Source organism: Typopeltis vanoorti, chromosome 17 (genome assembly GCF_054136105.1).
Source record: "Typopeltis vanoorti isolate ZY-2024b chromosome 17, IOZ_Tvanoo_1.0, whole genome shotgun sequence".
NCBI lineage: Eukaryota > Metazoa > Arthropoda > Arachnida > Uropygi > Thelyphonidae > Typopeltis > Typopeltis vanoorti.
This window is the reverse complement of record NC_143565.1, coordinates 52,157,134-53,296,174: the sequence shown is the minus strand read 5'-3', so window position 1 is coordinate 53,296,174 and position 1,139,041 is coordinate 52,157,134. Positions and strand designations below refer to the sequence as shown.

The following is a 1,139,041-nucleotide window of genomic DNA, read 5'->3' as shown; positions in this document are numbered from 1 at the left end:
ATATCTGGAACTGAATTCTTTAGACTGTATTTTAGAATAAACTGCAAAAGTTCAAAAAGGTTCAGTGTCACCTGGGGCAGACCGTTCCCCTCCGCCCTCCCCTGGATATGCCACTGGGTGTAATGTTCACAAAAGGATGACAGTTGTTTGTTATACTCTCTTTCATGCATACTTATGAAATCGCTAAGGCTAGAAACTATCTGCTGTTAAATCTTGCAAAAGTTGCTCAGGACAAAGAGTCATTGCCTACTCCTTTGTGGAATCATTATCATAATGCTAATTGCGGATATAGATCATATTGGTCTGCTCTGTTCTCATTATCCATCTAATACATATAATCAAAATCCTGTAACCTCCTCTATTAAGAGGGTTGCAACTGATGAACAGCCTGCTTCCATGTCTTTCTATCTATTGATTCTGTAAGACTCTTGCCAAAAAAAAACGTGCCATAAAAATGTTTCAAATTTCGGCTTATCTTTTTATATATAGAGAGTAGATATGTATATATATATATATATATTTTTTTTTTTTTCTGGAAGATTTAAGTAACATAGTTGCTAAGAGAAATTTATAGATATATTTTTTATTAAACTTCATTTGATGAATGATTTTAAATAATGAACTATTTGGGGATTAAATTTGTGAAATGGGTGATAATTACAAATCTTTTATATTTTGTTAGAATCGTTGCTACTCGACTATATTACTTGGTATGCAGCCATGAAACACATTAACTTAAAAATTACTTTGTTGTCCTTCCATTGCAGTTGGGGATCTTCTCTCCACTATTCCCTGTAATACGATTCTGAGGAGGTCTCTAGAAGAACCCTCATCAAATGCCCTTCAAACGCTATTTTTCTTCTTTGGATACTAGCCATATACATATGGGGGTGTCAGGTTAATGCAGCAAAATGTAAGGTCTTGAGGCTTGGGACACATCGATGGGATGCTGCATACTCTATGGGAGAAGTTAAACTGGAGGAAGTAGGAGAGACAAGAGATCTGGGTTTGATGATGATAGAAACATGAAATTTAGGGGACATATTGCAAAGGTAGTGAAGGTAACGCAGAGAATTGCTGCAATAATGAGGACACTGACCTGCAGAGATAAAATGGTTATCATTCCGTTGTATAAGACTATGATCAGACCACACTTAGACTATTGTTCTCAGATCTGGTCCCCAGGATTTGAAGGGGATAAATTAATTGTGGAAAGGGTACAATGGTGGATAACAAAGATGGTGTCGGGGCTGTACAATGTTAGTTATGAGGATCGGTTGAGGGATTGTGGACTGCAGAGTTTGGTTGATAGTAGGGGTGATATGATTGAGATTTTTAAACTATTGAGAGATGGTTACACGGTTGACACTGAAGACTCAACCATGTAACCGTCTTTCGCTTGGTTGAACAGCGGGAAGCAGTCATGGCAAGGGGCCATCCCTGAAAGTTATGAAAGGAAACTGTGAGAAAGAGGGTGAGGAGTGGTTTCTTTGCATGGGGGGTGGTTGAACCATGGAACACATTGCCTGATGGAGTGGTGAGAGAGAGAACGGTCAATGCATTTAAGGAGTGGTATGATAGACTTTGTGTTTCCTAGGAGGGACCTCCCTCGATGAGTCTTCATAGACTCGTGTTTCTTAGAAAGGACCTCCCACGATGAGTCTTTTGACTCCATGGAGTCCTGAATAATAATAATAAAAAAAAAATACACACAAGGGTGGTCTGAAAAGTTCTCGGCCTAACAATGAAAAAACGAATTTATAATTTTAATTTTCGACATAATCTCCCTCATTTATTCCAGCGATGCTCCAGTGCCATTATCCCACCCCTGTAGTCGTTCTCAGTAAGATCTGCGGAATAACCCTCTACAGCTGCAATCACCTCTTGATTCGAAGAAAAACGCTCACCAGCAAGGAAGAGTTTTAGTTTTGGAAAGAGACAGAAGTCAGAGGGAGCCAAATCTGTGGAATACGGTGGATGTTCCAACAATTCATAGTGCACATCCCTTAATTTTCTCATTGCCAAAACACCTTCGTGGGCAGGTGAATTGTCCTGATGAATGATGATTTTTTTTATTCTGCAAACTGGGTCTTTTCTCATGAATTTTTTCATCTAGTCTAGAGGAAATTTATATCTTTTTTATATTAAACTTCATTTGATGAATGATTTTAAATAATGAACTATTTGGGGATTAAATTTGTCTGGTTAAAAGACTGGAATAATAATCACCAGTTATTGTTTAACCTTTTCAAGATAATAAACAAAATGCCTTTATCATCCCAAAACACCGATGCCATGACTTTTCCTGCTGATGAAACTGACTTTGTCTTCTTTGGCACTAAAATACCAGCTTCTGTCCATTGTTTTGACTGCTGTTTGGATTCTGGTATGTAATGTTGAATCCAAGTCTCATCTATAGTGATGAGACTTGGATAAATTGACACACAAAATCAGTTTTATTCTTGTTAAAATGCTCCAAGCACTGTTCAGAGATTTTCATGTGAGTGCATTTTTGATCTTCTGTGAGCAAGTGCAGCACCCATCTTGTGCAAAAGCGTTTTCATTTGCAATTCTTCATGCAAAATATATCCACGTTCTTTTGAAATGCCATTTCAAGGGATACAGACAACACTTTGGCTTCAGACATCTGTATAAAATAAACTACTTGATAGAATGACTTGCAATTTCACATGGATGCTCATGACAGATGTACCAACTTAGAGAGAAAAAAATGTTGCGATAGTGTTGTCATCTATGGTCGAGACCAAGAACATTTCAGACCACCCTCATATATATATATATACACATGTATACACACTTGGGGGGAGCTCTTCCCCCCCTGGCGCCTATGGCACCCAACCCACGAGTTCCGGACTGGTAAGCCAGTAAGACAAAAAACGTGACATAAAAATGTTTCAAATTTCGGCTTATCTTTTCATATATATAGAGTATATATATATATATATACACACACATATATATTCATATTCATTTTTAATATTAACTGACTTAAAACCCGAGAATTATAATTTACCAACATTCCGACACAGGACGTTCTCCATATTTTAAAGAACAAGATTTCAAATAAAATGTTCTTTCTGCTATCTCACTGTGTAAACTCTGGCTATTTTGAATTCGAAGGTAAACTATATAAACAGGTCAAAGGATGACCTGTCTATGGGAAGCCCCCTCTCTCCTGTATTAGCCAACATTTTTTTCGAGGATTCTGAACAAAAGGCAATCTCCTCTTTTAGTTTAAAACCAAGAATTTGGCTTAGATATGTGGACGATATTTTCCTCATATGGGAGCATGGTATTGAGAATCTTCACAGGTTTCTCAACCACTTAAACAACCTCCATCAGGATATAAAATTGACCATGGAGATTGACGAAAATAATTCCATCTGTTTCCTAGATGTTAAACTCACCAAGACGCCTGAATCAATAAAAGTCTCTATATTTAGAAAGCCAACACACACAGACAGATATCTGCATGCGTCCTCACATCACCATCCAGCGCAAAAGTTGGGTATTATATCAACTCTTGCGAATACACAGTGAAGAGAGACGGCTCAAATGTGCCGCCATCTCGTGGTTCCTAACCCTAACACAATATATTTAATGTTTGAAATAATGTGGATTCTACGGTCGATTTTCTTGAGTTTACAGGACGAAAACCCACTGTACTGTCAGATGAAGAACTAAAAAAAGAACTACAACATCTTAAATGGACCTTTAAAAACAATGGCTACTCTTTAAAAAGTATTAACAACCAGTTATCGCACCGTCAACGTAGAGACACAGAACGACTCCAAATGTTATATATCCTTGCCATATATCAGCACACTATCCAAAAAGCTGAGTAGAATCCTAAAGAAGTTTAACATACAAACGTGCTTCTCGACTCTGCCAAAAATAAGATCACGTTTCAACAACTATAAACAATCTCACAACCTTCTACAATTCCCAGGTGTATACAAAGTCACATGTGAGTGCTGAATGCCTTACTATGGGCAAACGGAGAAATCTATCCTACTGCGTCTCGAGGAGCACCAGAGAGACAATGCTTATAATAGAACCAGAGCAACTGCTCTGTCAAATGAACACGAACAACGAAAGCCGCCAACATGAGATATAATTGGACATCAACTTCAAACCTACACATTTGCCATGATGAGGTGGAACGCCGCATTGTGGAGTCAAAAGAAATCACCTTGGATCCGCTTCATATGAACAATAATCTCAGCTATAATTTGCCTGACTCTTTCAGCTCTACTATCAGATACTGGAGATCGCGTGGTTCCACACACGCACAAGTGTACAACAATAGAACTTTAACACGGACTATAGCTCAAATTCAAAAAAAAAAAAAAAAAAAAATCAGCTAACGCCTTTTTTTCTCAAATTCATAATAACTGTAATTCAGAGTCGAATATTATAACTTTATAATTGTATAGCTTTAGAGTGTCTCAATGTTATTTTCAGTGTCTTTTAATATCTTTCTATGTTCTTAACGCCTGATGAAGTCAATCTCGACGAAACATGTTGCGTTTTCAAATAAATCTCATTTTGTTATAATTCTTGGGTTTTAAGTCAGTTAATATTAAAATTGAACATATCCCAACCCGGAGTTAATAGTAGTAGTCAAAAAAAAAAAAAAAACCAGCTAACGCCTTTATATTCCCGTATGCGGGGAGTAGGCGAGGCCATTTATCCCTATCTAACTTTGGAGACTGAGTGGGCAGTTCAATCTCCACTGGTACCAATCAGAGATAGATGGCCCAAGGCTATCACTAATTAAGCGGTACACAGTGAAGAGAGACGGCTCAAATGAGCCGCCATCTCGTGGTTCCTAACCCTAACACAATATATTTAATGTTTGAAATAATGTGGGTTCTACGGTCGATTTTCTTGAGTTTACAGGACGAAAAATCCGAGTTTCCGGGAGGAAAAACCTGCTTTCCCTTGCCAGAGATCGACTAACTCGGGAACCGGTCGAAAAAAGGCTTAGAAAAATTTCCTCTAGGCGCCGACTAGACTCGAATCCAAGTCTTCCTTCGTGCGGCCAAGCGCCGTGGTATGCAAACGCCACATCCACTTGGCTACACAGGTCTGCCCACTCAGTCTCCAAAAGTTAGATAGGGCTAAATGGCCTCGCCTACTCCCGTATACGGGAATTAAAAGGCGTTAGCTGATTCTGATTTTTTATTTTATTTATTTATTTTTTATTTATTTATTTATTTTTTTTTTTCCTGGAAGATTTAAGTAACACAGTTGCTAAGAGAAATTTATATATATTTTTTTATTAAACTTCATTTGATGAATGATTTTAAATAATGAGCTATTTGGGGATTAAATTTGTGAAATGGATGATAATTACAACAAATCTTTTCTATTTTGTTTGAATCGTTGCTACTGGACGATATTACTTGGTATGTAGTCATGAAACATATTAACTTAAAAATTACTTTAGGTAACTGAATAAGTTTTATTTCCCCAAATTACTAGCAATACTTGGAAAATAGAGACTGCTGTTAACTTTCTCTGTTAAGGCAATGAATAATCATACGAATATATACAACATACTTCGAATATTTGAGTATGGGGTATAATAATTAAAGTTACAATAACTTTACAAGAACATAAGAAGAAAATGAACCAAATGTCAATCCAGCCCCCTGAAATGCTGCTAATATGGTTCCAGCAGCTTGCTGGTATTCCACTGGAACAGATCTGAAATAAGACAGTTAAAATATCAATCTGATAATTCACTAGATATATTCTATCACTATAAAATCCAAAACTTCAGGATAAAAAGCTTTGGTATAAATTTTAAACCTGTATGAAAAACAGTCACATTTAAAGAGGTATCCCATAAGTTTATTATTATCATAAAATTTATTTATTATACTAATATATAATAAATATTTTTTTTTTAAATTTTTTAAAAATTTCTTATAAATGTACTGTACAGCAATCCCACTCAAGTTTTCAATTATTCCATAGGAAATATTTTTAAAAGAAATGGTAAAAAGCATTTATGTAATTTAAAAAAAAAAAAAATCTTTTGAATTTTTCAGAGAGCAACTTTATTCAACAACTTTAAGTAATATAAATTAAAGATGCCAAGAAATTATATTCTTAGTTTAATTCTTCCTCCAAGTGTAAGCAAACAACATTTACACATGAAGTATCTTCACGACTGAACTAACTTGTATCTAGAAGCTAATGACTTCACATCAATTGCCTTAGTATCCCATAATGCAAAACACACCTACCTTTTGGACATATATAATACTATGCATTATAGAAAGGGCCACTACCCAGAGTGGTTTGACTTTTATAGAGGTCAAAACCACCACAACTTAGTGGTGGTGGTTCTGCCAAGTAACAGCAAAAACCTGCCACTGAGTAGAGCCTCTCTACTCCCCAGGAAGTAAGCAATCCCAATGATGAGCATTGATAAAAATTATCAGTGGGAGCCAGACCCCATATAGATACCAAGGCTGGAGTAAAACAGAAGTCATGTATTATCCATATACAAGTAGTCAAAAGGTATTACAACTTATCATCAAAATACTCTGGATTAGAGATAGATGCTGAAAGCTTTTTCACTTGGTTATAATATAAATTAAAGATGCCAAGAAGTTATATTTCTTGGTTTATTCCTTTCTTCAAGTGTACGCAAATAATGTTTGCATGTGAGGTATTTTCACAACTAGGGTAGTTGTATATAGAAGCTAACAACTTCACATCAATTGCCTTATTATCCCATGATGCAAAACACAAAATCAGTTTGGATAGTGGCCCTTCCCATAATACTTAGCATTATACACATCTAAAAAGGGTGTGTGAAATTTAATCCTTTCTCTAAGTGTAAGCAAATAATGTATGGCCTACAGGGGGAGATAAAATTCTGTCTATTTTTATTATGAGAGAATTTTAAATGGTTCAATCCTCTTAGTTCAGTTGGTCTTATGTTCAATTGCAGTTAAGGCTAACCACCTGGGTATCAGTCATCTCTGTGCTTTAGTTTCAATTGATCTTTTGGTTGTTCAGCTACATGAAATTGGTGAAAAGAAAAATCAATATCCTTTGGCTATATGATGATATAAAAGAGCTGAGGCCTTTATCTCTATCTCTCATACTATCAGGCTCTCTTGCGCCTACTAACTACTCTAGGCCTATGATGAACATCCCTTTACTTTTCACCTAAATAAAGGTCAAAATTAGTCTGGGCAGTGGCCTTTCCCATAATGCTTAGCATTATACACATCTGAAAATGGTGTGTGCTTTGTATTATGGGATACTAAAGCAGTTCATGTGAAGTCATTAGCCTGTATATAGAAGTAGCCCAGTCATGAAGACTGGGCTACTTTGCATGCAAACATTGTTTGCTTACTCTTGGAAAAAGGATTAAACCAAGAATATAATTTCTTGGCATCTTTAATTTATAGTATAAACAAGTGAAAAACTTTCAACAACTTTAAATAATATTATAATATTATTACACCACACCTCCAGGGAGTCCAAAGACTCATCGAGGGAGGGCATCTACTCTACAACTGTTCGTCTCACTACTCCCCCAACCTTCATCATCTAACACCACCGCCATCTACCACCACTAGTACTTTCACAGACAATCACAAACATACATTCCCAGGGCGGGATTCGAACCGCAGCCTTTTGCCTGGAGAGTGGATACGCCAACCACTCGACCAACCAGGCCGTTGTATGTAATAAATTCATAATTTAGACTGGCTTTATTAATCATTAGCTTAGAGAGTCTGAATCCATCACTCTAAGCTGTACAGTGAGTTTCAAAATTTCAGAAGGATGGATATGTGATACAAAAATGGTAAATACTTAGGAAATCTTATGAATCCATTAAATTTTTATCCTATGTTCCATTTAGATCAGATACTCTGTACTACATTGTGCCCCACCAGTCAAAAAGGACAGCACATGCCTAGTAACTGAGAACACAGAATTTTTCCTTTCAGAATTTTTAATTAACAGTCAATAAGTTTTGAATATATGTCCAAAAAATTATTCGCTGTAAATTAGAAATAAAGAAATTATAAATTATAAAAAAGAATTATATGATAAATCATACTTGTCACTTATTTTGTTTAGTAATTTCTCCAATGTCTCCACTCCAATATTACTTTAACCCATGCCAACTAAGTATACTCTAATTTACTTTTAGCTGGTGCTGTGTGGGCAAACTGACATTGATGTCAGCAAGTTGAAGAACCATATTTGTTTAGTGTCTACTGTCTAGATAGTATAGCCAGTTGAATTTGTGTAAACAGTAATGAATTTTTGTAGTAGCTATGTAGATTTAAGCAAATTAATTTAGTGTTTGCAATTTTACAGGTTACAGCTATACAAAAAAAAAGGGGCGGGGCAATATTAATATGAGAAATATTCCATTAGTGTGCATATTGAGTCTGAGATTGGTAACATGCACACAAAATGTTTTTCATGTGCACATGGGCTGGCAAAAATTAGAAGGAACATTGGTCTGGATTAATATTAATAAACAGCTTTTAAGAAATTAAATATTCACATGTGTGCCACAATAGAAAATTATATTTACTTTACTAATATGTCTTATATATCATAAGATATCATCTCTGAGAGAGCGAAGCACATTGGCAATGAATTTGAACAATACAACAGTAAAGTGCATGTGCCAAATTTGAATACCTCTATACAAGTAGTTTCACCTTTGTTAAGTTAATGTTGAAAATTTAGATGGCCAATCCCTTTAATGCATAACAGTATACATATCCACATAGGAAATGTGTTTTGCATTATGGGAGATACTGGGTTAGAAGTGCCTGGTAGCTTGCTCCACCTTTGCCACGAGTTGCCTTGGTGTTGCACTACTTACTGGATAAGATAGTACAACACTATATATTTAGTCCTGAAGATATTTTCAGGCGCAAACTTTGTTTGCTCTCACTGGGATAAAGGATTAAACTAAATCTATTATAGTCTAACCTAGTGATAAATAAATTTTCAACATCTTTTTCTAAATCCAGAGTAATTTTTAAAAAAGGTGATAAACCTTTTGGCAACTCCCATAGGCACAGATGACTTGCTACTGCTTCTGCCTGGTATCTCCAGCTCTGGGCCTGGCTCCCACTGAAGAGACCTCAATAAAGGTCGAAACTAGTCTGGGTAGATGGCCAATCCCTTTAATGCATAACAGTATACATATCCACATAGGAAATGTGTTTTGCATTATGGGAGATACTGGGTTAGAAGTGCCTGGTAGCTTGCTCCACCTTTGCCACGAGTTGCCTTGGTGTTGCACTACTTACTGGATAAGATAGTACAACACTATATATTTAGTCCTGAAGATATTTTCAGGCGCAAACTTTGTTTGCTCTCACTGGGATAAAGGATTAAACTAAATCTATTATTTGTTAAGTTAAAACTATTGGACAGAAATAATAATTAATTAAATTAATTATTATATAATACAAATTTAACACAACTGAGTATAACAATTTCTCACACTTTTGGGATAGTAAGGCAGTAATTGCAATTAAGGTATGATCTATGAAAATAAGCTTCAGTACTTTCTTTAAAGTTTCAAGCGATGGCCTCTTGTACTATCCACCTTCTCTCATTGTAGAAATCACTGTACAACCCCTGAATAGCTTATATGTCTCAATCATATCCTTCCCCCACCTCTTCTACTATTCACGAGGCTTTGCAACTTACATTCTCTCAATCTGTCGTCGTACTCCACATTCCAAAGACGAATGACCACCTTTGTGAATCTTCTCTGGACCCTTTCCAACATATCCTCATCACCATGAAAAATCCAGCAACCAAATCTGTGCACAATAATCCATATAAGACCTGATCAAGGCCTTATATGATAGCATCATAACCTCTCTATTTCTGAAAATCAAAGTCCTCCACATCATTGCCATTATCCGATGTGACAACTTCACAACCTGTGCAATGTCATAACCTCTCTATTTCTGCACCTAAAGTCCTCCACATCATTGCCATTATCCTATGTGACAACTTCACAACCTGTGCAATGTGGCCCCTGAATCTCAGATCCTTGTCCACCACCACCACTTCCAGATCTCTCATCTCCTCTACATCCTTTAAAGTTTCCCAACCAATACTTTGATTCCCATCATTGCTTACCAAATTAAAGTCTATTAAAACCTTACACTTTGCAACATTAAACTGACCGTTCCACTTACCTGCCCATTCATGCAATCCATTCAAGTCTTCCTATAAGGTCATAATATCTGCTTTACTCTGCATTGCTCTCCCCAATTTTGCATCATCTGCAAACAGCTGCATATCATCAGTCAAACCCATCCCAATATCATTAACATACAAATTGAACAACAATGGTCCAAAACCTGATCTCTGAGGCAAACCACTAGTGACTTTCCTCTTTCGGGATACTGCACTCCTATATACAACTTTCTGATACCTATCTGATAGCCTGTCACTGATCCAACTCGCAAGTCTGTTATCCAATTCCATCTGGTTCAGTTTATTTAACAGCTTGTCGTATGGCAGTCTATCAAAAGCTTTTGCAAAATCTAAGTATATGACTGTATATGCATCTCCCTTGTCCAAGAAATTTGTCATCTTGTTATAATACATAAGTAAGGTTAGTAAAACATGATCTCCCTTTAACAAACCCATGCTGACAACCACAGAGAATAGTACTGCTATTATTAATCCACACCTGTACCCTAGTTCTCACCAATCCCACTGGTACCTTAATCACAACTCCAGATATACAGATTGGGCTATAAATTTGTAGCCACAAATTATAGGCCAATCTGTCAAGTTCTTTCCTTTTAAAAAATAAAAAATAATAAAATTAAGAAAAATTAAAATTATAAACAATTATTTTTTTATCTTGCCAACAAGTTAGCAAATGTAATCCTAATGTAAAATTAAAATGAAAAATAACTTTACCACACATTACAACATGAAAGTCAGTTGGCTACTAGTGATCCTTTGTTTTCATTTAACTAACAAACCCTGGTAAGAGAGTAGCTATGATTGAGCTATTTGGAGTTGCTAAGTGTGTGATAAAATGTTATTATTTGTGGCTATTTTATTGCATTTCATCTATAGTCTAATTAGTCATCTAATGATATCACATCTAATAATTGTCTATACAATACTCTTACTAATATTAAAAAATTATAATAAATTCCAGTCCTGAGAGTCCCGAGAAAGATTAGTAAATTAGAAATATAGATGGCATCAATGGCAATATCATATTAAAAATGAGGATATTAGGATATGAGGATATTATACATTATTAGCATCCAGGAATGTCTTAGCAGAGCTAATCTCAGGTGGTATGGTCACTTAAACAGAACGGGAGAGGAAAGGTTAGCAAAATAAGTGTTCTCTGCCAGAGTGGCAGGAAAAAGACCCAGAGGAAGACTGAGATATAGGTGGATTCAGTGGCTGACTGGCCAGGGTGTCAGCTAGCCTGATGGCAAGTGGGTCCCTTAAACATTAGACGATATGTTAAAAATATTAATGACCTTTTAGTAGCTTGAAAATATAATAGAAGTTCCAATATTATTACTGTATGCAACTAAAATTCATGTTGTATTACTATTTTAATAAAAAATTTTAATGAAATCATTTTTTGAGGATACTTTATACAGGGTGGCCATAAAATAACTTTTCCTCTTTGGAGACATCTGTAGCTAAAACCAATAAACAGAATGAGACCAAATTTTATATTGAGACTTTTGAAGGTATGGAGAGATGATTTCCCCCCAAAAAAAGATTTAGTATCAAAAGTCGCCGATAGGGGAAATTTTGGTGCTTGCAGAGCCAAAAGCAGTCAAATATTTGCAGTAAATGCAGGTAAAAAGGATTATGGAAATTTTACTATGCGTACATGAGAGCAGCGCCACCAATTCCACTTAAAAAGGGATTGGGAATGTTCAAGCAGTTATTCGAATGACTGACGAATTGTGCTCAATATGCATCCTACCTTGCCTCAGCATGCTGTAGCGGCCCTTCGGGAATTTAGAAGGCTTCATAACCTGCATACAGGTTCTATGTCAGCTGTAGCAGTGAGAGCTAAGATTAAGAAGTTTGAAGAAACTGGATCACTAGGAGAGTTAGACCTGGCAGTGGATGGAAAGCATTGCAAGAAGAGATAATAACAGACGTTACACAAGAAAGGTCAGCACATTGAGAATCGTGTATGTGGTCCAGCGGACCCTGATTCTGATGAATAAAACATTATTTCCTGTGAGTTCAATCACTACATTAATTTCTGTGTCTCTTGCGAGGTGTTGTTTTAATTTAATTATTATTATTCTTATTATCATTGTAACGAGCCACATATCCAGCTGGAATGAGTGACGTGGCTGTCGCTCACACCGTCGAAATGTTATTATTCCATTTTATCTGCCTTTAATGTAATTATCCGCTTGTTTCTGGCTCTGCCAGCGCCAAAATTTCCTCTATTGGCAATTTTGGTACTAAATCTTTTTTTCGCGGAAATCATCTCCTCCTGCTTTCAAAAGTCTCAATATAAAATTTGGTCTCATTCTGTTTATTGGTTTTAGCTACAGATGCCTCCAAAGAGGGAAAGTTATTTTATGGCTACTCTGTATTTAAGAATATAATAAATAACTCTGAAAAATAATTCTGATTCGAGTTATGTGAAGCCGATGCAAACATTTTATAAGCATGGATCCTTAATATTGCGACTGCATAACAAAGCTTAGTTGAGAATCCCAGCCTGGGATTGTGATGTGCAGCCAGAGTCAAATTTGTATTGAGCTATTGCATACATTGAAAAGACAGCAAATATTTTTCATTGCGTCGGCCTCAGTTTGAGTTTGCTTTGCCAGCTCTTCACCTTGTGCTTACTGTGTTTTATCTGTTTTATAAAAGGTATGTATTTAATTAATATTTTTATATACTGTAACCTGCCCTTTAATTTAATATAATATATTTTCTTTCACTGTATAAAATTAGTATAAAAATACTAGGCAGTAAATATATTTAAGCTGCAGTCTCGAATAATAATATATACGCATAATGCAAGTTCAATAAATAATGACAGCTTTTATTTACCCTACAATTAAAATTACTGTGACTGTAAATTGTTGTTAATAATAGATGCATCTACATATAAAGCATATTTCCATTGTCTTGTGGCATAATTGTAGGTGTTCATTTTTTCCAAACGTGATTATTTTTAATTAAGTTTTAATTTCAGGAATATTACCCCTACCAGCATGGAAAAAAAAAGCATAAATTATTATTATTATTATTATATCACACCTCCATGGAGTCCAAAGACTCATCGAGGGAGGGCTTCAACTCTACAACTAATCTGGGTCACCAAAACACAAAGAGCGACAAGAAGCAGAAAGGCAGGAATCAGCCAAGTGATGCAGGTTTATTACAGATTTTATGATACCACAACCACCATCCACATCGATGTACAGTCCCGCAACAAATAATCAAGAAGCAAGAAACAATACTCATGGTGATGATGCAATGACTTGTGAGTTACAAGAACAGGAAAGAGCTACTTTGAATGTAGAGACAAATACAATAGCATCCTTTACTCACCAACCCTGGCCCAGTACTACTTCTTCTAGTTCATTGTTCCGGTATCTTTACTTGGAGTCTTTTGAGTCTCCCAACACTTGTAATCCATCACCCTTTGTACATAGCTGTAGTGACTACAGGCGTATTAGCCAGAGCTTGGCTTTACATGAATCGACAACAACATATGTCAGAAATGTTCAGCAATTTATCAGTTTGGTTAATGATGGCATCTTAGATCATTTTTTTGAATCTTCACTAATTAAAAAGAAAGAAGAAGTGTGAAGCAGAGGAGTATTGTCATGAGGATTATAGACATCATAAAGATGTTAGGCAAGCAAGCAATTCCTTTTTGATGTCACAGAAATGAAATCAGCCTACATTCTGGATAATGTGGTTCTGAATCATGGCAATTTTTTAGCTACAGTACAGTTGATGGCAAAATATGATGCCATTATAGTAGCTAACGTTTCTGTTTCTGCAGTACAAAACAAGTCTAGACAAAGAATCAAATGATTAGAACAACAAAGAAAGGCTCAAAGTAAAGGCTGTGGTGGACTTGTTACATACCTGAGTAAAACAACTATTAACATGTTAATCCAAATTATGGAGCATATGATAAAAGAAATAATTAGTCATGACATTTCTCAAGCAAAATATTATTCTATTCAAGTTGATTCAACACAAGATAATTCATCCATCAATTAGTTTAGCATTATTATTTGGAATGTGCTTAGAGGTGTTATCTGTGAGCGACTACTTTCAGTTGTGCCAAGTAATGTTAGTACAGGACAGGAACTTTTTGATCTATTGACTGAAACATTACAGCATCCTAAAATTGATCCCAAAAAATGTTTATCTGATAGTACAGATGGAGCTGCAAACTACCATGGCCAGTATAATGGTTTACAAAGTAAAATTACTGATGTGGCTAATCAACATGTTGATATATGGTGCTATGCCCACGTTTTGAGTTCGGTGATAATTGAAACAACAAAATGTTGCGTGCCTGCAGTTTCTTTTTTCAATTTGCTCCAGAATTTAGCAACTTTTATGAAAACGTGATACACGAGAATGACTATATGGAATAGAAGTTGTTGGAAAACATCTAGGACAAAACGAAATATTAAAGCTAATTGGTGAGACAAGATGGTCAGGAAAATCCAATGCAGCAACAACCATATTTGGACGTTTTGATGATGATGCTGTCAGTACTTTTGTAAATCTATTGGCATGCTTATTATTATTATTATTATTATTATTATTTAGGCCTCCAAGGAGTCAAAAGACTCATCGTGGGAGGTCCTTCCTAGGAAACACAAGTCTATCAAGACTCAACGTGGGAGGTCCCTCCCAAGAAACAGAAGTCTATCATACCCCTCCTTAAACTCATTGACCGTTCTCGCTCTCACCACTCTATCAGGCAATACATTCCACGGTTCAACCACCCTCCATGCAAAGAAACCACTCCTCACCCTCTTGCTCACGGTTTCCTTCTGTAACTTCCAGGGATGGTCCCTTGTCATCACTTCTTCCTGCTGTTCAACCAAGTAAAAGAACACCCCAGTGTCAATCCTGTAACCGCCTCTCAACAGTTTAAAAGTCTCAATCATATCACCTCTCCTCAGTGACGCACTCAGTACTCATCCAGAATACTCAGTATTTGGAACACGTTCTCCTCCTGCACCTCTAAACCTTGACCCTGCCCTATCCCTCTAGTATTAAAATTTACTCCTCCAGGATGAAATACACCAATAAAGTGTTCATTGAACAATTCCACTATGTCCTCTGCATCAGTCACTCTATTCCCATTTTTATCCCACAATGTCATTCTTCCACAATCATTTCTCCTCCTACTGGCCACATAGCTAAAAAATTGAACTGAAAAAATTATCAATGATAAAAGATTCAGACAAATTTTATGCAAAAACAAAACAAGAAGCAAATGCTTTACTTCAAAGTCTTCTAAAATTTGAAACAGTATTGACAGCGTTTACTTGTATATATTTGAAACTACAGCCCCATTATCAAGTTATTTACAGGCAAGTGGTTTAGATGTTTACTGCATGGAGTTTAATAGATTCAGCTACAACAAAGTTGAAGGAACACACAAAAACATTTGATGATGTTCACAGCAAGGCATTGGAATTTGTAAATAAATGTAACGACAAGATTTCACAGTTGAATACGGATGAAAATCAAATATTGACTCTTTGGAAACAGCATTGCCAGTTACGAGGTAGAGGAAGAATAAAAGAATGGTAGATGAGCTTGTACTTGTAGATGATGAAGGAAATTCCTAAGATTTCTCTAGCTGATTTTCAAGTAAATGTGTTTAACCTAATAATGGACCACATTGTCCAGTCACTAGATTAATGCTTTGTACAACACAAAAGGTTGTATAAAGATTTATCCTGCTTGAATCTAGCAAAGTTTAAAACTATTACAGAGAAGCCTTGAAGGTGAAGCATTGGAAGGTATTATTAAGCTGTCTCTACAAATCAGCAAAGATCAAGTAATATTGGAATTGTTTTCTTTTGCTTCGAACTTTGATGTATTAAAGCTATTGCTTAATAACAGTGAGAATATGGATTCCAGTGATTCAAATTTTACAAGTGTCAAATTTGTAGCACTTGCCCATCGTGTATACTAAAAATTCTGGCATCCAACAGACTTCATGACAAGGCATATGCTAACCTTTATGAACTTTATAAAGTCATCTGCACACTATCAATTACTCAAGTCCAATGTGAGAGGACATTTTCAAAGCTAATGATCATAAAGACAAGGTTAAGAAATTCATTCTCTGAGGAGAACTTGGAATCGTACATGTTGCTATCCATTGAAAAGGAATTGTTAGATGAACTGGATGCAGAAGCAATTATTGACAGATTCACACAATCATCTAGTGATTTCAAACGATTGCTCTTAATATAGTGGACTGCATGAGAAATGCTTTTGAACTACCTGATAATGTGTAAAATGTTCAGTACAAGCAAACTATTTAAAAATATCCACCATTTATTTAAAATTAAAAAAAAATTAAATTAAATTATAACAATCTGTATTTACATTTAGTATCTATCGTATACTGCCAGTAATATGTACAATATATGTACACTGTAATTATTAAAAAATATACATTTATTATACAAAAAATTTTAATTGTACCTTTTTTCCACTTATGTATTTTTTTTAAATTTTATTTATATTTTATAAAAATGAAACGATAGCCTTATAGTTGTGGGTGGACCCCCTTTGTCTCCTAGCAACCAATATTTTCAGACCCAGTCCACCTCTGGATGGATTGAACAGTAAAAAGTGCCTTAGAAGATAGAAACATAAGATCTGATAATGTTGGAGTCTTGACAGGTAACAGATTGATTTGGAGGAAAATTGTAGATAGGAAGTCAGTAATGATGTAAATTTTTCATGTAGTACTACATATCCTGTACACTCCTTGAGGGTACATGTCAGGAATTTGATGATGATAAATTCCAGTTTTCTCTTTCAAGTTTGCAAATTTAAATTTATGAAAAGTGTCGAATCTTGAGCTGTCTTTTCAAGGACTCAAGACAAGAAATATTTGAAAATTTCCTAGGAATTTTGTCCTGAGACAGAAACCCTAGCTGCATCATTAGAACAAATAGCTCTGGTTCTATGTGTAATGTTCTGAGAATTTCATGCTGTTGGGCTAGATGATGATGTGATTGTTTATGTTGGAAAGAAAAGACAAAGAGTTATTTGATTCTTTTTCTAATATGAAGTGAATTTTGGAGCACCAGCTATTATGTTGTGTCTTGCCCATGGGGCCAAATGGCAAACACATCATCAATAAAGCATAAACACATTAAGGGTTTGAAAGTAGCTGCAGTAAGTGCTTTGTTCTTAAAGTGCACCATGTAAGTTTCCTAAAGAGGAGAAGTAATACATCGCAATAATTTCTCTTTCTAGATTTTTCCTTGTCAAGTAAGGTAACTTGCATATATATATATATATATATATGCAAGTTACATCATCATCATCAATATACAATATACCCAAGTTAAAAATTTATTCCCATATATATATATATATATATATATATATATATATAGTAAATTTTAATAATTCAAAGATATCAGTGAGTGTGTGTGTATGCAGGGGAGGGGAGTTAGACATTTTTAAATCAAGAGTGTTGTTAGTGATACATTAGTAAATAAGGAAGTAATATCAGAACTAACTATTATGTCTGAATTTTTAGGGATGTGATTTTTTACTAGTGATTTGAAATGGACAGATTTTTTTTTATAAAAGTAGAGGAGGAGGACAAGTGGTGTAGCTAACTCTTCAGCAATTTTATTAGTTGAAAGTCTGGCTTTGGCAAAGGTGCCCAGGGAATGGAAGGAAGGTAAGATAGTGCCATTGCATAAGGGTGGTAACAGACTGGAAGTGTCTAATTATAGGCCAGTCTGTGTGTCATCAGTAGTTGTTAAGATCTTGGAGAAAGTAGTGAGGGACCGTGTACAGCATTGGGCAGATGAGGGTAATGTTATCTGTGAGAATCAACATGGATTTGTGAAAGGACGCTCTTGTTTTAGCAATATGCTAGCCTTTTATAATAAAGTTACAAGAGCATTAGATGAGGGAAAGGCATATACTGCAATTTTCTTAGACTTGGCGAAGGCATTTGACAGGGTGCCACATGATAAGCTGATATTTAAGTTGCAGCACATGGGTCTGGATGTCAGATTGGTCAACTGGATTCAGGATTGGCTGTCTGATAGGTATCAGAGAGTTGTGTATGGTGGAGCAGTTTCCAGGAGGCAGAGGGTTACAAGTGGGGTCGCACAGGGCTCAGTACTAGGACCTATATTGTTTAACCTTTATATCAATGACATAGCCAGTGGATTGCAGGGGGATATTCAGTTGTTTGCAGATGATGCGAAGCTTGGAAGGATTATTAGTAATAGTGCAGATGTGGTAGCCCTGCAAGAGGATTTAAATAAGCTAGATAGATGGGCAAATGAATGGGGATGTCAGTTTAATGCAGCAAAATGTAAGGTCTTGAGGTTTGGGAAACATCGATGGGATGCTGCATACTCTATGGGAGGAGTTATACTGGAGGAAGTAGGGGAGACAATAGATCTGGGGTTGATGATTGATAGAAACCTGAAGTTTAGGGGACATATTGCAAAGGTGGTGAAGGTAACACAGAGGATTGCTGCTATTATGAGAAGGACACTGACCTGCAGAGATAAGAGGGTTATCATTCCGTTGTATAAGTCTCTGATCAGACCACACTTGGACTATTGTTCTCAGATTTGGTCCCCAGGATTTGAAGGGGATAAATTAACTGTGGAAAGGATACAAAGACGGATGACAAAGATGGTTTCAGGAATGTACAAGGATAGTTATGAGGATCGGCTGAGAGAATGTGGACTGCAGAGTTTGGTGGATAGAAGAAGGAGAGGTGATATGATTGAGACTTTTAAACTGTTGAGAGGTGGTTACAGGGTTGACACAGGGGAGTTCTTTCGCTTGGTTGATCAGCGGGAAGGAGTGATGACAAGAGGCCATCCCTGGAAGTTACGAAAGGAAACTGTGAGCAAGAGGGTAAGGAGTGGTTTCTTTGTGTGGAGGGTGGTTGAGCCGTGGAATGCATTGCCTGATGGAGTGGTGGGAGCGAGAACGGTCAGTGGGTTTAAGGAGTGGTATGATAAACTTTGTGTTTCTCAGGGGGGGACCTCCCCTCGATGAGTCTTGACAGACTTTATGTCTTAGAAAGGACCTCCCTCGATGAGTCTTTTGACTCCTTGGAGGCCTGAATAATAATTATAATAATAAAACTTTCTATACTATCAACAATAGGGCATTTGGGGGGGGGTATTAGATTTATGGATTTTAAGTATCCCCATAAATACATCATCATCATCAAATTCCTGCCATATACCCTCAAGGGGTGTACAGGATATGATAGTACTACATGAAAAGTTTACATCATCACTAACTTCCTATCTACAATTTTCCTCCAGATCAGTCTGTTACTTGTCAAGACTCCAATATTAGTAGATCTAATATTTCTGTTGCCTAAGGCACTTTGTACTGTATCAATCCACCTATATTTTGGTCTTCCTCTGGGTGGTTTTCCTGCCAACCTGGCAAAGAACACTTGTTTTGCCAATCTTTCCTCGCCCATTCTGTTTAAATTACCATACCACCTGAAATTAGCTCTGATAATGCATTCCTGGATGCTGACAATGTCAAGTTCTTTCCTAATATCCTCATTTTTAATATGATATTGCCATTGATGCCATCTGTTCACGCCTCTAATCTTTCTCAGAATTCTCATATCTGTGGTCTCTAGTCTTTGGTCAAGTGTTTTACTTCTGACCCAGCTCTCAGATCCATAAGTTAAAACTGGCTTGAACACTGTCTTGTATACAGCTAATTTAGTGTTCCGATTAATTTCTCTCATATTCCATATGAATTTATTCAATTGACTTCTTACTATACCAGCTTTATTGATTCTGTTGTATATTTCCATATTTAATTTAACATCTTCACTAAAGATCATGCCTAAGTAGGTGAAATGTTTTACTTGTTCCAGAGGTTCCCCATTCAAAACACAGTTGACATTTTCAACGATTCTGCCTATTTTCATTGTCTTTGTCTTTTTATTGCTGACCTTCATACCATATCTATTACAACAGTTATTCAATTTAGTCAAGGAATCTTGCAGACATGTAGCAGATTTATTGAAAAGTATAACACCATCTGCATAAAGCAAAGAGCTGACATTAACATCTCCAATTCTGATATCATGTTTAATACCACTTTCCTTCATAATGTAATCCATATAGGTAATGAATAACAGAAGTGATAATGTACATCCTTGTCTGACACCAGATTTAACATTAGACCACCTTCCTGTACTTCCTTCAATTCTAACTGCTGACTTACAACTCAAATAAAGACTAAATATTGCTTGATATAATGCCCCATTGACACCATATAACTGAAGCATATTGAATAGCTTCTCTCTTGACACCTTATCACATCCCTTTTGATCTATAAAACTCAAATAGAGATCTTTGTTATATTCCCATGATTTCTCCACTATTTTGTCATAAAGTGAAGATCTGATCCTGACAGCTGCTATTTGGCCAGAATCCAGCTTGTTTTTCACCTTTTCTTTTACAATTCTTCTCAACCGTTTTTCAAGTATACTTGAATATATCTTACCAGGAACACTCATTAGCAAAATACCTCAGTAATTCTCACATTCAGTTTTATTTCCCTCTTTTATATATGGGTACTATGAGAGCTCTACTCCAATCATCAGGAATTCGTCTCTCTCTCCAGGCCTTCTGAATTATGCAGTGCAGCAACTGCAAGACTTTTATACCATCATACTTCAGCATTTCTGGTCGGATATTATCTACTCCTGCTGCCTTTCCACATTTTATGCTTTTGATGGCTTTTTCTACTTGAAGTATGGATATGTATTCCTGACTGTATGCCTGTTGAGTGTGTTTTACCACTGTGCTATCAATGCTTGTTTCATTTAGCAATTTCTCGAAGTATTTACTCTATACTTCAAGGATATCTTTTTCTCCCATTTGCATGCCACCTTTATCATCTCTAATCCTTTTACAGAACTCTTTCCTCCATTTCTAAGCGTCTTGAACAATCACCAAAATATTTTGTCATCTTCTTGATATTTATTTTCTATGTTCTTGCCAAAGTCCTCCCATGACTTTTGTTTAGCTAGTTTTACACAGTGTTTAGCTTTCTTACATTTTTCTCTGTATTCTCTAAGAGCACAAGCTGACTTATTTGCCAGGAACTTTTGATATGCTTTCTTCTTTTCCTTTACTGCCTCTTTAACTTCCTGTGTCCACCATGGAGTTCTGATTTTTCTATACTTGCAGACAACCTCACCACATGCCTCTCTGGCTGAATCAATCACGGTTTTCTTCAAGGCTTGCCACTGAATCTCTAAAGTTTGGTTCTTGTTCTCAAACTCTTTCATTTTTTCTTCAATAATCTTTGTATTATTGATGCTATTTTAGTCTGCAGTTCACATCTGAGAGTTGCTCAACTTTTATTCACTTTAAAATTTTCTTACATGTTATTCTTTTCAATATGAAATTCAATTTTATCCTGCTCAAGACTAAATAGTGATCACTTCCAATTTCAAATCCTCTGTACACTGCGGTGTCCTGCACAAGGGAGAAAACATCACTATCAACAATAACATAGTCAATGAGACTTTTCTTATTTCTTGCCTCTTCTCTCCATGTGAATTTGTGCACATTTTTATGTTGGAACATGGTATTAGTAATAACCAATCTAACAAATATTTGCCATTATTATCAGCTTTGCTCTTTTTTCCAAATTTTCCCAATATATTTTTGTATGTCTGACAATCATTTCCTACTCTGCTATTTAGATCCCCAACAAAGACCAACTTTTCCTTTTTCATTGTGTCAGATGCTTTTTCTAAATCCTCAAAAAATTCTTCCACTCCTCCACTAAATAAGTCTAATTGTCCAGTTCCCCATTCTGATATTTGCCCACATCACTCTATCACTCTACTTAAGACTGCCTGCCATTCAAGAAGATTAGCCTCGTATTTAGTGTTGAATACAATGGCTACTCCTTCTTTTTCTTGATTGTCATTGCCTGAATATAACATTTTGTATTTATTGCTCAGAAAGATCTCACCAGTTTTGTCTTTTTTGTTTTAGTTATCCCTATTATGTCGATCTGGTACTTATCTAATTCCCCAGCTAGCTCCATTTCTTTGCCATTCAGGCTTTTTATGTTGATAGTACCGATCTTTAACTCTGGTGATGTTGAGTTGGGGTGTTTTTTCAGATTTGTTCCAGTAGCTGACTTTTCGCTATTCACCCTGGTTCCCTGTTGAAAAACATCGGGGGCCTTGTTTAACCGGGCGACGCCCCAGCCAGCATGAAATTTTGTCATGTTGTACCATCATTTTGTAATTTGGTTTAAGCCAATAAAAATTGCAATTTGGTCCGCTAAATCTAAAATTGCCAGCCCATCCTCATTCGTTCATTATCCAGTTAGATACCCAACAGGGTACACCACTAGAAGGTGAGGATTGGACATTAGGTCAGAAGCCCTAGTCAGTTCTCTGCATTCCTTTAAAGGCTATGTGGAGGTCTCCTCTCAGTTATAAAGTTTTGACCCTTAAGTACCCCCCCCTATAAATACAGGGTGGTTTAATACAAACAGGTGTTTTAATTTGTTAATGATTTTTTTAACTTTTTTCAATAATTTAGGAACTTTTTATTTTTAGACATAATGGGGGTCTTGATCTATGATTTGGTAAGTTGAATTGTTATCTAGGAGATCGGTTGGTCGATTGGTAGAGCCTCTGCTACTAATGGCTCAGTTAAGTAAGTTTGAGCACGGTTAGTAGTTGGAATGGAACCAATCGTTCGATGCTGTTGGCACACTCTCCCTCGATGAGTCTTTGGACTCCCTGGAGGTGTCAAATAATAATAATAATAATAATAATAATAATAACAATAATATTTAAGATATTAGATATTGGAAGATTTTTCTAAGGCCTTTTTCATATCAGTGTAAAATGGAAGAGTCCCCCCCCATTCTCCATCTCTCTTGAAACTTGAATTAGTCTTCCGAGAAACAGGCACACTAGTCTATAATACAAATGCAGCACCCATTCAACAGACATAATAACAGACTTGGGTATGACTTTTAACATGATCCAATTAAGAGTTACTTTAATATTAATGAATTTTAAATGTCTTAATGCACATTATAACAGATTTGAAGTTGATAATGATTAACAATGTGAAAAAGTGGAAGAACTGAAATGTAATACTTACTTACTTAGGCCCATTAACAAAGGCACAGGCAAACTAGTCTATGCAGCACTCATTCAACAAACATAATAGAATTGGGTACATGACTTTTAACATGATCCAATTAACATAAATTCAATGCTAACGAACTTTAAATACCTTAAATACAGATTTGAAGTTAATAATGATTAATAATGTGAAAAAGTGAAATAACTGAAATGTAATACTTACTTAGGTCCATTAACAAAGGCTAATGCACAGAGATGGCCATTGGAGAAAGCAAAGAATGCCATAAATATAATGAAGAAGATGTCGCTCTGAAACACAACAGGTAGATGGGAGCGTGGATGTACATTACACAGCATAAACAATGGAATAAATCCAATACGTAAAAAACAAACAGGTAACATATATTTCTTCTGGGCAGGCTGAAAGAAGGGAAAAAATGCAAGTTTTAGAGCCACTTTTTTTCCCTTTCATCACAGTATAACAAGTAATTTTCAAACTATTAGATACTCCATAATATGTTTTCCAGGATTACAGGTTAAAGAATAGGTTCTAAAACAACTAAAGAACTGCTTAAGGGTAAAAGGTATGACTGGAAGTTGAGAGTTAGTTGAAATGCTGACTTGCCCCATTAGATGGTAGCCAACTTCATTGCCCAGTGAAATACCAACTACCTCACTTACTGGAGGTATAGAATAGTGAATGCTATATTTTTGTCTTTCAAGTATGAGTCCTGATTTCTCTTCCTCTCTCTCTCCTCTTACATTCTAAATATATGAAGTACCTCTTCCATTTTGAGCATACAGCAGTAAATCACAGCCACTAAACAGAACATGGGACCAAATTTGTCAGTAACAAGTCAGGAGATTTCCCAGTCAGCTGGCACATGACTCTCTGCCACTTGTTCCACCTAGTCAAACTGGATGAGTGCAAGTAGTGGTACATGGGAAGCACTGCTAAGGCCATGTTATGGAAAGGAGGCTAATCACTCTCTCTCTCTCTCTCTCTCTCTCTCTCTCTCTCTCTCTCTCTCTCTCTCCTCTTACTGGATTGTCTCCTCTTATAATGAAAGGGACATTCTCTTACTGGATGTCACTTTCATTGCATTTCTTTTCAATTACTTCTAAATTAAAAATGAAACATGTGGCATATGATAATAGTCTCATTGTGTAAGGAGCCTCTATCGAGAGCTAATCAAAAATAGCATTGAGAAAATTCTGCGAATAGAACAAGCAGGTCTTAGAAATGGAAGAAACACAATGAATCAAATTTTTATTCTTAGAAACATAATTGAACAGAGTGTTGAACTAAATTCAACTATGTATCTCAGTTTTAATTGATTTTGCCAAAGCTTTCAACAGCATAGACAGAGAATGTCTATGGAAAATCCTGAAAATTTATGGATTTCCTGACAAAATAATAAATATTATAAAAGATTTGTATGATGGAAGTAAAGGACAAATTCTGTTAAATGGAACAGCTTCTGAAAGTTTTTACATCAAAACTGGTGTTAAGCAAGGTTGTGTCATGTCTGGAACACTTTTCATCATTGTCATAGATTGGATAAGGCGGCATACCCCGAAAAACCTGAAAACTGGAATAAGATGGAACATTGACACCACATTAGAAGATTTTGACTATGCTGATGACATTGTACTACTATCATCTAGATTTGAAGACATGAAAATTAAGACAGCAAAGTTAGAGGAAACTGCTAAACAAATAGGCTTACACATCAATGAGAAGAAAACCAAAATATTAAAAATCAACATGGAAGGTGGTACCAATGAAGACATTGCAATAAGAATAAAAAAATCTTGCTATGCATTTAAAACCTTACAGAAAATTTGGAAATCATCCAATATAAAAACAAACTTAAAGGTGCAAATTTTTAACTCAACTGTTAAATCTGTATTACTTTATGGAAGTGAATCATGGAAATTAACTAAACAACAAGAAAATAACATAAATGCCTTCCAAACAAAATGTCTTCATAGAATTCTCAAAATTTACTGGCCAAATAAAATCTCAAATATTGAAATTTACAACAAAACCAAAACCATTACAATAGAGTTAAATTGTAATGGTTTTGGTAAATAAAAAATAGAGGCCATGTATTGAGAATGCCAACATCAGAACATACAAGAATAGCATTGACATGGATGCCTGATGGTAAAAGGAAGAGGGGAAGACCCAAAATGACATGGCGCCAGATGGTAATCCAAAAACAAAACAAACTAGGATGGTCGAGCTGGGGCAAAGCAAGAGAAGCAGCACTGGACCGAAGAGGATGGCATGCTAAGCTCGTGGCCTTACGCACCTTGTAGGTGTAAAGAGCAAAAAGTCAAGTAAGTCAAGTCATCAAGAGCTAGCTTCAACAAAGATGGGAAATCAAACAAATGATGCCATCATCATCATCATCATCAAATTCCTGATATGTAACCTCAAAAGGTATACAGGACACTATGATAATAATACATGAAAAGTTTACATTATTACTAACTTCTATTGACAATTTTCCTCCAAATTAGTCTGCCAGAACTCCAATGTGAGATCTTATATTGCAGTCTTCTAAGGCACTTCTTACTGCATGAACCCACCTAGATCTTGGTCTTCCTCTGTGTCTTTTTTTTTTTTTTTTTTGTAAACATGGTATCAAACACCTGTTTTGCTAACCTTTCCTTTCCCATTCTGTTTAAGTGACTTCTTCTTCTCCTGTAGTTCTAACTGAACCATTGGGTCATTCATAGCTGGTAGGTGATACTCTTTGCTAGCCTCCTCCAGTCGTCTCGGTCTCTTGTTCTTGATGTCAGTTGAGAAAGGGAGGAATTTGCCCATTTTTTGATGTTATCAGTCCATTTTAATCAAGGTCAGCCCCTAACCCTTAATCCCAGAATGATTCCTTTTAGTGCTTACTTTGGAATGCCATTAGCCCTCTTCACATGTCTGAACCATTTCATCTGTCTTCTTCTGATGACTGTCAGAATATTTTCCCTTTTTCTCCCATCTATTGAATCAATCAGTTTTCAGACATTTTCATTGGTTTCGTGAGAATTCTCAAAAGTCTTCTGTAAGTTTTCATTTCGAAAGACCTCTCATCTTTCTTCAATAAAGTCCAGGCCTCACAACCATACAAGAGGACAGAATTCACCAAGGTGTCAATTAGTCTTAGTCTGGTAGTGATTGCTATTCTGTTATCTCCCCCACAATGGTTTTAACTTCTGTAGGGCTACGGTTGCCTTAGCAATTCGGTATTTAATGTCAGTTTTTGAACGACCATCTTGACTCAACGTGCTTCCTAGATAAGTGAACTTCTTTACATTCTCAATTTGCTTATTGCCAATTTGTATCTTTAAGAATTCAATATCTGATTTTGAGGTTATCATTGTTTTTGTTTTTTGTAGGTTTATGTATAATCCATATTTTTTTAATGTTCCAAAAACACGGCTGGTTATCACTTGTAATTCTTCTTTACTTTCTGCCAGAAGATCGATATCGTCAGCAAAACATAAGTTATTTATTTTTAGTCCGCAAACTACTATTCCAGTGTCATATTCATAAAGAGCTTCATCTATGACATATTCCAGAAAACAATTAAAAAGAAAAGGGGGACAAGATGCATCCCTGTCTTACCCCCTGTTCTGCCCGGAATGGTTCACATTCACTGCTGTAATTTTTAATTTCAATTCTCATATCAGATGAGGAATAAAGAGATTTAATAATCCTAATGATTTTATTGTCAATACCATAATGTTCTAAAATTTTCCATAATGTCTCGTGCCATATTGAGTCAAAAGTTTTTTGAAGGTCTAAAAAGTTGTGACAGATAATTTTGTTATGTTCTATGTATTTTTCCCCTAGTATGTGTATTGTAAAAATATGGTCAATTGGACTTCCAGAAACCTACTTGTTCATCTGATAGTCTGCTTTCTATTTCCTTTTTGATTCTTGACAATAGTATTTTTAACAGGATTTTGCTTGGATGACTAATAAGGCTTATTGTTCTATAGTTACTACATTTATTGCAGTCTCCCTATTTAGGAATAGGTACAAGGACAGAAGTCCGCCAATCAGAAGGCCAAGTCTCTGTGTTCCATATGTCCTGGAATAAATTTAGCAAGGTGTCTATGACGATGTCACCTCATTTGCGTATCAGTTCCACTGTGACACCATCACTTCCCGGTGATTTTCCTATTTTTGAGGAGCTAACTGCTGCAATAACTTCTTCTTTTAATATCGGGTAATCTCCTTCCTCTGAATCTCCTGGCAAAATTCCATCCAAAATATCATCAGTCAGTTGAGGGTCTTTTTGAAAAAGTTTCATTGCATAATATTTCCATCTATCAACTATTTTCTGGTTATCCGTGATAGGAATTCCATCTTCATCTTCTATGCTCCACTTAAGTGTGGTAAAAGGTTTGGTTAACTTATTGATAATTTGAAAAGCACTTTTAGAATTATTTTTATTTAAGTTGTCCTCTTCTGTATTTTTGCATTCATCCAATATCCATAAGTTTCTAGCATGTTTGATTTCTTTTTTAATAGTCTTAGTAATATTTTTATGCTGTTCTCTATTATCATCACTATTAATGTGAGATTTCAAATATCTTCTTTCATCGCATAGGTCCAAAATATTTCTGGTTATCCATGGTTTATTTATTTTCCTTTTGTATCCAAGGATTTCTTCAGCTGTCTCAGTTATCTTTTGTGAGAAGTATTTGGTTTTAGATTCAATACTATTATATTTCTTGAAGCTTGTGTCAAAAATTTGTTTTAATTTGTATTTATATAGTGTATTTATTTGGGGATCTTTTAATTTTTCTATATTATATATTTTACGAGTTGATTTTGTAGGTAATCTTTCCCTCATTTTCATATTCATAGTTGCGATGATCATGTTGTGGTCACTGCCAATGTCGGCTCCAGGAAATGATCTGGTTCTCATGAGGTTGATGGAGTTTTTAAATCTTGTGCTTACAAGGATAAAGTCAATTTGGTTGTGTGTTTTATCATCAGGGGAAGTCCATGTCCATCTTCTGGAAGGTTTATGGGGAAATAGAGTGTTAGTGTTGGATCGTGCATCCTGGCTGTGAATCCGCCATCTTGTTAGAACGTAGTTCTTATTTAAATTATCTGGGTTTTATTATCTTAATTAATTGTTGGTTCATTACTAACCCAAATATAGAGAAATTTATATTATCCGGCACCACCCTATATTCAGATTAGTCTATGTAATATAGTGGAATCAATCATTAACTAACTTCAGCAATCTCACTTTTCTACCGGCTGAGTTTAAAATTAATATTTAAGGCTTCTGCAAGGTCTAATAAACTTTATGAGCGGTGCAATGAAAGAGAATCAGGCAAACACCAAATTGAAATCAATAAAACAAAACATTTAATGCAGGGTTATATAACATGTACATTAAGTATAACTTTGAAAACAAAATGTCTTAAGGCAACATGTAACAGAGGGAACAAGAGGTTCAAGAGTTTTGGATTTGGTTATAGCATCAGAAGAGTTGATAATAACTGAGTTGACATCTCTCCCACCAGTTGGAGAGAGTAAATATATGGTTTTGACATGGAAAATGAATAGACATGCAGGAGTATCAAAGAGACGGGAACTTATGTGGAATTATAAGGCAGGTAATTATAATAGTCTTAGATGTCAACTTCGGGAAGTTTCATGGAGGGAGGAATTGGAAGGCTGGGATATCATTAGTGCATGGGAAATTGTGAAAGAATATTTGTTAGCAGCAATGGTAAGTTGTATACCACGAATGAAGAAGAGGACACAATTTGGAGTAAAGTGGATGACAAACAATATTAAACAAGAATTACATGCGAAAAAGAGGCTATGGAAGAGATATAAGGAGACAGGTGAAGAGAAGATGCATGAAGAATATAAGACACAGGCCAGAAGAGTGACTAGTGTGGTAAGGAAAGCGAAACTGGAATATGAGAGGAGATTGGCCCTAAGATCCAAAGAAAATCCTAGGGAATTTTTTAGCTATGTGGCCAGTAGGAGGAGAAATCACTGTGGAAGAATGATATTGTGGGATAAAAATGGGAATAGAGTGACTGATGCAGAGGACATAGTGGAATTGTTCAATGAACACTTTATTGGAGTATTTCATCCTAGAGGAGTCAGTTTTAATGCTAGAGGGATAGGGCTGGTACGAGGTTTAGAGGTACATGAGGAGTGTGTTTCAGATACTGAGTACTCTGGATGTCAGTAAAGCTTTGGGACCAGATGGTATTTCACCACGAGTTTTGAGAGAATGTGCTAGGGAACTGACAGTGCCTTTAACCTGGCTTTTCAATGAAATCTGGCTTCGACAAAGGTGCCCAGGGAATGGAAGGAAGGTAAGATAGTGCCATTGCATAAGGGTGGTAACAGACTGGAAGAATCTAATTATCGGCCAGTCTGTGTGTCATCAGTAGTTGTTAAGATCTTGAAAAAAGTAGTGAGTGACCGTATACAGCATTGGGCAGATGAGGGTAATGTTATCTGTGAGAGTCAACATGGATTTGTGAAAGGGCGCTCTTGTTTTAGCAATATGCTAGCCTTTTATAATAAAGTTACAAGAACATTAGATGAGGGAAAGGCATATACTGAAATTTTCTTAGACTTAGCGAAGGCGTTTGACAGGGTGCCACATGATAAGCTGATATTTAAGTTGCAGCATATGATGGGTCTGGATGTCAGATTGGTCAACTGGATTCAGGATTGGCTGTCCGATAGATATCAGAGAGTTGTGTATGGTGGAGCAGTTTCAAGGAGGCAGAGGGTTACAAATGGGGTCCCACAGGGCTCAGTACTAGGACCTATATTGTTTAACCTTTATATCAATGACATTGCCAGTGGATTGCAAGAGAATATTCAGTTGTTTGCAGATGGAGTGAAGCTGGAAAGGATTATTAGTAATAGTGCAGATGTGGTAGCCCTGCAAGAGGATTTAAATAAACTAGACAGATGGGCAAATGAATGGGGATGTCAGTTTAATGCAGCAAAATGTTAGGTCTTGAGGTTTGGGAAACATCGATGGGATGCTGCATACTCTATGGGAGGAGTTATACTGGAGGAAGTAGGGGAGACAAGAGATCTGGGGTTGATGATTGATAGAAACCTGAAGTTTAGGGGACATATTGCAAAGGTGGTGAAGGTAACACAGAGGATTGCTGCTATTATGAGAAGGACACTGACCTGCAGAGATAAGAGGGTTATCATTCCGTTGTATAAGTCTCTGATCAGACCACACTTGGACTATTGTTCTCAGATTTGGTCCCCAGGATTTGAAGGGGATAAATTAACTGTGGAAAGGATACAAAGACGGATAACAAAGATGGTGTCAGGACTGTACAATGTTAGTTATGAGGATCGGCTGAGGGAATGTGAACTGCAGAGTTTGGTGGATAGAAGAAGGAGAGGTGATATGATTGAGACTTTTAAACTGTTGAGAGGTGGTTACAGAGTTGACATTGGGGAGTTCTTTTGCTTGGTTGAACAGCGGGAAGGAGTGATGACAAGAGGCCATCCCTGGAAGTTACGAAAGGAAACTGTGAGCAAGAGGGTAAGGAGTGGTTTCTTTGCATGGAGGGTGATTGAATCGTGAAATGCATTGCCTGATGGAGTGATGGGAGCGAGAACGGCCAATGAGTTTAAAGAGTGGTAGGATAGACTTTGTGTTTCTTAGGGGGGGGGGCCTCCCCTCGATGAGTCTTGACAGACTTTATGTTCTTAGGAAGGACTTCCCACGATGAGTCTTTTGACTCCATGGAGGCCTGAATAATAATAATAATAATAATAATAATAATAATAATAATAATGCAAATCAACTTAGTTAAAATATTAATAACAAACATAAAACATTAGGCATCAGGCATCCAGCTGTCAATTCTACATTCTTCCGAATAATTAAAAATGGTTCACACAGTTCAATGTTACAAAATCTTACAGTAAATATTCTTAAAGTAGAATTCTCTAATTCTCTCTTTGTCAACCAACACTTAATTCAATTATGAGCCAGTTATCACTTCAAGGGGGAAACACTTTAAAGCTCCATACTTCGGCTAATTTTAGTGGAACACCACAGTTAATGTTAAGATATATCGGGCGGAGCTAGCTCTTATTTCTTCACGCTGAAATATAAAAAATTGAACTGCTCTTACCGGGTTACATCCTTTGCATATTGGATTCACTATAGGCACACTTAAAACTTAAATTAACTATCACTTTTAAATAACACTATTCAAAAGGAATCTTCACTATATAACTGAAATATTAAACATAGAGCTTCACAAGTCAGGACGCACTCGTTTCAGGTAATCTACTTATTCCTTATTTTCTTCTACGCATTAATTTCAGCTTTGCACTATTCTTCCTTAAAATAATTGGAATTCGACGTAATTTTAGAATTCCGTAGAAATATTCCTAATTGCCTATTAATTTCCCGGTCCCTTCTTAATTTATTTATGGCATTTCCAAATTCCCTTTACTGCCACCCATTACTTCACTCCATGCTGTCCTGAATGCTTCTCCCCCTGTTTACTTTCATTTTCCAATAAAATACCTTCATTTTTCCCACCAAAATCTGGTTCTAGCTAGTTTCTCCCTTCGAGTACTGTAGCTCATGCTCCATGCACGCGCTATCTAAAATTAACTCTGTTTCCCTGACAACAGCCAATCAAATCCAATCAGAAGAATTACATAAAATTACATGCTCTTTCAGTAATGATAAATAAAAAAAAAAAAAAATCATAGTTCACATAGGGTACATTAAACTTACATATATACATTCTCTTTCAGAAATACAAATAAAGAAATAATCCATAGTTGATATAAATCACATTCAATCATAATAAACACAAATTCTATAACATACATGCACAGCTTCTTATAATATTATTATATAATAAAGTAAATTAAAAGAATAATATTTTTATACAGAGTCTTTTTATTACTATTACATTACGTAAGATTATATTATTAAATAATAATAAACAAAATTCAAGGCAATTATATGAATAACACACTATAAGCAAGAGACAAACAATAAATAATATTTCCAAGTCTTGCCTTTGACATGGAGGATTATGTTGGATTCTGAAAGGAGTATTAACAATTTTCATTTCTTTTCATTTAGAATCCAACATTAGTAATGGTAAGTTCATTTTGTGAGGCAAAATTGATCAATTCAAAACCTCCTTCGTTTGTCTCCCCATAGCCATACTGTCCGACAAATGGGAGATAATCCTTGCCGATGTCTGTTCCAATTTTGGCATTCCAATCGCCCTGTACAATCAAAAGGTCTTTTCTATTTGCTCTGGTGATTGTTGCATTAAGTTGACCATAAAACTCCTCCTTCGGAGTCCTCGTGATCTGTGGTTGGGGTATAGACCTGTATATGATGGTGATATTGAGTAGTTTTCCTCTCAGGTGGACTAGAGCAATTCTGCTATTGATAGGGTTGAATTCCATGACAGAATTTCATGATGATTTGCGTATCAAAAACCCGACACCTTCTTTTCCACTGCAGTCACATCCAGAGTAAAAAAGCAAATGTCCTTTATCTGTTGTTAGCTCTTATGTTTTGGGCCATCGAATTTCACAAAGTCCCATAATAGTCCAGTCATATCTTTTTAGTTCGTGGTGTAGTAATTTGAGTTGACCTAATTGTAGTAGAGTCCTAATATTCCAAGTTCTGGTCATTAAATGGTTGCGGAGTCTGAATCTGGATCCAGTTTTTCCATTATTTTTGTCAGTGATAGTGGTAGCACCAGTCGCTAACTTCTCATTGCCATCCCTGGAGCTGCTACCAAATGGCAACGCAGACTTTGTTGAACTGGGCAACATCCGAGCCGGCATGGTGTGCTGTGTTAAATCCTTCGCCACGAATGTCTAATGTGCAGTAAATTAAGAAAGATGGTGCCAATCTCCTCTTCTGTCTTCGCCTGCTAGCATTTAGCTGGGCATAGTGGGTTTAAGTGACTACACAGTTATATGGTTTAAGTGACTACACAGTTATAATACCTAAGATTAGCTCTACTCATGCATTTATAAATGCTACCATTCCTAAATATAAAGTTCCTTTATAATATCTTCATTTTTAATTTCCACCTGTTGGAATCAATTCTGCCATTGATGCCATCTATTTATAAAGTTCCTTCTTAATATCTTTATTTTTAATTTGATTCTGCCACTGATGCCATCTATTCACTCTTTCAAGTTTTTTCAGAGCTCTGATATGTGTGGTTCTGTAGTCTTTATCAATTTATTTCTAACCTAGCTCTCAGATCCATAAATTCAATCCATATATTGTATATTGTCTTCTATATAAGCTGTTTAGTGTTTTGACTGATTTCTGGCATATTTCCTACAAATTTATTCAGTACATCCCTCCACAATACCAGATTTACAAATTCTGTTGTCTATTTCCATATGAAATTTGAAATCTTTGAACAATGAGTGATGTGGACAAGAGAGCAGAGGAAGTAAGAGGAGAAACAAAAGATCTGGAGAGAAAAGCAGTTAGACTGAAGTGATTGCAAATGAGAATAGTAGTAGTGTAAAATCTTCTGTGCCATTTGTAAAGTCTTACTTATTCTTCTTCTTTGTTCTCTAAAATTTCCGTCTAGATACGCTTGTACTTAATGAATTTATCTCTAACACCTTAATTACCCTTTTAATTTAAATATTCTCTCTGGGCTGTTATTCACTCTTAAGAATGATGCTAGTGGATATAAAACAAAGGAATTGGTAATGGTCAACACCAATTCCTTTGTTTCAATACTGGATCTGATTCCTTTTTCGGATTCAGGGAAAATTTCTATTATCCTGCGCAACCCTGAATCCTAGATTAACAAAGAGTGCAGACCCAAGGAACCAGAACACAGTTTAGCATACTATCTTATTTCACTATAACTTATTTATGCAGTCGTAGCCTCCCTATTTAACTTATCTCCTGCTGTGGTCCGAATTTTATGAGAAAGTGCAATAGAGAAGAAAATCAGGCAAGTCACCAGTTAAACTTAAAAAGCAAAACATTTAATTACAATTGAAGCATCTTACGCTTTATGAATATACACTAATAAAGCAGTCTACAATTTCTAAGGAATGAGCATTAATTATTTAACCTCTCTATCTTTATCATAACATGCAAAACAAAGAACTTCATAAACAGTTTACAACTTCTACTTGACAGATCAAACATACTCTTCTATACTCTTCAATACTAAAGAACATTTGCTAATTGAATTTCTACTTTAGGCTCCATGTGCTCTTACAATAATTCTTTCACTACAATTTCATAATCACTCTACTATAAAAAGAATATTATCTCTAGAGTCCTTTCTATAATTACAAACTTTCTTCTTATACACAATTGCTTATAAAAACATAGACTGTACATTACCAACTGCTGGGGAACTGTTTGGCCACTTCACATAGCACGACTGGACAATCATTTTCGATTCCTGGTTCATTCTGCTTTTTCTGAGGCATTCTTCACGGGTCCGAGCTGTAGTTATCTCTGCCACCGAAAGTAGGCATACGTTGTTCTCTGTTTAACTGGCACAACATCGTAATGATATCTCCGGAAATATTGGAGATTTCCTTCTGCTGGGCTGATCGCTGACCAGTAAACTTTCAGGAATTTCAGGGCATAGTTCTTCAGTCTTTATCTCAAATCCACGTCGAAAAACGGGGGACGAGAAGGAGCCACGAGGAGGTTCCAACACACCAGAGCACGAGTCCAAGAGCATAAGAGTAAGAGCGCGTTTTAGGCACTGCAACGACTTTTTAAATTGCGTGCTACCGATTACTTCTATGTCATCTTTTTCCTCCTCCCCTTTTTCCATGTCATCCTACGTCACCCAGTACTTGGCGCCACATACAGAATTCTAACGTACTCTTCCGAGTTTGTGTGGGTGGGTGGTGGTGGTGGTGGTGGGGAAACTGCATGCTTATCTAAAGGGGGAACATGTACTTGTAGCATGTGTTTAGATTCCGGCCACTTTTACTTAATCGGATTGTCTTTTCTCCCAGCAATTTGTAGGTACTTACACAAAAGCAAAGCAATTTACAATATTTTACATTATACAAAAAATAATGAAAATATCCTCAATTTAGTAATATTTGGGTAAATTACAAGAATTTAGTAAGCCCAATATATCAATATGTGATTCAAAATGTAAACCCACGTTAATTCTGTAGGAAACGTTAATTAATTCAATTTTAGTTTCATTCAGAATTTAACAGTAGTATTGTGAGTGATAATGATAGAATGTAATTCTCATTCTATCATTATCACTCACTAAAGATGGATGGGGGAATGGGGGGGAGTGTCAGGGTGGACAGGGAGGCACATTATAAGGAGAGTGGATGTTGGAAGTTATAGTGAGTGTGTGTATGAGGATGGTCAGCATGGGAATGGGATGACTTGGTATGTTTTTTTTTTATGTTGAGCCAATACACAAGAGGTTGGTTAGTCAACCTATAGTACCATGTATGGGTATGAAGAGATAGATGAGATAAGTAGTGATAAAAGCAATTGGGAATGGTTAGGTGTAGGGCAATCACAGCCTACAAGTGACATAGGCAGAACTGGTTATAGATCTAAAAGTTAATTGCTGTATTTATTTGCCCAAACATTGTTGAAATAAGTGAAACATGGTTGACAAGGATGATATCCTGACTGGAATAAAAATGGAAAGATATGACATTTTCCATGAGGATAAAAAGGACAAGAAGGTCGGGGGGGGGGGGGGTCTGTTGATGATAGCAGGCAAATTATGTCCACACAAAGTGGAGATGTGAGATGTAAATAGTGGCAATAGTTTTTGAGTTAGTATGGTGTGAAGTAGAGGTTGACAGAAAGAGATATTTAGGCAGATGTTTCTATAGGTCAGGGAATGTGAAAGATGGTGATGAAGAAATGTATAAGCAACTTTGGTTACTGAAGAAGGGAAGGGTTATTTGATTTTAATTTTGGCAGTATAGACTGCAATGAACATATAGCATTTGGGAATAAGGAAAATGAATTTTCCGAGTTCTTGAGAGATAACTATCTTAGGCAGTATTAAAGAAGGACACACACAAGGATTGAAAGTTTTAGATCTAATAATTTCATCAGAGGATGTGATCGTGAGTGAGGTTTTGCACTTCCCTCCTGTTGATGAGAGTGTCATGAAGTGATCACCTGTTGTAGCTAGCCATATGAAGATTTCTGTGAGGAAAGGATATATGTGGAATTGCAAGGCTAGTGATTATGAAAAGCTTAGCAGACAGCTTGGAGCTATAGCATGGAATGAGGTGTTACGCGGGACATGAGACCTAATCAAAAGCTATTTATTATTATTATTATTCAGGCCTCCATCGAGTCAAAAGACTCATCATGGGAGGTACTTTCTAAGAAACACAAGTCTATCAAGACTCATCGAGGGAGGTCCCTAATAGGAAACACAACGTCTATCATACCACTCCTTAAATGCATTGACTGTTCTCGATCTCACCACTCAATCAGGCAATGCAGTCCATGGTTCAACCATCCTCCATGCAAAGAAACCACTCCTCACCCTCTTTCTCACAGTTTCCTTTCATAACTTCCAGGGATGGCCCTTGTCATGACTGCTTTCCGCTGTTCAACCAAGCAAAAGAACTCCTCAGTGTTAACCCTGTAACCACCTCTCAACAGTTTAAAAGTCTCAATCATATCACTTCTCCTATCCACCAAACTCTGCAGTCCACACTCCCTCAGCCGATCGTCATAACTAACATTGTACAGTCCTGACACCATCTTTGTTATCCACCTTTGTATCCTTTCCACAGTTAATTTATCCCCTTCAAATCCTGAGGACCAGATCTGAGAACAATAGTCTAAGTGTGGTCTGATCAGAGTCTTATACGACGGAATGATAACCATTTAATCTCTGCAGATCAGTGTCCTTCTCATTATTGCAGCAATCCTCTGTGTTATCTTCACTACCTTTGCAATATGTCCCCTAAATTTAAGGTTTCTATCAATCATCAACCCCAGATCTCTTGTCTCCCCTACTTCCTCCAATTTAACTTCTCCCATAGAGTATGCAGCATCCCATCGATGTGTCCCAAGCCTCAAGACCTTACATTTTGCTGCATTAAACTGAAACTCCCATTCATTTGCCCATCTATCTTCTTCTTCTTCCTAACATGGAATTTAGGCCAAGTGGCCTGTTCCGGTCTCATGCCATCTCTTTCTTGGTCTTCCGATTCTTCTTTTTCCACTTATTTTGTATCTGTATAATATTTTTGGTAGTCTGCTGTTGTCCATTTTATTTAAATGTTCTAGCCATTTTTGTTTATACTGTCTTATGTAGTAATTAATTGGTTTTATTTTCAGGGATTGTAAGATTTCTTCATTTGTTCTGTGGTCCCACTTGGTATATCTAGCTGTTTTTCTGATTAACTTCATTTCTGCTGTTTGAATTCGTTTTTCATGTTTCACTTCCGTATAGTAGAGTTGTTTTTGATAAGACATTATATAGTCTGATTCTAGTGTGTTTTTGTACTAGGGATGGCTTAAATATATTATTTATTATGCCATTTACTTTGACAAAGTTTGACATTTTAGTGTCTAGGTCTTTTTCTTCTTCATATGATAGATCACATCCCAAGTATCTGAAAGTATTTACTTGTTCTAATATTTTATCATCTATCACTATTTTACTTCTTATTGGGTTTTCTCCTTTGAATGCCATTATTTTTGTTTTTTCTTTAGATATTGTCGTATTATATTGCTTTGTGATATCATTTAATGCTTTTAATGATCTTTGTAAGTCATCTTCTGATGTAGCTAATACTATTTGATCATCTGCAAATAGTAGTGTATCTATCTTCATTTGCGGGGTCATTTATATACCAAATTGGTTATGCTGTTTCCAGATTGTTATAATTTTATATATATATATATTGAAAAGCAGAGGTGAGAGGATACATCCTTGTCATACTCCTCTTGATATATCTTTCCATTCTGAGATGTGTTCTAATTGAACTGCTATTTTATTTCCTGTATATATTTCTTGAATAGATTGTAAAAGTTGGTTTGGTATGTTTAAATCGGTTAAGATTTTAAACAATTTTTGTCTACTAATTTTGTCAAAGGCTTTTTCATAATCAATAAAAGCCACGTGTGTTTCTTTTTGAAATACTCTTCTCTTTTCTATTAATAATTTTAAAGTAAAAATTGGATCTATGCAGGATCGGCCTTTTCGGAAACCATTTTGTTATTCTAGTAATTTGTTTTCTACAATGCTGCTTAGTTTCTCTTTTAATATTCCTGCATAGATTTTATATCCTGTAATTCAGCAGGCTAATTCCCCTATAATTATTGCTTGTCTTTATTTCCTTTTTATAGATTGGGACAACCAGTGCCTTTTTCCAAGAGTTAGGGGGTTTTTCCGGACATCCAAACCATATTAAAAAATTTCAGAAGTCTTTCATTAAATCTTTCACCTACATTTTTGTATAGTTCTATATTTATATTGTCTTCACCTAGTGTTTTCCTATTTTTCATCTTCTTTATTATATTTTTCAGTTCTAACATTGTGATATTTTCTATTAGGCCATTCTTTGTCTTATAAAATTTTATTTCATTGTTCTCATCTGTCCAGAGATTTTGGAAATAGGTCACCCATTTTTCCAAATCTATTGTTTGTATTTTTATCTTTTCTTTTATTTCTTTATTCATGTATTTTATTACTTTATAAGTTTTGGGTTGTGGCTTAAATAAATCCTTTTCTAGTTCTGTTACGAAATTGTTTCATCTTTCTCTATGTTTTTTCCTTACTTCTTGTTTAGCAATTGCACTATTTCTTTTATACTCTATTTCAGCTTTTATTGTTTTGGAATTTAGCCATTTCTGGTAACTGTCCTTTTTGGTTTTTATTATATTTTCTATTTCTTTGTTCCAGTCTCATAGTCCTCTTTTTCTAATCCATTTGTGCTTTATTCCTAAGGTTTCTGTTGCTGCTTTTGTGAGAATTTGTTTCAAATTTTCCCATTCATCTTCTATGTCACTTGATTCGTGTGTGGTTTCTGTTTTTAAGTTTGTGCATTTTTGATATTGTTGTCTAACTTGACGATCCTGTAATGAAGAAATTTTGTAGCTTGGCTGGTAAGAATTTTCAATTCTATGTGTTTTTAGCTACTTTGGTTTAAAACGAATTTTTGCTGATACCATATAATGATCAGAGTTTAAATCAAAGCCTCGACATGCTCTTACGTCTAAAATTAACTCCGCTAATTAAAAATTTAAACTGACACTCCCATTCATTTCCCCATCTATCTAGCTTATTCAAATCTTCTTGCAGGGCTACCACATCTGCACTATTACTAATAACCCTTCCCAGCTTCGCGTCATCCGCAAACAACTGAATATCCCCTTGCAATCCACACACAATGTCATTGATATAAAGGTTAAACAATATAGGTCTCAGTACTGAGCCTTGTGGAACCTCACTTGTAACCTTCTGCCTCTTTAATATTGCTCCACTATACACAACTCTCTGACACCTATTGGACAGTCAATCCTGAATCCAGTTGACCAATCTGACATACAGACCCATTTGCTGTAACTTGAATATCAGCTTATCATGTGGCACCCTGTCAAATGCCTTTGCTAAGTCTAGGAAAATGGCAGTATATACCTTTTCCTCATCTAATGCTCTTGTAACTTTATTATAAAAGGCTAGCATATTGCTAAAACAAGAGCGTCCCTTCACAAATCCATGTTGACTCTCACAAATAATATTACATTCATCTGCCCAATGCTGTATATGGTCCCTCACTACTTTCTCCAATTAGACACTTCCAGTCTGCTACCGCCCTTATGCAATGGCACTATCTTACCTTCCTTCCATTCCATGAGCACCATTCCCACAGCCAGACTTTCATTGAAAAGCCAGGTCAAAGGAGTTGTCAGTTCCTTAGCACATTCTCTCAAAACTCGTGGTGAAATAACATCCAGTCCCACAGCTTTACTGACATCCAGAGTACTCAGTATGTGGAACACACTCTCCTCCTGCACCTCTAAACATCAAACCTGTCCTATCCCTCTAGTAATAAAATTGACTCCTCCAGGATGAAATACTCCAATAAAGTGTTCATTGAACAATTCCACTATGTCCTCTGCATCAGTCGCTCTATTCCCATTTATATCCCACAAGTCATTCTTCCGCAGTCATTTCTCCTCCTACTGGTCACGTAGCTAAAAAATTCCCTAGGATTTTCTTTGGATCTAAGGGCCAATCTTTTCTCATGTTCCAGTTTCGCCTTCCTTACCATACTAGTCACTCTCCTGGCCTGTGTCTTATCTTCTTCACCTTTCTCCTTATATCTCTTACATAGCTTTTTTGTATGCAGTTCCTGTTTAATATTGTTTGTCATCCACTTTACTCCAAATTGTGTCCTCTTCTTCATTCGTGGAATACAGCTTACCATTGCTGCTAACAAATATTCCTTCACAATTTCCCAAGCACTAATGATATTCCAGCCTTCCAATTCCTCCCTCCACGAAATTTCCCCAAGTTGACGTCTAAGACTGTTATAATCAACTGTTTATAATTCCACATACGTTCCTGTCTCTTTGATACTCCTGCATGTCTATTCTGTTCATTTTCCAAGTCAAAACCATATGGTCACTATCTCCAACTGGTGGGAGAGATGCCATCTCAGTTATTATCAACTCTTCTGATGCTATAACCAAATCCAAAACTCTTAAACCTCTTGTTCCCTCTGTTACATGTTGCCTAAGACATTTGTCCCTCAAGAATTCTAGAAATTCCATTCCGTTACTGCTACATGCATCTTCCTCTCCCCAATTTATACTGCTGTAGTTAAAATCTCCCAGAACAATCGTTCTTCTTGCACTTGCCACTCTCAACTGTCTCAACATCTCCTGGTCCCCACGCTCTGTAGCAACACCCCACTAAATGTGAAGGTGAGTTGGCCGATCTCATACGGAGGTAGCAGGGTTTTTTCTCCCGGAAACTCAGGTTTTTCATCCCACATACAGATAAATCGGCCCTTCAGAACACACACAATTTACAGACAAAAAATACTAGTTGTGGTAGTGGTGGAGGTAGATGGCTTCGATGGAGAAGATTCGTAGTAGAGGTTCGGTGTAGTGGTTGAGACAGTTGTAGGTGTCCTCCCGCGATGAGTCTTCAGACTCCTTGGAGGTGTCACGAATAATAATAATAATAATAATAATAATAAAATAAATATCCTGTCTTGCTCACCTCCACCTCACACCATAGGCTTTCAAAATCATTAGTGTGACAGCCTTCCAAAGCCTCCACTCTTAGAGGACATAGATCCTCACTTATCATAAGCAGTACTCCACCACCACGCTTTCCCTTCCTATCCTGCCGAAAAATGCTGTACCCAGCAACTTCTATTCCTGTTATTATATCCTCTTCTGCCAACCACGTCTTGGTGATCCCAACATCGGTGATTTAACAACATTGATGTGTAAATGTATTCTGAAAGTCAAAAGACTGAATAAAATAAGTGCCAAATGGATGAACAAAGAGCTCAAGCATGAAAATTGGGAAAAAGAGGATATTGTGGAGGTAGCACAAGATGAATAATGGTAGCAATCAATTGCATGAGGAGTATAACGAGCAGGCCAGGAAAGTGACTCAGTTGGTAAGAACAGCAAACTAAAGTATGAGCAGAAATCAGCAAATCAGGGCAAGAAAAACATTAGATAGAGAGTTTCTCAGATATGTGGCAAGTAGAAGGAAGAATGATTATGGTAAGATGATAGATGAAAATGGGAGAATGATAAATGCTGCAGAAGACATCATTGAAGTATTCAGTAAACAGACAAAAAATAAGGGTGTTTCATCCTCATCAGGGTGAAATCATGACAAACTCAAGTGTCGAGGAAATAGGAAAGGATGGCTTTATTGTGAATGAGCAGGAAGTATATGAGGATATAAATAAGCTTGATATCAATAAGGTGATAGAATTTGATGACATATCACTATTTGTCTTAAGGGAATTTCTAAGAGTTGTAGGACGTCTACAACAGCACAGGTTCCAAGAGAGTGGAAAGAAGGTGTAATTGTTCCACTGCATAAAGGAGATGATAAGGCTATGGCTACAGATTATAGGCCAATCTGTATATCCAGAGTTTTGCATATGAAGTATTCATGCAATTGATTACTACCATTGGTCAGATCTAGCATACAGAAATGGGTTGATAACAGCAGTATTCTTTGTAGTTGTCAGCATAGGTTTGTTAAATAGAGATCATGGTTTACTAATGTACTATAAACAAGATGACAAATGTCTTGGACAAGAGAGATGCATATACAATACTATACTTAAATTTTGTAAAAGCTTTTGATAGACTGCCATATGACAAGCTGTTAAATAAACTGAAACAGATGAAACTGGATAAGAGATTAGTGAGTTGGATCTGTGATTGGCTATCAGGTAAGTATTAGAAAGTTGTATATAGGAGTGCAGTGGAGTGAAGAATCTTGGTTTGATTCTTCCTATCGCACCAGTTTTGTCTGATTATTTTACAGAGCTCTGGAAAGTCAACTCTTCAGTACTATTTTATCTCAATCTGATATCTGGCCTTTCTTTGCAGATAATACCTTTGCAGTTTGGTTCCACTCGGAGGCAGGATTATTACAATTTGTGAATAAAATTAACGCCATGAATTCCCATATCAAGTTCACCATTGATCATGAATCCAACAACAGACTTACCTTTCTGGATACTTTAGTATTCCATACTTTTACAGTCAGTATTCAATTTTCTGTTTATAGAAACCCTCCTCCACTGGCATATAAATCTATCCTCCTTCGCACCATAATCCATCACAGAAGATGAGTATTATAAAAACAGATATTATACACAGAGCTCATGCAATCTGTTCTTCTGATTCCTTTCTGTCGGAAGAATTAAATAAAATAAAAATCATCTTGACTACTAATGGATGGAATCAAGACACAGTTCAGAAAAATTATTGACAGATATCTTTCCTCAAGCAGGCTACAATCTAATGTAAAAAGAGATCCCATATTCTACCATAAAGGAACATTCAAACAAATAACACAGGTTCTTCACAATTATGACCTTCGAATCAGTTCAAAAACTATCTTCTTTCTACTTCCATCAAAGATGAATTACTACCTACCTCTTGCTCCTTGCCTAGTATCTGTCAAGTACCTGTTCATGTTGATGGTGTTATTGTTGACAGATGGGTGTTCTGCTGAAAGAATCCATAAATATCAGGGGCTTGCATCAAATTCTTTAAATTTGATAAGTGTAGCATTGCTTTTCATGCCATTAATACTAGACTGATTTGTGTTCAATTTAAGTTCATGTTCAATAGTGAACTTGATATAGGAATACATGGAGTTCATTTTATTTACAAATTGTAATAATTCTACTTCTGAGTGGAACCAATGGTTGTTCCACTGCATATAGGTGGTGATAAGGCTGTGGCTACAAATTATAGGCTGATCTGTATATCTGGAGTTGTGGTGAATGTATTAGAGAGATTGGTGAGAAATAGGATAAGGAAATGGGCTGATAACAGCAGTATTCTCTGTAGTTGCCAACATAGGTTTGTTAAAAGGAGATCATATTTTACTAACTTACTTATGTACTCTAACAAGGTGACAAATGTCTTGGACAAGGGAGATGCATATACAGTGGCATACTTAGATTTTGCAAAAGCTTTTGATAGGCTTCCAGAAGCTGTTAAATAAATTGAAATGGATGGGTTGGATAACAGACTTCTGAGTTGGATCAGTGACTGAGGTCAGATAGGTCAGAAAGTTATATATGTTTGTGCACTATCCTGAAAGAAGAAGATCACTAGTGGTGTGCTGCAGGGGTCAGTTTTGGGACCACTGTTGTTTAATTTGTATATTAATGATATTGGGATGGGTTTAACTGATGATATGAAGCTGTTTGAAGATGAAAAATTGGGAAGAGCAATGCAGAGCAAAGCAGATGTTATGGCCTTACAGGAGGACTTGAATTGCTTGCATAAATGGGCAGGTAAGTGGAACTATCAGTTCAATATTACAAAGTGTAAGGTTTTTAAATTTGGTAAGCAATGATGGGAATCAAAGTATTGGTTGGAAAACTTTAAAGGAGGTAGAAGAGATGAGAGATCTAGGAGTGGTGGTGGACAAGGATCTGAAATTCAGGGGCCACATTGCACAAGTTGTAAAGATGTCACATCAGATGATGGCAATGATGCAGAGGTTCATGACATGAAGAAATAAAGTTATGATGACATTGTATAAGGCCTTGAGTAGGCCTCATATAGGTTATTGTACACAGATTTGGCCACTGGGTTGCATTAACCATCCAATCAGTGGATGGTTGATGCACAGCAGTGTCAATAACCACTGAGGTCAACAAGCCAAGCATGAAGAATTTCTTCCATAAATGATAACCATTCAAATATTAATTTCAAAAAATAAATAACAAGTTTTGTGAAAGTGAACAGTCAGCAAATTTGCATGATTTGCAGTTCTATCAGAATGTTAGAATGCATTTGGCCAGTCTGTGGCTAGTATGGAAGACCATCATCACATTAATAGAACATGATGCTGCAGTCAAAAACCATCATAAGAGAATATCTTTAATAAAATTGCATGAAACAGCATGGACAATGCAGACAGATCGAACCAGCAAATTAAGCAGAGGTATAGATGGCAGCCTTGAGTTAAAGTTGTAGGACACCTCACAGTTTCCAAAATAATTAAATTACTCTAGTGACAGATATGCCTGTACTATGCTAATACCAATTAATCAATTCCACATCTAGCATGGAGTAAATGCTCTAACTTAAAGTTAGAGCCCATTTTCATGGGCTCTAACTTTCATGGGGTAAGTTTTAGCCCATTTTCATGGGCTAAAATTTACCCCATGAAAATTTTAGCTAACAGTGTTCCTAGAACATCTCATAAAAAAAAGTTGGTAATCACAAATATAAGAAAGCATGTACAAAATAATTCTAATTACCATGTTTCTGTCAAGTTCCAAACTTAACAAAAAAAAGGTACAAAATTATTTTGTAAGGTGATGCAGTTAACATAGAGTATAGGATAATGTGTTAACTGATCAGCAACCAAAACAACAGTAAGAGTATAAATTACTAGTTGATGACAGATTAATGGATTATCATTTATAGAAATGATTAAATATGAAAACAGATGATATCATAGAAATATGCAGGCTATTAAGAGGATCTTATGACTGATATAAAAAAAAATTTTCAGAGAAGAGCAAAGAGGTAAGCAGAACAGAAAAAAAAATGAGGATATCTTAGAAAGCTAGTACACATGCAATACAAGAAGATGTATTGCTGAATGAACTTCGTAGTGTTATATAAGCCAAACAATACTAATAACTAATGACGAGTGTCAAGGGCTTTTTACATGGGCTTTTTCAATTGAAGGTGAGTTAGCAATTTCATAAGGGGGGGTAAGCAGGGTTTTTCTCCCAGAAGCTCAGGTTTTTCATCCCAGTACAGACAAATCAGCCTTCAGAACACAAGCAATTTACAGACAAAAAAATACTGCTGTTAGTGATGATGGGTGGTAGATGGTAGTAGTGTCATAGTAGGAGAATTAAGTAGTAGTGGAGAGCATGAGATGTATTCAGTGAAGTAGAGCAGTGTGTCCTCCAGCAATGAGTCCTTGGACTCCTTGGAGGTGTCACATAATAATAACTAATTCATACTATGAATACTAATAACTTCAAAGGTTGTTATAACAGACATGTTGCAAGTTGAGCGGGCCTCCTACAATGAGTCTATTGACTCCATGGAGGTTACTGTAATAATAATAATAAAATAATAATAATAAATTAGTTAAATGGAACTTACTAATGCTAACCAACCTGTTGCCACTCGCCCAGCTAAATCACCAAGGTTGAACAGGAGAAAACAGCTTACAGGAAGAAATAAACGACCTTTAAAAATATAAAGAAAATATATTTCATCACATAAAGTGAATCACCTACGTAGTAAACAAAACAATACAAATTAAATATTTCTTTTTGCTATTATTACTATTTTATAAAATAATCAGAGATCTTACAATAATAATATTCTTACTGCTATTATTGTTATTTTATATTACTACTATTACTATTATTATTACTGCTATTACCCATCCATAAACAGTAACAATAACATAAATAGTGAAGGCTAATCCCACTCTCTTCATAAAAGCTGACACAGGCTTCAAAGTAGGTGGGATTAAATTACCTCACTCATCTACACGTAATCCTTATAACCAAAGAATGCAGATTATGTAATAAAACAGTCAGTAAAGTATATAACAATAAAGAAGATACTGATTATTATGTGATAATATCATTAATATAATATTACTATGTAACATGAAAAAATAATGTAATAAATTATTCTTATTATTAAAAAAATGATGTAAATAAAAAAATTAAGATATTATGTTTTTTATGTTTATTATTATTATTAAAAGAATATTATTATGTAAGTTAGTATTAGCATTAATGGTTGATGTGAAGTTAGTGGTTGGTGTGTATAAGTTAGTATTAGCAATGATGGTTGGTGTGAATGACCTAAGAAGTGCTGTGAATCATGTAGCAAGAGATTTGAGATTGATATTAAGGACAGTACAGAGGAAAGGTGTCAAAGGGAAGATAGTGAGTATGTTGCCTTGGTATGATAATACCATAGTATGAATGCAGAAGTATGATAATGCAATGATAGTATGAATGCAGAAGAGCAGCAATAATGAATGGAACTATCGAATCAGCATACATCAATGAAACAGCACGAATTCAATTCAATGGAAATAACTCCACTGTGAATATGCAGATACATAAGACAAAGTGACACAACATCAAAACTATTCATAGCATGCCTAGAAGAAATATTCAAACTTTTTAATTGGGAAGAAAAAGGTCTGAAGAAAAATGGAAAATATTTAAGCCATTTATGCTTTGTAGATGACAGTTATTTTAATTTAAGTCCACATCTATAAATTCCAAATTGCTAGCAAACAACAGTTGGCTTAGAGATAAACCTAAAGAAGAACCCAAGTTATATTCAACAGCTATGCACAACTAGAACTAATAAAAATCAATGATGATGAAATTAAACAAGTGGATCACATATAGGTAAGACAACAGATTTCGATAGATCAAAATACCACAAAAGAAGTCAAAAGACAAATGATGCTTGGTTGGAATTCATTTGGAAAATTACAGTCAACATTCAAAAGCTATTTACCACTGTCAAAAACTAAGAACAACACAATTTAGTATGGAAAGATGTATGCTTGGTATCACAAAAGGAATACTTGGATAAGAACTCGAACCAAAGTCTTAAATTATAGAAAGAGTCAACTATCTGAAGTGGCAATGGACTGGGCATAGTGCTCGAAGACAAGACCAACAATAATCAAAAGGAGTATTGTCTTGGATTTCATGGAAGGAAAAATTACCAGAACACCAGGCAAACTTGGCCTAATTATAGGCCAGTCTGTGTGTCATCAGTAGTTGTTAAGATCTTGGAGAAAGTAGTGAGGGACCGTATACAGCATTGGGCAGATGAGGGTAATGTTATCTGTGAGAGTCAACATGGATTTGTGAAAGGGCGCTCTTGTTTTAGCAATATGCTAGCCTTTTTATAATAAAGTTACAAGAACATTAGATGAAGGAAAGGCATATACTGCAATTTTCTTAGACTTAGCAAAGGCATTTGACAGGGTGCCACATGATAAGCTGATATTTAAGTTGCAGCACATGGGTCTGGATGTCAGATTGGTCAACTGGATTCAGGATTGGCTGTCTGATAGGTATCAGAGAGTTGTGTATGGTGGAGCAGTTTTAAGGAAGCAGAGGGTTACAAGTGGGGTCCCACAGGGCTCAGTACTAGGACCTATATTGTTTAACCTTTATATCAATGACATTGCAAGGGGATATTCAGTTGTTTGCGGATGATGCATAGCTGGGAAGTATTATTAGTAATAGTGCAGATGTGGTAGCCCTGCAAGAGGATTTGAATAAGCTAGATAGATGAACAAATGAATGGGGGGGTGTCAGTTTAATGCAGCAAAATGTAAGGTCTTGAGGTTTGGGAAACATCGATGGGATGCTGCATACTCTATAGGAGGAGTTATACTGGAGGAAGTAGGGGAGACAAGAGATCTGGGGTTGATAGAAACCTGAAATTTAGGGGACATATTGCAAAGGTGGTGAAGGTAACACAGAGGATTGCTGCAATTATGTGAAGGACACTGACCTGCAGAGATAAAAGAGTTATCATTCCGTTGTATAAGTCTCTGATCAGACCACACTTAGACTATTGTTCTCAGATTTGGTCCCCAGGATTTGAAGGGGATAAATTAACTGTGGAAAGGATACAAAGACGGATGACAAAGTGTGGTCTCAGGACTGTACAAGGATAGTTATGAGGATCGGCTGAGGGAATGTGGACTGCAGAGTTTGGTGGATAGAAGGAGAGTTGATATGATTGAGACTTTTAAACTGTTGCGAGGTGGTTACAGGGTTAACACTGGGGAGTTCTTTCGCTTGGTTGAACAGCAGGAAGGAGTGATGACAAGAGGCCATCCCTGGAAGTTACAAAAGGAAACTGTGAGAAAGAGGGTGAGGAGTGGTTTCTTTGCATGGAGGGTGGTTGAACTGTGGAATGCATTGCCTGATGGAGTGGTGAGAGCGAGAACGGTCAATGAGTTTAAGGAGTGGTATGATAGACTTTGTGTTTCTTGGGGGGGGGGAACCTCACCTCGATGAATCTTGACAGACTTTATGTTCTTAGGAAGGACCCCCACGATGAGTCTTTTGACTCCATGGAGGCCTGAATAATAATAATAATATTATAATAATAATAACATAAAAATTGTGATGGATTGATGAAATCATCATATTTGCAGGAGTGACATGAGTAAGAAAAGCCACTGACAGGTAAACAAGTTGACTGTATTGGCTGGCACAAATGATTTGAAGGTGAGAAATGTGCAATGAGAGAAGATATGAAAGAGTTGTTAGTGGAAGTGAAAATGAAGAGCAAGAAAGTAAAGATTGCGAGTCTGCTGTTTCGGTATGAGAGGATAGAACTGAGAAGGAGGACCATGATTGCCAATGAGTCAATGAAAAGATTGTGCAGAAGGAATGGTGTGCTGTTTATTGATGTATGGAATGAGTTTGATGAATGAAAACACTTTTATATGCCTGACAGACTGCATTTGATGCTTTTGGAGTTAAATATTTGGAGAAAGTGTTTAGTGAGAGTGTGGTAGGTATTATTACCACCCTCTCAAAACCAGATAATTATTATTATTACATAACACTACAATAGCCTGAAAAGAGCTCTAAGGACATACTATGAACAAGAAACAGGCAGCCAAAATACCATACAAACTTAATGAAACACAATGTATTCGTTCATGTTTCCAGTTCAGCGATGCATCAAGACATTCCAAGTTATCGTATGCGAGCGTGTGTGCGTGGCATGCACGAATTTCACAATCAACAACTGCAGTGGAAATCAAACCTATTAAACATAAGTTTGATTTTGTAACTTTCCAACACAGCAAACAAACTAATAAATAATAACTAACTGGTGTCGTTCTCAGATAAGCTTACAAATAAGCTTCGAAGATGAAAACTGAGAAATTACATCTCATCCAAGATCTCTCTCTCACCTCCAGGGAGTCCAAAGACTCATTGAGGGAGGGCACCTACTTTACAACTCTCTCTCTCCACCATTCCACCATCCATAACTATCTTCATCAACGCCATCTACTGCCGACCACCACCACTAGTATTTTCACAGACAATCATAAACATCCAATCCCACAGTGGGATTCGAATCTGCAGCCTTTTGGCTGAAGAGCAGATGAGCCAACAACTCGCCCAACCAGGCTGGGCAAAGGTATATTAGGGAGGATGAAATCTAGTATGTGTCTGGTCCCCCTGATGATAAATGAGCATGGGTACAGTAATGATCAAGCAATGCCGAATGTCATTTCACAGATTTCCAATTTAAATGGGTTGGTAATGACATTACACAAGGGTAACTATGGATATAAAGGGATGTTATATTTGTGTACCTTCCTTACCTAGTAGGTAAGGAAGGTACATATATGCAAGAAGTATCTGGAATAAGGGTGAGGAGTTTTGGAATTGGTAAGCTCAGCTTGGCTGAAAATTATAGGCATCACTGAGACCTGGTTGACTGAAAATGATATAGTTATAGGGAGAGAATGTAAAGGGTATTGTATTTTCAGGGAGGATAGAAGGAACAGGACAGAAGGTGGGGTACTGTTGATGATAGCTGCAAAATTACAAACAACAAAATTAGAAGTCAAAGAGGATATTAGGTCTAAGGGAGATGGTTCATTTGAGTTTGTCTGGTGTGAGATAGAGGCAAATAAGACAAATTACAGATGTATAAATTCCAAACATTGTTAAGATAGCTCATACGTTTATTAAGATAACAATTGTGAATGAATTAAAGTAGAAAGTTATGTAATATTAACAAATAAATATGTATAAGCTAAGTACAAGTTTAAGACGTGAAGACAGTTCGTAGCCACGGCGTCCAATCGGCTGCTGCCGTATGCGTGACGACACCGCCGAATGAGGGAGCTGTTTCGGAGTATAAAAGTTTCGGCGGGAATTCGAATCACTCTCTTTTCTCTTATCTCTTATCGTCGATCTCTTGTGTCTCATCTCCGAGGTTCGTCGGTGCCTAGTTTCCCGTAGGAGAGCTATGTAGAGCTTGCCGCCACGTGTAGCAAGGATCTCCCCTTGCTATGCATGTCACATTGGTCAAAGCTGCAAATACAATGTGTTCAAACACATTAGGAGAAAGAGCCGCTGATGAAATCCATGTCAGCATACAGATCTGTGCATGAGTGTTTTCAGTTCATGTAGAACAAAGGAACAAAGTCCGCCATCAGAGGAGGTACAGTGAATAGACCAGAATACCTAGTCAAAGCAAGAACGGTAAGCGAAGATTTTCTTATATTAATGTAGGATTAAAGCATCCGTGGAGTAAAGAAACAGAAGTTAAGAACACACGCTATTTACGTGTTGTGCCATAGGAACAGTCTGCAATTTGGACACTTTTGTCTACTGTTAAGAAGAAAACATATTAGGCTCCAGCCGAACAGGAGGCTGAGCTCCGGACTGTTTAAGTGATTTAAGAAAAGTAATGTCATATGATCAGAAAGTAGTTAAGTGTTAACAGATATTTTGGGGGAGAGAATTAAGTAGAAATAAGTACTATTGTCCTAGAGAATTACATGTCAGATTTATTGAATTGTCTAGTGTTTATATGTAATGTTTCATGTATGATATTATCAGCTAACTTAATTGTGAGTCTGAGGATAGATATATGTACAGAAGTGAGGAATTTATGCCCAGTAAGAGATCATAGTGCAGAAGTTTAAATGTGTTTAATTTAAGTAAGGGGAACCCAGACTCTCTTAAGGTTAAGAATTTAAATAACATGTATACTTGTCTTTGTGAAAAAATAAATGTTTCTTTTTACATAATCAATTGAGTTTGTCATATCTTCTGCGGATTTGAATTACCATTTGGAAAATTTCGTACCATGCATTTAAAGGGGAAACCAATAGTGATGTGAGAACAGGGACCACGACTGCATGTATCTTGATCCCTACAATTTTCTTTAAGTATTTTAGATAGTGCATCAGAATTTAGTTGCTGGCTGGCGCAGTCTTTAATCTATACAAATTTGTCGGCAACTGAATATCTGATAGTAAGAGAAACAAAGTTTAATGATAACTAGTAATAGAAAGTAAAAGACAATTAAAGATTAAAGATAAAACAATCAGAAAACGGGAATATAACAGTAGCAAGTAAGAGGAAAAATTACTATGGTAGATTTAGAATGTCTTTAAGCGATGCTCATAGTTGGAAGGTGACTGAACCCAAAAAAATAGTTGAGTTGCTGAGTGATCATTTTGCAAAGGTGTATCATTGAACAAGCAGTTGGACTGGATAACATATTAGCCTGCGTACTACATGAATGTGCAATAGAATTAGCATTACCTTTGATGAAGTTGTTCAATCTAAGTCTCATCTCTGACAGGGTTCCAAGGAAGTGGAAAGAGGGTAATATAGTACCATTGCATAAAGGTGGCTCCAAGACAGAGGTAGCAAGCCACAGACCAATTAATATATCAGAAGTGGTTGTTAAAGTATTGAAAAAGTTGGAAAAAGGTAAAATACAACAGTGGGTGGATAGGGATGCGACACCAGAGAGGAGTATATGGTGGAGTGTAGTTCAGGAGAATGATGATGATGACTAGTGGAGTACCTCAGGATTTGGTGCTAGGGCCACCACTACTCTTTAATTTGTATATCAATGACATAGGGAAAGATTTAAGAGAAGATATTCAGTTGTTTGCTGATGATGCAAATCTGGGGAGAGCAATAGCTGATAAAGGTGATGTAGATATCCTGCAGGATGATTTAAATAAATTGGCATTGTGGGCAAAGGATAATGATTGCCAATTTAATGTTGTAAAATGTAAGGTTACGCACTTCAGGTTAAAAAGGTTGAATATGATGTATCACATTGATGGTATGGTTTGCAGGAAATTGATGAAGCTAGGGACTTGGGGATAATGGTGGACAAAGAGTTAAAGCTCAGAAGGAATATTGCAAAAGTTGGTAAAATAGCTCAATGAATTACTTGGATGTTGAAAAACAAGCTAACAAGTAAAGATAGGGAAATCATTATTCCTCTTTATAAGGCTATGATTCAGTCATATCTTCACTACTGTGCACAGATTTGGTCACCTGAGTTTCTTGGGAACCAGGAAGTGGTCGAAAAGATTCAAAGATCAAGATGGTGATAAGTCTGTGGAATATATCCTATGAGGACAGGTTGAAAGTTTGTGGGTTACAAAGTTTAATTGATAAGCAGAAAAGAGGGGACATAATAGAATCTTTTAAGATATTAAAGTGGTTTTATAAAATTGATGCAAGTGAAAATTTTCATGACAAATAGTCAGAGAACTAGGGGGCCATCCATGGAAGTTGTGTAAGAGTGTGGTTAGCATAGGGTGTGCAACCAGATTTTCTGCATGGAGAATGGAAATGCCAGAATTAGTTGTGAGTTCCCTGATGGTGAATGGATTCAAGGAGAGGTATGATAGGATTTGTATGTATGATGGTTGATTTAGGTCTCTCGCAATTAGTCTCTGGACTCCATGGAGATGCCACAAATAATAATAATAATAGTCTATTTTGATCACCAATATTGTACAGTCCTGATATAATTTTTGTTATCCATCCTTTACACCGGGGCCAGATTTAAAGTTGCAGTGGCCCCCTAATCTATAATGTTTAAGAAGGCCCCACTGAGTAAACTTTAGATTTAACAGTTTTTTGGAGATTCTTATATTGATCTGAAGCCCTAAGCTGTAGCTTGTCTAGCTTATGAATGCTCTGCACCCTCTCCAAGGTGCAGAACATGGTAGAGAATCTAATCATTCACTTCAAATCCTGGTGAACAGATCAAAGGACAATAATCCAGATGTGGTCTCATCAGAGCTTTCATAACCCTTTATGTCAGTGTCATCCCCATTATTGCAGCAATCTTTCGAGTTGTTCAGATATTTGCAATATGTTCTATGTACTTCAAAGATTTTACATTTTGCAATGTCTACAAATCACCCAAAATCCCTTGTTTTCTCTGCGAAGTGGATAAGTATGAAACATCCCATCTGTGGATCCCAAATTTAAAAACTTTAGATTAAACGTACTAAGGTGTGTACTGACTTTTCAACGTTAATCCTACAACAAACCCTTACCAGTTTGTATATCTCTATCATATCACCCCCCCCCTCTTCCTCCTATATACTAGACTATGCAAATTGCATCTTCTCAACCATTCTTCATACTTAACATTTCAGAGACCAGAAACTACCTTAGTCAATTACCTCTGGACCCTTTCCAATATCTCTTCATCCTTTTGAAAACCAGGTGCTAAATCTCTGCACAATAGTCCATATAATGACCTAATCAAGGCCTTATACAATGGAACTAGAATCTCCTTGCTTCTACAAGTCAATGTCCTTCGCATCATTGCCAGAATTCATTGTATTGTCCTCTAAATTTTAGATCCTTTCCCAACATCACCCCAAAATCTCTTATTTCTTCCACCTCTAACAATATATCCCCACCAAGTGTAAACTCTACATCCTAGTTTGTTTTCCAAATTTTAAAACTTTACATTTTGCAACATTAAACTGGAATCCCCCACTCCTGTGTCTGTTCGTTCAATCTATTCGAGTCTTCCTGTAAGGCCACAACATCTGCTCTACTCCTCATGGTTCTTCCTAAACTTTGCATTATCTGCAAAAAACTGAATCTCCATTCAAATCTTCTCTAATATCATTAACATACAGGTTAAACAGCAATGGTTTAACCTAAAACAGACCCTTGATGCATATCACTAGTGACGTTCTTCATCTTCTGGGATATTGATTCTGCATACACAACTTTCTGATATCTGATACCTATCAGATAGCTAATCTTCAATCTAATGCACTAGTCTAATACCCAATCCTATCTGCTCTAGTTTGACTAGAGCAGATAGGATTGGGTATCATCTGGTAATCTTATCATCTGGTAATCTACCAAAAGCCTTTGCAAAATCTAAGTATATCATTGTGTATCCATCTCCCTCGTCCAAGCATCTATCACCCTATTACTAAAACATGACCTCTCTTTAGCAAATCTGTGCTGTCCATCAAAAATAATACCAATGTTGTCAACCAAATTGTGGATACTGGTTCTCACTAGTCTCTCCAACACTTTAACCACAACACCTGACATACAGATTGGTATAATTTGATGCATGAGTTCTGTCGACTCTCTTATGAAATGGTACAATCTTCATCTTCCTTTCATTCCACTCCTTTGGAACTTGTAAGACTAAAAAAAAAATATGCCAGGGCACATTTTATCCCTGTATCATTTTCTGTCAACCAGGTCTCCCTGATGCCAATACTTTTTGGCTAAGTCAAGTTGACCAATGACAAAAAATTCCTCTCTTTTATTTCTAATAGTTCTATTTGTGTACATGTATTTCAACATACCCTTGGGCCCTTAGTTTTCCTTGCATGATGTCATTACCAACCCATTCAAATTTGAAACTTATGAAACTGCATGCAGAATTCCATAATCATTTCTGTACACGCACACACTCATTTGTCCCAGGGGGTAGTCGAACCCATAGCTGCATCCTCCCCACTGCAGTAGTTCTAGTTTCCCTGATTTTGCACTTCTAATCTCTCAATAAATAACACTCTCTACAGACATCTAACTCCAAAACTATCAAATGCAATTCATCAGGCATATTATACAAGTGTTCCTTCATCCAACAAATTCACTCCATACAAAGTACCCACCATAGCTGCACGTTAGTTATCATGTGTGCTACCATTTTCACCAATCGATCATTTTTGGCATAACATTTTTATGTTTTTAAATGCATGAGGAAAGAGAATGAGGTGTTAGGAATGAATAAATGGCATTACTGGATAAATTATTTATTCATTACTAATACTTTATTCCCAAGTGCCAGAGAAGGTAACCTCAGGCATATGGTCATGTTATTCAGCAGTTAAATCTATGAATATGGAATGTGCCCTGGGGGGGGGGGTGATCAGAGCGTACTAATGTTATTATTATTACATCACACCTGCAGGGAATCCAAAGACTAATCGAGGGAGGGCATCCACTCTACAACTTCTCGTCTCACCACTCTACCAACCTTCATCATCTAACACCAACGCCATCTACTGCCGCCTATCACCACTAGTACTTCACAGACAATCACAAACATCCATGCCCACGGCGGGATTCGAACCTGCAGCCTTTTGGCTGGAGAGCGGATATGCTAGCCACTCGGCCAACCAGGATGTTACCAAAATGATTTACAGAAAAGCTTATTTAACATAAAATTAAACATTCACAATACTTATTTTGAGTCATCAAACTAGAAAGCATTACTGGATTACATGCACTACAATTTTTTAATTTTTTAATTTCATTTACAAGTAATAGTTTTTCTTTCTTTCATTTTTTGATTCATTTTTATGTGTATTATAAGTGAACATTCTTTATTCATTTATAATACATGACTCTCACTATGGTAAACATTACTATAACAAAACTACATAAGATACTGTTAAAAAAATTCACTTTGGCAAATCATTTCTGCAATCTCTATTAGTTTTCTATACTGAAAGTCAATTGTAAAATAAATATAAGCAATATTATATAAAAATGTTTTTTAAAATTTCTTTACTTACCAGTCCATAAAGTTTTTGTCTTTGATGTGGATTTTGTAAGCACCTGAACTGCAGGAAAGACTGAAAGTGTTATCCAAAATGTAAAAAATACTGTAAAAGCACATACCCACATCTGAAAAGTAAATATATATTTATAAATAAACAAATCACATTGTTTGATAGATTCAGTTTACAATTATAGCTAAATTCCATATTTTATGCTGAATTAACTCACTATAGCAAATAGGGGTCAGTCCTGGAAGTTGTGTAAGAGTGTGCAGATTAAATTTTTTGCTTGAAGAATGATGAATGAGCAGAATGGACTGCTAGAAGTAGTTTTGAGTGTCCTGACAGTGAATTAATTTAAGAAGAGGTACGACAGGTATTGTGTGTATCAAGGATAGTGCGGGTCTCTCATGACAAGTCTTCTGATTAAGGAGATTCCCATATAACAATAAAAAATACTCCTGTAACAAACTGCTTAAAAGTCTCAACACAGTCCATAGGTAAAATACATGCTAAAAAAATTCACTATAATAAGCTGTCCACTAAAGCAAGAGTGTTTCTGTGATCCCTACAAGTTTGCTATAGATAGTTGGATGTAGAACATATTACCTTTTTTTTTTTTAAACTTTTTTTTTTTTTAAACTGGCTTTATATGGACTTGCTTTCATGCTGTAGAGTGAATTCCAGCTGAGTAGACTGATGCCAGGAGACCATTTTTAGGTGATTTGCAATACTAGCATTTGGATGATAAAGAGATAGAAGCACAAACAGACAAAAGTTGTGCCCAACAGTATTTGTAAAAGACCAGCAGACATGACTACCATGAGCATAGGCATTAAGTTTTCTACATTTAGCCCTTTCAAAAAATCAGATCCCTTGTTAATGATGAATTTGCAAGTGTTGGGGAACTTCGGTATAAGCTGTAAATGATGACTGAGTTTTTGTTTCAAACCACTTAAGTTACATAAGCTGTAACTTTTCTTTGCTTGAGATGGTCTAGATGCACTTTTTTGAAAACCCATAGCTTGGTTATAGGATGGGAATTTTGAACAGAGTGGGCAATGAAAGCCTTCATTCCCAACTCTTTTCAAACAAAAGTTATCCAACATGGATAAATTCTGTATGAAGATCACAAGTGTCTAGATCTGAAGAACAGAAACAGTAGTCTGAGCATGGAAAGGAGGAGTAAAAAATCTTGGAGAATGACTGAGAAGAGGGCATTCCACTAGAGATGAAACCTGGATGAGATTATGATCTGAATAACCAAGTATTAAGAATGAATTTAAAACACTTGTATGACAAGCATAATGGTGGTTGGTGTGTATACTCTCACAATGCACCTTATAACTCAAGCATACCTATAATAATAATAATATAATCTGTTAATATACAGATTGCTATAGTGGAAGGTTTTTTAGTGAACTTTCTTCAACATAGCATCACTCCTATGAAGCTTCGGATGGAAATTTTAAGCAAACTGTTATAATGATGTGACTGACTCTAGTGCTATTTGCATGAGAGTTACCAGCATTTGTATTAGCCAATCATGTTTAGGGTGAAAACTGTCAGCATTTAAACACTGACTGACAGTTACAAGAAGTACATATATACTTACTTGTTTCAATATAGTTCTTAATGGCAGAGATGGAGCTGATGCTAACTTCACAGAATGCTTTCCACCAACTAGGGGAAAAAAAAAATAAGCCATTTTATATACATTTATTTTTCAAGGGCTATTGATATGAGGAAATTTCAAAAGTTCTCTGCATACTGTTCATGCATACAAGAACAGCAGGATGGTATATGTGGATGCTTGGAGTGCGTTTGAGGAAAGAGAGGAATTGTATGCGAGAGATCATTTTACATTTGAATGCGGAAGGACGTAGGCATCTGGAGAGATTGCTGTTCTGAACGAGTCAGTGTGTTCCAGGGAGGATGGTAGCAGGGGTGGCCTCTTGTGGGAATGGATACTTGGTAGAAGGGAGACAATGTCAGGTAACACTGAGCCCAGTAGAGTCTAGAAGGGATAATGCTGGGTATAGAAACAATGGCATTTATATGCGTTATACTAATGCCAGGAGTATCCGGAATAAGGGAGAGGAATTGATGGCACAGATAGCATCAGCCTGGCCAAAAATTATTGCGATCACTGAGAAATGGTTGACAGAGGGGGATATAACAACAGGAATAGAAGTCGCTGGGTATAGCATTTTTCATCAGGATAGGAGGGGAAAAGCGTGGTGGTGGATATTGCTTATGATAAGTGATGACTTATGTCCTCTAAGAGTGGAGGCTTTGGAAGGAATTGAGACAAATGATTTTGAGAGCGTATGGTGTGAGGTAGAGGTAGGCAAGACAGGATATTTAGTGGATGTTGCTACAGACCCAGGAGCACAGAGGATGGGGACCAGGAGATGTTTAGACAGCTAAGTTTGGCAAGTGCAAGAAGAATGATTGTTATGGGAGATATTAACTACAGTAGTATAAATTGGAGAGAGGAAGATGCATGTAGCAACAGGGGAATGGAATTTCTAGAATTCTTGAGGGACAAATGTCTTAGGCAACATGTAACAGAGGGAACAAGAGGTTCAAGAGTTTTGGATTTGGTTATAGCATCAGAAGAGTTGATAATAACTGAGTTGACATCTCTCCCACCAGTTGGAGAGAGTAAATATATGGTTTTGACTTGGAAAATGAATAGACATGCAGGAGTATCAAAGAGATGGGAACTTATGTGGAATTATAATGCAGGTAATTATAATAGTCTTAGACGTCAACTTTGGGAAGTTTCATGGAGGGAGGAATTGGAAGGCCGGGATATCATTAATGCGTGGGAAATTGTGAAAGAATATTTGTTAGCAGCAATGGTAAGTTCTATACCACGAGTGAAAGAGGACACAATTTGGAGTAAAGTGGATGACAAACAATATTAAACAGGAATTGCATGCGAAAAAGAGGCTATGGAAGAGATATAAAGAGACAGGTGAAGAGAAGATGCATGAAGAATATAAGACACAGGCCAGAAGAGTGACTAGTGTGGTAAGGAAAGCGAAACTGGAATATGAGAGGAGATTAGCCCTAAGAACCAAAGAAAATCCTAGGGAATTTTTTAGCTATGTGGCCAGTAGGAGTAGAAATGACTGTGGAAGAATGATATTGTGGGATAAAAATGGGAATAGAGTGGCTGATGCAGAGGACATAGTGGAATTGTTCAATGAACACTTTATTGGAGTATTTCATCCTTGAGGAGTCAGTTTTAATGCTAGAGGGATAGGACTGGTTCGAGGTTTACAAGTACAAGAGGAGAGTATGTTTCAGATACTGAGTACTCTGGATGTCAGAAAAGCTGTGGGACTGGATGGTATTTCACCTCGAGTTTTGAGAGAATGAGCTAGGGAACTGACAGTGCCTTTAACCTGGCTTTTCAATGAAAGTCTGGCTTTGGCAAAGGTGCCCAGGGAATGGAAGGAAGGTAAGATAGTGCCATTGCATAAGGGTGGTAACAGACTGGAAGTGTCTAATTATAGGCCAATCTGTGTATCATCAGTAGTTGTTAAGATCTTGGAGAAAGTAGTGAGGTACCGTATACAGCATTGGGCAGATGAGGGTAATGTTATCTGTGAGAATCAACATGAATTTGTGAAAGGGTGCTCTTGTTTTAGCAATATGCTAGCCTTTTATAATAAAGTTACAAGAACATTAGATGAAGGAAAGGCATATACTACAATTTTCTTAGATTTAGCGAAGGCATTTGGCAGGGTGCCACATGATAAGCTGATATTTAAGTTGCAGCACATGGGTCTAGATGTTAGATTGGTCAACTGGATTCAGGATTGGCTTTCTGATAAGTATCAGAGAGTTGTGTATGGTGGAGCAGTTTCAAGGAGGCAGAGGGTTACAAGTGGGGTCCCACAATGCTCAGTACTAGGACCTATATTGTTTAACCTTTATATCAATGACATTGTCAGTGGATTGCAAGGGGATATTCAGTTGTTTGCGGATGATGCGAAGCTGGGAAGGATTATTAGTAATAGTGCAGATGTGGTAGCCCTGCAAGAGGATTTAAATAAGCTAGATAGATGGGCAAATGAATGGGGGTTTCAGTTTAATGCAGCAAAATGTAAGGTCTTGAGGTTTGGGAAACATCGATGGGATGCTGCATACTCTATGGGAGGAGTTATACTGGAGGAAGTAGGGGAGACAAGAGATCTGGGGTTGATGATTGATAGAAATGTGAAGTTTAGGGGACATATTGCAAAGGTGGTAAAGGTAACACAGAAGATCGCTGCAATTATGAGAAGGACACTGACCTGCAGAGATAAGAGGGTTATTGTTGGATTCTGAATATATAGAGATGGAGTAATTATTATTTGCTTCAGAATCCAACATGATCTTCAATCACAAAGGCTAGACTTGTAAATATTATTTAATGTAAACAACTTATTTCACAATTTAATATTCATATAACTACTTTAATTTTGTCTAATATTTAATTATTCAATCAAGATATATGTATTAATAATGAAAAGACTATTAAATATTATTAAGCTATTTTAGTTATTACTATGTTAATATAATAAGAACTTGTATTTGATAATTTAACTGCGCATTAATTAAAATATAAATATTCTTTATTTATTCCTGTTTGTGAAAGTTTAACGTTATGCAATAGCTCAATTTTATTATATTTTGTTTTGTTGTCGTGGAGATGCATGTAAGTAAGCGAGCGCGAGAATTGGAATACAACGTGAGGAGAAGGTTTATTAAAAAGAGTTTTAGATCACGAGAACAATTTAGGCGGGAAAAACAGATATATAAGTGACAAACGCTGGAATTATTAATATATTGGGAGCATTAGAGATTTATAAGAGAGAGATTGGCATTAGGTTGGAATCGGAGCATTCGGGAATCACAGTGCGATAATAGCGAGTCGGCAAGTCACTCAAGCAGCTAAATAAAGTCTACTAGTCGAGAGGCGGTTAGCTAATAAGTTGTAGAATAACAATTATAGCTACGGAAAACAGCTGAGTGACTACTAAATAGACTAGCAATACTTGAGTTGAGATTTAATTTCAGGGCCACCTTTCAAGGACACACGGAAACTTGAAGTATAGCATGAAGTAACTAGAGAATAATTAGAGGCAACAAAGCTAAGTTTAATGATAGCGGTGTTAAGAATTATGGTACCTAAAGGATTAAATTGACGTCGGAGGAATGAACAACTGTGCTTATAAAACCTAAAGTTAAGGAATTATTGTATTGCTTTATTTCATGAGTGATCGGTAGTACTTTATGCAACAACGTTTGTTTATGTATGTTGTGACTGATGATTAATTCAGTTATTGCTTAGAAGAATTATTTTAATGAGCGCCGTTTACTGTTCAAAGTGTTTACAGTTATAAAAAGTGTTTACGTATAAGTAAATGAAGAAGAAAAGATTATCGGTAAGATTATTCCAACCTTAATATTTTTGTACAGAGAAGTGTGTGAGTTTCATCTTAGAATTCCCTGATACTAACAGTAACTATTGTGGAGAATTAGCGAAGTGTAAAATTAAAAGTGTTTGTTTGTGAGGAAGTGTTACTGCAATTTTTATCGTATTTGGAACTTAAAGAACTGTGAGAAAGCTGTATTAGAGATAACAGATTTACCATTGTCTGAATTTGTATGACAGTATTATCAGAAAGGCCGAAGTGTTTATAATAACTTATTTAGTATTTTGATCTTAAGTGTATAATTTGTGATTATAGAATTAAATGTTTGTTTTTGTTAATCAAAAGTTGTATTTTGCCTGAATCTCTTTTACTGCACCATTCATAAAATATTTGAACCAAAGCGGGTAAATTAAGTAAGTCAAATATACTCGGCCAGTATATATTTTAAGGAGAAATAGTTGAAGGTTGATTTTTCTTCAATTCTTGAACTAATCCAGATATAGAGTGGCGCAGTCTTTAAATATAAATTTTCTATATATTTGAATTAGAAATCAACTCACAACTTATCAATTAGTTAAGAACATCGTAATTGTAATCATGTCGGATCCAAAGTATAGATTAAGAAGAAGTAGGATCCAACATTATCATTCTGTTGTATAAGTCTCTGATCAGACCACACTTGGACTATTGTTCTCAGATTTGGTTCCCAGGATTTGAAGGGGATAAATTAACTGTGGAAAGGATACAAAGACGGATGACAAAGATGGTTTCAGGACTGTACAAGGATAGTTATGAGGATCGGCTAAGGGAATGTGGACTGCAGAGTTTGGTGGATAGAAGAAGGAGAGGTGATATGATTGAGACTTTTAAACTGTTGAGAGGTGGTTACAGGGTTGACACTGGGGAGTTCTTTTTCTTGGTTGAACAGCAGGATGACAAGAGGCCATCCCTGGAATTTACGAAAGGAAACTGTGAGCAAGAGGGTGAGGAGTGGTTTCTTTGTGTGGAGGGTGGTTGAACCATGGAATGCATTCCCTGATGGAGCGGTGAGAGCGAGAACAGTCAATGTGTTTAAGGAGTGGTATGATAGACTTTGTGTTTCTTAGGGGGACCTCCCCCTCAATGAATTTTGACAGACTATGTTCTTAGGAAGGACCTCCCATGATGAGTCTTTTGACTCCATGGAGGCCTGAATAAAAAAAAATAATAATAATAATATATCTTCATCACCACGAAAACCAAATCTGTGTACAATAATCTATACGAAGGCTGATCGAGGCCATATATAATATACAATGGAACCAGATCTTTATTTCTGCAGATTATTTCTGCAGAATCCTCTGCATCATTGTTGTAATCTGATGTGATGACTTTACAACTTGTGCAGTGTGACTGCTGAACTTCAGATCCTTATTCACCACCATTTCAAGGTCTCTTGTCTCCTCAATTTTCTCCAAACTTTCCCCACCAAGTGTATACTTTTCATCCCACTGTGGTCCAAATTTCAAGACATTTCACTTTGCAATAACCCAGCCATGCTTAGTGAAAACTTGACTTGGTGGTCCCAAGCCTGGAAAAATGGGGAGGGTTTGAGTGCAGGGCTAGCAACCCAGGCTCAGAAAAAAATCTTTGCAATGCAAACTGAAACCTTCCAAAATGTGATACTGGATGAGGAAAATAGAACACAAACTGCCACGAACACGAGGCACCTCTGTGAAAGATTTGGGAATGTGGACCAGAAAGCCCTTCTGGGGAAGTAGAGGTGCAGAAGAAAGTGACAGACACTTTACCAAAAGACAAGCTTAGATTGTTTTAACATTCCAACTGGGATGTTGGAATGTTAGAACCATGTTCGAAACTGGGAAGACATACCAAGTCTCAAGAGTTCTAGAAATATACAGACTAGAAATAATGGGATTAAGCGAAACGATATGGATAGGAACTGGAAAAATCAAATTAAACTCTGGTCACTATTTAATCTACTCTGGGAACCAAAATACAAATGACCACACAAAGAGAGTTGCACTAATGATGACAAAGAACGCTCATGGTGCACTAATGGAGTGGAACCCAATATCCGAAAGAATACTAAATGCTAGATTTAAAGCGGGCAAGCAGAACACACAATAACTGTTATATATGCACTAATAAATGATGTGATCCAGGAAGAAAAGGATAATTTTTATAACATGCTACAGAGAAACAACAAATAAAAAAGATATGCAACTTATAATTGGAGACTTTAATGCTAAGGTTGGAAATGATAATACTAATAAAGAAACTGTTATGGGAAAGTATGCAGAAGGAGAAATAAATGAAAATGGAGAGTTACTTATAGACTTTTGTATGCTCAATCAGCTTGCAATAGGAGGGAGTCTCTTCCAACATAAAAAAATACACAAATGGACATGGATAGCACCAGATAGAAAGACAAAGAACCAAATAGACCATGTACTTATATCAAGGAATTGGAAGAAATCACTCCTGGATGTCAGAGTTAAAAGAGGAGCCAAGATATATTCAAATCACTTTCTCCTAACAGCTACCATGAAAGTAAAAATATTCAAAAATAAACAAACAGTGCACAACAGGAAGAGGTTTAGAATCGAAAACTCAAACACAAAGAGATTAGAAATACATTTATAACAACTCTACAGGATAAATAGGATAAACTCGAAAAAAGAGAAGGAGATAACATTGAGGGAAAATGGACTAAGATTGAAGACATACTAATAAGCACATCAGAAAAGATATTGGGATTTTGAACTAATACAGACAAGGAATGGATATCAGAAAACACCAAATCAAAAATAGAGGAGAGAGATAGAATAAAAGAGAAACTGTTACAGATTGATGAAAATGTTGAACAAGAACAAGCAGAAAGATATAGCGAATTAATAAAGAAATAAAAAGAAGTGCAAGAAATGATAAAAGAAAATACATACAAAATCTAGCACAAGAGGCAGAGGATGCTGCATATATAAATGATACTTGAAAGTTGTATGATATTACAAGGAAATTAAGTGGAAAAAGAAACAAATGGATAGTTCCTATATACAATAAAGAAGGAAAAACTATTATTATTATTATTGTTATTATTCAGGCCTCCAAGGAGTCAAAAGACTCAACGCGGGAGGTCCTTCCTAAGAACATAGTCTGTCAAGATTCATCGAGGGGGAGGTCCCCCCCTGAGAAACACAAAGTCTATCATACCACTCTTTAAACTCACTGACCGTTCTCACTCCCACCACTCCATCAGGCAATGCATTCCACGGCTCAACCACCCTCCACACAAAGAAACCACTCCTTACCCTCTTGCTCACAGTTTCCTTTCGTAACTTTCAGGGATGGCCTCTTGTCATCACTCCTTCCTGCTGTTCAACCAAGCTAAAGAACTCCCCAGTGTCAACCCTGTAACCACCTCTCAACAGTTTAAAAGTCTCAATCATATCACCTCTCCTTCTTCTATCCACCAAACTCTGCAGTCCACATTCTCTCAGCCGATCCTCATAACTATCCTTGTACAGTCTTGAAACCATCTTTGTCATCCGTCTTTGTATCCTTTCCACAGTTAATTTATCCCCTTCAAATCCTGGGGACCAAATCTGAGAACAATAGTCCAAGTGTGGTCTGATCAGAGACTTATACAATGGAATGATAACCCTCTTATCTCTGCAGGTCAGTGTCCTTCTCATAATAGCAGCAATCCTCTGTGTTACCTTCACCACCTTTGCAATATGTCCCCTAAACTTCAGGTTTCTATCAATCATCAACCCCAGATCTCTTGTCTCCCCTACTTCCTCCAGTATAACTCCTCCCATAGAGTATGCAGCATCCCATCGATGTTTCCCAAACCTCAAGACCTTACATTTTGCTGCATTAAACTGACATCCCCATTCATTTGCCCATCTGTCTAGCTTATTTAAATCCTCTTGCAGGGCTACCACATCTGCACTATTACTAATAATCCTTCCCAGCTTCGCATCATCCGCAAACAACTGAATATCCCCCTGCAATCCACTGGCTATGTCATTGATATAAAGGTTAAACAATATAGGTCCTAGTACTGAGCTGTGTGGGACCCCACTTGTAACCCTCTGCCTCCTTGAAACTGCTCCACCATACACAACTCTCTGATACTTATCAGACAGCCAATCCTGAATCCAGTTGACCAATCTGACATCTAGACCCATGTGCTGCAACTTAAATATCAGCTTATCATGTGGCACCCTGCCAAATGCCTTTGCTAAGTCTAAGAAAATTATAGTATATGCCTTTCCCTCATCTAATGTTCTTGTAACTTTATTATAAAAGGCTAGCATATTGCTAAAACAAGAGCGCCCTTTCACAAATCCATGTTGATTCTCACAGATAACATTACCCTCATCTGCCCAATGCTGTATACGGTCCCCTCACTACTTTCTCCAAGATATTAACAACTACTGATGACACACAGACTGGCCTATAATTAGACACTTCCAGTCTGTTACCACCCTTATGCAATGGCACTATCTTACCTTCCTTCCATTCCCTGGGCACCTTTGCCAAAGCCAGACTTTCACTGAAAAGCCACGTTAAAGGCACTGTCAATTCCCTAGCACATTCTTTCAAAACTCGTGGTGAAATACCATCCAGTCCCACAGCTTTACTGACATCCAGAATACTCAGTATCTGAAACACACTCTCCTCCTGTACCTCCTGACCTCGAACCAGTCCTATCCCTCTAACATTAAAACCGACTCCTCTAGGATGAAATACTCCAATAAAGTGTTAATTGAACAATTCCACTATATCCTCTGCATCCGTCACTCTATTCCCATTTTTATCCCACAATATCATTCTTCCACAGTCATTTCTCCTCCTACTGGCCACATAGCTAAAAAATTCCCTAGGATTTTCTTTGGATCATAATGTCAATCTCCTCTCATATTCCAGTTTCGCTTTCCTTACCACACTAGTCACTCTTCTGGTCTGTGTCCTATATTCCTCATGCATCTATTCACCTGTCTCCTTATATCTCTTCCATAGCCTCTTTTTCGCATGCAATTCCTGTTTAATATTGTTTGTCATCCACTTTACTATAAATTGCGTCCTCTTCTTCACTCATGGTATACAACTTACCATTGCTGATAACAAATATTCTTTCACAATTTCCCACGCACTAGTGATATCCCGGCCTTCCAATTCCTCCCTCCATGAAACTTCCCGAAGTTGACGTGTAAGACTATTATAATCACCTGCCTTATAATTCCACATAAGTTCCCATCTCTTTGATACTCCTGCATGTCTATTCATTTTCGAAGTCAACACCATATGGTCACTCTCTCCAACTGGTGGGAGAGACGTCAACTCAGTTATTATCAACTCTTCTGATGCTATAACCAAATCCAAAACTTTTGAACCTCTTGTTCCCTCTGTTACATGTTGCCTAAGACATTTGTCCCTCAAGAATTCTAGAAATTCCATTTCCCTATTGCTACATGCATCTTCCTCTCTCTCCAATTTATACTACTGAAGTTAAAATCTCCCATAACAATCATTCTTCTTGCTCTTGCCAAACTTAGCTGTCTAAACATCTCCTGGTCCCCATCCTCTGTGCTCCTGGGTCTGTAGTAACACCCCACTAAATATCCTGTCTTGCCTACCTCTACCTCACACCGTACGCTCTCAAAATCATTTGTCTCACTTCCTTCCAAAGCCTCCACTCTTAGATTACATAGGTCATCACTTATCATAAGCAGTACCCCACCACCATGCTTTCCCCTCCTATTCTGATGAAAAATGCTATACCCAGCGACTTCTATTCCTGTTGTTATATCCCCTTCTGTCAACCACTTCTCAGTGATCGCAATAATTTTTGGCCAGGCTGATGCTATCTGCGCCACCAATTCCTCTCCCTTATTCCGGATACTCCTGGCATTAGTATAAAGCATATAAATGCCATTGTTTCTATACCCAGCATTATCCCTTCTAGACTCCACTGGGCTCAGTGTTACCTGACATTGTCTCCCTTCTCCCAAGTATCCATTCCCACAAGAGGCCACCCCTGCTATTATCCTCCCCGGGACACTGACTCGTTCAGAACAGCAATCTTTCCAGATGCCTACGTCCTTTCTCATTCAAATGTAAACGGTCTCTCGCATAAAATTCCTCTCTTTCCTCAAACGCACTCCAAGCATCCACATATACCAGTCCTCTCTTGTCACACAATGAAAAAGAACAGATAAATAGATGGGTGGAATTTTTCTCAGAGAAATTTCAAGAAATGACTGATGGCAACCAGAGCCTAGAATTAAATGAACAAAATGCATTATTAGATATAAATTTGAACAAAATAACAAAAATAGAAATTACAAAAGCAATAACTCAGATCAAAACAGGTAAAGCACTGGGAGCAGACAACATACCAGGCGATATACTAAAAGCAAATCCAAAACTTATAGCAGAGATATTATATCCCTTAATAAATGAGATATTATTATTATTATTATTATTATTACATAGCACCTCCAGGGAGTCCAAAGACTCATCAAGGGAGGGTATACCTAATCCACAACTCTCCGTCTCCACCAACTACAACTATGTTCATCATTTACACCAACGGCATGTACTGCCGACCACCACTCGTATTTTGACAATCACAAACATCCATGCCCATGGCGGGATTCAAACCCGCGACCTTTTGGCTGGAGAGCAGATATGCTAACCACTCAGCCAACCAGGTGGCTGTTAGGACCATGGCATGGCATGGCATGTTAGGATATGGCAGAAAGAAGAGTAGCCTAAGGAATGGAATACTGGATTGCTGGTTAAATTACCCAAAAAAGGGAACCTATCTGAATGCAAAAATTGGAGAGGCATAACTTATGTTATAAGTAAAATACTTAAAAGGATACTACTAGAAAGAATCAAAATAGAAATAGAAAAACAACTAAGACCAGAACAGGCAGGATTTAGAGCCAATAGATCATGCACCGACCACATTACTACTTTATGAATTATCATAGAACAATCATTGGAATGGCAGGCAAGCTTATATTTAAATTTTATAGATTTTGAACAAGCTTTTGACAGTATAAACAGATCTTCCCTATGGAAATTACTTAGAAATTATGAACTCCCAGAAAAAATAATAAGAATAATTAAAAAAATGTATGAAGAGTTTGAAATTAAAATAACACATGGAAATACCTTCTCAGAACCATTTAAAACAAAGGCAGGAGTAAGGCAAGGTTGCATCCCCTACTATGTTTTTAATTGTCATAGACTGGGTGATGAGAAAAGTATCTCATGGAAATACAGGATTACAATGGTTACTTCAAAACCAACTCCATGATCTAGATTTTGCAGACGATATCTGCTTACTTTCACAGAAGCACCAACATATAGAACAAAAAACAACAACACTTGTAGAAGCAGCCAAAAAATTTGGTCTTAGGCTAAATGAATGGGGGTATCAGTTTAATGCAGCAAAATGTAAGGTCTTGAGGTTTGGGACACATCAATGGGACGCTGCATACTCTATGAGAGGAGTTAAACTGGAGGAAGTAGGGGAGACAAGAGATATGGGTTTGATGATTGATAGAAACCTGAAATTTAGGGAACATATTGCAAAGTTAGTGAAGGTAACACAGAGGATTGCTGCAATAATGAGAAGGACACTGATCTGCAGAGATAAAATGGTTATCATTCCATTGTATAAGACTCTGATCAGACCACACTTAGACTATTGTTCTCAGATCTGGTCCTCAGGATTTGAAGGGGATAAATTAACTGTGGAAAGGGTACAAAGGCAGATAACAAAGATGGTGTCAGGACTGTACAATGTTAGTTATGACGATCGGCTGAGGGAGTGTGGACTGCAGAGTTTGGTGGATAGGAGAAGTGATATGATTGAGACTTTTAAACTGTTGAGAGGTGGTTACAGGGTTAACACTGAGGAGTTCTTTTGCTTGGTTGAACAACGGGAAGCAGTCATGACAAGGGCCATCCCTGGAAGTTACGAAAGGAAACTGTGAGAAAGAGGGTGAGGAGTGGTTTCTTTGCATGGAGGGTGGTTGAACCATGGACTGCATTGCCTGATTGAGTGGTGAGAGCAAGAACAGTCAATGCATTTAAGGAGTGGTATGATAGACGTTGCGTTTCCAGGGGGGGGGGACCTCCCTCGATGAGGCTTGATAGACGTGTTTCTTAGAAAGGACCTCCCACGATGAGTCTTTTGACTCCATGGAGACCTGAATAATAATAATAATAATAATAAATAAAAATAAAACAATGTTGATGAAAATAAATGCAAAGCAAAATAAACAAATAACAATAGAAGAAATACTGCTTAAAGAAATAGAACAATTTATATACCTTTGTTCAATAGTATCAATAAAAGGAGGAACTACTGAAGATATAAATAGAAGGAAACAGCTGGCTTATTCAACTTTCAACCAACTTAGAAATATTTGGAAAAACAAGAATTTGTCTATAAAAACTAAAATGAGAATATTTAACTCAAATGTAAAGGCAGTACTAATGTATGGATTAGAAACATGGATGTTAAACAAAAAAGGTAGTTAACAATGTCCAGGTCTTCCTAAGCAAGTGTTTAAGAATGATACTGGGAATATATTGGCCAAAACAAATATCAAACGAAGAACTATGGAAGAGAACAAACCAGAAACCCATGTTGCAACAGATACATGAAAGGAAATGGAGATGGTTGGGGCATGTATTGAGGAAAGAAGATAAAATAATAGTAAAACAGGCTCTAGATTGGATCCCACAGGGTAAAAGAAGACGAGGAAGGCCAAGTGAAACATGGAAAGAACAATGCTGAAAGAAATAACAAATATCAATAAAAACTGGAATAAAATAAAAGCAGAAGCAAAAAACAGAGTCTGGTGGAAAATGGTGGTGGAAGACCTATGTTCCCAGGTGATTAAGATGAAGGGGATTAAGTAAGTTAAGTAACACTTTGCAATACTGAACTGACAGTTCCATACTGTTTCCCACTCACTCAGTCTATTCAAGTCCCCATGTAAGGCCACAACATCTGCTTGATTCTTCATCACTCTCTCCAGTTTTGCATCATCTGCAAACAGTTGTATATCACCAGTTAAACTGTCACAATATAATTAACATGCAAATTAAATAATAACGGTCTCAAGAAAGATCCCTGTAACTCTTTTATCTGTCATTAACGTTTGGAAATTGGTGGACAGCCATTTTTCACCTTAGCTATCACCAATAAGTTACCTCATGGCTATTTGATGATCTTGAAGACAGTGGGGAGAAAGTACAGCAGACAACTGCTGCAATTTCTCCCCACAATCAAGTTATTTTTGAATAGTGCAAATTCTATTTTTTTTTTATGTGACTCCCACCAATGAAAGGTTGTAAACCTATAGTACTATATGTTTACAACTCTACTTCCTGCACCAAAGATTGACTAATGATTTTCAGAAACCAGCTGAAAAAAGCATGTAAAAAAGTTCTTGTCAGCAACTAGAATCTAACCTATAACAGATTTTCTTCTGGCAGTCTAGCATTTTTGTACCAGAAATGCTGCTACAACACTACATAGCCACCTCTGGATTAAATTTTCCTTTCTCCTCTCCCCAGTCAGTTATATTTAGCTATTGATTTTACTGTTCTCCAAATTCTGAAAATTCTGACCTCTTCAATTTCTTATTTCTGAAGCTTGATTATCTACAGTTTAACCACCAAAACACTCAAGTCTCTTTTCTAGTTGGCTTTAACACCCACGACTACAACTGGCTTTGCTTTTCTAATTCCACCGACCAAGCTGAACGAGATGCAATACATGCTATAAGCTAATGCAAATCATCTACCAACCATAATACCATATCGATCAATCTCTCTCCTTTATAAATTCTCCTTGATCTTTAGAGATAACTTCTCTCCACAGTAACCCAGACCATAGTCTTGTGCATGTTTCCTCTACCATAGAACACCCTTCTCTCCATTCTCAACCTTTTATCTTTTTTCATTACAATGACAACAACTATGATGACCACTGAGACTTCCTGTCTTCCTTTCCATGGTCAGACTATACTGCTTCTGCTCTGCTAATGTAAACACCTGCACCAACTGAGTTACAGAAATTATCTTGTTGGAATGAAGGCCTTCATAACTACTTCATTCAAACTTTCCACTCACTATCTAAGTCATGATTTCAAAAATAGGTTTGCCAAGGCAGACCAACAAAATTCAACATACCAAAAAGTTTCTTGAGACAATAACTCCAGTCTATTCTCTGCCTATATTAATGCATACAACAGATACAAAACAACAATTTACTAATCCGAATCTGACCATTGAAAAGTCAAATGCAGAAAACGCCTCCTGCACAATGGCAATCTGGCCTTCTGTTCAAAAGTGGTGGGGCAGAAATAATAACCATATTACACCTTTTCTACACTTCCATACTCAGCTGGTGTCTACTCGAATACATAGAAGCAAATCCTCCCTATTCAGAGAATTCCAAAAAAGGGTGAGTCTGCCATGAAACTACTGACACTTTAAAATAATAGAGATCATCAACAGACAGCTTCTTCACTACCCATAGGTTTTAATTGATGAATCTGATTAAGCAAACTACATCATAAATTGAACAAAATATGAGGGTGGTCTGAAAAGTTCTCTGCCTAACAATGAAAAAACGAATTTATAATTTCAAAATTATTTTTATTTTTCAACATAATCTCCCTTAAGACTAATAAATTTATTCCAGCGATGCTCCAGTGTCATTATCCCTTCCCTGTAATGGGTCTCAGTAAGATCTGCAAAATACTCCTCTACAGTCTAGTCTGGTTAATCACCTCTTGATTCGAAGAAAAACGCTGACCAGCAAGGAAGAGTTTTAGTTTTGGAAAAAAAAAGATAGAAGTAAGAGAGAGCCAAATCTGGGAATAGGGTGGATGTTCCAACAATTCATAGTTCAGATCCCTTAATTTTCCCATTGCCAAAACAATTCTGTGGGCAGGTGCATTGTCCTGATGAAAGATGATTTTTTTCTTCTGCAAACCAGGTCTTTTCTCACAAATTTTTTCGTCTAGTCTGGTTAAGAGATTGGAATAATATTCCCCAGTTATTGTTTTAACCTTTTCAGGATAATTAATAAACAAAATGTCTTTAGCATACCAAAACACCAATGCCTTGACCTTTCCTTCTGATGGAACCGACTTTGTCCTCTTTGGTGCTGAACAACCAGCGTCTGTCCACTGTTTTGACTGCTGTTTGGATTCTGGCATGTAATGGTGAATCCAAGTCTCATCCATAGTAATAAATCAATGGACAAAATCAGTTTTATTCTTGTTAAAATGATCCAAGCAATGTTCAGAGATTTTCATGCAAGCACGTTTTTGATCTGCTGTAAGCAAGCTCAGCACCTATTTTGTGCAAAGCTTTTTCATATGCAATTCTTCATGCAAAATACATCCTACACATTCTTCTGAAATGCCTATAGTCTCAGCAATTTCACGCACTTTGACTTGCCGGTCATCCGATAGCATATCATTCACTTGATCAATGATTTCTGGTGTTTTACACTCTTTGGACGTCCTTCACATGGATCATCTTCAAAGCTGATATGGCGATGTTTAAACTTGGCAGTTCATTTCTTAATGGTCGAAAATGAAGGAGAAGAGTGTCCATAAACTTTTATGAACTTCGAATGAATTTCTTTTTGCGTTAAACCTTTTACAAAGAATTTTATAACCACACAATACTCAATTTTATCCATTTCAAGGGATATAGACAACATTTTTGCTTCAGACAGCTGTATAAAACAAACTACTTGACAGAATGACTTGCAATTTCACATGGATGCTTATGACAGATGTACCAACTTAGAAAAAAAAATTGTGCCGATAGTGTTGCCATCTATAGTTGAGGCCAAGAACTTTTCAGATCACCCTCGTATTTATAATAAATTTAGTTTAATCCTTTACCCAAGTGTGAGCAAACAAAGTTTGCGCCTGAAAATATCTTCAGGACTGGGTTAAGGTAGTACAACACCGGGCAACTCAGAGCAAAGGTGGACCAGGCTAACATCACTCCTATCTCAGTATCTCCCATAATGCAAAACACATCTCCTTGCAGATATGTATAATGTTATGCATTAAGGGAAGGGCCACTACCCAGACCGGTTTCGACCTTTATTGAGGTCTCGTCAGTGGGAGCCAGACCCAAGTGATGTTAGCTTGGTCCATCTTTGCTCTGAGTTGCCCAGTGTTGTACTACCTTACCCCAGTCCTGAAGATATTTTCAGGCGCAAACTTTGTTTGCTCACACTTGGGTAAAGGATTAAACTAAATTTATTATAGTCTAACCAAGCGAAAAATAAACTTTCTACACCCTCGTATTTATCTAAAACTTACAGAAATTTTAAACAGTTAAACAACTTCTAAAACTACAGTAGGTATTTTATGATCACTCTCGGTACACAAACTTAATGCTGAATGACCAGAGATTCATAATAAACATAACTTAACATCATGGAACAATTCTTACCTACTTGAGTGGACATGCGAGATTGGTAAAATTTCTGAAAAGAAAAAAAAAAGTTTATTAGCAATAATAAAATAACTTTGTTACTTTAGTTTTGATAATTGGAAGAAAAATTATTTTAACACCTCCTTAATTAACTGAGTACAGAATTTATGCATTTAAAAGTGAATACTACACTGGTTGAAAAAGAAATCAACAGACCCCCTACCCACATGGCATGGTACATTATGACATGTAATAAGGTACGTGTTTGTAGCTGGTAAAAATTAGAGAAATATGATACTCCCAAGAGAGTGCAACTATTTCCCAGTGAAATGGCTCTGAGAGGGGAAATGACAGAGTTTGAAAGAGGTGTTGTGATAGGATGTCATTCCAAGTCAACAATCAGTGATACCATACCGAGATGAAACGCAGGGAATCAACTGCAAGTGCTACTTACAGTAGACAACCCACCACATTCACTGGATGTGACTATAGGGTGCTACAAAGGATAATATGTAAAAATGACATTATTTGGCTGACATGTTGAATGCACAGTTCTGGTCATCGATTGGAACACGAATCTGCACAAAAATAATTTCAAACAGAGGAACCCAAAACGGGTTTCCATGGTAGCACTACAATATGCAAGTCCCACATTACCCAAACCAACATACAGCTTTCATATCCCACTGTACGTGTTCTTCGCACCACCATTTCAGTGGTGCAAAGAACATTTACAGTGGGACATGGAAGCTTGGAAACTGTGTTATGGAATGACAAATCACATTACACCCCTCTAGCAAGCAGATGAACAGATTGTGGTTGTGGCAGATGTTTGTTGAATGTCTCTTACCAGAGCACATAGCCCAACTATGAAATTCGGAGGTGGTGGTGGTAGTGTGATGATATGATCCTGTTTTTCCAGGTTTGGCCTTAGACCTCTGTTTTCAGTGCCATGAACACTGAACTCTTAGAGGTATCTGAACATTCTGGACAATGCAATGCTTCCTACATTGTGGTGCTTCTATGGAATTGACCATTGTCTCTTTCAGCACTGTGTCATAAGGCTGCTGCTTAACTACTTGGTTTGTGGACATCAATATCACCACACTTGACTGGCTTCACAGAGCCCTGATCTCAACCACTATTGAACTGGAGCATCAGGTGAGGTCAAGGAACATCTATCCCACAACAATCAAAGACCTCATCACATGCCGAGAAGAATGAACCAAAATTCCCATTGATCACTACTGTATGCTTGTAGAAAGTATGCCCCGTAGGATTTCTGCAGTCATCGCAGTGAAAGGAGGTCCTACATCTTATTAAAGTGGATGCCATGGTTGTTTGTTCCTCATACTATGGTGTCCATTGACTACTTTTCAAGCAGTGTATATTATTGAAAAAGAGAGCCTAAGAGGCTTCATTTCGGTGAAGTAAATTAATAGGAATAGGGGATCTCATAAATCCACCCTTTTTAGGAATGTATAGAAATGTAAAAGGCAATATCCTGGGGCAGAGCTTGAGTCTTTTAAATAGTACAAGTTCAAGGGAACTCCACTGTTGGGGATTGTATCCTCATAAGCTCTCTGTTCTATCTTTCAAACTTTCTGTACATGTGGCTATGAAATAAGGATGGATTTATAATATTTCTTATTTCTATTAATTTACTTTGCTGAAATGAAGCCTTTCAGGCTCTCTTTTTCAATAAGTAAAATTACACACTATTCAAAAAATCGTCGTCGTCGTCTGGTAGCATCCTCTAGCAAGAGGGTTGCAGCAGATGAGCAGCTCTTCTCTATTTCTCTCTGTCTGTCGCCTCTGTCATTCTTAAACCAGTCCATTCCACGATATCATTGAACCATTGAAATTGAGTTGGTCTTCCACGTCTTCTCTTCCCCTCAACTGTCCCTTGTAATATAGTTCTTGTCAGGTGTCCTGAAGAACCTCTCAGAAGATGTCCTGCAAATCTGGTCTTTCTTTGCATAATATTCTTGAGCAGTGTTCTTTCCATCCCAACTTTTCTTAAAACTTCTTGATTTGATATTCTCTCTATATAGTTAATCATTTCCATCTTTCTTTAACACCACATTTCCAATGCATTAATTCTTTCTATATCTCTCTTTCTGAATGTTCATGGCTCACTTCCATAACTTGCAATACTCCAAACTGTTGCTTTAACTATTCCAACTCTAACATCTATTTTAATATTCTTGTTTATTAAAATTCTCTTCATAACCATCTCTGGCACAGGACTGTTATGGTTTAAACAGAGAAATTTTTGTCCTCTTAAGGTTTCTGCATAGTCTCTGATGAGAACAGTTTTCAGAACAGCTGTCAGGCCAGTGAAACTTAAAAAGTACTAATAAAAGGCAATATAGCTTCCAGGCAGTGCTTGTGTCTCTTATATTGCATAAGCCCAAGACAACTCCAATGCCAAAAGCCAAATTTGCACAAACTCTTGGGGTCTAGGTTTAAAACTTTCTATGCATCTATAGATTTGACTGCAAAATTCTGACTTGACTGGATTGGATTTGACTGGATTTATCATATCCCCCATTTCTGTGAAATATTACATACCTTTTCTTTGTAATTAATATAAAGCATAGAAAATAATAAAAATGAAATTAAAAATCAAGATTTTTTACCTTTTTGCTTCATCATAAATAAATGAAATGTGCAAAAGTTTCAAAAAAGAAGGGCTGAAGACTCATACAAATATTATTGGCAAAAAAAAAAAAGAGTCTGAAAACAGGAACCAGACTTTAGCAAACTTGACAAAATGAGATCAAACATTAGCTGACTCAACTAGGGAAACATGTTTTAAAGGCTGTCTGCAAGAATAGAAGAATCAGAACTTTTGTGACAGACATAAGAAATTAAAAAGACAATTCTGGAAATGAAAAAATCATATCATAAATTCCTGGTAAGTAGGACAGCATATACCCTAGACCAGGGGTGTTCAACCCATCGATCACGGAGCCATTTTTGGTCGACCTCTTGTGTATTCTTCCTTACTTACAAATTTAATTAAAACTGAAAACATAATATTTTATTTATCATTATTTTGTATTATTTTTAATTCGCTTTAAGTGTATTGCTATTTTTATTTATTTTTCATTAAAATTGTCAAATCAGTTATTTTCTTATAAGTCCGGGTAAATGAATTCATTTGGATCAGTGGAAGTCAAACAGCGAGCCGAGTGAATACGATTATAAGCAAAGTGTAAAAACTCGATTGCAGCTTAAATATTAAATATTCCAAAACACATTACATTGATTTTTTACTTAGGTTAAGTCCCATGTGAATATTGTAAAAAAATAAACTTTGTTTGTCTCTGTATAGTCTTTATTATATGTTTTATTAGATGTATTATTTTTAAAATTCGCTTTAAGTGTATTGCTATTTTTATTTATTTTTCGTTAAAATTGTCAAATCAGTTATTTTCTTATAAGTCCGGGTAAATGAATTCATTTGGATCAGTGGAAGTCAAACAGTGAGCCGAGTGAATTCGATTATAAGCAAAGTGTAAAAACTCGATTGCAGCTTAAGTATTAAATATTCCAAAGCACATTACATCGATTTTTTACTTAGGTTAAGTCCCATGTGAATATTGTAAAAAAATAAACTTTGTCTCCGTATAGTCTTTATTAGATGTCTTTGTAAATAACTCTTTTGAAGCTAACTGTATATACTGCTTTAATAAGAATATGCTAGTGTTAAAAACAGAGGCAATGTTTTTGCGCTGAAGCTGTACATGGCGGCATTAGAAAGATTGTTATTGAAACTTGTATGTATGAAAAAGGCTTGCAGGCTCTAAGTGTAAACATCTCCAAAGTCAGTCATAAAGAGTTCAAACAACTTTCCGATGGCCAGCAACTTACAATCAAAAGAAAGCGGAGGAGAACCAAAGGCATGCCGAACTTGAAACTTAAGATGAAAGACTCATACAGATTCTTTGAGGATTGCCAAACTTCATGGGAGGTCTCAGAGGAAGCCTAATAAAAAGGGACTGAAGCAAGTAGAAGGGGTCCCGGTTCCAGAATTGCTGTCAGAGAGGAGGCTGTCTGGTCCAGAGTCGCCGTCAGAGAGATAGAGAGGCTGCCCGGATCCACGTTGCTTGAAAGAGGAGTTTCCCGCTTCCAGAAAGGAGCTTCTCGGTTCAAGACGTCGCTAGACAGAGACTACTTCTAGGCCACAGACAAGATTTCAAATTGCTGAAAGGAAGAGTTTCAATTGCCAGAGAAAGGTTTTCAGGCCAGAGAGGGATCCAGTTAACAGTTGGTGGCAGTTCTTGCTGTTGAAACGGCAAAAAAAGAAGGCAGTCATCCAGGCATTTTAAGCAAGCCCAAGCAGAGGAGAAAAGGCAAGGCAAATTTCCCAAAGCACCTTCGCTCATAAGTTTTTCTTTTCGCTGAGGGAGAGTAACCTTTTGCCGGAGCTGAATGAGCCCACAGCCTGCTACATTCCCGATGAGATGCAGCAGAGCCAAAATTTCTTGAAGAAGATCTGAAACAAAAGAATTGCCATAGAACTTTTAGTGAAAGACTTTTGACTGAATGTGAGATACAGAGCCTTTATAAGTTCAAAGCTTTTATACAATTCCTGTTATAGTTGATACAAGAAAGACTTTTAAGATATATATGTTTAATAGTGTTAAGAAATGTCCATAAGAGAATTTAACAAGAAGTATTTAATGTTGAAGAAAGAAGGTTCTAATTTTTGCTAAAGAGTTTTTATAGATGGATAGAAAAAGCAATCTCCCTAACATTAAAATTGGTATATCTCATAGTAATGTAATGTAAATAATTGTCATTTGACTTTCTTGTTAAAAGAGTGCGGCCTGTTTGTTTATTTACAACGGCACTGTTTCTAAAATAAATCGGATTTGTTGAGCTGGAATCTAAGTGAGTTGGCCAAAGTGTGAAATTAAGAAAAAGAATAAACCACGACTGTGTAAGTTTTAATGTAGGAATTTGTGTTAGAGAAAGAGAGAGAAATCTACGAGCCATATATTTCAGTTCTTTATTGCTAATCAAAGATATTAGTGGTGCAGCCTCATTTTAAATAAATTTTCTAATATCTTAGGCATAAGACTCGTAATGCAAAAGGTAGATATAGCATGTAATAAGATAAACAAGAGAGATTCTAGGAGAGAGAAAGCGCACACATCAAATTAGAATAACTTGGACCCACTAGAGGGCTATATGGTATGGCGTGTTTGTGGATAGCTCCTGAACAGATAAGTGATATTTTGAGTAAAAATTGATGAATTTGCACAGTATTTACATAGTATTGTTTACTTCTAGTATTTCAGCGAGTCTGGGTGATTTTTGAATTTGAAATAATAGTAAATTGATACATACACTGTGCACATGGCTCCCATAAAGAGGAATACAAAGATGGCATCCAGGTCACCATATTTGTCTAAAAATCTTAACTTAAAGGATTTGATTCAGTGTACCGTTTGCGAAATGTATGCATTGAGGAGAGCGGTTGGAATCTGGTTAAACAATAATAGTGGAGTGAATGTGTGCAAAAAGTGTAAAGAATGTGAGGATTTAAAGAGTGCTTCGGGTCGTGTGAGCGATATCGTTGATGAAAGTGAGAATCTAGATAACAGTGATATGCGAGGTATGAATGGTGATATTTGCGAGGTAGTACCTGATAGCTGTGAGAGTGGCATTGAAAGTGAGAATGAAGGTAAACATACAGAACAATTGAATGAATCATCGGAGAATAAAAATAATGACACTGATGCAATGAGTGAGATCGCTTAAATACGCAGAGCAATACATAGGGCAAATCGGCAGCTGGAGCGTTGGCAAAAATGTTTACCAAGCGTACCAACTAATAATCGGCAAAAGTATGATAGGAAAAATAAGGGTATGATAGTGAGCATAAACAAAATGAAAGAGTGTGTTGTATGGAGATTCCTTAGTTGAGAGTTTAACAAAATCGTACCAACCCAGTGCGAACTTTAAGAATGTAAGCAAGTCAATTAGAATACAAAGCAGCAGGTGAAAGAATTGATAGTGGTGGCAGGTACAAATGATTTGAAAGGAAACAAAAAGGCTATGAGTGAGGATGTGAAAGAATTGCTTGAGGTAGCAAAAGAGAAGAGTGAGAGAGTTAAGACGGTGAGTCTGTTGCCACGGTATGACAGTGAAGAGTATAGAAGGAGGGCCATAATTGCTAATGACTTTATGCTTGAATTATGTTTGATGAGTAGTGTGGAATTTGTGGATGTGTGGAATGAGTTCGATAGGCGAAAGGATTTATATAAAATGTATGGTTTACATTTGAATGGATTTGGTGTACAAGACTTGAAAAGGTGTTGTCGAATTTAGTGGAAGTGAATGTGCAGAATCAGGGAAACTAGAGTTATTAAGGGGGGGGGGAGTAGATATGCAGATTTTAGAGAGACAGTTGAGTATGTGAATGTGTGTAATATGCCCAAGTGAGTAGGAAAGACCACGAATCAGAATGGGGATAGTTAGTATAAGGCATCAAAATAGGGATGGGACAAATCGGTTTCTGCAATTCATGTATACAAATGCCAGAAGTATTAGGAACAAGAAGGAAGAATTTTTGGCCTTGGTTGGCACTTCCACACCACAGGTTGTTGGCATTAGTGAAACATGGCTGATAGAAGATGACACAGCTAGTGGGATTGAATGCGAGGGGTATGGTGTGTTCAGGAGTGACAAGGAGAATAAAACGGGGGGGGGGGGGTGTTATTGATGATAGCTGATGAGCTACAGCCAAGAAGAATAGAAGTGGAACTGCAGGATAGAGAAAAGAGCACATTTGAGGCTATTTGGGGTGAGATTGAAACTAGCAGAACAAAATATACAGTTGAGTGCTGCTATAGACCAGGTGATGGAATAGATGGTGGAGATAGTATGCATAAGCAAATAGAAGAAATGAGTGGAAGGAGGGTAATTATTATGGGAGATTTCAACTATGGTAACATTGATTGGAAGGAGGAGAGGACACATGGGAGGAAGGAATTGGATTTTATGCAGTTATTAATGGATAACAATCTGCGACAGCATGTAATGGCAAATACTAGAGGTCAGAGAGTGCTTGACCTGGTAATTGCATCTGAGAATTTGGCTGTAACGAATATGACCACGTTGCCACCAGTTGGTGAGGGTGATCATAGGGACTTGACTTGGGAGGTGGCTAAAGGTGTGGAATTTGCAATTAAGACAGGGTACATGTGGAATTATCGGGCTGGTAAGTATGATAAGCTTAGGAGATTGATTGGTTCAGTGCCATGGCATGTACAACTGCAAGGACCAGAAGTTGATAGTGCATGCGAGGCGGTTAAGAAGTGTTTGTATGAATCAATGGCTGACTGTATACCTAGAGTCCAAATAATAAATCAAGTAGGAGTTAAATGGATGAATAACACCATTAAGCTTGAGCTGCAAAAAAGGAAACAACTATGGAGGGAATTTAAGGAGAAAGGTGACCGGCAGGCACATGAACAGTATAAAGCCTAGGCCAGAAGGGTAAAGAGTGTGGTAAGAAAAGCAAAAAAGGATTACGAAAGAACATTGGCTATGCAGGCTAAAGAGAATCCTAAACAGTTTTTTTCGATATGTTGCAAGTAAAAGAAAAAATGTATATGGCAGAATGATTTTAAAGAATGCCGATGGTAGGTAGGTAACCGAATCAGTTGATATAGTTGAATTACTGAGCGAGCACTTTGCAAGAATATATCTTCCAGGTGGTGACATTGCAGAAATGAATGAACCAATAGATTATACTGGAATTGTGGTGAATGAAGTGGAGGTGAGTAGTCTATTGCAAAACCTCAATATCAATACATCTGTGGGATTGGATGGTATACCAGCTTGTGTTGTATGTGAAGCGGCTAAAGAATTGTCGGTACCCTTGACCATTTTGTTTAATTTGAGTCTCGGGTCTGGGTTAATCCTGAGGGGGTGGAAAGAGGGGAAACTAGTCCCACTGCATAAAGAAGATTCCAAGACTGCTGTTGTAAATTACCGACCAATTAGCATATCAGGAATCATTGTCAAGGTCTTGAAGAAATTAGTCAAGAGAAGAATACAGGATTGGATAGATGAAAATGGGATAATGTATGGGGGACAACATGGTTTTGTGAAGGGTAGATCAGTAACTTGCTCACGTTTTATAACACAGTGAGTGCTAAACTGGATAAGGGTAATGGGTTTACAGTGATTCTACAGGACCTTGCCAAGGCCTTTGACAGGATACCGCATAGAACTCTAATCAGTAAACTGGAGCAGATGGGGATGGATATAGGGTTGGTGAGATGGATAGTAGGGTGGTTGATGGAGAGATACCAGAGAGTGGTTTATTCAGGAGTGGAGTCCAAAAGATGGCTTGTGACTAGTGGTGTGTTGCAGGGTTCTGTTCTTGGACCACTGCTGTTCAATTTGTTCATTAACGATATAGGAAAGGATATGAGAGGAAGTGTTCACTTGTTTGCTGATGATGCAAAGTTGGGTAGAGCAATTGTGAGTGCACAGGATGTCAAAATTTTGCAGGATGAATTGGATAGTTTGGAGGACTGGGCTAAGGAAAATGGATGTCAATTTAATGTGGCAAAGTGTAAGGTTATGCATTTTGGAGTGAAAAGATTAGCAGCAGTATATCACATTGGTGGAACCGTACTCTAGGAGATTAATGAGGACAGGGATTTGGGAGTGTTGGTGGATAGGGAGTTGAAGTTTAGAGGGCACATTGCAAAAGTGGCTAAATCAGCTCATTTGGTTGCTGAAAAATACTTTAACAAGCAGAGACAAACAAGTTATTGTTCCACTATATCGAGCCTTGATAAGACCCCATCTAGACTAATGTGCCCAAATATGGGTGCCAGGGTTTCTTCTTGATGGGGAGGAGGTGGAGAGGATCCAGAGACGAGTGACCAAGATGATAGCAGGTCTGTGGAATGAACCTTATAAGAATAGGTTGAAGATTTGTGGGTTGCAAAAATTGGTTGATAGGCGGAAAAGGGGGTGATATGATCGAGACATTCTAATTACTGAAGGGTTTCTATAAGATTAATCCAGAAGATATTTTTGAGAATAGGACTGGTGGCGGGAGGACTGGGGGGGGGGGCCATACATGGAAGTTGGGCAAGAATGTGATTAGCAGGGGTGTTAGAGCTAGGTTTTTTACTTGGAGAGTGGTGAATGAGTGGAATAAGCTTCCAGAGTCTGTTGTGGGTGCTATGACCATGACCGTGAATGAGTTCAAGGCGAGCTATGATAGATACTGTGTGAATGTTGAAGAGTTGTTCTTGACATGATGTTAGGGCCTCCCCCGATGAGTCTGTCAACTCCTTGGAGTTGCCTGAAATAATAATAATAATAATAATAATAATAATAACAACAGAGAATAAAGTATATGGTAAAAGACATCACAAGTAATTAATAGAAATTACAAGTATACAAAGTTAAATAATAATAAAAGTTTACAATGTCGCAGTAATGACTGGATAGCAAAAGTAGATGTATAACAAAAGCACACCGTATGCGTTTTGTTTAATTTGAGGATAATCATGAGTGTATCAAAGAAATCAAAGACGTATCATTTTCACAAGGCACGGGAAACAGATTTTTTCTTTACAATGGTAAATGGAAAGTGTTGTTGTTTGATTTGTAATTCATCTGTAGTAATTTCAAAAAAAGGTAATATTGAGAGACATTTTCGATCGCTACATGCAAAATGTGATGCAGATTTTCCCAAAAATTCCGAAATACGTAAATCAAAAATTATAAATTTAAAGGCAGGACTTTCTGGACAACAAAATATGATTTCAAAAGTAATAAATAAACCAATATCAGTCACTATTGCATCTTTAAAAGTGTGTCATTTATTAGCAAAAGCAAAAAAGCCTTTTACTGATGGAGAGTTAATAAAAGAATCATTTATTGCAGCAGCAGAATCTTTATTTTCTGATTTTAAAAATAAAAATAAAATCGTTTTGAATATTAAAGATTTACAACTTTCCAGAACAATGGTTATGAGAAGAGTTGAAATTTTAAGTGCCGATCTGAATACTCAGTTAATGTCAGACATTCACCAGTGTGTTGTGTTTCCATTACAATTTGATGAATCAAACAACTTCACTGATATTGCTCAGTTAATGGTATTTATTTGCATGGTGTATTTCAAAATTATTCAAGTAAAGAACTTTTCAAAATTGTACCATTATTGGGAAGGACTAGGGGAGAAGACTTTTTTTGGCATTCGATGAATTTATGAAACAACACAAACTTCTGCTTTTTAAACTTGTGTCTATTACTACTGTTGTGTCGGAAATAACCAGCCCACTATCAGTCAGCCATTTATTTCAGACCCAACATGAGAAGAAATTGACATGATAAAAACATGCTTATACTCTCGAGAGCAGGGGTAAAGAAATAATAAATGAATTGTAATCGAAGAGGGTATATCAATTTTAATTAGTAAGATTGTTATAAAATAGTCCAAATTGTATTCTAAAAGCATACCCAGTATGGGAAAATTATGTTAAAGAAATAAGAATCATGTCATCCAATCAACGGAAGGTCAAATCACTACGTAAGAGTCCACAGTGATACAGCAGAAAAACCGTATAGCCATCCGGTAACCTCAACCGTAACAGTTTCGCTGAGAGAGGCGTGGAGAAAAGAATGTCACATCATCAATACCTGATGAATCAGCAATAGTTAAGTAGGTGACAAAAGTAATGAGAGAGGGCGCTCGCAGATGAAATATAAGGAGCTGTGCGCACTTTAAACGCTCTCTCGTGTTTCTGCATTTTTCTGTGCTCCAGTTCGAAGGCGCGAAATTTTTTCTTCTCCGTGTGCACGACAGTTTATTGCATTTATATTATAACTAATATTTGTTCCATTTACTAACCTTTTGTTTATTGTTACTAACCGTAACCTGCTGGTAGTGCATTTTAAATGCACTATGGGAATAGGGTTGCAAGATTCTTAATTCTTTTTTTTCTTTTCTTATGCAAAGATCAGAAACGAGCAGAGTGATTCCCCCCCCCCCCCTCAGGACCTGGACCTTAGGAGTGGAGATTCCAGGGTTAGAGGACCCCAGAGTGCTAACCAAAGTCCTTAAGGAGCTAGTAGGAGTTCAGAATATCTTTTCCTTTACCACCTATGGAGGAGGTAGATTTCTGTTTGTAGTAAAAAATGTGACGACGAGAGATAAACTCATGGAGGGCTTCCAAGTCCAAGGGAAGCAGGTGACCACTACCATGGTGGGGTCGCAAGAGCACCAAATTAAGATCAGCCACTTCCCCGTGGAATATCCCCGTGGAGACGACGTGCTCATGCAAGTTTTCAGCAAGTGGGGAAAAGTAAGTAACATCAAAAAGAGTGTCTCCCAGGAAGACCCCATCTGGTTCTCCAGTGAAGTCACCTTCACCATGGACATGCGACAGCCTGTGCCAAACCTTGTTACCATCGGCACGTTGCGTGTAATGGTGAACTATCCCGGAGTGCAAAGACAGTGTCTGTCATGTGGCTTGGTGGAACATCTGGGTAGTGACTGCCCCCGAGCCAAGTGTTTTAACTGTGTTGGCTTCAGGCACATCTCCAACCAGTGCCCGCACCCCTACCAAAAGTGCTCCAGCACAGAGCACAAAATAATATCGTGCTCTCTGCGCACATTTGCAGAGAGGGCAGGGGCGCCGATCGAGCCATTGAATCCGCAGCCTGCAAAAGATGCCGATGAATTTCCAGTACTCCCCAACACCAGCGGGGAGAAGAAATTTTCCCAAACCATTCTGGGAAAAATTAAGAAGTGTCCAACTGCAACAACACCAGCAGAAGAGACTGTTTCCCCCCCCAGCAACAACATCTGCTGAGGAATCAGTCCCCCCCCCCCCTCGGCCACTTCCACCGTTCCACCACCACCACGGAACAAGAACATATAGCCGAGGGTAATACAGAGGAAGCTATGGATAGCAAACCAGCTATTCTCCCCCTCAACAACATCTGAGGAAGCTTCTTCTGTGGACGCTGCACTGACCTCCCCTGCAGAAGAGTTGAACACCAGAGAGGGGGAAGAACATCCTCCACCCCCAAAGACCTCCCTAAGAAAAGAAAAGAGGTGGCTTCCCCAAAGCTGGAGAAAAAACATCAACGAAGTCACCCCAAGGGAGGTCTGGACTCAACAACATCAGAGTCCGAGATGGAAGTGGAAACCTCCTCTCACCACAGACACAGTGTCAACTCGAAAATACAAAAACTCACCAGCTCCCAGTTCAACTTGTATGACTATGAAGTGAAAGACAATAAGATCGTCAGCTTCAAAATCATAAACACACAGCACGAGTTCGAGGTTCTCTCGAGCTCATGTACAAGGTTGGAAGCCAGTCTGCAGGATGCAGTATATTCTACCTCCCCCTATAGATCGAAGATCTCACTAAGTACGTAAGGAAATTACGTATTGAAGACTTAGGCCAGATCTAACTACACCATAATGCTGCCACCCCCCTTTCTGTGTTGCCTCCCTCAACACCAGAGGGCTCCGCTCACCATCTAAGCAAGAAGAGGTGTGGAAGCTCATGCTAGCATTTAACATCCGGCTTTTGTTCCTGCAGGAAACCCACTTTTTCCATTATAGGGACATGCAGGAACTAAGCCATAAGTACCCCGTAACATCATTTTGGAGCTTCGGCAACAGAAACAGCGCCAGGGTCGGGGTACTTATGCTAGCCCCCCCTCCTTGGAGCCTTCCATAACATCCAGAGGGACACAGAAGGGAGAGTCCTTGCCATCGACTGGAAGTACCGGGACTGTACCACCAGGTACATTAACATCTACGCCCCGGCAGACCGACCATCTAGGCCAAGATTCTTCCAGTCGTTACACAACTACCTATATGGCGCCCATCATGTCATCCTGATGGGAGACTTTAACTGTGTGGCGAACCCGGCCTATGATAAAGTAGGGGGTAATCCAAACACAGGGATTTGGAAATTCACCTGAGGAATCTCCAGTTGACAGATATCTGGAGGGCTCACAACCCCTACCATCGGGATTACACTTGGACAGGCCAAGGTATCGGCACACGGCTCGGCCGCTTCTACTTGTCACCATCCCTTGTCTCCAGGGCCGAAGCAATAAGGCACGTTCTAATTTATTCTACCATCTCGGACCACAAATTAGTTGTGCTCAGGTATCATCCCTTAGAAAGCTGTAGATGTTGGTCCGGGCCCCTGGAAGTTACCACCAGACTTCCCGTCCCTGTTCTCGGCCAAGCTTAATCAACTGTGCTCCACCTGGAGCACCGCTGGCTGGGACTGGGATGCCTGGGCACGACTGAAAATTAACATCAAAAACAGCATGAAAACATGGGGCCAGGAACATGCCTTCCTCAGAAGAGCTCAGCTCCAGGATCTTTACAAGGAGAGGAGCTGGTTCATGGCCAGCCAACACCAAGGCTTTCCATGTCACAACGCCATCCGTGACATTAATCTCGACATTGAATTGGAGAAACAAAAGCAGGTGGAAGAAAAGAACATTAAGATCCATCTCCACCTCCACTCGGAAGACAGGCAATCGGCCGTGTTTTACAACAGGCGATACGTCAACTTCCGGCAGGAGCAAACCATTACTACCATCAATGAAGGTGGGTGTGACCACACCACAACACCTAACATCATGAACGTCTTCTGGGGGTACTACAGTCAACTCTATCAAGACAACAGTGCCCCCCCCCCAGGATTACTCCTGCTGGAATGTTGACCCCTTCCCTGCACACATCCAGGCAGGGTTGGATGCACCTTTTACAGTGGTCGAAATAACATCAGCCTTTGAGCAATGCCATACAAAGAAAGTGCCTGGGCCAGATGGATTAAGCACGGAACTCTACCAAGAGGCCTGGGACCACATCCTCCCCATTCTCATGGCAATCTACAACATTCTCCTTACCACCACCACCGGAAACATGCCATGGGAATTTCTGGAATGCCATACCATCTTCATCCCGAAGACCAACAGGTTCCCTTTCCAACATCAAGAACTGGTGCCCCCTCAGTCTGTCGAACATGAACTATAAGATCCTCGCCCATGTTCTCAACAACAGACTGAAAATCGGGATGAGGTACGTTATCAAAAGAACACAAGTGTATGGTGTTCCTGGTCGATCGATGGAGTTCAATCTCATCCTCATCAGAGAAGTCCTACATCTGGTTAACATTAAGAACTACTTTATGGCATTGTTGACTACTGATCTCAACTGAGTGTTCAACAGCATCCGGCATTCCTTTCTCTTCAACATCTTGGAGAAAGTCAGGGTCAGCAGTGGACTCCTCAATATCATCAGAGGAGACTACAATAACAGCTCCACTCGCCTCCTCATTAACAGACACCTATCTGACCCGATTACCATCCAGAAAGGGGTCAAACAAGGGTGTCCCTTTAATCCGCTGCTCTTTTCACTAGCCCTTGAACCGTTCCTGCGGGCTGTCAACAACTCTCATGCAGTTAGAGGAATTCCACTTCCTCTCACCACAGATGATTCCAAGGTAATTGCCTACGTGGATGACGTGGTGGGCACTCTTAGGGACAATGACTCCATACTAAACTTCTTTAACATCTTAGAGAAGTTTAAAGTGTCGGGGCTAACATCCAACCCCGACAAAACCAAGATCAAGATGTATGGAGTCTGGGACTTAAACAACATCCCTGCAGGTCTCGTCCCTACTGCCCACCCCTCACCATCTTGGGGGGTCCCATTTGAAGAACAGCCCCATGCTCAACATAGAACATCTCGACAACAACACCGTTGAGAAACTCAAGGACTGGAAAAATGGACAGCTGTCACTCTCCTCCAGGGCCTCTGTCATCAAAACCATCATATGCCCTGCGCTTCAGCAAGTTCTGAACATTATCAACATCAGCAAGGATCAGGAAATCTGGCTTTACAGGAAGCCCCAGAACATTAAGATCCTTCAACTTCCAGAGAAGCTGGGGGTGGGTGGCTTCGGCCTCCCCTCCCTTAACATCAGATACCTAAGCAATACTGCTTTTCATCTAACAGGGTACTGCAGACCACACATCCCTGCAGCTATCCTGTGCGGTATTTCTTAGGTTTCAAGCTTCTCCTTTTTTGGGATTCCAGTCCACTAAGGCCCCAAGGCGGACATTGTTCCAGAAGATTACAACAGACTGTGCTAGCTTATGCAACAACTCCGCTCATCGGGTGTGAACATCACCAGGATCCGGAACAGCTACACATGGTACGAACATTTCTTCAACATCCTTTGTACCGATGTTCCAGATCTGGGGATCAACAACAACGAGATCCTCTTCGGCCACCTCTCCAAACATCGAGGCTACCTGTCGAGAAAGGACCTGGCATGGAGGATTGCGTATGGACATCTTCCAGTCAACATCAACATCTGGCAGTTCCACAACACCCGGAACCCCTTTTGTGACTTCTGCAGGAGCCTGGACACCGTAGAGCATGCCTTCTACCGGTGTTCCATTTCCATCTTCGTCTGGAGGAGGCTAAGCGACGTGCTCCGCATCCCCCTCCTGCTGCAGAAGCAAGCCATCTTCCTGCAGTTTGCTCCCCCAGCTAACAACAAGCAAAAGTTAGTGGTATTTATAATTAATGAGCTCAAATACCACATCTGGAAGGTAAGAAAGAAATTTTCTAATCCTACTAATCCTCTGAATCTGTTGGATCTCTCTCGGATCGTTTTCTACAAGTTCTATGGTTCCTTAAGGAGGTTTCTACATCTTGAAAAAGAGGCTCTGGGTGACACCACATTTAAGAGCAGGGGTTGTTCACCCCCAATCCTGTGTAATGTCAGAAATAACACCATCAAGTTCTGTCTGCTGCTGCTGCTTTAAGATCTCCATCTGCAGCAGCAGCTCCACTTCTAGTCATTTCCTTGGTCTCTGCCCCCCCCCCCCCCGAGGTCTGTTTTGTTCCCTGGTCTCCCACGGAGGTAGTTCGGAGGAAAAACCCAGGTAGCGCAGGCCTACACGAGGCAGGCTGCCCTGAAAGGGCGGGTCACCTGGGCACTGGCTACCTCAGTGGTCCTTTCGATCTTGTAAGCCAGGAGGCCTGGGGTGAAAAGTTATCTGATAGCGTGGAACTAGCAAGATATGAGATATGAGCTGAGGCCTACACTTCCTTTTCCTACTCCCCACTTGCCCTTCCCATCCTATTTCCTCTTTCCCATTCCCCCCCACTTCCCCACCTCAACCTCTCTGTCACTTTCCTTCCGTCCTTTCTCTTTTCTACTTGGGCGCTCTGACCCCGCCATTTTTCATAGGCCAATGATGAGTTCCCCCTTTACTTTCACCCCAAGGCCGTGAAGGCTGAGGAAGCTTGCTGTGGGATCCGATATGCACAAGATATCCAACAGAACATCGGGAGACCAGCAGACAGAGCCATTGGTAAATCTGCTACCAATGTGAGGACGGCGAAGGAGATCCTTCGAGGAGAGAAGAAAGCAACAGACAGCGGAGTGACAAGAGACCCTTGCCGCGTCCAAAGAAAACCCGCGACTAAAGTTAAGGAACCAACTTCACTAAGGAAATAGCCGGTAAGGTGCAGAACTTTTATTTTATATATAACAAGTCATATAGAAAGAGAGGAAACAAAAGGAGAGAGAACTTTGAGCATAGCCCTGCTCAAGCCATCTAAGTGATCCGTTTGGACTAATCGTCTGTGATAAGACCTTCCTATGTTAGTTTAATCTCTTGTGTAAGAGAGACATTATAGCAGAACAGTTATTAAATGATTCGGTATATGTGATAGCGTGTGAAGGCTCTGTTCCTTACAGAGAGCCTACAACTTATATAAGTTTTACAGGGAAGAGTTTAGTCCTCTAACTAAAACAGTGACTGTTAATGGAGTAAATATATCATGTACATTTTGCTAAGGTGATAATATTTAAGAATTGCATAACCATGAGAGCATCACTTAATCCTAAAGTGAGATACAAGAATAAGGATGATTAATTAATGCTCGACATGAAATTAGATAAGCCTGTGTGATAAGAGATATATAAGGGAGATTTTAACATTTAGGATATTTGAGTGATTTATTACAGTAGTATGAAGATCCATGCATGAGTTTATCCTTATATTATTGAGATATGATTTTCGTGTAAATATCTTTTGTTCAAATAAATGTATTCTTTTAAACTAAAACTTGTGAGTTCTTGTGTCTGAGACTGAACTACTGCTTAGAAAAGTTTGGACCTGTATAAGTAGGGGACATTGTATAAAGAGGAAAAAGGGAAAAAGGGAGCCACGACTGCATACCAAGTGATCTCTAACCTCAATTAAATTGTTGATATAATTAATAGCTTAAGTCTTAGTATCAGAAACTGGTTTCTGGCTGGCACATTCGATCCGAAAATAATTTGTCAGGAACTAGGGGCCATGCATGGAAGCTGGGCAAGAGCGTGGTTGACAAGGGTGTTAGAGCTAGGTTCTTTACTTGGAGAGTGGTAAATGAGTGGAATAAGCTTCCAGAGTCTGTTGTGGGTGCTACGACCGTGAATGAGTTCAAGGCAAGGTATGATAGATACTGTGTGAATGTTGAATAGTTGTTCTTGACATGATGTTAGGGCCTCCCTCGATGAGTCTGTCGACTCCTTGGAGTTTCCCGGAACAATAATAATAATAATAATAACTAATTTCAGGTACACATAACTTTTTGAGATAAGAAACTGAATTAGGGGATTATAAGAAAACAAAATAACGAAAAAGAAAAAAAAGGAAAACCAGAAGAGCCAAGGGACGTAACACCACTGATGGTGCTCCTTCAATGATAGGTAATAAATCAGGCTTCATGTCATTATGTAAAAACGATGACAAATATCCAGATTTTTTAAAGTACCACTGTATTATTCACCAACAAGTACTGTGTAGTAAATGATTAAACACAAAAGATGTTTTGGATATTACATTTAAAATTGTAAATTCTGTTCGAGGAAAAGCCCTGCAATGGTGGTTATTTAAATTACAGGCAGATGATGATAGGGAACTTCTGTTGTACAAGCAGAAGTCAATTTTTAGAAAGATTTCTTGTATTAATTAACGATATAAAAATTTTTCTTGATGAAAAAGGAGTATTTATCCACAGTTGAGTGATAAAAGATGGTTATTACACTTATCATTTTTAGTAGATTTCTGTACGAAATTAAGCAATTTAAATTTAGAGTTACAAGGTAGAGATAAAAATTTAATTGAGATGTTAAGTTCAATAAAAACTTTCCAACAATACTTACTTTTATTAAAGAAAAATATAAATGACCACAAATTTAGACATCTCCCATATTTATTAAAATTTTTTGAACAAAATCAAGAAATGCTTCACTATGATTTAAAAGAATTTATTCGTGAAATAGAATTAGTTGAGGAAGAAATAAATTCAAGATTTAAAGATTTTAATAAAACTGAAATGATTGTATCTTTTATCAATAATCCATTTCAAAAAAACTTGAACATCACAGAAATTTCAATTAAAATTAGTGAGCTGTTTGATATAAACCAAGTTGAAGTAGAACTTGAGATAATAAACATTCAGAATAGTTTATATTTAAAATCCATAAACAATGAAGTCATTTGGAAGTATGCACATGAAAAATTTCCAATATTAACTGATATTGCGTGAAAAATTCTGTCGTGGTTTGGATCGACATACTTGTCAGAATCCACTTTTTCAAATATGAACGTCATAAAAAATCAATTAAGAAACCAAATTACAAATGATCATTGGGATGATTGTCTGCGATTGGCCACTTCTTCATATCAACTTGACTATGAAAATATTGCGAGGTCCAAACAATGCCAAAAATTTCACATTAACTTTTTTTTTTTTTAATCAACCAGCATTTCCTGTAACTTGTGAGTTTGTAATCTTCTTCATATCAACTTGACTATGAAAATATTGTGAGGTCCAAACAATGCCAAAAATTTCACATTAACTTTTTTTTTTTAATCAACCAGCATTTCCTGTAACTTGTGAGTTTGTAATCAATCTGTTGTTTTTTCTAACATTGGTTTTCTAAAATAGAGAAATAAATATTTTATTCCAATATATTTTTTTGTTGTATTAAAATAATTAAAAGTGATAAATAAATTTTTAAATACGCAAATAAAATTTTTAGTTGTGTATTTTTTTTAGTTGTTTATTTGTGGTAATCAGATATCAGGTTGGGGGAACGTGATCTATATAAGAGAGTAGATCGCCGAATAACGTTTTATAGAAAAGTAGCGTAGTAAAAAAGGTTGAACACCACTACCCTAGACCATAGAGGAAAAGGTAGGAAAGTTAATTTATCTACAAAAGTAGCCTAAAAATTCCTATGATGACTTTAGGTTAGGAAAGATACAGAAGATAAATATCACGAAAGTGACCAAATGTTCTAAAGGCTATCGAAGAAGCTTTACACAAGTGGAAAGATTACTACAAAAGGAATCAGAGATAACAAAGATGAAAATAAAGATGGCATAAAAACTGAAGGAAAGATATTCTTTATCTTCAGTTTTGAATGAAGTAATTCATTCAAAACTGAATGAAGTAATTAATTACTTTGAAAGATTGTTAAATGAGATAGGCAGTGACAGACTGGTGGCAGAAAATATTCAAGAGGATGCAATCAAGTATACTGACTTAAGCTTGAAGTAAAAAATGTCATTACAAAAAGCCAAATTACAAACAGCACTTCCACAGTGCAATTGGAAGAACAACCAGCGTACATTGCACCCTTCGATTGGAAAACGCCTAAGTTCTGTTCCTGTCATGATGGAAGGAATCCTTATATGGATTTTTTCAATTGAAGGTGAGTTAGCCAATCTCATATGGAGGTAGCAGGGATTTTTCTCCTGGAAACTTGGGTTTTTCGTCCTACATACAGACAAATTGGCCCCTCAGAACACATGCAATTGACAGACAAAAAAAATAGTAGTGTTGGTGGTGGTGGCCAATAGATGGCATTGACGTAGATGATGATGGTGGTAGAGCTTCAGTATAGTTGGTGAATGGAGTGGCGGAGACAGAGGGCTGTAGAGTAGGTGTCTCCCTCAATGAGTCTCCAGACTCCTTGGAGGTATCACGAAATAATAAAATAAATCTGAAATGAGAAAAGGTTGCTGAGACAGATAATATTCACCCAGAAATGCTCATATACTAAAGTTTTACAATGGCTACACTGCATAATTCAGTAGGTCTGTTCAGATTATTGAAGTGGTTTTGTTGAATGTTTTTTTTTAAATTTTGTTTTGTTGATGAATGAATTGTTAATTGTTTTTAGTGCTTTTTCATGGTTAATCTTTTTTTTTTCTTTTTTATCATAACTGAAATGCTAACATAGATGATGATTTGAAAAACTAAAAAGAAGTGCAAATCAACCTTATCTCTAGAATACTCTGAATAAGTAAGCATGAGTGAAGGTGTAAGATTTTTTTTTAATACAAAAAAATGTTAATCTTGTGAAATGTACCTCCAGATATAACAAGATTTCACATGTTTATCATGGCCTAAATACAACAAAATGTGAATCACTAACAACTACAAAAAATATAGTATTTTCTTTTATAGAACTATAATTATGAGTAGGGTCTGAAAAGTTCTGATAAACACGTAGAACAAAAATGATATTAAACCATCTAATATAACCACAAGAAAGAACATTCACAGATACCTTCATAACTCTGCTATGAAGAACACAAGAAAGAACATAATAGGTGGTTATATCAGTTGCTTGAATATCATTTTTGTTCTAGGTGTTGTTTATCAGAACTTTCCACCCCCTTATATACTATAAAAAACTGATTATATATTTCTCTCTTTCATCACCATAGCAACAGAAGAAAAGAAGGTTTTCAATCGATTTATTTTCATTATGATTACTGTTTGTTATTTGTCGACTGTTAAGTAGAGGACCCAAGCACCTAAATCTTTGCTGGAAAGAATGACGAGTGCAGTATATGCACTCATCATTCTCACTCATATAGTTGCAATTATTGATCTTTGATTAACAAGTCTTTTAATTCTCTAAGGATCAGGAAATTAAGATAAAAACAGTATTTGTGATAAACTAATCTCAAAAGTGATTATGAAGTAATTATCTAAATAATTACCTAATAATTAATTATTATTTATTAATTATTATATAATTATCTAATAATTATTTAGATAATTATCTTTAAAAAGGCAATAATTATCTAAACATTTTATATCTTGATAGCTTTTTTAATAACCCCTATAAAATATTAAAATATTTTACTATAATTATTTTAATTCTTTTTGATTCTTCCTTTTGGAAATGTCTGAAACATCATGAATTCCAAGAAAAAAAAATTACCATATGAACTGTGATATAAAAGGCCAGCAAACTAAGCAATAAAGTAACATCAGCACATAAGAAATAAGCAAGAGCACTATCTATATGGGTAATGTCCCACATTAGACACATTATCTGTACAACTGCAGCAAAAACACCACCAATTGCCTGAAAAGACCAAAACAAAGAAAGCATCATTAATTCAGAGAAATTATTCTTTAGAAATCTCAATTTAATTTATATGCAATGTTTTAAAACTTTGTTGCTACTAAGAATGGACAATACTGATAACAGCTGAAAATTTTTCCACTTCATTATACTATAAATTAAAGATGCTAAGAAATTATATTCTTGATTTAATCCTTTATCCAAGTGTAAGCAAACAAAGTTTGCATGTGAAGTCACTTCACGAGTGGGAAACTCGTATATAGTAAGGCAAGTGATGTGAAGTCATTAGCCTCTATATACGAGTTTAATCATAATGCAAAGCACATATCAATAAAGGTTGAAATTCACACTGGTTTTGACCTTTACTGAGATCTCATCATTGGGAACCAGACCCAGAAGTGATATCAAGGTTGAAGTAATGCAGAAGTCATATATTCATATACAAGTAGCCAAAAGGTGTCACACCTTATTTACGAGACAGATGTCAAAGGTGTGATAACTTCTGACTACTTGAATAGGAAATATATGACTTCTGCATTACTTCAACCTTGGTATCTCTTCTGAGTCTGGCTTCCACTGTTGAGACCTATAAAGGTTGAAACTAGTCTGGGTAGTGACTCTTCCCATAATGCACAACATTATACATGTCTGTAAGGATATGTGCCTTGCATTATGGGATACTAAAGTAAGTGATGTTAAGTCATTAGCCTCTATATACGAGTTGCCTAGTCGTGAAGTAACTTCACATGAAAACTTTGTTTGCTTACACTTGGATAAAGGATTAAACCAAGAATATAATTTATTGGCAACTTTAATTTATATTGATAACAGTATTTTACAATATTGTTCAGTACTTTGTAATATAAAGAAAAGAAAGAACACTGATTAAAAAGTTTTCAAAAAACTGCTCTCTTCCAAATGGTTTGCATATTCACGTATATTAATATTCAAATTTTGAATATTGAGATTTAATGCTATCAGACTGCAGTATTAATATGCATGTTGAGGATAAATTTCATATAATGTAATGCACTTATCTTACATCAATATACCCAATGACACCCTCAGATCATTACCAACAACATTGTGTTCCAGTGTATACCTTCAAAGGGGATGTACTAAATATCATGACATTCCAACACGATATTTTATTAGTACTTTCTTAAAGTAGTGATTTACAACTAACAGTCTGCAACATCCTCCCACCCGCTCAGGGTTCCTGAGGCATTTCTGGACGGTTTGCATTATCATCATTATTCCATCACTCCATGGAGTTATAAGCCTCACCATGGATGGTCCACCTCAGACAACATAAAAGTCTATCAAATCATTCTTTAAAATCATTTACTGTCTGCACTCATGCCATCTTTACAGGCAATGCATTCCATGCTCCTATCCACTTTCTATGAAAAAAACTTTCTTCTTATACTCTTACTCATTACTTTGTTTTGTAATTTCCAGGAATGGCCTCCTGTCTTTGTTCCTTTCCCTCACTCTACTTCAATCTGCTGAATACCTCTCAACAGCTTAAATGTATTAATCATAACATCACTTCATCTCTTTTCATCTACCATCATTTCATACAGATTTTACAGATGATAGTTGACAGAGGTCTGAAGTTTAGGAAACACATTTCTAGACTATCTGTAGACTGGTCCTTATGTGCTCTCAGTCTATCCTCACTATGAATGTTCTACAATTCCAATATCATTTTTTATCCATCTCAGATATACCCTCTCCACAGTTAAATCTCCTTCAAATCCCACTAACCAGATCTAAGCACCTCAACCAAACAAGATGTCAACCAGATATGGTCCAATCAGGACTTTAAACTTTGAACTATTACCCTCTTATCTCTGCTAGTCAGTATCTTTCTCAGTAATGCAACAATTTTCTGAGTTGTCTTCACAACCTTTATAATATGTCCACTGCTATTTCTATCTTTTCAAATTTCTTATCACATTTTTATCTACCATCATTTCAAGATCCCTTGTCTCCACGTCTTCCAGTATAGCTCTGCAAGTAAATATACAGTCTTACATCAGTGATCCCAAATTTTAAGTCCTCACATTTAACTGCATTAAATTGATATCACCTTTCATTTACCTACCTTTCCAGCTTATCCAAATTCTTCTAAAGGGCCACAAAATTAGGAGTATTATTATTATTAACCCTCCCAAGCTTCATATAAATTTTTAAGCAACTGAATATCTCCATGCAATCCAGTGACAGTATCACTGACATAAAAGTTAAACACAAAGCACCAGTACTCAGCCCTGTGGAACCCCACTTCTAGCCTTTCTTCTTTCTGATACTGCTCTCATACACAACACCTGTTATCTATTGGACAGCCATCTAACTGACAGACTGATCATCTTATATCTATGAGTGAACTGGATAAGTTGCAACTTAGATATCAATTATGTGTATTTTCCTCATCAACTGCTGGTGATATTGAAGGGGGGGGGAGAAAGAACAAAACCTGCAGCCATAATTTTAATATTCTCATTCAATAGTTTATAAATAAAATGTTCAATGTTGCAAAAACCAGGCAGGATTTTTTTTTTTTTTTTTTTTGCAACATTCAAGAGGAGGAAAAAACTGCTGGTTTTCTCTTGTTGCATTTGAAAGTCATGTGATATGTTACAGCCATAAAAATCATAGCCTCGTTGCACATGTATATGCAAAAACCAGAAATGATTCCAAGTGACGATGAAATATTTAAAAAGAGTGTTTTAATTATTTGAAACCTCATTTTAATATAACATTCCTTTTGTGATAGTTTTCTATGAAAGTAATATTTAAAAAGAAATATTTAAAAAGAGTGTTTTAATTACTTGAAACCTCATTTTAATATAACATTCCTTTTGTGATAGTTTTCTATGAAAGTAATCAGTAGCTCAAATACACTTGCTTTACATGAAAATTCTATCAAAAAAAATGAAAACAAGCTTCTCGTTAGGGACAAATTTGCAAAAATGGCTGATGCAGAAAATATTATATGCAATCAAATAGGCCTACTTGATCTTCAGTATATGCAATATGCAGCTCATCTTATAAATGTTAATAACATGATTTGACAGAGGATATTTAGTTCTTTATTGATGATTGAAAGTTGGGAAAAGTCACAGTGATGCTAATGTAACACTTTAGGAAGATTTAAACAGACATCTAGCTTAGACAGATGAGGGGTAGATTATTATTTTAATGTTTATGAGTGCGAGATTACACACTTTGAAGTGTAAATGTGTACCAGGTTGGTAGTGATATGCTTTAAAAGATAAATGAGGTTTGGGATTTGATTGATAGTTGACAGAGATCTGAAGTTTAGGAAACACATTTCTAGACTATCTAGACTGGTTCCTCCACTTTTTTTCCTTTCTTCTCTTCTTGCTCCTTCCCCCAATGCTATTATAGTATTCCATGTCTAGGGGTGAATTTTTCCTATTTTGCTGTTTCATTTCGTCTTATGCAGCCACCGAAGGGACCGCATAAGATGAAATGAAAAGCTAGCCCCAATAGGTGCTGGTCCCAAGCCCAGATAAATGGTGAGGGTTGACATCAGGAAGGGCATCCAGTCATAAAACCTCACTGCCATCTCTAACTAGTGAGTCAAATGAGTCAAGAAAGTGATACAAGGGCTAGGGCATACCCCTTATACAATGTGCAGCTACATCGCCCTACAGCTGTCAGAAGCAGATGAGGGCTGCTGCATCGGGGGCAGATGCGTTAAGGAGGCAAGCCCAGCAGGTGGAGAGAATGTTGCGAGTGGGAACGTTGAATGTTGGAAGCATGACTGGAAGGGAGGTGGCAGATATGATGAGGAAGATGAACATTCTCTGTGAGCAGGAGACAAGGTGGAAAGTGGAAAAGGCAAAGGAACTGGGAGATGAGTATAAAGTGTTCTACTCTGGAGTGAATAAAAAGGGAAGAAATGGTGTTGGAATTGTGGTGTGTGGGAATGAAGGGCGAAGTACTGGAAGTGGGTAGGAGGAACAAAACAACAGGATCGTGTTAATGAAACTGGGTATTGGAGAAGAGCAAGTGGTCATCTTATGTGCATATGCCCCACAAGTTGACTGTACGCAGAGGAGAAAGATGAGTTCTGGAATGTGTTAGATGAAGAAATAAGGGAATTGGAAAAAAACGAGACATGATTGTCAGAGAAGACTTGAATGGACACATAGGAAGACAGAATAGGGACTGTGAAAGGGTGCATGGTGAACACGGAGAGGGAACAATGAACCAAGAAGGAGAGAATGAGAGAGAGAGAATTGTGGACTTCGTATCATCGTTTGATCTGTGCACTTGTTTTGTTGCAAGAGGGAAGAACATTTGATAACATTTAGAAGTGGTAACAACAGTTCACAGATTGACTACATCTTGACTAGAAGAAAAGATCTTCCTTAAGAAGAAAACATCTTAAGGAAGTAACAAATTGTAAGGTAATCCCAACAGATCAAGTGGCGCAGCAACACCAGCTGCTGTGCACGGACTTTAAAATAAGGTTGAAGATAAGAACCTTTGGAAGTCATGGGATAAAGACAATTAAGTGATTTCACTTAAAAGAAGAGAGTGTGAGGAATGTTTTTAAGGAGAGGGTGTCAGAGAGGATTTCAGATGGACTAGAAAGTGTACAAGACTAGTGGAGACACAATTCAAAAGCAATTCTGAGCTGTGCAACCGAGGTGCTGGGTGAAACATTGGGAAAGATTAGAGTGCAGAAGGAGGGTTGGTGGTGGAATAATAATGTGCAAGAAGCAGTGAAGAAGGAGGCAAAGAAGAAGTGGGTTGAGTCAAGAGCAGAGGAGGGCAGAGAGAGAAAAGGAGAAGCCAAGAAAATTGTTGCACAGCCAAAGGCAATGGTGTATCAAGGTCTTTATGATCGATTACCAAAGGTACTGGAGGAACTTAGAGACAAAGGAAGGACAGAGAAAAATTTATCGACTGGCAAACATCAAACACTCCAAAGGAAGAGTGTTGAGGAGGGATGTGGATGTAAGAAACAGATAGAGAATATATTTTGAAGGGCTTTTGAACGAGGAAAATGTGAGGACTCACAGAGAAGATGGGCAGCCTTATAAGCGCATGATACAGAACATCAGTAGAGTGGAAGGTGAGGAGGCTGTAAAGCAGATGAAGAATAGAAAATGAAAGGCACTGGGAAGAAGAACTTTGACCTGCTGTGGTATCTGTTCATAAAAGTTTGCCAGCAGGAAAAAATGCCTGAGGAGTGGAGGGATGATTTCCACACAATGAAAATCCTAGAAAGGGTTCTTTATGGAAGACTGAGGGAGAGGTGGAGATTGCAGAAGAGTTTGGCTTCATGCCTGGTCGATTGATGACAGTTGCTATCTTTGGGTTACAGCAGATGATGGAAAAGTTTTGAGAGAAACAACGGGAGCTACATCTAGTGTTTATTGATCTGGAGAAAGCATACAATAGAGTGCCAAGGCAAGAAGTCTGGAGGTATCTGAGGGAGAAGGAGGTACTGGAGAAACATGTTAGGTTGGTAGAGGAGATGTACAGAAATGTGAAGACAAGAGTTCAGACTGCTTGGGAGAGACAGAAAGCTTTCAAGTGACAGTTGGCTTGCATCAAGGGTCATTAAGTCCATTCATGTTTAATATTGTGAAGGAGGTGGTGACGTAGGAGGTGAGAGAAGACATGCCGTGGACAATGTTGTATGTGGATGACATCGTGCTGTGTGCAGTCAAGAGAAGAAGTTGCAAAGTGCATGGCAGCCAGGAGACAGATCTGGAGCTGGAAGGAAATGTCATCAGGAAGGTTAGGGACTTTAAATGCTTAGGTTCAACAGTGAAATAGGATGGGGGAGGCTGAGTAGGAAGTGGAATGCAGGATACAAGCTGGATGGAGGAACTTGAGAGAGATGGCTGGAGTGCTATGTGATAAGAAGATGCCAGTCAATCTAAAGGGAAAAATCTACAGGACAATGGTGAGACCAGATATGATGTATGCTATGGAAACCATGGCCCTGAGGAAAAATAACATCAGCAGGATAGAGGTAACAGAGATGAGAATGCTTAGGCAAATGTGTGGTGTTACCAGAAAGGATTGCCTGAGAAATGACTATGTAAGGAGAACGGTGAAAGTCACAAACTTAGGAGCAAAGATACAGGAGGCAAGGTTGAGATGGTTTGGTCATGTGACGAGGAGGGAGGATGAGTATGTGGGAAAAAAGGTCATGCAGAGGGATGTGCAGGGGAGGAGGAGGAAGCAGGGGGGGGGGGTGGCCAAAGAAGAGATGGGATGAGCTGGTGAAGGAGAACCTGAGGATGAAGAACTTGGATGTGGATACAGTCCAAGACAGAAGGATGTGGAGGAGACTCATTAAAAACAGCAACCCCTACGTAAGAGGGATAAGCTGATGGAAGTTTTTTCCCACTTGGTTAGATTGGTGACGTAGGAGGTGCCACTTCCCTTAATGTAATTTAATAATTACATTAGAGTAATTTAATAATAAGGTGAGACCCCTTTTGGCAACTTGTATATGTAACTTTGACTTCTCCATTACTTCCACCTTAGTATCACAACCTCTGGGTCTGGCTCCCTCTAACGAGACCTCAATAAAGGTCAAAACCGGTCTGGATAGTGGCCCTTCCATTAATGCATAGCATTATACATGTCTGCAAGGAGATGTGCTTTGCATTATGGGAGATACTAAGACAAGTGGTGAGAGCTTAGTCCACCTTTACCATGAGTTGCCTCAGTCCTGAAGATACTTCAGGCACAAACTTTGTTTGTTTACACTCAGATAAAGGATTAAACTAAATTTATTATAGGGATAAGCTGCAGAAGAGGAAGACAGTTAGTTGCCAAGAAATTTAAGAGCTTAGTGGATATGCAGAGAAGAAGAAGCAACAAGAATGAGAACTTAACGTCTTGAGAAGAGGATTACAAAATCGTAAGAGGCTATCTTTGGAAAATGTATACAGAAAAAGGAATACTAGTTTTTACAAAGAAAGTCACTGCTGAGTGGAATGCACATTAATTATAGGCTGTTTGCGAAAGGTGACAAGCTATAAGTCTACCGACTTTGTGTAGATCTGTTAATAATTATAATAATGCACTCAAATTATCCTTAACCATGTGAATTTCAACCAAAAGAGTGGAAAGTTATGATACATTTAGCATTGTATTATATTGTGGGCATTAAATGCATGTAAGTACTGCAGGTAAGTACTGCAATACTGCTTATTATTATTTCTAACATTAGACCTATACATGATGTCATGCCTCGTCTCCACTGTCACACTATCATTGTGCTCTGCCTTAAACTCATTCACTGTCTTTGTACTCACCACACTACCAGGCAATGTATTTCACTCTTAATGCAAAGAAATCTGCTACTCATATATATGGGGGGGGGGGGGTATGGAAAGTTCTGATAAACACCTAGAACAAAATGATATTAAAGCGACTGATATAACCACAAGAAAGAATATACTAGTAGCAGAGTTATGAAGGTAACTTATGTTCTTATATCCTTTGTTCCATCATCGTTTTTCTTATTTTTATATCTTCCCTTTCTATCTTTCAATCGCTGTTTTACTTCTTCAGATATCGGGCCTAACATACTTACAGTTAGCATTGTTTCCTCTTCTGATACTGGCAAATTTATATTATGCTGCAGCAGCCAGTATCCTATAGCAGAAAAAGATCCTTACTCAGGGAGACAATACTAGATTCTGAGGCATTTTTACACTATATTTTACTTTAATATGGCTGTATAGATTCAGACTGCAGTCGTGACCTAAATCTATGATTATATACACTTTCTAATTCCTTCCCCCCAAAAGAGGTTCTATTTTTATAAGTGGTAATTTGGAATTGTAATTAGGCATGACTCAGGTATGGGCAAATAAATCATGTTTATTGGAATATCAAAGCAAAATACACTAAGGAAATTCAGGCATTCAATTTTATCTCAATACTAAATAAGGAAACTCGAGTTAAAAGGTCAACACACTTTAAATTTAAATCAAAGGTTATAAAGCATGTAAGACACAGTGACTGATAATTGGGATAGATAGCAAATGATATGGTGTTAAGCTAAAATTCCCTTCAGCAAGCTATTCATAAGATAACATAACTAACATTCTAATGTTATTTAGTTACTATAAGTTTACAGTCCTAATCTCGTTATGTCAAATCAATCACATACAACACAAAAGACCTCTTCCAAACAATTCTTCTTATTCTCAAAAGGAGGCTAACTTTCTAATTAGAGTCTGTCCACAAAGTTCTTTAGAATAATGTTCATAATTTACATTCACAAGTAATCTTCTCTCTTCTAAGGAATTCTAAACACAAAATAGAGTAATTCTACTTTACCAAACCTTTTCCAACATCCTTCTGCACCATGCGTACGTCTGGTTACCTCTTGTCTTGTCTATTGGCTGTCCTCATGCTAGCATAGGGGCTATGCTATCTTCATAATTACTGCTGATCATGGACTCGATTTTTTGCGTCTCAGGAAACATCTCTATTCCTCTCGAGGACTCTTCAGCGAGGGCTCAATTCTGCAAGGGCTGAAAAATTTCACCTTCAGCTCTACGTGGAATCCTACAACATTCTCAGGAAAGCTCGCCGTCCAACATCGTAGCACTGATGCTTCATCCCCCTTACTCGAACCACCGGCTAACTTCCGAACCAGGAAAAATGATAAGACAGGAGAGAGCCGATACGGCGCTCATTCCCTTATATTCTTCGTTCGAGTGCCCCTTTTTCAGAGTCCCCCTTTGCACATGACATATATCTTTTCTCCCCTTGGGTTCATCCCTCGCTCTCCCCTTTGCTGTTATACTCTTGTATTCACGGAATTCGCATCGACATACTTTCCGTGTAAGCTACTGCCTCCGGCAGTAGTGTGTCCAACGTAATCGTTGGACACATGTAGTTGTATATCTTCTATGAATTGTTACTTAATATCTATCTGGTGACTTGCAATCATTCTATACAGCTAAAGTGAGGTTTAAATAACATTAAAAAAATTCCTCTTTTAAGACAATCTCTAATTCGATCTTGGTATGATCACAATAGATTAAAATACATGGTACATAAAATAAAATGCAATTTTATGCATATGTGAAGAAGTTTCACTTTAATTTCAGCTGATGTGCAGGTATTTCTCTTTGTTTGTGTCGTTTAGTATGTTAGACCCTAAATGAATGATTTCTTTGCAAGATTCCTTCATTCAGGATCTAACACCTTGTATGTTCTTTCTTGTGGTTATATAAGTTGCTTTAATATCATTTTTGTTCTACATGTTTATCAGAACTTTCCAGACCCCCCCCCCCCCCATCATAGCTCACACCTTGATTATACAGCTTCGAAGGATGGCCTCTGCCTCCATTCTATGAAAAATCTTTTCCACATTTATCTAATAACAGCATGTCTCAATCATATAAGTCGTTAGGAGACTGTTAAAGTGCCCACCATTCACTAAGCTTGAAAAATGATATTTCCTCAATATATCTTCATATTCCACCTTAGTCAACTGTCTCTATACCTTCTCCAATATACCCTCATGAAATCCAAGTGAACAAGTTTATATACATTAATCCATACATGGCATGATCGATGCTTTACACAATCAAGCCATAACCTCTTTGCTTCTGCATCCAAGTCCTCCTGGGCCATTACAAGGGATTATGGCACAAATTTTAATAATATGATCTCTAAACTTCAGTTTGCTGTTCACTATCGCTCTCAGATCCTTCCATCTCCTTCAAAATTTCCTTATAAATTATATACTTTGCATCTCATCCTTACCTTACAAAAATATTAAAAACTCATATTTTGCAATATTGAACCAACAGCTTCTCTTCTCACTTGTCCATTTATAGTCTATTCACATCCTCTGTGAGGAAACTCCTCGCTCTCCCTAACCTTGCACTGGCTGCACACAGCTTCATATCCCCGTTTAAACTTGTCCCAGGACCATTAATTTGCATACCTCTAGTTAAACTTGTCCCAGTACCATTAATGCAAGTTAAACATTAATGGCCTCAAAATAGATCTCTCAAATAGCACACACTAATAATTCTCATTATTACAAATGAATATTTTCATGCTTGCCCTGGATTCTATAAATATGGAAGACAATATAATTATATGCTAATTATGTATATATCATATAAAAAAAATACCTGCCCATTAATAAAGGCTTTCATATAACTTTCTGGAAGACAACCAGAAATTCCTGCACCACCTCCTTGAAGAAAAGCAGCAGTACCTGTCAATCAAAAAATGACAGCTGGTAAAGAATTGGCTGTTTTTTTATTATTTGTTCTTAGTGTTATTTTTAGAGATATTTGAGGTTTAATATTTGAAAGGCATTACATTTTAATTTATTTAAGAAACTGAATCATAGGATAACGATAATATAGGATATTAAGATAATATAAGATAATTATTAGGAAAGACATATTAGTATAAAATAATATAGGATATAGGATAATAATACAGGACTATGCACAGAGGTTGACAACATAAGTTTTCATTATAATTCATTAGTTTTTGCTTTAAATTTACAGAGAATCCAATCTAGACAGAACATATAGTCTGTCGATAGTTTTTGTACTTGTTGAATTTGTACTTTAATGTAATATTTGAGTATATTTTGTCAGTGTTCTTTGTGCAGCATTTGAATAATGGCAGCTGCCGCATTTCAGTTTGCCAATACGTTATCACCAAGCTTGCCACCATTTAAGGACTACATTTTACACAGCATTCTAAGGGGTTTTGTAGTATATGATGCTTATTTACATCCTGGTAGTTAGAAATGTGGCTGATGAGAAACCAGGGAGTGCATGTCTGCTTAAAATGGAGAAAATGGGAAGAGCTTGACAATACTGATCTTAGCATAACAGACTTTGGGAGTGGTGTCAGAAACGAGGAAGTGCCAAATGAGAGAGACTAGTGGTGTGATCGAGAGTGAGGAAAGCGAGGAGCATGTGAATAAGGATATAAAATTAGGAAGTGTAAGAGGTTTGGAAGATGGTGTCGTTGGGATTGACAACAACAGAGAGAGAGAGAGAGAGAGAGGCATTGAGAGAAGAAGTGGAACACGAGGAATGAGTTAAGAAGCATGAAAGAAGAGATTGGGAGGATGGAAAGAGCAAATGAGAGAAGTGATAGAAAGGTATAGGAATGATAGAGAGGAAGAAAATAGGAAAACCTGGGGAAGAGATGGAATGAGAGAAAGGCAAGACAGTGTAGGGATCAGAGATGGGAAAATGATAGGAAAGTAGGTAAGCAAGGAGACAAAGTGTCAGAGGAGAGAGAGAGTGAAGGATGCAGGTAAGTGGTTAAGAGGCATGATGTATGGAGATGCAGAATCCATTGGAGTCTGGAAGGAATAATGACACTGACAATGCACTGATGTTTTTATGCTAATGCCAGGAGTATTTGGGATAAAGGAAATGAATTGGTAGTTGATGGAAGAGGATATACTAACAGGAATAGAAGTAGCAGGGTATAGCATTTTTTAGCAGGATAGGAAAGGCAAATGCAGTGGTGGAGTTTTGCTTATGATAACTGATGAGAAGCATTTTGGAGGTAGGCAGAACAGGATATTTAGTGGGTTATTGCTATAAGTCAGAGAGCATAGAAGGTAAAAAGCAAGAGATGTTTAGGCAGTTGAGCTTGGCAAGTGCAAAGAGAATGATTATGGGAGATTACAATAGTATAACTTGGGAAGAGGACACTGAATTTATTAGAAAGGGATTGGAATTTCTGGAATCCTTGAGAATGGTTCAAGAGTTTTGGATTTGGTCATAGCATCAGAAGATCTGATTGTGACTGAGATGACATCTGTCCCAGTCGAAGAGAGTCATCATGTGGTTTTGACTTGGAAGATGAATCGACATGCAGGAGTATCAAATAGAAAGGAATGCATGCAGAATTATATAGGCAGGTGATTATAATAATCTTAGAAATCAGCTTGGGACAGTTCCATGGACAGAGGATGGAAGAGTGAGATATTATCAGTACATGGAAACTGATGAAAAAAATATTTATCAGCAACAATGGCAAATTGTATACCTTAAGTGAAAAACAGAACAATTTGGTATACAGTGGATGATAAACAATATTAAACAAGAACTGCAGCTAAAAAAAAAAAAAAAAAAAGATTATAAAAGATATATACAGAAAGGGACAGAGAGAGCAAATGCATGAAGAATATGACTCAGACCAGGAAAGTGACTAGTATGGTAAGGAATGCAAAACTGGAATATGAGAAAAGATTGGCCCTAAGATCCAAAGAAAATCCTAAGGAAAAATTCTTTCATGTGATCAGTAGCAGGAGGAAGAATGATTGTGGTAGAATAACATTGTTAGACAAAGATCGGAATAGAGTGACTGATGCAGAGGACATAGTGGAGTTAATGATCACTGTATTGAGATATTTCATCCTGGAGAAGTAGATTTTAATACTAGAGGGATGGGGAGGGTTTGAAGATTAGAAGTGCAAGAGGAGAGTGTGTTTCAAATACCGAGTACTCTGAATATCAATAAAGCAATGGGACTGGATGGTATTTTGTCATGGGTTTTGAGGGAATGCACTAAAGAAATGAAAACAGCTCCAATGACTTCGCCTTTCCATGAGAGCCTGGCTATGGGAAAGGAGTGCAAGGAGTGAAAGTAGGGTAAGATAGTACCAGTGCATAAGGATAGTAGTAGAAGGGAAGTGTCCAACTATAGACCAGTTTATATTTCATCAGTAGTTGTTGAGATTTTGGAGAAATTAGTGAGAGAATACAGACAGCATTGGGCAGATGAGGGTAATGTTATCTGCAGAGCAGCCAGCATGGATTTGTTAAAGGACATTCATGTTTTAATAATCTGATTGCCTTTTATAATAAAGTAAGAAGAGTGGTTGATGAGTGAAAGGTATATGCTGGCATTTTTATTATTTTTTATTTTACAAAGGCATTTGACAGGGTGCTACATGATAAGCTGATATTTAAATTATAGCACATGGGTTTAGATGTCACATTAGTGAATTGAATTGGGGATTATCTGATAGATACCAGAGAGTTGTGTATGAGGGAGTGATATCAAGCAAGTAGAAGATGGAGTGCTGCAGGACTCTGTACTGGGTCCTATTTTGTTTAACTTTTATAATGACATTGTCAATGGATTGCAAAGAATATTCAGTTGTTTGCAGATGATGTGAAGTTGGGAAGGGTTATTAATAACAAAGCAGATGTGGTATCCCTTCAGGAAGATTTGAATAACCTGGACAGATGGGCAAATGATGGGGATATGATTCAATTCAACTAAATGTAAGGTCTTGAAGTTTGGGATCCATCGATAGGAGGCTGCATACTCTGTTGGAAGTACTGTACTAGAAGAAGTGGAGGAGGCAAAGAACCTTGGAGGAATGGGGACTACTGCAATACTGAGAAGGACACTGACCACCAGAGAAAGAAGCATCATTCCAATGTATAAAGCCCTGATCAGACCACACCTGGACTATTGTGCTAAGATTTAGTTACCAGGATTTGAATGGGATAAATTAACTTTGGAAAGAGTACAGAGGCAAATAACAAAAATGATATCAGGACTCAACATTGTTAGTTATGAAGACAGACTGAAGGAATGTGGATTGAAAAGTTTGGTAGATAGAATGAGAAGTGATGTGATTGAAACATTTAAACTTTGAGAGGTAGTTACAGGAAAGTTGACACTGGGAAGTTCTTTTATATGATAGAATAAGGGAAAGGAGCAAGGACAAGGAGCCATCCCTGGTAGTTGCAAGAGGAAGTCTTTAGCAAGTGAACCACAGAATGCATTGCCTGATAAGGACACAAACAGTTAATGACTTGGAGTGTGATAGAATTTGCATTATCTAGGATGGGTCTTCCATAACGAGTTCTATGACTCCACGGAGATCCTGAATACTAATAATATTAAGGTCCATATATCTTCAGCCTATTTCTTTGTTATTATCATAAGAAAAAGTCTTATTCACTCATCCCTTTACAGTTCTTTATTTTGACACTCATTTTTTTCTAAATTCCTCTTCACAAGTACCTTAATTTATCACACTTATTTCTTTCATATAATATCTAGGTTTGCTTAAGGATCAAAGCTAGATAACTGTGAAGAGACCTCGCAGTCTGTAAGGAATGTTGGAGAACCAATCAAAGCCTCTGATGCAATATCCAATATCTTCTCATGATGTGTGTTTTACCTTTTCACAATGTGTCCGTGATTAGATGTCCATCCCAATACTGAACAAACGGTAATCTGGGATCTAGATGCACTGGTTTAAATAATAAGACAAAATGCAGAAGCTCAGTATTTAACACTTAAAACATGAAGATAAACTTCTTTAATGGCAGGCAATTTCAAGTAGAGTAATGTGGACAAATTTCAAAATGAGAAACTGGATAATGAGATTTATTTGTGAGTATTATCCTATAGATGACTTTAGCAAGGAAAAATTAAAATTTTGGGGTCATCAGAGTGGCCAGCTGTTGTAAAGAAAAAGGTCAAACTGTTTTTGTTGAAGATTTAAACAACAGAGTAGGAAGTTAATATTTGAACATAATGAATACAGTAAGCTTGCTGGTCTGGATGGCTAGCTGATGCATCAACTTTCTACCCAACAAGCCACAGGTTCAAATCCCACCATGGACAATCGTAAGATTGTCTTTAGGTGAAAGATAAATTTCATCACCCAGTGTGAGACTTCTGCCCTGATCAGTGGAGGCTTTTCAAGTGACTTGAAAAAGTTTCATGTTTGCTCTCTAGAGCAGGAGTTTCATACTATGTAATAAATAAATAAAAAATAATAAATAAAATAGATAAAAAAATTTAACCTTCCTGCAGTACTGATGTACTATAGATTTACAACTTTTCATGAGTGGAGACACATAAAAAAGAATAGTCACTGGGTTTTCCTCTCAAGGATAGTTATTAATAATACCATATCATAAAATAAAGATGTGCACAAATTCATACTGAGAGGAGGGGAGAGAAGACACAAGACACACACAAAAAAAGTCTTACTGACTATATTATTATTGATAATGACATTCTCATGATAGTTAATAATACAAGTATACAAAGAACTTCAAAGAGGAAGTGATTACCATTTAGTTTTGAGCACTATAAAAATGAATGTCATACTGAAAGGAAAAAAAACAATGTATATAATAAATTTTTAAAAGAATCAAAGTTGAACAGCTTTTGGGGTGAACTGTAAACTCAAATATACAAATATTATTCAAGAAAAAACAATTATATTGAAAGATTGTTAAATGAAAGTGAAAAAGTCATAGTAGAAATTTTACAAAAGAAATGCAGTATCAAATTTAAAATGGCAGTTAGCAAGAATTTAAGGACCAGATTTTTTTTTTTTATTTTTTTAAGCTTGAAGTGTATTGAATGAACTGAATGAGTTACCAGTGGTGGTGTAAATACTTTGTCAGTGAATGAATTTAAGGTGGGGGAAGGGAGTATGATAAGCATTCTGTGAATGATGGTTAGTGTTAGCTTCTTGCAATAACTCCATAGAGATGCACAGAAAATAGTAATAATAATAATAATAACATAAACATTTGTTGAGATTTGATTTCAGTATCAGCAGGTATATGAAAGGCTCAATCTGTATAGATGAAGCCCTTTGGTCAGAAAGATCTGGGTTCGATTCCCATCAGCGACGTGAGGAATCTTCATCTGGTCTCTTTTCACGAAAGGTGAGTTAGTCAGTCTCATATGGAGGTAGGGTTTTTTTTCCACAAAGTAACTCGGGTTTTTTCATCTCCCAGAACAGGCAAACTGACCCGGTGAACACACACACACACACACACACAGATTACAGTCATGAAGATTGCCCTTAGGGGATGCAGAAAGGATGACAAACCAGCCACATTAAATTCGTTGTGAACCCCCTCATTAGGGAACTCTACCTGACTCATCTTCTGTAGTGGGAATGCTTACTTGGTTTGTCAGATTCCCTTTTGTAGAAAGAGACCACACCATGAGAAGGTATGGTTGACAAGTGAGGAAGAGGCAATATATTGCACATTGGCTGTCCTTTAGGATCACTCCTAATATAACAGTAGTATTTATAAAAACAGTATTTCATCAGTCTATCAGAATGAAATATAGAATCTATCAGAATTTTTTATTCCCCTATTTGCAATTTACAACAAACAAGTGTTCCAAAAAAATCTCTAAAGACCAGATTTATTTACTTTCAGAGATTTACATTTGAATGCATTCAGAATTAACAAGAGTTTTTATCTAGTGGTTTCAAATTAGCAATATTAGCATTAAATCTCACCTTATGGTGAAGAAAATATTGGTGAATATCAAGCAGGATTCTCAAGAAATAGATCAACAGTTGACCAAATGAAAATAATCTGCAAGTCAATATTTTATTTGTAGACTTTAGAAATGCATGTGATAACATTCATAGAGAAGGCCTTTGGGAAATATTAGATGAACTAAGAATACCTCATAAGATACATTTAATCAAAATTTGCACCTGACAGCAGAAGCATGGCATTAGCTAATGGAATTAGATCTGAACCTTTTGATATTAAGGCAGGAGTGAAGCAAGGAGATGCCCTTTCATTCATCCTTTTTAATTTAGCATTAGAAAAATGTATTTGAGAAATTGTATAAGATAACACAAACAGAACAGTAATATTAGGATATGCAGATAATATATATGCCTCATTGGAGAAATTGCTGAAGACATTAGAACATTTAGAAAACTCAAAACTGCTGCTGAAAAACTAGAATTACAAATCAACCAAGATAAAACTGAATATCTGAATGTATGCAGAAATCACAATCACGATGAAAATGACCATTTTACCACTGATAACCTGAAATTTAAAAGTGCCACCTCCTTCAAATATCTTGGAACATTGATTACTCAAGATAATAAAATTAGTACAGAAATAAAAGAATACGTGTCTCCACTAAATCTTATCATTTACTACATCATTTATTATCTTCCAAAATTCTATCAAGCAGAATTAAAATAGAAATATACAAGACAATCATTAGACCTGTTGTTTTATATGGAGACCTGGAGCATAGCAGACCAAGATCCCTGAAAATAAAATCCTCAGAAAAGTCTATGGACCTGTAAGAGATAACACAACAGGTGAAGACATAATCAAGAACTATATGAACTCTATAGATCCCCAACTTCTAGTTGATGAGATTCAAGCAAGCAGATTCAGCTGGCTTGGACATGTGGAAAGAATCAGTAAGGAGAGAATGGCTAAACAAGCATTCAAGATGAAGCCAATGGAAAGCGACCCAGAGGTAGACTGCAGATACATTGGAAGAATAATATCCAAAAAGACTTAGCTGAGATGAGAATCCAGAACTGGAATGAAAGAGCTCAAGACAGAAAGGAATGGAAGAAGTTGGTTCATGCAGCAAAGAACCTTAGAGGTTCAGCGAGCTGAAGAAGAATATTAACACTGGTGTTTGTTATGTGAATTTTCTTTCTTTCTAATGTTTCTCCTTGCTACCTTTCTGAGAGACAACCTGTAACCAGAATTCTGCTTTCCAGGAACATAACCTCTAAAACCCAGCACACGATTCAATGATTTTAACCATGATATTATTAAGAAATGAAAAGGACTTCTGATCAGATTTCATTTGGTTGTCTCGACCACACAAAAGATATACCAGCTTTCTCAGGAAGAATATAATAACCAACATTTTCTACTTGATGGCTGACTAAGTAGTTCAAATCACAGCCTTTAAGCTTGCTATTAAAAAAAAAAGCAATCAGTTATGGCTCGTCATCTTCCATTTGTTTCACTACTGCTGCAATATAATCATGGGATGCGTCTGTAGTTATATATATATATAAAAAAAAGGACAACAATGTCTAGAATAAATTAAAATGGGATACTACATGAGTGTGAATTGCAGAAAATCAAATGAATTTAGATTCTTTACTCACCTCACCAGAATCTCACTCCTTTTTAGTAAGATCAGTCAAACGATTCAGATAGGCTGAATGGTTTTGAAATGAAATGTCTATAAAATTTTATAAGTTCCAACAGAGTTCTGAATACTTTTAGTGTTCTTAAAAGTATTCAGAACCATCCTTTCTTTTAAGCTTACACAGTGATCCGAATGCATTTTTGAAAATTATGGAGACAACTACCATGCTTGAATAAAAACTTTAATTTAATATAACTAAAATTGACATTCAACGTTTCAACCTTTATGTCAAGGTCATCTTCTGGAGCATACAACTATACACAGAAAACAAGCTACACTACAATCAAACTGGTTTGTTAAAGATACTGACCAACCGCTACAACAATTGTTGGCCTGACCTCTGGTGAAAAAAAAAAAAAAAAAAAATTATACATCAACGCTAGAGTCCTATTATTAGTGTTATCTGTACATTGGGCGCAACAACAAGTATCTATCTATATACATATATTAACATCATGATTATACCTGTACATTCCAGCCAATTGGTATGGAATGGTTTCTAATACTAGCTGAAGATTGGCTAGAGTCCTGACTTATGCTGGATCTTATATATTAGGTAGACTGAATGTGTGCCATCCAGATCCTTGGAATTTTCATGCCATCTTTGTTGTTGATATTTGGGTGATTTATCAGGATTTCACAGGCTTCCTTAAATTTCCTTTCATGAAAGGAAATTTAAGGAAGCCTGCTTTCATGAAAGGAAATTTAAGAAAGCCTGCGAAATCCTGATAAATCACCCAAATATCAACAACAAAGATGGCATGAAAATTCCAAGGATCTGGATGGCACACATTCAGCCTACCTAATATATAAGATCCAGCATAAGTCAGGACTCTAGCCAATCTTCAACTAGTATTAGAAACCATTCCATACCAATTGACTGGAATGTACAGATATAGTCATGATGTTAATATATGTATATAGATAGATACTTGTTGTTGCGCCCAATGTATTTCTACAACCAACACATACACTAATAATAGGACTCTAGCGTTGATGTATAATTTTTTTTTTTTTTTTCACAGAGGTCAGGGCCAACAATTGTTGTAGTGGTTGATCAGTATCTTTAACAAACCAGTTTGATTGTAGTGTAGCTTGTTTTCTGTGTATAGTTGTATGCTCCAGAAGATGACCTTGACATAAAGGTTGAAATGCCGAATGTAGATTTTAGTTATATTAAACTAAAGTTTTTATTCAAACACAGTAGTTGTCTCCATAATTTTCAAAAATGTATTCAGAACCATGTTTGAACCACTGGATCTTATTCTCTCCTCACTTATATATCTAATATATAAGAATTCTTCCAAGAAAACTTCACGCTGAGATGTTTTCAGTCTCAAGTTAGCTTAAAAGAAAGGATATATTACACTTGCTTTACATGCTTGTCATGTCATCTTACAGTAACATCCACACTCTTTCGTCAGTATCTAGTAGTACTCAGAAATTAGATCTAATTTTGAAAATCCCCCCCCCCCCTTGAACAGTTGCTAAAAGTTCTTCAGTATTGTTTAAAGAGAACTTGATAACCTAATAGGCTCACTTAACCCTATTTACAGCTCTTAAATCCAGCAAATGCATTTTAGCAGTTAACTTGTCTAACAAAAGGGAGGAAAGAAACATTCGAAAAAGACTAAGATGGTTGCAGATAGTTCAATGATTCCTACTAGGTATTTATATAGCTATAATTATACCCATTTCTTCAGGTATTTTCAATGACAGCACTCTCAGAATTAGCACCATCACTGTGATTTCTCCATTTTCTTCTATGACTGTAATAGAATAAACAGCTGCTGGTCAACATCCATCTACTGTTCATCTCAAAACCTACCAAATTGCATTCTCATCTTCCACTTTCATTCCATCTACTCTGTTCTTTTGAACAGCCTTTCTACACCTGTCTTACCTAGAAACTATACGTCAGCTGTTCAAGAACCACCAGATTTCTTCTTTCTCTTAATATACAGATTTTATATATATATAAAATATTTTTGATAACACAAGAAAGTTTTTTTTCTGAGGTTCTCCAGAATTAGGGAATGGTGATGAATTTTTTATGATCATGTTTTGGGAGGATGAGGTTTGGGAGAAAAAATGCAGAGTTTTTTTGATTAAGTAGAGGGTAAAGGCTTAAGAAAAAGTCTGACAGATGTGACTAATTTCAGTGGGGAGGATACTATGGTCCAAGCAGATGGTTCTAACCATATTAGCTAACATTTTAATAACACCCTACTGCTGAAAGGGGTGATGACATGAAAAATGATAGTATACCTACTGATTAACAATAACTTGAATGGAATATGCTGCCAGAGTGATTAGCATATGAAAGATTTTGTGGCATTTAGAGCTAACTAAGGTAATGGGTCTTTCGACGTAGAATTTCAGTGGTGGTAATGATGATGATACAATACAATAATACAGGGTAATCAAAATTAAAGTATCCCTGTTTAAGGTCTTGTGGAGTGCCATCCATTGATACAAATGCTGTGAAACGTTGCAGGAATACATTGTGCCATGCAAAAGCGATATCTGACAGAGGGGGGGAAAAAGTTCCAAAATTTGTCGCCAAGGCATTCTAAACACCACATGCATGGAATTTGCATATCACGCAACTTGGCAGGTACCAGGTGGGTTTAAAATGATGGGAATGGGATTTTTTTCTTCATTCTGGTTGTCCACAGTGATGGGACTAACTTGTCCCAACATGCTTTGCTCATGAAGGTGTATACCTAAACAACTGTTATGATGTTGCTGCACTCTGAGAATTTCATCACCTGAATGAATGTTGATGAGATTTACTATCTCCATGTGCTCTGAGACGAATGATTAGCTGCAATTGCCATTGTGGAGCAGGCCATGAAAAACATGGTGTGACCGTCGATGATTTTGTGGAGAGATGAGGCTCACTTTCACCTGAACAGAACTGTGAATACCCACAAATGTTGGGAATGAGCTATGCAAAACCTGCAAGCATCCAACAAATTCCTTTGAATTCACCCAAAGTTACTGTCTGGCAATTATCTTTGGATCATTCTTCTTTGAGGACATTCACCAGTTGGGTGCTGTGACCTGTTCAGTTACTGCCGAGAGGTATCACGATATGATGAACAATTTTGCTGTGCCGTAGTTACGGCAATGCCTGTGCACGGAATCAGTCATTTTCATGCAGGTGGGTATGAAAATGACTCTTCAGACATCAGTCAATCCACACAGGAGGTTCTTCGAGAACATTTCATGGAAGCCAGAGTGATCAGTTGTGCATTTCCCACTGCATGGCCACCTTGTTCACCTGATCTGACCCCCCCCCCTCTGTGACTTCTGGCTCTGGGGATTTCTCAAAAACAAGGTTTATTGGGATCATCCTGATGACTTGCCAACACTGAAAGTTAGCATAACGCAGTATATACGCAACATCAGTCCTGACAAGTGGTATTCTACCATATAACACACTGTGCAAAGGATGCAGTTTGTGGGATACTAGAAAGGGCAGCACATTGAACAGTACAGACTGAATGCATAATAGAAGTGAATAAAAATGTGTTATTTACTTATGTTACTTTTCTCCTGCCTATACACACAGAAAAATTACTACAGCTACATTCAGTACATCATACAGCACCCCTGGTAGTGATTTTGGAACTACCTTTTTTTCCCTCAGATATCACTTCCATATAACGCACAATGCATTCCTGCAAAGTTCTGCAGCATTTGTATCAGTGGGTAGTGCTCCACCAGGCCTTAAAACAGGGATATTTTAATTTTGATCACCATGTACATTCTGAATTTTTGTTTTTCAAATTTATATGATTACTCACTGTTCATGATTACGACTGATATTAATGTGATGATAAAGAATACCTGTTGATCTGGAAAAGAAAAAGAAAAATTATTTAAACATGTAGTCAATAGAAGTATGTTTACTTTGTTCATCATATACAACCTAGCAATTACTAGGTTTTTTTAATAGTCCATTTCATTAATATATATATATATATATATATATATATATAATTATATTTCTAAATGCATAATTAAAGTAACGATGGTTAGCTTGCAGTCAGTGGTAGAGACCAGCCTTTGTTTACACTTCATATAACAATTTTCTTAATTAAGTTAAGGGATATTGCATCCCATATTGTTTCTTAGCCGAATATAGAAACTATATAAAGTTCGGCAATTCCAAGCGTAAGCAAATACCTGGATAGTGGCCTGACTCATTTGGTAGTGCAAACTGAGGCAACTCATAGAAAGGGTGGATCAAGTTCCAATCACTATTCTTGGTATTTACCCATAATGTGAATTAGCGCCTAGGTAACTTGGTATTAACTAGGGTATACCTGCTCACTGATGAGACCTCAATAAGCGTTGAAACTGGTCTGGGTAGTGACCTTCTCTCATAATGTAGAACAGTAATACAACTCCTAGGAGCTAAGTTCACATTATGGGTAAATACCAAGAATAGTGATTGGAGCTTGCTCCACCCTTTCTATGAGTTGCCTCAGTTTGCACTACGAAATGGGTCAGGTGCCACTATCCAGGTATTTGCTTACGCTTGGAATCGCCGAACTTTATATAGTTTCTATATTCGGCATGAAACTCTTTGAGTTTCTTATTTGGCTAAGAAACAATATGGGATGCAATATCCCTTAACTTAAATGAGTTCATGTCGCCGAATTGAAGCCTTTGGCTCTTCATATAATTAGTAATTTTCTTAATTTTTTTATTCACAGAATAATGCTGGTTATTAATTACAAGTGATTTAATGTGAGTTATTGAAAAAACAATTATGCAGTAAATAATTATCCTTATAAAAAAATAGATGTGTTGTGTTTTAAAACATCTTAATTCACTTCATCCTCCATCTTATCAACTTATTATTATTTATATGGGTACTCCATGAAGTCAAAAGACTCATCACGGGAGACCCAATCTATCCATTAACACAATACCTATCATACCTTTTATCATACACAATACTATTAAACCTATTCACTGTTGGGATGCTCAAAACCATCTCTGGCAATCCATTCCACTCATTCACCACTTTCCAAGTAAAGAACCTAGTCTGCATATCCTAACTAACCACACTCTTAGACAACTTCCAAGTGTGATCCTTTTTGATCTCGAAAATTTCTTTTGTGTCAATTTTCTACACTCTCCTTCTACCCCCTCCCCTTTTTCTGCTTGTCAGCTAAACTCTGCAACCCACACACACCCTCAATTTATTCTTATAGGGAACATGACACAGATCTGTCACTGGTCTCTAAATCTTCCCCACAACCTCCCAGTCCCCAAGAAACACAGGCGACCAAATCTGTGCACAGTACTCAACATGTGACCAAATTATTATTATTATTATTATTCAAGCCTCCATGAAGTCAAAAGACTCATCGTGGGAGATCCTTTCTTAGAAACACAAGTCTATCAAGACTCATCAAGGGATGTCCTCTTAGGAAACACAAAGTCTATCATACCACTCCTTAAATGCATTAAGGAATTCTCGCTCTCACCACTCTATCAGGCAATAGGGATAATAACCTCCCAATCTTTACTTGTCAATATGTTCTTCAGCATCCAAGTAATCTTCTGAGTTATTCTGCCAACTCTTGCAATATGTCCTCAGAATTTCAAATCTCTATCTGTCATCATCCCTACCCTCATCAATTTCCTGTAAAGTAGTAACATCAATGATATGAAGTGTGTAATCTGTTTCAATAAGGAAATACCGTGAGTTGGCAGATTTAAATAAATTATAATACTGGAATAAACTCACATAAAATATTATTTTACTAGTATAATTTTCGTCTAAATATCAAAGGTATCTTCCATACATGTAAAAAAAGCTAATCAAGCAATAACTGACAATTCCAAAAGGTGCCACCTAAGTAACTAATGTAAGACAACTATAAAAGGTCATTAAATAGTTGATAAAGGTAAAAGTCACCTTTATCAACTGTTGCCTTCTCTAGTTATTCCATCACTGGATATCCCCCCCCTTCAAATCTTCCAGTATATCATTAATGTACAAATTAAAGAGTAGTGGTCCTAGTACAGAGCACTGGGGCATTTCACTAGTCATCCTCATTTGCCTTGATTCCACTCCACCATACACCACCCTCTCATGTCTGTCTATTATCCCCCCCCCCCCCATCAGCCTCATATCCATTTCCATTTGCTCCAACTTAGTTTTCCATGCTGTATTCTGTCAAATGCCTTTGCAAAATCCAGCAGTATCAGGGTGTAGCTATTTCCTTTATCCAATTTTGCTGTCACCTTACCAATAGTTTAACCACTACTCCAGAGATACAAATGGTCTGTAATTTGCTACTTTTATCTTGGAGTAACCTTTATGTAATGGAACTATCTTACCTCCTTGGAACCTTGCCAGAGCTGAGACTTAGATTAAACAACTTCGTCAGCGGCACTGCCAGTTCACATGCACATTCTTGTAGCATACAAGCTGACATGCCATCCAGGCCCACTGCTGTATTCACATTGATATATTTCAATATACCTCGTACCTCGAGTTCATCTACCTCAATGCTTACATCAGTCTCTGTCACCTCAATAATTGAACTATTCCTCCTGCTTCTGTCATTTTCCCACTATCAGCAGTGAGTAAAGTAATCTTTCCATAATCATTCTTTCTCTTACTTGCAACATAGCGAGAAAACTCTTTTGGATTTACTTTGGTCTGCTTAGCTAATTTTTTTCTCAAAATCTGATTAGCCTTTTTTAACATACTAGTTACCCTTCTTGCTTGAGTTTATATTGCTCATGAGCATGCTGATCACCTTGTTGTTTATATTCTTTCCACAATGCTTTATTGGTGAGAGTGACCATGAGGTGATTACCTGAATGGTTGCCAGCAGTGTGAGGACTTCTGTGAGAAAAGGGTATATGTGGAACTACAATGGGAGTGATTATGAAGAGCTCAGGAGACAGCTTGTGGGTGTAGCAGGGAATGAGGAGTTAGCTGGAAAAGCGATCAATGCAGCTTGGGGGATTTTCAAAAACTATCTAGTAGATGCAATGTCTAAGTGTATTTCAAGGGTGAGAAGGTTAAATAAAGTGGGTGTGAGATGGATGAATAAAGAGATTAAGCATGCGATACAGAGAAAAAAGGCATTGTGGAGGCAGCATAAGAGAAGTGGAAATAACCAATTCCATGAGGTCTACAAAGACCAGGCAAGGAGGGTGACTTGGTTAGTGAGGGTAGCTAAAGAGAGGTATGAACAGCAGTTAGCAAATGATGCCAAAAAGAATCCTAAGGAGTTGTTTCGATATGTAGCAAGCAAAAGAAATAATGATTATGGAAGGATGACATTGATTGCAGAAAATGGTATAAAGACAGCTGTTGCGAAATGTGTAGTGGAGATACTTAATGAGCAGTTCATAAAGGTCTTTCAATTTTGTGAATGTGACTTCATGGAGAGACTGAGAGCAGTTGATGATGGGGAGGAGAAACTGACTGTAAGTGAGCAAGAAGTGTATGGGGAATTGAGTAAACTAGATGTTAATAAGGCTTGATAATATATCACCACGTAATTCTGAAGGAATGTGCCAGGGGAGTTGAAACCGGCCTTGACATATTTTTTTAATACGAGTCTTGTACTCGATCAAGTTCCTAAGGAGTGAAAGGAGTGAACTCAATCACTTCATAAAGGAGGTGATTGAACTCAAGCATCAAACTATAGGCCTATCTGTGTGTCAGGTGTTGTAGTTAAGTTGTTGGAGAAGCTTGTGAGAACTAGGATCCAGAATTGGGTTGACAACAATGATATTATCTTTGATGGACAGCATGGATTTGCTAAAGGGAGGTCATGTTTTAATAATCTACTTACTTATCACAATAAAGTGACTGCTTCCTTGGACAGAGGAAAAGGATGCACAGTAATATACTTGGATTTCACAAATTCTTTTGATAGAGTACCTCATGATAGGCTGACAGTCAAACTAGAGCAAATGGAGTTGGATAATAGACTAGTGCATTGGATTGGAAACTAGCTATCTGATAAGTATCAACAAGTTGTGTATGGGGGAGCGATATCCAGGAAAAGGAAAGTCACTAGTGGCATACCTCAGGGATCTGTTTTAGGGCCATTACTGTTTAACTTGTATATTAACCACCTTACCGGCCATTATGGATCAAATATACATCCTCATATGCTTCGTATCCATCATATATTTCAATGTAATATCAATGGTATTACAATTTCAATATGCACTTCGCATCCATGAAAACCTTGACATCTATAGACGTCTTGCTCGGTAGCGTGGTTAATGATATTAGTGAAAATTTGGATGGAGATATTCAGTTGTTTGCAGATGATGCAAAGTTGGGACGAACCATGAAGAGCAGTGAAGATGTTGTGGCCTTAATAGAAGACTTGAATAAATTGAGTGATTGGGCACGGAAATGGGGATTTGAGTTCAATGTTTCAAAATGTAAGGTTTTAAAATTTGGAAAACAAAGATGGGATGCAGAATTTATGCTTGGTGAGGATATATTGTTAGAGGTGGAGAAATAAGAGATCTGGGGGTGATAGTGGATAAAGATCTGAAATTTAGGGGACACATAGCCAAAATTGTGAAGACAACACAAAGGCTTCTGGGAATGATGTGTAGAAGTAGAGATTCTTGTTCTGTTGTATAAGGCTTTGATTAGGCCACACATGGACTATTGTGCCCAGATTTGGTCACCTGGTTTTCAGAAGGTTGAAGAGATGTTGGAGGGGGTCCAGGGACGACTGACTGGGGTGGTTTCTGGCCTCTAGAGTGTCGAGTATGGGGAAAGATTGAGAAGATGTAATTTGCAGAGTCTGGTGGACAGGAGGAAGACGGGAGATATGATAGAGACCTATAAGTTGGTAAGTGGTTGTTATAGGATCAATGGTGGAGAAGTTCTACAGCAAATAGTGGGAAATCAGGGGAGAACCAGAGGTCATCCCTGGAAACTGTATAAAGAGGGTGTGAGTAGGGGAGTGAGAGGCAGGTTTTCTTCATGCAGAGTTGTGAATGATTGGAATGTCTTTCCTTCAGATTGTTGCGTCTGCAAGGAGTTTGAGTGTGTTTAAGACACGGTATGATGAGCTGTGTGTGTGTGATAAAAGGACATCCCAGATGAGTCTTTGATTCCAATGAAGTCTTGGAGTAATAATAATAATAATATTGCTAGTCATCCACCCAATCCCTACTTGGTTTATCCTCCTGACCTTGGGTATGCACTCTGATATAGCCTCAATCAAACAATCCTTGATTGCTTCCCATGTACTAATGACATTCATTTCATGTAGTTTCTTATGCATGACTGAATGACCTTGTATGACTGAAATTTCCCTATGTTGAACAGCCTCCTATACAAGAATGCATGGTTACTTTTCCTGATCAGAGGTAGAGCTGCTACTGTAGTTATTATTATTATTACCACCCCAAGACCTCATGGAGTCAAAGACTCATCTGGGAGATCCTTTTATCACACACACAGCTCATCATACCGTGTTTTAAACACATTCAAACTCTTTGCAGACACTGCATTCTCAGGCAAGGCATTCCAATCATTAACAACGCTGCACGAAAAAAAATCTCCCTACTCACACCCTCTTTATACAGTTTCCAGGGATGATCTCTGGTTCTCCCCGATCTCCCACTATTCTCTGTAAAACTTCTCCAGCATTGATCCTATAACAATCCCTTACCAACTTGTAGGTCTCTATCATATCTCCCCCTCTTCCTCCTGTCCACCAGACTCTGCAATTTAAATCTTCTCAATCTTTCCTCATACTCAATATTGCAGAGGTCAGAAACTACCTTAGTCGGTCTCCTTTAGACCCTTTCCAACATCTCTTCATCCTTCTGAAAAACCCAGTGACCAAATCTGGGCACAATAGTCCAGGTGTGGCCTAATCAAAGCCTTATACAATGGAACAAGAATCTCCCCACTTATACACGTCAGTGTCCTCCGCATCATTCCCAGAAGCCTTTGTGTTGTCTTCACAATTTTGGCGATGTGTCCCCTAAATTTTAGATCCTTATCCACTGTCACCCTCAGATCTCTTATTTCCTTTGACTGTCATTGACTGTCAACCTATCATGAGGTACTCTATCAATAGAATTTGTGAAATCCAAGTATATTACTGTGCATCCTTTTCCTCTGTCCAAGGAAGCAGTCACTTTATTGTGATAAGTAGATTATTAAAACATGACCTCCCTTTAGCAAATCCATGCTGTCCATCAAAGATAATATCATTGTTGTCAACCCAATTCTGGATCCTAGTTCTCACAAGCTTCTCCAACAACTTAACTACAACACCTGACACACAGATAGGCCTATAGTTTGATGCTTGAGTTCGATCACCTCCTTTGTGAAGTGGCACAATCTTGCCCTCCTTCCACTCCTTAGGAACTTGACCAAGTGCAAGACTCATATTAAAAAAATATGTCCAGGCAGGTGTCAACTGTTATAGATAGATCTTCACATACTATTACCCGATCCATCACTCTCAAACCCCTGAATCCTTCAATCACATGCGGTTTCAAGTAATTATTCCTTAGAAACTGTATAAATTCCATTTTGCCATGTGCTTTTTCCTCCCAATCAATATCACCATAGTTGAAGTTTCTTATGATAATTGCTAGGAAAATGTCATGCATATCTTCTTCTTCTTCTGGACCCCCAGGTATTGGTTTCTATCTCACACCAGACAGTCTCAAATGAACCATTGCTATCAGATCTACAATCTTCCTTAACCTCTATTTTTGTTGGTTGAAATTCTTCAGCTTTATTTAATAATACTCCTCCAGCTATCATTAATAATACTGCTCTACTTCCTCTGAAAATATAATATCTACTACATTCTATCCCTATAACTACAACTTTCTCTGACAACCAGGTGTTGCTGATGCCAAAAATGTTTGGCTAAGTCAACCTGATCAATACCAAAAATTCCTCTCCTTTATTTCTGATACTTCAGGCATTTGCATACCTGCATTTCAACATCCCCTAAGGTTCACAGTTACCTTTCACTCAGTTCACATAATGTCATTACCTGCCCATTCAGATTTGAACAAGGAAAACTCACACAGCTCTTCACAAACATTCCTGCACTCATACTCATTTGTCCCAGGGGTGGTTAGACATGCTTGATAGCTTCCCCCTAATATGTCTAGTTCCCTGGTTTTGCACTTCCAAACTCTCACTGAACACTTTCTCCAAGCACCTAACTCCAAAACCATTTAAATGCAGTCCATCAGGCATATACAAGTCCATCAAATTCACCCCACACATCTATAAACTACACACTATTCCTCCTGAACAATCTTATCAATGACTCATTGGCAATCACGACCCTTCTTCTCAGTTCTCTCCTATCATACCAAGGCAGCAGACTCACAATTACTTTCTTGCTCTTCATTTTTGCCTTCACTAATACCTCTTTCACATCTTCTGTCATTGCATATTCCTCACCTTTCAAATCATTTTGCCTACCAAAACAATTAATTTGTTCACTTCTTTCTTCTGCAAACTTACAGCTTCACTAACATCTTCTATCTTCGAACCTGGTAAACATGCTTTTGTCACTTTCTCATTAAGTATACGTCTCATCATCGCATCTTCATACAATGCTATCTTTTTCTCCCAGTTTCTTGCACTTTTATACTTTTCCCATTCACTCTTTCTTTCATTCTCCATCCTTCCGTACCACACACCAATTGTTTCTCCAGTCGGCTCAAGCTCACGTTTTGTCCTCTGAAGGAGTCTACATAAGTGTGCAATTTCTTTCCACACTGGTATCTCATCATCCACATTATTACTTTCAACGACTTCCTTCACACTCTCATTAGTATTTAATGCACTATCATTCACTGCTTCTGCTACACTCTCCACAACACTTCCACAATCCAGCCTTATACCCATAATATCAATGACTTCATCCTTTCGCTCCCGACACAACTTGCATTTCTTACACTTGCTTACAAAACATTTCTGACAAATATTCTCTCTATTTATAGCCTTATATCACAAACCATTCTCTCTCAGCAAGAAATACATTAAACTCACACTACATCAGACTAAATTCTGCGCATTAATATCGGTCACCTTCGATGCCATTTTTTTCATATGTATTGGTGCCATAACATAGAACATTTTGAAAGAATATTGCATAATAATAGTCAAAGAGTTAGTGAAAAAAATTATGCAGTAAATAGTTAATTATTCTTATAAAAAAATGGATGTGTTGTATTTTAAAACATATTAATTCACTGTATCCTCCCCCTTACCAACTTAAATATCTCACTTTTACACTCTGAAATGTTAGCTCTGGCAAATTGAAATGCAATGAAAGAAAAATAGCCTACATGTATACATAACTTGGCCATCACTACTACAAAGGAATACAAAAACCTGATTAAAACTTTTTGACTTTTTTGACAAGCCCTTCAGAAAGTCTTTCTTATCACATTCTTTAGCAAAACGGTGATGCCAAATAAGATGACCTCAGTGATTTCTATTTCTAATTATTGTCTCTGATCTTCTAATCTACAAATTCAGTTGAATTCTAGCAGTAATTCAGTCAAACTGCTAGAATGAGGGCTTTCATTCATTCCTCGATTCTTCAACTAGTGTTCCAAGGTAGTCTTAACAAATTCAACACATCATAAAGGGTCAAGACAAAAAACTACAACTTCACACGTGCCCACATTGCTGCTTGCAAAAGCTTCAAAAATAAATAAAATAAACATCAATAAATCCAAATCAAACTCTGATAAGGTCAAATGTAAGAAACTCACCTGTGGTCAAATGGCTGTGGTGTAAGAAACTCACCTGTGGTCAATGGAGGATACAGTGAATTAACCTGTGGTTAATTCACTGTATCCTCCCCCTTACCAACTTAAATATCTCACTTTTACACTCTGAAATGTTAGCTCTGGCAAATTGAAATGCAATGAAAGAAAAATAGCCTACATGTATACATAACTTGGCCATCACTACTACAAAGGAATACAAAAACCTGATTAAAACTTTTTGACTTTTTTGACAAGCCCTTCAGAAAGTCTTTCTTATCACATTCTTTGGCAAAACGGTGATGCCAAATAAGATGACCTCAGTGATTTCTATTTCTAATTATTGTCTCTGATCTTCTAATCTACAAATTCAGTTGAATTCTAGCAGTAATTCAGTCAAACTGCTAGAATGAGGGCTTTCATTCATTCCTCGATTCTTCAACTAGTGTTCCAAGGTAGTCTTAACAAATTCAACACATCATAAAGGGTCAAGACAAAAAACTACAACTTCACACGTGCCCACATTGCTGCTTGCAAAAGCTTCAAAAATAAATAAAATAAACATCAATAAATCCAAATCAAACTCTGATAAGGTCAAATGTAAGAAACTCACCTGTGGTCAAATGGCAATCAAGCCTTAATTCTTGACCAAGGTTACTGAGTGCAATTTCTGCCCTTCTGTGTGTTTTCACTCTACCCCCCTACATCCAAAAATGCTCATTATGGCATCACCTTAAGATAAGGCTGACTTAACGGCATATTTCTTCACCCTCCAGCCCCTGCAAAGATGAATAAAACAAATTACTTCACACTATACTAAGAACATTTGCTGCATATCCACTTTGATATTTTTCCAAAAAACGTTATGAATAGAATCCTGACTAGCTTGGACACTAAATCTTCTTCACTCCATAATTAACACCCATCAGATCATGCCTTTATAATCTTTCATACCTCAATATGGAATCAAGCATATATTCAGTCCATTCCAAAAAAAAAAAAAAAAATCTGATAAAAATCAGCCATCAAACTATGATCCCATTGTCCTATTTATTCTGAAAATAATGGAGAAGGACACAGCACCCAACATTTTCACTGCCTGGAACTCCACCAGTTAATCAATGACCACCATTATGGATTCTACCACTCTTTATTCCACCAACATGGCCTGCTTTTCAACACAAATCATGGAAAATGTTTGGAGACACTTGTGATTACTCATGACACTGCAGGCACCTAATTAGGTCTAATACAGTAGTTGTGAGTTGTATACCCTTTATAATTGGGTATGCAACACACACAGCAAATGATTTCCTCACTTCAGATTTTTTCACCATTACTGGAGTACCACAGCAGTCTATACCACATGCTCTCTTCCTTCTATAGATAAATGGCCTCTCATTAACTTTGCAGAGGACAGCTTACACTTCATCTGACAAACCTCATAGTATTCAAACATTCCAAGTTTCATGATCTTCCATAATCAATAAATAGTGATCTCCTGTCATTTCCTCAAAAGACTAAAAGTTGGTGAGAGGAGCTTATTAAATAGATGTGGGGCAAATATTTCATGGGGCAATAGACATAGAAAAAAAAGTTCATTCCTAGAAACAATTAAAGGTGTTGAGAGCAAGAGAGCAAGTAGATTTTTGTGGAGTGTGGTGGATGCTTTGAATAAGTTGACAGTGGGTATAAATACACTAGCAGTGAAGGAGGTTCCAGGTAATGTATGATAAGTATTATATTTAAATTTTAGCCTTATGTTTTGTCATAATATTATCATAATAAATGTTATACATTTAAACACAGATTCACTGTAAAACATTAGTTTATTAAAGCTAATATTCTCTAATGCAACACTAACATCTTCAGATCTAAGAATGATTGTCGAAATCATTCAGGTACAATCAACAAATCAAGTATATTATTATACTGGAAATGCAAAAAGACCTCAATAAATTTTACAGACGACTTGAGGATATCATATACTGAAAGGTGGACAAGTGGAAAGGTGCTAGAAAGGATCAGCAGAACTTTAAGGCTTTTTAAGGATAGTGAGAGAAGAAAGTCGAAATACTTTGGACACATTGAAAGGATGGAAGGGCTTCTCAAAACAGGAATAGAAGGTTAAGTTCCTGGAAAAAGAGGAAGGAGTAGACTGTCAATAACATGGATAGATGGTGTGTCTGGAGTGACTGATCTTCAGAGAGAGTTGAAGTCTCCATAAAAGCATACAACAGGACCATTTGGCGAGGGCTGGTCACCAAAGCATCTGAGTGACCATAAGGCATCTGTTGTTGCCCAATGAATAGAAGGATGGAATAAAATATAATTTTCTTAAAATAAATATGTATGGTTATTTCACACTTCCTGCATAGTTATAAATCTCATTTGATTGTTTTTAATGGTTTCAATGGTTGCTCTGTCAGCTGTAACAACGATAAGGTTACAGCAAGAAAATATCATGTTCATCATCAAATTCCCGATATGTACCCTCAAGGGGCGTACAGAATAATTATGATAGTACTACATGAAATAGGTACACCATTACTAACTTCCAATTGATAATTTTCCTCCAAATTAATCTATTATCTGTGAAGACTCCAATATTATCAGATCTTATAGTTTTGTTTTTTAAGGTGCTTTTTAACTGTATCAATCCATCTACATCTTGGTCTTCCTCTGGGCCTTTTTCCTGCCAACCTGGCAAAGAACACTTGTTTTACTAATCTGTCCTCTCCTATTCTGTTTAAGTGACAATACCATCTGAGATTAGCTCTACTAACACATTCCTAAATGCTAACAATGGCAAGTTCTTTCCTAATATCCTCATTTTTGATGTGATACTGCCATTGATGCCATCTGTTCACTCCACTAATCTTTCTCAGAAATCTCATATCTGTGGTCTCCGGTCTTCAATCAAAAGTTTTATTTCTAACCCAGCATTCAGTCCATAAGTTAAAATTGGATCTGAATGCTAGGTTAGAGCTAATTTAGTGTTTTGACTAATTTCTTTCTTATTTGATATAAATTTATTATTACTATTATTACCCTAGGACCCCCATGAAGTCAAAGACTCATCTAGCAGGTCCTTTTGCCATACATAATCTCATCATACCATGCCTTAAACACGTTCAAATTCTCTGCAGCCACACTCTTGGACAAGGCATTCCAATCATTCACAACTCTCCATGCAAAAAAAAAAACTGCTTCTCACTCCCTTGTTCACACTTTCCTTACACAGCTTCCAATGATGATCTCTTGTTCTCCCCTGATCTGCCACCGTTTTCTGTAAACCCCCCTCCCTTCAATATTGATCCAATAACAATTCCTTACTAACTTATAGCTCCCACTAGACTCTGTGAACTGCATCATCTCAACCTTTCCTCATATTTGACATTCCAGAGATTAGAAACTATCTTAGTCGGTCACCTCTGGACCCTTTCCAACATGTGTGGCCTAATCAGAGCCTTATACAATGGAACAAGAATCTCCTTACTTGTATAAGTCAGTGTCCTCCACATATTCCCAGAATAGTTGTGTTTTCCTCACAATTTTGGCAATCTGTCCTGTAAATTTTAGAGCCTTATCCACCATCACCCCAAGATCTCTTATTTCCTCCACCTCTAACAATATATCCCGGCGAAGCATAAATTCTACATCCCATCGTTGTTTCCCAAATTTTAAAACCTTACATTCCATGATTATCACTTTGTTAAGAGGAGATCATGTTTTTATATACCTTGAACGGGGGGAGATGTATACAGTGGTGTACTTAGATTTTGCAAAAGCTTTTGATAGACTTCCACACAACAAGCTCTTAAATAAATTGAAACAGATGGGATTGGATAACATACTTTTGAGTTGGATCAGTAACTGGCTGTCGGAAAGGTATGAAAACGTTGTATATGGGGTGCAGTATCTGAAAGAGAAAAGTCACTTGTGGTGTGCCACATGCGCCAATTTTGGAGTCATTGTTGTTTAATTTGTATGTTAATGATAGTGGAATGGGTTTAACTAGTGATATGATATGCAGCTGTTTGCAGATGATACAAAACTGGGGAGAGCAATGCAGAATCAAGTGGATGTTATGGCCTTATAAGAGGACTTGAATAGGTTGCATGAATGGGCAGGTAAGTGGAACTATAGTTCAATGTTGTAAAGTGTAAGGTTTTGAGATTTGGTAAGCAACGATGGGATGCAAAGTATACACTTGATGGGAAAACTTGAAAGGAAGTAGAGGAGAGGAGCGATGGTGGACAAAGACCTGAAATTCAGGGCCACATTGTACAAGTTGTGAAGACATCACATTGGATAATGTCAATGATTCAGAGGACCCTGACATGCAGAAACAGAGAGGTTCTGATGCCATTGTATAAGGCCTTGATTAGGCCTCATATGGATTACTGTGCACAGATTTGGTTGCCGGGTTTTCATGGTGATGTATTGGAAAGGGTCCAGAGAAGATTCACAAAGGTGATCAGTGGTCTTTGGAATGTGGACTACGAGAACAGATTGTAAGTTGCAGAGCCTCATGAACAGGAGAAAGAGGGGGGGGGGGAGATATGATTGAGACATAAGCTAGTCAGGGATTGTTATTGGGTCGACAGTCCACACGGCTATCTGAATGGCTATGTGCTTCACAACCATATGCCTGTGAAAGAAGTTTCCTGGGTTCAATTCCCGTTGTGAGGAGCTTAATGATCTTTCTCAGACATACCCAAGTCAGCTGGTCTTGGGCATGGACAGCAGGGTTTTTTCTCCCCCAGTTTATCCAGTTTTTTTTTCCTGCAAGCAGGCAAAACATCCCCGTGAACACACACAGATTACAGTCAGGAATACTTAAGACCCAGCCATAAATCTGATTTGTCAGCGGCTATGCCAGTCCTGAGCCCGGATAAAATTTGGCGGGATAGAGATAGTGCTGTACTTTCCCATAAAAGGGACTTCACAGTCGTTATATCATCATACACTATACATAAATAAAATTGGATCAACATGGAAGAGATTTTTCATAGAATGGGAGAGGGAGGTAGAACAAGAGGCCATAGCTGGAAACTGTATAAGGAGAGTGTGAGCAGAGGAGTAAGAAGTAGGTTCTTTGCATGGAGAGTGGTTGGTGACTGGAATGCATTGCATGAGCGTGTTGTGGTGGGTGTAGACACACTAGATCAGTTAAATTCACAGTTGGATGAGCACTGTGTGCAATAGTGTGTACCTCCCACAATGAGTCTCTCACTCCATGGAGGTCAGATGTTAATAATAATAACAATAACAATAATAATAATGACATTCTGCAAGACTGAACTGGCATCCCCACTCCCATGCCCATTCACTCAATATATTCAAGTCTACTTGTAAAGCCACAACATCTACTGTACTCTTCACAGTTTGTCCCAACTTTGAATCATCTTCAAACAACTGAATATCCCCATCCAAATCCTTGCCAATATCATTAACATACAGGTTAAAGAGCAATCGTCCTAAAACAGACTGCTGAGGCACAGCACTAGTGACTTTCCTCTTCTAGGATATTGCTCCTTCATACAGAACTTGCTGATACCTATCAGATAGCCAATCTCTGATCTAATGTACTAATTTAATATCAAACCCATCCACTCTAGTTTGACTAACAACTTATCATGCAATAATCTATCGAAAAGAAGCTCCATAGCTCAGTCGATAGAGATGAAGCTCATTGGTCAGAAAGACCTGTGTTCGATTCCCATCAGTGATGTGAGGAACTTTCTCTTTTTGCGAAAGGTGAGTTAGCTAGTTTCATATGGAGGTGGGGGTTTTTTCACCTGGAAACTTGGGTTTTTTGTCCCCCAGAACAGGCAAACCAGCCCTCTCTCTCCAATATTTTAACCACAACATCTGACACACACAGATAGGCCTATAATTTATGCTTGAGTTCCTTATGAAGTGGCACACCACTAGTGGTGTGTGCCAATCTTGCCCTCCTTCCACTCTTTTGGAACTCGAACAAGTGCAAGACTTATATTAAACAAATGTAAAAGCAGATGCCAACTCTCTGGCACATTCCTTCAAAATACATGGTGATATATTATCAAGTCACACAGCCTTATTAACATCTGGTTTGCTCAATTCCCCACATACCTCTTGCTCACTCACAATCAGTCTCTTCTTCTACTCATCCACTGCTTTAAAATCCTCCATGATGCCACATTTACAAGGATGAAAGACCTATATGAACTGCTCACTAAATATCTCAACTATATCCTCTGCAGCAGTTGTTCTTATACCACTTTCTCCAATCAATGTCATCCTTCCATTATAATTTTTTTTTTTTTGCTGGCTACATATCGAAAGAACTCCTTAGGATACTTTTTTGGCTTCATTAGCAATGGCTGCTGATACTTCACTTTTGGTACCCTTACCAACCAAAACACCCTTCTTGTCTATTCTTTGTAATCATCATGAAATTGATTATTACCACTCTTCTTATGCTGCCTCCATAATGGCTTTTTTCCCCTCTGTATTGCATGCTTAATCGCTTCATTCATCCATTTCACCTAACTTACTTAACCTTCTGACCCTTGGAATACATTTAGACATTGTTTCTACTAGACATTTCTTGAATATCCCTGTAGCTGCACTGATCTCCTTTCCAGCTAGCTCCTCATTCCATGCTACACCTGCAAGCTGTCTTCTGAAATCATCATAATCACCAGCCTTGTAGTTCCACATATACCCTTTCCTCACAGAGGTCCTCACATTGCTGGCAACCACATAAATTTATTCAACTGACTTCCTACCATACAAGCTTTACTCATTCTGTTGTCTATTTCCATATTTAATTTACCATCTTCACTAAATATTGTGCCTTAATAGCCGAAATGTTTCACTTGTTCTTTAGGTTTGCCATTCAGGATATGGTTGATATTTTCAATGTTTCTGCCTATTTTCATTGTCTATGTCTTTTTATTACTGATTTTCCTACCAAACCTATTACCAACAGGTATTCAATTTAGTCAGGGAATCTTGCAGACTTGTACTGGATTTATTCAGAATTATAACATCTGCATAATGTAAAAAGTTAAGATTAACATCACCAATTTTGATATGATATTTAATACCACTTTCTTTCACAGTGTGATCCATAGAGATAATGGAGATATGTGCACCCTAGTCGCACGCTTGCTTATAGCTTAAGTAGAGTTTAAGCTGACTTATAGCTTAAATAGAGACTATATATTGCTTGATATAATGTCCCATTTACTTCATATAACTGCAGTGTCTTGTCATATGCCTTTTCCAGGTCAACAAAACTTAAATACAAATCCTTGTTATATTCTCAAATTTTTCAACTATTTGTCTTAATGTGAAAATCTGATCCTGACAACCTCTATTTGGCCTGAATCCAGCCAAGTGGTTAACATATCCACTCTCCATCCAAAAGGCTGCAGGTTCGAATCCCAACGTAAGCATGGATGTCTGTGAAAATACTAGTGGTGGTGGCCAAAGATGCCATTTGTGTATATGATGCAGTTTGCTGTAGTTGGTGGATTGAGTTGTGAAGACTGAGAGTTCTAGAGTAGGTATCCTCCCTCGATGAGTCTTTGGACTCCTTGGAGGTGTCACATAAAAATATACTATATACATTCCTGTGAGAATTTTCCATCATCATGCTGACACTGTTTGTTTCATTTAACAGTCTTTCAAAATAATTACTTCAGACATCTAGAATATTATTATCTTCAGTTTTACCATCTCTGATTCCTTTTACAGTACTTTTCCCTCCATTTTAAGCTTTATCAATAGTTTCCAGAATATTTTGCCACCTTCCTGATATTTATTTTCTAAATTTACTTGTAGGGAAATATTAACTTTATAAAAAATTATTAAATATATTACGGAATTTACATGCAAATCCATAAAATTGATTAGAGTAATGTATGATAAGTATTGTGGAGTAGGGCATGGAAATTCCTCCCATGATGTGTCAAGCAACTGCACACAGGCTAAAAAAATACAGCCACTAGGTATGAAAGCAATTAATTTTCTTCTATTGGAAAAACCCTTTATAAACAATTCCATGTATCTTAGACAGAATTTAAACAGGTATTTCAAAAAAGAAAAGTGTCTTTATCAGCTGTGATATTGAGCTGCAATGAAAGCCATTTCTAGTAATCATTAAAGTATCTAAGCTGCTAATGGAAAGTTAGAGAGCTACTTTAATGCATCTATAAGATTTTATAGCATCTTACAGTTGTATGACAGGAAGAAGAGGAAAACAGCATTAACTTCCAAAAATTCCATTAACCTCCCACGATGAGTCTTTTGACTCCATGGAGGCCTGAATAATAATAATAATAATAATAACAACAAAATGTCATTAACTTAAATAAGTTCCACTCATATTCTTAAAAAGAACAAAGGACAATTTAATATGATTTAAAAAAAAAATTGCAAACTACTCACATTGATCTGTGTCTACTTCTACTAATGCAGTGGTTAAAATGAAAAACACTAAATTAATAGCCAAAGGAATTCCAATCCTTATTGCAGCAGATATCCTATTAAAAGATATACATATTTTTGCATAAAAAAAAGCAAAGCTTTTATATCACAGTTTACTACAAATTTGTCACAAAGCATTAAATTCGAAGAGGGAAAAAATAAGCAGTATTATCTGCCTATTTTCATTATTATCTTTTTATACCAATCATAACATTATATTGCTAAAATATTACTAGAGACCAAAGTTGAATGTCAAGACCATGAGATATACAATATCATAGTTATAAGAGTACAAAACCATATCACAGTCTCACACGAGACTGTAGTACAGTTACATATGCCGCGACTTACTATATTATCATTATTATATGGGCATCTCCATGGAATCAGTAGATTCACTGCAGGAGACCCAAACTATCTGCACAATATCTATCACGCCTCTTCTTTAACTCTTTGACAGATGAAGCACTCACAACCAAGTCTGGCACAGTCCTCACACCCTTGTTAACAACACTCTTAATCTCCAAAGTTATTGTTCTCTTGTTCTTACACCACAATCCCACTGCTGAAATATATACTCCTACATCAATCTTATAAAAACCTTTTAGTAACTTAAATGTTTCTCTATCATATCTCCTTTTCTCCATCTATCAACCAACTTCAGTAACCCATAAACTCTTAATCTATCGATGTAAGGAATATTCCTTACACCACTCATCTCTGAATCTTCCTCATCTCCAAGAAATTCAGGCAACCAGACCTGAGCACAGTAATCCAGATGCGGATGTATCAATACCTTATAAAGAGGAATAACAACCTCTTTATCTCTGCATGTTAGTTTGTTCTTCAATAACCAAATAATCCTATGAGCTATCTTGGACACCTTAGCAATATGCCTTCCAGTAGCACACTCAGGATTTAATCTTGGAGGGGGCTGAGCACAAAAGATATTTAATCTTGGGGGGACAAGTTGAGTAGACGATTTAGAGAATGCACACTACATTGCATATGACCTATGACTGAGCATCTGCAGTGATCGCCAATACATGATACCCATGATCTCCTCTGGCCCGTCTCGGGCAAATGAAGTAGTGCTCGGTCCTCAAGAGCACTACTTCGTTCGCCTCGCGTTCACAATGGCCATGATTCCCGAGAGCTATACAGTATTCCCACCTTATGTGGCCGCTAATTCATAAGTAGTATAGAAATAGAAGATGCAACATAAATAAAAAAAAAGAATTTTAATTAGGAAAAGATTTTTGGAAAATTTTCTAGTGTTTTTTCCTTTTTTCTTTTTGGGAGGCCAGGGCCCCTTGCCGCCCTCCCTGGGTGCACCACTGATGCCTTCTGAACTTCAACTTTTTATCCCCACCTCCAAGTCCTAACTTCATCAATCACAGTTTTTAATCCCAAATTTTTTAATATTTTAATCCCAAAATGCATAACTTTACACTTTTTCCACATTGAAATGGCATCCATTATCTTTTGCCCAAACTGCCAGATTTAAATCATTCTGCAAGCTCTCTACATCAGCTTGATTAATTATTGCGCTACCGAATTTTTCATCATCAGCAAACAACTGAATATCTCCCTTTGAGTCATTTTCAATATCATTTATGTACAAATTAAACAATAATGGTCCATGCACAGTCTTGCAGCATACCACTCATCACTTGCTTTGTCCTGGAATCTGCTCCTTCATACACTACTTTTTGGTATTTTTTCATGAACCATTCTCATATACAACCCCATTTGTTCTTATTTATGTAAGAGTATTCCATGGAGTACCTTAGCAAAATTCAGCAGTATCACTTAAAGTCAGTTGTCACAGTATTATAAAAAGTTAATAAATTACTAAGCCATACTTAATCAGTGAATTGAGTGAACAACAGAAAGGCTTCAGAAGAGGAATGGGAACCATTAATGCTATCCTGGAACTAAAAATACCAGGGGTGAATTCTCCATACTTGCTATGCTTGCTGCGCAAACTCATTAACTGAGAAAGAAGTAATATTTATTTGTTAATAAATGCATGCATTTATAAGCATTCCATTCAGGCTTTTATTTTTGTAGACAGAATACGTCTTAAGCTTGCACGGCGATAACTGAGCTTTGCGTTGTGTATAAAAGGCTGATGCTTGCTCATCTAGTCAAAGCTACCTTGGCTTGTTTGGTTGTAGGAGCTTCCAGGTCCTTGCAGCAGCACTGTGATTTCATGCGAGCGCATAACCATTTCACGTAGTCTTACTCTGTTGCTTAAACACAGGGCCATACGCAGTCAACGTAGCTCTAGCCAGTGAGCTTCAGCCAGCCTTTACAAGTGTGAGTGTTGCTTGGGAAAATTAAGTTACAACCAACTTTTTATGACGATGTTATTGACCAGTTCATAAAGAAAAACCGTAGGGTAGAATTCATATTCAAGTAGCTAAATTGAAAAAGATAGAATATCATTTGTAAAATAAATGTTGTATTTGTATGATTAAATGTACATAAATTTCTAAATATATAGTTTTAAATGGTCAGTAATTCATTATTCTGCTAATCAGACTTCAATCACACCTCTCACTCCATGAATGATAACAAGAGCAAGCATGAATTTCAAGACCAGCATTCGCCACTGAAAAATACTAATAGAAAGATCACTTGAAAGAAATAAGAACATTTACATATGCTTCATAGACTTTCAGAAGGCCTCTGACCAGGTAAAACATAATAAAATGTTCAATATATTAGATATTGAATAAATTAGACATATAAATTAGACATAGAAGATCATGTACTTAAGATTATAAAAATGATTTACATCACACAGAAAATGCAGCTACTTAACTCCGAGGCTTCTGTAGTGAAAATAAAAAGAGGAGTTAGACAAGGTTGTATCCTTTCACCAAATCTATTTAATATCTATAGTGAGACAGTGATGAAAAAGATTGAAAAACAAAAAACAGGAATTAATATCAGTGGTATAAAATACAACAATCATAGATATGCTGATGATACCATTCTAATAGCATAAAACAGAAACAAATCAATCAAATAACTGTAGCTATTAATTGAAGAACGTAAAAAGTTTGTTGGAAGTTTATTTTGCACTTGGTTAGACTATAATAAATTTAGTTTAATCCTTTATCCAAGTGAGCAAACAAAGTTTGCACCTGAAAATATCTTCAGGACAGGTAAGGCGGTGCAACACTTTGCTCAGAGATGCCTGGTGTTGCACCACCTTACCTCAGTCCTGGAGATATTTTCAGGTGCAAACTTTGTTTGCTTACACTTGGATAAAGGATTAAAGTAAATTTATTATAGTCTAACCAAGTGCAAAATAAACTTCCAACATCTTTCTCTAAATCCAGAGTAATTCAATAATAAGGTGGTACACCTGTTGGCAGCTTGTATAAGTAAATATGACCTCTCCTATTGCTTCTGCCTTAGTATTGCAAAATGGCGGCTCGTGTATCAGTCTCGTGTTTTGATTAGTGTGATATTTTTGGATTTCCGAATGATATATAGAGGTAGGCGTTCTTCATTTTGAGAAATATAATTAATTGCTATTGCTTCGTGCATTTAGCTATTCGATCGATATTGCTGGCAGTCCTTTGCAGCTGAGATATCCTCTACAGAATTTCTGTTGGCAGGTCTTTAGACCTGCGGGATTTCTACTTGCTCTCATATGCAATTCGCTAATTATTATTATTATTATTATTATTTCACACCTCCAGGAAGTCCAAAGACTCATCGAGGGAGAGTGTGCCAACAGCATCAAACAATTGTGACCCTTCCAACTACTAACTGCACTCAAACTTACTTAACTGAGCCATTAGTAGCAGAGGCTCTACCAATCGACCAACCTAATTGCCACCTACTAGACTTATCAATGAACAGAACAGACATGGATAACTTTAATGATCTTCTACAGCATCTAAATAAAGATCAAGCACCAAACCTATTTAAATTATTACTTAAAAAATTCGATACGGAATGGCCAAGTTTCCTAAACCTGTACACACAACCTGACAAACCCGAAGATATTGAGGACGAAGTTGAAGAGATCAACAATACGACTGTCTCCCTACCTGAGAACCAGTCAGACAGACCTCACAGAAGAACACAAGAGTAAAAGACGTAGAACCGAGGATGATCATATGGGAAACAAAACACCCTCACAAACAGTGCTGGAAAAAAAGGAAAATGTCCCCCCAGTAATTCTCAGTGAAAAAGAAAAATGGACCATAGTTGCTCGAAACCTGAGAAAACATAACATTGACTACTCCTGGGCCAGAAACACCGATGAAGGAGTAAAAATTCAACCAACTACAGAGGGATAACAAAAATTATGGACAACAACAAACTACCATACTACACCTTCGCACTAAGCAGCGAAAGAAATCTCAAGGTTGTACTCCAAGGTGTCACTGAAGGCATTACCTCTGAGGAGATCGTGGCAGACCTTACCCAGCAGGGCCTAACACCAATCAAAGTCAGCCATATGTTCAGATCCGATAAATGACCGATGCCATTAGTATTAGTCGAGATTCAGAACATGTAAAGACGAATTTACGATATAACCACGGTCTGTGGACTAAAGATAACAACAGAACCACTCAGGAAAAGGGCATCAGCAGCGTAATGCCATCGTTGCCAAAAGTTTGGCCATGCCCAAAACTATGCAAAGCTGAGTTCAGATACCTGAAGTGTGGTGAGAAATATCAAACTATTACATGCACAAAACCAAGAACCACACCAGCCAAATGTGCCAACTGTGGAGGTCCCCACCCAGCAAACTACAAAGGATGCAACCACCACCCCAGAAATCAAGGAACTACATGACCTGTCCAACCTCCCCCAATCTGGATCGCTCAAAGCATCTCAGCTGACCAGTTCTTCAAACAAACAAAACCCTATCCACAAAAGTCAGGGAAGGGCTCAACCTCCCACCAAGACCTATGCAGAAGCAACCTGCCAAAAGGACACAATACAGAGCAATCAAATAGGCTCCAACATTACAGCAATACTGACTGCCTTGCTAGTCACTGTGCTGCAGGAATTCAGCAGAACAAACCCATGGCCATCTTCCACAAAGAGATTCCTGCAAGGAACCCATTCCATACTGACAGCACTCAACAATGAATAAAACAAAAGTAAAACCTAACTCGCTTCTAATTGCAGCCTGGAATGCCAACGGCTTCTCCAACAAAACACTAGAACTACAGGAATTTGCACTCAGATAAAACCCTGATATAATACTAATCAATGAGACCCACCTGAGACCCTCTAACAACCCAAAAGTGAGAGGTACACAATGTACCAAACTGATAGACTCAGCACCAGAGGGGGGGGGGGCACTGCCATCTATATCAAACCATACCTCCACCACAATGCCATATCCAACCTGGAAGTCCACACAAGCAATGCAGGAAGCCTCAAGATATATGCTGCCTACAACTCACCAAGCAACCCTTTACTGACAGCAGACCTGGATGCTGTCCTTGGCACCATAGATCCCACCATCATAGCAAGAGATTTAAACGCCAAGCACACAGCCTGGTTCAGCACCACCAACAACAGAAGTGAACGCATCTACACAACTATTCAACACTTAACTCAGTTGTGATAGTAGGACCCACTGAGCACACTCATTACAGCCCTCATGGCAGATCAGATGTACTTGACATAGCTATCCTTAGAAACATCAGTTATCAATACCAACTAGAGACGATCAATGAACTATCATCTGACCACAACCCAATCTTGATCAAACTTGTCGCACAAGACCAACTGGCCCCCCCAGCACACCTTCAGATTATGGGATAAGCTAGCCAAAATCCTACCAAAATACATTGGCCCTGTACCCATCATCCATAAAAAAGAAGAAATAGATGAAGCAGTAAGCAATCTAATAAACCAAATGAAAAAAGCACTAGAAGCAGTCACCAAAACCACAACCAACCACCCAACCAGACAGCTCCCAGAAAACATCATGGACCTCATCAGAACAAAAAACAAAGCAAGGAAAAGATACCACAACACAAGAGCCCCACAGGACAAGAAAACACTGAACAACTTGAACAACCAAGTCAGAAAACACTTCAAATCCACAGGAATCAGGATTGGGACAATAAACTGTCATCACTCAACCCAGAAGATCACACAGTATGGAAATTTCTGAAGATCCTGCGCACCAAACACAATCCTCTTCCCCCCCCCCATGCAAACTGCACATGGAACTGCACATACTGATACAGAAAAAGCAGACGCAATAGCAGAAAACCTAGAAAAACAATGCAGCCCATCATATGACAACATAAACATCACCCACATATATAAAGTTCACCAGCAGGTCAAGCGTACCTTAAGACAGACCACAGACAAACCTGACAGCATCACTCCCACTACTCCAATGGAAATAACCAACATCATAAAACAGCTAAACAACAAAAAAGCTCCAAGTCCAGATGGAATTACAAACAGAATCATCAAACTACTTCCTCGAAAGGCTATCGTGCACCTGGTTAACATAACCAATGCAATACTGAGGATACAACACTTCCCCACTGCATAAAAAACAGCCGACATCATACCAATAAAAAAAAGCCAGAAAACAATCCACAACTCTTGCAAAGCTACTGTCCGATAAGCCTAGGAAAGATTGCTGAAAAAAATCATCCTCTCAAGACTACAAGAAAAATCAGACCAATTAGGAATAATTCCAAATGAACAATTTGGCTTCCGCTGTGTACACAGCACAGTGCAACAAATACACCGACTAGTGGAGCACATCACTCGAGGAAACAACTGGAATCTTCACACAGCTGCAGTCTTTCTGGATATTGCCAAGGCCTTTGACAAGGTATGGCATCAAGGATTACTCTACAAACTCATACAGGCCAACATTCCAACAAACCTTACACATCTAATAAAATCATACCTCACTGACAGATCCATGTAGATAAAAATAAATAGCACCATCTCAAATAGGTGCCAAATCAGGGCAGGAGTACCACAGGGAATCCCTGTTGGCTCCTTTAATTTTCACAATCTACCTGGCCAACATTCCACAAAACCTGAGGACTACCATCACAGCCCTTTATGCAGACGACACAGCCATAATGACAAGATCTCTCTGCCCACACCTGGCGATCAGTCATCTCCAGGACACCATCGCAAAGCTAGAGAAATGGTTCTCGGACTGGAGGATACAAGTAAACCCCGTCAAAAGCTCAGCTATACTATTCACCAGACGCAAAGCCTTCATCCAAGATGACATCCAACTCCTCGGTAAAAAGATACCATGGCAGACAGAAACCAAATACCTTGGAGTACAGCTGGACAAGAAGCTGAATTTCAACAGCCACATCAAGCTCATAGGCACAAAGACATCCAGAACCATAGCCCAACTCTATCCCTTGATCAACCGCAACAGCAAATTGGATACACGCAACAAGCTGTTACTATATCTGATGGTAATACAACCAGTAATCACATATGCATCCCCAGCGTGGTGTCACACATCCAAATCTAACATCCTGAAACTACAGATGATACAAAACAAGTGCCTGAGGATGATACTGGACGCCCCATGGTTCATCAGAAACACGCAGATCCACAGAGAAACCAAATCCCCAGACATCCATTCTCTCCTTCATGACTATGCAGAAAAGTTTTTCAGCAAGGCACACTCTCATCCCAACCAATTAATTAATCAGACAAGCTTCCAGTTATAGTGAACATTATTACAAACATAAAAGACCTAAGGCAATCCGGCTCTCAGCAGAACAGAGCTAACTCCATAGTTCACAAAGTGCAAGCATAAGGCTCACCCCCCCCCATCAAGCTTCTTGACACAGACAAAAGGGAAAACAAAAAGTAGTTTATGCTTCACCCAGCAAGCCAGTAACGTTGTTGTTGCCTTAGTATCTCCACATTTGGGTTTGCCTCCCACTGACGAGGGGTATATATGAGAGGCTCTGCTTGGGGTAGGTTTTTGCCTGTCTCTGAGTAGGGCAAATGCTGAGATTATGGCTCTGTCTGGTGGTGAGGTGAGCCTGCCACTGGGTAGAGCCAACACTGAGAAGTTCTTCTTGGTGACGGGGTGAGCCTGTCACCGAGTGGAAAGATCACTCAACAAAGATCACCCAACTCACACAGTGAGTTGGGTGATCTTTCGGGATCGTCTAATTTTTAGAGAGGTCTTTACTTAAATACACCTCAATAAAGGTCGAAACCGGTCTGAGTAGTGGCCCTTCCCTTAATGCATAGCAGTATACATGTGTGCAAGGAGATGTGCTTTGCATTATGGGAGATACTGAGACAAGGAGTGATGAGAGCTTGGTCCACCTTTGCTCGTAGTTGCTTGGCGTTGCACCACCTTACCTCAGTCCTGAAGATATTTTCAGGTGCAAACTTTGTTTGCTTACACTTGGATAAAGGATTAAACTAAATTTATTTAGTAAAGAGTTTGGATTATATATAAATGTAAAAAAGACCAAATTTATGAAAATCTCAAAAGAAAACAGATCCGAGCCAGAAATATTAATAAACAATATGAAAATTGAACATACAACAGAATACAAATATTTAGCCACCTACTTTACTGAAGATGGAAAGCAAGATAAAGAAATAAAAATAAGAACAGACATAGCTAAAGATGCCTTCTGGAAAAATAAAGATGTTCTGACGTTCTGTGGGTATCGAGACAAAGAAAAGGAATGTAAAAACATTAGTGTGGCCAGTTTTCACTTATGAAAGTGAGACCTGTTTATTCAAGAAAAGAGTAAGACAGCATATAATGCCTTTGAAATGTGGTGCTTTCCGACTTTCAATATCACCAAAATACAAAATATTCTTCTATAAATTACATATGCCTGTCTCCCCAGAAAAATGTGATGTGTAGCAAAAAAAAATCCCATTACAAGGCCCAGCGAAGTGTCATTTCTGTCCCAACTCAGAAACAATATATCATATTATGATGTTCTGTAGCAAAAAGTCCACAGTATTGAACACCATACAGAAACTCCTACATAAGACACAACCATTCTCTGAAAACACATTATTTTGGTTGGAAGACCAAAAAATGAAAAAAAAAAAAAAAAACAGAACTAATAATCATAATAATAACAATGTATGCAATATGGTCCCACAGATGTGACAAAATACACGGAAGAGACACCAGACCAGACATACTAGCAAAAATTAACAATTATTTAAAGGAAATTATCATAAACACTACACAAACCAAAAGCATAACAACACAGCAATGGAGGAAACTCGGCCTAATTGGAGAAGAAGAAGGAAAAATAAAACTTATACCGATAATGGAACCCCCGTAGTTAGTGGTAAACAATAATGATAACCTACTATCTGAACAAAAAGCATAATCCTTGACAAAGGTGCTGTTAACGTAGGCCACAATGAGAGGAATAATGGCAACAAGATATCAAATCTAATAAAAAATAAAAATAAAAAAATTAAAAATAAATAATAATAATTAAAAATAAATAAATAAATAAAAGTTTTAAAAAAGTAATAAAAATATTAATAAAAATATATAGGTACGCCTATATATAAGGGATAAGAATGTTATATATATGTATATCTAATTGTGTAAGGGGGAAAAAAAATGGAAATGTAAATAGCAAATTACTCCTTAAGATAAGTCATTACTATTCTAGTAATAAATATGTAGATTAAGATATATTATCACAAATATGTATATGTTCTTGTATATACAGACACAAGGACAGTAGAAATGTCAATTGTAAGAAATGCAGATAACATAAGTTCATAACATGATAATAACCCAAAATGTTAATGGGATATGTTATCCATTTATAGACCTGTGACTAATTCTGCAATTCAGAAAACATTTATATATAAGAATGTATATAAGAAATTAATGTATATATATATATATATATATATATATATATATATAAAAGAATGTATATATAAGTATGTATATAAGAAATTACAGATTTACCTGTTAAGTTAAGCAAACAATATAATGTTAAAGCAATATGGAATTCATTTTTGTAAAAATAAGAGTGCCCACACAAAAAAATCTGCATGATATATAGAGATACTACCAAAATATATGCATATATAAATGTAAATAAAAACATAAGCAATGTATGTATTTTAAGAATAAGATGTGCATTTAAATTAAATTAATAAAATAATCATCCAAAATATGTGAACAAAGATATAGAATGAAGATATATGTATAACGAATTGTACATATGGAAAATGTCAATGCTAACATATATATGTATGTGGATGTAGAGATTTTTATTTAATAAGGTTAAAACACCTTATGGCAACTTGTTCTGGTAAAATACTTATGAGCTCTGTATTACTAAATCTTGGTATTTCTTGCCTAGCTCCCACTGATGAGACCTCAATAAAGGTCGAAACCGGTCTGGGTAGTGGCCTCTTGCCTTTAATACAAAACATCATGCATCTCCTTCTTGGAGATGTGTTTTGGCATTAAGGGTAAATATAAAGATTAGTGATCAGAGCTCATGCCACCTTTACCACGAGTTGCCTTGGTCTTGCACTACCTGTAGGATCAGCTAGACTTGCATCACTTGCAGGCGCAAACTTGACTTATTTGTCTGTTTGCTTACTTGGGAAATGGAGTAAAACCAGGTTTAAAAAATTGCTTGGTATTCTTAACATATATATATATATATGTATATATATATGTGTATATGTATATATATGTATATATATATATATATATATATATATGGGAATAAATTTTTAACTTGGGTATATTGTATATTAGGATAACCAAGCAATTTTATATGCTTGGTCATTTTAGCTCCTAATCCCAAGTATGCAAACAATTAAGTTTGCGCCTGAAACAAAGTTCAAGTCTAAAGATGGTACAACACCAGGGCAACTCATTGTAAAGGTGGTTAAAGCTTTGATCACTATTCTTAGTATTTTCCCATAATGTAAAGCACATTATGGGAAAATACTAAGAATAGTGATCAAAGCTTTAACCACCTTTACAATGAGTTGCCCTGGTGTTGTACCATCTTTAGACTTGAACTTTGTTTCAGGCGCAAACTTAATTGTTTGCATACTTGGGATTAGGAGCTAAAATGACCAAGCATATAAAATTGCTTGGTTATCCTAATATATATATATATATATATATAAACGTGAATAGACTGATCTGATAATGGAACTTATAAATAGACTGAAATCACTATGTAACATATACATATATAAAAATAACAGCTCAAACAATTCAATAGGACAATAAGGAAAATAGAAATTGAGCATGTGACATGTTGTATCTTATTTAAACAGTGATTGTAAAACAGGTGTCATAAGTATATTGTAACGACTAAATGAAAATGCCTAATAGAATTAGCAGCCTATGTACAAATTGTAAATAGCTGTATATATATTTATTTTTAAATGTACACAGCTGCTGTTGTTGATACAAATAAACTCAGTAGAAGTGGCGTTTGCACTCTACGGTGCTTGGCCGCACGAAGAAAAGATTTGGTAGTTCAAATCTAGTCGCTGACTAGAGGAAATTTTTCTAAGCCTTTTTTCGACCGGTTCCCGCGTTAGTCGATGTCTGGCACAGGCTAGCAGGTTTTTTCTCCCGGAAACTCGGGTTTTCGTCCTGTAAACTCAAGAAAATCGACCGTCGAACCCACACTATTTTCAGACATTAAAAATATTGTGTTAGGGTTAGGGACCACGAGATGGTGGCACTAACTTGCCACCTTCTTCACTGCGTACGATGAATCAGTGATAGCCTTGGGCCAGCTATCTCTCTGATTGGCTACCAGTGGAGATTGAACTGCCCACCCAGTCTCCAAACGTTAGATAGGGTAAACGGCCCCGCCTACTCCCTATACGGGAACAAATAGGCGTTAGCTGATTTTTTTTTTTTTTGAAATCCGATATTGGTAATAACTTTACTGATATTTGTTTAGTTTGTGAAATATGTTAAGTATACAGTAATACAGTTATTTGTCATAAATGGCCTTCTCGTCTACTAACGATAGTTGGGCAGCCATCACCAGTGGCGCATTCAGGATTTAATCTTGGACGGGGCCGAGCACTAATGATTAAATCTTGGAAGGGGGGTGACGAGTTGAGTGGACGATTTGAGAATGCACACTACGCATTGCGTACGAGCTATGAGTGAGCATCTGCAGTGATTGCCAATACATGATACCCGTGATCTCCTCTGGCCTGGCTCGAGCAAACGAAGCAGCGCTCGAGCACTACTTCATTCGCTTTGCGTTCACAGCGGCCAGGATTCCCGAGTGCTATAGGGTATTCCCACATTATGTGATCGCTAATTCATAAGTAGCATAGAAACAGAAGACACAACATAAATAAAATAAAAATAAAAAAATTTAATTAAGAAAATACTTTTGGAAATTTTTCGAGTGTTTTTTCCTTTCTCTTTGGAGGAGGCCTTGTCCCCCCTCCCTGGATGAGCCAATGGCCATCACGGACTTGAACAGTTGCAGTTAAACGATTGCAAGTGGGTAGCCAGGAGTTGACAGCTGGAGCTGTCAACTCCTGGCTACTACTTCAACGCATGGGCAGGGAGAAGGAAACGCAACCTGCTGATTTGCTTATGAAGTTACGAATTTTCTATTGGATTTGTAAGAGGTGTCTCCAAAAAATGAATCCCATGGCTGACAGATGGACAGCACCCATAAGGAGTATTCTATATTCTATTTCAATGTTCAAAAATAATGCTAAATGCAGAGGTGTAGTCCTATAAGAAATAGTGTAAAAGAAAAAGAAATAGTCTACCTTGGAAACAAAAATCCAGAGCACGAAGGCATTATTATTATTATCATCATTATTATTATTATTGCGACGGCCATGTGGCAAAGAGATTGCCTTGTTTTCTGAAACGAAAATGACAAGAGCGGCAAGCTGCTATTTTTTATGTTAGCCTGCCCCCCATGCTCAGGTTTAATCAACCTCTTAGGTTCGTTATTTACTTAAAGCCTATGGTACTATACTCTTAAATAATGCCACCAGAGCATATGTTAACCAGGCTAACAAGCACACCAATATCTCTATCACTTTTAGAGAAGTGTTTTCCCCAAGCCTCTGACATACACCTAATAAGCAATTGTTGAAAATTGGTGGTTATGTTGAAAATTGGTTAAAAAAAGGTGATAAACCTTTTGGCAACTCCCATAGGCACAGATGACTTGCTACTGCTTCTGCCCGGTATCTCCAGCTCTGGGCCTGGCTCCCACTGAAGAGACCTCAATAAAGGTCGAAACTAGTCTGGGTAGATGGCCAATCCCTTTAATGCATAACAGTATACATATCCACATAGGAAATGTGTTTTGCATTATGGGAGATACTGGGTTAGAAGTGCCTGGTAGCTTGCTCCACCTTTGCCACGAGTTGCCTTGGTGTTGCACTACTTACTGGATAAGATAGTACAACACCATATTTAGTCCTGAAGATATTTTCAGGCGCAAACTTTGTTTGCTCTCACTGGGATAAAGGATTAAACTAAATCTATTATACTAATAAGCAATGTTAATGCAGAGGTATGGGAATGAAAACAATCATTCAAAATTCCCAAATAACCAACTTCTGAGCAACTCTCTGAATGCAAAGAAGAAAAGCGAGTTATCATTACCCTATACCAAAATTAAGGATTAAATAATCATTAAATAAATAATTAATTAAATAATTAAAAAATTAATAAAAAATCAAAATAAAAACTAAAAATATAAAATTAAATTAAAATAACTTAAAATAAAATTATATAACATAGGCAAAAACATTAACAGTAAGGGAAAACACCAAACAAATTAAAAGATAAAACTGTCTAGTCCATTGAGTTGCCAGAATCTACTTTTGGGAAACTGTCCCCCAAAACTGGAGAGAGTCCCTTAAAAGTAAAATTAAATAGAAAAATCTTATATGATCTATAATTATTCAACCCCCCCCCCCAATCTCCTTCAGGACAGACCACTCACTTCATCTTTCCTGTCTTCTTCTCTCTTAAGGCCATAGCTTCATAAGAGACTGTCAACCCTGCCACAGGAGCAACAGACCTGTTCCTGTAAGAGTTGATTACAACCTGAAAAACATGCAGACAATGTCAGTACTCAAGAAACAAGATGGCAAGCAATTAAGGTACAAGTGATAGCCAGAGTGGTGGAAAGATACTGAAACCGCTCTAATTATTACTGTAATGAATACAACCTCTGGTTTTGGTGGATGAAAGTCCAATACCACTAACAAGAAGGCACTAATTACATAATTAGTAAAACAAAGATCTGGTATTCAAACAAGCTGCTATTTTTTGACCGAAAGCTGGAAATGCATTATAAGTCTCGTTATTATAATTCTTATAATTTATTATAATGAATTTAAAAATGTTGATAGTTTTAAAAAAGTACCTTTTAAAAAACGCTCTAGAACGCCCTGGCTCGACTATACCCCTGGCTAAATGGGGATTTTTTTCCCGTTTAGTGACGCAAAATATTATTATCTCTACAATAAGTTAACAGAATTCAAAATTATATAAGAATTAAAAAAAATGGAAAGCGAATATTAAAAGAACAGTTGGAAGACTGAGAAAACAGTGGAAAGACAGATTGTAATGAACATTGTGAAAACAGATCTAATGCTGGGAAGTCGTGACCTCTTAAGCAACTAAGGCAATGCCTAGGAGTGGCAAGTTTAGAGGATTGCAAAAATCAGCAAAATGATACCTCAATAATAAAAACACCATTTTTTAAAAAATTTCATCACATATTTTAGGGATGCAAAATAATACTTGCCGTGGAGAGGATATACCCTAAAAACGGTACCGGGTGTAATGACTAATGCGAAAGAGAAGAAAAAAGAAAAAACATACAGTAGCGAAATTAGGTTTCATACAAAAAGCGTGCTCACTTAATGTTATGAAATGAATGCAATTCCTGTGGGGTTTGATAGTAGTGGATTTGTGAATGACTTTAAATATTTATATCGTTATATTATGCTGTATTATTATTGCTTATGAATTATGAGCATACGTAGCATTTAAATTTAAACAACAAAATACATTATAATGTGTTTTGTTGTTTAAATTTCTGTGACAGTTTCCCACGAATAGGCCGAGATTTATTGGTGTTGTGGTCCCTAGACTTTTAAGAGGCCCGGCAATGAGTAAATTTTAGGTATCTATGAGATAGAGGCCTTTGTAATGAGAGGCTGTAGTGTCTAGCTTTGGTGTAAAACCAAATAAAAAAAAGTAAGTACCATTGCTAGCCTTCAAATTAGTGGTATTTTTTTTTTATTTTTTTTTATTTACGATACGCTGTAGTTGGGGACGTGACCTCCAGGGAGTCCAAACACTCATTGAGGGAAGGCTCCCACTCTCCATCTCGCCACCAATTACAGTGAACAGTATCATCTACACCAACGCCATCTACTGCCCACCTAGGCTACGCTAGCATTTTATTTTTATTTTATTTTATATTTTTAAAATTTATTTTATATTATCAATAAATAATTATGGCAATATTTAATAAGATATATTCTTTTACTGAGCTGAACTCAGTGTCAATGAACCTTTTCTTTTTTTGTTACTTGATAAAGAAGTTTCACACAACTTAGTAGTACAGAGAGAGAGAGAGCTGTAACACAGCGGCATATGCATGTTTGACCTAGAAACCTTTATTAGAAGTTTTCTGTACGATGCTACACTCTAGCATCGTACAGCAAACTAACCTATCATACAAATGGACAATATTACTGAAGATAATGACTGGAAAGGGCGCTCGCTCGATAAAGGGAATGCAACTGTAATTTTAGACAAATCTGACTATCGTTCAAAAATTAACAACTTATTAAGTTCTGATACCTATTCTATTCTACAAAGTGATCCCACAAGAGAATTTCATAACCGTACAAACAATCTTCTGAAATCAACTTCTGAACTTCCTAGACACACAAGACCATCTCTCCATCTCCTCATTCCTCGTTTGTACAGCCTACCTAAGATCCACAAGGCTGACACTCCTTTAAGACCTATTGTGGAAGGTATTGACTCACCTACGCACAATCTGTCTAAATATCTTGCAGCTTCTTTAAAACATCTAGTTAGCAATTCCTCCTTCTTCATAAAAAACTCTGAAGATTTCATCTCAAAAATAAAAAAATTTAATCTCATAGACTGACAGAATGGTGAGTTTTGACATCGTGTCTCTTTTTACGAATGTACCTACAGATGAAGTTCTGACTCTTCTTAATGACAAGGTTTCTAAAAAACTATTTGCTCTTCTAACTCACTACATCAATTCCGGCTATTTCTGCTAATGAGATAAAATATATAAACAAACTAGCGGGTTAGCTATGGGCAGCCCTCTATCCCCAGTCATAGCTAACATTTTTTTTAGAAGATTTTGAAGAGAGAGAGCTATATCTATAGCTACTTTAAAGCCTAAACTGTGGTTATGCTACATTGATGACGTCTTCCTTATCTGGGAACATGGTTTAGAGGAACTTCAAAACTTCCTAAACCATTTAAATAATCAACACCAGAACATTAAATTCACATCAGAACTAGAGATTAACGGCGTTCTCCCCTTCTTGGATCTAAAGATCAGTAGATTACCTGACTATCTTAAATTTTCAATTTTTCGAAAAACCACCCACACTGATAGATATTTGCATGGCTCTTTTCATCACTTCCCTCCTCAGAAACTGGGCATCATCTCCACCCTTGCCTATCGAGCAAGATGTCTCACTTCCACAGAAAAAGACCTTCAAACAGAGCTTAACTTCCTGAAAAACACCTTCTTAAATAATGGATATTCATCTCGTAACATCACTAAACGTTTGAGACCATGCGAACAATCTCGACAAGAAGATGATTCCAACCCTATCACTCATATACAGTTACCATTTATCAGCTCTCTTACCCCAAAACTATCCAGGATTTTGAAGAAATTCAACATAAAGACTGACTATACTACTCTGCCAAAACTTTGTTCTTTTCTGAGTCAACCAAAACACAACCAACTGCCTTTTCCTGGTGTTTATAAAGTTTTGTGCGACTGTGGTCGACCTTATTTTGGCCAGATAGATAAATCTGTTTTATTTCGTCTTGAGGAACATAGACGTGACATCTCCTACAGTAGAACACGAGCGAGCGCCCTTTCGAGTCACGTTCTCTTCTCCACAAACTCTAACCTCGAAGAACTCCCACACTAAGTTGATTGGGACCGCACTACCAATTTATATATATGCAAGGATGAATTTGAAAGACGAATTATCGAATCAAAAGAAATAATTCTGGACTCTTCACACTTGAACAACAATCTAAGCTACAATTTGCCTGATTCCCACAGCGCAGTAATCCAATACTGGCGCTCTAAAATTAGCTGTCACACACATTCACCTCATGCCAACAGTAGCACGCGGTCACCTATTCAAATATGACTGTTACTATTCTGCTTCTTTTTATTAAGCTGGAAAGTCCGTGTTTTTTACCTTGTTATTTTTATAAGTCTTATGTTATTTCTTTCTCACCTGAAGAATTCGGAACACCGATGAAACTAGTCGTCAGTTATTAAAGGTTTTTGTTATACTTTCTCGGGTCTAGTCAGTTAAATTTTAATTTTATAAATTATATATATATATATATATATATATATATATATATATATATATATATATATATATATATATATATATATATATATATATATATATATATATATATATCAAACTACTTGATAGAATGACTTGCAATTTCACATGGATGCTTATGATAGATGTATCAACTTAGAAAAAAAAATCTTCCCGATAGTGTTGCTATATGGTCGAGGCCGAGATATCTTTCAGACCACCCTCGTATATAACATTGGTAATTCACCTTTATTTGAAAAATTTCTTACCAATATTTTTCCTGTCGTGACGAGAATGGAACCCTGTGATTTTTGCAACCAAATAGCGTATCGTGTCAATTTTACTGCGCCATGGAAGCAAAATACTGTACTTTATATTTAAGAAAATTTGTCGGCTATAATATTTTATTTAGGGTTTAAGCCCTAAAAGTTTCATGATTTTTTTTACTGTGAATTTCACTTCTAAAACTTGTAAAAGTGAAATTCACTGTGAATTTCACTTGTTCATTGAATTACATTCAATGAACAAGTGAAACATTCAAAATTGTAGGTGGGGTATGGGTTAGATAATTCCGTTTCCCTGCTGTAGAGACCAAACGTGGTAATTGTTTTTCATGCCACTTCAAACTTCCAATAGGAAATGCATGGTGACGGTCACATATTCTTGAAGCTCAGAGATAATGTTCACTGACGCAACCAGGCCTTTAACAAAAAATAAAATTAGCCATGCTACACATTGAAAAAGTTTTAATGCAACCTAAAATCAATGAAAAAAAATTCCGTATTGTTATTTAAAGGTTTTTGGATTATTAATATGTTATAGGTTTGTAACGTTTCGTAGCTGGAATTTGCATATACACTATCTACCAATAATTGTCTGGACACCCCTGTCATTTGAAGCTATGGAACATTCCAGGTTAGGTAATAACATTAAAACCGGTGTACATATAATAGGACGTAGTATTTCCTCGTAGTAGTTACGAATGTCATTATTCTCAGAGCTGTATTTGTAATTTTTCCTATATGGCCCTTGAACTTCAACTTCCTGTCAACCAAAACTCCAAGATCCATAGCCTCATCAGTTTCTTCAAGCATAATCCCACTAATATAATACGAAATTGGATATCTAATCACATCAAAGTGTATGACCTCACATTTATTTACATTGAAATAACATCCATTTTCCCATGCCCATAATTCCAGCCTATTCAAATCATTCTGCAAGTATTGTATATCAGTAGTACTTCTGATTACCCTACCTATCTTTGTATCATTAGCAAATAGCTGTACGTCGCATCCTGCTGTTCGTTGTAAAGTGGAGATTCTGTCAACCCATTTCTGCGAGCCCTAACGAAGTTTTCCAAAATCTTCGCCACCACTCCTGAGATACTGATCGATAGTTCTGGCTTTTGTTTTAACAAATTCATTAATCACATCATCATAATTAATATCTTTAGCAATATTATATTCTATTGAAAGATTGGATAATCTCTCTCTCTTGATAGTTTTTTGATTAATTTTAACGAAGCAGTGGAAACGGGAAGAGTGAGAAATATTCGGAAAGCAATACCGATATTTGGATATGTCTCAATAAATCCAAAAATCATGAAGAGCCGGTATGATATCAATCACGAAGCTTCAAACTTAAAGCTTTGAATTTCACAGCTGAGCTCATACGTACTAAAATCTTTATTGTGCTTAATAGCCAAATCTGCAGCCGATTTTTGTAAATCAGCAACGCTCATCGATTCTAAAAACGAGCCAAAGAGAAAACAAAAATCGTTACATATAGTTCTTAGTTGTTCATAACACCAATCTGTTTCAGACAGTAGAATATCCAAAACGCCATTCATTTGCAACCAAAAACGTTACGGAAACGTCCCCGCGTAGGTCAAATTTAAAATTTGAAAATGAAAATATAATACTGATTATTTTTATACCTCATTGCAGGGGCCCTTTCGTTCTGGCACTGTGCCTGTGCACCCATTGCATCTGCCTAGTTACGACACTGCTCCCAGTAACAGCAATGGAAGTGAAATGACCAATCAGTGAAATGAAATGGTCATACAGAAGGAAATATTTGTGAGCAGAACAACAGAGTACTGCAAAACATTTTGTCGTGATGCATGAGCAATAATTGTAGCAAACAATTATTGATTACACATGCAGGTGAATGAAGGCATTTTATAACATATATTAAAGATTGTGAAAAAAATCTCTCATACACTGATGACAGGAGAAGCATAAGGAGACATTAAGCAGCGGTGATATTTGGAAACCGACAAATGGTCAGAAATAGCAGGGTATGGTTATATGGAAGTAGATCGAGAAAATGTCAGAAAATTTGAAGCGCTAGACATAAGCAAAAGTAATTTAAGGTTCCAAAAGGATTCATTTTGAGCTTAAAATACGAAGATTCTGGTCTCTAATAGTGTTGGTCAGTTCATTGGTTATCATAGTTATTATACAGTCTTGTGTTTTTTTTTTTTTTTTTAAATATGATAAATCATTATCTAAAGCAGTGGTTCTCAACCTTTTATGCTTCTCGTACTCCCGGAAATGTGTATGTAACTGGCGTACCCCTTGTACATAGATAAAACTATAGTTATATTATAATAATAGGGATAAAATATAAAATTATAAACAATTTACTGGGTAATCAGTGAGATGGTTGCGCTTGCTTACGATTGCACAGTTCATCAATGATTGGGATTATCTTGCTAAGGTAGAGTCACAAATCATCATCAACATCCAGACTGTTCCTGTATTTATTTTTTAAAGCAGTTAAAGATGAAAAACCAGTTTTACTTAAACAAGTTGTTGTGAAAGGTAACAAATACTTCACTGCAATTTTTGACAAAGTCGGATATTCTTTCTCCATTCCAATCCAAAAATTAATCAATGGCTTTTTGGAATGAATACTTTTTAAACTATTGTCACAAGATATCTCAATCAACTCTTCTTTATTGGACAATGGACGTTTACATTTTTCCAAATTAAATGTGAAGGGATCACGAGTCCATGCATGCGTTTCATCAGGGGATAGAAAATACTGCCTTAAAAGTGCTTTAAGGGCGCTTAAGTGAAACGATTTCTTCTGATGTCTTCAAAGTCTGTAATCGTTGGCTCATCTTCTTTAAGAAATGAATTCAGTCGCTGAAATTGGACACAGCTGTTCTTTTTAATCCAGTTTTCCCAGCGATAATTTTTTTTTTACCATGCCGTCTGTTTTCTTCTCAACCTAGAACACATCAGCGTTGTTTCCTTGCAATGATAAGTTCCAAATATTCATTTTTTTTTTCAAAAATATCAGCTAAATATACTAACTGTAGAAGTCATTCTAAGTCGAAACTCGTGGTCCATCGAAAAAAAAAGCTTACTTATTATTATTATTTGTGACACCTCCAAGGAGTCCGAAGACTCATCGTGGGAGGACACCTATTATACAACTGTCTCCACCACTACACTAAACCTCTACTACCAATTCTATAGTTCAAATAAACAGCAAAGAACATTTACTCGTGACAATCAACGCACTTATGCGTGAAGCAGCAAACTCTTGTGCAGCTACCCATTTCTTCACAGATAATTGAAAAAAGTTGAGACTTCAATGGTCGGGTTTTGATGAAAATAACCATTTGTACATTTTCATTCAGAACTCGTGTTAAATCAACAGGGAGAAATTTAGCTATCAGGGCTCTGGTGAAGACAACAGTGAGTGAAATTACATTCTGGTACAACTTGTTTTTTACGACCTGCTAGTCCGACGATATAACCACACATTTCTTTTGCTTCGTCAGTACATACAGAAATACATTTTTTGCATTCAAGGTTGTTTTGGCAAAAATGAACCAATCATATTAAAAATATTCTCACCTGTAGTAGAAATTTTGAGAGGCTTAAAAAATAAAATATCTTCAAATATTGCATCCTGGAATTTTCCACGAACAAAAACAAGTAATTGAGTTAGCCAGCTATGTCTATCGACTCATCCATTTGTATGACAAACCACGGGCTACACTGAACAACTTGAATGAGTTGATCCTTAATGTTACAGGTTGTATCTTTAATTCTCCTGGAAACTGTTTCGTTTGACAAAGGAATAGTTCCGACAAGGTCTGCCTCTTTTTGACCAAACATACAAAAAGCTATTTCTTCCCCTGCTGGAAGAATGAGTGACTCACCTATTGTGTGAGCCTTTCCGGCTTTGGCAAGTTGAAGGCAAGTAAGACGTTTTTAGTGCACTTTCATTTTCTTCTACACCATAAAAATATTTAATTACGGTTTTTCTAGTACTCAAGTCTTCCAAAAGACATTCAAAATAGCTTAATGGCTTATTTTTTAAATAAGCCCTTGCTTATCGAATGCCGTTTTTAAATTTAATTTCAAAGTGTCGCTGTAAAAGAGATGGTTTCATAGAATTTTGTGACAGTACATCAAAGCAAGCAACGCACTGTGGATTTCATTCTACTAAATTTCCTATTCCATGTAAAACCAAATTGTAAATATGATTCATGATATTTACGTCATTTAATTTTTTTTATCACTTGATTATTTAATGTTTAATGTTCTTTTAGTTACTGCTGCATCCACCTGTTTGCTCACATGGGATGATGACCTAGTCATAGATATGTAGAAGCAATCGGCTATGGCTCCACATTACTTTTCTTTTTAATTATCCATGTTTCAAGGCACTTTAGAAACATGTTCATTTAACTTCACAGTAAACTGAAGACTAAAAATAAGCACATCAAGTGAAATAAATCACACCAAATAAATAGAGCAACAAGATGGCATATTCACTCACTTAGAATGAATGTTTTGACTGGGCGATCAGCTGTTAGGGTAGGTTCAGCTTTCAGGTAGAGAAGAGGAGGGAGGATTGATAAACGTATATAGACTTGAACTACAGCAAAGCACTTCGTCACTCAGCTCTCAAAAATTAATTAGCATTAGTGTTGCCAACTTAGCGACTTTGTTCGTAGATCTAGAGAATTTGAGGTCTCACGGCGTACCCCGAAAACGATTACCACGTATCACTCAAGGGGTACACGTACACCACGTTGAGAACCCCTAATCTAAAGGTTGGGAACCTACACTATCTACAATAATTGTCTGGACGCTTTAGCAATTTACAGTGATACCAGCAGGCAACCCCTAATATCGGGTATGTAAACCTTTGGTTTTGATCACCTCCTGCACCCTTTGAGGGAGACTTTCCACCAATGTGCGGCAGGCATTAGGTGGAATTTGTTTCCATTCCTCCATCAAAGCAGCACTGAGTTTAGCGACAGATCGAGGATGTGCTACTCTGGATCCCAATTGCCTCTCCAATTGATCCCACAGGTGTTCCATGGGATTGAGGTTATGACTCTGTACAGGCCAGGGCAGTCATTTAACACCTATCTCTTCGTACCATTTCATAACAGCTGCAGCTTTGTAGCATGGGGCATTGTCGTCTTGATAGTAACACGGGTCCATTCCATAAAATCTCCACCGTGTAGGCAGCACCTGATTATCGAGAATATCAAGGTACTGAGCTGCCTTCATGGAACCACAGACAACGACCAGTGTTCCCACTCCAAATCAGCTGAATGCACCGCTCAGCATTACTCCTCCACCACCAAACTTTACTGTGGGTAAAATACACTGTGGTAACAAACGTTCACCAGGCTGCCTCCACACCCAAACCCTGCCATCAGACTGGAAACAGGTGAACCTTGCTTTGTCGTTCCAGAGTACTGCTTTCCAATGGTCAGTTGTCCAGTTCACATGCTCTATGCATCGGGTCAGACAAGGACCCTAGTTCCTTGTTGTGATGTTTGGCTTATGTGCTGTACTTTTCCATGGAAATCCAGTAAAATTGAGTTCTTTTTGTATAGTATTAGTGCTCACCATTCTGTTACTGGCACTGGAACTCATCACGGATGGTCTCTGCTGATTGTAGCCAGTTTTTGCTGCATCCAGTTTCAACACTCTCCTGTCCCTGTCAGTCATTTTCAGCGGGCACCGGTGTTTTCCTGCACTAATGATTGCAGAACATCATTTGTTGATCACATAGCCAATCACTGATTTTGGATACTCTAGTTGAGCAGCAATGGCACATATGGACATGCCACCAATGTGACAACCCATGATGACACCACTCTCGAAGTCATTGAGTTCACATCGTGTTGCTATACCACCTGTATTCAACTGCCACGAAGAAATACTGCTGCTTACAATCTGTACACCTGTTTTTTATGTTATTAACAAACCTGGAAAAAATAAAAAAACGCGTTTTTTAATTTTTTCCTCCAAAGTTATCAGTAACAGATGGAGGTGACATCACTAAAAGATATCTGCAAAAGTTGAGCTCGCTCACCTCCACTAGGCTGAGCAGACATCTTCTGGAGGAGAGGGGGGGAATAGGGGATGATGGGGTTAGGGGTGGGTGGGGGAGCATTGCAGGGAAGACCTCTGTCACCCTCTTGATGACCTTTTCACTTCCACCACTTAATGCTATTTTTTTTTCTCATCCCAACAATTTCGGACATATGAGTGAGAGAAATATTCACATGGTCTAACATCAAAAACACTTTTTGAGGATAAAATACTTAATAAAATAATAAGGACAAAAAATATAGAATACCCTTCGAGCCACAGAGATAAGGTTTGCCTTATGATGTCTCAAAGTAAGATAATCTCACATCAACATCATATCCAACAGCATGTAGAAACATGTCCATGAATCATATGCACGAATGATCACCCTGACCATTCCTTTCATTTTGGAAGGAATGGTCAGGATTAAGAGTCAGGTAAACAGTACTATAAGGAAAAACAAACGAGTCAAGTGTCTTTGCAATTATGGTAATTCGTTCATCCAGTGCAGGTATTGTATTGTGTTGTGGTGTTTGGTATCCAGGAAAGTAAAGTAAAATAATGGGTGAACCACAAAAGTCATTGAAATTTTCTTTCTTCAGGAAAATAGCATGAGACAAAACTCTTCACATAGCTCTAAAAGGATGGGAACCAATTATTATTTTAGATGACATGACACGTACATTGTGATGTATTCATCCAGGACCACTTGGGAAAAGTTATGCAGGAAGTGTCTGAAATCCTCGGATACATGCAAAGAAGAGTTGACTACGAAATGGACCTCGATGAGTGTTATATTCTGAAATGCCAAGACAGGGAACTAATACTTGATGATACAGGAGCTGATGGAAGTAAAGTTTTTTCTATTAGTTGTGAAGAAGCTGAGAGATTTTCACCAAAAATGTATGACATTGATAATCATTTACTATTTTTGGAAACTGAATTACCAGCTATTCATATCATGGGGGAAAATTATCGCTAATCATTTAAATTCGTCAATGGTAAAATTAGACTTTCAACATTTTATGCAATTCCATAAAGATTCTTTATTGTGGGACATTTACGGACATTTTATAAAAACTGTTTGTGTATATTTGCTGACAAAAGATACACAGAATGTTTAGGGAGGCATGGTATCATTTCCAGACTGACACAATATCAAATGTGTGGAGGTGTGATTAGCATGCTATCTGATTTAAAAACTCTTTTGTGTGACCAGCTATTTTGATGTAATGTAACCAAGAAACAGTGAGTTACATAAATTTTATTTATTGAACTCTTTGGAAAATGTTAAGAGTCTAAACTAAATATTGTGAAATATTTTTAGGTAATTGCATGGTTCGAATTTTTCTTAGTAAATATACTTGTGAATTATATTTCAGCAAAATAAAATATGCATTTGTAAACTTAAATGAACAAAGATGTGTGGTTTTGTTGTTGTGTTTTTCCACAGTGAATTGTTTACTTAGTTGATATTTAAATCCACAACTTTATATCTTAATGCAATTCTGTTTAACTATTTTTAAAAAAACACAACTCTGAAATTAATGCCAGGAACGGGGGGAAAAGTGTTGAAAACTGATATCCATGTATTGATTATTTTAGAAATTGTCTAATACTACCTATTGACATTGTTTGAGTTATCTGAAAACAATTTGTTCACATAATCGAAAATCCGATCTGTTAGAATTTGGTTGTTTTACACAGAGATAGCAGCTAATTAACCCAAAACATGACTTTAACTCTTAAAGTTTGGTATAGAAAAAATATTTATACTCTCCAGATAACACATATACAAATTTTACCTTTCCCTGCATGAAGTAAGATAAAAACACACCAAGAGTATATCCAACAGTATGCATAAACATGTTGTTGAGTCATCTGCACAAAAGGTTCATTTTTGAAGGAATGGTCAGGTTAGGGCATATAGTAAGGGTAAACAGTACTATAAGAAAAAACCATAGAGTTGAGTGACTTTCGACTTAAGGTAATCGTTCATCCACTGCAGCTGCTGTTTTGCATTGTGGTGTTTTGTGTTTGGTAATGTAAAAATAATGGGTGAGCCACAAAATTCTTTGAAAGTTTCTTTGTGAAAAGTTCTAATTGTTTAGAATTTGTAACAGAAAGCTAACATAAACTATACGATCAGAGTTAATAATAATAATAATAATAATAATAATAATAATAATAATAATAATAATAATAATAATAATAATAATAATAAACTATTTATTTGTGGTGCCATATGATGTAATCTAAGAAGAAGAAGAAGAATGAAGGAAACCGATTATGAAAAATCGACAGTGGGTGAAAAATACGAATTTTCAGTTATCATCAATTTCTTTTGAATAAGACTTCAAATTTATTTCCTAAAGAAATTTGTATTTCTGGTGGAATTATTGTAGGATAAGCATTGACAAAATCACCTTGTAGTTGGAAAGAATTACCTGAAAGAGTTAAAAAACAGAATTCTTGGTTAATAAAATATGACCATCAGCTGAAGTGGGAAATTGGTTCAATATCTCTGGACAATCTAAGAAATTGGATGATAGAATCAACATTCAAATATCAAATATTACTTGCCAAAGGAGGAGAAAAATCAAAAACTTTAACGAGGTTAATAGGGAGGCCTGTTCTTGATTTAAATGAAATTGGATGCCCAAAACATGAAAACATAACATGTACATTTAAATGCTTTTGGAAACAATGAAAGATTCTGTGCTTTTAATAATTCTGAGAAGTACATGTATTGGTTTCAAAAAATAAATATGCAACCCTTAATGTTACTACAGTAATAAATTCCAATGATCACCAGATGAAAATTAACTTTCAGATGAGAGTCACATTGTCAAAAACCACATGATGGCAATTCCACAAGCATGGGAAGAACCTTTGAACAACAGTGCAAATTTAACAATAAGAAGATTAAGGAACAAAAAAATAGATTGCATTTTTACCTTATTTATTTCTGTATGTTAGATTTAGTAAATACAATTTGTAAATAATATTTCTTCAAATAAAATGTGTAAATTTAAATGAACAAATTGGGTGTCATTGATGTGTTATACAAATTTAAGTAAGACCATAACATTTTTTTCCTTGTGAAATTTCATGCCAAAAATTAACAAGAGACTTTTTTTGACTCAGTGAATTAAAAGTCTTATTTGTTCATGCAAGCCCTCAAATATTTCCAGAAACTGTCAACTCTTGGAAGCAAAAGGAATAATCAGGTATTAAATTAATAGCCAGAATTTTAGTGGAGAAGATTTCACCTGAAAAGTTACACTACTGTTAGAATTTGGCTATTTTACAGAGCCATTAAATATTTTAAACCGACACATTTCTAAAACTCTTAAAAAGATTGCTGTAGAAAAAGGTATTGCAGTGTGGAGATAAAATCAAGTGAATCAACATGCATATATCAAATAATACTCGTCATTGGAAGAGAAAATAAAACAAACATTAACCAACTTAATAGCCATATATCAGGAGTAAGCAAGGCCGTTTTTAGCCCTATCTAACTTTTAGAGACTGAGTGGGCAGTTCAATCTCCACTGGTACCCAATTAGAGGTAGCTGGCCCAAGGCTATCACTAATTAAAAGGCACCAAGTGAAGAGTGACGGCTCAACAAGTGATGCCATCTCATGGTCCCTAACCCTCACACTCGTATTCAATGTCTGAAATAATGTGGGTTCTATGGTTGAAAAACCCACATTTACAGGACGAAAAACCTGCTTGCCCATGCCAGAGATCGACTAACTCGGGAACTGGTTGAAAAACGGCTTAGAAAAATTTCCTCTAGTCACCAACTAGACTCAAAATGAAGTCTTCCTTTGTGCGGCCAAGTGCTGTGGTGTGCAAATGCCACATCCACTGAGCTACACAGGCTTCACATATATAGTAAATGGCGTCGCTTTTTCCTATATATACGGGAATAAAAAGGCGTTAGCATATTTTTTTTTATAGCCATATATTTCAACTTGTTTTGAAATGTCACATGGAGAAAAATCACATGAATTACACATAAGCACCAGTGGCAAGTCATACACTATGAACATCAGCGCAAATGTTAAAGCAAAAGAATACGAAAAAAAAAGGGAAAAAAATACTGTCTTTTTCACTTTATTTAATTTCTGTATGTTAGATTCAGTAAATATAATTTGTTAATAATATTACAGTCAAATAAAAGGTAACATAGAAATTAACAAAGTATATATTACACAGCTAATATTCATTTGAAATAATAAGAAATAACTATTTATTTGTTGTGCTGGCAAAAGAAATTTCTAAAAGAAAACGCTACGGCGAGTTCAAAACCTTCTTTGTCACATATCCGTTAATTAAAATTACTAATGCTAAAGAAAAAATAAATAAAATAAATAAATTTCAGTTACAGAAATAGGTTAAGAGCACAAGCAATCATAGGTAAAATTAATAGTCAATATTGGTTTTAAAAAAAATAAATGTAAGCATTAATTTACTACAGCAATAATTTCCCACGAGAACGAAGAGTTCCAACCTAAACACACGATTTCTCACCTACGTACAACAAACTTGGCAACCGGATAAGAGAGATGACAGAGCTAATATTCGTTTGAAATAAATTACAGTTTCCTAGCTACACAAAATGTAAACAAACAAACAAGCCATCTACTTGAAAACAATAACTGCATAAAATCCTTAATCAGAAATGAATAATTTTAGGATATGTGTCATAAGCATTTTACACTAGAGAAACAGTCGTACTTCCCCAAACTGATAAAACCGCGCAAAACATCAAAGGGAGAATATGAGTCAGGAAAAAGGTGAATACTGCAATGTGAAGTTACCGCTCGCTGCCAGATATTACTCATGAAAAACACACGACTTAGGATAAGTGTGTCACAATGAACGAATCATGTGAATGCTTAAAACATATAGTCACATCAGAACATCGTATGGCCCAATGGTAAGGAATTAACAGTGTACCAAACGGACAGAAAATCTAAGGAACAAAAGTCAAATAGCTTTTCAGATTATTACAGAAATTTTGTACATTCAAGATTGTGTTTTTGTGTGTTGTGTTGTGGATAAAAAATTCAACTATTTTGGGATATCTATTTACATTAAGAAGAATCATTCTGGAAAACTGTAAGTAAATTTAAATTATCATTAGAATTTCTAGACCTACATACAAAAAAGTTATTGTAACCTTTTAAGTCTCCGTTTATTTTTTAAATACCGTTTAGTTTTTTCTCTTCATGAAAACTAAAAAAACACCATTACCCAAACATTTGTAAACAAGATAACGTTAATTTGCAAAAGAGGTTGTCATTTACCAATACTCTTTTAGTAATGTCGCCTCCAACTGATAATGAAAACTTCGGAGCAAAAAAAAAGTGTATGTTTGAGAGAGACACCGGCATATAATTAAATTATTCAGAAAAGCCTAAACACAGCCGCCATCACGAATCTACTCTAAGAATTCCCATGAAATTTAACAGGAAAGAAATACCCTAAAATGTATTTATTAGAAAATTAGTACAGCCATCTATAGAAGAAGAAAAAAAAGTGTATGTTTGCATGACATCAGCATATAATTAAATTATTCAGAAAAGCTCAAAACATGCCCGCCACTAGACTCTACTCCACTCTAAGGATTCCACCCTTTAACAGGAAAGAAATACCCCAAAATGTATTGGAAAATTAGTACAGCCATCTATAGAAGAAAAAAAAACTGTATGTTTGAGTGACGTTAGCATATAATTAAATTATTCAGAAAACCCTAAACATGGCCGCTACCATGACTCTACTCTAAGAATTCCTACCCTTTAACAGGAAAGAAATACCCCAAAATGTATTGGAAAATTAGTACACCCATCTATAGACAACCAAACACAAAACATGATGACAATGACGGATGTGTGTCACCTTGGGAAAATTCCAAGATATCTTATCTCAAAAATATCGCCCACAATTCCATTGCCAAACCAAAACACCATGTGATATCACAGAGAAACATATGTTCCCCAGAAATTTCCAAACACATAACGTCACAATTCTTATCTCTAAATATCACCCACAATCCTATAAGTGAACCAAACACACCACGTGATGTCCCTGACAGATGAGGGCCCCAGCGAAATTCCAAACTCTATAACAACACACATCCACACCACGATTCCTTATCTAATCTTGCTCTTCATCTGGTTAAAAGTGTCCCACCAATCACGACATAATTCCTTATCCACTAATATATCTTCCTTTCCATTCAAAACAACAACGTCACTTATTTACAACCAACAAATGATGTCACTTATCTTCATCTGATAACAAAAAATATTCACATCACGATTTCTTATCTTATCTTGATCTTCATTTGGTCAGAAGTATCCCACCAATCACAACACGATTCCTTATCCACTAATATATCTCCCTTTTCCATTCAAAACAATAACGTCACTTATTTACAAATAATTAAATTACATCACTTATTGACAACTAACAAATGACGTCACTTATCTTCATCTGATAACAACACACACCCATGATACGATTCCTTATCTTATCTTGATTTTGATCTGGTCACTAGTGCCCCACCAATCACAACACAAATCCTTATCTCTAACATCACCCATAATTCCATACGCGAACCAAAACACAAGAACTGACGTCACTGACACATGTATACTCCCAGGGAAATTCCAAACATCACAAACCCATGACGTCACGCCCATGATGACGTCATCAAATAAACAACCAATCACGTCATGATTCCTTATCTTATCTTGATCTTGATCTGGTCAGTAGCACCTACCATTCTACTGGGTGGGAATTTTTTGGTCTCTCTACAATTGCTTTGTAGAGAGACCAAAAAGCTTGGCTGCCGTTTGAACAAGCAGCTAGTCTCCTGCTTTTTGCTCTTTCGAACTCTGTTTTGGAAGCATTGATTGTTTTTTTTTTCATGAGAAATATATACAATACAATATATATATTTCATCTAATTTTTTCATCTAATTCGAGCTTCCGTATAAGTTCTAAAAGAGAATGGAGTTCTTGATTTGAGCAAGTTATGGTGTTTGGTTTTTCGTTTGTACAGCCTGGGCACATGTTTTGAAGAAACAGGGTTTGGTCAGGGCAGTTTTCTCAAACTTCAGATATCTGTACCATTTCTTAAATTTTCATTATTACCAAGTACCCTCTTATCAAAATAATAAATAAAATATACTTCATTGTAAATGTCTATTTCATTTGAATTTATATGTTAATGTAAACAAAAAATATGATTTATTTCAAATAGAACAAAATTTGGAATAGGTTCCTCTTCATTGTCCGTCTATGAAATCCACATTTCAAGTAATTCATAAAATACTTATGAAGATTTTTCATCTTTTTACTAGTTGGTTCTCTAGAGATGTCAGATGACACACCCTTATCAATTTTATTTGATCCAGATACAATATGAACGTTTTCTTGTTGCTTACAGCTACTTGTATCTGCTAAATTGCTCTCTTTTGTGCGTTTTATAAATCCAGTCTTTAACCAATGATCCATACTTAAGAATTTCAAAGCCAAAAAAAAATTGCCGTATTTTCTCGAATATAACTCGCACTTTTTTCCCAAAATTAAAGCTAAAAATTCCTGTTGCGATATGTATGCGGGGATTTTCGGAAACTAAAGTTTTCAGAAAAAAATTGAAAATGGTGTGACTTACCAAGAAGCTCTTATTCGCTATCACTGCTTTTGGCGTCAAGAACAGTTTCTTTGTGTGCATCGTCAAAGTCATCTGCCCAAATAGCTACATCTTTCCCATTATTTCAAACAAAAATTACCAGTAATTTACAAGACTTGAGATACCTAATGAACAATCCTTCACAAATTACTCCTGAGAAATAAAAACAGAGAGCAATGGTAGGCGCCAGTAGAGATGGAGCAGCCATAAAGTGCCTATGATTGGCCCAGTATTAACAAAAGATCACGCTAACCAAAGACAAAGGCAAGCCAACAGTTGAGTTGAAATGCTAATTCTCTTCACCCGAATTCCATAATATCTGAAACCCATTCACTATATATTTCTTAGTTTTTAACACGTTCACAATGGAGTAGTGTCAAGCAAAACCATGTGTTGCTGGTGCAACATATGGTTTTGCTTGAGTCTACAGCAGTTTCTTTTGGAGGGGAGATCTGATTCATTAGTTAGTGCCATTTTTATCCCAAGTGTCTCTAATTGCACTATTTGTTGAGAAATATATTACACAGACTGCAAATGTCTCTGTACCTTATTCAGTGATATAATAAAACTACTTATTTTTCTTGCTTCTAGTATAGTGACGCTGTTAGGGAGGACGTGTTGTATACTGCAGGGAGCGAGTTACTATCGCCAGGAAGTGAACGTCGTGTCGATAGTAACTCGCAATTTGAGTAGGAGAATTCATACATAAAATATAATTTGTTGAGAAATATAGACGTTTAAAATAATTCTTGTTTCCTTAATAATGATTCCATGCGTTAATGATGCATAGTTGAAAATTGTCACCTGAAGACCTTTCCGTACCCCGGTATGCGTACCGCACTTTGAGAAACACTGGGTTAGGGAATGGCAGTTCAGAGTAGTGTGGGAGAATGTATGTTTCCTTCACAAGTGCTGATGCTAAAAATACTCTTATTACCTTAGTAAGATATTTGTATACAATACAATATATATTGAAGAAAAGCACCAGACTTCTACATTATAGAGGGTGTCTCATAATTCAATGGAACATTCAGTAGAAAGGGCCCATCTTTGTGAAGCCAAAAATGGAAGGCGTTCACGTGATGTGGTTTTTCATATTTAATAAAAAAAAATCTGGTGATGTTAAAAAACTTATGCAGCGACCTCACAAAGCCCTTTCTATGGCATGTGCCATAGGGCCACTCTATACATGGATTATTTTTAAAAAAATGGCTAAATAATTTAACTAGGGATTACCTGTGACTGAGTACAGCATTTATCACTAGAGAAGCAACAAATGGAAGCATACTAGCAATGACAAGATAATTAGTAAAGTATGTCTGAAGTTCTGTTTTTTTATCATCATCATCATCATCATCATCATCACATTCGCTAGAATTTGCATTTCTGAATTTGTACATCCAGTACTGTGAAAATATAAAAAATATAAAAATATAAACTTAAAAGGATAATTTGAAAATATAAAATTAATTAACTTCCTCAAATAAGAAAGAAAAGATAATAAATATCCAACATTATTATTAAACAGTCTAATAACAAAACAGTGTTTGTTTTTTTAAACAAAACAAAAAAAATTGAAAGTGACAAAAAGGGATGTTGAATTACATAAAAGATCACAAATTTTCTGCACTTTTAATAGTGCTTTTGATTTAGTTTCGCTAACCTGACAGCTATTTCAGACTGTTAATTTTTGATGAGAACATTCTGCTCAGTAACATGGAATCTTACATCTAATAGTGGCATCTTTGATATCGCTTTAGTATTTAGTATGATATTTATTTAGCATTTTATTAACGAACTGTATTTATTATTATTATTATTATTAGTAGTAGTAGTAGTAGTAGTAGTAGTAGTAGTAGTAGTATTAAGACCACCAGGGAGTCAGAGACTCATCGAGGGAGGCCACATACTACACACACCAGCTATCATACTTATTCTTGAATTTATTCACACTGTTTGCACTCACAACGTCCAATGGCAATCCATTCTAATCACGCACCACCCTCTGAGAAAAATCTAGCCCTTACTTGGCAGCCTTCATTCTCAGCTTCCAAATATGCCCTCTCGTCCTTTCCTCATCCTCATTTAAATGAAAAATTCCATCAATGGAAATCCTGTATGACACTTTCAGAAGTTTGTAAGTCTCAATCATATCACATTTCTTTCTCCTGTTTGCTAGTGTCGGCAGTCTACAAATTTTCAATCTATCTTCATAATCAGTATTCCACAATCCTGATATCTTTTTTAACACTCTCCTTTGTACTCTCTCCAATATATCAAAGGTCAGCAAAGGTTGGTCGATTGGTAGAGCCTCTGTTACTAATGGCTCACGAAAAAAGTTAAGCAAGTTTGAGCGCGGTTAGTAGTTTGGAAGGAGTCAATCGTTCGATGCTGTTGGACACTTTCCCTCGATGAGTCATTGGACTCCCTGGAGGTGTCACATAATAATAATAATAATAATAACATCAGAATTCAATGGAAACCAGGAGACCTGACCTGCGCACAATAGTCCAAGTGAGGTCTTATCAAGGCCTTGTAAATAGGCAAAATGACCTTGAAAGTTCGTTTTCAGCATTGCTATTATCTTTTGAGTTGTATTTGCAATCTCTGCCACATGGCCTCTGAACTTCAACTTCTTACCTACTAACACTTCAAGATCCATAGCCTCATCAGTTTTTCTAGACTAATCCCACCAATATAATAGGACATTGGATATCTAATCATGCCGAAGTAAATGGGTTTACATTTACTGACATTGAACTGACACCCATTTTCAAATGCCCATAGCTCCAGCCTATTCAAATCATTCTGCAACTACTGCATATCAGCAGCATTCCTGATTATCCTACCTATCTTTTGCATCATCAGCAAATAGCTGAATGTAGCTTGTCAAATCCTTCCGAATATCATTAACGTACAGATTGAATAACAGTGGACCAAGCACTGATCCTTGTGGTACACCACTTGTTTCCTTAAATCTTTCAGACTCACATCCCCCGTATACCACTTTTTGATATCTGTCAGTCAGCCATCCTCTTATCCATGCTAATGCCTACCCAAACCCATTTTCTCCAATTTATGCAAGAGTCAATCAGGCTGTATTCTGTCAAAAGCCTTAGCAAAATCCAAGTTTTGATTTCAATGAGAGAGTTCAATGTCAACATTGTCATAGAATATGAGAACGTTGCTAAAACATGACCTTCCCTTAGTAAACCCATGTTGTTCATTGCAAAGTAGAGATTCACTGTCAACACAATTCTGAATGCGAGCCCTAACCAATTTTTCAAAAATCTTCACCACCGCTCCTGAGATACCAATTGGCCAATAGTTGGATACATCGGTATTTACATCAACCTTGTGCATCGGAATTACCACACATTCCTTCCATTCCTGCGGAATATTCCCTGTTCTGAGACTCATATTAAACGGCCTGGTCAAAGAAATAACCAGTTCAGCTGAACTCTCTTTTAGCACACGTGCTGACATCCCATCAGGCCCTATTGCTGAATTCTTATTCAATCTGTGCAACAGCTCAGATTGAATTTACTAGATGAATTCGTTTATTCATCTAGTAAAGATGTAACAGTCAGCTGAATGTTGTGTACAAACGTACACTCATTAGCTGAACAACCCTTCTGCACTTGTAACCCTCACGCCATCTGGATTTAGAAGAGTTATCCTTTCATATTCATTCTTTCTTTTCCTTTCAGCATATAGATAGAATTCTTGTAGGTTGTCTTTAGCACGCAGAGCCAGTTATATATAAAACAGAGATCAGTAAAATAAATCATTAAATGAAATTTCAGAAAAATATAACATGAGAATATCAAAAGTAAAGACAAAAATTTCAAAGGGCTTTCAAAGGAAAAAAACACAATAAGAAGTAAAATAGTGCTAAAAAATAAAATAGTAGAGCAAGTAAATACTTTCAAATACCTGGAATGACTTGTCATATGAAGATGAAAAATATATAGATATTAAAATATCAAATTTTGGTAAAGTAAATGGCATAATGAACAATATATTTAAGCCATTTAAGATTTGCAGGACATCTTCTGAGAGGTTCTTCGGGACACCTGACAAGAACTATATTACAAGGGAAAGTTGAGGGGGAAGAGAAGACGTGGAAGACCAACTAGAGAGTGGTTTAATGACATTGTGAAATGGACTGGTTTAAGAATGATGGAAGCGACAGACAGAGAGAAATGGAGAAGAGCTGCTCATCTGCTGCAACCCTCTTGCTAAGATACTACCGGACGACGACGACGAGGTATAGGTGCAAAAATACGTGAGAATCAAACTATATAACGTCCTGTATAAATCAGTTTTATTATATGGAAGTAGACCATAAAACAGAAAGAAAAACTGATTCAAACAGCAGAAATGAAATTTATCAAAAAAAAAAAAAAAAACAGGATATGCCATGTGGAACCATAAAATAAATGAAGAAATTTTATAATCCCTGAATATGAAACCAATTAACTACAATATAAATAAATATAAACAAAAAGTATTAGAACATCTAAATCGAATGGACAATAGCATACTGCCAAAAATACTATAAGGATATAAAATAAATGGAAAATGAAGAATTGGAAGACCAAGAAAATGATAGCATGAGAACACGTGGCCTCAAATCCTTGATAGAAGAAGAAGAAGAAGAAGAAGAAAATTATATTCGTAGTGTATTTAATTCTCTTCTCCATTTGCACAAATAAATACTAGGTTTCTCATAAAAGTAGATAAAGGTTTGACATTAGTTAATTTAACGCATGGATAAAGATAATTATATTATTGACTATACTGCATTTCGGGAAAATATTCATTATCATTGGATTCTGACCAAGAGGATAATAATACAGGTTTACCTAATTTATTACATCTAATTCGAATACTGTAACATAGTTGATTTCAGTTTTTTAATGATGTGAACATTTGGAAAGAAATTAATTCACTGAAACTCTTCTTCATTGCATTAAGTATGACCACACCCTTTAATTTATTGGCTGTGATCCTCAAACATAATCTGACATATTCTACTTATTCAAATCGTTCAATAAAATAAATCCTTAAATTTAAAATTTTGTATACAAATTCATGTATGATGGTTGTGGTTTTTGATTTATGGCCGAAGCAAACTACGGTTATGAGGATAGCGTACCATGTTTGTACACATTTTCAGAATATAAGAAGACATGTCAGAGGTCTTGAAGGAATTCGAAACACAGAGGTGGGGGTCGTCATCAAGTTTTTCGTGTTGCAAGAAAAGTCCGCAACTGAGATTCACCAAATTTTGTTTTTCTGGCCAGGTTGTCTGTTTCGCGGGATGAAAAACCTTTTCGCCTTCATATAAGACCTGCTAACTCACTATCAGTTGAAAAAGAAAGGAAAAACACTACTGATATCTTACATACATGGCGATCCGTGTATGGAAGATATCATTAGATATGATATTTAGACATCCATCCAAACGTGTGCCACAGTAAAAAATCATATTTATTTTACAAATATTTCACACGTGATCGTTTAATTATGGAAACTCCACAGGTCTCGCTATACGGGGGGGGGAGGCTAAAAAGTTCTGATAAACACCTAGAACAAAAATGATATTAAAGCAACTGATATAACCACAAAAAAAGAACATATATTAAAACCTTTTAACCTCCATGTTTAATTAAATTGTAATAATTTGTTCTTTTCCTTTTAGGATATATAAGAAGACATGGCAGAGGTCTTGAAGAAATTCGAGGACAGAGTGTGGGCAGTCATCAAGTTTTTCGTGCTGCAAGAAAAGTCTGTAACTGAGATTCGCCAAAATTTGTGTGACGCTTTAGGAGACTGTGCCCAGCATATTCAACACTTGCCAGATCGGTGGCCAAGTTTACAACTGGGCATAATGCCTCCAGGTCAGGAAGACCTTCCACTGCGATCGCACCTGAAAACGTCGATGCAGTGCATACCATGATTCTTGAAAATAGACGAATACAAGCCAAAAACATTGCAAAGAATCTGGGGATATCCAGGAAACAAGTTGGGGGTCATTATCCACCAACATCTGGCATGCAGAAGCTCTCAGTGAAGTGGTTCCACAAATGTTTGAATGCCGACCAAAAGAGAGAATATCGGGGTCATTTTGAGAAAATTTTTTTGAGAAAAAAAATGCAAATTGTTTGGCTCGTATTGTGACTGTTGATGAAACATGGCTTCATCACTATGACTCAGAGGCCAAACAACAGTCAATGGAGTGGAGACGGAAAGGTTCTCCGCGGCCAAAGAAGTTCCGAACCCCAAAAGACAGCTGGAAAGGTTCTTGCCATTGTCCGTTTGAGATATGGATGATGTAATCCTTGCCAAGTACCTAAAAAAAAAAAAAAAGGGTTAAACTGTTACAGCAGCAGTTTATTCAACAGCTCTGAAGGAATTGTAGGAGTACTGCAGGAAACTGAGCAGAGGCGTGTTGCTTTCGCAGGATAACGCACCTGCTCACACTACTTATGAAACCCAACAGACAACACACACTACTTGGGCTTTCATTGTCTGCATCAACCACCTTATTCGCTAGACCCGGCCCCATGTGACTATTTTCTATTCCCAAATTTAAATAAACACTTGAATGGAAGAAAATTTACCACATATGATGTCATATCTGCCGCTGTGGACTGGTTTGTGCATCGTCTTTCCCTTGTAGGAAAGACGATGCACAAACATAAGGGAAAGACTTTTCTCAGAGAATTGCAAATGATGCAGCAGCAGTTTGTAGCAAGTGTATAACACTCTTATGTAGAATATGTAGAATATTGTGTAAGTTACATGGTTTTACCGCAATTGCTTCATGGTGATTTTCACAACTTTTCAGCACACCCTCATAGTAGAAAATATGTTTGCCAGCGCCTTTACGGTAGTCACGAAAAAGATGCGACATAATCCTTAGATTGAAAAGCGAACGAATCTTATCTACGATGCGAGGAACGTTTATAAAACCTCATCTATTTATTTATTTTATAAAGGACTGGCTTGAGAATACCCATATGCGATTAACAAATATCAGAAACTTATCTCATAGTTTTGGTTGCTCCGGTTGTAATTCCAACCAGTACGAATGTTAACTGTTAAAATGAGATCAGGAAAAAGAAATTAAAACGCACTTATCGAATACTTACATCATTAGCGGTAATAAAAAAGTTCCATGGCAGTAATGATGTTACACCAAACAGGAAGGTAGTTGTGTAAACGAAATAAAATCTGGAAAAAAAATGCATTTTATTAAACTTAAATTATTAAATATGAAATTATTAAAATAATAAAATATTATAAAATATTCAACATTAAAAAAGAAAGAAAATAAAAAAGGAGGAGAGAAAAAAAGAAATAATGAATGAATGAAAAAAAAAACATTATAAAATAAAAAGAGCATCTAGAAATGTTTATCATTTATTTATTGCTTATTCTTTTCAATGCATTATTTGAAAACCTATGCGGAGGAACACATTCTGGGGATAGTATTTTCAGTAATATTTTTTAGAAAAATAATCTTATAAATTGTAATAAAAATTAAAACGGCACATAATATGCAGTGCTTCAAAACTTTTGAATATCTTCTTTAAGAATCCTGAAATTCAGATCTCCAAGCCATTCTTCAGTGAAGCTGGTCATTTCTCTCTCTCTCTCTCTCTCTCTCTCTCTCTCTCTCTCTCTCTCTCTCTCACTCACTCACATACACACACACACAAAATCAATAAACAAATAAAAGAAAACTAAAAACAGTTTTACTTTTGACTATACCAAATTATCAAGACAAAATGAGAATTCTTTCTTGGTAAAACTCTAACCACCATTCTTTTTTTGGTATAAACATATCATGTCCTGCCTCTTTAGCATTGATAATTAGGTACTATCCTTTCTTTCAAGATTTATTTACAAATCTCTACAAATCATCCATCCATGCAACAACTGAATAGGGTCCACGTGGAGCTGCTAAAAATCCTTGACTTAGTCCAGAAGAGAGCGTTTAGGTTGTTAATAACCCATCCTTCGCTGATTCAGTCTCCATATATATAGATGATGTTTGTGTTGCGCTATTATTGAAAAATATTTCCATGTTTCTCCATATTATGATAAAAATGCAAAGAATAAAATTTTAATGATTTTCTTTCTTTTTTTCAACTTTCTGTCTCCAGTCATGGTATTAGTTTTGGAAGCGAGTCAATCTCTAGTTTGAAACCATTAAGAAATGTATAATTGATTGATATTTGTATCCAACACAAATTGCATTTTTGTGTTATGCTCAAAACTTCGTGGTAAGTACTGACCTGTTTTTTTTTTTTTTTTAATCTTAAGCAGCTAAGCACTAACCAGGCTTTCCTCAAAAGGACTGAATCCATTTAAAAAACAATGGATACAAAAAATATTCGAAAACTTTCTCTCAAGCATCATGTTGGAGGCTTAATGGATTTTTTACTACACTCAAAAAGAATTAAAATAGAATTTAATACTTCCTATATTTCGTCCTAGTCACTAGGACATCTACGGGGATTACAAAAACAATTAATGTAACATATGCACAAATAACAAACAATACTAAGCCCAACCACGTGGGTGACACTAAAGTCCTATCTAGGTAGAGCGCCCTCTAAGGGCAGTAGTAGGTGGCCTGGAATGTAAGGTGGGAACTCTGGTGATGAGTGTTTCCCAAATCTTCGGAAGCTTAATGCAACCATATTTATTGAGATTTGGTTGGTTTTTGAGAGCTGCTGCTGCTTCTAAGAAAAGTCTTTCTTTCTTGAATTTGCTGTGGTGGAGCACGGTGGTTTTCTTCCATGATACTCTGTGGGTGGTGTCCAAAACATGGTCAGCCAAGCCTGAATGGCCATAGTTGTGTTTGAAGATGTAAGACTTGTGTTCCTCTAGACGGATGGATGCTGATCTGCCTGTCTGTCCAAAGTACGCCAGCTTACAGGAACAGGGTACTTTGTAAACTCCAGGCAGAGAGAGAGGAGGGAGCTGATCTTTCGTAGAACGGATAAGGGTAGCCAGTTTGCGGTGGGGCTTATATGCTGTGTGTAGATTGTACTGTTTTAGTATCTTGGCTATTTTTCCAGATGTGCCACGGATGTAGGGTATGGTGATGGCATTTTTAAAATCTTGTTGACGAGAAGGAAGGGGAATGGGGGAGGAGTTGATTATTTTGTTGATACTGTGATCGCTGTAGCCATTGGAGAGGAAAGTGCTGTGTATGTGGTTAAGCTCATTAGTGAGGGCGGTTCCACTGGAATAAAGATTGTGGGCTCTCTTGGTAAGAGTTTTAATAATGCCATATTGTTGAGAGGGGTGGTGGTGGGAGAGTTTGTGAATGTATCTGCCTGTGTGTGTGTGGGTTTTCTGTATACGGTGAAGGTAAGTGTATCATTAGGCAGGCGTGTGACTAAGGTGTCTAGGAAGGGTAAACAATTGTTCTTTTCCTTTTCCATAGTGAACTGGATTCTTGGATGTAGACTATTGAGATGACTGAGGAAGGAGTCTAACGTGTCTGGGCCATGAGGCCAAATAGAGAACACATCATCTACATATCTTAGCCAGATAGAAGGTTTGAGTGGGGCTGAGTCTATGGCTCGTTTTTCGAAATCTTCCATATAGAAATTGGCAAGGGGGGGGTGAGAGGGGGAACCCATAGCAGTTCCCTCTATCTGCTTGTAGATTTTGTTGTTCCAAGAGAAATATCCAGAGTTAATGGCAAAGGAAAAGAGATCTAAGATGTCAGATGGAAAAACGTTTTCTAAGAGAGATAAGGTGTCAATTAAGGGAATATTGGTAAACAAAGAGGAGATATCAAAGCTTACCAATATGTCTGTCTTCTTCAAGGTTAAATTTTCTGCGAGGGCTTTAAAGTGGGTCGAGTTTTTTATATAGGAAGGGGACCTTCCGGTGAGGGGGATCAGAGAGTTGGCCAGCTGTTTAGATAGTCTATAGCAAGGTGCATTGGTAGCATCTACTATAGGCCTGAGTGGGGAATTGGGTTTGTGGATTTTTGGTAAACCGTATATTCGGGGGGGGACGGGAGCGGAAAGGTTTAAGTTTTTTCGTGACATCTGGGGGCCAGGAAGATACTTTTTTGAGTAAAATTTTGAGTTTCTTAACTTGTGTTTTTGTGGGGTCGTGTTCTAGCGGGATGTAGGTAGCGCGATCGCGGAGGATAATGTTCATTTTACGCTTATATTCATTGGTATTAAGAACGATGTAGCATTACCCTTATCCGCTCTGGTGATGACGATACTTTTTTCTTTACGTAGTTTCAGGAGAGCCGTGCGTTGGGCATATGATAAATTACTTTTTGGCGGAAAAGAATGCGCGAGGATGTTGGCTACGTCAAGTCTGATGTTGTTAGCTATCTCCGACGGTAAGCGACCGATTCCACGTTCGATGTTCACCATTACGTCAAGCACCGCCACTTCCTTCGGAGCGACGGCAAAATTATGGCCGAGGCAAAGAGCTCTGACGGCATCATCGTTGAGCCTTTTGGAAGAGAGGTTTATTACTGTCTGGAGCGGTTGAATTTGAGGTTGTGATTTATTTTTCACAAGGTTGCTAAATTTCTTGATGTGTTTATTTTTTATTTTTTGGAATTCTCTCTGTGCGGAAGTTTCCGAAATGCCTTATCTCTCTTAGAAAACGTTTTTCCCTCTGACATCTTAGATCTCTTTTCCTTTGCCATTAACTCTGGATATTTCTCTTGGAACAACAAAATCTACAAGCAGATAGAGGGAACTGCCATGGGTTCCCCCCTCTCACCCCCCCCTTGCCAATTTCTATATGGAAGATTTCGAAAAACGAGCCATAGACTCAGCCCCACTCAAACCTTCTATCTGGCTAAGATATGTAGATGATGTGTTCTCTATTTGGCCTCATGGCCCAGACACGTTAGACTCCTTCCTCAGTCATCTCAATAGTCTACATCCAAGAATCCAAATAATCAACTCCTCCCCCATTCCCCTTCCTTCTCGTCAACAAGATTTTAAAAATGCCATCACCATACCCTACATCCGTGGCACATCTGGAAAAATAGCCAAGATACTAAAACAGTACAATCTACACACAGCATATAAGCCCCACCGCAAACTGGCTACCTTTATCCGTTCTACGAAAGATCAGCTCCCTCCTCTCTCTCTGCCTGGAGTTTACAAAGTACCCTGTTCCTGTAAGCCGGCGTACTTTGGACAGACAGGCAGATCAGCATCCATCCGTCTAGAGGAACACAAGTCTTACATCTTAAAACACAACTATGGCCATTCAGGCTTGGCTGACCATGTTTTGGACACCACCCACAGAGTATCATGGAAGAAAACCACCATGCTCCACCACAGCAAATTCAAGAAAGAGAGACTTTTCTTAGAAGCAGCAGCAGCTCTCAAAAACCAACCAAATCTCAATAAATATGGTTGCATTAAGCTTCCGAAGATTTGGGAAACACTCATCACCAGAGTTCCCACCTTACATTCCAGGCCACCTACTACTGCCCTTAGAGGGCGCTCTACCTAGATAGGACTTTAGTGTCACCCACGTGGTTGGGTTTAGTATTGTTTGTTATTTGTGCATATGTTACATTAATTGTTTTTGTAATCCCCGTAGATGTCCTAGTGACTAGGACGAAATATAGGAAGTATTAAATTCTATTTTAATTCTTTTTGAGTGTTGTAAAAAATCCATTAAGCCTTCAACATGATGTCCTCACAGCACTTAAGCCTCTACACACGTATTTCTCTCAAGCATAAAGAATGTCTCTGTCCTTTTTCATAGCTCATGATTGGACGCAAGACTAGCATTTCTCGTCATTCGTTCCTTTTGAATTTTTATGCTGTTTTTAATAAAAGGAAATAACGCCATCATCATCACACTTAAATTTTGTCAAAATGGTACTTTTCTTTGGATTAAAAAATATTGATGAGCGAGAAACAGCTTGTGTTATTTTTCACTAAAATCAAGCCTGTGAAAAGGACAGATTACATTTTATGAATACTTTGTTTTTCTCACTATTTTTTTTTAATGGATGGAATCATTTTGAGAAAGCTTGGTTAGTTATTAGCAATATTACGCTGGACTTCCCAAGACGAATGAACAAAATTCGTTGGAATTATTATTATTATTACGTGACATCTACAGGGAATCCAAAGACTCATCGAGGGAGGACATCTACTCTACAACTCTGTCTCCACCAGTCATTCCACCAACTACAACTACCCGCAACTATGCAACGCCATCTACCACCAGCCAGCCAGCACCATACTACCTCTAATGTGAATGGAGAAATAAGAAAAAATCATTCCCAAGGACTGATGCAGCAAACTATTGAAAATCCACATCTGCTACTATACTACTACTTCTAAAAAAACTGAAACGTTGCATAATTGTTAATTATTTTCCACGCAGTTTCTTGGAAGTTTTCTTAACAGTGCCGAATCTTACAAATCATCATTTCCTAATATGTACCCTCAGAAGATATACAGGATGGTATGACAGTATTACATTATTAAATTGTATTATTACTGCCCTTCATGATAATAGTTTTTCTTCCAAATTATCTTGCTATTTTTCAGCTCTCCAATACTCTGAGATCTTACATATCAGATGTCTAAGACGCTACTACATATGTCGGTCAACCTAGAAACTTTCCTTGGACTTTTATATACCCTCGTTGCATCAAATATCTCCTTTGCTAACTTTCCATCCCTATTTCGTTGCGATGACCATACTCTTGGATTATTTCTCTGAATACATTATTGAATGATAATGATGCCATGTTTCTTTCTAATGTTGTCATTTCTAACATTATTCTACCAATGATGCAGTCTGTTCACTCCACCAAGTTCTCTGAAAACTCTCATTCTGGTCCAGTCATCTCTAGTCAACTTACATATACAAATTACCAACTTAAGCATATGAAGAATCTTACAATTCTGGGTATTTAAATTACAAGAAAAGAACGTAAAGCTCTATATGGTAAACGAGGAGAATAGTGTAATATTTCTTGATAATATTTCGTCATACAGGACTGATTATAGGAGTTTCTCTTAGGAAAAATATGTGTGAATTTGCGAACTGGAGATAAAAATGAACATGGTGAGGTTGAAACTGAGACCACGTATATTTATGACGTGAATATGGAAAGGTCTGGGGAGGTATGCAATCTGTTCAAAGGTAATCGAACTTTCTATGCTTGACTTTTGATTCTGAAATCCATCTGTTGATTACTGAAATCCTTAAACATACATGCTAATAAGAAAAACTTTGTAAAAAAATCGCACTTACACTTTTTTCCCGAACCTGGCGGGGTCCGAGGTGCTAAAGTGCTCTGGGGCCCTCTTCTCAATGTTTAGGGCTCTTAAATTGACTATAATTTTCGCCTGTGCATTAGTATGGGAAACATCACCTAATTAGTATGATAAATGCAACAGCAATCATTTACTAGTTCATTATTCATTAAAGACTATAAAATTAAAATTGAGATAACTTCGCCTAGAAGAGCTAAAATCATTCTAAACATTTTACGAGCAATTCAGAAAAGATTGAGGCAAATAGACCCGAAATTAATGTAACGAACTCTGCTAGCTTAGTGTTTATATTGATGAAGGTAAGAGCTAATAAGAAAAGATAACACTGATAGAGTATGTGTCATGTGACTAAATACGTCATACAGAAGAAGAGAGTTGTCGAATTTTTTTAAAACAACATCTGGCAGTTGATGCTATATTCCTCATAGGCGCATAAATGCATCTTTCTTGTGTCTTTCCCTTTTCAGTCTATCTGGGGTCGGCCTTTTACATGATGCGACCTTACGCGCGTAAATACCAACCGAATTGCCGCAGAGCCTGACGATGGAGGATGGGGGCAGATATTTTTGTCTGTAGAAGTGTGTGTTCACGGGCCAGTTTGCCTGTTCTGAAGGACGAAAAACCCCAGTTTACGGAAGAAAACTCTAAATCCCCGGCTAACCCACCTTTAGTCGAAAACGACCAGATAAAGGTTCCTCATGGTACAGACGGGAATCGAACCTAGGTCTTTCCGACCAAAGGGGTTCGTCTATACTGGCTGAGTTACTGGCGCATAAATGCATGTTAGGGTTAAATAAATAGCTCAGGATTATTTTCAATAAGCCGTTAAGATCAGAAATCATTCCTTTCCATTGGAAATTTACGTCAGGTTTATACCAAGACTTAAATTCTTAGCCAGTTAGTCCTATAAGTGTCACTGAGATCATCATCTGTTCATTGGGCATCCACAGATGACGTATGGTTATTCCGCTGCTCAGTTGTGCTACACCAGTCCTCGCCATGCAGTCCTGGTGTATGCCTTTCTGGAGGCTTTAGCTCTCTGAAGATCAGTCATTCCACACACACTTTTTTCCCCCTTCCTCTTTTCCAGGAACTTTATTGTTATTGAATGTTATTGAGAGAGTAATGAAAAACTAAATTAGTATTATATTGTAAAGCATCCTTCTTAGAGATTAGATATCGAGAAAGCAAAGCATCGCATGTTTTAGTTAAGTGATTATTACTATTCAGAAATCTGTTGGATTTTTGTGAAGAATTAGATCATAGCAATGAATATGAGATGAATTATTTAGATTTCTGCAAAGCTTCAACAGTTTTCCCATAAAACAAAAATCAGCTTCGAACACATTATTGTTCGAAGGAATTATGTGAGCCTGGATGTATTCCAGATGGGCGTGGATCTTCTTGTGGATGGGTGAAATAATAACAAAGAAAATGCTCATATTAAATTTTTCTAAACAGCAAAATGCTTCGTAGAATTTATGAAGAATGTTAGATATATATAAATGAATCGCTTCACAAACGTTTAATGATTACTCTTTCTAATCTCTCTGATAAAAGAAGAATTTGATATAAAAATAAATAAACCGATCCTATTATGCCTTTTATTTTAGCACTAACTTCTGGAAGTCCGTCGCCGAAAGCTGATCCCATGGCTACCGCTGATATTAGACGCATCGGTGTACCAATAACTGCCTCCATACGTATGCCACGTATTAAAACAGTATAGCTTTATCCTCGATTTTTCTAAGGCTCGAAGTTATGAACCCGAATTTGGGGGGGAGGACTTGCTTGCGTCAGAGTTAAATGGGGAAAAATGTATAGAAAAGAACAGGGCCGACTCTACCGACGGTGCAAGACATGCATTTGCACGGGGGAGCAAGTTCTTTTGGGGCAGCAAAAATAAGGGAGAAGGGGCGGCAAATTATGCTACTGCACTGGGCGGCAAAATTCCTAGGGGCAGCCCTGGAAAAGAACCTGTAATAGGCAACTGGAATTGAACGCATAAACGATCTTTATTTTCTGGTGATCTCGTCTCATTACAGTACAAGAAACCTTCCCACCACCTATTCAGGTAGCAGATGAGTTTTCTAACACGGCAATATCTTACCTATGCTGTGTTAGATCTGGTGACGTTTAAAGACCTATACTAATGGAAACTAATATGATATAATTCTTTTGACATTTCAATACAATTACCTACAGTACCTAGATATATAATGTTACAAGAAAAAATGAACACTGTAATCTCCTTCAAAATCAAGAAAATAACCTTTTAAATACCTTTCAAAAATATTAAAATTTTTGTAATTAAAAATAAACGATGTGAGACAACAATGAAGTCTATACCACTTAAACTGCTTCATTTAAAATAACATCACATCACTTACTTATCTTTATATTTAGGATCATGTTTTAGTCCATTTCTAGTTGTCTCCGATGAGGACTTCGGCAATATACCATTTTTCTCTGTAGCATCATCTTCTATGGAAGACATCTATAAAGATGCGAATATTTGTAAATACTGGTAATTGTTTCAATATATATATATATATATATATATATATATATATATATATATATATATATTCAGGTATCATGGGCAAAGAATAAAATAAAAAATAACAGACACACGAAAAAATACATTAACAGATCTAGTATAAAACAAGTACATTTAAAAAAAGAATGCGTGCTAGAGTTCCAACTGAAGTTGACTACATGCGTGAGCTGGTATAAGTGCTCCAGTATTGGACAGTGACAATGTGCGCATCAGAAATATTATAGCTAAGGCTGTTATTAATATGAGACGAATCAAGCGATGTTTCTTTAGATTCAATTATTCTTCTCTCCAGTTCATCATACACGCATGCTGAAGACAGGGACGTTCAAATTACCAAAATCGGATAAGTAAGATTCAAATTTTCAGTGTTGGAAATTCATAGAGTGTACTGTAGTCACCAGCCAACGAAGAACAAAAGACGTCGCCATTTTAAAAGTCGCACTATAGTCGCTAACGGGAAGAAAGGCTAAAGGTCGCCGAGACAGCAAGTTCAAGCAAAATGAGCTGTAACAAATGCAATAAGCCATTAAGCGATGAAGGGAATGGGCCGCATTGTTCCGGATGTAACAAAAACAACACGTTCAATGTTCAGGGATCTCAGAAAGCACGTGGAAAGCAAAAGGAGCCGCGAAACGGACCGAATGGCGATGTCAACAGTATCGTGAGAAAACGAAGAACAAAGACCAGACACCAAAGAAAAGTAACGACGCACATCAAGGTAAACTGCTCCCGGATCCTAAAATTACAGATAACTTTGATTCATTTAAACTCATGGTGAAAGACTTATTAAATGCACACATGGAACAAATTAACAAAAAATTTGAGGAGTATGAACATTACATGCAGTTCAATAACGAGACCTCTGAAAAAATGTTAGGACCCGTGCGAGAAATAAAGACGAAATTAACAGTTGCGATAGAAACGCAAGAAACACTCCTACGCGAAAAATCAAGAATTGCGGAAAGAAGTAAACGCACTCAAGTATCAAATGGAACACATGCTACAAAAAGAAAGAAAAAAAGAACTTCAAATTGAGGCGATAACGAAAGAAAATACAGAAGATTTAAGCAACATAATGCAACTGATCGGCAGAAAAATTGGATTTCAAATTGCAACCACAGATATCACCTATATCAACCGATGCCCACAAAAAAATAAAGAGAGACCGCCACCAATCATCGCTCGTTTTACCAACAGAAATCTGAGAGACTCCATTCTTACAGCAAGCAAGAAAACAAGGCCGACAACAACGATCCTAACTGATAAGAAACTTCCAACACCAATCTATATAACGGAACACTGGACTCCATACTTCAAAAATCTTCTATACCAAGCAAGGAAGACAAAAACAGAGAAAAACTACAAGTTCCTGTGGACAAAGAATTCCCAGATATTTTTGAGAAAGAATGAAAACACTCGAGTATACATAATTACAAGTGAATCCGACTTACACAGCCTACCAATATAAAACCCTAACTTTTCACATCCTTAAGAATAAGATTAGAACACATTTAAAAACTATATAATGGAGATCATAAACATAGGCGAACATATCCAGTCAGACAACATAAACTTCAAGGTCTTTGACTCTTTGAAGAAATGGCCAGACAACATTTCCACCAACACCAACTTCACTATCATACACACACACAAACATAAGAAAGTATAAAAAAACACTGACTTACATTGATAACACAGCACAATTATACCATAATAAACATAGATGCCTCAATACTGACCGAAGTTGCAATAAACGACACAGAAATTTACGTATACAACATAAATAATTATCAAACCTACAACTTATGTAGACCAAACAAAAGAGGAGTGTGGCATTGCGGCATTTATCAAAGAAAAATACAATGTGACTGAAAAACAAACTCACTTCGAACATGCGGAAACACTAATTTTGGAAATCACAAATAGCCACAATAGTATCAAATAAATACACAATAAACACAATATACAGACCCGCAGATAATAATCCGCTCAATTTTCTTCACTAGTTAGAAACATGGCTAAGCGGCATCGAACCCGTACAACACACAGGCTCATCCTAATAGGAGATATTAACATAAATACGCTTGACCACGCTTCTTCAACCACTAACACATATCTAGATATACTAAGTCAGTACAACATAAACCCTACCATTAACTCCTCAGCAAGAGAAGAAATACTCAATAACTCACTAACACAATCATGCATTGATCATATCGACATGCGGGGTCCCATCCATACATATACAGGGTGTTCGGGATAAATTTGACAGTTTCGTAAGGAAAAAGAAAATCTTCTTTGTATCTATTAAATTTAATGAATTGACAAAAAATATTACAGGCAGAGTTAATTACAATACTATCAACAAGATTTACTCAAAATAACCACCATTAGCATCGATCACAGCTTCAATTCTGCTTCGGAACCTCGAACAAGCTGATGCTACAGTCTCCCTGGGAAGGGCCGCAAAAACTGTTTTAATTTTATCCATTAACTGGGCTTTTGTATTACTGGAAGTGCGATTGGTGTCTTTTTCAACTGCGCCCCATACAAAATAATCCATAGGGTTAAGGTCTGGGGAGTTTGGAGGCCAAACATTTGGACTGGTGAAGTCGTAGAAATTTTCAGACAACCATTTTTGACTTTTCCCAGAGGTGTGGCAAGGGGCCGAATCCTGCTGCCATATATACGGCCTACCATTGGCTACCCCTTGTTATCCAGGGCTTGACTACAGTTAGCAACTCCACGAACAAAGCCCGAATTCCAATGCCAGGGTTATTCAACACCTGTTCCTGCAGATTTGCGAGGAATTCTGCTGTACGAACGCAATCAGATCGTCTGCTAGGGATCTTTCTTCTTGCTACATCCTCGTAGTCACCATTGCAAGTCTCTAGTTCATGCCTGATTGTTTTTACTGTATTCAGGGAGCATTGGGCAGCAGTCGTAATATCCTTATTTTGATGGCGGGCACGAATCATCATGATACAAGTTATTCTCTTCCATGATTCAGGTGGGTTCCAGCTATCCATCCTTTCTGACATCTTGTATATGAATGAAGAAGGGTCCAAACTTTTAAATGAAGAGAAGTGTGTGTTAATACATGTAACTTACGGAAAAATATAATTAATTATAAATATGTCAAATTTATCCCGAACACCCTGTACATCATCAGTAATTAAAGTCAAAATTGCTGATCACTACTTTGTCTCAACTTCGTTTTATTAAGTTCCCCTCCCCCCTCCCACACACACACACAACCACAAAAGTCGACAAAACTCGATCATACTAAACAGCATTGTCGATAACCAAGTAAAAAATACAGACTGGAATTCCCTACTTAAAATAAACGATCTTGTAACATTATACGAGAATTTTCAACTAAAGTTCACAGAAATATACAAAAAAGCAATAAAACCTACACAAACGAGACGACAAACAGACAACAATCCATGGATAAATGACGACATACTAAATCCTATTACTGTAAAAGAAAATCTATGGAAAAAACTTAAAAGGTCACTCAGTAACACACATTTACAAACCTTATACAAAAACACAAGAAATCAACTAACAACAAAAATTCGTAGGGCAAAAAGACAACATTAAGCAAACATGGGCTACACTCAACGAATTAGTAGCCCGAAAAAAGAAAACTTCAGCACAAGATTTTATTGCAAAAATCTTCGGTCAGGATACAAACCAAAGGAATTAGCAGACTCATTCAACCATGCTTTCACAAACAACATCACACAACTCAAAAAAGACAAACTACCAACGATCAACAAAAAACTACCGACACAAAGTCAACAACAAACGATGTATTTTCCACCCATAACAAAACAGGAACTCAAAGAAGCAATCCTACAACTAAAACAAAAGACCACTCCAGGAATAGACAAAATAAACTCACAGACCTTATAAAACACTTTGAACCAATAAATCCAATACTTCTGAAACTCGTGAACATAATATTCGACACAGGCATTATTCCAAAACAACTAAAAACTACAGTAATTACGCCAATATACAAACACGGCAAAAGAAACGATACTCAGAACTACAGACCGATAGCTACACTACTAGTCATCTCAAAAATTCTAGAAAAAATAACACACACCAGACTACGGAACTATTTACAGAAGTACAACATCATCTCACAAAACCAATACTGCTTTCAGAAAACAAAAAGCATCATTACTTTATTAGAAGACATCGCCGCCACAATAAACGAAGCTCTCGACAAAAACAAGTACTGCTGGACCTAACCAAAGCATTTGATACACTTGAACATGACATACTAGTCCCCAAACTATACTCAATAGGTATAAAAGGAACACTGCATACATGGTTCAAGAACTACCTCTCAAACAGAACACAAGTAACAAAAATAGGTACATGTCACAGTCGGAGTATACAAATAAAAACACGGTGTACCTCAAGGTACCATATTATCACCCACTCTATTCAACATATACATTAACGATGTTCATAACATATTCATAAGAAGTCAAATATTTCAATACACAGATGACACTGCACTACTAGCAATCCACACAGACATTAACACAGCTCTCTGCAAAACACAACAAGACCTGAACGAAATCACGACATACTTCCACCAAAACGCAATTCTAATCAACGACACCAAAACACAGATGTTGATAATACACAACCCAAGAATCATACGCCCCGCATCACTATCGATACATTGTCACACATACCGCTGCATTAACAACAAAAATACCTGCCAATGTTCCCAAATCAAACCTGTAACACACGCAAAATACCTCGCTGTCTATATAGATTCCCACCTTAAATGGACAAAACACATAGAATACCTACACCAAACTCCGGATCATCGCAGCTAAACTCTTCCAAGTTAAAGACATTATTCCACCCAACATAAAAAAAAACTCCTATATCACGGTATCTGCGAATCTCTACTCAGATACGAAATAACAGTCTATGCAAATACATCAAACAGCCAAGTAACAAAATTAGAAACACTACACAGGAAAATCGTCTCAACGGTGGTCTGGACACCTTACACGCAACAATATCCGACAAGCACATGGTAATACACAGAATTCTGAGCATTAAAAATCTGAAACACTATATGACATTAACAAGGAATTACTTCAACATCACCTATCGAAACAACAGAGACACATATCGTATAACACGACCTAAAATAACTCTCTACATCCCCACACCCTTCAACAACTCATGCGGTTCTTTCGTGAGATCACATCAGATACCCACGCAACTCAACAACCTACCAAGAAATTTAAAACGCGTAGATAACTACAGAACATTAAAAAACTCTGGAAAATATACCAACAAAGTTAAGAAACCATTAACACTAATATACACATCATAAATCACTAGCACCCAATGCCTACATCCCATACATAAACAGTAGCAACAACACAAATAGCGAAGGCTAAAATCCCACTCTCTTCATAAAAGCTAACCCAAGCTTCGAAGTAGGTGGGATTAACTTGCCTCACTCATCTACAAGTAATTCCTATAAGCAAATGCAGAAATTTGTATGTATAATCACTCTTTCTCAAACTTTAAAAATAAAAATAAAAATAAAATAAAAAATAAAAAATTATACCAAAAATTCTGTATAATCTTCATTGTTAATATTAGAAGAACATGTGTTGTAAATACATAATATAAAAGCAAAAAAAGTATTATTTAAAAAATGTTGTATAATATTGCAAACTATTATATTGTTAGTTTCCATGATGCCTTTGGCTGAAATGACGTTAATTGAATCCCGTGTCGGTGTAGAACGCAAAGAACTTTTATTGGCGCTTTCAACTGACGGTGTCAGTTAACACGTCTCATAAGTTAATGAGACTTCCCTGAAACTCGGGTTTTTCATCCTGCAAACAGGCAAATCCGCACGATGAAAACACACCATTGACAGCTATAGTACACTATAATTAATTAATGCGCCTTATTAGCGCATTAACCGGGATTTCATGTGTCAAAGACGCCAAGTTACTTGCCATGGTAGGCCATTAAGCCTAGCACGTAATGGGATATGGGAAATATTTGCCTTGCTTATATGGTATATCAGGAATATGGTATATCACTGTCTATAATATGTATTATGAAAAAACTAATAACGAATAAAATTTTATTTTATTTTATTTTATTTTATAGGCAAATTCACGAAGGGAAATGATAAAAGCACTACAGTGATATCATTTATGTATTTATTCAGATATGATCAAATTTTCATGTTGCCGACCTTAACCTTTACTCTCTGATAGGCTCTTAGGAGCTCCTCATGGACAAACCTGTTAAAAAAATGAACGTTAACTTCGCTTATCTTCTAACAACTTATCGAAAAAAAAAATTAGGTCAGTTTATACACTTTCTGTGACCTTCATTCACTTCAAAAGCACGCACCCACACAAGTAGAGTTTCTTCTTATATCTGTATATTTATATGAAGGCATTATGTTCATATTATTGCAAGTAAGAAGAACAACTGTCTCACCGTAGTCACCACTTCTTTATTATATAAAAGAACATCATAAATATCTATTATATATAGATATTTATGATATTACCACCAGACATAAGTAGGAAAGCTGCCTCTAACAGATAGTGGATAAAATGTATGGGAAATAATAACTTTCCCATCCATGGGGACCTTCAAAATCTACCACCTGTTAGCTTAAAGATATGGATATGGAAAAAATCAGCAACCAGATTCTCCTGAAACTGAATGGAAGAATCGCTGGTTTACTTCAACGATAAAAAATGTACATCTCATTACAGACCCCACGATCAGATCCCTGGCGGCTTTGACCTGCCCAGACGGCAATGGAGCACACTCAACCGCTTAAGGACACGCCAGATGTGCTACCATGATATATAAGTGGAACCTGAGTGTATCCCCCCAGCATGTGTCTGTAGTGCTGATCAACAGACTGTTAATCATATTATTCAGAGCATACTGACGGACATGTTTCAGGTTACCGCGGACGCAATCCAGTGGATTAGAACAGGGCTGTCTAAAACACTACCCTTTGGCTGGAAGCGGCTCGCCTGTGTGTTTTGATTTTCACGAGCGAAAAAATAAAATACCAATTTGAATCGAATGCGTATTAGATATTTAAATTCTATCACTAAACAATAATCTCGATGTTGGTAATTTTATCTTTTATGTTTACATCACTATATACCAACATGATTTTAAAACATTAGATGTGTCAAACAAGCCGTTTTACACTGTTTTCTTCCAACGCGCAGGCTCCAGGCGCTCACGAGAAACCTGAGCGCCCAATTATTAGATACGCATTGTGATGCGGCCCTCGGATTACCAAAAGCTGGACAGCACTGAATTGGAGACGATTTGAACTTAAATTTGTGATTTTTAGCATATAGTTTGCCGGCCTGGTTGACCGAATGGCTTGCGAATCCACGCCGAAAAGGCTGTGGGTTCGAATCCCGCCGTGAGCAAAGATGTTTGTGATTGTCTGTAAAAATAGTGGTGGTGGCCAGCAGTAGATGGAGAGTTGTAGAGCAGGTATCCTCCCTCGATGAGACTTTCGACTCCCTGGAGATGTTATGTAATAATAATAATAAATAATAGTTTTAGTATATATATATATATATATATATACCAGGGTGGTCTGAAAAGGTTCTCGGCTTCGACCATAGATGGTAACACTATCGGCAAGATTTTTTTTTCTAAGTTGGTACATCTGTCATAAGCATCCATGTGAAATTGCAAGTCATTCTATCAAGTAGTAGTTTGTTTTATACAGCTGTCTGAAGCAAAAGTGTTCTCTGTATCCCTTGAAATGTCATTTCAAAAGAACGTGTAGGATATATTTTGCATGAAGAATTGCAAATGAAAACGCTTTGTGCAAGATGGACGCTGCGCTTGCTCACAGCATATCAAAAACGCACTCGCATGAAAATCTCTGAAAAGTTCTTGGAGCGTTTTAACAAGAATAAAACTGATTTTGTGCGTCAATTTATTACTATGGTTGAGATTTGAATTCACCATTAAACACCAGAATCCAAACAGCAGTCAAAACAGTGGACAATAGCCAGCTGTTCAGCGCCAAAGAAGACGAAGTCGGTTCCATCAGCAGGAAAGGTCATGGCATGGATGTTTTGCAGTACCGTCGACAGGGTGTAGCATAGAGGCAGCCTGCCTCACGGTTCGGCTTAATAATGGCGCTCGTTCAGCCATATTGCGGTATGGGCCGTCGTTGTTAGCGTAACAAGTGCGGAAAGAAGTTTTTCCAAGCTTTGTGTGATATCCCCATAGAGCAAACATTTAATTAATATTATTATTACGTAATCTTTTTGCATTAATGTTTCTCTTGTAATAAGAACAAAATAGCAATTGGAGATTTTCTTATATTTTTGTCTTATAATGCATCATTGGCGATATTTAATTGTTTGCCGCAGGGCGCAGTCTAATCTGGCGACGGCCCTGATGTTTTGGGATGCTTGTTTATTAATTATCTTGATAAGAGTAAAATAATAACTGGGAAATATTATTCCTATCTTTTAACCAGACGTGACGAAAAAATTCGTGAGAAAAGACCCGGTTTGCAGAAGAAAAAATCATCTTTCATCAGGACAATGCACCTGCCCACAAAGGTGTCTTGGCAATGTGAAAATTATGGATTCTGCATTATGAATTGTTGGAACATCCACCCTGTTCCCCAGATTTGGCTCCCTCTGACTTCTGTCTCTTCCCTAAACTAAAACGTTTCCTCGCTGGTCAGCGTTTTTCTTTAAATCAAGAGGTGATTGCAGCTGTAGAGGGGTATTTTGCAGATCTTACTGAGAACCACTACAGGGACGGGACAATGGCGCTGGAGAGTCGCTGGAATAAATGTATTAGTCTTAAGAGAGATTATGTTGAAGAAAAAATAATAATTTTGAGATTAAAAATTCGTTTTTTTTCATTGTTAAGCCGAGAACTTTTCAGACCACCCTCGTATGAACTGTCAAGCCTGATTTGTGTCTTCTCTCGTTGCCAACGTCCTTGAAGTGTTTTGATCAGTGTACTTCTCCAGATTTGTCTGTCCTATGTAGTGTAAACCACAACTGCAAAAACTGACCTTGTAGGCAACTGCTTTTTTAAGTGGAAGATGTGGAGGTTTAGAAGATTTCAGGTGATTAAAGAATTAAAGATTTTATTGACTGGGTAGAATGCGACCCTATTTGACTACTTGTATATATGGGAGAATTACAGATCCTCTGATGGTTTTCTTCTTCTTCTTCTTCTTCTTCTTCTTCTTATTATTATTATTATTATTATTATTATTATTATTATTATCATTATCATCATCATCATTATTAATGTTCTGTTGTAGACATTTTTTGGTAGGGTTGAACTCAGATATTGTAGCTGTTGGTTCGTTTTTTCTATGTTAGTGGAACGTGTGTAATCCCTATCGAGTAAGGAAAGGACGATGCTTATTTTTTGCGCTGGGTGGTGATGGGATGTGGCATGTAGGTAATGTCCTGTGTTTGTTGGCTTCTTATGGACTGAGAAGGTGAGTGCATTTTATTTGGATACCTCAACCGAAAACGATGAAGACCTATTTGTCTCTAATTCAACAGTGAATTTAATTCTAGGATGAAAGTTGTTGAGATGGGTGACATAATCTTCTAATTGAGTAATAGAACCCGGCCAGATAATGAGAATATTGTCGACATATCTTCGCCAAATTTTAGGTTTGGTACTGAAAGGCTTTTTTTTTTTCAAAGCATTTCATGAATAAGTTTATTAACAAGCAATAGAGACAGAGAGGGGGGGGGGACGCCCATGGCTAATTCTTTCTTTCAAAATATTCATCTTGGAATTTGAAAAATGTGCTACTGATGCAGTATTTAAAGAGATCTTGTAAGAGTTGTATACTTTTTGTTCTTAGTACGTTGGTGAACAGATTTACTACATTCAGGCTTGAAAGTAGCAACCACTGTGATGTTTTTGATGTTCTTTATGAAGTGCATGTTTTTTTTTTTTTTTTTTTTTAATAAGAGAATGTTTTCCCAGCTGTAAAGGCTTAGTACGTTTACTATATATTTCGATAGCGAAGAAATTGGCAAAGTATCTTGTATCAACAATAGTCTCAGTGACAAGGCCTTTTTATGCAACTTAGAGACTCCATATATTCTTTGAACCAGATGGCGACTAGACTCAAGACGCTTTTTTTGTTTCCTCAGACCAGTTCAGCATCTTTTTTTTTATTATTAAATTGTTCGTCTTATTATGGAAATATCCCGTGGGATCGTGATCCAACTTTTCATTGGTGTCAGTGTTGTCTAGAAGTGATTTCATTTTTTCCCTATGTATTCTACTAAGTTCAATTCTAGTGTTGAGTTGGCTTTGTCGGCTTTCGGTACTACGATGTTTTTGTCTTTCTTAATGATTTATTATCATTATTATTATTAACAGAGACCTGCAGGGAGCCAGAGACAAATCGAGGGAGGCCACATACTACACACACAAGCTATCATACTTATTCTTGAATTTATTCACACTGCTTGCACTCATAACATCCAATGGCAATCCATTCCAATCACGCACCACTCTCTGAGAGAAAAATCTAGCCCTCACACCCTTCTTGGCAGCCTTCATTCTCAGCTTCCAAGGATGCCGTTTCGTCCTTTTCCCACGCTCCATAAATTGAAAAATTCCATCAATTGAAATCCTGTATGACCCGTTCAGCAGTTTGTAAGTCTCAATCATATCACCTCTCTTTCTCCTGTTTGCTAGTGTCCGCAATCTACAAATTGTCAACCTGTCTTCATAATCAGTATTCCACAATCCCGATATCATTTTTAACACTCGTCTTTTTACTCTCCAATATATCAGAATCACATCGGAAACCACGAGACAAGACCTGCGCACAATAGTCCAAGCGAGGTCTTATCAAGGCCTTGTAAAGAGGCAAAATAACGTCCTTATCTTTACATGTGAACGTTCGTTTGAGCATTACAATTATCTTTTGAGTTGTATTTGCAATCTTTGCCACATGGTCCCTGAACTTCAACTTCCTATCTATTAACACTCCAAGATCCCTAGCCTCATCAGTTTCTTCTAGTCTAATCCCACCAATATAATAGGACATTGGATAGGTAATCATGCCGAAGTGAATGACTTTACATTTACTGACATTGAACAGACACCCATTTTCCCATGCCCACAATTCCAGCTTATTCAAATCATTCTGCAAGGACTGCATATCAGCAGCATTCATGATTACCTTGCCTATCTTTGAATCATCAGCAAATAAGTGTATGTCGCTTGACAAATCCTTCCCAATATCATTAATGTACAGATTGAATAACAGTGGACCAAGCACTGATCCTTGTGGTACACCACTTGTTACCTTAAACCTTTCAGACTCACATCCCCTGTATACCACTTTTTGATATCTGTCAGTCAGCCATCCTCTTATCCATGCTAATGCTCACCCAAACCCATTTTCTCCAATTTATGCAGCAGTCTGTCATGTTGTATTCTGTCAAAAGCCTTAGCAAAATACAAAAGTATCATGGTGTATCCATTCCCCTTGTTTAGTTCAATGGTAACATTTTCACAGAATGTAAGCAAGTTGCTAAAACATGACCTTCCCTTAGTGAACCCATGTTGTTCATTGCAAAGTAGAGATTCACTGTCAACCCATTTCTGAATGCGGGCCCTAACGAATTTTTCTAAAATCTTTACCACCACTCCTCAGATACTAATTGATCGATAGTTTGATACATCGGTCTTGGCATCACCCTTATGCAATGGAATTACCATACATTCCTTCCATTCCTGCGGAATCTTCCCTGTTCTGAGACTCATATAAAACATCCTGGTCAAAGGAATGATCAGCTGAACACTCTTTTAGCACACATGCTGATATTCCACCAGTCCCTATTGCTGAATTCTTATTCAGTTTATGCAGCAGCTCTAATACCTCGGCCTCACACACCTGCGTTTCTTCATCTAGTGAAGAGGTAACAGTGAGCTCAATGTTGCGTTCACTAGGTTGATAGCTTTTAACGAAATGGGCACTCATTAACTGAACAACCTGTTCTGCATCAGTAACCCTTACTCCATCTGGATTTAGAAGAGTTATTCTTTCATATTCATTCTTTCGTTTACTTTCAACATATCGATAGAATCCTTGTAGGTTGTCTTTAGCACGCAATGCCAGTTTCTTTTCATAATCAAATTTTGCTTTCCGAACAACAGTTGTGACTATTCTGGCCTGCTGCTTATAACTTTCATAATGGACGTTATCCTTATGCAAACGGTATTCCTTCTACATCGTCCTTTTCTTACGAATCTCTTGCTTAATAAGATTACACATCCATTCGACTCCTATTCTATTTATTCTTCGAACTCTCGGGACACATTCTGATATCGCATCATTTAAATATTATTTAAATGCTTTCCATACACTGTCGATATCCTTTCCATCCAGCAACCGATCCCATTCCAGTGAACTCAGCATACTCCTCAGGTGGTCATAATTTCCTGCTTTGTAGTTCAACATGTAACCTTTTCTGAATGGAACATTCATAAACTTAGTCACTTCCCAAGTGAGTACCGCATGATCATTGTCATGCGGTACTCACTTGGGAAGTGACTAATCATATTGATCCAACTGGAGGCAGAATAGTTACGTTGTTAACTGAAATGCCCTCTGACACTATAATCAAATCTAGCACTCTTTGACCTCGAGTTCCTTCTGTCACATGCTGCGTGCGGAACTTGTCTCGCAACAGCTCAATAAATGCATTTTCATTCTTCTCATGAGACTCTACTGCTACCCAATCAATATTTGTATAATTAAAGTCTTCCATTATGATTACTCTTTTCGCTTTCACCTTTTCTATTTGGTGATGCATTTCTTCATCACCAACAACCGATCCACCAGGTCTGTAACAACACCCCACTGTATAATTTGTCTTATTAGATTCCACCTCACACCAGATGGCTTCAAACTCACTGCCACGTGAAATATCGTTAGTAGTATTACTACATTCATAGGTCTCAACTCTAACTGGATTTAAGTCATCCAATATCATTAGCAGCAGGCCCCCTCCTCTCCTATCCACTCTATCCTTCCTAAAAATACTGTACCCATGACACTCGATACCAGTTAATAGGTCTGATTCTGTTAGACAGGTCTCACTAATTCCTACAATCTGAGGTCGCAACATATTGACTAAGGCAACAAACTCTACCCCTTTGTTTCTGATACTCCTAGCATTTGTGTGCAGACATAATAATCTACCTTCACGTTCTTTAGTATACCCTTGTTTGCACTCTGCCTGACCCAATTGGACAATTTGCAGATCTCTATTCTTCTCTAATGCTTGACACATGTAGACATCTTTGCACACATGTGATTGGTCCAAACCGGACGAACACAAACCCGAAATCGTTCTCACCTCGTCAACATTCCCATGATAAATCCCATTCCCATCATTAACACAGTTATATGCCATTTTCGCTCTTACACTCACATTCACATCATTCCCTCCTTTATGATTTAGTTTCCCAGACTCTCTGTGTTAGGTCTCATACCAGTTATTAGTTTTTCCAGACTCCTGATACCAAACGAATTCAGGTGTAGGCCATCCCTCTTATACAAATCCAATCTTCCCTCAAACTCACTCCACACATCCAAAAACTCGCATCCATTCCTTCTACATAGCCTACGCATTGAATCGTTTGCCATCATAGCCCTTCTTTTTTATTCATTTTTGTCATAGCGAGTCCTTCATTTTAAAGTCCTTCGTTTTATTTTTCTAATAGTAGGAGGTTTTCCTTGTAAAAGTACAGAGGCTGTTCGGATTCGAAGAAAATCTGCAGTATCTACAGCTTCTTTCTACACTTGCCATAATATTCAATCTGTTCCAGATATTCGCAGGAAAAGAAGATAATTATGTGTGAAGAGTATATGACTGGCTGTGTGTTGTATGCATTCTTTAAATAATGCCACTTTTATACGTTGGAAAATTCTTAAGTACGCTTCATGGTGAACTGCCAGCATAACCTTAAAAAACGAGGAATAACTCCATTGTCTCTACACTTGTATCAACAACAGTCTCAGTGACAAGTCCTGTTTATGCATACCCCAAGGTGCATACCTTAGGGACACCATATATTCTTTGAACCAGATGGCAACTAGACTCAAGACGCTTTTTTGTTTCCTGAGACCAGTTCAGCATCTTTTTTTTTATTATTAAATTATTAAAATACACACCGCGAATATATCGTTGCGTAGGCTTCTAGTGGAGAGAGAATACATGCTATGAATATGCTTTCCGATTTTTCTACAAAAATAAAGTATCACATAGAATAAGAAGCTATTTTTAATATTTTCTCGACTAGTTTGATTATTTTGTTCATCATTATTGTTCATTATTATGTCATCAAGATAATTACATGAATAAACTAAAAAAAGCTAGAAAACAATACAGCAATAAATAAAACTAGCAGCTAGCGTATGAGTATAACAGGGAATGCACGCTTTCCATTGTTATTCAAATTCAAATGCACTGGAGTTGTTATTAATATTCACTATTATTACTTGTGTACTAGTATTTTTTTTTTTTTACTTTATTTGGGTAATTATCCTGATGAAGTGAAACAAAATATTTTTTTTCGAAACTAATAAACGTAGTTTCTTATTCTATGTGATGCTTTATTAAAATACCGGAAAACATATTTCTAGCATTTTCTGAAGATATTGTTAGCATCTGCATAGTCAAGTTTTCAGTACCTTTTGTTCATAAGGTCATAGTGTATTTAGTTTCGTTTCAGAGATGATATATTTGCAACAATTCTATCACATTCAGAGATAGAATTGTTGCAATTACTGGATAAAAGATACTCCATGTACTCCCGTATCAAATTCACTGGTGAATGTGAATCTAATAAGAGACTTCGCTTTTTGGACACTTCAATAATCCTCATCTGTACAGGCAATACTCATTTTTCGGTTTATCGAAAATATCTTCTTGGCAGATAAATCCATCTGGTCTTATACCATTAATCGCTCATGGAAGACAAGTAGTATCAAAACCCCTATACGCTAAACTCACTCTATATGTTTTATTGATTTCGTTCTGTTGGTAGAGTCGCTAGATTAGACCGTGGTCGAATCAAAATCACCGCAATCGGATATAAAAGTCATAAAGAAACATTAGAAGAAATAATACGGGTTCTTCGCATATTTGATTTATGCAACACCTTCAAACAGTTTCATAAACACCTCTTTCCTGCCATCCGCCATAAATAAAATACCACCGCACTCCTTGCCTGGTGTTTATTGAGTACCGTGTTCCTGTTGGACCGTTCTGCTGATATTCCGTTCAGGAGTATCAAATTTCTGGAATCTGATAAGTATGACCTTACATAGCATACTTATTGATCCTAAAAAAATTCTTTGGAATGAAACCAAGATTCTGCACTCAAATAGATTTAAATATGATCTAAATATACATGATTTAAATATATGATATAACTGTTTCTTGAAAAATGTGAAACTTTATGATACAATTCAAATCTAAACCGTTCTTTTCTTATTTTATTTTTATTATTTTTTTGGTGAATGACTTATGTAAACCTGTAGTGAATTATAATAATAATTGTTACATTGGATCTCAGTGTCTAGAGTCCAAAGGCAACTGAAAGACACATCAGTGTGTGTGTGTGTGTGTGTGTGTGTGTGTGTGTGTGTAGAAATAGTTTGTATGTATGCTGAATATATATTCAAAGTCATTTTTGTTCGTAATATAAATTACTATTCTTCATTACTCGTTTCCCAAGCTGATCGCAGGTATTATTTTTAATACCTGCGATCATGTAGCTGACTTGAAAAAAAAAAACGGAACACAGCTCGGAAATTCTTGTATTAGTATTAATGCTGAATAGTCATTATGTATATAAGCAGTAATAATTATATAACTTTGCTCGTAATTCCTAGTGTCACTTAACAAATTCAACACTATACGAAATCCAAATAAAAAAATATACGTATTTTTAATCAATGGTTTAGTTTTAAAAAACAGAAGTTTAAAAAATTAATAAAATGAAGCAATTTTTGTTAAAGATATCTACCTTTACCTTTACGGACAGGAATTTCTAACAATACGTAGCCATGATACCTCCTCTCAACGCTGTTAATAAACACCAGATAATGACTTATCAGTTTATCTGGTAGTTGACGTAACTGATATAGGTACTTCTAAAACACTGAACGAAAAATCTCACTGAAGGTTTCAAAGGTAAGAGTTTTTCTTACATGCACAGCACAAGGTAATTTGGAAGTGCACAAACAAATTACACCAAATTTGGTACAAAGGTAATTTGGTAGTGCACCACCAAATTACATGCTTAATAAATGCGTAAAAGGTGAAGAATGTTCCTTAATGTAAAATGGCATGGATAACGATAATTAATAATGATTTGGATCACCCGCAACTTTTAAAACTGCTCCTAATCTATACAGGAATTGAAAACTTGTCGCAGTTCGTTCGGACAGATTCTAACTTATTCAATACTCACACTCAGTTATGTTTTCCAGCCATTCTTTCTTGAACCTTTCTTGGCTTGAGACAGCGATGTTATCTTGTAAAACTTCCATTATCCTGCGGGATAGTGTTGTCATCGCAAGTTGTATATGGAAGGTAAGGAGTGTTACGGTTAGATAGGCTCCAAGAGCTCCCTAAAAATACTCGACGCAATACAGAAGACAGCAATCAGACTGGTTAATGACTCGTCTCTTACCAACTCCCTCCAACCACTCTTACACTGGAGTGGTCGGAGCTCTCTCTCTCTCTCTCTCTCTCTCCTTCCCGCCCAAATCCACCGAAACACGTACAACTGCCACCCAACACCCGCTCACAATCCAACTCCAAGTCCCCAAATCCCGTTCACAGTCCCCCTAAGAAATGTTAATAATCGTAATTTATAGGTAGAATCTTCTAAATGTGTCAAATTCTATTTGAAATTGTTAACTATGTATGTATAACAGAGACAGCATCCATTCTCCTTCTAACGATGTCACACAGGATCCTTTAAGCTTCTTTGCTGCAAGTACCATCTTCTTTCATTCATTTCTACTTTGAGCTCTTTCAGTCCAGGATTCCCACATCCGCTAAGTCTTTTTTGGATGGCATCCTCCCTGCTCTGCTACAGTCTTCTTCTAGGTCATTTTCCGTCAGATCTCATCTTGAATGTTTGTTTAGTCATTCTCTTCTCACCCATTCTTTCCACATATCCAGGGCATATCAATGATGCATGCTCTGATATCATCAGCTAGACGTGGGGATCTATAGACGTCCTATAGTTCTTGATTATGTCTTCTTTTCCATTCACCTGTCGTATTATATCTTACAGGTTCGTAAACTATTCTGAAGTTTTTAATTTCAAAGGTCTGCAAAGCTTTTGCATCTGGGTCTGTTATGCTCCAGGTTTCTGCCCCATAAAAAACAATGGATCTAATGATTGTCTTGTATATTTCTGTTTTAACTCTGTTTGACAGAATTTTGGCAGATAAAAATTGATGTAGTTGAATGATATGATCTATTGAAGCCATGTAATGTACATAAATACAAGCTAGTCTGCGCATTAGTACAAAAATCTATCTATCTCTCCCTTCCATCTGATTCAGACGGGTTGGGTCTCCTTCTAATGAGGAGCCAATAATGCAGCCGGCACGCCACTCCTCTGCTGCATCCCTATTGGAGGTATTCATGACTGTAGTCCGTGTATGCTCACGGGACTTTGCCTGCTTGCGGTATGAAAAAACCCCAGTTCAACTGGGGGAACCCTACTGCCCGTGCCCAAGACCGGCTAACTAGGCTACGGCAGATCCTTGAGCTCCCACGACACCGACGGGAATCGAACCTAGGACACTCCTTCCCGAGGCATATGGTTGCGAAGCGAACAGCCAGTAGGCTAACCGCGCAGACAGTACAAAAATACTAATTTGTATTTCTGTACTAATTTTATTATCTCGAGTAATCAATGTTCCGAGATGTTTGAAGAAAGCTTTTAAATTTGTGGTTATCGATGATAAACTGGTTATTTCTCCCTTGAATGTGATTTCTATATACATACATTTAAATATTCAGCGTTATCCCGGTTAATTTGTAATCCTAGTTTTTCAAGGAATCCTAGTTTCTTAGTTACACAAGAAATGCTCCATACTGCTCGATTAAAAAAAAAATTATACAGCATTCCTCATAGTGAATTGCACGAAAGAAAAACGGAGAAAAAAGGAGAGACACACACAGAGAGAGAGAGAGAGAGAGAGAGAGAGAGAGAGAGAGAGAGAGAGAGAGAGAGAGAGAGAGAGAGAGCTTAGCTTGATACCATCGCAAACTTTCTTTCCATCTCTCATCTCATATCGCAGTGTTATAAACTCGAATTGTTCAGGGCTGCTTTAATTATTTATTTATTTTTAATTTTTTTGAATGTATATTAAACTGTATCTTTAAGCATAGGAACTGCAGCTCTATGCTGAAATGCAATTTTCGAAGCAATAACTTGACTGTAAGTTGAAAACAGGAAAAATCAACATTATTTTTAAAATTTTAAAGGAAATAATAGACTATTTTTTAATTCAGGAACATGAAGTTATTTCTTTATTCATATAAGTGAATACTGTGAAAATTTAGTTTTCAATGATGATTCATTTTATTGTTTTATAATCATATAACTAAATGAACGCTTTTTTTTTTTTTGTAGTTTATCCAAAATGAAAATTGGAAAGAATGCTAAAATTGCTTTTCTTAGATAACGGCAGTTTGTTTATCCAGATATGGTAGAGCATTTCAGTAATAAACATGTGCAAGACTTTTAAGTTGCGCAGCTTAAATCAATCTATTTTAATTAACATTACAAATACCCAGTTTATTAAAGTCCACACAATCAGAGTGGCTCTCTTATACTGTATATATTACTGATCGAAAAGCGTCCCTTGGTGCAATTTTTTAGATGCTGCTCCAGGAAGCCAACATTCAACAATATATATCAATATTATTTGAATGATCTCTGTGATTTTTTTTAAAATATCGTTATCTCGTTATCTGAGACAATATTTGTAGGTATGGCAAGTTTTAGTCTACACTGAATGTAATATACAACTGAAGGACTTTTTTTGTATTTCTGATAGATCGATACTTATATTTATTATAGATCGGTATTTAATCCATTTTTATTCAAGCTTTACATTAATGACATTGGAAACAATTTTACTGGAGACACAGATATTTGCTGATGACGCAAAGATAGGTAGGACAATCGAGAATCCGAATGACATGCAATACTTGCACAATAATTTGAACAAGCTGGAAATGGAGCTGTGCAATGGCTATCAGTTCAATGTTAGTTGGTGTGATAAGACCAATTTTATTCGCAGGATTATGCTAGAAGAAACTGACCAAGCTAGGGATCTCGGAGTTTTAGTAGAAATGAAGTTCAGGGACCATATATATAGCAAAGATGGTGAATTTTACTCAGAGGATAATTTCAATACTGAAACAAACATTCAGGAGAAAGGATAAAAAAGTCATTTTGCCTTTTTACAAGGTTTTCAGTACTACCCCCCTCATTTGGACTATTATGCACAGATCTGGTTTGCTGATTTTTCAAGTTAATGCAGATCCAGTGATAATTTGATATTATCAAAAATTCATTTGATAATAATTTAAATAATATGAGAGCCTGTGTAGCTCAGTGGAAGTGGTGTTTGCACTCCTCAGTGCTAAGCCCTCCCCCCCCCCCAAAAAAAAGAAAGAGCGTCATCAGTTTGATTCTGATCGCCAACTAGAGGAACTTTTTCTAAACCTTTTTTCTCCCGGCTGACGATTTAGTCGATCTCTGGCACGGGCAAGCGGATTTTTCTCTCGTAAACTCAAGAAAATTGACCGTAGAACCCACACTATTTTTTCATATATTAAAAAAATTGTGTTAGGGTTAGGGACCACGAGATGGCAGCACTTATTAGGCCGTATTTTCATTGCGGGACGTTAAATTGATGATAGCCTTGGGCCAACTATCTCTGGTTGGCTACCATGAGATTGAACTGTCCACTCAGTCTCCAAAAAGTTATATTATTATTATTAATTACATAACACTTCCAGGGAGTCTAAAGACTCATCGAGGGAGGGCACCTGTTCTACAGCTCTCTGTCACTCAATCCACCAACTACAACGAACCGAAACTACACCAACGCCATCTACCGCCCACCACCACTAGTATTTTCACAGATAATCACAAACATCCATGCCCACGGCGGGATTCGAACCCACAGCTTTTTGACTGGCGAGCGGATGCGCTAACCACTCGGCCAACCAGGCCAGCAAAAGACTCATCGAGGGAGTTCACCTAATATACAACTCTCTGTCTCCACCAACTACAACGATCCACAACTACCATCATCATGAACACCAACGCCATCTACGTCCACCACTAGCATTTTCACAGACAATCACAAACATCCATGCCTACGGCGGGTTTCGAACTCGCAGCCTTTTGGCTGGAGAGCGGATACGATAACGACTCGGCCATCCAGGCCGGTAAGTCATATAGTTAGATGGTAATCAATGGAAGGGAATAAAAAGCGTTAGCTGATTTTTTTTTTTTTTGATAATGTTAGGACTGCAGACAATAGTTAGCAAACGTGGGAAAGAAGGATATAACAAACATTCAAACTTCTGAAAGAGTCATGTAGGATACCAATAGATGCAATTTTTAATTTTATGAAGAGTGGGGGGGGACGAGAGGGGATCCATGGAAATTGAGAATGAATGCAATCAAGAAAGGAGTGAGAAATAGATTTTTTTTTCTCACCAAGAGCGGTGCATAATTAGAATGGATTTGGAGGTTGAGTAAAGGTAGTGTGAATGAATTCAAGAAAAAGTATAACAGCTAGTACGGGTAATATGTGGTCTTCTTCAATGAGTCCCCGACTCTCTGGAGGTCTCTGGGAATAATAATAATAATGCTTTAATGTTTTAATATTTTGCTGTGTACCGTCCGTTTCACTGTCATAATAGGTTTTCTTTTTTTGAACATGTACAGTGGAAACTGGGATGCGAAACTTAATATACATTTAAAAGACAAAATATAAAGTTTTATAATATCAGTTTCAACTGGAAATCCTTAAAAAGAATAACACGTACAACATTTTCTGTTCCCTTTTTCAATATTTATGATATAAAGGAGTGAGATGGGCAAAATTCAAAAGTATACATGCAAAATTCCAAAATCCCAAAAAATTATCGAACAGCATAGTAATCAGGTTAAAATTATGGTAATCATGAAATGTCGAAAGAAATAAAATAAATACAAAAAAAAAAAAATAAATAATAATAATAATAATAATAAAAGTAAAAAGGATGAAAACAACTTTAGCCTGCCCACGAAACTGATGTACTATTCGATTTTACAACCTTTCGTTGGTGGATAACACATGAAAAAAATCAGAAAGTTCTATTGTCCTTATGGAAAGTAGGTTAAAACACATAATATGAAATATTTTACTTTGCAATTACTCTGAATATCAGATCAACGAAATGTGAAATATATCGAGATGGTACTTTTCACTTCCTGTTTTGGAAGTGAAACAGAGAATGTTGTAAGTACGAGACAGCTTCCAGGTTCTCCCCTCCCACTTCCACACCAAATCGCAGTTACCATCCTTCTTCCTTCCGTCCCCCCCCCCCTTCCCCACGCACACACGTACGTTGTCAGCACAGTTCTCCCATTATATAGCGTCTCCGCTAGGCGCCTCTACTAAATGTGAGTCCTCATCTTTCTGTAGTATGGATGTGTGTGTGTGTATGTGTGTGTGTATGTGTGTGTGTGTGTGTGTGTGTGAATGTCTTCAAGTGGTGAATTAGCTTTGTTGCCAGTAGGAAACTACCACCCGCCTTATCGGAGGCTTGAAATGAGTTTTTTTTTTTTTTAAAAAAAAGAAAGAAAAAAGAAAGGTTCCTGTTTGCTTTCTAGAATAGTTTCCGGATTATCTAAACTAACTAGGGCGTACTGTCTGTAATAGGTTTACAATCTCTTGTGATGGGACTGTCATCATAATAAAATGGATAAAATTGCTCAATAGTGACCTGTATTGGCAAATCGCAGACGCCACAGGTCAGCATGTTTTCATCTGTTTTTCTTTAATGATCTTAAAATAAGTGAATCTGGCTGGTTAAACTGTACACATATAAATTTACCGAACAAATACAAATATTGGAGTATATTGGCCCCAAAAAAATAATAAATAAATAAAATAAAATAAAATAATAATAATAATAATAATAATAATAATATATATATATATATATATATATATATATATATATAATTAGTAGTAGTAGTAGTAGTTAGTAGTAGTAGTAGTAGCGAAGCTGCTTTCTCTTTCTAATATATTAATAATAATAATTATTACTATTATTACGGGCAACTCCAGGGAGTCATTAGACTCATCGAGGGAGGCCCCAAATCATATTCATCACAACTATTTGACATTCATACAGTATCTATCATACCTCGCCTTAAACTCATTCACTGTCACAGCATCCACCACAGACTCAGGGAGCGCATTCCACTCATTCACTACTCTAAAAGTAAAGAACCCAGCTCTAACACCTTTACTAACCACACTTTTGCCCAGTTTCCATGGATGTCCCCTAGTCCTCCCACAACCAGCCCTGTTCTCAAAAATATCTTCTGAATTAATTTTATAGAAACCCTTCAGTAATTTGAATGTCTCAATCATATCTCCCCTCCTCCGCCTATCAACCAATTTTTGCAACCCACAAATCCCCAACCTGTTCTCATACGGTTCATTCCACAGACCTGCTATCATCTTGGTCACTCGCCTCTGGATCCTCTCCACCTCCTCCCCATCAAGAAGAAACCTAGGTGACCAGATCTGAGCACAGCAGTCTAGATAGGGTCTTATCAAGGCTCGATACAGAGGAACAATAACCTGCTTGTCTCTGCTTGTCAACGTATTCTTCAGCAACCAAGTGATTTGATGAGCTGATTTGGCCACTTTTGCAATGTGTCCCCTAAATTTCAATTCCTTATCTACCAACACTCCTAAATCTCGTGCCTCATCAATTTCCTGGAGCACGGTTCCACCAATGCAGTAAACTGCTGCCAATCTTTTCACCCCAAAATGCATAACCTTACATTTTGCCACATTAAACTGACATCCATTCTCCTTAGCCCAGACCTCCAATCTATCCAAATCATCCTGCAAAATTTTGACGTCATCTGCATTCACTATTGCCCTACCCAACTTCGCATCATCCGCAAACAAATGAACTGTTCCTCTCAGATCCTTTCCTATATCATTTATGAACAAATTAAACAGCAGTGGTCCAAAAACAGATCCTTGTGGCACACCACTAGTCACAGGCCGTCTTGTGGACTCTACTCCTGAATAAACCACTCTCTGATATCTCTCCGTCAACCACCCTCCTATCCATCTCACCAACCCTATGTCCATCCCCATATGCCCCAATTTACTGATTAGAATTCCATGTGGTATCCTGTCAAAGGCCTTGGCAAAGTCCAGTAGAATCACCGTAAACCCATTACCCTTATCCAGTTCAGCCGTCACTGTGTTATAATACGTGAGCAAGTTACTGAGGCATGACCTACCCTTCACAAAACCATGCTGTCCCCGATACAGTATCCCATTTTCTTCTATCCAATCTTGTATTTTCCTCTTGACTATTTTCTCTAAGACCTTGATAATGATTCCTGTTATGCTGATTGGCCGGTAATTTTCAACAGCAGCTTTGGAACCACCTTTGTGCAGTGGAACTATTTTCCCCTCTTTCCACCCCCTTGGGACTGACCCAGTCCTGAGGCTCAAATTAAACAAAATGGTCAAGGGCACTGACAATTCTTTGGCCGCTTCACGTACGACACGAGCTGGTATACCATCCAATCCCACAGATGTATTGACATTGAGGTTCTGTAATAGACTAGTTACCTCTACTTCATTCATCACAATTCCAGTATAAGCTGTTGGTTCTTCCATTCCTGCAAAGTCACCACCTGGATGATATACTCTTGCAAAGTGCTCGCTCAGTAATTCCACAATATCGACTGATTCGGTTACCTCCCTACCCTCAGCATTTTTTAAGATCATTCTACCATGAGCATTTTCCCTTTTACTTGCAACATATTGAAAAAACTGTTTGGGATTCTCTTTAGCCTGGGTTTCCTGCGTCTGATGGTCACCCTTCTCCTTAAATTTCCTCCACAATTGTTTCTTTTTTTGCAGCTCAAGCTTAATAGTGTTATTCATCCATTTAACCCCTAATTGATTTATTATTCGGACTCTTGGTATACAGTAAACCATTGCCTCCTGCAAACAGTTCTTAACCACCTCCCATGCACTATCAACATCCAGCCCTTGCAGTTTTACATGCCATGGCAATAATAATAATAATAATATATATATATATATATATATATATATATATATATATATATATATATATATATATATATATATATATATATATATATATATATATATATATATATATATATATATATATATATACATATATATATATATATTATTATTATTATTAATAATAATAATAATATATATATATATTTATATATATATACATATATATATATATATTATTATTATTATTATTAATAATAATAATATATATATTATTATTATTATTATTATTATTATTATTATTATTATTATTATTATTATTATCATTATTATATTATTAATAATATATTAGAAAGAGAAAGCAGCTTCGCTACTTTTTACCGCAGATGCGAGTTTACTTCGCATAGAAGCAATTCTTGCAATCAACACCGCAAAACCTCCTTCTGATAATATATCCCCTGGTGAGAGACTTGCAATTAAAAATCTATGGATTAACAAGGACATCGTCATCTTAAAAGCTGATAAGGGGAATGCAACTGTAGTTCTAGATAAAACAGATTACCGAGAAAAAATCTTAACATTGTTAGAGTCAGCTAGTTATTCGGAAATTGAGAGGGATCCAACATGAGAAATACACAATAGAACCAATAATCTCCTACAAAAGACCACAGAAATTCCACGAAATACACGGCTTTCCATCCGTTCTTTACACCCACTGATTCCAAGGCTTTATGGTCTCCCTAAGGTTCATAAAGAAAACTATCCACTGAGACCTATAGTAGACAGCATTGACTCACCCACCTACAGATTATCTAAATATCTCGCGTCATCGTTAAAAGCTTATGCGGGAAAATCTTCTTCTTATATTAAAAACTCAACAGATTTTATCTCTAAAATCAAGGACTTTAAACTCAAATCTTCTGACATCTTGTTGAGCTTTGACGTGGTAGCACTCTTTACCAACATTCCGACACAAGAAGTTCTCCATATTTTAAAGAACAAGATTTCAAATAAAATGTTCTCTCTACTATCTCACTGTGTAAACTCTGGCTATTTTGAATTCGAAGGTAAACTATATAAACAGGTCAAAGGATCAGCTATGGGAAGCCCCCTCTCTCCTATATTAGTCAACATTTTTTTCGAGGATTTTGAACAAAAGGCAATCTCCTCTTTTAGTTTAAAACCAAGAATTTGGCTTAGATATATGGACGATATATTCCTCATATGGGAGCATGGTATTGAGATTCTTCACAGGTTTCTCAACCATTTAAACGACCTCCATCAGGATATAAATTGACCATGGAGATTGAAGAAAATAGTTCCCTCTGTTTCCTTGATATTAAACTCATCAAGACGCCTGAATCAATAAAAGTCTCTATATTTAGAAAGCCAACACATATGGACAGATATTTGCATGCGTCCTCACATCACCAGCCAGCGCAAAATCTATCTATCCCAATGGCTTTAACAGGCCTTTAAGGCCCACAACCCTCCAAGCATGCTTGAATTTCGTAACCGAAATACGAGGATAGAATGGTCACTCCTATGCCTCAAGGTATTCTTGGCTGTATCCATGTGTGTTCACGGGGCCGGTTTGCCTGCTTGCGGGATGAAAAACACCAGATAAACTGGCGGAAAAAACCCTACTGCCCGCGCCCAAGACCGGCTAACTTGGCTATGGCTGAGGAAGATCCTTCAGCTCCTCACGTCTCCGACGGGAATCGAACCTAGGACACTCCTTCCCCAGGCATATGGTTGCGAAGCGCAAAGCCACTAGGCTAACCGCGCGGACAGCCAGCGCAAAAGTTGGGTATTATATCAACTCTTGCGAATCGTGCAAGATCTGTACTATCAGATGAAGAAGCTAAAAAAAGAATTACAACATCTTAAATGGACCTTTAAAAACAATGGCTACTCTTTAAAAAGTATTAACAACCAATTATCGCACCGTCAACGTAGCAACGTAGAGACACAGAACGACTCCAAAGGTTATATATCCTTGCCATATATCAGCACACTATCCAAAAAGCTGAGTAGAATCCTAAAGAAGTTTAACATACAAACGTGCTTCTCGACTCTGCCAAAAATAAGATCACGTTTCAACAACTATAAACAATCTCACAACCTTCTACAATTCCCAGGTGTATACAAGGTCACATGTGAGTGCGGAATGCCTTACTATGGGCAAACGGAGAAATCTATCCTACTGCGTCTCGAGGAGCACCAGAGAGACAATGCTTATAAGAGAACCAGAGCAACTGCTCTGTCAAATAAACACGAACAACGAAAGCCGCCAACATGAGATAAATTGGACATCAACTTCAAACCTACACATTTGCCATGATGAGGTGGAACGCCGCATTGTGGAGTCAAAAGAAATCACCTTAGACCCGCTTCATATGAACAATAATCTCAGCTATAATTTGCCTGACTCTTTCAGCTCTACTATCAGATACTGGAGATCGCGTGGTACCACACACGCACAAGTGTACAACAATAGAACTTTAACACGGACTATAGCTCAAGTTCATAATAACTGTAATTCACAGTCGAATATCATAACTTTATAATTGTATAGCTTTAAAGTGTCTCAATGTTTATTTCAGTGTCTTTTAATATCTTTCTATGTTCTTAACGCCTGATGAAGTCAATCTCGACGAAACATGTTGCGTTTTCAAATAAATCTCAATTTGTTATAATTCTCGGGTTTTTAGTCAGTTTATATTAAAAATGAATATATATATACATATATATATATATATTACGATATAGTAATGTAACCATGATTTCTTTTTTTTTTTTACAAGAAGTACAAGTGGAGCGACTCTATTTTCGATCGTTGTCCGAAATGCATTATTAAAATAATTGAAGAGTAGCGCATTGTATTGTGCTGATGTATATAAGGATATTTTCAACTGAGAATGAGTATTAGATCTTATATAGGGCAGCACAGTTTTTTTTTGTTGTTGTTGTTCCGCAGTCTGGTTTTTTAATCCCGCAAAACAGCAAGCCAGCCAGAAGAGAATACACAATTTAAAAACATAACACACTGAGCAGAAACTCTTCTATGGTAACCGAAAGTATGTGGTGTGGTGGTGGTGGTTTTTCCCTTTCAGCCGTTTCCGACCCTAGGTGACTCTGTAGGCATTGCCCATAAAGTGTCCCTGGTGAGATTTTTACAAGGTAGATCACCATTCTTTCCCCCCCCCCCCTTCAAATTTTATCCGGGTTCCGGACAGGCATATGGCTGGGAAGCATTCATGACTGTAACCATATGTGTTCATGGGGACGGTTTGCATGTTCTGGGAGACGAAAAACCCGAGTTTTCCGGGTGAAACCCCCCCTACCTCCGTATGAGACCGGCTAACTCACTTTCGTCGAAAGAGACCAGATAAAGATTCCTTACGTCACTGACGGGAATCGAACCCAGGTCTTTCCGACCAAAGGGCCTCGCCTGTACTGACTGAGCTACGGAGGCCCAAATGAAAGTATACATGCCGGTAGATAACATTCTCGTAGAGATTTCTTCCTTTGTAGACGCTCTGAACTCCTAGTCGAGAGAAATCTGATGATGAAAAGAAATACAAGATAAAGTCTGGAATTTCTTTTCATCATCATATTTCCACCTTTTAATGATATCAGACACAGTTGTTTTCAGATGCTCTAATTATATAACTGATTCATGATTAAATATGGTGGTTAATGATAACATCTCGCTAGAAATCCATTAACTCTAAAGAACTTGACATTTCAAATACTTCACACAACTTTAGTCATTTGGAGTGAATTCCGTATGCTAGACTGCTAATCCACTAGTGTGTGCAGCAGTATTCACGAAAACTGGGAAGTATCGCATAGTTTTTGCTACACAGTGTATCTGTAGATTGAGTAGCCATTTCATTAGGAACACCTCCCTATTTAGGAAAATGAGAAGGTATTCCTAATAAAATGACCACTCAGTATACATTCAAAGCGTACTAACTAATGTACTATTCTGCGAAACTTACCTTAAAAGGACAAGCAGGTCAGAACAATTAGTTAGATAAGAGAAATGTTATCGGATTTAATGTTTCTCGCAATCAGTCCTTGAAGTACACGAAAGTACTCGATATAATAAGAATAACGGACTCCACAAAATAAATTCCGAGATTCTCTCCATCGTTTGTTTCACAAATATTATAATTTTATGATTTCAACTATTTAATCTGAGTTCAAAATATTTTAAACTATCTCGTTTAGCTACCCACGACGATGACTGTACGATAGGTTTACAGGTTTAATCATCTCTTTGCATACTTCGTCATCCCTACAAAATCGAGCAAAGAGTTTACCAGCCTAGCTGATATGTAATGTCTGTGCTCTCATCAACACAAATAGAAAAGAACTTACATGAAGCCAAATCTTTTGTTAATTGCTCTGCTGTATTCCTTTCCAACTTAAGTATTCTATTCATAATTGTTTTTCTACTCAGGCAATTCTTTAATGCGCCGAATAATTTTTACCTTTTCTGAAAGATTGTCAAAAAGGAACGGAGCACGTTCTAGCTATGCTTCCCTAATATACTTCCCATCACTGAGTGGTTTTCCACGTTGGGTAATAACTTTTAAAACCTCAAAACTAGCAGCAACTAAGTTGGAACTAGGCCTACCTGAAATAAATTTCATCCAAGTATTGGACTATTTTTTTGTCTTGCTCAGTTCACGAGAAATTAATTCTCTTTGTTCTTGCTCACTTTTATTACTTAATTTCTTCTGAACAGTTTCAAAATGTCTCTTTACAGAAGAAGTCTTACAAACAACTGATTCGGAACATAAAATGCATAATGCTTTATTATCTTTCTTAATCATGCCAAATTTTTCAGTCCAGTATTCTTTAAATTGTCTAATATCCTTTTCATTTGAATGTCTATGTTTCTTTGTTGGTGGTGGTGACATTCTGCTCAATCTGTAAAGAGCAGGAAGCAAATAAATATATATATATATATAAGAAAGCAATTAAATAATTGCTTTATTCATACAGCTCTTAACTTTAATGAAAATCGGATTATGGGGTGCAAAAATGTGACAGAGACATATAGACACTGAAAAAATTATAATTTGGACTCGATCTCATCGTAATCACTCTCTGCATTTACCAACCAGATAACACTTCATAATCCTGAATATTGATAATACATTTCACATAGCTTTAAAAATAACTTACCGTATTTAATGGAATATAACTCGCCTTCGCGTATAACTCGTACCCCTAATTTTACTTTGTGAAAAAAGAAATTGAAAAATTTTGCGTATACCTAGCACAGGAAAAAAAAAAGTTTCATCACGTTCATGTCAGGCAATAGTGACTCGCTTCCCATGGCAAACCACGCTCCCTTAGCTAATAATGACTGCAGACTCAAGTAAAAGCAGGTCGTTTTATTGTATCACTGAATAAGGTACAGACATTTGCAGTCTGTGTATTATATTTCTCAACAAATAGTGCAATTAGAGACACTTAGGATAAAAATGGCACTAACTAATGAATCAGATCTCCCCTCCAAAAGAAACTGCTGTATAGACTCAAGCAAAACCATATGCTGCACCAGCAAACACTAAAAATTAGATGTGCGGGAGTCTTTACCCCCCAGCTCAAATGCAAAGCAACAATAAAAATCAACACAAAGTGTTAAAATTCGTAAACGTGTTAAAGCTAAAAAATATATAGTGAATATTGTTATGGCACTTTCAGATATTGAATTTGGCTGAATTAGAATTAGCATTTCAATTCAAAAATTGTCTGCTGGCTTTTATCTTTGACTCGTTCGATCTTTTGTTAATACCGCACCAGTCATATGCAGATCTTCATAGCCGCTATATCTTTACTGGCCTAGTACCACAGCTGTCTGTTCATTAGTCATTCGTGAAAGATTGTTCATTAAGTATCTCAAACCTTGTAAATTACTGGTAATTTTTGCTTGAAATAATAGGAAAGAAGATGGTGCTATTTGGGTAGGATGCACACAATGAAACTGCTCTCTAGGTAGGAAATAGCAATTGCAATCGTGGTGCGAGATATATGCGCGGATTTTACGAAAAAAATTGAAAACTTTAGTTTCCGAAAATCGCTACATATATATCGCACCACAATTTTTAGCTTTAATTTTGGGGGGAAAAAAAGTTCCAATTATATTCGAGTAAATACGGTCTGTTTATGGCAATGTAAAGGAAATTTGCTTTTATATCTAATAAGTTATTAGATATAAAATATTAACATATTAATTGACAATAAATACTTCTAATCCATATTTTAATGACATACGATTTAATAAAATCCAAATCCACATATATACAGACTTTAGAAAACGGATACGTTCTTTATGAAACATGAAAAGGTATATCAAATGATGGTAAAGAGTCACGCCACGTTTGGATGCCTGACGAATGATGCAACAACTAAATTGGACGAAACTTGTACATTAGTATATTGCGGAGATATAGATGGCTTGGAAATAGGATGTTTGTTTCTAATTTTCTTATTATGTATTATTACTCAAACAGTTGGTAGCATTTGCTTATTTATTGCATTTTTATTTGGTATCGCTGTACTTAGCAAAATTGTATTATATTAATTTAAAATATACAAGACAGATAATAAATAAATTAATTAAAAAATAATGAAATAATTTATTTAATTATTTTTTAAGGTGAGCCCTGAGTTACGTGCCGGGAAAAGTCGTTGGTGTGCCACGTTTGGCAGGCATGCCAAGGGTTGTCCACCCCTGCTCTAGACTAACCATACATAAAGAATATAATAAATATTTTTTCAACGGTTTCGATAACGAGCCAAATAACATAAATGTGTAACAGATTAAAAAAACTAATCATGAATCAGGCATTTTAGCATTTTTAGGGTAAAAACGGAATCATGTTTGTTAATTTTTAAACACTGCATAAACGTATCAAAAGGGTTAAGCAAAAACCTTAATATAATAGGGAACCACAGAGATATTATATTACCGGGACCTAAAATCCTGTCGAAGGCCTTAGTTATAAGCAAAATTAGAAGAAGAAATTAAAAAAAAAAAAAAAAAACAATACGTTTTCGCAAATGTGTGCTGACTGTGTGATGCCAGCTGCTGAGAAGCAGCCCCCCCCCCCCCCCAGTATAAGCAACAAACCAATCGCCTTTCCATGCGTTTTATTCTATTTTTAAGAATTTGGATTATAGTATGATAGGGATATGTAATGGTTTTGTTATATTTATATTTTATCTATTTTAGTTGTAAGTATAGTTGTTAAAAACTAATTATTAATTAAGTAATAAAACTTACTAACTTAACATAAATAAAAGAATCGCCAACAAATAAAATTGTGTCTCATATGATACCCCCAAAAAAGTGCCACCCGGTGCGGACTGCCCCCCCCCCCCTCTTGCTACGCCACTGTTCGTATTCACTGCTTTTATTTATGAATCTCATTCCGTGAAAGATTAAAGTTGCAGTATAGTATTATCTTAACCTTTGCCATCTCACAGTTGCACTGTGAGATGGCAAAGGTTAAGATAATCTAACAACACTGCTTAAGAGACCAAACATGGACCTTTTTCGATCCACTTCGGGCCTTCAATAAGTACGATGCTAGTTTACGCTGAATTACCAGAACATTAAACGCCAATGGACAATCAGGTGATGAATCAGCTGATTCATCACCACAAGCACATAGTTATCAGCAGTGTCCAGCAGTCCACGAACCAGCAACAACGTCATAGCAAATACGCGCTCTCCATTGCTATTCATGTTGAAAGGTTTTCATTATGTATATTAACTGTATTACTATTTTTTAGATTGTTAATGGAATTCTTCTCGTAATGTGAAACAAAAGATTTTCACGAAACTAGTCGAATAATCAATAAAATTAGTTCACTATCCCATCTGATTCTTTAATTATGGAGTAACCGTTAAAACATTCCCAGAATTGTCAATGCTTTTATGTAGCACTACATACAAATTTAATCCATGTAAAACAGTAGATCAATTATCCAATCTGGATCAAATCTGAATTTTGGATTTATAGCTTAGTAAAGATGTCCTGTGAAAAAAAATCATTACAGTTCATCGAATGGTTTAAGAATGGAAAGTGACAGACAGACACACATGGTGAAACTCTAAGTCCGTCGGCCTCACTGGCAAAGAACGTCTTAAAAAATAGATTGATAATTTCTCTGATAATTTCTTTCTCGTTGCTCACTTGAAATCTTTCGATGTGATAAAGCCATTTTGCTGTCCTTCGAACAGTGTCGTGACCTATAAGTTCCATATCACTAGAATTAAATACTCTAATACACGTTTCAAAGTATATTTAAAGTGTAACAGAAAAATGTTTATTATTATTATTGTTATTGTTGTTGTTGTTGTCGTTGTTGTTGCAGGCTTGGTTAGCCGAGTGGTTAGCATATTCATTTCAAATCCCGCAGCCTTTTGGCTTGCAGGATTCGAACCCGCAGGCCAAAAGGCAGGGGGGGTTCGAATCCCGCCTAGGGCATGGATGTTTTTGATAGTGGGTCTGCATGAGAGAAGTAGATCCAATCCTCCTGCAATGGGAGAGGCCTTGACCCAACAGTGGGAAGGAAACAGGCTGAATACTATTGTTATTCTCGTATCTGCTAATTCAAAAACTGTCAGCCAGCAGATACAAGAATTACAATAATAATAATAATAATAGAAAAAAAAAACTGTTATGTGGGTGAAAGTAAAACTGACAATCACACCTCTCTGACTGTCCGTGAACCTCTAATACGAACTATTCTAGCCTGCGGGTTTTTTTATACTACCATATCTGCTTTGCTTTCAGCCGTTCTGGATAACTTCATTGTAGTCAAGACCAAATAACTGCCCAGCCCATTCCAGTAGTAGTGCTTTATTTCTTAGATAAAACTGTTTAAAATATTTTTCCATTTGCTGGGAACTTTACGGCCTTGCTAATTGTCCTCGCTATCATAGTGATAGCGATGATGATAGAAATCATAAAAAAAAATTCATAAATGTTTACTTCATAAACTCTCAACACTGTCTTCATTCAGTGCTTAAATATTAACGTGTTAATGTACAAGGTACAGTTTAAGCTAAGATCATACACGAAACTGAGGTCGTATAGTCTTATTTATGGACATTGGCTGGATAAGGACATGAGTATGTGTAATAAAAAATAGAAGAAAAACGTAATTAGTCATACTGATATTCAAATTCCGTTAAGGAAGTTTCTTTTCGATACAGCTTGTCTTGCAACTTTTTATAAACCATGAAACGAATAATTAATTCAGAAGTTGACACAGAGCTCGTTAATATTGGATTAGTGCACAGAAGGTTTCAATAATAGGAAGCTCACAGAAACCCAAATTGTGTACAGAAAACCAAAGTGTAAACAAATAAATAAATCCTGTATTTTATATATAACACTTTTTAACGAAAATATGAAGCGTTACATTGTTTATTGTCCGAATCTAAAGGTATCCGATGAACTGCGTTTATCCTTTAGTAGGAAGTAGTGCTTATTACCTGACGCTACTCGTGTGTTTTTTTTTTTTTCTTCCTTCACTTTGCTAGGACTTCAGTTGTAATTAGACCATGCTATTCTACTCCAACTCATGACTGATTTGAATATCTGCTTAAAGTAATCTGTCCCATTAAGAGATTTCCAAAGTTCTGCACACCATGCATGCATGGTGTGGAATCTTTTAATCTCTTAACTCCCCGGAACATTCCCTCAAAACACGTGGTGAAATATCATCAATCCTACAGCGTTATTCATCAAGTTTATTCAATTCCTCACATACCTCCTGCTCACTTACTAAAAATCGCTTCTCTTCCTCCCTGACCACTGCATTCAAGTTCTGCATGATGTCACATTCACAAAAATGAGATACCTTTATAAATTGCTCATTGAATACCTGAACTATATCATCTGCAGCGGTTATCACTCTACCATTTTCACCAATCACTGTCATCCTTCCATAATCATTCTTCCTTCTATTTGCCACATATCGAAAAAAACTCCCTAGGATTTTTTAGTCTCATTAGCTAACTGCTGCTCGTACAGTACCTTTGCTACCCTTATCAAGCGAGTCACCTTCCTTGCCTGCTATTTGTACGCCTCATGCATCTGGTTGTTACCATTCATCTTGTGCTTCTCCCATAACGCTATCTTTCTTCCCGATTGCTACTATACCTCTTGTTTCATCCATTTCACACCTACCCTTTGGAATACATTCTGATATTGCTTCCACCAGACAGTTCTGAGTAGGGCCCAAGCAGCATTGATATCCTTTCCTTCCAGTTCCTCATTCCAAGTTATTGCTGCAAGTTGTCTCCTGAACTTTTCATAATTACCAGCTTATATAATTCCACATTTCCACATATATATCCATTTCTAAGAGAAACCTCATATGGCTTCCCATCCTGCAAGTGAACACCTCGTGGTACTCTCACCAACTGGTGGAAGATTTGACACCCCATTTATAATAATATAATCAGATGATCAAATCCAATACTCATGATCCTCGAGTACTCCTCTGTTGCATACTGCCTAAGGTCTCTCAAAAACTCCAGAAATTCATTTTCTTCCCCCAGATGGGGGAAGAAAATGAATATATATATATATATATATATATATATATATATATATATATATATATATATATAAATGAATATATATATATATATATATATACATTTATATATATCTATATATATATATAAATGAATATATATATATATATATATTATATATATATATATATATATATATATATATATATATATATATATATATGTGTGTGTGGCGATTAGTTTTTACTCGGTTGTTATAAATTTCAAAAAATAGATTTAATGACTCCAAGACCGAGATAACATATAAAGATTTTAATGATAAATACTACTAGTTTCGGCATATAGCAGCCTTCTTCAGGTATTTATAAAGGAAAGGAATACTAATAAACATTGAATTATTTAAACAAACTGGAAATTACAGGTACAAATTGCCTCACATAATCGATACATAAAAACGTTGTATTTTTCAAGTTGTTCCAACTGGCGTGCCATTGTTTGTTGCAATTGTGCGTGCAAGTTCACGTGAACGCCAATATTGAATAACTGCAGCATGGCTATCTGGGATGTTATAACTTAAATTATTATTTAAGTGGACCGGGTTCAGTAGGATTTCCCTTGATTCTACGATTTTTCTTTCAAACTCATCTTCACAGCGAAAAATATTTTCTGATCTATTCCAGCATACAGAGTGGCTTTGTTGGTCATCATTAGGATTATTTGAAAAAAGAACATGACTGGATAACGCAGTTTCATGAGATCTTTTGTATGAGATGTCTCTCTTATGCTCTTCTATGCGTTGTTCAATAGATTTGTTGGTTTGACCAAAGTATGGGATATTGCAATCACACCACAATTTATATACTTCAGGGTACTTAAGGTTGTGATGAGTAGGTTTTGGATGGCTGATTAGAGAGCGGATTTTTGGAAGTGAGGTGAAGAAGGTCCTGATATTATATTTTTTAAGGACTTTAGCTATTTTCTTAGAGACTGTGCTAATGTATGGAATAGAGATGCTACCTTTAAAATTAATAGTCTCTGTTGTGCACTGCTTTGGAGGGTTCAGAAGAAGTTTCTTAATTGTTTTTTCAGAGTATCCATTTTGTTTAAAAATAAGAGTGAGGTGATTCATTTCTTTTTATAGTTCATCTTGTTCATTTAAGAGAGAACGTGCTCTGTGTCCTAAGGTAGATATAATTCCAAGTTTTTGTGGTGGAAAATGATGAGAAAGATTATGCAGATATCTATTGGTATGCGTAGGTTTTCTGTACATAGAGATTTTTAATCTTTCAGAGTATCGTGTAAGCATAACATCCAAAAAAGGTAAAGAGTTATTATTTTCTATATCAGCAGTAAATTTTATATTAGGATGTTGGATGTTTAGATGACGAAGAAAATCTGTGAGAGCTGTGTGCCCGTGATTCCAAATAATGAATATATCATCAACATATCTTTTCCAAACTTTTGGTTTAAATGAAAAGAAAAGAAAAGGAAGCCATATCTTCCTTCTCATTTAAACCAAAAGTTTGGAAAAGATTTGTGAGCTATTTTAGCTCACCCTGAGTGGGCAGAAGTGGTTATTCGTCGTTGAGTGTTAGGATGGCTTTCGGTCTTTTATGTTTCCAGTGGTCATTACCGTCATTGTTTCCGGCTTGCTGTATTAGTTGGTTTGGATGCGTAGATGTCTTCATAAATAATTTTTCTGCTAGGAAGCGTAGTAGTGGAGAGATGTAGGGGATATTTATGTCCCGGTGGATCTGGGCGTTCCTGATGAACCACGGGACGTCCAGTATCATTCGCAGGCACTTGTTCTGTAGTCTTTGTATCTTGAGGATGTTTGTCTTGGAGGTATGGCTCCAGGCTGGGGAGGCATATATAACTGTGGGATGGATCACTGTCTTCTACAGTAGAATTTTGTTTCTTGAGCTTAGTTTGATGTGTCTGTTGATCAAGGGGTATAGCTGGGGAATAACTTTTGAAGCTTTGGTACATGTGCTCTTGTTGTGGCTGTTGAAGCATAATCGCTTTTCGAGAATTATTCTGAGGTATTTTGCTTCTGTTTTCCAGGTAATCTTGTGAAGAGTATCGTTTTGCTTTTCTGGGGGGTTAAATTGTAGTCGCCAGTCTTTAAAATATTTTTCTAGATTCAGGATGGTGTCTTGTAGTTTTTTGGTAACGAGATGTGATTGGTGAGATCTGGCTAGAATAGCCGTGTCATCTGCATAAAGAGCGATGGTGGATGTGAGAGGATTTTGAGGAATGTCTGCCATATAGATGTTGAACAGGATCGGGACTAGCAGTGATCCTTGAGGAACTCCAGCGAGGATTTTCCGTTGGGTTGAGACTGTTTCATTGATTTTGACTTGCATCCTCCTGTTAGAGAGGTATGATTTGATCAGGTGTATCATGTTTAGTGGTCCTTATAAGGACTGGCTTAAAGGGGCGAAGCAATATTGCTTTTCATATTCCCCGTTGTCTGTAGAGGACAGTGTAAGGAGAAGGTGTTATTGAGCTATGAATAAAGCTCTGATCATGGCAAGAGGGTAACAGCAGTAGCAGAGCCTCAGTTAGAACTTCATTGGCTACAGCATTGCCATCCATTACCCTCCAAGGGTACCAATTTTAGTCGCCTCGTACGACATGCATTAGCTACATTGGTGCTATTCTTATCCCGGCAACCACACGGGGAGACCATGTTTAGTGGTTTAAGTGAAAAGAACTTACATACCTTTACTATACGAATGCCATAAAGGTGTGTTTGTATATTATAACATAAATTGAAAGCCAAACGGCTATTTTTCTGGCATTCTTAATAATAATTAAGGTTATTAATTATTATTAAGGATTATTAATAAATAACCTTAATTATTATTAAGTATGCAAGAAAATAGCCGTTTGGCTTTCAATTTATGTTATAATATTTATAATATACAAACACACCTTTATGGCATTCGTATAGTAAAGGTATGTAAGTTCTTTTCACTTAAACCTTGTTATCTTCCAGGTCTACCTATTCACTGATGAGATCTCAAAAAAGGTTGAAACCGGTCTGGGTAGTGACCTCTCCTCATAATGTAATTACAGTATTACATCCCCTAGAGGGCTGTGTTTTTACGTTATGAGAAAATATCAAGGATAGTGAGGGATCTTGCTCCACCTTTGCTTCGAGTTGCCTTGGTGTTGTACTACCAAGTGGTCATTTACACTTGGATTCGCCGATAATTTTTTGATATAAATGAAACTCATAGTTCGTAGTTCTCGATCGTAGAGTTTTGCTTACTGGCAGTTGAACAACAAGGGATTTGTATCCCCTTAATTATTATTAAGGATGCCTGAAAAATAGCCGTTTGGCTTTCAATTTAGGTTTAAAACAATTTTAATATTCAAATAGATTACAATGTCCAATAAAAGAAAAAAAAAACTATCAGGTGCAGAATATCGCTAACGGCAACTGGAAAAAGAACGTGATATTCAAAAACATAGCGGGACTTTACTTAAATATCTAAAAACTGAATCAGCTGATGTAGGGCAGGAGGAAATAAGTAAATATACCGAAACCAATGATTCTGAGCTCATAGCAAGCACTTCTAACTCGGATCCCAGGAACATAGACATTGCAAGGAATCTCGAAAATGAGACTGATATGACAATTTCCGAATCTAGAGATTTAAATGATGAACTTGATAGGTACACTGATCCAGCTAGATGGAATCCTTCTTTAAGCGATGCCGAAAGACTGGAAATCGTAAAAAAGTGCTCGCTAGAGAAACCAAACAGTGATTTCATTTTTCCGCGCAGCTCTAATGGTAGGAAATTTTCATTCAATTTTTACACCAGGGAACTAAGCAATGGAGAACATATTAATCGATCATGGTTAGTGTATTCAAAAGAAAAAGATTCTGTATTTTGTTTCTGCTGTAAGTTGTTTTCCTGTAATATAATGTCATTCACTACTTATGGGTATAATGATTTGGGTCATTTGTATGTGTATCTTAATGAACACGAGAAATCTAAAAACCATTTGGAGTCCGATAAAAAGTGGATTGAATTATCGTCTAGGCTTAAATTAGAACAGACAATTGATTCAATGCAGCAAAAGTTATTAAATTCAGAAATTTGGCACTGGAGGAGCATAATAGAACGCCTAATTGCTGTTGTCCAGTTCTTGGGGCAACAATGCTTACCATTTCGTGGAACATCTGATAATTCATATGACCTTAATAATGGAATTTTTTTACAGCTTATTGAACTGATTGCCAGATTTCACAGTGCTATGTCTGAACATTTAATGAGAGTAGCTTGTGGTTCGGCCCAACATTATCTTGGGAAAAATATTCGAAATGAATTGATTGCTCTCCTCTCTGGAACCAATAAAAAACAAATAACTTCTATGGTTGAGAAAGCTAAATATTACAGCATAGTTGCAGACTGTACTCCTGATGTAAGCCACATTGAACAATTAACACTAATTGTAAGATTTGTTAATACGGATCCAACTGATATCAACATTCATGAGCATTTTCTTCGTTTCATTCCTGTAGAAGCCACTACAGGCTCAGCTTTAACCGAATGTATCGTAAGAAAATTATCAGATATGAATATTCCAATCGCAAACATGCGTGGCCAGGGTTATGACAATGGATCGAACATGAAAGGAAAGCATTCAGGAGTTCAACAACGCATTAGGGACTTGAACCCAAGAGCTTTTTATATCTCTTGCTGTTCTCATCCTCTCAATTTGGTTGTCAATGATGCCGCAATGTCATCCAGAGAAGGGATTTCATTTTTAGAAACGGTTCAGAAATTGTATGTGTTTTTCTCAGCGTCAACGCTACGTTGGAGAATCCTTAAGACACATATTACAACCCTAACGCCCAAGCCATTAAGTACAACTCGCTGGGAATCTAGAATCGACGCTATTCGTCCTTTAACATACTATATTGAGGAGTTTTATTATGCACTGATAGAAATTACTGATGATGAGTCAGTAGACAAAATGGCGAGACACGAAGCTGAAACCCTTGCTCTAAAACTTAGAGAGTTTAAATTTTTATGTTGTCTGGTTATATGGCACTATGTTTTAAATGAAATTAATGTTGCAAGTAAACTGTTGCAAAGCATAAAGATGGAATTGCCTAGTGCCATAACAACATTGGGTAATATTCTCAAAAGTCTTAAGAATCTCAGAAATGATAAATCATTTCAAAATTTTCTTGTCGATGCTACAACATTAGCTGAGAAAGTCGAAGCTGATGCTGATTTGAAACCAACATTCGAAATTACCAGATTGCGTCAGCAGAAAAAGCAACATGATTATGAAGCAAGAGATGAACCTATCGTCAAGTTCTCGTTTTATTGTTGAAAATAACTTGGCTCCGAATGTCGCTGTCGCCCTAAGAATATTACTGACATTGCCTGTGACGGTTGCAAGTGGAGAGCATAGTTTCTCAAAACTGAATCTTATTAAAATTGACTTACGCTCAACAATAGCCGAAACTAGATTGGAAGGACTTGCCATGATTTCAATTGAACATGAAATCGGTCAGAAATTAGACTATGCAGACCTAATTTCTGATTTTGCAAATATGAAAGCAAGAAAAGTGTAGTTTTAATCAGTAGATACCAAAAACAATATAAATTCTAATTAAAATAATGTGAAAATAGTGCTAAAACTATGACGTACATTCTATAGTTAAGTGTAACTCAACAGTTCACCGTTGTACAAGTGAAGATCATTCCATATATGTAAGTAATAAATTATAACTACATTTCATTTAATTGTCAATTGATGAAGTCGATGGTTTATTTTATGAATATGCAGTATTTTAATCACTTTATCAGTACATTATTATTAATGGTACTATATTTAAAATCAATGGTCATGAAACTAATGTTGAACATAATGGTTTTCAAAATTCCAAAAGTTAATTTGTGGTTGGTGCTGGAGAGGAAAGTAATGGATTGCATGGAGTGACAAAAATTCTAGAGTCGGCCCTGGTTATAACCGGCCTCGCCTACTCCCTATACGTAAATAAAAAGGCGTTAGCGTTTTTTTTTTTTTTTTTTTTTTTTTAAATAATGCTGAAAGTGAAGGACTAATAAAACACACCCAGAAATTAAAAACCAGACTCTGGATTAAAAACGGCTAAGTACCACAAATGTAGAATATAACTGTAGTATGACAAGCAACATGGTTGTGATCAGTTTCTGATCACATAAAGCACTGCATCTGCAGCAACCTTCTTTTCATTTTCAGGATATCAATTCTGCCATCATTCTGGCTTGAAGGAAATGCAGCCTACCACCCCCTTTCCTTGACACGAAACACTAAACATTGTGGGAGGGAAGAGATCTTACTAATAACTAACATCTATAAGATCTTGCACCATCTGAAGTTTTGGTACAAGATCTTCTCATGTCGACGTCTGACACAGTGAATTCTGTCTAAGTTAAACTTCGATTCATCGGTGGAAAAAATGTGTTTCATTGATATTTTACTGAAAATGTTTCTTTGCCGTTTAAAAGTGTAATAAAAATGGTGAAAAGAATTTTTCCCCTTTTTCTGGACCTCGAGTTCCAACTGGAGCATTAAACCAGAATTGACTTCAATAAATACACGAGTAAGATCTTGCTTATTTTCATCTTTCTTAATTATTTTCATCCACAGCTTCAAGGCACCTTTGCCGATAACTCCTTCGCTTTCAGACTAGTTTACTTTATCCTTGTCTCACAATAAGTGTTGGCATGTTACTTTTCGGGATGTTTTCTCGAAATTTTCTAGCATTGTTTACAAAAATAATTGAAGATATCATTCATTTTTTTGAACGGTACTTCAATTATTCGTTCGACATCGTTTCCTATATTCGTAAGTAGACTACACAGGTACTTCACTTGAAAAGAGCCGGGCTTGAATCTTCCTAGGATAAGAACATTTTTTAAATAATTTTTAACTGAATTAAATCAACCATTCTTAATGCGGTGGCGATAAAGTTTTTATTTAAGTTAAGGGATATTGCATCCGATATTGTTTCTTAGCCGAATAAGAAACTATATAAAGTTAGGCGATTCCAAGCGTAAGCAAATACCTGGATAGCACCTGACCCATTAGGTAGTGCAAACTTTGGCAACTCATAGAAAGGGTGGAGCAAGCTCCGTTCACTATTCTTGGTATTTACCCATAATGTGAACTTAGCTCCTAGGAGCTGTATTACTGTTCAACATTATGAGAGAAGGTCACTACCCAGACCGGTTTCAACCTTATGTATAGGTGAAGCGGGCTCTAAAAATAAGACGATCCCGAAAGATCGCCCAACTCAGCGTTGTTCCACTCAATGACAGGCTCACCCCGTCACCGAGAAGAACTTCTCAGCAATGGCTCTACCCAGTGGCAGGCTCACCCCCACCACCAAGCAGAGCCATAATCTCAGCGGTGGCCCCACTCAGAGACAGGCAAAAAACCTACCTAAAAGTGGAGCCTCTCAAAGCCAGATCCGCCCTGCACCGGTTTCCTCAGTGAGTAGGTAGGCCTAGTTAATAATACCAATTGACAATTGACAATTGACATTTATGTCTTTAGGGGTGAAGCAAGATGCTTTTCATATTCCCCGCTATCTGTCGTGGTTACAGTGAGGGTAAAATTTACGAGCAGTTTGCTCGCCCTGAATGGGCATGGAGATTATGTATCGCTATAGGAGGCTAATATAGTTTTTGGTCTTCTATATTTAAATATGTCCGTTGGCTCGTATGCTGCAGCTTGTTGAACCAAATCGTTGGGATGTGTGGACGTCTTTAGAAAAAATTTGGAAGCTAAGGATTGTAGATAAGAGAGAATATAGGGAATATTTGTGTCTCTGTGGAGTTGGCTGTTTCTAACATACCACGGGGCGTTCAAAATCATTCTCAAGCACTTGTTCTGCACTCGCTGTATCTTAATAATGTTAGTATTAGAGGTGTGGCTCCAGGCTGGAGAGGCATAGGTGATTATAGGACGAATCGTCATCTGGTATAGCTGCAATTTGATTCTGTTGCTGAGTTTGCTATTTCTATTAATTAGCGGGTAGATCTGAGCTATGGCTTTAGATGCTTTTGCACATGCAGACTTGATATGTTGGTTGAAAGATAGCTTTTTGTCGAGAATCACACCCAGGTAATTTGTTTCTTTCTGCCAGGGAATTTTAGTATTGAATAGTAACACATCTCCAGCAGGAGACATTGGCCTTTTTGAGAAGAGAACCGCTGAGCTTTTCAGGGGATTGACTTCCAATCTCCACTTGGAGAACCAACCCTCCAGCTTTAGAAGATTTTCTTGAAGCTTTCTGGTAACGAAGTGGGGTCTGAAAGATCTGGTTAGTGTTGCCGTATCGTCCGCATACAGTGCTAAAATGGAAGTCATCGGATTGTGTGGGATGTCTGACATGTATACAGAAAACAGCAATGGAGCCAGTAGAGATCCCTACAGCACTCCAGCAAAGATATGGCGCTGGGACGATGTAGAACCGTTAATTTTAACTTGCATTGATCTATTCTGAAGATATGAACGGATTAGATGAACCATTTTTAGTGAGATACCGGCTGAGATAAGTTTGTGCAGGAGTCCAAAATGCCAGATTTTGTCAAATGCTTTAGATAGGTCTAGGAATACCGCACCTGTGCACTGGCGCCAGTTGTAGCTGGTGGTGATATATTCCACAATTCTGTGGATTTGCTGGGTAGTACTATGGTGTTGTCGAAATCCAAACTGTTCTTTAGGGAGGATGTCTAGGTCATTTACTGAGGTTTGGAGTCGTGAGAGGATGACCTTCTCTGCAACCTTACCCAGATTGGAGATGAGACTGATTGGACGATAATTCTGCGGTAAGTGTGGGTCTTTGCCTGGCTTATGTATAGGAATCACATCAGCCATTTTCCAGGTGGAAGGATTAATAATACCAAGTTTGTAGCGAACAGAACTTACATCCCTTCTATGAGAATTGCCAAGTGGTGTCCTAATAAATTACTAATTATATGAAGAGCCAGAGGCTTCAATTCGGCGACATGAACTTATTTAAGTTAAGGGATATTGCATCCCATATTGTTTCTTAGCCGAATAAGAAACTCAAAGAGTTTCATGCCGAATATAGAAACTATATAAAGTTCGGCGATTCCAAGCGTAAGCTAAGTTCACATTATGGCTAAATACCAAGAATAGTGATCGGAGCTTTGTCCACCCTTTCTATGAGTTGCCTCAGTTTGCACTACCTAATGGGTCAGATGCTGCTATCCAGGTATTTGCTTACGCTTGGAATCGCCGAACTTTATATAGTTTCTATATTCGGCATGAAACTCTTTGAGTTTCTTATTCGGCTAAGAAACAATATGGGATGCAATATCTTTTAACTTAAACAAGTTCATGTCGCCGAATTGAAGCATTTGGCTCTTCATATAATTAATAAAGTTTTTATTTTTTCCTTCATGAAATTTTGATTTTTTTTCAGCCAGAGAATATAAGTAACTGACGATGATTTACCGCTTCGTATACTAAAACAGCAATCATGTTTGTTTCCGAGCTAATTTTCTTCTCAGCTGAGTTACTTTCTTTCCTTACTTACTTTCTATTTGTTACTTATTAGTAAGTTATTTGATAGAAAAACATTATTTGCAGTTATTTCTGCAATGACTAAAATTCAAAAATGGCAAAAAAAGTCATTTTTTTCAGTGTATTGTTTTAATTTATTGATTACGAAATGTGTATGTGCACCCAAAATTACCGTAATTACAATGATTTAATTCTTATTAAAATTATTAAATCACATAATAAAAGGTTTGTAGGTTATTACAAAGTTTAGTTTATAAACATAAGAACGGAGGTATAATGGAAACGTAAGTTACTACAGAGAGAGAGAGAGAGAGAGAGAGAGAGAGAGAGAAAGAAAGAGAGATGTACGGAAATTTTTTCAGTACATAGCCACAGGGAAAATAACAAGAAATTTTCCTTGGAGTGTTGAGCAGAGGTAAGAGTGTTTTTTCAGTGAATGAGTTTGTGGAAAGGCATCATGGGCATTGTGTAATATGTGAATAATGGCTAGTGTAGTGTGGCTTCCTACGATGAATTTTGATTCATTGAGGATGGCTAGTTTAATAATAATAATAATAATAATAATAATAATAATAATAATAATAATAATAATAATAATAATAAACAGCTCCTAATCAGAGTAGTGCAAAATAGTGCGAGTTCGCATGATGACGTTCATTCTGTTCTGAATAGCCTTTCCAGTAGAGCAAGATGTGTGCAGATGAGGATCTCACACTACGAACAGACAACAGCAACAATTTTATAATTTTTATTTCTTAAATATTTCTTTCTATTCTGTATTACTGTCAAGAGAAAAATATTTAGTAAATAAGCATGCGAATTGGTTCTAACATTAAACCGACCGATACATTTAGTGGTAGACATCTAAAAACTTCTTTCTTTTTTTCTTTTTTTTTATATGAATCTTATTCACCAGTGGGTCACGTATAGCACCATAAATATACGGTGGGTAGGCTATGGGTTAAAACATACTTCTACAAATAACAATACAGACGTTACTTTTTTATAATACAGGCAAGTGACTTATAAATTCAGTTGATATAATAATATGGTAGTAAAATCGTACAATTTAGGGAGGGAGGGAAGAAACAGATTTGTGAATTGATATTTTAATAAAGATCATCGCGAACAATCAAAAACTCTTAAATGTTTAAAATTGGAATCCCATGCACAGGCACAGTATTAGGCCATGTTATTCTCATTTCAAGTACGTTCAAAGCTCGAATGGAGTATATGCCAAAGCAATGTTTAGTTTTAAATGTTGCGATATTTCTTTAATGGATAAAATGTAAAAAAAATCATACACTGCACTGTTTTTTTTCTCCCATACCGATGACAAACTACGTGATGTAATAAAATATCAAGGCAAGAAATAACACTCTTAATGACTAATTATGTGCAATACTGGAAAGAGAACATGCTATAGTTAAAAAATAACCGACTCTCAGCAAGGTATCATCATAAACTGATATTTAGATATTTTAGTATAAAAAATTCAAGGCCTCTATAGAAATATTTGCATAATTTCAGCCGCCAGAAATAACACTTGCATGAGATTCTAGTTGCCTTTTTCTGGGCTCTCTTCGACCGGATCCGGAATCGGTTAATCTCTGGCAATGAGAAATTGAGATTTTTCCTCCCTTAACTTCGGTTTTAGAATTCCGGAACCCAAGAAAATCGACTGTAAAACTCAAGCTATTTCCCACATAATACATAGTGTTAAGATGATGGCAGTGATTGTGTGCGTCCTCTCCTCTCCTCTCTGGATTCCTATTGATTGAAATCACTAATGGTATTGGGCAAGTTATCTGTGAGAGCTATGGGGGAGAGGGATTGGATATCTCTCAATCTTTAAAAGTTATTTAGGGATAAACGACTTAGCCTTTTATTCCCCAAAGGGGAATAAAAAGCTAAGTCGTTTATCCCTCAATAACGTTTATTCCCCAAAGGCGAATAAAAAGTGTTAGCCGATTATTATTATTATTATTACTATTAAATTCACAATTATTTGACATACTTATTTGTACGATTTCAGATTATATTTTTACATAACGGGAAGTATAATGCAATGGCATATTCAAATACATTTTTTTTTAAAAAAATCAAGTTCGCTATTGAATTAGTTAATAAAATAAAATAAATCATCTATCATCCTCAATCATATGTCGACGCCTGAAGAGACCATTACATATTGTTCGTGCAGACATGCAGACCAGGGGCGAATTCACTATGCTTATACTTGCTGCGTAAGCTCATTACTTGAGAAATAAAGTAATATTTATTTGTTAATAAATGCATGCATTTATAAGCATTCCATTTAGGCTTTTATTTTTGTAGACAGAAGACGTCTTACGCTTGCGCGGCAATAATTGAGCTTTGCGTTGTATATCGAAGGCCAATGCTTGCTCGTCTAGTCAAAGCTACCTTGGCTTGCTCGGTTATGGGAGCTTCCAGGTCCTCGCAGTGGCACTGTGATTTTATGCGCGCGCATAGCCACTTCACGTCGTCTCGCTCTGTTGCTTAAACACAGGCTATACGCAGTCAACGTGGTTCTAGCCAGTGACCTTCAGCCAGCCTTTACAAATGTGCGTGTTGCTTGGGAAAATTAAGTTACAACCAACTTTTTATGACGATGTTATTGACCAATTCATAAAGAAGAACTGTGGGGTAGAATTCGTATTCAAGTGGGTCAGCTAAATTGAAAAAGATAGAATATCATTTGTAAAATAAATGTTGTATTCGTATGATTAGATGTACATAAATTTCTAAATATATAGTTTTAAATGGTCAATAATTCATTATTCCTCTAATTAGACTTCATTCACACCTCTCACTCCCTGAATGATAACAAGAGCAAGCGTGAATTTGGAGACCAGCATTCATCCCTTATGCGGATATACTCTTTCTTCAGTATTCTTTGCTGATATACTCTCTCTCTCTCTCTCTCTCTCTCTCTCTCTCTCTCTCCCTTTCTGTATTGAAAAGAGAAAGAGAGAGAGAGAGAGAGAGAGCAGGGGGGGGAGCTGAGACAAAATACCTGTGTCCATTTATCAATATATTTATTGGAACATCCATCCAAAAGATGCATCTATTATTCCTGTAGAAAGTAGGAAGTTTGTTTGTGAAACAAATGACAGAATAAATTTTGCATGCAATAAGAGATACAGGGCGCTTTAGCAGCAAGTGGTTGCAAGCATGCTATTTCAATGCTCCCATATTTAAAGTTGCAAAGCAGATCTTTTCTTGTGAATTAAAATTTAAAGTACATCACTGAATTCCATTCTTCAAGACGAACATATTGATGTAAAAACTGTAAGTGCCTGTTAAGTAATAAGTAAAATATAAGTATTCAAAGTTCAAAGTATATGTTGGTCAACTACGCGAGAAGAGAACAAAGGAAGTCGCCACATTAGAAATTACAGTAAGATTGTCAAACAAGAAATATGAAGTGCTACAAATGCCAAGAAGACTTAACGGAGGAAGAAAACCACGTAACATGTAGGAACCGCCAGAGAAACATGCATTTTCTATGTACAGGATTGTCTGAGGCTACTTGGCAGCGAAAAGAATCATGACGAGTGGAAGTGTCCCCATTGCAGAGACAACAAAGGAATGTCGCCTTCGACCGCAGGCGGAAAACAGCACATGCACAAAACAACCGCAGACAGTAAACAGCACATGCACAAAACAACTGCAGGCAGTAAACAGCTATCAACAGCAGAGGGAATTAAAAACAAAGAAAACAACAACGGAAACCCAAGAGCCAACTTTAAATGCATTACTTGAAAATAAATTACAAAACCTAAAAGACTGTTTAATCGATTTTGTTGGAGAACTATTTCCAAAAACATACCGCACAAATTACAGAAAAATTCAACCAATATGAGGAATTTATTAAATTTAATAATAACTCGGTAGAAGGTGTATTACAGACCGTTAGAGAAATTAAAAACTGCGTTAAAGAGCTAACGGAAAGACAGCATAATTTAATTAAAGAGACAACGGAACAACGGCAAGAACTAAACTCTTTAAAGCAACAGTACGAATTCTCAAACCAACAGCAGCACAAAAATGATTTCCTCATAGATGGTCTCCCAGAAATAGCTACGGAACATCTAAGAGACACCGTAACAACTAAGCCAAAAAATTGGCTCGCCCATTGAATCTAGAGACATCCATTCAGTGCATCGGTTACCACAAAAAAGGAAAAGAGAAAATAATATCCGTCCTTCTCCCGTCGTAGTGCGACTCGCCAACAGCCCAACAAAAACTACACTTATAAAAGCTAGCAGGATTAAAAAACCAGTAGTCTAGGATCTGAAAGGAGACCACGACAATACCCCAATATATTTGTCCGAATACCTAACGCCATATTATCAGAAAATATTCTACCAAGCAAGGAAAGTAAAAACAGAAAAACAATTACCAGTTTATATGGATAAGAGACAGCAAAATATTCCTTAGAAAGACACAAGGCGCAAAACCAATCGAAATAAACTCCGTAGACGACCTCAACAGGCTGCCACATTGAAAGGAATATTGACAACTCGTAAAGAAGGAACAGCACACCAACCAACATGAACGCAGACCATCAAGCAGACGTAATCACCCCGGAATATGATAAACGCCACATTCTGAAATCAATAATAGAAGTGACAATCCTCAAAAAGGACTATCTATTCTCCACATCAACATAAGAAGCATTCAAAAATACTGGCTGACCCTGCAAGCTTAATCTGAAGGAACATATAGACGACATAGACATTTTAATACTGACTGGAGTATCTACGACAAACGAAGAGGCATCCACCTACCAAATGCCACACTTCCAACAACACAAACACTGCAGACAAACAAAACGAGGCGGTGGTATAATAATATTTACCAAACAAAAACTAGAAGTAACAGAAATAAACCATAAATTAGAATATGCAGAAAACATATGCATCGAAATTAAAAACATCAAGAAAACTCCCTGATATTAAACGCAATATACAGACCACCCAACTTAAGCACCACAAAATTCCTAGAAGAACTAAACAGATGGCTTTCAGCCACGGAAGTAGGCACCTCCTCAGAATACTTGATAATAGCAGGAGACATTAATATAAACATTAGGAACATAAATAACAACACAGAACAACCTAGACCTATTATTGGCATATAACATAACCCCATCCATACAGTCGTATACTCGAGAAGAGATAGTCGGAAACACAACAACCTCATCCTGCATTGATCATATAAATATAAGGGCCCCCTCCAAACAGCCACACAGCAGCCGTCATAACATGCAAACTGGCAGACCATTATTTCACAGCATTACAGTTACACACTGAACCAGAACCCATAAAAATCACTGAGACTACAAAACAGTATCATAGCATTCTAAAGGAAACAATAGTAAACGATGAAATCAGAAATACAGACTGAATGTAGATAGTATCTTTAGACTCTGCTGAAACTGTATATAATAATCTTAAACTTGCATTTAACCAAACATATAACAAAGCATTAACAAAAATAAAAAAAATACGCCCCCAAACGAAACAAAATCCATGGATAACAGACAACATACTAACAGACAAACATAACTAACAGAAAAACATACAGAGAAAAGATGCCCTATGGAAACAACTTAAGAAGTCGCCTAACAATATCGCTTTAAAAGCTGAATACAAAAGAAAACGGAATCTTCTAACAACACAGATTAGAACGGCAAAAAGAAACTATTACAGCAACAAATTAACAACAGCTTAGAATGACATAAAGGAAACCTAGCACCTGATTAATGAAATGCTGGACAATATACACAGAACCACAGCCTCAGAAACAATAAAACACAGCTTTGCCTGCGACCCCAAATCCCTCAAACAGTTGGCAAACAACTTTAATCAGCACTTCATGAACTCTGTCCAAAAACTACTAGAAACAACCTTTCCTCACACAAACGAATATTCTCCACTAGGTCCACAAGCAACCCAGTCGATGTGGTTCCCCACAGTAACAAAAGAAGAACTATCACTGGCAATTCAACAAATTAACCCTAACAAAGGACCAGGGATAGACGGAATCAGACCAAAAGACATCAAGAAACACTCGACCAACCTACTTCCAGTTATACAAAAACGGTTAAATAAAATTTTCGAAACGGGACACATACCTGAAACACTAAAGACTGCATTAATCACACCCATACACAAACAGGGAAAAAGAAACATTATAAGTAATTGCAGACCCATCGCCACGTTCTCTGTAATCAACCAAATCATGGAGCACATCGTGCATCAGAAACTCTCCACATACGTTGAAAAATTTCAAATCATACCCAAAACGCAATATGGCTTTCAAAAAAATAAAGGAACAGCAACACTCGTGGAAGATTTCACAGATCTAATAAACGCTGCATTGGATAAAAACAGAATAACATTAGTGGTATTCATTGACCTTACAAAAGCATTTGACACGCTGACACACAAAACCTTGTTAACGAAACTAACCCATATCAGAATTGGAGGTCGTCTACTCCAGTGGTTTAAAGCATACACGAAAAACAGAAAGCACACCACACGTATAGGATCAGCATACAGCAAAGAGGTACATGCAACCTGTGGAGTACTGCAAGGAGCTGTCCTATCTCCCATTCTATTTAACATATATATATATATATATATTATGTTAAATATGTTATGTATGTTATTATAACATACATATATATATATATATATATATATATATATACCTGGAAAAGCTAATAGTATTCAAAAAACCCCAAACCCTGCCCATAGAAACTAAATATTTCACTATCCAACATTCATCCTCCTATACACAAAGCACAGAACCTAAAATCACAACCATCACACAGGTGAAAACAACACACTATCTCGGACTTCACTTCGATGCTGATCAAAGTTGGAACAGCCATACAAACTACCTACGTACCAAGCTTAGGATAATAGTAAGCAAACTATACAGATTAAAAGACATTGTCCCAACCCGCATAAAAATACTAATCTATAAAGCATTATGTGAAAACATTTTAAGATATGCAATCACATCATACGCATTCTGCGCAGATGACTACAGACTTAACAGGCTACATTGGTTGCAAGATAAAATAGTAAAACTGATATTCTGGGAACAACCCATTCTTATGCAGGAAGCATGGACAAAACACAAAATATTTAAGGTGAAACACTTATGCCACTACACAGTCATGTTAAAACATTACTACAGCCCAACATATAGAGCAACCAGAACAACATATCAAATAACAAGACCACAGTCAATAAACTACATAACATATAAGAACAACAATCACCACGGCAAAGCCACCCGAAACTTCTACGTACCTGACATGATAAACAAAGTGCTGTTCGACAACAGAAACCTATGAACATACAGAGAGCTGAAACAGGCGCTATATAAATATTATAGCGAGAATGAAAATTAGAGCAATTCCTGTTTCTCCCCCCACACACAAACCTATGACAAACCCCCTCTCTAATCTAAAACCATCACTACAAAAACAAAGAAACAAACACACCATGTCTAAAACCAACCTTATTTAAATAGCACACAAAAAAAGTTAAACTGTAATAATAGTTGAAGTCTTCCAAGCATGTACCAACAAACAGTAAAATCAACACCTGCTTGTGACCAGTATAGGAACATAACCATGAAACCATCACCATCGATCATTTATTATCTTTCTCAGATAAGCTCTGCTAAGCTTCGAGGAAGAAAATTATTAACTTGCAAGTATCTCTTATTCACAATTGTAATGTGTTATAAATATTATATATTACATAATTATTCATCTATGTATGCAATTTATCTGAGACAAAAAAAATAATAAATAAAATAAATAAATAAATTATTTTATTATTATTATTATTATTATTATTATTATTATTATTATTATTATTATTATTATTATTATTATTATTATTATCTGTATAATCTTTATTGTTAATATTAGAAGAACATGTGTTCTAAATACTTAATATAGAGGCAAAAAAAGTATTTCTAAAAATTTTAATTCAAATCCAATGTAGAAAATGTACCACTTTATGCTCAATTCTGTAAAATTATAAGTTGCCATGTCACTCAAGATGTTTAATGTATGTGTAAATATTTTAGCACATCAATAAAAATATTATCATATAAAAGAAAAAAAAATTATTATTAAGTGACCGAAGTTGCAATAAACGATACAGAAATTTACGCATACAACATAAATAATTATCAAACCTACAACTTATGTAGACCAAACAAAAGAGGAGTGTGGCATTGAGGCATTTATTAAAGAAAAATACAATGTGACTGAAAAACAAACTCACTTCGAACATGCGGAAACACTAATTTTGGAAATCACAAATAGCCACAATAGTATCAAATAAATACACAATAAACACAATATACAGACCCTCAGATAATAATCCACTCGATTTTCTTCACGAGTTAGAAACATGGCTAAGCGGCATCGAACCCCGTACAACACACACAGGCTCATCCTAATAGGAGATATTAACATAAATACGCTTGACCACGCTTCTTCAACCACTAACACATATCTAGATATACTAAGTCAGTACAACATAAACCCTACCATTAACTCCTCAGTAAGAGAAAAAATACTCGATAACTCACTAACACAATCATGCATTGATCATATCGACATACGGGGTCCCATCCATACATATACATCATCAGTAATTAACGTCAAAATTGCTGATCACTACTTTGTCTCAACTTCGTTTTATTACGTCCTCCCCCCCCCCCACACACACACAACCACAAAAGTAGACAAAACTCGATCATACTAAAGAGCATTGTCGATAACCAAGTAAAAAATACAGACTGGAATTCCCTACTTAAAATAAACGATCTTGTAACATTATACGAGAATTTTCAACTAAAGTTCACAGAAATATACAAAAAAGCAATAAAACCTACACAAACGAGACGACAAACAGACAACAATCCATGGATAAATGACGACATACTAAATCCTATTACTATAAAAGAAAATCTATGGAAAAAACTTAAAAGGTCACCCAGTAACACACATTTACAAACCTTATACAAAAACACAAGAAATCAACTAACAACAAAAATTCGTAGGGCAAAAAGACGCTATTACTTCCAAAAATTCATAGAATATAACGACAACATTAAGCAAACATGGGCTACACTCAGCGAATTAATAGCCCGAAAAAAGAAAACTTCAGCACAAGATTTTATTGCAAAAATCTTCGGTCAGGACACAAACCAAGAGGAACTAGCAGACTCATTCAACCACGCTTTCACAAACAACATCATGCAACTCAAAAAAGACAAACTACCAACGATCAACAAAAAACTACCGACACAAAGGTCAACAACAAACGAAAAAAAAAAAAAAAAACGATGTATTTTTCGCCCATAACAAAACAGATACTCAAAGAAGCAATCCTACAACTAAAACCAAAGACCACCCCAGGAATAGACAAAATAAACTCACAGGCCTTATAAAACACTTTTAACCAATAAATCCAATACTTATGAAACTCGTAAACATAATATCCGACACAGGCATTATTCCACAACTACTAAAAACTGCAGTAATTATGCCAATTGACAAACACGGCAAAAAAAAAAAAAAAAAAAAAAAAAAAACGATGCTCAGAACTACAGACCGATAGCTACACTACGAGCCATCTCAAAATGGCTCGTAGTGTAGAAAAAATAACACACCAGACTACAGAACTATTTACAGAAGTACAACATCATCTCACAAAACCAATACGGCTTTTAAAAAACAAAAAGCACCATTACTTTATTAGAAGACATAGCCGACACAATAAACGAAGCTCGCGATAAAAACAAGTAAGTCGTCCTTATACTGCTGGACCTAACCAAAGCATTTGATACACTTGAACATGACATACTACTCACCAAACTATACTCAATAGGTGTAAGAGGAACACCGCATACATGGTTCAAGAACTACCTCTCAAACAGAACACAAGTAACAAAAATATACATGTCACAGTCGAAGTATACAAATAAAACACGGTGTACCTCAAGGTGCAATATTATCACCCACTCTATTCAACATATGCATTAACGATGTTCATAACATATCCACAAGAAGTCAAATATTTCAATACGCAGATGACACTGCACTACTAGCAATATACACAGACATTAACACAGCTCTCTGCAAAGCACAACAAGACCTAAACGAAATCACAACATACTTCCACCAAAACGCAATTCTAATCAACGGCACCAAAACACAGATGTTGATAATACACAGCCCAAGAATCATACGCCCCGCATCACTATCGATACATTGTCACACATACCGCTGCATTAACAACAAACATACCTGCCAATGTTCCGAAATTAAAACCTGTAAAACACGCAAAATACCTTAGTGTCTATATAGATTCCCACCTTAAATGGAGCCAAACCTACACACCAAACTCCGGATCATCGCAGCAAAACTCTTCCAAGTTAAAGACATTATTTCACCCAACATAAAAAAACTCCTATAACACGGTATCTGCGAATCCCTACTCAGATACGGAATAACAGTCTATGCAAATACAGCAAAGCCACCTAACAAAATTAGAAACACTATACAAGAAAATCAACAGTGATCTGGACACCTTACACGCAACAACCAATATCCGACAAGCACATGGCGATACACAGAATTCTGAGCATTAAAAACCTGAAACACTACATGATATTAACAAGGAATTACTTCAACATCACCTATCGAAACAACAGAGACACATATCGTATAACACGACCTACAACAACTCTCTACATCCCCACACCCTTCAACAACTCATGCGGTTCTTTCGTGAGATCACATCAGATACCCACGCAACTCAACACCCTACCAAGAAATTTAAAACACGTAGATAACTACAGAACATTAAAAAACTCTGGAAAATATACCAACAAAGTTAAGATACCATTAACACTAATAAACACATCACAAATCACTAGCATCCAATGCCTACATCCCATACATAAACAGTAGCAACAACACAAATAATGAAGGCTAAATCCCACTCTCTTCATAAAAGCTAACTCAAGCTTCGAAGTAGGTGGGATTAACTTGCTTCAGTCATCTACAAGTAATCCTTATAAACAAATGCAGAAATTTGTTTGTATAATCACTCTTTCTCAAACTTTGAAAAAAAAAAAAAAATTATACAGAAAATTCTGTATAATATTCATTGCTAATATTAGAAGAACATGTGTTGTAAATACATAATATAAAGACAAAAAGGTATTATTAAAAATTTTAATTCACATCTAATGTAGAAAATGCAGCACTTAGTGCTGAACTCTATAAAATTATAAGGTGCAATGTCACACAAGATGTTTATTGTATGTATAAATATTTTAGCAATCAATAAATTATAATTTATAATTATTATATATGTAGCACTTGGTGCTGAACCTTGTAAAATAATATGCTGAACGTTACTCAAGATGATAATTGTATATATATGTAAATATTTTGGAGATCGATAATAAAATAAAAAGTAGTAGTAGAGTAAAGTGGTAGTAGTAAAGTAGGTTTTTGCTTGTGGATTAAAATTCAAAAGTGTATTAATTAATTCCGTTCATCAAGCCGAACATACTGATGTAAAAAGTGTAAGTATCTCTTAAGAATTAAGTAAGTTCTTAATTTTTAACAGATACTTTGAAAGTATCTGTTAAGAATTTCCTCAAGCTTTCAAAGCTGGAGACATACAGTGGTCAATAACGCGAGAGGAGGATTATTATTATGATTACGTGACACCTCCAAGGAGTTCAAAGTATACCGTAATAGAGTGCATAGAAATACTTAATTTTTTTCTGTGGTTTTCAAGTATAAATAAATAACTAAAACTACAAGCAATACTAACATCACACCGTTAGTTAGTAACATAAAATAATAAGTAAGTTAGCTATTTATTTATTTTTTTATTTTCAATTAGGAAATTTTACTTACTCTTTTTAGTGGAATGTCAACTTCCGCTGTTTTTTCAGACATGCTGTCACTTGATCTGCCAGGCTTACCTCGTCTAGCTTGTGGCATCTATTGCTCAAGTGGTTTAATAAAACTGAAAATAAATTCAAATAATGAACAGTTTTTATGCAATCCAATAAATTCCTCCATTACTGTAAGTGATTCACTCTTCATAAAATGTTTGTATAATTTCAATTTTAAAACTGTTATTTCTAACAACAGTTTTTTTTTTCCCTTTTCTCCCTTTTACCTTATTTTCCTTCTCAAATGTGTCATTTAAATCACGAAGAACCGCGTTATATTCTCTCTAAGCTGCTGTGTTATCGCGTCAATATTTATTTATCAGTTCTGATAAGTTTGTATATACAAAATGCTATTCATAAACATACGTTAATCCTCAGGCTTGTGTTTCTCCTAGAGCAGGGGTTAGCAACCTTCCGAGATGATTTTTTTTTTCTTGCTAAAATATTTCTAGATCAGCAGGGCTCTGGATATATGCAATTTCCCTTACATATATTGTGATGCACATACATTTACCATTACATATATATTTATAATTTTTAATTTAAAAAAATAGGTGGCGATACTCATATTGCTAGCAGAAAGACTTGGAAAATTAAAACGATATGAAAAGAAAACTAAAAAATTATTTACTGATAAAAAAACTAAAAATAATATTTACTGATATTGTTACTTCATAGTGAATGTTTTTGGAAAGAACAACAAATTACGAGGGTGGTCTGAAAAGTTCTCTGCCTAATAACGAAAAAACGAATTTTAATTTCAAAATTATTTTTCTTTTTCGACATAACCCTTAAGACTAATAGATTTATTCCAGCGATGCTCCAGTGCCATTATCCCATCCCTGCAGTGGTTTTCAGTAAGATCTGCAAAATACCCCTCAGCTGTAATCATCTCTTGATTCGAAGAAAAACGCTGACCAGCGCGGAAGAGTTTTTGTTTTGGGAAGATATAGAAGTCAGAGGGAGCCAAATTCTGGGGAATAGGGTGGATCATCCAACAATTCATAGTACAGATCCCTTAATTTTCCCATTGCCAAAACACCTTTGTGGGCAGGTGCATTGTCTGATAAAAGATGATTTTTTTTCTACTGCAAACCGGATCTTTTCTCATGAATTTTTTCGTCTAGTCTTCGGAATAATATTCCCCGGTTATTGTTTTATCCTTTTCAAGATAATTAATAAAAAAAATGCCATTAGCATCCCAAAACACCGATGTCATGACCTTTCCTGCTGATGGAACCGACTTTGTATCCTTTGGCGCTGAACAACCGGCTTCTGTCCATTGTTTTGACTGCTGTTTGGATTCTGGTGTGTAATGGTGAATCCAAGTTTCATCCATAGTAATAAATCGATGCACAAAATCAGTTTTATTCTTGTTAAAACGCTCCAAGCACTGTTCAGAGATTTTCATGTGAGTGCGTTTTTGATCTGCTGTGAGCAAGCACTGCACCCATCTTGCGCAAGGCTTTTTCATTTGCAATTCTTCATGCAAGATATATCCTACATGTTCTTTCGAAATGCCTATAGTCTCAGCAATAGTACGCACTTTGACTCGGTGGTCGTCCAATACCATATTGTTCACTTGATCAATGATTGCTGGTGTTGTTACACTTATTGGACGTCGTTCACTTGGATAATTTTCAAGGCTGTTACGGCCACGTTTAAACTCGGCAACCCATTTCTTTATTGTCGAAAACGAAGGAGAAGAATGCCCATAAAATTTTATGAACTTCTAATGAATTTCGTTTTGCGTTAAACCTTCTTTTACAAAAAATTTTATAACCGCATGATACTCAATTTTATCAATTTCAAGGGATACAGACAGCACTTTTGCTTCAGACAGTTGTATAAAACAAACTAGTTCATAGAATGAATGACTCGCAATTTCACATTGGTTGCTTATAACAGATGTACCAACTTAGAAAAAAAAAAAATCTTGCCGATAGTGTTCCCATCTGTGGTCGATGGCCAGAACTTTTCAGACAACCTTCGTATATTAATTATAACTATATTTCTCAAGTATGTAAAAAAAATAATAACAAGCAAAATGTGTATGATAATTTGTTTTTGTTTTTTAAATTGCAAACTTTTATGAAGTTCTCATCAGGCACAATATGTCGACTTCTTTCTTTATTGTTTGTGTGCGGGATAACGTTCCCTAACAAACACGAATCGACATATTTTGCCAGATCGAAGATTCATTTATGAAAATACTGCTTTATAGCTGTACCCTCGAAGATGTAGGACATTCTGGATTTCCACAGCATGTTTGGCATGCCTGTGAAGAATATCACTGACATTGCATATTTGAAGAACGCGGGGAGGGGGGGGGGTACAGAAACTGGAACCCCCAGCTCTCAAGATCAATTATTGCAGCAGCCAATTCAGGCGACGAATAAGCAAAATAATGGTCGATACAGAAACCTAGTAGATCTAGTTCGCACTTTTTTCCAACTAGGAAGATATATTTTTACAGTGAGAATCCTAATGCACACTGGTAGCTCCAGAGTCTCCCTTTGTGAAAGCGAGCCACACCTCGAGAAGGCAGTGTTGAATCGACTGGGAGAAGATGTATATTGCACATTACTGGCCCATGGGGACCTAACTACTTTGAATGATTGTTAAATGAGATAAGCAGTGAGAGAGCTTTCGTGGGAAATATTCAAGAGGAATGAATTGAGGAGTTCACATCATTTCTTGAGGAGAAAACGCAATCAGAATCTTCAAGTGTGGAAAGCCATCTGGATTAAATGATATTCGACAAAAAAAAAATGCTAAAATCATGGAGATAGAAAAGTTTTACGGTTGCTATGCTGTTTAATTCAGAAGACTTAATCAGAAGGTTAAATTCCAGATGAACTCCTATAATTCCCATCTAAAAAAGAAAAATAAAACAATGTGAAAATTACAGAGAAACCGAAATGAATATTCGGGTAAGATTTCTGCATATTTGAGAAGGGCCTAAGAAAAATTGTGAAACAAAAAGTAGAAGTAAACACAGACTTTGAACAATTAAAATAAAATAAACATAAAAACTGGGGAAAAAAAGCCTCTAGCGCATGACTTTGATTCCCAATGAAAATAAGTGGAGCTTTGGTTTTAATCGTAATGGGCATTTTGGATGATCAGTAAGCAGTTTCTGCGTTTAGCAGTCACTGAACGTTCAGCTTTCAGTGACTATGAGTTATTTCATAAAAATCACGGACATACAGAGAGAGAATACTGCAGGCATCCACTACCATCTCATGTTTGTAAGTTCTAATATATATATATATATATATATATATATATATATTTCAAAAAATAGATTTAATGACTCCAAGACCGAGATAACATATAAAGATTTTAATGATAAATACTACTAGTTTCGGCATATAGCAGCCTTCTTCAGGTATTTATAAAGGAAAGGAATACTAATAAACATTGAATTATTTAAATAAACAAACTGGAAATTACAGGTACAACTTGCCTCACATAATCGATACATAAAAACGTTGTATTTTTCAAGTTGTTCCAACTGGCGTGCCATTGTTTGTTGCAATTGTGCGTGCAAGTTCACGTGAACGCCAATATTGAATAACTGCAGCATGGCTATCTGGGATGTTATAACTTAAATTATTATTTAAGTGGACCGGGTTCAGTAGGATTTCCCGTGATTCTACGATTTTTCTTTCAAACTCATCTTCACAGCGAAAAATATTTTCTGATCTATTCCAGCATACAGAGTGGCTTTGTTGGTCATCATTAGGATTATTTGAAAAAAGAACATGACTGGATAAAGCAGTTGCATGAGATCTTTTGTATGAGATGTCTCTCTTATGCTCTTCTATGCGTTGTTCAATAGATTTGTTAGTTTGACCAAAGTATGGGATATTGCAATCACACCACAATTTATATACTCCAGGGTACTTAAGGTTGTGATGAGTAGGTTTTGGATGGCTGATTAGAGAGCGGATTTTTGGAAGTGTGGTGAAGAAGGTCCTGATATTATATTTTTTAAGGACTTTAGCTATTTTCTTAGAGACTGTGCTAATGTATGGAATAGAGATGCTACCTTTAAAATTAATAGTCTCTGTTGTGCACTGCTTAGGAGGGTTCAGAAGAAGTTTCTTAATTGTTTTTTCAGAGTATCCATTTTGTTTAAAAATAAGAGTGAGGTGATTCATTTCTTTTTGTAGTTCATCTTGTTCATTTAAGAGAGAACGTGCTCTGTGTCCTAAGGTAGATATAATTCCAAGTTTTTGTGGTGGAAAATGATGAGAAAGATTATGCAGATATCTATTGGTATGCGTAGGTTTTCTGTACATAGAGATTTTTAATCTTTCAGAGTATCGTGTAAGCATAACATCCAAAAAAGGTAAAGAGTTATTATTTTCTATATCAGCAGTAAATTTTATATTAGGATGTTGGATGTTTAGATGACGAAGAAAATCTGTGAGAGCTGTGTGCCCGTGATTCCAAATAATGAATATATCATCAACATATCTTTTCCAAACTTTTGGTTTAAATGAGAAGGAAGATATGGCTTTCTTTTCAAAGTCTTCAAGGAAGATGTTAGCTAGCACAGGGGACAAAGGGTTGCCCATTGCCAGGCCTTGTTTTTGTTGGTAAATGGAGTCCTTATATCTGAAGTAACCAGAATGAATGCAATGTTTTAATAAAGTGAACATTTTTTTGGATAATTTATCCTGTAGTAATGTAAGTACTACAGGATAAATTATCCAAAAAAATGTTCACTTTATTAAAACATTGCATTCATTCTGGTTAATTTTTCTTTTAACTAGCTAAATTTTCATTATAAATAATGCCAAACCTCCAACAGATAATATTTCAGTGGCTGAAAGAAAAGCCCTAAAAAATCTAAAACAGAACAGTAACATTATTATTTTACCTGCAGATAAAGGCAACTCTACGGTCATCCTCAACTCTGAAGATTACCACAACAAAATGCTTCAATTACTTGAAGATAGTTCAATATATTCAATTCTTCAGGAAGATCCTACAAGAGAATTACAAAACCGTACAAACAACTTGTTAAAGACTGCGAGTGAACTTCCTCATAATATTCGGCTCTCATTACGCTCTCTACATCCTCTTATCCCACGCATCTATGGAGTTCCAAAAATTCATAAAGAAAACATCCCTCTTCGCCCAATTGTGGAAGGAATTGATTCACCTACATATAAACTTTCAAAATATTTAGCAAAGTACCTCAAGTGTTTCTCCAATAAATCTTCATCTTTCATCAAAAACACCACAGATTTTGTTTCTCATATTAAAGATATTCCCATCGATGATAATGATATTCTAGCTAGTTTGGACATTATATCTTTATTTACTAACGTTCCTACGGACGAGGTACTTACATTACTACAGGATAAATTATCCAAAAAAATGTTCACTTTATTAAAACATTGCATTCATTCTGGTTACTTCAGATATAAGGACTCCATTTACCAACAAAAACAAGGCCTGGCAATGGGCAACCCTTTGTCCCCTGTGCTAGCTAACATCTTCCTTGAAGACTTTGAAAAGAAAGCCATATCTTCCTTCTCATTTAAACCAAAAGTTTGGAAAAGATATGTTGATGATATATTCATTATTTGGAATCACGGGCACACAGCTCTCACAGATTTTCTTCGTCATCTAAACATCCAACATCCTAATATAAAATTTACTGCTGATATAGAAAATAATAACTCTTTACCTTTTTTGGATGTTATGCTTACACGATACTCTGAAAGATTAAAAATCTCTATGTACAGAAAACCTACGCATACCAATAGATATCTGCATAATCTTTCTCATCATTTTCCACCACAAAAACTTGGAATTATATCTACCTTAGGACACAGAGCACGTTCTCTCTTAAATGAACAAGATGAACTACAAAAAGAAATGAATCACCTCACTCTTATTTTTAAACAAAATGGATACTCTGAAAAAACAATTAAGAAACTTCTTCTGAACCCTCCTAAGCAGTGCACAACAGAGACTATTAATTTTAAAGGTAGCATCTCTATTCCATACATTAGCACAGTCTCTAAGAAAATAGCTAAAGTCCTTAAAAAATATAATATCAGGACCTTCTTCACCACACTTCCAAAAATCCGCTCTCTAATCAGCCATCCAAAACCTACTCATCACAACCTTAAGTACCCTGAAGTATATAAATTGTGGTGTGATTGCAATATCCCATACTTTGGTCAAACTAACAAATCTATTGAACAACGCATAGAAGAGCATAAGAGAGACATCTCATACAAAAGATCTCATGCAACTGCTTTATCCAGTCATGTTCTTTTTTCAAATAATCCTAATGATGACCAACAAAGCCACTCTGTATGCTGGAATAGATCAGAAAATATTTTTCGCTGTGAAGATGAGTTTGAAAGAAAAATCGTAGAATCACGGGAAATCCTACTGAACCCGGTCCACTTAAATAATAATTTAAGTTATAACATCCCAGATAGCCATGCTGCAGTTATTCAATATTGGCGTTCACGTGAACTTGCACGCACAATTGCAACAAACAATGGCACGCCAGTTGGAACAACTTGAAAAATACAACGTTTTTATGTATCGATTATGTGAGGCAATTTGTACCTGTAATTTCCAGTTTGTTTATTTAAATAATTCAATGTTTATTAGTATTCCTTTCCTTTATAAATACCTGAAGAAGGCTGCTATATGCCGAAACTAGTAGTATTTATCATTAAAATCTTTATATGTTATCTCGGTCTTGGAGTCATTAAATCTATTTTTTGAAATGTATAACAACCGAGTAAAAACTAATCGCCACATATATATATATATATATATATATATATATATATATATATATATATATATATATATATATATATATATATATATATATATATATATATATATATATATATATATATATATATATATATATATTATTGTCTGAACTAGCGTGAACTCTTATGTCGATTTTTTTGGGGGGGCGACGGGTTTAAAAACTAATTTTCCAGGAGAGAAAACTTTTGTCAGTGTCAAAGATTGATGAACTATCATTGAAACACTACTTTCTCAATTTTTCCAACTTTCTCATCTAGTGAGATCTTTCTTTGGCATTATGGTTATCATTACTTCTTTCCACTGATGGGTATCTTTTTCTGTCACCAGCACATTGTTAAAGGTCATCTGCAATTTATCAGCAGCAATTTTTTGTTGTCTTGAGCATATCTATCTTTATATTATCATCGCTATATATCTATCCAATTTTTATTTTTTCTGTTATGCTATTGTTTCATTTTTTTATATATTGGTTCTAATGTATTTAAATTTATGCTTGTAAGAGGATTTCCATTACTGAATTTCTTATAATATCGTCATATTGTTTTCTACATTTAAAATCTCATTTATTTTAGTTGTCTCTTTCCTAAAGAGGATATCTTCCTTGGTTTTCTAGCATGCCGCATGCATTCCCTATGTAATTCAGATCCAAGCTTTGTAGTGGCCAGGGAAGATGTTGGAAGTTGCTGTCATGCTCGCTGATCCCCTGCTGAACATTCTTGCGCGATGGAACGTAACATTTTTGTCCATGAAGCAACCGTCAACTGCTGGATAAAAATTCAACATTTCAGGATGGACTTAATCAGCAGTAATGTTCAGATATCTTTGGAATAAACCCGACCTTCAAGGGGACCCTTTCCGTACCAACAAAACATGTTACACCACTACTTGGCCTCCAGAAACTGGAACTGTGTTTACAATGCAAGCTGGAATTATTGCTTCATGGGACTCCCACCAATCTCTCTGCCAACCGTCGGTATAGAACAAGGTGTCTCGTGATTCGTCGGTCTACATGACTTTTTTTTTTTTTTAGTCGTTCAGCCACAGTGTTCTTGACATCACTGCATACAAACTTTCCAGTTTTTTTCAGAAATCAGTGGTTTCTATATCAATTCCCTGCCTATAGTTCGGTGAGTATAAGTCGGAAACAGCCTTCATTAAATATTTCAGTCAACTGCTTCACACAGGAAGTCCTGTAAGTTCCTAATATACAGGACATAACATTCAAAACTTCTTATCCTTTTTCGTTCAAATAAAAGTTGCTTTCTGCTAAACTCCTAATACTTTAGAATTCCGAAATCTGACCAGACTAAGAATGTTGTTCTCATATTTCGGATGGTGTACCTAACCCATCCCAAAGAATTCTTGATGGGATATAGAACATAATCCACCTAAATGGTCATCCCACATACTCCTTCCAGTTACTTTGTCCGAATCCCTTTTTCAGTACTTTCATGAGCGTTTCTAAACAGACCTTCTTGACACCACTTTCCTCTAATCATGTAAGAACACGAGCAGCCACTAGTCAGCATCCTAACACTGTGAATTGCACACATTCTGACACAGTCCTACACGAAATATTCGAACTAATCTCTTATTTTCTTTCTTCTTTCATTTCATCTACCTCTGTTCTTTAGAACAGCTTTCCTCATAATGCTTTTTCTAATGAATAACACTTGAAGCTTTTAAAGGAACTTGTTAATTCATGCTTTCGTTGTTCTTAACCATTTGTCCACGCACACACGGCGCTGTTGTATTATAAGGTTTTGTGATATAGAAACACCACAATATAAAAACAGTGCATATCTTTGTTAATATATATATATATATGCGAGCTCTGTTTATCAACTTAGAGAAAAAAGTGCTCATTACCATGGTAAGACACAGAGTAATTCATATTATGTACGATGACGAAGATTAAAAAAATTACTTTCCGTGCAACCAGTTCATTTTTAACAGTTGTCAAAGAGCTATCTATAAATGATTATACAGTGCCACGTACCATCACATAATAGGTCTTTGTTCAAGATAGCTGTAGAAGTTCTTTGGACTTGGGCAGTTTAGGCATGGGTTTTCAAATAAGTAGTAGTAGGAATGAAGTGAGCTGTTATCAGCAAAACCAGGGATAGGGTTACTGGTCATTCATGTATACTAGAAAGGGATTGTTATAGGACAAAACAGTAGGACTCCTGCATTTATGGATAAGTCTGAAGAAAGGAAGCCATCAGTCATTAAGCACATCAGGTGAAAAAAAAATCTGTCCAATTAAAAAAATGGAACGTAGAACAAACGATGATAATATATATGCCCAAGATATCCAAGAGCAATACCACAGGTTTCACTAAACATTTTCAAAGCATGTATTTGGAGGTAGTGGATGTGCCGTGGATCTAGAATTGTGGAATCAATGCTGGAGGTCAGTGATTAATTTGTGGACCTCCAGATAGTGATGATGTTGACTGCCGATTTTATTTTATTGAGCACTCATGTGAGGACAATGGGTTGGTAATCAGGAAGCAGATTTTATCCCCCCCTCACACAGTTGTTTTTAGCAGGCTGACTTATTTCCATTTATTGGAATATATGCCTACTGAGTTGAGAAAATATATAAAGTAGAGTAGCGTATATGGGTAATATAGAGCAGGTGCTGCTCGGAGCACATTTGGGTACAAGTGGTGAAACTATGAGGAGTAGAATTTTTCTATCCAGATTATTTTACATTTTTTCTTATGACTTTCTGGAGAAAGACCACAAGAGACACATGGTGCACTGTTTTTGTTATGGGAGGAGGTGATTTTCCTTGAGTCGTAAATGTAGAATTTTTAAAAGAAGAATATTTGACAGATCTGATTTGTGTTGTTGCAGCAGTGTAATCTGGGTGAGACCGTGGTCGGAGTACAGATTAGCAGAACTTGCACGCATGCAGACCAGAAGGGCATGGCTGCTTTTTATATTGTGAGTTTCTGCGTTTGGCCATCAGATTTGGTTTCTTGACGACGGTCGTTTTAAATTGTTGCATGCTTCACCATAGCTAGAATTCTTATCTCAAACCACTTAGGGTATGTTATTTTATTTATTGATTGATTTCATTTGGACTGCGTCAGCACATTTGTTGTTAAACCATGGCTTCGATAGTGGACGAAAATTCTGAATCGAGAGGAGAATGAAGGACATCGTGCTTAACTCAAGTGTTTAGATTAGGAGAGTGAAAACAATAGCCTGACCATGGAAAGAAAGAGTATAAATTTCGGAGAGGTTTTTCTTCCGTGGCATAGTCTTAGTGCCAAAGAATACAAGGTCGAGAATGAATGAGAAAAGGAAGTTCTGTGAGAGTGGAAACTTTTATGCGAGTATGGTATAAATTTTCGAAAAAGTTGATATCTACTCTATATATCTGAAGAGAAAGAGCTAGTTTTAAAAAAATTCAGGGGTATTTGTGAACTTTTTTAGCCAGGTTTAACCTCAAAAAACCACGTGATCAAAGAGATTTTTTTTTTTGACCCGTTCTCAAAAATCAGTTGATCAAAGATATATAAAAATCGTTACTGTAAGCATATATTTCTATATCTTTCTTTTGGATTGATTGGTGGAACTGGAAAAGGGAAGCAATGTAGAATTGTTATGTACCTTAAAGTCATTTTTCAAGGTCACCTCTTGAAAAAGTTGGAATACAGATAACCAAATTTCAGAGATAAAAATTCAAAAAGTTCATTGTAATTTTCAACGCTGTGAAGACAGTAGATGAATATGACTGAATGGGCAAGGAAACCTTAAGCCAGGGAAGGTTAAAAAAGGAAGATTCTTGATTTAGCATTTTCCTTCATGACATCGAATTGTACAAAGCAAGTGCTGCTGCCCTTGTGGAAAGAATCGTGTAGAAAGAAAGGGAGTGTAATTTGGGCAGAGTAGTATGGGATTACTCTGAACCAGATCAAGATAAGATAAGGAATCGTGACGTCATAAGTATGGAATGTTTGGAATTTCCCTTGGGAACACATCTGTGTGTGACGTCACAATTCTGGGAGTATGGAATCCTTGGAATTTCCCAGGGTGACACTTCCGTCGTTGACGTTACGTTGTGTCTTTGATTCAAGTGTGGAATTGTGGGTAAAGGTTCGCGTGTGGCATTATGGGTAATGATTAGAGATTGGAATTCGGGGAGGATATTTGATCAATTGCTGGGGTCTTTGGCTCGATTGTGGAACTATGGAAGAATATTTGTCAATATACCAGTAGACATTTTCTAAAATAATTAGCTACTGGCTATCACTGGTGTCCTCCTCACCCCCCCCCCCAAACACACAAACACATTTTTTTCTTTCATGTTCACATTTCTAAAATAATTAACTACTGGAATCTCAGTTTTACTGCATGTTTTTCTTTCACATTATTCTTGTCAAGAGGTTGTCGTTAGACATTTTCTAAAATAATTAGTTACTGTATATCAACGGTGTCCTCCTCAAACCCCTCAAACATTTTTTTCTTTCATGTTTATATTTTATAAAATAATTAATTATTGGATATCAGTGGTGTTCCCCTCACCCCCCATCAAATACACACACACACACACACACACACACACACACACACACACACACACACACACACACACACACACACACACACACACACACACACACACACACACACACACACACACACACACACACACACACAACACACACACACACACACACACATTTTTTCCCTTTCATGTTCACGTTTTCTAAAATAATTAACTATGGGAATCTCAGTTTTACTGCCTTTTTTTCTTTCACGTTTTTCTTGTCAATAGGTTGTAGTTAGACATTTTCTAAGATAATTAATTAGCTATCAGTGGTGTTCCCTGCACCCTGCCTTCTCAAACCCACACACACATTTTTTTTCTTTCATGTTCACATTTTCTAAAACTAATTAAATGTTACCTTTATTACAAATTCTAAGCAGAATAAATATTCCTAGATATGGAGAACACATCAATGATACCTTAATTGTTCCTTTAAGTTTACAAATACACATTTATTGGACTGAAATATTATTAACAAGTATATTCACAATGAAAAATTAAAACATGTAATTATCTAGAAATATTTCACAAGATTTGTCTCTCTTGCAATTTTCCTGAAGAAAGAAAAATTCCAAAGGGTTTTGTGTTTGCACATTTTTTTCTTACTTTACAGGTTACACAAAATAGTACAGTACACACAACACACACACAAGATGAACTGCAGACTGAAAGAATGCATTGCAGTAAATAAACTGAAAAGACACTCGATTATTGTTTCCTTATATAAGTTTCTGTCGAATGTGAGTCATTGAGCTGAAGTGAAAAAGGTATGTTATTGTTGTGGGTATGTGTGGCTTCTTGTGTGTGGAATTCTGGGTGGAATTTTGGTATTCTGGTATGGAATTCTGACAAGTCAGATGAGTTTTTTTTTTTTTTTTTTTTTTGTTCGCGTGTGTGGCATTATGGGTTTTTTCCATTCTCGGCATTAATTCATTGTAGTGATATATTTTTTTTAAACTTTTATTATGTAACGTATTTTTTCCAACACAAATAAATAATTATTTATTCTTATTTCAACTGAATATTAGGTCTGGTACTATAACTTCAAATTAATTCCTCTGTTACAACTTCCAAAGATGATACTTTAGAATCCCATATTTTTCTTTTGCTTTAGTAAGTGTTGACTGAAAGGAAATGAGACATACAAGCATTGGAAGTAAAGTAACGTCACCACTATCCTCTTCTGTTAATTTTCACACTGTAGTGTGACAGATTGCACTAAGACTTGGCAATTCACTCGTATTTTTTTTCTCATTCATAACTAAACAGAAATTAAGACTTTAAACTTAACAAGTGTCTGAAAGTAGGGTTACATTATTTCATGAAAACAATATGCCACATAAATGTCGACCATAAAAAAAATAATTGTAAAGAAAAATAAAATGCTTACCTTTAAATAAATATTTATGATCATGGCAAGCAAGAAATTCATCAACTTTTCAAAGTATTGACATTCACACCCATATTGTTTTCATGATTTGGAATACCCCAACCCAAAACTTCGCATAACACGATGCGTGCTTTTGATATGCTTTTATATATATATATATATATATATATATATATATATATATATATATATATATATATATATATATATATATATATATATATATATATATATATATATATATATATATATATATATTTTTTTTTTGTTTCCAATTTGATTGGTTGTTTTTCTCTATTTTACTTTAAATCTTGCAGTAGTATTTTTATAAATGAATCCTGAGCAAAGAGATTGTGTACTTCAACGACTGATTTTTCGGAAGTCGAGATATGGAATTAACAAATTCTGAGGATGCATCAATATCTGGCCACTGAAGCTGAAATTTCCGACTTCATTATATTCATGAAACTGCTCTGTAATTTTTGAGCATGCTTTCCCACATTTCTTAATAAGAGATACATTTCTCATAAAAATTCAACATATGCTTTTAAAAATTTACTTTTTATGTTTCTTCATTGACCTAGCAATTTTTCCTTCATTGACACTAGCAATTTTGCCAGCAAAAAACAGTTTTTTGCGGCAAAATTGTGGGGATGAACTTGTTGTCCCTTCTGGTTATTAATTTTACCTTTGATTCCTTGTGCTTCAAAGTTACTTCTGTGGCTGAAATTTTATGTAATTTTTTTTTTTTTTCAAAATGTCTTTTTTTTCTTAGCATTAGTAAGTTTAACTAAAGAATATGAGATAATCTGCTAATTTCTTATTAGAAACTTCTTTTGTCAGCACAAATAAATAGTTATTTCTTATTAATAACCACGACATTATCAGTTTGAGTTAAGTGACATCACTAACATATATCCCAAACAGGGAGGTCTCATATATCCCTTGACCGAGCGGACATTTAAAGGAGAGGGACCATTGTATGGAAGACTGCCATCACCCTGTCGACCACCCCATCACCGTTCACCACCTAATGCTATATTTTTTCCCTCCTAACAATTTCGGACATATGAGTGACAGAACTATCACTTGCTCTTACATCAAAAATGCAGTTTGATGTAATTTCAAAAATAAAGAGAAGGTATATTTTCTTTTCTTTTCACACAGTTGTACATGATAAAAGTTTAAAATCATGTGACTGACAGTTGGAACTTATTTCAAAACTTTATGATCCTACTATTTTACAAGTAGAACAAAAAAGACAAAAGTAGCAAATAATGTAATTGTGGGTTTTTTAATGTATAAAGTACAAAATGAATAAAATAGTGACAATTTTGTTACTATATTAGATGTATCCCACAGATTAGAATAGAAAAACCAAAAGAAATTTGCGAGTTTGCAGACAAATCTTGTGAAAATTCTTGCCACAAACTAATCAGAGACTTTTTTGAAAATCCAGTCAGTGAATTATTAGACTTATTTGTTCATGCCAACCTTCAAATATTTAAAGAAACTGTTTCAAGTTTTTGGGAAAAAAATTCAGCTACAGAAGTAGTTTGGAAGCACAAGGAATCAGATGCTAAATTAATAGCCAGAATTTTTAGTGCAGAAGATTTAACATGAAAAGTATATTATCAGACCTAATGTTCAGTTGAAACAATAATAACAATAATAAATAATACTTTATTTGTGTTGGAAGAAATACTTAACATAATAAGGATAAATAATATATAAACCCATTTGAGGCACAGAGATAAGTTTTGCCCCATGATGTCATATCCACCAGCATAGGAAAACATGCCCATGAATCATCTTGCCGAATGTGACACTGTTTACCAGACAAGAAACAGTCAGGTAAACAGTGCTATAAGGAATAACATTCTAGTGCGTTTTCAGTTTACTGTTGTGTTGTGCTGTTTTGTGTCCAGTAAAGTAAAATAATGGGTGAACCCCCAAAAGCCTTTGAAATTTTCTTTCTTCAGGAAAATAGCATGAGACAAAACAATCCAAAAAGCTTTAAAAGGATGGGAACCGATTATTATTTTAGAAGATACATATGTTGCGTTGTGGTTATCGAGAAGCACATGGGAGAGGTTGCTCCACTGGTGGAGTGATATCCTAGGATACTTATAAAAAAAGAGTAGCATATGAATTAGACATTTGAGACTATTATATTCTCAAATGCTAAGTGGTGAACTAATGATAGAGGAAACAGGAAATAGTATAAGTAAACTTTTCTCTATTACCTGTGAAGAAGCTGAACTATTTTCACCAAAAAATATACAACATTAATAATCATTTACTATTTTTGGAAATTGAATTACCATGTATTCGTATCACAGGGAAAATTATCGCTAACCATCTAAATTCATCAATGGTACAATTAGACTTTCAAGACTTTATTCAATTTGATAAAGATTCTTTATTCTGGGACATTTACAAACACTACACGAAGACTGCTTGTGTATATCTCGTGACAAAAGAATACATGGAAAGTTCAATGAGGCATGGTGTCATGTCCAGGCTAACACCTTATCAGCTGTATGGAGCTGTGCTTCCTATGGTAGGTCAGATCTTAAGACTCTTTCAAGTGGTCAGTTATTTTTGTGTAATGTAATCAAAAAACAGTGAGTAACCAACATTTTCTTTGTTGAACTCACTGGAAAATGTTAAGAGTGTAAACTAAATCTTGTGAAATATTTCTAGGTAATTACATGTTTGAATTTTTCTCTGTGAATATATACCAAAATAAAATATGCATTTGTAAACTTAAATGAACAAATGTTTTGTGTTGTTAATGGGTTTTCCACAGTGCAATTTTTACTCAGTTATTCTGTTTAGAAGTTCATATATAAAACCATAACTTTATAACTTAATGTGCAATTCTGTTTAATTATTGTTAAAAAAGTTAACGGAAAAAGTAATGAGCTTTTAAGATCTAGAAATTTACATCTATATGAAGAACTTATATGCAAAAATCGGTGAAAAAGAAATCTTTAAGTAGAATCATTAACACAGATTATAATACATCATAATACAAGAAAGCGTAAATGTAAATAAAAAATATCACTCCTGTGAAATTAATGCCAGGAAGGGGAAAAAAACGGGGAAAACTTATATATTCTGTAATTATTTTAGAAAATTGTCTAATGCTACCTATTGACATTGTTTGAGTTATCTATAAACATTTCGTCCATATACTCAAAAACCAGAACTGATAATCTCAATTAAAATGTTGGTGTCATTGGCATCACAGAACTGCGCATATCAAAAGGGAGGATATGAGTCATGATTAGCCACTGTTGACTTTTACACTCATTCAAAAGCTTTAAATGTTTGGAACTTTGTAACATAGAAATTAACAAGGTATACTACAGAACTAATATTCATTTGAAATAATAAGAAATAACTATTTATTTGTGCTGACAAAAGAAGTTTCTAATAAGAAAATGCTAACACAGAATCCAAATCTTGTTGGTCTCATAGTCTTTAGTTAAACTTACTAATGCTAAAGAAAAATAAGACATTTTGAAAAAAAATAAAATAAATAAAATTTCAGCTACAGAAGTAGCTTTGAAGCACAAGGAATCGAAGGTAAAATTAATAGCCAGAAGAAACAACAAGTTCATCTCCACAATTTTGCAAGTAAAAGCAGTTTCTGTATGTCAATGAAGGAGACATAAAAAGTAGATTTTGTAAAGCATATTTTGAATTTTTAAAGTAAAATAGAGAAAAACAACCAAGCAGATTGAAAAAAATATATATAGAAGCATATCAAAAGAAAGTATCAAGTGATGCAATTTTGGGGTTGCAGTATTCCAAATAATGAAAACAATATGGGTGTGAATGTTGATGAATTTCTTGCTTGCAGTGATCATAAATATTTATTTGAAGGTAAACATTTTATTTTTCTTTACAATTATTTTTTTTATGGTCAACATTGATGCTGCATATTGTTTTCAAGAAATAAGATAACCCTACTTTCAGACACATGTTAAGTTTACAGTCTTAATTTCTGTTTAGTTATGAATGCGAAAAAAATACGAGTGAAATTACCAAGTCTTAGTGCAATCTGTCACACTACAGTGTGAAAATTAACAGAAGAGGATAAGGGTGACTCTACTTCCAATGCTTGTTTGTCTCATTTCCTTTCAGTCAACACTTACTAAAGCAAAAGAAAAATATGGGATTCTAAAGTATCATCTTTGGAAGTTGTAACAGAGGAATTAATTTGAAGTTATAGTACCATACCTAATATTCAGTTGAAATAAGAATAAATAAGTATTTATTTGGGTTAGAAAAAATATGTAACATAATAAATGAATTAAAAAAAATATCACTACTGTGAATTAATGCCGAGAATGGAAAAAAACCCATAATGCCACACGTGAACAAAAAAAAAAAAGAAACTCATCTCACTTCTCAGAATTCCATACCAGAATGCCAAAATCCCACTCTGAATTCCACACACACAAGAAGTCACACATACCCACGACAATAACGTACCTTTTTCACTTCAGCTGAAATTGGACAGAAACCTATAAGGAACAATAATCGAGTGTCTTTTCAGTTTATTTACTGCAATGCATTCTTTCAGTCTGCAGATCGTCTTCGTGTGTGTGTGTGTGTGTGTGTGTGTGTGTGTGTGTGTGTGTGTGTGTGTGTGTGTGTGTGTGTGTGTGTGTGTGTGTGTGTGTGTGTGTGTGTGTGTGTGTGTTAGAAAAAATATTGTGTGTGTACTATTTTGTGTATCCTATAAAGTAAGAAAAAAAATGTGCAAACCCAATACCCTTTGGAATTTTTCTTTCTTCAGGAAAATTGCAAGAGGAGAGACAAATCTTGTGAAATACTTCTAGATAATTACATGTTTTAATTTTTCATTGTGAATATACTTGTAAATAATATATCAGTCCAATAAATGTGTATTTGTAAACTTAAAGGAACAATTAAGGTATCATTGATGTGTTCTCCATATCTAGGAATATTTATTCTGCTTAGAATTTGTAATAAAGGTAACATTTAATTAGTTTTAGAAAATGTGAACATGAAAAAAAAAAAAAATGTGTGTGTGGGTTTGAGAAGGCAGGGTGCAGGGAACACCGCTGATAGCCTGTAATTAATAATTTTAGAAAATGTCTAACTACAACCTATTGACAAGAAAAACGTGAAAGAAAAAAAAGCAGTAAAGTTGAGATTCAAGTAGGTAATTATTTTAGAAATGTGAACATGAAAAAAAAATTCGTTTGTGTGTTGTGGGGGGGGGGGGAATGAGGAATGCACCAGTGATATCAGTAACTAATTATTTCAGAAAATATCTACTGGTATATTGACAATATTCTCCCATAGTTCCATAATCGATCCGAAGACCCCAACACTTGACCAAATATCCTTCCTGAATTCCAATCTTTAATCATTGCCCATAATGCCACATGGTAACCTTTGCCCACAATTCCACTTGAACCAAAGACACAACATAACATCAATGATGGATGTGTCACCCTGGAAAATTCCAAGGATTGCATACTCTATTTATCTCTAACCATCATCCACAATTCCATACGCAAATCATTACCCAGAATGCCATACGCGAACAATTACCCAGAATTCCATATGCAAACCAAAACACACAATGAGATGTCACAGACAGATATGCCCCAGGAAAATTCCAACGATTCCATAACACGAACGAAAACACATAACACAACGTCATGCACAGATATATCCGCAAGGGAAATTCTGAACATTCCATAGTTATGACGTCACGATTCCTTATCTTATCTTGATCTTTGATCTGGTTCAGAGTGACCTCCATACTACTGGCCAGTCAAGAATTACTACTGTGGTTTTAGCTAACATCTCTAATATGAGAGAGTGTTGATGAGTGAACAGATTTAGATGGTCTATAGATACAAATCTTCACTATCTCATTAAAATCAAGAAATTTTGTGATTTGCGGAATTTCTTGTTGTTGGCAAAGTTTAAGGTCTCTGTTTAAGAGCTTAAAAGGCAATCTGTTTAGCCCAGTGATCAAAAGATAGTTCCATTGCAAAAGACCACTTTTCTTTTAGTGTAGTTATTGGTTGTTTACATTTCTAGTAAGTTTCTGGTTTCTTGTAATAAACTTGGTTATGTAAAGAATTTAGAAATACGGCTAGACAGATAGAAATATGAGTGGCATGGATTGGATTGTTTTTTTAAGCGTTTGCCTTAGTAATATGTTCATTATTTATAACAAAATAACAATAAAGTGGATCAACATAAGTGAATATGCTGTGATATTTCCTGCTTGGAATTTTCGTATTTTTAGTTTGTTATAGTTTTTAGACTGTTTTAAATGACAAAAAACAGTCAAGAAATATGGTATGTGGTGCACACAACAAATATCCTACCACTTCCTAACCTTAAATATCAGGAATTTTAAGGCCGGAAAGAAAAACTTCATGGAGAAAAAGCTGGAGAGGGGATCAAGTGAGATATAAATAATATTGCTGAAGCTCACTGTCCAGGAAAAGATATAGTAAATTGAAGAATAGAAGACACTTTTACTTAGGAACACATGATAATAGAAATAAGAGAAGAGGGCAGTCGCAATATGAATAAATAATCACTTGCAGAACTCCATGTTAGCCATAGAACTACATGGTCCAAAAATGATAACAATTACACTTAAAGGGAAAGAAAGAGGGACTTAAAAAAAATATTCAAATTTGTATTCCATGTCAATGACATAAAGACGAAGAATTAGATACCTCCTGCCAGCAATCAGAGGACCTTATCGAAAAAACAAAGAAAAAGGAAATGAGAAAGAAAGATATGAGGTAAATTTAAACTGGATGAGAGAAACGAAAGAGGCAAAAGACTCCGGGAATACTATAAGCATAACAATCTGTTGATCTCAAACACCATATTTTTCCACAGACTATCATGTAAATACACATGGACATCACCACATCGAATAATTAAAAATTCTGATGATTACATTCTGATAAAAAAAACAACTCAAAATTCTCAATCCAAAGTGTAAGAACATTAAAGAAAGTAGATTTTGACCTGATCATGATCTGTTACGAGGGTGGTCTGAAAAGTTCACAGCCTAACAATGAAAAAAAGAATTTATAATTTCAAAATCATTTTTATTTTTCAACGTAATCTCCCTTAAGACATTTATTCCAGCGGTGCTCTAGCGCCATTATCCAGTCCCTGTAGTGGTTCTCAGTAAGATCTGCAAAATACCCCTCTACAGCTGAAATCACCTCTTGATTCGAATTAAAAAGCTGACCAGCGAGGAAGAGTTTTAGTTTTGGGAAGAGATAGAAGTCAGAGGGAGCCAAATCTGGGGGATAGGGTAGATGTTCCAATAATTCATAGTGCTGATCCTTTAATTTTCCCATTGTCAAAACACTTTTGTAGGGGTGAATTGTCATGATGAAAGATGATTTTTTTCTTCTGTAAACTGGGTCATTTCTCACAAAATTTTTCGTCGTCTGATTAAAAGATCGGAATGATATTTCCCGGTTATTGTTTTACCCTTTTCAAGATAATTAAAAAACAAAATGCCATTAGCATCCCAAAACACTGATGCCATGACCTTTCCTGCTGATGGAACCGACTTTGGCTTTCTTTTTTGGCGCTGAACAACCGGCTTCTGTCCCCTGTTTGACTGCTGTTTGGATTCTGGTGTGTAATGGTAAATCTAAGTCTCATCTATAGTAACAAATCGACGCACAAAATCAGTTTTATTCTTGTTAAAACGCTCCAAGCACCTGTTCAGAGATTTTCATGCGAGTGCGTTTTTGATTTCCTATGAGCAAGCACTGCACCCATCTTGCGCAAGGCTTTTGGATTTGCAATTCTTCATGCAAAATATATTCTACACGTACTTTTGAAATGCCTAGTCTCAGCAATTTCACGCACTTTGACTAGCCGGTCATCCAATACCATATCGTGCACTTGATCAATGATTGCTGGTGTTGTTACACTTTTCGGACGTCCTTCACGTGGATCATTTTCAAGGCTGTACGACCATGTTTAACCTCGGCAGCCCATTTTTTTAATTGTCGAAAATGAAGCAGAAGAGTGCCCATAAACTTTTATGAACTTCGAATGAATTTCGTTTGGCATTAAACCTTCTTTTACAAAGAATTTTTTAAGCGCATGATATTTAATTTTATCCATTTCAAGAGATATAGACAACACTTTTGCTTCAGAAAGCTGTATAAAACAAACTACTCGATAGAATGACCTGCAGTTTCATATGAATGCTTACAACAGATGTACGAACTTAGAAAAAAAAAAAAAAATCTGGCCGATAGTGTTGCCATCTATGTTCGAAGCCGAGAACGTTTCAGATCCAATGTGCTCTCATTCTTACAGAATGAGAGCACATTGGAAAAGACAATAAATAATTTAAACGATGAACGCAAAACTCGTGGAATGGAAATCACTTCACATGCATACACACAAAAAAAAAATTAATTAATTAAAGTTTAATGTAATAATAATAATAATAGTAATAAAACTAAAAATAAAAAAAAATAATAATAATGAAAATGGGTATAGAGGAGGAAAAAATTTCAATAAACATAACATAGAAAATCACTTAAGTGAAAAGGTCAAGAAATTTACATATCATGGCGGTGTCATGTCTCATGATCTGGACAACACAGCAACAGTTAAATACTTAACGGAGTACGGTCTAACATGAATAAAATAAACAAAATAAGGAAACAATAATAGCATTTCAAATAGCCTCAAACTAAAACTGTATAAAACCATTGTTATACCTATAGCAACATATGGGGTTGAGACATGAAGACTCAATCAGAAAGAAATACAGAAAATCAGAGCATTCGAAATGAAATTCTTATGAAAAATAAATAAGATTCACTAATCAGGACACAAATGAAATGAGCAAATCAAAAACTAAATAAATCACAGAGAAGATATTACAGATATAATTCTTAATAATTAAGATAATTTGGACATCTCCAGATAATGTCTTCTCATAGATTAACGAACGTAATCATTTGACATTTGAACGGAATCATTTGAACGGAATCATTTGACATTGGAACCAGTGTCAAAGAGAGAGAGAGAGAGAGAGAGAAGGCAGAAATTACAGTAGTTTTTCAGATGGTGTGAATTTCTTCATAAGGTGCACAATCCATCATCTGATGGATGAGAAAGAAAAAATTTTCTAGATTTTGCAAAGTCATTTGACAGAACATTGGGCCGATTATATTGTAATTATGATAATAATTATAATAAATTCGCTTCTGTAGCTCGTGTAACTTCCATGACGTTAGACCTGCAGAGGAAGCAGTGAGCAGCTGGTGGACCTAGCTGCCATTTAATTTCCAAAAAGTTAAAGAGTGCCACCTTCTCCTACTGGGGAATAAAACAGTCTAGAATATGTTCTTATTATGCATTTCTTAAAGTTTTATTTTTTATTTCTAAAAAAGAAAATCATTTAGTAATTTTATTTTTTAACTGAAATTTCGCAATGTTATGTTTGCTTGGATCTTATGAAGGACTGGGTGATTTATTGTTACCTCGCTGATGCTAAAATTCCATCTGTGTATGTAAAAACCGTTACCATAACATCTAAAAATATGCGCAACACAACCCTAACTTTTTATATGATTCTCATTCACAAAAAAGATGAAACCTATATTACATAAAATTACTCTCAATGCCTTTTTTTTACTTTTTACTTTCTTTACTTTTTTATAGATTTTTTTTAGAAAATCCGTAAACCCTGTTCTAGAGATTAAACTGGCACTTTCTTCAAGCCAATTCAGGCTTCAGTTAAATAAGGCAATCGTCTCCTACCGTTTGAGGATGTTTAATTTTCCTTCATGCACAAATAACCATGATTAAAGCATCTCAGTAGGAGAGCAAATACCCCAATCACTCAGACACTCAGACCAGAAATATTTCTAATTGGAGTTCAAACATCTGCATGGGTAAATTCTCTTAGAAAGTTTCGTACTCTTTAGTAATGCAATAAACTTGTCTTCGTAGAGATATACCTAGAGAAAGTGACGTGGCAAAGAATCATAAGGAGGGAGAGGAGGGGGGTGAGGGAGGAGAAATCAAAGTATGAAAGAGCGAAAGTAGAACGGTAAGGAGAGAGTTTTTTTTATGAGAATTCCGATTAGAGTAACTGTGGACGGTGTGACAAAATCGTGTTACTCTGGAGCAAAGATTATGGATGTTGGTGATTCTGTCAGGATACAGAGAAAGGAAATCATCTGACTGGAACGAATATGGTATGGCAGAAGATATGAAAATGTTGCTAGCAAGAGCAAATAAGAAGATTGAGAGTATAAATTTTGAGTCTTCCTGCATGGTACGATAGAGGAGAGTTCAGAAGAAGGGCAGTAGTTGCAAATGAATTATTTCATAGGTTTCTCAGGTGAAAGGGTGTGGAGTTTGTGGATATGTGGAATGAGTATGATGGATGAAAGGATGTATGAATGAATGATGGTTCCCATTTAAATTATTCAGATTTGGAGTTATGATCCTTGAGAATATAAATCAAAAGAATGAATGTAGCTCATCAGGTTCAAAAATTAACCTGAGTAAAAATACTCAGGGGAGAGAAAGTACAAGGTGTAAATGAAATTGGGGATCCTGCACTTTGTGCATACTAATGTCAGAAGCATCCAGAATAAAGGATAGAGGAGTTTTTGGTTAACTTGTCAGTACAAGTTAACCATAGGTCATAGGCATTAATGGGACTTAGTTGCTGGAGAGTGATATAGTCATAGGGATAGGACCCAATGAGTATAGTATTTTCAGAGGAAAGCGGGAACAGAATGGAGGGAGGTGGCACCTAATGATTGTGAGAATTAAAGTAAAAAAAGTAGGAGTTCAATAATGATGATACAGAAGGCAATGCATTTGAGACTAGCTAGTGTGAAATAAAGGCTAACAGGATGAAATATATAATGGATTAACTACAATATCGTCGACATGCATAGAGGCAGCCTACCTTAGGCACGGCTTAATAAGGCGCTCGTTCAGCCATATTGCGCTAATCGCCGTCGCTACGCTAACAGGAATTGTTAGCGTGGCACGTTAATGTATCTCCTGTATTAAAAACAAAATAGCAATTGGAGATTTCTTTTATTTTTGTCTTATTGTTTGCCTCAGGGCGCGATCTAATCTGGCGACGGCCCTGATTACCTATATAGGAGATGCAAATTATCACAGTAATTGTAGAGCGAGTAGTTTATTATGAAGGGTTTCAACAATACAGATACACTGTCCTTGGATGGTGAAACGTTCATAGAGGGAAGGAAATGTAATTTATACTGTTGCTAACAGATGATTACTTGATACAGCATGTGAAGAACGGGGGAGAGGGCTCATGTTGCGAGAGTTCTGAATTCAGTGATAGTATTAGAGTATTTGGCCTTAAAAAGGAGGCGGCATTACCTCGAAGTATGAAGTGCGGTCTTCAGCTATGAGATTATCAGATATTTAGAATTTGCATTTGAAAAGGATCTCTGTGGAATTACAAAACATTTGATTATGACAAATTGCTTTGCAATTTGTCATGGAAAGGAAAAGATGCTAGCAGTGCACAGAGATAGTCGGGGGAGGGAGTTGAGTAATTAATGTTGCATATACCGAGAGTATGGAAGATAAGTCAATCAGGAGTTGATGAATGAGTGGCATCATTAAACTCGTGAACTTAATGATGAGCTTAATTATACTGTTCATGAGCTTGCTGATCGTATTTCTTTTTATATTCTCTCCACAATGTTTTTTTTCCATGATGCTCAGGCTGCAGGAAAGAAAACATTGTGGAGAGCATATTAAAAGAAATACGATCACAAGTTCATGAGCAATATAAGGCACAAGATGAAGGGTGACCAATATAATAAGGAAGACAAAAAACAGATTATGAGAGGCGGTTAGCTGTACAGGCTAAAAAAAATTCCAGATCATGTGGTGAGTAAAAGGAAAAACAATTATGAACAGGATAACTTAAGCGAGTGCTGAAGGTAAGAAAGTAATAGAGGCAGACAAAATAGTTGACATACTGAGTGATGACTTTTTGCAAAGGTGTGGAATCCTACTGGAGCTTTTACAACTTCACATGCAACAATAATTGATGCAAGAATAAAAGTAGATGAATGTGAGCTGCTTATGATATTGGAGAATCTTAAATGAAATATGGAATTAGATGGTATATCAGTCTATTTATTATAATAAGGAAATGTACAAGGATATTGACAGCTCTTCTGACCATGATGTTCACTATGAAAGTTTCAAGGTAGTGAAAATGAGCAAAGCATTGCATAAAGGATGTTCCAAGCAAATGCCATTCCAACTGGTATCTTGAAAGTGGTAAGGTTTGGTATGAGTTTGTAAAAGTTAGAATTCAAGAATAGGTGAATAGGAAAATGACACTCAATAGGGGGAAGCATAGTTTTGTGAAAGGTAGGTCTTACCTAAATAATATGTTCCCATTTTTATAATACATCCAGTTTTATAATACGAGACAGCCGAGTTGAATAAGAGAAATGGCTACTCAGAGATACTGTTGGACTTTGCAATGGCATTCGACAGGATACCACATGTCACTCTGTTACATAAATTGAAGCTGTTAGATTTTTTATGAATCTGATAATATATATTGCTTTTTTTGTTGTTTTTCCGCATGGGGAGTAGGCGAGGCCATTTTGGCCCTAACTTTTGGAGACTAAGTGGGTAGTTTAATCTCCATTGGTAGCCAATCAGAGATAGCCGGCCCAATGCTATCACTAATTAATTGGTAAACAGTGAAGAAGACGTCTAACAAGCGCCGCCATCTCGTGGTTCCTAATGTTTTTACTGTCTGAAAATAGTGTGGGTTCGACGGCCGATTTTCTTGAGTTTACGAAAAATCTGCTTGCCCGTGCCAGAGATCGACTAACGCGGGATCCGGTCGAGAAAAGGTTCTCGACTTTAGAAAATGTTCCTCTAGTGCGCGACTAGATTCGAACCCAGGTCTTTCGTTGTGCAGTCAAGCTTTATAGAGTGCAAAGCCACGTCTACTGAGCTACATAGGCTCGTTTAATAATGCCTTTTATTCCCTTATAGGGAGTGGGCGAGGCCTTTAAACTCTATCTAAATTTTGGAGACTGAGTGGACAGTTCAATCCTCACCGGTAGCCAATCAGAGATAGCTGGTCCATGTCTATCACTAATTATAGACACACCAGTGAACAAACAAGTGGTGCCATCTCTTGGTACATTAACCCTAACAGGATATGTTACTATCTGAAATAATGTGGGTTCTACGATCGATTTTCTTGAGTTTATGGAATGAAAAACCCAAGTTTCCAAGAGGAAAAACCCGCTTGCCCTTGCCAGAGATTGACTAACTCGGGAACCGGTCGAAGGAAGACTCTTAGAAAAAGTTCTTCCAGTCGGCGACTAGGCTCGAACTTATGTTTTTTGCTTGGAGAGTGGTAAATTGGGTAGAATAAGTTTGCCAGAGATGGTTGCGAGATGGTAAGTATTGTACGAATAATGGTTAGTACGAGCATTTCATTCATCATTATAATAATCGTTTATAATAAGATTAATATTAATAAATTGCCCATGAGTGTAAGAAGGACAATTAAGTACTGGAACTTTCATTTCGCTTATTTTACTTCATTGTCTCATTATATAGATATTAATATGCCTATATAATTTTAATCAATCTGGCAAATGATATTGGGAAATGCTGCTTACATACTCTTGATCTGTATATGAGGTAGAAGATTTTTTACCTAGTCAATTCGTAATTTGAAATTACAGAATTGTTTTATTGCTGTCTTTTATGCATCCTATAAAGATCTGAACCAATTTAAGCATCGTATGCTTAAAGAGAATTAGAAGAACTATGGGAAAAAACGAAATGTTCATTCATAGAATCAGCAAAGAAGACTCTACATAAAGTAACAAGAAAGAAAGAATGTAAATAGTTGTCAGAAAAAGTTATTCAAATAGTAGAGGAAAGAAGAAAATGAAACTTCAGAAAAACAAGAGAAAGGGTTAGACAGCTGGGTGCAGGTTTTTCAAATACAGGCCAGGAAAGATAACGAAAAACATTTAAACAAAAGGTGCAGAGAAATTGAAGAAAGCAATAGTATAGGTAGAATAAGAGATCTGTTTAGAAAAATAAATTAGGTTACAGGGGAGTTTATCCGTAGATTATGAGTTCTAAAAAAAAAAAAAAATCAGCTAACGCCTTTTTATTCCCGTATACGGGAGTAGGCGGGGCCATTTAGCCCTATCTAACTTTTGGAGACTGAGTGGGCAGTTCAATCTCCACTGGTACCCAATCAGAGACAGATGGCCCAAGGCTATCACTAATTAAGCGGTACGCAGTGAAGAGAGACGGCTCAAATGTGCCGCCATCTCGTGGTCCCTAATCCTACCACAATATATTTAATGTCTGAAATAATGTGGGTTCTACGGTCGATTTTCTTGAGTTTACAGGACGAAAAACCCGAGTTTCCGGGAGGAAAAACCTGCTTGCCCGTGCCAGAGATCGACTAACTCGGGAACCGGTCGAAAAAAGGCTTAGAAAAATTTCCTCTAGTCGCCGACTAGACTCGAAACCAAGCCTTCCTTCGTGCGGCCAAGCGCGATGGTGTGCAAACGCCACATCCACTGAGCTACACAGACTTCAGATTATGAGTTGTAAAAAATAATTCGGATAAATGTCTGATGGAAGAAAAAGAAGCAGTGAAAAAAAGATGGAAAGAGTTTTTACAGAATTTGCAAGAAAGATAATAATATTGAAGAAGAATTTGAAAGGAGAGAATTTATTGAGGAACCCATGATACCGAAAAGTGAAGTGATATCAGCAGCCGAAACAGCAAAGAAGCCTCTAAATAAAGTAACAAAAAGAAAGAATGTAAATGGTTGTCAGAAAAAGTTATTCAAATAGCAGAGGAAAGAAGAAAATGAAACTTCAGAAAAACAAGAGAAAGGGTTAGACAACTGGGTGCAGGTTTTTCAAAGACAGGCCAGGAAAGATAACGAAAAACATCTAAACAAAAGGTGCAGAGAAATTGAAGAAAGCAATATTATAGGTAGAATAAGAGATCTGTTTAGAAAAATAAATTATGTTACAGGGGAGTTTATCCGTAGATTAGGAGTTGTAAAAAATAATTCGGATAAATGTCTGATGGAAGAAAAAGAAGGCAGTGAAAAAAAGATGGAAAGAGTTTGTACAGAATTTGCAAGAAAGATAATAATATTGAAGAAGAATTTGAAAGGAGAGAATTTATTGAGGAACCCATGATACTGAAAAGTGAAGTGATATCAGCAGCCGAAACAGCTGCCAAAAAGAAAAGTTCCTGGAGCTAATGGACTGGCAGTGGAATTGTTGAGAGCAGCAGGGGATGGAGTAGTGAATGTATTGACTGAAATTTGTCAACAGATTTAGAGGAAAATATACTGACCTAGATGTTGGGAGTTTTTTCACTTGGTTAGACTATAATAAATTTAGTTTAATCCTTTATCCAAGTGTAAGCAAACAAAGTTTGCACCTGAAGTATTTCCAGGACTGCGGCAACTCGTGGTAAAGGTGGACCAAGCTATCATCACTACTTGTCCTAGTATCTCCCATAATATAAAGCACATCTCCTTGCAGACATGGGTAATGCTATGCATTAAGGGAAGGGCCACTACCTAGACCTGTTTCGACCTTTATTGAGGTCTCCTCAGTGAGAGCCAGACCCAGAGGTGGTGATACTAAGGTGGAGGTAATGGAGAGTCATATTTAACTATATGAGTTGCCAAAAGGTGTCTCACCTTATTATTAAATTACTCCGGATTTAGAGAAAGATGTTGGAAGTTTTTTCCACTTGGTTAGACTATAATAAATTTAGTTTAATCCTTTATCCAAGTGTAAGCAAACAAAGTTTGCACCTGAAGTATCTGAGATATCTTTTGGCAGCTCGTATAGGTAAATATGACTCTCCATCTTTTCCACCTTAGTATCACCACCTCTGGGTCTGGGTCTCACTGAGGAGACCTCAATAACGGTTGAAATCGGTCTGGGTAGTGGCCCTTTCCTCAATGTATAGCATTATACATGTCTGCAAGGGGATGTGCTTCACATTATGGGAGCTACAAAGACAAAGACAAGTAGTGATGAAAGCTTGGTCCACCTTTACCACGAGTTGCCTCAGATCTGGAGATACTTCAGGTGCAAACTTTGTTTGCTTACACTTGGTTAAAGGATTAAACTAAGTTGATTATATTCTAACCAAGCGGGAAAAAACTTCCAACATCTTTCTGTAAATCCAGAGTAATTTAAGAATAAGGCGAGGCACCTTTTGGCAACTTGTATAGGTAAATATGACTTCTCTATGACTTCCACCTTAGTATCACCATCTCTGGGTCTAGTTCCCACTGAGGAGACCTCAATAAAGGTTGAAACAGGTGTGGGTAGTGGCCCTTCCCTTAATGTATAGCATTATACATGTCTGCAGGGAGATGTGCTTTACATTATGGGAGATACTAAAATAAGGTGTGATGAGAACTTGGTCCACCTTTACCACGAGTTGCGTTCGTCCTGAAGATACTTCAGGTGCAAACTTTGTTTGCTTACACTTGGATAAAGGATTAATCTAAATTTATTATACTGACCTAGAGATTGGAAAACATCGATATTCATCCGAATTAAAAAAAAAAAATCAAATCCCGGAGATTTTGAGAATTATAGAACCATAGCTTTAATTTCACATGCAAGTAAAATCGTGCTAAAAATGATCCAACTAAGGTTGGAGCCATATATGAATGGAGAAATATCATAAGAACAGGCAGGCATTAGTAAAGGTAAAGGAGACCAAACATGAGATGGATTGTGGAAGGAACAAGAGAATTTCAGAAGGAAATATTTATCCGTTTTATTGATTATAAGAAAGCTTTTAATTGCATTGATGATAACAGACTGTGGATTGTAATGAGATCAATGAGAATACCTGAACATCTAATTCTCTTGATAAGAGAGCTGTATGACGACCAAGAAGCTTCATTAAAAATAGTGTTTGGAGGAACAGTGTTCCACTGGATAAAGGGGTGCTGTGGGGTTGTATACTCTCACCCTACCGTTTTAATATTTATAGTGAATGTTATGAGAATGGCTGATTTAGACAAAGATCCAGCTGGAATTAAGATTGGTTTCAGAAAAATAAATCCTTTAAGAAATGCAGATGATACAACCCTCATAGCAGAAACTAAGGAAAATCTGGAGTGGTTGATTCTTTTGGGAAAGAAAGCAACAAAGCCAAGATTGATTTAAACATCAGCAAAACAAAAGTGATGGCCTCTGACAATTTAAATCAATTTATAATAGAGGGATATACAATAGAAATCGTTGAAAGTTATGATTTACTGGGGTACAGAATCAGAATGATGGTCAATGTGAAGATGAAATGAAAAGGATAGTCACGAGAAAAAAGCGATGTTAAACCTAACAAAAATCATGAAGGATAGAGGTGTAAGGTGTTCACACCCATAATTCAAATGAATCAATTCACTTTCTGCCTTTCTTCTTAATAATTTAGCTTTCACAGCCAAGCATCACTACTGGAAATACCATTGCTTTGACAAAAGTTAGAATTGTCAGAGCAATGGTATTTCCAGTAGTGATGTATGGCTGTGAAAGCTGAATTATTAAGAAGAAAGACAGAATGTGAATTGATTCATTTGAATTATGGATGTGGAGGAGACTATTAAGAATCACATGGACTACAAGAATGACCAATAAGAAGGTTTTAGAGGATATAAATACCTCTGGACTACAAGAATGACCAATAAGAAGGTTTTAGAGGATATAAATACCTCGGAGGCGATGATAGCTAAACAGAAGGTGATGTACTTTAGACATATTATGCAAGCTGATGAATCATTGGAGAAGGCAGTTATGTTGGGGAAGATTGAGGAAATGAGAAGAAGAAGAGGAAAACCACAAAAAGAGTTGGATGGACAACATAAAAAAAACTTTCCAACTTGAATTTACAATTACTGAAAGAAAGGACAAGAGGCCGAGCGGGGTGGAGAGCCTTTGTTCGCAGGATTACGAAGAGTCGAAAACGACTGGATAGTACATAACAACAACAATGCTTAAATTGGTATTCCAGCATAAGATTATTTGGAAAAGTTATTTATTATTTTGTAAGTTATGATAAGCATTTACTTAATGCTTATCACAACTTTGCTTATCAGAAAAAAAAAAAAATTATTTGCTTAATTTTTTTTATAAACATCTCTATGACTTTTCTGAAATGTATGTACCTACTGTACCCATGTTATTATAAAATAAAAAAAAAACTACAAATGATTTGGTTAGGATATTTAGTAATTAACAATAGAGGATAACTTATGTTAACTAAGGAATTAAGGAAACTAACTTTAATTTTAGATTAGGAATATCGCCTGTTCCATTGCTATAGCTCTTTAGTAATTAGGATTATCTCGAGAAACCATGGACGATAGTCGTAGTATCATTGTTAATTATGCTAAAGCTTTTGAAAAACCGTGCCTCTGACAACGATTTCATAGTTCAATCGACGGCATCATATGATAGAGTATGTTTGTTGCTATAGCTTGAGAAACAGCGTTAGAAGAATGGTCTCATGTGTTGGTATGGAAACTAGACTAGTTTATTTATTTTAACTAAAAGAAGGTCATTTTAAATTGAATCAACGGACGGCTCTGCCCTTCTTGTAAATGCATCAAAATTTAAATATCTCCGTTTCGAATAGTTAATAAATACGCTTGTGAATCCGTTTCAAGCTCCCCGTTCTACATTAATTTTGAATGTAAACTTGTGTGGTTATGATTTAAAAAAAGACAATTTACGGTTCACGGCAAGGAAGCCGTGAATATTTGGCCTCGTTCCATTTATCGATTTATATTAAGAAATCGAACGAACCAAGAGATGTTGGCCAACCGTTTATCAGTCTTACTGTGAGGAACCAAATGAGGTTGGAATTCTGTCTCCTTCATTTCTAAACACAATTTCTTTTGTTTTTTAACCCATATTCGTAATTACTATAAATTTTCTGCTTGCCAATATATTTTAAAGTTCTTGTAACTTTAAAATATGTTGGCAAGCAGAAAATTCATCACCAGTGTAGAACACCTTCATCACGAAAATCACCAGTTCTACACTGGTGATGTTCGTAAACAATTATTTTTTGTTCTTGATTCGTGCAATTAGTTATTTTAGATCCTGCATATTAGTTGAGAAATAAAGCCAATATTTTTTTTTTCTTTCGCCTTACAATACTCGTTATTAAACAGAATATTTATACCTTGCTATGAAAAGATATTTTCCCTATTGTACAAGAGAATTCAGACAGCTGGCAAGGGCATTCAAATATGAATAGGCAGGAATGCAATTTTGTTGTTGTTGTTGTTCTGTTTTCCGGCCAAAGGGCGGAAAAGACTCGACCTTGGTCATAAAGTTAAGTGTTTTTTTCTCTCTCTCTATGCAAAACAGATTGCAGAGAATACACATATTTCGCCCAATTCCAGCTTGATTCACAAAAAAAAAAAAAAAATCGTACAGAAGTTTGACGAATTGTGAAGTTGGCCATTGCAGGACTTTGTTGAAATACCAGGTAACACTAATCTACCAGTTTTTTCACTGATAACATTTATTTCATACTTTGCTTTGTTTTTTGTAGTTTAACTAAACACACACTCTCTCTCTCTCTCTCTCTCTCTGATTTTTCTTGATTTCCCCTAGATGAAATCAGCTACTAATCCCATGTAGGATATCAAAATTGCAAGTAGGTTGGGAAATGAAAGTACACCATTTCTTGGTATAAGAATAAGGACATATTATCATCATCATCATTAGAGACCTCTATATAGATATGAAATGTATTAGTCAAAAGGGGGGAGATGAAACAAAAGGTTCTTACTAGGGCTCATGAGTTCATTTTTGGCCCTTAATAAAAACTTACATGGTAATAGGTTTTCTCCTCAGTAGCTTAATAGACTTTAGGTCTAATGCATCCATTACCAGATTTATTCATCTTTCTCTATCATAAGCTGCATCTGGTCTAAAGTATTCATCCATTTTTCATAGTTGTTTCATTACCATATGCATCCATTGTGTTCTTGTTCTTCTTTTAGGTCTCTTGTCAGTTTTATTTGTAAGTACTTGTTTGATTAACTGAAGATAAAAATATTCTAGATGTCTGGAGTAATCACTTTGTAATTTAATTACACGAACTAATTACTGGTAGAAAATAGTAAAAAGGAATGCAATGTACACATCAATACTTGAAATAAAAAGGCATCAAAAATCAGAAACGTGGAAAGCCAGCTAGGGAAGATATTTGACCAGAAATGCTCAAATATGGACATATAAGAGTTTTTACATTAGCTACACTGTCCCATTGAGATGGCCTGATCACAGAGTCAAATTCCATCTCAATGGGAAATGGGAAAATAACTGATGCTACTTCATCTATATGGATCATATTATGAAGGAAAGTGGCTTTAGTCATGATGTCACACACTTCCTAAGTCTTTATACTTGCTTGATATCGAAATTCGAGATGATAATCTCAGCTTTTTACTTTGTTGGTAATGATTTGCAGTGAAAGCAGAGGAATGCTATGGCATTGGGGCAGTTGCTCAAAAATGCCATTTTCAGAAAGACAGCATTGACAGAATATTTTAGCAGTTATTGAAATTGTCACACCTAAAAAAAATTAAAAAAAAAAGTGCTTAGCTTTGAATTTCCCAAGGATGCCAAAAACCTAACTACACTAATAATTTATACTCTTAAATAAATTATCATTAACCTCTAACCTCCATGGAGTCAAAGGACTCATCATGGAAAGAACAGGATAGCATATATAGTACTTATTTATTATAAATCCTGCAAGAGAAGTAACCACTAGATCAGGCCTGCTCCAGGAAATCTAGTACAAGTCTGAAGAATTTCTTAATTAAATTGAATAACTGCTGTAACAAATTTAGTATGAAATAAAAGACAGACTATGAAAATAAGCAGGAATATTGAATACTTCAGCTGTCCTGAATTTTCAGCTGTTTAGTGAAGATGGTAAATTAAATATGGAAATAGACAACCGAATTAACAAAGCTGGCAGGGTAGGAGGATGACTGAATAAATGTGTATGGAATAAGAGAAACATTACTTAAAACACTAAACTAACTATACACTAGCTGACATTTAGCTGTACACAAGATGGTAATGTAACCAATTTTAACTTATTGGAGAGCTGCATTAGAAATAAAATGCTGCATCCAAGTCTGGAGATCAAAGTCATGAGAAGGATTAAAGCAGTAAACAGATGACATCAGTGGCACAATCATATTAAAAATGAGGTATTAGGAAGGAACTTGACATTGTTAGCATTCAGGAAGGTGCAAACAGAGCTAATATAAGATGGTATATCATTTAAATGTGTAGGCAGGAAAGAAATAGGATGATCAGGGATCAAGAGGAAACAGATGAAATTGAAAAGGGATCTAAAATGAAAAACAGAAAGGGAAATGGCCCCACTCCAGCATGGAGAGATACATCGATTGAGTGGTATCAGTGGAACTAGCTGTAGATCCAGAAATGAGCTGTCGTGTTTGTATACCAATGCTAGAAGTATAAGAAACAAGGTGGATGAAATGGTTGCACTAATTGCGTCTGTTCACCCAAAGATTGTCGGAATAAGTGAGACATGGTTAGATGAGGACAACATCCTGACAGGAATAGAGATGGAAGGGTATGATATGTTTCGTGAGGATAGAAGGGATAAAAAGGGAGGGGAAGTGCTATTGATGATAGAGAAAGAGTTATGTCCATACAAGGTAGAGATGCAAGAGGGAAATAGGGCCTGTGGTTTTGAGGCAGTATGGTGTGAGATAGAGGTGAATAGAATCAAATGCTTGGTGGGATGTTGTTATAGACCTGGTAATGTGGATAGTGGTGATAGTGAAATGTATAGTCAAATAAGCCATGCAAATAAGAAAAGGGTGATGATTATGGGTGATTTTAATTATTATGGCAATATAGACTGGAATGAAGAGATAGCAACTGGAAGTAAAGAAAATGAGTTTCTTGAGTTTTTTAGGGATAACTACCTCAGACAGTATGTAACAGAGGGCACAGGAGGATTAAGGGTCTTGGATTTGGTCATCTCATCAGAGGATGTAATTATAAATGAGGTGATTACCTGGGTGGTTGCCAGCAGTGCAAGGACCCCTGTGAAAAAAGGGTATATGTGGAACTGCAAGGGGGGGGTGATTATGAAGAGCTCAGGAGAGCTTGCGGGTGTAGCATGGAATGAGAAGTTAGCTGGAAAAGAGATCAATGCAGCTTGGGGGATTTTCAAAAACTGTTTAGTAGATGCAATGTCTAAATGTATTCCAAGGGTGAGAAGGTTAAATAAGGTAGGTGTGAGATGGATGAATAAAGAGATTAAGCATGCAATACAGAGAAAAAGGGCATTGTGGAGGCAGCATAAGAGAAGTGGAAGTGACCAATTTCAAGAAGTCTACAAAGACCAGGCAAGGAGGGTGACTTAGTTGGTGAGGTAGCTAAAGAGAGGTATGAACAGCAGTTAGCGAATGAAGCCAAAAAGAATCCTAGGGAGTTCTTTCGATATGTAGCCAGCAAAAGAAAGAATGATTATGGAAGGATGACATTGATTGGAGGAAATGGTTTAAAGACAGCTGTTACAGAAAGTGTGGTGGATACTTAATGAGCAGTTCATAAAGATCTTTCAATCTTGTGAATGTGACTTTATGGAGAGATTGAGAGCAGTTGATGATGGGGAGGAGAGACCGACTGTAAGTGAGCAAAGGTGTTTGGGGAGGTGAGTAAACTAGATGTAAATAAGGCTGTGGGACTCGACAATATTTAACTGCGCATTCTGAAGGAATGTGCTAGAGAGTTGACAGCTGCCTTGACATATTTTTTTAATACGGTCTTGCACTTGGTGAAGTTCCTAAAGAGTGGAAGGAGGGCAAGATTGTGCCACTTCATAAAGGAGGTGATCGAACTCAAGCATCAAACTATAGGCCTATCTCTGTGTCAGGTGTTGTGGTTAAGCTGTTGGAGAAGTTTGTAAGAACTAGGATCCAGAGTTGGGCTGACAACAATGGTATAATCTTTGATGGACAGCATAGATTTGCTAAAGGAAGGTCATGTTTTAGTAATCTACTTACTTATTACAATAGAGTGACTGCTTCCTTGGACAGAGGAGAAGGATACACAGTAATATACTTGGATTTCGCAAAGGCTTTTGATAGAGTACCTCATGATAAGTTGACAGTCAAACTAGAGCAGATGGGGTTGGATATTAGATTAGTGCATTGGATTGGAGACTGGCTATCTGATAGGTATCAACAAGTTGTGTATGGAGGTGCAATATCCAGGAAAAGGAAAGTCACTAGTGGAGTGCCTCAGGGGTCTGTTTTAGGGATATTACTATTTAACTTGTATATTAATGATATTGGCAAAGATTTGGATGGAGATATTCAGTTGTTTGCAGATGATGCAAAGTTGGGACAAACCATAAAGAGTAGTGAAGATGTTGTGGCCTTGCAAGAAGACTTGAATAAATTGAGTGATTCGGCACAGGAATGGGGATGCGAGTTCAATGTTGCAAAATGTAAGGTTTTAAAATTTGGAAAACAAAGATGGGATGCAGAATTTATGCTTGGTGAGACTATATTGTTGGAGGTAGAGGAAATAAGAGATCTGGGGGTGATAGTGGATAAGGATCTAAAATTTAGGGGGCACATCGCCAAAATTGTGAAGACAACACAAAGACTTCTGGGAATGGGAACTTCTTAGGCTAGAAGGGTAACGAGTGTGGTAAAAACAGCAAAAGCCGATTATGAAAGAAAACTAGCTATGCAAGCAAAAGAGAATCCCAAACAGTTCTTTCAATATGCTGCAAGCAAGAAAAAACTGTACATGGCAAAATGATTTTAAGGAATGACGATGGTAAAGAGTTCACTGAACCAGTCGATATAGTGGAGTTACTGAGCGTGCACTTTGCAAAAGTATATCATCCAGGTGGTGACGTTGAAAAAATGAAGGAACCATTAGTTTATATGGGAATTGTGATGAATGAAGTGGAGGTGAATAGTCTATTACAGAACCTTAATGTGAATACATCTGTGGGATTGGATGGTATACCGGCACGGGTCTTGCATGAAGCGGCTAATGAATTATCAGTGCCCTTGACCATGTTGTTTAATCTGAGTCTCAGGTCTGGCTTAGTCCCGAAGGCGTGGAAAGAGGGGAAAATAGTTCCACTGCATAAAGGAGGATCCAAGACTATGGTTGCAAATTACCGACCGATCAGGAGTCGTTGTCAAGGGCTTTGAGAAAGTAGTCAAGGGAAAAATACAGGAATGGATTGATGAAAATGAGATACTGTACAGAGGACAGCATGGCTTTGTGAAGGGTAGATCATGCCTCAGTAACTTGCTCAAGTTTTATAACAAGGTGACGGCGGAACTGGATAAGGGAAATGGGTTTACAGTGATACTGCTGGACCTGGCAAAGGCGTTTGACAGGATACCACATGGAATTCTAATCCGTAAACTACAACATATGGGAATGGATATAGGGTTGGTGAGATGGATAGCTGGGTGGTTGATGGAGAGATATCAAAGAGTAGTTTATTCAGGAGTAGAGTCCAAAAAACGGCCTGTGACTAGTGGTGTGCTACAGGGTTCTGTTCTTGGACCACTGCTGTATAATCTGTTCATTAACGATATAGGGAATGGTCTAAGTGGGACAGTTCATTTGTTCGCTGATGATGCAAAGTTGGGTAGGGCGATAGTGAATGCAGAAGATGTCAAAGTCTTGCAAGATGACTTAGATAGATTGGAGTTCTGGACTAAGGAGAATGGATGTCAATTTAATGTGACAAAATGTAAGGTTATGCATTTCGGAGTGAAAAGATTAGCAGCAGTATACCACATTGGTGGAACTGTACTCCAAGAGATTGATGAGGCCAGGGACTTGGGAGTGTTGGTGGATAGGGAGATGAAGTTTAGGGGGCACATTGCGAAAGTAGCTAAATCAGCTCATCAACTCACTTGGTTGTTGAAAAATACCTTGACGAGCAGAGAAAAACAAGTTATTGTACCTCTGTACCGAACCCTGATAAGACCTCATCTCGACTACTGTGCCCAGATTTGGTCACCTCGGTTCCTTCTTGATGGGGAGGAGGTTGAGAGGATCCAGAGGCGAGTGACTAAGATGATAGCAGGTCTATGGAATGAACCATATGAGAACAGGTTGAAGATTTGTGGGTTGCAGAAACTAGTTGATAGGCGAAAAAGGGGAGATATGATTGAGACATTCAAATTGCTAAAAGGATTCTATAGGATTAATTCAGATGATATTTTTGAGATCAGGACTGGTGGTGGGAGAACTAGGGGACACCCATGGAAGCTGGGCAAGAGCGTGGTTAGCAGGGGTGTTAGAGCTGGGTTCTTTACTTTTAGAGTGGTAAATGAGTGGAATAAGCTGCCAGAGTCTGTTGTGGGTGCTATGACAGTGAGCGAGTTCAAGGCAAGGTATGATAGATACTGTGAGAATGTTGAACAGCTGTGTGAACATGATGTTTAGGGCCTCCCTCGATGAGTCTAAGGACTCCTGGAGTAGCCCGTGGTAATAATAATAATAATAATGATGCGGAGGACACTGACATGTAGAAGTAGGGAGATTCTTGTTCCATTGTATAAGGCTTTGATTAGGCCACACATGGACTATTGTGCCCAGATTTGGTCACCAGGTTTTCAGAAGGATGAAGAGATGTTGGAAAGGGTCTAAAGGCGACTGACTAAGGTAGTTTTTGACCTCTGGAATGTTGAGTATGAGGAAAGATTGAGAAGATGTAATTTGCAGGGTCTGGTGGAGAGAAGGAAGAGGGGAGATATGATAGAGACCTACAAGTTGGTAAGGGGTTGTTATAAGATCAATGGTGGAGAAGTTCTACAGAGAATAGTGGGAGATCAGAGGAGAACCAGAGGTCATCCTGGAAACTGTTTAAAGAGGGTGTGAGTAGGGGAGTGAGAGGCAGGTTTTTTTCGTGCAGAGTTGTGAATGATTGGAATGCCTTGCCTGAGAGTGTGGTGTCTGCAAAGAGTTTGAGTGTGTTTAAGACACGGTATGATGAGATGTGTATGTGATAAAAGGACCTCGCAAATCTTTGACTCCATGAGGTCTTGGGAAATAATAATAATAATAATAATAAATGGGAGAGGAATGGTTAGCAAGGTCATTAATGCTGATATTGCAAAAGAAACATAGAGGAAGAAGATCTTGATGGACTGATGCAATTAAGAGATGCCATAAAAGGTCAAAATATTTGGCCATATTAAGGGTGATCATAATGGGTGATTTTAATTACAGATTATAGACTGGGATGTTGAGATAGCAACTGGAAGTAAAGAAAAATTAGTTTTTGAGGTCCAGTTACCTGAAGCAATATGTAATAGAGGGGTACATGAGGATTAAGGGTTTTGGATTTGATCATCTTATCAATGGATGTTATAACTAAGGCATCAAATTACCCAGTTGCTGAGAGAGACCACGAAGTGAGTGGTTGCCAACAGTATGAGGAAAAGCATATGTGGAACTACAAGGCTGGTGATTATGAGAAGCTCAGACAGCAGCTTGCAGATGTAGCATGGAATGAGGAGTTTGGAAAGGACATCAGTGCTGCTTGGGTTATTCAACTATTTAGTAGAAGCAATGTCTAAGTGCATTAAAAAAGGTCAGAAGGTTAAATTAGGTAGGTGTGAAATGGATGAATGAAGAGATTAAGCATATAATATAGAGGAAAAAGGCATTATGGAGACAACATAAAATGAGTGATAATAATCAGTTCCATGAGGATTACAAAGAACAGGCAATTATGGTGACTGGGTTAGTAAGGGCATCAAAAGTGCAGTATGAGCAACAGTTAGGTAATGAAGCCAAAAATGAAAAACATCTTAAGGAGTTCTTTTGATATGTAGCCAGCAAAAAAAAAAAAAATAGAATGATTACTGAAGGATGACAATGAATAGAAAAAATGGTATAAGAACAACTGCTGCAGAGGATATAGTTGAGATATTTAATGAGCATTTCATAAAGGTTTTTCATCCTTGTGAATGTAACATCATGGAGAGTTTGAAAGCAGTGGATGAGTGATGAAGAAACTTGATATTAATAAAGCTCTGGGACTTGATGAAATATGTGGTTAATATGATATTACCACATATTTTGAAGCAATGTGCCAGGGAGTTGACATCTTGCTTGGCATATTTGTTTAATATGAGTCTTACACTGAGTCAACTTCTAAAGAAATTGAAGGAATTTAAGATTGTGCCACTTCATGAGGGAAGTGACAGCACTCTTGCATTGGTATTATCTTTGATGGATAGCCTGATTTGCTAAAGGGAGGTTATGTTTTGGTAATCTACTTACTTATTACAATAAGGTTACAGCCTCATTGGACAAACGAGATGGACGCACAGTAGCATACTTAGATTTTGCGAAGGCTTTGGATAAATTACCACATGATAAGTTGATAGCCAAACTAGAGTGGATGGAGTTGAATATTAGACTAGTGCATTGGATTAGAGATTGACTATTGATTGATAGGTATCAGCAAGTTGTGTATGGGGGGAGCAGTATCCTGGAAGAGGAAAGTAAAGTCACTGGTGGTGTTCCCCTGGGGTCTGTTTTGGAGCAATTGCTGTGCCAGGCAGTTGTCCTAAAATGTTTTTCATAATAGACGAGAGATCGGGGGAGAACAAAAGAGGTTATCACTGAAAGCTGTGTATGGAGGATGTGAGCAAACAAATGAGAAGCAAGTTTTTTTGCATGGAGAGTTGTGAATGATTGTGTTAGATCTGAAACGGGCGACCTCACTCTAAATGAGGTCACCTTTCCAGAATCTAATGGAAGATATCCATTAAATGAGCATACTTATCATTTGGCACAATTTAACTATTATTTTAAAAGAAATAACAACTGGCAAATTAGATTAAGAACTATTTGTATTGTAGTTAGTGTGTTTATACTTTAATGTAACTGTAAGTCAACAAAAAGGGCTCACATGAGAGTAATTATCAGTGAATTTCTACATGTGAAAGAATGCCAACAATTCGATAAGATGGAGCAAAGGTTGCCTAATACTACAATAGCAGCATAAGCATCCGTGGGTGCTACCTCTAAGAAAACATGAAGATGCATACATTCCCAGAATTGCAAAGCCCTGTATGAAGAACGGTGAAGTCACCCAGTCAGGGACGAATCAGAAGGGCGAAAGGAGAGGTCAAACTCGGAAAGGTGGCGCTCTTGGGGAGCGTATAAAACCTGCAACACAGAATGAAATCCCCCCCTCCCCATTTTGTAGCAAATCTTGAATGCAGGCCATCAGTAAGGAATAGCATCGACGTAAATCCTTAGTAAAGAAACTGAGCATGTGATTCCCACGTCGCAACAGAACCAAGGCGGCCAGAACTTCGTAAGAAGAAAGGACGGAGAAAATCCCGAAAGAACCTGAGATAGTGTAGATCAGTACCTTTACATATTCTAACCCTTTAGAGAATTTGACTAACAGAAACGCAAGAAAGTGTATCTCGAATTTATGATAAGGATAAGCATGAAGAATTAATATATGTGTGAATGACTCTATACCATTAGACTGAATTCTGAGAACTGTTAATTTACTGGAGATTCTGTCATGACCTACTTGAGGGAGATTAATAATGTGCCAAATACCTAGCTGGCTCCTATTTAGTTGTAAACCAAATATTTGATGATAAGTTGAAGGAATAGTGTTGTAAAGATTAAGAAATCCATGTCTATCTGAGAGTGAGAGAAACGTAAGAGTTTTAATCTAGCATTAATATCAACTTTGTCTTTGTATTGTAATTAATTATGAATTCATTAAATTTGTATGTTACCATTCATGCTTGTTTTTCTGACCATGTTGACTGACCTAGACCGTTCATAAAAATATGAACCTGGTGATCATATACGTGCGCAGGGATATCCTAAATAAGAAAGGAAAGGGGGCACGATTGCAAACGGACTAGAAAACCTACGGCTTCTGATTTCAAGAGAATTATATTAGTAGCATCTGATACTCTATAAGATACTCTTTAAGGACAGAGTCAAACTCTAGGCTGAGTTTGACTCTGTCCTTAAAGCCCAGGCTGGCACAGGAAATAAATTTGTCTGAGCAAAAATGTGGATGACTTATAGAGATCAGGGAATAGGTATTTTCTGGGGGCCCAAAATTTAGAGATTGTCAGATTAGCAGTAAGATCATATACTCAAATGTTAGGCAGACAATTTAGGGATATATAAGGGTTAAAGATAGCAGACAGAGGCCAACTTATATATTAAGGTAAAGGAAAGAGTAGTGACCACTAAATCAAATAGAATTATACAAAGGAGAGATAAAAACAGACATAACAATTGGAATACATTGTCTGAGAGTGTGGTGTCTACTGAGAATTTGAATGTGTTTAAGGCACTGTATGATGAGCTGTGTGTGTGATGAAAGGGTCCTCCTAGATATAAGTCTGTGACTTCATGGTATCTTAGGATAATTATAATATTGATAATTGATATTAAAAAAAATAGCCATAAAAATAATAATTGATAATTATAATAATTTTTTATAGACAACAAACTAATTTGGATGAAAATTGTTGATAGGGAGTTAGTCATAATGTAAATATTTCATGTAGCGCTATGACAGTATCCTGTACACCTCTTAAGGATACATATCAGCACTATGATGATGTATACTATGATGTTTAGCGAACAGTGTTGATGATTAACTATATTGGTATAATTTAATTTATTAAATTTTAAAAACTTTCGTAAAAATTATTATGTACTCATTCTCATTTTTATTCATATTACAAATTTTAAATTATTTTAAAATTATCATTCATTATCATAGTAGATAAGAAGTAATCTTAATTAAATAATTTATTTCCAACAGATGATCCTTACCATGTTGCTTGAAACAATAATAAATATTTTGATTGAAGTAGCAGAACATCCTTCATTGGTATTTCTATTTGCTATTAGTAGTGCTACACTTATTGGTCATATTTATGTACGGAAAACATCAGGAATATGTTGTAGTACCAAAGACATGTCAGGCAAGACTGTTATTATTACTGGTGGGAATACTGGTAAGTTAACATTTTTCTTGATTGAAGTATTAGTATTATTAATTTTTATGGAAATTCCATTTATGAAAGGTTGGAACTCTATATCACTTTAGAACCATTGAAAGGAAACAACCAGCTCTGGAGCTGGTTGTTTCCCTTGATTTATCCAAATAAACATCTGAATAAACTTCTAAAAAAAAGTTTATTTGGATGTGATATGTCAGTATACTTCAGGCTTACAGCCAGTTACTAACAAAACAGAAGCTTTATTCATTCGATTACCAATGCTAACATTATAAATGTGTCTTATTATGTAGTTGTTATATAGCACATCTCATATGTTTGATAGTGCGATGCTCTCTATTCAAGAAAATTGCCCAAATTACTATAATAATTAATAATTTTTACAGCTTTATTTACATCTAGCAAACTACATGTAAATAGGGCTGTGGGACTTGATAATTATTCTTGTTGAGAGGCTTATACGCTGGTTAGACATAATAACTAATATTTAAGGAATTGACAGCGTATACTGGAAATATAGATTAAATAAACTTTAATATACACTTTCCGATATTTCGGCGAACGTTACGTTGCCATCTTCTTGGGAACTTACTAAAAAGACACGTGCACACAAGTACTAATACAACAAATGAGACTGAGGCTAGGACGCTAGCGTTTTCCTAAAGTCCTGATGGTGCCCCCTGGCGGGCTATATTGGTAGTTCTTGGCCTTTGGGCTGAAGTTCTTTTGATAAAAGTTTCCCAAATTTGGGGCAGTTTCATGCATCCAAATTTGTTGAGGTTTGGCATGTTCCTAAGGGCCGAGGCTGATTCCATGAATAGTCTTTCATACTTGAACTTGCTGCGGTGTATTACTGTGGCTTTCTTCCATCTTATTCTGTGGCGAGTATCCAGAGCGTGGTCTGCAAGCCCAGAGTGGCTGTACTGGTGAAATCGGATGTAATCCTTGTGTTCTGAGATTCTGATATTTGCTGTCCTGCCTGTTTGGCCAAAGTAGGACAGTTTACAGCTGCAAGGGACCTGGTATACACCAGGTAGGTCTAGGGGAAGTGGTTGGTCTTTGGTGGAGCGGATAAGGGATGCCAGTTTTTTATGTGGTCTGTAACAAGTGGTCAAGTCATGTTTTTTTAAGATTTTATTGATTTTTTCTGAGGTGCCTCTGATGTAGGGAATAGTGATGGATTTAGAGTAATCTTTTTTGTGAAGGGAAGGGGGTGGTGGGTTGTGGATAACTGGGTTAAGTATTTTTTGGATTTTTTGGAGGGGGTAGCCGTTGGCTGAGAAAGTGTCACGGATGTGATTTAGTTCAGTGGTTAGGGCTTGATTATTAGAACAGATTATTTTTGCCCTGTTGAATAATGTTTTAATAACTCCATATTGTTGTGAGGGGGGGGGGTGAGATTGTTGGTGAATGTATCTGCCTGTATGGGTGGGTTTTCTATAAACTGAGAAAACCAAGGTTCCATCAGGTTGGCGGGTGACTAGTGTGTCTAGGAAGGGGAGGTTATTGTTTTCCTCTTTTTCCAGGGTGAATTTGATTCTAGGGTGTTGGTTGTTCAAGTGTGTTAGGAAGGAGAGGAGTGAATCCGGGCCATGTAGCCAAATAGCGAAAACATCATCAACATTTATTGATGTTATACAATGTTGATGATGTTTTCGCTATTTGGCCACATGGCCCAGATTCACTCCTCTCCTTCCTAACACACTTGAACAACCAACACCCTAGAATCAAATTCACCCTGGAAAAAGAGGAAAACAATAACCTCCCCTTCCTAGACACACTAGTCACCCGCCAACCTGATGGAACCTTGGTTTTCTCAGTTTATAGAAAACCCACCCATACAGGCAGATACATTCACCAACAATCCCACCACCCCCCCTCACAACAATATGGAGTTATTAAAACATTATTCAACAGGGCAAAAATAATCTGTTCTAATAATCAAGCCCTAACCACTGAACTAAATCACATCCGTGACACTTTCTTAGCCAACGGCTACCCCCTCCAAAAAATCCAAAAAATACTTAACCCAGTTATCCACAACCCACCACCCCCTTCCCTTCACAAAAAAGATTACTCTAAATCCATCACTATTCCCTACATCAGAGGCACCTCAGAAAAAATCAATAAAATCTTAAAAAAACATGACTTGACCACTTGTTACAGACCACATAAAAAACTGGCATCCCTTATCCGCTCCAACCAAAGACCAACCACTTCCCCTAGACCTACCTGGTGTATACCAGGTCCCTTGCAGCTGTAAACTGTCCTACTTTGGCCAAACAGGCAGGACAGCAAATATCAGAATCTCAGAACACAAGGATTACATCCGATTTCACCAGTACAGCCACTCTGGGCTTGCAGACCACGCTCTGGATACTCGCCACAGAATAAGATGGAAGAAAGCCACAGTAATACACTGCAGCAAGTTCAAGTATGAAAGACTATTCATGGAATCAGCCTCGGCCCTTAGGAACATGCCAAACCTCAACAAATTTGGATGCATGAAACTGCCCCAAATTTGGGAAACTTTTATCAAAAGAACTTCAGCCCAAAGGCCAAGAACTACCAATATAGCCCGCCAGGGGGCACCATCAGGACTTTAGGAAAACGCTAGCGTCCTAGCCTCAGTCTCATTTGTTGTATTAGTACTTGTGTGCACGTGTCTTTTTAGTAAGTTCCCAAGAAGATGGCAACGTAACGTTCGCCGAAATATCGGAAAGTGTATATTAAAGTTTATTTAATCTATATTTCCAGTATACGCTGTCAATTCCTTAAATATTAGTTATTAGGACTTGATAATATATCACCACGTATTCTGAAGGAATGTGCCAGAGAGTTGACGCCAGCTTTGAAATATTTTTTTAATATGAGTCTTGCACTCGGTTAAGTTCCTAAGGAGTGGAAAGAGGAAAAGATTGTGCCACTTCATAAAGAAGGTGATAGAACTCAAGCATCAAACTATAGGCCTATCTGAGTGTCAGGTGTTGTAGTTAAGTTGTTGGAGAAGTTTGTGAGAATTGGGATCCAGAATTGGGTTTAACAACAATGGTATTATCTTTGATGGACAGCATGGATTTGCTAAAGGGAGGTCATGTTTTACTAATCTACTTACTTATTACTATAAGATGACTGCTTGCATGGACAGAGGAGAAGGATACACAGTAATATACTTAGATTTTTCAAAGGCTTTTGATAGATTACCACATGATAAGTTGATAGTCAAACTGGAGTTTGAAGACTGGCTATCTGCAGGGCCATCACCAAATTAGATTGTGCCCTGAGACAAACAATTAAATATTGCCAATAATGGATTATAAGACATAAATATAAGAAAATCTCCGATTGCTATTTTGTTCTTATTACAAGAGAAACGTTAATGCAAAACAATTATGCAATAATAATATTAATTAAATGTTTGCTCTACAGGGATAGCGCACAATAAAACTGTTTATAAGCTCTTCTAAATTTAAATTATAAGCTATAGTTGCCTCTATCGATATAGTTGCTAGACCAGCTAATCGGTGGCGTAGCTAGGGTGTAAGGGGCAGGTCTGCCCCAGGCGGCACTTTTTGGCATTTAAGAAATCTTACTATGCTGTCTGTAAAACAGCAACTGAGTTATGAAATCGACAATTTTGTTAACAGAAAAGCAAGAAAAATAGCATTTTAGAATTTTTGGATTAAAGCTTTACTTCAAAAATAAACATAGTGTTTTTAATTTATTTCCCTATACATCCCCATACATCCTTTTGACTTTTTGTAGTATTTTTGGTGTGTATTGAGAGGGGCAGCAAAACCACCCCGGGTAACAAAAGTTCTAGCTACAACACTGCAGCTAATCTTTCTTGGGTCATCGCTGTTCACAAATAATTTTTAATTAGTTTAAGCTTGGAAAAACTTCTTTCCGCTTGCTATGCTAAGAGCAACGGCACATACCGCAATATGGCTGAACGAGCACCCTTATTAAGCTATGCCGTGAGGCAGGCTGCCTCTATGCCACACCCTGTCGACAGTACTGACTATTCTGATAGGTATCAACAAGTTGTGTATGGGGGAGCGATGTCCAGGAAAAGGAAAGTCATTAGTGGTGTGCCTCAGAGGTCTGTTTTAGGGCCATTACTGTTTAACTTATATATTAACGATATTGCTGAAGATTTGAATGGAGATATTCAGTTGTTTGCAGATGATGCAAAGTTGGGATGAACCATGAAGAGTAGAGAAGATGTTGTGGCCTTACAAGAAGACTTGAATAAATTGAGTGATTCGACACAGGAATGGGGATGTGAATTCAATGTTTCAAAATGTAAGGTTTTAAAATTTGGAAAACAAAAATGGGATGCAGAATTTATGCTTGGTGAGGATATATTGTCGAAGGTGGAGGAAATAAGAGATCTGGGGGTGATAGTGTATAAGGATCTGAAATTTAGGGGACACATCGCCAAAATTGTGAAGACAACACAAAAGCTTCTGGGAATGATGCAGAGGACACTGACTTGTAGAAGTATGGAGATTCTTGTTCGCATTTTTGAAAATTATGGAGACACCTACCGTGTTTGATGATGCAAAGATACCCACCAGGACAACTCATTGTAAAGGTGGGTAAAGCTCTGCTCACTATTCTTAGTATTTTCCATAATGTAAAGCACATCTCACTAAAAGATGTATACTGCAATACATTATGGATGGGGTCACTACTGAGGAGACCTCAAAAAAAAGGTTGAAACAGGTATGGGTACTGACCCCACCCATAATGTATTGCAGCATACATCTCTTAGTGAGATTATTAATAATAATAATTATTATTAGGTAGATGGCATTGATGGAGATGATTCATAGTAGAGGTTTGGTGTAGTGGTTGAGACAGTTGTAGGTGTCCTCCTGCGATGAGTCTTCGGACTCCTTGGAGGTATCACTAATAATAATAATCGAGATGTGCTTTACATTATGGAAAATACTAAGAATAGTGATCAGAGCTTTACCCACCTTTACAATGAGTTGCCCTCGTGTTGCACCGCCTTTAGACTTGAACTACACTCAGGCGCAAACTTAACTGTTTGCTTACTTGGGATTAGGAGTAAAATAACCAAGTTTATAAAATTACTTGGTAGCCCTATTACATTATTCCCAAGGTGAAAAAACTTATTTACAGGTATTTATATATATACCCAAGGTAAAATACTTTCTACATATATATATATATATATATATATATATATATATATATATATATATATATTTTATATATATTTTTTTTATAAAGAATTCAATGACTGGAACTGAGATTTAAGTAAAAAGGTTTTAATATTAAAAACACAACTAGTTTCGGCTTGTAACAGCCTTCTTACAGAAATAAACCATCTCAAAATTTCTTTCGAAGTTAATGGATATTCCTAGAGAATCATTGAAAGATTCCTTCTTAATCCTCCTAGACATCACTCAGAAGTAACAAATAGATTCAAAGGCAATATATCTATTCCTTACATAAGTACAGTTTCACATAAATTAGCAGAAGTTCTAAGAAAATAAAATAATAACAATAATAATAATAATATCAGAACCTTGTTCACTCCACTTCCAAAGGTCTGTTTCTTAATAAGCCACCCAAAACCTTGTCATCATCAACTCAAATACCCTGGTGTATATAAAATATTGTGTGATTGTGATATTCCTTATTTTGGGCAGACAGACAAATCTGTCGAATTGTGTATGGAAGAGCACATGAGGGAGATTACTTACAAGAGACAGTGAGCCAGTGCAATATGAAGTCATATCCTTTTCTCGGCTAATCCTAATGATGATAACCAAAGTCACAAAATCTGCTGGGAAAAATCTACTACCATCTTCCTTTGCAATGATGATCTAGAGAGAAAAATCATGGAATCTAGAGAAATCATCTTCAATCCTGTTCATCTAAATAATAACTTGAGCTACAACCTCCCAGATTGTCATTCAGCTGTAATCACGTACTGGCGTTCACGAGATGCTACTAACATGAACTTTCCCAACAATACAACTAACGAAAGAACAGCTTTAAATACAATACAATGATTTAATGTCAATTATGTATAGAGAGACTCTATGATGTTCATAGTTTATTTAAGCTTCAGGGTTTTAGTGTTTTTTCTTTCTTTTATAATGTCACCTGATGAAGGCTGGTACAAACCGAAACTGGTCGTGTTTTTATATTAAAACCTTTTTACTTAAATCTCGGTTTATATATATATATATATATGTATAATATATATATATATATAATATATATATATATATTATATATTTATATATATATATATATATAGGCATTTATATATATCATCATCAAATTCCTGCCATGTACCCTCAAGGGGTGTACAGGATATGATAGTACTACATGAAAAAAATTACATCATTAATTTCCTATCTACAATTTTCCTCCAAATCAGTCTGTTACTTGTCAATACTCCAACATTATCAGATCTTATATTTCTATCTTCTAAAGCACTTTGTACCGTATCAATCTACCTATATCTTGGTCTTCCTCTGGGTCGTTTTGCTGCCAACCTGGAAGAGAACACTTGTTTTGCTAATCTTTCCTCGCCCATTCTGTTTAAGTGACCATACCACCTAAGATTAGCTCTGCTAACGCATTCCTGGATGCTGACAATGTCAAGTTCTTTCCTAATATCCTCTTTTTTAATATGATACTGCCATTGATGCCATCTGTTCACGCCTATAATCTTTCTCAGGACTCTCATATCTGTGGTCTCTAGTCTTTGGTCAAGTGTTTTACTTCTGACCAAGCTCTCAGATCCATAAGTTAAAACTGGTTTGAACACTGTCTTGTATACAGCTAATTTAGTGTTCCGAGTAATTTCTCTCTTATTCCATATCAATTTATTAAATTCACTTCCGACCATACCAGCTTTGTTGATTCTGTTGTCTATTTCTATATTTAATTTACCATCTTCAGTAAAAATCATGCCTAAATAGCTGAAATGTTTTACTTGTTCCACAGGTTCTCCATTCACAACACAATTGACATTTTCAACGATTCTGCCTATTTTCATTGTCTTTGTCTTTTTATTGCTGACCTTCATACCATATCTATTACAACAGCTATTCAATTTAGTCAGAGAATCTTGCAGACTTGTAGCGGATTTATTTAGAAGTATAACATCATCCGCATAAAGCAAAGAGCTGACATTAACATCTCCAATTTTGATATCATGTTTAATACCACTTTCCTTCATAATGTGATCCATATAGATAATGAATAACAGAGGGGATAATGTACATCCTTGTCTCACACCAGATTTAACATTAAACCATCTTCCTGTACTTCCTTCATTTCTAACTGCTGACTTACAACTCAAATAAAGACTAAGTATTGCTCGATATAATGCCCCATTGACACCATATAACTGCAGCATATTGAATAGCTTCTCTCTTGGCACCTTGTCATATGCCTTTTCCAGATCGACAAAACTTAAATACAGATCTTTGTTATATTCCCATGCTTTCTCGACTATTTGTCGTAAAGTGAAGCTCTGATCCTGACAGCCTCTATTTGGCCTGAATCCAGCTTGTTCTTCACCAAGCTTTTCTTCCACAATTCTTCTCAACCGTTTCTCAAGTATACTTGCATAGATCTTGCCAAAAACACTCAGTAGGGAAATACCTCTGTAATTCTCACATGCAGTTTTATTTCCCTTTTTATATATGGGTACTATGAGAGCTCTACTCCAATCATCAGGAATTCGTCCCTCTGTCCAGGCTTTCTGAACTATGCAGTGCAGCCACTGTAAGACTCTTATACCACCATACTTCAGCATTTCTGTCGAATATCATCTACTCCTGCTGCCTTTCCACATTTCAAGCCTTTGATGGCTTTTTCTACTTCAAGTATGGATATGTATTCCTGACTGCATGCCTGGTCAGTGTTTTTTTACCACTGTGCTGTCATCACTGCGTGTTTCATTTAGCAGTTTTTCAAAGTAATTACTCCATACTTCAAGGATATCTTTTTCTCCCATTTTCAGGTCACCTTTATCATCTCTAATTCCTTTTATAGCACTCTTTCCTCCATTCTTAAGCTTCTTCAACAACCTCCAGAATATTTTTGCCACCTTCTTGATATTTATTTTCTATATTCTTACCAAAGTCCTCCCATGACATTTGTTTAGCTAATTTTACACAGTGCTTAGCATTATTGCATTTGTCTCTATATTCTCTAAGAGCACAAGCTGACTTATTTGACAGGAACTTTTGGTATGCTTTCTTCTTTTCCTTCACTGTCTCTTTAACTTCCTGTGTCCACCAGGGAGTTCTGATTTTTTTTATCCTTACAGACAACCTCACCACATGCCTCTCTGGCAGAATCAATCAATGTTTTCTTCAGAGTTTGCCACTGAATCTCCAAGGTTTGCTTCATGTTCTCAAACACTTTCATTTTTTCTTCAATAATCTTTGTGTAGTTTAGTCTACAGCTCACATCTGAGAGCTGCTCAACTTTTATTTGCTTTAAAACTTTCTTACATGTTATTCTTTTCAATATGAAATTCAATTTTATCCTGCTCAAGACTAAATAGTGATCACTTCCAATTTCAAAGCCTCTGTACACTCTGGTGTCCTGCACCAGGGAGAAAACATCACTATCAACAATAACATAGTCAATGAGACTTTTCTTATTCCTAGCCTCTTCTCTCCATGTGAATTTGTGCACATTTTTATGTTGGAACATGGTGTTAGTAATAACCAGTCCATGTCCTGAGTAGAAATCCAACAGATATTTGCCATTATTATTAGCTTTGCTCTTTTCTCCAAATTTTCCCAAAATATTTTTGTATGTCTCACAATCATTTCCTACTCTTCTATTTAGATCCCCAACAAGGACCAACTTTTCATTTTTCATTGTCAGTTGCTTTTTTTCTAAAGTCTCAAAAAATTCCTCCACTTCTACCTTAGTAGAACCTTCTGTGGGACCATAGGCACAAATGAGTCTCATTGTCCCATTCTCATATTTGCCCACATTACTCTACTTGAGACTGACTGCCATTCAAGAAGATTAGCCTCGTATTTTGTGTTGAATACTATGGCTACTCCTTCTTTTCCTTGATTGTCATTGCCTGAATATAACATTTTGTATTTATTGCTCAAAAAGATCTCACCAGTTTTGGGCTTTTTTGTTTCAGTCACCCCTATTATGTCGATCTGGAATTTATCTTATTCCTCAGCTAGCTCCATTTCTTTGCCATTCAGGCTTCTTACGTTGATAGTACCGATCTTTAACTCTGGTGATGTTGAGTTGGGATTTATTTTCAGATTTGTTCCAGTAGCTGACTTTTCACTGTTCACCCTGGTTCCCTGGAAAAAACAACGGGGGGCCTTGTTTAACCGGGCGATGCCACAGCCGGCATGAAATTTTGTCATGTTGTACCATCATTCTATATTTTGGTTTAACCAATAAGAATACAATTTGGTCGGCTAAATCTCAAATTGCCAGCCATCCTCATCCATTCAGTATCCAAGTAGATACCCAACAGGGTGCACCACGAGAAGGTGAGGATTGGACATTAGGTCAGAAGCCCTGGTCTGTTCTCCACATTCCTTTAAAGGCTATGTGGAGGTCTCCTCTCAGTTATACAGCTTTGACCCTTAAGCACCCTCTTTACTTAATATAGTTTTTATTTAATATATTTAATAACTATATTTAATATAGTTTTTATATTAAAACCTTTTTACTTAAATCTTTATATATATATATATATATATATATATATATATATATTAAGGTTTATATATATATATGTATAATATATATATGTATAATATATATATATATATATGTATATATAATATATTATATATTTATATATATTTAGTATTTATACTAAATTTTTAAATATTTATATATATATAGGCATTTATATATATATATATAGGTATTGGAAAAGCAACTGCAGTGGATATGGCTCGTAGGAATGCAAGAGTAATTATGGGATGTCGGAATATAGATCGAGGAAATCAGGCTGCTCAAGATATCATTAATAATACAAGTAATAAAAATGTCATTGTAAAGTACATAGATCTTGCCTCACTGAAGTCTGTTGTTTCATTTGCCAATGACATACTCTCAACAGAGCCTAGTCTTAATGTTTTGATAAATAATGCAGGAATTTCAGGTAAGCCTGCTGAGAATTAATGAATTAAACTACTTGTATACTATCTGTAACTGGTGGTATATAATCTGAAGTTAGTTTTGTGCTCTTTGATTATTCCTAATTTTATTGTCTTTGTTTAGCTCCTCCTGAAAGAGAAATTACAGAAGATGGTTATGAGTTAGTCTTTCAAACTAATCATCTGGGACACTTTTTACTCACGACACAACTACTGTGTATGTACATTAGTATTATATTATCACACTTTCTAAATTTGTAGTTACTTATTAAAATGAAGGAAAGAATTCTTTCAATTTCTTGCATTCTCTAAAGGAAGACTGAATTGTATTTTTTCTTTGTGTTATTTTAATTCTTATTATTATTTTAATTTAGTCATTATTTTGTAATGAATTCTGAAATATATTTATTGATTTCATTTTATCTATGCTTTTATGAATTTATTAAATCATTGTTATTATTATTAACACCAGACCTCCATGGAGTCAAAAGACTCATTATGGGTGTCACACAACTTTATAAATCAATGTATCTGCATTCACCACAATGCCAGAGAAAGCATTCCACTGACCAACCATTTTCCAATCAAAGAAGTTGCTCCTTATGCACTTGCTCACACTCTCCTTATACAGCTTCCAATCATCATCATCAAATTACTGACATGTATCATAAAGGGGTGTACAGGATATGAGAGTACTACATGAAAAAAATTACATCATTATTTATTTCCTATCTACAATTTTCCTCCAAATCAATCTGTTACTTGTTAAGACTCCAACATTATCAGATCTTATATTTTTATCATCTAAGGCACTTTGTACCGTATCAATCCACCTATATCTCGATCTTCCTCTGAGTCATTTTCCTGCCAACCTTTCTCAAGTATACTTGCATAGATCTTGCCAGGAACACTCAGTAGGGAAATACCTCTGTAATTCTCACATTCAGTTTTATTTCCCTTTTTATATATGGGTACTATGAGAGCTCTACTCCAATCATCGGGAATTCGTCCCTCTGTCCAGGCTTTCTGAACTATGCAGTGCAGCCACTGTAAGACTTTTATACCACCATACTTCAGCATTTCTGGTCGAATATCATCTACTCCTGCTGCCTTTCCACATTTCAAGCCTTTGAGTGCTTTTTCTACTTCAAGTATGGATATGTATTCCTGACTATATGCCTGTTGAGTGTTTTTTTACCACTGTGCTAGCACTGCTTGTTTCATTTAGCAATTTTTCGAAGTAATTACTCCATACTTCAAGGATATCTTTTTTCCTCCTGTTTTAATGTCACCTTTCTCATCTCTAACTCCTTTTACAGCACTCTTTCCTCCATTTCTAAGTTTCTTCAACAACTTCCAGAATATCTTACCACCTTCTTGATATTTATTTTCTATGTTCTTGCCAAAGTCCTCCCATGACTTTTGTTTAGCTAGTTTTACCCAGTGATTAGCTTCCTTACATTTGTCTCTGTATTTTTTAAGAGCACAAGCTGAGTTATTTGCCAGGAACTTTTGATATGCTTTCTTCTTTTTGCCTGTTTAACTTCCTGTGTCCACCATGGAGATTTTTATATCCTTGCAGACAACCTCACCACATGCCTCTGGCTGAATCAATCAGGGTTTTCTTCAAGGCTTGCCACTGAATCTCCAAGGTTTGGTTTCTGTTCTCACTCTCTTTCATTTTTTTTTTCCAATAATCTTTGTGTATTTTAGTCTATAGTTCACATCTGAGAGTTGCTCAATTTTTATTCACTTTAAAACTTTCTTACATGTTATTCTTTTCAATATGAAATTCAATTTTATCCTGCTCAAGACTAAACAGTGATCACTTCCTATTTCAAATCCTCTGTACTCCCTGGTGTCCTGCACCAGGGAGAAAACATCACTATCAACAATAACATAGTCAATGAGACTTTTCTTATTCTTTGCCTCTTCTCTCTATGTGAGTTTGTGCACATTTTTATGTTGGAACATGGTGTTAATAATAACTAGTCCATGTCCTGAGCAGAAATCCAACAGATATTTGCCATTATTATTAGCTCTGCTCTTTTCTCCAAATTTTCCCAAAATATTTTTGTATGTCTGACAATCATTTCCTACTCTGCTATTTAGATCCCCATCAAGGACCAACTTTTCCTTTTTCATTGTGTCAGTTGCTTTCTCTAAATCATCAAAAAATTCCTCCACTTCTATCTTATAGAACCACTTCTATCTTATTTGTGTCTATGTGGGACCATAGACACAAATAAGTCTCATTGTCCAATTCCCCATTCTGATATTTGCCCACATCGCTCTACTTGAGACTGCCTGCCATTCAAGATTTGCCTCATATTTAGTGTTAAATACTATTCTTTTCCTTGATTGTCATTGTCTGAATATAACATTTTGTATTTATTGCTCAGAAAGATCTCGCCAGTTTGTCTTTTTTTGTTTCAGTCACCACCTCTATTATGTCGATCTGGTACTTATCTAATTCCTCAGCTACCTCCATTTATTTGCCATTCAGGCTTCTTATGTTGATAGTACTGATCTTTAACTCTGGTGATATTGAGTTTGGGTGTGCACTCAGATTTTCAGTTTCCAATCATTATTTATTTAAATCATTAATTTTTACATAATTTATTTGATGATTTATATGTTTATTATTATTGCATCCTTCAATGCGTTTGCAAATTATTGAATCATTACCTGTCGTATTTTTTATATTTAATGTTATATATTTTATCTATGGCCTTTGAACTAAGCTCTAAAATTTTTATTTCATACTTTTCTTTATCTTTAAGTAGATACTTTTGGGCACAGTATGTGTGTACATGTTTATGCTAGTGCAATTAATAATGATGGGAAGACATCCATAATACATACAGAAATACAGTCCCATCCCCTAGCCTATCTTAAAGCATTTATTGCTTACCTTTGTTATTGTTAACCCTCTCATGAATTTTTATATTCATTTATAAAAAATTATAATGGCATGATACAGTACCATTTAATCTTACAGTATTACCATGAATTCATTAATTTTGCTAAATTTGTGTCCTGTATATGTAAAAAAAAAAAAAAAAAAAAAAAAAAGCTGAGCCAACTGACTACAGGCATATTTCTATGGAAATGACTTAGACTAAGGAATTTATTTTCATTGAAAGACATTACAAGTATGACAAAACAGATTATAAACAATTTATATTTTGCTGAAACACTGCATGAATGATTAAAATTTGGATTACTTAGAATTACAATTTGCAATATAGCTATGTATATCAAGAACAGTCTTATTCTTTTTGCCTCATTTTCTATGGAAAGACTGAAAACATTCTGAACAGATTGGAACCTCACATCCTCTTGTTTTGCTCTTGCAGTGTACATCTCTGCAACGATTGGCATTAGCACCTGTTGTCTTCTTTGGGAAGTGTCTACCGCCATCAAAATGTTTCTCATGTGGCACAGAGTGAGTTTTGTGTTTCTTTAGTGCTGGTGGTGTCTGACTTGAAGGGTGTCCTCATTTCTTTGTACCTAGCTGAGTTAAACCTTGATATATCAAAGTAGTTACCACTCTTGATTTGAATCCCAACAAATCCAATTTTTTCTTCCCATTTCCAAATGATCCGTGCATTACAAACAAGTACGTTCAACATATTGTAAAAAAATTCTCATATACCATCATTTGTTCCTGGGTATCTGGGTATCGTTTTGATACAAAGCTACAAGAAAGTCCATAAGGTCCACTCCACCCATATATTTGCTATAAACAGCTATGCTGCAAGCTAGTGAAATTTCAACATACTTTTTTTCTTTCTGGCTGAACCCCTGACATGCACTGACAGGCTCCTTTCCTAAATAACTAGATACTACATGTACTATTGAGTTATCAACCCATCTAGTGACAGTATGCCATCAGAGGATGTGGTAACTGACATATTTTGTCCCATCTTCTGCAAATCATTTTCATTTTTCAGTTTCTTGTCAGCACCTTGAAGTCAATTTCTTCTGCATGTACCCACATAATGAATATCATCTTCCTTTAATTTCTTAATGAGGATAATGCTCATGAAAAAGTTGTCTGCATATACCTTGAAGTTCTTACCAGCAAGATCATTACAAAGCCTAAGTACTACATTTTCACTTGCACTGAATGAGTCTGAATTTTGTCTTCCAGTATCTGCACCTACATAAAGATCAAATCAATATACATAGCCTGTAATGCCTGCCCTCACCCACATTTTGAAACCCCATTTTTTTGATTGCTTAGATAAGTATTGTTTGAGTTGGGCATGTCCCTTGAATGGAATCATCATCTCATCTACATTCTGAAATTCTTCTGGGCTGACACAGCATGGGATGTTTCATGAAACTTTTGCAGCACTGGTCTTATGCATATTTCTTTGTCTTTATTGTTGGTAGGTATTGTGTCTGAATCAACAAAATGCAAATATTGCCTTATGTCCTCCCATCTGTTCACTGACTTAGCATCATCTATAACATCCATGAACAGTCATGTTCAGAAGACCAATACTGCCTTACACGTGGTTATTTTATGTATGTCATGACAAGTACAATTCCAAGGTAAATTTTGAGTTCAGTCACAGTAAGTGCTAAATTATCTTTGCCTTTACAGCATGCATACAGATTAGTTTGTTTTACAATTTCATCCATCAATTCATCTGGAAACAGCTTTGAAAAATAATCTACAGGATTCTCTCCGTGAATATTTACTTGATGTTTTCCTCTAAACTGTGTTTCAGTACCAGCCAGAGGATTATATTTCTCACTAAACCACACTGGTTGTCTCTGCAATGGCATATCACCAGCAACAGCTGTATTTTGCACACTAGAGGTCAGACTCACAACTTTGAATGTTGTGAGTCTGACCAACAGGGGAAGGATGCTGAACATTACTGTCTTCACTTGAACTGTCATCACTCTCTGTAGGATCATTTTGTGGCTGTTGGTATGTAGGATCATCATCAGAATCACTCAGTTCCAAACCATTTTCAGATTCCTCCAACAGTTTTTCAATCTCCTCTTCAGTAAGTTACTTGTGGTAATAGGTCTTTTTTTTATGCCAGATGGACCTGACTTTTGGCTATCCATCTGTGAACGAGATGATAATGCCAATTAACACACTTACTATTCATTTATGTTTGCAAAAATAAAATGAATAAAATTATAAAAATATTGTACAAGAACTTTCTAATCTCAAACTATTTGCTGCATAGATTACCTTACAAACATATTGTCCTCATGTGAGGATAGGTTGTTTTCAAGTTCATTTTATGAATATGGTAATAAACATATTAACATATTAAATATACACACTTCATCTGCAAAGTATAACAGTATATAAAACTATACTAACCTTTCCAAAAGACTCATAAAATCACCAAATTCAAATAAACAAAACAGCAGCTTTTCACTTCCTCCTTGATACCACCATGCACTTCAGAGAGATTGGTATTCCTGTACCTCTGTTGAAACTCCTGCCATCTGGTGTGGTTTCTAAGAACACTTCGGTTGGGGGGGTGGGGGGGGGGGGGGGTGGGGGGGGGGGGGGGTGGGGGGGGGGGGGGGTGGGGGGGGGGGGGGGTGGGGGGGGGGGGGGGTGGGGGGGGGGGGGGGTGGGGGGGGGGGGGGGTGGGGGGGGGGGGGGGTGGGGGGGGGGGGGGGTGGGGGGGGGGGGGGGTGGGGGGGGGGGGGGGTGGGGGGGGGGGGGGGTGGGGGGGGGGGGGGGTGGGGGGGGGGGGGGGTGGGGGGGGGGGGGGGTGGGGGGGGGGGGGGGTGGGGGGGGGGGGGGGTGGGGGGGGGGGGGGGTGGGGGGGGGGGGGGGTGGGGGGGGGGGGGGGTGGGGGGGGGGGGGGGTGGGGGGGGGGGGGGGTGGGGGGGGGGGGGGGTGGGGGGGGGGGGGGGTGGGGGGGGGGGGGGGTGGGGGGGGGGGGGGGTGGGGGGGGGGGGGGGTGGGGGGGGGGGGGGGTGGGGGGGGGGGGGGGTGGGGGGGGGGGGGGGTGGGGGGGGGGGGCAATTAAATACCATTCGTGAAACACCAGATTTTTCATTTAAAGATATTTACGATGAAGCGTGTATAAAAGCCAACAATTTTAATATTGACATTAAAAAGCCAAGGACTACATCAAAATAAACATTAAGGTCCAGTGTTCCAGCCGATTTTGTAGAAGAGTATTTCAGGAGAACTATTTTCATTCCATTTGTTGATCAAATATTGACTCAACTTTAGGAACATTTCACTAGGCACCGCAACATTTCGAAAAATTTTTTTTCTCTTCTACGAAATGGAAAAGATGCTCCAACAGCAAGTGCAATGGAAGATTTTGAACAGTTGTGTGAATTTTATGCTGGTGATTTGCCTTATACAAATCCAGCAATTTTGAACGGCGAATTCAAGTTGTGGTATAAGAAATTTGAAAAAACGTTTGCAATAGCTCCATGGAAAAATGCTGTTGATGCAGTTTCAAAGTGTGACAAAATGATATATCCTAACATCTATAACTTATTAAAAAATATTTGCAACATTCCGGTAACAACATGCATCAGTGAAAGGTCATTTTCTAACTTATGCCTTTTAAAAACCTATTTACAAACCTGTTTACCTATTTAGTCAAAATTTTCTTCCTTGTTCACCTGATCAACATCTTCTTCTTAGTCTTCTTCTTCTACAGCTTCTCCCACTTAAGTGGGGTCACTATTTGTTATGAGTCTCCTCCACACCTTCCTGTCTTGGGCTGTCACCACATCCAAGTTCTTCATCTTCAAGTCCTCTTCTACCAGCTCCCTCCATCTCTTCTTTGGCCGCCCACACTTCTGCCTTCCTTGCACATCCATCTGCATGACCCTTCTTACCACATATTCATCCTCCCTCCTCATTGCATGACCAAACCATCTCAACCTTGCCTCCTGTATTTTCGCTCCTAAGTTCGTAACTTTCACTGTTCCCCTGACATAGTCATTTCTCAGATGATCCTTTCTGGTCACACCGCACATCCACCTAAGCATTCTCATCTCTGCTACTTCCATCCTGCTGATGTTATTTTTCCTCAGGGCCACAGTTTCTATAGCATATGTCATAGCTGGCCTCACTACTGTCCTATAAATTTTGCCTTTCAGATTGATCGGCACCCTCTTATCGCATAACACTCCAGCCATCTCCATCCAGTTCCTCCAACCCGCTTCTATCCTGCATCCCACTTCCTTCTCAGCTCCTCCATCTTCTTCCACTGTTGAACCTAAGTATCTAAAGTCTCTCACCTTCCTGATGATATTTCCTTCCAGCTCCAGATCTGTCTCCTGGCCACAGCCCACTGCGTAACACATATACTCTGTCTTACTTCTGCTCAGTCTCATACCTCTCTCTTCCAGTACTTTTCTCCATCTTTCCAGTTTAGTTTCCGCTTCTTCTCTTGAATCTACACACAGCAAGATGTCATCTGCATATAACATTGTCCAAGGTGCATCTTCTCTCACCTCCTCTGTTACCACCTCCATCACAATATTAAACAGAAACGGACTTAATGCTGACCCTTGATGTAAGCCAACTGTTACTTGAAAACTTTCTGTCTGTCCCAAACAGGTCCGAACACTTGTCTTCACATTTCTGTACATTTCCCACACCAACCTGACATATTTCTCCGGCACTTTCTTCTCCCTCAGACACCTCCAGACTTCTTGCCTTGGCACTCTATCGTATGCTTTCTCCAGATCAATAAATACCAGATGTAGCTTCCTTTGTTTCTCTCGATATTTTTCCATCATCTGTCATAACCCAAAGATAGCATCTGTTGTTGATCTACCAGGCATGAAGCCAAATTGTTCCTTTGCAATCTCCACCTCCTCCCTCAATCTACCATCAAGAACCCTTTCTAGGATCTTCATTGTGTGGGACATCAACTTTATTCCTCTGTAATTTTTACAGTCTTGTGCATCCCCTTTACCCTTGTAGATGGGAACAAGAGTACTCTCCCTCCATTCCTCGGGTATATTTTCCTGTTGGCAAACTTTCATGAACAGGTCCCACAGCAGGTCAATTCCCTCTTCCCCCAGTGCCTTCCATGCCTCCACTGGAATTCTGTCGGGGCCCACTGCTTTTGCATTCTTCATCCTCTTCATGGCCTCCGTCACTTCCATTCTACTGATGTTCTGCACCATCCCCTCAGAAGGCTGCCCATCTCCTCTGTGAGTCCTTGCATTTTCCTCATTCAAAAGTCCCTCAAAGTATATTTTCCATCTGTTTCTTATGTCCACATCCCTCCATAATACTCTTCCTTCAGCATCTTTGATCTGCCTCACATGTAAGATGTCCTTAGCTGCTTTATTTCTACATTTCGCTAGTTGGTAAATTTTTCTCTGTCCTTCCTTTGTTTCTAATTGATCATACAGATCTTGATATGCCATGGCCTTCGCCTGTGCCACAACTCTCTTGGCTTCTTGCTTTCTCTCTTTGTACACCTCTCTGTCCTCTTCCACTCTTGACTCATCCCACTTCTGCTTTGCCTTCCTCTTAGCTGTCACTGCCACTTGTACATCATTATTCCACCACCAACCCTCCTTCTGCTCTCTAATCTTTCCAGATGTCTCACCAAGCACCTCGATTGCACAGCTCAGGATTACTTTTGAATTATGTTTCCACCAATCTTGTACACTTTCCAGTCCATCCGAAATCCTCTCTAACACTCTCTCCCTAAAATGATTCCTCACACTCTCCTCTTTTAAGCGAAACCACTTAATTGTCTTCATCCCATGGCAACCAGAAGTTCTTATCTTCGATCTTATTTTAAAGCATGCGCACAGCAGTCGGTGTTGTTGTGCTACTTGATCTGTTGGAATTACTTTACAATTTGTCACAACCTTAAGATGTTTTCTTCTAGTCAAAATGTAGTCAATTTGTGAGCTGTTGTTACCACTTCTAAATGTTATCAAATGTTCTTCCCTCTTGAAGAAAAACGAGTTCACAATGTCCTGATCAACATATGTGGTATAAATCTACCATATCAGTGATGTGCAGCACTGCCTGCAGACATCTAGACCTGACCTCCTGTTTTTGGCCTAATCCAAAATTACAGTGACAACCTAACTGTCCAAATTACACTCTGTGTGATTCCTTTTACCACAAAGTGGTGCATGTATTTTGTCCAGTCTGATATTTCTTGCAAGAGAATGACAAATCATAAACCTCCTCTTTTTAAACTTCTCTAAACTTAAGGTTTCCTTTCTCCATTATGTATCATTTATCTGCTGTCTACTGCTCCACTAATTCTGAGAATCATTTTGACCTTCTTTGTATCTCGAATCATACCACTTCCTTTATCTTTCCCTCTTTTATCTTTACAGTATCAAGAGTTTCTATTCCTTATAACCGCATCCATTATACGAGGATAAGTGGTTGGCCCTATGCTTCCCAGTGTATCCTGTGTCTGTAGAAGCGTTATGTTCTCAAGGTGGGTTTGCCTGCTTGCAGTAGGAAAAACCCCAGATAAACTGGGGAGAAAAACCCTGCAGTCCACGCACAAGACCGGCTAGCTTGTCTATGTCTCTGAGAAAGATCCTAAGCTCCTCACGTCAGCAACAGGAATCAAACCTTGGACACTCCTTTCCCAAGCATATGGTTGCAAAGCGCATAGGCACTTGGCTAACTGTGCAGACTCACTTCCTTTATCAGAATTTCTATTTCTCTCTCTCCAGTCATCTTACCTTTTACTCAACATTCATCCACATAATCAAGGCTATCTGGGATTAAATCCATTGATGCCTTTCATGTGTTTTTTTTTTTCACCTATGTCTAATACACTACTTCTGCTTTTGCTGAAACTATGTACGTACACTAACTCAAGTTGCCCAGAACTTCCTTCTGTTTATATTTAATGTATATATGCATGCCTCTCATTTCTTACCTGCTTTTTTAATTAATAGGAACTATTAATTAAAATAGCAGGTAAGATTAAAATTACAAGAAGCATAGCACACTAAAGAATCCTGTATTATGCTATGTAAAATGCAGTCATTAAATAGAGATAATAGTATCTTAATCATAATAGCATTATGATTAAGACTTTAGGTACCACTTCACAGATTAGATAGGGGGAAAGGGGGGGGGGGCTATATAGAAGTTAGAAAGAGAGAGAGACTGTTTTTGAACTGAGGCAGCAAAATTCCCCAAACTTTAATAAGTATCTATATTAGGTGACTAGAAATCTGGGAGATATTTTAAGACCAACTTGACATGCAAAACTTCTTTTTATCCAACAGTAGAAGATTCCAAATTAGGACTGTTACAGTTTTAAATTATTTCCACTCATATCTGATTGCCAGTGCTTGTGTACTTTGACAAACTATTTGTACTGTGAAGATGATGGTTATAAAACAGAGAAATATTAGCAGCTAAATAAATATCTACTTTACTTTATTCCTTTGGTGTTGTGAAAATCATTACAGACCCCCATTAGATTGAAATGAAAATTATCTATAAGATGTTATTTCCTGCCAGCCTGATGACTTATCTAACATCCTGAAAACTGTTATGCAAACTTCCCACTCAAGATATGTATAAGCATGGCTTAAAAAATGAGCTCATCTGTGACAAGTGAGAATTTTTAGTTGATGTTGGTTTAATCATTTAGTTTTATTTATGTCGATTCTGTTTAATGTTGTAAATAGTGTTTTGTATGTTTACTGTACTTATCGCATATATTGCTGAGTGCCAATCATTACATATGTTTTGTTGATATCACTGATATTGTCATAATAGAATATGACAGTGAAAGAATAGGATATGCATACGTCATTTAATATTATAGTATCCAGTCATACCCCAAGATAACCAAGATAATCATGACACAGCAACCTAAAATAGATACATATTGGACAGCAGCAATTTATCTTATATCTTACCCAGTGATGGAATATGCAGAATTTGGCCATTAATACTGGATATTAAAACTTGGAAAGCTGAGCATAAAGTGTTTATTTTCCAAAATATTTCACTATATTTATTCTAACCTAAATGTTTTTCAATTGTTTTCTGATTCACCACCATACTATAGTATAGTAGTACTACATGAAATGTTTACATTATGACTAACTTCTATTGACAATTTTTCTCCAAATTAGTCTGTTTGGAGAGATTAACGAGCATGATTTTTTATCTTGTATAATTTAACTTACTAACCAAGTGAAACAACTACAAGATAAATCATATTCTTAATCCCTCCAAACAGACTAATTTGGAGAAAAATTGTCAGTAGGAAGTTAGTCATAATGTAAACATTTCATGTAGTACTACTATAGTATTCTGTACATCCTTTGAGGGTACATATCAGGAATTTGATGATGACAGCCACACTTAACTTAACCTTTCAACAGAATTAATAAAATCCTTAATATTCCCCCACAACAATTCACAGCTTACTCAACATACAGATAAATATTATTACTATTCTTTACATCTAGTGAATGTTATTAAAAATAGGGGCAGAGCTTTAAAGAAATAAGATACCTATATGGATTTTAAACCAAATATGAAACTTGCTGTCCATATCTACTCACTCCAAAATCACAATCTTCTCTACTCATTTCCATTTGGTCACCCATGGTAATAATCCATGATGGCGATTCTATATTATTTTTGGCCATCTAATGAATGCAAGAAATTAACATAAACTGGGTCGTATATTGGTCAAAGGATTTTAATAATTGATACTAAGTAAAAAACACTAACAAGTTTCGGCAACTTAGCTATCTGGCTTCATCAGGGTGTATAAAAGAGATACAAAACAACTTTAGCTGTTCGTGAAGGAATGAACCGAATACAATTGTATTTTTTACAAATACAGAAGAATGTGTACATCAAACGTATGATATCAACTGTTGTTATGCAGAAACATTCTGTAATTAGCAGTGAAATTTAACTGTGTCATGCTTAATGATCTTATGAGGGTCTTCCAAATATCAGCTAGAATTAATCCTTGATTTCTATTGAGGTTGCATTTAGAACGGATGACTGCTATAGCTTCTTTTGTGAGCAGAAATCTTCCTCTAAATAGAGCATGGAGCTTTTGTCCTCGAGAAATGAAGGGCTAACCCAGAGTTGTCTTCTCTGTTATTGTTTACATCTCTGATGTGTTCTCTTTTCCTTATTTCCAAACTTCTTGAAGTCTGAGCAATGTAGTTTAATCCACATGAACAGGGGATGTTATAGGCACCTGCGTATTTGAAGAAGGCAGATAGTCCTTAAAGGTTTAAAAGTTACTCGTATTTCATGTGGCTTCTCACCTTGGAACAAGGACAAACAATTGTCATTCCTGGATACCTTAATTAAAAAACAAATGGATGGACACATCAGCCTTGCAGTCTATCAAAAATAAGAGTGACTTTTAAACCTTTAAAAACTATCCACCACTTTTTAAGATCTCTAAAAGATAGTTATGCCTTCTTTAAATATGCCGGTGGTGTCTATAATATTCCCCCCCCCCCCCGTTCATGTGGATTAAATTACATTGCTCAGATCTCAAGAAGTTTGGAAATAAGGAAAAGAGAACACGTCGGAGATGTAAACAACAACAGAGAAGACAACTCTGGGTTAGCCGTTCATTTCTCGAGGAAAAACCATACCATCAAATGGGACAAAAGCTCCATGCCCTATTTAAAAGAAGATTTCTGCTCCCAAAACATAAAAAAAGCTATAGCAGTCATCCGTTCTAAACACAACCTCAATAGAAATCAAGAATTAATTCTAACTGATGTTTGGAAAACCCTCATAAGATCATTAAGCACGCCACAGTTAAATTTCACTGCTAATTACAGAACGTTCCTGCATAACAACAGTTGATATCATACACGCTCCATGTGTTTGATGTACATATTCCTTCTGTATTTGTAAAAAATACAATTGTATTCGGTTCATTCTTTCACGAACAGTTTAAGTTGTTTTGTATCTCTTTTATACACCGTGACGAAGCCAGACAGCTAAGTTGGTGAAACTTGTTGGTGTTTTTTTTTTTTTACTTAGTATCAATTATTAAAATCCTTCGGCCAATATACAACCCAGTTTATGTTAATTTCTTGAATCCATGATAGGTTTGCAACCTTTCATGTGTTTGATTTACATAACAAAAATACTAATTGTATATGGTGCTCATTTTACTTCTTGTATATGGAAAATATATTCTTTCTGTGTTAATATAACCTCAGTATTTTCTGTCTTACTCCCACCGATGAGACCTCAATAAAGGTTGAAACTAGTCTGGGTAACAACTCTTTTCCTAGCGCATAGCAATATGCACATGGGTAAGACCAGTTCAAATATGAAAGACTATTCATGGAATCAGCCTCAGCCCTTAGGAACATGGTAAACCTCAACAAATTTAGATGCATGAGACTGCCCTAAATTTGGGAAACATATATCAAAAGAACTTCAGCCCAAAGGCCAAGAACACCTAATATAGCCCTCCATAGGAAAACGATAGCTTCCTCACTTCGTTTCTCATTTGCTGTTATTTAGTACTTACGTGCACATGTCTTTATCTTAAGTTCCCATGAAGATGGCAAGTTGATTTAATTTATATTTCTAGTGTACGCTGTCAATTCCTTAAGTATTTAGTTAAACCACACTGATTGAAATTATTGATTATTAGAGATTGTTAATTCAGCTTATGTTGTGTATTTTAGAAATTACAATTGGAAATTTTTTATATATTGCAGCCCACCTTCTGAAAAGTGCTCCAAGTCGCATTATTAGTGTATCTTCATATGTTCATCACTGGAATAAATTTGATATTTTTGACCTGAATTCTGAAGTGAAATATTCAGAGTTTTATGCATACAGCAACTCAAAAGTGGCTAATATTTTATTTATTGAAGAACTTGCAAGGAAATTGGAAGGAACAGGTGAAAAAGAAATTAAGATGTTGAATAAATTCATTTTCAGTTAATTTTAAAATGGCATGTTTTTTAAATAAAATGGATGTATTTCTAGTGAAATTCCAAATGAGTATTCATAGGTATCACATGGATGGAAGATGCAATAAAAAAAATCATTATCAGCATATTCTTAACATACTACACAATTCAGTTTACTTTATTACTAATCTTCAGCAATTTTCCTCCAAATCAGTCTGGTTCTTCCATTAATGCCATCTTGACTACCTTAATTTTTCTCAGAATTTGGATGGTCTTCATTCTTTGCTCAAGTATTTCGTTTCTAACTCAACTCTCAGATTCATAAGTTAATATTAGTTTAAACACTTGTAGGAAAGTGTTTTCTACAAGTGTTTAAACAGTTTAATGTTTTAGTTGTTTAATAGAGACATGCATGTTGGACTGGACATACTGTATTTTTTGGATAATGGCTTCAGACATGTAAGAGAAAACCAAACATAATTTATTACTTCTAATATATTTCACTCAATATGACATGAGCTTCTTTCAGGAAGTAAACAGAAAAACTGGTAGCAGCATTTAAATTCTGAATACAAGAATGAATCGTACAGCATATGTATAATATCATGTGTCTCGGTCACAGCTGTCCATTAGCTGTCCAAAAAAAAAAAGTATTTATTATTTAAAAATAATAAATAAATAAAAATATAAAAAATTAGAAACAATTAAGCAATTACTTCTTAAAACTTAGACATAGGCTTACATTCTGTCCAATTAAGATTAGGACAGTGAAGTAGGGCTACACACAATTCCAAAAAGAGAGAATCAAATTTGAGTCTACTCTAGTGTAGTATCTTGGTACGGTTCCAGTGAACTCTGATGATGGCATGAGAAACAAGGCCTGAACCTTCAGAATCCAAAAATCGTATATAATCTTGATGTTCTTTGATTCTAATAGTAGCAGAATGGCCAGTCTATCCAAAGTAACAAAGATGACAAGAACGAGGTATTTGATAAACACTAGGCAAAGATAAAGGTGAAATGTATCTTTGTATCTGCAAAGGTTCCTCGCTATTTGTTCAGATGTTCCTTTAACCACACAACCAGCCATATGGATAAAATACACACTCCTCATACACTTCGTATCCATCATATATTTCAATGTAATATCAACGGTATTACAATTTTAATATGTACTTCGCATCCATAGAAATCCTGACGTCTATAGACATCATGGCCAGTTGGGTTGTTGAAGTAGGGTATGGTGAACCTTTTTTCATCAGATTGCAATCTGGAAGAGGGATGATAATTTATATTTTCTGTATCAAGGTTTCGCTGTATCCATTAATGAATAGAGTAAGTTTTATTTTACTTAATTCTTCTAATAGAGGAGACTGAGAAAGACAAATTGTGCATGCCTGGTGTACAAAACTTTTGATAATACCTATTTTTTGTGAAGGATGAGGGTGTGAAGATGTGGGGATATATCTGTGTGTAAAGGATGGCTACCTGTAATCAGGAAATTCAGTATTGCCAGAGTTACGATGTATCAAAATAACCAAAAAGGAAAGATTGTTGTTAGATTCACGTTCAATAGTGAACTTGATGTGAATATATAAGGAGTTAATTTTTTTCCAGAAACTGAAGTAGTTCTGTTTCAGAGTGTGACCAGATTACAACGATGTTATCCACAAAACATAGCCAAATGCAAGGTCAAGGAGAAATGATGTTAGAAATCCAATCCTCTAAATGCTCCATAAAATAATCAGCCGCAGCAGGTGATATAGGACTACCTGTCATCATAGTACCTTCAATCTGTTGAAATAATTTATTATGCAAAGTTTTTCCAGCATTGATAGTAAACTTAAATAAATTGGTGATGTCAACAGAGAAATGTCATCTTCACTACTGTTGTGTCGAAAAAAGTGATGAGTCATCCCTTTTCCGACCCAACATAAGGTAACCTCAGAAGGGATGGATAAGGACATACTTATGCCTCCAGATAGAAAATGTACCTATTAATGATCTAGGAAATGTATATATTCAGTTTTGTAGGTATTGAGGAATGTTAAAGAAGTCCATAAACTGAATAGGGAATGTTTGTAAATTAATTTAAGATAGAAAATCATGTATAATTGCTAAAAAGGATGTGTATAAGTTAATACAAGTTTTAGGCCATGTCAAAGACAGTTCGCAGCCACGGTGACCAATCGGCGGCCGCCATATGCATGACGACACTACCAAGTGAAGGCGCTGTTTTGTAGTATATAAGTTTCGGCAGGGACTTGAATCGCAATCTTCTCTTTTTCGTCGTTTCCTGGTTTCCTGAGCAGAGCTGAGTAGCTGTGGAAACTTGCCGCCATGCGTAGCAAGAATTTCCCCTTGCTACACGTTGGATCAAAGCTGCAGCTATAATGCATCCAGAGTTCTAGAAGAAAGGGCCGCTGGTGAATTTATGCCAGTGTATAAGTCAGCGAAATAGTGCTCCTTTTCGAGTAGAATAAAAGAATAGCAGAGACGCCTATAAAGAAAATACGGTAAGGAGATCTGAGAATCCAGATAAGAGGGTCCTAAATCTACCAGATAAAACAAGAATGGTAAGCTGAAACCCTTTTGTATTAAGTTAAAGTAACCGTGGAGGAAAGAGAAACTGAACGTTGAGAAAACAGCCAATTTCCGTGTTGTGTTCAAGGAACTGTCTGCATTTGGACGTTTTGTCTACACCTGAGGAATAAGGGACATCTTAGACTTAAGCCGAATAGGGAACTGAGGCTTCGGACTGTTTGTATCGAAAGAAGGAAATTAATGTTATTATGTTAAAACTTAATTTGAATGCTAGCTAAAATTTGGGGGGGGGGGGACAAAGATTGAAATATAAGAAGGAATATTATCTCATGAAATTTATGCCAGAATTGTAGAGTAAGCCTGTATATATATATGTATTTTATATGTGTGATAGTAATGGGTAATTTAGTATAAATTAACAGAGTCTGAAGATAGATATATAAGGAAGTGTAAGATTTTGTCAGTATAAAAAATTATAGTGTGGAACCCTTTTTTTGATGTGTTAGTTTAAAAAAAGGGAGGGAACTCAGATTCTTTTAGAATTGAAGGTTTGACTAAAATGTATTTCTTATGTGTAAACCAAATGAGTTTGTCATGTTTCTGTGGATTGAATTACCGCTTGGAAAAGCACGAACCGTGTATTAGAGGGAAATCCATTAGTAACATTAGAAACGGGACCACGACTGCAAACTTCATGATCCCTGCGCTTTCTTTCTAAGTAATCTAGGATAGTATATCAGAATTCAGTTGCCGGCTGGTGCAGTCATAAAATAACTATAAATTTGTCGGCTAACGAAATATCTGATAATAAGTAGCATAAAATAACAACTGATAAAGATAAGTTAAATAACAAACAACTAAGAGAAAGCCAAGACATAACACTACCCTTCAAATCCTCCTCATCACCATGGAAACCAGGGAACTAAATCTGTGCACAAGGCCTGATGAAGGCCTTATACAATGGAACCAGAACTTCTTTATTTCTACAAGTTAGTCCTCCACATCATTGCCATAATCTAATGTGGTGTCTTCACAACTTGTGCAATGTGACCTCTGAACTTCAGATCCTTGTCCGTCACCACTCCAAGGTCTCTTATCTCCTCAACTTCCTCCAAACTTTTCATGCCAAGTGTATACTTTGCATCCCATTATTGCCTACCAAATTTCAGAACCTCACTTTGCAACATTAAATTGAGAGTTCCATACTATTGCCCACTCATACAATCTATTCAAGTTGTCCTCTTATAAGGCCACAACATCTGCTTGATTCTTCATCACTTTCCCCAGTTTTGCATCATCTGAAAACAGTTGTATATCATCAGTTAAATCGATCCCAATATCATTAATATACAAATTAAATAACAATGGCCCCCCCCAAAAAAAGTTCCAGGATACTGCACACCCCATACACAGCTTACCTCTGATACCTATCTGAGAGGCAGATGCCTATCCAACTTGTGGTATGGCAATTTCTCATAAGTATACCACTTTGTGTGCTTCTCCCTGGTCCAATACATTTGTCACCTTGTTATAGTACATAAGCAAGTTGGAAAAACATGCTCCCACTTTAACAAACCCATGCTGACAAGCACAAAGAATATCACTGTTATCAGTTCTGTCTTTCACCAACCACTTCAATACCTTTACTACAACTTCATATATACAGATCAGCCTATACTTTTTAGCCTTAGCTTTATTACCACACCTTTCTGAAGTGGAATTTTATCTTCCTTCCACTCCTTTGGAACTCTTGCTGTTGCAAGACTCTTGTTGAACAGGTTGGCCAAGGCTGATGCTATCTCCTTGGAACATTCCCTTAATACATGTAGTGATAAAAATAATTATAAAAACAGAGGAAAACTCAAATAAAAAAACTTGATCAATGTAGAATTTTTGCCTAAGTATCATAGGCATGGTCAGTACAAGATCACAGAATGGCAATTAAACAATAACAGACAATTCTAAAAAGTGCCACCTGAGTAGCCAAAGTATGATAACTGAAAAAGGTCAATAATTTCCTAACTTATTATTTTTTTTTAAATGTCTATGTGTATATAAATATATACATAGACAAAATAAAGTTAGTACTTTTTAAATCAGCTAATCTTTCTTATCTCCCACAAAGGGGATAGATCTACGCTATTCTATTGGATCTGTTTGTTAGGAGAGTGAAGTAAAGTTTCACATGTTTCTTTATAAAGATGTTCTGTAAGGAAATGACTTTTATGAAGGATTCTTGTCTTGTTCCAATGAACTCTATGTTTAGTATCAATAGCATGCTCTGCAAGTCCAGACTGTTCAGGCTCATGGTATTTAATATAAGACTTTTGTTCTTCTAGACAAATAAAAGCAGATCTTCCTGTTTGTCCAAAATAACATAATCCACAAACGTAAGGAATCTATTGCTTGCTCTTAGGAGAAGTCAGAAAGATGGAGATTTTTCTGATGGGACAAAAGGCAACAAAAATATTCAGTCCTTTTATTCCTTGCCTTTATGGGTTATCTTATTTTGGACAAACAGGAAGATCTGCTTTTATTCGTCTAGAAGAACACAAGTTTTATATTAAATATTCTGAGCCTGAACATCTGGACTTTCAGATCATGCTACTGACACTAAACATTGAGTTCATTGGAACAAGACCAGAATCCTTCTTAAAAGTTGTTTCCTCATGAAAATAAATGAAGAAAAACTTTATTTCATTTTCCTAACTTAAAAAGATCCGATGGTCTATATATGCCCCCTTCATGGGAGATGAGACTTTTTGAATCAGCTAATATTTCCTCACTTTATTTTTTTAATTTTTTTTAAATAAGTTAGGAAATTATTGACCTTTTTAGTTATCTTACATTAGCTACTCAGATGGAGCTTTTTTTCAAATTGTCTGTTATGGTTTAATTACCATTCTGTGATCTTGTACTGACAATGCCTATGGTACTTAGGCTAAAATTCTACTTTAATCAAGTTTTTTACATAAGTTTTTCCCCTTTTTATAATTCTTTTCATTATGCCCACTCACTATATTTCATTACTAAAACATGTGGTGATATGTCATCAAGTTATATTGCTTTATTGTCATCTAGCTTAACTCTTCATATACCTCTTGCTCTCACCATTAAGTCTTCTCTCATTTCATTCTCTATACTTTGGTTTCTGATTTCCCACTGAGGATGAAACATCCTGATGAACTGTTCACTGAACACCTTGCTTATATCCTCTGCAGCAGTCAGCAATCTCCCACTTTCATCCATTAACATCATCTTACCATAATCATTCTTACTTCTACTTGACACATATTGAAAAAAAACTCTCGAGGATTTTTCTCGGCCTGATTTGCTAATTTCAGCTTGTACTGCACTTTTGATGTCCTTAACAACTGAGTAACTCTCCTGGCCTGCTCTTTATACTCTTTTTGCAACTGATTATTACCATTATTAATCGTGTACTTCCTGCAAAGCACCTTCTTCTTCCAGATTTCATACTTAAATCCTTCATCAATTTTACACCTAACTTATTCAGCCTTTTGACCTTTGGAATACATTCAACATTGATGCTGTTAAGCATCTTTGTCAGTTCCCAAGTAGCATTTATTTCCTTACTGCTCAACTTCTCATAGCATGCCCCAAGCTATCTCCTAAGCCTGTCATAATTACCAGCTTTATATTTCCACATACTGTATATCAGTGGTTCCCAAACTGTGTGTGCTGGAGCGCTGCGGAATATTCCAATATTTTCACTTATTGAGCTGTCTTGCAACAATACACTGAAGACAAAATTTGACAGCATGGAACTAACTTTTGGATGTCAGTAAAAGATGAGTATCCACTGCTAAGTGGTAAAGCTCAGCGAATTTTAATTTCATTTGCAAAGTCATTTTTCTTCAATGCTGGGTTTTCGTCGCTCACTATGATGAAAAGCAAGTATCGTGCGAAAATCAACGTGGAACAGGATATGAGGATGGCTGTGTCCAGTATGATTCCAAGATTTGAGATGTGCAGTGAACAACAGCTCATCCGTCCCACTAATTAAGATTTATTTATTCAATGATTTGATTGTTCAAAATATGTATTTATTTAATACTTTTTACATAAATTGTTTGTGAATTTGAAATACGTGTTTTATTTATTTTTTTAACTTAACCAATCTAACGCACCAACTGCACACTGCAACTGTTAGGTAGGCCTATATTCTGATTTGGGGTGCTGTGAACTGAAAAAGTTTGGGAACCAAATGTATATCATATCCTCACAGAGGTCTTCATACAGCTAGACACAACTCAGATGATCACTTATCATCTGAGTTGTCTAGCCATGATCACTCTCACCAACTGGAGGGAAATATTAAATCCCACTCACAATTACATCCTCTAATGAAATGATCAGATCTAAAACTCTCAATCCTTACATGTCCTCCTTTACATACCGCCTCTCAAGAACTCGCATTCATTTTCCTTATTCCCAAATGCTATCTCTTCATTGTAATCTATATTTCCATATAATTAAAATTGCCCATAATAATCACCCTTCCCTTGTTGACTAACCCAAGTTGCTTATACATTTCTTCATCACCTTCCCTCCCTCCATTTTCCTTGACCTATCACAACATCCAACTATAAATATCTCTTTCTGTCAACCTCCACCTCATACCACACTGCCTCAGAACTATTGCCACTATTTCTCTCTTTCATATCTACCTTATGTGGACATGATTTCTCTGCTGTCATTAGCACAACATCCCCTCCCTTCTTGTCCTTTCCCTTGTGAAAAACACTGTATCCTTCCATTTGTATTCCTTTCAGGATATTATTTTATTCAACCATGTTTACTGATTCCAACAATTTTTGGACAAATAAACTCAATCAATGAAAGAATTTCATCTCCCTTATTTCTGATATTCCTGGCATTTATAAATAAACACAGCAGTTCACTTTTAAGTCTATAACCTGTCCTGCCCAAGCCACTTGTTGGTTGTGATTTCCCCCACCACACCTTCCCTTACCCAATCACTTTTATCATCGCTTACCCCATATATCCACTCACTTTCAACTACCCCACTCGTGTCTTAATACTTTCCATTCCTATGCTGATCATCATCATCATTGTACATGCATTCACCACTAGTTCCAACATCCACTTTCCTTATTCCATTGGCTCCTGCTATTTTACTGTTCTTCTTGCATTCCCATTCTGTCTTCGTCTCTCATCCTACTACTATCCCTATTGCTAAGCACTTCCATCGCTTCCATTCCACTCTCCTCATCTTTCACTTCAACTCTTACTTCTGATTTCTTACTTGCATCACGCACACTGCACTTCCATCTAGCAGCACTTTCTCCAGTTCACTCACTTGAGAGCCATTCAAACATAACCCGTCTCTCCTGTGCAATTCCATTCTTTCCTCAAATGCATGCCACACATCTACAAACTGCTCTCCCTTCTTCTCACACTGGCCAGCATACCATTCATGATTCTTCCTCTCTGTCTTAACTCATAACTGTTATACCTCGGCCACACACTGACCACCTTTCCCACTATACTATTATCTTTCATTCTCCTCAATAACCTCCTGATATCTGTCCTTGCATTTTCCTTACGTAAACCTAAATCATTTGTTTCCACAACCACTACTAATTCTCTTGCTCGTTTCTTCCTCACGTCCAAAGCATGAATTATCTTGCTCATTCCCCCTTCTGGATAGTAAATGTTATGGACTCTGCCAATTCTCTAACAATGGAATCTCCATACTTTACTATTCTCGAGTCATTAATGACTCTTTTTTTTAATTTTCATTCTATTGTTTTGCACTCTTTCATTTGTTTCCACAAAACATCTAATATCACAATACATTATATTCCTTGTTTCTTTTTTTTTATTTTTAAACAGCCCTTTCTTCAAATCTTTCACTTTGGCAATTTCATTCTCTGTTGCTCACGTAGTCTTGCCGTCTTTCATTCTCCTGCACCTGTCTTCCATTTCCTCAAACCTACTTCCTTTCACTTTCATATCCCATACTTTCTACTTCCATTTCTTCATTCTTATGTTCTTTCACTTCCTCAATCTCACTAGTTTTTGTTCCATTTACGTTTCTTTCATTTACACAAAATTTCATTCCTTCAGTCTATTTTGTATTTGCTCATAACTTGTAGTCTAACAAAATATCACACTTTCTACAAATCCATACTTTCTCCTCTTCATTCTCTCCACAACCACTTGCCGTCTCTCCCCTACTCACACCCTCTACAAACACATCTTTCGTTATGCATACATGTTACACTCATGACATCAAACCATTTTTGAAAATGTTAACAGCATTTGATCATTGTGCTGCACAATGAGTAGACCTTGTGTGTACCGCCATTGTGTTCCAGTGAAAGTATGATTCAAAAATTCAGGAAAAAAAAAAATTCAAGTAGCAAATCCACAAGGCTTAAAATTAAAATTAAATTAAATTAAATTAAAAATTAAAAATAAACAATGTTATACTAAAATACAAGCAACCCTGCTGAGATCCACTAACATTTGCCTAGAAGAACATAGGAAATACATCTGCCACCATAAGTTTGGTTAGTCAGATCTAGCTCCATGCCTTGGCTACCTTTGCAGAGAAGCAAATGGAAGAAAACTAATGCTTTACTATTATTATTATTAAAGAAGACCTCATGAGATGTGTGTATTAAATTGAATAAGGACCTCATGAGATGTGTGTGTGATAAAAGGACCTCCCAGATGAGTCAAAGACTCATCTAGGAGGTCCTTTTATCACACACACATCTCATCATACCGTGTCTTAAACACACTCAAACTCCTTGCAGACACCACACTCTCAGGCAAGGCATTCCAATCATTCACAACTCTGCACAAAAAAAACCTTCCTCTCACTCCCCTACTCACACCCTCTTTATACAGTTTCCAGGGATGACCTCTGGTTCTCCCCTGATCTCCCACTATTCTCTGTAGAACTTCTCCACCATTGATCTTATAACAACCCCTTACCAACTTGTAGGTCTCTATCACATCTCCCCTCTTCCTTCTCCACTAGACTCTGCAAATTACATCTTCTCAATCTTTCCTCGTACTCAACATTCCAGAGGTCAGAAACTCAACTATAACAAATACAAACTGGAAAGATTTTTTTGTTAGAATTAGCAGCAGATTAAAAAAAAAAAAAAAAAAAACTAATCTTAATAAGTATGTGTGTATTAAACTTCCCAAGATTTGTGAAACTTTAGTTCTTAGGCTACCTGCCCAACAGCTAAGGCTATCAGTCTAATTTTTCCACTTATTGTTTTGTGCATTTTTGTGTGTGTTTTTGTAAATTTAATTTTGTTTCCCTGAATATGTCTTTGCATCTTTGTGACTGAGCCAAAATCTAGGATTAATTAAACTCGTGTTTAATTATTTATATGTGTTGTATTCATTTCCATTAAACCTTATAATGAGATCAAACCAGCAAAGATACCTCAACAGTCAATTGTTAAAAATGAGACAGTTTGGAAACAATAACCAAACCTTATAATTGCAGTGGCAAATTCTGAAGAAAATTTTGATTGATTCAGCTAGGGAGGCATGTGATGAAATAGTCTGCAAGGATAGAAAAATAAGAATGCCATGATGGACACAAAAAATTAATTATTGAAACAGTTCTAGAAAAAATGCAAGAAAACTAAGGTATGTGTAAACATAGCTAAACAGAAGTTATGTGAAGATGTCAATAACAATATAGAAGATAAATATCAGAAAGTTGGCAAAAATGATAAAAAATGATTTTAAAATTGAAGATAAGTGTATTCTGGATGTCTGGAGCAATTACTTTAAAAGTCTATTAAATGAAACAAGCAATGAAAGAACAGTAGTAGAAAATATTTAAACAGAATACAAACAGGAGTGCATATCAATACTTGAGACAGAAAAAAGCTATCATAAGAAAGCCTTAAATGTGGAAAAGCAGTGCATGTAGAAGATAGATATTCAACCAAAAGGCTCAAATATGAAGGTATAAAAGTTTTTGCAGGTGGTAACACTATAAAATTCTGTATAATTCAGAGGGCCTTGTCAGAAGGTGAAATTCCAGATGATTAGAGTAGAGCTGTTATAGTTCCAATCTATAAAAAGGGGAATACAGCTGGATGTGAAAATTATAGAGGAATTTCTCTACTAATTGTTCAGTGTTAGATTTATGTAAGCATACTTGAAAAGAGGCTGAAAAAAAAATTGTGGAAGAGAAACTTGGAGAAGAATAAGATGAATTCAGGTCAAATAGAGGTTGTTAAGATCAGATTTTCACTTTACAACAAATAAATAGTTGAGAAATAATGGGAATATAACAAGGATCTATACTTTAGTAGATCTAGAAAAGGTATGACAAGGTGCCCACAATAAATTTCTTCTTTTCCCTGGCCGCTTCTTTAACTTCCTGAGTCTACCATAGAGTTCTGATTTTTCTATCCATGCAGACAATTTCGCCACATGCTTCCTTAGATGAATCAATCAATCAATGTTTTCTTCAGAGTTTGCTAGTGAGTCTTCAGGGTTTGAATAATATTTGTATAATAACTATGTAAAAGAGAGTTTTTTTCAGGATACTCTTATACCTGAATCAGCGCATGATATATCACTATCAACAATAACATAGTCAATGAGACTTTTCTTATTTCTTGTGTCTTCTCTCCATATGAGTTGCGTATATTTATGCTGGAACATGGTATTAGTAATGACCAGTCTAGTAGTGACTAGTAATGTTATGGACAGAAATCCAACAGGTACTCACTATGATTATAACTTTTGATCTTTTCTCCAAATTCCCCCCCCCCCAAAAAAAATTCTGTATTTCCTGTTATACTATTCCAACTTTTCCTTTTTCTTTGTTTCAGCTGCCTTCTGATTCAAAAAATTCTTCCAATTACTAGAATCTTCTCATAGGCACAAGTAAGTCATCTCATGTCTATCTTTCCAGTTGGAGGCAGATTCAATGCTTCATTCACAGTAATACTGAAATAACAAATCCAATATTCTTTATGTATCCACAGAAATCCAAAATTCATTTCCTTTTGCTGTCAGACATTATTTTTCTTTCATATTTTTATTGCCATAATTAAAATCACCATAATAAGCATGTGTCTCTTTCTTACTAGGCCATTTTTCTTGTACATTTCTTTGTTACCACATTCACATTCTCAGGTCTGTTAGAATCATCCACATAAATATCTGATTCTATCCACTCTCCTCACACTATTTCACTCTTATATCCCCATCTTTTGCAGGCTCATTTTCATTGCTCTTATTTCTGACACTCCTAGCAAGAATAAATAACAATGGTAACTAATTTTTGGTCTATAACCAATCATCTCCAAGACCTGTCAGTTGTGACTCCTCTGCACCTGACCTTGGCCCTTCCTCTTTAGCATCACCTATCTATATTTTTCTCCAGATCCACTTCTCTTACATCCCAGGTTATTCCATCCTTATATTGACCACCCTCATACACACATTCACTACTGCTTCCAGCATGCCTCCCTATGCTTTATCCATTCCAACTTTCTTCCATTTCCCTGTGCTTCTTGCCAGTGCTGGATAAAGAGGCAGGCTGACCAGGCACCCGCCCGTGGTGCCTGGTCAGTAGGGTAGGGTGCGCCAAAACTAAGGCCAGCACTACGGCCTTAGAGCATGCGCTCCTTCCAAAAATAATTACCTGGCAATGGAAGCATCGCTATACTTTCTTCTGCTCAGAGAAGATGCAAATTTTAAAAGAACATAAAATAATTCATTATCTTCTATTGATGGAAATGTCTACTTAGCAAGTACGAAACAGGATTTGAAAATGCTTTGATTCAAGCTGAAGAATTTAACTAAAATAGGTGATTTAAATGAATTAAGAAAACATTGTATGGATTTGCATTCAATTGTTAATGATGAAAATAGTAGTGACATTGATGGGAACAAACTCTTTGAAGAAATTAAATCTCTAAACAGTTTTCTTCCGGAAAACATCCATTCACCCTTAGAAACTTTTACAATTTTTAAAAGCAAGCTATTTGCAGAATATAGTTCCAAATACATGGGTTGCATTGAGAATTTTGCTGACAATTCCTATAACAGTAGCAACAGCTGAAAGAAGTTTTAGCAAATTAAAACTTATCAAAACATATTTGTGATCGACAGGGAGTGAGAGATTAAATTCTTTAGCCTTGTTATCTATTGAAAATGCTGTTGCTCAGAAAATAGACATTAGTGAAGGAATAAAAGCTTTCAAATTTAAAATCAAGAAAACATATATATCTACATTATAATTGATCAAATTAAAATTACAGTGTAAAATCAATAATTTTTGTTTGTAATAATTTTTATTTGTTTCTTTTTTATGTAGTATATCTGAGTGAATAAAAATGATAAGTAGAAATATTGAGTTATGAAATCATCAATAATTTGAAAAAATACTTATACTTACAATTATCGAGCACGTAAGTATAAAAAAAACTTAGGGATGTGACACACATCTACCTGGGCCAAGAAATTATCTTGGTCTGGTACTGCCTCTTGCACACACAAATCATTCATTCCTGAAACCACCACCAGTAACTCTTATGCTCATTTACTCCTTAGATCCTCTTAGCCTCACTTACTCTGAACTTCCTCCATCCTTAAAAGTAAATTTGGGTATTCACTTTCAGTTAACAAAGAAAATAAAACTGAGTTCACTGCAGTATTTTAGTATCCATGTATATTGCTGCAGCAGCAAAGAAATAGCAAGTTCCGGTGAATGACATAATCATAAATTTACTCAGAAGTTTTGATTTGAATTTTTTGTGGAGGTCGTGTTTTTGACTTCTCATTTGTGTTTCTATTTGCCTAGTCTTCTTACCATGTAAGTGATATCATGTCTCAAGTTGGAACTTAGGCTTAGCTTTTACCATTAATGTCAGTAACATTGCATACTTGTGGAGTCTCATGAAAATATCACTCAGCCTTCAAACGGAATATTAATACACTATTTACAAATGTCAAAGTAATTTCATCTTTTTATTTACACTTTCCTGTTAATTTTTTTTTGTTTATTCTACATGAATTAAGAGGCATAACTTGAAGACTTTTTGATTTGGACAGCGATAATTCTGAAGGATTATCTTAGAAATTGATATATTTTGTTATCTGTCATTTTTAGCAGTGTGAAAAATGTGTATTCTGTATATTTCAAAATATAAGCAGAAAAAAAACTATACATGTTTATTATTAACATCTGACCTCCATGGAGCCAGAGACTCATCGTGAGGAGGTACACAATATTGCATGCAATGCTCATCCAATCGTACCTTAAACTGATTCAATGTGTCTACATTCACAGCACACTCAGGCAATGCATTCCACTCACCAACCACTCTCCAAACAAAGAACCATCTCCTCACGCCTCTACTCACACCCTCCTTAAACAGTTTCCAGCAATGGTCGCTTGTTCTACCCCCCCCCCTCTCCCATTCTATGAAAAATCTCTTCTATGTCAACCTGATAACAACTCCCTGACTAGTGTGTATGTCTCAATCATATCCCCTTCTTCCTCCTCCTATTTACAAGGCTTTGCAATTTACATTCTCTCAATCTGTCCTCATACTCCACATTCCAAAGACCACTGACCTCCTTTGTGAATCTTCTCTGGACCCTTTCTAACTTATCCTCATCACCATGAAAACCCAGCAACCAAATCTGTGTAAATCCATATGAGGCCTGATCAAGGCCTTATACAATGGCATAAAAAAAAAAAAAAAAACATTCGATGTTCGTAGATGCCATAATGGTTACTCCCATACCTCACTGGGTTTTGGGAGTAAAGTCTCCTGCTAGAATAAATGGAGACTTATTCTAGCAGGAGTTTTGCAAAGGGTTGCAGATTCTCTTTCCACACAAGTTTGTAGGACAATTACAAATATCTGTGCCCATGACAGGATTCGAACCTGTAGCCTCTTGGCTGGAGAGTGGAAACACTAACCACTCAGCCAGCCAGTCTGGGCACAATGGCATCATAACCTCTTTATTTCTGCATGTCAAGATCCTCCGCATCATTGCCATTATCCGATATGAAATCTTCACAACTTGTGCAATGTGGCCCCTGGATTTCAGGTCCTTGTCCACCACCACTCCCAGATCTCTCATCTCTTCTACCTCCTTTAAAGTTTTCCCCCACCAAGTGTATACTTTGCATCCCATCATTGCTTACCAAATTTCAAAACCTTATACTTTTCAACATTGAACTAATAGTTCCACTTACCTGTCACATTTATGCAATCTATTCAAGTCCTCTTGTAAAGCTTTAACATCTGCTTGACTCTGCTCTTGCTCTCCCCAATTTTGTATAATCTGCAAACAGCTTCATATCGCCAGTTAAACCCATCCCAATATCATTAACATACAAATTGAATAACAGTGGTTCCAAAACTGACCCCTGCAGCACACTACAATGTATCAGATCCTTAAAAAGGATTTTTCTTAGTTTCATGCATCTGAAGAGTATGCTAACAAAAGGAACTCTTCAGATGCATTTTTATAGATATATTAATGTAAAATAACTTTTTTTTTTTTTTTTTTTCATATTTAGGGGTAACAGCAAATGCAGTTCATCCTGGATTAGTACAAACGGAAATTCTTCGAAATAAACATAGCCTAGTTTCTCAGTTATTCAGATTGTTTTTCATTCTTTTTGGCAAGGTAAATATCAATTCAATATTTTTTTTTTCTTATTTCTTTCTTTTAGATGTGATTAGTTAAAATGCCAGCTGTTTGCTTTCGCATTTTCATTATAAGGCTATTATTAATTACATTTCTTTTGAATATATGAAAAATATCTTATTGTGAACAAGATAATGACATGTGAAAGTAGCTTGCTGCTTATATTCCACTTCATATTAATCATGGGGATCTCAGGTTTGGACAGTACCCTTTCTTTGAAAGATAGATTACAGTATTGAGACCACATGTTTATTAAATATGAACAGGATACGTGAAACCTGACAAGTTTCGTAAGTTGTATGACTTGCATCATCAGGAGCATTGGTGTATAAAAAAAAAAGTTAAACACAACTAACAAAGATTAAATTCATAGTCCATTAGATGTTTTTGACTGTAACATTGAAAAAATTGAAACATTCATTACTGAATGTTTGTTGGAATATTGTTATTTGTTGTCACATTCTGTTTTTCATGTGTGTGTTTTATGTCCAAGATCTGAGGAAGTTAGATTTTTTATGAATGTCGACCACTCTTGGTGTAATATCAAACCTTGGTTTTTTTTTTCCCGCTGTGTAGGAATTCTAAGCATTTTTGCTGCTTCCTTGAATTTCCTTGTGAAACAGTTTTTATCAATATACGACATGATCGTTTTTTCCCAAAGTACTTTATGGCCAGTGGAAGTTGTGTGGAAAGCTAGGCCTGATTTGTGTTCTCTTCTTTTTTTCTACGTCTTTTTTTTTTATGTTCTGCCATACGGATTTCTCCTGACCTTCTGTCTGGCCTACGTAACAAAGTACTTTATGGCCTTTCCACTGGCCCTAAAGTACTTTAGGGAAAAACTCGTTTTTTTTCCCATCATTTGATCACCATGTCCATTTTCTATGGTCCGTTTGTTGGAATCTTGTGTTACAGATCATCATCTCGTGGTCCACTGCAAATTCTAACATTTTTTTCACCTCATTCATTTCTTTCTCCAAAACCATATTTTCCCATGATGCTTTCCCAACCATCATTATCTATTCTGACTATTCCAATCTCCTTCAATAATTAGTACATCTTGCTTTGGTATTATTTCTCTTGTCTCTGTCAGATCTTTGTAAAATAAGTCAATATCCTCATCTGTGCTGTCAGATGTGGGTGCATATATCTGGACTATTGATATATTAAATAGTTTTGCTTGAAATCTTGCTACTATGATTCGTTCATTGTTCATTGACTGGTTTGTAGCCTAACCACGCCTCTCTAGCTCTTTTGTTAAGAAGGAAGCCAACTCCTGCTTCGTATTTGGTGTCATGCCCTGACCATATAACTTCATATCCATTTATATCTCCTAATGACGTCCATCGCATCTCTGCCAGTCCTAATATATCACACCAATATCTCTTCATTTCCTCATGAAGTAGTTCTAGCTTTCCTGACATCCAAAGTGTCCATACATTCCATGTTCCTACTGATAGTAGTTCTGTTAGTTTCAGTTTCTGTTCATCCCAGAGATGTTCAGTAAAGTTGAGATCAGGGCTTTTTGGAGGCCAGTCAAGTGTGGTAACATTCGTGTCAAACCACTCAGTTACAGTAGCAGCTTTATGACATGGTGCATTGTATTGCTGAAAGAGACAATGGACAGTTCCATAAAAATGCCACAAAGTAGGAAGCATTACATTGTCCAGAATATTTAGACACCTCTCGAAATTCAAGTTTGTGGCACCACAAACAGAGATCTGAGGCCAAACCAGAAAAAACAGGAGCATACCATCACACCACCACCTTCGAATTTCATAGTTGGGGTTACACACTCTGGTAAGAGATGTTAACCTGACATCCATCGCATCCACACCACGTACTTAGTAGAGGATGTGGTAGGATTCGTTGCTAAATAACACCGCTTTCCATGTTCCACTGTATACATGCTTTTTTTGCACCATTGAAGATGATGCTGCATGTTGGTTTGGGTAATGTGGGGCTTGCATATTGCAGTCCTACCGTGTAAACCCATTTTATGCTTTTATGCAGATTCATGTTCCAGTTGATGCCTGGAACTTTGCATTCCACTTGTTCATTGACAAATGGTGTATTTTACATATTATCCTTCGTAGCACCCTGCAGTCACATTCATTGAGTGTGGTGGGCCATTCACTGTGGGTAGCAGTTGCAGTTGATTCCCTGCACTTTGATCTCAGCATGGTATCACTGATTGTTGACCTGGGATGACCCAGTTTATCATTAATTAACAAACAAATAGGCCTGCAACATGACATCCTATCAAAACGCCTCTTTAAATCCATTGGTTCCCTTCTTGCAGCCATTTCGTCTGGTCACAGTTGCTGACTTGAGAGTATCATATTCCTCCAATTTATATTGGCTACAAACTTCTGGCTCATTACATGGCATGATGCACGTTGACCATGGGGATGTCCATTAACTTCTTTTCCATCAGTGGAAAAGAAGCCAATGTATCTCTATCAATCTGCTAACTGTAGAGTGCAGTTAGCAGATTGATTAGAGACAGATCACAGAGTAACTATTAAAAAAAAAAAGAAATAGAGTATCATGCAACAACATATTGCCATGTTGATATACTGCATGTCTACTTTAAAATTGAATTCATTTGTACCAACTGAATGAAACCAATCAGCTGTCTAATGAATGTTATGTTTCAGTGACCCAGAATTATGTCATGAATATCTACTGTTGTCATCATTAAAAAAAAGTGACAGAAGAGCAAAAGAGTCTGCTTGTGCAACTTGAAATGTAAAATTATATTTTTCTTGCACGTCACTGTTTTCCCCTGCTAGAAAAAATGGGGTAAAAATAGTTAGACATTGATGATTAGTCTCATGGGAAACTGCCACTTATGAGCCTGTCATATGGTAGAATGTTTAATACATTCATGTGTTTTGTATACATGTCAAGGATATGGAGAATTCCTGAATGCAAAATATGTTGTTTATTATTTTAACGGTATAATAGAACACAGAAACTAAGTAGATAATTAATTTATTAACTTGATGCTGATATTTCGCTGGTATTATAACCAGCATCTTCAGAGCACAAAAACACTGTTTGTCACGATACGTGAGACTAAAACAACATGGTGTACTTAAACAAAATTGTAGCAGCAACACAAAGACTAAAGTCCTGATTTTGGCGCCCTCTATCTGAAAAAAAAAAAAAAAAAACTATCATATATTACTAGAGTCCTAGAAAAGTGCTAGTTTTTTCTTAATATGACTGTCTCCCAGATCTTCGGCAAGTTAATACAGCCGAAGATCTTAATTTGTTGAGATTTGGAGCGTGTTTTAGGGCTTCTGTCGCCTCTAAGAACAATCTCTCTATTTATACAGGTTTCTGTGTAGTACTTTTGTGTTTTTCCAGTTGATCCTGTGCACAGGGGTATCCAGAGCATGGTCTGCTAGGCCCGACTTCCCATAATGATGATTCCAGACGTATCGTTTATGTTCGCTGATGCGGATATTCACAGTTCTTCCTGTTTGACCGTAGTAGGCTTAATTGCATGAGCAGGGTACTTGGTAGACTCCTGGATGTGATAAAGGAGGAATGCTGTCCTTGGGTGTGCAGATGAGGGTGGCTAATTTGCTGCATGGTCTGAATGTAGTGCGTAGTTTATGTTTATTGAGAATTCTTGAGATCTTTTCGGATGTGCCTTTAATGTAAGGGATGGTGACTGTTTTGTTGTAGTTCTCTGTGGTGGATGGTGGGAGGGGCTTCTTAGAAGTGTTTAGTATTTTGTTTATTTTATGTGGATTGTAGCCGTTGGCCAAGAAGGTGTGGCGTAAGTGAGTCAGTTCAGCAGTAAGAGCCTTGTCATTGGAACAGATTGCTCTCGCTCTATGGGTTAGCGTTTTTAATATGCCATATTGTTGAGAAGGATGATGGTGTGATTGTTTGTGTAAGTATCTGCCTGTATGTGTGGGTTTTCTAAAAACTGAAAATGATAAGGAACCATCTGGGAGACGTGTGATGAGTGTATCCAGGAAGGGCAGACAGTTGTTGGCTTCCAGTTCCATAGTAAAGTGGATTTTTGGATGCTGGTTATTTAAATGTGCTAAGAATGTTTTCAATGTCTCAGGGCCATGTGGCCAAATAGCAAGCACATCATCAACATAGCGTAGCCAAAGTGTTGGTTTGAGAGTGGCTGTATTGATTGCTTGTTTTTCCAGGTGTTCTATGTAAAAGTTGGCTAGGGGGGAAAGGGGGGAGCCCATGGCTGTCCCATCAATTTGTTTGTATATTTTCCCTTTCCATGTGAAATATCCTGCATGTATTGTGAATTTGAATAGTTCAAATATATCAGGGGGGAAGTGTGACTTCAGTAGATTGAGGGTTTCTATTAGTGGTACGTTTGTGAATAGTGAAGTGATGTCAAAGTTTACTATTAAGTCTGAGCTTTTTAGGGTAAGGTGTTGTAAGATGCTTTTTAGGTGTGCTGAATTTTTGACAAAGGAGGGAGAATTGTTAGTGAGAGTGGCTAGTAGCTTCGCTAAATGTCTAGCCAGTTTGTATGTGGGACGATTTATACTGTCCACAATTGGGCGTAGAGGTGTGCCTGGTTTGTGAATTTTTGGTGATCCATAGATCCTCGGTGTTTTAACATGGAAGGGTTTGAGTTTGTTAACTGTGTCATTGGGCCAGGAAGTGACTTTTTTTAATAATTTTTGTGCCTTATTCTTTTGTGTGTTGGTGGGATTGCGATCTATAATTTTGTATGTTGACTGATCTTGTAATGGTGTGTGCATTTTGTTTTCATATTCAGTTGTGTCCATCACCACGGTTGCATTTCCTTTGTCTGCTTTTGTTATGGTAATCTGGCTGTTGTTGTGTAGCTCTTTTATAGCAATGAATTCCTTATGTGGGATATTATTTTTGGGAGGCTTGGACTTGATTAGGATGTTGGCCACATCTAAACGTATGTTGTTAGCTATTGTTGGAGGCAGGTCATATATTCCTCGTTCGATGGATGCCATTATTTCGGCTTTTGGAACTTGCTTGGGAGTTATGGCAAAGTTGTGCCCTCGACTTAAAGCAGTCGTGGCCTCTTTGCTTAAGGTGAGTGACGATAGATTCACAACGACGAGGTCTTGTTGTAATTGCGGTCGTTGTATGGTGTTCCGTTGTTGTAGATTTTCAAACTTATTTTGGTGCCGGTTTTTGATTCTGTCGAATTCTTTTTTTGTTGCGTCGGTGATGTTCTCTAAGATCTGCCAAAGTTCCATTTATTAAAGGCACATCCGAAAAGATCTCAAGAATTCTCAATAAACATAAACTACGCACTACATTCAGACCATGTAGCAAATTAGCATTCCTCCTTTATCACATCCAGGAGGCTACCAAGTACCCTGCTCATGCATTCAAGCCTACTACGGTCAAACAGGAAGAACTGTGAATATCTGCATCAGCGAACATAAACGATACGTCCGGAATTATCATTATGGAAAGTCGGGCCTAGCAAACCATGCTCTGGATACCCCTGCACACAGGATCAACTGGAAAAACACAAAAGTACTACACAGAAACCTGTATAAATAGAGAGATTGTTCTTAGAGGCGACAGAAGCCCTAAAACACACTTCAAATCTCAACAAATATGGCTGTATTAACTTGCCGAAGATCTGGGAGACAGTCATATTAAGAAAAAACTAGCACTTTTCTAGGACTCTGGTAATATATGATAGTTTTTTTTTTTTTTTTTTCAGATAGAGGGCGCCAAAATCAGGACTTTAGTCTTTGTGTTGCTGCTACAATTTTGTTTAAGTACACCATGTTGTTTTAGTCTCGCGTATTGTGACAAACAGTGTTTTTGTGCTCTGAAGATGCTGGTTATAATACCAGCGAAATATCAGCATCAAGTTAATAAATTAATTATCTACTTAGTTTCTGTGTTCTATTATACCGTTAAAATAATAAACAACATGTTCGACGAGCACATAAGTCTGTCCACATGAATGCAAAATAGTATGACATTGTTGATGCAGTTGCAAACATCAAAGAAACATTGGATGAGATAAAGCCTTAATAAGATGGATGGATGGGCAAATGAATGGGAGGATGTCACTTTAATTCAGCTAAACTTAGTCTTAAAGTTTTGGATATATTTATGGGGGAGGCTGCATACTTGGTTGGAGGAAGTAGAGGAGCCAAGGGAACTTGGGGTGATGATTGATAGAAACCTGAAATTCAAGGAACACATTGCAAAAGTGGTGAAGGTAACCCAGAGGATTGCTGTAATAGTGAGAAGGATGCTGACCTGCAGAGACAAAAGAGTTGCCATTCCATTATATGAAGTCCTGATCATATTGCACCTGGACTGTTGTGCTCAAATTTGGTCACCAGGGTTCAAAGTGGATAAATTAACTTTGGAAAAAGTGCAGAGGCAGATACAAAGTTAGTTATGAGGGTAGACTGAGAGTATGTGGACTGCAAAGTTTTTTAGATAGAAGGAGAGGTGTATGATTGAAACATTTGAACTGTTGAGAGGTAGGTACAGGGTTAACACTGAGGAGCTCTTTTGTTTGGTGGGAGAGGAGACCATCCCTGTAAGTTATGAAAGGAAGTTGTGAGCAAGAGAGTGAGAAGTGGTTTCTTTTTAATGGAGAGTGGTTGAGCTGTGGAATGCATAGGTCAAGGAGTGGTATGATAGACTTTGTGTTCTAGAGTAGGCCGCCTACAATGATTCTTGTGACTCCATGGTGGTAATGAATCATAATATCAAGTTTTGTAGATTTGGAAAAGGCATATGACAATGTTCTGGTAGAAATTATTTTAAAATGCTACAATTGTATGGTTTAAATGGGACATTGTGGATAGAAGTGAAGGAGGTTCTTTTACCTCTTGTATTATGTTCTTGTATCATTTGATATAAAATCGGGTGTGAGACAAGGGTACATAATCTCTTCATTTGTTGTTGGTAATTGTAGTAAGGAAAGATGGCTTGGCTATGAACAATGAGAATATAAGACTGGATATCAGGAAGTTTTCAAGAAGGATAACACACAATAGTGTGATAAGAAAAGTAGTCAGTATGTTGCTCAGGTATGCCAGTGGTGAGGTGGAGAGCAAGAATTATATGTTAGCAGAAATGTGTGAAGAAGGAATGCAGTTCGTTAAAGTGTGGAATAAGTTCTAAGGATGATTCAAACTGTAGAAGAGTGATGGTCTGTCTGAATAATTTTGGTGAGAGTCATTTTTAGAGACTGCTGCTGCTGCTGCTGGAAGGGAGAGTAATGAGTGCAGAGAGCAATGTGAAAGAGAAGGATAGTAAGGAAGAAGGCATTGAAGTGGTGTTTACAAATGGAAAAGTGAGTGGAATGACTGTACAGAATGAGAGAACAAGTGTGTGAGACAGAGAAACTGGGAGACTCGGGACAGACAGGAGAACAGAGCATGAGAAGAGTTGATGCTGAAAGAGGAAGTGACAGTATGTGCAGACAAGAAGTGAATAGAAACTGGTGTCAGCTCTTTGCTTTATGCAGACGATGTTATACTTTTAAATAAATCTGCTACAAGTCTGCAAGATTCCCTGACTAAATTGAATAACTGTTGTAATAGATATGGTATGAAGGTCAGCAATAAAAAGACAATGAAATAGGTAGAATCGTTGAAAATGTCAACTGCATTGTGAACTTGTGGAACAAGTAAAACATTTCAGCTACTTAGGCATGATTTTTAGTGAAAATGGTAAATTAAATATGGAAATAGACAACAGAATCAACAAAACTGGTATGGTAGGAAGTCAGTCAAATAAATTTGTATGGAATAAGAGAGAAATTAGTCGGAACACTAAATTAGCTGTATACAAGACAGTGTTCAAACCAGTTTTAACTTATGGATCTGACAGCTGGGTCAGAAGTAAAACACTTGACCAAAGACTAGAGACTGCAGATATAAGAGTCCTGAGAAAGATTATAGGCGTGAACAGGTGGCATCAATGGCAATATCATATTAAAAATGAGGATATTAGGAAAGAACTTAACATTGTCATCATCCAGGAATACGTTAGCAGAGCTAATCTCAGGTAGTATGTCACTTAAACAGAATGGGCAAGGAAAGATTAGCAAAATTAGTGTTCTCTGCCAGGTTGGCAGGAAAATGACCCAGAGGAAGACCAAGATATAGGTGGATTGATACTGTACAAAGTGCCTTAGACGATAGAAATATAAGATCTGATAATGTTGGAGTCTTGACAAGTAACAGACTGATTTGGAGGAAAATTGTAGATAGGAAGTTAGTGATGATGTAAATTTTTCATGTAGTACTATCATATCCTGTACCCTCCCCCTTGAGGATGTTAGATCCTGAAAGATCTTTACAAGCAAATTCTTTATTCAGAATTTAACATGCTAAACATTACTAATTAAGGAGATACCTGCACATCAGCATATAATTATGAAAATTTCCTTGTGTCATGTGATAATATGGATTCTATATGTGCTATATACTGAAGTTCATTCCTGTATAACTGAATTCAGAAGCAGAGAATTTTGTGTTAGATTGTAAGAATAGTGTAAGGGAATTGTTAAATTATTTGTAAATCCCATTAAGCTGTCTAGTACATTGTGAATTTTCCAATCAGATAATAAGTAGTAATCCAAAATAATCGTATGTAATCTGTATTAGTCGAGCGTAGCACCGGTATCTACGCGGAGGGTGACGTCAGAACGACTATCTGGAATATGGTAACCTAACAGATTAGGGAGAGTGTGGGATCACCCAAGGGGCATGAACTGTGAGGTTCGTGCAGTAAAAGACACATCGAATAGAGGGCGCACAAAAGGGTGAATAAAAGACGATGCATGCCATGTTCGTTTCCTGGATTCCACTTTTGGAGGTTTGTTGGGTGATTCATGAGAAAACAGTGGGTTGATTACAATGATGTCGGACGACGAGGCCTATTCCTGAGAAGGCTTGAAGATTTCCAAGCGAAGCTGACCGTGATATGATGGCCTATACAGAATCGAGCCTTCACAAAAAAGTTCCATCGTGGAGAACGGAGGAAGTTTTCTGAGAAGCAGTAGAAAACACGCTGAAGTCCAGAAGTGATTCAAGGACAGCATAGTGCATCGCTAGGTGCAGAGACAGCCCAAAAAATATACCGGAAGGTAACCCAGATCTACATGTTATAGCGTCAAGACAGTCAGAAAGGATCGGGTAATGTAAAGAATTTCATTCTGTGTTAAGATCGCTTTGAAGAAAGAGAACTTTGTGTAGATTGTAAGCTAAGGACATTTTACTAGAGAACTTTTAAGTGAGAATTTGATTGAATTAGTTAAACCCTGTGGAACAAAGAAAAATTGTTTATAGGCAGTATTTGGATTGAGAATGACTAGAATTGACTAATAAAATTTAGAATTAGGATAGCTATTGATAGAGTATTAATGAAAGTGTTTAATGTGCATTTAGTGAATAATTTGTGAAAGGAATTACAATCTAGTAGTGTTGTGATTACACTTAATCATATATTTTCGTAGTTGAAAGATTTATGAACCCTAACTTAGTGTGAGTCTTGTTCTACTGAATATTTGAATTTCTTAACTGTAAATGTTCTGTGTTTTTTCCAATAAATTATGTTTTGTACCTTATACCTGAGTTTATGCCTGATTATGAATTAAAACCACCACTTATGAAACAGAACCTTTTTGGCGGGAAGGAACTTAGGTATTATTGCTGAAGTGAGATTCAGGTCACGACTGCTAACTGAATCTGCACGCCGCTAGCGTAAGATTAATTATTGTGTGAATCCCTTTTGAATTTAGAATTGTTTCCCTGAACAAGAATCTCTTCTGTTATAGGATATTGGCTGGCGCAACATAATATAAATTTTGCCAGTATCCAAAAAGAAAATAGTACTGAATTAATATTGAAGAGGCACAACAGTAGATTAGATAGCGGGCTAATTAGAGATAGAATAAAGTAAAATATAGAGAAAGCAACGACATAACAAGGGTACATGGCAGGAATTTGATGATGATGATGATTTTATGGGGATGCTGAAATGAAACTTTGAATAAAATCGCATCTTACCCATGGGATGACCCTGCAATTCTCCCTCCAATTCATGAGAGTGACCTTGAAGTGATTAACTGGGTGGCTGCCAGCCATATGAGGACTTCTGTGAATAAAGGATATATATATATATATATCACATTCTCTGATATGATTAACTGGGTGGCTGCCAGCCATATGAGGACTTCTGTGAATAAAGGATATATATATATATATATATATATATATATATATATATCACATTCTCTGATATGAGGTAATCAAATCCAAGACTCTCAATCCTTGTGTGCCCTCTGTTGCATATATATATATATATATATATATATATATATATGGAACTACAAGGCTGGCGATCATGAGAAGCTCAGGAGATCATGAAGGCTTGCAGTTGTAGCATGGAATAAGAAGTTTGGTTGAAAGGAGATCAATGATGCTTGTCATATTTAAGAACTACTAATAGAAGCAGTGTTTAAAATTTATTCCAAAGGTCAGAAGGTTGAATAAGGTAAATGTGAAATTGATGAATGAAGAGATTAAGGAAGCAATACAGAGAAAGAAGGCATTATCAAGGAACATAAGATGATTGGTAATAATCAATTCCATGATAAGTACAGAGAACAAGCAAGGAGGGTGACTTGGTTGGTAAGAGTAGCAGTTAGCCACTGAAGCCAAGAAAAACTCCTAGGGTGTTCTTTCAATATGTAGCAAGCAAAAAAAAAAAAAAAAAGAGTGCTTATGGTAGATTGACATTGATCGGAGAAAATGGTGTAAGAAGAACTGCTGCAGAGGATATATGAGAGAGATTTATTGAGTAGTTCATAAAAATCTTTCATCCTTGTGACTGTGACATCATGGAGAGTTTCAAAGCAGTAGACGAGGAAGAGACTGCGTCTGAGTGAGCAAGAGGTATATGGAGAATTGATCAAACGTGATGTTAATAAGACTGGGTAATAATAAATATGTGATGATATATCAAAATATGTGATGATATATCATCACATATTTTGTTGAAGGGACATGCAAGGAAGTTGGCATCTGCCTTGGCATATTTATTTAATGAGTTCCCAAGAGTGGAAAGAATGCAAAGCAAGATTGTATCACTTCATAAGGGAGGTGATAGAACTCTAGCATCAAATTATAGGCCAATCTGTATGTCAGGTGTTGTGAGTAAAGTGTTGGAGAGACCATAATGTAGAATTAATTTAACAATGATAGTATTATCTTTCCTGGACAGCACAGATTTGCTAAAGGTAGGTCATGTTTTATTAATCTACTTACTTTTTACAATAAAGCGACAGCTGCATTGTAAAAAGTAATTTACAATGCAGGATATGGATACACAGTACAGTAGTCCCAGCGGCGTTCCTATAGCTTTTGCCACCTGGGGCAGTCCCTGAGTTTGCTGCCCCTCTCAATACACACCAAAAATACTACAAAAAGTCAAAATGACATATAGAGTAAGGTTCAAAGTTCCACCCAGGGCGGACTGCCCCTTCTCCCCCCCCAGCTATGCCACTGAGTAATCCTCCCCCTTATCCTCGTACATTCCAAGACACTTGCAGATACCTGAAACCTGGAATAGTCCTGAACCCTATATATACAATGTTTCTTCCTATACATAGGAAGGCCTATAATAAAGTTTAATTTATAAATTAGGCACAGTAAGAGATTAACAACAATAACTAATAATAAAATAGAACAATTATAACAACATACTGTAATAAAAGTTATCTGAATGTGAATTAACCTCAGCATATATTATTATTATTTATTTATTTATATTTTATGAAGTCGAGAACGTTCACCTTTTTTTACTTAAAAGGAAGCACTTTACGGCTTCTCTTTGGCATATCCGATTTGCCAGCATCACTATTTCTGCACTTTGGGGCCATTTATTAAGTAAAATAAGGGTTACTTGAACAGAAGCACACTGCACTACTGATTACCAAGAACTACTCAGAATAGTGTGCAATTTAAAACTTATGAATTGTCTATTACTAAAAGAAAGAGCCATATGGCTTCATTTCAGTGATGTAAAATTATATAGGCAAAGTGGATATTAGATTCAACATTGTTTCTAAGCCAAATGTTTGTAGAAACTATGAAAGTTTCGTAAGTTGACCTGAGAGCTTACAAGAGTACAATTCTCAGCATCCCTTAGTTGTCTTAGTTACCTAAGTCAAGTAGTGCAACCTAAAGCAACTTGGGGATGTCGAGAATTGTATTCTGGTAAGCTCTCAGGTCAACTTACAGCACTTTCATAGTTTCTACAAACGTTCGGCTTTGAAATTATGTTGGATCTAATATGCGCTTCGCTAATGTAATTATAAATTGTTTATTTCTGGAAGTTGCCATTTAATATTCTCAGACTGGGGTTGACTGCAGATAACTGAAACTGTGGATAAGAGGGTACTACAGTAGTATACAGGGTGCTTCAAAAAGAATGACCCGATTTCATATAATCAAATTTGAGAACACAAAACGCCTTCTGTTAACTAAATGCCATCTTCTCATTAACTAAGCGTATCGGCTATTTGGACGCTATAGTGGCATCTAGTGGTCATCATATCAAACTCTGGGCCAAGTCTGTTCACATGGTACAAGTCGCATTCATTTGTGGTTCATGGTTGCAGAGATATACAATTTTCAAATCAGGACATTCTTTTTGAAACACCCTGTACTTTGATTTTGCAAAGGCTTTTGATAGATTATGATAGCTCCTGATTGGTAGAAGTAAAGAAATGCTGATCTCATTAGGCCACATATGGACTACTGCCCACAGATTTGGTCACCAGATTTTCAAAAGGATGAAAAGATGTTGGAAAGGGTCCAAAGGTAAGGTAGTTTCTGGTCGTTGGAATTTTGAATATGAAGAAAGGTAGAGAAGATACAATTTACAGAAAATCAAGTAGATGGGGTTGGATGTCAGGCCAGTGGATTGGATTGGGGATTGGCTGATAGATGATAGCAAGTTGTGTATTTGGCTGGGGAAACAATATCCAAGAAGTGGAAAGTCACTAGTAGTGTGCTTCAGAGCAGCATGTTTTAGCACCATTGCTATTTAACTTGTATATTAATAATATTGGGGGAGAATTTGAATGTGGATATTTAGTTGTTTGCAGATGATACAAAGTTGGAAAGAACTATGAGGAGTAGAGTAGATGTTGTAGCCTTACAAGAAGACATGAATGGGCACAGGAGTGGGGATTCCAGTATAATGTTGCAAAATGTGAGGTGCTAGATCGTGAAAGAGACCTGCCTCTGCTAGACAGACCCTCGTTCAGGATCTAAATAAAGAAAATACTGCTGGTGAAAATTGTACTAGAAAGAAATAAGGAAAGGGGTGAAGTGTATCATATAATTGTCTATTAAGTGTATATCTATTCACCCAATGGAGAGGAAACATTGTAAAATATTAATATGTGTGAATTAAAAGGGAAATATATGTGTGTAAATTGGAAGTGGAAAATAATATATGTAAACAGAAGAATAATATGTGTAAGTTACAACAAACAAAAAAAAAAAAGGGAAATGTTGACAATGAACCCAAGGACAGATTCTATGAAGTTCTGCATGCCACAGTGATGACCTTGATAAACCCATTGTTGAACCTTACAAGCAAGATTTTGCAAATTCTCTTGGAAGAGCTCTCTCACAGGTTCGAGATGAAAGTCTTCGATGCGACCGTGATTGTAAGCTGCAGGAGAAAAAGGGAGGTTGATGGTCGGAAAATCTAGAGAGTGGGAAAGAAGGTGAAAGAGGTATGATGTAAGAAGGAGGTCTGACAAAAAAAAAACCTCCAAGTGCAGACCGATGAAACAAAAAAAGGCTCGGATCCAAAATGAAACCCGAACCGTGATGTCCCTCCTGTAGGGTATAGAAGTTCCAGACAAGCACCTTAGATGTTTCCCAATGACGACAAAAATCCAGTGCACATCAATCCATGAGATGGGAAAGCAATCTGCAGAGTGAACAAAGGTCCAACCAGGATATGCACATGGTGATGGAGTGAGGCTGTATGCTGCAAGAAATGGTAAGGTAATTTTGACCTTTCTAAAGTTCAAGAGGGAGCATTGAATGAAAAATTCGGTTTAAGAACATTTGCAGAAAGGAAGACTGAGATATTTTGTTAGTTAGTGGAACTTTTAGGGACATTGGACTGTAGTCCGAAGAGCCATGTTATGTGATCCTTGCAAAAGAATTTGTATGTGTATGTTACCTTAGCTGTCTCCCTAAAGATACATGTCTAGACAATTCTTAGTATATACCTATGTGCATGCCCTCTCTTAGAAGATAATAGATATGTCATATTCTGAAATTGTCATGTAATGCTACTTAAAGTGTTTAATCTAACTTAAGGGAATTAAAAAATTGATTGATTTATGTGTATTGTTGAATCCTGGTCATCGAATGGTGTTTGAGAACGACGTTGCCACTCACCAAAATATGGACCATGACAAAAAGGGAAAAAAGTGATTAAGTAATACTAAGGCTAGAAAAGGGCACGACTGCAATCTCCTAAAAAAAAAAAAATCCGGACACCATCCTGCCTGATTAGAGTCAAGCAGGATAGTTTCTAGATCAGGGTAAGAGCCACAGTTTATTAAGATAGACAACTCTAACTGGCGCAGAACAAATAAATTTGTTAGAGTCCGTGACCCAGGGAGAATTTTAGGATCCCTGGCCACAAGGAAGCAATTGATAAGTCATATTCAAAATTGAGAACCAATGCTTACAAAGCACCAAGTATAACAATGTCGCAGCAGTCGACATGATGTGACTACATCCAAAAAAAAAATACATAATTTTGATATATCACAGTGAGTAGGTCTCGATCTCAAACACAATAACCAGGCAGTGCAAAAATAATAGATAGAATAAACCAAGAGTACAGGCATGGCTACATCATCGAGTTCAGAACTGAGTGATACCAATTTCTTAAAAAACATTAACCCCCCAACAAATCATTCCCCAATTCTCCGGAGATGATACCGATGATGTCAGAGCATTTTTTGACTATGTAGAGGAACTCAGAAAAATAGGACGTTGGAGTGACTTTCAGCTACTCATCCTCCTTCGCAGCAAACTAGTTGGTAGGGCAAAATCCTTTTTCTACTCATCATCCATACTAAAGCAAACACTAGAATACCAAAGATTTAAAGAAGCCCTAATCTCCCAGTTTTCAAAAACAAAAAATGTTGGCCCCAACCTTTGGAAACTCCAAAAGGTAGTCCAGAAAGAAAAAGAAGGAGTTTCTGAATTTTACAACAGGCTAATCACTCTGGCGAACATCTTAAGTGTACCCAAAGAGGAAAAAATGTTGGCCCCAACCTTTGGAAACTCCAAAAGGTAGTCCAGAAAGAAAAAGAAGGAGTTTCTGAATTTTACAACAGGCTAATCACTCTGGCGAACACCTTAAGTGTACCCAAAGAGGAAAGACGTCACCTCGATTGGGCCGTTTTTCAGCACTTCTGAATCGCGCTAAAGCAAGATCTGAAAGAAATAGCATTTGGAAAAGGAATAAGTAATCTGAAAAGCTGCTATGATGCATTATTAGAGAGAGAGAACAGTTGCTTGGGGATATTTGCCCCACAACAGCCATAGGCTCCGTCAACATGATCAGAGACAACAGGGATACTAATAAGGACCACACACCAAACAAAACAGAGATAGATAGGAAGGAGAGACAAAGGTGCCAAAGAAATGAAGAGAAGCTCGAGACAGAATCAATCTGTAGCATCAACCTTAAGCCCTGTGATGTCAACGAGGTTTGTTCTATCATCAAGCAGGAGATGGAGAAAATGCAACAACCTCTTATTGAGCAACTTGACACTGAGCTCAATAAGTTAATGATGATCCCTACTGAGAATCAGGAGAACATCCCAGGCCAAGAGGAGAAGATCATAAGTATAGTGAAAAGGGAAGTTGAAAGGCCAAACACCTTTGTTTGTAAAAATGGACACCATCATGAAAAGATTCGACCAACTACTCCCCCCTCCGATTTAGCCTCAGGCAGTGAGAAGAGAAGAGAATATCGTAAGGAACCCCCCCCCCTGCAACAAATTGGGTCACATAGCACATGACTGCTGTGCTTCATCTAGTAGAATTCAAGCAAGATATCAGGCAGAGGCAACATCGTATGTATGCACAAGATCTCAAAAGAAAAGGAAAGGAAAAAGGGGTAAGCAGACACCAGACATGACCATTGATGTGATGACATATGGGAGGAACCTTAAGGGAATTCTCGACATCGGATCACAATACTCTATGATTCCCGAGAAGGTTATCAGAGAAATGGAACCAGGAGTGAGTACAAGAGTAAGATACATAAAAAAAAAACCATCAAGGTCTCAGGCATATTCTCCCCTCGCAATGCAAATTACCAGAAGTGTCAGGCTGAGAGTGAGTTTGCGAAGTTCGGCCTCTGTGCATGGCATACCTTCCTCGTCATATCCCACAGGTTCATTACCCCATGTAGGACTAATTCTGGGGGATTATTTTCTCGAAATAAAAAAGGCTTTGCTTGTAGCTATCCAGGGAAGGTGATTCAATTCCTCAGAAAAGGAAGACATGTTATGATGAGACCGACACTGGGAAACCCGAACAGATAGGGTACTTCTCTGGGCCATGTGGCTGACAAATAGAGGGAATCTATCCCATCCAAGGAAAGGCAACATTCTATTGGTAAGACTCAACCAGAATTGGAAGGCCTTGTTCCACCTCGGAAGGTGAAAGAAATCAGAATGCTGAACTCCGAAGTGAGCCCTCAGGCAGATGGAAGCCTTGTCGTGGACCAAAGGCATGATGATAACTGCATGTAGACAGAAGGTAGTATTTACACTGGACTGGCTAGGAGGCCACAATGCTCTGATAAAGAAAAGGAAGAAAGGAAGAGAAAAGGAAAAGGGGGCAACAACTCACTGATTAAAGAAAAAAATTTTAAGAAAAATGGGGGAGGCCTTTGTTAGATCATGAATGAGGCCTGCCTCTGCTAGACAGACCCTCATTCAGGATCTAACAAGAACGGAGCCTAAATAAAGAAAATACTTCTGGTGAAAATTGTACTAGAAAGAAATAAGGAAAGGGGTGAAGTGTATCATATAATTCTATTAAGTGTATATCTATTCACCCAATGGAGAGGAAACATTGTAAAATATTAATATGTGTGAATTAAAAGGGAAATATATGTGTGTAAATTGGAAGTGGAAAATAATATATGTAAACAGAAGAATAATATGTGTAAGTTACAACAAACAAAAAAAAAAGGGAAATGTTGACAATGAACCCAAGGACAGATTCTATGAAGCTGTGCATGCCACAGTGATGACTAAGAGCCTTAAGGTCATCACCTTGATAAACCCATTGTTGAACCTTACAAACAAGATTTCGCAAATTCTCTTGGAGGAGCTCTCTCACAGGTTTGAGATGAAAGTCTTCGATGCGACCATGATTGTAAGCTGCAGGAGAAAAAGGGAGGTTGATGGTCGGAAAATCTAGAGAGTGGGAAAGAAGGTGAAAGAGGTATGATGTAAGAAGGAGGTCCGACAAAAAAAAAAAACCTCCAAGTGCAGACTGATGAAACAAAAAGACTTGGATCCAAAATGAAACCTGAACCGTGATGTCCCTCCTGTAGGGTATAGAAGTTCCAGACAAGCACCTCAGATGTTTCCGAATGACGGCGAAAATCCAGTGCGCATCAATCCATGAGATGGGAAAGCAATCTGCAGAGTGAACAAAGGTCCAACCAGGATATGCATGTGACTCTCACATGGTGATGGAGTGAGGCTATATGCTGCAAGAAATGGCAAGGTAATTTTGACCTTTCTAAAGTTCAAGAGGGAGTGTTGAATGAAAAATTCGGTTTAAGAACATTTGCAGAAAGGAAGACTGAGACTATTTTGTTAGTTAGTGGAACTTTTAGGGACATTGGACTGTAGTCCGAAGAGCCATGTTATGTGATCCTTGCAAAAGAATTTGTATGTGTATGTTACCTTAGCTGTCTCCCTAAAGATACATGTCTAGACAATTCTTAGTATATACCTATATGCATGCCCTCTCTTAGAAGATAATAGATATGTCATATTCTGAAATTGTCATGTAATGCTACTTAAAGTGTTTAATCTAACTTAAGGGAATTAACGAATTGATTGATTTATGTTTCATGTATACTGATAGTGCAAAATAAAACTTTATGTTTATTATTGAATCCTGGTCATCGAATTGTGTTGAGAATGACATTGCCACTCACCAAAATATGGACCGTGACAAAAAGGGGAAAGATTGATTAAGTAATACTAAGGCTAGAAAAGGGCATGACTGCAATCTCCTAAAAAAAAATCCAGACACCATCCTGATTAGAGTCAAGCAGGATAGTTTTCTAGATCAGGGTAAGGGCCTACAGTTTATTAAGATAGACAACTCTAACTGGCACAGAACAAATTAATTCGTTAGAGTCCGTGACCCAGGGAGAATTTTAGGATCCCTGGCCACAAGGAAGCAATTGATAAGTCATATTCAAAATTGAGAACCAATGCTCACGAAGCACCAAGTATAACAGGGATTTTATAATTTTAAAGACAAAGATGGGATATAGAATATACTCTTGGTGAGGATATATTGTTGGAGGTGAAGGAACTAAGAAATCTTGGATGATGGTAGATAAGGATCTAAAATTTAAAGGATACACTGCCAAAATTGTGAGGACAACATAGCAAATTCTGACAATGATGCTAAGGATAGTGACTTGTAGAAGCAAGGAGAATCTGGTTCCATTGTATAAGATCTTCATTAGACCACATATGGACTACTGGGCACAGATATCATCACCTGGTTTTCAAAAGGATGAAGAGATGTTGGAAAGGTCAGAGGTGATTAACTAAGGCAGTTTCTGGTCTCTGGAATTTTGAGTATGAAGAAAGGTCGAGAAGATGCAGTTTACAGAGTTAGGGACAGGAGGAAGAGGGGTGATATGATAGAGATGTGCAAGTTGGTTAGGAATTGTTATAAGATTAACATTAAAGAGATTTGTCATAAAATGGTGGAAGATGGGGTGAGAGGCCATCCCTGGAAACTGTATAAAGAGTGTGTGAGCAACAGAGAGAGAGAGAGAGAAGCAGGTTTTTTGTATAGAAAGTTGCAAAAGATTGGAATGCTTTGCCTGAGGGCATGTGTTTGCAGAGAATTTGATTGTATTTAAGGCACAGAATGACAGAGCGACCCCAGAGATGAGTGTTCAACTTCATGTTGTCTTGAGATAATATGTATCGCATTATGAAGGAGAGTGGTATTTGGCTTGTTATTGAAATTAAAGATATTCGACTGGGCTCTTTATATTATTATTATTAAGAGAGAGATAAACCTCCAGTGAATCAGGGATTCATGATGTACTCTTAAATCCAATACAAGTTTTCAGGTTTCCTTAACCTGAAATTTGAATAACTGCTATAACAAATTTGACATGAAAATCAGCAAAAAGAGGACTATGAATATGACAGATCATAGGAAACTTTAACTGCACTCTCAATAGAGAATGTATAGAAAGTAAAACTTTTGAACTATTCAGGTATGATCTTTAGTGAAGATGGAAATTAAATATGCAAATAGATTAGCAAAACTGGTATGTGGTAAGTTAACTGAATTAATTTATATGGAATAAGAGAAATAAGCCAGGTCACTAAACTAGCAGAATACAAGACAGTGTTCAAGCCAGTTTTAACTTATAGATCAGAGAACTGAGTTAAGTAAAACGCTTATAAAAAATTGAAGACAATAGATATGAGAGATCTGAGAAAAATCAGGGATGAACAGATTTCATTCAATGGCACAATCATATTAAAATCAAGAAAAAAGGAAGGAAGAATCTTGATATTGTTAGCATTCAGGAATGTGGGAAGAGAGCTAATCTTTTTTTCATGAAAAAAAGATTTTAACTGTTATGGTATCTCTTCTAGTATAGAAAAGCAAACTCACATCCTTTATGTGCAAGGGATTTTTGAACACATGGCAAAATTTTTAACCTAGTGAATATTTTTGTTGCTTTTCATCTCATCAGAAAAAATCTCCACTTTTCTTGCTTCTCCTAAGTTTAAGCTTCTGCCTCTAGGTTTTCCAGGCATCTACCAGATTCCTTGTTCTTACAGATTATCTTATTTTGGAAAACTGGAAGATCTGCTTTTGTACGTCTAGAAGAACACAAGTCTTATATTTAATATCATGAGCCTGAACAGTCTGGACTTGCTGAGCATGCTATCTGCACAAACATAGTATTTATTGGAATAAAACAAGAGCTCTACATAAAAGTTGTTTCCTCATAGAACATCTTTATAAACACATGTGAAATCACTTCATTCTCCTAACTCAAGCAGACCTGGTGGTCTACGTCTGTCCCCTTTGTACTTTTTAAATCTGCTTTTTAAAACATAAATTTTATTTATGTGTATATATTTTAAGTTAGGAAATTATATTTACTGTTTTTAGTTGTCTTACATTAGTTACTTAGTGATGCTTTTTATAATTGTCTGTTATTATTTATTTGTTTCTATGATCCTGTACTGAACATGCCTATGACACTTAGGCAAAAATTTTATATTAAATAAGTTTTTTTACACAAATTTTCCTCCATTTTTATATTTATTTTGATTATGCCAACTTACAATATTCTATTATTGAAACAAATTGATAGCCATAATAAACCATGCAGGTAGAATTAACCCTCCCTATTAGAGTATCATGTTTCAAAGAAGCCACGTTTTGACATGACAGGCCACTGAGCCTAGCTGGAAAAACAGATAATAGGCCATTATGCCTAAAACAAATGGGAAAGTAGGAATAGGGGTGGAAAGTATTTAAGAAGTAACTATAGTTTTAAAATTAAAAATGTTTTACTAATAGTTCTTAGAAAAGTGCTATCTTTTTTATAGAATACATATCTTGGTGCTCAAACATCAATATATCTGGCAGTTTCTGAAGAAGTTGATGGAATAAGTGGCAAATATTTCTCTGATTGCAAACAGACTCCAGTTGGATACCCTTGTGGTGATAAGCAGCTTGCCAGGAGATTTTGGAGAGAAAGTGATAAAATGATTGATGCAGTTCTACCAACAACAACATAAGGAATCCTGAGAAATGAAAAAATAAAAAATAAAAATAAAAAAAAAAATATATATATATATATATATATATATTTATTTATTTATTTATTTATTTTTCTCAGGTTAAAGCAGTACCTTTCATAGAATTACCTCAGCAATAATTTCATACTGTATATAATTTTTATTTCTGAATATGCATGAAGCAAAAATTAGCTTCCATAAAGCTTGAATTTAATTCAGTCTAGTCACCAGACATTTTAATATAATTTTCTATAAGAGAAGAATTGTTTATATGGTATCATGATTAAATCAAGGTAATATGTTTCATTACTTGAAATTGAGATGATTATCTAGTCTGTAAGCTTAAACTGGCTATCTAAATAAAGTTATTTTGTTCACTCATTTTGGATTTATATATAAGTATTCATCTTCTGTTAAAGTTGATTATTAATTTTGCACAACTTCTATTCAAGAACATATCCGTTGATATCAATTTGAAGTTCTTCAGTGTAATAAAGTTAATTATCAAACAAATGTCAATAAATATAAAAAATAATAATGAAATTAATAAATTAATTTTACCCTGTTGTTGTCCCATTAATAAAATTAACAGAAGTGCAATGACAGGGTGAAAAAACACTAATTAAAGCTAATTAAGTATCTTCCCAATGCAATTGGGAAAGTGTCAGGGCATTGCACCCCTTCTTTTAGAAAAAAGCTGAGTTCAGTTATCATCATCATCAGATTGATTTTGTGATGATGATGATGATCAGTTCTTATCATCACAAAATCAATTTTTATATGGACTTTTTTGATTGGTGAGTTAGTGGATCTCATTCAGAGGTAACAGGGTTTTTCTCCAAGGGAAAAATGGCCCTAGTGCATGTGCAATTTACAAACAAAAATAAAATATTAGTAGCAGTTGATAGTGCTGTGTTGCAGTTAATGGATTATGGTGTGTAGATTGTAAGTTGCTTACAGTGGAGTGCCCTTCTCTACAATGAGGTCCTTGGAGCTGTCATGTAATAATAATAATAAATTTTGATTATTTAAGGAGTTCACTTTTCTATAAAAGATAATAAGCATTAACTCATTTTTGAATAATAAATAAATCTCCAAATTTATGAAATATCACTCAGTTATATTAGCAATTTTTTATTGCAATCAGTGGTGAATGGAAGAGAGAGAGAGAGAGAGAGAGAGATTTGGCACAAATAAATGGTATCTACATGCTACAAGGGATCCATATTTTCTATGTGTTGCATTTTCGATTTTCACATTCTTTGGGGAATCATATCTAAGATAGCAGTACATAAAGCTTTCCATCTTTCAGAGTGTGATAAGTAAATTTACACAATATACTATGTGCTGCCTTGGTGATTGTGATGGAAAATTATATTCCTATATTGGAAATTGTCGTTGATTTAACCAAAAATGAAATGACTACTCTTAGAAGCAATATATTTTTTACCTGCAAACCTCCAAATCTAAGCATTTTTTTTATGATAAGTTTAATTCCACAGTAAATATGTTGATCATCTTTAAATTGCTCAATAGTGTAAACTTTAAGTATCAATTCTTGAGTGCCCTATCTTTCAGGATGGGTGAGGGTGACCCATCCTGAAAGACAGAGTCTGACCAAAGGGTGAGGTCAGAGTCTGTCTCATTAAGAGGTAGCAGCAGAAAAGGAAGAAAAAATATTTTTTTTGTTATTTTTATTAGTTTTTTTTTTTACTTCAATTTACAGGGAATCTAGGCTAGATACAACGTATCGTCTGTGGGTAATTTGCAGTTTCAGAATTTGTACTTAAAAACAATATTTTAGTACAGTTTGTAGTAGCACTTTGTGCAGTATTTGAATAATAATGACAGCTACAGCTTAGTTTACTAATGGCTTATCACCAAGTCTCTTCCCTATTTAAAGACTACATTTTGCACAGCATACTACATTTATCCCAACAATTATGTATTTGGCACTTGAGAGATCAGGGAGTGCATATATGCAGGAAATGTAGAAAATGGGAAGAACTTTGTGAATTAGACATTAGTATAATGGACCTCGGCAGTGTTACATCAGAAATGGGAGAATACCAACTGAGAGGAATGAGTAGTGTGATCGAAGGGGGGGTGAGGATAACAAGCAGAATCTGGATGAAAAAAAATAAAAGTAGGGAGTATGGGCAGTTTGAAACATTGTGAAGTTTTCAAAGATGGTTTTACATTGGAGGATGAATGGTGAGCAAAAGTAGGTAGTTTGCAGAGAGATATGCGCTGAAAGAGGAAATGGAATGTCTCGGGAATGAGTTGAGAAGCATGAAAGATTAGGCAACTGGAGCCAATGAATTCAAAGTGAATCAGAGCAGGAGTGAGAGAGAGAGAGAGAGAGAGAGTTATGGGAATGATAGAAGATGGGAGAATAGGAGAACCAGTAAAAGAGAGGGAATAAGAAAAATGCAAGAGAGTGCTGGAACTAGGGATGGAGAGATGACAGCACAACAGGTAAGTAGGGGAACAAAGAAAGAAAGTGTTAGATGAGAGAGAGCTGCAGGTGAGCAAGAAAGAAACAGTGGTAAGAGGTGTGATGTATGGAGACTCCATGATCCATGTTGTGCAAGATAGAATGCCTGAGGAGAGTTTGCCTAGAGGAACAATAGAGAGGTGACTATAGCAATTAAACAAAGTAAAAGGTGGATGAGATGATTGTAATGGTGGGCATGAATGACTTGAGAGGAAGTGTAAATCAAGTAGCAAGAGATCTGAGGTTCATGCTTTAAGTTGTATGGAAGAAGACTGAAAGGGAAGATAATGTGTGTGTTTCCCAGGTATGATAATACACAGCTACATAGAAGAGCATCAATAATGAATAGTATAATAGCCAGAATGTTGTTGAAGAGAGGCTTAGAATACGTGGATGCTTGGAGGGTGTTTGAGGACAGAGAGGAACTGTATGCAAGGGACAACTTGCATTTAAAATGAGGAAGGATGTAGACATCTGGAGAGAATGCTGTTTTCTGAACAAGTCACTGCAGGAAACTACAATTATAAGGGTGGATAGTACTAGGGGTGGCCTCTTGTGGGAATAGGTGCTTGAGAGAAGGGGGAATACATTTGGCAATGCTGAATCCAGTGGAGTCTGGAGTGGATAATGATAGGTATTGAAACAATGACAATGCCCTGATTCTTTATACTAATAGCAGGAGTAACCAGAATAATAATAATAATTATTATTATTATTCAGTCCTCCATGGAGTCAAAAGACTCATCGTGGGGGGGGGGGGTCTCTCAGGAAACACAGTCTATCATACCACTCCTTAAACTCACTGACCATTCTCGCTCTCACCACTGTATCAGACAATGCATTCCATGGTTCAAGCACTCTCCATGCAAAGAAACCACTCCTCACCTTCTTGCTCACAGTTTCCATTTGTAACTTCCAGGGATGGCCTCTTGTCATCACTTCTTCCTACTGTTCAACCAAGCGAAAGACTCCCCAGTGTCAACCCTGTAACCACCTCTCAACAGTTTAACAGTCTCAATCATATCACCTCTCCTTCTTCTATTCACCAAACTCTGCAGTCCACATTCCCTCAGCCAATCCTCATAACTAGCATTGTACAGTCCTGAAACCATCTTTGTTATCTGCCTTTGTACCCTTTCCATGGTTAATTTATCCCCTTCAAATCCTGGGACCAAATCTGAGAACAATAGCCTAAGTGTGGTCTGATCAGGGTCTTATACAACAGAATGATAACTCTTTTATCTCTGCAGGTCAGAGATAAAAGAGTTTTCATTCTGTTGTATAAGACCTAAATTTCAGGTTTCTATCAATGAACCCCAGATCTCTTGTCCCCCCCCCTATTTCCTCCAATAGAGTATGCAGCATCCCATCGATGTGTCCCAAACCTCAAGACCTTACATTTTGCTGCATTAAACTGATACCTTCATTCATTTTGCCCATCTGTCTAGCTTATTCAAATCTTCTTGCAGGGCTACCACATCTGCACTATTACTAATAACTAATGAAGTTATTAATAATTATTACTAATAAAGGAGATTAATTGGTAGCACTGATTGCATCAGCCTTTCCAAAGATTATTGGGATCTCTGAGACATGGTTGACTGAACATGATATACTGACAGGAATAGAAGTAGCAGGGTATAGTATTTTTTGACAGGATATTATTGTTATTATTATTTGACACCTCCAGGGAGTCCAAGGACTCATCAAGGGAGGACACCTGCTCTATAATTCCATCTTATCTGGTGGTCTACTGCCGACCACCACTGGTATTTCCACAGACAATCACAAACATCCTGCCGTGGGTGGGATTCAAACCCGCAGCCTTTTGGCTGGAAAGCGAATACGCTATCCACTCGGCCAACCATGCTGGCTAGAATACTGCTTATGATAAGTGATGACTTATGTCCTCTCAGAGTGGAGCATTTGGAGGGCAAATGGCACTAATAGTTTTGAAAGCATATAGTGTGAGATAGAGGTGGGCAGGACAGGATATTTAATGATGTGTTGCTACAAGCCAGAAAGCATAGTGTGAAAAGCAGTTGATATTCAGGCAATTCAACTGCAGTATAAATTGGGAAGAGTAAACTGCATGTAGTAAAGCAATGGAATTTCTGGAATTCTTGAGGGACAAATGTTTTACACAACATGTAGTAGAAGGAACACGGGGTCCAAGAGTTTTAAATTTGGTCATAGCATCATAAGAACTGGTTATAACTGAGATGGCATATCTGACCCCCAGATGGAGAGAGAGAGCGACCATAGGGTTTTGACTTGGAAGATGAAGACTATCAAAGAGGAAGGAATGTATGTGGAATTATAAGGCAGGTGATTATAATACTCTTAAATATCAACTTGGGGTAGTTCCAGGGTTTGAAGAACTGGAAGGGTGAGATATCAGTTGGGAACTTGTGAAGGAATATTTATTAGCAGCAATAGTATACTACTGTATACCACGAGGGAAGAAAAAAATCACAATTTGGTGTAAACTGAATGACAATATCAAACAGGAACTGCAGGTAAAAAAGAGGTTATAGGAGAGGGGGTGGAGACCAGGTGCATGAAGAATTAAGACTGAGACCAGGAGAATGACTAGTATGGTAAGGAAAGCAAAACTGGAATATGAGAAGAGATTGGCCCTTAGATGCAAAGAAAATCCTGAAGAATTTTTTTTTGCTATTTAGTGCCAGTAGGAGGACAAATGATTGTGGAAGAATGACACTGTTGGATAAAAATGGAAATAGTGACTGATGCAAAGGACATAGTGGAGTTGTTCGATGAACACTTTTTGGGGTATTTCATCCTGGAGAAGTAGGTTTTAATTCTAGAGAGATAGAGCAGGTTTAAGGTTTGGAAGTGAATGGAAGATATGTTGGAGAAGGCTAGAGGCGACCAATATAGTTTCTGATCTCTGAAATGTTGAATATGAAGAAAGGTTGAGATGATGCAGTTTGCACAGTCTAGTGGATAGGAGAAAGAGGGGCGATATGATAGAGGCACACAGGTTGGTAAGGAGTTGTTATAGGATTAACATTTAAGAGGGTTTTTTCATAAAATGGTGGTAGATTGGGGAGAACATGAGGTCATCCCTGTAAGCTGTATAAGGAGGGTGTGAGCAAGGGAGTGAGAAGCAGATTTTTTTTGCATGGAGAGTTGTGAATGATTGAAATGCATTGCCTGGGAGTGTGGTATCTACAGAGTTGAATGTGTTTAACACACTGTATAATGTGCTGTGTATCTATAAAAGGGACCTCCTAGATGTCTGTGACTTCATGAGTCTTATGATAATTGTTTTAGCTTCTAAATGCCAATTCAAGCCAACTCTTTTTATTTAATTACAAAGGCTATATTAACCACCCTTTCTACACTCTCCTTTTCAGCAAACTGCATTATTTCATCTACAGCAGATCAACTCACAGGCCTGTAAATCTTCATATCATGTTGACTCTCTTTGATAGAATGGGGTAAACACCATGTTGGAGGCTTAATGGATTTGGGGTAAACACCAGTACTTATTTTGTTGGAAAACAATAGGTGCTCATTCTTTGCTAACTGGAAAAGTTGAAAATTTAATTACAAAGACTATATTAACCACCCTTTCTACACTCTCCTTTTCAGCAAACTGCATTATTTCATCTACAGCAGATCAACTCACAGGCCTGTAAATCTTCATATCATGTTGACTCTCTTTCATGGAATGGGGTAAACACCATGTTGGAGGCTTAATGGATTTGGGGTAAACACCAGTACTTATTTTGTTGGAAAACAATAGGTGCTCATTCTTTGCTAACTGGAAAAGTTGAAAAACGGTACTGCATCCATTTGCCACATGTCACTGTTAATGCAAGTACCATACCATTGCATACTGTAAAAATGTCCTGTACATGTTTCAAGCCATGGTTCAAGAATGGTTCAACAACAGAAGTTTCCAACTATAGACCGTTCTGTACATCTTCAATTGTGATCAAAGTGTTGGGAAAATTGGTTAAAAATAGAATAGAGGATTGGGTTGATGAACATAATTTATTTCATATGATGATATAATGGCTGTGAGCCCCTTTTACGGGGAGGTGAGGCACCATCTCAGCTCCCATTTTATCCAGGCTAGGAACCGGCATAGCTGATGAATCAGGCCTATGGATGAGAGAGACTGTTTCTTAAGTATTCCTGAATGTAATCCATGCATGTTCAAGATTCTCTATGATGATTAGCATAGGTTTGTGAAGGGTAGGTTGTGTTTTAGCAATCTGCTTATACGAATGTGTTGAATAAGAATTCTTGGACTTTGCAAAAGCATTCAATAGATTACCACATAAGTTGGTGTACAAGCTGCAGAGGATAGGAATACATAGTATATTGGTTAGATTGAAGATTGGCTCTCTGAATGATAGCAAATTGTGTATGATGGAGCTGTCTCTCAGAAAAGGAAGGTGACTAGTGGCGTGCTTCATGGTTCTATTCTTGGACCTCTACTGTTTAATGATATTTCATGTGGATTGACTGGGTATCTTCAAATGTTTGCTGATGATTCAAAGTTAGGTAGAATTATCAGGAGTAGTGTTGATATTAATTCTCTACAAGAAGATTTGAATAGACTTTTAGCTTGGACATATGAGTTGGGGTTGCAGTTTTAATGTTAATAAATGCAAAGTGGTACACTTTGGGATACAGTGATATAAGGCTACATAATTATATTGGTGAAGCTGTACTTCAGGAAATGGATGAGATTTGGGATCTTGGAGTGACAGTGGACTGAAGTTCCAAGGGCACATCGAATTGCTGCTATGAAAAAAAGTACATTGACATGTAGGGATAAGGAGGTGGTGGTGGTGGTGCATCTATATAAGGCATTGGTCGGACACATGGACTATTGTGCTCAAATTTGGTCAACTAGTTTTCATCATAATGTGGATGGAAACACGAGAGGGTCCAAAGGCGAATAACCAAAGTGAAATCAGGACTCTGGAGTGTTGGTTATGAAGAGCATTTGAGAGAATGTGGATTACAGAGGTTGATGGATAGGAGGAAAAGAGAAGATATGATAGAGATCTTCAAATTAGTTAAAGGGATTCTATCAGATGAATACAGAAGAAAGTACAAAAAGAATGAATGTCAAGCGGTCATTCCTGGAAGTTGCATAAAGATGTGAAGAGGGGTGTGAGAAGTAGATTTTTTATGTGGAGAGTTGTTAGTGAGTGAATGCATTGCCTGAGTGCTTTGTGAGTGCAGCTAGTGTAAATAACTTCCAAGCTCATTATGATAGCCATGTTGTTGGTTGAGTGAGCCTCTCACAATGAGTCTGTTGACTCTGTGGAGGTTACCAAATAATAATAATTCCATGTTTCATTTATTTCATCCCCTCCCACTACTTCATTTATCCTTTATAACCTTAGGAATACAATCTGATATTATCTTAAGTAAATGATTTTGGATTAAGTACCAGCTACTGCTGATTTCTCTCCCTTTCAACTGATCCAACTACAGCACATCACCAATTTTTTGTTATTAATTTATTGTGGTCTGCTCTGTAATTCCATGCATATATTTTTTTTTCCCATGAAACTTGTACCTGCCTAGCCATTTCCTACATCAAAATCATGATTACCTTCCCCAGCTAGTGGTCTAGTGCCAACATCTATTACTACTGTAGGAGATGATGTTAAATCCAATACTTGTGTCCCACTTATTGTTTCAAGTATATGATGCATAAGGCAGTTGACCCTAAGTAGCTCAAGGAAATTAATCTCTTTATGTACACATTCTTTGTTTCCAGTCAATACTTCCAAGATAAAAGTCACCCATTATTATTATAACCCATATTGTTTCTTAGCCGAGTAAGAAACTCAAAGAGTTTCATGCTGAATATAGAAACTATATAAAGTTCAGCGATTCCAAGCGTAAGCGAATACCGTGATAGTGCAACACCTGACCCATTTGGTAGTGCAAACTGAGGCAACTCATAGTAAGGGTGGGGCAAGCTCCGATCACTAGTCTTGGTATTTACCCATAATGTGAACTTAGCTGCTAGGAGCTGTATTACTGTGTAAAGTCTCTACCCAGACTGGTTTCAACCTTTATTGAGGTCTCATCAGTGAGTAGGTAAACCTAGTTAATACCAAGTTTGTAGCAAACAGAACTTACATCCCTTCTATGAGAATTGCCAAGAAAGTGTCCTAATAAATTACTAATTATATGAAGAGCCAAAGGCTTCAATTTGGCGATATAAACTTAAATAAGTTCATGTTGCTGAATTGAAGCCTTTGGCTCTTCATATAATTAGTAATTTCAGAATCATTTCTCTCTCTCTCTACATTTACCAGCTTGTAGCAACACCTCACTAAATATCCCCTCAATGCTTGCCTCAAAGCCATTATATCGTTGCTTTCTTTCAAGTTCCACATGGAGAGGACAGCTCTTCTGAGATATCAGTAATACCCCACTCTTCTTTTATCTTTTCTGTGTTTTTGAAAAATGCTATAACTATCATATTCTACTCTAGTGAGCATATCATAATTGCTAAACCACATCTCACTGACACCAGTGATTTGCAGACTGACCAACCATATCAAAGCCCCAAATTCTGCACTCTTATTCATAATACTCCTTGCATTTCTATATAAGCACATTTGCTTGTTCCTGGTCTCCCACCCTTCCCACAATTTTTCATCACACTGTTCAAGATTTTTAACTTTGTTGCTCCCATTGAGGCCATCTCTTTTGTTTTCCTTCTTCATTTAACTCGCATTCTTGGTATCTATCTACCATCTAGTTTGCATTTTCCTAACCAACCACATATTGTCCTCCTTTCACCAGCAATCTATTTAGCTTCACACTGCCATTCTCACTAAATTAAATTTTAAAGATGCCAAGAAATTATATTCTTGTTTAATCCTTTAAAGCATAAGCAAACAAAGTTTGCATGTGAAAAAAACTTTGCTTAAACTTGGATAAAGGATTAAACAAGAATATAATTTCTTGGCATTTTTAATTTAATTTATAACCAAGTAAAAAAAAAACTTTCAACAATTTGTCTAATCCAGAGCATTTTAAAAATAAGGCATCACACTCCTTTTCACTACTTTTATATGTTAATGTATGGTTTCAGCATTCAACTTCGATATCTCTTCTGGGTCTGGCTCCTACTGATGTTGGGTCTGCTAAAATGGTCTTGATCGCTGCATTCCATTGGATGCTTACCTGTGACACAGCCTCTACAGATACTGCTTTTATTGGGGACCTCCCTCCTTGGTGGATGCTCTTCATTGGGAGATGAGCATTTCTGCTCAGTGGTAGTGTGCCTGTCACTAGATAGAACCACTGCTGAGCATCTTTGAGTGATCTGAGAGATCACCTAATTTTTGGAAGAGACCCTTTACATATACAAAGGTCGGGATAAATTAAAGGAAAGTAGCCTTTCCTTTAATTTAATTTAATTCCTTTAATAAATCATTAAAGGAAAGTAGCCTTTCCTTTAATTTAATATACATTATACATACCCAGAAGGACGTGTGCTTTGCATCATAGAATTCTCATGGCAATTAATGTGAAGTCATAATTCACCAATACAAGCAGCCTAGTTATATACTTTGCTTACACTTGGATAAAGGATTAACAAAGAGTATAATTTCTTGGCATCTATATTTTAATTTATGATCAAGAGAAAAAACTTTCCGTTCTCACTAAAATGCAGACTAACTGCAGCAAACAGCTCTCTAATTCCTTCAAATTTATCCTATGCATATCTAGTCTTGTGTTCCTGCACATTCTAGTTATGTCATTCACAATCACAATTCTCTTACACTGTCTTTCCCATCTCTAGCAAAACTAGCAAATTGTGTGATTTTGGGTTGATCTTCAAAATCAGAAAATAGATATTAACATCTCGCCTCCAGAGTCAAAAGACTCATCATGGGTCCACACTCTCATCCAAAAAGATCAAAATCATGTCTTAAATCCTCTCATAATTCCTGCGCTCACCACCCTTTCAGGCAATGCATTCCACTTATCAACCACTCTCCATGCAAAGAATCTGCTCTTGACTCCCTTGCTCATACCCCCCCCCCTTTACAGTTACCAGGGATGACCTCTTGTTTTATCCTTGTCTCCCGCTACTCTATGAAAAATCTCTGCGTTAATCTGATAACAACCCCCTTACCAACTTATATGTCTGAATCATATCCCCTCTCCTTCTGTTCACATGTCTCTGCAAGTTGCATTCTTTCAATCTGTCCTCATATCCCACATTCCATAGACCTGAAAACCAACTTTGTGAACATTCTCTGGAGCCTCTTTAATATATCCTCATCCAGGTGAACAAATCTCACTCAGTAGTCCATGTGTGGCCCAATCAAAACCTTATACAAGGTAACCATAACCTCTTTGCTTCTGCATGTCAAGGTCCTCCTCGTTGCCATAATCCATTATGTTTCTTAGAATTTTAGCAACACGACTCCTGAACTTGAAATCTCTGTCCATCATCACTATCAGATCTCTCATCTCTTCCACCTTCTTCAAAATTTCTCCATTGATTGTATACTCTGCATCCCAGTACTATCAAAGTTTATCAGGATCAGCAGTGATTCTACTCAGTGACAGGCAAAAGCATACCAAACATGTAGAACTATCATCTCCTTGGCAAGTATCAACCAAAAGACCCTGATCAAGGATGCATCTGTAAAAACAATGCTATAGACAAACACTTGGTGGAATGCAATGGAATTATCTGTACCACTTCAGCAAGATCAATGGGAGTAGGACCAAGGAAAATACTAAGGTTAAATCAATACAGTCCTCATATATTTTCCAAGTAGAAAAATGAAACATCACCGTATTATTAAAATATTCTGGATCAGAGAAACTTAGGAAGTTTTTCACTTAGTTACAAAGTATATTATATTATATTTGACAAATAATTAAATTCTTATAAAAATGAAGTGGATATTAGATCCAGCATTATTTCGAAACTGAATGTAGAAACTATGAAAGTTTCGTAAAAATAAGTTGACCAGAGAGCTTATGGGAATACACCTGCCGGCATTTACGAGTTGCCCTAGCGTGGACCATTTAAAAAATATGAATGCTTCCCAGGCATCCATATATATTCACTTACTAATTAGTCCATTTTTGATAAGGTTTCACTTGCCTGACAGCTGTTTCCAACTGGTTGATTCTCTTCAGAGACCAGTGTTTAAGTAAAGGGCCTCTAAAAATTACGCGATCCCCAGACCACTCCCTACGAGTGACCGAAAGATCGTCCAATAAAGTGTTGGTTCCACCCCGTGACCGGCTCACCCTAGTGGTAGGGCGAGCCGCTCACAAAGTTTTTTTACCTTTTTGAAAAAAAATTTTTCACATCTTTATCTCATCCAGAGTTTCTTATTCAAAGTAAAAGCACCTTGTATAGGTAAAGTTGATAAGGCTCTGTATTACTAAAAACCTTGGTATTTCAGGGTCTAACTACTCACTGAGGAGACCTCAAAAAAGGTTGAAACCGGTCCGGGTAGTGACCCCCCTCCCTACACACCCATAATGTAAAACAGTATACATCTCTTAGTGAGATGTGTTTTACATTATGGGAAATACTAAGAATAGTGATCGGATCTTTACCCACCTTTACAACAAGTTGTCCTGGTGTTGCACTACCTTTAGACTTGAACTACGTTTAGGCAAACTTAACTGTTTTGCTTACTTGGGAGAAGGAGTAAAAAAACCAAGTTTATAATACTTGGTATCCTATATATGTGTGTGTTTGTGTGTGTACATATGTGTATATTACTTGGTATCCTATATATGTGTGTGTGTGTGTATATACATATGTGTATATATATATATATGTGTGTGTGTGTATATACATATGTGTATATATATATATATATATGTGTGTGTGTGTGTGTGTGTGTGTATGTATATATATATGTGTGTGTGTGTGTATATGTGTATATATAAAAAAGGAAATTAAATGACTCTATACCGAGAATGACAAATTTATTGTTAAGATACAACTAGTTTTGTTGAAATACAACTTCTTCGGGTATCATTGGCAAAGAGTAAAATAAAAATAACAGACACATGAAAAAATACATTAACAGATCTAGTATAAAACAAGTACATTTAAAAGGAATGCGTGCTAGAGTTCCAACTGAAGTTGACTACGTGCGTGAGCTGGTATTAGTGTGCCAGTATTGGACAGTGGCAATGTGCGCATCAGAAATATTATAGCTAAGGCTGTTATTAATATGAGATGAATCAAGTGGTATTTCTTTAGATTCAATTATTATTCTTTCCAGTTCGTCATAGCACACATGGATATTACAGGTTTTTTGCCAATCAACAATGTGTTGGCAGCCATCATCTTCGTTGATGGAGAAGAGAATGTGAGCCGTAATATGGCTTGCCACAATCACAAAATTTTATAGACTCCTGGATACTGAGTAGGAAGATGTTTCATTTTAGGTCTACTTAGTATGGAGCGAAGTTTAGGGAACATAGTGAAGCAAGTTCTAATGTTGAATTTCTGAAGCATTTTTGCCAGTTTTGGGGAGAGAGAGCTGATGTATGGTAATGAAATAAAACCTCTTGGTGGAGAAGAATCTTCAAGAGTAGTTGAGTGGTGGATAGAGAGAAATTTATTAATCTTTCTAAGAGAGAATCCACTGTTAATGAAAGACTTTAAGAAAATTGAGTTCATATTCAATTTCTGTTTCATCTGTTAATAAAGATCTGGCATGATGTGCCAGGGTTGAAATAATACCAAACTTTTGTGGAGGGTAGTGATGGGAAGAAGCATGAAGGTATCTGTCTGTGTGAGTGGGTTTTCTAAAAATGGAGATTTTGATGTTCTCAGCGCATCTCGTAAGTTTTAAGTCCAGAAAGGGAAGACATTCGTCGGATTCTAGTTCACAGGTGAAGTTGATTTTCTGATGAAACTTGTTGAGGTGGTCCAGAAAAAGGTTGAGGTTGTTGATACCGTGTTCCCAGATGAGAAATACATCGTCGATGTAACGATACCAAACTTTAGGTTTAAGAGGTGAGGAATTAATAGCTTTTTTCTTCAAAATCTTTAAGAAATATGTCAGCAAGAATCGGAGAGTGGGCTGCCCATAGCTAAACCTGAGTTTTGTTTATAAATCTTGTTATCATATTTGAAGTATCCTGAGTTTACACAGAAAGTAAGGAGAAAAATTTCTTGGATAGTTTCCTCTGGAGAGGGTATAGAACTTCTTGAGTAGGGACATTCGTGAAGAGGGAAAATATCGAAACTTGCCATTAAATCTGATGTGTTGAGATTGATGTCTTTAATTTTTGAGACAAAAGCAGCAGAATTTTTTACATGAGAAAAGGAAGTACCACAAATGTTTTTTAAAAAGGATGCGAGGTATTTTGAGAGGTTATAAGTAGGGGAGTTTATGCCTTCAACGATAGGTCTAAGAGGAGAGTTTAATTTATGGATCTTAAGGAGGCCATATAACCTAGGGATTAGAGGATGAAATGACCTAAGGGAAAGACAGAATTTTCTAGGTAACTCTAAGGTGGCTTTCAGTAAATTGTTGGTCCTATTGTGCAGTTCTTTAGTAGGCTCACTATTTAGTTCAGAGTAAGTGTCAGTGTTTAGTAGTTCTAAAATTTTGTTATGATAATCTGATCTATTTAAGATCACAGTAGCGTTCCCTTTGTCTGCAGGGAAAACAATGATGTCGTTATTGTATCTCAAACTTTTAATAGCTGATCTCTCAGAATGAGAAATGTTATCAGGTGGTCGTGCATGATTTATGGTGAAAACAGCTTCCATATGAAGAAGGTTTGCTTCTTGGATTGGTAATAGGGATGCAGCTTTTTCTATCTTTGTTAAGTTTGGTATCGTTACATTGACGATGTATTTCTCATCGGGGAACACGGTATCAACAACCTCAACCTTTTTCTGGACCACCTCAACAAGTTTCATCAGAAAATCAACTTTACCTGTGAACTAGAATCCAACGAATGTCTTCCCTTTCTGGACTTAAAACTTACAAGATGTGCTGAGAACATCAAAATCTCCATTTTTAGAAAGCCCACTCACACAGACAGATACCCTCATGCTTCCCATCACTACCCTCCACAAAAGTCTGGTATTATTTCAACCCTGGCACATCATGCCAGATCTTTATTAACAGATGAAACAGAAATTGGATGTGAACTCAATTTTCTTAAAAAGTCTTTCATTAACAATGGATTCTCTCTTAAAAAGATTAATAAAATTCTCTCTCTATCCACCACTCAACTGCTCTTGAAGATTCTTCTCCACCAAGAGGTTTTATTTCGTTACCATACATCAGCTCTCTCTCCCAGAAACTGGCAAAAATGCATCAGAAATTCAATATTTAAAAATGCTTGGTATCTTTAACATATATTATACCCAAGGTAAAAAACTTTACATCTATCTCTCATCCTGAGATTTTTTTTTAATAAGGTCAAAGTATCTTACGGTAACTTGTTTTGGTAAAATATTTATAAGCTCTGTATTACTTAAAAACTTAGTATTTCTTAGCCTGGCTCACACTGACAAGACCTCAATAAAGGTCGAAACCGGTCTGGATAGTGGCCCCTTGCCTTTAATACATAGCATCATACATCTCCTACAGGAGATGTGCTTTGCACTAAGGGTAAATATTAAGAATAGTGATCGCAGCTTATTCTACCTTTACCACGAGTAAGCAAACTTGACTGACTTGTTTGTTTGCTTACTTGGGAAATTGAGTTAAAAACCAGGTTTATATATATATACTGTATATGTCAGCTTGTGCTCTTAGAGAATACAGAGACAAATTGTAAGAATGCTAAACACTGTGTAAAACTAGCTAAACAAAAGTCATGCGAGGACTTTGGCAAGAACATAGAAAATAAAGATCAAGAAGGTGTCAAAATATTCTGGAGGTTGCTGAAGAAGTTTAGAAATGGAGGAAATAGTGCTGTAAAAGGAGTTAGAGATGATAAAGGTGACATGAAAACGGGAGAAAAAGATATCCTTGAAGTATGAAGTAATTACTTTTAAAAATTGTTAAATGAAACAAGCACTGATAGCACACTGGTAAAAAACACTCAACAGGCATACAGTCACGGATACATATCCATACTTGAAGTTGAAAAAGCCATCAAAGGCCTGAAATGCGGAAAGCCAGCAGGAGTAGATGATATTCGACCAAAAATGCTGAAGTATGGTGGTATAAAAGGCTTACAGCAGTGGCTGCACTGCATAGTTCAAAAGGTCTGGATAGAGGGACAAATTCCCAATGATTGGAGTACAGCTCTCATAGTACCCATATATAAAAAGGAGAAAAAAACTGAATGTGAGAATTACAGAAATATTTCTGTACTGAGTGTTCCTGGCAAGATTTATGCAAGTATACTTGAGAAACGATTGAGAAGAATTGTGGAAGAAAAGTGTGGTGAAGGACAAGATGGATTCAGACCAAATAGAGGCTGTTAGGATCAGATCTTCACTTTAAGACAAATAGTTGAGAAAGCATGGGAATATAACAAAGATCTGTATTTAAGTTTTGTCGATCTGGAAAAGGCATATGACAAGGTGCAAAGAAAGAAGCTGTACAATACACTACAGTTATATGGTGTCAATGGGGCATTATATCAAGCAATACTTAGTCTTTATTTGAGTTGAAAGTCAGCAGTTAGAATTGAAGGAAGTACACGAAGATGGTTTAATGTTAAATCTGGTGTGAGACAAGGATGTACATTATTCCCTCTGTTATTCATTATCTATATGGACAAATTATGAAGGAAAGCGGTATTAAATATGATATCAAAATTGGAGAAGTTAATGTCAGCTCTTTGCTTTATGCAGACGATGGTATACTTCTAAATAAATCCGCTACAAGTTTGCAAGGTTCCCTGACTAAATTGGATAACTGTTGTAATAGATATAGTATGAAGGTCAACAATAAAAAGACAAAGACAATGAAAATAGGTAGATTCGTTGAAAATGTCAACTGCGTTTTGAACGGAGAATTTGTGGAACAAGTAAAACATTTCAGCTGCTTAGGCACGATTTTTAGTGAAGATGGTAAATTAAATATGGAAATAGACAGCAGAATCAACAAAGCTGGTATAGTAGGAAGTCAATTGAATAAATTCATTTGAAATAAGAAAGAAATTAGTCGGAACACTAAATTAGCTGTATACAAGACAGTGTTCAAACCAATTTTAACTTATGGATCTAAGAACTGGGTCAGAAGTAAAACACTTGACCAAAGACTAGAGACTGCAGATATGAGAGTCCTGAGAAAAGATTAGAGGTGTGAACATCAATGGCAATATCATATTAAAAATGAGGATATTAGAAAGAACTTGACATTATCAGCATCCAGGAATGCGTTAGCAGAACTAATCTCAGGTGGTATGGTCACTTAAACAGAATGAGCGAGGAAAGATTAGCAAAATAAGTGTTCTCTGCCAGGTTGGCAGGAAAACGACCCAGAGGAAGATCTAGATATAGGTGCATTGATATGGTACAAAGTGCCTTAGCTGATAGAAATATAAGATCTGATAACGTTGGAGCCTTGATAAGTAACAGACTGATTTGGAGGAAAATTGTAGATAGGAAGTTAGTAATGATGTAAATTTTTCATGTAGTACTATCATATCCTGTACACCCCTTGTGGGTACATGTCAGGAATTTGTTGATGATGATATATATATATATATATAGACTTACCATAATTTTTTTTTTATCAAACCGGGACATTTTTGAAAGTTTGCTCAAAACAGAAAGTAATGCCTTCTACACTAAGTATTTATGATTCAAGAGACTAAATAATGGAGTGGTTAACAAAACACATTTCGTAGTAATAATTTTTAATTACTCTTAACTGAACATAACTTATTATTAAAAAGTTATTAATATTTATCACTAGCGTGAACTTTCTTTAAAAATTCTTTGTTTTTTTTAATCGCGTCGAGAAATTCACTACAATTTGGTTCACTATTAAGTTTGCAGCGCACTACAGCTTTTACTGTTGATTTAGCCATTCTGCTTCTTTCTCCAGAACATATGTTATTCATTATTGGGAATATCCTTTCAATAGGTGAAGATGTGCCTCGCAGGCTGAAAATGTATTCTATAATTTGGACAAAAATGGGCAATGAAATGTTCTTTTCTTTGAAATGACTGAAGTTGTATCCATTTTTCTTCGCAACTTGTATTTTTCAAAATGTCATAGTTTGCCGACCAAAAAGCTTTTGAAATCACCGCGTCATCAAACAGTTTCCATGTTTATTGCATTATTTGCAAGAGTTTCATTAATTTTTTTTCACCTGAAGCTTCAATTTCCGACCAAGTTAATTCATTGTTGTTTATCCAAGTAAAAGATTCTGCTCCACCAAAACTGTTTTCCCAAAACTCAATGTAAGAAAGACGTCGGTCATAAAATTTTGTAAACTCTTGTAGTATTGTATTAATATTAATACTTTCATTATTTTCCAGTATTCTAAAAAGCTGTTTTGCTTCTTGAGGTATAAATTTATTATCACGCCTTTCCTCGAGATTTGTTTTTAATTTTCTAAGTTCAATGACAATATCTGTTGCACTCGCTTTTGTACTTTCCAAAATCAAGATAGATTCGTTAAAAATTTGAGTTGCCAGTGCACAAACCACAAATACATTTCACCACAATCATTATAAAAACTGTTTTATCATCACCGGACAGTGTTCTTGTGAAATAAAATATGATTTCAGTCCCTCATAGATTTCAAGTATTCTGTCAATAGCTGGAAGTAGCGAAAGAAAACGGGTGTTACCATGTTGAAGAACCTTTTTATACTCTACATCTAAAAATTCACAGAACGCTTTCAGTTGAGTGACTCGAACCGTTTAATGTGGAAATATAAATTTTGACTACTAAAGCTTCTATTTCAATAGGTAGAACATCAACTGCAGTTTGAAGACAGTTGTGAACGATATGAGCACCGCAACCAATGCCCATAATATTTCTTCCTAGTTCCTTCTTCAATCGAGTGTAAATATTGTTTTCTCCTCTACGTTTTACACCCCTAAAATTGGTATTGCAGTTATCTCCACAAAATCCAAATTTGTTTTGTTATATATATATATATATAATGAGTTTTCATAATTGTCAGTATTTCTGCAGTTTCACCGGGAACTGATTGAAAGTCTAAAAGTTTAACTTTACTCCACAATCTGGTGCAAAATACCGCACAACACATGGCACAGTTTTAATTTCTTTCTTTCCTGTTGGAAGAATCAATTGATATCGTCACAAAATTTGTTTTGTTTAAATCTTCACAAAGTTGCTGAAACAACAGTGGCTCAATCACATTAACTATGACAACTTCACATTTGGTTCTACCCAGTCTAAACTTTGTTTCAAAAAGCTTTGATATCAATTTAGATGATCAGCAGACTTAAAGCTTCGATTGTGAATAGCAACATGAAATGCAAAAGTCGCTTCGTTAGCAGCTATTAAAAATTCTTTGTCACTTGGATCGGCAACTTTAATATATGACAATATCTTTGAGGAAGTTCCTGTCGTTGTTAGACTAGCCTTATGTTTCGCCGCATGCCAAGTGGTTTTTTTTTGTCCGAACGCCCCCCATGAGCCACAGAAAAATCTGAAGAGCACTGTTCACATTTTACTTTGTCAATATGACCACAAACGTTTTTCAAAAACCGATAATCCTTTTTTAATTCATCCGTAAACACACATTTTCTTTTTGGCATTTTGGGGTTAAATTAATTTAATGAAGTAAAAAAAAATCACAAATAACACGCCGAAAAGAAACACCGACTCGCAATCTAAACTCAACTAAGATTGGGCATGCTCAACAATGACTTGCGACGCAGCGTACAGGTTAGAGTCAAAGTGGGGCATTTGTGTTTGCCAAATGGCCATTTTCCGAGGCTGTACTTTTTGTACTGCGTGTATATTCTTCACTTTTAAATATATATATATATATATATATATATTAAATTTCTCTGAATAAATCACTGCAGATATCGACATTTAGTATATAACAATGCGACTCCATGGTTATACAAATTACTGATATCCATGATATTGATATATATACGATTATAGGTTATGAATAATAATTTATGATTGACTATATTAAAGTATATTTATTTATGGTTTTTATTAAAATGGGACAAATTTGATATTTTTATTTAAACGATGGACTGCAAGAAATATGAAAAAAAAAAAAAAACGGTACTGTTTCGTTTAAAACGGTACGTATGGTTAGCCTAGTTAGAGGCCATTCTTGTACTTATACAGTGAAACAGGTCTGAGCAGGAGCAGCTCGTGCATAAGCACTACGGAACTGTAGCACCCCAATTTTTCTCGATATATAAATATATTTATTAATTTATTTATATTTGCTTGTAATATTTAATTTTATCATCAACAATCCTATATATAATTCTCTTATTTTGTATAAAAAATAATAAAAATCCATCTTGTAGCACTTAGGAGGGCGAAGGACGCTAGCAGCACTTTGTTTACCAAGTGTCATATTGCTACGCTAGCAAGCATATGCACGTCATAGTGAGATGCGAGCTATTAGCGTAATGTGACACTGTCCGTCGCGCAGTTCCACTGTTGTTTATATGCAGTTTGCGCAAGTAGTAAAGTGTTCGTAGTGCTTATAGTGTTTACTCCGTCTCTTTAAATATTTGGACATTACAATGAAAGGATTTAATTGTAATGTCCAAAAATTGTAAATCCATTCCTTTAATTACAATTAAATGAATTTTTTTTATTTTTAAGTAATTTTGAATTATACCAAATTGTATAATTTTATCGATAATAAACAATATTTTTTCATACTTAATTTTTTTTTTTTAATTTTTACCATAATTTTGATATTTTATCCAAACACATGTATACTGTACTTACAGTCTGTGTGTGTATATTTCGAAAGTTGCAGTACCCCCACGATTTCAAGCCACGAGCCGCCAATGGGTCTGAGTAGTGATTCTTCCCATAATTGATAGCAATAAGTACTGCTTTGCATTATGGGATACTAAAGCAACTGATGTGAAGTCAACAGCCTCTACTTATAGATATATATATATATATATAGACTTGTTATGAAGATACTTCAGGTGCAAACTTCGTTTTGGTGACACTTGTTTTAATCATTACCAATTAAGTATAACCATAGAAGTTTGGCTACCACTACGATGTTCCTGACACTTAAGTGTATTTCCTGTTATAACTTATTCTTTAGGTTGAAATGCAGCATTTATTGCAGTCATAAGCACTGAATTTGGCATGTCTCCCGGTATACCATCTAATATTGCACACAGACTTACCATAAATACTGTTACAACTTCCGTATGATCCTGTACTTCCCACAGACGCGAGCCCGGTTCTGTTAGTGGCGCTGTATGCAGCCAATATCCATGTGTTGATCAGTTTATCAGAGAGAGAGTTGTTTAGCCGTACTGGTTAACATGCAGTGGGGAGATTATGAGAACCATGTAACTGTAATAGCACTTCACAAAATTGGAATGCAACCACCTGTTATTTTTCAACACGCTAAAAACATTTGGGATCAGTAGGATGCTTGCATATCGTGCTATTAACCATTATAATGATACAGAAGACGTATATGACTGCCAAAAATCAGGTTGACCACGCTGCTTTAAGAGGCAACAGCTTGTCAGGGCTATGAAGGCGTGACTCTACCATAATCCTGTGAAAACACAGAAATTGATTTCAGGAGATATGAACGTTTTGCAGAGAACGATGTCACGTGTACTAACTGATAACCTTGGAGTGAGAGCCCATCGTCGTTCCACTGGACACTTCCTAACACCAACTAACTTAGGCAGCAGAAGTGATAAAATCAAAGGCATTTCTCTGGTGGTATTCGAAAAACAGACAAATATCCTCTTCACACATAAGATTTTCACCATTGAAGAGTCGTTTAACCACCAGAACGATCGAGTATATGCCTATGGTTGCACAGTACATGCCATAGCACTAGGCTGACCATACGTACCGTTTTTTCCATATTTCCCGGCCGTCTCGTCGTTTTAACAAAAATGTCAATTTTGTCTGGTTTTAATAAAAACTATAAATATATACTTTAATATATTTATTGGTCAATCATAAATTATTATTCATAACCTATAATCGTATATATATCAATATCATGGATACCAGTAATTTGTATAACCATGGAGTCGCATCGTTCGATACTAAATATCGATATCTGGTGATTATTCAGGGAAAAAAAAAAAAAAAAGTTGGCAACACTTGCGCTTCTCGGACGCGGCGTCTGTTCTGCTATAGCGTTAGTTTTTGTTTTGCCTGTATGCTAACCGGCGACTTTGTTATTCAATGACGGTGATTGAATAACAAAGTCGCCGGTTAGCATACAGGCAAAACAAAAACTAACGCTATAGCAGAACAGACGCCGCGTCCGAGAAGCGCAAGTGTTGCCAACTTTTTTTTTTTTTTTCCCTGAATAATCACCAGATATCGATATTTAGTATCGAACAATGAGACAATTTCGTGTTACAACTGACATAGCCCTCATTGTCTCAACACTTAATCTAGATTTCTCCTTTGACCACATACTGTTCATAACAGAAGTATTCTCTCAACAGGTGTGTACCTCCTGGAAGACCAAGAATAAAGTCTACAATATTACAAAAGTCTTAAAAGTCTATACTTACTTTTTTTTTTAATTTCATTAAAAAAAAAAGTAAGTCTTATTTTTTAAACCTTTAAGTCTATGCTTGCAATGTCAAAGACCAAAACTGCGGTTTTAATGACGATCTCCGGAAATAATTCAAATTTATTTAACTGGACAAGCTGTGTACAAGTGATGGAACACAAGTACAGATTTTTTTCTGAAATGAGCGAATAACGCATAGACTTTTAAGACTTTTGTAATATTGTAGACTTTATTCTTGGTCTTCCAGGAGGTACACACCTGTTGAGAGAATACTTCTGTTATGAACAGTATGTGGTCAAAGGAGAAATCTAGATTAAGTGTTGAGACAATGAGGGCTATGTCAGTTGTAACACGAAATTGTCTCATGGAGTGTGAGAAGTTTTATGATAAGATGTTGAAAGACCGAAATTTGCTGCATAAGATCACTTCATCGGAGAAATATTCGTGGTATGATCGTGGTGAAATACAGTCTCCTCTACGTCTACCTAAATTTTTGTTTGGGTTCTGTTACTGAAGTATAACAGTAAGCTCAATATTTTTATGTAATAAAACTTTTTTTTATCGTCTTACATTTTCGTGAATACAGAATATTACTTAACCCCCGTCCCGTTTTTGTCTCAATGAAATATGGTCAGCCTACATAGCACTCAAGATTCAAAAAGGTTATTACCCACATCAGTAATGACTTTGTGGAGTATCCAAATTGCATTTCTGTGAGAAAGAATTCAAACCTCCACCAAAGTGTATCAAGACACTGTTCTTGAACCTGTGGTACATCACTGAACAATTTGTTTCACAACATTTTGTAGGCGTTGAACGTTTTTACAGGACTCAGCTCATGAACACAAGGCAAAGATCATACTTTAGTGGATGGAGGCTAATGTGCCCTACCATATATCTCATGATCTAATTAGCCGTCTGGAAGTCCTGATCTGAACTCATTGGACTTGAAATTGCTGGAGAGAGAGTAGCCTGTAAGAAACAACACTCTAGCATCACCGGTCCGAAAGTGGATTTGGAGTGAGCAGTTGCAGCGTTTCTATTGAATGTTGCGTGTGCCACATCGATGTGTAGCCTTACAGACAACGGGATTGCATGAAGGCAAAAGAGGGACATTTCGAACATTGTGTGCTGAAAGTTGTAAATGATTTACTGATAGATTTTTTTATGCGCTATTAAAGTTGTAACAGTATTTATGGCTAGATTAGGTATATTCATGGGAACTTAGCAGTATTGAAGAATTCCAGATAGTTGCCTCTTATCCAGAATGACATTTAATATGTACACTTAACCATATCATTTCAATAATTAGAGAAACATTCTGAAATGCATTAGGTGGGTTCATGGTATATTTTTTTAAAATAAATAAATGTTATAAAATAGATTATTAATTGTCAAATTCATTATCAAAGAGGATTATGCCTAACACTATTAATAGAATATTGATACTTATTTCATTTGAATTAAGCCATGGCAATTGACAATATCCATCCATGCAAAACTGATAACTGCATCCTTATTTTTGTTGTTGCCATGAGAATATGAATTCTCACTGGAGTGAAAATAAAAATTTCAGTTATATTATTTAAAATTGGATTTTTGCTCCTGCAATACAGATAATGTCTGTTATTATAAATTCATTTATAATACATGAAATGAATATGAGTGGATTATGGAGTGATTTCACACAATTAGTCATGTGGACCCATAGAGATGCCAAGAAATAATTCCATATTATAAGTATTAAAGGGAGTGGGAGGAAAGAATTAAAGATGAACATTTTTTGTGTTCGCGCCTATTTTCTAGATGTTCACTTAAGATTTAATGAACATTCTGATGTGCAATTTTTACATTTGCCTGTTATTTGTCCATTCTCTCAGATTTAATTATTCCTTACTAACCGCATCCATTAACCTATATGTTGGTCTTCTCTCGAGTCCTTTATTTTTTTTTTGCTTACTTTTCATGTTCCATCCTGTCGAAGAGACATTTTAGCTATGATTATACACTTAACTCCAGTTCTTTTTGATATCTTCATTTTAAGTAGGTTTTACGAAAGCAGTAATCAGTCCCATGTCATTGATCAACAATAATTAAGGACTGGGAATCTGACACAGATCCCTGATTAAGTTGGTACCTATCGATTCGATTGTTCCGTGCTGCTGTAGGCGAAGAATTCATGTTTAGATGACAATACCATACCACATCGTACACGAGTGAAGATACTTCTGGAAACCGTGGATATTAATTAAATCGAGTGGCCAGCGCGGTCCCCCATATCTCAACTAAGTGGAATACGTTTGGGACGCAATAGGAAGATGCATTACTGCTCAAAATTCCCCTCCAGAAGACGAAGACTTTCCTTCAGAGCTATCCTTGCTCTGAAGTAGTGGATTAGTTTAACCTCAAGAACTCCTGAATCACTTGGCGCTAAGCATGGTCGACGTTGTGAGAGCTGCATCGCAGTTTAGGGGACATATTCCGTACTGAATTGTCTTTCCTCACAGTTTTCCGTAAGAACTGTACATTAATCCCTTAACTTCGTTCTTAGGAAATTTGTAACTTTTACCAAAAACGTATTACAATCTAATTTGTATTAAATTTCTAATACATTTTTGCGTAATATAATTTGTTAGTATGCTGGCAATAAATTTATATTCACATTTGGCAGTAGTCATGAAACTTTTTTCACATACAGGTAAAAATGTAGTTCGTTCTTAGGTTTTGTGCACCAGTACATTAGTATAAGATATAATCTTTCATTCAACCTTCTGAATTATGCTGCCTGCTTATTGCAAAATATATCTGCTTTTATACATCAGGTATTGATGTACATCCTACATAACATCCAGGAGGAAGCAATTCATCTAATGATCCGTCGTTTGGTCCTTTGAAATTATTTCAGCTGTTAGTCCCTTGATGCATTTTTTGTTTCTCGAAATCTTCCTCGACTTGTTTTTATACATACATAAACAGAACAGTTGTGTAGCAGCTTTTCTTGACATTCTTTATGGGCACACATTAGGTATTAAGTTGTTTCTTTTCATGAATTGTTTACTTAACTTCAACCTAACAATGAGTTAGTCTTTGCAGATAACTTCACCACATACTGCACTGTTTAAATGGAATGTCAAACATTCCTCCCGAAAAAATGCGCGAATTCAATGTATCAACAGTAATTTAGAAACAGACTTCCAAGTTTATGGAAGAGTAACTAAAGATGGAATTAGGTATTCATTTTTGCCAGAGATTATCGACTTACAAGCTCTTTCAATGGATGTAGCTTTAAAATGAAAATAATTCAATACATCTGTTCGACAACATGAAAAAATGCGCAGTGTATTTAACAGCAACTCATTTATACCGAGGTGATCCCCCACTAGCATTTCATTTACACAATGTTTCGTTGATTTGTTGACAAAAAGTTTTTGCCAAAAAACATATCAACGTAGTGTAGTATCGTTATCAGAAATGTGCTGAACATCTTAAGTGAAACATGGGCATCAAGGGGTACTATCATAGTTTGCGCTATTCAAACAATCCGGACATGTTACATCAAATTCTGTGCAAATATTTTCTCCAAGAGAAAACTGATTAGAACAGTTGTCCCACTTAAAACCGCTGATCTGGAACTTCTTATGGAGTTATGCCATAGAACAGATTTAATAATAAATTTGAAGTAAATTCGAAGTTAAATAAATCGAATCAGAACCATTCAGCTAATTTTCTTCACTGCAAACAAAAATATCTTGAGGATTTTTTTTTCCAAAGTTCATTCTTATGTAACACCAAGAAGCTAGTCGTGTGTTTAGAGTCTGCATGCAAGTTGTGTAGTTTCTCTAGATTAATAAAATATCTAATAAGATTTTAAACAGATTTTAATATTACAAATTCTGTACAAACGTCTGTATAAAACTATGTCCTTTGGTATTTGCCAAGTTTGGTCCCTAGCAAATTGCATTTCTTCCCTGACAATTGACTAGACAAAATATCACATTTTAACAGCATAATTTAGAACCAAACGTTTATCCCATCAAGGTGGATGGGCCTTCAGTCTTCGCTAAAATGCATATAAATGCACACCCTAAGGTTTTTTTTTTTTTTGGGGGGGGGGGGGAGTTGTTTATATATTAAAATAAGTTACGAAATTCGATTTTTTTCTTTTTTTTTTTTTCTCAATAGAAGTATTCCTTCCGACAGTAATTTTTACCGTAAACTTAAAAAAAAAGTTGCCATATGAAGTTTTGGGATTTGTTTGCTAAATAAATTTAAATTTAATAAAGCTATTATTAAAGCTTTAGTTCAAAACCATTACTTTAAATGTCTTTTTAAAACAAAATTGACCGTCATTTGAAAATAAGCCAACAATGGTCAAAAGAACAGTGTTTAGCACACATACATTAAAATATATATATAAGTTCGGTGTGCTTAATTGTCAATTACAATATCGTCCATTCTCAGCTTTTCTGTCGTGAAAACAATAACTGCGTTGTAGTCTTCATCGGTACTTTGGTCGTGGTACGAGTGGGCGCAAATGACAAACAGGTAATCTGTCCAACTTGGCGTGCGTCAGTTCCTGTTGTAAAATATAGGAACTATGAACACATTTCGCTGCCGTACGAGTCGATAAATGACGTCATCGACAAGCTCTATCCAAGCTTTGGGGTCGGAGTCGGTGACAGATTTGTTCACAGGATGAAGGAAGTTTTCTTCTATCCCAAATTAGCTTATGTTGCATAAATTACCGTTGGATGAGTCATGATTTGTGTCCCCGGATTTCATTGTTTGTTCTAGTTCCAGCAGCTGACCCATGAAGTGCAAATTTGGCGATATTATTGGTCTTTTACTCTTCACAAGTTTGTAGGCTTCGAACGACGTTTTCTTCGTGTGATACATGATGTAAGCGATGGTAATGGTGGCTGAACGAGATATACCAGCTTGACAATGAACGAGGACATTGCAAGAACGGGCTCTGGCATTATCTGCAAAAATATAAAAGAAAATTAGTTCCAAAGAAAAAAATTGGAATCAAATTTAATAAAGTTCATAAGTTAAGTGCTTGACATGTGGAATTATATTTTATAATTCCACATGTCAAGCACTAATTCCACATAAAATATAAAATATTTTGTTTTATAAAATATAGGAGTATCAAAGTGTCGTAATCCACCAGAATTACGACACTTTGATACTCCTATATTTTATAAAACAAAATGCTATTTCAATCAGTGTTCTAAGAATTACGGAGTAAACTAAACAGATTGGTGCTTAATTTACTAACGGAATCATGACAATTTAGGAGCATAAAAATGTGCAAGAAAATCTGTAGCATCAATATTAATCTTTCACAAAAACATTTTAAAAAAGGCACATTAACAGCAGGAATTCTTATTACGAAGAACAGATTCTATATCACAATGCATCTGAACCGCACATTAAGACCTCCGTCAAGGCTCATGAGAGGTCAAAGTTTAAAAAGATATAGTTCCATGTTTTCCTATAAAAACTTAGTTTCAACGTTTGCCACAGTCAGACAAGTTATTCCACACGCCACCATGCTAAGAACCTGCTTTTTACACCATCCATATACAACTTTCCAGAAATGGTCACCTGTTCTACCTGTGTCCCTCTACATTAATCGGGTAATTCCTCACCAACTTATGTCTCAAATCATAAGGCTCTGCAAATTGAATTTCCTCAAGTCTGTCTTCCTGTTCCACATTCTAGAGACCCAACACTTATCTAAATTCTGCAAATTTTTCTCCTATTCTCACTAATCTGTGGGATCGTCCCGTTAATTTATGGGCATACTATTATGTCAGATCTTTCCTGTAATATGCTGATATCTCCGGAAACAGGAGTCCATAGTAAGGAAGACGAGGCAGGGCGAAGCAGGAGGAACGCTAGTGAAAAATCCCAGCGATATCTTAGAATATAACGGGAAGAGCGGTTTGAAAAAGGCAAAAAGTTATGCCGAGAACAAAGTACCTTAAAAAAAGGATGTCTGTTCTTCCCAAAAGAGCTATCTGGTATTCAGTATTCACTGGGTGTGTTTGCGGAAAACAGAACGTTTCCGTGGGTTTGTTAATATTTTGTGAAATCCTTTCTATTAAACAATAGCCGAAAGGTATGCAACGGTTGATCTAAATGCAAAAGAACGTTTGCAGAACAGAGCCGAATTTGTAATTAGTTTCGTAAATTTAGATTAAAAAAAATACCATAAGTAAAAATTATACAAAATCGCTTGCATATATGCAGTTCACTTGCATTGCGAAGACTATCTACTCTTATTCTAGGTTTAAGGTTCTGTGTTGCTACTTACCAATAAATTCAAACGCTTCCCTGAAGTATTGTTTGAGATTCTGTTGACTAGTATCGACGGCTGGTAGTCGGTGGAATATGATGCCATCTTCTGGATGATAACCGGGTACCTGAGTAGTCACATTTAGCACATGGCTAACACCAAGCTCGCGTAGAGTTTTTATATCTCCAGCATCTTGTTCGTTTCCTAAATACAGGAACGGTAGTATTTGAGTGGCTTTCACATCTTCAAAGGCAGATTTTGGTTCTGGACACGGGGAAGAGGATATGGATGACTCGGAATCGGAAGGAGAGCATGAAGAACATAAGTCACTATAAAAATGCTTAAACTCTTTCCAGCCACCTAAAAAAATGAAAGATGGAGAAACTTAAGTTATACCATTTTATGCACTTATATAATACTAGCAGAATTACTATATTACTAGAAAAGCATGTTTATATGCAAAAAACAGTACGATTTTTTTTTCTTTTGTATCAACTTTTCTTATCAGCGTCCTTTTAAGTATCTACATACAATCCTTGCCTGTGCACCTTAAAGTACGATAGGAACTGCCACCGAGAAATTGAAGCAAAAGTGAAATTTTCCAGTTAATTATAAAAATTAAGTGGTGTGTGGCGAATTTATTATGTCACTACCAATGCTAAAAACCTAATATGGATTGGTTATTAATAGGGTCTAGTACCTCTGGAGACATGGCTCGCATATTCTATCGGAAGCTGAGATTGTTATTTGTTCTGAATACATGTGAAAGTTCGGCGATCTTAATTATGTCGCCAGGCTACTACTAATTTGTTTTTGAACTTTAATAAAGTTTGATGACGCTTGTACAAATATGTATAAATATATGATTAACTATGCTGCTTAAAAAAAAAATAAATAAAATAAAAATAAAATATATATATGTATACACATACACACACACACACACAACCTAATATATATGAAATATATACAGTGTATCATTCAATGTTAAATGAGTAGGCTTTGTTAGCCAATGCATAAACCCATTTCCTGTTGACATAATGATACGTCGCAATAAGTGATCGAAAGATTCTGTTGAGGTTTCCGGTAAGATTTTTGACTGAATATAATCATTTCAGATGTTCTGCACACACCGCGCATGCGTGGCCAACAAGATGAGGTAAGTATTTTTACGCGAGTTGCAAAGTAGGGTGTAAAATCGTTTCGTTTCCTGTATTCTGCGAAATAAGACTCCAAATTGGTGAAAACTCTGACTCTGGTCGGATATCGCGCCATTGTATTCACACGCAGTAGCTAATCTTATGGAAGAGGGGGATGGCAAGTGCTTCCTCGCAACTCGTACACAATCTGGATATTAAGCCCTTCAAACTTCAATCCGCTCCCCAACTTGGAAAAATTATTTCGCAGGTATACGTGAAGCAATGGTTGCTTTAACAAGGGTACAGTTTTCAGAACTTTTGAACGAGCCGTTTACAATAACTAGCATAGAAGTTCGGCGATTTCTTAGAACATCAGTTTGTCTAGATTAGTCAGTGTAAACAGAGAAGGAACCAGTTTTCAATCAATGTGTGTGTGTTGGGGGGAGGGGTACAACAGTAGCAGATAACTGGCTGAGGGAACAGTGGGTCGTAGACAAAGACTGATCTAAGGTATATGCTGACCAGGCCCTTCAGCGATGCATACCACAACTGAGTATTTAATATTAACATTTATTTATTCAATGATAAGCGACATGCACTAATCAATATTAGTTGCTCAAATGCAATTCAACAAATTCATGGTAGGCCACACAATTCAGCATGATTTTCTGAAATATAAATCTCTTTCTCGATGAGAGTCTGACTCCGGGAGAACTGATTTTCACTAGCTACTAATTCAAAAACTAAATTAATACATTCCAAAGGAATTTTTTTTAAAATGTCAGAAAACAAATTACAATGAACAATGAGTGTTCTACAAAGCGACTGTCATAATAATCTACAGAATGCTTCGAATGAGCTACAAAATTCCAACTAACCTTTCATTATCGACGGCTGTAATCTGCTTTTCCATAAAGCTTTCACCACTAACGTGATGGGAAGATCTTCGCACAGTTCGGTGGTTTCTGAAGTGTTTTCGTCGTACACTATCACATTCGTGGCGTCTTTTAATTTGTCTTTTCCCTCAGCGACTAAATCAAACAAGTCCACTTTCCCTTGAGATAATCTTCGTTTGGTTATGCGGTCTGTGCATCGCACGTTCAACGCCCCAGGAACGTGTCCCTGATTATACGCGAAAAACGGTCTGCAATCTAAAAACACAATCGACGAGGACTCCATCAGTATTTGGTCGGACATTTCTTGAGTACCTACAAAACACACCCTTGCTGAAGACATGCTGTCGAAGGAGCTTTCTATTTCATTGGCCCTGCATTTTTTTCGAGGTGGAGAAGCTGTCCGTTCCATACACGAATCACTTGCACACTCCTTTAGCGGTAGGTTCAGCTTAGTCCTACGGATAAGCGAATAGGGAATGGAAAGATTACGACAATCGAAAGGAATGCCGGGTAACTGCACTTCAACACTACCAGACATAACGTTTAGGACCTGCAAAAGAGAAAATGGCAATAAGTTTGGTTTGAAGAAAACAAATTTATAATGTCACATAACATTGGAGTAAATAGAACAAATCATTCCTTGCACCATTATAAGGGTTAACACAGTTGAGAGGGGAAAAAAAAAAAAAAAAACCGCCTAAGAAACTAAGCATATGAATGTTTTTATCCCTTCAAGTCAGTTCAGTTGATGGTGGTTCTCATTGTTCACAGACAAAAACTCAGCAAGACCTGAATTATCTGAAACTCACCAATTATATTCCGACGAAGGCGAGTATTACCAATAGACAGTTTTCCTCCATGCATAACTCGGCTTCCGAAGTTTACAAGAAAGCTGCAAGAGCAGTTCTGAACTGAGGGTTTGTTTAGAACGGGAATAAAAGCACTAGTCACCTACTGTTGCTCAGGCGCCTTCAATTTCCTGTGGGGAGTGTTTTGAATTCTTTAGAATCGGAAACCCACGGGCAACACCTAGTATGTCATCACCTCGGCGAGGTTCCAGGAGCCATATGCTGATAATGGAACACCTGTAAAATTGGGTAAGACGAAAGAAGTAACCAAATTCTGAGGGATGGGGAGGATAAGGCACATGTTTCATCCTTACAAATATTTCTATCCCTTTTCTCATTTTTAATGAGAACAAGAATAAAAGTTGCTTTTGGCTGCTGCAACGAACTTAGTAGGGGTGTATCTCAACGTCATTTGGTGTATAAACATTTCTATTTACTGAGGAAGTGCTTTGCGAGCTGATAAGCAGTCCACCGTGTGAAGGAAGTCTTATGTCGCTGATAATTAATGTTAACTTATGCAATATCTCAAAAGGCTATTTATACAACCCGTAAGAATTTTTTTTTTTGCGGATCAGTAAACGTCACCCACCAGATAATCGCTTCTAGAGCGATTTATCTGGTGGGTGACACCAGGAAGCTTCGGGAATGAGCTTTTTTTTTTATTTAATTATTATTATTATTATAAAAGAACACTATTTCCAATGAAAACAACAGAAGAAATATTTCTCCTGAACTACAAGGGTAGCACGCAATTACGTCATTGGTCAACCGAAAGTCTTTAATATGAAAGGCGAAATTGCAATTAGAAAATAGTTAAGTACTAAATATTTGTACTGTTAGCAGTTCGTCCCGAGATATTGCCAGGTCTGAAAATAATTCTCACATCCGGTTAATTAAGGAATATAAGTGTTGCCTCATCAGCAATATTTATATTGTGAGGAATGCTGAATTTCAGGAAAAGCCTTTACCCGGCAAGAAATAGTTATTTTCTTTACTTTGACATTCTTGCATTTTTTGTCCCGTGTTGTTAATTCAATCTTCTACAGCATTTTTGTATCTGGCTTTATAATTCTTTTTTTTTTTTTTTTTATCCATTTGTTGAAGATCATCACTCCCATTAGCGCGAACATCTTTAATATTGTTCGTCATTGGAAGAAGCACTGCAGTACACGTCTAGCACCTATCTCAAGGACTATACATGGAAAATTGAATAGTTTTCGTCACAATTAGAGGCTTAAAATGTAGATCCCTTATATTTTAATTAACAGTACGACAATTTCTTTATTCCCTTCCATATTATCCATAAAACCTGCAAAACAGAAGCACGAAATTGCCAATTAAACAATGATGATTTACTCCTTTATTTTAGCTTCGATTTTGTTAGTCCCACACGTGTTTCACAGACTACAGAAAAATTGATGTGGATAATGGCTCTGCTTACGAAGATCTCGAATGCGTTACCACGTAAATCTCGTGAGTTTCGCTCGTTAATACTCATCGGATCACGTTATGAAGAGGTGAGGAAGAGAAAAACCGGAGGCTTCAATGCAATACTGGGGTCATATAACCTTATTCCTAAAATTATCAGCGTGTATTACATAATACAGTCGACATTACTTACACTTTTAGTTAATTGTTCGACGACGATGTTTCACTTGCAGTGAAACATCGTCGCAAACAGGCTGTGCTTACAACATACTGGCATCATTTCTCAAAAACTTCCGCAAACATGGATGCCAGGAAAACTGCTTCAAAACCTTAAACGATTAATTTAAAGTAGCTCGAAATCCGTCCCATCATCCCGAAAAGATTTAACTCCCCATTGAAATCTTAGAAACAAAAGAAATTTCACTTGAAACTGTAGTACATCACATTTCCATTGTTTATTTCTGAGGTAGTACGCATGACCTACTTCAACGTTCAAGTATCTGTTTGTAAACAATTTCATTAATAAAGCTGTAAAATGCGAAGTAGTTAAAAAAATTCACAAACCTCTTTTCTATGAATATAAGATACTGGAATTAGAGGAGGAGGGAAATACAATGAAAGATGACAAATGGATCCTTTCGAAACTTCATGGATAAGGAAATTCAATATTTTTTGAAAGTTGATAAATATTACAATGAACGTCATTACTGAATGTGGAAAATAATGGTAGGGGATATTAACTAGCAACTTCTATAACCGGAATTTCTAGTTGATCTGGTTATGCTGCAATACTGATTTTTTTTTTTTTTTTAATACACATACATGCCCGTTAAAAGAAGTACATGTATAATATATTTGTTCAATGGGTGAGTGTACAGATTTCTACTCCGCAATTTCCTTTTATAAGCGAATGTAATAAATCGTGCGACTGATGACGTACATTATCTTGGTTTGAGATTATTGCGAATGGATTGACGTCATTGAAAAACGCAATGTTGTCGACAAACCTAACGTGGTTTTATTAGCTTTCGAGCACGAAGCGGTGCGACGTATACAACTTTCTCAGCAATATCCTCTTCCTCGTTCGTTATGTAGTAACTTAACCCAGCAGTTAATTTTTACTTAACTGACGCCTAATTTCTTTTGCTAGTCGCCTATAGTTAAATCACATTTCTAAGATGTAGCAAGGATCTTCCGCCAATGACTCCCCCCCCCCACCTATTAGAAATGTTTCAACATTGCTGACAGCTCAACTACTAACACTTTTACGAAATCATTGAGTCATGAGTTCTGAGGAGGCATCATCCATTTTTTTTTTTTTTTTTTTTTTTTTTTTTTTTTTTTTTTTTTACATTCGTTAGAACAAGAACCACAAGTTAAACAAAAGTTAATTCAAGAGTTACACAATTCAAATGATCACTGACGACCGGAAAGTAAAAAAAAAAAAAAAAAAAAAAAAAAAATGCATCTGCTCTTTCGTATATCTCTTTTGTTCTTCATCATGTAGCTTCCTCAGTGAGAGAGTATAACTTTCTATTAAGATTAAAAAAAAAAAAAATCTGAAGTAATTGGCCATCAAACATTTTAAGAAAAACTTATGAACAGACGGATATCAGCCTTATATTGTAAAAATGATTACAATAACAGTTTCGTGGAATCCAAGATTCATCGTGGAAGGTTCACTTAACACATAATATTAATGTACAACATATTTAATCTAAAACAGCAAGCAACTATCAAAGATAATTAACCGCACTCAACTCTTGTACAGAAATCAAAATAATGAATTGCGACACGCGTATTGTATCACGCACAGTGATAACTTTATATAATTTTTAGAATTGTCGGTTAGTTTCCTAGTTTTTGTTACTTTCCATTGCTTACCAGTGTATCCCTGAAAATGCTGACAGATATTAGTCAGTGAAACATGTCGGATATTAAACAATTATTTACTTGACTAACATACCGAATTAAGTCTTTAATGTATTAATACTAGTGGTCAAGAAAAAAGGTCATAACACAAAATAACGAATGTTCAAATCCTTACGACTTTGTGGATAAATTATAAATACGATAATCGACTTAAATGCAAGTAGGCATTTGTACCTATATTTCTTGAGATGAGTCCAGGAGGCATTCGTTGATAATTTCGATTAAGTTTCAGAAATAAAGTGATTTCTTAACAAATAGTAGTGTACTAAAAATATTTCTGTACTGCTAATAAACAGATAACGTCAACTTTGTTATTAGCCCGCGTACACAAAATAAATAAAAGTATTGAATATTTGCCCAGCTACATGTAGGATATACTGTTACTTACACAGTATTATTAAGTTTCCTATTTTATATATTATACATTTTTCAGTATAATCATGTTGCCTTCATTCCCCCTTCCGCCAAATATACAAATTATTGCTGACATTTATAAATTCACTTTATTATTGCTTTCTTCTTATAATTATTGTACATTGCATTGAAATCGATTATCGCAACGCTTAAAAACTAAATATATAACATAATTAAAAATATTATCTCTGTTTAATCTTCAAAAATTTAGTTAAAAACTGTACTAGTACTCACTTGGCAAATTATATGAATTCCTGTTAAGTACTGAACACAAACACAGGTATACAAGTCGAACTTTTCACACACGTGTTATACAAGCTTGCCGCTGGTTGAATATGCGAAGCGCCTGCAGCTGGTTGTTTTATTAATTCTGCTTCTTGACGTCAAACTCGTGAGTCACTCCCTGACGTCATTCGGTACCGCTACGTCTCGTCTAATCAAAGTACTATTATCTGATGTCAGGGTCTAACTAAAGAAGCCCGTTATGGTTGCAAAACTTCCATCACGTTCTTTTATGGGGCGAGAACGAGAGATAGTAATGTAAACAATTCGCCAGGTTTGTGAATGTACATAGTGGTTATGCTCAGAATATCAGTTTATTTAAATTACCGAATCCACTATGTCAGCCTCCCTTAGTTTATTTTCGTATTTTGAGTTTTATTAACTGAACACCAGGGCAAAATTCATCTAAGTTATATGTTCTTGTAAATACTGTATGTTATTGAGTTAGTACAAATAGAAGCGTTTTATTCTTGTTATTTTCGAGCCCATGATTTCGTATTTTTTAAAATTTCTGTTATTAAAGACCAGTCAGTAATTACACATTGATAAAAGTACAGAAACAAGATTGTGACTTTCACTTTTTCTTCTTGATTCATAAATATGATAGTGTTTTGTTTTTGTTATATGTTTTCAGCTCCTCAACTAAAAATGTTGAGGAGCTGAGAAATACTAAATGGATAAATAAATGTTTTAATGTATTCGTTTGCTATTGGTCTACGATAATCTGTGTTACGCGAAAAAACATTTTTCATAACATTATTGGCAAATACTTTGCATGAGTAGAGGTAATAAAGGACTTCATTATGTCCGACAGCGTGTATTCCTCTCCTGGTTTGTCGACTTATCGGAGAAAAATAATTTTTGTTCTCTATCTTACAGATTAACTCAGCCAAAGAGGCTCAGAAAAGTTTGTCGTGTCTTCATATAAATCGGATTCAAGTTCTTTCTCCAGAAGTCTAAAAAATAACATTAATATTTATTTGCTCATACCAGAAAAGTAATCAACAAATTCCAGCAATGCCAAAAATAAATAAATAATGATAAAAATATTTACAGTATTTTTCGGTGTACGTGCATGGTTCCATTCCTACTCTTAAAATGGAATTTGTTCTGTTTTGAAGTGTTTCAAGCCTATTACCAAATCAATGTTACGTAACGATTATGAGGTTTTCCTTAGAAGAAACAGCCACTTCTCATAACACAATCGCAATTCTAAACTACAATAGCATTGGAAGTAAAGGGTAACCGTAAAGTCACGCAATTTTGAATTTACTGGCTACAGCTGCCGCACTATTATTATCTCGCTATCTGACTTTCCTTTTTGCTTAAAGAAAATAAAATAGCTATAGAAAAAAAAATTAAAAAAAAAACTTAACTCATTACAAGAACCTCAATAAAATAGTTAGATATTTAAACAGTTGGCCGAGTGGGTAGCATATCCGCTGTTCAACCATCTTCATGCAGGTTGGAATCCCTTTGTGGGCATGAATGTTTGTGATTTGTCTTTAGGCGGGAGATGAATTTCGTCGCACAGTGCGAGACCACTTCCCCACTTGTTCAAGACACTTCAGGACGCCTGAAGTGGCTTCAACAAGGTCCATGTTTGTCTCTAGATCAGGGTTTCCACACTCTGTAAAAAATAAATAAAAATGCAAAAAATATATACATATATAATTAATAGGAAAAAAAAATAGGATCAAAAAGAGATCCTTAGCCTGCTACGGTAAGAATGTACAATAGCCTTTCGTGGGTGGGAACCACATAAAAAATTAAAAAAAAAAAACACTCTTCACCTCCATACAATAAAATGCTACAGCTTGAACCTAGGAAAGGGAAGAAGCCAGGGGACTCATCAAAAGCATACAACAAAAATGATACTTTGCCTGCTATTCCTATGCATAGAGAGTAAAGCAATTTTTAGCCAAACAGTTTACTCTCCATTCACCTGATACAGTGTCATGTTACTTTTTCTTTTTAATTCTCAACTTTAAAAAACCATGAAAGTGAACCCTCATCCAATCCAATTATATATTAAGCCTAATAACTTGTTACAGACACGTAATTCTCTGCTTATAAACTTGATTTTGATAATAATGGGATGGTTATTCCATTAACCATGTATATGGATAATGGATCTTTATGTCATGACGAAATTTGAATATGAATCTTTCCAACCAAAGGGCGTCATCGCTTCTGAAGTATTTGTGGAAAGAAAATACGATTCAACAGTTTGGAGTGTTTCACTAAATATTTATCATATTACTAACGATGGTAAGACTTTGTGAGAAAGTAAATAGCAGAAGTAACAATAATTTGTAAGAGATTAAAATTAAATGTCGAATGCACAAACACAGAATCAGATTAAGCTACAAACAACTCATGCTGCACTTCAGTGATGTAATTGGTGTGTATCGAATTTTCAACTCATCTGATGATGTGACGATATAAAAATTTCTCTATACTACTAACAATAATAATAATAATAAAGTTTCGTTTTGATTATGAGGATGTGTTGTGGTTGATATGCGTCAATATTTCTAATAATAAAGTAATAATTTGTTTTAATTCTGCTTAAAGATCACAGGATAATCAATGCATATTTTTAAAGCAATCAACGAAAAGAAGTTGCCAATGAAATATGTTATTTTTTATTTTCTTGTAAAGTATATGTCATGTAATTCATGATATATAGTTTGGCGATGTAGATGAACTTTATATTATCCTGAAAACAAAACGAAACAGGAAAAAAATAATTCATGGAGTTTTGGATTCTATAACCTTGCTATTCATTAGTACAGGAATATCAGATATTCTGAGGTTGTGATCCGACAGCTGTCGTCACCATTAATTTAGAATTATTGACAAAGGCAACGATTAATCTTTGACATCTGTTGATTGGCCTTCTTATCTGTGGCTTTCTGGTTTTAATATACGATCTGCTTGACCATTTCTTATTCCTTCCATCGGCTAAAAAAATAAAAAATAAAAAAACGAAACCAACTTTGAAATTTTTTGGTATTAGCTGGAATAAGAAATATTAGAGTTTACTGTTTTGTAAATATTTTCAATATTTTTTTATTATTATTATTATTTAAGTCAGTTTTAAGCCTCTCCTGTTAGGTGGGTTCTACTTTCAATGCTTCGATTTTTTTCGAATAAAAATAAAAATATTCTTCTGATTTTGTAGTTTCCGTACGACTACATAGTCGTTGCATGGCAAAAGAGTACATTTATAATATTCTCTGTTTACTGTAGCTTGTTTCTGGTTAGCGTCAGAAAGGACGTCGGATCACAACTGCTCCTATCATCGACAAGCTTAAAGATCTGCTGTCCATGAACAGCATTGTTTCAATTGACCATTTGCGATCTACCTAAAATCAAACTGAAAAACAATTTATAATTTCATTATTCTTTCATTTTCCTGTAATAATAATAATAATAATAATAATAATAATAATATGCTATCGGCAATTACTGAATGTTCTGTTGGCATGAAAAATAATTTGCTGTCGGCATTTTTTTTTTTTTTAACATTCAGAGTTTTCATGCCATACTTCACAAATCTTCTAAAATATAACATAGACGATTAGGTTCATTATACATTTTTACAAAAAAGAAACATAGCATACCAATAAACAAGTGTCATTTCTTCTTTAGAATGAATTAATATTTGGTAATACCAAGTTATTAAAGCTGGTGTTATCATAAAACTGAAATTTGGTAAAGCTGATGATGACGACATGGGGGGGGGGGTGAAGACTTTTCTAAGATAAACTGCTTATTCATTACTTAAATTTTCAAAAAATAGCAGTTTGTATCCAATTTTTAAAATAAGTTACCCCTTCCGTCGCCTCATCCCTTTTATAATGACTAAAACGTGCCTCTGGAGATTACTATTTGAATGCAGCCTACAGTTATGCTTTATAAAACCACACGGATCAGAACAGTGGCACATCAAAGTGTACCGGGAAAGTTGGTGCTTGAGGCAAAAATCTGAATGTCAAACTCGTATTTAGTGCGCTAATTCTGGCAATTTTTTTTTCTTGGAATTTTGCTTCCAAAAACACGATGACTTATGAAAGGTAGGGAGGTCTAGTGTCTTACATTAAAAAGCATTTGACATAAGATACCAATTCCCTCGTAACGAAGGGTGAAAGTTGTTAAAAGAAATAGAATAAAACAATTAACAATAAATGAATAAATACCGTATGCTTTTTTTATTTACTTTTCGTACAACACACACATACATTTCGTACATACATATATGTATGCAATTACCGATTTATAATACTAAGTTACATGGTTATAATATTCAATTAGAAAAAACCACTCGATTTTTTATGATTCAAAAGAGTTTCGGAATGGGCACCCACTTTCCCCCCTGTTAGGTATCATATTTACTGTCGTACAATTCTGATAAAAGATTAGAAATTTAAGTGTCATCATATAAACATTTTGCCAATTAATCTTTTTTAGATATATATGCCAATTGTTATTTTGACTTGCACACTCATTTCTCATTACGATTGTCAACATTCTCTTTGCACCCCCACCTCATTTTCTTTGTATTTAAATGAGGTCAGTATATTAAACTGCGACTTACGTTTTGTCTCCTACATGAGTTGTAGATCTATTGCACCACAGTGAATCAGGCATAATAATGAGTAAGCCACTATCATAAGTTGCAATCTCTCTCTCTCTCTCTCTCTCTCTCTCTCTGAATCTGCCATTGTCCCATTTAATTAAATAATAAAAAAAAGGTACTTAGCGTAAACTAAATAGGAGAACTATGGATCACTAACCTTGCACTGAACATGTTATTTTTATCTATAATAGACCGATAAACAGAATAAGAAAAAAAGCATTCTCATTGAATTTAAAATAACGAATAATAATAAAATCGGAACAGTAAGTTACATTAATATGAAATATTAAGCTTGTGTATACTAATTAAAACAGTAATCCTGTTAATAACATGAATAATGTTTGTAAACAAATAACATTTTCAAAGGTAAAAAAAAAAAAGTCCATTAAAATATCACGGAAGTTATTGAAAATTCAAAATACCTCAATAGATTAAGCTTGAGATTACTTCTGATTTTTATTTCATTAATTTATTATTATTATCTTGTTTTATTTATTTAGTTATTATTATTATATCTCATGTACTAATTTCAGACAAGTGCTATACAGTTATTATTTGCGGCATTGCAAAATTTAATGAAAATATGAGCAACTAGACGACTTATAACCTTTGTGGCTGGATGGATCTCAATCCCTTGGATTAAAACACAACTAACTGTCCTACAGTAGGGAAAAGGAGTGTCACGAAATCACTTGACCACAGATTGAAATCCTACCTCCCTAAATAAATAAAACCATAAATCCACCACTGGTCCTCATTGCGGGTGGGGCTTGCCGGCCATTAGACCTCTTGCATGTTTCATGCAGAGGGGAGACAGTAGGAAACAAACTGTGTCTGCGCCAGTGCAATGCACGTTTTGTGAAAAACCTTATAAACAAATTAATTAGGCTCAGTCTAAAATAATACGTCCGTTCACATCCCGTCTATCAACCTGTCGCAACTAGATGACTGATATAATCTGTTGTTATATATATTCAAAATACACTTGGTGTTAAAAGGTATATACTTAGCTAACGCCGGAAACAAAGAAAATAATATTTTTCAAGCTTTTTTTTTCGGCATGAAGTCGAATTTATATTTATTTTAAATACTTTTACTTATTGAAATTCTATTAAATTAAATTTTAATTTTCATGGATTTGAACGAAGTAGTCTATATTAAAATAATTATATTGTCCAGTTATATGCAAATTATAATTACAATTCTTTATAATGTCTGGAGAATAAGCTAATGATTACTAAGTAGATGATAAGATACCCATGTGATCAATAGTAAGTGCTAGTTCTTCAAACAATAAAAAATAAATAAATATTAATAACTCTCGATTTTTACTAAAGGAATTAATGACATATTGTGCCATCTTGGTCATAGTGAATAACTGTTCGTAATTTTTCACATTACTTCAATGACAGCAGCAGTCGTTTTTCGTGTGATTCGGTATCAAGCATTAATCGAAGCGACCTCGCATTGAGTTCCATTTGTCCCTTTGAGATTCATAAAACGAACTTAGAGGATTAGTTTTTGAACACACTGGCCAGTTTCAGTATATCTTTATTTACTTACTATATCTCTTTATTATCCAGTCTTATTGCTCCATGAAGTTATCCTCTGGGTTATAGTCTTTCTGAAAGAAACTCTAACTGTTAGTTCAATGTTAGTCTTTTGGATACTGACAGTCTACCAAATCCTGGTGGCATCCAGTCAGTTGTCCAAGTTATCATTCGAAGAGCAGTGACTTTTTGTAACCTGTGGAAATGACGCTTGCACCCCACGCTAGGCCGCCCAAAGAAAGACTTATCGGTGCGATTCTAATTGTCGACTAGAGGAATTTTTTCTAAGCTTCTCTTCTGCAGATCTTGGTTAGTCGATATATGATAGATAATTAGCCAATCTTTGACAAGGACAATTAGTTCTTCTGCAGGAAACTTCGGTTCTTAAAGCTAAACTTAAAAACATGGTCGATTTGTGTGTGTGTGTCATCTCTACATAAAATATTCAATACTGTATATTTATTACGATTTTTGTAGTGTAAATCTGGCATGGAGATTTTCAAGTTTCTTTGTCATTTAACAAAGTAAATACTTTTTTAGATTTCGTGGAATTCACGATTAATTCGTTGGATTTAAATGATATTTTAATATTGTCAGTATACTAAGAATTGGTTGAAATGTATTCCCAACCTCGTGATTTGTTTAATACAACAAGTTCATTCTTATTAAGGTAATAAATGCTGCTGTTAAAGTGTGTGTGCGGCTTTCCTGTTTCGAACATGCGTTCAGTTGCTGTGAGTATACACCATGATGTCATATTGATGTATTGTTAGCGTCTGGTTGGTTAGTGTAACACCTGTGACATACGGGGACTGATTGACTCATCATGTTGTAATCGGGCTGTAATTGATCACTCCCACAAAGCACACATCATCTATTTCCTGACAACTATCTTGTGGTTTAAATGAAAATAAACAGGAAGTAATAAGAAGAAAAAGTTAGACAGTTTAATTTTGTAAGTTACTTTTTCTTGTTATGTCATGCTCATGTGAGGAGCAGTTTACTCGATGTTTATTTTATATTACTTCATAATACTTCCTAAAAAAATCTAACAATATGAAACTGTGTCCTCCATATGAATCGTATTACTTTATTGTGTTTCATAACACATGAGCAACATCAGGTTACAAAATAATTTATTCATTTTCACAATTTGACCATTCTTTGCTTTTGTTATTATCACGCCTAATAAAATTCGCTGAATTTTATTGTATTAATTTTTTTTTAATTTTTATTATTTATTTTGATTTTATTCATATTTATTCTTTATTTTTATTATTTATTTCATTTATTCGTTAATTTTTTTTTTTTTTTTTATCCGAAACGAGAAACAGTTTTGGTGCCATTCCCAAGCAGTCGTAACAGTTACAAATAAATACAATGATTTATTTGTAGCTGTTGTCATCAATATACAAAATTTATTTTGTATATGAACCAAATTTATTTAGACTAAACATTTGAAATTCTCTTTTTTATAACGTAATAACTGCATTTCTATATAAAACTCGCTCTTGTATTTTTTTAGTTGATCGGCAATGATGTTTTTTCGAAAGAGACAAGTAATTGAAACGCTTTCGCTTTGTTGTTTGTTCATTTAATTACGTATCCTTTTCCGGTTACGTTCAAACTAGACAAAAATAGTGTCTCGTTCTAATTCTGAAAATCATTTCATGAAACTTCTGCAAGCACTATTCTTCTTCGAAGATGTGGACATTACATAAACATGTTTTGAAAGCAGACGACCAGCTGATCTATATGAGTGAGTGTCGCTTTCGCAAATTTCGTGATTCATTCCCTACTTCTTTTTAGTTTTAACTATTTGTTTCCACATTTTCATTGCAGTCATTTGCAATGCTACTTTATCAAAATATAGTTAGAAAGAAGCAATAGAAAATGCTAATAACATATTTCATCAATTCTTGTTGAAAAGAGTAAATTTTGAAGTTATTTAGTTTGTCGATAATAAATATTTCCACGCATTAAAAATAAAAAAGAAATTTGATTAAACTTATCGTCACGCATCACTTATTAGTAAACAGATATTGATTCTAATCCTGCCTGGTTCTTATATTTGAGGAGAAACCCTCCATAAAAATCCTTCTTGCTGTAATTCGGACGAAATTTGGCCATCTGATTCTTTCTCTCTCTTTCTTGATTTTAAGGCCTACTCCTTGTAAACCACCTGTTTACAAGGAGTAGGCCTTAATTGCGCCTAATAGAATTTTCTGGATAGAATAATTGAGAAAACAGCGCCTAGCAGAATTTTATGGAAGCCCCTCTACACTCAAAAATGCTCGGAATAAGAGTCAGTCCGAGAAGAAAGATTTAGTCTTGACTTTAAGTTAGCATTATCAAAGATAAGAATAGGAGAATTCAGGTAACTTTCGCAAGGAAAAAAAAAAAGACGAAATTGTGTTGAGGAAGCATTGAAGGCTGTCATCATCCGATTGGAGGATAGCATGTAGATCCGAGTTTAGGATACTTATTGGAGATGATCTTCAAGCTTGAGATGTTTGAACCCTGAAGGTTCGTCATATGAGGAATGAGTGGAGAGTGCAATCATCAGCAAACTGTGGATTGGTTTGAGGTGAGTGAGAGAAGGTCGTTTATGTATAAAAGGAAGAGGATGGGTGAACTATCGTAGCCTGAAGAAAACACCTGCATTCGTAGCTGACCATAAGATGGCGATCTGCTAAGAATCTCTTGATGCCAAATCCTATTAAATGCTTTGGAAGCGTTGAGAGGCAACATCGTAGGTTTCTACAAACGCTTTCGTGGCATATGTCCGGAGGTGGGTTTCTAAGATGTAGGCAAAGAGATCTGCTGAGGATCTTGATGGGTAGAATCTGTACTAGTGGTCACTGATTAGGCCATCTTCTTCATTACTTAAAGCAGCGCTGATGTGAGAGTAATAGATCGACAGCTTGATGGCAGACACACATTACTTTTTTTTTCTTCTAAAAAACCACTGCTTGTATATGGATCTCTTTCATGCTATGGGTTGAATGTCAGCTCAGTATAATATAGCGTAGAGATGACACAGAACAGGTATTAATTCATGAGCACAATTAGTCAGATACCACCAGGACCAGAAGACAATTAGGTGACTAGATTATTCAAGATCCTTCCAATGTCTTCTGACAAAAGGTCAAGGGACAAATGCGATGCAGTGTTCCAGTTAAAATTGATTGGTCATCTGCGCTGGAGTTGGATGAGAAGAATAATGCCAGATAGTCTGCTTTACAGGGGCGCCAGTAGTGTCCGGCGCCTGTGTGCAAAACCTTAGTTGGCGCTCCTATCCCCCTTCCAATAAAAAAATCACTTTAAAGAAACGTTTTTTTTTAAGTATTTCCTCCTCTTTGGCGCCTTTATTATCCTGGCGCCTGTGTGCGTCGCACACATTGCACATATGGTCGGCGCGCCCCTGCTGCTTTATCATGAGGGGTTGTTGCAATATTGTCATCGAGGGGAGCAGAGGTGGGAGTACAGATGGACAGAAATTACTCCCAACAGCTTGTGCATGGCAAAACAAGGTACGACCGTCATTGATGCAGGAGGTAAGTTTTTTTTACATTAGCCCCTTCAAAGTTAGACTTAGTCCTGTTAAGGATCTTGTAAGTGTTTCCATGTAAGCTCTAAATGAACCTGAAGGTTTTATAAGCTACTCAATATGTTTTATTTTATTTTTACTCTTATTGCACACTTTTTGGATGACCATGGCTTGGATACGGGGTGAGAATTCTTAACAGCGTGGCGAATGATGAAGGTCATAGGATTAATTTCTGTTGCGCAATCACAACAAGTATCTGGATAACTGATATAATAATCTGACCATGGAAAGGAAGAGTGAAATCTCGGAGATATTTCATACTTAGCGTTGTTGTGCAAATGGAACAAGATCGTGGATGGTTGAGGAGAGGGGGAATCGACATCCATCATTCCTCCAAACTTATAAAAACGCTGGTCGATAGTCAACCACATAGGCAATCCTACTATAAAACCTATTGAGCTTTACTTCCTCTTCTTTCATCTCCCCTTCTCATATATTCTCTGTAATAGTATTCTTTTTGATCCTCATTATCTGTTCCAACATATTGTATCATATAATATAAGGTTCTGCAACTTTTCGTGTGTGTAATTAATATATAAAAATAGTAATCTAAATGAACCAGTTTTAGATTAACATAGCACGTTTTCTCATATATATATATAATATATATATATATATATATATATATATATATATATATATAGAAACACACACAGAGACCTTGATATGATTATATATTATATTTTAATTAGGAATTCTATGTACATGGCATCAACTTATAAAATAATATTTTAAAAAAGGATAGTCATTCCAGCATCAGAGTTGAAAGAAGTATGCCGCGAACACAACGATCTTTTCTTTTTCTTTTTTTTTTATTTATTATTATTTTTTAGTGGGAATTTGTTGCTGTTAGGAAGATAAATCAGTGGTTTAAAAAACAACTCTGCTGGCCTACAAAGCTATATCGGTTTTACTTTCTAACACAAGTTCAACTCGTTGCAAATCCTGAAGTAATGGGCAATCTTACAAAAGCGGATATTTCTCCAAGAACTGCAAGAGAAAGTCTCTTAGAAATTCGAGGTTTCCTCTTCCACTTTAGTTCACAAGAGACAGTTACATCGGACATAGCAGCAGCATGTATCATTGATCACAGAACAATGAGTAAAGTGAGGTTGTGGTCATAGGAAGGAATTTTGCATTACTAAGAGCAAATCTAGCCTTATAATAGGTTGCATTAATACACTGTATTGCACACCCACTCACCCACATTATTATGGCATCATATTATGGTCCGAGGTTATATTATGTGCATATTGTTTATGAAATTGTGGGATTTTTACTTGCAACCAAATCGTGTGATGCTACGTCATTATACGCTTTTTTTTTTAAGTGTAAACAAGTTTCATTCAGGAAACATGGTTACGGAAACCTTTTATTCTGCGAAACCATTTCAAATAAAAGTGATACACACTTTCAACGAATGAGTGGTGCAGAGATGTCGTCATGTTCAAACAGTATGTTAGTGTCATTTTTATGGTTTCCTACTTCCTGTGAGAAATGTGAAAGAGAACAGGAAGACTTTTTTATTCGGTGGTTAGATGGGTATTTTTGGACTAGGAATAATTCTTACTAGTTCAAAATATGGTTAAAGTATTGGCTTAAAATTATTTTAGCGTTGATGCTCAATATTACAACTGTGCACGATAGCAGACGTATAGCGGGTTATAACTGGTTATAGCGGAAGTACTCGTACAGTGGTCAGACATCTATTGCATGGCATCGCCTTTGAAATGAAAAATAAATATATAAATAAAAGTTACATTGTCATTCTAAACAAAATATATTTGGTTATCCCCTGTCCATTACTCACAGTACTAATACTATAGATTTACAAATTTTTGGGTTCAGGATTCGCATAAAAAATAATAATAATAAAATATTATTTCATCGAATTAAACATGTAATGAAAACTTATAGACCATTAATAAACTTTCAAATAGCTAATTAAGAACAATAAGTTATTAAATGATACCAAACTCTGAGATTATTATTATTATTATTTTATTATTCGTCATACCTCCAAGGAGTCCGAAGACCTATTGTACAAATCTCCATCTCGACCACTACACCGAACCTTTACTACCAATCATCTACATCAGTGCCATCTACTGCCCACCACCACCACAGCTGGTATTTTTTGTCTGTAAATTGAGTGTGTTCTGATATGCAATATTATTCCGTTCAAACTATTACTGCCATGGAAACAAGATATCATTAACTTCACGTTTCGCCTTAGCTGACCACAAACAAATGAAACTATTTTATTACATATAGAGACATATAAGCATATAAAAAGTTATTCTGTAATGGTGCGACGCTTAGGTAGGAGAGGTGCATGGAAATGTGACGAGAGAAGTGATGTCAAAAATAATAATAATAATAATAATAAATAAAATAAATTAGTTAATAATCCAAAATTGAAGCATTCTCTTAGAAAAAAAATAAAATTCTTCAGATTCTAAGTCTGAAAGCATCGTAACAGATTTTTAAGAATTTATTTTGAATTCATTAGGCACTGGGTAACTGCTTACTGGAGGCCTGAAGTGGCTTGAAAAGTTCTGTTTGTTTCCAGTTATGGGAAAAATAAATAAAAATATTTAAAATGTTTAGAATAATAAAAATAACCGTCTATTCACGGCATTAATATACTCTAGATTTACAAATATTCGTGGGAGGAAGTCACATTGAGTTACAAAGAGTAATTATTGAATTATTTTACAATAATAATAATAATAATTCGTATTACTCGCAGTCTTTTAAGACACCACGACCTGCCCAGATTGACTTTCGTCACCATAATTTTAGGATAATGTCGTTAGTCCTATGTCTAAATATATATAATCGTGTATAAATTGCGTGTGTTCTCACGGCTGGTTTGCGGAATGAAAAACCAGAGTTTCCAGAAGAGAAATCTTCCTTCCCGTATGAGACTGGCTAACACACCCTCATCTTCGCGTTCATTGAATTATTTTATTATTTTAAAACCCGGCAGAGAGAGTATTGTATTTCCGAAAAAAATAGATGACCCCGATAAATAACGTGAAGTAGCAAAATCAATTCATGAATTTTATATCGATTCGAAAAGATCTTATTGCGTCAATTTGGCCGCTACTGGTTCATAGCGAGAGTTTACTAGGTGGTCTATATTAATTGTAATTTTTGTGTTAAAATTCATACTAAGGATGATTGCCTCAAAAGTATGCTCAGTACCATTTGCTTACAGTATATCAGAATAGAATTCCTCCGCTATGAAGGGGACTCGAGAGTATAAATGGACCCTACAAAAATTCTCAAGGAGAAGGCGACCTTACAAAATTCTCAAGGAGAGAGCATATTAGTTACACTTCTCTAAATCAACAGTATTTTACTGCAACTTATAAATAGACCTTCAATCGGGAATCTGATGATGGTCAGTATCCAGTTTGGGCCAGATTACTATCGCAACTTTAGACGGCTATTCTGTAAATAAAACTTATTTCAATAAGCAACCGTTTGAATGTTCGGTGATAATTTATCACCTAAAGCTAACAAATTTGCAACCGAGAAAAGTTTATCTCATACGTTGACGATATAGGAAAACGCAACGTTCACAAGTATTGAGATAAAAGTGAGGTTACGTTCTACCTTGATAAACAGAGCTTATCAGTGTACACAAAGACGCGGTTTCAACATATTTTGGAAACACATACTTGGCTCGATGAAATCATGTTTAAATTATAAAGATTGCACACGCACACACACACACACACACACACACACACACACACACACACACACACACACACACACACACACACACACACACACACACAGTTCACTGTGTTCTGTTTGGAACCTTCCTGATTTAATTCAAAACGCAAATCACACAGGACAAATATTAGCTTGCAAGAAATGAATACAAAATTGGACTAATTATTTGTAACTCCTTATCTTACGTGTGGTCTTTTGGCCGATTTGCCTGTTTTGCGAAATCAAAAACCTCTGCTAGTTTCGTATGAGACCGAAACCGGATAGTAAAACTTTTCTTTTTAAATATCTTCTACCAACTATTTTTGATGATATATGAAAGTAGATTTAGTCTGGCTTATCCTAGCACTCGTTGAGAGTAGTAAATACTGTCTGTGATTGCGTTGTGCATATTCATTTTTGAAGGAGAAAATTAAAATCCGAGTTACCGGGAGTGAAAAACCATACTCTATCAGAATCCCTTTTCCAGGCAATTGGTATAAATAAAACTATTTGATCACGGAAATGTCCATTATAAAATCAATAGAGAAAATGCAGAGATTTACTGTCTTAAACACTTTAAATGGTATAACAGTTCTATAAATAATTAATTATATTTTCTTTTTATTATTATTATTATTATTATTATTATTATTTGTTTATTTATTTATTTATTTATTTATTTATTGACATTTAATGAATACACCTCTATTATCCGATCCATAATGGAATATGCTTCGCCTATTTGGGTGTAATCGCAAACTAGTTTAGACAACCTTATAAAAATTCAGAAAAATGCAGCTAGGATCATTTATGGACTAAGGAATACAACTCCTGGAAAAATAGCAGAGTTCAAATCCAACCTTGTTCCTTTAAAAGTTAGGTGACAAGAAAATCTTACTAAATTTGTAGAAAAAAGAGCCAACCTTGCACATCACAGAACAAGTGAACTTTTTAAAAAGTAGCAACCAGCAAACAGAATAAAGAAAAAATCGACAATGCATAAAAGCATGGAAAATAAAATTTACTTGGAATGTCCAAATAAAATAGCCAACTACCCAGCATTTCCTCCAAATCGAGACAGGAAAAATATAGTTGTTAATTTTTAAATAGGGAAACATGAGAAAAAAAGCCTAGAAAACCCTGAAATCTTGAGATCATTAGCTCTTTCAAATATAATGAAATATGGGCCTGACTCAATGAAGATCTACACAGATGGTTCCAAAAATCCAAATGGTAAATCTGTGAGTGGCGTATTCATCTATGACTCTCAAAATATAGAGCTAAAAACAACCAAAAGCATAGGATGCAACTCATGCCATGCAGAATCAATAGCCATTAACAGAGAACTGCATCATTTGGATAAACAAAACCTAAAGGAATTTATATTTATGGAAGTTTTTTAACTTGGCTATGCTACTAATTATATACTGGGCTTTATCCTTTATCCAGGTGTTAGCAAATACAGTTTGCGCCTGAAGTACTTTCAGGACTGGAGCAACTCGTGGTAAACATGGTATAAGTTCTCATCACTTGCCTTAGTATCTCTTGTAATGCAAAACACATCTCTTTGCGGACATGTATAATGCTATGCATTAAGGAAAGGGTCACTACCCAGATCGGTTTCCCTGTATTAAGTGCGGGGTTACCTCTCCAAAAACTAGTGAGATCCCCCAACAATGAGCGACCCGAAGGATGAAAACTCAGCGTTGTTCCCCTCAGTAACAGGCTCACCCTGTCACTGAGAAGAACTCTCAGCGTTTGGCTCTACCCAGTGGCAGGCTCACCCCACCACCGAACAGAACCGCTCATATTTCATCTGAGGGGTAACAGCAACAACCGAGCCTCAGTTAGAACTTCATTGGCTATAGCATTGCCATCCATTACCCAAGCTTCCAACCGGTTTCGACCCTTAAGGGTCTCGTTAGTGGGAGCCAGTCCCAGAGGATGGTGATACTAAGATGGAAGTAATGGAGAAGTCATATTTACCTATACGAATTGCCAAAGGGTGTCACACCCTATTATTAAACTTCTCTGGATTAGAGATAAGTTTATGGAAGTTTTTTCACTTGGCTATGCTACTAATTATATATTGGGTTTTATCCTTTATCGAAGTGTTAGCAAACAAAGTTTGCGCCTGAAGTACTTTCAGGACTGGGGGAAACTCGCCCTTCCCTTAATGCATAGCATTATACATGTCAGCAAGGAGATGTGCTTTGCATTATGGGAGATACTAAGGCAAGTGATGAGAACTTATACCACCTTTATCACGAGTTGCTCCAGTCCTAAAAGTACTTCAGGCGCAAACTTTGTTTGCTAACACTTGGATAAAGGATAAAACCCAATATATAATTAGTTAAATTTATATTTTTCACAGATTCCTTAGTAGCCCTTCAATATATTAAGAACTGCTACACTACCCATCAAGAAATACTAAGAGACATGGCAAAAAAAAAACATAAACAAATTACATAAGGATTACGAAATAATTTTCCAATGGATTCCATCCCATATGAAATTAAAGGGAAATGAAACTGTGGGTGAAGCAGCAAAAATGACTGCAACATCAAGTGATACCACAGATTTTGATCTTTTTAAAACTACTCAAAGAAAAGAAAACGTAAAAAGAATGATTCTCCAGGACATGACTCACCACTAATATTAAGCAGAAAAATCAGGAGCTACCATCAACTCCAAGTTTAATCGCTGTGATACTACCACGATTTCTCGCCTCAAGACCGGCCACACAAAACCAATCAAGTTTAGCAATGGCGAAAAAGTCTTCTCCATCTGCAAAATTTGTAACATCGAGGATGCATCACTAATGCATTTACTAATTTGTATGAATATTTCTAAATGTGAACTTTATAACAACCCAGAAAAGGTGCTGTATAAAATACATGAATTTGACCTATATGATCTAGTGTAATAATACCATGGGATAATTAAAAAAAAATTTTTTTTGAAATTCAATATAGAATTTCACATTCAAAACTCAGATCGAGGCAGTATTGGGAAACGTAGTACGAAGACAAAATGTATAATGCCACACACACACACACACACACATACAGAGAGAGAGAGAGAGAGAGAGCTGAATTGAAACCGAAAAATAACTGTGGGAATGAAAGAAAAAAACGATCCTACTAGCAACCGTATTTGGTCTCTAGAGCAGGGTTTACCAGATTATTTAACCCGTCAGCCCACCCACGGTACTAATGTACTCAGGGTTGATTACCTTTCGTGGGTGGATTGTAACTAATAATAATAAGTACTCTTATTATTATAATCAATCTCCCGAAATCCACAAATATTTCTAATCTGTTTCAAAAAGACCTTTTCAATGTGGTTTATTTATTTATTTCATTGAATTACCTGTCTGTCCACAGTATTTATGAACGATAGATTTAAACCTTAAGTAGGTGAGATTCACATAAAATTATTACTTTTTTTTTTGTGATTTTTGTGCTCTGAGAAAGATGCACATAAACTGAATCAAAGGTATGACCGTAGGAGTAGTATTGACATGTTCCCACACGCGTTAATACCTACCCACAATATTTTCATGAATTAATTATGCCTATTAGTGTTGGTGTAGTCCATAAAAGTCAATCATATCGTCTACCTACTGAATGTTACTACAGTCAGGCAACTCGGAAAAATAGAACGAACGCCAGTGATAAGAATAAAAGAGATTCTTCAATTGACTGAAAATCAGGATAATAATTTAAGCTTAGTGAAATCTAGTATGAAGTAATTTAAAGATGTAACTTTGACATTGACATATGCTGTGGCATAATATATATTTTATTATTTTCAATAGCAAGTTATCAAAAATATAATAATAATAATAATAATAATAATAATAATAATAATAGTAATAAATAAAATAAAATAAATTTATTTTCATTACTTCATTTACTGTCAATAATTCTTAAATTATAAGTTTTGTTTGATTTTTTTTAACGCCGATTTAATCCCATTTCTCGTAGATATACAGATCCATTTCTTGTCGGAAAGATATTGAGTTTTGTAAGAATTAAAAAAAAAAAAAAGGAAAAAAGGAAAAAGGTTGTGTAAATATGAAGTTATAACTTTAACCATGTCAATTTCTCAATAACGTTAAAACTTCAATAATTATTGACTACAAATATCCATACTACTACTATTATTTTAATCTCCCCCCCCCAAAAAAATTCAAAATTAATTTCAAAATTTCTAAATCAATAATTTGACTGAGTTTGTCTTGAAGTGTGAACATTTTTAACATTTTTAATAGAATTTTGCAGTGTTAAACTTTTGCATTTATTCATAAAAATACAAACTTATACTAAGAATACGCTACGACTTCTTTTTTTTTTTTTTTTTTTACGTTACATCATTCTAGATATATCATTTATCACCTTTTCCAAAGATTTCTCGCTGCTTAAAATTATTACAATCCCATAAGGATGGCTGGTATTTTATCATTTGCATTCCATTCGTGGAATAAGTAATGATGATTATAAGTAAATTTAATTGAAAACTATTTATTTTAAATTTACATATGATTTAAAAAACTTTCCCAAATTTGAAAAAAAAGGACTGTTTTAAAGTTTTTTTTTTCGTTTTCTTCGCTAGGAGAAGAGAAGTATAAGAAACTGTGAATGAACGTAACTAAAACCATAATTGGATAGTATGACTATCATCCTGACTAACTGTGAGAACCCAGGGAGCGTGATTCAAGCCAGCATTTTATTCTTGTTAGTGGTGTTTCTATGACCGTCTCTCTCTTTTCTCTCTCTCTCTCTCTCTCTCTCTCTCCATCTCCTTCGTACTACTGAGAGGGGGATGGGGAGTTTATTTAGACCTGTTTCAGTTCCAAATTAGGTCACCAGTGTTTACATCCTTGTAGGCGACTGAGCTCTCACCATGTCTAATTTCAGATTTCATAGTCAGTATCCCATTCCCTTTAAATCTCTCTCTCTCTCTCTCTCTCTCTCTCTCCAGGAGAAGGATAAACAAACCACAGGGGAGTCACCGATCTGTGTCGTACTAACCACTGTTCTATGTTAAAAATCATATACGTCAGCATTTCTGGCCTACTTTGCCTTTTAACCTCGCTAGAGGTCACTGGCCGAGGTAAAGAATAGTGTCACTGCATTCTTGACGTAGTGTGTCGGTCTAACAAACCCAGACAAGTGCCTAAGGAGAGAGAGAGAGAGAGAGAGAGAGAGAGAGAGAGAGAGAGAGAGAGAGAGATACCTGAGCTGTAGAATGCCTTAAATATTAATTCGGACAAGGACAATGGACTGCAATCGGTAGCAACTGAAAGTGAAATTAACTCGACTACGTTTGTAAATGAAACCGTGTATAAGGAAGTGTGTGTGCGTGTCATTCATTTTTATTGATCCAACTGAAAAATAGCAAACCAGTTATTTTAATAACATTCTTCTTCTTTTCAACTTGGTGATAGAAATATTAAACTTATAAAAGTTATATAAAATAATTTTTATCAACCCAATTTCATTTACTTATGATTTTCTTATGATTTACTCTTGGGGGGGGACCCTGTAACCCCTAGAGAGCGCGTCCCCTGGGTGGCGGATAGAGGAGCCCACAGTGTGTGTGTGTGTGTGTGTGTGTGTGTGTGTGTGTGTGGTGGGGTGGGGTGGGGGTGGGGTGGTCCGAATATACTGAATAAGGACTCGTGAACCAACAGGGCCATAAGACGCAATCATCTTGATTGTAAGGGACGTGGCACGCCCATGGATCCAGCTAGGGGATCTGTCCTCGTCTTCCTCTACTTTGAGGAAGATCCACTTACTTTAATCTTTCTTATAAGGCCTTATCAGCCAACCTCTTCTTATTTTATGACCCTTATGCTATTAGAGTACTCGAGGGTCATGGGGTCTTTTCATTTCTGACCTTACAACTATGCCCTCTCTATAAACCTTACTGTAATTCTTCTATAGTCTACTCTTTCCCCCTTCAATATATCCTATTCCTCCTATGGGTTTAAATTTGGAAGAAGGCTAGTTCAGAAGCCTTAAGGTAGCAGCCCTACCACTGAACTATTCCATCGTCAGGCTAGTCTCCTGACATGAAGAACATAATTTTACTTGTAAGCTGACAGAAAAAGATAATCGGATTGAATCTATGGAAAAGGTAAAACAAAATTGGAAACGACAAAATATAATACACATAGCAAACTGGAATGTAAGAGGAATAGCATATAAAGAAATAGAATTAGACCAACTATTAAATGAAAGAAATTTTAAAATAGCAGTAATCACTGAAACAAAAAAGTAATTAAAAGGAACTATGAGAGCCGAAAATTTTAATGTGATATACAGTGGAGTAGACAGAGACCAAAGTGCACAAGCAGGAGTCATGATTTGGATTCATAACTCCCTTTCAAAACAGTTAAAACATTATAAATTATGAAATGAAAGAATAATAGAAGCTAGAATAAAAATAGATAGAGGCTATTTAACAATAATTGGTTTATATGCCCCAGAAGAAGGAAGAGAACGGGATAATATTGATTTTTATAATCAGCTACAAAACATATGTAATAAAATAAATAAAAATGATTACGTAATTGTAGCAGGAGACTTAAATGCAAGAATTGGAAACACGAAAATAAATAATAATATAGGAATACATGGAGAACATACTCTAAACAGGAATGGTAAAAATTTGATTGACTTTGTAGTTTATAATAACCTAAAAATAATGAATTCCTTCTATAAACATACATAAATATACTTGGGCAGCAAGAGGATGGAAATCAATATTAGATTACTTCATATTAAATGAAAAGACATCAAAATTTTCACTAGATGTTAGAGTTCACAGAGGATATGAAATAAGCAGTGACCACTTCCTTGTTAAAATAAAATTAAGATTACCACATAAATGGCTACAAATAACAAAAACAGAAAGAAAATTTGAAACATTTGTTTATAAAACTAGACTATTGAATGACACAAATATACAATGGCTATATGAACAAAGAATTAACCAATATCTAGACAAAATAAAACAAAATGAAGAAATAGAAATAGAATGGCTTAATATAAAGACAAATCTAAATGCAGCAGCAAATGAAAGCTTAGGAAAGACCAAAAAATTCAATAAAAAGAAAAAACTGAAGATCTGGGATGATACAATCAAAGAAATAATCAAAAAGAAAAAAGAAGCCTATCACAAACGGTTAAGCAGTAAAAGATTAGAAGATGAAATAGAATATAAAAGAATAACAGCCATAGCTAAAAGAGAAGTCAGAAAAAGACATGGAGAATCATGGAACAAATTTGTCTCTAATTTAGAACATTTATATAAAATAAGACCGAATGTATATAAGATTTTGAAACACTTAAATGCAGATACCAAAGAAAACACAAAAAATTAAACACCGAATTGAAATTAGAAGAATTTCTAAATTACTACACAGAACTGTGGACAGAGGTGTAATATACGTTAAAGATATATACGTCAAAACCAAGTATAAAATTTCTTGGTATCTTTAACGTATATTACACCCAAGGTAAAAAACTTTCCACATCTCTCTCTCTCATCCGGAGATTTTTATTAAGAAGGTCAAGCACCTTTTGTCTACTTATGGCTTCAACCTTGGTATCTCTCCCGGTCTGGCTCCCATTGAAGAGATCTCAATAAAGGTCGAAACCGGTTGGAAGCTTGGATGGCAATGCTTTAGCCTATAAAATTTTAACCGAGGCTCGGCTGTTGCTGTCACCCAGGTCCTGGGGGAAGGGATAGTGAATGGCAATGCTGTAGCGTATGAAGTTAACTGAGACACCTGTTGCTGTTACCCCCAGATGAAATATGAGCAGCTCTGCTGGTTGGTGGTGGGGTGAGCCTGCCACGGGATAGCCAACGCTGAGAGTTCCTCTCACTGGCAGGGTGAGCCAGTTACTGAGGGGAACAACGCCGAGTTTTTGATCCTGCGGATTGCTCATTGTTGGGTGATCTGGGGGGGGGGGATCTCACGAGTTTTTGGAGAGGTAACCCCGCACTTAAACAGGGAAAGCGGTCTGGGTAGTGGCCTCTCCCATTATGCATTGTATTATACACGCCTGCAAAGGGGGGGGGGTGATTTCATTATGGGATACATACTAAGACAAGTGATATGAAGTCATCAACCTCTATATTCAAGTAGCTCTGACGTGAATATATTTCACGCGCAAAATTTTTTTGCTTACTTGGGAAAAGGATTGAAACCAAATATAAAATTTCTTGGTATCTTTAATCTTAATATATATATAGTATATATATATATATATATATTGGATATAAATGGGATTAAAAAAAAAACTTCTAAACAATATTACTGCGTGTATGGGATCAAACTAATATGTATCCATGCTCTTTGTAAAAATGGAGAACTTAGGTTTGAGTAACTTTTCGAGTTCTGTTTTAAGAGTGGAGCATACAGTATCATATGATACTGTATTCATAAAAATTCTCAAGCTGTTTATTGCGCATTCCAGATTAGTTATTGTGCATAAGACTCGAGAAGTATTTTAGCATACTCTGATGAAGTATACGAAATTATACTGGTGACTTGGGAAATGTGTTTAAATTCTGATATCATTTATCAAGTTTTATATATTATCTAAGTGCTATATGAACGTTATGGTTAGAATTTTCCTTTTGCAAACAAAAAAATATTTGCAAAGATCAAGAGGTTCCTTCTTTAAATGGAATTTACATTTTAAAGCTTAAAAATTTTTAAAGATTCACTTTGAATTCATATATTTTAATAAAGGAATTTAAAAATAAGATTAACCAGCTATAAGTCCAATGTATAAACTTAGCCGTTGAATTAAGTTTGGCTTACTGTAATATATAACACAGATTCGTATTTACCCCCTCTTACTAAGGATGACTAAAACTCAATGTTCGAGCTATAATAAAGGTTATATGATGTCCGGTCACGATGCCATCCCACCTGTAGTTTTTTCAGGCATCCAGAAGACAGATATGTTATCATCTCGGGTCCCATTTCCTGAACATTAACTCTGTTCAAACGTTCTGACAAATCCTTTCGTACTGTTTCTATTTTGGGACACTATTAGCTACTAAAAAAATCTTTAAAAATATCTTTGATTCTTCGATTTTAGTGTACAAACTTTTGGTGGTTTTTACATACTTAGAAAAATAAAAGTATTCCTTTATTTAAAAAAATACTTAACGAAAGTAAAATTGGAGCATTTTCAAAGTCACAGTGTTAGCCCTCATTTAATGGTTCAAATACTACTAGTCTTTATAATAAACAGCATTTCAGTTATTCGAGTTTCTATCTACTTCTGATGAAAATTCAATATGCTTCAAAACGTTCTTAGAATCAGAGAAACTTTTAATGCACTATAAGGGAAATAATAAAAAAAAAACTGTGCTATAACCAGCTACAAAGTCCAAGGTACAAGCTTAGCCGTTGAATTAAGTTTGGCTTATTGTAATATACAACACAGACAGTATATTACTTATTGTAATATACAACCTATTCCCTCAGCCATACGGCTGGTGGGGGGATAGCTATATGCTACCATACTAGGGAGATAATTATAAGCAAGGTGGTTTCCCGTTACCTTCCTTGTCGTGATATATTCTATGACTGTATTTGAGGGATGAAAAACCCATGTTACCGGGAGAAAAACCCTCCATCTCCGTATGAGACTGGTTAACTCACCTTTAGTTGAAAGAGACCAGATAAAGGTTCCTTACGTCACTGACCGGAATCGAACCCAGGTCTTTCCAACTAAATCCCTCCCTCTATACTGACTGAGCTACGGAGGCTACCGAAGAAGCCAGTAGTTACAAATGATGTGATGACGTAATATCTGTTCACGCCATCAAATCCAATTTAATCTAATAACAATTTAATGTCATTAAGTTTTTTTTTTTTTTTTTTTTTTTTTTTTTAACCTCAAGGGCTCACTTTAGTGAGTACGGGCATGGCAAACCCGAGGTACCAGATGCTGGACCATGCCTTACTTCATGTAATATATATCTGTTATATTATTCTGTAGACTGGTCCCTCCTCTTCTTTCTTTGCTTCTTTCTCCTCTCCTGGCTCCTTCCCCCTGATGCTATTAGAGTATTCGAGGGCTAGGGGTGAGTCTTTCCTATCTTGCTAAGTCATTTCGTCTTATGCAGCCACTCAAGGAGGCAAGCTAGCCTCAATAGGTGCCGGTCCCAAGCCCGGATAAATGCGAGGGTTGATGTCAGGAAGGACATCTGGTTGGAAAACTTCAATGCCAGCTCAAACTATGATATGAGTCAAAGAGAAAAGGATATAAGGGCTAGGGCGTACCCCTTAAGCGACGCGCAGACACATCGCCCTACAGCTGCGAGAGGTGGACGAGGGCTACCGCATCAAGGGCGGGTGCGGTTAAAGAAGCGAGCCCAGCAGGTGGAGAGGATGTTGCGAGTGGGAACACTGAATGTTGGAAGCATGACTGGAAGGGGAAGAGAGGTGGCAGATATGATGAGGAAGAGGAAGCTGGACATTTTATGTGTGCAGGAGACAAGGTGGAAGGGGGGAAAGGCAAAGGAACTGGGAGATGGATATAAATTGTTCTACTCTGGAGCGAATAACGAGGGAAGAAATGGTGTAGGAATTGTGGTGTGTGGCAGAATGAAGGGTGAAGTAATGGAAGTGGGTAGAAGGAACGACAGGATCATGCGAATGAAATTGGGTCTTGGAGAAGAGCGGGTGGTCGTATTATGTGTATATGCGCCGCAAGTTGGTTGTACAGCAGAGGAGAAAGATGCGTTCTGGAACGTGTTAAATGAAGAAATGAGGGAATTGGAAGAAAATGAGATGGTGATTGTCGGAGGAGACTTGAACGGACACATAGGAAGACAGAATAGAGACTGTGAAAGGGTGCATGGTGGCCACAGAGTGGGAATGATGAACCAGGAAGGAGAGAGGGTTGTGGACTTTGTAGTAGCGTTTGATCTGGCAATTGTGAACTCGTTTTTCTACAAGAGGGAAGAACATTTGATAACATTTAGGAGTAGTAACAACAGTTCACAAATTGACTACATTTTGACTAGAGGAAAACATCTTAAGGTTGTGACAAATTGTAAAGTAATTCCAACAGATAACAGATCAAGTAGCACAGCAACACCGACTGCTGTGCGCCGACTTTAAAATAAGATCGAAGATAAGAACCTCTGGATGACATGGGATGAAGACAATTAAGTGGTTTCGCTTAAAAGAGGAGAGTGTGAGGAATCGTTTTAGGGAGAGGGTGTTAGAGAGGATTTCGGATGGACTGGAAAGTGTACAAGATTGGTGGAAACATAATTCAAAAGTAATCCTGAGCTGTGCAATCGAGGTGCTTGGTGAGACATCTGGAAAGATTAGAGAGCAGAAGGAGGGTTGGTGGTGGAATAATAATGTACAAGTGGCAGTGACAGCTAAGAGGAAGGCAAAGCAGAAGTGGGATGAGTCAAGAGTGGAAGAGGACAGAGAGGTGTACAGAGAGAGAAAGCAAGAAGCCAAGAGAGTTGTGGCACAGGCGAAGGCCATGGCATATCAAGATCTGTATGATCAATTAGAAACAAAGGAAGGACAGAGAAAAATTTACCAACTAGCGAAATGTAGAAATAAAGCAGCAAAGGATATCTTACATGTGAGGCAGATCAAAGACGCTGAAGGAAGAGTATTATGGAGGGATGTGGACATAAGAAACAGATGGAAAATATACTTTGAGGGACTTTTGAATGAGGAAAATGCAATGACTCACAGAGTAGATGGGCAGCCTTCTGAGGGGATGGTGCAGAACATCAGTAATAGTGGAAGTGACGGAGGCCATTAAGAGGATGAGGAATGGAAAATCGGTGGACCCCGACAGAATTCCAGTGGAGGCATGGAAGGCACTGGGGGAAGAGGGAATTGACCTGCTGTGGGACCTGCTCATGAAAGTTTGCCAACAGGAAAATATACCCGAGGAATGGAGGGAGAGTACTCTTGTTCCCATCTACAAGGGTAAAGGAGATGCACAAGACTGTAAAAATTACAGAGGAATAAAGTTTATGTCCCACACAATGAAAATCCTAGAAAGGGTTCTTGATGGTAGATTGAGGAAGGAGGTGGAAATTGCAAAGGAACAATTTGGCTTCGTGCCTGGTAATCAACAACAGATGCTATCTTTGGGTTATGGCAGATGATGGAAAAGTATCGAGAGAAACAAAGGGAGCTACATCTGGCATTTATTGATCTGGAGAAAGCATACGATAGAGTGCCAAGGCAAGAAGTCTGGAGGTGTTTGAGGGAAAAGAAGGTGCAGGAGAAATATGTCAGGTTGTTGCGGGAAATGTACAGAAATGTGAAGACAAGTATTCGGACCTGTCTGGGACAGACAGAAAGTTTTCAAGTAATAGTTGGCTTGCATCAAGGGTCAGCATTAAGTCCGTTTCTGTTTAATATTGTGATGGAGGTGGTAACAGAGGAGGTGAGAGAAGATGCGCCTTGGACAATGTTGTATGCAGATGACATCTTGTTGTGTGCAGATTCAAGAGAAGAAGCGGAAACTAAACTGGAAAGATGGAGAAAAGTACTGGAAGAGAGAGGTATGAGACTGAGCAGAAGTAAGACAGAGTATATGTGTTGCACAGTGGGCGGCGGACAGGAGACAGATCTGGAGCTGGAAGGAAATGTCATCAGGAAGGTGAGAGACTTTAGATACTTAGGTTCAACAGTGTAAGAAGATGGAGGAGCTGAGAAGGAAGTGGGATGCAGGATACAAGCGGGTTGGAGGAACTGGAGGGAGATGGCTGGAGTGTTATGCGATAAGATGGTGCCGGTCAATCTGAAAGGCAAAATCTATAGGACAGTAGTGAGATCAGCTATGACATATGCTATAGAAACTGTGGCCCTGAGGAAAAATAACATTAGCAGGATGGAAGTAGCAGAGATGAGAATGCTTAGGTGGATGTGCAGTGTGACCAGAAAGGATCATCTGAGAAATGACTATGTCAGGGGAACAGTGAAAGTTACGAACTTAGGAGCGAAAATACAGGAGGCAAGGTTGAGACGGTTTCGTCATGTGATGAGGAGGGAGGACGAATATGTGGGAAGAAGGGTCACGCAGATGGATGTGCAAGGAAGGCGGAAGCGTGGGCAGCCAAAGAAGAGATGGAGGGAGCTGGTAGAAGAGGACTTGAGGATGAAGAACTTGGATGTGGTGACAGCCCAAGACAGGAAGGTGTGGAGGAGACTCATTATAAACAGTGACCCCACTTAAGTGGGAGAAGCTGCAGAAGAAGAAGAAGAAGAAGAAGAATGTCATTAAGTATTTGATTAACTTTATATGATTCAAAAATGTCCCCTTCCAGCTAGACTGCATTATAAAAATTTTAAGTCAGAAGTTATTGCTTTAAAACATTATATAAAATTTAACAATCACCCTTCACAAAAAACCATTAGATATTTTTTTAAATGCTTCAGAAGAGAATTTCCGAACAAGAGACATCTTAATAAAAAATTAATAATTAAATATTCAGCGATTTGCTTGCTTCTTTTTCTAAAATAAGTATAATAATACGTGTACTTTTCTCTTCGTGCGTTAAAACGAATGACGCATTTCGCATATTTTTCCAGTATGATACAGTATATTAGTTGATAGTGCTACTTGTGGATAACAGAGATAAAATGCACTGACACAATAATTGGATTTGTTTAATAATATTATCAGTAATGAAGTATTCTCTTATCCAAAAAACCTGTCAAGTACGGAAGAACTAATAGGATTTGTCTGTTTTCGCTATTTGATATCTGTTTGATAAACGCTATCAGAACGTCAAAAAATATTTTAAGGTGTGTTTGTGCGCGCGCGAAACACGAGCGCGAAAAAAAAAAGGTATGAAAGGAATAAATTCTCTAACGCCTTTTATTGCTAAAGGGAGTAAACGAGCTCCTTTATTCCTAATATTTTTCAGATCGATTAAGATCATCAGCTGTCACCGATAGCTTCAAGCTATCAAAGAATCAGGACTTTTAGGGGAGCGATCGGCAGACAAGTGCCGTCATTTCGTGGTCCTAAACCCTAACAGATATATATTATGTCTAAAATGGTGTGAACTCTACGGTCAATTTTCTGTGGGGTTAAAAACCCGAATGTAGGGATGGGAGGAAAACGATAATTGCCTGTGCCAAAGATCGACCAACTTGTGTAATGGTTTATTCAAGAAACGATAATTTTAATAATAATATTAAAATTAATCGTGTTCTCAATTCTTGTTAAAATCTGATCATTTTTAGTAGCAAAACGATCGGCAGACAAGTGCCGTCATTTCGTGGTCCTAAACCCTAACAGATATATATTATGTCTAAAATGGTGTGAACTCTACGGTCAATTTTCTGTGGGGTTAAAAACCCGAATGTAGGGATGGGAGGAAAACGATAATTGCCTGTGCCAAAGATCGACCAACTTGTGTAATGGTTTATTCAAGAAACAATAATTTTAATAATAATATTAAAATTAATCGTGTTCTCAATTCTTGTTAAAATCTGATCATTTTTAGTAGCAAAACGATTCAGAATTATATGTTATGAGTGACAATAATTAAAACTGTGCCAATAAGTATAAAAAGGATTGGAGAAAATTGTAACTGTAAACATATACATCTTTATACATTATTAATTTTGATTATGTTACTTATATACTCTATAAATGCCGTGTTGGTCTGAGTCCGTTCTAAAGCCTATATGCCATGGGTTTGAAACCATACTTTAACATGGATATTTGCGGATGTATTTAAGTGGTACATAAATTTCGTAGTCCAATGTGAGACCACAACTAAGCAGAACACACGTAGCCTTAGTTGCTCCTGTCATAATTTTAAACACAACAACAATAACAGATTTTTCCAGAATTGGAATCTTTATAAAAAATTTCTCAAATTTGTCATAAAACAAAAAAAAAAAAAAAAAAGAGGGGACGATTTCTAAATTAAATGGTAAAAAAATGAACACTCTACTTTCAGTGAATGGAATTTAATGATATTGAGGATCTTTATTCAACATTTATGGAGTTATCTGAGTTTGGCTCGAGTGCTGTGATAACAAATCACTATCTACAAATGTCATTAGGAAATGCAATTTTTTTTTATGTTTATTTACAGTCATTTCCTTGCTTGTTAATGGGGAGTGGCATAGAATGCATACGCAATATATGGTTACTTTCGGTTTATTAAGGAAAGATATATTAATCTTCCTGATTAGATTTGCCGTTTATGCAGATTTCACCAGATAACTCTTAAAACGTTGATTTTAACTGATGACAAAACCATCATCAATCGCTTTATAAACATATTACTAATTATTTTTTTATTTGGCGTTTTATTCTTTCTTGAATAAATACTTTTAAATAGGGATCTTTCTGTGTATTGATTTTAAAATATGCCGGTTTTAATTCCTTTAATTCCGTTAATATTAAGATCGCTTCAGAAGTCTGAGATTAATGATTGAAATAGTCAACTGATAGGCCGAATTACGTTTCTATTAACAGAGAGAGAGTCGGGGGGGGGGGGGGAACTGAACGATATTGTTGTGCGATTCGTTAATCTTAGAGCTAAACAAGCCGATAAAACTACTACAGGAAACATCTTTGAAAGCGCCGTGCGCTCCATATTTTAATGTCAGTCCCACCTAAGAAAGGTTAGAAACCTATAACACCATCATTACTCTCGGTAGGCTAAGGAAGTCCTGATCTAGAGACAAAGTATGGTACTTTTCTAACCATTTCAGTCTTTCAATAAGCAGAATGATGATCTCACATTGGACCGTGAAATTCATGCACCATTTAAAGATATTCACAAACATCCATTGTCAGCGTGGGATTTCGAACCCATTGCCTATAGGCTGGAGAACAGGCTCAGCCAAACAAGACATTTATAGGATATGTTTCGCCATCTTATTATTAAAAGTCACAGACAGACTGCCTACTCTGAAAAAAAAAAAAAAAAAAAAAGAGCATTCCTACTATAATTATCAATTGTGTCGAAGTAAATTAACTCTGCAAGGACCTATTTCAACAACCCAAACTTAAAAATATCCACTACCAACTAATTCGACTCCTGTAGTAATCTCCAGAGGAACACAGATGGCTTGATTAACTTGGACAGCAACGAAACTCAATCTACTCTTACCTTTAGTAATGACTCGATCTCCCTAGAAACAATCTTTGATTAGGCTTCGTTTAGGAAAATTCCATGTTCGAATCCCGTCAGGGACGCAAATCATTTTAATGGCGTCAGGGACGCAAATCATTTTAATGGCTTTGCAGTTGACAGTCAGTTACTCGTTGCCATACAGAGGTGGCAACTTTTTCTCTTAGAAGTTCAGAGTTTTTCATATCTTTGATCATCTTCAGAAGAGATTATTTAATAAACTAACGAATCTTATTTCACCCAACTCACCTTATTATTTATCGCATTGATGCGGCTGTACGCCTTTTGCTTATTTCATAAGATATTATTTATTGGAATTTGATTACTTAACTTTATTCCTTTTGCTTTCTTTCTGTTTCTATTATTTGGAACAACCTTCCTTCATCAGTATTCCTTAAAAATTGCCATTTATGATTCATCAATCCATCCATCCATCCATCCATTTTCAAGGCCCACCTTTCCTAATTGGGTTGTTGGGGCAGCAGCTGCAAGAGGGACTTCCAATGGTCACGATCCTCCGTCACCAAGCTTAGGTGTTCTGGTGGGACTCCCAGACCTGTCCACTCAAGGTTTTGGACACAGTCTATCCAGTGAATCCTTGGCCTTCCATCCTCTGGCTTGACAAAGAGGGACTGCTGGGGGGAGCCTCTCTCGTGGCATTCTGACCAGGTGCCCGTACCATCTTAATTGTGATCTCTCAACACGGAGAAGCAGCGGTTAAGTATTGAGGATTTCCCGAATTGCGGACCTTCTGACCCTATCGAGTCTTGTCAGCCCCGCAACCCCTCGAAGGAACCTCATTTCAGCCACTTGAATTCGTGTTCGCATTCTTTCGGTCATTACCCAGCTCTCATGACCATAGGTGAGGATGGGGACATAGACTGTATTGAAGACAGCCAGCTTTGCTTTCTGGCTTAACTCCCACTTCACTACTACCTAATGGCCAAGCTCCCAAGACTGCGCTTGCTGATCCAATTCGAGTATCCAGCTCTTCGTCCCACTTTCCATCACTCGTGAATATGGACCCAAGGTATTTAAACTTCTCCACCTGCTTCAGTTGGACTCCACTCACATGTAGAGTGCACTGGGATGGTTGTCTTGAGATCACAAATGTTTCCATTTTGGCCACACTAATCTTCATCTCGATTTCTGCATAAACAGCTACAAACCTATCCAGGGTCTGCTGGAGGTCATCTGTAGAAGAGCTAAACAGAACTAGGTCATCTTGCAAAAAGCAGATATCCAATGCTACACTTCCAATTCTGACACACTCACTGCCTCGCCTGTGCCTATCAATTCAGTCCATAAATATTATAAAAAGGAGGGGTGACAGAATGCACCCTTGGCAGAGACCAACGGAGACTGTGAAAGGTTCAGACTTTGTGCTGCTTACCCTGACACAAAACTCCTGGCATTCACACAAGGACTTGATATCAATTAATAGTTGGCCATCTACTCCATACTCTTGTACTACTTGCCAAAACTTATCCCAAGCAACCCGGTCATATGCCTTCTCCAAGTCCATAAAACATGTGTAGACATTCTTGGCATATTCCCAAGATTTCTCAATGACTTGCCTTAAAGTGAAGATTTGGTCAGTTGTGCTTCTACCAGGACGAAAGCCACATTGTTCTTCTTGGAACTTTGACTCAACTATGCTCCTGCACCTTCTTTCCAAGCACCTAGCATATACTTTCCCAGGAAGGGTGAACAGAGAGATGCCATGATAGTTGCTGCAATCTCTATGGTAAAGAAGGCTCTCAAAGTATTCCCTCCATCTGTGAAGAATATCCTTCTCTGTTGTTAAAAGTACACCATCAGATGGCTTAATTTCCCTTGCTGTGTACGACTTCCTCCCTCGAAGGCGGCGGATGGTCTGCCAAAATACCTTGTTTGCATTTGCATAGGATGAGTCTAATCTTTCTCCAAAGGATTCCCAACCCCTCTGCTTTGCTCTTTACGGCCTCAGCAGCAACTTTTCTTGCCTCAGTGTACCGGAAACGCATCTCAGGTGACCTGACCCTAAGCCATGTTAGGTAGGCTTCCCTTTTTTGCCCGATCAGCTTTTTGGACCTGTTGGTTCCACCAGAGTGTCCTTTTCTCACTGCCCGTCGCCACACTGAGCCGCTTTTTTCCACAGCATGAGAGTGCAGAGTCAGTGACAGCTGTTTTGAACAGCTCCCACTCCTCCTCAACATCTGCAGTATGTCTGGTAATCTCTTTGAACCTGGAGGAGACGTTATCTGCAAATTTCTTCCTCACAGCCTCATTTCCAATGCCTTCCAGTTCACTCCGTATAACTGCTTAGGTCTACCAGCGTTGAGGATAGCATTTGGTTTCTGTAGCCATAGAGTGCAGACAACAAGGTGGTGGTCAGTTGACAGTTCTGTCCCTCTCCTCACACGAACGTCTAGTACTGAGGAAAATAGGTCTGCTGAGACTATAAAAAAGTCAATCAGAGACCTTTGTCCAAGTGTATCCCTGTACCAAGTACACTTATGGACTTCTCGGTGCTGGAAGAAGGTATTCATTACGGACAAGCTGTTAGTACAGCAGAAGTTCAATAATTTCAACCCATTCGCGTTAAGGTCAGGGTCTCCGTTCCTTCCAACCACACCCCTCCATATTTGGTCATATGTTCCAACATGTGCATTGAAGTCACTCATTAGTAGGACTGGTTCCATGTCTGCCACCCTGTCCAAAGCAGCATCCACTTCCTCTAAGAAGGCAGAGTATTCTGACTCTAGTTAGGTGCATGGGCTTGCACCACAGCCAAGTTGTGGTTTTTCATCTGGAGCCTTAACACACATACCCGACCCCCACTCAGCAATACAGTCTGACAGCCGGGGGCTTGTGAGTATCCCCACACCCGCCTGAGTTGTCGGGCTCACACCAGAGTAGTAGAGCTTCCGCCCCTCATCCAGGTTGACAGTTCCAGAGCCTCTCCTCTTGGTGGAAGAGAGCCCGACTAAATTTAGTTGGTAGCGCTTGGCTTCCTCGACTAGTTCCTTTTCCTTCCCTGTCAGAGAAAAGAGTTCCAGTTGCCTAAAGCCATAGTCTGGTTCAGTTTTCGTTGCCATTTCCATCCTTTTGCAGAACCATTTTTTTGCGCTGCCCCTAAACACCTCCCAAACAGGTAGCGGGCCCATTGATGGAGTTTCCTCTAGCAGAGTGCTAAGGAATGGTGTCTAAGGGAGACTGGAACATATTTTTCGAACGGATCTCTCTAACTAAAGCCCGAACGCGTCCCTTGGTAACCCGCACGACGGACGATGCGGTATGACCGTTATATGATGACCTGACCATGTTACAGTGTTTGGTAGTGCACTATTAGCACTACCGCCTCGGTTTGGGGCTGCTCAGGTTTCCCCTTATTGCAGCTAGCTTACATATCTGCAAGCCGTTCTGCTGTCCACCACCTGGGGACCCTCCCAGTGTTATTACTGATCATTTTAATTGACCCTTGGGCAATTTATGATTAATTAAACAAAATATTAATATGTTTCTTAATAAAGAAACGAAAAAATTCCGTTAATGGGTATTTTTTTCTTTTTCAACCTGGCTGGAAGAAAAGACAGCTAATACGCTCTCCGACCGACAAGCAGTAATTCGAATCCACTGTGGATGTTGTTGAAAGCTTTTAAAGGCAGTAGGATTATTTTCGTCGGCCAATGCAAGACCACCATCACCCTACTAAATGAAGGCTGGAAGTTAATTGGAAAAAAAAAAGTTACATGTTTAGTCTCAAGCTCATGTTTCTGGATTATGTAACGATTAGACCACCCACAGTACTTAATATTCTATAGGTTATATATAAAAAAACTTTTTTATCACATGCATATTTAAAAGTGTTTGACTACAGTTTTATTTCTTACTAATATAAGTACTACCTGTTATTAAAAATACATAAACAAACAATACTGTATGATCAGCTTCGATTTTATCCAAGCTGGCCTTGGTGATTTAAGTGGACAAGTCCTCGATTTTTTAACTAGCAAGTCGTGGGTTCGCGACTCACTGAAGCATTGATATTCGTGAAAGTCTTTAATCATCCAGTACAAGATTCCGCAATTCTTTCTCCATTAAAGTACACCTGTTTCTCAAGAGCTTCCCTGTTTGTATTTCCTTTGAGAACTATAATCTTTGACTTACTAGGATTGAGTTGAAGCCCTCTGTTATTAGTGATCATTTTAACTTTATCAAGAATTTGTCCTAGTTCTTCCTTGTCATTACATAGGAGTACGGTATCATCAGCATACCTCAGATTACTGATCAATCTACCATCTATCCTTTCTTTCTCGATTCTTTCTTTGAGGAAGTCAGCAAGTTTGAGTACTGGGATCATTATTAATGTGAAGAATGACTGTTCAGAAAACGTCAGAAGAAGATTAGAAATAGCTAAAACAACAGTCAGAGACTTGTCTAAAATATGGAAGGACAGATCTATCTCCATGGGAAAAAAGTTGAGAATTCTGGATGCAGTTGTTTTTCCAACAGCGGCTTATGGATGTGAGACTTGGAATCTTAAGAAGTCAGATAAGAAAAGGATAACTGCTTTTGAGATGTGGTGTTACATAAGGCTGTTGAACATATATACTGAAAGATGTACAAATGAATCGGTTTTAGAAAAGATCAGTAGAACATTAAGGCTCCTTGAGGATATTGACAGAAGTTAAAATATTTTGGACACATTGAAAGGATGGAAGGAGGACTTCTCAGAACAGTAATAAAAGGTAAAGTTCCTGAAAAAAGAGGAAGGAGTACACCGTCAATGAGATGGATGGATGGATGGATGGATGGTGTGTGTGTGTGTGTGTGTGTGTGTGTGTGTGTGTGTGTGTGTGTGTGTGTGTGTGTGTGTGTGTGTGTGTGTGTGTGTGTGTGTGTGTGTGTGATCTTCATTGAGTTGAAGCCTCCAGAAAAGCATACAACAGGACTATATGGCGTGGCATATCACCGAGCATTGGAGCGATCATACGACATCTGTGGATGCCCAGTGAACATATGATGACAGTACAAGATTAGAATCCTGCTTTCTGAAGAACCTGAAGTGGCTTAAAAAAAGCATGTCACCTCTAGAGCAGAATTTCGGTATGATTTAATTCATTGTCTGACTACGATACTAATGTGCTGTGGTGTCCAACCTTCTGTAGGAGGAAGTGCTATAAAAACATACCGTCCCTAGCTCAGTCGCGAATATTTCACTTCTTTTAAAAATAATTTGGTTTGAATCCTGTCTGGAGTGCGAGTGAAGAAACTTTATAAAGGTTTTTCAACTAAACGTAATCTAGATACAAATCAGGAAGTTGAGGATAACCCGACATTCTTCGCTTTGAAAGATCTGAGTTCGAATCTCGTAATTTCGTCTAAGATGCAATGAATATCTTTATAATCTTTTCCAATAAAGGTGAATTAGCCTTTCTCATATGGAGGTGGCAAGATTTTTTCTTCAGAAAACTCAGGTTTTTCATCTCACAAAGTAGCAAATCGGCCGGATAACACACGCAATTAATACATTTAATACAGTGGTCTCCTAGCTGTAGTGATTTCGACAGTAATTCAAAACAACCTAATCAAAAAAAAAGATATTGATCTCCTTTCCAATAATCGCATTTAAATCATTTTTCATTTACAAAATAATTTTTGCTGAGAGCGAAGCTTATCCAGCACGTGGAGTTAGTACGTTTGCACTAATATAAAACTGAAGAGATAGAAAGAGGGATGCAATAACGTTATCAAAACATAAACTCATCATTTACATCTATAGAATGAAGACCTTGCACCTAAAAGTGTTGAATGAAAAATTAAAATTTTCAAACCTCATATCTGACAGTTTTGTATTTCAAAATTATCTTCCAGGCCTCTAATCTGCCAGCCACTTATCTACTTTTCAACACTCTCTTCATCTTCATGCAAACAGCTCTCTCTCTCTCTCTCTCTCTCTCTCTCTCTCTCTCTCTCTCTCTCTCTCTCTCTCTCTCGTGTGTGTGTGTGTGTGTGTGTGTGTTGTAAACTCATGACTCTAAACAGGGTTCTATTCTTGTTGTTAGATGTGGTTAAACACGAGAAGTATCTTGCTGAAAAATTAATAGAAAAAACATAGAGATAAGATGACTGACAAACTTTAAATGCACATAACTGTTTTCGAAAATAGACAGGGAAAGACAGAAAGAGGGGAATAAAATGTGACATACTGATGGGGGAAAAAAGAATGTGATCAAACTCTACAGTGAAATGAAGCAATTGCTTTTAAAAGTGAATTCCAGACCGCAAATATCGAATGTTCCGATATTATCTCCATATTAAAAAAATTAAACAGACTGAGTATGATACATATTTTCAAGGAGCTCTTGAATCACAATAGTTCTATCTGTAAAAGTAATTTTTCTTCTAATCATAATCCAAATAAATCGAAAACAGACAAATTTCCAAAGTTAATGCCACCACAACCACCAAGAAATGAAAATAAACATTTAAGTTTATTTTATTTTGTATTAGTTAACTCTTATCTTTTGCCATTAATATTCTCACATAATATTTCTGAAATATCCAACGGTTTTTATTTCCATTTTTTGTTTTCTTTTTGCGCATGAGTAGAATGAAATGCATATTTCATTCTACTCATGCGCATTTCTATCTCACTCAAATCATTTTACCCTAAACTGCTTGAATCTACTGTTAGTGATGAAGCATAAAAATTTGAAAATTTATAAAAATAACAACCACTACGCCACCGATAAACAAGAATAGTTAGTCATCATCCGTTATTACTAGCTGATGTCACGACTAACATGGGACAGCATCTTTATGTGCAGCAGACTAATACGCTTCTATACAAGAAAGAATGAGCTAATAGAAATACTATTCGAAAAGCAGCAATATCACTTCTGCTAAGATACAAAGGTCGGTGAGAGCAACGGCCTATCCTCTAAATTAGGGATGCTCTGACTTTTTCATGTCAAGGCCTAGTCTTGAAATTGTTTGTGGGCTGCTATTATTTTTGGAACATGAACAAACATTATTGCAAGAATGACGTGTTAAGTAAAACATGCACATGGAAAAAAAAATGGATAATAAATTTATGGATAATTTATGGATAATAAAAGACATTTATTACCCATAAATTTATGCAATTAAAATCGATAAAAGAATCGATTTTTATAAAATGATCTCAATTTCATTTCCAATTTTTTAAAATGAAGATGTAGAGCCCTTATTTAAAAAAAAAAAAATGACTGCAGCTTTCCGAAAACATAACTGAATTTTAGGCTCATTCATCGATATTGGTTTTAATGCATAGAATATTATAAATAAATTTAAGCAGTACACAAACAGAAAGCTAGAGGTCGTTATTTAATTTATAATTCCCTTTCCTTTTCCTCTTGGATGTTATTAAAGTTTTCAAACGGCCAAGTCCTAGTAATTTTTGCAACAAATTCGTATTCCTCGTTGTAGCAAAGAAAATTTAATGAGGTAGTTATGATTTTTCAGACACTTTAAAAACTAATTTAAACGTATTCAAGAAATAATTTCACTGCTAGCAAAAAGGTTTAATATGGAAAAAAGTTTAACTTAACCGATACAGTTATTAATGATAAGTAGCGGGATGGGTTCTTGCATGAATCCTCATAATTTTGAATCTCAGATGATACAGATCTCGCTGTCTGTGCACCTAAACGTTTAATAAGTCAGTGTACTCAACAGACGACATTACAAAAAAAAACAACAACAACTCTAAATAGGCTGAATGGGAGAGCGAAAAATGAACAGTGTATATTTTCAATAGCAACGTGACTAGAATTGATTGCTTTTAGTTACAGTGTTCAAAATTGTTTCCTATTATTCAGTTTAATAATTAAGTAGGAAGGACGAGTTAATATTCAACAGGTTTTAATTTTCGACCTTGAACTACTAAGGTCGAATTTAACTGGAAGTGCAATCTCATTGACCTTCAGGAATGCATTAGGATTCACACCGCGATTTCATGTCAAGTGATTTCTTCACTAAAAGTAAAGACTTTTGTTTCCTTAACACACCTTCGTAGCGATGAATGGAGGAGACTCTTTTTTTTCTTCATATGCAATGCGAAACAGAAAAGGTATATGGTCTTTTCAATTTAATATGGTCTTTTCAAAAAAGTACCTAAAAAGGATCCCCCCCCCCCCACTCGTTTAGATCCTTGTATTTCACTTCACAGCTCGAAGCGGTAGGACACCGTACTTCCTTTGTGCCAATTTTCACGGCTAATTAACGCTGTTCTCCATGTGAATACTAATCTGTTTTAAAACGGGAAATGCTGTGAGTTAATTCTATTTGATTTAATCGTACTCTTTAATCTTAATTGTACTCTTATGCATCAGAAACATAGACAACAACAACAACAAAAAAATAGCATAATTTGAAAAATAAATGTTTAAGAAGAATTCTACACATAAAATGGCCGGGGGGGGGGAATATCTAATAAAGAGTTATGGCAGAAAACTAAACAAAACCAATAATGTATGATAGTCAGAGAAAATGAAGATGGATATGACGTCTTAAGAAAACCTGAAAAGCATTAAGCCAAACAAGCATCAGAGTGGAATCCACAAGGAAAGAGGAACAGAGATAGACCAAAGATGAGCTGGTGGAGAGGAACAGAATAAGAACTTGGAAAGATCTGGACGCAGGTGAAGAGAGAGAGGCACAAAATAAAATTAGATGGAGACCCGTGGTTGAGGCTGCATGCTCTATTCGGAGCATGCAGCCTCGACCACGGATCAAGTTTGCTTTGATTATATAGGGTTTGCTGATTACGAAGAGGAATAAGTAAGTCCGCATACATACTTTCGTAATCAGCAAACCCTATATAACCAAAGAAAACTTCAGCAAACCCTATATAACCTCTGAACCATCTCCATCTTCACAGTCTTATCACTGTGAAGACCGGGTGACCAAATCTGACCGCGATAACCGAGACGTAATCTCATCAAAGTGTTATAAAAGAAGATAACATCATTGGCCTAGGTAGGGGGAGAGGAGGAGGCTGTTCACCCCAGGCGGCACTTTGCGTTTTAAGAAATCTTGTCATCTGTCTATAGAACAGCAACTGAGTGATGAAATAGACTTCGACATTGTCATCGACGATTTTGCTAACGGAAAAGCAAAAAAAAATAACATTTTAGAATGTTGGAATTAAAGTTTTACTTCAAAAATAAACATAGGGTTTTAATTATTTCCCTATACGTCGTTTTGACTTTTTGTAGTATTTCTGGGATGGACGGCATTATGCATTGAGATGGGCGGAAAAGCAAAAAAAAAAAAATAAATAAATAAAAAAAATAACATTTTAGAGTAATAACGAGCCAAAAGGCTATTTTACCGGCGACATAAATTAAGCATATTAAGGACAGTGACAGAGCTTGCTCCACCTTTGCTGCGAGTTGCCCTGTGTTGTACTTCCCAAGTGATTACTTACACTTGGGCTCGCCGATAGTTTTTTCAGCATGAAACTCTAGGATTCGATGGATTTCGATCCGAGTTTCGTACCCGGCTGTACAATAATACGGGATTTACCATCTCCCTTAACACGTTCATTGTCAATCACGCGATGTGAGTTCTCACTAAACTGCCGATCACGCGTTATCGCGTGGACGTCGCTAACTAAATAAAAAAATTAAAAAAATTTGGCCACCACACGAAATTCCAAATTTCAGCTTGGCAATGAACGATATCGCGCGATCACGCAATGCGAGTTCTCACCAAACGGCCAATCACGCGTTATCGCGTGGGCGTCGCTAACTAAATAAAAAAATATAAAAAATTTGGCCACCCCACGAAATTCCAATTTTCTGCTATGCAATGAAAGTGTTAAACTTAACATTTTAGAATGTTTGAATTAAAGTTTTACTTCAAAAATAAACATAGTGCTTTAATTATTTTCCTATACGTCGTTTTGACTTTTTGTAGTATTTCTGGGAGGGACGACATTATGTATTGAGATGGGCGGCAAACTCAGGGACCGTCCACGGCAATAGAAGCTCTAGCTACGCCACTCGATAACATGCAGTACATCCTTATAAGTAATTATTCTTTTCAACTTCGCAGTTATTTGTGCTGTCTTTTGCAACATATATGGCCTCATATACTTCTTGCAATTTATTTATTCGTATGGAGTTTCCTCCCTTTTCTCCCCGGTCCCTGTTGGGGCGAGTTGAGTCCCTCACGGGGGGGTTAAGTATTTATGCCTGTAGATCCGTGTGTATTGAATGGGCCGGTTTGCTTGCTTGTGGAATGAAACCCCCCCCCTATAAACTGGAGGAAAAAACCCTGCTGTCCACGCCTAAGACCGGCTAACTTGGCTATGGCAGATCCTTAAGCTCCTCACGTCGGCGACGGGAATCGAACCCAGGACACTCCTTCCCCATGCATATGGTTACGAAGCGCAAAGCCACTAGGCTAACCGCGCGGACACTTCTTGCGATGAATGTTCATCAATAAAATAGTCAGTCCACTTGGCAACATTAAACTGGAACTCATTGTCATTTTCGGTTTATGTTAACAGTCATGGCTCTAGCAAAAATTTGTGATTTTAGATAAATATTTAAGAGTCGATTGTTACTCATATAAATTCATAATTTCTTTTAGCTTTAGCGCGAACTGGGACAAAAAAAAAAAACGTGCCTTATTTGTCTGTGTCACATATCTATTCAAATCATTCAGCAGAGATTCGCATAATAAGAATCATTCCCTATTATCTCCCTAACTTAAACCAAAGTACAGCGGTGTCTCTAATTCTAAAACAATGAATTTGAATTTAAAAAAATGACACTAGGGGGTAAACTATGTCAGTAAACAAAAAAAAAAAAGAAAAACAAGAAAGAAAATGAAATGAAATGAATATCGATAGAGATCGGCGAGGGAATACTGCTGTAGCCAAAAGATTTTAGGATATTATTCTGATATCTAAGCATTAAAACCACCTTAAATTTAAACTAACTTTATCGTAATTTCGCTCATTTCCTAAGAACATAACCTATACAAGATGTCCTATTAATAATGCGAAAAGCCAGCAAAGGTTGGTCGATTGGTAGGGCCTCTGCTACTAATGGCTCACGCAAAAACTCAAGCAAGTTTGAGCGCGGTTAGTAGTTGGAAGGGATACAATCGTTCGATGCTGTTGGCACGCTCTCCCTCGATGAGTCTTTGGACTCCCTGGAGGTGTCACATATAATAATATGTGACACCTCCAGGGAGTCCAAAGACTCGTATGTATAATAATACATTTGCACTTTTATTTTTTACCTATGAATCACTCAATATTTTAATTATTATTTTAGGAATTAAGTTTAAAATGTTCAAAAATGGATATAAGTTATCGATCGTAAAAAAATAGTTGTAAGACTTTTCTTTAAATGCATATACGATTGTACCGTCTCCAATACAATGATTTTATGGATGTTTTGCAGACATGGTGGGTGGGCTGAGTTAATGGTTTAGTCACCTAAGATATGCCGTATTTCCGAAAGCAGGATATGCCATTGCTGAATACGCTACAGTTGTTAGAGGAAGTTGTAGGCAGGTATTTTTCTTGGAAGTGACATTTGAAGATTTTTTTATGATTAATTAAATATGGGCTTAGGTTTACGGATTATCTTAATTAGCGATAAGAGCTCATGTAAGTTATGAGTAAATATGACATCATCCCTTGCTATATGAATAACTATATACGTGTACTTATTTATCAGCAACTGCGGTTGCATAAAGGGAAGACCTAACGACCACATATATATAAATATATATATATATATATATATGTCGTCAGGGGGGGGGAGACAGACGATAAATGACATTCGACACAGAAATGCTCAAATATAAAAGTTTTACAGTGGCTGCACTGCATAATTCAGAAGGCCAAATTCTAGATGGTTGATGGGAAATAAAAGTAAATATAAGAATAAGAATTATAAGAAGCCTCCGTAGCTCAGTCAGTATAGACAAAGCCCTTCGAGAGGGGGGGGGGTTCACCCGGAAACTCGGGTTTTTCGTCCCCCAGAACAGGCAAACCAGCCCAGTGAACACCCACATCTATAGACAGGACAATCCTGGAATAGGATTGACCGAAATTCTCCGTAGGGTACTCATTTCCGAATGCCTACACGCTAAAAGTGTAGGCATTCCTAATTTACGCTCACGCCTATGTCTAGGCTTGAGCGTAAATTAGGATAGGATAGGATAAGAATTACAGAGGAATATATCTATTGAATGTCCCAGGAAAGATTTATGTAAGCATACTTGAGAAGAGGTTCAGAAAAAATGTGAAAGGGAAACTTGGAGAAGAACAAGTAAAGTTCGTTATAAATAGAAGTGGTCAGGATCAAATTTTCACTTTAAGACAAATAGTTGAGAAATCACTGGAATATAATAAGTATCTGTATTTCAGATTTCTAGATCTAAAGACATAGTTGTATGCAGTAGCGCACTCAGGGTATAATCTTGTGGAGGAGGCCGAGTTGAGTAGACGATTTGAGAATACACACTACGCATCGCATACGACCTATGACTGAGCATCTGCAATGATCGCTAATTCATAGCGATCATTCATAGAAGACACGACACAACATAAATTAAAAAAAAGTAAATTTATTAATTAGGAAAAGATTTTTGGAAAATTTTCTAGTGTTTTTTCCTTTTTCTTTAGGGGGAAGAGCCCCTCGACCCCCCCCCTGGGTGCGCCACTGGTCGTATGACAAGGTGACAAGAGAAAAGCTGTTCAGAACGCTGCAATGGCGTAAGTGGTACATTATAGCGAGCAATATATATATTCTATATTTCAGCTGTACGTCAGCAATTAAAATTGAGGGCTGCAAAAGAAGATGGTTTGTGTTAAAGCAGGTGTGTAACAAGAGTGCACATTATCACCAATATTATTCATCATCTATGTGGATCATATTATGAAGGAAAATGGTATTAAATCTGATACCAAAACTGGAGATATTAATCTCGGTTCTTTACTTTATACAGATGATGTTATCTCCTAAATAAATCCAGTAAGTCTATAGGATTTCCTGACTAAATTGAATAACTGTCGTAACATGCCAAAACTAAAGTAGCTGGATGCTAGACAGCATTCAAGTTAATAAGTTGAAATCGCTAGGAGTAAAACAGTTGATCAAAAACAGGAAACTGTAGTAAAATCGGTCATGTTCTGAGAAAAATTAAGGAATTGAACAGATGAGATCAGTGGCAGAATCACATAAAAAAGATTAGGAAAACTTGACATTGTTAGTACGTAGAATTGTGTGAGCAGAGCTAATCCCAGGTGGTATGGCCACTTAAACAGAACGGGAGAGGGAAAACTGGTGTTTCATGCTAAGATGGTAGGAAAAAAGTCCAGAGGAAGACCTAGATGTGTGTGTGGATTGGTGCAGTTAGAAGTGCCTTAGTAAACCGAAATATTGATCTGCCACATGGTATATATATATATATATATATTTATATTTTCAGTTTTGTATGAATATTCATATTTACATTTATATTTTTACATCTATATATGTACATATTCCAACTTTTACATCCATATTTATATATACATATATTTATACTATATAATTCATACAATATCAGAACTAATGAAATTTGATCTTAATGATCAAATTTCATTAGTTCTGAGTAATGTTTTTTGATAAGCCTGTTTTGACACTTGCCACTTGTCTCCGGAAGTGACGACGTGTTGTATTAGGGGCATCCAGATGGAGTCCAGTAGCTGACAGTCGTAAAGTATCAACAGTCTGTTGAAGGAGTGGACTAGAAATGCATGATAGTGATTCCAGGATATGGAATCTGTGTAAGTAGTGTCTTAGTTTTTCATGTCCATGTTAGTAGCGTGGTTAAACCTGGAGAAATAGTGTGTCTTTTTCAGCTGGAGTCTGCTTCTGACGCTAGGCAAGAACTCTTTCGTTGTTGATCCGTTTTTTGATGTTTTCCATTCTTCTTCCCACAAGTCTTCTTTCTTTAGCAAGTGTTTTTATAGCAGATTTCGAATACTTTTGGTAACTTGTTTCTAGCCGTTCATTTTTAGCCACTACTTTAGACAGCTAATCTACTCTCTCATTTCCTTCTACGCCAGTATGCGCGTTCACCAACAGCACTTGATTTCCCATCCCAATAGAGTGAGATTCCAAACCAGCTTTCTTGTCTGTTCTATTAATGCTATATGGTTGTTCTGGTTTTTTTTTATGCCGTCTATAGTGCCTCTACTCTCACTGTAAATTGTTGCTGTCTTTTGATGAGAGATGTTGTGTTCTAATTCCAGGAGATATGCAAGTGAATCTGCGAATGAACTGTAGCAAGTTGTTCTGCTTGGTTCTAGTTGTTGCGTTCTTGTATAATGGACTGCCTGTTATATGCAATGAAAGAACAACCGACTTTGTGTGTGTGTGTGTGTGTGTGTGTGTGTGTGTGTGTGTGTGTGTGTGTGTGTGTGTGTGTGTGTGTGTGTGTGTGTGTGTGTGTGTGTGTGTGTGTGTGTGTGTGTGTGTGTGTGTGTGTGTGTGTGTGTTGGTAAAATGCTGCCATGGTGAGAGAATGGAATATTATTTCCGTTTTAAGTAGACTCTTGCATGATTCTCGACCGAATAGGATACTATTCTTGAAATCAACAAATGACCTTTAATAATCCCTAGAATTTTGAAACTTCACATGCTCTTCCCATTACTTCATATTGTTCTCCCAGTTTGTATTGCCCTGCAGCATCTTTTTTCCTTAACCGGACATAGTTTTCGATGAGTCTTCATTCCTTCCTGTGTTTCTTTCCCACAGGCATTCGTGACGATGTCTAATATACCGTAATCACAAGAACTATGACTATTGGTAAGTGTAACAGTATTTGAACCACTGATGATGTGACATTTTTAAAAAAGAAAAAATAGTTTCGTATATGTGACGTTTGGCGATGACAAACCGAAAAAGAAAAATTCTGTTTTAATTTTGTTGTCACTCAGTGTTAATGTTTCTCTTCTTAAAACTTTCTATATTAAGAAATTATCTGAAGGAATGACAAAATCGCATGTGAAAACTTCTACTTCGTAACACGGATCTGCCGCTGTAATCCTCGTGAGTGTGCGTGTGGTGTGTGAAATCTGTCCGTACCTCTTAACTTACATACCGGATTCTATCATGATCTGTTTTTTGTATTGTAAAATATTATCACTGACGATGTCCTGTTATACGAGGGGGTAATATAATTTCCCAATATTTTTATGGCAAGTAATTGAAGCTTTAGAGTGAGCTGTATTATTATTTTTATAAAGCAGATTAGAACTAATGAAAATATATCATTCGAATTTTTACACACACACACACACACACACACACACACACACACACACACACACACACACACACACACACACTAGGGAGCTCACCACCCGTCCCATTTTCACAAAAAAAAAAAAAAAAGTTCCTGCGTTCCCGAATATAGGATAATCGGGACGCCAATATGTTCCATATTTTAATATCCGATTTCAAAGATGAAATATTTTTATGTAACATTCAAAAATCAAACAAGTATTGCAGAAATGCAGACTATTGTTATATTCTGACAACTTGCATATCATGTATGGAAAATGTTTGGCTTATTTCTTTTCTTTAAGGATATGAGCCAACCAGTCAAGACGGAAGGAGTAATACACTGTTCTAAAAAGGACTTAAATCAAATCCGCTTTCATTGCTTGCCATTGTGGATAAGTCATTGCATAATTTCATATAATTTCTACAATATACCGATAGAATATAAGAATGCGGGCTCATCCTTTTGAATCATCTTACTTCTATGTCTTGAACAGCACTAAAGCTGTTCAAGACATAGTAGAATGGAAACACGTCATTACTGGCTCGATAATTATAAATTCAATGTCCATACAGCATTCTTTTGAATAGTGTATAAGAGACAAGAGATGCCAGTTGCATCAACTGTAATAAAATTCCGTAAAAAAAAAAAAGAAACTGCTGGGACATTAGGTGAGACAAGCGGGTAAATTTTGAGATAAAATTACGTATTTTTAACGGAAACTTCACTTTATTATTATTAAAATATCAATTTAATTTTTCGTTTTTATTTATTATTTACCAATTTAATCCTTACTTATTACTGCTTAATCTACTGCTACAAACACAACTACTTTACATTAAAATGCCGTAACAGGTGAAAAAGTGCATGTACCTTTTTAAATACCTCATTTTGTTCCAATTTGAATTCTTTCTATACGTAAAAACCATTCTATAATTATTTTAATGTGACAGTTATATTATTCTTTCTCCATAGTCAACCTTCATCTCCTTCCCCTCTTCGTTTCCCCCCTCTATCTGATGAAGTTTCAATTACCTGACATCTGCCTGACGTTACTAAGACTGCCGGTTTGCGCAACCAAGGAAATGACAGAAATATTAGCTTCAGAAAGGAACTAGTTTTAGATATAGCATAAAGGCAGCAAGGTACGTCAGTACAGAACAATTCTTCTGAAGCGTTAAATAAATTATATTTTAATGAGGAATCTTGCAATGCAAATGAAATAGCAAGAGCTGTTACAATATTTTAGTTTCTAAATACTTAAATAAAAAGCAGCCCAATGGAAAAGTAGACTGGGGAAAAAATTCATATGATGGAACATTGATTCATCTTAATACAGTTTTAATTACATGCAATTAGGGATAACTACAGCTGCAGAATCAAAATGTTTTCTATCCCCCCCCATCGCTTAATTTTTGAAAATAAGAATTTGACAAAAAAAGAAGAAAAAAAGATGAAACTGGAATGTTTATACAAAAATCACTGATATTGTAATCAATTTTTTTTTTTTTTTTTTGTCTCATGAGATATAAATTGTTATCCGAAACGATGAATAGAGCATATTCCTTTAAGATTTTTTTTTAATTTTTAATTTTTATTTTATTTTTAAAATTTTCAGCGTTGTCCAAGGTCTCAATTTAGTAACAAAGTATAGGGTATTATTATAATGGTTTTCTTATTTCTTATTATAGATGGACGCGTTCTTTAAATAAATGACTACTTGAACTACAAAAGTGGATCAAAAACAAAGTTTAAGCTTTTATATTACTTTGATCATTTTTATAAGTTTGTAATATTTTAAAATATAAATTATTATTATTATTATTATTATTATTATTGATTTTAAACAGTTATTTTCTTATCACTTTAGCATTTCAGTTATTACAATAACAATATTCATTATGTTTTATAATTAATATTTTAAATATATTTTTCGTTAAACGAATTTCGTAACAATCGGTCTTAGTCTAACTATTACAGTAAAAATGAAGACTCTAGAACAGCGATTTTCAACCGGTATGCCGCGAGAGGTCTTCAGGTGTACCGCGAGATTTATGAAAACAAATAAATTGAAAGAAATAATGTCGTAATTTGGCATTTATTTATTGGTTTCTGGTCTTCCCTCTTCTTGTATGCATAAATCAATCAAAAGTATGCCTATTTTTTTGCCAAATCATCAAAAAAATTAAAACAATATATTTTTTGTGTGCCGCAGAATTTTAATAATTAGTCTAGGTGTGTCGTATTATGGAAAAGGTTGAAAATCACTACTCTAGAATAATAAAGAAAACAAATAAATGCTCTACTAAATTTATTGCCAAATGAAGTAGTAGGAAATATATAATAATTATACAAAGAATACAAAACTATTCTTTGTGTATATTGGTAGTGTTCCAAGTAGAGGAGACGACAGAAAATAGGTAATAGGAAACCGCACTCTGTTTTATTCCATTTCCTTAATAGATGTGGTAATCTTAATACCATATTAACTTCAGTCACTTGTTGACAAGCTCAGTTAGTGGCAGAAAAATGTATTTTGAAAGTTATGTGGGTGACTACGTTTTGTGGAAGAAAAATAAACTAAAATAAAAGAACCTCTCTCACTTGAAAAAATGGCAAAAAATTTCTATTGAAAAGGACGATATTTAAATCCTGGTTTAAACGATGAATGAGGAAACCACTCATCCACAGTCGCACTGCTATGCTTAAGGGTTATTGTTAACTGTCATGTTTCTTGTAGTGGTATATGAATTCATAGTCTGTTGATATTTGAGTTTCTGCTGTTCCATGTGCAGTGTTTGGCATTAAAGTCACCAGCTACGATTACTGCTTTACCTGCATTTAGTATTTCATCCAGATCTGAATCTAGGAGTTTTTTTTTTTTTATTTGGGGGGTTGTGGTCTGAGAATATCCTAATACTGCTTGTGCTTTCCATATGTATTTCTATTCCTGTGGTTTCCATATGTATTTCTATTCCTGTGGTTTCCATATGTTCTGTTTGGAGTTCAGCTATTGTATTGGCTGAACTCCAAACTTAGGCTTTATGTTTCTTTTGACAAAGATGGCAGTGCCTCCTCCTCCTCTTTTTAGTAGGATCTGTCCGTACAGTAAGTGTTGTAATTGTTGATTCTGACCTTGTCACTTGAACGAAGGTGTGATTCATTTATAAGGATGATATCTGTTTGGGTTTCTGTGGGTTTCTGTTGCAAACTTCTGTAGTTCCTGCATTTTTTTGGATAGTCTATTTGCGTTCCAGCTGACAATATGTAACGATTTAGGTTTTCTATTAGTCTTATTCATTAAGGATTTCAACAAGAAGTGATTGAATGTGTCTTAAGATGATATCCTTAGCTTCTTGAGTTGGGTTGGTTTGCCGGAATTCAGCAAGCATTTTTCCTATGTGGCTTGTTATGTTCTGTAGGATAGGTTTCTTGGTTTGCTGTGACTGTTTTGGTTTTGGGTCTTTTAGTAGGTTGGTCTTGTAACTTCAGCATACGTCCTTCCGTTCGTTGTAGAGATTGTGGTTTGATGGGAGGATGTGCGTTCTTGTATAGGTTTGTTGGTTTGGAGTTGAATCTTTTGGTTTTGAGGAAATGCTATGCAGCCCCTATAGTTTGCGGGGTGTGGGCCTCCGCAATTTGCACACTTTGCTGATTGTGTGCGGGGTTTTTGGCATTCATTGGTTGCATGTTTGCCACCACATTTAACACATCGGTAATCTGCTTTGCAGCAGCAGCGTTGTGAGTGACCAAACTTTTGACAGCGATGACATTGCGTCGTTGTTTGTTTATGTTTTAGCGATTCAGTCTTTATGAATAAATCACAAATAGTCTGAAGATCGTAGATGTGTTTCTGGTCTTTACTGATCTCTACCAATATTAGAGGATATGGAGTTTTATCAGCTCTACGCATTCGGCTGACTTTTGTAGGACTGAAGCCTTTGCTTTGGAGATCTTCTTGTACTTCATCTGTTGTAATGGACTCTGTTACCACTCTGAGTACATATTTAAGGTTCTTTTCACTATTGAGTGCAAATGTGTGGTAGGGAAGGTTGTTAATATCTAGAAATTTAGTTACTTGTCTTTAATCGGTGGAAGTTTTTGGCTGGATGCGAATTCCTTCTTCTGTATTAGTGACTTTTGAAAATGATATTTCTAGAGTTCGGAGTGAAGTAACAGCTGATGTCCAATGATTTTTATCCCTTAGGATGACTAAGCGGTATTCTTTCTTTAGTATTTGTATTACTATCAGTCTCCATTTCTACTGTTTTGGGTGATTCTCTAGTAACGGAAATTTTCCTTTTTTCAGTTTTGACGGTTTGGAATTCTTCCTCTGCGTCAGCTGTATCCAATATATAGTGGGCATAGTTTTTGGGTATTTGCGCATCCTCAGGATCTAGTGACTGATCCGAGCTTTGCTGTCCGATGTCTATTGCCGTCACGTTATCCAGACTGTCATCTGTGACAATTGTGGGGGGGGAAACGTGTCATAGAGTTTTACTTTTCCCGGCCACCTACTACTAAGCACCCAAGCGGATAAATTCCCGATAAATGTCGTCCAATTTTGTCTCGTCTATCAGTTTTTCCATGTCTATGTCTATCAATTATCAAAACTTAAAGTTTAAAACCTAAATGTGAAATCCCGTAGATCAAATCGATGATCTACCAGCAAAAATAGATCCCGTAGTCAAAAAACGAAGAAAGCTTCCTTTAAATATCTTGATTTTCTCCTTTACCCTTACTTGACTTCGCCATACTTCACAATTCATAACAAATAAGTCACACCCATGATTAAAAATCAAACTCACACCAGCTTATAGAAAGAAATTATTCCTCCTCCTATCTAAAGGACAAGAAAACCTAAAAGCAACGATCTTGTGCGATAAATATTTTTAAAATATTTTAGGTTGTTCTTTCTATTTGTATTATAATTTTGATTTTTTTATATACATTTTAATTATAAACCTATAAAAATGAAGAATATTATAGATCCATTTATATTTTATAGCCAAAATATTAAACAAAAAGAACAAATAAAAGAGCTTAAAAATATTCGTGCATCTATTTTAATATCTTACCTACACAAATCTGAAGCCATTCGTCTCTGTACTTTAGTAATTGTGACTTTAATTTCAACTTTATTTCTTGCTCTGTGTTTTATGTCTTTTGATAGTCAATTGAAGTCAGAAAATAAACGTGAAGATTATAATTTCCTCTTCTCTTCCGACCTCAAATGATAGGTCATCAATATTTAAACCACGAAGATTCCCTCGACCTTCTTAATGCACACCTTCACAGAAAACGCCAACAGGAAAATATAAACACTGGTTCAAAATAATGGTGGTGTCATTATGTGGATATGTACACGGGGAAAAAAAGCTTAACCCTGGGCCATGCCTTATTGCTAAATTTGTAGTTTGTGACAACTACAGCCTCGTTCTCTTAAAGGATAATTTGGGATGGAGAGGGCGACGTGATTCTCATATTTTTTTCTTTTTGCTTATGTTTCACCAATTACAGCCTCATCAGAAGAAGAATAGAAAGAGACAATTGGGTACAAGAAATTATGCGCTTACGATTAATATTCTAACTGCTTATTTTCTTCTTTTTTACCCTTCTTTTTTCTTTCTTTTATTTATTTATTTTTTATTTTGAAAGGGTCAAATAAGTCCGGAAGTTCAAGATGGCAGTAAGACTGCAAGGTCTTATTGCCATCTTCGCAACTTCTCGACTTATTTCATTTGCTGTATACGGAGACGTCAAAAAAAAAAAAAAAAAAAAAAAAAAAAGGAAATTATTTTAACAATTAACAATTTAACTGATAATTTAACAATTTCAATTTTTATAGAAGAAACAGGTATGATGTTAAATGTTAATTATGATGTTAATTTCCTTATTATTTATGGAAATTTACGTTAAGGCTGTATTTAATTACCAAACGTTATTCTTTTTTTTTTTTCTTTTTTTTTTTTAACACATATCGTTTCAGTCAACGAGAATTCTCAGAATTTGTAGTTGATCGATATGGGGGAAGAATAGAAAAAAAAAAAATCTGTGACGACTGATATTCGAATCCTAATCAACTGCTTGGAAGGCAACTCTAAGGAAAAGGGGTCTCCAAATACGAGATAATAATGTAGCACAAACCCAATATGGAAGAGGTAGTATACCACCAAAACACACCTGAATGTAACTATATATAGAATCAAATATGATTTTTGAAAGAGCAATTTAAATGTTAACATAAGTTCAGAATATAGAACTAAATCAGTATGTAAGTTCTGTATGGGCTAAGTAAATGGCTGTCAGTTTAACGCGGCTAAGTGTAAAGTGATGCACTTCGAGAGGATGAGATCATATGATGTTTACTATATTAATGGAACTGAACTGCAAGAAGTTGACGAGGCAAGGAACTTAGGAGTTACTGTGTACAGAAAACTTAAGTTTAAAGTGCATATTGCAAAGGTTGCCAAAACATCACATCAAACTATATGGTTGTTGAAGAACACACTGACAAGCAGGGATAAGGAAGTTATTGTGCCACTTTATAAGGCATTAATAGGACCGCATTTGGACTCTTGCACATAGATCTGGTCACCTGGATTTCTTGGTGATAAATGGTGGAGAGGATTCAGAGGCGAGTTACAAAGATTGTTGCAGGTCTGTGGGATGTTCCATACGAGGATAGATTGAAGATCTGTGGGCTCCAAAAACTAGCTGATAGACGTAGGAGAGGAGATATGATAGAGGCATATAAATTATTAAAGGGATTTTATAGGATTGATACTGATGACTTTTTTAAGACCACTGCAGGAAGGGAGAGAACCAGGGGCCATCCCTGGAGATTGTGTAAGAGTGAGGTTAACAAGGATGTTAGGACTAGATTTTTTGCTTGGAGGGTTGTGAAGGGGTGTAATGCGTTGCCAGAAGTGGTTGTGAATGCTTCATCTGTGAATGAATTTAAGGAGAAGTATGATAGGTATTGTGTGAATAATGGTTAGTGTGTCAAAGTCTTTTGACTCCATGGAGACACTGTTTAATAATAATAATAATAATAATAATAATAATAATAATAATAATAATAATAATAATAATAATTTATAACAGTTACTAATAAAGAATAAGAACAGTTATTCAATTACGTGAATAAAATAATAATAATCCCCCCCCCCCGAAGGAACACGACCTTGTCGTGGCGGAGGGGCTTGCGTGCTTCAGTGATGTTGAGAGCAATTCTGGCAGTTACATAGCTGCCAATAGGACCACCCTTGTCAGGCAGGTCTCAACTGATGAGCCAGACTAACAGTGTTCCATCCCGCATCTTAATGGTGAAAAGGAAGAAGAGATCCATACCGGATCAGTCGACGCCCGGATCATCAAAGACTGCATCAGATGTTGGGGATCATGGGCATCAGGCGACAAGCGGGCTACAGGACCTAGCTCTCCTTGCTGGGCAATCAGGGCAGGAAGCTGAAAAGCGACTGGAAGAAACCAAACGTAAAAAATGGACTGTAGAAGAAAACAGAGAAATTATGAAATGTTTTTACAGATCAACACCAGAAAAGCGAGGTTTCAGAAAGCGCATGCATTTAATTTGGATACAAAAATTCCCAGAATCTGCAATAACAGAACAAAGACTTATGGACCAAAAGAATTTCATTTTCCGTAACAAAATATTTACTGAACTTGAGCTGCAAGAGTTACGTAATAAGCCAACAACTCCAGTAACAGAAAACCATCAGGAGGTAGTTATATCAAACTTTGGAATTCAACTCAGTAAACATCAAGCTGACGACATACCTCAGAATGTTTTGACAGAAGGGCAGTGTAAAATGAAGTCAGGGATATTGGAACATATGAACTCCATAAACGACCGTATAAGACTGCCACCATTAAAAGCTTTACAACAATCTAAGCTGAAACAGCTCCTCTTAGACTCAAATGCTGTAATTGAAACCATCAAAACCACCAGTATAAAGGAATCAAATCAGCTCCTATACAGCACAGCCTATATCATTTCAGTGAAGCTTGGTTGCAAACCGAAAGAGCAAAAGGTCAACAGGCTTCGAGTTGATCTAAGCAACTTAAAGAGTTTTAAAGAAGGACGGTTGAAAAATAATAACATCAAAAACAAAACGATTAACACATAATTTGGCCAACAAAACAATTGCTGAAGTTACCGAAGAGCTAAAACAAAGAATTACAGCGACTGCACAGAAAATTAAAAGATATGAAGCGAGAATAAACCAATATGTACAAAATATGCAATTTCGACAGAACCAACGTCAGTTCTTCCAGTCTCTCCAGAGAAATACAAATGCAAACCATCATTCACCCGGAAAAGAAGAAACACTCAAATTTTGGAAGTCAATCTAGGATAATCCTATTGAACACAATAAAGATGCTTCATGGAATAATGAAATAGAATCAGAAATGAAACAAAAACAAATGCAAATTGTCATTATCACTAAAGAAATGGTCAGTTCTCAAGCTAGAAAATTAAAAAACTGGAGTGCACCTGGCAAAGACGAAATACATGGATTTTGGTTAAAACATCTAACCAGTCTACATGATCGAATGGCAGAACAATTTAATTATTTGTTACAGTCTGGCTCAGTAGAAGACTGGATGATATCTGGGCGCACTTTTCTCTTCATGAAAGATAAGGATAAGGATGCAGACCCAAGTAACTATCGTCCAATAACATGCCTACCAACTATGCTTAAGCTGTTCACTGCAATCATAGCAAATTCCATATACCACTACTTAACAGATAATCAGATTTATCCGATTGAACAAAAAGGCGATTTTCAAAAATCTAGAGGAACAAAAGACCAGATCCTTATTAATAAAATGATTCTCAGAAACTCAAAAAGACGAAAAACTAATTTAAACATGGCATGGATAGATTACAAGAAAGCATTCGATTCCCTCCCACACTCCTGGATCCTAAAATCACTAAAAATATTTGGAATTAGCAAAAACATATGTTCGTTTCTGGCTACTGCTATGAAATCATGGAAAACAACATTAATAGTGAATAATAAAGGATTTGGAGATATCAGCATTAAACGTGGAATTTTCCAAGGTGATTCTTGTCACCATTGCTCTTCAACATTTCTTACCTTTGTCTATGATTCTGAAGAAAACAAAACTTGGATATGAAATTCCTGAATGTAATATTAAAATTTCCCATCTGTTGTATATGGATGACTTGAAGCTATATGGAAAATCGGCCCAGCAAACAGATTCTTTATTGAACATAGTCGTATTTTCAGTCAGGACATCAAAATGGAATTTGGTTTAGATAAATGCGCAATTTTATCTATTAAACGAGGAAAAATTAATGACACTAGCAATTTTAATTTTGATCAAGAGAAATATGTAAATGCAATTTCAGCTGACGAACACTATAAATACCTAGGAATATTAGAAGCCAATGATATTCTCCATTCGAAAGTTAAATAACAGGCAGCATTAGAATACAAGAAAAAAGTTAGAAATATTCTGAAAACAAAACTAAATGGATTAAACACAATTACAGCAATGAATTCTTGGGCTATACCAGTGATCCGATACACAGCTGGCATAATAAATTGGACAAAAGACGACCTGGACAAACTAGACCGCAAAACTAGAAAACTAATGACTATGCATCATGCATTACATCCACGAAGTGATGTTGACCGGTTGTACCTACCGATGAGAATAGGTGGACGGGGCTTGCTGCAAGTGAGACAGACTGTGGAAGAAGAAGAAATTGGTTTAAGATTTTACATCGACAATAGCTCTGAGCCAATGCTTCAAGCAATTACACAAAAGGGCCTTCTAAAAGCAACAGGAAACAAATCCGAATACAAAAAGGAACAACAAAATATCCGATATGTGCGCTGGAAAAATAAACCCTTGCATGGCCAATTTCTTCGAGATACTGAGGAAAAAATTGACGTGAACAAGACATGGCAATGGCTACAACACGGATACAATAAAAAAAGAAACAGAAAGATTTATTCTACCAGCTCAAGAACAGGCATTACAAACTAATGCGATCAAAGCAAAAATTTTCAACATCAATAATAACAGCAGATGCAGATTATGCGATCAGAAAGATGAGACTGTAGAACATCTAATCAGTGCCTGCAGCAAAATAGCTCAAATGACTATAAATACCGCCATGATCAAGTGGCCAAAATAGTTCATTGGCATGTATGCAAAAAATATGGCTTTCCTACTTCTGATAACTGGTGGCAGCATAAAATAGAGACTGTATTGGAAAACGAAACAGCAAAAATTCTCTGGGACTTTAGAATACAAACTGATCAGCATTTGGAACACAATAGACCTGACATTACAATTATCGAACATCGACAGGTTTGGATTATCGATATTGCAGTACCCAGTGATCACAACATCAACAAGAAAGAACTGGAAAAAATAACTAAATATCGAGATCTGGCAATCGAAGTTGGCCGACTGTGGCTTAAACACACCCAAGTCATTCCAATAGTTATCGGTGCACTTAGTGCAACTTCAAAGAAGCTGTCCAACTATTTACAGCAATTAAAAATCAACGAATTGACTCCATATGACCTACAAAAAACGGCATTACTTGGAACAGTCCATATTTTACGACGCTACTTGACGGACTATTCTTAGATTTTTGGGTAGGACTGAATTGTTCTGAATCACCAGTCATTTTTTTATTTATATGATATCTTGTTTTGACTGTGTATCAATTATGTGAATAAAATAATAATAATAATTTATAACAGTTACTGATAAAGAATAAGAACAGGAAAAAATCATATAAAAAGCCAAAGAAATGAGTATACAGTGTGTAAAATAAAGGCTATAGCCGTTCTTAGTCTATTAAAATGTATAGAAGTATATTAATGTAGGCGTTACAATACACAGCTTTCATTCTAATAACTTCGTTAAAACATCAACCAAGTTATTTTTAATCTAATGAGGTAGCGTCTCGGTTATTTTTCTCGGTTGTTTTGACTTTTTGTAGCATTTTTGGTGTATTGAGAAGGGTGGCAAATTCAGAGACCGCCCCGGGCGGCAAAAGTTCTAGCTACACCACACACACACACACACACACACACACACACACACACACACACACACACACACACACACACGCATCCAGAAGTTGGTGGATATAATTTTCCACTTATTCCTATTCTACGTCTCTAAAGATGTGGACAGTATGTTTGCTTGTCCAACACAAAAACAGAAGGCAGTGCCGATGATTAGGCACATGATAAAGGAGAAAAAGGAATCGGTTGCTCTTCAACAGTTGGAGGTCGTAGTCCAGGTGAAATCATACGGACAGATGTTCCAAAAAACTCAGGTAGGTCGAATGAAAGAGAAAGGTGAGAAGTGTGAGGTTCAACTGCGTGCGTGTAAATGTTCACTGACAGCTATTCGTATTTCATTTTTTTATTTTTTGTTTTGTTTAGAAGACAGTTAAGGAATAGTGATGCCCAGCACGGGGGGAGGGAACAGTGCCCATAGAAATATCTGTAGGAAAAAAAAACATAATGAGAGGAGATCATCTATTAAGTGGATTACCCTCTTCTGTATAGTATCATTGTTTAACCGAGGATTCTCAATGTGCTACCCAAATATGACAGTATTATAAATGATATAAGTACTATATTAGGGAGCTTTTATTAATCGTTGCACAATAAGAGGGTGGTCTGAAAAGTTTTCGGCTTAACAATGAAAAAACGAATTTATAATTTCAATATTATTTTTATTTTTCAACATAATCTTCCTTAAGACTAACACATTTATTCCATTTATTCCAGCGATGCTCCAGCGCCATTATCCCGTCCCTGTAGTGGTTCTCAGTAAGATCTGCAAAATACCCCTCTACAGCTACAATCACCTCTTGATTCGAAGAAACACGCTGACCAGCGAGGAAGAATTTTAGTTTTGGGAAGAGGTAGAAGTCAGAGGGAGATAATTTGGGGAATTGTAGATGGTTGTGAGCTTGTTTGTATTTGCTTAAAATCGATCTTAGTTTAGGAAGTGTAGAGAAACAGGTTTTTATGTTGAACTTTCTTAAGTTCAAATACAAACAAGCTCACAACCATCTACAATTCCCAGGAGTGTACAAAATCACGTGCGACTGCGAGAAGCAATACTATGGCCAAACTGAAAAATCCATCCTCCTACGTCTAGAAGAACATCAGAGAGGCATTGCCTACAAAAGAACTAGAGCAAGTGCCCTGTCAAGCCATGTACTGTTTTCAGTAAACACAAATGATGAAGGCCATCAACATGAGATAAACTGGACAACCTCAAACCTTAATATATGCCGTGACGAGGTGGAGCGACGCATAGTCGAGTCTAAGGAAATTGTTATGGACCCTCATCACATAAATAATAACCTCAGTTATAATCTACCGGACTATATATATATATATATATATATATATTTTTTTTTTTTTTCAATATATATACTGTATATATATATATAAGCGCCTGTGTAGCTCAGTGGATGTGGCGTTTGCCAACCACGGCGCTTGGCCGCACGAAGGAAGACTTGGTTTCGAGTCTAGTCGGCGACTAGAGGAAATTTTTCTAAGCCTTTTTTCGACCGGTTCCCGAGTTAGTCGATCTCTGGCACGGGCAAGCAGATTTTTCCTCCCGGAAACTCGGGTTTTTCGTCCTGTAAACTCAAGAAAATCGACCGTAGAACCCACATTATTTCAGACATTAAATATATTGTGTTAGGGTTAGGGACCACGAGATGGCGGCACATTTGAGTCGTCTCTCTTCACTGAGTACCGCTTAATTTAGTGATAGCCTTGGGCCATCTATCTCTGATTGGTACCAGTAGAGATTGAACTGCCCACTCAGTCTCCAAAAAAGTTAGATAGGGCTAAATGGCCTCGCCTACTCCCCGTATACGGGAATAAAAAGGCGTTAGCTGATTTTATATATATATATATATTGAAAAAAAAGGACTTTTAAGTTCTTTTAAAAGTGTTTTAGAATTGTCCGATTTGGGATGTAGTGTTAGCAGGTTTGCAGATGAGGAGTATTCTTGAATGGAAGAGGGCGAGTTCAGTTGGTTAGAATTAGAGTGAAAGCAATTAATTCAACGAAACCAGTCAAATGCGTCAGTTTTCAAGCTGTTTGTAAGATGAAAAAAACAGCAGTTTCTAAAATAGAAACATATAATCTCCATTATGAGACTCGCTAACTCATTTTTTACTTGAAAAACCTTTGTAAGGTTCTATGCGTCTTAGGCAGGATTCCATCCTAGCTTTATCCTACCGAAGGGAAAATGTCGGGAGGTCCTCGTGACTGCGCTCGAAGATTCTCATACTGTACTCTTTCTTAGTGGACAGTCTTTCACTACATAAATCAACAAGACTTCTAGAGCATATACTCCTAATCATAATTTCGATCTCCAGATCAGGGCTAAGTGCGATCTCTAATTTTTCTCGATACATGTAAAAAAGTATTGCCTCTTCAGCATCTAAGAATTATTATTTTTTTTTTCATTTTGTTCCAGACGTTTATCTTTGGATAATTGCTAACATGTAAATTCATAAATCGGCCAACCCGCTGAATACTGTTCTCACATTCGGGGATCATATTTCTAAAGGTTCTTAAAGATTATTTAGTACTAAAGAAAACAGTTCGGTTGATAAATAACCTGCTTCTCACCAACTCACTGTATTTTCTTTAACACAGATGCTTTCATTTCTGTTTTTGCATATTAAATGATCACTATTATCCAAAATTAGCATTAGTGGTCATCTCATTCTCTCCTCTCAATCTAAAAATGTTTATCCTCAATATATTATATAGAAATAATGGATATCTGATTGGCTACCGGTGGAGATTGAACTGCCCACTCAGTCTCCAAAAAATATAGATAGGGTATAAAGGCCTCCCCTACTCCCTATAAGGGAATAAAAGGTGTTAGCAGATTTTTTTTTCATATTAAATATCCAACAGAAGTTTCGAAAATTTGACCAGAGAGCTTGCTGAGGATTGTATTCTCATAATCATTACTTCCATATAATTTATGTCGCCGAAATGAAGCCGTATGGCTTTTCTTTGATAATTACTAAATCCTCAGTATTTTCTTTCTCGAACAGTTAGTGTTTATTATTATTATTATCATCATAATAAATAATAAGCTAATGCCTTTTATTCCCTTAAGGGAATAAAACCTCACCTCAAGACCTCACCTACCCCCTATGAGTAGGTGAGGTCTTGAAACCATATCTATCTTTTAGAGACTGAGTGGGCAGTTCATTTTCCACCGGTAGCCAATCAGAGATAACTGGCCCATTTCTATCACAAATTATAGGCGGCCACCGACGAAGAGACAGGCAAACAAGTACTGCCATCTCTTGGTACCTAACCCTAACAGGATATGTCACTGTCTGAAATAATGTGGGTCATATGGTAGATTTTCTTGAGTTTAAGGATGAAAACCCCAAGTTGCAGGAAGGAAAAAACTCACTTGCCTGTGCCAGAGATCGACTAACTCGGGAAACGGTTGAAGAAAGGCTTAGAAAAAGTTCCTCCAGTTGGCGACTACTTGAAATATAAGTCTATCTTTGGATGGCATAGTGCAGAGGATGCAAACGTCACTTCCACTGAGCTACACAGGCTTTTATTATTATTGTACACAGACTTCCAAGGAACCTGAAGATTCATCGCAGGAGACCCATACTATCCACACAATGTCATACCTCTCCTTGAACCCATTAATAGACAAAGCACCAACTCACTCTGGCAGCCCATTCTATTCATTCCCGACCTCAAATTGAAAAATTTAGTCCTAACCCACCCCTCCCCCACTAACTACTTTTTTTACTCAACTTCCAAGGATGACCTCTTGTTCTTCCCCTCTAGCCAAGTGCTGAGACATTTTCACTGAATCACTCATATAATTATCTTAAAACTATCAGTAACTTAAGCAACCCTTTAAGTAACTTAAATATTTCTAACATATCCCCTCTTTTTCGCCTATCAACTAACTTCTACAGCGTACACACCCTCAATGTATCCTTATAGGGAATGTTTCAGGCCACTCAGCATCTTGATTGCTTGCATATGAATCCTCTCAACCACTTCCTCACTCCCAAGAAACCATGGAGACCAGACCTCAGAGTAATATCCAGATGTGGACATATCACGGCCTTATAAAACAAGAATAACAACTTCCTTACCTCTACTTGTTAGTGTGTTCTTCAATAGCCAAGTAATCTTATGGGCAACTTTAGCAATATTTCCTCTAAACTTTAACTCTCTGTTTACCCCCTCCCCTAAATCTCTAGCTTCATCTATTTCCTGAAGTACAGTTCCATCAGTGTGGTACACAGCTTGTAATCTATTCACCCAAAACGTATACCTTTTACATTTCTCGACATTAAACTGACACCCATTAGCTTTTGCCCATACTGACTATTTACATCCATCATCCTACATACTCTCCACATCGCCCTGACACAATTGAATATTTCCTTTGAAGTTATTTCCTATATCATTTATGTACAAATTAAATGCAATGAACCTTGTGGCACACCACTAGTCACCGGTTTTCGCTTCGATTCTGTCCCCCCACATATCAATTTTTGATATCTGTCCAGTAGCCATCCTCTTATCCACTTAAACTGTGTCAAATCCATTCCCATTTGTTCTAATTTGCATAACAGAGTTCCCCGTGGCATTTGGTCAGATGACATTGCATTTTTTACAGAATACTATTCTACTGTGTTATTATTCTCTTATAACCGTGACCATTATTCTATCATAAGCACACATATATAAAACCAACCAACCAACCAACCAACCAACCAACCAACCAACCAACCAACCAACCAACCAACCAACCAACCAACCAATCTGAAATCTTTCAGAAGTCTGAGGCACAGACTACTCGATTAAAAGAGCAACATTACCATACCGATATTTCTTTCCATTTAACAGACATAGGCTGAAATTTAAAGGTGCTTATGATCTTAATTCAAGGCTCAAAACCGATCATACAAACCATAATACTGCAAATGTGTTTCACTTCAGTATTATGTTTCATTCTCATGTTTCAGGAAACTCATGGAAATTTCAAGCATGCAGTTTTTACTAATGTAATTTTCTAAATTTCTTGAAATTTTAAAAACTACAGAAACACCAGATGGCGTCATTCGCCAGACCAAATAAGAAGGTTTTAGTACATGTGTACTGATAATATCTGATTCACAATACAGAATCAGTTTTTTTTTTACTTTATTTTATTTTTTTAGTGTCACGCGATTGATGTCTTAAGTAACAAATGTTGAAATGACTACGTAAAGGAAGAGTGATTTCACAATGTTATTATGAAATTCAGGAACATTTTGGTAAAAAGCTGTCATTATAGAACTGAAGTTTTTTAATTACAAAGAATAAATTAATTGAATGCGAAATACTGTTAAACATCAAAATGAGTAAATGTGAAAAAAATATTCCAACTAAATACCATTTCTGAATTTACAGTAAATATTTAAACCCAGTAATTTAAACATTTATTTACATTTAAATAAATATGAATTTGAGTAATCCGTATAGTTTACGACTTGGCCAACATAGGAATTTACTCATTTCCCTGGTAAAATGTTATTATTTCTCAGATAAATTACATACATTATATGAAGACAATTATGCATAACAAATACTTTCTCGTACATAATGTTTTTTTTTTAAATAATAATGATAACTGTTTACAACATATATTATTATAATATTCATAATGATGATTATTATAGATGTTTCTTTGCAATTTTACACTCTATATATACAATATCAATGGATATAATCACTCTATATTGCATACTTTTGTTACAGTTATTACATACATTACATACATTTGATACATTACTTATATTTGTTTACATATGATACTTACATTACATACATTTGTTTACATATAATACATACATTACTTACTTTGATTTACATGTGATACGTATATTACATGCACTTGGTTACATATGATACATCTTGGATGAGAACTAATTTCTCTGCTTTCATCCTCGAAGCTTATATGTAAGCTTATCTGAGGATGACACCAGTTGGTTATTATTTATTTTATTTATTTTTTTTTTTTTTGCTGTGTTGGGAAGCTACGAAATCTTTGATTGAGAAATTCGCACGCACGCACGCACACACACACACAATAACTTGGAATGTATTGATGCGTCGCTGAACTGGAAGCCTGAACGAATATATTGTGTTTCATTAAGTTTGTATGGTATTTTGGGTGCGTGTTTCTTGTTCATAGTATGTCCTTACAGCTCTTTTCAGGCTATTGTAATTTTAAGGTTTCTGTATTCAAAAGGTAATTTGTTTATCATGTCTGGGATGTAGAAGTTTCGGGTGGCCTTTCCGTAGTGATTATTGTATTTATATGTGATATATATGTGATATAATTAGTAGTCTGAGGTCTTGTTATGCGGTATGTATTTCTGACTGTCCTGTAGTTGGCATCGAAATAATGTTTTAGCAAAGCTGCATAGTGACATAAATGTTTTGCTGTTAATAATAATAATAATAATAATAATAATAATTTCATTTTCATGGAGATCCCAGGACTTTGAGGACATCAGTTCACAGCTCATACATTCATTCAATTTATTCTGTTTGGCAATAAATTTCATTATTAAGTAAATAATCTTTCACTAAAAGTGAAAGCCATTTTTTAAAATGATTTTTTAAGAGTGATTTTCATCTAAACGTAGATAATTCAATGATTTCGATAAAGCATTTCGATGTAAATATTTAACTGATTGTATGTACTACAATGAAAGTTTTACTTGTCATGATTTTAAAAAGTAAACATATCTTCTGCAAAATTTTGTAAAAAATATCTGTATCTTTTTAGAAGTTTTCTAAGATAAATTTTTTAAATTTAATATGTCCCATTTCATTTTTCTTCCGTTATCAAAAAACGGAAGAAACTAAGTGAGCAACTTAGTGAAAAGAAAACGCAGCACAGAACCGGCTGATAAGACTTGAAACTATACTAATATGAGCAATTGAAACACGTACATCATTAAAGGAGGTAATAGTTCGCCGACCGTTTGTAGGTCCCTGCTTCGCGTCTTTCCAAGAATAGTCGATTCATGCTGAAGGAGAGAAAGAAATGAAGGATGTCCGAATTGGTCGCCAACACGCGAAATTACGTGCTTTATAGGTTAAAATTTTCCAACTGTTATACAAGCAACATAGTTAACTACAATAATCATAAAAGAGAAGTTAATTTTCCGACCGATAATAATAAACAACTCATCCCACAATACTGACTGATTACCCTATTATCGGAATGGGTTCTCCTTTTTCTGAGATGCGCCGAAGTGTCGAGGGACCTCTAATCGGTGGGCGAACTATACAGGTAATATCAACATTGCGTAATTTCCGTATTCTCACAAAATACATAAAACAATCCATATATATTAGCTTGTTCTAATGGACAAACTGGGTATTACGATTTTATTCTCTGATGCCTATAAAAACAATAATATTAATAATACCTTATAGCATTGAAATGCACAACTACTGCAAAGCAAAGAAGAAAAAAAAGGAAGCTATATCATTATGATTATTATAAAAACTCCATGGAGTCAAACGTAGATAATTCAATGATTTCGATAAAGCATTTCGATGTAAATATTTAACTGATTAAATCCATAAAAAGATATTAGCATTCACATTACGTAAGTCACTTTTTCACTCCTTGCAAATGAGTGAAATCGACTTTATATATATATATATATATATATATATATATATATATATATATATATATTCACACATACACACATTTTAAAAAATTTAGTTTTATATCTTACGTAATGCATACCAGTAAAGAAAGTAACAGCTAAATATTACTGGGCTGTTTTGTATTCATGCACCCTTTAATTTCTTAAGCCACACAATGAATTTTAATTAAAATTTCAACAATAGTTTCTTACTAAAAATATACATCCAGCATTTGACCTTTTGTTTAAATTGAACAATTTTATGAAAGCTTGGTTTTAAAAAATCGTTTCCAAAACGTTGCACTTGCTCAGAGCTGTGTAGCAGAAAAATCGAGGAAATCCCTCTTTTCCCATATATATATATATTCCCATACACACACACACATACTAGGAGGCTCCCCCAGTGTTATGGAGTGATGCATCACGCTACACCCTCTACTAAGCAGATGGACAAGTGTGGAAGATACCCAGTCTTTTACCAGAGTGCATAACTCAAACTATGAAATTTTGAGGTGGTGGTGGTGTGATGGTATGGTCCTTGTTTTTCTGGTTTGATCCTGGACCTCTGTTTGTGGTGCCACGAACATCAAACTCCTAGGTATATCTGAATTTTCTAGCCAATGCAATGCTTCTTACTTCATGGAGTTTCTATAGAACTGATCATTGTCTTTCAAGTAAGGCAATGCACCCTGTCATAAGCTGCTGCTGTAACTGCGTGGTTTGTGGACATGATCAATTCACTGACCCCAGTGAGCCTTGATCTCAATCCTATTGAGCATCTGTGGGATGAACAGGGGTGTCAAGTGAGGTCAAGGGACATCTACCCCACAACAGTCTAGGACCTCATTACATGCCTACAGGAAGAATGGTCTAAAATTCCCATTGATCACTATTGTATGCTTGTGGAAAGTATGTTCCATAGGGTTGCTGCAGTAATCGCAACAAAAGAAGGTCCTACATCTTTAAGTGGGCAGCATATCTGTCTGTTCCTCATGCCATGGTGTCCATTAGCTTCTTTCCAGGCTGTGTGTATATATACGCCCTCTGTCCAAAAAGAAAAAACCGAACTTTTTGAAAATACAACAGGTCGCACCACTAGTTTCTATCTTTTTGTTGTCAATATAGCAACCTTCATTAGTGTTGCGTCAACTGTTTATGACATTTGTTTCATTAGAAGCCGAGTTATAGTGCCAAGAGTGACAGTGTGTTTTGACGAACGGTCGGTAGTCACGATATTCATGCCGTCCGCGACGAATTCTCGCAATCAATCGCTTCAAAACTTCGAGATAAAACTCACCATTGACCGCTTGGCCAGGCGGAACGAATTCTTTGTGGATATCGTAGAAACAAATAGCATTGACTTCTCCAAGTGACTTTTTTTTCGGACGCCCCTCTTCTGGTGGTCTTCACTCAGCACTCTGATGCTTTGTTTTGGGCTCATACTCAAAGCATCACGTTTCGTAACCAGCAATGATCGTTTCAAGGAAGTTTGAGTCCTTACGAGCGGTTTTAATGAGGTCCTTGCAGTGTTCAATTCGATACATGTTTTGGTCGTCGGTCAACTTGTGGGGAACAAATCGCGAAATCAATTTACGAAGGCCCAAACTCTCGGTCAAAATGTTGTGCACAGGTGATTTTGGAATCCCCAATTCATCTTCAATCAATCTCACGGACGATTTCGGTTTTTCTTTGATGAACTCATGCACTTTTTGGACGGCCCGGCTTTTCGTCGTCTTCAGACGTCTCACGACCACTTTGAAATCGCTTAAACCACTCGTAAACTTGGGTACGGGATAAAACATTCATCACCGTATGCTTTTTGAAGCATTTGATGCGTTTCGGTAAAACTTTTACCAGGTTTCACAAAAGTCAATCACAGCCCTCTATTTGAAACTCATTTTCCGACCGTTCGTCAGAACACACTCTTTTGGCATTATAACTCGGCTTCTAATGAAACAAATGTCATAAACAGTTGACACACTAATGGAGATTGCCGCTTTCGACAACAAAAATATACAACATGTGGCATCACTAATTTCTTCTATTTTCGAAAAGTTCGGTTTCTTTTTGGACAGAGTGTGTGTATATATATATATATATATATATATATATCTTTATAATGTACCATTTATACAATTGTTTTGATGAGCTTTCTCTTGGCACCTTGTCTATTTATCATTAAGAATATGGTCCTTACAATTATTTGGCTTGAACCCAGCTTATTCAAGTTTTCTTTCAACATTTTTTCGTAGTCTCTTCTCAAGCACGTTTACAGTAATCTTACCTGGATTACTCAGTGAGGAAATTACTTTATTCATTTTATAGATGATACTAATGGCCACTTTACTCCCGATCTCTTGCAACTAAGCTGCCTTAATTATGAAATGGCTACTGTAAAATGTATACCTCCATAACTGAGCATTTGTGATTGAATATTATCTGTTCTAATTGCTGTTCAATATTTCTGACAGCTTTTTTATACCTGTGATAAAAATGTAATCATGACTACATTTCATCTGGCTATTTTCTACCAATGTTTGTTTCTTTTAATTTTTCAAAGCATTTATTCCAGCCATCCAGAATATCCACATCTTCACTTTTTATGGCACTTTAATCTCAGATTCCTTTTGCAGTACTAATTCATCCACTAAGCTTTTTTTTTTCCTCCATCAATCTCCATAACATTTTGCCACCTTCACGATATTTATCTGCTATATTCTGAAAGTTTTCCCTTGATTTTATCCAGTTACTTTTACATACAGATTTAGATTTAAAAAAAAAAAAATTCTTTTTCTGTATTCTCTCAGAGGACTTTATTTTTTTGTCTTCCACCACAAAATGCTGTAGCCTATAGTACATCAGTAGCATAATGAGTTAAGAAATTAAAAAATAAAATAAATAAAAGATCTCCTTAATTTATTTTTTAGTCTGGAAACCATGCTTTTGATACTAAAACATAGAACTTTTCAAGTACTTCAGGCCTCCAATAAGCTGGGAAGTGATTTCACAATGAGCAATGAAATTCATTTCCTACCTAAAGAAAATCAAATACCCATGCCCATGGCAAGATTTGAACCTGCAGCCTGTTTGTTACAGAGCAGATAAGTTAACCACTAGGTCACTGGCTGGCAATTGCCAGGAATCCACTAATATTTATTTTCCAGGACAGGGATATAACTCAAATTCACCATGATGTTCTAATTTTTTTTTTTTTAGTCTGTGAAGAAGTTTTCTGTTGGGATATCTTGCTATTGGGTCTTCAAGGTTTGTTTCTTTTGTTTTTAACTCACTTTTTCTTCAATATTTGTACCCGCAGTTCACATCTGAAAGCTGCTTACTGATTCTTTAAAACCTATATACATACAGGTATCCCTTGATTAACTAGGAAAGGTTGCCCATGCCTGATATAGATGATGAATAACAGCGGAGATAATGTCCACGATTGTCGCACACCTGACTTAACATCAAACCATCCTCCTGTATCGCCTTCAATTCGAACTGCTGATTTACAATTTAAATAGAGACTGTGTACTTGATGTGATGTCTCATTAACGCCATATATATAACTAGAGAGTTTTGATCAGCTTTCCTCTTGCCACCTTGTTTTCCAGATCTACGAAACTTAAATACAGATCCTCGTTATTTTCCTATGATTTCACAACTATTTGTCTTAAAGTGAAAATCTGATCCTGACAACCTCTGTTTGGGCTGAACCCAGCTTGTTCTTCTTCAAGAAACAATTTTTCTTAGCCATTTCTCAAGAATACTTGTATAAATCTTACCAAGAACACTCAGTAGAGAAATTCCTCTAATTCTCACATTCAGTTTTATTTCCCTCTTTATAGATGGGTACTATACTTGAGCATTTCTGGTGGAATATTTACAGTACTCTTTCCTCCATTTCTGAGCTTTTTTATTTTACCACATTCCTGATATTTATTTTCAATGTTCTTACCAAAGTCTTCCCATAACTTTTGTTTAGGTAATTTTACACAATGCTTTGCTTTCTTACATTTTTCTCTGTATTCCCCAAGAACACAAGCTGACTTACTTGCCAGGAACTTTTGATATCCTCTCTTCTTTTCCATGATTGTCTCTTCAACTTCCTGAGTCCACCCAGGAGTTGATTTTTTTTTATTTTTGCAGATATCTCATAACACTGCCACTGAATCTGAATCTCCAAGGTTCTTGTTTTCAAACTCTGCTTTTCTTGAATAATGTTTATGTACGGGTCTATAGTTCACATCTGATAGTTGTTCAACTTTGATTCATTTCATAACTCTTATAAACAAAATTCAATTTTATCCTTCTTAACACTAAATGATGATCACTTCCTATTTCAAATCTTCAGTATACTATTCTTGTGTTCTGAACCAGTGGTAAACATCACTGTCAACAATAACATAGTCAATGAGACTTTTATTCTTTGCATCTTCTCTCCATGTGTATTTGTGCACATTATATATTGGAATATGGTGTAAGTAATAATTAGTCAGTCCATGTTCTGAGCAGAACTCTAGCAGGTAATTACCATTATTATAAGCTTTGCTTTATTTCTCCAAATTTTCACAAAACATTATTATGTGTAGTAATCATGTCCTACTCTGCTATTTAGATCTCCAACAAGGACCAACTTTTCCTTTTTCATTGAGCCAGCTGCCTTCTCTAATGCCTTGGAAAATTCCTCCACTTCTTAGTAAAATCTTCTGTGGAACCATAAGCACAAATAAATCTCATTATCCATTTCCTCATTCTGATATTAGCCCACATCACTCTACTTGATATTGCCTGCCATTCACGAAGATTAACCTCATATTTAGAGTTTAATATTATAACTACTTCTTTTCCCCGATTATTATTTCCTGAATATAACATCTTGTATTTGTTGCTCAGAAAGATCTCACTTATTTTTTTCTTTGTTTCAGTAACACCTATTTTGTCTGTCTGGTACTTATCAAATTCTTCTGCTAGTTCCATTTCTTTTCTTTTGATGCTTCTTGTGCCAATCTTGATCCCTACTGATGTTGAGTTGGGGTTTTCTTCCTGTAGAGAACTTTTTGCTGTTTGTACTGGTTCCTCGAAGAAAACAATAGGGGGCCTTTTTTTAACTGGGCCATGCCCCAGCTGGCATGATATTCTATCATGTTGTACCATCATTGAGTTATGGTTTAAGCCAATTAGAATACAATTTGGTCCCAAATTGCAAGCCCATCCTTGTTCATTCAGTATCGAGTTAGATACCCAACAAGGTGCACACAAAAAGGTAAGGATTGGACATTGGGTCAGAAGCTCTAATTGATTCTCTGCATTCCTCAAAAGGCCAAGTGTGTGTGTGTGTGGGGGGGGAGTTCATTTCCAGCCTTGATCCTTAAGAATCCCTATTCAGGATCATTACAAGTAAAATAACAGAATGTTAGATGCAGGGGGAAATCCTAATTTTTTTTTAATTAATTTATTTTTTTTTAAACTCGTTTGGATATGCAAATACATTATTCTATCTATCTCAATGGCTTTAACAGGCCTTTAAGGCCCACAACCCTCCAAGCATGCTTGGATTTCGTAACCAAAAAACGAGAATAGAATGGTCACCCCATGCCACGAGGTATTCCTGGCTGTATCCTGTGTGTGTTCACGGGATACATTATTACTTGTGGGAAATGAAGATGGCCTTCAAAGGCAATTATTAAAAGTACAATAGATATGCAGTAATTTAACAGGAAAATAGAGAAAAAGCAATAGTCATGTGCTAAGGCTTAAGTACTGTGAGGTCATTATATTGAAGGTTTAATGGAGTATTAACTGCACTAGGAAAGGATTAAAAACTAATTTTAATGCTTTCAATATTTCATCTCAGTCACTAAGACATCTTCAAGGAACAAATAACACTTGTAACACACAAAAAGACAACATAATGCTTAACAAAATGTGAAGGTGATTCTTAAGTCCTATCTAGGTGGTGTACCCTCTGTGGGCATTTGTAGGCAGCCTAGAATGTAAACTGGGACCTCTGACAATTATTGTTTCCAAAATTTTGGGGAAAGTTTTATGCATCTGAATTTGTTTAGATTAGGGTAGTTTCTGAGTGCTGCTGAAGATTCTAAGAAAGTCTTTCCTTTTTAAATTTATTATGGTGGAGCATGGTAGTTTTTTCCCAGAAGTTCCTGTGAGTTGTGTCCAATACACAATCCAAGGCCAGATTGATCATAGTCATGATTACAGAAGATTAGTGTTCATCTAAACAGACAGTGGCTGATCTACCTGTCTGTCTGAAGTAAGCCAGCTTGCAAGAACAGAGTACTTTACGCGCATGCACACACACTCTCTCTCTCTCTCTCCCTCTCCAGGCACTGAGAAAGGAGGGAGCTGCTCTTTAGTAGAATGGATAAGGAGATAGCAAGTTTCCGGTGGGGCTAAAAGCTGTGTAGATCTAGGGTGTATTTTTTTTTTTATAACAACCTGGCTATTTTTTTCTGATGCGCCATGGATGTAAGGAATGGTGATGGCATTTCTGAAATCCTTCTGAAAAGATGGCCAAGGAATGAGGGAGGAACTGATTATTTTTTTTTTAAATTCAGTTGTTTGCTGATGATGCAAAATTAGATAGAATAATAATTAATCAAGGCAATGTGGAGAGAGCTTGCAGTGTGATTTAAATAGGCTATCTTTCAGAGGTATCAGTATGGCAAAAGTTAATGGGTGTCAGTTTAATGTAGAGAAATATAATAAAGTTAGGCATTTTGGGATAAATAGATTACAAGCTGTGTATCACATTGATGGCACTGTACCCCAGGAAATAGGTGAAGCTAGAAATTTAGGGATGGTGGCAAACAGAGAGTTAAAATTTAGAGGGCATACTGCTAAGGTTGTTAAGTAGCCCATAAGATTACTTGGCTACTGAAGAACACATTAATAATATAAGGCCTTGATATGCCCACACCTGGATTACTGTACTGAGGTCCGGTTCCCTGGGGATGAGAAAGCGGTGGAGACAATTCAGAGGTGAGTGACAGAGATGGCGAGTGGCCTGTTCCCTATGAGGATAGATTGAAAAAGTTGGTTGATAGGAGAAAAAGAGGGGATATGATAGAAATATTTAAACTGTTTAAAGGGTTTTATAGGACAGATGAAGGGGAAATGTTTCAGCACTTGGCTAGAGGTACCAGAGCAAAGGGTCATCCTTGAAAGTTGATGGTCAGTAGGGGTGTGAGGACCAGAATTTTTGCTTGGAGAGTGGTGAATGAATGTAATGGGTTGCCAGAGTTCAGTTATGAATGCTTTGTCTGTTAATGGGTTCAAGGAGGTATGATAGATTGTGTGGATAAATTGGGTCTCCTGCGATGAGTCTTCAGACTCCACGGAGGTGCCCGTATAATAATAATTCTGTAATCACTGTACCCATTGGATAGGAAGGTGTTATGTATATGGTCGAGTTCAGTTGAAAAAGGTTCCACTGGAACAAAAAGATTACAGACTTTATTGGTTGGAGTTTTAATGATGCCATATTGTTGAGAGGGGTGGTGGTGGTGGTGGGAAAGTTTGTAAATGTATCTGCCTGTGTGCTGGGCCATGAGGCCAAACACACATCTCTATTTGGCTTCATAATCTTCATAACATTAGACTCCTTCCTCAGTCACCTCAATAGTCTACATCCAAGAATCCAGTTCACGATGAAGACAAATGTCTTCACTTTGCTTCACTGTATATAGAAAACCCACCTGTACTGTGTGATGGGCCATAAGGCCAAACACATCTCTATTTGGCCCAGACACATTAGATTCCTTTCTCAGTCACTTCAACAGTCTACATCAAAGAATTCAGTTTATGATGGAAAAGGAAAATAACAATAGTAGGTTACCCTTCCTAGACACCTTGGTAACATGCCTTCCAAATGGTAACCTTGGCTTCACTGTATTTAGAAAACCCACACACACACACACAGGCAGATACATTCACAAACTTTCCCACCACCACCCCTCAACAATATGGCATCATTAAAACTAACCAAGAGCATGTAAGCTTTGTTCCAGTCGAACCTCTCTTTCAACTGAATTCAACCATATACACACCACCTTCCTATCACTGTAACACTTTGTATCACTTCCTATCCAATGAGTACAGTGATTACAGAATTAAAAAAAAACAATCCCTTCCTCTCCCATCTTTTCAGAAGGATTTCAGAAATGCCATCACCATCATCTTCTATGTCCATGACACATCAGAAAAAAATAGCCTGGTTATTAAAAAAGTACAACCTCTACACAGCTTTTAAGTCCCACCGGAAACTTGATGCCCTTATCCATTCTACCAAAGATTAGCTCCCTCCTCTCTCAGTGCCTGGAGTATATAAAGTACCCTGTTCCTGCAAGTTTGCTTAGTTCAGACAGATAGGTAGATAAGCCACTGTCCGTTTAGATGGACACAAATCTTACATCTGCAATCTGGCCTTGCAGACCAAGTATTGAACACAACTCACAGGAACTTCTGGGAAAAAACTACCATGCTCCACCATAGTAAATTTAAAAAGGAAAGACTTTCTTGGAATTTGCAGTTGCAATCCAAAATCAACTTAATCTAAACAAATACGGATGCATTAAAGTTCCCAAAATTTTGGAAACAATAATCGTCAGAGGTCTCAGTTTACTTTCTAGGCTGCCTACAAATGCCCATAGAGGGTGCACCACCTAGATAGGACTCTAGAGTAATCCACGTTTCATTAAGTATTGTCTTCGTGTGCATGTGTTACAAGTGTTATTTGTACTCCCTGAAGATGTCTCAGTGACTGAAACGAATTACTAGAAGCATTAAAATTAGTTTTTTAAAAAAACAATAGTAAAACAAAACTGCAGAAGACCCAATATGATGTAAATTGCAACTAAATGGAAATAAATATTAGAACAGGTATTAGAATTTAATTCCTTGGAATAACAGCAATGAATATAACAAAAGGTAAAGACAAAAGTAAAAGAGCAATTCCTGGAAACTAATAAAATACTCATCACACTGTTGATATATATCCTCAAAGGGTGTATGGGATACTGTGACAATATCAATGTAAACTTACTCATGTGATACTAACTTCCTATCAACAATTTTCCTCCAAATGAATGTTATTTGTCAGGACTCCAGTACTATCAAATGTGATATTTCAGTCCTCTAGGTGAATTCTAACTGTATCAGTCTGCTTGGATCTTGGTTATCTTACTGCCATCACATTTTTTTAAAATCCATTAATTTACTGGTTTAATGGACATTCTTCATAAATCTATTCATTTTTATTCTATTAAATCAAATTTTGTTAACTATTTTTCTTTCTTCTTTCTTAATCCTCCTCTTCTACCTTTTACGGCATCGAGGTAAGTATTGTTGCAACCGCAACTGTACTCGAGGATAAGGTGGTTAGCGCTATACTTCCCTGTATGGTTGCTATATCTGTAGATTCATGTGTTCATGGGGATGAAAAAACCCAAGTTTCCGGGTGAAAAAACCTCCTACCTCTATATGAGACCAGCTAACTCACCTTTCATTGAAAGAGACCAGATAAAGTTTCATGTCACTGACAAGAATCGAACCCAGGTCTTTCCGACCAAAGGGCTTCATCTATACTGACGGAGCTACGGAGACTACTTTCATTTCACATGTATTTATTCACTGTATCTGGTGATTCTATTCTTCTTTCACATGACCATGCTAATACTGTCAGACTACTGATTTACAGATTATTATTTTTATTATCTATTTTTCCATACTGCTAAATTTTAACATCCTCTAAAATTTTATTCTTCCAATACATGGATTTTCAAATTCAACAATATGGAAAAATAAAGATCTAACAAAAGAAAATCTATAAATCAGTAGTCTGACCAATATTAATGTATGTATGTGGGAAATGTAAACATTAAAAACACAACTAGCACACAGAAAATAACAGCATTAAGAACAAAATGAATTTTGAAAAATTACTGAACAATTATAATGTTCTTAAAATTGTTTAAAGATGGATTAAAAAAAAAAGAGGTAAGCTAAGCTATTTCGGCATTCCTCCTAATACATGTTTCACAAAACACCATGTGGTTAGCTCAGTTTTCTGCTATCTACATCTGATGATGTTTTAGCGAAGTGGCCATCACATATGTTGCTGGCTTACCGTGTATATAACAGATTTTTATTCCTTTATTTTCAGTTGTTTTAAATTCAGAATTTGTGTAATCCATCATTTTGGTGTTGATTTTTTTTTGCTTTATTCATGTTTTTCATTTATCTGAATGCATTTCTGTAAAATTTTGTTTAATAAAGTCTGAAAGACTTGGGGTGCTTAAGGGGTCAAAGCTGTATAGCTGAGAGGAGATCTACACATAGTCTTTAAAGGAATGCAGAGAACAGACCAGGACTTCTGACCTAATGCCCAACCCTCACCTTCTTGTGGTGCACTCTGTTAGGTCTACCTGGATTCCGAACGAACAAGGATGGAATGACAATTTGGGATTCAGCTGACCAAATTGTATTTTTATTGGCTTAAACCACAAATAAAATGATGGTACAACATGAAAGAATTTCATGCCAGCTGGGGCATCGCGCGGTTAGACAAGGGCCCCCTCCACTGTTGTTTTTGCCAGGGAACTAGGGGAACAGTGAAAAGTCAGCTACTGGAAAAAAATCCTGAAACACACTCCAACTCAATATCACCAGAGTTCAAGATTGATATTATCAACATAAGAAGCCTGAAGGGTAAAGAAATAGAGCTGGCTGAGGAAGTGGATAAGTACCAGATTGATATAATAGGGGTGACTGAAATAAAAAAGAAAAACTGGTGAGATCTTTCTAAGCAATAAATGTAAAATTTTATATTCAGGAAATAACAATCAAGGAAAAGGAGTAGCTATAGTATTCAACACTAAATATGAGGCTAATCTTCTTGAATGGCAGGCAATATCAAGTAGAGTGATGTGGGTCAATATTAGAATGAGGAACCGGACAATGAGACTTATTTGTGCCTATGGTCCCACAGAAGGCTTAACTAAAGTTGTTTTCTCAATTAAAGAAGTGAAGGAATTTTTTCAGGCTTTAGAGAAAGCAGCTGACACAATGAAAAAGGAAAAGTTAATCCTTGTTGGGAATCTAAATAGCAGAGTAGGAAATGATTGTCAGACATACAAAAATATTTTGGAAAACTTTGAAGAAAAAAGCAAAGCTAATAATAATGGCAAATACCTGTTGGATTTCTACTCAGGATATGGACCGGTTATTACTAACACAATGTTCCAACATAAAAGCATGTACAAATTCACATGGAGAGAAGAGGCAAGGAATAAGAAAAGTCTCATTGACTATGTTAATGTTGATGGTGATGTTTTCCCATTGGTGCAGGACACAGAGTGTACACTCTGTACACAGAGTGTACAGAGGATTTGAAATTGGAACTGATCATCATTTAGTTTTGAGCAGGATAAAATGAATTTCATATTGAAAAGAACATGAAAGAAAGTTTTAAGGCAAATAAAAGTTGAGCAGCTCTCAGATATGAACTGTAGACTAAAATAAACAAACATTCTTCAAGAAAAAAAATGAAAGAATTTGAGAACCGGAACCAAACCTTGGAGATTCAGTGGCAAATCCTGAATGATTGATTCAACCAGAGAGGCCTTCATGGTGGACACAGGAAGTTAAAGAGGCAGTGAAGGAAAAGAAAAAAGCGTGGACACAGGAAGTTAAAGAGGCAGTAAAGGAAAAGAAAAAAGCATATCAAAAGTTCCTGGCAAATAAGACAGCTTGCACTCTTAGAGAATACAGAGCTAAATGTAAGAAAGCTAAACACTGTGTAAAACTAACTAAACAAAAGTGATGGGAAGACTTGGGTAAGAAATCTTCTTTGGCACTACATCCACATGTAGGGCCTTGGCCTACCATTTTTGGGTTTCATAACTCACTACGAGGTGGGGATTGTTACCCCTATGCCCAACCGTGTGTGATTGTCTGTGAAGCGTTGTGTTCTTAAGACCGGTTTGCCTGCTTTGTGGGAGAATAAACCCCAAATAAATTAGCTGTATTAGAAAAAAGCAGAAATATAAGATCTGATAATGTTTGAGTCTTGAGAGAGTTAACAGACTGATTTGGAGCAAAATTGCAGATAGGAAGTAAGTGGTGATGTAAGTTTTTATGTAGTACTATCATATCCTGTACACCCCCCTTGAGGGTACATGTCAGGAATTCAAGTCTCAAAGATGGGTACTATGAACTTTGCTTCAATTATTTGGAATTCGATCCTCTGTCCAGGCCTCCTGAATTATACCTACATATTTGAGCATTTCATGTGGTATTTCAAAGAAGGAAAGATTCTAGAGAAATGGAAGACTTCAAAAATCATATTTCTATTCAAAAAAGGGAACAAGAAAGACCAAAAAAAATTATCATCCAATCATGAACAGAATCCAAAATACTCTCAAAGACTCCAGTCGAGAGCAGGCAGGATTCAGAAGAGGCTTCTTCACAATAGATCATATCCAGGTCATTTTGCAATTAACAGAAAAAATGCAGAGAATACTGAATTCCTCTTTATTGATTTTAAAAAAGCATTTGATACCATAGAACCCCATGTGGTGACCAGGGTTAAAGAAGAGTCCCAATGTAGCCCATGCATGTCGTAAAAGGCAACTAAAATGGGTACCCAGTACCCAGGGGTATTGACGGGTTCCTTCTTGTAAGGTTGGGTGCAGGGCTAACAACCCTGTCCTGTAAAAACTCAACTTGTTAAGAAAGTCAAAAGGAAAATTAGCCGGACAGACTTCACGGAACAACCTGGACAACAGAAAAAGGATTATGAATATTGGTTTGGAAGCTGGAATGTCTTGAGCCTGAACAGACCAGGAACATTGAAGAGAGTGTGTGAGGAACTACAGAGATATAGAGTGCAGATAACAGCATTGCAGGAGGTGAGATGGAAAGGAAGTGGCATATTTGATACCAGAACACATACTATTTTTTACAGTGGAGGAGATTGAAGCCTTTGGTACCGCATTTTTGGTTAATAAAAAATGGAATCAACTTGGTTTTTGATTTTAGACCAGTTAATGAACGACTTTGTGTACTGAGAATAAAGTTTAAGATATTCAATATTTCACTTATATGTGCACACGCACCAACTGAGGACTCTTGTGAAGAAGACAAGATGAATTTCTATGAATTATTGGAGAAGATATATGATCAGGCACCAAAACATGATGTAAAAATGGTTCTAGGAGACACGAATGCCAAAATAGGAAAGGAAGAGACCTTCTGACCAACAATTAGAAGAGATAATGCACATGAAGAAAGTAATGAAAATGGCATGTGACTAATTGATTTTGCAAGTAGAAAAAATATGATCATATGTACAACATGTTTACCACATAAAAAAGTACATAAAGTTACCTGGAGATCGGCAGATGGAATAACAGAAAATCAGATAGCTCATGTGATGATTGATACCATTGTAAGAAGTTTTAGAGGAGCGGATTGTGATACGTATCATTACTTGTTAACAATTAAATATAAACAAAGGATAAAAATTAATAAAATAGAGGAAAGAGAACACCAAGATATGACATCCAAAAATTAAAAGATGGAAAAATCAGACAAAAATATATTGAAAGATTGAGAGAAGAAATAAATGAAGAAAATGAGGATGAACATACAAATAATATGACTATAGATAAAAAATGGGAAGGGATCAAGAATAAAATTACTAAAGAAGTGGCTGAAGAAGTCCTGGGATGGCAGAGCCCCCCCCAGTATAGATATAAAGAGATGGGTCCACCAAGGTGACGTGCACTTTAGAATATATTCTGAGAAAAATAGACCTAAACGGAGGAATAGGCATAGATGGAGAAAAATTACAAATCCTTATGTTTGCCAATGATCTAGTACTAATATCTCAAAACCCAAAAGACCTAGAAGAAATGGATGAAAAAATAAAAATATATATACAGAAACAGCAGTGAGATAGGCTTAGAAACGAATCTAGAAAAAAAACAAAATGGATTAAAAACATAGTCACCTATATATTAATAACATCCCTATAGAACAGGTTGACTCTTACAATTACTTGGGACAAACAATAAAAATGAATAACAATTTATCTGAACAACTAGTAAAAAGAAAGAAGGAAAAACTATTTAATAGTGACATTCTTCCATCACTCATATACAGATCAGAAACAGAACACAAGACAAGAAGAGACTCTCAGATAACTCAGCGTGCAATAGAATGTATCATTTGTAACATCAGCAAAATGGAACATGTTAGAAATACGGAACTAAGAGAGAGATCAGGTGTAAAAGATGCAACTGCAATATACGAAAGCAAGATGAGATGGGCAGGTCACATAGACAGACTCAGGGATAATAAATGGACATATAGAATACAGTCATACCCCGACTTACGTGAATCCGGAGTTACGAGGTTTCTTATATGTACGTATTCCCATCCCGCTTCATGCCTCACCACTAGTCGTTATCTTTCCGGAGCTGGCCGCATTCACCAATGTCGTACATGTTGTAAACAAGCACTGACGTGTTCCGTGCGGTCTCCATTCATACACGATTTTTATAGTCCACAAACCTTGCAATTGTTTAATGTTATGTTCTTGATAAAAATTTTATCACATAAAAAATAATAATGTCTTCCAAAAGAAGCAAGTCCGATTCTTCTACAGCTAGCAAGAAAAGAAAAAACATTGACTTTGGAAACAAAACTCAACATTATTAAGGATTTTGAAGGTGGAATGAAAATTTGTGAGCTAGCAAAGTTCGATCTACAGGAATCCACAGTAAGAACAATCATAAAAGAAAGGCTTGCAGATTTTGGAGGACATAGATTCTAACGAGGAACGAATTGTGGCCACAAGGCAAAGAATAAAAAAATCATCAGCTTCCTATGAAAAAATTTTGCACGACAAAAAAAAGACATTATGCCATCAGACGAATCTAGTAGATTTTATGAAACCATCGACATCGAAAATAACTTTGATTATATTTCTTAAAAATATAGGTGTTTTTGTAAACTCTTGGTCCCAATTAACTAATATTTTGTATGTTTGTATATATAAATTACATGCAAAATTATACCTGAGTTACGCAAATTCAACTTACGCACTTTTTGGTCCCACCTACCACGTAACTTTGGGGTATGACTGTACTTAATTGGCAACCAAGAATGAAGAAAACTAGGAAGACCACCTACAAGATGGGAAGACCTATTAGTGAAATCTATACATATAACATGGAACAGAGAGGCTCAAGATTGTTGGAGGCATGTTTATGACCTGCACGCATAGAGAAATCCTGAATAAACACAGCTCCATCAAGGTAATTTGAGCATTTCTAATTTCATCTATTCCAGCTGCCTTTCCACATTTCAGGTGTTTGATGGTTTCTCCATGTCAAGTATTGACATATGTACTTGACTGCATTCCTATTGAGTACCACTTAGCTGGCATTACTTGTTTAATTCAGCAATGATTACTGGAGTTAAATTACTCCAGTAATATTTGTGCTCATTTTATGTTGGAACATAATGTTAATAATAACCAGTCCATGTCCTAAACAGCAGAGGAAATGATTACTAAACATATAGAAATGTTTTGAGAAAATTTGGAGAAAAGAACAAAGCTAATAATAGTATTAAGTACCTGCTGGATTTCTGTTTAGAAAATGGATTGGTTATTACTAACACCATGTTCCAACCTAAAATGTACACAAATTCACATGGAGAGAAGAGGCAAGGAATAAGAAAAGTCTCATTGACTATGTTATTGTTGATAGTGATGTTTTCTCCCTGGTGCAGGACACCAGAGTGTACAGAGGATTTGAAATTGGAAGTGATCACTATTTAGTCTTGAGCAGGATAAAATTGAATTTCATATTGAAAAGAATAGCATGTAAAGAAATTTATTTTAAACGAATCAATTTAAGCAGCTTTCATAGGTGAACTGTAGACTAAATACTCTAGCTGATTCAGCCAGAGGCATGTGGTGAGGCCATCTGCAACAATAGAAAAATCAGAACCCTGTGGTTGTACCCAGAAAGTTAGAGGGTGGAGGAAAAGAAGAAAGTTTTTGGAAAGTTCTTGGCAAGTTAGCTTGCACTCTTAGAGAATACAGAGACAAACGTAAGAAAGCAAAGTACTGTATAAAACTAGATAAACAAAAGTCATCGAAAGACTGGTAAGAGCGTAGAAAATATCAGGAAGGTGGCAAAATATTCTGGAGGCCATTGAAAAAGCCTAGAAATGGAGAAAAGAGTACTGTAAAAGGAATCAGAGATGATATAGATGACATGAATACTGAAGATAAAGATATTCTAGGTGTCTGGACTTGTCATTAGCCTCTATATACAAGAAGTCCATTTGTGAAGTTACTTCATGCACAAACTTTGTTTGCTTACACTTGGATAAAGGATAAAACCAATAAAATAAAAGGATAAAATATAATTTCTTGGTATCTTTAATTACAGTATAACCAAGTGAAAAAACTTTCAACACAAATATGCAAGTAAACGGTGAAGATGAACATTTGTTATCTTATTACTACTTTGATTTGTTAAATTTCAAGAATTTTGCTCACAAGTTTATGATGACATGCAAAAATTAAAACTGAAATAAATGTAGATGTTGAAAGAATATAATTTCTTGGCATCTTTAATATAATGAAATAAATGTAATATACAATTCTGCAGCAGACTGATGTTAGTATGAAAAATTACAATTTGTAGCTGAAATAACAATGTTTTCAAGTAGTTTAATATATTCCCATAGCTTGGATCAAAATTATCAGTGAACCACATACGACAAACTGGCATACTTGTTCTGTGCAGAAAATAATAAGTGCATATTATTCAGGATATTATAAGTAATTCAACAGGAATGCGAACAGAAGACAGGAAATTCTTTTATTTCAGCAGCAGCTTGATTCAATTATTTTAATAATAAAAAAAATTAATGTGTAAACATGAATGTGTTTTTGTCTATAAAGGACAGTCAAACAATGTTAAAACCTTATCTTTAATACACCATTTTAAAGCCAGTGGTCTACACTATACAAAAAACAAACAAAAAAAGACTTCAAAAAAGTACAGACCAACTCACCCCCACAAATTTCATTACAAGATTTACTGTACACATTAACTGTTGGAGATCACAGGTCTGTTAAGATGTGAGAGAGGAAAAGCAGCAGCACCACCACAGCTGTGTCTTTGTCCAGCAGTCAAAACACATGCACTGGGTGCCAGGCCTTTAAGGCAATCCTGAAGGAAAGCAAAACAATCAACCGGCAGGCCATTGCCACTCAGATTGTCTTACCAGGTGCAAGTATATTAGATGTTTATGAAAATCTCATTTCTTCCTTGCTACCACTCAGAATCTCCCAAAGCTTTCTGGAAAACATAGTCTTTTCCTTGAAGGTTCATAATGCCATCTTTCAAATGAAACTTCCACCTATTCTTGCTCCTTGTAATCTGTTAAGATTTAAAAAAAAAATTAATAACTATATACAGTATTCAATATGAAAAGAAATGTAATATAGGGTATAAAGTAACTTTTTCTTTCAAAACACAGTAGAATAGTTTATGGTATTTTCCTGTTTAAGAAGAATTATACAGGAGAGTACCATATAACCTTTTATATTTGGTAAATCCCAAACACAAAACACTGTTGAAGTATGCTAGTAATGTGAATTTGTAAAAAGAAAGGAATCATGCTAATACTTTTAACTGAATATTCACAAGGTATAATTTTAAGGAAATATATATAAAGGAAGGTTACTTAAAACAATAGTATGATTCCTTTCTTTTTACAAATTTGCATTATTAGCATACTACAGGTTCAACAATTTAATTATTTTAATTTAAATCCATCAATTTTGAGTTTGACTAGATAGTAATGCATATGTTCTAATCAAGAAAATCAAGTTTGTGTGTGTGAAAGGAATTATAAATGTGTCGTGCCATGTTACAGCCTTCATGTTGTTGAATCAGAATCATATGGATCCAAAACAAGCTGGAAACAAGGCATTGAAGAAGGGAAGTTTTAATTACATCTGCTCTGCTTTCATCCTGGCTTTAGCCAAAAAAGTAAGAGACCAGAAAGTGCAACTGCTAATCTTATGTGAAGTCCAGCCATGAAAGGCTACAAATTATAATATATTAGTAGCATAGGTAGGCTAAGTATTAGATAATCCAGAAACCCTGCCTTAGAGACCAAAACACAAAGTTGATGCAAATCATCTGCCACTTAAAGACACTAAAAAATCCATGCCAGAGTAGGATGTGAACCCATGTTGTTAAGAGAGTGCACTTAACAAACCAGTCTAGCATTCTGCCAACCTGATAACAATTTGGGCATGAAGCAAATTTTCTACTTTTCACTATTTTTAAAATAGTGAAAAGTTTCAATACTTAAGAAACACTCAATACAGAAGCTGAGTGATAATTCTGCAATCACTCAGCTTCTGTATAGGTTAAAAATAAATAAATTAAATTAAAAAAAAATAATAAAAGCCAGTTGTAGTAGCTAGAAAATCGAGGCTCAGATAAGGCATGGGAGTTCTGTGTGTGATGTGGAATAAAAATTTTCATTAATATGAGAGAACTGTCAATGATGTGATCACTGCAGATAATTCTGCTGACCTGAATGAAAACCTCAACCAAGAAAATAAATAAGAGAAATTATGCTTGGAATTTCTATACCTAGAGTTTGCTAGATTTGAAAGTCTGCTTAGTCTTCTTTTTTTCATAGTACATAATAGTCAGATCATATGATTATTACTTATTATTGTAGGTAATTACACTTAAAAGATTTGTAAAAACGAAAATAGGAATAGTATATGTACAAAATATTCAAGCAAAAGAGTTGACTTATTTTAATATTAGTTGCTTCGATCTGCCTAATAGAGAGAGAGAGAGAGATTGCAACTAAATGGATATTGCATCAAGTATTTTTTATGTGAGTTTCAGTACTTTGAAAGTTAAAGCCTCTCATCATAACACAATGGCTCTGCTCTTTCCTCTGAGCAAGCAATTAGAACTATTAGTCTAATTATTCCTGAAATTCAAGAGCCTGACAGATAATGTAAGAAGTGATGGTGGTGGTGCAATAAAGTGTCATTCCAGTATGATATAAAGTCAGTTATCCAGCAATACCTAAGGCACCACAATTGTAGTAACCAGCAAAACATGTTTTGTTGGTTACTACTATTTTCATTTAATTTTGACTTTTAGTATGTTTAACAGATTTATGTCTTAATATCACTCAATACTTAAGAAACAATCAGAAATAAAGCGGAAGGGAATACTTTGTGTAAGAGAAATAAACTGTCTACAATGCAACTTACTTTATCATATTGACAGACAACCACATTATCTGTGTCAAATAGATCTGCAGACTCATCATCAGTAACATCATCATCAGAGTTCAGAGGTTCCTATATGAATTGAATTAGATTTAAAGTTGGCAAATTTTTGAATTAACACCTAAAATTCACTTAGAATGTAATATTCAACAGTCAGTCCAATTGTAAATGAAAGGCGTTAATATTTTTAAAAAAAGGATGTTAATATAACTCGTACAATTTACATCTTTACTTTCTCTTTCTTTTTTTTTTTTATTTAATAAAATTATTATGTGAACAATATTTTAAAGACCTTCATGAGAACACATTTTCCTCCCTATTAAAGCCTCTCATCATAACACAATGGCTCTGCTCTTTCCTCTGAGCAAGCAATTAGAACTATTAGTCTAATTATTCCTGAAATTCAAGAGCCTGACAGATAATGTAAGTGGTGGTGGTGCAATACCCTAAAAGAAGAAATGAATGAAATGCAACCTAAATTAGGGTTTTTCAGGGATCAAAATATGAGCACCTTTTATCATGTAGTTACCCCATTCTGCCATTAATACTTTAATGTGATTGCAGAGCTTTTAACAGATTAAACTAACCTCCAATGGAGCAACCTTTGAGCCCATTTGACTTCAAGTATACTGCATCATCATCATGAAATTCCTGATATATATATATATATATATATATATATATACAGGGTGTTCGGGATAAATTTGACATATTTATAATTAATTATATTTTTCCGTAAGTTACATGTATTAACACACACTTCTCTTCATTTAAAAGTTTGGACCCTTCTTCATTCATATACAAGATGTCAGAAAGGATGGATAGCTGGAACCCACCTGAATCATGGAAGAGAATAACTTGTATCATGATGATTCGTGCCCGCCATGAAAATAAGGATATTACGACTGCTGCCCAATTCTCCCTGAATACAGTAAAAACAATCAGGCATGAACTAGAGACTTGCAATGGTGACTACGAGGATGTAGCAAGAAGAAAGATCCCTAGCAGACGATCTGATTGCGTTCGTACAGCAGAATTCCTCGCAAATCTGCAGGAACAGGTGTTGAAGAACCCTGGCATTGGAATTCGAGCTTTGTTCGTGGAGTTGCTAACTGTAGTCAAGCCCTGGATAACAAGGGTAGCCAATGGTAGGCCGTATGTATGGCAGCAGGATTCGGCCCCTTGCCACACCTCTGGGAAAAGTCAAAAATGGTTGTCTGAAAATTTCTACGACTTCACCAGTCCAAATGTTTGGCCTCCAAACTCCCCAGACCTTAACCCCATGGATTATTTTGTATGGGGCGCAGTTGAAAAAGACACCAATCGCACTTCCAGTAATACAAAAGCCCAGTTAATGGATAAAATTAAAACAGTTTTTGCGGCCCTTCCCAGGGAGACTGTAGCATCAGCTTGTTCGAGGTTCCGAAGCAGAATTGAAGCTGTGATCGATGCTAATGGTGGTTATTTTGAGTAAATCTTGTTGATAGTATTGCAATTAACTCTGCCTGTAATGTTTTTTTGTCAATTCATTAAATTTAATAGATACAAAGAAGATTTTCTTTTTCCTTACGAAACTGTCAAATTTATCCCGAACACCCTGTATATATATATACAGGGTGTTCGGGATAAATTTGACATATTTATAATTAATTATATTTTTCCGTAAGTTACATGTATTAACACACACTTCTCTTCATTTAAAAGTTTGGACCCTTCTTCATTCATATACAAGATGTCAGAAAGGATGGATAGCTGGAACCCACCTGAATCATGGAAGAGAATAACTTGTATCATGATGATTCGTGCCCGCCATCAAAATAAGGATATTACGACTGCTGCCCAATGCTCCCTGAATACAGTAAAAACAATCAGGCATGAACTAGAGACTTGCAATGGTGACTACGAGGATGTAGCAAGAAGAAAGATCCCTAGCAGACGATCTGATTGCGTTCGTACAGCAGAATTCCTCGCAAATCTGCAGGAACAGGTGTTGAAGAACCCTGGCATTGGAATTCGGGCTTTGTTCGTGGAGTTGCTAACTGTAGTCAAGCCCTGGATAACAAGGGTAGCCAATGGTAGGCCGTATGTATGGCAGCAGGATTCGGCCCCTTGCCACACCTCTGGGAAAAGTCAAAAATGGTTGTCTGAAAATTTCTACGACTTCACCAGTCCAAATGTTTGGCCTCCAAACTCCCCAGACCTTAACCCCATGGATTATTTTGTATGGGGCGCAGTTGAAAAAGACACCAATCGCACTTCCAGTAATACAAAAGCCCAGTTAATGGATAAAATTAAAACAGTTTTTGCGGCCCTTCCCAGGGAGACTGTAGCATCAGCTTGTTCGAGGTTCCGAAGCAGAATTGAAGCTGTGATCGATGCTAATGGTGGTTATTTTGAGTAAATCTTGTTGATAGTATTGTAATTAACTCTGCCTGTAATGTTTTTTTGTCAATTCATTAAATTTAATAGATACAAAGAAGATTTTCTTTTTCCTTACGAAACTGTCAAATTTATCCCGAACACCCTGTATATATATATATATATATATATATATATATATCAGGAATTTGATGATGGATTTTTCAGGGATCAAAGGATTCTACAGGATATGATAGTACTACATGAAAAATTACATCATTACTTACTTCCTATCTACAATTTTCCTCCAAATCAGTCTGTTACCTGTCAAGACTCCAACATTATCAGATCTTATATTTCTATCTTCTAAAACACTTTTTACTATATCAATCCACGTATATCTTGTTCTTCTGAGTCGTTTTTCCTGCCAACCTGGTAGAGAACACTTGTTTTGCTAATCTTTCCTCTCCCATTCTGTTTAAGTGACCATACCACCTGAGATTAGCTCTGCTAAGGCATTCCTGGATGATAACAATGTCAAGTTCTTTCCTAATATCCTCGTTTTTAATATGATATTGCCATTGACGCCATCTGTTCATGCCCCTAATCTTTCTAAGAACTCTCATATCTGTGGTCTCTAGTCTTCGGTCAAGTGTTTTACTTCTGACACAGCTCTCAGATCCATAAGTTAAAATTGGCTTGAATACCATCTTATATGCAGCTAATTTAGTGTTTTGGCTAAATTTCTCTCTCATTCCATAAAAATTTATTCAGTTGGCTTCCTACCATACCAGCTTTTTTTATTCTATTGTCTATTTCCATATTTAATTTACCATCTTCACTAAAAATGCTTTACTTGTTCTATAGGTTCTCCATTCACAATGCTTCTGCCTATTTTCATTATCTTTGTCTTGTTATTGCTGACCTTATCTATCACAACAGTTATTCAATTTAGTCAGGGAATCTTGCAGACTTGTAGCGGATTTTTTAGAAGTATAACATCATCTGCATAAAGCAAGAAGCTGACATTAACATCTCCAATTTTGATATCAGGTTTAATACCACTTTCCTTCATAATGTAATCCATATAGATAATGAATAACAGAGGTGATAATGTACATCCTTCTCTGACACCAGATTTAACATTAAACCATCTACCTGTACTTCCTTCAATTCTAACTGCTGACTTACAACTCCAATAAAGACTAAGTATTGCTTGATATAATGCCCCATTGACACCATAAAACTGCAGCGTTTTGAATAGCTTCTCTCTTGGCACCTTGTCATATGCCCTTTCCAGATCAGCAAAATCTTACCAGGAATATTTAGTAGGAGAAATACCTCTGTAATTCTCACATTCAGTTTTATTTCCCTTTTTATATATGGGTACTATGAGAGCTCTACTCCAATCATCTGGAATTCGTCCCTCTGTCCAGGCCTTCTGAATTATGCAGTACAGCCACTGTAAGACTTTTATACCTCCATACTTGAGCATTTCTGGTCGCTCCTGCTGCCTTTCCACATTTCAAGCCTTTGATGGCTTTTTCTACTTCAAGTATGGATATGTATTCCTGACTGCATGCCTGGTCAGTGTTTTTTACCACTGTGATGGCATCACTGCTCGTTTCATTTAGCTATTTTTTGAAGTAGTTACTCCATACTTCAAGGATATCTTTTTCTCCTGTTTTAATGTCACCTTTCTCATCTCTAATTCCTTTTACACCACTCTTTCCTCCATTTCTGAGCTTCTTCAACAACCTCCAGAATATCTTGCCACCTTCTTGATATTTATTTTCATGTTCTTACCAAAGTCCTCCTATGACTTTTGTTTAGCTAGTTTTATACAGTGTTTAGCTTTCTTACATTTGTCTCTGTATTCTCTAAGAGCACAAGCTGACTTATTTGACAGGAACTTTTGATATGCTTTCTTTTTTTCTTTCACTGTCTCTTTAACTTGTTGCTTTATAATTTATTTAGTTTGTTCACAAAGGTAAAAATAAATTTTGCATGTGTGAAAATAAAATAAACAAATCATATATTTTGAAACATGAAAGATTAGTCTTGGCAACCAATTTCTTCACTAATGGCAAATTTACCAATATTTATTTTTCATATCTGTGCAATGAAATAATTTTTTTTTCATTTCAGTGACAATATTATCTTCATGACTAAGCTATTTGTATATAGAAGCTGATGACTACACATCAATTGCCATTTCCATAATGTAAAGCACATGTCCTTTTGGGCATGTATAATGCTATACATTATGAGAAGGTTACTATCCAGATCGGTTTCAACCTTTATTGAGTTCTTATCAGCAGGAGCTAGACGACCTAGAAGGGATACCAAGCTAAAATTAATGTAGAAATCATATACAGTAATTCTTGTTATATGTGAATTTGTTATCCATGTTTTTATATATACACAGTATCGTTTTGGTACATAAGCACTATCACTGTTTTCTATCCAAGGTGTAAAAACTTCCACGCATGTGCCTTGTTTCCTGCTCCATCTGCTCTGTTTAGTGTCCATTTTTATCTTACTGCCTTATTGGTCCATGCAGTATTGTCTTTATCTGTAAATAATTTCTGTACCCTTTGAGCAAGATACCTGGCAAGAGAAACACAAAGAAAACTAATAATGAATAAAGACCAGTTTGATGGAGGTGAACGTAGCATTGACATTCAAAGGGGTACAGGACTGAGTGATTGTACAGTGATAATAGCTGATACAATTTGTAAGAGTACTCATCTATGAATCTCAGCATGACCAGAATGACCAAATCTCAATGTCATGAAATGAGAAAATTGGAAGGATGCTGGCTATGTGGATCAAGCATCAGAACCAGCATCAGGACATTTCACCGCCTGGGGGAGTCATATGAGAGAAGGTGAAAGATTTGCATGGAGATCTGATGAAAGATGAAAAGCAATCAACACCTTTTACTGCAAGTTGTGGCTGGTTTGGCCGCTTTAAGAGTTGCTATACGTTCCAATCACAACATAACTGGTGAGGCTGCAGCTGCAGATCACATTGCTACTGAAGAATTTCATGAATCTCCCTTCAAAGAAAATTATAGGAGATTACACACTGATAGACTATAATCAGAAGTTGAAAACTGCAAGTTAGGTTTCCATTGAGAAGTTGCCTTCTCAATTGAAAAAGTAGCCTTCCATCTGCTATGAGTTTCAACTTTAGCATGCTAGCTAAAAATGTGATTAAGATGTAGTTATAATATATTAATCATGAAAATAAAGAACTACTTTAATAGTTATTTGTTTTATACATACTGAATATTTCATTTACTATTATTATTATCCTTAATATGTATGAAAAATAAGTGCATTTTTGATTAAATAAATTTTGAAAGATCAGAATTCTGCTCGTTTGGGAAAGCAACTTCTATCATCCCACATTATAAGCCTCCCGTTACGTGTTTGACACAAGTGGCGATTCTCAAGAATGCAACTCCTGCATATAATAAGTCACCTGTACTTCCAAGCAGTGTACATGAAATTGATGTAAATAGAATGGTGTGAACCTTGTGTTCTAACAGACTATTTCTCTAGTCCCTAGGTTAGTTATAGCAAGTTTCTATTGTAAAATGGATAAAGGAGTACAAGTTTTTTTGCAGTGCACCACTGTCAAAGGCTAAGCAAAAGTGATTTTTTACTGCTTCCGAAAGAGGAAATTTGCAAAGTCATGTAAACAACGAGAATGGACCCCCCCCCCACCTTTGGTTTTAACCAAACAATATAGATATAATACAATTAAAAAAAAATGCAAAGAGGATTGTTTCACTAAATGTTATATGGGCATTTCTGAAAAGAGACACTAGTTTTAACTGGGAGAAAATACATGATACATCAGTGTTTAAGATTATTAATTTTCAGCAAGCTTGAAAGAATATGAAATCTCTAATGAAAGCTTTGAAATCACTATTGAACAAAGTTTTAAGCACATGTCTGCAATAAGTAGACTACTTCACAGATCTGAAGAAACTGGGACACTGTTTGATAACAAGCATAATTAATGTAAGGATGCAATCTGCACTGATAGATACAAATGTCTTAAAAATGTATGACATCTTCAAATCAGCAATAAAAAGACAATATGAAAGGCAGCAGGAACATGGAAAACATGTGCATCATCTTGAATGAACCTATATAAGTAAAACATTCCAACTATTAATTTTTAGCAAAGAAAATATAGAAATAGATAACAAAATGCACAAAAATGGGATGGTTGGAGAGGTACTGAATAAATTTTTATGCAAGAGAGCAATTAGTTAAAACGCTCAATTACTTATATACAAGTTAGTGTTCAATCTGGTTTGCATCTCCTACTGTTCTGAGAAAAAGGAAGGTAATTTAGATGGAATCAATGAGAGAAAATGAAGATTATTAGGAAGGAACTTGATGTTAGCATTCAGGAATGCGAGTAGAGCAAATCTAAGGTGGTGTTGGTTACTTAGATAATGGGAGAGATTAGCAAAATTGGTATCGGATGCTAGTTCCTAGCATCAAATACCGAAGAAACTAAGAAAAAAAAAATTCAGAATAATATGGAGTAAAATTGTCAATAGGAAGTTAGCAAAGTAATAATACGTAGTACTATCATAGTATCTCATACACACTTGAGGAATACATATCAGGAATTTGATGATGGCAACAACTGTGCACACAGTGGAATAATTTTTCTTGACTTTCGATTCTCCTAAGTTTGCCATGTTAACCATATGATGGTTTCATAAAGAGGTGCTTAAACGTCAAAGCTGTATAACTGAGAGGAGACCTCCACATAGCCTTTAAAGGAATGCGGAAAACCGACCAGGGCTTCTGACCAAATGTCGAATCCTCACCTTCTCGTGGTGTACCCTGTTGGGTATCCACCTGACCAAATTGTATTCTTATTGGCTTAAACCAATATAGAATATGATGGTACAACATGACAAAATTTCATGCTGCTGGGGTGTCGCCTGGTTAAACAGGGCCCCTGTTGTTTTTGCCAGGGAACCAGGGCGAACAGCGAAAAGTCAGCTACTGGAACAAATCTGAAAGCACACCCCAACTCAACATCACGAGTTAAAGATCAGTACTATCAACATAAGAAGCCTGAATGGCAAAGAAATGGAGCTAGCTGAGGAATTGGATAAGTACCAGATCGACATAATAGGGGTGACCGAAACAAAAAAGACAAAAACTGGTGAGATCTTTCTGAGCAATAAATACAAAATGTTATTTAAATTAAGGGGATATTAAATCCCACATTGTTTTAAAACCGAATAAGAAACTCAAAGATCGGAATCAAGAGTTTCATGCCGAATATAGTAATTATAAAAGTATCGGTGACTAGAAGCGTAAGCTAAAGCACGTAGTTCAAGTACGTAGTACAAACTAGGGCAACTCATAGCAAAGGTGGGTAAAGCTCTGATCGCTATTCTTAGTATTTCCCATAATGTAAAACACATCTCCTAGGAGATACATGATGTTATACATTATGGTGGGAGGTCATTACCCAGACCGCTTTCGATCTTTATTGAGATCTCATCAGTGAGTAGCTAGACCAAGTATAATACTAAGGGTATAGCGAAAAGAATTTATATACTCTGCTATACAAGTTGTCAAAAAGGTGCACCCATAAATTATTTAAAATAAAGAGCCAATAGGCTTCATTTTGGTGATGTAAACATTATTTAAATTAAGGGGATATTAAATCCCACATTGTTTTAAAACCGAATAAAAAACTCAAAGATCGGAATCAAAGGCAAATATAGTAACTATAAAAGTATCGGCAACTACTAGCGTAAGCTAAAGCAGGTAATACAAACTAGGGTAACTCGTAGCAAAGGTGGGTAAAACTCTGATCGCTATTCTTAGTATTTCACATAATGTAAATCACATCTCATAGGAGATATATGATGTTATACATTATGGTGAGAGGTCACTACCCAGACCGGTTTCGATCTTTTTGCTACGAGTTGCCCTAGTTTGAACTACGTGCTTTAGCTTACGCTAGTAGTTGCCGATACTTTTATAGTTACTATATTCGCCATGAAACTCTTTGATTCCGATCTTTGAGTTTCTTATTCGGTTTTAAAACAATGTGGGATTTAATGTTTACATCGCCGAAATGAAGCCTATTAGCTCTTTATTTTAAATAATTTATGGGTGCACCTTTTTGACAACTTATATAGCAGAGTATATAAATTCTTTTCACTATACCCTTAGTATCATACTTGGTCTAGCTACTCCCTGATGAGATCTCAATAAAGATTGAAACCGGTCTGGGTAATGACCTCCCGCCATAATGTATAACATCATATATATCCTAGGAGATGTGTTTTACATTATGGGAAATACTAAGAATAGGGATCAGAGCTTTACCCATCTTTGCTAGGAGTTGCCCTAGTTTGTACTACATACTTGAACGAAGTGCTTTAGCTTACGCTACTAGTCACCAATACTTTTATAGTTACTATATTTGGCATGAAACTCTTTGATTCCGATCTTTGAGTTTCTTATTCGGTTTTAAAACAATGTGGGATTTAATATCTCCTTAATTTAAATAATGTTTACATTGCCGAAATGAAGCCTATTGGCTCTTTCTTTTAAACAAATGTTATATTCAGGTGATGACAATCAAGGAAAAGAAGGAGTAGCCATAGTATTCAACACAAAATACGAGGCTCATCTTATTTTGTGTTGAATACTATGGCTACTCCTTCTTTTCCTTGATTGTCATAGTAGCCATAGTATTCAACACAAAATACGAGGCTCATCTTCTTGAATGGCAAGCAGTGTCAAGTAGAGTGATGTGGGCAAATATCAGAATGGGGAACTGGACAATGAGACTTATTTGTGCTTATGGTCCCACAGAAGGTTCTCCTAAGGTAAAAGTGGAGGAATTTTTTGAGGCTCTAGAGAACGCTACTGACACAATGAAAAAGGAAAAGTTGGTCCTTGTTGGGGATCTAAATAGCAGAGTAGGAAGTGATTGTCAGACATACAAAAATATTCTGGGAAAATTTGGAGAAAAGAGCAAAGCTAATAATAATGGCAAATATCTGTTGGATTTCTGCTCAGGACATGGACTGGTTATTACTAACACCATGTTCCAACATAAAAATGTGCACAAATTCACATGGAGAGAAGAGGCAAGGAATAAGAAAAGTCTCATTGACTATGTTATTGTTGATAGTGATGTTTTCTCCCTGGTGCATGATACAAGAGTATACAGAGGATTTGAAATTGGAAGCGATCACTATTTAGTCTTGAGTAGGATAAAATTGAATTTCATATTGAAAAGAATGACATGTAAGAAAGTTTTAAAGCGAATAAAAGTTGAGCAGCTCTCAGAGGTGAACTGTAGACTAACATACACAAAGATTTTTGAAGAAAAAATGAAAGAGTTTGAGAACAGGAACCAAACCTTGGAGATTCAATGGCAAACCTTGAAGAAAACCCTGATTGATTCAGCCAAAGAGGCATGTGGTGAGGTTGTCTGCAAGGATAGAAAAATCAGAACTCCATGGTGGACACATGAAGTTAAAGAGGCAGTGAAGGAAAAGAAGAAAGCATATCAAATGTTCCTGGCAAACAAGTCAGCTTGTGCTCTTAGAGATACAGAGACAAATGTAAGAAAGCTAAACACTGTGTAAAACTAGCTAAACAAAAGTCATGGGAGGACTTTGGCAAGAACATAGAAAATAAATATCAAAAGGTGGTAAGATATTCTGGAGGTTGTTGAAGAAGCTTAGAAATGGAGGAAAGAATGTTGTAAAAGGAGTTAGAGATGATAAAGGTGACATGAAAACAGGAGAAAAAGATATCCTTAAAGTATGGAGTAATTACTTCATTTTCACTATATAATTTAAGGAAATTACAACGTACTAGGACATACATTAAAATAAATTTTAATATATTTCAATATTTCGGCAACGTCACGTTGCCATTTTCAAGAACTTAAGAACAAGACACGTGCACGCAGGCACAACAAAACAGTAAATGAGGAAGAAGTCTGAGGCTATTATTTCTCCTTTGCCATAGAATACGGTGGAAGAAAGCCAGGATAATACACCGTACAAATACAGATATGAAAGGCTTTTCATGGAATCAACTTCAGCCCTAAGAAACGATCCAAACCTCAACAAATTTGGCTGCATGAGACTTCCTCAAATTTGGGAAACCTACATCAGAAGACCTTCAGCCCAATTGCCTAAGAATACCAACATTGCCCGCTCGAGGGCACCACCAGGACTTTAGGAGAAATAATAGTTTCAGACTTCTTCCTCATTTACTGTTTCGTTGTGCCTGTGTGCACGTGTCTTGCTGTTAAGTTCTTGAAAATGGCATCCTGACGTTGCCGAAATATTGAAATATATTAAAATTTATTTTAATGTATATCTTAGTACGTTGTAATTTCCTTAAATTATATAGTGAAAATGCATAACCAACGTCTAAGCCTTTCCACGAGAAGTAATTACTTAAAAAAATTGCTAAATGAAACAAGCAGTGACAGCACAGTGGTAAAAACCACTCAATAAGCATGCAGTCAGGAATACATATCCATACTTGAAGTAGAAAAAGCCATCAAAGGCTTGAAATGTGAAAAGGCAGCAGGAGTAGATAATATTCGACCAGAAATGCTGAAGTATGGTAGTATAAAAGTCTTACAGTGGCTGCACTGCATAGTTCAGAAGGCCTGGACAGAGGGACAAATTCCTGATGATTGGAGTAGAGCTCTAACAGTACCCATTTATAAAAAAGGGAAATAAAACTGAATGTGAGAATTACAGAGGTATTTCCCTACTGAGTGTTCTGGGCAAGATTTATGCCAGTATACTTGAGAAACGGTTGAGAAGAATTGTGGAAGAAAAGCTTGGTGAAGAACAAGCTGGATTCAGGCCAAATAGAGGCTGTCAAGATCAGATATTCACTTTACGACAATTAGTTGAGAAAGAATGGGAATATAACAAAGATCTGTATTTAAGTTTTGTCGATCTGGAAAAGGCATACGAGAAGGTTCCAAGAGAGAAGCTATTCAATATGCTACATTTATATGGTGTCAATAGGGCATTATATCAAGCAATACTTAATCTTTATTTGAGTTGTAAGTCAGCAGTTAGAATTGAAGGAAGTACAGGAAGATGGTTTAATGTTAAATCTGGTGTGAAACAAGGATGTACATTATCCCCTCTGTTATTCATTATCTATATGGATCACATTATGAAGGAAAGTGGTATTAAACATGATATCAGAATTGGAGTTGTTAATGTCAGCTCTTTGCTTTATGCGGACGATGTTATACTTCTAAATAAATCTGCTATAAGTTTGCAAGATTCCCTGACTAAATTGAATAATTGTTGTGATAGATATGGTATGAAGATCAGTAATAAAAAGACAAAGACAATGAAAATAGGTAGAATCATTGAAAATGTCAACTGTGTTTTGAATGGGAACCTGTGGAACAAGTAAAACATTTCAGCTACTTAGGCACAATTTTTAGTGAAGATGGTAAATTAAATATGGAAAAAGACAACAGAATCAACAAAGCTGGTATTGTAGGAAGTCAACTGAATAAATTCATATGGAATAAGAAAGAAATTAGTCGGAAAACACTAAATTAGCTGTATACAAGTGTTCAAACCAGTTTTAACTTATGGATCTGAGAGCTGGGTCAGAAGTAAAACACTTGACCAAAGGCTAGAGACCACAGATATGAGTATCCTGAGAAAGATTAGAGGCATGAACAGATGGCATCAATGGCAATATCATATTAAAAACGAGGATATTAGGAAAGAACTTGACATTGTCAGCATCCAGGAACGTGTCAGCAGAACTAATCTCAGGTGGTATGGTCACTTGAACAGAATGGGCAAGGAAAGATCAGCAAAACAAGTGTTCTCTGCCAGGTTGGCAGGAAAACGACCTAGAGGAAGACCAAGATATAGGTGGATTGATAAGGTACAAAATGCCTTAAATGATAGAAATATAAGATCTGATAATGATGTTGGTCTTGACAAGTAACAGACTGATTTGGAGGAAAATTGTAGATAGGAAGTTAGTAATGAGGTAAATTTTTCATGAAGTACTATCATATCCTGTACACCCCTTGAGGGTACATGTCAGGAATTTGATGATGATGATGATGGTTTCATAAATATGATGATGTAGAAAAATCACATGACTGAACAATTTGCACTTCTGTCAGTTTATTACTATAACTCCTTGTACTGTCAAATAGCATCCAGTAAATATGTGCAACAATTGTTTTCTTTCTTATTATCTTACTATAATGATGCTAAGATCTTAAAAACTATAATCATCCAATTCATGAATTTTACTATCATGGTTATTTTCTACTTTTTCATGTTGCATCAGAACTATCAACTTTTAGTGTTTCAGTGCTTAGACATTTTCACAAACTGGTTAAATGCATTGAAATATTGATGCTGAATGAAAAAGACACACATCTGGATGTTATAATTAATTAAATTTATTTAGCTATTAAATTATTAAGCAAATATTTAGCCAACAGGCATCTTCACTGACAAAGAAATACAATAAGCACATACATGCAAGCACACTTGCTATACTGACATGCAAGTATTGCAGGAAGGCCAGACTGATTGTACAAAGCAGACTCCTGAAGTCCTAACTGGCATCCTCTATGGGTGTGGTGATGGAATCTTGCTGAAGTTCTCAAAAATGATGGCATCTCAGAATTTAGAAATTTGAAGCACCTGAATTATCAAAAATTGGGGGAGACCATTTTGAAATCTTCAGCAACATTTCATCACCGAACCCACATAGGGTGCCAGTTAGGATGGTAAGAGTCCACTTTTTACAATCAGTTAGTGTGCCAGCATGCACTTGCTAAGCGTATTTGTGCCAACAAAGATGCCTTGTTAAAAAAAAGGCAAAATATTGCCTTAATTTAATAGATAAATAAATTTAGTTAATTATTATCTTCAGATATATGTTTTCTCCACTAAACATCAACATGAATAATAATTGAAGTCTAAGCATCAATGACAGGCTAAATAATTTATTATTCCTTCCAGATGACTGGGCCAAAACCAGTATGGTGACCTGGAAGGCTCATAGCAGGGTAATATCACAATCCTGTGTCAGAAGAATATAGGGTCAATTTATGTGCCAAAAATCAATCAACAGTGAACAACTTAGATTTATAAACAAGCACCTGAATGAAAATAAACACAGTAAATAATCTCATAATTTCAAAAAACTGTATGATAAAACTTTTCATTAGTAATCCTGTTTTTCTCTCTTTAATGTGTCCTGTGTATACTACTTACCCATTCAGGTAATTTCAGAAATTTCATCAGGATAACATCTTTAGTTGTTAACTTACCCTCTAAAATGAAAATTCAAAATTTGAAAAAATTGTAGGAATTTTTAATATAATTATTCAGTAGTAACTTTGTGAGACTTCATAGCTCAGTTGGCATAGATGAAGCCCTTTGGTCAGAAAGACATCGTTCATTCCTGTCCATGATGTGAGGAACCTTTATTTAGTCTCTTTTGACTAAAGGTGAGTTAACTGGTCTCATACAGAGGTGGGAGTTTTTTCTCCCGGTAACTCGGATTTTTCATCCCTCAAAACAGGCAAACCAGTCCCGTGAACACACACGGCTACAGTCAAATACTTATGCCAAGGATGGCAATGGGAAACCACCTTGCTTTATAACCATCTCCCTAGTAATTAGCTGCTATCCTCTCAAAGAGAGGAGGCCACAGGATTAGGATTACGATTAGTAACTTTGTATATACATAACAATTGGTAAGAACTCAAAATTATAACATTCAAGGGTTAATAGACAAATACAGTGATATATGTTATTTAATTTGGTAAATAAATGCAACTATTCAGAAACACGTGTATTTCACTGCATAATTAACTTAAAACAAGGTTCACATCCTGCAATGTATCTTTGAATGGCATAAAGATCAGGATATGATAATTATAAGAAAATATGACTAATTCAGTGAACATAGTTCTCTACAAGTTATATTACTACAAATGGTCAACTCTTACTATAGCAAAGACTATTATAAGGATTTTATTTTTTTTTTTTTTACCACATGAAAAGTAGCCAGTCTCATACAGAGCTGACAGGGTATTTTCCTGCCGTAAACTTGGGTTTTTCATCCTGCAAACAGAAAAGCTAGAAAAACATAGTTAAGAGGTATAATATACTGGCCTCACAGTCATAGCTCTTTGGGCTATTTGATTCAGGTTGACTCTTGAGCATGTTTAATGGTAACATTAAAATAATAGAAAAAAAAACATTTTTTTTACCTCTTCTTCTCCAACATAGTTTTCTTCATCATTCTGCTCCTCTTCATTGTCATCTCTTTCTTCTTCATCTTGATATTCATCTTCATCCTCTTCATCACTTGTGTCATTTGTGCCATCTAGCTGATGAATTCCAGTTGTCTTTTGAAATACCAATAGAAGCTAAATTAGATACTACTCTTCATAATAACAACGTTATGAAAACAATTTTACTTACTACTGAGTAAGTAAAATTGTTTGTTCAGTAAAAAAGTAAACTTATTTGTTGTTCAGTATATATACATTTACTAATTACAATGTGTGTGTGCCATACCAGAATAAGATGCATCAAATTCCTTTCACTTTTATTCTTGTAAACTAAGCAAAAAACATTATTTCAAGATTTAAAACTTAACACACATTATTTATTCATTTTTCAATATATTATATTTTTTTTTAAAAAAAATTATTCACTGATTCCCTAACTAAGTAAATATTGTTAATAAACACTTCTGAAGTCTACCAATAGTGATATCCTTTGATCAGAAAAACCTGGATTTAATTTGCACCAAAGTTCCTTTTATAATAAAGGTTTCATCTATAAAACACTTTTCAACATGTTAAATTATCCAGATTCACATGGCAGAATCTGATTTTAAATTCCAAAACATCAGGTTTTCCAGCTCCCACTGCCTAACAGATAAAGAAATAAAAGAATACTCACAATGATAGACAGGTTACTGAGAGAGGATTAACTGTCCTGTTAATACCATAATTAGGTTTATAAATCAAGTTATTAGCTTTATCAGGTCACTAGCTTAATACAAAAAGACAAATGGGATATAAATGTGCTTGTTACATTATAATAAGGTTAGTACCTATAAAAACTGGCCAATATTTTTTTTGTAATGGACAAGATTACTATCATATATACTTGACTTCCCCATGTGGTGGCTGGGGAATAAGAATAGTCCCACTGGATCTCACGGATGTCATACAAGACAACTAAAATGGGTACCCAGTGCCTGGGGTATAGCTGGGTCACCCTGTCTCTGGGGGGGGGGGGGGGTCATAAATATGGAGGCCTGGTCCTCCAGGTTGGGAGTTGGGCTGACGAACCCACCCTGAAAAACAAAAACAACTTGTCACGAAATCTAAAGAAATAACTACTGGATGGACTAAATGGCAACAAAATGGCAAATGTCTTAAGGATTTGAAAATTGGATCATGGAACATACTTTCTCTTTACCGATCTGGAGTTTTAAAAATGCTGCTGGAGCAACTGGATAAATACAGGATATTTGTTATGGCTATACAAGAAATGAGATGGACAGGAGAGGGGATTATGGAAAAGAAAAATCATGTTCTTTTTTTTATAGCTGCCAAAAGAAAGATCGCATGTTTGGAACAGGTTTCATTGTAAACAAGAGGATAAAACATCTTATCATGAACGTCAAAGTAAACTCACCTCGAATGTGTAGGTTATGAATTAAAGGACAGTTTTTTTAACTAGTTTTATCTGTATATATGCTCCAACTGAAGAAAATAATGATGCAGAAAAAGAGTTGTCTTATAATGAATTAGATAAGATCTATGGGAAATGTCCAAAGAGGTATGTAAAAATTATTATAGGTGATTTAAATACCAAGATAGGCAAAGGGGGATACATACAGGCCAACCATTGAGAAATATAGTTTATATAATGAGACTAGACTGATCAACTTTGCTTCTTCAAAAAATATGGTTATCGGTAGTACAATGTTTAATCATAAAGATATTCATAAAATGACTGGAAATCTCCTGATGGAGACACCTTTAATCAAATTGATCATCTTTTAATAGATGCAAGACACTATCCAATTTGATGGATGTTAGAACCTACAGAGGAGCAAATATTGATTCTGATCACTGTTTGATTATATCAAAGATTTGAAGCAAAATCTCTAATGTAAGAAAGACATATAGGCCCCATGTTAGAAAGTTTAATAAGGAAAGATTGGAGGAATTAGAAGTTAAAGGCAAATATGGTGAGAGAATCAGTGAAAACCTGTCTGGTCTAATCATTAGTGAGAGTGTTAATGAAGCTTGGGATGTTCTTAGGGATGTCATAGTGAACAACAGCAGACACAGTATTAGGAAATGTCAGTAGAGTTAAGTATAACCAATGGTTTGATGCAGAATGTGAACGTGTGACTGTATTAAAAAATGAGGCACATAAACAAATGCAGCAGAGGAACCACACTAATAAAGCTGTGAAGGAATATCGTTTGACTAGAAAAGAAGAAAAAAGAAATACTATGAGGATGAACTTAAGGAATTGGCACATCTCAGAAGTATGAATGAAAACAGATCTTTCTATCAAAAGTTAAATAGTAGTCAGAAAGATTTCCAGCCTAGAACAACATTATGTAGGGATAAGGAGGGTATAATTTTGAGTGAAATTCTTTTAGTCTCCTACTAACAGAATAAAGAAAAAAAAACTGAGAAATTACTTAAGTCCGTCACTTCTTGGCCATCAGATACTGTTAAAAAAACTTATACCCCATTATGCCCATTCTCCCAGAATATGTGGTGTTCCTAAAGTACACAAACAAAACGTTCCGCTTTGGCCGATAGTTGAAGGAATAGACAGCCCTAATTACCACCTAGCCAAGAAATTAGCGTCAACACTCAAGGAGTTGGTAGGTCATTCTCCTATATATATAAGGAACATACAACACTTTATAAACAAAATTAAAAACATAACACTTGGCAAAGATGATTTATTAGTTAGTTTTGACGTTTCTGCCCTTTTCACAAATGTCCCAATCAGTGACACAATTCTTCTCCTACGGAACAATTTCCGCCCAACATTACGGACCTCTTTGTCCACATACTACATTCCGGTTACTTCGTGTGGCAAAATAAACTTTACCTACAAAAAGAAGGTAGGCCATGGGCTCACCACTATCCCCGCAAATTGCTAACTTTTATATGGAAGCTTTTTTGCAAAGTGCTCTTGATTCCTTTACTCTAAAACCTACAGTGTGGCTTAGATACGTTGACGATGTTTTCGTTATCTTGCCACACCGTCGACAAACATTAAGCACATTCCTTAGCCACCTGAACAAACAACACAACACGAACGCATACAATTTACCATCGAAATTGAAAATCAGAACTCGCTCCTGTTCCTGGATACACTGGTCACATGTCTTCCCTCATGCAGTCTATTCTTCATGGTTTACTGCAAACTGACACATACTGGTCAATATATGCATGCTAACTCATATCACCATCCATCGCAAAAATCTGGTCATTAACATCCTTAAAAACAGAGCTATAACAATTTGCTCTAATCAACAAGCTCTTAAACAAGAATTAAAAATTATTAGCAACACATTTATAAATAATGGATATAACAAAAACACTATTAATAAAGTTTTTCATAAAACTTCATCAAAAAAAGAATATAAACTATAGTAAAACCATAGCCATCCCATACATTAAAGGGTTATCAGAAAAAAATCAATAGAATCCTACATCATTATAATCTCAATGCCACTTTTAAACTAACTATAAAATTAAAAAACATATTCAACTCCTCTAAGAATCCTCTCCTCCCATTGGCACATCCTGGAGTTTATTGCATCTACTGCACCTGTAACTTAATCTTATATTGGTGAAACTGGACGTACAATCCTTATACGTAAAAAAAGAACACAAAAGACACATTAAATATAACAATTTTGGTGAAGCAGGCCTCTCAGATCATGCTCTCAACACCCTACACCAAACTGATTGGAAAGTACGTGCTCTTTACATCATACAAAAACCTGGTATGAAAGAAAATTTAAAGAAGCCTGTGAAATTCTGATTAACCACTCTAATCTCAACAATAATGGTGGCATAAAAATTCCAAGAATTTGGATGGCACATATTCAGCCCACTTAGTTATCTAGCATACTTTAGGACTTGAGGAAACTGTTCCATACCAATTGGTTGAAATTTATATGTATAATCACAGTGTTTTTTTTTTCTTTCTTTTAAATATATATAAAAACATGTTGCTCTCCAGCCCAACTCTTAGTTTTGTAACCTAATAGATAATAATAATAATAGGACTCTAGCTTTGATGTAGTAAAGGTTTTTTTTTTTTCACCAGAGGTCAGGCCAATAATTGTAATAATGGTTGGTCAGTAACTTTAGCAAACCACGTAGATTGTAGTGCAGCTTGTTTCTCTGTATATATTGTGTATGCTCCAGATGACGACCTTGATACGAAAGTCGAAACACAGAGTGTTGATTTTGGTTTATATTAAACTAAAGTTTTACTCCATAACACGGCAGTTGTCTCCATAATTTTTCAAAATGTACTCTTAAAATAAAATACTGTAGATGAAGGGAATAAATTTTATGATTAAAAATTTCGCTGAATATTTTGTCACTCATAAGAAATGTTTTAGCCCTCTCCTTTAAAAAAATACAGGTAACCCTCAATAATGTGGATGTAAGGTTCTGTAGAAATGCCATGTTATATAAATCACGTTATGTGAGACTCAGATCACATAGAAAAAGTAGGGTTATGTTCCGAAATCGTTTTTTTTTTAAATTATATAAACAATGACAAATCCAACAAAAATATATTTTTATTTAATTGAAATAATTCATATAAGTTAAGAAAACATATAAACTATGAAACAAATACATAGTATAAAAGTATAAAAATTACAAATTGTAGATAAACTTCATTGCAAATAATGCATAAATATTTTAGGCAAAATAAAATAGTGCATATTATAATCTTTCATAGCACGAGGATTTGAGGATCAGTTAATAAACATTGGTTTTGTCGTGTAATCACCTGATGCATTACTACAAAACAGCAGAGTAATTCTATCTTTGGAAACTTTGAATCCAGGAGCTGATCTTCCATTTTTCGAAATATAGGTGTGTTTTTGCATTTTTTTTCCAATATAACCCGGATTCATCTGCATTGAACACCTGGTCTACACTATAAATGTTTATAAACTTTGAGAGCTTTTTGTTTAATAAGATTATGATTCAAAGGAATTTTCTTTTGAGGTGCAATCTTCTATCCAAATCATTAGAGGTTTCTCCATTTTTTCCATTAGAATATCGCATACACATGCAACACGCTTTGAACTTATCATTGACCCAGCAATAAACACTTTCTCAGATTTTCTGTTCGTTGTATTTGATTGTTCGAATTGTTGATTCATTTAAATTCAAAATCCTTGCAACAACTCCTGAATTTTCTCCAATTTTCAACCTATCCAAGATTTTAATTTTTTTCTTTGAGAGAAATAAATTTTCTTTTCAACGTTGGTTTTTCTCTTTCGTTGCAGTTTGTGGCCATTACTATAAAAATAATTTTTTTTTATAAAAAAAGCATTACATATTGTATGTAACTCACCAGAAAATAAAGTGCTCAGCTTGAGATTAACACATTTATGATTTTTAATGCGTTTTCCTGGCAGAAACGAAGACAATTTTCAACAATAACCGCTTTATACGGTAAATAATTGATGTACATGCATGCTAAAAGTTTTTCCCCTAATATAAATTTGCTACTTATAACTACATGTGGGATATGGGCAAATTTAATGAAGATAAAATTTGATTTTTAAGTCGAGCGGTGAAAGACATATGAAAAGATAAAGGGTTACTACAATTGTAACCCTTATTGAAACCACATTGTATAAGTACCACGTTATACGAGGGTTACCGGTACTACTAAAATTGTCCTTTCTAATAATTGTCAGAAAGGAGATATTATAGTAGTAGTAGTGGAAACAATGAACCTATGAAGGTGAAATTACAAACTCTTGTAAAGCAAGATAAAGGAAAATTTGAAAAGGAACAGGCAACTTAAATGACTAAATCCTCCCCCCCCCCCTATTAGGTGAGAGTGTTAATTTTTTTCAAAAAGTTTTCAAACAGATTCCTAGCAACATTTTTATTCCTTCACTAATGAAGGAATTTATTCTTCCTCTATCACAGCAAGTGAAGTCTTTTACCCTGGAAGGGAAAGCCACAATGAAAGTGACATTCAAACAGGATGGTAATATACGACCATCACCAATGCTTATCAGAACCTTGAAGTGATCTGAAAAGTACTATATAGCAAGTTATAGTGTTAGGGCTCTTTGAAAGAAACTAACTACAGATTAAGATAAGTATTTCCTTGTAAGATTTTGATCTCAATCCTACATGGGACATGAGAAATATTTAGAAGTAAAGGTGCCCACTGCCATAACAAGGTTTTTGCTCTCAAACTCTGGAGTTTCCAATTGTTTACATTTGGTCCACATGAATGAATCAAAATCATCTACCAATTTATTTTGTCATGTGCTTGAAAAGTACATTAAGCACATACTTGTTTGTTATATCTGCAGATATGCATGCATAAGCCATTTCTGTAGGCAGAAAAATCAGTTTGAGAGGAAAAAAAAAAAGAAAAAAAAGAAAAATTTCGGTAAATCCAGCTAACTCATGGCTCTACCTGATAAAGGTTAGCAAAATTTCCCATTATATGCAGATTCTGTTTTCCAGGCAAGTGGCACCTGAAGCAATCAGTCAGATTACAATATCATACTTGTTACTGTAAACATGTACGGTGGCCTAGTTTATTAGATACCTCTCTAATAGTAAGTAGCATTTTCCCAAGGCCTCTGAATAACCTCCACTAACTGGACATACTAAAAGTGTTCCAACCAGGATGCCAGCCCATCCTGACTGTGCATCCCACTGGGCCCACAAAGACATCTGTTGTGAACAGTTCATTTCATCTCAACTTACAGATGCTCAGTTGGACTGAGATCTGAAAGAACAAAGTATGATAATCATCCACGTGCTTCTGACGCAGTATAATCTTTGCTGTGAGTAGCAGTTACCAGATGCACAGACTGAGAATGAAAGGATGTACTTAGTTTAAGAATATTCAAATGTGCTATAACATTTAAATCTTGCTCTACTATTATCAGAGGATCAGAAAACATTTCCCATACCACTACCAGCTTGCCCTTTGGTACAATGGATCCACTGATTCATGCTGATATCATTATATCTCTTGCAAATCCATCCAAACACATGCAGCAGCTACTCAACATCCCCTCATAGTTCAACTCCAAAACCCACAAAATAAATTTCTCCGCTTCTTCATTTATCCCTTCCACTGTTGCCCTCTGGAACAGTTTTCCACCATGTGTTTCCCATGGAATATAAGTCAATACTTTTCAGATCAAATATAAGTGGAAAAAAGGTTTGACTAGTACAACAAATATGTTCTGGTTGTTCCGCACAGTGGATCTCCTGATATACTAGTACATCTAGAAAGAGGAGACAACTGTTACTTTATTTTTCTATAGTGAAGTTTATTTTAGGATGTTGGTTGTTAAGATGTGATAAATACATATTCAATGAGTCTGAGACATGAGGCCAAATAGCAAACACATCATCAAGATATTGCAGCCAAATTACTAGTTTAAGTGTGGTTGAGTGCTTGGTTTTCAAAATGTTGCACCAGTTGGCTGGTGGGGGAACTAGAATACATGATAAATATGAATAATTCAATTATGTGTGTGTGTGGGGGGGGGAACGTAACTTAATGTGGTCAAAGGTCTCTGTGGTGAACAGTGAAGTAATGTCAAAGCTGACCACAATATCAGAAGCTGCAATGATTAATATGATAGAAAAGCTCTGTTGAAAGTCCTATAGTTATATGGTGTAAATATAACTTTATAAATATAAATATTAGCCATGTATATATAACTTATATTTAACTATTATAATTGACAGATACATGAAGATGGTTTGTAAAATCTGGTGTAAGACAAGAAAGCTTGCTAGCTTCCCTGTTATATTGGATCATATTATTAAGGAAAGTGGCATTAAACTTGATCAGAAATTTTAGTTTGAGATTTTAATATCAGATCTATAGGATAATATACTCCTAAAATAAAGTAAACGTCTTCAGGACTCCTTAACTAAATTAAATAACTGCTGTAACAAAAAGCCACAGTATGAAAATAAGCGAGAACCTGTACAAATAAAATGCTTTGGCACTAAGGCACAGTTTTCAGTGGAGATGAAAAATTTTAATTTAGAAACAGAATAAGGCTGGTATAGTGGAGAGCCAGTTGAATAAATTTATATAGAATAAAAGAAATTAACTAAAACACTAAACTAGCAGGTATTCAAACTTTTTATATCTCCTAATTAACACATGAGATGCCCTAAGACTTATGCTGTAATTCCATGTGTGGACAAGTAGTTAGAAAGAAATTTGATTGATGTCTGTGTTTCTTGTAAGTTGTAATCAATGGGGAAAACAGCATGATGAAGACTTCCAGAGAGCAGAAGCATAAGGAATAAAGCTAGAGAAGGAGTTGATTCAATGAGTTTGGAGTTGAACTATATAAGATGCTGATGAGAAGAGCAGAGGAAAGAGCAGAGATGATAGCAGCCAGTTTAGTGGAGATAATGCAGAAACAGAGCAGCTATAGGAGGGTAACTAGGGAGAGTCACTTAGTTCTTTTAGCAGCATTATATGGGGCCGTGGTCAGGCTTTTTCAGTGGTTTGTTATAGTAGTATATGCTACAGTGAGAGCTGAATGTAACATAACATCTTAGTTATTTATTAACACCGTACCTGTCTTAGTCTTCATTACAGAAGCATTAGTTATGTTGACAAGTACTTCTCCAATTCTTCTGCAAGTTCCACTTCTTTTTCATTGATATGATAGTAACAATCTTCAATTGTGGCGAGGTTCCAGGAGCTGACTTTTCAGTGTTTGCTCTGGTTCCTTGATGAAAACACTTGGGGGGGGGGGCACTCCTATTGAGATGATATTCATGACATTTGTACCATCATTTTGATTTTGTTTGTGATTTAACCCAATGCAAAATAAAATTTAGTCAGCTAATTTACAAACTGCCAGCCCATCCTCATTTGTTCAGCATCCAGATGGACCTACCAACAGGGATCACCATGTGAAAGTTATAACTGGAAGATTAAGTCAGAAGCCCTGATCATTTGTCATTCATCTGATTTTGACCCCAGGTGTGTATATAACAAATTCAAAAATGATATCATACATAACACACTCAAATATGACTTAACACTTAGTTTTGCATTAAATTATGCTTCACTCATAAAAACTATTCAATGAATTTACTTCACTGGTCACATTCATCAGGATATCTACTGCATGCTAATCTGCATTGCTAATAACAGAGTGGATAATGGTAATGTGAACAAAGCTTCTAATAATGTGAACTATGTAAGAGTTGAACTATATTAGAAGTAGCACTAATTGTTTGAGATATGAAAAAAAAAACATTCAAACACACAAATGGCAGTAATTAAAATCAGAGTAAAAATATCTACCCATTACAAATGGAAAAAAAATAAAAAAGGTAGTATTACTAAATGACTATGCTACATACTGCATTACAGATATAGACCCAACTAATACAAAAATATGATGCAGGTAATGTTTTCTTTGCAAAGCAATACTAAATACAGTGCAATACTAAAGGATTGATCTGTGTGTGTGAGAGAGAGAGAGAAAATAAATAAAAATTTAAGAGCTCAATGAAACAACTTACCTGTGCTTGAATAGTAGCAGCAGGCTGGCTTACAGCAACTGCAAACTGTGGAGTTTTCTGTAGTTGTTCAGTTGTTAAAGTATGATAAAGTTGACCTGAGGAAAAAAATGTAAGTTATGAAAAGATTAAACAAAATTTATTCTTTTATATATAAGTAATATAAAATAAATGTAAAATAAACATTTAAAAAAAAAAAAAGATATAAGAAAAGATATGACAGTAATTAAATGAGCATATAAGACAAAAAAAAAGAAGAAGAAGAATGGGGTCATTCATTATGTCCCAGGTTTGAGAAGCATACATTTTAAGACTGTCAGCCCAACGGCCAAGACAACCCAATTTAGACCGGGGGGGGGGTTACTGTTTAGGACTCTAGTCCCGACTTCTGTTGCCTTTATTCAGCTTCATTTGCTCAGTGTTAGTGACTGCATGCACATATCATTGTTTTTTGTGATTCATGATGATGGCAATGTAGCATTGCAAAATATAGGAAGGTATTAATTAAAGTTTTTTTTTTATAATGAATATTCTAGTATGTATGTGTATGTATATATATATATATATATATATATATGTATGTGTATGTATATATATATATATATATATGTATGTGTATGTATATATATATATATATATGTATGTGTATGTATATATATATATATATATGTATGTGTATGTATATATATATATATATATGTATGTGTATGTATATATATATATATGTATGTGTATGTACAGGGTGTTCGGGATAAATTTGACAGTTTCGTAAGGAAAAAGAAAATCTTCTTTGTATCTATTAAATTTAATGAATTGACAAAAAAACATTACAGGCAGAGTTAATTACAATACTATCAACAAGATTTACTCAAAATAACCACCATTAGCATCGATCACAGCTTCAATTCTGCTTCGGAACCTCGAACAAGCTGATGCTACAGTCTCCCTGGGAAGGGCCGCAAAAACTGTTTTAATTTTATCCATTAACTGGGCTTTTGTATTACTGGAAGTGCGATTGGTGTCTTTTTCAACTGCGCCCCATACAAAATAATCCATGGGGTTAAGGTCTGGGGAGTTTGGAGGCCAAACATTTGGACTGGTGAAGTCGTAGAAATTTTCAGACAACCATTTTTGACTTTTCCCAGAGGTGTGGCAAGGGGCCGAATCCTGCTGCCATACATACGGCCTACCATTGGCTACCCTTGTTATCCAGGGCTTGACTACAGTTAGCAACTCCACGAACAAAGCCCAAATTCCAATGCCAGGGTTCTTCAACACCTGTTCCTGCAGATTTGCGAGGAATTCTGCTGTACGAACGCAATCAGATCGTCTGCTAGGGATCTTTCTTCTTGCTACATCCTCGTAGTCACCATTGCAAGTCTCTAGTTCATGCCTGATTGTTTTTACTGTATTCAGGGAGCATTGGGCAGCAGTCGTAATATCCTTATTTTGATGGCGGGCACGAATCATCATGATACAAGTTATTCTCTTCCATGATTCAGGTGGGTTCCAGCTACCCATCCTTTCTGACATCTTGTATATGAATGAAGAAGGGTCCAAACTTTTAAATGAAGAGAAGTGTGTGTTAATACATGTAACTTACGGAAAAATATAATTAATTATAAATATGTCAAATTTATCCCGAACACCCTGTATATATATATATATATATATATATGTATGTGTATGTATATATATATATATGTATGTGTATGTATATATATATATATATATATATATATGTATGTGTATGTATATATATATATATATATATATGTATGTGTATGTATATATATATATGTATATATATATATATATATGTATGTGTATGTATACTTAGTAATTGTACTATTTCACCTGATTCAATTACCTCCCTACCATCAGCATTCATTAAAATCATTCTGCCATGAACATTCTTCCTTTTACTTGCAACATGCCAAAAAACTCTTTCAGATTATATTTGACCTGCACTACAATGAGTCTTCAGACTCCATGAAGATGGCATGTAATATTACACTGGAAAAATTGACACCTCATTCATTTATAATTGCATCCTCTGATGAGGATGCAATTATAAATGAGGTGTCAAATCACCCTCTAGTTGGTGAGTGACCATGAAGTGATTATCTGGGTGGTTGGCAGCAGTATGAGGACCTCTGTGAGGAAAGGGTATGTGGAACTACAAGGCTGGTGATTATGAGATCAGGAGACAGCTTACAGGTGCAGCATGGAATGAGGAGTTAGCTGGAAAGGAGATCAGTGCAGCTTGGGGGATATTCAAGAACTGTCTAGTAGAAGCAATGTCTAAATGTATTCCAAGGGGGGTCAGAAGGTTAAATAAGGTAGGTGTGATATGGGTGAATGAAGAGATTAAGCATGGACACAGGGGAAAAAGGCATTATGGTGTCAGCATAAGAAAAGTGGTGATAGTCAATTCCATGAGGATTACAAAGAACAGACCCCACCACCACCACGCTTTCCCCTCCTATCCTGACGAAAAATGCTATACCCAGCGACTTCTATTCCTGTTATTATATCCCCTTCTGTCAACCATGTCTCAGTGATCCCAATAATTTTTGGCCAGGCTGATGCTATCTGCGCCACCAATTTCTCTCCCTTATTCCGGATACTCCTTTTCACTGTTTGCATTGGCTCCTTGGAGAAAACAATGGGGTGGAGGGTGGTAGTGGTGGGGGGTTTGTTTAACTAGGCGACGTCCCAGCCAGCCCTTCAATCTCATCTGTTCAGGATATCTTCTGGTCCAATACTTTTTGGGTGTTGATTCTGTGAAAGACTTGACTATTCTTTCACAGAAATATTTCACGAAAATCCATCTGGACTACTCTGCACAGATTTGAGTTCCTGGGTTTGAGAGGGTAAGAAGCTGTGGAAAGAGTGAAGAAGTGGATTATGGAATGTAGATTATGGAGATAGATTGAGAGTATGTGGATTGCAGACTCTGGTTGGAGGAGAAAGACTGGTGATATGATTGAGGTCTATAAACTTCTGAATGGATCTTTTAGGGTATTTTCAAATACAAGTTTATTAGATCCTGTACTTTGTCTCTGTCACAGAGACATCATTAGGAATGTAATCTCAAAATTGTAAATGCATACACACAAAAGCAATCAAACCAATAAGTGTTTTTTACCACTGCGTTGTCATCACTGCTTCTTCATTTAGCAGTTTTTTTCAAAGTAATTACTTCATACTTCAAGGTTATCTTTTTCTCCTGTTTTCATGTCACCTTTATCATCTCTAACTCCTTTTACAGCACTCTTTCCTACCTTAACCAACTAGTTTCACCAAACTTTAACTGTTGGCGTCTTCGGGGCACTTACATATAGGTGAACTGGACAATGAGACTTATTTGTGCCTATGGTCCCACAGAAGGTTCTACTAAGGTAGAAGTGGAGAAATTTTTTGAGGCTTTAGAAAAAGCAACTGACACAATGAAAAATGAAAAGTTGGTCCTTGTTGGGGATCTAAATAGCAGAGTAGGAAACGATTGTGAGACATACAAAAATATTTTGGGAAAATTTGGAGAAAAGAGCAGAGCTAATAATAATGGCAAATATCTGTTGGATTTCTGCTCAGGACATGGACTGGTTATTACTAACACCATGTTCCAACATAAAAATGTGCACAAATTCACATGGAGAGAAGAGGCTAGGAATAAGAAAAGTCTCATTGACTATGTTATTGTTGATAGTGATGTTTTCTCCCTGGTGCAGGACACCAGAGTGTACAGAGGATTTGAAATTGGAAGTGATCACTATTTAGTCTTGAGCAGGATAAAATTGAATTTCATATTGAAAAGAATAACATGTAAGAAAGTTTTAAAGCGAATAAAAGTTGAGCAGCTCTCAGATGTGAGCTGTACACTAAAATACACAAAGATTATTGAAGAGAAAGAGTTTGAGAACAGGAATCAAACCTTGGAGATTCAGTGGCAAACTCTGAAGAAAACATTGATTGATTCTGCCAGAGAGGCATGTGGTGAGGTTGTCTGTAAGGATAAAAAAATCAGAACTCCCTGGTGGACACAGGAAGTTAAAGAGGCAGTGCAGGAAAAGAAGAAAGCATACCAAAAGTTCCTATCAAATAAGTCAGCTTGTGCTCTTAGAGAATATAGAGACAAATGCAAGAATGCTAAACACCGTGTAAATCTAGCTAAACAAAAGTCATGGGAGGACTTTGGCAAGAATATAGAAAATAAATATCAAGAAGGTGGCAAAATATTCTGGAGGTTGTTGAAGAAGCTTAAGAATGGAGGAAAGAGTGATATAAAAGGAATTAGAGATGATAAAGGTGACATGAAAACGGGAGAAAAAGATATCCTTGAAGTATGGAGTAATTACTTTGAAAAACTGCTAAATGAAACAAGCAGTGATGACAGCACAGTGGTAAAAATCACTGACCAGGCATGCAGTCAGGAATACATATCCATACTTGAAGTAGAAAAAGCCATCAAAGGCTTGAAATGTGGAAAGGCAGCAGGAGTAGATGATATTCGACCAGAAATGCTGAAGTATGGTGGTATAAGAGTCTCACAGTGGCTGCACTGCATAGTTCAGAAAGCCTGGACAGAGGGACGAATTCCCGATGATTGGAGTAGAGCTCTCATAGTACCCATGTATAAAAAGGGAAATAAAATTGCATGTGAGAATTACAGAGGTATTTCCCTACTGAGTGTTCCTGGCAAGATCTATGCAAGTATACTTGAGAAACGGTTGAGAAGAATTGTGGAAGAAAAGCTTGGTGAAGAACAAGCTGGATTCAGGCCAAATAGAGGCTATCAGGATCAGATCTTCACTTTACGACAAATAGTCGAGAAAGCATGGGAATATAACAAAGATCTGTATTTAAGTTTTGTCGATCTGGAAAAGGCATATGACAAGGTGCCAAGAGAGAAGCTATTCAATACGCTTCAGTTATATGGTGTCAATGGGGTATTATATCAAGCAATACTTAGTCTTTATTCGAGTTGTAAGTCAGCAGTTAGAATTGAAGGAAGTACAGGAAGATGGTTTAATGTTAAATCTGGTGTGAGACAAGGATATACATTATGCCCTCTGTTATTCATTATCTATATGGATCACATTATGAAGGAAAGTGGTATTAAACATGATATCAAAATTGGAGATGTTAATGTCAGCTCTTTGCTTTATGCGGATGATGTTAATGTTATACTTCTAAATAAATCCGCTACAAGTCTGCAAGATTCTCTGACTAAATTGAATAGCTGTTGTAATAGATATGGTATGAAGGTCAGCAATAAAAAGACAAAGACAATGAAAATAGGCAGAATCATTGAAAATGTCAACTGTGTTGTGAATGGAGAACCTGTGGAACAAGTAAAACATTTCAGCTATTTAGGCACGATTTTTACTGAAGATGGTAAATTAAATATAGAAATAGACAACAGAATCAGCAAAGCTGGTATGGTGGGAAGTCAATTGAATAAATTCATATGGAATAAGAAAGAAATTAGTCGGAACACTAAATTAGCTGTATACAAGACAGTGTTCAAACCAGTTTTAACTTATGGATCTGAGAGCTGGGTCAGAAGTAAAACACTTGACCAAAGACTAGAGACCGCAGATATGAGAGTCCTGAGAAAGATTATAGGTGTGAACAGATGGCATCAATGGCAGTATCATATTAAAAACGAGGATATTAGGAAAGAACTTGACATTGTCAGCATCCAGGAATGCGTTAGCAGAGCTAATCTCAGGTGGTATGGTCACTTAAACAGAATGGGCGAAGAAAGATTAGCAAAACAAGTGTTCTCTGCCAGGTTGGCAGCAAAACGACCCAGAGGAAGACCCAGATATAGGTGGATTGATACGGTTCAAAGTGCTTTAGACGATAGAAATATAAGATGTGATAATGTTGGAGTGTTGACAAGTAACAGACTGATTTGGAGGAAAATTGTAGATAGGAAATTAATAATGATGTAGTTTTTTCATGTAGTACTATCATATCCTGTACACCCCTTGAGGGTACATGGCAGGAATTTGATGATGATGATGATGATGACATTGTCATTTCCTGAAAAATTAAAAGAGATTGCACTATAATCCATTCAGTATGATTTGGATGGCTTTCACACAGTTTCTACAGGAGATCTACTTTTATGTGTAGCATGACTGACACCACATGTGTGAATGAATTTAGTACTTTTGTGTTTTTCAAAGTACTGATGTGTTGGTGGTGGGGTAAACTAACATTATTTGAAAGGTTTAGTAATTAATTATAAATTCAGTTTGTTGAAAATAGATTGTGAAATGTCCAAGCAAAAGCAGTTTCATGAACACAGTGAAAGAAGAATTCCCTTTCCTAACTGAAAGTCTTAACAATAATGGTAAAGTTTTGTGCATTATTTGGAAATGCTGAATTTTCTAATGAACATGGTGATTGTTCAGATATTACGCAGCACATTGCCAAAAAAGAAGCACAAAGAAGCAGTTGCAGCATGTAAACTAACCTCCTTCATGACAAAACAAAATGTAATGGTAAATGGACATGTCTTGCTCCACAAGGAGTGCTAATTTTCCATAGCATCACAGATAACCATTTGTTTAGATCAGCGAATTGTACATCTACCATCATATGAAACTCATTCTCAAAAAGATTAACATGTGCAAAAACAGAATGTGAAAGTAGAGTTGTGAATGTACTGGTTCATTTTGCATTTTGTGAAGTGATAAATGACTTATGTGAGGCAAAATATGTACCTGTTATGGTAGAGTCCAAAATCACTCAAACATGAACTTGGTCCCAGTTTTGGTGAGTTCCTTTATACCTATGAAAAGAATACAAATGCAACTACTGGAATTCCAAAATCTTGTAGGAAATTAAAGTCAGATGTCAGTGGATCAAATCGTGTCCATATTAGAGAAATACAAATTAATCCATAAGATTAATAGCATTTTGTGGTCTCAACTGCAACACTAACTTTGGCAGCATTGAAAGAAAGCCAACAATAATGTATTCAATAAGTTAAGCAAAAACACGAAAATGAACATCTTGGGAGTACACTGTGCTACACACATCATGCAGAATGTTTGGCAAACAAATGCAGATATGTTGCCAATTGATGTGAAATCAATTATTAACAAATTTGCATGTTTTCACTATTAGAGTTGAGACACCTAAATTCTTCTGCAATTTCAGTGAAGTGGAATACAAGCAGGTTTTAGGAAGTGTGAAGATGGGATGGTTTTCCGAGCTACCTGCTGTGGAAAGAATGATCGAAGGTCTCAAGTCATGTTTTCTATCACAAGATAAAAGCCCCGGACTCTTGAGGGATTTTTTTCCCTTTTTTTTATTTTTACTAATCCACAGTTCCTTCATTGGTTCAAGTTCATTCAGAGCCAACTTAAAATGTGTTGTAATACCAAAAAAGATTGAATGAGATGATATTTGTGACAGTGAAGTGGCACAAGAACTGATTGCTCTGACAGAACAAATGCTGAACAGAAAGAAACAAGCACTTTTTTTTTTTTTTTTACATCTGCTATCCTGTACCTCAAAAACAACTGATAGAGGATTACAGAAACTGTCAACAATTTCTATGATAGATATTTTCCCAGAAGACACGAAAAACTGGATCAAGCCTTTTCTGCAGACCTATATGACTTTAAATGGGTTTCGTTAATAATCCATCTTGGCGTGTTGTTCAACAGTGTGTCCAAAACATCCAATATTGGCATCAACACACTAAAAAGTAACAGATGGAGTTGAACTATTCAATGAAGTGAATCATGGGAAGAATATGTGAATCTAAGATCGATCAATGGAAGAAATGTGGTGTGATGATTAGCGAGAGGTGGACAAACAATTCACACAATGAAAAAATGAAGACACTAATAATTTTAATGGAGCATGCGTAGTAGACATTTAAAAACTTTCACAGCTCACAAACGTAGAATCATCTGATTGTTAATTGCTCAAACTGTGCACCAATCTCTAAGTTTTATGAAGTGATTGGCACACAGTTTGAGTGCCAATTACTTCATAATGTATTTGTTTTTAATATATAATATTTTTTTTTTTTATCTTTGCAACTTTTACAATTGTTTCTTTGAACTCTAATAGTGTAATCATACTTCAGCTGCAACTGAGACATGAGCTAGCACACACATGCTTTCTGACTCATTTTTACGATTCATGTTTTGAATGTAGTTACTGGTCTGTCTCCTTAATGATATCAATGTAATGTTGGATGAAATATATTGGGGCTTTTGAATAAAATTCTCTCTCTCTCTCTATATATATATATATATTTTTTTTTTTAAACATAAAGCCATCAAAATTTTTAAAAAATGAAGATGTTAATTTTGAGAACATAATCCACATTATGAGTTTGGTGTTAGGAATACCATGCACAAATGCATCATTAGAGAGCGTGTTTTTTTAAATGGACACATTTTGGAATGATGAATAGAACCAGTTGCTCAGTGAAACTGCACATGCAATATTAATAACCAAAATACATTTTAAAGACATTTCTTGTATGGACAACCGAAGCTTTTGGAAGAAAATTCATCTAAAACATGACATTAAATATGACAGTGTAATGTCTTGGTCCATCTGTTGAATAAAGATTTGTGTAATTTGATAATGTTAATGTGAGACTAAGATGGCGATAAACATGTAACTTACTTATGCTAATTTTAATCAAGTTAAAAAGTGATAGCTTTTTAACTTGATTAAAACATGGGGTACAAGCACAAGAGGGACGGTTTTAGCTAATATAACAGTCAGTTCATGTCAATTTGAAACAAGTGTCCCGGTTTTTGTTTTAAATCTTTTTTGTTATATGGTCACCCTATACTAAGGGGGAACCCTGTTCTAAGCATTAAAGATTCTAAATGGAAAACAAGATACTAGGATTTAAGTAAGTATGCATACAAATATCATATGTCCTAAAATTATAATTACTTCAAAGATATGCAAAATATGAAGAGTGAAAATCGGCATTTTGTTTTAGCAAGTGTAATCCTGCAACTAATATACAAACAGCTTTTTAACCTCCACAGGATAAAAATTTGTTATAATAATGGCAGGATCTGACAGTCCAAACAATATTCTTTTTAAAACATTTGTAACCTAAAAGCAAGATGCATTTTTTATATACTTTATTATGATCTCAACTATAAAATGCATTTAGTCCAACAAAAATTTGACTTTAATCATAATTCAATATTATTTCTAATAACACTTCCATCTCTGATACTCATGATTTCCCTAATATTTAATCTTTTAGTCTACAGTTTGTAGCTCATTTTCACATTACTGAAAATAAATTAAAGCAATCTTTTCTAATGTGAATCCCACTCACGAAAGGCTGCCAAGCCTCTAATATATTAATATTAGTACTGTAAATAGGTTAAGGATTAAGTAATCTAGAAAACACTGCTATGGAGACTAAACATGGAATTTTTATTAGCCACTCCAATAAGCAGGGTAAGTGCATTTAGTCCAACAAAATCCAGGCAATAAGTCAGGGCAATGATATTCATCTACTATCGAAAAAATTATTCTTCGTTTCTGCTATGGACTTGGTGGTTGAGAAAAAGATGTGGATGACATGCATCTAACAGATTAGCACAATCAGTGCAGACCGAGCAATTATCATGGGAGCCTTCAACTATAGTGATATGAGGGTGGTCTGAAAGTTCTCAGCCTTGACCATAGATGGCAACACTATCAGCAAGATTTTTTTTTCTAAGTTGGTACATATGTCCTAAGCATCCACGTGAAATTGCAAGTCATTCTATGAAGTAGTTTGTTTTATACAGCTGTCTGAAGCAAAAGTGTTGTCTGTATTCCTTGAAATGGATAAAATTGAGTATCGTGTGGTTATAAAATTCTTTGCAAAAGAAGGTTTAACGCCAAAAGAAATTCATTCGAAGTTCATAAAGGTTTATGGGTCAACAATGAAGAAATGGGCTGATGAGTTTAAATGTGGCTGTACCAGCGTTGAAGATGATCCACATGAAGAATGTCCAAAAAGTGTAACAACATCAGAAATCAGTGATCAAATGGTTGGATGACGGGCGAGTCAAAGTGAGTGAAATTGCTGCGGCTATAGACATTTCAAAAGAACATGTAGGATATATTTTTCACGAAGAATTGCATATGAAAAATATTTTGTGCAAGATGGGTGGCAAGCTTGCTCACAGCAGATCAAAAACGCACTCACATGAAAATCTCTGAACAGTGGAACACTTGGAGCATTTTAATAAAAATAAAACTGATTTTATGCATCGATTTATTACTATGGATGAGACTTGGATTCATCATTACACACCAGAATCAAAACAGTGGACAGAAGCTGGTTGTTCAGAGCCAAAGAAGAAAGCCAAAGTCAGTTCCATCAGCAGGAAAGGTTATGGCATCGGTGTTTTGGGATACTAAAGGCATTTAGTTTATTAATTATCTTGAAAAGGGTAAAACAACAACTGGGGAATATTATTCCGATCTTTTAACCAGACTAGACGAAACAATTTGTGAGAAAAGACCCGGTTTGCAGAAGAAAAAAAACATCTTTTTTTGGCAAAAAACCAAGTGTTTTGCCAATGGGAAAATTAAGGGATCTGCACAATGAATTGTTGGAACATCCACCCTATTCCCCAGATTTGGCTCCCTCTGACTTTATCTCTTCTCAAAACTAGAACTCATCCTCTCTGGTCAGTGTTTTTCTTCGAATCATGAGGTGGTTGCAGCTGCAGAGGGTATTATTTTGCAGATCTTACTGAGAACCACTACAGGGACATTATAATGGCACTGGAGCATCGCTAGAATAAATGTATTAGTCTTAAGGAAGATTATGCTGAAAACTAAAAATAATTTTGAAATTATAAATTGGTTTTTTCATTGTCAGGCCAAGAACTTTTCAGACCACCCTCGTAGATGGAGGAGGATAGGACACATGGTAAAATGGGAATGGAATGGAATGTATATAGTTACTAAGAGATAATTACCTGAAATAACATGCAATGGAAAGGACCTGGGGTTTGAGAGTGTTGGATTTTGTAATAGCATCAGAAAATGCTATCTATAACTGCAGTAGCAACTCTACCTCCAATAAGTGACAGTCTTGTCCTGGGAGGTTGCTCAACATATGGAAATTTCAGTCAAGAAAGGATTTATGCAGAACTACAAAGCTGGTGATTATGACAAACTTAGGAGCAACTAAGAGCATTGCCATAACATAAGAAACTAAATGGAATAAATGTTATTAGTGCATGGGAAGCAGTCAAGAATTGTTTGAGTGAGGCAGTATCAGAGTGCATAGCCAGGGTCAGGAGGATAAATCGATTAGGGATTAAGTGAATGACTAGCAATATAAAGCAGGAACTGCAAAAAAGCATTGTGGAAGGAATATAAAGAACAAAGTGATCAGCATGTCCATGAGCAATATCAAGCACAAGCAAGAAGAGTAATTAGTATGGTAAGGAAGGCTAAATCAGTTTTTGAGAGAAAATTAACTAAGCAGGCCAAAGTAAATCCAAAAGAGTTTCTTCACTATGTAGCAAGTAGGAGAGTCGCTTTCTTACCATCAGCACTGATTATGGAAAGATAACTTTACTCAGTGCTGATGGTGACAGAAGCAGAAGAAATAGTTCAGTTATTAAGTGATCTTTGCAAGACTATATCATCCAGGTAACTTTGCAGTTACTGAGGTGATAGAGACTGATGTAAGCATTGAGGCGAATGAACTGGAAGCACTCACAGTATATTGAAAAATATCAATATGAATACAGCAGTGGGCCTGGATGGCATATCAGCTTGTGTGCTACGAGAATGTGCAAGTGAACTGGCATTGTCTCTGATGAAGTGGTTTAATCTCAGATCTGGCAAGGTTACAAGGGAGTGGAAAAAGTGTAAAGATAGTTCCATTACATAAAGGTGGCTCGAAGACAGAGGTAGCAAATTATAAAACAATTAGTATCTCTGGAGTGGTGGTTAAAATATTGGAAAAGTTAGTTAAAAGTAAAATTCAGGAATAGGTGGATAGGAATATGATACTCTACAGGGGGCAGCATGGCTTTGTAAAAGGTAGGTCCTGCTTTCATAGTTTATCCACACTTCATAAGGTGATAGCAGAACTGGATAAAGGAAATGGCTACACAATGATACTGCTGGACTTTGCAAAGGCATTTGATGGAACACTGCATGGAAAACTATTACACAAGTTGGAGCAAATGGCAATGGATATGAGGCTGGTGTATGGAGTGGAATCAAGGCAAATGAAGGTGACTAGTGGAGTGCCTCAGGGCTCTGTACTAAGAACACTACTCTTTAATTTGTACATTAATGATATAGCAGAGATTTGAAGGGTTCAGTTGTTCGCCAATAATGCAAAACTAGGAGGGAAATAGTTTATTAAGGTGATGTAGACATCTTACAAGATGATTTAAACAAACTGGCAGTGTGGGCAAAGGACAATGGTTATCAATTCAATGTTGTAAAATGTAAGATAATGCACTTTGGAATGAAAAGATTACACACTTCGTATCATGTTGATGGCACTAGTTTACAGGAAATTGATAAGGCTAGAGATCTAGAGGTGATGGTGGATAGAGATTTGAAATTCAGAAGACATATTGTAAGAGTTGGCAAATGGATGCTGAAGAACACATTGACAAGTGAAGATAGGGAAGTTATCATTCCTCTTTATAAGGATATGATTTGGCCACATGTTCGCTACTGTGCAGGGATTTGATCACCTGTATTTCTTGGGGATCAGGAGGTGGTGGAGAGGATTCAGAGACCAGTGACCAAGCTGGTCTCTGAATCCTCTCCATCACCACACGAATGTTCCCTATGAGGAGAGATTGAGAATGTGTGGGTTGCAGAGTTTAGCTAACAGGTAGAGGAGAGGGGGATATGATAGAAACTTATAAGTTACTAAAGGGATTCTATAAAATTTTGAATACATGAGGAGAAAGGGGAATCACTTGGGAGTTGTCTAAGAGTGTGGTTATTAAGGGTATGCAGACTAGGAGAGTAGCAAATAGAATGGAATAAATTGCCAGAGGTGGTTGTGAGCACTCCAACAGTGAATAGGTTTAAGATGATGTATGATAGGTATTGTGTTAATGGATAAAGTGGGTTTCCTACAATGAGTCTTGACTCCATGAGGTACCCATATAAATAATAATGAATAAGCTAGCTACTCAGACAACAAGAAGATGGATGTATCTTCCCAGAATTACAAAAAAAAAAAAAAAAAAAAAAAAAAAATCAAGTACATAACCATTGTATTCTGAAAAAACGAATGCAAGATAACCAACTCATTTGGCATATTGTAGAAAGGTTGTGGTAAGATACCAGATTTCTTGCTTTAACAATAAAAGAATGATATACTACAATGTTCTGAGTTATGGGTATCAAACAGTGTAGATTGACATCACAAGTTTTTTATGCTCCGTTTAAACCCACTCCTTTTGATATTCTCATGAAAATAGGGACTATGAAACAACACTTGGATGCTAACAGTTTCTAAAAAAACTAAGAAAGCTGGTTTGAAATATAACACTGATGAAGTGAGTGAAAACAGGATCATGCTAAGAATCTTTCATCATGATTCTTACATTTTCTTGGCAGATAGTTCTGAATAAATTTCAATTTCCTTATTCTTTGTTGTGATTCCTTACATCACAATGATTCAAATTTATTTATTAGTACAGTCATCCCTCAACTTACGTCCAGGTTCCATTCCATCCGGCAGGACATAAGTCGATATATTAATCAGAGTTATAGGGGTTTGGGACTTAACCGTAATAGGAATACTGTCATTTTAACTTTTAAACCTTATTATAAAACTGTACTGTGTGTTACTGCCACTATAAAACAGGAGAATAATCATCCAAATCTTCCTCCACAATCACATCTTCATTACTTTCCCTGTGTGAACAATCAGGCTGTCGCTCTTCTGGTGTAACCTTTGTTTTTATGATGAAAATGATCAATAAGCTTTGCTTATTCCTCTTCTTCTTTTCATCATAAATTTGTTCATAGCAAGCAAACCCATCATGTACTTTCGTTTCTACTAATAAGTAGCGTTCAACAGTGGAATCCATGTCTTCAGCCATTTTGAGACCATCGCTAACTGCAAAGTACATTTCTGCAAGATTCTTCACTGTGAATTGTTTAACTACCTCTTCCTGTTTCTCTTTGCCCTGTTACTTTTCTCGTTTTTCCTCTTCTGCAACAATTCTAGTTTGACCAATTTTTCGTTGGTCAACTCTTCAGGGAAACTTTCATCATCATCATCAAATTCTTGCCATGTACCCTCAAGGGGTGTACAGCATATGATAGTACTACATGAAAAAAATTACATCATTATTTATTTCCTATCTACAATTTTCCTCCAAATCAGTCTGTTACTTGTCAAGACTCCAACATTATCAGATCTTATATTTCTATCATCTAAGGCACTTTGTACCGTATCAATCCACCTATATCTTGGTCTTCCTCTGGGTTGTTTTGCCACCAACCTGGCAGAGAACACTTGTTTTGCTAATCTTTCCTCGCCCATTCTGTTTAAGTGACCGTACCACCTGAGATTAGCTCTGCTAACGCATTCCTGGATGCTGACAATGTCAAGTTCTTTCCTAATATCCTCGTTTTTAATATGATATTGCCATTGATGCCATCTGTTCACACCTATAACCTTTCTCAGGACTCTCATATCTGTGGTCTCTAGTCTTTGGTCAAGTGTTTTACTTCTGACCCAGCTCTCAGATCCATAAGTTAAAACTGGTTTGAACACTGTCTTGTATACAGCTAATTTAGTGTTCCAACTAATTTCTCTCTTATTCCATATGAATTTATTCAATTGACTTCCCACCATATCAGCATTGCTGATTCTGTTGTCTATTTCTATATTTAATTTACCATCTTCAGTAAAAATCGTGCCTAAATAGCTGAAATGTTTTACTTTTTCCACAAGTTCTCCATTCACAACACAGTTGACATTTTCAATGATTCTGCCTATTTTCATTGTCTTTGTCTTTTTATTGCAGACCTTCATACCATATCTATTACAACAGCTATTCAATTTAGTCAGAGAATCTTGCAGACTTGTAGCAGATTTATTTAGAAGTATAACATTAACATCATCCGCATAAAGCAAAGAGCTGACATTAACATCTCCAATTTTAATCACATTTAATACCACTTTCCTTCATAATGTGATACATATAGATAACGAATAACAGAGGGGATAATGTACATCCTTGTCTCACTCCAGATTTAACATTAAACCATCTTCCTGTAGTTCCTTCAATTCTAACTGCTGACTTACAACTCAAATAAAGACTAAGTATTGCTTGATATAATGCCCCATTGACACCATATAACTGCAGCGTATTGAATAGCTTCTCTCTTGGCACCTTGTCATATGCCTTTTCCAGATCGACAAAACTTAAATACAGATCTTTGTTATATTCCCATGCTTTCTCGACTATTTGTCGTAAAGTGAAGATCTGATCCTGACAGCCTCTATTTGGCCTGAATCCAGCTTGTTCTTCACCAAGCTTTTCTCCCACAATTCTTCTCAACCATTTCTCAAGTATACTTGCATAGATCTTGCCAGGAACACTCAGTAGGGAAATACCTCTGTAATTCTCACATTCAGTTTTATTTCCCTTTTTATATATGGGTACTATGAGAGCTCTACTCCAATCATCGGGAATTCGTCCCTCTGTCCAGGCTTTCTGAACTATGCAGTGCAGCCACTGTAAGACTCTTATACCACCATACTTCAGCATTTCTGGTCGAATATCATCTACTCCTGCTGCCTTTCCATATTTCAAGCCTTTGATGGCTTTTTCTACTTCAAGTATGGATATGTATTCCTGACTGCACGCCTGGTCAGTGTTTTTTACCACTGTGCTGTCATCACTGCTTGTTTCATTTAGCAGTTTTTCATAGTAATTACTCCATACTTCAAGGATATCTTTTTCTCCCGTTTTCATGTCACCTTTATCATCTTGGAAACTTTCAACGAGTTGAATTATGTCGTCATAATTCACTTCGAGATTCAGATTGTTTGCTAGGCTCACTATTACAAACTTCCAAAATCATGCACAAACGTTTTTAATGTATTTTTCCATATGCCACTCATGCATTGAGAGGTCACGTCGTCCCAAGCCACAGCAATATTTTAAATAGTATGATCAATATTGAATGTTTTCCAGAATTGCATGAGAGTCTGGTCATTTCCTTCAGTAGCAGAAATGGCTGGTGAAAAAGTTCTCTGTAAATAATAAGCCTTAAACACTGCAAGAACTTCCTGATCCATCAGGTGGATCAATGAAGTAGTGTTTGGAGGGAGAAAAATGACCTAAGACGGATGACCTGGAGCATTATCTAGAATTAATAAAATTTTAAATTCTACATTTTCTTTCACACAATAGCTATTTATTTTGCTCGCATAAAGTTGATTAAGGCATCCTCAAACAATTTTTGAGTCATCTAGGGCTTGTTATTGCTCCGATAATGAATTAGAAGTATGCTTCCTAATGTTTTTGAAGATACGTGGATTCTCAGTGCCATACTACAAATGGTTTCAGTTTATATCCAGCCACATTATCCATAACAGAATCGTAATATGGGCATAAAGAGCTTTAAAATTAGGTATAGATTTTGGCTTTTTGTGGATGAATGTCTACTTGGGCATTTTTTTTCCGAAACAAGGATCTCATCCATATTAAATATTTGCTGGGGCAAATAATTTTCCTCCGTAATAATTTTATCCAATTTTTCCACAAGCTCCTTGGCAGCCTTCCAAGCACTTGCAGATTCCAATATATTTTCACATTATGCAGCACAAAATGCTGCTTGAATCTCATGAACCAACCGGAAGAGGTGTTGAATTTGTAGTCATGATTGGGTTCTTCTTCTTTCTCCTTCAACATACTGAAGAGACTTAGTGCCCTAACGGTTATGATCACAGTGCTAAGGAGCATGCACTTTTGGTTCAGGTCCTCTATGTATGATGCAAGTAGCTTTTCCATATCACCGATAGGACCTTGTCTTTGCTTCGTCACTCTTGTCGATTTAATGGAAGCAGATCCTTTCACAGCCTCTACGATTTTATCCCTATTTTTCAAAATGGTCGTCACTGCAGAATAAGACCATCTGAAGTCATGTGAGATCACATTGACAAGCTTACCAGCTTCATGTTGCTTTATAACTTGAAACTTCGTTTCAAGATCAATTGCTCACCTTTTTTTCTTTGATTCTTCACAAGGTTTTTTGATTGGGCGTGTAGGGGCTATGTTGCACAAAACATCGCAAAATATTTAACGATAAATATAAATAACCCATTTCTCAAACACAAAATCAACAGAGGAACTGTTGAAGACATGTGCCGACTGTCGACGGAGGTTGCTGCTGAAAACGCTGTTGCCACTGTGCATGCTTTACCTTATGCTAGCTTGCATCTTGTTCGAAAGTATTGCCGAGAATATTATTTATTCCCTTATGGGATCACGGACGTAACTCAAACGGATGCAAGTCGAGGGATAACTGTATTATGACAATAATGGTACAACATTCTTATCTATGAAGATCACTGAGCAGCTGAAGATAGCATGAGATATGTTCTCTTCAGCTTTTTTTTTTTTTTTTTTTTTTTTTTTTTTTTAAAGATTCTTAGCATATCATGCATCTGCAAAAAAAAAAGAAACAAAGGCATTATTATTAACAATACATTTTGAAGAATAAAATTATTATTATTACAACTATTAACAATGCATTTTGAAGTATATGTTAAGCTAACAATATTACAGCAATCTCCTAAAGCAGGTGTCATAAATATTTAATTTCTCTGCATCTCCCCACACCTTATAAATAACCAGCAAATGGTTAACTGTCCGTCCTCCACCCATCTATAGTTAAGGATGTGATCTTGAATCCAGTAAGAGGATACTGAACATGCATACATTCTGAGCATCATAATGTAGAATACTATTAAATACAAACTGATCTGTTGAACAAAAAAGTATTTAAATATATAAATACCTTGGTGACCAGTTGATGGCTGGGCTTGAGTTGCATGTAATACTCCTCCTTGACTAAGTGCAGCCTGCTGCAGTATGGTGGCAAAATCAGGAGTTAGAGCAAATGTAGTGCCACCAGGACCAGACTAAATAAAGAAATTTGCATGTGTTTGTCAAAAGAATAGGAATTCATTTCTTATAATAGTATTAGACCAAAATTTTCTGAACCAAATCAAAAGACACGAACAAGCATACGTTTAATTGCAGATCATGCAATGAAAATATTACAGCATTTTCTTGACTTTAAAAAAATAATGTTATTTCAACTTTAAAGAAGGGATATGGTGTATTTATTTGTTATAAATGTTATTTAAAAACAAGCTTTTACAGTATGTCCATTTGAAAATTCTCATAAAAGAAATGCTCGATTTAGAAAGTTTTTTTCACTTGATTAGATTATAAATTAAAGATGCCAAGAGATTATATTATGTTCTTGGTTTAACCTTTATCTATATGCAAACAAAGTTTGCACATGAATTATCTTCATGAGTAGGCTAATGACTTCACATTATACACTTTTTTTAGCAACTTCAATTTATCAAAATACTTGATTAAAAGTGCTCAAGAACTATTTTGCAAAATTCATACAATTGTATTACTAATCAGGTTTGTTATATATGTTATATAGAAATAATTTGTTGGATGATGGTACAGACCTGGTAATATTGAGGATAATGACCAGGAAATGTATAAGCAATTGGGAAAAGAGCAATCATTATCACCATCAATTTCCTGATATGTACCCCCCAACGAGTGTTCAGGTTACTATGACAGCACTACATAGTTGACATTATTATTAATCTCCTATTTTATCCATGCCATCCTCACTAACAATTTTCCTCTAAATCAATCTATTACTTGTAAGCACTCCAATATTGTCATATTTAACATTTCGTGCTTCTAAGGCATGAAGTGCCTTAGTGCTTCTGGTGCCTTAGAAGGTCTGGGTTCTCTGGATCTCTTAGTGCTTCTAAGAAACCAGAGAAAGACCACTTGGTCTTTCTCTGGATCTCTTTCCTGTTATCTTGGCATCAAACACCAGTTTTGTTGACCTTTCTTCACCCATTCTATTCAAATGGTCATACAACCTTAAATTAGCTCTGCTGACACATTCTTGAATGCTAATAATGTCAAGGTCCTTTCTAATATTTTCATTCTTAACATAATTCTGCTTTAATTTTTCTCAGAACCCTCATATTTGTGGTCTCCAGTCTTTGATCAAGTGCTTTATTTCTAATCCAAATCTAAGATCCATAACTTAAAATTGGTTTAAACACTGACTTGTATATTGCTAGTTTTGTGTTTTGGCTAATTGTTCTCTTATTCCATATAAATTTATTCAGCTGGCTACTCACCATACCAGTTATTCTTATTCTGTTGTCTATTACCTGCCATCGTCACCAGTGATGGCTCGTAGCTTGAAATCGTGGGGGTGCTGCAACTTTCGAAATACACATACACACTGTAAGTACAGTGTATATGTGTTTGGATAAAATATCAAAATTATGGTAAAAATTTTTTACAAAATTAAACATGAAAAATATTGTTTATTATCAATAAAATTATACAATTTGGTATAATTCAAAATTACTTAAAAATAAAATCCATTCCTTTAAATGTAATTAAAGCAATGGATTAACAATTTTTGGACATTACAATTAAATCCTTTAATTGTAATGTCCAAATATTCAGAGACGGAGTAAACATGATACACACTACGAACACACAACTACTGGCGCAAACTGCATATAAACAACAGTGGAACTGAGCGACGGATAGTCCTGCATTAAGCTAATAGCTCACGTCTCACTATGACGTCCATATGCTTGTGCACGTAGCAATATGACACTGTGGTATTAAAAACTGGTTTAAACACTGACTTGTATATTGCTAGTTTTGTGTTTTGGCTAATTGTTCTCTTATTCCATATAAATTTATTCAGCTGGCTACTCACCATACCAGTTATTCTTTTTATGCTATTTATTTATTATTATTATTTATGCTAGCAGGATTGCTGCTAGCATCCTTCGCCCTCCTAAGTGCTAAAAGATGGATTTTCATTATTTTTTATACAAAATAAGAGAATTGTATAGGATTGTTGATGATAAAATTAAATATTACAAGCAAATATAAATAAATTAATAAATATATTTATATATCGAGAAAAATTGGGCGTATTGCAGTTCCGCAGTGCATGTGCACGAGACGTCTCTGATCGTCACTAAAAACTGTGCCTAAATAGCTGAACTATTTTACTTGTTCTATAGGATCTCTCTCTATTCAGAATACAGCTGAAGTTTTCTATCCACCTACCTATTTTCATAATTTTGGTCTTTTTATGACTGATTTTCATGCCAAATTTGTTAGTTGTTATTCAATTTAGTTAGTGAATCTTGGAGACTTGCACCAGACGTGTTTAGGAGTACAAAATCATCTGCATAAAGTAAAGAACTAAGTTTGACATCTCCAATTTTAACATCAGGCTTGATGCCACCTTCTGTCATAATGTAATCCATCAGATGATGAATAAGAGTGGAGATAATGTGCATCCTTGTCTTACCCTTGATTTTACATCAAACCATCTTCCTGTATTTCCTTCAATTCTAACTACTGACTTGGCAACTTAAATATAGATTATGTATTGCTCTGTATAATGTTCCATTTACCCCATACAATTAGTGTTTTTAAAAGTTTTTTTTCTAAGCATCTTGTCGTATATGCCTTTTCCAGATCTACTAAACTTAAGTACAGATCCTTGTCACATTTCCATGCTTTCTCAACTGTTTGTCTTAAAGGGAAAATCTGATCTTGACAACCTCTACTTGGCCCTGATCTTCTCCAAGTTTCTCTTCTACAATCTTTCTCAACCTCTTTTCAAATATGCTTGCATAAATCTTACCTGAACACTTAGTAAAGAAATTACTCTGTAATTCTCACATTCAGTTTTATTCCCCTTTTTATAGATAGGTACTATGAGAGCTCTACTCCTATCATTGGGAATTAGACCTGACCAGGCTCTCTGAATTATGCAGTGTAGCCACTGCAAAGCTTTTATACCTCCATAGTTAAGTATTTCAGTTGAATATCATCTACTCCAGCTACCATTTCACATTCAAGTTTTTGACAACTTTTTCTACCTCAAGTATTGATATGTACTCCTCTTTGCATTCCTCTTGAAAATTTTCTATTATGGTTCTGTCACTGCTTCGTTCATTTAACAATCTTTCAAAGTAATTACTCCAGACATTTACACTAGTGGCCAAAATTGTGGAAACCTTTTGGAAAAAGTGTATTTTTGAGGTTTGATGGCTCATAACACCACTTTTTTTGGTGTAATGCCATAAAATTATATATCAATGGAAAGATAATTTAATCAAGAATGTAATGCAACAAAGTTTTGTTCAATTATCTGTATCCTATGAAAAGTTATAGCCAAATAACCAGAAAAAAGCAGCACAACTTGCTTAGATTGATATGAAGTAGCTTTCCTTCATTTGAATGTAGCCAATGAGCATGAGTGTTTAGAGAGCCAATCAGGTATCTTGTTTTGGCAATGAGCCAATAAAGTCGCAGTAAGATTCAGCTATTGGTCATGTATTGGAGCTGAGAGGAGGACATTTGTCAATGTATTAATTATGTGATTGCTGTCAAGTTGGTTGATTTTTTTTGTGTTCATTCATTTAGTGAGCTTGTAAAATGTAATAAAATTAAAGAAATGGTGCAAAGAGTTGACTGGTCACCCAGAAAATGATGTAAAATAGTACCATTAAGTGAACAAGGCTACAGTTATGAAGAAATTAGAAGAAAAATTGGTGGAAACTTGACCAAAGGTGGCATTTCTTAATTTTTGAAGAGGTATAAGGAGACTCAGTCACTACAAAACAAGACTGGTAAAGGCAGGAAAAGGTGCACAACAGCAAGTGATGATAGAAGAATTGAGAGATTGTGCCTACGTGACAGAAGAAAATCATCTGGGTGTATACAAGATGAAATGGCGCAATACAATGTGAAGTTGAGTGCAAGGACTGTTCGACGCAGACTGCAGGAATTTGGTCTAAATGTTAGAATTCCACGAAAAAGCCATTTTTATCTCTCAAACAAAGGTTGAAAATATTAAACTGGGATAAAACCCATGTTAACTGGATAGTGGAACAATGTTATTTGGAGTGATGAGACCAAAATCTCCCTGTTTGGTAGTGATGGCATAAAATAAGTAAGGAGAAGAATCGGAGATTTGCATCCTGATTGCATTACACCTACCGTGAAACACCCACTTAGTGTTATAATCTGGGGTTATATGACATCAAATGGTGTGGGCAGAATTTGCATGTTTAATGGGAATATAAATGTCCAAAAATACATAAATGAAATACTTGAGCCCCAAACTGAAGCCTTCTGCAAGTGATCTTTTTTTCCCCAAGATAATGAAGCATTTATATTTCAACAAGATTCAGCTCCATGTCATTTTGCTGCTATGTGGAAAAAAGTGGTTTCAAGATAATCATATTCCACTGCTGGAATGCTTAACCCAATCGAAAATCTATGGAACCGACTAAAGAAACTTGTTAGTTAGAAGCAAACCCAGCAATAAAACCCAATTAATAGAAGCAATAATTCAATCTTGGTTTCACATTATAACAGCTGCAGAACTAAAAAACTTGGTTCACTCCATGGGAAGGCGTTGTAATTAACACTAAAGGTTACCCAACTAAGTATTAACTCACATTGTGAGAATTTTTGTATATCTCATTTTTTCTATGTGTTTCACTTTTCTTCTTTAATAATGCAATACCTTTTATGAAGGATTTTTTATTAGAACAGCAGTTATAAAAAGGAAAAGTGAAACACATAGAAAAAATGAGATATACATTTTTGATTAAATTATCTTTCCATTGATATATAATTTTATGGTATTACTCCAAAAAAAAGTGGTGTTATGAGCCATCAAACCTCAGAAATCCACTTTTTCCAAAAGGATTCCACAATTTTGGCCACTAGTGTAGGATATCTTCAGTTTTCATGTCAGCGTTAACATCTTTGATTCTTTTTAGAGTGCTCTTTCCTCCATTTCAAAGCCCTTCACAATAGCCTCCAGAACATTTTGCTACCTTCTGCCCACTTATTTGCTAGGAACTTTTGGTATGCTTTCTTCTTTTTCAGGACTGCTTCTTTAACTTCTTGTGTCCACCATATTCTTATTTTTCTATCCTTCAGATAATTTCGCCACATACCTCCTTAGCTGAATCAATCAGTCTTCTTCAGAATTTGCCACTGAGACTTCAGGCTTTGATTCTTTTTTACAATGTGTTTAATTTTTTCTTCAATAATGTTTGTATAGTTGAGTCTACAATTTACTTGTAAAAGCAACTCAACTTTAATTCTTTTTAAAACTTTCTTACATACTGTTCTTTTCAATGTAATATCCATCAATTTTTATCTTGCTTAGTACAAAGTAATGGTCACTTTCAATTTCAGATCTTCTGTACACTTTATCCTGAACAAGCATGAAGATATCACTATCAACAATGACACAGTCAATGAGGCTTTTTTTATTTCATTGTGTCACTACTAACACCATGTTGAAACATAGTGTTAGTATTAACTACTGCATATCCTGAGCAGAAGTCCAGTAAATACTTACCATTATTATTAACTTTACCCTTTTTTTCCAAGTTTTCCCAAATGTTCCTATATGTCTAGTGGCATTCATTTCCTACACTGCTGTTCAGATCTCCTCCCATTTTCTTTATGTACCATAGGCACAAATAAGTTTCATTGTCCATGTCCCCAATTTTTAAGTTTGTCCACATAACTACTTGAAACTGCCTTCCAATCAAGAAGTTTATCTTCATGTTTGGTATTGAATACTATCGCTATTCCTTCCTTTCCTTGATCATTATCGCCTGAAAATAACATCCTGTACTTATTATTTAGTAAACTCTCACCTGTTTTTGTCTTCTTTGTCTCAGCAATGCCAATTATGTCCATGTGGTACTTTTCCAATTCTTCTGCAAGTTCAATTTCCTTCCCATTGTGAAAAAAAAAAATGAACAGCCTATATTTCTACCCACTGCAGGGTGAAGGCCTCTCCCATTGTAGGAGGTTTTGGGTCTACTACTCCCATGGTGACCCAGTCCATATTGGAAGAGTGTCACAAACACCCATGCCTACGCGGGATTTGAACCCGCAGCCTCTTGGCTGGAGAGCGGATATGCTAACCACTCGGCCAACCAGGCCAGGTTAATTTCAATTAATGCTCCTTATATTGATGGTTCCCATTTCAGTTATTCTGATGTTGGGTTGTTATTCTTCTTCTATATATTGATTTGGAGCTTGTTCCAGTAGCTGACTTTTCAGTATTCACCCTTGTTTAACTGGGCAACACCCCAGTTGGCATGAAATCTCAATGTTGTACGTGTTATACCATCATATACATTTGTGATTTAAGCCAATTTGGTCAGTTAAGTCCCAAAGCCCATCCTCATTTGTTCAGTACCCAATAGATACCTACTAACATGGCACACCACGTGAAGGTGACGATTGGACATTACGTCAGAAGCCCCAGTAGGTTCTCTGCATTCCTGAAAAGTGATGTGGAGGTCTCCATTTATTTGGCTTTGACCTTTAATCGATTCCGGTGATCATTATATGTGATTTTAATTATAAACTGGGATGATGAGATAGCTACTAGAAGTAAAGAAAATGAAATTCAAGTTTTTGAGGGATAACTACCTCAGACAGTATATGTAACAGAGGGCACACAAGCATTAAGGGTTTTGGATTTGATCATCTCATCAAAGGATGTTATTATAAATAAGGTGTCAAATCTCTCTCCAGTTGGTGAGAGTGACCATGAAGTGATTATCTGGGTGGTTGGAAAAAATGTGAGAACTGCCATGAACTACAAGGTTGATGATTATGAGAAGTTCAGTAGAGAGCTTGCAGGTGTACCATGGAATGAGGAGTTGGGTGGAAAGAAGATCAATGCTACTGGGGTGATATTCCAGAACTATCTAGCAGAAGCAATGTCTAAATGTATTCCAAAGGTTAGAATGCTAAATAAGGTAGGTGTGAAATGGATGAATGAAGAGATTAAGCAACAGAAAAAAAAAAGGCATTATGGAAGCAACATAAGAATGACAAGAGTTAATTCCATGAGAAATACAAATAACAGGCAAGGAGGGGTGACTTGGTAAGAATAGCAAAAGTGAAGAATGAGCAGAAGTTAGCTATTGAAGCCAAAAAAAAAAAAAAGAAAAAGAATGATTATTGAAGGATGACAGTGATTGGAGAAAATGGTATAAGATGAACAATTGCTGCAGAGGATATACAGTAGTTGATGTAGTTAATGATCAGTTCATAAAGGTCGTTCATTCTTGTGAATGTGATATCATGGAAAGCTTGAGAGCAGTTGATGATAATGATGAGGAGAGAATGACTAAGTAAGCAAGAAGGTATATGGGGAATTGAGCAAATCTGATATTAAGACTGTGGGACTTGATATAACACTGCATATTTTGAAGGAATGTACCAGAAGGAAGATGCCAGAGTTCACATCAACTTTGACATACTTGTTTAATATGAGTTCTACATTGGATCAAGTGCAAAAGGAGTGGAAGGAAGGCAAGATTGCACTGCACTTTATAAAGGAGGTGACAGAATTCAAGCATCAAATTATGGGCCAATCTGTGTGTCAGCTGTGGTTAAAGTGTTGGAAAGGCTGGTGAGAATCAGGATCCAAAATTGGATGGCACGGATTTATTAAAGGAAGGCCATGTTTTAGTAATCGACTTACTTATTACAGTACACTAATAGCAGCACTGGATGTGGGAGATGGGGACACAGTAGTAAACTTAGACTTTGCAAATGCATTTGACAGATTACCACATAAGTTGATAGTCAAACTAGAGTGGATGAGGTTGGATATTAGACTCACTAGTATAATATCCAACACTGGATTGGAGAGTGGCTGTCTGATAATCAACAAGTTGTGAATGGAGGAGCAACATCCCAGAAGACAAAAGTCATTAGTAGGGGTCTTCAGGGCCATTTCTGTTTAACCTGTATGTTAATGATATTGGGGAAGATTTGAATGGTGATATATATGGTGTTTGCAGATGATGCAAAGTTGAGATGAACTATGAGGAGTAGAGCAGATGTTGTGGCCTTACAAGAAGATTTGAATGGCCTGAGTGAATGGACACTTGAATGGGGATGCCAGTTGCAAAATTTAAGGTTTTAAAATTTGGAAAACAAAGATTGAATGTAGAATTTACTCTCGGTGGAGATATATTGTTGGAGATGGAGGAAATACGAGGGTGGTCTAAAAAGTTCTCGGTCTAACAATGAAAAAACGGATTTATAATTTCAAAATTATTTTTCAACATAATCCCCCATAAGACTAATATTCAATCAAGCGATGCTCCAGCGCCATTATCCCATCCCTGTAGTGGTTCTCAGTAAGACCTGCAAAATACCCCTCTATAGCTGCAATCACCACTTGATTCGAAGAAAAATGCTGATCAGCGAGGAATAGTTATAGTTTTGGGAAGAGACAAGTCAGAGGGAGCCAAATCTAGGGAATAGGGTGGATGTTCCAACAATTTATAGTGCAGATCCTTTAATTTTCCCATTGCCAAAACACCTTGGTGGGCAAGGTGCATTGTCCTGATGAAATATGATTTTTTTTCTTCTGCAAACTGGGTCTTTTCTCATGAATTTTTTCATCTAGTCTGGTTAAAAGATCGGAATAATATTCCTCGGTTATCGTTTTACCCTGTTCAAGATAATTAATAAACAATATGCCTTTAACATCCCAAAACACCGATGCAATGACCTTTCCTGCTAATGGAACTTTGTCTTCTTTGGTGCTGAACAACCGGCTTGTGTCCACTGTTTTAACTGCTATTTGGATTCTGGTGTGTAATGGTGAATCCAAGTCTCATCCAATTGGAATAAATCGACATACAAAATCAGTTTTATCCTTGTTGAAAATCTCTGAATAGTGCTTGGAGCATTTTAACAAGGATAAAACTGATTTTGTATGTCGATTTATTCCAATTGGATGAGACTTGGATTCACCATTACACACCAGAATCCAAATAGCAGTTAAAAGCAAGTGCGCCACCCATCTTGCGCAAAGCTTTTTCATTTTCAATTCTTCATGCAAAATATATCCAACACATTCTTTTGAAATGCCTATAGTCTCAGCAATTTCACACACTTTGACTCGCCAGTCATCCAATACCATCTTGTGCACTTGATCACTTGATTTCTGGTGTTGTTACACTTTTTGGATGTCTTTCACATGGATCATCTTCAAGGCTGGTATGGTCATGTTTAAACTCAGCAGCCCATTTCTTAATTGTTGAACATGAAGGATAAGAGTGCCCATAAACTTTTATGAACTTTGAAGGCATTTCTTTTGGCGTTAAATCTTCTTTTACAAAGAATTTAATAACTGCATGATACTCAATTTTATCCATTTCAATGGATACAGACAACTGCATAAAACAAACTACTTGATAGAATGACTTGCAATTTCACATGGATGCTTATGACAGATGAACCAGCTTAGAAAAAAAAAAATCTTGCTGATAGTGTTGCCATCTATGGTCGAGACAGAGAACCTTTCAGACCACCCTCGTAAGATGATGGTGGATAAGGATCTAAAATTTAGAGGACAAATTGTGAGAACACAACAAATTCTGGCAATGATGCAGAGGATGTAGAAGTAAAGAGATTCCAGTTCATTTGTATAAGGCTCTAATTAGTCCACATATCGACTAACGTGCACAGATTTGGTCACCTGGTTTTTCAAAAGGATGAAGAGGTGTTCGAGAAGGTCCAGAGGCGACTGACTAAAATAGTCTCTGGACTGTTGAAAACGAAGAATGGTTGAGAACTATGCAATTTGCAGAGTCTAGTGGAGAGGAGGAGGAGGAGAGATGATATGATAGAGATGTACAAGTTGGTAATGGTGAGAGATTATGGAAGAATATAAGGAGGGTGGAAAGCTCATCTTTCTACAACAGATAAATAGCCTTCAGCCTCGTATCCAATTCACCATGGAAAAGGAAAATTCTGGTGCTTTATCACTTTTGGACATCCTGCTTACTCGAACTTCTTCTGGTACCTTATCTACAAGCGTCTTTAGAAAATCATTCTAAGCAGACTAGTTTGTCTGTTTAGAATGATGAAAAACCAGAGTTTCTGGGAGAGAGAAAAAAAAAACACTCCATATGAGACTAATTCACCTTTAATTGAAAGGTCCTAATAAAGGTTCTTCACAGGAAAGATACATGTGAACTATAATTTAATTATTAAAGTGTTAAATTCAAGTGAAATTTAACTTTTTTTTTTTTTTTCAAGAAAGTTTTCACTAAGTTGTTCATATAATGTATTAATAACTATCAGATGTGATTCAGGTCATTGAGAGTTGAACAAAACTGATATGTATCTTGGTTTTTTTTAAAAAATGTTCCACTACTTTTATTAACCACTGTGCATAATGACTGGACACTGTATTACATCTACACAGATGAGAAGTAAAAGAATAGTTTTCTCTGAAGCCCATATTTATATAGCTAGCTATAAAAATATGGGTTTCAAAAAAAAAAAAACTATTCTTTTATTTGATATGTGCATTTATAAAGTGCTTATAGCATAAATATGTGCATAAATATTTAATTTTACAAAATATTAATTGTCATGCATAATGATAAGTTAAAAAAAAATAACTATTTATATTTATATACAACAAAAAAATTATAGAAATGCTTCGCATCTTTAATTCTTATTTACCACCAAAGTCTGCAATCCAGCCTGAGCAAGATGAGTGGGAAGAGCCAATGTAAGTTTCTGTGGTACTCCAATCACGGTTTTTTGGCCATCATTCTAGGATAATAAAACAGAATTAATAATTTTCCTAGTGCAACTTTTATAGCAACATGACATTCCAGGTTGAGCCCTTGTACATCTGAGGTCTTAAGAAATGAAGATCAACTTTAATTCTCAAGTTGTCATAAAAAGTATGTTATTTTACTTGATACAGTGGAGCTTAAAGCAATTCACTTCTTACTACTGGCATACTAATTTTTAATCAGGACTTTACCTTATTTTAAATTAAGATTAAATGAAACAGGTTTTTTTTTATATGAATCTCACCCATGAAAACCTATACATTAGTACTGTCAGCAGGCTAAGGATTAAATAATTGAGAAACTTGCTCTAGAGACCAAACAAGTGATCTTTACAAGCCATTTAAGACTGCCAATAAGTAAAATACTACGCTCACATTGAGAATTTCTCCAAACCTGTCCATGGCACATATCTAGAGATGGACAATGTACGAAAAGAGATTTTGCTACTACAAATGATGGAACCTGTCCTGGCAGCCTGCAAGTGGTGAAACCATTGACAGTTAATGACTGCCTCTATCAGACAGGACTGAGGGGTTTTTTTTAAAATAAAAATGGGCTTTCTTCCATGCTATAGAGTGGTATTAACTGAGTATAAATAGTGCAGAAACTGGAGGTAGGATACTGTTGGGATTAAAACTCTGATATCTAGCTTATTTAAGATTATTATTTATTTATTTTTTTATGGCAAAAGGCCATGGTTGGAAGTGATCTGCCTTGGTCATCTATCCAGAAGTTTCAGGAAAAGAATGATGTCATGAACTGTCTTCAGTTGTTATAATAGTGTCATCTGAGAGAGAGAGAGAGAGAGAAAGAAGTAGAAATGCAAATAGATGGACAGATTTCTGGAGAAGAACAAACAGATGAATAGCTTTTTCAAACAACCAGAAAGAAGCACAACTGCAATTTTATTAAGTTTTTAGCAGTTATGCTGACGGATGATTTGTAATTTTTTACAGGCTTCAGTGAAGAATGAGAATGAAGCTAGTGTAGATACTTGCAATATGTTCTCCCTTCCCCCAGACATTATTAAAAAAAAAAAAAAAATACAACTTAGACATGGTTATTCTGAATGGGATAGGGAACAAGGCCTTGATTCCAATATACAAAGTATATGTAATTTGATTGGAAAGGGTTGCTTAAGAGTCAAAGCCAAATAACTGGGAGGAGACTTTCACATCACCATTAAGGAATGTTCAATCCTCAACTTCACATGATGCACTCTGTTACTAGGTATCTCCATAGATACTGAATGAATGAGGATAGGCTGGCAATTTGGAATTTAGCCAACTAAATTGTACTGTATTGCCTTAAACCAGAAATGATGGTACAACATGATGAAATTTCATGCTGTCTGCAGCATCAACCACTTAAACAAGATCCCCACTGTTTTCGTCAGGGAAACAAGGCAAACAGTGAAAAGTCAGCTACTGGAACAATCTCCAACTCAACATCTAGAAGAAGAATAAACTCATCCGAAGAACTGAAGATAGGAACCATCAATATAAGGAGTGTTAATGGAAAGGAAATCGAACTTGCCGAAGAATTGGAAAAGAACCACGTGGACACAACTGGCATTTACCGAGACAAAGAAGACAAAAATGAGATTTTACTAAATAATAAGTAAAGGATGTTATATTCAGGCAAATAATGATCAAGGAAAGGAAGGAATATTGATAGCACATTCAACACTGAACATAAAGATAAACTTCTTTTTTGGAAGGCAGTTTCAAGTAGAGTGATTTGGGGATACTTCAAAATGAGGAAATGGACAATGAAACCTATGGTCTCATTCTTCCTTAGAAGCTCCCTCAGAAGAATTAGAAAAAGTTTTTGGTTCATTAGAACAGTCAGCAGACAAAAGAAAATGGAGAAAGTGGTCCTTGTTGGATATCTGAACAGCAAAGTAGGAAATAAATCCCACCAAGCATATAGGAACATTTTGGGAAAATTTTGAGAAAATGGCAAAGCTAATATTATTATTAACTGAGTATTTATTGGTAAGTATTTATTTCTGCTCAGGATATGGAGTAGTCATTATAAACACTATGTTTCAACATAAACATGTGCACAATTTCACGGAGAGAGAAAACAAAGAAAAGCTGCATTGACTACATCATAGTTGATGCTGGTTGAGGATACAAGAGTGTACCAGAGGATTTGAAATTGGAAGTGACTATTACTTAGTACTAAGCAGGATAAAAATGGGTATCACATTGAAAAGAATAGTGTGGTGAAGTATATCAGAAAGTTTTATGGAGAACTAAAGTTGAACAGCTTTTACAGGTAAACTGTCGACTTTACTATACAAATGTTACTGAAGAAAAAAATGAAACAAACTGAAAACAAGAACCAAACTATGGATTCTCAATGGCAAACTCTCAAGCCTCACATTTCTTAAACAATACATATTCAGCAATAGTATATGAAGTATTTGTGGCTTGTTTTTTCTTCTTATGTGAATTGTACCCATAAAATGTTGTGGATGGAATTTACATTCAGACAATGTCTCTGAAAAAGATATTGATTCAACTAAGGAAGTATGTGGTGAAGTTGCCTGCAAGGATGGAACAATAAGAACACAATGGTGGACATAAGAAGTTAAAGAAGCAGTCCTGGAAAAGAAGAAACATTCTAAAAGTTCCTAGCAAATAAGTAGCCAAACAAAAGACTGGTAAAAGTAGGGAAAAGAAATATCATGAAGGCTGCAAAATGTTCTGGATGCTATTGAAGAAGCTTAGAATGGATGAAAAAGTACTGTAAAAGGAATCTGATGATAATGGTGACATGAAAACTGAAGATAAGAATATCCTACATATCTGGAGTACAGGCAGCTCTGGGTTTACGCTGGTTCAATTTATGCTGATTCACAATAACGGCAGTTGCCTGTGCATGCGTTCTTACTATAGTGTGGTTGACTGAGAAATGATGCTAGCAGGCACTAGTGTTTGAGTGTGTACCGAGCTACTACGACGTATATGTATCAAACCTAGTTTTAATGTTGAATCTACCTAATTGTTCTATTTAATTTTTTTATGTACATACATATTTAAATTGATAAAGTATGTAATTACATATGTAATTTGATAAAGTACGTAATTACAATGATAAAAGAAGTGCAGAAAAGTTAGCAGAACTTGGTGTTAAGAAGGTGCAGAAATCAATCACACTTGAAAAGAAGATGGAGGTGATTCGAAGAATGGAAGATGGGTAAACACGTGCTAATGTCTGTAGAAGTATGAACTTACCTCCATCGACTGTTACTACAATTATAAAAAATGCAGATAGAATAAAACAGTCTGCACAACAATCTACGGCAGCACTAAATGCAAAACATGTGCGTTACAGCAGGGGTAAACTTCAGGAAAAAATGGAAAAATTATTATCATTATGGGTGGATGACTTGAATCAGAAAAACATTCCTCTGACACAGGCTGTTATAACTGAGAAAGCAAAAATAATTTTTGAGGATCTTAAAAAGACAGATGGAGGTGAAGAAACATTTTTAGGAAGCAAAGGTTAGTTCATGAGATTTAAGTCTCGAAGTAAATGCCACAGTATCAAATTATGTGGTGAGGTGGCAAGTGCAGATGTTGTGGCATCGGCTGCTTTTCCTAAAGAATTTCAAGACTGTGTAGAACAAGGAAGTTATCCTCCTGATCTCATTTTTAATGTTGATGAGACTGGGCTCTACTGGAAAAAGTTGCCATCATGCACCTTCATTTCCTGTGAAGAACATTCCACTCCAGGTTTTAAAGCTGCAAAAGATAGACTTACGCTTTTGTTGGGTGCAAATGTCTCCGGAACTTTGAAGCTTAAACCAATGTTGGTGTACCATTCACAAACACCACGTGCCTTCAAGGGTCTAAAAGCCATGGTCTATTGGAAATGGGACAAGAAAGCTTGGGTTACACAAGACATTTTGTTTTTATAGATTGGTATACAAATTATTTTTGTCCTACCATGCTTCGCTTCTGTAAAGAAAATGATTTGCCAGCCAAGGCATTGCTTCTCTTGTATAATGCCCCTGGACATCCTCAAAACCTTGCTGAAGTAAGAACACCATTGGATGTCAAGGTTGTTTACATGCCCCCAAACACGACATCGCTTTTGCAACCAATGGATCAGGGGATTGGGATTATATCAATCTTCAACGCCTATGACCTCTGTCTAATATTTATGGAAATGTCTTGTAAGAGTCTTGGACACTTCAGGAAAAACTATTAAAGACTATTGGCGATCAGTCGATATTTTGAAGGGCATTAACAACATCGAGGCAGCTTGGAACGACGTGTCAGCAAAGTGTTTAAAAGGAGCATGGCAAAAACTTCTTTCAGCATTTATACACAACTTCGAGGAATTAGAGCAAGGGGAGAATGTTATTGAAGATGTTACCAAGCTTGACCGAGAGGTGGAATTGTATGATATTACAGCTGAAGATGTGGCAGAAGTCTTAGAGAGCCATGATCAACAGCTTTCCAATGAAGACTTAAAAAAGAATTAGCCGAACAATTAAGTCAACATCCAAAGGAGAAGAAAGAAAACGAAGAAGGTCGTCTGAGAGATATGAAAACGGCCGATTCACAGTGTATCCTTGCAAGCATAGAGACATTGATTGATGAACTCTGCAAAATGAACCACAATTGGGAAGGGAGTACGAATGTAAAAAGGAGTGTAATTGCACCTATTCGACCTTACTGAACTCCTTAAAGAAAGAAAAAGTAAATCTAAACACTGGATAATTTTTTTTAAAAAAATGCAGGTGATCCGAAACCAGGAACTTCAACATAGAAATACGTAATATCTTTTTGAAGTTTCATATTTTTTGTATATAAATTTTGTTTTGTTTTTGTTATTAATAATTTTATTTTAACAAATATATATATGTATGTATTATCAAAGGTTTAAATATAATAATGTTACAAATATTTCATGTGCATATTTTTTGACTGCGCAGAACATAACTTCATATCTCCCCCTCATTAAAATTGGGTTCGGTTTATGCATGTTTTTTCAGGAACGGAATTGAGGCATAAACTGAGAGCTGCCTGTACTAACTTTGAAAGACTGTTAAATGAACGAAGCAGTGACAGAACCATAATAGAAAATTTTCAAGAGGAATGCAAAGAGGAGTACACATCAATACATGAGGTAGAAAAAGTTGTCAAAAACTTGAATGTGAAATGGTAGCTGGAGTAAATGATATTCAACTGAAATACTTAAGTACGGAGGTATAAAAGCTTTGCAGTGGCTACACTGCATAATTCAGAGAGCCTGGTCAGGTCTAATTCCCAATGATAGGAGTAGAGCTCTCATAGTACCTATCTATAAAAAGGGGAATAAAACTGAATGTGAGAATTACAGAGTAATTTCTTTACTAAGTGTTCAGGTAAGATTTATGCAAGCATATTTGAAAAGAGGTTGAGAAAGATTGTAGAAGAGAAACTTGGAGAAGATCAGGGCCAAGTAGAGGTTGTCAAGATCAGATTTTCCCTTTAAGACAAACAGTTGAGAAAGCATGGAAATGTGACAAGGATCTGTACTTAAGTTTAGTAGATCTGGAAAAGGCATATACGACAAGATGCTTAGAAAAAAAACTTTTAAAAACACTAATTGTATGGGGTAAATGGAACATTATACAGAGCAATACATAATCTATATTTAAGTTGCCAAGTCAGTAGTTAGAATTGAAGGAAATACAGGAAGATGGTTTGATGTAAAATCAAGGGTAGGACAAGGATGCACATTATCTCCACTCTTATTCATTATCTAATGCAGTGCTTCCCAAACTTATGGATGCCAAGGCCCCCTTTGGAAAAATTAAAATAGTTCATGTCTCCCATCGAAAAAAAAATCTTAATATAGATATTCAATACAATTTATATTCAAGATTTTGCATTTGTAATCTTTTTTGTGTTTCTTATCAATATCTTTTAAAATGAAACTTATAAATAAGAATATATTTACTAATATTCATTAATCGCTGAAATGCACAAGAAGAAAAATTTGTGAACCAACTCCAATGTGCGATTATTTTATTAAAATATAAAAAAGAACACTTAGGCACGATTTTTAGTGAAGATGGCAAATTAAATTGGGTGCTTAAGGGTCAAAGCTGTATAACTGAGAGGAGACCTCCACATAGCCTTTAAAGGAATGTGGAGAACCGACCAGGGCTTCTGACCCAATGTCCAATCCTCACCTTCTCGTGGTGCACCCTGTTGGGTATCTACTTGGATACTGAACGAACGAGGATGGGCTAGCAATTTGGGATTTAGCCGACCAAACTGTATTCTTATTGGTTAAACCAAAATAAACAATGGTACAACATGACAAAATTTCATGCCGGCTGGGGCATCGCCCGGTTAAAAAACCCCCGTTGTTTTCGCCAGGGAACCAGGGCAAACAGCGAAATGTCAGCTACTGGAACAAATCTGAAAACAAACCCCAACTCAACATCACCAGAGTTAAAGATAGGTACTATCAATGTAAGATGCCTGAATGGCAAAGAAAGGGAGCTAGCTGAGGAATTAGATAAGTACCAGATCGACATAATAGGGATGACTGAAACAAAAAAGACCAAAATTGGTGAGATCTTTCTGAGCAATAAATACAAAATGTTATTCAGGCAATGACAATCAAGGAAAAGAAGGAGTAGCCATAGTATTCAACACAAAATACGAGGCTAATCATCTTGAATGGCAGTCAGTCTCGAGTAGAGTAATGTGGGCAAATATGAGAATGGGACAATGAGACTTATTTGTGCCTATGGTCCCACAGAAGGTTCTACTAAGGTAGAAGTGGAGGAATTTTTTGAGGCTTTAGAAAAAGCAACTGAAAAAATGAAAAAGGAAAAGTTGGTCCTTGTTGGGGATCTAAATAGCAGAGTAGGAAATGATTGTGAGACATACAAAAACATTCTGGGAAAATTTGGAGAAAAGAGCAAAGCTAATAATAATAATGGCAAATTTCTGTTGGTTTCTGCTCAGGACATGGACTGCTTATTACTAACACCATTTTTCTAACATAAAAATGTGCACAAATTCACATGGAGAGAAGAGGCTAGGAATAAGAAAAGTCTCATTGACTATGTTATTGTTGATAGTGATATTTTCTCCCTGGTGCAGGACACCAGAATGTACAGAGGATTTGAAATTGGAAGTGATCACTATTTAGTCTTGAGCAGGACAAAATTGAATTTCATATTGAAAAGAATAACATGTAAGAAAGTTTTAAAGCGAATAAAAGCTGAGCAGCTCTCAGATGTGAACTGTAGACTAAAATACACAAAGATTATTGAAGAAAAATGATAGAATTTGAGAACAGGAATCAAACATTGGAGATTCAGTGGCAAACTCTGAAGAATACATTGATTGATTCAGCCAGAGAGGCATGTGGTGAGGTTGTCTGCAAGGATAAAAAAATGAGAACTCCTTGGTGGACACAGGAAGTTAAAGAGGCAGTGAAAGTAAAGAAGAAAGCATATCAAACATTTCTGTCAAATAAGTCAGCTTGTGCTCTTAGAGAATATAGAGACAAATGCAAGAATGCTAAACATTGTGTAAAACTAGCTAAACAAAAGTCATGGGAGGACTTTGGCAAGAATATAGAAAATAAATATCAAGAAGGTGGCAAAATATTCTGGAGGTTGTTGAAGAAGCTTAGGACTGGGGGAAAGAGTGCTGTAAAAGGAGTTAGAGATGATAAAGGTGACATGAAAACGGGAGAAAAAGATATCCTTGAAGTATGGAGTAATTACTTTGAAAAACTGCTAAATGAAACAAGCAGTGATGACAGCACAGTGGTAAAAAACACTGACCAGGCATGCAGTCAGAAATACATATCCATACTTGAAGTAGAAAAAGCCATCAAAGGCTTGAAATGTGGAAAGGCAGCAGGAGTAGATGATATTCGACCAGAAATGCTGAAGTATGGTGATATAAGAGTCTTACAGTGGCTGCACTGCATAGTTCAGAAAGCCTGGACAGAGGGACGAATTCCCGATGATTGGAGTAGAGCTCTCATAGTACCCATATATAAAAAGGGAAATAAAACTGAATGTGAGAATTACAGAGGTATTTCACTACTGAGTGTTCCTGGCAGGATCTAGGCAAGTATACTTGAGAAACGGTTGAGAAGAATTGTGGAAGAAAAGCTTGGTGAAGAACAAGCTGGATTCAGGCCAAATAGAGGCTGTCAGGATCAGATCTTCACTTTACGACAAATAGTTGAGAAAGCATGGGAATATAACAAAGATCTGTATTTAAGTTTTGTCGATTTGGAAAAGGCATATGACAAGGTGCCAAGAGAGAAGCTATTCAATATGCTGCAGTTATATGGTGTCAATGGGGCATTATATCGAGCAATACTTAGTCTTTATTTGAGTTGTAAGTCAGCAGTTAGAATTGAAGGAAGTACAGGAAGATGGTTTAATGTTAAATCTGGAGTGAGACAAGGATGTACATTATTCCCTCTGTTATTCGTTATCTATATGGATCACATTATGAAGGAAAGTGGTATTAAACGTGATATCAAAATTGGAGATGTTAATGTCAGCTCTTTGCTTTATGCGGATGATGTTATACTTCTAAATAAATCTGCCACATGTTTGCAATATTCTCTGACTAAATTGAATAGCTGTTGTAATAGATATGGTATGAAGGTCAGCAATAAAAAGACAAAGACAATGAAAATAGGCAGAATCATTGAAAATGTCAACTGTGTTGTGAATGGAGAACCTGTGGAACAAGCAAAACATTTCAGCTACTTAGGCACGATTTTCACTGAAGATGGTAAATCAAATATAGAAATAGACAACAGAATCAGCAAAGCTGGTATAGTGGGAAGTCAACTGAATAAATTCATATGGAATAAGAGAGAAATTAGTTGGAACACTAAATTAGCTGTATACAAGACAGCGTTCAAACCAGTTTTAACTTATGGATCTGAGAGCTGGGTCAGAAATAAAACACTTGACCAAAGACTAGTGACCGCAGATATGAGTCCTGAGAAAGATTAGAGGCATGGACAGATGGCATCAATGGCAATATCATATTAAAAACGAGGATATTAGATAAGAACTTGACATTATTAGCATCGAGGAATGCGTTACACAATAATAGGGGTGATTGAAACAAAAAAATACAAAAACTGGTGAGATCTTTCTGTACAATAAATACAAAATGTTATATTCAGGCAATGACAATCAAGGAAAAGAAGGAGTAGCCATAGTATTCAACACAAAATACGAGGCTAATCTTCTTGAATGGCAGGCAGTCTGAAGTAGAGTGATGTGGACAAATATCAGAATGGGGAACTGGACAAGGAGACTTATTTGTGCCTATGGTCCCATAGAAGATTCTACTAAAGTAGAAGTGGAGGAATTCTTTGATGCTTTAGAAAAAGCAACTGACACAATGAAAAAGGAAAAGTTGGTCCTTGTTGGGGACCAAGGAAAAGAAGGAGTAGCCATAGTATTCAACACAAAATACGAGGCTAATCTTCTTGAATGGCAGGCAGTCTGAAGTAGAGTGATGTGGACAAATATCAGAATGGGGAACTGGACAAGGAGACTTATTTGTGCCTATGGTCCCACAGAAGATTCTACTAAAGTAGAAGTGGAGGAATTCTTTGATGCTTTAGAAAAAGCAACTGACACAATGAAAAAGGAAAAGTTGGTCCTTGTTGGGGATCTAAATAGCAGAGTAGGAAATGATTGTGAGACATACAAAAACATTCTGGGAAAATTTGGAGAAAAGAGCAAAGCTAATAATAATGGCAAATACCTGTTGGATTTCTGCTCAGGACATGGACTGGTTATTACTAACACCATGTTTCAACATAAAAATGTGCACAAATTCACATGGAGAGAAGAGGCAAGGAATAAGAAAAGTCTCATCGACTATGTTATTGTTGATAGTGATGTTTTCTCCCTAGTGCAGGACACCAGAGTGTACACAGGATTTGAAATTGGAAGTGATCACTATTTAGTCTTGAGCAGGATAAAATTGAATTTCATATTGAAAAGAATAACATGTAAGAAAGTTTTAAAGCGAATAAAAGTTGAGCAGTTCTCAGATGTGAACTGTAGACTAACATACACAAAGATTATTGAAGAAAAAATTGAAAGAGTTTCAGGACAGGAACCAAACCTTGGAGATTCAGTGGCAAGCCTTGAAGAAAACTCTGATTGATTCAGCCACAGAGGTATGTGGTGAGGATTGTCTGCAAAGGATAGAAAAATCAGAACTCCATGGTGAACACAGGAAGTTAAAGAGGCAGTGAAGGAAAAGAAGAAATCATATCAAAAGTTCCTGTCAAACAAGTCAGCTTGTGCTCTTAGAGAATACAGAGACAAATGTAAGAAAGCGAAACATTGTGTAAAACTAGCTAAACAAAAGTCATGGGAGGACTTTGGCAAGAAAATAGAAAATAAATATCAAGAAGGTGGTAATGTTACATCCTAAATGAAGCACATTATTAAAGAAACAATTCATTCAGGATTTAACAAGTCAGAAAAATCAGCTGAGAGAATAAACTTGTACTCTAGCAGAAGAAATAAAGTACTAACTGTAAATAGAAATAGAATTACCTCCTTTTAGTAGAATTGTAATGTCATGTAAAGAACTTTGTGTATAAATTAGTGTTATATGAAATGCATCATGTATACAATGAATGGGTAAATTAATTTAAACATTAGTCCAAAGGTCACGGGCATGCCTGAGGCACTGGCAATCTCGGAAAGCTATGCACATTCATTTCCTGGAAGAAAGTGGTAGCGATCCCGCAATATGTCAAAGTTCCTGCGGACAAAGTGAGTAGCGGGCAGGAAAAAGATCGTGGAAAGTAAGAGGGCGCTATCACAGCTAGTAATAGGGTGCTAAAAAGGGGGGAAGTGAAGAGAGAATAAAAAGGGTTTGCGCCCCTTTATCAAGGCTTTTTTCGCCTGTTTTGCTGGATGATGATTTACTTCTCCCATGGACCGGTAGTTCCTGATGGTGTTTCTTGGTGAAAGTTTGATATCGGATGGTGCGCCTTTCCCTTCGATGCCTGAATTTCTGCTGGTACTAAAGCATGAGATATTGGCATATGCTGCCTCCGCTGAAAGTTCCGACGGAATAATATCTCGGACATATATTATGAACCGGCAGCTAGAAACGAGGATGGCCCAAAACAAATCAAGAAAAGATGAGGGAAAAACGCCAGGTGTAGAGCATAGTTTAATCTGATGACCATAGTGGCCCACCACATGGACGCAGGCTAATGGAAGTATCGAAAGGTAATTCAAACAAAGAAGGACAGTTCAGACAGACCTGGAGATCCTGCCTCAAGAAATGGTAAAGTACAGATTTTGTTGTATAATTACCCAGTCGGTAAAAGGGAAAGATCATTGTAATGTAATAATTGAGTATGGACAGTATTTAAGAACTTTAAGTGATTATTTAGCAGTGGCTAATGTCCATAAGACAAATTGTTTGGAATGATTATAGATGATTCTCCATTCAAGGAGATTAGCCTCGTATTTAGTGTTGAATACTATGGCTACCCCTTCTTTTCCTTGATTGTCATTTCCTGAATATAACATTTTGTATTTACTGCTCAGAAAGATCTTGCCAGTTTTTGTCTTTTTTGTTTCAGTCACTCCTATTATGTCGATCTGGTACTTATCTAATTCTTCAGCTAGCTCCATTTCTTTGCCATTCAGGCTTTTTTAATGTTGATAGTATCAATCTTTAACTCTGGTGATGTTGAGTTGGGGTGTGATTATAGCTATTACTTATAAAACTACATTGTCAGCTATGATATTGCAAAAGAGATGGAAAGAGGATAACATAGTTCCATTACAAAAATGTGGGGCTCCTAGATAGAAGTAGCAAATTACAAAACAATCATTATGCCAGTTTTGATAAAAGTATTGGAAAAGTTAGTTAAGGGCAGAATTGAGGAATGTTACACTATGGGAGACAAAAATAGCTTTGAAGCCAGTGACCAAGATAAGATGGCTGATGGACAGATAAAGGACTCTGTACTTTGGCCACTTATTTATTTATTTTTATACATTAATGATATAGGGAATAATCTGAAGGTGAAAACTCAGTTGTATGCTTATGCTGAAAAACCTGGGTGAGTGCAATAGTTAAAATACAAAGATCTTGCAAGATTTAAATAGATGAAATGTGGGCAATAGATAATGATTATCAGTTTCATGAGGCAAAATGCACACGTATGCACTTTTGGATAAAAGGCTACAAAATGTGCAATATATTGATGGAACTGAATGGCAAGAAATTGATGAGGGTAGTGATGGCAAACAGAACTGAAGTTGTGAAGACATACTGCAAAAGTGGACAAAACAGCTCAAAGGACCGCTTGAATGATGCACTGCTGCATATAGATTTGGTCATATGGGTTTCTGGGAGTGGTTAGGAAGTGCTGGAGAAGAGTCAGAAGCAAGTGACCAAACTGGAAACTGGTCTGTGGAGTGTCTCTATGAGGATATGCTAAGGGATTGAGAGTTACAAAGTTTAGTTAAGATTTTCCAATACACGAAAGGATAAGAGAAAAAGAAGTTGCTCCTGGAAGTTGTGTAAGCATGGTTAATAAGCTTAGGGAAGAAACCCAATAGATATTTTGTGAAAAATGGTTAGTTTTTCACAAAATATCTTCCCATAATGTAATAAAATTCTTCCCATGATGGGTCTTTGGACTCTGTGGAGGTTCTCAAGTAATAATAATCTGTGTAATAATTGCTGAAAATCAATTAAATTTAAGAATGCTAGCATTGTGTTATTTCATTTTCTAACATCTGAATTTTAAGTCAATATCTAACAAAATGGAACATATGAATGGAGTGATGAAAAGATTAATATGAATGGGACAATGGGCCAGGCAACTTAATGAGGAAACAATAATATATCAACATTAAATTCAAGATGTTATTGGTTATAGTGACAGGTAAGTTCTCAATTTCCATTAAAAGATTTTGATACAGTATACCAGTATATAGAAATTGGAGTATTTTATCATATACTGAAAAGCCCAAGAGAAATTCTATAAAACTGCATTCTATAAAAATTCTATAACCAATCCCCCCCCCCAAAACTGACAAGATCTTCATTCTATTTTAGCTTTAAGCCAAGTTATATTATACAGCATGCCATTCATTACTGTATTTTAATTAATCAAAGCATAAAATCTTTCAAGTATGGCAGAAGTTGAGGAGAAAAAAATACTTCCATACATTTTTAAATGGTCAACATCACTCAAATTTATTACAATATGAAAATATATTACATTATGATCATGGCCTGATTGGTCAGACAGCATCTCTACTCCAACTGACAGGTTGTGGGTTTGGATCTCAATAAGGCATATATACAGGGTGTTCGGGATAAATTTGACATATTTATAATTAATTATATTTTTCTGTAAGTTACATGTATTAACACACACTTCTCTTCATTTAAAAGTTTGGACCCTTCTTCATTCATATACAAGATGTCAGAAAGGATGGATAGCTGGAACCCACCTGAATCATGGAAGAGAATAACTTGTATCATGATGATTCGTGCCCGCCATCAAAATAAGGATATTACGACTGCTGCCCAATGCTCCCTGAATACAGTAAAAACAATCAGGCATGAACTAGAGACTTGCAATGGTGACTACGAGGATGTAGCAAGAAGAAAGATCCCTAGCAGACGATCTGATTGCGTTCGTACAGCAGAATTCCTCGCAAATCTGCAGGAACAGGTGTTGAAGAACCCTGGCATTGGAATTCGGGCTTTGTTCGTGGAGTTGCTAACTGTAGTCAAGCCCTGGATAACAAGGGTAGCCAATGGTAGGCCGTATGTATGGCAGCAGGATTCGGCCCCTTGCCACACCTCTGGGAAAAGTCAAAAATGGTTGTCTGAAAATTTCTACGACTTCACCAGTCCAAATGTTTGGCCTCCAAACTCCCCAGACCTTAACCCCATGGATTATTTTGTATGGGGCGCAGTTGAAAAAGACACCAATCGCACTTCCAGTAATACAAAAGCCCAGTTAATGGATAAAATTAAAACAGTTTTTGCGGCCCTTCCCAGGGAGACCGTAGCATCAGCTTGTTCGAGGTTCCGAAGCAGAATTGAAGCTGTGATCGATGCTAATGGTGGTTATTTTGAGTAAATCTTGTTGATAGTATTGTAATTAACTCTGCCTGTAATGTTTTTTTGTCAATTCATTAAATTTAATAGATACAAAGAAGATTTTCTTTTTCCTTACGAAACTGTCAAATTTATCCCGAACACCCTGTATATATATATATATATATATATATATATATATATATATATCTGTTAAAGTCTTTGGGTGTGGTAGACAATTATTGCTGTCAGTGAGAGACACTATCACTTATTAGAAGCTTGAAGTTTGCTTAAACAATTACATGATTTGATCTTTGAAGAATTCTTAGAACGAACATGTCGCATGTAATTCTCTAGCCTTCAAAGTACTAAATGTGTTATAGTTATCAAAATTTTGTGAGTGGGACTAATAAAAAGTCTTTCATTAACATGAAAATACAGAAATAAACTTACCCCAGTAGTAGTAGTAGCATACTGCAGTACCCCTGGTTGGACCAGATTTCCTGCTGGCATAGTTAATTGATGAGTTATTGCTGTGGGAAAGTAATTAAATTAAACGAATTTCTTCATAATTACCTTGCTAAATTAAATTTCTTTTAATAACTGAATATAAAGACAACTGAAAGCATCTTAAGTAATATTTTTATTTATTCTGGATCTGGTTAATTTTTGTAAAATAATTATGAAAAATACTTTGGAAAAAATAGTCACATATTAGTTGTATAAACAATTATTAAATAAGATACACAAATATATTTCTTCTGTGTGTGACCTCAACAAATTCTCCTGCATACCACCATATCTGGACTCCTGCCAGGCAGTGTAAGTGACAGCAGGATTTATCACTAGCTGATTGAGAAGCCTCCAGATTCATTACCATCACGTTCAGTCTCATGTATTATCTATGAGGCAAGTTCCAAAAGTTTCCAGCCTGACACAAAATTCGCACCAATTTTAAAACACCATGCATGACGGATAGCAACACCTATGGGAAGCTTAGTGTACCAGTTTCAACTCTCTACCTGTGTCGTTCAGTTGGAGGTACTCATTTGACTAACATGTGGCATGCTAAGTCACTGTAATGTTAAAAATTGAGTACTGCTCTGTGATAAAGTTTTTCACCAAGAAGGGCTTTCTCCATGTGCTATCAAATAGCAATTGGATGGTATTTATGGGGAAGCTTCTCCATCATATTCCACTGTGAAGGAATGGGGTAAACAGTTTCGCCTAGGAAGAGAGAGCATCGAAAATGATCCTCAGGATGGTCGTGCCTGTGGAAATGATGACCGAGGGAAATGTCTTTCTTGATGAGGAGGAACTGCTCAATGACAGATACCTGAAGATCAAAGAAATCTCAGCAAGGTTGAGGCTTTAATAACAACCACTTTTGCATCATTCACAAGAAGCTTCACATGACGAAGGTCAGTGCAAGGCGGGTGCCCTGATTTCTCTCTTCAATTCAGGAGAATTGTGTGACCTGTTCCTGCAAGTTTCTTTGCCAAGGAAATCAGCAAGAAGTGCTGGAATCCATTGTCACTGGGGATGAAACCATGGTCTTTTATTATGATCCTTTTTCCAAAAGGGAATCCATGGAATGGTGCAAACTAGGCAAAGCACCACTGAGAAAAGCCAAGATCACTCAGTCTACCAAGAAGATCATGACAACAATCTTTTGGAATTGTGAGGGAATTCTCTTGTTGACTTCAAGGAAAGGAATACCACCATGAATACAGAATTTATGCTTCACCCCTGCACAAACTGCGTGATGCCATAAAGGAGAAGAGACAAGGAATAGTGAGTCGTGGTGTTTGCCTGCTTCATAATTGCTCCAATCCATACTTTTGCGAAGGCTGCAGTGAATGACTGTGGCTTCCAGAAGATTGAGCACCCACACTACAGCCCAGATCTAGAACTCAGTGACTACTACTACTACTTCTGGAAACTAAAGAAAGACTTGAGGGAAAAAATTTGCACATGACAATGAGGTGAAAGTGCAATTTTAGGCTATTTTGCATGCAAAGTACAGATTATTTTTTCAAGGGCATAGAAATGTTAATTCAAAGATGTAAAAAGTGTGTTTAAGTAAAGAGAGATTATGTTGAAAAGTGACACAATTGTTTCCTTTCTATCACCTCGAAAAGTTAGTCAGGCCAGAAACTTATGGAACCATTCTTGTAGAAGCCAGTCTTATCTGAACCAGGAACATATCAGTATCAAGACTACTGAACATTTTTCTGCTTTCTTAAAAATGTATTCGAGGAGATATACTGTGAGCAGTTCATGGCATAATGAGAGGAGATCTGCCTTGGTCATTTATATAAGAGCCAGAGGAAAAAAATTGATGTCAAGAAGTTCACACCTTGGCTGATGGCACCCATCAGGATGTTTGAGAGAGGAGTAGAAACATGGAAAGGCAGAAGTTACATTTAACAGTCTCAGCAAAGAAATTATCTGCTGTTTCTGCAGGAGCAGCTTTTTTGCATTTAGTCCTTATGAAGTCTGTTTGAATTTGTTGATTATTTTTTTACATTTGATTTTACCTGCAGACTGGCACACTTCTTGGAGAACCAAGGCTTGGCAATGCAAATCCTCATTCTATTAAAGATTATTTGTTACTAGGTTTAAACCACAGAAAACATGGCACAGAAATCCCATTAGCACTACTGTTGTAGTGTCATATGTCAATGAGGGCCAAGATTGGACAGAAGGTTCATATGCAGAAAATGACATGTGAGAAGGTTACAATTAAACTTGCCAAGAGAAGAACATGTATCTAGGAAGTAGGGCAGTTTAAAAAAAAATATCAATGGGAGAATAGAGGATTATCTGGTATTCTAGTAGGTAGGTGATCTGTGAAGTTAAAGAGGAGCCAGTGTTAATTATGAATACTGATGTGTCCAAGAAAAGTCAGACTGTTTGATTAGCTGGACTGTATGAAATCAATTTTCGAGGATAAATCAAAAGGAGGCACCACAGTGAGGAAAAGGAAATCTTCAGCCAGAGCGTACGATGATACAAATACAATGAAATGATGTAATACAGTGCAGTTAATAGGTGCCAGCACAAAATTTCTGTGCTATGCAAAACCACACTGTTTAAACCATTATTATAATGTAATGCATTCCCAGCAATCACAGTACTGGTGTGGGAAAAAAATAATTATGCATCATTTGTTTACCAATTATATATTTGGTTTAATCCTTTATCCAAATGTAAGCAAACAAAGTTTGTGCCTGAAGTATTTTCAGGACTGGGGCAACTCGTGGCAGAGGTGGTATAACTTCTAATCACTTGCCTTAGTATCCCATAATGCAAAGCACACCTCCTTGCAGACATGTATAATGCTATGCATTAAGGGAAGGGTCACTACCCAGACCGGCCTTTATTGAGGTCTCATCAGTGGGAGCCAGACCCAGAGGTGGTGATACTAAGGTGGAAGTAATGGAGAAGTCATATTTCCATATATCAGTTGCCAAAATGTGTCACACCTTATTATTAAAATTCTCTGGATTAGAGATAAGTTGATGGAAGTTTTTTCACTTGGCTATGCTACCAATTATATATTTGATTTAATCCTTTATCCAAGTGTAAGCAAACAAAAGTTTGCACCTGAAGTATTTTCAGGATGGGTCTGACTACCACTGATGAGACTTCAATAAAGGTCAAATGAAGTGGCCCTTCCCTTAATGCACAGTATTACACATGTCTGCAAGAAGATGTGCTTTGCATTACAGGATACTAAGGCAAGTGACGAGAAGTTATACCACCTTTGCCATGAGTTGTCCCAGTCCTGAAAATACTTCAGGCACGAACTTTGTTTGTTTACACTTGGATAAAGGATTAAACCAAATATATAATTGGTAGCATAGCCAAGTGAAAAAGCTTCCATCAGCATCATTTTTTACTGCAAGCTCACCAGAAATACTAATTAATGCATACATAAAAGTTAAAAAAGGATTAAAATAAAAAATAAAAGTAAAGATTTTTATTGTTGATAATTGAACAAAAGTTTTATTTGAAAAAACTAAACAAAGTACTTTGCACAGGTTTTTCTCCGTTTCTCTTTGCATGCATATCTTTGTAACATTGAATAGCATTTTGTAATGCTTTCCAAACTTTAACACTTCTTTGGCCATCCATAAGAAAATCATGAGGTAGTCGAGAACTCATATTTGCAGATGCTTCAGTGACAGTTTCATCTACTTTATCTTCCTCTTCATATTTTGTTCAGTTTTTGTTTCAGCGTTAAGCATTTATGCTTGTTGCATAAGCTTTGTTGCATTTCCTCATCATTCAATAGCTGCATATAAAACGCTACTCATATGTAATAAAAAATAAAAATTTTGTAGTGACTATGACTTTGTTGCACCAAAGTTTGGGTGCATCGATTCACCCGTTACAGGAATATGCTAAATCACTATAGTTTTGTTTTAGTAGTCAGAATGTGAATATAGTAATGTACTATTCTTAAAATTTTTTTTCAAATTGTTAAATTATAAATCATGCTATAACAAAACCTGCAATGGTCAAAAAACTGCACTATGCATGGTATTGCCGTATTTGTTTCTGCTATGTTCAGTGTTTAATATACGTGCCATAGTGAATTACTGGTAATAAACTAATTTATTCCAGTTCTGTGCCGAATTTAATACAGCAAGCATTAGGATCATCCTGTTTCTCTTTCCCAGGAAATGACAATGCAAACCAATTAGTCGTGAGGCAACTTGTGATATTAAGTAAAATAAAAAAAGTCAACTTAACTACAGTACTTATATGCAACAGTTATTAAATCTAATTAATGCTCTGATAGGCAGCTAATTCTATTGACATAATGGTATTGTCTTCAACTGCACATATTCTGTGGTTGATATGTCTGTTTGCAGGACAAAACACTCAAGTTTCCAGGAGGAAAACTCTGCCAAAAGTATGAGGACAGAGTTTTCTTCCTGAGCCAGTGTATCATGGTTCTTGCCTTCAGCTGAAAAATCCTTAAAATTTCTTCGCATCCTAGATGAAATTCGAACCCAGGTCTTTCCAACCAATTTGTACATCACAGTCATTGAATGAACTACAGAGACTATAGTTTAGCAGCAATGAAATATTCATCTTATGAAAAATAACGAAGACAGTCTTCTAGAATAAGACTGTTAGTTTGCTTGGAATTAAGGCCAAAGCAACTATGGATATGAGGCCAGTGTATTATGACTGTTAATTGCATGTGTTGTTATAGCCAGTTTGCTCTTCTGAGGGATGAGCAACAGGAATTCCAGGGGAGGAAACCCTGCCAACTCCATTTGAGACTCCAGGAAAGGTTCTATTGTGTCGCGACTATGATCTAAACTGCCTAGGGGATAATATACTTAACTTAAAGCAACTACGTTACACGGGATTAGAAAAAGAAATTTTGTTCAGTAAATCAGTGTTTAGAAATTTAAGCACTATCTGGAAAAGAGAATCTAGACCTTTGCTATTATTAAAGTTCAAAATGATTAGTGATTAGATAAATAGAAAGCTAGAAATTAATTTGACAGAATGAGTTTAAAATATTTTGAGTCAAAGAAAATCAAAAAGAGAAGTTACAATGGGCTTATTCTAACGATGTATATCAGGACAAACATATGCATAAATGATATCTAAGACAGAGTGAGCAACTCAGAAAAGTGAGATGTGGTGCTAGAAGACTAGTATTTAAGAATTTAAAAAAAAAAAAAAAACGATGATGATGAAAAAAAAACCCATCAAGGCTGGAATTGAAACTATATGATGTATATTTGTGCCTCAAATAACTCAATGTTTTGAGATATTTCTACTCCCACTGTTGTTTCAAGCAAAGATGAAATTAAGAGACATTTGGAATATCATCATCATACATATCAAGGATTTAGGCCTAGTGTGGCCTGTTCCGGCCATCGTTGAATCTTTTAAGAGGACGTCCTGGTTTTCTTTGTCCTAATGGCCTGTACTTTAAGGCTTGTTTTGGTAATCTTTCTGTTTTCATTCTTTGAACATGTTCCATCCATTTATATTTTTTATTTTTTTCTATTACTGATTCTTGGTTTAATTCTTTCATAATTTCTTCGTTTCTATTGTGATCAAATAGAGTATACTTTGCAGTTTTTTTCATAAACTTCATTTCTGCTGTTATTAATCTTTGTTTGTCTTTTTGTTTTATTGTCTAGATTTCATTTCCATACAATAAGACTGGCAGGGCTAATGTATTGTATACTTTTAGTCTGGTTTGTTTTTGAACTAGGTTTGGTTTAAATATAGAGTTAATTACACCTGTTATTTTTAAATATTTTGCAATTTTTATGTTTATATCTTTTTCATTTTCATATGTGATCATACATCCTAGGTAGTTAAATGAATTCACCTGTTCTACGATCTTGTTATCTATTACTATTTTAGTTCTTACTGGATCTTGTCCTTTAAAGGCCATAGTTTTTGATTTTTCTGTTGATATTATCATACCACAGTCTTTGGCTCTCTCATTTAGATCTAAAATTATATTTGGAATATGACAATGAATTAAGTATGCATAAGGAAAATTCCATCAGAATCAAATTATGTCAGCAGCAGCAGCTTCTCACAATCACTATTCAAGCAAATGGCAGCAAGATTATGCATTAGCTGACCTAAGTGTTCTAATAGCATCGAGTTTAGTCCAGAATTGTGTAGCATTCATATAGCTACACAATACTGGGTGCCTTTTAAAGGGTGCAGACTCAGCATGGAAAGAATGCAAAGGATATCTGATAACCTGAAACACCACTCAATTATATGATAGAAACAATAGGGGTGGAGTGTTTGGAATTATGGCTGAAACAACTAAGGTGACAGCAGTGTATTATGTTTGTTAAGTATACATGTTCTTCTGATTGTTTTACCTGTTTTGCAAGATGAAAAAACCCAATACCTCCATATGAAAGGAATGGTGAGTGAATGGGGGGGGGGGGAGATTGGGTGGTGATCTGGATGCAAGCATGTTACATCAGGTGATGAAATTCATCTACCATCTGTGACCCACTAGCATAGAAGTCTGGCTTTATCTGAGGGTGAGTGACTTCTGCTGCTTCATTCCTAAGGAGTATCCTTTATTATAAGTTTAACTTAGAGCATGAAGATTTTGTTGAGCAATCAGATAGTCCATGAATGGGAAACTGCAGGAAGAGGATTCATTAATCACCAATAAAAATTTCCTTCAGAATTTTAGACTTGACCATTAGACTCAACAAGTTTTCTATTATTTAATCAATAACTCATACAGAATAACTATAGCCTGTTTCAATGAATGAGGTCATAAGTTATACACACTGAAGTTTTAAATAATTGTGTAACTCATTAAGTTGAAATTTTTAACTTTATTTGATATTATTATTAATATATTTATTATTATTTTGCGTTCATCAGTTTTTAATTTACTTTAAAATCCAAAAGATTAAACAAAATGGTAGACCTGGAGTTCCTATCTGTGTTGTTGCTTGTGTTTGTACTTGAATCTGTTGGCTAGGTGCTGTTGTTGACTGAACAACTCTACTCACAACTGGTTCTGGTTCATGATCTATAGCTTTGGATTCAACAAGTTTTTTCTCCCAGGTCTGAAATGATTATTTTTTCTTTCTTCAAAATACAGATTTTATACATTTATACAGATACATACAACTTAAACAGAACCATCTCTATAGGAACATTTTTAACAATTTAACTTGCAATCTACATTTCTAAAATATTCATTGAAAGGAAAAAAATTACTACTCATACATATATACATGCACATTTTATATAATAATCTTGTAGCATTAATATGTTTGAAAAAATAAACTAAATGAAATTGCTGACTTTCTGAAACATTTATAAGCATATAAATTATATGCATCCTTTTTTGCTCAAGACATTACTGTTTATTATACAGTTGCTTACTCTGTACAAATCCTTTAAGAAAGTCTTGATGCTGTTCAGAGAAGAGTGGTTTAGTTGAATGATGACCCCATCTCTCACAGAACTAGCCTTTATTATGTCTCCATTTCTGCTAAGCCTACAGTAACATGAGCAACAATAAAAGGATGTCCAACATCTTTTTACTGCTGAACTGCTAACTCACCAAACCTGCTACTCCTAGCTTTCATTCCATCTACCTCAGTTCAGTGGAACAGTGTTCCCCATAAAGTACTCCTTATGGATTACAGCCTCCAGCTATTAACAGAATATCAACAGATTACTTTGGTCTTGACCCCAGCCCACAAAACACATTTATTTGCTATAGACCCTGTGGTCTTCTCATGTATGGGAGTGATATAAAAAATAAATTATATAATGTTAATTTTTCATTGGGGAAAGTGAGGACTGAACATGAGGCAATTCCCAAAATTTGTGTAAAGGTGTGGGAAGATGATTTCATAGGGGAAAAAAGTATTAGTATATTGAAACAGATAGCACAGGAAACTAAAGTTGGTGTATGTGTGTGTGTGAAAGGGGGGGGGAGGGTTCTGATAAAAAAAAAAAGCCTTGAAAAGCAATTTTATATCTGTTTCCATAATGAGAAAAAATGGTGCAATCTGTCCAGTAGACTTAAGATGTCATAAGTAAATGAAAAAATACATTTCATGTAAGCAATCCAAATATAATTTATTACACCTAGCTGGTGATCGCTCAGTTTCCATTATGATGCAGAATGCTCTGGAGAAGTGTAGACAAAATTAGGTGCTAATAGGCATTCATCTGAAGTTTTGCACTATAACTCAAAACATCAAAGTAGCAAAATAAGATTTATTTATTAAGCTATTAATATGTCACCGGAACGCAAACTAACATCTTATTACAAAAACAGTGTCAAAATATACAGGAGCACTAACAATGAGTTGAATGGAAATAATTCATACTTGTAGCAGACATAATAAAGAATTAATGTCCTATTTTGGTGCCCGCTAATGTTCAAAAAGAAGTTTATGGGTGTAGAAGTTGGTCTTAACTGCCTTCCAGATTTTTGGATAATGAATGCAACACACTACTTGAGTTTTGGGGATTGTTTCATTGTTGCTACTGTCCCCAAAAACAGCTTCTTGTTGGCCTGAGTAGTTTAGGGTATCTGCTCTCCAGTCAAAAGGCTGTGGGTTTGAATCCTGCCATGGGCACGGATGTTTGTGATTGTCTGTGAAAGCATTGGTGTAGATGGTAGTTGTGGTTCGTTGTAGCTGGTGGATTGAGTGGTGGAGAAAGTAGCAGAGTAGGTGCCCTCCCTCAATGAGTCCCTTGGACTCCATGGAGGTGTCATGTAATAATAATAATAATGATGATTTCTTGGTAGCACTCTGGTTTTCTTTCATCTAATCCAGTGTGATAGGGTATCTGAAGTGTGGTTTTCAAGTCTTGACTTGCCATAGAGAAGTCAGTGCATGTATTTCATTATGTTCCTTAAGAGAAAAGAAGTTGAAAAATCTTCATGTCTTGGTTACAGTAACCAAGTCATGGGCTATTCATATATTTTTGTATATGATGGATGGAGGGTTGGGTTGCTTATAGCAGATGAGGGTTGGGTTGCTTATATGATATGTAGGTTGGACTTATATTACACAAGTAATTAAATCTCATCTAGGCTCAACAATATAGTATCCTTAAAAATTAACTAGGGCTCTTGCTACTTGGCTTACCCACCTTCACCCCACATTTTTAGCCAATGATATAATCCCTATAAAATACTAGATGTTTCCCTTAAATGCACAAGACTACAGAAAAACTATTCTCACCCCCTATATTCAGGGCACTTCTAAAAAGGAGAGCTAAAAACATAAATAGAAGACTCCACACCACATTCAAAAACACATACTGAACTAGCAACCCCCTCATTTGCAAAAATTTTTATAGAGGATAGGACATTAGTTCTTTTATAATTATGAACTATTCCTGTTAATAACTGATTATCAGTGCTTATGTACTGTACATCTGTACTCTGAAAAATGCTAGATTAAAATTCAGTGAAATAATAGCAACTTAATAAATTTTAGCTACTTTGATGCTGTGACTTATACCACAAAATCGCAAATGAAACCTAAAAATGATGGATGGTCCAGAAACAATAAGGCAATATTAGGACACTGGACTGTTGGTTATGGGGAAAGGTTGCGAGAATGTAAAGTGAGAAGGACATTATTGAAGATTAACCTCTCTACTGGCCGAAGTAGATGCAGCACATCTAATGGACAAGTCACATTCAATTGAAATACTCCCATATCATTACTGGGCCTACAGCAAATTCAAGAATTGGAATGATGTAGCTCTGCCAGAACTGTTCTCCAAGTAATCTCCAGATCCAAACATGACCATCAGAGTGAAACATTTGGAAGTGTGATTCAATGCTCCACAGAAACCTTTTCCAATCATCTACAGTCCAGGAACAGTGTGAAAGACACCAGTCCAAATGTTATTTGGTATGTTGGGGGGGGATTGAGTGTGGCTTGTTTGCAGAAGCTCTGCTGTGGTAACTTAAAGCATGTGGTAACTCTGCAGACAGTTCTAGTGCTAACTGATGTCTCTGCAGAGTTACCACATGCTTTAAGTGGTAACTCTGCAGGGACATCATAACTGATGTCCCTGCAGAGTTACTGTGTGATCAGTTAATCACACAGTAACTCTAAGTAACGCTATAACTTTAAATAAAGTTTTAGGTACAGCATTTGCTGTAACTAACAATGCCTTCTGTGTGCTGCTTAGAAGTGCAGGTTCTGAGATAGCTGTGAACACAGTTTAAGATTTCATAGTGAAGAGTTTATGGAAACAAAACCACGTGTTGGAGTCATTACTTATAACTATGAAAATAACACTTGAAGTTTCAACTTCTGTATCAAGGTCATCATCAGAAAAACATACATATGCACAGGACACAAGCTACGTGGCACTACACAAATGTAAGATAAATCTAGATGTTTTAATTGTTTATCTTAGCATGACATCTGGTTAGAAAGTAAAATTAAATTTAAAAAAAAATATATATATATATATATTTTAAAATTAATATTAAATAATAGTCATTATTATTTAATGACTGAAAACCGAGGTTTTGAGTTAAAACTTTATTAATACAAACAAGTGGTTTCATCTGAGAACAGACTTCGTCAGGTGCAAGTGAAAAGGACATAAAAAAATATCAGAGAGAACCGTACAAGTACTGGATTTTTATACATCGCAGAATGTATAAAACAACAGAGGTTAACATTTAAATGGATGAAAGAACTCTGGCTGTAGCATCATGGGCTTGTGCGCATGTAAGGTCTCGTGATCTCCAATATTGAATGGCAGAGCTGTGAGAGTCTGACAAACTATAGCTTAGGTTGCTATTAATGTGAACGGGGGTCAAGAATGATTTCCTTAGATTCTAGAATCCGTCTCTCTCTAATTCATCATAGCATCTATGAACATTGTTAGTTATATCCCAGCATATTTGATGTGGGAGGCTTTCTTCATTAGAGTTTGCCTAAAATAATATATGGCTGGACAAGGTGCTGGCTCAAGTTCTGTTGTAGGAGATGTCTCTTTGATGCTCTTCTAGGTGGAGTTCGATGGATTTTTCTGTTTGACCGTAGTACAGTTTACCGCAATCACAGAGAACTCTGTAGATACCAGGATATTGAAGATTATTATGTCTATCCTTTGGATGGCTTAAGATTGAGGAAAGTTTGGGTAAAGTAGTGAAAAAAGTCTTGATATTGTATTTCCTTAAAATTTTTGCTAAAATTGGTGATAGAGAGCTAATATAAGGTAAGGAAATGCAGCCTTTGGAATTAGTTGTATCTTCATTGTGTTGTTGATGGTGATGATTAAACAATATTCTATTTATAGTTCTCCTAGAGTATCCCTTCTTCAATGGATACTCTAGTTCTCCTAGAATATCCATTGAAGAAGGTATTCTTGAAGGTATTTTGAAGGCATTTGAGTTCAATGTGAAGTTCTTGTTCATCTGACAATAAAGATCTTGCTCAGCCGAACTTCTGTGGTGAATAGTGGTGCGAATCTGCATGAAGGCACCTGTCAGTGTGCGTCGGCTTTCTAAAAGGTGAATTTGATATCTTCATCTGACTTGGTTAGTAGAATATCCAAGAAAGAAAGGATGCCATCCACTTCTAGCTCATATGTGAATTTAATATTTGGATGTATGTATATCGTTCAGGTGATTTTGAAATATTTTGAGGTTTACCATGTGGCCAAATCAGGAATACATCATCTATGTAACAAAGACATATCTTCGGTTTTAACAGAGAGAAAGAAATTGCCTTGGATATTCTACTAACCAAGTCAGATGAACATATCAAATTCTAAATTTTTAGAAAGTCAATGCACAGCGACAGGTACCTTCATGTGGACTCACACCACCATCCACCACAAAAGTTAGGCATCATCTCAACTCTGGGTCATTTTTGTTGTCAGACGAACAAGATCTTTGTTGTCAGACAAACAAGAACTTCACAATGAACTCAAATGCCTTCAAGAACAACGGACACTCTAGAACTCTAAATAGAATATTGTTTAACCATCACCATCAACAACACAATGAAGATACAACTAATTCCAAAGGCTGTATTTCCTTACCTTATATTAGCTCTCTATCACCAATTTTAGCATTTTAAGGAAATACAATATCAAGACTTTTTTCACTACTTTACCCAAACTTTGCTCAATCTTAAGCCGTCCAAAGGATAGACAATAATAATCTTCAATATCCTGGTGTCTACAGAGCTCTCTGCAATTGCGGTAAGCCATACTATGGTCAAACAGAAAATCCATCGAACTCTGCCTAGAAGAGGATCAGAGAGATATCTCCTACAACAGAACTCAAACCAGCACCTTGTCCAGCCATGTATTATTTTCCGCAAACTCTAATGAAGAAAGCCTCCTAAATCAAATAAGCTGGGATTTAACTAACAACGTTCACAGATGCTATGATGAATTAGAGAGAGACGGATTCTAGAATCTAAGGAAATTGTTTTTAACCCCGTTCACATTAATAGCAACCTAAGCTATAGTTTACCAGACTCTCGCAGCTCTGCCATTCAATATTGGAGATCGCAAGACCTTACATGCTGCTACAGCCAGAGTTCTTCCTTCCATTTAAATGTTAACCTCTATTGTTTTATACATTCTGCCAGTGGCGGCTCGTGGCTTGAAATCATGGGGATGCTGCAACTTTCGAAATATACATACACACTGTAAGTACAGTGTATGTGTGTTTGGATGCAATTGTAATAGATGTTGGCTAGTGCCAACATCTATTACTACTGTAGGAGATGATATTAAATCCAATACTTGTGTCCCACTTATTGTTTCAAGTATATGATGCATAAGGCAGTTGACCCTAAGTAGCTCAAGGAAATTAATCTCTTTATGTACACATTCTTTGTTTCCAGTCAATACTTCCAAGATAAAAGTCACCCATTATTATTATAACCCATATTGTTTCTTAGCCGAGTAAGAAACTCAAAGAGTTTCATGCTGAATATAGAAACTATATAAAGTTCAGCAATTCCAAGCGTAAGCGAATACCGTGATAGTGAAACACCTGACCCATTTGGTAGTGCAAACTGAGGCAACTCATAGTAAGGGTGGGGCAAGCTACGATCACTAGTCTTGGTATTTACCCATAATGTGAACTTAGCTGCTAGGAGCTGTATTACTGTGTAAAGTCTCTACCCAGACTGGTTTCAACCTTTATTGAGGTCTCATCAGTGAGTAGGTAAACCTAGTTAATACCAAGTTTGTAGCAAACAGAACTTACATCCCTTCTATGAGAATTGCCAAGAAAGTGTCCTAATAAATTACTAATTATATGAAGAGCCAAAGGCTTCAATTTGGCGATATAAACTTAAATAAGTTCATGTTGCTGAATTGAAGCCTTTGGCTCTTCATATAATTAGTAATTTCAGAATCATTTCTCTCTCTACATTTACCAGCTTGTAGCAACACCTCACTAAATATCCCCTCAATGCTTGCCTCAAAGCCATTATATAGTTGCTTTCTTTCAAGTTCCACATGGAGAGGACAGCTCTTCTGAGATATCAGTAATACCCCACTCTTCTTTTATCTTTTCTGTGTTTTTGAAAAATGCTATAACTATCATATTCTACTCTAGTGAGCATATCATAATTGCTAAACCACATCTCACTGACACCAGTGATTTGCAGACTGACCAACCATATCAAAGCCCCAAATTCTGCACTCTTATTCATAATACTCCTTGCATTTCTATATAAGCACATTTGCTTGTTCCTGGTCTCCCACCCTTCCCACAATTTTTCATCACACTGTTCAAGATTTTTAACTTTGTTGCTCCCATTGAGGCCATCTCTTTTGTTTTCCTTCTTCATTTAACTCACATTCTTGGTATCTATCTACCATCTAGTTTGCATTTTCCTAACTAACCACATATTGTCCTCCTTTCACCAGCAATCTATTTAGCTTCACACTGCCATTCTCACTAAATTAAATTTTAAAGATGCCAAGAAATTATATTCTTGTTTAATCCTTGTGGGTTGCAAAAATTGGTTGATAGGCTGAGGAGGGGAGATATGATTGAGACATTCAAATTACTGAAGGGTTTCTATAAAATTAATTCAGAAGATATTTTTGAGAACAGGGCTGGTTGTGGGAGGACTAGGGGACATCCATGGAAACTGGGCAAAAGTGTGGTTAGTAAAGGTGTTAGAGCTGGGTTCTTTACTTTTAGAGTAGTGAATGAGTGGAATGCGCTCCCTGAGTCTGTAGTGGATGCTGTGACAGTGAATGAGTTTAAGGCGAGGTATGATAGATACTGTATGAATGTTAGATAGTTGTGATGAATATGATTTGGGGCCTCCCTCGATGAGTCTAATGACTCCCTGGAGTTGCCCGTAATAATAGTAATAATAGTAATAATTCCATCAATCCCTGGGGACTTTCCTGCTTTGGTTTGATCTATTGCTATTTTTAATTCCTTTTCAGTGAAGTCTTCACAATTTATTGGTAGTGGTGGTTAGATGAAGGTCTGCCAGCTAACTTGAATGTTGGGGATTATCAACATTCAGTAATTCTTGAAAGTAGTTTCTCCTTTCTCTCATCGTTCGAATTTACTGATGGCAGTCTACCGTTTTTGTCATGTGTGACAATATTTCCACTTTTTTGTTTTATTATTATTATTATTTGTGACACCTCCAAGGAGTCCATTTTATGATGACAGATATAATTTATCATCTGAAAAGTACCCCCATTGAAAAGTTTCTAGTATCCCCAGTTTTATTATAATTTTCAAGTTCCTCGCAGTACTTATTTGATTTTCTTTGTCTCTGGTCATTAGTTTATTGACTTATTTAAAATGCCTAGTTTATCTTTATTTATTTCATTCCTGTTTAAGCGGTAGAGGTTCCTTGCTTTATTTCTTTCATCTATATATTTTTCAGTTTCAGGGATAATCCATTTTTCCCAGAGTCTTTTTTTGTTACTGTTTCCAAGAATTTTGATGGATGTTATGTTTATTGCTTCAATGATACCCTTATACTTTTCATTAGCTGGATCTTTAAGAATGTTTTCCATATTGTCTTCTAATGTGTTGTGGAAAGATGCTGCAATTTGTGGGTTATTTAGTTTGTCCCAGTTGTATTGTTTCAACAAATATACAGATTAAAAAAAAATCTAAATATATAAAAATAAAGTTTTATAGCAGAACTACATTAAACACATCTCTACAGTTCTAATATTAAGGTTTTCTTATGTTTGGGTTCTGTCATATTCTGGATGCTATATAGGTTGCAGATGGATCCTCAAGATTCTTGGAATTGCTAATCCATTATTCTTGTTTAGATTCAGATGGATGTTAGATGTTACAGCATCTCACCAGGCTTCCTTGAGCTTTCTTTCAAATCAAGTTTTGGTCCAGTGAGGAGTTGGTGGCTTTCCAGTGGATTCTGTTGGTAGGCAAGGTAGGGAAGGGGATCTTTGGATGAGCTGAGTATACTTTTTAATTTTGCATGCTTGAAGTATATGGTCTGACAGGCCTGTTTTACCATAGAAAAGGAATTTAATGCAATGTTTATCTTCCTCTTTTCTTATTGGGATGGTGCACCATGTTTCCCCCTCCCTATGTAGGGTAGGTTTCAGGTGCACTGAATTTTGTAAACCATGGGTGGGCAAGGTAGGAAAGGGGATCTCTGGATGATGTGAGTATATTTTTTAATTTTGCAGGTTTGAAGGTTGTATTAATATCATATTTATGTAGTGTTCTATATTTTCTGATATTTCAAGTGATGTGAAGTCACTAGCCTCTATATACAAGAAGCTCAAATGTGAATATATTTAACATGCAAAACATTATTTTGCTTCCTTGGAAGGATTAAAACCAATTATATAATTTCTTGGTATCTCCTCTGTTATAAACTAAAGCCTACCATGCATCTGCAATTATTTTGAAATAAATAGTCAAGTATTATCTAGCAACACTATTTTGCATGGGGTGCTTAAGGGTCAAAGCTGTATAACTGACAGGAGACTCCACATAGCCTTTAAAGGAATGCGGAGAACCTACCAGGGCTTCTGACCCAATGTCCAATCTTCACTTTCTCGTAATGCACCCTGTTGGGTATCTACTTGGATACTGAACAAATGAGGGTGGGCTGGCAATTTGGGATTTAGCCGACCAAATTGTATTTCTTATTGGTTCAACCAAAATAAAAAACGATGGCACAACATGACAAAATTTCATGCCGGCTGGGGCGTCGCCCGGTTAAACAAGGCCCCGTTGTTTTCGTCAGGGAACCAGGGCGAACAGCGAAAAGTCAGCTACTGGAACAAATCTGAAAACAAACCCCAACTCAACATCACCAGAGTTAAAGATTGATACTATCAACATTAAAAAAGCCTGAATGGCAAAGAAATGGAGCTAGCTGAGGAATTAGATAAGTACCAGATCGACATAATAGGGGTGACTGAAACAAAAAAGACCAAAACTGGTGAGATCTTTCTGAGCAATAAACACAAATTGTTATATTCAGGCAATGACAATCAAGGAAAAGAAGGAGTAGCCATAGTATTCAACACAAAATACGAGGCTAATCTTCTTGAATGGCAGGCAGTCTCAAGTAGAGTAATGTGGGCAAATATGAGAATGGGGAACTGGACAATGAGACTTATTTGTGTCTATGGTCCCACAGAAGATTCTACTAAGGTAGAACTGGAGGAATTCTTTGAGGCTTTAGAAAAAGCAATTGACACAATGAAAAAGAAAAAGTTGGTCCTTGTTGGGGATCTAAATAGCAGAGTAGGAAATGATTGTGAGACATACAAAAATATTTTGGGAAAATTTGAAGAAAAGAGCAAAGCTAATAATAATGGCAAATATCTGTTGGATTTCTGCTCAGGACATGGACTGGTTATTACTAACACCATGTTCCAACATAAAAATGTGCACAAATTCACATGGAGAGAAGAGGCAAGGAATAAGAAAAGTCTCATTGACTATGTTATTGTTGATAGTGATGTTTTCTCCCTGGTGCAGGACACCAGAGTGTACAGAGGATTTGAAATTGGAAGTGATCACTATTTAGTCTTGAGCAGGATAAAATTGAATTTCATATTGAAAAGAATGACATGTAAGAAAGTTTTAAAGCGAATAAAAGTTGAGCAGCTCTCAGATGTGAACTGTACACTAAAATACACAAAGATTATTGAAGAAAAAATGAAAGAGTTTGAGAACAGGAATCAAACCTTGGAGATTCAGTGGCAAACTCTGAAGAAAACATTGATTGATTCAGCCAGAGAGGCATGTGGTGAGGTTGTCTGCAAGGATAAAAAAAATCAGAACTCCCTGGTAGACACAGGAAGTTAAAGAGGCAGTGAAGGAAAAGAAGAAAGCATATCAAAAGTTTCTGTCAAATAAGTCAGCTTGTGCTCTTAAAGAATATAGAGACAAATGCAAGAATGCTAAACACTGTGTAAAACTAGCTAAACAAAAGTCATGGGAGGACTTTGGCAAGAATATAGAAAATAAATATCAAGAAGGTGGTAAAATATTCTGGAGGTTGTTGAAGAAGCTTAGGAATCTAGGAAAGAGTGCTGTAAAAGGAGTTAGAGATGATAAAGGTGACATGAAAACGGGAGAAAAAGATATTCTTGAAGTATGGAGTAATTACTTTGAAAAACTGCTAAATGAAACAAGCAGTGATGACGGCACAGTGGTAAAAAACACTGACCAGACATGCAGTCAGGAATATATATCCATACTTGAAGTAGAAAAAGCCATCAAAGGCTTGAAATGTGGAAAGGCAGCAGGAGTAGATGATATTCGACCAGAAATGCTGAAGTATGGTGGTATAAGAGTCTTACAGTGGCTGCACTGCATAGTTCAGAAAGCCTGGACAGAGGGATGAATTCCCGATGATTCGAGTAGAGCTCTCATAATATCAATATATAAAAAGGGAAATAAAACTGAATGTGAGAATTACAGAGGTATTTCTCTACTTAGTGTTCCTGGCAAGATCTATGCAAGTATACTTGAGAAATGGTTGAGAAGAATTGTGGAAAAAAAGCTTGGTGAAGAACAAGCTGGATTCAGGCCAAATAGAGGCTGTCAGGATCAGATCTTCACTTTACGACATATAGTCGAGAAAGCATGGGAATATAACAAAGATCTGTATTTAAGTTTTGTCGATTTGGAAAAGGCATATGACAAGGTGCCAAGAGAGAAGCTATTCAATGCGCTGCAATTATATGGTGTCAATGGGGCATTATATCAAGCAATACTTAGTCTTTATTTGAGTTGTAAGTCAGCAGTTAGAATTGTAGGAAGTGTACAGGAAGATGGTTTAATGTTAAATCTGGTGTGAGACAAGGATGTACATTATCCCCTCTGTTATTCATTATCTATATGTATCACATTATGAAGGAAAGGGGTATTAAACATGATATCAAAATTGGAGATGTTAATGTCAGCTCTTTGCTTTATGTGGATGATGTTATACTTCTAAATAAATCCGCTACAAGTCTGCAAGATTCTCCGACTAAATCGAATAGCTGTTGTAATAGATATGGTATGAAGGTCAGCAATAAAAAGATAAAGACAATGAAAATAGGCAGAATCACTGAAAATGTCAACTGTGTTGTGAATGGAGAACCTGTGGAACAAGTAAAACATTTCAGCTACTTAGGCACGATTTTTACTGAAGATGGTAAATTAAATATAGAAATAGACAACAGAATCAGCAAAGCTGGTATGGTGGGAAGTCAATTGAATAAATTCATATGGAATAAGAGAGAAATTAGTCGGAACACTAAATTAGCTGTATACAAGACAGTGTTTAAACAAGTTTTAACTTATGGATCTGAGAGCTGGGTCAGAAGTAAAACACTTGACCAAAGCCTAGAGACCGCAGATATGAGAGTCCTGAGAAAGATTATAAGCGTGAACAGATGGCATCAATGGCAATATCATATTAAAAACAAGGATATTAGGAAAGAACTTGACATTGTCAGCATCCAGGAATGCATTAGCAGAGCTAATCTCAGGTGGTATGGTCACTTAAACAGAATGGGCGAGGAAAGATTAGCAAAACAAGTGTTCTCTGCCAGGTTGGCAGCAAAACGACCCAGAGGAAGACCAAGATATATGTGGATTGATGTGGTACAAAGTGCCTCCGACGATAGAAATATAAGATCTGATAATGTTGGAGTCTTGACAAGTAACAGACTGATTTGGAGGAAAATTGTAGATAGGAAGTTAGTAATGATGTAATTTTTGTCATGTACTATCATATCCTGTATACCCCTTGAGGGTACATGGCAGGAATTTGATTATGATGACTATTTTGCATAACTTGCAAGTCATTGCCATTATAAAAATCAGAGATACCCTTAAAAATTAATTTAACAAGACTAATTTTTATTTATTTCTCTGCTGTAATTCTCTCAACACTTCCTTCAACCCTAAAGTATGCTATTGTAATGTATTGCTGTAAGCTTATTTTCACAATTCACAACATGGATTAGCTGAGAGTAATTATATACTGAAACATACATGACGAAGAATGTTTTTTAATATTGTTATTTAAAAAACAGAATTATCTTGCAAAACTGAATCATGCGATTATATTACGAAAAGTCAGTCTAGCTCCATTATTAGTGTTGACCATTTTCTGTTATTTTTGTACACTTTATTATTTGTCTTTCCAGTTGAATTATTTTTATGGATAATAAAAAAAATTCAACTGAAAATTTGTATGAATTCGCCCTTCAATATTAACAATACATGAAAGGAAATGCCAACTACACATTTTAGTTTTGTAAAATGCAAAACTCAAGGTGAAGGTATGGAACCAGAAAATATTCAAAACACTTCGGAAAAGAGTTCTGTTGTATCATCAACTGAACACAATCACGACATGCTTTCTAAACAAATGGCAATTCAAGTGGTTGTGCTACGAAGATAAAGTTGCATTCTATGATGTGTAAAAAATATCCTGAGACTGCTAACTGAAACTGTAGATTACAAGGTTTTCAAAGCCTTTTTAAAGTGGAGACATTCAATTTTCATAAACATGCTGTGACAGACTTGGCCAGAATCACCCAGAAAAACACATCTCTAGCTTCTTTTCAAAGAAATGTGGAATCTAAAATGTTTGAATATCTAATACAGTAGATTATAAACTATTCACTGATAATTTACTAATCGAATAAACTATTCACTGACTTCCAAAAATGTCATAGGTCCAGTAGCAGAATAGTGTAAAAATGAAATGTAAAGATTTTATGTCAGTTACCAATATCATTAAACAAAAATTAAGGAAATCATAGACTCTAGTAGATAGCCTTCTAGATACTTCTATAGATATTTCAAATGAGGAAAAACTCCTCCACTATATGGATGCATTTTTAAAACTCAGGTGAAGGTATGGGACCAGAAAATATTCAAAACACTTTGGAAAAGATTTCTGTTTGTATCATCAACTCTGGATAGAGTGAAACAAGTTCTTTTTGTCAGGATAAAATGGCAATTGGTTAGCAGGAGGTTGAACAAAAGTAGCATATAACATGCCAGGATAAAAACAATGAACTAGTGGCAAAATTAAAGAGGCATGTCAAATCTTCTAAATTATAGCACCTAATTTGGATTTGGCTGTTTTAAATGCGATTTAATATGTACTCTTAGGTGTTGAAATTGAAAAAGCGACATACACCTTTTACCATAATTCATACAATGGGCGAGTCAATTTTTTTGTGTGTGTGTGTGTGTGTGTGTGATAAGGAGATTTAAGTGGTATTTCTAAAGCCCTGGTTGGGAGTGAATGCCTTGATAGTGAATAGTTTAAGGAAAGGTTACTGTGTGTATAAAAGTTAGTCTGGATCTTGAGCATTTTGGTTGGTTAGTGTTTAAGAGTGGTTTAAGTTAGGGCAGTGAAATAAAGTTTTGCATGTTTCTTTATAAAGCCATTCTATGAGGAAATGACTTATGAAGAACTTGTCTTGTTCCAATGAACTCTGTGTTTGGGGTCAATAGCAGGCTCCACAAGTCCAAACTTTTCAGACTCCTGGTATTTAATATAAGACGTGTGTTCTTCTAGTCGAATAAAAGCAGATCTTCCTGTTTGTCTGAAATAAGATAAACCACAAGAGCAAGGAATCTGGTAGATGCCCGGATAATTGAGAGGTAGAACTTGTCCTTGGGAGAAAAAAGGTGAAAATTTTTCTGATGGGACAAAAGGCAACAAAAATATTCAATATTCAGTGGTTTTAAAACTTCTGCTATGCATTCACAAATACCAAGCACATAAGGGATAGCAATGCAAGTTATTTCTTCTATATTTGAAGAGGTAGAAATACCATAATTGTTAAAAACTCTTTTGATGAAAGAATTCTTAAAACCGTTAAATGTTTTAGCAACTTGCTCATATTCTATAATAATATTACCATTGAACTAGACAAGGGGAATGGATACACCATGATACTTTTGGATTTTGCTAAGGCTTTTGACAGAATACAGAATGGAAGACTTTTGCATAAATTAGAGAATATGAGATTGGATTATAAAATATTAGCATGGATAAGAGGATGGCTGAAAGACAGATATCACAAAGTGGTATAAGGGGGATCTGAGTCTGAAAAATTTAAGGTGACCAGTGGTGTACCACAAGGATCAGTAGTTGGTCCACTGTTATTCAATTTGTATGTTAATGACGCTGGGAAAGATTTGACAGGCAGAATACAGCTATTTGATAATGCAAAGATAGGTAGAGTAATCAGCTACTGATATGCAGTACTTGCAAAATGATTTGAATAGGCTGGAATTGTGGGAATGTGAAAATGGCTCTTAGTTCAATGTAAACATATGTAAGGTCAAGCACTTTGGCATGATTAGATATCCAGTGTCATATTATATTGGTGGGATTATGCTAGAAGAAACAGATCAGGCTAGGGATCTTGGAGTGTTAGTATATAGCAAGTTAAAGTTAAGGGCCATGTAGCAAAGACTGAAAATACAACTCAAAAGGTAATTGGAATGCTGAAATGAACTTTCACATGCAAAGATAAGGACGTAATTTTGTCTCTATACAAGGCATTGATAAGACCTCGTTTGGAATATTATGTGTGCATGTCTAGTCTCCTGGTTTCTGTTGCAATTCTGACAGAGGAGAGGGTACAAAGGAGAGTCTTAAAAATGATATCAGGATTGTGGAATACTGATTATGAAGATTGAGAATTTGTAGACTGCAGACACTAGCAAACAGGAGAAAGAGGGATGGATATGATTGAGATTACAAACGTCTGATATATTCTTTCATAAAATGTATAAAATTTTTCATTTTATAGAGGCTGGGAAAAGGACAAGAGGGCCTTAGAAGTGAAGAATGAATGCTAAGAAGAGGCGAGGGCTCATTTTTCTCTCATAGAGTGGTTGGTGCGTGATTGGAATGGATTGCCATTAAATTTTGTGTGTGTGCAAACAGTGTGAATGAATTCAAGAACAAGCATGATAGTTGGTGTGTGTAGTATGTGGCCTTGCTTGATGAGTCCCTGACTCCCTAGAGGTGTCTCTTAATAATAATAATAAAACCATTAGAACTGCAACTTATATAAAAAATACTTTGGATTTTAAAAATAAAATTTATGATCTTCAATTTATATGCTTCAGATATTATGATTAGTTTAGAGATGTTGTATCCTTGTTTACTAATTTTCCTTTATCTGACACTATTCAATTACTTCAAGAATTTCTTTCAGATATTGTTAAACTAATTGATTTTGTAATATATTCTGGTTATCTCTCCTTTAAAAACAAATTAAATGAACAAATTGAAGGAACAGACATGGACGATCTTATTTTTCCTACCTATGGCCAACCTCTTCATTGAACAATTTAAGCAATGTATTTTTGATAACATTTCATCCAGATATACTCACTGGTTCAGCTATGTGGATAATATTTTTGCAATATGGAATGGTTCTTCCTCTGAGTCACAGCAGTTTCTTTCTAAATTAAATGTACTTCATCCCAGGATCCAATTCACCTTAGAAGTAAATAAGCAATCAACATTTTTAATATTTTAATTCTTCATCAACCAGATAGTAGTCTGAATAATGTTTCACACATTTCTTGTTCTTGTCTTGTTCCAATTTACTATTAGTATCAATAGCATGCTCTGCAAATCCAGACTGTTCAGGCTCATGGTGTTTAATATAAGATTTGTGTTCTTCTAGATGAATAAAAGCAGATCTTCCTGTTTGTCCAAAATAACATAACCCACAAGAGTAAGGAATCTGGTAGATGCCTGGATAACTGAGAGGTGGATACATGTCATTAGAAGTGAGAAAGGTAATTTTTCTGATGGGGCAAAAGGCAACAACAATATTCAGTGCTTTTATTCCTTGCCTTTAGGGGTTATCTTAAAGTCCTTATGTTTTCAGACAAACAGAAAGATCTGCATTTATTCAGCTAAATGAACACAAGTTTTATATTAAATACCATGACTCTGGGAAGTCTGGACTTGCAGAGCATGCTACTGACGCTAAACAGAGTTCATTGGAACAAGACAAGAGTTCTTCATAAAAGTCGTTTCCTCATATAACTTCATAAGCTTTATAAAGAAGCTTGAAACTTTACTTCACTGTCCTAACTTAAACAGATCTGAGGGTCTATGTTTATCCCTTTTGTGAGAGATAGGAAAGATTAGCTGATTTGAAAAGTACTAACTTTATTTTGTTTGAATATATATATATATATATATATATATATATATATATATATATATATATATATATATATATATATATATATATATATATTTAGAAATTGACCTTTTATAATTATCTTACATTAGCTACTTCGGTGCCATTTTTTAGAATTGCCTGTTGATGTTTAATTGCCATTCTGTGATCTTATACTGACGATGCCTATGATATAGCAAAAATTCTATGTTAATAAAGTTATTTATGTGAGTTTTTCTCCCGTTTAATAATTCTTTCAATATGCCAATTTATGGTATTTCATTCTTAAAACAAAGATCAGGGAATATAGATAACGATGAGCAAGAAATATTTAGGCAAATTAGTTTGGCAAGTGATTGTTATCAGAAGTATCAACTATAGCAATATAAACTAACATGAACATGCAGTAATAAGGGAACTGAATTTTTGGATTTCTTGAGGGAGAACTATCTTAGTCAGCATGCAGTAGAGGAAACACTAGAATCAAGTTTTGGATTGGTCAAAACATCAGAGGATATGACTGATGTCACTTTCCCCCAATAACTATGGAGTCCTGAAAAGGACTATGAATAAACATATAGAGTTATAAGGCAGAAGGAATTTTTGCTGAATTATAAGGTGGGTGACAATCAGACTTAGAAATCACCTTGCAGCAGTACAACGGATGAAAGAACTTGGAGGAAGAGAGGCCAGTAGTGTATCAGATAGTAGAGATACTTATGGAAAAAACTATTGACAGCAATGGCAGATTGTATACCTTGGGTGAAAAAGATAAAGCAATTTGGAGTTAAATGGATGATGAGAAATTAAAGAAGAAATGCATATGAAAGAGATTGCAAATGACAAAGAAAGCCAGAGAATAGCTTCTTGAGAAATATAAGCTCAGGCTAAGAAAGTGATTTCCTAGCCTGAGAAGGATAATGATCTGAAGATTATTATCCTGAAGAGCTAATGATTAGAAGGATCTGAGAAGGATAATGAGTGAAGTGTTAGAAGTGAATAAAGAGGATGTATTCCAAATATATTTGGAATACATCCTCTTTTCTTCCTGTAACTATGTAACCGTAACCTCCCCACATTTAGGACACTCAGTGTCCTAAATGTGGGGAGGCTAGGTGGAATTTAACGTGTTTTAAGGGAATGTGCTGTGGAACTGACTGTGCCATTAACTTGGCTGTTTAATGAGTCTTGCAATGGGACAGGTTCCTGGAGTATGAAAGGAGAGTAAGGCAATACTATTGCATACGGATGGTGGTAGAATGGAGGTACCAGACTACAGGCCTGTAGTTTGATACCTCCTGTAGTAAAGATTTTGGAGAAATAAGTAAGAACTTGTATACAGAACTGGGAAGATGAGGGCAATATCATTCATGCAGACCAGCATGGATTTATTAAAGAGCGCTCTTGTTTTAGTAATCTTGGTCATCTTTTGCAATAGAATAACAAGGGCACTGTCTTTCTTTTGAATTTTTCAAAAGGCATTTGACAGAGTGCTATATGAACATAATAATTTTTTTTTTTAAGTTAGCATAAGGGTTTGGATATCAGGTTAGTGGATTGGTGATAGGCTTTCTGATGGATATCAGAGAGTTGTATATGGGGGAGGAGTATCAGGGAGTAGGAAGGTTACAAATGGAGTTCGGTAATGGGACCATTACTGATCAATATTTATGTCGGTGAAATTGTCACAGGATTACAAGGAGATGTTCAGTCATTTGCAGAGATGAAGCTTGGGAGGGTTATTAGTAACAGTACTGATGTTTTAGCTCTTCAAGAGGATTTGAATAAGCTAGAATGGTGGGAAATGAATGGGGATAGCAGTTTAATGCAACTAAATGCAAGGTTTCGAAATTTGGAATCCACAGATGGAATGCATCATACTGGAAGATATCAAGGAAGTAAGGGATCTTGAGGTGGTTGTTGATGGAAATTTGAAGTTTAGAGAGAATATCGCAAAGGTTATGAACATATCTTAAAGAACTGCTTCAATACCGAGGACACTGACCACAAGAGAAAAAAAGTGGTAGTCCCATTGTATAAAGCTTTGATCAGACCACATCTAGATTTCTGTGCTCAGATCTGGACACCAGAATTGGAGGGTGATGAAGTAACCTTAGAGAGGATGCAGAGATGGATAACCAAAATGATATCAGAACTGTACAATCTTGATTATGAGAATAGACTGAGAGAATGCAAACTGCAGTTGGGTGGGCAGAAGACAAAGGGGGAGGGGTATTATTGAGACATTTAAGCTGTTGTAGGTTTAATACAGCAATCCCATGATTAATGCACCTAATGCATTCTTTAAAACAGGCACATTAATTGAAAACACACTAATCGAATATAATAACCTATGGGAAAAGTATAATTCGTTCCTCAAATTTCTTTTTTTTACCCTTATTTTTTTTTCATATAAAAAAAGTAGGGTATATCTCATGGCCTAGTTAAAGGGAAACCATGAAGCTGAAAGACAATAAAACATATTCAGAATATAAATTTATTATTCCACTTAACAAAGAATTGAACTAACGTAGTTTGGCGAGCATTCTGTTTCTTTTTTTCCATACAACTGATGTTATGGCCCTATTACCTGTTCTACTACTTCTGCAAATTTTACTGCTTCTCTCTTCATCAGGGTCAGCCACTAAGAATTGCTGCTTAAAAACTTCGATTGTATTTTTCTCTTTGGGCTTGTCAGTGATTAAATTTTCTTCATATTCTTCAGAATCTTCCTGCTGTGCATCTAAATTTAGTAGATCAGAATCACTCAATTTCTCAGAATGAGATTTAATTAACTTAGATTAATTTGAAAAGCCTCTAAAATCATTTGCACAATGTGGAAGAATGTGCTTCCAAATGGCTCGCATACTGCTAGCAGTAATTTAATTCAAAGAACATTCGTAGCTCAGTCGGTATAGATGAAGCCCTTTGGCCAGAAGGATTCGAAAAACCTGGATTCGACGCCCATCGATGACGTTAAGAACCTTTATCTGGTCTCTTTCAACTAAAGCTGAGTTAGCCGGTCTCATATAGAGGTAGAGGGTTTTTTCACCAGGAAACTCTGGTTTTTTGTCCCTAGGAACAGGCAAACTGGCCCCATGAACACACACACACACGGCTAGTCATGAATACTTAAAGCAATATGTGGAAGAGATAGGGTCCTCACCACATGTTGTTACGCCTGTTGAACCATGAGTAACATCATGGTAGTCAACCTCCTAGATAGGAGATGGCACACGAATGGAATGGAATTTCATTCAACTTTGTGACTTTTATAACTAGGCTGAGATTTCTCTGATTTGGCCAGAAAAGTCTTGGAAGGCATTCGCTTCCAAAAAAAGGCCGGTTTCATCAACATTAAATATTTGTTGGTCATAACAGCCCCCCTTCCACAATTTTCTTCAAAATCTCTGGATAATTTGTGGCCACCTCCTTATCTGCACTTGCAGCTTCGCCTGTGATTAGAACATTATGTAGGCTATTTCTCTTTTTGAAACATTCACACTACCCAGCACTAGCATGGAATTCTTCTTTTCCATCATTGATAGCCCTTTCTTTCAAGGTTACAAAGAGACTTAATGCATTTGATTTAATAAGGTCAGTACTTAGTGGGATCTGTTTTTGGTTACAATCTTCGATTCATGTAGAAAGAAGTCTCTCTAATTCAATCATTATAATAATTTGATTTCGAGCGCATGCATGATGAACTTGAAGTAGCCTTACCTTTCTCTTCGTATTCAGCAGCTGCGCTTAAAATTGCTCTTATAGTTGATTCACTCATTGTGTTCTTGCCCTATCTTTGCTCTATGACTCGCCTTGTTCATTTTTCTTTATTATTTCAAAGTTTTTTTCCAATGAGATTACTTTTCGAATCATTTTCACACTTCCACTTTTTTGCTCACTAATTCTTTTCCTCATGATGAAAGGTTGGGAAAATACTTTAAAATAAAAAAAAGCAAGGAAAACAATTGCAAATGAGGCACAAGATATGATCACCAAAATGCTACGTAATTAGCAGATGACAAATTTTGGCCTGTGTAGCTCAGTGGACGTGGCGTTTGCACACCACGGCGCTTGGCCGCACGAAGGAAGACTTGGTTTCGAGTCTAGTTGGCGACTAGAGGAAATTTTTCTAAGCCTTTTTTCGACCGGTTCCCGAGTTAGTCGATCTCTGGCACGGGCAAGCAGGTTTTTCCTCCCGGAAACTCGGGTTTTTCGTCCTGTAAACTCAAGAAAATCGACTGTAGAACCCACATTATTTTCAGACATTAAATATATTGTGTTAGGGTTAGGGACCACGAGATGGCGGCACATTTGAGCCGTCTCTCTTCACTGAGTACCGCTTAATTAGTGATAGCCTTGGGCCATCTATCTCTGATTGTACCAGTGGGGATTGAACTGCCCACTCAGTCTCCAAAAGTTAGATAGGGCTAAATGGCCTCGCCTACTCCCCGTATACGGGAATAAAAAGGCGTTAGCTGATTTTTTTTTTTTTTTTTTAAATTTTGGCGGTAAATTTGGAACATAGTGTACATGCAAATAGTGTAATATGCCATTAAAAATAACTTTGTAAAATGTTTTAAATCGGTAACTAAATTATTTTATCCTAGTGAGTGATTTTTTAAACTAGTTACTCATAAAAAATGAATAGATAGAAAATTTTTAAAATCTATAACATTTATAATTTGGGCATAGAAAAAAAATGATGCACTAATTGAGGGATTGTTGTATATTAACAATGAGGAAATTTCCATATGGAAGAACAAGGAGAAGGGACCATCACTGGAAGATACAAAAGGAAGTAATGAATAAAAGAGTAAGAAGTTATTTTTATGCATGGAGAGTGGTTGAAGTATGGAATACATTGCCTGAGAGGGTAGTAAAAGTGCAAAAAAGTGAATGAGTTTAAGAAGTGGTATTACTTTTATTTTATTTATTTATTCAACACACAAGGAGGTGCAAGAACCTCTAACACATCAGTGCTGCCTGTGAGGTGTGCAGAAGAGGGTTGAGAAAGAAGAAACCTATTGACATTCTTCTTCAAGAGCAGTAGGTTGAAATTTTGTTGGTAAACACATCATGAGAAAGGCTGTTCCAGAGGACAGAGGTAGATGGAATAAATGAAGAGGAAAAACTAGTTCGGTGGGTCTGCAGTTGTACTGTAAAGGGATATTATTAGACAGCAGCTGCTGTTGTTTTAACAGGCCTAACAGTAAATGGAGGATTGACGTTTGCTAATTTACTGGAACACATCATCATAACACTAATTACGGGTATAGACCACATTGGTCTGTTCTGGTCTTATTATCCATCCAATATCCTTTTTTTGAGGGCTACCCTCCTCTTTCCAATTGGCTTATATTTTAGTATTTGTTTAGGACAGTGTTTCTCAAACGTCAGATATCCGCGTACCCCTTCTTAAATTTTCATTATTACCAAGTACCCCTAATTAATTAATTAAAATTAATTAATTTAAAATATTAATTAAAATTAATTATGTATTTTATTTTAATTTATATGTTCATGTAAACATAAAATATGATTTATTTTTAAATTTTGGTTCTCTAGAGATGTCAGACAACACACTCAATTTCATTTGATCCAGAAGCAATATCAAAGTTTTCTTGTTGCTTACAGCTACTTGTATTTGCTACATTACTCTCTTTTGGGGGTTTTATAAATCCAATCTTTAACTAATGATCCATACATAAGAATTTGAAAGCTAAAAAAATACTGTATTTACTCGAATATAACTTTTTCCCCAAAATTAAAGCTAAAAAATTGTGTTGCGAGATACATGCGGGAATTTTCAGAAACTAAAGTTTTCAGAAAAAAACTGAAAATGGTGCGACTTACCAAGAAGCTCCTACTCGCTATCACTACTTTTAGCATCGAGATCAGTTTCTTTGTGTGCATCGTCAAAGTCATCTACCCAAATAGTGTCATCTTCATTCCCATTATTTCAAGCAAAAATTACCAGTAATTTACAAGACTTGAGATATGTAGAGCAGTGAAGAACTGCATATGATTGGTGCGGTATTAACAAAAGATCGCGCAAAAAAGACAAATTAGCATTTCAACAGTTGAGTTGAAATACTAATTCCTTCAACCGAATTCCATAATATATGAAACACATTCACTATATATTTCTTAGTTTTAACACGTTAATGAGTGGGATGGGGTGGTGTCAAGCAAAACCATATGTTCCACCGGCAACATACGGTTTTTACTTGCTTGGTCTATACAGCAGTTTCTGTTGGAGAGGGGATGTGATTCATTAGTTAGTGCCGTTTTATCCCGGTTGTCTCTAATTGCACTGTTTGTTGAAAAATATAATGACTCCTTTAATTATGCATGGCCGAAAATTGCCGCGGACCCCCGGGGGTACGCGCACCATTTTAAGAAACACTGGTTTAGGATATCGAGTGTTGGCCATTTGGTTTACATGTTCAATCCATTTTTGTTTATAATTGTTTAGTTTTAGTTCTTTTAAAATGTCTTCGTTCCTTTTTTGATCTAATAATGTGTACTTTGCAGTTCTTCTCATAAATCTCATTTCACTTGTTTTTATTCTTTGTTTATTGCCCAAATTTCACTGCCATATAATAATGTGGGCACTGCTAAAGTATTGTATTTTTCAAGCATGTTTCTTTTTGTACTATATATTTGGGTTGAGTGTTCTATTTATCAGGCTTATAATATGTAAAAATTTTGAAGTTTTTAATTTTGTCTTTTTCTCCTTCACATGATATTTCACATCCAAGATAACTGAAAATATTTATCTGTTCTATTATTTTATTATTAATAACTATTTTCTTCTAACTGGAGTTTGTCCACAAAATGCCATTGTTTTAGTTTTATCTATGGAAATTTTCATTCCAAACTGTTCTACTATAATGTTTAAATTATATATATTGCTCTTTATAAATTGTCTTCCTTATCTGATATTATTACCTGATCATCTGTAAATAATAGCGTATTTATTTTGTTATTCCTGGAAATTTCTATACCTTGATTGTTTAAGGTGTTCCACTGTATTAATATTTCATTAATGTAAATATTGAAAAGTGTTTGGAGACAGAGGACATTCCTGTCTTACTTCTTGGTTTATAGATTGTTTTTCAGACAACTTTTCATTTATTTTTATTTCATTATATATATATATTCAATATTGCATGTAGTAAAATATTAGGTATATTTATTCTTTGTAATATATCAAACAGTATATATCTTTTTACTTTGTCAAATGCTTTTTCGTAATCTATAAACAAAAGATGAGTTTCCAAATTAAATTCTCTTCTTTTTTCTATAAGTAGTTTTAAACAGAAAGCTGCATCCATTGTAGAGCACCCTTTTCTAAATCCATTTTGACATTCTGATAATATTTTTTCACTGTATATTATTAGTTTTTCATTAAGTATTCTGCTATATATTTTGTAGCATATATTCAATAAATTAATACCTCTGTAGTTGGCAAGTTTTGTTTTATCCCTTTTTTAAATAAAGGTATTACTATGCTTGTATTCCATTCTATTGGTATTTGTCCATTTGTATATATTTTATTTAACAATTTGAGTAATCTTTGATGAAATTTTTTTCCAGCAAATTTATACAGTTCGGAGTTTATCCCATCTTCTCCTGCTGATTTGCTATTTTTTATTTGATTGTTATCATATCATTTAAGGTATTTTGTAAGTTTTGGTGTAATTATTTTTGATGCCAGTATTATCCGTCCAAAGATCTGTAAAGCAATCCAAGAATTCTTTTACATCTATTTCACAATTTATATTTGCAGTTTCTTTTATATCTGCATTCATGTGTTTTAGTATTTTGTATGCACTGGGTCTTATTTTGTATACGTCATTTTCTAGATATGATACAAATTTTTCCCAGCTTTCTCTGTCTCTCTTTCTGGTTTCTCATTTGGCTATTGCTTGTCTTTTTTTATATTCAATTTCATCTTGTTTTTAGCTACTTAACCTTCTTTTAAAAGCCAGCTTTTTATTTTCAATTGTTTTTATTTCATTGTCCCATATATGAAGTTTTTTATTTTTATGATTTTTTTTTGTGTTCCTAGACTTTCATATACTGCTGATGCAATAATTTCTTTTATATTATTCCATTCGTTCTCAATGTCTTCATTTTCTTGTATTTTTTCTAAGTAGTTATTAATCCTCTGTTGGTATAAATTTCTTATACTTGAATCATTTAGTAGTCTTACTTTGTAATTAGATTTTGTTTCTCTAGTTTGTTTATTTATTTATTTTTTTTTGTAGCCATTTTGGTGGAAATCTTAGTTTTGCCTGTACTAAATACTGATCTATGTCAATTTCTAGCCCCTATTCTAACTTTAACATCTAGGAAGAGGTTTGCTGCTTTATCATTTGTTATAAAGTAGTCTATTATTGATTTTTGTCCTCTTGCACACCACATACATTTATGTATATTTTTATGTTTGTAAAATATATTCATTATTTTTAAATTATTATATATTGTATAATCAATGAGTCACTTTCCATTTTTGTTTACTATTGGTTCTCCAAATTTTTGTATATTATTGTTAATTTTTTTTTATTCCTATTCTGGCTATAATTATATGGTCTGTTTTATTTAATTTTTCATATATTCCTTGTACCTCTTTGTAAAAGTAATTATTTTTTTCTTCTTTTCCTTCTTCAGGGGCATACACTTCAACGACTGTTAAATTTTCTTTATTTAATCACACTTCTAATATTCTTTCATTCCAGTATGTATAATGAGTTATTTTTGCTTTAATTGATTTATGGATCCAAATCATTACACCAGCTTTTGCATATATTTGTTTGTCCACTCCACTATATATGATATTGTAGTTAGCTGTTTCTTTTGTTCATTTAAGTTTCTTTTCTGTTTCTGTAAGAACTGCAATTTCTATATTTTCGTCATTTAAAATTTTATCTAATTCTTCTTCTTTATGTGCTATGCTTCTAATGTTCCATGTAGAATATTTCACCGTGCTTTTCTTTTTCCAAAGTTTCTTAACCTTTTCCAGTTTGCGGTCGTTTCCCATGTTTTCTGTCTGGTTTTTTAGTAGATAGTGGAAACTACAGTTTGAGAGGAAAGAGTTACCCATTGCCCTCGAATTACTCTAATAGCATGGGGGGGGGGAGTAAGAAGTAAGAGAGAGAGAGAGAGAGTAGAGGGAAAGAAGAGTAGAAGACCAGTCTCCAGATATGATATACCAAGTGTATATTGTACGAAGCAAGATCAGGTCTAGCTTGGGTATCTCAGGTTTGCCATGCTCGTGCTCACCAATGTGAGCCCCTCAGTATGAACACATCATCATAACACTAATTATAGGTATAGATCATATTGGTCTGTTCCGGTCTCATTATCCATCCAATATCCTTTTTTGAGGTCTACCCTGCCTTCTCTTTCCAAATGGCTTATATTTTAGTATTTGTTTAGGATATCAGGTGTTAGAACACTGACAATGGAAGTACCTGTAGAAGAGACAGAGAGCTGAAACATTGCATTTGTGAGATAGAGGTTGAAGTGAGCATGTGAGAGAAGGCTCATTTATGAGCCAAATTGCTCTCCTCTGGACAGCATCGAGAATTTTTAAGGAGGTTTTAGGTGCACCATCCCAAATGTGTGTACAGCATTCTAAGGATGGGTGGATTTGGAATTTATATATGATTAGTACCTGGGTGGGTGTAAAATAGCTTCTTGAGTGGAAAATAATGCCTAGTTTTTTTAGGAATTGAGGAAGCTATTGGTGTAATGTGTTTGTGCCAAGAGAAGTTGGAGGTAAATGTCAGTCCAAGGAGAGATAGTTCATCCTGTATGATGGTGTGTGTACTGCTGAGGATGAGGGAAGGTGAGCTGAGATCCCTTTTGTGGAGAGAAAAGGCAGGACTGCATTTTGGGGGGTAACTGAGGGTCACTAGGTTATCCTTTCTCCACTGAAGGATGGTATGGAGATCAGTGTTTGAGGCACTGGTTGCAGATGATATTAATGAAAGGGATGTCTGGGAACTATACTGTTTGTCAAAGGAGTACAATGAGTGAAGAATGCTATCATCGGCAAAGCTATAGATAGAACTTGCAGTGATTGAGAGTAAATCATTTATGTATAAAGAGAAAGAGGGTACGTGAGAGAATGGAGCCCTGAGATACTCTTGTATTGGTGCAAAGCTCTAAGAGAGGGTGCCAACTACCATGACACACAGTGAACAAACACACACACATCTGGCTATCCGGTTACAAATGGTGACAGGCAAACCTAAAGGTAGGTCACAAAGCAGGCCTTCATGCCAAAGACAACTGAAAGCCTTGGAAATGTCAAGAGCAAGAGCACACATTTCTCTGAAACTTAGCATGGCACATGTCCAGTGGTGAGCAATGTAGGCTAAAATATTAGCCATAGATCTAGATTGGCAGAATCCATACTGGTGGTTGCTGATTAACTGGTGAGGTTCTAGGTAGTGAAGTTGCTGATGACTTTCTCCATTATTTTGGAGAGGATTGAGGTGATGGCAATTGGTCAGTAGTGAGACAGTACGCTTTTGAATACTACTTTTTTGGAATGTGTTGGATATATGTTAGTTTCCATGATATGGGATAGGTGCCAGCTGAGTATAGAAGATTGAAGAGATGATAAAGAACAGGTGTTAGCTCTGGAGTACAACGTCTGAGTACAATAGGAGAGATGTCATTGGGACCAGACGACTTTGTGTAGTGTTCAGGTTGTTTAGTATTCTTGTCTTTCCGCCAAAAAGCCACAGGAGACGTATTGTGCTCTCGATTTGCCTTCATGCAGGAATTCCTGCACGATGCAGGAATTAGAGGAAAAGAATGATGCTAGGAGGTCAACTTTTTCTTTGGGTGTTGTAACAGTAAAGTCATCTGGATGGGAGAGAGGTGGGAGCGCAGGTGAGCAGAAGTTCAGTCAGATAGCTTTTGCAAGGGACCAGAAGGTGACTACTGTTTGGACAAGAGATGAGTTTTCTGCTAGTGGCTTTTATGAAGTTAGATTTGGATTTGCTGATAGCTGATTTACATTTATTGCATGCTTCCGCATAGGCTGAGTATGAAGCTTGGATTCTTGATACAAGCCATGAGTGGTAAGCTGAGTTTTTTCTTTGAATGCTTTCATACATCTTAAGTTGAATCAGGGTTTGGAAAGTGGACATGAATTTTGAATGGGATGAGGGATGAATGCCTTCATGCCACTGAGGATGATTTCTGTGAGCAGTATTCTATGAGATTGGAGACTTGCTGTTTGGAAAGGGGAACTAGTTAAAAAAAAAAAAAAAAAAGATCAAGGGTATTGGGAAAGCAGAAGGGATTATCTGGAATTCAGGTAGCTGCAAGATTTATGTTAGATCATTGCTTATAGCAAAAACTTCTGCATCACATCCTGGCTTGATCCATAGTGTTGGAGAAGGGGGGAGCCAGTTGGAGTTGTGGACTTTCAGATCACCTAGGACAATGACTTCACTATTTAGGTTGCTGGATTGTAGATGGTCAAGTTTCATGGAGAGGAAGCTGTAGCAGTCTTTGTGGTTTTCAGAGTTTGGAGATGGGTAAATGCGACAGATGAATGTTACCCAGTGAGGCAACTTCAGCCAGAGGAGGTCAAATGCAAGGGATTCTAAATTTGGCATTCTCTAAGAGGCAATGTTAGAATGTACAAAGGCACAGGTATTACCTTTGTGGTGAGATGTATCACAAAGAGTATAATTTGGTCACTGAAAGTGAACTGTGGTTGATGTAGCTGTAATTTTGGTTTCTGTTAAGAGAAGGAGGTCTGGTTATCTGTAAGTGGCAATAGACATCATTTATGTTAGAATTTATACTGTGCATGTGGAAATGATTCTTTTTTTTTTTTGGTAGGGATCCTCATAAGTTTGGAATATTGTTTTTGATTTGAATTGTTTTGAACTGGTTGTTAAGGAAGATTTATGTTCACAGTGTTCCTGTCATTGTTTATCTGTTTCATTTTTGGTTTATTATTAGATGAAAAGAAATAAGAGGAACATGCAGTTGAGACAGACTCACAAACACGATACCCACACAGAGTGACCAGTACAGTCTCCTTGCCATTTCGTGGCTTCGACAATGTCCCCACAATACCACTACTCTGAATCCCTCACCTGGTACATGGTAGCAGAATTATGCGCCAGTTGACCAGGAGGTCTCTTCACTCGTTACTGACTGTTCAGGCCCATGTACTATCTGTTGGCCAGCCAGTGTTACCATTGTACTGAACTCTCGAAATGGAGGCCAGAACCTGCTTTGGAGTACAAACATAGCATTTGCCACTTCAGGTCCCCCAATAAGCAGGGTGGTGGTGGTGGTGGTGGTGTTTCACTGGAGAGTGAAGGTCATCTATCACCTAGGAGTTTATTGACCTCCCACGATGATTCTTGTGACTACATGGAGGTCAAGATTAATAAATATCATAAATGAGTTACAGTCATGCCTGTACATATTTTTTTGGCCATAAGCAAGAGATTCCAGTTATGAAATTTTATTTTCAGCAAAAGTTTCAAACCCAGTCTCAAGGCAATCCATCTGTGTAGTTAAAGGATTACATACATGCAATGGAATAGTAAGTTAAATTCATGCAACAATGAAGTAATAAGTATGAAATTGTAGTAGGTTCTGATGTATTAAAGTCAAAAGCTAGAAAAAGATAATTAAATCTGAAGTTTTAAAAAATAAGTGATGTATTAGATTAAAAAACTGCTACTCAAACTGAAAAAAGCTTTTCTCACTTGCTTATTTGGATTATGAAGAAGTGTTTTGCGGCTTTGTACAGTGTTTCTAATATGAAACAGCTTTTATGAAGAATTTTTTTGTTGTTCCAATGGACTGAATAGATAAATTACATGCAGTGGAAGGATTTGATTGATTCTTGGTAATGATGAATATAGTTTGTCAGGCAGACACCTGCCAATCTTCCATTTCTGGCCAAGGCCAAAAGGGACCATATTTATAACAATAAAGTTTTTTTTTTTTTTGTCAGCTAGACTTGATTGATCACAGTTGTGGCGAAAGATGTAGTTCTTATGATCAAAAATTATGTTGACAGATCTTTCAAGTTAGGCCATAATAGAAGTTACAAGAACAAGGAGTCTTGTACACACTTGAAACAGAGAAGGAGGGAGTAGATCCTTAGGGGGGGGGGGGGGGGGTATCCGCTCCTCAGCCAAAAGATTGCGGGTTCGAATCCCGCTGTGGGCATGGATGTTTGATTGTCTGTGGAAATACCAGTGGTGGTTGGCAATAAATGGCGTTGGTGTAGTTGCAGTTAGTTGGTGGATTGTGAGTGATGGAGACAGAGTTGGTAGATGCCCTCCCTCGATGAGTCTTTGGACTCCCTGGAGGTGACAAATAATAATAATATATTATTATTATTTAATAATATATTAAATAATAATAATAATATATTATTATATTACTTGACACCTTCAGGGAGTTCAAGGGCTCATCAAGGGAGGGCACCTATTCTACAACTGTTTCCACTACTCAACATCCACCAACTATGAATAACAGCGACTACCCCAATGCAATCTACCGCCCACCATATTTATTTATATAAGCTTTTTGTAACATGCCAGAAGACCTTCTTTCAACAATATTTTAAGTATTTTGTTTTTTAATGCTAATAAGACAAACAAGATAAAAATGCTCAATGATAAACACAAATAGAACTCCATTATTGCATTTGACATTCAGATATCAAAATAGTAAAAAAAAAATCCCTATGAATGAGATAGTACTCACTTGTTTTAACTCTAAAAGGATTTGTTCATCTACTCCTTCATCCATGAATGCCTCCCTTACACTATTGATGACATCATCTATCACACTCTGATATAACTTTGGCTATAAAATTCAGTGAAACAGAAAACATCTAATAATTTTGCATAAAAAAAAGGACATTTTTTTTATTCAAGTTCTTCTCAAACAAAACTAATTTCATTAATTGATTATCCAGCAAATTCAACCTTTTAATGCCAACACTGGTAAACACTTAAAATCAAAGGTAAATGTGAAAATTGAAACAGCTACTTTCAAAATATGATAAATGAATTTTTTTTTCCTTGACATTTTTAAAGAGATGTAAATTATGGTTCTCATATGATCATAAGCACTTTAATTTTTGCAATTTATAATAATAATAAACATCATTTTTTTAATTTGTCCTATACAAAAAATACATAATTTATGGTACAAACCGGATATCTGTATGAGCTGCATGATGAAAACAAGATATGCTACTTATGAATTTGAATATCTATGTTCCAAATTTTAGAAAATGCAGATAAATTAAGGTTGACCTAAAGAACATGTATCTCAAAGAATTAAGTCTTTTATTACAGATGAAAATAATATTTTCCACAAATTTTCTGAAACTACAGTACTGTTCCTGTAATAATAGTCATGGTGGAAATAGCAAAACTTATTGGGTGATGAAGCTAACACTCTTACCAATCAAAGGCAAATTTACATTTAATATAAAATTCAATTTTATATATTTATATTAATTATTATTATTATTATTCAGGCCTCCATGGAGTCAAAAGACTCATCGCGGGAGGCCCTTTCTAGGAAACAAAGTCTATCAGGACTCATCATGGGAGGTCCCTCCTAGGAAACACAAACTCTATCATACCACTCCTTCAACTCATTGACCGTTCTCGCTCTCACCACTCTATCAGGCAATGCATTCCAAGGTTCAACCACCCTCCATGCAAAGAAACCACTCCTCACCCTCTTGCTCACAGTTTCCTTTCATAACTTTCAGGGATGGCCCCTTGTCATCACTCCTTCCTGCTGTTCAACCAAGCGAAAGAACTCCCCAGTGTCAATCCTGTAACCACCTCTCAACAGTTTAAAAGTCTCAATCATATCATCTCTCCTATCCACCAAACTCTGCAGTCCACGTTCCCTCAGCCGATCCTCATAACTAACATTGTACAGTCCTTAAACTATCTTTGTTATCTGCCTTTGTACCCATTCCACAGTTAATTTATCCCCTTCAAATCCTAGGGACCAAATCTGAGAGTAAATAGCCTAAGTGTGGTCTGATCAGGGTCTTATACAACAGAATGATAGCTCTTATCTTTGCAGGTCAGCGTCCTTCTCATTATTGCAGCAATCATCTGTTTTACATATATTTCAGCACACAATATTTCATCCCATGCTGAGGCACACAATAAATGAAGCTGAGATTCTTAATGCAAACTACTTGCACTAAGTAATCAAAGTTTTTTCCCTTCGACTGCTTTGGTACACTTTCCGTTGAACGAGGGCTTGGAAAATAGATGAGAACTTTAGGTAGAATAGGGAATGAAGACCTTTAGTGGCAGTGAAAATGATTTCTGTGACTTGCTTGGAGCAGATTTGATTGGAAGAGTGGAGCAATAGTTAGACCATAGAAAGGAAGAGTAAAAATCCCAAACTGTCCCACTTCATACCTTTTGCAATCCAAAGGACATGAGGTTGGGAGTGGGTGGAGGAAGGACATTCTGTGAGAGAGAAGACTTGCCCAATGATCGAATTACCAAGAGGATGTGATCTCTATAGTACATCTGGAAGGAGAATTAGCTAAAAATATCAAGAGTATTGGGAGAGTCGAGAGGATTATCAGGAATTAGGTCACCGCTTATAGCAAACAATTCTGCATCTCATCCAACTTGGTCAGTAATGTAGTAAACAGGGAGCCCATTGTAGTTGTGGGGGATTGAGATTAACTAGGAAGATGACCTCACTATTTGGATAGCTGGGCTGCAGATGTTCGAGAGAAATGTGAAGGGGTCAGGATGCTTTTCAGGGTTTGAGAACTGACAAATGTAGCAGATGAATGTTACTAAATGGAGAAACCATAAGCCAGAGGAGGCCAAAAGTAGAGGATTCTAAATTAGCTGTTCTCTGGCAAGCAATATTAGATCTTTCAAAGGCCCAGTGAAGTAGTGGATGTAATTTGGAAGGTGGATAGTAGTGGATGTAGCTAAAATTGTGTTTCTGTCATGAGCAAAAGGTCTGAATGACAAAGTGATATGAATTTATGACTACCTACATATATACAAGGAGGAGAGGGGGAGGTCTAGAAAGTTCTGATAAACACCTAGAACAAAAATTAATTTTACACCTTCTTATATATCCCAAAAGAAAAAGAACAAAGTACTACAATTTGATGAAACATGGGGATTAAAGGATTTTAAGATATGTTTTTTCTGGTGATTATATCATTTGCTTTAATATCATTTTTGTTCTAGGTGTTTATCAGAACTTTCCAGACACCCCTTGTATTTAATTTTTAAATTTAAGCTTCATGGTATAGAACAGTTAACCATCATGTTCCTGTTCCTCATACTGCTTTCAGATAGGCATAATGGCAATACCAACATAAATAAGCAATAACTTTGGGATGAAAATGCAATTTATAAGATGATCTGAAATACTGTTACAATCATGGTATTAGTCACTCCTTCAGTGATATTAATATTAATAGTTCAGTTCAATGCTTTTCAGCATTTTTCACATTATTCCATTCCCTCCCCCCATTCCAGTTTGTCATATGGCCTGGTTGGCCGAGTGGTTAGCATATCCACTCTCCAATTAACAGGTCATGGGTTTGAATCAGGTCATAAACATGGACGCTTGTGATTATCTTTAGGTGGATAAATGAATTCCATTACCTAGTCTTGAAAAGACCATGTTTGGTCTCTAGAGCAGAATTTCCAGACTATGTAAAAAATAAATAAAAATAAATTATAAAAAAAAAATCCATAGCCCATTACTACTCATTGTATTAATATACTATAGGCAAACAACCTTTTGTGAGTGGAAATCACATAAAAAAGAAACAGGCTCGTTGCATGAGGTCTCTTCTAGGTACTAGACAAACCCCATCACACCATCTCTTAGGTTCAACTGGTAATTAGTTTATGGAATTAACAACACAAATGAAGTATATTAATTAAAGGTAACTTTAATGAATCACTTCTATATTTCGGCAACGTCACATTGCCATCTTCAGGAACATAAAGATATGGTATGTGCACTCAGGAACTAACACAAAGCAAATGAGGAAGAAAGCAAGAAACTAATATTGTTCCTAAAGTCCTAATGGTGCCCTCTTGCGGGCTAATGGTAGTCTTGGCAGTTGGGCTGAAGTTCTCATAATGAAAGTCTCCCAAATTTGGGGCAGTTTCATGCACCCAAATTTGTTGAGGTTAGGAACGTTTTTTAGAGCTGCTGAAGATTCTTTGAATAATCTTTCGTATTTAAACTTGCTGCAATGAATTATTTTTGTTTTCTTCCAACGAATTTTATGGTGGGTATCTAAGGCATGGTCTGCCAGTCCAGAGCGGCTGCACTGGTGAAACCGGATGTAGTCTTGGTGTTCTGAAATCCTGATATTTGTTGTTCTGCCTGTTTAGAACAATATTAGTTTCTTGCTTTCTTCCTCATTTGCTTTGTGTTAGTTCCTGAGTGCACATACCATATCTTTATGTTCCTGAAGATGGCAATGTGACGTTGCCGAAATATAGAAGTGATTCATTAAAGTTACCTTTAATTAATATACTTCATTTGCGTTGTTAATTCCGTAAACTAATTACCAGTTATGTCTAACCAACGTATAAGCCTTGCTACTAGAATCTCTTAGGTTCATTTTGCAGAACATGTCTGTTTTGCATCACTTCTGCCATCTTCTCAAGCAGTACATTCTAAACACCCATTAAATTCCATACAATTAGCATACAAAAACTTGCTTTTCATTCCCTTATGCAATTTTTCACCCAGGGTAGAGCTGTATGCTACCAAGTATGCTCCTGATCCACAACCTTAGGGACATACAGCTCTGCTCACAGTATCTAATGGATACTGTGGACAACTATTAATAAGGCTGAGTCATAAGCGAAATAAGCAGCTGCAGACAAGCAGCAATGCTATCAGATTGTGGGGTGGGGTGGGTGTTTGCATGGCAGCAACGTTCCTATAAAATACCTTTAATACCTTATAATAGCACTATGACATGGTGAGTTGCGGCCAGCATTAAAACACCCATCAAAATGGCTTCCAGAATGGGCACATCAACTTTGTTGGCTATGCTATTACAGTTGAGAAGGCAAAGAGAAACCACTATTTTTCCATGAGAATTCAAATGTATGATGCATGAAACAAACCAAATAGTTGAATTACTGAACAACGTTTTGCAGGGGTGTACCATCTAGGTGGTGATGTTGCAATGCCAGATGTAATATTGACTAATGGAAGAATAGAGGTTGAAGAAATGAAGGTGATTAAAATATTGCAGAACCTAAATGCAAACACAGCCATGGGATTAGATGGCACATCAGCCCATATATCACGAGAACATGCAAGAGAATTATCAGCTCCTCCCAAGCTGTTTAATTTAAGCCTCAGTACTGAGAAGGTGTCAAAGTAGCAAAATAGTCCCACTGCATAAAGGGGACTCCAAGACAGAAGTAGAAAATTGTAGGACATTAAAGATACCAAGAAATTATATACTTGGTTTAATCCTTCATCCAAGTGTAATCTGAAGTATTTTCAGGATTGGGCCAATGCGTATATAGAAGTTAATAACTTCACATCACTTACCTTAGTATCTCATAATGCAAAGCACATATCCGTATGGCAATGTATAATGCTATGTATTATAGGAAGGGTCACTACCAAGACCGGTTTCAACCTTTATTGAGGTCTCTTCAGTGGAAGCCAGACCCAGAGGTGATATATATTTGGTTTAATCCTTTATCCAAGTGTGAGCAAACAAAGTTTGAATCTGAAGTATTTTCAGGATTGGGGCAATGCGTATATAGAAGTTAATAACTTCCCATCACTTACTTTAGTATCTCATAATGCAAAGCACATATCATTATAGCAATGTATAATGCTATGTATTATAGGAAGGGTCACTACCCAGACCGGTTTCAACCTTTATTGGGGTCTCTTCAGTGGAAGCCAGACCCAGAGGTGATACTAAGGTTGAAGTAATGCAAAAGTCATATTTTCATATATAAGTTGCCAAATGGTGCCACACCTTATTATTATAAAATGCTCTGGATTAGAGAGAGTTGTTTGAAGTTTTTTCACTTGGTTATACTATAAAATAAAGATACCAAGAAATTATATACTTGGTTTAATCTTTTATCCAAGTGAAAGCAAACAAAGTTTGCCTGAAGTATTTTCAGGACTGGGGCAAGTAATATAGAACTTAACATCGCTTGCTTTAGTATTCCATAATGCAAAGCATATATCCTTACGAGTATGCAAGTGATGTGAAGTTATTAACTTCTATATACAAGTTGCCCCAGTTCTGAAAATACTTCAGGTGCAAACTTTGTTTGCTTACACTTGGATGAAGGATTAAACCAAGTATATAACTTCTTGGTATCTTTAATTTATAATATAATTAAGTGAAAATACTTCCAACAAAATTGTAGGACAATTAGTATCTCAGGAGTGGCAATAAAAAAGGTATTGGAGAAATTGGAGGAGACAGAGTTCAGGACTGGTGGATAGGAATATGATGTTCTATAAAGGACAACAACGTTTTGTGAAGGGTAAGTCTTGCCTCAGTAATTTGTTTACTTTATATATATTATATGATAAAGTGACAATGGAGTTGAATAAGGGAAATGGCTACTCAGTGAAACTGCTGGACTTTGCAGACATTTGACAGGATTTCTAATAGAACATAAATTGGAGCAAATGGGGATGTGTATGAATCTGGTATTTTGGATTAGAGGGTGGCTGATGGACAGATAGAGTGGTTTATAGGAGTTGAGTCCAGGAGAAGGCAGGTGACTAGTGATATACCACAAGGATCAGTACTTGTCCTCTGTTGTTTAATTTGTACATCAGTGATGCAGAAAATGATCTGATGGGGAATATTCAGGTGTTTGCTGATGATGCAAAACTGGGAAGAGTGATTGTAAATGAAGATGATGTAGAGATATCAGGATGATAGACTAGCAGTATGGACAAGATAAATGGCTGCCAGTTTAATGTTGTTAAGTGTAATTACACTTTTGGAATAATGCAATAAACTGCAGGAAACTGATGAGGCCAGGGACTTAAGGTTTAGAGGGGCACATTGTGAAGGTAGCCAAAACAGCACATCAGATTACATGGTTGTTAAAGAATACACTAACAAGCAGGGATAGAAGTTATCATTTCCCTATCTTCTTCAACCTTTTGGTTCTGTCCACTGCTGGACGAAGGTCCCCACCATGATTTTCCAGATCACTCGGTTTTCTGCCTTTCCCATCCATCTCACCCCTGTAATTTGTTCCAGTTCATCTCTCCACCTTCTTCTCGGTCTTCCTCCATCCATTGATGTCTACTCTGTTGTTTTTCTAGTCCATCTCCTGTCACTGCATCTGGCAATATGGCCAGCCCATCTCCACTTAGCCTGTTTAATGTATTTTACAATATCCATGACACCTGTTTGAGATCTTATCCAGGTATTTGTCTTCCTATCTCTTAATGTTTATTTTTAGCATACTTCTTTCCATGCGATGTTGTGTTATTCTCAGCTTTTTGTTTAGGGCTTCTGTTAAAGTCCATGTTTCTCCTCCATATGTTAGGACAGGAAGTATGCACTGGTCAAAAGCTTTCCTTTTTAGATTCATAGGGATTTAAATTGTACATATTTGGTCTGATGTATTAAAATAAGGAATTTTATTATTAAAAGACCAGAAGATAAATGATAAAATATGCAAAGAGTCAACAAGTTTCACTAGCCACTGTCTAGCATTTTCAAGGCTGAACTGGTGTGAAAACAAATGCATTAAGTTACATTTAAAAAACATACATTTTATGTTTTTTAAATGTAACTGTATGTTTTTTAGTAACTGTTAGGCCGTTACATTTGATCATTCGTGTTTGACGGAGTGCATGTGTTTGAATGCTTCAGTTAGAATCCGGTACATGACCACGGGTTATTTTTTGCATATTGTAGTTCTGTTGAACTGAGAGAGATTATGAGGTTTTTCCATATGCCTTTAAGAATAATACCTTGATTTCTATTTAAATTATTGCCTGTGCGTAGTACCACAGCTGCTTCTTTTAAAGTTCTGTGTCTGTAGTCATTCTCGATGTAAGGTATAGAACTGTTTTTCCAATCTATAACGTGATTTGATGTTGAGAAATGATGAGCTAAACAAGATGTGATGATTCTATTATGACTGACATCCCCCACATGTTCCTTTTGTCTTATTTCAAAACTTCTAGAAGTCTGACCAATGTAAGAAAGGCCACACGTGCATGGAATTTCATATACTCCAGGACATTTGAAGAAAGGTACCTCATCTTTGGGTGATCTTAAGATTTGTCTGATCATGGTAGTTGGTTTAGAAACCACTCTGATGTTAAGAACACCCAAAGATGACGTACCTTTCTTCAAATGTCCTGGAGTATATGAAATTCTATGCACGTGTGGCCTTTCTTACATTGGTCAGACTTCTAGAAGTTTTGAAATAAGACAGAAGGAACATGTAGGGGATGTCAATCATAATAGAATCATCACATCTGGTTTAGCTCATCATTTCTCAACATCAAATCACGTTATAGATTGGAAAAACAGTTCTATACCTTACATCGAGAATGACTACAGACACAGAACTTTAAAAGAAGCAGCTGTGGTACTACGCACAGGCAATAATTTAAATAGAAATCAAGGTATTATTCTTAAAGGCATATGGAAAAATCTCATCATCTCTCTCAGTTCAACAGAACTACAATATGCAAAAAACTACACAACACGTGGTCATGTACCAGATTCTGACTGAAGCATCCGAACATATGCACGCCATCAAACACGAATGATCAAATGTAATGGCCTAACAGTTACTAAAGTATATGTTTTTTAAATGTAACTTAATGCATTTGTTTTCACACCAGTTCAGCCTTGAAAATGCTAGACAGTGGCTAGTGAAACTTGTTGGCTCTTTGTATATTTTATCATTTATCTTCTGGTCTTTTAATAATAAAAGTTCTTTATTTTAATACTCATAGGGATGTCGCTTCTGAATATGTCTCTCATTTTCCCATAAGCCATTCATCCAAAGTGAATTCTTCGTTCAATCTCTTTTCTGTGGCACTCCTCAAAGGATAACAATAGGCCAAAATACACATATGAAGTGCTTTTTCTAATTCATGGTTTTCAGTTCTATGGTTAATATATTTATTCATCATTATTTTTGTATTTTCTCTATTTATTTTTAATCCAATTACTCTGGAGGCTTCATTTAGCCTTTCTTCCAGATCTTCAAGATTATCTGCTATTAGGACAATATCATCTGCAAATTTCAGATGATGAAGCCTTTCTCCATTTATGTTTATTCCTTTTGTTTTCCAATCAAGGCTACTAAAGACTTACTCTAGTGCAGCTGTAAATAATTTGGGAGATATGGTGTCGCCTTGCCGGATGCCTTTTTGTATTGGGAACTTTTCACTGTTTTTATATAATTTAATTACAGAAGTTGCATTATTGTAAATATGTTTTAGTGTTTCAATATATGGTTTCTCAGTTCCCTGGGTTTCAAGAGCTTTTAGTGTTGCAGATGTTTTAACTGAATCAAATGCTTTTTCGTAGTCTATATAAGCCAGACATAAGGGTTTATTGTATTCAATTGATTTTTCAATGAGCTGTCTTAATGTGTGAATATGGTCCAAAGTATTGTAATTCTTTCTAAATCCAGCTTGTTCGCAGAATTGCATTCCCTCTAGTTTAGATTTTATTCTATTATTTATAATTTTTGTGAAAACTTTATATATGGTGGGGCTTATAGGTATGTAGTTTTTAATTTCTTCCTTATTGCCCTTTTTAAAAATTAATATTAGAAGTGAATTGTTCCAATTTTTTGGAATTTTTCACTGTTTTAGGCATTTATTAAAGAGTTTAGTCAGCTGTTTGATAACAGGGCTTCCTACCAATTTGAAGAAGTCTACCATAATTCCACCTTCTCCTGAAGCCTTTCCATTCTTCATTTCTCGCAGTGCCATTTCCACAGGCATCATGTTCTTCCTCACTTGAGTTATCCATAGATGAATGTCACGATCTTTGTATTCATAGAGTTCAGTATAAAATTCCTGAATTCTTTTGACTATTGCATCTCTATTTTTTATAAGTTCACCATTTTTTCCTCTTACAACAGCTTTGTTCCAACTGATAATGTTCATCTTAGGACCTTCATATTACTATTTTGTTCATTCTGTGGGGATGAAGAAGGGTGGAAAGAATCCAGAGATGACAGAATGTGGCAGATCTATGGAATACTCTCTATGATTGACAGTTTGTGGGTTTCAAAAAACTAGATGACAGGCAAAAAAAAGAAGAGACATGATAAAAGCATATAAGTTATTAAAAGAGTTTTATAGGATTAATACTGAAGACCAAGTACATAGCAGAAAGAGAGAGAACAAGGGTAACCCATGGAAATTATATAAGAGTGGGGTTAACGAGGGTGTTAGGACTAGATTTTTTGCTTAGAGGGCGGTATAGGTTGCCAGAGGTCGTTGCGAGTGTTTTGTCAGTGAATGAGTTTAAGGAGAGGTATGACAGATATTGTGTGAATAATGGATATCATTCGATGAGTATTCTCCATGAAGATACCTGTGTAATAATAATGATTAGAAACAGATGGAAAAACTATAGACTTGTCCTGGAGTAGACCGTGGATCAAATCACCAACTGTTAGTTGAGGATACATTTAAAAACCATGAAGAAAAACCTGTAAACAGATATGATTTCACCAGAATCTCAAAAGCATATAAGAATGAAAGTGAAGAAAGATTTCATGAAGTCTTACAACATGCAGAAAATGCCACATCACATGAATTATGGAACGAGGCCAAGTTGACCTTAAATGAAACAGCAAATCATTATATCCCAAAAGTCAGTGGAAAGAAAATTAAGACTATCAAGAGACTTGATCTGATCAACACAGATTTATTTGGTTTATTTTGGATTTACAGCTGAAGGAACTTGGGCTATGAGGACATCAACAAAGGAAAGAAATTAAATCCATGGAAATGGCAAATCAATCTAACAGAAATTATTACAAAAGAAATCAGTAAAGCAATAAAGAAATATTTTTCTACAAGAAAAAGATTTCTTTAGCATTTGTTTCTAATCATTATTACAAAGGTATCTCCATGGAGAATACTCAAATGATATCAAAAGATAAAGAAACATACATTAATAAAATGTGAGGAGATTGAGTCCCATGTTGACAGTAATGAAACAGTTTGTGTTGAAAAATTAAAGCAATCTCTAATAGTTTCAAGACAAAAAAAAACCGCAGCATAGAAGATAAAGATGAGCACGTCCTAACCAAAAAAGAGGAATTTTATACAGATGGAAAGAATACTGCAAAGATCTACACAAAATTTCAGATATACTAGACAATGTCTGACACAAACATGGTAAAATTAATCTCCTCCTCAGAGAAGAGGTGAATTAGCTATCAAATATATGAAAATGGAAAAGCAGCAGGTAATGATGGAATTTATATTGAGATGATAAACTGCATGGGCAGAGCAGGGCTTGAAGTAATGCTGAGATTATGCAATTGAATTTGGACTACTGGTTGGCCACTGGACTGGGTGAAGACAGTCATACCAATCCATAAAAAAAGGAAGGACTAAGAAATGTGAAACTATAAAACAACAACAATAATATCAAACAAGTAAAATCATGCTCTACATTATCAAAGAAAGAATTAATAATCACTTGAGGCCTCCTTTTTAGAACAGGCTGGATTCGTGAAGTGAAGCGGTACCATAACCAATTACAGATATCTTACTGAGAAATCAATATGTGGGAAATAATGTTAAGTCTGACTTTTCCCAACATCTTATTCAGTTAATAAGTTAACTTTACAACAATAACCAAACTGTAGTAAGAGTTCATAATATGTTATCAGACTGGTTCCATTTACAAAAAGGAGAAAAGGCAAGGCTGTATACTATCTCCTGGACTCTACAATCTCTATTGTGAGGAAATCAAGAGATCTCTGAATAACTGGAGCAGAGGCATATCAATAGGCAGCTTAAGAATCAATAACTTAAGATATGGCAAAGAAATAGTATGAATAAGAGAAAACAAAGGATATGAATGAACTCTCTGGAAGAATAGAATACCATAGTTTGACATATATATACTCAAGATCAATGTCAGTAAAACAAAGCTGATGATCCTAGATAGGAATCATAATGGAAATACTGCAGAACTTACAAACAATGTCAATCAGTAACTATCTGGGCTTGTTGAATTCTAGATGAATTGGAATTATATGAAGTAAGAAGACTGATTACAACAGGGAGATGTGTAATGAATCAGCTCACCAAGATTTGAAGGAAGAGAAAAATATCGATCAACACAAATATCACACTGGTCAGATCCTCAGTCTTCTCTCTAGTTCTTTATGGCTCAATCTTGGACACTGAACAAGGCAATTAAATATTGTTATTTGCCTTGTTTAAACGTTTCAATAACATATATCCTCTTGTTTTGCCTATCAGCCAACTTGCACAACCCACAATCTCAACCTATTGTCAGAGAGAGCATTTTTCTGAAGATCACTCACTATGCTGGTCACTAGCCTTCCTCCTCCTCTTTACCTCCAAGAAACCCAGTCAACCAGACCTGTGCATAGTAATCCAGACATTGCTGTATCAAAGGCTTATAGAGAGAGAGAGAATGATAAGTTTCTTATCTGTTTGTTAGTACACAATGACCAAGTAATTCTATGAGATATCTGGGCTAGTTCTGCAACACCTGATCCCACCAGCCCTCTTTTGAAGAACTCCCTATCCTCCACTAGCACAACCAGATTCCTTCAATTTCTTACAGTACAGTTCCATCAAAGCAGTGCAAAGACTATAATCTCTTCATCCCAATTGCATTAAGCAAATAACAACAATAGCAAATAGTATAAAGCAATGCATTTTGCATTGCTTTATGCTATTCAGCATTAAACTGGCAATGGTTATCTTTTGCTCATACCATAAGACTATTAAAATAATTCTGCAAGCTCTTTACATCACCTTAATTAACTATTTCACTATATAAATTTATGTGGCAGCAGTGATAGCAAAGTAGAGGAGGAGGGGGGAAGATTTAGTGGAAAGAAGACAAAATAGTACCACTCCACAAGCATGGTTCTAGGACAGAAGTTTCCGATTATAGACCAGTCTATAACTGCAGTTGTAGTCAAGGTGTTGGAGAGATTGGTTAGGAATAGAATACAGGATTGGTTGGTTGATAGACATAGTATTCTTTATGATGGTCAGCATGGATTTGTAAAGAGTAGGTTTTGTTTTAGCAATTTACTTGCATTTTATGATAAGGCAACAAGTGTGTTGAGGGAGAATCATATACAGTGATATTCTTGAACTTTGCAAAACCATTTGATAGATTACCACATGATAAATTGCTGTACAACTGCAGAGGATTGGAACAGACAGTATACTGGTTAGAGGGTAACCTGTGTGTGCCCCAGGGTTCTGTTCTTGGTTCCTTGCTATTTAATTTGTTTGCAAATGATACATCATGTGGACTGACTGAGGATCTTCAGTTGTTTGCTGATGTAAAATTAGGGAGAATTATAAGTAGCACTGCTGATGTTATTGGAAGTTTTTCCACTTAGTTATTATACTAAATATTAAAGATACCAAGCAATTATATACTTGGTTTAATCCTTTATCCAAGTGTAAGCAAACAAGTTTGCACCTGAACTATTTTCAGGACTGGAGCAACTCATAAAAAAGCTAATGACTTTACATCGCTTGCCTTAGTATCCCATAATGCAAAGCACATCTTTTGCAGACATGTATAATGTCTATGTATTATGGGAAGGGTCACTACCCAGACTGGTTTCAACCTTTATTGAGGTCTAATCAGTGGGAGCCAGACCCAGAGGTGAACTAAGGTTGAAGTAATGCAAAAGTCATATTTTCATATACGAGTAGACAAAAGGTGTCACACCTTATTATTAAAATACTCCAGATTAGAGAAAGTTGGAAGTTTTTTCACTTGGTTATACTAGCAATTAAGGTACCAAGCAATTATATACTTGGTATTACATATTCTGGGTAGTGACCCTTCCCATACTGCATAGCATTATACATGTCCACAAGGATATGTGCTTTGCATTATGGGATACTAAGGCAAGTGATGTGAAGTCGTTAGCTTTTTTATCCGAGTTGCCCCAGTCCTGAAAATAGTTCAGGTGCTCTTTCTGTTTGCTTATACTTGGTTCTTTCTGTTTATCTTTCTGTTTGCTTATTAAACATGTTTGCTTATACTTGGATAAAGAATTAAACCAAGTATATAATTGCTTGGTATCCAATAAAGATACCAAGCAATTCCCTTCGGGAAGATTTGAATAGACTATTGATTTGGACAAAGTAGGGTTCTAGTTTTTAGTGCAAGGCATAGCATTTTGGAGTGCAGAAATATAAGGCTGTGTGCTATATTGGTGGTGCAGTACTGCAGTAAGTGGATGAGATTAGAGATATGGGAGGGATGGTTTGAGAGCAGACTGAAGTTTAGAGGACATATTGCAAGTATTGCAAAGACTGCACACTGTAGTGCTGCTAAGATAAGTACTCTAACAAGTGGTTGTGCCACTGTATAAGGCACTACAAAGCATCAGAAATGACTCAGTGCCAACAGAGAGAGATATGAGCAGTATGATCAGTGGTAAGGAAGGCAAGCATGATGGAGAGACAGATATAACATTAGGAAGATATAGCAGACTTAGAGGATGGTGTTGATTGAGTAGATAAATGTCCAGTGAGGATAGGATGCTTCAAGAGAGACAGATGTATTGAGAGAAGTGGAATGTATAAAAAATGAGTCGAGAGGCTTAAAAGGAGAGATCGGAAGATTTGGAAGGCTAATTGACATGAAACAAACAAGAGAGAAAGAGAGTTATGGGAATGATAGAGATAATGGAAGAACCAGAGAAAGAGATAATGAGAGGAAGTCATGACAGTGCAGGAGTAAGGAATGGAGGGAGGGGGGAGGATGACAGGAAGGGAAAGAGAGAATAAGGAAACAGCACTGGAGAGGGAATAAAAGAGAGATGGAGATTTGCTGAGTCATGGAAAAACAGAATGGGAGAGGAGTGTTTTCTCTGAGGAACAATACAAAATGACTGTCAATTAAGTGAGGTGAGCATGTGTACGAGATGATAGGTACAAAAACCATTGTTAGAGATTGTGCAGCAGAAGAGTGAGAAAGAGAGAAGACTGTATTATCACTGGACAATAAAGTGAGTTAGGAAGAATGGAAGTCATGACAGTGTAGGAGCAAGGGATGAGGGAAATGACACGAAGGAAGGTAAGCGAGAGAATAAGAAAACAGTACTAGGGAAAGAAGAAAAGAGAAAAATGGAGATTTGCTGAGTCATGGAAAAACAGAATGGGAGAGGAGTGTTTGCTTGGAGGAACAATACAGAATGACTGTCAATTAAGCAAGGTGAACATGTGGATAAGATGATAGCTACCATCATTAGAGGATGTGCATCAAGAGAGAGGACTACATTATCACTGGATAATAAGCTGAGAAGAGTGGAAGTAATGAATAACATAACAAAAATATGTTGAAGAGAAGCTTACATCATGTGAATGTCTGGAGTGCAACTGATGATAGAAGAGAACTGTATGTGAGAGATGGGTTGCATTTGAACACAAAATAATGCAGGTAGCTGGAGAAGTGCTGTTCTCTGTGCAAGTGAGCATGTTAAGGCAGGGAAACCAGAATTGCCAGGGAGGATGGTGGCAGGGATGGCATCTGGTAGGGACAGTCACTTGAAATGAGAGAATGTGCAGTATATTGTAAGTCAAATAGAGTATGGGCAGGTGGGAAGGAATAATAGTATGCATAAAAATGATACAAGCATCTGGAGAGAGTGCTGTTTTCTGGGCAAGTGAGTGTGTGTTGAGACAGAGTAAATAATTGCCAGGGAGGATGGTGATGGTTGGTGACTTTATTTATTCAATTCTTTATTGTTGTTTGCAGTTTATACTGATGTCTTACGATACATAAGACGAAATATTTAGATAATAAATTTATTTTTACTGTGGTATACATGTTATTCTATAGTTATGGATACTCCACAGGTGTCATTATACAAGAATAATCTATAATTTGCAGCATCAGTCACAAATATCTTGACTATGTCCTCTTGAGCAGTTACTAATTTTCATCATTAACATCTTGTCAATCTATGTTTGAGTTCCGCCTACTGAAAAGACTCCCTAAGATAGCAGAATTTGTCTCCTTCCCATTCAGCTAATCATTTCATGTTACAGTTCTAAGCAGTCGGTCCAAGTGATTGCTTCATGACCAAATGGAGGAAATGTGGTACCCCACTAGAAGTTGCAAACTTGGATGTCTTGTAATGTCTCAAGGACATCATCTAGATGATTTCAAGTGGGAAAGAATCATTGAAAAGCTTGAAGGACACAGAATTTGGAATTTTATCTTGAAATGCTATCCAGGCTCTGAATAGCATTTCAAACCAATGGAACGTGTTCCAGATATTGTTAAGAGGTCACCCTCGCTCTGTCATGAAGAATGGCGATACATTTTTGGTTATAACAGCAAAACATAAATCGATGCACCATGGCAGATGAGCTTGTGAGTCAGCTCTATACAAGAATAAGTATGCAAATATCTCTACAAACTGTGGCAAGACATCTGTGACAAGTAGGCCTATATGCCCGAAGGCCTGTAGTTTGCATCTCTTTATCCACAGCTCATTGTAGAGCACGTTTTCAGTGATGTTATATCCATAAAAACTGCACAAGCCACCAATGGGCTAATGTACTCTTTACAGATGAGTCATTTTAGTCTTTCCTTCGATTATAGATGACTCGCGATTCTAGACGACTCATGAAATTGGTAACTGTTTACCATTGCAAAATTTTTCTTGAAATGGATACATACAGCATTGCTGGGGTCATGGTGTGGGGGAGGCATTATGCTTAATGAACAAAGTGAGCTACAGGTGTTGGAAAAAGGGACTATGGCTGGCGAACAATATTGCAAAGAAGTTCTTCAACGTCATGTTCAATTGTTCTGTGGTGGTGTAGGTGACATTGTACACGAGCAGTGGAGTTACTTCTGGAGACCGAGGATATTTACTGAATCGAGTGACCAGCACGCTCTCCAGATCTAAACCCCATATAACACATTTAGGACACAATAGGGAGATGCATTATTGCTCAAAATCCCCCTCCAGAAAATAAACAAGGCTTTGTTCTTGCTCGGAAGGAGGAGTGGGCAAGTTTGCCTCAAGAACTCCTGAATCTCTTGGTGCTAAGCATGGTAAAACATTGTGAGAACTGCACTGCAGTTTGGGGGTGGACATGTTACATACTGAAATATCTCCAATGAAATGTAGGTCCTACCTTAGTAATTTACTCACATTTTATAAGAGAGTGAGAGCAGAATTAGATAAGGGAAATGGCTATACCATGAACTGGACTCTCAAAGGTATGTTCCAAAATATCACATAGAAAACTATAATAAAGTTGGTAGGCAAATGGGAACGGATGGGGGAGGTGCCTGACAGACAGAAGAGAGCAGTGTGTATGGCAGAGTGAAATCTATGAGAATGAGGATAACTCATTCTCATAGATTAGTGGAGTACCTCAGGGTTCTGTACTAGAGCCACTGCTCTTCAATTTGTATATCTATGATACAGGGAAAGATTTAAAGGGGGATATTCAGTTATTTGGTGATGCAAAACTAGATTTCCTGAATGGAATGAATTGCCTGAATTAGTCTTGAGTGCCATGAAAGTGAATGAGTTTAAGAGGAAGTATGATAGGTATTGTTTGTATAAAACTTAGTGTGAGTGTCGTACAATGAGTTTCCATTCTCCATGGAGATAGATAATAATAATAATGAGATTTTCTCTTCTATCCAATCAATGTTTGGATAATTTAAGTCACTCATAATGCTCACTTGTTTAGTTCCCATCAGGGTAATTTGGCAATGCATTTTATCACCCCAGCAACTGAAATGTCAGGTCTGTAGCAATGCCCCACTATATATTTCATTTTGTTGGTCTCCTTTACACTGATAGTTTCAAACTTCCCACATGGGACATTACCATTATTGCTTTCACACATTTCTACCCTAATTGGACTGAAGTCATCTGATATCATTAGTAGTATTCCTTCCACTCCTGCTGTCATTCTTAAAAACATGCCTTGTACACTCAATCCCAGTTACAACATCTGATTCTGATAGCCAGATTTCACTCATGCCAAAATGTATTCAAATAAAATAAACTCAACCTCTTTGTTCTTGATGATACTCCTGGCATTTAAATTATACATATTTTTGGTCGTAAAATGTTAAAAAATATAAGACTTATAAACTGACCATAGATTTTTAATTCGTACATATGTTTGTACAATATTGCCTACCGGTTTTGCTAGTAACTGACTAAGCTTTTTCAAGGCTTGCACAGTACAAAAAATTAATAAATGCAAGAAAGGTTTAAGAATACAAAAAAGTTAGTACCTGTTAGGTAGCTAAGGTAACACGTTCGCGTGACATGTCTGTATGAATTGCGACTTTCTACTAAGTATTATGAACACGCATAATATGATTATTCGCATATACTACAGTTCTGTTGAACTGAGGGAATTAATTAGATTTTTCCAAGTATCGTTCGGTATGGTCCCTTGATTTCTGTTTAGGTTGTTGCTTGTACGTAGCACTACTGCCACTTCTTTGAATAATCTGTCTGTAATCATCAACTACATAGGGCATAGAGCTGTTATCCCAGTCTATAGTGTGGTTCGAAGTTGAAAAGTGATGTGCTAAACCAGAGGCGATCGTTCTGTTGTGATTTACATCGCCAACACGTTCTGTCTTATTTCCAGGCTTCTTGAAGTTTGTCCAATGTAGGAAAAACCGCACGTGCAGTCACAAGTCAATTTTTTGTACTGTGCAAGCCTTGAAAAAGCTAGTCAGTTACTAGCTAAACCGGTAGGCAATATTACGAACATACGTACGAATTAAAAATCTATGATTAGTTTATCTATAAGTCTTATATTTTTTAACTCCTGGTATTTATGTATAGACATAACAAATTACCACCTGGCTTTTTCTTATACTTACATCTGCAGTCCGTTTGGCCCTGTTGGACAAATTTCTCTTTTCCCTCTCACTAAAATGATCTGTCAGTCGTAGCTAACTCAATGATGGTCACAAATATATTTTTGTTCTAAGGCCGATATCAACAGTAAGTTAGTTCACAAGTATAAGGCACCTTGTACCTTTCCAGATGTGAAGGACAAACTTTGTCCTTAGATAGAAGGATATAATGGCTAGTTTCATATGGTTTCAATGTGGTGTGAAGCTTATATTTATTAAGCACTTTCGACTATCTTTATAGATGTGCTCTGGATACATGGAATAGTGATAGTTTTGCTATGATCTTATGTATTAGGCTCACTTAGTGGTGGAAAATTCTGGATGTTTCTTCTGTCCAATGACAGACAAAAGTTGAAATACTTTGGACACATTGAAAGGATGGAAGGACTTCTCAAAACAGCAATGCAAGGTATAGTTCTGTCCCCAGAAAAAAAGAGAAAGGTGTAGACCATCAATGAGATGCATAAATGAGGTGTCTGGAGTGACTGATCCTCAGGGAGTTGAAGACCCTAGAAAAGCATGCAAAAGGACTGCTTAATGTGGCAGATCACCAAGCAACTGAGTGACCATATGGTATCTGATGTCCAATGAATAGAAGGATAGCTACTGGCTAAAAACATGTGGCCAAGATAGACAAGTTCAGCTTCAAGAACTGCATCACTAGAACAGACAACCCCAATTGTGTATGTCAGCATTTTTATGATACTGTATTGTTAAATGTTTCTGTAAATATCTTCTGGTGTATGTGTGTGTTGGCAGTCTAAAAACAGAAAAGATAAACCATATGAAAGGCATATGACTAATGTATGTATCTAGAAAGATGGATTCAGCTTTAAGGAAATACCCACACCTCACTAAATTTGGTTGCATAAAACTGCCTTAAATTTTGAAAGCCCTCAACTTCAGCCCAACAGCTAAGAACACACATTCTAGCCTACTAAGGATGCATTATTCAGGACTTCTGACTTGCCTTTGATTGCCATGCTTCAGCTACACTTACTCAGTCTGCATGCACATCAATTTCATCCTGAAGCATAATCAGATCTGAGAATAAATGGAAGAGGTTGGATCCCTCTCATTATCAAAATTACATTCTGATAGTAAAATAAAGGAGACACTTGGATAAATTACTAGAGAGACTGGGTGGACAGTTTGTGTTGTTTTAAAGACAGGTTAGAACACTGTCATGATCTAAATCAGGGGCATCCACTTAAAACCTAGAAATAATGGGAATGCATGATGTAGTTCTTTCTATATTAAGAATGTGGGTTTATTGGTTATTATTGCAGCTGTCAATTTTTGGTGTGTGCTTAGTTTTAATTACATGAGCAGATGACTGTGTTTCAGTGTGGATTATAAACTGAAATCATGATCCATCTAATACAGGTTTTATTTGTATCCGGTTACATAGTATCCACAGCATTTACTCTAAAACTCCATCTTATCTACCACATATATACATACAGAATATCATAAAATAACTTATAGCAGGTAAGTTTTAAATCCATCCTGATGAAATGTCACAAGCACTAACTGCATTTTACAAAATAAGTTGCCAAGAAAGTTGCAATACTAAATTACTGACTTCACATACAATGGCCATATACCAGGCTCAAATTGGCTCTTCTGTGAGAAAAGGATATGTGTGGAACTACAAGGACAGTGATTATGGAAAGCTCAGGAGACAGTTTGAAACAAGGAGTTAGGTGAAAAAATAAATCAATGCTGCTTTGAAGCTTGCTGAGAATTAACAGATAAATGTTACTGTATTCTAAAGGTTAAATAAGGTAAATGAAAAACATAAATGGAGAAAATAAGTATGCAATTTGGAAGAAGCATTATAGAGAGCATAACAACAAATAACTGACTAAATGGATATAAAAAAGGAGACCAGAAGGCATCTCCTAGCTAGGAAGGAGAGCAATAGTATGGGCAGCACTTAGCCAAATCAGGCTGAGCAAAAATCCAAGTTCTCTGTGGCCAAAGGGATCAGCCAGAGTGGTTAATTAAGTGGTTAGCACAGCCCTTCTCTACCAAAATGCTGAATGTTTGAATCCTGCAAAGGGCATGGATATTTGTGATAGTCATTATGTGGGAGATGAACTTCGTCTAGTGTGAGACTACAACCTGCTTATTGGAGGATTGAAGTGGCTTGAAAAAGTTATGTTTGGTCCGTAGTGCAAGTTTTCCAGACTATCTAAAAAATAAATTAATTTAAAAAAAAATAAAAATTAATAAAATAGGAAAAACATTGGCTAACCCATGGTACTAATACATTATAGGTTTACAACTTTTCATGGGTGGTAGTTACATATACATTTTACACAAATTATAGACACTACAAACGTGTTATAAATAATTATTTGAATTTCCTGACGCTTCACCCTTCATATTAAGGTCATCATCTGGAGTATACGCACATATACAGAGATAAGCTAAATTACATTTCACACAGTATGCTGAAGAGAATGATCAATGGTTATTCTACTGGCCTGACTTCTAATAAAAATAAAATTACAAATTATGGACTCTACGAATGTGTTATAAATAATTATTTTAATTTCCTGACGCTTCAACCTTCATATTAAGGTCATCATCTGGAGTTGTGTTTATTAAAATTACAATAAATAAATGAAAAAATAAATTAACCATATCAAAGCTATATTCTATTTAAGACAACATCAGAGAAACAATCTTTCATATAGATAGTTTTGTTACAGTAAAAACGATTTCCTAATTTAACATGACAAGTGTTATAAGATTTAGGATCCTGGATTACCTATGGTCATTATTATTCAAGCCTCCATGGAGTCAAGAGACTCATCACAGGAGGTCCTTCCCAGGAAACACAAAGTCTATCATACCACTCCTTGAACTCATTGATTATTCTTACTCTCACCACTCCATCAGGCAATGCATTCCACGGTTCCACCACCCTCCATGCAACGAAACCACTCCTCACCCTCTTGCTCACAGCTTCCTTTTGTACTTTCCAGGGATGGTCCCTTGTCATCACTCCTTCCTGCTACTCCACCAAGTGAAAGAATATTTATAATCAACTCTAGGGAGAAAGGTTAAGTGGGTAGTATATGTGCCATCCATATTGTTGGGATTTTTAGACTATCGTTATTGTTAAGATTAAGGTGATTGATAAGAATCTCACAGGCCTCCTTAAATTTACATTCATACCATGTTTTGGTGTGATATAAACAACAGGTGCTTTTCCAGTCAATTCTATGTAAAGTGTTCAGGACATGATCAGAAAGAGCAGATTGACCATAGTTATATTTAATGTGTCGTTTATGTTCCTTTTTTCGAATTGTGCATCCTGTTTCTCCCATATAGGGCAAATTACAGGTGCAATGAATATGGTATACTGCAGGGTGTGCCAGCAGAGGGAGTGGATCCTTGGATGAGTTAAGTAAGTTCTTTAATTTTGCAGGAAGTTTAAAGGTAGTTTTAAGGTTGTATTTTTGTAGTATTGTTTATTTTGTCTGATCTCTCTTTAATGTACTGAATGGTTACAGTTTTATTGTAGTCTAGTTTATTTTTGTTTTTAAGTGAGATCTTATACAGAATTTTGTAATTTTGTTGATAATATTCTGGTTGTAACCATTTTTAGGAGGGTATTGCTGATAACTTAATTCATCTTTAAGTGCTTGTTCATTAGAGCAAATCTTCAAAGCCCAGTTTTTTTACTATATTAATGACACCTAGTTTTTGTGTTATGGTAGGAGTTTATGTGTATACTGTATATTGGCCAGTATGTGTCGGTTTCTGGTAAACATGAAGGAAAGACTGTCAGAAGGAAGACATGTGACAAGTGTATCTAGAAACGGAAGTGTGTTCTGCTTTTCAATCTCAATTGTGAATTCTCTGGGTTACCTTCACCACCTTTGCAATATGCTCCTGAATTTCACTTTTCTATCGATCATCACCCCCAGATCTCGTCTCCCCTACATCCTCCAGTACAGCTCCTCCAATAGGGTATGCAGCCTCCCATCGATGTATTCAAAACTTCAAGACTTTACATTTTGCTGACACTCCCATTCATTTGCCCATCTGTCTAGTTTATTCAAATCCTCTTACACGGCTGAATCATCTGTACTATTACTAATAACCCTTCCCAGCTTCGCATCTTCTGCAAACAATGAATATCCCCTTGCAATCCATTAACTATGCCATATAAAGGTTAGATAATACAGGTCCCAGTACTGAGACCCTGTGGAACTCCACTTGTAACCTTCTGCCTCATTAATAATGCCTCACCATACACAACTCTCTGATACCTATCAGACAGCCAATGCTGAATCCAGTTGACTAACCCAACATCTAAACCCATGTGCTGTAATTTAAATATCAGCTTTTCATGTGGCACCCTGTCAAATGCCTTTGCAAAATCCAAAAAAATGGCAGTGTATGCATTTCCCTCAACTGCTCTTGTCAGTTTATTATAAAAGGCAATCATATTACTTAAGCAAGAGCACCCTTAACTAATCCATTTTAATTCTCACAGATAACATTACCCTCATCTGCCAAATGCTGTACATAGTCCCTCACTAATTTCTCCAACACCTTAACAACTACTGATGACACACAAACTGGCCTATAATTAAACATTTCCAGTCTGCTACCACCCTTATGCAATGGTACTATCTTACCTTCCTTCCATTCCTTGGGTACCTTTCCCGTAGCCAGATTTTCATTGAAAACCCAGGTCAAAGGCACTGTCAGTTCCCTAGCACATTATCTCAAATCTCGTGGAGAAATATCATCCATTCCCACAGCTTTACTGACATCCAGAGTACTCAGTATTTGAAACACACTCTCCTCCTGTACCTCTAAACCTCTAACCTGCCCAATCCCTCTAGCATTAAAACTGACTCCTCCAGGGTGAAATACTCCAATAAAGTGTTCATTGAACAACTCTACTATGTCCTCTGCATCAGTCACTCTATTCCCATTTTTATTCCACAATGTCATTCTTCCACAATCATTTCTCCTCCTACTACTAGCCACATAGCTAAAAAATTCCCTAGGATTTTCTTTGGATCTTAGTGCCAATCTCTTCTCATATTCCAGTTTTACCTAATTCACCATACTAGTCACTCTCTTGGCCTGAGTCTTATACTCTTCATGCATCTGCTCTCCACCCCTCACCTTATATCTCTTTCATAATCTCTTTTTCACCTGCAGTTCCTGTTTGATATTGCTTGTCATCCACTTTACACCAAATTGTGTCCGCTTCTTCACTCGTGGAATACAGCTTACTATTGCTGCTGAAAAATATTCCTTCACCATTTCCCAAGCACTCATGATATCCTGGCCTTCCAATTCTGCGCTCCATGGAACTTCCCCAAGTTGATATCTAAGACTATTATAATCACCCGCCTTATAATTCCACATATGTTCCCTTTTCTTTGATACTCCTGCATGTCTATTCATCTTCCAAGTCATAACCACATGGTCACTCTCTCTCCAACTGGGAAGGGGGGAGAGAGATGTCATCTCAGTTATTATCAGCTCTTCTGATGCTATGACCAAATCCAAAACTCTTGAACCTCTTGTGCCCTCTATTACATGTTGCCTAAGACATTTGTCCCTCAAGAATTCTAGAAATTCCATTCCTTATTACTACATGCATTTTCCTCTTCCCAGCTTATACTGCTGTAGTTAAAATCTCCCATAACAAACATTCTTCTTGCACTTGCAAAGCTCAACTGTCTAAACATCTCCTGGTCCCCACCCTCTGTGCTGCCTGGTTTATAGCAACACCCCAATAAATGTCCTGTCTTGGCTACTTGTACCTCACACCATATGCTTTCAAAACAATTAGTGTCACTGCCTTCCAAAGCCTCCACTTTTAGAGGACATAAGTCATCACTTATCATAAGCAATACTCCACCACCACGTTTTGTTTTTCCCTCCTATCCTGCTGAAAAATGTTGAACCTGCTACTACATCATCTTCTGTCCACCACGTCTCAGTGATCCCAATAATCTTTGGCTAGGCTGACGCTATCAGCGCCACCAATTCATCTCCTTTATTCCGGATACTCCTAGCATTAGTATAAAGAATAAAAATATCACTGCTTCTATACTTATCTCCTCCAGACCGCACTGGACTCAGTGTTACTCAATTCGTCCCCGCTTCCTCCAAGCACCCATTCCCACAAGAGGCCAACTCCTGCTACCATCCACCCTGGGAACTCTAGTTTCTCTGCATTGACACACTGACTCATTCAGAAAACGGCAATCTCTCCAGATGTCTACGTCCTTCCTCATTCAAGTGCAAGTGGTCTCTCGCATACAGTTCCTTTCTGTCCTCAAATGCCCTCCAAGCATCCACATATTCCAATCCTCTTCTGACACATTCTGGCTATTATGCTATTCATTATTACTGCTCTTCTGCTAAGCTCCTCATTATCATACCTGGGTAACACCATCTTTCCTCTGAGTTTTCTTTTGTACAACCTCAAGCATGAACCTCAGATGTCTCGCCACTTGATTTACACTGCCTCTCAAGTCATTCGTGCCCACAATCATTTCATCCACCCTTTCACCCAACTTAATTGCCATAGCCTCACTTTCTATTGTTCCTACATGCAAATACTCCTCTGGAATCCTATCTTGCAACACATGGATCATTGAGTCTCCATACATCACACATAAGTTACATGAAGGATTTTTAGTACAAAACTTGAGGTTTAAAATAATGCAGAAAATAAAGAACCAAGAAATATATAAATGAAAAAAATAAAGTTTACACAGACTAGAAACATGGAATAGCAAGAACAAGAATTTGATCCAGTAAAATAGTGTAATTAGGTTAAATGCGAGTAGAATATGGTTTTGTAACTGACACAGCAGTGGAAGATTGTGAGAATGTTTGGAAGTGATAGTCAGGAAAAGAATTCAATGATGATGATGACAGAGTGAAATGAAGAGAATTGTAGATACGTATGGAAGAGTAAAGAAGATGAAACAAATGATGTCAGTATCAAAAGACTCAACAGTGGTGTTGTATGGCAATTTGATTATTAGAGGTGTGGTAAATGAGAAGACGCATAAGGTTGGTTTTCTGCCAGGCAAAATGAATGGTGATTGAGGCGTTTGGATATGAGGAGTAAGCAAGACAAGCAGTTAGTAGTGGTAGTACAGACAAATGACTACTTGACTAAGAACAAGAACATAAGAATGGATATTAGGAGGCCGTTGAAAAGGATAAATAATAGTGTGGTAGGAAAGGTAGTCAGCGTGTTGCCTAGGCATGACAGTGATGAGATGAGGCAGAAATAAAGGATTATGAATGATGTGTTAGCAGAAATGTGTGAAGAGAAGGAGTGCAGTTTGTTAATGTGTGGAATAAGTTTGAAGAAAGAAGTAAACTGTATAAGAGTTATGGACCACATTTGAATGGTTTTGGTGTGAGTCATTTAAAGAGACTGCTGCTGCTGGAAGGCAGAGTAATGATTGCAGAGAATGAATCTCAGCAAATAAGAAACAATATGAAAGAGTAAGGAAGGAGAGATTGAAGTTGTGCTTATGAATGAAGAAGTTGGTAGTATGAGAGTAGAGAATGAGAGAACAAGTATGCAAGACAAACAGAGAAATGGAGAGACTCAGGGTGGACAGGGAAACAATGTGAGAAAAGTTGATGCTCCAAGAGGATGGGAATGCATGTATAGACAAAAAGGGAAGGGACTGACCTGGGATATCAGGTAAACTTGTTATAGATACAGGAATGAACTGTTATGTTTGTATATGAATTCTAGAAGTATCAGAAACAAGAAAAAAAAATGGTTGCTTTGAGTTTTTTTTTTTTTTTTTCACCCAAAAATTGCTGGGATAAGTGAGACATGACTGAATCAGAATGACATTCTGAAAGGAATAGAGATGGAAAGGTAAGATGTATTTTGTGAAGATAAAGGGTAAAAAGGGAGGTGAAATGCTATTGATGATAGAAAAAGTTAACACCATACAAGGTAGAGATGCAAGGAGGAAATAGTGATAGTGGTTTTGAGACAGTATGGTGTGAAATAGAGATGAATAAAAGGAAATACTTCATTGGATGTTACTATAGACCTGGTAATGTGGAGGATAACGGCCAGGAAATGTATAAGCATATTAGCAAAGCAAATGGGAAAAGAGTGATCATTAAGAGGGAATTTTAATTTGTACCTAATACAGACTGAGATGATGAGATAGTAAAGAAAATGAGTGAATTTTTGAGAGATAACTCCCTTAGGCAGTATGGAACAGAAGGAACACAAGGATCAAGGGACTTTGATTTCATCAGTGGATGTATTACAAATGAGGTGTCAAATCTCTCTCCACTTGGTGAGAGTGACCATGAAGTGATTACTAGGGTGGTTGCCAAAGATGTGAGGACTTCTGTGAGGAAAGTGTATATGTGGAACGACAAGGCTGGTGATTATGAGAAGCTGATAAACAGACTGAACTGTAGCATGGGATGAGGAGTTGGGTGGAAAGGAGATCAATGATGCTTGGGTGATATTCAACAACTAACTAGTGGAAGCAATGTCTAAACGTATTCCAAAGGTTGGAAGGTTAAATAAGATAGGTGTAAAATGGATGAATGAAGAGCTTAAGTATGCAATACAGAAAAAAGGAATTGTGGAGACAACATAAGAGAAATGGCAATAATCAATTCCATGAGAAAAGAACAAGAGGGTGAATCAGTTGGTAAAGTTGGCAAATGGTATTACTTAGCAGCAGTTTGCTAATGAAGCAAAAAAAAAAAAAAAAAAAAAAAAAAAAAAAAGATTATAGTAGTATGGCAATAATGGGAGAAAATGATATACAGAAAACTGCAGAGGATACAGTTGAGATATTTAATGAACAGTTCATAAAGGTCTTTCATCTTTGTGAATGTGACATCACGGAGAGTTTGAGAGCAATGGATAATGAGGAGAGACCAAGTGAGGAAGAGGTATATGGGGGTATTAAGCAAACTTTATGTTAATAAAGATGTGGGACTTGATATATTGCTGTGTATTTTGAAGCTCTGGCATATTTGTTTAATATGAGTCTTACATTGGATCAAGTTCCAAAGGAGGAAGAAAGGTAAGACTGTACCACTTCATAAACGAGATGACAGAATTTAAGCATCAAATTACAGGCCAATCTGTGTGTCAGGTGTTTAAAGTGTTGGAAATCAGTATCAGGAATTGGGTTGACAACAATGGTATTTTCTTAGATTGATAGCAAAGATTTTCTAAAAGGAGGTCATGTTTAAGTATCTACTTATTATATTAAGGCGACAGCAGCATTGGATGTGGGAGACAGATACACAGTATACTTACACTTTGTAAAGGTTTTTGATCGATTACTGCATGATAAGTTGATAGTCAAACTAGAGCAGATAGGGTTGAATAGCAAACTAGTGTACTGGATTGGAGATTGACTGTGATAGGTATTAACAAGTTGTATATAGAGGAGTAATATCCCAGATGAGGAATGTCACTAATTGTGTGCCTCGGGGATGTTTTAGGGTCATTGCTGTTTAACTTGTATGTTTAATGATGTTGGGGAATATTTGAATGGGGATATTCAGCTGTTTGCAGATGATGCAAAGTTGGGATGAACTATGAGAAGTAGAGAGATGTTGTGGCCTTACAAGACGACTTGAATAAAAGAGTGAATGAGCACAGGAGTGGGGATGCCAGTTCAATGAGGATAATATTGTTGGATGTGGAGGAAATAAGAGATCTTTGGGTGATGGTGGATAAGGATCAAAAATTTAAAGGACACATTGCCAAAATTGCAAGGAGAATACAATGAATTCTGGCAATGATGCAGAGGACACTCACTTGTAGAAGTAAGGAGATTCTGGTTACACTGTTTAACAGTCTGATTAAGCCACATATGGACTACTGTGCACAGATTTGGTCACCTGGTTTTCAAAAGGATGAAGAGATGTTGGAGAAGGTTCAGAGGAGATTGACTGAAATAGTTTCTGATCTTTGGAATGTTGAACATGAACGGTTAAGACAATGCAATTTGCAGAGTCTAGTGGATAGGAGGAAGAAGGGGTGATATGATAGAGACGTACAAGTTGGAAAAGGATTGTTATAGGATTAATGTTGAAGATGTCTTTCATGAAATGGTGGGAGATTGGGTGAGAACAAGGGGTCATCCCTGGAAGTTTTATGAGGAGGATGTGAGCAATGAGCGACATGTAAGTTTATTGCATTTCGTTCAACATCTTGAACGAAAGAGAAATCCTAGTTTTTTTTGAGGCTGAAGATGCAATGTTGGAGATATGTTTATGCCAGGAGAGGTTTGATGCGAGGGTGATTCCAAGGAGTGAGATCTCAAACTGTCTGGAAATTCGGGTATCGTCAAAAAGGATGGGAAATTTTTTTTTTTTTTTTTTAAACGGGAAATAGTACAGAACTGGGTTTTATTGGCATTCAAATTTATGAGGTTATCCGACCCCATTGTAGGATGGCTTGGAGATCAGAGTTGAGGGTGGTAGTGGTGAGGTGAGTTGTGTAGGGCAAGGCTTATCAAATGCAAGCGAGGAGAGTAGTGTGCTGTTGTCTGCAAAACTGTGTATTGGGTTGGAGGTCAATTGCAGTAGATCATTAATATATAGCAAGAAGAGGGTTGGTGAGAGGACAGAACCTTATGGAACCCCAGCATTAATTGAGTGGTGAGCTGTTGTTGGATTCTGAATGAGGAGAATTAGAAATTATTAATACTTCATTCAGAGTCCAACATAATCTGCCATTCCCCTAAGCCAAATTTGCTCATCAGACTAATAATCTTATTAATAGTATGCTATTTATATGATTTCTTTCAAGTTATGTTTATTAATATTTATTTGTTCATTTATTATTTTTATATGAAGTACAGTTGTAAAAACTATGTATTAAATGTTGCTTATTATTATGAGATTAATATTACTAAAACAGACATAAAAACTATAAAATATGCAATCTTATTATGGGATTAGTAAAATGTAACGTATCCAAGTAATTCTTCAAATAAGACTTGATTGGTTGTTGTGAGAAACTGTGTTAATTTTAGCCAGCGCGTGCCTTAACGTGAGTTACTGTACAGTATGCAAGAAGTCAGTTCAGTATCAACAAAACCAGTTAGAACCAGATTTTGGCAGGAAAGGAGAGTAGGATGTCATGGGCAACACATGAAAAAAGAAGAACAGAGTGGAAATAAAAAAGGGAGAGAAATAACCTGGGGTTGAACGGAGTAGGAAGGACTGGGAACCACTCTGTATTTTGACTTATCTTTCTTCGAGCTCTAATTCGTTTATGAATTCCCATTGCCTCGCAGAAGGATAGCATTGGATGAAAGGATAATAAGAATGAGTAAGAAATATTGAAAGTTAAGCAATTACGAGAAAGAAGATAAATTCTCGAGTTAACTAATCACTTACTGAAACCCAGGATTCTATAATATTTGTGTGCTCTCAAAGTGAATGTATTTCAGAACCAAGGAGTGTTTCTAGGATTCTCGATAATGAGGAAGCTATACTGTTTATAGCAGTAAGGATCTCTCTTCTATGCCTCGTGTGAAGTAGCAAAGCTTGTTTCTGGAGAACATGATTAGTTCATATTGCTGAAATTAACAGTCAAGATTGAATGTGTGATATAGTGAAACATTTCCTCGTAAATTCTTAATTGTATTATTCTTACTAGAAATCCTTGTTTTAATGTAAATTTATGTGTTAAAGCATTAAATATTTTTATTTGAGTTGAATCTTGCGTTTGCCTGATTTCTTTCATTGCATCGCTCATTAAAATAGTTCGCATCTTAGCGGGAACCCTATATATTTAATAAAGAGAATTTCGGCCTGAATTAAGTTGATAACTATATGGTGCTAACTGATGGTTGATTTCACAATGTTGCTTATGCAAATTAGAACAGAGTGGCACAGTTAAAAATAAATTTTCTCTGTGTTTAAATGTGAAGTTAATCAACAGCTAGAACATAAAACGGAATAAAAAGTAGGATCCAACACCATCCACCATCACACATACAGTGTGTAATCTGACAGAAAACTGGCAATCCACCTACAGAAGTCCTGGGTCAGACCTGGTCAAAAGCTTTGGAGATATCTAATGCAACCACTTGAGATTCACCAAACCTCTCCATAGCATTTGTCTAGAGATGGGTGACGTATGCGAGTAGATCTCCTGTTGATCGGCAGTGGCAGAATCCATACTGGCAGTCATTTATTTGGTGAGTGTCTTCAAGATAGTGTAGGAGTTGGGAATTGATGATTTTTTCCATTACTTTGACAGGACTGAGGTAAGCAAGATAGAGCAGTAATTGGCTGGCAGTGACTTGTCACCCTTCTTGGAATGGGCTGAATATAGGCCAAATTCCAGTTTGGGGTAGATTCCAGTGGAGTAGGAGAGTATATATATAGGTGACATAGGATAGGGGTCAGTTCTGGAGCACAAACTTTCAGAACAATTGGGGGAATGCCATCAGAGCCAGGAGACTTTTTTGTGTCTAATTTGAACATTATTTTTCTGATCTCATCCTGGCAAAAGGATATAGGGGGCATTGTATGTTGGGTGTCTGGAATGGTTGGGGGACATTTACCACCGTCAGTTATGGATGCATTTGAAGCAAAGTATGAAGCCAGAAGATTGGCTTTTTCTGTGGGTGATAATGCAGTAGAGCCATCGGGATGCGATAGGGGGGGTGGGAATAGTGTTGGACAGAAGTTACAGCCAATTGCTTTGGCGAGAGACCAAAAGGCTCGGCTGCTGTTTGGACAGGCTGCTAGTTTCTGCTTTTTGCTCTTTCAAATTCTGTTTTGAATGCATTGATTGTTTTTTTGCATCCTAATACGGGCTTCAGTATAAGCCTCGTAGGAGAATGAGGTTCTTGATTTCAGCCAGTTGTGGTATGTCTGGTGTTTCATCTCTACAGCCTTGGCATATCTTTTGCAGAACCAGGGTTTCATTAGGGAGTGGCAGTTCAGAGTGTTGTGTGGAATGTATGTATTCATGCCGGTGAGGATTACTTTGGTAATAAGCTTGGTGCATGTGTTTGGGTTGGAAGGCTGGAAGCAACAGTCCAACCATGGGAATGCAGCATAGAAGTTGTGGAGGCTGTCCCACTTGGCACTGTTATAGTGCCAAACCTACTCTTGTATGGGAGTGTCTGTGTAAACATTGTTGCATGAGAGAGGAGATGAGCACTAGGTTGTGGTCAGAATTGCCCAGGGGAATCACTACTTTCACTGTGTATTTGGCGGGGTCATTGGTGAGGAAGAGATCTAGGGTGTTTGGGGAGCGGTTTGGATTATCTGGTATTCTGGTTGGCATCTGAACAAGTTGTGTAAGATCGTTAGTGATGGCAAATGGCATCTCAGGCTGCAAGATCTGTACAACTGGAGGAGGAAAGCCAGCTAGTGTTGTGGATATTAAAATCTCCTAGGAGGATGATTTTGCTGTTGGAAAAGTGGGATTGGAGAAGGTCGACTTTTAGGGAGAGGAAATTAAAGAGCTCAGGGTGGTTGGTTGCAATGGGGGAGCGATAGAGACAGCAGATGAATTGGACGGAGTGGGGAAGGGATATTTTCAACCAAAGAAGGTCAAAGTTGGGCGATTCTAGGTTGGATGCTCTTTGGCAAGGTATGTCAGAGCAAATGTATGCACAGACACCCTTGGGGCGAAAGTTTTTGAAGAGTGAGTTTCTGCCAGGAAGAGTAGATAGGGTTTGGTAGCAGTGGTGGCTGGTGGCAACAGAAACAGGTGGAGCCAGGGGCCAAAAACAACTTAATTTTTTTTATATTTATATAGTGGGTTCTATTATTAATTTACAGTTATTTCTATTACAATAATGTTTAGTCAGAATCCACTGATACATTGAGCAATTAATTTTTTAAAAGTATTTAGTACGTAACATATACGGGCTCAACGTATTAATAACACGAAAACTCTAAAGATTTGCAGTTGTGGGCATAACTCAACGGACTAACAGTGGACAGGAAATCCCAAGATGCTGGTTCGACTCCAGCTGGCCGCCCTGCAAAATATTTTCAAGGTTTCATTTTTCAAGTGTTAAAAAAGTTATTATTTATTTTATAAATCAATGTGGAAACTTCAGAGAAAATAAATTTTTAAAAAGTTAAGGTTTAATTAACATTGACTAATAGAACCCATAAATATAAACACATAAAAGTCAAAGAAAAATCATAAATTTTATTTTTCACAAAGTAAACATAATATGAACTACCGACCGATTTTGTTCATAGTTAAAATGTGTTGTTTATGAACGTAATAAAAATTTAAATTTTAAAATAAATTATAACAAAAACGACAACAATAATTAAACATACTAAAAACAATAAAACAGATCAGCAACGAGAATAAATAATAAGACAACGAAAGAATCGCACGCTATTTATGTACAAACACAGTGACTGGGCCAGACTAAACTGGTCCCAAGATAAGCGTTGCGCCCGGTAAACAAACACGATCGCTAGTGCATGTGCTTCACAATCAAAGAATCACGCACTATGTACGGTCTCTGGGGCCAACCATGGTTCGCCCCAGAGACCGTACTAAGTCGCATTATACAATATTGCCACAAAATACTACAGTAATTTTTTTATTAAACAATAAAATAAGTTGGAAATAGATCAGAAAATAATAATTACAAGAAACATATTTTTTTAAAACTACAATTATTGGACTAGTTATACAAATATAGGTGGGGACCGGCCCCTACAGATGATCTGCCATTGTTTGGTAGACTGTAGGTGGTAGTGGACACTATTCAGGTTGGAGTTGAGGCCATGGATGTTGGTGAAGTGGATGTGTAGGGTTTTGTGAGTCACATGTTGGACCGCATGGATCTTGCACATTTCCTATGCGGTGCCTGCCTGCTGGTCTCCATGGCATCACTTGGTTTTTCCATTTTGACGTTTTTCTTCCAGTTGTCTTCAAAGCTGGCGTCTTTGTTCTCTTTGTGCAAATGATAGGTCTGGTTGTGCACGTATGCGTGATTGGGGACAAGTGTCCCTGAACTTGTTGATCGCTGTTATTATTTTGATGTGCTTGTTGGCGTGTCGCAAGTCACTTTTACTAGGCGTGGAAAGTTCGTACTGTCCTTTTATTTATAGGCCCAAAACGATGGCAACTAACGATATTCTTAGGATTGATGTAACTGAATGGTGGTTTGTGGATATGAATGTTACCACACTTCACTAGCTTCCACAGAACCTGATCTTGACCCTACTGAACATCTGTGGGATGAACTGGAGCATCACGTGAGGTCAAGGGGCATCTGCTCCACAACAGTCGAGGATCTCATTACATCTACAGTAAGAATTGTTCACAATTCCCACTGATCATTATCACACACTTGTGGAAAGCATGTCCCATAGGATTGGTGCAGTCAACAGCAAAAGGAGGCCCTGCATCTTATTAAGGTGGGTGCAATGACTGTTTGTTTCTCACAATATGTGTCCATTGACTTCTTTCTAAGCAATGTATTTAATTTCACAAGCTTTGTCAGGTCACCAAGTTATCTTTCTTGCTTACTGCTAAGCCTATCTCAGTGTTCAACACACTATCACTAATTTTTATCATTTTAATCTTAATAGCTAAAGTAACAGGTTTATGGATCCTTTTCACTGTAAGCAAAAGTTCCCTTACTTTAAATTTTATCTCCCATTATTAACAACAATAAAATCAAATCAAACAGTGCATGAAATCACAAGAACAGTTTTGTAACTTATGCATGGTTGAATTGCTGAAGCATTACGTCACTAAAACTGTTGCACAAGCAGATATGCATATAAGCATATGCAGAGCTATATGAGTAGATCTCATAAAGTAAAGTGTCATAAGAAGGGATATTATTGTATTTCATAACAATGTTACAGCAGAGTTTAACAAAGGAATGAATACATTATACTACTGGTATTTGCTAAGGCATTTGATAAAATACCACATGAAAAGCTGATGCATAATTTGGAGAATATGGGATTAGAATAAACTCTTGACTTGGATAAGTGGATAGTTGAAGGCATCAGAAAGTGGCACATGGTAGGTATGAATCTGCCAGACCAATCGTGTACTCTAAGGATTAGTCCTTTGACTGCTGTTGCTCAATTTATACATTAATGATATTGGGAAGGATCTGATGAGAGATGTTCAACTGTTTACTGATGACGTAAAGACAGGTAGGGAAATCAGAGATGCTACCGATATCCAGAATGATTCGAATAAGCTGGAACAGTTGGCAAATGATAATGGCTGCCTGTTTAATGTCAGTAAGTGTAGAGTTATATATGATTGTGTAATAAGGTTTCCAACAGCATTTGTGGAATTATGCTACAAGAAACAGATGAGCCCTGATCTTGGAATTATGGTGAATAGGAATTTCAAGTTCAAAATACATATGAAAAAATTGCAAATGCAACTCAGAGGATAACTGCAATGTTGAAACTAACATCAGCATGCAAGAATAAGGAAGTCATTTCCCCTCTTTACAAGACCTTAATACAACTGCACATAGCCTAGTGTGTGTGTGCACATACACACACAGATTTGGTCTCTGAGGTTCAGAGGAAATAAACTGTGGAAAGGGTGCAGAGAGTTAAAGATTTCTCACAAAGTAGTGAGTGAGTGGAATATACTTGGTCACCTGAGTCTAGAGAAATTATTGAGTCAGGTCTCAAACACCAGTATGACCGACTAAGGAAATGGCATTTTCGGAGCCTTTGGTACACTAACAATATCAGGATTATAGAATGTAGATTATGAGAACAGATTGAGAAAGGAGTGATACAACAGAGGTCTATAAACTTCTGAATACAAAAAAACTTCATGAGATGCTATAGGATATAGTCTCCTGAATTTTTTTTTTGTCATATGGAAGGTGGGGAGAGAACACAGGGCATCCATGGAAGTTAAGTTTGTGCATGGTTAAGAAAGGGGTAAGAACTAGATTTCACACATAGTGACGGAGTGGAACAATTTGTCTGTTGAAGTGGTGAGTGCATCTAGCATGAACAAGTTAGTTTAAGAGAAGGTATGACAGCTGGTATAGGTGATGTATGGCATCCCTCAGTGAGTTCTTGACTCCCAAGAGGTCTCAGGTAATTGGCATAATACTGATGCTATTCAATGTTAATATCTAAGAAGAGCAGTTATAAAAATTTTTTTTCAGAAATCCTAATGTATTTAGATCTTACAAAGGCCTTTAATAAACTGTCATATGACAAGTCAGTTAACTAAGATGAATAGGGTTAGATAATAGATTAGCAAGTAGGATAGGAGATGTGCCATCCAATTGATATCAGTAAGCTGTGAATGAAGAAATGTTGTCACAAAAGGTGTCAACTGTGGTGTGCAACAAGGGATCTTTTATAGGGCTGCTGTAATTTATGCTAATGAAAACAGAAGAGAAATGCAGTTGTTTGCAGATAATGCAAGGTTGTTGAGAGAACTATGAAGAACAGAGAGCTTCAGAAAGATCTGAACAGGCTAAGCAAGCACATGGAGCTGCCTAATTCAGTGTTGCAATTTTTCCTGGAAAGCAAGGATTAGAGGCAAAGATATAACCAGAGGTATCATGAAAGAGGTGGAAAAAACAAGATTTGGAAAGTGAGGGTATAATATGAGAAGGACACGAAACTTAGAGAGCACATAGCTAGAATTATGAGGACACATAACAGATTATGGAAATTAGGATACTGGTATACAGAAGAGATTATGGTTCCACTGTACAAGGCTTTGATCAGACTACAAATGGATTATTATGAACATATTTGGTAACCTGTTTTTCAAAAAAATAAAGATACTTCGGAAAGTCTAGATAAATTGAGTCAGTTCTCAAACACCAGTATGACTGACTAAGGAAATGCCATTTTTGGAGCCTTTGGTACACTTACAATATCAGTTTATCATTAAAAAACCATCCACATTCAATCTAAGAATTTCTCTTCTCACCCCAAGTTTCTCTCTCAATCAGATAACAAATTACAGACAACATAACTCAATTTATCCCAAGGCGATGCTGCTGTAGAACAAAAGAATGTAGTACTTACTAATCTATTACTGCTCCATCATTCTAGTCTAACCTCTTAACATATATCTATCTTTGTTTATTCCTTCTATCCTTCCATTTTTTTTTTTTTTCTGTTGACATATAACCAGCTTCTTATCAGGTCTCTGTCAGCCAGCATCATGAACTACGCAATCCAAACCAAACAATTCCTTTGGTCTTTCTATCCTCTACAAATTAACACAGCCCATGCCAACCTTGAACAAGTTACTGGAAGTTAGATTTTTACAGATCAGAAAGACACTAATATTATGGGTATACTAGAGAGGTGGCTCTAAATTTACAAAAAATTTGTCATTAAGCTGTATTTGCAAGAAATACAGCTTAATGACAGGATAGCCATCTTTGGGAAATGTTTCAAAATCCTAAGTGCATGATTATCTCTGCCTGAAGTTGGTTACTCTGAGTAGTGATCACTTCAGCCAGTCCCAAGCATAGATAAAGGAGGAGGTTGTGCATTGGTCTATCAACCCAATCACATAAAAAAAAATTATGTACGAAACATAGAATAATTTTTTTTTTTATGTATAAAAATTTCGTTTATATACAAACCAAACCTCAGAATAGTACTCAATGACAACAGACCTAGAATGGAAAAAAGGATATGATTGGATTATGAAATAGGCATAAAAATAAGAATAAAATAAGAGATATCAGAATTGCAACATGAAATGTAAGGACAATGAAACAAACAGGAAAGATTCATTTGAGAAATTATGGACTTTACAACCGTGTTATAAAAAACTCTTAATTTCCTGACGTTTCGATCTTCATATTAAGATCAACATCTGGAGCATATACAAATATACAGGCATGACCTCTAATGAAAAAAAAAAATTAATTATTTAGAAACTACATCAAGCTAAATTCTATTTATGATAACATGAATATCTATAAGAAATAATGTTTATTCATGTTATCATAAATAGAATTTAGCTTGATGTAGTTTCTAAATAATTAATTTTTTTTTTTTTCACTAGAGGTCATGCCAATAGAATACCCTATGATCAAATCATTGTTTCTCTAGCTCATTGTATGTAATGTAACTCAGCTTGTCCTGTATATTTGTATACACTCTAGATGATGATCTTAATATGAAGATCGTAACGTCGGGAAATTAAGTTTTTTATAACACGGTTGTAAAGTCCATAATTTTTAAAATGAATGCTGATCACTGTGCAACACTAAAAGAAAAGAAATAATGAATGAAGTTGCAAATAAAATGCAAAAATATAAAATAGACCTCATTGCACTACAAGAAATGCGATGGCAGGGGAGAATTGATAAACAACACTATAGTATTATTTATAGTGGTATCAATGAATGAACTGGTCAATTGTGTACTGGCTTCATATTAAGCAAGGAAATACAGAAAAGTATGCTAGAATACAAAGCTATTAGAGACCAAATATGTAAAATAAGATTAAAAGGAAAATTTAGAAACATTACTGTCATTTCAGCTCATGCACCAACAGAGGAGAAAGAAGAAATTGATAAAGATAGATTTTATGAGCAACTTGATGAAGTCTGCTATAAGATACAAAAGGTACGATATTCTATTAGTCATGAGAGACTTTAACGCTAAGATTGGGAAAGATGAAAATCAAAAACAAGTGGTGAGAATATTTACACTACATGATAAAAACAATAAAAATGGAGATTTACTGATGCAATTTGCAATCAGAAACAAATTGTTTATAAGAAGCACATCGTTCACACATAAAGCAATTCAACTGGGAACTTGGAAAATACCAGGTACGAACAACGTAAACCAAATTGATCATGTTTTACTCTCGAGACGTCACTTCTCCTCTGTCATTGATGTCAAGAGATGAATAGGACCTAATTGTGACAGCGATCATTATTTAGTGAAAATGATTATAAGAGAAAGATTATCGAATGTGATAAATATAACCAAAAAGAGAGCTGGGTTATGAGATATAGATAAACTAAGAAATACCAAGATAACTTGAAAACCAAATATAACTAAAACTGAAAATAACATAGCTGATAGATTCAATAGTATTGATGGAAAATGAAATGAATAGAAAATATGATTAAAGAAGTGGCTGCTGAAATGATAAGTGAAAAGAAAAGAACTTTTAATGAAGAATGGTTTTATGAACAATGTGATGTAGTTATAAAATAGAAGAATAGAACTAGAGCACAAACAATGCAGTTAAATACTAGAAGTAATCAGGAGAAATATAATGAACTTAGAAGAAAAGCAAATAATATACTAAAAAAAAAGAAAATTATTGTGAAACAAATAAAAGAAATATGTGTTAATACTCGAGATGAAAGTAGAAAATTTTATGCCATTTTACAAAAAATGAAAAAAGGATTTCAACCGAGAATTAGTGGGTGTAAAGATAAGAAAGGAAATTTATTAGGAGAGGAAAAGAAAATAGTAGAGGGGTGGGCAGAATATGTTAAGGATTTATTAAATAGAGAAGAAAACGGGGAAAATATTCAATTGGAAATAAGAAAAGACACTGATGTAGAAGAGAATACCCCTATAAAACCACCACAAACTAGTGAAATTGAAGCTAAAACACAAAAAATGAGAAATAATAAAGCACCAGGAGAAGATAATATGGTTGCAGAATTATTGAAACATGGAGGGGGATTTAATATGTTTGGTGCTACAGGATATTATTATTATTCAGGCCTCCATGGAGTCAAAAGACTCATCATAGGAGGTCCTGTCTAAGAAACAAGCCTATCAAGACTCATCGAGGGAGGTCCCTCCTAGGAAACACAGTCTATCATACAATTCCTTAAACTGATTGACTGTTCTTGCTCCCACCACTCCATCAGGCAATGCATTCCATGGTTCAACTACCCTCCATGCAAAGAAACCACTCCTCACCCTCTTTCTCACAGTTTAATTTCGTAACTTTCAGGGATGGCCCCTTGTCATGACTCCTTCCCGCTGTTCGACCAAGAGAAAGAACTACCCAGTGTCAACTCTGTAACCACCTCTCAACAGTTTAAAAGTCTCAATCATATCAATTCTCCTTCTATCCACCAAACTCTACAGTCCACACACACTCCCTCAGCCGATCCTCATAACTAACATTGTACAGTCCTGAACCATCTTTGTTATCTGTCTCTATATCCTTTCCACAGTTAATTTATCCCTTTCAAATCCTGGGGACCAGATCTGAGAACAATATATATTTTGAGAACAACATATTTTCAACAGTCTGGTCCAAGGAAGAAATGACAGACCACTGGAATGTTGGTGTAATTTGTCCTATTTATAAAAAAAGGAGATAAATTTGAATAGTAACTATAGGAGTATTACATTACTTAATGTAGTTTATAAAATTTCAAATATATAATAAATGACAGGCTTCAAGAAATTATCAAAAAAAAAATAGGAGAATATCAATGTGGAGAATTCCTATCAAACCACTGATCAACTTTTCATTATCAGACAGATGATGGAAAAATGTTATGAGCATGCAACAGAGTTGCATATTATTTTAAACAAGCATTTGACAGTCTAAACAGAGATAGTCTACAAAAGGCTATGAAAGAATTAGAGATACCAAAATTAATCAGATCAGTAATGACGACGATGAAAAAAACAAAAGCAAAAGTTAAAATAAATAATAAATTCAGTGACCCCTTCGAATTTAATAAAGGTGTAAAACTAGGAGATGCACTATCAACAACATTATTTATCATAGCTTTATATCATGCAATTAAAGATTTAAATCAAAGAGAGACAATTTTTAATAAATCAAGTCAATTATGTGCTTATGTTGATGATATAGTCATCATGTCAAGAATTAAGAAACGGTTAATTGAGGTATATAATGAACTGGAAAGGAAAACTAATGATATGGGATTAGAGATCAATGTAAATAAAACTAAATATATGGTGATGTCAACTTCAGAAATTATTATTTTTTTTTTTAATAATAATAATTTCTGAAGTTGATAAAGAGAAAACCACAGGATCTACAAGTTGGACAGAAAATTTTGGAAGGGGTGACCAGATTTAAGTATCTAGGAGATACTGTTCACAATGAGGCACAATCAATCACAGCAATTAAAGAATGTATTAAATCTGGTAATAAAGCATATTATGCAAATGAGTATAATTAAAAGTAAGCTAATAAGCAGAAATACTAAAATACTTATAAAATGCTCATTATCTGTGGTTACATACAGAAGTGAAGTGTGGACTCTTAGTGAAAAAGACCAAGACAGTTTGAGGAAATTTGAAAGAAAGATTATAAGAAGAATTTATGGACCATTAAAGAAAACAATGTATAGAGAATACGATACAACAAAGAAATCAGACAGATATTAAATGAAGATATTGTTAGGTTCATAAAAGCACAGAGATTGCAATGGTTAGGTCCTGTAGAGAGAATGGAAAACTACTGTATGCCAAGAAGAATGCTAAGAGAGAAGATATATGTGACAAGGGAAAAAAAAAAAAAGAGGACTGAGATTAAGATAGATCGATAATGTAATCCAAGCCTTTCACTTTCATAGTAGTTAAGTCTTGGATTACATTATCGATCTATCTTAATCTCAGTCCTCTTTTTTTTTCTTTTTTTTTTCTTGTCGCATATATCTTCTCTCTTAGCATTCTTCTTGGCATACAGTAGTTTTATGAAAAGTTTTATGGGAAAGATTAGTCAAGGATAGAAGATTATGGAGACAAGTTGTACAGGAGGCTAAGGCTTGCAAAAGGCTGTAACACCAGATGGTAGGTTGCTAAGTGCATCCTTGGCTTAAAATGTGTAATGAATTACTTTGTCACAAGATCCATTTGAATTTTTCAAGAGGTGTGCTTGCAGAAGGCTTTGAACAGGTTTTCTCACATGGCTCTGATTACATTCAAGAATTCAATCTTGGTAATAGTTTCCTTACACTGAGAACCAGTAATAACAGTAAATTAGTATAAGAAGTCATTTTCCCCTCCACAGACAAGTACACACTCAATTTTAATTTGTATTCAATACAAATTAAATATCTGTATTAAATACAAAATATTTAATTTGTATATGTATTTGCATGTTGTAGAAATGGATGTGGTAAAAGTTTAATAATGTAAGCTGCTCTTACTCTGTGAAGTTACTGTTTGACAGATGATTAATTTCAAAATAATGGGCATCTATCTAGAACATATAAATATTTTCATGGTTTGACCATGATGCATAAGTGGTTACTTTTTGTTCTATTTTTTTTAACAGAATTCCCAGTCACAAAAGAGTGAAAATCACTCACCTAAACTCTTTGACAAACATCTATACCAGAGGCCACTGATGGGCAGGGTGCACAATATACAGCCTCTCCCTGTTGAGTGAACCCAACCTTTCAGTGGTGTGGTCTATTTCCACAAAAGGGGCTCTGGTGCTTTCAGTGAGCATTCTTGCTGCAAAAGGATATCTTCCAAGTTGGAGGAAATGCTAACTAGACCACTAGGTGGTAGATGACCTCATCACTTGGTGAAACACCACTATCCTGCTAATTGGGGACCTGAAGTGTAAATGTTATGTTTAGCCTCCAGAATAAATGTTCTAGCTTCCATCGCTCCTCTCTTCTCCATGCAATGCGAGTGATCCCCTTCAAGGGGCCTAACATGAGATCCAGATCCTCCCCCATTTTGAGGGTACAGCAGTAATAACAAGTCAAGAGGCTTCCTGATCAACTGGCAAATAACTCCATTGTCACATATTCTGGCTGGTCAAGCCTGGTTAAGGAGTCCAAATAGTGGTATGGGAAGGCACTGTCAAGGCCACAGAATGACAAGACTGGTCACTCTCTGCATGAGTGGCATGTTCATGAGTATCCCCCCCCCCCACTGCATGTCTCCACTCTTTCATCTAAACCAAAAATGAAGACAGACAATGACGGCGACACTGAGAACAAAATACATCTCCCTCAACAACCACTTCATCCAAACCAAACAATATTCCATACTTAAGGGAATCCCTATTAAAAAAAAAAATCAATTCCATCTTCACTTTACAAACATCCACAGCATAAATTCCAACATAAATGTGTTCATCACCACTTAGACATCAAACCACGTTCTGGTTGGTCTAAATGTCCACAACTCCAAATGGCTTAAGCCTCATCAAGCTGGATGGGATGAAGTTTTCGCTATGATCTAACAAATTGTGCAACTACCTACTCAAATTCCAGAATCCCCTCTACGTCCCCAATACCCATGAATTTTTTTTTTTTTTTAAGTAGTTCTCCTTCCAAACACATTGCAGATTTACTGTAGTTTTTTATTTATTTTATTTATTTTTTTAAAATTTAATTATCACTAGAAACAGATTAATTAACAGCGTATATTTAATTTACCCTTATAGAGTGCAAGAGCATGCAGCTTCGTTCCCTATACAGATGTATCCTTCTGATGATGAAGACCTCAATACAGGGGTCGAAACGTCAAGTGTTATTTTATTAATAATTAGTAAAATAATAATTTCAACATGTTGTGTCCCTAAATTCGTAAATATGGACACTGCAGAGGTTACCCCATCTTCTTGGCAACTCAGACCACAATCTTTGCACAATCTTGTGCAAATTTTCAATCTCACAGAACATCCCATCTTCTGACCACACCAACATCGTGTCCTCTGGTACTACAAAGTGGGATGATCTTCAGAACTACTCTTCTTTCCATGGCATGATTCCTGCTTCTGCTCTTCTGACTCAGACACCTGAACTGAGCAAGTCATAGAAATCATACCCAGTGGAATAAAGATATTCATCATTCTTTCCATCCAAAATTACTGTCCACTTTCCAAGAGCTGGTTCAACAGATGATGCATGAAAGCAGTTGAAGAAAAAAAACTCAGCTTACCATACGTGGCTTGCATCAAGAATCCAAGCTTCATACTCAGCCTATGCAGAAGCAGGCAATAAATGTAAATCAGCTATCATCAAATCTAAATCCAACTTTATAAAGGCCAATAGCAAAAAAATGTGTTTCTTGTGCAAATGGAAGCTGCGCCTTCTGGTCCCTTGAAAAAGACATCAGATGCAACTTCTGCTGACTTGGGCTCCCATATCTCTCTCTCATCCAGATGGTACCACTACAAAGTCATCTGGTCCCAATGGCATCTCTCCTATCATACTCAAACATTGTGTTCCAGAGCTAACACCTATCATCTCTTCAATCTTCTATGCTCAGTTGGAACCTATCCCATCTCATGGAAACTAACATATATCCAATCCATTCCAAAAAAGAGAGACATACTCAGCCTATGCAGAAGCAGGCAATAAATGTAAATCAGCTATCACCAAATCTAAATTCAACTTTATAAAGGCCAATAGCAAAAAAATTTGTTTCTTGTGCAAATGGAAGCCGTGCCTTCTGGTCCCTTGAAAAAGACATCAGATGCATCTTCTGCTGATTTGGGCTCCCATCTCTCTCTCTCATCCAGATGGTACCACTGTTATAGCATCCAAAGAAAAAGACTTCATAGCATCACTTTTCCTCTAACTTCTGCATAACGAAGGCAAATCATTTTCTTCTATACTTGCAAATGAGCACCATAGGCCTCTGATTTACTTTTGGAAGAAAGATATAATATTAGACAACCTGAATACTACAAAGTCATCTGGTCCCAATGGCATCTCTCCTATCGTATTCAAACATTGTTCCAGTTGGAACCTATCCCATCTCATGAAAACTAACATATCCAATCCATTCCAAAAAAGAGAGACAAAAGCCTACAGTCCAACTGTTATCATGTTGATCTTTTCCAAAACAACAGAGAAAGTTATCAATGGTCAACATCTTCAACACCCAAAAGCTCAGTGAATCAGCAACCACTAGTATGGATTCTGCCAATTCAGATCCATGGCTGATAATTAAGCATACGAGGCGGTATCAAAAAGTTTCGAGACTAGCTCTGTTTACGAGAAATTACTTTATTTATCTACGTTTACACACTATCACCTTCAAAATAGTCCCCTGGCATATCAATACAGCGCTCCTGCCACTTCCGGAATGTGTCCTGGAAGTCTTCTTTTCGAAGACTTCCAGTCAAGCACCTTCTACGATTCGCGCTGGATCTCCGCAATAGTGTCAAAACGGTGACCTTTGAGCTGGATCTTCATCTTCGAGAAGAGGGCGAAGTCTGCAGGAGCCAAATCTGGCAAGTAGGGTGGGTGTGGAAGTGAGATCACGTTGTTTCTGATGAGAAACTCATGTGAGGAGAGCTCAGTGACAGGGTGCATTGTCATCGTGGAGCATCCAGTTTTTCACGCGCCACAGATCTGGTCGCTTTCGCTGAATGTCCTCCCTCAGATACCTTAAAACCTGGCAGAAGAACTCGCTATTGATGGTCTGGCCCAAGGACGAATTCTCGATGCACAATGCCGCGAATGTCGAAAAAGATGATGAGCATGCACTTAGTCGAGGTTGCAGACCGGCCTCTCCTTTTTCAGTCGTGGAGATGATGGGCTCTTCCACTGTAAAGACTGTTGCTTCGTCTCAGGGTCGTAGCATACACCCAAGTTTCGTCACCGGTAATAATCCTTGACATGAAGGATGGGTCATCCACGGCACGCTGATGGAGTTCTTGGCAGACTTCGACGCGGTATTCCTTCTGCTACTGGGTCAGCAGCCTGGGGATGAACTTGGCAGCAACATGGCGCATGTTCAAATCACACGTGAGGATTGCCTGGACTGTTCCGTATGACACACCGACAATTGCAGCAATGTTGTCGAGTGTTCTCCGACGATCCTCATGCACAAGTTGCCAAATGGTTTCAACATTTTTGGGGGTTGAGCTCGTTGAAGGTCTTCCTGATCTCTCATCATCTTCCAGTGATGTTCTTCCACTCTTGAAGCACACAAGCCACTCAAAACACCTCATTGCAGCATCACCGTAAACTTGCCGAATCATGTCAAACGTCTCTGTGGCAGATTTGCCCAGTTTAATGCAGAATTTCACGTTTGCTCTTTGTTCTAACTTACTGTCCATGATGAAATTGCAGATGTGGTAACGCAGGTGGTCAGAATAGCATCAGTTGCACAGCTCCCGATGTACACAGGATGATGTCTTATGAAGGTAGGTGCTCCATGTGACTGTGCATGCAGCCTTATGCTGCCATCTGTTGGTGTGTTACAAACCTAGTCTTGAAACTTTCTGATACCACCTCGTACCTCACTCACCACTGGACAGGTGTCATTGAAAGGTTCAGAGAAATGTGTGGTGTTGCTCTTGAAATTTCCAAGGCTTTTTTCCAACTTTGGTATAAAGGCCTGCTTTGCAAACTGCCTTCCTTTGGTCCACCTGCCATCCTCTGTAACTGGATAGACAGAGCTTTCACTCTCTCTCTTTCTCTCTGGGCATTCACTGCATAAATGACCCACTCTCAATCACTACAAATCCTATCTACAGCTTTTCTGACAATATTCTTCATTTATCCTACTCCTTTGACAAACAATGATCTCCATACCACCCTTCAAAGGGCAAGGATAACCTAGTCATTATCAATGTTGCCAAAATGCAGTCTGCCTTTTCTCTTGCAAATAGCATCCCAGCTCACCTTCCTTCATTCTCAGTAATACACATCACTAGACAGGATGAACTATTTCCTTGGACTGACATTTACCTCCAACCTCTTTTGGCAGAAACAACATATCAATAGCTTCCTCAGCTTCTAAAAAACTAGCATTCTTTTCCACTCAAGAATGCTATTTTACACCCACCCAGCAACTGACCCTACATAAACCCCAAATCCACCCATCCTTAGAATACTGTTCACATATTTTGAATGGTGCAACTAAAATGTTAAAAATTCTTGATGCTGTCCATAGGAAAGCAATTTAGCTCATAGATGACCCTTCCTTCACAGGCTCACTTCAACATTATTTCACAGATGCAATGTGTCAGCTCTGTGTCTCTTCTACAGGTACTGCCATGCTCATTGCTCCAATGAATTTGCAAACATTATTCTTCCACTTGCTGTTAGGCCTGTTAAAACAAGAGCAGCAGATGTCCAGCATCCCTTTACAGTACAATTGCAAATTCAAAGCTGTTTCTTCTCTTATTCTGTCCTCTGGAACAACCTTCACCATGATGTGCTTCCCAACAATTTCAACCTGCAGTTCTATAAGAACATAAATAGGTCATTTTTTTTTCTCAACCCTTATCTGCACCTCACACGTGGCACTGATGTGCTATAGGTTCTTGTACTAATCGTGTGTGGGATAAATACACACATCACAATGGGATTTGAAACCTAAACCTACTGGTCTCAAAGAGATACTATCCATTAGCCAACCAGAATATTCCTCATGTAGTTACAATCAGTAACTGATCATTTAAGTAATAACTTTTGAATGCTGTACATATGTGTAAAAGACAAATGATATTGTTAGCGGTACTATAGTTCCAAAATTCTGATAAGGAAGAATATTTATATTAATTCAAGAACAGCAGGCTATACACCATGTATATTATATCCAAAGGAAGGATTATCTTATATGTAATGAAAAATTACAAGCAGCTGCAGCAGGATCTATCCTTTCACAAAATTATATTCGTACGTTTTGATGAATTTGATCAATAGTGATGTACAACCAAAGACTGCACATAAAGTAAAGCATTTTGGTTAAGATGATTTGATAGACAACTACTCAGACTTCTTTGAAATGCCTTATGCATTTTCACTACATGGGAAAAAAAATAGTTACCAGATGGTGTGTTCTTTGTTTATAGCATGGCACGTAAGCTCAATTCATTCTGGTCAGAGAAAAGGAATTTTTTTCCCCACAGAAAACTGAAAATTTATAATACATTTAATATCATGGATAGACTAAAGTTAGATAATCCAGTTCTCTTGTTCTAGAGAGGGGGGAAAAAAAAAGCTACTTCAGACTATCAATGAACAGGATTGTTTCGCACCTCTCAACACCAAAAGAGTAACATATTTGTGAATAACAGTATATGCTTCAATCCTGAGAGCTGCAGAAGTGTGTGTATATGCTCTGACAAAATGGCAGACAGCTTTTATATATGCTCTGACAAAATGTCAGGCATTTTCTGTTAAAAAAACTCATTTTTTAACAAAAGGACATAATGTTATAGTCCTTTAGGACATTCAGCTTATTGAAATTTCTTCCCTTCCTTCTTTGAAATATTCTAAATATCTATTATATATACAAGAAATTCACAATACTAGAATAAGAGTACCTTATATTCCAAATTAAGAATTATTAAAGGTCTCTCTTATTTAGATACATTTCCCAGAACAAACAACTATTGCTTAGAATCATTCTGTCGCATCATGCAAACTCATACAGATGTTCTATATGAAACCTTCAATATTCAGCAAAACATAGTATCATTATTGTATAGGCACCTCCATGGAGTCAGAAGACTCATCGTAGGAGACCCACACAATCTACCATACCTCTTCTTGAATCCATTAACAGACAAGTGTTCACAACTGAGTATCAACCCATTCCATTACAACTCTTCAAGCAAAAAAAAAAAAAATCTAGTCCTCACACCCCAACTTACACCTTTATTCAACTTCCAGGGATGACCTCTGGTTCTGTCCACCCCATCCCCCTAGCAAAGTGCTGAAACATTTCTCCTATTACTGTACGGGCACCTTCATGGAGTCTGAAAAAATCCCTGGTTCCTGGCAAGGAAATCACTCTCCAAAATAAAATAAAATAATTATTCATGCAATACTGAAATATTGCATGTTTCAGCTATTAACTGACAATTATTATTACATACACCTTGAGTCAAAGATTCATAAACTACCCAGAGAAAGAAGTAATCTAAAAGGCATATTATCATACCTTGGTGTAAAATAATTTGCTGTCTGCATCTGTCTGAAAGAGGCTGTGTGCAAGAGGGCAATTTCTTTGCATGGAGGGTGGTTGAAACTTGGAATGCATTGCCCGAGTGTGGTTGGAATGGGAACAGTCAATAGGTTCAAGGAGTGGTATAATAAACTTTGTGTTTCCTAAAAACGACCTCCCACGATGAGTCTTTTGACTCCATGGAGGCCTGGATAATAATAATCTGACAATTCATTTATTCCTATGCAAGAAATTAATGTCTTCCTCTTATGACTTCATACAATTTCAGAGGATTGTTTATTCTTCATATCACCCCCCCCTCACTTTTACAATTTAAAAATATCCAAGGTAAATATGGCAAGGTTGACGGCCCACAATTAGATGGATAGACAAAATAAAAGGGGACCCGAAAACCAAATCACAACAAGCGGCACCAAACTGGACAGAATTGTTTGAACTCTCCCAGGACAGACAGAAGTGGAAAGAGTTCATTCGGCCTCATCATCATCCACATAGATGATGGAAGAGAGAAGAAGGTAAATATCTGATAAACATCAATTTTCTGTCATATCATCCTTCTCATTTATCCAACTCTGCAAATTACATTCTTTCAAAAAATTCTCTTTCCTAGGCCATACAGTATCCTTATTAACCATAGGAACCCTTTGCAAGACTTGCTCTCAAAATTAGCAGAACAGTTCATATGTAGACTTCAAGAATGGTTTTAGAATAATGAATAAAAGTTCAGATAAGAAAGTGGTTATTCCCCCTTATCCAAACTGTTATTTGTAGAATAAGAGTTCAATTTTATTTGAAAATTGAACAGCAAGCAGAGACAACACTCCTAGGAAAGGGGAAAAAAATTCTGGAAAATTATATTGCCAAAAAGAAAGTATTATTTCTTTTTGGCAGAGATCAAAGCAGGAATTAATATTATAATAATAAAAACGATTCATGCTGGCATGATAATTAAAATAGATAAATATATCAGATTACAAAAGAGTGAACATTATCTGAAAAAGAAAATCGCCTATTAAATTAAAACATTTAGCCAAACAGAAAGAAGCTCTACTAAACTGAGCTGTGGTGTACTGTATTACTTTTCAAAAAGTAATACAGTACACATTTCAAAATGTGAACTTCGATTTCAAAAACTGCATACTGACACATTTCATATAGGTTTTTGTGGGACAATGCAATAGGTTATTTAACACATAACATTTATTATCTGTATTCAAAATATATCAACAGTTTTCGAATTGCAACATAGTTAATTGGCTGCAATAATAATAAAGTTTCTGATGCAACATGGTCTGTATGTCTCACTGGGGGGAAGGATTATTTTAGTCGACCGTAATGATTCACTTTGTTTTCTCTGTGCCACTTCTAAATGAATGACAAAGTTACATCTTTAACAGCTGCTTTTCCACAGCTGAAACTAACATAAACCACACGGAATGCTGTCATTTATGTTACTATACTTTAGTATTCTGAAAAGAGCAAGTTCTACGTTTGCTTTATATCTACTCATTTTATTTTAATTATGGATAGCAATGTGCAGAATGAATAATGCAACAGATAAGTTCAAACTTCAAGTAAATTTCCAACAGCGTCTTTTATAGTGAACTAGTTGAAAACGAATAAACTGCAAACCTTAAACAAAAGTTAAAGTTAAACGAATTTATTTCCATTAAGTAAGAAGAAATGCAAAACCAAATGCTTATCTAGACTAGTCACAAAATACGACAGTTTCTATGTTGAGTAAACTGATAACCGGTAACCTATGTGAACCCACTACTACACTCGGGTAAACTGCAGCGTCGCCAATGACGTATTGCATCCCGGTTAGAGGTTATATATTCGACATTACTAACCAACTCCTGTACCTCACTACTGCGGCTTAAATTTCATTAAATCTTTAGATTCTAAATTCATTTCAACTAATTATGTGACCCAACTAGCCCATACAGACTTACCACGCTAGTTGCTGCCATTTAACTTAGTTTTTCATAGATGTACGCAACCTAATGGGCTTCGATGAAGCCGAAGCCAGCTGCACAACACTCCTTTATATAGATGACGGCGAACCTCCACTGCTGCTGTAGGGGATAGTCCCGTGACATCAGAGGATACCATAGCGCCAACTGCCGCCATCTGAAAGAAACAATGTTTAATAATACACACAAGACAAGACTTTTATATGAATTTTTTATTATTTTTATCCAACTGAGTACACAAAAACTGCATAACAACACATTTTTGTGTAGAATAACCAAACGAAGCCAGCCTTTTAATCAGTTAGTAATAATTTCTTTAAATGATAGTATATTCATTCCAGATATCCACTCTTTTAAAAATGTGAAAATTAAAACAGATTATAATAATAATAATAATAACTCCTATATTTGAATTTTTTCTTATTTAAAAAAGAAAACTTATTAAAAATTCTATTGTGCTGGTTACTTTTCTAAAAAATAGCGAGCGAGAGCACACACACACACACACATATTTACCGTCTGCGTTCGGTTTGGATACGTTTCATTCTTCGCGGAAGATGCTAGTGTTAACTTCCCATCATCCCTATCTGTAATATTTTGCTCACTGAGTGTATACATATGACGCGATGAGTCTCTTGATTCCATGAAGGTCTGATGATGATAAAATAAAAATAAATATTTTTTTTATTTTATCATCATCATCATGAGCAATGAGTCTCTTGATTCCATGGAGGTCTGATGATGATGATGATGATATATTAGGGATAAGAGACGTGTAGCTCAGTGGAAGTGGCCTCTGCACTCCTTGGCTCTTGACAGGAAGAATGAAGACATGGCTACAGAAACATTTTCTAAGCCTTTTTTTGGAAGGTTCGTGAGTTAGTCGATCTTTGGCACGGCTAAGCGGTTTTTTCGCCGGAAACTCTGGTTTTCCGTCCCGTTCACTCAAGAAAATCGACCGTCGAGCCCACACTATTTATAGACATTAAAATATTGGGTTAGGAACCAGAACCACGGGATGGCGCACTTGTTAGCCGTCTCTTCACTGCGTGGCGATTAACTTTGGGCCAGCTATCTGTGATAGTTGCCAGTGGAGATTGAACTGTCCACTCAGTCTCAAAAATTCGTTGATCGCCAGAACGGCAAGCATTTTCTTTTGTTTTTTGAAAACTCGAGTATAAATCAATACAAATGAAAAAAAAAAGTCCGTATAACTATTTCAGATGATATACTAAGCCTGGCAGAAAAGTAATGAGATTTTCTTTTTCATCGCTACAGTTGGCACCACTGATGACTAGTGTATTAGTGATTCTGCCTCTTTCAGTCATTATTAGTTTCTCTTCGGTAGGGTAAACATGTTGAGTGTAATTGTGTTTTTAGTAAGGGTATGTCAGGTGTGTTTGTTAAGAAAATCGAGAAATGAAATCCTGAACAACGTTGTGCAATTAAATTTTGTGTTAAACTGAATGGTAGTGCTATCGAAACGTTCGATAAAATGAAGCGGATGTGTGGTAGTAATGCTTTATCACTTACTCAAGTATTTAAATGTCACAAGATATTTGTGGAGGGGAGAGAAAGCATGGAAGGTGAGCAATGTGCAGGTATGCCGGAAGCCATGGTGTGGTCAACCGAAAATTTGAGCCTACTGGAGCGACTATTAAACAAATTGATTACAAATAAATAATAATAATTATTATTATTATTATCATCATCCGACCAGAAAGCGTGTCGTGAGGTCAAGGACAGTGAATAAATTTAAGTCGAGTTACCATGAGCTCTGCATATGAGAGTGGGACTTCCCATGATGAGTCACTTGACTCCATGTAGGTCTGCTGAAAATGATGATTATAATAATTTCTTTGAAGCCAATTTGTTTGACAGTCGCTCCAGTAGGTTCAAATTTTTAGTTGACCACGCCATGACTCTCGGCAGATCCTGCACGTTGCTCATCTTTCACGTTTACTCTCTCCCTCTACAAACATCTTGTGACATTTCAAGACACTTGAGTACGTGATGTCACAAAATGTTTGTGGAGGGGGTGTGAAAGATGAGCAACGAGTAGGGTCCGGCGAAAGCCATGGCGTGGTCAACCGAAAATTTGAACCTACTGGAGAGGCTGTAAAACAAATCGACTACAAAGAAATTATAATAATAACTATTATTATTATCATTATAATAATCAACAACAGACCTCCATGTAGTCAAGAGACTCATTGTGGGAGGTCCCGCTCTCATATACAGAGCTCATGGTACCTCGATTTAAATGCAGTCACTGTCCTTGCACTCACAATATGTTCAGGCAATGCATTCCAATCACCCACCACTCTCCATCCAAAAGCCGCTCCTCACACCACCTTATATAGCTTCCGGGAATGGCCTCTCGTTTTCCCTCTGTCTCGGGATGTTACATGAAAAATCCCATCCACGCTAATCTGGTAATTACCACTTACCAACTTATACGTCTCAATCATGTCTTCCCTCATTCTTCTACCCACTAGGCTCTGTAATTCAATTTTTCCGCATTCCAGAGACCTGAAACTTAGTTGGTTCTGGACTCTCTCTCTCTCTCTCTCTCTCTCTAACATCTCATCCATTTGAAAACTGGCAACCAAATCTGTGCACAGTAATACACAAGCAGCCTGATCAAACTCTTGTACAATGGAATCAAGGCATCCTTACTTTTACATGTCAGTGTTTTCCACATCATTCCCATTATCCGCTGCATCTATCTCACAATTTTAGCAAAATATCCATGAAAGTACGTCTCTATCCCCCACAACCCCTAAATGCTTCATCTCCTCCACTTCCTTCAAAATATCCCACAATCTTATACTTTGCAGCCTATCTTTGCTTCCCAAATTTTAAAACACGATCCAGCAGATGTCTGTCCAGCTTGGAGGATTGATGTTGTTGGTATGTTTTTTCCTCAGCTTCCATATGTGATACTTGATCTCATTAATCACAAATATTAGTAACCTCTGCCTGTTATTTGTTGGTGGTGTGAATTGCAGGAAGGTGAGTTGGTCCTGTGTTAACATTGGAATGTGAAGCACGTCGCTCAGCCTCCTCCAGATTTTATGGGAGATTAGGCACTGATAGAAGGCATGCTCGACATTGTCAAAAGTCAGGCAGAAGTCAAAAAAGGGGTTCCTGTTGTTGTGGAAACGCTAGATGTTACAATTAACCGGAAGGCTGAGGTATGCTATCCTCCATGCCAAGTCCTTTCTCGTAGGGTAGCCACGGTGTCATGTTAGGTGACCGAAGGTCACGGTGTTTTGCTAGGATGATGTTTCGATCCCTAGATCCGGAACGTCAGTACAAAGATGCTGAACCATTTTTTACTGCTTGGGATGTTGGCAATGTTTATATCGAGGAGCAGAGTTGCTGTAAAGTCTGGCAAAGCTGGTTGTAATATTCTGGGACAATTTCTGCCTTGGATCCTTGGTGGGATGGAATACCAAACAGACGAAGCCTGAAACCTAATTAATACCTAACAAGATAACTGCTAAGATGGTTAGATTATATTATCCTGTTCAGATGGAATGTGGTATTACTCAGGAATCGTACTTTGAGTACTGGGAGGCCAATGCCCCTCGCTTCCCTGGAAGTTGAAGGATCTTGGTTTCAACCTCTGCGCATAAGTTGCCCCTGAAGAACTTTAAGGGTTTCCTGAAGAGTCGGCTCTCTTGTTGTTCTGATATGTCTGTAATGTTGACGACATAGTGGTACGCTGGGCACACAATTGTTATTATTACTGTGGCCTGGGAGGAAAGTGACGTCCGTTTTCCAGTCCTTGAGATGGTCGACGATCTTGGCGATAATATCATCTTCGTCGACTTCAGGATGCATTGTATAGGGTACCCCTAAGATGGATGTTAGACTCTTCCTTAGGAACTAGACCCAGGGGGATGTTAACTTGGTCCAAGACTCCATACGCGTTTAGCTGAGTTTTACCGGGATTGGGTTTTAATCTCAATACTTTGAACCTATCAAGGATGTTAAAGAGGTTCCTGATTGAGTCATCGTCCCAAAGGGTGCCCACCACGTCATCCACATAGGCGATTATTTTGGATTCTTTCGTGGTGAAGGGACTAGTATTCCTCTAATGGCACGAGAATTGCTAACTGACTGAAAAAGAGGAAAAAGGACCATATCCAAAAGGAGGCTGAGTGGGCATCCTTGTTTCACACCTTTCTTGATGGTAATGGGGGTTAGATGAGCATCCATTAATTTGGAGGTGTGTAGAGCTGTTATTATAGTCTCCCTGGAGAATGGAAAGGAGGCCACTGCTGATGCTGACTTCTTTAAGGATGTAAAACAGATACGAGTCTCAGACGCTGTAAAACGCTCGGTTGAGGGCTATCGTTTGATTGCTTTCAATGCCATTGAAAGCTGTGCCATCAGATGTTTCTTGATAGACGCCAGACGGAACAGATTTGTAATGAGATACAGATTAAATTCTATCGAATGGCCTGGGATGCCATACACTTGAGTTCTGTTGATGACGTATTTCATCCCCACTTTGAGTTTGTTGTTAATGACCCAGGCCAGGATTTTGTAGTGGATGTTAGTACGACTAATTGGTCGCCAGTTGTTAATCAGGGAAAGGTCCCTGTTGGCCTTGGGAATGAACACCGCATGGCACTCCAAGAACTCGCCTAGCACGTTTCCGTTGGTAAGGAAGGTATTATAGTGCCAGTAGAGCCGGGAGGATGAAGTCCCATGCCGCACGATAGAATTCTGTCCCCAGTCCGTCTGGAACAGGCACTTTCTGGGCTCGGAATTGCTTAAAGGCTGTTGTTATTTCGGCTGCCGTGAAAGGAGGAAGCCAACCCTGCTTGAATGTGCACAGGGAGGGTAGGGATGTTCCAAGAGGAGAAGTCTGGAGAGGCACTGTTTTCTGAATAGAGTTTACTGTAGTGCCTCAGGAAGGCTTGCAGGATGTCAGAAGTGGTGTTCACAATGTTGTTTCCTTCTGTGATGGACAGGAAGGTTCCCTCCTCTCTGAACTTGTTGAAGCGCCTGTTGTTAAAGGCGGCCGACGGCCTGTCTTCCGAGCGCAAATGTGTTCTGTCTTAAGGTTTCATTCCTTCACTTGCCTTGGCTTTTCTGCTTCTATGTCGATGCTAATTTCTCGGATGATGTTATAACACGGTATTCCTTGGCGTTGGCTGGCTATGGACTGCTCCTTTCTTTGTAGAGGTCGCGGAGCCGAGATCTATGCAGGTAGGCACGTTCTTGGCTCCATTTTATCATTTTGTTCTTGATGCGTCCAGTTGGAACAGAGATGGTGAAGTTGGACTGAGAAAAAGGAGACGGGAAGTTTTACATAACTTCCAGGGGCCTGGACCAATTTCCACTTTTTCAACAAGTTTTTGGTCCGAGTTGTGGTTGCTGATATTGTCGTCCCTTACCGTCTCGACTCTAGAAAGGAGCGATGGCGATAGATAAAAACGGTCTAGCCGAATACCAAACACCCTGGCCAAACTGTGTATATTCACGGGTTTAGTGATTAAGATGTCACCAAACATCGGTGAGCTGTGCATTTTTAAGGTGGACTTCGAAGTGTCGATAGCCGAAAGGTCCTGATGTTGGGCCTACTTTGTCTAAGACAGTGTTTGCCACACAGTCACCCATCATGATGACGTGATATGCACCATACAGATAGTTGTTGAGTCCAGAAGAACGCTGGTCTTAAAGGTGCGTATGCCTGGGCATAGATATTAAGGAAACAGGTGGTACAGCCCTGGGTACTTCCAGTCTATGACAAGTTTTCTTCCTTCTGCATCCCTTTGGATATTGTGAAAGTCTCCTAGGAGGGGGACTAGCATACGTACCCTCACTCTGGCACTGAATGGTGTTGGACCGAAGTTCCATCAAGATGTTACAGGGTACTTTTGACTAAGTTCCTGATGTCTCTGTAATGATAGAAATGGATTTCTTGCAGGAATAATAGTTTAAAGTTGTAGGCTAGCATCAATTTCCACACCTCCTCCTGTTTGAGTGGTGATCGGAGGCCTCTGATGTTGAGCGATGCGATGCAAAAGGCTGTGGCGTTATTGGTTGTTTATACCCGTCTCTTTTGAGATCTTTAACAAGTGGAAGCAGTGATTCGATACGTAGGCGAGAAGTGGAATATCCGAACCCCTGCAGGCTTGCTTTAAGTTTAGAACACGAGTTCGCTAGGACTTCGAACTCGTGTCTGCTGTTCTTTATTTTGAAGCTTACTAACTTATCTTCCGAGGTCTAATGCTTGTAAGTATTGAAGTGCGACTCCGTATATCTTCTTATTCTCTCCATAATGTTGTCTTTTCTTGAAGGCCAGGGGGGATGGGAATTGAGCTCAATTTCGGATTCTGATGTGTCTGTTGGTTTTTTCTTGTCTTAAATATCCGTTTCTTTTCCTTATTAGGAGCCAATTCTTCCTAATGTTTCGCCGTCTTTGATGTTTCTGGTGGTGGGGCAGCATGTCAGTTATTTCCCCTCTTCAAGATGCATGTCTTCTGCAAGGGAGGAGTCGTTTGCTTCAGGTAGAGCAGCCTTTGTCCTCGGCTTTACCGGCTGATGTTGCCAGTAAGATGACGGCTTTGGTGGAAGTTTCCGATTCAGTCTCGGTTGTTTTTTAACCTGGTCTTCTATTATAGGTGCCGTCGTTGCCGCTGATGTGGTCGCGGTTGAAGTAGCCACAGGGGTGGCAGTTGTCGCTACTTTCTTGATTTTTCCGATGACTGTCTGAGTGAAAATTTTCTCCATGGTGGTCTTGGGGAGTTACAGGAAGTCACCTTGATCTTGAGTCATGGTAGGGTGTTGTGTCAGTGGCTCTATTGGAACCCCTGCTCTTTTTGCGAAGATACGTAGCGGACAGCTGGTGATCCGTTGTTCTGGATGGTTGCATTTCAGCAGGTGTTAGGGCACTGGCTAGACATGTGCCCAACACTGACACAATTGAAGCATTTGGGTCGGGGTCATTCTTTGCCCATATGTTCGACCGAGCCAGAATGCAAGCATTGTCTCTGAACTCCGGGGTAGTTAACCATAATCCGTTCCTTTCCGATGTTCACTAAGTTGGGAACGGGTAACGTTTTGTCCATGATGAAGGATACCTCCCTGGAGAACCAAGTGGGCTCTTCCTTTAGAATGCTTCGCTTGATATTGCTCACCCATCCCCACTTAGCAAAGGCAGGTACCAGAATGTCATCTCTGGCTTGGATGTGCTCCATAGGGAACCTGTCGATTTTAAGTGTTGACTCACTTGGCTCCCTTGTACAGAGAAACACTCTAAACGTTTATCTTTCGAATCAATGTCTTTCACTACTACGAGGTACTTTCCACCCCCCGTACAGGTGAAGGAGTAGATGTTTTGCTTCCCAGTGCTTTCTTTCAGGGTCTTGGTTAAAACTATAGGTTCCTCTAATCCTGGCACTTCGATTCCAAGTGTTCTCGTTCTGGGTAGGAAACAAATTTGCTCATATTTGTCACTGCATTTAAAAAAAAGGGAAAAATAATAGACACTATTATTTTATTAATTTTATTAATAATAAAAGTCGATCGACTTAGAGTGTTAGTTAATGAGCCTGAAAGGCTTTTTCCACTGGCTCTAGTGGGAAAAAAAAGTATCTCCAATAGAGCCAGCAAGTTAGTAACTATTATTAGGAAAGGACACCAAATAAATACTAACAAACAGAAAATATAACACTTGCGAAAGCAAAAAGCAAACCTGTTGCTCACGACAGACCACGTTCGGGCCGATTAACGCCATCGCTGTTGACGGTATCAACCAGAATGAAGGAAAAAAATCCCCTGTCCATGTTTTTAAACAACCGTGGCATTTGCCGATTTTTGATATTCAAATTCCATGCATTTGATGTTTACAACGTCCCCTGGTGATGGACTATGTACCACATTTTTTCTCAGATATCGGAGCCGCATGACGCAATAATGTATTCCTGCAAAGATTTGCAGCATTTGTATCACTTGACGCTCGACAAGGCGTTAAACAGGGATAACTTAATTTTGATCGCTCTGTATATCAGTGATATATGATGCTGAATTACAAAAAGCAATATCAGGCAGTTTGCATATGTTTTTGTTACTATCCACATGGCATTCAATGCTCTATGGTTCATGAGGAAAATAGCTTCATTGGGAAGCCCATATTCCAGATATAGCAACCTTCTTACGAAAAACGGCGGCAAAAAGTTTGGCGAATAAAATTATGTACTCTAACCCATGAATCTCTGTCTGGCATCGAACTGCAGCACATAGGTCTAAAGACACAAACGCCATAAAACCGCACTGTGCAGGGAAGTATGAAATACACTGTCAATCACCCCACAATGAGCGAGCTAAGCACTCGCTAAACAAACCTAATTTGAATTTTTATTTGAGAAACCGATAAAAAGATAAAGAATCAAAGGCAGAGTCCATCTTACCAGAGAGATAAACGTTATCGTTTTGTTAGAAGAGGATTCGAATCGGTTGGTGCTCTGAGCTGAAAAATGGAGTTATCCATTCAATGTTGCTAGGTTATGTTCTTCGGCCAGAGAAGATAAAAGGAAGTTTACAATATAGGGAAAACTTTGGTTCCGAAGGTGGAGGAGGCAAAGCGACCTCAGATATATTGGTGAATAAAGAAATGAAGTTCAGCGGACAAATCACAAAACTTGTGTAACCAAGAAAATCGCTCCCATAATATGAAGAACCCTGACAAGTTCGGATAAAGAGGTGATTTCCCCTTTATATATATGTACTAATTAGGTCTTATTTAGGTGCAGAGATCTGGACTGTTTCAGGTCTATAGAACATTGAGTATGACGACAGATTAATGGATTATGGTTTTCAAAGATTGGTATAGAGTAGAATGAGTGGTGATAAGATTGAGGCATATAAGTTGATTAAAGGAACATATCAATTAGATGCAGGGAAATTATTGGATAAATGACTCATGCGAGAACGAGCGTAACTTCCTTGAACTGTACACAGCGAATATAACAGAAAAGGAGATTTTTTTTTACTTGGTGGGGAGAAATAAGTCGACAGTGAATGAGTGACATTGCCCGAGTGGACAATGTCACTCATTCACTGTCGCTGCAGCATTGAATGTCTTATCTCCAGTGATTATTCTTCGGACTTCAATGAGGCTTGGAAGTAATGCTAATACTAATACTGATACAATTATTTAGTGAATTTCTACATGAGTGAAATCCCTCGATTTTTTTAGCGGAAGTTTTGTTATTGATGGTAATTCTTCTAGACACAATGGTATAATTCTCTACATAGGTGAGAATTTTCGGGAAATGCAAGCAAGGAAAAATATTGTATCATATTGGGTGATGAATCTAGGAAGAACAGATTTTTTTGCGGATGGGCAAAGTTTGTATCATGGAATTTATTAAACAATTACAGAAATCTTCTCTTTACAAATCAATGCTATTCGCCTTTTCACATGGAGCTTCATGTAATATTCGATTCCTCCTTAATTCTAATTGTATCGACTTAACTATGCTACACCTCTCCATGTATACAAACTAGATCATAATTTTCTGCCTAAGATTTGGCGACATTCGGACACGAAGGTTAATCTATTCGATACCCTGAGATTCTTTTCAGTGTAAAGATGCAACAACACAAAACACATATGTTCCCTTTAGCATATATGCTGATATCTTATTTATAATTATACAATAATAATCCAGGTATTTACAGGCCCTGAACGCAAAAAACTTGCAAAAACTGGATCATGTTATGAGAATGTTCGCATGTAAATTGCATGCAATTTACAATAAAAAATTTACGTCAATGTATTCTACTGTCAGGTTTGCCTGGTTACAAGTTTTTAGAAAGAAAACTCATCCACAATAGTATGAGACCGTTTAACTTACCTTCTGTTGAAATGCATGAGAAAATTTCTTCTCAGGGATTTTCGCTTCCTATACGGGATTTGATCCCAGATCTTTACAACCAAAGGGTTCATAGAACCTTTAATATTAGAACTTTAATGTTTTGTACTTCTGCCTCATCCAAATGTTTTCTCATGTGTTGATTCCTCTGAATGAGAAAGCAACCTTTTCAGTTATATAATGTATTTCGACGAAATGATCCCACATTAAAACAATATATTCTGCTTCATTCATCTTCTCAGCATCCGTGATTCGTCACAGTTGGTTCCTAATCACTCTCCCTTTTACTGGTTGAGCGAGAGAGAGAGAGAGAGAGAGAGAGAGAGAGAATATGCACTCCAAGTACCACTGAAAATCAATGCTTGGAATTTGAATTTTAGTAATTTTCCACAGTTCTATTCTTAAAAAATACGAGAGGGTGTTCTGAAAAAGTACTGATAAACATCTAAAGCATAAATGATATTAAGCAAGTGATGCAACCGCAAATAAAAAGGCGTTAGCAGAGCCTGTGTAGCTCAATGGATGTGGCGTTTGCACACCACCGCGCTAGGCCGCACGAAGGAAGTCTTGGTTTCGAGTCTAGTTGGCGACTAGAGGAAATTTTTCTAAGCCTTTTTTCGACCGGTTCCCGAGTTAGTCGATCTCTGGCACGGGCAAGCAGGTTTTTCCTCCCGGAAACTCGGGTTTTTCGTCCTGTAAACTCAAGAAAATCGACCGTAGAACCCACATTATTTCAGACATTAAATATATTGTGTTAGGGTTAGAGACCACGAGATGGCGGCACATTTGAGCCGTCTCTCTTCACTGCGTACCGCTTAATTAGTGATAGCCTTGGGCCATCTGTCTCTGATTGGGTACCAGTGGAGATTGAACTGCCCACTCAGTCTCCAAAAGTTAGATAGGGCTAAATGGCCTCGCCTACTCCCGTATATACGGGAATAAAAAGGCGTTAGCTGATTTTTTTTTTTTTTTTTTTGCAACCGCAGGAAACATATCTTAAAATCCTTAACCCCCATGTTTTTCTATTAAATTGTAATGATTTGTTCTTTTTCTTTTAGGATATATATAAGAAGACATATCAGAGGTCATGAAAAAATTCGAAGACACAGAGATGCGGGCCGTCATCAAGTTTTTCATGCTATAAGAAAAGTCCGCAACTGAGATTCACCAAACTTTGTGCAATATTTTAGGGGAATGTACCATAGCATTTCTAACAGTTGTCACATGGGTGGACAAGTTTAAAGACGGGAATCATGAGACACCAAATGGCCTCATGTCAGGAAGACCCTTCCACAGCGATCATTCCTCAAAATATCAATGCAGTGCATGGCATGAAGAATGCCAGCTGGAAACATTGCAAAAACTCTTGGAATATCCAGAGAACAACTTGGCGTCATTATCCACCATTTGGCCATGCAAAAGCTCTCAGAGAAATGGGTCATCAAATGTTTGAATACCGACCAAAAGAGAGATGTGTGTTGCCATCCCAAGGGATGAATGGAATGAGACAGAAATATACTCTGCGGCCATATAAGTTTTGAACCCAAAAGTCAGCAGGGAAGGTTCTTGCCATTGTTTTTTGGGATATGGATGGTGTAATCCTTGCCAAGTACCTCAAAATAAGTGAAACTGTTACTGCAGCAGTTTGTTCAACAGCTCCAATGGAAATGAAGGAGGTAGTGAAAACGCGGCAAAAACTGACAATGGTCACCTGCTCACGAAATCCAGCAGAATACACAACTTGTGCTTTCAGTGTCTGCCTTTCCCCCCTCTTATTCGCCAGACCTGGCCGCCATCTGATTGTTTCCTATTTCTAAATTTAAAGGAACACTTGAAAGGAATAAAATTCACCATAGATGGTGATGTCACATTTCTGCAGCTTAGGACTGGTTTGTGCAACAAGGGAAAGACTTTTTTCTCAGAGTGTAAACGGTGTGGCAGCATTCTAACAAGTGTATAACACTTCGTGGGAAATATGTAATATAATATTCTATGTAGAATAATCTATTACATAATATATAATATACGAGCCTGTGTAGCTTAGTGGAAGTAGCTTTTGCACTCCATGGCACTTGACCGCAGGAAGAAAGACTTGGGTTCAAATCTAGTCGCCGATTAGAGGAACGTTTTGCAAGCCTTTTTTTCGACCAGTTCCTGAGTTGATCTCTGGCACAGGTTTCTTCTCCCGGATACTCGGGTTTTTCGTCCCGTAAATTGAAGAAAATCAACCGTCAAACCACACTCTTTTCAGACATTTAAAAAATTTAGCGGTCTCTTCACTGCATGCCGCTTAATTAGCGATAGCTTTGGGTGAGCTATATATGATTGACTACCAGTGTGATATTGAACTGCCCACTCAGTCTCCAAAAAGTCAGATATGGCTAAAACGGCCTCGCCTACTCCTTAAATGGGAATAAATGGCGTGAGCTGATTTTTTTTAAAATTCTTCTGATGTCCTCATGTTTCTACCTGTGTTCGTATTTGCAGCATCTTTTTTATGTAGCCTTTTGTTAATGATGATACTATTCACTCGCCAGACCTGGCTCCATCTTACTGTTTCCTGTTCCCAAAGTTGAAGAAACACTTGAAAGGAGTAAAATTTACCACAGATAATGAAGTCATATCTGCAGCTGAGGACTAGTTTTTGCAACAAGGGAAAGAATTTTTTTCTCAGAAAAGCACAGAAGCGTTGTAACAGTGTATAACACTTCGTGGGTATATTATTATTATTACATCACACCTCCAGGGAGTCCAAAGACTCATCGATGGAGGGCATCTTCTCTACAACTTTTCGTCTCACTACTCCCAACTTTCATCAACTAATAATATTATTATTATAATTTAACACCTCCAGGGAGTCCAAAGACTCACCGAGGGAGAGTGTGCCAACAGCATCGAACGATTGTAACCCTTCCAACTACTACCGCGCTCAAACTTACTTAACTGAGCCATTAGTAGCAGAGGCTCTACCAATCGACCAACCTTTGCCGGCATATGTAGAATAATATTCTAGGTAGAAAAATATATTATATAATATATTTTGTGCAGCTAGTTTCCTCTTGTCATGCGATTTTGCCTTCATATCATACTTAAAGCTTCAGGTATGTGTTTTATTCTTCTGATGTGGACATTAGAAGAATGCCTACCTGTGTTCGTATTCTAAGCATCTTTTTTATGTAGCTATTTTGTTAATAATGATACTATATATCACTCATTCAACTCTCTCGATTTATCCACTGCCATTTCAAACTGTCGTCTGTAACATGGTTATTTAGCCCCAATTTTTAAAGTCGTGGCAAATTGCCATCTTCTTCTGAGGAAGCCGGTCGATTTCAGTATTCGAGGTATTTGTTTTAGCTATCAGCTGATCGTAAACCGGTAGTGTTGGTATCGAGAATACGGAGGTGTTTCCGGTTGGTGGTTCGCGTACTTGGATTGAAATGAATGTTTTGATGTATAGTAAAGGATGGATAGAAACCGATAAAAATTTAAAAATAATGCATGGTAGTCAACTGCAAATCCTTAAGTGGGCCTTATAATGTCTCAAGAAGAAAGAGATTTGTTTAGTAAGTAACTAGCAGTGTGTTGGTGCTGCATTATCTGACTAATGCGCTTTAAACAGTGGGCAAAATGCAACTCTTTAAAAGTAAAACTATTATTAATTAACACGTGTACCAATTTCACGTAATCAAATCTTGTCTGCTTATCCGAATGTATTTTGCAACGGTATGTAAGTTAATTATTCTTAGATGTAACTTATGGACAAATAAACGTATCAGTTGTTGGGCAGCTCAGAAGCGTCGTGGTGCACACGGATCTGTTACAATCAAGAATATCGTTTAACTGTATAGTGAGAACTTATTGTTTTGTATGTTTTCATATGTATTACAGAAGCTATATCGAAACACAATGTCTGTCTGTTAATTCTGTTGTAAGGTTTGTTTTCTCATGCAGGAAGATTCTGTTCAAGCAGAATTATACTTATTTTAATTATTGTTGTAAACCGTGTAGAACGGCTCTAAAGAAAGAGAATTTGAAAATATGCAATTATCTGCTGTGTAAAGTTTTTAATATTGTTACATGATAAAAAGGTATATAACACCGCTCAGTATTCACAACAGTGCTCACCTGTTTTGATTGAATTGTAATTTGTCTTTGCCTTTGGACGTAGTTTTTTATTTCTTTTTTCTGAGTTCAGGCTTTTTGTTCTGAAAAGTCTAGTTTTTTATCTGTCAAAATACTGTCCAGAAGAACGTATGCTTTAGCTGTGTCAGCCAGTAGTTTGAAAATCAGCAACTGAGGTAGAAGGGGTTTCTTCCTGTAGAATACTCATGGCAGGCATGTGTGTTTTCCATTATAATGTCTTAATGGTTAGGTCATATTATGCTGGCCTTTAATCATAATTTCAAGTAGCCCCCCCATCACTTAACATAAGACCTTTTATACACATTTTCTTCTGATGTACTGGAGCCAATTAACAAGAACGAGTAGTTTGAATTTGTGAGGGCTTACTGAACAGGCACTTCATTCACAGTGGTTTAATAATAAAAATAAAGAAATAAATAAAAAAATTACACATGACTGGCATCACTTGTATTATGTACTCATAACTACACACTTGTTAACCAGTTGACCAATCTGAAGTTAGATTTGCTATCCTAATGTTCGCACTTATGCTAAGTTTTATGTGTCTTGATTCTAGGTTTATACATGCACATCAGTGATGCCACAATTATTATTATGAAGAGACACCTCCAGGGAGTCAGACTCATCGAGGGAGGCCACATAGTATACACACCAGCTAACATGCTTATTCTTGAATTCATTCACACTGCTTGCACTCATTCAATGGCATCAATCAACATCCAATGGCAATTCATTCCAATTATGCACCACCTTCTGAGAGAAAAATCTAGCCCTCACCCCTTTCTTGGCAGCATTCATTCTTAGCTTCCAAGGATGTCCTCTAGTCCTTTCCTCACCCTCCATAAATTGAAAAATTCTAACAATTGAAATCCTGTATGATCCTTTCAGAAGTTTGTAAGTCTCAATCATATCACCTCTCTTTCTCCTGTTTGCTAGTGTCTGCAATCTACCAATTCTCAATCTATCTTCATAATCAGTATTCCACAATCCTGATATTATTTTTAAAACTCTCCTTTGCACTCTCTCCGATATATCGGAATCACAACGGAAACCAGGAGACCAGACCTGCACACAGTAGTCCAAGTTGGGTCTTATCAAGGCCTTGTAAAGAGCAAAATAACATCCTTATCTTTAAATGTGAACATTCGTTTCAGCATTGCAATTATTTTTTTGAGTTGTATTTGGAATCTTTGCCACATGACCCTGAATTTCACCTTCCTATCTATTAACACCCCAAGATCCCTAGCCTTATCAGTTTCTTCTAGCCTAATCCCACCAATATATTACCACATTGGATATCTAATCTATTATATCATGCATATGTCATTAAAATTTGAAATACCAGTTCAAATTTTACTGGCCTTTCTTGGGATTTTCACTTTACAGGTGACAGCTGGGCTCATATGGAAATGGAAGAATTTTTTTCCGGGATATTTTTTTTTTAGTTTATGTAAAACAAGCAAACAATCCAGAAGTACACACAGTTAACAAATATATATGCTAGCCTAATAGCCTTAGTTACTTTAGCTGTAATTCCAAAACACCATCTGAGCAGAGTGGTAAATCTGCTCAGATGGTGCATGGGAATGAACACGATGGTAATGCATCTCTTGAAGATTTCTGATCAGCTGGCAAATGATCCTGCTGCTGCCTCTGCTAGGTTGTGCTTGGAGAAAGACTAAGTCAGTGTTATTATTATTCGTAACTCCTCCAAGGAGTCCGAAGACTCATCGTGGGAGGACACCTACTGTATGACTTTCCATCTCCACCTCTACTACCAATCATCTACATCAATGCTATTAACTACCCACCACCACCACCACTACAACTAGTATTTTTGCCTGTAAATTGTGTGTGTTCTGAAGGTCCAATTTGTCTATGCGAGTTGAAAAACCCTAGTTTCTGGGAGGAAAAAACCCTGCTACCTCTGTATGAGATCGGCTAAACTTACCTTCGATTGATAATGTCCATATAACGATTCCTCCTGTCATGACTTCCGATTGTGCTATGGAGGTTATGCAGGGATAACTGTCTGAGGCCACACTTGGACTGGAGTTTGGGCACTCCTGTGTGTGTGTGTGTGAAAGTGAGAGAGTTATGCACATGAGCATAGTACTAAGCAAACTCCCATCATTTGGTCTGTCTCAGGACTTCTGCAATTGGATTTCCAGCATTCTGTCTGGATACACACACACTGTAATAGTGGATGGTTCTTTATCTTCTCACCATTCAACTAATGCCGGGTTCCACAAGGTTCTGTCCTCTCACCAATCCTCTTCCTTCTCTATATCAGTGACTGACTTCAGTTTTGCAGATGACAGCATGTTGCACTCCTCCCCTTCATTTGATAAACCTTACTGTACACAACTTGCCTCAAACTACAGAACACCAACCACCACTGCCCTAAATTCTCATCTCCAACCCATCCCCCAATGGAGTTCAGATAACTTCGTTAGTTTCAATGCTAGTAAAACCCAGTTCTGTCTTATATCTCACAAAAAAAAAAAAAAAAAAAAGAACCATTTTCTCCCAGTATTATTTTTGACAACACTGAAATTTCCAGACGAGATATTTCTTCTTGGAATCACCCTGACATCCAGCCTCTCCTGGTATAAACACATCACAACCATTGCATCCTCAGCTTCTAAAAAATTACGATTTCTTTCACTCAAGACATTACTTCACCTTTATCTTGAAGACACTCACCAAATAAATGACCACCAGTATGGCTTCTGCCACTGCCGATCAACAGGAGATCTACTCGCATACGTCACCCATCTCTGGACAAATGCTATTGAGAGGTTTGGCGAATCTCAAGTGGTTGCACTAGATATCTCCAAAGCCTTTGACCGGGTCTGGCACAAAGGCCTACTAGGCAAACTACTATCATTCGGTCTGACCAGGACTTCTGTAGTTGGATTGCCAGCTTTCTGTCCGGACGCACACTCTGTGTGTGTGATGGTGGATGGCTCCCTATCCTCTCACCACTCAATTAATGCTGGGGTCCCACAAGGTTCTGTCCTCTCACCAACCCTCTTCCTGCTATATATCAATGACCTACTGCAATTGACCTCCAACCCAATACACAGTTTTGCAGACGACAGCACACTACACTCCTCGCTTGCATTTGATAAGCCTTACCCTACACAACTCACCTCAACCTACAGAACATCAACCACCGCCACCATCAACTCTGATCTCCAAGCCATCCTACAATGGGGTTCGGATAACCACATAAATTTCATTGCCAGTAAAATCCAGTTCTTTACTATTTCCCATAAAAAAAGAACCATTTTTTCCCCAGTATTCTTTTTGACGACACCAGGAAGTTCTTTCGCTTAGTGGAACAGTAGGAAGGATCGATGACAAGGGCCATCAGTGGAAGCTATGAAAGGAAGCTGTGAACAAGAGGGCAAGGAGTGGTTTCTTTGCATGGAGGGTGGTTGAACAATGGAATGCATTGCCTGATAGAGTGGTGAGAGCAAGAACGGTCAATGAGTTCAAGGAGTGGTATGATGGACTGTGTTTTCTTGGAAGGACCTCCCATGATGTGTCTTTTGACTCATCATGGAGGGCCTGAATAATAATAATAAACTGTGCCTTTGTATAAATAAATAAAGATATATCTTCAGAATAAATGTAAGTTTCATGCATTTCATGAAAATTTTATTGCTGTATAATAAATCCATAAACATGAAACCTGCAAATTCATGTTGAGAAACTTCCAAAAACCTTTTCAACTGTCTTTCTACTATTTAATTCATTTAGTTTTTTAAACTATTTTAATTTTTATTGGGTTTTCACATAAAGTACAGTATTAATAGGCAAAAGTAAGAGATCCATAAAAAAAAGATATGGAAGGAAAATTGTGAGAATAAGGATGAGAGGAGTTATGAAACATATAAAGTGTTAGCCCAAAAAGTTTATTATAAACTTTTGTGTACTTCTTATGTGAATATGGAAAGCAAAGTCAATGTGAAAAGAAATTGCCTGTGCAAGTTAAAGGCAATCAAAAAATTTTATCATTGTACTGCAAGTAAAAGAATGAATGAATGCTGAAGAATAAATTTGATTAATGCAGGTAGCATGCTAGTGTCAGAAACAGATGTGATTATTCAGATAATGAACTCTCACTTCACTAAAATTTGTCAACCTGATCTATCTTCAGAATAAATGTAAGTTTCATGCATTTCATGAAAATTTTATTGCTGTATAGTAAATCCATAAACACAAAATCTACAAATTCATGTTGAGAAACTTCCAAAAACCTTTTCAACTGTCTTTCTATTATTTAATTCATTTAATTTTTATTGGGTTTTCACATAAAGAAATCTTTATATCAATGACATTGCAAGGGGATATTCAGTTGTTTTGCGGTTGATGCGAAGCTGGGAAGGATTATTAGTAATAGTGCAGATGTGGTAGCCCTGCAAGAGGATTTGAATAAGCTAGATAGATGGGCAAATGAATGGGGGGTGTCAGTTTAATGCAGCAAAATGTAAGGGCTTGAGGTTTGGGAAACATCGATGGGATGCTGCCTACTCTATGGGAGGAGTTATACTGGAGGAAGTAGGGGGAGATGAGATCTGGGGTTGATGATTGATAGAAACCTGAAGTTTAGGGGACATATTGTAAAGGTGGTGAAGGTAACACAGAGGATTGCTGCAATTATGAGAAGGACACTGACCTGCAGAGATAAGAGGGTTATCATTCCATTGTATAAGTCTCTGATCAGACCACACTTGGACTATTGTTCTCAGATTTGGTACCCAGGATTTGAAGGTGATAAATTAACTGTGGAAAGGATACAAAGACGGATGACAAAGATGGTTTCAGGACTGTACAAGGATAGTTATGAGGATCGGCTGAGGGAATGTGGACTGCAGAGTTTGGTGGATAGAAGAAGGAGAGGTGATATGATTGAGACTTTTAAACTGTTGAGAGGTGGTTACAGGGTTGACACTGGGGAGTTCTTTCGCTTGGTTGAACAGCGGGAAGGAGTGATGACAAGAGGCCATCCCTGGAAGTTACGAAAGGAAACTGTGAGCAAGATGGTGAGGAGTGGTTTCTTTGCGTGGAGGGTGGTTGAACCATGGAATGCATTGTCTGATGGAGTGGTGAGAGCGAGAACGGTCAATGAGTTTAAGGAGTGGTATGATAGACTTTGCTTCTTGGGGGGGGGGAACCTCCCCTCAATGAGTCTTGACAGTCTTTATGTTCTTAGGAAGGACCTCCCACGATGAGTCTTTTGATTCCATGGAGGCCTGAATAATAATAATAATAAAGTACAGTATTAATGGGCATGCACTATGATGCATGCAACATAGAACACAGTACTACCACTAAATTGGAAGAAGTAGAGTTGCATGTCAGAAGATTATAGAGTTATTGCATAACCTGTATATTAGCATATATGCTAAGTCATCTGTCTAGTTTATTCAAATCCATTAATGTGATGTGTTTGTGCCAGGAGAGGCTGGACATAAATGTCACTCTTAGGAGAGATATCTGATCTGGCCTGGTGATGTGTATGTGTGGATAAAGAAAGGTGAGCTGAGATCGCTTTTGCAAGAAAAAAGGCAGGACTGTGGTTTGATAGCATTGAAGGTGACCAGTTCTGCTTTGGTGGCAAAGCTTGAAGGGAGGGTACCGTCCACCACAACACACACAGCGAATGACCAAAGAGAAAGCTGGCCATCCAGTTAAAGAGGGTAGCAGTTAGATCAAAGAAAAGTCATTTGCAAAGCAGTCCTCGATGCCAAATACAGTCGAAAGCTCTGGAAATATCAAGGATGGCTGCACGTTTCTCCGAACTTTTCCATATCATGTCCACATTGGTGGTTGACGTTGGCTAAGATGTCATGGATCTGGATTGGCAGAATCCATACTGGTGGTTGCATTTACCTGGTGAGTTTCTAGGTAGTGAAATTGACTAGTGATAACTTTCTTCATTATTTTGGAAAGGATTGAGGTGATGGCAGTTGGTTGGTAGTTGAACAATAGGCTTTTGTTTCCCTTTTATGGAATGGATTGAATATATGCCTGCTTCCATGTGATGGGATAGGTGCAGTGGTGTGTTGGTAAATTTTTAACAACCGGCTCGATTTATGTTTAACAACTGGCTCGCTTTATGAAAAATTTGATTCTTCACAAAGTTCTATTGTATCTGCAGATGTCTTTGTTTCTGCTTCTTTAAATTTTGTCCTTTTAATGTTTAAGAAGTTTCGTTCTATTTCATTTTTTCAACTAACGACTATCCGCTTTTTCGACCGCAAAACTCTAACCCTGATTAAAATTATTTTAATTATTAAAAAAAAAAAAAGAAAAAACCAAAATAAAAACATATATTAAAGAACATTTTCCTATATTACCCACAACTTGCATATTATCAAATGAAATCCTGAACCAAAAAAATGTAACACTGATATTACCACTCGTAGTCGATCAAATGACCAGAGACTGTAGCATCGCGACGAATTTTTGTATTTATCGATATTGCAACAATGATTGCATTTCCAAGAACTTAATGTTGCAAGTTCTTTGAAATTTGCCGAAAAATAAGGCATTGTTTATTCAAATACCCAGTTCGGGAGTTTTAATAATGTGTTTGTGTTTTAATGAATACAGACATTGTTTAGTAAATAAAATCGTTTCCAAATTCCTGTTCGTAAATTGAGTTTGTGTTTTGTGAACTCTCCTTTATGCATTTATTTTTGATAATAATATATGTGTTTATTTATACAATTTCAAAATATTTACGAGAAAAAGTATATACCACCATTCATCATCTTTCATAAAGAATTTTAATAAACGGCTCGCCCGACTTAAAAACATTAACAACCGGCTTGCTAAATTTGAAAAATGTTAACAACCAGCTCGCACGAGCCGGTGCGAGCTGTTCCCAAAACACCACTGGATAGGTGTGAGCTGATGATAGAGGACAGGTGTTAGCGTTGACAGTTGTTAGATGGAGCAGAACATTTGAGTACACTAGTAGAGATGCCATCAGGACCAGAAGACTTTGCAGTGTTCAGGTTATCTAATATTTTAATGTCTTTTTGTCGAAAGACTACAGGAGACGTACAGTGCTCAGTTGCTGGCATGGAAGGAAGTAATTTACCTTAATTTGTGCAGGGGAAAAAGAGTGATGCCAGAAGGTCAATTTTATCTTTGGGTGCTGTGTAACAGTGGTGCCATCTGGATGAGAGAGAGAGGTAGAAGTGTACAGGCTAGCAGAAGTTATATCCAGTGGCTTTTGCAAGGAACCAGAAGGCATGGTTTCCATTTAGACAAGAGCCGTGGTTTCTGCTCGGTTTCCTCCTCTAAGATATCCATCTTTGCTTTCCAAAATTTAAAACCTTACACTTTGCAACATTGAACTGACAAGCAACTGTATATCAATTTAAGACCCTTCCAATGTCATTTGCATACAAAATTAAACAGTAATGGCCCCAAAACAGATCCCTGGGGCACATCACTAGTGACTTTCCTCTTCTGGGATACCATTTCTCCCATACACAACCCACTGATACCTATCAGACAGCTAATCTCCAATCCAGTGCACTAAATTTACTATCCAACCCCATCTGTTACAATTTAACTCTTTCTTGTCATGTGCCAATTTATCGAAAGCCTTTGCGCAAAATCTAAATACATTACTGTATGTGTGTGTATATTGTGACTAGTATTGACTTGGCTTGTAGACATTTTAAAAATTAATAATTATACTGACTAAGAACACCGAGTAACGCCAACTTCTTCAGGTGTGTAAATAATAACAAAAAAACTGGAAAAATAACAAGGTAAAAAACATGGACTTCTCAAATTATCAAAATAGGAATAGCAACAGTCATATTTGAACTGGTGTCTGCGTGGCAGGACTAGCGTGAGTTGAGTGGCAACTGATTTGAGAGCTCCAGAACTCAATCACTGCACTGTGGGCATCAGGCAAACTGTAGCTTAAATTGTTGTTTATGTGTGATGGGTCCAGAACTATATATATATATATATATATATAGTGTTCTCGTCACCTTGTTATAATCAGTAAGCAGACGATCTTCCTTTATCAATTAAGATCGTGCTTTAGAAATCTGTCTATTAAAGAGTTCTGCTGCTGTCAACCCAGTTTTGAATCCTTGTCCTCACTAGCATCTCCAATACCTTGATCCCAACTCCAGACAAGCAGATTGGCCTATAATGCAAAGCATTAGTCTTTGAATTATCACCCCTTTATGAAGCTGAACAATTTTGCCATCTTTCCTCTCCTTTGGAACCTGATCTAATCTAAGAGTCTTGTTAAAAATGTAAGTTAAAGCTGTTAACTCTCTAGATCATTTCTTCAAGACATGCAGTGATATACAATCAAGTCCCATGGCCTTGTTAATATTAAGTTTACTCAATTCCTCATATATCTCCTGCTCACTCACCATCATCAGTTCCTCCCCATTCCCATTGCTCTCAAATTCTGCATTTTGTTTCAGTCATAAGAATGGAATACTGCTTTAATGAACTTCTCATTAAACAACTGCTTGCCAGCTTGGTTGGCTGAGTGGTTAGGTGTATCTGCTTTCCAGCCTAAAGGCTGTGGGTTTGAATCCTGCCATGGGCATGGATGCTTGTGATTGTCTGTGAAAATACCAGTGGTGGTGGTAGATGGTGTAGATCAGGCCTGCACAACATGTGGGCCACATGCGGCCCACAATGCTATTTATTTTGGCCCTGTCTGCCTGATTGAATTATTTAATCATATGGGGGATATGAAATTAGACGATATTTTCCTAGCGTTCAATTACATTTTTACTAAGACTCTGCATGTTTGCGTTCATGTGATTAATGTCACAATCATGTTTCTTTTGACTCGGCAATAAATTGCATTTGGAGTTATTCCCACTGTCGTATTTAATAACAAATTATTACAATCACTTCGAGATTTTGTTAGCGCTAGTGTCGCTGCGGAGAAATTCAAAGTTACATCTCCGTGATAGCGACTTGATGTCTAAGAATGAGAACAAATCATATTACACAAAGTTGGCTATGCCTTGACTGGCTTTCGCAGCTAGTGTCGCTGCGGAGAAATTCAAAGTTACATCTCCGTGATAGCGACTTGATGTCTAAGAATGAGAACAAATCATATTACACAAAGTTGGCTATGCCTTGACTGGCTTTCGCAGCGTAGTGATTGGTTGTAGCTGGAGCAAAACATTACATAGCTGTTATCATAACCTGCATTATTGTGAGTTTTTCATCATTAGTTTTTGTAATTAACATTGTCAATCTCGACACAATGAACTTAACTAAAAAGCGTAAAATAGATTCAGAATATCGAGCATTTAACCCTGAGTCTACAAACAAATATTTTTTTACGTTGTTTAAGGACAAAATAGTGTGCATTGTTTGCTGGGAATCTATTGCTGTGCCGAAAGAGTACAATCTGAGACGTCATTTTGAATCGAAAACATCCTAACCTTGGCAAATTGGATTCAAGTGAAAAGCAAATAAAAGCAGCAAATTCTTGAAAGTCCTTAGCAGTGAGCAACAAGCCTTTAAAAAAATGATCTGCAAATGAAGTTGTCACAAAGGTAAGCTTAAAAATATCACAAGAAATAGTTTGTGCTGGCAAATCATTTACTGAGGGAGAGTTGATAAAAAAAAAAGTGTCTGATGATTGCCGTTTCCGAATTGTGTCCTGATTGAAAAATAATTTTGAAAATATCAGTTTGTCCTGTATGACTGTTCAGCGCAGGGTGACTAATATTGTCGAGGATCTTAAAGATAACCTGCAAAAATCGGCTAGTGAATTTATCTATTATTCACTTACTATGGATGAAAGTACTGACATGAAATATACTACACAGCTTTTAATATATGTAAGAGGTGTTAATTAGAATTTTGAGTTGATAGAGGAGCTTGCTGGTTTGTGTTCAGTGAAAGGAAGTACAACAGGAGAGGAGATTGTAGAAAATGTAAAGATGTGTGTAACCAAAAAACTATCCTTAAATTTCAAAATTTAGTAGCAGTTTGCACTGATGGTACCCCATCTATGTGTGGAAAAAATGTTGGTGCTGTAGCATTTATTGAACAGTATGCAGGTAAACTATTGACAAAATTTCACTGCCTAATTCATCAGCAGGTGTTATGCTCAAAGGTTTTGCAGTTTGATCATGTGATTAAAATAGTATTTGCTCTGGTCAACTATATTCGAGCTTGGGGTTTGAAACACAATGTTTCAGGCTTTTCCAGAAGAAAATGATGCCAAGTATGGGGATCTACCATACCACACTGATGTACGTTGGTTGAGCCGCGGTAAAGTTTTGTCACGCTTCGTCGCTCTTAAAAATTAACTAGTTGAAAATTTGGAATCTCAAGAAGATATGGAAAAATTCCCAGAAATAATGAATGAAAAATGGAATCAAGATTTATTTTTCTTGTGTGACATTTTGGGTCACTTGAACGACCTTAACTTACAGCTTCAAGGAAAAAATAAAAGTTTGTTTTTCAGTCAGTGTCTCTTATAAAGGCATTCAAAATGAAATTAAGTTTGTTTGAAAATAAACTTGCTAAGGGGGATATGTCACATTTCTTAACTTGTTGACAGAATATCATTCAGTGGCAGGTGGAAAATATAAGAAGCACATATCACTTCTAAGTGAGGAGTTTCAGAAAAGAATGCCATTGAGTAATGATTGTTTTTCAGTCAGTGTCTCTTATAAAGGCATTCAAAATGAAATTAAGTTTGTTTGAAAATAAACTTGCTAAGGGGGATATGTCACATTTCTTAACTTGTTGACAGAATATCATTCAGTGGCAGGTGGAAAATATAAGAAGCACATATCACTTCTAAGTGAGGAGTTTCAGAAAAGAATGCCATTGAGTAATGAAGATGAAGTCCACATAAAAGTGATTGAGGATCCATTCTCTGTCAAAGCAGGAAATCTACCTGTCGAACTCCAGATGGAAGTTATTGTCCTCCAGTGTTCTGAAAACTATTGGGTAGTTTTCAGAACACTGGAAGACAATACTGTTGTGAAGTACTGAGAGTACTTTACAACAGTTCGCCATACAAGATTTGCTCCTTGATTTTTTTTCTTCTCTCCAACTCAAGCATTCATTTCTCTTTCTTGCACTTCTTTCTTTCTGATATGAACTGACCCACTCATCAGACACAAGAAAAGATATGATATCTAGTGTTGTTGATATGTGGCCTCCTTTGAGTTGATGACTCTTTGGAGTCATCGACTCATCAAACGAGGCTACATATTTATTACACTATAAATTAAATATGCTAAGAAATCATTATTATATCATTATTATTTGTCACCTCCAGGGAGTCCAAAGACTCATCGAGGGAGAGCATCTGCTCTACAGCTTTGCTTCCACCACTCACAATTTACCAACTGACCACAACTACACCAACGCCACCTACTACCGACCACCACCACTAGTATTTCTACAGACAATTGCAAACATCGATGCCCACGGCGGGATTTGAGCCCGCAGCCTCGTGACTGGAGAACAGCTGCGCTAACCACTCGGCCAGCTTGGTTGGCCAAGTGGTTAGCGTGTCCACTCTCTGAATCACATTCTTGGTTTAATCCTTTATCCAAGTGCAAGCAAACAAAATTTGCACCTGAAATATTTTCAGGACTTGGCAACTTGCATATAGAAGCTCATGACTTCATATCACTTACCTTAGTATTCCATAATGCAAAGCACATCTCCTTACAAACATGTATAACACTATGCATTATGAGAAGAGTCACTACCCAGACTAGTTTTGACCTTCATTTCAGGTCTCATCAGTGGGAGCCAGACCCAGAGGTGATACCAAGTTTGAAGTAATGCAAAAGTCATATTTCCATATAACGGTATCCAAAAGGTGTCACACCTTATTATTACATTAAGGCAAGTGATGTGAAGTCATGAACTTCTATATAGAAGTTGCCCAGTCCTGAAAATACTTAAGGTGCTTACACTTGGATAAAGCATTAAACCAAGAATATAATTTCTTGGCATCTTTAATTTATAGTATAACCAAGTGGGAAAACTTCCAACAACTATCTCTAATCCAGAGTATTTTAATAATAAGGTGTGGCACATTTTGGCTACCTGTATATGGAAATATGACTTCTGCATTACTTCAACCTTGGTATTACCTCTGGGTCTGGTTCCCACTGATGAGACCTCAATAAAGGTCGAAACCAGTCTGGGTAGTGACCCTTCCCATAATATATAGCATTGTGGACATCCGTAAGGATATGTGCTTTGCATTATGGGATACCAAGGCAAGTGATGTGAAATCATGAGCCTCTATATGCGAGTTGTCCACTCTTGAAAATACTTCAGGCACAAAGTTTGTTTGCCTACACTTGGATAAAGGATTAAACCAAGAATATAATTTCTTGGTATCTTTAATTTATTTTCTGGTAGTAAATAATAATGGTACACGATACCATGAGGTTGGAAATTGCATTGTTCAGTATACCAACTGCTATTTTGCTTGTGCTGATGCCTGAAATGCAAAAATTATGTTTCAATTCCTGGTTTCTTTTTTTCCACCACTTCTTCTGGATGTAATCAGAGTCTGAGTCATCTTGATATTATTATTATGTGACACCTCCAGGGAGTCCAAAGACTCATCAAGGGAGAGTGTGCTGACAGCATCGAACGATTGATTCCCTTCCAACTACTAACCACGCTCAAACTTGCTTAACTTTTTGCGTGAGCCATTTGTGTGAGGAAGTTCCAAATAGCATAATGTGAGAGTACAGGTATCCCTTGCTTAACGCTGGATTTGATTAACACAGCAAAATTAATCGCGGGAATCCCTTGATATATGCGGCAAGAGTTTTGATTAACGTGCCTTTAACCCTGTGGAGCTCACAGCTGATCTGACAGATACATGAAAAATGTTTAATATAAATATTCTTACATAATTCAGTGTATAGCTTGGAGGTCTTGAGTAGCTGTGCATTCATATGTTACGAGTGATATTCCGCACTGTTTTTTGCTAGTTTGGTTTAACACGTTATGTAAAGGTTTGTGATATTTGACAGTAAATTGTATCTGAGAGATACCGCGACCTCCGTTGTCAGTAGTATGGTTTAATTGCTTTTTTTTTATTCTTTGTTCAATAATTTCTAGATTGTAACTGAAAATAAATAAACCATCTATTCCTGAAATAGAGAGCCAAAGGCTTATTTTTATCATACATGTCCTCTACGAGATGTGCTTTACATTATGGAAAATACTAAGGAAAGTGATCTTGAGCTTACTCCACCTGTACTACGAGTTGCTCATAAGGCACTACTTATGCTTGCATCTGCCGAAACATTTAGTTTCTGTATATTCAGTACGAAACTCTTGTAGTTTCTATATTCGACTATGAAATAATGTTGGATTCAATATCCACTTAATTTGTATTATCATGTATTATATTTGCAGTGCTTTTTCTTTGTTTTATTGCTTGTTTGCCGAGGTCTGAGAATCATTTTGCTTGTTATCGTAGAATTTATGCCGATAAGAAAAAAACTAAAACTGTTCAAACGACTCTTGATAGATTCTTTTGATAAAAAAATTGCAATAACTAATGTAGGTACAAGCATTTATTAAACATTTACTTTGCATTCATTTTTTATCTTTCCTAAAAGAGTACATTATAAAATGAATTATTAATATGGTAATCGATCATGGACGAATTGTAATTTTTACCATTGATTATTAGATTTGATATATGCGGTAACATCGAGGGATACCTGTATTGAGAAAGCCATGCTTTATGAAGGAGCCCTAAAATTCTCCTTGTTGATTATTTTTAACAGTAGTATAGATGAAAACATAGACTGATAAGAAAATAACTATTTATTAACTTATTGCTGATATTTTGCTGGTATTCTATCCAGCATCTTCAGACTGCAAAAACAGTTTCTTACAGTACGCAAAACAACAGCAATCCAATATAACAATGGGACTAGTTTGAAAAATTGTAATGTGCAACACAAAGACTAAAGTCCTCATTAGGTCTCATCTGTGTTGAAACACACAGAGAGAGAGAGAGAGTAGGTATTAATTAGATCTTAAGATGACTGTATCCCAAATCTTTGGCAAATTTACACAGCCATACTTATTGAGGTTTGGAATATGTTTCAGGGCTTCTATTGATTCGAAGAACAATTTCTGTGCAGTACTTTTGTTTTTTTCCAATTGACCCTGTGTGCAGGGGGTATTCAAGGCATGGTCTGCTAGACCCGACTTTCCATAGCGATAGTGCCAGATGTATTTTTTATATTCACAGTGGCAGATGTCCACAGCTCTTCCTGTGTGTCCATAGTAGGCTCGATCATGCAAACAGGGCACTTCATAGACTTCTGGATGTGATAAAGAAGAGATTCTGTCTTTGGGTGAATGGATGAGATTTGCCAATTTGACATATGGTTTAAATATGGTGCATAGCTGATGTTTCTTTAACACTCTAGATATCTTTTCAGATGTGCCTTGTATATGTATGGAATGGTGACAGTTTTATTGTAGTTTTCTGTGGTAGACAGTGGTGGTGGGGGGGAAGAGGATTTCTGGGGAGCATTTAGTATTTTGTCTATGTTATGGGGATTATAGCCTTTGGCTAAGAGGGTGTGACATGAGTGAGTTCAGCACTGAGAGCATTATCATTGAAACGAATTACTCTAGCTCTGTGGGTTAGTGTTTTTAGGATACCATACTATTCAGATAGGTGATGGTGTAATTATTTGTGCAAATATCTCTCTGTATGTGTGGATTTTCTATAAACTGAAAATGACAAGGAACCATCTGGAACCATTGTTAGCTTTCAGTTCCATTGTAAAGTGAATTTTTGCATGTTGGAGATTTAAATGTGTTAAGAATGTATCCAATTTGTCTGGGCCATGTGGCCAAATAGCCAGCACATCATCAACATAGTGTAGCCCAGGCACTGGTTTGAGAATGGCTGTGTTGATAGCTTGTTTTTCCAAGTGTTCTGTGTAGAAGTTGGCTAAAGGGAGGGTGGGGGAGCCCATTGCATTGGGGGGGGGGGGGGTGGGGGGGGGGGGGGGTGGGGGGGGGGGGGGGTGGGGGGGGGGGGGGGTGGGGGGGGGGGGGGGTGGGGGGGGGGGGGGGTGGGGGGGGGGGGGGGTGGGGGGGGGGGGGGGTGGGGGGGGGGGGGGGTGGGGGGGGGGGGGGGTGGGGGGGGGGGGGGGTGGGGGGGGGGGGGGGTGGGGGGGGGGGGGGGTGGGGGGGGGGGGGGGTGGGGGGGGGGGGGGGTGGGGGGGGGGGGGGGTGGGGGGGGGGGGGGGTGGGGGGGGGGGGGGGTGGGGGGGGGGGGGGGTGGGGGGGGGGGGGGGTGGGGGGGGGGGGGGGTGGGGGGGGGGGGGGGTGGGGGGGGGGGGGGGTGGGGGGGGGGGGGGGTGGGGGGGGGGGGGGGTGGGGGGGGGGGGGGGTGGGGGGGGGGGGGGGTGGGGGGGGGGGGGGGTGGGGGGGGGGGGGGGTGGGGGGGGGGGGGGGTGGGGGGGGGGGGGGGTGGGGGCTGATCAGCCAATACATATGATAGTCTGTTCTTGAAAATTTTTGTACTCTATCTTTGCTCAGTGAAGATAAGCATTATTGTCTTGTAGGATGAATGTTTTCCCTTGCATCTGCATATGGATGAATATTGGAGTACAGGACCTGATTTCTGTAAGTTGCAGCATTCATGGTTATGCAAGGAAGCATATACTGGTTGGTGTATCTGCCCAATGAGATACCTTCCCAGATATTAGAGGGATAACAATGTGTGTGTGTGTGGTCTGTAGAGCAAATTCGGACTTGTCTATAAACAATACTATCCCCCATTGGCCTTGATTCCAGTTGACATAAAGCCTGGCCCATTTCAAATGTTCTCTCCTGTAGTGTGGGGATAGGGCACACAGACTGCCTAGGATGCAGACCACCTTCGTGAATCCTTCTGCACACAGTGAAGGCAGATACTAGTGTTCCTCTGGTTGGTGCAAAGTCAGCTCATGGCTGATTGGGGCTGTTGTAGGGAGTAGATAATTGGAGATATTGGTCATTCACTGCAGTTATAGTCCATGGCCATCTTTCACTGTATCTCCAGGATGCTGTTTGTGACTGTGGGAATTGATCAAAACCATGGAATAACTTGCATGCAATCATCTGGCTACTTCCACCTAACTTTGGCCTAGTCTAATCTTATAATGGCTCACCACCTGAAATCATCAGTTAAATATCTTGCAGCCATATTCAAGAATTTTTGCAAGCATGATATGTCTTGTTCTCACTCCAAACATGAAATGGAAACCACTATAAAAAAAAATGCCTTCTTTTATACTGTGCCTCATTTGCATATACCATTGCCAAATGAATGACAGTGTCATTCATTTGTATACGATACCAGACTTAGCATCACTTTACATATGTATCCTACTTTCGTATGTTTTTTTTTGTTTTCCCTAAGTTATTGCAATTTTCCTCTTTCATTAATTTTCTTCCTTAATTTTTTTTTCTTGTTCCTTAATTTATGAAAACCGTGTACTTAGCCCCTTTCCAGGTAAGTACAGCATGAACACTGTTACCAATCATAGGCAAAGTAGTCATGTCCTTAAGTGAAACTCCCACTGACACCATAATCAGGTGAAACACTTTTTTTATCTTGCGTTCATGCTGTTTGAGGAAACTGTCTCACAACTCCTTAGCTATTAGCAAAGAAAAGGAGTTGTGGTTGAGTTCATCAGATGGAAGTTTGATCAGAAGCAAATGTTTTTCTCGTCCTGTTTGCTAAAGCTTTGATAATGTACTGTTTATTAATTGATACCTGTCTGTGTAAATAGGTTTCTTGTAAGCTGAAAGGGTTAATGATGCATTGGGATTGCATGTCATCAAAGTGTTGAAGTAGGACTATTATTATTCTCTAATTTAGTTATGAACTGGATCTTGGAGTGTTGGCTATTTAGATGCACTGCAGAACATTTTGAATGCATCTCTATGAAGTTAAATGTGGCTTTATGTTGTATGTCCAAAACATTTTTTTCCAAGTGCTTTATGTAACAGTTTAGCAAGATACAAAATGGAGACCTGGTTGTTTCATAACCAGAGTGTGCAGTTAATTTAAAGTTTGCAGTTGGGAAGATAAGTGTCCAGGCTTTAAATACATATTCAATCATATTTGCACAGATTTGATCTCCTGGTCTTCATGGTGATGAGGATATGTTGGAATGGGTCCAGAGAAGACTGAGATGGAATGTGGGATATGAGGACAGATTGAGGAAATGCAGTTTGCAAAGTCTTGTTCTTGTGAATAGGAGAAAAGAGGGGATATGATTGAGAACTTTAAGCTGGTAAAGGGTTATTACCAGGTTAATGCAGAAGAAATTTTTCATAGAATCGAGGAAGGGCAAGGGGACATTGCAAGGAAGGTGTGAGCAGGGGCATAAGGAGTAGGTTCTTTGCATGGAAAATGGTTGGTCAGTGGATTTCATTGCCTGACATTGTAGTGAATGCAGATACATTGAATGAGTTTAAAGTGGTTTTGATGGCTTTGTGTGTAACAGTGTTTTCCTCCTGTGATGAGTCTTTTGACTCCATGGATGCCTGGTGTTAATAATAAATTAAATATCATGAAAAATTCTTTTGCTCATAATAGATACAGAAGAAACTTGGTTAAAAGGTAATTACAAAGTTTCTTGCTAACAACAAAATATGCTATAAATGTAAATTTTCTCTCTGCTATATATATATAGCAGAGAATATATATATATATATATATATTGGGTATAATATATATATATAGCATACCAGATAAATGAAATTATTTAGAATGGCTTTAAAATACATTTAAAAAAATTAAATTTTGTATTGCCATCTGTTTAGAGCACGGCTTGACAAACGTTAGCTCACTTACCCATGGAGAGTGGATCTTGCCAGCTGGTGAGTAGCTGCAGATTGGACAAAATATAATGGTTTTTTTTTTCTTTAATAAAAAGAAAACCCTTTCAACCATGGTATTGCTCCCTATTACTTTATGGACTTCTAGAGATTTATTGGGACATATTTAAAAAGATGTGGAGGTTTTGGGCAAGTAAGGTTTTGCAATTATCAAGCTCTGATTTAGAGTATATTTTTGAAAATGCTGTAGCTTTTTTTTTCTTTTTTCTTTTTCATATGGTTGGTCATTTGATTCCTTTTATGTGCTAAGTTTTCTTTTAACAGTTTATCAGTGCAGATTTATATTACAGAACTATATTTATTTAAAGGGGATTAAGAAGGCTTAACTTCGTATTCTATCATGGACGAACCTGCTCCATCAGATTTGAGTTCCAAGTATCAAAAACTTGCTGCAGAATATTCTAAAGTAAGTTAGTTCTTATTAAATTGGATATTTTTTATATGCAGGTCTTGAAATATTTGTGTTGGCTCATCAGTCAGACAAATTACTCACTAATCATATCTTATCTTAATTCAGGATCAGTGTTGAAGCAAATATGTTTACTGCTTATATTAGTGTGCTTATAATTTTTCTTTTTTTTTATTTATTAACAATACTATTTTTTGTTACATTTTCACTTCTAACACTTGTCTTGAATAGGGTTCCCATAGAGTTTTACTAAAATCGGGGACATTCTGAAATTTTTACTTAAAAAACCTGGGACATTTTGTAAAAAAATGGGACATTTTAAAAATTAACACCAAAAATAAAACTATTATATATGTTGCACTTTAAATTAAATACTGTACTGCTATAAACATATATTAACATTAAATCCACTTTAAAAAAGGATTATTAATCACAAACATATCTAATTACAAAAATATTTATCAGATTTATGGACCTGTTCAAGAATTTTTTTTTCTTTGATATTTGATCGTAGAACTCAGCACAAGATAAATTCTTACAATATGTCTTTACAATGATTTAAGCTTTTACTGTCTCAATTTTAAGTCTGTTTTTTTTTTTTTCAATTTTAAGTCTGTCCAGAGTGCATTTATGAATGAAAAAACACGTTCAACAGCTGCATTAGTTCCTGGCAGTGCTAAACAAAAACTAACTAGACATTTAATACTCCCAGAATTTATACCCTGCTTTGTAAAATGAGCAAACATTTCATACCATTTATCTCTGACACTTTGATCCTTCTGTTCACTCTACACTTCAAATTTGCTTTCACAAAATTTTTTCACACATACAAACTCATTAAATAAGTCTTCTTCATTCACAGTAAAACTTGGTGACACACACTGTATGCATGAATATGTAGCTTTTCTTGTATGTTCTTCCAAGTTACGGGATCCTTTCCCTTCAAATTAAACCAATCCTTAGACTGACGAGGTGTGAGAAATGGTGTACACCATTTCTCAATACTTCACCACAATATATTCGATACAGGTGCAGTAGAAATCTAGTCCATAGCTTTCAAACTTTTCAACTCTTGTGTCCTTTTTCTAATTCTTGCAACTGTTTTCTCACAGTAGTTGTAAGAAACTTTTCTGCCTTCCTATAATTTAATCTTTCCACCAGTTTGTTTGTTTCATCCTTCACTTCAATTACTGTTATAGCTTGCTTTTCAATACGTTTAATGGTATCATAAAAGGTTTTTAACTGGCTGGCAAGGAAATGCAGGTGTGTAATTGAAAGTGGATTTTCAAAGAAATTTTTGAGACTGATAGGACATTAGTCAATAGAAAGAAAATATGATTTCAATGAAGGGAACATGTCAATAACCCTCTGGATTGCAGGCAAAAGAGAGAGCCATCTTGTCTTGCTGCTACCCAAAACAGTTTTATACTCTGTGTTTGTGAATTCACAAAATGATTTAAGTTCCTCAACTCGTACAAAATATATGTGAAAATGTTGGTAAAGCTTGTTAATTATTAACTGAAGATCGATATGTAAGCAATCTGAAGCAGTCTGCACAGCATTATGTATCACATGTCAACCAATTCCAATTAAATTGTTCACAGTGTTTTCTTGCATTTTGAAATACAGATTATTCTTTCCCTTTCTCTTCTTTCCACCAAAGTTTGTATTATCTGCTAATATAGCAATACTCTTTTTCAGATCTAACTTCTGTAACACTTCCAACACATAAGAAAATAAAGTTCTGAAGTTTCACCATCTAAATTAATGAACTCCAACACCTTCACACCTTTTTCTGGATGATAGTATCTAATGACCAGAGGCACTAATTTCATGTCAAAGTGGTTTGATGAATCGATTAGTACTGATATAAAACAAACTACTTTTAGCTCTTCCTCAATCTGCTTTGTCGCTAATGGTGCAGTAACATTGGTTATTATTGCCTTGCACTTTGTTTGCGCACACCTGAATTTATCGTTGAAAAATTTTTTACGATGGTTGTTGTGCAGTCCATGGAGTTAAAGCTGTGCTTATGCACCGCTGTGTGATACCTCAGCCTCTGTAGCTCAGTCAATATAAACGAAGCCCTTTGGTTGGAAAGACCTGGGTTTGATTCCCGTCAGTGACGCGAGGAACCTTTATCTGGTCTTGTTCAAAGGTGAGTTAGCCAGTCTCATAGGGAGGTATTGGGTTTTTTTCCCCCCAGAACAGGCAAACTGGCCCTGTGAACACACATGAATTACAGTCATGAATATATCCCAGCCATATGCCGGTCCTGAGCCCAGATGCTATTGGGGGGGGGGGGGAAGCAATGGTGAACCACCCTGTAAAAATCTCAACTTTGAGGGCAATGCCTACAAAGTCACCTACGGTCGGAAATGACTGAAATGGAAAATCAGACCAGATGTGACATGCAGAGGTTGCTTCGTGCACTGCCAGTGATAACTCTTTTTCCCTTTCACTCTTGGTTTTCACAATTAAAAAATTACTTATACTGCAGCTAGAAGCCTTACTTCGAACAGCAGCTTTATGTTTTTCCGTTTTCATGTGGTTGACTACGTCTGACCGACCACCATGCGAAATGCAAAATTTACAGTTACATAAAGTACATTCCACATTTTCATCTACACTTTTACTGAAAGGAAATTCTCTTCTAATATTATCATTAATACTGCCCTTACGTTTCGGCATTATAGGGGTAGAAAACGATAAAAATTATAACATGTAAAGTATTGATCATCAGGACTGGTTATTACTAACACCATGTTCCAACATAAAAATGCGCACAAATTCACATGGAGAGAAGAGGCTAGGAATAAGAAAAGTCTCATTGACTATGTTATTGTTGATAGTGATGTTTTCTCCCTGGTGCATGATACAAGAGTATACAGAGGATTTGAAACAAGTGAAACATTTCAGCTATTTAGGCACTATTTTTACTAAAGATGGTAAATTAAATATGGAAATAGACAACAGAATCAGCAAAGGTGGTATGGTGGGAAGTCAATTGAACAATTGACTTCCCACCATACTCTGACAGAACACTAAATTAGCTGTATACAAGACAGTGTTCAAACCAGTTTTAACTTATGGATCTGAGAGCTGGGTCAGAAGTAAAACACTTGACCAAAGACTAGAGACCGCAGATATGAGAGTCCTGAGAAAGATTAGAGGCGTGAACAGATGGGATCAATGGCAATATCATATTAAAAATGAGGATATTAGGAAAAAACTTGACATTGTTAGCATCCAGGAATGTGTTAGCAGAGCTAATCTCAGGTGGTATGGTCACTTAAATAGAATGGGAGAGGAAAGATTAGCAAAACAAGTGTTCTCTGCCAGGTTTGCAGGAAAACGACCCAGAGGAAGACCAAGATATAGGTGGATTGATACGATACAAAGTGCCTTAGATGATAGAAATATAAGATCTGATAATGTTGGAGTCTTGACAAGTAACAGACTGATTTGGAGGAAAATTATAGATAGGAAGTTAGTAATGATATAATTTTTTCATGTAGTACTATCATATCCTGTACACCCGTTGAGAGTACATGGCAGGAATTTGATGATGATGATGAAGTATTGATCAAGTAAGATGCTGTTATAACAGAAGCATGAGTAAAAGAACATTGCCATTAGTTACTATTAGTTATTATTAGTTAGTTATATTATTTATAATAATAATGATAATTATTATAAATAATAAATAAAATTTATTATCAACATTCTAATAGAAATTGGTACTAAAAATGAGATAAAATCCGTTTATCCATTTTTTCCTGAAGGATACTTGAAAAAAGTGGGACTTTTGGAATTAACTCGGGACATTTTTATAAAAAACGGGACTGTCCTGGGAAAAACGGGACGAATGAGAACCCTAGTCTTGAATCACTTTTATGGAAAAAATTTTAACAGGAGTTCCCTGAAACCCTACATAAAAATCTTTATTTTTCAGGGAACTCCTGTTAAAATTTTTCTAAAAAATTATGAGAAGGGAATTATGATGCCTGCAAAATATTTTAATCAAGAAAACATATGATCATAATATTACAAATAATAAAGTAACATAACCATTCAAAAAATAAGTAAATTTTATAAAAAATTAGTATTTTCCCTATTCATTAAAAGTTTTCTTTTTTTTTTTTTTTTTTTTCAAAAACTACATCTAATACAAGGTATAAATGTTGCAGAACCTTAGGGTTCTGTGGAACATAATTTAAGAAATACTGCTCTAAAGATTAAATGATATGATGTATCCTATCTGCTAATTGGTCATACCCATCATGAAAAAATCAGCAATAATCAACAAAGAAGACATTTTTAATGACCAGCATTCCCCATTAGATACAGCATGTAAGGTAAACATAAAAAAAAAAAAAAACCTATTTATGACATAAAACATGAATCAGAATCTTCATTATGTAAATGAAACTGATGATTAAAGTGAAACTTTTATTCTGATTTTTTTTTACTCAGCTAAAAATCCTCACTCATCATGGACAAGCAGATGAGTTCATTTTTCAAGCCATGTATATATGGTTATATTTACTGTGTATGTTCAAAAATATTTGAATCTTTTTTGGACATCCAAATCATTTTCATCAGTAACATCTTCCTTCAGAAAAGCATTTACCTATTTAGGTGTGAACATTACATTTCCATATATATATATGGTTTAGCATTTTAGCAATTTTTGAGTTTCACAAAAAAATTGTTTTATTCTAGATTGGCAATGCTATTTCCAACAGTAAATGCTCTCAAAGCCAATACAGTAATCCTCAATTATCTGACCTTTAAATAACCAAGCTTCAGTTACCAATTTTTGAATAGGTTAGCACCTAATAAATTAGCTGACTCCTGAACATCATTGTATAACCTTGCATTCATTTAACTGTACACCTAACAATTGAGAATAATTGAGAGAAATTACTGTATGCAGTGATGTTGATATCGTGGTAGATCTTGCGGTGGTTTTTTTTTTTTGTTTGCAGCCGTACACAAGAGTACATCATACTAGCTTTTTTTATTAACAGTGATGTGTAGCATAACTATGCAGCATATTTAGAAATTTATAATATTCAGGAATTTTGTGCACTACCTAGTACAGTAGTATCTCGCTAATCCGAACCCTCCAGTAATCCGAACTGCAGTTTGAAAGGAAAAATTCTGTTTAAGTGACCATACCAACTGAGATTAGGTCTACTAACACCATTCCGAATTTTTGCAATCTTAACTGATTTTCTAATATCTTCATTTTTAATATGATACAGCCATTCATGCCATCTGTTGACTACCTAATTTTCCTCAGAACTCATATCTGTGATCACCAGTCTTTGATCAAGTGTTTTATTTCTAACTCAACTCTTGGATCCATAAGTTAAAATTGGTGCGAACACCGCCTTGTAGAGCTAGTTTTGACTAATTTCTCTCTTATTCCATATAAACTTATTTGGTTGGCTTCCTACCATTCCAGCTTTGCTAATTCTGTTGTCTGTTTCCATATGTAATTTGACATATAAAAATGATGCCTAAATAGTTGAAATGTTTAACTTACTCTGTAGGTTGTACATCCAGGATGCAGTTCATGTTTTGAATGTTTCTGGCTATTTTAATTGTCTTTGTCTTTTTATTGCCAATTTTCACACAAGATTTATTACAACAGTTCAGTTTAGTCAGGGTATCAAGCAGACGTATACTGGATTTATTTAGAAGTATAACATCTGCACAATGAGTTGAGATTCACAACTTCAATTTTGATATCAGGTTTAATACCATTTTTCTTCATAATGTGATCCATATAGATGATGAATAACAGTGGAGATAATGTGCACCCTTGTCTCACATCTGATTTAACATCTTCCTGTATATCCTTCCATTCTCATTGCTAACTTCAATTCAAATATAGACCAAGTATTTCTTCATATAATATCCCATTTACATATATAACCAAACCATTTGAACAGCTTTTCTCTTAGCAGTTGAAAGTTTATTTTTCACTTGATTAGTTCAAAATATACATTAGTGAAATCAAAGTTTGCACCTGAAAATATCTTCAGGACTTGAAAGTTTATTTTTCACTTGGTTAGAGTATAATAAATTTAGTCTAATCCTTTATCCAAGTGTGAGCAAACAAAGTTGGCGCCTGAAAGTATCTTCAGGACTGGGGTAAGGTGGTGCAACACCAGGACAACTCGTTGCAAAGGTGGAGAAAGCTACCAACACTCCTATCACAGTAAAAAAGGGTGGCACACCATTTGGCAACTCCTATAGGTAGAGATGACCTGCTAATGCTTCTGCCTGGTATCTCCACTTGGGCCTGGCTCCTACTGAAGAGACCTCAATAAAGGTCGAAACTAGTCTGGGTTGTGGCCCTTCCCTTAATGCATAACATTAGACATATCCACAAGGAGATGTGTTTTGCATTATAGGAGATACTGTGATAGGAGTGTTGATAGATTGCTCTACCTTTGCAACGAGTTTCCCTGGTGTTGTACCACCTTACCCGAGTCCTGAAGATACTTTCAGGCGCAAACTTTGTTTGCTCACACTTGGATAAAGGATTAAACTAAATTTATTATTTTCTCTTAGCACTTTATCATATGCCCTTTCCAGATCAATAAAACTTAAATACAAATCCTTGTTATATGCCATGATTTCTCAGCTCTTTGTCTTAAAGTGAAAATCTGATCCTGACAACCTGTATTTGACCTGAATCCACCTTGTCCATGCTTTTCCCTTCCACAATTTTTCTTAGCTGTTTCCCAAGTCTATCTGCATAAATTATACCAGGAGTACTCAGTAGGAAAATTCCTTTGTAAAACTTACATTTGGTTTCATTTCCATTTTTTATAGATGGGTACTGTGTGAGCTCTACTCCAATCATCTGGCATTCAGCCTTCTCACCAGACCTGAATCATGCAGTGTAGCCACTGTAGAATTTTTATTCATAATTGAGTATTTCTGGTCTAATATTATCTACTCCAGCTGCCTTTCCACATTTCAGGTTTTTGATGGCTTTTTCTACTACATGTATTCATGTTTTCTGTCACCTGCTGTCACTGCTTGTTTCATTTAGCAGTCTTCCAAAATGATTACACCAGATATCTAGAATACGTTTATCTTCAGTTTTCATGTCAACTTATCATCTATGATCTCTTTTACATTAATCTTTCCTCCATTTCTAATTTTTCAATAGTTTCCAGATTATTTTGTCAACTTTCTTATATTTATTTTCTATGTTCTTATCAAAGTCTTCCCATGACTTTTGTTTAGCTAGCTTTTTTGCAGTTTTTCACTCTTTTACACTTTTGTATGCATTCTCTAAGAGTACAAGGTGACTTCATTAATATTAATGGCCAAGAATTTTCAGTATACTTTTTTTTTCCCCCATGACTACATCTTTAATTTCCTGAATCTACCATGGAGTTCTGGTTTTTCTATCCTTCAGACAGCCTCAACACATGTTTTCTATGGCTGAATCACACACTTTATCTTTAGGCTTTGCCATTGATCTCCAAGATTTGTTTCCGATAGTGTGAATGATTTAAGCAATATGGGTGTAGTGAAAGTTGGGAATAGTGAATATGGTACAATGTGGTGAATAATATGGGAGGGAGTAGTAAGACAGAAGAAGGTGCAGTAGACAGTGGAATGATAGGAGAATGATAAAGAAGCTGGTATGAAAGATATGAACATAGGAAGGATAGGAGAAAAAACATTGGTGAGGTTGAGGCATGTGTAGAGTGAGATAGAACATTTAGAGTATAGAGTGGTGGTTTGAGGTTCTAGCGAAAGGGGAGTAAAAGCTGAATGATTGAATGTGAAAAGTAGTGTATGCTGTATGTAACCATAGTGAAAGATGTGAAAATGGAGCAGGTATTGAAGGTGTGTTTGAGAAGAGCAATGATTGAAGGAGTGAACTAGGGTTTGGGGAGGAGAAGAGAGGAAGTACAGTCAAGTTTACTGTGCTGGTAGGAACAAATGATTTGCAAGGAAGTGTGATGAGATAGTACATGATTTGCTAGTTTTGCTAGAGATGGGGAAGAAGAGTGTGAGAGGGAGAATTGTGATTGCGAATGACATAACTAGAATGTGCAGGAAGACAAGACTTGATATACATAGGATAAATTTAAAGGAATTAGAGAGCTGTTTGCTGCAGTTGGTCTGCATTTTAGTGAGAACTGAAAGTTTTTCTTATTTAATTATAATATAATTTAATTATATTATAATTAAATTATAGATGCCGAGAAATTATATTTTTTAATTCTTTATCCAAGTGTAAGCAAACAAAGTTTGCACGCAAAGTATCTTTACGACTAGGCTGCTTGTATATGGTGACTTCACATTAATTGCCTTTAGTATTTCATGATGCAAAGCACACATCCTTTTGGGTGTGTATAATGCATATTACAGGAAGGGCCACTCCCAGATCTTTGTATAAGTAAAGGATCTTTTCCAAAAACTAGGTGATCTCTCAGATCACTGTAACCTCAGTGAGTGACATGAAGGATCATTTTAACTCATTAACTCTCGATCACTCAGAGATACCCAGCAGTGGTTCCACTCAGTGACAGGTGCACTACCACTGAGCAGAAATGCTAATCTCCCAAGGAAGAGCATCCACCAAGGGAGAGGGGATCCCCCCCTGATAAAAGCAGTGTCTGTAGAGGCTATATACAGGCAAGCATCCAATGGAATGCAGTGATCATGACCATTTCAGCAGGCCTGACATCAGTAGGAGCCAGAACATAAATTGCCTGTTACTCCCAGGCAAGTTCCAAAAGCCAAAATAATGGCTTCCATTGAAGGAGGAATATATGACCTGCCTCCAGAACAGCCAATAACATTCTTTTGGATGTGGCCAACATCCTAATCCATTCAAAGCCCCCAAAAACAATATTCCACAAAAGGAAATCAGTGCTTTAAAAGAATACTCTACAGTAATAACCATATTGTTATAACTAAAGCAGGCAAAGTTAATGCAACTGTGGTGATAAATTTAGCTAAATATGAAAGCAAAATGCACATACTCTAAAAAGTAACTCTAAAAAGAATAAAGTTGCAATTTATTGAAAAAAAGTCACTTCCTGTGCAAAAGAAACGGTTAACAAACTCAAGTCTTTCATGTTAAAACACCCAGAATATATAGAACACCAAAAATCACAAGGTAAACCCCTATGCCCTATTGTGGATAGTATAGACAGTCCCACATCCAAACTTGCTAAACATTTAGCTAAATTACTAGCCAATCTCACAAATAATTTGCCCTCCTTTGTTAAAAATTCTGTTCACATAAAAAGTATTTTAAAAAACCTTATCTTAAAAAGTTCAGACATAATGATTAGTTTTGATCGATAATAATTATTATTATTACTTGACACCTCCATGGAGTCCAAAGGCTCATTGAGGGAGAGCACCTATTCTACAGCTTTCTCTCTCTCCCCACCATTCAATCCACCAACGGCATCTACTTCCCACCATCACCACTAGTATTTTCACAGACAATCGCAACCATCCATGCCCATGGCAGGTTTCCAACCCACAGCCGAAAGGCTGCAGGTTCGAATCCTAACCACTCAGCCAGCCAGGCTGGCAACTGTATATCACTTCACTATTTACAAATATACCATTAATTGAAACCCTTGATTTACTAAAGTCACATTTTCCACCTGGTATATTTGAACTATTTAAATTTACATACATGCAGGTTATTTTACATGGAAACGGAAGATATTCAGACGACTAGATGGGACAGCAAACGGCTCCTCCCTTTCTCCCCCTTTAGCCAATTTCTACATAGAGCACTTGGAAAAGCTAGCTATAAATACAACCACTCTCAAACCAGTTGTTTGACTACACTATATTGATGATGCATTTGCTATTTGTCCACATGGTCCAGATACGTTAGATACATTTTTAGTGCATTTAAATAGCCAGCACAATACATTGACTTCACAATGGAATTCGAAGCTAATGACTGTCTGCCCTTCCTGGATACACAAATCACATGGCTTCCAGATGTTTTTTTTTTTTTTAATAGAAAACCTACACCTACAGGGAAATATTTGCACAAACAGTCACACCATCATCCAGCTCAACAGTATAGTATCCTAAAAACACTAACTCACAGAGCTAAAGGTATTTGTTCCAGTAACAATACTCTTACTGTTGAACTCGCTCACTCACGAGGGTGGTCTGAAAATTTCTTGGCCTAACAATAAAAAAACGAATTTATAATTTCAAAATTATTTTTTTCAACATAATGTCCCTTAAGACTAATACATTTATTCCAGCAATGCTCCAGCACCATTATCCCATCCCTGTAGTGGTTCTCAGTAACAGCTGCAAAATACCCTCTACAGCTGCAGTCACCTCTTGATTCAAAGAAAAATGCTGACCAGCGAGGAAGAAGTTTAGATTTGGGAAGAGATGGAAGTCAGAAAGTGCCAAATCTGAGGAATAGGGTGGATATTCCAACAATTTATAGTGCAGATCCCTTAATTTTTCCATTGCCAAAATACGTTTGTGGGCAGGTGCATTGTCCTGATGAAAGATGATTTTTTCTTCTGCAAACCAGGTCTTTTCTCATGACTTTTCTAGTCTGGTTAAAAGATCGGAATAATATTCCTCAGTTATTGTTTTACCCTTTTCAAGATAATAAACAAAATACCTTTAGCATCCCAAAACACTGATGCCATTACCTTTCCTGCTGACGGAACTGACTTTGTCTTCTTTGGCACTGAACAACTGGCTTCTGTCCACTGTTTTAATTGCTATTTGGATTCTGGTGTGTAACGGTGAATCCCATTCTTATCCATAGTAATAAATCAACACACAAAATCAGTTTTATTCTTGTTAAAACTCTTCAAGCACTGTTCAGAGATTTTCATGTGAGTACATTTTTGATCTACTGTGAGCAAGCACTGCAGCCATCTTGTGCAAAGTTTTTTCATTTGCAATTCTTCATGCAAAATATATCCTACACATTCTTTTGAAATGCCTATAGTCTCAGCAATTTCATGTGCTTTGACTCGCCGGTCATCCAATACCATATCGTGCACTTGATCAACGATTTCTGGTGTTGTTACACTTTTTGGATGTCCTTCACATGGATCATCTTCAAGGCTGGTACGGCCACGTTTAAACTCGGCAGCTCATTTCTTAATTGTCAAAAATGAAGGAGAAGAGTACCCATAAATTTTTATGAACTTCGAATGAATTTCTTTCGGCATTACACCTTCTTTTACAAAGAATTTTATAACCACACAATACTCAATTTTATCCATTTCAAGGGATACAGACAACACTTTTGTTTCAGACAGTATAAAACAAAATACTTGATAGAATGACTTGCAATTTCGCATGGATGCTTATGACAGATGTACCAACTTAGAAAAATAAATCTTGCTAATAGTATTGGCATCTATGGTTGAGGCCGAGAACTTTTCAGACCACCCTTGTATGTCACACCTTCTTAACCAATTACTATAATCTCCCTCCGTTGCCTATGACACAAGACCGCAGCAAAACTATTACCACCCCATATGTTCAAGACGCATCTGAAAAGATATCTGATATCTAGAGTGCTCAATAAATATGAGCTATGCATTTATTTAAACCTAATGTCAAATTGGAAACTCTCATCGATTCACCTAAGGACAAACTCTTCTTTATCACATCCAGAAGTTTATGAAGGGGTGCTTAAGGCTCAAAGCTGTATAACTGAGAGGAGACCTCCACATAGCCTTTAAAGGAATGCAGAGAACTGATCTAATGTCCAATCCTCACCTTCTCGTGGTGCACCCTGTTTGGTATCTATCTGCATATTGAATAAGGATGGGCTGTCAATTTGCGATTTAGCCGGCCAAATTGTATTCTTATTGGCTTAAACCAATATACAAAATAATGGTTCAACATGACAAAATTTCATGCTGGTTGAGGCATCGCCCAGTTAAACAAGGCCCCTGTTGTTTTCGCCAGGGGGAACAGGGCGAACAGCGAAAAGTCGGCTACTGTGACAAATCTGAAAGCACACCCACAACTCAACATCACCAGAGTTAAAGATCGGTACTATCAACATAAGAAGCCTGAATGGCAAAGAAATGGAGCTAGCTGAAGAATTAGATAAGTACCAGATCAACATAATAGGAGTGACTGAAACAAAAAAGAAAAAACTGGTGAGATCTTTCTGAGCAATAAATACAAAATGTTATATTCAGGAAATGACAATTAAGAAAAAGGAGTAGATATAGTATTCAACACAAAATACGAGGCTAATCTTGAACGGCAGGCAGTCTCAAGTAGAGTGATGTGGGCTAATATCAGAAAAGGGAATTGGACAATGAGACTTATTTGTGCCTATTGTCCCACAGAAGTTTCTACTAAGGTTGAAGTGGAGGAATTTTTGATGCTTTAGAAAAAGCAACTGACACAATGAAAAGGAAAAGTTGGTCCTTGTTGGAGATGTAAATAGCAGAGTAGGAAATGATTGTCAGACATACAAAAATATTTTGGGAACATTTGGAGAAAAGAGCAAAGCTAATAATAATGGCAAATACCTGTTGGATTTCTGCTCAGGACATGGACTGGTTATTACTAACACCATGTTCCAACATAAAAATGTGCACAAATGCAATTCTTAAGCAAGGATTAAGAAAAGTCTCATTGACTATGTTATTGTTGATAGTGATGTTTTCTCCCTGGTGCAGGACACCAGAGTGTACAGAGGATTTGAAATTGGAGACGATCACTATTTAGTCTTGAGCAAGATAAAATTGAATTTCATATTGAAAATAATAACATGCAAGAAAGCTTTAAAGCGAATAAAAGTTGAGCAGCTCTCAGATGTGAACTATAGACTAAAATACACAAAGATTATTGGAAAAAAAATAAAAAAGTTTGAGAACAGGAACCAAACCTTGGAAATTCAACGGCAAGCCTTGAAAAAAACCCTGATTGATTCAGCCAGAGAGGCATGTGGTGAGGTTGTCTGCAAGGATAGAGAAATCAGAACTTCATGGTGGACACAAGAAGTAAAAGAGACAGTGAAGGAAAAGAAGAAAGCATATCAAAAGTTCCTGGCAAATAAGTCAGTGTGTGCTCTTAGAGAATACAGAAACAAATGTAAGAAAGCTAAACATTGTGTAAAACTAGCTAAACAAAAGTCATGGGAGGACTTTGGCAAGAACATAGAAAATAAATATCAAGAAAGTGGTAAGATATTCTGGAGATTGTTGAAGAAGCTTACAATTGGAGGAAAGAGTTCTGGAAAAGGAGTTAGAGATGATAAAGGTGACATGAAAATGGGAGAAAAAGTTACCCTTGAAGTATGGAGTAATTACTTCGAAAAATTGCTAAATGAAACAAGCAGTGATAGCACAATGGTAAAAAACACTCAACAGGCATACAGTCAGGAATACATATTCATACTTGAAGTAGAAAAACCCATCAAAGGCTTGAAATGTGAAAAGGCAGCAGGAGTAGATGATATTCGACCAGAAATGCTGAAGTATGGTAGTATAAAAGTTTTACAGTGACTGCACTGCATAGTTCAGAAAGCCTGGACAGAGGGATGAATTCTCGATGATTGGAGTAGAGCTCTCATAGTACCCATATATAAAAAGGAAAATAAAACCGAATGTGAGAATTACAGAAGTATTTCCCGACTGAGTGTTCCTGGCAAGATCTGTGTAAGTCTATTTGAGAAACAGTTGAGAAGAATTGTGGAAGAAAAGCTTGGTGAAGAACAAGCTGGATTCAGGCCAAATAGAGGCTGTCAGGATCAGATCTTCACTTTACGACAAATAATTGAGAAAGCATGGGAATATAACAAATCTGTATTTAAGTTTTGTCGATCTGGGAAAGGCATATGACAAGGTGCCAAGAGAGAAGCTATTCAATTCACTACAGTTATATGGTGTCAATGGGGCATTATATCAAGCAGTACTTAAGATTCATAGAATAATGTTCAATAATGTTCATAGAATAGATTGAAGAGGTGATACAGGATAGGTGTTAGTTCTAAGGCACAATTTTTTACCAGATGGGATACCATCAGGACCAGATGCCTTGTTTGTGTTCAGGTTATTAAGATTTCTTTTTGCATGAGATTATGGGAGACATGAAGGTAGCTGTTCTTAGTAGTCTGGAAGGAACTTTGCTCAGGTCATTACTTCAGGAATTTGAAGAGAAGAGTGATGCCAATAAGTTGGCCTTGACTTTAGCTGAGGTAACTACAGTACCATCTGGATGTTAGAGTGGTGGAAACCTGGGTGGGCAGTAGTTGCACCCAATGGCCTTGGAAATGGGCCAGTAGGAGCGACTCCCATTTGGGCAGGATGCGAGTTTGCAGCATTTGGCCCTTTCAAAGGCTGACTTGACTTGGTGATTCTTTTACAATCATTGCGAACTGAAGTGTGGGCAGCTGGAGTTTTGGTCCAGAGCCATTTGTGGTAAGCACAGGTTTTTTTCTTTTACAGCATTGGCACACTTTTTTGAGAACCAAGGCTTGGATGGTGGCTGAGCATTTGGTGTAGAATGGGGGATGAAAGCCTTCATTCCTGTGAGATTGATTTCTGTTATTCAGTCTGAGCAGGTATTAAAATCAGAAGAACTGAAGCAGTAGTCAGACTATGGGAAGGAGGAATAAAAGTCATGGAGATCCTACCAGTTGGCACCCTTGTAGTGCTTAAGGACACAAGACTGTGAACTGGTGGGTGGAGGTTCTTCTATGGCAAAAGAGATGTATGAGATTGTGGTCCAAGTTACCAAGAGGAAAACCGACAGCCGCAGTATACCTGGAAGGGGAGCTTGTTAGGAAGATGTCAAGTATGTTGGCAAATTGGAGGGACAGTGCAGCTGTTTTCTTTGTGCATATGTGTATATTCCAGTTGATGACCATAATGTGAAAGCCAAAATGTTGAGTGTCTGTCTATTTTGGTTTATATTAAACTAAAGTTTTACTTTAACACAGTAGTTGTTTTCCTTGCAGTGTTTTATTCTATGGCACAGATTCAAGCTTCCTCATAAGCTAGTCATAATCACCTGTCTTTGGGTTGAGCATATATCCCTTCTTGACAGAATATTCCTCATGTTTTACAATCTCCCAAGTTAAGGCCACATGGTCAATTTTGCTAATTGGAGGCAATGTGGACCACCTTGGTTATGGATATTTATTCTGATCCTGTGACTAGGTCCAATATTTTCACACCTGTAGTCCCTCCATCACATCCCCTCCCTCCAGATAGTGACGATACAATGGGGGGGGGCAAAAACAGTTGATGATAGCAGATGAATTGCAGCCAAAAGGAATAGGAGATAGGCTGGCAGGTGGCTGTTCATTTCAAGCAGTATGGAGTGAGATCATGGCCAGTAAGACAAAAAAATACAGGTGATTGTTGCTATTGGCCAAGAGGATCCACAGATGATCTGGAAGACATCCATTGGCAAATTAGTACAATGAGTACAGGTTGAGTGATTATTATGGGGAGACTTCAACTATGGAGATGGACTGGGAGGAAGAAAGCTCATACGGCAGATAGGAAATGGAATTTATATACTTACTGAGAGATAATTGCTTAAGGCTGCATGTGATGGAAGGGACTAAGGGATGTGAAAGTATTTGAGCTGGTCATAGGATCAGAAGAGCTATCCACAACCAAGATGGTCACATTGACTCCGATTGGTGAAAGTGCCCATGTGGTCTTGACTTAGGGTATTGTCAGATATGAGGAATATTCTGTCAAGAAGGAATATATGCTCATCTACAAGACAGGTGATTATGACAAGCTTAGGAGGAAGATCTGTGTCATGGAATAAAACACTGCAAGGTAAGGATGTTAGTAGTGTATGGGAGATAGCTAAGAGGCATCTAGAGGAACAAATATTAAATTGTATACCTAAGGTAAAGAGTGTTAATGCTCTAGGAGTTAGATGGATGAATAATATCATTAAGCATGAGCTGCAGAAGAAGAAAATGCTATGAAGGGTATGTAAGGAGAAATGTGATCAGCATACTCATGAAGAGTACAATGCTCAGGCAAGAAAGGCAAAATCAAGTTACGAGAAGAATCTAGCTGAGCAGGCCGAAGGAAATTCCAAAAGTTCTTTTGTTACGTTGCAAGTAATAGGTAGAATGACTATGGAAGATTAATGAGTGATGATAGTCATGAGGTGATAAAAGCAGATAAAATAGTCGAGTTACTCACTGACCACTTTGCAATATCATCCAAGTGAGGTTACTGCTTTAACATATGTAACAAACAGTGATGTGGGAACAGAGGTGGATGAATTGGAGGTTCTTATGATATTGCATAATCTCAATGTAAATACAGCTGTGAGATTAGATGGGATATCAGCTAGGGTTTTGCAAGAATGTGCAAAGGAACTGGCAATGCATCTGACTAGGCTTTTTAATTTAAGTCTCGGCTCTGGGAGAGTTCCAAGGGAGTGAAAAGAGGACAAAATAATTCCCTTGCATCAGAGAAGTTCTAAGACTGCAGTAGCAATTATAGACTAATCAATATTTTAGGTGTGGTGGTAAAAGTTCTGGAAAAATTAGAGAATTCAAGAATGGATGGATAAAAATATGATACTGTATGAGGGGCAACATGACTATGTGAAGGGTCATCATGCCTTAGTAATTTACTAACTTTTTATAATAGAGTAACAGCTGAGTTGGATAAAGGAAATACCTACACAATAATTCTGCTGGATTTTGCAAAGGCATTTGACTGGATACCACATGGAACTCTGTTACTCAGATTACAAAAAATGGGGATGGATATGACACTGGTTATGTGGATAGTAGGGTTGCTGCTGGACAGATATCAAAAAGTGGTATATGGAGGAGCCAAATCCAGGTGAAAGCTGGTGACTAGTGGCATGTAACAAGGCTCAATGCTAGGACCACTACTGTTTAATTTATATATAAGTGATATAGGAAATAACCTGAAAAGAAATATTCAGTTGTTTGCTGATGATGCAAAATTAGATACAGTAATTCTGAATCAAAGCAATGGGGAGAGCTCTATGGAGGATTTAAATAGTCTGTCAGTATGGGAAAAAGATAATGGGTGCAGTTTAATGTGGCAAAATATAAAGTTATGCATTTTGGGAAAAAAGATTACAATCTGTGATGAGTACAGTTTCATCAGTGTGAAAATGATGGATCTGTACTCCAGATAATAGATGAAGCTAGGGATTTAGAGGTGATGAAAGAACACACAAGTAGAGATAAGGAAGTTGTTATTCCTCTTTATAAGGTCTTGATATGTCCACATCTGGATTATTGTGCTCAGGTCTTGTCTCCTAGCTTTCTTGTAAAGCCCTGTGAATATGATCGAGGCATTTAAGTTGGTAAAGGGTTGTTATCAGGTTAATGTGGAAGAAATTGTTTGTGGAATCGGGGAGGGGGTAGAACAATGAGACATACCTGGAAGTTGTATAACGAGGTTGTGAGCAATGACATAAGGAGTAGGCTCTTTGCAAGGAGCATGGTTGGTCAGTGAATGCTTTGCCTGACGAATGCAGTTACATTGAATTATTTTAAGGCATGGTTTGATGGGCTTTGTTTGTAACATTGTTTGTCCCCATGGAGGTTTGTTGTTAATAATAATAAATTTTACAAATGCCAAGTGTTATACAGCTTGTCCAAGCTAGAGGTATCCAAAAATAACGACTAATAATGCAAGAACCAGTCATTATATTTTTTCAAAATAAAGCTCAGTCAGATAAAATTGAAATAAAACTCAGCAATTAATTTATGCACCTGATAAAATTTTTAATCTCGCTCTCTCTCTCTCACACACACACAAGCTTTAATGGTACCTATGATATAATAATGGAGCACATTAGACATTAATGAAATTAGTAACAAATTAACAGTACATTATCAGTGTGGAACAAACAAGCATTTCAAAGAGACCAAATTCAAGGTAAATGCAACAGTTGGTTAATTTATATTGGCAAGTTCTCTGTATGATCATATCAAATAGACAATAATTTTCAGTATTTACATATGATGAAAATCTCCTAGACTTGCATTCCAACTTAAATTTGGATCGTGTAACAGGACCTCTGGATTTTCTTTAAAGAGATGGTCATATTTAAAACTTCTTTGAAAAAGGTATGCATTGTTTCCGAGGATACTGTGTTTGATCTCAATATTGTGTCATGTTAGACCTAACTTTTGAGGTTTAAGATACTCACTATTAGTGCTGATGTTACTAGTCTGTGGGAAAAAAATAAAGAAAAAGATTAATGAACATTAGTACTACATTGAGTATCTTTAACTTCAAAAATTGCATCTCACAAAACACAGTATTCTCTGGAATGATGCTAATCTTCTCCTTAGAAGCAATTTTAAATATGAAGGCCTTTACAGAGAATGGTCAGCTATCCTGGTACATTGTCAGAATTTGTAAGTTGGAACGATTGCCTTGCTATCCTGAAAGTCCAGATATTTCATCCTATGTAAATATCAAAAATGATTCGTTATCTGTTTGATATAATTGTTGCATTTACTTTTCTGTTCTGTCCTGTCTCATTAAATTGCTAGTCTGTTCCACATTAATAATGTACTGTTAATTTCAGTAAAGCTTACTACTATCTTAACATTTTTCTCTCAAGAAGAAGAATATTGTTATCAGACATGCATTTTTAGTATATTGATTATCTCAATATTTGTTTATATTGAGATCATTGATATTATCTGGTTTTTGCAGATAAGAGCCCAAACTATTGTTCTGAAGAAAGCAGTTGCTGAGGAACAAGCAAAAACCAATGAATTGAAGGTAAGTAAATGTTTTATTAATAATAATAGTAATAAAAGGTTATTAGTAAACCTATAGTATATTCTGTACTGTGGATAGGACAAGTTTTTTTTTTTTAATCAGTTTTATATACATATTTTTCTAATTTAAATTTATTTTTAGATAGTCCGGAAACCCTGCTCTAGAGATTAAACATGGATTTTTTTTAAACCACTTCAGGCCTCCAATAAGTGGGGCAGTGGTCTCATACTAGGCAATGAAATTCATCTCCCACCTAAAGACAATCGCAAACATCTGTGTCCATGGCAGGATTCGAACCCGTGACCTGTTGGTTGGAGAGTAGGTACACTTACCACTCAGCAAACCAGGCTGCCATTTAGTTCATTTCTTCTAGTTCAATTTTGTTATTTGCTGATTATTGTAATGTCATCATATCACAAATGATTTAATTTTTTACTGTTGATATTAATCTTTTTATCACTCATCTAGTTCACTTAAGTCATATTTTATCCCCACATTGAATAATTTGATGAAATAGTGTTGTCCTTGGTGCACTCCTTTATTTTAAATGGTCTGCTTTGTTCATATATTAGAATATTAGTAACTGTTTTTTTCTTATATTTCTTAGTAATGTATTACATGAGCTGGAAGAGTTCATGGAAAAGAATTAAACTTCTGCATAACAGAATGCATTATGTTTATACTTGTTATAGGATAGTATGCCTGAACATCAGTTGGCTCTCCTAATGGATACACACACACACATTTTTGGATCATATTATTTCGAATCATGAGGTTTTGTGCAAACTCTTGCTCTCATATTAGTATTGCTAAATTGTTGCATTTATTTGCACTTGTATTCCAATTCAGTTCCTGATTATGCCCTTGATGCTTGGGCAAATTTTTATAATATATAATTTTTCTCTCTTATCTAAAGTTATTTGTTTATCTCATTAGGGAGTTAGTACTCTGTTACATTAAGAGAATTATTCTGTTATACTACTTTAGATATTTTAATTCTGTTTGACACAGAATTAAAATATCTAAGAAGGCAAGTTGATTTTTTCCCCCTTCTTCTAAGGTGAATTGAATTCTTGAGTAGAAGTATATGTTTTTGAAATGAATAGTTTCATTTCTTTGCCAACCAAATGGTAGTTTACAATTTTCAGTTTTTAGAAAAGCAACTCATACTGATTGTTATATCCATGCTACTTCTCATCATCATCCCAGTCAAAAAGTTGGAGCCATTGAGACCTTATTACATCATGCTCATAATATATGTTCCACTGAAGATCTTTTAGAGCAAGAATTCAATTATATCAGATCTGCTTTTGTGAAAAATAGCTTTAATGGAGCTTTTATCAAGATAGCCCTTAACAGCTTTAGACAACCAGTCGAGATCTCCTGAAGATATCACTTAGGTTCCACTCCTATATATTAAAGGAATTTCTGAATATGTTGCTAACGTTTTAAGACTTCTCAATATTGCAGCATCCTTTCATCCTGTCAGGAAGATTTCTACCTTCCTTTCTTCACCTAAAAACAAGCTTTCTCCATTCAGCCTTCCAGGTATCTACCAGATCCCCTGCTCCTGTGGTTTGTCTTTCTTTGGCCAGTCTGGACTAGCAGATCATGCCATCTCAAGTAAACATAGTTTTCTTATTAAGAAAACTAAACTTTTACATAAAAGTAGAATCTTTATAAAATGGTTATACAATTTTACAGCTACTAGGGGAATTGAGGCCACCAACTGAACTTAAACAAATTTGATGATCTCTAGTTATCCTATATGAGAAATATTATTGCATAAATTTTATGCAAATTCCTGATTATAATCTTTTTCAAAAGATATATTTTGGTGATTACACCACATTTTTTATTATTCAGTTATACAAAATACTGAAATAATAGTTCCCGACAAGCTTTGTAAATCGTAGGATTTACATCTTCAGGGGTTAATAGTATAACTTAAAGTTTAAACAAGAGAATTAATAAATACAAATCATAACCGTCTGGCTATTCATAAACTCAAACAACAGAATGCAGATATAAAACGTTATTGATGTTGAACAATACTGGACGATGTCACATGTTCTTGTTCTCGTTCATACAGTCTGAGCTCAGATTGAGGTAGATTTTTTATTAGAGCTGACCACACTTGATGGAGAATTAAACCTTGATTTTTATTGCATTGGGTTGGGTTTTTCAGCATATTAGCAGCTTCTTTAAATTTTCTTATATAACTGTTGTTTTCTATGTATGACATTGTCGTTTTTTGCCAGAGTACATCGTGTCCGGTGGAAGTGGTATGGAAAGCAAGACCCGTTTTTTGTTATTTCAATTATTTCAGTATTTTATATAACTGAATAATAAAAAATGTGGTGTAATCACCAAAATATATCTTTTGAACCAATTAGCCACAGAAGTCTATGCCTGCAATTATAATCTTTTTATTATTATTATTTAAATTGGGAATTTACTGCCCATCTGTTGTTTCACTGATGCTGTAGTGTCACTTTTTAAAGTTGAAATTACAAAATTTGTTTTGTGTTCCATTGTTGTTGTTATACTGAATATATCTTTGATACTTATTTGATGTTTTAAGGATACTTGTGACATAAAGACTGAATAATATAAGCACGTAAACACAAGAAAGATATTTAATTAACCAAATATTTCAGTCTGGAAATAGACATTTTTGATATAGATATACAGTCATTTCGATTCAGGTTAGGACGATGGAGTAAGGTCTCTACACTTTCTTTGAATAAACATTCAAATTTATAACGGGATCTATGTAAGAGGCAAGTTTTTGACCAAAGGATGCTGAGCCAATCCAGACTTTTCAGGTTTGTTGTGATGAATGGAGGATTGATGTTCTTGGATTCTTTTTTCAAGAGAACGTCCAGTTTGTCCAAAATAGGAGAGATCACAGTTGATACTTAAGTGAAAATTTTACAGCTAATAAATTTATTTCATGTAAGTTTAAATTTCCATCTTTAATTTTTCAAAGTATGACAGCTTATTACCTATATTGAAGCAATCAACTTCATTCACAGTAGTAAATCTATAGAACATGTTATACATAGGCACAATTTTGAGTGAAGATGGAAGATCAAATAAGAAAATAGATAATGGAATCAGTAAAGCTGGTATAGTGGGAAGCTAGTTGAATAAATTCATATGAGACAAAGAGAATCCAAGCAAAAGACTAAACCAGCAGTATGTAAGTCCGTTCAAACCAGTTTTAACATATGGATTGGAGAGTTGGGTTAGAAATAAAACAGCGGATCAAAAACTAATACCATGGATATTGAGAGATCAAATACTAAATGCCATGGATATTGAGAGTTCTAATAAAAATAGAGAGTGGAATTATTGTCAGAACCATGCTCAAAATAAAGATATCAAAAAGAATTTGACATAATTTTTCAAGACTGTACAAATATAGCCAATCTAAGATTATAGGATCATTTAAACAGAATCAGAGATGAACAAAGCAGAAATTGCAAAGGGGGGGGGGGAGCATAGAGAAAGTTTCAGATAGAGACTGGCTGATGCATTTAGGTGAAAGAATAATTTATCTCTCTGTAGACCACTACCACCTCATTTATTGGAGTGCTGAAACTGGCTTGAAAAAGTTTCATATTTGTTTTTCAGAGCAGGTTTCTGGATTATCTAACCCTTTGCATCCATGTACTGTAGACTACAAGCCTCTTATGGTTTGGGATTCACATTAAAAATAAAGTTTGAAGTACTTTAGAAGACTGACAAATAATAGACCAATTTGGAAGAAAGTTGTTTATCAGAAACTATTCGTGAAATTTTAATTGTATTAAACTGTTATAATAACTATTACTCCTTGAGGATGCACACTGGCTTGGTACATTTTCTTTGCTCTTAAGCCTTTTCATAGTGTTTGTAGGGATTATTTTGTAGATTTTGTGTGATTTATTTATCAATCTGATTCTATTATGCCATATTCCACCAACACATTAGCATTATAATAATAGTGATGTTTAATGAGTAGAAATCTTAACAGCCAAATCTACTTTATTTCTTTAGCCAGAAATAACACTTTTGGGAATATATTGGAATTTGATTTAATTTGTTAAAAATAATCATGTTTGTTTCAGAATAAAAAATGAAGTATTCAATATTCATTTTAGACAAATTATAGACTCTACAACCATGCTAGAAATAATTATTTTAATTTCCCAATGTTTCGACCTTCATATTAAGGTCATCATCTGGAGTATACACACACACATATATATATATATATATATATTCACTACACTCAATAAAGTCCGTTCTCTTATAAGCCATCCGAAACCTATTCATCCTAACCTGAAATATCCAGGTGTTTACAAGTTATGGTGCGACTGTAATATTCCTTATTTTGGACAGACTAACAAATCTGTTGAACTGCGTATTGAGGAGCATAAGAGAGACATCTCCTATAAAAGATCACATGCATCTGCGCTATCCAGTCATGTTCTTTTTTCTAATAACCCTTATGACAATCTACAGAGTCACTCAGTTTGCTGGGATTTATCCGAAAACATTTTTCGCTGTAGTGATGAGTTTGAAAGGAAAATCTTCCTTAATCCTGAACATTTGAACAGCAATTTGAGTTATAACATCCCTGATAGCCATACTGCAGTAGTTCAATACTAGTGCTCATGAGATCTTGCAAGCATGCATGCAACAAACAATAGCACGTTAGATAGAACGACTTGAAAAATACAACATTTTTGTGTCAATTATGTATTGCATTTTTTGCCTGTAATTCTCAGTTTTTTGTAACTTCAATTTTTTATTACTGTGTTCTACCTTTAGTGGATACCTGAAGAAGGCTGTAAAAGGCTGAAACTAGTTGTATCATTAAAATTTCGTATTTTATCTCAGTTTAAAGTCGTTTAAAATTTATTCTTTAATATATATATATATATATATATATATATATATATATATATATAAATACAGAGACAAGCTATATTACATTTCACACAGTATGCTAAAGAGACAATGATTTGATCAACGGTTATTCTACTGGCCTAACCTCTAGTGAAAATAAAATTAAAATAAATAAAATAACTACATTAAGACACTATATTCTATTTAAGACAACATCAGAGAGACATTCTTGCATATAGATAGTTTTATTGCAGCAAAAACGATGTCCTAATTTAACATGACAATTATTATATTAGATTTAAGATCCTGGATTATCTATGGTCCTATTTATAATTAACTCTTAGAGAGAAAGGTTATGTGGGTCAAATATGTGCCTTCCATATTCTTGGAATTTTTAGACCATCTTTATTGTTAAGATTAGGGTGGTTGATAAGAATTTTGCTTAAATTACATTCATGCGATGTTTTGGTGTTGATGTAAACAACAGGTGCTTTTCCAATCAATTCTATGTAAAGTGTTCAGGGAATGATCAGAAAGGCCAGCTTTACCATAGTTATTATATTTAATGTGTCGTTTATGTTTCTTTTTTCTGATAGGAATTGTGCGTCCTGTTTCCCCTATATAGGGCAAATTACAGATGCAATGAATACAGTATACATGGAATATTTTGAGCAATGTGCTCTAAGATTCCTCTCCTTTAAAACTGAAAGTCTGGCTTAGATTCATTGACAATATTTTTGCTATCTGGCTCCATGGCCACCAGACATTAGACACTTTCCTCCAACAAGCAACACAAAAGCATACAATTCACAATTGAGATTGTGAATTGTATGTTCTATATACAATTGTCATGTTAAATATACACTTGTCACATGACTTCCTTTTAGTGTCTTTCTACAAATACTCACCGATATATACACATAAACTCCCACCACCACCACCCAACACAAAAATTAGGTGTCATTAACGCAATAAAAAACAGGGCTTTGAAGATTTGCTCCAATGAACAAGCACTTAAAGATGAATTAAAAGCTATCAGCAATACCTTCCTAAAAATGGCTACAGCCAAAATATGATCAACAAAGTTCTTCACAAGACCTCACTTAAAAACAAAAATAAACTTGATTACAATAAAACTGTAACGATTCCATACATTAAAGGGTTATCAGACAAAATAAACAGAATACTACAGAAATACAACCTTAAAGCCACCTTTAAACCTCCTGCAAAATTAAAGAACTTACTCAACTCAACCAAGGATCCACTCTCTCTCTGCTGGCTCACCCTGGAGTATACCGTATTCACTGCACCTGCAATTTGCCCTATATAGGAGAAACAGGACGAACAATTCCTATCAGACAAAAGGAACATAAATGACACATTAAATATAATAAAAGCTGGCCTTTCTGATCATGCCCTGAACACTTTACATAGAATTGACTGGAAAACACCTGTTGTTTACATCATACCAAAACATGGTATGAACATAAATTTAAGAAGGCCTGTCAACCACCCTAATCTTAACAATAATGATGGTCTAAAAATCCCAAGAATATGCAAGGCGCATATTCTACTCACATAACCTTTCTTCCTAAGAGTTAATTATAAATAGGACCATAGTAATCCAGGATCTTAAATCTAATATAACAATTGTCATGTTAAATTAGGACATCATTTTTGCTGTAATAAAACTATTTATATGCAAGAATGTCTCTCTGATGTTGTCTTAAATAGAATATAGCCTTAATGTAGGTATTTAATTTAATTTTATTCATTTATTTATGTATTTTAATTTTATTTTCACTAGAGGTCAGGTCAGTGGAATAACTGTTGATCAAATCATTGTTTCTTTAGTATACTGTGTGAAATGTAATATAGCTTGTCTTTGTATATATATGTGTATACTCGAGAGCAGAATTGCTCTAGTCCACCTGAGAGGAAAACCACTCAATATCACCATCATACATGTTATGCCCCAACCACAGATCACGAGGACTCCGAATTAGTAGAGGAGTTTTATGGTCAACTTAATGCAACAATCACCAGAGTGAATAGAAAAGACCTTTTGATTGTATGGGGCGATTGGAATGCCAAAATTGGAACAGACATCGGCAAGGATTTTCTCCCATTTGTCGGACAGTATAGCTATGGGGAGACAAACGAAAGAGGTTTTGAATTGATCAATTTTGCCTCACAAAATGAACTTACCATTACTAACACTCTATTTCCCCATAAACCTTCCAGAAGATGGACATGGTAAAACACACAACCAAATTGACTTTATCCTTGTAAGCACAAGATTTAAAATCTCCATCAACCTCACGAGAACCAGATCATTTCCTGGAGCCGACATTGGCAGTGACCACAACATGGTCATCGCAACTATGAATATGAAAATGAGGGAAAGATTACCTACAAAATCTCTTCGTAAAAGAATATAGAAAAATTAAAGGATCCTCAAATAAATGCACTATATAAATACAAATTAAAACAAATTTTTGACACAAGCTTCAAGAAATATAATAGTATCGAATCTAAAACCAAATAGTTCTCACAAAAGATAACTGAGACGGGTGAAGAAAACATTGGATACAAAAGGAAAATAAATAAACCATGGATAACCAAAAATATTTTGGACCTGTGCAATGAAAGAAGATATTTGAATTCTCATATTAATAGCGGTGATAATAGAGAACAGTATAAAAATATTACTAAGATTATTAAAAAAGAAATCAAACATGCTAGAAACTTATGAATATTGGATGAATGCAAAAATATAGAAGAGGACTTAAATAAAAATAATTCTAAAAGTGCATTTCAAATTATCAATAAGTTAACCAAACCTTTTACTGCAATTAATTGGAGCAAAGAAGATGAAGATGGAACTCCTATCACGGATAACCAGAAAATAGTTGATAGATGGAAATGTTACGCAACCAAACTTTTTCAAAAAGACCCTCAACTGACTGATGATATTTTGGACGGAATTTTGCCAGGAGGTTCGGAGGAAGGAGATTACCCGATATTAAAAGAAGTTATTGCAGCAGAAGTGATGGTGTCACAGTGGAACTGATATGCGAAGGAGGTGACATCATCATAGACACCTTGCTAAATTTATTCCAGGACGTATGGAACACAGAGACTTGGCCTTCTGATTGGCGGACTTCTGTCCTTGTATCTATTCCTAAAAAGGGAGACAGCAATAAATGTAGTAACTATAGAACAATAAGCCTTATTAGTCATCCAAGCAAAATCCTGTTAAAAATACTATTGTCAAGAATCGAAAATAAAATAGAAAGCAGACTATCAGATGAACAAGCAGGTTTCCGGAAGTCCAGAAGTACAATTGACCATATTTTTACAATACACATACTAGACGAAAAATACATGGAACATAACAAAATAATCTGTTGCAACTTTTTAGACCTTCAAAAAGCTTTTGACTCAATATGGCATGAGGCATTATGGAAAATTTTAGAACATTATGGTATTGACAACAAAATCATTAGGATTATTAAATCTCTTTATTCCTCATCTGATATGAGAATTGAAATTAAAAATTACAGCAGTGAACCATTCCAGGCAGAACGGGGGGGGGAGAAGACAGGGATGCATCTTGTCCCCTCTTCTTTTTAATTGTTTTCTGGAATATGTCATAGATGAAGCTCTTTATGAATATGACACTGGAATAGTAGTTGACGCACTAAGAATAAATAACTTATGTTTTGCTGACGATATCGATCTTCTGGCAGAAAGTGAAGAAGGATTACAAGAGATAACCAGCCGTGTTTTCGGAACATTAAAAAAATATGGATTATACATAAACCTACAAAAAACAAAAACAATGATAACCTCAAAATCAGACATTGAATTCTTAAAGATACAAATTGGCAATAAGCAAATTGAGAATGTAAAGAAGTTCACTTATCTAGGAAGCATGGAGTCAAGATGGTTGTTCAAAAACTGACATTAAATACCAAATTGCTAAGGCAACCGTGGCCCTACAGAAGTTAAAACATTGTGGGGAGATAAGAGAATAGCAATCACAACTAGACTAAGACTAATTGACACCTTGGTGAATTCTGTCCTCTTGTATGGTTGTGAGGCCTGTACTTTATTGAAGGAAGAGAGGAGACTCCTGTCTTTCGAAATGAAAACTTACAGAAGACTTTTGAGAATTCCCTATACCTCACGAAACCAATGAAAATGTCCGAAAAACTGATTGATTCACTAGATGGGAGTAAAAGGGAAAATATTCTGACAGTCATCAGAAGAAAACAGATGAAATGGTTCGGACATGTGGAGAGGGCTAATGGCATTCCAAAGCAAGCACTAGAAGGAATCATTCCGGGATCAAGGGTTAGGGGGCGACCTCGATTAAAATTGACTGATAACATCAAAAAATGGACTAATTCCTCCCTTTCTCAACTGACATCAAGAACAAGAGACCGAAACGACTGGAGGAGGCTAACAAAGAGTATCACCTACCAGCCATGAATGACCCAACGGTTCATTTAGGACTACGGGAGAAGAAGACTCCAGATGATGACCTTAATATGAAGGTCGAAACTTCGGGATATTAAAATAATTATTTCTAGCATGGTTGTAGAGTCCATAATTTGTCTAAAATGAATGCTGAATGCTAAAATGAATCACCATGTAACACAAAGGAAGTATTCAATAAATCTTAAACAGATAATCCAAAATATATCTTTTGTAATTGCATTCCTAGTTTTGCATAATTTATTCTTGAAAGACATTGGCATTATTATAGTTGTTACTAATACATCAGTGCTACTAACAGTTAGGAAAATCTACGGGAGAAGAAGACTCCAGATGATGACCTTAATATGAAGGTCGAAACTTCGGGATATTAAAATAATTATTTCTAGCATGGTTGTAGAGTCCATAATTTGTCTAAAATGAATGCTGAATGCTAAAATGAATCACCATGTAACACAAAGGAAGTATTCAATAAATCTTAAACAGATAATCCAAAATATATCTTTTGTAATTGCATTCCTAGTTTTGCATAATTTATTCTTGAAAGACATTGGCATTATTATAGTTGTTACTAATACATCAGTGCTACTAACAATTAGGAAAATCTACGGGAGAAGAAGACTCCAGATGATGACCTTAATATGAAGGTCGAAACTTCGGGATATTAAAATAATTATTTCTAGCATGGTTGTAGAGTCCATAATTTGTCTAAAATGAATGCTGAATGCTAAAATGAATCACCATGTAACACAAAGGAAGTATTCAATAAATCTTAAACAGATAATCCAAAATATATCTTTTGTAATTGCATTCCTAGTTTTGCATAATTTATTCTTGAAAGACATTGGCATTATTATAGTTGTTACTAATACATCAGTGCTACTAACAGTTAGGAAAATTTGAATACAGAAGTTATTAACAAAGCTTATGGACAATCATCCTGTCTATTAGTTTAACATGTAAAATACGAAACCAATTAAGGAGAGATATAAAAGCTTTGGTAGCTTATGTGATTCAATGAGGTTCAGTAGTCTTAGTGAATAATGCAAGAATTTGGTATTTCTAAAAATTTAATGAAACTAAATTTTATTATTAATGTTTATGTTTTAGAGTATATTTTGCTATTTATTACAGAATACATCATCATCATCATCATCAAATTCCTGCCATGTACCCTCAAGGGGTGTACAGGATATGACAGTACTACATGAAAAAATTACATCATTACTAACTTCCTATCTACAATTTTCCTCCAAATCAGTCTGTTACTTGTCAAGACTCCAACATTATCAGATCTTATATTTCTATCGTCTAAGGCACTTTGTACCGTATCAATCCACCTATATCTTGGTCTTCCTCTGGGTCGTTTTCCTGCCAACCTGGCAGAGAACACTTGTTTTGCTAATATTTCCTCTCCCATTCTATTTAAGTGACCATACCATCTGAGATTAGCTCTGCTAACGCATTCCTGGATGCTGACAATGTCAAGTTCTTTCCTAATATCCTCATTTTTAATATGATATTGCCATTGATGCCATCTGTTCACGCCTCTAATCTTTCTCAGGACTCTCATATCTGCGGTCTCTAGTCTTTGGTCAAGTGTTTTACTTCTGACCCAGCTCTCAGCTCCATAAGTTAAAATTGGTTTGAACACAGTCTTGTATACAGCTAATTTAGTGTTCCGACTAATTTCTTTCTTATTCCATATGAATTTATTCAGTTGACTTCCCACGATACCAGCTTTGCTGATTCTGTTGTCTATTTCTATATTTAGTTTACCATCTTCAGTAAAAATTGTGCCTAAGTAGCTGAAATGTTTTACTTGTTCCACAGGTTCTCCATTCACAACACAGTTGACACTCAATGATTCTGCCTATTTTCATTGTCTTTGTCTTTTTATTGCTGACCTTCATACCATATCTATTACAACAGCTATTCAATTTAGTCAGAGAATCTTGCAGACTTGTAGCGGATTTATTTAGAAGTATAACATCATCCGCATAAAGCAAAGAGCTGACATTAACATCTCAGGTTTAATACCACATTCCTTCATAATGTGATCCATATAGATAATGAATAACAGAGGGGATAATGTACATCCTTGTCTCACACCAGATTTAACATTAAACCATCTTCCTGTACTTCCTTCAATTCTAATTGCTGACTCACAACTCAAATAAAGACTAAGTATTGCTTGATATAATGCCCCATTGACACCATATAACTGCAGCGTATTGAATAGCTTCTCTCTTGGAACCTTGTCATATGCCTTTTCCAAATCGACAAAACTTAAATACAGATCTTTGTTATATTCCCATGCTTTCTCGACTATTTGTCGTAAAGTGAAGATCTGATCCTGACAGCCACTATTTGGCCTGAATCCAGCTTGTTCTTCACCAAGCTTTTCTTCCACAATTCTTCTCAACCGTTTCTCAAGTATACTTGCATAGATCTTGCCAGGAACACTCAGTAGGGAAATACCTCTGTAATTCTCACATTCAGTTTTATTTCCCTTTTTATATATGGGTACTATGAGAGCTCTACTCCAATCATCGGGAATTCGTCCCTCTGTCCAGGCTTTCTGAACTATGCAGTGCAGCCACTGTAAGACTCTTATACCACCATACTTCAGCATTTCTGGTCGAATATCATCTACTCCTGCTGCCTTTCCACATTTCAAGCCTTTGATGGCTTTTTCTACTTCAAGTATGGATATGTATTCCTGACTGCATGCCTGGTCAGTGTTTTTTATCACTGTGCTGTCCTCACTGCTTGTTTCATTTAGCAGTTTTTCAAAGTAATTACTCCATACTTCAAGGATATCTTTTTCTCCTGTTTTCATTTCACCTTTATCATCTCTAATTCCTTTTACAGCACACTTTCCTCCATTCCTAAGCTTCTTCAACAACCTCCAGAATATTTTGCCACCTTCTTGATATTTATTTTCTATATTCTTGCCAAAGTCCTCCCATGACTTTTGTTTAGCTAGTTTTACACACTGTTTAGCTTTCTTACATTTGTCTCTGTATTCTGTAAGAGTAAAAGCTGACTTATTTGCCAGGAACTTTTGATATGCTTTCTTCTTTTCCTTCACTGCCTCTTTAACTTCCTGTGTCCACCAGGGAGTTCTGATTTTTTTATCTTTGCACACAACCTCACCACATGCCTCTCTGGCAGAATCAATCAATGTTTCCTTCAGAGTTTGCCACTGAATCTCCAAGGTTTGATTCCTGTTCTCAAACTCTTTCATTTTCTTTTCAATAATATTTCTGTATTTTAGTCTACAGTTTACATCTGAGAGCTGCTCAACTTTTATTCGCTTTAAAACTTTCTTACATGTTATTCTTTTCAATATGAAATTCAATTTTATCCTGCTCAAGACTAAATAGTGATCACTTCCAATTTCAAATCCTCTGTACACTCTGGTGTCCTGCACCAGGGAGAAAACATCACTATCAACAATAACATAGTCAATGAGACTTTTCTTATTCCTAGCCTCTTCTCTCCATGTGAATTTGTGCACATTTTTATGTTGGAACATGGTGTTAGTAATAACCAGTCCATGTCCTGAGCAGAAATCCAACAGATATTTGCCATTATTATTAGCTTTGCTCTTTTCTCCAAATTTTCCCAAAATATTTTTGTATGTCTCACAATCATTTCCTACTCTACTATTTAGATCCCCAACAAGGACCAACTTTTCCTTTTTCATTGTGTCAGTTGCTTTTTCTAAAGCCTCAAAAAATTCCTCCACTTCTACCTTAGTAGAACCTTCTGTGGGACCATAGGCACAAATAAGTCTCATTGTCCAGTTCCCCATTCTCATATTTGCCCACATTACTCTACTTGAGACTGACTGCCATTCAAGAAGATTAGCCTCGTATTTTGTGTTGAATACTATGGCTACTCCTTCTTTTCCTTGATTGTTATTGCCTGAATATAACATTTTGTATTTATTGCTCAGAAAGATCTCACCAGTTTTGGTCTTTTTTGTTTCAGTCACCCCTATTATGTCGATCTGGTACTTATCTAATTCCTCAGCTAGCTCCATTTCTTTGCCATTCAGGCTTCTTACGTTGATAGTACCGATCTTTAACTCTGGTGATGTTGAGTTGGGGTTTGTTTTCAGATTTGTTCCAGTAGCTGACTTTTCGCTGTTCGCCCTGGTTCCCTGGCGAAAACAACGGGGGCCTTGTTTAACCGGGCGACGCCCCAGCCGGCATGAAATTTTGTCATGTTGTACCATCATTTTTTATTTTGGTTTAACCAATAACAATACAATTTGGTCGGCTAAATCCCAAATTGCCAGCCCATCCTCGTTCGTTCAGTATCAAAGTAGATACCCAACAGGGTGCACCACGAGAAGGTGAGGATTGGACATTAGGTCAGAAGCCCTGGTCGGTTCTCCACATTCCTTTAAAGGCTATGTGGAGGTCTCCTCTCAGTTATACAGCTTTGACCCTTAAGCACCCCTACAGAATACATTAGTAACCTTATTAATATTTTGATAATCACTGATTAATCAATTTTTCATTTCTTTGCTATAAATTGTTTCATGTTTTCTTAGGAGGTCCTAAAGGATAAAGATCAGTCTGTTCGAAAACTTGAGCAAGAAGTAGAATGCCTAAATTTTAGAAATACACAACTCTCTAAGCGAGTAGCTATTCTTCAAGAAGATCTGGAAGCATGTGATGAGAAATTAAAGAAGCCAAAGGTTTTATTAATTTTTGTGTATTTATACATAATATATATGCATCTAATAATGTAAAAATTTAAGACTATAAAAACTAATAATGTTTCTCTAATACTTTACAATTGCTTGCTGTTCACAGTGAATTACATGACATTCTGCTATCTCAGACTAGAGCTTGGCTACGAGTATGAAATAATCAAATATCACAAGTGGGGGAACCCTAATTAAAGATGGAACTAAAGCTTGGCAGAAATTAATGACAGATCTGCCAGAGATTAAAGGGGAACTCTTCTACAATTTATCTTTTACAGGGTAACAAATGCAGCATGGTGTAGAAATTTATTACAGTTCACACAGTTTCACCTAAACAAAACTATATAATTACTACATTATTTGGTAGCTGATAAAATTGTAATCAGAAACTACATACGCTGTTCTGTAAGCAGTCTAGGTTTGCAGAAAAATGGATACAATGCAATATGGATTTTGTAGCCAATAAAGGGGATCATTGATCTATTTAGAAGTTATTTTGAACTTGTTTTCTGATGATGATGAGTGCATAGAAAATCATTTCAGAGGGGATGATAGTAGGGAATGGGTTTGGGTAAAAATATCTACATGCTGTTGTACAGCAGTTAAACATTTCTCTTCACTAGAATAGCTGTAAAGCACTGATGTTGCGTGCCCATTTTGGTTGACTTATCCAAACCACGCTACAAAATTCATGTCAATTTGAATGTATGATTGCATTTTTATTGATGTATGCAAGTTTCAAGAGTGCATAGTGCATCAGTGCTCATCTTAATTGGTCCAATGCAATTAATTATAGGATAACTTTGAATACTTTAATTTATCAATTAATTGTAACCAAATCTGCATAGAGTGGGAGACAACATGTTTGTTTTAAGATATATTAGAAAACAATAAAGAAGGAGAATGCTATATTTGGTTGGTATATTTAAATTACTCAAAGGTGTAAATCTACCCTATATATATAAGATGATAAACCTTTTTATGTCACGTTTTTTGAAACGTTTTAAAACTCAGGGGCTACCCTGAGTGTTGAGTCTTCAAAATTCAAGTCATCAGAATTCAAGGAGAACCGGCCTACTAGTCCGGAACTCGGGGGGAGATTGGGTGCCGTAGATGCTGGGGGGGGGCATAGCACCCCTAGTATGACAATAAATTTGGAAGAGGAAGATGAGGGTTACCTCCTTCGACTACAATTTGCAAAGGCTCTGGCAGAAAATGGGACATTCAGTAAATTGTCAGCACTGTTTCCCATTGTAACTATGGGAAAAACAGTTATAAATTACAATGGTACCTTGGTTTGTGAGCATAATTCATTCCGGAAATGTGCTTATAATCCAAAGCACTCATATATCAAAGCGAATTTCCCCATAAGAAATAATGGAAACTCAGATGATTCATTCCAAAACTCAAAAATATCATCATCATCATCATCATCAAATTCCTGCCATGTACCCTCAAGGGGTGTACAGGATATGACAGTACTACATGAAAAAATTACATCATTACTAACTTCCTATCTACAATTTTCCTCCAAATCAGTCTGTTACTTGTCAAGACTCCAACATTATCAGATCTTATATTTCTATCGTCTAAGGCACTTTGTACTGTATCAATCCACCTATATCTTGGTCTTCCTCTGGGTCGTTTTCCTGCCAACCTGGCAGAGAACACTTGTTTTGCTAATCTTTCTTTGCTCATTCTGTTTAAGTGACCATACCATCTGAGATTAGCTCTGCTAACGTATTCCTGGATGCTGACAATGTCAAGTTCTTTCCTAATATCCTCATTTTTAATATGATATTGCCATTGATGCCATCTGTTCACGCCTCTAATCTTTCTCAGGACTCTCATATCTGTGGTCTCTAGTCTTTGGTCAAGTGTTTTACTTCTGACCCAGCTCTCAGATCCATAAGTTAAAATTGGTTTGAACACAGTCCTGTATACAGCTAATTTAGTGTTCCGACTAATTTCTTTCTTATTCCATATGAATTTATTCAATTGACTTCCCACGATACCAGCTTTGCTGATTCTGTTGTCTATTTCTATATTTAGTTTACCATCTTCAGTAAAAATTGTGCCTAAGTAGCTGAAATGTTTTACTTGTTCCACAGGTTCTCCATTCACAACACAGTTGACATTTTCAATGATTCTGCCTATTTTCATTGTCTTTGTCTTTTTATTGCTGACCTTCATACCATATCTATTACAACAGCTATTCAATTTAGTCAGAGAATCTTGCAGACTTGTAGCGGATTTATTTAGAAGTATAACATCATCCGCATAAAGCAAAGAGCTGACATTAACATATCCAATTTTGATATCAGGTTTAATACCACTTTCCTTCATAATGTGATCCATATAGATAATGAATAACAGAGGGGATAATGTACATCCTTGTCTCACACCAGATTTAACATTAAACCATCTTCCTGTACTTCCTTCAATTCTAACTGCTGACTCACAACTCAAATAAAGACTAAGTATTGCTTGATATAATGCCCCATTGACACCATATAACTGCAGCGTATTGAATAGCTTCTCTCTTGGCACCTTGTCATATGCCTTTTCCAAATCGACAAAACTTAAATACAGATCTTTGTTATATTCCCATGCTTTGTCGACTATTTGTCGTAAAGTGAAGATCTGATCCTGACAGCCTCTATTTGGCCTGAATCCAGCTTGTTCTTCACCAAGCTTTTCTTCCACAATTCTTCTCAACCGTTTCTCAAGTATACTTGCATAGATCTTGCCAGGAACACTCAGTAGGGAAATACCTCTGTAATTCTCACATTCAGTTTTATTTCCCTTTTTATATATGGGTACTATGAGAGCTCTACTCCAATCATCGGGAATTCGTCCCTCTGTCCAGGCTTTCTGAACTATGCAGTGCAGCCACTGTAAGACTCTTATACCACCATACTTCAGCATTTCTGGTCGAATATCATCTACTCCTGCTGCCTTTCCACATTTCAAGCCTTTGATGGCTTTTTCTACTTCAAGTATGGATATGTATTCCTGACTGCATGCCTGGTCAGTGTTTTTTATCACTATGCTGTCATCACTGCTTGTTTCATTTAGCAGTTTTTCAAAGTAATTACTCCATACTTCAAGGATATCTTTTTCTCCTGTTTTCATTTCACCTTTATCATCTCTAATTCCTTTTACAGCACACTTTCCTCCATTCCTAAGCTTCTTCAACAACCTCCAGAATATTTTGCCACCTTCTTGATATTTATTTTCTATATTCTTGCCAAAGTCCTCCCATGACTTTTGTTTAGCTAGTTTTACACACTGTTTAGCTTTCTTACATTTGTCTCTGTATTCTGTAAGAGTAAAAGCTGACTTATTTGCCAGGAACTTTTGATATGCTTTCTTCTTTTCCTTCACTGCCTCTTTAACTTCCTGTGTCCACCAGGGAGTTCTGATTTTTTTATCTTTGCACACAACCTCACCACATGCCTCTCTGGCAGAATCAATCAATGTTTCCTTCAGAGTTTGCCACTGAATCTCCAAGGTTTGATTCCTGTTCTCAAACTCTTTCATTTTCTTTTCAATAATATTTCTGTATTTTAGTCTACAGTTTACATCTGAGAGCTGCTCAACTTTTATTCGCTTTAAAACTTTCTTACATGTTATTCTTTTCAATATGAAATTCAATTTTATCCTGCTCAAGACTAAATAGTGATCACTTCCAATTTCAAATCCTCTGTACACTCTGGTGTCCTGCACCAGGGAGAAAACATCACTATCAACAATAACATAGTCAATGAGACTTTTCTTATTCCTAGCCTCTTCTCTCCATGTGAATTTGTGCACATTTTTATGTTGGAACATGGTGTTAGTAATAACCAGTCCATGTCCTGAGCAGAAATCCAACAGATATTTGCCATTATTATTAGCTTTGCTCTTTTCTCCAAATTTTCCCAAAATATTTTTGTATGTCTCACAATCATTTCCTACTCTACTATTTAGATCCCCAACAAGGACCAACTTTTCCTTTTTCATTGTGTCAGTTGCTTTTTCTAAAGCCTCAAAAAATTCCTCCACTTCTACCTTAGTAGAACCTTCTGTGGGACCATAGGCACAAATAAGTCTCATTGTCCAGTTCCCCATTCTCATATTTGCCCACATTACTCTACTTGAGACTGACTGCCATTCAAGAAGATTAGCCTCGTATTTTGTGTTGAATACTATGGCTACTCCTTCTTTTCCTTGATTATTATTGCCTGAATATAACATTTTGTATTTATTGCTCAGAAAGATCTCACCAGTTTTGGTCTTTTTTGTTTCAGTCACCCCTATTATGTCGATCTGGTACTTATCTAATTCCTCAGCTAGCTCCATTTCTTTGCCATTCAGGCTTCTTACGTTGATAGTACCGATCTTTAACTCTGGTGATGTTGAGTTGGGGTTTGTTTTCAGATTTGTTCCAGTAGCTGACTTTTCGCTGTTCGCCCTGGTTCCCTGGCGAAAACAACGGGGGCCTTGTTTAACCGGGCGACGCCCCAGCCGGCATGAAATTTTGTCATGTTGTACCATCATTTTTTATTTTGGTTTAACCAATAAGAATACAATTTGGTCGGCTAAATCCCAAATTGCCAGCCCATCCTCGTTCGTTCAGTATCAAAGTAGATACCCAACAGGGTGCACCACGAGAAGGTGAGGATTGGACATTAGGTCAGAAGCCCTGGTCGGTTCTCCACATTCCTTTAAAGGCTATGTGGAGGTCTCCTCTCAGTTATATAGCTTTGACCCTTAAGCACCCCACTCAAAAATATTCATATAAAAATTATTAATACAAAATATATATACCTTCATATACCTTATATGTATACCTTTTTATATTTTTATTATTTAAATGTAATATACATAAAGTAATCAAATTTATTAATTACATTACAATTACATATTACAGTAATTGTATTGGGTAGGATGACTTTCATTGTCACTAATGGAATCACTGCTATCTGTTGACTCTTTTTCTTTTTGTGTGACGTTAACAAGGAACCTATCCAATGACACTTGCTTTTGCCTCCTTTTGAGGATTTCATGGAAATATGACATTGCATTGTCGTTAATCAGATTCATCGCTCGCACTGCCACAGCCTTATTCGGGTTTTGCTTTTCTACAAAATTTTGCACTGTTTCCCACATTTTACACACCTCCCTAATCTATTTTGAAGAGAGGGATGTCTCAGTCTTTTTCTCCTCCTCCTCAGACAAGATCTCCTCCATAACCTCTTGCTGTTGCTCGCGATACAGATCAATCAGTTCATCGGTGGTAAACTCCTGGTCATGTTCCTCCACCAGCTCTTAAATGTCACCCTCATTCACCTCCAGTCCCATGGTATTCCCCAAGGACACAATTTCATCGACAACTGGCAGCTCCTGTTCATGAGCAAACCCCTCGACGCAATCAGACCACAGTTTTCTCCAAGCAGAATTAAGGGTTCTCTTGGTGACCCCATCCCAGGCTTTATCGATGATCTTGATGCAGTTTACGATTGGAAATGATTTTTCCACAACTCTCAGAGGGTAAAGTTAGTTCCTTCGGTCACCTCGAAGCATTGCTGAAATAGTGCCTTGGTGTAAAGCTTTTTAAAATTCGAAATGACCTGCTGATCCATGAGCTGGAGTAATGGAGTAGTGTTGGGAGGAAGGAACTTGATCTTAATGAACTCAAATTCTTCCGGTAAGTTCCTCAAGGCCTGGAGGATGAGCAGGAGCATTATCCATAACCAGCAAGACTTTGAGTGGCAATTTTTTTTCCAAAAGGTATTTCTTCACTGCAGGACCGAAGACTTCATTAATCCACTCAATGAACAAGATACGAGTAACCCAAGCCTTGCTGTTGGACCTCCACATAACGTTTAACTGGCTCTTCTGCACCTTGCATTTCTTGAAGGCTCGTGGATTCCCAGAATGATACATGAGCAAGGGCTTGACTTTGAAATCACCGCTTGCATTAGCACACAGAAAGAGGGTGAGACGGTCTTTCATGGGCTTGTGACCGAGCATTGCATTCTCTTCTACTGTAATGTAGGTCCTCTTTGGCATCTTTTTCCAAAAAAGCCCCATCTCATCGCAATTAAAAACTTGCTGCGGCAGGTAACACTCAGAAACCACGAGCTTCTGGAAATTGGCAACGAACGCCTCAGCTGCCTTTGCGTCCGAACTCGCAGCCTCTCCGTGCCTCACAACACTGTGGATGCCACTTCTCCTCTTAAAGTTATCAAACCATCGCCTGCTCGCCTTGAAGCCTTCTTCGTTTTCTGTAGACGTACCTGGCAGTTTACTTACAAGGTCGGCGTACAAGGCCTTTGCCTTCTCACAGATCAAGTTCTCGGTCACAGTATCACCTGCTAGTTGCTTCTCATTTATCCACACCAAAAGCAACTTTTCTGCATCTTCCAGAATACGTGGCCGTTGCTTTGATACTCTCGTGACTCCTTTTGCTACATCTATCCTCCTCCTTAGTTCTTCTTTGCTTTGATACTCTCGTGACTCCTTTTGCTACATCTATTCCCCTCCTTTCTTCTTCAATACTGTGCAAATTGTTGACATAGACTTCTTATAAAATCTTGCGATGGCGGCCACTTGCATGCCTTTTTCGTGCTTCCCGATGATTTCCTTCTTAACTTCCACCGTAATCAACTCCTTTTTACCGCCTTCCTTTTCAACCCTTTTCTTCATTGGGGCCATTGTCGTAGTACAGTTAATAAATTACAGTCACTACATTTTGACACAAAATAAAAAAATGCTTTGTGCACACACACATGGTCACAACGCTAGCATGAATGTTGACTATACGAATGAGGTATGCCGACTGAGACCGAGCATGCGAGACGATTACCCACAATCCCGAGCGGCTTGTGATCATGTGACACTCAGCAGACAAAGTGTATAGGTAATACTCGTATTGCAAGACCTCGTTCGTTTATCAAGTTAAAATTTATTAAAAATTTTTGCTCGTCTTGCAAAACACTCGCAGACCAAGTTACTCGCAATCCATGGTACCACTGTATTTATAAAAAAAAAGTATGTATTAAAAACTTATCTATATCGGTGTCCTAAGCAGTCAGTTCACACTTCACAAATGCAAAATAGATGAAACTCTTCTTCTTAAGTTGCTTCTCCAATTTGGAGGCTAGCAATCATGGTACGCCAGAGTACCCACTCTGCCATTCTTTTGATCTCGTAATATCTCTTGCAACTCGGAAAATAAAAAAAAAAAACAGCAACTCATGACAAATGACAATGTTTAGTTGGATTGGTTGACACAATAACCAATGCCAGCCACTGATTTCTGGGTGGTTTAAAACCACTGGAACACTATGAATTTGATCCTCTGTGCCATCTGTATGTCTTCGATGGGCTCAAAGGTATCTGTATTTGTGACCACACACCCAGACTATTAATGCAAATGTGAGGCAATGTTTGCATGAGGAAAAGTGTCCTCCTCATGAAGCATTAGTATATTGTATTTAATTTTAGGAATCATGCAAAGCCAGGAAACAATTAGTTGAGTCTTTAACAGGAACAAATACAAAAATGTGATATTGGTGATATTGCTATTCCGTGAGTGTGCACCGCACATCCTGAATATATTCCCCTGCTGTAAAGCATTTTCCAAGTTTGAAGGTGGCAACATGATAGTCCATAGGTGACACTGAACTCAAGACCAAGGAGGTCTGACTGGAGTCTCTTGAGAAGGCCAGTTACATCATCTCACTGTCAAACACAAGAGAATCTCTGCTTAGAGATGCAAGCAATCCCATAAATGCTGTCATGATATTTAGAGAAGTTATATGTCTTGAATTTTCATGGAAGAGTGCAGTTCACACATTTTTGACAACAACAACAACAACAAATACACAATGTTGATTGGCATTAGTCATGGCATACGGGATCTGGATTGAGGAGTGAAAATAAACTATCATATCATAATAAAATCAGTCCTGAGGGGGGTGACAAGTTGCACTACTTGCTTTCTTACTTTGATGGATATGGTTGGTTATTATTATTACTACCAGAGACCTCCAAAGAGTTAGGGACTCATCAAAAGAGACCATGTATTACCCACACCAGATGTCATATCTTTTATTGAATTCATTCACATTACTTGCACTCACTACCTCCAAAGGCAAGCCATTTCAATTTGACACTGCTGTGGAAGAAAAAATTAGCTCTCATCCCTTTTTGTCTGCATTCATTCTCACTTTTCATGGATGCCTTCTCTCTCCACCCTCTATAAAATGAAAAATTCTGTCTACTGGTATCCTATATGATTTTTCAAAAGTTTGTAGAGTTTTATCATATCAACCTCTTTTTACTGTTTGCTAGTGTCTGCAGTCTGCAAATTCTCAGTGTGTCCTTATAATCTACATTTCACAATCATGATATTATTTTTAATGCTCTCTTGCCCTCACTGTATGTGTTTCATTTGAACGTTGCAATTGCATTTGCATTCATTGCTATATGGCTCTGAATTTCAATTTCTTATCTACTAAAACTCCAAGATCCCTAATGTGATCAGTTTCTTCTAGTATAATTTCACCAATATAATTGCCATTCTGCTGCAAGTGATGCATGTCAGTTGCATTCTGATTACCTCTTCTATCTTTGCATCATCAGCAAAGAGTTGTTTCTTTTCAAATCCTTTCCATGTCATCAATGTAAAAATTGAATAATAATGAACCAACGACTGATCCCAAGGGTATACCTATAGTTAACTTAAATCTTACAAACTTATCCCCCCCCCCAACACAACACTTTTTGATATCTGTCAGTCAGCCATATCCTTATCTAAACTGATAGTTTTTAATCCAATCCCATATTCTCCAACTTATGCAACAGCTTTCCATTCTTTCTCTCAAATTATCTGTGTCCAAGATTATCATGGTGTATCCATTCTCCTTTTCTAACTTAGTCATAACATTATAAAATATGAGCATGGTACTCATTTATGACCTTCCCTTAGTAAATCCATGCTGTTCATTGCAAAGTATAGATTCTCTGTCAACCCATTTCTATGTGTGAGTTCCTACCTACTTTTCCAGAATTTTCACCACCACTTCCACAAATGTGCAATGGGATTATCATACATTCTTTTCACTTCTGTAGAATCTTTGCTGTTCTGATACTCAAATTATACAGCCAGGTCAAAGGCACAGCCATTTCAGCTGGACACTCTTTTTTTAGTATCTATGCTGGTATCCCATCAGCCACTATTGACGAATTCGTATTCAGTTTGTGCAACAGCTCTGGTTCCTCCTTGTACACTTGAGTTTTTTTATCATTCAGGTAGAGGTAGCATTAAGCTCTAGGTTAATAGCTCTTGGAAAAATGGACATTCATTAGTTGAGCAGTCTATTCTGCATCTGCCACCTGCATATCATATGCATTCAGTAGTTATTCTTTTACATTCATTCTTTTTTTGACTTGCAACATAATGATAATTATTTTGGGTTGTATTTAGCTTGCGGAGCTAGTTTCTTTCATCCTCAGACTCAACTTTCTATACAATACTTGTATATCTTCTGGCCTGCACTATATAATTTTATAACTGAAGTCCATATGTACATAGTATTCCTTCCATATAATTATTTTTCTTAAGAATTTCTTGGTTAAAATAAAATTGCATATCCTTTTCACTTCTATCTATTCTTGGAGACACATTTCGATATTGCATCTTTTAAGTATTTTTTAATGCTTCTCATGCTCTGCCAATATCCTTCTCATCAAGCAACTAATACCATGGGATCCAACCTAATATTCTCCTCAGTTGATTATAATTTCCAGCTTTGTTGTTGAGCATGTGCTATTTTCTGAATGGAACATTCACATACCCAGCCACTTTACAGTTCAGTTGGTTACAGTACGATCACTGTAACCAACTGAAAGCACAGTGGGTGAAGTCTTTAACTGAAAACTGTCTGACACTACAGTGATGTCTAATGCTCTTTGGCCTCAAGTTTCTTCTGTCACATGCTGCTTGAAGAAGTTGTCTTGTAATACCTCAATAAGTTTAGCATCATTCTTCTCATGCTACCCATTGTGTTCAGATAATTAGTCACCCATGATGATTACTTGTTTGGTTCCCATCGGGTTGATTTAGCATTGCATTTTATTGTCACCAGCATCTTATCCTCTAGGTCTGTTTATCTGTAACAACACTAATCTACTATGTATTTGATCTTGTTGGATTCCATCTCATATCAGGTAGCTTCAAACTTGCTGCTACATTGATAATTGTATTAGCATTGCACTGATAACGTTCTATAACTGGACTCAAATCATCCATTATCATCAACAGTATAACCCCCATCTCCTCTCTCCTATGTTGTCTATCTATCTGTCTTAAAAATACTGTACTCTTGATATTCAATACCAGTTAGTATATCTGCCTCTGAGAGCCAGGTCTCTCTAATGCCTACAATCTGATGCCACAGCATATTCACCAAGGCAACTAACTGAAGCTTTTGTTCCTGATATGACTATCATTTGTGTATAGACATTTACCTACAGGCTTTTTTGTATACTTATCTCTGCAGTTTGTACGAACCAGCTGGACAACATGCAGATCTGTGATGACATCTATCTGATGCCTCACTTATGAAGACAGCTTTGCATAAGTCCAATTATGGATGATGCACAGAGATATTTTTATTTTCTATTTTTTTATCTGAATGTGTTAACTCAATTATGAAGTGTGGGGATGACATTGTAATGATGTGGGGTTGCTTCAGCTTGTCACAGTGCATGGTATCATGATTTTCTGGATCCTACACTGATGTTCTAGACATTTGTACATATACATTGTTGTGTCAATTTTATGGTATACCATATGCAGTCATACCTCGGTTAACATTACCTCTGGTAACGAAGCCTCGATATAACGAAATCCACAATTTCAAGCCCCATTTTATGTAAAAATATTAAAATTTTAAGGTCAACGCCCAGCAGTCATCCGATTGGCGAACAACGGCGACTCATCACATACTCCCAAGCTGTGGGTGTGTCTGTTTTAACAGTTTTGCACATCATCCGCTTAATTTAGTCATTGCTTACACTTTGTAGGGTGTGTGTTTCAGTGTGGTGCATTGTAATAAATGATGTATGTTCTCTGATAGCATTATTGTAGAAATGTTTCAAAAATGTTGACAAAGAGAATGTGAGAAATTTATTAAATGAAGGAGATGATGGTTTTCAGTGGAAGATTTAGAAAAACTTGTTAGCAATGAAGATGAAATTAAAGAAGTTATTACCAAAAAAGTGTTAACAATCAAAGATTTAAAAAGGTGCTTGAATGACATTGAAAATGTTTTAAATTTTTTCAATGAAAATGATCCTGATTTAGGAAGAAGTGTTTATTGTTAAGTGATCAGTGTTAAATGCAGTAAATCTGAATAGGCAATTTCAATTGTTAAATGAAAGAGAAAAAAAGCATAAAGAATCAACTTCAGATTCATATTTTAAAATGTTGTGATTTTCTCTTTGTTAGGTATGTAATATTGACTTTTTATTTAATAAAGCTTTTCTTTTTTCAAAAAAAAAGTCTTTCATTTTCTTAATGACGAACATATCCCTATTATGGCCATAATATTTTTACCTCTGAGAACGAAGTTTCTCTTAACAAAGTATTTCATGGAATGCATCCTCTTTGTTAATCAAGGTATGACTGTACTTTCTAACAAGAACATATCCTATGTTACAGATCAGTGATTGTAAATGTGGTTGGAAGAACACTGCATTGCAGTGGACAGTGCAGAGCCCTCTGAACTTGGTCTGCACGAGAAACTGGAATGCAGAATAAGAGCAAAACTAGTGGAGCTCTTTATTAACGGTACTAATGCTTTCAAGGAGGAGTGAATGTGGTAGTACCAGCTTTCTGATAAAAATTACAGTAATCTGCCATTTATCTGGCCTTCCAAACAACAATCCTTCAGTTAACTGATCTTTGTATATCAACTGACTTCTGGTACAGCACCGTGCAACTGCACTTCAATTATCTTTTCCAATTATCAGATGGTAAATTGCCTTCCCAGTGTTGTCAGATAAATGGTAGATTACCGTAATAAGAAAAATCTTCCATGATGCATTGAAGTAATTATCACAGCCCAAAGGCAGTGCATGTTATTAATTTCTGTCAGTTGTTTTTTTTTTTTTTTCATGTGTCCTGTGACTTTTGGTAGGATATTGTATCTCTCATAGTAGTGAGCAGAAGCTCTTATTTCAAGATTACTGTCCACTTTTGATCATTTTCACTGAGACTGGTGACAGTCCCTTCTAACTGGATGTGTTTGCAGTGGTTAAACCATTAAACCTGGAAGAAACCAAATTCATTGAATTAAGCGGAGAATTATATATATTTTTTAATTCTTGTTTACGACATAATGGGGGGCGGGGAAACATACAAGGAATTTTATCCATGTTTTGGAGAATGATTTCATCAAATGGGAGAATCAGTTATAACAAATATTATCTTTTATGCCAACGAGTGAAATAGATCATAGTATAATGGTGAAATAGATCATAGTATAATGGCTGTAATGTGATTTATTTGCATTTCAGCATGATTTGATCAAGTACCATATAAAACCTGCTGAATAATATGTACTAATGGATATTGAATGATTGATTGCTTAGTGATATAGGCAGGAAATTGTTTGACAGATAGATGACAAGAAGTAGTGTTTAAAGAGAAATCTTCCAAGATCTAGATGTTAACTAGCAAAGCCCCCTGAGACTCAGTTTTAGGACTATTGTTGTTTTACAGTATTCTTTAATATATTTAGATTCACTGTTAAGAGTAAACTTTATTTGCTAACATGATCATCAAAGATTGAAAGAATGGGCCAGGAAGTTGGGATTAAAATTAAATATGAACAAATGAAAGTTTATGCAATTTGGTTGCCTGAGTGGATAGTGAGTGGGTGTGCTGACATTTAGAGAATTCATGATAAGTTATGATAGATATTGACATTTGTAGAATGGAAGGACCTCCTGCTGTGAGTCTAGTGACCCCCATGGAGGACTTGAAATAATAATAGGATTTGGTTGGGTTCTAAATAACTCTTGCAGATTTTACCTAAGAGGTAAGAGCTGTAACTACCAAATTTGGTATGCAGTTTTCTCTTATCATGATTTAAAAGTTTTATTACCTGTGTATTGATTGTTTTTATTATTGAGAAATAATGCATTTTGATAATTGACATATCCTTATAAGTAATAGTAGATTTAGTTTTCTCATAATATATATTTTCTCATATTGCTTTATTGTTTTCTTTTAATATTTCTATACATTTTCTTATATATACACAAATATGCATATATTATGTATAATCATCCTCTAATAGTTATCTTGGCATTACATGTTATTTAAGACATGTAAGTGTCTTAAGCAATTTAGCAATCTTCATTAATAGTATTAATATTTCTATTTATAGTTTTTATCTTTCATGTCTTAACTCATAGCATTTATAGATATATATATATAAACTGGAACATTGGTGGCATTACCTTCCTTTTCTCCTGAGTGTTATTTTGCTTACCTTTAATTCTCAAGGCTCTTTTCTTTCTCAGATTATTGCTGGTCTTGCGATCAGGTATTATATGAGAAATAAAATAGCTTCTGCAGTTGCAGATTGTTTTTGAATCTTGCAGTACTATAAGGTACAGTACTTTTAATGTTTAGTGCTGTTTACTGTACAGCAGAAAAATATTTAGTTAATTAACACAAATTTAGAATATATGTGGTAATTGACTGTTCCATGAACTGGAATGTATGGCTCAGTTTTAAAAAAAAAAGAGAGAGAGAAGACTATTTCAATAAGAACTTGAAGATACCCTGATCTTCAAGGGTATCTTCAAGTATTGGTATTGTAAACTCTAACTCATTTATTTCACTTTTCTATTGTGAACACCTTCCTGTTTCTTTCTCCAGAGCTGGATTAATGTTTTTGCTCCCTGATCCAAACACCTGCTCCATTGAATCACTGAAATAATTCTTGCTGAAACAAAAATTTAGAGAAAGCAGATGATATAAATGGCACATATTAAAAATGAAGATATTAGAAAGGAACTTGACACTATTAGCATTCAAGAATGCTTTCAACCCAGTAAACAAGGTTTTTTTCAATCCTGGCTTCTACTAAAGGCAAACTTCTTCACTTGGCTCACCCAAGCTCAGCCTATTACATTCCTTGTTCCTGCAGTGTTTCCTATTTTGGCTAGACTGGTACTGTGGATATCAGATGATCAGGATATGTATTGCATCCATTTTCTGCAAGTTGAGAAATCTGGTTTTGCAGAACAAGGAAGATCCTAGTTCTACTAGCCATAGGAATGGCTAGTAGAACTAGGATCTATGGCTAGTAGAAACTCCATGTTCTGCAAAACTGAATTTCTTCAAATTCTTCACCAAAGTCCTTTCAAATTTGATTGACTTTTCAAAGAATGCTATAAAGCTCTTCACAACCAATCCAATCTTAATCGAAATGATAGCCTAAAGATTTCAAAATTCTGGGACATGGTGACTTTGAATTCTCCCTAACAATGCAACATTTATTTGTAATATGTATCTGCAATGCTTACATACAGTTTTTCCTTCTTTTTTGTGTTATATATATTATATTATTAATATTAATAATATTAATTAATATACATATATATATTGTGATACAAGGGAGCCTGTGTAGCTCAGTAGAAGTGGCATTTGCACTCTACAGTGTTTGACAGCATGACGAACGGCGTTCGAATCTAGTTGCCGACTAGAGGAACTTTTTCTAAGCCTTTTCTTGACTGGTTCCAGAGTTAGTCGATCTCTGGCACAGGCTAGTAGGTTTTTCCTCCCCAAAACTCTGGTTTTTCATCCCGGAAACTCAAGAAAATCAGCCGTCAAACCCACACTATTTTCAAACATTAAATATATTGTGTTAGGGACACCAGATGGCGGCATTTACTAGCTGCCTTCTTCACTGTATGCCGATTAATTAGTGATAGCCTTGGGCCAGCTATTTCTGATTGGCTACCAGTGGAGATTGAACTGCCCACTCAGTCTCCAAAAGTTAGATAGGGCTTAAAAATGGCCTCGCCTACTCCCTATACGGGAACAAAAAGACATTAGCTGATTTTTATATATATATCAGAAAAAAAAAAAAAAAAATCAGCTAACGCCTTTTTATTCCCGTATATACGGGAGTAGGCGAGGCCATTTAGCCCTATCTAACTTCAGAGAGATGATTTCCTCTAGTCGCCGACTAGACTCGAAACCAAGACTTCCTTCGTGTGGCCTAGCGCGGTGGTGTGCAAGCGCCACATCCACTGAGCTACACAGGCTCTTATATATATATATATATATATATATATATATATATATTGTGATACATACTTTGCTATATAAATATGATTAGATTTATATATGTAGTTATATATTTTATATATTTATACTTATGCACAAATCATGCATTCTTAGGTTGATTTATTTGTCGTCTTACATACACTTTCTATTCCCTATATGCAAATAATCTACTGTATGTCTATGTGCAAATGTCATAATTTAATTTTATTAGTAACTTTTCATTTTAAACCTTTTTCTGAAAATTACACTTCTACATCTTTGTAATGAACTTTGCTCTCCTTCACTCTTTAGCTTTTTTTTTTTATAATAACTACACTAATGACTATGTTTTCAGTTTCCCACAGGCTCCTTATAGTATCAAGTGACCTGCTGGAGAACAGCAGAATGGAAACATCTTGTCATTCCATTCTAGCCTCATATAACTATCCATTCTTTTTTTGCATATTCACTCTGATGATGTGATGAGATACTCATCACATCAAAATATAAGTGTTTTATATTAAATTATTTATTGTCCTTAATGCGTATAGTAAGTTAATCATGCCTATGAATTGTATTAGTATTAACAATCAACGACCAACATGTTAAGAAAATTAAATGGGTGGAAAATATTGTTATGTAGGCATCTCCATGGAGCACAATGACTCATTGCAGGAGGCCCACACTGTTATTCGCACAATACCTATCATTCCTTTTTTTAAACTCATTCACTACCAGAGCACTCGCATCCAACTTTAGTAACTCATTCCATTTGTGTAAGAGTGTAGTTGGTAAGAGTATGAAGACTAGATTCTTTGGGAAATGGTAAATGACTGGAATGGCTTGCTAGAGTTGGATGTGAGTAAGTGAATAAGTTTACACACATACACAGAGAAAACAAGTAGTCATTCCCCCCCCCCCCTCCCAGAGAGATGATGTCTCTCTCTCTCTCCCTGCTGCTTGTCATGCATTGAAAAACTTCTTCTGCATCAATCTTATAAAACTTCTTTGCTACCTTATATTTCAAACATATCTCCTCTTTTTGCACTTATCAACAAAACTTGTCACCATCTTGGTTGTTGCTTGCTTCTAGAATCTCTCTTCTGTTTTCTTATCCCCAAGAAATCAAGGCAGCCAAACCTGTATACAGCAAAGAAGATGTGGCTGCATTAAAGCCATAAAGAGGTATAATAATTCATATATTTCTACTTGGCAATGTGTTTTTCAGCATCCAAGTGATCCTTTGGTTTGCAGTATGCTATCTGCTTGTCCACTGCCCCCCCCCCGCCCCCCCAGAACCGTTTTCTCATCAGTTTTCTGAAATGTAATCCCATCAATTAATACAGGAAAACCTCGCTTAATGCGAATTCGATATGCGTGATAATCATTTAGTGTGATTGAGTGAAATGATACTATTTCTCACTTTAAGCAAGTGATTAATCAGTTAACTCGTTTTTTTAACGCAATTTTAACTCGTTTTTTGTCACCAATCTGCAGCGAGTGGAAAATCTGGAAGTCATTAAGAGATATGAAAGTGGCGCCAGTAATACAATGACTGTGCAAGACCTGGGATGCAGCGAGTCTGTAGATTCGCTGTATCCCAGGCTTAAATAAGAGCAAAGAACAAAGAAAGTTGCTACTGGTTCTTTAGGCATATAGATCGCCCAAAATAGAAGGCATTTAATGATTGAGGTGAAATGTCTTCTATCACTCTGGATTGAGGATTATAACCAAAAAGGAATGCCTCTTAGTACAGGGAATATTCAGACAAAAGCTTGCAATATTTTTACGTCATTGAAAGAGACCAAATTTCAAGATGAATGTGAAAGCTTTACTGTGAGTTTTGGTTTGACTATTTTAAAAATTGAGCTGGACTGCATAACATAAGAATAACTGGGGGAATCTGCTAGTCCTGATAAAAATTCTGCAGCCAAGTTTCCTGAAGAATTGCAATGGATAATTCAGGAGGGTGATTATGACGATCGGCAAATATTCAGCGTCGATGAAACTGGTGTCTTTTGGAATTGTATTCCAACAAAAATTTTCCTAGCTAAAACTGAAGCATCTCAACCAGGATACAAAGTAACTGGATAATGAAGATGTGAGAAACTTGCTTGATTCCCGTTCAGAAGAGTTAAGCAAGAATGATCTTCAACTAGAAGAACATCATGCATATGAAGAAGAATATGATGAGGAGTGCGAACAAGAAGATGTTACAACTAAAAAATTAACTGCAAAAGAACTTAGTATAATCAATCTGACTTATCAGTCAGATTGATTATACTAAGGAGATTTTGTTTGATGCTGATAATAAATTACATGATAACCACAGTAATTAACTTTAATGAAATGAAAGTATAGATATTTCATACTGAAATTAATAGTACATCATCAGTGTGTAGAAACAAGCAACTTAAAGGAACCAGATTACAAAGTACATACAGCAGTCAGCGGTTTACCAATTAAAAACTGTTGTCATGTGCTAGAAATTAGTATTAATAAATAAAATAAATAAAATGTCTAGTCTGGCACAACATAGTATTGACCACAATATCCAGTGGGATAAAGCTCGTCTTCTCCATAGATGTAGGTTTAAATATGAACGCCTTTTCAAAGAAAGTTGTGATGCCCTTTTACATCGGCCAAATCTGAATCAGAACGATTCTCTCTCTTTCCCAAAAGTTTGGGAGATTCTTATCTTATGTAACCATCAAAAATAGTTGTTTAATAATATTTTTAATATTATTATTAATACTAATTCCATAACCATCTCTCTCTCAAATCATAGTCTCCCAAATTTGCTGTTTCAGGTTATTATCCCTTAGCGGCTTCATAACTTATTTTTAATGGTATTATAGCACCATACCATCTAAAGTATTTAAAAAAAAAATATGTTAACTGGCTTTTATTTTGCTGGATTAAGCACCAGCATCCTCAGAGCACATATGTTACAATTAACATGTAACAATGAGCAAGTGAAACAATTCAAATTGTAATGGACAGAAGATCTAAAGTACTAATTTGGCACCTGCTAATGTTGTAAAAAAGAAGTATTACATCTATTTAGGAGTTAATCTTAAGATAAGTTTCCCAAATTTTTGACAAATAAATGCAACCATACTTGTTCAGGTTAGGAGAAAGCTGTATAGCCATGATTGACTAAAAATAATCTTGCTAACCTGTAACAATGTCTATAAAGCACATTTGTTTTCTTCTATCTAATTCTGTGTGAAAGGGTGTCCAAAGCCGGGTATACAGTCCAGACTTGCCATAATAATGGTAACAAATGTATTTTTTATATTCTCCAATGTGGATGTTAACAGATTTTCCTGTTTGTTCATAGTAGTCCAAGTCACAGTTACATAGAACCTCATGCACTCCAGGATATGCTAGGGGATGGAGTTTATCCTTAGGAGAGTGATCAGATTGGATAATTTAACATGTGGTTTGAATGTTGTATGAAAATTATAATTTATTAGTACTTGAGCTATCATTTCAGATGTACCTTGGCCATCTCCTTCTTTCTTAGCTACTTTTGATTCACTTCTGAATGAAAATCTCTCCCATGATTTTCCACTTTTCCTGGTCTTCTGCCATCCATCTCTTTCCAGCTGGTTTTCTATTTCATCTACTCTGTCTTCTCTTTCAGGTTGGTAGCCATTCTGTTGCTTTTCTAGTTCATCTATTGTCTGTTCCTCGGAGCCAGATGTCCTGTCCATCTCCATTTGGATGCTTTTACAATTTCTATTGCATCCAAGACTTTTGTCTGTAATCTGGTCCGTTTCTTCCTCTTTTTATCCATTAGTATTGTTCCTGGGATTTTTCTCTCCATTCTTCTTTCTGTCACCAGTATTTGTTTGTTTTTCCATTTGTTTAGTTAATACCCAAGTTTCTGATCCATAGGGAATAGGAATAGTGGTGTTTTATTCTTCTATGATTTTTTGATATGATAGAGATGTACAAGTTGGTAAGGGGTTGTTATAGGATTATTGTTGAAGAGGTTTTTCATAAAATGATGTGAGATCGGGGGGGGGGGGGAACAGGAGGTCATCCCTGGAAGCTGTTATAAAGGAGGGTGTGAGCAAAGGAATGAGAAGTAGGTTTTTGCATGGAGAGTTGTGAATGATTCGAATGCCTTGCCTGTGAGTGTGGTGTCTGTATTTGAACGTTTTTAAGGCAAGGGCAATGAGCTGTGTGTATGACAAAGGGACTTCCTTGATGAATTTTTGACTCCATGGGGTCTTGGGATGATGATAATAATAATGTTCATTACTTATGTCTCATCTCTCCTTGTAATGGGAAGTGATCATTTATCAAGTTGATTGGCTACTGGAATTTCAGGTTATTTTTATATTCAATTTTATTGGTACAGACTGCATATTTAGTTTATTATGAAGATTTCAGGTGAGTGATGTTAATGTAAGCCAGAGTAACATTTTGAATTTAAATGATAATACTGGATTTTCTTTTTTATAATTTGATACTCTTCCAATTCTCTTCTTTCCTATGTCCCATTGTTTTCATTTGTACTTTTTTAATGTTTTTGTTTTGTGTGCTTTATAATTTTGCAGTCCTTCATGTTCTATCATCAGTATGTGTGAGCTCCTGCCATTTCCTTTGTTTTATGGGAATCATGTGAGAAGGATCAGTCTTTTTTCCCTAAATTTACTGAATTGAACCTTATACTATAACAAACTATTTCTTTGGTCTCTATTGGTTTGCTGTAGTGAAAGTCTACTTTCAAATGTTTTGTTTTTATTATTATTATTACTTGACACCTCCAGCGAATCCAAAGACTCATCAAGGGAAGGCACCTGCTCCACAGCTCTGTCTCCACTAACTATGACTAACCGCAACTACACCAATGCCATCTATCGCCCACTACCGCCACTGGTATTTTCATAGACAGTCACAAACATCCATGCCCATGCTTGGATTCGAACTCGTAGTCTTTTGGCTGGAAAGCAGATATGCTGATCATTCGGTCAACCAGACTAGCAACCAGGTTTTGTGACAGTTTTTACAAGCACAGCATTATTCTTCCTTTAAGATGTATTTTCTCCTTATGAGTACGTTTCTAATGTTCTGTCATTGCAAGAATATTGGCTAATAATATTGGATTTGCTGCATGTTACTGCATGTAATTATCTAATGATATTCAATAAAGACTTATTAAAATTTAATATTGTCTGCCTGCTAATGTCATGCTGACACAACACTGTCTTCACAACTTCCACACAAGTCTTAATTTGGAATGTTATAGAAATACATCAACACCTTAGTAAGTAAAATAGATACATTTGAAGATTCTTTTTGCTATCATAGGTAGAAATCCTATAGGAAGAATGTAGATATATTTCTACACAACTAAAATGAGTCGAAGTACTGTTCTCAACATTTCAAAACATTTTTGTTCAAAAATAAAAAGTAAATCAGAAACACATGTTTGAAATTATATGTAACAGAAAAGCTATGAATTCTAGTGAAAACATTAAACTGTAAACCTTAAAATAAAAATGAAGAACAGGATTTTGGTATCTTCTGTAGAAAGCTGATATACACTTGAAGGTTTCAAAATGTCTTTGGGTTTAACTGCCTTGCTTATCTTTTACCACTTAGTATCTTCCTGTAGTAGTTTAAAGTATAGTTCTCTTGACTGCACACCTTTCTTCACTGTCTATTCTAAGTTGGGATCATTTTCTGATAGAACTTCAGTGCATGAGACACCTTACTTCGATAATCAGTTTTTTTGTTTTTTTTTACCAGTCTCACTGGAGGGGGTGCTTAAGGGTCAAAGCTATATAACTGAGAGGAGACCTCCACATAGCCTGTAAAGGAATGCAGAGAACCGACCAGGGCTTCTGACCTAATGTCCAATCCTCACCTTCTCGTGGTGCACCCTGTTGGGTATCTACTTGGATACTGAACAAATGAGGGTGGGCTGGCAATTTGGGATTTCGCCGACCAAATTGTATTTCTTATTGGTTCAACCAAAATAAAAAATGATGCCACAACATGACAAAATTTCATGCCGGCTGGGGCGTTGCCCGGTTAAACAAGGCCCCCGTTGTTTTTGCCAGGGAACCAGGGCGAACAGCGAAAAGTCAGCTACTGGAACAAATCTGAAAACAAACCCCAACTCAACATCACCAGAGTTAAAGATCGGTACTATCGATGTAAGAAGCCTGAATGGCAAAGAAATGGAGCTAGCTGAGGAATTAGATAAGTACCAGATCGACATAATAGGGGTGACTGAAACAAAAAAGACCAAAACTGGTGAGATCTTTCTGAGTAATAAATACAAAATGTTATATTCAGGCAATGACAATCAAGGAAAAGAAGGAGAGTGATGTAGGCAAATATGAGAATGGCGAACTGGACAATGAGACTTATTTGTGCCTATGGTCCCACAGAAGGTTCTACTAAGGTAGAAGTGAAGGAATTTTTTGAGGCTTTAGAAAAAGCAACTGATACAATGAAAAAGGAAAAGTTAGTCCTTGTTGAGGATCTAAATAACAGAGTAGGAAATGATTGTGAGACATACAAAAATATTTTGGGAAAATTTGGAGAAAAGAGCAAAGCTAATAATAATGGCAAATATCTTTTGGATTTCTGCTCAGGACATGGACTGGTTATTACTAACACCATGTTCCAACATAAAAATGTGCACAAATTCAATTCTTAAGCAAGGATTAAGAAAAGTCTCATTGACTATGTTATTGTTGATAGTGATGTTTTCTCCCTGGTGCAGGACACCAGAGTGTACAGAGGATTTGAAATTGGAAGTGATCACTATTTAGTCTTGAGCAGGATAAAATTGAATTTCATATCGAAAAGAATAACATATTATAAAGTTTTAAAGCGAATAAAAGTTGAGCAGCTCTCAGATGTGAACTGTAGACTGAAATACACAAAGATTATTGAAGAAAAAATGAAAGAGTTTGAGAACAGGAATCACACCTTGGAGATTCAGTGGCAAACTCTGAAGAAAACATTGATTGATTCTGCCAGAGAGTCATGTGGTGAGGTTGTCTGCAAGGAGAAAAAAAAAAATCAGAACTCCCTGGTGGACACAGGAAGTTAAAGAGGCAGTGAAGGAAAAGATGAAAGTATATCAAAAGTTCCTGTCAAATAAGTCAGCTTGTGCTCTTAGAGAATATAGAGACAAATGCAAGAATGCTAAACACTGTGTAAAACTGGCTAAACAAAAGTCATGGGAGGACTTTGGCAAGAATATAGAAAATAAATATCAAGAAGGTGGCAAAATATTCTGGAGGTTGTTGAAGAAGCTTAGGAATGGAGGAAAGAGTGCTGTAGTTAGAGATGATAAAGGTGAAATGAAAACGGGAGAAAAAGATATCCTTGAGGTATGGAGTAATTACTTTGAAAAACTGCTAAATGAAACAAGCAGTGTTGACAGCACAGTGGTAAAAAAACACTGACCAGGCATGCAGTCAGGAATACATATCCATACTTGAAGTAGAAAAAGCCATCAAAGGCTTGAAATGTGGAAAGGCAGGAGGAGTAGATGATATTCGACCAGAAATGCTGAAGTATGGTGGTATAAGAGTCTTACAGTGGCTGCACTGCATAGTTCAGAAAGCCTGGACAGAGGGACGAATTCACTTTATGACAAATAATCGAGAAAGCATGGGAATATAACAAAGATCTGTATTTAAGTTTTGTTGATTTGGAAAAGGCATATGACAAGGTGCCAATAGAGAAGTTGTTCAATACGCTGCAGTTATATGGTGTCAATGGGGCATTATATCAAGCGATACTTAGTCTTTATTTGAGTTGTAAGTCAGCAGTTAGAATTGAAAGAAGTACAGGAAGATGGTTTAATGTTAAATCTGGTGTAAGACAAGGATGTAAATTATCCCCTCTGTTATTCATTATCTATATGGATCACATTATGAAGGAAAGTGGTATTAAATATGATATCAAAATTGGAGATGTTAATGTCGCTCTTTGCTTTATGCAGATGATGTTATACTTCTAAATAAATCCGCTACAAGTCTGCAAGATTCTCTGATTAAATTGAATAGCTGTTGTAATAGATATTTTATGAAGGTCAGCAATAAAAAGACAAAGACAATGAAAATAGGCAGAATCATTGAAAATGTCAACTGTGTTGTGAATGGAGAACCTGTGGAACAAGTAAAACATTTCAGCTACTTAGGCACGATTTTTACTGAAGATGGTAAATTAAATATAGAAATAGACAACAGAATCAGCAAAGCTGGTATGGTGGGAAGTCAATTGAATAAATTCATATGGAATAAGAGAGAAATTAGTTGGAACACTAAATTAGCTGTATGCAAGACAGTGTTCAAACCAGTTTTAACTTATGGAGCTGAGAGCTGGGTCAGAAGTAAAACACTTGACCAAAGACTAGAGACCGCTGATATGAGAGTCCTGAGAAAGATTATAGGCGTGAACAGATGGCATCAATGGCAATATCATATTAAAAACGAGGATATTAGGAAAGAACTTGACATTGTCAGTATCCAGGAATGCATTAGCAGAGCTAATCTCAGGTGGTATGGTCACTTAAACAGAATGGCCAAGGAAAGATTAGCAAAACAAGTGTTCTCTACCAGGTTGGCAGCAAAACGACCTAGAAGAAGACCAAGGTATAGTTGGTATGGTACAAAGTGCCTTAGACGATAGAAATATAAGATCTTATAATGTTGGAGTCTTGACAAGTAACAGACTGATTTGGAGGAAAATTGTAGATAGGAAGTTAGTAATGATGTAATTTTTTTCATGTAGTACTATCATATCCTGTACACCCGTTGAGGGTACATGGCAGGAATTTGATGATGATGTCTTACTAGTGAGGGGAGGACGCCTATGTTCTTTTGCACCACTTTTTTTCGATTAACACTTTCATTTATTGCCAGCCTGGCCTGCCGAGTTGTTACCGCATCCGCTCTCCCGCCAAAAGGCTATGGGTTTGAATCCTGCCGTGGGCATGGATGTTTGTGATTGTCTGTGAAAATAGCGTTGGTGTAGTTGCGGTCAGTTTGTGGAGACCAAGTTGTAGAGCAGGTGCCCTCACTCAATGAGACTATGGATTCCCTGGAGGTGGTCAAATAATAATTTCTCTGTTTGGTAATATTTCGTCATGGCTATTCAGCAAATCCTGAACATTGTCTACATTAACTTCTTTGAAGCCCATTACCTGTGTCATTTATGACTTCAGTGCTAATTTCAAGGATCTTGAGTTCTGTCCATAATGTTTTTTTACTCGGAGCCATACCTTCTGCCAGACATTAAGTCATTGATCTGTTACTTCTACTCAGGTCCCTCTAATATTGCTGATGGCTTTCATTATAATTTTTCCTTGATTGGCTCATGCTGATCATCATCATTAACTTCAGTTATTGACTAAAAGTGTATCTCAACTAGTAGGTTTTAAATGCTACTGTTATGTTCTGGTTCATTGGCTCTACAAAAAAAAGTGTTTAGGGAAGCAACGTCCATGAGGTTGAAGGTCCATGATGAGCCTTCTGTCCCCGCTCTTGGACAATTATTATATCATCCAGAAGATACTTTGGAAGAGCCTCCATACTCAGTCATAATACACTGTGCAGATAGGATTGACCACCCTATAAGAGGAAGTGCTAAGTTTCTAAGAAGTTAAGTCACTTGGCTTCTTAGGAACTTGTGACTTGACTTCATGTTTATCATATTGAACCTTGTGTGTCAGGCTATTGAGCCTGACACACAAGGGGAAATGGGAATGAGAAGATACTTTGTTTTCAACTATTCATCCTCAACCTCTCTGAGTTCATTAAATATATGATGATTTTGAAAGACTGTTTTTAAAATGGTTCTGATATTAAAATTTTTTTAAAATGAGCTATATGTCTGGAGGCCTTTCCAGTGTATAGTAAGGAGATGGAACTTTTATATACCTGACATCAGTGGCCATACGTACAGGTTTCTCAGAAAACTAATTTTTTTTTTAAGATTAGTGAGTAACTATTTTGAAGAGGAGATTAAATTAATTTTTCTTTTTAGTTGCATCAATTTGTAGCATACATATGACCTAATTTATTAAGGTAATGATGATTCCAGACTTGTTAGACTTCTTACATGTAATATAATGGATTATGAAGATTCTTTATTATTATTATTATTATTACGTGACATCTCCAGGGAGTCCAAAGACTCATCGAGGGAGGGCACCTCTGCCTCCACCAACTACAATGAACTGCAACAACACCAATGCCATCTACCGCCAACTGCCATCACTAGTATTTTCACAGACAATCGCAAACATCCATGCCCATGGCAGGATTCGAACCCACAGCCTTTTGGCTGAAGAGCGGATATGCTAACCACTCGGCCAAGCAGGCCGGCAAAAAAAATTCCTTTTCCCCTGTGTGGGCTTGAATCACCAACCTTTCAGTTAACAACTGAACGTGCTAACTGATTGCGCCACGGAGGTGTTGTACAAAAATGTGCATAAATCTCTTTCGACACTGGGAATCGAACCTGGTCCTCCTGGGTGAGAGCATCCTAACCACTGGACAACACCGGATGATGTTGTTTTCCTGTCATTATTATTGTCAGATTATTGTCATCATTATCATGACATCAACCTCCATTGAGTCAGCAGACTGAAGAAGGAGGTTCACTAAATGAACAACATATTCATCATATTGAACCTTAAAATCCTTAGCACTCCTGTTATTCTCAACACATCCTGATGTCTTCCACTCACTCGCAACTCTCCATGTGAAAAATCAATTTTCTACTCTTTTTTTTATAATCTATGTGGAATGTGTAACTTATCTCCGAAGTAGCAACAACATCAGACTTGAAATTGTCAATATTCTTTCCCAGTCTTCGCCTCCAAAAAGAAATCTGTCTTCTTACCAACTTGCCACTCTCAGAAAACTGTGAAAAGATAATAGTATAGTTATCACCAGAGCAGATAAAGGTAGTGCCATAGTTGTCCTTAACATTATGGAATACAATTATAAAATGGATGTTTTTCTCAGAGACCACTCTAATTACATCCCACTAGATTACAATCCCACCAAAACCTAGGTTAAAAAAAATTAAAAAGCATACTTAAAAAGGCCTAGTCTCCCAACATCACAGAAACCACAGAAAATTCAAACCTTCAGTTCTTCCCCCCCTCCCCTTTCCTCCACTGTACTGTTTTACCTAAAATTCATAAACCCAATTTCACCCCTAACCTATTGTATGTTTCTGATTCCTCCATGCTACAAATCAAAACAGCTAGCATATTCGCTTACTTGCAAACCGAATCCATTCTACTCATTCTCCATGAAAAAAAATTAGTTCTGACACCCTTGCTAAACCACACTATTAATCACTTTCTAGGAATGACCCCTTGTTTTGTCTTGGTAGGAAGGGCTTTTATTCTAGACCGACTAGATCTATATACTCCCATCCAGGTAACATTCTTGTTCCTTCACAGACCCAAAGATGTTGAGACGGAACCCTCTCCGAGCCACTGAAAAGTTTCCATCGACTGTGAGATATAGAAGTCTTTCCCATCTCTCCTTTTAAGAGAGTTAGAAACAATATGCATTCCATTATTTAAAGATCCAATGTAGTGTTTTAGTTAATGCTTGTTTAATCTAAGGAGTTTTAAAGGCAGCTATGATAAAAGGTAAAGATGAATGTTGAAGTTTATTTAATGTTTAGATGAGGAACTCGATTAAACTAGATTAAATTATTAGATGAGGAACCATCCATCTCATTGCAGGAATTCCTAATCCACCAGATTTAACAGTTGCATGAAGATAAGCAACTGAAACATCATGTGGTAGTCTCAGCCAAGATATAACTGCTTTGATGTACTTGTTTATCTAGCTAGTTATTCAGGATAGTCAAAGTTGGTTTTCCTAATGCTTCAGTGGAGCTTTACAAAGCTTATCCAAAAATGTTGAAAGTTGAATCACCCAAAGTCTTCATCCAGCAGCAGCTGAAAACATTAATTCCATGTACCGCCATTTGTCCAAAATACCGATAGGTTTTAGAGGGCAGTTGGAAACATTAAAGTTGTAATCCTGAACTTTCATTTTTACTGTCATAACCTGATGATATTAAGGTGATGGTAAAAGACTTGTCTTCATTAATAGCAAGACTTCTGGGTGTAAAATACTGACCAGCATTGTCTAACGACTTAGTTTCAGCAAGACAGATCATCTGCAAATGCCATCACATTTATTTGGCATCCATTCAAATTATAACCAATATATGGCAGCTTAGATGAAAGAAAGCCATCAATAAAAAGACAGGACAACCAATCCTTGAAAATGCTTAAAGAATAACAGTATGTGAGACACTGTCAAAAGCTTTCTGTAAATCCAGCAAAGCAAAGCAATCATAAGTGGAATTTGCAATCAATGAACTTCAGAAATTAAATTAATATGATGATATTTTCAGCACATCCATCAGCAGGAATGAAGGTTCTTTGTTTAAACATCATGAGGAAATATCTTTTATAAACTCTTGACCAATATTTTGTAGAATAATCTAAGAAATATAGGAGCTATAGTAATAGGTCTGTAATAAGACATATCAGTAGCATTTGATTTTTAGGTATGAAAATAGTCCTTGACTTTTTAAGCAATGGAGGAATATGATTAATAAATAAGAGAAGATTCAACATGACCTGTGATCTTGAGAGGAATATTCATAAAACTATCAGTACCATGAGTAGAGAATTTTCTGGAAAGGCAGATTTAATTTCTGATTATTCAATCATATCATAAAAACAATCAATGTAATGAAGAATGATCAAAGTGATTAGGCTGAAATGCAGGTGGTGAAGCAGAGAATACTTGCTTTGAAAATGCTGGAAAATTGGAAGATGGTTTATTAACTTCTCCTTCCACTATTCATCTTGCTGATGCACCTCTATTTTGCTTATACGTATCCTGCATATGAGCATATTCACTTTTCCTTCTTTTATGAGAGGACATCTTGATGCTCTCCATAGGATCAACCCACCAAGTTCCTGCTGGAAAATGCAGTTTTTGATAAAAGACTTGTTTAATATAATTATTTACAAGGGGAACAATGAAATTCCAGTTAAAGTTTTATAAATAACATTCTTAAGCAATTAATGGTAATAGAAGTCCAATGGAAGTTTTTGTAGACACTGAAGCAAATGAGATTCTAATTTCATTTAAAGGATAGGTAGTTATAGGGCCTGAGGATGAATGCTAAATTGATAAATAAAATCATCTAACATTATCTTTACTAATGATCTATAACTTTCCAATTTTTTGTGTGATTTAATTGCATTGAAGATTTTGTAAGGTAGAGCAGACGAAAGAGCTATGTTGATGTTTTACTCACCAGCAATTAATAGGTTGACCTTCCTTGAAGCAAGAATCACTGTTCTTCTGAGGTCCATCTAGCCTTAGCCCATTCTACAAAGAGAAGAGATTAGCCTTGGCAGGATATGTAGATAATTGCTGAACACCCAGAAAGAACGAGGGCAGTAGGAACATGGAAATGAACCTTGGTCATAATTAGAAAATACAGCAGGTAGAGTTGCTAAGGCCAACAATGGTGTTTCTTGTGATATAATCCTAAGAAAGGAAAGTTCCTTCATAATACCTATAATGCCTCTTTCCATTGTAGTGAACAAGAAAATCAATCAGGGGTGCTAACTTTGATAGGAGGAAATAGCATGTCCATTGGCTGGCCAAAGCCAGATAGTCCACCTCATGAGAAGGGTGGCACTCCGTACCTGTCAAGCCCCGATGGATTGTATGGGGGTGACTGTGTGTGCCAAATCTCTACTTGTTAGTGTGTTCTTCAATAACCAAGTAATCATAAGAGTTACCTTAGTCACTTAGCAATACGCCTTCTGGACTTTCTGCCAACACTTCCTAATTTCTAGCTTCATTAGTTTTCTGGAGTACAGCTTCATCAATGTGGCATACATGTTATAATCTTTTCATACCCAAAATGCATAACTTAACACTTTTCCACATTAAACTGACATTTGTGATCTTTAACATGTAACATCAGCCTATTTAAATCATGACCTGCAAGCTCTCTACATGGCCTTGATTAGTGGTGTTTTTGAACTTCTGAGAAAACTGTTTTAGATTGTTTAGTGTGACTTTTTTCCCCTTTTTCAACTTCATTTTATTCAGCTAGATCTGTTCTCCAGTGATGTTTTTTCTCTTAAATCAGTTGGTGTGTTGCTGTTTAATTTGTGTACAAATTAAACAGTAATGGTTCAAGGACAGATTTGTGGCATGCTGCTAGTTACCTTTTTCTAGCAGTTTCGTATACATCCCTATTTGTTCCAATTTGCTTAACAGAGTTACATTCGGTATCCTGCAAAATGCCTTTGCAAAATCCAGCAGTATCATTCTGTAGCCATTTTCTTTATCCATCTCATCCAACTTTTAATAAAAGTTAGTCTACAAACCTTTTACATTTTTTGATATATACATTTAACAATTTTTGCAATGCGTCCATTGAGAAAAATCCAGGACAAAACTATCTTTGAGCTGCAGCTTTTTGCATCACGATGCACTTTCCTATCCATGCCATGTCCAGAATGTCTGTCGCCAATCAGAAAATAAGCAGCAATACACCAACAGATTTAAGATAACAAACATCACTGGAGAACAGATCTAGCTGAATAAAATGAGCTACTATTTTAAGAGAAAAAAAAGTCTCACTAAACAATCTAAAACATGGTTTTCTCAGAAATTCAAAAACACTGCTACATTCATTTGTGACATTAGCATCACATGTGGTTAATCTGTTTGAATATCACATTTGAATTGTTTTTAAAAAAGGCAATGATAGAAAAAGACAAAACCTATTTGTTTTTGTCTTTTTCTAGTTTCTAGACAAATCTAGTTTATAATTTCTGAAAGAACTGATTCATTTTAAATAGGAAAACATGTTTTAAATAGCAAAACATGTAGATGTTAGTACTCTTGATAAAATATACAAGTGAATTCCCATAATTCCAGTTATTTAATATGCCTCATATTAAATAATGTTAGGACCTAATCATGTCTGTCTAGCTTTGCCTGTGAAGTTGGAGAAGGAAAGCCACTTTGCATTACAAACATTAAAAGTATCCTAGGAATATTTAGAATTTTCTGAAATCTCGTGGCTTGCATAATTAAACTGTTTAAATTTTCAGAGATAAATAATCAGAGATTACCATAATCATCTGAATTTTTATTGTGTTAAATTCAGCAAATGAAAGGTGTCTTATAAAGTGAGACAAGGAAATGTTGAACTAGAGTAGATTTTATAGCAGGGATTCATTCTAGATTCGATAACCTTTCACACTGGAATGTCTTATTTGACAAAAGCACATGTTCAGTCATTCTTATTGGATGATGTAGTTGAAATATCTGAGGTGAACTGCACTTGTAGAGAATACAGTCTGGAGCCTTGGAATCTTTATCAAAGATTTCCTGTAAGATGGATTGATTGTTGTGGACCAGTTATGTGGCCTCCTTGGTCATCTAATCTAAATCATAGGGATTTTTATTTGAAATTTGAAATATACTATACCCAAATAGGGGAAATGTTGATGAACTGAAGGAATTAAACTGTTTAAATTTTCAGAGATAAATAATCAGAGATTACCATAATCATCTGAATTTTTATTGTGTTAAATTCAATATTCTGGATTAGTGTGTGTGTGTGTACTGAACATAAATGCACTGCAGTCAGATAGAATCCAAGAACTTTTATAACTTGTGAGGCTGTCATTGATGAAATCAGCTGCATGGCTGATTTCATCAATGACAGCTTCACAAGCTTAAAATCCTCACATTTTGCACACATGCTCCAACAAATGCTCATTCTAAAATGTTTCATTTTTTGCATTTACCAAAGGATTTATACTTATTTCTTGACATTTTTCCTTCTATCTGCGTTGCAGATTGTGAACATTCATGTTGCTGCTACAAAGAACTGTATCTTGGAAATGAAAGGTTTCTGGATTAATATTTATTGGGACCTTTTCTTTAGTTTTTAGGTGTAGAATACACCTTTAAAGTTTATGAAAGGGATGTGGAATTACCCTGCATATGATTAAAAAAAATTACAATTTACTTGTATTTGTATCAGTCTACTTCGAAACCTCTGGAATCAGCTAAACAGATTTAAGACTAGACAAGGACACTGTGCCCACTTATTACCTCTGTGGGGAATTTCACAATCACCATTTTGCATGTGGTGCTGATTATGCATCATATCACTGATGACTGCCCCATGCACTCCTTTCCTGGAGACCTCAGGAACTTGCATTTACTCCCAGATAGCCATCGAGTGATTAACTTAACTGTCAGTCTGTATATGGTTTTGTTCAATAATTTCTTATATTTCCTCCCATATGCTAAATAAATAACAAATAAGTGTTTATCCATGAATAATCATAATGACTAGCTATTTTGCATAATGAGATCAATTAGCCTCACTACAAACAAGCCTTCCTCACTAAAAGAACACATTCTAGGAAGTGTGCTCTGCATTATAGAAAGATTCACTTTCTCCAGTGGGGATTGATTCTTTCCATAATGTATTGTCATCATGCCATTGTTAATTAAGATCATTGTAGTTTATATCTTTATTTTTCTTGAGTGTATATGTGTATGTGAATATGCATTATACATACCTATTAGAAAATTTTCTAAAAATTTAAATTAGAAATATATTTTCAGAATAAAGAAAAGTCAGTGGTACATAATCTTGCTGTCTCTCCAGAAGCTCAGAGTATACTGAATGCTGAACTGTTAAGTAGGATAGAAGAAAATGAAAAACTTCATCAACAGGTTTTTTGCATTGCTTTCCTTTTGAGAATATATAATTTTTAATAGGAGTATTTTTAATATAATATAGTACCATGAAATTTAAGTGTAGAAAGTTATGTGTTAATATGGATTGTCTGTAGCAGTGTCTCAGTCATTATGTTTTAATCTTGAAGATTAATTATTTTATGGAGAACACACCTCAGGAAAACTTTTCTAAAAAGAAAAAAGCTTGGTATTTAACAGTGTAATGTCCATATTACATGTTTCTGTAAATTAATTAAATAAAATGTACAAGGATGGTCTGAAAAGTTCTTGGCCTAACAATGAAAAAGCGAATTCATAATTTCAAAATTATTTTTATTTTTCAACATAATCTCCCATAGGACTAATACATTTATTCTAGAGATGCTCCAGTGCCGTTATCCCATCCCTGTAGTGGTTCTCAGTAAGATCTGCAAATGAATGCAATCACCTCTTGAGTTGAAGAAAAACGCTGACCAGCGAGGAAGAGTTTTAGTTTTTTGAAGAGATAGAAGTCAAGGTAGCCAAATGTGGGGAATAGGGTGAATGTTCCAACAATTCATAGTGCAGATCCCTTAATTTTCCCATTGTCAAAACACCTTTGTGCAGGTGCATTGTTCTGATGAAAGATGAATTTTTTCTTCTGCAAACCGGGTCTTTTCTCACAAATTTTTTCATCTAGTCTGGTTAAAAGATCAGAATAATATTTCTCAGTTATTGTTTTACCCTTTTCAAGATAATTAATTAATACAAAGTGCCTTTAGCATCCCCAAACACCAATGCCATGACCTTTCCTGCTGATGGAACTGATTTTGACTTCTTTTGTGCTGAATAACTGGCTTCTGTCCACTATTTCGACTGCTGTCTGAATTCTAGTGTGTAATGATGAATCCAAGTCTCATCCATAGTAATAAATTGACACACAAAATCAGTTTTATTCTTGTTAAAACGCTCCAAGCACTGTTCAGAGATTGTCATGCAACTGTGTTTTTGATCTGCTGTGAGCAAGCATAGCACCCATCTTGCACAAAGCTTTTTCATTTGCAATTCTTCATGCAAAATGTATCTTACACATTCTTTTGAAATGAAATGCCTATAGTCTCAGCAATTTCAAGCACTTTGACTTGCCAGCCATCCATCCAATACCATATCATACACTTGATCAATGATTTCTGGTGTTGTTACACTTTTTGGATGTCCTTCACATCTCCAAGGCTGGTATGGCCACATTTAAACTCGGGCCCATTTCTTTATTGTCAAAAATGAAGGAGAAGAGTACCCGTAAACTTTTATGTACTTCAAATGAATTTCTTTTGTCGTTAAACCTTCTTTTACAAAGAATTTTATAACCCCACAATACTCAATTTTATCCATTTCAAGGGATACAGACAACACTATTGCTTCAGACAGTATAAAACAGTTCGTATAAAACAAATTACTTGATAGAATGACTTGCAATTTCACATAGATGCTTATGACAGATGTACCAACTTAGAAAAAAAAATTCTTGCTGATAGTGTTGCCATCTGTGATTGAGGCCAAGAACTTTTCAGACCACCGTTGTATATACATCTGAAGGGGGTGTGTATGTGCTTTGGATACTAAGGTAATTGATGTGAAGTCATTAGCCTCTGTATACAAGTAATCTAGTCGTAAAGATTCTACATGCACACGCATTGTTTGCTTACAGTTGGATAAAAGGATTAAACCAAGAATATAATTTTTTGGCAGCTTTAATTTATATTATAATCAAGTGAAAAAACTTTCTCAACAGATCAATTAAGGTGTTCATCAAAAATCCATTGTATCTAACTAACTTTAGAATATGTTCTAACATTTAGATGATGCATCATACCTTTACTAAAAATTACTTTATATTATGCAGAAGAAGACAATCCAGTTAACTGATCCATCCATCTCTCTCTCTCTCTCTCACACACACACACACACACACACACACACACACACACACACACACACACACACACACACACACACAGCTTCACTTCATTCACTTTCTCACTGATCTGTTTCTACCTTATGCCTTTTTTTCTTTAGGTATTTCATGAGTAGTTGTCTGCCAAACAGGTCCCAATCATTCTTAATTTTCTTCTACACATTCTCAGTTTCAAACTTGTCTTGTTGTATTCTTATTGGCTTAAACCAATATACAAAATGATGGTTCAGCATGACAAAATTTCATGCCGGCTGGGGCATCGCCCAGTTAAACAAGGCCCTCGTTGTTTTTGCCAGGGAACCAGGGCAAAAGTCAGCTACTGGAACAAATCTGAAAGCACACCCCAACTCAACATCACCAGAGTTAAAGATCGGTACTATCAGCATAAGAAGCCTGAATAGCAAAGAAATGGAGCTAGCTGAAGAATTAGATAAGTATCAGATCGACATAATAGGGGTTACTGAAACAAAAAAGACAAAAACTGTGAGATCTTTCTGAGCAATAAATACAAAATGTTATATTCAGGCAATGACAATCAAGGAAAAGAAGGGGTAGCCATAGTATTCGACACTAAATACGAGGCTAATCTTCTTGAATGGCAGGCAATCTCAAGTAGAGTGATGTGGGCAAATATCAGAATGGGGAACTGGACAATGAGACTTATTTGTGCCTATAGGAGAGTATGGGAGAGTCTTTGGCGAATGATGAAGTAATAAATAGTATGGGAGTGATTGGGAGTCAACAAAATAAAAGCACAAGAGGTCAAGAAGAAACGAGATGGTGTGAGTGAGGGGGTAAGTAAAAGAGCGTTGAGTAATGAAACTGGGAGAGTCATGCTGAATACCGTAGAAAATGAGGCCATGAATGACACTTGTTTGGACGTGAATGAAGTCAAGAGTGGTAAAATATATGGTGATTCTATGATTAAGGGTATGGAGAGCAGTATGCCTGAGGAGTGCTTGTCTGGTGAGACAATAGAGAGAAAGTGGCTTTAGCAATAAAGAGAGGGCATGATGTAGATAAGATGATAGTTATGGTGGGTACAAATGACCTGAGTGGTAGTATAAATCGGGTAGCAAAAGATTTAAGAACATTGTAAGATATTGTGAAGAAGAAAAGTGCCAATGGAAGGATAGTGTGTGTGCTGCCTTGTTTTGACAATTATGAGTTAAGTAAACGAGCAATGATAATGAATGATATGATTGCAGGAATGTGCAAAAAAATGGTCTGGAATTTGTTGATGTCTGAAGTGTTTTTGAAGGAAAAAGACAGTTGTATGCTAGAGATGGGTTGCATCTGAACATTCAAGGTCATAAACGATTGAAGAAGTTACTGTTTTCTGAACAAGTTGAAGTAATTGGGCAGGGAAACTAAAATGGAAAAGGTTGAGTGTAAGAGAGAGAAACTTTAGCAGTGATGGTATGTTTATTGATCCTTATTTGCACAATAAATTGCAGAATAGAGGGGATAAAAATCGGCATGGGACTACTGAAATTAGTGACATATATATCAGTTCTAAAGCCAGTACAAGAACTAAAGGGAATCTGCAATTTTTGTATACCAATGCAAGAAGCATTCGAAACAAGAGAGAAGAATTTTTGGCATTAGTCAGCGCAATCTCACCAAAAGTTGTAGGTATTAGTAAAACTTGGCTGTCAGCAGAAGATGTGGTCACTGGAATTGAATGTGATGGGTACAGTATTTTCAGGGAGGATAGAGAAGATAGAACAGGGGAAGGAGTACTGTTGATGATAGCTGATGTGTTGCAGCCAAAGCAACACTATCACTATATCCAGATGATAGACATGTGAATGAGAGTTCATTTGAGGCAGTCTGGTGTGAAATAGTGACCAACGCAACAAATATACAGGTTGGTTGCTGCTATAGACCAGGGAGTACAGGGGGAGGGGATATTGAATTCGTGCATCAGCAAATTTGTGCAATTAGTGCAGGTTTAGTGATTATTATGGGGGATTTTAATTATGGTGATATCAATTGGAAGCAGGAAATATCACTTGGCAAAAAAGGAAATGAAATTCATACATCTTCTGCGAGATAATTACTTGATACAGCACATAACTGAAGGGACACGTGGTATGAGAGTGTTGGATCTGGTCATTGGTTCAGAGGATATATGCATAAGTAAGGTGTCCTCGTTACCTCCAATTGGTGAGAGCAATCATGTGATATTGACTTGGGAGATTGCAAAATCTGTGGATTTTTCTGTTAAGAAGGGATATATATACGGAACTACAGGTTAGGCAATTATAACAAGCTTCGGAGTGCACTTGCAGCCATCCCATGGCAGAACATATTGCAGGGGAAAGATATTAGCAGTGCATGGGATAAAATCAGTGGGTATCTGAGGAAAGCAATATCAGATTGTGTCCCCATGGACAGGAAGACAAACAAGGTTGGCATTAGATGTGTGAGCAATAGTATCAAGCCTGATCTGCAAAAAAAAGAAAATGTTATGGAGAAAGGCGATCAGTACACCCATGAGCAGTACAAGGCTCAAGCTAGGAAGGTCACCAGCATAGTAAGAAAAGCTAAATCAGATTATGAGAAGACTTTAGCCAATGAGATCAAGGGTAATCCTAAAGAGTTCTTCTGCTATGTGGCAGGTAAAAGGAAGAATGACTTCGGAAGGATAACTTTAGTGGGTGCTGATGGTATTGAGGTGACAAATTCAGATATAATAGTCGAGTTACTGAGTGATCACTTTTCAAAAGTCTATCACCCAAGTGAAGATATCTCTGTACCTGTAGCAATAACTAATGTGAGAATTGAAGTTAAGAAATCAGAGGTATTAAATATATTGCAAAATTTAAATGCAAACACTGCTGTAGGTTTAGATGGAATATCAGCTCATGTGTTGTGTGAATGTGCAAAGGAATTGTCAACGACTCTTACTTGGTTATTTAACTTAAGTCTCTGGAATGGTCCCTAGGGAGTGGAAGGAAGGCAAAGTAGTTCCTTTGAATAAAGGTGGCTCTAAAACTGCAATCGTTAATTACAGACCAATCACCACCTCAGGAGTGGTGAGGTATTGGTGAAGTATTGGAAAAGTTGGTTAAAAACAAAATTCCAGAATGGGTGAATCAGGATATGATACTCTATAGAGGTCAGCAGAGTTTTCTTAAAGGTAGATCCTGCCTTAGTAATCTCTTAACTTTTTATAATAGAATGACATACTGAGTTGGACAAAGGAAATGGCTACACAGTAGTACTTCTGGATTTTGCCAAAGCTTTTGACAGGATGTCCCATGGAACACTGTTATGCAAATTCGAGCAGATGGGAATGGATACTAAACTGGTGATATGAGAATGGCTCAGGGAGAGATATCAGAAGGTGGTGTATGAAGGAGCAGAGTCAAGGATGAGGCAGGTGATCAGTGGTGTGCCTCAGGGCTCTGTGCTTGAGCCATTGCTGTTTAATTTGTACATAAATGATATAGGAAATGGCTGGAGGGGAGATATTCAGTTGTTTGCCAATGATACAAAGTTGGGTAGTGCAATAAAAAATCAAGCTGATGTTTGCAGGATGATTTAAATAAGCTGGCAGAAATGGGCAAAGGGTAAATGTCAGTTCAACATTGAAAAGTGTAAGGTTATGCATTTTGGGATTAAAAGATTACCGGCTGTATACTACTACATTGATGGAACGGTACTCCAAGAGATTGATGAGGCTAGAGACTTAGGGGGGTGTTGGTGGATAGGGAGATGAAGTTCAGGGGACACATTGCTAAGGTGTCCAAGATTACACATAGGATTACGTGGTTATTGAGGAACACACTAACATCCAGAGATAAAGAGGTTATTATTCCCCTTTATAAAGTGTTGATACGCTTTATAAAGGGGAATAATAACCTCTGGATTCCTTGGAGATGAGGTTGTGGAGAGTGTTCAGAGGAGAGTGACTAAGTTGGTGAGTGATGTAATAAATGCTCCCTACATTGATAGATTGAGAGCTTGTGGATTGCAGAGGTTGGTTGATAGGCGGAGAAGAGGGGGGGGTATGATAGAAACATTTAAATTACTAAAAGGTTTTTATAAGATTGATGCAGAGGAAATGTTTCAGCTGTGTGATAGTGATGGAAGAACAAGAGGTCATTCCTGGAAATTAAAGAAATGTGTGGTTAACAAGGGTGTGAGAACAAGGTTTTTTGCCTGGAGGGTGGTGAATGAGTGGAATTCAATGCCTGACTCAGTTGTGAGTTCTTCGTCTGTAAATGAATTCAAGAAGACATATGATAGATATTGTTTTTCTAGTTTTGGTCTCCCACAATGGGTTCTATTGACTCCATGGAGAGACCCGTAATAATAATAAATTAATCGAGTACAAGGCTGCAGGATTCCCTGAATAAATTGAATAAGTATTGTGATAGATTTGGAGTGAAGGTCAGCAATAACAAGACAAAGACAATGAAAATAGGTAGAAGCATTGAAAATATCAACTGCATTGTGAATGGAGAACTTATAGTGTTGTGTCCTGAATAAGCTATGAAATGTTTATTATAAAATATTCAGGTCACAACCTTAAATACAACTAAGGCAGAGAATAGGGAACATTGGCAATAGGATAAGTGTAAGCTGTTTACAAGTACAAAACACTTAAAATTTAGGAATTTCATGAATTTGTATAATAAGCTTTTATATTTTATATATAATCTGTATTAAGTGTGAACCAATTATAGAGATCCATGTAAGCTGGCAAATCCATTTGATAAAGCCAGTCTCTAGTACTAAATTAGCAAGGCCTATGAGTCAGAGTTCAAGGGTCACTTTTGCCGTCCTGCATTATGGAAAAGAAGGGAGGGAGTGAAGTATTGGAAAAGGAAACCTAAGCGTCTTCCAAGAAAGGAAGGCAGACACACGTGCGAAAAAAAATAGAGGGAGCTAAGGTGATAGACGTTAGCACACGTGACCGCGTTGGCACGAATCGCGAAGTTCGAGATTTGCCGAGAGGAAAGAGTTAAACAAAAACTCCTTGCAAGCATGATTCCAAATCTTTTTCCTGGATTCCTGGTTCCTTTCCTGATCTCTCGGACAGTGGTCAAGCTCGTCGTCAGGGTAGATTCCTGGCCAGTCGCGGAAGGCATTTAGTTCGTCTGTCGTAGCGTTCGTATTGGGCCAAGCTATGTCTGTGCTCTAGGATAGCTGTGCATTGTCGTGCGACGGAGGAACTAAATTGACGCCATCCATTCAAGGCGACGTTACCATGCCACCTCCCAGTTTTCTCGCGGAGATTCCACTCGCACAGATCTACGGAAGATGTCCTCTAAAGCGACTATATTGAAGGCCTTGATGACCAGACAAGGCAGGAACAAGCTTTAAGAATTCAAGGACAGACATGGTAATGTAGACTTTTAAAATACTAATTCCAGTTATAGAAGAATGTGAATTCCTTGTGAAGACATTTGTATTGAACTGAACTTAAGGGACTGTAAGAGTAGCCTACAACTAGGCATAGGTCCGAAACAGTGTTAAGATTTGTTAGCCCACGAGGCCGAGTAGACATCTGATTATGTTAAACTTAATGTGGAAATTGTGCTATTGTGTTAACTGATGGCCACGTGTATCAGAATGGCTTGATGATGACTTATGATTTTTATACTTTATGATTGTATTAGTGTTATTTGCAATTTAGTATGTGTGATTAGTACAAATTAATTAGAGCCTTTGAACTAAATTGAGTGCTACCATATTAACTTGCTTAAATTGTATTATTGTGTATCACCTTGAAGCTCATTAAATTGTTTCATTCATGCACTTGCCTGATCTGCTTATGTTATATGAATTCAAAACTACCGCTCATAAAAACTACCGATCATCAACGAACTAAGTGGGATAAGCGAGCCACGACTGTTAGAAAGAAATAAGCAAGCAGAGGAATAAGATTAATCTTGATCAAATTATCATTATCTCTCTGAAGGGGTCACCCTGAGCAAGAATCCTTTCTATCCTAGGTATTAGCTGGCGCAGCAAAAGAAATAAATGTGTTAATACTTATAGGGTGAACTCCATCAGATTGTTGTGTGATAAATTGACATTTAGAGCATAGAGAGGCCAATAAGACTGCAGAGATCCTAAGAAATATATTAGTTTGATAAGGGACAAAAGAGTTATGTACATGTGTGAGAGAGAAAGGAAAAATAAGTAAAGATTAGTGGTGAGCTTGCTATAAGAATGAGGATAGGATATAAGGAAACATTATAACAAATGGCGCAGACAATAGGATAAAAGAAAGATATAAAACAATAGAAGTTAATCTAAACGATTAGAGTATAAGCACATTAATAACAATAGAACAAGTAAAACATTTCAACTACTGAGGTATGATTTTCAGTGAAGATGGTAAATATGGAAATATGGAAGTAAGTTAAATATGGAAATAGACAACAGAATCAACAAAGTTGGTATGGTAGGAAGTCAACTGAATAAATTTATATGGAGTAAGAGAGAAATTAGCCAAAACACTAAATTAGCTGTATAAAAGACAGTGTTCAAACCAATTTTAACTTATGGATCTGAGAGCTGGATTAGAAATAAAACACTTGACCAAAGACTAGAGACCACAGATTTGAGAGTCCTGTGAAAGATTAGGGATGTGAACAGATGACATCAATGGCAGGAACATATTAAAAACAGGGATATTAGGAAAGAATCCTTTCCTTCATGCTTACACAGTGATCAGAATACATCATTAAAATTATGGTAACAACTACCTAGAGTAAAACTTTAGTTTAATATAAACCAAAATAAACACTTGATGTTTCAACCTTCACATGAAGGTTGAAACATCAAGTGTTTCATCATCTGGAGTGTACACATGTATACAAAGAAACAAGCTGCACTACAATCTACATGGCATGCTAAAGATACTGACCAACTGTTACAACTATTGGCCTGACCTCTGGTGAAGGGGAGAAAAAAAAAAAAACACCTTACTACATCAAAGCTAGAGTCCTATTAATATTATTTATATCTATTAGGTTACAAAATTAAATTAAGCGAGAGAACATGTTTGCATAAAGGAATAAATAAAAATAAAAGATTACTAATATAAGTGTGTGTATATATAAATTACAACCAATCTGTATGGATGGTGGCCAATGAAAGCTGAAAAATTGCTTAGAGTCTTAAAGTCAGGGTTTGCTGGAAACTAAGTGGGTTGAATGTGTGCCATCCACATTTCTTTAAATTTCCGTTGATACCAGGTTTTTAAGTGATGTAACAAGGAAGCACTTTTCCAATAATTTTTGATTGGAAAATTGGAAAAGTGCCTAAAAGAAAGGTTCCAATCAATTTGGTGTAGGGTGTTAAGAGCATGACTGAGAGAACTGCTTCACCAAAATTGTTGAATTTAATGTGCTGTTTGTGCTCTTTTTTACGGATAAAGATTGTATGTCCAGTTTCCCAAATATAGTTAAGTTACAAGTGCATTAGATGCAATAAACTCCAGGATGTGCTAATGAGGCGAGAGGATCCTTAGAGGAGTTGAATATGTTTTTTAATTTTAAAGGTGGTTTAAAAGTGGCATTCAGATAATAATGGTGTAGTAGGATTCTATTAATTTTTTCTGATAACACTTTAATGTATGGGATAGCTATGGTTTTACTGTAATCTGTATTATTTTTTTAATGAAGTTTTATGAAGAACTTTATCAATAGAATTTTTGCTATAGCCATTATTTATAAATGTATTGCTAATAATTTTTAATTCTTGTTTAAGAGATTGTTCATTAGAGCAAATTGTTATAGCTCTGCTTTTGAGGGTGTTAATGACTCAAAATTTTTGCAAAGGATGGTGATATGAGTTAGCACGTATATATTGGCCAGTAAGTGTAGGTTTATGGTAAATAGTGAAGGATAAACAGCCTAGGGAAGACATGTGACTAGTGTATCCAGGAAAGGGAGCAAGTTCTGATTTTCAATTTCAGTAGTAAATTGTATGTGTTCATGTTGTTTGTTCTGGTGGCTAAGGAATGTGTTTAAAGTTTGGCAACTGTGTGGCCAAATAATGAAAACATTATTATGTGACACCTCTAGGGATTCTAAAGACTCATCGAGGGAGAGTGTGCCAGCAGCATCGAACAAGTAATCTCCTTCCAACTACCAACCATGCTCAAACTTGCTTAACTTTTTGCGTGAGCCATTAGTAGCAGAGGCTCTACCAATCGACCACCCTCAAGAGCACGTTGCTCAAAAGCTTGCAAGTGTTTGCATAGTTGAGTCTACAATTTATCTGTAAAAGCTGTTCAACTGTAATTCTTTTTAAAAATTTCTTACATATTGTTCTTTTCAATGTGATATCCATTTTTTACTTGCTTAGTACTAAGCAATGGTCACTTTCAATTTTGAATCCTCTGTACACTCTTGTATCCTGAACCAGCATTATGATATCACTATCAACAATGACATAGTCAATGAGGCTTTTCTTATTCTTGTCTTCTCTCCATGTGGACTTGTGCACATCTTTATGTTGAAATATGGTGTTAGTAGTGACTAGTCCATGTCCTGAACAGAAGTCCAGTAAAAAATTACCATAATTATTAGCTTTGCACTTTCTCCAAGCTTTGTTTATTCTTTCCATATTTAATTTGCCATCTTCTCAAAAATTGTGCCCAAATAGCTGAAATGTTTTGTTTGTTCTAGAGGTTTTTCATGTAGGATGCATGTTTTCATTATTCCTACCATTTTCATTGTCTTTTTCTTCTTATTACTAATTTTCATACCGAACTTTTTACAGCTGTTATTCAATTTTGTTAAGGAATCTGCAGGTTTGTACTGGATTTAATAAAGAGTATAATCTATATTCTATAGTAATGTTACCATTGAATTAGACAAATGGAATGGATACACCATGATACTTTTGTATTTTGCTAAGGCTTTTGACAGAATACAACATGGAAGATTGTTGCATAATTGTAGAATATGGGCTTTGATTATAAAATATTAGCAGGGTTAAGAGGATGGCTGACTGACGGATATAAAAAAGTGGTGTACCATAGATGCGAGTCTGTAAGATTTAAGGTAACTGGTGGTGTATACCAAGGATCAGTCCTTGGTCCACTGTTTTTCAATCTGTACATTAATGATATTGGGAAGGATTTGACATAACATGCAGCTATTTGCTGATGATACAAAGATAGGTAGGGTAATCAGGAATGCTGCTGATATGCAGTACCTGCAGAATGATTTGAATAAGGTGGAATTGTATACGTGGGAAAATGGATGTCCGTTCAATGTCAGTAAATGTAAAGTCATGCACTTTGGCATGATTAGATATTCAATGTCGTATTATATTGGTGGGATTATGCTAGAAGAAACTGGTCAGGCTAGTGATCTTGGAGCGTTAATTCATAGCAAGGTGAAGTTCAGTGGCCATGTAGCAAAGATTGCAAATACAACTCAAAAGATAATTACAATGCTGAAACAAATTCTAACATGTAAAGATAAGGATGTCATTCTGCCTCTTTACAAATCCTTGATATGACCTCACTTGGAATGTTATGTGGTCTGGTCTCCTGGTTTCTATTGTGATTCTGATATAATCTAGAGAGTGTAAAGGAGATGATATCTGGTTATGAAGACAGATGGAGAATTTGTAGGCTGCAGACACTAGCAAACAGGAGGAAGAGGGGTGATATGACTGAGACTTACAAAGTTCTGAAAGGGTCATACAGGATTTCACTTGATGGAATTTTTCATTTTCTGGAGGTTGAGGAAGGGACAAGACACATCCTTGTAAGCTGAGAATGAATGTGAGTGAAGACTAGATTTTTCTCTCATAGGGTTGTGCATGATCAGAATGGATTGCCATTGGATGTTGTGAGTGCAAGCAGTGTGAATGAATTCAAGAATAAGTATGATAGCTGGTGCATGTAGTATGTGGCCTCACTTGATGAGTCACTGACTCCCTGGAGGGCTTTGTTAATAATAACAATAACAACATATGCATAAAGAGTGAAAGTTAGCATTATAAATGCTAATTTCCAATTTTGGTGTCTTGCCTAATAACACTCTCCTTCATAATGTGATCCATATAGAGAATGAATAAGAGCAAAGATTGGGGAGAACCCATGTTGCATATTATTCTAACTGGGAACTTACAACTTTAATATAGAAAATGTATTTTATTTTTTTTTTTTTTTGTTGAACCCACATACAAGAGGTTTGTTGATCAACTTTTAGTATGTTAGTACCATATATGGGAGTGGGTTGGGGATTGTTTACATTTCATTTGAAGGCTTGTATATTGTATTCCTTGGGAAACATGTAAAGGGGGTGGGACTGTTTCACAATACAGCATTAGTGGGGACGAAAGAAGAGGGAAGGAAATGTGTTCTGTGGGTTTTAAATTGTACTGTGAAAGGGATGTTGGGTGGCATTTGCACATGTTCCAAGAGATTTAGTACATGATAGAGAAATTATTGATGCTATTTAAATGTCTTCAGTGAAAGAGAAATCTTAGTTTTTTGGAAGCCGACAAGGCAATGGTTGTAATGTGTTTATGCTAGGAGAGCTTGATGTTAGGGTGATTCCAAGAAGAGAGATCTATCTAGTTTAGAGATTTGAGTGTTATCAAGGATAATACTGGAAGAAAATGGTTCTTTTGTTTGGGAAATAAGGCAGAACTGTGTTTTGCTAGCCTTAAATTAATCAGGTTATCTGAACAAAAGCCAGAAAATGATATACATCCTGTTCAGGGTGTTGAACATACCCATCCTGTATTATCATTATAATTAGCTTTACCCTTTTCTCCAAATTTTCCCAAAACGTTCCTATTTGCCTGGTGGGATTCATTTCCTACTCTGCTGTTTAGATCTACAATAAGGACCACTTTTTCCATTTTTATTGTTAGCTGGCTATTCTAATGAATAGAAAACATTTTCCAGTATCCTGTTTAACATATCTATATGTGACTGCTGCACTGCAATTTTAACTATCCATTCTTCTTATTATTATTATTCAGGCCTCCATGGAGTCTAGAGACTCATCGTGGAGGTCCTTCGTAAGAAACATAGTCTATCATACCACTCCTTTAACTCATTGACATACCCATCCTGCTCTCACCACGCTGTCAGGCAATGCATTCCACCACCTTCCATGCAAAGAAACCACTCCTCACCCTCTTGTTCACAACTTCCTTTCATACTTTCCAGGGATGGCCCCTTGTCATCTTTCCTTCCCACTGCTTCACCAAGGGAAAGAACTCCCCTGTAACTGCCTCTCAACAGTTTAAAAGTCTTGATCATATCACCTCTCCTTCTATCTACCAAACTCTGCAGTCCACATTCCCTTAGCTGATCCTCATAATTACTATTGTACAGTTCTGAAACCATCTTTGTTATCTGCTTCTGCACCCTTTCCACAGTTAATTTGTCCCCTTCAAATCCTGGGGACCAAATTTGAGAGTCTAAGTGTGGTCTGATCAGAGTCTTATACAATGGAATGATAACTCTTCTATCTCTGCAGATCAGCGTCCTTCTCAGTATTGCAGCAATCCTCTGAGTACCATGTTTATTTAACAGATGTCCTCCTGATTTCTGTAATGAGCACAATTTAGATCCATTGATCATAGGTCTGTGTCCCTGATAGAAAGAATACTCTAATGGTTGGATATAATCCGCCTTCAAGCAGTATGAACTGTATCTGGTGTATAAACAGATTTTATTCAATTCATCATACTTTTTATTTTAAAATTAATTTCTATACAAATTAATCTTTATAACTGTATATGATAATATTTTAAATCAAAGTTAATATATTAATTATATCAAATATATCTTTTACATAAATTTTAATTTTTGTACATCAGGTTTGCATTATACTTAAACATATATATATATTTATATATAAATGTTTAAGTATAAATAAATGAAGAATAAATCCAACATCAGAAGAACTGAAGACAGGAACCATCAGTATAAGGATTATCAATGGAAAGGAAATCGAACTTGCAGAAGAATTGGAAAAGTACCATGTGTACATAACTGGCATTTACTGAGACAAAGAAGATAAAAATGAGATCTTACTAACTAAGAAGTATAGGGTTATTCAGGCAAATAATGATTCAAGGGTTATGATTTATGGTTATGATTATGATTCAAGGAAAGGAAGGAGTAGTGATAGTATTCAACACCAAACATGAAGATAAACTTTTTGATTGGAAGGCAGTTTCAAGTAGAGTGATGTGGGCACACTTCAAAATGGGGAAATGAAGAATGAAACTTATTTGTGCCTCTGGTCCCACAGAAGGTTCTAAAGAGGAAGTTGGAAAATCATTTTCAAATCATTAGAACTGACAATGAAAATGGGAGAAGTGGTCCTTGGAGATCTAAACAGCAGAATAGGAAATGAATCCCACCAGGCAAATAGGAAAGTTTTGGGAAAATTTGGAGAAAAGTGCAGAGCTGATTATAATGGCAAGTATTTGCTAGATTCTGCTCAGGACATGGGATAGTTATTATTAACAATGTTCCAGCATACTATCTGGCCACAGCTGATAGAACTGTAACCGGTAAAGTGCCAAGAAGAGTCAATTCATGTTGAAAGGGAAGAAAGGAGTAAAAGATGTATGAATTTGCACCAAATTTGTATATCCTTTATTCATGCGAAATTACGTGCTTTCTTGTCTGTTGCTGTATTAGCTTGATTTTTGTTATCGCTTTTTTGCATTTTTTATTTATTTTTTTTTCATATTTATTTGTGTGATGGATCCAGTACTGTCAACAATTTCAGGTATTAAACCTGAAATTGTTGCATAATGTGCTGACATTCTGCAAAAAAGAATCGTTAGAAGACAGTCTCCTTGTTCCAATTTCTCAGGTCACAAGACATGCAAGTGAAATTGTGGGCACAGAGTCAACTGGTAAAAGAATTTGTAGGGAATCAAAAGTGAAGATAAGCCAAAATTTCAATCTCCTAAAAAAACCACCAGAGAAAGAAAACCATTGAAAACATAGCTTTGAATGATTTTTATGTAGACATTATGCAAACTATTCATGAATTTTACACAGTCGAGAAAATAGTGCCAACTATTCCAAAGATGATTCCTGTGCTGAAAGAAAAAAATTAATTTTCCTGTAGAGAGAAATTGTAAAGAAAATATTTCATGAAATTGAATTTTATTTCAAAAAGTCACAGAATAAATGGAAATGCATCATGAAGCAAAGTGACATAGTTTTATCTAGAATGCAATATTTGAGAGCAACATTAACATCGAGGACATTAAATTGTCCGATTCTCTCAACTGTAGCTTTAAAATGGTTTAAGTGCATTTGAAAAAATGTTTTTCTGTATAATTATTTTTTATACAAAACTTTCTTAAAAATAAATTTTGCTTATAATATTTTTTATTTTCTGCCTTTCTTTAAATTTTGTTAATAATAAGCAAACTCATCCCATGAGATGGATTGATTACCCTATTATCGAGTCTTGTGAAAGAACCCTCAACTTTTGCCATGTGCAGAAGTGTCGAGTTTTCTTTCATTTGTGGTTGAACAGTAAAATCAGCAATAAAAAAAAAAAAAAAATCAAAACTATGAAAATAGGCAGAAATATTGATCACATCAACTGCATTCTGAATTGAAGAACCTTCAGAACAAGTAAAACATTTCTGCTATTTAGGAACCGTTTTCAGTGAAGATCACAAGTTAAATCTGGAATAGACAACAGAATAAGCACAACTGGTATGGTGATTAGCCAGGTAATAAATTTATATCAAATAAGAGAGAAATTAGCCTAAACAATAAACTAACAGTATACAAGACATCGTTCAAACCAGTTTTAAGTTATGGATCTGAGATTTGACTTAGAATTAAAGCACTTCATCAAAGACTAGAGACCATAGATATGAGGGTTCTGAAAAATATTTGGGCAGTGAAACGATGGCATCAATGGCAGAATCATTAAAAATGATATTAGAAAGGAACTTGGCATTGTTAGCATTCAAGAATGTGTAAGCAGAGCAAACCTAAGGTGGTATGGCTACTTAAATAGGATGGGTGAGGAAAGGTTAGCAAAACATGCTAAGATAGCAGATAAGAGACCAATATGATGATCAAGGTCTAGGTACATTGATTCAGTCAGAAGTACCTTAGGAGCATGAAGTGCTTGATATATCAGTATTGGAGTGCTGACAAGTAATAGACTAATATGGAGGAAAATCATGAGTTTGAGTTAATAATAATGTTAAATTTAATCAGTTGCTGTCATAGTAGCCTGAACACCTCTTGAAAGTACATGTCAGGAAATTATATTTTAATATATTTTAACCTTTGTACTTATAAAATGCATCAATTAAAATCAAACCAACCATCCAGCCTAAATATGCATAGTGTGACACAAATTAATTGAAATAAACTTATTTCTGCTACAGCTTCCCAAGAATAACCTCATCACATATTTTGGAAGAAGATTATTCTTGAAAATAATATTCTTACATTTAAATGTAAATTATGATCGATACTAACATTGTAACAAAATGTAATGTTGCTTACAAATTTTCGGAATAGTCCCATCTAATTTACTTGAAAGATAACAACATTTGGTTTAACTTTAACTTTTTAAAATTTGGTTGTTAAAACCAAATTTTAAAAAGAAACAAAAAAAAAACTTGTATTATTAAAATTTTTAGGTGTATTCTACAGAAAGTGAACATAAACGAGTAGTAGGAGAACTCTCTTCAAAATTGGAAACCTTGGAATCTGATATGTCTAAACAAAGCCATAATTTTAATGAAGTCATCAAAAAACATGAAGCAACAATTGAAAAATTAACCCAAGAGAGAGCTAAATTAGAGGTAAGTGTATTCAAGAGAAGTTTTACAGTTTTTCTTTATTCCCCCCCACCTCCCTTTGGGGTGGGGTGCATTTCAGTATTTATTTGTTATTATTATTAAAATTATTAAAGGAAACTGTACAAGCTTGTTAACAGCAGGCTTTCACAAGCATCCATCCCTTATGAATGTAGACTTGCAAGACATCACTGAGTATTAGAGAAAGGAGTTAAGTATTTTTCAGAGCAAGCAAGGAATGTGAGGTAAATCAACAAGATATAACTTCTGTTTGATAATTCCTCCTATCTATTATATTAGTCCATGGATAAATTAGAGAAGTAGCTGATTAAGTTGCAGCAGTATGCAGTAATATGCCTCATGGGTAGACATGATGCATACCCATGCCTAGAGTTTTGGTGAGGCTGCTGTGGATACTTTGCAGGATCAAAATGAGTACATTTCTAACCTGTAAGCTAATGAAAGAATACTTCATCTGCATTTTTTAAAAGAATACTTTTTCTTCACATTATGGAAGTAGTTGATACAAAGATTATCCTTCAGCCATTTTCTGTCCACTGTTGGATGAAGGCCTCCCCCAGAGTCCTCCATTCAGTCCTATATTGAGTATTTCTATGCTACTGAGTTCCAGACATCTCTTTAATCTCATCCTCCCACTGTCTCTTTGGTCTTCCTGTAGCTCTCTTTCCATCTTTGGGATATCATTCAGAAATCAACTTTGTCCATTTTCGAGTATTACTTCTTGCAATGTGACCTGCCCATTACCATTTGGTTCTTTTAATAACTGATATAATGTTTTTCACCCTATTCTGAGCTCTAATTCAAGTATTGTGCTTTCTATCTAGAATAGTAGTAGCAAGTAATGATCTTTCCATTTTCTTCTGGGTAATCCTCAGCTTGTTGGTCAATGTTTTAGTCAAAGTCCACATTTCACTTCCACATGTCATGACTGGAAGTACAAGTGTCGAATATTTTTCTTTTTAGGCAGATTTGGATGTTTCATTTGAGTCCATCTAGTATCTCGTTCAATCTCCAATCCCATGACTATATTCACATTGAGATTTCTTAATATCCCAATCATCTCAGTTCATCTACCTTTGTTCTCATATTTATTCCTATCACATCAGTTACTATATTATCTCCACCTGGATAAGCACATACTTGCATAGTATCACTCAGTAATTTAACTATTTTTTCTGCTTCTGTTATCTCTCTGTCATCAGCATTCATTAATGTTATCCTTCCATAAACATTCTTTTCCTTTTATTTAGACAAAGCAGAAGATCCCTGTGGGATTTCTTTTGCTGATTTCCTCACATCTGATTTTGTTTTGTCTTCCTTACCATGCTGGTCACCCTTCTTACCTGTGCTTTGCAATGCTCATATGCTTGCCACTCACCTTTCTTCTTAGCTTTAGCCGGCCTGGCTAGCTGAGTGGTTAGTGTATCCGCTCTCCAGCCAAAAGGCTGCGGGTTCGAATCCCGCCGTGGGCATGGTTGTTTGTGATTTGTCTGTGAAAGCACCAGTGGTGATAGTCGGCGGTAGATGGCGTTGGTGTTTGATGATGAAGGTTGGTAGTGAGATGAGGAGTTGTAAAGTTGATGCCTCCCTTGATGAGTCTTTGGACTCCCTGGAGGTGTGATATAATAATAATAATCCTTCACATATTTTTTGCAAATCCTTTTTCATAATGTTATTAACTCCTACCTGATTTACCTTCCTGACCCTCTATATTCAGTTAAATACTGCCTTCTTTAGATAATCTTTAACTGTTTCCCATGCATCTGATTAACCTCACATCTGATTTTGTCTTTCTTTCTTCACCATGGTGGTCACCCGATGTCCTTCAAAGCAAATTCTTATGCCTTAGCACTGTTCTAAGCTGCTTCTTGAGTTTGTCATTGTCGTCACCAGTTTTGTAGTTCCATATGTAATCCTCTCAATTGAAAATCCCACATGCTTAGCCACTTCCAAGTTTAATATGGACCCCTCTCCCCAGTCAGAGGCAGAGTTACTTTGGTTCTGGGCAAATTCTTTGATGCTGTCTCTAGATCCAATACTATCAGACTCCAGGTACCTTTTATCACATTCCACTGTTGATAATTATCTCTTAGTAGCTAGTAAATTCTATTTCCTTATCCCCATGTGTCTTTCCTCTTTCTAATCTATGTATCCATAGTTGGTCACTAATCATTATGCTGAATAAAATGAAAGATTTTAAGAGAATTAAACTCGTAAATATAAATATTTTTCATCTTAAGAATATAGCTTTTTTTGGGGGGGGGGGTCTTTAAATTTCAACATGTTTTTAACTCAGTTTTATATTAGTTAAGTGGTTAAAATCTTTTTGTGCACCAAAATTTAAATTATGAGATGGGGAGTAACATAATGGTTACATGTATACTTATGAGTAAAAAATTGTATCGGTCATAATTTCTGTTTGACTTTAAATTCTTTTATTCTACAGTTCACTCATTATAGCAAAGAACCAGTGCTTTTTTCTGGCCGTATGCAACGGTATGCAGTACCAGCACCTTTTTTCTTAAGTTTTTAATAATTTGCAATTTATTGACAGCAAAATTATATTATAAATATTTCGGTAGATGGTACTGTGTTCACGAATTGAATTTTTAGGTTTGATTACTCATAAGTTGGTATCCTGCTTTCCTATTTCATAGGTTGGTATGCAACTGGAAACAGGAAGTTGTGTTCACTTCCGATTGCTTCCAATATCAGTTTATCAGTTCTATATTCACTCTGCAACAGGCAGGTGTTCACTTGAGTTTTGAATTAATCTAAGTTAAATCAGTTTAACTTAGATTAATTTACCTTCCTGACCCTCTGTATTCAGTTAAATACTGCCTTCTTTAGATAATCCTTAACTGTTTCCCATGCATCTGATTAACTGTTTCCTCACATCTGATTTTGCCTTTCTTTCTTCACCATTGTTCAAATCATTGTTCAAAATGAGTAAAATAAGTAGTTACTTTATGCCAGTGTTTCTCAACGTGGGGCAACTTGAATATTTTGGGGGGCAATTAGAAAATGTACATGCACATATTTATAGGGGATCAAAATCTTTGAGACATTGAGGTGGGGGCATCAAGATCTTTGAGATGTTAAGATGGGGCATGATCCAAAAAACGTTGAGAAACACTGCTTTATACCAATGAGTAAAAAAAGGAAGGCTGAAGAAGCAGAAATTGTTGAATCTACTTGTGATCCTGTAAAACAGAAAACTAGCACCAAAAATGCACTTAGTGAAGAGGATTACAAAACCAAGACCGAAGATCCACGTGGTCAAAAGGAAGCAGATTCTGATAATGATTGGCCCGAATGTTAGACACTTTTGCAGAAAAATGACTTCTGCGAGAGAAATGAGTGACTGTGTGTCCAGAATAAAATGTTGGGCTGTAAAGTGTGTCGTGATGTCGGAAGTCTTGCCGTCAATAAACACATGGGAAAGAAAATTTCAGCGGAGTGAACAAATGGTAAAATCAGTCATTTTGGAGAATCTCGCAAACAACAGTTAATGTCATTAAGAAAAGAGATTTACGATCATAAGGAGAGTGCAGCGCACAAAGCGTGCCTAAAAATAAAATCTGAAGAAAAAAACAAAACATTAGAGAAAGTTTTCCTAAATACTTTGTCTCATAATAATAAAGACAGGAAAAGTGTTTCGAACCGCTTACAAAGTTGCGAGGAGAAATCAATCATTTAACAACTTTGAAGACGAAATAAATTTACAGGAACTTAATGGCCTAGACATGGGATATATATTCTTCATTCTGCAAATGCTTGCATTAACATTGTGAGCTACATTGCAAATGAAATGAGAAAAACATTAATAGACAATATATAGTGGACTCCAAGAACAAAATATCATTACTTATTGATGAATCGACAACTGTGAGTAACACAACGACCTTGATTGTTATTGGTTGTGTAGTTCTTCCTGAACTTTCGGCTCCTGTGAGTCTTTTCCTAGATTTGATCGAATTATCAGATGTAACTGCTAGAGGGATTCTAAACTCTTTAATTAGTCATCTTGAGTGTTTAGGATTATCTGAAGATTGCTTAAAGGAGTATTTATTGTCTTTAACTTGTGATGGTGCATCCGTGTGTTGTTTGGTGTGCATAATGGTGTAAGGAGGCAAATGCAACAGAAGTTTCCTAGTGTTATTTTCTGGCATTGTGCTAGCCATTGCCTTGAATTGTCTGTTAGTGACACAGTGAACAATGTGGCAGAGTGAATCGCTTTAAGAGTTACATGCATAAACTTTGTGACTTATCAAGCTTCACCTAAGAATGCCAGGGAACTACAAGAATGTGCAGCAACTCTAGAACTTCAACTTCTTAAAATTGGCAGAATTTTAAGTACTTGCTGGGTTGCACCTAGCTTTCGCACTGTTTCTGCAGTGTGGCAAGACTTTGAAGTCCTTGTCCATAACTTTCTGGAGGCAAAAGAAGACAGTAGAAGAAGCAAAACAGATCGCCTTTCTTTATGAGGGCCTTTTAAGAAAAATAACGTCATACAAGTTTGTTCTTGATTTGGGCCTAATGCAGTACCGTTGACTAGGTATAGCATAGAGGCAGCCTGCCTCACGGCACGGCTTAATAAGGGCGCTCGTTCAGCCATATTGTGGTAGGCACCGTCGCTACGCTAACAATTCCTGTTAGCATAGCAAGTGCGGAAAGAAGTTCTTCCAAGTTTAAACTGATTAAAAATTATTTCCAAATAGCAATGACCCAAGAAAGGTTGGTTGGTCTAGCAACTATATCGATAGAGACGGACATAGCTTATAATTTAAATTTAGAAGAGCTTATAAACAGTTTCATTGTGTGATATCCTAGAGCAAACATTTAATTAATATTATTATGTAATCGTTTTGCATTAATGTTTCTCTTGTAATAAAAACAAAATTGTAATTGGAGATTTTCTTATATTTTTGTCTTATAATCCATCAGGGGTGATATTTAATTGTTTGCCTCAGGGCGTGATCTAATCTGGCAGCGGCCCTGGTCCTATGTGTAATGCTCTCCAAGAACTTAGTGAACTAAGTCTTGATTTACAAGAGAGAAATATTGACTTGTGCAAAGCAGACAGGAAGATAAAGAATACAGGTCAACTTTTTGAAGAAAGAATTGAAAATCCTGGTCCATACTATAGTATTTCTCTTCAGAGTCAGAAGAACATGAAGTTCAAAGGGATTGAGCTCCACAAAAATGAAAGACACAGTCCTGCAATAAGTTCATCTGCTTTCTATAAAAGTTTGAAAGAAGCTGTTGGAAAATGTCTGCTTGAAGGAGATGATGCTGATTTGCCTAAATATGCTAAGCTTTTAGATTCCAAGTATTGGCCAGAAAATCCTGGGAAGCATCTGACATTTGTTCAAACCGAAATTAAAAAGTTAGCACGCAAATTTCGCTTAAATGAAAGAGAAGCAGTTCGTGGTTTCTGTAAATATCTTCAAGAAAATAAAGTCTCGGACATGCTACTTCTTCTAAAGCACACTTTTGGGCACAATTGCAATATCTTTTAGTGAATGTGAAAGGGATTTCTCTCAGATGAATCTTATAGTAACTTCATCTAGATCATCTCTGCTTGTACGGACAACTTCTGCACTGATGTTCATCAGGATAGTAGGACCTCCTCTCACTCAGTTCAACCCTTGCTAATATGTGGACTCATGGCTGTTCAGAGGTTGTCATTCTGCATTTGATACCAAAAGCAAGAAGCGATCTAGAGACGATGAGGGTATATCAGAGGATATGTTAAAAGTGTAGGAGTTGCTGTAATAACATCTTCGTGGCGAGTACCGGAACCTTTTTTCCCCAGAAAAAAAGCACTGGCAAAGACCATTATTATAACAAACTTTCTTGCTAAGGTGCAGCAGAACAAGAGCTAGCAAGACTATGGGAATGGCAGATTGAAATTGTCAGAAAAATAAAATGAGGAATATGCAGAGTGATATTAGACATTTAGTGGAACCTAATGAAAGTGTGCAAGAGAATAGAATGAAAGAAAAAAGAGTAAAAGAGGTGATGAGTGATTTGAGAATAGCAGTTTATGGAGATTCTGTTATTAGAGGATTGGTTAATGAGAGAGTCCCTAAGGTCTACTATCCAGGAGGGAGACTGAGCAAGATAATTCATGCTTTGGGAATGAGCAAGAGAATTAGTGGTGGTTGTGGGGGACAAATGATTTATGTGGACATAAGGAGAATGTAAGGGCATATATCAGAATGTTACTGATGAGAGTGACAGATAACAGTATAGTGAGAGAGGTTGTCAGTGTGTTGCCGAGTATGACAATGATGAGTTGATACAGATAGCCAGAATCATTAATGATATGCTAGCATGCGAGGAGAAGGGAGTACAGTTTGTGGATGTTTAGCATGTATTTGAGGGAAGAATGGAATTATACAGACATGATGGATTGTATTTGAATGGGTTTGGAGTAAGTGCACTGGAGAAACTGTTGCTAGATGGAAGTGCAGTGTTTGATCAGAAGAGTGGTATTGAAGAGACAGACAGAGCTGCTTGGCAATGAAAACAGTAGTAGTCATGGGGGGGGGGGATAAAGAGAGAGAGAGAGAATGGGAATGTAAGAGGAATAATGAAATGGAGGATACAGGGAGATATGGCCTATGGAGAGTGGATGTTGGAAGTAGTAGTTAACGTATGTATGGGGATGATCAGCATAGAAATGGAATAGATCAGGATATAAGTGAGGAAGTTCTGAACTGAGTATGTGGTAAGTGGTGATAAAGGTGATTGGGCAAACGCAGGTGTGGTAGGGAAATCACAACCAACAAGTAGTTTGGGTAGGACTGGTTATTGACTTAAAAGTGAACTGCTGTGTTTATTTGCGAATGCCAGAAGTATTAGAAATAAGGGAGATGAAATGGTTTCCCCTGATTGAGTCTATTTGCACCAAAATTGTTGGAATAAGTGAAACAAAGTTGAATGAAGATGTTATCCTAATGGGAAAAGAAATGAAAGGGTACAATGTTTTTCATGAGGATAGAAAGGACAAGAAGGCAGAGGGAGTGCTGCTGATAATAGGAAGGGAATTATGTTCACATAAGTAGACATGAAAGAGAGAAATAGCAGCAATAATTATGAGGCAGTGTGGTGTAAAGTGGAGGCTGACAAAAAGACATACTTAGTTGGATGTAGCCACAGGCCAGAGAATGTGGAGGGTAATGGTGATGAAATGTATAAACAACTTGGGTAAGGAACAAAGGAAGGGTGTAAATTAAAGATGCCAAGAAATTATATTCTTGTCCATTTTAGACTTTTTCCTTTAGTGTTACATGCTGATCAGCATTTATTTTAGACAAATTATGACTCTACAACTGTGTTATAAATAACTATTTTAATTTCCCGATGTTTCAACCTTCATATGAAGGTCATCATCTGGAGTATATACGGATATACAAAGACATGCTACATTACATTTCACACAGTAAGCTACAGATACAATGATTTGATCAATGGTTATTCTACTGGCATGACCTCTAGTGAAAAAATAAATTTAAAATAAAATAAAAATAAATAAGGAAATAAAATAACTACATCAAAGCTATATTCTATTTAAGATAACAACAAAGAAACATTCTTTCATATAGATCTTTTTATTACAGTAAAAAATTGACGTGAGCGAAATCTGACATTTTATGTTTTTGCAAGTGGCATTTTTATCTCTTAATGTATTCTTTTAATCGCTATTCTTTTTAATGGCTATTTCTTTAAATGTATGATTTTGATTATTTATATGTATGCTCTTACATTTTCTGTAGTTCACACATTATTATTATTCCCCAAGACCTCATGGAGTCAAAGACTCTGGGAGGTCCTTTTATTACACACACACACACAGCTCATCATACCGTGCCTTGAACACATTTAAACTCCTTGCAGACACCACACTCTCAGGTAAGGCATTCCAATCATTCACAACTCTGCATGAAAAAAACCTGCCCCTCACTCCCCTACTCACACCCTCTTTATACAGTTTCCAGGGATGACCTCTGGTTCTTCCCTGATCTCCCACTATTTTCTGTAGAACTTCTCCAGCGTTGATCCTATAACAACCTCTCATCAACTTGTAGGTCTCTATCATGTCTCCCCTCATCCTCCTGTCCACCAGACTCTGCAAATTACATCTTCTCAATCTTTCCTCATACTCGACATTCCAGAGGTCAGAAACTATCTTAGTTGATTGCCTTTGAACCCTTTCCAACATCTCTATATCCTTCTGAAAACTAGGTTACTAAATCTGGGGACAATAGTCCATGTGTGACCTAATCAAAGCTTTATACAACGGAACAAGAATCTCCTTACTTCTACACGTCAGTGTCCTCCGCATCATTCCCAGAAGCCTTTGTGTTGTCTTAACAATTTTGGCTATGTGTCCCCTAAATTTCAGATCCTTATCCACTATCACCCCTAGATCTCTTATTTCTTCCACCTCCAACAGTATATCCTCACCAAGCATAAATTCTGCATCCCATCTTTGTTTTCCAAATTTTAAAACCTTACATTTTGCAACATTGAACTCACATCCCCATTTCCGTGCCCAATCACTCAATTTATCAAGTCTTCTTGTAAGGCCACAACATCTTCACTACTCTCATGGTTTGTCCCAACTTTGCATCATTTCCAAACAACTGAATATCTCCATCCAAATCTTCACCTATATCGTTAATATACGAGTTAAACAGTAATGGCCCAAAACAGATCCCCTGAGGCACTCCACTAGAGTCTTTCCTTTTCCTTGATATCGCTCCCATGAAAGAAAACAAAAAATTAAATGAGATTTAAATGGTCCTGTTTATACTTGACTCATAGGGAAAGGTTAAGTGGGTTGAATATGTGCCTTCCATATTCCTGGGATTTTTAGGCCATGATTATCGTTAAGATTAGGATGGTTGATAATAATCTTGCAGGCCTCCTGAAATTTATTTTTTACCATGTTTTGGTGTGGTGTAAACAACAGGTGCTTTTCCAGTCAATTTTATGTAAAGTGTTCAGAGCATGATCAGACAGGTCGACTTCACCATAGTTATTAAACTTAATGTGCCGTTTATTTTCTTTTTGTCTGATGGGAATCGTTCGTCCTGTTTCTCCTATATAGGGCAAATTACAGGTGCAGTGAATACGGTGAGCCAGTAGAGGAAGTGGATCCTCTGATGAGTTGAATAAGTTTTTTAATTTTGCAGGAGGTTTAAAGGTGACTTTAAGGTTGTATTTCTGTAGTATTCTGTTTATTGTGTGTAATATCCCTTTAATGTATGGAATGGTTACAGTTTTATTGTAGTTTAGTTTATTTTTGTTTTTAAGTGGAGTCTTGTACAGAATTTTTTGGATAGTATTTTGGCTGTAACCATTTTTTAGGAAGGTATTGCTGATAACGTTTAATTCATCTTCAAGTGTTTGCTCATTTGAGCAAATCTTCAAAGCTCTGTTTTTTAGTGTGTTAATGACACCGAGTTTACGTGTATATATTGGCCAGTATATGTGTGTGTGTCTTGGTGTCATCCTTTATCGGTAGCATCTATTATGGGTCTTTTGGGGTGGGGGGGATTTGGTTTGTGGATTTTAGATAAGTCATTCTGGTAGGGATAAGAACTGAAGGATTTAAGTTTACGTGATTTCAGGAGGCCAGGAAGTCCACCCTCTTTTGGGTGGACTTTATAATTTTTTGATCTGAAATTTAGTTCGATCATAATCTAAAGGTGGAGCAGCCTCTGAGAATGAAATCCATTTTTCTACTATATTCACTGACATTAAGGATAACAGTAGCTCTTTTCTTATCAGCTCTGGTGATGACTATCATGTTATCTTTGCATAGGTTCTTGAGGGTACTGAGTTGGCAGATGATAGATTTCTCTCATCATCAAGAAACTATGCAAAGATAACAGTATAGTCATCACCAGAGTTGATAAAGGAAGAGCTACTATTATTCTTAATCTCCCTACCGGCTGAGGTCAGTGAAAGAGCCATTTTTCATGGATCAAAACTTCATTGGCATTCTACCTTTTATCATGTAATTACCCTCCTCTACTGTTAAGGGGTTAACGGCAATTTTAGAGCCATTAGCGGATTAACTGTAGTGGAGTGACTTTTGTGTCACTTGTCTGTACATGTATTGTGTTGCTTGGAATTTCCTTTACTGCCCTACAATGTTTGACCTTTTTTTTGCTGCGCAATTTATTGTCTCTTCTAAAAAAAAAAAAAATTCACTTGTGTGAAAACAAATAATCAATCGTGAAATGACCACAGATTTGCCTTTGCAGTGAATCTATTTAATAGTAATAAATTTGCTCTTTTATTCTTCAAATCAGTGCAATGGAACAAGACAACTTTATGTTCTTTCACTTTACTTGACAATATAGAATTGTCAAGTACTTAACAGTGTCAAATATTTATAATTTTTTTAAAGTAACATTTATTGAAATAAATATGACCTTTTACTTTTTTGTCTTGCAAAATACTATTATATGGATTGTCACATTTCAGTTTTAGAAATGAATTTGTTTTTATTTTTATGAACACCAAATGATGTGAAACTGCATTACTCAGTTTCTGATTGCGCGTCCTTTTAGTATCAAAAATTTATATCCAATGATATTGCAGCTGGAACTCTTCGCCTTTATCTTTTGCTTAAAATTGCAACAGATTTTATTTTATTATTTTTTTTTAGGATGCACATTACTATAATATCCAGTGCTTAACCGCTGAAGATTTCTAAGAATTTCAGCTGCACCCCCCCTCCCCCCAGGAGAGGGGGGAACTCAATTACATAACTCCTGAAACTCGATTACATAACTACTCTAAATTTCTACTGGTTTGAAAGCTTTCACAGACAGTATTCAAAATTTAATACTTCAATTTGACAAAAGAAATAAGGCAGTAATATTGTTGTACTGTCAAAGCTTTTAATTCTATACTATTTCTTAGCAATCTAAACGATTGCTAAGAAATAGGCTTAGATTACTAGGAATTTTAGGAAATCTTTTCCTAAAAGCCTTTAGGAAAAGCTAAAGGCTTAGATTACTCTCACTCTCTTGAAAAAGGAAAGGGAAAACACTTCCTGAGAAGTCTCACTAAAGCCTCAAGCTGTAATGCAGAATATGTTAAGAATGTCTTGTTCCATTTTCAATTGTTGATTAGCAGACATCCTAACACAGAAATACTGACATTTCTTTTACAGGCTGATACAATATTTATGCCAAAATAATTTCTTAATTTATAATGATCAGTTTCACTTTTATTATCGAAAAATTATAAATTATTTGATACAATTATCTTGAAAAAAAGATTTGCATTATTTGGTCAGACTACAGTGGCCCAAAGACTAAGATCAGATCCCAACATAGCTTCCTAGCACATCGTCCATGTGGTGCCGACTTGGAATACTTGGAAAAGCCTCAACAGACTTCAAATGACAGGCTGCAAACTAAACCTCATCATGTTGTTTATTATTTTAACGGTATAATAGAACACAGAAACTAAGTAAATAATTAATTTATTCACTTGATGCTGATATTTCGCTGGTATTATAACCAGCATCTTCAGAGCACAAAAACACTGTTTGTCACAATACGCGAGACTAAGACAACATGGTGTACATTAACAAAATTGTAGCAGCAACACAAAGACTAGAGTCCTGATTTTGGCGCCCTCTATCTGAAAAAAAAAAAAAAAAAAAAAAAAAAAAAAAAAAAAAAAAAACGCTATCATATATTGCTAGAGTCCTAGAAAAGTGCTAGTTTTTCCTTAATATGACTGTCTCCCAGATCTTCGGCAAGTTAATACAGCCATATTTGTTGAGATTTGGGGTGTGTTTTAGGGCTTCTGTCGCCTCTAAGAACAATCTCTCTGATTTATATGGGTTTCTGTGTAGTACTTTTGTGTTTTTCCAGTTGATCCTGTGTGCAGGGGTATCCAGAGCATGGTCTGCTAGGCCCGACTTCCCATAATGATATTTCCGGACGTATCGTTTATGTTCGCTGATGCGGATATTCACAGTTCTTCCTGTTTGACCATAGTAGGCTTGATTGCATGAGCAGGGTACTTGGTAGACTCCTGGATGTGATAAAGGAGGAATGCTGTCCTTGGGTGAGCGGATGAGGGTGGCTAATTTGCTACATGGTCTGAATGTAGTGCGTAGTTTATGTTTAATGAGAATTCTTGAGATCTTTTCGGATGTGCCTTTAATGTAAGGGATGGTGACTGTTTTGTTGTAGTTCTCTGTGGTGGATGGTGGGAGGGGTTTCTTAGGAGTGTTTAGTATTTTGTTTATTTTTTGTGGATTGTAGCCGTTGGCCAAGAAGGTGTGGCGTAAGTGAGTCAGTTCAGCAGTAAGAGCCTTGTCATTTGAACAGATTGCTCTCGCTCTATGGGTTAGCGTTTTTAAAATGCCATATTGTTGAGAAGGATGATGGTGTGATTGTTTGTGTAAGTATCTGCCTGTATGTGTGGGTTTTCTGAAAACTGAAAATGATAAGGAACCATCTGGGAGACGTGTAATGAGTGTATCCAGGAAGGGCAGACAGTTGTTGGCTTCCGGTTCCATAGTAAAGTGGATTTTTGGGTGTTGGCTATTTAAATGTGCTAGGAATGTTTTCAATGTCTCAGGGCCATGTGGCCAAATGGCAAGCACATCATCAACATAGCGTAGCCAAAGTGTTGGTTTGAGAGTGGCTGTATTGATTGCTTGTTTTTCCAGGTGTTCTATGTAAAAGTTGGCTAGGGGGGGAGAAAGGGGGGAGCCCATGGCTGTCCCATCAATTTGTTTGTATATTTTCCCTTTCCATATGAAATATCCTGCATGTATTGTGAATTTGAATAGTTCACAATACTTTACTTTTTAGTTCACAATAGCCAACTTTTACATAGAACACCTGGAAAAACAAGCAATCAATACAGCCACTCTCAAACCAACACTTTGGCTACGCTATGTTGATGATGTGCTTGCCATTTGGCCACATGGCCCTGAGACATTGAAAACATTCCTAGCACATTTAAATAGCCAACACCCAAAAATCCACTTTACTATGGAACCGGAAGCCAACAACTGTCTGCCCTTCCTGGATACACTCATTACACGTCTCCCAGATGGTTCCTTATCATTTTCAGTTTTCAGAAAACCCACACATACAGGCAGATACTTACACAAACAATCACACCATCATCCTTCTCAACAATATGGCATTTTAAAAACGCTAACCCATAGAGCGAGAGCAATCTGTTCAAATGACAAGGCTCTTACTGCTGAACTGACTCACTTACGCCACACCTTCTTGGCCAACGGCTACAATCCACAAAAAATAAACAAAATACTAAACACTCCTAAGAAACCCCTCCCACCATCCACCACAGAGAACTACAACAAAACAGTCACCATCCCTTACATTAAAGGCACATCCGAAAAGATCTCAAGAATTCTCATTAAACATAAACTACGCACTACATTCAGACCATGTAGCAAATTAGCCACCCTCATCCGCTCACCCAAGGACAGCATTCCTCCTTTATCACATCCAGGAGTCTACCAAGTACCCTGCTCATGCAATCAAGCCTACTATGGTCAAACAGGAAGAACTGTGAATATCCGCATCAGCGAACATAAACGATACGTCCGGAAATACCATTATGGGAAGTCGGGCCTAGCAGACCATGCTCTGGATACCCCTGCACACAGGATCAACTGGAAAAACACAAAAGTACTACACAGAAACCCATATAAATCAGAGAGATTGTTCTTAGAGGCGACAGAAGCCCTAAAACACACCCCAAATCTCAACAAATATGGCTGTATTAACTTGCCGAAGATCTGGGAGACAGTCATATTAAGGAAAAACTAGCACTTTTCTAGGACTCTAGCAATATATGATAGCGTTTTTTTTTTTTTTTTTTTTTTTTTTTTTTTTTTTTTTTCCAGATAGAGGGCGCCAAAATCAGGACTCTAGTCTTTGTGTTGCTGCTACAATTTTGTTAATGTACACCATGTTGTCTTAGTCTCGCGTATTGTGACAAACAGTGTTTTTGTGCTCTGAAGATGCTGGTTATAATACCAGCGAAATATCAGCATCAAGTGAATAAATTAATTATTTACTTAGTTTCTGTGTTCTATTATACCGTTAAAATAATAAACAACATGTTCGACGAACACATAAGTCTGTCCACACGTTTAAACCTCATCAAATGGGGCTACCTCACTGGACCAGATAATTGTAAGTGTGGGACAACCCAGTCCATGAACACCTTTCTTGCCTCCTTCTTTGATCACCTTGCACAAAAGAGGACCATATATCCTGCACAGAAAGAGCAGTTGATTGTGCAAGATTTTGGAGGAACATCTGCCCATACTTATTATATATCACTATGGGCAGATGTTCCTCCAGAATCTTGTTTACATAAATATTTAGTTTCTTTTTCCTTCATAATTTACTTATTATTCCCTGTATAATTTACCTACTAAATTTAAGCTGTTCCCATTTGTAACGTATTCTAATTCATTGTAAATAATGTTTTACCAGTTACTACTGTATCACTTGTGTTTGGATACGAAATAAATTATTTAAAAGAAAAGGTGCATATGTGTTGCATAATCATTTTTATGAAGGGGAGAGGGTTATAGACCTATTCAATCTGCAGATATTTCAGAGAATTTATTTTAAAAATCATTCTCAAGAGAATTGTTACAAACGTACACTTGGGGAACATGCTCATGCATTTTAGTGTTAAATAGTAGCAAAAGTTTAGCTACTTCAACAACATTGTCTTCTAAACTAGAAGACAGTGTTGTTTGTCTGCTGATGTTAGAACTTTTACATAAATATTTTTTTCTGGTATGATTTCTCTGTTAGTTATAATGTAATTAATTTACAGATTTTTGTATTCTCTCATGCTATGTGCAGTGATTTCTTCTTCATACTACAAGAAAAAAAAACAAACAAAAAAAAAGCAGATAATAACAGAAGAAAAATGTGTAGTATTTTCTTTTTCATTGGGTGAATTTACAATGTTCTTTCTTTGTGTTTTTAAAAGAAACTGCAAATGATTATTCCCCCCCCTCAAAAAATCAGTTGCTGTTTTCAACCCCTTCACCCTTTCCCACCCTATATAAATATAAAAAATGCTCCGCCCATCCCTAATAATATAATATATGTATATATACATTATTCAAAAAACCTGGGTTTTTTCCATTTCTATTTAATTCTCCCACATTGCCCCCCCCCCCCCCCCCCCCCCCCGCGCGCACACACACACACAGTAGTTTGGACATCGCAGAAAGAAGAAAAGTCACAACACCCAGAAAAAGGTATGTGTAAATTTCTCTTCCTTTATGCTATATATATATATTTATTGGTAAATATGCATCTACAATGCCCCAAGAATCCGTGAATAAAAAGCTAATGACATTTAAACAAGGGCACTCCTAAACAGAAGCAGGCAAAATAGCAGTAAATATAATAGATTATTTTCTTACTATTTTTACTAACAGAACATCTGATATAATTATAAAAGTGACATTTTACCATTTTTCTCCCACACAAGAAAAAGAAATATAGTAATAATATTATTGAATGTGTTGAACTTTATTGTAGCTGAAATTTTTATTATAAAATTTTGCTGTTTTGTGTAATAAAAAATGTTATTAGAATTGTCAAGTACTTGACAATGTCAAATATTTATACTTTTTTTAAAGTAACATTTATTGAAGTAATTTCATAGCAGTGTTTTTAATCACTTTGAAAATTTTTAATCTGTGGCACACACTGCTATGAAAATTAAATACACAAAGTTTCACTTTTTGCAAACTGTATTCTTATTTACTAAACAAATCTTATAATAGCCAAATTTCAAAAATACTTGCATTAGGTAGGATTGTGGTACACAGAATGTTTCAAAAATTAAGAAATAAAACAGCCCAGCATTTAGCCTACTATTCAGAACTGCTTAGGATATAATTAAGGTATCATACACACATATATATATGAGGATTGTCTGAAAAGTTCTCGGCCTAACAATGAAAAACGAATTCATAATTTCAAAATTATTTTTATTTTTCAACATAATCTCCCTTAAGACTAATGTATTTATTCCAGCGATGCTCCAGTGCCATTATCCCGTGCCTGTAGTGGTTCTCAGTAAGATCTGCAAAATACTCCTCTACAGCTGCAATCACCTCTTGATTCGAAGAAAAATGCTGACCAGCGAGGAAGAGTTTTAGTTTTGGGAAGAGATAGAAGGCAGAGGGAGTCAATTCTGGGGAATAGGGTGGATGTTGCAATAATTCATAGTGTAGATCCCTTAATTTTTCCATTGCCAAAACACCTTTCTGGGCATGTGCATTGTCCTGACGAAAGATGATTTTTTTCTTCTGCAAACTGGGTCTTTTCTCACGAATTTTTTCATCTATTCTGGTTAAAATATCGGAATAATATTTCCTGGTTATTGTTTTACCCTTTTCAAGAAAATTAATAAACCAAATGCCTTTAGCATCCCAAAACACCGATGCCATGACCTTTCCTGCTGATGGAATGGACTGTCTTCTCTGGCACTGAACAGCCAGCTTGTGTTCACTGTTTTGACTGCTATTTGGATTCTGGTGTGTAATGGTGAATCAAAGTCTCATCCATAGTAATAAATCAATGCACAAAATCGGTTTTATTGTTAAAACGCTCCAAGCACTGTTCAGAGATTTTCATGGGAGTGTGTTTTTGATCTGCTGTGAGCAAGCACAGCACCCATCTTGTGCGAAGCTTTTTCATTTGCAGTTCTTCATGCAAGATATATCCTACACATTTTTTTGAAATGGCTATAGTTTCAGCAATTTCACGCACTTTGACTCGCCTGTCATCCAATACCATATCGTGCACCGATCAATGATTTCTGGTGTTGTTACACTTTTTGGACGTCCTTCATGTGGATCATCTTCAAGACTTTAAATGTGGCTGGTACGGGCACATTTAAACTCGGCAGCCCATTTCTTAATTGTCGGAAGGAGAAGAGTGCCCATAAACTGTTATGAACTTCGAGTGAATTTCTTTTGGCGTTAAACCTTTTACAAAGAATTGTGTAACCGCACGATACTCAATTTTATCCATTCCAAGGGATACAGACAACACTTTTGCTTCAGACATCTGTATAAAACAAACTACTTGATAGAATGACTTGCAATTTTACATGGATGCTTATGACATGTACCTACTTAGAAAAGAAAATCGTGCCAATAGTGTTACCATCTATGGTCGAGGCCGAGAACTTTCAGACCACCTACGTATATATATAAATCTCCCACACAAGAAATTTGGAACCCATATCACATCAAATGCTATGCGCTAGCAATTGGAAAATGCTCACATTATTATTTATATATTTTATTTTATTTTATTATTTTTTGACGACATAATTTACTTTTCAATTGTAGCATGTGTTCCCGATTGATAAAAATTATTTCTTGAAAAACAGAATTCGAGTATTATGAGATAACACAAGCATCTTTTGTTGATGATTACTCTGTATGTATTTTGAAAATAAATTGCATGTTGTAATAGTGATTATTCTTCTTACCATTAGAAATAAAAATTCGATAACAATAATAGTTAATCTTATTTTATTTGTTCTTTCTGAATGAAGGTGAATAATAGAATATTATATTATTGTTATGTAACTATTGTTATTATCACTATGCTGTTATTATAGAATACGGTTTACATTATGATAATACAATAAGTTTTCTGATATAAATTGATACGTACATGAAAAAAGTCCCTTTATTCCACATTTAGTAAAATATTACTACTACTAACAATAATAATAATGCTACTATAATAAGCCAAAAGACTAGTGACCTCGTCTCATAATGTAAAACAGTATATATACATCTCTTAGGAGCTGTGTTTTACATTATGAGAGAATATTAAGGTTAGTGACGGAGCTTGCTCCACCTTTGCTTGGAGTTGCCCTGGTGTTGTACTACCCAAGTGATCACTTACACTTGGGCTCGCGGATAGTTTTTTCGGCATGAAACTCTATGGATTCGATGGATTTTGATCCGCGTTTCGTACCTGGCTATAAAATAAAACGGGATTTACCATCTCCCTTTAACTTAACTTATGTCGCCAGTAAAATAGCCTTTTGGCTTATTATAGTAGTAATAACAATATAGGAGTACACCAGTTCAGCAATTCTATAGTAGAGGTATATGTAAGTTCGGTTCACTTAAAACCTTGATATTCCAGGTATACCTACTCACTGATGAGACCTCAAAAAAGGTTGTAACCGGTCTGGGTAGTGAACCTCTTCTCATAATGTAAAACAGTATATATATATACATCTCTTAGGAGCTGTGTTTTACATTATGAGAGAATATTAAGGTTAGTGAAAAGAGCTTGCTCCACCTTTGCTTGAAGTTGCCCTGGTGTTGTACTACCCAAGTGATCACTTACACTTGGGCTCGCCGATAGTTCTTTTGGCATGAAATTCGATGGATTTCGATCCGAGTTTCGTACCTGGCTATAAAATAAAACGGGATTTACCATCTCCCTTTAACTTAATAATCATGCTATGTTCTATATTCTGAAATTAGCCATATTTCTTTTTTTTCCCTTTCAAGTAATGTAAAACTTGAAGCCTGGCGGTGTTCTATGATGAACAATGGAAATTCTTCCAAGCGTTACTTTTGCATTTGCTAGTTGTGGAAAACTGAGGATTTCATAGCTCATCCAGAAAACTTTGCTCTGTAAGAACTGCGACCATGAGATTTTTGAAACAATAGAAAAATTATCCCAGTTTCGTTCCTTTTTAGAAATTAGGGCTCTTCCCCATGCAAAACAAATTTGCTGGCAAACATCCATTTCCCAGATATGAGATATGTCATAGTATATGCCTCTAAAGCAGATGTTAGAAGAGTGCAACACTTTTCTTCGGTTAGAAAACCTGGGAAAGGAATAATTCCTGTCATAATTCAAAACTAAATCACAACCTTAGTCTACTCAATTATTTTTCCTGATTGAGACAGCTAAGCTTGGGTAGCCAGCTGTCGCTGCTTTTTTTTACTAAGTGGCTGTGGATTAGAATCTTCAATACACTGGCACGAATCCTTATGAAAATATTTAGGTGGGTAGATGAATTTGGTTCTGTAAATAGCACAGCAAAAGGCCATCACTCAGTTTATTGGAGGCTTGAAAAAAAAACATGTTTAGTCTTATCTCTGATGTTAATTACATATAGCATTTCTGAATTTTTTAAAGCAGACATTACACTTGCATGCAGTGTTTATTTATTAATTAATTTTATTATTATTTTTTTTTTGTGAATAGTAAAGTTTCTGAGGAATAGTTAGCAGCCTTCAACTACAGAAGTCTGGAAGGACTGCCTGTTTTCCTGCTTGATGATGATGGACTATAAACTTGTAGCAGCATACTTTGGCAATTCTACTGTGTAATCTAAATGTTGTGGAGGACCAGGCAAGGATGTGTTGCCTGATTGTATTCTTCATTATTCTGAAAATACAAATACTTCACAATGAGACTAATTGTTTTTCAGTCATAACATCATGAAACATTGACGTGTTCAGAATCTATTCTGTAGACCATACATGCAGAAATACATTTTGAGAGTGGGCTTTTTCATGATACCTTGTGCAATCCAGAGCATTATAAATGTAAGTGGTATGTTGATATCTATTGGGCTCCAAAGTGTACTGCAAGAATATAGACTGTACTCAGCTTGCTGATGTTGTTGGCAAGCATAAAGGTAAAAGTCTGTTCTGCTATGAAGGAAAGAATATTGTCTAGAAATAGAGGGAAGAAGCCTAAAATGTTGCTGTGTCGAAATCTTCAGTAGTTCCTGGCTTACCTATGAATGGAAACTGTGGACAAGCTGGTATGCATTTAGTGACGATCGCCCATCTTCTGCACGAAGGCATGTCTGAACTACATGCAAAATTTCTATCTTCCCAGCTAGAAAAATTTCCCTCATCAACATCAGTAGAGTAAGAGCTACTTGAAAGGCAAAGACTCCAGTTATCTGCATCTCAAGAACTTTCCTTTTTTAACTCCCATACTTTACTTTCTTTTGGGGAATATACTGCTTACATTTCAATCTGCTTTTGAATGGCATAAGGTGCAGTGCAGCACTACATGAATTAGAAATAAAATATTTTAGAAATAAAATTTTTTGGAGATGCAGAAAAGTTGGAGCCTTCACCTTTCAAGTAGCTCTTACTCTACTGATAATGAGGGAAATTTTTCTAGCTATGAAGATAGCGATTTTGCATGTAGTTTAGACATGCCTTCATGCAGAAGATGGGTGATCGATACTAAATGGGAAAATATCAGTACTTTAAACCTGATGCTACTGTTGCTGCTACTTGCCATCTCAGAAATGAATTGTGTCTTAGATATACTTGCTAATATTCCTTTCTGCTTGAGTAACAGGCTGTAAGCTAACAAAAATTAATCAGAAAGTGAGGAAAGAACACCTCCAGTAGACACACTAAAAAGTCCCTAAAAATAGCCAAATACACACAAATTTTATTTTTTATTTTTTAACACCTTTCTCGATTGATCTACAGATATTGGAAATATTTTATTCTGATGTTGCTTTTGTAGGATGACACTGTTTTTTAAACATTAATTTCCCCAATATCATATAATTTAATTTATAATTATCAGGAAGTAATATAAATGAGAAAATATACAACAAAATGTGCTCATTTATAATAATCACAATTTAATTTTGGTATCAGAATACTAAAAGTTATCTGGTACAATTACTTTAGAAAAATAATGAATTCAAACAAAAAGAAAGTGCACATATATTACCTACCAGTGTGTGTGTGTGTATGAGTGATAGTTTGGGGGAGGGGAGTTAGCCATCAAAGGCAAAATACAATTTTTTTTTTGCTATGAGTATTTTAGAAATAAAATTTCATTTTGACCCATGCACCTATGCATGTTTCGAATGATAAACTGCAGGGAAAGTATCTATATATTAAAATTGCCGCATAATATCAAAATTAGCAAAAATATGTATATAACAGTTGACTTCATAACTATTTGATGTTATGCAAATGAATTTGCATAATATCAAAATTAGCAAAAATATGTATATAACTGTTCATTTATTTTGATTTGGAGTGAGAGATTAGGGGAAACCAAGAAAGTTGAAGTGCAAAGAGCAGATTGCATTATAAAGATTATACATTACGTGATATGATTCAAGATTTATGTATGATTCTCTGTAAAGCAAAATCGTAAAAATGCAAACCTTTACGCAATCTATGAACTAACCTTCAAACTAATATTATGAAAAAAAAATAAAATAAAAACTTAATTTGGAACAGATGGAGGCTGTATTTATTTTAAGATTCGGATTTATGTGAATTTATAAAATAATTGTTTGACAAAAATAATTATCTTGAATCAAGTTCCGAGAGAATAAAATGTATCGGCGATTAAGATAATTAGCAAAAAAATTGATAGTGAACATTGATCTTCCAAAGTGATACAACATTAAGTGAAGAAGGTATGAAAGGATCTTTTTTAATTTGCACTGGCATTAAAAACTATAATTATACAATAAAACAAGCAGCAAAAATAAATAACTTGTAGGTATTTAGCCTAATATAACTAAGATTCCAGTTACCGAGCAAATGGCAACTGCGTTTCTTGCTATAGGTAACTGAACATAGTTGTGTACGTGGGGTAATCTGGTTAAGTGTTCTTCTCAGCATGAAAGATTATCACACCTTCTAATGGACATGAAGGTGAAACTGCACCTCATAACTATGTTCTTTCAACAGGTGGTGTGAATTGTATCCAGGTTTTGCTGGACACACACACACACACATATATATATATATATGAATTAAAAATTAAATTTTTTAATTTGTATATTAGGATAACCAAGTTATTTTATAAACTTGGTTATTTTAACTCCTAATCCCAAGTAGTATGCAAACAATTAAGTTTGCACCTGAAACAAAGTTCAAGTCTAAAGATGATACAACACCAGGGCAACTCATTGTAAAGGTGAGTAAAGCTCTGATCACTATTCTTAGTATTTTCCCATAATGTAAAGCACATCTCGCTAGAAGATGTATACTGCAATGCATTATGGGTGGGGTCACTACCCAGACCGGTTTCAACCTTTTTTGAGGTCTCCTCAGTGAGTAGCTAGACCCTAACCAAGGTTATAGTAATACGGAGCCTTATCAACTTTACCTATAGAAGTTGCAACAAGGTGTTTTTATTTAATAATTATACTTAATTACCATACTTAATTACCATGTTAATTAAGTATGCAAACTTAATTGTTTACATACTTGGGATTAGGAGTTAAAATAACCAAGTTTATAAAATAACTTGGTTATCCTAATATACAATATCCCCAAGGTAAAAAATTTAATTCATCTATATCGCCTCCAGAGATTTTTATTAAAAATAAAAACACCTTGTTGCAACTTCTATAGGTAAATTTGATAAGGCTCTGTATTACTATAACCTTGGTATTTAGGGTCTAGCTACTCACTGAGGAGACCTCAAAAAAGGTTGAAACTGGTCTGGGTAGTGACCGCACCCATAATGCATTGCAGTATACATCTTCTAGTGAGATGTGCTTTACATTATGGGAAAATACTAAGAATAGTGATCAGAGCTTTACCCACCTTTACAATGGGTTGCCCTGATGTTGTATCATCTTTAGACTTGAACTTTGTTTCAGGTGCAAACTTAATTGTTTGCATACTTGGGATTAGGAGTTAAAATAACCAAGTTTATAAAATAACTTGGTTATCCTAATATAATATATATATATATATATATATATATATATATCCTGGCCTGTTGGGAGGTTAATGCCAGTGAATACAATAGAAAAATGGATATCATTCTCACACTGCTCTACCAACAGACCTTTACATTTTATCCCACTCTGATCAAAAAGTTAAAAAGTCTACTCAAAAAAAGTTTCTTCCTGGCTTCCTGAAATCACTTAAAAACTTATACCCTTCAGTTCTTGTCTCTCCCAAGAATGGCTTGCCTAAAAGCCACAAAACCTTTACTAGCCATATTGTATTAAACATAAAAAAAAAATTCTACCCCATTTTAAAACTTCTGGTGAAAATATAATTGTTAATAATACAGATATCTAATCAGTTTTGATGTTACCTCGCTGTTGACCAACATTCTCTTAAATGGAATCTTATCACATGTAAAAAAAAGTGATTTTCTTCCTGATATCATGGATCTCTTTTCCTTTGCCATCCACTCTGGATATTTCTTTTTGAAGAACAAAATTTGTAAATAGATAAAGGGTACCTGTGTGGATTCTATTCTCTCACTCGCTCTTTCCTAATTTTTCTTGGAAGATTTTGAAAAACAAGCTCTTTACTCATCCCCCTCCCTCTCAAATCTTATATCTTCAGTTAAGATATGTAGATGAAGTGTTCTCCATTTGGCTTCATGGCCAAGACACATCACTCTTTCCTCTGTTTTCCTCTCAATATGGTAACCTGTCCTTTTCAGTTTACAGGAAATGCGCTTACATAGGCAGAGATACATTCACAACCTTTCCCATCACCCTCCCTCTCAACAATATGGTATCATTAAAACTAACCAATAGTTTTGAATTTTTGTTCCAGTGAGCTCTCCCTTACAGCAGAACTCAATCATATCTTCTTACCTAATGGGTACAGTTCCACTCAGTATATAAAAAAATAATCAATCCTTCTCCCATTCCACAGCCTTCTTTTCAGAAGGATTTTAATAATAATATCACCATCCATTATATCGGAGGTACATCAGGGAAAATAAAATGCTAGAATCTTAAAGAAATACAACTTTTTCAAGCTCCACTTGAAACTAACTACCCCCCTTATCTGCTCCACTAGGGACCAACTCTTTTTTTGGTTTCTGGTGTATATATATAGAGTTCCCTTTTTTGCAAGCTTGCCTACTATGGATTGACATGAAAATCAGCTGCCATCTGCATAGAAGAACATTAAAAATACATCTGTATTTTTTATGTTCTTCTCTGCATGAGCATGGTCAGTTGGGCCCTGTAGACCATAATCAATCATGGCCCAACAAGATAGCTTATAAAATTAATTAGGCAGGGGGAACACCATGCTCCATTACAGTAAATTTAGAAGAGAAAGAGTGTTTTTAAAATTTGCAGCTGCTCTCAAGAAGCAGTCTAATTTGAATAAATATAGTTACATAAAACTTGCTGAAATTATAGGAAACACTAATCTTAGACATTCCACTTTACATCTTAGGCTGCCAACAGGTGTGTCTGCAGAGGGCGTCCCATATAGTTATGACTCTAGTTTATTGTCCATGTTTTTTACTTTTGTTTTGTTTTGCCTGCGTGTGTGTTACAAGTGTATATGTGTTGTTGTACTCCCTGAAGATGTTTCTGTGATGAGATAAAATATTGGAAGAATTAATCATCTTAGGCTGCCAACAGGTGTGTCTGCAGAGGGCGTCCCATATAGTTACGACTCTAGTTTATAGTCCATGTTTTGTTTTGCCTGCATGTGTGTTACGAGTGTATATGTGTTGTTGTACTCCCTGAAGATGTTTCTTTGATGAGATAAAATATTGGAAGAATTAAATATTTTTTAATCCTTTCTCAATGTTGTTTCCTCTATTAACCTTCTAACATGAGTTTCTCTCAGCACTTAAGCCTTAACACATGAGCTATGGCATACATGATACTTAATACGGACTGCTTCATTTACTACCAGTCCACTATTGAAATATCTATTTATTTGACTTTTTGCTTTTGCTTCAAAAAAAAAAGAAAGTATTTTTATATTCTGTTCTGTTTTTGCCATTTATACCCTGTGTTATGTGAAGACATTTTATAGCGCATACTTTATTTAAAATCTGGCTGTTTGTTCTTCATTTCTGAAAGAGTTCTGTAATGCACAAATTGAGACAAAATAGTGATATTACTGGTGATTTCTACCATTTGCCTACTATAGGCACCGTGACTTAGTTGGTTAAAGTGCCTATCTAGTAAACAGGAGATCGTGGGTTCGAATCTCACTAGTGTCTGTAATATGTTTTCTGTTGTTTGCCGACCTGGTTGGCTGAGTGGTTAGCGTATCCGCTCTCCAACCAAAAGGCGGCTGGTTCGAATCCTGCTGTGGGCATGGATATTTGTGATTGTCTGTTTTAAAAAAATAAATAAATAAATACTAGTGATGGTGGTGGATAGTAGATGGCATTGGTGTAAATGATGATATTAGTTGGTGGATTCAGTGGTGAAGACAGAGTTGTAGAGTAGGTGCCCTCCCTCGATGAGTCTTTGGACTCCCTGGAGGTGTTATGTAATAATAATATAAAACCTAAAGAAATATCCTGTTCTATGTGCAAACTTTTATTACTACTACTACTTCTATTCTCCCCCCCAGTTGTGTCTCTTTGTGAAAGACTTCAAATTCATAATTGTTATTATTTACGGCATCTCCATGGAGACACTCATCACTGGAGACCCAAATCAACCATCCTACACACAAATCCTATCATACCTCTCCTTAAATCCATTCACCATCAGGGAACTCACAACCTATTCTGGCAATCCATTCCACTCACTCACTACTCTCCATGCCAAAAATCTGGTCTGCACACTCTTACACAACTTCCATGGATGGTCCCTAGTTCTCCGACTATTTGTCATATGAAAATTTTCACTTGCATCATTTATAAAAACCTCTGTAATATCTTAAAAGTTTCTATCATGTTTTCTCATTTCTGCCTATCAACTGAACTTTGTAATCTACAAACCTTCAACCTGTCCTCGTATGGAGTATTCCACAGACCTGTCACCATCTTGGTCACCCATCTCTGAATTCTTTCAACCACCACCTAGTCCCTAAGAAACCGAGGTGATCAAATCTGTGCACAGTACTCACCAGTATAAAAGGGATAACTTATCTTGTTAGCACGTTTTTCCACATCCAAGTAATTTGTTGAGCTATTTTATCAACTTTTGCAATATGACCTCTGAACTTCAAGTATATGAAACACCATTATCCCCAAGTCGCTAGCCTCATCAATTTCCTGCAAACCAATACCATCAATATGATACACCATATGCAACCTTTTCAACCCAAAGTGCATGACTTTACATTTTGCACCATTAAATTGGCAATCATTTTCCTTTGCCCATAACACCAGTTTATTTAAATTATCCTGCAGGATATTTATATCACCTTTAAATTAAAGATGCCAAGAAATTACATTCTTGGTTTAATCTTTTATCCAAGTGTAAGCAAACAGTTTGTGCTTGATGTTCATGACTGGGCAACTCGCATCACTTGCCATAGTGTCCCATAATGAAAAGCACATATCCTTACGGACATGTATAATGCTATGCTTTATAGAAAGGGTCACTACTCAGACTGGTTTCAACCTTTATTGAGATGAAAAAGTAAAGGGTTGCTCATCATAGGCCTAGAGTAGTTAGTATAGGGATGCAAGAGAGCCTGCTAGTATTAGTAGAAAGAAAGACAGCATGAGAGAGAGAGAGAAAAGGCCTCAGCTCTTTTATATCATCATATAGCCAAAGGCTATCAGTTTTCCTTTTTCACCAATCTCATATAGATGAACAACCAAAAGACCAATTGAAAAACTAAAGAGCAAAGATGACTGAAACCCAGGTGGTTAGCCCCATCTGAATTAACTTCCTTGAGTTGGCCTTCTCTGCCTGGGATTGCTCTCCAGTCATCCCTGCAATTGACTATAAGACCACATTGAATTAAGAGAATGAAACTATTTAAAAAACTTCTGATAGCAAGAATAGACAGAATTTTATCTCACCCTGGTAAATATTGCATAATGTGGGTGGTCTACACCATCTATTGATAAATTTGATATCTCCTAGAATGCTTGTTTTTAATACAAAAATCGTCTGACTGAATAATAAAATTTCCACAGTGCAATATAAAGGATTTGGATATCATATTGCTGGTTTTCAAATCCATGTTTCTTTCTAACCTTCCATAAAAGGTAGTTTAATTCATTAATTATCTGATCTGATCCTGTGGCTTCCTCTCTTAGAGAGGGTTACAGCTGATTACTAGGAGATAGAGACGCAAGGTGGTTTCCCCGTTGCCTTCCTTGCCGTATTTTTATGACTGTAGACCCTGTGTTCACGGGTCTGGTTTGCCTGCTTATGGGATGAAAAACCCCAGACAAACTGGCGGAAAAAACCCTGCTGTTGATGCCCAAGACCAGCTAACTTGGTTATGGCTGAGGAAGATCCTTAAGCTCCTCACATCGTTGATGGGAATTGAACCTAGGACACTCCTTTCCCCAGGCATATGGTTGCGAAGCGCAAAGCCACTAGGCTAACCGCACAGACATTAATTATAAAAATCAAAATTCTCTTCCCATTGCTGGCAGGTGATGGGTATTGTAAAAAAAAAACTTGTTTTGTTGTAAGTAATAGAATGCCCAACACATTACATGATCTGTTCCGAATATGCAGAGCAAGAGGGCAGCTGTAGAATGCATGTTCTACCTTTTCCAATCAGTAACAGATGTCACAGATTGGATCTCCGATGTTCAAGTACCATCATTTGATGGTATTGACTGGAAGGCAGCCATATGCAATTCTCCAAGTAAGATCCTTCCTGTTAGGATACCCTTGTAACTTTAAGTTATGAAACAAAATATTGTTGTCCATACCTAACTGTGAAACCTTGTGGCGAAAGAAATTAAAGATTTCGTTATACCAAATTACTTTTTTTAATGGAAAGAATGTCAATTCCAGAGTGTTTTAGCAGTCTTAGAATTAAGCACACAGAGTGTTGTAGTATTCAAGAACAATCTCAGCTTTTGGACCTGTATAATGATTAACTCCAAACAGGGGAAGATGAAATGCTTCTTTGATAGTTGAAGAAATTCCTTTTTAACTTCTTGGTATCAGCTGGACCAAAAAATTGCAGAGGTTTACTATACAATTGCTTTTCTTCGGCTTCTGTGATCACTACCTAGAGCGGTTTCGACCTTTATTGGGGTCTCATCAATGGGAGCCAGACCAGACCAGAGGTGATACCAACTTTGAAGTAATGCAGAAGTCATATTTCCATATACAAGTAGCCAAAAGGTGTCTCACCTTATTACTAAAATATACTCTGGATTAGAGATAAATGCTGAAAGTTTTTCCACTTGGTTATATTATAAATTAAATTATATCCTTATGGACACATATAATGCTATGCATTATTGAAAAGGTTACTACCCAGACATTTCGACCTTTATTGAGGTCTCATCATTGGGAGGTCTGGCTCTCACTTGCATCATCAACAAACAACTGAATATCCACTCTTAATGTTATTGATATGCAAATTAAAGAGTAATGGCCCTAGTACCAAACCCTGAGGTACTCCACTAGTCGTCACCATCGTTCAACTCCACTCCACCATATATTACTCTCTGGTGTCTGTCGGTCAACCATCCCTCTATCCATTCTAATAGCCTCATATCTATTCCCATCTTTTCCAGTTTTTGTAATAGTTTTCCATGTGGTATTCTGTCAAATGCTTTGGCAAAGTCAAGCAGTATCATGGCATAGCCATTACCTTCATCTAATTCTACTGTCACCTTATTATAAAATGTGAATAAGTTACTAAGACAGGACCTACCTTTTATAAAATCATGCTGCCCATTGTAGAGTATTGCATCCATATCCATCCACTATTGTTGTATTTTACTTTCATCTTTTCCAATACTTGCAACCACTCCCAATATATATGAATTTCCACTCCCTTGGAACCCTGCCAGAGATGACTTGGATTGAATAACTTTGTCAGATCCAATGCCAGTTTTCTTGCACTGTCATGTAGTACATGGACTGATATGTCATCCAGTCCCACTGCTGTGTTCACATTTGTATTTTTTAATATGATGAACATCTCCTGTTTTGTCTAGCTCAATGTTGATATGCATCTCTGTAACATCATTAATTTGTTTAGAATGTATGTTTTTTAAAGTATTCATAGTGCATATATTTATTGTTCATTCTTAGAAGGATTAAAGACAGAAACTTAAATTTACGTGGAATGTATTAGTTTTAATAACATGTTTATTTCTTTTATTTGAACAGAGTCAAATTTCTAAAAAGATGTTGCACAGCACAGATGATTCCTACCCTCTGCAGAATCAAAGAAGTTTTTTGGTTGCCAAATGTACATCATGTGTGTGTGTGTGTGTGTGTGTGTGTGTGTATATATATATATATATATATCAGGGGCATATATTCAGTGTGTGTGCTAGGTATGCAGAGAACACCCATGGAATAGCAATTTCACCAATATAATATTTTTGCATTTCTTCCTGTTAAAGACTCCCCTAATTGTTTGCTGGTTTTGCATGATTCCTAAAATTAAACAATATACTAATGCTCATGAAGAGGAGACATTTCAATGCATAAACATTGTGTCACATTTGGGTTAATAGCCTGGGTGTGTGTGTGGTTACAGATATGAACACCTTTGAGCCATTTAAGCAGATGTGCAAATGGTGAAGTGTGTCAAATTCTTAGTGTGAAGCAATCTAATTGAACATTGACATTTGATCAGTTTTTGTTTTCTGAATTTTATCTGTTTTGCATGTGTGAAGTGTGAACTGACATGTTTATGACACTGCCTCTGCTACTAATGGCTCACACAAAAAGTTAAGCAAGTTTGAGTACAGTTAGTAGTTGGAAGGGGTCAATCGTTCAACGTTGTTGGCACACTCTCCCTCGATTAGTCTTTGCCAATATTTACAATTGGAAACAGTGTTAATAATGTACTGAATGTCGCATTTTCTGCCAGAGCTTTCACGGATTGTATGATTATAGTCAAAGAATGTTGGAACTTGTGTATAAATAAATAATTAAAATTTTTCTTTGGTTCTAAACCGCGAAATATAATAATTTTTCAAGTGGTTAATTTTTCTGATTTCTGTGCGTATTATATGGCTGTATTTAAAAATCGTATCAAAGTTCAAATTTTCCATGTCTCACTCTAGTATTTGCCAAAGATAATCTAATATCACCATGAAGCATAAACCCTTTGTGCTTCTCACATAAATGGCATGCATGATGCATAGCTATTGTTTATTTGATCTTTGTGCTTTCCATATATTTAAAATTATATTAATTGATAAATTAAGGTATTCAAAGTTATCCTACAATTAATTCCATTGGACCAACCAATTAAGATGAGTGCTGATGTGCTATGCACTCTTAACTTTCATATATCGATAAAAATGCAATCATACGGTCAAATCGACATGAATTTTGTAGCACAGGTTCATAAGCCACACGACACATACAACCTAAATGGGCACGTGATGCATATGATATATATATATATATATATATATTACAGCTAGTAAATCACTACTAATGTTACAACTTAATGATGCAAAGAAATCTTTGGCCTTTTTAAATATCGAAATAAATTCTCTTTATAATTATATTTCTGACCTGTTATCCACTGAATTTTTATACATGGTTCTGCATATCTCTTTGGATTCTTATAAGAGTTTTCAACTCTATTCATAGCTCTCTTATACAGAAATTTAATTTGCTAGTCAACCACTATCAGTCATTCTAGTAATATTACAACAATGAGAAATTCGTAGTAAATTTATCAGAATGGCCTCTTACTTAGGATGAGATTTTATTTTTTAATCAAAGGTCATAAATATGCTGTCTCTCCAAGTAAGTTACCTGTCAGGTGGTGGGGCCCCCTAAAGGGATGCTGCAGTTTCTATATATATACTAATGCCAGAAGTATCAGTAATGAGGAGTTTTTGGCATTGATTAATTCAACCTCTTCCAAAGTTATAAGCATTAGTGAGATTGGCTAACAGCAGATGATGTAGTTACAGGGATAGAATATGAAGGGTTTAGTATTTTTAGAAAAGATAGAGGGGAATGGGTACTGCTGATGATAGCAAATAAATTGCAACCAAAAAGAATAGGAGATAGGCAGGAGGATGGCTGTTCATTTGAAGCAATCTGGTGAAAGATTAAGGCCAGTAAGACAAAATATACAGTTGGTTGCTGCCATAGGTCAGGGAGTTCCATGGATGATCTGGAAGATATGCATCACCAAATTAATACAATGAGTACAGGTCTAGTGATTATTATGGGGGACTTCAATTATGGAGATATGAACTGGAAGGAAGAAAGATCATATGGCAGGAAGGAAAGAATTTATACACCTACCAAGAGATAATTACTTGAGGCAGCATGTGATGGAGGAGGACCAGGGTTGTGACAGTATTGGATCTGGTCTTAGGATCAGAAAAGTTATTCATAACCAAGATGACCATGCAGTCTTGACTTGGGAGATTGTATAACATTAGGAATATCTATTAAGAAGAGGCATATGTGGAACTACAAGGCAGGTGATTATGACAAGCTTAGGAGAAACTTAAATCTGTGCCATGGCATAAAACACTGCAGGATAAAGATGATAGTAGTGTAGGAGATAGTTAAGAGGAAGTAGTATTAAATTGTATACCTAAGGCAAGGAGGGTTAATCAGGGAGGAGTTAGATGATAAAATAATGTCATTAAGCATGAGCTGCAGAAGAAGAAAATGCTGTGGAGGGTACATAAAGGAAAAGGTGACCAGCAAACTCACGAGCATTACAAGGCTCAGGCAAGAAAGATGACCAGCATGGTAAGGAAGGCAAAATCAGATTATGAGAATCTGGCCGAGCAGGCCAAAGGAAATCCCAAAGAGTTCTTTCGTTATGTGGCAAGTAAGAATGACTATGGAAGATTAACCTTATTTATTATTATTATTATTATCCCAAGATCCCATGGAGTCAGACTCATCTAGGAGGTCCTTTTATCATACAACTCATCATACCATGCCTTAAACACAAATTCTCTGCAGACACCACACTTTCAGGCATTCCATTCATTCACAACTCTGCATGAGTGATGATGATCACAAGGTAACAGAAGCAGATAAAATAGTTGAGTTACTGAGTGACTACTTTGCAAGGGTATATCATCCTAGTGAGGGTGATAAATGAGAGTCACATAAGTTAAATTAGTGTTACTAATTTAACATATGTGACAGACACTAATGTGAGAATAAAGGAGATTAATTGAAGGTTCTTATGATATTGCAGAATCTCAATGTAAATACAGCTGTGGAATTAAATAGGAATATCAGCTCTGGTTTTGTGAGAATGTGCAACGGAACTGGCAGTGCCGCTGAGTAAACTCTTTAAGTCTCTGATGTGATAGAGTTCCTAGGGAGTGGAAAGAGGGCAAAATAATAAGGGGAGTTCTAAGAATGCAGTAGCAAATTATAGACCAATCAGTATCTCAGGTGCAGTGGTAAAAGTACTGGAAGAATTGGTCAAAAAGAGAATTCAAGAATGGGTGGATAAGAGTATGATACTGTATGAGGGACAACATGGCTTTGTGAAGAGTCAGTCATGCCTTAGTAATTACTATCTTTTTATAATAGAGTAACAGTAGCGTTGGATAAAGGAAATGCCTATACAGTGATTCTGCTGGATTTTGCAATTCATTTGACTGAATACCACATGGAACTCTTATGCAAATTAGAACAATTGGGGACGAATATGATACTGCCTAAGTGGATAAGAGGGTGACTGCTGGACAGATATCAAAAACTAGTATATGGAGGAGCAAAAACAGGTGACTAGTGGTATGCTACAAGGTTCAGTGCTAGGACCATTGCTATTTCATTTGTACATAAATGATATAGGGAAAAACCTGAAAGGAAATATTCAGTTGTTTGCTGATGATGTGAAATTAGGTAGAGTAATAGTTAATCAAGGTGATGTGGAGAGCTTTCAGGATAATTTAAATAGGCTGTCAGTAAGGGCAAAAGATAATCGGTGTCAGTTTAATGTGGAGAAATGTAAAGTTATGCATTTTGGGATAAACAGATACAAACTGTATATCACGTTGATGACACTGTACTCCATGAAATAGATTAAGCTAGAGATTTATGGATGGTGGTAGACAGAAAGTTAAAGTTTAGAGGACATTTTTAAATAAATTATAATACCGGAATTAACTCACGTAAAATATTATTTATTAGTATAATTTTCGCCTGAGTATCAAAGGCATCTTTAGTACAAAGCTAATAGAACAACTGACAATTCCAAACGGTACCACCTAAGTAGTTAATATCAGATAACTAAAAAAAGGTCATTAAATTTTCTAACTTATTAAAAAAAATTTAATTAAATAAAAAACAAATAAATAATATTTATATATATATATATGTACGCACACACACACACAATTAAAAAAAAAGTTAGTACTTTTTAAATCAGCTTATTTTTCCTATCTCCCACAAAGGGGATAGATGTAGACCATCGGATCTGTTAAGTTAGGAGAGTTAAGTAAAGTTTCACATGTTTCTTTATAAAGCTACTCCATGAGGAACTGACTTTTGTGAAGGATTCTTATCTTGTTCCAGTGAACTCTGTCTTGTATTGATGGCATGCTCTGCAAGTCCAGACTGTTCAGGTTCAAAGTATTGAATATAAGACGTGTGTTCTTCTAGCCAAATAAAAGCAGTTCTTCCTGTTTGTCCAAAATAAGATAACCCACAAGAGCATGGGATCTGGTAGTCACCTGGATAATTGAGATGTGTAAGCTTGTCATTTGGAGAAGTGAGAAAGGTGGAGATTTTTCTGATGGGGCAACAAAAATTTTAGTGGTTTTAAAACTTTTGCTGTGTTCACTAATGCCTTGCTCATAAGGGATAGGAATAAGAGTTATTTCTTCTGTATTTGAAGAGGTAGAGATACCAAAACTGCTCAAAGTTCTTTTGATGAAAGAATTCTTATAACCATTAGATAAAAAAGTGGAAATAATATGTTGCAATTCTTTCTGGAATAGCTCATCTGAATAACATAAGGAGTGGGCCCCCATGAAGCAGTGTTTTAATAGTTCCAGCCGTTTGACTGGGATGGTGATGAGATATTCAGCATGGATATAATGGCCTGTATGAGGCTTCTTTCTAAAAAATATTATGATTAGTTTAGATGTTGTTTCATTATTTACTAATGTTCCTTTATCTGACAGCATTGAAAATTTCACATTCCAAACAGAAAGTTAGTCATTGCATCACATTGTATTTTTCTGTTATGTATCCTTGCTTATATATCTACAATGCTGACCTGGTTGGCCAAGTGATTAGCATATCCGCTCTCCAGCCAAGAGGCTGCGGGTTTGAATCCCGCTTTCCTTCACTGTCATACATTCGTCCAGACAAATATGTATACACTCTTCCCAAGATGGAGTGGGTTACCATGGGAGCAGTAGACCCAACCCTCCCACAATGGGAGTGACCTTTACCCCAGCAGTGGGAAAGTTACAGGCTGTGGGGGGGGGGGAATATATATCTACAGTGTGCATGTGTACTTGCTATTTTTTCCCTTTTGATCCAGATAATATGCATCAGCACCTTCTGTTACCCCCCCCCCCCCCCTTCTCCCCTCAGAGAAAATGGTTTCCTGAATTGCATTCCAAAAAAATTCGAAAATTGAATAGTTTGCATGTTGAAAGTTTTTTACCTTGGGTATAATATATGTTAAAGATATCAAGTTATTTTAAATATAAACCTGTTTTTTTTACTCCATTTCCCAAGTAAACAAACAGACAAGTCAGTCAAGTTTGCACCTGCAAGTGTTGCAAGTCTAGCTGCACGTAGTGCAAGTCCAAGGCAGCTCGTGGTAAAGGTAGAATAAGCTCTGATCACTATTCTTAATATTTACCCTTAATGCAAAACACATCTCCTGGAGGAGATGTATGATGCTATGTATTAAATGCAAGGGGCCACTACCCAGCCGATTTCGACCTTTATTGAGGTCTCATCAGTGGGAGCCAGGCTAAGAAATACTAAGTTTTAAGTAATACAGAGCTTATAAATATTTTACCAACACAATTTTTAATAAGGTGCTTTGACCTTATTAAATAAAAATCCCAGGATGAGAGATAGATGTTGAAAGTTTTTTTACCTTGGGTATAATATATGTTAAAGATACCAAGTTATTTTAAATATAAACCTTGTTTTTTTTTTACTCCATTTCCCAAGTAAGCAAACAGACAAGTCAGTCAAGTTTTTGCTTGCAGGTGTTGCAAGTCTAGCTGACCCTGCACGTAGTGCAAGTCCAAGGCAACTCGTGGTAAAGGTAGAATAAACTCTGATCACTATTCTTAATATTTAAAGAATATAGCATCATACATCTCTTACAGGAGATGTGCTTTGCATTAAAGGTAAATATTAAGAATAGTGATCAGAGCTTATTCTACCTTTACCACAAATTGCCTTGGACTTGCACTATGTGCAGGGTCAGCTAGACTTGCAACACTTGCAGGTGCAAACTTGACTGACTTGTCTGTTTGCTTACTTGGGAAATGGAGTAAAAAAACCAGGTTTATATTTAAAATAACTTGGTATCTTTAACGGATAGTTTGCATGTTCAGTTGCATCATGATATCAATTTCTGTTACTTCATTTTACTGTTGTAATAAATTTCAGATACTCATCTGGGAAAAATTTCAGACCAGTAGAAAATTATACAAATGGTAGTTATTTATCATTCAGTTCCTGGAACAGTGGCGGGGGGATGTAATTGGAATTCTTCAAAACAAGCATTACATTTCGAAGCAGTCTATATGTGATGTTTTAGCCATTTTCATCACGTAGGTATTTATGTGGTGAAAATGTGCTTTCAGTAATAATATTCAGTGCTTCACCATAGTTAAGCATTTGATATTATTATTGAAATGATCATCCCACACACACAAACTCAGATGGAAAGCAAATAATGCAGTATAGCATCATTTGTTCATAAAGGAATACAGCCTATCTAAATGGTTAGCATGATAACAAGTTGTGTGTGTGTGTGTGGGAATTTTTGTAAGGATATAAATATGATTTGAAAATTGTATAAATTATATTTATATCAATATTAATTTCAATAAATATTATTTGAAAATATTTTTTATAAATATATAATATGATTTTCATTGCAAGCATTTAAAAAGGCTAAAAATCATTTCTGCGATATTTTTCAGTATGAAAGAACTTAAATAAAATAATGGGATCCATTGCACTGATTTAAAAAATAAAAGATGGCAAATATTACCAGTAGATAAATTTATTGTTAAGAGTGATTTCCTGTCATATTTCAAAATGGATGTAATTTCTTTCCTTTCAAACAATGCGAAATTAATTTTTATATATCCTGTCTTAGAAACTAACAAAAGAAATATGTGAAACAAAATGTTAAAATATCGAGATGCAGTTTCTGATATAGGAAATTATAAGCTGGCCTTGGTTGTGGAGTGGTTAATGTCTACTCTCTAGTCAGAATATGGGTCAAATTCCACCATAGGCATAGATGTTTGTGATTGTTTTTAAATGGGGAATAAATTTCATCATCCAACTTCTTATTAAAGACCTGAAACAGTTCCACATCTGATCTCTAGAGCAGGGTTTCTGGATGATTATTATTATTATTATTTCATCATCCAACTTCTTGTTAAAGACCTGAAACAGTTCCACATCTGATCTCTAGAGCAGGGTTTCTGGATTATGTAAAAAATAAATAAATACAAAAAAAAAAGAGTAAAAATAGCCTTTACCTATCCATAATACTAATGTACTATAGGTATACAACTGTTCGTGTGTGAGAATTACATGTAAAACAGTACTGAAAGCAATGTGTGTGAATGCAAAGTAACCCTGTTTCACTTAAGCAGTTAATGGTTCTAGTTCTACAATTGCCATTAAGTGATTAATGGAGGAGTAGAGTAATTACAAGATTAGACGAAAGCCACTCATGTTTTTATCCTTAAAAAATTGTAAAGTAGTTCATGTATTTGATCAATTTTGGCTGACAGGAAGGTTAAGGGAACTTACTGGGGGGGGGATATATATATATCGTACATATTATTTTTATTTTCTGAAGTTTTATTTTTGTTATAACCAGAGCAGCAGTGCTTTGTTAAACCAAATAAAATCAAAAGGGAAAATGCTGCAGTTAATAACCAAAATACAATTATTAATTAATAAAGTCATCCAGGAGTTTAATTTACTTATTTTATGCTCTAAATCATATCTTTAAAACTGTATAATCAAAAGAAATTAGTTCTTTGTAATATCTAAATTTTCATAATATTAATTTTGTTTATTACTCTAAAAGCTGCACATGCTCTAATACTACCATATTTACTTGAATATAATTTGCCCTCGCATGTAACTTGCACCCCTGATTGTACTTTATGAAAAAAGAAATTAAAAAGTTTCACATATACCTCACACACAAAAAAAGTTTAAACACGTTCACATCAGGGCGATACTAACTCACCCCCTGCAGTAAACAACATGCCCTCCTCAACAGCCACTATACACAAGAAAAACAAGTAGTTTTATTGTATCACTGAATGAGGTACAGAGACATTTGCAGTCTGTGTAATATATTTCTCAACAAATAGTGCAATTAGAGACAACTGAGATAAAAATGGCACCAACTAATGAATCACGTCCCCTCCCACAGAAACTATGTTGTGTAGACTCAAGCAAAGTCATGTTGCACCGGCAAACACAGTAACTAAAAACTATTGTCCAGTTTTCAATTACATGAAATACCATATTTACTCGAATATACCTCACACTTTTTTCCCAAAATTAAAGCTAAAAAATTGGGTGCAAGATATATGCAGGGATTTTTGGAAAGTAAAGTTTTCAGAAAAAAAACTGAAAATGGTATGAATCTCCTATTCACTATCGCTACTTCCGGTCTCAATAGCATTTTCCTCGTGTGCATCGTCAAAGTCATCTACCCAAATAGCACCATCTTCTTTCCCATTATTTCAAGCAAAAATTACCAGTAATTTATAAGACTTCAGATACGTAATGAACAGTCCTTCACAAATCACTAATGAGAACTGAAAGCAGAGTGCTAAACACAGCAGTGGTAGGCCAGTAGAAATAGAGCTGCTTATGAAGACGTGCACATGATTGATGCGATATTAACAAAAGATCGTGCTACCAAACAACATAGGCAAGCCGGCAGGTTTTCAGTTGAAATGCTAATTCTCAACAACCAAATTCCATAATATCTGAAACTGCCATAACAATATTCACTATATATTTCTTAGTTTTGACATGTTCACAACAGGGTGATGTTTTGTCCGCTTATCGTTCTGACGGAACTTCTCATTGCCGGGCTAACTCACAAAGTTTTAATCCCCAGTTGATTTTTATTGCTGATTGTTTGCGTGCCACTTCCGCTTTTGTGATGTCTTAATGACATTGAATATTGGACACTAGTTTTTCGTTAAATTCTGTGTTTGGCAGTGCAACATATAGTCTATATTGAGTCTATACAGCATAGTTTCTGTGGGAGGGGACATGTGATTCATTAGTGCTGATTTTATCCCAGTTGTCTCTAATTGCATCGTTTGTTGAGAAATATATTACACAGACTGCAAATGTTTCTGTATTCTTATTCAGTGATACAATAAAACTACTTGCTTTTCTTGCATCTGCAATATCACCCTGACACTAACGTGTTTAAACTTTTTTTCATGTAAGAGGTATATGCGAAACTTTTAATTTCTTTTTTCGTAAAGTAAAATCAGGGGGTGCGAGTTATATGCAAGGGGAAAGTTATATTCGAGTAAATACAGTAAGTGTTTGTTCTATTGCTTTTGGAATTTTCGATGTCATTAAGACAGATCACAAAGGCTAACTTCAAATAAAATTCTACCGTGAATTGAAAGACACAGAAACAGCAATAAAATTCGACTGAAGGGTTGAAACTTTGTATGAATTGTGTAATAATATTTGGTTGTTTCCGTTATTGTAATATCGAGGCTGGCTGTGCCTTTGTGATATCTTTATTATATTATATTATAAGTTTTCCTTTTATATTCCTTTCTTATTCTATCTTACTATTGTGTACTATGTTTATCCACCTTTCGCATTTATTAGTTGTATGCCCATGAATACTGGAAAATTTATTTGTTAAGACTGCACTACCAGTATTTCTATATCGACATAAGACTCAGTAATACATCCGGTATCTCTCTCTCTCTCTTACTAGCATAAATTCCTTCAATAAAGTTTACATAAACAGTCGTGGTTCTCAAGTATTTAAACTACACTTTTAAAGCCTTAGTTGTTTCTCGCTCACAGGTCTGAGTTTATTTAGGAACAGTGCATTGTAAATTAAAAGATCAGACAACACTCTATTGACATATAAATAAAACACATTTATTTACATTAATACCAAAGTACATTAATTAAACGATAGGGAGGTTATTTTCTCTACCTATCCATTGGACTTTTAGCATAAAGAAACATTTCCCTTTTCTATACTAAATTATACAATATAATTACTCAATTACTTCTCTGCTTATTAAATCAAATTATTGAAACTCTAATGTACTCACAAAGAGGCTAGCTATGCCAAGTTATCTCACAAATTATATTCCAATTAATAACAAATCAGAGGACTCTCTCATAGACACTGCTTATTTTTAGTACCTTATCTCTTAACAGTCCATCTAAACTATTTTCATATACTACATAAAAGAAACATGGGGGAAAATAGGAATACACTTACATATGCTCTGTCTTCTGGGTCACACACTTTATCAAGGATTTTTCACTAGAGTCCTAGGCCCCTTCTTCCTTCTCGGGTCTTAGATTTTCTTTCTACAGTGTCTTGCTTTACCTGTGCTTCAAGGATTTTTGGCTGGGCTTCGAAATGCTGATCTTCAGTGCTGTTGGGCTTCGGCTGAGGGGTCCGGCTTGCAGAACTTATGCAGTCTCGCTCAGAATACAATGCATTCTCCTCTGGGCATTGAAGTCTTCTCCTCGATTATTGCTTCCGGTAATTTTCCACAACCATATCCACGATCGAAATAGCCTCGGGTGGATCGGCTCCCCTTTCTCTCCGACATCTGGCATACCCTAGCCGTATCATCATATCCTGTTTCCGACTGCCAATATTTCTGCCTCTTTCTGCCAATGATCTTCTGTCGATCCTCGATGCCTTTTTATTTCACCATCTCCGGGGCTTTGCGTGAAGTGTTAAGACCCCTGAAGAACACGGCGCGATTCTTTGATCTTCTGTTTCAACCGACCCATCCTTTCTTCTTCTGGTATACTACACAAATCCAATTAGATGAACATCAGAAGTACTTGTGAATTGTGCCGTCCCTTTTAAGAATGACTTTGACAGTGGGCATACACAGAGCTTGTAAACAATGGTTTCAAAGGCACTTAGTTAAACAATAACATATAGGTTGGAGTGACATAGCATTTTCTTTTGTTTCCTGCAAACTTTACCCATTCTTTGTTTTTATGTTTTGGCCGGGTAAAATTTATCATAGGATTAAATATATTCTCTTTACAAACGTTCTTTTTATATTATAATCTTTTGAGATGTGACCTCTGTAAAAGTCGATGTAAGGCCTTGTAAAATTCCAAGCTACATAGAGTTTTACAGTTGAGCCGCCCACGCGACATGGATGCGGTACACAAACTGTAATGAGAAGTTCTGTATAAACGAGCAAAACACCACCCTGTCATGAACATGTTAAAACTAAAAAATATATTAGTGAATGTTGTTATGGCAGTTTCAGAAATTATGGAATTCGGTTGAAGAGAATTAGCATTTCAACTCAACAATTGTCAGCTTGCCTTTGGGTCGGTGATCTTTTGTTAATACCGCACCAATCATATGCATGTTTTCGTAGCTGCTCTATCTCTACTGGCGTACCATTGCTGTCTGTTTCACACTCTGCTTTCACTTCTCATTAGTCATTCATGAAGGATTGTTCATTATGTATATCAAGTCTTGTAAATTGCTGGTAATTTTTGCTTGAAATAATGGGAAAGAAGATGGCGCTATTGCTATTTGGGTAGATGACTTTGACAATGCATGCAAGGAAACTGCTCTCGAGACTGGAAGTAGCGATAGCGAATAGGAGATTCTTGCTAAGTCATACACATTTTCAGTTCTTTCCTGAAAACTTTAGTTTCCAATAATTCTCGCATATATCTCATACCATGATTTTTTTAGCTTTAATTTTTTTTTTGGGGGGGGGAAGTGCAAGTTATATTCAAATATTTTAATTATAAAGGTCCACAATCAATGATCATGATTTTCATCTTGGAAATAGTTTCTGGGGGAAAAATAGTGTTTATATTTGTATTATTGTTATTTGCTGTTATGAACTGGGAACTATTTGAAGTGGAAATCTTACAAGGGCTCTTAATTTTTTTTTTTGTGCAGCTGACTTTAAGAAATTATGAAAAAGAAGTAAAGGATGAAAAGGCACAAAAGGAAATGTGGTAAGCATGCAGAAATTTCTATTAGATATTAGGTGACATAAAACAATATTTTTGAGTCATGAAAAAAGTTTTTATCCTTGGGATTCAAGGGTTAGTCGGATGGTATAAAGTTTAGTTAGCGGTAACAACATTTTCTGCTACTTAACTAGATTTTGGGACATGAACAACCTGAACATTAATTCCTAAAACTTAGAATATACCTTACTAAATTGCATGGTTAATCATTACATTTTGTATATATCTTTTATGAAATTAAATTTCAGACTAAATATGTTGCTGCAGAAGATCTGAGTAACTTGGATTTGCTTCAACTAAGAAGTGAATCCAGCAACTCAGTATTTAAATATCCTTACAATTTACTTAAATAATGTTACATCATTAAAGATATTCAATTTATCTACTACTCAAGTAACAAATGAGTTAATAGTTCAAATTATGTACAGAAAATTGGTCAATGTGTGGTATAATATGTACAAAATATACAATATTTGGTGCATGTTACATGCAACATGCCATAGGTATGCTGATATGTATTTGATTTTTGGCAGAGTCAAAAATCTAATATATCTGAAAGAGTTGAATTGAAAACATTTGCACTATATTTAATTTAAGTCACATGCAGAGCTATCTGACATCAGTCACTTGAGAAACAAACTTCATCTTTATCGAGTTTATTTTACAGTTTAGTTTGCTTTACACTGAAATCTTAAAAAAAAAAAAATCCACTAGTATTCATGTTGGAATAATTATATCGCCAGATTTTTTTTGCTATGAATTCCACACAGAAAAGTAGTAAACCTATTATATATTAGTACTATACAAAATAAGAGTTGTAGTAGAGAGTGACTGACTATGACTGCAAGCCCGATTGACTATGGTCAATCAGGCATTGCAAGACCATGCTTTGGATACAGCTCACAGAATCAATTGGGAAAAGACCACCATGCTCCAGAGTAAATTCAGAAGAGAAGGACTATTTTTAGAATCTGCAGCTTCTCTTAAAAATCACCCTAATTTGAATAAATATGGTTGCATAATACTTTCCAAAATGTGGGAAACACTCATTCTTGAAGATTCCAGTTTACATTCTAGATTGCCAAAAGGTGTTACATAGAGGACACCCCACTTGTGTCACTTAATTTTGTGTTGCCTTTGTGTCTGTGTGTTACAAGTCTCATATTGTACTCTCTGGTGATGCCTCTGTAACTGAGACAAAATGTTGGAAGAATCAAATATTTTTAATCCTTTTTCAGTGCCGTTTCACTTCATTAAACTTCTAACATGAGTTGTAGTAGCATTGAAGTAGGAGTTGATCAATTCCTACTTAACTGTAATACTTATTTTATTCAAAATTAAATGTGCCAAATTAGGACTTTAGGTCTTTTGTCCATTATAATTTGAATTGTTTAACTTACTCAATGTTGTGTAAACTGCAACATGTAGTTTTGCTTTGAAGATGCTGGTTTGAAATCCAAGGAAATATAAGCCAGTTAATAAATATCCTTTTATTAATTATTTTTTTGATGGTGTAATACTATGTGTTGGATGTTAAAGTAACATCCAACACATAAGTTTGTTAACTAGATTAAAAGCACAGGAAGAGGATTTGATGTTAAATCAGGTGTGAGATAAGGGTGTGCATTCCCTCCTCTGTTATTCATTATCTGTATGGATCACATTATGAGGTGGCTAATCCTAATATAACAATTGGATATCAAATCTGATGTCTAAATTGAATACTGCTGCAATAAATTTTGTATGAAAATCAGCAGTAAAAAGACAGACTGAAAATAGGCAGAAACATTGAGAGCATTGCATTCCTGAATGGAGAACCTATAGAGCAAGTAAAACATTTCAGCTATTTAGGCAGGATTTTTAGGGCAAATTGAATGTGGAAGTAGACAACAGAATTAGAAAAGCTGGTATGGTAGGAAGTCAGCTGAATAAATACATATGGAATTAGAGAGAATTTAGTCAAAACACTAAACTGCTGTATACAAAATATTGTTCAAACCAGTTTTAGCTTATGGATTGGAGAGCTGAATAAGCACGTGAACAAAGACTGAAGACCACAGATATGAGCATTTTGAGAAATATTAGGGGAGTGAATTGATGGTATCAATGGTAGTACCATATTACAAATGAAGATATTAGGAAGGAACTTGATGTTGTTAGTATTCTGTTTGAGCAGTTATTCTCAGGTGGTATAGTTACTTAAACAGAATGGGAGATTAAATGGGTTTTTAATAGCACTTTTGATATAGTAACGAGTATCAGAAATGTGGACTTCAGTTACAAAAATGAGGAATAACAATTACTATTGCAAATATTTCAGCTAGAAACTAATGGGCAATCATTGGGCTTTCCTTATTTACCAGTGTATGTCTGACTGACACTTTGCAATTGTTATCGGTGGAGTTACCTCCAGACATAGTTGAACTGTTCGATTTTATCATGCACTCAGGCTACTTCAACTGCAGAAACCAACTACAAACAGATTAAAGGAACCACTATGGGAAGTTCTTTGTCGCCTATACTTGTCAGTGTTTACTCAAAACATCTTGAAAGACTCCCTATTCTCCTCAATACAACTTCAGCCCTCCTGGGTTTGTTATGTGGATGCATTCACCATCTGGTCCGACTCAGAAGCATCTCTACTGACTTTCTTACTGAACTCAACAGTCGACAACCACACATCAATTTTACCTTGGAAAAATAAAAGGACAGAAATTAGTCTTTCTGGGCATCCTTCACAGGCTGCTATATACAACAAGATTCATCCCACCATTCATCTAAAAAATAGGCATCTTTAAATCTTTGCTCAGTACAGCATGTTACCTGCTCCAGTTTCAAGGATCTCCAACAAGAACTGAGCATCTTCTAATGCATCATACTACAGAATAGTTTCACATTAAGGAAGTTGAAATGCATCCTGGACACTTACAAGCCTATTCCTAGGAACCCTGAAAACCTCCATGGCGAGCCCCAGACGGAGGCAACTGCAAAGATTCCAAAAAGATACAGTTTAGTCCCTATATTCTTGCCTGTCATCAAAATCTCTTACTGGTTACCATCCGTGATACAGTCTCCCTCTCCCTCCCTCCCTCCCTCCCTACCGTTTACTAGGTTCATTGTGATTACTTTCACTCATACTTTGGACAAATAGAATGCTCGGTTGAAAAAGGACTACAAGAACTCAATTTTATATCAACAATAGTAAACCTGAGAAATCTGGTCTTGTGCTGCATCGAGTGGAGACTGACCACAATATCTAGTTGTTCATTACTTGCTTCATAGTAATTCAATCTTTATTATCACTAGTCCAGTCTCTTATGATGTATTTTCAAGTGTTTATTTAATGATACCATTTACCTTCAATAAAGACCTCAGCTTAATAACTTCCTGTTTACATATGGTTAATACAGTCAGGATCAGGGAAAAGCTAGATAACTGGGAAATCTCCAGATAGCCTTTTAAGGAATGTGAAGAACATAGTTGGGCTTCTGACCTAATGCCCAATCCTCACCTTCATGTGTTTCTCCCCTCCCTGCTAGTAGTTATCCACTGGGTACTGAATGAGAATGGGCTGGAATATTTTGGACTTATCCAACAAAATTATATTTTGCACTGGCTTAAATAATAAATAAACATAATTGTATAACATGATAGTTTATGCTGACTGCTGGGCATCACCCTGGTTAAACAAAGCCTCTGTTTTCATCAGGGGTAAATAGTGTAAAGTTAGCTACTAGCACAAATGCAGTGTCAAGAGAATTGAAGATAGGATCAACATAAAGAGAATCAGCAGAAAGGAAATCAAAATGGAGAAGTACCACATGGAGATAATGTATTACTCATGCTAATAAGAGTGAAACAGATGAGATCTTACTAAATAATAAATATAGGATGTTGTATTCAGACAGTCAGACAGTAGTGATCAGAAAAAGGAAGGAGTAGCAATAACATTCAACACCAAACACATTCTTGGGAGGCAGTTTCAAATAGTTATGTAGGCAAATATCAAAATGGGGAATTGACAATGACATTTGTTTGAGCCTGTGGCCCCACAGAAGGTTCTACTGTGAAAGAAATGAAGAAATTTTTTGAATTATTAAGCATCTGACATAAAGAAAATAGAAAACCAGGTCCTTGTTAGAGATCTAAATGGCAGAGTAGGAAATGAATCCTGGGCATATAAAAATGGTCTGGAAAAATTTGAAAAAAAAGGTAAAGCTAATAATATTGGCAAGGGCCTGCTAGATTTCTGTTCAGGACATGGGCTAGATATAACTAAACCATATTTCAACATAATGATTTGTGCATGTTCACATGGAAAGTAAACACACACAAAAAAGAAGTTATATCATTGTTGATATCTTCATGCTGATTCAGGATACAAGGGTGTACTGGGGATTTGAGATTGGAAGCTATCATCACTTAGTATTAAGCATGATAAGAAATAAATATCACAATGAAAAGAAAAATATATAAGAAATTTTAAAAAGAATTAAGTTGAGCACTTTTAGAGGTGAACTGTACACTTAGCTATACAAATATTCAAGAAAAAATGAGAGAGTTGGAAAACAAGGACCAAACTTTGGCGAGTCAGCGACAAAGTGAAGAAAAACATCAGATCTCCATGGTGAATACAAGAAGTTGTGGAAAAGAAGAAAGCATATTGAAAGTTCCTCATGAGTAAATCAGTGAATATCCTGAGAGAGTATAGAGAATAATGTAACAGAAATAACTAAAAAACAGCTAAGCCAAAACTCATGAAATGAATTTGATAAGTTTTTGGAAGAAAAGCATCTTTAAGGTGGCCAAATATTCTGGAGAGAGACTATTGAAGGAACTTTGAAATGGAGGAAAAAGTAGAGTGAGAGGAACTTTTCAAGATTTCTAAATGAAAGAAGGAGCAACAGAACAGTAGTAGAAAATATTCAAGAGGAATGGAATTAGTACATATTAATACTCAAGGTGGAAAAGGCCATCAGAAACCTGAAATCTGGAAGGTAGCTGGAGTAGATGATATTCAACCAGACATGCTCAAATATGGAGGTATAAAAATTTTACAGTGGCTACGTTGCATAATTCAGAAGGCATGGTCAGAGGGTTGGATCCCACATGATTGGAGCAGAACTCTTATAGTACTCATCTATAAAAAGGAAAATAAAACAATATGAAAATTCCAGAGGAATTTTCCCTGCCAACTTCCAGATAAGGTTTGTGCAAGCATACCTGAGATAAATCTAAGCAAAGTTTATTATTAATATTATTACGTGACACCTCTAGGGAGTCCACGGACTCATCGAGGGAGGGCACCTACCCTATAGCTCTCCCTCTCCACCACTCAGTCCACCAACTGCAAAATGCAACTACACCAATGCCATCTACCACTAACCACCACCCCTCTGGTATTTTTCACAGACAATCACAAACATCCATGCCTTTGGCGGGATTCGAACCTGCAGCCTTTTGACTGGAGAGTGGATATGCTAACCACTCGGCTAACCAGGCCGACAAAGTTCTTCTCTAAGTTTCTCTTTGAGAAACTTAGAGAAGAATAAACTCGGTTCAGACCAAGTAGAGGTTTTCATGATCAGATTTTCACTTCACGACAGATAGTTGATAAATCATGGGATATACCTAAGTTTTGTATATCTGGAAAGTATATATAACATGGTGCCAAGAGAAAAACTTTTCAAAGTAGTACAAGTCTTAGGAGGTAAATGGAACATTATACAAATCAATAGTCTATATTTTGTTGTATAAGTATGTTGTATATAAGTTGTAAGTCAGCAGTTTTTTTATGATGATCCCACACATGAATGGTTACAGGACTATACTATAGTGTCATGTGTGGGGAAGTGATTAAGGAGAAAGAAGTAGCTTATTGATATGTTTCTTAAAGAGTTGGAAGTGACTAAACAGTGTCTGTGAAGGAAGGGTTGCCTATTAAGCTGATTGCTCTCTTCTGTATATCATCAAAAATTCTTAGAGAGGTTTTGGATGCACCATCTCAAATGTGGAAACAATATTCCATGGTTGGTTAGATCTGAGACTTATAAAGTGTTAGTACTTGAGAGGATGAGAGTAATCTTTTGAACAAGAAAGAACACAAAGGTTTTTTAGAGGCTGAGGAGGCTTTGTAACATGTTTGTGCCAGGATAAATTGGGCATGATGGCCAGTCCAATAAGAGAAAGCTCATTTTGAAAGGGAATTGGAACATTATCAAAAGTAAGGGAGTAGAGTAGGATATTTCTTGCGGATAATAAGGCAAGCCTGAGTTTTTATGGCATTAAAATGAACTAAGTTGTCTTCACTTCATTTGAGGATGTTGAGGAATCAGTGTTTGTGTCTCTGGTTATGGGTGATCTTGGGGCTCTATCATTTGAGTACTATAGGATTTCTTGAATGAGGAAGAGGAACGAAGAATACTGTCATTGGCAAAACCGTTAATAGGATTTGAAGTCAGAGAGAGAGAAGATTATTGATATAAAGGTGGAAGAGCGTAGGTGAGAATACAGAATCCTGAGGTAATTCAGTATTGATAGAGAAGTCTAAGAGGAAGCCATCCACCATGACATGCAATGAATGACCAGTGAGGAAGCTGGCAATTCAATCACAGAGTGCAGAAGGGTTTCCATAAGTGATAGCTTGCTAAGAAGGCCTCAATGCAGTCAAATGCCTTTGAAATATTGAGAGTGACAACATAGATTTCTCCAAATCTTTCCATGGCCTTTTTTCAGATGTGAGATTAGCTAAGCTATAGAAAGGGAATGGGGCTGGGGAAAATCCATATTGGCAATCGATAAATCACTGAGTCTGCAGGTAGTGAAGAAACTAGTTGTCAAAATCACTTTTGAAAGTACTGGGGTAAGAGCAATGGATCAGTATGGCTGACTTTTGTCTTCCTTTTTGAGTATACAGGCTGGATGAAGGCTTGCTTCCATGCTGTTGGGTAGATACCACTGGAATATGATAGCTTATATACACAATACAGGATGGGTCTTAATTCTGGGACATACGTTTTGAGCACAGCTGGAGAAATGCCATCTGGACCAAGAGCCTTATTGGTATCAAGATTAATCGGGGTTTTCTTGATGTCCTTCTAGCAAAAGTTCAGAAGAGTCATGCAGTGGGCAGTTTGTAGTAATATGGGAGGTAATCCTTGATCATCCAATCAAGAGTTGGAATATAAAACTGATGCCAAGAGGTTCTCCTTTTCCTTGGGTGAGATTATCATAGTGTTATCAGGAAGCAAGCGAAAAAGAATTGGGAACAGAGGTAATGAAAGCTTTCATTCCAGTGAGGATTATTTCAGTTATACGTTTTAATGTTTTGCGTTATGAACAACACAAAGAGAGGGAAAAAATATATTTATTAAACGCACTAATATTTCTTTGATTTTCTAACATCATCAGAGCACAATTGTAACAGTGATAGGCACACAGAACTGAAGTACATAATTGAGGAAAACAGTTTAAATTGTAACATAACAGAACTGATGTGCTTACATGGCACTCCCTGTGGGTCAGATTAACACAAAGTTAATTTAGAGAAGTCAGGCTATCAGGTCTTAAAATGATAATCTCCCAGCTCTTTGGTAAATTAATGCAAAAATAGCCTCTGAGACATTTAATGACTTCTGTGGAATAAAGATGTTTTCCTCCATCTGATCCCATGTGAAAGAGTATCTAGAGCATGGTCTGTCAATCCCAACTTGCCATACAGATGATCATGGATGTAATTTTTGTGTTTCTTCAAGGCAGATGTTAACTGAGCTATCAGTCTGTCCGAAGTAGGCCATGCTGCAGGTACAAGGAACTTCATACACTTATTATTGTTATTATTACATGACACCTCCAGAGAGTTCAAGACTCATTGAGGAAGGGCACCAACTCTACAACACTGTCTCTACCATTCAATCCACCAACTAACCTCAACTACACAAACGTCATCTACCACCCACCACCACTAGTATTTTCACAGGCAATCGCAAACATCCATGCTCATGGCGGGATTCGAATCTGCAGCCTTTTGGCTGGAGAGCAGATATGCTAATCACTCAGCCAACCAGGTCGGCACTCAATATCAGAAGTATAATTAAATTATTTTGGTTAATATATACGAGGTGCATCCAGAAGAAAAAAAGATTTATTATACACTAAAATATCTACATACATACTTTATTTTTCCACATAGTCAGCATTGACTTCCAGGCATTTTTGGTATCATGGCACCAGCTTCTTCATACCCTCATCAAAAAAAAGTCTGCTGCCACTGAGTTCAACCACAGAGTCATGCTGTTCTTCAGTTCCTCATCTTCAAACCACTGAGATGGGAGCTACTTCTTCATATGCAGGAATAAGAGGTAGTCACTGGGGCAAGGTCAGGGTTATGCTTGAATTTTTTTTTTTTGCTTTCAGAGATGACGATTGTTGCTTGTTGCATTGATCGTTGTTTTGACTCGATATTTGTGTACAAAATCCACATTTTGCTGCCAGTCCCGATAAAGAAAAAAGTTCATTTCCTTCATTTTGTAATGCTCCAAAATTTTTTGTCCTGATTCTACTCATTGCTGTTTATGGGCAGCAATCAGCATTTCTGGGACCCATCTGGCACACAATCCTACACCCTAGCTTTTTTGTCACAATTTCATGTGACTGAGCATGACACTTCCAGGAATTCAAAAGAAAGTTCCATAATTGTGAAATGATGATTCTCATTAATTTTTGTGTTCACTCTTTACACCAAATTGTCTGTCACTAGACTTGGCCAGCCACTACGCTCTTCATCATGAACACTGTTGTGCCCTTCTTGAAACAATTAACAAGTTCCATAATTGTGAAATGGTGATTCTCATTAATTTTTGTGTTCACTCTTTACACCAAATCGTCTGTCACTAGACTTGGCCAGCCACTACGCTCTTCATCATGAACACTGTTGTGCCCTTCTTGAAACAATCAACACCATTGCCTTACCTTGCTGTCACTCATTACATTAGGCTCATAAACTTTACACAATCGTTTTTAAATTTCTGCAGCACTGTTGTTTTCTGCCAACAACAATTGTACCAACCACAATGTGAACCTCACAACTGGTGAGATTTTTTTATCACGGCATTCATAAATTCTTTGTAGAAGACAACAAATGATAACATGATGAAAGTAAAATGGTCGAAAGCTAGCTAATGGGTCATTCTATGCTACCATGCATACACAACCCCTCACCAATATCTTATTCAACAGTAAATTGTTGTTGGCAGAAAACAACAGTGCTGCAGAAATTTAAAAATGATTGTGTAATGTTTATGAGTCTAATGTAATGAGTGACAGTAAGGTAAGGCAATGCTGTTAATTGTTTCAAGAAGGGCACAACAGTGATCATGATGAAGAGCATAGTGAGTGGCCAAGTGTGGTGACAGATGATTTGGTCTGTCACCACACAGAATATGTGCCTTGTATTCTGTATTGTAATATTTCTATCAAAATCCCATAATGCATTTTGATAGAAATATCAAAAATTGAACATGTCATAATTAGCTCTTTTCTTTATGCAGATGATGTTATACTCCTAAACACATCTAGTGCAAGTCTCCAGGATTTTCTAACTAAATTGAATAACAGCTGTAACAAATTTCATATGAAAATCAGCAATAAAAAAAATCAAAACTATGAAAATATAAGCAGGAGCATAGAAAGCTTCAGCTGTATTCTGAATGGAAATACTATAGAATAAGTAAAAGATTTAAGCTATTTAGGCACGGTTTTTAGTGAAGATGGCAGGTTATATATCTAGAAACAGACAACAGAGTAAGCAAAGCTGATATGGTGTGTAGCCATCTGAATAAATTTATATGGAATAAGAGAGAAATTATCCAAAATACCAACCTAGCAGTATACGAGAAAGTGTTCAAACCAGTTTTAAGTTATGGATCTAAGAGTTGGGTTTGAAATAAAGGCACTTGATCAAAGACTAGAGACCACAGATATGAGGGTTCTGAGATGAATTAGAGAGTGAACTGATGGTATCAAGGGCAGAATCATATTAAAACTGACGATATTAGAAAGGAACTTGACATTATTAGCATTCAAGAATGTGTCAGCAGAGCTAATCTAAGGTTGCATGGCCACTCAAATAAAATGGGTGAGGAAGAATTTACAAAACAGGTCTTTAATGCCAAGATGGCAAGAAAGAGACCCAGAGGAAGATCAATGTCTAGGTATATTGATTCAGTTAGAAGTTCCTTAGAAACACAACGTTAGATATGAAATATTGGAGTTCTGACAAGTAATAGACTGATTTGGAGGAAAATTGTTGATAGGAGATTAATAATAATGTAAACTTAATCATGTAGTGCTGTCATAGTAACTTGAACATCCCTTGGGGGGGGATGCATATCAGGAGATCGATGATGATAATGACAGTTTTAGTGACATGATGCTCCCGTGAATCAACTGATTGTTGTCATTTTCATGAACTGTTTATGATATTATTGCTCCCTATATCTGTGTTTGGTGTTTCACCATGAATATTTATAATATTTTGTTTTATTTTTGTTAATATGGCCAATAAAATTCATAGTGATGGTTCTGTTGCTTCTAGTGAAAAGAAAACAATGTTTAAAACTGTTACACTACATACTGAGATTAAAGTTAAATGTAGTGACAGTGGTTATCAAACACTAAGATAGGCTGCAGGCTAAACTTACTTCATACTACAGTTGTTAAAATAAACGAGATGAAGTTTTTAGTGAAGTGAAAAGTGCCATACTAGTCAATATCATAGTTAAATGTGACAATTTTATTGCCAAAATGAAAAACTTAAAATGGTGTAGATTGATGACCAAACTGCTTGGATTGTTCCTTTAAGCCAAGCTGTTCAGAATAACTTTTTTTTTTTTTTTTGTTTGTGTTGATGTAAATACTTTATTTACATTTATACACATATCAAACATTACATTGACTGTTTAAAACATTATTAAACCATTATATGCATCTATATATATACATCTACATGTGAGGGGGGGGGGGGGGGAAGGCAGTGATTCACTAGGCAACAAAATTCTAGAACCTGACACCTGTTGTCTGTCTGGGGATATGCCTGTACCTTTATGAAAAGCCAGTATATAAGCCTTATGATCAGATCCTGATTAATTTGCACCTAGATCACCTTTGCATATTTAAATAACACCTGAGGAGAGAAGAAGACTAATCTCATTTCAGAATAAAAGAAAAAGAACAGTATTATATGATTTTTTTGGAGATGAGATGTCATTCAGGTATAAAGGAATGACGTCTTGTGTATTTCATTTCCAGCCATTAACCTTCAAGATATTGAAGATTTTAACATTATTTGATGTAGCTGTGCAAGCATTTTAAATTTTTCTTAAAGCACTCCATAAGTTTGATACATGAAAATATATTTTGCTATTTGTATTGCATAAAATTAAGTTTTTTGAGTTATTTAATATTTTGGTTTTTAAATATTGTGTTATTTAGGTAATGTAACAAATATAATCCATTCCAGAACTTCCTAATAGTTTATTTTTCTAATATAGTCAACTAGAATTACAAGCTGTTCAGGTAGATATGGGATCAAGGTTGGAGCTAGCCACTAAACTTCTCCAAGAAAACGTGCCTTTTATTGATTCAAGTATGTATTTTAATAATAGTTATAAATCATAGAATTAAAAGATGCATTAATGTGCGGTATAAAAAGACAAAGAATGATTCAAATGAGTATTTTAGTAACAGTTACAAATCACAGAATTTAAAGTTATTCTTATTAAGAGAGCCCTCCAGGGAGTCAGAGACTCATTGAGGGAGGCCACATACCACACACTTACCAGCTATCATACTTATTCTTGAATTCATTCACATTGCTTGCACTCACAACATCCAATTGCAATCCATTCCAATCATGCACCACCCTCTGAGAGAAAAATCTAGCCTTCACACCCTTCTTGGCAGCCTTCATTCTCAGCTTCCAAGGATGCTCTCTCTCGTCCTTTCCCCACCCCCCATAAATTGAAAAATTCCATCAATTGAAATCCTGTATGACATTTCAGAAGTTTGTAAGTCTCAGTCATATCACCCCTCTTTCTCCTGTTTGCTAGTGTGTGCAGTCTAAAAATTCTCAATCTTTCTTCATAATCAGTATTCCACAATCCTGATATCTCTCCAATATATCAGAATCACAACTGAAACTAGGAGAACCAGACCTGTGCACAATAGTCCAAGTGAGGTCTTATCAAGGCCTTATCTTTACATGTGAACATTCGTTTCAGCATTGCAATTATCTTTTGATGTTTTAAGAATACTTGTGACATAAAGACTGAATAATATATGCACATAAACACAAGAAAGATATTTAATTAACCAAATATTTCGGTCTGGAAATAGCAGACCATCTTTAGTGGCACTACAAGAACAGTTTTAAAAAAATACAAGGTGGAATACTAACAATAGATCATTTAAAAATAGAACAAGCTGCGTGATGTTATATACTAAGTATTAAAGGGAATATTTTTAAGCAGAGACATGATTGAAATAAAGATATTAATTAATAATATTAAATAACATAAAATTAATATGAATTAATGAGTTATCCTGATTAGACTTTCCCAGATTTTTGATATAAATATAGTCATTCCGATTCAGGTTAGGATGATGGAGTAAGGCCTCTGCACTTTCTTTGAATAAACATTCAAATTTATAACAGGATCTATGTAAGAGGAGTTTTTGACCAAAGGATGTTGTGGTTAGTTTCAATCCCATGCTGAGCCAATCCAGATTTTTCTGGTTTGTTGTGATGAATGGAGGATTGATGTTCTTGGATTTTTTTTTCAAGAGAACGTCCAGTTTGTCCAAAATAGGAGAGATCGCAGTTGCAGGGAATTTGATAAACTCCAGGAAGAGATATAGTTGAGCGTTTGTCTTTAGGAGAAGGAAAATGGGAAGATAATTAATAGGTGAATACGTAGCTGTTAACTCATATTTCTTCAGAATTCTTGTAATAGGGTCTGAAATCCCAGAGATGTAAGGAATTGGAATTCGACGTATTGAATCCTCATTGTTTTGTGGTGGATTATAAGAATCAAGAAGATGTTGAGTACTCTTTTCGGAAAAGTCATTGAGTTTTGTGTTGTTAGATAGTAGAAAGTTCTTTCTGTAGAAAATTACAAGTAGAACAATTAGTTTTGGCTCTTCTGATAAGACATTTTATGATTCCTGTTTTTTGACAAGGATGATGGGCTGATTCTTTAAGAATATAATGATCTGTGAACGTTGGTTTCCTGTAAACTGTAGTTGTAAGAGTATTTGAAGGTGACTGGATGATGAGAACGTCTAAAAAAGATAACTGGTTGTTTTCTTCCATTTCCATAGTAAACTTTATACGATGATGTAAGGAATTGATACTGTTTAAAAAAGAAGGTAAGGAGGCTGTGTTGTGCGGCCATACAGTAAAGATGTCATCTATATATCTTACCCAAAACGATGGTTGAGGGGAAATAGATGAGAAGAGAACTTTTTCTAGATGTTCTAAATAAAAGTTGGCTAAAGCAAGAGAGAGAGGATGTCCCATGACCGTTCCTTCTACTTGGCTGTAAAATTTGTTTTGACATAAGAAATATCCAGAGTGTATTACGAAATCGAATAGTTTTATAATGTCTTCTGGAAAGATGTCAGCAAGTAATTTTAAAGTCTCCTTGAGAGGTACATTTGTATATAAAGATTCTATATCAAAGCTCACCATAAGATCTGTAGGTTGCAATGAGACATTTTTTAATTTTTCTAAGAAATCTGAGGAGTTTTTTAGAAAGGAACTAGAGTTGCCTATGTGAGATTTCAATAATTTAGCTAGATATTTGGCTATACAGCAAGTAGGAGAATCAATACAATCTACTATTGGACGAAGAGGAAAGTCAATCTTATATATTTTAGGAAGACCATAAAATCTAGGAGATCTTGCAAAATGAGTTTTAAGTCTTTCAATTGTGTCTTTGGTGGCATTTTCCCCATGAAGGATTGAAATTTGATGTTTTAAGGATACTTGTGACATAAAGACTGAATAATATATGCACGTAAACACAAGAAAGATATTTAATTAACCAAATATTTTGGTCTGGAAATCATCTTCAGTGGCACTACAAGAACAGTTTTAAAAAAAAATACAAGGTGGAATACTAACAATAGATCATTTAAAAATAGAACACGCTGCGTGATGTTATATCACTAAGTATTAAAGGGAATATTTTTAATCAGAGACATGATTGAAATAAAGATATTAATTAATAATATTAAATAACATAAAATTAATATAAATTAATGAGTTATCCTGATTAGACTTTCCCAGATTTTTGATATAGATACACAGTCATTCCGATTCAGGTTAGGACCATGGAGTAAGGCCTCTGCACTTTCTTTGAATAAACGTTCAAATTTATAATGGGATCTATAAGAGGCGAGTTTTTGACCGAAGGATATTGTGGTTAGTTTCAATCCCGTGCTGAGCCAATCCAGATTTTTCAGGTTTGTTTTGATGAATGGAGTATTGATGTTCTTGGATTTTTTTTTCAAGAGAACGTCCAGTTTGTCCAAAATAGGAGAGATCGCAGTTGCAGAGAATTTGATAAACTCCAGGAAGAGATATAGTTGAGCGTTTGTCTTTAGGAGAAGGAAAATGGGAAGATAATTTGTTAATAGGTGAATACGTAGCTGTTAACTCATATTTCTTCAGAATTCTTGCGATAGGTTCTGAAATCCCGGAGATGTAAGGAATTGGATTGTCAATATATCTGGACGTCCTCTAACTGATAGCGAAACCCTCATCCTGTCAAAAGGACATGATTTTTCTATTGTTCCTAATAAGATACCATATCTAGATTTCCTAGTTAGCATTGAACGGAATCTCAGTCATCTAACTAGTGATAAAGCTAATGCTCTTTGCCAAGAAGTCGCTTCTTCTCTAATTAAGGCCAAACTTCCTCCTTTCAATATATCTCTTTCTGAAATTAAATCTTTACAGTCCTTGAGAAAAAACAATCACCTCATTATCACCAAAGCTGACAAGGGGAAAGCAACAGTAGTTATGGACTCAGCAAATTACAGAAGAAAACTCTCTCTTTTACTTCGATTTTACTTGTATGTCGCTTGTCAAATCCTTCCGAATATCGTTAATGTACAGATTGAATAACAGTGGACCAAACACTGATCCTTGTGGTACACCACATTTACCTTAAACCTTGCAGACTCAGATCCCCCGTATACCACTTTTTGATACGTGTCAGTTAGCCATCCTCTTATCCATGTTAAATTGTATAACCCAAACCCAATTTCTCCAATTTATGCAGCATTCTGCCATGCAGTATTCTGTCAAAAGCCTTAGCAAAATCGAAAAGTATCATGGTGTATCCATTTCCCTTGTCTAGTTCAATGGTAACATTGTTATAGAATGTGAGCAAGTTGCTAAAACATGACCTTCCCTTAGTAAACCCATGTTGCTCATTGCAAAGTAGAGATTCACTGTCAACCCATTTCTGATTGCTGGCCCTAACCAGTTTTTCCAAAATCTTCACCACCACTCCTGAGATACTAATTGGTCGATAGTTGCATACATCGGTTCTTTGCACCACCCTTGTGCAATGGAATTACCATACATTCCTTCCATTCCTGCAGAATCTTCCCTGTTCTGAGACTCATATTAAACATCCTGGTCAAAGGAATGGCCAGTTCAGCTGAACACATGTGCTGATATTCCATCAGTCCCTATTGCTGAATTCTTATTCAGTTTGTGCAACAGCTCTAATACCTTGGCCTCACACATCTGCATTTCTTCATCTAGTGAAGAGGTAACAGTGAGCTCAATGTTGCATTCACTAGGTTGATAGCTTTTAATGAAATGGGCACTCATTAGCTGAACAACCTCTTCTGCATCTGTAACCCCTCACGCCATCTGGATTTAGAAGAGTTATTCTTTCATATTCATTCTTTCTTTTATTTGCAGCATATCGATAGAATTCTTGTGGGTTGTCTTTAGCACGCAGAGCCAGTTTCTTTTCATAATCAGACTTTGCTTTCCATACAACAGTTGTGACTATTCTAGCCTGCTGCTTATAACATTAATAACAGACGTCATCCTTATGCAAACTGTATTCCTTCCACATCGTCCTTTTCTTACGAAACTCTTGCTTAATAAGATTACACATCCATTTGACTCCTCCTCTATTTATTCTTTGAACTCTTGGGACACATTCTGATATTGCATCATTTAAATATTGTTTAAGTGCTTCCCATGCACTGTCGATATTCTTTCCATCCAGCAACTGATCCCATTCCACTGAACTCGGTATACTCCTCAGTTGATCATAATTTCCTGCATTGTAGTTCAGCATGTAACCTTTTCTGAATGGAACATTTATAAACTTAGTCACTTCCCAAGCGAGTACTTCAAGATCATTGTCACCAACTGGAGGTAGAATTATGTCTTTAACTTAAACACCTTCTGACACTATAATCAAATATAACACTCTTTGATCTTGAATTCCTTCTGTCACATGCTGCTTGAGGAAGTTGTATCACAACAGCTCAATAAATTCATTTTCATTCTTCTCATGAGATTCTACTGCTACCCAATCAATATTTGGATAATTAAAGTCTCCCATTATGATTACTCTTTTTATGCTCACCTTTTCTATTTGGTGTTGCATTTCTTCATTATAACATAAAATTAACATAAAACATTTGAAAAGATTATTCAAATTAAGTTGATATTGAATCCAACATTATTTCATAGCCGAATATAGCGACTATAAAAGTTTCGGTGGATGCAAGCGTACGCAACCTTACATGACAGGGCAACTCATAGTAAAGGTGGAGCAAGCTCCGATCACTGTCCTTAGTATTTTACCATAATGTAAAACACATCTCCTAGGAGATGTATGATGTTATACATTGTGGAGGGAGGTCACTACCCAGACAAGTTTCAACCTTTTTTGAGGTCTCGTCAGTGGGAGCTAGACCAAGAATACTCAGAATGAAGTGATGCAGAACTTGTACTTTATGATACGAGTTGCAAAAAAAAGTGTCACATTACAAAAGGCACCAAAAATTACTGAAAAAGAGAGCCAAAAGGCTTCACTTCGGCAATGCAAAATTATTCAAATCAATTGTATATTGATTTGAATAATTTTGGATTCAATATTAGTATATTGAATCCAACATTATTTCATAGCCAAATATAGAAACTACAAAAGTTTCATGCCAAATATAGAGACTATAAAAATTTTGGTGGATACAGGCGTACGCCCACCTTTGATGACAGGTTCAAAAAAGGTCGGAACCGGTCTGGGTAGTGACCTCCCTACCCAGTGACCATAATCTAAAACATTATGGTCACCGGGTCGTGACCATTATGGGAAAATACTAAGGACAGCGATCGTAGCTTGCTCCACCTTTACTATGAGTTTCCCTGTCATGAAAAGTTGGCAAACGCTTGTATCTGCCGAAACTTTTATAATCTCTATATTCGGCTATGAAATGATGTTGGATTCAATATTCACTTAATTTGAATAATTTTGCATTGCTGAAGCCTTTTGACTCTCTTTTTCAGTAATTTGAAAATATTTTATTTTATGGGTATTCCAGTATTTCATCAAAGTCAAACTGCCATCATCAGGGATCAGAGAACAATGATATGTGCACACATACACTAGCACTGGATAACTGAGGCTGAAGAAAGGCAACCGAAGTTGGTCCTAGACTCCTAAATAGTGTCCTCTAGTGGACTAAAATGGGTGGTCTTAGGCTGGGCTGAAGATCTGAGGTGAGTGTTTCCCAAATTTGGGGCAGTTTCATGCACCCAATTTGTTGAGGTTTGAAAAGTTACTCAGGGCTGAGGTAGATTCCAGAACTAGCCTGTCATATTTGTATTTGCTGCAGTGGAGTAGAGTGGCCTTTATCCAGTGTATCCCGTGTTGGGTGTCTGAAGCATGGGCAGCAAGTCTAGAGTGATCATAATGGTGGAACCAGATGTAGTCCATATGTCCAGAAATCCTGATATTGGCTATCCTGCATGTTTGGCTATAGTAGGACAGTTTGCAACTGCAACGGACCTAGTAAACACCTGGCAGATCTTTGGTAGAGCAGATAAGGGATGCTAATTTTTTTATGTAGTCTGTAAATGGTTGGAAGGCTGTATTTCTTTAGGATTTTTACTAATGTTCAGATATGCTCCAGATAAATTTTATGATCTCTGTTCTGAAGGGGGATAGGTTGCAGTCAAGGGGTTTTAATATTTTTTGGATTTTCAGGGGTTGTAGCCATTGGCTAAGAAAGTGGTGAGAATGTGGTCAGTTCAATAGTTATCAGCACTGTTATCAGAACTGATTAGTTTTGCCCTGTTATGTAATATTTTTATAATCCCATAATGTTGGGGGGGGGGGTAACTCTTGGTGAATGTCTACCAGTATGCATGTTTTTTTTTGTAAACAAAGAATACCAGGTATCCAACAGGCTGGCATGTAATCAGAAGGTCTAGGAATGGGAGACTGTTGCTATTTTCCTTTTCTAAGGTGAACTGGATCTTGGGATTTTGATTGTTTAGATGTGTTAAGAAAATGTTGAGTGTATCCAGGCCATGTGGCCAAACGGAGAATACATCATCCACGTGACATAGTCAAACAATTGGTTTATGTGAGGAGTAAGACTTCCAAGATCTCCATGAATGTCATTGACCAGTGGTGGAGAATCCATGGCTATTCTCTCTATCTGTTTATAAAATTTTCCTTGCTAAACAAAATAGCCAGAACTCATGGTGAAATGAAAGAGGGCTGAAATATCAGGAGGAAATATAGCTTGATAAGGTCTAAGGTGTCTTTAAGTGGAACATTAGTGAATAGCGAGGAGACATCACAACTGACCAATATATCAGTGTCTTGGAGTGTGAGGTTTCTGTACTGACTTGAACTGGACTGAGTTTTGTGTGAACGGTGTTGCCAATATATTGAGAGAGCACTTAGGCTAAATGTTTCGCTAATTTGTATGTGGGTGAATCAATGCCAGTGCCATCCACAGTGGAGCATAATGGCTCATTTTGTTTATGAATTTTTGGTAGCACATATATCTGGCAGTGGGGAGTGGGTCCATAGTTATACGGTTTTGGTTTATTGATGACAGATTTTTACCTACAACCCGTGCAAAATTCAAAACATATTTAAACCCCTTAACTTCCCCCCCCCCCCCCTTTCCCCTTCAGAACAGAGACTATACAACATCTATCACTATTCCATTTATTCAGGCCACATCTGAAAAATTAACAAAAATCCTAAAGAAATGCAACCTTATAAACACTTACAGACCACATGAAAAATTTGCATCTCTTATCCACTCCACCAAAGACCAGCCAGGCCACATTCCCTAGACCTGCCAGGTGTTTACTAGCTCCCTTGCAGTTGCATACTGTCCTACTACAGCTAAACAGGCAGGATAGCTAATATTAACATTTCTGAACAGATGGACTACATTTAGTTCCACCATTATGATCATCTGGACTTGCTGGCTATTCTTTGGACACCCATCACAGGATACACTGGATAAACACCACTCTATTCCACTTCAGCAAATACAAATATGACAAGCTATTTCTGGAATCTACCTCAACCCTGAGAAAATTTCCAGACCTCAACAAATTGAGCACATGAAACTGTCCCAAATTTCGGAAATGCTCATCTCAGATCTTCAGCTCAATGAAGACCACCCAGTTCAGTCCACTAGGGGATACCATTTAGGAGTCTAGGCCCAACTTTGGTTGTCTTTCTTCAGCCTCATTTACCCAGTGTTAAAATATGCATGCACATATCATTGTTCTGTGATCCCTGATGATGGCAGTTTGACTTTCTCAAAATATTGGAAATATTAGTTATTATAATTAATATTCAGTAGTATACATACACTTTATTCACTATATTCAATATATACACTATATTCAGTATACATACACTTAAATTATAGATAAATCTGGAAAAAACAAAACTGAGGATCTTCTCCACTGATAGAAAAAATAGACACAATTACAACCCTCAAATCAAAATATATAATACCAAAATAGGAAAAACAGTCTCCAAAATACTTAGGCCTAACTGTAGATACTAAACTGAGATTTACAACTATATTACAAATATATCTAATAAAGCTCTTAAAAAGCTTAATTTCATCAAAATGCTTTGTGGAACAAATTGGGATGCAAAACTGAAGACACTCAAAACTACATATATGACATTCATATGACCCACTATGGAATATGCCTCATCAAATTGGGGTTCTGGGCTCCAGCTTCTACTAGCTAAGAAGAAAAATTTGACAGAGTACAATCAAGAGCAGCAAAAATTATTATAGGTGCAGTCTCATTCAAATAATTTAAAAACTCAACAAGAGTGTGGGCTTCACATATTAGAAGAAAACTCTTCACAGTTAAATTCACTGGCAGAATCAGGAGCCAACAACAGGATCAGATCTCACTCAGGACTTTCATTGCCTGGACAGGAAAATCTCGACTAAAGAGATCATCTACTTTACAATATAATCATGAAATTAGAAAACAGATCAATTTAGAGCACCTGTCCATTGAAATAAGCAAAGAGCCATTCTTTTCCACTATACTACCAAAAAAACACGATTAACTTAAATCTCCTAGAGTCCTGTTCAGAAAAGAATTCACAGCAGGAAAATAAAAGAAAAGGACTTGACACTATACATCACTTAAATAATCTAACCATGTCATTGCCTGCACTGATGGATCATTTGATGAAGCACTCAACCAAGGAGGTACAGGGGTTTTTCTAACTCTACCTGGAGGTGAGGAAACACACATCAAAATCACAGCTGGCAAAATAGCTTCAAACTTCACTTGTTTACTGGAAACCTACATATACTGGCAAATATGTACACATAAACATCTACCACCACCCAACACAAAAACTAGGTGTCATTAATACACTAAGAAACAGAGCTTTGAAGATTTACTCCAATGAACAAGCACTTAAAGATGAATTAAAAGTATCAGCAATACCTTCCTAAAAAATAGCTACCAAAATACTATCAACAAAGTTCTTCACAAGACCTCACTTAAAAACAAAAATAAACTAGACTACAATAAAACTGTAACCATTCCATATGTTAAAGGGATATTAGACAAAATAAACAGAATATTATAGAAATACAACCTTAAAGCAAAGTTTAACCTTCTCCAAAATTAAACAACTTGCTCAACTCATCCAAGGATCCACTTCCTCCGCTGGCCTACCCTGGAGTATACCGTATTCACTGCACCTGCAATTTGCCCTATATAGGAGAAACAGGATGCACATTCCTATCAAACAAAAGGAGCATAAATGGCACATTAAATTTAATAGCTATGGTGAAGCTAGCCTGAATGATCATGCCCTGAATGCTTTACATAGAATTGACTGGAAAAGCACCTGTTGTTTACATCACACCAAAACGTGGTATGAACATAAATTTAAGGAGGCCTGTGAAATTCTTATAAACTACTCTAATCTTAACATTAATGATGGTCTAAAAATCCCAAGAATGTTGAAGGCACATACGAGGGTGGTCTGAAAAGTTCTGGCCTCGACCATAGATGGCAACACAATCGTCAAGATTTTTTTTCTAAGTTGGTACATCTGTCATAAGCATCCATGTGAAATTGTAAGTCATTCTATCAAGTAGTTTGTTTTATGCAGCTGGCTGAAGCAAAAGTGTTGTCTGTGTCCCATTTCTCAATTTTATCCATTTCAAAAATGGATAAAATTGAGTATCATGTGGTTATAAAATTCTTTGTAAAAGAAGGTTGAGTGCCAAAAGAAATTCATTCAAAGTTCATAAAAGTTTATGGGCACTCTTCTCCTTCGCTTTCTACAATTAAGAAATCAGCTGCCTGGTTTAAATGTGATGATCCACGTGAAGGACGTCCAAAAAGTGTAACAACACCAGAAATCATTGATCCAGTGCACGATATGGTATTGGATGGCTGGCGAGTCAAAGTGTGTGAAATTGCTGAGACTATAGGCATTTCAAAAGAATGTGTAGGATATATTTTGCATGAAGAATTGCAAATGAAAAAACTTTATGCAAGATGGGTGCCAATCAAAAACGCACTTGCATGAAAATCTCTGAACAGTGCTTGGAGCGTTTTAACAAGAATAAAACTGATTTTGTGCGTCGATTTATTACTATGGATGAGACTTGGATTCACCATTACACACCGGAATCCAAACAGTAGTCAAAACAGTGGACAGAAGCCAATTGTTCAGTGCCAAAGACAGTCGGTTCCATCAGCAGGAAAGGTCATGGCATCAGTGTTTTGGATGCTAAAGGAATTTTGTTTATTAATTATCTTGAAAAGGGTAAAACAATAACCGGGAAATATTATTCCGATTTTTAGCCAGACTAGACAAAAAAAAATTTGTGAGAAAAGACCCGGTTTGCAGAAGAGAAAAAATCATCTTTCATCAGAACAATGCAGCTGCCCACAAAGGTGTTTTGACAATTGGGAAATTTAAGGGATCTGCACTATGAATTGTTGGAACATCCACCCTATTCCTCAGATTTGGCTCCCTCTGACTTCTCTCTCTTCTCAAAACTAAAACTCTTCCTCGCTGGTCAGCGTTTTTCTTTGAATCAAGAGGTGATTGCAGCTGTAGTGGAGTATTTTGCAGATCTTACTGAGAGCCACTACAGGGACTGGATAATGGTGCTGGAGCATCGTTGGAATAAATGTATTAGTCTTAAGGGAGATTATGTTGATATATGAAAATAACTTTGAAATTATAAATTCGTTTTTTCATTGTTAGGCCGAGAACTTTTCAGACCACCTTCACATTCTACCTACATAACCTTTCTCTCTAATAGTTAATTATAAATAGAACTGTAGGTAATCCAGGATCTGAAATCTAATATAACAATTCTCATGTTAAATTAGGATATCATTTTTGCTATAATAAAACTGTCTATAGGGAAAAAATTGTTCACTGATGCTGTCTTAAATAGAATATAGCTTTGATGTAGTTATTTTATTTTATTTCATTTATTTTAATTCGATTTAATCTAATTTTTTACTGGATGTCAGGCCAGTAGAACAACTGTTGATGAAATCATTCTCTTTAGCATACTGTGTGAAATGTAGAGATGATGACCTTCATATGAAGGTCAAAATGTTGGGAAATTAAAATTATTATTTATTACACAGTTATAGAGTCCATAATTTGTCTAAAATGAAAGCCATAAACAGCTCTCAAGTTCTCTCTAATCCAGTAATAAACATTACAGAAGGAATAACCATCTCTACAGCAACTCAAAATCTGCACTTGAGGCATTAAAAAAATGGAAAAACAAAAAAACTCACACAGGAACTTCATGAACAACAAACAACTTTAAATTTGAAAAATAAGAACTGTACACTGCAATGGATACCAGCCCATGTAAATATTGAAGGCAATGAAAGAGCAGACAGACTAGCCAAAGAAGCAAGATACTTACCTCAAATATTACACTCACTATCAACTAATGTTAAATCTATTGCAGAAATAAGATTGGTAAAACAAACTATCAAGAAGAAGAATGAAATCAGCAAAATTAATGAAAATAGAGAAATAACCACAATCATCACAAGTCTAAGTATAGAACATTTTAAAGGCAGGAAAATTCAGCCAGATAGTACTAGAAGCTATGAAATATGCAAGAACTTTCCAGAAGTCAAACTAACACCTGCCCCTATGTCTATTCTTGTCCAGCAATTGCCACTACTCCACAGAAAATTGACAATAACCTTACAGAAAAGCTCTACTCCATCAAAGTTCAACTGATTGCCAAAGCAGTTCTACAGGCCCACGGCCATATCTAGAAGCTCTTCAACGGACTTGACAACAACAACAATTAATTATTATAATTAATATTCAGTATACATACACCTTAATTTCCTGAAAAATAGCCAACTACCAGAGTAATAAAATATTAAATGCAATTTAATCTTTGTCATTTTATATCACAACATTTAGATGTGTGTACTGCATATTCAGATTCACTTGATGGTTTTTTATCATCATCAGAGAACTCCAGAAATCAAGGATTTATAGAGGGAGACCATAGATTTTTATGTGGCTCCCGCACATGAAAGATGTTTGTGAAATGTATAGTTTGTTAGTGCCATGATTGGGTTAGTGCCAGGATAAGGACTTCTTTTCTATTTTTTATTAATTATATAAAATATCTGCATTTTTAAAAATTTATTTTTTACACAGTCCAGAAACCTTGCTCTAGAGTCCAAACGTTGAACTTTTTCAAGCCACTTCTAGCCTCCAATAAGTAGGGTGGTAGTCTCACACTGGGTGATAAAATTAATCTCCCACCTAAAGACAATTACAAACTTACATACCCACAGCAGAATTCAAACCAGCAGACTTTTGGTTGAAGAGCAGATGTTCTAAACAACCCAGCAAACCAGGCTGGCAAAAGATAAAAATTGAAAAAGGAAAATAGATGAAGAAAAATATGTGAAATATCAATTACTACTGCTCATACTACTATGTAGTGTGGGGTAGTATTTGGTATTTCATATATTGCTTTAAATTCTTGGATAGTGAGGAACCTTTATAAGGTATTTCTCAATTGAAGGTGAGTTAGCTGGTCTCATATGGAGGTTTCAGAGTTTTTCTCCTCTCTGGAATTGTTTTTCATCCTGCAAAAGAAACTGGCCAGAAGACCAACACATTAAACAGACATCATATGCAGGCCTCAAGGACTTAATTGTTTTGGCTGTAATTCAGAATAATAACCCACCCTCAATTCTGCTTGATTATTTAGCAGAGCATTAGCAGATATTATTTATAATAGCTGAACCTTGGATCAGAGGCAGCTGTACGAACCTTTCAGCAATCATATCTTTGTAATTTGTGCATACCAAGTTTACCTAACTTTGACATACTTGTGATGGTGTTCATACACCCTGTAACCAGTAATCATTTTTGAAACTAGACTTTTTTTTTTTTTATTGTTATGCTAACATTGATTTTCTTACTTGCATATCTTTCAGTGATTTATACTAATCTGATTTATGAATATGATCAGTCTTGGAAGTTCTGCTAAGATAAAATATAAACATTTGTTTCTGAGGTATCATGATACTCCAATATGACTGTTAGTATTATTTTTCATTGTAACAATTTTTCTTTTCTTATTTTCTATATATTCTGTGAATGTATTGCTGAGTATCAAGAGAGAAAAATTTTGCCTGAATATGTAAATCTCTTCCAGAGATTTTGTGATAAATATGTACTGCGACTAATTCAGGATTGCAATAACCGTGAAGAGCAACACTTTTAGATTCCTGGGACCACATGACAGAAATTAATGTAATACAACACTTTGTGTCTTAAACATTTCAAATGTGTGTGTGTGTGTGTGTGTATTTCAAGCTGTATAACTGAGAGGAGACCTCCACTTAACCTTTAAAGGAATGTGGAGAACCGACCAGAGCTTCTGACCAAATGTCCAATCCTTACTTTCTTGTTATGCATCCTGTTGGGTATCTACCTGGATACTGAATGAACGACGATGGGCTGGCAATTTGGGATTTAGCCAGCCAAATTATAATCTTATTGGTTAAACCACAATATTAAATGATGGTACAACATGATAGAATTTCATGCCGGCTGGAGCGTCGCCCAGTTAAACAGGGCCCCTGTTGTTTTCGCCAGGGAACCAGGGCGAACAGCAAAAAGTCAGTTACTGGAACAAATCCTAAAACATGCCCCAACTCAATATCACCAGAATTGAAGATCGGTACTATCAACATAAGAAGCCTGAATGGCAAAGAAATGGAGCTAGCTGAGAAATTAGATAAGTACCAGATCGACATAATAGGGGTGACTGAAACAAAAAAGACCAAAACTGGTGACCTATTTCTGAGCAATAAATATAAAATGTTATATTCAGGCAATGACAATCAAGGAAAAGGAGTGGCCATAGTATTCAACATTAAATACGAGGCTAATCTTCTTGAATGGCAGGCAATTTCAAGTAGAGTGATGTGGGAAAATATGAGAATGGGGAACTGGACAATGAGACAATGAGTCTTATTTGTGTCTGTGGTCCCGTGGTCCCACAGAAGTTTCTCCTAAGGTAGAAGTGGAGGAATTTTTTGAGGCTCTAGAGAAAGCTACTGCCACAATGAAAAAGGAAAGGTTGGTCCTTGTCGAGGATCTAAATAGCAAAGTAGGAAATGATTGTCAGGCATACAAAAATATTTTGGGAAAATTTGGAGAAAAGAGCAAAGCTAATAATAATGGCAAATACTTGTTGGATTTCTGCTCAGGACATGGACTGGTTAATACTAGCACCATGTTCCAACATAAAAATGTGCACAAATTCACATGGAGAGAAGAGGCAAGGAATAAGAAAAGTCTCATTGACTATGTTATCGTTGATAGTGATGTTTTCTCCCTGGTGCAGGACACCAGAGTGTTCAGAGGATTTGAAATTGGAAGCGATCACTATTTTTCCTGCAAGATGGGATGAAAGAGGAGCAGGAAAAGCAGAATCAGAATATATGGAATGCTAAAAAGATGCAGGCATCCTTTGCTTACGTTAGGTTATGCTAACAGGCTTTGTAGAAAGTTTAAGAATAATGAATACCAGTTTTAATGAAAACAGTGTCCATGGGAGTACTTGTAAAAAATATGTAAGGCAGAAAGAAACCATATTTGAAGTGAGGCTGTTGGAGGAATAATGAAATAGCTCATTGCTTAGCTAAACTGCTCTGTTCTGCACAGCATAAATACTGTTTGATAGGTTTTTGGTGCATGGAAGGTTGTGCAAATTTGCAAGAAGAGTGATTTTTCTATCATAAAGCACTTTGTTAATAAAAAAAAAAAAAAAAAAAATTGGCAAACAAAAAAAATTGTTATGTTAGTCATAGAATGAAATTATATCTGATATTATCAACATGAGCACGATAATTTCTTTTGAGAAGCTAATACGTTATATATTCAGCAAGAATTGCATAAGTGTCAAAGTTACATGACTGGAAGGAGACATTTGTTAGTCTGTAATTAATGTGTAGAACCAACTAGGACTTCTGAGCCAGTGTCCAATCCTTCCCTTCCTCCTATGGTGTATCCAAATCACTAGTAGATTTAAAAAAAAAAAAAACTAAATAAAATTGTATTAAATATGGTTGTGTGAAACTTCTCAAGATTTGGGAAACTGATTATTGGATCTCGTGACCATAAGCCAAGGGGCTAGCTATCAGTACCCATAGAGGGTACATATTCTTAGGACTTGAGGCTTCTAGTCTAATATCTTACACTTATTGTGTGCTTTGTTAATTTTTATATTGTATCCCAGATAATGTCTGTGTGACAGATGAAATAATCAAACTATTAAATTTTTGTTTAATAATTTCTTTGTGTTGTATTTATTTAAACCTGAAGATGAACACACGTTCCTTTGTGGGATAGTAATTTGGAGCTTCGCTGAAGCTATTTGTATATGATTGCAAAACACAATTAGAGTGTGTGTGTGTTGACTTGGGGCTTGACTTAGTTACACAAAGCTCATGAATGTTTTTCATCAGGAGACTATGGTGAATGAACAGTAAAAATTCTGGACCAACCTAACTTCAGCAGAATTCAAGATAAGCACAAATAAAAAGCACATCATCTGAAAGATGTAGCTAGAAGAATTACAGAAATACCAGAGTACTGAATATTGGTGTTACTAGACTAAGCAAAAAAGATCTTTTTAAATAATAATTAAGAGACAAATTTTTTCAATTACTAAGGAGAGAGGTAGCTATAGTAATAGTAATGAGCACAGAAAATTAAGTTAAATTTCTTGAATGAAACTAACTTAAATCAGATGAGGTGGACAAATTTCGATATGGAAAATGGGACTATTTATTTCTGCTTATGATGCCATAGAAGGTTTTAACAGAGAAGTATAGCAATTTTTATTTTAATTAATTTATTTTTTTTTTTTTGAGTCATTAGAGAGACAGCAGTAGCTGCATTAAAGGAAGAGGAAAAGCTGGTCCTTGATAGAGACCTAAATGGTGGAATGGAAATCAATCCCAGAAATCTAAAAATGTTTCAGTTTAATTTAGAGGAAGAGACTAAACTAATAATATGGTAAGGTATATCTACTAGATTTCTCCTCGGAAAGACTAATGCCATGTTTCAGCATAAAAATGGGCATAAATTCACATGGATTCATATAAATTCATGGATTATGCTGTTGTTGATAGTGATTGATAGAATATGTTCAAGATACAAGAGCATACAGTAGACTTAAAATTGATAACCGATCATGATAAAAATGAGGAAAAAAGAACATATGTACTGAAGTTTTGAAAAAAACAAAATAGAACAAATACTGTATTTTCCGGTGTATAAGATGCACCCAAGAAATTTAATACAATTTTCTGGAAAAAACCTAAACTTTAAAGTATGATTTAAAAAAAAATGGATAAAATAATAGGTAATTTTTAATAGTAAACTGACCTTTCAGAGACTGCAAAACCCATGTCACTGCCATCTGACCCTTCTCTATCATCATTAATTTCTTATAATATAGAAATAATTTTGTCTTCATATTCTTTTGGCATTTTTTGACTGATTTTTGTTTTTGTATGCATACAAAGTCCACTGTGTTTTATGAAATGGTAACACCATGACGCACCACCTTTAAAATCTTCAATGTTATGCTCACGGGCTACTTTGCATGTGTACGAATCATTTTTGTTGAAATGGCAATGCCATTTTGCCGATTTTCTTGCAGCCATTTCAAAACTTCGGTCTCTAGTTCTTCTGACCACTTCACAATTTTTCCACGTTCCACGTGCTTTTCTTTACGCAAATTGTACAAAATCTCCTTCTGACCAAGCCAAGTTCTTAGCCAATGACGCGCTAAAAGTCATGTGAAGGTCACGCATCAATTTGATTGCACCATTAACCACCTACAAAGCTCTTGGAACATAAAAGGGAGTGCGTATGACTTTGAAAAGAGGAAGCAATCTTTACCTTCGTTATATAAGACACACTCCATTTTTAAGATTAATTTTTAAGGTAAAAAAGTGCGTCTTATACACCAGAAAATATGGTAGATGCCATTCCCAGAATATGGATGGCACACATTCAGCCCACATAACTTCTTTCCAAGTTCATTAGCAAATCCTCATCTTTATAACTGCAAGCAACAATTTCAGCTCTTATTTCAAATATTGGCTACCATCAGTACTGTTTGTGTTCTAATTTATGAGTAATTTCTAGTCAGATAACAGGATTCTAGCTTTGATGCAGGTTTTTTTTTTTTTTTTTTTTTTAACTAGCATACTAGTTGTGTTATAATTGACCAAATTCATGTGACATTAGCATAATGCATGTGTCATAATGTATTTTGTTTCTTTGTATATATATGTATAGAGTCTAGATGATAACCTAATATAACTGTTGAAATGTTCGGTGATTATTTTGGTTTATATCAAACCGAAGTTATTACTATAAATGATAGTTCTCTTCATAATTTATTAAAATGTACCCATGGGGAATGTACAGGATATTATGATAGTACTATACGAAAAAGTTAGATCATTACTAACTTCCTATGAACAATCTTCCTCCAAATTAATGTTATTTGTCAAAACTGCAGTATTAGCAGATTTTATATTTCTGTCTTCAAAAGCACGTCTTACTGTATCGATCCACCTAGATCTTGGTCTTCCTCTGGTTCTTTTTTCCTGCCATTCTGGCAAAGAACACTTGTTATGCTAATCTTCTTTCTCCATTTGTGTTTACCATACTACCTATGATTAGCTCTGCTAACTCAACTTTGTTAGCATAAATGCTAACAAAGTTGAGTTCTTTCTAATATCCTCATTTTTAATATGATACTGCCATTGATGCCATCTGTTCACTTCCCTAATCTTTATCAGAACTCTTATAACTGTAGTCTACAGTCTTTGATCAAGTGTTTTATTTCTAACCCAGCTCTCAGATCCATAAGTTAAAAGTTGGTTTAAACACTGCCTTGTTTATAGCTAGTTTAGTGTTTTGACTAATTTCTCTTATTCCATATAAATTTATTCAGTTGACTTATGAGTTTTTCTAATGCTGTTGTCTATTTTCATATTTAATTTGCCATCTTCACTATTGCTGAAATGTTTTACTTGTTTTATTTAACTTGCAGTTGATGGCAAATTTAATATGGCAATGTATAAAGTAATGAGTATTGTGTGGAAAAAACTAAATTAGAGTATGAAAAGAAATTGGCTATGCAGGCTAAAAGCAATAAAAAAGAATGGTACTCTAGTGCCAGAAGCTAATGAGATTGTTGAAATTTTTTTCATTTGGTTATGCTATAAATTAAAGATACCAAGAAATTATATACTTGGTTTAATCCTTTATCCAAGTGTGAGGAAACAAAGTATGCACCTGAAGTATTTTCAGGACTTTGGCAACTCCTGGTACAGGTGGTATGACTTCACATCACTTGGCTTAGTATCCCATAATGCAAAGCACATCTCCTTGCAGACATGTATAATGCTATGCATTATATGTGTGTCTATATGTTATGCATTATAGGAATAAAAAAAGTCTCATTGACTATGTTATTGTTGATTGTGATGTTTTCTCCCTGGTGCAGGACACCAGAGTGTACAGAGGATTTGAAATTGGAAGTGATCACTATTTAGTCTTGAGCAGGATAAAATTGAATTTAATTGAAAAGAATAACATGTAAGAAAGTTTTAAAATGAAAGTTTTTAAAATACACAAAGATTATTGAAGAAAAAATGAAAGAGTGTGAGAACAGGAATCAAACCTTGGAGATTCAGTGGCAAACTCTGAAGAAAACATTGATTGATTCAGCCAGAGAGCATGTGGTGAGGTTGTCTGTAAGGATAAAAAAATCAGAACTCCCTGGTGGACACAGGAAATTAAAGAAGCAGTGAAGGAAAAGAAGAAAGCATATCAAAAGTTCCTGTCGAATAAGTCAGCTTGTGCTCTTAGAGAATATAGAGACAAATGCAAGAATACTAAACATTGTGTAAAACTAGCTAAACAAAAGTCATGGGAGGACTTTGGCAAGAATATAGAAAATAAATATCAAGAAGGTGGCAAAATATTCTGGAGGTTGTTGAAGAAGCTTAGGAATGGAGGAAAGAGTGCTGTAAAAGGAATTAGAGACGATAAAGGTGACATGAAAACGGGAGAAAAAGATATCTTTGAAGTATGGAGTAATTACTTTGAAAAACTGCTAAATGAAACAAGCAGTGATGACAGCACAGTGGTAAAAAACACTGACCAGACATGCAGTCAGGAATATATATCCATACTCTTGAAGTAGAAAAAGCCATCAAAGGCTTGAAATATGGAAAGGCAGCAGGAGTAGATGATATTCGACCAGAAATGCTGAAGTATGGTGGTATAAGAGTCTTACAGTGGCTGCACTGCATAGTTCAGAAAACCTGGACAGAGGGACGAATTCCCAATGATTGGAGTAGAGCTCTAATAGTACCCATATATAAAAAGGGAAATAAAACTGCATGTGAGAATTACAGAGGTATTTCCCTACTGAGTGTTCCTGGCAAGATCTATGCAAGTATACTTGAGAAACGGTTGAGAAGAATTGTGGAAGAAAAGCTTGGTGAAGAACAAGCTGGATTCAGGCCAAATAGTGGCTGTCAGGATCAGATCTTCACTTTACGACAAATAGTCGAGAAAGCATGGGAATATAACAAAGATCTGTATTTAAGTTTTGTCGATTTGGAAAAGGCATATGACAAGGTGCCAAGAGAGAAGCTATTCAATATGCTGCAGTTATATGGTGTCATTGGGGCATTATATCAAGCAACACTTAGTCTTTATTTGAGTTGTAAGTCAGCAGTTAGAATTGAAGGAAGTACAGGAAGATGGTTTAATGTTAAATCTGGTGTGAGACAAGGATGTACATTATCCCCACTGTTATTCATTATCTATATGGATCACATTATGAAGGAAAGTGGCATTAAACATGATATCAAAATTGGAGATGTTAATGTCAGCTCTTTGCTTTATGCAGACGATGTTATACTTCTAAATAAATCTGCTACAAGTCTGCAAGATTCTCTGACTAAATTGAATAGCTGTTGTAATAGATATGGTATGAAGGTCAGCAATAAAAAGACAAAGACAATGAAAATAGGCAGAATCATTGAAAATGTCAACTGTGTTGTGAATGGAGAACCTGTGGAACAAGTAAAACATTTCAGCTATTTAGGCACGATTTTTACTGAAGATGGTAAATTAAATATAGAAATAGACAACAGAATCAGCAAAGCTGGTATGGTGGGAAGTCAATTGAATAAATTCATATGGAATAAGAGAGAAATTAGTCGGAACACTAAATTAGCTGTATACAAGACAGTGTTCAAACCAGTTTTAACTTATGGAGCTGAGAGCTGGGTCAGAAGTAAAACACTTGACCAAAGACTAGAGACCACAGATATGAGAGTCCTGAGAAAGATTATAGGCATGAATAGATGGCATCAATGGCAATATCATATTAAAAACGAGGATATTAGGAAAGAACTTGACATTGTCAGCATCCAGGAATGTGTTAGCAGAGCTAATCTCAGGTGGTATGGTCACTTAAATAGAATGGGCGAGGAAAGATTAGAAAAACAAGTGTTCTCTGCCAGGTTGGCAGCAAAACGACCCAGAGGAAGACCAAGATATAGGTGGATTGATACGGTACAAATTGCTTTAGACGATAGAAATATAAGATCTGATAATGTTGGAGTCTTGATAAGTAACAGACTGATTTGGAGGAAAATTGTAGATAGGAAATTAATAATGATGTAATTTTTTTTTCATGTAGTACTATCATATCCTGTACACCCCTTGAGGGTACATGGCAGGAATTTGATGATGATGATGATAAAAATAGGACTTCTGCATTACTTCAACCTTAGTATCACCTCTGGATCTGGCTTCCACTGAAGAGACCTCAATAAAGGTTGAAAACCAATCTGGGTAGTGACTCTTCCCATAATGCATAGCATTATGCATGTCCACAAGGAGATGTGCTTTTCATTATGGGATACTAAGACAAGCAATGTGAAGTCATACCACCTTTACCATGAGTTGTCCAAGTCCTGAAAATACTTCAGGCGCAAACTTTGTTTGCTCACACTTTGATAAAGAATTAAACCAAGTATATAATTTCTTGGTATCTTTAATTTATAGCATAACCAAGTGAAAAAACTTCCAACAGCTTTTTTCTAGTCCAGAGTAATTTAATAATAATGTGTGACACCTTTTGGCAACTCATATCTAAAAATATGACTACTGCATTACTTCAACCTTAATATCACCTCTGGGTCTGGCTCCCACTGAAGAGACCTCAATGAAGATCAAAACCGGTCTCGGTAGCGACCCTTTCCATAATGCATGGCATTATACATATCTGCAAAGAGATGTGCTTTGCATTATAGGATGCTAAGACAAGTGATATGAAGTTATACCACCTTTACCATGAGTTGCCCAAGTCCTAAAAATACTTCAGGTGCAAACTTTGTTTGCTCACACTTGGATAAAGGATTAAACCAAGTATATAATTTCTTGGTATCTTTAATTTTTAGCTAATGAGATTGTTCAATTAATGAGTGCTCAATTGCTAAGATAATCAACCAGGTGACAGGGTGCAAAGTGCTGCTATATTGGATGAAGAGTTAGAGATGCATGAAAATGAGGTTGAAGAGCTGTTGCATAACCTGGATAAGAATTTGTCAATAGGGATAGATGGAATATCAGCATGTTTTTTTATTATTAATAATTTTTTTTTTTTTTCATGTTGGGCCTACACACAAGAGCTTGGTTGATCAATCTATAGCATGTTAGTACAGTTTATGCGTAGTGGGTTGGGAAAGGAGAAACTTGTTTACATTTCATTTAAAAGTCTGTATATAGTGTTCCTTGTGAAATACATCAGGAGGAAGACTGTTCCACAGTACAGCAGTAGTAGGAATGAAGGAGGAGGAAAAGAAACTTGTTCTGTGGGTTACAAGGTGTACTGTGAAAGGATGTTGGGTGGCAGCTGTACATTTTCTAATGGACTCAGTACTGAGTGGGAGAATTATTGATGCTATTTCAGATGAACAAGTTAGTTGCTGTCGCGATATAATATATTTTGGATTCGATTCGTCGGAATCGAATGCATAACGGTGGAAGACAAAACGAAGCTAAGTTTTCATTATTGTATTTAGTCATATTTCGTTTTATTTAATTATATTTAGTGTACTTAAATGTTTTGTTTTGCTTGTAATTGTTTGTACTTTCTTTTTCTTATTTATTTAACGGAATTTATTAATTGAATAATTATTAAAGATTACGCTACTCGGCAGTAAGGAATGATGGTGGATTCAGCTGCAGTCTCAAGTGGCATATCGCCAAGTCCTCCGCCATTTATGAACTCTATTATAAGCAATATCATTAGGACTTTGTGGCATGCAGTACTTGCAGCATGTGTGTGTGTCTCGGGAATTGGATATGTGGCTTATGAAAGAGAGTGGAGAGCGTATGTGTGCAAAATGCAGGCAGTTGGAGGAAATAAGTGCATTAGAAATATCAATATCTGACCTTGTTGCTCCAGGAACGGTGAATGAATGTAGGAAGACAAGTAGTGTGATAGGAGAGAATGAAAAAAATACATATATGAATGAGAAAATAATAGTTGATAGTGTGGAAGGTGTGAGTAACTGAAAGTTTAGGAGATGGTTTTGTTTGGGGGAGAGAATTTAAATTAAGAGTGACTGACCTGCAGATGGAAATAGATGAGCTGAAAGAGGAGGTGGAATGTCTTATGAATGAGAGCAGAAGTGTGAAAGATAAGAATAGGAGAATGGAAGGGATAAATGCAAGGCGAATCAGAGTAGGGGAGAGAGACAATTTTGGGAGTGTTAGAAGAGGAGAGAAATGAAACAGTAGAAGAGAGGGAATGAGTGAGAGGTATGGGGGTGCTAGCAGACGAGAGGATGGAAATAGTAGGAGAGACGGAATGAGAGAGATATGGAAGTTCTAGAAGAGGAGAGAATGGAAACGGTAAGAGAGATGGAATGAGAGAGAGGTATGGGAATGCTAGAAGACGAGAGGATGGAAACAGACGAGATGGAATGAGAGAGGGATATGGAAGTGCTAGAAGTGGAGAAAATGGAAACAGTAGGAGAGAGGGAATGAGAGAGATGTATGGGAGTGCTAGAAGAGGAGAGAATGGAAACAGTTGTAGGAGAGAGAGGTATGGGAATGCTAGAAGAGAGAATAGCAGTAGAGCAGAGGGAATGAGAGAGATACCTATGGGAATGAAAGAAGAGGAGAGAATGGAAACAATAGGAGAGAGGGAATGGTAAGAGGTATAATGTATGGCGACTCAATGATCTGTGGTGTACAAGATAGGATGCGTGAGGAGTGTTTGCCAGGAGGAACAATAGAAAGGGTGACTATGGCAATTAAGAGAGGTGAAAGGGTGGATGAGATGATTGTGATGGTAGGAACAAATGGCTTGAGTGGTAATATAAGTCAGGCAGCAAGAGAGAGATGAGATTTTTGCTTGAGGCTGTACGGAAGAAGATAGAGAGAGAGAGAGAGGGAAAATAGTGTGCGTGTTGCCTAGGTATGATAATGACGAGCTGAGCAGAAGAGCAGTAATATTGAATGACATAATAGCTAGAATGTATGACGAGAGGACTGGTATATGTGGATGCTTGGAGTGCATTTGAGGAAAGAGAGGAATTGTATGTATGCGAGAGACCGCTTACATTTGAATGAGGAAGGACATAGGCATCTGGAGAGATTGCTGTTCTGAAGGAGTAAGTGTGTCCCAGGGAGGATGATAGCAGGGGTGGCCTCTTGTGGGAATGGATACTTGGGAGAAGGGAGACGACATCAGGTAACAATGAGCCCAGTGGAGTCTAGAGGGGATAATGCTGGGTATAGAAACAATGGCATTTATATGCTTTATAATAATGCCAGGAGTATCCGGAATAAGAGAGAGGAATTGGTGGTGCAGATAGCATCAGCCTGGCCAAAAATTATTGGGATCGCTGAGACGTAGTTGACAGAAGAGGATATAATAACAGGAATAGAAGTCACTGGGTACAGCATTTTTCGGCAGGATAGGAGGGGAAAGCGTGGTGGTGGGGTACTGCTTATGATAAGTGACGACCTATGTCCTCTAAGAGTGGAGGCTTTGGAAGGCAGTGAGACAAATGATTTTGAGAGTATATGGTGTGAGGTAGAGGTGGGCAAGACAGGATATTTAGTGGGGTGTTGCTACAGACCCAGGAGCACAGAGGATGGGGACCAGGAGATGTTTAGACAGTTAAGTTTGGCAAGTGCAAGAAGAATGATTGTTATGGGAGATTGTAACTACAGTAGTATAAGTTGGAGAGAGGAAGATGCATCTAGCAATAGGGGAATGGAATTTCTAGAATTCTTGAGCAACAAATGTCTTAGGCAAAATGTAATAGAGGGAACAAGAGGTTCAAGAGTTTTGGATTTGGTTATAGCATCAGAAGAGTTGATAATAACTGAGATAATATCTCTCCCACCAGTTGGAGAGAGTGACCATATGGTTTTGACTTGGAAGATGAATAGACATGCAGGAGTATCAAAGAGACAGGAACTTATGTGGAATTATAATGCAGGTGATTATAATAGTCTTAGACGTCAACTTTGGGAAGTTTCTTTGAGGGAAGAATTGGAAGGCCGGGATATCATTAGTGCGTGGGAAATTGTGAAAGAATATTTGTTAGCAGCAACGGTAAGTTGTATACCACGAGTGAAGAAGAGGACACAATTTGGAGTAAAGTGGATGACAAACAATATTAAACAGGAATTGCATGCAAAAAAGAGGCTATGGAAGAGATATAAGGAGATATAGGTGAAGAGAAGATGCATGAAGAATATAAGACACAGGCCAAAAGAGTGACTAGTGTGGTAAGGAAAGCGAAACTCTAATATGAGAGGAGATTGGCTCTAAGATCCAAAGAAAATCCTAGAGAATTTTTAAGCTATGTGGCCAGTCAGAGGAGAAATAACTGTAGAAGAATGATATTGTGGGATAAAAATGGGAATAGAGTGGCTGATGCAGAGGACATAGTGGAATTGTTCAATGAACACTTTATTGGAGTATTTCATCCTGGAGGAGTCAGTTTTAATGCTAGAGAGATAGGGCAGGTTCGAGGTTTAGAGGTACAGGAGGAGAGTGTGTTTCAGATACTGAGTACTCTGGATGTCAGTAAAGCTGTGGGAATGGATGATATTTCGCCACAAGTTTTGAGAGAATGTGCTAGGGAACTGACAGTGCCTTTAACCTGGCTTTTCAATGAAAGTCTGGCTGTGGGAAAGGTGCCCATTAAATGGAAGGAAGGTAAGATGGTGACATTGCATAAGGGTGGTAACAGACTGGAAGTGTCTAATTATAGGCCAGTTTGTGTGTCATCAGTAGTTGTTAAGATCTTGGAGAAAGTAGTGAGGGACTATATACAGCATTGGGCAGATGAGGGTAATGTTATCTGTGATAGTCAACATGGATTTGTGAAAGGACGCTCTTGTTTTAGCAATATGCTAGCCTTTTATAATAAAGTTACAAGAACATTAGATGAGGGAAAGGCATATACTTAAATTTTCTTAGACTTAGCGAAGGCACCGTGTGTAGAGACTTAAGTGCTGTGAGGACGTCATGTTGGAGGCTTAATGGATTTTTTATAACACTCAAAAAGAATTAAAATAGAATTTAATACTTCCTATATTTCGTCCTAGTCACTAGGACATCTACAGGGATTACAAAAATAATTAATGTAACATATACACAAATAACAAACAATACTAAGCCCAACCATGTGGGGTACTCTAAAGTCCTATCTAGGTAGAGTGCCCTCTAAGGGCAGTAGTAGGTGGCCTGGAATGTAAGTTGGGAACTCTGGTGATGAGTGTTTCCCAAATCTTTGGATGCTTAATGCAACCGTATTTATTGAGGTTTGGTTGGTTTTGAGAGCTGCTTTAAGAGAGCTGCTGCTTTTAAGTAGTTTTTGACAGCTGCTGCAAAAACCAACCAAATCTCAATAAATACGGTTGCATTAAGCATCCAAAGATTTGGGAAACACTCATCACCAGAGTTCCCAACTTACATTCCAGGCCACCTACTACTGGCCTTAGAGGGCGCTCTACCTAGATAGGACTTTAGTGTCACCCACGTGGTTGGGCTTAGTATTGTTTGTTATTTGTGTATATGTTACATTAATTATTTTTGTAATCCCCGTAGATGTCCTAGTGACTAGGACGAAATATAGGAAGTATTAAATTCTATTTTAATTCTTTTTGAGTGTTGTAAAAAATCCATTAAGCCTCCAACATGATGTTAGCGAAGGCATTTGACAGGGTGCCACATGATAAGCTGATATTTAAGTTGCAGCACATGGGTCTGGATGTCAGATTGGTCAACCGGATTCAGGATTGGCTGTCTAATAGGTATCAGAGAGTTGTGTATGGTGGGGCAGTTTCAAGGAGGCAGAGAGTTACAAGTGGGGTCCCACAGGGCTCAGTACTAGGACCTATATTGTTTAACCTTTATATCAATGACATTGCCAGTGGATTGCAAGGGGATATTCAGTTTGCTGATGATGCAAAGCTGGGAAGGATTATTAGTAATAGTGCAGATGTGGTAGCCCTGCAAGAGGATTTGAATAAGCTAGATAGATGGGCAAATGAATGGGAGTGTAAGTTTAATGCAGCAAAATGTAAGGTCTTGAGGTTTGGGAAACATCGATGGGATGCTGCATACTCTATGGAAGGAGTTATACTGGAGGAAGTAGGGGAGACAAGAGATCTGGGGCTGATGATTAATAGAAACCTGAAATTTAGGGGACATATTGCAAAGGTGGTGAAGGTAACACAGAGGATTGCTGCAATTATGAGAAAGACACTGACCTGCAGAGATAAAAGGGTTATTATTCCGTTGTATAAGACTCTGATCAGACCACACTTAGACTATTGTTCTCAGATTTGGTCCCCAGGATTTGAATTAACTATGGAAAGGTTACAAAGACGGATGACAATGATGGTTTCAGGACTGTACAATTTTGGTAATGAGGATTGGCTGAGGGAATGTGGACTGCAGAGTTTGGTGGATAGAAGAAGGAGAGGTGATATGATTGAGACTTTTAAACTGTTGAGAGGTGGTTACAGGGTTGACACTGGGGAGTTCTTTCACTTGGTTGAACAGCGAGAAGGAGTGATGATGAGGCCATCCCTGGAAGTTACGAAAGGAAACTGTGAGCAAGAGGGTGAGGAGTGGTTTCTTTGCATGGAGGGTGGTTGAACCGTGGAATGCATTGCCTGATGGAGTGGTGAAAGTGAGAACGGTCAATGAGTTTAAGGAGTGGTATGATAGACTTTGTGTTTCTTGGCGGCGCAGGGGGGGGGAACCTCCCCTCAATGAGTCTTGACAGACTTTATGTTCTTAGGAAGGAGCTCCCACGATGAGTCTTTTGACTCCATGGAGGCCTGAGTAATAATAATAATATAGAAAAAGTAGCAAATACAACAGAAGATAATTGCGATATTGAAGTGAATCTTGACATGTAATGATAAGGAAGGCATTTTTCGATATGTTGCTAGTAGAAGGGAAAACGATTATGAGAAAATTATGTTGGTTAGTGATAATGGGAGAATGACAAACACTGAGGAGGCTATAATGGAGTTGTTTAATGAGCAATTCACAATATATCAGTATTAGATCCTTGTGATTGTAACATAATGCCGAACTTGAGACTGTGGGAATTGGTGAGGAAGCAGTGATGGTGTGTGAGCAGGAGGTATATGAGGAATTGGGTAAATTTGATATCAAGGCCATAGGACTTGATCATATATCACCACATGTCTTGAGGGAATGTTCCAGGGAGTTAACAATAGCTTTAACTTACATTTTTAACAAGTCTTAGATTAGCCCAGGTTCCAAAGGAGTGGAAAGATGCCAAAATTGTTCTGCTTCATAAAAGACTAAGACTTTGAATTATAAGCCAATCTGCTTGTCTGGTGTTGGAGAATCTAGTGAGAACAAGGATTCAGGATTCAGAACTGGGTTGGCAGCAGTAGAAATCTTTAATGGACAGCATGGATTTGCGATTTGATAAAGAAAGATCGTGTTTTAGAGATCTGATTATAACAAGGTGATGAATATCACACACACACACACAGACAGACAGAGAGTAATATATTTAAATTTTGCAAAGGCTTTCGATAAATTGCCATATGACAAGCAGGCAGTTTAATTTGAACAGATGGGGTTGGATAGAGATTAGTGCATTGGATTGGAGATTGACTGTCTGGTAGAGATCAGCAATGGGGGAAAGAGGCATGTCACTAGTGGTGTTCCTCAGGGATCTGTTTTGGGGCCATTGTTGTTTAATTTGCAAGTAAATGATGACATTGGAAAAGAAAGGCTTAAATGGTGATATGCACTTGTTTATACAGATACCATTATAGTAAGTTTGCTCACTGTTATAAACTATAGAAGTAGCTGCTAAAGCAGCTTATCAACTAAAGATAGAGATGGATGGATTTTATTATATGTGGGTGGATGGATTTTATTCTCTTAGAAGCCTTGAGTTTTTAGCAAGATCACTCAACAAACATACATTTACTTCATATCTTAAATATTTTGCTTTATTCTTGAAATGTCCTATAGTTCAATAAACAGTAGTTTTAATTTAATGGAAATTAGTATTTCCTTTAAGAGATATTCTACTATAATATACTATTCCATTGAATCTTTCAGTTCAATGTAATATGATTAGAGTGTGCTGTTTCAATTTTTAGCTCATTGTATACTGCATATTTTTGAACATTTCTTTAGATTGTAGCATCCCACACAATATAAAAATTATAGAATATTTCTATAATGTAGAAAAATTTTACTGTCAATGTGGTATTTGAGGGAATTAAACTATATGAAAATTTATGGTACTTGCATGAGATATTTACTATGTATTGCTTACTTCTGAATGAAATTTAAGTTTTCAAATCATGTCAGCCTCCATGGTTTCTCATGCAGGACTGTTAGCTGGTTTTTGATGATCGATTTTTTTTTTCTCAGTATTTCCTTTCATGAAGCACTGTAATATTGGTTTATCTATTTAAATTTTCTGAATGTATGTATTATTTAGATATGTAAAGAAATCTGTAAAGAATGAATTCCATAAAGCCAGTTAGACCAGCTATGGTAGTTCTTTATTCTTTCTTTCTTTTTTTATATTAAAAAAATTCTATAAAATATACTGTTCAAATAAGTTAATCAGAATGTAAGGCATTGCTAAATAGGTCTGTGATTTTAGTAGGAAATGAAGAATGATTGCCAGTTCACTGATAATCTTTGTTAGGAAGGTTTGTGAAAAGAAAGACAATTTTAGAACTTATTATTCATTCGTCTGGTTTTAAACTCATATTTTTTATTTAATTTTGAAAGCTGCTGTATTGCAGGTGGATAGATGTGGGTCCAGATGTGTAGTCTTTTCAACACTTGCAATATATCCTCTAAACTTTAGTCTGGCCTTTCAGTATTTTTGCTAATTATTTGTCAATTTATATATAACAGCCAGTAGCATCTATTACTAGTCTGATAGAAATATTAACTTTATGGACTTCTGGTATCAATAAAGGTAAGGCGATCAGCATAAATGAGTCAGTTTTTCACCATATTTGGTGTCTCACAAACTGCAGTCAACTCTCCCTATAGAAAATTCATAATTTTTAATGAATTTCTTTTAGCATAGCATTGTGTTTTTGAGGCTTGAGTGTAACTTTTGAAAGTTTCTTGTAATAGTGTTTGATAATTTGACTGTAATATCTCCTAATGCTTCGTACCCCCAATCTTTTATAAATTCATTTTTTTTTGCAATTTTTACTTTTCTTATAGTTTGAAAAGAGCTTTAAAAAGGTCTGAAGATTTTGTATTATATTGCACATATATTTACAGAATTCTGCCAGTTGGCAGAATGGTCATACTGCATCGTCCATTGTGCAGGTTACCAAGGGACGCGTTCGGGTTTTAGGCAGAGGGACCCGTTCGAAAAATATGTTACAGTCTCCCTTAGACACTGCTACTCAGCACTCTGCTAGAGGGAACTCCATCAATGGACCCACTACCTGTTTGGGGAGGTGTTTAGGGGGCAGCGCAAAGAAATGGTTCTGCAAAAGGACGGAAATAGCAATGACAATGGCAACATACTATGGCTTTAGGCAACTGGGACATCTTCTATATGATAGGGAAGGAGTTGGAACTGGTCGAGGAAGCCAAGCACTATCGGCTAGACTTAGTCAGGCTTTCTTTGACCAAGAGGAGAGGTTCTGGAACTGTCGACCTGGATGAGGGGTGGAAGCTCTACTACTAGAGTAGTAGAGTGAGCCCAACAATGTCTGCTCAGGCAGGTGTGGGGATACTCACAAGCCCCTGGCTGTCAGACTGTGTTGTTGAGTGGATTCCATTGGGGGAAACGGGTATGTGTGTTAAGGCTCCAGATGAAAAACCATGACTTAGCTGTGGTGCAAGCTTATGCACCTAATCTGGAGTCAGAATACTCTGCCTTCCTAGAGGAAGTGGATGCGTCTTTTGACAGGGTGGCAGAAATGGAATCAGTCCTGCTAATGGGTGACTTCAATGCCCATGTTGGAACAGATGACGAGACGTGGAGGGGTGTGGTTGGGAGGAACGGCGACCCTGACTTTAACGCGAATGGGTTGAAATTATTGGACTTCTGCTGTACTAACAGCTTGTCCATAATGAATACCTTCTTTCAGCACCGACAAGTCCATAAGTATACCTGGTACAGGGATACACTTGGACAAAGGTCTCTGATTGACTTCTTTATAGTCTCAGCAGACCTATTTGTCTCAGTGTTGGAACTTCATGTCAGGAGAAGGGCAGAACTGTCAACTGACCACCACCTTGTTGTCTGCACTCTACAGCTTCAGAAACCAGATGCTACCATCAACGCTGGTAGGCCTAACCAGCTATACCACATGAAATGGGAAGCACTGGAAAATGAGGCTGTGAGGAAGAATTTTGCAGATGACATTTCCTCCAGGTTCAAAGAGATTCCCAAGTATACTGCAGATGTTGAGGAGGAGTGGGAGCTGTTCAGAACAGCTGTCACTGCCTCTGCACTCTCATGCTGTGGCAGAAAGTGGCTCAGCATGGTGACGGGCAGTGAGAAAAGGACCTTGGTGGAAAAGAAGTCCAACAAGCTGTCTGGGCAACCTACCTTACATGGCTTAGAGTCAGGTCACCTGAGATGTGTTTCTGGTATGCTGAGGCAGTAAAGACAGCAAAGCAGAATGCTTTGGAATCCTTTGCAGAAAGATTAGACTCATCCTATGCAAATACAAACAAAGTATTCTGGCAGACCATCCACCGCCTTTGAGGGAGGAAATCGTGCACAGCAAGGGCAATTAAGGCCTCTGATGGTGCACTTTTAACAACCGAGAAGGATACTTTGAGAGCCTTCTTAATCCAGGTGGCTCAGTGGTTGTGAACATCCAAGAGGTGCAGATCGGGGCGATGACTAGTCTCACAGCAGAAGAGGTTCATTTAGCAATAAAATCACTAAAATCGGGCAAGGCTGCTGGTAATGATGAAATTTGGCCCAAAATGCTAAAACCCTTAAATGGAGACAGTGTTCTCTGGCTGACTCGCGTATGTCAGGTAGCTTGGATATCTGGGCGAGCACCAAAATAATAATACCAGTCTTCAAGAAGGGAGATCAGAGGGATTGCAGCAACTATCGTGGCATCTCTCTCTCTCTGCTCAGCCTGCCTGGAAAAGTGTATTCTAGGTGCTTGGAAAGAAGGTGCAGGAGCATAGTTGAGTCAAAGTTCCAGGAAGAACAATGTGGTTTTCGTCCTGGTAGAAGCACACCTGACCAAATCTTCACTTTAAGGCAAGTCTTTGAGAAATCTTGAGAATATGCCAAGAATGTCTACACATGTTTTGTAGACTTGGAGAAGGCATATGACTGGGTTCCTCGGGATAAGCTTTGGCAAGTAGTACAGGAGTATGGAGTGGATGACCAGCTATTAGCTGTATCAAGTCTACCTGTATGAATGCCCAGAGTTTTGTGTCAGGCTAAACAGCACAAAATCTGAACTTTTCAGTCTCTGTTGGCCTCCTCCAAGGGTGTGTTCTGTCACCCCTCCTTTTCATAATATTTATGGACTGGATTGATAGGTGCAGCCAAGGCAGTGAGTTTGTCAGAATTGGAAGATGTAGCATTGGATGTCTGCTTTTTGCAGATGACCTAGTTCTGCTTAGCTCTTCCACAGATGTCCTCCAGTAGACTTTGGATAGGTTTGTAGCTGTTTGTGCAGAAGCCGGAATGAAGATCAGTGGCCAAAACTGAAAACATTTGTGGTCTCAAGACAACCATCTCAGTGCACTCTACATGTGAGTGGAGTCTCACTGAGGCAGGTGGAGAAGTTTAAATACCTTGGGTCCATATTCACAAGTGATGGAAAGTGGCACGTAGAGCTAGATACTTGAATTGGCTCAACAAGCACAATATTGCAGGAGCTTGGCCGTTCGGTAGTATTGAAGCGGGAGTTAAGCCAGAAGGCAAAGCTGGCTGTCTTCAATACAGTCTATGTCCCCATCCTCACCTGTGATCATGAGAGTTGGGTAATGATCGAAAGAATGCGGACACGAATCCAAGCAGCTGAAATGAGGTTCCTTCGAGGGGTTGCGGGGGCTGACATCTCGACAGAATCAGAAGCTCTGCAATTCGGGGAAACCCTCAATACTCAACCGCTGCTTCTCCGTGTTGAGAGATCACAGTTATGTTGGTACAGGCACCTGGTCAGAATGCCACAAGAGAGGCTCCCTCAGCAGGCCCTCTTTGCCAAGCCAGAGTGTGGGAGGCCACGTGAAAGGCCAAGGACTCGCTGGATAGATTATATCCAAAACCTTGGGTGGACACGTTTCGGAATCCCACAAGAACACCTGAGCTTGGTGGCAGAGGATTGTGACCATTGGAAGTTCCTCTTGCAGCTGCTGCTCTCCCACAACCCAATTAGGAAAGGTGGGCCTTGAAGATATATGTATGTATTCTGCCAGTTGTAGAAGTTTTGAAACCTATGGAGAGAGAGATTATTAAAAAAAAAGATTTAGTTTGCTTTAGAATTTGAAGGTGCTGAATATTGTCTATGATAGTCCTAACTAAAGATTTGATGTTCATATCTGTATTGTAATTTTTAATTTATTTTGTAATTTTTATTTTGGAAGATATAAAAAGAATAGATTTTATTTTTGAACTTCCAACTGAGAATGTATGACAATTTGCCTTTGCTTAATGGACATCATATATTCTCAGGTGAAAGGACAAAAAAAACTTTTCAGCATTTTTGCTTTGCAGATAAGAATTATATCCTTACATTTTGTCTAAATTGCCGGCGAAGGTTGGTCGATTGGTAGAGCCTCTGCTACTAATGGCTCAGTTAAGTATGTTTGAGCGCGGTTAGTAGTTGGAAGGGAACCCATCGTTCGATGCTGTCGACACACTCTCCCTCGATGAGTCTTTGGACTCCCTGGAGGTGTCAAAATAATAATAATAATAATAATAATAAAGTTTTCTCTAGCCAGCTTCCATTTGACAAATTAGCTAGATTTATGCACTCATTTGCATAACTGCTTCAAAGACAAGCATATAATGCCTTTCTGAAAGTTTTACTCATAAAACTAGTTTGATCAATCAGATCAAAAGTTTGTAATTATTTATTTAGCCTAAATCAATTTTAAATTAATTTCATGTATAGTGAATGCTCATTTTATAATTATTATATATATGTGTGTGTATATATATATATATATATATATATATATTGATACTGTGTATGTTGTATAATAGTAAAGGCTGTGACTCCTTTGTTTTAATTTGATATGAAAAACTTTCTCTGTACTGTGTGTGGAATGTATGCATTGATAAAAGAGTAGTTTGTGTGTGTGGGGGGGTGGAGATAAAGGTGCAAATATTTGTCAGACGTGCATTTTGATCAGGCAGGTTGAGGATCATGAGTTATTGAATGCAAGCAGAATTTTGAATGAGGAAGCAAATGAAATTCCGTGGTAAGTGGTGATGTGTGCTAGAAGGAATGTGATTGGTGTTGGTATGGCATGCAAGAAGGCGATTGTGATATGAAAGAGGTGAAGGTGTGTGTGTAAAAGTGATAGAGTTCGGTGTGATGGTGGAAATTATATGAAACAAAGTAGAATAAGGGGATGACATGATTGTCTTAGCCAAACGAATGATTTTAAAGAAAAGTTTGGTTTGCAAGAACATATTGAAAGAGTTCTTGAGTGAGGTGAAAAGGAATAACAAAAGAATTATTATTATTATCGATGAGTATGGACTTCCTGGAGGTATCAAATAATAATAATAATAATTATTATTATTACACTCTTCATGGAGTTGGCAGACTCATCATGGGAGGATCATTCAATTAACAACATTTATCATACTGAATCTTAAAATCCTTAATGGAAATTATCAGTGAATGCGTTCTATTCACTGATAATTCTCCATGTAAAAAATCTACTGCTTGCAACCCTCTTCCCCACACTCTTACATGACTTCTAGGGATGGCCTCTGGCTCTTTCCCTCTCACCTTCCACTTTTATAATTCTCTTGGGATTAATCCAATAAAATCCTCTCACTAAATTAAACATCTCTGCCATATCACCTCTTTTCCTCCTATCCACCAAACTCTGCAATCCACATTTTTTTCAATCTCTCTCTCTCTCTCTAGCTAACATTTCATAGTTCTGATATTGTCTTAGTCACTCTTCTCCGGATCTCTCCAATGTTTCCACATCACATTGAAAACTAGGTGATCAAATCTGAGCACAATAGTCTAAGTGTGGTCTGACCAGGACTTTATACAGTGGCACAACCTCCTTCTTATCCATACATGTTACAAGTACTTATCATGCTGTCACTATGATGCGCAGTCTTTGCAACACTTGCAATATGCCATCTAAACTTCAGTCTACTGTCAGCCATCATTCTCGAATCTCATCCACTTCCTGCAGTACAGTACCATCTATTTAGTATGCAGCCTTGTATTTCTGCACTCCAAAATGTTACACTTTGCACTTACAAATATCAAAACTAGATCCCTACTCCTTCGTTTAAATCAAAATTCTATTCAGATCTTCCTGAAGGGAATTAACATTAGCAGTGCTACTTACAATTTTCCCCAACTTTGTATCATCAGCAAACAAATGAAGATCCCCAGTCAGTCCACATGATATATCATTGACAAGCGATCATGATTGTAAGTCTCATACCACTGTGAAATATCAGTGGTAAGTCTTATAATCAGTGTGAGTAGACTATGTAGAAGAAATGGTATGTTGATGTAGGTGATGGTTGATTTTGATGGTTGAAAGAATTTGTATTTGATGGATGACAACAGATGGATTACTTTTTAATGAGTTTTGTGTCAAGTGTTTGGAGAAACTACTTTCAGTGAAACAAAATGTGAATAGGGAAACCAGATGTGTCTGAATTATGTTAAAGGTTGTAAATTGTGTATAATAGTCAGAGAAAATAATAGTAAGTTAGAGATGATTCAAGGATGGCTGGAATAGCCTGTTCAAGAAAGAAAAGTGAAAACTTGTAGAAATATAGCAGGGGATTTGGTTCTGTCATGAATATTCATTAATGCCGAAGCATCAAGGATAAAGATAAGGAGTTCTTATTACTAGCCACAGAGTTTTCTGGAATCCAACCAAGATACTTCACTCAAGTAGACTTAAATTTGATCATATTTTCCTTGAAATGTGGAACTCTACATCACTTGCCAGATGTTAAGCACTCCAATTGCAGACCTATCTCACAGTTATAGGTAGTAATCATGATTAACTCTTCATAATTTTGATTCATTTATTTTTTTTATTTTTATTTTTTGAATAAATTGTATAACCTTTGTATTGAGTTGCCATAAATAACTAATCATTGTTTCCTTTTAAGTCTAATAGTGTGTTCTCCTGTTCACTTAACTGAGACATGAGTGACAAACATATGCTAAGTGATGTCAATTTTAAATGCAATTTTATCGATCTCTTTATTCTCACCCTCATAATGTCCTTATAACAGTTATGAAATATATCCCATTCAAGTGCCATCTCCTATCTAGGAGGTTGACTACCATGATTTGACTCATGGTTAACTATGGGTGTTATGACATGGGGAGGACCCCTATCTCTTCCACATATTGTCATAAGTATTCATGACTGTAAATCTGTATGTGTTCACTGGGCCAGTTTGTCTGTTTTATATGTGCTACTATTCATTTCTTAATAATATTTACAACACATCTTCCCTTAAAATGTTTCCTTACTAATAATATCAGAGTAGTTATTCCAACTGATCCTCGGAGACCGAGAAAAATGTAAGACAGCTAAGCTATGTGTCTTACCAAAGTCTTACCAAAGTCATGGGAAGACTTTGGTAAGAGTATGGAAAATAAATATCAGGAAGGTGGCAAAATGTTCCAGAGGCTATTGAAGAAACTTAGAAATGGAGGAAAGAATACTGTACAAGGAATAAAAAATGATCAAGGTGACATGAAAACTGATGATAAGGATGCCCTAGATGTCTGGAGTAATTACTTTGAAAGACTGTTAAATGAACCAAGCAGTGACAGAAGAGTAGTAGACAATTTTCAGGAGGAATGCAAAGAGGAGTACATATCAATATTTGAGGTAGAAAAAGCTGTCAAAAATTTGAAATGTGGAAAGACAGCTGGAGTAGATATTTGACCAGAAGTCAGGAGGTAGTTTTGCAGTGGCTAAACTGCATAATTCAGATGGCCTGGTGTCAAAAGGTCGAATTCCCAATGATTGGATCATATTACACATCCATAAAAAAAGGGGGGGAGGGTATAAAACTGAATATGAGAATTACAGAGGAATTTCTCTCCTAAGTGTTCCTGGTAAGATTTATGCAAGTATGCTTGAAAAGAGGTTGAGAAAGATTGTGAAAGAGAAAAACTTAGAGAAGAACAGCTGGGTTTAGGCCAAATAGAGGTTGTGAAGACTTGATTTTCACTTTAAGACAAATAGTTGAGAAATCATGGGAATATGACTAGGATCTGTACTTCAGTTTTGGAGATCTCGAAAAGGCATATGAAAAGGTGCCCAGAGAAAAGCATTTCAAAACACTACAATTATATGGGGTTAGGGGTAAGACAAGGATGCACGTTTTCACTCTTATTCATCATCAATATACATCACATTATGACAGAAGGTGACATCAAGCATGTTATTATAATTGGAGATGTCAAACTTAGTTCTTTGCTTTATGCAGATGATGATGTACTCCTAAACACATCTAGTGCAAGTCTGTCTCCAGGATTCACTAACTAAATAAATTGAATAACAGCTGTAACAAATTTGACATGAAAATCAGCAATAAACAAAATTCAAAACTATGAAACTAGGCAGGAGCATAGACAACTTCAGCTGCATTCTGAATAGAAATACTATAGAATAAGTAAAAGATTTAAGCTATTTAGGCATGGTATAATAAATTTAGTTTAATCCTTTATCCAAGGGTAAGCAAACTAAGTTTGCTTACCCACAAATTGCTTTACTCACAAATTTGCTTTACCACAAATTGCCTCAGTCCTGAAGTATCTTCAGGACTGAGTCAGTTTGTGGTAAAGTTGGACTAAGCTCTCATCACTTGTCTTAGTATCTCCCATAATGCAAAGCACATCTCCTTGTGGACATGTATATAATGCTATGCATTAAGGGAAGAGCACTACCCAGATTGGTTTCGACCTTTATTGAGGTCGCTTCAGTGGGAGCCAGACCCAGATGTGGTGATACTATGGTGGAAGTAATGGAGAAGTCATATTTACCTATACAAGTTGCCAAAAGGTGTGTCACCTTATTATTAAATTACTCTGGATTAGAGAAAGATGTTGGAAGTTTTTTTCACTTGGTTAGACTATAATAAATTTAGTTTAGTCCTTTATCCGAGTGTAAGCAAACAAAGTTTGTGCCTGAAGTATCTTCAGGACTGAGATAACTCATGGTAAAGGTAGACTAAGCTCTCATCACTTGTCTTGGTATCTCCCATAATGCAAAGCACATCTCCTTACAGACATGTATTAAAGCAAGGGCCACTACTCAGACAAGTTTTGACCTTTATTGAGGTCTCTTCCGTACCATGAGTTGCCTCAGTCCTGAAGATACTTCAGACGCAAACTTTGTTTGCTTACACTTGGATAAATGATTAAACTAAATTTATTATAGTCTAACCAAGTGAAAAAATCTTGGTTAGATTATTCTCTTATTCCATAAATTTATATGGAATAAGAGAGATTATCCAAAATACCAACCTAGCAGTATACGAGAAAGTGTTCAAACCAGTTTTAAGTTATGGATCTAAGAGTTGGGTTTGAAATAAAGCACTTGATCAAAGACTAGAGATCACAGATATGAGGGTTCTGAGATGAATTAGAGAGTGAACCGATGGTATCAATGGCAGAATCATAGTAAAACTGAAGATATTAGAAAGGAACCTGAGATTATTAGCATTCAAGAATGTGTCAGTAGAACTAATCCATACCACCTTAAATTAATCCTTCCTCACCCACCCTAATAGAATTAGTGAAGAAGGATTAGCAAAACAGGTGTTTGATGTCAACATGGCAAGAAAAAGACCCAGAAGAAGAACAAGGTCTAGGTGGATTGATTCAGTTAGAAGTGCCTTAGAAGCAAAATGTTAGATATGACATTTTGCTTCTATGGCAAAAAAATCATATCTATGTCATATGTTAGATATGACATAAATATAAAATTTTGTCATATGTTAGATATGACATAAAAATAGGCAGAGCAATCAGTGATGTGCTACTAATGCACATTTGCACTTATAGAATGTTTCGAATAAGCTAGAGCAGTGGGCAAATGATAATGGCTGTCATTTCAGTATTAGTTAAGCATGAAGTTATGCACTTTAGCCTGATGAAATCGACAATAACGTATTTATATTAGTGGGATTATGCTTGGAGAAACTGATCAGGAGGATCTTGGAGTTATGGATTGGAATTAGTTCAAAGGTTGCTTTGCAACAATTGCAAATACAACTCAGAGGATTATTATGTAGATATAAACGTTGATATACAAAACAAAAAAATTTCATCAGTCAATAGCATTTTCATTATGTGGATGGTGAGGAGAGTACAAGGAACATCTGTGGAAGTTAAGAGTTTGTGTGCAGTTAAGAAAGAGTGAGAACTAGATTTTCCTCCCAGAGAGTAGTAAGTGAGTGGAACAGTTTACCTGTTGAAGTAGTGAGTGCATGCAGTGTGATTGAGAACGTATGACAGTTGATCTGTGGCTTCCCTTGATGATTACTTGACTCCCTGACAGATAATAATAATAATAAACAGGCCAATGTAAATAGGAATCCAAGCAGATTTCATCATTATATACCAAGTAAAAGAAATAATGACCATGGAAGAATAACCCTAGTGAGTTTGGGTAGTGGGAAAGTGTCAGTTGCACTAGAAAATAGCTGCAAGTTGTTAAGTGCTGAGTTTAGTAAGGTATACTTTTCAGACAAGCTCATTAGCTCTCTGGATGCTGAGGAAGAACTGAATGAAAGAATATATGTAGATGAGCTACATATATTAAAGCTGTTGCAAGAGCCTTATTTGATTTAGCAGGATTGGATGGAACATTGTATGGGTAGGTGCTGAAGGAATATTTAAGAGAGCTGATGTCCCTGATCTAGTTGTTCAACTTGAATTCAACATGCATGATATCTAATGAGTGGAAGGAGAGAAAGGTAATTCTGTTATACAAGGGTGCAGCTAAGGCTGATGTAATAAAGTAGAGAACCTATCAGTATCCAGTGCAGTCATCCAGGTAATATAAAGGCTGGTTAGGTATCACATCAAAATGGTGGGTTAACTCAGAGCTGTATGAAGGAAATGGATGTGCCGTTATACTTATGAATTTTGTCAAGGAAGGACAATTCCACATGCTAGTGGAATCCTTTATACAGATTGAAATGGATGGGTATGCAAAATAGAATGTATGATGTGGATAGGAGAGCGACAGGTGTCTAAGTAGGAATCACATTCAGAGTGACAGCACTGAGATCCTCTATAGTGACATTATGGGTTTGTTACAGGTAGATCTTGTTTTAGTAATCTTGTGTTCTATAATAGAGTGACATCAGAGCTAGATAAGTGAATAAGCTAGAACAGGATAAGTGAATTTGTATAACAACCTCCAATGTAGAATCCTGTCAAATGCATTGGCAAGATCCAGAAACGGATTGAATATATCATGATACTTCAGGATCTTGCCAATGCATTTGATAGGATTCTACATTGGAGGCTGTTATACAAACTCAGAGGTCATGTGAAATAGATTTGTGGCATGGATAGGAGAGTGACTAATTAATGGGTATCATAAAGTGATATATGGAGGTGCTAAGCCTAAGGAGAGTTATCAGTGGTATACCACAGAAATTTATTCTTTTCCAAGTACTGTACTCGGGCCATTGTTTAACTTGTATGCTAATGATATTGTTAGAGGAGATTTGGGATTGAGGATTATGCAAGTGAAGTATTATATTAATGGGGATTTGTTTCAAGTTAATGAAGCTGGAGACTTGGGGAATACAGTGGACAGAGAATTAAAGTTACAATCGACATTGCTAAGGTGGTGAAGATGTTGCATTGGATAACTACAGTGTTGAAGCGAACAGGACCTTATTTTTAAGAAACACATGCACACTCACAAAGTTATGCTCCACTTTACATGATTTAATTTGATCAGATCACATGTAGCCCATTGTGCACAGATGTGGTCAACTGTGTTACCAACTATGGAATTACATATTATTATTATTATATGACACCTCCAAGGACTCATCATGGGAGGGAACACATCTCTTCTACTACTTAATTTTCCCACTACACACAACTACTATCAACACCAAAAACCTTCCACCATCAACAACAACAGTATTTTTTGTCTTTAAATTGCACGTGTTCTCATGGCCGATTTGCCTGTATGTGGGATGAAAAACTTGAGTTTCGAGGTAAATAAAACCTGCCACCTCCATATGAGATTGGTTAACTTGCCTTCAAATAAATATGGAGGTGCTGAGCCTAAGGAGGGTTATCAGTGGTATACCACAGAGATCTGTTCTTTTCTAAGTACATCTTCATAGATACAAGTGAGATTCTGCAGCTTATGGTGAGGGGTAGAACTTGGTGTTATTCCTGGAAGTTGACTAAGGATGCAATCAGGAAGCATGTGAGGTCCAGGTTCTTTCATTGTGTATAAGTGTGTAATGTTTTTTTTTGTAACTTTTTTCCCCCACTAGGAAATAAGTTCTGCAACTCTCTTAATGTTCCAGTATTATTAAGAAGGAAACAAACTCAGGTAATATCTACTATTAGAAGTTATGAGTGCATCTTCACTGAATATATTCAAAGAAAAATATGATTGGTATTTAGAGGCACAAGTGACTAAAAAAGGTCTCCCCTCTCTCTCTTTCAGTGCATCTTTGTTCAGAGGAGCCATGATGATAATAATAATATAAATTTGTTGCTTGCTACTTTAGACTGGCTGTTAGCTTCACAGTAGAAACTACAAGAACTGTAGCATGTTTTTTTTTGTAACTTTTTTTCCCCCCCACTAGGAAATAAGTTCTACAACTCTCTTAATGTTCCAGTATTATTAAGAAGGAAACAAACTCAGGTAATATCACTCTTACGAGATTTTGGAGGCCTAATAACTGAGGTAGTCAGAAGGTTATCAGACTTGCATACTTATATGGAACAGAGAATTCAGTTAGTCGAACCTGACATTCTTCAAGATGGACCACTTAAAAGGGTATGCCATTTTTTTATGTTTTACAGCTGCTACTTTGAGAGATATTTTCTGCAACATTTCGTTTTCTATATTAGAAAATTATGGCATTTTATATATCATAATTCTTATATGTATTATAGATAATAAATGATAACTAAAAGTTTTTTTTATAAGCTGTATTTTTCTTAATAACAGATCACTTTTGTTTATTACACAATTTGAATCTTCACAAAGTAAAAACATAAAACATTTTGAAAAGAAAAAATAAACACTGGAAAGAATAAACTTAATTCTGCAGCTTATTTTAGATGTTCCTACTGGGTTGTGCAATATGTGATGTCCACATCAGGCATGTGCTTGCTCATATTACATCCTTTCTGCATTATTATTTTAAATGGATAACTCCTTGGAGCCCTTAGACTCATCAAGGGAAGTCCTAAATATTATGCCAACACTTGTGTAATATCTGTCATCACACTTCATTTGGCACCATTCACAGTCAAGATACCCATAACAGATTCTGGCAACCTATTCCACTCATTCACCATTCTTGAAGTAAAAAGTCTAGTCCTCACACCCTTGCTAACCACATACTTGTTCAATTTACAAGGATTGCCCTAGGTCTCTCACCACCAGAACTGTTCTGAATTTCCTCTGTATTAATCCTGTAAAAACCTTTCAGTAATTTATATATCTCAATCACATCACCCCTTTTCCATCTGTAACCAATTTCTGTACCAACAAATCTTTGATCTCGCTTCAAAAGGTGCATTATAAGACCTGCCGCCATCTTGGTCACTTGCCCCCGGATCTGCTCCATCTCCAAGCAGTCCAGGTGACCAGATCTGTGCACAATGATCAAGATGGAGAGGGTCCTATAAAGAGACATAATAACCTCTTATCTTTGCTTGTGAAGATGTTCTTCGGTAATCAAGTTTTTCATTAATCAAGTGCCTAAAACATCTCGATCTGATGTTTTAGTCATTTTTGCAATATTCTCTCTAAACTTCGGTTCCCTATCCACTAACAGTCCAAAATCCCTGGCTTCATCAGTTTCCTGTGTACCATTAACATGGTACACAGCTGGTAATGTTTTCATCCCAAAACGCATAACCTTACACTTTGTCACATTAAACTGAATCCATATACCCTTTACCCATACTGCCAGTTTGTTTAAATCATTTTGCAAAATTTTAACATCATCTTTATTGACTATTGCTCTACCCAATTTTGCATCATCTGCAAATGGAATAGTTCTTCTCAAATCCTTTCCTGTATTGTTAAGGTACAAATTTAATAATAGTGGCCCAAGAACAAAGCACTATGGTACTTCTCACAGGCCTTCTACTGGACTTTACTCCTGAATAAATTACTGTTCTGGTATCTCTCCAACCACTCTTTTATCCACATCAACTTTATATCCATCCCCATGTGCTGCAATTTATTGATTAGAATTCCATGTGATATTCTGCGAGAAGCCTTTGCAAAAGTCAAACAGTATCACTGTAAACCTATTACCTTTATTCAAACTCAGCTATCACTGTATTATAAAGGTGAGCAGGTTACTAAGGCATTACATATCCTTCACCGAACCATTTTGCTCCCCATATAGTATTCTGTTCCTGTCTACCCATTCCAGTATTTTGCTCTTAACTAACTTCTCCAATATGGTTCCAGTATGGTGTTAGTCATTACTAACATTTTTTTTTAATCCAAGATTTCTCCAAAGATCTTGTACCTGTTTAAATCTTTAAAAAGAATCAACTTTTCCTTCATTATTTTAGCTACCCTTTCTGATGAAATTTTTCAGAAATTTTCTCTACTTCCTCATCTGAATCATCTGTTGGACAACAATTGTAAATTTCATTCTCCAATTTTCCATTTAAATTATATGCACATATTTCTCCCTGAAATTTGCTACCATTGAAAACGTTTTTCTTCATGTTTAGTGTTGAATAATATTATGTTGACATTGCACTTATCTAAATCTTCTGTTGTTTTCACTTCTTTTCTGTTTATTGTGTCCATCTTTGATTCTGATTAGGGCATATTTCTTACAGTAGCAGCCTTTTCATTGTTTCTCCTGGTTGCCTGATATGAAAACATCAGGACTCTTATATAAACAGGTAATTAGTTTGACCTTATGTCATGTACCACCATTTTTGTTTGTGATTTTAGCCAATGCACAATACAATTTGGTCCTAAACTGCCAGTCTATCCTTATTCATTTGGTATTTATTATTATTATTATTCAGGCCTTCATGGAGTCAAAAGACTCATCGTGGGAGGTCCTTCCTAAGAAACACAAAGTCTATCAAGACTCATCTAGGGGAGGCCCCCACCCCCTAAGAAACACACAATCTATCATACCACTCCTTGAACTCATTGATTGTTCTCACTCTCACCACTCCATCAGGCAATGCATCCCACAGTTCAACCACCCTCCATGCAAAGAAACCACTCCTCACCCTCTTGCTCACAGTTTCCTTTCGTAACTTCCAGGGATGGCCTCTTGTCATCACTCCTTCCTGCTGTTCAACCAAGCAAAAGAACTCCCCAGTGTCAACCCTGTAACCACCTCTCAACAGTTTAAAAGTCTCAATCATATCATCACTCCTATCCACCAAACTCTGCAGTCCACATTCCCTCAGCTGATCCTCATAACTATCATTGTACAGTCCTGAAACCATCTTTGTTATCCGCTTTTGTACCCTTTCCACAGTTAATTTATCCCCTTCAAATCTTGGGGACCAAATCTGAGAACAATAGTCCATGTGTGGTCTGATCAGGGTCTTATACAATGGAATGATAACTGTTTTATCTCTGCAGGTCAGCGTCCTTCTCATTATTGCAGCAATCCTCTGTGTTACTTTCGCCACCTTTGAAAATGTCCCCTAAGTTTAAGGTTTTTATCAATCATCAACCCCCAGATCTCTTGTCTCCCCTACTTCCTCCAGTATAATTCCTCCCATAGAGAGGAGTTATACAATTTAGATTGATACCTAATGATGGAGCAACTGTACAAATGTCAGGTTTGGACATTTGGTCAATGGAAGCTCTGGTCAGTTCTCCACATTCCTTATAGGCTATGTGGAGATATCCCACCTGCAACATAGACTTTACCCTTAAGCAACTTCCATATACAGTTGACTCTCACTGTAACAAACTTGCTTATTATAATAAACTACTGAGAAATCCCAACTACAATGTACACTATTTAGGTACAAAGATGTGCTAAAAGAAATTCACTTTAGCCAACTATTCCTGTGGTTCCTACAAGTTTGCTTTAGAGTGAGTCAACTATGTTCACAGCTTGGAAAGAAGTCAACAGACACGCCCATCGACAAATTGCATCATGCCATGTAGCGAGTCCTGTGTTTGTAGCCAGTGTAAATTGGAGAAATGATTCTCCCAAGTCATGAAACTATCTGTGTGAAATGGCTGTGAGAAGGGAACAGACAGAATTTGAAAGAGGTGTTGTAATAGGATGCCAAAATTGTTGAAATTCAGCCATCCCAGGTCAACAATCAGTGAAACCATACTGAGATGGAAGTGCAGGGAGTCAACTGCAAGTGTTACCTGCAGTGTACGATCCACTACACTCATCCAACATGACCATAGGATGCTATGAAGGATAATGTGTAAAACTGCCATTTGTTGGCTGACATGTTGAATGTTGAATTCTGGGCATCAACTGGAAAACATGAATCTGCACAAAAACATTTGGAACAGAGGCTCACAACGTGGGTTTCCATGGTAGGACTGCAGTGTGTAAGCCCCACCTGGTGAATGTCTCTAACCAGAGTGCGCAACCCAAACTGTGAAATTCGGAGGTGGTGGTGGTGTTATGGTATGGTAATGTTTTTCCTGGTTTGGCTTCGAACCTCTGTTTGTGGTGCAACGAACATTGAACACCAATAGGTATCCATTCTGGACAGTGCAGTTCTTCCTATTTTGTGGCATTTCTACGGAACCAACCATTGTCTCTTTTAGCAAGACACTGTATCATAAATCTGCTTCTGTAACTGCATGGTTTGAGGACTTGAACGTCACCTAGTCTCCACAGAATCCTGATCCTAACCCTATTGTGAACATTTGTGGGATGAACTGGAGTGTCGGGTGAGGTCAAGGGATGTCTGTCCCATAACAGTCCAGGACCTCAATACATGCCTACAGGAAGAATAGTCCAAAATTCCCATTAATCACTATCATATGCTTCTGGAAAGAATTTCCCATAGGATTGCTGCAATCATTGCAGCGAAAGGAAGAACCTACATCTTATTAAGGTGGGTGCCATCGCTGTTTTTACCTCATACTGTGCTGTCCGTTGACTTCTTTCCAACCAGTGCATTCATATTATTATTATTATTATCTGAGACCTCAAAGGAGTCGAGTACTCATTGTGGGAGGCTATAAATCACCCAAACCAGCTGTCATACCTTCCCTTAAATTCATTCACACTAGATGCACTCACTACTCCCTAAGGGCAAATTATTCCACTCACTCTGGGAGAAAAACCTAGCTCTTACCCCTTTCTTGATTGCAAATAAATTTAACTTCCATGATTGCCCACATGTTCCACCTTTCATATAACGAAAAATTTCATCAGTTGACCTATAACACCCATTCAAAAGTTTATAGACCTCTATCATATCATATCCCTCTTTCTCCTGTTAACCAGAGTCTGCAATCCATATACTCGCAATCTGTTCTCATAATCTAAATCCCATAATCCAGATATAATCTTTGTAACACTTCTTTGCACCCTTTCTACAGCTTCTTTATCCCCTTGGAACCAGGGAGACCAAATCTGCACACAATAATCCAGGCGTGGTTTTATAGAGAGGCAAAATGACTTCCTTATCCTTACATGTCAAGGTTCGCTTCAACATCGCAATTATCCCCCGAGTTGTATTTGCAACTTTTGCTATGTGACCTTTGAACTTTAAATTCCTATCCACCAACATGCCAAGATCCCTTGCCTCTTCAGTTTCTTGTAGCATTACCCTGCTAATATAATATGCTGCTTGAACTCTAATCACGTCAAAGTGCATAACTTTACGCTTATTAACATTAAATTGACAGCCATTTTCGTTTTCCCAAATTTCCAGTCCATTCAAATCATTTTGTAATTGCTGAATATCAGTAGCATCCTTGATTGCCCTGCCTATCTTTGCATTGTTTGCCAAAGAAACATACATTCCTTCCATTTCTGTTGTGTCATTCCTGACCTGAGATCCAAGTTATATAAACATTTGAAAGGCGTAACCAATTTGGCTGATCATTCCTTTAGCAATGTTAGATCCTTCCTGATGTCATTAATGTATAGATTGAACAATAATGGCCCAATGACTGAACCCTGAGGTACACCACTAGTCACCTTAAATCCGGCAGATTCACACCCACTGTATGCCACTTTTTGATATCTGTCACCCATTCCCTGATCCAAGTCAATGCCTTGGAAAAATCCAACATTATCATAGTGTATCCATTCCCTTTATCCAACTTGGCTGTAACATTGTTATAAAATATGAGCAAATTGCTAAAACATGAGCTTCCTTTAGTAAACCCATGCTGTTCCTTGCAGAGTATAGCATGTTTGTCTACCCATTTCTGTATGTGAGTTCTTATCAATTTCTCTAAAATCTTCACTACCACACCAGAGATACTGATAGGTCTGTAGTTAGACACATCAGTTTTTGCATCACCCTTGGACAGTGGAACCATCATACATTCCTTCCATTCCTGTGGTGTCATTCCTGAGCTTAGACCCAAGTTATACGAACATTTAAAAGGCTTAACCAATTTGGCTGATCATTACTTTAGCAAATGGGCTGATATTCCATCTGTTCCCTATAGACAAATTCTTACCCAGGTTATGCAACAGCTCTTCAATTTCATTTTCATGAATCTTTAACTTTTCATCCAATGTAGCAGTAGTACTGTGCACCATGTTACACCCTCTGTCCAAAAAGAAACTGAACTTTTCGAAAATAGAAGAAACTAGTGGTGCCACCTGTTGTATCTTTTTGTTGTCGAAAGTGCCAACCTTCATTAGTGTTGTGTCAAATGTTTATGACATTTGTTTCATTAGAAGCCAAGTTATAGTGCGAAGAGTTAGTGCGTTTTGACGAATGGTCGGAAAATGAGTTTTAAACAGAGAGCTGCGATTGACTTTTTGTTAAACTTGGTAAAAGTTTTACCGAAACGCATCAAATGCTTCAAAAAGTATATGGTGATGAATGCTTATCCCGTACTCAAGTTTACGAGTGGTTTAAGTGATTTCAAAGTGGTCGTGAGACGCTTGAGGATGATGAAAAGCCGGGTCATTCAAAAAGTGCATGATTTCATTAAAGAAAACCCAAAATAGTCCAATTGATTGAAAATGAATTGGGAATTTCAAAATCAACTGTGCACAATATTTTGACCAAGAGTTTGGGCCTTCATAAATTGAATTTGCGATTTGTTCCCTACAAGTTGACCAATGACCAAAAAATGTATCGAATTGAACACTGCAAGGACCTCATTAAAACCACTTGTAAGGACTCAAACTTCCTTGAAATTATCGTTACTGGTGACAAAACATGGTGTTTGAGTATGAGTCCAATACAAAGCGCCAGAGTGCTGATTAGAGACCACCAGAAGAAGGCATCCGAAAAAAAGTCACTTGGAGAAGTCAAAAGTAAAGAAAATACTGATTTGTTTCTACAATTCTAAGGGCTTATCCACAAAGAATTCGTTCCGCCTGGCCATACAGTCAATGGTGAGCTTTATCTCAAAGTTTTGAAGTGATTGATAGCGAGAATTCGTTGCGCACAGCATGAATATCGGTCACTTTTGCACGATAATGTACCATCTCATCGTTCGAACATTGTGAGATAGTTTTTCAGCAAAAACCAAGTTTGTGTTTTGGATCACTCCCCATATTCACCTGATTTAGCACCCTGTGACTTCTTTCTCTTCCCTTTTTCATTTGACAATGAAAGCAAAGTGATATGACACCATTCAAAACGTTCAAGTGACAGTAACCACGACCCTCAACAGTATCCCAAAAAGCGATATAAAAAAACTCATAACGAATTAATTGACCATGCCAAATGCTGTATTGAAGCTGATTGAGAGTATATTGATTGAAATAAATGATTTGAATAATTATAATTGGCCTGTGTTTTATTTTCTATCAAAATTTCAGTTTCTTTTTGGACAGAGGGTGTACATATACCTGGTTGATATATTTTAGCAAAGTGAGCACTCATTAGCTTCCGACACTCGAGTACATGCTTCAAAAAGTTATTCTTTCACATTCATTCTTTCTTTTACTTGCACATAACGATAAAATTCTTGTGGATTGCCTTTAGTTTGCATGGCCAATTTCTTTTCATACTCCGTTTTAGCTTTCCTACAATTTCCTGGCCAGAGCTTTATATATTTCATAACTCCTCTCACTCTTATTCTCATGATATTCTTTTTACATCATCTTCTTCTTCTTCTTCTTCTTGTGGATCTCTTGCTTAATAAGGTTGCACATCCATTTCACTCCCAACCTATTTATTCTTTGAACACTGTGATACATTGAGATACCTCCTCATTCAAAGAATAAATAGGTTGGGAGTGAAATGAATTGCTGACATTTTTCCCATTCAATAACTGATACCATGGGACTAAAGAGTTCTACGTTGATCATAATTTCCAACTTTGTAGTTCAGCATGTAACCTGTTTTAATCGGAGCATCAATACAATTAGATGCTTCAAAAGAAAGTACAGCATGATCACTGTCACTAATTGGTGGTAAAATAGCCATATTGTTGACAGAGAGACCATCTGATACTATGAGCAAATCCAATTCTCTTTGACCTCGAGTTCCTTCTTTCACATGCTACCTGAGAAAGTTGTCTTGCAACAATTCAATAAATTTCTCTTCTTTCTTATCATGAGATTTCTCTTCTACGCAATCAATATTTGGAAAATTAAAGTCACCCATAATGATAATTTGTTTGGTACCCATAAGGCTAAATTAGCAATGCATTTTTTCGTCCCCTGCAATTGAGCCACCAGGTCTGTAGCAACACCCTACTATATATGGAAGGACTGAGAGTATTAGAGCACAGAAACAGAGGGTGAAAGAATTGATACTTGTGGCTGGTACGAATGAATTGAAAGGAGGTAAATTTTTTATGAGAGAGGACTTTAAAGTATTGTTAAAGGTAGCAAAAGAAAAGAGTGACAGAGTTAGGATGGTGAGTCTGTCGCTGCAGTACGACAGAGAGGAGTTTAGAAGGAGGGCCATAATCGCAAATGACTTTATCCGCAGGTTATGCAGACGGTGTGGTGTGGAATTCTTGGACGTATGGATTGAGTTTGATGGGCAAAAGAATTTATACAAGATGGATGGCCTGCATTTAAATGGATTTGGTGTGCGGAGACTGGAAAAAGTGTTGTTGAATGAAGTGAAAATGGATATGCAGAACTAGGGAAACTAGAACTACCAAGGAGGGGGGGGGGGAATGGATATGCGGACATCAGTGGGACAGTTGAGTGTAAGAATGTATATAATATACCCGAGCCAGTATTAAGGACAAGCGGAATGGGATAGTTAGAATAACGCATCAAGATAGGGATGGGACAAAGGAACCTCTGTATTTCATGTATACTAATGCCAGGAGTATTAGGAACAAGAAGGAAGAATTTTTGGCCTTAATTGACTCTTCCTGGCCACAGGTTATTGGCATTAGTGAAACATGGCTGATTGAAGATGATATAGTTAGTGGGATAGAATGTGTAGGTTATAGTGTGTTTAGGAGGGACAAGCGGAATGGGATAGTTAGAATAACGCATCAAGATAGGGGTGGGACAAAGGGACCTCTGTATTTCATGTATACTAATGCCAGGAGTATTAGGAACAAGAAGGAAGAATTTTTGGCCTTAATTGACTCTTCCTGGCCACAGGTTATTGGCATTAGTGAAACATGGCTGATTGAAGATGATATAGTTAGTGGGATAGAATGTGTAGGTTATAGTGTGTTTAGGAGGGACAGAGAGAATAAAATGGGGGGGAGTGTTATTGATGATAGCTGATGAACTGCAGTCAAGGTTAATTGAAGTTGTATTGCAGGATAGTGAAAAGAGCTCATTTGAGGCTATTTGTTGTGAGATTGAGACTGGCAGAACAAAATATATAGTTGGGTGCTACTATAGATCAGGTGATGGAATAGATGGTGGAGATAGTATGCATAAACAAATTGATGAAATGAGTGGAAGGAGGGTAATTATTATGATGGATTTCAACTATGGTAACATTGATTGGAAGGAGGAGAGGACATATGTGAGGAAAGAAATGGATTTTATTCAATTATTAAGGAATAACTATCTGAGACAGCACATAATTGAAAATACTAGGGGTTTCAGAGTGCTTGACCTGGTAATAGCATCTGAGAATTTGACTGTAATGAATATGACCATGTTGCCGCCTATTGGTGAGAGTGATCATAAGGTCTTGACCTGGGATGTGGCTAAAGGTGTGGAATTTTCAATTAAGACGGTATATGTGGAATTACCGTGCTGGCAAGTATGACAAGCTTAGGAGATTGCTTGGATCAGTGCCATGGCATGTAAAACTGCAAGAGCTGGATGTCAATAGAGCATGGGAAGTGGTCAAGGAGCATTTACAGGAGGTTATGGCTGATTGTATACCTAGGATCTGAATAGTAAAACAAGTAGGGGTTAAATGGATGAATAACACCATTAAGCTTGAGCTCCAAAATAAGAAACAACTGTGGAGGGAATTTAAAGAGAAGGGTGATCTGCAGGCACACGAATGGTATAAAGCACAGGCCAGAAGGGTAACGAGTGTGGATTATGAAAAGAAACTAGCTATGCAAGCTAAAGAGAATCCCAAACAGTTCTTTCAATATGCTGCAAGCAAAAAAAGAACAGTACACGGCAGAATGATTTTAAGGAATAACGATGGTAAGGAGGTCACTGAATCAGTCGATATAGTGGAATTACTGAGCGAGCACTTTGCAAGAGTATATCATCCAGGTGGTGACATTGAAAAAATGAAGGAACCATTAGTTTATATGGGAATTGAATGAAGTGGAGGTGAATAGTCTATTACAGAACCTTAATGTGAATGGGATTGGATGGTATACGGGCATAGGTCTTACGTGAAGCAGCTAAAGAATTATTGGTGCCCTTGACCATGTTGTTTAATCTGAGTCTTGGGTCTGGTTTAGTCCCGAAGGTGTGGAAAGAGGGGAAAATAGTCCCACTGCATAAAGGAGGATCCAAGACTACTGTTGCAAATTACCAACCGATCAGCATATCAGGAGTCATTGTCAAGGTCTTGGAGAAAGTAGTCAAGGGAAAAATACAGGAATGGATTGATGAAAATGAGATACTGTATGGGGGACAGCATGGCTTTGTGAGGGGTAGATCATGCCTCAGTAACTTGTTCAAGTTTTATAACACAGTGACGGCTGAACTGGATAAGGGTAATGGGTTTACAGTGATACTGCTGGACCTGGCTATGGCATTTGACAGGATACCACATGGAATTCTAATCCGTAAACTACAACATATGGTAATGGATATAGGGTTGGTGAGATGGATAGGTGGGTGGTTGATGTAGAGATATCAGAGAGTAGTTTATTCAGGAGTAGAGTTCAAAAGATGGCCTGTGACTAGTGGTGTGCCGCAGGGTTCTGTTCTTGGACCACTGCTGTTTAATTTGTTCATTAACGATATAGGGAAGGATCTAAGAGGAACAGTTCATTTGTTCGCTGATGATGCAAAGTTAGGTAGGGCAACAGTGAATGCAGAAGATGTCAAAATCTTGCAGGAAGAGTTGGATAGATTGGAGTTTTGGGCTAAGGAGAATGGATGTCAATTTAATGTGACAAAATGATGCAAGTTATGCATTTTGGGGTGAAAAGATTAGCAGCAGTATACCACATTGGTGGAACTGTACTCCAGGAGATTGATGAGGCCAGCGACTTGGGAGTGTTGGTGGATAGGGAGATGAAGTTTAGGGGGAACATTGCAAAAGTGGCTAAATCAGCTCAACTCACTTGGTTGTTGTAAAATACTTTGAAGAGCAGAGACAAGCAAGTTATTGTACCTCTGTACTGAGCCTTGATAAGACCTCATCTCGACTACTGTACCCCCCCCCCCCTTTATATATATATCAGTGGCATTGCATGTCCATTTCAGTTGGATATGCTGTCATGTGGGTTATGCAACACGTGCTACAAATTTCACATCAATTTGACCATATGTATGGGTGTGCATCTGTAGAAAGGTTTCCAGGGGGGGGGGCAAAGCTTGGAGACAAATAATTACATCAATAAATTTTTATGATTATTGATTTAATTAAATAATTACATCAATAATCGTCGTTTAGCATTTTTCAATGTAATTATTTATCAATCTAAACTATGAATACAGTACATTTTCATTTTAGATCGATTTTAATGATCTTTAATTCTTGGGAAAAAAGTATTCAGAATTAATAGTTTTTAGCACAATTTCATATATAAAAAAATCGACCAGCATATTTTAAAAAAATCAACTAATTAATCACAAAATCCTAAATTAAATTATTTCAGTTGAAAAGCAAAAAAATCATAAAACTAACAAGTAAAATAATATTAAATTACATACATTTACCTTTTAAAAATGTATTTTTCTGTTTAAATTTGTTTCACTATAAATTTACAATTTACACTTCACTCAGTGACTCACTAGACACAGAGGGTAGACAAACTGGTCTCACTGTTCACAAATCAGAAAAAGATGAACTAAAAATAGGAACACATATTTTATTGCTGCAATAAAACACGTATTCTATGGCTACCCTGCCGTGGGCCGAAAGAGGCCAACTCATAATAAAATTTTAAGACAGACAAAACTTTTCATGGTCTAGGGTTTAAGGTTACACATCGCAATCACTTTTACAATTATAATTTGTGGAATTTTTTATTCGAGCCCGGTGGAGAGTTCTTCATTTGCCCTCCCCCCTCTGCAAATGCCCATGACCCTATGATTGCATTTTTATCGATGTATGAAAGTTTTGAGAGTGCATAGCAGATCAGTGCTCATCTTAATTGATCCAATGCAATTAATTGCACGATAACTTTGAATACTTCTGCATAGAATGGGGGAACAATCTGTTTGTTTTAAAATTTATTAGAAAACAACAATGAAGGAGAATTCTAAAGTTGGTTGGTATATTTGAAATACTCAAAGATGAAAATATGTGAACCATCATTTATAAGACATGTTAGAATAGGAAATGAAAAGAAAGAATAAGTGTGAGTAGAAATACTTTCACTAATGCTGAACTAATTATTAATAATTAATGTGATATGTGTGTCCTATAAGTTGCTGGGTAGAGCAACTTATAGATTGCTCTACCCAGCAATTCTATAAAGTCTGGATATGAATAATTGAATTTATGATGGCATAATTAAAAAAAAACTTACGAGGAGACAGAGAATGGCAGGAATAAATATCGTTTGATGGAGCAGCAAATCATCTCATAAAATTTGTTGCCCATGTTCTGTGCATTTCTCTGGTTTGTGTATATTTTGCTCCATTTTCCAAGAAATTTCTTTTGTTTATTGAGACTCAGTATACATAACATCCGATCATTATCGGAATTATCCACACTTTCGAGAATCCTACATTCATCAGTTTTTTTTTTTTTTTTTTTTTTTTAGTATCAGCGGTTCTGTCTTATCAATCTCACATATGCTGCTATTTTGTTGTAGATCAAAAACGTCTTATAATACACAGAATATTCATTTTTATTCAGGAATAGATAAATCTTTACTGTCTGTTGTTTCCGAAGACTAGAATAAAAATGGCTCTATACCGTTAAAAAACTTTGCAACCTCAACAGATGCTATACTGCATAGCAAGAGAAACATTTAGGTTTTTTCTCCTAACAACCACTTTCAAATTTTCATTTCCAGAAAACGTGTAACAGCTGTTTGTAATACAGCCATCGGATATAGTAATTGTTCAACTCACGAGAAGTGACATTTAGTTGGATTGGTTAACACAATAACCAATCACAGCCGCTAGGTGCTGGGTGACCTCTTCATGAAGCATTAATGCTTCATGAAGAGGTCACTGTTCATGAAGTATTAATCATTCACAAGGATAATGAAGCATTAATGCTTTATTATCCTTGTGAATTTACAATCATTTAACCGAATATACAATGAAACATTAGTATATTCGGTTAAATTTTAGGAATCGCACGAAGACTGCAAACAATTGGGGGAATCTTTAACAGGAATAAATGCAAAAATATAATATCGGTGTTGGATTCTGAATAAGAAGAAATTTAAGTTATTAATATTCCTTACAGAATTCAACTTAATCCACATATACCAAAGTCTATACATGTAAAAAATTATTTGATATTAATCCCATGATTGTAAATTATTATTCATGTAATTGCCTTGAGTTTATTTATTAAATTTTATTAATTAATCTAAAATATGTGTTAGCAATGATAGGACCTTGTATTGAAATATTATTCTGTTTATTTGGATTATTCCTAATTTAATATTATGAGGAATTGTATATATAAGTTTAATATGCCTTATGTTAACTATAATATTTCGATTTTTTATTTATCACTACCAGTATGTAAAGGTATAATGTTATGCAATATTTCTGTTTTTATTTTATTTTGTTTGTTACTATGGAGACGGACTAGAAATAGCTAGCGCGTGCATGGATCGCGAGATATGGTATTCAACTGCAGAAAGGAATTGACGTAAGAGAGCGTGAGAAACAATTTTGGGCAGGAAAAAGAAGGGATATATAAGTTGAGAGTGGAGAAAACCAGGGGCTCTTCTCTTTTTCAGAACCGACCATTCTGGGACATGAGAGCATTGAGGATAGCACAGACAGACCAGGAGAATACTGAGAGACAGCAAAGGATTGCTGTGTCTAGAACTTTAGTGCTGTAATTGGACTATTTAAGGACAGGGAAAGTAATAGGCAACTGAGAATAATTCTAGAAGTTAAAGAATTACTACGTGTACCATTAGTTTCATGGAACTTTAACAGAGAGCTGAATTGGTCGAATAGTGTTAAAGAAGGAACGAGCATTTTCCTTTATCCAAGTACATCTATACACGTGAAGTGCGACCATTAATATTTCAGTTATCATCGAGAAGATTTATTCTAAATAGTGCTGCCATAGTGTGCTATGTAAATATAGTTATAAAGTGTGCCCATAGTGAAATTGATGAGCAAAGGATTTATCCAGTAAGAACTGTCCAATTTTATGTTACTTCAGTGCAGAGATATATGTGTAATTCCTCATGTTATTCCCCACATTAACTGTAATATTTTTGCTGAAATCAGCCGGAGTATGAAGTATGAAAGTGTATACTCATTAAGCAGTAGTTGCCACCATTAATGTATTGTGACTTTACTGACTGTGTGATAATTTTAAAATTTGTTACTAAGAGATTTTGTGATATTGAACTATATTAAAAGTTATTTTAATATTGTGAAAGCTATAAATCTGATAGCAGAATGCCCATAGACTGTATCTGTAAGATGTTGTGACCAGTTAAGCTAAGACATTTATATTATCTTGTTCTCAGAATTGAGTTTATATGTATAATATATAACCCAGAAATAAATGTTTTGTTTTGATGATTTTAAAATTGTGTTTGCCTGAATCTCCTTTACTGCACCATTCATGAAATTAGCGGGAGTTTCAAACATAAGAGATATGTTTGAATATATCTACGTAAGAAATAATATTGATATAAAATTAGTTGATGCTTGGTTTCACTACAGTTCATTAGACTAATCTAGATATAGAGTGGCACAGTCTAAAAATATAAATTTCTCTATATTTAAATTAGTAATCAACCAGCAACTTATTACTCATTTAAGAACAGAGTTAAAACAAGATGGCGGATCAAAAACAAGGAAGTACGATCCAACATCGGTGATACTGATATTTCGTGGATGAGCACTGCACACCTAGCGCATCTGGAATATTCGTCCCTGATATATATATATTATATTGTATCTTTAATATATATATATATATATATATATATATTATATGGTACCTTTTAATATCTTATATATATATATATATATATATATATATATATATATATACCAAGCAATTTTATAAACTTGGTTTTAATCCTTTTTCCCAAGTAAGCAAACAAGCAGGTAAGTCAAGTTTGCCCCTGAAGTATTTTCTGGTCTGAGGCAACTCATGGTAAAGGTGGAGTAAGCTCTGATCACTTTCCTTAGTATCTCCCATAATGCAAAAGCACATCTCCTTGTGGACATGTATGATGCTATGCATTAAGGGAGGGACCACTACCCAAACAGGTCTCATCAGTGTAAGCCAGACCCTGAGATGCCAAGGTTGAAGTAATGCAGAACTTATAAATTTTACGTATAAACGTTACCACAAGGTGCTTTGACCTTATTAAATAAAAAATCTCAGGATGAGAGAAAGATGTAGCAAGTTTTTTACCTTGGATATACTATACGTTAAAGATACCAAGTAATTTTATAAACTTGGTTTTAATCCTTTTTCCCAAGTAACCAAACAAGCAGGTAAATCAAATTTGCCTCTGAAGTATTTTCTGGTCTGAGGCAACTCATGGTAAAGGTGGAGTAAGCTCTGATCACTTTCCTTAGTATCTCCCATAATGCAAAACACATCTCCTTGCAGACATGTATGATGTTATGCATTGAGGGAAGGGCCACTACCCAGGCTGTTTTCAACATTTATTGAGATCTCATCAGTGGGTGCCAGACTCTGAGATGCCAAGGTTGAAGTAATGCAGAACTTATAAATTTTACCTATACAAGTTGTTACACTTTTTTTTTACTGTTTTTGACACTGCCTTATATAAAGGAAAAAAAAATCTTGTAATGTATATTTATTTCATTTATATAAGAATTAGTATATATATATATGCAGAATTAATACATAGCCTTGATTCAGATCCAGATGTATCATCTTATTATACAATGTTACGATCATTTGAATTTGTCTATATATGTACAGACACTGCAGATTATTGTATTTATTTTGCAAAGAATCTTTAATTTTCCTTCCACCTGAAGCTCATATTCCAGTACATGTGGTTAATAGCTACAGAATATAAGCGCAGATGTATCTAGTCGTAACTTATTGTACTGCCCACATATAGAAATCTTCTAAATTATTAGTTTGTCTATATTGATTCTCTATATTTGTAACTTGCTCTCCCATTTTAAGTGTAGTTCTTGTTTTATATATATATATATATATATATATATATTAAAGATACCAAGCAAATTTATAAACTGTTTTAATCCTTTTTTTCAAGTAAGCAGACAAGCAGGTAAGTCAAATCTGCGCTTGAAGTATTTTCAAGTCTGAGGCAACCAGTGGTAAAGGTGGAGTAAGCTCTGATCACTTTCCTTAGTATCTTCCATAATGCAAAGCATGAGGATGGAAATCAATATTATATTACTTTATCTTAAATGAAAAGACATCAAAGTTCTCTATAGATGTTAGAGTTCACAGAGGAAAAAGTAGTGACCACTTCCTCATTAATATAAAATTAATATTACCACCTGAATGGCTACAAATAACAAGAACTGAAATGAAAGGTAAAATATTTGTATATAAAACCAGATTATACAATGCTATAAGAAACAAAGAATTAATCAATATTTAGATAAAATAAAACAAAATGAAGAAAGAGAAATAGAATGGCTTAATATAAAAAGATCCTGATATTTTAATTTAATAAGGTCAAAGCACCTTGTGGCAACTTGTTTAGGTAAAATTTATAAGTTCTGCATTACTTCAACCTTGGTATCTCAGGGTCTGCTCCCACTGATGAGACCTGAATAAAGGTCAAAACCGTGCTGGGTAGTGGCCCTTAATGCATAGCATCATACATGTCTGCAAGAAGATGTGCTTTCCATTATGGGAGATACTAAGGAAAGTGATCAGAGCTTACTCCACCTTTACCATGAGTTGCCTCAGACCTGAAAATACTTCAGGTGCAAACTTGACTTACCTGCTTGTTTACTTACTTGGGAAAAAGGATTAAAACTAAGTTTATAAAATTACTTGGTATCTTTAACGTATAGTATACCCAAGGTAAAAAAAACTTTCTACATCTTTCTCTCATCCTGAGATTTTTATTTAATAAGGTCAAAGCACCTTGTGGCAACTTGTATAGGTAAAATTTATAAGTTCTGTGTTACTTCAACCTTGGCATCTCAGGGTCTGGCTCCCACTGATGAGGCCTGAATAAAGGTTGAAACCGGTCCGGGTAGTGGCCCTTCCCTTAATGCATATCCGCAAGGAGATGTGCTTTGCATTATGGGAGATACTAAGGAAAGTGATCAGAGCTTACTCCACTTTTACCACGAGTTGCCTCAGACCTGAAAATACTTCCGGCACAAAGTTGACTTACCAGCTTTTGCTTACTTGGGAAAAAGGATTAAAACCAAGTTTATAAAATTGCTTGGTATCTTTAACGTATAGTATACCCAAGGTAAAAAACTTTCTTCATATATATATATATATATATATTTATAATCTAATCCTGTGGCTCCCTCTTTAAGAGGGTTGTAGCTGATGAACAGTCTTCTTCCATGCCTCTCTATCTCTTGTTTCTGTAAGATTCTTTTCATTTTGAATCTTTTATTCTTGTAGATAAGCTTATACGTTGGTGATACATAACTGTTAATTTTAAGGAAAGAACAACGTATATTATTATATTAACTAAATAACTTTAATTAATAGTTCCAATATTTCAGTAATGTTGCATTGCCATCTTCAGGGAACATAAAAATTAATGAAATGTGCACGCAGGCACAAACACTGATCAAAAATACATTGTTCTTTCTTTAAAATTAATCATTACTCACTTTTTTTTCAATATATATATATATATATATATTGAAATCTATATATAGAATATATATATATAGAATATATAGAATATATATATATATATATTCTATAATATTGAATGACTTGAACCGAGGTTAAAGTAAAAAAACTTTATTTGCACGACTAGTTTCATCTAAAACTAGATTTCTTCAGGTACACTAGTTTTAGGCGAAACTAGTCGTGCAAATAAAGTTTTTTATTTTAACTTCGGTCAAGTCATTCAATATTATAGAATATGTTATCAAACCAAATAAATCTTCCATTGAACATTATATATATATATATATATATATATATATATATATATATATATATATATATATATATATATAGTTCAACACTGAACATGAGGAAAATGGAATGATGTGGGCAAATATCATGATCGGGAATTAGACAATGAGACTTATTTGTGATCATGGTCAAACATAAGGTTCTACTAAGACAGAAGTGAATGAATTTTTTGAGGCATTAGAAAAGGCATCTGACACAATGAAAAGGAAAAGTTTGTCCTTTGTGGAGATGTAAACAACAGAGTAAGAAATAATTACCAGTCATATAGAAATATTTTACAAAAATCTTAAGAAAAGAGCAAAACTAATAATAGTGAAAAATGTCTGCTAGATTTCTGTTCAGGATATGGAAAACCATATTTCAACATAAAGATGTGCACAAATTCACATGGAGAGAAGACTCGAGAAATGAGAAAAGTCTCATTGACCATGTTATTGTTGATAGTGATTTTTTCCCACTAGTTCAGGACATGAGTAATACAGAGGATTTGAAATTGGAAGTGATCGTTTAGTTTTAAACAGGATAAAATTGAATTTATTCTTGAAAAGAAGAGTGTAAGAAAGTTTTAAAATCAACTTTCAGAAATTTGAAAACTAGAACCAAACCTTAGAGATTCATTGATAGACCCTGAAGAAAATGTTGATCAGCCAGAAGGATATGTGGTGAGGTGGTTTGCAAGAATAGCAAAATCAGAACTCCATGGTGTGGACGTGGGAAGTTAGAGTAAGTCAAGGAAAAGATGTTGTATTGAAAGTTCCTGGTAAATAAGTCAATGCGCTGAAAGAATACAGAAAAAATGTAACAAAGCAAAGCATTGTGTACAACTAGCTAAACTTAAATGATGGGAAAACTTTAGTAAGAACATGGAAAATTAATATCAGAAAGATAGCAAAATATTCTGGAGGCTATTGAAAAGCTTAGAAATGGAGGAAAGAGTGCTGTAAAAGCAATCAGAGATGATAAAGGTGATGTGAAAACTGAAGATGTCTGGAGTAATTACTTTGAAAGATTGCTAAATTAAATAAGCATTTATAGTATGATGGTAGAAAACACTCAACAGGAATGCAATTGGAAGTACATATTTATACTTGAGGTTAAAAATGCCATCAAAAACATGAAATATGGAAAGGCAGCTGGGGTAGATAATATTGGACCAGAAATGCTCAAATATGGAGTTCTGACTAGCCCTTCCTAAATAATTAAGAAGACCTGGTCAGACAGTAGAATTCCAGATGATGGAGTAGAGCGCTCATAGTGTATAAATCTCAATTCATCTATAAAAAGGGAAATGAAATTGATTGTAAGAACGAGAGGAATTTTCCTATTGAGTGTTCCTGGTAAGATTTATGTAAATATACTAGAGAAAAGGAAGTTAAGAAAAATTGCAAAAGGGAAGCTTGGAGAAGCTGGTTTCAGGCCAAATAGAGGTTGACAGGATCACCTTTTTACTTTAACACAGATAGTTGAGAAATCATAGAAATATAACAGGGATCTATTTAAGTTTTTGTAGATCTGGAAAAGGCATATGAAAATTAGATGAGACACAAGTGTACACATTATCCCCACTGTTATTCATCATCTCTGTGGATCACATTATGATGCAAAGTGGAATTAAACCTGATATCAAAATAGGAGGATGCTAATCTCGTGTATTTATTATGTATGCAGATGATGTTATACTCCAAAATAAATCTAGTATAAGTCTGTACTATTCCCTGACTATATCAAATATTTGGTGTAATAAATTTTTATGAAAAGCTGCATCCTATAAAACAAGTAAAACATTTCAGCTATTTAAGCACAATTTTTTGTGAAGATTGCAATTTAAATATGGAAATAAATAACAGAATTAGCAAAGCTGGTGTGATAGAAAAGTTAACTGAATAATGGAATAAGAGAAATGATTTAAAACACTAAACTAGCTATTATATTAAAAACAAGCATATTATGAAAGAACAACTTGACATTGTTAGCATTCAGGAATGTTAAGTGGTCTAATCTCAGGTGGTATTGTCACTTAAACAGGGGAGATGAAAGGATAGCAAAACATTTTTCCAAGATAGTAGGAAAAATACCCAGAAGAAGACCAATATCTAGGCAGATTGATACAGTACTAAGTACCTTAGAAGACAAAATATGACATCTGATAATATTCAGGTCTCAACAAATAACAGAGTAATTGGGAGGAAAATTATTTATAGGATTTTTTTCAAGTACTGCTATCATAAGTCCTGTCCCACTCCTCAGAGGATACATATCAGAAATGTGATGATGATGAAGTTGTACTTGTATTGAAGGTTCACAATTAAATAATTCACGTATTGAGTAAATTACTGCACCACCCAAATATGCAAATTCTATGAATTATTGATTATGTATATATATTTTTTCAAACTGATAGTTTTTTTTTTTTTTACATGCTTGTGGTTAGATTGGCAGAAGAAATACCATTATAGGTTTGATTCTAGTAGCTGACCAGAGGAACTTTCACTCGAGCTCTATTTTCAGCCTCCTTTCAATCTAGCTCATGTTTAGTGCTGACAAGTAGGATTTTTCTTCTGGAAACCCTGCAACTCAAAAAAATTACTGTATAATTTGCACTGTTTCATTCAGTAATACTAATCAAAGTTTGAAACATGAAAATAGTGACACTGTCTGTCATACTCTCATTTACAAATCATCAGTAACAGTAAACTCAATACTGGCTACCTATGGATTCCAAAAGTTAGGGCTGAAAGAGCTTCTCTTTCTTTCTTTGTAAAATGAATTAGAATTTGAAAAGAATTAGAAATATATTTAAGGATAGGATACATTCTTTCCCTTCTATGTGACTTTAATTTTGGAAGTGGGCACTTCCCATTGAAAAATAGGAAGTGCACACCATATTTCATGGCATATGCCTGCCTGATATGCAAACAGGAATTGTGACAGTTTCTTGGGAACTAGCAAAACATGAGATGATTCATCCCTATTCATCATGAACATGTTAATTGCATTCAAAGAGATATTATCAGATGATCTGAAAAAATACAAAAATTAAGAAACTGCTTACTTAATTTTAAGTAAGCAGCTTCATACATGAATATATTGCATAGAGAGTGGTGAATGATTGAAATGCATTGCTTGAGAGTGTAGTGTCTGCAGAGAAATGAATGTTTTTAAGGCATGATATGATGAGATGTGCATGACAATGGAATCTCCTCCATGAATTTAAAGATGATCAGTCTTTGACTCCATGGATGCCTGATAATAATAATAATACTTCAATAATTAAGTAATACTTACATTTTTGACAGTAGCTTACTGCTTATCATCATCAGGGAAACATCATACAAAAACCGGAAACTACAAATCTAAAAATACAAACATATATCTTGATGTTGCACATATGTTCAGTTAAGATTAATGTTTCAATGTTACAACTCACCAGCTACTGTTGAGAGTATTGACTTGTTTCAGGTGTTTGTATTGATGCATTTTTATTCATGCCATGCAAAATTTATACTTCATTTTGCTGCAGGTCTAAAGATGGACAACCAGATCATGATAAAATCTATGGCATTATTGCAGTTAAATGATCTTTACTTTCTTTTCATTGCAGCTGCTTAAAGGAACAGATTTAAATTTTTGGTTATCGTGGAAGGATATGATGGTGCCATCCCAGCTGACTTCATGAGACTTGTACAAAGTCTGAGAGACTTGGATTTTCCTGTCTGCAATTGGAGATGTCACTATGGTACTTCTTTCTGTATTTTTCCTGTATTTCATAAGACTGGCTAGTCTGACCAAAGTACAGGATGTTGCAACCACATCTTATTTCAGAGACTTCATGGGGTTTGTATGATGAGTAGGGATTTGGAAAATGTAGCAGCATATGATGTTTGCCTGAGTATGTAGAGAATTTGCCAAAAACCATTCATCAAAAGACAGTTTATTGAATCACATTTTATTGAAAGGCAATGGAAAAACATATACTTGCTTTGTTGATTTTCAGAAAGCATTTGACAGTATTGACCAGAAAGTGACATTAACAGTTCTGGAATCCTATGGAATTGATAAAAAAACTAATAGCTATATTAAAAGATGTTTATCAGAATGCAGTTGCAGCAGTTAGAATAGGTGATGATTTGAGGAAATGGTTTAAAACAAGCAGAGGTACTAGACAGGGAGACCCAATATCAACAAGCATTTTCCTTGCATATTTAGAAAGAGCAATGGACAAATTGAATGAAGATGCCAAAGGAATATCTGTACACAGAATGAGAATTAACAATCTGTAATTTGCAGATGACATTGTTATTATTGAAGAAGACGAAAGAGAACTACAAAAAGCACCGAAACTGTTAAATGAGGAAGGGTAGAGATTTGGACTTGTTATGAATTTGGAAAAAACAAAGACAATGGTATTTGGTGAGAAGAACATGAAACAAAAGATACAAATGGATGGAACTGATATAGAAAATGTAGAACAATTCACATATTTGGGAAGTAAACTGACATATGACTTGGAGTGTAAAAAAGAAATAAAGATCAGGATTGCAAAGGGAAGAACAAATCTGAAGGCCATGGATAACATATGGAAAAGTAAAGTGATCAGTCTGCAAACAAAACTAAGAGTACTGGAAACATGCATCTTCAGCGGTGTACTGTACAGATCTGAAATGTGGGTAATAAATAAGGAATCAATACAAAGAATTGTGGCATTTGAAAGAACTTGTTACAGGAAGATTCTAAGAATAGGATGGGTACAGAAAATCAATAATGAAGAGCTCTATGAAAATACAACCAAAACAGAATCTAATGCAGAAGATTATTAAACAGAAGCTGCAATTATTTGGACACATCTGTAGAATGAGTGAGGACCGGAAGAGAAAGACATTTATGTTTGGTATTTTGGATGGTTTAAACAGAAGAGGTAGACCACACAGAGAATGGATAGACGATATAAAAGACTGGTGTGGAATGGGTGTACAAAAACTGCAATACTGTGCACTGGACAAAGAAAGGTGGAAGAAGATAGTGAAACAGGCATCAGACATCAACGGGCAGTGAGCCCATGGTTCGTGATGATGATGAATGGATAAACAATTAACTGATTGGCAATTCATTAAAAAGAGAATTTTTTTACATCGAAAACCAACAATTTATCAAAATTAAAAATCTTTGAATGAAAGCTTCACTGAGTCATGAGGGGTATGTTTATCAAAAAATAACTTGAATTTTTATTGGATTAACTATGATGCTGTTGAAGCTTACCTATATAACTCCATTGCTCAGCCAGTATAGATGAAGCCCTTTGGTCAGAAAGACCTGGGTACAATTTCCATGCATGACATGAGGAACCTTTATCTGGTCTCTTTCAACTAAAGGTGAGTTAACCGGTCTCATATGGAGGTGGAGGATTTTTTCTCCCAGTAACTTGGGAGAAAAACTTGGATTTTTCATCCCTCAAAATAGGCAAACCAGTCCTGTGAACACGCACACAACTATAGTCATAAATACTTATGGCAAGGAAGGCAACAGGAAACCACCTTTATTCATAATCTCCCTGGTAATGCTGTAACCCTCTCAAAATAAGGGAGGCCACAGGATTAGGATGTTTTATGTGGATGTATGTGTCAAGTTTTTAAGAAATATTCATCTCGGTTTATGAATATACTATGTATTTTACAAGGGAAAAGATTATGTAAAAAATAATAAATATTTATTCAAGACCAAACACGGAACTTTTTCCAGTCACTTATTTTAGGCATCTGTACTGTGCAGATGTGTGTAAGGAAATAAAATCTTTCCATTTTGAAAAATATAGGTAACATTTTTCCTCCTCTGGCTTTTTTGTGCTTAGACTGTAGTCCATGGTACATCAATGGAGGAGTTCAAAAGTGCTTACCATTAAAAATAGTTGTTGGAATTTTTTCTGCTTGGTTATACTATAAATTAAAGATGCCAAAAAATTATATTCTTGGTTTAATTCTTTTCCATGAGTTATCAAACAAAGTTTGCACCTGAAGTATTTTCAGGACTGGGCAACTCATATATAATAACTAATGATTTCACATCACTTGCCTTAGTATCCCATAATGAGAAGCACATATCCTTGTGGATGTACAGTGCATTATGGGAAAGGTAACTACCCAAACTGGTTTTGACTTTTACTAAGGTCTCATCAGTGGGAGCCACACCCAGAGATGATACCAAGATTGAAGTAATGCAGAAGTCATATTTCCATATATGAGTAGCCAAAAGGTGTCACCCCTTATTTTTTTGAGCTTCACTTTTGTAGCAGTTTAGGTCCTTATCAAGTCTACATCTCAAGGGAAGCAAATATTGTTCATTAACCTTCCTATTGGTCATAATGATAGGTATATCTGTTGATGCTGATTTGAAGTTTACATTTCTAAATGGAGAATAGTATTAGATTTTATTTTAACTGAACTATAGTTTAGGATCTCTTGCAGAATTTTTTTCTTCATATGCATAGCATCTCTCATAGAATTTGTTTAAAATTCTAAATAAAATAAAAAGTAAATTACAAAATCCTCTAAAATTGTTTTTATTTTCATTCTGATAGGATGTAATTTTTTTTTGAGCCTTACTTTTGTAACAGTTTTGATCCAGGTCAATCCTGCCTTAGCAATTTATTAATTTTTTATGATAGAGTGACATCTGAGTTGGACAAAGGAAATGGCTACACAATGGTACTTCTGGATTTTGCTAAGGCTTTTGAGAAGATACCCTATAGAATACTGTTGCGCAAATTGGAGCAGATGGGGATGGATATTAAACTGGTGATATGGATAAGAGAATGGCTCAGGGAGAGAGACAAGAAAGTGGTGTATGGAGGAACAGAGTCCAGGATGAGGCAGGTGACCAGTGGTGTGCCCCAGGGCTCTGTGCTTGAGCTGTTATTGTTTAATTTGTACATAAATGATATAGGAAATGGCTTAAAGGGAGATATTCAGTTGTTTGCTGATGATGCAAAGTTGGGTAACGCAATAAAATATCAAACTGATCTTGAGCGTATGCAGGATGATTTAAATAAGTTGGCAAAATGGGAAAAAAAGGTAATGGATGTCAGTTCAATGTGGAGAAATGTAAAGTTATGCACTTTGGGATTAAAAGATTACCAGCTGTATACTACATTGATGGAACGGTACTCCAAGAAATTGATGAGGCTAGGGACTTGAGGGGTGTTGGTGAATAGGGAGATGAAGTTCAGGGGACACATTACTAAGGTGTCCAAGATTGCACATACAATTACTTGGTTATTGAGGAACACACTAACATCCAGAGATAAAGAGGTTATTATTCCCCTTTATAAGGCGTTGATACTTCCACATTTGGATTACTGTGCTCAAGTCTGGTCACCTGGATTCCTTGGAGATGAGGCTGTGGAGAGGGTTCAGAGGAGAGTGATTAAGTTGGTGAGTGATGTAAAAAATGCTCCCTACATTGATAGATTGAGAGCTTGTGGATTGCAGAGGTTGGTGGATAGTTGGAGAAGAGGGGATATGATAGAAACATTTAAATTACTAAAAAGTTTTTATAAGATTGATACAGGGGAAATGTTTCAGCTGTGTGATAGTGATGGAAGAACATAAGAACATGAGGTCATTCCTGGAAATTAAGGAAAAGTGTGGTTAACAAGGATGTGAGAACAAGGTTTTTTAGCTGGAGGGTGGTGAATGAGTGGAATGCCTTGCCTGACTCAGTTGTAAGTTCTTCGTCTGTAAATGAATTCAAGATATTGTTTTGATAGTTTGGGTCTGTCGACTCCATGGAGTTACTCATAATAATAATAATAATAATAATACATCTCAAGGGAAGCAAAAAATTATTATTCATTAATCTTCCTATTGGCCATGATGATGGATATATCTGTTGACACTGATTTGAAGTTTATGGTACAGTTAAAATAACATGGATAAGAAGTCATGATTTATCTCTGTTGTGAATATGACGATCCTTAACACTCAGGAGAACACTTAACTGGATAAACTTGTATTCATAGTTGTTTCTCAGAACCAGTGTTGCTGAAAGCAAGAAACTAGAAAGTTTCTGAAGTTTCTTACAGTATTCAGAGTAGCTCTAGACTGGCTAAATGCATATAATATACTGTATTCTTATATTTGTAGTCCTTTAATTGTAAATTATAATTATCAAAGAAAGTCATTTGGCTTCATTTCATAGTGTAAAATAGAGGATATTAAAGATCCAACTTTATTTTAAAGCCAAACATTTGCAGAAAAAGGTTTGCCTTTTATTAATGCTTTTGATAAAGGTTTCACTGGTCTGAAAGCTGTTTTGAACTAGTTGGTTGCTCTTTTAAAAGTTTCTGCCTAATTTCTGATGATAACCTATCACTTTGAAACAGCTGTCAGGCCAGTGAAACCTTTATCAAAAACACTAATAAAAGGCAAATATACTAATACCTGGGAAGCTTGTGTCTTAAGTGGTGCAAGTTAAGGTAACTGCAATGTTGAGAATTGTATTTTCATAAGTTTTCTGGTCAAATTTCCAAAACTTTCAAAGTTTCACTATGTATTCAGCTTTCAAATGAAGTTGGATATTCAATATCCCATATTTCTATATATAATTATATTTTGTGTCAATGGTAGGACAGAACACGAGAGGAATTTCTATACCAGAACATGTTTCTTATAATCAATGAAAAGAAAAAAAAATCTAAAAGCAAGTAATTGTAGAAAGTTTATGAAGTTTCTTACAGTATTCAGAGTAGCTCTAGACAGACTAAATGCATATAATGTACTGTATTCTTATATTTGTAGTCCTTTAATTGTAAATTATAATTATCAAAGAAATTTGCAATCACTTGTTAGGATGCTGTGTGTTTGTGATGCATTTGCTATTAAAAGCGAGAGATTTGTGGGTATGAGAAAATGATGAGAGAGTGTGTGTCAAAAGTGTTAGGAAAGTGAGTTTCAGGAGTATTTGTATCAAAAGGGAGATGGTAGAGTGAATGTTTATGAAAAAAATGTATGAAAAAGCATATATTCATGCATTTTCATGCAGATAAAAAAAATTGAGAATATAATCGACAAGTCCATATTTTATTTATAGATTTTAGAAAAGCATATTAGTATTCATTAAAGAAGACCTTTGGGAAGTATTAAAAGAACTGGGAATACCTCATATATTTTTAATCAAAATTTGTATCACTGACAACCAAAGCATGGTATTGGCTAATCAAATTAGATCTGGACTTTTTGATATTAAGACGGGATTGAAGAAAGGAGATGCCCTTCTCCCATCCTTTTTAGCTTAGCTTTAAAAAAAGGTATTCAAGAAACTGTAAGAAATAACACAAGCAGAACAGTAATATTAGCATATGAATGATATATGCCTAGTTTGAGGAAAAAAATGTGCAGATATCAAAGTAATATTCAGAAAACTCAAACTTTCTATTTAAAAAACTAGGATTAAAAAGCAGCCAGGAAAAAACTGAATATTTAAAAGTATGTAGAAAAATCATATTAAAGGGGAAAATTACCAGTTTACCATCTATAATCTAAAATTTAAAGGTGCACTTTCTTCAAATATCTTAGGACATTGATTACTCTAGATATTAAAAGTAGTACAGAAATACAAGCTAGAATATATGCCTCCAATAAATCTTATCATTCATTTCATCATTTGCTATTTTCCAAAATTCTGTCAAGCGGAGTTAAAGCAGAAATACACAAGACAATCATTAGACCTATTATATGGAACAGAGACCTGGAGTATAACAGATCAAGATGCAAAAATTTTGCAGATTTTTGAAAATAAATCCTCAGAAAAGTCTATGAACCTGTAAGAGATAAAACAAAAGGTGAATTGCGAAGAAGACAAGAGGTATATGAACTCTATAGATCCCCTACTTCTAACTGATGAAATCGGAGCTTGCAGATTGAGATGGCTTGGACATGTGAAATGAATGGGTTACAAGAGAATGGCTAAGCAAGCATTCAAGATGAGACCTGATGGAAAGCGAATTGGAGAAAAGCTGCAGCAGTGCTGGGAGGATAACATCCAAAAAGACTAACCTGAGATGGGACTCCTGGACTGGACTAAAAGGGTTCAAGATAGAAAGGAAGAAGTTGGTACTTGCAGCAAAGAACCTTAGAGGTTCAGCAAGCTAAGAAAGAAGAACTCATGCTCAGCAACCCATTTGTGTTAATACTACCTCCCCCCCCCCAAAAAAAAAAGTATTGTGTACAATAAAGTTATCTAGAAGTTGCAATATAAAATTATTAAGGTTGATCTAATCCAGAACCCAATGGTAAATAAATGGAACAAACTGTAATAAGAAATCCTACCAACAGGTGAATGGTGGTACTAATTTTATTAAAATTATACAATACAATATTGACTATAAAATAATGTATTAACATGGTGATTTAATTTAATCAATAACAAATATTTAATGTGGGGAAATTTAATATTTTATTTTCCATAATTTCATAAATTAAAAAAATTCAGTTATCTGTTATTCATCTACTACCAAACTTCCTTCCACTTAACACCAGTGGTAAGCATACCTCTAGTTAAGAAACACTGACCTAAAGTTTTATGTGGTATTGCCTCCAGCTAGGGAAGATGTGCATGTAACGCAGGAGTCACGTTAAAAAACCTGATGCAAAAATAGTTTAACATGGGTATGTTTTCTCACCAGTATGATGATATAGTAGTTGTAAGAAAAATCTAGAATACCACATTAAATATTTGTTTTAGAATTAGAAGTTACATAATGTTAATTTAATATCTTAAAATTTATTCTCTAAGTTTGGAAAATCAATTTTTTTAAGAAATGAACATCAGTAGAGATGGTATAATAGGTGTTCAAAATGTCTCTTTTTATTTGATAAAAATTATCTTTGCATCATAATAATGCTTGTGTCATTCATTCTATCATTAATTGGTCATTTTGAATGTAGTCTGCAAGATTCAAAATTCTCTGGTACCCATTCCTGTCATTCATCCTTTTGCATGTTAAGATATGTTTCCCAACAACAGTAAGTATATAGTCAGAGTGATTGGTTCCTGTCAAGTCTATCTCATATATTTACTGAAAACTAGCATTGAAAATTTATTTCATCTGCTGCATCAGAACCACTCATATGATCCTTATGAGCATATCATATCATTCATTCCATTTTGAGTGCATTACAGTGCACAATTTCATCATTGTTTTACTTGACTAAAGCACAATAAAATAAAATTAAAGATATTCTTTTATTAATTCTTAATCCCTTATGAGTAATACATAAAAATTACAGATAAAATAAAATATTATTTTACCCACATAATATATTAAACAGAAGTTAATCTTTACCATTTTTTAACAGAAAACATCAAATCAAAACTAGAGAAAGAAAAATAGTGGACTTTTTATTTATTTAGCATCAATGAGACTTCTGCTGCTGCAGAAGTCTCATTGATGCTAAATAAATTTTATTTTCGCTACTAGTTTCATCTGTAAGGTTATTCCTATTACGAGACTTAACCAAGTTCATCACTGAAAACAATGATTCACAAGAATATGTGGATGCAAAAATGGATAGTAATAATGTTACAAGGGTTTTTAAACAAAAAAATTTTCTGGAATAGTATTCCAATTCCTTAGTACCTCATTTTCCACACTTCTCTCTATTACTCCCATCTCTAATTGCTCCTTTTCATTATTTTCCAAGTCAACTCTGAGGTCAACAAATTTCTGTCTCCAAATTGAGCTACCTTGAAAATCAATCAACTGCTTTTCAAAATCATCCTTATTTATCCACGAAAACATCTGCAAGTTTAATTCATCCAGTTTTATAGTGTCTGGAAACTTAATGAATTTTGTAGTCTCTTCTAATTCTCTGAACTTAACAAATCTTAGAGAGAACTGCTCAACAGTTGACACAATGACATTTAAAAATAAGTTTTGAAGACATTGGTAGTCTGTTTTGTCATCCTTTTGGAGATCATTGATGTATTTCTTTAGGTTTGGAGAAACATTTAAGGTTCAAGTCATTTAAATGTTTGCAAAAAATCTGCAAAAAAATATCACTTTACAAAACCCACACGATGTCATACATTTCTTTATAAGATTTTGATTAGTCAAAAGAGATTTATCTCATCCAGTCATTCAACAAATCATTTCAGAATAAGATCTCGACTAAGCCAACGAACATTATTGTACGTTATTAGTCCTTTGTACACTGAATCCATCTCATTCAATAGATTCTGAAATTGTCTTTTATTCATAGCACATGCAAAAATGTAATTAACAACCTTGGTTACTGTTTGCATCACTTCTTGAAGTTCCTTTAGACCAGCTTTTGCACATAAAGTTTCCTCATGTAATGCACTGAAAACCTATCAGAAGATGCTGGATATGTATTTATTTATTTAATTATTTTTAAGGTGAGCCCTGGGTTGCATGCCGGGAAAAAGTCGTTGTTGTGCCACGTTTGGCACTCGTGCCAAGGGTTCCCCACCCCTGGTCTAGAAGGACTGACAGCCAAAGCAGTTAAGAAACTTTCTGGCAATGTCTTTGTAGAAACAACATTCCAAAAAACTGCTCAGTGCTATATTAATGGATGGAATACCAATAACAGTTATACCCATAAAACATTCAATTCCTGTAGAGGAGTGATCTCAGAATGGGATCTTCTAGATGTTCCTGATGAGATGTTCAGAACTAAAATTCAGAGCATGACAAGTTTGAGATGCATCCTGATCTATAGGGATGGTCAGCTGGTTCCAACCAGAAACACCATTCTTACCTTTGATACTACTACCTCCAATATCTGTTAAAGCAGGGTATCTCAATTGTCCTGTTAGACTGTATATTTCTAATCCACTAAGATGCTTCAAATTTCAGAATTATGATACTCAAACTGTCTGACATGGCTCTCTGCTACCTGTGCCTGATGTGGTAGTGAAGGGCATGATAACCAGTCTTGGTCTACCGAGAAAGCTAAATGTGTAAACTGTCAGGGAGATCATCCAGCATGCTCCTGTGCATGTTAGAAGTGGAAAGATGAGAAAGAAATACAAAAAATAAAAACAGAACAAAACATATATCAGGGTGCAAAAAGAAAGTTAGCCACCATCACACCTGCTCTGAGATCCTCTTATGCTGAGAAAGTAACAATTAAGAAAATTTCAACAGCAACTCAAACTTGTATGTCTATTCCACCATTTGATAATTTCACCATACCTGACCTTTACAATTGTGACTGCTTTTCTGTGATTGTGAGTCCATCAATTGTACAATGTTATGTTCCCACTCTGAAAATGGTTCCATTCGATGAAAACCTACTTATGAAAAAAATTATGACATTCACCTAAAGACCCTTCCATAGAAAAAATGGATACTTCAGTATCCACTGTAATCAGCTTGGACATACCCAGTTATCCTGACACATCTGAAGATGTATTGGATATTTTTCCAGAGAAAGAGATGGACACTGGTCATCCATACTTCCCAAAATCTAATGAAAATACAAACATAGTAAGGGCAAGTCCTCAAACTCCTGGAAGCCAGACAAGTCTACAAAGCCTAAACAATAGGAAAATTTTTTACAATGGAACTGTCGTGTGTTTTGTCAGAATATCGATATCAAGCACTTGTTTGATATCACAAACACAGATCTTTTTGCTTCTGTCTGTAAGAAACATATTTAAAACCCAGTGAGAAACCTACCTTCAGGAATATCACTCTTGTACACAAGGACCAAGCTGGAGATGGTTCTGCATATGGTGGTGGTGTAGCTATTCTTGTGGACAGTCATACTTCTTTTCATCATGTTCAGCTTAATACTGCTCTGGAAGCAGTATCGATTCCCCTGTCTGGGGCTTCTAATTATAGTATGCTCAATATATTCACTGCCAGACTCTGAATTAAATGAAATAGAACTCAATAATCTCATAGTGCAATTGCTTGGTCCATACTTTTAAGTGACTTTAATGGATATAACACTCTGTGGGATAGTGCCAACACGAATAGACGAGGTCGTATCATTGAGTAAATGCTCAACAACCATGACCTCTCCCTTGTTAATAAGAGTGTAAATATATTCTTCCATATGCCTACCCACTCTTATTCTGATTGATCTTACGATCTGCTCCCTCTCCATTTTTCCACTGCTCACGTGGGATGGTGATGAAAACATATACGGAAACATTCATTTTCCTCATATCTGCACTGTCTTCACAGGAATGATGTTCTCCTACATGGATGCCCACGTGGAAAATGGACCACGCTGACTGGAATACATTTTCCCATCTTCCAAAATTTAATACTGAAGCAGTGAAGTGTGTCGCAGATTGTATTGTCCATGCAGTGCAATTCCAAAAACATCATCCTAATTTCCACTCCATCTGCAGCTTTGGTGGAACCCAGAGTGCCAAACTGCCAGAAAAGATCAAGATAAAACATGAGATATATTTCATAGATATCCCCACAGCATGTTATGTGAGGGTTTCAGAGTCAAAAACAATCCTGGATTAAATTTACATCATCAATTAACCAAACAACCAGTATAAAATCTGGAAGATGAAAGGTAGATACAGAACACACAGTTTGTCCACCTTAGAACATAATGGATGTACTGTTGCTGATCCCAATGCTATTGCAGATACTTTGGGAGAAAACTTTGCCTATCCTCCTGATTTTTTTTTTAATTTTGAAAGAACAGCAAGAGAAATGCAGCTAAGCTTTTGTATCAAGGGAATTGAGTCATACAATCAATCACTTGTTCAGAAGGAACTAAAAAGAGTGTACACTTCTCCTCTTTCATCCTAGTGCAGTTGGCCCTGATGATGTCCATTGTGAGATGATAAAACACTTCCTATCATCTTCTATGGGTCTCTTACTATACAACAGAATATTTATAGAGGAAGAGTTTCTGGATTTTTGGCATAAGTCGATTATCATTGCTATCCAAAAGCTAGGCAAGGATCTGGCCCAAGCCAACAATTATTGACCTATTGCTCTGACTAGCTGTCTCTCTAAGGTTTTGGAAAAAAACGATAAACAAAAGGCTTCTCTGGTACTTAGAAAGCAACAAACTTATTTCCAGCACAAAATGTGGCTTTCTGGACACTGATCAACCTTGGACCATTTGGCCTGTTTCATGAAATGAAACAGGCCAAATGAATAATGAAACATGTATAAGAGACACATTCTTGAAACGAGAATATGTGGTTTCAGTGTTCTTTGATGGAAAAAATAACATAGCCTGGAGATAAGGCATATTAATTAATCTTAAACTGGGGAGTGGGGGGAGGGTACCTTAATGTTTTTATTAAGAACTTTGTCTCCAGCTATGTGTTACAAGTCCAAGTTGGAAGCATGTTATCTCAGCCATATCAAGAATAGTGGGGGTTCCTCGAGGCTCTCTTAAATGTGATTCTCTTTGCTATTAAAGTGAACTCAGCTACCGCACAGCTTCCCACAGTAAGCAATTGCCTTTTTGTTGATGATTTCAGAATTTACTGTCACTCATGCAGTATGAGGATCATTGAAAGACAACTTCAACAAGCATGACAAAGAGTCCATGATCATGTCGCATCATGGGCTCTTTGTCGTGCATTCAGGTTATCTGCTGAAAAAACCATCTGTGTTCACTTCTGCCAGAAATGCATTCTCCATCCCATTCTTTAATCAGAATTGGGTATTATCCCTGTAGTTCCAGAGGCCAAGAGTCTTTGGGACTAATCTTTGATAGAAAGCTAACTTTCTTTACACAAATTCATCATCTTCAGGATAAGTGCAAAAAAAAAAAAAAAAAAGCATTGAACACTCTTTTCTCTACTGAATTTGGTGCTGATCAACATTCCTCCGTGTGCTTGTACATTCAAAGCTTGATTACAGGTCTGATGGTTGATTACACACTCTGGTGGTTGGACTTAATCCATCACCAGGGTATCAGATTAGCTACTGGTGTTTTTTGCATCTCGCCCATTCAAAGCCTTTATGTTAAATCAAATGAACACCCTCTATCACTTAGATGAAAACATTTCTATCTTAATTATGCCCTAAAAATCAAGTCCCTTCCAGATCATTCTATATGGACTAGTCTCTTTTCTCTATGTTGGGAGATCCTGTATCATACACATCAGACTGCCACCTGTCCTTTTTGGCATGCACATTAAAGAGGCTATGGAAGCTGTTGGCATGAGTGTTGCCAACATTACTTGTACCAGACAAAACAGCATTCTTCCATGGTAGGCTTACACCCTCATCCTGCAACCTCTCAATTTGTCATTTCCAGAAGTCTAATACCCCATCATATGTCTACCTTCAATTGTTCAATGCACATAGAGCAGCCAACTCTGATTCCTTGCCCATCTATACCATTGGTTCAAGATCAGAGATCTCTGTTGGCTGTGCTTTTATGTTTCCTAACATTACAATCTCCATCCAGATTCCACCCAATTGCAGTAACTATACAGTAAAGTTCCATGCCATTCAGCTCACACTGTGCATATCAAAGAAAATCCCTATCAAAAGTGTATAATTTAGACCAGGGGTGGAGAACCTTTTTAGTATCGAGGGCGAAAATTGCTAATTTAAAAACTTCCACGGGCGACTGGAAAATTTTAACTCTTATATATAATGTGTATGTAGTGTGCTGATGTACATACGAGTACATCAGCAAAGGGATGAATTGAAATAGACTTGTGGGCGAAATTTCGCCCATGGGCGAGGGGTTCCCCACCTCTGATTTAGACAGACTGAGTTCTTTACAGTTTATCTCCTCTCTTGTGTATAATCCACATCCAGTGCTTGGTGAGGTTGCTTCAACTTTTATACAAAATATTTGTTCCCATAATTTTGATGTTCGGTTATGTTGTATTCCGAGCCACATTGGAATTAAGCGAAATGACATCGCAGATGCAACTTCTAGATCAGCTTATACTTTCTAGACATACTTTCAACAGTCCATTATACTGACTCCTTTCTTTTAGGCTTGCACGGTGATCTGAATGCATTTTTGGAAATTATGGAGACAACTACCATGTTTGAATAAAAACTTTAGTTTAATATTACTAAAATTTTACGATTCGATGTTTCGACCTTTATGTCAAAGTCATCTTCTGGAGCGTACAAATATACACAAGAAACAAGCTATACTACAATCATACTGGTTCGTTAAAGACACTGACTAACCGCTACCACAATTGTTGGCCTGACCTCTGGTGGGAAAAAAAAAAATTATACATCAACGCTAGAGTCCTATTATTTGTGTTGTCTACTATATACATATATTAACATCATTCCAGCCAGTTTGAGTGGAATGGTTTCTAATACTAGCGGATTGGCTAGAGTCCTGACTTATGTTGAATCTTTCATATTAGGTTGGCTGAATGTGTGCCATCCAGATCCTTGGAATTTTCATACCATCTTTATTGTTGATATTTGGGTGGTTTATCAGGATTTCGCAGGATTATTTAAATTTTCTTTCGTACCATGTTTTTGTGCGGTGTAAGGAGCAGGTGCTTTTCCAGTTGATTTGGTGTAAGGTGTTAAGTGCATGGTCTGAGAGGCCTGCTTCACCATAATGGTTATATTTAATGTGTCTAATGTGTTCTTTCTTGCATATAGGGATTGTCCGTCCTGTTTCACCAATGTACGGTAAGTTACAGGTGCAGCGGATGCAATAGACTCCAGGATGTGCTAATGGGAGGAGAGGATCCTTAGAGGAGCTGAATATGGTTTTAAGTTTAGTGGGTGGTTTAAAGGTGGCATTGAGGTTATAATGTTGTAGGATTCTGTTGATTTTTTCTGATAACCCTTTAATGTATGGGATGGCTATGGTTTTACTGTAATCTAGATTCGTTTTTGTTGTGGTTTTATACAGTATTTTATTGACAGTATTTTTGTTATAGCCATTGTTTATGAATGTGTCACTAATGATTTTTAGTTCTTGTTTCAGGGCTTGCTGGTTAGAGCAAATAGTTGTGGCTCTGTTTTTAAGGGTGTTTATGACTCCATATTTTTGTGCTGGGTGGTGGTATGAATTCGCATGTATGTATTGGCCCGTGTGTCGGTTTTCGGTAGACCGTGAAGGATAGACTGCCTGAAGGAAGACGTGTAACTAGTGTGTCTAGGAACGGGAGCAAATTTTGGTTTTAGATTTCGATGGTAAATTGTATGCGTTCGTGTTGTTTGTTTAGGTGGCTGAGGAATGTGTTTAGCGTTTGTCGCCCGTGCGGCCAGATCGCGAACACGTCGTCAACGTATCTGAGCCAGATTGTTGGTCGAAGCGTGGCGGAATCAAGAGCCCTTTGCTCAAAGGTTTCCATCCTTTTTGTTGGGTATATGTATATATACCAAGAAAACCACACAGAACAACCTGACTAAAACAGAATTAGCAGCAATTAAATCATTAAAAGCCAAACAAAACATAATAATAACGAAAGCTGATAAAGGCAGTGCCACTGTTGTCCTTGACAGGTCAACATACATACTGCAAATGAACCAACTAGTAGCCGATAACAACACATATAAAATGGTAAATTATAACCCAACAAAAAGGATAAAGGACAAAACAGAAAAACTACTAAAGTCCGTCACTTCTTGGCCACCAGACATAGTTAAAAAAACTCAAACCCCACTACGCCCGCCCCCCCCCCCAGAATATATGGGGTTCCGAAAATACACAAACAAAATGTGCCGCTTCGACCAATAGTGGAAGGAATAGACAGTCCCAATTACCACCTAGCCAAGAAATTAGCGGCAACACTCAAAGAATTGGTAGGTTATTCCCCCTCCTACATAAAAAACACACAACACTTTATAAACAAAATCAAAAACATAACACTCGACAAAGATGACTTATTAGTGAGTTTTGACGTTTCTGCCCTTTCCACTAATGTCCCCATCAATGACACAATTCTCCTACTACAGAACAAATTTCCACCCGACATTACGGCCCTCTTTGCCCACGTACTAAAGTCCGGTTACTTCGTGTGGCAAAACAAATTCTACCTACAAAAGAAAGGTACAGTAATGGGCCACCGTTATCCCCCCCCCCCAATCGCGAACTTCTACATGGAAACCTTTGAGCAAAGGGCTCTTGATTCCGCCACGCTTCGACCAACAATCTGGCTCAGATACGTTGACGACGTGTTCGCGATCTGGCCGCACGGGCGACAAACGCTAAACACATTCCTCAGCCACCTAAACAAACAACACGAACGCATACAATTTACCATCGAAATCTAAAACCAAAATTTGCTCCCGTTCCTAGACACACTAGTTACACGTCTTCCTTCAGGCAGTCTATCCTTCACGGTCTACCGAAAACCGACACACGGGCCAATACATACATGCGAATTCATACCACCACCCAGCACAAAAATATGGAGTCATAAACACCCTTAAAAACAGAGCCACAACTATTTGCTCTAACCAGCAAGCCCTGAAACAAGAACTAAAAATCATTAGTGACACATTCATAAACAATGGCTATAACAAAAATACTGTCAATAAAATACTGTATAAAACCACAACAAAAACGAATCTAGATTACAGTAAAACCATAGCCATCCCATACATTAAAGGGTTATCAGAAAAAATCAACAGAATCCTACAACATTATAACCTCAATGCCACCTTTAAACCACCCACTAAACTTAAAACCATATTCAGCTCCTCTAAGGATCCTCTCCTCCCATTAGCACATCCTGGAGTCTATTGCATCCGCTGCACCTTACCGCTGTAACTTACCGTACATTGGTGAAACAGGACGGACAATCCCTATATGCAAGAAAGAACACATTAGACACATTAAATATAACCATTATGGTGAAGCAGGCCTCTCAGACCATGCACTTAGCACCTTACACCAAATCAACTGGAAAAGCACCTGCTCCTTACACCGCACAAAAACATGGTACGAAAGAAAATTTAAAGAATCCTGCGAAATCCTGATAAACCACCCAAATATCAACAATAAAGATGGTATGAAAATTCCAAGGATCTGGATGGCACACATTCAGCCAACCTAATATGAAAGATTCAACATAAGTCAGGACTCTAGCCAATCCGCTAGTATTAGAAACCATTCCACTCAAACTGGCTGAAATGATGTTAATATATGTATATAGTAGACAACACAAATAATAGGACTCTAGCGTTGATGTATAATTTTTTTTTTTTTTTTTTTTTTTTTCACCAGAGGTCAGGCCAACAATTGTGGTAACGGTTAGTCAGTGTCTTTAACGAACCAGTATGATTGTAATATAGCTTGTTTCTTGTGTATATTTGTACGCTTCAGAAGATGACCTTGACATAAAGGTCAAAACGTCGAATTGTAAAATTTTAGTAATATTAAACTAAAGTTTTTATTCAAACACGGTAGTTGTCTCCATAATTTCCAAAAATGCATTATACTGACTACATCCAGTTATAAAGTCAAAGTTAATTGTCCAATGGCAATACTCCTAGCAGGAAACACTGATGAACAAATTGCATGCGATTAAGTCTGCAATTAAGCACTGGCAGCCTAGTCACCATAGGAACAGAAGAGAGGAAGTTGTTCTTGCTAGGCTCTTCATAGGTCACAGTCATCTCACACATTCTTATTTACTGAGGGTTGATGACCCACCTCTGTGTGGGAAATGCAGCAACCATCTTACAAATAGTAATATTCTGGTGGAGTATATGCACTTCACATGAGAGAGAAATGATATTTTTACTTATCTGGCTGAGCGCCATACACTTGGACACATGGCATGACATTTTTAGATATTTACAAAAAAATTAATTTATTCAAAGTCATTTGATTATGGAATTGTTTATATAGATAACACATTGTAGATACTCAATATATACATTTCTACATACCCTTTATTTATACATTTATCTTTTTATAACTTGGTATATATATTTTAAACTATTCACTAATTTATCTTGTAACTATTTACCTATCAGCACCCTGTGTACTGCTGTAACCTGTATCCTGGTGCAGTATGACTTTTGCTATCCTTACACCATAAAATCCCAAATCAAACAATCAATCCCATGAGAATGCAAAGAACAGACTTTGTCACTCAATGTTCGATTCTTACTTTCTCATGTTACAACAATTATTAAGCATCAGCTAGGATACTGAATGTTCATTCAAACATGGATGGACTGGCAGTTGGGAATTTAGCTGTTGTTGAGTTCAAAAATAGCCCATCAGATTTGGAACAGTTTCTTGAAACTATTCATATTGTAATGGTAAAATGCTAGAACTAAATTCCTAGAAGCTGTTACAAATCTGAAAAGCTATTTTTGCAGTCAACATTTTCTTTTGTCTGATCTCAACAGTATGGCTGAAGTAATAATTTACCCCCAATTTTTATGATCTTGATAGGCATAGCAGTAAATGAAAAAAAATGCATGATTTTTGACATTTTCTTTGGTAATGTATTTGGCACTTAATCCATATTATTTTTCATTTGGCAAAAAAAAAAAAATTATTTTGTTTATCTTTTTAAATGTTTAAAAACTTTTGTTTAGATACTTTTTAATGCCAAAATAGTAGTGGTGATGATTTAAATTAATTTTTATGATATTTTTATTGTATGTTAAGTTTTGGAATGTTTAAGATTTATTGAAATGTTACAGTTTGGTCAGTATTTACATGAAAATGCTCAATACCTACGTGCAATTGAAATAGCATATGAAGAATTTTCATCAAGAATTTGTGCTGACATGGCATCATGGGTAAGTAATAACTCCATTTTTTTTTTGTTATTAGTTATTTATTGTTAATTAATTTATCAGTTCACTTAAGAGTCAAAGCTAAATAGCTGGGAGGAAACCTTCATTATAGCCTGCAAGAAATGTGGAGAAAACTGACTCAATATCCATTAGTTGTGGAAAGTTTTTCCTCATGGTTACAATGTATACCAGATTAATTATATTCTTTAAATTATATATTTAGTTTAATCCTTTATCCAAGTGTAAGCCAACAAAGTTTGTGCCTAAAGTATCTTCAGGACTGGGGCATCTCATGGCAAAGGTGGACTAAGTTCTCATCACTTTCCTCAGTATCCCATAATGCAAAGCACATCTCCTTGTGGACATGTATACTGCTATGCATTATGGGAAGGGTCACTACTCAGACCAGTTTTGAGCTTTATTGAGGTCTCTTCAATAAAGCTCAAAACTGACCCAGAGGTGATACTAAGGATGAAGCAATGCACAACTCATATTTCCATTGCCAGTTGCAAAAAGGTGTCACCTTATTATTAAATTACTCTGGATTAGAGAAAGATGTTGGAAGTTTTTCCCCACTTGGTTAGACTACAAATTATATAATTAGTTTAATCCTTTATCCAAGTGTAAGCACAAAGTTTGGGCCTGAAGTATCTTCAGGACTGGGGCAACTCATGGCAAAGGTGGACTAAGTTCTCATCACTTTCCTTAGTATCCCATAATGCAAAGCACATCTCCTTGTGGACATGTATACTGCTATCCATTATGGGAAGGGCCACTACCCAGACCAGTTTCGACCTTTATTGAGTATCACCTCTGGGTCTGCTCCCACTGTAGAGACCTCAATAAAGGTTGAAATCGGTCTGGGTAGTGACCCTTCTCATAATGTAAGGCAGTATACATGTCCACAAGGAGATGTGCTTTGCATTATGGGATACTAAGGAAAGTGATGAGAACTTAGTCCACCTTTGCCACGAGTTGCCCCAGTTTGAAAATACTTCAGGTGCAAACTTTGTTTGCTTGCACTTGGATAAAGGATTAAACTAAATATATAATTTATAGTCTAACCAAGTAGAAAAAAACTTCCAACATCTTTCTCTAATCCAGAGTAATTTAATAATAAGGTGTGACACCTTTTGGCAACTGGCATATGGAATTATGAGTTCTGCATTGCTTCAACCTTAGTATCACCTCTGGGCCTGGCTTCCACTGAAGAGACCTCAATAAAGGTCAAAACCTGTCTGGGTAGTGACCCTTCCCATAATAGTATCACCTCTAGGTCTGGCTCCCACTGAAGAGACCTCAATAAAGGTCGAAACTGTCTGGGTAATGACCCTTCCCATAATGCATAGCAGTATACATGTCCACAAGGAGATGTGCTTTGCATTATGGGATGGTAAGGAAAGTGATGAGAACTTAGTCCACCTTTGCCACGAGTTGCCACAGTCCTGAAGATACTTCAGGCCCAAACTTTGTTTGCTTACACTTGGATAAAGGATTAAACTAAATATATAATTTATAATCAAACAAGTGGGAAAAAAACTTCCAACAAAATTATATTCTTCTTTTAATCCAATACCCTAGCATAAGCATAAACGTGAAGTAACTTCACAACAAGTCAACTTGTATTTGGTACTTCACATTAATTGCTTTGCTATCTCGTAATGCAAAAACATTATGGGAAGGGTTAATACCCTGACCAGTTTCAACCTTTGAGGTCTCATACATCCAGATCCTAGATGATACCAAGTTGGTATCTTTTTTTGGTTCTGGGTAGTGACCTTTCCTATAGTGTTTTTACATTATGGGGTATTAAGGCAATTAATGTGAAGTCAACAGCCTCTTCCTACAAATGGACCAGTCTTGAAGTTACTTTGTGCTTATGCTGTGTCATAGGATTAAAACTAGAATAAAATTTATTGACAAGTATAATTATGCCTTCAAATATAATATGTCCGTTTCTCACCTTCTTGTGGTGCAAACTATTATTAGATATTCATCTGAATATTGATCAAATTAGGATAATGGGCTGTCAGTTTGGAACTTGGCCAACCAAATTATATTCTTTATTGCATTAATTACTTGTCCCAGACTTCTTGTCACAGTTTCTTGAGATATCTGTGTTTCCTGTGATTGAATGGAGCCGACTTGCAAGCTGTCCTGCCTTGGTTCATCGATTACAATTTGCTGTTATAATCAAAAATCTGTCTTCATGCTCTGTGTTAGAGCAATCTCTTAGCAAATGTCTGGAACATATTCCATTCATTTGAAATTTTGCTCAGAGCCTGGATTCAACTCTGTGAGATTCCAAACTCTCTGCCAATATTAGTAATTCTGCAGCCTTCTTCAAGCTTTCCAATAATTCTTTCCCATGTGAAATCATCTAGGTACTTTGAGATATTACAAGAAATCCAAGAAAGCTGGGTACTTTGAGATATTACAAGAAATCCAACTTTGCAACTTTATTTCTTTGCAAAAAGAGCTTCCTTGAAACACAATTCGCTTACTGCAGCCTTTTACCTTTTATCTTGTTGAGTACTACTATGTGACTCCTTTGTATGCAATTCAAAAATTTGAATGTGTACCCGCTTTCTTCTTGACATTGTCAGTTATACAAATTGCCACAAGCTAATTTGTCAGAATTTGCAGTTGTAATCTTCAGAAATAGTGTTTCCTTTGGTTTTGGAAATCATTGCACAAGCAGTATTCGTAGGTTATGAGAATTTGGGATTTATAAAGTTTTAGCAGCAGTTTCAGGTGAGAAGTAGTATCTTTAGTGAAAAAGTATATAGAGGTGAGAGAGGTAAGTTAAGCTCAGTAAGAAAAATCTGATTATGTTTGGCGATCTGGGTACTATCAGGTGTGTAAGAAGCAGCAAAGTAAGATCTTTCTTGCAAGAGATGTGAGAACACTCTGTTCTGGTAACATTAAAGTTCACAAAGTTATCTTCAACCCACTGAAAGATAGGTAGGGAGATCACAAATTTAAAGGTATTGGTTATGGAGGATCACGAAGCTCCTAGATGATTGTGCACTACCTGGTCATTTATGTATATAAATGACCAGAGAAGAAGCTGGTGACCCAGTTGCAAAGGATGATAGTTTGCTGAGTAGGTCTCCGTTCTAGACATAATTGAATGCTTAGAAATGGTTAAGAGAAACCATGTGAGTTCCTCCAAATTAGATCTTTTTTTTTTTTGGTTTTTATCCAAAAGTTGGGCAGATATTGTCTTTTATCCAAAAGATGATATCCATTAGGCTAGGATATTGTGTGTACATTGACAGTGACATAATCTACTTTGTTGGGTACTGATCAGTGGTGGACCTCCATGTGGTAAAGAAATTGGCTGTTGATGACCTCCATAATGAGAGAACTCAAGTGAAGGTAATTGGATGATAGTTTGTTGGCAGACCTTGTTTCCGTACTGTATAGTAGATGCCAGTCAAACTGGAAAGATTCAAAAGAAGATTATTATTAATCACCTCTATGGAGTTAAAAGGCTCATTGCAGGAGGCCCACAGTCTTACACAAAAAAGATAATTGAACCCATTCACAGTTTCTTCATCCACCACACTCTCAGGGATTGCATTCTACTCACTAGCCCTTCTTCATGCAAAAAACCTGTTCCTCACTTCCTTGCACACACACTCTGCTTATAGAGCTACCAGATCACCTCTTGTTTTACCCTCACTCCCAATAATCTGTTCTTCTCTATTCACATGACTGAAATTTACATTCCTTCAGTCTGTTGGAAGTTTATTTTGCACTTGGTTAGACTATAATAAATTTAGTTTAATCCTTGATCCAAGTGAAAGCAAACAAAGTTTGCGCCTGAAAATATCTTCAGAAGGTGGTGCAACACCAGGCAACTCTGTTGGTTCAATGGGTTGCCTGGTGTTGCACCACCTTACCTCAGTCCTGAAGATATTTTCAGGTGCAAACTTTGTTTGCTTATACTTGGATAAAGGATTGAACTAAGTTTATTATAGTCTAACCAAGTGCAAAATAAACTTTCAACATCTTTCTCTAAATCCAGAGTAATTCAATAATAAGGTGGTACGCCTGTTGGCAACTCGTATAGGTAAATATGACCTCTCCTATTGCTTCTGCCTTAGTATCTCCACATTTGGGTCTGCCTCCCACTGACGAGACCTCAATAAAGGTTGAAACCGGTCTGGGTAGTAGACCTTTCCTTAATGCATAGCAGTATACATGTCCTCAAGGAGATGTGGTTTACATTATGGGAGATACTGAGACAAGGAGTGATGAGAACTTGGTCCACCTTTGCTCATAGGTGCCCGGTGTTGCACCACCTTACCTCAGTCCTGAAGATATTTTCAGGCGCAAACGTTGTTTGCTTATACTTGGATAAAGGATTAAACTAAATTTATTATCCTTCAGTCTATCTTCATATCCCACATTTAGAGACCCAACACTTTCTTAGTGAATCTTCTCTGGACAATCTCTCAGGATATCTTCATTCCCTTAAAAACCAGGTGACCAGATCTGCACATAATATTTGATATGCAGCCTGATCAAGACATTATACAAGGGAACTGTAACCTCTCTCTTTCATGTCAAGATACTCTTCATCATTGCTGTAATCCCTTGTGATGATATTGCAGTTTTTTATCAGTATTTCCCCAGAAACCTGAAGTCTCTGTCCACCACCACTTCCAGATCTCTTGTCTCTTCCACCTCCTTCAGAATTTCCCGAATAATTATATACATTTGCATCCCATCTTTGCAAGGCCACAATATCTGCTCTACTCTACTCTTCTCTACTCCTCATAGTTCTTCCTTACTTAGCATCATCTGCAAACAGCTGCATATCTCCAGTTAAGCTTGTTCGGATATCATTAACATGCCAGTTAAACAATAATGGTCCCAAAACCAGATCCCTGTGGTACATCACTAGTTACCTTCCTCTTTTGGAATACCACTCCCCCAATACACAATCTGCCATCTATTTATCTGACAGCCAATCATCTATCCAACACACACCAGTCCTTATTCAGTTCCATTCATTCCAGCTTAGTTACTAGCTTGTTGTTGTGTGGCTAGCTATCAAAAGCCTTGGAAAAATCTAAGTATACTGCTGTATATGCATATCCCTTATCTGGTAGATTTGTGATCTTGTTGTAGTACATAGGCAGATTGCCATACCTTTCCTAAACAAACCCATGCTGATCACCATAGAAAATACTGCTATTATTAACCAGTTACTAAATCCTAATCCTCACCAATTTCTCAAACAGCTTACCCCCCCCCCCCCATGTACACAGACCAGCCTGTAATTTGTATCATTAGCCTTATCTTCACTCTTTTGAACTCGTCCTGTTGCAAGACTCATATTAAATAGGTATGCCAAGGATGCCATTAACTCCACAAAGTATCTCTTCAAGACACCTGGTGATATATTGTAAGTCCTATTGCCTTTCTAACTTTGTTTACACGATTCTTCATATACCTACTGCTAGGCATTAATTTTGGAGCCCAGTTTTTTAGTACATTGGTAGTAATATCGTAAGGATCACATGGCTAGGGAGTGCCTAAATTATTCAGGATTCTGATCAACTAGTGGAAACATGTAGTGATCAATTCTTGGTAAAGTGAAGATAACTTTGTTTTGGTCATTAATGCAGGTGTTGGAAGAGAAGAATGATACCAGTCTTCTGTGGATACCACAGCAACATCACCCAGAGATGTATGTATGTGTGTGTATGAGAAAGAGAAAAATGGGAAATATAGATGGGCAAAAGTTTTGCTAAGTGCTGTAGTGAGGGACCAGAAGGCTCAGCTGCTTTTGAACAAGAAGCAAATTTTTCTGCATTTGGCTCTTTAACACGTTCACTGCCATGCTACTTTGGCATAGTCTGTTCCCGTACGCCGAGCAATTTCACTTCTTCAAGGTCAGTACGGTAATCTCGTTGCTGGCGGTAAGCATCATACGAGTATACTCATGGTTGGCTTGTGCGGAGCATATACCATCTATGATTATACACAGTTTTGCTGCTAGCTCCACAAACCAAGCATTTTCACTTCAAGGTAAGTACAGTAATCTTGTTGCCGACGGTAAGCATCATACGAGTATACTCATAGCTGGCTTGTATAGCTCATATACCAACTACGAGTATACTTGTAGTTGGCAGCAAACGTGTTAAAGATCAGATTTTTTTTTTTTTTTTTTTGTAGTTGTTGTGAGCTTTAACGTAGGCTGCACATGATGCTGGAGATTTGTTCTCCAGCTACTTATGATACACCATATTTTTTTCTTGGATTATCTTGATACATTTGTTGGTGAATGCTTGGACATTGGCAGCATTGGGCATAATCAATAAAAAAATTATAATTTTTTAAATAATTAATTTAGATTGACATCAGTCAACTAAATTTGTAATCAATAAACAAATATTATTCATTACTTTTTAAAAAAAAATTACTTTTTAATCAGTCAATCAAAATGATCACTTCCCTCCTGTGCTTGACATCAATTAACTAAATATGTAATCAGTTACTCATAAATTTAAGTTGTAATTAACTAAATTTTCATAAGTTGAAATGAATAATTAATGTAAGAAAGATTTTTTTTTCCATATAATTATTTTCATGAACACATTCTTTTTTTACAGAGATGAAATTTTTTTCTAACATCAGAAAAATAAAACATGTATGATCATCTCTCTGTAGTACAGTATTTTGCTCAACATTAAAAAAAAAAAATCATGATGCACTGAATGTAATTACTATTACTATGCACAAAATAATGTAATACTGAAATGAAATGTACTTAATTTTAAAAAGGAAAATATTTGAGAAATCAGTTTTTTTTTGTTTTTGTTTCATTATCACAGCATGAGCTCTACTGGAGCAGAAGTGGATAAAGGAGTGTTGTATTTTATTATTATTATTATTGTACAGACACCTCCATGGGTCTGAAGACTTATCATGGGAGACCCAAACTATTCACACATTGTACCTCTCCTTGAACAATCAAAGCACTTACAACTGTTAATTGTAACTTGCAACTGTGCTTGTTAATGTTTTCTTCAACTGTCTCTGGGAACCCATTCCATTTATTCACCACTCTCTAAGTAGGAAATCTAGTCCTCACTCCTTCTACTAACTACACTCCTACTAACTTCCAGGGATGATCTCTTGTTCTACTCCCTGTAGCCAAGTGTTGAAACATTTCCCTTGCACTAATCCTATAAAACCCTTTAAGTAACTTAAATATTTCTATCATATCCCTTCTTTTTTTCCTGTCACTTTTGCAATCCACAAACGCTCAAACTATTCTCATAGGGAGATTCCACAGACCACTCACCATCATTGGATTCACTCTACTGCTTTCTCATCCCCAAGAAACCTAGTTGACCCAGTGAACCAAGTGTGAATATATCAAAGTCTTATAAACAGGGATAACTTCCTTGTCTGTGTTTGTTAGTGTGTTCTTTAATAGCCAAATAATCATATGAGCTACTTTGGCAACCTTGGCAATATGCACTCCAAACTTTAACTATCTATTTATTGCTACCCCCAAATCCCTGGTTTCTGTTTCCTGGAGTACAATTCCATCAGTGTGGTACATAGTTTGTAATCTATTTGGGGATAGTAGTAGTAAACTGCTACTTAAACTGATACCCATTATCTTTTGCCATACTGACACTGGCTATTTAAGTCATCCTGCAAGCCTCTCCACATTATCTTGATTAACTATTACTCTGCCCAATTTTACATCATCAATAAACAACTGAATATTTCCTTTCAGATTACTTCCTGTATAATTTATGTACACATTAAACAGTAATAGCCCTAGCCCAGAACCGTGCGGCACATTACTAGTCACCTGAATTCTTCTGGATTTCTCTCTCCATATACCAGTTTTTGGTATCTATCCATCAGCCACCCTCATATTCATATAACCATTGTCCTATCTACACCTATTTGTTCTAATCTGCATAACAGAGTTCCATGTGGTATCCTGTCAAATGCCTTTGCAAAATCCAGCAGAATCATCACGTAGCCTTCTAACTCAGTTGTCGCTCTAATATAGAAAGTTGGTAAATCACTAAAGCATGATAACATTTCACCAAGCTATATTTCCCCTTATATAGTATCATATTCTTATCCACTCTTTCCTGAATTCTATTTATGAGTTTTTCCAATACATTTATCACCACTCCTGAAATACTGATTGGTCTATAATTTGCTACTGCATTGTTAGTCTCCCTTATGCAAAGGAATTATTTTATCCTCTTTCCACTTCCTTGTAACTCTGCCAGAGCTGAGACTTTAAAGAGCATGGTCAGAGGCATTGTCAGTTCCCTTGCTCTTTCTTGTAAAACATTTTACAAATACTATTTCTATTTTATTCTAATTCTATTTTACGAATATTTTTTCAATATAGGGATAGCTGACAAATAATGTTCATCCCTTGTTCTTTTATCATTGAAGGAAAGTAACAATTGCAGCTCTGAATGCGATAATTCCTCACTATAGGTGAGGCACTGATGACCAAAGTGTCATCAGTGCCTCACCTATAGTGAGGAATTATCGCATTCAGATAATTCATTGTCCACAAATGAATTATCTGAATCATTGTCCACAAATGAAAGAAATTATTTCTGAGACTTGCAATTCAATGAATGTAGAGTGCTCAGCCTCAGAAATAATTTCTTTCATTTATAGCCATTTTGAATATTTATTAGGTGCTCTTGACATGAGGATTCAATACATAGGAACCATCATTTTTTAAATCATGGATACAATAAAGCAACAATTGTTACATTTTCTGCCTCAGCTGTACTGAAATTGAAATAGTCAGTAAATTTTCTTTTAATACTATTCAGAAATGCTTCTGATAGTGGTTTGGTGTATACTCAACTATGTTCTTGTAATATTTCAAGTTTTCATCTTAAGGCTAGTGAGCATGGCACTAGAATTCCATAATAAGTATCCTTCTCATCATTCAGTATGTCAAGTACCTCTGCCACCAGTGCAGTGAAGTCCAAATGCTCTTCAATATATTACTTGAATTCCTCCTCGTTTACCATATTTTTTATGCCTAGAGCCTTACATAACTAATATCGCTTATCTTGGATGGCTAAATTTCTTCTAGGGTTATATAGGCTGTTCTGCCTTTTGTACTGAGAGATTTCCCTTATATATATTGAATTATTTCCACTGAGTCTTGTTGCCTGGCAGATTTTCATAGAGAATTGCATTAAAAAAAACAGCTCACTAGAATTTTGTATGCATTTTAATATATTAGAGGTTACACAAAGGGATAGAGTTTGTGTTGTGTGTGTGTGTGTGTGTGTACAGGTAGTAATGTAGAGACATGACAGCAAATTTTCTTGTTCATGATGTTCTTTGTTTGCTTTATTCTCTTCACTCCCTACATAGGGGCCTTGATCATTGTTCTCCATTGGACTCTGTTCATTGCTTCTTTCTTGTTTTATTATAAGCTTTTTCTAGCTATTTCATCCCTGCTTTGATTTCTCTCCTCTAGGTCATTTTGGGGCATCCCCCTACTTCTGCTTCCTTGTGAGTACCACTCCATAACTGTCTCTGCTATATTTTTATCTAGGCTTCTGATTGTGTGGCCTATCCACTTCCATTTTCTTTTTATTATTTCTGTTTTGATGCCGGATTGATTTGAGTTGTCCCATAATGTCTTGGTTGAAATTCTGTTTGACCAGTATATTCCTGAAATCTTTCTAAGACATCTATTTATGTAAATCTGCAGTTTATTTAATTTTTTTATTTTTTTTTTTTTTGCTTAATCTCCAAGTTTCAGATCCATCTAGCAAAATACCTGTTTAGAAAGAAGGCAATGGACACCATGTGTGAGGAACAAATAGCAATGCTGCCCACCTTAATAAGATGTGTTAACGTTCATGTCCTTTCATTGCGATGACTGCAGCTATCCTACGAGGCATAATTGCCACATGAGTAAGATAGCGATCAATGGGAATTTTGGACCATTCTTCCTGTAGGCATGTAATGAAGTTCTGGACTATTGTGGGGAAGATGTCCCTTGACTTCGCCCGATGCACCAGTTCATTTCACAGATGTTCAGCAGGGTTAAGATCAGAGCTCTATGGAGCTCAGTCAAGTTGGTGATGTTGATGTCCACAAAAACCAAGCAATTACAGCAACAGCCTTATGACATGGCACATTATCTTGCTGAAAGAGACAATGGTCAGTTCCATAGTGCGGGTGGCACTTGCAGTTGACTCCCTGCACTTTCATCTCAGTATACATCACTGATTGTTGACCTGGGAAGGTTCAGTTTGCCAAACAGATAGGTCTGCAACACAGCACCCTATCACAATACCTCTTTCAAACTCTGTCATTTCCCTTCTCACAGGCATTTCACTCAGACACAGTTGCACTGACTTTGGAGCAGCATATTCCTCCAATTTGTACCAGTTACAAGCACAACTCATTACATGACACAATGCACCTTGCCTGTGTGTGTGTGTGTGTGTGTGTGTGTGTGTGTGTGTGTGTGTGTGTGTGTGTGTGTGTGTGTGTGTGTGTGTGTGTGTGTGTGTGTTCTTTCCAATCAGTTTACATTTGTGTTGAGGAGTCTTATTTTTGTCTTGAGATTTATTTTTTTACTTATCTGTATACTTTTCATTCTATTGAAGACAATTTGGATTTTCTGTACTCTATTTTTTATGTCCTCTTCTGTTCCTCCTTCAGTGTTTACCACTATCCTAGATAAACAAAAATGTCTACCTGTTCTAGTAGTTCTTCCATACATTGGAGTGTTAGATTTTGTTTGGGATTAATCTTCATTATTTTAGTTTTCTCTTGGTTTATTTTTAAGCCATACTTTGACGCTTCTGTTTAAAATTATCTCTTTTAATTTGCATATGTTGGTGCTTTTGACCTAGTAAGCATATGTTATCATCAAACTCTTAGTAATTTAATTTATTTGTCCATCCCCATTTCATATTAATGCTTTCATCTATTGTATTTCTAATCACCCAACCTATTACTATTAAGAACATTGTAGGAGAGAGTTTGCACCATTGCCTTACACCTCTTGTTTTTATTTCATTACTTATATTTCCATTACATATTATCTTGCTTTTATAATTGTTGTACATTGCTTTTACTATAGTTATTTATTAGTTATTTTTTCTCGTGTGCCATTAGGAAATTTCATTAATTTTCAAATAACTTCTCTGTTTATACTATTGAATGCTTTTAAAGTCAATGCATCCCAAATACAGGCTGCTCTGCCATTCTGTTGATTGCTCAATAATTATTCTCAAAATTATTATTTGGTCTATGCATGACCTATTAGGTCTGAAAGCTGCATGTTTTTTTCTCAGTTTATGTTCAATTTCACGTTTCATTCTTTCTTTCTAATATTATTCTAGTGAAGCATCACTAACTGCTTAGAAGAGATATTCCTCTCCATGTTTGTATTTTGTTATGTCCCATTTATTTGGTATTTTCACCAATAATCCTCTATTTCAGTTATCTGGACATTCTTCCTTTATCCATATTTCATAAAAAAAGGAATTATCTCTGTAGATATATGTATGCCTGCTTTAAATAGTTCTACTTGTGTATTGTGTATCCCTGCAGCTTTTCCATTTCTGAGTTTCTTTATTGCCTTAGTTATTTCTGCTTTTGTTATCTCTCCTGTATTTATATTTAATTCATTTCAGTATTTTCTGAAAGTATAGTTTCTTGTATTGGGGTTTCACTATTTAGTATTTCCTGAAAATGTTCTATCCACCTCTTTACTATGTCATTTTCCCTTGTCAGTAAGTTTCCTTGTTTATCTCTTACTGATCTCCCTCTCTCTTTTCTCATATTTTTTCTAGATATCTTCCTTATTATTTTGAAAAGTTTCTTGAAATCAAAGTTTGTTGCAGCTTGTTCTGCCTCCTTACAAAGTTCTTCAATGAATTTATTATTTTTATTAACATCTGACCTCAATGGAGTCAGACACTCATCATGGAAGGTACACACTATTGCACACAATGCTCATCTAACCATGCTTTAAACTGATTCAGTGTGTTTACATTCACAACACACTCAGGCAATGCATTCCACTCACCAACCACTCTCCATGCAAAGAACCTTCTCCTCACTCATCTGCTCACATCCTCCTTATACAGTTTCTGGTGATGGCTTCTTGTTCTACCCCCCCCCTCTCCTCTCATTTTATGAAAAATCTCTTCCATGTCAACCTGATAACAACCATTGACTAGCTTATATGTCGAATCATATCTCCTTCCCTTTTCCTCCTATCCATGAGGCTTTGCAACTTACGTTCTCTCAATCTGTCCTCTAATCCACATTCCAAAGACCACTGATCACCTTTGTGAATCTTATCTGGACTGTTTCCAACATATCCTCGTCACCATGAAACTTTGCAACCAAATCTGTGCACAATAATCCATATGAGGCCTGATCAAGACCTTACAGTGGCATCATAACCTCTATTTCTGCATATCAGGGTCTTCTGCATCATTGCATTGTCTGATGTGACATTTTCAAAACTTGTGCAATGTGGCCCCTGAATTTCAGGTCCTTGTCCAGCATCATTCCTAGACCTCTCATCTCTTCTACTTCCTTTCAAGTTTCCTTACCAAGTGTATACTTCGCATCTCATCGTTGCTTTGAACTTTCAACTGAACATCCACTTATCTGCCCGTTCATACAATCTATTCGCCCTCTTGTAAGGCCATAACATCTGCATGACTCTGCATTGCTCTCCCCAGTTTTGCATCATCTGCAAACAGCTGCATATCACTAGTTAAACCCATCCCAATATTATTGACATACAAATTGAACAATAGTGGTCCCAAAACTGACCCCTGTGATACACCACTAGTGAACTTCCTCTTTTGGGGTACTGCACCCTCATATACAACTTTCTGATACCCATCTGACAGCCAGTCACTGATACGACTCAGAAGTCTGTTATCCAATCCCATCTGTTTCAATTTATTTACCAGCTTGTCGTGTGGCAGTCTATCAGAAGCTTTTGCAAAATCCAAGTACATCACTATATGCATCTCCCCTGTTCAGAGTGTTTGTCACCTTGTACATAACAAACACCAACCTTTTTGGTTTGGGTTTACCTTTAACAAACCCATGCTGATAACCACAGAAAATACTGCTGTTATCAACCGATTTCTGTATTCTACTTCTCAACAATCTCTCCAGAGCCTCCATAGTTCAGTTGGTATAGACTGAGCTATTGTACAGATGAAACCCTTTGGTCAGAAAGACCTGGGTTCGATACCCATCCATGATGTGAGGAACCTTTATCTGGTCTCTTTTGACTAAAGGTGAGTTAGTCTCACCCAGAAACTCTGTTTTTTTTTGTCCCTCAGGATATGCAAACTGGCCTGTGAACACACACACATGGATTTACAGTAAAAAAATACATAAAATACGTAAAAATTCCTCGTTGGAGGGCTTGAACCAGTCCTGAAGAATGGATGAGGAAAATTGTGGGAATTCCACATTTTAACAATGACTAATCTCTCTAGTACCATCACCACAACTCCAGATATACAGATTTGAGATATGCACCCTATAATTTGAAGCTACAGCCTTATTGCCATCTTTATGCAGTGGAACAGTTTTACCCTCCTTCCACTCCCTTGGAACCTGTGCTGTTGCAAGATTCTTATTAAATAGGCATGCCAATGCTACTGCCAACACACTGATAACCTTTCCTGCTGCACTCTTTCACTCTTCTCAATTGCCTACTGATATTTGCCCTCACATTCTCCTTATGTTCCCTTAAATAATTTGTTCTCACATTCACAACTAACTCTCTTGCTTGTTTCTTTCTCATGTCTAACGCCTTAATTATCCTACTCATTCTCCCTTCTGGATAGCAGACCTTACGGACTCTTAGTAACTAGTCCTCTAATATCTATAATATAATATTAATTTTCTATAATATTTTCTATTATTATCTCTTACATTTTTCTTTACTTGTCTATATATTTTGCCCTATTTCTTCCGTCTCCATTTTTTCCCATCACTTTGTGTTATTGTTTCATATTTACTTTTGATTGTACAAGCAAAGTTTTCTGTACAATATCCTCATTTTCAGTATATTTATATTGTATCAGTTTCTTTTGTTCCCTAATGACTTTTTTAGTATTATGTTTGGATTTTACTCTTTTGGATTTTGGTGAGATCCAGGTTTGTTTATGTATATTCTTATGTAAATATTGCACCTCCTATGATTATGTTTTTAAATAGGCAGAAGTCCTTGAATAATATTCCATTTTCATCTTCTAGTCCTTCTTTTCCCATCACTATTCATATCCACTGTCATCAGAGCAACACCACCTATGTTCTTCATCCTTGGGGCTTCCAGAATATATTGTTAGAATCCATTGTTTTATTGTTAAATCTATGATATTGTTACTAATCATAGTTCTTATTAATTAATTCTTGTTTGGCTGTGCCTTTGTAAAATTCTACGTTTTCTTGTTTGAAACTTATTTTCTTAACCTTTTAGTGTACTTCCAACTAATTGTCAGTTATGTTACATCTCATCTATCTTGTGGCCGCAATAGTAAGGCTCATGTGTGCAAGACGTCAAGAACAAAGAAAGTGCTTCAGGCTGGAGCCAATCTCTTTGTCTGATTTACTGATGTTTATTCTAAATTAAATTTTGGAAAAAATTTGTTTGTTAGTCAGCTGCACCACCTAAATTCTAGGATAAGAGGAGTATCTCCCTCCAATATGACACACAGCTTCTTCCTTTCCAACTTATCTCTTTACCAATTTACAAATATTTCTTACTCTGCAGTCATGGCAATATCTACTTTAAGACACATAGGTTTGATTTTATGAGTAGTGCATTGGACTTAGAGATCAGGCAAGTTATTTTGACAAGAAAACAATTTATTCATCACTAAGAAACAAACACACAATTGACACAAACACACAATTGACACAAATTAACTTGACTTAAATCTAATATGTACGCTATATCTAACATCTCAATATAGGTTGTACGTTCATTTCTCTCAATCATCTGATTCTTAGCAAGACTACTTGTCTAGAAATTTACCCCCTTTCTTAACCTTATATAATCAGATCGTCAACATCTAAAACTTCATCCTTAAGGAATGACTACAACAATTAAATACAAGTAGATGCACTAAACAATTCAGCTAGGCTCTCTCTTACATAGAGTAAATTGGTTCAATTGTTAGCTCAAGGCCTCAAGTCCTGCATCTCTAATTTTAAAACAATTCTATCAATTCAAACCACCGTCACAATCTAAGTTTCTTTCTGACTAAATAATGGAAAGTTTTTACTTTTCATGAAGTCTGGTCCTCTATAGCTGATTATCCCTTCTTGTTTACGTTAGACTTCGTCACTGCACCTGAACATCCTTTTTGTAATTTGCAAGACTTCTTCCTTGTTATCAGTGGACAATTTAATTCCTACGACTTGAAAGGTTGGCATTTGTTTCCTCCTAATATGATGTGCCTTAGTTGCATTGTTCTTCTGGCTTTTGCTTCGTGAATACAGGTCTCCGAATAGGATAACGCTTCATCACCTACGATTCTATTGAAGCTCAGTTGCCGTTAACGACCATCGTACTTTCTTCCAAACTCCTCGGCTTACGGTGACCTTGATACCGTCATGAGTTCGAACTCTCTCATTGGAACTCCACTCGACTTCCTGCCCCACGAACAGAAACTCCACTCCAGAACGTACTTGAACTCCCAGGAACAGACTAAACCAATCAAGTCCTGTCTCGACACAGCAAACTGCTATTTATATGGTTCCAATGACCTTCGTTTTTCTTACATCGTAGTCCCCTGGGTACCCTGATTTTCTGCACCCATCACCCTCGTCGATTGGTGCATTTAGATGGGAAACCCCCGTCTAATGTCGACCTTCGCATTTGCAGTGGCCTCAGGTCATCACTCAATCCCTTAATCTGTCTGGAATTTTTGTTGACTAGAGGTATACTTAGACACAATTTACCTTATATGTAATTTCCTTTCTTCTTGCACAAAACTTTTGATATTACAATATTCAATAATTCAAAAAAAAACATTATTTCCATTTCAATTACACCAAGTTTTTCTATTAATACACAAGTATTTTAGTGGGACTTAAGCATACTTGTAAAATCTGCATAAAAGACAATTTATTACAAAATTTCCTTTTATTCAAGATTTTACAATATGTTAGTCTGATCAGACTAACATCAAACCATTCCATCTGGTTTCACTTAATCTTATTTGTATTTTGCTTCTGTCCATTTCCTTTGATATTTTAAGTGCTTTCCTAGATTCATGCATTGTCAGGATGTTCCAACACTCAATTTTGGTTGTAGATTTGGGTGTGAAGATATCCTTTCCAAGAGCCTTAAGAGTCTTCCACCTGTTGCTTCCCTAAGAGAGCTGTCATGAACCTGCATCATTTCCTCTGATATTCAGAAGAACTAGTCAGATTTTTTTCAATACTTGAGGTTTCTATAACAGGAGATTTTTGATGTATTGTGATTGCTAGTCATAAGTACAACTCTCCTCCTTTCTCCGAGGTAAGCCACATCTAAAGCATTATTTGTAATAGAGAGAAAAATTATTATTTTTATTTCCATATTCAACAGGTCTAAAAACATTGAATAAATTCATTTTAAAAGGATTTCTGGCTTGGGATTGGCAATGGTTGCAACCACTTTAGTTTCATTGAGGCAAATATGAGACCTGGCTGTCAAGGGTACAGTATTTTTAGGAAGGTGAGAGGAGGGGGGGGGGGGATCATGCTGCTAATGATATCAGATGATTTGAATCCAGTTTGAGTTGAGACCTATGATAGTAATCATACTACTAAAATATTTCATGTAGCAGTGAGTGTGAAGCCATCTGGTGTGAGGTGGAATCTAACAAGACTAATTACATAGTGGGATGTTGTTACAGACCTGGTGGTTTGGTTGCTAGTGATGAAGAAATGCATCACCAAATAGAAAAGATGAGTGCCTAAAGAGTAATCTTAATGGGAGACTTCAATTATCCAAATATTGATTGGGCAGCAGTAGAATCTCATTAGAAAAATGAAAATGCATTTATTGAGCTGTTGTGGGATTCTCAAGCAGCATGTGACAGAAGGAACTCGAAAGCAAAGAGTGTTAGATTTGATTATAGTGTCAGAGGGTGTTTCAGTTAAAGATGTGACTGTTCTTCCTCCAGTTGGTGGATCATGCAGTACTCACTTGGGAAGTGACTAAGTTTATGAATGTTCCATTCAGAAAAGGTTACATGCTGAACTATAAAGCAGGAAATTATGACCAACTGAGGAGTATACTGAGTTCAGTGGAATGGAATTGGTTTCTGGATGGAAAGAATATTGAGAGTGCGTGGGAAGCATTTAAACAACACTTGAATGATGCAATATCAGAATGTGTTCCAAGAGTTCGAAGAATAAATAGAGTAGGAGTCAAATGGATGTGTAAGCTTATTAAGCAAGAAATTTGTAAGAAAAGAACGATGTGGAAGGAATACCGTGTGCATAAGGATGACGTCCATTATGAACATTATAAGCAGCAGGCTAGAATAGTCACAATTATTGTATGAAAAGCAAAGTCTGAAAAGAAACTGGCTCTGCATGCTAAAGACAACCCACAAGAATTCTATCTATTTTGCAAGTAAAAGAAAGAATGAATATGAAAGAATAACTCTTCTAAATCCTGATGGCATGAGGGTTACAGATGCAGAAGAGGTTGTTCAATTAATGAGTGGCCATTTTGTTAAAAGCATGGTATGCACAACATTGAGCTCACTGACAGGCAATTCTGTCATGTGTGAGAAGTCGTGTGTGAAAATCTCCTGCAAGCCAGATCAGCTGATTTTTGTTTTAAATCTGACGTGCTTTGCTATATGGCGTGTGGCAAAGCCATAAAATCTCATTTTCTTTTCATCCAGGTATTCCTTAATTCTTGAATCTTTGTAAGGTGGATTTGAATCTTAAATCCAGGTTTCAAACCAAAGCATGTCTTCTCAAATTTTCAAACCTGGATTTAAAATATTTAAACCCTCAAAATCGCCAAAAAGAAGGGATCTTCCCCAGCTTCTTGGTATGAGACTTAATGCAGAGAGTCAGGAAAACTAGATCATCAAGGGAGGAATGGGAAAAATGTGTGTGTGAAAGTTCAGCTATGGTGCTATGGTATGCAAATGTGATAAAGATATGAATGCCTTTGAACATTGTTATGTATGTGGCAAAGGAGTGGAAAAATATGCTTTGGGTTCGGACCTTTTAAATATGTCTGGGGAGGGAAAAGAGAAAATTTTAGAACAAGACCAAATAGATTGCATATGTAATTATAAGAACAGACTAGGTGGTAATTTATCATGTCTATACACAAATGCCAGGAGCATTCGAAATAAAGGGGTAACTTCGTTGCTTTATTGAATAAGATGTGGCCTAAGATTGTTGGCATTAGTGAAACCTGGCTATCAGAATCAGATATGGTAAGTGGGATCGAACGTAATGGATATACTATTTTTAGGAATGACAGAAAAGATAGGAGAGGAGGAGGAGGAGTGCTACTAATGATATCAGATGACTTATGTCCAGTTAGGGTAGAAATAAATACAAGAAAATAATGAAGGTAACAATGTCCCATGTACCAATGAGTTTGAGTCTATGTGGTGTGAAGTGGAGGTTAACAGAATGAAATATATGGTGGATGTTGCTAGAGACTGGTGGCTCAGTTGTAGGGAACAAAGAAATGCATCCCCAATTTAGCCTTATGGGTACCAAGCAAATGATCATTATGGGCAACTTTAATTTTCCAAGCATTGATTGGGTAGAAGAGAAATCTCATGATAAGAAAGAACAGAAATTTATTGAATTGTTGTGAGACAACTTTCTCAAGCAGCATGTGAAAGAAGGAACTCGAGGTCGAAGAGTGTTGGATATTGCTCATAGCATCAGAAGGGATCTCTGTCAAGAATGTGGCTATTTTACCACCAATTGGTGACAGTGATCATGCTGTACTTTCTTGGGAAGTATATACTTGTATTGAAGTGCTGATTAAAGTAGGCTACATGCTGAGCTACAAAGTTGGAAATTATGATCAACTTAGGAGAATACTGTCTTTGGTCCCATGATATCAGTTACTGAATGGGAAAAATGTCAGCAGTGCATGGGAATCTTTGATAAAGTGCTTGGATGAGGTATCCTAGTTCGAAGAATAAATAGGTTGGGAGTGAAATGGATGTGCAACCTTATTAAGCAAGATATCCACAAGAAGAAGATGATATTAAAAGAATATCATGAGAATGAGAGTGGGAGGAGTTATAAAATATATAAAGCTCAGGCCAGAAAAGTAACGAGTATTGTGAGGAAAGCTAAAACGGAGTACGAAAAGAAATTGGCCATGCAAGCTAAAGGCAATCCAAAAGAATTTTATTGATATACAGCAAGCAAAAGAAAGAATGAATGTGGAAGAATAACTTTATCGAATGCAGATGGTACACGAGTGTCGGAAGCTAAGGAGATTGTTCAGTTAATGAGTGCTCACTTTGCCGAGATATATCAACCAGGTGTATGTAGTATGGTGCACAGTGCTACTGCTATGTTGGATTGAAGAGTTAGAGGTTCATGAAAATGAGGTTGAAGAGCTGTTGCATAACCTGGATAAGAATTTGTCAATAGGAACAGATATAATATCAACCCGTTTGCTAAAGGAATGTTCAGCCAAATTGGCTAGGCCTTTCACACATATTTGTATAACTTGAGTCTCAGTTCAGGAATGGAAGGAATGCATGATAGTTCCATTGCACATGGGTGGTGCAAAAACTGATGTGTCTTACTACCGAACTATTAATATCTCTGGTGTGGTAGTGAAGATTTTAGAGAAGTTGGTAAGAACTCGCATACAGAAATGGGTAGACAAACATGCTATACTCTGCAAGGAACAGCATGGGTTTACTAAAGGAAGGTCATGTTTTAGCAATTTGCTCATATTTTATAGCAATGTTACGGCCGAGTTGGATAAAGGGAATGGATACACTATGATAATGTTGGATTTTTCTAAGGCATTTGATAGGATACCACATGAAAATCTGTTGCATGAACTGGAGAATATGGGATTGGAATATAATCTTTTGACTTGGATAAGGGGATGGTTAGCAGACAGATATCAAAAAGTGGTATACAGTAGGTGTGAATCTTCCAGATTTAAAGTAACCAGAGGCATACCTCAGGGTTCAGTCCTTGGGCCATTATTGTTCAATCTGTATATTAATGACATCAAGCAAGGTCTGTCATCAGATGTGCAATTGCTTACCGATGATGCAAAGATAGGCAGAACAATCAGGGATGCTAGATATTCAGCAAATACAAAATGGTTTGAATAGACTGGAAATCTGGGCAAACGAAAATGGCTGTCATTTTCGTTTGTCAAGATTAATGTTAGTAAGTGTAAAGTTATGCACTTTGATGTGATTAGAGTTCGAGTGGCATATCGTATTCGCTGGGTTATGCTACAAGAAACTGAAGAGGCAAGGGAATCTTGTATTGGTGGATAAGAATTTAAAATTCAAAGGTCACATAGCAAAAGTTACAAACACAACTCAAAGGCTAATTGCTATGTTGAAGTGAACCTTGACATGTAAGGATAAGAAAGTCATTTTGCCTCTTTATAAGGTTTTGATAAGACCACACCTGGATTATTGTGTGCAGATTTGGTCTCCTGGGTTCCAAGGGGATAAAGAAGCTGTGGGAAGGGTGCAAAGAAGGGATCAAAGATTATATCCGGATTAATGGATGTAGATTATGAGGACAGATTGCGAGTATGTAGATTGCAGACACTGGTTAACAGGAGAAAGAGGGGGTGATATGATAGAGCTCTATAAACTTTTGAATGGGTGTTATAGCATTTCAACTGATGAAATTTTTCTTTATGTGGAAGGCAGGGAGAGAACACGGGGGCATCCATGGAAGTTAAGGTTGTTCACAGTCAAGAAAGGGGTAAGAGCTAGGTTTTTCTCCCAGAGAGCAGTGAATGAGTGGAATAATTTGTCCTTAGGGATAATGAGTGCATCTAGTGTAAATGAATTTAAGGGAAGGTATGATAGCTGGTTTGAGTGATTTATAGCCTCCCTCGATGAGTCCTCGACTCCCTGGAGGTCTCAGATAATAATACTCTGAAAGGTACCATAGAATGAACAACAAATGCTGTTATGTTGCTTTCCAACTCCCCCTTTTTGTTTTGTTTTTTAACAGAATTTTTTTTATATTCCTCAAGTACAGTAACTCTGTGCTTTCTTTTTAATGGATGAATGATAAAGAGTTACAAAATCCTCTAATCTCAGCACTCTGTGGCAGTCATTTTAATCAAAGTGCAACTCCTGTCTTAGACTCTGAATAAATAGTTTTTTTCCTGTTAGAATCTTTAAAAACCATACCACCAGTTGTAGTAAATGCAATTCTAGTTTCATTTCTTGAATTGGTTCCAAATGTTGAATAACTAGATACATTTGGTGAATATTCTATCTCAGCCAGAGAATTTAAATTTGCTTTTCTGTCCAAGACCATGTCATTCAAAGTTGAAAATTATTTAGTATATATTCATATTATATAGAATATATATTCTGAAAAAAAATAGACCTAAATGGAGGAATAAGCATAGATGGTGAAAACCTACAAATCCTTATGTTTGCTGATGATCTAGTACTGATATCCCACAACCCAAAAGATATAAAAGAAATGGGTGAAAAAATATACACAAACAGCAGTAAGATAGGCTTAGAAATGAATCTAGAAAAAACCAAATGGATCAAAAACATCTACACAAGTGACAGTCACCTATGTATTAATAACATCCCAATAGAACAAGTTAATTCCTACAATTACTTAGGACAAACAATAAAAATGAATAACAATTTATCTGAAGAACTAGCAAAAAGAAAGAAAGCTGCATAGCTATCATTCAACGGACTAAAAGAAACACTTACTGATCCAAATCTTGACATCTCTGCAAAGGCAAAACTATTTAATAGTGACATTCTTCCATCACTCACATATGGATCAGAAACATGGAACACAACAAGAAAAGAAGAAGAGAAAGAGACTCAGAATAACTCAACGTGCAATAGAATGTAGGATTTGTAACATCAGCAAAATGGAACATGTTAGAAACATGGAAGTAAGAAAGAGATCAGGCATAAAAGATGTGTTAGCTGCAGTATATGAAAGCAAGATGAGATGGCAGGTCACATAGCCAGACTCATGGATAACAGATGGACATATAGAATACTCAACCAAGAATAAAGAGAAAACCAGGAAGACCTACAAGATGGGAAGATCCACTAGTGAAATCTATGGGTATAACATGGAAGAGAGAGGCTCAAGATCGAGATCGTTGGAGGCATCTTTGTAACCTGCATTCATGGAGAAATCCTGAGTAAAACACAGGTCCATCAAGGTAATCAAAGAAATTTATATATATATATATATAACTGAACTGTTGAACTCTTCTAAGAAATGATAAAAAGGTGTGAATAATATAATCACTAATGTGAGTTATTGCATTAGTGTTTTTAAACTTAAAGTAGATTATATTTTAATAACAAACTGATTAGTATACATGAACTTGGACAGTTGGACTTCATCGCTAACAGTCCTTTGTAATTCCTAACTATTCCTTCTGTTTACTTTGACTGAGTATAAATAAAGCCCCTGTTTATGCATATAACTGGGTCAGAAAGCAAATACAAAGATACCAAATAAAAATTCCATTAACTCTGAATATGAGTGTGACATATGAGGTAAGCCACATTTCAAGTATTAATTGTAATAGAGAGGAAAATTATTAATTTTATTTCCATATATTCAACAGGTCTAAAAACATTGAATAAATCATCATCATTATCATCAAATTCCTGCCATACCCTCAAGGGGTGTACAGGATATGATAGTACTACATGAAAAAAATTACATCATTACTAACTTCCTATCTACAATTTTCCTCCAAATCAGTCTGTTACTTGTCAAGACTCCAACATTACCAGAGCTTATATTTCTATCGTCTAAGGCACTTTGTACCGTATCAATCCACCTATATCTTGGTCTTCCTCTAGGTCGTTTTGCTGCCAACCTGGCAGAGAACACTCGATTTGCTAATCTTTCTTCACCCATTCTGTTTAAGTGACCATACCACCTGAGATTAGCTCTGCTAATGCATTCCTGGATGCTGACAATGTCAAGTTCTTTCCTAATATCCTCGTTTTTAATACGATATTGCCATTGATGCCATCTGTTCACGCCTCTAATCTTTCTCAGAAATCTCATATCTGCGGTCTCTAGTCTTTGGTCAAGTGTTTTACTTCTGACCCAGCCCTCAGATCCATAAGTTAAAACTGGTTTGAACACTGGTTTATACAGCTAATTTAGTGTTCCGACTAATTTCTCTCTTATTCCATATGAATTTATTCAATTGTCTTCCTACCATACCAGCTTTGTTGATTCTGTTGTCTATTTCCATATTGTGCCTAAGTAGCTGAAATGTTTTACATGTTCCACATTTTCCCCATTCAAAACACAGTTGACATTTTCAACGATTCTACCTATTTTCATTGTCTTTGTCTTTTTATTGCTGACCTTCATACCATATCTATTACAACAGCTATTCAATTTAGTCAGAGAATTTTGCAGACTTATAGCAGATTTATTTAGAAGTATAACATCATCCACATAAAGCAAAGAGCTGACATTAACATCTTTAATTTTGATATCATGTTTAATACCACTTTCCTTCTGAATAAATTTATTTTAAAAGGATTTCTGGGTAGTGTCTAAATTGTTCATACAATTACCTAATTAACTTAATTGAAAATTTAGTTGTTTCTCTTGATGTAACATTTTTTAGTAGGCAATCATGATTAATATATTTGTCACTCATTATTAAAAAATTAAGTTAATCCTGATTAAAAATTTAATCATCAATCACAGATAAAACAAATTAGTTCTGATTAAAAATATTTTTAACAACAAAATTACACAATAACCACAGTAATAAACTTTAATCTACGTACAGATATTCTGTACTGAAATTAATAGTATATCATCAGTGTATAGAAACAAGCAAATCAAAGAACAGGATGCAAAAACATACAACAACTGGTTTACCAATTAATATTAATAAATAATATTAAAACTATTTTTGATGTTTACATAAAATGAGAATCTCTCAAACTTTTTCTTATTAAATAGCTTAAGGAAATTAAAACGTACAATAGAATATACACTAAAATAAATTTTAATACACTTCCAATATTTCGGCAACGTCATGTTGCCATTTTCACAGGAACTTAGAAACAAGACACATGCACGGAAGCACAATACACAGTAAGTGAGGACGAAGCAGGAAGCTATTCTTTCTCCTAAAAGTCCTAATTAGGACTTTTAGGAGAAAGCAGGACAGCTGAGGGTCTTCTGATGTAGGTTTCCCAAATTTGGGGCAGTCTCATGCAACCAAATTTGTTGAGGTTTGGGGTATTTCTTAGGGCTGAGGCTGATTCCATGAATAGCGTTTTGTATTTGAATTTACTACGGTGTATTATCGTGGCTTTCTTCCACTGTATTCTATGCTGGGTATCCACAGCATGGTCTGCGAGACCAGAGCGGCTATATTGGTGAAACCGGATGTAGTCTTTGTGTTGTGAAATTCTGATATTAATTGTCCTGCCTGTTTGACCAAAGTAGGACAGCTTACAGCTGCAAGGGACCTGGTATACACCAGGTAGGTCTATGGGAGGAGGTTGGTCTTTAGACAGATAAGGGATGCCAATTTTCTATACGGTATGTAACAAGAAGTCAGGTCATGTTTTTTTAGGATTTTTGTCATTTTTTCTGAGGTGCCTCGGATATAGGGAATGGTGATGGATTTAGAGTAATCCTTGTTGTGAACAGTAATTCTTGTTTTTCACAACAAGGATTATTCTAAACCTTGTTGTGAAAAACAGTAATCTTTGTTGTGAACAGTAATCCTTGTTTTTCACAACAAGGATTACTGATTATTCTGTGGTACCTTAATCCATGTCTTAATTTTTGCATAATATCAAACATAATCTGTTGACACTTTCATGCAAAGATGCTAATAAACTATGCTTTGAAGTTGCTGCTTCACTCTTTAGAAGCAAATTACCTCCATGCAATTTATCTACTACTGAATTCCATCTGCTGCTTTCATGAAAACAAAAGAACCATATATATATATATATATATATATATATTTCGAAAGTGGATAAAAGAAGAGCTGTAGTAGTAATGGATAAGACCAACTATGAGAGGAAGATAGACTTCCTTTTACAACATACCTCCACCTATCAAGAAATTAGTTATAATCCAAAAAAAAAAACACAGATTAGACAAATAAGCTCCTTGACAAAGTAGTTATCTGGGATCAAACTTTGTATAAGTTATGCACCCATTTTGGAAGAATTCCTTGTTTATGTGGTCTCCCAAAAAAATCATAAAGAAGGTTGTCTAGTAAGATCCATTGTGAATTGTATTGCCTCTCCCATCTATAGAATTGCTAAATTTCTTTTATGTTTATTAACTGACCCTATCGGATAATTGAGATAATTTATCAAGTTCTACACATTTTCTCGAAAAAATCAAGAATATTCAAATACAAAAGTTGGATACGTTAGCCTTGACATTGTTTCTATTTACCAACATTTCATTATCTAACAATATTTGTTTACTGTATGTGATGATTTCCCTCCTGATGTGAAGATTTTTGAATTTGTTATAGAATCAGGATATTTCATTTGGAAAAAACAAGATCGATAAATAGGTTGAAGGCGCTGCAATAGGTAGCCCTCTGTCTCCACCTTTGGCAAACTGTTTTTTGGACTATCTGGAAGATGCCTTGTTATCTCCATTCATCTCCAATCCTCTCTTTGGTTTCATTGCATCAATGATATTTTTGTGGTTTGGCCTCATTCTCAAAATGAACTTACCACTTTCCCACATCGGATCCTCCATTTCCCACATAGCCTTCACCCACACATCCAGTTCACCATGGAAAAGAAAAATAATGCTAGTTAACAATTCTTAGCCATCCTACTTACTTACTCGCACAGCCTCTGGTACTTTATCAGCCAGTGTTTATCATAAACCTATCTTTACTAGCAGATGTATTCATCAAAAGGCTCCTCATTACATCTTTCAAAAAATTGGTGATTTCAATTCATTAATTAATAGAGCACATAACATGTGCTCCTCTCCTTCAAGCTTACAACAGGAACTTCTCACTCTCAAAACTAATGCAGTTGAATGATTACAACCCTCATCAAATCCAGGAGATAATTGACTCCTCTGTTCCAACACCTAAGGATTCTTCAACAGACTGCAGAGTTCCAATCCTTTATATTTCTGGTATCTCTGAACCTATTGGTAAAATTTTAAAGAAGTATCACCTTATTCCTATATATTTTTCTATCAACAAAATTTCTGTTACCATCAACAAAAGAGAAGCTGTTACTTCTATCTTTAGCTGGTGTTTACCAGATTCCTTGTGAATTTAATTTGTCATACTTTGGGCAGACAGGCTGTTCTGTCTGCACAAAATGGAAAAAAATAATTAATGAATATCAATACTACATTGAATACATGAAACCAAAAGTCTGGTCTGGCACAGCATAGTATTGACACTAAACACAATATCCAGTGGGATGAAGCTCATCTTCTCCGTAGAAGCAGTTTTAAATATTAATATTTATGAATATTAATATTAATTTCTAGCTCACAACAACCATTTTTAATTGGCCAACCAATTGTTGTATGTACCTTATATTCCTGTTCTTTGATTTGCTTGCTGTTTCTATGCACTGATGATGTACTGTTATTTTCAGTGCGAGAAGAATCAGGTATGAAGGCCTTCATTTCTGATTATTTCTGTTATTCATTCTGAGCAGGTGTTGGATCAGGAGAATTGGAACAGTAAGGGTCAAAGCTGTATAACTGAGAGGAGACCTCCACATAGCCTTCAAAGGAATGCGGAGAACCGACCAGGGCTTCTGACCTAATGTCCAATCCTCACCTTCTTGTGGTGTACCCTGTTGGGTATCTACTTGGATACTGAATGAACAAGGATGGGCTGGCAATTTGGGATTTAGCCTACCAAATTGTATTCTTATTGACTTAAACCAATATAGAAAATGATGGTACAAAATGACAAAATTTCATGCCGGATGGGGTGTTGCCCGGTTAAACAAGGCCCCCGTTGTTTTTGCCAGGGAACCAGGGCGAACAGTGAAAAGTCAGCTGGCAAATACCTATTGGATTTCTGCTCAGGACATGGACTAGTTATTACTAACACCATGTTCCAACATAAAAATTTGCACAAATTCACATGGAGAGAAGAGGCAAGGAATAAGAAAAGTCTCATTGACTATGTTATTGTTGATAGTGATGTTTTCTCCCTGGTGCAGGACACCAGAGTGTACAGAGGATTTGAAATTGGAAGTGATCACTATTTAGTCTTGAGCAGGATAAAATTGAATTTTGTATTGAAAAGAACAACATGTAAGAAAGTTTTAAAGTGAATAAAAGTTGAGCAGCACTCAGATGTGAACTGTAGACTAAAACACACAAAGATAATTGAAGAAAAAATGAAAGAGTTTGAGAACAGGAACCAAACCTTGGAGATTCAGTGGAGCCTTGAAGAAAACCCTGATTGCCAGAGAGGCATGTGGTGAGGTTTCCTGCAAGGATAGAAAAATCAGAACTCCATTGTGGACACAGGAAGTTAAAGAGCCAGTGAAGTGAAGAAAGCATATCAAAAGTTCCTGGCAAATTAGTCAGCTTATTTGCCAGAAAGTATTCTCTAATGCTCTTAGAGAATACTTCCTTACATTTGTCTCTGTAAGAGACAAATGTAAGAAAGCTAAATACCGTGTAAAACTAGCTAAACAAATGTCATGGGAAGACTCTGGCAAGAACATAGAAAATAAATATCAAGAAGAAGGTAAGATATTCTGGAGGTTGTTGAAGAAGCTTAGAAATGGAGGAAAGAGTGCTGTAAAAGGAGTTAGAGATAAAGGTTACATGAAAACAGGAGAAAAAGATATCCTTGAAGTATTGAGTAATTATTTCGAAAAATTGCTAAATGAAACAAGCAGTGATAGCACAGTAGTAAAAAACACTCAAAAGGCATACAGTCAGAAATACATATCCATACTTGAAGTAGAAAAACCCATCAAAGGCTTGAAATGTGGAAAGGCAGCAGGAGTAGATGATATTTGACCAGAAATGCTGAAATATGGTGGTATAAAAGTCTTAGAGTGACTGCACTGCATAGTTCAGAAAGCCTGGACAGAGGGACGAATTCCCGATGATTGGAGTAGAGCTCTAATAGTACCCATATATAAAAAGGGAAATAAAACTGAATGTGAGAATTACAGAGGTATTTTCCTACTGAGTGTTCCTGGTAAGATATATGCAAGTATACTTGAGAAACGGTCGAGAAGAATTGTGGAAGAAAAGCTTAGTTAAGAACAAGCTGGTTCAGGTCAAATAGAGGCTGTCAGGATCAGATCTTCACTTTACGACAAATAGTGGAGAAATCGAGGGAATATAAACAAAGATCTGTATTTAAGTTTTGTTGATTTGGAAAAGGCATATGACAAGGTGCCAATAGAGAAGCTGTTCAATACGCTACAGTTATATGGTGTGAATGGGCAATACTTAGTCTGTATTTGAGTTGTTAGAATTGAAGGAAGTACAGGAAGATGGTTTAATGTTAAATCTGGTGTGAGACAAGGATGTACATTATCCTTTCTGTTATTCATTATCTATATGGGTCACATTATGAAGGAAAGTGGTATTAAACATGATATCAGAATCGGAGATGTTAATGTCAGCTCCTTGCTTTATGCGGATGATGTATACTTCTAAATAAATCCACAACAGGTTTGCAAGAGTCCCTGACTAAATTGAATAACTGTTGTAATAGATATGGTATGAAAGTCAGCATGACAAAGACAATGAAAATAGGTAGAATTGTTGAAAATGTCAATTGTGTTGTGAACAGGTAACCTGTGGAACAAGTAAAAAATTTCAGCTACTTAGACATGATTTTTACTGAAGAGGTAGGAAGTCAATTGAATAAATTCATATGGAATAAGAGAGAAATTAGTCTGAACACTAAATTAGCTGTATGCAAGACAGTGTTCAAACCAGTTTTAACTTATGGATCTGAGAGCTCTGTCAGAAGTAAAACACTTGACCAAAGACTAGAGACTACAAATATGAGATTCCTGAGAAAGATTAGAGGCGTGAACAGATGGCATCAATGGCAATATCATATTAAAAACGAGGATATTAGGAAAGAACTTGATATTGTCGGCATCCAGGAATGATTAGCAGAGCTGATCTCAGGTGGTATAGTCACTTAAACAGAATAGGCTAGGAAAGATTAGCAAAACAAGTATTCTCTGCCAGGTTTGCAGCAAAACGACCCAGAGGAAGACCAAGATATAGGTGGATTGATATGGTACAATGTGCCTTAGACGATAGAAATATAAGATCTGATAATGATAATATTGGAGTCTTGAAAAGTAACAGACTGATTTGGAGGAAAATTGTAGATAGGAAGTTAATAATGATGTAAATTTTTCATATAGTGCTATCATATCCTGTACACCCCTTGAGGGTACATGTCAGGAATTTGATGATGATGATCGATACATGGAAAGGAGAGATGTCAGAGGTCTTCCCATTTAGCATCTTTTTTTCCTCTTGTATAGCAAAACCTGTGGGGTTTCCATAATTAAAAATTTGCACTTGTGACAAAGTAGAAAATAATATTTATTTACATTTATTTCGTCTTCTGCATTGTTAGACACCATCAGTCAGAGGGAAGACCAGTGAATTTTAACAGTAGTGTAGTACAGTGTGTGCCAAATTTGAATCCTTCTGTACCATAGTTGCACATTTGTTTGGTTAAAACTATTTGTTTTAACTGAACAAATGTTAATTGATTATTATATTGCAATCTTATGTTAATTATTTTATATTATATTGCAATGTTAATTAATTATTATATTGCAATCTGTTTAATACAATTGGGTGTAATAATTTACCAAACTTTTGAGGATGGTAAGGCAATCATTATGCTTATAGTTTGGTTTATGAAATAGTTTCAGTATTTTTATTTTTTTTAAATGGCCTTTAATATCTATACATTGATCTGTGTAAAAGCTTTGTGTTTTCCCATCAGATCCTATGGTTTGCATTTTCAATTCATGCTGTGCCAGGCCCGATTTGTGTGACTTGATGAGATGGATATGTTCTTGATGTTCAAAAATACATTTATAGACTGATCTTCCTGTTTGCCCATAGTATGTTAGATTGCATGAAAATGGACTTGGTATACTTCAGGTAGCATTATTGTTTAGAGTTTGCATTTGGAGAGGATAACAGATTATGAATTTAGTTAATGGGTTTAAAGGTAGCGATAAGTTGGTATTTTTTATAATCTTTGCTATTCATTCAGAATTACCTTTGATGTAAGATATGGGAGTCCTGTGGAGTTCTGCTTCTTCTCTTGGATGTTGTTTTGGAGTGGTTAACTATTTTTTGTGTTGTTCTTGTATTGAATCCATTTAGTAGAGCTGTTTGTTTAATGGTTTCCAATTCCTGTTTGAGCAACCCTTCAGAAGAACAAATCTTGTTTGCTCTGGTCACTAAGGATTTTATGATGACATATTTCTGAGATGGGTGGTATGCTGATGTATTGCGAATATAGCCTCCTGTAAAAGTTGGTTTTTGAGAGATGAAAGTAGAAAGCAGTCCATCTGGGTTCTGTTGGATATGAATGACCAGAAAGGAAATTCCACTTGATGTTTCATTTTCTAATGTGAATTTAATTGAGGGATGTAAATTATTGATTTTTTGTAAAAATGGAGTTCTGGCTCTCTGCGATTCCATACATGCAAATATGTCATCCATATCATAGTCAGATAGATGGTTTAGTCATCTATCTGACTATGATATAAGTCAAGATCAAATATTCTTTTTTTCAGATGTTCCAAATAAACATTAGCTCAGTTAGATGATAGTTGTGAACCTGTAGCTGTTCTTTCCATGCTAAGTATACTGATGTGATTGTGAATTTGAATAGGTCAACTATGTCTGCTGGAAATTCTTAGGCTCGAATGTCTGTTGTTTTGGTATGTGGAATATTCTTGAAGAGGGATATAATGTCAAAGTTCACTATCATATCTGAAGATGTCAGTTTAATGTTTTGTATTCTTGTGTAAAATTCTTTGGAATTTTTTATTGCAGAAGCTGATTGGCCAATGACAGTATGGAGAAGGTTCAACAGGAATTGAGACTTTTTAAGTGGGGCTGCCTATGGAATGTCTCATGATTCCTGTGAATGGAATTGATGCATGGAATTGAAAATGCAAACCATAGGATCCACCAGGAAAACAATGCTTTTACACAGATCTTTGGTCAGATACGAAAGGCTATTCAAAGAATGTACTTGAAGCTCTACTTCATAGACCAAACCTTAATTGTAATGACTGCCTTACCATCCCAAAAGTTTGGGAAATTGTTCAGTTGTGTTAAATATATTGTAATATAATAAGTAAATTAATAATGATTTCAGCCCAATGGCTTTATAATAAATTTAGTTTAATCCTTTATCCAAGTGTGAGCAAACAAAGTTTGCGCCTGAAAGTATCTTCAGGACTGGGGTAAGGTGGTATAACACCAGGGCAACTCGTTGCAAAGGTGGAGCAAACTACCAACACTCCTGTCTCAGTATCTCCTATAATGCAAAACACATCTCCTTGCGGATATGTCTAATGTTATGCATTAAGGGAAGGGCAACTACCCAGACTAGTTTCAACCTTTATTGAGGTCGAATGGGAGTTCATGTCTCTCATCATCGGCCTTTGGAGAATAAAGCATGCTGAGGGTCAGCGAACAGTAAGAGAGGAGAATAATGAAAGATAGAGTAGGACAGTAGGAGGTAAAAGAGGCCTCAGTCAACCTGTTTAGCCTTATATGGCTAATTGGTCTGTGACACATATTCTCAATTTATCTGTTAAAAAAAAAGAAAATTTAACCATAAAAATTTTGACTAATAGTTCACTTATAAATTTATCCTTAATAATTTCATCAGTTATCTATGAAGGAGATCCATTGACCTGTTTTGAAAACAATAATTTCAGTTAGAACTTTTTTTTTTTTTTTTTTTTTTTTTTTTTTGTAAATTACATAAAAATCAAAGGACTTAAGGTCCGGTCAGTTGAACTGAAAGGAAACAAAATAAGGAACTTGCAAACCTGGTACCACTGGGACTTAGAATGGGGTAGAAGACTGGCCCGGGAGATGCCGCTCACAAGGAGCAGCACCGCCTCGCAGTAAGCCTTCGCAGCCCGGGTTCTCAGATCTACCCCCATTATTTGGAGTAAAGGAAACCGTGCCAGCGAAAGCTTTGTGGCGAGGAAGAACAGAGTGGTTGTTACTTTTCCTAGGGAGAGTTAGGCGGAGTTTTGGAGATACTAAAGAAATATACAGGGCTTGATGCGTTCCTGTATAAGAAAGCATATTTTCGGTGGTTTGCAGTATTTGTTCACAAATTTAAAGTCGCCTAGTAGATGTCTCTCTTGCACAAGAAATTTAGGAAGGTAAAAAAAGAAACCTTTCCTTATTCCTGCGTACATTAAATTTGCGTCCCGTACCTGGGATTTTTTCCGTACCTTCCAGATGTGATACTTTAAGACGTTAATTAAAAAAATGGCGAATTTTTGGGTCTTGTTAACTGGTGGCGGGAATTGCAGGTATATGACCTCTTCTAGTGATAGCATCGGGATTCCCAGTGCTGTGCTCAGTCTTTGCCAGACGCGTTGGGCTGGTGGGCAAAAATAAAAGAAATGCTCCACCGTTTCCACGCCCCGGCAGACATCACAAAAGGGATCGCACGGACTGGGTACGTACCTAGATTTAACCTGTTTCACCGGGAGCCGCCCATAGGCTATTCGCCAGGCCAGATCCCGATGAAAAGGCTGTCCCCAGCTATTCTTGATGTTTTTAAAGAGAATTTCATTGTTTGTCCCGAGGTTTGGTGTATCACGGCTGGAGAGTTGGAAGAAATCCCAGTATACTGCTTTTGGTTTGTGTGTGAGGATTTCTGTTCCTTTGTCTCTAAGTACTGTGAGTGATTTTACTAGTGTGCGGTACCACTTGGGCACAACCCTTGCACGGGGTCCAGCATAGTCTGTGGTTCCAAAGAGGGGGAGGAAAAGTCCTATAAAATATCTAATTGGGAGGCCTGAAATATGGTTTTGAATGTATTTGCATAAAGCAAGCTTTTGAGATCAGGCAGAGCGTACCCCCCTTCTTCATGTTTTAGTTGCAAGTATTGTTTTTTAACCTCATGTTTTTTTTCATTCCAGAAGAAATCTACGAGTTTTTTGGATAATTGGTTTTCTTGTAGCAGTGTGATGCCTGTGATATTGATTGTGTGCATCAGCATTGGGGTAATGATTGTTTTTATCACTGTGGCTCTGCCATAAAAGGAGAAAAAGGTCGGTTTGAATAGACTTATCTTTTCCGTACTTATTTCCTGTAATTTTTTAACTGGTAAAGCTAGCGACTCAGAAAAGGGAACTCCTAGTATTGTTAGCGGCTGCGTATGCAGCGCTAAACCGTAGGGAAGTCCGGTGTTATGGAAATTTCCAAAATTTTTGATTTTGGTTTTTTGTGCATTAACTCGGAGACCACTGACTATGCTGAAGTTTTGCAGTATGTCAAGATAGATGCAGATAGACTCAGAGTCTCTGAGTGTAGCCACTACATCATCTGCATATGCTACTGTTTTGCACTGTTTGGAAACTTGGGGCAGTGGAATACCATTAATTGCAGGGGTGTTCTCTATTCTTTTAATGAGGGGTTCTAATGCTAGGGAAAAGAGAAGGGGGCTTAATGGGCAGCCTTGCCTAACCCCTCTCTTTATACGGATTGGTTCTGTCAGAAACCCATTAATAGACAGTTGTGTCGAGGCCTCCGCGTACATATGTTTAATTGTATGCCGAAGTCTCGGGCCTATGCCCACTTTTTTTAGGGTGTCCTGTAAGTACGTGTGGCTGACGCTGTCGAACGCTTTTTCCAGGTCGGTGCGAGAGAAGTGCCAGGGTTTTTTTTTTTTCCTTGGCCAGTCTGATTAGGTCTCTTAGCAGGAAGAGATTAAATTCCATAGAGCTACCTGGTATTCCATAGACCTGTGAACTTGTTATTATGTTTTCTATTCCGCCCTTAATGCGTGTACAGATAATTTTTGTGAAAAGTTTATAGTCTAGGTTAGTTAAGGAGATGGGATGCCAGTTATTTGACAAAGTCCGATCTCGGTCTTTTTTGGGGATAAAGATTGTATAGCTCTTAGCGAATTCCTTGGGGATGTTTCCCGAAGTGAGGAATTCGTTAAAGATCTTTACTAGTGCTGGCAGTACAAGGTCCCCGATAGATCTATAGAATTCTATCCCCAGTCCGTCTGGCCCTGGGGTCTTTTTTGTCTTCATCGTTTTGCACATGGCTTTTATTTCAGCTGCAGTTATCGGCCTGTCATGCAGGGCGCTAAGATGCTCGGGAAAACGTTTGACGTCCCACTCACTGAAGTCATCCGTGCCCTGCTGGTCAGCGAAGATGCCAAGATACTGCTGGTGAAAGTGACGGAGTATTTCATGGGTTGAATTTAGAATCTGGCCTTTCTCCTCGATCTGGTAAATCGTTCTTTCATCGTTTGCTGCCACCCGTTGTTGATTGTAGAATGCGGCGGAGGGTGTTTCCAAATTTCTGAGATAGAGTCTTGTGCGAAAGTCGAGGTCATCGACTCTACTCTGCCGCAGCTCTATTTCTACCTGTCTGATAAGATGTCCGCAGGGAACTCCGCTCCGTTCGCTTGACCGGTACCAGCCGAGTTCCCTGTAGAGATCCCTCAGCCGTTTACGTTGTTGGTAGACCCTTTCGCGCCCACATTTTTGAAACAGTTCCTTAGCCTGCCACTTAAAGTGCAGCCAGTTTTCCCAGTCCCAGTTGATGTTTGTCCATTCATCACAGAGTTTCTGTAGCTGGTCGCTAAAAAGACTGGGAAAGGTAGGAGGAAGCCTCCAGAGACCTCTGGCTGTTTCCATAACCTCTGGGAGTGTAATTTTTTAAATGACTAATTTGTGGTCTGTTGACATGTTGTGGTGTGACGTGTCCTTTGAACATACTGTTCCAAGTTTTGGGACACGTACACTCTATCTAGTCTCGTCGATATCTGGCCGCGGCACCACGTTGTTTCTACCTTCGATGGGTTATTCCTCCTCCAGACATCGACGAGATCAAAATTTACACAGCATCTTTTTAGAGCGGCGGTTCCGCCAGTTCCGGAGTTTGCGTTCCCACCTACTTTGTCCAAACGTGTGTCTTCCACACAATTCCAGTCCCTGGCTACTATTAGGTGTTCTGCTCCCAAGAGGTAGTTTTCAAGGGCAGAGAAGAAACCGCTTCTGTGGTATGGGCTGTTCGGGGCGTATACTGCAACAAGCCGGATGGTACGGCCACCGTACTTCCAGTCTACCGTTATTAGACGTCCCATGGCGTCCTTCTGGACGTTGAAGAACCCCCCCCCCCCACGATTGGGGGGCGAATTAGTATCCCCACCCCTCGCGAGTGAGCATCCCCAAAGCACCAGTAGCTCGTGACTGGGTAGCTTCTCGAGAAGTTCTCCACGTCCCAATGCTTATAAAAATGGGTTTCTTGAATCAGGAGGATATTAATTTTGTACCTTAACATTAGCATCCAGACAGTGCTTTGTGCAAAGGGGTTGCGTAAACCGTTGGTGTTTAAAGTGGCAATTTTAAAATCCATGTTGGTATTTGGAGGAAGGGGGGGTGTTGTCTGTTTGTTGCTCTACATGTTCCATCTGTGATTCACTATCGGAGCTGTTTGGAAATCCATAACGAGGTCGTTTTGAAATTCCATTTCTGTGATGCTATAAATGTCCGTGCTGCAGATATGTGAATGGGGTTCTGCAGGTTGGTCCGCTACTGGGGATAGGTTTCCTGTCTTTGTTACCGCCTCCTCAAGGGGCTGGGTGCCTTCGCGTTGGCTTGTAGTTTGGATGTTGTCCATTTCATCTTCTGACGAGAGTAGGCTGCTTTGTTTAGCCTTTTTTGCCTCTTCTGTTTTTGCCTCTCTTGTGCGCTTTATTGGGGCGCTGGTTGTTACAACTTCTTCCTCTTTGCTGCGGGTTTCGAAGTTGGCTGTTATTTCCTTGATGTGGCGGGTTGCCCTGGGTGTCTTACCCGTTACGGGTTTCATGGAGGTTGTGTTTTCTGCTAGTGTTTCTTTTTCGGTCTGTTGCCGGAGCTCTGGAAAATCGCTCCCTGATGATACCTCAGGTGTACCAAGGGGTATAGCCCTGATCGGTATTATGGTCCCTCCGGCTGCTTCTGAGGTTTGTTCTGTGCGAGCACATGTCCACTTTATGGGTCAAGTCCCCACATTTAAGACAAGCTTCTGTGCAGTTTACTATTTTGTGCTCTGTTGATTTGCAATTTTTGCACTGTAGTTTTGGGCATTCTGCCCCTAGGTGACCCTCAGAGTTACATCGAAAACACAATCTTTTAACACCCGGGTAGTTAACCATGACTCTTGTTTGGCCCACTAAAATGAAGTTGGGAACTTCCTTTTTCATATCCATCTGTACTTCAACGTCGCCTGTTTTCCAGCCTTTGTAATCTGGATGTTCAAATGCTTTGATATTAATAATATTGCCCCATTGGCTAAAAGATTTCTTGACATTGTCTTCATTCTCCAGGTATTCCAAGGGAAATCTAGTTATTCTTAACGTTTTTCGTAAACTCCCTATTAAATAAGGTTTAATTGTTTGTCCCGCACAGGGAAAACCTTCTAATAATTTGCTTCTTGTTTGGTCATTTTTAACTACAATTTGGAATCTTTCTTTTGAGTATGGTGTGAAACCGTATATGTTTTCTGCCCCTACTATCAATCAGAGCTTTCACTAACGTCCGCTCATCTGGGAGCCGCTTGACTTCGATGCCAAGCGTTCTAGTTCTGGGTAAGAATAACGGCATTGTTGGGGGAAGACCTAACTACTGGCTGTAGAAGGGGGGGGAGGTAAAGGAGGGCGAAGTCGGGGAACGCCCAGTGTCACTCACAACAAGCAAAGAGATACCAGAAGGAATGGGTAAAAGAGCCAATAATAAGAAAAAAGGTCTTACCAACGCCGAGGTACTTCTGTAGAAAGTGAGCATGGAGCTCTCTCTTCGGGCCGCGGGAAATGGATCCTCTTTTCGACTGGTAGGCACAGGTTCTTTCTTCTTCGAACTGGAGCTGTCTTTCACGTCTTGGGGAATACGGTCTCTTCAGTGGGAGCCAGGCCCAAGTTGAGATACCAGGCAGAAGTATTAGCAGGTCATCTCTACCTATAGGAGTTGCCAAATGGTGTGCCACCCTTTTTTAATAAATTACTCTGGATTTAGAGAAAGATGTTGAAAGTTTATTTTTCACTTGGTTAGAGTATAATAAATTTAGTTTAATCCTTTATCCAAGTGTGAGCAAACAAAGTTTGCACCTGAAAGTAGCTTCAGGACTGGGGTAAGGTGGTACAACACCAGGGAAACTCGTTGCAAGGTGGAGCAAGCTACCAACACTCCTGTCTCAGTATCTCCTATAATGCAAAACACATCTCCTTGCGGCTCCCACTGAAGAGACCTCAATAAAGGTCGAAACTAGTTTGGGTAGTGGCCCTTCCCTTAATGCATAACATTAGACATATCCGCAAGGAGATGTGTTTTGCATTATAGGAGATACTGAGACAGGAGTGTTGGTAGCTTGCTCCACCTTTGCAACGAGTTGTCCTGGTGTTGTACCACCTTACCCCAGTCCTGAAGATACTTTCAGGAGCAAACTTTGTTTGCTCACACTTGGATAAAGATTAAACTAAATTTATTATACTCTAACCAAGTGAAAAATAAACTTTCAACATCTTTCTCTAAATCCAGAGTAATTTATTAAAAAGGGTGGCACACCATTTGGCAACTCCTATAGGTAGAGATGACCTGCTAATACTTCTGCCTGGTATCTCAACTTGTCTCAACTTGGGCCTGGCTCCCACTGAAGAGACCTCAATAAAGGTCAAAACTAGTCTGGGTAGTGGCCCTTCCCTTAATGCATAACATTAGACATATCCGCAAGGAGATGTGTTTTTCATTATAGGAGATACTGAGACAGGAGTGTTGGTAGCTTGCTCCACCTTTGCAACCAGTTGCCCTGGTGTTGTACCACCTTACCCTAGTCCTGAAGATACTTTCAGGCGCAAACTTTGTTTGCTCACACTTGAATAAAGGATTAAACTAAATTTATTATATCTAACCAAGTGAAAAATAAACTCCCAATGGCTTTAACTTAACAAAAGTGCAATCACTTGTACTAGTTGTTTAAATTTGGCACATGCCTTGTGCTGTTCTATTATTCAAATTCCTTACTGTTGTTCTTCCCTTTCAATGATGGTGTCTTATGATACGTAAGATGAAATATTTGTAAAATAAATATAAATTTCTACTGTGGCACATGTGTGAATGTTTAATTTAGCATCTTTATTGCTAAACGACACGAGGCACAGAATTTTGGGTGAAGGGTACATTGGTTGATTGTTTGGAATTATTAGAGCAAGGCTATGAGGGCAATGTGTTATGCCTGTAAATTGCATATGTTGTTCTTTACTTTTTTTTTTTGTGGGATAAAAAAAAAAACACCCATGTTTTCTGGGGGGGGGGGGATCTGCAACCTCCATATGAAACCTGGCTAATCATCTTCAGGGAAAAAAAAAGGGGGGGGGGGCTCATGAAGGTTCTCTGCTTTCTATATGGCATTTGAAAAAGTTGCAGATCTCCCCCCCCACACACACACCAGTTTTTTTACTTCCATATTAGACATTCACTATAGCAAAATGATGCACTAACGAACTGTGGAAAAATTCTGGCCAAAGACTTGGGAATTCTATGGGATTTTGCTGAGTGGTGTAAGGAATGTCCCCATATTGATAGATTAAGAGTGTGTGGGTTACAGAAGTTAGTTGATAGGCATAGAAGAGGGGATATGATAGAAACATTTAAGTTACTAAAAAGTTTTTATAAGATTGATGCAGGGGAAATATTTCAGCATTGGGATAGTGGTGGAAGAACAAGAGGTCCTCCCTGGAAATCAAGTAAGATTCTGGTTAACAAGGGTATGAGGACTATATTTTTTTGCTTGGAGAGTGTTGAATGAATGGAATGCGTTGCTTGACTCAGTTGTGAGTGGTTCGTCTATCAGTGAGTTCAAGAAAAGGTATGATAGATATTGTGTGGATGGTTTGGGTCTCCTGTAATGTGTCTACTGACTGACTCCATGGAGATGCCTGTATAATAATAATTGATGTTGTTTTAAGCTCACTATTGTAAATAGTGAAAGCTGAAACCTTCACAATAATGAACTGAATTCCCTAGCAAATGACATCCAAACCATGCCTTGGAAATTTTCATTTGTGGAAATCATCATTATTATTAACATCAGATTTCATTAGAAAATGAAAAAAAACAATCTACCCCCCCCCCCCCCCTGCATACACACCTTCTGTGTCACTTAACATTTAAGACCATAGAAAAACTGTTGCCATCCTATACATTCAGGGCACATTGGAAATGATATCCAAAATGCTTAATAAATATCACCTCCTCACCACAATTTAAAAACATCTATCAAATTGGCGAAGTCATAAGTCAGAGAGACTGTTTTTGGAATCAGCAGCAGCAGCTTTAAAGCATTCTTCAAACCTCCACAAGTATGACTCTATCAATTTAACAAAAATCTGGGCAATAGTCATTTTAAGATCAAATTAATACTTGTTATTAATAACAATAGATGTACCAATTAGGAATTTTGTTCTTTGTGGTGTTCCGTACAATTTTTAAACTGATCCCACTGTTAACTACTTGTTTTCTGTTTGTTTGTGACACTTTTTTGGGCTCTGAAGATGCTGGGTATAACACCAGCAAAATATCAGCAAATAAGGTAAATAAATATTAATTATTTTCTTATTATTCTTATGCAGCGAATTAATACCATTAAATAATCTAAAGATGATCTGCCAACACATAAGCCTTTCTTCAATTATATTTTATTATTATTACATGACACCAACACAAAAGAGTTTCTTTAGAAAATAACTTAAGTTCATCTTTAGATAACAGGTCCTGGAGTTCTAAAGAAACTCTTTTGCAGAACAAAGAAGCTAATGTGGACTTGGTATCTGCGATTCTTTCATATAATAAATCAAGTTTAGCCTTGTGATAGATATTATGAGCACATTTAGTGCAAATCGATTCTAGATCGCAACTCTCCAACAAATTAATTCTTATCAGAAAATTCAACCAACTTAAACAGGTACAAACTCGCCAATCCCATATCAACTCACAAAATTTAAAAAATGTTGTGATTAACAAATCCTCTGACACACTTTCTCCTGCAGAACTTAGTGTGCTCTCAAAGGGCCTTAACTTTGTTTCTTCTCCAGCCTGCATTCCTGAAGAACTCTTTCTTACGAAAGTTGAAAAGGCAGCTGCACAATTACCAAAACAAACTGCGAATCTACTTAGGATCGATGCCATCGTTACCATAAACAACAGTCGTCGTCCTACAGATAATCTATCGCCGACAGAAAGGAAAGCAATACACCAACTTTGTAACAACAATGACATTATTATCTTACCTGCTGATAAAAGGAATGCAACTGTAATCTTAGACAAAGCTGACTACCATTTAAAGATTAACAACTTATTAAGTTCTAATACGTATTCTATGCTAGAAAGTGATCCCACAAGAGAACTTCATAACCGTACAAACAATCTTCTGAAATCAACTTCTGAACTTCCTAGACACACAAGACTATCTCTCCGCTCTCTCCATCCCCTCATTCCTTGGTTGTACGACTTGCCTAAGATCCATAAGGTTGACACTCCTTTAAGACCTATTGTGGAAGGGATTGACTCACCTACGTACAATCTGTCTAAATATCTTGCAGCTTCTTTAAAACATTTAGTTGGAAATTCCTCCTCCTTCATCAAAAACTCTGAAGATTTCATCTCAAAAATAAAAAATTTGAATCTTTTAGACTCTGACAGAATGGTGAGTTTTGACATCATATCTCTGTTTATGAATGTACCTACAGATGAAGTTCTGACTCTTCTTAAGGACAAGGTTTCTAAAAAACTGTTTACTCTTCTAACTCACTGCATCAATTCCAGCTATTTCTGCTACGAAGATAAAATATACAAACAAACTAGTGGTTTAGCTATGGGCAACCCTCTATCCCCAGTCTTAGCTAACATTTTTCTAGAAGATTTTGAAGAGAAAGCTATTTCCTCAGCTACTTTGAAACCTAAACTGTGGTTACGCTACATTGATGACGTCTTCCTTATCTGGGGACATAGTTTAGAGGAACTGCAAACTTTCTAAACCATTTAAATAACCAACATCAGAACATTAAATTCACATCAGAACTAGAGATTAACGGCATTCTCCCCTTCTTGGATCTAAAGATCAACAGATTACCTGACTGTCTTAAATTTTCAATTTTTCGAAAAAGCACCCACACTGATAGATATTTACATGGTTCTTCTCATCACTTCCCACCTCAGAAACTGGGCATCATCTCTGCCCTCGCCCATCGAGCAAGATGTCTCACTTCTACAGAAGAAGACCTTCAAACAGAGCTTAACTTCCTGAAAAACACCTTCTTATATAATGGATATTCGTCTCGTAACATCACTAAACATTTGAGACCACGCCAACATCCTCGACAAGAAGATGATTCCAACCCTATCACTCATATACAGTTACCATTTATCAGCTCTCTCACCCCAAAACTAGCTAAGATTTTGAAGAAATTCAACATAAAGACCGACTATACTACTCTGCCAAAACTTCGTTCTTTTCTGAGTCGACCAAAACCAAAACACAACCAACTGCATTTTCCTGGTGTTTATAAAGTTTTGTGCGACTGTGATTGACCTTATTTTGGCCAGACAGATAAACCTGTTTCACTTCGTCTTGAAGAACATAGACGTGACAGCTCTTACAGTAGAACACGAGTAAGCGCCCTTTCCAGTCATGTCCTCTTCTCGGCAAACTCTAACCTTGAAGAACAGCCACATCAAATTGACTGGGAACACACTACTAATTTATATATATGCAAGGATGAATTCAAAAGAAGAATTATCGAATCAAAAGAAATAGTTCTGGACCCTTCACATTTGATCAGCAATCTAAGCTACAATTTGCCTGATTCCCATAGCGCAGTAATCCAGTACTGGCACTCTAAAATTAGCTGTCGCACACATTGAACTCATGCCAACGGTAGCATGCGGTCACCTATTCAAATATGACTGTTACTACTCTGCTTTTTATTAAGCTGGAAAGTCCATGTTTTTTACCTTGTTATTTTTATATCTTATGTTTTTTATTTCTCACCTGAAGAAGTCGGAGCACTGATGAAACTAGTCGTGATGTATTAAAGGTTTTTGTTATACTTTCTCGGGTTCTAGTCAGTTAAATTTATTTTTATAAATATATATATATATATATATATATATGTATTTATAAAGAATTGAATGACTAGAACTGAGATTTAAGTGAAAAGGTTTTAATATAAAAACACGACTAGTTTCGGCTTAACAGCCTTCATCAGGTGTTTTATAAAGAATTGAAATCACCTGATGAAGGCTGTTAAGCCGAAACTAGTCGTGTTTTTATATTAAAACCTTTTTACTTAAATCTTTCTAGTCATTCAATTCTTTATAAAAATATGTATGCTAACCGAGTTAATGATCATTCTTTCATATATATATATATATATAAAATAAAAACACTCCAGACATGCACATCAGCCTATAATTAGCATTCTGTCTTATCGCTGTGAAGTGAAACAATTTTATCCTCTTTCCACTCTTTTCAGACTCACCCTATATTGCAAAACTTGTTCAACAGGTATAACAAGACTGCTGTTAACTCTCCATAACATTCCCTTAAGATATGTGATAACATGCCATCCAAGTTCTGCTGCCTTATTGACATGAGGTTTGCTTAATTCCTCATACCTACTGATCACACACTGTCAGTAATTAATACACCATATTATGTATATTAAACTCCTTATGATATTATGCGCATGAGAATACAATACCTTAACCATGCTACCGGCCAAGAAGTCTATAGACATCAAGGTTATCATGGATGCAAAGTGCATATTAAAATTGTAATACCATTGATATTATATTGAAATATATGATGGATACAAAGCGTATGAGGATGCGTATTTAATACATAATAGCCATTTACATGGTTTATGAATTGCACATTGAATACCTTGATGTTCTCTGCAGCAGTTACCATCCTTTCATTTTCATACGTTATTTTTCCATAATGATTACTTTTTTTTTCATGTAAAAAGAACTCTCTAGGATTAATTTTTTTGCCCAATTAGTTAATTCCTACTGTTCTTACACCTGAGTCACCTTCCTAGCCTGCTCTTTATACTCCTCATGCAACTGATTGTTACTATTTTTCATTTTAGCTGCCTCCATAATTCCTTCTTCCAGATTTCATGCTTGATCTCTTTATTCATCAATTTTACACCTACTGCATTTAGCCTTTTGACTTCTAGAGTACATTTTAGAGAATATATTGGTTTATGTTCAGTCTCCTGTGATATATGACCTGAGAGAAAAAGATAAGTTTAAATATTTATTATTGGTGTTATATTATTACTTTAGTGTAATTTTAGTCTGGTTTGGTTGTGAATGTTGCGTGTTTGCATTTGGAAGTTATTCAGTTTAAAACACTTTTTCAGAATAACAGTTAACAAAGGCAAAAATGGTAGTAAGAACTAGGTCAGCCAGATACATGGCATGAAAATTAAGTGTGTTGTGAGTGATGTAGATTTTACTAAGATGAGAGAGACTAAGTGAGAGAGTCTGTAGAAGGTGGGAAATGTTATAGACTGTGATGTTTTGAATGAAAGGTGGGAACTGGAAGTGAAGAGTGCTAGGTGAAAGCCAGTGATGGATGCAAGACTAAGAATGATAGCCAGAAGAGTGATCATGAGAATATGAGTGTGGAGAATGTGATTGTGAGTACAAAAATGATTAAAATAGGAAAACTGGGCATAATTACAGAAACAGAAGTGTGCCTAAATGATGAAGCAAGAGCTGGCATAAGTATGTGAACAGAAGAAAGTCTGACTGACAAAGCAATAGCAAAAGCGATTGCTAGAGTGCAATAATTAAGATGAGTGAAAAAGATGATGCATATACAGGATGAAATTAAACATATGGCAGATATGAGTGAAAGAATATGAAGGAAGTAGCAAATGACTCTTAAGAATAACACTGTATAAAGATTCTGCCATAAAAGGTGTGGTGGATTAGAAGGTGCACAATGTATGTTTTCTAGGAGGGAGAATGAGCAGGGTGATTGAGGTGTTGGATATGAGAAGAAACCATGCAATAGAGTTAGTGGTTATGGTTGGAATGAATGATTTGGTTAGGCATAGGGAGAATGTGAGAATGGATGTCAGATTATTGAGAAGAGTGAAAGACAACAGGAAGGAAGCGTAGTTTGTGCGTTGCTCAGGTATGAGAGTGATGAGTTGTGGCAGAGAGCAGAGATGTTGAATGGAATGTTAGCAGAAATGTGTGAAGAGGAAAATAGTGCAGTTTGTTTGATAATAACTGATAAACTGCAACCAAAGAGAATAGGAGTTCAACTGAAGGTCAGTGAAAATAGTGCATTTCAGCCCATCTGGTGTGAGATAGAGACTAACAGAACAAAATATACAGGAGGGAGAATGAACAAAATGATTGAGGCACTGGATATGAGAAGTAAGTGAGCTGAGGTGGTTAGAGGCTGTGGTTGAGATGAATGATTTGGTTGGGTATAGGGAAATTGTAAGACTGGATATGAAGAGATTATTGCAGAGAGTGAAAGACAACAGTGGGGTAGAATGGGTAGTTTGTGTGTTGCCAGGGTATGACCGTGATAAGTTTTAGTGGAGAGCAAAGATCTTGGATAGAATGTTAGCAGAAATGTGTGAAGAGAAAGGAGTGCAGTTTGTGAACGTGTGGGATGAGTTTAAGGGATGGATGGAACTGTATAAGAGCAATGGACTGCATCTGAATCATTTTGGAATGAGTCATTTGGAAAGGTGAGTGATGCAAAAAAAGTATCGGTTGAAGTCAGAGATGATGTGAATGAGCAGGAGAGTAGACCAAGTGAGACCATTGTGGTTATGAATGGAGAGGAGAATGTGCGAACAGATATGCAAGTTGGACAGGGAAATGGAGCAGATCAAGGAGGTCAGATAGAACACATTGTAAGGAGAGTGGATTCTGAAAGTAGTGATGAATGCATGTATGTGGATGGTCAGCATTAGGAATGAAATGGCCAGGATATATGTGAGGGTTAGTCTGGGAGGGGGGGGGAGTATATAGAGCAAAAGGTGAGCAGACAGAAACAGGTGAGAAGTTACAGATGGAGAGTAGCATAAGTAGGATGACTGGTCATAGACCAAGAAATGAATTGTTATGCTAATTTGTGAATGCCAGGAATAAGATCATAGATGGAAATGATCATGATCATTTCCATCTATTCATTAGATGACATCAGATGTCATATGGTCATTCAGTTACTCAGTGATGTGCCACAGCAGTCCTTGCCAGATGGTCCTGTTTGTATCCTTTTCTGGAGGCTTCAACTTTCTGAAGATCAGTCACTCCAGACACCTGATCCATCCATCCATCTCATTGGCAGTCTACCCATCCTCTTTTTCCAGGAACTTTAAATTCTATTACTGCTTTGAGAAGTTTCCTTCCAGAGTATTTCTACTTTTTTCTGTCGATATCCTTAAGGATCCTTAAAGTTCTACCAATCCTTTCTTGCATCCATACATTTGTCTACCTTTCAGTATATGATATCCTCAACAGTCTTCTGTAACACCACATTTCAAAAGCAACTATCCTTTTCCTATTAGACTTCTTTAGGATCGTTATGGATGATTTTAATTATGGCAGTATTGATTGGAATGAAGAGAGAGTGTCAGATAATAAGAAGAATGAATTTTTCAAGTTCTCCAGGTACCAACAGTCTTAGGCAATATGTAGTGGGGGGAGGGCACTAGAGGGTTAGATCTGGTTATATCATCAGCGGATATGATTGTGAATAATGTCTAATCTGCCTTCAGTTGGTGAGAGTGACCATGAAGTGATCACCTGTGTTGTGGCCAGACACATGAGCTTCTATAAAGAAGGAATATATGTGGAACTACTAGGCTGGTGTTTATGAAAAGCTTAGGAGACAGCCTGGAGCTATAGTGTGAAAAGAGGAGTTGAGGAAGGAGACAGACAGTGCATGAGCATTGATCAAAACTGATTTGGTTAGGCATAGGGAGAATGCCTAACTTGGAATACACTCAGATGCTGCTGCTTAACAGCAGCAGCATCTGAGTGTATTCCAAAGGTGAATAGGCTAAACCAAGCATGACAAAAATGGATGAATGAGAAGATTAACTATAAAATTTGGAAGAAAGCATTATGGAGGCAATAAAAAATAAATGTTGGTAATCATGTTACATGAAAAGTACAAAAGCAGGCCAGGGAGACAACTTGGTTGGTAAAGACAGCAAAAGTGCAGTATGAGAAGGCCGATCAAGCTAAGAAAAATCCTAGTGAGTTCTTTTGATATGTGGCAAGTTGAAAGAAAAATGACTATAGGAGGATGATTTTTGTTGGTGACTGGCATATTGGTAACCAATGCAGATGAAGAACTGGTGGTGAATGAGCAGGAAGTATATGAAAAATTAAGTAAACTTGATATTAATAAGGCAATAGGACTTGACAGTATATTGCCACTTGTCTTGAGGGAATGCTCTGTGGAATTAATGGCACCTTTGGCACACCTGTTTAACATAAGTCTTGCAACAGTGCAAGTTCCCAAGGAATGAAAGGTGCAAAAAATTGTTGTGAAAGGTGCAAAAAATTCGCTTCTGGCATGCAGAAGCGAATAGGTTATGGGTCCCTTATATAAGGCTTTGTTCAGGTCACGTATGGACTACTGTGCCCAAATTTGGATACATGGTTTTTAGGGGAATGAGGATATACCAGGGGACAGTCCAGAGAAGGCTAGTGTCAGGTCCATGGAATGTCAGATAGAGAAATTGAGGGAATGCAACGTACAGAGCCTTGTGAATAGAAGAAGAAGAGAGGATATGATTGAGACATATAAATTGGTGAGGGATTAACCAAATTAATGTGGAGGAGATTTTTCATAGAGTAGAGGAAGAAAAGGGTAGAATAGAGACCCTGGAAGCTATATAAGGAGGGTGTGAGCAAGGGAATGAGATGTACATTATTTGCATGGAGAGTGATCCATTGCCTGAAAGTGTGATGAGTGAAGAAACTGTGAATGGGTTTAAGGTATGGTTTGATGATCCTTTTGTATTGAGAGAGAGAGTATAGACCTTCTGCGATGATACCTTTGATTCCATGAATGTTTTTTTACATGTTTGACATCCATGGATGCTGTATGGCCACTCCCATACCTCACACTGGGTTTTGGGGGTGAAGTCTTTTGCTAGAATAAGTGGTAGGGTTGCGGATTCCCTTTCCAAACAGAGTTAAGAGAACAATCGCAAACATCCATGCCCATGGCAGGATTCGAGCCCACAGCTTCTTGGCTGGAGACTGGACACTCTAACCATTTGGCCAACCAGGCTGACTATGGATGTTAGATAATAATAATATCAGGGCCTAATGAATATTTTATGAATACTTCATAACGGTGTGTGTGTGTGTGTTTTGTACTATATGTCAGGCTACTAACCTGAGTCAGTTATAAAGCAACTTATTTGCTTATTGATAGTGTTATAGCCAGTTTGAGTTTTGGTGCTTTATTTGACTGTTGTGTGGTAGTCAAAAAATTGACATATGAATATATTTATTCTTAAAATAAAGGGGACCTGGAGTGTAAATCTCATTAAGTTATCAAAGGTTAAATTTTACCTCTGTGTTATTATTTCTGAAGGTATATCTATGTATATAAAATTATATACTATTTATATATTAGCTGTATTTTATATATTTTAATGTTTTTTAACTTTTAGTTGGAAGGTTTAAATTTGAGCACACTGCTCTCAGCCTTCTCAAAATATGTGCGATATCTTGAAAAACTACTTCCTTATCTCCTTCTTAGGTAAGTATTGTATTTACAGTATTGGTATTGAGCAATTTTGAAAAAAAAAAGTACTTGATGTCTTTTTTTTTGTCTATTTTTATATACTACTATAGCATTTTATTTTAACATTTTGACTGCCGTATGCAACAAGTGTGCCTCATGCGTACACTTTCCACTAGTGCCATGTGATACATATCTGTTTCACAGGTTAACTTGTGATTATTCCTTAGTGAAACAGCTGTGTCTCACAGCAGCTATTTTTAATGCATGGGCTGTATATAAGCATGGCCTGGTGCACTAGAAACCAAGCTAAGCCCATCAAAATACTTGAAATTTTTCATGTATCAAAATAAGAAAATATGTGTATATATTTTTGCTATTTTTTCGCAAGTGTTTCATTTTATGAAACACCTGCTTTTTTAATATCTTAAAAGGAGATAAATTGAAGTATTTATTTCAAAAAAGCAAGAAAAGAAAGCTATTTTGAATTCAGCTCGAAGACAATAAATGAAACATTATTTTTATTATTTTTAGTCAATAAATTATTTATTTATTTTTTTTTTTGACACCTCCAGGGAGTCCTAAGGCTCATCGAGGGAGGGCATCTACTTTACAACTCTCCGTCTCCATCACTCAACCTCATCTACAAACCACTTCATCTACACCAACGCCATCTACTGTCCACCATAACCACTATTATTTTCACAGACAATCACAAACATCCATGCCCACGGCAGGATTCGAACCCACAGCCTTTTGACTGGAGAGCGGATATGCTAACCACTCGGCCAACCAGGCCGGCAAATTCAAATAAATGAAAAAAAAAAAAAAAAAAAAAAAGCTAATTGCTGAAGGATGCAATCATGGGCTTTGCAAAAGCATGTTGCACAGTAATATTTTTCGCAGTGGTCACATTTCACTGAGAAGTCGATGTTTTCTTAGCTGCAACATTTCTGCCACTTTCTGTTGATATTTTGTTATAGCAAACAACACAAATTGTTTTCACAGCATGGTTAAGTGAAATAATCACTAGAATAATGTAATATGACGATTCAGCGTAGTGGCCTGTGAAGATGGAAAAAAAATTGGTATCGTGGCAGTCAAAGTGTTAATATTTTGGCATTTTTTTTAAAATAAATTTTCTTTCTCTTGGTATCCTGAGAGTTGCACATCACATATGATCTGATTTTTAGCATATTACTTTGGAATTATGCTATTGCAGTTCTTCTGGCTGTCCTCTGATGCCTGTTAATGTAAACAATATAAAGTTCACATTAACAGGCATGAGAGAACATTGTTTGAAGCAGATTGTATGTGTGTGTGAGCGTGTGTACAAAAAATATAATAGAAGTGTCCTGAAAGGATGACACATTAAGCATCGATAAAGTAATGTTTTAATTTCCATGTGATATTTAAGTTCTGACAGCTTAATGTTCATCTTTCTTGTTGCAACAATATGGTTTTACTGTTACTTTTAGAACATTTTTTTGTGAAATGGAATGAAATACTTTTATACTGCTATTAAATAACCTCACTAGCTCTGTTAGGTGGAAATTGTGACATTTGAGCATGTGACATTTAGAATGACCAGATTTAGATCTTTGTTGACAATGTGATGAACCTTTATAAGAACTTTTCAGCTGAAGATGAGTTTCCAGTTGTGTTAACCTTGGGTTTTCTTCTTGTAAGCTGGACTTGCCTGGTTTGTGAATAACATTACTGATATAATACACCTGCTTTTAGGAGATGCAGCAGAGGAATGACAAGCCAGTTAGTTACATTAAACATTTAAACCTCTAATCAGGAGACTCAAGCTATTTAGGATAGAAACAATGATAATGTTGAAGACACGTATAAAAGACAAATGTAATTTCATCTGGGAGGTCCTTTTATCACACACACACACAGCTCATTATACCATGTTTTAAACACATTCAAACTCTTTGCAGACACCACATTCTCAGGCAAGGCATTCCAATCATTCACAACTCTGCACAAAAAAAACCTGCCTCTCACTGCCCTACTCACACTCTTTATACAGTTTCCAGGGTGACGTCTGGTTCTCCCCTGATCTCCCACTATTCTCTGTAAAACTTCTCCAGCATTGATCCTATAACAACCCCTTACCAACTTGTAGGTCTATATCATATCTCCCCTCTTCCTCCTGTCCACCAGACTCTGCAAATTACATCTTCTCAATCTTTCCTCATCGACATTCCAGAGGTCAAAAACTACCTTAGTCAGTCTCCTTTGGACCCTTTTCAACATCTCTTCATCCTTCTGAAAACCAGATGACCAAATCTGGTCACAATGGTCCATGTGTGGCCTAATCAAAGCCTTATACAACGGAACAAGAATCTCCCTACTTCTACACGTCAGTGTCCTCCACATCATTCCCAGAAGCCTTTGTGTTGTCTTCACAATTTTGGCGATCTGTCCCCTAAATTTTAGATCCTTATCCACTATCACCCCCAGATCTCTTATTTCCTCTACCTCCAAAGATGTTGAAAGTTTTTTTCTACTTGGTTAGACTATAATAAATTTAGTTTAATCCTTTATCCAAGTGTAAGCAAACAAAGTTTGCACCTGAAGTATTTGCAGTACTGAGGCAACTCATGATAAAGGTGGACCAAGCTCTCATCACTCCTTGTCTTAGTATAATATAATATAAAAAACTTTCAACATTATTCTCTAAATCCAGAGTAATTTGATAATAAGGTGAGACACATTTTGGCATAATAAATTTAGTTTAATCCTTTATCCAAGTGTGAGCAAACAAAGTTTGCGCCTGAAAGTATCTTCAGGACTGGGTTAAGGTGGTACCACCTTAACCCAGTCCTGAAGATACTTTCAGGCGCAAACTTTGTTTGCTCACACTTGGATAAAGGATTAAACTAAATTTATTATACTCTAACCAAGTGGAAAATAAACTTTCAACACATTTTGGCAACTCGTATAGGTAAATATGACTTCTCCATTGCTTCCGCCTTAATCACCACCTCTGAGTCTGGCTCCCACTGACGAGACCTCAATAAAGGTCGAAACTGGTCTGGGCAGTGGCCCTTCCCTTAATGCATAGCATTATACTTGTCTGCAAGGAGATGTACTTTGCATTATTGGAGATATTAAGACAAGGAGTGATGAGAGCTTAGTCCACCTTCACCACGAGTTGCCTCAGTCCTGAAGATACTTCAGACTTGCACTTGGATAAAGGATTAAACTAAATTTATTATAGTCTAACCACATGGGAAAAATCTTTCAAAATGTTAAAAGAATTGTGGGATTCAAATTCAAAAGATTTCAGTGACAATGAACTTCTTGAAATTGAACAACAATGCACATAGGAAGACAACGAACAAATGGAATGTGAAGATGAGGTTCCAAAGGAGATAGCAATCAAAGAACTGGATGGAATATTTCACAGTTTAGAATCGCTTAAGCAGCAAGTAATGGATGTGGATCCAGATGTTAATCTAGGAATGCTTGTTTGCCGAGGTCTAGAGAGTCATTTTGCTTGTTATCACAGAATATATGCTTATAAGAAAAAACTAAAATGACTCTTGATAACTTTTTTGATAAAAAAAGTGCAGTAACTAATGTAGGTACAAGCATTTATTAAACATTTACTTTGCATTCATTTTTTTATCTTTCCTAAAAGAGTACCATAAAAAACGAATTATTAATACAGTAATCGATCATGGACGAATTGTAATTGTTACCATTGATTATTATAATTGATTAATACCATTTTGATATATGCAATAAAATTGAGGGATTAATTAATCGCATTAATCAAGGGATACCTGTAGTCAGTGCTGCCGAGAGCGGTTGATATCTGAGACTTTTGTCACAGGCCCGGCATCGAAAAGGGAACGATGTGTCACATAACTGTGTTTATAATGCATGGTTTTAATTCTTGTACTAATACAACAATGATAAAGGATAATGGCATATTGAGAATGATACTGTGTTTTGTTTTAGACAGACGGCTATGCTCTTTAGTTCACCGTGAATGTCACATAAAAAAGATTCATAACGCCACGTTTAAAGATGTTATACTAGGACTAGATTTATTAAATACCATTCATAAATTTCGACTTCACAGTGTTTTTCCTGAAATATGTACTTCAATCAGAATTTTTGCACAATACCAGTAACAGTTGCCAAAGGTGAAAGGGCGTTTAGTAAACTTTCAACAATAAAGAGCTTCTGTAGATCATCAACGCTCCAGGAAAGATTAAACGGCTTAGCTTTGCTATCAATGGAACATGGCCTGGCAATGAAAATTGATTATGACGAGGTGATTAAAGATTTTGCTAACCATAAAGTGAGGAAGTGGATGAGGCAGATCAGGCAATAAAAATTTAAAAATTCTCTTTTTTATTTAATGTTTGTATGGTATGTAATGTATCAAATTTTGAATTTATTGTACATTTTTTTAAAATAAATGTTTAATGTTTTATGTGACTTTTTTTTATTAAACAAAAGTGATGCACTTTTTTAAGTTGCCCCGGACCACAGACACCTCACGGGCCCGAAAATTTCTCTCGGCTGCCCTGCCTGTAGTTAATATATCCATTCTCCAAACAACTTTAAACAAGATATAGAAAATGAGAAATCTGGTTCTTGTGGACAAGGACCTGAAATTGAGCAGCTACATTGCGCAAGTTGTGAAAACCTCACATTAGATAATGGCGATGATGCAGAGGACCCTGACATTCAGAAATATAATACCATTGTATAAAGCCTTGATCAGGTCTCATATGGATTATTCTGCACAAATTTGGTCACCGGGTTTTCATGGTGACGAGGATTTGATAGAGTCCAGAGAAGATTCACAAAGGTAGTTTTGTAGGCTTTGGAATATGGAGTATGAGGACAGTTTGAGAGAATGTAAATTGCAGACCTCGTGAATAGGTGGTGGAGGCAGGGATATGATTGAGACATATAAGCTAGTTGTGTTGTTATCAGGTTGACATGGAAGAAATTTTTCATAAAATGGGAGAGGGGGGAATAGAACAAGAGGCCATCGCCGGAAGCTGTATGAGGAAGATGCAAGCAGAAGAGAAGGTGCTTTGCTTGGAAAGTGGTTGGTGAGCAGAATGCATTGCTTGAGTTTGTTGTGAATTTAGACACATTGAATCAGTTCAAGGCATGGTTGGATGAGCATTTTGTGCAATATTGTATACCTCCCACAATGAGTCTCTGACTCCATAGTTGTCAAGATGTTAATAATAGTAATATTGTTCTGATCTAAATGGTGATCACTGAACTGATTATATTCTGAACTAAATCTGAAGATGTCACTATCAACAATAATATTTATATGTTTCATAAGTCTTGTGTGTTCTTCCTTGAACAGAAATAGTGCAGGTACTTCCAGTATTATATTAGCGTTACTCTTTTTTTTATCAAAAATTTTCAAAACATTTCTGTATGTTTGGAATTGGTGTTGTACTCTGCTATTTAGATCTCCAATAAATATCATCTTTTTATTTTAGTTTCCTGTGTGGTAACCAGATTTAAAGAATAGTCCCAATAGCTCATGCATGTCGTAAAAGGTGACTAAAATGGGTACTCAGTCCCCAGGGATATATCTGGGTTCCTTCTTGTAAGGTTGGGGGGGGGGTACAGGGCTAACAACCCTTCCCTGTAAAAACTAAACTTATTAAGAAAGTCAAAAGGAAAATTAACCGGACAGACTTCACAGAACAACCAACAACGGAAAAAGGATTATGAATATTGGTTTGGAATCTGGAATGTCTTAACCCTAAACAGACCACGAGCATTGAGAAGAATGTGTGAAGAACTATACAGGTGAGAAGACTAGGACATGTTCAGCGAATGAGGGATGACCAATCTGTAAAAATGGTCATGTTTGGACCGGGTGGATCTAGACCTAGAGGACGACCAAAAAAGGAGATGGCATGACGATGTGGAGAATGATTTAAAGAAAATGAGATTAAAGAATTGGAGAAACAGGACACAGAATCGTGAAAAATGGAAGGCTATCCCAAGACAGGCCCAGGTCCTAAATGGACTGTAATGCCAAGGAGTAGTAGTAGTTTTTATTTCAGTAACCTCTTCTTTCCAATAACTCAAATTCTAAGGAAACTTCTTTCCTTAGAACCTTGTATGATCACCGGCAAAGAAATCTCCTTGTGTAATATCCGATTTCAAAATTTGCCTGTATCATTACTTCAAATTGCGTGCCATTCAAGAATGGAATGCTTTTTCTGATCACTATTGCTTGGATATAATGTCTTATAGTTCACCAAGTTATTATTTAGATATATCTTGCCTGTCTTCAGTTCATTTGAGATTGTTTGGAGTTGTACTAAGGTAGAAGACCATCATTCCAGTTAAGCATCTTATAGTGTATTTTTACCAATAGGCTTTCCTTGAAAAACACTATTGAAGCTGGTTGAATTCCAGTCCACTTAAATTTTTAAATGGCAATCAAAGACCAGTATTATCTTTCATTTTATGCTCGGCATCTATTCCACCCATTATATACACCCAAGTATTTATAATAAGATGTAGCAAAACTCCACTTACTTAGTATGAACTTTCTGAGATCTTTGAAATCTTGATGCCAAAAGGATTGTGCTGATAATAATGAATCTGATAGATTTTTGGTGTTAACTTAAGCTTATTAAAAATGTGTTCTCCAGGAATGGTTATAACATAAAGCAATGTGGAGAAAATATTTTTACACTGTCCTCCAAGACTTTCATTCTCATGATATCACAAAACATTACAAGATTTTGGAAGTTACTTTGTCATACATTGATAAAAAGTTCGAAGTTCTTAAAAAGTTATTTTATTAGATTAGTATCCAGCACCTGCATCCTTGGTTAAAAATACCTGGATGTATATGAAATAACTTTCTAATGTCATACATTTCTAATTGTCAGTTATTCTGTGATCTATGTGAGGATTTGAATAGATTGTATGAGGGGAGGTAAGTGAGTTGAACTATCAAGCCAATGTTGCAAAGTGTATGGGTCTGAAATTTGGTAAGCAGTGATGGAATGCACTTGGTTGGGTGTGTTGGGAAATTTTGAAGGGAGTTGAGAAGACAAAGGATCTGAGAGTTTTGGTGGACAAGGACCTGAAGTTTAGTGATCACATTTCACAAGTCACAAAGTCATTGCATTAGATTATGACAATGATGTGGAAGGCCTTAACTTGCAGAAATGAAGTTATGGTTCCATTGTGTAAGGCCTTAATTTTTAAGTTTAATGAGCTTTATTTTTTGTAAGAGTGTGTATCTCATCTTTCCTATAATAGAAAAGATGAAAAAGGGCTGCCCTTAGACTATTTAAACATCTTTTCAAGGACGCTGTTGTAATTAAAAGGTGCCATGATCTTCTTAGCCTTAGTAGCATTTGGTCTCCTACTTTGGCTTTCTGCAATATTAACCCAGCTTTAGTAAAGTGTGGTGTCATAGTTATAGTCAATGTAAAGTCTTTGGAGTCTGTGACACCCCACCTTACTAACGGCGCGTTAAAGAATTTGGTTTCTTATTGTAGTACATGAATACGAACGATTTTCTAACACCACAGATGTACAACTTGTGGTGTACACAGTGATGAATTAATATCCCCCACCTATCTCTATTTGTTGAATACAATTTGGATTATATAAATTCATATTTTCTCTCCTACTTATTATTGATCAATACTTCCTTAGTTCTTATGTGTCCTAGTGGCTATGTGCTTCGCAACCATATACCTGGGAAGGAGTGTCCTAGATTCGATTCCCATCGACGCCTCGTGAACACACGGATACAGTCATGAATATCACCCTTAGGGGGATGCAGCAGAGGAGTGGCGTACCAGCTGCATGAATATGCTAGTACCCACTCATTAGGAAGGGACTCAACCCATCCTTAGACAGATAGGAGTTCTTATGTTGCCAGCCTGGTTACCCAAGTGGTAAACATGCCTGTTTTCCAACCAGCAGGTTGCAGGTTCAAATCCCACCATGGGCATGGATGCTTGTTGAAGTCTTTAGGTGGAAGATGAATTTCATTGCCCGGTGTGAGACCACCATCCTGCTATTGGAGGTCTGAAGTGGCTGAAAAAGTTTCATGTTTGATCTCTAGAGCAGGTTTTTGGACTATGTAAAAATCAATTAAAAAATTACAAAAAATTATATAATTGATAAAAATGGGAAAAAAAATCCTTAGCCCACAAATGTAGGTTATTACTATAGGTTTAGTAATAACCTTTCGTGGGTGGTAACCACATAAAATATGAAAAAAGTGAATTCCTTTGAAGAAGATAATCAGACTTATTTCAATGAAATGGTGCATTCTCTCTCTCTCTCTCTACACCCTTAACAGCATCATCAACATCCTTAATCTTGTCACCAGGAAAACATGATTTCATCACACTGTCCTAAAGCATTCCTGTTATCAACAAATCACCATACAAAATCCAATCCTTATTCTCACACTTTTGTTCTTTTATACTCTGCTTTCTCTCCCTTTTCATTTCTCCCTTCTTTTACTCCTGTGTCATACCATCTGGCAGATGTTTCTCCAACCATTCAATCTCTTGTTTTGTTATGTTCAGAACTCCAAGTAAATGCACTATCTTTTCAATTACCATCTAGTAATTCTCTTCATTTTCTACCATTTCATTCTTAGTCACTTGTACTGCTTGTGACACCAGACCTAATTGCATTTTCATGCATTTTGCCTTTCAACTCATCACTATCATTCTTCTTATTCTCTGCACGCTTCTGGCATTTGCTCACAAAACACTTACAAACATGCTCTTCACTTTCATTCTTCTTCCATAAATTTCATTCTACAGAGTGCATACATTTCACATATAGTACAGCAAAGAATATTGCACAGGTTGACATCACCCTGCATTCTTTTGTACATTGGTGCTGTGACACATAATACAGCATTCAATAAGACAAAAATAAAACCTTTGAAAACCACAGAATTAAGCACACCATCTTTACAGTTAATCAAACAACCACTCATAATAATGCAAAAAGAATGAGTTAATTATTGCTAAATACTTGTGGAAAAAAAACGTGACGTTTGGCACCAAAAATAATCACCTCTGGTACCTTCTGTATAGTGGCTTATATTGACCAGAAATTATATTCTTGTTTTAATCCTTTACCCAAGCATAATTACATTTGAAGTATCTTCATGACTAGTCTACTTGTATATAGGGCTGTTGACATCACGTTAATTGCCTCAGATGTGAAGTCAACATCCTCTAATATACAAGTAGACTTCATAAAGATATTTCAAATGCTAATTCTTTACTTACACTTGGATAAGGGATTAAAGAAAGAATATGATTCCATTGCACAAGGGTGGTGCGAAGACCGATGTATCCAACTATCGACCAATTAGTATCTCACGAGTAGTGGTGAAGATTTTGGAAAAATTGGTTAGGGCTCACATTCAGAAATGGGTTGATAGTGAATCTCTACTTCGTAATGAGCAACATCGGTTTACTAAGGGAAGATCATGTTTTAGCAACTGGCTCACATTCTATAACAATGTTACCATTGAACTAGACAAGAGGAATGGATACATCATGATACTTCTGGATTTTATGAAGGCTTTTGACAGAATACAGCATGATGGAAAATGGAAGTTTTTTTCACTTGGCTATGCTACCAATTATATATTTGGTCTAATCCTTTATCCAAGTGTAAGCAAACATAGTTTGCACCTGAAGTGTTTTCAGGACTGGGGCAACTTGTGGTAAAGCTTTAAGCCAAGTGTATGCAAACACAGTTTGCACCTGAAGTATTTTCAGGACTAGGGCAACTTGTGTTAAAGGATTAAACCAAATATATAATTGGTAGCATAGCCAAGTGAAAAAGCTTCCATCGTCCATCACGCTGTATTCTGTCAAAAGCCTTAGCAAAATCCAAAAGTTTCATGGTATATTCATTTCTCTTGTCTAGTTCAATGGTAACATTGTTATAGAATGTGAGCAAGTTGCTTCTGTGGTATAAGTTCTGATCACTTAGTATCCCATAATGCAAAGCACATATCCTTATGGGTATGTATAATGCCATGCATTATGGAAAGGGTCACTACCCAGACCGGTTTCGACCTTTATTGAGGTCTTGGCAGCAGGAGCTAGATATGACTTCATTACTTCCACCTTAGTATCACCACTTCTGGGAGTAATGAAGTCATATCACCATATACTAGTTGCCAAAAGGTGTCAATACCTTATTATTAAAATTCTCTGGATTAGAGATAGTTGATGGAAATTTTTTCACTTAACTATGCTGCTAATTATATATTTGGTTTAATCCTTTATCCAAGTGTAAGCAAACAAAGTTTGCCCCCGAAATATTTCAAGGACTGGGGCAACTCATGGTAAAGGTGGTATAAGTTCTGATTACTTGCCTTAGTATCCCATAATGCAAAGCACATATCCTTATGGGTATATATAATGCTATGTATTATGGAAAGGGTCACTACCCAGACCGGTCAAAACCGGTCTGGGTAGTGACTGGTAAAGACCTCTCTAAAAATCAGGTGGACCCCCAGACCACTCCCTATAAGTGACCAAAGGACCATCCAACTCTGCGGTGGCTCCACTCAGTGACAGGCTCACCCCACCACCACCAAGCAGAGCCTCTCACATCTCAGGGAAAGCAACCACTTCTGTGCAAAAGCACATCAGTGGGAGCCAGACCCAGAGGTGGTGATACTAAGGTGGATGAAGAAGGAATACTTCAGGTGCAAACTTTGTTTGCTTACACTTGGATAAAGGATTAAACCAAATATGTAATTGGTAGCATAGTTGAAAAAAACTTCATTGGTAGCATAGTTGAAAAAAAAAAAAATGGTGTTGACACCTTTTTGGCAACTGGTATATGGTGGTATGACTTCTTCATTACTTCCACCTTAGTATCATCACTTCTGTGTCTGGCTGCCACTGATGTGCTTTTGCAGAAGTGGTTGCTTTCCCTGAGATGTGAGAGGCTCTGCTTGGGGTTAGGTTTTTCCTTGTTTCTGAGTGGGGCCACTGCTGAGATTATGGCTCTGCTTGGGGTTAGGTTTTTCCTTGTCTCTGAGTGGGGCCACTGCTGAGATTATGGCTCTGCTCAGGGGTAGGTTTTTGCCTGTCTCTGAGTGGGTCACCACTGAGATTATGGCTCTGCTTGGTGGTAGGGTCAGCCTGTCAGTGAGTGGAGCCACCGCTGAGTTGGATGGTCCTTCGGTCACTCATAGGGAGAGGTCTAGGTACTGCCTGATTTTTAGAGAGGTCTTTACTTAAACAGCACCTCAATAAAGGTCGAAACCGGTCTGGGTAGTGACCCTTTCCATAATACATAGCATTATACATACCCATAACGATATGTGCTTTGCATTATCGGATACTATGGCAAGTGATCAGAACTTATACTACCTTTACTACGAATTGCCCCAGTCCTGAAAATATTTCAGGCACAAACTATATTTGCTTACACTTGGATAAAGGATTAAATCAAATATATAATTGGTAGAGCATGGTAGACTGTTGCATAAATTCGAGAATATGGATTTGGATTATAGAATATTAGCATGGATAAGAGGTTGACTGACTGACAAATTTCAAAAAGTGGTATATGGGGGGATGTGAGTCTGCAAGATTTAATATCACCATATACCAGTTGCCAGCGGTGTACCACAAGAATCAGTGTTTGGTCCACTGTTATTCAATCTATACATTAATGATATTGGGATGGATTTGACAAGCGACATAGAGCTATTGTTATACCCTGATAAGTTGGAACATAAAATATTTCATCTTATCATTGTATAACGGAGCAAACATACAATAAGAAACATTATACCATGCTTGCCTCTTGAGTATAAAAATAATGCATTGTAAATATATCAAATATTTCATACTGTGAGAAAACAAATAAGTATGCATTTTTACCACTCACCAATTAGTTAAATAATAGTGGAAGAGTAGACCTGTAGCAAAGTTTAATAGAGCATTGTGTACTAAGAGATTATGGGATGTTAGCACAAGTTCAAGATGGGGGGGGGGAGGTGAAGTCCAAAGGTCACAGAGCAGCCACACGAAGGAGCTGTATGCCCCAAGCAATTACGTGCCTTCAGTGCACATGGGATATAACGGAGAAAGCTGGACACTGTGACGTGAGCCCATGTGAGTGCGTTGGGTGGACATCGCGGAATGCGAGAATCGCCGAGAAAGAAAGGTGAAAATATAAGGGTCTAGCTCCTGAAAAGAGGCTTTTTGTTCCTGGATCTCCTGGTGTTCGTCTCGCGGTGTCGTGAGCAGGTGAAGGATGGCAGTGTCTCCATTCCGGAGGGTTTTGATAGAGGCAGCAGTGGAACTGGACACAGTATCTCTGCGGAAGGAATAAGCCCGGCCGTCCATAGAAAGCCAGATTGGAGCACATAGACATTTCGTCTAAGGAGAGGCAGATTCCGGGAGACCCTTGACGCGATGCAGAACCAAGGATAGATAAGTACACTATTTGTATTTTGTTGATTGTGAATGAATTATTTGTGCCACATTATTAAACCAAAGGAAGGAACATTAATGATAATAATTAGGACTGAACTGCAGTGATCTAGAGAGAGTTACCTTAAAATCTTACTGTCTCCTATTGTGATAGAGTTACGTAATATGTTCTAGGAGGTTAAGAATGTGTTTAAAGTAAGGAATTGCTATCAATGAAGGGATTGTTAAAGATATAAATGCTATCTTGTGTGGTTTGATTGAGCTACTAAAAAATAGAGAGTTATTGTGATAATCATGCATGATTAAGGTATCTAAGGGAAAATATAAGAAATCTTACTTCAGAGATTTACAGTTTAATCATGAGTATACTTATATTATTGTATTGTTCTAATTCTATCCTAACTGTCAGTAACTCCTTTAAGGTGGGAATTAAGCTTATTGTATTGTATGTACAATACAATAAGCTTAATTTGGGAACAAAATTTTGGGAACAAAAGCAAGGTTTATCTAATAAACCTTGCTTTTGTTCCCAACTAAGACTATCTGTGATTTCTGGAATCCGATGCACCGCTTATAAAAAAAAAAAAAAAAAGTATTACGAACCTAGGCCGGAGACTAGAATAAGAATAGATTTTGGCCACGTTTGCATAATTACATGGTATCACTTAAGTACTGTCTTGAGATCACCTCTTGATTGACAATATTGTTTAATCTAAAAGCGCTAAGTGGTGCAGCGAAATATAAATTCTTAGTGTTTTTTGAGGGGTTGATCTCAGACAATCTGATATGCTGGTATTGGCTCGATCTCAAGGCAATTCCTTTGTTCCCCAGATGTACCACGTGATACCCAAATGAGAGTTTAACAGGGATTTGACCCAAAGACTAAAGGATAGATACATGAGTAGCAACTACGACACAAGACTATTTACTGATGATGCAAAGATAGGTAGGGTAATCAGGAATGCTGTTGATATGCAGTATTTGCAGAATGATTTGAATAGGCTTGAATTGTGGTCATGGGAAAATGGGTGTCAGTTCTATGCCAATAAATGTAAAGTCATCCACTTTGACATGATTAGATATACAATGTCGTATTATATTGGTGGGATTAACCTTGAAGAAACTGATGAGGCTAGGGAACTTGGAGTGTTATTAGACAGGAAGTTGAAGTTCAGGGACCATGTAACAAAGATTGCAAATACAACTCAAAAGATAATTGCAATGCTGAAATGTAAAGATAAGGATGTCATTTTGCCTCTTTACAAGGCCATGATAAGACTTGACTTTGACTATTGTGCACAGGTCTGGTCTCCTGGGTTCCATTGTGATTCTGATATACTGGAGAGAGTGCAAAGGAGAGTCTTAAAAATGATATCAGGATTATGGAATGCTTTAGAAGGTAGATTGAGAATTTGTAGACTGTAGATACTACAGTCATATCATCTCTCTTTCTCAAACAGGAGAAAAGAGGGATCATATGATTAAGACTTACAAACTCCTGAAAGGGGTCATACAGGATTTCAATTGATGAAATTTTTCAATTTATTGAGGGTGGGAAAAGGACAAGAGGGCATCCTGAGATAGCTGAGAATGAATGCTGCTATGAAGGTGGTGAGGGCTAGATTTTTCTCTTATAGGATGGTGTATGATTGGAATGGATTGCCATTGGATGTTGTTGAGTGCAAGCAGTGTGAATGAATTCAAGAATAAGTATGATAGCTGGTGCATGTAGTATGTGGTCTCCCTCGATGAGTCCCTGACTCCCTGGAGGTCTCTCTTAATAATAATAATAATTTCTTGTCAAGTATGAGATATATTGTAAAAAGTGAATTTAATAATATGCTGAGATATTATTTTACTTCCTGTGTATGAGAAATATAGGCCTTCTGCATTGATTTAACCTTAATATCGCAGTAATCAGATTATCTGAATGCAAAATCATAGCAGGTATCCACCAGGACACCTTCTTATTACCTCTGCTTTGCATTATCTATGTGACTGATATCCCATGCACAGTTGCTACCACAATGGCTCTTCCTACTGACCTTGAGTAGCAACTGAAAAAGTGCGAAATGCAATCTCGGAACTGGAACGATGATTCAAAAAATGTTTAAAAAAATAGTATTCACAAGAAGATGAGCATCACTGGAGGGCGAAGTGGTCGTGTTTGCCATCCCATGGCAACCTGTAGTCAAGTGCAACTAGATAAAGGGCTTTGCTGCTTCATGTCTCATGTCAAGAAGCCAATATTCCTGAGATCAGAACTTTCCTACACAAAAGTACCACAAAATTCTTTGCAAATACTTTTGTCCACCCTAGCTCAGGGGTCGGCAACCTGCGGCTCCGGAGCCGCATACGGCTCTTTGAATGAATAATTGCGGCTCTTTTCGTTATTAAACGATCTATCTAAACACAGAAGTAAAAAAGAAATTTTTTGTAGGTCAAATGACCCCTAACCATATGCCGATACTCAAAAACGTCAGTTTACATTGGGCGCGATCAGCCAGGCAGAGCGCTACTTTGTAGCGAATGGCGATCGCTACGGTAGCGCTACTATCCTGCAGTTGGCTCGGACACATTTGTGACGTCCTGCTAGGAGCACATGTAGCGTTACGGTAGCGCTTGCCTGTCTGAACGCGCCCATTGTCTTCGCATATAGTGCAGGTGTGGTCTGTAAATCTGCTCACTTTGTTAAAATAAGTAAGTGCTTTGTAGTGGACGTTGCAGTGCTTTCATTTACTGGTGATTGTGTTAGGTAACGTGAGTATTGTAACATTAACTTAAATATTAACAAAATAAAAATATTTTTACCATATTTAAAATGTCAGCAAAGAAGAGAAAGATAGAAAAAGAAAATCGGGAGTATAACAGTGAATGGACCGAAACCTATGCATTTGTAGCAAATACATCAGGATTTCCATTGTGTTTAATATGCCATGAAAAGCTTTCAAACAATAAAAAATCAAATATACAAAGACATTTTTTAAATAAACACGATACATTTGACAAAGCATATCCATGGGGAGATGAAAGAAAAAGGCAGTAGAAGAGCTGCAACGCAAAGTAAACCTAACTAAATGTTCATTTTTCCAAATGGATAAAAAGCATCAAGAAATATATCTATTGCTAGTTTGTGGCCACTCAAGAAGTTGCTAAACAAGGGAAACTTTTTACGGACGCGAATATGTGAAAGTGTTTTATTAAAATGTCCGAATTTCTCTTCTGCGATTTTAAAAACAAAGCGGAAATAATCACAAAAATAAAAGACATGCCATTATCTGCTAAGATTGTAAGATGCTAAGATTACTGCTAAGACAGAAGTATACAAATGGCAGAAGATATAACAAATCAGCAGGTTTCAGATCTAAATTCAACACCAGGATTCTCCATTGCCTGTGACGAATCATGCGATGTGGATGACATTGCACAGATTGTACTTATTTGTAGATACGTAAACTCTCAAGGATCTTGGGAAGAATTACTCGATATACTGCCACTTACAGGACAAACTCATGGAGAAGACATTGAATCTGCTGTTACCACTTGCTTGTAAGGTAAGGTAAGGGTCTTAATATTAAGAAATAATATCTATTGCGACCGATGGGGTGCCGAGCATGAAAGGTACAAAAAGAGGTTTTGTTTCTTTATTTAAAAAACAAATTTTGCATGACATGTTTTCCTTTCACTGCATAATCCATCAAACTTTTCCAAAAGAGATAACAGTAGTGATGGATTTGGTTGTAGAAATTGTTAACAAAATAATGGTAACACCGCTACATCATCGGAAATTTTTTGAACTTCTTAAAGAAATCAATTGCGAATATTCCGATCTTCTTTTGCATAACAGAATAAGATAGCTTTCCAGAAGTGCGGTGTTGATGCAATTTGCCACCTGCCTTGGCGAGGTTAAGTTGTTTCTAAGACAAAAGGACCTTGAATATGCACAGTTAAAAGATATTCATTGGTTATAAAAATTCTACTTTATAGTGGATATGACTTCCCATTTAAACGCACTAAATAAGAAACTACAGGGAAAGGGAAATACAGCAGTTTTGCTTTTAGAAGTGATTTCGTTTGAACAAAAATTATATTTGTTTGCTAGACTTAGAGAAAGGCACATTATTACAGTTTCCTACGTTGAAGAAATATCAACAAGAACAAGCTGATGATTCCATAAATTTAACCTTTTTCAAAGAAATTGCGGTAAACATGCAATCTGAATTTAATGGGAGATTTGAGGAGTTTAGAAAGAACAAGGCAACTATGTCATTTTTATTGCGACCGCTTGAAATTAATCCTGCCGAATTAATTTTTTCACCTTTTGCTGGAATTGATGAGGCTGCATTTCAACTTGAGTTTGAGCACCTGAAAACCAAGGATTTGTGGAATTCAAAATTTAGAAATCTTAAAGCTGACCTTTAGAAATCTTAAAGCTCGAGGAGTTGGAAAGACAAAAATCTACTCTTGCAATACAACACAAATGGTCGGAAATAGAAGATCTTAAAAAGCAAAATCAGATTGTATTTGGCGCGTGAATTCTTTACCGGACACTTATATTCAGTTAAAAAAATACGCATTTGGACTTCTATCGATTTTCGGATCGACATATTTGGGTGAGCAAATATTTTCTAATATGAATTTTATTAAAAGTAAGTTGAGCAACCAATTAAACAACGTGAGTCTTTCATCATGTTTGAAAATGAAAATTACGTATTCGCCACATATTGAGAAACTATCCGAAGAAGTTCAACAGCAAAAGTCGCACTAAAAAGATATTTTAAATTAAAAAAATTAAAGAAATTTTTTTTTTTGTCTCTTTATTTTTCAATAATTTACTGGTGCACCTTTTCTCTCAACTCGTATAGCAGACACTATATAAAGCTCTTATCATTACAATGTTGGTATTATTTGGTCTACCTACTCACTGATGAGACCCTAAAAAGGATTGAAACCGGTCTGGGTAGTGATCCCCCCGCCTATAATACATAACAACATACAACTCCCAGGAGTTGTGTTTTATATTATGGGAAAAATACTAAGAAAAGTGATTGGAGCTTTCTCCACCTCTGCTACTAGTTAGCCAGTGTTGTACTACCGGGTGTTTGCTTACGCTTGGATTCGCCGAACCTTTATAGCGTGCTATATTCAGCATGAAACTCTACGATTCCTAGCTTATAGTTTCTTGTTTGGCTGTGAAACGATGTAGGATTCAATATTCCCTTAATTTAAATAATTTTTACATCTCCAAAGTGATCAAAGAGTGAGCCTTTTGGCTTTTATTTTTCAAAAAAATAGGTGTTATACATATGATTTTATAAGGAGAAGGAAATCTTTATTTAAAAAAAATAAAAAAATCACCTAACGTCTTTTTATTCCTGTATACGGGGAGTAGGCGAGGACATTTAGCCCTATCTAACTTTTGGAGACTGAGTGGGCAGTTCAATCTCCACTGGTACCAATCAGAGATAGATGGCCCAAGGCTATCACTAATTAAACGATACACAGTGAAGAGAGACGGCTCAAATGTGCCGCCATCTCGTGGTCCCTAAGCCTAACACAATATATTTAATGTCTGAAATAATGTGGGTTCTACGGTCGATTTTCTTGAGTTTACGGGACGAAAAACCCAAGTTTCCGGGAGGAAAAACCGCTTGCCCGTGACAGAGATCGACTAACTCTGGAACCGGTCGAAAAAAGGCATATAAAAATTTCCTCTAGTCGCTCGCCGACTAGACTCGAAACCAAGTCTTCCTTCGTGCGGCCAAGCGCCGAGGTGTGCAAACGCCACATCCACTGAGCTACACAGACTAATCTTTGTTTTATTATTATTTAATATTTTAAAATATCATATGATTTCATGTTTTTTTTTTTTTTATGATTTTATGTGACGTGTCACCACTGTGTTTTACAAGTATGATAACGTGTTACTATAAAAAAAAATAAATAAAAAAAATAAAACGTGCGGCTCCCTAATTTTTTTTTAATAGATATAATTTTAAAAATGGCTCTTCACTCCAAAAAGGTCGCCGACCTCTGCCCTAGCTCATTAATCTACACTGAGCATGACCCTGCCCTGCAAAACATGATGTCCCAAAACCATACTGAACAGGTAAGTTTTTTTTTAACTAATTACCATGATAATTAATACTTAAGGAATTGACAGCGTACACTAGAAATATAAATTAAATCAACATTAATATATACTTTCCGATATTTCAGCAATGTCACGTTGCCATCTTCATGGGAACTTAAGATAAAGACATGTGCACGCAAGTACTACATAAGATAAAACGAGAAATGAAGCAAGGAAGCTGCCGTTTTCCTAAAGTCCTGATGGTGCCCCCTGGCGAGTTATATTAGGTGTTCTTGGCCTTTTTCCTGAAGTTCTTCTGATGTATGTTTCCCAAATTTGGGGCAGTCTCATGCATCTAAATTTGTTGAGGTTTGGCGTGTTCCTAAGGGCTGAGGCTGATTCCATGAATAGTATTTCATTATTGAACTTGCTGCGGTGTATTACTGTGACTTTCTTCCACCTTATTCTGTGGCGAGTATCCAGAGCATGGTCTGCAAGCCCAGAGTGGCTGCACTGGTGAAATCGGATGTAGTCCTTGTGTTCTGAGATTCTGATATTTGTTGTCCTGCCTGTTTGGCCAAAGTAGGACAATTTACGGCTGCAAGGGACCTGGTATACACCAGGTAGGTCTAGGGGAAATGGTTGGTCTTTAGCGTAGTGGATAAGGGATGCCAATTTTCTATATGGTCTGTAACAAGTGGTCTGTCAAGTCATGTTTTTAGGATTTTGTTGATTTTAGAAAAACAGTATCTTCCTCGCTTCATTTCTCATTTGCTGTTATGTAGTTCTTGCGTGCACGTGTCTTTATCTTAAGTTCCCATGAAGATGGCAATGACGTTGCTGAAATATCGGAAAGTATATATTAAAGTTGATTTAATTTATATTTCTAGTGTACACTGTCAATTCCTTAAGTATTAATTATCATTTTTAACCAGCGTATAAGCCTTTCTACAAGCTTACTATCATCCACGGAGATTCCATCGCATGCAAGGCGTGCGATGGAATCTCCATGGTATACGGCAAACTGGAGCTGAAGTTATCTGGACAACTGAATCGCCTTACCTTCCTAAAACGCTGCCGGGATAATCAGATAATCCCAAATTGTGTAAAATTTAAGCACCATTTCTGTTCACAAAAAGCTCTCCGTATCTATAACTAGGCGAGCCAGGCTTTACCACAGGAGCAAATTAAAGCTACACGCGGTTCCCTTGCCGATGTAAACAGACCTATTTTAACGCTAGAGATAGAGCTTTCAAATACACTAAATCACAAACTTTGGTCAATTCTATATGACATCTCGTGCATTGCAGCAAATAAAGAATTCGAAAGACTGAGTCGACATAACAAGTTTGATAAATTTAAAAAGAACTCTACGTCCAAACCAACACTGTAGTTAACCTTTCTTCAGTTATCTTGAAGCCTGAAGCACTCAACATTCTGTCACGTGGTCACAACTTCGGCATTGCTCCTAGGAAATTACCAGCCTAGGAATTAATGATCCAGATCGAATGCGGGATTCGCCAACTTCCAAACCACATCACCAACAATATTAGATTGGATGTAGCTTGTGTTCTCACAAAATCAAAACCACCAAAAACCAGCATATCCATTAGTGAATACAAGTCTCTACAGGAAATGAAGAAAAACAAAGAAATAGTTATCACCAAAGCGGATAAGGGGACGCCACTGTGGTACTCAATCATACTGACTGCACAGGTAAGCTTAAGGCTTTACTTTTAGATCGAGCTACTTACCTCCCCATTGAATACAATCCCACCAACTCACAACTTAGAAACTCCATAGGCTCCTTAAGAAGATCACTTCTTGGCCTATGGAGATTACTAATAGACTAAAATGATATCACTCTAGACCCCCCCCCCCCCCCCCCGTATATATGGGCTCCCGAAAATACATAAAGAAAATGTGCATATACATCCCATAGTGGATGGCATTGATTCCCCCACTTACAAACTAGCTAAATATTTAGCTAAAGCGCTCTCACACTATACTGCAACACACCATCACACATAAAAAACTCAGCCCACTTCAAAGCCAGTATAGAAAACCTTACACTCCAACATGATGACATAATGGTCAGTTTTGACATCTCCTCCTTATTCACAAATGTCCTCCTCAAAGAAACCTTAGAGCTAATCCGAGCTAAATTTCCTCCCGATATCTCATCTCTATTTCAGTTCACAATTTCAGTTCATCGGCTATTTCATTTGGCAAATAGAGGGGACAGCCACTTTCCCCACCCTTGGCCAACTTCTTTATGGAGACTTTTGAAGAGAAAGCCTTAATTTATATTTCTTACCTAAACTACTCTGCCCCACAAATTCTACCATATAAGTTCGCTACATTGATGACGTGTTCGCTATTTGGCCGCATGGCCTGGATACACTCCTCTCCTTCCTTGACACACTTAAACAACCAACACCCTAGAATCAAGTTCACCCTGGAAAAAGAGGAAAACAATAGCCTCCCCTTCCTAGCCACACTAGTCACCTGCCAACCTAATGATACTTTGGTTTTCTCAGTTTTTAGAAAAAGCACCCATACAAGCAGATACATTCACCAACAATCCCCTTCCCTCTCACAATAATATGGAGTCATTAAGACACTATTCATCAGGGCTAAACTAATCTGTTCAAATGACCAAACCCTTAACCACTAAACTAAATCACATTCTTAACACTTTATCAGCCAATCACCCCCCCCCCCCCAAATCCAAAAAATACTAAAACCAGATATCCACAACCCACCTCCCCCCCCACACACACAAAAAAGATTACTCTAAATTCATCACCATTCCCCACATCCAAGGCACCTCGGAAAAAATTACCAAAATCCTAAAAAAAAACGTGACTTGACCTCGTGTTACAGACCATATAGAAAATTGGCTTTACTTATCCGCTCCACTAAAGACCAACCACTTCCCCTAGACCTACCTGGTGTATACCAGGTCCCTTGCAGCTGTAAATTGTCCTACTTTGGCCAAGCAGGCAGGACAGCAAATATCAGAATCTCAGAGCACAAGGACTACATCCGATTTCACCAGTAGAGCCACTCTGGGCTTGCAGACCATGATCTGGATACTCGCCACAGAATAAGGTGGAAGAAAGCCACAGTAATACACCGCAGCAAGTTCAAATGTAAAGACTATTCATGGAATCAGCCTCAGCCCTTAGGAACGTGCCAAACCTCAACAAATTCGGATGCATGAGACTGCTCCAAATTTGGGAAACATACACCAGAAGAACTTCAGTCCAAAGGCTAAGAACACCTAATATAGCCCACCAGGAGACACTATCAGGACTTTAGGAAAACGGTAGCTTCCTCACTTCGTTTCTCATTTGCTGTTATGTAGCACTTTCGTGCACGTGTCTTTATCTTAAGTTCCCATGAAGATGGCAACATGACGTTGCCGAAATATCGGAAAGTATATATTAAAGATGATTTAATTTATATTTCTAGTGTACGCTGTCAATTCCTTAAGTATTAATTATCATGTTTAACCAGCGTACAAGCCTTTCTACAAGAATAACTCATTACTAGAACTATAAAATTGGTGAGCCAAAGGTACAATAATATTCAAAGGCTATTGTGGTCTTAATTCTTGTAGATATATCTCATCTGCTTGTTGTTGGTGCCTGCATGCACATGTCATAGTTTTATGTTTCCAGAATATGACACTGTAACATTGCCACAATATTGGAAGGTATTGATTAAAGTTTTTTAATTAATATTTTTGTGTATGTTGCCATTTCGTGAAAAAAATTAGTCTATTGTGATCTATCATGGACAAGAATATTGTGGTCTATTATCTAGGATAGACCACAATAGACTTGGAATACCATTCTTAATAAAGGTTGAAACTAACCTTTTTCATAATACTTATGTCCAAAAGAAAGTGCACTTTGTATTATGGGTTGGGTTACTTATGCAATTAATTTGAAATCAACAGCTCTATATACAAGTAGATTAGCCATGAAGGAACATGCAAACTTTGTTTGCTTATATGGGTAAATTGTTAAAACAAGAATATAATTTCTTGTGAAGTACAAGATATTATATATAATCAGCTGTTAAAGTGGATAAATGTTGATGTTATATAGCCTCTCTTGATGAGTCCTTGACTCCTTGTAAGTCTCTGATTATAATAAAAAATAGCCTCGTTTTATCACTGTTAGTACATATTATCATTCTCACGCATTTAAATGTCATCTTGAAAACAGTAGGTCTCTGGCATTTCAAATGCAATTAAGAAACCTAATGAGAAAAGATGTGATGTGTGTGTGTGTGAGAGACTTTTTTTTTTTTGTCATAGTAACAGGTATCCTTACTATGAGACTTTTAATTTTTGTAAGTTTGTTTTGTATTGGGAAAAGGTATTTTAGTTTAATTTTCATACTTTTTTTTTGACAAGCATTATAAATTCAATTAGCTATACAGGCTTTCAAAGCTCTTTTACAAACATCCAGACATTATGCAAGATTTGAACTGTTTTTTAAAAACAGGTTCAAATCTAAACAAATTTAAATTCAAATTTAAACAGATTTTTAAATACTAAGATACAAAGACAGTTAAGTTTGCAAGTAGTGATAAGTTGCTAAAATATGAAAAAATTATAAAACATAAGATTTTAAATATGTGGCAGCCTTAAAAAAGTAACTTAATCTTTAAAAATGTTATAAGTGTGTAGCCAGCCAGCTTTCTATTATTGTCATTTGTAGTGCTTGTAATTCGAAGACAGTCTTCAAATTATGGCAAAAATAGAACAAGTATTTACAGCCTCCCCTTCCATGTTGCCAATAACACGCAGCTGGACATAGCCAACATTCTGAAATCTGCAAAAACGAATCTATCCTATGCTGAACTCGCTGCACTTAAAATGCTATCATTATATCATAGAGCAGATAAGCATAATATTATGGCAGTACTTGATCACCCTGAGTATGATTGAAAAATGTTAATCTTACTCAGAGATTTGATCTACTTACCACTTAATTGATGCTGATCCTCCCAAAAACAGACAAAAAAAAAAAAAAAAATTAAATTAAAGGGCAATCCAGAAATTATATTCCTGAAACCATCTAGAAACTTAAACCTCATCCTAGGCCTCCCCAGATTTATGGATTACCTAAAATACTCAAACAAAATATACATCATTGAGACTCATAGTAGACAGTATTAGTTCTGCTTACAAATTGGCCTAAGAGCTATCGCTCTCTCATTACAGGCCACACTTTCTCCCATATTAAAAATTCTGGTCATTTCAAATCGTGTTTGTCGTGATCCTCAATAATACAGATATTATGATGAGTTTTGACATAACTTCCCTTTTCATTAATATATCTCTAAAAGTAACTTCAGAACTTCTTCAGACTCTTTTACCTCAATATAGCAGCCTTATTCACTTTTACAATGAACTCTATTTTACATGCCAGGGTATGTAAAACCCTATAAGCATATTGAAGCACAGCTATGTGCTCCTCACCCTCTCTCCCTCCCTCCCTCCCTCCCTCTCTCTTTCACACAAATCTTATCATGGAATGTTTTGAAAATACAGCCGTAAAAAAACTGTCCCTTTTAAACCCACAATATGGCGATACCATGGAGACAATATGTTTTCTATTTTCACATGTGTAAGGGATATGTTTGAAATATTTTAGCACAATTCAATAGCTAAACCTGAGTATCTGTTTCACCATTGAAAATGAAAACAGTAACTGTCTGCCCTTCCTTGACACTCTTGTGATTTGGCTGCCCACTAGATTAGCTATCTACAGAAAGCCTACCCATGCTGGAAGGTATATTTATCATCTCTCACATCATCTCTCTCTCTCTCTAGCAATATGTTGTTATCCAAACCTTGGGATTGTACTAGGACTATTTGCTCTGACTACACTAGTCTCACCACAGAAATCAATCATATTGGGACACTTTTTTAGCCAATGGCTTTCCCTCTTCGTGAAATCAACCAACTCTCTTACCCCCCACCACCTACACACACACACACACACACACACACACACACACGCAGAAAATTCTGAATCCAAAAACCCATTGCTATTTCCTCTATCCAGGGCTCCTCAGAAAAAATTTCACTTGTTCTAAAAAGTATAACATACAACCTCTTTCAAGCCATAATAAAAACTAGCTGTCCTTATTCATTTACCAGATCATCTAAATCATCTAACTGTCTTGCTTTGGACAAACAGGATAACAGGTAACATCCATGCAGAAAAACATAGGAACTATGTCCATTACTTGTTCTACAACCATTCTGGGATAGTAGACCATGCTACAGATATGAATCACTGGATTTAAGTAGGGAAAAACCTCCCTATTATACGGGAGGAGCAGATATAAATCTGATAGACTATTCTTAGAATCTGCCTCAACATTACAACATTCTCCAAATCTTAACAAATCTTTGCATCATCGTGAGACCAGCAAATTTCCATCATCATACCTGTAGGGACACCAATTAGGACTATAGGATCTTGCCATTCGAACTTAGTCTGTATAATCTGCCTGTTTGCAGTTACTTTAATGTATTTCTTTGTGCTTATGAAGATGCCTTGGTGACTAAGGCAAAATATTGGCATAATGATTTATGCCAATATTTTGTATTAAATATAACTATAGATAATAAATACTAACTAAACTAATTTAGTTAGTATTTATTATCTATAGTTATATTTATATCAACTAAACATCAATGTGGGTCTGTCTTTCCTAACAATATTTCTTTTCTGTCTTTTTTAGTATTCAGGCGGAGTGTAGAGTGAAAGGAAGTATTCCTCGAATAGAAGAAACTCACCAGAAGTTGCAGTCTATTGCTTTAAGGCTCACATCAGGATTTAGTAGAATGGAAAGGTATCTTCAGCTTTTGGCAGAACCATGTAAGCTTTCTTTTAATTTACTTTATAACTTCAGGCATGATTGTGTAGTGTTATGGCATTGCTTTCTCTAAAATCTTAATGGTTTCCTTAATGTAATTTCTTTCCCTATACTGTGATCTATCCCTTCCAGAATTTTCTAACCTTAAACTCTGAATCACCCTTTTGTAATTTCTCTATGAAAGTGAAAATTAGCCACCAACTAAGAGTGAATTCTCTAGACCTTCTTTCTGGGGCTGTCTCTTTTTCAGACACTGACAAATTTGTTTTTTAAAGCTGTGCCAGTCAGAGTCCTAGGACAGAAGAATCCTTGTTCAGAGAGACCTTCCCAGAATCTTAATGCCTATTTTATCTTACTAAAGTTCTACAGCGTTTGTAGAATTCTTGGCTTGCAGTCTTGACATTAGTGTTCTAAATTCCCCTTTCTTATTCCCCTCGCATAGGTTCAGATTTTATGAGTGTAAGTTGGTCTCATGCTCAGGCAACACTGAAGTTTACATAACAAAACATGTTTATTAGGATCTTAGAGTACTTACAATTAGATTCAAATACACACAAGAATTTAATCAATTAAACACTAAATCCAACTGGCAAATACAAGTGAACATTTTAATAAATAATCAACAACTCTATCCTCCAAGTTAATCAATGATACACATAACATTCACAATACAAAATTTTAAATCAGATTCTATCTACAATTCTAGCTCCTCACATTAATTTGGTCACACATATGAGCATAAGTTTTCAGACAACCAGTCTAATGAAAACACCAATAAATTGCTAAGCATATGAGTCATTCAAAGATCCCTAAGTATCTGTCCATAATTTCCTTTCCACTAGAAACTGATTCGCCTTTCCTTCTGATACTATTGGAAAATAAGTAAGAAAGTTCTCTACGTTACCATCACTGTGTCTGATTACCATCTCTGTCTGATCCGTCTTCTTTTGTTGGGTAAGACCCTCTACTTCCATCAGGTTGCATCCACGTGGTGTCACCTTGTTCATCTGATAAGGCCTTTCTCTGCACTTAGCGATGCTAGCATTCATCTCCATCCTTTTTCGGGTCACTATGGTCAGCGTTCTCGCCTTTGGGAAATAACTTTCCCAAAGGCCTCATTCCGGTAGAACTTCTATCGAAGGCCGAAAACAGTAGATGCCGACATCTCTCGTACTGCCCATCCAGTACCCATCAAGCATTCATGGGGAAGAGCTCACCGTCCGACATCGTAGCACTTTCTTCTATTGGGCAGCAACCTCAGGTCCATGCAATAATAGGAACAAAACTCGAGAGAGCTTGAAGCTCGCACGAATCCTTACTTATTCTATCTCCGTTGCGCCCTCTTTTTCACTGTAGAAATCTTCACACGGCACTTTCCCTTGTGCCCTTAAGTTGTTTCATCATAACTCTTCTCTTTGAGGAGCACTCATTTCAAGGAATGCGAGCTCAATTCGCCTTCTATGTAAGACTTCGCCTCAGGCATTACGCTAAACTGGGTGGCTAGCACACGACCCTTGTACTTTTGTTTATACTGGATATACATTTCACATAGAATACATTTTGATCGCTACAACTTACAAAATGGAATTTCTATTTAGACAAACAAATTTATTTTTCCATTGTATTTCACATTAAAGTTATTCATTTATGCTCCCTTTTTACAATTTGTTTCCTTACTATAGTATAAGTATCTTTTAGTTGTTATTTTATTCTTGTTAAATCTTGAATGAAATAATTTTAATGAAAATTCCTCATTCAAGATCTAACAAAGGTCCTCCCTTTTTCTAAAAAAATTTTTTTTCCTAACAAAATTTTTTTTCTAAGCTATCCCTCAATTCTCTGGGGATGGGCCTTAGCGCGTATTCTCGTCTGGGCCTTAGCGCGTATCTTGATAAGGTTGAGCACACGGTTTCTTCGCAAACTGATTCTCCTTCTCCCTTCTGATCCCTCTGAGCTTGCTCATCTTCGTGGTTTATGTCCGAGAATTCTCTGTCTGATGTATCTTGGAAAATATTCACTTGAGGAAAGTTGCCCCTCCTTCCCTTTGATGCTTACTTACTTCAATGAGCATGCCTTGGAATCCATTCTAATTTTGACTTCCTCTTTCTCTTGATCTTCTCTTTCTTCCTCAGATGTTCTCAAGTGAATCTCCCAAACAGACTAGCCTATCAGATCTGCACTTGTATAATTTCATTCGATTGGAATGTACAATTATAGGTTTTTCTGGGAGTGCCCTTTCTCTTATCTTGAAGGTCACTGGAGATAGCTTCTCCAGAATTTCAAAGGGCCCCGCAGCACCCCTTCCAACCCCCCCCCTTTCTTATTTCCGGTGTTCTGCTCTAATAGGACCAAGTTCCCCAGCTTCAGATCCTTGTATTTTCTTATCTTGTTAGCGTATGATCTGGCACATTGAGAACACGTTGCTAGATTCAGCTACTAGTTCGTGTGCTAATTTGTTTTCCCTGATGAGGTTATTCAGATATTCGTCTATATCTGGGAACCCTATGCTAGCCTTGGAATTTCTGAAATCATTGGGGAATAACGGCTCGAAACCGTAGAGCACAACTGCATAGGCCTCCTTAGTAGCAGCATGGAAAGCAGTCCTGCATGCAAAGAGGACGTGTGTGCAAGGTGGGTGTCCCAGTCTGACACCTGCCCTTCTGCTAGCTGGGAGAGAGTGTGTTTTAAGGTTCTGTTCATTCTCTCGCACATCCCATTCCCTTGAGGATGGTATGGGAGTAGTGAACAGCTTTTTTATCCCCAACAACTTACAGAGTTGTAGCATCACCTCAGCAGTGATGCTACAACTCTAAATTAGTGCCTAAATTAGTGCCTTGGTCAGATAAGAGGGTTTGGGGTGTTCCATATTTTGAGAAGATCAGCTTGAAGAATTTGTTCGCTATGGTCTTAGCTGTCTGATCCTTCATGGCTGTGGCTTCAGGAAACCTTGAGAACATATCTATTATAACAAGTATATACCTGTTGCTCTTCGAGGAGGTGAGCAGTGGCCCCACAATGTCCATAGCCACAACCTGAAAGGGGCATGAGTGGAGCGGGAAAGCTGGAGAGGAGCCTTGCCAGTGATGTTAGATTTCTGTTGGCATAAGTGGCACAAAGACACATTTGCCTCAACATCATCTTTCATTCCTTTCCACAAATACCTATCCGTCACCCTCTTCCATGTTCTATGAATACCCTGGTGTCCAGCCAGGTCCGAGTCATGAAACGTGTATTGCACCCAAGGAATCATGACCTTCGGAACTAGAATCTTATTCTTCCATCTTCCCATGGCATCTTGTTTTGACAACAAAAGACTATCTTTATCCATGTGTATAGTATCATAGAATAATTGATTGTCCAAGAGGCTTTCCCCATCTGATAACCTCTTGTGCACCCCCGCACCCACACATCGGATCTAATTTCTGGGCTTCAATTATCTCAGGCTTTCCTCAGATGGGGAAAGCCTCTTGGACAATCAATTATTCTATGATATATTCCAGGTCTGAAGTTGGAGGGGGGGGGGGTGAGGGCTCCTCTCCCTTTCGACCACTAGTATGGGGCTGATATCCTCCCTATTTGTGCAGGAGTCCTTCTCAGGGTTCAGATCTAGTGACCTAGACAGGTAGTCGGCCACTACATTCAACTTCCCTGGAATATAGCTTATCTTGACATCAAACTCCTGCATTTCTAGGGACAAGCATATGATTCCTTGATTTTTGTCTTTCATAGATGATATGAATGATAAAGGCTTGTGGTTGGATCTTAGGACAATGTGTTGCCCCAGGAGCATGTACCGGAATTTCCTAATGCTGTATATAATTGCCAGAGCCTCCTCCTCGATCACTGAATAGTTCTTTTCGGAGGAAGATAGCCTTCTGCTAATGAAAGCAATCAGTTTGAAAACTTCTCCCTCTGCTTGCTCTAGTACAGCAGCAATAGTGCCATTGGAGCATCAGCGACAGGAAAAAATGTTTGCCCAAGCTTTAGGATACGTAAGCACCAGTGACATGGTCAAAGCCAGGTTCAGAGCTTGGTAAGCACTCTGCTGTTCCCCCCCTCTCATGTGAATTTCGTCCCCTTTCTTGTTAGCCATACTATGGGCTCCATTAGTTTGGAACACTTGGAAATAAATTTCTGGTAAAAGTTGACCATTCCTAGGTATCTCCTAACTTGTGGAGGGAATCACCGTGGAGGGGATCTTTGCATTCAGTATGGCAATTAAATTATCCTTGGAGGGAATTATCCCTGCCTCATTTACCACATGTCCCAGGTATTCTACCTCTTTCAAAAAGAATTTACATTTCGAACACTAATGATAGGTGGGCCCTGCTTAGTCTGCCCAAAACCTTCACCAAGATTTCCTTGTGTTCCCTCAAGCTGGATGAGTAAATTAGCAGATCGTCCTGGAAACACAAGACTCCTTTACCTAAAATGTCTGTCAGAACAGAGTTCATGAGACTCTGAAAGCTCATGGCTGAATTTCTCACCCCTTGGGGAAGTCAGCACAGTTGATATTTTTGCCATTTGGTGGCGAAGGCAAAATACCTCCTGTCCTCCTTCCTGAGGGTGATTTGAAAATAGCCAGAGTTCAGATCTAACTTCGAAAATATTTTTGCTCCTTCCAGACCAATCAGTAATTCCTCAATCTTGCACACTGGGAAATCGATTGGCTTGGTAAACTTGTTGACTTCCCTTAGATCTAGCATGAACCTCGGGCTACCATTTGATTTTTCCACTAGGATGAACGGGCTGTTCCAACCCTGGAATTTGACTTTTCAATGATTCCCGCCTTCTCATACTCTATCAATAACTTCTCCAAGCCATCCAGGTGCTTTAGGGGAGTCTGGTATTGTTTCACATATATGGAGGGTCTCTAAAGTAACCTGGACTGCATGCTCAACCACGTTTGTGCAGGGCAGGGAACCAATCCCTTCCGTGAACACCTTGGGATATTGTTTGTAGATAGACTGGAAAAATTCTCTGAGTTCTCTTTTCTCATAATCAGAGTCATACAATTTCATGGCATCGTGTATGAGTCTTTCCTTCCACTCATCCTGGTCTTCCTCCACTTTACTTACATCAATCTGCATAGCTTCTCGCGTTTTTCGCTTGTTGTCAAGACTGTACCCAGGTTGGGAGATTTTTCCACAGAGGGATAGTGATTGATTGCTAAAGTCACACACGAATTGATGTCTCTCCAAAAAATCCAGACCAATATAATCTGGTTGCTCAGGTCTGATAATTCAGGGAGGACTATCACTTCCTGAGTAAGGTTCAATGGGAAGCAAGGTATGGATATCCTCACGATGGCCTTGGTGGTGGAAGAAAGCTCGACCTTGGCAATCCCCACGATCTTATATGGGTGTTGTAGCTCAACTAGATTATTGGCATTCAATGTGTTGAGCTTCCTAAACAATGAGTAGGGAATTACTGATACATGGGCTCTGGTATCTAATAGTAAGCTGCATGAAGTTCCTTCTGCGAATCTCTCCACTAGGGTAAGTGGTTTCCCACCTTGTACTTCTGCTGGTCTCACGCTCTGAATTCTACAGAATTTGCCTTTGCCTAGCTCCCTGTCGCTATCTATTTACCTTGAGTCACATGAGGCTTCCCCTCTTTCCTTCTCCTCCCCACCCTTTTTTTTCCTGATCTCAGAGCAGAACACAATGTTAGAGCTCTCATTTGGAACCGACTTGTTCTCGTCTTGCTGGGGGGGGGGGGGTTACTTTTTGAACATGCGACTCTTCTAGCATCAATTCCCTTAAGGAAGTAGCCTGAGCCATGTGTCCGAATAATCCCTCTTCTCCTGGAGAACTCGGAGACAGTATCTCCTTAAATTTTGCATAACTCGGGGTCCTCCTTAATATAGTCAGCGAGTTGAAAAGGTCCCTTGCTCTCCCTATTAATTTGCCTCACAATAGTATAAGGAGCTGTGGATCACTCCATAGGCCAACCCTCCTCAGCCACGTTCTGATGTACTAACCTTCTTCAACATAGTTGAAGAAGGTTAGTACATCATCAGTGTCCTCTCCAGAAAATTGAGGAAAAATCTGCTGGGGGTTTATTGTCTGGAAAAATTCCAAGTCATTTAATTCGGAGCTCGACGGGAGAGACATACTTTCACTTTAGTCCACAAGGATACACAAAGGTAATTTTCTCAAAAAATTTTCCTAATAAATTCCTGATTGCTGGGCATGAAACCACGACCGACTCATTGTGATTGATCCAATAAACTTAAATTAATGGAACAAACCATATCTTACAAGCTGTGGCATTGTTACGACGTTGCTTTCTCTAAAATCTTAATACTTTCCTTAATGTAATTTCCTTTCCTATACTGTGATCTATCCCTTCCAGAATTTTCTAACCTTAATCTCCGAATCACCCTTTTGTAATTTCCCTATAAAAGTGAAAATTAGCCACCAACTAAGCGTGAATTCTCTAGACCTTCTTTCTGGGGTCGTCTCCTTTTCAGACACTGACAGATTTGTTTTTTAAAGCCGTGCCAGTCAGAGTCCTAGGAAGAAGAATCCTTGTTCAGAGAGACCATCCCAGAATCTTAATGCCTATTTTATCTTACTAAAGTTCTACAGTGTTTGTAGAATTCTTAGCTTGCAGTTGTGACTCTAGCATTCTAAATTTCCCCTTTCTTATTCCCCTCGCATAGTTTCAGATTTTATGAGTGGTAAGTTGGTCACATGCTCAGGCAACACTGAGGTTACCTGAGCGAATACAAGTGAACATTCTAATAAATAATCAACAACTCTATCCTCCAAGTTAATCAGTGATACACATAACATTCACAATACAAAATTTTAAATCAGATTCTGTCTACAATTCTAGCTCCTTCACATTAATTTGGTCACACACATGAGCATAAGTTTTCAGACAACCAGGCTAATGAAAACACCAATAAATTGCTAAGCATATGAGTCATTCAAAGTTCCCTAAGTATCTGTCCATAATTTTCTTTCCACTAGAAACTGATTTGCCTTTCCTTCTAATTCTATTGGAAAATAAGTAAGAAAGTTCTGTATGTTACCATCACTGTGTCTGATTACCATCTCTGTCTGATCCGTCTTCTTTTGTTGGATAAGACTCTGCACTTCCATCAAGTTGCATCCACGTGGAGGTCATGTTGTTCATCCGATAAGGCCTTTCTCTGCATTTAGCAATGCTAACGTTCGTCTTGATCCTTTTTCAGGTCACTATGGTCAGCATTCCCGCTTTAATTGTTAGTTTTAAATATGTGACCAATGCAAATTGTATCCTACCACACCAGAATCTGACTGCTGTGTACCTCCTGTACCTCTAGTTTGTTTTGACAAGACATGTGAAGAATACTAAACAACTTACACACTAAAAAAGTTTCTGGTCTAAATGACATCTTTCCAATTGTACTCAAACATTGTGCTACAGAGTTAATACCTGTTCTGTATCATCTTTATAATCTTTTGTATACTTAGTTCGCACTTATCCCACTTGTGGAGGCAAGCACATATTCAGCTCATTCTAAAAAAATGGTGGATAAAAGTCTGTCATCAAACTGTTGATGAATTGCCATCACTTCACTCCTATCCAAAATAATGAAAGTCATCAGTAGTCATTTTCTCCACTACCTGGAGTTCCACTGCTTAATCAGTAACTATCATTATAGATTCTACTATTAAAAGTCCATGGCTGACCTCTTAGCCCATGTCACTTATCGCTGGACATGGGTCATGAAGAAACTCAACATTTCCTGAGCTTTTGATTGCATCTGGCATTTAGGTCTGGGCAAATTGCCATCCTTTGGTCTCTCCACCACCCTCTATAATTTGGCAGCCAGCTTTCTCTTTCTGGTAATTCACTGCATGTATTTTTATATATGTGTGTGTGTAGACCAGATATATATGGTCGACATGAAAGGCCACATGACCTATAGCACAGTAGTGCCGTGTGGGGGCAAGAGGAATAGAAGAAAGGAGCAGTCTGTTCACATTTTGCTTGAACAGCTGAGTATTGTAATCTTTGGGGAAGGCAGAGTCGGGGAGACTGTCCCAAAGGACAGAAATAGATGGAATAAAAGAAGAGGCAGTGAAGTTGGTTCTGTGAATTTCAAGATGGATTGTAAAAGGATATTGGTTAGCAGTGGCTCTTGTTTTAATGATTTTGGAGGAAAGTCGAGGAATAATAGTGACTAATTCAGCAGAGCACTGTCCATGAAAATACCTGCAGAAGGAGGCACAAGGCAGAAACTGAACATCTGTGAGAGAGGGATTGAAGTGGGTATGTGAAAGAGGGTTCATTAATTATTCGGATTGCCCTCTTCTGGATAGAATCAAGCAATCTTAGAGAGGATTTTGGTGCACCACCCTAAATATGGGAGCAATATTCCATGGCTGGGTGGATTTAGGCTTTGCATAGAGTTAGCAGTTGTGAAGGTGTGAAGTAGTGTCTTGTGCAAAAAAATACACCAAGTGTTTTGGTGGCTCCAGAAGCTATAGTTGAAATATTGTTGTGCCAGGAAAGATCAGAGGTGCAAGTCAGTCCAATAAGAGAAATCTGATCATGTTTGGATATCTTGGTATTATTGAAGGTAAGGGGGAGAGATGTGAGCTCTTTCTTGCATAAGATGAGACAGAACACTGAGTTTTGGTGGCACTGAAGTTTACAAGGTTGCCCATTCTTGACCCACTGGGATATAGGTAGGAGATCTGAGTTCAGGTCCCTGGTTGTGGTAGATCTTGAAGATTCTAATACTTGAGCACTAACAGGTTTGTCAAATGAAAAGGAAGAATAGAGCGTACTCTTGTCAGCAAAGCTACGGATAGGATTGGGAGTCTGTGAAAGCAGGTCGTATATATATACAACAGGAAGAGAGTGAGTGAAAGAACAGAACCTTGGGGTACTCCTGCATTGGTGTGTGTGGGGGGGGGGGATCTGAAGAGAGTAAGCTGTCCACCATGACACTTAGTAGTGATCACTGAGAAAGTTGGCAGTCTAGTGTTGCAGAGTGGGTAAGGCAGATTATAGAATGGCAGTTTGGTGAGTAGGCCCTTATGCCAAACCTGATCAAATGCCTTTGAAATGTCAAGGGCAACCATGTGATGTGTAGTGGTGGATGCCTGCTCTCAATCACCACTAATCCTATTCTCAAGTTTGCTGATGATAGTATTCTCCATTCATCCTACTGATTTGAAAACCATGCAATACTCCTACATCCCAAGCTTCAAGATCATCTTCAACCAGTGCCTTAAACATAGATCTCTGTATCATCCTTTACTGGATCAAAGTCAGTCTGGTCACCTTCAATGTCACCAAAATGCAGTTTTGCCGTTTCTTTCACCTTAGCCTCAGTAATATACAAATCACCAGACAGGATCAGCTGTCCCTGATCTAGGACTCACATTTACCTCCAGCCTTTCCTGGCATAAACGCATTGCTTCAATAACATCCTCGGAATCTTAAAAACTAGGCATTCTCTTCTGCTGAAGATATTTTTCCACTCATCTCAGTGCTGTCCAGAGAACAATAGTTTGGCTTATAGATCAGTGCTTCCACAGGTTCACTTCAACCTCCCCCCCCCTATACAGATGTATTGTTTCAGCTCTATGTCTGTTCTGCAGGCACTTCGCTGGTGGTCACTGCTCCTCTGAACTGATATTCATCATTCCTCAACTTTCTGTTGGGTTTGTAGAAACAAGAGCAGCAGCTGCCCATCATCCCTTTCCAGTACAACTGCAAACACACTGAATGAGCATGTGAGGAAGAGAGAGAGAGAGAGAGAGAGAGAGGTGTTGAAGGAGCACTCATCTATGAGCCAAACTGTTGTTCTCTGAGATGAAAAATATCATCTTCAGTAGAAGATGAGAAGAAAATGCCTAGTTTTTAAGATTCTGAGGATGTTACTGATCCAGTGTGTTTATGCCAGGAGAGGCTGGAGGTAAATGTAAGTCCATGTACCTATGTCCTGTGGAACAACCTTCCTTATGAAATATTTCCAAACAATTACAGCCTGCAATGAAATATGTCAATAAACTTCTTTTGTGTCAATCATCATCTGCACTCCACACTATTACTGATGTTCTGGTAAGTTCTACCTCTTGTATATGGAATCAATAGAAGAAAAAGTTGTAGTCGTGTTCTGTACATTAAAAAAAATTAATAAATAAATAAATACAAGAAACATTTAGTTAAGACTCGTTACACAAGCCTCATCATTACATCTCAACAAGGTTTCTCATCTTGGTCATAATCTCTTATTTCATTCAGGCAAAAGAGTTTATTGATTAATTACCATTCATTCTTGCAGGATGAGGTGGTCAGTCCTGTGCATGTCTTTTATGTATTTAAACCTGTTCACAGGACTCATTCCGGGAGGAAATAAAACTTTTTTGGAAAGGGGTGGAGGGGCTGTGCTCTCTGTCTAAAACTGGAAGGCTAATCTACTTGCTTAAAAAAAGGCTTGCAGTTCATCTTGTCATCTGTTATCTGTCACACATTTATAACTGTCACAGTGAACATTTGCCTTAAATCATTTATTACATTTGTGAAACTGATAAGGAGACATCTGAATAAAATTTTAAATTTAATCTCAATAACTTTGTTTCCAGGAGAGAGGTCACACTTGGATAAAGGATTAAATAAGTATATAATTTCTTGGTATCTTTAATTTATAGCATAACCAAGTGAAAAAACTTCCAACAACTTCCAACAATATGTGGAAGTGATAGAGTTCTCACCTCGTCGTTATGACGATAGTCAACCATGAGTCATATCATGTCAGTCAACCTCCTGGATAGGAGATGGCACATGAATGGGGGATAAGATATCTACATTACCTTTATCAACTATAATCCTTAGTTTTGCATCATTGGCAAACAACTGAATATACCCCCCCCCCATTCAAATCTTCTGCTATATCATTAATGTACAAATTAAAGAGTAGTGGTCTTAGCCTAGTACAGTGTCCTGGGGTGCTCCATTAATCACTCTCATTTGCCTTGATTGAGACAGCCACCCTCTCATCCATGCCACCAACCTCATATCCATTCCCATTTGCTCTAACTTATGTGATAGTTTTGTATGTGATATTCTGTCAAATGCCTTTTCAAAGTCCAGCAGTATCATGGTGTAGCGATTTCCTTTATCCAGTTCTGCTATCACCTAATTATAAAATGTGAATCAATTACTGAGGCAGGACCTACATTTTACAAAGTCAAGTTGCCTCTGTAGAGTATCATTCCTATCCACCTACTCCTGAACTTTTGCCAACTTTTCAAATATTTTAACCACCACTCTAGAGATACTGATTGGTATGTAATTTTGCTGCTTCTGTCTTGGAGCCACCTTTATGCAATGGAACTATCTTATCTATCTTACTCTTTCCACTCCCTTGGAACCTTGCAAGAGCTGAGACTGAAATTAAACAACTTTGTCAGAGACACTGCGAGTTCAGTTACATATACTTGTAGCACATGTGTTGACATACCTTCCAGGCCAACTGCTGTATTCACTTTGATATTTTTCAATCATCTATCTCAATGCTCACATCAGTCTCTCTCACCTCTGCTCATGCTTCACTTGCAAACTCTTTGTTTCCTTACACTTCAAAAAGGATTAAACAAGAATATAATTTCATGGCAAGAAATTATATTCTTGAATATTCAAGAAATTAACTTAAAGTCAGTAACCATTAATATCATTTTAGTCTTAGATTTTTCGTGTCCTGATTTGCTGATTTTTGCTACTCAACTGTTGCTGTCCTTACCAAGTTCTTTCCTATTGTGCATCCAGATATTACCTTTCATTTTTTTCTCTATTAAGTCTTCTTTTTGCAGAATGCATACTTAACTCTTTTCATTCATCCATTTTACTCCTACTTTATTTATGATACTCACTTTTGGAATATACTGAGACATTGCTTCTATTAAATATATCTTGATCAGTGCCTGTGCAGCCTATGTCTCTTTTTCACCTATTTCTTCTTTCCATGCTAACTCCCAATTGTCTCCTATTTTTTCTTAAATCATCTACCTTCTAGTTCCACATACATATTCTTTCCTCATAACATTCTGATATGACTGGATACAACTCAGGTGATCATTTTATGGTCATTCCTGCCAACTGAAGGAAGACTATTACACACCCATTCATAATCACATCCTCTGATTACGATGTAATAGATGATGGATGTACCTTCCAGTGTGCGTAAGTTTTCTGCTAGAATGCACATCTGTCACATAATCACATTGCCATCCCTTCCCACAGTATGATGTTATTAAAACCTTAGCAAATAGAGCTAGAGCAATATGTTCTGACCACACTAGTCTCTCCACTAAAATTAATAACATTTGAGACACTTTAAGCAATGGCTTTCCCTTTCACAAAATCAACAGAACTCTAACCCTCCCCCCCCCCCCCCAAAAAAAAATCCAGAACACACGAAATTCATTACCATTCCCTACAGCTGGGTCACTTCAGAAAAAGATTCACACCATCTTAACAGATATAACATATAGATCTCCTTTAAGCCATACCAAAAATTACCTACTCTTATTTGCTTACTAAAAGATCCTCTTTTAGATCATGTTATACCATTTAAGATGGTGTGAAAATTTTTTCACAGTATCACAATATAGATCATAGTATCCCTCTCCTGCAAACTGTGGACAAATTGAAAGTTTAGCTAGTATCAATCTGGAGGAACATAGAAACTATATACATTACCTGCACTATAGCCATTCTAGAGTAGCAGCCCATATCATGGCTATAGATCACTGGATCCAGTAGGGTAGGGGGATGGCTCCATTTTATACAAAAGCAGATATAAATCTGAGACTGTTTCTAGAATCTGCCACAGTACTAAATTTTCGAAATCTTATTAAATTTGGCTGCTTTGCTTTACAAAAATCTGGGTGACCATCATATTGATACTTTCAGCAAGAATCCTTATTATATTATATTTATGGACTCGACTCCCATTTCAGATGAAAATATTATTAAAGTCCATAAATCTAACATATTGAGTTCTGTTCACCATTCAATTACATTGAAAGAAAAGATCAGCAAGAGAGGGTGCCAGTTAGGACTGTAAGATCCTGGTTTTCACATTTTGCTTATGTGAAAACCAGATTGCCTTCCCATTGTGTGTGGCTGCATGCATCTGCTTAGTGTATTTGTGACGATGTCCATAGTGAAGTATTGGATTACTAATTTCATTAGCTGAATAAATTTAGTTAATTATTATCTCTAAATATGTTTTCTCCTCTAAACATAAGCAGTTATCCCTTGACATTTACATTGGAATTTTTCAATATCCCTGAGAATTTCAAATCCATGTACTTCTATTCTTACATTTATCTCATCAGACAGTAATTTAGCAATTCATTTAGTAATTTGCTCTCTTCTACATGTATTCATTAGTTAGTTTTCCATAATCCTTCTTCCTTTCACTTGTCACATAGGAAAATAACTCCTTTCCTTATATTCTTTCTATGACATTTTATTATTATTTTTTTATAGTTCCTGCTTAATAATGCTAGCCATCTATTTAAATCTCTTCTGAGTTATCCTTCTAACACTGGATATGTAGTCCAATACTGCTTTCCTCAAATGTCTCTTGACCATTTCCCCATGCATTACCTGTGCCTTTCCCTTGCAATTTCTGATGTCATGATATGCTGCTCCAGGTTGCTTTCTAAATTTATCATAATCACTCTCTCTATGTTTCCACATATATTGACGTGGGAGGTATCCACATGCCTGGACACCTCCCATGTCAAGTCTTATGGGATCACTCTCCCTACCTGAGGTAAAGTTTCTACCTTGGTTATAGATAAATCCTCTGTTACACCATCTCAAATCCCATTTTCCTTCAATCGTTTGCTCTTTTAGGTAATTATATATTGAACTGCATAAATTTCAGTTCCTTTTGTCTGTATAGTCTTCCATAACGAATATTTGCCTTGTGCTGATTGCCAAGATATCACATCAACAGTTTCATATGCCCCCAGGTCTATAACACCATATGTTTTTTCATGTTAGCCTCTGTTCCACTCTAGATAGCCTCAAATACACTGTCTCCCACAACCTACTACTGCTTCTTGGTGAACTTATACTCTTTTTGGTTGCTGTGCTGTTCTCTGTCTTCCTAGAAATACCTATCCCTCACCCATTTTGTCCATATGACTATGTCCTCATGAAGATTAGATTCCACTATTAAATTAAAATGTATACCTAGTTTTTATGGCTTTTATTCATTTATTTTATTTTATTTTTTCAGATTGTGTTGATGGTAACAATATCAGATTGTCAGTAGTAGCCAACAAGTTATTACAAGCTGTTCTTTATCTCAGAAATTGCTTTGAAGGTAAATCTGTTTAAATAGGAAGCAAAAAAGGCTATAAATACTGCTACTAGATTTAGATAAAAGTTGCTAATTTTTTTTGTGAGCTTTTCATAGATTATAAGGTATGAGAGTGAATTTTTTTTATAAACAGGAAATATTTATGCATATAGGTATGAACTGGTCAATAGCTTTTCAAGTCTAGTAACCTCTTAACTAATTTTTTTCTGAGGGAGTTGGCCAAAAAAAACTATTTTTTTGTGTTTTTTTATGCTTTAATGATGCTTGTTTAGAATAAAATTTACTAACAGAAAAACAAATTTCTGTTAGTAAATTTTATTTATTTATTTTATTTTTTGCATTTATAAATGAGTCATTTTTGTATAAGAAATTGCTTTAGTTGTCTTGAGAATAGAAACTCAGCTTCTGTTGAATACAAAAATAAGTTAAAATCAATTTATTTTAGAATTGACAATTCCTTCATGACAAGTTAAGAATTTTTTTTTGTTCCCCTCTTTTACATCTTTTCTCTAAGACAGCACACATTCTCTTCAGGTTGGTTTTCTTTTCTGTGGGAGGAACAGCATCTGTAAAATGACAGACAGTAAGCCTAAAAGGAGTTAGACTGATTCCAGGATAACCATGAGCATTCACAAACTATTTGTATTTTCCAGCAAAAAAGTCTATTAGTTTCATTCTGAGATCAGTGGGCTTCTTTGATTTGTCTGATTTTCCATATAGAATATATGAATTCTGTATAGCTACCTAAAAAGTTGCAAGAATATTTCTTATATTTCTCTCTTTTTATTGATTATGTTGATAATTTGATCAACATGATCAATCTTCCCATTGTGTTTGTTAAGCCAGCTGCAATGAGGGAATGACAAGAAATTTGTCATTAATAAACTGTTGAAAATAAAGTCACATTGTACTTATTATTATTACGGGCAACACCAAGGAGTCCTTAGACTCATCAAGAGAGAGCCCTAGACATTATTTCAAAAACTATCCAACATTTGTGCAGTATGTATCATACTTTGCTTTGAACTCATTCACAGTCATGGCACCCACAACAGACGCTGGTAGCCTATTCCATTCATTCACTACTCTCCATGCAAAAAAACCTAGTTCTGACACCCTTGTTAACTACATCCTTACTCAGTTTCCATGGATGGCTCCTAGTTCTCCCACCATGAGACCTGTTCTGAAAAATTTCCTCTGAATTAATCTTGTAAAAATCCCTCAGTAATTTGTATATCTCAATCATATCATCCCTTTTCCACCTATTCACCAGTTTCTGTAACTTACAAATCTTCAACCTGTTCCTCTTTCCATTTCATTTCAAATCACAAGTAAATAACTATAACAACAAACTCTCTCTACATGACAAAAGCCATACTGAATTAGCTTCCAACCCAGGCATAAACCATGCCACCTACACCCCAGCCCACCAATAAGAATCTAAATCCCATCTCAAGCCATGCCCAAAACACAAATAAATGAATGGGAGTATTACACCAGTATTTTCACTTAAATTCTTAAAATTAAGAGAAAAAATACAACATACACAGTAAATTTGGGAAGATGTGGTTCATCAACCTCTTTCCACACTAATATACTTCATTCTTGATTAATCCTTATAAGTTCATTTGAATAGAACCTTGGCATGATACAGTTGCGATGTTCATGTAAGCAAGTTTTTAGATTTTAATACTTTAAGTATTAAAATGCCATAAAGAAGGATCAGTGAGAGACTGAAACCACCAGGCAGATCAAGCTGAAAGTAATATAATTGCAAAATTGATGCTGATATTCTGATGTGTTGTGTTCCTTTTCCTGTCAAGAAGAACCAGACTGTTGACCAAAGTTTTCATTATCTTCTATTTAAAATCTCTGTCATTATTCGTGTTTTTTTTGGGGGGGAAAGTAGCCACTAACATATGTGGTGAAACTAGTCAGTTTAACTATCTGTATTATCATGGCTTATTAAATCCAGTGTCAGTTATCATTTGATACAAAGACAAGTTGGAAACATGACTTGCTAAGTTATGTTAAGTAATCCTTGCAGTTTCAAATTAAAGCCACTGCATACATAATACAAACAATCATGGGTCTCTACCACGTGCTTTCATGGCATGCCATTTCACTTTAGGGACATCAAGTAGTTGATGTTTGTTCATATTTTGATGCTAGAAATTTTCTGTGAGGATACACTTGTGGTATGATGCTTGATGCATATCATAGGTTTTCCTGCTAGTGAAGTATAGAAAGTGCAACTTCTTATTTCTCAATTCAAAACCACCAGATTAGTTGAGCCAGTTGACAGGGTCTAGTATGGATTATGAGATTGAATTAGATATATTAATGGATCTGGCATGTGTGCAATTTTAAAGCACATTTCTCACTATTTAACACAGAAACAAAAGTGACACTGCTACAAACTCAGATATTTACTTGGATTACCATTCATAATGCTTCTTACATTACAGATGTGATATATACTCAATCTTAAAAATCAGAACTGAAATACTTATGCAAGCACAATCTGTGCAAGAACCAAACATTGTGAACAGAATGCTGATTATGTTCACAATGAATATTAAGAGCATTCTTTTTCAGCATACTGTTTATAGAACATGGTGATCAGTGCATAGTACTACTGCTCATTGTTCTGCACCGTGTGTGAACTACTGGAAGTTTATTTTGCACTTGGTTAGACTATAATAAATTTAGTTTAATCCTTTATCCAAGTGTGAGCAAACAAAGTTTGTGCCTGAAAATATCTTCAGGACTATAACAAGGTGGTGCAACTGTTGGCAACTCAGAGCAAAGGTGAACCAAGCTCTCATTACTCCTTGTAGTATCTCCCACCATGCAAAGCACATGTCCTTGTGGACATGTATAATGCCATGCATTGAGGGAAGGGCCACTACCCAGACCAGTTTCGACCTTTATTGAGGTCTCGTCAGTGGGAGACAGACCCAAACGTGGAGATACTAAGGCAGAAGCAATAGGAGAGGTCATATTTACCTATATGAGTTGCCAACCAGTGTACCACCTTATTATTGAATTACTCTGGATTTAGAGAAAGATGTTGGAAGTTTATTTTGCACTTGGTTAGACTATAATAAATTTAGTTTAATACTTTATCCAAGTGTGAGAAAACAAGTTTGCACCTGAAAATATCTTCAGGACTGTAGCAAGGTGGTGCAACTGTTGGCAACTCGGAGACAAGGAGTGATGAGAGCTTGGTCCACCTTCGCTCTGAGTTGTCAACAGTTGCACCACCATGCTACAGTCCTGAAGATATTTTCAGGCACAAACTTTGTTTGCTCACACTTGGATAAAGGATTAAACTAAATTTATTATAGTCTAACCAAGTGCAAAATAAACTTCCAACATCTTTCTCTAAATCCAGAGTAATTCAATAATAAGGTGATACACCGGTTGGCAACTCATATAGGTAAATATGACCTCTCCTATTGCTTCTGCCTTAGTATCTCCACATTTGGGTCTACCTCCCACTAACGAGACCTCAATAACGGTTGAAACCGGTCTGGGTAGTAGCCCTTCCCTCAATGCATAGCATTATACATGTCCACAAGGACGTGCTTTGCATGGTGGGAGATACTGAGACAAGGAGTGATGAGAGCTTGGTCCACCTTTGCTCTGAGTTGTCAACAGTTGCACCACCTTGCTACAGTCCTGAAGATATTTTCAGGTGCAAACTTTGTTTGCTCACACTTGGATAAAGGATTAAACTAAATTTATTATGTGTGAACTACTAAACTTCATAAACTTGGATATTATGGCAATATGATGGATAGATATACATTGTGTTGTATGATAGCTCATATAAACATATGCTAGAACTCATCAAGTTACTACAGAAACATTAGAACTAGGAAAAATTGAAATGGCTTCCTGTCTGCTTGAATCCCTGTAATATATTTTAAGGGAGTTGACTGCTTTAATGATCACTTCAAATGAAAGCACCTTCTTTGAGTAGTCATTCTTTTAGCACAAACAAGTGATCTTTCGGTGCATATAATTCTCATTAGAAAAAGGATTTAGATGTCCAATCTCTACTATTATTCATTCTTCGACATGTGTGAACTGAAGTTTCATAAAAAATGGAAATATTTCTTGGATATTTTTTACAATTTTTCAACTGCCAATTGAAACAATAGAATGAGGTAAAATAGGGATAATTTCACGAGTTTCCATGAATCACATGACTGCATAATTCATGTCAAGGAAGGCAAATGATTATTATTAGGATCTCTACATCAAATGAAAGCATCTTTTTGGTTGTTGGAACAGCCCCCCCCCCCCCCCCAAGATACTCAGTTTAAGTATCTTATGGATCATGGAACACTTGCAGAAAAAGGGTATCTAGATGTGATATCCAGTGATTGTCTGGAAAGAAATATAAGCTTTAAGTATATCAAAAGAAAAACAATAAAAACTAAACCTTCTTGCTACTACTTTTTGTCAACATTTTTTATTTTTTATTTATTATTCTTTTTTAATTCGTCCCACAAAAAGCTTTAAATCTATAGTGAACACAAAAAGCCCACCCATGGTATTAGTATCATGAATGGGCTATGGGTTAGATAACCTGGAAGCCCTACTCTACAGAATAAACATGGAAATTTTCCTTCAAGCTGTTTCAGGTCTCCAGTAAACAGGTGGTCATACTGATTGATGAAATTCATCTACTACCACCCAAAGACACTAAAGATACTGCAGTGAGATTTAATCCTGTGATTTACTGGGGTCGGGCCCCTTTTCACAGTCCTATCCACATGGCTAACCAGACTGGAATTTGTATAATATATAGCATACTAAATTCTGATTGTATTACTGAACAAAGTCTTGATTTGTTCACATGCAGCATGTGAACTATTTTATCCTAAAATATTTTGTTGTGACTCTTTCTACCAAGAACTCCCTTGTTTAACTTTAAAAACAGAAATTACAGAATGAAATGTAATTTCTGTTTTTAAACAGAAATTACATTTCTCTGTGCATCAGATGATTATCACCAAAAGATACATTTGGACCTATCAAATTATCTTCAACAGAAGATAATTTGATAGGTCCAAGTGTATCTGATGACATTCATATTGAGAAACCACATAATTGCCATTTAATGTATAATTAACAGTAACTGAAATTTTTAAAATGTTCTTTGAACTGTGGATTTAAGTGGTCAAATTTTATATACCAAAAAGAGTTGATAATAATTCAGGCATATAGTGCATTATTTGCATAGTATTATGTGGCCCTTAATGAGTCTGGGATTCCATGGAGTCCCAGACTCTTACATAACTAGAGGTTATGTAAGATCATGGTCAGCCTCACCCAAAATACCTTGGAGTGAGCCTGGACAGAAGCCTAACCTATAAAAGGCGCATCATCAACCTCTTCAATAAAATTAAAACCAGAAATAACATCATTTCAAGGCTTGCTGGAACAACCTGGGGTTGTGGTGCAGAAGTCCTAAGGTCGTCTGCACTAGCCCTCTCATTCTCTGCAGCAGAATATTGTGCCCCTGTCTGGGAAAGAAGTACACACTAACATTATAGACACCCAGCTGAACTCTACCATGCACACAACTAGTGGGACAGTGAGAAGCACCCCTCTTTCCTGGCTGCCTGTTCTATCTAACATTGCTCCACAACACATACGGAGAAGACAAGCCTCGTTTAAGGAATTTAATAAAGCAATGAGCAGCCCACTCCTACCCCAACACCAGACTCTCATAAACCCACCTAGTCTTTGCCTCAAATCTAGAAAGCCTCTCTGGTCCATGGACGAACTCTCTTCAGCTGCTCTGCCATCAATATTTGACATATGGAGAGAATACTGGTCCAACAATCTCCCAACAAATGGCTTCCTGGTAAAAGATCCCTGGGCTCTGAAACCTGGTTTTGATCTTCCTAGGAAGATTTGGTCATCCATAAACAGCAGGATCAGAACTAGCCAGGGCAGATGTGGCTATCTTCTACATAGGGGCTGTCAGATCACCCTTATTGTGATTGTTCTCCCATTGTGTACGACTGCCCAAGGTGCCACTTTCACGATGGTGGCCTACAGGACATCCACAAGGTGACGGATGAGGCCTTGAATTGGCTTTCCAGCCTGGACCTTGACCTGTAGTTGGTATGATGGTGGTGGTTATGGAGGAAACAGAAGATCACGGTCCCATCTCACCATGAAGATGTTATTCTCGTAGTTACTCTCATAGTCCTCGTCATAGTATCAGCAGAACTCCTCCTCATGTTAGAAGATGATGATACAGTGTGAAATGGGCCTCCTCTAATGGATCAAGTTTTCTCACACAAGACACAACTGCTCTCTACTTAAACCTCGGATACAGCTACTTTTATGTTGTGAGAACATGCAGCCTTGTCATACTTGGTGCAGCAGGACAATAATTGTCCCTGGCTTAATTATGACAAGTTACTTTTGCTTTATATTTAAAAAAAAAAAAAAAAGAAAGACTTAGAAAGCAGGTTGTGCCTTTTATGTAATGAACTTTTATATGTTAAGATTTTCATCATTTGTTTCTGGAAATTGTGATTGTACTTTTCACTTACCAGTTTCCATGTAGCCATAAGCATAAATAAATAAATGGTCATGTAAATATTGAAATGCACTATAGAAATTTCATTTTAAGAAAGCACAGTATTACTAAAGTAATTAGTTCTACTAGGGTAACTTTTGAAAATTTTGCAATTTTATCAATGATATTTCCTTATGAAGTGCTTATTTTTCCATTAACTGATTTATATATTTACAATACTATTATGTAATTTAATGTCTGCATAGGCATGCATGGTGCAGTAGATACCAAATTAAAGATAATTGGATTGAATGGTTAAATGTTCTGTTCTCTAGAGGCCAAGAAATGCTTCAGTACCAAGATAGTACTAGAACACCAACTACCAACTGCCACAGACAAGATCAAAACAACTGATGAGTGTATTCTGTCAACTTTAGTTACTGTAGCAACAGCAATGAAAAAGGTTTCTACTTTCTTAATAACTGTAAATAAACTGTCATTTTCTACTTTAAGTTGATTAATTTCAATTGACAAATATTAAGTAGCTGAAATTACTTTTTCTGAAGGTCTTATGTTTTCTAAATCTTATATAGCTGTTAGATTAAAGATTGTACACAATTCAACATGGGCCCAAGAACTAAACCAACTGAACCAAGAAAAGTATAAAGATTTTAATTAGTTCATCATTATCACCATCTCAGATTCCCAATATGTACTCTCATTAGGATTGGCAGGATACCATGATAGTACCGAATAATACTGTCAGATTACAAATTAATTTTATTTTTAAGGTATTCAATATTTTCACATCTTAAATTCAGATTTTTAAGTCGCTATTAACTAGTCCACATCTGGATTTTGGTATTCCTTTTTTCTGCCCTCTTATCATCAAACACCTGTTTTGCTATTCTTTCCTCTCCAGTTCTATTTAACTGATCACATCACCTTAGATTAGCTCTGCTTACACACTCTTGAATGCTGATATTTTAAAGTTCCTTTTTAATCATTTTAATATGATTCTGCCAATGTAGTCTATTCATTCCATCATTTTATTTATTTATTTATTTATTGTCAGAACTCTTATATCTGTACTCATGAGTCTTTGATCAACTGATTTATTTTTAATCCAGTGTAATTTTAACTTAACAAGCTAAGTTAAAAGTTGTTTGAAGTTTTTCTTGTAATATTACTAGTTTATTGAATTGGGTAATTTCTCTCTTATTTTATATACATTTATTCACTTCGCTCCCCACCATGCCAGTTTTGCTCTTCTTCAATTTGTCAACTTTATCAAAAATTTAGCTGAACATTTTATCTGTTCTGTAGTTCTCTATTCGAGAATGTAGTTGATGTTTTCCATGCTCTTGCCTATGATTTTCATAATAGGCACAAGCAAGGAAACACATTTTATTATTGCTGACTTTCATGTCAAACTTGTTATAGCAGTTATTCAGTTAAGTAATCTAGTTCTGTTTAGAGGAACATCATCTGCATGATGTTATACCAAATAATGTAAAAAGCTGACTTCCATGTGTCTGATGTTGGTAACAGATTAAGTGCTACATTGCTTCGTAATGTAATCCGTAAAGATGATGAATAATAGTGCATATCCTTGTCTTCTGTTTACCTCGGTGTGCCTGATTTTGCATCAAACAGTCTTCCAGGACATCCTTCGATTCTGACTGCATTTGCAAATTATGTATAATATGTATAAGGTCTCACCATATAATTGTAGTTTGAGTAGTATATCTCTTATCACCACCATCAAGCTCCTGTTATATTATCTCAATAATAAATTAAAGATGCCAAGAAATTATATTCTTGGTTTCATCCTTTATCCAAGCGTAAGCAAACAAAGTTTGTGTGTGAAGTATCTTCATGACTGGACTACTTCTATACATGGACTATTGACTTCTCATCGATTACCTTGGTATCCCATAATGCAAAGCACCAAGGCAATTGATGTGAGGTCATTAGTTCCTATATACAATTAGCCCAGACATGATGATACGTCACATGAAAACTTTGTTTGTTTACACTTGGACAAAGGATGAATACCAAGAATACAATTTCTTCGCATCTTTAATTTATAGTGTAAACAAGCGAAAAAACTTTCAACATTGTTACTCTCAAGAGTTTGAACAGGATAGAACAGTACCGCACAAAAAGTTAAATTATTACTAACTTCCTGTTGACTGTTTACCTCCAAATTAGTCTGTTATCTGAAGTCAGTCAAAGCAGGTCATTTATATAGGAAGAGAGTGGGAGAAAGTACTAACCCTTAGGGTACTCCTGCATTGATGGAAAAATCTGAGAAGAGGAAACCATCCACTATGAGTCATAGTGAGTGACCAGTGAGAAAGCTAGAAATCCAGTTGCAAATGGTAGAAGACAGACTATAGAATAGTGGTTTGCTGAGCAGACTTGTAGACATCTGTGCCAAACTTGATCAAATACTTTAGAAATGTCAGTTGGAGTAGAGATTGGAGTATTGATGATTGGAGTAGAGCCTCTTATAATATCCATGCATGAAAAGGGAAATAAAACTGAATGTGATAATTACAAGAATTCCCCTACAGAGTGTTCCAGGTAAAACTTATGCAATTAATCTAGGAAACTTGGAGAAGGATAAGATAGATTCAGAGATTTTTAGGATTTTCACTCTAAGACATGGTGGAGAAATCAGGGGAATGTAATAAGCATCTGTACTTAAGTTTGTAGGTCTGGAAAAGGTATGTGACAAGCTACCAAGAGAAAAGCTATTCAAAACATTACAATTATATGGTGTAAATATGAATATCGAGGAATACATAGTCTATATCGGAACTGTAAGTCAGCAGTTAGAATTGAAGAAGAAGATACAGGAAGATGGTTGGATGATAAATCAGATGTCATACCAGGATGCATGTTATCTCCACTGTTTTTCCATTGTATGAATCACATTATGAAAGAAAGCAACGTTAGTCCTAAAATAAAAATTGGAGATATTCAACTCAGATCTTACTTTCTACAGTTGATGTTATACTGTAAAATAAATCCAGCAGAATTCCTTAATGAAATTGAATAACTGCTGTAATAAATTTGATTTGAAAAATCAGTAATAAAATGACAGACTATGAAAATAGGCAGGCGCATTGAAAACATCAACTGCTACATTTGGAATGGAGAAAATAGAACTAGTAACACATTTCAGCAATTTAGGCACAATTTTTAGTGACAATGACAAATATGAAAAGTGACAGCATAAAGCAAACCAGTATTGTATGGAAGTTAACTGAATAAATTTATATGGAATAAAAGAGAAATTACTCAAAACAATGAACTAGCTATATACAAAACAGTGTTCAAACCAGTCTTAACTTATGGATCTTAGAGCTGGAATAGAAATAAAACACTGGATCAAACACCAGAGACCATAGATATGAAAGTTCTGAGAAAAATTAGAGTAACAGATAGCAGAATCATATTTAAAATAGGATATTATGAAGGTACTTGACATTGTTAGCATTCAGGAATGTTTGAGCAGAACTAATCTCATGTGTTATGATTATGAGAATATTCTTTTCTCCATTTTGCCACCTCGGTAGCTTCCAGAATATTTTTGACTTTCTTGATATTTACCCTCTCTATTCTTACCAGAGTTCTTCCCATGACTGTTGTTTCTAGTTTTACACATTGCTTCACATTCTTATAGTTTCTCTGTACTCTTTCTCAGAGAACATGTTGTTTTACTTGATATAAATTTTTAATGTGATTTTCTTCTTTTCCATGACTGCAACTTTACCTTCTTACAATTTCTATGGAGTTCTGATTTTTCTATCCTTGCAGACAACTTCACCACATGCCTCTCTGGCAAAATCAGTTAATGTGTTTTTTAGAATCTCCAAGGTTTGATTATAGTTTTCAAACAGTTGCATTTTTATATCAATAATATTTGTATATTATATAGGAACTACTTAAGGGCCAACACTAGATAACTAGAAAAGAGCTACATAACATTTATGGAATGCAAAGAACTGAGCAGCTTCCTGACTTAATGTCAAATGCTTGCCTCCACATAGTTCTTCATGCTAGTAGGTGTCTACTAGATACTGAACAAACAAGATTGGGCTGGTAACTGTGACTTAGCTAACTAAATTGTATTCTACATCAGCTTAAACTAGAAACAAACATGATGATATCACATCATGAAATTTCATGATAGCTGGGCATCATCCAAGTTAAATAAGCCTCTCTCCCACTCTCTGATTGAACCAAGGTGAACGGTGGAAAGTCATCTACTGAAAGAAACTCGATATTAGTAGATTTGAAGATACACTGTCAATATAAGAAGTATTAATGAAAAGAAATCAAACTTCAGAAGAACTAGAGCAGTGTTACTAGGAAATAATTCATGTTAATGAGACAAAAACTGAAACAGTAAGATCCTGCTAAAAAAATAAATGCAGGATGTTATATTTGGGCAATAATGATTAGGGAAAGGAAGAAGCATTCAACACCAAACAGATAATCTTGATTAGCAGGCAGTTCCAAGTAGAGTTCTGTTGGAAAGGTGAATTTGGTTCTTAATGCTGGTAAAAACATAGTACCTTTATATGGTATAAATGATAATTATATCTAGCAATGCATTGTCTATATTTGAGGTGTTAGTCAGTAATTAGAATTGAAGGAAATACAGGAAGATGGTTTGATGTAAAATCAGCTGTAGAACAGGGATGCACACTATCTCCACTTATCTATACGAATCATATTAGGAAACAAGATAGTATTAATTCTGATTGGAGATATCGAACTTAGCTCTTTCATTTATATAGATGATGCTGATGTATTCCTAAACACATCCAGTGCAAGTTTCCAGGATTCTCTAACTAAACTGAATAAGCTAAATAAACTAAATTAAATCAACCAAGACTATGAAAATAGTCAGGAACAAGAAAACATGAACTGTAATCTCACTGGAAAAACCTGTAGAATAGGTAAAATATTTCAGCAATTTTGGCACGATATTTAGTAAAGATAGCAAATTAAATATGTAAATGATTTTTAGTGGAACCTGTGGCACAGTAATTAAATAATAAAGTAACACATAAAAACCACAGTAAAATCTTTAATTAGCAAAAGGACAGATATTTCGTATTAAAATTAATAGTACATCTTCATGTCTGTAACAGTAATAGGAATGGAATACAGGCAAACATTCGGTGGATCACCTATTAAAATACAATTGTTACCGCGTGCTAGGAAATAATAGAAATAACAAATTTAATCTTAAATACAAAATGTTATATTCAGGCAATGACAATCAAGGAAAAGAAGGAGTAGCCATTGTATTCAACACTAAATACGAGGCTAATCTTCTTGAATGGCAGGCAGTCTCGAGTAGAGTGATGTAGGCAAATATTAGAATGAGGGACTGGACAATGAGACTTATTTGTGCCTATGGTCCCACAGAAGGTTCTACTAAGGTAGAAGTGGAGGAATTTTTTAATGCTTTAGAGAAAGCATCTGACACAATGAAAAAGGAAAAGTTGGTCCTTGTTGGGGATCTAAATAGCAGAGTAGGAAATGATTGTCAGACATACAAAAATATATTGGAAAAATTTGGAGAAAAGAGCAAAGCTAATAATAATGGCAAATATTTGCCATTATTATTAGCTCAGGACATGGACTGGTTATTACTAACACCATGTTCCAACATAAAAATGTGCACAAATTCACATGGAGAGAAGAGGCTAGGAATAAGAAAAGTCTCATTGACTATGTTATAGTTGATAGTGATGTTTTCCCACTGGTGCATTACACTAGAGTATATCAGAAGATTTGAAATTGGAAGAGACGGCCATTTAGTCTTTAGCAGGATAAAATTGAATTTCACACATGTAAGAAAGTTTTAAAAATCAATGCAGCTTTGGGGATTTTTAAAAACTATCTAGTAAAGGCAGTGTCTAAATGTATTCCAAGGGTGAGAAGGTTAAATAAGGTAGGTGTGAAATGAAAACTTGATAATATATCGCCTCTTATATTGAAGGAATGTGCCAGGGAGTTGAAGCCAGCCTTGACATATTTTTTTAATATGAGTCTTGCACTGGTTCAAGTTCCTAAGGAGGGCAAGATTGTGCCACTTCATGACACCAGAGTGTACAGAGGATTTGAAATTGGAAGCGATCACTATTTAGTCTTGAGCAGGATAAAATTAAATTTCATATCGAAAAGAATGACATGTAAGAAAGTTTTAAAGCGAATAAAAGTTGAGCAGTTCTCAGATGTGAACTATAGACTGAAATACACAAAGATTATTGAAAAAAAAATGAAAGAGTTTGAGAACAAGAACCAAACCTTGGAGATTCAGTGGCAAACCTTCAAGAAAACCCTGATTGCCAGAGAGGCATGTGGTGAGGTTTCCTGCAAGGATAGAAAAATCAGAACTCCATGGTGGACACAGGAAGTTAAAGAGGCAGTGAAGGAAAAGAAGAAAGCCTATCAAAAGTTCCTGGCAAATAAGTCAGCTTGTGCTCTTAGAGAATACAGAAACAAATGTAAGAAAGCTAAAAACGAGGATATTAGGAAAGAACTTGACATTGTCAGCATCCAGGGATGCATTAGCTGAGCTAATCTCAGGTGGTATGGTCATTTAAACAGAATGGGTGAGGAAAGATTGGCAAAACAAGTGTTCTCTGCCAAGTTGGCAGGAAAACGACCCAGAGGAAGACCAAGATATAGGTGGTTTGATAGGGTACAAAGTGCCTTAGACGACAGAAATATAAGATCTGATAATATTGGAGTCTTGATAAGTAACAGACTGATCTGTAGCAAAATTGTAGATAGGAAGTTAGTAATGATGTAAATATTTCATGTAGTACTATCATATCCTGTACACCCCTTGAGGGTACATGGCAAGAATTTGATGATGATGACAAATTTAATATATTAAGATAAATGGGTTTTTACATAAGATAAAAGTCTCCCAGATCTTTGAGAGCTACATACAGTCATTTCTATTTAAATTCTGTCAGTGTAAGATAGTTTCACAACTTTCTTTGAATAAGCGTTCATATTTGAATCTGCATCTATGGAGTAGAACTGCTTTATCCCACTGGACACTATGAGTAGAGTCAATACTCAGTGCTGTGCCAGACCAGACTTCAGAGGTTTGTTATAATCAATATAATATTGATGTTCTTTTATTCTTTTTTCCAAAGAACAACCAGTTTGTCCAAAATAAGAGACATCGCATTCGCAAGGTACTTGGTAAACACCATCCAAAGATAGAGAAGACAGTTTATCCTTGGTAGAAGGTAATGAAGAAGAAATTTTGTTGATAGGAATATATGTTGGAATCAGTTGATACTTTTTCAGAATTCTACCTAAAGGTTCTGATTTTCCTGGAATGTACGGAATAGGAACTCTGCAGACCGTTGAAGAAACTGTAGGTGTTGGAACATAAGAGTCAAGTATCTGTTGGAATTGATTGGAGTTGTAATCATTTGATTCCATTAACTTTTTAATGATGGAAAGTTCTTGTTGTAACATTATTGGGGAAAAGCAAACTTTATGTGCTCTATGAATTAGAGATTTAAGAATGCCAAATTTTTGAGACGTGGTGCATAGACTTTTTGTCAACGTATCTGCCAGGTAAAAGTGGGTTTTGAAAGACGCTTGTAGATAAGGTACCAGAAGATGTTCTAGTAAGGAGGATGTTCAAAAATGGTAATGTACCAGAGATTTCTTTTTCCATAGTGAATTGGATGCAGATTCATCCTCAACCAAAGAGATGGATGAGGATGAATGGATGAGAACATAGTATCTTCGAATTGTTTCAAATAGTGATTTGCCAAAGGTGGAGACAGAGGGCTACCCATGGCAGTACCTTCATTTGTTTATAGATTTTGTTTTTCCAACTGAAATAACCTGAGTGGATGACGTATTTAAATATCCTTGCGATATCTGGAGGATAATCTTCATATAATGAATTGACTGTGTCGGTTAATGGGATATTGGTGAACAGACAAATGATGTCAAAACTGACTAATATTTCAGAATCTGTAATTTTATATCCTTGATTTTTTCAAGAAAATCTGTTGAGTTTTTTATATAGGATCTGGAATGACCAGTGAGAACACTTAAGGAACGTGATAATACTTTTGCAATCCGATAAGTTGGAGAGTCGATGCAATTTACGATAGGTCGAAAATCAAGGATATAAAAATTACAGATTCTGAAATATTAATCAGTTTTGACATCATTTCTCTGTTCACCAATATCCCATTAACTGACACACTCAATTCATTATATGAAGATTACCCTCCAGATATCGCAAGTATATTCGAATATGTCATCCACTCAGGTTATTTCAGTTGGAAAAACAAAATCTATAAAGAAATTGAAGGTACTGCCATGGGTAGCCCTCTTTCTCCACCTTTGGCAAACTACTATTTGAAACAATTCGAAGATACTATGTTCTCATCCATTCATCCTCAACCATCTATTTGGTACCTTTACGTCGATAATGTTTTCGCTGTTTGGCCACACACACTGAAGATGAACTTTCCACTTTTCTACAATGGATAAATGACCTTCACCCATGCATCCAATTCACTATGGAAAGAGAAATCTCTGGTACTTTACCATTTTTGGACATCCTCCTTACTAGAACATCTTCTGGTACCTTATCTACAAGTGTCTTTTGAAAACCCACTTTTACTGGCAGATACATTCACAAAAAGTCTGTGCACCACATGTCTCAAAAATTTGGCATTCTTAAATCTCTAATTCATGGAGCACATAAAGTTTGCTCTTTCCCAATAATATTACAACTCCAATCAAATCCAACAGATACTTGACTCTTATGTTCCAACACCTACAGTTTCTTCAACGGTCTGCAGAGTTCCTATTCCATACATTCCAGAAATCTCAGAACCTATAGGTAGAATTCTGAAAAAGTATCAACTGATTCCGACATATATTCCTATCAACAAAATTTCTTCTTTATTACCTTCTACCAAGGATAAACTGTCTTTTCTATCTTTGGCTGGTGTTTACCAAATACCTTGCGAATGCAATGTCTCTTATTTTGGACAAACTGGTCGTTCTTTGTAAATAAGAATAAAAGAACATCAATATTATATTGATTATAACAAACCTCTGAAGTCTGGTCTGGCACAGCAAGTATTGACTCTACTCATAGTGTCCAGTGGGATAAAGCAGTTCTACTCCATAGATTGTGAAACTATCTTACACAGATCGAATTTAAATAGAAATGACTGTATGTATCTCTCAAAGATCTGGGAGACTTTTATCTTATGTAAAAAACCATTTATCTTAATAGATTTAAATTTGTTATTTCTATTATTTCCTAGCTTGCGGTAACAATTGTATTTTAATAGGTGATCCACCTAACGTTTGCCTGTATTCCATTCCTATTACTGTTACAGACACTGAAGATGTACTATTAATTTTAGTACGAAATATCTGTCCTTTTACTAATTAAAGATTTCACTGTGGTTTTTACATGTTACTTTATTATTTAAATATATAAATGGACAACAGAATAAGCAAAGCTGATATTGTGGGGAGCCAGTTGAATAAATTTTTATGGATTAAGAGAGAAAAATTAGCCACAACATTAAACTAGAAGTTTATAAGATTGTGTTCAAACTACTTATGTATCTGAGACTTTGGTTAGTGCAAATAAATAATATAGTTGATCAAAGACTAGAGGCCATTTTGAGAGAGTTCTGGGAAAAATTAGAAAGTGAACAGATTGCATTTATGGTAAAATCATATTAAAAATGAAGATATAATGAAGGAACTTGATAGTGTTGACATTTAAGAATGTATAATCAGAGGTAATCTAAGGTTATGGTGACTTAAATGGAAAGATCCAGAGGAAGACCATGATCTATGTGGATTGATATAGTCAGAATTGCACTTGAAGATAGAAATATAAGGTTTGACAATCTGGGTGTTGACAAGCGAGATGAATTTGTAGAGAAATTGTTGACAGAACAGTAGTAATAATGTAAACTTAATCATGTAGTATTGTCATAGTATCCTGTACACTTCTTGAGGATGCATATCAGGAAATTGATAATGATAATGGTCATATTTGTATGCCTGAATGTTCAGTTCTCTTCTGAAAGCTCCTCCACTTGCATGATGTTGTTTCATTCTGCTGAAAATGAAATGGTGATCACTTTCTGTTTCAAATACTCTTGTGTCATAAATCAATGTGAAGATACCACTATCAACAATAACACAGTTTGTGAGAGTTTTCTTATTTCTTTTGTCTTCTCTCCGTGTAAATTTATGCACATCTTTATGTTGGAACATAGTATTACTCTTGGCTAGTTCATGTCATGAACATAAATCTAGATGGTGCTTACCTTTATTATTAGCTTGCTGTTTTCTCCAGAATTTACTAAAACATATATGGTATTAATTTCCTGCTCTGGTGTTTAGGTCTCCAACAAGGACCAGTTTTTTTCTTTTTTCTTTATATTAGTTGCCTTTTCTGATTTAGGAAAATTCTTCTAGCAGGTTCTAGTAGAACCTTCTGTGAGATCTCAGGCAATGAATAAGTCATTGCAAATCTATTTTGATGCTTGCCTACTTAAAATTGCCTGCCATTTCAAAAAAGTTATCTTCATTCTTTAGTGTTAAATTCTGTAGTACTCCTTATTGCTGGAATATAACATTTTATAATTGTTATTTCAAAAGATCTCACCTGTTTTTTGATAATGCCAATTATGTGAACATGATACTTCTCTCATTTTCGAAATTATGGACTTTACAGCCATGTTATAGATAACTCTTTTAATTTTCTGACGTTTCGATCTTTTATTAAAATCATCATCTGGAGTATATACAAATATACAAGGACAAACTGAGTTACATTACACACAGTAAGCTAAAGAAACAATGATTTGATCACTAGTTATTCTATTGGCATGACCTCTAGTGAAAAAAAATTACAAATTAATTAATTATTTAGAAACACATCAAAGCTAAATTATTTCAGTTAACATGAGGAAAACATTCTTTCTTATAGATAGTTTTCTTTCAATAACAATTATGTCCTATTTTTAACATTACAATTGTTATTTTAGATTTAAGATTCTGGATTACCTACAGTCCTGTTTATAGTTAACTCTTAGAAAGAAAGATTCCAAGGGTAGAATATGTGCCTTCCATATGCGTGGGATTTTTAGACCATCGTTATTGTTCATGTTGATAAGAATCTCACAGGATTCCTTAAATTTGCATTCATGCCATGTTTTGGTGTGATGTAAACAACTGGTGCTTTTCCAGTCAACTCTATGTAAAGTGTTCAGGGCATGATCAGAAAGGCCATCTTCACCATAGTTATTATATTTAATGTGTCGTTTATGTTCCTTTTGTCTGATAGGAATTGTGCGTCCTGTTTCCCCTATATATGGTAGATTACAGGTGCAATAAATACGGTATACTCCAGGGTGGGCCAGCAGAGGGAGTGGGTCTTTGGATGAGTTGAGTAAGCTTTTTTATTTTGCAGGAGGTTTAAAGGTGGCTTTGAGGTAGTATTCTGTTTATTTTATCTGATGTCCCTTTAATGTAAGGAATGGTTATAGTTTTATTGTAGTCTGATTTATCTTTTTTTTTTTATTGAGGTCTTGTAGAGAATTTTGTTAATAGTGTTTTGACTGTAACCATTTTTTAGAAAAGTATTGCTGATAACTTTAAATTCATTTTTCAGAGCTTGTTCATTGAAGCAGATCTTCAAAGTCCTGTTTTTTTAGAGTATTAATGACACCTAGTTTTTGTGTTGGGTGGTGGTAGGAGTTTGTGTATATATTGGCCAGTATGTGTCAGTTTCCGGTACACAGTGAAGGAAAGGCTGCCAGAAAGAAGATGTGTGACATCTTCTTTCTGGCAGCGTATCTAGAAATGGAAGTGTGTTCTGTTTTTCAATCTCAGTTGTGAACTGTATGCTTTTGTGTTGTTTGTTTAGGTGGCTAAGGAAAGTGTCTGGCAGCATGGGACCAGATCGCGAAAACATCGTCAATGTATCTAAGCCAGACTTTGAGTTTTAAAGAAGAGGAATTTGAGCATGTTGCTCAAAATGTTCCATATAAAAGTTAGCATTAACGGGGATAATGGCAAGCCTATGGCTGTGCCTTCTTTTGTAGGTAGAAAGCATTTTGCCAAACAAAATGACTAGAACGTAATACATGCACAAAGATTGCCGTGATATTAGCGCGAGCCATTAGCGCCTGTGCTACTAATGGCTCATGCAAAAAGTTAAGTAAGTTTGAGCGTGGTTAGTAGTTGGAAGGGGATCAATCGTTTGATGCTGTTGGCACACTCTCCCTCGATGAGTCTTTGGACTCCCTGGAGGTGTCACATAATAATAATAATATCTGGAGGGAATTTGTTCTGTAAAAGGAGTATTGTGTCATTGATTGGGACATTTTTAAAGAGGGCAGAGATGTCAAAACTGATTAATAAATCATCTTTTTCTAATGTAATGTCTTTGATTATGTTTATGAAGTGTTGTGGGTTTCTGATATAGGAGGGGGAATGACCTACCAACTCCTTGAATGTTGCTGCTAATTTCTTGGCTAGGTAATAATTCTGGCTATCTATACCTTCAACTATCGGCCAGAGTGGTGTGTTTTGTTTGTGTATTTTTGGTAGACCGTAAATTCTCAGGGAACGAGCATAGTGTGGAAGTGCCATGTAGTAATAGATTTAAGTAGTTTCTCTGTTTTCTTTTTTTATTCTGTTGGTTGGGTTGTAGTTAACACATTGGTATGTACTATTGTCCAAGACTAGCAGATTCATTTTTTCTAAATAAGTGGTTCAGTTTAGAATCACAGTGGCACATCCTTTATCAGCTCTAGTAATTACGATGTTCGGATTTAATTTTAATGATTTCACCGGTGTTAATTTAGGTTTTGTTAAGTTACTTGTTATTGTTTTTTTATGATTTATATTTAAAATGTTGGCAGTTTCTAAATGTATTTTGTCTGCTATGTTATTTGGGATGAACCTTAAGCCTCTTTCAATATTACAAATAAAATCCAGTTTGTTCATCGATCTGGGTGCAACAGCAAAATTTAGACCATTGCTGAGTAGCAAGAGTTCATCTTTGTTTAAGGCGTGGGTGGATAGATTGACTACATTATTGTTACCTGCTGGCGATTGGTGACTCCTGTTGCTTCTTGCTTCTGGTTGGTTGTTTACGTTCACTGTGGAGAAATTTGAATATGTCCGTTGGTTTTGTCAATCTTTTAGTCTCTGAAATTTGGATATGAAATTTTTCTTTCTTAGTTTGAAGGATATCCTTCAAACTAAGAAAGAAAATCATAGTAGAAAGAAAATCAGTAGCAGAAAATATTCAACAGGAATGAATAAAGGAGTGCATATCAATACTTGAGGGAGAAAAAGCTATCAAAAATCTGAAACATGGAAAGATAGCTGGAGTAATGACATACAACCAGAAATGCTCAAATATGGAGGATAGACATGATGCTCGTGATGTGGATATATATATACACATGGCTGATGGACAAATAACAAGTAGAATCTAGAAGAAAGCATATTACTAGCAATGTCACTAGTACTACAAGTCTCTGTGCTGCTGTTTCATTTGTACATAAACGATGTAGGAAATGATTTGGAGGGAGATATTCATTTGTTTGCTTATGATGAAAAATTGGATAGCATAATATTTAATTGAAGAAAATGTAGAGAGAACTTGCAGGATGATTTAAATAGATTGACAGTATGTGCTAAAGATAATGGATGCTCATTTAATATAGAAAGTGTAAAGTTGTGCACTGTGGAGTGAAAAGTTCCATCAATGCAATACACATTGATGAAACTATATTCCAGGACATTGATGAAGCTAAGAAGTGTTGGCGGATAGGAAGTAGTTCAAAGGGTATATATTGGAAGTTTCCAAGGTAGCTCCATAGAATTACTTGTTGATTGAAGGATACACTTAGAAGCATCCCTCTTTATAAGGCTTAATATAGTCATATTTGGATTACTCTGCACAGGTCTAATTACCTTGGTTTCTTGGGTATAATTAAGTGGCCAATGTGTGACCAATATGGTGACCAGTCAGTGACCAACATGGTAAGTGGTCTGTAATGCTTCCTATGATGATAGATTGAGTATTTGCAGGTTATAGAAATTGGTTCCTAGATAAAAAAAAAAAAAAAGAGGGATATGATACAGAACAAGAGGTCATCCTGGAAATTGAATAAAAGAATGGCTAGCAAGGTTGTGAGGACTAAGTTTTTCACTTGAAGATGGTGAATGAGTGGAATGGATTGCAACACTGCCGTAAGCGTCTGCCCCGGGCGGCGCTTTGAACCTTTTTGATTCTAAATTCTAAATTCTGTATTTTAGAATTAACTGAATTCAGTTAATTCTAAAATACAGGCTCAAGAACTTTGTTCCAAATATTGTAATACTACTGCGAATTATCCTCACAATTGCTGTAAGTGTTGCTAGTTGTGAGAGGAGTTTTTCTAAATCAAATTTGATTAAGAATTACCTACATTACTATGAAATAGACTTCGCCAATGTCATTGACGATTTTGCTAGCAGAAAAGCAAAAAAAATAACATTTTAGAATGTTGAAATTAAAGTTTTGCCTCAAAAATAAAGATAATGTTTTAATTTATTTCCCTATACGTCGTTTAATATTTTTATGTATTGAGAGGGGCGGCAAACTCAGAGACTGCTCCGGGCAGCAACAGCTCTAGCTACGCCACTGGCTACAGTAGATAGTGTCCTTCCTCCAGTGTATCCTGTGGTAGTTTTCCAAAGCATGGTCATCAAGTCCTGAGTGGCTGTAGTCATGGAAACAGCTTATATCTGTTTCCACCATTATATGTCCAGCAATGTTGGTATCCTGCATGTTTGACCATAGTAAGATAGTCATAATTGCAAAGGACTTGGTAAACACCTGTCAGGTCTAGGGACTAGGGCTAATTTTTGGTGGGATGGATAAGGGATGCCAATTTTTTGTATGGTCTGTAAGTGGTTGTAATGGTGTATTTTTTTTAGAATTTTAGCTATGCGCCCCAGATATACAGGATGATGAACTGGATCCTAGGGTGTTGATTGTTTATATATGTTAAAAATGTTGAAAGCATCCAGATCGTGTGGCCAAATGGAGAACACATCATAATAAACAAAGTATAGTCAAAAAGTAGGTCTATGTGCGACAGAGCTTGACTTTCTCTTCAGTCTCCATGCAGCAGTTAGCCAGGGTGAAAGAAAGTGGAGCCCATGGCTGTACCTCCCCCCCCCCCCATTTGTTTGTAGAATTTTCCTGGCCTAAGGAAATAGCTCAAGTTCATAGTGTGAACTTACAGGACTGGGATAGCAGTAGGAGATTCAGCTTGAATAAGTTGTAGTCTTTAAGTGGGATATTGGTGAACAGAGAGGAGACATCAGAACTGACCATAATGTCAGCGTGCTGTAGAGTGAGGTTTTTATGTACTGGCTTTAAAGTGGACTAAGTTTTTTTTTTGTGTGTGTGTGTGTGTGTGTGTGTGTGTGTGTGTGTGTGTGTGTGTGTGTGTGTGTGTGTGTGTGAAGGGAGTTGGTGTTGCCAGCATACTGGGAAAGTGCTTTGCTAAATGTCTGGTTAAGTTGTATGTGGGAGAAGCAGTGATCTGTAATTCAGTGCAATGACACATTCTGTGTTTGGATTTTTGATTGCCTGTATATTGGGGGAAGGTCTAGAATTGTATGGTTTTAGTTTATTAGTAATTTCAACAAGTCAGGAGGCGACCTTTTTAAGGAAACTGTACAGAAAACCGACGCACATTGGTAGATAATTCACAGTCTTACCCCTGCCTCCATCCATGTGGAATTATTAAAACTATATAAACAGCTAAATTAATTAGTTCAGATAACAGTGCCCTCTCCACTCAACTTAGACACATTTACAAAACCTTTTTAGCCAATGGCTACAATTCCCACCATATCCAAAAAATATTAAAATCTAAAATCCTAAAAAAACACACCATCAATCACTTGTAGACCACATAAAAAAATTGGCATCACTTATTCACCCTAGTCCATAGACTTGCCAGTTGTTTACCAGGTTCCTTGTAGTTTTGAAGATCTTACTATGGCCAAATGGGCAGGATAGCTAGCATTGCTGAACATAAGGACTATCTCCTTTCCACCACTACATCCATTCAGGACTTAATGACCATATTTTGGACACCTGCAACAGGATATGCTGGAAGAAGGCTACTCTACTCCATCGCAGCAAATATAAATACAAGAGACTACCCATTGAATCTGCTTCCTCCATTTAAGGGGAAAAAAAAACAAAAAAACTACCAAAACCTCAACAAATTTGGTTGCATGGAACTATCCCAAATTTGGGAAGCTCTCATCCTCCATACTTCAGCCTATGCTTTGGCCAAGGAGAGCCATTTCAGCACACTAGGGGACACTATTTAGTAATTTAGGCTTACTCTTAGTTGACATGCTTTAGCCTCATTATACAGTGTACTACGTAATGAGGCTGAAGTACTCATACAATATGAGTACACTGATTTTGTACTCACCTGAACTTTCCACATTGCTGCCTTCCATAAGAAGAGCAAAATGTGCTTTGTCTTGTTTGATAACCTATGCGCTTTCAAACTAAGAAGTCCTTTTATTTGATCTGCTTTGGCTCAAGATTTCCTTCTCTCATTTTTTTTTTCCCCTCCTTTATTTTCTGCCTTTATCACTTTATCATTCTCATAATTCTGATGACTGTGCTGACTTTTTTGATTATTTAACCACACTACCGGCCAAGACATCTATAGACGTCAAAGTTATCATGGATGTGAAGTGCATATTAAAATTGTAATACCATTGATATTACATTGAATATATGATGGATACTTAGCGTACGAGGATGCGTATTTGATCCATAATGGCCGGTAAGGTAGTTAATTCTGAAAGTTGATCTCATAGTCTTAATTACTCAGTGATGTAATCTTTTTGGAGATTTCAGCATCTGGAATTCATTAGTTTTCCCTTTCACTGACTTTGCAGATTGAGCTGGAAGAGAAGTAGAATTGTTTGTTGTCAGTAATCATCTGACACAAATTGTACCAATCTACCAAAATACTAGATAATCCTCATCATGCTCTGAACACCCTGCACCTTTTCTTAACCAATTCTCCCTCTGAATGCATTGATGTTAGTATTCCACTTGACAACTCTGACAGTAACCTTATCCATGTTTCGTTTCTAAGGAACAATTAATCAGTTAATTAGTGATCAGCATTGTAGATTCTGCTATTTTTATTCCATATCAGATCTGCTTGGCATTGCTGTTCATCTTTTGACACAAGTCTTGGGAAGATTTGGAGAAACTTGTAGTTGCTCTCAATATTTCTAAGATATTTCTGAGCATGACAGAAATGCCTTAGATTTAGAAATACCTTATATTTGGTCATGTGTGACCAAATACCTTAGCAAAAGAGATCTTGCCAAACCATCTTATGGTCTCCTATTTCCATTTGTGATTGGATTGCCAGTTTTCTCTCTCTCTGGTTGTTCATGCATGTTTTGGTGAATGATTTCCTCTAATCAGATTTTTTATCAGTGCTGAAGTAATCCAGGAATTTGCACTCTTGCCCATGTTCTTCCTTTATTATACTGGTGATCTTCCTTCTAACCTCAAATCCTATCCATAGTTTTGCTGATGACAGTACTCAAATCATTCAGGCTTCAAGATCTTCCATAACCAATGTCTTACAATCATGCATAAGACATTGGTGATGGTGTAAAACAAAAAACCCACTACTGTTTTTTTGTTCAGTTATTAAGTAAATTATATATCATGGGTGGCCAACTATGCATCCCTTTGGAGCCAAAATAATTCTGGTAAGACTTAGAAGAGCCACAACCTTTGACTAATGCTGTGGTATGGGAGTAAGTGAGTGTGCACATGGTGAGGTTTGTAACGAGCTTGTAAGAACTGCTTTGACTAATTATACACCTAATTTTAAGGAGCTTACTAAGAAAATGGATACAAGGAAGGCCTCTTCTAGTAAATAAGTAACTAAAATTATTGTTTCGACTTTAAAATTATTCGAATTGTTCAAAGTAAACTTCATTTAATGTTTCGAATTTATTATTGCAGTAATTTTTATTAACCCTGTTTTTTTTCTCTCTCTCTTCTCTTTTTTTTTAATTTTGTTTCTCTTTTTGTTGTCTCCTCTTTTGTTTTTGTTTATTTTTTCCTGATAGATCGTGAAGAGCCGTGGACACGAGCCACATTGTGGCCACCCCTGTTACATATAATAGATAAGCGTATGATTTCTTGTCTATAGAATATTTTAAAAATATGGTGATACACCATTTTGCTACTTGTATAGCAAAAGTATATGACTTCTGCATTGATTTTCCTTCACTGACTTCCTGAGTCATCATGTTGGAGGTTTATACAGTGAAGGAAAAGTTACCATTTGGAAGACATGTTACTGAGGTGTCTAGGAAGGGTAAACTATTGTTATTTTCCTTTTCCATTGTAATGTAAACTGGATTCTTGAATATAGACTGTTAAGGTGATTGAGGAAGGACTCTAATGTGTCTGGGCCATGAGGCCAAATTGAGAACACATCATCTATGTATACTCTATAGTTGTATCTAGATAGAACTATAGATTCACCCACGTTTTTCATTTAGTACTTTTTTTTGGTGTGTGTGTGTGTGTGTGTGTGTGTGTGTGTGTGTGTGTGTGTGTGTGTGTGTGTGTGTGTGTGTGTGTTACAAATGCTATTTGTACTCCCTGAGGATGTCTCAGTGACTGAGATGAAATATTGGAAGCATTAAAATTAGTTCTTAATCCTTTCCTAGAGCTGTCAATACGCCATTAAACTTCTAACAAGATGTCCTCCCATCACTTAAGCCTTAATGTACAGATATTGGAAGTTTTTTTTCCCACTTGGTTAAACTATAATAAATTTAGTTTAATCCTTTATCCAAGTGTAAGCAAATAAAGTTTGCATATAGGTAAATATGACTTCTCCATTGCTTCCACCTTGGTATCACCACCTCTAGGTCTGGCTCCCACTGATGAGACCTCAATAAAGGTCGGGGTAGTGGCCCTTCCCTTAATTCATAGCATTATACATGTCCACAAGGGAGATGCTAAGACAAGGAGTGATGAGAGCTTGGTCCACCTTTACCATGAGTTGCCTTAGTGCTGAAGATACTTTAGGTGCAAACTTTGTTTGCTTACACTTGGATAAAGGATTAAACTAAATTTATTTATGTACAGATATCTTCCCGAGTCTAGTCTTCACTGAGTAGACCTAACAAAGATCATTGGGTAGTGACTCTTTTTCATAATGTATACAATATATTTATCTGAAAGGAAGTGTGCTTTGCCTGATGGCACGCTAAGGCAGTTGATGTGGTCATCGGCCTTTATATACCAGTAGACTGGTTGTGAGATTTGGAGAAATTTGTGGTTGCTCTCAGTATTTCTAAGGCATTTGATCATGAACACAAAGAGACAGAAAAAGAAAAAATAATAATAAAAGAAGAAATTTTAAATGCCATAAACCAAATTAACTTGTCTAATGAACCTTGTTGTGATGAACTTCCTACTGAATTGTGGAAATATGGTGGCATAGTAGCCATCAGTTTCCTGCTTGAACGTTTTGACCAAATACTATATACTGGTGAAATTCCAGATGACTGGAAAACAGGCATCATAATGCCAGTTCACGGAGATAAACAAAGTTATTGGTCTCTGAAAATTACAGACACACAATATTAAGTCATAGCTACAAAATTCATACTGGAAAGTTTACTATAGATCATATTTGTACAGTTAATTAAATAGCCTGGTTGAAAAGTACTGGGCATGCAATTTACCTATATACTGCAGTTTTATTGACTTCAAACAAGCATTTGATTCTGTTGACAGGAACAAAATGCTAAACATCTTAAAATCTATTATGCTAGATTCAGAACTACAAACCTGTATTACGAATTATTATAAAGATACCAAAGCGACTGTCATAATGAAATAAGAACAGAAAAATTCAAAGTAGAAAAAGGAGTCATGAAGATTTGCCCACTCTCACCAAATTTATTTATTATCTATCTCGAAGAAATATGCAAATATTTCTTCGAGATAGATAATAAATAAATATCCTTAGCCGAAGAGCTTCGAGAAATATCCTTAGCCGAAGAGCCAGGTTTACAAATAAATGGCACAAATATCAACCACATTAAATATGCAGACAATATCATTATTCTTGCAGAATCTAAAGAACAATCGGAAAAAAACAGTAAAAATTTTAAATGAAAGTGCAAAACTTGGAATGTCAATCTAAGTAAAACTAAAACAATGAAAATAGGAAAAGATGAAGAAAAAATTTCAATAAACTTAGAAAATCAATACTTGAACAAGTAAAGCAATTCACATATCTTAGCAGTCTGATTAGTCACAACTTTGACAACACAGAAATAGTAAAATACAGACTTAACAAAGAATGGTCTAATATGAATAAATTAAAGAAAATATGGAAAAATAACAGCATTTCAAAAAGCCTGTAACTAAAACTATTATATAAAACCATTATTATACTTAGTTATGTAAGGAACCAAGACATGGAGACTCAATCAGAAAGAAATACAGAAAATCAGGAAATTTGAAATGAAATGCTTAAGCAAAATAAATAAGACTCACTGGTCAAAACACACAACAAATGAGCAAGTGAAACACGAATTAAACTATAGAGAAGATATCATAGCTATAATTCTTAAACAGCAATTAAGATGGTTTGGACATCTCCAGGGAATGTCCTTTCAAAGATTACCAAATATAGTCTTGAATGGAATCATTGGAGGAAGACAATCAAGAGGTAGGCCAAAAAAAGAACTTGGTTATGACTTTTCCTCCAAAGAGGAAGGGTCATAATTATCGAGCTTCAGAGAGATGACAGAAATGGCAAGAGATAGAACCAGATGGCAAAGATTTGTATATAGGGGGACTTAACCCATCAATTGATGGATGAGAAAGTAGAAGTTGTGAAGATACCTTGCATGCAATAAGAATAAAATAAGCATATAATTTATTGTCTGTTATAATTTACATGGTGTTCCTCACCATTCTTGGAGTGAGGCTAATCTAGGGAATTTCATTGCTATCAAAACATAGTCCTCTCTTGTTACCTTGAAAAAAGGACACTATGATTTCCATTTCACATCGGTTTCTTTTTTTCAGCTGACTTTTAGATCTAGCTTTTCTTGACATAAATATTACATGCATAGCCTCCAAAAAACATGGAAAAACATGATATTCTTTTCATTTGGAACTCTTCGTCTCTCCTTCTGAACTCCTAACGCTTTATAAATCATCCCAAATCTGATCACTCATGCGGTTAGCCTAGTGGCTGTGCACTTTGCAACCATATGCCTGGGGAAGGAGTGTCCTAGGTTCGATTCCCGTCAGTGATGTGAGGAGCTGAAGGATCTTCCTCAGCCGTTAACCAGTCTTGAGCATAGACAGTAGGGTCCCCCCCCCCCCCCAGTTTATCCTGGGGTTTTTCATCCTGCAAAGCAGGCAAACTGGCCTTGAGAACTTAACACTACAGGACATAGGATACACCGGGGCATAGGGCTTGACCACCTTATCCTGTGAACGGTTTGTGGTCCGATGATTAGTAAACCCTCGACACCATAAGGTAAAAGAGGGTAAAAGGAAGATGAGATGAGAATCTGATCACTCATTGTAGGTGATGCACCAAAAATTTTCCTATGAATTCTTGATTATATCGATAAGAGAGAAATAGTCACTCCCCACTTCCCGTCAATTACAGACTTTCTCCTGCCATTTTCTCACAAGTGTTCTGTTTTTACATTTATGCCTTTGTTTTTTTAAAAAAATAGGTACTTTCATTACTTTGCTCCATGAAACTGGCTGCTACCATTCCTCCACTTTCCTCTAATCATGTTATAACAAAGTAGCCACTGGTCCATATCCATGTGTAGTTCAGTTCCAAATGTATCGATCCAGTTTCTTTTCCTTTTCATTCTGTCTACTTCAGTTTGTTTGTCAGTGAGTACCCCCCCCCCCCAGATTTTCAAGAAACTTGTTAACATTTAACAAATACTTTCTCTCTCCCCCTTCCTCTCTCTCTCTCTCTCTCTCTCTTTAATCACTTACATATCACTGTTGTGTTAGGCTTTGTAGCCTCTTACATGTGTGTATTTAAAAAACCGCATTCTTCTATTGCAACTTAATGTCTATTATGCTGGCAAACACTAATTTTAATTTTAAGGTTCTCTCTTTCAGATGACATTAGTGAGATCATGTTTGGTACATAATACTAGAAAAAATTGTACCAGATGGAACTAAAATTTCATTCAGGTGTACAAATTTTGTTTCAAATAAAGTTTTTTTTTTTTTTTTTTTTAATTATAAACTCAGGCATTTTGTATTTAAACATAATGCTAGTGATGTACAATTAAAGTCTGATTTCTAAACTAGTACTGTTTTTTTTTTTTTTTTTAAATATATATCAAAAATATATAGATGGGTGTGCTTATGGAAGATAAAGTAGATGTGCTGGTATATGATATACCTTATAGACCAAGGGGTTTAATCACAGATCAGAAGATACAAGTAAATCCAGTTGTTCCAATTTTCCGACAGAGGGGATTAAAATACATGACTCTCACAGAAATGGTAATTTTTCTCTTTCTCTATTTGTGTGTGTGTAATTATATAGTAATATTTTGCTGCATTTTCATCTTTATTTAACTTATATCATAATATAGAACATTTCTTGATTGAAATAAACTAAATTTTACACAAAGATAATTGTTTCAGAAATCTGTGTTTCTCTGATTAATCATTTAGCATTTGTAACAACTCTAATGTTAATTTTTAAAATGAAATTTAGATTTTTAATTATTATTATTATTATTATTATTATTATTCAGGCCTCCAAGGAGTCAAAAGACTCATCGAGGGAGGTCCTTTCTAAGACATAAAGTCTGTCAAGACTCATCGAGGGGAGGTCCCCCCCTGAGAAACACAAAGTTTATCATACCACTCCTTAAACCCACTGACCGTTCTCGCTCCCACCACTCCATCAGGCAATGCATTCCACGGCTCAACCACCCTCCACACAAAGAAACCACTCCTTACCCTCTTGCTCACAGTTTCCTTTCGTAACTTCCAGGGATGGCCTCTTGTCATCACTCCTTCCTGCTGATCAACCAAGCGAAAGAACTCCCCAGTGTCAACCCTGTAACCACCTCTCAACAGTTTAAAAGTCTCAATCATATCACCTCTCCTTCTTCTATCCACCAAACTCTGCAGTCCACATTCTCTCAGCCGATCCTCATAACTATCCTTGTACAGTCCTGAAACCATCTTTGTTATCCACCTTTGTACCCTTTCCACAGTTAATTTATCCCCTTCAAATCCTGGGGACCAAATCTGAGAACAATAGTCCAAGTGTGCTCTGATCAGAGACTTATACAACGGAATGATAACCCTCTTATCTCTGCAGGTCAGTGTCCTTCTCATAATAGCAGCAATCCTCTGTGTTACCTTCACCACCTTTGCAATATGTCCCCTAAACTTCAGGTTTCTATCAATCATCAACCCCAGATCTCTTGTCTCCCCTACTTCCTCCAGTATAACTCCTCCCATAGAGATGTCGCAGTTTGTTTGCATCATACTAATCACTGTTTAATTAATTCCAAAATAATTCTGTAGAACATATTTTCCAGATATGTTACTTCTGGAACCCCCCCCCCCCACCACCACCAAAAAAAAAGCAAAATATGAACTTCTTATACCAGTCTGACGGACTTTCATAAAGTCAGCATTCAGACATGTTAACTCATGGGCTGTACCAAAAGTAATGCGTACTGTTATTGTGCCAAAATATCATAAATACTAAATTTATATTAGTGGTTTTTTATTTATTTATTAAAATTAAATTAAATTAAAAGGTTACATCCATACTGGTTAACACGTTCGCTGCCACGCTCCTTGGGCATAGTTGTTACCGCACACCAAGCACTTTCACTTCTTCAAGGTCAGTATGAATAATCTCGTAGCCGGCAGTAATCAACATATGAGTATATTTGTAGTTGGCTTGTGAGGCTCATATACCAGCTACGAGTATACTCATAGTTGGCAGCAAATGTGTTAAATAGTTCATAGCTTCAGGTGTAGCACTTAAAAAGTCCAATTTGTCTCCTGAATGTGCTCTGAGATAACATTGAGTCACAATATGGTCCACAGTTTGTCTTTGAGCTCCACAATCACAATGCGGGAATGGTCATTGACCCCATTTAAAAAATATGTCCTCACATACACCACTATGTGGTGGTAACATCTAATTACATGGCGAAACACAAGGCTAGTACATATGCATCAAAACATCCACTCAAAATTCACTGTGGCCAATTGACTTATAATGACTTATAATTTAATCAACATCAACTCTATAATTGATGGAATTCTTTGTGAAGACAATTCTTCTTCTTCCTACATCTGTAGACAACTGCATTGTTTGTGTGTGTGGTCACTAGCAATGTCAGAAAGCAGGCAAATCATTTTTTTAAAGATAAACAGAGGCATTGCTTATTAGTCATGTGCTGATGAGCTAAAAACTGCTGCGATATAAATCTATTTGCATAAACTAAACATTTCAGAAAGACCTCTACTAGGTCTTTTTTCTGTAATAAATGGGGGGTGATCTTAACTCATTTTAACATAAGGCACTGTCATGCATGAAATGATAACACCCGTGGGTTAATGGCATATCTATTGCTTCATAGCAGGAAGCGTGGGGATTTTATTCTTCTTGGCAGATGAACACAGAGAGACATGCATGGAGGATCATTTTAGTTGCTTCAATAACATACTGCCACAGGTGTTAACTTCCCTCTGATAATTTTCAGTGGTGCTGAAAGCTGGTTTCTCCCAAATGAAGCTTTTCTTGAAGAACAAAACAACTGTGTGGAATGGCATCGGATCACTTTTACTTCATACTTCAAAAAAAAAACTTTTGCTGCTATGATCATGTGAACTGCCTTCTAGGCATATGGGTTGATTTTCTCACAAAAGGGGAGAAAACTAACACAGTTCATTATGTGTGGGTGCTCAAGAAACTGCAACGTGCATTCTGTAAAGAGCTCCTAAGGAAGAGGTGTTTCATCCTCAAGCACAATAACACCCAACCTTCCACTATGCATGTGGAGCTATTTGAGAATGGATTTGGTCCTAATAGATAATCACATATTTGCAGTACTCTCTCACAGTGAGAGAGTGATAAGGCACTCCAAGATGCTGTGGGTGTGTATAACAGGTTGTGTGGTCTGGATTACCTCTGTTGCTTTTGCATTTTTGAGTTATTGCAACATTGGCATGGATATTTTATTGAACATTTCATGTTACTATTGAGAGTAAATATTTCATTCATATACATAGTGTGCCCGTTAAGTAATGAGACTACTATTATTATATCAAAACAAAGAACTATATTTGGAATTATCAATTACACAGTGAACGTGTTAAATAGTTCATAGCTTCGGGTGTAGCACTTAAAAAGTCCATAGTGATAACCCAAAATAATCTCCCTCCAACTCCATAAAAAATTTATATCTGTCAAATCATACAGGTAATCGAAGGCATGGTAGAAGTCCCGAATGGGAATCTCCTTCAGTATCTAGGTCACACATTGGATAAGTTTCAGATATCTAAGGAAATACCGTGAGTAGACATATTACTTACTATTATGATAACAGAATTATCTCACGTAAAATATTCTTTATTAGTAGAATTTTCGCCTGAGTATCACAGGCATCATCAGGTTAAGTACAAAGGCTAATTAAACAATAAGTGATATATTCACAAAGCCCCCACCTAAGTAGCTAAGGTTAAATTTCCTAAATTTATTTCCAAAAAAAATTAAATTAAATAAATAAATAAACATTTTTATATATATGTGTGTACAATTACAAAAGTTAGGAAAGATTTGCTTATTTATAGAGTATTATCTCCCACAAGGGGGAAAGACGTAGACCATCAGATCTGTTTAGGTTAAGGGGAGTGAAGTAATGTTTCACATGTTTCTATGTAAAGCTGTTCCATGAGGAACCGACTTTTGTCTTTTTCCAATGAACTCTATGTCTATTGTTGATGGCGTGCTCTGCAAATCCAGACTGTTCAGGTTGAAGGTACTCAATATCCGACTTATGTTCTTCTAACCAGATCAGAGCAAATCTTCCTGTTTTTCTGAAATATGTGATAACCCAAAACAGCAGGGAATCTGATAGACACCTGGATAGCTGAGATGTGGGAGCTTGTCCTTTGGAGACATGAGGAATGTAGACATTTTTCTGATGGGGCGAAAGGCAACACAAATATTTAGTGGTTTTAACACTTTAGCTATGCGTTTGCTAATGCCTTGCACATAGGGGGGATAAATATATGTGTTGTTTCTTCTGTATTTGAAGAGGATGCTGAAGCACGAGTACTTAAAGCTCTTTTTATGAAGGAATTCTTATAACCATTGGATAAGAAGGAGGAATTAATATATTGTAATTCTTTTTGTAATAGTTATTTTGAAGAACAAAAGGAGTGGGCTCTATGAACCAGTGTTTTTATAGTACCTGCCTTTTGACTGGGATGGTGATGTGATTCAGCATGGATGTACTGGCCTGTATGAGTCTCCTTCCTATAGATCAGTGTTGTTTCCCAACCTTTTTTTATGTCGCGGATCCCCTGTAGCGAATGTTAATTCACTCCGGCCCCCATAAAATCCAAAATGGAAATTTTTTATATTTTATATATCATAAAGATGAAGTAATAAATTACAATTTTACAACACTAAATGTGTCATTTATGACAATGCAATACTGTTATAAATGGAGATTTTCGGAAGAATATGAACATGTCAATCAGGCCTAATATTATGAATTTAACACTCACCTAATGTGATGGCTGGTGCTGTTTTTCAGACATTAACTTTCGCATGTCAGGTTCAAAACTGGATAATTTCAGACTTAGATCTGGCTCCACGTTAACTCTGTTCCTGTATTTGTTTTTCATATATACAAGATGAGAAAATGTTGTCTTGCACAGATATGTAGTGGCAAATGGCAACAGATATCTTACAGCCCTTTTGGAAATTTCAGGGTAAACAGACTTAGCTTGGAACCAAAACTCTAGTAACGGTAACGAAGGAAACAGCAGTTTGAACATCGAATCACAGGACAGCTTGATAAGTTGTTCTCCTTCGACAGAAGGTAGTTCATATTCCGAGTCTAGATAGAGAATTTTCATCCAGTCATTTTTTTTTCAGGACAAAGTGGAAAATACAGACGTAGTTTAAGTGCCAATGACCTCATATGTTCAATCATACTTTCAGCAACATCACTAGAAAGGGGGTTCACTAAAATCAATGAAATCACTCAGCATGTGAAAGGAATCGTATTTTCCTTTCTTGATACGGTTGCACCACAAATTTAACTTCTTGATTGTTGTTTCTATTTTGTCTTGCACAGAAAACACTGTGACAGATGTACCTTGAAGGCTCGAGTTAAGAGTATTCAAGATGTTAAAAATGTCTGCCAAGTGAACAAGAGATGAGAGCCAATGTGAAATCATTTAAATAGTGTGTTATTAACTCAAATTTGTGTTTATGAGGAACAACCTTACTTCGTCACGAAGCTCAAACAACCGTGTCTGGACTTTACTGATTTCTGAGTGCAATAATGAGTGTTTGTGATCACTTCCCATTTCATTACAAAGTGCAGAAAATGATCGGCTGTTAAGAGTCACGGCTTTAATAAAATTGAACAATTTTTACTGCCTTGTTTAGAATGGTTTTCATTTTGGAGGGCATACGGCATGTAGCTAGTACTTCGCAGTGTATACAACAGTGTGTCCATTTCACAAGAGGTGGGACTTTCTGGATATGTGCGACCAAACCTTTATGTATTCCCGACATTGCCTGAGCACCATATGTGCTGATACCTATACATTTTTCCCATTGAAGTTTATTTGTAGTTATGAAGTCATTGACAACTTTGAAAAGGGTTTCAGCAGTTGTATGAAGAGATAATGATTCACAGAACAAAAAGTCTTCAAAAACTTTATTTTCATGTTCATATCGCACAAAAGCTAGCAAATTAGCATTATTTGAAATATCATGGCTTTCATCCAACTGCAGTGCAAAATATTCACTGTGACATAACTGTTCTAGCAAAATATCTTTCACATTTTGAGCCATCTCGTCGATTCTTCTTTTTACAATATTGTCAGATAACGATATTAGAGACACCTCGTTGACATGTTTTTCACTAAGCAAGTACTTTGTTATTGCTTTTGTCGCAGGCAAAATTAAATCTTCCCCAATTGTATGGGGATTGTCCATTTCTAGTGATCAGAAGGGCGACTTCGTAACAGGCAAGAACAGCCTTTTCATTTTTTGTTCCACACACAAAATTTAGTTAATAAAAAAACATAATTTAGTTAATGTCCTTAACTAAATTCTGTGAGCCACAAAGTTGCAGTTTTTTATTTTGAAAATATTCTATTGGCTTATTAACTGATTCGCCATGTTTTGTTTCAAGGTGGCGTTTCAACTTTGACGGTTTCATAGATTCATTCGATAACACTTCACAACAAAGAACACACTGTGGTCTGTCTTCATCGTCTTTATTCAGAACTGAAAATCCCATTTGCAAATAGGATGGACAATATTTGCGAGATTTTTTGAGGGAACGAACTTTATCTGTACTAGTACTATTTTTGACAACACTAGATCCACTCGGATTATCGGCTGTCTTGCGTTTCAATGATCCACACTTTAACCACTGATCCATATCTAAATAAGATCGTGAACAAATTGAAAATCAGAAGTTTCCGAGAAAAACACACTTGTATAATATTATAAAAATTCACTGCACAAAAACTAAAGAAACACAGGTTGTTCAGTGAAAACTTAAGGAAAATAAACCATCCTGCAGAATCCCCCCCCCCCCTTTGAGTTACTAGTGGACCTCCGGTGGGTCTGCAGACCATAGGTTGGGAAACACTGCTATAGATTGTGATAGGAAGGAGACTCATACACGCCAGTACATCCATGCTGAATCACATCACCATCCCAGTCAAAAGGTAGGTCCTTTTGTTCTTCAGAATAACTATTACAAAAAGAATTACAATACATTAATTCCTCCTCCTTATCCAATGGTTATAAGAATTCCTTCATAAAAAGAGCTTTAAGTACTCGTGCTTCAGCATCCTCTTCAAATACAGAAGAAACAACACATATACCTATCCTCCCCCCCTATGTGCAAGGCATTAGCAAACATATAGCTAAAGTGTTAAAACCACTAAATATTTGTGTTGCCTTTCGCCCCATCAAAAAAATGTCTACATTCCTCACATCTCCAAAGGACAAGCTCCCACATTTCAGCTATCCAGGTGTCTATCAGATTCCCTGCTCTTGTGGGTTATCATATTTCGGACAAATAGGAAGATGTGATCTGATCCGGTTAGAAGAACATAAGTCGTATATTCAGTACCTTGAACCTGAACAGTTTGGACTTGCAGAGCATGCCATCAACAATAGACATATAGTTCACTGGAAAAAGACAAAAGTCATTCACAAAAGTCGGTTCCTCATGGAATGGCTTTACAAAGAGTTACTTCACTCCCCTAACTTAAGCAGATCTGATGGTCTACGTCTTTCCCCTTTGTCGGAGATAATACTCTAAAAAGCAGCAAATGCTAATTGTATACACATATATATATAAATTTTTATTTATTTATTTTATTTTATTTTATTTATTTTTTTTTTTTTGGAAATAATTTAGGAAATTTAACCTTGGCTACTTAGGTGGCACTTTGTGAATATATCCATTATTGTTTAATTAGCCTTTGTACTTGTCCTAATGATGCCTGTGATACTCAGGCGAAAGTTCTACTAATAAAGAATATTTTACGTGAGTTAATTCCATTATTATAATTGTCCTCAATGTTGTTGAAGCACTCCTTTTTCAAGGCACACTTCATCTTTGGGAACAGGAAAAAAGTCTGGCAAATGGGGGAAGCGGGGGTGTTCAATCATATAGATTGACTTTGAAGCCAGAAACTGCTTCACAGGCAGTGCACAGTACATGTGCACCTTGTTGTACAACAGAAACCAATGGTTGTTGGAACAGTTCTTTCCTGACACCTTGCATGCAGGTGTACAGACTTTAAATTACTCCTAAATAATACTGACCATTCACTGTGGTTCCCTTAGGAACAAATTTATGATGGATAATTCCAGCAGTTTCAAAAAAACAATGTCCATTTTCTTGACAAGTGATTTTTGCAACCTGATTTTCTTCTGCCAGGGAGAAGACATTTCATGCTTTGGTGTTTTGTTTCTGGATCAAACTGAAAACACCAACCTTCATCACTGGTGACAATTCTTTGCAAAACATGACAATCTTGAGCAGTTGCATGGATGAAATTTTGACAACATGCAACCCCAGTGCTAATCTCTAAGATTAATTTGGCTGTTTCCTTACTGACACCAAGCTGTACAGCGAGTAGTCTAGTAGTTATTTGCCTGCTATGGACAACAGTTTCCCTAGCTTTCACCACATTTTCATTTGTGCATGCAGAAACTAGTCGCCCACAACATGGTTCATCTTCCAGGGACTCCCTCCACTCTTTAAATATTGAAAACCAGCAGAACACCTGTGCATTGCTCAAACAGACAGTGATTGCCGTTAAACCTTTTTTTTAGGTCTGAGTATACTTTTTTCTAATTTTCAGTAAAATTTTATCACAGATCTTTGCTCCATGACACAACTTCTGACACACTCTTACTTCAAAGGTTGCCACATGAAAACTGCTACATCACCTGACTCGAAATTTTCACCTGCAATTATAACACACTGTAGCAGTCAAAATTATAAACATGTTTGTTACTTTTATTCAAAGGGCTGATCTGTAAAAAAAATCGATCCCATTACTTAATAAGCACGCTGTGTATGTATCCTTGAATCCTTATCAAGGGAAACAGTTAAAAGTTAAAAACTATTATTCTAACACTAAGTTTCAGCAGAACTAAAAGATACTAGATGTGATCTGTCTAAATTATAAGATAAATTAATGCACAGTAAGGATCAGATGCCAACCTGGATAGCTGAATGGACAGCATGTTCACCCTCCAACAAACTAGTTGTGGTTCACAACTCATGTGCATGAATGTCTGTCTAGATGAGTTTCGTTGCCACTCTGCATAATGTGGAGGCTTGAACCTTCTCTAGAACAGGGTTTCCAGATTATCTAACCCTTATCCCACTCATGGTACTAATGTGCTATAGATTTACAACCTTTTATGGAATCCAAAAATAAAAAATAAATGAAGAATTGATTAGTTAGGTTCATTAATACTAAACATGTAGATAAACTTCTTGAATGTGAGGCAGTTTTAAGTAGAGTGTTATGAGTAAATGTCAAAATAGAAAAGTAGAATTTGTGATATACATGTGCATATGTTCTCCCATGAAGGTAGCAGGAATGAAGGAGCAGAGAAATTCTTTGAGTCATCAGAAAGATCACCTGACACAAAGAAAAAGAAGAAACTGTCTCCTTTTGGGATTCCAAATAGCAGAATAGAAATTAATTCAAATCTTTTGGGAAATGTAAAGATAAAAGCAAATAGTAAAAATGGTAAGTTCTTACTGTTTTTACCCTACCTGCCTGGATGTGAATTATTCATTACTAACAACATTTTCTCTCCTAAAGATGTGAATGCATTAAGATTGAGAAAAGCACACAAGAAACAATAAAAATCTTATTGATTGCATTATTGCTGTTAGCAATTTTTTTTTTTTGCTTTGGTCCAGGAGTAAAGAGTAATTGGGTGGGTGGGGATTTAGAATGGGAAATTATTACTCTATAGTTCTGAAGTGGATAAAATGAATGCATATTACAGAATAAAATTACATAGAAACAGTCTGAAAGAATCACACAGCTGAATATATTTCAGTTTTGAACAACTGACTCTTATACTTTGCAAACATTTGAGCATGTTATGAGGAAAGAAGTGAAGGTAATTGAAAACAAGAACAAGACTATGTAAAATTTGAAGAAAACACTGATGGGGTGAAGAAAGTATGTGGGGAAGTGGTGTAGAGATAGAAAAATAATTTTCTGGTGGACTCAGAAAGTTACATAATCAGTCCAGGAAATCAATAAGAAATATAGAAAGTTCACCATTTATTTTTATAGAATATGAGTGCATACAGAAATAAAAGAAACTAAGTACATGAGAGTAACTAAACAAAACTCAATGCTCATCTTTGGAAGAAGTATAAATGATATTTTGAATGTGTCAAAATAATCAGGAGTCTTCTGAAAAGAACTATTAATGATTAAAATTGGAAACAAAATGTATCATACATTGATTGAGGCAGTATAAAAATGACTAATAAAGATATTCCATATATTTGGGATTATTACTTTTAAAAATTAACTGATGTAACCAGTGACAAAAACAGAATATATTTAACAGTATGAGGGTGATTCTTTATTTCATTGTTACATAGTTATCAACTTTCATTATATAAAAATTATGGAGACAACTATTTTATTGGAGGTAATGCCTTTAAATTAAAATAACTACCTAATGTTTTGACCTTTATATTATCATTATCATTGGAAACACATATAAAATATATCTGTGTACTGTGTGTATACACACACACAAGTTTCATAACAGTTCAGTTCACTCAAGTATGCTTCAGCATTGCTGCTTTAGTCAGCTATTGAAGCTATTGACTGTGTTGACTTCTAGCAAGATACAGAGGAAAAAATCAATCAATTAATTAATAAATACAACTTCTAGATATTGGGAACTACAAGGGAGAGTAAGTTACAAAGGGTTATAAAAAATAAAACAAGTGAAATACATACTTGGAAAAGCATTTATTTCCGTACATAATCCCTTTCAATATTTATACACTTGTCCCATCACTTTATCAGTCCTTCAACACCTACAGCATAAAATTGTTTTCTTTGTCTCAACCAACTCTGTACATCATTTTCAACCTCCTGATCATTAAGCAAACTTTGGTGCTGTTTTAGCAGGCTAATTGGGACTTCTTGTTGTAAATTGAACTTTCTGAATTCCCTCAGGGTTCCTGAAGCTGTATGATGTCTCATATTGTCATACACTCCTGTGCATGACAAAAAGTGATAGGACAAGTGTATAAATGTTGAAAGGGATTATGTAGAGAAATAAATGCTTTTCCAAGGTTTGTATTTCACTTGTTTTATTTTTTATAACCATTTGTAACTTACTCTCCCTTGTAGTTCCCAATATCTAGAAGTTGTATTTATTAATTGATTGATTGATTGATTTTTTCGTCTGTATCTTGCTAGAAGTCAGCACAGTCAATAGCTGACTAAAGCAGCAATACTGAAGCATACCTGAGTGAACTGTTATGCAACTTGTGTCCATGTGTGTGTGTGTGTGTGTGTGTGTGCGCGTGCTAGGCCTTGATATTTTCAGTGAATTGCATCCAAAGTAGTCTAGCCTGCTTAGTCTAGCCCACATCGTATTGTGAAATTTTAATTTCATTAAAATTTCACAATACGATGTGGTATTTACATTTTTGCCACACTTCTGAAATGGATCAGCAGTACTTCCTGGAAATCCCAAAAGACTGTAAGCATAAGTCTTGATACCATAAACTTGAACTTCTTGCTTGCCAGTGAAATACGATATCTCCATTGCATTGAAGCACAAAGTACATCACTTTGATTTGGGTTAGTTGTGGTGAACTCACAGTTCATCCGTTGCAATAATTCTGTTTAACATCTTCTCCTTCATCTGAATAGCAGAAGAGATGTTTCAAGGCCACACTTATTTGATTCATTTTGTATTGTGGACCCAGTTTTGTGGGTGCTCACCGTGCATTCACTTTTGGAAAATGGAAATGATCATGTGTTATGCTGCAGGCTAGACTACAAGAACAACCTATTACACTTACTATGTTATTGTTATCTGCTTGTCATCTCAGATCATCTGCTCCACCAATTTCACGGTGGATTCTGTCACCGTTTCAACAGAACAACCAGATTGGTCTTTGTCAGAAGTGTCAAGCATTCCTTCAGAAATTTCTGGACCTAGTTGTGAACTGTTGCAAGTGACAAACACCTCTTGCCATAAAAGTGATAGCACACTTTTCGACATTTGTATACCTCTGAGCATGGTCATTTTAGACTGCTGAAAATAGCCATGAAACATGCACATGTGCATCTACTATGTGTATTCTCATCATCCTAGATTTGATGCATAATGAAACCATTCACTTCCAGGTCTCTCGGATATCAATAGCTACTGGCTAGGATTATTTCCTTTGACTCCTGTTATTTTTAAGTCTTTTTTTTTAATCTGAGGAACATTGATTTAGTATTATCTTGTAGTTTTATACCTTCTGAATTCTGTATTCAGCATCTGGTTATTTTGTGCTTGGCATTTGGAAATTGTTGAGTTCTACAGTCTTGTTTTTTTTTGTTATCCTTGTCACCAGGTGTTATGTTGATTGCAGATGGGTCATTCATATCACTGGGACTCTTAGGCTATCATTCTTGTTGAGGGTGAGGTTATGGATTAGCATCTCACAGGTTTCTTTGAATTTTTGATCACAGGACTGATTGGCAAGACACTCATTCCTTATATTGTGCCAAAACCTGGTATGAACAAAAATTCAAAGAAACCTGTGGGATGCTAATCCATCACCTCAACATCAACAAGAATGATGATCCAAGAGGTCCAAGGATATGGATGACCCATGTACAACCCACATAATATCTGATGACAGGGATATAATAAAAGAGGAGGATTATAGAACTCAACAATTCTCAAAAGCCAAGCACAAAATTAAGCAGATATTGAATATGGAAATCTGCATGAATAGAAATAGGCAGCACTAAATTAGTTTTCCTGAGACAAAAAAGTAGGACTTAAAAATAACAGGACTCTGGAGAAATAAATCCTAATCACTAGCTATTTGATGTAGTTCCACCTATATACAAGTTGTATTTATTTATTTTTTCTTCCTCTGGGTCAATTGGCTGACCAAAGTAGCAATGTTATAGTACACTTTAGTAAATCATTATGTTGCTTGTATCACTGTGTATGTGGTGGTATTCCTGATGATAAATGTATTATTATTATTAAGAGAGACCTCCAGGGAGTCAGAGACTCATCGAGGGAGGCCACTTACTACACACACACACACACACACACACCAGCTATCATACTTATTCTTGAATTCATTCATTGCACTCACAACATCCAAAGACAATCCATTCCAATATAAAAGTCAGAATGTCTAGTAATTGAAGTTATCTCCATATTTTTTCATATCAAGACTATGGAAGGTTAATATGAAATGTAATAAACCAACATTTTTTTTTCTTTCATATAATCATACCAGTTACAGGTGCACATATAGTATATTAGGATCATGTATGAGATAAGGATGATATAACCAGAAATCCTGCTCTAGAGACACAGTGATTTTTTTAAGCTATTTCAGGCCTTTAATAATCAGGGCCTTATATATATAATAAAATTTGTGTACCATCTAAAGGCATTCATAAACATCCATGCCCATGCCAACATTTGAACTAATGGTGTTGTGGTTAGAGAACAGGTATGCTAAACACTTGGCCAACCAAGCCAGTGATGATTGGCATAACTGTGGATTAGTTTTATTTCTACCTAAGCAGTCATCAATAACAGACTTCTATGAATATGTATAAAATGGGTTCCCAAGCAACTCATTTACTATGAGCATGGACAAAACCATTTGGACAACCAGTATTGTAAAGAAGGTTATTTTCTTGAGTTGCATTGCTACTGTTGAAAAACATAGATCTATCACTCTATAGATACTAATTGGTCTGTAATTTGTTACTTCTGTCTTGGAGTTACTTTATGTAATGGAACTCTCTTACCCTCTTTCCATTCCCTTGAAACCTTGCCAGAGCTGAGACTTAGATTAAACAACTTTGTCAGAGGCACTGCCAGTTTACTTGCACGTTCTCATAGTACATGAGCTGGCATACCATCCAGGCCTTCTGCTGTACTCACATTGATATTTTTCAATATACTGAGTACTTCTAGTTCATCTACCTCAATGTTCACATCAGTCTCCTCAGTAACTGCAAAGTCACCACCTGGATGATATACCTTTTGCAAAAGTGATCACTTAGTAACTGAACTATTTCTTCTACTTCTGTCACTTTCCTGCCATCAGCACTGAGTAAAGTTATCTTTCCATAATCATTCTTACTTGTTATGTAATGAAAACTCTTTTGGATTTACTTTGACCTGCTTAGCTAATTTTCACTTGAAATCTGATTCAACCTTCCTTACCATACTAGTTACCCTTCTTGCTTGTGCTTTATATTGCTCATGAGCATGCCAATCACCTTGGCTTTTTGTGCTAAAGACAACCCACAAGAATTCTATCAATAATCTTCAAGTAAAGGAAAGATTGAATATGAAAGAATAACTCTTCTAAATGCAAATGCCATATGCCATGAAGGGTATTTGCATTTAGAAGAACAGATGCAGAAGAGGGTGTTCTACTAATGTGTGCCCATTTTGTTAAAAGCTATCAACCTGATATATGCAACATTGAGCTCACTGTTATCTCTTCACTAGATGAAGAAATGCAAGTGTATGAGGACAAGGTATTAGAGCTGTTGCACAAATTGAATAAGAATTCAGCAATAGGGACTGATGGGATATCAGCATGTGTGCTAAAAGAGTGTTCAGCTGAACTGGCCATTCCTTTGACCAGGCTGTTTAATATGAGTCTCAGAACAGGGATTATTCTGCAGGAATGGAAGGAATGTATGGCAATTCCATCGCACAAGGGTGGTGCAAAGGCCGATGTATCCAACTATCAACCGATGAGTATCTCAGGAGTGGTGGTGAAGATTTTGGAAAAATTGGTTAGGGCTCACATTCAGAAATGGATTGACAGTGAATCTCTACTTTGCAATGAACAACATGGGTTTACTAACGGAAGATCATGTTTTAGAAACTTGCTCACATTTGATAACAATGTTACCATTGAACTAGATAAGGGGAATGGATACACCATGATACTTTTGGATTTTGGTAAGGCTTTTGACAGAATATAGCATGGTAGATTTGCATGGGATGTTGAGGAGAGATAGTACCTCTCCACTTGAACAGTTGCACGTAATTGTGGTTCAGATGGATTGGTTCTCACTGGACACCCAACTCTCACTTATGGCTTCAAGCCATATAGTGGCCATAACCCAGTAAACTGTGTCAACCCACAGGCTAAACTAAGTGAGGGTAGCCAGATATGGCGATCTTAAGCAGCAACTGTATTCAGTGAATCAGCTGCTAACAGCATCTGTACTCCATGTTAGGAGCAGCTGAATTCAGGTCAAGGATGAAACTTAACCATTGAAACTGAATGAACTCTAACCAACCTAAAAATACATGCTAGCTCAACTGTCACCTGGTCAAACAAGGGTCGTGCCCACTATTAGGGAACCAAGGTAGTGAAGCTGAAGAATATGTTATTGGAACAAAACATCACGTAGTAGACAGAAAAAACATAAGCATAGGAATATGGAATATAAGAACTCTTCACCACGAAGGAGCATTGGAAATACTACTGCATGAATTAGACAACTACAGATGAGAAGTGATTGGACTCTGTGAAACCAAATGGACTGGAAAAGGAGAATTTCACCATGGACAGTACAAAATTTTAACTTCAGGCAGGGAGCACAACAAACACCAAAGGCTCAAAACTCTATTGTCTTAAATCCTATCTCACCTAGGATAATTAAAGCAAGACTTGAAACATCAATTGGATCACTGATTATTATTCAAGTATACTCACCAACTTCAACATCATCAGAAGAAGACATTGAGGAGTTCTATACAGATTTGCAAAAAGCAGTACAGCAGACATCAAGTCAAGATTTCCTAATTGTAATGGGGGACTTAAACACAAAAGTAGGCACAGATTGGGATCCCTGGCCAAGAGTAATTGGACAGTTTGGGTATGGAAAATGCAATGAACATGGTGAAAGACTGCCGAACTTCTGCTCATATAATAGACTAACAATAACTAACACTCTCTTTAAACAACGAAAACCCCAAAGAAAATGGACATGAATATCACCAGACAGACAAACCAATAATATGATTGACTATATTATTGTAAACCAAAGATGGAAATCAAGTATCCTAAATTGCAGATCCTTTGCTGCAGACTGTGGATCAGACCATAAGCTAGTATTAGCAAACCTAAGAATAGAGTTAAAATCTGAATGCACTTTTAGAGTCAAAGGAGACTGAATGTAAAAAAAAAAAACTACAAGACAACAATATTCTAAGAAAATATTAACTAGAACTAGATAAAAACCTGAAGGAACTTCCAAAACAGAATATAAACATTGAAGAACATTGGTGTGAATTAAAGGAAATAATATTAAAATTGGCAGAAAATACAATAGGTTACACAGAAAGAGAAAGTAAACAGGATTGTATCTCGAATGAGGTAAAAGCATTAAGTGACCAAAGGAAAAGCATGAAATTAAAACAGAACTATAACAGAAATGAGTATAATAGATTAACCAGAGAAATTAGAAAACTAGTTCAAAGAGACAAGAATAACTTGTTAGAAGAAAAATGCAAAATGGCAGAGAAGCTATCAAAAGAAAATAACCTCCATGGATTATATAAACAAATAAACCAAATTAGCAAGACACAGACAACAAAAACGATAATGATCAGAAACAAAGAGGGAAACTAATTGAAAGTAAAACAAAAAGAATGGCCAGATGGAAAGAATACTTTAGAAACTTATATAATAAAAACAGCTCTCAGGATATTGCTATTCCAGCCACTGAAATGGAAGAGGAAACAAATATTTTTACCAAAGAAATAATAGCACACAGCATAGATAAACTTAAAAGTATGAAAGCACCTGGTATTGATCAAATACATGTAGGATTCTTAAAAGCAGGAAAGGAACAACTTTCATCATCATCATCATCATCAAATTCCTGCCATGTACCCTCAAGGGGTGTACAGGATATGACAGTACTACATGAAAAAATTACATCATTACTAACTTCCTATCTACAATTTTCCTCCAAATCAATCTGTTACTTGTCAAGACTCCAACATTATCAGATCTTATATTTCTATCGTCTAAGGCACTTTGTACCGTATCAATCCACCTATATCTTGGTCTTCCTCTGGGTCGTTTTCCTGCCAACCTGGCAGAGAACACTTGTTTTGCTAATCTTTCCTCTCCCATTCTATTTAAGTGACCATACCATCTGAGATTAGCTCTGCTAACGCATTCCTGGATGCTGACAACGTCAAGTTCTTTCCTAATATTCTCATTTTTAATATGATATTGCCATTGATGCCATCTGTTCACGCCTCTAATCTTTCTCAGGACTGTCATATCTGCGGTCTCTAGTCTTTGGTCAAGTGTTTTACTTCTGACCCAGCTCTCAGATCCATAAGTTAAAATTGGTTTAAACACAGTCTTGTATACAGCTAATTTAGTGTTCCGACTAATTTCTTTCTTATTCCATATGAATTTATTCAATTGACTTCCCACGATACCAGCTTTGCTGATTCTGTTGTCTATTTCTATATTTAGTTTACCATCTTCAGTAAAAATTGTGCCTAAGTAGCTGAAATGTTTTACTTGTTCCACAGGTTCTCCATTCACAACACAGTTGACATTTTCAATGATTCTGCCTATTTTCATTGTCTTTGTCTTTTTATTGCTGACCTTCATACCATATCTATTACAACAGTTATTCAATTTAGTCAGAGAATCTTGCAGACTTGTAGCGGATTTATTTAGAAGTATAACATCATCCGCATAAAGCAAAGAGCTGACATTAACATCTCCAATTTTGATATCAGGTTTAATACCACATTCCTTCATAATGTGATCCATATAGATAATGAATAACAGAGGGGATAATGTACATCCTTGTCTCACACCAGATTTAACATTAAACCATCTTCCTGTACTTCCTTCAATTCTAACTGCTGACTCACAACTCAAATAAAGACTAAGTATTGCTTGATATAATGCCCCATTGACACCATATAACTGCAGCGTATTGAATAGCTTCTCTCTTGGCACCTTGTCATATGCCTTTTCCAAATCGACAAAACTTAAATACAGATCTTTGTTATATTCCCATGCTTTCTCGACTATTTGTCGTAAAGTGAAGATCTGATCCTGACAACCTCTATTTGGCCTGAATCCAGCTTGTTCTTCACCAAGCTTTTCTTCCACAATTCTTCTCAACCGTTTCTCAAGTATACTTGCATAGATCTTGCCAGGAACACTCAGTAGGGAAATACCTCTGTAATTCTCACATTCAGTTTTATTTCCCTTTTTATATATGGGTACTATGAGAGCTCTACTCCAATCATCGGGAATTCGTCCCTCTGTCCAGGCTTTCTGAACTATGCAGTGCAGCCACTGTAAGACTCTTATACCACCATACTTCAGCATTTCTGGTCGAATATCATCTACTCCTGCTGCCTTTCCACATTTCAAGCCTTTGATGGCTTTTTCTACTTCAAGTATGGATATGTATACCTGACTGCATGCCTGGTCAGTGTTTTTTATCACTGTGCTGTCATCACTGCTTGTTTCATTTAGCAGTTTTTCAAAGTAATTACTCCATACTTCAAGGATATCTTTTTCTCCTGTTTTCATTTCACCTTTATCATCTCTAATTCCTTTTACAGCACTCTTTCCTCCATTCCTAAGCTTCTTCAACAACCTCCAGAATATTTTGCCACCTTCTTGATATTTATTTTCTATATTCTTGCCAAAGTCCTCCCATGACTTTTGTTTAGCTAATTTTACACACTGTTTAGCTTTCTTACATTTGTCTCTGTATTCTGTAAGAGTAAAAGCTGACTTATTTGCCAGGAACTTTTGATATGCTTTCTTCTTTTCCTTCACTGCCTCTTTAACTTCCTGTGTCCACCAGGGAGTTCTGATTTTTTTATCCTTGCACACAACCTCACCACATGCCTCTCTGGCAGAATCAATCAATGTTTCCTTCAGAGTTTGCCACTGAATCTCCAAGGTTTGATTCCTGTTCTCAAACTCTTTCATTTTCTTTTCAATAATATTTCTGTATTTTAGTCTACAGTTCACATCTGAGAGCTGCTCAACTTTTATTCGCTTTAAAACTTTCTTACATGTTATTCTTTTCAATATGAAATTCAATTTTATCCTGCTCAAGACTAAATAGTGATCACTTCCAATTTCAAATCCTCTGTACACTCTGGTGTCCTGCACCAGGGAAAAAACATCACTATCAACAATAACATAGTCAATGAGACTTTTCTTATTCCTAGCCTCTTCTCTCCATGTGAATTTGTGCACATTTTTATGTTGGAACATGGTGTTAGTAATAACCAGTCCATGTCCTGAGCAGAAATCCAACAGATGTTTGCCATTATTATTAGCTTTGCTCTTTTCTCCAAATTTTCCCAAAATATTTTTGTATGTCTCACAATCATTTCCTACTCTACTATTTAGATCCCCAACAAGGACCAACTTTTCCTTTTTCAATGTGTCAGTTGCTTTTTCTAAAGCCTCAAAAAATTCCTCCACTTCTACCTTAGTGGAACCTTCTGTGGGACCATAGGCACAAATAAGTCTCATTGTCCAGTTCCCCATTCTCATATTTGCCCACATTACTCTACTTGAGACTGACTGCCATTCAAGAAGATTAGCCTCGTATTTTGTGTTGAATACTATGGCTACTCCTTCTTTTCCTTGATTGTCATTGCCTGAATATAACATTTTGTATTTATTGCTCAGAAAGATCTCACCAGTTTTGGTCTTTTTTGTTTCAGTCACCCCTATTATGTCGATCTGGTACTTATCTAATTCCTCAGCTAGCTCCATTTCTTTGCCATTCAGGCTTCTTACGTTGATAGTACCGATCTTTAACTCTGGTGATGTTGAGTTGGGGTTTGTTTTCAGATTTGTTCCAGTAGCTGACTTTTCGCTGTTCGCCCTGGTTCCCTGGCGAAAACAACGGGGGCCTTGTTTAACCGGGCGACGCCCCAGCCGGCATGAAATTTTGTCATGTTGTACCATCATTTTTTATTGTGGTTTAACCAATAAGAATACAATTTGGTCGGCTAAATCCCAAATTGCCAGCCCATCCTCGTTCGTTCAGTATCAAAGTAGATACCCAACAGGGTGCACCACGAGAAGGTGAGGATTGGACATTAGGTCAGAAGCCCTGGTCGGTTCTCCGCATTCCTTTAAAGGCTATGTGGAGGTCTCCTCTCAGTTATACAGCTTTGACCCTTAAGCACCCTAGGAACAACTTTTGGAATCATTAAAAAAAACATTATTTGAAAGGATCTACAAAAATGAAGCAATGCCTACTGATTGGACTAAATCAGTTATAACTCCTATATTCAAAAAAAAAAAAAAGGAGATAAAACAGAATGCAATAATTACAGAGGCATTATCCTCCTCAGTATTCCAAGTAAGGTTTTTACGAAAGTACCCCAAAAACAAATTAAGCCATATATAGAACTAGCATTAGGAGAAGAACAAGCAGGGTTCAGACCAGGGAGAAACACAATTGATCAACTATTCACCTTAAGACAACTAATGGAAAGACACTAGAGTACAACCAAAGTTGCTACATAAATATCATAGACTTTCGTCAGGCATTTGATTCAATCCGTAGAAGAGAACTATGGAAGAATTTGGAATTCTGAACAAAACTATAAGAATAATAAAGAATCTGTACGAGAAATCAGAAAAGTGCAGTATGAGTGGAGGACGCCTTAACCAACTGGTTACACAGAGAGAGTAGAGTAAGACAGGGATGCAATCTGTCACCAGACCTGTTCAATCTTACACTGGAAGAAGCAACCGGTAAGGCATTAAAAAAAGAAGACTCCGGAATCAAAATATATGGGAAAACTATAACAAATTTAAAATTTTCAGACAACATTGCATTACTTGCAAGCATGGAAGAAGATCTACAATGAATTTCTGATAAAATAAAAGAAAAATGTATAAAATTTGGATTAAACATAAATAGAGACAAAACAAAAACTATGCAAATAGGAAAAAGAAACGCCCATCTGAAAATTGAAATTGATAGCAAGAAACTAGAGCAGGTAGAAAACTTCATCTACCTCGGAGGATTAATTGAATACAATGGTGAAATTACAAAAGATATAAACAGACAAATCAGTCAAGCATCCCAAACTTTTGGACGACTTAATAAAATATGAAGTCAAGAGACATCAAGCAAGTAACAAAAGTAAGAATATATGAGACAATGGTCCTCCCAATACTCCTCTATGGAAGTGAATGCTGGAATCTCAAAAAGGCTGAAGAGAAAAAATTATTAACTACTGAAATGGGTTGGCTAAGAAAATTACTTGGAGTATCTCTGCTTTGATAGACTAAGAAACAAAGATATAAGGAAATGACTAAAACAAAATATAACAATAATAGACAAAATTCAAGAAAGAAGACTGCAATGGTTTGACCATGTGACCAGAATGGAAACAGAAAGATTACCAACTAACGCCATGAATACAACGATGGAAGGTAAAAGATCCAAAGAATGGCCCAGAATTAGATGGATAGACAAAATAAAAGAGGATCTGAAAACCAAATCACAACAAGTGACACCAAACTAGACAGAATTGTTCAGACTCTCCAGGGACAGACAGAAGTGGAAAGAGTTCATTAAGCCTCATCATCATCGACATAGATGATGGAAGAGAGAAGAAGAGAAGACATATTAATTGAAGAATATGGGTCTGGATTATACAATATTAGTGTGGATAAGAGAATGGCTGACTAACAGATATGAAAAAGTGGTCTATGGGGGATGTGAGTCTGCAAGATTTAAGGTAACCAGTGATGTACCACAAGGATCAGTCCTTGGTCCACTGTTATTCAATCTATACATTAATGATATTGGAAAAGATTTGAAAGTCGAAATACAGCTATTTGCTGGTGATGCAGAGATAGTAGTAATCAGGAATTCTGCGGATATGCAGTACTTGCAGAATGATTTGAAGAGGCTGGAATTGTGGCGGGCATGGGGAAAATGGATGGCAGTTCAATGTCAGTATACGTAAAGTCATTCACTTTGGCGTGATTAGATATCCAATGTTGTATTATATTGGTGCGATTATGCTAGAAGAAACTGATTAGGTTAAGGATCTTGGAGTGTTAGTAGATTTGAAGTTCAGGGGCCATGTAGCAAAGATTGCTAATACGACTCAAAAGATAGATTTCGGTATTGAGACCACATGTTTATTAAATACAAACAGAATATGTGAAAACCCGACAAGTTTCGTAAGTCGTATGACTTACATTTATCTTCATTTAGAAAAAATATCAAGATTCCTACATCCACTGAAACTTCACACCATCCAATAAAAAAAAACAGGAGTCGATCAAATCTATTGTTCTTGTCATTTGTTATGTAGGCCAGATGGGAAGGTCAGGAGAAATCCGTATTGCAGAACATAAAAAAGATGTAGAAAAAAGAAGAGAACACAAATCAGGCCTAGCTTTCCACACAGCTTCCACTGGCCATAAAGTACTTTGGGAAAAAAGATCATGTCATATATTAATAAAAACTGTTTCACAAAGAAGTTCAAGGAAGCAGCAAAAATGCTTAGAATTCCTACTCAGTGCAACAAAAACCAAGGTTCGATATTACACCAAGTGTGGTCAGCATTCATAAAAAATCTAACTTCCTCAGATCTCGTACGTAATAAAACATTAAGCATAGAATGTGACAACAAATAACAATGTTCCAACAAACATTCAGTAACGAATGTTTCAATTTTTTTCAATGTTACAGTTAGAAACATCTAATGGACTATGAATTTAATCTTTGTTAGTTGTGTTTAACCTTTTTTTTATACACCAATGCCCCTGATGATGCAAGTCATACGACTTATGAAACTTGTCAGGTTTGCACATATCCTGTTCGCATTTAATGAACATGTGGTCTCAATACCGGAATCTATCTCTTGAACTACTGAACTACAGAAACCTTTGCACACAACTCAAAAGATAATTGCAATGCTGAAACAAATGTTCACATGTAAAGATAAGAATGTCATTTTGCCTCTTTACAAGGCCTTGATAAGACCTCGCTTGGACTATTGTGAACAGGTCTGGTCTGGTCTCCTGGTTTCTGTGGTGATTCTGATGTAGTGGAGAGAGTGCAAAGGAGAGTGTTAAAAATGATATCAGGATTGTGAAATACTGATTATGAAGATAGATTGAGAATTTGCACTTCAGACACTAGCAAACAGGAGAAAGTGGGGTGATATGATTGAGACCTACAAACTTCTGAAAGGGTAATACAGGATTTTGGTTGATGGAATTTTTCAATTTATGGATGGTGGGGAAAGGACAAGAGGGCATCCTTGGAATCTGAGAATGAATGCTGCTAAGAGGAGGGTGATGACTAGATTTTTCTCTCATAGGGGTGGTGCATGATTTGGGAATGGATTTCCATTGGATGTTATGAGTGCAAGCAGGGTGAACGAATTCAAGAATAAGTATGATAGCTGGTGCCAGTATGTAGTATGTGGCCTCCCTCAATGAGTCTCTGACTCCCTAGAGGTCTCTCTCTTAATAATAATAATAATAATAATTTTTTAGCAGTAGGTTTATATGTTACAAACCACTGACAAATGCAAAAAGAAGAATGTTCATACAGGTATAGCGAGCATGCTTAAGTTTCATATATACAGAAACATAACACTCTCATATACACTCAATGGACAAAACATTAGAGATACCTCCTAATAGTGTGTTGGTTCTTCTCTAGTATGAATAACAGCCAGTACTCTCTGAAGCATTGACTCCACCAAATGCCGGAGGTAATTCCAGCCATGCCTGTTGCAACATTGTCCATAACTGTGCCTTAGACATCAGTCCTGGATACATGGATCTTATGTCTTGCTCTATGGCATCCCAAACAGATATGATCAGATTTAAATCTGGGACCTTGGGATGGTTCCAAACTTAGATGCATGTTCTTTGAGCCATGCCTGGGTGGTTGTTGCCCCACTGCCCCAGCCAGCACATTCTGGCATTTAAGGACTTCTCCAGACACACTAATGGACATAATGTGTCATGTGAGAAGGCTCCCCAAACCATCACAGAGCCGCCACCTCATTGAACAGAGCTGACCTGGCACAACGGGACCATGGTCTCATGCTGTTGATGCCAAACCCAAACCCTCCTGTTAGCTCAGTACAACTGATAATGGGATTCATCAAATTACACAACTCTGGTCCATTCTACAGAAGTCCAGTTTTGATGGTCCCGACACCAGGCTAGGTGCATTGACTGATGATGAGCTGTTAATAGTCATATGCACTTAGGGTGTTGGCTCCCATAGCCCATAGTATGCAGGGCTATACCTTTCACTCGCTAACACTGCTTGAACCTCCCACATTGAAATTGGATGTTACTTGTACCACTGTTGCCCTGCAGTTGGTCTGTATGAGTCTGGACAGTTTACGTAGATCCCGATCATTAATGGTATGTGGTCAGCCACCACTAGCTCGCTGAGCTCTGGTACATCTATTGATTGCATGCTCATGGTAGACCCTTGATACGGTTGCCCTCGGGAACCTTAGGGTTCTTACCACTTTGGCAATAGAATGACCCATTTGTCTTGCTACGATAATATGTCCACAATCAGAGTCACTAAGATTGTCATGTTTACCCATATTCATCAATTATGATACTCTGTTGGGAACCCCTATGTCTGCCTATTTACTGTCTCCATTCAATTTAGGTATACAGGTAACTGTATAACGCGGATGTTAGGTTCCATAGAAATGCCGCATTATATAAATCGCGTTATGCGAGACTCAGATCGCATAAAAAAAAGTAGGGTTTTGTTCCGATATAATTTTTTTTTTAAATTATATAAACAACAATGACATATCCAACAAAAAAATATTTTTATTTACTTCAACTAGTAACTGCCGATACTTTTATAGTTTACTTTATTCGGCATGAAACTCTCTGATTCCAATCTTTGAGTTTCTTATTCGGTTTTAAAACAATGTGGGATTTAATATCCCCTTAATTTGAATAATGTTTATATCGCCGAAATGAAGCCTATTGGCTCTTTATATTTAAGTAATTTTTTACATAAAAAAAGCATTACATATTGTATGTAACTCACCCGAAAATAAAGTGCTCAGCTTGAGATTAACACACTTATGATTTTTAATGCGATTTCCTGGCAGAAAACGAAGACAATATACAACATAAACACTTGATACGGTAAACAATTGACATGCATGCATGCTAAAGGGTATTTCCCCTAATATAAATTTGCTACTTATAACTACATGCACGATACGGGCAGATGCAAATTTAACGAAGATAAAATTTGATTTTTAAATCGCACGGTGAAAAATATATGAAAAGATAAAGGGTTACTGCAATTTGTAGACCGTGTTATATCGAAACTGCATTGTATAAGTAGTACTGCGTTATACGAGGGTTACCTGTATTTCACTCTGCACAGGGGATGCTAGTGTTAACTTTCTATCACCCTTCTCTCTAATGTTAGTCCATTGAGCATATTTGGGTATATGTTGTGATGTCTGTGATGGTTCAGCATCACAGACAATATCTGCACCATTCATAGCATTAAGTAAATCTCAGCAGTATTCAGTTTCCTTCCACATACTTTATAACATATCAGGAGATACAAAGGTCACTGATGTCATACATTCTTTCAGCTGAATGTGATCATAATTTGCAGATTACACTTTCATTTTATGTAATAATAACAATCTGTGGTACATAAATACAGATCCTTAATTAAAGCTTACAACATGTCTCGATTGGCATTTGTTGCCATACTTTAAGATAAGCTGATAAGTCGTTTGCTTAAATATATATGAGGGTGGTCTGAAAAGTTCTCAGCATAACAATGAAAAACGAATTTATAATTTCAAAATTATTTTTATTTTTCAACATAATCTCCCTTAAGACTAATACATTCATTCCAGCACCATTATCCTGTCCCTGTAGTGGTTTTCAGTAAGATCTGCAAAATATCCCTCTACAGCTGCAATCACCTCTTGATTCGAAGAAAAACGCTGACCAGCGAGGAAGGGTTTTACTTTTGGGAAGAGATAGAAGTCAGAGGGAGTTAAATGTGGGGAATAGGGTGGATGTTCCAACAATTCATAGTGCAGATCCCTTAATTTTGCCATTGCCAAAACACCCCTGATGAAAGATGATTTTTTCCTTCTGCAAATCTGGTCTTTTCTCACTAATTTTTTCATCTAGTCTGGTTAAAAGATCGGAGTAATATTCCCTGGTTATTGTTTTACTCTTTTCAAGATAATTAATAAACAAAATGCTTTTAGCATCTGAAAACACCGATGCCATGACCTTTCCTGCTGATGGAACTGACTTTTGCACTGAACAACCAGCTTCTATCCACTGGTTTTGATTGCTGCTTGGATTCTGCTTGGATTCAACAAACTACTTGGTAGAATGACATGCAATTTCACATATATGCTTATGACAGATGTACCAACTGGTTTTGATTGCTGCTTGGATTCTTGGATTCAACAAACTACTTGGTAGAATGACATGCAATTTCACATTATGCTTATGACAGATGTACCAACTTAGGGGGGAAAAAAGAATCGTGCTGATAGTGTTGGCATCTATGGTCGAGGCCGAGAACGTTTCAGACCAACCTCGTATTTTTGTGTGTAAAAATTGTGCATGTTTTCCTGCCAGTTTGCTTGGTTGTAGAATAGAAAATTTAAGTTTACAGGAGGATAATCACTGTCACCTCCATGTGAGAACTTCCATTGAAATGCCCTGATAAAGATTCTTCACATCCTAGGCAGAAGTCAAACTCAGGACTTTAAACCAAATGGCTTTGTCAAAATTGGATGAGCTATGGAGGCAGTTTTTCTTTTACATAGCCTCATAAAAAAAAAAAAAAAAAGATAACATTAGGTGATCTTAGTGATTAAGGAATGGGATTCTAATTGTGTCATCACGAGCAACTGAAATATGTCTGAGTACTCATGACCCGTGAGAAATTTTTCTACTAAGGAGAATGACCATACAATCTTATTATGGATTGATGCCGCAGCAGAAATTAACTTTTAGACTGTCACTCTTAATCTCATGAAGGAGATGCTGATTTAGTCCAAGCTACTAAATGGTGCACACGGTCTGTTTAGGTGCCGTTTTTAACTTAATAAATAGATAAATGAGAAAAGATAATAAATGGAGAAAAGTTGCACACAAAAGATCGAGTGTTGAGAGAACTCTGAAAAGTGAGCATGTATTATAGCTTTACAGGCTGTTTTGAATAGACTATGTGGGGAAGTGATTTGTCTGCCAGTTTATATGAAGTGCATCATTTTGAAAGATGAAGGCATCTAAAACATGCAGTGAATACAATAGATGGAGATATCTTTTAAGGATGAGATACAATATCTGAGGAGAACAGCAGATAAAGACCTAAAATTTAGAGACCAGGTTGGTAGCATTATGATGGCATCACAACTGATTATAGTAATGATAAAAGGAATACTGACATGTAGAAGTAAAGAGGTTATGGACCCATTCTGTAAGAGCTTGATCAGACTGCATATGGATTACTCAACTGATTTTCAAGGAGATGTGGATACATGGGAAGAGTAAGTCAGACAATATTATGTCTGCGAAATACCAGGTATGAAGACAAGTTGAAGGAATGCCATTTGTAGAGTCTGGTGGATAGAAGGAGAGTGAAGGGTTATGTGATTGAGACATTAAAACTGTTGATGGCTCAGTTGGCTGGGTGGTGGACTGTAGTAGGACAGTGCAGGCATCTGTAGATTGGTTCGAGCCTCACTTGATGGATTTTTTGTGCCCTGGAGGGTCTGTTTTTGGGCCAGTGTTGTTTAGTTTTATATAAATGGCATGGGGAAGAGCTTGAATGGTGATATAGTATTTTTTTAGATGATGCAAAGTTGGGGAGAGCTTTGTAGAGTAGAACGGATGTTGTGGCCTCGTGACCTTGCAAGAGGACTTGATTAGACAATGGTGAATGGGCTAGTGAGTGCAGCTGCCAGATCAGTGTAACAAGGTGTAAAGTTTTAAAACTTGGGAAGTAAAGATGGGATGCAGAGTATAAGCTTTGTGAGGATATTTTAGAGGAGATGAAAGATCTGGGATTGATTGTTGAGAGGGATCTGAAATTTTGGGGACATTTGCTAAAATTGTGAATGCAGCACAGCAGATTGTAGCAATGATGCGGAGAACACTAACATGAAGAAGTAAGGATGTTTTGATTCCATTACAAGGCTTTGATCAGACTGCCTATAGATTCTGTGTGCAGATTTGGTCACCTGTTTTCAAAAGATGAATGAGTTTATGGAAGTTTTTTCACTCGGCTATGCTACTAATTATATATTGGATTTTATCCTTTATCCAAGTTTAAGCAAACAAAGTTTGCACCTGAAGTACTTTCACGACTCGGGAAACTCTATCCTCTTTAGCAAGTTGTGCTGTCAGCTCTTCCAAATCTTCCTTTGGAAGTGGCTCTCCATGACTTTCTAGAAACTCACTGACATCAATGTCAGTGAATTCCCAATGCTAACATTCTTGTTTATTCTAGGCACATCATCATCAGCCACTTCTGAAATAGGCTTGAACCCATGAAACTCAGGAATTGTATTAAGCCACAATTTCCACTAGACACCATCCATACATGACTCTGACACTTCTCAGGCTTCTGCAATTTATGTTATTCTCTTAAAGATATTAAAATTTTTAAATTTTAATATGAAAATTTAAAATATTAATCAAAATGATGTTTCAACTTTCATACTTGGTATGAAAGTTGAAACATCAATGTAGTCATTTTAATATAAAGTTATTTTTCTTTCAAACAGTGGTTGTGTTCAAAATCTCTTACCCCTCTTTGCTTATTATTATTATTTGGAGAACTAGCCCAAATTGATATATTGTAATAAGATTTTAAAGTGTATGAGCATGACACCAATGAAAAAAATTCACAAAATGGGAATTTTCAATGGATACCACATAAAACATATTTTCTTATTAGAAATTAATATGATACAGTTGGTTTAAAATGTTGATATATTCATTATTTTTTTTATTAAAATATTTCAGGATAATTCTCTGTCTGTTCCACATAAAGTTGCATTGAATAATAGGGAAGTTCTCCAAAACTATGCTGATAGCAAAGATGCTCTGACCCAAGAGGTAAAATTATTTTATAGAAATTTCATAGACATCTAGGCTATTCAAATATGGCCTCAATATTCTTTCATTTCATCAACATTTTGCAGCTTCCTATTGTGCTTGATTATACCTCAGAAACAAGGGGATAGAATTTAGCGAACATTTAAGATAAACTTCTGCAGCATATCTGTGGGTTTGTGGACTAGATGAGAAAAAGGAATGCACACAATCGTGAAGGAAGTAAAGCTAAAGGAAATATGGATGCTCTTACTTTCAGAATAATGTTCTCTCTCAAGATCTGCATCATCTCTGACTGCCATTAAAAAAAGATTTTATATAGGGCATTTATTCATGGTAGAAGAGACCGTTTCGTGCTTTCTCTTTTACTATACTTTGCTCACCATATTCTGGGATCTGTTTCTTCTAAGTCTTCTTTTATCTCCTATTTTCCACACTACTGTCACTGCGATCCATTGTCCTGTTGCCACATTTGCCATGCAGTGCAACCCATGGAAATGGGGGGGGGATATCAGTAGGCTTGCATTATTTTGGCCTCGTTTCAGCAAGACAGGTTGTCCTAGATGTCCTAGAGCAGTGGTGTTCAACCTTTTTTGCTATGCGAGCTACTTTTCTATAAAAAGTTATTCGGTGATCTACTCTCTTATATCTAAGTTATTTGGCGATCTACTCTCTTATATAGATCACGTTCCCTCAACCTGATATCTGAATATGCACAAATAAACAACTAAAAAAAAACACACGACTAAAAACTTTATTTGTATATTTAAAAATTTATTTATCACTTTTAATTATTTTAATAAAACAAATATTTTAATACAACAACAAAAAAAAAATATATATTGGAATAAAATATTTATTTCTCTATTTTGGAAAACCAAAGTTAGAAAAAACAACAGATTGATTACAAACTCACAAGTTACAGATAATGATGGTTGATTAAAAAAAAAAAAAAAAAGTTAATGTGAAATTTGGTATTGTTTGGACCTCGCAATATTTTCATAGGTAAGTTGATATGAAGAAGTGCCAATTGCAGACTCATCCAAATGATCATTTGTAATTTGGTTTCTTAATTGATTTTTTATGACGGGTCATATTTGAAAAAGCGGATTCTAACAAGCATGTCGATCTGAAACACGACAGAATTTTTTGCGCAATATCAGTTAATATTGGGAATTTTTCATGTGCATACTTACAAATGACTTCATTGTTTATTGATTTTTTACTATTATTATTATTATTATTATTACCACGGGCTACTCCAGGAGTCCTTAGACTCATCGAGGGAGGCCCTAAACATCATGTTCACACAGCTGTTCAACATTCTCACAGTATCTATCATACCTTGCCTTGAACTCGCTCACTGTCATAGCACCCACAACAGACTCTGGCAGCTTATTCCACTCATTTACCACTCTAAAAGTAAAGAACCCAGCTCTAACACCCCTGCTAACCACGCTCTTGCCCAGCTTCCATGGGTGTCCCCTAGTTCTCCCACCACCAGTCCTGATCTCAAAAATATCATCTGAATTAATCCTATAGAATCCTTTTAGCAATTTGAATGTCTCAATCATATCTCCCCTTTTCCGCCTATCAACTAGTTTCTGCAACCCACAAATCTTCAACCTGTTCTCATATGGTTCATTCCATAGACCTGCTATCATCTTAGTCACTCGCCTCTGGATCCTCTCAACCTCCTCCCCATCAAGAAGGAACCGAGGTGACCAAATCTGGGCACAGTAGTCGAGATGAGGTCTTATCAGGGCTCGGTACAGAGGTACAATAACTTGTTTTTCTCTGCTCGTCAAGGTATTTTTCAACAACCAAGTGAGTTGATGAGCTGATTTAGCTACTTTCGCAATGTGCCCCCTAAACTTCATCTCCCTATCCACCAACACTCCCAAGTCCCTGGCCTCATCAATCTCTTGGAGTACAGTTCCACCAATGTGTTATACTGCTGCTAATCTTTTCACTCCGAAATGCATAACCTTACATTTTGTCACATTAAATTGACATCCATTCTCCTTAGTCCAGAACTCCAATCTATCTAAGTCATCTTGCAAGACTTTGACATCTTCTGCATTCACTATCGCCCTACCCAACTTTGCATCATCAGCGAACAAATGAACTGTCCCACTTAGACCCTTCCCTATATCGTTAATGAACAGATTAAACAGCAATGGTCCAAGAACAGAACCCTGTGGCACACCACTAGTCACAGGCCGTTTTTTGGACTCTACTCCTGAATAAACTACTCTTTGATATCTCTCCATCAACCACCCAGCTATCCATCTCACCAACCCTATATCCATTCCCATATGTTGTAGTTTACAGATTAGAATTCCATGTGGTATCCTGTCAAACGCCTTTGCCAGGTCCAGCAGTATCACTGTAAACCCATTTCCCTTATCCAGTTCAGCCGTCACCTTGTTATAAAACTTGAGCAAGTTACTGAGGCATGATCTACCCTTCACAAAGCCATGCTGTCCTCTGTACAGTATCTCATTTTCATCAATCCATTCCTGTATTTTTTCCTTGACTACTTTCTCCAAGACCTTGACAATGACTCCTGATATGCTGATCGGTCGGTAATTTGCAACCATAGTCTTGGATCCTCCTTTATGCAGTGGAACTATTTTCCCCTCTTTCCACGCCTTCGGCACTAAGCCAGACCTGAGACTCAGATTAAACAACACGGTCAAGGGCACTGATAATTCATTAGCCGCTTCATGCAAGACCCGTGCCGGTATACCATCCAATCCCACAGATGTATTCACATTAAGGTTCTGTAATAGACTATTCACCTCCACTTCATTCATCACAATTCCCATATAAACTAATGGTTCCTTCATTTTTTCAACGTCACCACCTGGATGATATACTTTTGCAAAGTGTGCGCTCAGTAACTCCACTATATCGACTGGTTCAGTGAACTCTTTACCATCGTCATTCCTTAAAATCATTTTGCCATGTACAGTTTTTTTCTTGCTTGCAGCATATTGAAAGAACTGTTTGGGATTCTGTTTTGCTTGCATAGCTAGTTTCCTTTCATAATCGGCTTTTGCTGTTTTTACCACACTCGTTACCCTTCTGGCCTGTACTTTATACCGTTCGTGTGCCTGCAGGTCACCCCTTTCTTTAAATTCCCTCTATAGTTGTTTCTTTTTTTGCAGCTCAAGCTTAATGGTGTTATTCATCCATTTAACCCCTCCTTGTTTCATTATTCGGACCTTAGGTATACAATCAGCCATAACCTCCTGTAAATGCTCTTTGATCACTTACCATGCTCTATCGACGTCCAGCCCTTGCAGTTGTACATGCCATGGCACTGATCCAAGCAATCTCCTAAGCTTGTCATACTTGCCAGCACAGTAATTCCACATATACCCTGTCTTAATCACAAATTTCACACCTTTAGCCACCTCCCAGGTCAAGACCTTATGATCACTCTCACCAATAGGTGGCAACATGGTCATATTCATTACAGTCAAATTCTCAGATACTATTACCAGGTCAAGCACTCTCACACCCCTAGTATTTTCAATTACATGCTGTTTCAGATAGTTATCCCTTAATAATTGAATAAAATCCATTTCCTTCCTCACATGTGTCCTCTCCTCCTTCCAATCAATGTTACCATAGTTGAAATCCCCCATAATAATTACCCTCCTTCCACTCATTTCATCAATTTATTTATGCATACCATCTCCACCATCTATTCCATCACCTGGTCTATAGCAGCACCCAACTGTATATTTTATTCTGCCAGTATCAATCTCACACCAAATAGCCTCAAATGAGCTCCTTTCACTATCCTGCAATACTTCAATTCTCCTTGGCTGCAGTTCATCAGCTATCATCAATAACACCCCTACCCCAATTTTATTCTCTCTGTCCCTCCTAAACATACTATAACCTACACATTCTATCCCACTAACTATATCTTCCGTCAGCCATGTTTCACTAATGCCAATAACCTGTGGCCAGGAAGAGCCAATCAAGGCCAAAAATTCTTCCTTCTTGTTCCTAATACTCCTGGCATTAGTATACATGAATTGCAGTGTTCCCTTTGTCCCACCCCTATCTTGATGCGTTATTCTAAATATCCCATTCCCATTTTTTGTCCTTATTGCTGGCTCAGGTACATTATATACATTTTTACACTCAACTGTCTCACTGATGTCTGGATATCCACTTCCCCCCCTCCTTGGTAGTTCTAGTTTCCCTGGTTCTGCACATCCATTTTCACTTCATTCAGCAACACTTTTTCCAGTCTCCGCACACCAAGTCCATTCAAATGCAGTCCATCCATCTTGTATAAGTCCTTTCACCATTTTAAATGTAAACTATTCTGAATGTTTATTATCTCAAGTTCTGCTTCAGCTTGGTTTATATCAAACAGCCCACTAATTTTATTTGAAATTTCTGTGATGTTCAAGTTTTCTTGAAATGGATTGTTGATAAAAGATACAATCATTTCAGTTTTGTTAAAATCATTAAATCTTGAATTTATTTCTTCCTCAACTAATTATATTTTATGAAGAAATTCTTTTAAATCATAGCGAAGCATTTCTCGATTTTGTTCAAAAAATGTTAATAAATATGGGAGATGTCTAAATTTGTGGTCATTTATATTTTTCTTTAATAAAAGTAAGTATTGTTGGAAAGTTTTTATTGAACTTAACATGTGAATTAAATTTTTATCTCTACCTTGTAACTCTAAATTTAAATTGTTTAATTTCGTACAGAAATCTACTAAAAATGATAAGTGTAGCAACTATCATTTATCACTCAATTGTGGATAAATATCTCCTTTTCATCAAGAAAAATTTTTATATTGTTAATTAATACAAGAAATCTTTCTGAAAATTGACTTCTGCTTTATTGTTGTACAACAATATTGTACAACAGAAATTCCCTATCATCATCTGCCTGTAATTTAAATAACCGCCATTGTACGGCTTTTTCTCGAACAGAATTTACAATTTTAAATGTAATATCCAAAACATCTTTTGTGTTTAATCTTTTACTACACAATACTTGTTGGTAAATAATACAGTGGTATGTTAAAAAAATCTGGATATTTGTCATTGTTTTTACATAATGAAATGAAGCCTGATTTATTACCTATCATTGCAGGAGCACCATCAGTAGTAATAGACCCAAGTTTAAAAAGCGGAAGTTTGTGTTGTTTCACAAATTCATAAAATGCCGAAAAAATGTCTTCTCCCCTAGTCCTTCCCAATAATGGTATAATTTTCAAAAGTTCTTCTTTACTTGAATAATCTTGAAATACCATGCGAATAAATACCATTAACTGAGCAATATCAGTGAAGTCGTTTGATTCATCAAATTGTAATGAAAACGCAACATACTGGTGAATGTCTAATATTAACCTGTCCTGGAAACTTTTCTCCGGAATTGGAACTCTTCCTTTTGGCAATTTGGAACCTTGTCTGTGGCCTAGAAGTAGTCTCTCTCTAGCGATGTCTTGAACCGAGAAGCTCGTTTCTGGAAGCGGGAAACTCCTCTCTCAAGCAACGTGGATCCGGGCAGTCTCTCTCTGATGGTGACTCTGGACTGGGTAGTCTCCTCTCTGACAGCAATTCTGGAACTGGGACCCACCTTCTGCTTGCTTCAGTCCCTTTTGATTAGGCCTCCTCTGAGACCTCGCATGAAGTTTGGCAATCCCCGAAGAATTGGTATGAGTCTTTCATCTTAAGTTTCAAGTTCAGCACGCCTTTTGTTCTCCTCCGCCTTTCTTTTGATTGTAAGTTTCCGGCCATCGGAAAGTTGTTTGAACTCTTTCTGACTGACTTCAGAGATGTTTGCTCTTAGAGCCTGCAAGCCTTTCTCATACATACAAGTTTCAATAACAATCTTTCTAATGCCGGCTTGTACAGCTTTGGCAACAAAAAACATTGCCTTTGTTTTTAACACTCTAACATATTCTTATTAAAGCAGTATATACACAGTTAGCAACAAAAGAGTTATTTACAAAAACATCTAATACAAACTATACCGAGACAAACAAAGTTTATTTTTTTACAATATTCACATGGGACTTAACCTAAGTAAAAAATTGATGTAATGTGCTTTGGAATATTTAATATTTAAGCTACAATCGAGTTTTTACACTTTGCTTATAATCGTATTCACTCGGCTCGCTGTTTGACTTCAACTGATCCAAATTAATTCATTTACCTGGACTTATAATTACTGATTTGACAATTTTAACAAAAAATAAACAAACAATAGCAATACACTTGAAGCAAATTAAAAATAATACAAAATAATGAAAAATAAAATATTATGTTTTCAGTTTTAAGTAAATTTGTAAGTAAGGAGGAATACACAAGAGATCGATCAAAAATTGCTCCACGATCAACGGATTGAACACCCCTGTCCTGGAGGATCATTTGGCTAATTGATTTCTTCAACATTCTACAACACTGTTTACCTATAAAGGTGAACTGTATTGTAGAAACATGTAGAAAATGGGAGTAGAGTGACTGGTACAAAGAAGTTGTTCAATGAACATTTTGTGTGGATATTTTGTCCCGGAGAAGTAGGTCTTAATACTAGAGTGATAGGGCAGGTTCGAGGTTTAGAAGTGCAAGAAGAGTGTGTGTGTTTCAAACACTGAGTACTCTGGATGGGATTTCATCATGGGTTTTGAGAGAACGTGTTAAAGCACTGACAGCTCCGTTGACCTGACTTTTCAGTGAGAGTCTGGCCACGGGATAGGTGCCCAAAGAGTAGAAGAAAGGTAAGATAGTGCCATTGAATTAAGGCTGGTAGTAAAATGGAAGGGTCAAACTATAGACCAGTTTGTTTTCATCAGTAGTTATTAAGATTTTGGAGGAATTAGTAAGAGATCATTTATGGCAATGGACAGATGAAAGTAATATTATCTGTGAAAGTCGACATGGATTTGTTAAATGACACTCTCATTTTAGTAATCTGATTGCCTTTTATAATAAAGTAACAAGAGTGGTGTTATATAATAAAGTAAGAGTGATGAGGAAAAGGCATATTCTACCATTGTTTTGGATTTTGCAAAGCCATTCCACAGGATGCTAATGATAAGCTGATATTTACTTTGTAGCACATGAGTTTAAATGTCAGGTTAGTGACTTGGATTGGGGGCTGGCTTTCTGATAGATATCAGGGAGTTGTGTAGGAGGGATTGGTATCAGGAAAGCAGAAGGTTACAAGTGTTGTCCCACAAGACTCAGTACTGGGACCTGTATTGTGTAACCTTCATATCAATGATGTCATTGCCTTGCTGGAGGATATTCAGTTATTATTATTATTATTCAGGCTGCCATGGAGTTAAGAGAGACTTGTTGTGGGAGGTCCTTCCTAGGAAACACAGTCTATCATACCACACTTTGAACTCATTGACCATTCTTGCTCTCACCACTCTATCAAGCAGTGCATTCCACAGTTCAGCCACTCTCCACACAAAGAAACCACTCCTTGTCCTCTTGCTCGCAGCTTCCTTTCTTAACTTCCAGGGATGGCCCCTTGTCATCGCTCCTTCCCACTGTTCCACCAAGTGAAAGAACTCCCCAGTGTCAACCTTGTAATGCCTCTCAACAGTTTAAAAGTCTCGATCATATCATCTCTTCTTCTTCTATCCACCAAACTCTGCAGTCCACATTCTCTCAGCCGATCCTCATAACTAACATTGTACAGTCCTGAAACCATCTTTGTTATCCACCTCTGTACCCTTTCCACAGTTAATTTTTCCCCTTCAAATCCCAGGGACCAAATTTGAGAACAATAGCCTAAGTGTGGTCTGATCAGAGTCTTACACAACAGAATGATAACTCTTTTATCTCTGCAGATCAGCGTCCTTCTCAGTATTGCAGCAATCCTCTGGGTTGCCTTCACCACTTTTGCAATATGCTCCCTGAATTTCAGTTTTTTATCAAACATCACCCCCAGATCTCTTGTCTCCCTTACTTCCTCCACAACAGTTCCTCCAATCGAGTATGCAGCTTCCCATCCATGTATCCCAAACTTCAAGACTTCACATTTTTCTGCATTAAACCAACACCCCCATTAATTTGTCCATCTGTCTAGTTTATTCCAATCCTCTTGCAGGGCTGCCACATCTACACTATTACTAATAACCCTTTCCAGCTTCACATCATCTGCAAACAACTGAATATTCCCCTGCAGTTCATTGACAATGTCATTAATATAAAGGTTAAACAATACAGGTCCTAGTACTGACCCCAGTGGAACTCCACTTGTAACCTTCTGCCTCCTTGATATTGCCTCATCATACACAACTCTCTGATACCTATGAGACAGCCAATGCCAAATCCAGTTGACTTACCCGACATCTAAACCCATGTGCTGCAACTTAAGTATCAGCTTATCATGTGGCACCCTGTCAAATGCCTTTGCAAAATCAAAAAAACTGGCAGTACGAGGGTGGTCTGAAAGGTTCTCGGCCTTGACCAATGTCAACACTATCTGCAAGATTTTTTTTTTTCTAAGTTGGTACATCTGTCATGAGCATCGATGTGAAATTGCAAGTCATTCTATCGAGAAGTGAAGTTTGTTTTATACAGCTGTTTGAAGCAAAAGTGTTGTTTGTTTGTATCCCTTGAAATGGATAAAATTGAGTATCGTGCAGTTATAAAATTCTTTTTAAAAGAAGGTTTAACACCAAGTGATATTCATTCGAAGTTCATAAAAGTTTATGGGCACTCTTCTCCTTTGTTTTTTGAAAATTAAGAAATGGGCTGCCGAGTTTAAACTTGGCGTACCAGCCTTGAAGATGATACACATGAAGGACGTTCAAAAAGTGTAACAACACCAGAAATCATGAATCAAGTGCACGATATGGTATTGAATGATTGGCGAGTCAAAGTGAGTGAAATTGCTGAGACTATAGGCATTTCAAATGAATGTGCAGGATATATTTTGCAGGAAGAATTGCAAATGAAAAAGTTTTGCACAAGATGGGTGCTGTGCTTGCTCACAGCAGATCAAAAACTCACTCGCATGAAAATCTCTGAACAGTGCTTGGAGTGTTTTAACAAGAATAAAACTGATTTTATGCATCGATTTATTACTATGGATGAGACTTGGATCCACCATTGCACACCAGAATCCAAGTAGCAATCAAAACCAGTGGACAGAAGCTGGTTGTTCAGTGCCAAAGAAGACAAAGTCAGTTCCATCAGCAGGAAAGGTCATGGCATCAGTGTTTTGGGATGCTAATAGCATTTTGTTTATTAATTATCTTGAAAAGGGTAAAACAATAACCAGGGAATATTATTCCAATCTTTTAATCAGACTAGACGAAAAAATTCGTGAGAAAAAACCCGATTTGCAGAAGAAAAAAAATCATCTTTCATGAGGACAATGCCTCTGCCTACAAAGGTGTTTTGGCAATGGAAAAATTAAGGGATCTGCATTATGAATTGTTGGAACATCCACCCTATTCCCCAGATTTGGCTCCCTCTGACTTCTATCTCTTCCCAAAAGTAAAACTCTTCCTCACTGGTCAGCATTTTTCTTCAAATCAAGAGGTGATTGCAGCTGTAGAGGGGTATTTTGCAGATCTTACTGAAAACCACTACAGGGACAGGATAATGACACTGGAATAAATGTATTAGTCTTAAGGGAGATTATGTTGAAAAATAAAAATTATTTTGAAATTATAAATTCGTTTTTCATTGTTATGCTGAGAACTTTTCAGACCACCCTCATATATATGTTGTGATTTAATGGTATTGATATGAACACGGATAAGAAAATAACTATTTATTAACTTAAAAGCTAATATTTCACTGGTATTATATCCAGCATCGTCAGAGCACACAGCACAAAGTTTGTTACAAATACAAGCCAACCACAATCCGGTGCAACAGTGGGGCTAGTATAAGTAATTGCAGCGTGCAACACAAGACTAAAATCCTAATAGGATGCCATCTAGGTTAAAAAGAAAAAGAAAAAAGAAAGTTCAAAATTTTGAAATAGTAATCCAAATAATAGTCTTAGAAAGTTTAAAAAAATTAAAATAAAAGTGATAAATATTAATTTGGTCTTAGGATGACTGTCTCCCAAATATTTGGTAGATTTATACAGCCATACTTGTTAAGGTTTGGAGCATGTTTTAAGGCTTCTGTTGATTCCAGGAACAACCTCTCTGACTTGTAGAAACTTCTGTGCATTACTTTTGTTTTTTTCCAATTGATCCTGTGTGCTGGGGTATCCAAAGCATGGTCTGCCAGACCCGACTTGCCATAGCGAAAGTGTCGGATATATTTTTTGTGTTCACTGAGGTGGATGTCCACAGTTATTCCTGGCTGTCCGTAGTAGGCTTCATGGCAAGAACAGGGCACTTCATAGACTACTGGATGTGATAAAGGAGTGCATTTGTCCTTAGGTGAATGGATGAGAGTTGCTAATTTCACATAAGGTTTAAATACGGTGCGCAGTTGGTGTTTGTTAAGCACCCTAGATATCTTTTCAGATGTGCCATTAATGTATGGGATGGTGATAGTTTTCTTGTAGTCTTCTGTGGTAGATAGAGGGGATTTCTGGGTAACATTTAGTATGTTATCTATCTTATGGTGATTATAACCATTGGTTAAGAAGGTGTGACATAGGTGAGAAAGTTCAGCAGTGATAGCAATGTCATTGGAACAAATTGCTCTAGCTCTATGGGTTATTGTTTTTAAGATACCATATTGTTGAGAAGGGTGATGGTGTGATTGTTTGTGTAAGTATCTCCCTGCATGTGTGGGTTTTCTATAAACCGAAAATGATAAGGAACCTTCTGGTAGATGTGTGATCAGTGTGTTCAGGAAGGGCAGGCAGTCATTGGCTTCTAGTTCCATTGTAAAGTGGATTTTAGGGTGCTGGCTATTTAGATGCACTAAAAATGTATTCAATGTGTCTGGGCCGTGTGGCCAAATAGCAAACACATCATCAACATAGCGTAGCCAGAGACTAGGTTTGAGAGTGGCTGTGTTGATAGCTAGTTTTTCCAGATGCTCTATGTAGAAGTTGGCTGGGGGGGAGAAAGGGGGGGAACCCATAGCTGTCCCATCTAATTGTTTGTATATTTTCCCTTTCCATGTAAAATAACCTGCCTGTACTGTGAATTTAAATAGCAGAAATATATCTGGGGGAAAATTGTGAATTTAGTAAGTTAAGTGTTTCAATCAGTGCTACATTAGTGAATAATGAGGTGATATCAAAACTCACCATTAGGTCTGAACTATTTAAGGTGTGGTTTTCTAAAATACTTTTTAGGTGGGTAGAATTTTTAACAAAAGAGAAAGAGGGAGAATTGTTTGTGTAAGTGGCTAATTTGGCTAAATGTTTAGCTAGTTTATATGTAGGACTGTTTATACTATCTACAATAGGACGCAAAGGTGTACCTTGTTTGTGTATTTTAGGTGCACCATATATTCTGGGTGTTTTAACGTGCAGGGTTTGAGTTTTTTTGACAATTTTTTTTGGCTCATATCAGTGTTCATATCAATACCGTTAAATCTATTAAAACATGTCTGATGAACACAATAAGCCTATCCACGCACCCTCATATATGCCTTTTTCTCATCAACTGCTGTTGTCACTTTATTATAAAAGGCAATCATATTACTAATTCAAGAGCGCCCCTTAACAAATCCATGTTGATTCTCACAGATAACATCGCCCTCATCTGCCCAACATTGTATATGGCCCTCACTAATTTTTCCAAGTCCTTAACAACTATTGATGTCATACAAACTTGCCCATAATTAAACACTTATAGTCTGCTTTTGCCTTTATGGAATGGCACTATCTTACCTTCATTCCATTCCTTTGGTACCTTTCCCGTAGCCACACTTTCATTGAAAAGCCAAATCAATGGAGCTGTCAGTTCTTTAGCACATTCTCTCAAAACCCGTGGTGAAATACCATCCAGTCCCACAGCTTTACTGACATCCAGAGTACTCAGTATTTGGAACACACTCTCCTCTTGCACCTCTAACCTGTCCTATCCCTCTAGTATTAAAACTTCTCCGGAATGAAATACTCCAATAAAGTGTTCATTGAACAACTCCACTATGTCCTTTGTATCAGCCATTCTATTCCCATTTTTATCCCACAATGTCATTCTTCCACAATCATTTCTCCTCCTACTGGCCACATATCTAAAAATTCCCTAGGATTTTCTTTGGATCTTAGTGCCAATCTCTTCTCATATTCCAGTTTTGCTTTCTCACCATACTAGTCACTCTCCTGGCCTGAGTTTTATATTCTTCATGCATCTGCTCTCTACCCCTCTCCTTATATCTCTTCCATAGCCTCTTTTTCACATGCAGTTTCTGTTAATATTGTTTGTCATCCACTTTACACCAAATTGTGTCCTCTGCTTCACTCGTTAATACAGCTTACTATTGCTGCTAACAAATATTCCTTCAAAATTTCCCAAGCACTAATGATATCCTGGCCTTCCAATTCTGACCTCAATGGAACTGCCCCAAGTTGATATCTAAGACTATTATAATTACCTGCCTTATAATTCCACATACGTTCCCCTTTCTTTAATACCCCTGCATATCTATTCATCTTCCAAGTCAAAACTACATGGTCACTCTCTCCAACTGGGGGAGATATGTCATCTCAGTTATTATCAGCTCTTCTGATGCTATGTCCAAATCCAAAACTCTTGAACCTCTTGTTCTCTCTATTACATATTGCCTAAGACATTTTTCTTTCAAGAATTCTAGAAATTCCATTCCCTTATTACTAGATGCATTTTCCTCTTCTCAGCATATACTGCTGTAGTTAAAATCTCCCATAACTATCATTCTTCTTGCACTTGCCAAGCTCAACTGCATATACATCTCCTGCTTCCCAACCTCTGTGCTTCTTTGCTTGTAGCAACACACCACTAAATATCCTGTCTTGCCCACCTCTACCTAACACCATATGCTTTCAAAACCATTAGTGTCACTGCCTTCCAAAGCCTCCACTCTTAGAGGACATATGTCATCACTTATCATAAGCAGTACTCTACCATCATGTTTTCCCTTCATTCTGCCGAAAAATGCTGTACCCTGCTACTTCTATTCCTGTTATTATATCATCTTTCATCAACAATGCTCAGATATCCCAATAATTTTTGTTCAAGCTGATGCTATCAGTGCCACCAATTCATCTCCTTTATTCCGGATACTCCTGGCATTAGTAGAAAGCATAAAAATGTCACTGCTTCCATACCTATCATTATCCCCTCCAGACCTCACCGGACTCAGTGTTACCTGATGTCATCCCACTTCCCCCAAGCACCCATTCCCACAAGAGGCCACTCCTGCTACCATCCACTCTGGGAATTCTAGTTTCTCTGCATTGACACACTGACTCGTTCAGAAAACAGCAATCTCTCCAGATGCCTACATATCCTTCTGCATTCAAATGCAAGCAGCCTCTCATATACAATCCTCAAATGACCTCCAAACATCCACATATTCCAATCCTCTGTTCTTACACATTCTGGCTATTATGCTATTCATTATTACTGCTTGAGACCGGAACAGGCCACTTGGCTTAAATTCCATGTTAGGAAGAAGAAGAAGAAGAAGATTATTACTGCTCTACTGCTCAACTCATCACCATCATGCCCGGGCAACACGCACAATCTTTTCTCTCTGCGTTTGCTTTTGTACAACCTCAAGCAAGAATCTCGGATCTCTCGCCACCTGATTTACGTTGCCTCTCAAGTCATTGGTGCCCACCATCACAATCATCTCATCCACCCTTTCACCCCACTTAATTGCCATAGCCACACTCTCTATCATTCCTCGAGGCAAACACTCCTCTGACATCCTATCTTGTACACCATGGATCATTGAGTCTCCATACATCACAGCTCTTACCACTTTGTTCCTTGATTGCTCACCTGCATCTCTCTCTCTCTCTCTCTCTCTCTCTCTCTCCCTCCTCTAACTCTTTCACTCTGTATTCCCCTACTTACCTGCTGTCCTGGCATCACCCTATCCCTGGTTCCAGCACTTCCTCACATTCTTCTCATTCCCTTTCTTGGAACTGTTTCCATTCTCCCCTCTTCTATCATTCCCTCTCTTCAACTGTTTCCATTCTCCCCTCTTCTATCATTCCTATATCTCCCTCTCATTTCCTCTCCTACTGTTTGTATTCTTTCCTCTTCTATCATTCCCATACATCCCTCTTATTCCCTCTCTTCTACTATTTCTATTCTCTCCTCTTCTATCATTCCCATAACACACTCTCACTTCTACTCTGATTCGTCTTGCATTCATCTCTTCCATTCGCCTAATCTCATCTTTCATACTTCTCATCTCATTCCCGAGACATTCCACCACCCGTTTCATCTCATCTATCTCTCTCTGCAAGTTAGCCGTTCATCCTCCCAATCAAGACCATCTCAGAAAACTTCACAATCATTTAAGCCTTCCCCGCTCTCTTTTTTTTTTATTCATATTTTGCTCGTTATTCTCACCTTCTATCACACTACTCGTCTCTTGAAATTCTCCTGCCTCTGATGCAACAAGGTCAGCTACTGTAATATCTAAGTCATTAAATTCCTCCCATTGCCTACATTGCCAGCCTGATTGCCAAGTGGTTAGCATATCTGCTCTCCCGCCAAAAGGCTGCAGGTTCGATTCCCACTATGGGCATGAACGTTTGGGATTGTCTGTGAAAATACTAGTGGCGATGGATGGTAGATGGCATCGGTGTATATGATGATAGTCATGGTTCGTTGTAGTTGGTGGATTGAGTGATGGAGACAGAGGTCTAGAGTAGGTTCCCTCCCTCAATGAGTCTTTGGACTCCCTGGAGGTGTCAGATAATAATAGTAGTAATTTTGTGCATATACCCACTTCCTCCCCCCCCCCTTCTCTCACCCACCCATATCCAACTGCTGGGATGCATACATACCACAAGTACCGCATGCCACAAAATCCTGTATTATATTATGCAAAATAGAGTCCTTGATTGGGGGAGGACTTGGTGACATGCCATCATTCTAATTGTGTAGAGGAACTACTACAACTAAACGCTAAATACAGTGGTATCTCTCTAATCTGAATTAATAAAAGCCATGCTCGTTCGGATTAGTGAAAAGTTCGGATTAGTGAATTCCCCCCCCCCCCCTAGAGACAACAATAACCAGCGTTCAAGACAAAAATAATCAGATTCTAATAGTACATCAATTTAATTCTGTAAATAAATGAAGCAACTGATAGAAAAAAAAGCTACTTACTGTAATGTAAAACTTAAAAAATAATACAGTACACAAGTTTATTTTAGTAATAAATTTAGTTTGTCAATGTACCTGTATTGTTGAGGATTCTGATTTAATAAAATTGCATAGTTAGTACATAACTTAATTTCCATAAAAAATATCATTTTCTTGTACACAACACAGAAAAAAAAGTTTTTTTTTTATTTCTTTGTAAAAAAAAAGTCAGTTATTTTCTTTTGCTGAAAAAAGCTAAACTTTTTTCAGCAAATCAATGCTACTTCTTGGAGCTGCATTAGCAATAAAATTTTGTGGAATGTCGTATTATCATTCTGCTTAGCCCATTCTGTACACACGTTAAAACTGTCAACTGCCTCTTCATGTTTTACTTTTTTTTTCTTCAAGTTCTTTATCGTCATCATCATCTTCTAATCCATTCTCTAGCGTCATATTTATAATTTCAGCATCTCATTTGATTTCGAATTCACTTTCGGTTCTACCTGTAATCCATTCTGTAACATATGTTTGTGAAATTTCTACATGTAGATTTATATTTTTAAACAAATTATGCACGTTTTGAATTTCCTCTTTTTGTGTATCACCATAGTTATACTGTATTGTGATGATAATAAAACAAATAATAATAATAGTTAAAATAATAATTATTAAATAAAAATAATAGTACACAAAATAACAATACGTAATAAATAAAACTTTTTTTTTTCTTTCAAACCACAGTTCAGATTACTGGAGGGTTCAGACTAAAGAGGTTCAGATTAGCGAGATACCACTGTACTATGTTATACGCTCTACTGTAAGCTAATTTACTTACACTATACTATTAGTATAAACTATATTTAACTATACTAAATAACAAAAATTTATCTTCTCTTCCACCGCAGATGCATCTGACTCTGACCTCGCCTTCTTGGTAACCCAAAAAAACACAATATAAGCAACAACTAAATTCCAAAAGCGGCACCATTTAAGAACACTTGTGTTACTGAGAAAGATCTAGCACAATTCGCGACAGAAGTCACACTATACTCCATTGAAAAACACTTTTTTTTTTACCACAGCTCCCAATTTGTTTGCAGATGATGTGAAACTGGGAAGGGTTATTAGTAATAGTGCAGATTAATAGCTCTTCAAGAGGATTTGAATAAGCTGGACAGATGAGTAAATGAATTGATATATCAGTTTAATTCAACTAAATATAGTCTTGACATTTGGGATACATAGATGGAAGGCTTTATACTTTGTTGGAGGAACCCTACTGAAACAAGTGGAAATCTTGGGCTGCTGAGTGATAGAAACCTGAAATTCAGGGAGCATATTGCAGAGGTGGTGAAGTTAACTCAGCAGAAATAAGACCTGTCATTCTATTGACAGGTCTTATTTTATAAAGCCCTGATCAGACCAAACCTGGACTGTTGTGCTCAAATTTAGTTCCCAGAATTTGAAGAGCATAAATTAAACTTGGAAAGAGTGCAGAGGAAGATAAGAAAGATGATATAAGGACTGTCCATCCTGACAGCTCCATAGAAAAAATGTGAATATTTTGGTGACCCCCTGAATCTAAAGTAAGCATAAGAACTGAACCTGACATATCAGATGATGTATTAAACATTTTTCCATTGGAAGAGATGGACTGACTCTCCATACTTCTCAAAATCATTTGCACAAACCAGACAAAGGTAAGCCCTTTACCTCTCAGAAATTTGATGTCTCATCATCATTGGCTCAACAGCCCTATGTGGGCCTTGGTACTTTTCAGAAATTTCTGCCAGCCTTCCTTATTCATTGCTAAGTTCCTCCAGTTTTTAACTCGCAGAGCCTGACTATCCTGAATTACTCTATTTTCCCATCCAAATTTAGGCCTTCCAATTTTCTTTTTTTTTCTGGCCTAGCATTGAATATCTTCTTAACAACTCTGCTATTATCCATTCATATAATATGCCTTGCCGAATTTGTCCAGTTTATTGATATTAATATACTTAATAATGTATGGTATTCATTTGGGAAATTGAACTACATCTTCAAAAATAACTTGCCCTTCTGCCTGAAAAGTAAAGTATTCAGTCAATGCATATTACCATCATCTTGTTTTTTGCTACTTAACACGTTTGCGGCCACGCTTCTTCAGCATAGTTTGTTACCGCATGCCAAGCCACTTTCACTTCTTCAAGGTCAGTACGAGTAATCTCATAGTTGGCTTGTGAGGCTCATATACCAACTACGAGTATGCACACATTTGCTGCTACGCTCTGCACGCCAAGCATTTTCACTTCAAGGTCAGTATGAGTAATCTCATTGCCGGCGGTAATCGACATACGATTATATTCATAGTTAGCTTGCGAGGCTCATATACCAACTACAAGTATACTCGTAGTTGGCAGCGAACGTGTTAACCATCTTTTAAAAGCCAGTGTTTTATTTTCGATTATTGTTTTTATTTCATTGTCCCATATATGTAATTTTTTATTTTTATGATATTTTTTGTGTGTTACTAGACTCATATGCTGCTGATGCAATAATTTCTTTTATATTATTCCATTCTTTCTCAATGTCTTCATTTTCTTATATTTTTTCTAAGTAGTTATTAATCCTCTGTTGGTATAAATTTCTTATACTTGAATCATTTAGTAGTCATCATCATCAAATTCCTGATATATATACCCTCAAGGGGTTAAAGATACCAAGCAATTTTATAAGCTATTGTTTTAATCCTTTTTCCCAAGCAAGCAAACAGACAAATAAGTCAAGTTTGCGGCTGCACGTAGTGCAACACTAGGCAACTCATTGTAAAGGTGGAGTAAGCAAATTTCTGTTTGCTTGCTTGGGAAAAAGGATTAAAACAATAGCTTATAAAATTACTTGGTATCTTTAACATAATATATACCCAAGTAAAAAACACTCTACACCCTCAAGGGGTGTACAGGATATGATAGTACTACATCGTTACTGACTTCCTATCTACAATTTTCTTCCAAATCAGTCTGTTAAATGTCAAGACTCCAATATTATCAGGTCTTATATTTCTGTCTTCTAATGCACTTTTTATATCAATCCATATATCTTGGTTTTCCTCTGGGTCTTTTTTCTGCCAACCGGGCAGAGAACACTTGTTTTGCTAATCTTTCCTTTTCCATTCTGTTTAAGTGACCATACCACTTGAGATTAGCTCTGCTCATGCATTCCTGGATGCTGACAATATCAAGTTCTTTACTAATGTCCTTGTTTTTAATATGATATTGACATTGATGCCATCTGTTCATGCCCCTAATCTTTCTCAGGACTGACTCTCATATCTGTGGTCTCTAGTCTTTGGTCAAGTGTTTTACTTCTAACCCAGTTCTCAGATCCATAAGTTAAAATTGGTTTAAACAATGTCTTGTATACAACTAATTTAGTGTTCCGACTAATTTCTCTCTTATTTCATATGAATTTACTCAATTAACTTCCTACCATACCAGCTTTGTTGATTCTGTTGTCTATTTCCATATTTAATTTACCATCTTCACTAAAAATCGTGCCTAAGTAGCTGAAATGTTTTACTTGTTCCACAGGTTCTCTGTTCACAACGCAGTTGACATTTTCAATGATTCTATATATTTTCATTGTCTTTGTATTTTTAATGCTGACCTTCATACCATATCTATTACAACAGTTATTCAATTTAGTCAGGGAATCTTGCAGACTTGTAGCATATTTAGAAGTATAACATCATCTGCATAAAGCAAAGAGCTGAGATTAACACTTCCAATTTTGATATCATGTTTAATACTACTTTCCTTTCATAATGTAAGCCATATAGATAATGAATAAGAGAGGGGATAATGTACATCCTTGTCTGACACCAGATTTAACATTAAACCATCTTCTTATACTTCCTGCAATTCTAACTGCTGACTTACAACTCAAAGACTAAGTATTGCTTGATAATAATACTACATTAACACCATACAACTGCAGCACTTTGAACAGTTTCTCTCTTGACACCCTGTCATATGCCTTTTCCAGATCTACAAAACTTAAATATAGATCTTTGTTATATTCCCATGATTTCTCAACTATTTGTCATAACGTGAAAATTGATCCTGACAGCCTCTGTTTGGCATCAATCCAGCTTGTTCTTCACTAAGATTCCCTTCCACAATACTTCTCAACCGTTTCTCAAGTATACTTGAATAAATCTTACAGGAACACTCAGTAGGGAAATATCTCTGTAATTCTCACATTCAGTTTTATTTCTCTTTTTTTATATATGGGTCTAATGAGAACTCTATTTGCAATCATCTGGAATTTGTCCTTATGTCCAGGCTTTCTGAATGCAGTGCAGCCACTGTAAGTCTTTACTTGAGCATTTCTGGTTGAATATCGTCTACTCCTGCTGCCTTTCCACATTTCAGGCTTTTGATGGCTTTTTCTATTTCAAGTATGGATATATATTCCTGACTGCATGCCTGGCCAGTGTTTTTTTGTTTCACAAAGTCTGTCATACCACTCCTTAAACTCATTGACCATTCTCGCTCTCACCACTCTATCAGGCAATGCATTCCAGTGTTTAACCACCCTCCATGCAAAGAAACTGCTTCTCACCCTCTTGCTCACAGTTTCCTTTCGTAACTTCCACGGATGGACCCTTGTCATCACTTCCTCCTGCTGTTCAACCAAGCGAAAGAACTCCCCAGTGTCAACCCTGTAGCTGCCTCTCAACAGTTTAAAAGTCTCAATCATATCACTTCTCCCTCTTCTATCCACCAAACTCTGCAGTCCACATTCCCTCAGCCGATCCTCATAACTAACATTGTACAGTCCTGAAACCATCTTTGTTATCTGCCTTTGTACCCTTATTATTGCATCTATTTCAATTTGTAATGAATCCTGGGAAGCCAAGAAAGCTGAAACAAATGAACTGCAGATTAAGTTATAAAGGTTATTTCATTTCATGATATGATTAAAGATTTTTTTATAGTTCTCTATAAAGCAAAATCATAAAAGTGTAGCCCTTCATGCAATCTAAAAAGTTTTTTTCAAACTACAATTATGATTTAAAAAATAAGCCAATCTTATATTTAGAAAATATGAAGCTTTTTTTAAGATTTGGATTTTTGTTAATTTATAAAATAGTTATTAAAAAATTATGTTGAATCAAGTTCTTCACGAACAATTAATGTGTTATCGACTAAGCGGTTAGACACAGCTAGCACAAAAAAATTAATAAAGACATTGGTTTTCCAAGGTGATACAATATTAAAATGAAGAAAGGTATGAAAGAATCTCTTATTTTGTCCTGATTTTAAAAACTATTATTATATGATAAAAGAAGTAGAAAAAATAAAAATAATTTGCAAGTATTTAGTCTATGTAATATAACTGAGATTCCAGTTACCCATTGTACAGCAGGGAACTGCATTTCTTTCAGTAGGTAACTTAGATTCAGCTATAACATGAATTAATCGGTTAAGTGTTCTCTCAGTGATATGAAGGCCAACTTGCACTTCTTATTCATGTTCTTTTAACAAACTATGCATTATATCCAGGTTTTGCTGGACGTGTATATACGTCTTGGTCAGCAGGTCGGTTAATGCTAGTTATGTAATAATTAGAAAGAGTGATCTTTTCTCCAACATACAATATGCCTTTCCTGCACTGATCAACATTGGACCACTTTGTCCATTTAGATATATCTCTCTGAGATCCATTCTTGAAACATGAACATGAGCATCTGGTGTTCAGTTTGCTTTGATATGAAAAAAAAGTTTGTTGTACAGCCAGGAGATATGTCATATAAAAAGATGTACACAATCTATGTGTCAGGGGCACTTCCTGTTTTAATTAAAAACTTTCTCTCTAACTAAATCTTCCAAGTGATTATCCCAGCAATTTTACCAACAAGAGGATGTTCCCTACAGCTCTGCCTTAAGTGTAATACTCTTTGCTAAGTAAATTCAATTTCTGTACATCTTCCTCCCCCAGTAGTCAATGCTCTATATGGTGATGACATTACAGTTTTCTCTCATCCTTGTAACATGAAGGTCATTGAAAGGCAACTTCAACAAACATGTATGCTCATATGCTCTCAGTAACAGGTTCAGATTTTAAGCAGAAAAAGTATGTATGCTTTTACAAAAAATGCCATCTTCCCCTAGATCCGGAATTAAGGATCGGACAAACTATTATCCCAGTAACAGCAGAAGTCAAGTTCTTAGGACTCAATTTTGGCAAAAAGGTTATACTCCTTACACATATTTATCAATTAAGAGAAAAATGAAAGTAAGATTATGAAGGAAAGTGATATTAAACCTGATATCAGAACTTCAGATGTTAATCTCAGTTCTTTGTTTTATGCAGATGATGTTTTACTCCTAAATAAACATATACTATAGGCCAGTAAATGTTTAACTTCTTCTTTGAGTTGCAATTGAAACACCTGTCTTGTCATTTGTTCTGATTTTGACAATTCATCGTGAGGAAAAATTCATCACTGGAAATTTAATTGTGGGGAAAATTAATTGCATGAAAATTCATCATGGATATATGTGAAAAAAAAATTTTTTTTTTTAATTTATTATTATTATTATTATTACAGGCAGCTCCAAGGAGTTCTTAGACTCATCAAGGGAGGCCCAACATCATGTCAAGAACAACTATTCAACATTCAGACAGTATCTATCATATTTCACCTTAACTCATTTGCAGTCATGGCACCCACAACAGACTCTGGCAGCTTATTCCACTCATTTACCACTCTCCAAATAAAAAAACCTAGCTCTAACACCCTTGCTAACCACACTCTTACCAAGCTTCCATGAATGGCCCATAGTCCTCCCACTACCAGTCCTATTCTCAAAAATATCTTCTGAATTAATCTTATAGAAACCCTTCAGTAATTTGAATATCTCAATCCTATCAACCAATTTCTGCAGCCCACAAATCTTCAACCTGTTCTCATAAGATTCATTCCATAGACCTGCTGTCATCTTGGTCACTCATCTCTGAATCCTCTCCATCTCCTCCCCATCCATAAGAAACCCTGGCACCCATATCTGGGCACAGTAGTCTAGATGGGGTCTTATCAAGGGTCGATACAGAGAAACAATAACCTGTTTGTCTCTGCTCGTCAAAGTGTTTTTCAGCAACCAAGTGATTTGATCAGCTGATTTTGCCACTTTTGTGATGTGTCCCCTAAACTTCGACTCCCTATCCACCAACACTCCCAAATCCCTGGCCTTGTCAATCTCTTGGGGGACAGTTCCACCAATGTGATATACTGCTGCTAATCTTTTCACCCCAAAATGCAAAACCTTACATTTTGCCACATTAAATTGACATCCATCTTCCTTAGCCCAGTCTTCCAAACTATCCAAATCATCCTGCAAAATTTTGACATCCTGAGCATTCACTATTGCTCTGCCTAACTTTGCATCATCCGCATACAGATGCACAGTTCCTCTCAGATCCTTTCCTATATCGTTAATGAAACAAATTAAACGGTAGTGGTCCAAGAACAGAATCCTGCAGCACACCACTAGTCACAGGCCGTCTTTTGGACTCTACTCCTGAATAAACCACTCTCTGATATCTCTCCATCAACCACCCTCCTATCCATCTCACTAACTCTATATCCATTCTCATATGCTGCAGTTTACTGATTAGAATTCCATGTGGTATCCTATCAAAGGCTTTAGCAAGTATAAAGTTATTTGTATTCTTTCTTACTACAGGCTCTGTAGTTAGAATATTAATTGTTACAGAACTGGGATAGGATGGTGAGGGAGAAGGAGCACCATATTTAAGACTATTTAGGGAGAATAGTTATATCCAACTAACTGCTGATTGTTGTCAGATTTCTGACAACAATCAGCAGTTGTAATAATCGAGACTTATTTTTAGGGGGTAAAAGAACACCATAAACGATGTTATACATGAAAAGATAACATGCAATCTATTAGTGAAAATTAAAATTATTTGAACTGTTTGTTATCTGCTAAAACACGTTAAAACAAGTGTTGTGCACCTAGAAGGCATGAACGTTGTGATGTTCTATTTTTATTTTATTCTTTCAAAATTGTACTATTAGTAAGCGGTGGGCCCCGACAGAATTCCAGTGGAGTCATGGAAGGCACTGGGGGAAGAGGGCATTGACCTGCTGTGGGACCTGTTCATGAAAGTTTGCCAACAGGAAAATATACCCGAGGAATGGAGGGAGAGTACTCTTGTTCCCATCTACAAGGGTAAAGGGGATGCACAAGACTGTAAAAATTACAGAGGAATAAAGTTGATGTCCCACACAATGAAGATCCTAGAAAGGGTTCTTGATGGTAGATTGAGGGAGGAGGTGGAGATTGCAAAGGAACAATTTGGCTTCATGCCTGGCAGATCAACAACAGATGCTATCTTTGGGTTACGACAGATGATGGAAAAATATCGAGAGAAACAAAGGGAGCTACATCTGGTATTTATTGATCTGGAGAAAGCATACGATAGAGTGCCAAGGCAAGAAGTCTGGAGGTGTCTGAGGGAGAAGAAGGTGCCGGAGAAATATGTCAGGTTGGTGCAGGAAATGTACAGAAATGTGAAGACAAGTGTTCGGACCTGTTTGGGACAGACAGAAAGTTTTCAAGTAACAGTTGGCTTGCATCAAGGGTCAGCATTAAGTCCGTTGCTGTTTAATATTGTGATGGAGGTGGTGACAGAGGAGGTGAGAGAAGATGCACCTTGGACAATGTTGTATGCAGATGACATCTTGCTGTGTGTAGATTCAAGAGAAGAAGCGGAAACTAAACTGGAAAGATGGAGAAAAGTACTGGAAGAGAGAGGTATGAGACTGAGCAGAAGTAAGACAGAGTATATGTGTTGCGCAGTGGGCGGTGGCCACGAGACAGACCTGGAGCTGGAAGGAAATGTCATCAGGAAGGTGAGAGACTTTAGATACTTAGGTTCGACAGTGGAAGAAGATGGAGGAGGTGAGAAGGAAGTGGGATGCAGGATACAAGCAGGTTGGAGGAACTGGAGGGAGATGGCTGGAGTGTTATGTGATAAGAGGGTGCCGATCAATCTGAAAGGCAAAATTTATAGGACAGTAGTGAGGCCAGCTATGACATATGCTATAGAAACTGTGGCCCTGAGGAAAAATAACATTAGCAGGATGGAAGTAGCAGAGATGAGAATGCTTAGGTGGATGTGCGGTGTGACCAGAAAGGATCATCTGAGAAATGACTATGTGAGGGGAACAGTGAAAGTTACGAACTTAGGAGCGAAAATACAGGAGGCAAGGTTGAGATGGTTTGGTCATGTGATGAGGAGGGAGGACAAATATGTGGGAAGAAGGGTCATGCAGATGGATGTGCAAGGAAGGCGGAAGCGTGGGCGGCCAAAGAAGAGATGGAGGGAGCTGGTAGAAGAGGACTTGAAGATGAAGAACTTAGATGTGGTGACAGCCCAAGACAGGAAGGTGTGGAGGAGACTCATAATAAACAGTGACCCCACTTAAGTGGGAGAAGCTGCAGAAGAAGAAGAAGAAGTCACTTCAAAGAAGCAATTATTATTCTGTCGTTATTAAAACAACTTAAAAATTTATCTTCAAGAGGAATTGGAATCAGTACAATCAGATATCTCTCTATCAATATTTGAAGTCCTGAAAAGGACTGTTTTAATGATCATGGAAAGGAACACTTTTTATTTCATACTATTCAAAATTGAGCATGGTATGGGAAAAAAAATATGAAACAAAAAATGTGACTGCACAGCCACAAAGTTTTCAAAATAAAAAATTATGGGCAACTCCTCTTAAGTAATCAAGAGTTTTACGATTTTCATAATCACTAACGATGAGCTGAAGTCTTTTTGACGTATCTCGATAGTGTTTCTTACCAGGAGGAGGTTGAGTGAAAGCTATCTATATTGCTCTATTTTCCCCCTCATTGAAATGTTGCTCATCCTTCAGAAACTTCCATATTGTCGGATGAGAAGCATCAATTAGTTCGTGAATGCACGATGCCACCCTTTGCATGAGTTGTTTGTCTTTGGTAACCCTTCCAGAGCAGCATGGTAACAATTCCATAAGGCATGGGGTAAGCGAGGTGGACGATGAAGTGATCGAAGATCAGATTTGCCAATCCAGGTGTCTTCTACGTAGTGCAGAACAGAATGAGCTTCAGTAGGATAGTCATTATTTTCACATAACACTTCAAAAGCACGTAGAACATTTGTAGGTGGCACAAAAGCAATTGCCGATATCATGCACATTTTTATTGCAAATTCGGAATCAGCAGGAATCGCGTTATCATTTATAATGCCATGAATTGTGTACAGCTGCTCAAAAAGAGATGGAGTAGTTTTAAAAATGCCATCTGCATACCATGTTGTCGATTGCGACAATAACTGTAGATTTCGTTTAGTAGAAAATATCAGCAATATGTTGCAGCCATTGTTGCTGTCATGCAAAAGGTACTCTTCGTTTCCATGGTTGATTTTATATATAGGCAGAATAATTATATTACTTAACGAATTTGGATTTGGTGGTACCCGTCCTGCTTGATTTCAATACCTCTGTAAAGAAGAATAGACTTCTTTACAGAGGTATTGCTCAGCATTTGGTCAATGACGCCAGGAGATATTTTTGTGTATGCTTCCGTGATAATTCGATGAGTCCTATCGTTAGTTGTACGGGCTCAATCTTTAATCTCATTAAGTAGCTTCGCTTCTTCAACCCGTGCCATGTTACCAGCATGATTGTGTTGGTTAATTCGTTTGATAATGTTGTCGCCGGCTGTATGAATACACAATGCATTTTTTAAAACTGATGACATTTCCAAAAAATCTTTTCTTCGTTTTCTTTGTCTTTTATAAATCAATGACCATTATCACTCAATTTACACTTCATCTTCTCGTTTAAAATAAATTCCAGAGGCATCGTGCAATAATTGTAATTAATTTATAAATTGGTTCTTAAACTTCAAACTTTTAAACACTTACCAAAAGAAAAAAATGTTTAGGATCGGACTTCTGAGAACATGTGACGTAAAACTGTTTAATTTGAAATTTCCAAATTCAACAGTGAAACAGCAGCTTTTATACTCTGGGAACCAGTGGTTAAATTCAGCCGGGGCTCTCCGGGTTCCGGCCCTGGAACTTTTTTTATGCACTGGACCCAGAACATTTTTCTGTTTTGCCACTTTTTTCCCTTTATGGTAATTAAGCCTAATGTGAAACAGACAGCAATGACAGATTATTAAGAAGTGCATATGATTTGTGCACTCGCATGACGAAAGATAAAAGCAAGCCTCCAGTTGAGTTGAAATGCTAACTCTCTTCAACCGAATTCCATGCATGAAACTGCCACAACATTCACTATATATGTGTGTGTATATATATATATATATATATATATATATATATATATATATATTTCTTAGTTTTAACATGTTTACGAATTTTAACACGTTTAGTTGAATTTCATTGCTGCTTTGTGAACTCGCACACATCTAATTAATAACAATAGTTTTTAGTTAGATACAGTGTTTGCCATATGGTTTTGCTTGAGTTGAGAAATACATTACACAGACTGCTCGTACCTTATTCACTGACATAATAAAAGTAATTATTTTTCTTGCCTCTGTAATTTAAGATGCAACATAAGACGAAATATTTTACATAATAAAAAAGTTATTAACTGTGGCATATGTGTGATTCTACAGTTATGGATTTACATTAAATCAAGACTTGCTACACATGGTTATTAATATTTCAAAAAATACAGGCATTAAAGCATTTGAAAAAAGTATCAGAAATCTCAATAAAAAAATACTTAACCTTGTTAGAACGATCTAAGAAAAATACAACTAAATACAAACTAAAATAACAATAGGAATTGAATTATTATTATTATTCAGGCCTCCATGGAGTCAAAAGACTCATCACAGGAGGTCCCTCCTAGGAAACACAGTCTATCATACCACTCCTTAAACTCATTGACTGCTCTTTCACCACTCTATCAGGCAATTCATTCCACAGTTCAACCATCCTCCATGCAAAGAAACCACTCCTCATCCTCTTGCTCACGGCTTCCTTTCGTAACTTCCAGGAATTCCTATTGTTGGTGAGATATCACCAGTGCATGGTAACTAGTGAAGAAATATTTATTAGCAGTTTAAAGAATAGTACAATAAGTTGTCTAAGGAACATCCCATAATGAGTCTTGTAACTCTCCATAGAGGTTGAGAATAACAATAATAATTTTAGAATATTGAAGTAATAGTGGATGCGGGCATTAAAAATGAATGAAAAAGTTGAGTGGATTAAAATAACTATCATTGAATTGAAAATTTTCATGATTATAATAAATAAAGATTTTCAGTTTTCTTACAGTTCTGTCATATCACTGTCAGCAGTTAACCACCAGCGGACAGTGATATTAGTGTTACATAATCAAAACAACTACTGTTTTATATAACATCAGTTTCACTACAAATATACATCTGACTCCCATTATATCAAATGCTACTATAGTGAACTTATTCACTATAACAAACCATGAAAATGTTATGCACAGTTCATATCATTGACACTGTACTAAAGGAACTTCACTCTAGCAAACCTACATAACAATTATTTCTTTGAATCCTGTGAGTTTACTATAGATTCTGACTGTAGATCACATTTTATAGTGCATATTGAAAACTTTTTTTTTAGTATATAATGCCCAAAAAATGCCATTAATATGGAATTCATGGTAAAATCTTTGTCATAGAGTTATTGATTTCTTAAACAAGTCCCATAAAGTTCTCCATCACTGCTTGCTGCATTAAAATTACAGCAGATCATTTAAAATTATGCATAATCAAGAATTGCATTAGCTTAGATAGTGCTGATTTTTCTTTAATATTATATCTTTATTGAAAATCATAAGCAGCGAAACTTCTGTTACCAGATATTTTTTGCATATACCAAAGTTATAGTTTTGTTTCTGTTATTAGTTAACATCGTGCAAGAATAAGATGATTAGATTAGAACAGGTAAGTAGATAAGTTTTTGTTGTTGTTGTGGATATAAAGGTTATGTAATATAGCTATGTGGGTTGTTGGATAAATCCATGCAAAAATTAAGAAAGCATAATTTTTTTTGGGACAAACATTTTTTATTTTTTAACATAGTCTCCGTTGAGGTCTATACACTTAGACCAATGATGCTTGAGTGTTTTGATCCTGTCCATATAGTATGATTATGATTTGTCCAACTCTTCAAAATAGGCAGTTGTTTTGGCAATCATCTCATCATTTGATGAAAATCTCTTTCCTGCCAGCCATTTTTTCATGTTTGGAAACAGATGGTAGTCCGAGGGAACACCAAATGTGAAGAGTATGGGGGATGCGAAAAGACTTCGTAGCATAAATCGAACAATTTTCAGTCACATTTGCAGAAGAGTGAACGAGTGCATTGTCATGGTGAAAAAAAAATCTTATTTTTCACCAAGTGTGGTCGTTTTTCCTTTATTTCATTATTTAAATGATCCAGCAAAGATGCATAATACACTCCGGTAATTGTTTTGCCCTTTTCCATGAAGATAATGCCACGAGCATCCCAGAAGATGGTGGTCATAACCTTTCCTGCTGAAGGAACGGTTTTCGCTTTCTTTGGTGCAAATTCCCTGCTTGCAACTCATTGTTTTGACTGTACCTTGGTCTCAGGCTGGTAGTGATGAATCTATGTTTCGTCCACTATTATGAAATGATGCAAAAATTCCTCTGAATTCCATTGAAACAGCTTCAAGCTGTCCTTGCAACAGTTCACACGTTGACACTTTTGGCCCAGTGCGAGCAAACGCGGCACCCATCTTGTGGATAGTTTTCTCATATGTAAATATTCATGTAAAATATTATGTACGCAGTCATTTGAGATGCCCACAGCCTTAGCAGTTTCACGCACCTTCACTCTTTTATCATCCATCCCCATATCATGGATTTTTTCAATAATTTCTGGAGTAGTGACCTCAACAGGGCATCCAGAATGTTCATCGTCACTTGTGCTCATATGGCCACTTTGAAAGTTACTAAACCACTTATAAACCATTCTATTTGAAAGTGCAGACTCACCATAATGTTTATCAAGCTTAGCTTTGGTTTCCTGAGCCGTTTTGCCTTTCAAAAAGTAATGTTTAATCACTACATGAAATTCTTTCTCATCTATTTTTAACAAATCACAGTACTTGATCAATTCAAATGAACACCAAACACAGAGTAATAGATCTATCTGACTGAAACTTAGTGTGCAAACCTCCAACAGTTGCCAGCAACTAAAAATAATCTCGATACATACTGGTGGCATCATCTCTTAGCCTTTGCACGGACTTATCGAACAGCCCTTGTAATTTATTGTTAACCTGGATCATATAAAAACTGAGATAGTGAGTTACATGAAATCTAGCCTCCTACTGTCAGTACTCTGACATGAGTTTAATTTCCCCTTTGGGCTTGTATTAGGCTAAGTTCTGCCCTTTCATCTGGCACTGAGCTCTTCCACTTTTCTTGTCGCACTTTTAGTACCTGTCATATCAATATCATGACAGACATCACCACTGTCCTCGGCTCATCACTATTTTCAGAATTCTCTAATCCTGTCAGCTAAACTCTGCAACCCACATACCTTCAATTTATCCTCATAGGGAACATTCCACAGACCTTTCACGAGCTTAGTCACTCATCTCTTTAAGAAATTTGTGATAATCGATTTTTAATTGTAAGATTTATTTGCAACATGACTATTACTATATACCACTAAAAAATGTTATCTCTTGGCCAGCAGACTAAAACCTTACAAGTCCAGACCCCCCCATATTTGTGGACTGCCAAAAATCCATAAAGAGGATTTACCACTATGCCCAACTGTAGATGGTATAGACTTGCCCACCTACAACCCAACTAAACATTTAGCCAAAGTGCTTTCCTGTACTACTGGCAATACCTCATCACATATCAAAAACTCAGCCCATTTTAAGTCAAGTATACAAGACCTCACACTGACTTAATGGTCAGTTTCAATGTCTCTCTTGTTTATTCAGCCCCATTCTAAGACATTTTGGCACTTATCAAAGCAGAATTTCCTCCTGATATATATCTCACCCTTTTTCAGTTCACTATGAACTCAGGCTATTTTGTTTGGCAAGGAAAATTCTGCAAACAAATCGAGGGTACAGACAATCCCCCCCCCCACACTAACTTTACGAAAAGAGACATTCGAAAAGAATGCCCTAAATTCCTTTCCCCTTAAACCAACTATTTGGCTACGTTATGTGGACAATGTGTTTGGCCTATTTGAACAGCCAACATCCAAGGATCTAATTTACTACAGAAATAGAAAATAACAAACGTTTTCCATTCCTAAACACCCTAGTTACAAGACAACCAAATGGAATCCTGACTTTCGCGGTCTACAGAAAACTCGTGCACGCACACACAGGTATATACATCATCCATCAACGGTCAATTCCCCCCCCCCCCCCAACAATTTGGGACTATAAAAAATCTTAGTCCACTGGGCAAAATTAATTTGTTCAGATAATGGTGCATTCAACACAGAGCTCATCCACATAAAAAACACTTTTGTGGCCAATAGCTACACCTCCGTCCAAATACAAAGAATTTTAACACCACATGCACACACCATCCCCCCCCCCCAAACATAGATTACCACAAATCTATCATCATCATCCCCTATATATGTGGTATCTCAGAAAAGGTGGCCAAGATATTAAAAAAGTACAATCTTGTGACCACCTATAAACCACACAAAAAGCTAGCAGTCCTTATCCGCTCCCCTAAGACCAGCTATAACATCTGGATTTAACTGGAGTTTACCAGGTACCCTGCAGCTGCAACCTTTCTTATTATGGACAAACAGGCAGGACAGCCAACATCCATATAACAGAGCACAGAGATTACATCTGATTTCCATCGCCTCTCAGATTTGCAAACCATGCCTTGGATATCTGGCACAGAATCCGTTGGAAAAAAGTCACCTTACTCCACCAAAGTGAATTCAAGTTTGAGAGACTTTTCTGCTCCAACCTAAACAAATATGGTTGTAATGGACTCCCCTCATGTGGGGAAACCCTCATCCACAGGATTGGCATAATTGTAGGACTCTTGGTCTCCTGTATATCTCTCCAGTTTCTTTGTCTTTATTACTGAAGTGTGCCTGTGTGTACTTGTCTAATACAAGTGTATTTTTCCCTGATGGTGAAGATTTTACTCTGACAAATATAGGATATTAAGTAAATAAGTTTATTTATTAACCAATACATTGTTAATTTCCTTTAAAAATATGTGATGCTGAAGAATCAACATATAAGCCTAAATGCTAGAATATTTGCTATATAGGGAATGAATATATGTACAAAAAGAAATACCCAATACAAACTATAGGACATAACTTCTTCAAAGAAATAGGAAATTTATGTAATTTCAAAAATTAAAGAAACAAATAATTTGTGTTCTTTTATTCTCTTATTTTCAGAACTTATTTATCTAATATATATTATATTTCTGTTGTCAATATGAAGCTTGACTAAGTCATTTGGGGAATTCACTGAATAATGTATTACTTTTAAGTTTTTATACCCTTCAAGTTTTAAATACTCTTGTATTCACGTTCAAAAATATTAGACTATTATTACAAGTTAAATTCCATTTTAATAATTTTCAATGCAGTTCTTTCCTTCCTATTTATTACTTTTTTTTTTTCCTCTTTTCAAGCAAAATATATTACTCCTTCCGAAATGTATGCAGGTACCAAGAACTAGATACCCTTCACCTGTGGCCCTCAAGAGCTACCTTTTAATGTCAGTGAAACTGACTTTAAATGCCAAAAAGTCACTGCTAGAAACCCAGATATTAAACCTTTTGCCTGACCTTCCAAATTCAATAAAACCAACATATCACCCTATCTTGAGATGGTGACATGTCAGTTTTGCCTAAGGTTTCTAAATTTCTGACATTTTTTAATCTTTGGGAATGGGAAATGGCAATTCCTAGGAATACTCAAGAATTCCCAAACATTTTATTTTATTGATTTATTATTAACAGTTTCTCTAAAATAAGAAGTTATTTGTTTATTCTAGTGATAAAACACTATGCCAGCAAGGGTTGGTCGATTGGTAGAGTCTCCATTACTAATGGCTCATGCAAAAAAGTTAAGCAAGTCTGAGTGTGGTTAGTAGTTGGAAGGGGTTCAATTGTTCGATGCTGCTGGCACTCTGCTGAGGACCGGCCATTCTCACAGGGTTAACTTCGGCCTGTAAATTGACATATGTCAGACCTCTGTGCCCTCGGGGCATGTGGGGATATGACAATGATAAACCACTATAATAATGAATTGTATATTTTAGTATATAAGAAAAAAGTAAGATATAATTAGTATTAGATATTAAAAAAAAACACACTAAGTTTGATATTGTAAACAAAAATTATTATTATATTGGTACTGCATTCGGACAACATGCCTTCGATTAATACCAGAATACTTAGGAAGATCACAATTTATTTATTATTAAAATGTATTATTAAAATTTTCTTTGAAAATTTCCATTCCAGTTTTGCATACTGTATAATTTCATTTTTATGTCTTTGTTTAATTGCAAATACATCTGAAGGTAGGTGTGAAGACTTGAATAGATGAATGAAAAGATTAAACATGTAATAGAGGAAAAAGGCATTATGGAGGCAGCATGAGGATTACAAAGGAGGATGACTTAGTTGGTAAGGGTAGCAAAAGTGAAATATGAGCAGCAGTTAGCTAATGAAACCAAAAAAAAAATTCCCAGGGAGTTCATTGATTCAAGGATGACACTGATTGCAGAAGTAATATCTAAATGCATTCCAAAGTTCAAGGTAGGTGTGAAATGGATGAATGTAGAGATTAAGCATGCAGTACAGGGATAAAAGACATTATGGAGGCCACATAAGAGAAGTGGTAACAATCAATTTCATGAGGAATAAAAAGAACCGGCAAAGAAGGTGACTCGGTTGGCAAGGGTAGCAAATGTTCAACATGAGCAGCAGTTGCGCAAAAAAAAAAAATTCTTGTGAGTTCTTTCGATGTATAGCCAGCAAATAAAACATAATGATTATGGAAGGATGACATTGATTGCAGAAAATGGTATAAGAACGACTGCTGCAAATGATATAGTTGAGATATTTAATGAGCAGTTCATAAAGGTCTTTCATCCTTGTGAATGTGATATCACAGTGAGTTTGAGAACAGTGGATGAGGAGAAGGAGACTCTAACTGCAAGTGAGGAAGAGCCATATGGGGAATTAAGCAAACTCCATATTAATAAGGCTAAGCAACTTGATGATATATCACCACGTATTTTGAAGGCATGTGCCAGGGAGTTGACATCTGCCTTGGCATATTTTTTAATATGAGTCTTACATGGGGTCAAGTTCCAAAGGAGTGGAAGGAAGGAAATATTGTATTGCTTCATAAAAGAGGTGATAGAATTCAAGCATCAAATTATAGGTAAATCTGTGTGTCAGGTATAGTTAAAGTGTTGGAAAACTGGTGAGAACCAGGATCCAGAATTGGTTTGACAACAATGGTATTATCTTTGATGGACAACGCGGATTTGCTAAAGGGGGGGGGGTCATGTTTTTGTATTCTACTTATCACAATAAGATAATAGCAGCATTGGATGTGGGAGATGGATATGCAAAGGCTTTTGATAGATTACTACATGATAAGTTGATAGTCAAACTGGAGTGGATGGGATCAGCTATTAGACTAGTGCATTGGATTGGAGATTGGCTGTCTGATAGGTATCAACAAGTTGTATGTGGGGGGGGGGAGCAATATCCCAGAAGAGGAAAGTCACTAGTGGTGTATTTCAGGGGTCTGTTTAGGACCATTGCTGTTTAACCTGTATGTTAATGATATTGAGAAAGATTTGGATGGGAATATACAGCTGTTTGCAGGTAATGCAAAGTTGTGACAAACTATTAATAGAGCATAATAAATTTAGTTTAATCCTTTATCCAAGTGTAAGCTTATACCACTGCCTCCCACTGATGAGACCTCAATAAAGGTTGAAACCGGTCTGGGTAGTGGCCCTTCCCTTAATGCATAGCAGTATACATGTCCGCAAGAAGATGTGCTTGGCATTATGAGAGATACTGAGACAAGGAGTGATGAGAGCTTGGTCCACCTTTGCTCAGAATTGCCTGGTGTTGCACTACCTTACCTCAGTCCTGAAGATATTTTCAGGTGCAAACTTTGTTTGCTTACACTTGGATAAAGGATTAAACTAAATTTATTATAGTCTAACCAAGTGCAAAATAAACTTCAAATGTGAATAGAGCAGATGTTGTGGCCTTACAAGAAGACTTGAATAGACTGAGTGAATTGGCACAGGAGTGGAGATGTCAGTTCAGTGTTGCATAATGTAAAGTTTTAAAATTTGGAAAACAAAGATGGGATGTAGAATTTACTCTTGGTAGTGATATATTGTTGGAACTGATGGAAATAAGAGATCTTGAAGTGATGATGGATAAGGATCTGATTAGAGGATATATTGACAAAATTGTGAGCACAACACAATGAATTCTGGGAATGATGCAGAGGAACACTGACTTGTAGATGTAAGGAGATTCTGTAAATTAAAGATAACCAAGAAATTATATACTTGGCTTAATCCTTTATCAATGCATATGCAAACAAAGTTTGCACCTGAATTATTTTCAGGACTGGGCTAACTTGTGATAAAGGTGGTATGACTTCACATTCACTTGCCTTAGTATCCCATAATGCAAAACACATCTGTTTGCAGACATGTATAATGCTATGCATTATGGGAAGGCACTACCCAGACCGGTTTTCGACCTTTATTGAGGTCTCTTCAGTGGGAGCCATACCCAGAGGTAATACTAGGGTTGAAATAATGCAGAAGTCATATTTCCATTTGCCCCAGTACTGAAAATACTTCAAGTGCAACCTTTGTTTGCTTACACTTGGATAAAGGATTAAACCAAGTATATAATTTCTTGGTATCTTTAATTTATAGTATAACCAAGTGAAAAAACTTCCAACAACCTTTCTCTAAGGAGATTCTGGTTCCATTGAATAAAGGCTCTAATTAGGTCACATATGGACTACTGTGCACAAATTTGGTCACCTGGTTTTGAAAATGATGAAGAGATATTAGAGAAGGTCCAGAGGCGATTGACCAAAATAGTTTCTGATCTCTGGAATGTTGAATATGAAGAAAGGTTGAGGTGATGCAATTTGCAAAGTCTCATGGATAGGAGGAAGAGGGGTGATAATGATAGAGATTCACAAGTTAGTAAGGGGTTATTATAGGATTAACATTGAGGAGGTTTTCAAAAAAATGGTTGGAGATTGGGGGAGAACAAGAGGTTATCCCTGGAAGCTGTATATGGAGGGTGTGAGCAAGGAAGTGAGAAGCAGCTTTTTGCATGGATCATTGTGAGTGATTGGAATGCATTGCTTGAAAGTGTGGTGCCTGCAGAGAATTGGAATGTGTTTAAGGCATAGTGATGAGCTGTGTATATGACAAAAGGGACCTTCTAGATGAGTCTGTGATTCCATGGGATCTTAGATAATAATGATAATAATTCCTAATACTGTCATTCTTGAAGAAAGATAACATAGACCCCTAATAGAAACAATTTGGAAAAATCACTCGCGTGGTTGGGACACCAACTTAGACATCCACTTTTAGCTATGTTTAGTGCTCTTCTTTCTCTCTACAGTCTCATGGATAGGAGGAAGATGGGTGATCATGATAGAGATTTAATGTGGAGTTGTTTTTATAGGATTAACATTGAGGAGGTTTTTCATAAAATTGTGGAAAATGGGGGGGGGGGAACAAGAGGTCAACTAATGGATACAGAAACAGAAGTCCAAGAAAACAGTTTTGGCAATAGATAAGCAAACTTCTTTTTGAAGATGAGACTTGTGTACTGTCTTGAAATTCATCATTTGGCACGAAACAGAACAATTTGGCTTACTTTTATCTTCATGAGTTATGTGAATATTTCTATATATATTTCCCTCTTCATACATGAATAAACAATGATTATGATAATGATTGATGCAGTAAAGATAGGTAATGTTATATACTTGCTGAAAAATGCTGAGTTTGAGATTAACATAAAAGAAAATTAATACCAACATTTATTATTAAAATTTTCTTTGAAAATTCATTCCATTATCAATTTTTCATATCATATAATTTCATTTTTATTTTCCTTTATTGCTCAGTCAGAACATCCGATCTTTGTTTATTTACAAATAAATCTGGAATAGAATAACTTCTTTCATTCTGGGTTGTGTGTGTTATGTTCCATTGAGTCGTTTTCGACTCCTGGTGATTCTATGAACATACACTCTCCATTCAGATCTCCCCCTGGCCATGTCTTTCAGAATTTCCAAGTGCATTCCAGTTGCTTCTTTAACTCCATCCACCCATCTAATTTTTGGTCTTCCTCTTCTCCTGTTTCCATCAACTTTAGCAAGCATCATCATCTTCTCCAGCTGTCATTTGCTTGTTTGATCATTTGTCTGTTATGGAATTCGGTTGAAGAGAATTAGCATTTCAACTCAACAATTGTTGGTTGCCTTTGTCTTTGGGTCGTGTGATCTTTTGTCAATACCGCACCAATCATATGCACATCTTCATAGCTGCTCTCTCGTATAAAAAAATTTAACTTGTATGTATTGTAATAATTAAAAAAAAAAAAAAGTTGAATAATTTATAAGCATATAAAAGGATATTACCTGTAAATCATTGACGTGCCAGCAAAATTTTCAGATGTGCCACCTCTGGCACGCGTGCCATAGGTTTGCCATGTAGCTGTGATCCAAATTCGCTGACATGAGCTGTTAAAATTTTAACTGCCTCTTACCCCAGGGCTTTGAGCAGCTCAATAGGTATTCCATCCCATCCTGGTTCTTTCTTACTGGATAGCTGTTGCAGTGCCCACGTCACTTCACTCTCCAGTGGTACTGACTCCTGTGTATAATCCTGCTCTTCAAATTTCTCAGGAATTTTGGGGTCCTTTCTGTAAATGGCTTCTGCATACTCTTTTCATCTTTCTTTGATGTCTGTAGCTTTTTTTAGATATCCTTTGTGTTTACTTTTCAGTATTGTCACCTTGGCACTAAACTTCCCTGTCAGTTCCCTGATCTTTTTGAAAAGATCTCTTGTTTTTACTTTCTTGTTTTGGTCTTCTATATGTTGGCATTCCAGGTTAAAGTATTTTTCCTTGTCTCTGCTGGCTTGTCGTTGAAACTCTGCATACAAATGCTGTACTTCCTGCAAATGTCCTGTGGCCTTCATTTTCCTCCTTTCCTGAGTAATTTTGATGGCATCTTCTGACAACCATTTAAAATTCTAAATTCTTCTTCTTAAACTGTTGGAAATTCTTCTTTGCTTCTGTTTTAATTATCTTTAATCTCTTCCCATAGTTCATCTGGTTTACTTTCACACAAATTGTGAGTGTGTTGAATCTGTTCTGTATACTAATATTGTATTCAGCTGGTATGTTTCCAAGATCATATCTGATCGACATTTGTGTTGTTTTTAGTTTCTGTAATTTCACATGTATCGTAGCCACTAATAATTCATGGTCTATTCCACAGTCTGTACCTGGAAAAGTCTTGACAGACTGATTGCTCTTCTCCATCTTCTTTATCCAAGTATATAGTCAATTTGATTTCTGTATTGTCCATCAGGGGATATCCATGTGTGTACAATCTTCGTTTATGCTGCTTTACAGCAGCACAAAGAAGATTTCTTTGTTTGTTTGCAACAAACAAAGAATTCTCTGCCCAAAACTCAACTAGTCTCTTCCCTGCAGTGTTACGAATACCTAAGCCAAAATGACCTGTTATTCCCTGTTCCTCGGTTTCTCCCACTTTTGCATTCCAATCTCCGATAAGTAGCCATAAATCTCGCTTTGGTCTTACATCTATCACTTTTAACTTGCTATAAAATTCTTCTATGTCTTCTTCTGGTGCTTCTGTAGTGGGTGCATAAACCTGTATGATGCTCATATTCATTGGATGTCCACTGACTCTGGGAGAAATGATTCTGTCACTCACTGGATTATAACCTAATACACATAATCAGTATAATTTGTTGGATTGAAGTGATTTTGATGGCAAAATTAATCTATCTCTCTCTATGTTTTTTTTCCCTTAAATCTGCTTCTGATTCTTCACAATTTTCCATTTCTTTGTTCATATTATTTTCTGTTTCAAATATCTGCTGAAGCACACTTTTCTTTGAAAATTCATTCCATTATTACTTTCACAGATTGTTTAATTTCATCTTTATTGGCATACACGAAAATCATCAGTAACTCTTTTAAATAATAAATGAGAGTAAGACTTTATCTCTACATGTTGTTTATTTTTTTAACATTATATATTAGAACACAGAAACTAAGTAAATAATTAATTTATTAACTTATTGCTGATATTTCGCTGGTGTTATAACCAGCATCTTCAGAGCACAAAAACACAGTTTGTCACAATACGCAAGACTATAACAACATGGTGTAATCAATGGACTGGTTAAACAAAATTGTAGCAGCAACACAAAGACTAGAGTCCTGATTTTTGGCGTCCTCTATCTGAAAAAAAAAAAAATAAACCTAGTTTTTTTCTTAAGATGACTGTCTCCCAGATCTTAGGCAAGTTAATACAGCCATATTTGTTGAGATTTGGAGTGTGTTTCAGGGCTTCTGTCGCCTCTAAGAACAATCTCTCTGACTTGTAAGAGCTTCTGTGTAGTACTTTTGTGTTTTTCCAGTTGATCCTGTGTGCAGGGGTATCGAGAGCATGGTCTGCTAGGCCCGACTTGCCATAGTGATAATTCCGGACGTATCTTTTGTGTTCACTGATGCGGATGTTCACAGTTCTTCCTATTTGACCATAGTAGGCTTGATTACACGAGCAGGGTACTTGGTAGACTCCTGGATGTGATAAAGGGGGAATGCTGTCCTTGGATGAGCTGATAAGGGTTGCTAATTTGCTACATGGTCTGAATGTAGTGCGTAGTTTATGTTTATTAAGAATTCTTGAAATCTTATCGGATGTACTTTTAATTTATGGGATGGTGACTGTTTGTTGTAGTTCTCTGTGGTGGATGGTGGGAGGGGGTTTCTTAGGAACGTTTAGTATTTTGCTTATCTTATGTGGATTATAGCCATTGGCCAAGAAGGTGTGGCGTAAGTGAGCCAGTTCAGCAGCAAGAGCATTGTCATTGAAACACGCTAACCCATAGAGCGAGAGCAATCTGTTCCCATGACAATGCTCTTGCTGCTGAACTGGCTCACTTATGCCACACCTTCTTGGCCAATGGCTATAATCCACATAAGATAAACAAAATACTAAACGCTCCTAAGAAACCCCTCCCACCATCCACAACAGAGAACTACAACAAAACAGTCACCATCCCATACATTAAAGGCACATCCGATAAGATTTCAAGAATTCTTAATAAACATAAACTATGCACTACATTCAGACCATGTAGCATTAGCAACCCTTATCCACTCACCCAAGGACAGCATCCCCCTTTATCACATCCAAGAATCTACCAAGTACCCTGCTCATGTAATCAAGCCTACTACGGTCAAACAGGAAGAACTATGAACATCCGCATCAGCGAACACAAAAAAATACGTCCGGAATTATCACTAGCAAGTCAGGCCTAGCAGACCATGCTCTCGATACCCCTGCACACAGGATCAACTGGAAAAACACAAACGTACTACACAGAAGCTCTTACAAATCGGAGAGATTGTTCTTAGAGGTGACAGAAGCTCTGAAACACACTCCAAATCTCAACAAATATGGCTGTATTAACTTGCCTAAGATCTGGAAGACAGTCATCTTAAGAAAAAAACTAGGTTTTTTTTTTTTTTTTTCAGATAGAGGACGCCAAAAATCAGGACTCTAGTCTTTTTGTTGCTGCTACAATTTTGTTTAACTAGTCCGTTGATTACACCATGTTGTTATAGTCTCGCGTATTGTGACAAACTGTGTTTTTGTGCTCTGAAGATGCTGGTTATAACACCAGCAAAATATCAGCAATAAGTTAATAAATTAATTATTTACTTAGTTTCTGTGTTCTAATATATACCGTTAAAAAATAAACAACATGTTCGACGAACACATAAGTCTGTCCACACGTTTATCTCTACATGTACAAAGTTGCTGTGTAGTTTCTTTCAAACTTCTTATTCAAAACAGAATTTTGTTTTTCAAATTATGAAAGAAGGAATCTAAACATTTTTACATCTGTTAGTAGAATTGTGCCATAACTGCTTAATGCTTCAACCACAAGTCTTATAAGTTAACGTATTTTGAGCAATTTTTGAGTACTCATCCTTTCATAAATAGGAATGCTTTCTTTAAAAAATCTGTCAATCATACTTTACAACATGTTTTGCAGTCCAAAATGACTTGTAACTCTATTTTTTCACTCTTTATCATTTCATTTTGCAATTTAACTAATTTAACATTTTTTTTAATACTGGGTATTGAAGAGGAATATTTTGTAAAGCATATTGTACATTATCAAAATCTAACTTGCCTTGTTTCTTCATCATTGTATTGAAACCATCATTGTTGTTGAAACTTTCACTTTTATTACTGCCACTGCTGTTGCCATCTTTCAAGTTTTTGACATGAAACACTTATCACAGTGAGATGAAGTGCATAACTGTAACATAAGTATTAAATCACTGGCAATAATTTTCTAAAATTTTCTTTTTTTTCATAAATGCAGTGATATCACTGGTAGTTAGAGTTACATCTGTTTTCAAACAGATGAACAATCAAGTCTGCTCTTTGATAATGATGCTTTGCACTACAATGTTTTGGAACACATTTGATTTCTCATTGTTAGGTTTTTTATTGCTTTTATTTTTTGCGTTTATTGTTTCACTACAATAAAAATGAAATTAGTATTTATTCAAGTTATAAGTAATTATTATATATATTTCATATTACTATATATTATATAGTAATATTTACTTATTAGTATTATAATATTACACTTCTAACACAGTAAGATCCCATTTACCGCTACCCCGATTATCGTATTCTTCTTATAACGCTGATTCGCTATAATGTGTTTTTTTTTCCAAACCTTAAAAAAGGGCTAAATATTCCATGATTCAATATAACGTGATTCTACTCGAAGCCTAAGAAAAGCGCTAAATTTATGCTGATTCAATTTATCGCTGTATTTCCCTTGATTCTTATATAATACGATTATTCCCAAACTAATCAGTAAAAGATGACGATTCGTTGTAGCACTGTAATTTCCCTAAACCCTAAATCTATATTTGTCGTGTGTTTGTTTTCCCAGTACATTGTGTAGTTGTTCCTTGGCAGTGAAACAGTATCCATGCTATCAATATGATTTGGAATGCTGCATTAAACATTATTTATGTGCTGTAATCATCAATATTATTGACCAAGGAAATCAGCAAAAATTCAATTTGTTCACTAAAAATTAATCATTACTATCATATTTTAAATTACATATTCAAAATGAGTGGGTGTAAAGATGATAAAACAAAATTGATATGAAAAAGCATTTCGCTTGACGTGAAAATGCAAGTGCTGAGGTGATTAGAAGAAGGTGAAAGCCAAGTTGACATTGGAGCTGCTTTAAATTTGTCTACTTCTACTATATGAACAATTTTAAAAAACAAGGGCAAAATTAAGTGTTCAGCAACCCCAACTGAATGCAACATGCCATTAAGTCAGGCAATAATCATGGAAAAGACCAGAAGTATTTTTAATCATATTCAAAAACAAAGAGAGGATATAAGCAAAAACTTTGCAGCTAGCAGAGGTTGGTTTGATAAATTTAAAAAAAGAAGCAACAAATGACACTAGATGACTTTGTCACTACAAAATCAAGAATTTCAGAAAAGCCAGAACCTTCGACAGCACAAAAATAAACTTTGTACTTCTGTACGTATGTATATGTTATGTATATTTTGCAAGTTAATATAAAAATAACTTAAAATCAAAGTAAAACTTGTTTATTCTTGGTCACGTGTTCACCTATCCCTATTTACTATGTATTAAAATTACCCCGTTTAACGCTGTTTTGTCTTCTAGTTTTGTTAGCGCTTTGTCTTCTAGGAATGCATCCTGAGTGTTAATCATGGTATTACCATATTGTAATAAATATAATTATTAAATAATTATTAGTAATTATTAATAATTAAATACTTATAATTATTTTACTAACCTTTATTTCATACTGCATATGTGTGGCATAACATGAAGGGAGACTAGGATTACAGTGAACTTCTGGTAATACCCAAATATTTTATTTCATATCCAGCATGAATGGGGAATTTCAAATCATAAAAGATTATAAAAAAATTTCAAATTTCCTGAGAAATATTTCTGCTATTTCCTGCAATTGGGAATTTTAAAATTACAAATTCCTCCAGTAATTCTCAAGAAGGAATTCTTGAGAAGAAACCTTAGTTTCACTAATGCCAAAAAGCCAATACGAGAAGCCAAACATCGCTGGGTACTGGAAATCCAATCTTGCTTTCAGAAACCAGTGCAACAAAAATATCACCTACTGCAGGGGGGGGGGGAATTACCCACAAAGCTAGTAGAAACACTGACCACACTCTGAATACTCAATTACACAAAATTAAAGGGAAGACAACTGTAAGTCAGAGAGACTATGTTGGAATCTATATCATCTATGAAAGACTCGCCTAACCTCAACAACCTTGGCTGCATTAATTTCACAAATATCTTAGAGACATTTTTTCTGAAACCACATCTAGCTTGACTTCTTTGAATTAATTTTTTTTTTTTTCTTCTAATTCAGCTCTCTGATTCCTAAGTTAAAATTGGTTTAAACACTTTTTTGAATACTGCTAGTTTAGTTTTTTTGACTAATTTCTATTGTATTCAACATAAATAAGTGAGAAATTTGTCAGAACACTAATTTCGGTACTAATTTAACTGACTCCCCCACAATGTCAGGCTTGCTTATTCTATTCCATATTTAATTTGCCATCTTCATAATCTGAAAATTGTGCCCCACAGCCCCAAAACATTAAATACATTCCTAAGCCACCTGAACAAACAACACAAACTTATCTAATTCACATTTGGAATCGAAAACGACAACTCTCTTCTTTTTCTAGACACATTCATGACCGTCTTGCCTGAGGCTGCTTCTCTTTCACTATCTACCACAAACCTACACATACAGGCCAATACATACATACATAAAAATTCATAACACCATCCAACACAAAAACTAGGAGTCATCAGCACCCTCAAACACAGAGCATTAACCCTTTGCCCCAATGAACAAGCTCTGAACCAAGAATTTGAAATCATTAACCAAACATTTGTAAAAAATGGCTACAATAAAAAAACAGTTCACAAGAACTCCATAAAAATGCCATTAAAAGCAAAAAAGATTACGAGAATGCCATAGCCATACCCTACGTTAGGGACATTTCAGAAAATATAGATGGAGCACTACTTAAATACCACATCAAGACAACCTTTAAACCCCCCAGCAAAACTAAGAAATTTACTTAGCTCCTTCTCTTCCATATCTTGCCCACATAGGGGTTTACAAAATTCAATGTACCTGTAACCTACCTTATATAGGGGAAACAGGATGCACCATCCCAATCAGAAAAGATAAACAGAAGCGCAACATTAAATACCTCTACTATAGTAAAACAGGTCTATCAGACCACGTACTCCAAACATGCCAGAGAATTGACTGGAAAGGCACTAAGTCCTTACACTGCACTAAAACTGTGAAAGAAAATTCAGAGAAGCTTGTGAAATGCTAAAACATCATCCAAATCTGAACAAAAATGATGGATTAATTATTCCAAGAATGTGGAAGACCTATCTTCAACCCATATCTCGATACGAAAGATCTGTAGAAAAATGTTTAATGTAGTTCCGTTTTTTCTCACCAGTGGTCAGGCTAGGATAAATGATTAACAAACATTTAGATTTATTTTACTTTTGTATAGTGCAATGGCATGTAGCTTGTATGTTGTACATATGTATGTTTCCTGATGATGATGATCTCAATACAGCGGTAGAAACGTCGATTGTTACTTGCTTAATGTTAAGTATAGTAATTATTCTAACACATGTGTTGTGTCTTCATAAATTCTTCACTATGAATGCTGACCACTATGTAACCTTAAAAGAAAGAATTGTGAGAATGTATAGTGCAATGGCATGTAGCTTGTATTTTGTACATATGTATGTTTCCTGATGATGATTTCAATACAGCGGTAGAAACGTTGATTGTTACTTGCTTAATGTTAAGTATAGTAATTATTCTAACACTTGTGTTGTGTCTCCATAAATTCTTCAATATGAATGCTGACCACTGTGTAACCTTAAAAGAAAGAATTGTGAGAATGCAGTTGAAGTTTTCCATGTTGCTGCCTGTTTCCATAGTTTTTAGTCTTTGTTGTTAATTTGCATGCCATATTTATTACAGCTGTTGTTCATTTTAAAGAGTCATGGAGACTTGCACATTAGGAGTACAACTTCATTTGCATAAATCTACGAGCTAAGTTGGATGTCTCAGATTCTGATATTAGTTTCGATGTCACTTTTTTTCATATTGTGATCCTTGTCTTTCATCAGATATTACATAACACTTGTACTTCCTTCAATTCTTACTGCTGACTTACAACTTAAATATAGGCAACATACTGCTTTGTATAATGTTCCATGTTCCCCATAAAACTGTAGTATTCTGAAGAACTTTTCTCTTGGCCCCATGTCATATAGTTTTTTCCAGATCTATAAAACATAATTGCATATCCTTGTTATCTTACCGATTTACAACTATTTTTCATAACATGAAAATCTGATCCTTCACCTCATCTTCATCAGATTGCTGATATGTACCCTCATGGGATTCACAGGATATTATGATAGTATTATATCAAGAATTTACATTATTACTAATTTCTTGTTAGTTATTTTCTTCCAAATTCTTCTCTGTCAGGACTCCAATATTGTCAAATCTTGTTTCATTCTCCCAAAGTACTTCTAACTGCATCATTCCTACATCTGATCCTGACAGCTTTTAACCCAGCTTATTCTTTTGAATTTCTCTTCCATAATTTTCATAGATTTTTCTCAAATATTCTTACATAAATCTTACGTGGGACAATAAGAATTCTTCAGTAATTTAAAGGGGAACTATGACAGCTGTCCTTCAGTCAGTTGGGATTTGATCTTCTCCCAGGCCTTATGTAGTGTAGCTACTGTCAAACTCTTATACTTCAATATATGAGCATTTCTGTTAGAATATATTCTTCTCTAGCTACCTTCTCCCATTTCAGGCTTGTGATAACTTTTCCCCTCATGTATTGTTATGCATTCTTGATTGCATTCCTCTTGATTTTCTGTCATTGTTCTGTCCTTGCTTGCTTCATTTAATAGTGTTTCATGCTAACTACTTCAGATATCCAGAATATATTTAGCTTCAGTGTTCATGTCATCTTTATCATCTCAGATTCCTTTAATTGCAGCCTTTCCTCCATTTCTAATAGCTTTTAGAACATTTCCACTTTCCTAATATTCATATTCAATATTCTTTCCCAAGTTTTCCCATGACTTTTGTTTAGCTACTTTTACACATAGATAGCTTAACTACATTTTTTCTAGCAAGTAAGTCAGCAGATTACTTACTAGGAACTTTCAATATCCTTTTTACTTTTCCAGAACTATCTCTTTAACTCCTTCCAATTTACTATGTTGCTTTGATTTTCCTATCCATGCAGACAACTTCACCATAAGCCTCCCTAGATGAATAAATCATCATTACAAAAGTATTGAGAAATTTCTTTTTGAATTTCGCAAAATTTTCTAACTATGAAGAATTATTTATATTTTTTTATACCAATGTACATTTATTTATTTTATTCTAGGACAAAGAGTATTGGATGTTAGAATGTCAATTAATGCAGGCTAAACATGCAAAGGTAATTAAACATTAATAAGGGCTGTGTTTTCCTTATTTGTTTCTATTTAACTAATAGCAATTGTTTTTAAAATGTATATAACTCATTGGGAAATACAAATTTAAGATTTCACAGATATTACTCAAGTCATTTCTGTTTTTAGTGGACACTCATCAGAGATGCAGTTAGGATGTTGATGGTAAATATAAAAACTGTATATTTGATTCTTTATAGTTTGTTCTACTACCAGTCCTGAAATATACTCATGGAAAATAGCTTCTGCATATTTTCTACCACTGTTCTTTCACTACTTGTTTCATTTAATGATTTATAAAATGCTGGCCTGATGGGCCGAGTGGTTAGCGTATCCATTCTCCATCCAAAAGGCTGCGGGTTTGAATCCCACTGTGGGCATGGATGTTTGTTTGTGAACATAGTAGTGGTAGTGGTCGGCTTTAGATGGTGTAGATGATGAAGGTAGTTGCCGCTGGTGGAGTGAGAGAGTTGGAGAGTAGGTACCCTCCCTCGATGAGTCTTTGGACTCTCTGGAGGCATTATGTAATAATAATATTATTATTATTAAATAATTACTCCAGATAATCAGAATATACTTCAGTTGTTAGTCTAGCCTTTTCACCTGCTATTCCTTCTACAGTACTCTTTCCTTTAGAACAATTCACTGCCTTTATTTCTTTGCTTTAGCCATTTTTCACACATAGCTTCTTACAGTTTGCTGTGACGGTCCAATTTTTCCAATTCTTTCTTCCACCTTGAAAACAATGTAGAAGAAAGAATATACCACATTATTTTTAGGCTCATTCACTTTTTCCCAATAATATTTCTGCATTTTGTCTTCAGTTAACCTCTGTAAGCTGTTCCAATTTGTTGCTTTTTTTAAAACAACATATATCTATATATATATATTCGTATGCAGATTTACTCGTTTAACAACATGTTTATTAATTTAATTTAAATGACTTAAACACCGAGAATAATAAAGAATAAGGTTTAATGAGGACACTACTAGTTTCATTGGTAATTCAACTTCTTCAGGTGTCAAAGTACAAAGAATTATTCAAAATAATCTGACAGAAACATTACATATTAACAACAACAAATCCACTAAAAACTGTAGTACAGTTTAAATTGGAGTGTGCACTACAGTTCGAGCTGTATGTTTATGTGTGCATGTGATATTGCGAGAGCGCCAGCGCTGGACAGCAGATGTGAATCTGGTAAACTATTGCTAAGGCTGCTATTCATGTGGGTTGAATCGAGTAATTTCTTTTGACTCAAGAATACGTCTTTCAAGTTCATCATAACATTTGTGAATATTAGAAGTTAGAGTCCAGTCTATTTGATGTTGGCTGCCTTCATCAGAGTTTATAGAGGGCGAGAGCGCTGGCTTGGATTCTGTTATAGGATATATCTCTTTTGTGCTCTTCAACATGGAGAAGGATAGATTTATCAGTCTGTGCGTAGTAAGGTGTTTTCCACAATTACAAATAATCTTGTATACTCCTGGGAACTGAAGATGGTGATGTTTTTCTTTAGGTTGACTAAGGATAGAACGGAGTTTAAGTAAAGTAGAGAAACATATTTTGATGTTGAACTTTTTTAAAATTTTAGCCAGTTTGGGGGAGAGGGAACTAATGAAAGGCAATCTTTAGGAAGCCAACACATACAAATAGATACCTTCATATCCTCTCGCCACTCTACCCCCACAAAAATTTGGCATTATTTCCACTCTTGCACATTGGGCCAGATCCTTATTGTCAGATGATGTAGAACTTCATAATGAACTTAATTTCTTCAAAAGGACCATTCTTGTTTTACTTCAAAAAGTATTGAGAAACTACTTTTTCACCGTCGTCAACAAACTATTGAATATTCTACTACTCCAGAGCTTACAACTTGTTGCCTTTCATTAATTCTCTCTCCCTCAAACTGGCTAAAATTTTAAAAAAGTTCAACATCAAAACATGTTTCTGTACTTTACCTAAATTCAGCAGCAACCTCCCTCAGCAGTCGGCATGTGTCTTCGACAGTTCCTCTGTTGATTTTCAGTTTGAGAAATCGGTTATTTATGTATTTATCATTAAATATTTCATAGGGGGCGATGTTTTGTGCAACATCTTCCCTACACGCACAACCAAAAATCCTGGTGAAGAATCCCAGAAAAAGAGGTGAGCAATTGCTCTTGAAACAAAGTTGCAAGTTATAAAGCAACATGAAGCTGGTAAGCCTGTCAGTGTGATCGCACATGACTTACGAAGGAAAATTTAATATGGATGAGACGTTCTTATTTCAGAAAAAATGCTCGAACAGACATTCATCTACAAAAATCTAAAATCTATGCCTAGTTTCAAAGTTCTTAATGCCCGTTTCTGATTCTGTTACGGGTGTGGCTAGATATGAATTGAAACCATTTGTGATATGGCACAGTTAGAATCCATGAATCTTCAAAAAGATTAGGAAGCATACTCCCAGTTCATTATTGGAGCAATAAGAAGTCGTGGATTACTCAAAAATTGTTTGAGGATGCCTTAATCAACTGTTATGCAAGTGAAATAAAAAGCTATTGTGTGAAAGAAAATGTAGAATTTAAAATTTTATTAATTCTATATAATGCTCCAGGTCATTCATCTTATACGTCTTATAGCAGTGATCTTCACCAAATTCAAGGTCATGTTCTGCCTCCAAACACTACTTCATTGATCCAACCGATGAATCAAGGAGTTCTTGTAGTGTTTAAGGTTTATTATCTATGAAGAACTTTTTCACAAGCCATTTCTGCTACTGAAGTAAATGACCAGACTCTCATGTAATTCTGGAAAACATTCAATATTTATCATGCTATTAAAAATATTGCTGTGGCTTGGGACGAAGTGACCTCTCAATGTATGAGTGGCATATGGAAAAAGACATTAAAAATGTTTGTGCATGATTTTGGAAGTTTGTAATAGTTAGCCTAGCAAACAATCTGAATCTCGAAGTGAATGATGACGACATAATTCAACTCATAGAGGGTTCCCCCTGAAGAGTTGACAAACGAAGAATTGGTCGAACTGGAGGAACAACTGTTGCAGAACAGGAAAAATGAGAAAAGGAAGAGGTAGTTAAACAATTTACAGTGAAGGGTCTTGCAGAAATCTTTGCAATTAGCAATGTTTTCAGATTGGCTGAAGACATAGACCCCAAGGTTGAACGCTATTTAATAATAGAAACGAAAGTACATGATGCGCTTGCTTGCTATGAACAAATTTATGATGAAAGGAAGAAGAGGAATAAGCAAAGCACATTGGACATTTTCATCAAAAATCAAAGGTTACACCAGAAGAGCCACAGCCTGATCGTTCATACAGGGAAGCTAATGAAGATGTGATTGTGGAGGAAGATTTGGGTGATTATTCTTCTGTTTTATAGTGGCAGTAAAACACAGTACAGTTTTATAATAAGGTTTAAAAATTAAAATCACAGTATACTTATTATGGTTAAGTCCCTAATCCCTATAACTCTGTTGATTTAATGTATCGACTTACGTCCTGCCGGATGGAACGGAACCTGGACATAAATCGAGGAATGACTGTATATATATATATATATATATATATATATTTTTTTTTTTTTTTTTTTTTTAGTATGATAATTTTATTCTGCTCAAAATGAAATGATCATTTGGTAATTTTCATTACCTAAATCTACATCTTAAAAGCTACACAAAGAAACCACTTTTTCTGTTGCAAATAAGACCATATGACCAGAACCGAGAGAGTTACCATGATGACAACATTCCTTTGTATGTTTATGCTGTTTTTCCTGTAAATGGGAGACAACTGTCTCCCATCCACAGGATGTAATAAATATAATAAAATGTCTATTATATCTCTCTGAATACATTAGCAGAAGACAGCCTGTTCCACATATTTACCACATTCCATGAGAATAAACCTCGCATGCTTCTTAATTCACACCTTTACTTTGTTTCTTGGGATGACCTCAAGTTCTTTCCATTGGTTTACATGTTCTGTTCAGTTTTGTTTACAATTGTTTTTCTTCTATTAATTTTATTTTTAGTTATTTTAAAACATCTTCGTTCCTTATTTTGTCTGTTTATTTTGCAGTTCTTCTCCTAAATCTCTCATTTCACTTGTTTTTATTCTCTGTTTATCTTGTTCGTTTATTGCCCACAGTTTGCTGCAATATAATAATGTGGGCACTGCAAAAGTATTATATATTTTAAAGCATGTTTCTTTTGTATACACTTCAAAAGACAGGAGAGCAAGCTAGTTGTTTACTCAAGAAGTGACTCAAAGCATCATGAGGTAGCTGTGATACTGAAGACAGTTGGAAGGAGCCTTCTTAGTTATAACCCCGTTAATGATAGGATGCTTTCTATTAGACTTAAGGCTCATCCTACTAATGTATCAATTGTGGTAGTCATCATTTTCTTCTTCTTCTTTTCCTTCTTCAGGAGCATACACTCCAACAACTGTTAATTTTTTTTTATTTAATTTTAATTGCACTTCTAATATTCTTTCATTCCAGTGAAAGAACATTAGAATTGCAAGTGAATATTAGAAAATAACTCATTATACTCATATGTATAATTAGTTATTTTTTGCTTTAATTGATTTATAGATCCAAATCATTACACCAGCTTTTGCACATATTTGTTTGTCTACTCCACTATATATGATACGATAATTACTTGTTTCTTTTGTTCCTTAAAGGTTCTTTCTTTCTTTCTTTTTTCTCTGTAAAAACTGCAATTTCTATATTTTCTTCATTTAAAATTTTATCTAATTCTTCTTTATGTGCTATGCTTCTAATGTTCCATGTAGCATATTTCACCATGTTTTTCTTTTTCCAAATTTTCTTAATCTTTTCCAATTTGCAGTCATTTCCCATGTTTTCCATTCAATTTAGATTTCATTGAGACTTGAAAGTAATATGTGTTTCCCTATGTTGAATTACTAGCATGACGATAGGCAACCTAGTGGTGGGGCTGCCACCTTAAGGCAACTGGGCTTGCCTTATTTAGTAGATAATGGAAACTACAGGGGGTGCTTAAGGGTCAAAGCTGTATAACTGAGAGGAGACCTCCACATAGCCTTTAAAGGAATGTGGAGAACCGACCAGGGCTTCTGACCAAATGTCCAATCGTCACCCTCTTGTGGTGCACCCTGTTGGGTATCTACCTGGATACTGAACGAACGAGGATGGGCTGGCAATTTGGGATTTAGCCGACCAAATTGTATTCTTATTGGCTTAAACCAAAATACAAAATGATGGTACAACATGACAAAATTTCATTCTTGCTGGTTAAACAAGGCCCCTGTTGTTTTCGCCAGGAAACCAGGGCAAACTGCGAAAAGTCAGCTACTGGAACAAATCTGAAAACACACCCCAACTCAACATCACCAGAGTTAAAGATCGGTACTATCAACATAAGAAGCCTGAATGGCAAAGAAATGGAGCTAGCTGAGGAATTAGATAAATACCAAATCAACATAATAGGGTTGACTGAAACAAAAAAAGACAAAAGCTGGTGAGATCTTTCTGCAATAAATACAAAATGCGGTGACAATCAAGGAAAAGAAAGAGTAGCCATAGTATTCAACACTAAATATGAGGCTAATGTTCTTGAATGGCAGGCAGTCTCAAGTAGAGTGATGTGGGCAAATATCAGAATGGGGAACTGCACAATGAGACTTATTTCTGCCTATGGTCCCACAGAAGGTTCTACTAAGGTCGAAGTGGAGGAATTTTTTGAGGCTTTAGAGAAAGCAACTGACACAATGAAAAAGGAAAAGTTGTTCCTTGTTGGGGGATCTAAATAGCAGAGTAGGAAATGATTGTCAGACATACGGGAAAATTTGAAGAAAAGAGCAAAGCTAATAATAATGGCAAATATGTGTTGGATTTCTGCTCAGGACATAGACTGGTTATTACTAATACCATGTTCCAACATAAAAATTTGCAGAAATTCATATGGAGAGAAGATGCAAGGAATAAGAAAAGTCTCATTGACTATGTTATTGTTGATAGTGATGTTTTCTCCCTTGGGCAGAACACCAGAGTGTACAGAGGATTTCAAATTGGAAGTGATTACTATTTAGTCTTGAGCAGGATAAAATTGAATTTCATATTGAAAAGAAGAAATTTCATATTGAAAAGAAGACCATATAAGAAAGTTCTAAAGAGAATAAAAGTTGAGCAGCTCTCAGATGTGAACTGTAGACTAAAGTACACAAAGATTATTGAAGAAAAAATGAAAAAATTTGAGAACATGAACAGAACCCTGGAGATTCAGTGGCAAGCCTTGAAGAAAACTCTGATCGATTCAGCCAGAGAGGCATGTGGTGAAGTTGTCTGCAAGGATAGAAAAATCAGAACTCCATGATGGACACCAGAAGTTAAAGAAGAAAGCATATCAAAAGTTCCTGACAAATAAGTCAGCTTGTGCTCTAGAGAGTACAGAGACAAATGTAAGAAAGCTAAACACTGCATAAAACTAGCTAAGCAAAAGTCATGGGAGGACTTTGGCAAGAACATAGAAAATAAATATAAAGTAGATGGCAAAATATTCTGGAGGTTGTTGAAGAAGCTTAGAAATGGAGGAAAGAGTGCTGTAAAAGGAGTTCAAATGATAAAGGTGAAATGAAAACGGGAGAAAAAGATATCCTTCAAGTATGGAGTAATTACTTTGAAAAACTGCTGAATGAAACAAGCAGTGATGACAGCACAGTGGTAAAAAAACACTCATCAGGCATACAGTTAGGAATACATATCCATACTTGAAGTAGAAAAAGCCATCAAAGGCTTGAAATGTGGAAAGGCAGCAGGAGTAGATGATATTCGACCAGAAATGCTGAAGTATGGTGGTATAAAAGTCTTAAAGTGGCTGCACTGCATAGTTCAGAAGTCCTGGAGAGGGACAAATTCAGGATGATTGAAGTAGAGCTCTCATAGTATCCATATATAAAAAGGGAAATAAAACTGAATGTGAGAATTGCAGGAGTATTTCCCTACTGAGTGTTCCTGGTAAGATTTATGCAAGTATACTTGAGAAACGGTTGAGAAGAATTGTGGAAGAAAAGCTTGATGAAGAACAAAAGAAGAAAAGCTTGGTGAATTCAGAGCAAATAGAGGCTGTCAGGATCAGATCTTCACTTTACAACAAATAGTTGAGAAATCATGGGAATATAACAAAGAACGCTAAGTTTTGTAGAACTGGAAAAGGCATATGACAAGGGGCCAAGAGAGAAGCTATTCAATACGCTACAGTTATATGGTGTCAATGGGGCATTATATCAAGCAATACTTAGTCTTTATTTGAGTTGTAAGTCAGCAGTTAGAATTGAAGGAAGTACAGGAAGATGGTTTAATGTTAAATCTGGTGTGAGACAAGGATGTATATTATCCCCTCTGTTATTCATTATATACATGGATCACATTATGAAGAAAAGTGATATTAAACATGATATCAAAATTGGAGATGTTAATGTCAGCTCTTTGCTTTATGCAGACGATGTTATACTTCTAAATAAATCTGCTACAAGTCTGCAAGATTCCCTGACTAAATTGAATAACTGTTGTAATAGATATGGTATGAAGGTCAGTAATAAAAAGACAAAGACAATAAAAATAGACAGAATCATTGAAAATGTCAACTGCATTGTGAATGGAGAACCTGTAGAACAAGTAAAACATTTCAGCTACTTAGGCACGATTTTTAGTGAAGATGGAAATTAAATATGGAAATATACAACAGAATCAACAAAGATGGTATTGTAGGAAGTCAATTGAATGAATTCATATGGAATAAGAGAGAAATTAGTCTGAACACTAAATTAGCTATACAAGACAATGTTCAAACCAGTTTTAACTTATGGATCTGAGAGCTGGGTCAGAAGTAAAATGCTTGATCAAAGACTAGAGACCGTAGATATGAGATTTCTGAGAAAGATTAGCAGGATTGAACAGATGGCATCAATGGCAATATCATATTAAAAAAAGAGGATATTTGAAAGAACTTGACATTGTCAGCATCCAGGAAAATGCATTAGCAGAGCTAATCGCAGGTAGTATGGTCACTTAAACAGAATGGGCAAGGAAAGATTAGCAAAACAAGTGTTCTCTGCCAGGCTAGTAGGAAAACGACCCAGAGGAAGACCAAGATATAGGTGGATTGGTACGGTACAAAGTGCCTTAGACGATAGAAATATAAGATCTGATAATGTTGGAGTCTTGACAAGTAATAGACTGATTTGGAGGAAAATTGTATATAGGAAGTTAGTAATGATGTAAAGTTTTCATGTAGTACTATCATATCCTGTCCACCCCTTGAGGGTACATGGTAGGAATTTGATGATGATGGAAACTACAGTTTGAGAGAAAGAGTCACTCCCTGATCCTCGAATTGCTCTAATAGCACTATTGGGGAAAGGAGTAAGAAGTAAGAGAATGTAGAGGAAAGAATAGTAGAAGACCAGGCTACAGATATAATATATGAAGTGTATATTGTAGAAGTAAGATCAGGTCTAGCTTGAGTATCTTGGGTTTGCCATGCCCATACTCACCAATGTGAGCCCACCTCCTTTTTATTTTGAGCCCATACATGAGAGGTTGGTTGATCGATCTATAGTACATTAGTACCATATATAGGTAGTGGGTTGGGAAAGAAGAAACTTATTTACATTTGATTTAAAAGCATGTATATTGTATTCTTTGGGAAGCACATCAGGGGGAAGGCTGCTCCACGATACAGCAGTAGCTGGGATGAAGGAGGAGGAAAAGAAACTTGTTCTGTTGGTTTCAAGGTGTACTGTGAAGGGATGTTGGACAGCAGCTGAATATGTTCCAATGGGGAGAATTATTGATGCTATTTCAGTATCCCATTTCTGTCTGTCCATTCCTGTATTTACTCTGGACTGACTTCTCCATTACCTTGAAAACAACTGATATGCTGATTGGTCGGTAATTTGCTACATCAGTCTTGGAGCCTCCTTTAAGCAATGGAACTATTTTCTCCTCTTTCCCCACCCCCTTGGGCCAACCCATAGTCGAGACAGATTAAACAATGTAGTCAAAGGTGCTGATAATTCCCTAGTACCTTCACATATAACTTGAGCTGGTATACCATCTAATCCCATAGCTGTATTCACATCAAGATTCTGTAATATGCTATGCACCTCCATTTCATTTACCTCAGTTTCCATATAAGTTTTTGCTTCTCTCATTACTACAATATCTCCACCTGGATGATATACTCTTGCAGAGTGTTCACTTAGTACTTCCACTATTTCGAACTGATATCTCCATACCATTGACATTCATTAAAATCATTCTGCCATAAACATTCTTCCTTTTACTTGCAATATATCAAAAGAAAGAAAGAAAGAACTGTTTATGATTTTCTTTGGCCTGCACTGTTAATTTCCTTTCATACTCTGCTTTTGCCTTTCTTACCACACTGGTTACCTTTCTGTCCTGTGTTTTGTACTGTGGTTACCTTTCTGTCCTGTGCTTTGTACTGTGGTTACCTTTCTGTCCTGTGCATGCTGGTCACAAAGGTGACCAGCATGCACATGAACCTTGAAAATTCCTTTTTTTAAGCTCCAGCTTAATGATGATATTCATCCCTTTAATTCCCACTCGATTTGCCGCTGTCTGCCATTACTTCCCTCAAACATTCCTTTACCACTTCTCATGCACTATCAACAGCTAGCCCATGCAATTTCACATGTCACGGCACTAATCCAAGCAATCTCCTAAGCTTGTCACACTTACCAGTCCTGTAATTTCACATATTTAGCCACCTTCCAGTTCAAGACTATATGATCACTCTCACCAGTTGGTGGCAATGTGGTCATCTTGGTTATTATTATTATCAATAATAATATTAATTCTTACCTCTGACCTCCATGGAGTCAGAGACATTGTGGGAGGTACACACTATTGCACACAATGCTCATCCATCTGTGCTTTAAACTGATTCAATGTCACTCCTCTGCTCACACCCTCCTTATACAATTTTCAACGATGGCCTCTTGTTCTACCCCCTTCTTCCCTCCCATTCTATGAAAAATCTCTTTCATGTCAACCCAATAACCCCTGACTATCTTATATGAAGAAGGGGGTGGGATGTGATTGAGAATGACATCTCCCCCCTTTCTTTCTCCTATTCATGAGGCTCTGCAACTTACATTCTCTCAATCTGTACTCGTACTCCACATTCCATAGATGACCACCTTTGTGAATCTTCTCTGGACCCTTTCCAACATATCCTTATCATCATGAAAACCTGGTGACCAAATCTGTGCACAATAATCTATATGAGGCATAATCAAGGCTTTATACAATGGCATCAGAACATCTCTATTTCTGCATGTCAGAGTCCTCTGCATCATTGCCATTATCCAATGTTATGTCTTCACAACTTGTGCAAAGTGTCCTCCACTACCACTCCCAGATCTCTCATCTCTTCAACTTTAAAGTTCTCCCATCAAGTGTATACTCTGCATCCCATTGTTGTTTACCAAATCTCGAAACCTTACACTTTGCAACATTGAACTGATAGGTCCATTCACCTACCCATTCATGCAATCTATTCAAGTTCTCTTGTAAGGCCATTATAGACAAATATTTTAGGTGTTATACAAATTCTTTGATACAATTACTAGATCTCTCACCCTCTCTAGTATATTTCATCACATGCTACCTCAAGTAATTATTCCTTACTAATGCCATAAATTCCATTTCCTTTCTACCATGTGTCCTCTCCTCCTTCCAATCTTTGTTCATAATAATTACTCACCCTCCACTCATTCAGCTTATTTGCTGATGCATACTATCCCAATCATCCTTTACATCCACTGGTCTATAGGAGCATCTAATAGTATTTTGTTGTTGGTCTCTATCTCACACCAGACAGCCTCAAATGTGCCATTTTTACTGGCCTGCAGTTGAACTTCTAGTCTCTTTGGTTGTAGTTCATCAGCTATTATCAATACCACTCCACTCCTCATTCTTTTCTCTCTATCCTCCCTGAACACTATATCCTTCGCATTCTGTCGCACTAATTATATCATCTTTGGCCAGGATAAACTAACCAATGCCAAAACCTCCTCCTCCTCGTTCCGAATACTCATTAGTGTCAATTATCATTAGTGTACATAAAGTTCAAAAGCCCCTTAGGTCTACCAATATCCTGACACTTCATACTAATTATCCCATTCTGGTTTGTAACCAGTGGTACTAACTTAAGCATTTTATGCACATTCTTACACACAAACTGACTTATTTGCCAGGAACTTTTGATATTCTTTTTTCTTTTCCTTCAGTGCCTCTTTAACTTTGTGTGTCCACCAGGGAGTTCTTATTTTTCTATCCTTGCAGATAACCTCACCACATGCCTCTCTGGCAGAATCAATCAATGTTTTCTTCAGAGCTTGCCACTGAATCTCCAAGGTTTGATTCCTGTTTCATTTTTTCTTGAATAATGTTTGTATATTTTTGTCTACAGTTCACATCTGAGAGCTGCTGAACTTTTATTCGTTTTAAAACTTTCTTACAGGTTCTTCTTTTCAATATGAAATTCAATTTTATCCTGCTTAAGACTAAATGGTGATCATTTCCAATTTCAAATCCTCTGTACACTCTAGTGTTCTGCACCAGAGAGAAAACATCACTATCAACAATAATGTAGTCAATGAGACTTTTCTTATTCCTTGCCTCTTCTCTCCATGTGAATTTGTGCACATTTTTATGTTGGAACATGGTGTTAGTAATAACCAGTCCATCTGCATACCCAATAAACAGTCCCCCCCCCAAAAAAAACCTGTACTTTCCCTGATTTTGTACATCCACTTTCACTTCATTCAACAACACTTTTTCCAGACTCTGCCCATCCTTGTATAAGTCCATTTGCCTGTCAAACTCACTCCACGAATTCCACATTTTTCCTCCTGCAGAACCTATGCATAGAGTCATTTGCTATTATGGTCCTTCTCAGCTGAACTCTGTCATACTGCAGCAGCGATATGACAGAGTTGTCTGTCATGTCCTGTCTCATGCCATACTTTTCTCCTTTGAAATGATTCCTTCCAGCCAAAACAATCAACTCTTTTACTTGACCCTTTTGGGCTCTAATAGGCTTGCTAACATAATTAATTTTTGCACCTGAGAAGCACAATTTTGTCCATCTCTCACCAATCACACCTCTTATGATAGATTAGTACTATTGAACATGTGCTATTATGCGTTTGTGATAAATATCTGTTTAATATAAATTTCTATGTTTAATGTAAAAATAAATGAATAAAATAAAGGATGTTTGAGAAAGGGAGAGGTAGGCTGATTATACACAAATTAACCATGTTTGTGTATGTGGAGTTGTAAAATATTGTGTTATATTTATTGATTTGGCCACTGTAATGAGTATATGGAGAAAGAGAGAGAGAGAAACAGTCTGGGGGGTTTCAGATGGTTGGATTTCCTTCCCTCACAAACATAAAATTGAACCCAAACATTTGTTATACTAAATATATGAATTTGGACAGTTTGGGTTTATACTGGTAATATTAATTTGATCATCCTTCTTTGTGGTTTATCTTTTACTTAAATATTTCTGATAGTTATATTAATCCCGTATTTTAATTCTTCTGTTTTGTTTAAGTCAAACTCATTGTTGCATATTGTGCTCTTGAATTTCTTTAGATGTTATGAGATTATAATTATGTAATAATTAAAACTCAGAATATCTCTTAATTTTAAATACTAATATGGCTCTATTGAGATTAACTTGTTTTGGTATTTTAGAGGCAGTCTTCTCTTATGCCAGAACAGACTACAGCATCTGCTGCTACTCCTGAAGATGATGTTCAGTTTCAGTTATTTTTAAAATCCAGTGTTAATCATCTTGTAGCGCAAGTTCAGCAAGCAGACAGTAAATCCTCTGCTTTCCATGCTGAGGTCAGTTATGAATAAATGCATTTCCTAGACAATTTTAACTTCTGATTATTTAAAAAATTCATTTGATTAATTTTACTGCCATCAGCACTTGATCTATACAATGTACAGATCAAGTGCTGATCAATGTCTGTAGATAGTAGCTGACATTGTATTCATTCATACAGATGTCAATTATCATTATTTCCCATCTTCCATGAATATATAAAATAGTGAAGGTCTATCCTAGCACTGCCACTCTTGTCATGTTTTCTTTTTGATCCATTGCTCTGTGACTGATCAGTTAGCCAGTAGTTTTTGATTGTTAGCAGCCTGGATACTGTAATCAGCAGGATGCAAAATTGGATATTTCAATCTGTTGGTTATCCTAATTTAAAAAATAAAAATAAATAATAAATAAACTAGTTATAATTTGCATTATCAACAGAATAGATTTGTTTCTAATAAAGTAGGTCGGTTGGATCTAGTCTTTAGGTGGGAGATGTCATCATCTGGTGTGAGACACTGTTCTGCTTATTGGAGGCCTGAAGTGGCTTGAAAAAGTTCCATATTTGGTTTCTAGAGCAGGGTTTCCAGAACTGATATATATAAAAAAAAAAATACAATAATAATAAAAAAATATAAAATCGATAAAAAATTGAGGTGAAAAATCCTTAACCCACCCAATGGTATGAATGCATAGGTTCACAAATAAAATCTTTCATGGGTGGGAACCATATATAACAAAAAAAAAAGTCCCATTAGATGAAATATATTTCTTCTTTATATTAATTGAAGTATTTCAGTATTCTTTTATACTTTATTATTATTATATTTTTTATTTTATTTATTTTATTTTTTTTAAGATAAAGAATATGTATGATTTCTTATATGGGAAAAGTTCTTACATTAGTAAAAATGGTATCATTAGAAATTCTTCAACAGAATATCAAAGTGGTGTAGTTCACCAGACATAAAATAAATACTTATTAGTCCATTCATTAACAAACAGACTTACTATTTTTTATTACAAAATAATGTGTCTGTTTTTATACTCTGCTAACAGACAATGTCTTTCTTTTATAGAAAAACCTATTCCACAAGTCCTTTAAGTAATTTCAGGAAGCTGTGTATGTATATCATTAACACTTTCTTTCTCTCACATGCACATGTTTACAAAAATAACAAACTTCTGGAAAGGTGTTTGGATTGGTGATAAGAACTATCAGCACATAAATTTATAAAACTAAAGATTTTTAACAGATGCAGTCAACTATAGCAAACACTGTTATAACAAACTTGCTGATTATAGCAAACTACTGAAAAGCCCTAACCAAAGCCTTCTAGTTACAATGCTATGCTAAAATAAATTCATTATATCAAACTGTCCACTATAACAAATGATTTCTAGTGTCTATAAGTTGCTATAGTCAGAATCAACCGTAACAGATATGGTACTTGACTATAAAACAATAATTTATATTTGAATTCTTTCTTTTAAGGATAATTTAACCTTTATTTCATATTATTAATACTTGCTGATTTTCTTCTCATTTACATCCCAATTTTGTGGTAATGTTCATTCCACACTGTTTCATGTAAATTCTGGTAATTCATCAAGAGTAAATGTTGAAATCAGAAGGCTAAAAATAGTGGTGGAAATTGAAAATTGCAGTACATGTGAAGATTTTGAATCTGTTTAGTGTACGGTTGAAATTAATAGAATAGTGCCTCAAATACAGGTATTAAAAGACATTGTTTAGAAGAATATGGCTTGCTGCCAGCCTTTTTTGGCTATAACCATCTCATATAGAAGCATATGAAGTTCTATAAAGATGGACAGACGTTAGGTCTTAGTGAGCAAGACATCAAAATATTTTCCCTCTGAGCCCTTCAAGGAACATTGATTATGGAAGAGATACATCAACAAATGACAAACAAGATACCTAGGGAAAGTGTTGGTTAGGTGTCAACATATAATTGTGAAGTATGCATCAGAATAAATACATGCACTACACATATGGTATGTGTGCATGCCATTGATGTGTGCTAGTTATTACCCTAATGTTGGATATTGTAATTCGAAGAATTAAAAATAATAAAAAAAAAATATGTGGAATCATAAAGTGGGTGATTATGAGAACTCCATAGTCAACTAGCATCAATACCATGGGTTGATGAGCTGTGCAGAAGAGAAGTTTAACATGGGAGTTGACCAGGAAGCAACTGTATACCAAGAGTTAAGCAAATAAATAAAGTAGGAGTGAAATGGATGAACAGTAAAATCAGGCATGAGGAATATAAATATAGTGCAGGCTAGAAAACAACGTGCATGGTAAAGAAAATAAACAAACTTGCAGTATAGGAGATTGATCAATCAGGCTAAAGATAAGGGACGTCTTTTCTATATTGCAAGAAGCAACAGGAAGTATAATTATGAAAATGGGACACTGATGGATAGTTCTGGGGATGATCAGAAGGATAGAACCACCTTCATGGTCATACTGTAGCAGAGTGACCCTGGCAAGTGATGCAGCAAAGTTGTTAATGAGCAGTTTGGATATCACTAGTGTAAATTCATACTGGGCAACATGTAGAAGGGAGGCAGGTAATAGGGGAAGTATCAGGTGTTGATTGGGTCAGATGTGTTTAAGACTATGGGAATGGAAAAGAGTTAGCTGTGACCTTGAACTTGTTGTTTAATTAGTCTGTAATAGGAAATCAAGCATGATCAAATTATTAGAGAGATTGGGTAGGAATAAAATATTATGAATATAATACAAAATTAGGCTGATAGACATAGGATTGTTTATGATAGTCAGCATGAGTTTGTCAAGGGTAGATCTTTTAGTAGTTGCATTTTATGATAAGGAGACAAATGTGTTGGATAAAATTTATTTAGTGTTTGGCTAAGAAGAATACATGGATATGCCACCACACACACACACACACAAAAAGAAGGATGTACAAGACAATAAAATGTATAAAATAATACAATAATGTGAAGTAATACTGTAGTCTTATATACATATAAAAATATACAAATAAGCATAAATTAAAATTGAATGTCTAAGTTTGACAGCCAATCAACAGCATCTGTAGAAACTGTTATAAAGTCAGTTACAGGTCCCATAAAGGCTCTATGAGGGCAGTCAAATGTGATATGTTGTATAGATAAGATATTGGTTAAGAGAGATTCATATATGGTGAGGTTCTTCTACTTTACAAAGGCCTTTGATAGAGTACCTCATAATAGGTTAGTGTACAAGCTGCAAAAGATGGAAACGAATAACAGATTGGTTAGATTATTCATATTAAAGGTTTAATAGAGTGAAACAACTGAGAAAGGATTAAAAATAATATTTAACTCTCAACAATATGGTATCATTAAAACACTAACCAATGCAACTTATAACCGTTGTTCCAATGAGGCCTCTGTTGCAACTCAATAATATACACCACACACCACACCTTCCTATCTAATGGCTGAGATTCCCACAGCATCAAAAAATGATCAATCCTCCCCCCCCCCAACCTATGACCTTCTGTTCAGAAGGATTTTAGTAATGCCATCATCATCCCCTGTGCCTGAGGCACGCCAGGAAAATTGGTCAGAATCTTAGAAATACAACCTCTGTAGTTTCAAGTCCCATTTGAAACTAGCTACCCACTAAAACCAACTCCTCTCATTTCCTGGTGTATATAGAGTTTCCTGTTCCTGCCATTTGGTCTACTATGGACAGACAGGAAGATCAGCCACCATCTGCATAAAAGAACTATGGTCATGTAGATATATTTACATCTAGTGTCCTTGGTTAATGTGGCAGTCGTGCTTAGTTAGTCTAGAAAACGGGTTTTTAAATTTAAGTATAGTGTGGTTTTTTGTCTCAAATTGTGCTGCAGTTGTGCATCGGTTAGATACAAGTGTCCTTCAGTGGTGTTATTGTTAGAAACTGTGTTGTATATATTGTGTTTTCACTGCTGTTTGTTTCACTACTTCAACGTGTAAAGATGGCGTTCTACATGAAAGGCTGGCTCAGCGTTAGATTTTTTGCAATGGATGCATTGCGGAAACTGCTATATGTATGTGCTGAAGAATGTGAAGGATTTGTGGTCAGTCTGGCTAAATGAGAAGAACGCAAATGTCGGCATGTGAGAAGTGTCGGGATAGGCTGGAGCGTTTAGGAATGGAAGCTGACATTGCGACTGTAGCAGAAGAACTTTGGCGGGAGTTCATGAAATGAAAAATGACCTTCATCTTCTGCAGGGAATTGGAAGTGCTCAGTAAGGAGATATTGGAAGTTAAAACTGAGTTTAATGTGTTAAACAGAGAAATTAGGACTATAGAAATTAAAATAGCTGAAGTAACTAGAACAGGATTGCGTATGGGTGAGTCTTTGGTGAATGATGAAGTAATAAATAGTATGGGAGTGATTGGGAGTCAACAAAATAAAACCACAAGAGGTTTAGAAGAAACGAGATGTCGTGAGAGTGGGAGGGTAAGTAAAAGAGCGTTGAGTAATGAAACTGGGAGAGTCATGCTGAATAGTGTAGAAAATGAGTCGTGAGTGATGCTTGTGTGAACTTGAATGAAGTTAAGAGTGGTAAGATATATATATGGTGATTCTATGATTGAGGGTATGGAGAGCAGTATGCCTGAGGAGTGCTTTACTGGTGGGACAATAGAAAGAGTGGCCTTAGCAATAAAGAGAGGGCATGATGCAGACAAGATGATAGTTATGGTGTTTACAAATGACCTGAGTGGTGGTATAAATCAGGTAGAAAAAGATTTAAGAACATTGTTAGATATTGTGAAGAGGAAAAGTGTCAATGGGAGGATAGTGTGTGTGCTGCCTCGTTTTGATAATTACGAGTTAAGTAGACAAGCGATGATAATGAATGATATATTTCTAAGGTGAACTGGACTCTGGGATGTTGGTTGTTTAAGTGTGTTAAAGTTGTTTAAGTTGGTTTTCTCTGTTTACAGAAAACCCACCCACACTGGCAGATACATTCACCAGCAATCCCCCCCCCTCACAACAATATGGGGTGATAAAAACACTATATAACAGGGCAAAATTAATCTGCTCAGATGACAAGGCCCTGACTATTGAACTAAACCACATCCTCAACACTTTCTTAGCCAATGGCTATAACCCCAAAAAAATCCAAAAAATACTAAAACCTGTAAACCACAACCCCCCTCCCCCCCTCCACAATAAAGATTACACCAAGTCTATCACCATCCCCTACATCCAGGGCACCTCTGAAAAAATAACCAATATCCTCAAAAAATATGACCTTACTTCCTGTTACAGACCATATAAAAAGTTGGCATCCCTTATCCGCTCTACCAAAGACCAACCACTTCCCCTAGACCTACCTGGTGTATACCACGTCCCTTGCAGCTGCAAATTGTCCTACTTTGGCCAAACAGGCAGAACAACAAATATCAGGATTTCAGAACACCAAGACTACATCCGGTTTCACTAGTACAGCCACTCTGGGCTGGCAGACCATGCCTTAGATACCCACCATAAAATTCGTTGGAAGAAAACAAAAATAATCCATCGCAGCAAGTTTAAATACGAAAGATTATTCAAAGAATCTTCAGCTGCTCTAAAAAACGTTCCTAACCTCAACAAATTTGGGTGCATGAAACTGCCCCAAATTTGGGAGACTTTCATTATGAGAACTTCAGCCCAACTGCCAAGACTACCAAATTAGCCCGCAAGAGGGCACCATTAGGACTTTAGGAACAATATTAGTTTCTTGCTTTCTTCCTCATTTGCTTTGTGTTAGTTCCTGAGTGCACATACCATATCTTTATGTTCCCGAAGATGGCAATGTGACATTGCCGAAATATAGAAGTTATTCATTAAAGTTACCTTTAATTAATATACTTTATATGCGTTGTTAATTCCGTAAACTAATTACCAGTTACTTCACAAATCCTGAAAATTTAACAGAACATCTTGGTTGTTTTGTAGGGTAGGTAAATATAAATAATAAATAAAATAAATGAGTAAATCTACGTGTTAAGAATAAACAAACATTTATTGTCAAATGTTAATTATTAAAAACAAAACACATAAAAATAGTAAAATAAACTAGGGTATATATACTTATATTGCAAATTAAGTTCTTAATGACTCCAATGTTTTTGGGTTTTTGAATTACAAATTCTTTTGATATCAGGCAAAATATTAGAAAGTTAATTTCTCATATTTAGTGTAGTGTCGAGTCTGTTCCTGGACTTTGATTTGGTTGCAGCATAATATGAAACTCAGACATATTTATGCCTCTCATAAATATGTCATTGTAAAAGGAAGTAAAACGAGAATAGCTAGTTTTGACACCCTGGGGTACTCTTCTGTTAAATTTGTCCAGGAATCATTTATTGGCAGTTCCTTGTATTTTTGTTTTAAATCAGAGTCACTAATTAAGTCGATTAGATTTTCATTATCACTTGCGCTGAAGCCAGCTGGCTTAGCTGTCTGTAAATGGATTCAGAACCCAGGAATTGTCCTCACTGGATTTTAGAAAATATTGCAAAAGGGTTAAGTCATGCAAGTGTTCTAAAATTACGTTAGAAACTTCTTCATTTACTTTAGAATTTATTTCAATTAAAAATTCATGCAAGGTGGGAAAAACAATCAAAATTATTCTGTTCAACTGTAGAAATCCAGAATTGCAACTTCCTATCAAAAGATGCAATTTTATCTCTTGGATTAAAAATTGTAATATTCATTCCTTGTAATGATAAGTTAATTTCATTGCACTTTGTAAAAATATCTGCCAGCTATGCAAGACTCATCAACCATGAAGAATTTCTTAATAATTCAATAAAATTTTGTCCTAAATTATGTGACGTCAAGAAGACCATTAACTCACTACAAAGTTCAAAAAGCCTCAATAATGCTTTTCCTCTGGATAGCCATCTCACCTCAGTATATAATAAAAGTGCATTCTGTGCACTACCCATTTCATCCCACATAAGTTTAATCTGGATTGAAGTGGTCGAGATTTTACATAGTTGATCATTTTTACGGCTTCATCCAAAATAGTTTTTAAATATGTAGGAATTCTTTTTGTTACTAGTGCTTGTCTATGCAAAACACAATGACTTTTGGTGGCTCTTGTAGCTTCTTGCAGGATATGTGTTACAACTCCCTTCATCTTTCCTACCATTGCTTGAGCACCATCTGTACAAATATCAATACACTTTTCCCAACCGATTCCCTGTTTTGTAATATAATTATTAATACAGTTGAATATATCTTCTCTGGTAGTTTTTTCTTGTAGATATTCACACATGAATAAATCTTCTTCAATACTTTTATCAAATATGTAACGAACAAACACTATTAATACAGCGAGTCCTGCGACATCTGTAGATTCATCCATTTGCAATGAATATTCACTGCGAAGTCTAAGTCGATGAATTAGCTCTTTCTCTATGTCAGCAGAAAGATCTTTGATGCAGCATGAAACAGTATCATTTGATAATTGTACCACATCTATTTTTTTAGCAACCTGCTCGTTTAACATGCATGATACAATGTCTTTCACACAAGCTTAATGAGAGTCTCACCAATTGTATGAGCTTCATTATGAAGTGCAATGCGGTAACTCAAGCGAAAAGATGCCTCTGTTGCATTTTCAGTTGTAGCAATTGTAGCCATTTGAAGTTTAGATTTTTCTAGCGAGTTGTGTCGTCTCTTAAAAAAAACGTATGACTTTTCCTTTGTAATCGGTGTGTTTCGTTTCGAAGTGCCTACGAAGTTTAGCTGGAGCCAAAGAACTGTTTACTAGTATTTTATTAATAAAACACACATTGCATCAGGAGCATGTGTATTGCCAATACATGTAAATCCATAATTTAAATAACTTCCATCGTACTTCTGTTTTGGTCTATTCTTAGATGACTCTTGTTCTTTAATATTAGCTTTTGAAGAAACCACAGTTTGTAATTCCATATTTTCTCCAGTCATACGAGTAGATATGTCAGCAGAAGTACTTGCTCCTCCTTGTGTTAAAGTTCCTGTCTTTAAATTCCAATATTTCCAATATTTGTCAGAGCTATAATAAAAACAAATATAATTGTGTTGTAAAGGTAACTTTACTATGAAAAACAATAAGATTATAAATAAGAAATGTCGAATAATATAAAAGTAAATGAATAATGCAAAATAGAAAAGACTGCAACACACAAAAGTAAATATGAATTGTAACAATACTTGTAAGAAAAGTACTAAACTGTGTCAAATAATGTAAAAGCAATTGTAATAAGAATGATTTGATAAAATGTTCAGTAAAAAAAATTACACAGTTCGAAATAAATTAATTATAAAATTAGTTAAAAGAGTAAGAAGAATTCTTTTTTTAAAAGACAAGGGCCCGGTCCCAACAAATTTACTCATAAATACCTTTCCAAATTTTTTTAAAGTTCATACATTAACATAAGTATTAACAATTAATTATGGCCTAATCATAAAGAGTATTAGTACACTTATGTATACGGTGTGGCATGTTAACAAATATAAAATTACATTTAAATTAGTTATCAATCACTGGACTAATGAAATCTTGTAGCATGTTGTAGTTTCCTCAGGCAAACATCATTAAATTAATTTATGCTGATTTTCATTGACATATCCCATTTTGATCACCAAGTATATTTATTTATAATATTATTATAAGTACTTACGAGTGAATGCAGACTTTTTCTCCTGTGTGCTGGTAGTTTTCCCCTCCTTTTGTACATCTTGGAGATCTTTTGTAGGGTTGAAGTGGATGACTCACTATCTGTTCCATCACAAACACCTTCAGTAAGAGATATCTTAATACCAAAATTAAACAAAGTGCCTTATCTCTTATTCATATTAGAATTTAAATCTGTATCCCTATTACTTGTAAAAAAATCACGGCACTCCAGTTTCAGAACAAGCACTTACACACTGCAACATGAACTTGCAAAGAAAGTATTCAGTATTATTAGATTTGAGAACTGGATACAGACTACCTTGATCTTCAATTTCAGTGGAAAAATTTTCTTTAGACTTCCTTGCTGATTGGTCACTGACATTTGCAACACAGATGTCATTTCATTCAGTTTTGAGAACACGCCGCCCATTATTGTAATCGGCTTGCAGGCAATTTTTATGATCGGTCATAAATGGCGGTATTCTCTTTCCCGATTGTTGAAAGATTTCGATGTGTGAAAATTAATGATAATTCATGAATATTTCCATGTTTAAAAATATGCCGCTTGATCACTGACATTTGCTGCAATGTCATTTCCTTCAGTTTTGAGAACAGAGGCAAATATTTATAAAAATTTTTTTATAAATATTCCCTTTCTCAAAGGCTGAAAGGTTTTGATGTGTGAAAATTAACGATACACAGATGTTATTAGGCGTTCTGGGTCTGAGCTTTTCGACATATTCACAAATATTATTCTCAGAATATTTCTACTATAAAATATTTATTCATGAAAAATGCTTTGAAAACTAAAATGACAAATTCCAGAACTTCTCGTGCAACACCTATTCACCTTCTGTGGAACACTAGTTTGAGAAACCCTGCTATAAAGAATGCCAGAGAAGAAAATCCCCAGGACCTGATGGTCTAGGGATAGAACTTTATCGCAAGGCCTGGGATTTTATTTTCCCTATTCTAGTTACACTTTTTAATTCCTTTCTCTCATCAGGACACATACCAAATGAATTTGTAGCAAGCCATACTGTCTTCATTCCTAAACCTAACAGAGATCACACCTTAATCAGCAGCTGGAGACCTATTTCTCTATCTAATACTGACTACAATGCCATCTATCTGTCTTTCTTTCTCCTAATACTATCAGGCTCTCATGCACCCCTATACTAACTACTCTAGGCCTATGATGAGTAACACCCTTTACTTTTTTCACCTCAATAAAGGTCAAAATCGGTCTGGGTAGTGACTCTTCCCATAATGCATAGTGTTATAAGTGTATATAAGGATATGTGCTTTGCATTATGGTATATTAAGGCAAGCGATGTGAAGTCGCATGCTTCTATATATGAGTTTCCCAGTCATGAAGTTACTTCACATGCAAACTTTGTTTGCTTACATTTGGATAAAGGATTAAACCAAGAATGTAATTTCTTGGCATCTTTAATTTATAGTATATCTAATAGGATGCTGTTGTAGACCATGGAATGTGGATGGAGAGTACCAAAGGTGAAATATTTAAACAAATTATTGGACAAGTAAAAGGAAGATAATATTAACGGGAGATTTTAATTATAGGAATGTGGATTGGAAACAAGAAATAGTGTACAGTAACAAGAAGAGCGAATTTGTTGATTTTCTGCAGGATAACTATCTATCTAAAGCAACATGTGATGAAAGCTACACGAGGGTTTATCAGTGAGATTTGAGATCCTCACAGACTTTTAGCTTGGATAATGAGTGGAGTTCCAGTTTGAATATTGATAAATGCAGGATGTTGCACGTTGGGATACAGAGATATAAGGTTATGCACTGTTATTGGTGGAGCTGTATTTCAGGAAGTGGATGGTATTTGGAATCTTGGAATGGACTGAAGTTCCAAGGGCACATTGCAAATGTTGCAAAGACTGCACATTATATTGCTGCTATGATTAAAAAAAAAAAAAGTACATTGATATTCAGGGATGAGGCTGTGGTGGCAGTGCCTCTATATAAGGCATTGGTAATACCACATATGGACTATTGTGCTCAGCTTTTGACACCTAGTTTTCATTGTGATGTGGGAACACTAAAGGGGATCCAAAGACAAATGACATATCAGGACTCTGGATTGTTGGTTATGAAGGATTACAGAGGTTGGTGGATAGGAGGAAAAGAGAAGATATGATAGAGATCTTCAAGTTAGTTAAGGGATTCTATCAGTTTAATATAGAAGGAATTATAAAAAGATTTAATGTTAAGATGGGAATAATGAGAGGCCATCCTTGGAAGTTGTATAAAGATGTGGTAAAGAAGGGTGTATGGAGTAAATTTTTTACATGGAGAGTTGTTATTGATTGGAATTCATTACTGGAGTGCATTATGAATACAGGTAGTGTAAATAACTTCAAAGCTCATATTATGATAGCGATGTTGATGGTTGAGTGAGCCTCCAAGATAAATGTTGGCATCATGCAGGTTACCAAAATAATAATAATAATGAATATAAAAAAATGATAAAAACTTGCATAAAAACCTTATTTAATATCAAATTTTTGCCTAAGTATCATAGGCATCTTTAGTATGGGATCATAGAACAGCAAATAAACAATAACAGACAGTTCTAAAAAAACTCCACCTAAGTTACTAATGTGTTATGTGCCATCGTCATTTTCGACCTTTGGTGATCTTGTGAATGAACAAAGGCTATCCATTCCACTTTACCTCTTGTCCTTTCTTTCAGCAAATGCAAGTTCAAGTGGATAAGTTCCTTAATGTTGTCCATCCAACTGTTTTGAAATCTACCTCTCCTTCTCATGCCTTCATTCTTTCCCAGCATAACTGTCTTTTCCAATGATTCATCTGCTTGCATAATATGTCTAAAGTACACAAACTTCTGTTTAGCGATCATTCTGTCTTTATACGCTCTAAAACTTTCTTATTAGTCATCTTTGCAGTCTGTCGGATTCTTAATAGTCTTCTCTGTGCCCATAATTCAAATGAATCAATTCGCTTTCTTTCTTTTAATAATCCAACATACACTTCACTACTGGAAATACCATTGCTATGATGTGGCCTTACTCAGACCTCTGTCTTTCATAATTTTTGTCAGGTTTAACATAGCTTTTTTTTCCCCGTGGCTATCCTTCTTTTTATTTCATCTTCACATTTACAATTTTTCTTATCTCCCTCTATTATAAATTCATCTAAATTGCCAGAAACCATCACTTTTGTTTTCCTGATATTTTAATTAAGCCTGGCTTTGTCACTTTCCCTCTTATCCAATAGAATCAACCATTCCAGATCTTCCTTAGTTTCTGCTTGTATCATCTGCATATCACAAATTATTTATTTTTCTGCCACCCATCTTAATTCCAGCTGGGTCTTTGTCTAAGTCAGCCATTCTCATAATATATTCACTATAAATGTTAAAAAGATAGGGTGAAGTATACAACTCTACTGCACCTCTTTTTTCACTTGAACACTGTCTGTTTATCCAAAGGCTGTTTTTACTGAAGCTTCTTGGTTGTTGTATAGCTCTCTTATCGAGAGAATTAAATGTTCAGCTTGGATCAGCTCAGCTCAGATGCTCAAAAATTCTTAAATTAAACAGCAAATGCCACAAAGAAATTAAAATTGATCAACATACAGTAGATGTTAAGAATTTTATATACGTGGTAGCTGATGTTGATACTGAAGATGCAACTGATAGGGATATAATGCAAAGATTGACAAAAGCAAATACCCCTTTCAGAAAATTAAATGATATATGGTAATCATCCAAATATTATAATAAAACCAAAATAAGATCTTCAGTAGCAATGTTACAACAATATTATTATTTGGATTAAAGACATGGAATTTGACCAAAAAACAAACAATCATTATCCTTTCAGGGATTTTGGCCCAGTGGCCTGTTCCAGTCTTATTCCATCTTTTCCTTGGTCATCCCTGACTTCTACATCCTCCAGCTGTAATCAAAGTATTTTTTAGGTAGTCTTTAACTGTTCAATCCACTTCTTTTGGTATTTATATACTTTGTCCAATACTGAGTCTGTTTTTAGTCTTTACATATTTCTATGCTTCTTTTTTTTTCTGTCCCAGAGAGTATAGTCTGCTATCTTTCATAGGAATTTCACTTCTCTAGATTTTGTTATTTTTCTTCTGCAATTTTTATTGTCCATAATTCACTTCCATACAGTAGAGAAGGTCTTGCCAAAATTTTATCAACTCTTATTCTTGTATGCTTTTGAGCTTGGTTAGGTTTGAAAATATTATTGATTATTCCTGTTATCTTTAGTCATCATCATGCTTGTCAAGGATTTAGGCCTAGAGTGGCCTGTTCTGGTTAGAAGTCATCATTGAATCTCTTAAGAGGATGTCCTGGTTTTCTTTTTCCTAATGGTTTGTAATTTAAAGCTTGTTTTGGTAATCTTTCTGTTTTCATTCTATCAACGTGTTCCATCCATTTGTTTATATTTTTAAATTTTTTCTATTACTGATTCCTGGTTTAATTCTTTCATAATTTCTTCATTTCTTTTGTTATCGAATAGAGTATACTTTGCAGTTTTTCTCATAGACTTCATTTCAGCTGTTATTAATCTTTGTTTGTCTTTGTTTTATTGTTCAGATTTCACTTCCATACAATAGGACTGGTAGGGGCTAATGTATTGTATACGTTTAGTCTGGTTTATTTTTGTACTAGGTTAGGTTTAAATATAGAGTTAATTACACCTGTAAATATATTGCAATTTTTAGGTTTATATCTTTTTCGATAATATTTGGCTATCTCATTTAAATTTAAAATATCTTTCTGTAAATTATCTTCAGAATTTGTAATTATTATTTGGTCATCAGCAAAAAGGAGTGTGTTTAATTTCACAGTATGAGAAAGTGTAATACCTTGATGGAAATTTTTATTCCATTTTATTATTATTTCATTTAGATAAATATTAAAAAGAGTTGCTGAAAGGGGACATCCCTGTCTATCTCTCTCATATATGATAGCTCATGATTCAATCTTATTTGTATTTGATTATTTTCATATAAACTTATGATAGCTTTTAGAATATTATTTGGTATTTATCTTTCTTTTAATATGTTAAATAAAACTTCTTTTAACTTGTCAAATGCTTTTTCAAAGTCTATACATGATTGTCCTTTTCTAAATCCATTCTCTACTTCTGAAATAAAGTTTTAAGAATATTTTATTAGTTTGTTGTTTAAAAAATTCTGCTATATATTTTGTAACAGGAATTTAGTATATTTATACTAAATCCCTGTCCACCCTGACAGGGTGGACAGGGGGTACACAGCGTGAGAAAGGTGGATGCTCCAAGAGAAGGTGAGAGCATGTGTAGACAGGAAAGGAATGGGATGACCTGGGATCAAGAGGAAACAGTTGGAATTGAAAAGGGTTCTAAAATGAATAAGCAGAAAGGGAAATGGCCCCAGTTGAGCATGGAGAGATCACATCGAGTGCGTGGTATCAGTGACGTGAAGCTAGCTGTAGATCCAGAAATGAGCTGTTGTGTTTGTATACAAATGCTAGAAGTATGAGAAACAAGGCAGATGAAATGGTTGCACTAATTGCATCTGTTCACCCAAAGATTGTTGGATTAAGTGAGACATGGTGGGAAGAGGACGACATCTTGGCAGGAATAGAGATGGAAGAGTATGATGGGTTTTGTGAGGATAGCAGGGGTAAAAAGGGAGGGGGGGAGTGCTATTGATGATAGAGAAAGAGTTATGTCCGAACAAAGTAGAGATGCAAGAGGGAAATAGCGCCAGTGGTTTTGAGGCAGTATGGTGTGAGATAGAGGTGAATGAAATCAAATACTTGATTGGATGTTGTTATAGACCAGGTAATGTGGATGGTGGTGATAATGAAATGTATAATCAAATTAGCTAAGCAAAGTTAAGAAAAGAAAAGGGTGATCGTTATGGGCAATTTTAATTATGACAATATAGACTGGAATGATGAGATAGCAAGTAGAAGTAAAGAAAACGAGTTTCTTGAGTTTTTGAGGGATAACTACCTCAGACAGTATGTAACAGAGGGCACGTGAGGATTGAGGGTCTTGGATTTGGTCTTCTCATTAGAGGATGTAATTATAAATGAGGTGTCAAATCATCCACCAATCGGTGAGAGTGACCATGAGGTAATTACCTGGGTGGTTGCCAGCAGTGTGAGGACCTCTATGAGAAAAGAGTATATGTGGAACTACAAGGTGGGGGGGGGTGATTATGAAAAGCTCATGAGACAGCTTGTGGGTGTAGCATGGAATGAGGAGTTAGCTGAAAAAGAGATCGATGCAGCTTGGGGGATTTTCAAAAACTATCTAGTAGATGCAATGTCTCAATGTATTCCAAGGGTGAGAAGGTTAAATAAGGTAGGTGTGAGATGGATGAATAAAGAAATTAAGCATACGATACAGAGAAAAAGGTATTATGGAGGCAGCATAAGAGAAGTGGAAATAAGCAATTCCATGAGGTCTACAAAGACCAGGCAAGGAGGGTGACTTTGTTGGTGAGGGTAGCTAAAGAGAGGTATGAACAGCAGTTAGCTAATGAAGCCAAAAATAATCCTAAGAAGTTCTTTCGATATATAGCCAGCAAAAGAAAGAATGATTATGGAAGGATGACATTGATTGGAGAAAGTGGTATAAAGACAGCTGTTGCGGAATGTGTGGTGGAGATACTTAATGAGCAGTTCATAAAGGTCTTTCAATCTTGTGAATGTGACTTCATGGAGAGATCGAGAGAATTGATGATAGGGAAGGAGAGACTGACTGTAAGTGAGCAAGAGATGTATGGGGAGTTGAACAAACTAGATGTTAAGAGTTTATTTTTCACTTGGTTAGACTATAATAAGTTAATAATATGAAGATACTTTCAGGTGCAAACTTTGTTTGCTCACACTTGGATAAAGGATTAAACTAAACGTATTATAGTCTAACCAAGTGAAAAATAAACTCTCAACATCTTTCTCTGAATCCGGAGTAATTTAATAATAAGGTTGCACACCCTTTGGCAACTCCTATAGGTTAGGATGACCTCTCATTGCTTCTGCCTTTGTATCTCCATTACTGGGCCTGGCTCCCACTGACGAGACCTCAATAAAGGTCGAAACCAGTATGGGTAGTGGCCCTTGCCTTAATGCATAGCATTACACATATCCGCAAGGAGATGTGCTTTGCATTATGGGAGCTACTGAGATAGGAGTGATGAGAACTTTCTCCACCTTTGCAATGAGTAGCCTGGTGTTGCACTACCTTACCCCAGTCCTGAAGATACTTTCAGGTGCAAACTTTGTTTGCTCACACTTGGATAAAGGATTAAACTAAACTTATTATAAACTAGATGTTAATAAGGCTGTGAAACTTGATAATATATCACCACGTATTCTGAAGGAATTTGCCAGGGAATTGACACCTGCCTTGACATATTTTTTTAATACAAGTCTTGCACTCGGTCAAATTCCTAAGGAGGTCAAGATTGTGCCACTTCATAAAGGAGGTGATTGAATTCAAGCATCAAACTATAGGCCTATATGTGTATCAGGTGTTGTGGTTAAGTTGATGGAGAAGCTTGTGAGAACTTGATCCAGAATTGGGTTGACAACAATGTTATTATCTTTGATGGACAGCATGGATTTGCTAAAGGGAGGTCATGTTTTAGTAATCTACTTACTACAATAAAGTGACTGCTTCCTTGGACAGAGGAGAAGGATACACAGTAATATACTTGGATTTAGCAAAGGCTTTTGATAGAGTACCTCATGATAAGTTGACAGTCAAACTAGAGTAGATGGGGTTGGATATTAGATTAGTGCATTGGATTGGAGACTGGCTATCTGATAGGTATCAACAAGTTGTGTATTGGGAGCGATATCCATGAAAAGCAAGTCACGAGTGGAATGTCTCAGGGGTCTGTTTTAGGGCCATTACTGTTTGACTTGTATATTAATGATATTGGTGAAGCTTTGGATGGAGATATTCAGTTGTTTGCAGATGATGCAAAGTTAGGACGAACCATGAAGAGTAGAGAAGATGTTGTGACCTTACAAGAAGACTTGAATAAATTGAGTGATTGGGCACGGAAATGGGGATGTGAGTTCAATGTTGCAAAATGTAAGGTTTTAAAATTTGGAAAACAATGATGGGATGCAGAATTTATGCTTGGTTAGGATATATTGTTGGAGGTGGAGGAAATAAGAGATCTGGGGGTGATAGTGGATAAGGATCTGAAATTTAGGGGAAACATAGCCAAAATTGTGAAGACAACACAAAGGCTTCTGGGAATGATGCAGAGGACACTGACTTGTAGAAGTAGGAAGATTCTTGTTTCGTTCTATAAAGCTTTGATTAGGCCACACATGGACTATTGTGCTCAGATTTGGTCAACTGGTTTTCAGAAGGATGAAGCGATGTTGAAAAGGGTCCAAAGGCGACTGACTAAGGTAGTTTCTGACCTCTGGAATGTCGAATATGAGGAAAGATTGGGAAGATATAATTTGCAGTCTGGTGGACAGGAGGAAGAGGGGAGATATGATAGAGACCTACAGATTGGTAAGGGGTTAAAGATACCAAGCAATTTTAAACCTGGTTTTACTCCATTTTTTTCCAAGTAAGCAAACAGACAAAATGTCAAGTTTGCGCCTGCAATTTATGCAGGACTAGCTGATCCCACAGGTAGTGCAAGACCAAGGCAACTCGTAGTAGAAGTGGAGCAAGCTCTGATCACTAATCTTAATATTTACCCTTAATGCTAAAACACATCTCCAAGAAGGGGATGTATGATGTTTTGTATTAAAGGCAAGAGGCCACTATCCAGACCGGTTTTCTACCTTTATTGAGGTCTCATCAGTGGGGAGCCAGGCTAGAAATACCAAGATTTAGTAATGCAGAGCTTGTAAGTATTTTACCAAAACGAGTTACCATAAGGTGTTATAACCTTATTAAATAAAAATCTCAGGAGGAGATATAGATGTAGAAAAAAATGGAGTAAAACCAGGTTTAAAATTGCTTGGTATCTTTAACATAACTATACCCAAGTTAAAAATACTTTCGACATCTATATCTCCTCCTGAGATTTTTATTTAATAAGGTTATAACACCTTATGGTAACTCGTTTTGGTAAAATACTTACAAGCTCTGCATTACTAAATCTTGGTATTTCTAGCCTGGCTCCCCACTGATAAGACCTCAATAAAGGTCGAAACCGGTCTGGGTAGTGGCCCCTTGCCTTTAATACAAAACATCATACATCCCCTTCTTGGAGATGTGTTTTGGCATTAAGGGTAAATATTAAGATTAGTGATCAGAGCTTGCTCCACTTCTACCACGAGTTGCCTTGGTCTTACACTACCTGTGGGATCAGCTAGTCTTGCATAAATTGCAGGCGCAAACTTGACATTTTTGTCTGTTTGCTTACTTGGAAAAAAATGGAGTAAAACCAGGTTTAAAATTGCTTGGTATCTTTATCATAACTATACCCAAGTTAAAAATACTTTCTACATTGGTAAGGGGTTGTTATAGGATTCATTGCCGGAGAAGTTCTACAGAAAATAGTGGGAGATCAGGGGAGAACCAGAAGTCATCCCTGGAAACTGTATAAAGAGGGTGTGAGTAGGGGAGCGAGAGGCAGTTTTTTTTCGTGCAGAGTTGTAAATGATTGGAATGCCTTGCGTGAGAGTGTGATGTCTGCAAGGAGTTTGAGTGTGTTTAAGACACGGCATGATGAGCTGTGTGAGTGTGATAAAAGGACCTCCCAGATGAGTCTTTGACTCCATGAGGTCTTGGGGTAATAATAATATACCTCTATCATTTTTAGGGTCTTCTCTACTACCTTTTTTAAAGATAGGGATCACAATTACTTTTTTTTTCCCCTATTCTATTGGTTGGTTACTAGTTGAATAGATTTTATTTAAAAATAATAGGAGTCTTTCTTTGAACCTTATTTCTGCATATTTATATAATTCTGTTATATAGTTATCTTTAGTAAGTTTGAAATTTTGACATCAGTGTCAACTTCTTTTGTATATGATACTGCACACCCATGATATTTGAAGCGGTTAATTTGTTCTAAAATTTTATTTTCAACCATGATTTTACTTTTGACTGGATATGATCCTTTAAATGCTATGATTTTTGTTTTGTCTGTTGATATTTGCATTCCAAATTTTTTAGCAGTTATGGCTAAAGGAGTATATTGATCTTTGGAGTTCATCTTCAATTCTTGCTATCTGGTCATCGGCAAACAAAAGGGTATCAAGTTTAGTTCCACAGACATTAAATAAGAGTCTTTCTTTTAAGGTTACACGGTGATCAGCATTCATATTTATGAATTTAGGGACACAAAACACGTGTTGAAATGATTATTTTACTTATTATTAATAAAATAACACTTGACGTTTCAACCCCTGTATTGAGGTCATCATCAGAAAGATACATGTGTATAGGAAACCAAGTTACATGCTCTTGCACTCTATAAAGGTAAATTAAATCTATGCTGTTAATTAATCTTTTTCTTAGCCTGACCTCTAGTGATAAAAATATATATATAATAAAAATAAATAAAATAAAAACTACAATAAACTCTGCTAAAGTCCTCCTGTACTAAGATTCTTCTGGATTTGCACAGTGCAGATTGTTATACTATGATTTTCTTCTGGACTTGTACAGTTCAAATTGCTATTGAATATTGGGGGGGGGGGAGTGTAAATCTGTGCAAATCCAGAAGAATTTTAGTACAGGAGGACTTTAGCAAAGTTTATTGTAGTTTTTATTTATTTTATTTTATTTATTTATTTATTTTTAAATTAATTAATTTTTTTTTCTTTAATCACTAGAGGTCAGGCTAAGAAAAATATTAATTAACACCATAGATTTGATTTACCTTTATAGAGTGCAAGAGCATGTTGCTTGGTTTCCTATACACATGTATCTTTCTGATGATGACCTCAATACAGTGGTCAAAATGCCAAGTGTTATTTTATTAATAATAAGTAAAATAATCATTTCAACATTTGTGTTTTGTGTCCCTAAATTCGTAAATATGAATTAAATAAGAGTGGTGACATTGGGCACCCTTGACAAATCCCTCTGTTTGTTGATTTCCATTCTGTAACTTTTTCCTTGATTCTTACAGCCTATTTGTTTTGATGCATGTTAGTTATAGCATCAAGCAGATGATTTGAAATGTTTGGATTCTTGAGTATGATCCACAGTTCATTTCTTAAGACTGTCAAAGACTATCTGGTAATCAACTGAAGTGCTATGTGTGTGTTTCTATGTTAAATTCATAATGTTTTTCATAAGATTTTTAATGTAAAACCTGGGTCAGTGCATGATTGTCCTTCTTAGAAGCCATGTTGTTCTTCACGAAGTTTGTCTTCTACGTATGATTTAAGTTTCAAAGTCAATATTCATACTTATAACCATAACGAGTATTTAGGAGATTTATTCCTCTGTAGTTTTCACAGTTGCACTTATTGCCTTTTTTATATATTGGAATAATAATTGCCTTGTTCCAGGTTTCTGGAATTTTTCCTTTCCTGGGATATTGCTTTATTTTATATAATATAGGCCTAGAGTGGCCCTACCAGTCCAATTGTATGGAAGTCAAATCTGAACAATAAAATAAAGACAAAGATTAATAACAGCTGAAATGAAGTCTATGAGAAAAACTGCAAAGTATAATCTATTCGATCACAAAAGAAATGAAGAAATTATGAAAGAATTAAACCAGGCCACTCTAGGCCTATATTAAAAAACGGTTGCACCTTACCTCAGTCCTGAAAATATCTTCAGGACTGAGGTAAGGTGGTACATCCCTTGAAAACCTGTAGCAAAGATGGACCAAGCTCTCATCACTCCTTGTCTCAGTATCTCCCACAATGCAAAGTACATCTCCTTGCGGACATGTATACTGCTATGCATTAAGGGAAGGGCCACTACCCAGACCGGTTTCGATCTTTATTGAGGTCTCATCAGTGGGAGGCAGACCCAGAGTGGTGATACCAGGGCAGAAGCAATGGAGAGGTCATATTTACTTATACGAGTTGTCAACCAATGTGCCACCTTATTATTAAATTACTCTGGATTTAGAGAAAGATGTTGGAAATTTATTTTGCACTTGGTTAGACTACAATAAATTTAGTTTAATCCTTTATGAGTTGCTAATGGATGTACCACCTTACCTCAGTCCTGAAGATATTTTCAGGTGCAAATTTTTTTTTTTGCTTAAACTTGGATAAAGGATTAAACTAAATTTATTGTAGTCTAACCAAGTGCAAAATAAACTTCCAATAAAGGTATCTGGAAAAAACAGATCGCAGCCTCATGTGCCATGGGGCATGAAGAGGATATCTATAATGCCAGCTTGGTTGACTGAGTGGTTAGCGTATCTACTCTCCAGCCAAAAGGCTGCTGGTTCAAATCCTGCCGGGAGTATCAGTGGTTAAATTCAGTCGGGGTCCACTCCCAGAACATTTTTATACACCGGGTCCACAACATTTTTCTGTTTTGTGACTTTTTTCCCTTTATGGTAATTATGTCTACATTATTGTGTTATTATTCAACAATTGTTTACAGTTTTGAATGTATATGTAAAGTCAATATCAAGAGTCGCCTGATTACGAACACATAATGAAAGGAACGGGGAGGCTGGGAGCTTCCTGTAATCCTTATCTTGCAGCATAGTGTAGTGGAATTTTGACAGACTCGTAACGATATTTTGTCTTTTCTGGTTGGCAATACTGTCAGCAGCAGTCAGTAACCAACAATAGAACATCAGATTAGCATTGTTTATCAGAGCTCGTGATTGTGAGAAGCACAAAGAAAATCGTGTAATATTCTTGTGTTTATGTAGCGCTACTATTTCTACTATGGATAAGTACATTGGTACCTTCTTTAAACAGAAAAATAGCTCGGATGATAATGATAATACAAAATGAGTTTGTAATGACAGTTTGTGTGTAGCTTCTGAAGAGAAAGAAGTCTGTAATGAATCTGCAGAAACACAGGATTCCCATCAGCTGCAGTGTAATAATATTAATACGTTGAACAAAAGGAAAGATCTATATTTGTATTTAATGTTTCTAGTGGTGTGGAAGAGCAGGCCTGATTGCTTTAACTCCTCCAGAATAAATAAATAATTAAAATTGAAAAAATGTTGCGACAACAATCTAGCAATGGCCTCACATTTATGATCCTTACTTTAAGGGTTCCAGAGCTTATCGTTTAAAATTTAACCACTGCGCCCACACTGCGTTTCTGATTGTCTGTGAAAATACTAGTGGTGGTGGGCAGTAGATGGCATTGGTTTAGATGATACAGTTTGCTGTAGTTGGTGGATTGAGTGGTGGAGATGGAGAGTTTAGAGTGCCCTCCCTCGATGAGTCTTTGGACTCTCTGGAGGTGTCATGTAATAATAATAATAATGATAAAGAACTTTTGTGTAGACAATTAAAGCTACAATGGAAACCAATGCTGTTTAATTGCTGTAATTCTAGAAAAATTGTACTTTAAGATGCCCTTGAAAATATTCATGGATCATGTTATAAAGTGACATAACATGATATGAGAACAGTTTAGAAATACCTTTTGCCACACTGTGAAAATGATGCTTTTGGCTTCCCCAGGCAAGAGGAATTGGTGGCGCATATAGCATCAGCCTAGCCAAAAATTATTGGGATCACACTGAGACGTGGTTGACAGAAGAGGATATAATAACAGGAATAGAAGTCGCTGGGTACAACATTTGTCGGCAGGATAGGAGGGGAAAGCGTGGTGGTGGGTACTGCTTATGATAAGTGACGACCTATGTCCTCTAAGAGGCTTTGGAAGGTGGTGAGACAAATGATTTTGAGAGCATATGGTGTGAGGTAGAGGTGGGCAAGACAGGATATTTAGTGGGGTGTTGCTACAGACCCAGGAGCACAGAGGATGGGGACCAGGAGATGTTTAGACAGTTAAGTTTGGCAAGTGCAAGAAGAATGATTGTTATGGGAGATTTTAACTACAGTAGTATAAATTCCATTCCCCTATTGCATGTAGCAATAGGGGAATGGAATTTCTAGAATTATTGAATGACAAATGTCTTAGGCAACATGTAACAGAGGGAACAAGAGGTTCAAGAGTTTTGGATTTGGTTTTAGCATCATAAGAGTTGATAATAACTGAGATGACATCTCTCCCACCAGTTGGAGAGAGTGACCATATGGTTTTGACTTGGAAGATGAATAGACATGCAGGAGTATCAAGGAGACTGGAACTTATGTGGAATTATAAAGCAGGTGATTATAATAGTCTTAGACGTCTACTTCGGGAAGTTTCATGGATGGAGGAATTGTAATGCCGGGATATCATTAGTGCATGGGAAATTGTGAAAGAATATTTGTTAGCAACAATGGTAAGTTGTATATCACGAGTGAAGAAGAGGACACAATTTGGAGTAAAGTGGATGACAAATAATATTAAACAGGAATTGCATGCGAAAAAGAGGCTATGGAAGAGATATAAGGAGACAGGTGAAGAGAAGATGCATGAAGAATATAAGACACAGGCCAGAAGAATGACTAGTGTGGTAAGGAAAGCGAAACTGGAATATGAGAGGAGATTGGCCCTAAGATCCAAAGAAAATCCTAGGGAATTTTTTAGCTATGTGGCCAGTAGGAGGAGAAATGACTGTGGAAGAATGATATTGTGGGATAAAAATAGGAACACTTTATTGGAATATTTCATCCTAGAGGAGTCAGTTTTAATGCTAGAGGGATAGGGCAGGTTCGAGGTTTAGAGGTACAGGAGGAGAGTGTGTTTCAGATACTGAGTACTCTGGATGTCGGTAAAGCTTTGGGACTGGATGGTATTTTCACCACGAGTTTTGAGAGAATGTGCTAGGGAACTGACAGTGCCTTTAACCTGGCTTTTCAGTGAAAGTCTGGCTGTGGGAAAGGTGCCCAGGGAATAATGGAAGGTAAGATAGTGCCATTAAATAAGGGTGGTAACAGACTGGAAGTGTGTAATTATAGTCCTGTTTGTGTGTCATCAGTAGTTGTTAAGATCTTGGAGAAAGTAGTGCGGGACTGTATACAGCATTGGGCAGATGAGGGTAATGTTATCTGTGAGAGTCAACATGGATTTGTGAAAGGACGCTCTTGTTTTAGCAATATGCTAGCCTTTTATAATAAAGTTACAAGAGCATTAGATGAGGGAATATACTTTCATTTTCTTAGACTTAGCAAAGGCATTTGACAGGGTGCCACATGATAAGCTGATATTTAAGTTGTAGCACATGGGTTTAAATGTCGGGTTAGTCAAATGGATTCAGGATTGGCTGTCTGATAGGTATCAGAGAGTTGTGTATGGTGGAGCACTTTCAAGGAAGCAGAGGATTACAAGTGGGGTCCCACAGGGCTCAGTACTAGGACCTATATTGTTTAACCGTGGATTGCAAGGGGATATTCAGTTGTTTGTGGATGATGCAAAGCTGGGAAGGATTATTAGTAATAGTATACATGTGGTAGCCCTGCAAGAGGATTTGAATAAGCTAGATAGATGGGCAATGAATGGGGGTGTCAGTTTAATGCAGCAAAATGTAAGGTCTTGAGGTTTGGGAAACATCGATGCGATGCTGCATACTCTATGGGAGCAGTTATACTGGAGGAAGTAGGGGAGACGAGATATGGGGTTGATGATTGATAGAAACCTGAAATTTAGGGGACATGTTGCAAAGGTGGTGAAGGTAACAGAGGATTGCTGGAATTATGAGAAGGACACTGACCTGCAGAGATAAAAGGGTTATCATTCCTTTGAAAAGTCTGATCAGACCCCACTTAGAATATTGTTCTCAGATTTGGTCCCCAGGATTTGATGGGCATAAATTAACTGTGGAAAGGGTACAAAGACAGATGACAAAGATGGTTTCAGGACTGTACAATTTTGGTTATGAGGATCGGCTGAGGGAATGTGGACGACTGCAGAGTTTGGTGGATAGAAGAAGGAGAGGTGATATGATTGATACTTTTAAACTGTTGAGAAGTGGTTACAGGGTTGACACTGGGGAGTTCTTTCGCTTGGTTGAACAGCGGGAAGGAGTGATGACAAGAGGCCATCCCTGGAAGTTATGAAAGGAAACTGTGAGCAAGAGGGTGAGGAGTGGTTTCTTTGATGAAGGATGGTTGAACTGTGGCATGCATTGCCTGATGGAGTGGTGAAAGTGAGAACGGTCAATGAGTTTAAGGAGTGGTATGATGGACTTTGTGTTTCTTAGGGGGGGGACCTCCCCTTGATGAGTCTCGACAGACTTTATGTTCTTAGGAAGGACCTCCCACGAGAGTCTTTTGACTCCATGGAGGCCTGAATAATAATAATAGTAATTATTATTATACAGTAAACTTCATGCAGTCAAGTTTCCATCCTTTCAGTTATCTATAGTAAGATGGATACTTCAAATTTATATGTTTCTGAGTTTAAGTATCACTATTTTTATTGTGTTACATCTCTTTATAGTATGCCTAATCTATAGTTACCTGGGGGGGGGGGGATTCTATGCTCTGAAAATGAAGTATTGAGGTTTTGACTATTTTTTGTTGTAGTTTCTTCGCATTTCAGCTCCACAGAGCACAAGTCTGGTCTAATGATGATTTTTTACCAGATGTACAATTTTGTTCTATATATAATGGAAGTTTAGATGCTAAGAAACATTACTATAGTAAAATATGCCCTGTTTCTTGTTAGAATTCTGTCTTGATTTTTGTCATTTGTTATGCAGCTGAGATATTTGGATTGGGAGACGTGTTTGAAAAACACATACCACTTATTAAGAAAATCAAATCACTGTTTCTCTGTCATTTATGACTGTTAACAATTCAGTTTTGTTTTGGTTGCAGCAGCGTTAATGTTCAATGTGAACCCTATGTTCAGTGATTACCTGGATATAAAACTGATCATATTTGTTATTATTGTGTGCGACTCCATTGAATCCAAATTCATTGCAAGAGGCCCACACTAACTGTTTATATACAATACCTATCACACGTCCTTAACACATTCACCAAAGTACTCACAACAGACATTGGCAGCCCATTTCACTAGTTCACCACTCTCCAAGTGAAAAATTGGGCTAGATGTCCTTACCCACCATAACCTTTCCCAATTTCTACGGATTGACCCTCTCCTCTTGTTCTGCTGTTGCTCTCCACCACTCCTTCATCCCCAGGAAGCCCAGATGTTGCTGTATCAAAGCCTTATAAACAGGAATGGTAACTTTGTTATCACTGCTTGTTTGTTTGTTCCTCAGCAACCAACTAATCCTATGCACTATCAGACACTTAAAAATATTTAAGTTTTAACTGTTTTGTTCATATCAGAATGCATGAATTTAAAAAAAAAATTTTTTTTAATTTTTTATTATTATTATTATCCAGACCTCCATGGAGTCAAAAGATTCATCGTGGGAGGTCGTTTTTAGGAAACACAAAGTTTATCATACCATTCCTTGAACTCACTGACTGTTCCCACTCCAACCACTCTCTCAGGAAATGCATTCCAAGGTTCAACCACCCTCCATGCAATGAAACCACTCTTCCTGCCCCCTCTTGCACACAACCTCCTTTTGTAACTTCCATGGATCCCCCCCTTGTCATCGCTCCTTCCCGCTGTTCCACCAAGTCAAAGAACTCTCCAATGTCTCCCTGTAACTGCCTTTCAACAGTTTAAAAGTCTTAATTATATCACCTCTCCTTCTTCTATCCACCAAACTCTGCAGTCCACAGTCAATTTATCCCCTTCAAATCCTGGGGAACCAAATCTGAGAACAATAGTCTAAGTGTGGTCTGATCAGGATCTTATACAACGGAATGATAACTCTTTTATCTCTGCAGGTCAGCATCCTTCTCAGTATTGCAGCAATCCTCTGAGTTACCCTCACCACCTTTGCAATATGCTCCCTGAATTTCAGTTTTCTATCAATCATCACTCCCAGATCTCTTGTCTCCCCTACCTCCTCCAGTACAGCTCCTCCAAACGGAGTATGCATCCTCCCATCAATGGATCCCAAACCTCAAGACTTCACTTTTTGCTGTATTGAACCGATATCCCCATTCATTTGCCCAGCTGTCTAGTTTATTCAAATCCTCTTGCAGGGCTGCCACATCTGCACTATTACTGATGACCCTTCCAAGCTTCACATCAATCACAAACAACTGAATGTCCCCTTGCAATCCATTGACAATATCATTGATATAAAGGTTAAACAATACAGGTCCCAGTACTGAACCCTGTGGAACCCCCACTTGTAACCTTCTGCTTCCTTGATATTGCCCTACCATACACAACTCTCTGATCCCTATCAGTCAGCCAATCCTGAATCCATTTGACTAACCCGACATTTAAACCCATGTGCTGCAACTTAAATATCAGTTTATCATGTGGCACCCTATCATATGCCTTTCCAAAATCCAAAAAAATGGCAGTATATGGCTTTCCCTCATTAATTGCTCTTGTCACTTGATTATAAAAGGCAGTCATATTACTAAAGCAAGAGCACCCCTTAACAAATCCATGTGGATTCTCACAGATAACATTACCCTCATCTGCCCAACGCTGTATATAGTCCCTCATTAATTTCTCCAAGACCTTAACAACTACTGATGACACACAAACAGGCCTATAATTAGACACTTCCAGTCTGCTACCACCCTTATGCATCGGCACTATCTTACCTTCCTGCTTTAACTTAACATGTGTGCATATGTATAGCAATAGCTGATTGTGGATTACCGAAGGTCAATGTGAACAATTTTGTGCAGTGTAATTGCAAATATTTGTTGGGAAATTAGAGCGGTTTTGGAAGAAAGACAAGGACACTGAAAGAATATGTTAAAGGATCTTTTGTAAATAGATGAGCATGTAGTATTGAGCTTCCTAGCTGTACTGAAGCATGGAAGCAAAAAGAAAGTGCTGAGAGTGTGTGAAGATAAGCAACCTTCATGTACTCTTGGCTATGTGACAAAGCAATTTAAAAAAAGGGTAATAGTAAAATGAAAGATAGGAAGTACAAGAAAGGTAATATGAAAGTCGTGTCTTATGCAATTGAAATGATGCAAGAAATTTCAGTTTCAACAAGTGCTTCACATGATGAAACGTGTGAAGCACTTTCAAGTGCTTCGCATGTTTACGTGAAGTGCTTCACATACCCACGAATCACATATACTTCGAGTATCATGAACAGAAACAGGCTGAACTCGTAGAAAGTACTGTCACCTATGTACATCAGGTTCACCTGCACAACGTCCTACACAAAAAACTCCTCATTGAAAGACTGTATGAGGAAAGTAGTATTGCTTAACACAGCACATTCATAATTTTTTTATTTTAATAAATATCATTAGGGCTGCTGGTAACATGCATATTAACGGCACTCTCTATGATTGTGAGATGTGAATAACTGTCAAAGATTCTGCGACATGAATATTGTCTTTCGAAAGAGCATGTTATAGAAAGATTCTACGAATTGGATGGGCGCAAATGGTAATAAATGAAAAACTGCATGTTATTATTATTATTATGATGATGATGATTCGGGACTTCATGGAGTCACACGACTCATTGTCGGAGGCCCATCCTAGAAAACACAGTCTATCCTACCACTCCTTGAATTCGTTGACCATTTGTGCTCTCACCACTCTATCAGGTAATTCCACAGTTCAACCACCCTCCATGCAAAGAAACCACTCCTTGCCTTCTTGCTCACAGCTTCCTTTCATAACTTCCAGGAATAGACTCTTGTCCTCTCTACTTTCCTCCTGTTCCACCAAGTGAAAGAACTCCCCAGTGTCAACCCTGTAACTACCTCTCAACAGTTTAAAAGTCTCAATCATATCACCTCTAGTTTTCTATCTACCAACACTCTACAGTGCACATTCTCTCAGCCTGTCTTCATAAATAACATTGTACAGTCCTGATACCATCTTTGTTATCCATCTCTACACTCTTTCCACAGTTAATTTATCCCCTTCAAATCTTGGGGGTATTAATTGGGTACAATTAAAAATGTACGTAGAATATTAACAAAATTAAAAAAGGTATAGCATAAAACAAAAATTTAACTAAGTTTATTTTTAAGAAAGTTTTCTATAAAATAAAAATAATTATACAGAAAAACAGAAATTTTTTCAAATAAACTTAGATATTCTAAACTTACAGTTGAGAGAACTGACACACTTTAATGTCCTAAACCGATTAATTATTTATGACTTGTTGTGACTCTTTTAACAAACCCATGCAAAAAAGGTTGGAAAAAAATACCATTATCAAATCCTTTTAATCTTCATAGTCATCTGAATCGGTGTCCAAATCGCCATCACTTTCACTTAAACTGATCACCAAAGATTCACATAATTCTTCGATAATTCAATCTCTGTCCCAATACATATTTTCCAATGAGGCGACATGAAAGCAATATTTTTCCCAGTTTTGAACTGTAATACTTTCAATCGCCTGTTCTGAAAACTTAAAAAGTTTCGACATGTCAATATCTCCAGTTACGTTGCGATGGCAAATGAAACTTCACTTCTGCCCAAACATACTCAATAGCATTATCGCAATGATATGGTGGTAGCCTCAAAGCTAGAAATCCATGCTCTTTCAGCATCATGTCGAATTTGAATAGTTTAGTTGTGGGCAAGTTTCTTTTGACCAAATTAAGCAATTCAATTTTTCGCTTATCTGGGGAATGAGAAATGTTATTTGCAGAGAGCCAATCCATAAGAACTTGCTTCTTATTAGACCAATTTGGAACTTTGTTTGATCGAATAGAGTGATATAAAGTGTTATCAATTATAACAACAGCATTTTTAGGAAGGTTTGGAATCAGTTTTTCTTCTGCCCACTTTTCAAAGATCGTAGCATTCATTTGCCTATGGTAATTGGCTTTGTATAGTAAGTTTGAATTCGGTAAAAAACCCATTTCTCCACCCGCACACAAAATTATGTGCCACGAGGCATTTCCAGTTTGTAGCACTCCAAACATAAGTTAAATTACTCTCAATCCAAGTTTCATCTGGATACACAATCAGTTTTTCTCCTCCCTGAAACATCTTATTGCTCTCAAATATTGCATTCTAGATAAAACTAATAAAACTAATAATGTCACTCTGCTCCATGATAAGTTTCCTTTCTGGGACTTTTTAAAACAAAATCCGATTTCATGAAGTATTTTCCTTAAAGTTTCTCTTTTCCAAGGAAAATTAATTTTTTCTTTAAGCACAGGAATCAATTTCGGAACAGTTGGCACTCTTTTCTCGACCACGTAAAATTCGTGAATAGTTCTTCTTATAACGTCTACATCAAAATCATTCAAAGCTACGGTTTCGATGGTTTTCTTTACTCTGGCGCTTTTTTTTAGGAGATTTAAATTTTTGCTTACCTTCACCTTTTGATTCCCTACGAATTCTTTTAACAGTCAACCCCGATATGCCCGCAATTGCACTTGCATGTTTTATGACTTGAGAAAGGGGAACAAGGAGATGATTCTTTTTCACAGAATGTCAGCACATTATTCAATATTCTTTTGCAAGAGTACTGAAATGTTTAACAACAGAACTTGTTGACTGTACTGAATCCATCATACAAATTAATAATAAAAAAAAATGCAAAAAAGCGACCACAAAAATCAAGCTAGTACTAGAGTACAGCGACAAACAAGAAAGCACGTGATTTCGCATGTTAGCAACCAATTTGTACATCTTTCATTTCTTTCTCCCCTTCAGCATGAATCGACTATTCTTGGCAAAATGCCAAGGAGAGATCTACAAACGGTGGGCGAACTATATCCTGTCAAATACCTTTGTAAAATGGGGAAAAAAAAAAAAAAAAAAGGCATAATATGCCTTTTCCTCAACCACTCTTGTCACTTTAATATAAAAGGCAATCATATTGCTTAAAATTAAAAAATTTTTAAATATAATACAAACAATTGAGAAACAGAAAAGCAAAGCAAAAGAGGTCATAATTCTGGTAGGCACCAATGATTTCACTAGTGATAAATTTCGTAGGACAAAAAGGTTGCTGGAAGAAGCAAGAGTGAAGAGTGAGAAAGTAAAAATCAAATTACGAAGAAGAGCTATGCTGGCAAATGATTCCATGCATAGGCTGTGTGAAGGAATGGATACAAGTTTTTGGATGTATAGAGTGAGTTTGTGGGAAGATTGGATTTGCATAAGAGGGATGGCCTATTCTTGAATGTATTCGGTCATCAGGAATCTTGAAAAATTATTAATTGATATAAGACTTAAAACAGAGGTGAAACTGAATTCTGATGGGAGGAATCATGAAAAACTGTGTGTAAGAGCGACAATGTTAAGCAACTGTGTTATTGATAGGAATGGTTATTATTATGGAAATGATTATAAAGAGAAAACGATTCTGTATTCGTCCAATTCAGACCTATCAAGCATATATAACGATTTTGCATAAGTAAGGAACTGGATAAGAACAGAGATCTGTAAGTTGTTGAACTGTCATGCAGGCCACAAACAAGTGTATGCAAAACAGCATATAGGCCATTTGTCTGTACATGAATGTAGGAGTATCAGAAACAAAGGAGTAGAGTTTGTTGCCTTGGTTAATATACTGGGACTTCATGTTGTAGGGATTAGAGACTTGGCTATCAGAAGCAGACGTACTAAATGGTATCGAGTGCAAGAGTACATTATTTTTAGGAAGGATGAACAGAAGAGGTGGGGGAATGTTGCTAATGATATCAAATGTCTTGAGTCCAGTCAGATTTGAAACCTATGACTGCAATTCTAATTACAATTTTTCATGTGGAAGTGAGTTTGAAGACTTGCACTTAGACTCCACCTCACACCATTTGGTGTGAGGTGGAGTCTAACAAGATTAAATACACAATGGAGTGATGTTACAGGCATGGTGGATTGGTTGCTAGTGATGAAGAAATGCATCAACAAATAAATATGATGGGTGCGAGAAGAGTAATCATAATGGGGGACTTTAATTATCCAAACATTGATTGGGTAGCTATGAAATTGCATGAGAAGAATGAAACTGAATTTATTGAGCTGTTGCAAGACAACTTCCTCAAGCAGTATGTGACAGAAGGAATTCATGGTCAGAGTGTTAGATCTGATTATAGTGTCAGAGGAGGTTTCAGTTAAAGACCTAACTTTTCTGTCTTTGGTTGGTGACAGTGATCATGCAGTGCTCACTCGGGAAGCAGCTAAGTTTATGAATGTTTCATTCAGAAAAGGTTACATGCTGAACTACAAAGCAGGAAATTATATTTGGCTGAGGGGTATGCTGGGTTCTGCACCATGGTATCAGTTATTTGATGAGAAGGATATCGACAGTGCTTGGAAAGTGTTTAAAAAATACTTAAATGATGCGATATCAGAATGTGTCCCTAGATTCAAAGAATAAATAGAGTACGAGGGAAATGGATGTGTAATCTAATTAAGAAAGAGATATATAAGAAAAAGATCATGTAGAAGGAATTTTGTGTGCATTAGAATGATGCAGCAGGCCAGAAGAATCACCAGTGTTGTAAGGAAAGCTAAGTCCAAGTATGAAAAGAAACTGGCTCTGCAGGTTAAAGACAACCCAACAGAATTCTATCATTATGCTGCAAGAAAAAGAAAGAATGAATTTGAAAGAATAACTCTACTGAATGCAGACAGTATGCAGGGTGACTGATGCAATAGTGATCGTTCAACTAATGAGTAGCCATTTTGCTAAAAGCCATCAATCTGGTGTATGTAACATCAAGTCCACTGCTACCTCTTCACTGAATGAAAAAACTCAGGTGTATGAAGAGGAGGTATTAGAGCTATTGCACAGACTGAATAACAATTCAGCAATAGGGACTGATGGGATACAGTTCAGCTGAACACTTTTAGCACATGTGCTAAAAGAGTATTCAGCTGAACTGGCTACTCCTTTGACCAGGCTACATGTTTCAGAACAGGGAAGATTCTGCAGGAATGGAAAGAATGTATTGCAATCCTATTGCACAAGAGTGGTGCAAAGACTGAAATATCCAGCTATCAACAAATCAGTATTTCAGGAGTGGTGGTGAAGATTTTGGAAAAATTGGTTAGGGCTCACATTCAGAAATGGATTGACAGAGAATCTCTACTTTGCTATGAACAGCATGGATTTACTAAAAGAAAGTTGTGTTTAATCAAGTTGCTCCATCACATTCCATAATAATGTTAACAGTGAGTAAGAAAAGGGGAATGGATTCATGATGATGCTTTTGGAATTTGTTAAGGCTTGTAACAGGATATAGCATGGAAGACTGTTGCATAAAATGGAGAATATGGGATTGGATTATGAACTATTGGCATGCATAAGTTGTCTGACAGTTATCAAAAAGTTGTATTTGGGGAAGGGGGATTAATCTGCAACATTTAAGGTAACCAGTGGTGTACTACAAGGATCATTGGTTGGTCCACTGTCATTCAATCTGTGTATTAATGATATTGGGAAGGATTTGACAAGCAACATACAACTGTTTGCTGTTGATTCAAAGATATATAGGGTAATCAGGAGTGCTTCTGATATGCAGCACTTGCAGAATGATTTGAATAGGCTGGAACTGTGGGCATGTGAAAAGGAATACCATTCCAACGTTAATAAATATAAGGTCATGTGCTTTGTGATTATACATCCAATGTCATATTATATGTGGGATTATGCTTGAAGAGCCTGATGAGGGTAGGGATCTTGGATGTTTAGTAGACAGGAAGTTGAAGTTCAAGGGTTGTATAGCAAAAATTGTAAATACAACTCCAAGAATAATTACACTGCTGAAATGAACCATGACATATAAAGATAAGGAAATCATTTTGCCTCTTTACGTGGCCTTGATATGACCTCACTTGAACTATTGTGTGCAGATCTGGTCTCCTGGTTTCCGTGATGATTCTGATACAGTGGAGAGAGAGTGCAGAGGATGGTGTCAAAAATGATATCAGGATTGTGGAATACTAATTATGAAGATTGAGAACTTGTAGGTTGCAGACATTAGGAAACAGGAGAAAGAGGGTGATAATATTGAGACTTACAAATTTCTGAAAAGGTTATATTATACAGAATTTCAGTAGATGAAATTTTTTTATTTTTTGGAGGGTTGAGAAAGGATGTGCTGGCATCCATGGAAGTTAAGAATGAATGCTGTCAAGAAGGGAGTTAGGGCTAGATTTTTCTTTCATAGAGTGGTGCCTGATTGGAATGGATTGCCATTGGATGTTGTGTGTGCAAGTAGCATGAATGAATTCAAGAACAGGTATGACAGGTGGCACAAATAGTATGGCCTCCCTATGAGTTCTTAACTCCCTGGAGGTCTCTCTCTTTATGATGATGATAATATTAATAAAACAAGAGCAAATTTTAACAAATCTTAAACACCAAATCCATGTTGGCTCTCGCAGATAAAATTACCCTAATCTGCCCAACACTGTAAATGGTCCCTCACTAATTTCTCCAAGATCTTAACAACTACTGATGAAATACAAACTGGTTCTAAAGTTTGATGCTTCCAGTCTGCTACCTCCCTTATGCACAATGGCACTAACTTATCTCTTTGCACTCCTTGGGTACTTTTCCCATAGCCAGCCTTTCATCGAAAAGCCAGATCAAGGGAGCTGTCAATTCTTTAGCATATTCTATCAAAACCCATGGCAAAATTCCATCCAGTTTCACTGCTTTATTGACATCCAGAGTACTCAGTATTTGAAACACACTATCCTCTTGCACTTCTAAACTCAAATCTACCCTATCCCTCTAGTATTAAAACCTACTTCTCCAGGATGAACATAATGGAGTTGAACAACTCCATTATGTCCTTTGCACGAGTCACTGTATTCCTATTTTTATCTAACAACGTCATTCTTCCATAATCGTTTCTCCTGCTACTGGCCACATAGTGAAAAAATTCCTTAGGATTTTCTTTGCATCTCAGGGCCAATATATTCTTATATTCCAGTTTTGCCTTCCTTGCCATACTAGTCATTCTCCTGGCCTGAGTCTTATATTCTTCATGCATCAGCGCTCCACCCTTCTCCTTATATCTTCCATAACCTCTTTTTTAATTGCAGTTCCTGTTTGATATTGTTTGTCATCCACTTTGCACCAAATTATGTTCTCTTCTTCACTCGCATACAGCTTGCTATTGCTGCTAATAAATATTCCTTCATAAGTTTCCAATCAATAATGATATCTTGCCCTTCCAATTCCTCCCTCCATAGAACTGCCTCAAGTTGATATCTGAGACTGTTATAATCGCCTGTCTTATAATTCCACATACATCCCTTTCTCTGCATGATCATGCATAGAATGATGAATAGTCATCACTCCTGCATGATGAATAGTCATGCAGGAGTATCATATACTCCTGCATGACTATTCATCTTCCACATCAAAATCACATGGTACTCTCTCCAACTGGGGGCAAAGATGCCGTCTCAGTTGTAATCAGCTCTTCTGATGTTATGACCAAATCTAAACCTCTTGAACCTCATGTTCCTTCTACTACTTGTTGCTTAAGACATTGATCTCTCAAGAATTCTAGAAATTCCATTCCTTTATTACTACATGCAGTTTCTTCTTCCCAATTTATACTGCTGTAGTTAAAATCTCCCATAACAATCATTCTTCTTGCACTGACCATGCTCAACTGCTTAAACATCTCCTGTTTTCACTCTCTATGCTCCTTGACTTGGATGTGAGAAATGTGAGAAACGGACAGAAATGTGAGAAACACCTGCATTCAAATGCAAGCTGTCTCTCACATTTCTGTCCTCAAATTCCCTCTAAGCATCCATATATTCCAAGCCTCTCTTTCAACACTTTCTGGTTGTTATACTATTCATTATTGATGCTCTTCTCTCTACAGCTCTACGTTATCAATGCAGGGATGTTGCTACACACACACAATCTTCCTTCTCTCAGTCTTTTACTGTGCAATCTCTTGCCACCCTATTCACGCTGCCTCTCAAGTCATTCGTGCCCACCCTCACAATCATCTCATCCACCCTTTCACCTCGCTTAATTGCCAGAGCCACACTTTCTATCATTCCTCCAGGCAAACACCCCTCGAGCATCCTATCTTGCACACCATGGATCATCGAGTCTCCATGCATCACACCTCATACCACTCTGTTTCTTCCTTGCTCACTTTCATCTCTCTCCCTCTCTCCCCTATAACACTTTCTTTCCTTCTTTATTCCCTTAATAACCTGTTGTACTGTCATCTCTCCATCCCCGATTGCCTTTCTCTCATTCCCACTCTTTTACTAGTTCTCCTATTTTCTCCTCTTCTGTCATTCCCATAACTCTCTCTCTCTCACTCACTCCTACTTTGATTCACTTTGCATTCATCTTTTAAAGTCACTTAATGTCTTCTTTTGTGCTTCTCAACTCATTCCCGAGACATTCATTTCCTCTTTCAGCACCTCTCTCTCTCTCTCTCTCTCTGCAAGCTACCAACTCATCCTTCCAATTAATACTATCTTTGAAAACTTCACAATGATTCAAACTTACCATACTCCCTTCTTTTATTTTTCTTTTACATTCTGCTCATTATCCTCACCCTAGATCACGCTACTCGTCTCTCTCAGTTGGTATTCTCTCATTTCTGATGTAATGCTGCTTAGGTCTGTTATACTAATGTTATATAGCAAAGCATACATAGAAAGAGTATAGCAATATAGAAAATATTTAAAAAAAAACTGTAAAGAGAATCTATTGTAGAAAATAATTCAGAAGAAATTAAAACTTTTTAGACATATCTGCAGAATATATAATAGGCAAGATGAAAACCTTGATGCTTGGTACAATGGACAGTATAAATAGAAAAGAATGGCTAAGGCAAAAGTGAGTGGATGATGTGAAAGAGTGGGTGGAAAGAATTTTATCTATCCCACACACAAAAAAACCTACAGCACATCAGTGACATGTATGAGGTGCGGTTTTCATGATTTGAGTCATCTGGCAGTGGACAGAGAGAAATGGCAAGGAATGGAACCTTCCTTGCCATGGACCCATTGCCTGTGAAACAGGCACTGGTGCCATGTGCAGTGATGATAATGATTGTTAAGCCTTCTGTTATGTATGCTTGCAGTATCTACTTCATGTCTTTCAAATCATAATGAAATGCCTATGTTATAGTCAATTCTCACTATAGAAAACATGACTATAGTGTACATGCTGACCATAACAAACTACTGAAAAGTTCAGGCCAAAGTCTCCATAGCATATATACTATAGAGAAAATTATCATTTCCATTATAACAAGGTATTTCTTTGTTCTTATGGTAACTGTATTTTAAGCAAAATTCTGTAATTATTTTGACATAAGTAATTTCTGTTTATCATTCTGATGTATTCCATCAGCTCTCAATAAAAACACACAGGATCCATAAGCCATTGAGATTTCAACAGTTGAATTTCAACTTGAAAATCCAACAGTTTTAATCTTTAATATTCATTTACCTAATGCAGCATATTTTTTTCCAGTTATAATTTGTTTATTTATTTTATAAAAACAGATTTGCTGCGTGGTATATTAAACTTGTGTTTTATTTATGATAGTGCATAGTTTTACAGCAACGACTACAGCTTTCAGAACAAAAAAGGATATCTTTAGATCAAGAGCTGAATGTTGCCATAAAATCTATTTCACAATTACAAGTAAGTTCTAAATTTCTTAAAACTAACTTATTTGCATATTAAAATTCCCTGAAAATTCAGAAGTTTTATATTTTTTGATTTTATGGAGAAGGCTTAACACAATAATAGTGCAGTAAAACTACCCACGTCTTTACATAAAGCTACAAACTGAAAATTTTTTAGCCTACAGTTTTCTTCCTATCTAAGTAATCTACCGATCAGTATAATGTATGGAATTTCCACAAAAAACATTAAAAAGATGAAATTGCTGCAATTTATACTCACTGGCAGAGAATTTTTGTCAAGTATTTTTGCTCATTTTAATAATAATTTTTTTATGTTCTACTCTGAATTATATTACTTTCTGTGTTATCTACATAGGCTGTTCAATAAGTAATAAGACTATATTTATACAGAAAACAGATTACCTTTAATCGTCATCATTTACATGGTCTTTTTTCGAAGTAACTACTGTGAGACGCGATGCATTTGTCCCAACGTTACGTCCACTTCTTAAACACATGTGAGAGTCCGTTTTCTGAGAGTTCTTTCAAAACCGCCTCCGCAGCTTTTACACATGCTTTGTTGCTTTCGAAATGGCGGCCTCTTAGTCATTTCTTGAGCTGAGGAAACAGCCAGAAATCTCACGGTGCAAGATCAGGACTGTATGGAGGGTGTGGTAGGATATCTGTGTTGTTCTTCTGCAAAATGTCCACTACACAACCAGCAATATGTGGCCTTGCATTATCGTGGTGCAATAAGAAGCCATTCTTCAGCAATGGACGCTTCCTTTTGACGTGCTTGATGATAATCGCTGCTGTGTTGATCATTGTCTCTGTGATGGACGTTGAAGATCTTCCACATTTTGCCTTCCTTCCTTAAAAGTTTTATGCCAGCAAAAAACACTTGCCCTCGACTTTGCTTCATCGTGGAAAGCTTCGCGTATCATGTTAAAAGTGTCCGATGCTGATTTTTGCAAATGCACACAAAATTTAATCGCATAACGCTGTTCCAAGGACGCTTCCATTTCGAAGATTGGTCGTACCTTGTAGGCGTGCCGATGAGCACTTGCGTTTATTCACGTGATACTCTGGCACATCAGCCGATATACGCCATCTATCAGCCTCGTTTGTTAATACATACAGCAGCATTTCTTTATTCCACAGAAATTAATATTGTGATGAGTGGTTTCGCCACAGTAAAATTAGTCTTATTACTTATTGAACTGCCCATGTATTACAAGTACAATCAATTTTCTGGCACCTTAGTTCTAGAGCCTTGCTGGATTAGCCATTTTGCCAGACCAATGGAGATCACATAATAATTCATTACCACACTGCCTCCCATATTAAATGTGAATTGAGTGATTCAGTGAAATACATGTATACTACACACAACACAGTATAAAGTTTAATATGTTTATAATATGTACAATACTGAGATTGTTGAGCTAATCACAAAGGTTTGATAGTTGAGGACTGTTGCGATTACTGTTTCATAGCTTATTGATTCATTATGAATCTGTTATTTTGCAGGAGGAAACATCTGTGGTACTTATAAAAGCCACAGAAATCAGATGTATGCTTATTGCTCTTACACACATTCTTCTTGGCTATGTTTTTAAATGTTCATCCAAGAAAAGTTGTTGAATGTACTTTACTCTTTTCTTGTGTAATTTTTCATACATCAAATGAAAATTCATTAGCTCATATTCTTTCATGAGGGAGTTGTTGCACTAGTCCTTTGAGTCATCTGTCAGCTCAATTAACTTATCAATAGTAAGTTTACATCTGTTTCATTTTCGTCACTTTCATTATTTTTATCAGGATTCAGAGATTCAAAACAATATAATTTCATTGTCAGTATTTTTTTTTCATGTTGACCCCACACATGAAAGGTCAAGACCTACAACACTGTAGTGCCATGTGTGGGCAAGTGATTAAGGAAAAAATGTAGCCAGTTGATATGTTTTAAAGAATGGGATGCTGTCCTCAGTGGGAAAAACAGTATAGAGAGATTGTTCCAAAGAATAGAGGTGGATGGAATAAAGGAAGCTGATAAGAAGTTAGTTTGGTATGTTCAAAGCTAGACAATGTATGTGTGTTGTCCAATGGCTGCTCTAGTTTTTCTATGGCTCTAAGAAAGTGGAGGAATGGTAGCAGCCAATTCAGAGGAACAGTGTCCATGAAAGTACCTATAGAACAAGCACAGCACACTGAAACAGAGTGCCCTATGATAAAGTAACACTGAAAGGAGTCAATTAGGGAAGGGTCATTTATTAAGCAGATATACCTCTTCTGAATATCATTAAGCATTCTTAGAAAGATCTTGGGTACTCCACCCTAAATGTGGGAACAGTACTCCAAAGTTGGACATCTCTGAGACATAACTTCGAGGTTATATTGTGAGTGGTTTTGTAATTTAGTGCTCGTGTAAAAGTGGTGATTTTTTGTCTGTTTTATTGTGTTTTTTTCATTAGAAAATTGGTGTATTAGTGTGGATTTGCGTTTCTTTAGAGTGTTTAGCGTATTTATAACATTTTTATTTTGATGTTGTGATATCATCGCATGGCACCAATGTGAACAATGGTGGCAAAGACCATGTTGTCCGGTGATTTGAATTTGCGGGATTTTATTCATTGCAGTGTGTGTGATTGTGTGAAATGTATTTATCAAGAAAATTAAAGAATATGTGGAAGGAAACTGAAACTGGGGAGAGAGAGAGAGAGAATGTATTAAGTTTTCAAAAGTGAGTACATTATTAATTTAAATAATGTTTATATCACCGAAATGAAGCCTATTGGCTCTTTATATTTAAGTAACTTAATGGTTGCACCTCATTGACAACTCGTATAGCAGAGTATATAAGTTCTTTTCGCTATACCCTTTGGTATCTCTTTGGTTTAGCTACTCACTGATGAAGCCTCAAAAAAGTCTGAAACCGGTCTGGGCAGTGACCTCCCACCATAATGTAATAACAACATACATTTCCTAGGAAATGTGTTTTTACATTATGGAAAATACCAAGAATAGCGATCAGAACTTTACCGCCTTTGCTATGAGTTGCACGAGATTGTACTAGGACTATAATAGATTTAGTTTAATCCTTTATCCCAGTGAGAGCAAACAAAGTTTGCGCCTGAAAATATCTTCAGGACTAAATATAGTGTTGTACTATCTTATCCAGTAAGTAGTGCAACAGCAAGGCAACTCGTGGCAAAGGTGGAGCAAGCTACCAGGCACTTCTAACCCAGTATCTCCCATAATGCAAAACACATTTCCTATGTGGATATGTATACTGTTATGCATTAAAGGGATTGGCCATCTACCCAGACTAGTTTCGACCTTTATTGAGGTCTCTTCAGTGGGAGCCAGGCCCAGAGCTGGAGATACCAGGCAGAAGCAGTAGCAAGTCATCTGTGCCTATGGGAGTTGCCAAAAGGTTTATCACCTTTTTTAAAAATTACTCTGGATTTAGAGAAAGATGTTGAAAATTTATTTATCACTAGGTTAGACTATAATAGATTTAGTTTAATCCTTTATCCCTTTAATGCATAACAGTTATAACTTTATCCCTTTAATGCATAACAGTATACATATCCACATAGGAAATGTGTTTTGCATTATGGGAGATACTGGGTTAGAAGTGCCTGGTAGCTTGCTCCACCTTTGCCACGAGTTGCCTTGCTGTTGCACTACTTACTGGATAAGATAGTACAACACTATATTTAGTCCTGAAGATATTTTCAGGCGCAAACTTTGTTTGCTCTCACTGGGATAAAGGATTAAACTAAATCTATTATAGTCTAACCTAGTGATAAATAAATTTTCAACATCTTTCTCTAAATCCAGAGTAATTTTTAAAAAAGGTGATAAACCTTTTGGCAACTCCCATAGGCACAGATGACTTGCTACTGCTTCTGCCTGGTATCTCCAGCTCTGGGCCTGGCTCCCACTGAAGAGACCTCAATAAAGGTCGAAACTAGTCTGGGTAGATGGCCAATCCCTTTAATGCATAACAGTATACATATACATATCCACATAGGAAATGTGTTTTGCATTATGGGAGATACTGGGTTAGAAGTGCCTGGTAGCTTGCTCCACCTTTGCCACGAGTTGCCTTGCTGTTGCACTACTTACTGGATAAGATAGTACAACACTATATTTAGTCCTGAAGATATTTTCAGGCGCAAACTTTGTTTGCTCTCACTGGGATAAAGGATTAAACTAAATCTATTATAGTCTAACCTAGTGATAAATAAATTTTCAACAATGTACTAGGACTACTTGCATTAGCTCACGCTAATAATTGCCGATACTTTATAGTTTACTATATTTGGCATAAATCTCTCTGATTCCAACTTTGAGTTTCTTATTCGGTTTTAAAACAATGTGGGATTTAATATCCCCTTAATTTAAATAATAATAATCTTATTGTATTTTGATAGTTAAAAAATGTTTTTCTTATGTAAGATAAATTAACACAGTTGATTGTGTGCAAATATTTCGTATTTAGATCATGAAATATTTGTTTAAAAATGATAGCCTTTAGAGGCTATCACACATAAAAGTTTTTGTGTGAAATACGGCTTGTTTTTTTTTTTTTTTTTTTTTTTTTTTTTTTTTTTTTTTTTTTTTCCTCAACGATGCTAGCCCTTTGTTAAAATTTCCATAGCTCACCACTGCTGGTTATCCTTCATAAGACAAAGCGTGAAATGGAAAAATTGCAGAAGCGGCAAGAGATTAGCAGGGCTGAAAAGAGAAAGAGAAAGAAAGAAAAAACTGGTTTGAAGGAATAATAAAGACCGACTAAACAAACAAGAAAAACAAGTTAAGGAAAATTATGTATGGAGACTCAGTGATCAGGGAGTACTTAAAGAAAGTGTGACAAAATCCTATTTCCCGGTTGCAAAAATTCAACGAATGCCATCAAAACGCAAAGAAGTAAGTCGATGGAAATGATTGTCTTGGTTGGTACAAATGATTTGATAGGTGAGAAATATTCTATGAGGGAGAATATAAAGGTGTTAGAAGAGGCAAACTGAAGAGCGAGAAGGCTATGATAGAAGCAAACTGAGGAGGAGTAGGGGCGTTGGTAGCCAATGAGTCTATACATAGATTGTGCAGAAAGAATGATGTGGAATTTGTTGGTCTGTGTTTGACAGAAAGAAGGATTTGTAGAATGCTGATGGACTGCATCTGGTTTTGGTGTTAGGTGTCTGGAGAGAGCTTTGTTCACTGAGCATGCTAAAGCACAAATTCAGGAAAAGGCAATTAGGGTTGGAAGCAAGTGAGTTTGTGTGAAAGCACCCATGAGGCAAGTGAGTGTGAGAATGACCAAGTGGGTAATCTAGTCTCTCAAGCAAAAATATTGAATAAGGTAGTCAATTAAGGAAGTAAACGTGGGTAGGGAACCAAAGGGATACTGCAGTTTCTATATACTAATGCTAGAAATATCAGGAACAAGAGGGAGGAGTTTTGGGCATTGGTTAATGCAACCTTGCCAAACATTATAGGCATTAGTGAGACTTGGCTAACAGCAGATGATATTACAGGGATTGAATGTGAAGGGTTTAGTATTTTCAGGAGGAGATAGCAGATGAATTGTAGCCAAAAAGAATAGGAGACAAGTGGGAGAGTGGTTGTTCATTTGAAATAATCTGGTGTAAGATTAAGGCCAGTAACAAAATATACAATTGGTTGTTGCTATAGGCCAGGGAGTTCCACAGATGATCTGGAAGGCATGCTTCGCCAAATTAGCACAGGTACAGGTCTAGTGATTATGCAGCTGACTGTCAGAGAGATTTCTTTTAGGCAGAAATGCTTGTGTAAGGATGTTCAACATCAAGCCTTATGTTATTGGAAATAGTGAAGGATGCTGCACTCTATATACTAAAGGTAGAAAAAGCTATCAAAAACCTGAAATCTGGAAAGTAGATGATATTTGACAAAAAATGCTCTAATATGGAGGTATAAAAGTTTTACAGTGGCCATATTACATAATTCAGAAAGCCTGAACAGAAGGGCCAAATTCTAGATGATTGGAGTAGAGTTCTCATAGTTCCCCCATCTATAAAATGGGAAATAAAACTGAATGCAAAATCTGCAGAGGAATTGAGGAATTTCTCTACTGATTGTTCATGGTAAGATTTATGCAAGTATACTTGAGAAAAGGCTAAAAAAAAAAACTGTGGAAGGGAAGCTTGAGGAAGAACAAGCTGGGGACCAAATAGAGGTTGTTAGGATCAATTTAAGATAAATAGTTGAGAAAACATGGAAATGTGGTGGAGCAGCCTGGGAGAACACAGGTGACTAAATAAATTAATGTAACAATTAATTTGCCTAGTACTCTGCTGCTTAATTTGTGCATCAATGATATGGGAAATGATTTCAGTGGAAATTATTCAGTTGTTTACTAATGATATTCACATCTGGGGGAAAGAGATATCCAATGTATACTGTAATTATACTGTAGAGATCCTGCAGTGTGACTTAGACATTGAGACCAGGGAAGCAGTTATGAACAAGGAGTTGAAGTTTAGATTGCATATTGCACAAATGGCCAAAACATCCACCTAATTTTATGGTTGTTGAAGAATACACACATGAGCAGGGATAGGAACGTACAGATCTGGCCACCTGAATTCTGTGTGTGAAAGAATGAGTCGTCAAGAGTATCCAGAAGTGAGACGAAGATTGTGGCAGGTCTGTGGAAGCTCTGTATGCAAACAGATTGAAGGTCTGTGATATTCAAAAACTGGCTGATAGGCAAAAAAAAAAAAAAAAAGAGGGGACATTATAGTAGCATATCAGTTATTAATGAGGGTTTTATAGGATTGACACTCAGGACTTTTAAGTACATGTCAGGAAGGAAAAGAATGAGAAGTCTTCCCTGGAAATGGTATGAGTGTGTTTAGAAGGATGTTTGAACTACATTTTTTGCTTGCAAGGTAGCAAATGGTTTGCTAGAGTGAATAAGTGATGTTAGCAAATGAGTATGGAAAGAATATGATAAGTTAATTGTGTGAATAATGTCTCCATTATTCACACACTTAATTATTTCTGCCTCCATGGAGATACCCATGTAATAATAATATAATAACAAAGATCTGTTATGTAAGCTCTGAAGATCTACATGAAGAAATATTAAATTCTAAGAGAAAAGTTTTTCTAATCACTGCAGTTGTAGAGTGTAAATGAGACATCTTGAGCGATATACATTCTATATTTGAGTTGTAAGTCAGCAGTTAAGGAGTACAAGAAGATGGTGTGATATTAAATCAGGTGTGACACTAGAGTACACATTACCGCCAATGTTATTCATCATCTGTATGGATCACATTATGAAGGAAAGTTGTTTTAAATCTAATATCGATATTGAAGATGATAATCGTGGCTCTCTTCTTTATGCAGTTGTTATACTTTTAAACAAATCCAGGACAAGTCTGCAGGATTCCTTGAGTAAATTGAATAACTGTTGTAATAAATATTGTATGAAAATCAGCAATAAAAAGATAGACAATGAAAATAGGCAAAAACACTGAAAATATCAACTGCATCCTGAATGGAGAACCTTTAGAACAAATAAAATATTTCAGCTATTTAGGCACAGCTTTAAATGAAGGTGGCAAATTAAATTTGTAAATAGACAGCAGAATTAGCAAAGCTGGTATGGTAGGAAGTTAAGTGAATAAATTTATATGGAATAAGAATACGAGAGAAATTAGTCAAAGCACTAAATTTGCTTTATATAAGACAGCATTCACACCAATTTTAACTTATAGATCTGAGAGTTGGGTTAACAGTAAAAACTCTTGATCAAAGACAAGTCCACAGATATGAGAGTTCTTCAGAAGATTAGAGGAGTCAACAGATGGCATCACTTTTGCTAGGATAGCAGGAAAATGAGGAAAACCCCAGAGGGAAACCAAGATCTAGGTGAGTTGAAATGAAGTGCCTTGGAAGACATAAATATAAGATGAGATAATATTGGAGTCTTGACAGATAACAGATTAATATGGAAAATAATTGTTGATAGGAAGTTAGAAATGATGAAACTTTTTCGTGTGATGTGATGATCATAACAGTGAAGATAGTGTTCACCAATGTATCACACATGGTTTTAAATCAAACTATCTGTGTATATATTTCAAGTCTAAATACCAACTCCCATTTACAACATATAATTGTAGTGTTTTGAACAGCTTTTGTCTTGCAACTTTGTCCTTTGCCTTTTCCAGATCTGAATTATATGGAATTAGTATGTAGTTAACAAAAGTTAACTACATATTCTTATTATATTCCCATGATTTCTCAACTATTTGTCTTAAAGTAAAAATCTGATCCTGACAATCAGTGTTTGGCCTGAACCCAGCTTGTTCTTCAAGTTTCTCCTCAACCATTTTTCTTAATCTTAAAGAAAATAGTGTGTCACTAATAAAACAGAAATTCAAAAAGGCCCAAATACACCCTTGCATATAGTTATTAGTTACATTTTTTTCACCATCACTTGAAACACTTTGGCCATCCTGTTTGGATGGCGAAACATTTTCTTCAGTAAAAGGATATTTAAATTATCCAATATTTAAATAATATTTAAATAATCCAATACTTCTGAAGGTTGATTTTTTTTTTTTAAACCACGAACTCTATAATTAATTGTTGAGATCCCCTTTTGACTACATCTTTGTATAATTTGTATTGCACCACACATGACTTCAATTCATGTTTAAACTGTTCAGTTTGTTCAGTATTTGGATCATGTGTATGAAAATGACTTTGCAATTTACTAGCCATTTGAAGCCCTTCTTTAATTAATCCTGCAGTGAGTCGAATCTCTTCATCATCATCACTTTTTTTCTTTTTCATCGAGATTCTCAAGGACAGCTACTATTATTTTGTCATCATTAACAGCCTTATTAACCATCAATTTTTCAATATCTGCAGAAGAAAAGTCATCAAATCCTTCTCGTCCAGCTGCATGTGCTAATCTGATGATATTGGAATATTCAGTTGTATGCAAAAGATGCAGGGTTTTTCTTTTTCACGCTTTCTAGCCAAGTAGTTTTCCAGTATGCATTTAATGTTGATGGTTTCAATTCTAATATTGCCAACTTAAAGCTTGATGCAATCCAAAATAGAAAATTTCTTCCACACATCTTAACTCCTTAAATAATGGCAAATGAATATAATGGATCATCTGTCGGCTTAACTTCAGGGAATCATAATTACAAAAATTGATTTTTTTTGTGCCGCCACAATTGTTTACATTCTGTAGTGTAGAGTAATTCCTGATATTTAAAACATCAAGGGGAGGTTCTCCAAAATTGGAGTTTAAGTACATATGTACCGGTCTAGGAAATGATAATTATAATGAAATACTCTTTTTAACAGAACTGAATTCAAACAGAAATTTTAAAAATAAATGCCATTTGAATGTTGAATCAAAATATACTGTGTAAAAATAGAATGCTTTTGTTTTCTAAAACATGTTATTTCAAAATTGTGTAAAAAAAAAAGCCATGTGAAACGAGAATTAGTTGTATATTTAAGTCCAGTCATGAATATAACATCTTGTGCAATCTTTTGTTTGCATGTACTTGGATATAACATAGATGAAAAGAGTGAAATTTCTTATATTACGATAATATACTACTCAGTCAAGTGAAAAAATATTTCTAAAATTTTCCTCTTTGTATATTTTTATGTACCTCCCACCCACAAAAGGTTTATTTGTAAACTTATAGTACAGTTGCACCATGGGTAGCTAAGGATCCATGGTGCAACTGTACTATACTATACAACTGAACTGCACTTCGTGCGGTTAAGCACACACCACAGCGCTTAACCGCACGAAGGAAGACTTCTTGGCTTAGAATCTAGTCGGCAACTAGAAGAAATTTTTCTAAGCCCTTTTTCGACCGGTTCCCGAGTTAGTCAATCTCCGGCATGGGCAAGCGGGTTTTTTCTTCCAGAAACTCGGGTTTTTCATCCCATAAACTCAAGAAAATCGACTGTAGAACCCACATTATTTCAGACATAGGGACCACGAGATGGCGGTACTTGTTGAGCCGTCTCTCTTCACTGCATGCCGCTTAATTAGTGATAGCCTCGGGCCAGCTATCTCTGATTGACTGCCAGTGGAGATTGAACTGCCCACTCAGTCTCCAAAAGTTAAAAGGCGTTAGTTTAGCTGATATATATATATATATTACTTATTTTTTACATAGTACAGAAACCCTGTCCTAGAAACTAAACATGAAACTTTTTTATACCACTTCAGGCCTCCAATAATCTGGGTGATGGTCTCACACCAGTCTATTCATCTCCCACATAAAGACAATCATGAATATCCATTCCCACAGTAATATTCAAACCTGCAGTCTGTTGGTTGAAGAGCAGATATGCTAGTGAAATCATATTCTCATTTTATATACATAACCACTCGGTTTAGTTTATATAACTACTCAGTCAGCCAGGCCAGCAATCACCAGTATATATGCAATATATTGGTGATTGTGTGTTAATGATGTTAAAAATGATGAAATGATTTCTGCAGGAGGACTTGAGTTTTACTGGCATTGTGTGCCAATAATGATAGCCAATTTGATTCACGGTTTGTAGAGTATAAGTTTATGCATTTTGGATTAAGGAGTTTATAGGCTGTATATTATATTATATTTATGGAAATGCACTGCAAAGAAATTGATAGCTAGGAATTTGGGAGTGGGACAGGCTGCAATGCCAGAGTTGGAATTTTTTGGAACTTATTTTGAAAGTAAGCAAAATACTACAAGTGACACTAACTATGACTCCAAACATGTTTTTATTAAGGCTACATAAAGAGGGAACAATAACTTCCTTATCTCACATTGAGACTGAGGGTAGGGATTATAAATAGTATGTTGGCAGACTGTGTGAGCGGAAGGGAGTGAAGTTTATAAATGTGTTTGATGTTATAAAAAAATGCCAAGAAATTATATTCTTGGTTTAATCCTTTATCCAAGTGTAAGAAAACAAAGTTTGTGCGTGAAATAACTTCACGAATGGGCAATTTGTATATAGAGGCTACTGACTTCACATCCCTTGCCTTAGTATCTCATAATGTAAAGCACATATCCTAGTGATATACAAGTTACCCATTCATGAAGTTACTTCATGTGTAAACTTTGTTTGCTTATGCTTGGATAAAGAATTAAACCAAGAATATAATTTCTTTGGCATCTTTTATAGTAACCATGTGTAATACATTTGAGGGAAGGATGGATTTGTACAAAAGTAGCGGGTTGCATTCAAATGGATTTGGTGTGAGTCAGTTGCTGCAAGGAAAAGCAATGGGTCATGTGAGCAAGTGAGCAGAAAAAGTAAGAGGTGAAGCAAAAAATGAGGAGTGAGATGAAATGCTTGTAAATGAGAATAGTAGTAGAGATCATGATGAGAGAACAAGATTGGATGTTGGAAGTAGTAGTGAATGTGTATATGAGGATGTCAGCATGGGAATGAGATGGCCTGGGAGTTAAGGGATGTAGTTGAGTCCAAGGAGATAAATAGGGCAAGTGAGGGAATGGTTAGGTGTGGAAAATCACATCCAACAAGTAGCATGGGCAGGACTGGTTATAGACCTAAACGTGAATTGCTGCATTTATTTACAAATACCAATAGCATAACACACAATCAAATTGCCCTTATTGGACTGACCTATACCTCCAGCCTTTCCTGGCACAAACACATTTCAACCATAGCTTCTGCAGCCACCAAAAAACTTGGTGCACTTTTTCACATGAGACATTACTTCACAGTTGCTAACTCTATACGAATCTGAAATTTGCGCAACCATGAAATATTGCTACCATATTTGAGATGGTGTATCAAAATCCTCTATAAGATTGCTCAATTCTATCCAGGAGAAGAGGGCAGTTGGTTAATTAATGATCTTTCTCTCTCTCTCTTTTTTCACAAATGTTCAGTTTTTGTCTTGTGCCTCTTCTACAGATACTTTCATGGACAATATTCTGCTGAATTGGCCACTATTATTCCACCACTTTCCTTCAAAATCATTAGAACTGCTAACTAACAAACATCATTTTACAGTCCATCTTGAAACTCAGCGACCCAACTACACTGTCTCCACTTTCATTCCGTATACTTCTGTTCTTTGGAACAGCCTTCCCCACTCTGCCTTTTCCAAAGTTTACACCCTTTAGTTGTTCAAATAAATAAATAAATAAAAAGGAAGTTGCTCACACATGGATCTGATCTACTATAAGTCTTATGACCTTTTGTATTCAAGATACCAAGTAATTTTATATAAACTTGGTTTTTAATCCTATTTCCCAAGTAAGCAAACAGACAACTAAGTCAAGTTTGCGCCTGCATGTAGTGCAAGTCTGAGGCAACTCGTGGTAAAGGTGGATTAAGCTCTGATCGCTTTTCTTAGAATTTTTCCTTAATGTAAAGCACATCCCCTTGCGGAGATGTATGATGCATTAAAGGCAATGGTCACTATCCATATCGGTTTCGACCTTTATTGAGGTCTCGTCAGTGGGAGCCAGACCTGACAATGCTAAGGTTGAAGTAATGCAGAGCTTAAGAATTTTACCTAAAAAAGTTGCCACAAGGTGCTTTGACCTTATTAAATAAAATCTCAGAATGAGAGATAGATGTAGAAAGTTTTTTAACTTGGGTATGTTATGCATTCAAGATACCAAGTAAGTTTATATAAACTTGGTTTTTAATCCTATTTCCCAAGTAAGCAAACAGACAAGGAAGTCAAGTTTGCGCCTGCACGTAGTGCAAGTCTGAGGCAACTCGTGTTTAGGTAAAATTCTTAAGCTCTGCATTACTTCAACCTTAGCATTGTCAGGTCTGGCTCCCACTGACGAGACCTCAATAAAGGTTGAAACCAGTATGGGTAGTGACCATTACCTTTAATACATAGCATCGTACATCTCTGCAAGGGGATGTGCTTTACATTAAGGGAAAATTCTAAGGAAGATGATCAGAGCTTAATCCACCTTTACCACGAGTTGCCTCAGACTTACTACGTGCAGGTGCAAACTTGACTTACTTGTCTGTTTGCTTACTTGGGAAATAGGATTAAAAACCAAGTTTATATAAAATTACTTGGTATCTTGAATACATAGTATATCCAAGTTAAAAACTTTCTATATGACCGTTTGTGTCAGGTCAGATATAAAAAAAAGATAAAAAATAAGGAAGATGAAATGGTTTCAGTGATTGAATTTTCACCCAAATATTTTTGGAATAAGTGAAACATGGTTGGATATGGATGATATCCTGATGAGAATAGAATATGAAGGGTGTGATGTTTTCCATAAGTATAGAAAGGACAAGAAGGGGTGGGGGAGTGTTGTTAACAATAGCAGGCAAATCTCATTTCCCTCTCACATCTCCACTTTGTGTGGAGATGTGAGAGGGAAATAATGGCAATGGTTTAAGTCAGCATGGTAGAGGTTGACAGGAAGAGATATTTAGTTGAATGGTTCTATAGGCCAGAGAATGTGGAGAGTGATGATGAAGAAATGTATAAGCAACTTGGGTTAGTGAACAGAGGAAAAGTTATCATTATGGATGATTTTAATTATGGTAATATAGATTGGAATGAAGAGACAACATTTTGGTTTAAGGAAAGTGAATTTCTTGAGTTTTTGAGAGACAGCTATCTTAGGCAGTATGTAATGGAGGGCATGCGAGGATTGAAAATCTTAGATCTAGTCATTTCATTGAAGGATGTAATTGTGAGTGGAATCACATTTCTCCCAGTTGGTGAGAGTGACCATGAACTGATCATCTGGATGGTGGCCAGCCATTTTAAGAATTTTTGTGAGAAATGAATAAGTTATTATTTATGGAATCTCCATGGTGTCTGGAGCCTCATCGTGGGAGACCCAAATCAACCATCATACACACAAATCCTAATATACCTCTCCTCGAATCCATTCCACTCACTCACCACTCTCCATCCGCACACCCCTACTAACCACACTCTTACTCAACTTCCATGACAGATGGCCCCTAGTTATAGTCATACATTGAAAATTTTCACTTGCATCAATTTTATAAAATCCTTTAATATCTTAAAAGTTGCTATCATATCCCCTCTTTTCAACCTATCAACAAAACTTTGTAACCTACAAACCTCCAACCTATCTTCATAGGGAGTATTCCACATACCTGTCACCATCTTGGCCACTCATCTCTTTTCGACCACCTCCTGGTCCCCAAGAAACCCAGGCAACCAAATCTATGTGCAGTAGCCAAGATGTGGCTGAATTATAGCTGTATAAAGGGGGATAATAACTTATCTTTAATTGTTAGCGTGTTTTTTGACATCCAAGTAATTCATTGAGCTATTTTACCAACTTCTGCAATATGCCCTCCAAACTTTCAATCTGAATCTCTTTGTCTACCATTATCCCCAAGCATCATCAATTTCCTGCAAACTAGTACCATCAATATGATACCCCATATGCAACCTTTTCAACCCAAAGTTTTTAGTGTTATATGGTGATCAGCATTCATTTTACACAAATTATGGACTCTACAACTGTGTTATAAATAATTATTTTAATTTTCCAATGTTTCAGCCTTCATATTAAGGTCATCATCTGGAGTATAACATATGTGTATATATATATGTGTGTGTATATATATATATATACACATATATATATATATATATATATATACAGTTATCCCTCGACTTATGTCCGGGTTCCGTTCCATCCGGCAGGACGTAATTCGAGTCGTACATAAGTCGATACATTAAATCAACAGAGTTATAGGGATTAGGAACTTAACTGTAATAAGTATACTGTTATTTTAATTAGTGTTTGGAGGGAGAAACATGACCTTGAACTTGGTGAAGATCACCTCTATAAGATGGATGACCTGGAGCATTATCTAGAATTAATAAAATTTAAATTCTACATTTTCTTTCACACAATAGCTTTCCATTTCACTCGCATAACAGTTGATTAAGGCATCCTCAAACAATTTTTGAGTCCTCCACGACTTCTTATTTCTCCGATAATGAACTGAAAGTGTATGCTTCCTAATGTTTTTGATGGCTCATGGATTCTCACTGTGCCATATCACAAATGGTTTCAGTTTATATCCAGCCTCATTACTTCCTAACAGAATCTTAACACGATCTTTGAGCTTTGAAACCAGGCATAGATTTTAGCTTTCTATGGATGAATTGTCCGCTCAAGCATTTTTTTCCAAAACAAGGATGTCTCATCAATATTAAATATTTGGAAAATAATTTTCCTCCGTAATGGTTTTATCTAATTTTTCGACAAACTTCTTGGCAGCCTTCTCAGCAATTGCAGATTCCCATACATTTTCACATTGAAAATGTATGGGAATCTGCCTTAGTGGTTATGGTCACAGCACTAAGGGGGTATGCACTTTTGGTTCAGGTCCTCTATCCATGATGCAAGTAGCATTTCCATATCATTGATAGTACCTTGTCGTTACTTCGTCACTATAGTCGATTTAATGGAAGCAGATCCTTTCACATCCTCTACGATTTTATCCTTATTTATCAAAATGGTCGTCACTGTAGAATGAGACCATCCAAACTTGCAACTTCGTTTCAAGATCAACTGCTCGCCTCTTTTTCTGTGATTCTTCACTAGGTTTTTTGATTGTGCGTGTAGGGGCCATGCGAAATATTTAACGACCAATACACAAATAACTCATTTCCCAAACACAAAATCAACAGCGGAACTGTTGAAGACACATGCTGACTGCCGAGGGAGGTTGCCACTGTGCATGCTTTACCTTACGCTTGCTTGTGTCTTGTTCAAAAGTTTAGCCGAAAATGTTATTTATTCCCTTATGGGTTCATGGACGTATCTTCAAAAGGACGTAAGTCGAGGGATGATTGTGTGTATATATATATATATATATATATATATACACACACATATATATACACAGAGACAAGCTAAATTCAGCATACTGTGAAAAGACAATGAATTGATCAACCATTATTTTACTGGCCTGACCTCTAGTGAAAATAAAATTAAAATAAATATTTGAAATAAAATAAAATAACTACATCAAAACTATATTCTATATAAGACAATACCAGAGAAACATTCTTTCATATAGATAGTTTTGTTACAGTAAAAATGATGTCCTAATTTAACATGATAATTGTTATATTAGATTTAAGATCCTGGATTATATGGCATTATTTATAATTAACTCATAGGTTAAGTGGGTAGAATATGTGCCTTCCATATTCTTGGAATTTTTAGATCATCATTATTGTTAAGATTAGGGTGGTTGATAAGAATTTCACAGGCCTCCTTAAATTTACGTCCATACCATGTTTTGATGTGATGTAAACAACAGGTGCTTTTCCGGTCAATTCTGTGTAAAGTGTTCAGGGCATGATCAGAAAGATCAGCTTGCCTATAGTTATTATATTTAATGTGTTGTTTGTGTCCCCTATATAGGGCAAATTGTAGGTGCAATGAATACGGTATACTTCAGGGTGGGCCTGCAGAGGGAGTGGATCCTTGTATGAGTTGTGAAAGTTCTTTAATTTTGGTTTAAAGGTGGCTTTAAGGTTGTGTTTCTGTAGTATTTTGTTTATTTTGTCTGAAATCCCTTTAATGTATGGAATGGTTACAGTTTTATTGTAGAGGTCTTGTACAGAATTTTGTTGATAGTGTTTTGGCTTTAACCATTTTTTAGGAAGGTATTGCTGATAACTTTTAATTCATCTTTAAATGCTGGTTCATTGGAGCAAATCTTCAAAGCCCTGTTTTTTAGTGTATTAATGACCCCTGGTTTTTGTGTTGGGTGGTGGTAAGAGTTTATGTGTATATGTTGGCCAGTATGTGTCAGTTTCTGGTAAACAGTGAAGGAAAGGCTATCAGAAGAAAGACATATGACAAGTGTATCTAGACTTGAAATCTAAAACAAACAAACATGTTGTTTGTTTGTTTGTGTTGGCTAAGTAAAGTGTCTAATATCTGGCAGCCATAGGGCCAGATAGCAAAAACATCATCAACGTATTTAAGCCAGACTTTGAATTTAAAAGGAGAGGAATCTAGAGCGAGAATCAAAATGTTCCATGTAAAGGTTAGCAATGGATATTGGCATACAGTCTGATCAGTTGTGGTTCAGATGATTTCGTAGTGTTTCACATGTTTCAAAGAAAAGACAATCAGATTTGAACTTGCTGGAATGAAGAAGTTTTGTCTTGTTCCAAAGATCGAGGGAACATGATTTGCAAAGCCTTAGACTCATGAATAGGAGGAGGGGGGGGGGTATGATTGAGGCATATGAGTTGGTCAGGGATTCTTACCAGGACCAGGTTAACATGGAAATTTTTTATAGAATAAGAGGGGGGGGGGGAGGAGTAGAACAAGAGGCCATCTTTGGAAACTGTATAAGGAGGAGGTGAGAAAAGGAGTAAGGAGCAGTTTCTTTGAATTGAGAGTAGTTACTGAGTGGAATGCATTATCTTAGTATTGTGAATGCAGACATATTATTATGGACGACTCCAGGGAGTCCTTAGACTCATTGAGAGAGGCCCTAAACATCATGTCCACACAACTATACGACATTCTCACAGTATCTATCATACCTTGCCTTGAACTCGCTCACTGTCATAGCACCCACAACAGACTCTGGCAGCTTATTCCACTCATTTACCACTCTAAAAGTAAAGAACCCAGCTCTAACACCCTTGCTAACCAGACTCTTGCCCAGCTTCCATAGGTGTCCCCTAGTGCCAAATTAAATTTTTCACCTTTTGCTGGAATTAATGAGGCTGCATTTCAACTTGAGTTAGAGGATCATCTGGAAACCAAGGATTTGTGGAATTCAAAATTTAGAAATCGTGAAGCTGACCTGGAGGAGTTGGAAAGACAAAAATCTGCCCTTGCAATACAACACAAATGATCTGAAATAGAAGATCTTAAAAAGCAAGATCAGATTGTATTTGGAATTACCAGACACTTACATTCAGTTAAAAACATACGCATTTGACTTCTATCGATTTTCGGATCGACATATTTCTGTGAGCAAATATTTTCTAATATGAATTTTATTAAAAGTAAGTTGAGAAACCAACTAAACAACGTGAGTCTTTTGTCATGTTTGAAAATGAAAATTACGGCGTATTCGCCGCATATTGAGAAACTATCCCAAGAAACTCAACAGCAAAAGTCGCACTAAGAAGATATTTTAAATTAAAAAAATTAAAGAAATAGGTATGTTATTGGATATTATACATATGTTTTTGTAAGGAGGAGGAAATCTTTGTTTTATTATTTAATATTTAAAAATATCATATAATTTTGTGTGACATGCCACCCCTGTGTTTTACAAGTATAATAACGTGTTACTGTAAAAAAAAAATAATAAATAAATAAATAAATAATTTATTATAATATTTTTCAATGTAGTTTCTAAATTTAAAGCAGTGATGAGCAATTAAATAGTAAATGAAATACTCGGTTCAATCCACATAAAGAATATTTTCTTTTTCTTTGATAAGAAAGTATTAATTTATTTTCCATTATTTAGGTATGTTTTAATTTTTTAACCTGCACAAATAAATCCACATGTAAAAATCAACATTTATAAAATAGATTTTTAATTAAAATATACTAATTCTGCCATACAAAACGAACACCGTGGACTGCACAAAAAACCTGAGAGTGCCGCATTCAGCCCGCGGACCATTGGTTGCTCATCACTGCTTGTAGCTCCCTAATTTTTTTTTTTTTAACAGATATAATTTTAAAAATGGCTCTTCACTCCAAAAAGGTTGCCAACCACTGGACTCGGTGCCTGTGCATGGATTGTAATTTTCATGGAGGATGGGGACCCTTCACACATCGGTCAATCCATACAGGAGGTTCTTCTAGAACATTTCATAGAAACCATAGTGATCAGCCATGAATTTCCCATTGCATGGCCACCTCGTTCATCTGATCTTACCTGACCTCCTGTGATGTCTGACTCTTGGGATTTCTCAGGGTTTATCAAGATCATCCTGATAACTTTTCAGTGCTGAAAAACAGCATGATGCAGCATGTGTGCATCATCAGTCCCATCCAGCTGTGTTCTGCCATCATTGAACATGCTGTGCAAAAGATGCAGTTTGTGGCATATGGGGAGGGTAGCACATTATACAGTACAGCCTGTGAATGCATAATAGAAGTGAATAAAAATGTTTTATTTATGCTTTTGTCGCTCCTCCTACACACACACACACACACACACAGAAAAATTACATCTACATTCAGTACAGCATATAGCACCCTTGGTGGTGAATTTTGGAACTTTTTTTTTTCCCTCCAATAATGCTTCCACATGATGCACAATGTATTCCTGCCAAGTTTCACAGCATCAGGATCACTGTGTAGTGCTCTACAAGGTCTTAAAACCAGGGATACTTTAATTTTAATCACCCTGTATATATCAATCCCTCACAAGAGGCCTCAAAATTCTCTAATGTAACAATCCATGTCAGCAAATAATAAGGGAGAAAGAAGTGATCTACTACTGTGTTTCTTGAAGTTTAGTAGGTATTTTCATGGTCCTGTCCCATGAACCAGCTACTGCCATTTCTCCACTCTCCTCCAAATATGTAAGAATACAAATAGTGCACATGTAAGAACACACAACCATGAGAAAGCTATTTGAGAGAGTTTGAGAGACAGATCATCTGTTAAGCAGATTGCCCTTTTTATTAGGCACCCCTGCATTTAGCTCTTACAGAGGCTGATTTAGATTTACTAATGATTTTTTTTAATCCTTTAAAGGCTGAGGGTGAAGCTCTTTTTTGATTTGAACTATTTGAGATATGCCTCAATTTTCATGTTGGACTTCTTTCGCACTCCTGCTGGAAAACCAGTATTTGGATGTGGTCAATGATTTTAATATGGAGTGCAGAATAAAGTCTTCATTCCAGCAAAGATTTTTTCAATTATTTGGTCAGGCAAGATATTTAGATAGAGGAGAGAGGGAAAATAGTAATCAAGCCATGGAAAAGAGACATAGAAATCTCTGAAATCATTCCTGTTAGTACCATTGCAATATTAAAGAAACAGAATGAGTGAAGGTAAATTTGTGGATAAAAAGACATGGGCATAGATTAAGTTAAAAAGAGCACCCCAACATTTACAGTATAATTAGAAGCAGAGTTTAGAGAAGTTAGTAGATAAGGAGGTCTAATAATTTAGACCTCCTTATCTACTTTTTAGAGAAGGTCTAATAATTATGAGAAATTATGCAGTATTCTGGTTGATAGGTAAATAATTTGTTTCATATCATTACTGACAGCAAATAATTTAGCTTCCCTTTCAGCTTGATCTGTGAAGTTAAGAAGGAAAGCTAGTCTGAATTATGAACATTGTCTCCAAGAAAGATGATTTCATTGTTTGGGTAATTAGACTGTAGAAAATTGACCTTAGAGTTAAGTAATCATGTACAAAAACAACAAAATGAGGCAAGGAAGTCATGTATACTGATCTTTAGATAATAAAGGAGTTAATTTTTTTTATGGGAGTGAGATTTTTCTTTAGGTTTTGAAGTTACTGCCTTTTATTTGAACTATTTTAAATATAACCTTATGCAGCATCAATTGTTCAATTAATGAAATAACATTTACTTATTTAACACCATAATTTTTTTTCTGATATTTTAGGAAGATTTGAAAACAACAGTTAAAAATTATGAGGACCAATTAAGTATGATGAGTGAACATCTTGCCAACATGAATGACAAATTAACATCACAGAAAGATGAGATTGATGCCTTACGGCAAGCTGGAACTAACAAAGTAAGTATTTCTGATTAATGTTATAATTGAACATTTATAGAAATTAATGCTTTTTTATGTTAACATTTCAGTTTTCAATTATATAGAATATTCTCTTTCTCTCTCTCTGGTCTTGTGGCTTTGTGGAAATCCTGAATAATAACAATAATAATTTTATTTTTGGACTAGCATTTTAATTTAATTATTAAATTTTTTTTTGACTGTCTAATGATTATTATTAAGAGAGACCTCCAGGGAGTCAAGGACTCATCGAGGGAGGCCACATACTACAAGCACCAGCTATCATTCTTGAAGTCATTCACACTGCTTTCACTCACAACATCCAGTGGCAGTCCATTCCAATCATGCACCACCCTATGAGAGAAAAATGTAGCCCTCACCCCTTAGCGGCATTCATTCTCAGCTTCCAAAGATACCTTCATGTCCTTTCCCCATCCTCAGTAAATTGAAAAATTCCATTAACTTAAATCCTGTATGAACCTTTCAGAAGTTTGTAAGTTTCAATCATATCACCCCTCTTTCTCCTGTTTGCTAGTGTCTGCAGTCTACAAATTCTTAATCAGTATTCCATAATCCAGATATCATTTTTAATACTCTCCTTTGCACTCCCTCCAATATATCAGAATCACAATGGAAACCAGAAGACCATACCAGTGCACAATGGTCTAAGTGGGGTCTTATTGAGGCCTTGAAAAGAGACAAAATGACATCCTTATCTTTACATGTCAAAGTTTGTTTCCGCAGTGCAATTTCCTTTTGAGTTGTATTTGCAATCTTTGCTACATGGCCCTTGAACTTCAACTTCCTATCTACTAACACTCCAAGATCCCTATCCTCATCAGTTTCAAGTATAATCATGCCAAATTTGCATGACTTCATTTACTGACATCCATTTTCCCATGCCCACAATTTCAACTATTCAAATCATTCTGCAAGTACTGCATATCAGGAGCATTCCTGATTACCCTACCTACCTTTGCATCATCAGAAAATAGCTGTATGTCACTTGTCAAATCCTTCCCAATATCATTAATGTATAGATAGATTGAATAACAGTGACCCAGCACTAATCCTTGTGGTGCACCACTGTTACCTTAAATCTTGCAGACTCACATCCCCCATATACCACTTTTTGATATCTATCATATTCTACAATCCAAACCCATATTCTCCAATTTATGCAACAGTTCTACCGAGATATATTCTGTCAAAAGCCCTAGCAAAATCCAAAAGTATCATGGTGTATCCATTCCCCTTGTCTAGTTCAATGGTAACATTGTTATAGAATGTCAGTAAGTTGCTAAAACATGACCTTCCCTTAGTAAACTCATTGCAAAGTACAGATTCACTGTCAACCCATTTCTGAATGCGAACTCTAACCAATTTTTCCAAAATCTTCACCACCACCACTCCTAAGATACTAATTGGTCGATAGTTAGTTACATCAGTCTTTGCACCACATAAGGGTGGTGCAAAGACCGATGTATCCAATGCAATGGAATTACCATATATTCTTTCCATTCCTGCAGAATCTTCCCTGTTCAACATATTAGCACACATGCTGCTATCCCATCAGTCCCTATTGCTGAATTCTTATTCAGTTTGTGCAACAACTCTAATACCTTGTCCTCATACACCTGAGTTTCTTCATCCAGTGCAGCGGTAGCAGTGAGCTCAATGTCGCGCACACACCAGGTTGATAGCTTTTAACAAAATGGGCACTCATTAGTTGAACAACCTCTTCTGTAACTGTAACCCTCATTCCATCTGCATTAGAAGAGTTATTCTTTCTTTCTTTTACTTGCAGCATATCGATAGAATTCTTATGGGTTGTCTTTAGCACACACAGAGCCAGTTTCTTTTCATACTTAGACTTTGCTTTTCATACAACCGTTGTGACTGTTCTAGCCTGCTGATTATAATTTTCATAATTCATGTCATCCTTATGCACACGGTATTCCTTCCTTAATAAGATTACACGTCTTGCTTAATAAGATTACACATCCATTTGACTCCTATCCTATTTATTCTTTGAACTCTCAGGACACACTCTGATATTGCATCATTTAGGTATTGTTTAAATGCTTCCCATGTACTGTCAATATTCTTCCCATCCATCAACCGATCCCATTCCACTGAACTCAGTTGGTCATAATTTCCTGCTTTGTAGTTCAGCATGTAACCTTTTCTGAATGGAACATTCATAAACTTAGTCGCTTTTCAAGTGAGTGCCGCATGATTACTAACACCAACCGGAGGCAGAATAGTTACATCTTTAACTGAAACGCCCTCTGACACTATAAACAAATCTAACACTCTTTGACCTCGAGTTCCTTCTCTCACATGCTGCTTGAAGAAGTTGTCCCGCAATAGCTCAAATCATTTTCATTCTTCTCATGAGATTCTTCTACTCCATAAATATTTGGATAATTAAAGTCTCCCATTATTATGATTACTCTTTTGGTGCTCATCTTGTCTATTTGGTGATGCATTTCTTCATCACTAACAACTGATCCACCATGTCTGTAACAACATATGAAATTGATCTTGTTAGATTCCACCTCACACCAGATTGCTTCAGACTCACTTCCACGTGAAATACTGCTAGTAGTAGTACTACAATCAAAGGTTTCAACTGTAACTGGATTCAAGTCATCCAATATCATTAGCAGCACGTCCCCCTCCTCTCCTATCCTTCCTAAAAATAATGTACCCTTTACACCCGATACCAGTTAGTATGTCTGATTCTGATAGCTAGGTCTCACTAATGCCTACAATCTGAGGTTCCAACATATTGACTAAGGCAAAAAACTCTACCCCCTTTGTTTCTGATACTCCTAGCATTCGTGTATAGACATAATAATCTACCTGCATTTTCTTTTGTATACTCTTGTTTGCAGTCTGCATGACACAATTGGACAACTTGCAGATCTCTATTCTTCTCTCTTGCCTTATACATGTAAACATCTTTGCACATGTTTGATGGGTCCAAACCGGACAAATACAGTCAAAATTGTTCTCTCTCCATTAACATTTCGATTTCTTTTATAAAAATGCAAACAGTCCTTGACTTCAATCTCAAATTCAAACTTGGGCAAATTATCCTGAAAGGGCCATTCAAAAAAAAAAAAAAAAACAATTGAGTTATAAAATTTTTACACTTATTGTATATACGTTACTCACACACTACCAAGTAGTTATCTGCTAGGTAGACAGCATGTGAGATACATGTTTGCACATCCCTTGCCATTGAACATGCTATATATATGTGTGTGTGTGTGTGTGTATTTATTTATACACTTTCATTAGTATGTGCCAGGATAAAGTACAATCATGATTAGTAAGACTGAACATGTGTAAATGTATGAAAATTGATTTAGAGGTTAAAATTATAAAGAAGGAAAACACACACGCACACACATATAAGATTATGTTTTTTTTTATTTTGTTTAAAAAAAACATAATTTTTTTAATGTTTTTTTTAACATAAAAAATTGCATAAGGACCTTTCATGGCTCCCACCCACAAAAGGCCCTTATGCAAACCTATAGTACATTTGTACTATAGGTTTGAATAATTTTTTTGCTATTTTAATAATTTTAGATATATATATGAGGTGTGTTCAGAAAAAGACCAAACTTTTTAAATAGCGCACCAACTGGCACAGAAAGTGCACTGCAGCCACTGAGCATGCCTAGTAGCTTTGACAACAAACTGCCATTTGCCCCATTCTGCTATGAGCATTAGTTACGAGTTGCATCCACTGAAGTGAACACGTGCACAAGCTGTTCATCGTATTAGTGACAATGAAAGAGCTTGAAGAAGAACATGTGTGTGTGTAAAATATTGCTTCAAACTTGGTAAAAATTTTACAGAGACATTTGCTTAACGAAGCATACGGGGAAGACTGTATGAGCTGAACATGTTGCTATGAGTGGTTTAAGTTTCGATGGATGAGTCGGTCAAAGATCAAGGTGATGTTGGTCGTGTTTTCTGATTGGAAGGGCATTATCCATTATGAATTTGTATTGCATGGTCAGATGGTAAACAAAGAGTTGTACCAAGACGTTTTAGCGTGTTTGTGGGACTGTGCACAGGAAGAGGCCTGAATTGTGGGAAAACCAGACTTGGATGTTGCACCACCACCACCACCACGACAATGCATCTGATGTTTTACCACAATGTATGGCAAAACATCAGACATCTATTGTGCTCCATCCACCATGTTCTCCTGACTTAGCCTCAGCAGACTTTTTTCTGTTTCCCAAACTTAAAACCACTTTGAAAGGACGTCATTTCCAAATCGAAGAGGAGATTCAGGAAAATGCGATAAGAGAACTGTACGCCATCACAGAAAGTGGGTTTCAGGAAGCATTCCAACAATGGAAAAAACATTGGGAACAGTGTATTGCCAGTAGAAGGGGGACTACTTTGAAGGGGACAGGGCTTAAAATGTAAAATAAGCAATAAAGTCTTTATAGCAAAAGTTTGATTTTTTTTTGATGCCTTGTATATTATATTATATCATTTATATATATATATATATATATATATTAATTCTCTTTCAAGTACTTAATGTGTCCTTCTGCATATTTAGGTTTCAAAGTTGATTTTTATGTCATGGCAAGTGCTAAAAATGTCTTTCCCATAAGACATGTTTAAGAGTATTGTGTGCGCATGCACACAATACTGTAAAGTAACACTTTTCACAACAGAAATTTCTGGATAACACTTGATAAATATGAAAGTGGATAAAGTAGTTGATGGATGGATCCATCAACTGCTTTATCCACTTTCATATTGGATTCACAACAGAAATTTCTGGATAACACTTGATAAATATGAAAGTGGATAAAGCAGTTGATGGATAGATCCTAATGCTTCATAGTTTAAAACTGCAAGGAGAGATAGGGGATGCTTTTAGCCTGTTATCAAGAGCTTTATAAAGAGAAGAAAGAAGCACTGTTTGGACATTGATAATTTCATATACAGAAGATTGAATAATCAAATAATACATTTTTTCCCCTGTTTTCTTGTGTTATTTATGCTTTATTATATTACTTTCTATTAATAATTAGAATAATAATAATAATAATGATAAATTACATACTGAAATCTAATTTGTGTGTGCATCCTGTGAACAAAACCTACAGAAATAGCCTTTAAAACGTGCTAATGCACTACTACATATATTGTAAACATAAGCATTAGGCATGATCAACTGGTGAAAGGGATTTAATCTTACATAAATTTCGAGTTACATAAAGTTTGTAGAAATTCGGGGACTGCCTGTACTGATGTGTATAGATTTTGTTATTATATAGCTCATTTAAATGTTTTATGCTATATATATATATATATATATATATACTCTTCATACTTTTTTCTTTTTTATATGTTTTGCAGAGTAACAAGAAAAAGGGGAAATAGTGCTGTGCCGATTGACATCTGACCAAAAGTACTTGTTTTGATGTATTTTTTCCTTAACACGGATTCCATTTTTACTGAAATGTTTTTCTTTGGAACTATAGAACTAGCAGGAGAGTGCCTACAAAAAGACATATTTGTACATATTGTTGTGAAATAATGCGACAAAAAACCATCAAAGATATATAATTGTGATGTGATCTGTTTTCTGTAAATCATGGTTGTATATTTAATTGAGGATCTCCACTTATAGCATTAAAATAATGGAAACATTAATGTAATTTTTACATCTGATTTCAACAATGATCTTAATCCTTTGTATGTATCACAAGATTTCAGATAAAAAAAATATATATATATTTAATTGTATAGAATAATGTATTAATTTTATGTATTTTTGAATCATTGGAAAATTTCTCTATCCATCAAAAATATTTAAAAATAGAAAAAAGCTCATATCATTGGAAATCATATCGCTTATAGTTAGTGAAGTAAAATGTTCTGAGCTAATAATTTGAGCAACCTATTGAGATTAGTCAGTTATTATTAAAAAGTCTTATATCGTGAGAATGTTTGGGGGGGGGGGGACCTGCTGCAATTGATGCAAGATGTTGGCTGTAAGATTATCTGAATATGCAGTTTAAAATAATTAAGTGATTCAATTGTAAACATATATTATAAATTAAATGCAGTATTAGTAGGAATAAAATATAAGAAATGTAGCTCAGTGGAAGTGGCGCTGGCATCCTCTGCGCTTGATCGCTTGAAGTCAGACTTAAGTTCAAGTCTAGTCTCCGATGGAGGAACTTTTTCTAAGCCTTTCTTTGACCAATTCCCGAGTTAGTCGACCTCTGGCACAGGCAAGCAGGTTTTTCCTCCCAGAAACTCTTGTTTTTTTATCCCATAAACTCAAGAAAATCGACCATAATACCCACATTATTTCAGACAGTAACATATCTTGTTAGGGTTAGGTACCAAGAGATAACAGCACTTGTTTGTCAGCCTCTTCATCAGTGGCTGCTATAATTAGTGATAGACATGGGCCAGCTATCTCTGATTGGCTACCAGTGGAGATTGAACTGCCCACTCAGTCTCCAAAAGCTAGATAGGGCATAAAGGCCTCGCCTACTCCCTATTTTCAGCTTTGTAGTTATCTAAAAATATTTCTGCATATACTCATGTTAGTAGTTATTAGTAATTGCAAAAAAAATTATAAGACCAAAGTTTTGGCAGCTCAGTCATCATCGAGAGAAGGAAAAACTGAAACAAAACATAGATATATATATATATATATATATAAACAAAAAGTCCTTTGCTAGCAAAGGTTGGTCGATTGGTAGAGCCTCTGCTACTAATGGCTCATGCAAAAAGTTAAGCAAGTTTGAGCAGGGTTAGTAGTTGGAAGGGAATCAATTGTTCGATACTGTTGGCACACTCTCCCTCGATGAGTCTTTGTACTCCCTGGAGGTGTCATATATAATAATAATCTTTATTATAATTTTGACTGTCTCATAGCAGTCGTAGTGGTGTTCATTGTTTACTGATGCATAAAGCCAAATGCATTATTCCTTATAAGACCTAGAGTATTTCTGGAAACTAGCTGTCCACTTGACGACCAAATGTAGCTCAAAGTGAAACCACCATTTATTAGTGAATTACAGTCTCTTAAAGATGATTCCCTTGTTGCTGTGTGGAGCATTATCAGTGGCATGAAGCTGGAGCTGATTTTTCCCATCTACTATGTGTTAACATCATGTGTTTCTTTTCTCGCTTCAAATGAATATACTTCTGAGTGAAGCAAAGAACTGGATTACATAAATATCAGGTGTTTTGTATTTGATACAGAACCCTTTAAGCAATCTGATAAGGGAACTAATTAGATTTGTGAGTTTTGAAGTTATATTTAAAGTTAAGTTAATACATTTGAAAATACAACTTTTAAGTTATATTTCCAGATGACATAACAGTCTGCAGATATACTTTACCCACAATGGTAGAGTGATATTTCCCAAATTCTAACAACAGTATTTTGTGGCAGTGATGTGGGGTGGGGGGTGAAAAAGTATGGTGTTGATCTGCTGTGTTGCCATCCTCCTAAACCTTTCTTTAACAAATAGTGGCTCTTTCTTGAAAACTGGTCTTAATGGATGAATGCATACACTGTAGAGAGATGAATTTCATATCCCAAATCCTGGATGGCTGAAGACAAATCAGTCTTCAGCCATCCAGGATATATTGAGTATCATGTGATCTTAAACATGCTGGTTGCCATAACTCAGGAAGATAAATACAGTTAAAATTCTCTTCAGCAGGAAGAGGCATGTGGGAAGGCATTTAAGTTGAGCCTGGCAAATCAGGCCATTACCCCTTACTGAGTACCATGAAATCAACCAAGGTAAGAAGTTTGGGAGCTAAAATCTTATTGTCAGGCATACTAGAAAAGTGAATAATAGTTTAGTGTACATACACAGGGCCGGCGAAAGTGGGCATGCGATGCATGCAGGCACCGCTACAAAGGGGTGCTGCTGCTGTGGCACAGTTCATAAGTTCATTTTTAAGAAACAAAATTTTTATCATAAAAACAAAAAATTCTTAGAATGATCAATATTAAAATAAATAAAGCTGGATACACCGAATAAAAATTTTAAAAAAAATTGTATATTGCCTACTGTTTACAATTTTGCAGCAAGAGGAGGCTAAATGCTTGCCTGCAGAATCTAAAGTGAAACGGTGAACGGTTTTTATGCACAGAAACGAATTTTTGTACAAAACATTTGTTGCTACGTAACCAGTCATATGGTACTGTAAAAACTCTGTTGTAGCTTAAATATTCCAAAGCACATTACATTCGATTGTTTACTTAGGTTAAGTCCCATCTGAATATTGTAA

At 36.3% G+C, this 1,139,041-nt stretch overlaps 5 protein-coding genes across 9 annotated transcripts; 2 read left to right on the top strand and 3 right to left on the bottom strand.

Moving 5' to 3' along the window:
• Window positions 1-5,393: 5,393 nt before the first annotated feature.
• LOC150097392 (equilibrative nucleoside transporter 3-like) lies at window positions 5,394-239,747 on the bottom strand. Its single transcript, XM_090407415.1, has 14 exons — window positions 239,735-239,747; window positions 182,954-183,060; window positions 174,402-174,483; window positions 168,478-168,647; window positions 135,492-135,586; window positions 118,076-118,126; window positions 106,418-106,503; window positions 96,099-96,245; window positions 74,776-74,809; window positions 58,431-58,498; window positions 56,831-56,942; window positions 46,348-46,433; window positions 23,667-23,863; window positions 5,394-5,733 (listed from the first exon to the last, which is right to left on the bottom strand). The coding sequence occupies exons 2-14, from the start codon at window positions 183,058-183,060 to the stop codon at window positions 5,622-5,624; spliced, it is 1,347 nt and encodes a 448-aa protein (XP_090263541.1). The 5' UTR covers window positions 239,735-239,747; the 3' UTR covers window positions 5,394-5,621.
• A 31,304-nt stretch (window positions 239,748-271,051) lies between these two features.
• LOC150097391 (retinol dehydrogenase 12-like) lies at window positions 271,052-343,588 on the top strand. 4 transcript variants are annotated; one of them, XM_090407125.1, is made up of 7 exons: window positions 271,052-271,199; window positions 282,571-282,766; window positions 292,692-292,931; window positions 293,051-293,143; window positions 306,628-306,813; window positions 321,950-322,059; window positions 343,016-343,588. In XM_090407125.1, exons 2-7 carry the CDS (start codon window positions 282,571-282,573, stop codon window positions 343,205-343,207), a joined length of 1,017 nt encoding a protein of 338 aa, XP_090263251.1. In that variant the 5' UTR covers window positions 271,052-271,199; the 3' UTR covers window positions 343,208-343,588. The 4 variants fall into 4 exon arrangements, with proteins under 4 accessions (XP_090263251.1, XP_090263254.1, XP_090263252.1 ...); XM_090407126.1 differs by lacking the exon at window positions 271,052-271,199 and adding an exon at window positions 271,209-271,542; XM_090407127.1 differs by lacking the exon at window positions 271,052-271,199 and adding an exon at window positions 271,822-272,181.
• Window positions 343,589-369,259: 25,671 nt separating this feature from the next.
• Window positions 369,260-378,887, bottom strand: LOC150097390 (dual specificity protein phosphatase 10-like). 2 transcript variants are annotated; one of them, XM_090407340.1, is made up of 4 exons: window positions 378,595-378,887; window positions 373,721-374,288; window positions 371,722-372,063; window positions 369,260-370,381 (listed from the first exon to the last, which is right to left on the bottom strand). In XM_090407340.1, the coding sequence occupies exons 2-4, from the start codon at window positions 374,274-374,276 to the stop codon at window positions 370,122-370,124; spliced, it is 1,158 nt and encodes a 385-aa protein (XP_090263466.1). In that variant the 5' UTR covers window positions 374,277-374,288; window positions 378,595-378,887; the 3' UTR covers window positions 369,260-370,121. The 2 variants fall into 2 exon arrangements, with proteins under 2 accessions (XP_090263466.1, XP_090263467.1); XM_090407341.1 differs by lacking the exon at window positions 378,595-378,887 and adding an exon at window positions 374,548-374,821.
• An 80,590-nt stretch (window positions 378,888-459,477) lies between these two features.
• On the bottom strand, window positions 459,478-617,660 carry LOC150097389 (transcription initiation factor IIA subunit 1-like). Its single transcript, XM_090407218.1, has 10 exons — window positions 617,526-617,660; window positions 567,216-567,317; window positions 536,692-536,833; window positions 529,689-529,768; window positions 514,997-515,089; window positions 504,156-504,279; window positions 486,111-486,205; window positions 476,523-476,660; window positions 461,823-461,912; window positions 459,478-459,948 (listed from the first exon to the last, which is right to left on the bottom strand). Exons 1-10 carry the CDS (start codon window positions 617,541-617,543, stop codon window positions 459,841-459,843), a joined length of 990 nt encoding a protein of 329 aa, XP_090263344.1. The 5' UTR covers window positions 617,544-617,660; the 3' UTR covers window positions 459,478-459,840.
• Window positions 617,661-630,872: 13,212 nt separating this feature from the next.
• On the top strand, window positions 630,873-1,136,456 carry LOC150097388 (protein phosphatase 1 regulatory subunit 21-like). Its single transcript, XM_090407251.1, has 22 exons — window positions 630,873-631,011; window positions 649,849-649,946; window positions 668,672-668,740; window positions 682,710-682,856; window positions 714,918-715,028; window positions 731,629-731,793; window positions 773,141-773,199; window positions 784,764-784,858; window positions 827,015-827,208; window positions 867,052-867,150; window positions 915,404-915,492; window positions 940,807-940,943; window positions 955,208-955,294; window positions 962,177-962,304; window positions 984,406-984,558; window positions 1,013,172-1,013,264; window positions 1,041,492-1,041,530; window positions 1,059,516-1,059,569; window positions 1,072,374-1,072,526; window positions 1,109,813-1,109,911; window positions 1,130,591-1,130,725; window positions 1,136,132-1,136,456. Exons 2-22 carry the CDS (start codon window positions 649,881-649,883, stop codon window positions 1,136,153-1,136,155), a joined length of 2,196 nt encoding a protein of 731 aa, XP_090263377.1. The 5' UTR covers window positions 630,873-631,011; window positions 649,849-649,880; the 3' UTR covers window positions 1,136,156-1,136,456.
• Window positions 1,136,457-1,139,041: the final 2,585 nt, after the last annotated feature.

Coding starts and splice junctions, on each gene's coding strand:
- LOC150097392 (XM_090407415.1), bottom strand. CDS start 183,060: ATGTCTTCCATAGAAGATGATGCTACAGAGAAAAATGGTATATTGCCG. Junction 58,499..74,775: donor TCGCATGTCCACTCAAGTAG/GTAAGAATTGTT, acceptor TTTTTCCCCTAG/TTGGTGGAAAGCATTCTGTG. Junction 56,943..58,430: donor TAAGAACTATATTGAAACAA/GTAAGTATATAT, acceptor TTTACTTTTCAG/ATGTGGGTATGTGCTTTTAC.
- LOC150097391 (XM_090407125.1), top strand. CDS start 282,571: ATGATCCTTACCATGTTGCTTGAAACAATAATAAATATTTTGATTGAA. Junction 306,814..321,949: donor AAGGAAATTGGAAGGAACAG/GTGAAAAAGAAA, acceptor TTTCATATTTAG/GGGTAACAGCAAATGCAGTT. Junction 322,060..343,015: donor TTTTCATTCTTTTTGGCAAG/GTAAATATCAAT, acceptor TCTTTTTTATAG/AATACATATCTTGGTGCTCA.
- LOC150097390 (XM_090407340.1), bottom strand. CDS start 374,276: ATGTCTGGTAGTGTTGAAGTGCAGTTACCCGGCATTCCTTTCGATTGT. Junction 372,064..373,720: donor ACAGCCGTCGATAATGAAAG/GTTAGTTGGAAT, acceptor TCATTTTTTTAG/GTGGCTGGAAAGAGTTTAAG. Junction 370,382..371,721: donor GGAAGCGTTTGAATTTATTG/GTAAGTAGCAAC, acceptor ATATTTTTGCAG/ATAATGCCAGAGCCCGTTCT.
- LOC150097389 (XM_090407218.1), bottom strand. Junction 486,206..504,155: donor GCCATCAACTGGTCACCAAG/GTATTTATATAT, acceptor TTTTTTCCTCAG/GTCAACTTTATCATACTTTA. Junction 476,661..486,110: donor CTGCTACTATTCAAGCACAG/GTAAGTTGTTTC, acceptor GTATTTCAAAAG/ACAACTGGAATTCATCAGCT.
- LOC150097388 (XM_090407251.1), top strand. CDS start 649,881: ATGGACGAACCTGCTCCATCAGATTTGAGTTCCAAGTATCAAAAACTT. Junction 649,947..668,671: donor TTGCTGCAGAATATTCTAAA/GTAAGTTAGTTC, acceptor TGGTTTTTGCAG/ATAAGAGCCCAAACTATTGT. Junction 682,857..714,917: donor AGAAATTAAAGAAGCCAAAG/GTTTTATTAATT, acceptor ATATATTTTCAG/AATAAAGAAAAGTCAGTGGT.